This window comes from Aulonocara sp. 'chitande type north' Nkhata Bay, linkage group LG9 (genome assembly GCF_057382095.1).
Source record: "Aulonocara sp. 'chitande type north' Nkhata Bay isolate Kocher_YH1m ecotype deep benthic linkage group LG9, A_spYH_male_GT1.1, whole genome shotgun sequence".
Classification (NCBI taxonomy): domain Eukaryota; kingdom Metazoa; phylum Chordata; class Actinopteri; order Cichliformes; family Cichlidae; genus Aulonocara; species Aulonocara sp. 'chitande type north' Nkhata Bay.
In genome coordinates, this window is record NC_141352.1 from 15461039 (window position 1) to 16614471 (window position 1153433).

The following is a 1153433-nucleotide window of genomic DNA, read 5'->3' on the forward strand; positions in this document are numbered from 1 at the left end:
CTACTGGAATCAGAATAATCAGGCTTGGCTAAAAAAATAAATAAATAAATAAATAAATGCTGCAAATTTGTCCAGCGAAATTACGCGGTCGGTGTGAACGGCTGCAATAAAAATAGGGGAGTCCAAAAAAATATTTGCACAGATTTTACACATCGGGTGTGTAAATCCCTTAATACAGGGTTTATGAAAAAGTAAAATCCAATTTCAAAATGCTTTGATTCCACAGACGTTCAACGGTAACAACTGAAACAGGTACTGTTAGAAAGAGCAGATCCCTGAGTTTCACGTGTTTCCCGATAGGCAGCACAACAACAGCGGCTGCAGTGACTCCAGACATGCTCACAAAAGTATGGGAGTCTGACTATCATATGGACATATGCCATGCATCCAGAGGGGAACACATTCAGCACTTGCAAACATTTTGCATGTAAAACTTTATATTCAGCTCAGTATTTTAAAATTTACCACAAGCTTCCATCTCCATTACTTCAAAAACCGCAGCCTTTTGAAATCAGATGATTCTTTTTGGTACACCCGGTTCACCACACACAGCAAATATTATCCGTCTAACAAGCCACACTGAAACAGTTTCAAGGCTTAAGGAGGTTCAAGCTTTAAAAAAATATTTAGTTAAATGTGATAGTAACTGGAACAGTATGCAGATTGACAGGCATGACGCATAGGACAGTAGGAACATGCCAAAGAGAAACCTGCTGGTGGAGGCAGTTACACCACATAAAGTAGGAGTAGCAGCCAAGTCTGTGAGGACCTGTAATTTATTCTTCCTAGTTAATATGCCCCCGTATACTGCAGCTTCCACCAATCTGTACAGAGATTTAATATGGAATGGTACACATGGCCATTTCATCTTAAATGAAAGTTTGCTTAATTCAAGCAAGCTTTCAAGTCTCACTAGGGAGCGGTACAATGATGGGTGCTGCTCAGTAATAAAACATGTCATTCAGTAATATAAAATTCATTACAATCCTCTGTTTAATAAGTCAGAGTAAGCTGCTGTCAGGTCAGTTCTGTATAATCTAACTGTTGCAGTGTGATGACCCTCACACTGTATACCAAAAATGCATTATAGAAGAGATGGGTAGTAAGGCACTACATATTAATATGTATTATGTTAGCATTTTCTCGTGTGTATTTGACAAAAATTGTCATCTTTAAATATTAAATCACTAACCTATGTTTGTATAATAAGCTGCCATCACTCCAACCATATAGAGCCGTAGCTGCTTCTCACACAGACGAGCATTTCAAACATATCAGAGATGCTAATCTGACCCGTGTGTTCGCCTGTGTACTCATGAATCCTGGTGTCACATGTCAGTTATATGTGGAAATGCTGACACCCGACAATGATTTAAAAATAATATTGATTGAATGCAGTAATAGGCTGAACGACCTGAATATTGTCTCGACTAGCAAGCTATTAGTGATCACTCTTGACCATCATCCAGGGTTTCCGCCAGTAAAGGTCTTAAACCTGGTGGCTGCTGCCACCAGGGATGGGGCTAGGAATTTGGTATAATTTAATGTTCATGTAGTGCTATCCAACCACTATAACACTCATCTCTAATTGTGAGTGGCACAGACAGAACTGAGTGGCTACTTATGTGCAGCTCTCACAGCTCGCACACAGGAGGGAAACAGAGACTCCCTTACTGCTTTCAGGAGGAGGAGGAGGAAGTCAGCCATGTGCTGTTAATCAAATGGCCTTGATTAATTGATCATCAACAAGTGTGAGTGCATCTGTAGGGGGGAAAAAAGACGTTTGGGCAGCTTCTTACCAGAGGTATATATCCAGGCAAATTCACCTTAAGCTCAGGCTGTGCAATGCTTAGAAAAATGCAAAAAACCTGAAAGCTACATCTCAGACTGTTCAGGCCTCGGTTATCACATTAAATATTAAAGTCACGACAGAACAATTACAGAATGACTGAATAAATAAAGCTTGTTGGAAAGGTTTGTCAGGAGAAGGCCAGAAGAACATGGCAACATCCTTAGCTTGCAAGTTAGCTCTGAACAAACCACAAGACCTCTGGAACAATGTCCTTTGGACAGACAAGACCAACAACTGCCAAGCACAGTGGTAGAGGGGTGATGATTTGGGCTTGTTTTGCAGCCATAGGCGCTGGGCACCTTGCATTCATTGGGTGGACCATGAACTCCTCTGTATACTAAAGTACTCTAGAGTCAAATTTGAGGCCATCTGTCTGACAACTTAAGCTTGGCTGAAATTGGGTCATGCAACGGGACAATGATCCTACACACAGATCTGCTTCCCATAAAATAAAAACAAGTAGATATAAATAATGTTGTAGGTCTACAACAGAATGGCTGAAAAAGCAAAGAATCAAGGTGCTGTAATGATCCAGTCAAATTCCAGATTTCAACTGGAGGCCTGGAGGTTTGAATGCTGTGTATAAGAAATAAAGAAGTGAGGCAACAAAAAGTGGGCCAAAATTCCTCAGCGATGTGAGAGACTGATAAAGAGACAGAAAACCATTATTTGAAGTTATCATTGCTAAAGATGGTTCTAAAAGCTACTGAAGTGGGCTTAGTTTTTCAAACAACTGCACACAATCCTGTGGAAACTCTTTCATATGACTGTATATCATAGGGACATCCCCCAATCCCAGCTGACTTTATTTCCATACAGAGATGAATGATTTAACCTGCTACAATTACTCTACATAAGTGGCCTTAAAAAGAGAACAGGATGAATAGATAAACACAATATCAAGTCATAACATCTAATAGCAAAGCCCGAGCGACTGTCAGCATCAACAATAGCCAAGTGTAACCAGTGCTGAATGGTTTTTCTACAACATTGGCATGAAGAGCAGGGTCGCTCTGTGTGAGCGTACAGGAATCACAAAAATGTGTCATAGTCCCTTCAGTGCTGCACATACAATACTAATAATTTAGTTGAATATTAAAGAAAGTAATGCCCCAAATCCTCTTGCTGTGTATCACCATATAATGCAATCAACTGCAGTTGACCTTCAAAATCAAATGATATGTTGAATATTCAGGAAGAAGTGTTAAATATAGAGCAAACGTATCTTTCCTTCTAGCTTCGAATTGTGACTTGGGTTTCAAAAATACAACTGAGCTTGATGTGAATTTTAATTACTTACAAGCAGATCGATGAGTCAAACCTTTCTGCTAATGTGCACAAATTTGAAGTAATTCCTGCACTGCTTTGTTCACAAAATGTCCCGCATTGCTACAAATCTCTTTAAGAATTCCATTTAAGATTTTTTTTAAACATATTTAAACAGTTTAAAGTATAAAATCAACACATTTTCACACACTGACATTAAATACAGAGGTGCAGTACTATGGTGTCTCTATTTTCACCAAATCCTGGTGACTAACAGCACATTAGTGTGATGTCTAACAATTTTAACATCTATGTTTAAAGTCTTTGACTTCAAAGAAATAAATGCACATTAGCATTATTACTACATTATTGTTGCAGGCAGCAAATCCATCACAGGTCATGAACAATAACAAACAGGCAAAACAGAACCAAAAAACAAACAAATAAACAATAAAGAAAGAGCCACCCTACTTGGAAATATTCTAGGATCACTCTGTGCTTTTAATGGAATTAACCCACACGGCACAGACACGACACAAATACTACAGACCTCAGCTTCAACTGATCGGCGTAAACTCTCTGCGTCCACATGCTGGCGGGAGCATGCGTTACCATGGTTGCCGTATTGTTTACATTTACACTGCTTATGCAGTTAGATGCTGCAGTTGGTTTTAGGACAGCTTCCAAGCAGCAGATTGATTTATTAGGAGTGTGACTGTTGAAATAAGCTTAAACCACATGTCTGCAATTACAAATTATGTTTGCTCCATTTGATTTCTGACCATAAACAAAACTGCACCGAGAGGCCACTTGGAAATGTACTCGGGACTAGAGCAGGGCGATATGGCCAAAAATATTTATCACGATATATATTTGAAAATTTGCGATAACGATATAACCGACGATATAATTGATGCGAGACAAAATACAACTCCACAACATTACTAGCGCAAAAAGACAACCTTCCATTTATTTTCACTTAAACAAGAAGCTGGTTTTTATGTACATTAAAGCTTTATAAAAATGTAACAGTGCAAATGCAAATTCCTTGCTGAAAGTTTAACCAAAAGGCATTTCCAGTAGAAATGGGCTGACATATCCTGAGCATAACCGTGTATAATATCCACTGAAGTTAAAAATAGGTGCTTTGCAACATTAAACTGAAGTGTGCAGTACGGATTTTTCGGACCATAAGGTGCACGGGATTATAAGGCACATTAAGTGAAACAAAGCAGTCAGATAAATCAAACTTTATTAAACTCATTCTTCTTGCTTCCTCCACTTCTGTACCATTGATTCATTAATGTTGAATTCTCTGGCAGCTGTTCTATTCCCATGTTGTTGCAGTATATTAATGACTAACCTCGTATTGTGGATGGATTATCTCAGTTGTTCTCCTGACTGAAGTTTGGTCCGTTTACAGCATCCTGCCATGCGATTGCATTTGTCTCTAACCATGAAGAACCTTCACGTTAACTTTTATAAGTGGAAAAGTGTTAGTGTTCGTCCTCCAGCTTCACTGTTTATGTTATGCTAACATAGCTGTGTCGCTAGCGATCACGTAGCACATCATTATATACCAGCTAGCCCAACTTCAGTAACCCTACAAACGTCACTGCTGTTTAGTTTCCTGTCTTCATTTATGTTGGAAGTGATAGCAGAACTGTACGTTTGATTTTTTTCAGAAATCTCTCAGTCAGAACATGCAATATCATGCTTAGGTAACTAGCGAAACTAGCAAGCTAACTTCCGCTAGCTTCCTGCTAACTTCTAACTCCGTTAAATGTAATAACTTTTGTTTTCATGGATGCCTGGAAGTTAAACTTTATAGTTACACCTGGTAAAGCAGCAATGCTGATCGTTTTATTAAAGATGAAAGAATTTAGACAGTTTTTAACTCTAAGTGATGCTGCAGTGTTGTTTGACCTGAAGAATACGGAGTTTAGGACCCAGATTACTCCCAGATTTAAGAGCATCTTAGTCCGACAAATACGACAATAACGACGGCCGCTTGCATGTTCTGCAAAAAAATGTGCTTTGTTGTGTATCTGACGGACAAACGCCAAACCAGTTCCACATCACGGAAGTTGCACCATTTTTACAAACCAATTCTGGTTCATCTGTTTCACTCAACAATCGGCCATGTGCATATGAAAACAAAGGCACTGCGCATGCGCGTTTTACTCCCATTCTATCGCGATATTTCATTTTCCTATCGTTGCCTAACATTATACCGGTATTACCGTGAACGGTATAATATGGCCCAGCCCTACTCGGGACATATTCTGAAACCATTTTTTAAACTTAAAATGATGTTTTTTGTCTACACCACAGTTCTTACCAGCCAATATTAACCATACTAGCTGGGCAAACAGACCACAGTTTATTTGCGTGGATGATTTCAATTTGGCATAAATCTACTTTTTGGAGGAATTTCACAGATTGTATCAAAACAGCAAAGTCCAAGCTTTCTTACTCCACATAAACTAAGCAAAAGAGTGACTGGTTATAACACGATTCCAACCGATGCACATCAGAGCCAAACTTGGGATTGGAATTTACATCCTCAATAAAACATCCTCAGAGAAAAGCCGAAGTGGTGGAGACTTCCACTCTTGCAGACTTTTACGAGTTATCAGTAGCTTCTTTTTTTCTGCCTTTTTTCCCCACTAACACCTACTCGAGCTGGTTTTTAAGGTTCTCCGTTGGCTACCAGGTATATTTTTTGAAGTGAGTTGATCCAAAAAATGTGAACAGCATCACTGCCACCGATTGCTCAGTCAATGGCGTCACTCAATGAGTCATGAAGAGACTTCTTCACAACACTCAAATCCGCCATTACCGCATCCCAACAGCAAGGGAAATGTCCACACACAAACTAGCACTGTGATCCAACAACGAGCTGCAGACATCATTTGTGACAGACTGAGCAGCAGGTATGCCGTCGCCTCCATGTATTCCATCGTTGTGTTGTGTCAAGCACAAATGGCATCCTGGGACTTTAGGCCCATCTTTCTATAACACGCACATTAAGGTGGTACGACTGAAACAGACTCTGCTCTACAGAGAAGGTGCTAGCGGAAATGTGGCATAACTGGAGAGGACTCTTATGAACATTAGGGATGGGTATCGTTTAGGTTTTATCCGATACCGGTGCCAAATCGGTACTTTTGAAACGGTGCCGGTGCTTAAACGGTGCTCGAACCGGTGCTTAAAGAATGGAGAACACAAACTTTGTCCAAAAACCTCTCATGTTCAGCTGGGTTTTTTTGTAAAAAGATAACAATGTTAGCCTTTTCTGCAGCTATGTGGCATATATGGCATCACTCTTGGCTGGAAGCAGTGCTTAAACAATGGAAAAAACACAAACTTTGTCCAAAAACCTCTCATGTTTAACCGTTTCCCACTTTTTCTTTGGTCATTTTAGCCTTTTTGGCCAGGGTGAAGGGAGTATCTGCCATCAAACAAGAGGACAGCCGCATGTAGCTATGATGATGTTTGCTAGTTCACCTTACATGCATTAATGTAATAACGTGTTTAGCCTACTCAACGTAAATTACACACGAACAACATGAAGCTACTCATGCAGAGAAGAACGGCTGCTGCTGCCATCATCACCCGTCATCATTTCTGCTATACTGGCAGGGCTAGGGGCCAGGACTCTATTCTTCGGGTTTTTGGGGGATGTTGCTCCGGGTCCGATAACTGGCACCACACCCGACGTGCACGGTGTGAGGTCTCGCAGCAAGCTATCAAATACGGCGCATTTCTCGGCTTTTAAAAAAAACGCTATGCGTCGCCAGCTGTTTAATCGGATTCTTGGTGTTACCTCCTTTGACAGTATCACAGTATCAGCTTAAAGCACTTGTTGCTGCTGAGTTTGCATATTTTGCTGTGAAGTACAGCCAGACTTTTGACCGCTTCGCCTTGGACATTTTTAATCTGTAGCTCTGCTCTAACAGAACGGACGTACCTGGCCCCGCCTACTATCCTCGGAAACGTAAAATGATTGGCTAGAAGTGTATCACAGCTCAGGAAAAAAAAGCACCGAAATAAAGCACCGAAATGTGCGCTGCTTTTCGGTCTGGTTACTACCGTTTATGTCAGAACCGGTACCCATCCCTAATGAACATGATTATATCGTTTAACCAAATTTGTGACAAGGATCATTACTTGAATCACGATTCTACCCTCAGAACACTGACTTACGATCTCTTAACATGATCTCACAACACTCTCGCAAATGAACTTGAGCTATTTGTTGTTTTGCAGTGCTAAAGAGTTGCAAGTCTTGTTGTACAAGCTGCAGACTACGTAATAGAGAAGCAATTACAAGCTCCCTCAAGTTTGTCTTTCCTGACATTAAGGAATATTGCAGAAGAAACATGCTGTGGGACTTGTTTTTACAACCGCTTTTATCCAGGATCTATAAACGGACACAAAAATGACGCACCACCCAACCTGGTGCCATTTTCTTGGCTCGCTTATTAACAATAGGACGGCTCAGGATAAGTCCTGTGATTGTAGGCATTAAATCATCAGTGATGAAAGGGTAGAGGGCTTTGTGACTCACCACGCGGGCTGCTCGCTCCTGAGATTCACACTTTCTGCAAAACCAAGGACCAGTGGGCACCTGCACAATGCCATAGCAGGCTGGGGTAAAGAAACAAACAGTGTCAGTCACAGTAACCACAACACAGTCAGTCTTAAAAAACATTTTCATAACCTGATGTTTCACATCTTCATAAACATCACATCATCTCCACTCCTCACATGTGCCAGAAACTGACATGTGCAACTAAGCTGGTTTGGATGGAGGAGAACAGCTTTTTGATCTAACAGACTGCTGAGCACGCTGCTTTCACAGATGCTATTTTTATGCCACTGCACTGACATCATTTCCTTGTCCTACAAAATATTTGGGACAATGGTGAAATCACTAGCAGACCATTGTCATTAGGAATCTATATTGGCATCAGTTATTAACTCATACACAAAGATGTTTCACTGAAACAAGCCACAGCATTTATTTGGCTTCCAACACAACTACAAAAATTTTGAGGAAATGTCAAAATCATAACTGGCTACATTTAAAGCTAGACTAACTATATTAGATGTTTTTCATTAAACTTTCTACATGGATGATGCATTAACAAGGTCACAGATTTATAATTTACACTTTATACTTCCACACAACAAGGGAAAAAAACCTGATTTACATTATTTAAATAGACTTGTTTTCAATTTAAATTAACACATTTTCTGTTTTCAAGTTCGATTTAAGAGAATCAGACTTGTTGTAAAGGTACAAGCACAAGGCAGTGCTACCCTAAATGCGGCCAGACTACCCTAAATAGCCTACCTCTACACATTTCGAGATTATCTCGGATCTGACCAGAGCCCATAATCCGCTGGAATAAACAGCTATAATCCAGATTTTGGAGAACAAAACATCCAAGGGTTACAGAGTTCAAATGAAGACACGAGTGACCAAACAAAGATGAAATATCAAGATCTTCTGCACATACTACGCAATTCAGTTTGAAATATTATAAGAAAGAGCCAATTAATTACGTGCAGTTTTGTTTGCTACTCTAACAGCAGTTAGTGTTCGTCACTTCCAAAAATGCTCAGTTATAACAATCAATCAAAACATTTCTAGTGGTTTTGACAAAGACGGGTGGCTGGACCGAATAAGAGCGGTCTGTGCACGATGCAGCACAGTCAATTTGTCGCAAGCAGGATACCTTGTTATCATGGAAGTGAATGAAGACACAGTTAAATAAACCGCAAATACATTCATAACCTAGTGAGATACCTAAAGAGAGAGCAAAGGGAAAGTGGCTAAAGCTAAGCCTCGGTATGAGCAACGAATCAAAGTAGTTATGAAGAAAATCATTTAGACAAGTAAAACAAAAAAGACAAAAAAAAAAAGATTTTCTGTTATCTGGGGAATTTATAAACATACTGTAAAATGATGCAAGTACCTGACATTTGTTTTGCTATACAAATCTGTTTCGCCTGCTTTTTATTTGGTAAGCTAGACAGCATCAAGTGAAAGTGGTTCAGTAGTTAATTATTTGTACCTCTTTCAGTAACAGAGTACCCTATTTTCAGTTAAGTGAGAGAAGATCCTGTAACTTGCTGTAGTTTGGGGAATATTCTCAAATGTAATAATCTCATCAGCATGAACATAATATTTTTCTTTAAAGAAAAGTTTATTTTCATTTGTGTATGCTGTGAGTTATAACTGTAAACTATTTTCAATAGTTCTGGAAAATTAGGATTGGTCAAGAAATTTCCAATCATTGCATCTCCATTATAGACTACTGAATGTTCCTAGTTAACTTAATCTGATACTAGCCTAACTTAAAAAGAAGCCGTTTCAGCTGCGGTTCAAGGGCAGATCATGACACGAGTGCTGTCTGAATCAGAGCACCAACTAATCTTAATTAGTTCATTTCTGGAGAATAAGTAGCTTTCAAAGCTTCAAATGTCAGTTTTCCTTGAAAAATTAAAAGTATTGTGCTTAGGGAAACCATATTTTCTACAGAGTACTGATACCTGACATCTTATGGAAGAAATTCAAATATTCAACAAGGTTTATTCGCAGATTTCTTCAACCTTACAAAATGTAGCTCGAATTTGAACAGAGGGAGATAAATACAAAGAAAGTGTTAACATCTGACCTGATGAGTGCAGTGAAGTATGTAACACTTTAGCCGTTTCCTATGTTTACTTACAATCACGCTGCTGCCAGACAGGCCTACTAAGCAGTCTAAACACTGCCACAAATTGTTACAAACAAAACAGTGCTACAAGTCCAAATACACTGCCGTGCACTGACTTCAGAGCTGCTGACATTTCAAATAGCATCCCACTGTTTGCCAAATGGACACATGACCAGCTATGTAAACAGTGGACGTCATCACGTGAGTGAGTGAGAGTTAGCGTGCAGAAATCACTGTTTTGCTTCTTGAACTGGACCCCCTAAAACACAAAACAAAAAATGTTTTCCACACTAAACTGCTTCCTCTCTTTATTTAGAGCCAGATTTATTGTATTTGTTTACTCCGTTGACTGCATGCATGGTTTAAACTGCTGGTTTCGAGCTCACCTCTTAAGTTTATACCGTTTGTCAAGAGGAGAGTAACCCTCCTTCTCTGAGCACGTGACAGGTCTTAGTAGAGGGGAAAACAGCACGCCTCGCAGCTAGAAATGTGTGCATAAAGCTGCTGTCAGCCATCATCAGCAGAAGGGTACACAGGCCCTGTTAGCTGCCAAGCCAAATCATCGGAGGGGCCAGCGACATGCGTTGAGCCTGGCCTTGGTGAGAGCAGGAGGAGGAGGAGGCTCCATAACCTTGCAACAAGACAACGATAACTAGCCTGCGAGCTAACTGCTAGCTCCTAGCACAAGCTCCGTGGCTTACCTTGATGCACGGCGACGTTGCAGCCGTGTCCGTCGCAGTACACCAGCGGGTTTTCCGCCCAGCCTCGCTCGTCTGAACACACACAGCACCCTCCAATCATTTCCTTCATGTTACTCGTCAAGAACTCGTCGTCCGCCGCCAGACAACGCTCGCCGGACACCATCTACGAAGAAAGCGGACATGCGGAGGAATACATAAAGGCGGACCCAAAGCTTCGCCGAAGACGCCTTCTCGCTCCCCTACGACGCCACTTTAGGTCCCGCTGGGCCTTAATGTCATGTTTTAAACGTGTTTACGTCCCCTTTTGACGCTGTATTTTCTTTCACCAAAACATCCCCGTCACGGCGCGACGGTGAGAAGAGGGGGAACTTCATAGAGGAGGGGAAGTGCGTAATGACGCAAGGCGCGCGTGTGTGCGTACCTACCGACAGGAAGTGAAAAGAGAATCGCCGGCAGCAAACTTACCATTTTGGTTCCACATGGTTTCAAAGTTTGGAGCAGAGAGAAAAGCGAGACGGTCCAAAGCAGTTCACTTTATGAGGGGGGCAAATTTAAAAAAAATAAAACAAAACCCCAGCGCTCCCAGTGTGTAAAATAAGTTAATTTTGTTTGAACTCTAAGATGACTTAAATCTGTCCTGTGGAAAGCTGCTCTTTAATTGTAGTTTGGTGAGAAATCTTTATTTACATAATAAACACATTTAGAAAACACTAAATAAATTAGCGATTTCAGATAAATCTATGATAACCCATTAAATAACTCACTGAAGTAGATCGTATTATTGTACACTATATTACACACTATAATACTCAGTTATGTCATCTAAAAGCAAAACAAAAACAATCATCTGGGTTAAGATTCTTAAATGAGCCAGTTTACTGTTTTTCTCTGCTTTATATCATCACATTCCCATAAAATATATCATCCTTTTTCCTCTCTCTTGCTCTTGAGTCCAGAAAAAAAGTTACGAGTATTTTCACTCGTCTTTACATTGGTGAGCATTGTGAGCCTTCAGGTCATCAAAACTGATTTATTAATCAATGAGCAAACTGACAGAGTAATCAGTAACAAAAACCTTTATTTTCTTGCAAGCCTTAATAAAAGTCCCTTAGACTGTCAGAGAGGAGCTTTCGCTGAGATAGAAAATTGCAGTGTCTGCTCTAAATGACTATTGGTGACCTCAAAGTATAGCACTCAGGGCTTTTATATCATTTAAGGTATTCTGTAATTATGACCGGGCTGTCCACACACACTGTACATCTGTCAAGTGGATGCAGCCCTGGATAAATGCTGGATGTTTACACCTACAGAAACCCTTTTTGATTCAGAGGGTTTTAGCAGACTACACACACACATGCACACAAACACATACACACAGACAAGATCTGTTTTAGGCAGTCCTCTAGTAAACCATTGCCTGCATCATCATTTCTCTTTTCTACTATTGTATGAGAAGATTGTGTTTATTTATTTATTTATTTTTGGATGTGCTGATGATGACATGTATGTGTGTGTTTGTACACATCCACACATGGATCTTTGTTGTCTGGATCATAAGCGTTTTATTACATTTTGCTATGCCTATTTTTTTACAACTTGAATACCGAAGGACTGCTTTTTCCTGTATTTATCTCTTTGCTTTGAATAATGGATAATATGAATACTCACACTCCTGCACTATTGTCACTCTGGGTTGTAACTGTTTTCAAGTAACTGAATTATGCTACACCTCCTGCATTTGACTACAGTTACACATAGAAGACCCTAAATGTGTAGCTTTTTTACTGTAGAATGGATAAACTAAAGGAAGGAATCAGGGTTCCCTTCGGGAATACATTTTTATCCTTGGAAGGATATGGGCTCTGGGACGCCTATATCAAGCTGCACATATCGCCTTGTCAATATACAGTTTTGTTTTGACAGCTCCTCATGCTGTTGCCAAGGATGCTCCAGAACACACATGCTATTCCAAGCACTCAGCTGCTGCTTGCATCACCGATTCCTCTGAGCGAGCTCCCGCTCTCGGTTTCCAGAGAAACGTAATGACTTGCCAATAATGCGCAAGAGCACACGAGCGTTCTCCGTGTAATATAGTGAGCGAGAGGGCCCTGGGAGTGCTTGCCCATTGTTTGCTTTAATTTCAAATTGCTCAAATGCTCCAGTCGACACTGGGCAATGCACTGAAAGGGGGTGAGGGGCTGGGGAAAAGGAGGAAACAAAATGTGAATTGTGTGTGGCAGGGGAAAACCTATTAGAGCTGGAGAGAACAAAGGGAGGCGAAGGAGGGGGCAGCAGTTGTGGAGGGGCCCATATAGCTACTGAAATAGTGAAAATGGAAAATTATTATTATTTATTTTTTTCACAACTTGCATTTGATTAAATCAAAGCTCGATTTATGCCCAGTGTTCCTCAAGTTGCAGGAGAAGACCCCTCCCTGAGATAGAAAATTAAAGCGACACTGTCTACTCCCAGGTGACCTCAGAGATTACATATAATTAAAAGTACTGTGTGATTATAACCAAGCTGCCTTATAGAATAACAACATGTGAAAGCTTTATAGTTCATGTGGTGATTTATGTTGAGAAACTAAAAAAATGGTCCAACGTCTTTTTGCCAACCAATAAAAGTTGTGTATTGTCAGAGACACTCTGAAGAAATCCATGTTTTGTTTTTCTTCACAGTTCAAATGTATCCCATGCTGCAAAGTTTATGTGATGGGCTCCTGACTGATTTAGTGTATTCTGCACGCTGGGTGGCCTAATTCAGTTACTGATGTAGTAAATGATGTAGGCTACAGAAGCACATAATGTTTTGAGCAAGAGAGCTGAAATAAACAAAAGTTTTAAACAAAATTTAAAGCCAAGATAAAACACAGAACCAGGCACAGAAGTAGAAAATAGTGTAATTGCTTTGTCCTTTGATTGTGAGGTGTCCTCGCTTACACTGTTCTTGTTAACTGTGAGATAGCTGACACTGATTTAAAAGTCAGAGGACTTCCGTGTTTGAGTTCTGGTTATGTTTGTATGGTGGCTGCGTTATGTTTTGGCGTCTCTTTGTTCAGAATGAGGAGCATGTAAAACATGCGGGGAGCAAGAATGACAACACGGGCGAAAAAAGCATAGGAAAAAAGCACCCCCCGCCACACACGCACACACGTGCACCCAGGGACCTATCGGCCATGTCTGCAATATCTTTGTGTAAATGCATTGTATAGCTGCACAAATGTTAGATGTACTTCCCTGCTTGCCTGGCAGTTATTAGTTACTGTTGTCCTGGTGATTGCATGCCTAACTCCATCTTTTCAAACTCCAAAGTTAATTATCAGAAAAAGAAAAGAAAAAAGACCCATGAGCAAAGAAACATTACGATGTAAATGAATTCTGAATTTGTTCCTAAATATTGAAGTGTGTGTGTGTGTGTGTGTGTGTGTGTGTGTGTGTGTGTGTGTGTGTGTGTGTGTGTGTGTGTGTGTGTGTGTGTGTGTGTGGCACTCTGGCAGGAATGTTTTCACAGACTGAGCTCATAAGCTTCAACAAATGACTACCAATAGGACTTTTATTTTGAAACAATAGCGTTCGCAAACATGCTAGATGCCTTTTTTCGAGTCAATTAACTGCGAGCGCTAACGGTGTTTACGTCAAATTGGAGATATAGGTTTGGCCCCATTATTTATGTATTTTTTATATTAAAGACAAGTTAACCTGTATCAACTGTTTTAAAGACAAAGCGGTGACTTAGCTGCACATGCGCCGCGTGCTCTCTGTCCCCTCAAACGTGCGCTGGATTCGAGCATCCTTGAATTCATAAATTGCGCGCAATCAGCTATCAGTCAAACTATCATTACAAAGAGCTTTAGTTAATGTTATTCACCCGTAGTGGCCTAATAAATGCATCATTAAATTTAAGTGAGCCTCGTAGTCATTTAGGAAGTAATTATGGGCTATATGGCAATTTTATAGATATTTGGAATGATATTGTGTATGACAATGTGCATGTGGGGTTAAGGCAGGGCTGTCACATGTACCATCTGTATCTTTTTCCAGAGGACTCCAGAGGCTAACTGGCTGTTTGTGTGAATAGTCATTAGGTATTGGGGCTGCTACTGAGTTAATATACACGACTGGGGGGGGAGAAAAGCGTGAATACACACCAAAAGTGACATGAACACATGCAGCACGCTTTCAGAACCATCGGTGTGTACCCCAGGTCTCCTCTATCTTGTGCGAGTAGCACAGGGGCCCAGGAAAAAAATACAAACAGTTCCAACACGGCGGGGTGAAAGGTGAAGAGAACCCTCCCCCCATCACTGTCCGCACATACTTCAGGCTCGGATTGCATGTAAAATCACATTCTCCCTCAGTGGTGGTAGTGGTGGTGGTGTTGGGGGTGGTGGAGAGGAATTCATTGTTTTGGCATGGGGCAGTGGGTTTGTGTCATTAAAAAAAAGGTCTACGCGCTTACAAGTGCCTAAGCGTCCTTGACCAAATGTCTCCGTAAAACTCAATGCAGAGAAAGTGAGATGGAGCTGCAGGAGGCGGCGCGGTTGCTTTGATGAGTGTTATTTTTTTAAAGCAGAAGAAGAAGAAAGAAAACGGATTACATAAAGTGTAAATTTTTATTTTCATTAATTATATGTTGAATTGAAATCACACACACAATTAATAATAAACCAGTCACGTGAAAAGTAGAGCAAAACACCGGGATGCAGACGTCATCACATGTGTTTATTGATTATATCTGATAAGTGAGTAAAGTCCTTACCCATAATCGGTCCCGTTAAGCCTTGGACGTCCACGATGAAGTGACAAATGCAAAATATTATTGCTTAAAGCTTATTTAGTATTAACAACTGAAAAGGTTTAAAACGTCGTCTTAAAAATTATCTATATTTCACTTTGGAAAAGAAATAAAAGCTACGCCATCATTGGAATCTAGATCACAAGGTCGCTCACTCCCAATATGTCTTAAATATGTCCTACAGTTTACAGACCTATTATAACTCACCACATACAGCTCAGTTACAATGGCAATGCTAACCATGAGCCTTAACTGTGAGATTTAATCACGATCATTTCCCCACGCCTCCTCAGCACACAGAGGGGCTGCTGCATAGAAACCTTCACCGTACTTGAGAACTCTCTCCAGGCCACTCGGTCTTGCTTCCTCCCGCTGGTCCCCGGCCGACATCCAGGCGCAGTGGAGGGGGGAATAAGTGCCCTGTGGCATCTGTGCATGACAAAAGAGCCCCTGCTCTTAATTGGAAATACTCAGATTGGGGCAGATCTATACACACGCGGTAATACATTTAAATTTGTTTCATTAATTATTTGAATGTTGACTTGTTGTTAGATGTCTCCAAACTGACACTTTGGGGCGGTTAAGACATGAGGAGATGAAAATCCACCGACAGAGGTGCTGCAAATTTATCCCGAGGCTTTACAGATGGTGTGAAAGTGCTTTTATATATTTATTTAAAAATTATTATTTCTGATCATATTTAATACTCGCAGTTTAATAAATAATAACAAAATATATAATTATAATAATAATACACCGATATAGGTGTGTGTGTGTGTGTGTGTGTGTGTGTGTGTGTGTGTGTGTGTGTGTGTGTGTGTGTGTGTGTGTGTGTGTGTGTGTGTCATTTTTACATTACTACATAGATGACGTGCCTGTGACAAAACCACAACTCTTTACAAATAAAGTGAGTAAAATCCGCGTGGTTGTTATCTCAAAAACTAACACACCAGTCTCTGTGCGTAACTGCAGGATGGATTTCCGCTGCAGACCAGTCACATTCAGGGAAAAGCAACAAAACAAAGAGGATCGCTATGGAGCTTACGCAAGTTTGAATTGCTTGCGTTTTACGTGAGAACCTTTGGCTATAAGGGATTAGAGGAAGTAGAAAAAATAACAACAAGGGTCTAGTGTGCCAAATAAAAGTAAACCCGGGTTGTCCAAAGGACAAGGCGTGCAGATGTCAGAATGTCTGATGAATCAAGCCTCGACTATCCATTCTTTCCTGCGTCTCCCTAGGCCGGCCACGGTGCACAGTGTCTCGGGGATGTGAGCTATTCCCCGGGGACCCGGACTTCAGCGAGCCCTCTCCTATCCCCCTACCACCCACCCCCACCCCTCCCTTCACATCCGTGAAGCTCCTCATGTTGCATGTATTAATGCTGTCATAGATAATCAGCAAGTAAGAACACGTCAACGTGCGTATGTTGCATCTAAAGCAACCGCAAGGGTGCAGGTCAAATGACCCCCGTGCAGTGGAGCTGGACTTAAGGGAGCTAAAGAGATCGCGGGGGCTTCCAGTAAGACCCATTTTCAGTTATAGTTGCACAAAGGTATACACACAAAGACGGTTGCGTTGAGTTGCTCATCAGCGCACCAGCTAATATCCACATGCAATTGGTGCATTTAATGACAGCCTTCTGTGACTTATTAAACTAAAATATAGCCGACTTTATATGTAACCCCCCCCCCGCGTGCGCGCACACGCACACACACACAGAGGGTATTATATTTTTGATTATCTCCGTGGCTGTATTTCGCACAGTCGGTGTAATGCAAGCTATGAAATTAAAAAGGAGCAAACATCTTTTAACACGCACGATCTTGTTCCTGAGTCCAGCAGCACTACGTTGGTGGTTACGCACCACAGTCCCGGTCCTGCAGGGATATTGTGGATATGATGTTCTTAATCATTCGGATATTTAAAGATCTATAATAACAACGCCTACACATGTGACACGCCGTTTGATGTAACACACTGGTAACATCGATGCTATTCAGCGCGCAGTGACAAGCCAGCAAATAAGCAAATAGGCTTAATATTTATGGAAACGAGTATGCCCAGTGCTGAGTTTGACCCCACCGCACTGCAGCACCGGCAGCAGGAGCAGGAGGAACTGGTCACAAGGGACTCACGTGTTTTATAGATCACAAAGATGGAATATAACCCGGGGACTATTGGAGAAAAAAATATGGCTCAGGGGCGAACATAATAGTCAGTCCATTCAGGCTAACTGTGGCCCGTTGCTATTTCAAACAATTAGTCCGTACTACACGGTCACATTATTTGGTAAACCCGCGTGTGTGTGTGTGTGTGTGTGTGTGTGTGTGTGTGTGTGTGTGTGTGTGTGTGTGTGTGTGTGTGTGTGTGTGTGTTTGGGCGGGGGTCCCATATCTGTGGCCGTGTGCGTGGAAAAAAGGTGTGCCGTTCTCAGATCCGCGGTGTTTTATGTAGTTCTGCGCGTGCATGCGCGTTCATTCTAATGAATTCTAACGTTCGAGTTTGTGCGCGTATTTGCGTTTTTGACGTGCGTAAAGACAAACTGTGTATACTGTGCATTTTACAAGAAATACAAAGAAATCTCTTGAAACAAAAGGTGTTCGTTTTTTAATGAATAATCTCACAAAAGTCAGGGTGCACGCCCTCCCGCTCAGATAAGCTACTTGTTGATGGAAACATAACCAAAGCACATATTCGTGACGCAACAGCCTATTGCGTATTTTATGCAATTTATAGAATGATATATTTAATTAGTGCTTCTATGTGCCTTGTTGAAAAACTAATTAAAATGGATCCGGTTTTTGAAGAGTTATTATCAGTGTTAATATTACAAGGATTCTTATTTATGCAGAAAATCATGTTGGAAAAGCAGCCCCGACCTGGCACTGTGATCACACTCAAAAATCACGGTTCACATTTAAACACGGTACAATTTCACAGGAATTGCGTGACTCCGCAAAATTCACACACACGCAGCTTAGACGGTTTAAATGGCTTCTGAAACGCTGGGAGCGCCGGTTCGTTTATTACGGTATCACCAGGCGGATGGACGCGAGCCTATGTGGTCTCAGCTGATAAGTAGGTCAGTCTATAGAAGGCCTACAACCTTGGGGAAGAAAAATCAGGAGAAAAGGCTCGAGCACGCTAAAGCAGTTAAGTTTGATGTTTACTGGTCAGGGGGGGAAGCAGTGAGGGGGGAAAAAAGAGGCAAATTTCTTTGTTTAAGCAGCACGTCCGTAACGCACATCAGCCCGACTAAAATAGCACGTGCTGACTGGAGTCATTTTTACCAACATGCAATCGATTGCATGCTACGGTTACATACATTCTGATGACGACCGCGGGGGGAATTAGCACGACACATCCCGTCCTGTCATGACTATTTTCCGGTTCGGACTACTTACACCGGCTCTACACAAACTCTGCACTGGGCTGGATTTTCTGCAGCTCTTTATTTAGCTATCGAGGAAAAAATGTCACAACAGCATTATTTACTCAGACGGCGGAGACTGTGGGCACAGTTGTAAACTATTGTAATAGCAGGGTGCTGGAGGGGTAGGTGGGCGGGTGGGTGGGGATGGAATATCCATTTTTATTGCATCACCTGTCAGCGGCGTCCAATGGGCGTCGACTCCAGGGGCATTAATTGATGAAGGTGTCTCCAGACAGCCCTCCCCCCCCCCTCTCTCTCTCTCTCCCTGTCATTTTATTTGTGGCTCAACCAGCATCCAGAATAGCAGCTGCATTTTAGCTCTTTCTGTTTCTCTCTGGATCTGATTCTCTCTCTCTCTCTCTCTCATTCTGCTTTCCCCCACCCTCACAACACCCTCTCTCCCTCCCTTTCTGTCGCTCTCCCTCCCTCTCTCTCTCTTCTAGCTATTTTATCCCTCTGACTGAGGCAGTGGTGTACACCTACCCCTCGTCCTGCTGCCGACCAGAGGGGAGTGGAGTCGGCAGAGGCAGGTAGCAGCCCCGGCTTGGTGGACGCATCCGTCGCATTCCTCCACCACCATGCCGGACCCGGGGCAAGAAGCAAGGAGTGGATGCTGTCGGCTCATTCAATCTATTAGACAGGGGCAGCTCCATTTAACTCCGCATGTCAAAGTTTGCATTTTCATTACGCAGCAGTGTGGCTGGATTATAGGTGTGAGCAGGATGCCTTAAGCTCGCTAACCTATGCCACTCACTGGTGAATCCACAGTATATTGAGGCTGACTACATGGAGTAATAGATTCTAGTGGATACACACAAATCATGGGAGACCTGGAGTGTGGCTTTGAGGAAATGCAAGGAGTGAGGCTGGGATACCTGCTCATCCAAGGCAAGCAAATGTTTGCTTTGTCCCAGGTCTTCACCGACCTGCTGAAGAACATCCCTCGGACCACGGTGCACAAGCGCATGGACTACCTGAAAGTGAAGAAGCACCAGTGCGACCTGGAAGAGCTACGGAAGCTCAAAGCAATAAACTCTATAGCTTTCCACGCCGCCAAATGCACTCTCATATCGCGGGAGGACGTGGAGGCTCTGTATTTCTCCTGCAAGACGGAGCGGGTGTTGAAGTCCAACAAAAGGAAAGCGAAAGCGGCGTGCTCCCCCGGGGATGAGGACGAGTCCTCGGGGTTCCTCCGTGCTGACGGCGAGCTGTGGAGGGAAAAAGTTTGGTTTAGTTTGCAGCACGGCGTCCCGGAGACTCTCACACTCCACGGCAAAGTGGGCAGGAAGAAGGAGCTGACTCCTTGCCTTACCGACTCCAAACTACCTCAGTTTTATCACAAAACGCACGGACGGGATTGCCGTTCGGCGACCAAGTCCAGTTACAAACACTTTAAAAACTATGAAACAGCGAAAATAACAGGGAACCGCGTCACTTTGAGCCAAAGGCACTCGTTTTTCCGGAGCGCGGTGAGCCGGCAGCCGGTGGTGCTTCAGTCCGCCATAGCTGCTCAGTCCAGGCTCTCTCGCTCAGCCGGCGACCTACTTCACAAAAGGAAGAGGAGGCGCGAGGGGGGCGGCGGGAGGGACAGCGCGAGGCACTCGTGGAGCAGAAGCAGGCACGCGCACCACCACGCACCGCCGGTGCTGCTCGTGCAACCCAAATCGTCTGGAAGTCACGGGACTTCTTTCGGTGCTTTTCACCTCGGTCCAGATTTTTATCTCGACCCCCGACCCCACCACCATCACCACCACCAACATCATCATCATCACCACCACCACCACCACGAGCCAACTTTCCCGGAGAGTTACAGCAGCGACACCGAGTCCAGCACCTACTCGGAACGGGCTTACCCCGACTGGGACCTCGGCTCTGGCTTTTCCACCAGCAGCAACTCCGCCAGTTCGGAAGAAGAAGAGGACGGCGAGGAAGAAGATGACACTCAGTCGGAGAGTTCAGAGGTCAGCTCAGAGGAGGAGGAGGAGGAAGAGAGCTCCTCTCAGTCCGACTCCAGCTCAGTTTCGAGCCGTGTTTCGGTTCAGAGCATCCGATTCAGACGGGCGCGGGTCGGATCGCTTGCCAAAAGTCTCAACACCAGCAAAGCACCTTTGGTCCTGCAGCCTACGTTTCACTACAACAACCCAGTGCAGCACGAAAAAGAGCACAAGACCCTCGGACATGTTGCTGCTTCGCAATCACGGGACAGGAGACAGGACAAACTTCAGAAATGTGAATTCACATGCAGAGAGACAGAGCAGGACTCGGGACCCTCGCAGCCCCAAAACTTTAACTCAGCTTCTGTGGGGGAGAGCTTTTTCAGCGAGTCTAAAAGGGAAAATCTGAACCAGGCCGACACTGTGGATGAGCTCATCACATATTCACTGGGACCCAATCGGAATAAGGCCTCTCACCCTTCACGCAGGACACAGGGGCATCCCATCAAATGCCCCCCGGGACTGAGGGCTCAGTATGACCACAGTAAAGAGGCCAAGCAGACCCAGAAATTTGTGGACAGGAGGGATGCGAAAGCGATCGCCAGCCCAAGTCTGCCCACTGCACTGAAAAAAATAAAGACCGAGTCAGAGGAGCCCTCTGTGACCGCCACCTCCTCTTCGGACAGGACAGCCAGGACGCCGCCGTTCAGTCTCCACAATGTGAAAGTTAAAGTGGAGGATAGCTGTGATGAGTATGAATACCAGAGCCAGGCCACTGTAGCTAAATGCAAAGGAGATAAAACAGAGAGCAACAATGGCCACTATCCCAGCGGAGCCATAAAACAAGGAGATTTTTCCAACAGTGGGATTAAAGCCACAGAGAAGAGTCCCGATGTGGCCCTCAGGTCCCCCTGTGGTCCTCAGGAATGCAGAAGTAGTCAAGACGCCCCGTGTATCGAGGAGGGGGAGCACAGGCACAAAAACTGCAGGGCTCCGGTGCAGGGGAGTAAGAAACCCAGAGTTTCCAGGACGCAAACAAAACAAAACCTATCCAGGGTCCACAAGGCTGCCTCTTCTTCTTCGTCGTCGTCCTCCTCCTCTTCTTCTTATTCTTCTTGTTCTCGTCCCGTGGGGCGCGAGGAGGCATCCACGGAGGATTTACCGAGCAGACGCAAACGCAGCAACGTGAACACTGTAGCATCGCCGGCAAAAATGCCTTTCAGCCTAATGGCAAATTTCCCATCCCCGCCGTCGCTGATTGTTGGCAGCGACGGGGATTTGTGCCCCGCTTACTCCCTGAACTCGCTGAGGGGCCCCGGGCCTCCCCCTCCGTCCCACCCCGTGTGGAGGTGGCAGCCAGGCGGCCAGATTCTCCCTCCCCCACACGTTCACAGAACTAGGAAATAGACGGCGGAGCTGTTTTTTTAAAGCAAAAAAAAAGCCCTGAAAAAGCCCTCACCATTTCCAACCCAAACGTAGCCCGAGTCTTAACCTGTGCGCACCGAAATGCTCGCAACTTTATCGGTGTTGTTTCTTTTCTGTCCCCCCTTTTCTCTCCTGAGAATGGATTTACATTCCGCTTTGTTTTCAAGCTCGATCGAGGAAAACCCACAAGATTCCCCCCTTTTCGGAGCCTCTGAAAACGCCCACAGGACTGTGAGACACCGCTCGTGGATATAAGATTTAAAAAAAAACTTGTGTTAAAATAAGCTATCCTAAGCAATATCTATTCTCAATGGTGTGTTCACGCGACTGTTTGTGTGTGTGTGTGTGTGTGTGTGTGTGTGTGTGTGTGTGTGTGTGTGTGTGTGTGTGTGTGTGTGTGTGTGTGTGTGTGTGAACTCGAATGTTTCTTGTTCGCTTTTCTAATTTGCTCGACCTGTTGGATTGTATAGTGCCGGGTTTCAGTGGTTTGTGCTTTGTCTGAAAGAAGGAAGGGGGGGTAAAAAAAATCACAGCATTCCTTGGGACGAGGCTACTTTAAAAAAGAAAAAAAAACTTGCTAGGATTGAGGAGTAAACTTGACTGAGCAAATCATAAAATAATAATAATTATAATAATATAAAAATCAGGGTTTCCCATTCTGTGCCACTTGGCATATTTTATATATATCAGCGCTGTCTTTCCTCTGGCGTGCTAACCAGCTTGGCCACAAACATCCATGTGCCCAAATATTCAGTTTCAGACATGTATACAAGAAAAGCTCAGTTAATGTCTGGTCATATGCTCACGGTTAAGCCTTTATTAGATTTGACATAAATTTATTCTCGGTGGTTGTGGGATTTCTTTTATTATTATTGTTGTTGGTGTTATTATTTAAAATGATTATTTTTCTAAGGGTGGTTGTATTCTGGTTTTCAGTCATGTTTTTATTTCTGCGGACTATTTCCTGGTTTGCAAGCGTGTGACTGCACATACGCAGGCCCAAACACAACGCGGGCCTTGTATACAGACAATCAAAAAAAAAAACAAAAAACATAAAGAATTTTTTTTTGAATGAATAAGCCTCCTTTATGAGGTCTCACGACAGACTCGACAGATTTGTGTCCCTCTAGGTCCATGTGGCCTCGGCTTCCTCTGGACGCAATAAGAAGTTGTGCCGGGGAGAGTGTGCGCGTGGTGAACATGTAAATAATTCAAGAAAATATAAAATGCAGACAAAATGGGATGTGATTTAGTGATAACGGGAGGGAGGGGGAGTGTAGGGGGAGGCACCAAGAAAGAAAAGAAAAACGAAAAAAAAAATCTGCGTGAAAACACCTTCTAGCCACTAATAAGAAACAATGCGACCAAGCACATGAGAGGGGCTTAAATGCATTGCATTTTGAATGTGTTTAGGTTGTTTTTCAGCTTTAGGGATTTCTAACAAACGTGAAATTACGCGCGAGAGCTGTTGATGCAAAAAGGGAAAGCCCCCACTGCCGGAAGATTGACTGTTTGATTTGAGGTTAAATATTTTATTATTTACAATTCAGCCATGTGCGGCCGAACCATCCAAATGCTGATTTTCTCATCCCTCATTCTCAGTCTCGTTGTTCTTAAAGATGAAAGAAAAACACAGTTCTTTACTATCATTGGCTGCCTTCCTTATAGGGAAGGCAGAAATGCAATCAGGTTCTCTGAAATCTCGCTTCCTTTTTATTTCCTAAACGCATCATCATCATCATCATCATCATCTCACCGTTCTGAATGTAGCCTCTTTTTTTTTAATATGGCCGCTCTCGGCGTAGTAGCAGGCTATCCCAGACCTGTTTAATGTAGCCCCCACCCATAGCAGTACCAACTCAGACTCAAGCCTACACGCCTTTAAATCAAGTGGTCGAGAAGCACCTACACGTATAGGCATTTTAAGTGAATGTGTGGATGTTTTTAATGGCAGTTGCAGGACGCGCTCTGCTAATTGGTGTGCTTTTCTGTCCACGACAAAGAGAGGCCCCAGCTTATAGGGTGAGCCAGATCACAACAAACCCAAAGCCCCGTGAATGATGTCAGCCTCCTCCACAAGCACAGCAAAGGGCGCATTCATTCAGAGGATTGAAGAAACTATGTAATACGTGATTGTATAGAGAGAGAGAGAGAGTGGGGGGGGGGGGGGGGGGGGGGGAGGAGAGAGAGAAGAAAAAATGTACAAAAAGTGCGTTTCACTCTGCCTGCACCATTGTGGATACATGTGGTAGATGTTTAGCCATGTGATTAAAGCGCCACTCTGGCTGAACTCACCGTGAGCCTTATGTCTGAGGCTGGGAGAGACAATTCGGACCTGAACTCATATCCCCTACAAGCTTGTAAAAAAACTGAAAAGAAAAAATGGCTAGTTTAGAAGCTACACAACACGAGCTCGTGTTTGTGCAAGCTAGCAGTAAAAGGGGGGGGTTGCGATGGGTTTGGAGTGTAGTGGTGATGTTGGTGTCGATGGTGGAGGAGGGGGGGTGGTGTAGCTGTGTTGCAAGAGTGAAGCTTTCAACCTTTAATCCGCATGTCAAAAGCATAGGTTGCACGGCATAGGAGGAAGAGGAATCGCCTGCGCCGTGGAGTTGCGCTGGCTTTAGGCCCCCCTCTCCTGACGCACCAGCCTATTCTCACAGTGCACGGCTGAGGGGGGGCGGAGGTGGTTAGAATGGCCTGTTGGGAGGGCCTTTCCACCGTTAAGACAAACAGCTCTCTGACAGTGACGCTATCAATGTAAACAATTGCATCGCACAGCAACTACAAGCTTCATGCTCTCTCCCTCCATACTCCTCCTGTTACCCACTTCACTGCCCTCCATTCATTTACTTTTTGATTTTTACTTTTAAATTTTTTTTCTTTGGATACAATACTTGAGGTCAGGTTTTTTGACACGGAATTTGAAGTCACTGGTTGTTTATATGAAACTGAATATTTATTTTTGTGAATTTTATGGGGTTTCCTGTATATTGATTGATTTTTTTCATTCTTCTTGTGAATATACATGAGAAAACTGCACTCGAAATAGAAACTTGAACGGTGGATTTCTGAAGCACTTTCCCTTTCTTCTTTTTTAAATGATAAAGCATTCATTAAACGGGACTGAGTGTAATTGTCGGACTCCTTCTCCTTCTTTTGAGATGGGTAATCGTTTTTTGTTTTGGTGTGTGTGTGTGTGTGTGTGTGTGTGTGTGTGTGTGTGTGTGTGTGTGTGTGTGTGTGTGATGAGAGAGTTCTAAATGCCATTAAAGAATGGTATTTAAAATACATAAAGATTGCCACTTATTTTATATATGGAAAGCAGCTCCGTTTCACCTTTAATATTTCTTTACGTGACCTTGTTATAAAATATCCACAGCCTCTTAGTGTATTCTAAATTGCTCATCCAAGTCTCCCATTAGTTAAAAATCAATAAATAAATAGATAAAAAAGACAGATAGGTGGGTATTCCTTGGGCAAGACTTTAAGGTTAGAAGGGAATTGACCCCAAATAGATCTACAGTGTCGTTATCTCCATAATGTGGGCATCGTAATAGTACTGGCGATGGCTAAGGGCAAATTTCCTTCAAAGAAGGCCACATGTTGTGCCTTTAGTTTGGTTAAGCTCTTACAGTAGTAAGGGATTCCCTTTCCGGTGGATTTTAGAGGGATGTGGGACGGGAGAAGTGGTAGGCCTCCGGTGTCTGCAATAACAACAAGAGGCAAACCGCAGACATTTACGCATGCAGCATTTCCAACCGCTGCGCGTGAGATGGTTCAATATATATATATATATATATATATATATATATATATATATATATATGGGGGAAAAACCAATAAAACAACTAACAATTTAACACCATGCTGTTACCAAAGGGAATGAAAATAGAAACCCTGCTAAAACTCCGAGTCTCCAACTTTTAAGTGCAGTGTGACGTATTTGACGCGATGTTTCCCTGAGTAATGGCACTCTGCGATATAATGTCCAGGCCAAAGTCGCAAGGAAGTTAGGGGGAACCGGGGCTAGCAGGCTTTCTGGCCCGGCCAGTTGGGCTTCTGCCGCCAAAGCCCGGAGGGGCGATACTGGGAGTAGAGACAGGCCATTATGCTGTTGCTGCTGCTGGCATTTCAGGGTTAAATTCCTGCGCGGATTGGGAATCACTAGACTGTAACTTCTATAGAATAACAATAGAAACCATACATGAAAAGAACAAAACCAGCCTCAATACAATAAGTGTTTCCTTTAGAGGGAAAAAAAAGGAAGAAGGAAAAGAAAACAATTGTTTCCCCAAAGCTGGACTAATACACTCCAAATTATATTTGTCTTTGGCTGCTTGTTCGGGAAACGAAGTTATGGGTAGTGTTGAAAGAAACATGGCGCGTTGTAGGGTCAGCACTTTGCATTGATCTTTGAGACAATTAAATACATTAAAAGCTGTCAGGAGGTTTTTATGTGGAATCTCTCAACTGTAAAACATTTGCCTGCCACTCCTCTCGTTCAAGGTCGCTCAAGAATGGCAAAATGTGTAGATGTGAAATATTAATAAGGACAAACAGTCGATTTGAAGTTTAGAAGTTTGGTGGAAACTTGGAGAAAATGTGAAAATAAGTGTTTGTTGTAGGATTGCAGTTCACAGATGATTTGTGAGCAGCTCTCTCTCTCTCTCTCTCTCTCTCTCTCTCTCTCTCTCTCAGTTTCTCTCTCTCACCCTTTCTCGCTCTCTGTGAGTGAATGAATCTGTGACATGTGTTTTGTGTGAAAGCGGGAGAGTCTCAGGGAGCAAAGGAGCCCTCGGAAAAGGCTCTGCAGGATAGAACCGCTTCAAACTTCGGTGAAAGCAAGAGACTGCAAGCGCATTCTTTGCTCTTCTGGAAATGCACCATGCACCGGAGAACTGCTGGTGCTGCCGGTGCACGCGCACGGCGATGACCTGCTGCCACGGATAACGGTGAAACGGTTAATGCAAAAAAGTAAACACTGTTAACTCCAGCAGTGGAAAAACCTGAAGATTAAACAATAACAAAAAAACTTTTAATAAAATGACAAAAGTTGTGCTTCTTTTTTGGGGGGGGGGGGGAGGAAATGGATGATAAACACTTTTCATTTGATGCTCAGTGATGCAGTAGATCCGTATATCACACGGAGTCTAAACACACGCTGCAAGACACTGAACAGCGTCATCGTTTAGATTATCATAGCAGTACAGTCTGCGCTATGCTTTGGGCTTCTGATAACACTGAAGGCTTTACAGTCTCTCTCTCTCTCTCTGTGTGTGTGTGTGTGTGTGTGTGTGTGTGTGTGTATTCTCTTAAACCACACTGTTACGCAGTATAGAGGGAGTGAATGCAATAATCAGAGCCAATAGGAAGAAATGATTATTCTTATTAATATTCAGGTCTGTGATATCACAATAAATGCTTCATTTGTTAACTGTTGTGAAGCACCACGTGTTACTACCACGGACTCCCCGCGTAAGTTTCTACTTTATGGGTAAAAACCAAGTTTCTCCGTCTAAAAAGTCGTGGTTTGAGATGGCTTCCCATGACCACCACAGCTTTTTTCTTTTGATTTGTAAAAGTCAGATACAAGCAACTGCTTGTATCTGTAGCAACTTGAAATAGGATGATGACCAAAGAAAGCCTTATGTTCCAGGATTTCTTGAAATCCCTACTTGCATATATGCTTAGATATTCCTATTTAGATATATAACTATATACAACTGTATCACCTCAGCACAACTCCCACAATCTTTCTGTTTACCACTCTTGGTAATCCCCCTCCCTTTTTTAGCGACAGCTTAATTATTAGTATGGCTAGAAATTAAAACTCCCACAAACTAAAATCAATTAGTACAAAGGTCAGAAGTTCTTACATTATTAATACTAAAAAAATAAGTTTAAAAAACAAAAAAACACTTCATCAGCTTTTCTCGGCGTTCAGACAGCTGAACTGTGTGTGTGTGTGTGTGTGTGTGTGTGTGTGTGTGTGTGTGTGTGTGTGTCTTCTGCATGATATTCCCCTTCATTAACATCTCCCCCATTCCTTTCAATTGAACCGCGAACGTGTCTTAACGCGAAGGAGGAAACAGCGCTGCCTCTCTCGGGGGTTTGCCTGGGATCCCACTGCACAGACCCGGGATCAGAGAAGAAGACAGCGGCCTGTGTGGGGAAGAGATGGGAAGTAAATTGCTGCAACTTTATTATTATTATTATTATTATTATTATTATTATTATTATTATTATTATTATTATTATTATTATAAGCCGTATAAATTAAATTTAAATGCTCCTGACTTAATGACCGAGCCTGAAGCGCTGGAAGCAAGTTTCGAAAAGACACAAGGACAGTCGAAAGAGCTGGAGTCTGGTGGATTTCCCTGGCCAGGGGGACTGGTGGGTGGGTGGGTGATGGAGAGGAGGTCGGGGAAAAGCAGCGCCAGAGGGCTTCTGCTCCGTCATGGAGCTCAACTCCATTTGTAAGGGCTTTTCTGGGGACAGGAGAGACAGAGTCAGCCCAGTGCTGAACTTTTAACGCACAATCCAATCAGTTATCAACGAAGCAATGACGTGCGCTGACCTCGAGTCACAGCTATGAACCAAGATGGGACCGAGAGTGTTAGGAAGTCTGATCAGAAACAGTCCTGTTGTACTTCATCAATTATAAAGTTTTCCCTCCCCTAGTTGGCCTATAGCTCTGCTTACACCATATTCTTAATGTTAGTTTTTTTAAATGAATAGTTCATTAAGGTTTAACTGATCATTCACGAAACTACGCGAAGAATTTAAAGTGTCTTTTCTTCTTCTGATTTCTGTGGAGACAATTTTGGTCGTGAAAAATATGCAAATATTTGGTTTATGGTCACACATTAAAAGGAAAAAGAAAAAAAACAAAGAAAAAGAAAAAACTCCAGCCAGTGTGACAGAAATTCTTGCTTTTCGTTGAAAATAACAATGAAGGTGCCCCTCAGCTAAAAAGGATATCAGGTATACGAACAAATCACCATTCAAGGTCTGAAAGTTGAATTCCAGTTGCTCATTGTCAAAACTTGCCTAATTCCATTACATGAATGATTGAACACGTGTCATGTTGGAGCATGTTAAGGGTATTATTCTTCTTCTTTTTTATTAATATCATTATTAGTAGTAGTATTTTGCCATGAAACCATGCTCCTGAACAAAATGGATTTAAAGCCCCAGATCAGCTGATTAAAATGTTCCACGCTCTGAAAGCTAATATCTGGACACTGCCCCCTCTATAACACGACGGGTCAGCTGAGAACATTGCACACTATAGAAGGATTTGAACACGGCCACATGCAGCAGTGACCTTTGACCTCTCCCTCCCTCTCCCCTTCATACCAGCGAGTTGGGAACCCAACATTCTGGATAAAAGCCACCAACACAAACAAACACACGCACTTTAATATGCTCACAACACTGATGGGAAAATAAAAGAAAAAAGTCTACCAGTGGCCTGCATGCATTCAGGCCACTGCTTGTTGACTATCGATTATTAGTACGTCAGTGTCATTTCTCTCTGCCTGAGTCGACAGATATCATCGCCAATAGGAGCCTATTTGTCAAACATGAGACAGATGAAGAGCCCGGGCTTTTTCTTCGGTGCTGCAGGGCGCGGAGGAGGCAGAGGACATAACGTGACAAAAGCAGATTTGACTGGATGAGCTTCCTTTCTTCTCCCAGTCAAGTGATTTTTTTCTTTATTGGGCGGTTGAGAAATATAATAGGATGTTTTTTGGAGAGGTGTGGGAGGCAGTGTGGGCCTTTGTCAGGTAAGGTTTCAAGATCCCCCCCCTCCCCCCCCCCTCTCCAGTTCTTTATATCCAATGAGTATGTGAGGCAACACGGGAAGAAAGAGGGATTCAGTTAGGAATAATTTCTGTGGTTAGTAAGAAGCTTTTCCAAATGTACAAACCAAACTAAGCGGACATATATGTAGTCAATGTATTTTATATTGCTTATTAACACATGCTGTTTGATTATGTTCATTATGACAAGCAGAGACTTTAACTGAACTGCCTTTTCTTCTTTTAGCTTTCCTGACTCTGCCAAGATTTTAATAATTTCTACTGCGTTTTCTTTAATTCCCCCACAGTATATAATAAACAAAATATCAACTTGTTTCTGTTTTCTTTTTGTTGCTTTTTTTATTTTATTTTTTATTTTTTATTTTTTGGTAAATCCTATCAAAGCTAATTTCCTGAACGTTGCTTCTGTTTTCTCAAACACACGAGGATCGCTCCTGGTAATCCAGCTTTGATAAGATCTGTGCCTTACACTGGATCCTCGCTTATGATTTGGCCCGACTGAGGCTTGTTTGCACAACGTAATGTGAGCCTGGGGAGATCTTTCCTCACTAGACCCACAGCGCGCGTCAAATAGCTTTTTAATACGCTTGTTTAACTTCTAACTTTAAACATATGTGCTTCAAAAAGAGGAAACAAGTATTAAATATGAATACATCACTGAGATCTAAAATAAAGCAGGGCTCTGGTTTCCTGCTGCTTAATTGCCTAAATCATTTCTATTTGTGTCACCATTTATTTTTTTGTAATGTATTTGCTTGTTGGTTACTTTCCTGCAGGCACCTGTTCACTCTCACATGTTTGTTCCCAGCACTGCCAGAACTTTATATGCCACGTTTGAACTGTGGACGTGTTTAAAGTGCTGTGCCCGCAAAGACAAGAATCAAATAGTGTTCTGCTTTTCGAATCGCCAGATAAACAGATGTGGGCAGAGAGAAAAAAAATGCAGAAAAAATAAAGACAAAACATCAGCTGATCGGGAAGAGACGGAGGTCCAGTATCTCGTTCATTCATTAATCATCACCAAAACAATCACATGTATTGATATGATGACGTTGGATTTCATTAAATCTTATGAATAAAGTCAGTGTGTACAAAACGCTTAATCATGAATGATCCATCCAATTTACGCCACTGTGTTCGCCTGTATTTAATAGAAAAGAGGTCAACAAGCAGAGTTATAAAAAAAATTCTGTGAAGTAAAAATACACCCCAGTGCTACAGGGGTCATGAATTTTCTCACTTTTTGTGTTTTTCTTGATATTTGTCTATTTATTATTTTTGGTTGATGAGCGAGTCTCTTTACCTCTTGCGCAAAATCATTGCCTTCATCGCTTGATCTGCTCACCTTAGCATGTTTTCACCGACAACATGTCACAGGCCTGACATCATAAATAAATAAGGATCAAATTATCGTCTTTTCCTCCTCTTTTTTTCCTTTGAATCTCTGTCATTTTCTGTGTATATGTGAGCCACTGTGGCTAACATTTAGAAATATTTCACTCAAGCAAACATGGCGAATTGGGGAGCACTGTGGCCACACCTGAGCCCCCTTCAACCTACAACAGGCTGGCTCACAAATTGCTTAATTTAATGAATGATCTGTGGTCTGGTTTCCATTTCAGGAAAATATACTGGCGGGGGGAAATCCTTGACTCAGTCAGGGCAGCGTTCTCAAACTTAAATTGATTAAAAAAGAAAAGGAAAAGAAAAAAGCACAGTTATTGTATCTGCTATAACAAAAGTCTCTGGAGTCTGTTGAGTGCAGGCCTTTTTGAATCTTAAAGATTTATAAACTAGAATATTTAATGCAATTTGATGAAAGTCTAGCCAAAATATGGGCTGTCCAGGGTTAATATTCCTCTCTAAAACGAGAAATAAAATGGCTACAAAAAAGGAAGCGCAAAGAACCAGGCAACCACTGTCAGGTCTATATTTGGGAGAACTAAGCAGGAAACATCTTTTAGAGCTAGAAGCAGTGCTTCGACTGTCTCCTCTCACCACACGATAACGTAATACTATTTTTATGAGCTTTGAACACCCGGAAAGAAAGTCTGACATTATCATGGGGTGATCTGCTCTGTTATGCAGTTTTGCGCACTGCCTTCAAATGAATGCGCTCAGTTGTGCGCAAATTTAAAAGAAAAGTGACTGAGTTGTCATCCCTCCTCCTCACCCCTAACCCAACATCACTGAGACACAATCTATTTTCATCATCGCTCCACCTCGAGAGGCTCCAGTCTCCCGGAGTCAGCCGTGCTGTTTTCTCCGCTCCGTGTCCTCCTCGGTGGGGGCGCAAAGCTGCAGCCGCTTAAATAACGCTTCGCCCGTTCAGGAGGACTCTCCTCGAGAATATTTCGTTTTCTGATCAAGTGTTAAATGTTTCGCAGAGAAAGGAAGGCACGTGAATAACGAATGAAAAAAAGGGGGGCGGGAGGGTTCCCGATTCACGCGGGTCTACAGCGGGGTATTACGCAGCGTCGCCGCCACTGATTTTTAGGGTTTGGTTCGAAAAATGTGTCTCAGTGTGTGATCAGTGGGGACTCTTGGGTCTTCAGAGGTGCACGAGGAGGAGGAGGGGAGGTGGCCAAAGCATAAAGCATGTAACACGTTTTCGTTGCAGCTTAATTAATTCACGTGAATCAACCCCACTTCGATTTGAAGATCCCAAATTAAGCTTCACCCACGCAGCTGCTTCACTATCACACACAACTCACTCATTAATATAAAGTACCACAGGTTGGGTTTTGTTTTGTTTTGTTGTTTTTTGGGGGGTGGAATAAGATAAGCCAAAAATTAGTTCCGGTTTCTAGGGTTCCACGTGCATGCCTCCGTGATGTGTTAACGGTGCAAAAACTTCTGGGGACCCCTGAGTGACGAGATGAAACGAAATCGCAGAACAAAGTGCGCGTTTTCAGTATGAAAATACTCTGAGAGAAATGTGTTTGATTCCTCCACTCATGGAGAGATGGCACGGTCTGACAGTGCCCCCTGCCGCTAACTTCAAGCTCTGGGAATTTCTCTTAAAGGGGATGTCGAGCAAACCGGAAGAGCTTTTTAAGGTGGACCGGCGGAGTTAGCTACACGGCGCAGACTTGGTTTCCAGCAAAAGGGCTCACGGGCAAAGCTGAACTCCGAAGAGTCACACCGGTTCCGTCGCGGTTTTGCCCTTTTCGGCGTGACAGCTCAGATAAAATAAACCCACTGAGAGGACGCTTTGTCTCGTGTCCGAGCTGACAACCTTGGATTTCTCAAACTTAGCACAAAATTATCACTGCTGGTGAGATTTCATTTAAATTTACCAGTTTAACGCGAAGCATTTGGAATTTATTTCAGTTAACCAAATAATTGGCGAACCTAACCTGAGCAGAGGGGACAGCCTGAGACACCACACAGTTCTCTGTAGTAGGCCTACCTGTCCCCGTGTTTCCATTTTACTTGTGTAATTTAAAATAAAGTTACACGTGTAGCCCACATTAGACTTCGAATCTAATGCTTAATAAGGTTAATATTTGTGTTTTTAAATGTAATCTGGCGTCGAGCGTCGTCTGTCTAACGACCAGTTTCAAGCCGTCTGGCAGGTGATTCAGGGCTGCTCCTTCAGAATATAAACTAGCGTCTCATTCTCACAATAAAACAATGACATGTGATTACTTTGGAATTCTTTCCTTTGTTTGGAATTCTGGTGACAGAGGAGAAACGAGTCTGGAGACATCCTCTGGATCAGTTCGCTTGAAAAAAAGGGGCTGCTGGGCATCAAATCACTGAAAGGCACTGAGTGTCTAATGGCTCAGTAAATGTTATAACCTGTACGTGAAGCATGTGACCAGGTCGCTTTAGGCCACCTGAGCTTAGTGCAGTTTAATTCAGTGTCAAGCAGAATTCTTATGATCATGGAGCCGGATCGATCCTTGGGAGTAAAACAAAGCAAACACCTGCCGTTCCTCTCTCTCACTGCGGCTTTCCATTTAACGTATCTCAGTTTTCTGCCTTAAAGGCCGCATGATGCTGCTTTGTTGGCCACAAACGAAGCAGCAGTTCAGATCGCTGCAGAGGCTTTATTTGATGCAAGTCTCATAGTCCAGTAAAACACCCAGCCATTGGGTGTCACTGACATGTGACCTTACAGCGCAGCAGACATGCGTTGCTGCATTAAAATCTAACAGTGTTATTATTATTATTTTTGCAACGGGCATTTTGATGCTTCCGAAGCAGCTGCTCTCGTATTTAAATTCAAAAACGTCCTTAAGCTTTGCACAAATTATTAGCAAAGGCAAGTGGGGGATCACTCCATCTTCACACACGCAGGTGCAGGGCACCTGAGCCTTCACCTTTAAATAACTAGAATGGTAACACGCGCCTTAAACTTAGTAATAACAACAATAGCGTTTCCTGCACAGCAACAAAAGGCCGTGATTTTTTTTTCTGTTAGATTCCCGATCATTAACGCGATCTCCCTCCTCCCTCACGTGGTCTTTGACCCATTATTTGCATACAGTTACCCTCTCTGTTCACGCCTCCCAAACACCTTGTATGCACAGTTGCAGGTCTCGGTGCACCTGCTCCTCTCTCCTGTTCTCTCGTTCTCTCCCACTTGAAGCGTCCTCCTCAATCGCAGTTCATCCCGAGTTTCGCTCTATAGTCGAGGCCCGTGTCCGAGCAGTCATGCTCCGCGCTTTTGTCTTCTTTGCACTGCACTCCTTGTCCGCGTTGGCCTCCTCATCAGGTCAGCAGAGTTCACCCTGGTTCATCGGATGCGTCAGCGCGAGCTCTTCCCTCGGATTTCACGGACCCACGGGTGTCGGTGCCCGTGACCTTGACCCGGTAGCCTGCTCTGCACACTGCTTGGATGAGGGGTGAGCTGGTGGAGAAATGCTAAAAGAGCTTTCCGGGTCAGGGGGCATTACAGATGAAGATGAAATGTGGATGCTTGTCTGAAATTGTTTGACAGTGATGACAGTAACAGGTTAAAGAAATATTCAAATTTTTATAGCAGCCTTTTATTATTGCATATTTGAGGCATCATCTGTTGTGTGTAAAAGCACTTAAAAACAAACTCTCAGAAATCTTAATATATTCTCATCCTGAAATAATTTAAGAAATTACAAAAATATTTTTAAATTTATGAATAAAATTTGTGAATAAAAAAAATCCCAATAGCAAATCTCTAATACAAAAAACAAACAAACAAAGAATATATATGTATATATATCAAAAGTGCTGTTTTCAAGAAGATGTAACAGAAATTTAAAGCATCATATATTAGAATACCAACAAAGGCTTATTTGACATGTGACATGTGCTCTCAGTATGTAAAACACTAACCTTCACTGTGTTTATTGTGGAAGGTATGGAGTGGCTGCATTGTCTTCACAGACCTGTTACTGTGGGAACCAGCTCAGTGGTTTGGTGTTTAGAGAGTGTTTCAAGACATCTCCCAGTGAAGGAACAAAGGACGTGAAAGGAGGAAGTGAAAGACAAAGGTGAGGTAGCAGATTGCTTTCTTTTGCTTTTGATGTCTAACTATAGCTGCCGCTTCTCTTCTCATTTAAACTTGTGTTGTCGTGTCATCACTAAAGTACATTTTAAAAGCTTAAAGCAAGAAGCTTTTTGTCCTGGATAACTTCTTTTCTCTTCCAGTACCTTGAACTTACCTCTTGGAAAAGCACAAGATGGAAGCATGGCGCTCTACAGAACTGAAGGGCCATTTTTGCACAACATTAGTGTATTTACTTCTCCAGCAAGACTGGAGGCTGGGAAGACTTTTGTCATTGAAGTGAAAGGAAACCTCGCTGGACGTTCCAATCAGCCACCAGGTCAGCTGCTGCAGTGTTTTATAACAATGAGTTTCTTTGAAATGCAACTCTTCACCCCCGTGCTTTAATTAAGTTATTCCCTGATTTGAAAAGGTTTGCTTCAATGAACGCATTAATTATTAGTTTACACTGTCAGGTATTATTTGCGTATCTGTATCTGAAATTGTTTTAATTTAATTTACTTTTATCCTACTGTGTATTTTCTGTGGTCTCACATAATGTAGAACCTGTAGTTTTGGCTTCTATAAATTGGACTTTTATTATTATATCATATTATTTCTTGATATAAATTATTGCAAGTAATATTATTCATGTTTTCACACAGGCAGACGGGATCTGTAAACTGAGTATTTAAAATGTTGTTTTCAGTCTTTTTTCCATTCTTTATTTTTTAATTTAGATTTAAATGTTTCCTTAAAAATAATTATACTTATCAAAATGTATTTCAACAGAAACTGAACAAGCAGTATCAAACATAAGGCACATTTTTGCTGTTACAGTTGTATTGTGTGAAGTCATTACAAGTATCTAGTATGTGTTAAATTTTTGATATATATTGTACATTTAAACTTAATATAATTTGAAGAATTTTAATGAAAATTACTTACAATGTATTGCAAATAAATAGGTTTTTAAATTATTTTGATTGTTTTTCTTTTGTTGAGAAACCGAAATTTTCTATATAGTTGCTAGACAATGCTTTATTCAGAAAGTTAATGGACTGCACTGATGCTTGTTAATGAGTTTAAGTATGTTGGAATATATGCTAATAACCTCTGAATATTTGTGTATTATTTCCACGATTTGTAGAATTTTAAGCACTTTATATCAAAGCTCTTTTTTTTATCCTTTACATGATTATTTGTGTGATTTCCAGGCATCCTGGGTCTTAGCAGCCAGGCCCTGACCTATGTCACTGTGGAGTCTCTGGGGATGACCCTAAAGGTCAACGTGACGGATGATGGCTCCTTTACTGTGTCATCCGATTGGATTTTGAATGTTGCAGGCAAATACGAAATAAGTAAGTTCACCAGAGAAAATTTAATGTGTTTGCTGGTGATTTTTTCATCAGTTAATTAATCAAGAAAGGGATCACGTATGAGTAATCCTGTCTGCTCTGTGTGTATTTTTTGTCTTCTGTTTTCTTTTTAGACATCACCGTTTCCAACCTTCTCTCCACACTCTCCTCCACCCTCCACTTGTACATTTTGCCACCCTTTCCAGGGAACCTAACGGTGTCTTTGCTCCACGGCCCCCTGAATGTTCCCTCCTGCATCCCCACGGTTCACTTGGACTCTGACGGTGTGACTGAGGGTGTGGCTGCATATTGGGCCGATCCCGTCACTCTGCAGGCGTTTGTAAGTGACAGATTAGCAGCTGAGTTCTGCTGGTGCTTTACTCACAGGGAAGAAGAAACAGCTTCCCTTTCACAGCCACACTGTCTGAACAGCACAGTGGTAAATCACACAACAATAACTTATAAATGAGTCTAAATTAATTAACTTGTCAGGTTTGGCTTTAAAAGGAAATAGCTATTTGGGGATTTATAATGGGAAATTGATTTATGTGTTTATTATGTTAAGCTCATATATGCAGTTTGGCCTGTTTGTGATTTTCCAGCAGGAAAATATTAATATAAAAATATTATATATCTAAAATATATATAAGAAAGATGTTTTGCTCACTTGAATTGTCAGCTTTTCAAAGAATTTTATCAGCTGTGAATGTTAGCTTTAAAAAAAAAAGAAAAACGAAACAACCAAAAAATATAAAATAACTGAACATTCAACATATATGATAAATAATTTTTGATGTTTTTGCCCTGTTTTTCATGTATTTTATGTATTTTTTTAATGTATTTTTAAAAAACCTTTTCTTTAGATTAATACTCATCTGGTAAATCCAGTAACTCTTTTTTTTAAAACCAATTGCATCTAGAGTTTTTCCAAAAGAATCATAACGTATAAATAATAAACTAAAAATCTTGGAAAAATTGCAACAAAGAGAAAAGCTCTTGAGGGAGTTTTATTCAGGTTGAATGTGCAAAATGTGCATAATCCTCAAAATTACTGATTAGCATAACTACGTATTTGTGAGTCATTACACAACTCTTCTACGGTGACAGGGAAAAGAGCATAAGCAAACCTTGATGTGCTCATTAAAGCTCATCAAAGCTCCTCAGAGCTTAGTTTGTTCATTCAGAGCCACTGGTGTGTTCAAACTGAGATAAAGTAGAAGGTTAAGTGTTCAAACATTATTTAAGCAGTAGCCAACACCATAAATCTGCTGGGTCTGCAGAAGGACTGAAAAAAATGCTGTAACGCTAGTGAGCCAGAATGGCATACATACTTCTGATGCCGGACTGTCAGCTTTGCAAATAAGAATTCATGGAATTCCTCTTCTTGTTGAAGGAACGCAGTTTTCTGTAGGTGACCTGATTTTTTAATCTCCATCATCTGAAATATCCCTCATCCTTCAATGTACTGTCATGTTTTTTAATCTGAAAACTTAACGCTTCTCATCATTTTCAGAAGTGGACCTTCGAATCAGAGGGAGTTCACGCAGTGTCAGTGAATGCATCATGCCTCTATGGGTGGAAGCAGAAGACAATACATGTTGTGAGTTCTCAGCTTTCAGTCATTAAAAAATGCAACGGTTTTGTATGAATTATGCTAGTATTAATAAATTAAAGGTGCAAACAACTAAAACATTTTATAGTTCTCTTTTTTTTAGAAAGGCTCAGTATGTTTAAAACAATAGCTGGGATATTATATAACCGCGGGAAATAAGAGATACAAGATTTTAAAAGCATTTATGCTCATTGTGTTCTTTCTTCGATGAGAAGAAAAATCAAATATGAATGGAGATATCCTTTAATCTCACATTGGTGTGTGTCTTTGTGTGTGTGCTTTCTGCATGTGGTCGTGTGGTCTTGCAGGTGGTCTTATCTCCCGGCTGCTCTCACCTTAAAGGGATCTTGTGTGGGAATCATTTAACTTCAGGTGAGATTGTTTCTGTGAGAGCTGCTCACCACCATGAAACACCTGCTTGTCCTCAGCCTCACACTAAATGTAGCCCCCACCTATGAGAGCGACCATGGCAACATCACATATGCTTACAATCTTGTTTGTTGACACGGCGGTACCCTCACACGTCAAACCTTGATAACCTTCACACCTCCGCCCACTCCAGCTGCAATTTGCACTCAATCGCCACTGCTGTAGGACAGCATCACCTCACAGCATCGATCCTCTCCACTGCCATCATTCATCAGTGGTGTCTCGAGGCCTACTAGGAGTTCATGCATCCGTACATTCAGAAGTCATCCATGGGAGGTCATGCCAGGCCAGGATTAGGTTTAGAAAAGCATTAGGTTTTATTTTAGAGGTGCACCGGGGTCAAACGTGGCTGCTTCGCTGCTGGTGAGCTCATCACCGCTGTACAGGAAATGCAGCTACATGACAGGAGCACAGGAAGTGGTCACGGTTTAGCTTTTCAACCACACTAGGACGGTTGCATTTGAGCGTCAGGCTGAGAATCAAGTGTTTTACTTGAGGTGTGAGAGCGTGTACAAAGAACAGGAAGCTGTCACCACAAGTGAGACTAAATCTAAAACGGTAACCACCGAGGAGTCACAGCATTGATGCCTTAATGTTTCTGTCTTTTTTTGTTGTTGTTGTTATCTTTAATTAGTGTCATTATCTTTGGTGTGATTTATCTGTAATGACCATGTGTGTCTCTTATCCTTAGCTGTGAGGATTTTTGCAGCAAGGCAAGCATATCCAACAAATACAGATATAATCTTCCAAGCTGTGACTGACGTACCAGATCCAGTGTTCGTCTGGCACTTTGGAGACTACACATCAGCCACAACTACCTCTAGGATCATCACTAGAAAATACCTAAAGCCTGGCAGGTAATAGCGAGGCATGTGCAACATTTTTAAAATAAAATAATTGGAGATTTTTTAAATAAGCCAGAGCCTTAAAAGTGTTCATCCACGGACAAGGTTACATACGTTTTGTTTTTCAAATCCCGACAGTTAAAAAAAAAGTCAACAAAACTGTCACAAGGGTAAAACATGTGAAGTTGGTTTACATGCATAAATTTTAACTTGTAATCTAACAGTCATAACAGAAACTGGCAAACAACTAGAATCACCCAGCCTCTGTTGGTTGGTCCTTCTCAAGTCTTCTAACGCTAAAAAAACGTTCTTCATCCCCACATTATTACGTGCACCAAGGAGGTTATGTTTTTGGTAGCATTTGTGTGTCATTATGTCTTTAAACACAATAGCTCAACAGCTTCTAAATAAAATATGATTAAATAAATCAAACACCATGTGAATTAAACTAACCCCTCTTAAATCCCACCTTTCCTCACCATAGGTATAATGTGTCTGTAATCATGTCACATGGTAAGATGGCCGTTACCTCTGACATGTTCCCGGTGGTAGTCCAGAGAACAGTGAAGCTCAACAGGCTGGTCCACCGGGCCTCGGTTTTGCAGAATCATACAGTGGTGTTCAGTTGCCGGGTAAATATGGGGACCGACATCAACTTCCTGTGGAGCTTTGGGGATGGAACAAGCCGGTCTGGACAGAGCACAGAACGGCACATCTTCCACAGGTGAGTCAGAGAGTTTAACAAGACTTTGGGCTTTCATTCTCCTTGTAAACTCAAATCGGACTTTAAGTTTAGATTAAGTTAGGATTAAGATTCTCTAATTTTGTATTTACCTTTTACAAACTTGTTAGTATGTTTCACTATCTGTCTTTCAGATAAATATGAAAATCACATGTAGCCTAACACAAGTGTGCTTAATAAACATGTTTTTCCTCCTCAGAACGGGAGAGTTCAGAGTGGAAGTGACGGCGTCTAACCTGGTCAGCTCTGCTTCCCTGAGCAGCCACATCTTTGTTGTGGACCAGCCTTGTCAGCCTCCACCTGTCAAAAACATGGGGCCTCTTAAACTACAGGTAGCTCTTTGTCCAGACCTCACAAGTACGTATGGCGGAGCATAGTTAATAAAAGACAATACAACCTTCTCTTTGCACCTAGGTACGAAGATATGAGGTTGTCCATCTGGGTGTGACGTACGAAACGGAAGTGGATTGTGATGTATCAAGAGGCCTGCGCTACTCCTGGACTTTATTCGACTCTGCAGGCCAGGCAGTGCCGCTGCCTCTCACAGACACACACAGGCAGATCCTCATAGTGCAAAGCCATCTCCTGGAGTATGACACTTATACGGCTACAGCCAGGGTGTGTAATAATAATACAATAATACAGAAGAACTATTTAACGGCCGGTCTCTCCATTTCAAGTCGTTATTTCTGTTGCTATACGATTATTCCGAATGATCGAGGCTTGTGTTTCTCCTGCAGGTTCAGGTCGTCGGCAGTGTGGTGTACAGTAACTACAGCGTAAAGGTTCAGGTGATGCCGAGCCCTCCTGTGGCTTTCATCCAGGGTGGCACCAACATCTTCCTTAACAACAGGAACACCATAGTAACCCTGGATGGGCAGGCATCTTACGACCCTGACTTCCCCACGAACCCACTCAGGTAGAAATTGAGCCCTGACACCTTTAATAGGCAACAAGCCAGAAGCTGTCGCCTCAATGAGGAAAAACGGATAAGAATGTTCACTTTCCTCTGGTTTTAAATGTTTATGGAAGTGGTCACGTTCCCATTCTCACCGCTACCTCTGCTGTAAGTTTAGTGTTCAGCTCAAGGTTTGCTGAGATTTTGCTTTTTAGGTCCTCCTCCTGACTGAGGGTATCTTACTCACTATTTAACTCCTGGATCAAAATTCAGTTTGTCCTATAGCGTGAGGCTTTTCCTCTGCCTTGAGCAGTTCATGATGGGTGTGTTCCTGTTGCTGCAGCTGCTCGCTTAGCTGCGCTCTCCAGATCCGCTCCTTCTGAAGCTGGTTAGTGAGCTGTGTCCACAGAAAGCTATTCTCTCTCGTCTCTGTGTTGCAGTTTGGGTGCCTAGAGTCTCATTTGTTTTTCGGCTGCACGTCTGGCCCACATAACATTTGCCAGTAGCATTTCTGAGCTGTAATTGCCAAAAGTCGCCAACATTGGGCTCAGCTATAACTAAATAAATGGCAAAAAATGCCAATAAATATGTAAATATTATATTTTGGTGGATTTTCCTACATCTTAGTCATTTTTAGTTGTATTTGTTTCACCTTGAGAAATTTAATGTGTGTTTGGAAGTTAACAGAATTTCTGATTTTCTCTGTATAGCTACAGTTGGGCATGTAAACCAGTGAGCACCATCACCAGCTCCTGCTTCAACCAGCACATTCCCACTTCGTCGCTGGTGCTCAAATTTCCCGCCAGCTTCTTAAAAACCAACTTTGACCAGTTCCAGTTCACGCTCACTGTCCAAAGCGGAGAGCGTTCAGCTTCATCAGAGACCTTCCTCACTGTAACATCAAACCTCATCGGGTGTGACCTCTTCATAAAGTCTCAATTGAATCACATAACCGAACAGAATCAAATAGAAGTGTTTGATTAAAAGCAGCACTTTAATTCTTAAGTGACGTTTAACATGCGCCTAAATGCATCCGATCCAGGAAGCTGTCCATTTACTGCCCTGAGTGTCGGGGAGACCGTGTGAACTGGGATCAGTCGTTCTCTGTCGGCACCGTGTGTGAAGACTGCCACATTCCTGCACGGCACATCCAGTACACCTGGAGTCTGTACCTGGTCAATGCTTCATCCAAGCCTTTCACAGAAGGTAAATTCAGTGCCACTGTGCAAGAAAATTCCCCCAAAAATTCCCCTAAAAATGGAAATTAAATTAAAAAAGTAAAATCTTGTGTTCTATTCTAGTCCCGTTTTGCCACACAGTAGATCTCAGCACCATGTCTGCCATCATGGAAAGTCCTGCCACCTCTACTCTACACCCTCCTGTTACAAATGTGTCACAGAACACCCAGACGACCCCTTATTCATCTTCTTCAGCCGTTACCGTGGCTACCTTTGAAACCAGAAACGGTGATGTGGACCTGGCTGATAGTGGGGCATCAACAACCAGGAGTGGAGACACATCAGACAAAGCTGGTGTGTTATTAGCTGTATAAACAAATATATATACATGACTTGGAGCGTACCACTCTGTCACTAAATGTGACTTCTTTCCTCACCCCGCAGGTTTGCCAGAGTCTAGTCCACGTGTTCTCAACAATGATGGTGTCCTATATTCCGACTACTTGATCCAAGGGGACATTAGCAGTGAAACTTCAGTGGAGTCTGACTCCTCTGCCGACTGGGACTTTTCTTTTCGTGTTCTGGAGAGTAGCAATGCGGGTGGTCGACTAGGTGAGAAAATCTAAAATCGCCATATAAGCTCAGTCTATTTAAGTTATATATAATTTGATGCTGTTAGCACAATTTAAACGGATTAAATTACAATAAAAATACAGTTTGTGAAAGAGTTTTACCAACCTGGAACCAACATGAAGAAAGTTCCCATCATAAATAAATAACTTTTTCCAAATATAAAGAATATTTTTCAGTTATATGGGGCAATATTATGTTGCTTGACTGTTATTATTATTGCACTAAAGCTGGTTCTGTTACAGATCCAGATTATGGTGCTCCCTTTCCAAACGCAGAGGAAGGCGACCCAGGGATGTCAGCAGGGAGACCCAGAGGTACAGTTCATATCTACAATCACTGTTTATTTCTTATCTGAGATGGTTTTTACTGGTACTCACTCACGATCGTTCCCAGGTGAAGATGGTGAGCGCTTCAGTGCAGGAGACGTCTCGATGTTTGATATGGGATTACACAAAGATGAAGGGAGTAATCTAGTGGATTCTAAGCCTTTTGTGGCAATTCAGGCACCGACTTTGCTCAACTTACCTCGAAATCCTCTGAACAGAGGCCTCTTTGAGTCCTTTACTTACACAGGTACATTATGCAGAAAAATTCCTGCTTCTGTGCCACTGTGTCAGCATTTAGCCATCTTTTTTTCCCTTTTAAAAATCTCTACAGGAATCTCCTGTTCTTTTCTCAAGATCAAGCCCTTCAGTCTGAGGCCCAGGAGCAGATACATGTTGGAGGTCACTGCCAGTAAGTTTGGGATGGCTACATATAGACCAGCCCAGGCGAGAGTTATTAGAGATTTATAAAACAGGATAATGGGACAAAAGGACAAAATCACAGACATATATTATTTTTTACATTTACTGCAGTACTTTAACTTGAACATTAAAATGCCCACATTGCCTTTAAAGTCAGTCTCCGTCTGTTAATGATCCTCTCGATTGTTGTCTGATGAATTGAGAATCTCAGAGCAGGCGTCTGGGCCGGACTCAGCTGTTCTTACAGACCAATCCTGTTCCAGAGGGCTTGGCGTGCCAGGTGCAGCCTGTCAGAGGACTCGAGTTACACACACACTTCAGCATCTTCTGCACCTCAGGGAAGGAGGTATTTTCTGTCGCATGCTTTTAACACTCTTCCTGCTTTGATTAAAGATTTTCAAAGTGCATTTTTATTACAAGACATTGCCACTCAGTGCTTGAAGTTCGGAGCTGTCTGCCGATGATTGAAGTAAACCTCTTCAGGGCTCTCCTTGACCCCATAATTTTACTAATTGATCACCCCAAATTTTTTGACCTTGGTCCTGGCATGCCAGTCTTCACAGAAATGTGTGTGTGTGTGTGTGTGTGTGTGTGTGTGTGTGTGTGTGTGTGTGTGTGTGTGTGTGTGTGTGTGTGCCAAAGGACTTAGTGTATGAGTACAGCTTCAGTGTAGGAGACCGACTCCCCAGGACACTGTACCAGGGGAGAGACTTCCAATACTACTTCAGCCTTCCTTCAGGTGACCCCAGGGATGACTATAAAGGTAAACACACAAAGACACACTGTTGCTTAAGGAGCATTAACAGAATTATTATTTTTCTAATATTTTCTTATTTTTTTATTGCTCTTATTACTGTTGTCACCGCAGTAACTATTTACACAGAAATAAGAAGCAGCACATATGGGTCAGCCACCAAACCCTGTCCTGTGACAGTACAAGTCCAACCAAGCTTCCTCAGAGACACCTCATCTTCCTCTTCCCATCATGATCCTGATCTTGAGCTGTAAGAACCCCCATGTGATCATATTATGATGATATGATATGCAGATGTCTCGTGCTGTCTACTTAAGAGGGCCTGCTGGTGATTTAAATAGCACTGAGCTTGAGCACGCTCAGGGATTTTATGCTGTCAGCCAAAAAGCTGCTGTTAAGAACGACTGTGTGTGTTAAACTACAAAGCATCAATCTGAGCAAGTCAACAATAATATAGATTCTATAGAACATGCAAATCCTTACTTTCACCATCTCCAGGTCGGAGTCCGGTCTGAGGAACCTGTCGGCTTTGGTGCAGCTTGGGAACAGTATGGAGATTCGTAACTACATCAGCCTCCTCACCAGCATCCTGAACAGACTCAGCCTGGAAACAGAGGCCAACACACATGCACAGAGGCACATGCGCACTGTGCTCATTCGCACCTTGTGTGAGCTTGAGAGCAGCGATCAGGTAAACACACTGACATCACAAGTGATAAAACACAACAATGTTCTTTTTCTGTTCTACAGCCCCGGCTCTCTGGGAGGAAGAGCGGTAGCATTAAAATCGAGTTTTGATCAAAGAAAAGAAAAATCAAGCATCTCACGTGGCTCTGAGGGGAAAGAGAAGGAAAGAGAAGAGAGCAAAAGACAACTAATCAATGCTCGTTTAAGCCTCTGAATGCAATACTGGTGTATAAACAGGTGGAGGTGAATGAAGAAGACACACCCAGTGCATAATGGGATGCCCCCCGGAAGTCCTAGTGTACTGCAGCATAACTAAGAGAGGGTTCAGGGTCACCTGATCCAGTCCTAACTATAAGCTTTATCAAAAAGGAAAGTGTTTTTATGAATGAGGCCTGTTGTATAAAGTGCTTGGAGTGGAAGTAGAAAAGTGCTGTATAAGAACCAGTCCATTTACTGTTAATCATTCAGTTATGTTTCCATTCTAGGAGTCAATGACAGACAATATTTGCATTCTGAACGACCTGCTACGAGTTACAAGTCAGGTGAGTGGATGGACTCACAAAACCAAACTGGGAGCAGGGTTGTAGATGCTAGATTGTTTCTAATACTTCCTTTATTCCTTTTAGGTGACACTAGCAAGTGCCAAACGAGTAACAGCTCACATTCAGATGATGTCCGAGCAGTTTTCTGCATCTAGTGCTTATCGCCACTACATTATAAACCAGAAGGTGCTCAATACAGCACTCACCCTGCTTTCACACAGCCTTCAGGTGGTGACTACTTGCACCTTCACACCTGACATTACACAAGAAGACTCAACTGCTGATGGAAACCTAAGAAATGATGAAAACACTCCAAACAGCACTGCAGTGAATTCATCCACCAGTGGCCACATCAAACAAGGACGTTCACCTCCAGCAAAGCAAGCGGTGATGCTCGTAGCTGATATTCTGCAGGCTGCATCAGAGCTCATGCTGGTGAGACAAAACACATTTAAAACTATTTCTCCACAGTTTTAGTTTTTTAATGAAATTCATCCTCCTTTTCTTGTTTTCCAGAAGTACATTTTGTTTCATGAGACCAAGGAGCACAGAGTTAGCAGCAGCCTCATTAATTTGTATGCTGCATCCCAAAACAACACCTCCACAGTCATAAACAGTGGCTCAGTCAGGGTCTACATGCCTGCTTCTTTCATCCAGATTCTGTTTCTCCAGCATGGACCGTGTGTCCTCACTGTGCTCACCGAGCTTGCTCACAGTCCTTACACCTGGGCCAATCCTACACAGGTGAGACCTGCTCAGTAGTTGCACATACAGTGATTTAACATCTATACCATCAGTGAGACTTTTAACTCTAACCCCTTTATCGGTTTTGTTTGTTTAACATAAACTGTGAATGATGCATTTTCTACCAGTTATTTCATGGTTCAGCTTAACAGGGTTAAAGGTGAGACATCTCTCTTACTTATTCTTTGGATTTCCAGGTGAGTGGACCAGTGGTTGACCTAAGTCTTTACAAGTGCAACACGAGGAGAAGGATCCACGTTTCCTCCCTCATTCAACCATTCAACACCGAGCTTCGTCACACACAAAGAAACGTGAGCTGCTGATTGTCCTTTTCTTTTGTTTGTGGAAAATGAGAGGTTCTTCATAATAAGATTTTGTTAAAAGAAATTCTTAAAACGTGCAGTGTTGTATCTTTACTCCAACAACACGAGACTAAATTTCTGCTGCAGAAAAGCTCCTCGTGGGAGTTCGCCCTCCTGCGCAGCCGGGTCAACTACCACAGCTTCAACATTACCCAGGAACACTTGCTGCAGTCCATCCAGTTCACTCTACTCTTCAGACCCACGACCAAAAAGGCGTTTCCCCTCATGGTGCTCTTCAGGTATTATTACAGCACCGTGTTATACTCATACTCAGATAATAACAGAATAATTTGAATGAGTTTTGACTGAAAGGTGAGACTATGGCACATATCTAACCGTGAGTGTCCGCTGTATCAGGATGTTTGAAAAGCCGACTCCTAGAATGCACCATCTGCGCAAGATTTACAGGTGGGAGAGCAACACCTCACGCATCACTCTGCCCTCATCCTACCTCAGCGGTAAGACCATTTTCTGTTTCTGACTCTTCTGCCCTCCTGGTCTTTCCTTCTGTTAAATTCTCTGTCCTTTTACAAAGTATTTTTAAGACTGATCATCTATTTGTGGAGTGAAAAATCTACCCAGAATCTCAGTTAAACTTAATAGAAATCAATTGATCCATGTATGTTTTAGCTGAGTAGTATGAGTCAGTCAAGTCATCTTTCTAACATGTACATGCTTTGAGTAAGTTCGCTGGGAAATATTGTAACAAATTCCCAAAACTTCCAGCTGCAGGTGTTGGTCACTTGGCACTGCTTAATGCTGATTTTGGTAAAGCACCCAGAGCCAATCACCTGACTGAAGAGATAAGCTACAGTCTGACAGTGGACAGCAGTCTGTGTTTGTCCTGGGACGGCCAGCAGGGGGCTTGGACACATCAGGGCTGCAGAACACAGCTAGCAGACACAGATTCAGCTGTCAGCTGCAGGTAAAGCATGTGAGTGTGTCTGTGTGTGAGAATATAAGAAAACAAACAAACACTAGAGGACAAATCTGGATGCAGAGGTGATTAACATGCTTCTTTATATTTGCTGAATCCTAGCTGCCACCGTTTGAGACCGCTGACCGTGAAGCAGCAGCAGATCCAGAGCATCCACAGCACAGCAGATGTGAACCTGTTCCTAAGGTGACCAACCGAGACCTGGAAAATAACAAAAAACACTGATCTGCACAAATATTTTTACATGCATTTTACCAAAAAAAAAGGGGGGGGGGGGGGGGGGGAAGAAAGAAACAGTAGGATTTTTTTGCTCATCAGGTTTGAAACGTAATAAAATGAAACCGGATTGCTAGATTTTTTTTCTTTTATTTGTATTTTGAAATATATCAACCTCTTGACCTGTTGAAGCTACCGGTAAGTTTCTTTTGCAAACAAAATGTACCGTAGATGAAAAATAGAAATATAACATTAGTGTTGATATTTAACGCATCCTCTAAGGCATCTCTCTCCTTTTCTTTGCTTCTCTGAAACCTCAGCGCATCCACTGATCTGACAGTGCTGGGCATGCTGTTGCTGTTCGTGTGCCTGTACGTCGCGGGGTTGGCGGCGTGTAAAAGAGCTGATGTTGTTGCAACGCAAAGTCAAAGGGTTCACTACCTGTCTGACAACTCTGCATCTGATCCGTATCTCTACGCAGTTACAACCCACACGGGTCTCAGCTCTGCAGCCCGTATGAGTGCAAAGGCAGGGCTGTTTTTGGTTTCTTTCAAACTTATCAGCTCCTTTGGTATTTAGCTGTTCTCAAAATATGCTCCTCCTGGATCCTTATGGCCACTGTATTTGTGTATTTCATTTTTTGTTGTCTTTCTTCCCATTTTCCCATTGTTTTCCACATACTATTCCCTGCATACAGAGCAGGTAAAGCAGATAAACTGTAACACTCCTCATTCTGTAGCACCTGATGCCGTTTGACATGCTTTATTAAATTATCTGAATATTTTTCGTACACTAATTCAGAACATGTTATAGATTAGTGTAAGAGAATTAATCACATAAAAAAGTTTTTAAAAGTTTTTCTTCCCAGACTAATGTTTTTTTTAATCTTTATATATTGACCAGGTGTACATATCACTGTATGGTGAAGATGGGTTCTCACAGACAAAAGAACTACATGTCCCAGGATGCACTCTGTTCAGGAGGAACTCTAAAGACATCTTCATACTTAGGTAAAATCCTCAGTGATTTAGAAACAAGTTTTTTTTCTTTGTGTTTGTGTTCAATATGTAAGAAAAAGGGAGATAAATCAGTGTAATTTTTCATTATCTCATTACCACGTGCTATAATCTCTGTGTCTTTGCTCCCCCACAGTGCAGCAGAAAGCCTGGGCCCAGTGTGGGGGGTTCACATCTGGCATGACAACTCTGGACCTTCCCCTGATTGGTACCTTACACAGGTGGAGGTATCTGAGGTAATAAAAAAATCCTATAACAAAAACTGTTTGTGAACACACCTTTTCATTGATGAGTGGACTTTTAAGGTGGTTTGACTTGTTATTCAGGTGCTCAGAGGGCATGTGGTGGGATGCTCTTGGCTGTTTGCTGCCCAGTGCTGGCTGGCTGCGAACAAAGGCGATGGCCGAGTGGAGAGGATGCTGCGTGTTTGCACTCAGGGGATAAACTTTGCTCAGGTACAACACTCATGTTCACATAAAAACTATTTTCGGCATCGTCACAGTGAGTTAATCTACACTAGACATAAAACTTAATGTAATATTTGCTGCTGTGTCACCCCAGGTCTCCCTCTGTGTAATTGCAGATGCTGCGTCTCAAGCTTAATGACTACTTGGCTGATTTCCATACGTGGGTATCCGTGTACAGCTGCCCCTCTCCCAGCTCCTTCACACATACTCAAAGACTAAGTGTGTGTCTGCTGCTGCTGTTGGGGTACGCATGTGTTGGTGCAGTAATCGTTGCACAAACGGATGATCAGGTAGGCCCTCAAAGTTGAAGATTTGGTGAGCAAGAGCTCTGAAATGCCTTACCTACAGCTCAATGATGCATCTACTTATTCTGTATTTGCAGCCGCTGTTTGCGTTGGGCTTTGTCGATGTGTCCGCTGGTGCTGTAACAAATGGGCTTGTAAGCGTGGTAGCTGTGCTGCCCGTAGCAACAGCGGTGTCTTTCCTGTTTCGACTGCGTGCGGTACAGCCGACGGGGTCACGAGTCCATCGTGTAAAATGCAGAAAGACTGAAAAGGAATATTCTGAAGGTAAATTGGTTTTCTGTGGACCTCTTTTTGAATTTTGTTGTGTCTTTTCTTGAATTGTTCATTATCCTTTTATTTTATTATCTCCTCACAGACCCCCTCTCACTAAGCGACAGCACGTTTGACCGCCGTCTCTCCTGGAGCAGCCTCCAGCAGTGGGATGAATCCTGGATGCAGAAATACCAGGTTACACCTCAGAATAGTTTCTGTATTCCCTTCCTTTCCATTTCTCCTCATTGTCATTCTCACAGCTTCTAACATCACTGCCTGACCTTTCTTTTTCTGCTGTAGGACGCAGACCTGTCGGTTTCATACAGTAATGTGGATGAAGCACCCCACAAAAAACAGTCTGAATTCCTTCCTGGCAGCAGCAGGTTTCATGAAACCCAAAGAGCTTGTTTGTCCAGGGCAAAAGATGAAGGTCAAAAAGAGAAAGGTCTCCAAGGACGATGTTCACCAGACTCTTCCTCTGAGAGAGGAAGCTATTATGATGCCACCGACAAACTGAGAGAGAGACCAACATGTCAGCGGCGTGTCTGTTTGGCCTGGACTCTGTGTCTGCTGTTGTCCCTCTCCTGCCTGGTGCTCTCTGCAGTGCTGGGAATGAGGTAGTGAAAGTAATGTTCATTGTGATGTCTGCTGTTTTATCTGTTATAATATTGTATCACGGGTGTCAGTGTCACGCTTTTGAAGCCTCTCTGTGCGTTTTGATGTGTTAGGTTTAACAGTGGCAAGGTTCTGCTTTGGGTCCATTCTCTTTTCATCTCCCTGATGTCTTGCATCTTCATCATTCAGCCAGCTTTGGTAACATAATATGTGCTTTTTATAATCAGCTACACAACTAAATAATGGCACAAACCTTAAATAAAAATATCATCTTGATGTTTTTCTTTTACAGATACTTGCAGTGGCCTTGGCTGTTTCCTGTTGGCACAGAAAAACATCAGACTTTCATACTTTTTTCAGATTGAGGGAATTCAATATTGAGGCTATGAAACTTTGGAGCCATAGAGGCATTAATGGAGCTGAAGAGCAGCTTACTGAGTCTGCTTTTCCCTACAGACGACGCTCACACCTTAAAAAGGTAATAATCAGACGCTCGTAGAGTTTAATGTTGTTCTGGTTTTTTCCTTCTGCAATGTGAACTCGGTTATTTATCGTTTACAGCTGCTCCGAGCTCGACGGCGAGCTCGGTACCTGGGTCTTGTACGGCCACCGACTCTGGCAGAGCTGAGGAAAACTCATAGGAGGAAAAGAAGAGAGGCTGTTATTCATAAAACCCTGAGGTGTGCTTTTGCGAATGCATGCGCACCCCTCTATATTTGATGTAAGACTTTTAAGTGCTTTTCCTTCTCATGCAGGGATTTGTCTCTCAGTGTCGCCATGCTTTCCCTGATGATGTGTATAACCTATGACAGCTCATTCAGGGAACATTACCAGCTCAACAGAGCTGTCAGAAGACACTTTGTGAGGTAGCACCCGAACACTCTTGCTGTATATCTCACTGACATTCACACTTACTTCTAAAGCAGAGAAAAATCAGATGTTATCTTTTATTAGGAACCGTGATCATTCATTTATGTTGATACAAAAGCATACGGAGTGGTGGAACTGGTCACAGACAGGTCTGATAGAGTCACTGTACGAGCATACATCAGCCCAAACAGAGGTAAGCTATGACTTTAAGCTCCAAAGGGACTTAAAACTCCAGGTTGGTGAAGAAAACTCTGACCACATGTTCACCTCTCTTTGATCCTTCAAAATTAAGATTAGTCATAAAGTCAAACCAAAGCACCACATCGTGACATTCTGATGTCATTCAGCAGCCACATATTGTGATTGGAGAGCCAATCCTGCAGAAGATTGAAATATCTGACACCTCTCCAACTGAGGTTTGTGACCAAAGATGAACTGATAGAAGGATAGATTCATATTTTCTTACATTAAGGAATGCGTGACTTCCTGCACTTATAAGTACTCACAATTAGTTAAGAAAAATGCTGTACTGTACATTTGTTAAACTTGTAATGGCACTGTAAAATCTGGATTTCTAGATTCTGTCTCTGTACTTTAGTTGTGTTTCTTGCCTCACAATTTCCAGGTACCTGTTATGACTTCAACAACGCTATGCGGTCGCCTTAGTTGTTACTCAGGACCAAGCGCCACAGTTGGCTTAGGGCACACAAAGTGAGAGATCCACGATGGAAACTGTTGATTAACTCACCTTTTTTTTGCTTCCAAATAATGATCAGTTCTCCTCCTCTCCTGCAGGTCTGATTCTGCATCAAAACTGAAACTTCTGCGTTCAGCTGGCTGGTTGGACGGACGGACGGTGGCCCTGAAGGTTCAATTCACCTTGTACAGCCCCGCACCGAACTTGTTCACCAGTGTGACGCTGCTTGCTGAGCGCAGCCCCACCGGTGTCGTGCTGCCCTCTGTGGAAGTCCATTCAGTCAGAGTACATCACACTCCTACTGCCTGGGACTATGCTGTTATGGTCTGCAAGGTAAAACACTACACTAACTTTTAGACTGAGTCTTAAAAGATGCTACAGATTAAGGTTTACAACACATTTGAATACATTTTTTTTCTCCTTCCTCCCCTCTGACCAGCTTCTCTTCCTCTTCTTGTCTCTCATACAAATCTCATGCCAAGTGTCCAGTATGGGACAGCAAGGGCTGATTGGATACTGGACAACACCTTGCAGCTGGGTGGAAGTAAGTCTGCCCGAGACAAAATAATCATTCCAGCATAAATGTTTGTAAGACTTTAGAAAGCAGGCGCACACACCAGCTCTCAGTCAGGCGCACACTAATCCAAACAAGATCACGACAACCTCACTGGAAGAATAAAGTAACCTGTGGCTGTTTGTCTAACAACCCTGACAAGCAAAACACACAGAAATATTATCTGAAGGTCAAATTATCCATGAAGCACAGTGAACGCAGCTTTCTCCCTCTTTCTGTCTTTTGCAGGTCGGTGTGCCCACAGCGACACTTGTGCACTATGTGTGTCACATTTATCACTCCGCTGTTATCATGAGCGTTGCAGAGCTGCTGGAGAGAAACAACCACAGAGGCCGTGTGGACGTTCGCCTCCTGGCTTCCTGGGAACAAGTGAGAGAAATTTACAGCACCTTCTCTTGGAAAATAAAGAATAAACCCTGTGAGGCGATCATTATGAGCAGCTTGTTTGCACTGTAGTTAGAGTACATTTTAAGAATGCAGAGATATGTTTTCCTCTACAGTTTCTCCGTACTCTGCGTGGCATCATGCTCTTCCTTCTCACCATCAAGTGTGTGGCTGTGCTGAGGGTGAACAGGACCTTTGCCACCCCTGCTAAACTCCTTTCCCGCTTATTCTCAAGTCTTTTATGGCCAATGGTAAACACTTTATAACTCTTCTTAGGAAAGGTCTTCACTCCAAGCACTGTAATAGTACTTGCTGCAAAATAAAGCAGTTGACATTTATTGCACCTACATTGGTGATATTTGATATATTTTGCAAAGTGTTCTTGCCAAAATGACTAGAAATTGTTGCATCTTCTCTTGTGCTAGATTTCAGGTGTGATCCTGCTGATGGCATCGTCCTGCTTGGGTCATCTGCTGCACATTCAAAGCTCCTGGGCAGTCAGCCCTATTCACGTCCTCCTTGGGACCCTGCCCTGCGTCCTCTACCGGGGACTCAGAGCCACCAGCAATAACAGAGGCCTCCTCCACTCTGACTGCGATGTATTCACCTGTGGAGTTCTGTATCTGTCTGCTGTGGTGTGGACAGCAGTGGTACATGTTTCCCATAATATTACTTTTTGTTTATGTGGTTGGTTGCTTTGTTTTGTTTTGTGTGTGTGTGTGTGTGGGGGGGGGGGGGGGGCTTGTAAAACTTGTTGTCAAAAGGTTGATTTCTGTGATAGACAGCAACCCTATCTGAGATCACCTCATTGTTCTGTAAGAATTGTGTCTTTCTTGTAGGTGATTGGTGTGATGTCCTCACTGGTTAGAAGTGCCAGAAGATCTCACAGCAGGAGGAATTTGATCACCATTGCAGAACTGGCAAACTACATCAGACTCAGGGTCTCTGAGCTGACTACTGGGCAACATGAAGAAGCACGAATTGATAACCATACAGAGGGGAGGGTAAGTAACAGCTTCAAAAAAGAAGAAAAAATGCAGAACAGTTAGCTTGCTTTATGTAGGTAGATATAGCTTGAATTTAAAAACACTCCGATTGTGGTCAGTAGCTCTTGTTTTGTTCCTAGAAATGTGCCAGTTGACTAAATTATTTTGATTCCTTCCAATATAGAAATAGACTTTTCCCTTTTTTCAGGCCTACTATCTCGAGGAGTGTGAAAGTTTAGTGGACGAACTGTTGTTCAGACTCAATGCCCTCTCTGACAGCCTGCACCTCAAAGCCCATCGCTACAGGAAGGAGAGTCCTGTCATCTCCCCCACACCAGAGCCCTCCAACATGGACTCACAGGTGAATCCGTCTATATATGTGCCATACAAATAAACTTTGATTGTTTAAAGATACACAAAAAAATAAATTTAAGGAGTAAAATCAACATATTTGAATCTCTGTGTGATTCTATTAGGGCTCAGCAAGGTCACAGATAATCATGAATGGCACACATTCAGATGACCAATGTTTGTTAAATCTGGGAGGAACCCCAACTATGTCTCACCTGTTCAGGTAACAGAAATAGAAAAGGCTTCACCCAGTTTGTAGGTATTATTTTTAAGCAGGTACTAAAGGTGAATAACGTAATCATGTGACTAACTATAACACTTATAGGTCCCAGGCTAACAAGGACATCCTGCAGCAGAGGGGTCAGACTGGATGTAACCCCTCCTCCAACTTTGTTGTGGCATCTGATGATAGTTTAAAGGGCAAAAAATGCCCAGAGTCAGCCGGCAAAAGTCAGACCGCCTACACAACTTCACCACCAGAGGTTGTGGTGAAAGTTCTGGTCCATGAAGACCCTGCGAGAGCAGTCCCAGATAAACACTAGAGTCCTCATGGAGATAGCAAATCATGAATTCATTGTTCACTCTTATATTTGTTAATTGTTGTAAAGGCATGTGGAATAGGACAGCACGATATATTAATAACAAACCTTCTACTTCTTTTCTTCTTGGTATCGAGGTTGTGGGTAAAAGTCATGATTAAAATGTTTGAAGCAACAAATCTGCTGTTATTAATATCCATCCATCTTCATCCGCTTTATCCGGGGCCGGGTCGCGGGGGCAGCAGCCTAAGCAGAGAAGCCCAGACCTCCCTCTCCCCAGCCACCTCCTCCAGCTTATCCGGGGGAATACCAAGGCGTTCCCAGGCCAGCCGAGAGATATAATCTCATATCTATAATCTATAATCTCTGTTATTAATATTTTTGTTGAATTTATCTACAAAAAGGTACATTTAACTTGTTATTTTTACCCAGTAGTAGCATAACTTTTTAAAAACTTGTTAGCACAAAAGTTTGTAACCCATCCATCCATCAATCTATTTGGAGACAGTGGCAGTGACAAAGCTTTTTACTGCACAGACTCTGGAAGTTTTTCACTCTGAGCCTGAGATCTGCAAACTCAGTGGTCTCTTTCTACAAACAGTTAAAAACTCATCTTTTTAGATTTGTGTTTGGTTAACTTTTCTTTTTTCTCTTTTTGATGTTTGTGATGTCTGTCTTGAAATGTGCTATACGAATAAAAGTTTTGCTTTCTTACAAAAATACAGGAGGTTAAGCTGGAAGTGACAGAGCTTAACATGGTCAGATTTTCATTGGGAGTGACCAGAATTAACATGACTAGAAATGAGGGCATCAGAGGGACAGATCAGGTTGAGCAGTTTGGACAGCTTGGACATGCACGGAGAAGGAACAGAGGCCAAAGGATTCTGAAGATAGAGGTGACAGGCAGGAGGAAAAGGGGAAGACCAAAGAGTAGTGCTGTTCAATACTCCAGATTTTGGTATCGATCCAATACCAAGTAAACACAGGGCCAGTATTGCCTATGTCGATACTGGCTTGTCGATACAAGCAACACAAAAGTGTTCAGACATTTTTCATAGTGCATCTTTAAGGTATACTTGTTCATTTCTAAAACAAAAACAAACCAACAATAACAATTCATTGGGTTACATACTGAACTCAGAGGACAGAAACAAAGTATCAATGCTGTTGACTTAATATCAGTCCAGTATAAATACCAGATTTCAGCAGTGTTGATATTTGGTATGGACATTTGGAACATTTATGGAAGTAGGGAAGGAGGCCATGCAGAGGGCTGGTGTGACAGGGGAGGGTGAGATGCATGGAGGTAGATTAACTGCTGTGGCATCCCATAAAGGGAACTGTCGAAAGAAAAAGAAGTGGAGTTGGAACAGTAAGATATGAAAATGACCCTTATGGGTTTCTGTTGTCTTCAACACAGGAAGCTGTAAACATGTAAAGACAGATCACCAGGCCATCTCTTCCTGTTTAATGAATAATTTCCTCCCTAAATCCTCTAAACATCAGGCTAAAAATAGTCCTGTGCAGTGACTATTTATTATTTGTGTACCATATATATTTAAGGTACTGTTAACACTCATTTAAAACATAAAAAATACTTTTAAAATTATGAAACTAAACAAACAAACGCTTTGAAAAACTTTGCCGTGAGCCAGAAAAGAGTAAACAAAAGCATCCAATAGTATCTGTCAACGTTTCAGCCTCAGGAATTGAGTGGCGACGTGTGATTGGAGGACAGTCGATGATGGCGTCCAATCACGACGTGGCAAGTCAGACAAGTTCCAGTACAGGGGAGGAGGAGGGGGTGGTGAACTGTGTGCTTTCTGAAGGGCTAGTTTGTATGAAAGGTATGCTAAAGGTTGGTGGGGCCACACATCAGTATTGATCCGGGCGGCTGGTCTGTGCAGCCCGCAGTGTTTTTGATGACATTCATCAGCCTTTTTTATTAGCTAAGTTAATTAGCCGGCTACTCGTGATCGAGCAGCAACAACGATTGACGCGGGGCCGTATCATCTGTGGACACAATGAAGAAGCTTGCTCTGCTGCTAATTGTGCTGCTTGGCGTTGCACATTTCGCGACTGTCAGCAGATGTGAAGAGGGTGAGTGTGGGCATTTGTACAACCCTGCAGCTGAACTACTTATTGAAGTAGGAAGGTCGGTTTATTGTGTTAAAATTAACGAGCTAATTAGTGTAGTTGTGTTAGCTTGCCAGCTAACAGGACCGCTAATGTCAACACACTTGAATAAATGCACTTTAGGGTCTTCACTGAATGCACGCAAGAAATGAATCCAGGCTGTAGTGGATCTGACACGGACTGAAATCAGTGTGTGCTCTGTTTGCTTGCTTATTTGGTGTTTAGATGTTGAAGAAAGCAAAGAGGAGACTGATGAAGAGGACAGTGACGATGAAGAGGATGATGAAGACGACGATACAGAGGTGAAAGAAGAGAACGGGGTGCTGGTGCTCACCGACAACAACTTCGACACCTTCATAGAGGGCAAAGACACGGTCTTGGTGGAGTTTTACGCTCCATGGTAAGTTGGATGTGCCAAACTACTGAAATCCTTATGAGTCTGAGTGAGTTGGAGAAACAGAAGAAGCTCTGATTGTTTTCAAACTGTAACCAATGAGCCATGCAAACTTTACAGCGTGCCTCTTCCTGTCTACATCCTGTTGCATTATCTCTGTCCCTTTGTTTTTGGTATACTTTAGGTGCGGTCACTGCAAGCAGTTTGCCCCAGAATATGAAAAAATTGCCCAGACGCTCAAGGAGAATGACCCTCCTATACCTGTAGCCAAAGTGGATGCGACAGTGGCCAGTGGTCTGGGGAGCAGGTTCGATGTGTCTGGGTATCCCACCATAAAGATCCTTAAAAACGGGGAGCCTGTGGACTATGACGGAGAGCGGACAGAGAAGGGTAAGAGTGGTTCGTCCAGTCTGAGCATCATTTTGTTAAACAAATGAAGCACCGGCATGGCTAATTTTATCAGTTTCCTGCAGCCATTGTGGAGCGTGTTAAAGAGGTGGCTCAACCAGATTGGAAGCCCCCTCCTGAAGCCACACTGGTGCTGACCAAAGACAACTTTGATGACACTGTAAATAACGCAGACATCATCCTGGTGGAGTTCTACGCCCCATGGTGAGTCAGTTATGAAGTACTGGTTAGATGCCATAAACTGTAGATGGTCTCTGAGGGGGGGAAGTAATAAACTAATTATCACCTCCAGGTGTGGACACTGTAAGCGTCTGGCTCCAGAGTATGAGAAGGCGGCCAAGGAACTGAGCCAGCGCACTCCTCCCATCCCTCTGGCCAAGGTGGACGCCACAGTGGAAAGCGAGCTCGCCTCACGCTTCGGGGTCACCGGCTATCCTACTCTGAAGATCTTCAGGAAGGGCAAGGTGTTTGAATACAACGGACCCAGAGAAAAAAATGGTAGGTCACAAAATGTGTAGTATGTATACTGCGGTTTGACACAGCATGTACATTTGGCTTCTTTTCATCCTCTAACAAAGCTGATCCATGTCTTCCACCTTCTCCATAGGGATTGTTGACTATATGAGTGAGCAGGCTGGGCCGCCCTCCAAGCAGGTACAGGCAGCGAAACAGATCCAGGAGCTCATCAAAGATGGCGATGATGCTGTCATAGTCGGAGTGTTTTCCAGCGAGCAGGATGCAGCCTATGACATCTACGTTGAAGCTTGTAAGTAATTCCATAAAAATAGCGTACAGTTTTTTTGTTTTTTTTCCCCTCTCCTCTGGGTTTTGATATCACTCATCTTCAGTTCTCTGGAGTTCTTTGGGATTTGCATATGTATTAACTGTATTCACTGCTGTTTGGCTTGCAGGTAACTCGCTAAGGGAGGACTTCACTTTCCGTCACTCCTTCAGTGCCGAAGTGGCCAAACTGCTCAAAGTTTCTCCCGGTCACGTCGTTATTGTCCAGCCTGAAAAATTCCGCTCCAAGCACGAGCCATCGTCTCGCACGTTTTCAGTCAAGGTGGAGTCTTTTACTTCCAACAGATTGTTGTGACTGATTTGAATTTTGTTTCAGTGTGTATGAAACTCATCAGCATTGCAAATGGCTGTGCTTTCGTTCAGTCACCGTTGGTGCATAAATGCACTGCATCGCCTAGCAGCAGCTATCGTTTTGATTGTTGCACTACTCTGATCTGCAAATGTCAGCAGTGTTGCGTTGGGGGGGGAAAAACATTTGACATCAACACGTTCTTCTTCATAACACAGGACTCGCCGGTGGTGTCTGACGTGCAAGAGTTCTTCAAAAAACATGTAATTCCTCTTGTGGGACACAGAAAACCAAGCAACGATGCTAAACGCTACACGAAAAGACCCCTGGTGGTTGTGTATTATGGCGTTGACTTCAGCTTTGACTACAGAAAAGGCGAGTAGGGTGGAAGAGTCATCTGCTTACACTTGCAACTACTGTGAATAGCAGCAACATTCATGCGGGAGGAGTTCTGTGCTGTAACACATACGCCTTGTCTCCTTTCACTTTCAGCTACGCAGTTCTGGAGGGGCAAGGTGCTCGATGTAGCCAAAGACTTCCCAGAGTATACATTTGCTATCGCTGATGAGGAGGATTATGCGGAAGAGCTGAAGGGCCTGGGCCTGAGTGAGAGCGGAGAGGAAGTGAATGTGGGAATTCTGGCAGATGGAGGCAAAAAATATGCGATGGAGCCCGAGGAGTTTGACTCGGAAGTGCTGAGAGATTTTGTCGTGGCTTTTAAGAAAGGCAAGTGCTAAAAATCTGTGTGGGGTTTTTGCATGAAGGACTTAACTTGTTCATTTAGAGTTTGTATTGACAGATGTGTAAATTTCACTAAAACTCTAAATTTTGTCCACAGGAAAGCTCAAACCCATCATCAAGTCCCAGCCGGTGCCAAAGAACAACAAAGGACCTGTTAAGGTGGTTGTAGGAAAAACTTTTGACGATATCGTCATGGATACCCAGAAGGACGTCCTGATCGAGTTTTACGCCCCCTGGTGCGGCCACTGCAAGAAATTAGAGCCTGATTATTTGGCTCTGGGCAAAAAGTACAAGGGTGAGAAAAACCTAGTGATTGCCAAGATGGACGCCACAGCCAACGACGTACCCAACGACAGCTACAAAGTGGAAGGCTTCCCCACGATATATTTCGCCCCGAGCAACAAGAAGCAGAGCCCCATCAAATTCGAAGGTGGTGACAGAACAGTAGAAGGGTTCAGTAAGTTCTTGGAGGAGCATGCCACAAAGCTATCACAGAAGAGAGACGAACTTTGAACTTCCTCTGAGAAGTAGCAAAGAACTCTTACCGTGCTTGTGCAGAGTTTCAGAGGATACTGACAAAACCTCTGGGAAGGTGAAGGGAATGCAGTAATTAAACAAAAATGGTGTTACTGATTTGCTGCGATGGTTTCTTTTCAATCATCCTTTTAGTTTGTGTTCATTCCAAGATTCAGGTTTCTTGTTTCTGAAAGCATGTAAGCACTGTTCAAGATTAATCCTTTTTAAATAAAACTGAAAATGCTGGCACATTTGCAGGCCAGCGCTGAGAAGTGGCTCTTTGTGTTTGTTTAATGGATACAAGTCATGCCAGAGAATGTGTTGCAAATATAGGAACAGGCACTGCACGCAGTTTCAGAAAACAAGTGTTTGGTTTTAATTACATTTAAGAACAATTAAAACAATTACTAATACAATTGGCTACATTCTGAGACATGTGAACAGCCCAGAGAGTACGCCTCAACGTGGCAGGGGCATAAAACAACGGTTAGTTAATCAAGTAATCCCTTAAAATGAATTGGCAGGAGAGGGATGCACCAGCAGAGTAAGAAACTGCAGAGACAATCAGTACTATCATCAGTTTGAACATTAAAAACCTGCAGGGCAATACTTTAAGAAAGTGCATCATGTAGTAAAACTTATTGACATCATCTTCATGTGCTGTACCAACATGAACGGGGCTTCTGCCTCAGTCACGTAAAGGTACTTAATGATACTGGCACTGAACAGTTGGGTCTTGAGATGTGGGACCATTAAGAAAACTCTTGTGTGAAGCGCAACTGGAACTCCCGGATCTTCTGCAGTACCACCTTCAGCTTCTCAGTTGGCGGCAGGATGGTCATTCTGGACGGAGAAAAGGTGGGTTCAGATTAATGATAAAGGTATCGGTAGAGGTGCTGTAGAACTGGAAATCAGATTTACGTAATAGAAGGACGGTGCAAACAATCAGGCTTTATCCAATACAGCTTTTTGTTTTTGGATCAAGGAGTATTTGTTAAATACTGTTGGCCACCAGTGCTACCCCTCAGCCTCCTAGTAGAGGTGCAGGTGTAGTATGCATTTGAAAATCCTAGTTCACGTTCATCTTCAGTTATCATGTTCAGAAACCTTGTGTCCACACTGCCTGCCCTGCCTGTGTGGCAGGGTGAGGATAACACCTCATCAGCTTCATACAGCTGAGAGGTAAAAACTGCAATGAATTACGCTTTTTTTTCAACATGTTTTACAAACTACATTATTTTATTTTGACTAGTTTGTTTTCATATAAATGCACACTTTGCTTAGACTTAAACCTGTGTGACTGTAAACTGACACAAGGTGTCACCGCTGAGCCATAAATTAGTAAGGTAAAACTTTCTCCATAGTTAAATCAAAATGTTTACATTATGAACTGACTGAGCAGGTACTGACTAGTTAGCTGCAGATTCGGATTGAGTTTCAGAGTGCCAGCTGCCTCTGTGCAGCACAACTGAAATTCACAGTTAGATGAGTGATAAGCTTATGAGGCACGTGTCACCGCACGCACAAGTGAGCCACAAAGTGAACAGGATCACAAACTCTCCTGAAGTCATGAAGTGTGTGTGTTTGATATTGTAAGATAGAGAAGTTTAACTTCTCAAACTTCAGGATGGAAGGGAGACAAATAGAAGAGCAGCAGGGCAAAGGAGTAATAAAACCCAAACTTAGGTGTATTTAGATTCAGACAATTCAGCATAATGTTAGTGCAGGGCAGTAGGAGAGTTAAAAGTTCATATTTAAAGAAAACTGTTCATGTCACAAGAGAACTTGTGATCGAGTGGAATTGGATTTGGGGATAAGCAGAGGGTGTTAGTGGGAGCACATATGCAAACAAGATGGAAATACTGGCACAGAAAGAAACGTAATGCAACATCAGAATAAACAGATATAAGTGGTCTCATGTCTCATTCTCTCTTGTTGGTGAATATATATCAATATGACTTAAAAATGAATGCAAAGTGAAATGTCCTTTTGTTTTAGTTTACACCTGAAAAGTTTCAACTCTGAATGTGGACAGCAGGGGGCGGTAGTTACGTTTGACTAGTACAAAAATTACCTCCTAATCACTTTACCTTGACCTTGATGAAAAAATGTCATGATGTCAAGGAAAGGTGTAAAATTGATAAGAAATTTGATAAGTGCGTAGAGAATGAAACCGCATTAAAACACAACCGAATCAAACTAGACTAACGTCACACTGGGTGCTGTGGGGTTTAAACCAATCCACACGTTTTTACCCCACCGATTTAGTTAGGTCATATAAATGAGAACTGATGAAAATTACTACTTCATTACAAAGGTTGGAATTTTTTAGAAAAACAAAGACATAGGGTCAGTATTCTGAGAGTACTTTAAGTTATCTAATAAAATATCAGTATCTGGTGTCCCTGTATTGATACAATATTGCCACACAAAATATCACCGCTGCATCAATTTCCCCCCCTCACCCCTAGTTTATACAGTGGAAAGGTTTGTAATAACGCAGAGCTTCTCTGCATAAACCCTGAACACCACCTCAGTCTCAGCCAACGGGACCTCACACAGAGCCCGGGAATTTGTATCAGAGACTTTGTCCTTTCATGAAAACCACTGATTCCTTTTCAGCCTCTGCTTGAACTACATTGCTGTTTTCACAAAGAAACACATACTTAAGATGATCTCGCTTTATCTTTAAATAACTTTCGTGAGTGCATGAGTGAGGTCAAGAAATGGCTGTTGGCAAATACTCTTATTCTCAATGAAAAAAAGACTGAAATCATGATTTTTGGCAGTAATGCCCTTCGCGCCAAACTTCAAGATGCCTTTGGCTTTCTTACTAGTTCTTTCTCTGATACTGTCAGGAATCTGGGTGTCTTGTTTGACAGCTCCTTTAAACTTGATAAACAGGTATCTGCTGTTGTCAGATCTAGTTTTTATCAGCTTCGTCTCATCTCCAGGGCCAGACACTATATCCCGTATAATGACTTAGAAAAGCTCATTCATGCTTTTGTAACGTCAAGACTACTGTAACTCACTCTATTCTGGTCTCCATGCTACCCTTCTACATAGATTACAGACAGTTCAGAATGCTGCGGCACGTATTCTAACTAAAACCAAGAAGTTTGACCATATTACTCCGGTTCTTGCTGAGCTGCATTGGCTGCCTATCAAACACCGTATTCAATTTAAAATTTTGCTGCTTACTTTTAAAATTATCAATAATACTGCACCAACCTATCTTAAGGAACTTTTAAACCCTTATGTCCCTGCCAGGGCTTTAAGGTCATCCTCGCAGTTATTGTTAGTTCAGCCCAGATCTCGGTTGAAATCTAGAGGCGATCAATCGTTTGCCTTTGCTGCACCTGAGTTATGGAACAGCCTCCCGATTGGCATTCGGGAGTCTGATTCTATTCTTTCTTTTAAAGCACGCCTTAAAACTTATCTTTTTGAACTTGCCTTTTCTACCCGTTAAATGCTGACTGTTAACTGCGACCTATTGCATTAACTTTTTACTATTCCTTTATTCTTGGTGTTCTCTATCATGCGGCACTGGGTCTGCTATAATCTATGTGCTGCAGTCCATTTTATTAGTGGCTTTCTACTGTGAACATTGTCTGCTGTTCTTATTATATTTGATATTAATCCTCTTAACTGTATTATTTAATTGTTTTTCTGTAAAGCACTTTGGTATGCCTAGGCTTTTAATGTGCTCTATAAATAAAGGTTGTTGTTGTTGTTGTTAAGGCCTGCGTTTACACTGTGTTATTTTGGTCCGACTCCCTCCTTCACTGGGTCTGCTGGCTTTTGAGCCACAAATCTGCTCTGCTCTGGGCACAATGCTGGTTATTATTGAAATGAACTGGCTGTGTATGTAAATTAGTACACCGTTAGTAGATGATCCTGTGATTGCGGCATCAAGCTAATTTGCCTCGCTTAGTAAATGTCCCTCATAGCCAAACAATGAAATAAATCTAAATAAATAAATAAAGTGTATTATTATTTTTTTAAGTTTTACTGCTGCAGAGTGTAAATAACTCCTCATCAACTCCTTTTCTAGGATTTCTATGACTGAAAATTCCCTCCCTCTAGCTCTTATCCCATATTTTTTTTATTAATTCATGATCATTCAAAAGACCCCCCCACCCCCCACCCCAGAAATGAACGTAAATCATACAGACACACTTTAATTATTATTGCTCACAAGTTAGATTTAAAGAGCTTACACAAATCTACATTTTTTATGCAGGGCAACAAACTGACAAGAAGGAGATTTAGTAGTTCAACTGTGGGTTTAACAGGCTTGTGTTTTTCATAATATATCAGTATTTTGTGCTACAGAAGATAATAAAGGAAACACTGGAGCTCTTTTGCTCAGATAATTCCAACAGCTCTTCCATCCATATACTTCCAGGTCACTTCTCTCACTTTGAAATCTTTCTAAGCAAAAACTATTTGAACATACTCAGCGTGTGAATTTAGCCATACTGACCTGAAGTGGTAGGTTCCCTCTCTCTGACCAAAGCCACTTCCTGGTACCAGGCAGATTCCCTCCTCATCTAACAGCCTCATACAATAGAACATGTCTGGAACCAGGCCCAACTCCTGCACACACACACACCTTATTTATAAGCAAAATTGCCTGCACACAAGGGATGCAGTGGGTGTATCGAGCAGACCTTGGCTTTGTCAATGGCCTTCTGAGGTAGAGTGATGCGAGGGAAGGTGTACATGGCTCCCTGGACTGGGTTACAGGTGATACCAGGCACTGTGTTGAAGATCTGCTCTGTTAGCCGGGCCTTCTCGGCCAGAGCTGATAGCACTGCCGTCCGCTCCTGGAGGGAAAACAAAAGGTAAAACTGTCAGCATTATATGAGTGAAAGCCGTTTAAAATAAAATACAATGCTACTATGTCAGTCCATGTTCACATGATACTATGTACTGTTTTAACTTTGGCGTTCATTTGCCAGGTTTTGGTGAAGTACCAACTATGATTATTTTGTATTCTGCATAAAATAGTAAGGAAAGATACTGGGTAGACAAAAACATGTATATCTGGTTTCAATGTGTAATTCAGGACGTAGGCTTTGAATCTAACACAAACAATCGTTTGTTTACCAGCCCCATTGTGGCCAATGGTGGCATACCTGTATGTAGCCATCCATTCACTACACAATAATTGAAGATCAGACTTTCCCACAGCTAAAACTCGCAGCTACACACTGCAACAACAAAGACAACTGAAGGTTTGCACTAGCTATGAGCACATTAATGATGATCAAGCTGTCTTTCAAGTCCTCACTGAACACATCGAGTTAATTACTCACAAAGCAGGCTGGAAAAACCAACCTAAGAGAACCTCTGTGACATTGACTTCTCTAAAAGCTACTCGGAGTCAGGTGTACCAAGGAGATTAGATTGGAAGTGTGAGTTGCAGTAGAGGCCTTCCCAGCAAATAAAGCAACTCAAAGTGTGGTTGTGAAAGTCTGTGCCTAAGAAAGACCAGTGTGAACTGAACCTTGATTACAACAAGGTTTAAAGCATTACAGATCTCCGAAAGTTAGAAAACGGTTACAAAAGCCTTCGCAAACACCTGGGTGTAATGTTCACTTTATATTTTTACGAACTGCATACAAGGAAGGTAATTCAAGACTGCTGCTAATCTCCCAGAAAAGGGTACTGAAAGATCACGCCAAGAGCACAGAGCGCAGTCTTGAAATGGGCGAAAACATAACTAAGTGTAATTCAAAAAAAGGTATGAAGCAATTTCTGCACCTTGCTAGAAGACAACAGACTAAATAAAATGTCAATGGACAACATGAAAGAAACTACTGCTTTTCAAAAATAATGAGTTTTCAAAATATAATATTAATGTTCTATAAAACTTTTAGACAGCAAACACATCACACTAACACCAAAAGTTCATCTTAACTCTGGATCATGAAGCATGGAGCAGAATGGTTACAGGACATTTTGCTATCTCAGAACATGAATCCCTTGGACTCACTGATGAAACAATAAAAATTTTTTACAGGCGCCTCTCGGGGCAGTAGTCCATGACACATCCAAGGGTTATGTAATGCATAAAGACAGTAACCAAAAGTCCAACATAAGTAAATCAACAACAGTGGAAAATAATTGAAAAAGATGGAGCAGCTGAGACGAAGTAACCAGAACAGGGCAGCTCAATCCGGACACCACAAATACTGATGTAATAGCAGGAGTGTTTTTTAAGGAATGATTCAAAAACCTTTCTCATCATTGTTTAAGTCTCACAAACAGCTAAAGAGAACATCTGTGGGAGTTACCAGTTTGCATACTTGTTTAGTCAGATTGTGGTCATCTATAATTGAGACTTAATGAAGACCAGACCACAATGAGTAGAAATCCAGAAGATGTGAAACAAAACAGCTCTGATTGTATGTTCAAATTTCAAAACCTGATCTGACCGAGTGCCACCTGAGAACTTTATCAAACCTAACACAGCTTTTGTGTGTAGATTAGGTGAGGCGATGTTTGCACTAGTTAATTCTGTTTGCATACACTCAGACCTTCATAAAAGTGGCATAAGAGGGCTCATCAGGCTGTGGGGGGTTCACCACGAGATCCAGTAGGGCCTGTCCGGGGACTGGTGGACACAGACGCACAGACACTAGTTTTACGAGTTGGGCTTTCACTTCAGGGTCCAAGTTGATGACCTCCATGTATCCTCCACGGAATCCACACCTAGAAAACAAACAGAGACAAGGAAGGTAAAGTTTGCTCTAACTGAAGGAGATGTACACGTCAACAAGGATTAACAACTCCAAGGACCATTTTCAGCTGCCCTGTGGGGTTTTCGTGCTTGTTTATTGGTTTTAGTTGAGGTGCATTACTAATAAGCATCTGTAAAACTCAACCATAAACCCCCAATGAAAACGTGAAGTAATTATGTTGAGTAAAATGCAGCTGAAATATATAAAATCAAAGGTTTATTTATTCAAACAATGAATCATTAAGAGAATATGCTTTGTATAACCAGAAAAGCAATCAAGTCAATTTCACTTAATTAGATACTAATAAATGTAAAATTTTACATTGTGTATATGTAACAAAATTCTTTTTTTTAGTGTATTTTAATCTTGTTTACTGCTTCCACTCATATTTACTGGCTTTCACTTTATTTTCTTTATATTTATGGCGTGTGCATGTGTGTGGCTGTATCTGTGTGAGATACTCACTCTCCCATGTAACATTTGGAGGTGGAGTGGAACGAAGCCATTTCCACTGTGTTTGAGTACTCCGGTCCCATCTCAAACAGAACTTTCTTAAAAGAGTGAAACTGGCAGCCCTCTGCGTATACATTATCCTGGTAGACCTAAAAAAATAAAATAAACATGGCTTTATTAACATTAATAACACTTCATTATATTATAAACATCAAAGACATTTTTCTCACACCCTTTTGGTGTATATGATAAAATATTAGCAAAGTAAAAGAAACAACTGCTGCAGTGCAGTAAGTTTGAAAGAAACCTTTAAAGCGTAAAAGTTTGCACTCGGACACAAAACAGAATGTGAAATACGTACTTCATCGGCCATGAGGAAGAGATGTTCCTCTTTAGCAAATCGGATCACATCTTCGATGCACTGCCTGCTCTGGACCTGACCTGTCACACAGGGCAGAGAGTTTGATAATTAGGAGAAGTGTGTGAAGACAGAGAGAATAAACTAAATGTCTTTGAAGTCTTAACTGTCCAAGATCAAATATTATTGTTAACTAGGTTTGGTTTTGGTCCACACATACACAACAAGACTCTAAAACATCAGCAGCTTCTTAACGTCACATGGAGAAACTGCAAAGAAGTGTACCAGTGGGGTTTCCGGGGTTGATGATGCAGAGGACACGAGGATTGCAGTGCTCCCTCGCGGCACTGAGCGCTCTCCTGAGCTCTGTGATGTTCAGACTCCAACAGTTGTCTTCGTCCAGGTAGTAATTTATCTGGACAGCGCCCAGGTCTGCCAGGGCAGCTGAGTACAGAGGGTACTGGGGGATGGAGATCATCACTCCTGTTCGGTCACGACCCTCCCCACACACCAGCAACTTCAATATGGTCTTGGATTGGAAGGTGTAAAGAGAAAAAGGAGGAGAGTGGAGTGTTGTTATTATGGAGACTATGTATGGACTGTTGGGTTGATTGTGTACATTAAAAAGAAGAGTACAAACAATCAATTTTGTTGGGAGACAAACTTTAACACCTACATAGAAACATATTGGGGAAAAACAAGTTTCATACTGCAGGATCTTTAGTGCAGGAGTTAGGGTATTTTAAGGTCATTCAGCAGCCTGATTGGGTTGCAAAAAAGTGAGACAGACAAAGGTCTGTGGGTGGAGTAGTATTAGAGATGTACAAAGTACAGATAAGTATATATTTAACAAAAGCTGACTAAAGCACCTGTCCTCAGTTGCCATTTGTACAGCAGCAAAGTGAGTCAGCACATACCACAATGGCATCGCTGGCCCCAGTGGAGAGGTAGATGTTGTCGGGGTTGGAGGGGATGCCACCGTCTCTTTTCTCGATGTAGCGCGCCACATCCTGACGGATGCACTCGATCCCCTGGCTAGCACTGTAGGCCCCTAATGATATGACAATGAACTTTGTTTAACAAGTAACATATTTAGTTGACCAGTTAACACAGAGATCAGACTGTCCAAATTAATGATTGATAAGCAGACAAATAGACGTAGATGCTAGTGCTGAAGGACTGGGACAGAGAATGTGGTTGGTGTAGTGAGGGGGAGTTGTCTAACCTATACTGTGGCCTCCGCAGGCCTCAAGAATGCGCCGTGCTCTTTGCTTGGCATCCTCAGGAAACTTGCTATCTTCCAACAGTGCTGGATAAGAGCAGAGAGCCAAGACCTGAGAGGAAAAGAACAAAAATCACTACATGTCCCACAACTGTGACCACTGTGACTTATTCAATCTGTAATTATTTGCAAAGTTAAGCATTTATTGTTCATGTTTTTTAATTTTAAATCCAATATCAAAAGTTACACTAAAATGCCACCATTAAGCTTCTATTTGAGTACTTTTATCTTAGTGCTGAAAGTACTGTGTATATGACATAGACATCTATGGCTTTTGGGCATCTGGGGGAAACCCAGAGGCCCAAGAAGAACATGGAAGCTTCATATGGTTTAAACTGAGAACCTTCTTGCTGTGAGGTGACAGTGCTAGCCACTGCACCACCATGCTACACCAGTTTCATAATATATGACCTAAATTGCAAGACTAACAAGGAGCTGGCCACTAAATATTTCTTCGGCGGGAATGTGTTGCTTCAACATTATTTCATATGTGGCTTTAGGGTTGTTTTGGGTTTTCTGTCATACAGTTTTGTTTCCTTCTGTAATTATGAGTCCGTCCTACTTAGCAAAAACACAAGCATTAACAGATTGTAAGCTTTAACCAAGAGAGTGGTCTAACCTGTCTGAAAAATGTAATTGGTTTCTGACCCATAGCGTGGGCGTCACCTATGTTGGCCTTGATGACTTCTGTGAAAGGTTTCTTCGCTCCCTGGAACAAAACAGAGAAAGGTACCTGATATCAGTGACTGAACAAAGTGTGAAAAAAAAAACGTTTGCATTGTTAATTCTAGGAACATATGCTCACTAAACAAGTTTGGACGTGTAAAAAAGGAGTAAGTGAGGAGGAAACAAGTGAGCAAAGGTAAAGCAGAAACGTTACTGTTTTCCCTGTCTTTTTCTCCGTTCCTTCTTTTGACATCCAACATCAATCATGGTTAAAATGATTATGGTTATTACATCATAACTGACATCTGGAGAAGAGCAGATGAGAAGCATACCCGGCATAAGAGACTCTTTGTAGGGAGAGATTAAAACAAAGACTCATAGGAAGCAGGATTGAGAATTGCAAAGTAACTCCAAGAGGTACATCACAAATCACCTTTGCTGTGCTCCTAATCTGAGCAACCTCAGGTTATAGCTTACAAGCATATAACTGATTACTACACATAAAATCTCAAACTACTAAATAATAAAGTCTGTATGAGAACGGGATCACCATTTCAACACGATCACAAGAGAAGGTTTTCTTTCTGACAAGCATATACATGACAGACATTTAGGCTACCTTCACACTGCAGGTCTTAATGCTCAATTCCAATTTTTTGATCAAATCCGATTTTTTTGTCTGCTTGTTCGCACTACAAATAAAATGCCTCCCTAGTGTGAACGCTCAAAGCGGCCGACATGCCCAAAAGAAGATGTCACACACAACGCGCTCTGTTTAGACCCAGAGCAAACAATATTGTTTGACTGATGGCCCTTAATATAAAGACTTCGGACTTTACGTTTCCCAATTTTTGCTTTAAGTAATGTAAATAACCTAATAATTATCCTTATTGCTGTTTTAGAGAGGAGCGGTGCTTCAAAGGATAGTTGCAGGTTTCTGTCAGAATCTGCAGATTATACAGTACAAATAAAATGTTCACGTTGTCTTCCCAACAGTTTCACTAACATCTACACTGGATGGCCAGGAAGCATTCGCGATGTCTTCTCCGGCGCTGATAATTGGCGTCTGTCTTGTGTCAGTGACGTAAAAGACGGATTTAATGCGACGTGACCGTTCAAACAGCAGTCGCTTTCTAAAACATCAGATATGTATCGGATTCAGTACCACATACGAAAGTGACCCAGATCGGATTTGAAAATATCGGATTTGTGCCATTCACACTGTCATACCATGATCGGATATGGGTCAAAAAAATCGGATTTGATGCGCTTTCGCCTGCAGTGTGAACGTAGCCTTAGTCACCAGTCCTGAGCGCTAGCATTTCTTTGCCCTTTAAGCACTGGTATTGTCATGTAATCCTTTAAAGCAATAAAAGCTTGTACTTGCTGACACCATAAGAGTAGAAAGCAAGCCAAGCATGAATTATGTTTTTTTTATGTTTACTTCCACCCAAGCATGTTTAACAGAGCCACGGGTTCAAATGTACAGGCTACACTTGTCTCAGGAGCTGTAAGAATACATGTAATCATTAATGAACACACTAATGTCATGGAATTTACAACTGCAGTTAAAGTCAGTCACCTTGTTCTTCGATATTATTAGGCTTATCTTCTTTTTTCATGTGCAATGTTTGCTTTTGGTTACGGTTTTAGCTGCAGTGCCTTTAACTTTTAAGCAGTGTTGTATTTTTCATTTTCCCTATTTGGTTTGCACTTCTTTTGAAAATTTTGAGGTTATCGGGAGTCAGATCATGGTGGCAGCAGACCAAGAAGGATATTCTAGAGGCCCTTACCCCTAGCAACACTTTCCATTTGCTCCTGGGGGATTCTGAGGCATTCCCAGGCCTGATGAGATAATCTCTCAAATCAGAAGTCCTTGTATTCATCTCACATAGAGCTTTTTGTCCCCTCATAAACCTCACATGGATCTTCTCACCATTAGAAGTTTTTGTTTTACAAAGGCTCTGGTACAGACTGTAGTTTGGGCTGCAGCGCAAAAGTGCTGGCCTGGAAGGGCACAGTCCTGCTGCCAGGGCTACCAGACACACAAAAACGTCATTTGCTATTGTTGATGTTGGGGTTTCACTCACAAATTGCAGGCTGAATCCAATTATAAGACACTCTTGAGTCCTCTTCATTTCATTCCTCTATTTATCCAAACCATTTTCTGCTTCTGTCCACCTCATTGTCCACCTTCATTTTATTTGAACCCTTCCTCGTCAACTATTTCACCTAACCAAATTATGCACACGCTGGTCTGGAGCCCATTTGTCTATTTACTGATCACAACATGCACCACCCTTTGCTGTTAATTAGAGGAGGACATGTGATAACAGATGTCCTCTGTTACTTTGGACAGCCTGGGCCAGTCATAAAACTAAAGTGAAAACTGTACTAAGCCTTCACTGAAGGTTTGTCTGAAATACAATTAGAAAACTGCAAATCCCCAGTTTGTATTGCATTGTGATATAAACACAACTACATAGTACATCCACACTTCACTCAAAGGGGGAAGTGGTATATCCTTTTTCATAACTGTGGGTAAGAGGCAGGGTACATCCAGTCACCAAACCATCAAGAGAGACAACCACACATTCTCATTTGACGCCTATAGCCAATTTAGAAATCCATTTAACCTGAGAAGCATTTGTTTGGACTATGGGAGGAAGTCATGCAAGCACAGAGTGAACATGCAGTACACAAAAAGGCCCCAGCGTACCAGGAGGCTCAGCCCAGGAATGTTCTTGTCGTGAGGCGACAGTATCCGTGCACTGCTGTGTGGCCATTTAACTTTACCAAACACTTCCACAAGTGGCCTTTAATTAGCATTTCAGGCAAGGATACAACATTTTATTATCTAGTAATACAATAAAAAAAACAACAACACAAAGAACATAAAAAGAAAAAAATCCACAGAGCAGTTCCAGAAGTACATCGGAGCTTACTGCACCCTGTTTATGTAAACTGTCTTTGTGGTTCTGAAATTCAGGACATGCTGTTCTCATTCTACTGGCTCGCACCAATTCTTGCACCTCCCAAAAAATCTTGGGAACTTGTTTTGTTTTCTGCAGAACTGCAGCCACTGTCTATTCTGAAACCTGCCTCAGATGGGTTCTACACGGCTTTTCCTATATGTAATTCCTTACCTCAAGAGATTTTGGACTTTCACCAGTGAAAGGCTTCAGGTTTGAACATATTAACCATTTATAAGATAATTAAGACAAAACAGAAGATTTCTGTTAACCAAAATTACCAAAAGGATAATTTTAATCTATGAAAATGATTGGGCATTGTTTTTATCATGATGAAATAATGTTACGTTTCACTACATTTCTAAATAGCTACAGAAAGAAAACAAAAATTGCTGGTAAACTCAACCCAACATTCATTTTGGGTCTTATTTACTTCTTAACATTCACCAAAATAAGTGGACTATATTGTGGTAATATACACCTTACCTTACTGTAGTTTAAGTTGTCCTTTGGGTTAAACAACTACATACACACAACAAACAAACTGCTGTTTACATTATTCTTGCCATGATTCACTGTGCTCTACATGACAAAACAGCAAGCAACCTGCCTCTAAGTTCAACTGAAAGTATTTTCCTTGAAACCAAGTCACTATTAGTCATTTTTGTGTTCTTGAATAATATCAAGAGCAAGCTTTCAAATGTCCTTTGAGTTAGGATTTTGTCAGATAAGAGCTTGATTGGAATCTAAGTAACGGGATGCAGCACTTTTCCTTTTTAGCCCCCATTCTCGAGCAACAAAGAGACTGCTGTTCTCCGGGTAGAATAGGAGCCAGTTGGTTCCCCGGCTCGCTGCTCCGTTTCTCCTGCTCAGTCAGCACCAGGTGAATATTACGCAGACCAGACCTGCAGACCAGGCCAAGAAAGCCTGTGGGACAACAGGCCTGACAGTCATCGTGAATGTTATTTCACTTACAACAGCTGTAGTTTGGACTCTTTGTTCTCTATGCTTAACTGTGCTAGAGTAACTGGAACATGGTTCATTCAAGCTATAACTAAGGCAAAGTGGAAAATAACCTTGTTGCTTTAATCATGTGGTTTATCAAAGTAAATTTTACTGAAATGCACTCAATGTTCATTTCAGTAAAAGAAAATTAAAGAACTGTTTACAGTAATAGATGGGCTCTTTTCCCCCGTTCTACTGGTGTATTGTCACCCTTTTATTATGACAGGAAGTGAAGAACTGCCAGAAGCTTAGGTTCATGCTTGAATTAGCACTGTGGGCACTGTTCTGCCAGATGTCTGGGTCATTATCACACAGACGCACACACGCATAATATCTGCTGAGTTGTCAGTAAGTGTTCCAGTTAAAAGATTTGACAGGAAGCTCACCAATAGATGACCAGTCAACTTTGTCATGACTTCTGGGAAAAGTTTTTTTTTGCAGGATTTGCTTTGGCTTCAATAAGCAAAGAAGAACAATTTGACAACCAGAGAAGTGAGGCCACATTTCACCAGAACTGGGGGGGGGGGGCTGCTTGTTATAAGGCTCCTTGCACAGAAAGGCCTCTGAGGCTGCTGGGCCTCACAGCTGCAGCTCAGTTCAATGAAACCTCTCCCCCGCGTGCAGAAGGGAGGTGGGTAAACCCAGAAAGAAACAAAGGAGGACAGAGAGTGCACCCTCTCCTCTTATGTAATAACCCTTTGTATTATACACATCCTTTTGGATCCTTTGGCCGCCTCTGGCAAGATGAGAGCAAAGTGTACTCAAAGAAGGCCAGAGCCGTCCCCGCAGGCTCATCACGTGTCTCGTGAAGAGGACATAACTGCAGAGCCGAGGGTTGCGTTACAGCTTTCAAAAGACAGCTTGTTCAGCCTAGCTGTACTTCCTAAGGGGAGCACAGTAAATCAATATTGCCCTGTTGAATGTAAGACGAGCAGAGGGCGACAAGCTCATTGTGGCGCATGCAAACATTTTGAATGCTGACCTGCCCTGAATGTCCTGCTTCCACTCCCTGAGCCAGTCAGCAAAAGTCAAGCATCTCATGCACAAAGCCTGCCCTGAATTATTATTTTGTAACTGTATCAGGAGGAAACAGAGTCGAAAAATTACACTTTTTACTTACTGAGTGCCAAAATCTAATATGAGGCAATCTTAATAATTTCTGGGCTTATATATAATGGGGGTATTTCCAACAGGTGTGACCTATGACTGTGTAGAGTTAGATTCCAGCTGTTTAATAGTTTCAACAGCTGGGTATGTACATAACTGCATAACCGTGTCTTCCCCTTGGCTAAAACAAACAAAAACAACAACAAACAATTAAAAAAAACACGGGAAATATGATTTAACACTTAAAAAAAACCACGTTAGAACCCGCACTTTAAAGCACATAGCTTTAAATTAACAAGCCATTCTTTTGAAACCCAATTCCCTCCTGAGTGCCACCTCAGCGATACTCTTAACTCAGTTCGCGCTTTTCTCCTGCTTTGTCCAACTTTGGCTCCACTTTACCTCCTTCAGCTCCTTCTCTATCTGCACCGCCCGCTGGACGATGGGTCCGCGGACCGCGTACTCCACCCGCTTAACGTTGGGGTTCATGCTGTCCAAAGTCAGCACCCTGCCCCGGTGCGAGACCCCGTTCACTGCCTGCTGGGACATGTTTGTTATGTCACGAGCGCACCGTTGAAGCTGAAGCGTTATCTAAAAGATGAAAAAGAAAGAAAAGAAGTTCAGCAATTAGACGCTCCTAGCTGCACGGGGAGCAGATAAAGTATATCAGCAGTTACCAGTTGTTCAGCGGTGATATTGTCAGAAAAGTTTCCGTGTTTGCTTTCCCTTCAAGCCCCTTTCCTTTAAGCTTCAACTGACACACGCACCCTGGGTGTTTGTATTCCCCCCCCCCCCGTGCCGCCCCGTGCTGCCCCGCCTTCGCGCGCTGTCGTTTGCGATTGGCTGGATTTTCCTAACCGTGACTGACGTCAGCGTCTAACGCTGCTGACTGGCGCCGTGTCATACTGCAAATTTTGTTATCGATCCGATACCAAGTGAATATGGTGCAGGTCCTGCCGATACCAATACGAATACTTTTAACCTATAAAGGCAGCTTATGTAGGGGAGTGACAGTGTGTTGTGTGACAGTGACATTTTAATGATTACAAAGTTTTTGTGATTTCCACTTTCCACAAAAATTGGTTATTTAAAAAAATATTTTTTGAGACTGAGCTTGCAAAGAAAAGCGTCTGGACTTCTTTAAGTTGCTTGAAGACGTTTCGCCTCTCATCCGAGAAGCTTCTTCAGTTCTAAGGTCAAATGGTGGGGAGTCCCAGATTTAAACCTAGTGGGAGTAACCCCCCACAGAGGGACGAAAGGACCCCCTGATGAGCCAAGGTGTGAAAATGGGTGTGGGTCCCAATCAGCCAGGTTTTCAGTTGAGCTCATTGTGAAACCTGGCCCCCCACCTTATCATTATGATATCATGCGAAAGCAACTTAAAGAAGTCCAGACCCTTTTCTTTGCAAGCTCATTTGACTACGATGACCTGGATGACTGAGAACCTTCACAGACATTTTTTGAGACTCTAAATCGCTTTGGGTTAGTGTTTGCTATGTATATAGGTTAAAGACTATACAGTCAGCACAAAAAGGCTAATAAATGTTTCACAATGCATGTTTGAGCTCTATTTTTCCATTTAAACAAATAATTTATTTAAGAAAATTTAATGGGCAACATACTGTATTGGAGAATAGAAGCAAAGTATCGATCCTATTCTCCAAAAGTTGATTCTGTTCATCTGGACATAGTGTTTTGTGGGAGAAACGTTTCATCACTCATCCAGGTGACTTCTTCAGTCTCAGCTGACTGCAGGTTTCCCCAATCTTATAAATGGTACATTGCATAATGACTGAAACTAGCCCACTGAAGGAACAATGGGCTGGGAGGTCCAGTTTTGTGGGAGAAATGTTTCTCCCACAAAACGCTACCTCCAGATGAACAGAATCAACTTTTGGAGATTTACTTACCTGGATGACTGAGCATGCATCAAGATATCGATCCTATTGCGTCAGTATCAATCCAATACCGATGCCAGCGTTGGCATCAGCTTCAGCTGCCTTTTGCTTCCATGTTTTTACAGTTATTCTTAATTGTTATGCATCGGGGAGTATTTCTTTAAAATTAAAGCATGAAATCATAAATAAGTAAGTAGCATTTAACGTTGTTAGCAAGCAGCGGCTAATTTACGTTAAGAGACAATGTTAGCCTATGCAAGTCCGAACCAATGTTGGCCACCTAAATAACAGTGACGAAAAAATGGATGGTAAAAGAGTGCACAAAGTACAGCCCAAGTTCTTTAATAAGGAGATTTTTCTTCCTTTCTTTGTCCTGCTTGAGAGTGTGGCTTGTCCAGTAGAAGAAGGCGTTTGGAAGATGTTAGTTTGCTAGTTTTATTGGCTTTTCATGAAGACAAGCAGCACAGCTCAAAAGAAAGAAAAAGCACTAAAGGTTAAGTCAAGGTCAAAGTTCCCACATTAAAGCGGTTTTCTTTTCTTTTTAAAAAAAAAACAAAACAAAACAAAACTGAACTGTATAATTAGAAAAGAGCTAAGCAATAAGCACAATTCCCAACTGTTTTAAAGTCATATTTATGCTAGGTTCTCAAAACTGGCTGACTAACTCGCCTGAAATAGGCCTCTGGCGTGTTGCATCTGCTGTACAAATACTTTATTTACCTTGGACATGGACTTCATCGCGACGATGGCTCTGTTATCATGCGAATACCGTAATCTGTACTTCGTAAAATCTTACAAGACTAGTCCAGTTTATTAAATGTCCTTCTTGAGTATCCGCTGCTGTGATCAATGTGGAGCAAAACAGTAGAGCAACATGAAGAAGCCACTATCTGATTTTTAGTACAGTTAATCAATAACCAGACAGTATTTAATAAACAACTTTTTGAATTATCTGTTCATAATGTAGGTCAGTGGTTACAACTGCAGTTACAATAGTTGTTAACAACATATAATAACTAGTTTCAGTTTTAAGTTATTGTACTTAGGTTTGTGTTTAAAAAATAATAATATTAATACAAATACTTTTTAGTTTTAGAGATCCTTGTCAATCACACATCATACAATCAAACATCTAACTTCTATTTTTATTTCTCTCATTCAGAAAATTCTTGCTGAAAACAAAAACGTGGGTTTTAATTGGGTGATTTGCTGTGGGTTCACCACTGGACAACAGTGTAATATCAGCCATACAGTGGCCCTGCTCTGAAGCAGAGATTTTGACTTGATATAGCAGGTGAAGCAGGCCTGGCTTTTCTTACAGTGAGGTGTCCCAGACAGCCATTACAGGTTGACAGTCAGCATACACAATACCAGGACCCCAATTGTCAAGCAGATAAATGAAATGCAGGTTTCATTAATTTTATTACTTAGCGTTTCTAGCTCTTAAAAAAAATCCATAAAACAGGTATACTGCTACAGTGAATGTAACGACAGAGTAACTATTAAAGTATTATGTTGTCAGCTCAGAATGGAAACTTCTTTGCCGGAGGGAGAGAGTCAGATTAATGCTGTCTGTGTCATTTTAACAGTATCATTTCTATTGGATTGTTGATGAATAATGCCCTGTATTATGACGGACATTAAGTGCAATAGCAACAGCTAACATATAGAAAAATAGACTTCTAAAGAGGGTTTGGGGCAAGAGTTTTGAAAGTTTTCCTCTTTTTTTTTTTTAACACTGGAAACTGGCTGCTTTTTCAGTCATCTTGAGTCCAGTCCTTGTACCTTCACATTTTCAGAAGAATGTGTTTGTTTGTTGACCAACTTAACACTGACCTACAAATCATTCAACTCTGAAAACGGCACCTAAGTCAAGGCATGAAACAATGTTGTGTCTACACATCACACAACTTAACAAAGAACCCATTTTAAATTGTATCTTTAGGCTCTTTGTGACTAACAGCTGTCACAAAACTCATCATTTGTTACATCAAAATATGAAATGCCAAAGATAACAGTTTGAAAGGCATAAAACTGTACCAAGAAGGTCATTTTCAAAGAGCTCTTAGTTGAAAACTTGGCATCTTTCAGTATGGTGTGTGGCATGCCCTTAAAAAAATCTGATGGAGTAACACAAAAGAAGGTGCAGGTCTAAAGACTACAGCAGAAGAGCGTCTGATAGTCAGGTCTTTAAGAAACAGGGGAAACAAATCCAGCAAAGACCTGACGGAGGACCTGAGAGATGCATTGCCCCTTCAATTGATACATCTGCTGTTCACTCAAGCCTCATCAGAAATGGTGTCAGTGGAAGAGCTGCTGTTAGGAAGCCATTATTGAGTAAGGAAAACATAGAGAAAAGGCTGAGGTATGCCAAATTACACAAGACACAGACTGAAATCAGTAGCAACAGGTTTTATGGAGTGATGAATCCAAATTTGAAACACAGGGACAATAGTGAGTGTCTACAGTCGACTCTAAAACATGGTGGAGCCGTGTTGAAGTAGTGTGGGCTCATCTTGACAGGAAACCAAAGGCAGCCAACATCCAAAGAAGAGCTTTAAATGTCCTTCAAGAAGCCTGGAGAAGTACTCCTGAAGACTACTTAAAGAAACTACAAGACAGCTTCCATTAGAGAGCGCAGACTGTGTTGAATAAATTGTGGTCATTATCAAATATTGATTTTCAAAGTTCTTAGAACTATATTCATTCTTTTGCTTTGTATACTGTATTTTGGTTTATGTTATTGGACTGTGGCACGAAGGTATGGGTTAATAATTTGCATCCACGACACATCACTGTGTTGTCTTTTCATGCGAAAGGAACTACAGTACCAGAGAAAAACCACCTAGAATGCAAAGAATGCAGAGGAAATTAATGCAATGTCAAATAAAATTCATTTCTCACATGGAAATTTCCTTCCTTTGCATGTCATTTGTTTTAATCAGAGACAGAGAGGTGTGTGAATGCGTATCTGTAGGACAGTGTGAGACCCCCCCGATGGCTTGGAAAGAGTTTGGGAAAGACATTTGATATCCCAAACTAAAACAGTTCACACACAAGCATGTGATGCCCTGGTGACTTTCATGTGCATTTTGTCAGACTGTAAGTGCATCATCTGTTCCAACTTTACCTCAACGTTAAATGACAGATCAACATCACATACCTTATGTTGTGCAACAGCTATATAATTACTATAAGAGAGACTTACAGGCTTGGTCCTTGTAACTCAGTGGTGCTGGCTCACAGTCAAAACAAGTCTGAACATAAGCAGCTTCCAATTTTAACACACTCCCTCCCCATAAGGGTAACTGTTACTGAGGCCTTATACAACATAAAGATCTGTGCGCATATGTTTATGTGTGTGGATGAAGGTAATTCTGGTGCACCACAATGTTAAACCACCTAAATAAGCTGTCATTGTGTATTAACTGCTGCTCTGGAAGATGGCTCGGAACAGACTGTGTCATTCGAGATGTGCGGAAAGTCAGAGAGTGACTGATCTGAGCTAAGAGGACGACAAAAGGGGGAATGAGGGCAAGTAAAAAACATTCAGCTGATCATTTTTACCACAAGAGGGAGCTGTCATCAACATGAAACAAACAAGACAGACTGGGGATATGTTCAGCTTTTTTTGAACCAACTATAAGGCAATAACCTGATCAAATCTGTGCCTCAAATCACACACTTAAAAATGTAAATTGGAATAAAATAAAATATTTTAAACCCATTATCTGATCTGATCCCCTCCCTGTAAGCATCCCAGTCATAACATCCAGATACATTCATTAAGAGTTCTTGCATATTAAAAAATATATACAAAAATCATTTGTGAAAACATGTTTTTATGTTTTGTTTTTCTAAACAGGGATCAGTAAAAATCACTAACAAAACTGAAATGCAATACAGAAAAAGAGTGCATTGAGAGTACATCAAGTCCATGTCAGACCGATTATGTAATAATCCCACTGCTCACAAAATTTAAACGTGGGACTTCGTGCAAGCATTGCAACCTTTTTTTAAATAAGACATTTAATGAAGGCACCAACCTCTGTTAAACAATCGTGACACGTTTGCTCAGTTTGACAAGAAAACTAAACAGACTCTTTGACAGTTCGGTTAACACAAACATATCATAATTTTCTTTTTATAAATTGTCTCCGGATCAGGAAGAATAAATAATATGATTACATTCTGAGGGTAGAAAAATAGAAATACTGACAGAAAAATAGGAATCTGATAGATGATGATGATGATGATGATGATGACAGGCTGAGCTAAATTTCCCCACAGTAGAGACAAATGGTTCATTAGCAAATTGCACCATTTCAAATTTTGTGCACTTGAAAGCAACAAGAGAAAAAATTTTCAGTCCAAAGTAGAGAAAAAAATAAATCAAGCAAGGAAACGGTCCATCTTCATTAAATATAAATTCAGAATATTGATTAAACCAATCATGATCAATCCCCCATAAAGAAACAAACCTCTTTCACTCTCGTTTACAATATAAATGTACGCTAATGTAGATCATGTACCTGTCATAGCACTCATTAAGAAGAAAAGAAAAAAAAAAAAAGAACCTCATTGATTTAAAACAAATCAACTGCAATTCAGTCTTCTGCCTTATCTAGAAAACTTCACATGATTCTATGGCTTTCAGCCAGTCTAATTGTGTATTTAAGAGATGAGTAATGTAATGCCCCAAGAAATGGAGTGGGGGAGCTGTCTGCTTCTAACTGCAAGACTACAATCTGGAGTTCTCCTGTAGGTGAAGCAGGAGGGAAAGCTAGGACCTGCTAAAGGTGTGAAATGTGCAACAGAAATGAGAAAGCTAATCAAAGGAGGAATAATCACAGATTGCACTTTAGTTCACTTGGAAATGCAAAGCAGATTGATCCATCATTGGCATGTAGCCTTAACCTAAAGAGTCTCCAGTGATTCACTTAAAGCATGTCTGTTTTAACAGGGTTTTTTGCCACTTTTTGCCACCAGCTTTTGAACTTTATAGGCAGCATATTTGTCTGATTGCATGATTCTTTCTACATGAGTCCACAGCAAGGCTCCTTATTGTCGGACTGCTCTTCCTCAGGGGCTCGGAGTTTCAGAAGTGGAGGATCTCCACTGGCTGGGGTGAAGTACACCTGACTGGGGGAGACTGCCTCGGCGGCAGGCGTCATTTCAGGATCTGGCTGAGCCTGAATGGCTGTCACCTCAGCTGCTGCAACGGAGGGCTCCTCCTCAACGGGCGAGGGCAGCGGTGGTGCAGGTGCTTGGTATTTATTGAGCTTAGCAGCTGCCCGCTGGCGTTTCAGGTCAGCCAAGGTGTGGTGTGATTTCTCCCGAGTCATATTGTCTGCCCCCTCGCCCTCTGCAGACCCCACTCCAGACGCAGAGCCGAGCTGGTAGGAGGCGCTACGCTCCATGATTCCTCCCCCACTCCACTGCTCTCCAGGTACAGAAGATGCCAGAGAAACAGAGGTCTCTCCATTCCCTAGGCTGGGCATAATTTTCCTGTCTGCAGCCTCCAGTTCTTCCAAATGTGATGTTGCTGCACCTCGAGTAGCAACCTAAAACACGAGGGGGGGGGAGAGACAAACAAACAAACAAAAAAACCATTTACACTGTTTGTAATGGTCACAAAAACAGTAATGAGAAACATTTTCCATGCAAAACCTCCATCACCATGGTGGCATGCTGGTGCAACTCATTGTCGGTCTGTCTGTCCTCATCGTCGTCCTGCGGCTCAGGCTGTCGACCGCGCTCCTGCCACACCATGGCCTCTTTGTGGTGCTCCCGGCGGTAGAGACTGGAGCGCTCGTTCACGCTGACGCGACGCACCACTTTACTGCACATAGAAATGAGAGACAGGAGGGGAAGCAGTAAAACAATGATCCATTTCAACTTCGGTGTATGCTTTTCCCCCTCTGGTTCCACTGAGCTCCACGCTCACCCTCTGCTTCCTGTGCTAGATGCTCGTCTTTGCAGTGTGCCTTTCTGCCTGTCCTGGCTCTTCATGATGGCATCATGTTTGTGCTTCAAGTCCATCAGTTTGGCTCTGACTTCCTCATCAACACATAAATCTGAAAGGCAAAAGTGTCTCTCATGAATAAGCTTGATAAAAAAGGCAGAAACAGCAGCAACAACAATACTCTAGTTTCACCTAGTGGTGTCTCCTCTAAGACGGACTTTGCATTTAGATTGGCTCCGTGTGCCACCAGCAGTTCCACCATCTGCATCTATGGAACAAAAAAAAACAACAACAAAAAACAAAAAACAAAACACTATGAATGAGTCATTTCAGAAAACTAGTTGCTTTAGGCATGACAGCAGTATGAACCTGTCCCCAGCAGGAGGCAGCATGCAGTGGAGTCCACCCATCAGAGTCCTTCACATCCACCTGAGCCTTGTTCTCTAGTAACAGCTCAGCCACAGACATATAGCCGTTAGCAGATACGATATGGAGCTAAAGGAATAAAGAAAATGAACTGCACGTCAGTAAAGAACAATATTTCACAAGAAAATAAAATTAACAAAATATTTTCCCAATTCTCTGAACCTTTATATTATTATTACATTGGCTGAATGTTACAGAAATGGTTGGTAAAACATTACAAAGAATGCAGGAAACCTGTGCAACCTGTTAACAGTCAGGGAATTATTGCATTTATATTCAGATGTTTTTAAAATATCTAGCTTTACAGCATTGGATATAGATTTGAACTCTGAGCTGACAAATCTTAAGTGCACAACACAGTTCATGTGCATGCGTCCTTGTGTCTCACCAGAGTTGCTCCATTATCATCTTGTGCGTTTAAATCTGCTCCGCTCTGAGCCAGAGCCCGAATGTCAGCCAGCATAGCCGCCTCTTTAGCCCCTCTGCATTCATCTATACGGTCCTGAGTTATCCCTTCACAAAACAACACACACAGGGACAGGATTGAAAAGATCACTTGGACTTATTTTCTTCCTACTTTGGAACTGCACATAAATGTTGGCTGTCTGATTTCAAATGTGATACATGACAGGTAAGTTAAGCTTGATCATGCCTCTTTTTCCCCAACCTGTCAAAGGCAGGAAGGTGAATCTGTGCACAAACTTCTCACTGACCCTGTTCAGCCATAACCATCTCCAGCAGCTCAAGGGTAGCCTCGTCCTCACAGATGTCATAAGGCATGTTGCCATCCGCATTGACAGCCAGCAGATCGGCCCCACTGAAAGCACACATATCCATATTCAAAAAGACCTGAGTTAGCAGCTTTGCATATTAGGGTGTGTCACTCTAAGTGTTTTCATTTGCATTGGGTTCAGAAATTGCTTTCTCTTCCCAAGAAGGCTCTAAGTCTCAATTGTGGCTTAGCAAATAACATCCACTGAGGTTGAAACGAAAAAAAGCACATTATAAACAAAACATATTAGCTTAGAAATTTAAACATTTTGTGAGAGAAACAGAAAAGTTATGATGTGAGGCAGCACTCACCCCTGAATCAGGAGCTGCACCAGACCAGTGTGTCCACAGGTGGCAGCAGCGTGCAGAGGGGTCCACAACTCACTGTCACAAGCATTCACATTGGCACCAGCGTCTAGCAGACACTGCACTATCTCCACAAAATCATCAATGCAGCACTGAGAACAGACAACAGATACAATTGGGCCCATAAGTTTTTGGACAATGACAGATTCTTTTTTAATACTGTGCTTTTGCCTGTGTGCTATGGGCTCAAAATGTGGTCATAAATATTTTGTACTTGTAAATCAGTTTTGTACTTGTAAAAAAAGATTTGTGCGTGCGTAAAAAAAAGATTTGTGCGTGCGTAAAAAAAGATTTGTGCGTGCGTAAAAAAAGATTTGTGCGTGCGTAAAAAAAAGATTTGTGCGTGGACTTAGCCAAAAAAACCCTGCAAGTTACAACTACGAATTTTGACCCTATTTTTCTTCCTTTCATCTGATTGGTGAATGTCATGTCAATCACAAATGTAACAATCCAATCAGAGAACAGATGGGTTTGGATGTCGGAGGGGCGCTTTTTTTGAACTGCAGGTCTTTGAAGGGAATAAATGCCCTTTTACGTGCCAACCCAGCGTTTTCCTTCATCACCACGAAGGAAAACAGTCTGTGGTCGTCAGAGTTTGGTGATTTTTGTGTCACAGGACTACGTGTTTAATACAGGGACTTCCACAGCCTTTTCAACAGCACTGCGGACGTGGGGGGCAGTGTTTTGGAAATGACAGTCTTCATCACAAAGCTTTCTTCGTTATGAATTAGCATACATGTTTTTATTGAACATTTGAAGAACTAGCAAAAAAACCAGAAACTCTTGTAGTTCACATAAAGTCAGCGATAAAAACAACAAGGAGCAGGTGCATCTAGTACAGGTAGAGCTGCTGCAAAAACCCACAGAGCCCAGCAGCCAGCAACAAATTCTGGATCCTTTGCTTTTAGTTAGCAATTAGCATTAGCAGCACATCCTGCGTCCGATGTGAAGGGACTTTTATGCTGCGCGCTGTGACTCACAGCAATGGTCCCGGGTCAGCCCTGATGTTGTGTTAAACTAATCCTAAAGTAATAATGGTATTTCTAACCACTGATATACCACAACTTTATCCTTTCAACAGCTGCTGAAAGTAAGGGGACCTAACTGCTATTGGATATTTATATAGAGAATACCCTTCAAGGACCTGCAGTTCAAAAAAGTGCCCCTCCAACAGCCAAACCCATCTGTTCTCTGATTGGATTGTTTAATTTGTGATTGACATGACATTGACCAATCAGCTTAAAGGAAGAAAAATAGGGTCAAAATTCGTATTTGTAACTTGCAGGGTTTTCTTTGGGCTAAGTCCACACACAACCTTTTTTTTTTTTTTTTTTTTTAAAAACAAACACACACACACACACACACACACACACACACACACACACACAAATCTTTTTTACAAGTACAAAACCGATTTACAAGTACAAAATATTTATGACCACATTTTGAGCCCATAGTGTGCAACTTTAAACATGATGTAATTGAAGTGCAAAATTTCCATTTGAATCCACTGGATGTAATCAAAGTACTGTAATAACCATTTAGGAAATACAGCTATTTTATATATTCCATGTTTGTAAATCTCAAAAGGTAATTGGACAAACCAACGTAAATGTTTTAAATGTAAGGATTGTTTTCAACACTTTGGTATAAACCGTTTGCAGTCACTGACTCCCTAAAGTCTAGACCCCAAGGACATCACCAAATTCTGTTCTTCCGCTGAGATGCTTCAGTCGCTGCTTGTTTGTGAGACTCTGTGCCTTCAGTTTAGTATTTAATAACTGAAAACATGCTCGGTTTGAGATTAGCTGACTGACATGGCGATTGAAGAATGTCTCATGTCTTTGCCTTGAGAAACTCTTTGGATGCTTTTGCAGTTTCCTTTGACCCATTATCCATTAACACTGTGTTTCTGATCAGTTTGCAGCATTTCACTGAATGTGAGCAGAAAGTATAGCCCTGTACACTTCACAGTTCATCCTGCCATCCTATCACCAATCGCATCATCAATAAACACTAGTGGCCTGTGGCACCCATACATGCCCATACCATGACACTGCTCCTACCAAGTTTGATAGATAGTGTGGTATGCTTTGGTTCATCTTGTTGTTTCTCTCATTTACCACACTTTTCTGTTCCCATCACTCTGGCATAAATTCATAATGGTTTCATCTGTACAAAGCTTTTGTTTCCAGAACTGTGCAGGCTCTTTTAGAGGTTTTCTGTCAAAGTCTAATCTGATCATCTTGTTCTTGAGTGTAACCAGTGGTTTGTTCCTTTTGGTAAAGCCTCTGTATTTACATTTATAAAGGCGTCTCTTACTTGCAGACCTTGAGAGCGATTGAGTGTGTTCTTGACTTAGTCAGATGTTGTGAAATTGTTTTTCTCAATCACAGAAATAATTATGTCATAATGCACCTTAGCTGTTTTCTGGGGTCTTTAAGGACTTTTGATTTTGCTGACATGACCAGAGCATTCCTTCTTTTTAAGAATTAACAAGATTCCTGATTTGGACCCTCCTCAAGTTTTTCCTCTACTTATGGTAGGTTTGTGCGGATTTTCAGCCTAATGATGGTCTCCCTCACTTACAACAACATCTCTTTGAACATCATTTTAGGAGTTCCAGTGAGAAAATCCCAAATGGAACTATTCTTCTGCTTAATATGTCATGGAAACTGCCTGTCAGTCAATTTTCTAATTAACTTGAAGCCTCTGAAAATTGTCGACCGTTTATTAAAAACGGATGGAATAAACTTGAGGGAAAAATATGATGTTAGAAAACGAGTACAAACAGAGATAGAAAAATCTAAACATTAGTATTAATGTCAACTAAAGCACTGGATAAAGAAAAGAATTTACATGTACTCAGCCCTCTGTGTAAACACTACATTTTCCAAGGGAAACGGCAAAGCAAACCGCTCTTGTAAAGAGTTCTCTGTGCTAACAAACAGTCCTCTCAGGAGTGTGTAGTAGTGCGTGTATGTGTAAACATAAGGAGAAATTAAAAAGGGGTGAGAATATCGCAAGGATTTAAGGTGTCTTAAGGTGTCAACTAACAAAACACAGCAATATTGTGGTGGTTAAGTGTGACTGAGGTTGCCCAGAAATAGGAATGCAAGAAAAAAAAAAAAAACCTTTTTCACCTTTTCCATCTATAATCAGGGTAATAACTACTTTCTTTATGTAAAGTAACCAAGAAAACGTTAAGACATAATAAACAACTAGCACTTGGTGAGCTCAAAACTGTGACCACACACAAACAAACATAAACACAGAACAGAACTGGCCTAAATGTTGACAGTGGTATATGTGCAACATGTGGTTTTAACGGCCGTAACAAAATCATGCCGCGTAAGCAGAACTGCTTTGTGTTTAACTCAGTAATGTTGATGACAATTTAGCATTTGATTAGTGCAAAGGCAGAACTAGGTAAGTGAGAGGAGGCATCTGAGTTTGTACAACTGGCAGTGTTAACAGTGAACAGTGGTTGACTGGTGGCGGCTCCTGGAGCTAAATGCATGTGTACCTGATGCAGAGCAGTCAGTCCATCCTCATTGACCAGATCGGGGTTGATTCCGCTGTTAAGCATCTCCCTCACTAGCACAAAAGAAAAAAAAAAGAAATTTACAATCATGTATATACAGATTATGCATGACCATCAGGGCAGAGTCTTTTCCATAAAAAATACAAACAAACAAAAACAACCTTGCCATTTACCTGCCCTGAACATATACCATCTTGTAAAGATTGTTCTATGTAAAATGTAAAAGGATTTACCACCTTACCAACTAGCTCAGATCCAACAACTTATAATAAAGCTCTTAATACTATTTTTAATCTCTAATATATTCAGTACAATTTTTTCAGTTCCTGTAAGTCATTGGTTTTTACAGTGCAAGAGCTTCTTTCAGCAAATGCCAACAGCTACAGGACAAAGAAGCCTCGGCATTACAGTCAATTCATGGCACACCAATACTTCTGGGGTCTTCCTTCACACGTTTCTGAGATCTGGATCAGTCTTCTACAGGTGTCAATACCCTGGATTAGTATATATTTGCACTTTGATGCTCTAAAATCACTGAGTTTAAGCTGAAGCATTTGAAAAAAAATTGTTGTTTTCTGATTATGAACTTTTTGTGCAGTGTGTATACCCACCTTCATCCAGGTCGTTGCGGGAAGCAGCATCAAGCAGGGTGACAGCACTGGGGAATGTCACTTTGGTGGTGCGTGGCTTCTTCTTATCTGCTTTGGCCCTCGACCCTCGTACTGCATCCTTTTCCATCTGTGCCCAAGCCTTCAGCTGCTGAGCGCGGCGCTTCTTGGCATGCTTGAGCCGTTCTGTGGCACTCAGGCGCCCCATGGTTGCCATTTCAGCAAGCAGCTCGCCGTGATCTGCTGCCATGATACCGCACCGCCACAGCGGCTCAGCTACTATAGTACTGTTTCTTTCACTTATGTGAGGATATCCTTTAGGGGGTTTCAGCCTTCTTAATTTATCATATGCCTCCTGTCCTTTTTATAGGGAAGCCAAAGAGGCTACATCAGGGTGGGAGAACACAAAAAGATACTGCAGTTCATCTTTAAAAGTAACTTGAACCACAAAAAACAGCAAAAATTTCAAAAATATGATGGGAAAGAAACTAAGTTGTGCAATCAGGTGACAGATATTTCTGTCTCTTTCCCATCTTTAAAAAACTCTTATCGTGCTAAAGTAAAATAGCAGCAGGAAGGTGTCCAAAACATAATAATCCAAAGGGTAGGTTTCAACCAGCTGTCAGTCCTCCAATCCATTTCTACTTTGGGTAACTTGGCGAATCATCCACTTGGCAAACAGAGAAAACAAAACACAACTATAAAAGGTCAGTCTATCTTAGCTTCTAATCCAAACAGATAGCAATCATGCTTCAGTATATGGTCCAAAGGAGGTGTGGATTTGTGAGAATCCATAGGCAGCAGTGAAAAACAAATCCACAAGGTGGAAAGAACCAAACATCCAATGAGAATAAAAAAAGGAGTCCTACTTCAGTTACTGACAATAAACAATATTTGACAGAATTAAAATATTTCTGGGTGGTCAAATAACAACATTTCACAACTTCCTGTTGATAGTGTTGGTGCACTTTTTGGTAAATCTTCAAAAGATGTGATCTAGGTATAACGTGTTCACCAACTTGAATGACATTGTCTTCAGCCTGTGGGTCAGGGAGAGAGAAGGAAAAACTGCAGTGAGACAAAATGTCAGGGCTATGTTACAGTATAATGACAACATACTGCTCTCTTAATCCTGTTATCTTTAACCCCTGAGCTCCTCTCCCCTACTCCCTCCTCTCCCACTCCTCTCCTGAAGGAAACTTGAGAGGGTGGGATGCTTTTCATTAATGACTGACACACCCTGCAGCCCAGCACACACATTACATGTGTTACAGGGTATTCACACGGTGAGAGTGAGTGATGGATGTTGTGGCAATGCAGTTAAGTAACAAGTATGTGACCTGTTATGGTGCAAGTTCCCACCCCTGACAACCCTGGTCAGTGAGATCCCTCTCATTGGCTTTCGTTCACTTCCAAGTAGAGATACGCGGCTCACACACTCGGCTCTTTCCAGGCTGTTCATTTATTATTTAGGCCTGGGCCAGTGAGCGCTGAGAGGAAGGTCAACTAGAGGCACTCAGTGAGATAGAGAGAGTGACTGATAAGACTGTAGTCCCAGGACACAGCTACTGCAACATTGTACCAATGACAAAAAAAAAAAAAAAAAAGCTGGGAGAACATACCGGTCCATAAATCAGCAAGATTAGAGGGCAATCAAGTGTAGAATCATTAGACATAACAATTACAGTGGTCCTCTTGGACTTTCACCTCATTATTAAAAACACTGTTGGATTCTTAGTTGTATTAAACACAAATAGTCCTTTGTTACAAACTAAGTGCAGATACCTATATCTTAAAGCCTTGTGTGCAATATGATATAACATACAAAGAACTATAATTGTGCTTTTTAAATAGGGTTTTGCCCTGCCATTTGAAAGACTAATAGTTCTTGCCTTGGGGACAGGCAAGAACTATTAATATTCTGTGTATACCTACTATTTTCAGGATACCTAACCCTTCACCCTTTGTCACAAGCTACAATGTAAGGATTTCCTTAGTTGAAGGTCACACTCTGACTCTCTCCATGGATTGAAGGCTACTACGCAGATCTGTCTTTTAAATACACAGATTAATACGGACTTGGAATGCACAGGACAGAGATATGTGTAATGAAGGTTAGTTTCAATTAGAATGTACCGACAATTGTACAATATAGCTTTTTAAACTTTCTCCCTCAGAGAAGAAAGCCACAGTATCCAAAAATCAGCACTGTAAAAGTCAAGAGTAAACAGTAAGTATACGGACTATTAAAGAATAGTCCAATTAGAGTTAGTGGCCTTGGTTATACTGCACTTAACTAATGAAAAGGGGAATAAGTTTTGTGGCATTTTAAGGGGCTTTAAAGGGGAAAAGGATTAGAGAAATCTGGAAAAATCCCTTCAAGAACTTTACTGATGTATTAGTGGGATAATTCCAGACACAATCGGAGAGATCAGTGGGAAAAAAATCTTAAATATGTTGTTTGTTTTTTTTGTCAGACTCCCAAACCTAGTGTTTTTGACATTTTATCCTGTGCTGTGAATTTTAAAGATATCTTTTCATACTCAAAGCCTATGTTAAATGTTGACACTCAGACATAAACAACAAAGCCATAATATATCACCTGTATATTAAAATACATCCTTTAGTCCACATCTTTCACAAAAATCAGCCACTACTTGATTTGTGCACATCAGAAGTTCATTTCTTCTGAAAAAAAGATGCTTTGATTCTTACTTCACTAACATTTCATGTTTGCTGAGTTTACACAAACAAAGAGTGATAAACTTTTTTTTTTTTTTATATATGCGATTCACAACAGCGCACATTAAAGAGATGGAATTTGATGATTTGCATTTCTAAAGTGATCAATGTGAGAATCAAGGCTGCCCTCACCGCTCTTTCTGAATAACGTTATCCTACTGACTAAGCAGACAATAAAAGTGTGCCCCATTTGTCCCTGTGACTATAAAACCGGTTTACTGTGTTTCAACCCTCACCATGAAAATATGGGCTCACCTGACCTGCTGGAACTGTGCTGGCCTGCCACTGTTGTGGTGTGTATCTTACATGGTGTATCACTCTGGGATGACAGCATTATTGCGGTTTCTTATATTATTGTGGTTTCTTATACTCATGACCACATTGCTAACAAGTTTTCCACCATATAGTTATCGCTGCAAAGAAGGTGCTGCATCAAAAACCTCCTAGTGTTTGATTTGGTTACAGTTGCCTGCAATTTTTCATGTTTTGTGTGCAAATACTTGGCAACCCAGTGGAAGCAAAACTTGAAAAATGAAAAAAAAAAAAAAAAAAGAAAGAAAAGAAAATGCTGATGCTTCATCTTCAAAGTAAAGGTTGAGCCAACTGTGTCCATTTACAGTTTGAATCAGACTTTTCTCTGTTTGTTCTAGAGCTCGGAGAATATCTGAAAAATGTTTCTAGACAAGTGCATCACTTAGATTTATTCTACGACCACAGCAATATAATAACAGCCAAATCACAAACAGGTTTTTGCCAACTGGTTGAGGAATACATACTTTTCCCTCGCAACAGGAGGTTGCCAGATTGCTGCAGACAGGTCTCCATGTCTGTGTGTAATTTACGTACTTATTCACTTAAACCTACATGGTCACCATGAATGTCAAACATCCAGAATGGCAGACAAATTGACATCATGCTAATAGTGGTCACATGTCGGCAAAACCTCAATGGGTCATTAGAACAATAGTCTATTCAATATGTCCTCTGTAGTGGGCATTGAATAGTTCTCAGGATGATATCACCACCTCTTGCCTTAGCGTGCTCTTGACAACACCTGAGAATGCTTTATGCAATTTCAAAACAAACTCAGAAAAATCAATTTTAAGAAATATCCATGAACCTATGGATGCAGCCATAGCGTGGTTAATCCATATATATCTTACGCATAAAATCCAGTCATCAAAAACACATGTCACTTAAAACAACCCATCCCTCCAAAAACTGTCATATATGTGGTGTGTTGACTGATTCACAATGGCAGATAATGCACTGAGGAAAATGCAAGAACACTGTTAAAGTTACCCAACTATACTATTAATACCAAACTTAATACTTCCTGAATCCTTTTCAAATTACAGTCTAAAGAAAATGTTGGAGATTAGCAATAGGTCACTAAAAGCTACTTTTAGCTTCCCTCTTTTTTCATTACAGCAGATAGCTCCACATGTTTGACTTGGCAGATTGTTGTTTTTCTTCAGATTTCCTCTCTGATGTAACACTGAAGGGATTTATTTCTCCTCCCAGGATCAAACTAGGGATCTTTCACCTGTTAGGAAAATCAGTAAACCATGCCAATATGGAGCCACAGTTTAGTAACTCATGCTATTAACCGGAACTGAAAATAACAGAGAGACAAAAGGAGTCAAAGAGAGAAAGAAGAGATATACATGTTGGCAAGTCAGACAGGCAGACTTGGAGAGGTAGGTAGAACATAGGTAAAGTGATTAGACTACCTTGGGAAGAAGTAACAAACTGTGTCCATGTGAACGCTCGTGCATGCATCTTTTGTACACTATGGGACTTGAACACACAGCAAAATTACACACGAGTAGCGATGGGAGGCATGATACATTGCACACAGGCTAACTTTCTCGCCTGTGAAACTTAACATAGATAATGTCAGAAATTTATTTCTAATTAAAATGTACGATCACACACATAAACACAAACTCTGGCATCAGAGCAATATATTCTGATGTTATGCCGTGGAGTGTTAATTTTAGCAAACATGTAAGACATCCTCTCATACTAAGGTCTAATGAAGCGCATTTATTTGTTTGTTTAACCAACAGCGCCAGAGTTCCAGGTTTACATTAATGTCCCAAGCCTAATGGGTTTTTTGACCTCCATCACATCTTTTTCCCTAAGAAACTAATCCTGAAACCATTAATAATAAATGTATCCATTTCAAAACCAAGTAGTGTAGCAATGATAACACTTCCTAAATCCTTTCAGCAGGAAACACAGTGACAATTTCTCTTGCCAAGGACCAATTCTGGAAGACACAACATCCTTGTAAATGTTTTTCACTACGCAAGCTGATCTTGGAGAGTGTAAATAATGTTATGTGACAACTGCACTCTGCTCAGGACACTGTGGATTCTCACAGCTACCAGTGCTACCCCTCATTCACCAGATTTTCAGAAAACCTGAACTCTGGGGCCTTGACATTGAGGTCAATGAGATTTGAACTGATCAAGATTTTTTATAAACGCACTTTTGGTATATTTAAAAAAAAATCAAAAAAAAAAATCCCACATTGCCTTCTTCTCGAGTTAGCACATGCAAAAACACGGGCAGCCACACTGCCTGCCAAGGTGACTACAATACCCCATTAGTCTTTTACAGTTAAGGGGTAAAAATTGGGCTGAAGGAGAAATTAAGTTCAACGTCGCAAGTAATTCTGTGTTAGCCCATCATCAACGAAACAATACGAGCACCTGATTCAATCACAATGTACACAAAAGTATTTGCTGTGAGTGTGAACACCGCTAACTTGTGGCTACACACTGACGCAAAAAACAGTATGTGTCAAAATCAGCCACTTCCACGCTGGATCTTGTCTCTTTAAATCATATACTGTCCAGTTTTGTTTTGACTCCACTTTAACCATGACCTTTCAGTCCAGTCTTTGCTTTAAAAGTCCCAGTCCCTAAAAGTAGGGAAGTTTATCCCTTTAGAGTATTACTCCGATAGTTCAGTTTTAGCCAAACAAACTACAAGTCATGTTGCTGTGAAAAAGAGAAAACACGTCTTCAGTATCCTCACAACATGAAAATGCTATCTTACTCAGACAGACCAGCAGCTCAGAAGTGAACTAGAGAAAAAAAACTACAAGATAAACAGTCAGTGGCCCAATACTGTGTTGCCTCTCTGGACATATTAATAGTTTGGTTGTAGTCAATTGTAGACAAGGCATCACCATGTGAGGATATTTCTAAGATAAATATTGAAGCTACAGTATTGTGCAAAAGTCTTGAGCCATGTCTGATTTCTTTAGATTTTGCTTCCAAGGAGTCAGACTTTCTTGTAATTTTTCTTTTCTTTACAATTTCTTGCAAGTGGGCGTGGTCAGCAGTTCTCCAAGCTTTCTGGAGGTATTTCAAAGTTTTTCTTTCACATTTCATTTCACAGGAATGTTTTGTTTGTTAAGCCACTTAACACTGGCCTATGAATCATTCAAGCCTGAAAAAGGACCCTAACTCAAGGAACCAGTGTTGTGTCTACACATAACAGACATTTTCATTTTAAACTGTATCTTAAGGCACATTGTTACTAGCAGTCTTTTACAAAGGCAAATAAATTGTTCCAATTTTTTAAGCTGAATCCAGGAAAAGTAGTTTGGACCAAACAGGCAATTCCCAAAGAGATATTAGCTGAAAACGGTGCATATCTCAGCAATGTGTGCTCTTTTTTTGTAGAGGATAAAAGAAGAAATGGCAGGCTTAAAGACTCTCTACAACACATGAACACTATTGGAAAGTCACATATTTAAGAAATAAGAAAAAAAAGGCAATCAAAGACCTGACACAGGGCCTTTAAGATGCATCTGATCCTTCAGTTGACCAATCTTCTGTTCACCGAGGACTTAACAAATTATAGGACAGTTTGTCTAAGAGAGATCAGACTGTGCTGAAGAATAAAGGTGTTAGAATTGCACAAAATTTGTTTGTTTTTTTATACTGTATCTCTTGTAGTTTTGCACATTTCAATAAAGAGCTCCAACGACTTCCCATTTTCGTAGAGGGAAAAAAGGAAAGAAATGTAAGCTTTTGCACAGCACTGTATATTTTCAACAGTATACACTAGGATCAAGTGTTCAACAAAGAGCAACCCCTCCCCCGTCCTTTTGTTTTCTTAAGGAAGGATTTTGCTAACTATTCAAAAAGAAATAAGGAGAAAGCTATAAATGAAACTCTGAACACTAAATGAACAATCAATAATAATCTTTAAAAATTTGCTTCAATTTCTCTGCGATGCTGTGATCTTACCTTACCGATGTACTCACTACAAACACTTGATGCACAACAGACCTCAGCCTCATGAGTCTGTTAGTTTTGCTTCTGCTATATAAAGAATGGGGAATTTGTTAGTGGGAAGACTGTGGAAGAACCTTGTGATTCCCAGTGTTGGGCAAAGACGAGACAGGAAACTACACAGGAAAAGACAAATTTTAGCACGGCAGACACCACAGCACACACTCACACACGCGCTGAAAAATATGACTAACATTTATTATGTTTGGGAAAACGTCCCTTCGTCAATGTGACATTTGTAGTCTTCTGACTAATTTTCCACCTAGTGACCTAACAGGAAGGTCTGTCTACAGCTGCTGACAAATACAACCTTTCACTCAACAGCTAGAATGAATAGAGTACTATGAATACATATACTGGGGCTCAAACTTCACCAGGTGGGTGGGACTGATCAAAACAGAAAATACAGCCTAAACACCCAACCTTAAATCTGGCCACACTTGGTCCTCTGTGCTTCAATCATGGGTTTGTCATCATAAAACAGCACCGGACGGCTCCTGTGTACAGCCTCCAGCCTGGTGAGCTATTTGATTAGAAACAGAGGACCTTACCGACCCACTCATTGAAACAAACATTGCTGAGTCAGTGTAGCTTGATGATTCGGGAATGATCCCGCCTGCAGTCTGAAACAATGCCAAAGTAGCCTAAAATGTGTGCCACATACTCACAAATACTCACTGTTAGAAGGGATAGAGCTGGGAATGGCTTGTCAAATCATGAATCATTATTTCTAATCAAAAAGCCAAGCGTTACCCAAGTGTAGCATCTACACTGCTTCTCTGCGTTTAAAAAAAAAAAAAAAAAAAGAAAAAGAAAAAAGAAAAACTTGTTTTAAATTTAACGTATTTTTGGGCTGATGCTTGGACAAAGCAAGACAAACGAAGATGTCACATACCTTGAAATAATTTCCACTTTGGGTACTGATACAGGAAATGTTTGTAGCTGCAGCCCTTGAAGGACGGACAAAATTATAATCACTACAAATGAGAGCGAGGGAGGAGGATCTACAATAAGCCCTTTCATGTGTTAAGGTTTGAGTTGCTCCATGTAATCACTCAGAAATCTCAGTAATTCTATCAAGCAGCCAAGGGTTAGGAGAGACCATGAGAAACAAAAAACACAATGATGAAGGCGAAGATACGTCACACAAAAGAGCCGCTGCTTTTTTTGGAAGACAGGATGTGGACAGAGAGAGAAAGAGAGGGTTAAAGGATGTGGAGGAAAGAATGTGAAGGAGATAGAGAAGAATATGAGGAGGAGACAGGAGGGGGAGGAGACAGCCAGACTAGCTTTGACTTTAACTCCTCCGACTGCTTGTAAGTAGGAAGTAGGGTCATGTCATGCTGGAGCGGAGGAGGAGAGGCGAAGAAACAAAAAAGAAAACAGGAATCTTTAAACGGAGCCAGGTGACAGAATGAGATGTATCTTTATTATCCCATAATGGGATAATAAAGAAATGCCTCAGTAAGACGAGAGAGAGCCCCAAACCCGACAGAATTACTTTACAGAATTAATCTATTAGTTTAGTGGCGATTGCTACTCTTGCTGTAAAATCACAGTCCGGCCTTTTTATCCATTCTTCCTAAGTCTCTGAAAGCACGTAGCACTGTGTGGGCTGTCACATCGTGTATCAAGGAGCCCTCACACTAATTTTAGTCTATATTGTGAAACCTGCAAATATTTAACTTTACATACCAAGTCAATGTTGTTGAAGAGGCACTTTAAACATAGGCCTGACAAGAACAAATGCCTGAGTTTATTTAGGTTAATAAGTTATTGATGGAGGGTTAAAGTCAAATAGCTGAAGGGCCGTGCTTGATTGTGAATAATAATCCTTTTCTTCCTTAATCCCTTCAGACTTGTGGGTCTGCCCCTGTGCAGTGTGCCTATTTTCACAATAAGCAAATCAATTCTCTTTACAATTCGCTTTTAGCTGAGAAAAGAGATGTTATCATAAGATATCGGAATTTTTCATTATTATTCATTCAGTCATCAACCTGTAATATCATTTGCCAGACTGAGCTTGCTATTTTTATTATTATATTATTATTATTATTATTAACAAAATAGTTGATTAATTCAACTAATGTTAAAGTAATCCAACAAAACCCATTTCAGTAAATGATTGGATCTACTTGACCCTGAACTCTGAGCTGCCGCATGTAAGATAAATGAGTTGTATTTTTTTACGTCATGGTAATTAACTGTATAAGTTGGCACGTCGCCCTTTCACGCTGCTGTGATATATTTAGCTTTTAAAAAAATAAGTTAAACTTAGTCCCAAATCACCTTCACTTTTTCATCACAGTTTGATGAGATCGCTATAGCGCTAAACAACATTAATACAATAATGGAAAGTTTTAACAGCAACAGCAGCGGAAGCTTTAGCTCCTGTCACGGGATTAGCTAACCGACCTAGCGGTTCATAGACAAGCCCAACAGGTGTATTGTCTGCTGACAGGTAATGCAAGCGGCTCTTTCCCCACTTGCTTCATTCGTAGCTCTCATAACGTAGTTGTATCCCACACGCTTGACTTTATAAGTTGAAAAATTGGCAAGCGTACCTGTTGTGCGGCTACCTGTGGTGAAGTCATATTATGCTAACGTTACCTTAGCTTCGCATTAGCTCGCTGCTCACCGACGCTGAACTCGGAGCCGCTGCCCTCAGATAATTAACGTTAACGTCTCGGCGACAACTAAGTTCAGCTTATACACAATCGTTTGAACCGAGCAGGACGTTCAGATTCATTGTAAAACAATAGAAAAACAAAGTGGCGACATCTTACCTGTTGCGCTGCCTGTCAGCGGTAGGTCCTGGGCGAGCGGTGAAACTGAATCAGCTGCTGTCCGCCGCAGCTCCAGCTTCAGCCAGCCCTCTGGGGAAATGCTTCACCATAACAACCGAACCTGCGCCCTCTCCTCCCGCCGGACAGCCTCCACCAGGGGGCGGCAGGAGACAGGTGATCATCTGCCAAAAAACATGCCCGTATTTAAACTGTTACAAATGACTTGCTGACTCAAACCCCCCCCCCCCCCAAAAAGAAAAAAACATCCCAATGTGTAAGCAGCAATCAAGTTTTTGACAAAGTGAATTTTATACATCATTTATTTATCCAGGTACAAAAAAAGGTGTGAGATAAAAAATTGTATTTTTTAAAATGAGATCTGGCCAAGAGGGCAGCAGAAATGGCAACAAACATAATGGCTCTATAAATATATTTTAAGTGGATAGATTAATAGATACTTTATTCATCCCCAGGGGGGCATTAACGAATTCCACATACATGCTAGACAGGCCAGGACTGATACAAAAGCAATCACGACACTATGTACTGACTAATAATGAGTTATACTGTAGTGCATCATGTTATATTTAAAAGCTGTACTTTAGCTATTAGCGGTGGCTTGTGGTCAAAGTAGCCATTCATTTTACTTGAATCTCTGCCCTTCCTAACTTTTCCCCTCCATCTATTTTCTTACCACTCTCTTTTTGGGATTTCTGTCCCTCCTCCTGCACTTCTCCAAGACTAGTGCTAAGAACAGCAGTTGTTTGTGACGCGAGGGTTTGTTTGTTTTTTGTTTTTTTTACTAGTTGTTGCTGTTGACAGTGTAGCTGCTAACATGCCGGTTAATTTGACTCATTTTGTTGCATTTTTGTTTGTCTTTCTTTTTGCCTCTCAGCTTTTCAGCTCCACCTTTCGTTTCGCTGTCTTTATCAACCACGTCTTCCACAATAAAATCTCTTATACAAGGTGCGCGGGCGCACAGGGAACGCTGGCAGGGGAGGGAACAGTTTGAAATTAAGATATTTGATTGGGCAATCCAGTGTCAATAATGAAAATGCACCAATGGGCTGCTGTAAGTGTTTGAAGGCCCGGTGCACAGCTGCCCTACGACCTGTTGCCTGTATAAACATATCGACCAAAGACAAACAAACAAAGAACAGTTATATTGACCCACCAGGCAAATGCGCGGTATGCCAAATTACCAGTCCAGCCTTGATGATAGACATTCAATAAATACTAACAAACACTAATAGATACTTGTAAATACACAGTATTGCCAAAAAACTACTAAAAAGCAATTTAAAAAAACATTAAAAAATAAACAGGTTGAACTTGCCTTAGTGTAAAAACAACAACCCATCCTTCATTTTTAAGTCAAATATTGAGGGTGTGTTTGCATGTATAAGGATGTGTTTGCCTATGCACCTGCGTTCTTAGAAATGTGAATTCACTGCAGTCTTTTCACAGTAAACTGTTAAGATGTGTTTGGTAACTAAATGATAATTGCTGCAACACACAAGCCTAAACAAGTGTGTCTTTAACACTCCCATAATTAAAAATCAACTTTGAGGCACTCAACCAAAAACACTGCTGGACAATGAAATACACAAGGTGTCCCTGTGAGCACCCGAATCAGTTACTAAATCCTAAAAAAGAGATAGACACTGAAGACGCTGTGACCTGCTGACCCCCGTAGTGACCCAGCTATGCATCACAGCGGTGATACCCTGCAGAGTCACAACAAGGAACCTGCGTTGGAGCTTTTGTTACCATCTCTGGTCCTCGGGAGAAGATTCAGTGCAGTGCTTCTTCAAGTGTTTTGAATATGCATAGAATGAGTTTCATAAAAATGATGGCAAACAAAGAGAAGAGTGACTCAGTAATTGGACTGGACTCAATCAGCCCATGTGAAGAGCCTTGTGAAACCAGTGATGCCCATGTTTAAAATCAATTAGATTTGGCTTACACAAATATTTATTATCCATTTCTGTGTCAGGAAAGAAAAGAAATCTTCGCCGTAAATGAAAATATTATTTTCAGGCCTTTTAGTTTTTCATTATTCTGGTTTTGAATGCTTCGGAAAAGTCAGATTTCATGTGGCATGACAGATAAACTGCCTGATACCAGCCTACAGACAAAAGGTCAGAAACACCTGATGAAGGTTCTTCTAAATGCTAGTACTAACCAATGGTATGCTTTTTTATTGCTTAAGTTATACAAAAGTCACTCTTGTCTTAACTGACACATCTCAAATCAAACTTTTCCTTACTTTCTCTGTGACAAAGAGCATGCCTTTCTTCCTCCTCTATCCCAGTATCGGGATCGGTGACAGCTTAGGAAGGATTTGTCTGGACTCAATCAGCCCATGTAAAGAGCCCCGTCCCCGATGCTGACCTATTCACGTAGGACCCCATTCTCTTTATGTGTGGCTTTCTAATCCAGACCAAACCTATTAACTGGCATTCCAGCAAACAGGAAGGGATGAATTGACAGTTTGTATTCAAATCAGTGCGTCTGGCACTGGGCCCTTCACTGGAGAATGCTATGCAAATGCAGGTGGAAATTCCCCATATACACCAGTGATTCCCACCCTTTTTTGTGTCAGGTTTCAGCATGTGTTCGGTACTGTTTTTCCAGTACCTCTTAAAAGTAATACTGTATTTAGTTAACTCTTTTACTTTCGTTATTATTATTATCTGTTACTTTGTAGCATTACAATTAATCTGCCATTCCCTGATTGAAAATGTATCCATTACTTTCAGCTGTTTCTTAACTTTCAGACATATACCATGTATTCATTTTCTTTATGTATAACCTACAGAGGTTTTCCATTTTTAATCTGATTTTTTGTTTCAGACTCTTAGGCTGTGAATCATTCTTATACCTGTTTAATTGCCTCCGAATGTCTCAAATAGAAAGAGATATGAGGAATTTAACCCCGTTAAATTCTACATATTTATGAATCTTATGTAATTATGCTTAATTTTAATTCTTCTAATACTTCTGTGGTTTTTGAGTGAAACCGCTAGGTGGGGATAAACCTCCAGGGAAGGTCACCGACAGTGTAAGAAAAATACTGACCCAAATTGAAGCAGGTGTGCGACGAAGATTTGATGTTCACCGTGTTTAGGAGTGCCATCTGACCTAGAAAAACAAACAAAGAAACTCATTCAAATATTTTTGACTGCAGAAATTACACATTTGTGCGGTAAGTTTGTCACACGGGCGAATTATTTATTTGAAACAAAGCAAAAACGAGCAGAGCGTCCTTTTTTATTCTAATTTTTACAGCAACCTGATTAAAAGAGCGTCATCAGCTTTGTTGCCTGGACATTTAAGGTTAACTTGTGGAGTGGTGTGATGTGAGTGGGGGTCAATGTGAAAACGCCCAGTAGCGCCCATTAAAAGTGAATGGATTTTAATTGCAGGAAAACTGAGTTGTTTCCAGCTCTGCTGCTTCTGTAACTTTCAGGTGACACAACTGTTGGATCAAATCATCTTTAATCTGCGCATTAGTGCGAAACTCCTTACAACCCCGTGTCAAAGTTCACGCTTTGTCACATGATGGATCCTAAAGTTGATTCTTTGGTTGACTTGTTGATATTTTTCTTCTGCTTGAGGGAGATATTGAGGCATTTTCCAGCAGCTGGGGGTGTACGTGATTGCCCCTGTTTAAGGTGTGAATGTTCGACCCAACTACAACACTTAGCAGCTTGTAAGCGCCAGAAACCCCACAAATGGTGTTGAAACCCCCGCACCCCCCCGTATTTCCTCACATGCTAAGCAGCTTCTCTTTTTCTTGGGATGGAAAAGTCTCCAGCTTCCCGATGGGGGTTCTTCTAATCCAACTTGTTTTCACTGTCTTGCTGGGAAGCAAGAGTTTCAATATTAGCACTACGTTAAGTTGAACAAAAGAGGCGCATACCCGAAAATAGTCTTTTCAGCGCTGAATGGCATGCTCAACACTCCAGAGGGAGACCCCACTGTGGAAAAACACCCCCGTCGACTGCAGCGCGTTATCAAACAACACAAAACAATGATGACTTCAAATATTCTGCACCTACTAATCAGCTAATCAGCATAGTTTATGCTTTTTTCTTCATTTTTTTCTTTTTCTTTTTAGGAATAGCTTTCATGGGAATAGTTTCTCCTCTGGAATTAAAAGCCAAATCAAATACACAATTTGGCTAATTTGATTTTAGTTTCTCACAATTAAAAACCATTCTAAAAGAATTCAGTAGGCAGTGAAGGCTGAATTGCTTATTTAATAATTAATAAAGAAATGAAGTACTGAAAGGGGCATCGTCAGTGTTTGTATATTAGCCCTCTATTGTGTATATTGCTCATCTATAATTGTTGATTGCATCCGAGGTTAAATCGAAAATATTTGTACCCACCCTACCCCCACAAGTTTCACCTTTTACATCTAAGCCCAAGTAAAAGCTTTAGTGATATTAAAATTAAATAGACAAATAATTAAAAAAGTGTACGATAAGACTAAAATGTGTAATTGTGTAAAGCCAGACTTGTATTAATGTAGATGTGTTCCCCAAACATTTAAAGATTTTAAAGTAGTTGTGGAATCACTATGTTGCATGTCGGCGTGTTGATAAGGTATCGTATGGGTGGTTTACAGTTTTGCCCTGTCTTTCTCTCCCCTCTTCGCACACAGACCCAGCCCAGCCCCCAGGGCCGATCAGTCATTCTGCTTTCAGATAACGCATCCCCCCGATTACGCAGCGGGATTTACATGAAACTGTTAATTGTTTGCTCTTCAAATAGTCAGCCTGGAGCCAGCAGTCTGCCAGAAGTTAAGGACCGACTCTTTGACCTCCTCCCCCTCTACGTGCAGAGCGATATTCCTCCCCTGACTGATCAGCATGACAAAGCATTGGCCGGGGCAGAGTCTCTTGGCACCGATCGCTTCATCCCACCTAGGAGAACTTCTCGACCATCAACTTGACTTCCACAGAAATGAGCAGCAGAGTTTTTCTCCCAGCGGCGTAGCGCCGTGGAGCTCACCGGCCCAATACTGGCCTTACCTCACGGATCCGATGCCTCCCCAGCAGCTGCCGCGCTCGGAGGAACCAACGGAGCGCCCCGGACACCTCACCGGCGCCACGGGATTCATGGATAAAGAGGAAGCGCCTGGATCTTTAAACCCGAATGATCAAGATGGACAGTTTAAGCAGGATGAAACGCAGGACATGTGGAAAAGTGAACGGGAGAAAAGAAATGCCGGCAATGGGAAGAAAAAGAACTACCAGAGGTATCCAAAACCTCCGTATTCCTATCTTGCAATGATCGCTATGGTCATCCAGAGGTCTCCAGAGAAGAAGCTGACGTTAGCGGAGGTAATGATAAAACTAATGCTTTTATGTGTTAACTGTGTAAATGCTGCCGGAGTTTGGCATTTGTGAGTAGACGACGCGCGCGGTGTTTTACGCACGGTGCCGCTTATGATCGTCACTTATTTCATCAGCAGAAGCAAATCCATCACTGCGTCGTGTATTTAGAGTAGACTCCATTAGAGTTTTATGCGAAATTTCTACAATCTGTCTGAGAAGATCGTTTACAGTTCCTAAAGTGACACTAAACAGCCACATCGTCGTGACACTTGAGTGACTTCTACCCGTTCCCTTCTTGGTTTGCTGAGATAAGGCTGGACTGCAGTGGAACCAGACGCAGATCTGTATCAGAAACAGTGATAAGATATACAGTACATTCCAATATTAGGCTTCAAATGGGGGCTCCATTCACTTTTTGTACCAGATGGAAAACGTATTTTCAATTTGTTTCAATTTTAAGTTCAATGAGTATAAAAATCCAAATCCTTCGTTGAAATTTGTAGTTTCACCGAGCTGTTTTTACGCAAGCATGGATTGCAGTTAATATAGTGACCATATAACGAAAATCTGTGATGCTGGTGTGTGTGTGTTGGTTCAGACTTTAATGCTGATATTTGTTTACATTTTAGATCCTCAAGGAGATCAGTACCCTCTTTCCATTTTTCAAAGGAAACTACAAAGGCTGGCGAGATTCTGTGCGACACAACCTTTCCTCATATGACTGCTTTGTTAAGGTTTGTATGGTAAAATGTTATGTAATGATCATTAAACAGAGAAAAAAACTAAAAAACAACCTACTCCTGTAGAAATACACCACTGGAGTCTTTCTATTAAAACCTAGAACCCACTTTAAATCACTTGTGTTGTGATAATTATTAGGTTGCCAGTCCTGTCAGACTAGGTTGTCCAGGCAAGCACTAATATTTCTGTCCATCCTTCCTCCACCTTGTAGGTATTGAAAGACCCAGGTAAGCCACAGGGCAAAGGCAATTTCTGGGCAGTGGAGCTGAGCCGCATTCCTCTGGAGCTTCTCAAGAGGCAGAACACGGCCGTGTCCCGCCAGGATGAAACCATCTTTGCTCAGGATCTGGCTCCTTACATCATGCAGGGACACAAGCCTGAGTCTGAGGCGCCCCCTGAACCTGTGACCTCGCTCCCTCCCACATCTTCTGGAAACTCTTTCCCACCGCAGGATGACTTGTACAGACCTAAGCTGGATTCGTCCTTCGCGATCGACTCCCTGCTACACAGCCTGAGGCCAATCAGTGCCTCTGGGGATTTAGATATGGCTTCAGGGGACTGCTGGGGTGAGGTGACTCGGGCTCGGCCTTCACCGGCTCCGCAACATCGTTACACCTCCTCTGCTCGGAGTGCCTCTGCCAGCTCTGCAAGCCCAGCCTCCACGTCCTCCTCTTCCTCGTCTTCATCTGATGAAGAGTGGAAAGGAGTAACTGGGAAGCGTGTTCCTCCTGATGTGGAAGCAGGGGGAGATATTTGTAGGCCACCACTGCAAAAATCAGCCAGACGGGAAACTGTACCACCTCCATGGGAGCTCCCCACCTCCTACGCTAAATATGCACCCCCTAATGTCGTTGCCCCACCTAGCATGCGTTTCAACGGGGGTCCTCTCATGCCCCTGCACAGCGGGCTACCCATCTACGGCTATGGTAGCTCTCCCATGACACAAAGTCACTTCTTGGGCCATACATACTGGCCCATCCTCCCCACTAGACAAGTTTCAGTGAGAGCCCCTCCTTTACTCATGGACCTGGACAACATGTTGCAATCTGTACCTCCAAATAAGAGCGTGTTTGATGTGCTGGTACCAGCCAGTCAAAACTCTCACCCACACTATCAGCAGCCCGGTCAGTACTCTTTGCAGAACGGGGCTCCTCTCAACCGGTACCATCAATACTGAGTATTACTGTCACTCAAACAGGATACAAAACCACAATGACAAACAACTGGATGCACATCAAGATCCATAAAGGAACTATATTTTGTTTGCCACTTCCACAAACTCAAGAAATACTACAATAAATGTAAAAAACAAAACTCGCTGAGCTGTAGACAATGTTATCAATTGACTCAGAGTTTTATCAGGAGATGAAAGTGTTTTTATGTTGCAATTAAAAAAAAAAAAAAGAAAGTGTATGGAGTATTACATGGCTTCACTGAAAGAAAACCTTTTATAACTGTACAACAAAACGAGTATCTACCTCAGTCTTTCAGTGAAACTGTGTAAAGTCATTGCACTGCACCTATAGTTTGCACTGTTTCTTTATTTGCATATACAAGCTTCTTTTTTTAACCTTTATTATCATTTTTTGAATGTTTTCTACCTATTGTGACTACTGAATGTATTACACATACAAAGCCACAAAGAACTGGACTACAAGGCCTATGCAGTAAATATGAGCTAAAGACTGACACTGTAGAGTTAGTAAATGAAGACATTGCATCTTTGTCTTTATGGTGCGACAGTGCACAGATCAGTGCCTACATCTAAATTATGATAGATACCAAGAGATACCATTTGTTCATGTACGTCTGTGATGCTTCTATTGATGGTGGCATTGGCCTTGTTTACTCTTTTTTTCTGTCATTGTGTGTAAGGGGAAAGGAAATCTGTACTGGGAAGAAAACAAAAGATTTCTGGAGACAGTGTAATTTTTGTAATATCTTTGTTTTAGTCTGAACTCAGTTCAAGTGATATAATCTGAGAATCTGACAGCTTGTCATGACACTGGAGACTATTTTTCACATCCTGACAGCCAAAACGTACCTCAAACTGAATCATTTCCTGCAGAATTTGCACTGCTGGTTATTTTGCACTATTTTAAATGCCATTACAATCATCTTTTATAGGAAGCTGCTTTTAAAAGTCTCCTTACCTTGACAAGTGAATGTTTTGTTAGTTTTCTGACATTTTACTGTGATTTCTTTTTTTACAGTACTGAGTAGGTCAGCTCAAAAGTTTTGGGTATCCAAAGAATGTTCTGGAGTTTAACAGGGTATGTAAATAAAATGTTTATATTAACAGTGCTGTTCAGTGTTTTGTGAGGCTGTATAACAATTACGCTGTTAAGTGCAAAATCCTGCTAACTTTACATGAATATGCCGTATTGTGGTTGCACTATTTATGTTTATTTACACTCTGCAGCCACTTTATTAGGTACACCTTATTAGCAGTGGGTGGGACCCCACGTTGTGTTTTGAGTTTCCTTCAATTCAATAAGGAACTGGAAACATTTCTCCAGAGATTTTTATCCATATTGACATGAAGCTAATCACACAGTTGTAGATTTGTCAGCTGCACATCCATGATGCAAATCTCCTATTCCACTACATCCCAAATATGCTCTGTTTGACTGAGATCTAGTTACTGTCCAGGTCATCTGAGGACATTGGGTAGGCTGTGGCATTTAAACAATTCTCCGTTCATATCTGGGTGACAAAAGAAATATCATCCACATTATTAGATGACCAGCACCAGCCTGAACTGTTGATACAAGACAGGATGGATCCATGCTTTTAAGTTTTGTTTTATTTTAATCCAAGATTCCAACTCTGACATCCAAATGTTGCAGCAGAAATCAAGCCTCATCAAATCAAACATTCTTACAATCTTCTATTGTACAATTTTGGTGATCCTTTGCAAATTGTATCCTCAATTTCCCGTTCTTACCTGACAGGAGTGGCACCTGGTGTGGTACTCCTCTGCCGTTTCTCATCTGCTTTAAGGATCAGCAGTTTTTGTACCCAGAGATGCTCTTCTGCATACCCTGGATGTAATGAGTAGTTATTCAGTAACTGTTTTTTTCCCCCTTTCCTGCCACTGACTTGATATTTCCCCTGTTTTTGGACTACTGTGCAAACCCTAGAGATGGTTGTGTGGGAAAATCCCAGTGGATCGGCAGTTTCTAAAATACTCAGACAAGCCAGTCTGGGACCAACCGTGGAGTGATCAAAGTCAATTAAATTAGTCAATTAAGTCTAATCTTTCTAACTTCTGCAGGTCATTTTGACCATGTCTATATAAATAAATAAACTGAGTTGCTGCTGTCTGATTAGCAGATTTGTATTAATGAAAAGTTCAATAGGTGTACCTAATGAAGTGGCTGGTAAGCATGTTTTCTTTATATGCAGGATCACTGGTTTTAGATGATGGTTTCTGTTACTTTAAAAAAAAAATTCAGAACTTTTGTATTTTGAGAATCAAAATTTTTAAATATAAAGCTTAGGCTAGTCACGTGAAAATAACAAGCTATTTTTTTTTCATGATTATTTTGTGAATAAATCTTCTGATGCCCTTTATATATAAAGCAGCGGTGTAGCTGGTCTGCTACAAGCCAACCTATTTAACCTCAGGTATTTTGTGTCACCTCAAAATAAAAAGAACAGCAGAATGTCTTCTGAGTGTTACATCATCACAAATTACACTGAATTTACATATGCGAATACCATATGACTGATGGATGAGGCTTGTTTGAATGTATTGTTATGTAAGTGAAGGTTGTAAAAATGACATTATTGAAATATTAAAATAAATTAACTTGAAATTCCTACTTGAAATTGCATGGGAGTAAAAGAAAAAGAAAAAACACTTAAGTACCTCACGCTCAGCCTCGTGATTTAAAATCTTTTTATATTGTTTTTGTTATTTTTGTGCTATAAGCTGTCCTTGACTGTTTTGAAACTGCCAAGAAATTAATTTTACTTTATTATTACTTTATTTACTATATGAGAAACAAATGTATCAATTGAAAAACTAAATGGCAATGCACTTAAATATTTGCAATCAATCAGCTTTTGGGGATTTGCAATGAAATATTTTTTTCTAGCGTGTGTCTTTGAGCTTCTCCAATCTTTTTTATGCAAACAGTTTTTTTGTGGGTATTTTTGGTGACAGACTTTTTTTTAAGCTGTTCTAGTGATGCCAACACATCTGACTGCTTTGACTGGTGTGACGGAGTGTGAGTGTAACATTTATGTGTCTTTAAATACTCCCCCCCCTTTTCTTTGTATTTTGTGAATCTAGCTTCTCTCATTTCTTTTTATCTTTAGTACTTTCCTAAAGTTAATACTGATAATAAGCCAGTGGATAAGGTGAAAAGACAGAGTGGGCCAAGCAGCAGCAGCAGAGAGATTGTTTTATCACAGGAATTGTAATCCAGAAACAAGGAAGCTTTCTTTGATCCACAGTCCACGGCCTCCATAATGGGAGTTTCTAGCACAGCTATATCTCCACACACACACACACACACACACACACACACACACACACACACACACACACACCTGATTTGCATCAATCGTCCAGCAGCCGTCAGCCTCCTGCTGCCTCCCCTGCAGTGACCACTATCTCTTTATCTGCTGCATACGCATGCCTGCACTCCCTCACTATCCTTCCTGCTCTGCTCCACGATCATTCCTGACCCAGAGATGGGAGGAGGGGACAACACTTTAAACAGGGACAAGCCCCCACCCCGCACCAACACATTCAACAATCCTGGGATTTTTTTTGTGGCATGTCAGAAGTTATCCTAATCGAACTATTTTCATTAACTATCCACGATCCAGGTCAAATAATTTGAGCCTGCACGTGCCTGGATCACAATTCAGTTTAGTTTCAATGCATTCGAAGCTTAAACTGTCCTCATGAGTGAAGTTTGTGAGACACAATGTCGTGTCATTTGAAATTTTGAGTAAATCTGTGTGTGTGTGTGTGACTGCTATGGTGCAAAAAAAATCTTTTTAGTAGAAATAGAGTTTATTTGTCTGATTTGTTAGGACAAGAAAAACATCTTGAAATCGATATTAGACAAAAAAAAGACTCTTTGAGGTCTAAATTAATGCTTTTTGAAAAAGCATCAAATGGAACTAAACATTAAAACTACTGAGTAGATTCAGTATAAGAACAGAGCGATGGATATGCGACATATAACAACTGTATGTCCGTTACAAAGGTCCTTTGATGGCATATTTAGTCTGGTGAGGACAGACCCAGCCTGAGTTATTAGTATTTAGCCAACTTCCCTGCAAATGTAAGCACAGTCTGTCTGTGTAACACGCCACATGTGCTGCATCTTTTAAACACGGACACTGCAAGAAAAAAAAAACTTTTAATGGTGTTCAAGTAAAAATCTGAAATTCTGACAGCCTGCATGTAGGCTTGAAATCCTTTTTACTCAGTATGTGTCTCGCAAATATTTTGCAGTACAATGACAAAACTGTCTTAACTCTTCCTCCTTTTCTCACGTCTTTTCACACTCCCTCTTGTGCCATTCTGTATTCAAAGATGCTACCCCTCTCGGAGAATGTCTCATTCAAGCGCCTTCGCTTGGTCTGAGGCCTATTGTTTGCTTCCTCTTCTTTTCCATATCCACCTCCTCCAGGGGTGTAGAGGCAGAACATGTCCTGTTTGGGGACACACACAAACACAAAAGCTATGATGAAGCAACAGAAGTACCACAAAACGAAGCTCCTCTAGGTGTTACTTAAGGCTTGGTTTCCATGTTTATACCCAACCCAAGCAATGATTTTGGTCTTCATGGCCAGTGTGCCATTTCATGTTAAAGTAAAGTAATGCATTATTAGGGGTGTAACAGGTGGGCGCAATTATTTTGTTCTTCAGCCTACAGTTGGAAACAAAGGCTTTCTAAGATAGGGGTGTCAGAATATGCCTTACAAAGACTCCAATCCAGCCCACTGGACTGCTTTGGAAAAAATGCGGAGGGCATAAATTCTGGAGTTTAAACTGTATTTTTAAGTCAGGAGTCTCCATAGTGTAGAAAAACGACATACTGTTGTAACTGCAGTTGTTTTTCTTATGTTAAGATATCTCCAGGATTCAATGTGCAGTTGCTTCTGTGCAGTGACAAATAGGGAATGTTCACTGGTCTGGACCACTTAACACTAAAGTGGGCTGTACGTGACCCATGATGTAATATAGGTTTGACATCTCTGCTCTGACTGGACAGATGTTCAGTTTCTCTGGTGCATACAATTTGTTTATCAGCACATTTTTGATTCACCAACGTTAGCTTGTTATTTAATATCAAAGTGAATTATAATTTAAGATAGCTGCGCAGTTCTGGCTTTAAATGCATCACTAATCTGCCCGCACTGCTTTCTCATGTTGTCATTTCTTTCCAGCCTTTTGTGAACCGAGTAGCTTCTTCTGTCATTCTGCCTTTCAGGCTCCCATTCATATGACCCACTTCCTCCCGATCTCCATCCGAGCCCTCCACCTGCTTCATTTCCACTTCCAAGAGGAAACTGGACTCTGGGTGTTCCTGTCCTACTTCCTTTAACTTGGAAGTGGCCAACCCTGCTAAACACAAGGCTTAAAAACCACCAAAACAATTGATGTTGCCTCCATGATAATAATTGATGGTTTTTCAACCACAATAAAGCCATGTCCTTAAGTTTAACCCGTTTCAGTTCTGCCACTTTTATCTAAATTGCTCAGTGACTTCCCCCTTCTTTCTTGTCTGTCTATCTTCCTTGCTTCAGTATCTAATGAAGGCAAAATGACCCCAAAATAATCTAAAAACTAATAAAAATAAAAATTGTAACAAGAGACAAATGTATTTTTCATGAGTTTACAGTAAACAAGAAGTAAGCTCATTTTCCTATAGAAATCAATAATTCAAGACACCTCAGATATAGATTTAGATTGCTTTTTGCAACCAGAGCCCACTGATGGCCGCTGGCTTCAACTTTCTGTTGTTTTCAGACTTGGATGCTACGGCCATCTTGTATATAGTTATTCTGGGCTGGCATTTTTTCTGTGTAGTGTCATTATAAGTACACTAAAGCACGACGGTGCTTCACACGTGCACAGCCTTACCCCGGGGTCAAGGCTGACACTGGTCTTGGCTCCCAGGTTGAGGACTCTGCCTTCAGCTCTGTGGAGGAGGTTCAGCCCTGCTACACCATCATCTCCCCCTGACCGCCAACAAAAGATTACATTTTTTAAGATTAAGTAAGGAAAATGTGAGCATTTAGACTTTTTTTTTTAAATTGTTGAGGACATTGGGACTGTCATCAGGCTTTGATATTGAAAATTTACCCCGGAGGCCATAGGGGCGAGTGGATCGCCTCTCTGTCAGTACGGACAGAACAACCTTGTTCCTGAACAGAAGTTTACGAATCACACCGTCTCCACCGCAGTATTTCCCTGCACCCCCTGAGCCGGGCCGTAGAGAGAACTGCTCTAAAACCACTGGATACCTGAACATCAGAAGGACACAGACGGCATTCAGATGAATAACAGAAATGATATCATCACACGACACAAATCGTCAACTTATATCCCACCTCTTCTCCAGAATCTCTGGGTCAGTGATGCGGGTGTTTGTCATGTGAGTATGAACTCCACTCCGCCCGTTCCAGCCCGGCCCTGCCCCAGCTCCTCCAGCAACTGTCTCATAATAACCAATTTTCTCACTTCCAAATGAAATGTTGTTCATACAGCCCTAATGGAAGGAGCGAAATAAACAAAACGCCATTAACTAGTCAGTTGAATGCCAACGCATTGTGTTTCACACCATGTCAACAAGTTGTTTACTCTACAGGTGGAAAACATACAACAGTCGAAAAGCGGTACATAGCTATCAAATGTATGCTTCATCAGTCAAGCTTCACAGTAGAAACATGCATTTTTGCAAACATATTTTGGAATATCATTTACCTGTGAGGCCGCGCACACCTCAAACGCCTTAAAAATCACATCAACCACTCTCTGGGATGTGAGCACGTTTCCTCCAACCACAGCTGCATTCTGGGAAGGCTGGAGGATGGACCCAGGAGGGATGATGACATTGATGGGTGCGAGGCAACCCTAAACATGGGAAAAGAAAGGTGGTCAAAAAAGCAGCCCAGATGAATCACGATAGCCCCCCGCCCCAAAAATTACAACCAACATTCAAACCACGAGTTATTCAAAGTGAGCCAAGAGCTCCTAGAACTGGATTTTTACCTGATTGAGGGGGATGTCCTGTCCAACCATGCAGCGCAGGCAGTAGATAAGTGCAGACAGGGTGATGGCCCGTGGAGCGTTGCAGTTCCCCCACACCTCTGTTCCTGTCCCTGTGAAGTCAAACACCGCACTGCCCTGTAAAGAAGGAGGTTCACACATTTAACCAATCACAGTCCTTCTTGAAGAGCGGTTTCTATCCCAGCTTTGCAAACTAATAAATATGCTGTGTTACGATTCCTCCTCACCTCTTCTTCATTAATCTGAACCCGCAGTCTGATTGGTGTTCCGTCGTCCATGAAATCCTCTGACTCCACCTCCAAGGAGCCCGTCTCCTGCCGCCGCCGCCGTGCAAAGTCTCTCAGCATGTCCCTCACCGCCAGTTCTGCGTTGCTCTAAAATGCACAGAGGCTTTACAACACCCTCATAGCCCATACTTTTCAGAAATAAGAATACTTGCGGCCACCAGTGCTACCCCTCATCGCCTTGTTCTCAAGTTATTGCATTCACAAGATTTTCAGAAATCTTGACCTCTGTGCTTCAGGTCAAGGTCACTGAGATTTGAAATCATCAACCTTTTGAGGGGCAAAAAATCAAATTTTTCTTCTTTAAATTTTTGCTTGTAGCAACAGTTTACCTGGATGTATCCCATGTAGGCCTGAACCACAGCAAGTCCATAACTGTCAATCAGCTCTCCCACCAGCTGGCTCCCTCTCTGATTGGCCGCCACCTGAGCCCGCAGGTCTGACAGGTTGTCATGGAGATTTCGAGTCCCAGAGCAGCCTGGGTATTGGGCTGGAGCTATCAGAGCTTCAGTTACAGCTGATACAGAGAGATGGGAGAGGAAGTAAGGGGTCTAGAAAACAAAATGAATGCTAAAAAAATAAAATAAAATTGTCAACAGAGCAATAAAAAAAACAACAACTATTATTTACTAGTAATTTTAAAAACAAAGAGTCCTTTAAGTGCCAAAGAATGACTCTTTATCTTAAGTTAAGTGTCATCTCTTGATTTTCTATGCTCTCTCCTTTCAGAAGTGTGTCACATTCAGGTCCTGACTCGTCTCCTCCTCACTTACCTTCTTCCTGGAAGACCCCACCAGTGACAAGCTTAAAGGAAGTGAAGACAGCGCCCTCCTGCTGAAGGGAAGTGGAATGGGGTGGCATGGAGCCTGGAGTGATGCCACCTATGTCGGCGTGGTGCCCCCTGCTGGCCACAAAGAACACAGGGCCGCTCACTCCTTTTCTAAACACCTGAACAAGAAAGAAAAAAGGCAATGAGGAAAGAATAGAAGAAGAATTTGAGGGAAGAAATAGTGTTGAAAAGCGTGGTGGACTGACCGGTGTGATCACTGTGAGGTCTGGGAGATGGCTGCCCCCAGCAGATGGGTGGTTACTCAAAATCACATCCCCTTCTTTGAGCTTATTCCCAAGTGATCTGAGCTGCTCACAGAAGAAAAAAAACAACATCCTTTTGTCATTCAACGTGTATGGCCACACTAAGAAAAACTCACTCACACATGGCTGGACTGTTCGTGCCTCACCTGGTACTGGACAGTCTCCTGCATGGCTCCCAGGTGGACGGGGATGTGAGGTGCGTTGGACACCAGACCTCCATCCTGTCCAAACACAGCACAGGAGAAGTCAAGTCGCTCCTTGATGTTCGTGGAGATGGAGGTTCTTTGCAGAACTCTGCCCATCTGCTCTGTAGGGGAAGACAGAAGAGGTAAACAGGAAGTTCATACTCTTCAACAACCTTCTTCCTCATCTGATTTTGCATGCTGGCATACCCGCGATGCTCATGAAGCGATGGGAGAAGATGGAGAGCTGCACTGTGTTGAGCTCAGTGCCGAGGGCGCAGTGAGGGTCTGAGCCTACCGTCATGCAAACGTCACCACCTTCTGTCAGACGAGCCTCACAACAGGGCTCCACCAGGATGGTGCTGATGGAGGAAACCGGAGCAAATCATGTACAAAGTACAATACATTTCAAAATCAGCACAGGAAATTAAAAATCACATCCACAGAAGTAAAAACTGCTGAAACAAGGACCTCAACTGATAACGCAGAGGTTTAATTTGCTTAATTTAAATAGATTTTAATGTCCTGAGTTCAAAAAATGCAAAAAGGAGAGCATAAAGAATATAAAACATTATTTAGATATGTTTAATTTGGTAGTTGTCAGCAAAAAGCAAATGCCTGCCTGTTTTTGTCAATGATGATGGCTGGTCCCTGGATGCTGTGACCACACGGCAGCTCCTCCCATAGATACACACTGGTGTCGACGTAACCGCCCTCGAAGTAACACTTGGTTATCTACACAGAAGAGCAGAAACAGAGTGACATGAAATAAATGTGCCCACAAGTTTAGGTAAAACATCAATATTACAATGATGGAACAGAACATTTGTCTGTGAACATCTCCCACTTCTCCCATGCTGCTTTTTTATGTTCACCTGCTGGTAACCACCTTTGTTTTATTAAAGGCTCTTTTTTTTCAGCTTCTAAAAACTCAGACGTGGTCACAGCTTGAGCCGGTGACCATGCAGCGGCCCAGGTTTGATCGTTTTTCCTTCAGGCCTTGGTGAGACTGCCTGCGTCTGATAAGTGATATATGTGGTACCCGGTAAGTGACTCCATTTACCGTGGCTGGTTTGGCCTGTCTGTGTCCCATTTCTGCTTTGTAAACTGATGTAATACCAGATTGCCCACAACCCCTCACTCTGATGTCATCCACCATGATGGGTCTGTCTGGGATGGTGAACCCGAACTCCTTCAGATAACTGTAATAAGAAGAAGGAAAAAAAAAGAGTTAAGAGGAGGAGTAAGAAATCAAGGGTCCTGTGTACAAATGTCATGTAATATTTTCTCCTAAAGATAAAAGAAGATGAACAACAACAGCCAAAAATATAAACAAAGTGTACGCAGCAGTGATTTAGCCCTCTGAAAGCGAAAACATGTAGCAGCCAGAAGCTCAGGACATGAATGGGTAAAGAGAAGAGGAGCAAACCGTTTGGTGAAGGCACTACGAAAGTCTCCGGCTCTACAGGACCGGGCGTTGCTGGGGTATCCGGCAGCGGTAACCATGAGAGCGCAGTCCGTGCCCTCGTAACGCATGTGGAGGAAAACCTCGGTGGTTATCTGACCGCTGAAGCGGACGACAAACAAGACTACTTTAGTCTAGCGGCTACGATTGTTCAACAAACATCATGACTTCTTAACATTCACGTCTTTGCTTTTTTCACTTTAACAAAATGTAAGCAAGGCCACAAAGTCCCTTTTTCATTTTATTATTTGCTTTTAAATCTTTAAATGAGTTGGTGCCTCCTTAACATTCATCCTTTAAATTATGCATATCCGAATTGAATGGACAGAAACTTTTATAGTCACCTCTACTTGTTTCACACATATTCATACTTCACTTTATTCTGTGGATTTAAGAATTTTATATACAACCCCCGATTCCAAAAACGTTGGGACCCTGTGCAGAATAAAGCTAAAAACAGAATGCAAAGATTTGCAAATCTCATAAGCTCATATTTTATTCAAAATAGAACATATCACATATCAAATTTTTAAAGCGAGAAATTGAGAAAATGAACCATTTTTACAAAAATATCAGCAAATTCTGATTTTTATAACAGCTACACGTCTCAAAAGAGGTGGGACACAGCCATGTTCACTACTGAGTAGCACCTCCTCTTCTTTTAACAATAGTGTGTAAACATCTGGGACCGGAAGAAAGCAGATACTGGACTGCAGGCACACCAGTTTAACATCCAGACTCTTCTGCTATAAAGCCATGCTGCTGTAAAAGCTGCAGTATGCGGTTTAGCTTTGAAAGTTGACTAGCATGCCTGGAGTCTTACAGATGTGCTTGACCCCAGCCCATGTATTGTTTTGTGGTTTCTAACCTGGTGAAGCCTCGTGCACGGAGTGTATCGTGGCAGCGTTTGGATAGCTGCTCAACCCTTTGATCAAGCTCACTGAAGGACGCCGGCTTGTACTGCAGAGAGCACGGCTCCTGCACCTCCTCCACCACATCTGCTAGAGCCAGACCGTACGCTGACAGCACGCCGCTGTACCTGCAAATCATAAACACGGGCAACTGCTCACTCCGTGGCTCTCAGCTGTCTTTCACCTCTAGTGAAACAGAATCTAGAAGCCTTACTTATGTATAAAGACAGTCTTCATCCCAAGAGAGCGGGCAATCGCACAAGCATGTTGACCGCCTGCCCCCCCGAAACACGCCAACACATGCTGAGATGTATCGTGGCCTTTGGCCTGCAAGAGTGGAGCAGGTGGGAAATGAGTGGGAGAGAGAACAACAAGATGATTTTTTATGCTGAAATGTAGAAAACACAGTTTAATACCAAACATACCTGTGTGAGAGCTCTGATTGGCCGGCACATTGCCTCATTGGCGACACGAATGAATCCCATGGCAACCGCTTCCATGCTCATCTCTGATTGTCTGCTGTGTGAGTGGTTGGCCCCATTAGCATCAGCCTTCAAATGAAAGCACGAAGAGTATTTAAACCTAATATCATCATAAATATTTGAACTTACTCCACAAAGTAGTCCAGTACATATCAGTGCCTGTGATTGGTTTGAAGACAGGAAGACGTTGATCTCTTCAGTGAGTTGACGGAAATGCTTCGTGGTCTCTTCCAGGGACAAAGGCTCATTCTCTTTGGGCCCGAAGATCTTTGGGAAGAAGGAAGGGATGAGACGACCCAGGGCTAAGTTAGCATCTGTCACAGTCAGAGGTCCACCTGGGAAAATACCACAGCACCCGACAGGGAATCAGGTCTCGGTCTGTTTTTCAATAACCCCATTGTTCTGAGTTTTGAGTCAGCGTTAGCGTTCAGTGCTTTACTTGGCACCGAGGATGGTGGTATCTGAAATGAAGCTTAAGGCTAACCAATGAATCTACAGGGAACGTCAACAAAGAAGACTCCGATTTCTTTTTGTTAACACACTTGTTATAATGAAGTGCTTTGAGAAACTGGTCCGACGTCACATCATGTCCTGCCTGCCACCCACACTCGACCCGCTCCAGTTTGCATACAGAGCTAACAGATCAACTGAAGATGCCATTGCTACAACGCTCCACACCACCATCTCTCACCTGGAAGTGCAGGGCCGTTACGCCAGGCTGCTCTTTGTTGACTTTAGCTCTGCTTTCAATACGATACTCCCGGACAGACTAATAGATAAACTGCTGGAAATTGGACTTCCTTCCACCACCTGCCGCTGGATCAGAGACTTCCTCTCAGACCGTGTACAGAGAGTTAGAGTGGGGCCTCATCTTTCCTCAGCCCTCAGCCTCAACACCGGCTGTCCACAAGGCTGTGTACTGAGTCCCCTACTGTACACTCTGTACACACATGACTGTGTTAGTTCCCACCCAGACAACACAGTCATCAAGTTTGCAGATGATACCACTGTGGTGGGGCTCATCTCAGGGGGAGATGAGACTGCATACAGAGCTGAAGTTCAGAGGCTGTCAGATTGGTGTGCAGACAACAACCTGGACCTCAATACCACCAAAACAAAAGAACTGGTAGTTGACTTCAGAAGGAGGAAGTCCGAGCTGCAGCCTGTCAGCATCAACGGGGAGTGCGTGGAAAGGGTCTCCAGTTTCAAGTTTCTGGGTGTGCACATAGACACAGACCTCCAATGGAGCTCTAACACCTCTGCGGTCTTAACAGCGTCTCCACTTTCTGAGAATCCTCAGAAAAATGGACCTGAAGAAGGAGCTGCTGACCGTCTTCTACCGCTGCTCCATTGAAAGTGTGCTGACATATTGCATCGGTGTGTGGTTCTCCAGCTGCACCACAGCACACAGAAAGGCACCCCAGAGGGTCATCAACATGGCCCAAAAAATCATTGGACATCCTCTTCCCTCCCTGAAGGACCTGTACAGCACTCGCTGTCTCAAGAGGGCACGCAGCATCCTACGGGACTGCACACACCCAGGACACCGGGTGTTTAAGCTGCTGCCGTCTGGCAGGAGGTTCAGGCTGCTGAGGTCCCGAACAAATAGACTCAAGGACAGCTTTTACAACAGGGCAATAGCCCTGATCAATGTAAATAGCTGACCTGACTGGATACCTCCCTGGACTTTTTAGGGGGAGGTAACAATGTTTAAAACAATAACAATAATATTTATATTTATAACAAGGTGCAATAATAATTAATGTGCAATAATAACAGTGTGCAATACACATACACTTATTCTTCTTTTTTATACTAAGTTAATATACTGTGTTGTGTTGTTTGTTACGTTGTGATGTGTCATATCGTGTCGTGTTGTGTTATATGTAGTGCCGACGTAGGACAGTTTTTCCAATTTCATTGTACTACTGTACTATGTATGACTGTGCAATGACAATAAAGAGTTATCTTATCTTATCTTACTTTACAGTTCTGACTGAGAACTATGAGGCAAGTTTGTGTTATATCATCTCAACTTTGGACGTGCCAATTTCCAGCCTTCTGACGCATAAATCGGATGATTAACCTCGGGAACAGGACAGGAGAACAAGCTCCGTGCCAGTGGGTGCTGGACTCAGTATAATGATTTTAAAAAGAGAAAAAGGGGAAAAAAAGAGCTGAAACTGCACAATTAATGGTTCACTAGATAGAGAAAGAGAGAGAGAGAGAGAGAGAAAGAGAGAAAGAGAGAAAGAAAGAAAGAAAGAAAGAAAGAGAGAAAGAAAGAGAGAAAGAAAGAAAGAAAGAAAGAACAACAACTGCTGGCAACAGTAGAACATGAATAACGGAAAAGCTGTTACCTTTTCTGTAGCAGGCTGGTCCTGGATGTGCTCCTGCAGACTCTGGTCCAACTACAAACATCCCTGATCTGGTAGGGTTAGAAAGAAGATAAATACAGAGAGTAGTCATTAAATAAGAAAATAAATAAAATATAAAACAATCAAAGTCAAAATGGGTAATATCACAATTACTACATCATCACATTATACTGGTATTATAGAAGATTGCTCGCAAATATGGAGCTAGTCCCACCGTCCGTTACACAATTTGTGCAAACTTGCCTGAAAAACAGTCGCGATCCTCCGCCTGCAGCCACAGTGTTGATGTCCAGCTGAGGTGCTTGCAGGGTGACTCCAGCTGTGGTAGCCTCAAACACATGCTCATACTGGCCTGCATACCGACTCACATCTGTGGACGTTCCTGCAGACAACAACAAACGAGAGCATGTAGGCACGAAAAGCTAAAGATAAAAACCAAAGTTAAAAACATCGCCCAAAAGAGAAGCGTAACTTTACTCCATAGGATCAGAAATATCAAATCCTGGATGTGGCACATGGAAGACAACAAACTGTATGAAGATCACACAAAAAGACTTCAAGACAATATCCAGAAGATTCTCAGTTGTCTCCTTTGCTCCCACATACACTCACCGCCCATGTCAAAGCCAATCACAGGCCTTTTCTCCATCTGGCTGTAAGAGGTGATGGCGTATCCCACCACACCTCCCGCCGGGCCGGATAGAATAGCCCGTGAACCGCAGAACTGCTCCATGGGAGTCAAGCCTCCATCTGACTGCATGAACAACACATCTACATCCTGAAGACACACAGACATGAGAGGTTTATGTTTTCAGACTAGTTTAAAGGTGTGGTTAAGTACATATTTATATGTGGGCTGTATGGTTGAGAGCTGCTGTTTGTCTCTGGTGGTACTTAAAGGGGTGGTGGGAGAGTGTCTAACTGAGAGGAAAAGTACTTATGCATACAATAGAGTTCTGAAAATTGTCAACCCCTGAAACATATCGACTGATGCGCGAGAAAAACAAACCTTCAGGCCATCCTTGAAGCCCGAGGTGAAACCTTTTAGATACTGGTGAATTTTGGGTGTGAGGTAGGCATCGGCGCAGACTGTATATCCTCGAGGCACCGCCCGCACCATCGGCATGACCTCACTGGAAAGAGACACCTGGCTGAAGCCCAAGCGACGAGCCAGAGAGCCCACTGCTTTCTCATGCTCGGACCATCTGAAGCACAGAGAGAAAGAGACGTAATCCTAGAAAGCAAGTGAAACATTAAACTCTTACGTAATTTGTTCTGCAGTATAATGTGTTTGTCTTATCACTTCAGTGTCCATTGATCACCTTTTTCTTAAAGCAAAGAACACCAAGTCTGGGCTTTCAGTGTGACATGTGACAAAAAGCATAAAATGAGAACTATTGGGTACCGAGATAAGAGATAAGGCTGCTGAGGTATGACGTCGGTAGACCGAGGTCTTATTTATAGAATGGAAGCAAGTTACTGGGAGAGGACAAGAGAACAGACTAGGATCGTGAGTAAATATTAAAGAAGCTGTAATACTGACGTGTACGAGTGCAGAAGAAGGACAGCCAGACTGGTGATACCACGGGCCAAAACTCCTCTCAGGTCCTTTTCTACTTGCTCCAAGTCTAACTCCTTCCACACCTCAAGGGAATCCCCAGTACTGCCTGGGAAAGACACACAAAGGGATTAGTGGGATTAAGTGAAATTATGTCAGTTAAGGCTTCCATGTTTGAACCAATAGCCAACAGAACTTATTTTCATTACTTTCCTCACTCTGAAAAAATAAATTCAAAACATAACTCTCACCTGAAATATTTTGTTATATATTTAAAATATTTACACACAATGCCAAAGAAAATCATTGTGCTTCATCCAGGTGTTTCCACAGATTAGATGTGTTGCCATGCTTTGCATTTTGCATTAAAAATGCAAAGCTGCATTTTGCACTTGAACCATTGTTTTGCTTGTTGGGCAAATGCATTATTATTGTATAAATAATGGGCTATTTAGTGCTTGTTAGCTTGTTATAGCTGTCAGTTTTTCAAGGAAGTCGAGGTAGCTGAATTACTGGTTTAATTAACCTCATGATTTTTCAGTCTGTTTAGATTGACAAGATTCCACAGTTTGTACAGGCACCACACGACGCTTTGTGGAGTGGCACAGTCAGTGTGAAAGATGGGCGTACCCACTGTTCCACGTTCCCACTGGCAGTGCAGTTTATGAAGCGTACTGAAATGGGACATGAGCATATACCTGAAGGATTCTCCTTTCTGACTCCAGTAATTTACAATATAGCATGAAACCAGTGACTGAGCCCATGAAGTCATCAGTTCACTTTTCAGATGTGGAAATTAGATCTTTGGGAGTAACAACAATGCTTTAGCTAAAGGCTCACACTGATACTGATAACCTGCTAATGTTTAAAAGGTATAATATTAGGCAATTCTGGATGGACTAAAAACCTGAAGCCACATACTGCTAACACGGCAGAAGAAATTAGCAGTAAAGGGAGCGCACAACTGCCCCTCGCACCTGTGACAATCCGTTCGGGATCTTTTCTGGGCAGCTGACAACCATCTTGCCTGAGGACGACTCGCTCGTCCACCTCGGTCACCTCCTCGTACAGGACGTCAGGCACCGCGACCTCCTGTTACGCATGTGCAAACACAAGGTATACCAGCTCAAAGCGCATGTACTGGGAAGAGCCAGAAAGTGATAAACAATAACAGTAACTGCTTTTACCAGCTAAGGCTTCAGACTGTTATGGTGCAAAAGCTTATCAGGTTTAGTTGGTGTGTTCTGCTGACCTTAAAGGTTAAAGAAAAAAAAAAAATCTATGTACAGCACAGTAAGCCACAGTTTACTGATCCGTAACCTGAGCTTTACAGATAAGCGACCACTTAATGTGTTAACTCTACAGCTAGCTCAGGGCAAACTCCAGTACTTGCCACAAGCCTGAGCACAACGAGATAATAACTAAACCTTGCAGAGACACAAGCCGTGCCTCACACTACTAATGAGCACCACATGCAGTACAATCACTGGTACAGGCTGAAAAAACAGACCAAGTCAAACAGCTTTGGCCTGGCCTGAGTGCCAATGTGCAGCAGGTCCTTGAATCCCTTTGTGACCAGGAGCGCCGTCCTTTCTCCCTCCCTCTCCAGCAGCGCGTTGGTTGCTACCGTAGTGCCCATTCTGATCCAGCCAATCAGAGAAGTGTCTACAGGCTGATCGCGGGGATACGCCTTCCCTGTTTCCTGTCAAGAAATGCAAACATCAGCATCATATACAGCTATCCCTAGAGATAATGTATGGATATGAATGTAGTGTTGCTCAATATTACATATCGTTTCCACATTGAGCCGCCTATTCTGCTTTTTTTGATACATGCTTATTAATAATCTATAAAAACAGTGAAATGACAGCCAGTATGACAGCAATTAACCTGATATTTCCTTGGCTGAAGGTGGACAGCACAACATTACCTCCTCCAAGATTCTGCGGATCCCCTCAGTGGGAGCATCTTTGTAGTTCTGGGGGTCTCGGGACAGCAGCTTAAGGACTCTCTCACAACCATCGGGCAGCCGGGCGAACACATCGGTGAAGGTGCCACCCCGGTCGATGGCAAAGTCAAATTTCCCCTTAGTCTCAGCCATAGTGAAGAAAGTAAAGTGCCACTCCCAAGTCTATAATAAGAAAAGAACAGGAGAACGTGGAAGTTAAAATTATTCATTCAACACTGTGATGATACAGGAGCAACTAAGGAACCTTTAATTTGAAGGAGAAGGAACATTTCTCGTTTAAAAAACACCACCTTCTTATTTTTAAGCCAGCAGCCTGCCACCATGCTCACTCCTTCACTCATTTTCCTCTCTCTGCTAGACCTCCAGGTTTTTCTTTGTTTATATGACTCCAGACTGCAGAGACAACACATGCATTCCTCTCTCATAGTGCACCGCTAATGCATCTGCAAAGTTCATGCATGGCTACCAAAGTTACTATAGTTTCGCATTTTCTAATTAGTATTTATCTCATTTTTGACTTTTTGCTTTTAAAACAGTTTAGTTTCCAGAGTGGATTTCCTTGTTTCGGTTTAGTTTTTATTAGTTTTACTCTTTTTAATTATTATTGTATGTCTGAGTAAAGACTTATGAAAATCAGTACAGGTATTACAACAAACACAAACGTCTTATTTTTTTAAGGCAGCTGTCTTATAGACACCCAGTCTCTAGAAATATGTCCATCAATGTCCACATCAGCAAAGGTGTAACAAAACTTTGACCAAACTAACTAAAACTATGCATATTATCTCTCTATTTTTCTAAATTATAGTTTTCTTAGTTGTAAAAATTCACAAAATAATTTCAGTTAACTAACTTTTTTAAAGTCTACGATTAATAACTACGCTAACCTTGATATCCACTTGAACTTTGTCCACACTACTGTGCAAGGTGACGCTTTACGCGCGGTAAAGTCCCAGAAATGTAAGTTTAAACAAATGTGGTGATCATTTATACAAATCTAGACTCCACTAGGTCTTTACAGAAAAAAGGAAGAGGTGATCTGATGCTATTACTTCAAAATGAAGCGAACAGACGTGATCAAACTGCACTAAGTAGGACAGTAGCATGCATATTCCAGAGGAAGCATGCAGGAATATCACAGACAGGTCAGCCAGCATTAAGAGACAGAAATCCTTACAAACTCTGCCCGAATCCTTCAAGAGTGAAGTTTTTCTGCACCTGAGATATATGCACATCTTAAACCGATGCGAACTGAGCTCCATTGCATGCAGCTCACAGCGTGAAGCATGCCGGACACGAAGCAAAGCAGCTAGTAACAGCACCGACATACTCACCTGTGCGCCGGGCACTGCTGCTGCACTGCTAGTCTGCTAATCTCTGATAATCCGACGTCGGTCAAATCCTCCTCCCATAACCCCGCTCTGCCTCCTTTTCCAAGAGAAACAACGACGAAGTAGCTCCTCGGTGCCGCTGTCCGGTCTTAACTCCGCCTCCCCCAACTAGTGATGGGATTTCCGGCTCTTTTTAGAGAACCGGCTCTTTCGGTTCGGCTCACTAAAAAGAGCCGGCTCTTTCGGCTCCGAACCGGCTCTTCAGGTTGTTTTGTTGCTTTAATTAATTTATTATTAACAATAATATAAAATTATGCACAAAAGGAATTACTAACATAAAAACAAGTGGTTTTATTTATATATGTTTATATATAAATATATGCGGTGGCCCCTAGAGACAAAACACGTACAAACTCCAAAACACATTTCTAGCATGAACTGAACTTCCAAAGCAGAGCTACTAGATCACTTAAATTACACAATTGAAAGCATGTGTGTATTGTTTGTGTATTTATACACAGGCACTCATATATATATTCAAATAATTTAAAAAAAAGTTCATTTACCTGTTATTACCACACACCAAATCCGGTCGTTGGTACTTGCTGGCTTGTGTAGCCACAAGATAACAAAGGCTCAACACTGCGCCCAGCATCCTGGAGCACTTCTGTTGTCTTTTGTACGTGTTTTGAGTTTTTATGTGCTTCTGAGTTTTTACGTGCTTCGGAGTTTGTACGTGTTTTTACATGTCTTGGAGTTTGTACGTGTTTTGGAGTTTGTACGTGTTTTTACATGTTTTGGAGTTTGTACATGCTTCAGAGTTCGTACGTGATTTGAAGTTTGTATGTGCTTTGTCTCTAGGGGCCACCGTAAATATACTTTTATTTATTCACTCCACATAAAATGTAATAAATAAATCATATAATACAAAAATCAACTATTCACATTTCAACTTTTAACTATTTAAATTTTCAGCTTTTTCCTTTCACAAATTTAAAGTGAAAAGAACACAAAACACTGCAAACCACAACACAATTAAATATAAATTATAATATGAAAACTAAAAGAACATGCATATTCTCTGTCATATGGACCTGCATGAATAAACTTTCTCAATCCTTTATCATCTGCAACCGAAAATAGTTGTGGATGATTACTATACCTTTCTAATGTTGTTGTCCCTGCCTCTCTTTCTCTCTCTCTGGCTCTGTTCCTGTGCTACTGAGTGTAACTACCGCCCCTCCCCCTCTGCCCAGCGTAAAGCACAAGGCTCGCGTGCAGAGTGAAACAGAAAAAAAGTGCGAGAGAGAGGCTGAGAGAAAGAAAAAAAAAAACAACCACGTGACGGCTCGCGATAAGGAGCCGGCTCGCGTCGTTCACGTCAAAGAGTCGGCTCTAAGAGCCATTTCGTTCGCGAACGACCCATCACTACCCCCAACTCTTGAAGGGAGCTCGAGGTCTATAATTTGAGCATATCGAGTTCCTGGGTGAAAGTGCTCGCAAAGAAGAAGGGGGTGTGGAAAGTGGGACTGACTTTGCGCTTAAACGAACATCATGTGCACTCGAAAATAAGTGCTTGTTTTGTTTTTTAATGCTAAACAGCAACAACAATAAAACACTATAAAATGTGACAACGGCGATAAAAGGCGCGCAGGAAGTCCACTGCAGGAATGGCGAACTGGAGGAATAACCTTGAAACCGAAAGGTGATTAAAGGGTTTTTGCTGAAAGAGTTTGTTGTTCTGAAGTGTGGTCCCATCTGATTAAATACGCAAATTGTAACATTAATAAAATGTGATGTAGATGTAATAAAATACTAGATGTAGATGTTGTGAAGGCGTATGAGGTTAAATACCCGGGATCAAGCATCCGAGGCAACACAGTGCAGAAGACAGGTGAAGTAGAGAGTGCAGAGTGGGTGGAGCAGGTGGAAACGACTGCTATGACGTATGGTTTGGAGATGGTGGCACTGACAGAAAGACAGGAGGCGAACCAGCTTCACCTGAAGTGTCAGAGTTAAAGATTTGAAGATTGTCATTGGGAGTGAAGCGCAGTTTGGAAGGGTCATGGATGTAGTGAAGGAGGAGATGCAGAAGGTTGATGGAGGAGCAGCATGCTAGAGTTAGGTGGAGAGATGGGGAAATAATCCCCTAAAGGGAGCAGTTGAAAGAAAGGGATAATGTTTTTGTGCATTTAAGAAGACATGCAGAAGTCACCAAGTCTTCTCTTTGGACGCTACAAATAGCCTTTGAATATTTACAAGCTGTGAAAAATTTACCCTACTAAAGGATTAGAAAGCACGATGACAGCTTTAAAGCTGCTCATTCACTCAGTTCTACGTTAAATCACTCACAAACACACGTGTGAGTTTGAATGGTGTTTATTTATTGTTAAGGCACAACAGAAAGTCAGCAGCACAGTGCTGACTTTTACACACAGAAAGGAGTGAGGATCTTTTCTTGGCCTGTCAGTTCTGGGCAGTAGTGTAGTCGAGGGAAAACTCAGGAATTTGAAGTTAGGCATCCCCCCCTTTTCCAGTGAAGAGAGAGGGCATTGATGCGTACATGGATAAAAACATGTTCCAAGTATTTACACTGTTATGAATTACTTTATTGTATCCGAGGTCTTCTACAGGAATAAAAGCTTATTGACAAAAGGTGTTTACATGTGCCTCCCCATACAGGAAATATAAACTTAACAACCAATACCTGCCTTTTAATTAACACGTTGACATTTATTGGTGATGTCATCACACAATACTCAAATGTGAGCAGTTTCTGGGGGAACACAGAGTCGTGGGTAATAAAACACGACTCTGTGAAAACAGTCTGGTTTCTCTCAGCCATCAGACCAACGGATCCCAATCGAAGGAATAATCAGACACACACTTGTTTCGGTTCAAACCTCTTTGGTAACAAGGCACCCATGCAGTCATTACACGGCATCACGCAGACGTACAAACACACACATACACACATTCAGAAATGCTTCTATATGTAACTCTGGACTCTTGCTTCATCTATTTATCACATTCATCTATCACAATGAGAAAAAATTGTCACATTTTGTTTCATTCAGAAACACCCTGCTACTGATTTTTGTGCACGAGAAACAAGGCCACTTCAGTTTTCTGTAATGCATCCAGGCTCGTAACTGCTTAAACAGAAAGTAACGCACCCGTACTGCTACATCAGCTGTGCAAACATTCTGAAAAGGCACCACATGCATTCAAAGTAAATACTCCTGTTTTTTATACCGCATAATTCTGACCACGCTCATCTTCGTTACATAACTAACCACATTCTTATTAGTGAGATGCAGCGACATGTAAAAATATTATTTCTTTCATTCGGATTCCAGTGGAAAAACCAGTGAAAATAAGTGACTGTTAGAGATTTGTTGATTAAAGATCTCAGTATGTATTTAATGTATAAATTCTGCACAGTTTTGTATTAAATATAGCTTAAATAGAAATCTCAGTCTTTCTTTCCATGCTATTGAGAGAGCAGCTTTTTTCCCCAAGTTCAGTCATTCATTCATTCGGGGCAATCTGACCCATATTGACCCTCTCAGTGGCAGTTTTGGCATTTAGGGTGACACTTTCGGTTGTTCACGTTGCAACGACATCCTCCACTGGTGTCTCCTGGACCCTTTAAAAGCAACAGAATGAGGAACATGCTTTGATGGAAAACAAGGCTTTGCAGTCTTTTTAGGTGGACATAAACAGTTTTTGAGTCTATCTGACCAAGGTTACTAAATAAAGCAAAAATAGATAAATCGTTAAAGTTAAGGTAGAAAGGACAGATTTCATACCCTTGGCCCCCAGCGTGGCCCTCTGGTTACCCAGCAGATCTCAGTGTGACAGACTGTACAGCGCAGCCAGTCACATCCATCTCTCTTCTGTACAATGATGCCACACTGTGGACAGCGCATGGCCTCCCCTGACTGCACAAGAGTCTGTTTGTGAGAGATAAAATGAGAACAAGAAAAAGAAGAAAGAATATGAGACCCGAGGATATGGAAAGCATTACCAGTATATATCAGTTTGTCTGTAAGCATTAGACCACAAAGCCATTCACTGCTTACGAGTAGAGGTAAAAATGGATCTGCAACACTGTCCCTTCTATCTCTGTGCATTACAAATAGCCTTAAAACAGTGTACAACTCAAAAGAACTCTCTGTCATGTCGCACATCCCACATACAGTACAGATGTTGTGGTTAGAAGTTCACATACACTCATCATTGGCTGTCATGGTAATTTGGGGATTTTAATGATTTCTTTGGACGGTTCTTTTTCCAGGGTGGCACTGTTCAGCATACATCTTTTGTTACTTTGTTACTTTAAAACCAAGAATTTCTTGCACAGGTTTGAATTTATTTGAGATATTCGCTAATCTACACAGATTTAAAGGTATACACACAGGCACAAATATATACATACACTCACTTAAATGTTTTAATAATTAGTGATGAAGGTTCTACAATGTCTTTTAACTTGACAAAGCCAAGGCACGCTTACGTCTTGTTAGTAATTGTGATTGACTACAACTTTTTGTTTTTATTTGCTGCATAAAAGGGATTTGTGTGCTGATCATGAAAGATGCCCCTGCTCCAAAATCAACACCATCTAGTTCAACTGAAATTTGCAGCTGCCCCCATGGACAAGCCAAATGTGTTTTATGGTCAGATTGAGCTATTTGGCCACAATTGCAAGACACATGTTTGGAGGAGTAAGGGTGTGGCTTTCAAACTTAAAAACAAAGTAAAACTGTGAAGCATGGTGGTGGTAGCATCGTGTTCTAGGGTTGTTTTGCTGCCAGTGGTACTGGTACAATACACAGAATGGATAGAATAATGAAGAAGGACTACCTCCAAATTCTTCAGCTTCACCGTAAATCAACAGCTGGATGGTTGAAACTTTGATTCAGTTGGTGTTGAGACAGGACAATGATTCCAAATACACACATGAACTGGTTTTGGATTGGATAAAGCAGGCTAACATTAAGCTTCTGCAATGGTCTTCCCAATGTACAAACTTCAAACCTACTGAAGACTGTGGATTAAAAGCGGGTCTGTGCCAAGAGACCAACTAATTTAAAGAACTCTACCAATTCTGCCAAGAAGAGTGGTTAAATATCACAGACAGAATTATAGCAGAAGCTTGTTGATGGCTACCAAAACATCTGCTCATAGTACAACTTGCTATGAGATATTTAACCAAATGTTAGTGGGGTTGTATGTATAGATCTGAGCCTGTATGGATTAGAAACTCGTGCACCCAATTCTTGTTTTTCAAAGTAATAAAAATGTATCCTGCCGTTCAAAGAAATAACTAAAAACCCCAAATTACCGTGATATTCATGCCACAAGGAATGTATGAAAACTTCTGACCACAACTCCATGTCTGTTGTAGCTCACATTTAGTAGATGTGTTGTCCTTCGAGCAGCAGAGTCATTGATAGCACGCGCTGCAAGATCGTCCTGGTACTGCTTACAATTCATACCCTCATGGATAGACTGAGGAGAAAATAGAAAGAGGAACAAATAAGGATCTTTTAAAAACTGTAATTTATGTAAATCACTCTAGGACAATTGGATAAATTCAATAAAAATGTAGCTAGGAATGAGCAAAACAGGCATTCTTTGCAGAAATAAACATTTCTTATTCAATTTGCAGTTAGCATGAGGCAACCAAACCAGTTAAAACCATGTCAATACTTGGACATTTTTTCATTTATGTACGGTATTCATTTTTACAAAGTATTTTTCATTTTTAACAGCATAATGTGCAATTAAAATGAACTGTTCCTGGCAGAAGCCACTCAAATAAACTTATTCTAAATGAGCTTGGACTAATTAATTAGTTCAAAGTTCAGTCTGCATCTCTACATAGTATATGTGCAAATCTAATGCATCACATGAGTTCAAGCAACCAATATAGGAACAAAAGACAGGAATAAATTATTAAATTTCATTTTATACCAGTATATACTGTGTATGATTTCTACCTTGCAGATTAGGCAGTTGTGTTTCTTGCAGACAGGGCAGTGGAAGACATTGACAGTATCCTCATACACACACCAGCCCAGACAGTCAGGAGTAGCACAGTGATAGCTGCCCTCACACCGAGACTCTGCAACTGAAAGGCCCCTCTGCAGCCAGCGTTCATACTCCTCTGCAGGAACCAACTGTCACCAGGAAACAGGAGGAAGATGGTGAATGTGTGCTAACACTAAAAGATAAAACTGTAGCTTTAAAAAAAAAAAAAAAAAAAAAAAAAAAATGTGTCAGAAGCTGTTAGTTGGTCTCACTCACAGCTCTGATCTCCCTCTCCTGCAGGAAGCAGGAACAGGAGTATGTGTCATCTCTGTAGGGACAGGACACCTCGGGCTCCTCGCTCAGCATAATGACAGAGCGCAAGCACTCTCTAAGCAGGCGTGCACACAAACACAGAAAAGTCACCCAAGGTGTACAAGAAAAACAAAACAAATCAAAAAACCGCCACCCCTTAAATTTTACCTGCAAAAACAGTGCAGACACTCCCTCAGGAGGATGCCATCTCCCGGCTGTAAGCCTGCATAGCAGATCCTACACTCCACAGATTCAGGGTTAGGCACCAGGTCCTGACCATCCATCATCACCAGCCGGGCAAAGTTCTGCCTTCGCTCCTCCTCCCTCGCCTGGAAGAAGGAGCGGTGTTGTTGGAGGAGGGAAGTGAGGGTTAAAGGCAAGTTCTGTAAACTGCGCTCTTCCAGCTTTTTCTTATAATGTGCATTTTAAACTCGAAAATGCTCAAAATCCTCATTTACACAAACACAGACAAGCACACAGAGTCAAAACCTTTTATTTTTATCCATTCAGAGTATATACAGTATCGCAGTGCAAAATAAATGACTCATACATTCAACTCGGTGGCAACTATTGCTCCTAAAGAGTTCATTAAAAAGCCACTTCATTTGATTTGCTGAAAGGCTGCAGTGATTACGACTGTCACTGGATGTTCAATATGAGTAACGTCTTTTGGAGCCAGGGTCAAAATGTAAAAAGAAATCTCACAGGTTTTTTTTTTAAAAACCTGCCCGTCCTTGTCAGCATTACTGCTCATTCAGAGCACGTTTTCCACATTTTTCAGAAAATGTGCAAAAAAAAAAAAAAAAAAAAAAAAGTAACATGTTCTCACACAGCCTGTAAACTGCACGATCTTATGAATCTGCAAATATGGGATGCAACCGATGCATGAAGGCAGCTTAAAATGACTTCAGGGGTAAAATTCGACAGTTTTATTGCATAAATGTGGATATACATGAATATAGTCATGGGCAGTGGAGATGGTGCTTCAAGGATAGAAATGAACATAAGGTGTATGTCTGCCTGTGTCTGTGTGTTCAGTAGTTCTGGTCCAGGTTAAACAGGAGTGAGGTGTTTTGAAGCCCAGCACTCTTCAGCCCCTCTCTTCTCCCTTTCTCCTTCAAAAAACAGAGACAGAAGAGAAGAGAGTCAACCTGAGAGAGCCTGAAAGTTTCAATTCAAATACCACGGTTATTAATTTTTTTCTAAATAAATACATATCACCCTCTCCCTTTCATCGGTTTCACTTTGAGCATTTTGTCAAATTTGGCCAAACTGTGTGTCACTAAGTGGTGCTCCCCTCCCTGAATTTTTAACTGAGCTTTGTGTGCCCACCATCATGTTATATTCCAGAAATCATATTAAGTATGTGCACGTAAAACCACGTTCATACTACCCGGAATGTATTCTTTTTTTAAATACCTGCTGGTATTGTCGGATAGCTTCTTTCTCCTTCTGAATTCTTCTGAGCTCCAGTGTATCAGGTCGATATCCCCCCGGGACAACGTAGTTCTCAGGTCGGTCCGTACTGCAGATCTCACAGCCCGGCCGTGTTGGTTTGTTAATGTAGGTGCACGAAGGACATGACCAACCCTGAAAATTTGTTTAGCGCCGTTATTCTCTACATTCTTTTTACCTTACTGAACTTAACTGTGTGTCCTTTAAGTATATGTTTTCGATAGGTTGACAAAAATTACATTACCTGGGTAGGCGATGTTTTCGGGCTCAGGGCTTTATCAAGCTGGGGCATCTCTAGGTTGATGAGATCTCTGATCTCTCTGATGTTTTGCCTCTCTAAACCGCCTGAGGCATTTAAGGAGAAAAAAAAGAGACTGAGCAGCCAACATCAAATCTGCGTGCAAACATGTTTGCTCAATATGCCAGTGTGTGAAAGACTTTATGGCACCTTTATGGTGTATGCATATAGATTTAAATTGAGTAATTATTTCTTTTCCTTGGTATTCTGCTGAGTTACATTTTCACTATGTGGGCACAGACCATACAAAGTCACAGACAAACTATGTTTAGTAGGGGATTGCTCACTTTACATTATTTATTTATTTATTTTTATCTAACAATAGAAATAAGGTGTTAAACAGTCATACAAGGTGAGATCAATAAAGTCTTTGAATCTGTCACTGAAAAAAAGAAAGCCATACTTAATTTAAATGTAGTCACTATTTTTGGTCTTCTTGGGCAGTGTGCAACAACTTCAAACACTTCTGCTTCTAGATCATGTCTCAGAAACTGTGCTGTGACCTACTTTGTGTGACAAAATATTAAGTTCTTTGTCAGACAGGTCAGGAGCATGCTTGTCACTCTTTTCCCTTCGACATTCATCCCACCGTGTGAAACGTTCATTCCCCCAGCATTAGGCTGTCAATGCAGGCCACTACTGTAACGTCTCAAGGTGCCTGAGAGTTCAACACGCGCTGAACTGAGCAGGCAGAAGCTTTTTCATCACACCATCACACTCATGAGCCCTACTCTCTGTCTTCATACTCAAAAAAATATATCGATACTGCACTGTATTGCAATATTTTACATGGCTATTTTGTATCGATACAGGGGCACCAAATATCGATATTTTATGAAATAAATAAAGATACGTAAATAAATGGGAACGCTGCTCTGCTAACATGAGACGAGCCCTCTAATAGCAACAGTGTTCATCTCCTGCACGGCGATCCTGAGATAATTTTAGCTGAGCAATCTTACAATAAATCAGCTCACCCGAAAAAACAGCCAACACTGGACACACTCAGCTTGACAGAGTGTATAATTACCAATTTGTCCTCATTCAGTCACAGACTGATTCCATTGTGATAAATTGTAGTATATGTTATTGTGAGCTTATTGCAAAATGCTAAAAATTGCAATAATACTGTATCGTGGGTAGCGGTGCAACAGATCAAAAATCTCACGGTTCGGATCAGATCGGTTTTAAGTCACGGATTGGATCAATTTTCGGATCAGCAAAAATAGAAAAAAAAGACAAAAATTCGACTCGCCATTTACTTATTTAAGTATTTTTTGCCTATTAAAAAACATTCAAGTGAAGACTCATTCCACACACTTATATAAAAACAAATTAAGGTGCAATATGGACATTATGGACCATGCTGGGCATCCTCTGCATCCTCTGCACACGGCCATAAACAACCAGAGGAGTCTGTTCAGTGACAGGTTGCTTCTCCCAAAGTCAAGGACCAGCAGACTTAAAAAGTCCTTTGTCCCACATGCCAACAAACTGTTTAACTCCTCGCTGGAGGGGAGAGGGAGGGGAAACGGGGACAAAGGAGGGGCGAACAAGTAAGCTGTAGTGCCTTTTCACTGTGCAATAGTTTTTGTTAATAACCAACGGTGTAATAGACTCACAATACTTGAAATGTGCCGTTCCCTTGTATTCTTATTCCTATTTATTCTTTTTATCCCTTTTGTATTCTCTGTGTTTATATATATGGTATATTTCTGCTCACATTCTGCAACTTCTGTGGGTGCTGTGCTACTGGAAACTGAATTTCCCAGAGGAACCCACCCGAGGGATAAAGTTTCATCTAATCTAATGTGATCTATAGGGCAGTACAGGGCCACTCCGCTGTGATATAACGAGCGGTCATGGTCACGTGGCTTTCCTTTGCCCTGGAGGTCCACCCATTTGTAGTTTGAGCAACAGAAGATGCCTGGGACAGTTCAGCCATAACTTTAAACTTCTCCTGCTCATACATGCTTGGAACGATCTTGTCACACTGAAGTGGACGCGCAACGAGATATCATAGCGTGGCTCAAGCACGTTCATCACAGTTTAAACCCCTTGTTTTGCACAACGGAATACGGCCTCCTGTCTGCAACTAAACACCCCAGTAGCTTTTGTAATAACTTTAGCCCGGTCGGATTGGTCGGCAAAGGGCTGCTTAAATGCCGCAAACTCCTCTGCTCTGCCACTTGGACCGCTAGCGCTGGCCATAACTACCGGCTGACAGACTGACCTCGCGCACCATACACATACTTTTTTCTCTTTTTCGAATCTTTGGATCACTTGCGTACCGAACCGTGGAGTGGGATCGGTTCGGATTTCAGATCAACTGTGATCCGTTGCACCACTAATCACGGGTGGTCTTATGATTCACAGAATCATAGACAGATGAACACTTGCAAACTGGCAGAACAGGACTTTTAGGAACTGATCTAGAATAGCAGGAGCCCTGGAAGCAATGTGGAGGTGCACAAGAACACAACCTTAAAGAGGAGACCTTTCAATTTTAAATCACGCCAAGTTTTTGCTTTTTTGTGGGAAGACTCATCTCGTATTAGAATAACATATAGAAGATAAGAAAGTGACATACCATGGTGTATTTTTCAAAGCAATGATCACAAGGGTTTTAGTGATAAGGTGTTCAAAGGCCCTTTGTTAGTAAAGCAACAAATACACATGTGTAATTGTGATTTAAATAGCTCAGATTTCACATAAACCACTGTGAAGAGACCACATCTTACCAGTGTTAGTATTGGTAAGGAGTCTAGAAGGAAGTGTGGTGTAAGGCCTCCAGTCCTGAGATGAGGGGCCATTTGCAGAGGTAGCAGGGAGTGGCGGGTTTGGAGAAGACTGAGATGAAGGGCTGAAGAGGAGGATGCTCTCCTGATCCTGCTGGAGGGCCTGCGGGGTCAAGCGAGCGTGGCGGGCTGACAAGAGGTACAAGAAGGCCGTGTCACCGTGCTGACGAACACCGTACGACGCGAGGGATCGGTTGTCGAAGCACAAGCACTGGCCGATCACCCAGCGCTGCACTCGTGGGTGGAAGCCGTATTCGAGAAACATCTAGAAAAAAAACAAAGAGAATGACGATGAATGAGAGAGAAACATTAACAGTGGGGCAGAATCGAAACCATGCTGTGAAAGGAATATGATAAACATATATATGTGTAGCTCAAATTAACCTGCTGTTTCAGCGACGCAGTAGTCATGTGTGGGAAAACTTTCACAGTGACACAACAGGATGAGGACGAATCCTCCACTACGACAGCCAAACTGCGAGACAAGATGAAACCCGTGCAAACAACTAAGATTACATCAAATTATCAAAACATAAAACTACTGATTATAGATCGTGCCGCGAAGTATCGAAATCATAACGAGTAATCGTGTTCCTACTTGACTTCATTGTATTCGTGGTCTCTGGTGGAGGGCTGGATCCTAAGTGCAGCACGCTGATGGGCGAGCGTAGCAGCAAAGGCAGAAGCAGACTGCATGTCACCTGCCTCTATCGCCTTGGTCAGCTCTATACAAGTGTCCTCTGCAGATGAAACAAATGCACGCATGATGAAACACAGAGAGACATGCAGAGATCAGAAGGGCGCTAACAACAAATAAATGAATGAAAACAGAAACAGAGGTGTCACACTCACCTGTTTGCTGCAAAGCTAAGGTGTTCTGATGATGGGGACCGTCAGGGGGCTGCTGTGGCTCATTATGGTGAGAGAAGGCTGCCAATATATAAATTTGAAACCCAGAGGGGGAAAAAAGATTTTAACTAAACAGATTTCAAAGACAAGAAAGAGATAAAGAAAACACATTAAGCTCCAGAAGAAACTCAATCATTCTGTGATTTTATCATTTCGCAAGTTTGTGTGAATTGAGCCCTGAGGGGGAAGCAAGGCAACGTATGGAAATATGAAGAGTAACAGCTAACGTCTGCCACTCGGTTTCCACTATGAAAGTGGAATCAGTTGACAGTGCTGTGCTTGGTTCCACAGGGCTAATTTGAATATCAGACCATCACTTCCACAGTTTGTATCCCAGTCACGCACACAACGCTGCACTTTTTCAAAAAAGAGAGGTCCCCATTGTTTGAGTGCAACGCTGTCGAGCAGCCGTGCAGACCAGGAAAGACGCGCAGTGCTTCATGCAGGTCCAAGTAATCGCTCTCGATTTTATTTTAATAAATCAATGTGTATGTCACGTTTATCTTATACGGTTTAACATGTACGAACTTACGTTTTGCATATATTACTCATGTTGCCTGTCCGATAATTTGTACAGCACTGTTGTTGCGTTTGCTTAGCTAAAAACATGCTTAAATAAATTTTAATTGATTGGATTTTGTGAAACTTCAAACATACAGCCAGCGGCACGAACAACTATTTTTAGCCATGATGAGAACAAAGAGCTCTCAGCTCACACAGGCCTCAGCATCCTTCAGTCAGCATGGGCAGTAACACATATACCGGAGAAGTTAAGGGAAGGGTAGGTCACAACAAACACCGAAGTGACGCAGGTTTGTTCTCTGTATTGTATGTTAAAAAATAAGGAAAAATGCTCAGGGCATGATTTAAACGATGCTCACTTTACTTAAAACGACACTTTATAGCTTTACGAACATCACAATGATGTCATTATTAGCCTACTGAGACAATCTGAGGTTTATCGTTCATCAGAGTATAAACCCTATACTCTGATGAAGCTTGGAATGGTGAGGTTCATGGTGGTGTTGCTACCAACCACTGAACACAGTCAATTTTATACCTTAATTTGCACAAACACAAGTTCCCTACAGGGTGGATCAGCATAACAAAAGCATCCTACAATATTTTGCAAATTTGAATGCATTTGCACCATGGTGGTGTGGGGTTATAATATTATCTTATGCCATGTTATACCCCTGATTAATGATTGTGAAAGTATTATGTAGTTTTAGTTTGTAGTATTCTCCTGAATTAGAAGAAGGTGATAACTATTACAGTTATTAAACTGATTTGTATTACATTAGACTGCTGATTCAGTGTGAATGAATGATATTGTTCATGATGCATTATACTGCTGAGTTATAAGAAATACTGTTTTCGGAGAGTCAGGACTTTGCTTTTTCTGATAGTAGAGGAGACAGAGAGCACATTCCACGGGAGCTTCACCCCCACCGTTGCCGCCGTTGTTAAAGGCAGACAAAATAGGGAGCCAAGGCCATAAGTCAGGCTCGCTAGGAGTTAGAAAGAATGAATGTTTAGGTTTTTACGACTAGGTGGGGGCCACTAAATGCTATAAGAGTTTGAGTAACCCTCCACCAGTTGGAGATTTGCTGTGACCCTCTGCATGCATGTCTCCCCATCCGGATGGTTGATGCTCAAAAGTGTTGAATTGTATGTAATAAAGTAATTGTTGATTGAGCATTTATACACCGAGTATTGTCCTTCCTTCAGCCCAAAGATCGAAAGAATTGGGAGGATTTAACAATTTAAAGCAAATTAAAGCTATTGCCTCACATCAAGAAGTTCCTGGGTTTGACTCTACCATCCGGCACTAGCCTTTATGTGTGGAGTTTGCATGTTCTCAGCGTGTCTGAGTGGGCTCTCTCTGGTTACTCTGGCTTCTCCCACAGTGCAAAGACATGCAGTTAGCGGGGTTAAATTATTTGGTTATTTTAAATTTGTCATGTGTTAATGGTTGTTTTTCTGGGTCAACTGGATAAGCAGAATAAAAAGGCTAGATGGACTTTGCTCCAAGGCCAAATATCTGTTTGTCATCTACAAGTATTTGCTCTCCTGGGTGACTGACCTCTGTGTGCTTCTCTTAGTGACGACATCACCACAGTAGCCCACTCCTGGGCTTCCTGCTCGCAGCGAAAGTTGAAGCTGATGCGATCATTGGGAGGAACGGCCAAACTCAGCTCGTGGCACTTTGGCGACTTCACCTCGTAGTTCACGCTCCTCAAATCAAACTCGGCGATGGTCTGAAATAATAAAGAGCGAGCGACAGTCAGAGGAAATCAAAGGCTGTCGTTTTTGTCACTGTGTGATGGATTTGTCTAAACTTTAATTTCCCACTATATTGTAAAAAAAAATGTAGTTAGATAAAATAGACATGTGTATAAAACATAACATTTGCTTCCAAGCAAAGTGGCCTGAATCTGTCCCCCTTGGTCATGGGTGCCCTTTAAAAACACCCAAACAACCTGTGCAAAGAGGATATGGACAGACATTAATTTCCTTCACAAAAGAGTGGTAAAAATGGTAATATCTATTTAAAAAAAAAGAACCTGCCTTGCCAAAAAACATTTTAATATTTAATGATTTAGAATCACTACCTCAAGTTGTCAAGGGTATGGCCTTTGCATAAGGCAATTTACATAAGAAACTTAAGACCCTGGAGGGTCTGCGGGGATTTCCTAGACCAGGATGGCTTTGGTGTAAAGCCAGAAAACTGTAAATCACTGCACTGCTTGAGGTAGTGCTCATTAAAAATAAACCTGGACAACATAAAGCCTTGCATTGATGTGGAGGTACATCTAGAATACATCTCTTTCCTATTATCTTTTCACAGCCTGTTAACAACGTTTAAACACACATACCACAACAAGCCAACCCCCGCACTGCTGTGAACTCACCACACTCCGGCCAGTCCCGCCGTTCTCCAGGAGCGACAGCCGGAATTCCCCGGATTTCCCCGGGTCCATGCTGAGCTGCAGTCTCAGTGACTCATCACCTGCTCCCGGAAGACACAGCGGCCGAATCCCAGAATGGCACACTGACACCCGAACCGACATGAGGACGGTGTGGCAGCCAAGTTGAGACTGCGAGGCCCCATAGTGGCTGGGGAACGCGGCGGAGTGGTCCGGTGTGTGATCGGGGGAGGAGTGAGCCCAACCGCCTGAACTCAGCGACATCCTGCCCGAAGACTCATGTAGAAAATAGTTCCAGCGGAGTCCCGTCTGCCTGTCTGTTTACCTCCTGTCCCGCGTTCTTACCTGGTCTCGGCTTTCCTTTCTTTTACATTTCTGTCAGTGAGTCGTTTGACTGGTTATTTGACAGAGTCAGTGTCAACAGGAAGCAAGTGCGCAGAGTCGGAGAACTATTTTAGAGCCACTTCCAAAAAGTCAAACGCGAGCGATGTTTCACTTCTCTCTTCTTTTTTTAGAGAAAGCTCCGTTTCAGGCAGATTCGGTGTGTCTTATTTTGGCTTCTAAGTAAAGTTCCTTTGCCTGTAGTCCCATAAATACCGTCCTGACTCCAAGGTTATGGTAGTAGTTTGAGACTGGTATCGATATGTTGCTGTTTGCTTTCATTTCACATTGCGCATGCGTTCCTCGTTGGGTGACGTATGCCGCTGTAATATTTATGAATCATGTGAACGCTGTTTCTTTTTTTAGCTGCACCGAAGATTCACTTCTTTCTTGTCTCTTAACACACTGTATATTTATATATTGCACACATATATTTGTTTGCGATGTAGTCCAGTAAAAAAGTCTATGTGCGCATTTGACCACAGAGAGGCAGCAAAGCATTCAGTTTACAAAAACGGTGGATGCATGTTCCCGGTATCTTCTAAATAATTCATGTCTGTGGAAATATATATAGTATTTATATAAGATTTTCAAGATCAACAGTGACTCCGTGTAAGCAAAGGAGTTTTTTTTCAGTCTGCATTCGTTTTAGTTCTCACTTTTTGAGACTTTGTTAAGTGTCCTTTTTAGTAGTCTCGACCCAGGTGAGACTTAAACCCACAACCACCAGCTCCAGAGGATGGTGCCTTGTCCATTAGGCCTCTGGGCCTCTCTGGTCCATTGCTCTCATCTGATGGCCTGAAAATGGCTTTTGTGACATTCAACAGAAAACATTTACCAGCCATCTATTCAACAGTGACCTTTCGTAAAAGGTTTACTTTTAAAATATTCATGTCCTCACAAAAATAAAAATTTTGTGTCCTTTTTTTAATGTCCTTTTCGCCCCCTGAGCTGTCTGTGTGTAAGGTTTGTGGATGTAGAATGTTTGTCTATATAAATGGCCTTTGTTCTGAATTCAAGGTGCAAGGGAAATACCTCCTGTTGTCTCATCCTCACACGCTTTAGATCATGGATAGTGTGTCAGCAATGTAGGAAAGAAGAGAAATGCTTTTGATCAGGGAGATCGAACCCAACATGGTATGCCACATTCAACCCTCTTTGATCTCAAGTGGGACAAACTCCCGTTTTTGCCAGTGTAAAGATGTTTAACTACATTAAAGAAAACTTATTTAAGTGTAGCATGAATCACAACAGGGAGGACTTTATCAGTAGGGTTAGGAGCCTGTGCCAACCTGCTTTAAATTACTAACCCTATTGATCCCCATGTATTCTTGACCCAGGTGGGACTTGAACCCACAATCCCCAGCTCCGGAGTCTGGTGCCTTGTCCATTAGGCCACTAGGCCACTGGCTCCACTTGGCTGCCATTTATAAATAATTAACATATCTTGATCTTTCAGCTATATTATTCATAGCATGTCATGGAGAAGGAAGCCCTGCTGGTTACCTGGTGCTGTGACTTGATCAATACTTCTATAACACAAAGAAAGCTAATCAGCGATTATTCGGGGACCTATGACCCCACAGTCACGAGAGAAAAGTTTAAAATGAAAGATACTGCAATGTCGTGTGTTTTTGCTTTCAGGCAGGAAAATGTGCAGCTGGAATTATCTGGGCAGGAGAAAACAATGCTAACACCCATCACAGCAGTGAGATAAAACATTGCACACAAGGAACTGAGAACATTTTTCTGTGCCCTTTTTAAATGTATTCGTCTGCAAAATGCATCCAAGGGTGACACCAGCAAATAAGGGTTCCCTGTCATAAATCTAATTTGCTTCATTATTTATGGATTTTTCCACGTTGTGTTGCAATTGCATATCCTCAGGTTGTTATCTTCTCATTACTGCAGCCACACTCTGCAACATACAATCTGATCTCAGCCATGACGCAATTATGGCTGCTCTAATCGGTAGGAGGGGCACAAAAGTGCTGCCGCAGGGTGGAGTTGTGTACATGAACATAAACACGTGCTATCAGTGATAGTCTGTGTAGTTTTAGATGGAGTTGAATAATTATTTGATGTGCATTTGAATGGATGCATACTGTAACATAACTGACAAAAATTACAGATGTATTTTTTTGGTTTGAATAAAGTACACCTGCTTGTTAGGCACACCTTCAAAGCAGTTTGTGTTACAGTTTCTTGACTTGTACAGATGCTGGTTTGGGCCCCAAGGCAGCTTTACACCTCAATACATTTGAAAATCTCTCCTCACCATGCATAGCATCTCACTTGTGATTCACTGTCACCTTTCAGTACCTACCAGTGGCAAATATAGCATATTTCCACTTACTTCTTCCTCATGTGTAGCACTGTGAGTGTATGTGACTTTTCAGCGCCCGTCATGAATCACTGAAGTTCCAAAAGCTTGTGAGAAGACATCTTAACCAAGAAGCATTTTGCAGAAGCCGATGGTGTGCTACCCAGTCCCTATCAAGCTGATTGATGAAAGGCTAATCATAAAACGCCCACCAAAGCTCCGGTTCATTGTCTCACAGACCTACTTGGGCTGGTGGGTCTCCCCATGTTCATGAATTTAAAGGTGTCTGCATGTCATTGACTTGCTGATGGACTGCTCTGCTGCGTGACAGACGTCAGGGAAACTCTGAAAGCAAACCTCCATTCTCAAAAGGATGAGTGGGGGTTTAAAGAGTGGGAGGAGCAGAGGAAGGGTGATGCATCCAGTAGTCTGGGATCACTGTGGCTGACTGACGTTCTTGATTCATCATCCAACAGCCTCATGGGCAGCATGGAGATATATATAAGCTGGGGCACACCTGCCAACAATAAAGACTCAAGACGTCCACCAACTGACCTCAGCCTGTTACCAAAGTTCAGGGTAAGTATTTACCATTTGGGGTTTGCATTTTGCATGTCTAACGCAAAATGCAAATATTTTTACTTTGCTTTTAATAACTACAGTTGTGCTAATTGCGGCTAATTATACTATTTCAACCTGCACATAATCCCAAAGGATCTCTGATTTATAACCATCACAAAGTTTCTATCATCATTAAGAATTATGAAATTCAAGTTTTCAGATTACAGTTTCAGTGATTAGTCCCGAGGTTTAAAAGACTTAATCCTACTTGAAACGGTCTTTCGTTAAGTTTTACTATTGGGCGCAAAAAAGGCACAACAGTTTTATCAAGCTCTGTCTTTTCTTGGTTTTGCGAATAGCTCCTGTTTTCAGTGTCTTCTCAAAAGTGATAAGTTACTTATAACTGCGTCCTGTCTTTAGTGCCTTGAGCGACACCGCAGCATGCTGCCCGTGAGAGCGGCTGATGTCCGGCACTGCGTCCTGACGAGCCGCTGGCTGCCCGCAGCTCTGGCGCTTCTCCTCCTTCTCTCCTCCAGCTTCAGCCGCGCTCACAGCACCACAGTGGAGCACGACTTCCACATTGTTCATAATGTAGACAACAGAAGTAAGACCCGTTTTCTTTAAATCATTCCGATTTGACTTTCCCGATAAGGATCAGATGGGATTTACGCGCTCAAAAAGAAAAAAAGAAGAAAAAAAAGAAAGAAAGCTAAATAGGCTATTACACTTTATTAAATCAACCACAATTTAATAAAGTGTGTGTCTGAGTGTATGGAATTCAATAGATCTAATGTAGGCTAATTATTTCTTAATAATCCTATTATATCCATTGAAATCTTTATTTCCAGTTATTAAGTTTAAAGATATGCTGTCTGTCAGTGTAACCAGGAGACTTTCTGTTATTAGACTTTAAACTGATTTGGTTAATTACACACTGTTTAATTCAGAGTGAGGAAATGCTAACCGGGTTTCACCTTCCACCAGCCATCAAATGTAAATTCAGTATGTGGTTGTGTCATTATTGGAGTACTAATACTGGCTCCCCACGCTGGATATTTTGTTACTGAATTAAATGTTTTGATAGAAACGCATTTGTTAATTTATTAATACTGTTGATCGGCCTTCTGTGTTGTTGCACACTAAACGTTCTGAACAGATGTGAGCATTCATGCGTTTCAGGAGTTGTTTAAAGACTGAAAACATATTTGGCAGTTAATTTGAAAGGCTTTCAGACTTTACATGGTAATATATCAGAATACCATTGTTTTAGGTCTGAAGGATAGCCACTAAAAGACAATTTTTTTTTAAAAAGGGAGGGGGGGAAAGGCAAAATCATGCCGTTTTGTGGCTGTAATAGTAGTATTTGTCCTCACAGTCCGTCCACTAACAGAATATTTAACCACCACTTTCCTAAATATTAATTCTGTTTTCAAACATAGCTGTTAACATCTTGTATGGATCCCTTGCTTTATGTGGCACTGATAAACTTGTCTCTGCTTGGTTTCCAGGTCCAGAGATAGATCCATTCTGGTATGTGGGGCGTGGGGTGAGACCCATTGGGCGCTTTGGGAAGAGGCACAGCAGTCTGGAGGCTCTGGGCAGCGATGGGATGCCCGTCGTCAGGACGTTGGAGCTGCTGCTCAGCAGCCTGAGAAACAAGGAGAACCTTGGAAAAGTGCTCGACGGGGAGGACGGTGATTGGCTACCGTGATGTGCTCTCCTCCCCACATCCAAAAACTCCGTTTTATTTTTCGTTTGTCATTTTTTAAAAATCGACACTATATACACGTCTTCATAATTATATTTCTCTTGTGTCTGTTATGAGCCTCACCCATGTCTGTACATAAAAATGCACTCTACATTGATTAATAAATCAGGATGTCATGATTATATCTGTTGACAACCTTGCTTGTAACTTTCGTGAGTGTGAAGGCAAACATTTTCTTTGAAAAAACAAGCAAACAAAACACAATTTTAAGTTTGCGAATTTTATTTATTTCATAATACATTTTTTTCTCAGAGTACTGTGGCACATAGAGAATCTGCATTTTTTTTTCTTTTTTTGCTTGTTAATAATTTCCCCAACATATCGTATGGATTGCAACAAACAATTGCACATAAAAGTGAATGGCCCGCCTGTGGAGCTGTGCACAGTGAACCTCTTCATAGTCGTTCACACTGGATTTAAACAGGAACAAAAGCAACATTTGTTTTTAGCTCTGGGAGAATCTCATCACTTCTCAGTATCCGCGACACTGTTCCAACAACCAACGAGACGTCCTGTGCAAATCCAGCCTCACAAGTCATGACAATTATACACAGTCTCTTGCACAACACTGAACGATTTGTCAACTATGATTGGGCAATAAACACATTATCATATCATATCCATGTTTTTCACACATATAGTATATTAACAAATTCTGCAATGAGATATTGTTACTTTTTTAATTATTTTTTTCACATTAGAAAAATACAGGACACTGATGATTGGACCCTTGTGGCTGTGCTTCTTAGAGAGACATTTTTCATCAGTTTGATAAAGCCAGAAACATGCTCTTTTTTACATCAACACCTCTGGAGAACAAGATTGACAAAAAATACAAGATCAATGTGCAAACCCAAGATGCGAAAGGCTGGGGATGAAGAGGTCACTAATAGAAGGGGCAGAGCATTCATACAGAAGATCATCACACCTTTCAAATACTATCAGAGAATCCAAACATGCTCTTATTAAGCTGGAGCCAAAGCAAGAACTCTGATAACTGTATGCATGGCTAACTTAAAATCTTCCAAAACTGAAAGGCAGTATTCTCGTGTTTAAGGAGTACAAGTGTGCCTCTCATCACCTGTGTTTTCAAAGCATTTACCATCGTCATTACTGGCAGAACATCGAATGGTAAATGCAAGCTTACACTGAAAGCAATTTGAGTCATCACACATAAGAGAGTCTGGTAGGACTGACTGAGGTGGGTTCCTTTGAGGAGAGAATAAAGCCTTTAATTTGCAATAGTACTTATTTCAGTGGTATTGCATAAAAACGTTCAGTACAAAAATAAATTGCTCGTAACAAAATCATGGTTTCATGGCATTTGTTATATAGCCCGTCAGACTTTCTTATGTAAAAATCTTTACAAGAATCTTTGAATGCAACACAAAAGATCAGACGTGACCCCGGTAAAGGGAAAACATGAAAATACTCTTTTCTTTCTCCTTAAATAAAAGGCCACAACGTTTAAAAGTAAACAAAGAAAGTGACAGGGAGGAGGAAGAATGGCTTTGCGTTGGAGAAACTACATATGTCACGGAGGAGGATTTTCAGACCCAACTTGAATGTCAGATGGATGCCATCTTCATCTGCTTTATCCAAGGCCGGGTCGCGGGGGCAGCAGCCTAAGCAGAGAGGCCCAGACCTCCCTCGCCCCAGCCACCTCCACCAGCTTATTCAGGTGTTCCCCCGGATAAGCTGGATGGATGCTCCATGCAAACTATTTTTTTAATTTTGATCTATTTAAATGTTGTAACCCACAATTTCCAATATGTGAATGTATCTACAAATCAGCTTTTTCTTTCCTAAATAAACTTACACACTCCTCACCAGTGAAATGTCAGCATGGCAAATGGATGCTTAGCTTAGCTGAGAGACTAAAAAAGGAGGAAGCGGTGAGCTTGGTTCTGTCCAGCTCCCTTCGGTTTCGGATTATCATTAGCTGCCCATTTCTCAATTTGACCTCTCCTTTTTTCTTGATACAAGTTTGACAGTTTGCCTTGACAGTGGCTGGACTAAGTTACTTAGGTCACAGCAAGAAATTAAATGATTATATTTCCAACATGTTGACCGGGTCTTTTAACTAGCTTAATTTCTTCTCAGCTACAGTTTCTCAATGTGCTATTCCTTTATAGTCATCAAGCACATGGTGCAACGGACAAAACCTCCCCCAAACAAAACCAAAACACTGGTGACGTGATACTTTGAACATCTAAACAGCTCTTTTTTCCAACTCTTTTCTGGTCTGCTTGTGATTTGTATAAATCAGTAAAATATTGAAGGTTACAATCATCCCCATTTGGTGATTACCATCTGATAGCTATATGCGGGTGGATATTGACAATCATCAAAAAAACAAAACAGTTTGAATAAATCCCCCGTAACATTTCTTGGTTCATGGTGACAAAGACGATGCAGTATAAAACATGGCTCAGCCTCTTTTCAGGACACTGAATCACACAAATTTTCTTATGATTTTCCACAGCTTCATTGCACATTAATTCACAACACTCTTGCAAACAGATAGAAAACTGAGTTTTTCTTTATCTGTACATATATATTCTTTTAAGTCGGTTTATGAGGAGTGTTTGCAGATCTTAAGGCAGAGAAACCGACTGTTAAATAACATATTTCTGTGTGTGTGTGTGTGAGTCTATGTGTGTGCAGTAAGGAGGAAAAACAGCATGAAATAGATCTTGTTAAAAGAGAAAGATCCAGCGATGTCTTCTTTGATCTCTTTAACTGATGGGTACTGAGCTTGTGTGAGGAATGAGTGCTGAGTTGGGTTACACAGGGCAGGTGGTGGCCCCTGCTTGGCCTGGAGCTAGAGGCAGATGCTGGGTCAAGGCACTGGATGTGAAGAGCCCCTGTCCCTGGGGCTTGAAAATAGCCCTGAGGGACTCATTGTGCTGTTGACTGTCACTATGGCCGAAATACTTTAACCTGCTGCTCTGGCTCCAACTTCTCTGAAATGAGAATAAATGCCACATTTTTATTTTAAGAAAAGCACGTGTGTCTTGATTCATGCTCAATCATCCAGGTAAGGAAATCCCCAAAAAGTTGATTCTGTTCATCTGGATATATCGTTTTCCCGATGGTGCTACATCCAGATGAACAGAATCAACTTTTTGGGAAAAATCACATATATGTGTATTTATGTCCTTTGTCCTGTCTCCATCCTTCACCCCCAACCTATCATGACAGACGGCCATGATAGGTTGAGGTAGCCTGAGCCTAGATCTGAAAAAGTGAGATAGTGAGTACAAGCAGAGGAAATGGGCATCCTCCTTAGGGTGTCTTGGTTCTCCTTTAGGTAAGATTAGGTGCGGAGCGCAGTCATTGAGGCGGTACTCACTGTACAGCTGCTACACCTCCACATCAAAAGGAACCAACTGAGGTGGTTCAGGAATCTGACTAGGATGTCTCCTCGGCACTTTCTACATGAGGTGTTTTGGGCATGTCTTGGAGGCCCTGGGCAGGACATGCTGGAGAAATTACATCTAGCATCTGGTTTCGGAATGTCACAGTGTTTTCCCATGAAACTCTCAACTACTGTTGTTTTAAGCAATAAATCATGTTTCTGGAAACTACCAGATAAAATGAAGGTTTCATAAAACAACGTGTATACTCCTTTCACAGAGCTCTGCAAACTGGCTCTAACCTGAATAGGAGTGGGGTCTCCAGTACACATTAGAGTAATTAGACAATTCAGTGTCCTAAACTGGCAGATTTATGACATGGTAGTGGTAAAAGACAGATTTTGATAGTTCGTGATGGGGGTAGTACACACAGTTGCAAAGGCTTCATCACAACCTTGGTTTAAACAAGTCATTTATATTTATTCCATAATGTTGTATTGGATCAAAAAGTGCTTTTCCTCACGATCATTTCAAAGCAACAAGAAGGTTTGGTGGTGTATAGCTAAATGTCAGTATATTTTCACTACAAATGTGGAGCACGTTGTATGGACTGATAGAAGGAACACACTAAGGTGGAATTACTGAATCAATGTCTTGGTCACTGAGTTTGACCCATTGTCCTTTCTGCTGTCTCTCTTTGGAGCTTTGCTAAAAAGCCACCCTGAATCAAAGTCATTGTGTAGATGACGGTGAAGAAAAAAAGAGAGACAAAAAAGAAAATAAAGAAAGCTGCAGCAGAAAGAGGCTTTTCACGAATATGAAAAGGAACAGACTTACAGTTGGTTGATAAAACAGCCTTATCCCCCTGGACTGTGTGTGTGTTTCCATTTGGCTGCTTTACATCTAATGGAGCTTTTCAGTTACTTAGTCTCTTTTTAGCAAATGTATTCACTTTTACATCCATTCAATGGCCTCTCTCTTCTTTTAGGACAAAGCATAAAATGTGAGATGTTAACTAAGGCCGAATAAAAATGTCCCTCCCCTCTGTCTCAGTTCCCATCTCTAGGTGTCTCGGTTTCACACGCGTACATAAGCATACACGTTCACACTTTGTATATACAAGGCTGTACCCTGCATATGTCCGCAGTTTAGTTCAGTTTTTAAAAAAAAAAAAAATGCATAAACACATTTTTCTTTGTCTCAACATAATAGATTTCTCCTAAGTGAGCAAAATTGGCACGTTTGGTACCTTTTAGTGGAGGCGCTGGAAGCTTCCTCCTCTGATGGCGTGATGAGTCCAGGGTTTGAGGCTGTAATGAGAATATTACCATCGCTCATCTATTATAGTTCATTAAAATCAACAAACCAACCATATCTGACCATTTCTTTATTCCAATAACCATTCATTACTATATAAGCACAGACAAGTTCATCAGTTACACCAATACTCTTTAAAGACATTACATATGGCCTGAAAGTACAAAACAAATTGCAAAAGATTAAGCGTGCAGGAAGGCCAGTGAGTACCTTAGACTTTGGCTTGAGCTTGGAGAAGCGATTGCAGACAGTCACGTTCAGCCCAGCCGTTTTCAGAGCTGATATTCTTGCCTCAATGTTTGATATCTTAAAGCAAAAAGATGATTTTTTTCAAGAGAATTTAAGGAGGATGTCTCAGGTAATAGTTCTTCTTATCTTTGTTCAGGGTTTAGTAAGACTATAACATATGATTAGCAGTATAAAGATGTGTGCAAACAGTCATCGATCCTCTGAAGTACCTGCAGTTCAGACTGCTGGACTTGAGCAGCCGCGGTAGCCACTTGATCTTCCAGGAAGGCCAGCTCTTGGTCTGTTGTCCCACTGCTAATACTGCGGGCGCAGTGCTCTAGGTCTCCCAGTGCTCCCTCGAGGCCATACACTGCACCAGCAGCAAGATAAACCTGCACAGAAAAGAGCAAAACATTTAGTTCCCATAAGCACCACTGATTCAGGAGGCAAAACTACTGGGTGGAGGTGCTCTCTAGCTTACATTCTCCTCCATTTTGGTAAGTCTCTGGTCCAACCTGCGGGTCTCAGAGCTGCTGGATATGGGAGAAGCACTCATAGACTCAGAAGGGGTGTAGCTCTCGCCTCCCGCCTCACCAATCAGGTCCTCAGTAGCATTCAAAACCTTTAGCACCTCCGTGGTGATGCTGCAGAGCGAAGCCGCTGAGCACTTCTGCTCCAGTCAAAGAACAAATAGAATAAACAGACTGTTTGAATTCAAGTGAGATTAAAATGAATTCAAGTGAAATGTCCAGAAACACTGGAGTCAGAGAGAAAACCTTATTACTCACACTGTTAAAGAGACTTAATGTGTGAGAAAAGCAGAAAATGTCAAGCAAGTACATCTAATCTGTAAACATCACCTTAAGGGCAAGGGCTTAATGTAGTGTAATACACGTGAAATGATAATGAAAAATATATTTCATTTCGAGAGCAAGGGGATGTGACAAAAGGCAATTATGCAACTATTCAATTTTGGAACATTATGCAATCATTAGCGCTGTAAAAACATCCCCATTTCAAAAATGAATGTGAGCCAATAAAGATAATGCGGCATCATGTTTTAATCAGCTGCATTAGCCCCCTTTGGTTTTCACACTGTAAAGCCTTAAAAATAATAATACGTGAATAAAAAAGAACATTTTGCAGGTGACAAGTGCACATATATTTGTCACTCTGGTCGCCTAATTAATGTTTTGTGAGGACCCACATCTACACATGCTTGACCTGGATAAGCAGTCAGAGGGTGCAGAACAGGGATGTGAGAAATGGGGTAATGAGGTCTCAAGACAAAGCCAGAGAAGTGAGTCATCTTCAGTTGTTGTTGTTTTTTTTCTTAGGCTTTGAATTGGAAAATGATGGCACTGTGGACACATCATCTCTGGTCACTGAGCTTCAGGAAAGCAATTGCAGTTTGGATGTGAAGCTGAGGATTGGATCATTACTCAAAATAATCTAACATCTGCCAGTAGAGGAGATAAGATTGTCGATTGATGCCTCGGCTAATCAGGAAATGGAAATGACTTAAGTCAGCTGTGGAGATCTCTCATTTCAGCCAAACCCAAGCAGCCTGCCTCCAAATTCATGTCAAATAATGTGACAAATAATGATTCAAAAGTAAAGACGGTGAGTGAAGAAAGTTGCCGTTTCATCCTCTTGAGCTCATGTAAACACTGAGCAAGAATAAGAAATAGCAGTAAAGAGAGAAAGATGTTATTCCATAATGAATGAATAATTTGCTGAAGCTTTGATCAGTGGGATCGGAAGCACATCGATCCCTCTCGGGCACAGTGTGACAGTCCGAAAAGCCGGATTTTAGCCGGAGAAGGTAAGTGATGAAAAAGAGACGAGATGCTGGTTATCTTTTTTTCCTTTTTAAATCACTATCGATCGATCTTAAAAAAGAATGAGACGCAGAGATGGACACAGTGAGGTATCGATTTGGGTTGGTCAAAGGAGGAGTGGAGATGTGCTGATCCACTTCAAAGAAGTAGGCCATCACCCGTCTGATCAAACAGTCATCACAGACACTGATATCTCACTCCTATCAATGAGGAAAGTTGATCCTAGTACATAAAAAACAAAGAAACTAGTTTGATGCCTTTTGAATATAGGAATATGTCACACACAGGGAAGATAAATAAATAAGGAAGTCAGATTGGCGTACAGGAATAAAAAGTTGTTGTTCAACTTTTTTTCCTGTATCGTTCCCTCTGTGCATACACCGGGCCCAATTACCTTCTCCACCCTGAGGGCTAATCTCTAAAGCCTCAAATGACACCACCTGTGTCCACAGCAGTGGTTCTAGTGGGGATGAGCTCATAAGGGCATGAAAAGTAATGAACACAGGTGGTTGATATTTTGTGAATCTGGGATTATTTATTCAATATTCTTTGCTTTATGTCTATTTCTGTACACCATCCAGACCCTTACCTGCTGAAGATCACGTACGCTGAAAATGCTGTGAATTAGTACGACGGCAGTGAGCTACTCGGTTTTCATTCGGATTCATTTAATAAAGGCAAAACACTAGATATCGCTTCAAAAAGGCGCAAATATCACGGCTATGGTCACACGTTTTCCTCTATTCACATCGCACTGAGGCGTCCTGGCGGATTTGTAAAGGGAGCTGTGAAAGCCATCAGAAATAGATCACACCAGTACATGTGTCATACAAGCTGGAAGAGGCAAGCATTACTCATAGAAGCCCTTAGAATGAGTCTGCTTAATGATCAGCATCGACCCTCATGCCTCAGATGTATTGTCCAAGTGTGTACGTGTGTCCCATCTATCTGACTTTGTGTAGTTATTGATTTCTCAGTGCTGAGTTGATTATAAATGCAAAAAAAAAAAAAAAAGCAACTTTAAATATGAGCTGGAACAATACTTTTGACATAACAGATTGTAGTTTTGACATCTAGTTATTTAAAGTTTATTTTACCTGCCCAATATATGTCAAAAGTCATACATTAAACAATAAAGATTTCTGATAATACGCATACTTTTGTAGTGCACAAGAAATCAAAGTAATTTACAGTCTTAAACAGAAAAGTGAAGAAACGAATAACCTTCAGAAAGCCTGGAAACCTACTGCTCAACACACAGTCTCGCCCCTTGGAAGCAAAATGAAGGGATATGAGGGGTTTGCACAGCACTGTATGGACTGATAAAGAGTCCAAAAATTTGACCATTTTAATCATATGTATGCAATCATAATGCAATTTACTACAGTGCATGTAAATAAGATATTAAGGTCATAAATGAAATGGGATGGCTGCAGGTTTGTGTATCCTTGTGCATGACTTCCAACTACATCCTCTTTCTAGCCCTTATATCTCACCTGCTGTAAGACAGAGGAGAGCAACTGAAGCCTCTGAAGTTGCTCCAAGTCATTCTGTCCCACCTGACACATATGCACATACAGAAAGCACACACACGTTTACCAGGAACACACAGACCAGACAAAAAACTCAAAAACAACACAGCAAACCAGAGAAAACATGGGATGAGGGACAGATAATGACAGCACTGATTGTCAGGTAAATAACACAGGAGGTTGTGATAGGAAATAGATTTTGAAGGCACAAAAAAAAGAATTTAAAAGCTTACAAACAGGCAACAAACAGACTGCAATGCAAGTACATGCAGAAGACGCTCTGCAGATGAAAATCAAATCTTGTGTACATCTCCCCACCTGGTTGTTTGACAGCGCCCCCTCGTGGGAAGAAGGGGTAACAGCAGGCGAACTTGCACTGGATCCGCTCCTCGCTCCCCCTTTCGGTCCCGCTTCCTTCTCCGCATCTCGTTTATGTTGTCTCTTACTCTGCCTGTTGGGTTCTCTTTTGTCTCCTCTCTTTTGTTCCTGGTCTTCCACTTTCATATCTAAACTCTCGCATGCCTTCTCAAACCTCCTCTCCCGACTTCTGCCGTCTTCTCTCACCGAGGGACTCTTTATTAGCTTCTCGCTTCTTTTAATCTCTTGTCCGTTCACTTGTTCTACTGCTTCGCCTGCTCTCTCTCTTGATTTGTCACTCACTCGCTGCCTCTCTCGCTCTCTTTCCTTTGGCTTCAATTTCTCTCTCTGTCTGTCACTTTCTTTATCCGTCTGCCTGTCTGCAGGCCAGTTTGTGCACTCTTCCTCAGATGAGCTGCTGACTTTGCTGTTGGCACTGATGACCAGCTGACCAAGTCTAGACTGCAGCTCCCCTTCTAGAGGATCTCTGGTTGTGGATCCAGGCCCTGAGCTACTGGATGAGAGCTCTCGCCCCAGGGTCAAGGAGGGGGGCTGAGAAGGGCTGGGGACCGGTGAATTTGGCGCCAGTGTGTCCAGGTCCTCTGGCTCAGTTGTCATAGCATCTAATTTGAAGGCGTCTGGTGCAGCTGTGGCCACTGGTATAGTGTCAGATTTTGGCTGTTCCTCACTTAATCCCCTCTTCAGCAGGGCGTGGAGTAGAATACCACTGTTTTCCTTAAAGGTCGACATGTAAAATCAAAAGATAATTGTAAAAAATCGAGCAGGTAACCTATATTTGCAGATTTTAAAGACTAAAGCCTAACCCTAAAGAGAAAAGCAGCCTGAACTAGAGACCTTCATTTGGTTCCTTCTAATGGTGAAACAATGCTTTACAACCAAGCCGAACAGCCCCAATAAATAGATGCACAGATGGATTTTAAAGTGAGTTCCTCTTAACAACCAATAAGGAATCACTAAATTTTACCTGCGCTAAGGGGTAGACGGACTGTGGATGGCTCTGGCCTCCAGTCCTGTTTTGCTCTGATGATGACTCCCTCTTACTCTTCCTGCGTCGCCGTGATCTTCTGACGGGATCACTTTGCCTCTCCTCTGCCTCGCTACTGTCTCCCATCACCTGGGAACAGTGACAGGAAGTAAACAGGTACATGTGCCACCGTTACATATCAGATTAAAGCTTTCACATGATAACATGCTTTTCTTTCTAGGACTGTCTTTTGTTATCAGGTTTTAATTGAACGCAACTATTATTTCTGTATCTTTGTCGGCTCATTTGAGGCCTCTGCACCAAGGACTGCAAGTAAAAACTCACGTATCTTTTGTTCTCTATTGTTGTCTCTACTAAGAAAAAGAGCTAACTGGGGGGTGGGTACTTTTCACTTAAGGAACACGGAGTCTCTTTTCAGAGTACAAAAAAGTGTAACAGGGAGCATCCCCAGTTCTACAAAAGCAGTCATGACCTTTTAATCAGCAAATAAAGAGCTGTTGAGTAATTAATTGATATAGGACTTTAAGACTGATAGCAATACTGATATTTGGTAAAGCCAATACTCTGATATATCAGTCAATATTCTTTCTTTCTTCCTTTTAGAATCTCCCTAAAATTTCTCATGTGTGATTCTTCAGTTATGCTCTCTCCTGCTCTGCTGTTGATCAGCAGGTTGTTGTGCTTGTGATGATCTATACATGCATTTCCAACAGGCAAGTTGCAGAGTGCCCTCTGGTGGACAACATCAACACTGATAATATGGTTGAAAGGTGTTTGCAGATATTATAATTATAATATTTGCAGATATTAGTCCACCAACTACTTGGTATGGCTCTAAAATTCTCACTACAAAGGACAATATTTACATCTGACTTTGTAGAACAGGATAATTCAAAGACATCACCTTAGGGTTAAAGTTCACATCCAATGACTCTGATTGGACTGGGTATGGAGAAAAGTTCTGCTGAAGGTGTTGGTGATGCAGCGGCTGGTGATGAGGGTGAAGGTGTGTATCCGGTGGTCCTTTCTTCCTCATCAGATTGTGGGGTGGTTTACGGGGACACGCAGAAAGCACTGACGAGGCCTCGGAGTCTGAGTTGAGAGTCTCTGTGTTGGTGTACTGCCCCGAGGATGGTGAGGTGACCGGGAGATGCTGAGTGTAAATCCACTCGGGGTCGTGCTGGGAGTCCGTGTAGTAAGTCTCATCTGACAGTTTGCGGCGAAACTGCCTCAGCGCTGCACCCCAGCCACCTTCATCATCCTCCTCTGAGTCAGATCCCATCTCGTCGTAAGCGGAGACAACGCCAGACTCCTTTTCCAGCACGCTGAACAACAGGCTCTTCCTCTTGGTGAGCAGGCTGGGCCGAGACAGCTGGGAACTGTGCAGGGCAATCCAGTTGCCGTCTGGACTCTGGAGCACTGAAGAGGCACCTGGATGAAAATCACAAGCAGCAGCAGGAAGTATAGAAGAACGGAGTCAACTGCAGGGATTCAGAGAGTACTAAATAAATTCAATATCCATACTCTCAATAAAATTATATGAGGCTAATATAGAGCAATGCATGGGGTAAATTTCTACAAATAATTTGTATGTCTTTGTATGTATGTGCATCTTTACGACATGTAAAAGTAAATCTATGGCCTTTGTCTAAAAATCTTTAAATCTATTCAGTTATGCATCTACACAAAGTTATATTTAAACTGATAAAAGCGAAATGGAAAGCTGCTCAACCAAAAAGAGTCTGTGAGTGTGACTTTTACTCGAGTTATCCAGGCGATCCATGCTCTTCCAGGTGGGTAAAGATGTGGCCGCCTTTGGCTCCCTTTTCAGAGAAGCGTATTCCTGCAAGCCGTCGTTGCCGCCACCGGCCTCAGCTACATCCTCCTCTGGACCCTTCTCTGGGGAGTCGTCACTGGTGAGAGAGAACGCTGACCGCAACCGCTGCAAGAACAAACATTGACACACACACACAGGTAAATACAGAGAAATATGACACAGATCCAAAGAATGGTACACAACTCTGTTGACAGGTTCTTTCTTTTTTTTTTAGTTTTTTGTTGACAGGAAGTTCAGACAGATTTTTAGCTGAGAAACAGAGATAACTGGCACTTGGCCAGAAAATATAATATCCATATATAGTAATTAAGTAATACACATAAGAGCATTTGGTCCATCTGGACAATTCACTTCCTGTCCAGCAATAAAAAAAACCCTAAAACGTCACTACTATGCCGGCTGTAATTTACCATTCTCACCAGCAGGTGGAGCTATAACACTGAGCAAATATCTACTAAGCAGTTCCTGTGATTCTTTCTGTGCGAAACAAATAAAAGTTATACATTTACATTAGCTCAAGATTTTAATATACTAAATCACTAGTCATTTATTACTTAATTTTTGTGTATTGTGTATTTTTGTGTAATATTTGTGTATCTGTGGAACAACATAATTTACATTCATGAGAGCTTTTTGGTGCATTTTACATTTGACAGCTTTTAGGAATAGTGTCTGATCTGTACTCTGGCGTCAATTCGAAAAATAAGCTAAGCTAAGCTATACTTTATTCTTCTCCCAAATTTGAGAAATTAATTGCAGAATTAAACACACAAAAATTCCTCTTTAAAAAGGGTGGGGTACAACATTAAGGTTTAGTGTTACACCGCGTAAGTACGCATGTGAGTGTAAATCTGCATGCTTTGTCTGTCAGTGAGTGGTTTTGTAGAGAGCTGATAAACACAGCTTATCCCATGGCAGGCAGAGCAGTCGAGGAGGATCCCTGCGTATTTCACAAGACTTTGATCTTCACTGAGTGAAACAGCAGGAAACTGAAGGCAGAGCAGCCTTGATGCTCTGCACACACACAGGACGATGACAAATCTCCAGGAGTCCTTGGTGACTTGTAGTATGCCAGGTTTGTGTACTATTGATTTGCCTATGTGTTCCTGTGTGAGGACTTGCTGTAGTTGGCATATTGTATTATCTTTTTTCAAAAAAAAGGACCTTTCCCTCAAACCCTCAACAGTAAGTAAACTCTTCCAGAATTCTCCAACACATCATTAAGAAAAATTAGTATTAAAAAAAAAGAGTCTGAGGAAAAAAATACAGCTTATATTAGGAAATCTAATCGTACTACCTAATTTCAAGTGACTGCATTCACAATTAGTCAAAAAAAGAGAACCTGTCATCGGTGGGTCACGTACAGAGCAGTATGTGATCCATGCTACTAAGAAATCACACACTGTAGTGCCTCTTAGAAGTGTCTCATTGGCTATGTCCTTCTTTAATATACCGGTTATGCTTTATCTGTATTTATTCTGCATGTTTGTTTTTGACTTAAATAGAGATGGCTGAATACGGCAGCATGACATGCTCCATATGTCCCAACAGTTTAGACTGACACAGGGACTCACATAGAGAGAGTAGGAGGTTTTGAGCGGGTCTTGTGGTCCTTGTGATGAAGTGTGAGGCTGAGAAGGAGAGGGCAGTTCACTGGGCTGGATCAGAGACTGAGACTGAGGCCAGACAAAGTCAAACTCTGTCTGCATCTCTGAACGCTTCCTTCTCTGGATGATCTGAGGGAAAAGAAAAAGAAAAAAAGGAAGTGAAGAAGGCGATGAGGAGAGAGAACATGACAGAGACTGTGCATACAAGCTATGAGGCGTACACAACAAGCTTTTTAAAAGGATGAACTAGAATAATAAATGCACAATGGAAAGCAGAAATGCGCTCGTACAACAGAATTTTATGTTTAGCCATTAATAATTTTTAAAGCGATGATTTAATTTTCATTTAAATTTTATTGTAACATTATGTGCTGAAATCTTCAAAGTATTTCATTTCCAGTGAACTGATTTCCAACACGTTTGACTTTAAACTCAAAGGCAATCAAACAACTGCAGATCCTGGCTCCACTCACTATCTGCATGCAAATTAAATGCCATGTGTAAAATTAAAGCAGTTGTCACTTGAATTTTAAAGTAATTTATGCAGATTTTGACACTCTAAATTATCATTTTCGAAGACCTTCTGCTCTTTTCTTGCTTGAAAATTATTTCCTGTGCCATATTTCACTAAAACGTTATATAAGTGCAATGACTTCTGTTTGAAATTATAGAGTAAAAGCGTAATTATTTGTCAATCCATTTGTAAAGGGTGGAGAGGAAAGGCATAGCCTGAAGTGCTACATTTTTTTTTATTTTGAAAGATTTTAGCTGCAATTAATGCTTCCACATAAAAGAGACGAATAAACCTGCAGTAAAGTAATACCTACTTTTTGTACAATGGTTGTGGCGAGTTCTTCTATGAGCTCCTCTTTGTGGTCCCGCAGATACCGAGCCTCATTCTGTTTCTCCTACACACACACACACACACACACACACACACACACACACACACACACACACGCAGCATATTCAGTTCAAAGTGAATGTGAATTACCAAGAGAGAGTCTGTGCAAAGGTCTTTGCCAAAAACCATGACTGTATCCCGCTGATACTGAGACCAAGAGGGAGGCAAGAGTAGAGGAGAAGTAAGAAGCCATGACAGTGATATAGGGGATTGAAAATATGGGGATGGAGAGCAGGAAGGCAATACGAAAGCTCTGAAAAGTGGGGGGAAGAAAAGGAGAGACAGAGGACAAGAGAAGGAGAGGAAGAAGGGGAAGAGAGGGATGTCTTACCAAGCTGTCACTGAACTCCTCTGCCTTAGCAATGGCCTCCTCTATAGCCTCCTCAGCAACACGCAGGGCGACTGTGAGTGTCTCTGCCATACTGTGCCCTGATAACACAACACAGCGCACACAAAAATAAATGCATGCATACAGAGTTCCCTTAACCTTCCCTCCCCTGTGGATGGTGATAGTGATCCACTGCTTCGCTCCAGAATGAACTAGATTACATAGAGAAAAGTAATGGGCCACATACACCTACAGTATCGACTTGAAACCCATGCCACAAAGCTCCCGGTGCACAGCTTTTGTGCTGATGTTAATGCCAATGGAGATTCGGTTCTATGCTGTTATTGAGTAAGCAAAGCGTCAGAGACTTTTATTAAGTCCATCAGCACTCTGCACAGAGAGACACAGACACCGCTTAATTAACTTTACACAAACCACTCTCAAATTCAGTCTTTAAACGGCCAAATTTTTCAAACGTTTGTAAAGGCGCACTGCATGGCTAGTGCTTGATTTTATAAATCAGCGGCAATGGGACTGAAAAGACCTGAATGCAAAGATTTAGAGGAGTGGCCTAATATTTTGGTCCATTTGGCGCATTTAAATGACTATTTCCTGAAATTTCCTACAGACATTCATAGTTTCCTAGAGCCCTAAATTACCTTATTTGAGCTTTTTGCACAAATTTTAGTTTCTAACTATTGCAGCAGTCATGCCATTGAAATTAGACAGGTGCTTTCTATTGTAAGGTAAAGACCCTGCATTAATACAGAGAAAACCCCAGCAATCGGACAACCCTCTACGACTAATTGGTTGGCAACAGTGGGAAGGAAAAACTCCTTTTAACAAGAAGAAACTGGCGCCATCTGCTGTGACCTGTTGGGCACAAGGGAAGGGACTGTGGAAGGGTGCCTTCTGTCCTGAATGTAATTATAATAGCTAATGGTTAAACACAGTGGTGTAGAAACACAGTGAAAAAGAGTGAGTGAAGAAGAAATGCTAAGTGTTTAATGGGAGCAGCCTGAGACCATTGGTGCATAATTAAGGTAGGTTTTCAGGGTCACCTGATCTAGTTCCATCTCCTTTATCAAAAAGGAAGTTTTAAGCTTAATCTTAAACAGTCTGTCTCCCAAATCCAAACTGGGAGCTGGTTCCACAGAAGAGAGTCCTGAAAGCTGTCGACTCTGCCTCCCATTCTACATTTAAATACCCCAGGAGCCACAAGTAAACTAGCAGTCTGAGAATCAAGTGCTCTATTGTGGTGATATGATACTATGAGGTCTAAAAGATAAGATGGGGACTGATTATTCAAAATATTATTCAAAATGCTAGATTTAACAGGGATCCATTGAAGGCAAGATAATATGGGAGAAATACGCTCTTTCTCCTTCTAGTTCCTATTTAGTGCCTGCTTAGTGCTGATGTTGCTAGGATGCTGAAATTCAAACGATTTTATTTAATGTGTACAACGACCCTCAGTTTGACTCATACTACGATTATTTTACCCTTGCTGTAAATCATCATAAAAGAGCGCAGTTTTGTTGGCATTTCTGACACACCTATAAACACAAATACACACATACACACATTAAGCATATGGTATTTTTTTCTGCATGGGCCTTTTAGAAGTTGACATTATCTAAATGGCAGATCTTGATCACTGCACACAGCAGATAATTACCAGTAAACAAACAAAATTGGGTTTGTTTATTGTCAGCCGCATATCTTGTTAGCATATTTATCCATTTATGAAAGCGTACGTGTAAATATAATAAGCATCCACAAGAAAATCTGCTGTCTGTGGTGAGCACAGGGCGGGAATTTTATTTATGTGCACTTTTGCATGAAAGGAGGTTTATTTGCATTTGCATCCAGGAGATATAGAAAAGCACAAGCATGCTGATTCTACCTGTGGCTGGAATTACTCATCTGCAGTGCCACAAAACGCCGCCCTCCCATCACCGCATCCCTCACCTTCGCTCTGCTTGTAGAAGGCGGAGTCACTGCCGCAGACGCTGCCATCGTTGTCGTTGCTTCCCTCGTGAACGCTGCTTTCTGAAACACAGAGGTCGTGAAACGAAGCCTTCAGATAAAAGCTTTCAAACACAGCCTGTCATAGAACTTCAAATATCCTGCGTGTATCATTCCAGAAAATAGAATCGCCGCATGCTTTTTTTTTTTGTTCTGTCACCACGTTAAAAGTAGGTTACACTGCCAATGTCACCAAGACCTCTTTTTCTACTCTCGTCAACTGGATTTCCAACTGCACTTTTGTCATCTTGTCAAGTTGTATTGTTTCGCTTCTTCGACTCGGCGCCATTTCCCAATTGTGATGTTTAAAAGAAAAAGAAAAAGAAATAAACAAAAATAAGATGACAGTTGAAAGAAAATGACAATTCATCTGATAATTCCCTTTGCCTTTCAAACAAATGACATGTTTTTGCTCACCAAGAACATTTTCTCTTAAGCATCACAGTGCAGTGGTGTGTTGTTTTTCCGGTGTGTGTTTTATGTCTAATTCAGGCCAAATCTCTTGTGAGTCTGTGCTATATTTGTGCAGTTATCTTTTTTTGAGCAAATTTCTAAAATCTAGAGTTACAACAAAAGGGACGTTCCTTTAACTCAAGATGGAAATTTGACAGGTCTACTTAAAGAGCTGTGAAACCCCAGAGAAGGAGTAGTAGTTACTATGTGCCCGCCTTCAAAACCAAATATTCCCTTAGTGGCCCATTAACTCCTGTTAGATATCTCCCCTGTGGTTCCCATTTATTGTGGCCTTTCACATCAATCTAGCTGTTAAAAAAATGAAAAGGGAGCACGTGGACATGCAGATTTTAAGAAGACAAACTGTCAGATGACACCAGAGAGCTCTCTGGGTGAATTTCCAACTTAGCCTCTGATATAAGTCCTTCTCAAACATGAATCCTTGCTCTTTTTCCGTCTTTGGTTTTCACTTCAGCTTGTTTCCACTTAGCACTCGGAGCCAAAACAAAAACCAAACTTCTACTCAAAGCCTAGGCTTTGTCCCAACATTTCAGCCCCTGCTGCTAACAAAACCCACAAGCAAGACTAAATTCCATGATTCCCACTCTTGGCCCGTCTCCTATAGCTTCTGCCGTTAATCTAGCCCCGATGCTGCTCCTGTTGGACGGGCTGCTGTCACTGACTAAATACACAGAAGCAGCAGAATGTGCCCGATGGTTTGGTGCAAGTCTGCCACTGATCTCTGCCACAGCTAACTGCAACACTGCCAAGAAAACAGGCAAAACCATTACAGAGCCATCACTCTTTCACACTCCAGTGTTTCTATTGGATGAAAGGTGGATTTCTCCCCTGAATATGTACATTTTGCAAGGAGCAGCAATAAGTCTTACAAAAGGCTTTCAGCCTGGGTTTAATGGGTCCTACGGATGAAAAAAGGAAGCCAAGTAAACAAAAAAAACAAATCCATCAAAATTACAGAAACAGCATTTTCTCCATTCCCCCATGAGAGCAGCAGTAACAGAGCCAGCTGTCAGCCGTGCTGTACTAGTCCAACTCTACAGCAAGATGAACTACTGTTTGTCAAAGCTCTGCAACATTATAGTGCAGAGCCCGAAAGCCTCTAAACTGCTATATTACTCCTTTCTGACCCCCAGAAAAAACAATGTTGAACGTGCCTCTACGCACGGCTTTAAAGTCGCATTGGCCTCACTCTACTTTGAGGAGTTGTCATAGATTTTGCGCTGCCTCGTGCATGTCCACTTGTAAGCCCAGTTGTCCCAGTTGCAGTAAGGTATAACAAGTCCCCAAACTATTACACGCTCCACACCTCCTTTCCTCCTCCAAAGTTGTCTCACCTTGACTCACACGGAGTCCAACAGAGTGGTACTGTTCTCGCTTGGTTAGAGCTGAATTATAGTTTCTGACAGTGTGGAAGGGGACAATAGGTGGGGGAAATTACCTGCAGCTGCTCAGGACAATGTAGACACAGAAAAGACCGCTGTCACAGAAAGTGACACGCCTCACAAGAATCACACAGACACACACCGACTGGTAGGAAAGTGGGTGGAACTGCACGTCGACACAGAGGAGGAAAATCTTTCTTAACCTTAATGGAAGCAGCCTGGAGCACGCTGTCGTTTATTCAGCGTATATTCATCACCGACGAGCACTTTACAAATTTAACAAAAAGTGCCTCCGCTCGCGACGAGCTGCAAACGCAAAATTGACTTATCGCATAATAAAGTGAATACGGCAAATGTGTTGGCAAACAGTTGCTTATTTAACATTCCCCTCACCGACCGTTGAACAATATATCTGTCTTACTCCATTTGTAATGCTCTACTCTGCTCACCAGCAAAGTTGGGAATGTTTTCAGCAAACAGTGATTGGCTGGGTAGTGAATGCTTGATTTTTAACCTACATTAATTTTTCAAAGCTCATTTCACGGACAGAGTCGCCTGCTGCGGCTTGGAATTAGGTCGAAAACAGCCGTGAAAACAAAACAAAAATTTTTAAATGAAAGGCACAATTAGCTGGACAATTTCTAAATAAAATATATACCTGGATGTCCGTTTTTAATAAAGAACAAAACGAAAAACAACGATGCACATTTGTCACTTAAAATCCTTTTTAAATCCTTGGAGGTGTTTTATTCTCATTTTGTGCTATGAGACACTAAAATATGGGCTACGTCTGAAATCACTGTTTTGTTCACTCATTCACAAATCTCTACATACCTGCATAATAAGTATGAATAAGCAGGTGTGGGCACTGCTGAAAAATGAGTCATGTGGTGTAAGGTATTTCCCCAAGTAACCTTTCCATATGGAAGAAGTGTAAAATTTTTCACCCAATTTAGCTGAACTGGAGAGCACAATACCAAAAAAAAAAAAAAAGGGATGCAGATTAGGAGTCAGATGCACTATTATCATCATCATCATCATCATACTATAATGATCATACAGTATGTCTGTATATTTGTTTTGTATCTTATATCTGTCTTTATGCTTCTGTATTGGTTATTATGTTATCTGACTTTTAGACCGGAAGGTTTTTTCTTTGAATTTGGTTCCTTACTGTCGTAGTAGAATTCCTTGGTCATGTATTACATCCTCTGTTTGTAGCCTGTCTACATTCTAGTTCATTTTCCTTTTGTGAACCTTTCCTGTCTCCCCATTCGTGTTCCCATGTCTCTCTGGCTGTCAATATCCCTGTTTTGCCAAGTGCGCGTGTCATAGTCTGGTTCTCAGTATGTGTGTTACTTCCTGTTTTATTTTGATAGTCCCTTGTCTTGTGTTTGTGATGTTCAGTCTGTCAGTCAGTTCAGCTTGTTGTCAGTCTGTCAATAAGTTCCTACATCGCCCTATTATAGTTATAAATGAAAATGATAGTTTCTTGTTTTCATGGTCTTTTGCCAGCAACAAAGTTAAGTTCACCTCTTTCTGCTGAGTCCTGCATCCAGGCTGCTACTTTCTGCTAATTCTTTTATACATGTTTGTGAAGGCACACTAAACAGCTAGGGACTGAAATGCAAAGATTAAGAGGTGTGTTCCAATGCTTTTGTCCATATAGTGTATAATGGATAAATACAATACACTACATAGGCTAGTATGTAGTAGTATAACTCCACAGTATGTGTAACCAGTTAACTACACAGGCGCTTCAAATTACAGCTGCACAGACAGAACTAGCAACGTTATTGACTTTTCTAACTGACCAGTTGAGAGCAGTTTACTGTATAATTAATAGCTTTGGTGTGTTTGTGGAAACAGATGTTGACACATGAAGGAGGATACAGAGTCCACACAGAAACACTGTCTGAGAGGCTGCAGTGTGCATCATACATCTTCAGGACACTGGGGCGTGCAGCCCGGATCTCAGCTGACCCTTCTCACCCTGGACACAGTCTGTTTGACCTGCTCCCCTCAGGCAGGAGGCTCCGGTCCATTCGCACCAGAACCTCTCGCCACAAGAACAGTTTCTTCCCCTCTGCTGTTGGACACATGAACAATAACCACATGACTGTCCCCGCCACTAACACATGACCCTACGCTGTGTCACTGCATCATTTCATGTCTGGCACTGATCACCACCTGCACTCATGTATATATCTTTCTACGTAGCACTCATAATTCTTATTCTCATGTATATATCTCATGTATATCTCATGCACATATCTTTCTTTCTACATAGCACTTTAATTCTTATTGTCTGCACTGAAGCACCGCAGCAATTTCCTAATGTTGTAAACCTCAACATCTGGCAATAAACCCATTCTGATTCTGATTCTGATTCTGATTCAGCTCCAAAGGCTGAATTAATACAACCAAATGAGGCAACATTTGCTGAGTGTTGTCAATGGCAGTGTGAGAATAAGCCAGAGGCTCAGCGCAAGAGTCCCATGTGAACAGTGTGAGTTGGCAACCATGCTGATGACGTTTAAATATGCAAAGTATGTTGCCCCCGGAGACTGCTGACTGAAAATGTTACCGTGCTACAACGCTGATAGCGATTTATGACTGATTTATGAGCAAACGCACTAAAGTAAGATTGCAAAAATAGTAAATAATATATTTGCTAAGGCATACACCACTGTGAACACACTGATTTCTGGATTTCGCCCAAAGAACGTCTATGCCTACAACCTTAACAAGCTGATGGATGTAGCTAGCATATTGCTCAAGAACCTCCTTGTCCTTCTAGAGTGCTTCAATCTTCAACCTCTTTAATGCTCCATATATACGACAGAAGCAGTGTAGAGTCAGATTTTATTAAATTTTAAGGCATTACAATTAGATGAAGAACTTAATCTAGTTCATGCGTTGTCTTACAAGAATAAAACCGTGTATGGATATTGAATAATATGGTTTAATAGGCCACTGCGTGCAGCAGAAATCCAAATTCTTTGCTGTGTTGGAATAAAAATATTGAATACAAAAGCAAGAAGAACTGCATGCTCGCATAAACAATTTGGGTTATGTTGATTGAAATAAATAGAGTGTCATAAAACAGACTATGCGGAAAGACAGAGGAAACAAAAGAGAGTCAGGGTGCATGAATAAATGAGCCAATAAAGCTCCACTTAGAGCATTCCTGAAGTGCCAGCAGCAGCGGCAGCAGGAGGAGGAGAGTCTGGGCCGTTTCCTTTCAATTACTATGCAGCATCTGGCAGCACATACAGTCTCATAAACAAAGTCCTCAGAACAATGGCTTAACTGACAGAGTGTCTGTTCACATCATGAAAGCCTAGGTAGTGAAGAAAAGTAACGTTTATTTATCTGTGAGAATTTGGCATTTTACTTATTTCCTTATTTGAGATTATGTCAAAGTCATTTAGATCTATCATGAAATGTAAGACACACGATGTAGGGTGTTTGATGAAATAACTTCATCCAGGTGGGGCTTCTAGCACCGGGAAGCGTGTGGGTTCATGCGTGATGAGAAATTAATTAGTATTGGGGCAAACACAGCCTTTAAAGTTCAAATGATGGCGGCGAGCAGTAAAATGAAGGAGAAAAATGTTTCCACTAATTAACTGCAGCTTTCAATTTTTTTTCCCCACTTCTGAAAAGCAACCAAAGCCACCTGCAGACCGCAATTACTTAAAAGGACTGACTTGATGACTTGAAGCAAGCAGCCGATTGGACTAATCTTTCTAATGCAGGAAACAGGTCACGAACAATGCTGTTTAATGACTCAAGAATGCAGCCCCGAGTCAGCGAAAATGCTCATTTGGGAGAAGAAGAAAACATTAATCCCACACAAAGCAGTGCATGAAAGAAAAAGATAAAAACAGACATTATGGCAGAAAATCTTAAGAGGTTAGACATTAGTGTAGGAGTAGTTGAAAAGAGGAGTGGGATGTAGAAAAACTACTAGAAATAATACAAGGTGGTATTAAATCCAGGGGCTAAAGATCAGACCTTTCAGTGCATCAACACACACACATACTGTATCTAAATGAATGCCAGCAGATACAGTTGACTTGTTGACACCACTAAAAGTCCAAGCCTTGTAGTTGTTTGCTTTAAACGTCAGTAGCTCTAGGCTCCCGGTTAACATTTTGCCCTCATCTTAGCACACATACAGAGCACTGTACTAAGAGTCACCAAGCTTTCAGCTCAAAGAGCCCAGCCAATCAAAAGAAAAGATCCCACAAATGCCAATAAATGATTTCCATGACTGTCTGGTGGAATAGCTTTATCGTAAAAGGTGCAAAAGAAGGTCTCAAATGAGGACAAATCTCCTAAAAATAAAAAAATATACATAAAAATGATCCAGGAGACCCTTGGGTTTTGTTACTACATTTCTCTTCTTCTGCACTATTTTAGCAGAACAGCACGAAGACAGACTCAAGGTCACTGTTCACATTGTCCTGTCAGTGACTCACTAGATAAGCTACATGTAACCTACTGCATAGCAGTTCAGTGCTGAAGGTTGAGACTTTAAATCAGTCAGTGGACAGAAAAGGATCAGACCAGACCTCGTTCAGCAGCATTTAAAAGAAGTTGCCTCATGAGCACATAAAATAAAAGCTGAGCCAATGTAAAGCATTGTATTTGAAAGCAATCTGCTGTTTGCATGGAAACACATTCTGTATTATTGTAGCTGTGCTGAAGCTTTTTATCACCACATGTGAATTGTGTGAATCCAGTTTTGCAATATGCATCACATTCAAAAGAATGAGAAAAAGAAAAGAGACTCAGAAGAGAAAGATTTGCACAAATGTTTGCAGCTACACATCAAACATTTGGAGTTACATCAGGTTTACTCACACGCCTGCTCCTCTCTCCCTCAACTTTCTCACTACTGAGAACTGAAGGTGATACGATGCCGGAGGATTTCTCAAGTCACTGTCACCTTCCTCGATAGGTAAGCCTCCCGAGCAATTGAAGGGATGTGACAGCAAACACAAAAGGCAGGAGAAAAGTAGGACATCAGTAATCCTCCATTTGAAATGAATGAGATTTAAGTGTCAGAAAAAAAATTCACCATTCCTGCTCTTGATCTTTTATAACCAACTCACCGTGCTGCGTTTCATGGCGAATTTTATGATGTTATACCATAAAATGAGACTGGAGAGGCAGGGAGATATCTATAAACATTACATTGTGATGGAGATATTTAATCCAAAGCTAATCTGTCATAAAAAAAATTGCCAATGGCCAATATCCAACATTGGCTACTGCACTTAAACCAGTTTACCACAGTGGAACAGAAATAGATTTTAGAAAGAAGCACAGCTTTTGCAAAAGACATGAACATGGAACAATATTTATTTAAAGTAGGCAGCCACTTTTTTAAGCACACCTGTTCGACTGCTCAACAGCAACTCGACAGCAAGAACCTACTGACACCATCAGATACAAGCGTTTTAATTTCCTAAGCTGCAAAGCAGACAAGTGGCTTACACTAAACTAATTTCGAAGTTTGAATAACTATGTTTGACAAGGTACTAGCAAGATGCCACAATTTAGATGACAGACACCTTTATTATGTATAACCAAACACCTAGCCGTGCTCCAGCTACAAAAAAGTTGATTACCAGCACGTAAAGCTCAATAACATCACATCAGGGTTGTGCCGCTGGACAATGATGTCAGGGACTGATGATGGTCATTTGCTCTTCACACACTACTCTCCATTTAATCTTTACTTATTATTCATCTTTGACTGTCTTCTGCAGTGTGTCTTTTGTCCTGACGTCCTCACATCACCACCAGCCAGTTACAGCAGACCCTGATAGGCCCCTCCCTGAGCCTATCGGAGATTTCCTTCCTTCCTTTTCCTTCCCACTGTCACCAAGTGATTGCTCAAAGGGCATTGTTTAAATGTTGGCGTTTTCTCTGTATTACTGTAGGGTCTTTACCTTACAATATCAAGCACCTTGAAGTGGCTATTCCTGCTGGTACTACATAAATAAAACCGAATTGAACTTAACTGAATTGATGAAGGTGCCTGTGCAGACAGAAAGGCCCCAGCCAGATAGATCCAGAACACAGGAATCCTCTTATCCCATCATGGAAGTGGCCAGTGTTGTTTCGACAGGTTTGAGAATCAATGATTACGTAGCACTGCAGTTCAGGTCATTTCAGTGGGAAGAAAATGACCGAAGACAGAATCTGTGGGCCCCCTCCCACACTGTTGTTAGTGTTTCCAACCTTGGCGTCAGCAGTTTTGTACTCCTGCGTTGATGCCAGCTTGGAACTGATTCTTGATATTTCATATCAGTATTAAAATTTAAATGGATTCATACTCTGTCATGTGCTCTGTGTGCATAAGAGAAAGAAGTGCTTTCCCCTCTAGCCTCTTGCCATGACACTATACCATATCTCTGCTGTTTTCTGTCACATCTAATAGCCTCAGTTTGTTGACATGTAGGCTCTTATTCGCTGCAAGAGTTTAATACTAAAATGTTTAAGAGAGACTAATGCACAATTAAAAACAACCGCTGCACACATTTCTTTTAATTTGATGCTATATTCCCCATCAAAGGCATTAATTACTAATTTAACACACATCCAGATTAGTGCTTTGCATCTGCCGATCCACTTAATCAGACACTTGGATCAGTTCTGAGAAAAGCAAAGAGAATAGATGGATGGATGATTCCCTTTAAGTCTTCTATCTGTTGTCACTGATATGCGATTTGCTCGTCTTCAGAGAACGTGGTCACCAACACTTCATCCATTCTTAATGCGAAAAAGTCCCCAGGCGCCAGATTGATCACGCAGAGCAGCACTCGTATCCTTCCGTGCACACACAGACTATTGCCACAAAGGAGCATCGCTGCCTTCAACAGGAAAACATGGACGTGAAAGCACAAAGAGCATGTTCTGTTCCTTGCGTGACCTTCTCTTTGTCCTCAAAGAGAAGGTCGCACTCTCTCTTTGGAAACACGATAGATGTAGAACAGTCACATCACTCCCACCGGCCGTCATGGCAGCTGACATTTCACACTCGTGTGGAACTGATTTCACCTTCAGTGGCCCCTCGGTGATGAAATATTTAACATTCTTTTCTATGAAAGCAGACTATATTTCACATATAGCCGGGGATGGTTTATGAAGCCGCTTTTCTGTATGCATGAAGAAAAGAGATTATTAACATTCTGGTGGAGTTTCTGGGCTACATAACAAAAACTTATTTTTCTCGAAGCAAAACAGACCAAATGAGATGGTGCAACATCGGCTTGTTAATGAGCAACATCTTTATAATTGATCCCCCCACCACCACCCACCGCAATCTATTGCTGATTTACTTGCTGATCTTATTATTCTGTTGAAGCTCAGCAGTTCTGATGTAAATCGTGTTAATCTGTTTCCCTTATAAACTTGTCAAAACACTTGACATTAGCAGCCAAAAAGGAGGTTTTAGGAGCAATTTTCTTAAAGTCAAAGCCCTTACTTTTCTCAGCTTTAGCTCTGTCTTTTGATCATTTTTTAAAATATCTTTTGAGTTAGTTTGACAGAACACAAGATAATGTATTTAATACAAACACAAAAATGAAATATAACCTCTGACAGTGAGGACATCCACAGCTCTCCTGTACAAGCCACTAATATCCAGACACACACACAGAACCTGAATGGCCTGCACACGTCACAGCATATCCATATCATATGGGCAGTCCGTTAGCCAGTTACTGGGAGTGGGTGTGAGTGGGTATTTGAGAATTGGAAGCGGTGTAATCTACTGGTTGGTTCAGGCAAGCTGGAAGACCATGAGCAGAGTCACATAATCCCTCCTCCTCCTCCCCAGATGGAGGAGAGGAGAGGACCCAGTGCAAGCAGAATGGGGAGGAGGATCGATGATTACAGGGGAGAGAAGTGGAGAGGAAATCAAACAACTAGAGCTTTACAAGGATGATCATTTTGTCCACTCACATACCAAAATAAAAGCTACAGTCACAACAACCAAAAAAATAAAAACCATGAAAGCTTTGTACTTCTCCCAGAAGGACACCCTACTGTGAAAATGATAGAAATGAACTGCAAAATGTCAAACATGCATGGAAGCCACTGAGTAACTGCATACTTAGTTTTGTTTTTTTTAAGAATAAGATTGATGCACAGAGTGCGGATGTAAAAACAAAACAGTCCCATCAAAGCTGTGCGATCAAGCTTTAAAAACCAGCATTTTATTGCTTTTAATAACACCATATAGTTGCTAAACTGAATTGTCACCATGTTATTAGACATATAGACATTAGACATGCAATCATTGCTCTGGACTTCATACTTTTAGATCTTTGTCATGCAGAATTTGGCCAATCCCATTAAAAGGAAACAACAATAACGCCACAGTAATAATTAATGTAAGTTGCATTGCAGGCTGTAGTACCATAGCTAAAGTCCTCTACTCTGTGCGTTACATAGTTGCAGTTATAATTCCTTCTGGCTGTGATATTCATTGTGCCTCGCAAATCACTTTAGAAATTCCAGACAAAATAAACTTGATGTATTCCCTAAACATCTCAGCTCATCTAATCGTGCCTCAACTCTGACCTGATTTATCCCCTCTGTGTTCTTTTCCTCCATTTAATCCCATGTACCAGGATATGAAATAATGCCTTGTTGTCAGCCACAGGGTGCAGCCCGATCATGGTGCAGCCTGGTCAAAACAATGTTACGTGAAGCAGAGGAAGGCTGGGAGAAAAAAAATAAAAATGTTTTGGTATATACAAGAAGCAAAGTGACCTGAGCCTGAGATTAAGTGGCAGGACTTTTCCGGAGGGTATCTTAACCATGACCATTACCAACTCCAACACTCGTGAGCACCAGCAGCAGCAGCAGCAGTGACTCACCCACTTGCACGAAAGGCCAGTTCATAGGTGCAGAAGTATTTTCAACAAAACCAAGAGAGTCATTTGAGAGACTAGATTTCTCAAAACAACAAAAGAAGAGTCAAAGGATGCGCAGCGGCGAGTTTCGCTTGAGCTGAAGACGTGCATGTGTGTGACAAAACCTTTGTTACCGATGACAAAACAATTAGGCAACTCATTACACGAGACGGCAAAAACGCGTGAAACAAAGCGAGTGACCATTTAACAACGCGGACTAATGAGCAATCAAGTGAGCTTGGCTGCGTTTACTCTTAATGTCTGGCCAAAACCAAGAATCTCAATTTTTTTGATCATCTTTCCAGCAAACTGCTTTAATCACAGCGAGATGCAGACGCTGCCAAAGAAAGATTGTATCTGAAATCAAAATGATGCCAAAGGGAATAATCACAGGGTTAAAAAAGATATATGGCAATAAAAAAAAATCATCATAATATGCAGGAATGTACTTACCTGGGAGATCAGAGAACGTTCCTCTCACGATGATGTGCTTTCTGTACAGAGTCTTCAAAACCTTGGCGCTGCCGAACCTCTTGAAGCGACTCTTCACATTATTGTAATACCATTCGAGCGACTGCGTCTTCAAAATCCTGTAGGAGCGAAAGGAAACACGACATTGAGTCAAAATGAACAGATGGCAATAAAAGTGGTAGGGTTAAATTTCACTATAATCACAGCAGGATTATAACTTTGAGCTTAAGCCAAAACGATTAAATCTGCATAAGATGAGTATCTTCTAATAATTACAGAGATAGGCAGGCAACCAGACCTTATAGATCAATTAAGAAATGAATGGATGTATTACCCACTAAAGAGTGACGCACACAGGACTGTGGATCTCTGTTTTTGTGGACTTTTCATGTGTTTTAATTTAAAGCAAATTGGCTTTTCAAGGGCTTCTTCCTCTCGTTATGTGTGGGCTGTATAGAAGCTACAAAACCGTTTGAGCAGCACTGTCATGCAGCATCTTAGCAGCGTCTTGTGTGTTTGACAGCAGTGGATGCTTGCGGTTTTCAGATCTGTCGTCACATCATTTTTCAGCTCTTTTCTTATTTCTTGATGCACGGACCAGTGTGGATGCTTGAAGGGCAGCCAGGCAGACCTTAGCAGAGAGCAGATGATTACATAAGCAGTAATTCATAACGGCGAGGGTTATGAAAATCCCTCAGAAAACGCGCTCCCTTTGCGCCAGCGTTGCATTGGATTGCATGAAACTCTGCCAACTTTGTGGTTTATCTTGCAGTCCCTCCTGCTCTCCTCGTGCTTTTCCATGCCACTGTCACTCACATGGGAGGACAAACAAAGACATATTCACTGTTCAAGCAAAGAAAGCCACATAAACGCACTGTATACATCATAGTACACAGTTAGGGCTTGTATGTTTCTGCCTTTGGAACAGTCTTCACAAAACAAATCATAATAAATGACGAACATTTCCTTTGTAATTTGTCTCAACTCAATTTCATTTGTGTGTGTGTGTGTTACAACATTTTGTGCACAAAAAACAGATACATTAAAAGCCTGTGGTACATAATAATTGATTAATTATGCTTTGACAACACCAAATCAGCAGTGGAAAATATCCCCCAACAAAAGTTCAATAGTCTGCTTTTTTATCTTTAATATGAATGAACAGGCTTCAGGTCTGCGGGCACACAGTTCTCTGTGCAAATATGACACCATGCTGCACATATCGTTGGCTCTATTTCCCATATTATGAAAGAGCAAAGTGAGAGAGCTCAAACAGACATGACAGAGTTCTTTAATGCGCGCGCATGTTGGTGCTTCTGCTCAATGAGTGGACTGGTTGGGAAAAGGGAGGGCGAAAATAGCTATTCTAATAAAGGGATGTGGTGTGTCCCTGAGGCTACATGGTCTGCCACATCCATCCCCTCCTCCCTCCTTTTTAACCTCCCTCCGCTGGATTTATTATCCTCTGCCTCTATCAGCTGGGCTGCTCAATGGGCCTCAGCTCCTTAATTTCATGCCACGGGGTCAACCCAGTCAATTTAACGGTGGCTACCGAGCTCAAGTAAAAAGGCCTGGCTCTTTTTCATCTCCATATGGGCTCGGGGAAGGCGGTACAAACATGAATCTGCGAGTGCAACGCAGTTATGAGCTGGCGTCATATGAGGGAGCACTACAAATAGGGTCCATTTCTGAAATGAGCTGGTGCATCGGGGGCAATCTTTAAAGTGAAGGAAATACTGAAGGAAATGAAAGTGCTGCAAAGCAATGGTGAAATGAAGTTGTATGCCTGAGTAGCATCTATGTATAGAGCAAAATGAAAATAAGTATCACTGCCTGTCTGCTAAACCCCATGGCCATTTGGAATTTGTCACTACTGCTATGCCCTACTTTCTTAAAAGCCACAGTACTACCTGGAAATGTGGATTTTCTTTCTGAAATTATGACTGTTTAACACACTAATAGTTTCCACCATAGTCAGTTAAACTTGTGGTTAATTAGACTATGCTGCCTCTGGCTTTCTTTAAAAAAAATCTGTCCCCTTTCAAAACATCTTCAAAAAGGCATACCGAAAGTGCACCAAGGATATTGACACCAGACCAATAAGACTAACACTGATCATCTCAGAGTGAAATTATTCTCTGGGAGAACGTTGATGCTGTCAATTGTAGATATTACTTGGACACATAAAATCCACATAAACTTTGTTGCAGACCAACAACAATAGAACTCCTTGGCAACACTTTGTTGCATTGTTGATCCATTCAAAGAGTCCAAATCTTTGACCCAGACTTTAATCCAACCAAGCACTGCAATAAGTCTATGAAAATCCCATCCATGGACTGAGACCCAAAGGATCCAGTGCCGATGTCATATTAAATGTTTAAACTCATAAATGTTACTATTTCATTAAAAAATATATGCTAATTTAACATTTTATATGAGCAACACATCTCAAAAATGTTTGGAAGTAAGTTAAGTAAGTGGTACTAAAAAGAAAACAGCTGGAGGAACATTTTGCAACTAATTCAATTAATTCAGCAACAGGTCAGCAACATAACTGGAGGTCTTGATGCATTCTCAATCATCCAGGTAAGCAAATCTCCAAAGGTTGATTCTGTTCATCTGGACATAGCGAGAAACGTTTCTCCCACTGAAAACGCTACGTCCAGATGAGCAGAATCAGCCTTTTGAGAACATGATTGGATATAAAAAAGTGCATCTTAGAGAGGCAAAGACTGTCTGAAATAAAAATGGGTTCACTACTCTGGAAAAAACAGCATTTGTCTCACAATGTGAAATAGCAAAGAATATCTCATCATTTATAGCAAATCTCTGTGTGCAAGATTCTGAATGCTATGCAGTGCTAAACTTGCCCGGTTTGACGTGTAGCTGCCATCAAATTCAAAATTAGATTTTTCTTGAAATTTCAAATGTTCTCAATTTAAACATTTTATATGTTTTCTATGGTCTGTTGTGAGAGTTGGGGTTAAATGTGGCTTTATGAGATTTATAAGTTATTGGTTTACATTGTAGACAGCATCCTAACTTATTTAGAATTGGGGTTGTATGTTATATATACATATATATTGCCTCACAGTGGCCCAGAGCTTTCACTCCTTGGTTTGCCAGTCTCACTGGCACAAAAAACAGATGACCAGTAAATGCAATCCCCAGCTTAGACATCTGCTTCGTTCCATACCAGTGACACAAACTTTTTATAGTCAAGCGCTCCCTTTAAAAAAAGACAGATGGATTAAGGACAGAGGGAGAGGCGTCTTGATGAATGAAGCATGACATTGCTTCCCTGGAGTGATCTGATCTAAAAAGAAGATGAAGAAGGGAGCAGAGTAGAGTGGATAAGCAGAGGCTTTCAAGCAAGAGCTCCACTGTTGTGTGAGCTTCTGCAAATACTCATACGCACTTTAATAATGAGGCTAAGAGATTCCCTGAAGCTCAGCTGCTGCATGAATAAGAGGGATTCCTGTGGTCTCCTGACGCTAGGTTTACCCTTCCGTCATCATCACTTTGCTCAACTCCCTGCCGAAGCTTTGGAACCAGCGCTTCATTTCTTAAAAGGGCTTCTTCTCTACCCCGTTTGCCCTCTGTATTTCAGAAACCAATTTGCACATCTAAGTGAATCCTAAATAAAATATATATAACAGTACGTCAAAGAAGTGCAATAAGAGTAGCTGGATTTGCTGACTTCCCACCTCCCCCAGAAAAGGGAAACTATTATCATAATTGACTTTCTGTGCCTTCTAATTAGTTGGTTCAGCTTCTGTTGAAGTCACTGTAGAGGCAACGGAAGGAGAAGGGAAGGTGGGGGTTGACTATTGCAGCACATCAAACAAACCACATTCCCTTCTGAAGGCACGCGGCGTGATTGATCTTGTTAATGTAAGACGAAAAGATGAAAAATGAGATTGTATTCAGCTCCAGGTTTAGATCAAAGTGTCTGATGTAGGGGAGGTTAAAGCTCCCAGGTTGTGAGGTCTGAGACAAAAGCTCAATGACTTATTCCATACAGTACAATCCTGTTTTCGTTCCACAAACTCAATAACTCTTTTTTTTGCCTCATAAAATTTTGAAGTAGTCTACACTAAGTTTTCCATTCTCTAGTTGCATAGGCAGCAGCCTAAGCATAGAAGCCCAGACCTCGATTGACATTTGTCAGTGTATTACTTGTGCCCTCTCCAAAGGAATGTTAGGTCACCCAAGGGCCCCAACAGCAACCCTAGAGGCTGTCAAGATACAACATTTAGCTCAGTGACATTTTTGGATATTGCAAGCTATGGTGAAGAATCAAAGCTTGATTAGGGAGAGAATTTAACTGTAATTTATGATATGAGCACCAGGAGAAAACGGTCCCAACAAGAATGAATGTGTTTCATCTGCATCTTTTGCTGCTTCTACAGTGGTGTGCTTGTGCAGATTACATTTGTCCAGGAGGAAGAAGTGGGAATGAGAGATTGATTTAACATGCACACTGTAAACTGTGGAAATAAAACCAGGACAAGAGGGAAATATATACCATATGATTTAATATATGATTTAATTTCTTTGTGTGTTTATTAATAATAAACACACAAAATATACTGGCAAGAATAGTCATTCATTTAGCAGTTTACTTCATGCTCTTTACATAATGTCAGTAATATGGGATGTCTTGAATATCATCTCAGACACTCAGGCCCACCTCCTTTTCAAAACCTTCTCTTTGTTAGGGGCAGCCAATTAGAAGAAAGGTGGCTTAGAGGGAGGGTGGCTTTAAAGTAAATGAAATGAGGGGCAGCAGTGCCAGTATTTATTACCGCTCACTAAAGTGAAAGATTAAGAACATTAATAATTAATAATATATGGAACTGGAAAGAATCATAATAGTTGAAACCTAAATCTATTTTAGTATTCAGGTCCCTGTACTTTTTATCTGTGTTTTAAGGAATATAGCCGGTCATGCGCACAGGTTTTATGACACAAAGCTGAGAAAAATGCTGATTATTTTACATTATACTTTGTATATATGCAATGCATTGTAAAATAATTGGCACCGTTTTCAGCTTGGTGTTAATAGCAATGCTGTCTGTTTCACTATATCACAGCACTAAAGACATGCTACTAAAATATAGGCATTGGCAGAATAGGACAAGGTCATGGGTCAACTGCAATGCCCATGAGATTTTCTGCAAACCTGGGCAGAACCGTACTAACCTGTCGGTATGATTTAAAACAGCATGTGGCTTGCAGGAGGCAGGAAAACAGCGCTCACACAGCAGTAGTCCTGTACATAACCTTTCCAGGAAGCAGCATGAATATTGATCAACTGCCTGTTCCTCTGTGATTGACATTTAGATAGGCAGGAAGAGGAAAATAAAAAGAATACATTATTTAATAAGGCGGTAAGAGGCGTATTTGTATTTCATGCACCATTTCTCCTTTTCTAATTTAGTGAGTGCGTGTGTGCTTTTTATTATTATTTCTGCATCCTTTCTCTTGCATGCTTTCTGTTCCTGCTGGAATAAATAATGTGCTCATTTAAAAGCACACCTCAGCTGGAAATATATTATATAAAATGCCAGATATGATGTTCAAATACGGGTAGAATAACAACCCAAACAACACATTGCATGCTACTCATTTAGAAGTCCGAGAGCGCTGACCATATGATCAGGGTCTGTAGAGAACACCGAGCATCTGTTTCTAGGATACAGTCTATATATCACAGGAAGAGCAGGAGGTCACTTAATGAACAGGGCACTATGACCGGAGCATTTTCATGCTGCATGTATTTAAATATACACAGGATTTAACTTGGATAGTTGCTTCAGGTTCAAAGTAAGGTGCTTTGGCACATTCATTTCACTTATCTGTATCTTTAAAAAGTATACAAACGTAAGCACAGACAGCTTTAAGCAATGGGCAGAAAATTTACTCTTCCATTGCTTCTTTCTGCTAGCTTTCTTTCATGGCCTAAAGCTATCATCCTTCTCTCTCCCTATCTCTCTGCCTCATGTGTGTCCATCCTACTTTTTATCATTCAGCTCTCTCTTTAGACCTTCACCTTTCAGTGCTGGCAGCTGAAAGAGACCAGGGCACAGTATGGAAATTACTATGCTACTTATGCACTGCCAAAATGGCTTTCTTAAAAATCAGTTAATCGATGGAGGATTAGACACTGAGCTTAATTAATTTCTTTCTGAATGAAGTGACGCCTAGATCAATCAGTGTTTACTCATGAGAGACATTTAATATTCTCCTTGAGGTTGATGCAGAATGTTTACAAGTTTAGTTTGTGAAATGTTAAAACTGTAAGATATCTTATTTAGAACCATATATTATCTAATAACTAGCAGAATACAGGGTATTGCAAACAGCATTTGCTCTACTGTACAGATAAATGTAATACAGCATTTGAAGTCTTTGGACAGACTGAAAGTTTATCAGTCATGAGGGTTTGAGTTTCAATTGGAGCTCGAAATTCACCCCTCATGGTGCAATTTTGGCATGGATTACCTACCTTGTCATTCACACATTGTCACAGCACAGGCACGTCTTGAAGAATACTTTATTTGAACAAAAAGAGGCTCAAATATGCTGCTCAAGAACATACGAAACTCAGGCGAAGTTGAGCCCCCAAATATCTACACAGTGTAGATATTTGTGTTTTTTAATTGCAAAAGTTTAGGAATAAATTAAGAAAGAGTTTGTGTTGATTGTAGATGTGTGGTTGTTTTCTTGACCTGTAAGATATTTTACATTGTTTGACCCTGTGGGTCACCCCCTTTGGTTTAAAGTGACAAGTCTTGACCAGAAGCATTTGTTTTTCCATTGAGGTTTTTTCTACAGTGCAATTTTCTACTGGATGGACGGTAGTTTTGGCATGTCTGTACGTCACAATTCTTTTTTTGAAGTTACAGCTTGATCCAAATACACAAAAATGGCATGTGGATAAAATTTAGGAAAACCAGAAACTATCCCATGCTTCATGACCTGGAGTAAACTTACCTGGAGCTATAAGCTCAAGCAATTTGGGCTCTTCATTAATCTCTCTCTTCCTGTGTTTACAGTTTGAAATAATGGGGAAAAAACAGCCTGTAATTGTTAGGATGCCTGGGTCGTTGACCCAGAGTTTTGAGTTTATTATATTATTTATCATTTCTAGTCTTTGGTTTCTTTGTTAGAGTTCTGTCTTATGGTTTATGTCTCTGTGTAATCCTTGCAGTCGCCCCTGTCTGCTATATCCCCGTGTCCAGTCAGTGTCTGTGTCTGCCCTGGTCCCACGTCTCTGTTCCCTCTGTTGTAGTGCCTGCCTGCGAGTCTGTGTCTGTGTTATGTTTCCTGTTTTATTTTGAAAGTCCGTGCCTCATGTCTGGTTTTGCGTCCTTTGTCTCGTTAGGCCTGATTTGCCCCAGCTGTGTTTCCCTCCTGTTGCCCATTCCCTGATTGCTCCCTCTGTGTATTTAAGCCCTGTGTTTCAGTTTGTCGGTGTCATGATCTACCTACATCTTGCTGTGTGTTCTGTCTGCGGAAGCCTATTTTGTATTCCTAGTTTTGTTACCCTTTTGAGTTCAGCATTAAAGCTGGTGGACCCAAAGGTCTGCATTTTGGGTCCACCATTCCTGCCTGCACACAGCCTTCACATGACAGTAATGCTTTTACTGCTTGTCATACAGTATGAAATAGAATATGATTAACATTTGGAGAAATTAGCAAAAGTGAACCAAAATTAAGGCGCGTACACAGTGGAGTAATTGAGCATTTGAGAATTAAGTAAGGGCACTGACCACAATTTGGCTCCTGTAACAGCTGGCCAGATGTGTCGTCGTGTGTTGCTGTTCAGTTGCACATGTAGGTCTGTTAAAAGTGATGTCAGACATATTTACTTTAAGCCACTCCATACACAAGCTACATGGCCATCTGGAGAAATGAGAAAGCTACAAAGAAGGTTTTTTTAACACCAGCTGTGGTGCATTTACATACTATTTGATGTGACTGTATAGAGCATATAGGAAAAGGAGATAATCTGCTCTCAGAGTCCTCCTCCTGCACAGCTAGAGCACCACATGGGATTTTAAGCGGAGCATGCGGAGAGGCAGAACGCTGCAGCAGCCCAGCAATGTGGGGAATTTTGTCACAGAATAGACCGCAGTTACGCTTTCCACCACACAAGTCCTCCTCCATCTGGCTATTCTGTGTTGATAATGAAAACTGCAGCTCCCTGCAGCCTTTATCTGAGCAGCTATCTGAAGCCAAAAATCATGGACAGTCAATATGATTAGAGGCTGAATGAGGTGAAAGCATGTAAACAAAATGAATTAACTAAATGTCGTGTGAGAGAACTACAAAGCTTGTGGTTGTAATTAAACGTCAATAAGATGGCATCGCTGGTGTTTTGATTTTTTTTTCCTAGGTCACTGTGGGAGCCCTGATTTTATCCTCTTAATGTCATCAAACACCTCAGCAAGGAAATGAAAATGCAGTCAAATAAAAAGGATTTTAGAGATTACACAATAACTGAATAGAAAAAAACAACAAAAAAAAACAGGAAATATGTTTTTTTTATATCCCCAATATTACAGCATCAAAGGTGGAAGAAATACTTTAATGTAGCGAAGTTATTATTGAGATTATCCTGTAATGAGAAGATCAGTCCTAATTGCAAACGTTTCTGTCAACAATTATCTTGCAGACATGCCCTTTCCCTATTGACCCCCGTATATGCTCAGTAATTGCAAACTTAGCTGAATAATAATGTCAGCTATGCACGTACGCTGTATAAAAGAAAAAAATCAGTCAGTGGGAAATGAGGGAAGGGTGAGCTGAATAGAGGTCATTAACCTGATTCAAACCTCAGACATTCTCTGCGAGTTACTTTGACACAAGGACAAACAGGAGAAAAAGTGGTAATCCTGAATGCTGAAGCTGCCAGAGCTCAATGTACCGAAGTGTCATTTTTAACAGCCTGTTAGAGAGCAGGAGGACCGAGCCTGACAACACCGGACAGATATCAGGATACACTGCCACCAGTCAGAGGCAGGAGAGAGGAGCAACGGAGGGGAATGAGAGGGCAGAGCAGGATAGGAAACGAAGGCAACGATGGTCATGTTAAGAAGAAAGGTCATTGCGTCGATGGGCGTCATGGATGCCAGGCACACGGGGCATTTGCTCTGCGTGGTCTATTTTTAGAAGTCTTCTTGAAAGCACACCACCATCCTATAATCCATGTGAATCGATCTTCAGTGGAAAATTGGGGGAAGCGAAGATGTCTTTAGTTGCAGTTGGCCTTTTAAGATGACTTTGAATTTATGTGTGTGTGTGTGTGCTTGATAAGCCAGGAAACAAAGAGGTTTTTTTCCCCACATAAGAGGAACATATTGTATGGAAAGTGTTTCAGAGAAGGTTACAGAACAGCTCCAGACATTAAAGTTTGACATTTTGAATCAGGTCGCCTAAAGCAACGGTCTGTATGGAAAAGTTCACCTCGCTTTCCGCTTGCATGAAAGAAAGATGAAAAAGGTTTCGGGTTTCGTTTCTGGTGCGGATGAAGTGCTTGTCCTTGGCTTGAAAGACACATCCCATTAATGCACTAGTGTCATTTATAGCATAAGCACAGCTTTATTGTTCTACACACCACAGAGGTCACATGCAGCTGAAGAGAAATCAGATTAACGGTGATTATTTGTAGAAGTTTTTAGAGCAGACTGATGCCCATTAAAGACTAAATACCCTGCAGTGCTTCCAGTCTGAAATCTATATGCAAATGGACACTAAAGGCGGCACATGGCTTTAAAAGCCAAACCCACAAATCTGGTCAGTAGACCCGGATGCCTGTCTCTATCTCACAAGGGCATTTCTGAATATTTTGAATTGCACTGCCACAGGAGACCATTTCTTTTCTCCGGTGAAGACGTTATAAACCACCTCCTATTACACTCAAGTGAGTTTTTTTCCCTCCCCGTGTGTGTGGGTCTGAATATACATGCTTTTTTCTATTGAAATGATTCCTGTGTAGCTGTGACCTTAGGGCCACATTCTTCACTTTTTAAATGTATTTCAAAAAATTCAGCCAACCAGACGATAAAGCTGGCCATTTCACTGCATTCCCACCAATTAGGAAACCAACAAAGGGCCTGCTTCCCAAATGAGCCTCTGGCTGCCCTCATACTGGAAACAGTTCCCATTAAGTTAGTCACACGCCACCACCCAAAACACAAAAATCACTGGGACAGCAGAAGCCTCCTGGGTTTTTTTTGTATTTTTTTGGTTCGGCCTGTTTTGTTTTCAGTATCACTGCATATCTGACTCTCTTTGTTTCTCTTGAAATGCTTCCCTTAACTTAACTCATTCATGAAAAATTACACATGTATGTTTAATCTGAAAAGAAAGGAAATGAGGCAGAGGATGGTCCCACTGCTGAGGTGTTGTTAGCAGAACAGGGACAGCACTGGATTGTTTAGTGGTTTATTGCCCCAAAACATAATGATATCAACTAGCAACATTTATCTGAATATTAGCATTTTTTAAAGAATATTGGACATGCTTAGCCAGACCGTGAAAGTAATGTACACGTGCTAGTGACAAAGGTTACAAAGAGAGGTTAAAGACAACTGCTATGTAGCAATCTAATTGCAAGGAGGTATTTCTGTAGTCTATTGATACTAGATAGTGGAAAAGGGGTGGGATTAAATAAGCTTATGCTTCTTCCTGCTCCTTTTTGAACATGAATGTTATTTGGAGTTGTGGTTGCTCGTTTTCCTTTTGTTTTGCTTTGTTCATTTGTCTCTTTTAATTCTATTTTGTTGTACTTTTTCAACATGTTCAAAATAAAGATAAAAAAAAAATCTATTTTTTTGCAACTAAAAAGTCAGATTTATGTTTCAGAGCTACAGCTAGAAGGTCAAAGCTCCTCATTTGCATCAGGACCAAAAAAAGGAATTTAGGACGTAAAAACGAAGGCTAATTATTCTTGTGATGAAGACGACATTAAAGTAATTACTATAACAAGCCCACTACAATAGGAACTGTTTACAGTTTATAATCGTCGTGCTTAATATTTCTTAATTACCTCAGTTTACCCTGTTTGTGCTAAGTCGAACACTTTCAGGTAACTATAAAGATAAATATAACATTATCTTGAGCACTCACACAGACATGGTACAAAGCTAATAACTCTACCCGGCTCAGTCTGGTAGACAGGGCGTGGGAGACGGATGACAATGAATCATTAATGTTAGGCACAGAAATGCATGCAGTGTGCATACACGCTCAATCACACACACATAGACATCCTTGTACACTTCTCTTTATGGTGACCCTTCATTGCATTTCCTAGCCCAATGCTCTAAAACCAAACCTTGGCTGTCTACCTGAAATTTGAAACATGTGGGGTCCCCAAAAGCTGTTGTATCCTACAAATATAGTGGGCTCCTGGTTATCAGACCCCACAAATGTAGTAAAACAAGTACACACACACACACACACTAATTTATCTCTTCTCTCTTACTCATCCATCCTTCCCCATTTACAGCATGGTGTTTTCTCTGCGCCATCGCTGATTTTGTGGTGACTGAGACAGATGGGAGGGTTGAGAGGGGAATGGCTCACCAACTGAAGAGGAGAAATCCCTCATTGTCTTTTACTATGAGCTGAAAAGGAGTTATCATCATCATCATCATATTCTTTATGCCTTTTGCACCATTCCCCCTTCATTCCCCCTTTTGCTTTTTTTGTCAACATATTATTGTTTTCAAGTTGGTCTCTTCATTCATTTCTCTGTATATTTTTCATAAAGAAATCTGGGTAAATTAAAACAGGGTAACAATATTAAAAGAGTTTCTTAACCTCCTAGGACCTGGCGTCCACATATGTGGACATCACATTTTGGGTTGTCTAGTCCAAAATACTAAATTTTGCTCTACAAGGGCCTGTTATCCACTTACAGGGACATTATACTGCCACTGCTCTATCAAAATTTAAAACGAATGTCCTCATATGTGGATCTCATTTTTCTCAGAAAAACATTCATCACATCCCAATCAGCCCAAATAACAAAGAGAAATTAAAAATGCATGCCATGAAAGAGTTTGAGTTCAACAGATACATATATAGATCAACTTGGAGTGTCTTACAATTGTGGAAACAATATTCAAAAGGTACATGTCAGACTGTGACATATCATCATGCACCAATAGCTTCAGTGTGATCAGGCTTGTGAGGGACTGTATATTGGAGATATGATGTTAGTGTGAAGTGGATGAGAGGATAGCAGGCTGCAAAGATGGATGCAGTGTAGATGAAACAGAGTGCCATCCATCAACCAGTGGCCTCTGTGACAGTCTACCCTATATGACTAACCAAACACATACTAAGCTAAGAGGGCTCTACCGCAGCGTGAGAGGATATAACCTCACCTTCAAACTATTTCACCATTAGGTCAGATCATAATCTTTTCAGCCTATATTTTTTCTCGTCTTTTAATTACCAATGTAAGCTTCATGAGGATAAAACCTTCCAAAACTACATCAGAAAAGCAAAATCATATATGGCAACATATGAAGGAAAATGTACCAGTTCAAAGATTAAGCTCATTTGGATGACTGGTGCATTAACACACTGCTGTTTAAGCATCTTTTTGCGAGTTTTTGGCTTTGATCACTCAGAAGAACCTTTGCCCTTCCTCTTTCATGTCAGTGTGCACATGCAGACGTGCACCATACTCCAGGCCAGGGCAGGGAAGCGCTGCATTATTCACACTAATGCTGTCACACTGAGTAATTGAAGCCAGGAAGAGGTGGAGGGTGCAAAGTGCGAGTGCATAGATACCTTCTCTCACTGCCTCCAAGTAGGAATTGTTTTGATCATTATCAGTGACCTCTAGGTGCGATCAGTGCAGACATCAAGGTGATATTCTGCATCTGATGGCAAAGTCAATATTGAAAGGGGTTGTGGCGGTCAGTGTATGGACAGACATACAGCTGCAGTGTATGCTGCTGCAAATACAGGAAAAACCCTTCATAAATATGGGATACTCAGTTCTCCCAAATTTATTTTAAAATAATCATTTTTGACATTTGGAATAAAGTATCCAAGTCCTGTTCAATTGTATTTTATTTAGATAGCGCCACACACACAGTGTCAGAATAACAGTTGCCCTGAAGTACGTTATATTGTAAAGGCCCACAGTAATGGAAGAAAACTCCTACAATAGGATGAACCTCTATGAGGAAGCACTTGGTTATGGTGGGAAGGGAAAACTCCCTTTTAACAGGAAGAGACCTCCAGCAGAATCAAGCCCATAGAGGGGCAGCCATCCACAATGACTGGCTGGGGGTGAGGGAACGAAGACAATATTTATCACTATGAAAGAGATACTCAGATGTTTTCGGGAAAGTGTTAATAAAACATCTGAGGTCTGAATGAATGAATATTGTAAAATTTAAGTGTGTCTAATTCATGTTGTACTATACACATCATGCAAAGTTTGTTACAGAAAATTCCACATTTTGTTAAGAAACCTATTTAAACCTTTTAAAAATATGTTGCACATCCTATTTTTATCTTTGTTCTTATTTAATAGATACCTGCAGTTGCACTCTCAACATTTGTTGTTGAGATTTTTCATGGAATCTAATTCAGCTTCATACTGCTGTGTTGGAAGTGTTGTAAAGAGCTAATGTGGCCGATCACTCAGACTTCAGCTGTGACTCATAACGTTGCCTTCACAAGATAAAGGATTCTCTTGCCATTCTTTTTCATGCACCTGCTTTAAATGTTATCAGCCCATTAGGCTAAATATTAGGCTAAATGACTGTTATCACTCACACAGATTTAGCTTGTATGGGCTCTCCCCCTCCTTGTAGCTGGTTCAATAGGCTTACAACATTAAGTGGTGGTGGTGGTATATATAACACATATGGGTGTTTGCTGAAACAATCGTGGCAAGTCTTTATTCAACAGAGGTGAAGTAGGTGATGGCGTGAGTCATTTGCTGAACTTTAACCCCAGAGATTGAGGTAGGTAGTACATATGTTTTAGTGATTTTGCCTTTTTACTTTGAGTTTCTGTTTGGTTTGGTTAAAGCACAAAAATCCCTTGTTTAGGGCAGGGAATAACTATGGCTTGTGTTTACCATTACACACACACTACATGCACCCTTCTCCTCTACTGTGTGCAGTTGGGCCCAATCTGAATCTGACGCCTCTGGGTAGTAAAAAAAATTCCGTTGGTTATTTATTTTTTTATATATGAGGAACTATGAGTCACAAAACTGAATAAAGAACAAGCTGAAAAAGTAATGTGTTCTGCTTGAGGTATTTTTATTTAAAGCTACATATCTAGACTAGATGAAAATGTCAACTGGACGTGTAGAATTAAAATCTGATGCTGGAAAGTTGATTGTAGGGTATGCTGTGTTCAAGTGACAGGCACAGTGGAGGAGTGAGCATTCTCTGTATAAACCAGAGCCACTAAGAGGCTGCAAACATGGTAAGTGGTGAGATAAACTAATGAATTACACTTGACCTATGCACCCAAACAATCTTCTCCAATGCAATGTCAGAATGTAGGGAAGTGTTTTGGTGTGTGTGTGTGTGTGTGTGTGTGTGTGTGGAGGTGGTAAGGAAAGGGATTAGCAAGCAAGATCTAACCCAAAGATGTGTTTAATCTCTTCTTCACCTCATTTCTTCTATCCATATTTCTTCCTTGTCCTTTTATCTTTGTCCATCTTTGAGTTTTTCGCAGTCTATGTTTGTACCAAGATTTCTGAGTGTGTTCGTGGTAAAATATATATATTTCTTCCAGATGATACTTTGTCCTGTATCCCCGAAGTGTGCATTAGTCTGTCTGCTTGTAAACACTAGAGATGGCACGATACCACTTTTTTATGTCTGATACCGATACCGATATGAATCCGATATAGTGTTTTTTAATCAAAACTGGTTTTTTTTAAAATATCTTGCTGCATTTTGTATAAGTTCATACTCAAGTTTAAAACAACAACAACACTAAAGCTATTCTGTTATACCTATATGCAAAAAAAAAAAAATTTCATAGTTCAGCAATACTGATCAATCTAATAAACTTAAACCTACACCATCCTCCCTATTCTGGTATTTTAAAGAGTACTTAGCGTAAATATTAAGCAACCTAACTAATAGGGTTCCAACTCCCAGCAACAACAAAAATAAATAAATAAAAAATAGGGAACCACCCCTCACGCTCCACCTCATGATGCTTAATCGACGTAATCAACCTTAATTTGATGCAGTGTGAAAAAAAATGCACAGAAATCAATTATTTTTCAAGAAATATTAAATAGATTCAACATCTTTCTTCAACAAAATTGCAGACTGCACAGATGGTACCTTCCCAAAGGAAAAAGTACTATAGCTTACTAGGGTATATATATTAGACTTAATAGTTACTATATACAGTAATTGACTTCTATTCATTTTACATCAAATTAAAACTTTGGGTGTAAGATTCGGATAATTATTTATTAAAAGCTAGACATTTTAAATGAGAATAAGAAAGAAAAGTATGTCTTTGTGCCCCCTTTTCCCTGTTAATGCCCTATCGGCCCCCCTGGCTAAACTTTGCTAGATCCGCCCCTGCACAGTTACCAGTGTCAGCTACGTAGAAAAAGATCCTCGAGTAGAAAGTAATAATAAATAAATTCTAACAACAGCTGATCAAGCTTAAACGTGCTGCTGTTGTTCAGCCGCTGGTTTCCTCTTTCTGGTGCAAAGTGGGCCAAAAGCAAACTAGAGACACGGACTCGACAGAAAAGCCGATCAGCTGATCATTAAGCAGTTTCATGATTGAAGTAGCAGCCAGAAGAGGCAGTTGCTCCATATATCGTTTGGTAAGCTTAACGCAGGAATGCTTTACAAACATTCAGAGATGGACTTACACACTTGCTTTACTTCTCTCGGGGATAACTTTGTCGGAGATGAAATGCCGGGTTGCTAGCGAAGCTCCACATGCTATCCAGAGCACCGACAGGTCCCGCATGCCACAGCTGCTCTATCACGTGATGCATACTGCTCCGACGTGCTAACGTTCTGAGGTGAGTTACGGCGTGTTGCAAGTTTTGTGAGGTGCTTTCGTGATATTTAATGGATCGGATTACATTTTTTATTTTTCTCCGATATCCGATCCAGTAATTTAGGTCAGTATCGGACCGATACCGATACGTAATATCGGATCGGTCCATCTCTAGTAAACACTAGAGATTCATGTTTATCTGTTAGGTCCGTGTGTGTCCTCTGCAGGTAGAGAGGCGATCTTTTTTCATACCGTCAACAGGAGATGGGTCCAGGTTTAGGGGATTTCAAACTCACTTACGTATTCTTCACATACCTCCCCCCTCAAGATGTGTATGCTGAAGTAAACAGAAACAGCGTGGATGTGTGAATCCTGCGGCCGTTTGCTGGGGTGAAAAATGATCCTAGCCGAGGGCGAGTGAGGATGGTTTCATGCCACAGATAGAGAGAGAGGCTGGGATACAGAACAAGAGAGTGACAGAAAGCAAGAGAGTGGTGACGCAGAAAGTGGGGGAGAGCGAGAGAGAGAGGCTCCACAACTGTGGAGAAAGCCTTCATTCAAAATGCATGAATCTACAAGTCAGGTAATCACGAAAGAACCTGCAAGGCTTCCACAAAGAAACCTCTGCAGGTAAAAGCACTCGATACTCAGGGCACTTAATGCACATAACACATAAATTAATAGTCACGTTGACTCACACAATAAAGACACATTGCAAATAAGACAACGAAAACCGACACATATGCGACATATCTCTGCAACATGGCCCCCTATTTGTTATAAAAAGCTGCCACAAGTCTCAATAGAAGCGCAGAGTACATTTGTGCATTGCACTCTTATTTGCGAGCTCTTATGCCAAGAAATGTGCACAAAGTACCTCACTTTGCGTTTGCATACGTGCGTGTGTGTGTTTGTGAACTAGATCGCTGCACAAGTGTGTCTGCTTGCTGCTTTGATATCTTTCACATTGGCAGCTCCGATATGAACAGCTGCTTTGATCCCATTCGAATCAGACAACATCACCCGGGTTCCTTTGCTGCTGCTCTAAACACACAGCCTGAAAGGCACACAGAGACAGAAAAGGAGGGGGATTCCTATTGTTTTCCAATTGCATTAGTTGCTATGGATCAGCGGTCATTCCATGTTCAGAGGAGCTATCTCCTGAAAGATGTTCTGTGGCTTTTTTGCCAACAGATTAATAAAAAAAAATAGATCTGTCCATATTTAGATTTGATACGGCATTGCTTGTGTTTTGGGAACATACTAAAAGAAAGTGAAAGTATAAATCTATAACTCTTCCAGTAGAACATCCAGAGCAAAGAATCCCTGAAACCAGTTTGTTTTTTAGAAAACTGACAGAGAACTTGTACTTGATTTTAATATATGACAATACAACAAGGAGGTGAAACGCATGCCCTCTGGTACAGAACATAAGAATCGCACTTCTTAATACAGAGACTCTGAAATTATGGTAAATGCTTAAATGGGAATCCTATCCCTCCATTTTCTTGGTGACATTAGTAGATAAAATGATTAACAATAAAGAAGGTGGAAAACTTCACATGGCTGTTTCAAAACTGACAATGCAGGCAGGGAGGTATCCAGCACCAATCCACCAGCCCCAGAAACAGCAGGAGGTACAGACTTGATAACATCATGTGATTTTTCAACAAATGAGATCAAACAGCACTCCTCTCTCAGGTGGGAAATCATGACTAAACAAGGTGAACGGAGTGCTCTAAGCGCCGCAGTGATGCACAGACAAAGCCTCATTTAAAGCGCTGAAAAATGGAAGAGGAGGTGCAATGAGACAGGAGGCCTGGAGCACTGTACAGCTATTGATATGCAGCAGAGAGCGCAATAAGGATGTGTACATACACACCACTTGAAGTCCTTCGGAACGGCAACAGCACAGGGAAAGTGGGGTAGTGAAATTAGCATATTCGTCTAATTGTTATTCATTTACACTGGCTCCATTTCCCAGTGCATTAAGTCCACATGTCAGATGTGTGCATTATATTTCTCAGCATGCCCGAGCATATGCTGCAAGGACAACTGACGGATATCAGGCAGCCCTCTGAAGTCTTGTCAAAGAAAACGCGAGCAGCAATAAAGTCACATAATCAGAAACACTGTTTTAAAATGAACCTGGTTAATTAAATAAAACCTTCTACATGTTTATGGTAATTTATGCTGTGTTGCACAGACGCTTCCTCTCTTTGGAGGAAGCACAGGGTGAATTAATAATGACTCACTTACACACAAGTTTTTCAGTACACCATCACAATGAGCCAACACACGCAAAAGCGTGACATCATCAAAGTGGAATGCAGCCATCATTACTACACCTGTGCTTTCCCTTAAGTGGAAAATATAGCAATAGCTTTGATCAGCTATTAAAAACTTAACTGATACTTTTATGTGTTTTGGTGAACTGCTACTCCATCAGTTATGTATTTATACTTTATGTTGATACATAAAATATTTACTGCATTTATGTGTAACTGAAAACCTTTAAGAGTCTATGTTCCTAATTTTATTTGAACACACTCCTCTTTACTTCAAAACTCGTCCATCCATCCTCTTGTGCTTAACTAATTCAGGCTAATTGGGAGCTGAAGCCAATCTCAGGGGTCACAGTGAGAGAGGAAGGGTACACCCTGGACATGTTGCCAGTCTATTAAAGTCATTCAAAGACTTGTTTCTAATTTTCATGACATATTATACTTTGATTAAACACCTCATGACTCACTCAGCTGAACCACATCTGGCAAACTCGGGTGTTTGGAACAAGGTCAGCTCATGTCAAATATAATTTGAATCACAGATCTGGTAGACTGTAAATAGATATTTAGCAGAGTCAGCTTGTCTTTTATTATCAGCCAAAAATATTTGGCTTTATTTACAAAAAAAAAAAAAAAAAAGGTCGCAGTAAATGTAACTGCAGCATGTAGTGCAGGGGAGTAGTGACCTACATACACTCAAAGTATTAGCCTGTTTTTTATAGCTTAGTGCCATTTCAAGCACATTTTGTTTTTCAGAATGATTCAATTAGTTCGATCACTTTTCTGCCGATCTTCTACGTTATATTACTGAAAAAACAAACAATGCCCCACTTAATATTAGAGTGGGCTGTATATGGCGCATGATGTACTCTGAGTTTGACATCCCTGCTTATCTATCAGTGACGTACCCTCTAGAAACTAGAGTCCTGTTCAGTGTGTTTCACCAACCTGTCTGACACCAATAACCATGCTCATGTCCATGTTCACACTCAATTAAACTCTCTTTTAGTCAACAGGTGCACCAAAACTGTATTTCAGAGATTTTGTGCTGTTCAGTCATTTCTAGAGGGAAACTGAAGCTTTACTTTTAAAGTAATTGTTAGTTCAATTAAGCCATGATTAATGGATCAGTGTATTTATTTAATCAGTCAAAGGATTTATGTTACAGTTCTTGCTCCTTGCAGATCCTTCTCAGTAGTCATTTTGCAGGATATATGCTTCTTAAATCCTTGTGAAATCTAACCCAACATTGACAGAATGTATAAAAATACTGGAAAATTGGGTTAAAAAAACCTAACTTTCATTAAAGGGACTCTTGGGTTCAAACCAAGGAATGTGCAATGAGTATGAAAATCCCGCAGCAATAATAACTTCTGTTACACTGCAGAGGGTTCACTGTGACAGGAGATCAGACAGGATGATCTGCCTGAGGGAAGGATGAGGGTGCAGAAGAGGAAGAGAAAAAGTGAGAGGTGAAGTTAGGATGAGAAAAAAAACTATTACTATTCATGCAATATTTTTCATTTCATGCCAAATTCTTGAAGATTTACAGGAAAAGGAATAAATTGTGATCTCAGTGTGTTGTGAAAGCCACTAAACCTAATTCATAACCAAAAACCAGAGATTGATTCCACTGATCTGCCAATCATTGAGTTCACATCTTCCCCTGCCAGTCCATCAGGATATCAGACATGAATGGCTGTACTGTGGGGTATCTCCCCTGCTGAAGATGTTATTGATAGATCACATCTGCAAAAGCAGTCATTGTGAAACAGAGTGAGTCAGTGAGGGAGGAGAGGGCTCAAAGGGAGAATGTGCATATTAAAATTTCTATTTGAGTAAGACAATGTGCAGTAGTTACTGAGCTACAAGGTCTTTACTTTGTAAATGTTAGTAGATGGATTAAAAGTGCTGACCTCAAATGACACGAGTAAAACACACAGATTCTCCAGCAGCACTGCACTAATAGCCACAAATATGTGAAGTCTGTTTAAACCATACTGGAGGATACAGTTTGCTTGATTTACCAAATCAATAATAAACTAAAAATGACTCATTTTCTTTTTTTTAGTGGAAGGGAATATTAGCTATAATAATTTTGCAGCTAATGTAAGAGGAGGGTCTAGATGCTAAGCTGCTATGGAGTTGGGGGTCCATGATGGAACAAAAGGGAGCCAACATCTAAAGAACAGCTTTGAGTGTTAAAGAAATGAGACATAAGAGAGTTCAAGTTACACTGAAGACTAAAGGTGATCATAGCAATTATTTCATTAGAATTGTAGAAACTCTGCTTCTGCCGTATACACGGTATTTCCACGCATTTTTGCACACGTTTTAATTAATGGACCCATTTGCCATTTTCCTAACAAAATGTAAAGAAATCAAGACTTTTGTGCAGTATCGTACCGCACCCTAACCAGACACTGTCAGGACTAAAGATTTACTCAAATGTAGAGGTTGAGTGGAAAAAATTTCCAATAAAGGTTTCCAATCGAACACACAAAAGATAGACTCGACTATAAAGCAGCATTAGTAGGTACTTTTCTGTCTCCATTTCCACTAACCCACAATGAAAAGATGAGTTTTATAGCTTGTGTTATAAACCACTAGCCAACTTACTGCACAAACTGCTTTATTTATTTATTTCCAATCACCTCGGTTCTGCAGGCTTGCTGTGTGAGCACTGAAAGCTGTAAATCACTGGCTTCACATGGAGCGTTACAACATGGCAGCCAGTTTCCCCGGTCGAGAAATTACAGGATTTTACCTGCTGGTACACATCAGATCACAGGCACTGCGGATTGTGCTGCTTCAGTGTAGCTCGCTCCACAACTGGACCTGGAGAGGTGCTCAGTTCAGAGGTGTAACTGATTCAGTCTCACCCACCTACACACACACACACACACACACACACACATACGGAGGAGGCCTGGGATGTGGAGCCTGACTAGTGACATCAGAGAGACATTAATAACTCAGAGCCATAGCTGCAAAATAACACACTGGTAATAGCACAACTGACAGGAATTAGCACACCCGCAAGAGGGAACGTCCAAGGTTCTTTTTGTGCATGTGTGCGCTCGCATGTTTACCTGAATAATAGTGATTTATTGCTTTCAACAAGACCTCATCCCCTACAGAGAAAAGGCTTTTATGCTACACAAGGAGCCACACGATAAGAAGCACTGCAATACAAGCATTCACACTCACATGAACACACACACACACACACATAAATCCTTACTGGACAGACACACAGAGAGTGCTTCAAGGCTTACCAAACTCTATAGTAATTAGTTTGAGAGTAACACACACAAATTGCATTAGTAAAATTCAAGCAAGTACACTTCAATTAACGTGAGAAATATACCTGAATAAAACTTAAGTGGAACTGAAATGAAAAGGCAAGGAGTTTCTTTGAACCTAAGGCTACATCTAAGCTAAACCATTTTCCTTGCAAAACTCTGCTTTAATGAAAACTATATCAGTTTACAGCACATTTATAATTCCCATTGATATTAACTGTAAATACAGCTATATCATTTAGGTAGAGTGGGTATGATCCTAGACTCAGGAGATGGACCTGTAGCTTGCATAAAATTGACTTACTGGGGCAATTCGGCTACTTTTGGGCAAGATGGCCTGCTGAATGGTTGTTCTTCACGGAGTCTGTGATAAAACTCGACATTCAATTTTCCTGCGAGAACACTCGGATCGCTTGAAAAAAAGAAAAAGAGAGGCAATCAAACCGTCTAGACTGAAAGTTAGGGAAGATAAAAAGAAAACTCAGACAACGAGAAGGAGAAATTATTCGGTTTTAATAAACGTTTAAACTTTATTAGTCGATATCTAGAGAAGCGAGACCCAAAGGTTTTAGCTTAATCTGTAAGGATTAAGTAAACAGTTACTGAATTGTTGCTGCAAAGCAAACACACTCACATTGGAGCATTTCCCATTGGCAGACAAAGTCACAACAAATGAGAAACAAGTATCCACAAAAGGATGAAGAAATAGGAAAAGGCATGAGAGTCTGCTACTACTGTTCCAGTTTCATATGGGCGACTGACATCACCCATCTAAAAGTTTCGGCACATCCACGCTCAAGCACAATCCCGGTGTTTTCAAACCACAACTGGGTCAGCAGAGATTCTTAAAAGTCCCAGTTTTAGATTAGTGTGCATGCTAAAACTAAAACATATTAATGTGGATGTACACTGGGTGCCGTAAGTGCGTTTGTGTGTGCATCTTGTGAGAGGCCGTGCGCGTGCCTACTGTCCCGGGTGACTCTATGAAATGCAAATTACAGGCAGGAGTTATGATCGACTGGTGGCTACTGTGTCAGCTGCGCTGGACACGAGACAAGGCTGTGAAGGAGGGAGAGAGGAGGAGGAGGAGAAGGAAGCAGAGAGGGTGATTAGTGGCTCTCTCTCCTGTGCCTGCAGCTCAGAGAGATGCAGGGTTTGTGAGTTGGTTCAGCTGCACTCTTGTTTCTGATAAAAAAGCTTCCCGGAAGTATGGGAATGTTCAGAGTCCCAGTTTAGTGTCAATTTTGGATGCTGATTTTAATAAACCTGAGCAAGTTTACATGGAATTATATTTCCCAGCAGTGCAAAATATGATTACACCCACATTAATTTGCATTACGGTTAACTGTGTTGTGTGATAAACATTCCAACCTAGAAACTGATAGTGCTGCACTGTGATGAATGAAAGAGGGGGTCGGGACTTTCATTGTTCACCCACTGAGGCTTGCAACTTTCTATTTAGGCTCTTTATTGGAAAACAGCAAGGAACCTGTCCTGCAATGCACGGTGCACCCAGCTGCTAGAAACCTGGCAGAAACATGGAGTAAACAAGCAGCAAGAAACAAAGCAAGACAGACATGCAAATGTCTTATTAAAAATGAGACACATTTCATCTGCAGCCTGGCGCTGTAGGGCACACCCTCCCCGTCTAAGACTATAGTCTTGCTCACCCACACTGATAAAAATACCCCCGCAAGGAGGACAGAAAAAGATCACACTGTGACTTGCTTCCTCTGCTAGCCGTAGGTGCTTGTCTGGCAGCAGCGTGAGAGTTCACTGAATTTTTGCACCGGTGTCTTAGTAAACACACACGCTATTGTTTTGGGATGATTTGGAGACGCTAACATAAATATTCATGAGCAAAAAATGTGAATGCAGTAAAAAAAAAGAAAGAAAATTAAATCTCATGCTTACATTTTGTATTTGTGTGGAGGTGTTGATAAGGGGGAAGATTAATGGGTTTGGAGACAGGCAGGTGAAAAGAGAAACTGCACAGTCAACATAAAAGCTGCATATTTGAATTCATGCACTCTAATAAAACTGTAAAAGAAAAAAATATACAGCTGTACAAAACAACCTGTTTGTCTGGCTCTGTCAGACTAGAGTAAAAACAAGACAACAATCTTCTTGTAACCCTGAAAAACCGGTGGCTGCCTGGTAACTTGACTGAATTTTTTCCATTGCAAGTGGTTGTGGTGGCCAACTAGTTGCCCAGAAGCTACCTTTGAGCAACCACTTGTGATCACAAAGTGCTTGCACCTATCTTGAAACAACTGTTTCAGCTCAGACCGACTGCAGTCACTCTCAGATTGGCGAAGGTTTCTAAATAATTGCTGTCTAATTTATAAATGCAAACAGATGTGTGGTGGATTTTTGTTTGATATGTATAACTATGTAACTATATACACTATATATCTATGTGCACTGAACATATATATTTTAACTTTCATGTAGAGTCTTAAGCACAAGACATTTTGCTTCACCGAGGTTTATTAAGGTGGTGCAGTAACAGGGCAGTTAATGCTGCTGAGAGTTCTGCTGCATAACTCACTCTCCAGCTAACTAACCTTCCCTAATACACACTCAACGTCTTTCATGCAGCACAACCAAAACAGTAAACACATCACGATAAAATATCATACGATATAATCACACACACACACACACACACACACACACACACACACACACACACTTTGAACTACACTGAAGTGTTTTAAGAACCTATGTAGTTATAAGATTATATATTAATAATTAGGATTAATGTGTGACCTTTGACCATGTTGTGACCTATTGTCAGAGGGCAAAGCAAAGGGTTAACCTAAGGGTGTCCCTTTGGCCAGGGCACTCAGCTAGAGCCCTGCCCGTACCCTGGCCTGTACCTGACCTCTGCAGCTGTGTTTGGGCGCGTGGGAAAGTTACTCAGCAGCAGGGGGCGGGGATACTGGTCCCAGTATATTAGAGGACCAGAGGACACCCCCAGCACTTTTTCCCCTCTGCTGTTACTCTCTGTCCGTCTCTGTGTTGCTCTGCTGTCTGTGCTTAAGGCTGTACACCCGGGGTTTCGCTTTGCTTGCTTTCTGCTATGTAATTTTCTTGCTAAATGTCTGTATGTATTTTTCCTGCTGTTCGTATGATTCAGTGTATTAAACTCTGTTCCAAGAATTCTACTCTTTTCCAGAGCATCTTTTTGAGTGTCTTGATTTTAATTGGATCTAAAGAGGTTGGATCTCCACATCGTGGGTGGGAGAAGGTTATCAAGATGGCTTCAAAATTTGCGACCACAGATGCCCAACACGTTGCAATCAATCTGAACCAGTCTACGTGAGTGAGAAAATTTTTTTTGTGATGTCTCTTTCCTGCAAGGGACTCGAAACAGCTGGTTGCCAATTGGTTGTTTTCTGATTACTTTCCTATAAGGTTGAGCATCAGTTTGCAATTAAATTGCCATCCTGCAGCAGCTGTATCACTATTTGTGGAGGAATTTCAATTTCAAATCTATGCAGTTATGAGTTAATCTATGTGAATTTCTGTGTATGCTGAAGGTGACAGATTCGCGATTTTCACCAGTCTGGAACAGTTAATTACACTATTATTACAAACCGATTGCATGTCATTGCCAACTTGACCAGATTGCAACACAAACTGAAAGGAGACCGTTCCATCTTACTGCAGTTTTATCGAGACCAAAAGTCTTTTTGAAGACTGACTGCAAGTGGTTGGAGACCCCCGTCTTTGAAACAACCATGTCAAAGGCAACAAGATTACAGCTTCTGTAATTTTGGTCATGCTGCCTCTCCAACTACTGCTTCCCCTAGTGTGTCTGTAGCATTAATGAGCTACGGTGTAGAGGGGCTGTTTAAGAAAATCAATTAAACAGTTACAAGATTGATTTGCCTTAAAAGCTGAAATGATTTCAATATGGGGCTTTGTGGTGAGAACAGCACGGCAGCGTGTCAGCACAAGGAGATTTAGGCAATCAATAAATAGTCTACAATACACAATGGAAGAATGGGCAGGTGGAATCAAATGGCAGAAACAGACTAGAGAATTTGTCAAATGTCACGATTTTAAAAGGATCTAAACATGCTACTGATGCAGTTAGATTTCTATGCAAATGCATTTTTATGCCATGAACAAAGTATTCACACGACGAGACCAGAGGCAGTAGCATCACATTCCTTTGGGTGAATCATCTGATCAGCACCCTTTCATCTCCTTTTAAATGAACCTATTGCTATGAGACTGACAACCTCTGTCAATCACAAATCTGAATCATTCAGATGTGGTGTGAACCATCAATATGGTTCTCGTTAGACATGAAAACAAACAGAAGGACCTCCCGGATTCACAAACAGCTTCTAGGACTGAACAGGGAGTGCTATTTGTAGCAGTGAGTGGATGTAACATATATGTGGATGTGTGAGGTTGCATGTTACCAGTAGCGACTACATGCTCTTTACGATGTACGATGCACAGCTAACGTCACATCGTAACTGCAGCAGCGCACATGGAAATGTCTGTTCAAGAGGACTCTGAGGTATATGTGCAGGGATCTGTTTGCGCTTGTTCTTGCTAATCTATAAGTTGCACAGTAAAATGATGTGCATCCATGCGTGATCTGATTAAAACATTAAAATTAATGGCAAAAAAACCAATTAATGTAAGTTTCAGCATGGCTTTCTGCTTCTCTGTGAATTCCTCATGCATGTGCTTGTGTGTAAGCCTCGCCTGTTTGCATGAGTGTTTGCGTACATGTACTGTACAGCGTAGCAGATGCCATAATCTCCTCAAAGTCATGCTTTAGGATGAGATTACGAAAACAGTACAAACATTTTGTCTGTTCGGTTTTTTTGTTTTGTTTTTTTGCAATTTCTGTGCAGACCAGCCCTCTGTGCATACACTGCCTGACAACTCTATATAGAGATGCACAGAGGAGCCCCTATAGTTTAAATGCAGGGAGTTGCAGTAGCTCTAATGTAAATGTGGAAAAGATGGATGAAAAGAGAATACTAAACTAAAAGCAAGAGAAGGCTGGGGGTAGCAGAGTAGCAAGTATTTTTTCCAAAGGCAGAGACAAAGAGAAAGCAACAAAGCGATTTGTGAGACACAGCAAAAGGAGAATTTACTTGCATTTCCACTCTTGAATAACTGGGACAGGTCATTTCCTCTTCTGTCATTCCTTTTTCATCCTTCTGCCCTCCCTTCTTCTTCCTCTCTCTTGACCTTACTTACTCCCTCTCTGCCCCTTTAACATTCTCACCAGTGCTTGGGTGAGAAACTTGAGCCGAAAGGAGAAAAAAAAAATTACTTTTCAGTTCCCGCTAAAATGTTTTGACTTCTCCGATAAAAACCACTGGTGTGTGGCAAGTGTGATTATACTATGTGTGAGCGGTTGTGTGTGTTTGAAGACCATGGGCCGAGGATGCCGTTAATTTAACCAGGCTGCAAAATGGTCATGCCTGTCCCATCCGTTCAGGAGGGGACAGATGCGTTTGGTGCGTGTGTGTATACATATATATATATATATATATATATGTGTATGTGTGTGAGTATATGCGTGTTTCACAAGGCTAGAAAGGTGTTATTACAAAGCTGCCGAATCACTGAGTCTTCTCTACAGATACCATCTGCCATCGACACGCAACCATTTCTGTGGTTGCCCTGAAACATTTATGCAACCCATTACAACATCTATGTCAACCAGTCCTGCTCACACTTGATTAACAAACATAACCGATGCACGTCCTCATGTCTGCTTGCATGCGAGCATAAGTCTGCCTGGATATACATGCATACATTCTAATAGGCATCCATGTGTGAGTGGGTGACTTTAGCCTCTGAGTGCGTCCATGTGTGCAATGATTACAAATCTGCTTTCCGTAGTTGGATCACACTTGTGGGCAGCGTGGCCACGCCACTGTGAATGTTGATGGACAGCCGGTGAATGCGAGTGAGAGCATTTGGCGGTTTGTTTCCTTTGCGAACAGATTTTGCATTTAACCAGAAATGGTTCAAAAAGAGACAAAACCCATGAAGTTTTTTCAACTCGTGAGTTTGACTAACACTGTATTTCATTCGATGTTTTCTCTAATGAAAATAGTGTTGATGAGGAGGTAAGTTGCATCGAACCGGTGCATTTCTTGCAATCGTAACTAATAGCTATTTCTGAAAATCAAATTCCAGCCTTCTCTTCCCAGTGAAAGCTGTTCCAAACGACATGACTCCACCCAGAGAGAGTAATTCATGCTAAAACCAGATTTAGGCTTGTTTAATGCGCTAATGAAAAGTGCTGTATTTATATGTAGCTGATAGACGGCAATGCTGTGACATCAGGTCCATCTGTGACTCAGTCTAAAGCTGTAATGAGAACATTACAGAGCCCCCAGCAGAGGTACACACACACACACACACACACACACACACACACACACACGCATTCAAAAGGAAGACAGACAGAAAGAAGAAGAAGATGAGGGGGAGAGGTGATCGATGCAAATCTTGTCACCTCCTTTGACTACCATCACCTCTTTCCCTCCTTCTCCTCCTCTTCTTCGCTGCCTCTCCTGCTCCCACTCCTCCTTCTCCCTCCTGTCTCACACACCAGGACTGAGGGCAGCGGATCTAACTCAATACACCATGCAGCAAAAATCAATGACAGACAGAAAGAGACAGAGCTAGGCGACTGAGGGGATGAAATAAGGCGAGGGGCGGCGTAATTTTTTTTTTCGGCGGCTTTGTTGCGCTTTTAAATCCTGTCCACTCCTACTACCCTAACCCTAAACACACACACACACACACACACACACACACACACACACACACACACACACACACTCAGAAAATGCTAAATGCAGCACATATACACATGCCTGCTGTTTTTTCTGGAGTGTTGCTAATATTACAACAAAAAAATTACACCTTTGAAGACATCACCTCATACAAAAGAAGCTTTTACAAGCTGATACTTAGAGCCTAAACACACACATATATATCATATCCCAAACCCCACTGAATCCACCACAAATGGACTCACACTTTGGCGTTGTATTTTCAACAACCTGCTCAGACACAGAGAGTTTAATATTCATCTAATGGCAAGTCGGGACACACGAATAACTCCCAAGGCTTTGGACAAAACTGCATGCATAAACAGCCCAAAACAGACACAGACACATACATATGCACACACAGCAGTCATTTGCAAATGCAATTGGCTCCGGCACGTTCCCCTGCATCACACGCTCCTGATTGTTTTGGTTTTTTTGTCCTTCAAATCACAAACATGCATTGATTCCTTTAAAACCCTGACTTTTTTGTTTGGGAGAAAAGCAGAAAGAAATCATTTATTTTACTGTAGAAATTGGGTCTTTTTATGTAAATGTGAAATCTGCTGGAGAAAAATGGACACGTGCCAATTTTCATCACCACTGCCTTGTTGTATCTCTATTACCAACAGTTCATATCAACAATCGTAACATTTATTTTATAACTTTTCTCCACCTTTTCATTAACTGCCCTGCACTTTTCCCCTTCATCACCATATTAAACATGCAGAAAAATGCAAATGGAAACAGGGATGTTTCAGTAAGAAAGGATTGGACAGTATGATGTTTAAAAAAGCAGCAAAACAAAAATCAGAAAAAGACTCAAAACACACCCATCCTTAAGGCACTGTCACCATCAAAGTCCACCTTTCCCTCTCGTTCATTCACTTTTCCCCATCTGTCTCCTTCAGAGTCAGTATTCCTACAGCCCTCTTCCTCACTTAATTTTCTTTTCTTCTTTCATAAATTCCCTCCCGTTTACCCCCCCATCAATTTTCCTCTTCCTTCAGTCTCCTCCAGCCAGCCAATTCATAGCTTCTCTCATATCTCTCACCCTCATTCATTCCACTGACCTAATCTCCCCTGCCTCTGCCTCTGCCCAGGGTGTGTATGTGAACGTGTCTGCGTGGAAACACTAACCTGCCCTTCTGGCACGCTGAGCAGAGCCACGCTTTGTCCCTCTTGCTGTAGGTGCAGCAGGTCTTGCAGACGTTGTACTGGCAGTCCGGGCACTGGCGCTTGGGGTTGAGCAGGAAGGTGAAGGGCGCGCAGCAGCGGATGCAGCAGTGCTCGTTGAAGCGGTGCTGCTTGGAGAGGATGGAGCATCTGCTGCCTTCCTCCGCCAGCTCCTGCTTCATCTCGCTGAAACCGGGAGAGCGAGAGGGAGAGAAAGCGAAAGAGAGAGAAAGAGAGAGAGAGAGATAGGATGAGGGGAGGGAGGGAGAGAGAGAGAGAGAGGGGGGATGTGAGCGCCTGGTTGAGAGGTAGGACGTGAAAACGGCGGAGGACGCCGCGATGCAGAGTGAATGAAAAAACTGTGGCAAATGAAAAATTGGGCGGTGGGGGGTGAACAAGGGAAGGGCAGAAGGGGTCAAGGGTTTGGTGAAAACACTCTGCTGCTCCATGTTTCTGCCTCAAACGCCTTCTCTTTCCCTTACGCCGATTTTGTGGAATTAACGTGATGGCTGACATTTCAATTTGCGAGGACCTGTCATGCCTTTTTTTTTTGCACTTCAGTCGGAACTCCGCTGAGGACAGCATGTCATGCACATCCAAAGCATCAGATGAAACTGAATTGTAGTTTGTTAATCAAGATATTATGAGGTTTGGAATAATTACAATAAACTGGCTTAAATCGCAGTTAAGTTGAAGGTCAATACATACAAATTAGCCTGACTGGGAAAAAAGGAGCATAAATAGAAAGCCTCTGATGAGTTACTCAAACTAAGGTTTAAAATCACATAAGTGATGAACAAAGACTCGCTGATCACATCAGAGAACTGTTTCCACTGATCAGCAATTAGGAATTAGGCTAAAAAGTTGAACAAAACCAACTGAAAAAAACAAACAATAATCCACAGTCTCAGCTGACTCTGACAATCCTACAGCTTCCAAAAATTAAGTGAGACTAAATTTATATCCTTCACCTGTAGCTGGGTATTAAGCTTATGAGAGAGACAGTATAATACGGACTGTTAATCAGTGTTTTAACCAGCAAAGCATCTTTCCTATCCGAAGCCTCAAGTGTTCACATTAACTATGCACATGGGTTTACCTCTGCAGGATTTGTGCTTACTGGGCAAAATGCAAAATCAGCAGAGGCTACAATAAATTATGTAATGGTTCGCATTTGTATCATAAACACATCCTCATCATCATCATCATCATCATTCGATGTTGCACTTGTGTCAGCTATATTTAAAATGACCCTCAGTGAGAAGGAGAGCTCGAGTAAGAACACATTTATCCATGTTTACATCATCAGCCATCACTTGTCATTAGGCACGAGCGGCAGCTGAGATGCAGAGATCGAGATGTTGCTGCTGGCGAGGTGTGAAAGTGAGTTCAGCTTGAATGGGCAGCGGGTAAATTATTTAAAGCCTCTACCCTACCCTCAACCAGGTCACGGCCTACTGAGCTTACGCTGATCTCACAGATGCACACATGTGCATGGCAGATGGGGCTTATATGTGCATACCACAGGCGTTAGAAGTATTCTTTACACCACAGAGTCAATCCTAACCAAACCACTAAGTCATACATGAAAAATTAAGTAGGGAGCAAAAAGTGTGGTGAATGCAGCATATTGCAAATTTCCTGTGTGTATTTTGTTGTGTCGAACCAGCGGGGACCCTGCACTCTCCTGCTTCCCTAAGTTATTAACGCTGCTCCTCGAGCAGATCTCCTCTGCCGCCTCGCTGATTGCTTTTCCTATGCATCATTAGACGTAGCATAATAACAAGATGAACCAACCATTTCATAGACAGCACCATGTGAGAAAGAGGTAGGTTTGGGGTGACGAGCGTGGGCGTTGCATATGGACACGGACGTAAACAATTATATACAAAAAACGTATTCAAAAGAAGGCTTTCATAGTTTTGCAGCTGGCAAATATTGGTTGCACTCAAATTAAATGATAAATGAAAATATTCAAAACACATTTATGTGCGCAAAGAAAAGCAAGGGAAATATATGCAGAGAACATTAATATCTCAATAAGCTAAAGAGGCAATTGCCTGGAAATCATTTCCCTCAATCCTGATTATGATCAGGATCCATTTTGCCTTTCTGCTTTCGTGTTATGGGTTTAATGAGCAGCCCAGTTAGACTGCAGCTAGCTATAGCCATTTAATTAAATGATCGGGCAAATGTACACATATCCAAAGACAAAGAGTGCTCATCATGCCTGCTATCGCTTCACATTACCTCATTTCCCTGTTAATGAGACATGAAAACCTGTGCTCAGTGCAGAGTAATTGGTGTAGATACATGTGGGTCATCCAGGTATTAGCAAGGCACAATTGGCCTCAGTGAGAAATAACACAAGGCGCTCTCTATTCACAAAGCAGTGTTTTGAGTTACTGATTTTTAACAGGTGTTTGGCATACAGCTTATAATATAATAATAATGTGCTGGAAATATTATAGCATTACATTTTAAAGAATGCTCCAAAATTCCTGCTAACGGTTGATAGCTCAGGCATGCTAGAGTAAAAAAATAGAACTGCAAGCTCCTTGTGAAAGAAAAGAGGAACATCTGCCATTGCCTTGTGCTTGCATTTAATTACCAGCTCATTTTTGATCACAGGGTGGTTGGCAACCCGTCTCCAAACAGTCATGGTCCACCTCAGAGGATCACTCTCAGACAGACTGGCGAAAGTTTGCAAATAACCGCCATCTACTATATAAACACATGACACAACATGTTGCAGTCAGTCTTAGTCAGTCTGCAGCACTGAGAGCAACTTGTCTGAAACGAGTCTCTTTCAAATAGGACACTCTGGCTGCAGACTGGTTTATTAGTATTTGTTATTCGGTATATATGCCTATATAAAAGATTATCCTATATAAAGGATTTCTGTTTCAGATCTTTGGGTTTCTGACTGAACTCTGAATGTATGGAGTTAATGTGAAGGACGATGATAACAAATTTGCAATTTTCACAGGTTTATCATAATTAATTGCCATATTATCACAAACAGATTGCATATAATGGTCAACTGGACCCCATTCAGTCAAACTCATAGCAAACTGACCTCATCTTAACAGTGTTTCAATGCACCAACGTCGCGTGGAAGCTGACTACTGACTACGACTGAACGGAGACCTGATCCCAGTCTTCAAAGGAACCATTTCAAAGGCAACAAGGTCGCAGGTTCATTGCACAGTAATTTTGCTTGTTTTGAATCACTGTTTTTCCTACTGTACTAAGTTTACTAAGCTACAACACAAATATTTTGTTTAAATTTCTGCTTCATCTTTTTGGTCCAATGTCGTTGTCTTCTTCCAGTTGCTCCCTTTAAAAAAAACAACACACAAATGTGCGAAATAGTTAATAACTGGACTTTGTGGTAACACTGACATTTTCTTTTAACCCAACTCAGAGTACATTGCTTTTATACATCTTCTCTTGCGCTATGCAAAGAGATTTATCTCCTATATCGCAGTGTGAGACATTCTTGTTGATCTTTAATTGATTCACACAGAGATCTTTGGTTTAATAAGAGTGTTGTGCTTACAAAAAGCTCCATAAATAATTCAATAATGAGGGTGAACTGTTTAAAATTCACTCTTTTATCTTTAAAGGAGGATAAAATACTACATTTTTATTTATTAAATAAGGTCAGTCACTCATTAAAATTAATCGTATTTTGTCAATCAATATGTGTATTGCACTACTATAACAGAATGGGCTGAGAATGTTTGGGAAATGACAGTAACCATTAAATGAATTTAAAAACAATATTTATATAGTTACAGAGTCAAACTGTTGATTAACCGTCACATTTATCAATTTTACTTCATCTCGGCTCAGTTTATTTTAGAATAGAATAGAATAGAATAGAATAGAATTCAACTTTATTGTCATTGCACATGCACAGGTACAGGGCAACGAAATGCAGTTTGCATCCATCCAGAAGTGCTTAGTGATATAGATATATTACAATATATATTAGCAATAATATAGATATGTAAGTATATTACAGAAATGGGTCTATTATGGTATGTTATAATGTACACGGTATGAAGTATGTTGTGAATATTCTATAACTATAAGTATGTACAGGCTGTAGTGAGTACAAGCTATGTACAGGATATGAACAGGATATAAATATGAAAAACTATACAGAATATGAAATAAATAACTTTACAGAAATCTGAGATATACAGCTATACAGAAATGGGAACTATGCAAGTTGTAAACAGTTGTAGGGTTAAAAATTATCGTATGTACAGAATGATTGTTTACACAGAGCTATACAGTAGTGCAGTTAAGGTAAGTGAGGGTGTGGATAATTTCTACAGAGGCTATATAAAGTGCTAGTGGTTGTGAGTGGTGGTTCACTCCATGTTATTATTGTGTGTTTGAGGGTACAGTTGTCCATTGTGTGTGTGTGTGTGTATGTTCAGTCCATGAGTTAACGTGGGTCAGATGTCAGGAGGCAGAGTTCAGGAGTCTGACAGCTGTGGGGAAGAAGCTGTTCCGGTACCTGGTGGTCTTAGTCCGGAGGCTCCTGTAGCGCCTCCCAGAGGGCAGGAGGGTGAAGAGTCCATGTGATGGGTGACTGGGGTCTCTGATGATTTTCCCAGCCCTTTTCAGACACCGCTTCCTGTAGATGTCTTTTATGGCAGGAAGTGGTGCTCCGGCGATGCGCTGGGAAGATTTCACGACCCTCTGCAACGCCTTCCGGTCCGAGGCAGAGCAGTTCCTGTACCAGACTGTTATACAGTTGGTCAGGATGCTCTCGATGGTGCAGCGATAGAAGTTCACCAGGATGTCTGAGGACAGGTGGTTCTTCCTCAGAGTCCTCAAGAAGAAGAGGCGCTGGTGAGCCTTCTTGACCAGCTTGGAGCAGTTGGTCGTCCAGGTGAGATCCTCGGAGATGTGGACTCCCAGGAACTTGAAGCTGCTCACACGCTCCACAGCCGTCCCCTTAATGTGGATGGGTGGATGTGGGTCAGCATTCCTCCTGTAGTCCACGATGAGCTCCTTGGTCTTCTCGGTGTTAAGACTGCCAGGTAGAGCAGGTTAACCACTAGCACTGTATTCACACCATCTCTGGGTTTCCTCGCTGCATTTGAAATGCGTATAATATAATTAATTACTGAAGCCTTCCTTAATGTCAACATGATTAACTGTAGCAGCTCTGCAAAGTTCTACAGGTGCTGAAAGTTTAAGGATGCCAAACTGTTAAATTAAAAACGATTGATTATGCAAATAAGTCGCTGCAGTGCACATGTTGACGGTGCCATGGGTTTAAGAGGGGGGAGAGAGCACACCCGCTGAATACTAATTTGTTTTGTAATCCAATACAGAAGAGTTGGGATGATATGTGGACCTAATGATGTTCAGGCTATTTCTGAAAATCTGTCACTCCCAGCAAATATTGTTTGTGCTGAAGATCTATTAACTCGAGTCTTTTTCATCTCTTTCTCCTTTTCCATCAAGTCTGCCCTGCATCCCCTTCTCACTCACACTCCTAGTGTCTGTCAGCCATCCATTAACATAGTAATTTTCCCTCCGTTTCCACCTCTCCGTAATGTCCATTCCTCTCTCTCTCTTTCTGTCAGATGACACAGTCTCCCAGATGACAAACAGGCTGGCTTAGGCTTAAGTTTCTGGGTGATGTTGAATCATGTTATGATCAGATTTGTAATCTAGATAATGGCATTTTGCAGTCTGGCTGGAAAACAAAAACAATTGCGGTTTCTTTCTAAATGATGTATCGCCCTCTCAGCAGCTGTTCTCTTGCTCAGTACAGAGCTCAAGAGTTATAGCTCTCAAAACAGTTGCACTGATGACCTAAGCCTGGCATCACAAATGCCCAAATGTGAATTACTCTGAAACCAGCTTTGATTTCCAAGGGGCATCGTCAGCAGGTAGCAGCCAAAATAGCTCTGGATGCAATTAAAGAGACCAAGAACCAGCACAAGGCTGAGTGGACATCCAGGAAGGTTTTGTCCAGGGCAGATAAAATACCAGTTTTCAAACTGGCCAGGAATCCAAGGGCTAATGACTAGCACACAAGTGAAAGTCACTGTGATTAATAAGGTGGATTAGCTGTGAAGAATCACTGTAAAGAATCACTACTGTCCATCCATCCTCTTCCGCTTACCTTTTTAGGGTCGCAGAGTGGGGGGGGAGCTGGAGCTTATCCCAGCTGTAGGGTGAGAGGCAGACAACAATTCGCACTCACATTCAGACATATGGGCAATTTAGTGTTACCAATTAACCTATCCCCACTAACTGCATGTCTTTGGACGCACAATCTGATATCCTCGTGTTCATCTGATGATGTGGGAACAACACCAACACGAGGATATCAGATCGGCTGTGGGAGGAAGCCAGAATACCCGGAGTGAACCTACGCAAATATCTATCTATCCATCGATATATATCATATATCTATATCTCATCAATCTATTCGAGTCGAATCACTTTCATTAGATACAGATATGGAAACACGTCTGTCAGCGTCAGCAACTGTGTTATAACTATAGTCATGTGAAAAAGTCAGGTTTGGTAGGACTCTATGCAGCCCTCTGAAAAACTGAGTCCACCTTTATTGCTTCTATAGGAATTAAGAGGGTAAGTAGCAGCAAAGTCCTGCTAATCAAATGACCTGGATTATGATCAAGTGTGACCACCTCTTTAAAAGCTTAGCCAAAACTGGGTCATGCAGCAAGACAAGGATCTCAAGCACAGCAGCAAATCTACAACAGAATGGCTGAAAAAAAAAAAAAGAAAAAGAATCAATGCATTGCAATGGTCCAGTCCAAAGTCCTGACCTCAACACCGAAGCAACAAAATTCCTCTCCAACGATGTGAGAGATTAATGAATTCATAGAGAAAAGTATAAATTCAAGTTATTGCTGCTGAACGATGGGTCAGTGTAGTTAGATTTTCTATAGATAGCATGGAGTCCTGTGTAAAGCTTCTGTTTCACATGACTGCATGCTGAACAGGCACACAATTAGCTAAATCCAAAGGTAATGAGTAAGTAGCATCAGAATAACTATCATGACAGTAAAACATATTACTAAGAACTTAAAAATCCCTCTTCATTCTAAACTTCAGGTTGCTGCATTTCTATACGAAGGCCAGAGAGACTCACCATCTCTGAATAAGGAATGGGATTTCATTTCTGAGCAAATATGGAGGGACTAGTGAAATCTGAAATGGCATAAATCGAAGCCTGCTTAAAGACCATGCAGGGTGTTTTTAAAGTTAATTCATCACTATAGAGATGCGCACTCAGCTAAAAACAAAATACAAGCACATAAGAGTACATAAATATTTGATATAACACACGGTAAAAAAAAAAAAAACTGGCATGCGCAGTGTGATTTTGGATAAATGGCACAACTTTAATACAATAGGGAAAAATGTGGCGGTAGCATGTCATAGGAAGGTGGGGGTCACATGTAGTGATACTGTTAAGTTCATGTTGGTATTGCTGAGCAAAGCGCCGCAGAGAAAATGAGCGTAAAATATACCACAGAGACTTTTATCAAATGTTTGATCTGCCTGCTGCAGCAGAAACCTGCAAAACCAGTATCTGCACTTCACCAGAATCCCAGTGACTCACACAGCCTGGGAGCAGAGGGATGTGAGCAAAGACTGGGGTGACAGGATAGTATTAGTGTAGCGAAACTGTGTGTGTGCGTGTGTGTCTGTATTTATTGATCAGAGTATTTTCAAGTGTACAGCAGCTAAACGCTTTGATAACTGAACTCGAGACTTTTCTGAGCACTTAAGCTGCCTTCACTTCAAAGTGGAAAATACAAAATGTGAAGAAGTACTTTGACTTGTGTTTGGATGTTTACAAAACTCACACAGTGGGACCTGTGTCCCTTCTGTGGTCAAAAAGAAACGCTTCTCACTGCAAATCATAGAGTGTTCGACTGAACAATTGATTAAATTTAGCGGAAGGTGAAAATGAGGGCAAGGTTTAAGAATTGATGGTTTAGGTCAGTCTTCAGGAAATGAATGTAATCAATGTGATGTCCTTTCAACTAATGAAAGTGCGACTGGCTGCCTGTATGGACTCAGGCTTGAGTCAGGATCTCAGCTTGACATCCCCTCCTGATGTTATTCAGCCTGAAGTGACTTATCTACACACTAAATTCTTGCGCATGCACACACATTTCTGACTTTGAGCATGAACACCTGAAGCAAATTTTGGCTCGAATGAAGAGAAAAAAAAAAACTTTCCTTTGGACCCCGGCAGGATAAAGCTGATTTACACAGTTCATCTAACTTCAATGCCGGTTCCAAGAAACAGCAGCGAGTACCATAATCTCAACTCTTATTCTCCTCTGCAATGCAGTAGCAGACTGGCACATGGGTAATACAAATCAAGGTAGAGGAGTTGTGACATTCAGCTGTTGGGTTGCTGGCAAGCTGCTGATTGATGTGCAGGTGTGAAGAGGCTGGTGAGCTGAGATGAAATCATATAGCTTGCAGGCAGATGGCAGGGATCCCTATCATGTGCAAGTTAAAATATTAAAGTGTCAAATGAATAATCCACTGAAAAAAAAAAATAACACATGCAGCCCTAGAACTTCAGGCTACAGAAGATGGAGTAAGCTCCAAAGTCTAACTGTTATTGAATAAAAATCAGAGTTACAAACCCTTTCACAATGTACCAAAACTCAGTACATTAGTCCATATCAGAGTACAAATGTTAACCTCATAGTGGCACTACACGAACCATCCAGTAACTAACAGTGTTGGGAAGGTTACTTTTAAAATGTATTCTGTATAAGGAGGACACTGGACTCAGCACATTCGGGTGAAGTTTCCCAACTTTACTTCGTTACCGGAAGATCCCCCCTACACAGCCTTATGGGTACAGTAGTCTTCCGCTACACCTCCTCCTTTTAGCTAAAGACATACTTCGTAACGACTCAAACAGTTCACAAGAACAGAAATGCGGAGCATCATCAAACGTGAAGATTATACACATCCCTCATTTGTTCACTTACATTTGAACGGAACACAGTATTGTAAGCATCTCTAACAGCCTAACCCAGCTTTGAATAGGGCATGCATGGATAACTACAGATAATTACACATCCAATCTTTCAGGAGGTCTCACCTCTCGACCAGATCTGGTAACAGTCCCTGTTGGTCTAAGGTGGCTCCTATTTCTCCTCAGAAAACCCCTGTCTGTCTCTACCACATAAGATCTGGGGGTATTGGCAGGTCTAACTACTGCTCCAGTGGTTCCTTCAGTAGTAATCCACACTTTCTGTACTGACGATAGATCCAGAAGCGGTCTGACTCTATGTCTGCGGTTGTAGTGTTTTGCCTGCTCACGCCTCCCCTCCTCATCTTTAATGCAAAAAGCCTGTAAGTCGGGCCACTTTGGCACCCGCTTTGCCGCTGCTTGTGGCAATGGTCTCTCCATGAGCAACTGTACCGGTGAGAACCCATGTTCCAGTGGGGTGGCCCTGTACGCTAGCAGTGCTCTGTTGTAGTCACAATACTTTTTCCACAGGTACCACATTGATGGTACGAACAGTGCGCTCTGCCTCCCCGTTGGCTTGGGGACCTGGGGCTGCTCATTTCATGTGTGAACTGCTACTCTTTAGCAAAGTGTTTGAACTGTTCTGATGAAAATTGCGGCCTGTTGTCCGATATCACAGTTTTGGCAACTCCATGTCTTGCAAAGGCCTCTTTTATAGCATTAATAGTGACCTCTGCTGATGTGTGTCTCAGTTCAGCTATCTCAATGTACCTTGAGAAAAAAATCAATCAGCAGGAAATGTTTCTTTGACCACTCGAACAGATCCATGCCTACTTTTTTCCATGGGCGGTCGGGAACAGGCGTTGCCAGCATTGGTTCACGGCACTGTAACCTGTGTTTTTGACATGTTTCGCACCTGTCTACCATCTGACCTATTTGGGTAGAGATGCCCGGCCACCACACGGACTCTTTTGCTCTGGCCCTGCATTTTGAAACGCCCTGGTGGCCTTCATGCAAACGTGACAAAACCTCTGCTCTCATTTGAGGTGGTATGACAAATCTCTCCCCTTTCATAAGAAGACCATGAACCACATTGAAGTCCATTCTGTATTGCCAGTACCCCCTTAACTCTGGATCTAGTTTACCTTTTTCTGGCCAGCCTGTCACACATTGATTCACCACCCTTCTACACAGGTCATCCATTTCCTGCGCCAACTTAATCTCCTCCAGCCTTTTATCTGTGGCTGGGAGATGGGAGATTACACAGTCCACGAAAACCTCCACCTCTTTTTCCAGCTGAAGATCCCCAGCAGAGGGAGGCCCGCCAGCGGTGCTCGTGAGAGGGCATCAGCGGTGACGAGGTTCTTCCCTGGAACATGGACCATGGTGAAAGAAAAGCGCAGCAGCCTGAGGCGGAATCTCAAAATGCGTGGAGGTAGGTCGTCCAGACCTCTTGTGCTCAGGAGAGGGACCAGGGGTTTGTGATCCGTGATTAGAGTGAACTGTAATCCCATGAGGTAAGATGACAGTCTTTCACACGCCCACGTTACAGCGAGCGCCTCCTTTTCTATTTGCACATAGCATCTCTCCATGTCTGTGAGACCTCTTGAGATTTATGTGACTGGTCGCCAGGAGTTGTCAGACTGTTTCTGAGTGAGAACAGCTCCAATACCGTATGGCGATGCATCTGCAGCGACTCGTGTATCTGCTGGGTTGGACTACTGAGCGAGCACTTCTGGAAAGCTTAGTATCCATTTTAGTCTTTGAAACACTGTTTCCTGTGGCTCCGCCCATATCCACTCGTTTCTGTCTTTTAGCAGTTCCTTTAACGGTATGGTGAGTGTGGCTAGTTGTGGCATGAACTTGGCAAGATAGTTGGCCATGCCCATGAGACGGCGCACATCTTCCACACTCTGAGGCTGTGGCAGCTGCTGGATTGCTGTTACCTTGTTGGGATCAGCCGCAATGCCGTTTGCTGACACTTTGTGTCCCACAAAGATTATTTGACTTTTAGCAAACTCATACTTCTCATTCAGAGTGAGACCTTCCTTCTGAAACTTTTGGAGCACACAGTGCAACCTCTGGTGGTGCTCCTGCCTGTCTCTGCCATATACAAGCACATCATCGGCGTGACAAATCACCCCTTCAAAATCTTCCAGCATCTGTGACATTCTCCTTTGGAAATGTTCCGGTGCCGATGCTATGCCAAAAGGAAGGCGGTTGAACTGAAACCTCCCAAAAGGCGTGATGAAGGTGGTGAGTGGCCTCGACTCTGGCGTGAGCGGAATTTGCCAGAATCCAGACCTGGCGTCGAGCTTCGTGAACACTTTAGCATCTTTCATCATTGCAGTGTTTGATCTACTGCTGGGAGGATGTGTTCAGGGGTGTGAGGTCCACACATATTCTGGGGGGCTTTTCTGCTGGTCTGGGGATCACTACCATGCCTGAACATCACTCTGTAGGCTCAGTGACTTTGGAGATAACTCCCATTTCTTCCATTCTGTGCAGCTCGTTTCTCACGGCATCTCTGAGGGGAAGAGGAACACGTCTTGAGGCGGATAGGGCTATTGGTACAGCTCCTTGCTCTATCTCAATGTGGTAAGGCTCCTTTGGCACGCCTAAACCTTTAAAATCATCTAGGTATGCTGCCCTGAAATCTGTCACCGATTCCATTACTGTGCTACTGCGACAGACCACAGCAAAGTGTCCTTTCTTCTGACATTTTCAACCCTGTACCTCTTTGGCTGGACATTCTTTCCATGAGCGTTTGTTCTTGCGACCACAGCAGCCACATTCCTTTTCACTTTGCTTGATTGGCTTTTGTTCTTTCTTCTGCCACGTCTGCGTTTTCCCACGTTTTGTATTTGTCCGTATTGTGTCCATGTTCAGTGTTTTCTCCGCTGCCGCGCTACTGTGAAGTATTGATTGTTGTTGTTCTTTACTGTTTCGCTCTGCCTAACTCTCTCAATGGCTTTAGCAAGAGTCAACTCTGAGTCCATTTGCAGCTGCTCGGACAGTCTTTTGTCTTTTATGCCAACTACAATTCTGTCCCTTATGAGTTCGTCATTGAGTGCTCCAAATGCACAATTTTCTGCAAGTTTGTGCACGCAGTGATGAACGACTCTGTACTTTCACCATCCTGTTGCCGTCTGGAGTTAAACTGTGCTCTTTCAAAAATTATGTTATGTTTTCCTACATAATGTTTGTCAAATGCCTCTTTGACAGTTGCATATTTCTTTTTATCTACATCGCTCAGTGCTAAAACTGCCAAAACGTCATCAGCAGCATCTCCCACAGCGTACAGGAGTGCGTTAACCTGATACTCATCTGATTTATTGTCGATAGCGGTTGCAATGTGAAATCTTTCGAACCTTCTGATCCACTTTGGCCAATCGGCAGGATGAGAAAAGTCAAATGTTTCTGGGGGAGTTATTTGTACTGTGGTCGCCATCGTGATGTGTGGATCCCTCGCGTTCAGAATCCAAGCTTTCCGGTGCGCCGACCCCGTCTCCTTCCTCCAACATGTAAGGGCTCGTACTCGACTGAGCGCGCGCATCTTGTTGCTAGCACTGTTAACCGCCTCGGCCACACTTCACCTGCATGCCGGTCTATTTCAGGTCACCAATGCGAAGACTTCTCTCGCAAATTAACTGCACTGTACTGTACTCGAAAATACCGTGGAGACCCACCGTTTGCACTTCTGACACCATGTACAAGGAGGACACTGGACTCAGCACGTTCGGGTGAAGTTTCCCAACTTTACTTTGTTACCAGAAGATCCCCCCCCACACACACACAGCCTTATGGGTACAGTAGTCTCCCGCTACATATTCCACTACAGAATCAAACGTTTTTACAACTACATGAATGTACTATTGCTGTGTGATTTATTACTATTACTGAAGGCTACTCGCCATACCAATACCAACTAGATGTTTAAATCTTAATATAATGAGTAACAGTAGGGTGGACATTAGGTAAGGCTGCACTTTTTGCAGCAATCTTGTATAGAAAACTATTCCGCGCCTATATAAAACAGGTCCGCGGCTCCTAACCGTAGTAAAGGGCCCTGACTAATACGTCGGGTTCCGTGTCGGGCTACTCATATTCTGTATTTTAAATACGTAACACCCATCCATCCATTCACTTCCGCTTATCCTTTTCAGGGTCGCGGGGGGCCCTGGAGCCTATCCCAGCTGTCATAGGGCGAGAGGCGGGGTACACCCTGGACAGGTCGCCAGTCTGTCGCAAGGCCCAACAAAGGAGTGCACAAACGACCACACTTTGCAGGAGTGGACATTTCACAAGAAAAAAAAAGAAAAAAGAAAAAAAAAAAGACGTTCATGAAAGAAAACTTTTTAAATTTAATTGCAAATAAAACCTTTTTGCACATTTTTTTGAGTGGCACTAGTTCAGGAGTGGTAGATGGACATGACTAAAAGTGATTATTACCACTTTCTACTTTGCAGTCTTGAAACATTATGCATATATTTCACTGGAACAGAAACTTTTAAACACACATTCTCAAACTTCTTTGCATTCTGTGGTTGAATTTGGATAATTCACACAACATGCATTAGTAATCATGTTCATTTTTCTGTGGTTGCCTTGGTGTGGTTTACTCATCCACTTCCAAGAAATAAAGAAGAGCCACATACTTGCTGTCTTTTCTCTCCGTGTCTCTCATCTTCACTTTGTGCTGAATAGGTGCCATACTGGTAGCTTTTAATGCACAATAAGCCCCCTTTTCCTTTCATGCCTGCCTGTCACTCTGCAGGGTAGCATATTAGAAGCTCAAGGTGACCACAGCCGGGATGAAGTGAAGCTGCTGCTGTTGCTCTCCCCAACTGTTTTTTTTTCCACTTGAAATGAACTATGATAGTCTGGAAAGACACCCACAAATGCACGCATGTACACACAAACCCATACAGAAAGCTTCCATACTGTCACACCATAGATAAAAATCCAGTATCCTATAATCCCAAACATCAAACCAGGAGAGACAGTTGTCTCATTCAAGATTGTGTGGGTGACATGATTAAAGACAACATTCCTTACTTTGCTCTGTATTTTGGTATCTTAAAAATTTGTAGGGAAATTCATTTGTTCCTATACCATCTAGACAAAGATTTCTAAGCAGCAATGTGGTGAGCAGATAACAAGGAATGTGCATAACAAGAATTTATAATCAAATGGGAAATACACTCCCATTGCCACAGGTGTATAAAATAAAGCACCTACCCATGCAGTCTGCTTTTAGAAAACCTTTGAGAAAGCACAGGTCGTGCTAAAGAGCTCACTGAATTCAAGCTTGTTACTGTAATAGGATGCCACCATTTCAACAAGTTCATGAAATTTCTTTCTTCTTGGTTGTTCTTCAGTCAGCAGTTAGTGATATTGTTGCAAAGTGAAAGTGCATGGAAACTACGACAACTCAGGCATTAACATCAGCACATTACTGTAGGGTTAATGTCTACATATGTCTATATAATGTATTTTTACCCATACAAATACACTGTTTTTTAAGCATTACCAAATTCAAAGAAAAGCAAAAAAACAAACCCTAAATAGAGTCACCAATCAAATTTAATTTAAAAAAAATACATAAAAACGAATTAACTTGATGTTTCATAAAAACTTTTTTCCTCCTAAATGCTCCTCAGAATGGAAAAACCCACCCCCCTCCTTTACTATGCTCTTGGTTAGTTTTCCACAGGGACTTATTCTTGAAGCATCAGCAAGCACACATAAAGACAAGCTTCATTTCTTCAAATACATCATTTCATAGTGTTTTCTTTCCAGCTCACTGAGGTAAGAGGCATGTTGCAAAACACTATGAGGAAAAAAAAAAAAAAAAAACATGTACGCAGACATATGTGGCAAAATGGATGGAACGGGGTATGAATCCATATAAAAGTCATGGGAACATACAGAGACACTGAGACACAGTTCATTTAAACACTGCATGTCAGGAGAAACCAAAGCTGTAAAGCACACAACGTTCATGAGATGGTTTAATGTGCCAATCAAATCTGTTCAGCAGGTATACCATAGCTGCAATCATCTATGTCATTCCCATTCCTTTATTAAAGCAATTACCTGTGTGAGGGAACATTATCTTTGCAGACTCCTTAACACAGGGTAAACTCGTGATCTGTGGAGATTATTGCAGTGCTTACAGCCATAATTACCTGCATTAGTATGATCTGATTTTTGATTTGAAAAGGTGGCACCCATTCTCACTTTTGACTCTCAGAGCTAATGCATTCATACAACAATAGGGTTATTAAAGCATATACGTATGCCGAGGGAGTTTGTATTGACATGACAAATGCATTTTAATGTGGAGTTTACCCATTACAACAAAGTAAGAGCAATTATTAAAGACTGTATGCAGGGGGAGAATCAATTACACACAGCTTCCAGGCAGATTATAAAGCTGCCAGTGGTTTAAGATAATGTCACACTCACAATTAACTCTTTCCTTTCAGTTCCATACTTCTTTTCTTTGCCCGTCTATGATTTCCAGTGTTGATTAAACTTACCACATCTCTCTTCAGTCTTCCTTCCCCGAGAACCTTACAGTAGTATACCTTATATAGTTTGACACCATCATCCCAAGCCTTTAAGTGTCTGCTTTACACTCTCCAACAGTGGCTTAGTTTCCACAAACTTCCACACATCAGCAGTCTTCAGCCTCTGTATCCCTCATTTTCTCTCCCTCTCTGTGAACCCATGGCTAAAATGAAGCCTCTGGGCTATGGGGAGACTTCTCTTTGAAACAACTTTGGCTGTCGACAATTATACAACAGGGCAATAATGAGCCCTCACTTTGGGAAACAATCCAAGTCAAATGTGTGCTACTCTGATAAGGTTTCCAATCAGTGGTTTGCCTGCATGGCAGCTCTGCGAGAAAATGAGACCGAGATAAAGAGCAAGCGACTGCGCAGTGTTTTCTACTCCTACTTCCACGGTGACGCAGGCACAGCGAGGTGCAGAGATAATTTGGAAGCGAGGGATTTCAGTTTTGCCTTCTGTTATTGTTGTTTAGACTCTTTAGTAGCTCAATACTGAGAGATTAAACTGAAGAAAAGCTATTGCTGTTTAACTTGACTGTCCCTTCTCCTTTATCGGAGAGAACTGAAGAACTGAAGCCGAACCAATGCAGATTTGGTCTGTTGTTAATATTCAGTTCAATTTCATTCTATTCTATTTATATAGTGTCAAAATCACAACATCAGTTGAAGGAAAAACTCCCTTTTAACAGGAAGACCTTCAGCAGAATCAGGCTCTGGGAGGGCAGCAATATTATTATTCTTATTAACTAATAATTGAAGAATAAAAAAAACGAATCAAGAGTGAAAAAGGTGACTGAAGAAGAAACACTCAATGCATCATGGGTATCCCCCAGCAGCTGATCCAACCATAACTATTTGCTTTATCAAAAAGGAAAGTTTTAAGCCTAATCTTAAAAGTAGAGATGGTGTCTATATCCCAAATCCAAACTGGAAGCTGGTTCCACAGAAGAGGGGCCTGAAAGCTGAGGGCTCTGCCTCCCATTCTACTTTTAAATACTCTGGGAACAACAAGTAAGCCTGCAGTCTGAGAGCGAAATCCTCGTTACTATGAGGTCATTAAGGTAAGATGGAGCCTGATTATTCAAGATCTTGTATGTGGGGAGCAGGATTTTAAATTTGGTTCTTGATTTAACAGAGAGCCAATGAAGGGGAGAAGCCAACATAAGAAAAATATGTTATTTTTTTCTAGTCCCCATCAGTACTCTATCTGCAGGATTTTGGATCAACTGAAGGTTTTCAGTGGGTTTTTAGGACATCCTGATAATAATGAATTACAGTAGTCCAGCGTAGAAGTAATAATAATAGTGTATATACACTAGACGTTTCATATATTTTGCATCCGAAATCCCTGTGTTGGTGTTCCTCCATCATTATACTAGTGTTGGTCCAGGATCAACACTGCAACTTACTCATCACATTGTGTGATGTCATATCTTTGAAATGTTGGGGGAAAAAGAAAAAATGCATTTGTTCATATAAAACTCTCTTGTGGAACAAATAGTCAGCATTTCAAGTGTTTTCTCTATTCATTTATACAATAGAAATAAAAGTATTATCAAGTTAAGTTTGCTGTTATCCAAGTTTAGGTTACTCATGTCGGTTTGATGGTATAAACATAAGGTAACTTCTTGGCCAATGCTAACTGACTCCTCAGGCGTTGTCAATAGTCAGCTGCACTTCTGATCCTGGCCCAACAATATCATGATGATCCAAAACAACAACAGGACAGGAAAATCAGATCACTTTTAATCACGTTTATCTGTTTATCCCCTTTATTTTGCCTTTCTTCAAGAAAAATAATCAGATAATTTATCTCCTAAAACGCTAAAAAATTTCATTCTATATCACCAGTTTATGATGCTTTAAAAATCTGCCATAGTCAGGGGATCACTTTAGCTACAGTCGCACTTTATGCTGTGCGGTGATGCTTTAGCCGTGGTCTACGAATGCTGGGTGTGCGAGGATGTTCTGCTGTATATTACGAGGAGGTCTGGGTTAGCCGCCAGGGAATGAGTGGCTATTTCTGTGGCAACATAGATGCAGAGCTACAGAGGAGCATCGTTCACTCAATTCCCCTGTGATCAGAGAAGAGCCGCATGCAGGAACTGAAAAAAAAAAAAAAGGAGGAACGAACAAGAAAAAGACAGACAGAGAGGAATAATTAGCGCTGAGCCAGGCAGAAGACAGGAGGGAGTTATTTTTGGGAGATGCCAGTTCAATTACAGGCAAGAGGGATTTGGCTGTGCCTGTGACATAATAACCGCTCCCCCCAATTCTTGAAATGACCAAGGAACTCCAGATCTCTATTTATTTCTGCAATAGGCTGACTGGCAGCCGCAGCCAGCCTGCTGCACCTTAGAGGCTTAGCATTCATGCATGTACCCTTATTGCTCATGTTGTGGGGACATACACAATCACATTGTGGGGGATGTGCAATACTTGAGGGGGAACAAATCAAGCTTGTGTCTGTGTTGTTAAGACAATGTGTAGTCTAGGTGACAAATTTGATACCCTGTCATATTACACCACAACATACAATGATGCAGACACACACACGCACAGACTCACACACATACATCAAATCAATCTGTTACGCACGGCCTCAGCAATCTGGCAACAGCAGGGGGACTCATGATGACTCCACATACACATACAGTATAGACACAAAGTCATACACACAGGGTTGTGCACCACCCGCCACCATTTCCAAGTCCAGAGAGAGCAGCTTTTGTTGGTGGTAATTTGAGGAAAGAAAAGGCAGAATACAGTATTGAATGCAGAAGACAAGCTATTGATTGCAGCCTGAGAAAGGAGGGCATTTGTGGCTGCACAGCGCACTTGATTTGACTAATGACAAAGTGCGGGGAAGAAGCGCATTTTATCAGTGTTGAGTGCATTTTGCACGTATTCCTCAATTCAACCCCAAATCCAAAAATAATATACTCGCAACTGAGTGATTTATAAAGACGATCTAATGAAAGAGACGTTGTGACGCAGCGGACAGATTTAAGAGAGAAATAAAGAAAAAGGGGGGGAAAGGAGCAAACAAAATGCTAATGGCTGTTTGTGCAGCCTTGCTTGCGAGCGGATTAGCACTGATAACAAACAGTCTTAATGCACTTCCCGTGGCAAACAGACATGCATACTGAATTTATGATAATGCAGCATGGCAAATCAATAGAGCCAACCACACGTACTGTGCCTCGTGTGACATATGTCAAGCAACAGACCACTTACACCTGGAATAAGCACAGAAGCAAAAATCAATCTGAAAACAAAATCTGTAGTCGCTTATTCCTGTCTGTTAAATCTGTTAAATCTTTTAACGCGCTCATCTTGCCAGCTATAATGCTAGAGAACAATAACATGAAGGAGGCTGACAGGGGATGGTCTTCGTTGACGGGCAGATTTTATTTGGAATCCCACTAAATCAGATTATAACAACACTGAGTGTTATGGGTGTCTGAACTTGTGCACACTATTGCATTTTCTCATCATACAGTCAGTTTGCATTCTACTGAGATGGCTTTAACCTTGTAGTAAAGTTTTCCTATAAAGGCTGCTGTGAGGTAACTGCAGGTAACTCTCCAAAGTTCTGAAGCGTCCTCAGATAGCCCGAAAGAAATACATTTACCTCAGCCGCAACACAAAAGCGCACACACAGACACACATATACTGTATTTATGATATCTGGACAGCTTACACCACAGGGAGCTCAGACCATACTGTGGCGCTTTCAAGCCGCACACATTCATTTCCAGAGTGGTTATTATTTCCTGAGGCTCTATCGGCGATAAAAGGGAATTTTTCATCTTTGATGGAAGCGTGCGGATAGAAGGTACTGTGTAATCTTGCAGTTACACATAAGAGTACATGAAGGCACTTGTGTTCAAATAAACCAAAGTATATCCTCGTGCGCATGCAAAATACCTCCAAGAAAATAATCAGACAATAATAATGTCTAATTCCACCTTCTGGGATTTAGATTGAGAGGGAGAAAGTGAAGGACGGACATTTTTACAGGCAGATGACGTCCTTGCATTGGTCACCTTGGGGTTGTTTTTAGCAGCTGACTTAGGGGGGAAGAGAGAGAGAGGGGGAAAGGGTTTATCACAGCTGGACAGGTGTAGCTGAGGCAGAGGGTGAATGACTGGGCCTAAGAGATTACTACTATATTAAAGGAAACCTGAATGCGTTTTGCTCCAACGTCTGCTACCCTTCACTCACTAATTTGCCAACACAGGTCAGCAACATCAGAAGGACATAGAGCACTTAAATTAATATGCCGAGGCACACCTCAGTGCACTCTTGAATCTGAGCATGGACTTTATATAGTTTGCACACTGGAGGTGCAGGCAACATCGAATAACAATTATTTAGCTTGAGGCTAAACTGGCTTATCCATTAAGGGATGGTAAAACCAGGCAGGAAGCAGTTTCTCAAAGCAACCCTAAAGCAAACTGCCCCACTGAAAAGCATGTCAGCTTACTGCGCATGTCATCAATGATGTGCCGGAAGAAAAGGCAATACTAATGATATAACACAAATGGAATTTGTAGTTTGGTATGCTATTATCCATTTTAAATGTATATTAATCTCTTTTTTTTTTTTTTTTTTTTTTTTAAATAGTAGTAGTGGTAATATCCATTCACCCATCCCAGAACAGAAAACCCACACAGGAACATGGAGAACATACAAACTCCACACACTTTGAGATGCAATTATGAGATTTCTTTATTCACTAACAGTGTAGTCATTCGTCTTATACAAGTGACAGGACACGGGAGATTGCTAGTACTATGAGCTGTGTATACATGTGTCAAAAATGCTAGGTTTCACAAGTTTGTTCTTGGAATTGACTGTACTTTCCTACTAAAGCCCTGGACCAAGGCTATCCCTAAGCTTGTCTTTTTTTATTATTATTGTTAATTTTCAGCTCATCCCTCTGCCTCCACTTCACCCTATTCCTACCATCCTCGTGTGTGAAACCAACCCTCTGCATGTCCATCTTCACTACATCCATGAATCTTCTCTGTGGTCTTCCTCTTTTTTTTCTTTTCTCTGACAGCTTCTACCTTTCCTTCCCTGCATTTAAAGCCCCTCTTCTCACCTCCGCACTCCTACCTTTCCCCATTTCTCGCTGCTTCTGAATGCACCTTCCCCATCTCCTCATCTACGTTCGACCAACACTAGCACAGTTTCCACAGTCACCGGAGTCTGTCATTGTTAACCCAGGCCCTGACCAATCCAGTACGGAAATCTCCTTCTTGATGATTTGGAAAAGATGTTTCCCCTTCCTGACACAACTATTCCTCATCTATGCCAAGTTAGGAATGGCACAAGCAGTAGACCGGCTTGTGTATGAGAAATGTTTCAGTGGACAAAAACAAACCACTTTTACAAATTAATCTTCATATTTCACTCTAAATATCTGAAAGGAGTTATAACCCGGCACAAAGCAAAATGCCTCCAGGCGCAACTGCAGGGATCTACAACTAATGACAATGATGGAAAAATGCAAACAGACTACAGCATGTAGCCACTTTATTAAACCTGTCCCAGATTAGATAACTGGTTATGACTGGTTTGTAATGGACAAGGCTGAAAATCTGTCTAAACGGGCACATTTTGCCGGAGCGAATGAAATATGAGCTCTCAGATTCATCTGGTTCCCCGGCTATTCTTCAATAACTCCGTTTAATGAAGTAACAGACCCCAGTGACCGCAATGACAAGAGCTGACACTCCATCCATTCCCCTTCACTGGGAACCTGACTCTGACATGCAGGTCACACTGTAGCTTATTGCCTCACAGAGCAGAAAGACAGCTCCTTGTGCACAGGTAGGTGGGCCGTGTGTGAGTGTGCAGAATGGTAGATGAGAGAGTTAGCAGTCCGCGATGCTTGCACCTGCATCATAACATGAAAGAAACAGCCATATACCAATGCAACATATTATTGAGGGAGCTGACACCATACATAGCAGGTGTATTTTATAAATAAAAACGTATAATGTTAATGTAATAATGCTTTATTAGGTTGTATTTTTTAAACCATTCTCTTCTAAGAATAATTAATGTAATTTTTCTCTCACACAAACTCCAGTTACAGCCATTTGGTGCATTCCTTAAACACTCAAGAGATCCAATATTGGCAGATCAGAGACTTGGCAGGCAGTCTACTCTAGCCTGCATGTAAGGGCACACTGTGTGTTTACTTCACCATGAGCGAGTGTCAACCTTCACAACCCCAACTATCAACTGAACAGACAGCCTTGATGGCAGCCATTTATCTCCCCATCTGATTGCAGTCAGCTCTCTCCCACTGCCAAGGAATGGGATGGCCTCCGAAAAGGGCAAAATACCACTGACTGATTGCAAACTGCACCATATACAGCTTTTAAATCCTTCTATAGGTGATAAAAAAAATAAAAAAAAACAGCAGCATGTTTATAAAAGGCAAATTTTCTTATAGTAAAGACCTAAACCATCAATCTCTGTAAGTCACATACAGATGCATATGTACGGTCAGAAAAATGCATTTTATAATATTACAAATGCTGATTTTATGCAATGCTGTGGTTAACGTCATGTAACTAGAAAAAGAATTTAAAAAATACATATAAATATTATATTTTCTCCCCAATCAATGCTTTCCAACAAAGAAGCTCAAACAAGCCAGTTATAATTGGCTTCCTATCTGAGTTTAACATGAGCATTTCACCTTCAGCATGGTCATTATCACAAAGTCTCACTTTATACATAATAAATCGCATAACAAGCCGACACTTAGATTCGACAAGAATCTGCTGGTGCAAAAAAGATAGCAAACAAAGCTAAATATCAGACAACATCTTTTATTAGAGAGGGGGGAGAAAGCCCATATACGCTTGAAAAGCCGTTGTTGACTTCAAACAATGAGTATTGATCCTAGCTTGTAATAATTCAGCTGTGTCTGAAAATGACCTTCCAAAGTGCCAACAGAGCCTTTCACCATTCATTAAGATCCTGCCTCCAGAGGAGACGAGCTGCAGAAGACAACACAGCTTGTAAACAGACAGTCGGTCTATTCATCTTCTAGCTGCATTTACAGACATCATTAAAAACAACGAGTTCATTAAAAACTATTGTGTGTTACAGCTTAATTATTCTCCAGAGGAACAATAAGTCAGTTCCATATTCACAGAAAGTTCGGGCACTTCTGAGCTAGAAGGAGTGCGAAGTGAACATATTTTTTCAAACAGCAATTTAAAAACCAAATTACTTAAAGTATAATCAAATTGGTGGATAATTGCATTGAGCATGCTGTGGTGTTGTCACCACAGACAAGGGTCTGGCCAACGTGACGTCACCCATTTGTTTCAGACTTTTAATTTGGAAGCTTAAACATTAGCATATCGCCCAATCCCATGTCGGTGTTCTTTTAAAGCCAGAAGTTAGCCTGGTTAACATATATGTAATATGTATGGTCTGCACTATACAGTACACTAAAACACTTCTCAAGGCTCCAACAGCTCACATACACACACAGAAGAGGTCCACTTTAATGATTAGTAGACAATGTTCAGCTCCTGCTGCCTGTCAGGACACCAATGCGACCACGCCCACACTTCGAAGAGGTATTATAAAAAATTCATCCCATTCAGAGTTCTTATGGTGGGGCAGTGGACTATCCATAAACTAATGAGTCTTTTCTGAAAGTAGGAACAAATGACTGCTTATGTTCACCAGCTTTGCATCCCCTACTGTTCTTTTTCAAAAAACAGTCAAAGACTAAATCTCTCTGCTGTTTTATCTCAGAGCTTCTCACTGTGAAGCAGCTCCCAATTTGCACTGATAAATACTTAAATGCACTGCAGTAGACTAAAAGTGTGTATATTTTCCCCCTGACAGTCACCACACATACATGACAAATGGTTCCCCTAAGTCTCTTATATGAGTAGTAACCTGGCTGGTATATCCATAGGCTGAGAGAATTATGGGCCTTCACCACAGGCAAGTCCAAAATGAGCTCAGATGCAGTTTATAGATCACAAGCTGATTTAGCATGTCTCCTGAAAAGGCCTTAAAAATTGACTTGCCTCTTGAAGCATAACTACAAATAATTCAAGCTCGTACCAGCCGTTCAGAATATAGATAACTACTTACCAAGGACGATCAACGAGTTATTTTTTGCTGTAACACACTTCTTCATAAAATCTGAAATTTTGCTAACTACTTGCTTTAACAGGAACTGCTTGGCATTTTGGGAGATACAATTATTTGTGGATTCTCCAGACTTGCATGTAAATATCAGCGCATATCTACTGCTAAATAAGAAACCAGAGTATAAGGTGCTTAGCTTAGCATAAATACTGGTAGAGAGTAGCAGCTAAGCTAGCTCTGTTCAAATTCAAAGCAATAGATATGACTAGAACATGTTTTAATCCGTGCGCTATGCTGAAGGATGTATTTTTGAACTTTGGACTTCCTTCTAATCTTAACATTTGCTTGGCTTAGGAAATAGAAATCTGTGAAATGAATATTGACATTTTCTAAAATACACACACAAGGCACCTTATTAAGTAAACCTTGGATACCCTTTTGACTTCAGAAATGCTTTAATTATTTGTTGCACAGACTAAACAAAGTGATGGAAACATTTCCCAGAGATTTTAGTCCATATTGACACGATAGCCTCACATGGTTATGGCAGATTTGTTGGATGCACATTTATGACACAACTCTCTTGTTCCACCACATCACAAAGGTGCTCTATTGGAGACCTGGTGACTGTAGACGCCAAAAGAGTACAGTGTCCAAATTGTGATGTTCAGTTTGATTTAAGGTTTGTGACTTGGCATCAGAGAATGGGTATACTGTGGTTAAAATTGAACTGACAGACAGCAATAGTATTCAGATAGGTTGTGGTGCTTAAATGGTGCTCAGACGGTACTAAGGTTCCCAAAGCATCCAAATTGTAAACATCATGCTGTTTACACCAAATTCTGACTCTACCAAATGCAAATCACAGTAGAAATCAAGACTCATCAGGCCAGACAACCTTTTTCCAACCTTCTTTAGTCCAGTTTTGGTGAGCTTATGAAAACCGTAGCTTCAGTTTTCTATTCTTTTCGGATAGGAGTGGTACAGAGTGTGGTCTTCTGCTTCAAGGTTCAAATCTGTACACTCAGAGATGCTCTTCTGTATCTTTGCTGTAAAAAGTGGTTATTGTAGTTACTTTTACACTACTCTAAGGTATAAAGCTAGAACCCAAAGGCAATTAGCCTAGCATACCATTAAGATTGGAGGCAGGAGAAATGAGTAAGGAAAGTTCTGTCCAAAGCAAAAATAAGACTTAAATACTTATATATTTTCTCAGTTAATTACTTCCTGGCTGTAGCCTTGTTTTTAACCAGACAAAAGTGTTCCTGTCTGAACAAAATATTTATCTTCCCAGCTGTCAAACTGCTCCTTTATTTATGACCTATAACCTACTTCGCTGCACTGATGTGAACATACTGTACGAGGTAAAACAGGGTGCTTGTGTCCTTAGAGCACCCGCTTGATGACGGGTGATCTGAGGAGAACATTGTTGCTCCAAGCCAGAGACCCACTGACAGACACTGATGGCATGGGACAATATACGAGAGACAATGAGTGTTAGGGAAAGTGAAAGACAGCACACAGAGAGTACAGAGGAGGAGAAACAGTGAATTATATAAAGGGAAAACAGAGGAGGAGGAACAGTGGATTGCAGCAAACAAACAGGGATTTTCAGAGAGCAGTGAAGGAAAACGGATTATCATTTGGAAAGACTGTGTGTCAGTGTGTGTACAACACACACATGGATGAGTCATAGCTGGAATCTCGCTGATTTCTAGTCAGACATACAAACTGGGTTTGTGCAGCATTTTTGGCTCTTCGGATTCTCAACTGCATCTTTAAACAGGAAGTAATATTTTTGCTATAACTGATGTACTGTACATGTACAACTCCTGACTCCAGTGAGCTGCATTTGAAATGAGCCAAAGTGCAGATTTTCATCCATGTACATCTGTTTAGCTGGTATAACAGGCAGAGAAGAGCATTCATGCACTATGGCTTAACACCAGACAAATCCCTATCTAGGCATTAATCCCCATGTTAAGACAGACTTAGCTGATATGCAATGATACCTTGCTGGGTATGAGCATGTCGGGTACACTTTTTAGTCTGACAAGAAATTTTTATTTTTATTTTATTGCTGTACGAGACATCTGCAAAATGTCTACATCCTATAACTGAAGGATAGCACGTGGTAATCAAATCTGTAAATGCGGTGAATGGAACAGACGACAGAGAATATTTATTTGGACAGATAATGCTGTAATGGGCAAAAGCAGTTCATCATGTCGGCATGGTGATGCATTCATACGTGTCAGACATGCTGATGATCTTAATCCTTAATCTCCTGACAAATGAAAAAGAAGCCAATCTCATTAGGAGGTGCAACTGTCGTTATGGCAACGGGAAATGACTGACAACTTGGCATAAGTAAGAGCTGGAGATCTTTAAAGCCTACATATACAAGCTCATTTCTTGACCCAGTGTATTTGGGTTTTTCCCACATTGCCCGTTTCCCATTTGCCTCCCGAAATATCACGTTCATTCCGTCTCACGTCTTTTCCCCACACACACAGTCCTACATACAAGCGTTCTGTACACTTCAAACTCCACAGTGGTGGGCTGTATTACTCTGTGAATCACTGCTGCATCCTGCTGCTTCTGTAGCTGCACTTGTGTCCCACACAGTTTGATTCACACACAGCTACAGGCCTAATAGCCCCCGTAACCCTCACTGCTGTCACCTCTGAGCCCTAACAGCCCTCACACCTCTACACCAAGCTGTGAGATCCAAATTTACAGAAGCCACAAGCATCACTGCTAAAGGGCAAATAGTGGGTTAACATGGATAGATTGGCATTTTGGGATACACATGCGTTCACTGTCTAGTTGAGCTGGAGACGATAGGATCAACCCATTTATCTGTGTACAGTGCTGTGCAAAAGTCTTGAGCTATCCCTCATTTCTCTATACTTTGCTTCCAAGGAGCCAGCCTTTTTTATATTGTTTAACAGTTACTGTATTTCAAACTATAGTTCTTCTGGCTGAAGTTTTCTCTTTTGATATTAGCTGTTTAATTGTTTTTTCATTCATTATTAGTCCAGTCCTTGTACCTGACCATTTTCAGAGAACTGTTTTCTTAGTTTTGGTTTGTTGTTACTCGTTTGTTAAGCCAATTAAAAATGACCGATGATTCATTCAAGCATTAAAAGGGCACCTAACACAACTCAACTAGTTTTTAAAATGCGTACAGTTTGTTCTTAAGAAAATTTGAGCAAAGTGGCAGGACATTGCAGTCCCCCCCCCAAAAAAACACTACCTACAACAGATGAACGGTATCTTAAAGTAACTTCCTTCAGAAATAGTGGTGTCCAACAAAAACCTGTCACAGGACCTGACTTTTGCATCTGTACTTTCAACTGATCAATTAACTGTTTGCCAAAAACAAAGCAAACATGGTCTCAGTGGAAGGCTGGCTGACATTCCTAAGCAAAGGAAGCTTCCCAAACCACTCAGAGCATCCATGGGATGTACTGGAACAAGCCCAATCCACAATCACTAAGGTTCCACCAGTTAACCCACACCTGAATGTTCACATGTGGCCCTGTGTCCATACCTGACAAATCTAAAGTGTTTTGTCAGCACAAGGATGGCATAAGTTGAATTAGGCATGTGGCCGTGGTCTGCAATTCCTCTAGTGAGTAGCAAATTATTGTGGAGTGTAAAATTGTGAGTGCCACTCTAAACAAACCACATGTTAATTAGTGAATTATAAAGGTCCTGTTAAGAGGTGTTGTTGCCCTAGGACAGAGCCAGGTGTGTTCCCCTTATTTGCAGTCTCTCTGTTAAGCTGAGACTGTCAGCTGCTGGCTGAACAGTTGCTTCTTCTTTAATGTGCAAAAACAAGAGCGGCAGTAATTCTCTTCTCTAACCTTTGGCAAAAGACAGAATAAACACGTTTCCAAAAATCCAAACTGTTACTTTAACACTGACAAGAAAAACTAAACAAACAGACATCAAGTATATATATGCATATTTCATGGATCACATCACACCTGCACCTATTGTTCATCAATATAGCTGTAGCATTACACTGCACTGGCTCCATTCTATATCCCCAGTCTGTAATAAATGTTATAACATCTATAAAGATGTAAATATAAATTGTGCCAGTACTGCTACCAGCGAGCACAAATCTATAAAGTATCAGCAAATAGCCTAAACTGCATTCATAAAATATGACAGTAGGACAGGAAGGTGGTTTAGGAGGGCAGCACAAACACCAACAGGTTCCAGGAAAGAGAAGGAGAGAGGTGAAGAGAAAGGGGACTCATGCAAGAAAGAATTTGGGTGATATAAAGAAGACAGTTTTTAATCTTTACTTAATATCTGAACACCAAGGAGTTACATAAATAACCCGTTGTGTCCTTGACTGTGCTGTAAACACCTTTGGCATTCTGAAAATCACTTACCTTATTAAAATCACATCATAAATATATCCAGCTTGAACTGTGAGAGAAGTGAGAATAATTATTGCTGACACAACACCATGCAGAGTGTGCAGTGGATGATAAAGTGTGGCTAATACAAAATGGGGCTATAAATTACAGTGCAGGCCAACAAGCCTCACAGCAAGAGCTCCTTCAGGTGGAGACACTTTGCTCAGTGTTGCCTTGGGAACTGGCTTGATCAAATTTCAACTTCAGTCCTGATTCAATGATGATTCACAATTTAATAAATAATGCCAGTGGTTATCTGCTGTACAGACTTATGGTGAAAAAACACTTCTAACAGATTTTGCATAATTTCATGCTTACACATTTGAGTCTATTTGGTATTTAAACCTGCATTGTCAGATGATGTTGTTTAGTTTAATGGCAAAAGAAGAAGTTCTACAGATAAGGTGAAGCATCATTATTTCTCCATCCGTTTTTTAGAGGCGTAAAAGCAAAGTAATGGTGAAAGGTCTTGTGCAAGCAGTGGAGAATAAGTGTCAGTAATGCAGCCACAATCTGATGGCTTACTGCACAAAGCAGTCTGCAAGACACAATCGTTGTCTGAGAAACACAGAGTCGCTACAACCTTTCTATCTGACTGGGTCTTTCTATACCAGAATTTCAAGGGAAAACTGTCTGTGTATCGAAAGCTGTTTGTACAAAACATTACCAATTACTCTTCCATGAAGCTGCTGCGTCCCCACACTGAAACTCTTATGCCTTGTTGATTCAAATCTTTGAAGACACACTTTAATCCATCTCTATGGCATCTTCAGGACAGTAGTGTTAAAAAGGAAGCCAATTTCTACCTCGCAGAGGCAATAACAGTTTTTACAGCTCCGGTGGAAATGAGAACAACTCAGTAATAACATATTGAAATATTAGGAAATTATTGTGGTGAATGCAATTTGGTGTTCCGGAAATTACCTATTAAATGCAACCAATTTGTTGACCTCTTCAGAGGCAAAATCACATTTATGATCTGATTTGAAGTAGAGAAGATCTTGGTAGATGCATACAACAAAAAAAGCTCTGTTTGAAACTACTAAGCTGTCTTTGGTTGGGTTTGAAATGTGTTTGGGGTTTGTTTAAATGTAATGAAACATGTATCTCCATCAAGCTGCAAAATCCAGGGCCAAAACAATTGTGCCAAATATTCCTTGAATGGCTACTTGGCACCAAAATCCAGTCAATCCCCACATACTTACATGTCAAAAAGCCCAACTTCCATATAACTTCCATGGTCTGCCCTGTCATCAAAATATGGTCTTCTTTGGTTTCAAAAACATCCAAGGTGATGATGGCCAAAATGCCAAACTTGAGATTATAAAACAGTCACCTGAAGTAGTGGACAATGTCTTGGTGGCTACGTCCATCTTTTACATAAACTCATCAGGTCTTACTACATTATGACTAGGGATGGGTATCGAAACCCGGTTCTTGTTGAGAACTGGTTCCCACTGTTTCAATTCCTTGGAATTGTTTGCCATTTTTGCAAACGATTCCCTTATCGATTCCAGTTGCCCCGAATGAAGTCACCACGTTGCGGAGCGTCATTTACCTGGCAGGAAACACGGCGCCTAAGCGGCTCAAACGCTTTGGTTATACTTTACGAGAACAGATGACAACAGGGCAACTTGCAATACTTGCAAAGTAGATATTTCATTTAAGGGAGGAAACACTACGACTATGCAAAAGCATTTGCTCACAAAACACGTGATAACCTTAAATGAATGTCGTGTTTTTAATTCCGCTCCGGACTCGTGAATCTCAACCCAGCAGCAGCGGTAACGTTTGCACGTCCTCTCCCGTTAATGCGGCAGGTAAATAATCAACTAACAGTGCATATTATGTTAGCGCGATCTGCCTTATTACAAAACCTGCCATTACTGTGCATTTAGGTGACCATGATGAGAGAGACAGACAGAGTCTGGCTCAGATGCTGGCAGTTCTCGCTGCAGTCTACCGGTAGCGTCTCCTTTCAGGCCAGGATAGACGAATGTCACCGAGCAGTGACTAAGTTTGTGGTAAAAGGCTTGCACCCATTTGCCACAGCAGATGCCCCCGATTTTCGGTAAGTGAATGTGTTTAATTGTAGGCAGGGACATTACTGGATATTCTTGTGTAATTGCTACAGAATAATTTATGTTATACTTTGTTATTGCTACAGAAGAATATTTATTTTATTATTTTACATTTACAATTTTTTTTCCTGGGGACCCTGTGACACCCCATTGAAGAGCCGTAGGCTGTGGATCTCTTAAGATCTCACTGTTGGGTTTGTAAGGCCATGTTACTCCTAAATTTCTATCTTGTTCAAAGAGAAGATATAAAACAAAGTTCTAAGCTAATCGACCTTAGTGTTCTCCTTTAAAAAAAAAAAGAAAAAAAGAATTGAATCGTTAAACAGAATCGAAAATGGAATCGGAATCGTGAAAATCTTATCAATTCCCATCCCTAATTATGACCACTGAAAGGTGACATGAGTAACACTTATTGTCTCTTTATCACGGCACCTGTTAGTAGGTGGGATATGTTAGGGAGAAAGTGAACATTTTGTCCTCGAAGCTGATGGGTTAGAAGCAGGGAAAATGAGCAGGCGTAGGGATTTAAGCAAGTTTGACAAAAAGCTAGATGACTGGATCAGAGCATCTAAAAACTGCTGCTCCTGTAGGTTGTTCCTGGTCTGTAATGTTCATTATCTATCAAAAATGGTCCAAGGAACGAACAGTTGCTGGTGAACCAGAGACAGGGTTAAGGCTGGCTGATGCACGAAGGCTGGCCTGTGCGGTCCAATCCAACCGACGAGCTACTTATACCGCTGAAAAGGTTACTGCTATTAAGCCATATGATGAAGTCAATATTAATAGACGTTGCATTGGAATATTAGACGTGAAAGCATAGAAAAGATGGTGTTATTGAACACACTGTGGTAATTTGAATTTAAGATGAAACCAGAGAAACATAGCCTGGTTAAGAAATGGATGTACATAATTTGACACCACCCGCTGATTTCTTGAGTCCCGTTTCGAAGCCTACAGACAAACATTGTCGCTGGTGCCATCTTGGTTGTAAAGACATAACTGTACGTTCATTAGTTACCGACTTATGATTGACAGGTCCTTAACCAATGAGCCTGCACTATCTTTTTTTTCATTTAATATGACCCAAACTGAGAAACTGAGCCCAAAAAGGAAAATGTTTACAGAGAATCAGAGATCTCTTTTCCCATAGACTTCAATAGGAGCTGTAATCTGTTAGCAACCACAGCTATCGCCATCTGGTGGCGTTCAGATAGAACGCAGGTTTAAGGCTCTCCTGCATTTGCTTTATTTTTCCAACCTGGAAGCTATGTCCATTTACTGTGTGTCTATGATAACAAAACACATCTGATTAGAGCAATAACAGTGAGCTGGTTTGTCATGATTAAACCCCCTACAGTCCTTTTAAATACGAACTACTGACTCATGACGTTTAAAACAAGAGCAATTACCCAAAACCCCATCTTCTCCTTTCAAAATCCATGCTTATGGACTTTCTAACAATTTATTTTTGAATGTGTAAATCAACTAACGAGGTAACCAAACTCACTCGATTTCTCATACAACATTTAAATACCCCATTGATTATACCAACATGTGCAAGAACAAGCATCTGTGTGTAAGCAGAGTCATATAACTATTTTATTTGCACTCTCGCTATAAGCCTGAGTCTTCTGTTTAGCAAACAGTTTATGCTCCCTGCATGCAGCAGGGTGACAGGGCGATGTGTGCTTGGAACGTGAATCTAAACTAGAAACCAGTGCTGCGTTTTGCCCAAGGAAGAATATGTCTAGTAACAATGTAGAAAATAAAGGTAGAATATTCTCAGTATTCACGGGGAATTAAAGAGCCCCGCAAGAGGAAAACAGGGGAGAAAAGTTGATTTATTGCCTCGTGTAATATTTATCAAGCAGCTGTGCCTGGCAGAATGAAGGTTCTTGTTTAGTCAAGAAGGGAGTATAGAGAGAAAAGAAAAAGAGGAGTGCCTGAAGTATTTGATGCGAACATTATGAGTGAGGGGTACCAGCATTTTTATTATGAGACAAGGCAGAAAAGGCTTATATTAATAACCACCAATACACATTACTTACTGGAGCTTTTAACCTGCGAACTAACATGCACTTATTAGAGGGGTACAGCAAATTCGTCTTTATTTTTGAAGATAGCAGCAAGCTCTTTCAGCAGCAATAATGATGCCTATTTATCAAGTATGTGCTTTGTGAGAACAATGCAGGAAGTAACAGGTACCAAAAGGGATCACTGTTCAGGAGCAAAGTCAGCCAGTATGTTCGCATTACTTCTGGCCCATAAGCAAACACTGTTCAGACCTACAAGCAGGGAGGTGAACTGCACTTATGTGCTGCTGCATTGCAGTGCAGTGACCCAGTCCTCGTGTGTCACGTCTGCACTAACAGCAGAACAGCCAATTTAACTCCATGTACCCACTGAGCACTCTTCTAAATCAGTGTTTAATCACTAGAATGACAAGCTCAGCTAATTATTGCCCTCCCCCTAACTCTTTAACCACTCCACCTCACCCCACATCCTCTGCGCTCCCTTCCCCTGTCAACTCTTTCCACGGTGTGCTGCCTGCTCAAGTAGCCTAGTCAGGCAATGGTCGGCTATTTAAAGCTATATACTGTCAGCTAGAGCTGCGTTATACGAGTGTCCTCTTTTGGCCTGTTAATTATTACGATCATTCCGTACAGCCCGAAGACACAATTTGTTGCCTATTTGCGTTAGTGCGAATCACACAGCCTGTCTTTGCTGGGAGTGCGTGCTGCCAGTGAAAACGTGGTGAGGTCTGAGTGGACGCCTGCTGGAATTTGTCTTTGCACAGAAAATGGACTGAAACGATTTGAAACGTTCGCCTTGGAAGATCATCTTTTCAACAATAAAAAAAAAATAGATAAATAAAAATCAGAGATTCTTCACTGATTTACAAATCTTTTTGATGCCTCCTTTCACAAAGCATGAGGATGCTGCAGATAAGCAACCACGCAAAACCCAGAGTCTATTTGATTTTAGAAATTAACCCCAGAAAACGTCTTGCTTCCATGTTTATACATCTGTTTGCTCGCAGGAAATGAAAGCAGGGATTGGGGGAGACGATATTGACCAAGAGGTGCAGTTTTCACACTCCAAACAGTCATTACAGAGAGATTTATTTTATATTTCAAAGTGACATCTCAGACATACAAGAGAGCGCTTGTTAGGATTAAAATCTGCAATTAAATCTGGAACCAGAGGAGGGCACTAAAAGCAATGAATACAGCTGTTAAATACTCTGTATATGTGATTTACTGCAGTATAAAGAAGGAACAAAAACTAGAGGAAAAAATGCAGAATAAAAAGATTTGATTTAAAACTCGTATCAGCTGTTTTTCCTTCCAACATAAATAAAGCTTTGGCAGAAAATCTAGGTAGTATTCTCTCCCCCCGCCCACCCTTACCCACACTAAAGCTCGACAGACTGACACTGAATTAGACCTGAATATAATTTTGACAGGAGCCCTGTGGGTCACTCAGTCTGGTCTGGAGCCTGTGGTCAGCCACCGGGATGAGGAAAGCGCAGCCATGTGTGTACAGTCTAGCTTGGTCCTGACAAGACGGACAACAGTGCTCCCTATGGGCCCAATGGAGAAGGTCATTTTCCAAGGCTGCTCCCAGACAGGAGCGTTTGGAAACCAGGACTGCATTTTAATGGCTTAGAGGCATGTTACTTTCCTGGTCAGCATAGTTTAACCATAGAAACTTTTTTTTAAATGAGGGGGAAAGGTTGTTGTGGTGGAGAGAAATAGGGCCATTTTTTATTTTTTGCTTTAGAAGCACACTGCCAGCAGTGCAATCTGCAGTCTGAAAGTATTAGCAGAGTGAAATGTTTTTCATTGTTTTGGCTGCACTCCAGCATGCTGGATTTCAAAACAATGGGTTTAAAGTGCTGACATTATGTTTTAAGGGTGTCTGGTGGTGTTCACATCTATATATCGAGGCCAAAATAAGGCGCGCTTTCAGTTTGTACAGCATATACAAAAAGGGCTATCATTTTTTTGCAGTTAATTGGTCAGGGTATGTAAAATGAAGTTGAAAATAATGCTGAAAGTTGGAATCGCACCTACTTGACGAAACAAATACCAGCACACTGTGCTCTGTGTTATTAAAGTTGATTTTTTTGTCTGGAAGATCACAAACCCGTTTTATTTTATTTCCACAATCCAGCTCGTGGTTGCGACTGGCAGCTCAATGAGCTGTGGCACTACTCCATCAGCATATTTGGGTTAACATCTGACAGCCTGGCAGCCAGGCAGTGCAGCTGTGCAAAACCATCAATACAGACGACACAGTCATAAAACACAGCCTCCTATAAAACACGGGGAATTGACAGAATTAGTCTGACTCCTGTGCACCAGGGGGAGAAAAAAAATCTCAAAATGAGAAGAGCAGGTGGTGCTGCAACATCGCCGAACCATTATATTTTTACATTTTAGCGGATTAGAAATTTCTCCTCCCCAGTTTGGTTGCTAAACATAGCGGGCAGGATGTAACCCAGGCTTACTATATACTTAATTGCAATTAAAGATGAATGTTGGGTTTCCCGAAATGACAAAGAGAAGTCTGGATATGTGTTCCGCATGTCTCCAGATGTCCTCGAGTCTACCGCTGCTTTCCTTCACCTGACCACAAATCTAATTGCAGATGTACAGCTGGCCAAAATCCAGAGCCTGAACTAATATGTACTGGCAGAGGAGCAGTGCCCCCGCCTTCGCCTCCGCCAGGCTTAATCCACCTACACCATGATGTACTGTACTGACCAAAAAATTAAGTGTTTATGATGGCCGAACATTAAAAGAGGTGAACACAGGAATACTGGACTGGCTTCAGCAGAGAGCGCTCAGCTTGTGGAAACAGAATATATGTCAGAGGAAGGTATTAACAGTCCTGACAAAACCACAAGCATCAAAGGGAGCAAAGGAAAGTGGAAGAAAAGAATATTTAGAGAGAGATGCTCACAGAGAAAGAGTGGAGAAAAAGTTGAACCAGGTGATGAAACCAAAAGCAAGCAGCACGCTTTAGATTTCCTTTGTGTGGAATCATTAGTAAAGCAGGCTGAATGGGCTTCGGTTTTCTAATCAGCTTTCTTTGACTTAGCGAGTGACTGGAGGAAAGCTCCAACGCAACAAGGAGCTTTCCACCTGGACAAGTGGCTCAAATTACGGGACTTTGTTTCTGCATTGCATGCCTTCTCATTGTGGGTTTTTACCTCATGGGATATGTCTCATTGCTCAGAAGGACATAGCAGATGTATAGTCACAGCCCATCAGCAGCAGTATGCTGACACAAAATATGTTTTACAAAATATCAGAAGACATGTGATGCAGTGCTCTTTAAGCACAGGCCTTCAGTGCATTTAATCATCCAACTATAGATTAAGTCTTCCTTTTGACACTAAAGTGAGCATAAATTCGTGACTCTCCTCCCGAGCCCCGGTACATGCAAATACACACATGCTTATACACACACAAACAAACACACAAACAACTTTGATCAAGAACTCACAACACACATAAATGCAAGGCAGCTGCTATAACAGCCAGCAGCAGCCTCAGCTAATAGGACAGAGCTTGACGCATCTGCATCTCCTGTGTTTCATCAAGGACACATTAAAAAAAACTCCAACTGTTTATCTTCCCTCCTCTTTCTGCCTTACTCTCCATTTCTCACACAGTTGAATCTTATCCAACTGCTCCTCCTCCTGCCCACCTTCACCTAAAAAATAAAACACATATGAGACTCACGTTTCAACTGCAGCTTATGTCCTTTCCAATAGGGACTCAAACAACTCAAATACATGAGGAAGTGAAAAAGGGCAGCTGATTGCGATAGGCTTCAAGAAGGAACCGTATTAAAGTGTGAGGAGTTTTGGCTAGATGAAGCACTGTCAGTTGTAATTGAGTGTTATCATGAATTATAAAGAAATATATATTCTAATCTCTACACGAAACTAAAGAAAATGTAAAAAAACATGGATGGATGACCAACTGTACACAGTCCACTGTATAATATAGCATGCAAGCAGCTAATAAAAAATGCATACTTGTGCTCCGGTCAGGGCACAAGTATGCATTGTGCCCTATGCCTATAGTATGATATTACAATTTGATAAGGACTCGTGAGACAATGGGTTTGCTAAAAGAAATGTAGTCAGTACCAATATCACTAAAATTAAAGAATCAGGGCAGCACTATTGCAGCTGCTGCTTCACTAGTCGCTACCTTCAATGTGCAGTTTTGCTGTGCTCACAACCACCCTTCTTCTTCTCAACCATGTAAGGATAGATTAGAACACTTGTTGCCGTATGCTGCCTCCATCAGCTCCTGATTAATTACAGCTTATGCACATTTTCTGACTACGGCACTGAAAAAAGTTCCAACACATTTTGAGATTTTTGGTTTCAAAAGCTTCTGTTCATGACAATAAAAACTGCTTCAAATTGCACTTTATCGTGAATTGAAAATAGGATAGTAACTCAGCGGTTCAGTTTCTTTGGTAAGAGGATTATGTTTTTAATTTGCCAAAACTCACATATAATAACAGATGCACCTCACTAACCAAGCTAGCTACATAAGCTAGCTGCCAAGCACTAGTATTAGATGATAACACCCCAGCTCTCCCTATAAAACAAACATGGTGAGACAAAAAGAAAAGAAATGACACCCTGAACCCCTGAAATCCCACAGTTGAGGCTTCAAAACGCTAGTCAACAAACCACTGTTTGTTGTCATTGAGACTTATAGCCATCTCTGATATGCAGTCTATGTTTAAATCAACAAAGCAAACTGTCCTGGAACCAGTTTGTATTATACTGTAAAACCCTCCAAGGTTCCCCATAAACTGATTCAACTTTCTAACTATGAAAGTTTAACTCTGAAACAGCTATTATTCTGCACATAGATCACAGAAGGTAACATGGGTTGAGGGTGAAATGTGGTACAATAAGCACTTAAATGCATCTAAGCAATCCACCAGTGGTAAACATTTTAAAAAATGAGGACCTGCGTTGGAGTGTTTCACTTACTAATAATGAAAGCAGGCGCTTTATCAGACCATGCAACTCCTGCAGTGATTAAACAGAGAAGGGAGAGCCAACTGCTGCGCCAGCTGTGACTCATAATCTCCCGAAACCAGTCACTCAACCAATGACGGCTTCAAGAGAAACACAAGCCACTTGGAAGAAATAGCCACGGGTGGTGGAGTGGCACCCCCAAATGAAAACAAAAGGGTGAGGGAGTCTTATTTAATTTATTTCAATTTGGTGAGCATGTGCAGAAAAAGCACAGGTATATGGAAAACAGTGGCATGCAGGTACAGGTACAAGTGAAGATTGAAGTAGACTGGAAAAAAACATCAACCTTGCATTTTAAATTTGTCCTCATTAGCAAGACAAATTGACTGACAGGTGTCTTTTAAGCCAGAGAGGTCGGCGTCTGCTCCTCTCACCTCAGACCACAGTAAAGTTTAAGTGCGGTGATGCAGATTCTTTGGAGGAGCTTATACTGTCATTACTGGGTTGTTTTGATTACAAGTCAGAGAGATGTCTTCATGTATGTCTAGCCAATCAAAGTGAAAATATATGTTGTTTACTGGATGTCAACAATGGATTTCTGATTTACAGAATGTCACCGAATGCACCATATGCCTTTATGTAGAAAGAAATTTACTTTAAATCTACATTTCTGCATATTTGAGATGACATTTTGAGAACTCTAAGGAATTTTATTTTGATTAGAGGGCGAGATGGTGGTTGGTGAAGTTTCTAACAATAACACTGAAGACATCTTTAATTTGGATAAACTGGAGGTAGCAATGATTTGGTAAAGACCGTCTCTGTATTTACTCTGATTGTGGCTGAAGGTCATGAGGAGTGTAGGAAGACTTGTTTAGTTTTCACAGTCTGGTTCCACAGGACTCATTTACACCGCGCATACACAAACACACAAATACCAAGAGACTAATTACATTTTCTGAGTTCTGTCAAATTATCAAACATCACAGTTTGTGAAACCAGAGTTTGACGAGTGCAAGAATTTCATAAAAGAGGAGGCAGACATCTCGTAAGAGGAGAGGTGGAGGAGTCTACTTTTATGTCAACACCAGCTGGTACACCGACACAAGAGTCATCGACATGCGCTGTTCACCAGATATAAAGTATCTAATGTTGAACTGCAGACCTTTTAACTTTAAGGAGTTTACCCTAAACAATATAACTTCCCCACCAGGCAAAAAGAACATACTACACCAGATCTACACAAACTTTTCAGGTGCCTACAAAGCTGCCCCAATGCACATTTCAACTTTCTTACCAATCTGAAAGTCTCATGCCTTTTACCCCAGTATCTGCAGACACAAGCCATCTATGAAAACAGTTCAGGTATTCGCTAAGGGAATCATCTCAGCACTGCAGGACTGCTTCAATGTCGCAGAATAGAGTAAATGTGCTGAGGGTGCAGATCTGGAGGAAAATACTTCAGCAGACCTCTCTTATACAAACCTTTGTGCTGTGAATGTCACTACAACAAAGACATTAGAATTGTTTCATAATCAGAAAAAAATGGCTCAATAGTGAAGTTGAAGCTCAACTTAAAGCACAGGGCTCTGCTTTTAAGGTAACCTGTGAAGAAAATCGATGGAGATTTTCTATCACTCAGTTCTGGCAAGTGCAGAGCACTTTGCTGTGGTCTGCTGGGAAAGCAGCATCGGTGCTGGTGACACCAACAGACTGAATAAACTGATTAGTAAGGCTGGCTCTGTGATGGCTGTAAGCTGGACACTTTCAAAGCTGTGGTGGAGAACAAACTGTTACCCATCATGGATAATCCTGACCACGCTCTGCACCACTTACTGGAAAGGCAGCAAAGCACAGTCTCTAACAGAGAATAATGCAATATATCTAACTGGCAACAGGTCATGTGACAGGATTTTACTGTAATTTAACAGTGTCAGAGTGGACCACTTCTACTATTTCTGTCAGGTGATTAAATCGAATTCTTCTAATTCAAAACAGTACAAGTAATCGAAAATGAGCAATAATAAAAACATAAATAACCATTCTCAGACAAATAAAAGAAGAAATTAAAGTGGCAAAGATCAGAATCAGTATCTTTACAGAAAAGCAGCTCCAAGTTTATAGTGTTTTAAGAGCCGATTTAAGTTTAGTTCATAATCTTTACGAGGGTGAGAAAAGAGCACAGAATCAAGTAGCCCGGCTTTAATTAAGCATGTTTTATGTGACTTCTTTAAAACTGGGTTTTATGGAAAGGTAATTATATATCAGCTACAAAGGGAATCACCTCAGCTTGTGGGTGCAGAGGGACGGGGTGGTGGATTTTAAATACAGTGTAAATACTGTATACACACACACACACACACACACACACACATGCTGCCATGACGATACTGAGTGAAACAAAGAAATGATACACTTTTCCACTTTGCGAGCAATAAGTGTCAGAGAAAAACAGATGGAAACAGAAAAGGAAATTTTAAAAAAGACAAATAAGAGAAGATTCAAAGAGTGTCTCATATGAAATACAGAAACAGTCCCGAGGGAGATATCGATTCGGTTCTGTCCATTTCCTCAAACTGAGAGCTAAGCTCCAACTGAAAAACAAAAACAAACATACACTGGAACCAGTGGAGGAGAAAATGAGAATCAATGGCCATCTCAAATAAACCCAAGAAATCTTTAACACAAGACTCGAGCCTGCAAATTGAAGCTGCAGCACACTTACATGCAATACATTTCAAATATAGGAGGAAGATCATATTCTTTATTGTTCCTCTTCTTCATTACTTCCTGTTTTCCTTTAAGCTGTGCAGCATGTGTCTCTTATGTTTGGATGTGGGATTCTCTAGTGCGGGGATGTCAAACTTATCTTACGTCACGGGCCAAGTATAGCCCACCCACATTCAAGTGAAACTCCCCTTTCTATCACAGTAAAGTTTCACTTCACATTTAATCCTACAAATATCTTTATATAAGAAAAAGAAGTGCAATTATAAGATTTTGTTGTTTTTCTACACGATAGAAAAAATGCTGGTGCAGTAAATGAAAGAAATCTGCCATACCACACATTTACATATCGAGGTAATACCTAAAGAAATCCATTGCTGGAACCTACCATCTTGCACTGCTGGTGCAAAGTCGGGATCATATGCTGGCCAGAGCATTTTTACCATATCCTGTAATTTTTCACAGTCTCTCCACATTTTAAGGGGGAGATCTACCCACTGACCAGGTGCCTTTGTTTCCTTATCAATACAGCCACATACACCATTTGTAATGGTTTAACTGCTGTAGAAAGTTCAATGTTGTTCCGCCTGGTTTCATAAAGTCGATCGCACCAACATACAAGTGGCTGTAATTGTGCAGATGAGTAATAATCAATTAAATAAAGGAAGGGCCCTACCCCCGTCCCCCTCAGGCAGCTGAAAGGTAGAGAATTTCACCTTTGGTTTCTTATTATTCCAAATGAATCATGAGATGTTTTTATCCCAGTCTCAACATTGTTCTTTGGGTATTTCTGTAGGTGATGTTGAGAAAAGATATAATAATTTGGGGAGAATGTTCATTTAAACTGATCTGATTCAGCTGCCAAAGTCCAGAGGGAGCAAGCTCCACCTTGCCATAGGTTTCCAAAAATCCCATCACAACAGGTTAACTTGAGTCTGGGTCAGGTAGTGTGACCAAAACATCATCTGCATATAAACTGACCTTTTAATCATTTACTACAATATAAATACAGTTTAGTGTACCTTCCTGGCGTACTGGTTGGGCTAGTTGTTTAATAAATAACTTAAAAAGATTTGGGCTGAGTGGACAGCCTTGCCAACAGCACATCCCTGGTATAAGGTGAAGGAACTGAACTTTGTTCAATAATATGTAGTGTTCTTTTTTATCGTAGTGGGCTTGTCCATTTTTATATAAAGCCATGATCCAGGAAGTTATTATACTGTCCATTCTTTTTGCTACAATGGAGGTGTATAATTTATAATCTACGTTCAGGACACTGATGGGTCTATATGATTTACATTCAAGTCTATTCTTCCCTTCTTTTGGTATAACTGATACAAAAGCTTCCTTCCAGGACTGGGATGGTGGGTGGGGGCAGTTCCTCCTAACAAAATATAATTAAAACAATTTTCTAAAATAAACAGTAATGTTTCCCCTTAGATTTGTACCATTCCGGTGGCAGCCCGTCTACGTCATGAGACTTATTGGCGTTCAGTCTAGAAATGGCCTTACCTATCCTTATGAAATACCCTACTGAGTGAGGGCAAGTCTAAAGAGTTTAAAAAGTCAACAATTGTGTGTTTGGTGGCCTGTGCTTTGGGGGAGTAAAGGGATCTATAAGACTTTTAAAAAGCTATTTGGATACCATCCAGGTTATTAACATATTATATACATATTATAACAAAAAAAATTTTAAACAAATCAGAGACGTTTAAGCAGAAGGTCCACGTTACTTTGAGAAGGATTCTCCTTAGGTTTTTTTCCTCAGTGGGTTCTCTGTGTGTTAGAAGTATTATTTGTCAGTATGTCTGCATAGACCTCCTCGTGTCCCTGCTCTGTCTTGTGTGTTTTCTTCCCTATAATACTTTTTAGATGAAAAGGGTGAAGAGGATGTCATACTGGATGGGAGTTGTCAGATTTTGTCAGAGTTGTACCCAAGGTGGCCCTGCGGCCTTCAATTTTTCCCATCAGCTTTTGTTGTTTTTGTTTTTTTTTTTAAAACACCTCCTGAAAGCCTCATTAAAGCACACAGCATTTGTTAAGTCTACAGCTACAATGGCATGCTATTTTGATTATCAATCTGCTCATTAATTTGAGAATTTTGAGTTATGAAACACATTAAGTTCCTCAGAGGCTAAGATGACCACATCAAAGATTCAGTGTTAAATGACATTTAAATGCTTACTCTGAATGATGGCACAAAAAAGAAAAGAAAAAAACACCTCAAAAGAAAAATAAGACAACCAGAACAGAGACAGAAGATCACCTGCATACAGAGGAGTTTCAAGTACGCAAGACTGCTTCAAAAGGAAAAGAGGATTCAGTTTCTGTTGTTTTGCACCTTGTATAAAACACACTGTCTGTCTCCCTCTTCACCTCATGGACCGGGTGCTTTTCATTATGCTAACTTATGCTTCCTTGTGTCATTTTGCATTCCGAGACCATGAAATCCTTCCCAACATGAAGGATCTTTAAATGCACCATGAAGAAAAAAAAAGAGAGAGAGTGAGAGTGCGGTGATGCAGAAATGTTACACCTCCACAAGTGGCACACAGTTTGACATGTGTGGTGAACACAAATGTGCTACCACATTTTGGTAAATTTTATTATTTTTAAGAAAAACATATGTCAGCAATTAAGACAATTATTATTTTACATTCATTACGTGTAGTCCATAACAATTGAGGAGAGTAAAAGTGAGAAATAATAAGCGGAACTGTTGACACTATAGTCGTTCGCCCGCGGTTGCCTAGAGCGGACCAACTTCCTGTCCTCTCAGATGCAATTTGGGAAAAGACACGAGTGCTCCTGTGATTCTTTCTCTGAGACTCTACCTTTATTTTTACAGTCGTCGAGGGCAGATCCAGTGATACCAGAACCACGACACAATCGTGACAAGGCCGTTACTCCAGCCAAGCCAGCGAGTAGGTGTCCAGGTAGTGAGGTGAAAAGGGGACCTTTGCCTCGACGTGGAACCGTACTGCAGTGAGGGGAGTGTGACGCATCCTAGTCACTATCGAGCTGAAGGATAATCAGAAATACATACAACATGTCGACCGAGAGAAAGGAACTCGCCTGGAATATCAGGAGACGCTTGTTTTCACTCCAAGGTCAAGACCTCTTCGAACTCGCTAAGAGCCTCGCATCAGAAAACAAAGACACTACACAGCTCAGTCAGGAGGATAAAGAAGGTTGTATGGACTATATCACCTCCTACATGCAGTCAAATACACTATTGCAACTTGAAGATGAGGGCATGAGTCATTTGTTGACGCTGAATGATTTGATTAATCTAGTCATCCAAGGAAGTAATTCTGCCGTGCAAACAGCTGGTGAGAATGAAGTACATGCCATGCCCAGTCCACAACCATCCAATACCGTGCTAGACCCACAACCGCCGGAAGATCCACCAGATATATCACCAAACCCCTATGCAAACGCAGAAATACAACAGTTAGAGGAGTTGAGGAAAGCGTATGAGACACTGGGTGAGAGGCTAAGACTATGTGGAACTGTAAGGGCCCAGTCACCTGCTTTAGCACGCCAGCAGAGCAATTTGCAACCACAACCAATCATACAGATTAGCCCTAAGCAGCCAGTCACTGTAAGAGACTTTTCGTACTTGCCACGCAGAGAATTCAAAGTGTTTGGAGGACAGATTGGAGACAACAGTTCCGAAATCAGCTACAACAGTCTCACCAAGCAGATTAATGAAGGAGTTAAAGAAGGATTTGTGGAGGCTGAAATTGTTCGAGGTGTGTTGAGAATTGTGAAGCCTGGCACTTTCCGGGACATGTTAATGCTCAAAGATGACCTGTCTCTCCATGAACTTCAGGGCTTTCTGAGGTCTCATCTCGGAGAAAAAGCGACAACTGAAATGCTCCAGGAGTTAATGTGTGCTAGACAAAGTGAACAAGAGACGCCCCAGCAGTTTCTGTATCGCATGATTGGACTTAAACAGAAGCTTATTTTTCAGTCGAAGCAGGCCAACACTGAGATCTCCTATGACCCAAGAACCGTCCAGGAAGTTTTCCTCCACACAATCTATCAAGGCCTGGGGGCTAAGTACGCAGACTTGCGACAAAGACTAAGACCTCTCACCTCAAACAACAATGTCACTGACGAAGAGATTCTTAGTGAGGTCACAAAGATTATCAGTGATGAAAATGAACACCAGCGAAGGTTAGGCCAAGTCGCCCGCCAAAAGAGTGCACAAGCCCAAAGTGCTGGGGTCGAAGCAAACGACAAGATAGCCAAAGAGCAATCCTCACCAACAATCAAACAACTTGCCGCCCAAGTAGAGACTCTAACTAACATGGTCGCCAGCCTAATTAAACAACACGAGGCAAAGCCTTTCCAGCTGTCCCCACAACCACCTCCCAACCCGCTTTTCCAAACCCCAGCCAACCCCAACAGACCTCCTCAAAAGAAAGCGTTCCTTTGTCCAAAGTGTACTGAACAGAACTTGCAGGACTGTAGTCATTGCTTTGTATGCTGCGAGTCAGGACACCGAGCGGTGGGATGTTTAAAGCGGACCAAAACTCAGGGAAACTGGAATCGGTCTCTGTCGAGGGACAGCCAGAGGCCGGCGCAGAGTCACAGTCCCAACCAGTAAGGTCTTCCTCTGCACAGCTTACTACTGAGTGTGCAAGACGTCGCAGTAAGCTAAAAAGAAGGCAGCCAAAGCGAGACCAGAGAAAGCAACAGGTAACCTCTTGCCAAAGTTTAACACCAAACAGCTGTAAAGTCCCCCTAGTTGGAAAGAAAAGCCTCCTCAAGTGTTTGATTGGTGGCTATCCAGTGACAGTGTTATTTGATTCTGGCTCACAAGTGAGTTTAGTGGATAGACAGTGGGTTCAGCGGTTTATTCCTAACTATCAGGTGAGACCCCTCCAAGAGCTGTTAAATGATGGACTTGAAGTTTATGCGGTTAACGGACAAGCAGTTCCTTATGATGGGTGGGTTGAACTTACAGTCACTCTTGCTGGTCACGAAGATCCCAATCTTACTGTGCAAGCCCCTTTCCTTGTCAGTAAGCTGTCACTCCCTCAGCCCCTCCTGGGAGCGAACGTGCTTGGCGCCATTATCCAAACACAAGAGTCAGACCGAGAGGCCAGTGCTTTATTATATAGTCTCCTACGCAAAGCTTTTGGTACAGACGAAGAGCAAGTGATGGCTATGGTAAACTTCATACAAGTACCACAAAGACCAGAATGTGACCCAGCCACAGTGAGAATTGGGAAGAGCAATGTGACCATTCCTGCTGGAAAAGCAGTCCAAGTGTGGTGCAGAGTACCCCAAAGTTTTGACATTTGTGACCCCCTGGTGCTGTACGAACCCGACGAGAACACTGCCTTGAGACACCTGAGTGTTGGGGAAGGGCTCCTTGAGATCAACAACCCTCAAAGGCCATTTGTTAAGGTCCCCATCTCTAACCACTCCAAACACGAAATAATTCTACCGAAGAGAACAGCCCTGGATACTATTCAACATGTCGCTAAAGTTATTGAGGCAGACCGACCCACAAACACATCAGAGCTGACTCAACCCACACAGAGCCCCATCACCATAGCTGAGGTGAGCGCAGCCACTCCTGTTTCTGAACTGTCCACTGAGTCATGGCTACCCCCAGTTGATCTTAGCCACCTGAGTCCGGACCAACAGAAGTCAGTTGAAAAGGTGTCCCAGGCTTCTACCTTTCTACCTTTAAAACCCACCACCAGCCAAATGGCTGGTAGGCTTTTAGCTAGGCTTTAGCTTCAGCCAAGTGGAAGCTAAATTGGCTAGTCATTCATATGTAAATTAGGTTGTTAGCTGGGAATTCTGGAGGGAGGGGAGTGGGAAGTTCACAGCTTTTAGCAGCTCCCCCACCCCCTCATCCACACACCCCCACTCCCCTCCCTCCAGAATTCCCAGCTAACAACCTAATATACATATGAATGACTAGCCAATTTAGCTTCCACTTGGCTGAAGCTAAAGCTTAGCTAAAAGCCATTTGGCTGCTCTCCGGGTTTTAAAGGTAGAAAAAGCCAAATGGCAGTCCGTGGTGATGTAAGTGTAAGGGAAGAGTGTGAGGCGTTCTCTCGTAGCAGCACAGACATAGGCTGTATCCCTTCACTACAGATGGAAATCAGGCTCAAAGATGATACACCAGTCCAGAGGGCCTATGCTTCTATCCCTAAACCCCTTTACAGGGAAGTGAAGGAGTATATTCAAGAGCTGATTGTCAAGGGATGGGTAGTGAAGTCACAGTCGCCGTATGCTGCTCCAGTCATTTGCGTAAGGAAGAAGGATGGGTCTTTACGTTTGTGCATCGATTATCGTCTCTTAAACAACAAGACTGTGCCAGACAGACACCCACTCCCCCGGATCCAGGATCTCACAGACTCGCTAGGTGGTTACAGCTGGTTCTCGATCCTGGATCAGGGTAAAGCTTATCATCAAGGTTTCATCGCAGAAGGCTCAAGGTACCTGACGGCATTCACTACCCCGTGGGGCCTCTATGAATGGGTGAGGATACCCTTTGGACTGTCTAATGCCCCAGCAGCCTTCCAACGGAGCATGGAAGAAATGCTTGACACCCTCAGAGACGAGTGCTGTATCCCTTACCTTGACGACGTGCTTTGTTTTTCCAAGTCGTTTGACGAACATGTCCAAGTGCTACAGAAAGTCCTCCAAGCCCTACAACGGCATGGTGTAAAGCTAAAACCCGAGAAGTGTGAGCTGTTCCGTAAAGAGGTTCGCTATGTCGGCCGATTGGTATCTGCAGATGGAGTAAAGGTGGACCCCAAAGATACCGAGGCAGTACAGGCACTCAAACACAAAAGGCCACAGACCGTCGGAGAAGTCAGGCAGCTTTTGGGATTCCTAAGCTACTATCGGACGTATGTGCAGGACTTCTCCCGCATAGCCAAACCGTTGTATGACTTGCTCCAAGTCCCGTCCAACACACTGCCACCAAAGCCAACTAGAGGCAGAGCAAAACACACTCAGCAGCCTTCTCGAGCCCTGATACAGTGGAACAAAGAACACCAAGAGATCCTTGAGCGCTTGATCGACATGCTCACTCAGCCACCAGTGTTAGCGTACCCTGATTTCACCCGCCCTTTTATATTGCACACGGACGCATCCCAGAGGGGCCTTGGTGCCGTCCTATATCAGAACCAACAAGGCAAGATGAGAGTGATTGGGTATGGGTCTCGCACGCTCACACCTGCTGAACAAAACTACCACTTGCACAGCGGAAAACTAGAGTTTCTCGCCCTCAAGTGGGCAGTTTGTGACAAGTTTAAGGATTACCTCTACTATGCTCCACATTTCACCATTTTTACAGATAACAATCCCTTGACATATGTCCTCAGCACAGCAAAACTCAACGCAGTTGGACACCGTTGGGTCGGACAATTGGCAGATTTCCACTTCGACATCAAATACCGGCCGGGAAAAGTAAACATTGATGCAGATGTGCTGTCACGTTGCCCACTTGACATTGAGAGGTTCATGGGAGAGTGCTCAGAGGAACTGTCGGAGGAAGCCGTATGTGCGGTTTGGGAAGGGAGCAGAAGAGCGAAGCAAGGAGATGTAGCATGGATTGCAGCCCTTAACCTCACTGCACCAAACCTACCCATCAAAGAACCCCTACAGTCAATCAGTCATGACCAACTTGTACAATCGCAGAGAGCAGATCCAGCAATCAGAAAAGTCATTGACATGGTAGAGAAGGACATAAGACCAACAGAAGATGACAAGGCTGACACTAACACAAAGAGACTGTTGAGAGAGTGGAGTCGGCTGCACATGGAGAATGACCTTCTCTATAGAAAGACTACAGGACGCAAGCAGCTGGTCCTACCTACTCTCTACAGACAGGTAGCTCTCACACACCACAACAACATGGGCCATGTCGGCGTGGAGAAAGCCTTGAACCTGGCTCGAGAGCGGTTCTATTGGCCTTTCATGAAGAGAGAAATTGAAGAGTACGTCACAAGGAAGTGTCAGTGCATCAAGCAGAAGAAGCCTACGACACACGAGAGAGCACCCATGGGTAGCATAACATCCAGCTCCCCTCTTGAGCTTGTTTGCATTGACTTCCTGCACTTAGAGTCTTGTAAAGGTGGGTTTGAATATATACTGGTTGTTGTAGACCATTTTACCAGGTTCGCACAAGCGTATCCCACCAAGAATAAGGCCGCAAAGACCGCGGCAGACCGCCTCTTCAATGACTACATTCCCAAATTTGGCTACCCCTCCAAGCTCCACCACGACCAGGGTCGCGAGTTCGAGAATAAGTTATTCAAGTCCCTAAGAGAACTCGCAGGCGTTGGTCACTCAAGGACATCCCCCTACCATCCCCAATGCAACCCTACTGAAAGACTGAATCGCACCCTGTTACAGATGCTGCGTACACTGGGAGAAAAGGAGAAACAAAATTGGAAGGAACATCTACCCCATGTTATCCATGCTTACAATTGTACCAAGCATGAATCGACTGGCTTCTCTCCGTACTACCTCTTGTATGGTCGACACCCTCGTCTTCCAGTAGACCTTCTCTTTGGTCTCATGGCAGAAAACAACACTGAGACACCACATGGGTATGCAGAAAGATGGAAAGGGAAGATGACAGAAGCATACCGCATTGCAAATGCAAACAGTCAACAGTCAAGTTCCAAAGGCAAAGCAAACTATGACAAAAGATGCAAAGGAGTAATGCTACAGGCAGGAGACAGAGTACTGGTACGAAACCTGAGTGAAAGGGGGGGCCCTGGCAAACTGAGACCCTACTGGGAGCAAACGGTCTACATTGTGAGGGAGCAAGTGGGCGACAACCCCGTCTACAAAGTGAGTCCAGAGGCGGGAGGCCGTCCTGTTCGCACCTTGCACAGGAACTTGTTGTTACAAGTAAATGACTTGCCAGTGGACATTATCCAAAGTCAGGCTACAAGACCACACAAGAGAAACAAGAAGTCCACCGGAAGACCAATGACACCAGAGCCGAACCCTGACACAACTGACTCGGAAGAGGGTGAGCCATTGTACTGGCTTGGTGTACCCAGATACCCTCGAGGGGGCCATTCTCCAGTCACACCAGTTCCAAGTGGAGCGCAACGGAGCTCCGGTCCAAGTGAACTAGGACAAGTCTTAAGGGCTCGTGTCCAACCTAGAAAAAAAAGTGCCATGGTTCCGGAAGAGGATCTAATTGTGTTAAGAGACCCAGACCTACCTCAACTAAGTGACAATCAGGAGATGCCTCAGGTTCAAGAAGAAGTTGACGTCACTGAGTCCAGTCCTGATCCAGTAGAGGTTCCTGACCCAGAGCCGGAACCCAGGGTGGAGCCAGGGGATGACATCCATCCAGAGCCACCATCTCATCCTAGGCAGTCCAGCAGGCAGAGACGTCCCACCACATTCTTCACCTACCCATCCTTGGGTCAACCAGCCTATCAGGCTCATCCTGCGGTGAACACCATCAACGTCCAGCCTTCGCCATATCCTTCCCTCTACTACCCTCTTCTCTACTCCCAACCCCCCTACCCCTCTCCCCTCACCCTTAGCCCTTACTTACCTGTTTCATATGTTGTTCCTTGCTATTGAATCGAACAGAAATCTCAGGAAGAAGAATGCCTGAAGTCTAAGGACACCTGGGCAAGAGGAATATTCCAGGGACTTCTGTAAATAATAACAATAATGGATTGGATTTATATAGCGCTTTTCAAGGCACCCAAAGCGCTTTACAATGCCACTATTCATTCACTCTCACATTCACACACTGGTGGAGGCAAGCTACGGTTGTAGCCACAGCTGCCCTGGGGCAGACTGACAGAAGCGAGGCTGCCATATCGCGCCATCGGCCCCTCTGGCCAACACCAGTAGGCAAGTAGGGTAAAGTGTCTTGCCCAAGGACACAACGACCAGGACAGAGAGCCCAGGGATCGAACCGGCGACCTTCCAGTTACAGATGCGATTCCCAACCCCTTGAGCCACGGTCGCCCCGTAAAGAGACTTTGTTAGTTTAAAGGTTTTTTTTATAATTCAAGTTAAGTGTCAGGAGCCACTTTTGCTGTTGGGGAGCGTGTGGTGAACACAAATGTGCTACCACATTTTGGTAAATTTTATTATTTTTAAGAAAAACATATGTCAGCAATTAAGACAATTATTATTTTACATTCATTACGTGTAGTCCATAACAATTGAGGAGAGTAAAAGTGAGAAATAATAAGCGGAACTGTTGACACTGTAGTCGTTTGCCCGCGGTTGCCTAGAGCGGACCAACTTCCTGTCCTCTCAGATGCAATTCGGGAAAAGACACGAGTGCTCCTGTGATTCTTTCTCTGAGACTCTACCTTTATTTTTACAGGTCAGTATCGTCTTAAAAATACAGTGTATGAGGGTTTTGTGCCTTGTTCTACTTCGGTGTTTACTGAGAGTTATGTTGACACCGCCGATGTAACCTTAAGTGGGGTTTAGTTGAAAAGTACTGAAGCGCGGCACCGCAGCGGTGGTAAAGCCGAGCCGCGCAGCCCCAGGTCTCGCAAGAGTTACCGCGAGAGTTCGCCAGCCCGCGGGATGTATTTAAACTTGGTAAACTCCATTTAACAAGCAAATATGTGTGTGTGGTGCTCCAATTTAACTGTAAAGGCCCTGACATCAGATTATTCGAGATTAAAATATCTTATATATACTTTATGGTTCAAGTGATGTGGAAATGTTAAGAATAAGCTAAGAATGAATGTACATTTATGTTGTTACATTGCAAAGTAATACATTCAGGTGTGTTTTGTCTAATCTAGTAAGATTTATGCACTTATATCAGATTTGTGGATAAGCTATTTTGAGTTTGCCCTATATGTGAGAAAGAGCAATAAGACGTTTAAGGCATTATATGCTATCTGCACTGCTGATTTAAATGAGTGAAGGAATAGTGTGGTTAACAGTGTAGACTGGAGAAATGTAATGACCATAGATGCATATATTTGCCAAATGCCTTTTATTTACCTTTTACAGTTATTGAGCATATCTGACAAGTGAAAGCACTGGATGTAAATTATATTTGTTGATCTGAAATAAGAGATGCAATTCGGGAAAAGACACGAGTGCTCCTGTGATTCTTTCTCTGAGACTCTACCTTTATTTTTACAGATTTGTATTCTTTTTGTTATTGTGGTCTTCACATCTGGGACCCGTAACACATGCATAAGGCTGATGCTGTTTAAGCATGCATTTTTTCCATTTGGCAGTTTCAGCTGCTCTGTCCTTGCACCATCTTCACGAGAAAAAGATGTAATCCCACAAAGGACTTCTCGCTTTCTTAAATCCTTACCTCCCAAAAAAAGATCCATTTTCTCTGAAGATGTGGTAACTAACTGGGTATTTGCTGCTTAGTAACCCTGCAAACAGCACAAACCACTGAGTAGACCTGTGATAGAAGATAAATGAGTCTGGTGTCTCTTAGCCTTGGTGTAAAGAAGAGTTGGACTGGGGTGATAACAGATTGTGAATTATTCAGCCCATCTAAAACACATAAAGGACCTTGCTAAGTATCTACTGAGGTAGCAAAACATCCACAGATAGCTGCATAGAGGATATACTACTGAATGGAAAATGGGACTGAATCAGACACTGACACTGAATAGATGAGCCAATCTCAAAAAGGGAGAGATAGGAACCAAGAAGCGAGATAAGACCATCATTCTGTTGGAACCAACTATTTTGCTCTGACTCAAAACAGCACTTGACATTTTGCCAGCAGCAGAAGCAATCATAGCAGACCGCAGGAGAAATATTCAAGTTATTGCTCTGAATCAGTCTTAGTCTTCTTGCAGATAACCCGCGAGTTTATCTTGGTGGGAAAATGAGCAGGTTTATCCAGAGAAAGACAAAGATAAGCAGTGGTCCGTTCACCTCCATTTGAACCTTGGCTAGCTGAAGCTCAGACACCACATGCTGGCGCTCTCTCTCTCAGACACACACACACGCCAGGTTACTTGCAGGCAAGGTGACACCTATCTACTCAGTCAGCCGGAAACGCTAAAGGGGCGTAAGAGCTATGAAAGGAAATGTGCCACAAGTAGCTAGGATGGATTTGTTTTTCACCATCTCATCAGCCAATCCTGTTGGCTCAGCAGCTCCAAGGGGATGAACAGCGGCTGATTTGTCACACTCGGGGGAAATCAGAACCTACCTCCAAAAAGACGCCGTAAACTGGCATCTGTTAGAGATGCTTGTTCTCCAGGGACTCGGCTGATGCACAGCAAATTTCATTAGACATTTCAGTTTTCTAATTTTCTGATTTCTAGTGTGTTTTATTTTTAAGTTAACAGATCATAGACATGATTGGCTACCATGGTGCAACTAAATGATGCCGATTAAACAAACACAGTATTGTGCAGCCCCATTTCTAACACTTAAAAAAGACCTGCAATCCATCCAAAAATTACAACCAGTAAAGGAAAAAATTAAACAAGCACCAACTGATTAAATGTTGTAAATAAAAACATTGGTGAAGTTGCAGGTAAGATGCTATTTTCTATAAGAGCATAAGATGAGCCATATATCAGAAAAATGTGTCTGTACACAGAGAGCAAGACAGTGTATGCATAAGCACGCCCATGTATAATTGCTGTGGTCAGGGGGCTTATATTTCCTTCTGCTAATTAAGTTCAATTATATTAATGTCGTGTACTTAGAGCCATATTAAAATCTAATTAGAAATTAGAGTCTGTGGCACCTGTACAGCCCCTGAACACAGGTAAGCAAATTAAGTAGGTACTGATCTGAAGTCAGCACGCAGACTGTGCCATTCAAACAATGGGAAGCTTGCTTTGCTATTTGAGATATGAGTCAATGGCATTTTATTTATTTATTTATTTTTATATGATTAAAAGACAGAACACTCTGACCTGTCACACAGAAGTGGGTGGCATTATTAAAACAGTTACCGCACAACAGTGAGGTCACAGCAATTAGCAGCTCTGATCAACTAAAGAAACATTAAATGCTATAGTGCTCCTGATGTAGCCAGGGTGAAAAATCTATGCAGAAAACATATTCAGGTGCTTTTCTTTTCTGAAGTCTAAAACAAAGTTAAAAGAATTAAATTACAATAACCAGAGCAGTGTAATGTCACCCTGGCAGATCGTGAAATGTGAAATAATCACAAAATGATGCTGATGTAACACCGGCCAATGTGGCTTCAGAAAAAAAACATGGGGTCAGAAGGATTTGTCCTTCCTGCTTGCTGCACACAAACACATAAAGTACAACACGCTGCTGACGAGACCAGCACACACACACACACACACACACACACACAAAGCACTTTCACATCAAAAACAATCCACATCAATGTGAGTCAGACAAATAACCCACACCAGTAACACAACACAGCTAATACCCACCAAAGAGGAACCGCAGCCAAGAAAACACAACTGCCACAACAACAGCTAGGCTGAAATTAAACTACGCAAAGACCTACTTTACTGGCTGCTGCACAGGTTATATACTGTAAGTGTTAAAAATAATTTTAAAGCGGGGCCTAAAAGTGGATTATGGCACAGAAAAAACACCTTAGACACTGAGAAGAAAAGAATAAGGCATGTCTGTTAAACACAATGGAACCATTCAGCCGCCCAAAAACCTCAAAGCTGCGTTCGACCAGTTACGCAATTTCTGGATTTTTCCTCAGCAGACACAAGTCGGGGTCATTAGTTCAGTCTGGGGAAACCTGCTTCATTAGAGAAACATTAATAAAACAACACTCTGCTGCATTTAGAGGACGACAGTGTAATAGATGTGGGTGTAAACTTAAATCCGAGTCGAAGCTGTGAAAGGAAAAGACCTCAGGCCTTAAAGTCGATGTCAGAAGGCTCATCTGCCCCCCCAGTTCTAGTGCAGCTTTAATAGAGGAGATGGCAGTGCAGCCCAGAGGGACTGTCCTGCAACAGAGGGCAATATCCTCTCTTACTGCATGCGCTCTGAAATCCAATTACACCAATTTATTGATCCTCGTGAATAAGGAGCCACTTGGACCAAACAAACCTGGCTGTCTTTCATCTTGGCTCAAAAATAATACATTTTGAAGCTGTCCTTTTATATATCTACAAAGCTCATCTTTATCCTCTTGCCTCTCTCCACACAGGCAGCCAGGAGGATGAAATAGAGGTCATTCTGTCCCCGACAGAGCGACAGCCTCCCAGTGTGACTCCTGTGAACCTGTCCCTACCTGTCAACCACATCAACCGGAGCTAAAAAGAAACCACTGACTAAGAAATGAGAAAAAAGATGCCAAAGCCTTTGCTTGTATGACACATAGCATTTGACCTAATGGTTGGAAATGCCAAAAAAATAAGAAACAAAATAAAAATTCCCTCTTACACAGAAGCTCAATGTGTTTAATGCGCAATAATAACAGCTGCACAATAAAACAGGAGCACATGGTTTGAATAAAGCTTCAAACAATCACAAGATCTCTAATAAAAAGACATCAGTAGTTACTGCTCACTTCTCTGAACACAACTTCATTACTTAACCATTCACAATTTTACTGACTAATTAAAGCTGGTGATGCAAAGTATCACTCTCTGCTATTCAGCCAGCAATTACACCAAGACTAAAAAGGACAACAACTTCACATATAATTAAGACTTACCCAAAGAGCACCATTTGCTTTGGTCAACGCACACAAAGGAGCTGGGATAAAGGAGAGCCTTTCAACTGGTGGGACAGACTTGCCACAGCTGCATTTGAAATGAGTCTTGGAGGTACAGTAATTGCCCTATCCATGCAAGGACTTGCCAGACACTTTAATGAAGTGGATCCTTCCCAACACCGAGAGAAAATTACCTGTAAGAGTCACCAGCGGCTGAAACTCCAGCCATTGCCTCGCTGTTGACAAAGCAACAGTGGTGGATTGCTATCTATAATAATTTCCCAGTCTGTCTCCCTTGGGTGTGCTTGTGCTGTTTGTTAAGTAGATCCAAGCCCATGCTCCCCTGAGCTGCCTGCTGCTACATAATGAGCCTCTCCAGCTGGATGACCACTGAGTCGGTGGAGGCCAGGGGTTGAGCAGCTCACCCCCTCTAATTGAATCACACAGAAGCACACCCTCACCCCTCAGATGCAGTCCAGTGAGGTTGCAAACAGGAGCTATTACAGATTTATTTTCATATCATTTCAGCTCTGTAGTGTGGAACTCAGTTAAAGCTGGTAGCTGACAAAGTATTTGCCCCATTCCCAATTTCTTATTTTTTACTTACATGTAACTTATATTACATTTTTATATTTCACAAAGATAACACATTTACAGTTTTTAGATGATTTCATAATCATAGATTGTTTGTTAAATCATAAATTAACTGTTATAAACTACATTTTGTGGAAAGTTGACTTCAATTTCACCAGCTACAGTGGGGCAAAAAAGTATTTAGTCAGCCACCGATTGTGCAAGTTCCCCCACTTAAAATGATGACAGAGGTCAGTAATTTGCACCAGAGGTACACTTCAACTGTGAGAGACAGAATGTGAAAAAAAAAATCCATGAATTCACATGGTAGGATTTGTAAAGAATTTATTCGTAAATTAGCTCTTTGGTCTTGGCCATGGCGGAGTTTGGAGTCTGACTGTTTGAGGCTGTGGACAGGTGTCTTTTATACAGATGATGAGTTCAAACAGGTGCCATTCATACAGGTAACGAGTGGGGGACAGAAAAGCTTCTTACAGAAGACGTTACAGGTCTGTGAGAGCCAGAGATCTTCCTTGTTTGAGGTGACCAAATACTTATTTTCCACCCTAATTTACGAATAAATTCTTTACAAATCCTACCATGTGGATTCATGGATTTTTTTTTTTTCACATTCTGTCTCTCACAGTTGAAGTGTACCTCTGGTGCAAATTACTGACCTCTGTCATCATTTTAGGTGGGGGAACTTGCACAATCGGTGGCTGACTAAATACTTTTTTGCCCCACTGTACAACCAGACCTGATTATAGATCCTATCTGCTGATGGTGGAATTGAACTCACGATCTTCTTGCTGTGCAAACCACTGCACCACCCTGCTGCCCTGCAGCTTTATCTAATATTAAAAATTGTGACAATATTAAACTGTGACAGCACTGCAGGATAAGCACAAGTATTAGTAATGACATTTTCAATAGCTTTGTTCTATTTAAGTTTCCCAGTAAGCCATTTAAATTTAAGTTAGCCATCCCAATTTTCATGAAGTTCAGCTTTTCTTTTCCTACTGTAATTCAAAAAAGTGCTTTGCACTATAAAAACCAGCAAAGTTTAACAAGAGCAGTTGGGAGGAAGTGTCAGTCAAGCACCAGCAGTGCTAGCTCACACACAAGACAGAATCAAATATGACATTTAAGTTCTTGTTTGATTTTTCAGATTAAAGATCACAGCTGCATGGCTGGTTTATGGGTTACTAATGAAGGCCTCAGATGTCTTTAAACTTCATTTGAAACTAGGATTAGCACCCCACTGTTATAACCCAGCCAGTCAACTTACAGTTAAAGTCCATGTCTGCACATATTCATAACAAACGTGTGCACTGAATTCTTTCAGCAAATTCAATAAAAGATATTAAGTGTGTCTAACTTTAGTAAGTGTATCTAAAGCTGTATTAGAGTAATGACAAAATATAAAATGCAGATACATCATGAGCATATGTATATTGTAAGAACCTGAAGTTAAATCACTTTTTCTCTTTGAGACATTAATGCGAAATCTTGTCATCATTAGCGTAAGAATTCTTGAGTTCTGGTCAAATGACTTTCATGAGTTCACAGTGCCCTTTGACCACCAGATTTTGAATTGTTGATTGCCGAGCCCAAATGAACAGCTGTTACAGATGTAATGAAATTCCATCCAGGTGTTGAATATGACAAATACATGTCATCACACTACTGAAATTGAGCATATGTAGGTATACCTTAAACAGACCTCAGCAGCAACAGAATAGTAACTATCTAAACAAATTGAATTGTGTTATACATTAATAATAAACATAGTTTTAAACACTCATTTAAAAATATTAAAGCAGTAAAGCCGGGAGACATCATAGACTACCTGCAGTTTCCAACATTAAAACTTTAAATAATTTAAAGAACAGCACCACTTGTCTCTAACTAAACTTATAGCTATCTGTGCCATTTCTTTAATGAATTTATTTTATCTGAGTGTGTATAAGACAGCAGGTAAAGTCTGTCAGGTGTTTCAAATATTTCTTATTATTCACCATTAGGGCTGTTCGATATAACGATATATATCGGATGACGATATAAAAACATCTATCCTTTCATTTTACGCTATCGTTTGTCTCGTGATGTCGCAAAATAAACGTTTACAGCATTTTTTCATCGTTTTGTTGGTCACTGTAGTGGCTATATTAATTTCTTAAAGTTCTCTCTTTCTCTTATATTTAATATAACCACACTACGGACGGACAAGCGCCTGCTTTTATGCGTTGTAGTTAGCAACAAAGACGGTAAAACCACCGCGACCGCTTCTTTATTTTCTACATAAAATAGAAAATCGGGGGGGGGGGGGGCGATCGTGGCTCAAGAGTTGGGAGTTCGTCTTGTAATCGGAAGGTTGCCGGTTCGAGCCCCGGCTTGGACAATCTTCGGTCGTTGTGTCCTTGGGCAAGACAATTCACCCGTTGCCTACTGGTGGTGGTCAGAGGGCCCGGTGGCGCCAGTGTCCGGCAGCCTCGCCTCTGTCAGTGCGCCCCAGGGTGGCTGTGGCTACAATAGCTTGCCATCACCAGTGTGTGAATGTGTGTGTGAATGGGTGGATGACTGGATATGTAAAGCGCTTTGGGGTCCTTAGGGACTAGTAAAGCGCTATATAAATACAGGCCATTTACCATAAAGCTCAAAATCCTATTGAGACTTTTCAAAATAAACTGAATCACGTGAAAGAGTATGCAGAGTATCTACGGATGAGAAGCAAAAAAGTTTACAGTTAATTTACAACTTATGTCTAAAAATATATCGTTTCATGCATCGGTTAAAACACTCGACTCCAGCTACACGACGCCCAGCTGGAAACACTTCACGCAAGTCGAGCTACCCGAGATTCACAGAATTTACAGAAAATGTTACATTTTTGTGATTTATATCGTTATCAGACGATATAATTCTTATATCGGGATATGAGATTTTGGTCATATTGCACAGCCCTATTCACCATGAGGGAAAATTAAATTCAGCATTAAATGAGCCAGCTGAGCCTTAAACTGTCCTACGAAAGTTTACCAGCCTAATTTGAAGCTCTGCAGGGCTGCCTTCCTTCACAAATAAATAAATAATTACCATAAATCAATCGTAAAAGAGTTAGCCATGCAAACCGCAGAGGGAGCCTGCTGTGAATGATATATAAATGGAGAGAGATTTATATTCCTATTCGTAAACTGCGGAAAATTTTCCAGTGCAAATGAGAGGATTTGGGGTTTCTTTCTTTTTCTTCCTTCCGTAACTTGACTGGCCGTGGTAGTGGTCAGGATGCAGATTGTTTTCTTTTGTTTGGATTTCTCTTTTTTCGGAACTGTATAAAGTCAAACTATGCAAGGACCACCACACAAATATTTTTTATTTATTAGATGAAGGCAGAAAGAAAAAGCAAAACACAGTTCCCAAGAGAGAGATGGACCAAGAACACGTCCTTGTTCAGTATTTAGCCATGGGCAGTATTAAGAGAGTCTAAAGCATTTGACTGTGCAGGCTGATGAAGCTTGATGATGTTAGGGGTAATGTAAGCAGTGGTATTCAGCCTAAAAAATTAAAGGACAGTTGTAGCATTTTTGCATTATAATGAGATGGTCGACTTTGCCCCGTGAGGCCACGAGGCTCATCTTGGTTTGGACTCGGATACTAAAAATTCATAAGAGATGAGACGCTGTGAACAGGCTTGGAACAGACAAGTTTTTAAGATGTGGGAAGGTCTATTGAAAGAAAACATTTGTTTTGGAGCTTTGCTGTTTACTACTCCAGTAAGATTTTGCCTAAAATGCAGTTATAAATATAAGCTCAATGGGGTAGGGGGGTACCTCTGTATTTAATTACATGGATGACCATTTTGACAGCTGAAAACATGCAAATTTTTCTTTTTTGCAGATCTGTGTCACTGGATTAAATGTCGACTTTACTAAAACACTCCTTTAGATTTAAGAACTACAGCTCTCAATTTTTATACACAAACTACTGGCAGGTGAAGTGAATCACATTCATCATCGCATTAGAAACCAATGATTTGCTGTGTCACACATCACCAACTTAAGCAAAAAAAGAACACTCCCCGACGGCAGCAGTCTCTCCACAACTCAAAAAAATGACAAATCAAAACAACCTTAATGTACAAATAGCACTACAGGCTACAATTCATTTGAATTGGGCTGAAATACCCCTTAAATCTAGGTTTATCATGGGGGACAAATTTAGATCAACTGTGACTTTGCGTCCTCTGGGGAAAAAAAATTGTTGTTGTTTTTTTTTTTTTTATATCTGCTTTGCTTTTTTTAAAGAATTGTTGCCTAATAAATATTCCCCTGTCATTACATCATCAATATTCTGCTCATCTCCTTGCTGTAAACAGCAGTAATAACAGCCTGAGAGTCATAATTTATTTCAGCTCATTCATGACAGACTGATGGGGGAATATTTTACAGCCTAGTAATTTGGGAATGCAGCATCATTGCTCTAAAACTAATTCTGGGAAACTAAGTAGAGTTTCGAGCAGCGCAAACCGACGGCTGCATTCTGGTTTGTGAAGCAACTTTGTTTTGCTCCTCTGAGTACAGCTAAGATGTTTAGCGCTCCGAGTAAAGGAGCCTAATCACTTGTGGCATTCACTCAAGAACAATAAACCACTGAGGCTCACTGTTCAAGTCTGAAGAAAGACATCAAATTTCCACAACAAAATAGCTGAGGCAGTCAAAGGAGAATATTTGCGTTTCAAAAATTATAGGGTTCACCTAAATTCCAGCTGAAAAACAGCTAAAAACAACTTTCTGGATTTTGTGGTGGCATTAGATACACTGGCAAACCTCCTCCTGTAGTCACGATGAAACAACAACACTGAACCGAGCATATGTTTGATGGCCGGCCTCCTATTAATGTCTGTCACAGCCAAACTGAATCCGCTCTTACTCCTCCCTGAGGGAGTGAAGGAAAGGAGCTGAAGGGATGGAAGCAGTCTAGCATTTGTTAATTAAGAAGATGTGACATGAGAGAAAGACCAGAGGGCCAAAATAATGACCCTATCAGACCTGACAGCCTGTAAGCAGAAAACACGAAAGGAGGAGCAGGACTGAAAACTCAGTTACAAAAACTACTTTGCTACTTTACTTCATTTATAAACTCACAGAAACTGCTGTTGCTGTTACAACATTGGCAAAAAAAGCCACACTGTATGATATGGATCTAATGGTGGAGGATAAGCATGATGGAAAACACCTGATAGAAACAAGGCTTCAGATGCCACAACTAAGCTAGATTTAATGTGGTAAAACATGACATTCGTCATTGTTTTACTGGGAAAAAACCAAGTGTAGTTGCAGTTTTGCTCCATGCTTTGCACGGCCTAAAGTCACATGTGACAGGTGTACTAGGAAGCAAGATGATTGGCATTTGAGAACTATGTTGAATTTACAGTTGGAATTTTCTGTGTCATGAAAACAGTACTTTTTAAAATCACTGTTGTAACTTATACTGAACACATAACCTGGTCCATCATCTGATGAAATCTCTGATTGGGTTGGGTGACGCTCACAGGGATCGTTTTGTGTGGAAGAAGAGCTATTTTACTGCTGCTTTATTTGACTGCTTTACTTTACAAAAGCCATGCCGAAGAGGCTTTCCATTGTAGCATAGCACCCAGTTCAATTCACAGTCACTACAGTGGCCCGTTCAGTAATTGGTACATGCATTCATTTTTGAAACATTAGGTCTTTACCCAGAAAAGGACAGCAGGTCATTCATTTCAATGCAAAAATCTTAATTTCACCCAGATCAGCAGTTTTTAATCACTGGTCTCATTATTTAGGCTGTACATCGTCACAGTCCGCAACATGTAGGCATAACTTTCTATGTACCTCATTTTAGCTTGCAGAGTATTGTAAACTTTATGTGGTAAAAGGTTTTCTGTCTAAATCAGATAAGCATCTCGATTTGATAAAGTGTCTAAAGTCGCACATTAATCCAAGGCCTAAAGAGCCTCTTTCCTTTCCTTTCTGGTGAAATGGATAACATATATATAAACCCTTCCTAGAGTAAATGAGCTGTACAGACGCTGACAAACTGTAGACGTGAAGAATGTGTACAAAGACACCCTTTTAAGGAGTAGACATTAGAACTATGTAATACATATTCAACATATGTGGGCGTCTTTGTTGTCGAGTCTCCTGAATGTCCTTGAGAGTCAGGCGTATGTACCTGCTGTGCCTAGTCACTGTTGCCAAGCTGTTATTGCACCATTCAGAGATTTTGTTTTGCAGACAGTAAATGTAATTTTTATATACTTTGTAAAAATTTTATTGCACAAGAAATATACTAGTAAAGAAGCAGGTTGCAGAAAGGAGATTTGGTAAGAGCCAGCTGTAGACGCGAATGACATTGCCTTGCATCAGTTCCTGTCACATCACCCTGTACTTGTCAAATGTGCTAAAAATACTCAAAATAAAAAATAGGCACTGAATATACAATTCCAATCTCACCTCAGCCTGTCCTCCTCCTTTTTTCGCAGTTTCATGTCCCGCTGGACCACCTTCAAGACGTGCTCAGCCTCGCCGTCCGTCAGGCCTGACAGGTCCAGCTTTCGGCCCATTGTTCCTGCCCTCGCCACACCGAGCTGCTGCTGCTGCTAGTCAAAGAGGTGGAGAGGCACAGGAACCGCTGCTCTGGGGGCCGAGGCTGGGACAACCCTGGAACAAGACAAACGGATAGAAAAATAAAAATGGATTGTGCGTTTTTTAATTAAATTCACTTTTATATGCTGTGTGAGTATGTCCGAGTGGATTTTAGTAATTTAACACCGAATGATGCTCATCTCACAGTGAAAATGACTGTGTAACTTTCCTTGTATGACTTGTGGATAACTTTTGAGTCACAGGTTGCTTTGCCTGCAGGATGAACCTCGGCTGAAAAGTGAATATCGAGTGCCTTGAAAGCATCCTCTTCACACATTCTGGGACCATTCAGAATACTGTTACATAAACTAGCACTGGAAGCAAAAAATATATATTTTTGAACTTATGGGAACATTTAATGTCAAGCAAATGTATTCAAAATCTTCTAAAAACATTTGTATAGTTCCTGGATATTTCTAGACTATGAAACAATGTGATGTGCTATACTGCCATCCAAGAATCCTGTCTAATACAGTAGCTGTGGAATTGATTATACCCTTTTGGTTAAACATAAATAGAAATATAGAAGTCTATGTTGGCTAAGACTATTGATAAGCCAAGCATCTTCCTTGGAAGCTGCAAAACTGCAGTTCCTCTTCTCTCCACTTGAGGCTTTCACAGATTCCCATGTTAAACTGCCCATTTTCAGAGCTGAAGTAACCATGCTTAAAAGAAATCTGCTCACTCTAGCTAATTTTTCCTTTCATACCATAATATTTTATATTATGATAATATATAATATTTTATATTTACAAATAAAATGTAGAATTCACACATTTAAACAGCATTAAGGATTAAAGTTATCATTTTTAGAAGCGGGTGCCCCTTTGACTGACAGGCGGATGCCAGAACAGGCGGCTGTAGTCGACAGCCATCTGTTAAGTTTCGCCTCGGTTGATTGTAGTCACTGAACTGGCCCTCTTGACCATCTGAAGTATTTTTTTATGTCATTATCTGAAAAATAAAATGTCTTGCAACGATTTTATTTCTACGAATGGTGCATGAACTAGCATATTAGTACATATGGTGAAGTAAAAATAGAACCTCGGAGACATAGAGGGGTTGCCTTTAAAAAAACAACAACAAAAAAACAAGACCAAAACAGTAATGACAGCACAGAAAGAGAAGCGAAGACAGATGAGGAGATGGACAGGAGGAGAACATTAACAACAGAGCCTAAACAAGATGGGTGAGCACTGCCAGTGAAGAGAGCTATGACTCAGAAGACCAGACAATTATGTCCATTCTATTATTGGACCAATAGCTTTATTGACAGCGCATCTCCCTTTCAGTCCTGCTTCTTACTCATTCCTCCAGTCACTTCAGGACCTGGCTCACCCCAACACACTGTTAAACTTTCTGAAAATAAAACTGAGCCAGTCATACTTGGTTTATGTAATAGTCTCAGTTTAAGTTTGTTAATAGGTTTGTAATGTTTAATTGTAATCTACCTGATCCCAAAAGACAAATGTGAACATACACAATTGACAAATTGAAGTTTCACATTATCAGCACGGTGGCCCAAAAAATAAATAAACCCCAGTAAAATCTCTGTCTCAAAATTCTATTATCACACAGAGTAAGCACACTGTCACATTACCACTGCTTTTCATTCAGCCACTGTGAAGAAAGACCTCTGTAAAGGCTTTCCAGTCTATCAGAATCACACTTCTTTTTCCACTCAAGATATTAAAATAGTCACACTTAGAGTTACACATGCCAGCAGGTGCCTAAAAGTATGAATGGTACTCATCATATGGCTGGCATTCACTTTTGTTTTTCTGGGAGGTGAAACAAAACAAGAAAGGATGTTTTGGGTTGTTGTTTTTTTTACCTGCATTGTCTTCTTTCTCTGATTTTAAAACTTTAACCACAGACTGTATATGAAAGATGGAAAAGTAAAACCCAGTCTGAACCACCTTAAACCTGCAATCTTTCTAATCACCAGCAGGGGGTGACTGCTTGGCTGCTAAAAAGAAAAAAAACAGACTGCACTGAAGTCTATCAGAAAAATGACACTGCTTTTCTATTGACTTAATTCCCGCTTCTGCATTTTTCTCCACATGAATTTGTGGTCTCAATAACTTTGAAATAGTCTTCAGTACAAGATAATGATTGTTACAGAAGAGAAAAATCACCACTGAGTGATGTCACAATAAAATGATATATACACACACACAGTTCTTACCCTGCTTGACTTTACTACTTGATCGGAGCAGTAACAAATACTGAAACACTGTTTCAACAAAAAACATAGCATATTTCCCAATAATGAGGTTACTGCTGTGCCAAGTGTCTTACTAACTTTGCATTTCTTCACATCTAGTTGATAAATTCGGGAAAAACACACTTTCTCACCTGAAAACTAATCATGCTGATCTCAATTCTGCATTAAACCATGTTTACTGCTTAAATTAGCAGCTGGAATATCAATCTATAATCTATGGAACAAATTACAGCAGCAGTGGCTTATTAGGACAAGTTATTTTTCTTGCATCCATGTTACTTTTGATGTATAGAGAAGATGAATACACTATGATTATATGGCCATTAGTGTATAGCCACAAAGGAAGGCAATTATTAGGCCTTCTTTTTATAGTGAGTGGTGTCAAGGACAGGGATGAAGCAGCATTTATGCATGAGAGTGTCTGCATTTGAAGCTTAGTGACGCATATACTTGATGGCTGCAAACACACATTCAGTTCATTATTACTTTCACTGATAATTTCCAACAACATGCAATTCATGCATGCACACAAACACGTGCATATTATGTCTCAAATTTAAGCTTCCCACACGGAGTAGAGTCACTAATCTGCAGCATCACTAACAAACCAAAGTCAATACCACAGGTGTGGTGCACACAGATGAAAAGACAAAACGAAAAACCTGCATTCACCAACACAAAACTGTCTTAGTGGTTCAAAGGTCCACAATCCGTTCAGTGTTCTCAGTGAAGATGGGATACTGAACTGAATAAACATGATCTGCATGTTTTTACTTCTTAAGATAGGATACCTTTATTAGTTACACCAGCAAATACCATATTGTATCAAATAATACTAAAAACTTGCAAAAAAATTGCAATTACTAGGATAAAAGTAAGGCAATTTTCTTTTATTCCTTTCCTCCAGTTTAATTTGTTTTTGCAACCAAAGCCGCCAAGCCCTGCTGACTTCACATGAAACACAGGTTTAAGGTAGCTCAACACAGGCTTCAGCCAATCCTTTAAGCTATAGTCACACGGGCCTACTGGCAGTCCCGAGCGACTGGTGGTTATTCCATGCTAACTGCCAGTTGCTTGGAAAAAATGTATATTCCCCAGCTGATTAGTGAGTAGTTGCATGTGGTTGGTTGATGTTGATGGCGGAAATTAGTCAGAAATAGGTGACTAACGCTGCAGCACTGAAAACATCCTTGCTTTACACAGAGAAATAATATTTTGTTACACTGCTATGCCGATGAGGCACAGCTCTACCTCCCAGTTAAATTCACTAACCTCTTCTCAACCTCACAGTCTGTCTGCCTGATAGTATGACACTGATGTGTGGATTTATCAAATTAAAGTCAGATAAAACAGAAACTCTTATCATGAATTCAGACAAGCTGCATCCAAACATTAAGTTTCCCCTTGGTCCCTTATCCGTCCAGGTAAAATCCGCTGTTAGAAACCTGGGTGTGTTATTTGATTGAGAAACATATACATTTTATCTGTAAAATACATAATTAGAGCCAAAATAATACAATTACCTAATACACAACAGACAGTCAGGTGACTAGAAAAAATACATCGTTTAGTAAAGGTAATTTATGAATGATAGCATCTTTCTGTGTTTGAAACCATTAGAGACATTGTAAAACTTTATTATAAAAATATTGAATATTGATGTTATACCATAACTGCATCCACTCTGAGGCTTCTCTTTCTGTTCAAAGTCACAAAAATACAGGATTTGTTACTAGTGTCACATTTTGACTGACACAACAATGGGGTGCACCAGTGTAATATTGTCAGATTACTAGAGCAAACATGTTCAGGCTGACACTCTGAGAGCACAGAGAATCACTTCAGACAGAAAATAGGTCACACTGATGCATCTCTCAGGAGAACAGAATACAACCCCTCCATTTTCCTGCATTTTCGCCAAGACACACCATCTGCATCAATCATTTCTTTAAGAAAACTGCAGACATGCAGATGCTAGATCATCCTAAATAAACAGGAGCATGCAGAAAAACGACTCATCCTGCACCGTGCTGCAAAGCACTTGGCTCTGCTGCTGCTGTCTGTCACCTCGGAGAGTCAGCAGAGGAGGGGCGAGCTGAGGACAAGGCCCTGCTGGAGCGCTAAAAGGGCAGGTGCAGCCAAGCGCTAAATGAACTGCTTGTTTTAGACACTCTCCATTGCATCAGCTTTTTGTGACAGCTTGAGGTAAGTGCATTGAGGATGACTTCATTGAAATTACTTTTTGGACAGAAGATAAATACAGCGGACTGACTTTGCAGATCAGTCAGTTTGTGTGTGTGATGCAGCTTTGAATGGGAATATGAGCTGGAAATTGTCTTACACTGTGCTTGAAACTTTAGAGTGACAGCTCACTGTTTTCTCAGTGTATAACTTTGGTCATTTGTCTTCTTACAGCCACGTGCGAGCAGAAACAGACGTGTTCAAGGTGTTTTTGCTACCTGGGATATGACCACTATCCGTCAAGATGACATCAAGAGTTGCCAAGAGAGAGAAAAGAGAAGCAATAAAAACTGTGGCACCAGATTTAGTTTAGGACAGATACAGTGAATCCTGCATGTCAAAACAACATTTTAAACAGCTCTACATGACCAGATCTGTCATTAGAGATGAATTTGTGAGAATATCGATTCAACCTAAAATCTACAATGGAAAGAGAAGCGTATAAGGCAACGGCAGAATTGGTATTAGAAACGCTTGGAGAAACAAAATGCATATAACTCAGTACATATGAGCCATTATGGTGCTAAATTCAAACAATTAAGTTGTTACTTGTGTTGCATGAGTTCTTCAACTATCTGAATGATGGGGGAAAAGAAAGAAATCATCAAATGTGCACTTTTCCTGAGCCCTTGTGCTACAATCAGCTGATTTCAGTTAATTTGCAGGGAAGATAAAAATAGTAGGGCAGTCTACAACTTTTGAGGAGTGGAAAGATAAAAACTGCTTCCATTTTTACTGCACTAAAAGGGAACATTGACTCTTTGCAATCATCTGCAAGGGAACTTTAACACAAAGCTACTAGTGAAGAACTTGCAATGCAATGCCAAACCCAGAGAGGCAACCATGATAAACAGTCAGGCTTGTAGTACTGTAGCCTCAGTTTCTACAATAGCATCACCAACGCTGTAGTCAGAACCCGTACATTTAAAAGAGTGTACGTGTCCTCATTTGGATAGGGATTTGTGTCTGTGTGTGGGCATATAGCCTCAGCCTTTTATTGTTAACTGGTAATTGTGAGACAATGTTGCAGAGTAACACAAAAGTAATGGGACAGGAACTGCTTTCTTCGTGAAGTAAATCATTAACGTAATGTTGTAAAAACTAACAAAGTTGCATTACACAACTGGGTATAGTATCAATCTTCAATGCCAATAAAATGCCATCACTTTTTATATTAAAACATGACTCTTCACAAACAACACAAACCTCCTTTGGGGAGAGATTATCTGTGATATAATGATAGGATGGCATAAATGCAATAATTTGACACAAAAGACATGCAATATAAACCACAGACAAGAGGGTAATTAAGATTAAGGACGTTAGCTGGTTCAGCAACGACTCACCCCACATTAACACTAAATGCCACTTTGGGAGCAGCGAATGCAGCAACACTGACAAAAAGCAATATTAACTACATCATATTTGACCATTCTATCATTTTTCTACTATTTCCATTGTTGCCATTTATAAACTCTATCTATGTCAAAGAAGATAAACTAGGAAAATTAAAGCTGTGTAAATTCAATTAACCTGCTTCAGGCCCCCGGTCCTGGTACAACACATGCTGGCTCACTGTCACGGGAATATTTGAATTTTATTTTACTGGTAACTTCTGTGATTTTACTGCTGCTTAAAAAAACATCTTGTTTCTACTTTCTATGAACATAATCAACCAAAATAAAAAGAAAGAGAAGGCTTAAAAAGCATGGCCTGTTTTCCCACGGCTCAGCTGGTCCAAAGCAGCCATCCATGGTCAATATGGCACCAAATGTTAACTCTGCCAAAGAATATTCTAACATCAAGACCGTGGGAGCATTAAAATCCCCACTGAGCTCACGATCACTCGTCCCTGTTTGACATCTACCTGCTGTGTCACATCTATCACTAACAGGCCAATTACCACTTTATGCAGAGCAAGACAAGAGGCTGCGGAGACCAGACCGTGAAGACACACAACACAAGGCATTAACCGTGAAGTGTTAAAATAAAAACAGGTGCTGATTAAATCTGCCTGGGTAATTGTGGATGTGACTAAGTGTTGAGCACTACTGTAACATGAGCACTAAGTGTGATTTTTTGCTGGGTGATCTTCATTTTTCTTTGAATGAACGCCTCAGAATAGCACACTCATTCATTAAATATTTGGGGGAGTGTCGCCCAAGTGACCCAGGTGTCCCCAAGTGTTACTTTCAACAGGTGACGATCGGCACCACAACAACAACAAAGCAACACAAACAGCTGCACTGAGAAACAGCTCCCTGTACCTGCACACCAAACTCAGAGTAGCAGCCAAGTAAGGATTTTTCCAGCTTACATTCCTGGGGATTAAAGTTTTTTTCCTTCTTGCAGTGGCTCAGACTCAAAAATGTGACTTTAGTTGTTTTTTGATGGCTTACTCTGATTAATCCGAAGAGTCTTAGTTTCTCAATTTAAAGAGATGAGTCACGCCGTGCGTTGCCTGGACGTGCTTTTAGTTTCCAGCACTTGTGATGATGCAAATTCACCTGCACCTCGCAGGCTAAAAATACCGCATTTTTTCCCCTCATTTAAAACCAGCACCTATACTCATCTCACTCGGGCTGCCACGTTAGCTGCGATCGCATGATGACATCTGTGCAACAAAGATCTCCTGTAGCTCTTGCACGAGCAGCTGGGCTGGCAGCATTTTCATACTGAGGTATGCAAGAATCGCCGAGCCGTTAAATCGTGCATCTCAAAATCAGCCACCTGACCGAGGCTCCTGCCTCTTACGCCTGTTCATTATAACGGGCTAACGTTCACCTCTTCGCCTATTCGGTGAGCCGGTGTGGAGAATCACTTACACAGGATCAGTGGGAGCCGAATGACCGCCAGTCACAGTCTCTTTCACGTTATTCCAGATAATGAGAGAAAGACGCGGAGGGGATGCGCCTCTGCAAGTGTAAACTTCCGCGACACCTGTCCGTCTCCCAGATACTTTTCCTCTCCTGCCCCTCGGTTAGTCAGCTTATTGTGTTTCCACCCCCCATCACCACCACCACCCCCAAAGCAGCGGACGTAGGAACCGCTGAATGGGCGATCACGAGGTTTGTATTACACGGAGGAAGAAGGAGGAGGGAGGGGAGGACGCACTGCGAGGGAGGTCAGGGATTGGCACCCAAACCTTGATTCTTCCCTGGTGGCGCACAGCGTGAACTCATATTTAGGGATGAAATTTTCGAGGTTGGAGAGAAACTAGTTGGGGCTGTTTCCGCGCTTTGCTGACGCAATATCACATTTCATTTTTCTGCAGGCACCTGGGCATCCCGAGCTCCAGTGTTGGCACTGATGCTCATGCATGGGGAGAGTTGGGGGAGGAGGCGCTGTGTTGGCTGACTGCTTCATTCACAAAGCCATTCACTGTGCAATTAACCAAAGAGAGGGTGAGGCAGCTCGTCCCAAGTCTCTGTCAGATGGATCAAATCGTTAGATGACTTCACTCTTGCAATGGTCTGGCTTAATTAACTTTCACATAAGTTACGTAATGCACTAATTAATTACTTTTAAAACCCATTTCAAGAAAAGATTTGAATATAAATTGTTTTTCATAAACAGATGGACTTTAGAAAATCATTCCAATTCCTGCATATCCATTATTAGTCCTGCCTTGTGTTCTGCCAAAGCACCACAGCACTAAAACCTGGCTGCTTGTTCTCTGTATTAGTGCTCTGTCTTAGGAAATGCTGACACTAGTGCCTCACAAAAACAATTTCTGGGCTGTTGCCCTACATGCTTTTTTGCAAAATAAAGAGCTCACCTAACTTTGCAATTACGGGCTACTTCGCCTGTATTATAAATCAAGCCGTGCTGATGCTTACTTTATTCTAAGTGTAATTAAAGATGCTGGATTTGCAGCAGATGTTGCCAGGGCAATTTTTCAAAGTCATATTTTATCGCACATACTAAACCCTGTTTTCACTTATTAGATAGATTATGTACTGGAAAAATGGAGGCCCCACCGTTGATCTGCAGGCATAGAGTACTGTTCAAAAGTTTTGAGCCACCCTTCTTCATATTTTGCAGGAAAAGGGGAAATAGAGGTAGTCATTTATTAAAACATGTGCAATTATTGATGGAAATACACAATATAAGTTGTTGTTTGTTTGTTTTTTAGGAATTGTGCAATTCTGACAAGCTAAGTTTTTGTCAAGGTTTTTGGGCATGGCCTTGTTGGCACGAAAAATTATCCCTGTCAGATTGTGTTAACATCGGAATTTGATGTAACCAAAGAATTGGGAGAAAATTATGTGTTTTTAGTAGCAACCGGCTACTAGTTACATGTAGAGACAACACTGGTTCAGTCTTTGTGTTAGGTGCATTGTTGATGCTTGAATGATTCATAGGTCAGTGTTAAGTGGCTTAACAAGCAAAAACAAAAACTGGTGAGAATGGTGAGGTACAAGAGCTCGACTGAGCATGAGTGAAAAAGCAGCCAATGTCCAAAAAAGGACTGGAAAGACCTTGAGAAATCCTGGAGAACTATTCCTCAAGACTTGCTGCAGTGGCAAGTCTCTCTTTAATTATACTTATTCAGACTTTAAAATGGGTTGTGAATGTCAAAGTGTTATGTTTTTTGCATATTCAAATGCAACTAAAGACGTAAACTGGACCCAAAGACGCAAACTGGAAATGTGTGTAATTAATTATTCTAATTAGAACCTCAATGATTTTTAAAAGATAATTTCCAGGCTAAAAATAAGCCAGACGTCCCAGCTCTAAGGCTGCGATAGTATGGCGATGCATTAGTCCACATGGCATCTGCAAAAGCTTAATTAACGCTAAACACTATATACAGATGTTGTACAGATAATGTCTTTTGCAGAGAAAGTCTTTTGGCACGTTGAGACCAGAACTGTTGAGGAGCTGAGACCCAATTTAAAGCAAGAATGTGAAAACGTATTATTTTTATAACAGCAGCTACTGTTCTCCTCACCTCAGCTCACAAATGCTCACAGATGATGCTTAAAAAAGAGTAAAATAGAGACATGCCGCAGCTTTTTTGAAATGGGTTGTTGGCATTAAATTACTTCTGACCATAAACTGGAAATATCATTAATGTCAGTTATTCTTTTGTTACCTTCAAACTTATTACTTACCTTCTGTTTTGAAATAGATAATACCGCAGATAAAATTATAGTAAACAATACATCATTAAACCATATAAAGTGCATCACTGCAAGACCCCGGCGTATAAATAAATGGACTTAGCAATTATTTCTAGATGGTCACGGTTGGGGATTATTCATTTTGCTTCTTTAACTAGAGTGAATATGACTGCATGCCTGATATTCAGCGGTTCACTTTAAACCAAGCGTGCTTGTTATGGTTCAGTGCTTATTGCTTGGAGATTGCTTTAAATAACTTGTCTGGCTTGTTAAACTGTGGTTTTACTTGCTTTGTCTGCAAGCTTTAATTAGACCATGGGAAGCAAACATGTCTAACAAATATATTGAAACGTTCTACCTGTGGACTATTATAACAAAGGCGAGGTAGGGGGTGCTAAATTGACCGTGTGTAGAAGTTCAGCAGGATGGCCAATTCTCTGCATAACATAAACTGCAATTATCTTGTAATGGGGATGCAAGAGTCAGTTAGTATGCATATCACAGGGATTAAACTAAACTGAAAGCAGTCAAGGAGGATGAAGCATCAAGACTCCCAGTACTATTCCAGTCTGGTATTGTGGGTCACTTAGTATGGAGCTCCAGTGTGAAGCTGAGGGTCATTCTAAGGTTTCACGTGCAAAATCCTCTGGTCGTAAGCGCATGTAAAAAGCTTATTAAAAGCTTTACACTTAATTCTAACGTGCATGCTTCATGTTTTGCTGCTGAATCACTCTCTATATGACCCCGCATTTACCTCAAATCTGAGGTGAGCAAAGTCGGTGAGCCTGGGGTGTTTTAGGTTGTTAAAATGTCCTATTGAGAGCTGCCATAAGCTCATCATGTTCACAAGTGGGAACTGTGGGAATGTTCGTGCAGTCATCTTCTACAGGAGTTGTGTGAACGTGCAGTCAAACAGGTAAAGCCTGCTGAGGAGTTATGGCTGAAGTGGAGCAACGGGGACGGCAAAGCACACCCCCCTTCTATCCATGTCACATGCTGAAGTTACAGCGTTCATGTGTGCACAAACGCAGCTGTGTGGGGGTATTATTTGCTGTGACAGTCATTGTCTTTATGTGTTTGGAAGCAGATTATAGCTCCACATTCTCAGCGATGGCATTTCAGGTTATTGTCCTCTGAGGGCTTCGCTGCACTGTATATGATCTCGTCCGTTGGCAAATGTCACCCTTCAAAACCATATAAATGGTCTGTGAATCACAATCCCATTTTTAGCAGACAGAATGAGTTGATCCATGACTGTTTTGTCAGGGAAACTCGTAACTGTTTTGGGGGTGGAAAACACAACAATTTGTACTATAAGTGGAAGTTTACAGGCACAAAACACTTACCATTGTGAATCCTACCCACTAGGGAAAAAATGACAGGGTGTTAACCAACGTCAGCCACCAGGGGGCCTTCAAAATGTAACCTCACTCAAGTTATTACGATAATAATATAATAGCATAGTTTATGAAGACACAAACCACTATGTTTTTTTAAACAGGTCATTTAAAAAAAACATGTTTTTCACATACAAAAGCTTCACAGTTTCAGAGGTGGTGATGTTTTCGAAACAACAACCCCATGAGTGATTTAGTGGCACTACACAAATCCCTAAGATTAGCATCTTCTGTGATTCTCATCCAAACATTATTATTTTTACTGCTTATCCATTTAGATAAGTGTAAGTAATAACAGCAGTAAAAAGAATATGATTTATAAATTCATGTCTTTATTTGATTTATCTGTCTGCTGTTGGGCTTTTATACCCAGTGATGCACAAACAAGAGTTACATCATTCAACTGCAGAAAACCACAATACAATATAAATACAAAACTACAATAAACACACAGGCATTAGCTCAATAAAGATATGCACACAATTACCTCCAAAATGATGAATAACTGAAATATTTAATAAAATTTATCAAAATGACTCCAGCTTTACTTTACATTTAAACCAACCTTTGACCTCTATTTAAAAAGATTTAATAGACGTAAAAGAAGGAATCAATTTCATTTCTGTTGGAAGTTTATTTCATAGATGAAAAGCCTTTATGGAGAATGTCCGAATTTAGATCTGCAATGTAGTATTTTACAGTCTGCACAATTTCACATGTACTCGGTAAAAAACGCCGTGACTGTGCATCCAGGAAGGCAGCAGGTGCGTGAGATGTACTTACATAAGAGGAAACTGCTTTTAGACCTGCGACAATCACCAGTCAGGATATCCTCAGTGATCCATATATTGACCCAAGCCTGTCTCTGTGTCCTCCGGGTAACAGAGGAAATATCCTGCTCCTGTTGACTTTACTCTATGAATTAGTTTTACCTGGGGAAGCTTTTCCATTTGGGACCACTCGTACAGTAAATTACTCTCGATGCTTGCCACCAAACATGGTGGTTTCTTCTTCCACGAGACATTTCAGAGGTCATTTAGAAGCTGAACAGAAAGGCAGCCTCATAATTACTTTGATGGGAGATTGCTTAAATAATCCACTTTCCTCCAATGTAACTGTTCTGGAAGATCAGAATATCAGTAAGTGTGCTTTAATCTGGCTGCTCACTCAAGAGCAGGACCTTTGCAAAGCAATGTTGAATGAATGTGCACTTTATGTTTGCATAAAAATAGAGAGCATGACTTTGCAGGAGAATATCTCTTGAGTAGGAGATCAGCAAGATGTTGCAAACCAGCAAGTAAGATGCTTCTCGATCTCAGGAATATAATTATTCAAAGCATTTAGGAGCTGTAATTGCCTCATGTATCTACATAACTGTTAAAGGCCTAAAATGCTACAAACCTCAGAGTATTGGATCAAAGCTCCTGTTTAATCCCCATTATATTTGTGTGTTAAACCCTCTGCAGTCTAGCTCCTAAAAGGAACAAAATATTTGCCTCCTCTCGATGCTTTCGCTCACTTTACTTCCTTTCCAACATATAGTGTCTTGCGTTAGTCAGTGACGAGGTGGAGGTGAAGCCTCTGCCTACTCAGCATGACTAATTGCCCATAAGTGGCCATTTCAGTGCTGGAAACAAAGCATCGCAAACAGCAAACAAACACTGTGAGTCACTCTGTGCATTGTGGTTATGCACTGTGTGGATTAAATGGAAGAAAATGTATTTAATCTTGTAAAGTACAGACAAAATGTGAGCTTTTTTAACGTTTGATATCTTTACAGCTGATAAACAGATAAATGGATTTGGCATTTTTGTGGTTGATGAATACTTTTTCTTTTTTGTTAGAATTCCCCGGAGTGACGGAAGGGAGTCATTTCCCCTGTTACAGCTAATAAAGCACTAATTGCCCTCTGGGTTGGGACGTGAGTTATGAGCAGGAGCTGAGGTAAGTCACTTTTATAATGGAAAACAACAGCCTTCCCTTCTGGTTACACTATGTACAACTCAACCAGTTAGCAAGTTAGCAGTAAAATACCTTCAGAAGAGATACTCAATGAGGCTGATTTTGAAGACAGGTTAGCAGAAATGCAACGGAACTGAGCTCAGAAGGTTGTGGAAAGTAACATTTTTTTGGAGGTTTTATGATTCACATGGCAAAATGATTTAGATTCAAACTCATACTTTAAGACGCCCCCTTTAGCCTCCACTAACCCCAGACTAATTCTTTTTCCTTCTACTGTTTAGAAACGACAACATATTGACAGTCTGGTCAGTCTGCTCACAGACTCTATTAGTCACACAGCACAGAAGCCTGCTAACTCCCCTCCTTTCCTGTGTTTATTTCACAAATGTGCATGAGTGAGAGTAAATTTGCCAGCCACTCCACTTCCCAGTTTGCTTGCCAGCAGTTTTCTCCAGCCAAGTTGAGCCACAGCTGTTTACAAAGAAGGTGTTTCTGTTGCTACAGCCAGTCGGCCTTGGATCATAGGTTAGTAGCACTTATTAATGCACACAGTACATGTAACACAGACATGGCTCATGATTATTTTCAGCAGTCGTGCACCCGTAGCAACGATGAAATGTAAATGAATCAATTATGCAACTTCATCTCATTTTGTGTTTTAGCCCAGACATACAAAGTTTTCCACAAATCCAAGCTTTGTTATGCAAAAACAAACTGAAAAGACACTGATATCTTTTATTTGTATTTTTTCTGGCTTTTATTTCGGCATTTTTTAGCCCACTTTAGTGGTTTTGGATTCCACAGCTTTAACGTCTCAGTTTGCTCTCACCACTCAGATCAATGAATCTTTTACAGACCAGCTATATCATGAAGTGCTCTCTGAGTAACACTACTGACTTTGTGCATGTGTCACATTTTTTATTTTCAGTTTCAGGGGTATTCTCCTCTATTCTCAGGAGAATAGCGGAGGAATAGGTGGTATGAGTGAACCGTGGCACATTATAAAATGTAGAAATCGCAGGAGTTTGAGGGGACGTGGCAGGATTCTTCTTGATGGCAGTACTGAGATCCTCTGTGTAACAAAATGAAAGATTATACTATTGCGGTCCAATTACAAGCAACAGGTGGCTAAACTTGACTTTGTTTTACCTTCTGTGACAGGCTTGGTTGAAGCATTGACCAGGTACAGACTCCAGCTTTACTGAATGTGTTGTGCAACGATATTATGGGAATATTACACAGCACTGGCCTGAACCTGCCGAGGAATAACAGTTAAGGATACCACATTAACCAAAAACAAAGGGCATTGCTAATCCAGTGTCATAATAACAACAACAGAAATCATACACGCGTGTGACTTGTGACCGAAAACACAATGGGAGGGGCCCCTTTCCAATGCCATCACTGTGTTTACTACCTAAAAAGCTAGTTTCCAGGTAGGTTAAAGGTCTGCTGGAACCTGTGGGGAGCCAGTCCGGTTGTCACTCTTTATCTGGTTGTCACCATATCAGGTCTTATATGTCTAAAGACTGTTAAGCTTCTAACATCACATCCAGAAAAAAACCTGTTCTTTATGGATCCATATTTATGTAATAAAGATGCACTGTGACACTAATTGCTCTCCGATTATAATAGGTAGCCTAGTGTCTGTAGTGCTCTGTGTATGAGTGTGCAGCTGGAGAGGCTAGTGGAGTGGTGTGCATGTGAAACCGAAGCCCATCCACACCTTGCCTTGTCTGCTCTCTCCTCTCCTCAAAGGCTTCAGCCCTCAGCGGCATTTGTGTGAATCCAACTTCTTGCCGCCATGGTAACCAGAGCAGAGAGAGGATTGGATATAAATGAGAGAAAGTGAGAGGCCATGACCCGAACATCACACAGTCTCCCATGATGCTGTGTTTAGTATTCCGGCTGAATGAGCAGTGCTCACTCTGCTACAGTAATAACTGGACAATTTGGACTTAATTATCACCTTCCTACTTACTTCATTGTTTTAATAAGATACAACACTGATTATAGTATGACCGTGTTTTCATGAATCTTATGATCCGTCCTCGGTCTCTTTTACACGATGCTAATTGTGCAGAATTATGTTGCAGCAAATTGTTTGAATTTTACTTTCATAAATCATATCTGAGCTGATTCCACGGATTTTCTTGCATGCTTTTGCATGATGGGCAGGATTAGTTCATTTCTGTGTCTCTGCATTATTACATTATCAAACAATCAAAACGAATGAAGAGCAAAGTGCAAGTAACAGCAAAAGTAAGATAGATATAATTGTAGATGTTTGTCTTTTGCCACATTTGTTTGGAGCAAGCGTTGCTGAGTCTTTGAGTGCAAGCAAAGAATGATGTAGGAATGCAAGATGAGCACAAAGAATTCTCATTTCTGTGTGAAGCGACTGAATCAGAGTCTTTTGACTGAGTTAAACTCGCACTGGGTTTGTGGGGATTTTTTTGTTGTAGTTTGCAGAAATTTGGAACCAAAAGCAGACTCTATAGGCAGGTGGGTTTAACATAAAGTTCACCTTTAATGGTGAAAAAAACAACAGACCAAAATCCAGAGAAACAGAATATGTAACAGAATTCAAATACAGGGATGGAGGGGAACACATAGGAGACAAACACATTGTGACAAAGATAAAAGGAAACTGAAGTTAATAAAGAAGCAAAGGCCTAACTACGGGGGAGGTAACAGCTTGGTGCACAGGTGGAAGAATCTGAGATAAGGTGCTACAAAATACAAGGAACAAAAGACTAATATAACATAACTAGAACAAGAAACACTTCGCACAGGGACGAAGACTGGACAAAGAATTACGGGGCACACCAGGAAAACAAGAATTTAACTCTTATCCTCATCCCATCCTGAAATTAGCGCTTTTTATCCTGTCTTCCTCCCATCATCCCTAACCAGTGACAGCATATGGCTGCCCCTCCCTGAGCCTGGTTCTGCTGAAGGTTTAGTCCTGTTAAAATGGAGTTTTTCCTTCCTGCTGTTGCCGAGTGCTTGCTCAAAGAGGGGTCATTTGATTGTTGAGGTATTCTCTATTATTGCAGGGTCTTTACTTCATAATGTGAAGCTCCTTGAGCTGACTGCTCCTGTGATTTTGGTGCTATGTTAATAAAATTGAACTGAATAAACTCTACAACATATCTATGTTCAGAAAAAAAAAACTAAGAAAACCTAATGACAAACCTAAAGCTACAACCATAAGGAAGGTAACCAGGGAATAATTGTTAAACAGAATGTAAACCCAGAGACTCGGATCACTGTAAATACAAGAAATCAAAAAGTAAATCTCAGGAAAACTGTGACAGTTAATTTGCCCTTCATGAAAATTATTTTTCAGGCATTGCTGTCTTAAATATTTCACTAAAAGCCATGTAGGCTGAAAACAAGCCTATTATTTTATTCAATGTGGAGTTTTTTGTTTTGTTTTTTTGTTTTTAATTTATTTGAATCATCTGTGTCAGTTGTTTTTATTAGTCCAGAAAGTTTGAATGAAAAAGTCAGATCCTAAGGTGGATCTTATTTTTTCAGTTATTGAAAACAAGCAAAAGAGGCCCTCTCGTGTGTGTCACACACTTAGAGGTTGGCATGAGCTGTGTCATGAATCAAAAATATGACTTCTGTGGATTTAAAAAGCATCTCCCTCCTGTTTCACAAAGGTTATGAAATCCTTCCTCTTAAAACTCTTAAAAAATCATGTCTTATATTTTCTGACTTTTTGAAAATGACAACTAATTATAATGTGGCATCCATAGCTAAAAGAGTAAATTTCTCCTTCAGCCTGCCTGTCAGGGAAGAAAAAGAAAGTGGGAGGGTGCTTATCCTGAAAATGTCAGTGCACACATTTACTTGCTTATACTAAAACTTAAAAGAATCCCCTTTAAAATAATCAGAAAGTGCTTTTCAGCATCCTTTTATTTGTATTCTGTTTCAAAATGCAAATGGGATATTTTCCTGATTTTATGGGCTAATATCAAATACTTTTCTACAATTTTAAAGCCACACAATACATGTATGTATATGTGTTAAAACATTTGGGACGTCATGTTTCCACAGCCCCGATGACATACCATTTAACAGACTATCTACACAATTAATATTTTCTGTTCCTGTGAACAGAACCACACAGAGATGGTACAGGTGTGAGACTAAGGGCAAAAACTCTTGCTAACTAATGATAGTGCATTTAAGATTAACTCAAAGAGTTGGGATAAAAGGAAAATCCAGACTGTAATCAGTCTTTGTTCAATGACAAACACACAAATTGCAGCACAGCTGTGTTGTTTTTCCTGAGCCTCATCTTTGGCTTCCTCTGCACTTTCCACATGATAGCACTGAAAGCCTCACTGCTATTCTCTCCCTCACACCTTTCACATAGCTGTTACCAAAGCAGCAGCACACAGAGAGTGGGGGAAAAAAAAAAAGACGACAATGTGCTGTAGAGGAGTATTGATTCGCAAACAGACCTTAAGGTTGTTTGCTTGTACAGAGAGGTGATGGATGGAATATGAGTTGCAGTCTCTCATTTCTCAGCAGAGGTTATAGTTACACGGCCCTGCACTAATTATACACACACGGAGTCCATTCATTAGCGTGCTACACGTGGGAGATCTCTTCATGAGCGACGTATCTGCACAAAGCAGCAGAGACACGCTGCTTTCTGGTGCATGCCTAAATGGAGGCTAAATGGCAGCATGAAACAAACAAGCTTCATCCTGGTGAAGAAAGAGGCTAATTTATTATTGTGTTAGAGCTTCATATCATCTGAAAGCATTTGCTAGTTCAGAATGGGCGTTTGGAAGTTGACAAGACAACACACCAAGTCAAGTCAGTGGTACCTTATGTGACAGAAATCTCTGTTATTTTACTCATATTTGGTTTTAAAAAGCTGTTACCTGCTGATTTTCCTTTAGCTCTGGCAGAAACATGAAGACCTTGTATGCACTTCATGGCGGTGCAGAAAGCATGAGGAGGTCTGGGTTGTTTCTGTGTGGCGTGTGTGTGGGTTTTCACCAGGTGCTCCAGTCTCCTGAGCCCCTGCATGGTGGGCTAACTGTTGATTCTAAATTGACTGTAAGTGTGGATGTGAGCGGGTGTTTGTTTTTGTGTTAGCCCTGTGACGGCCTGGCGACCTGCCCAGGGTGTAATCCCACCCACTGTCAGCTGGGATATGCTCCAGTCTCCCCATATGGAGAGTTAGCTTTGGTTTTCCTGTTTCAGTGAGACCTGAAACACTGGGGGAAAACGCTTACACATTCATTTTCTTGCACGGATGCAAAATATTTAGCTGAAGCCCACAAAGGGTTAGCTTAGCTTAGAATAAATACTGAAAACAGGAGGAAATACCTCCTTCAAAGGCAACAAACTCAGGCAGTCCTTGCCAATGGCTAAGAAAGTTTGCCACATAACCCCGTGACCCCTAAAACCACGTCTTGCTTTTAAATACTGTTTTTATACAGATTATACAGACCACATTTATCATGTTAAATGCTGAGCTTTATAAGCAAAGTGGGCACTCTTTATGCTCTGCTCAGCTAACTGCCTCCTGAAATAGGTGCAAATTCATGTAAATCTTAGAAACATCTTCTTCCTCCAGACTTTCCCTTTAGGGGTCACCACAGCGAATGACCTTCCTCCATCTGACCCTGTCTCCAGCATCCTCCTGTGTCACACCAATCCTCACTACATCCATGAATCTTTTCTGTCCTCTTCCTCTATCCACTATCCCTCCTCTGCCTTTCCTTTACAAAGTTAACTTTGTTTTGGGGAACAAAGCAAGGAAATATACATCCCAGAAATACTATATAAAGAAATCTTATAGCTGTCATAGTACAAAATCCCTCATTACAGTAAAATAACTTTAACTTGGTTTACCGTTAGCCCCATTATGTCAATAATCTTTGCATTTCAGCAGAAGGAACACTCATTCTAATAACAGTTCACAGCCAAGTCCTGCTGCTGTTGACATCATTACAATGCAGTGCTGAACACCATAACAAAACTATAAAGGCCAATTTTCTGAATATCAAAACCTGGACAATAAAGTCACTTGGATGGATTTAAAGGAAAATGTTTTATAGCACTTTTCACAAATAAAGCTGTAAGAGTCGACCTTGCAAAGCATCCATTACCTTATGAGTCACTTCTCTTAATCCAGATGTTGTTACCTAAGTCACATTTTCTGTTTTCACTCATCTGTCATGCTGCTGCCAGTCAGTTTGGTTTCCTACCGTCACTCGCACGAAAACACATTTCTGCAAGTATTTATATCACAAATTACCTGTCGTCAAATCCATGGTTAAAGACACGGGGACACTTTGTGTACAAAATGAGTGTTTTTTTTTTCCTACAAGGTCAAAGGCTGCTCCCCATAGAGCATCATCACCAGACACAGTGACAGCAGCTGAAAGCAGAGATACCGATGAATGACACTCCCTGTAGGGGAGCAGGGAGGGGGGAGAAATAGAAGTGGTTCTGCATAGCAGTTTTACATACTTAACTTTCTGAGATGCTTTAAAAATAGTTACTTTAAAGCTGAAAGCGCAGAATGAGTAAAAGATCGTGTAGACTTGTAATTTTCTCAACATGTTTTCATACACAAAATCACCTGCTGTTTTAAATTAAAGCACAAAGTCTGATTCCCATTAGGAATGACAGCAGAATTAATTACCCAGCTTGTCGAGCAACATGACTGGCATGTTTGTCCGCCAGCAGACTTGTGAGGATTGACTGTCGAAGCAGCGCCGGTTACTTTTCTACCCATCTCTTCCCCTTTTCTTCCTGACTAAACATCGCCTTCATCGATTCACATCATTAGCTCGCAGCTGTCTAGCCAGTGGTCTCGCTGAACCTCCTGGGAAAAGGTTCGCAACAACATGTCTTAGGCAGCGTATCTCAGGAAATATAGGAAAGGGAGCTGGAATTCAGAGCTGGGGGATGAAAATAAATAACCATGTTTCATTCTCGCCACTTAAACCGTGGCTCACTCAGAAATGCTCTCACAATCTTTTTCAAGTTGTCTGAGTGAAAAGCTAAATCTTTCCCTGATACGCAAAGTAGTATGAGTGGCATGTGGGCTTGACTCGGACTGGGAATAAAATTTATTTGATTTCCATAATTTTCCCAGCAGTGCATGTCCTACTGGGAGGCATTTCCTCTGTGAGCGAGCGCCCAAGGCTTGACGAATTTAAAGTAGATTCATTCTCTCGCCCCCTCTCGTTTCTTTTTCCCATCCTGTTACACACCTTGACAGACTGTATCCACTCGTGTACAGCTTGTTCCCATCATGAGATGCAGTCTTTATGTCTTCCAGCGTTTTACCGGCAAATAAATTCCTGCAGAGAACTGCCAAACCCTTAAAAATGATTGCCAGTTCATTTAAAACATACTTTTAAATTAAAAACAAGTTCCTGTCTCTGTCTCACACACTCAAAAAAATAAGAACTCCTCCCAAAACCAGGAAAAAAAAAGGTATCATGTTTTTTTTTTATCCACATCAGACAGTTGTGATTAAATCTGGTTTGCCAGTGTTTAGTCAACACTAGTCTGGAGGCTGAAAGATGAATTAACGGTGTCTGTGGCTCCTGCATATTTCACTGAAAAGTCTGCTGAAGAGTAATTACTGTAATTCCTTAACGGCTCACTGAAGTGTTTGGATCCGTTAAGGAACTTTATAAACAGTCACAGGACATATATGTCCCGAAAGCGCAACGAGAGAGAGATGTCTACAGAGCCGGGAGACAAATTTGCTTCATGATGCAGGATTTCTTCAAACTACCACTTTTTTATGAGTTATGTACAGAAGTCTGACAACACAAGTTTCCTCTCTGCGTTGGTGTTTTTTAACACACACACTTTGGAAGCTTTTACACTGCAGCTTTAAGTGGAAAATGGCCTTCATACTCCCACTTGGGTCGGGGTAGCTGGGCAGGGTGGGGGTTTTCTTTCTTTCTTTTTTTCTTTTTCTTTCTTTTTTCAAACCAAGGCCCCTCAAGATGTCTGACATGTTTCTGCAGGACCACAGGCCACTGGTTGGCGCACAGCAAAGGCTTGTGGTGGGCTGTTTGTCTGTGTGAAGCTGGCATAGCCTCCTGTTCCCCTGCATCTGTTCCCCATTAGCAGAGCCGAGAGTATAAAGCAGGGAGCTGACAGGAGCTGAGGACAGTCTAGTTCCTGCCTGGATCATGGGGTTTACTGTCTGGCTGTGCGTGCTGTGCCTGCAGGCGAGCCTGCTGTCACACGCCTTCGACTGCTCAGGAGCAAGCCGGGGAGAGCTGTGTGTCAGCGGACAGACCGCAGACGGACAGGTAAGAGACGCACTTCTAATGGATGTGATAGTTAGCAGAAGACAAGGGCATTCATTATGTATCAGTCATCATCTCTGCTGCCGTGACACGACCGGGGTAAGTACAGCCTGTTTGAGCCCATTAAATGCTGTTTGCTTGCTGTTAAGCGACATAATAACCAACTTTTAACGCAAATGAAACTGAAAAGAACTAAAATTATTAGGCTCGTGTAAAGTAAGCGTGCTTTAAAAGTTGGTGATACGTCTCTAATGTTGCGTTGAGGTAGATTTGATTCCAATTTTTACTATAAATTTGAACTAAAGTACAAACTAATAATACAAAGTAGCTGTTTGTAGTCTCTTTTGTAGAAATAACCCATATCTCCACTCACTGAAAGCTTTTAAAATATGTGTAGCACATTTGTTACTGTTCACCAGCATTTTCTCTTATTAAATATGAAGAAGCTTTGGATGATCTCATAAATGGAATAAATGTTTTTAAAAGTTTGCACTTTAAGTACAAGTTCCATACTTGTTTCATTTGTTTCTGCTCAGACACAGCATGATTAGTGTTTATATAATAGTTTGGCCAAAGGAAACCAGTAAGTTTGCTGGAATGTAAGTATGTCCAGTCTGGCTCCTTTAGAAAAAAAAAGGCTGCTGTGGCGATTATAGTGGCCAAATGTGTTTCGAATGGATGGAGACGTGTACAGTCTGACCCTGACCTGTGGAGACATATAATTTTTTTTTCTTCTTACAGAAACAAACTCTCATTGTAATGGTTTTTACAGCCATAATGACACTCCACCAAAAATATACCCTTCTGTGGAACAAAATTCTTCAGCTCCCCTTTTTTTGGCTTTTCATGTGGCTGCTGCCTGTTAAACTTTAACTTCGTGGTTAGCGTTTTGCTGGGGACAGTCCTCATGTTCTGTCCAAAGTAATCACCCTCATCTGGACAATGCATTTGACATCAGGAGGAGAGAGAGGGATTCTCACCCACACATGAAAGAGTCTGAGTGGGGAATTCTGTTCCGTGTGATTTAGTTTGCGCCACATATGTGCTCTTCTGCAGCAATTATTTGTAATGTAATTACAGCACACGCAATTACAGGCTTCATATGTGGTGGGAGCTAACTAATACCAGCAACAGCATCCTTTTCAGGATATATTTGCTGCATTTGGTTTAGTTTACTTGCGTTTCCCTTTTCTCACCAAAAGGCACTTGTGTTTGTAATGGAGTGGTATACACTAAATGTGTAATTTATGGGACTCGTCAGCTCATAATGTGCGCAGCAGCAGAAAACTGGATGGATTGTGGCAGGGTCTGATGAATATCCTAAACATACACACTTAAAAAACATAGCACTTTACTTTATGAGGTCATCAAGAGCCAACAGATAACAGCTGCAGCTTTATTCTGCTCAGACGTGCTGTCTTGTTTGGTGATTGGAGTGCTGAAAAATGACTTGTTTTGATGAGTTATAACATAAATTATGATGTATTGTTAGATGGGGCAGTGTGGCCTGGTTCTTCTGGGATAGGAGAGTATTTACACACTGTGAAAGTGACTGAAAATCTAATCTCATTCACAAATAATCACGCAGTCATTGTCATCAGTGGAGAGAACAACTTTTCCCAGAAGCCACAGTAACTGAACTGTACTGGAAAATGAAAAATAAAGCATGAGTGTTGACTTTCTTTTTTGTCCCCAGTCAGATGATCAGACGCAGCAGAGGGGGCTGCCCTTACCTGAAGGACTGGTATGTGCCACTTCCTCTTTACTTTCACATCTTATATCGAATTCTTTAGTTTGCTTTTGAAGGAAACCTTCTCGGAGGAGGTCTAAACACAGGGAAACTGCTTTATGGTCACAGGAAGTCCACTGCTGAAACAAGATAATGAAAAACACATAGTGGTATAAGAAACTGAGAAAGAGAAGACCAAGACTTATAGAGGGGAATTAAATGGTGTGGAAAGGGGTGGCTGTGACAGGCTCATTTTTCATGTCTCTACGCCAGAATTAGTCACTATGTTTTTGTGTGACTGACCCATTCTAGGGAAAAGTGGTATTTTTGAACATGCTGAGGGAATGTATCTAAGTTTGGCACATACAGGCAAGAATAAAACACCTTACAAAGGACATTTTTGGCCATAAGAAATCATAAGACAAAATCTTGCACAAAATCTAATAGAATAATGTATAAAGTGATAGGATTTTATAACTAAAAAGATTGAGAACTTTATTTTAACAGTAATCTTTCATGTCCATCTATTAAACTACGTCAAAAGCCTTACTACATTTATCTTCCTGTTAAAAGGGAGTTTTTCCTTCCCACTGTCACCAACTGCTTGCTCATGATAGTAGGGTTTTCTTTCTAATATTGTAGGGTTTTTACCTTACAATATAAACCACCTTGAGGCAACTGCAGTTATGAATTGGCACCGTATAAATAAAATAGAACTGAATTGAAACACGAGTTTGGACAGATATGGATATTACTGTCAGTCCACAAGTTGCAGATCTTATTTTAGAAGGCAACACATAACTGTGTTAATCAATGCAAACTGCACGACTAGATGATTGGGTTACTGATAGAAATGGTAATATGATGTAACTGTCACAGAGACATCAGGCAGTGAACCTGCGAGCTCACAAGAGCATTGCAGCATGTGCATCCCTGCAGCTTCAGATATAGAAACAAACAATAATGTATGCATATTGCAATTAACCTTCAGCTCTGAAGTGTACAGCTGTTGTGCCACAGCCAATTGTAAAATATTCCATCCCACAATGCTGAAAACAGAGGCAATCAACAAAATGTAGGTCAACAGCAATCACTGTAAGTACTTTAAATGGTATCGCGAATGATTGCGAGACAAATATTTTGCAGCTAACATAGTCATCTTTGTGTTCAGTGAAATGGAAAAAGAGGAGGAAGTATTATGCTGGAAATGATCTAGTTATTTCCACACTTGTGTAACTTTGTGGTAAATTTGTAACTGTGCTGCAGACTGTGCTGCAGGGCGATGACTCCACGAGCCTGTGCCGTTTATTCCCCAAAGTCCCAAATGGCAAACAGAAACCTGTTGTTTCTCAAAGTGCCAATCCATTTATTTGGAATTTGAGAAGCTTAATGGCAGACTTTATTTTCAGCAGATTGATGCAGGAAGTGGTTGGACCAGTAACAATAATAATGTTGCAGTTTCCTCCTTTCAATGTTGCCGCTTGACTTTAAGCCTTCTCAAAGAACAGAGGCTGGATGTGACCAGGAGCAGGATAAGGAGAAAGGGCCAGGCTCACAAACTATCCACTGCACACAAGACTTGACGCACGTTATCACACAGAGTAACAGGAGTTGTTTCCCTCTGTGGTTGTGGTTGTGACTGTCTCATCGTTGTAGGTTTTCTTCAGACGTAAGAGACAGTTGGAGCGGAGAGATCACACCCACCTGAGTCACTCCAACCTGCCCGGGGCCGTCTCTGTCAAAGGCTTCCCTAAAACTCTCATCCAGGTAAATCATTCTTGTTACTCACAAGGGAGTCAGAGGGAGAAAAAGCCTAATGCGGGGAAGGTGGTGACTGGTTCTTAGTGGCGGTGGCAGCTGCCGCATGGTCCAGAGAAGCTTTAGTCATAGTGGATCATATGTATATGCTGGGGGAAAAAGAAGAAAAGAAACCACATTTCTTACCAACTCAGTAAAAGTAAAAATGAAAGCATTTGTGTTAGACCAGTGCTTCACTGAAGAGGTGACAGCTGTGAGATGGTCACAGCAGAAGAAATGGATGTGTGCATGTATGTACTAATCCCTGTGTCCGGGGTTTCTTAGGCTGATAGGTCCCGGCGACACTTGGTTACAGCTGCAAGCAAGAAAAAGACTAAGCGTAACAAACTCCGCCCTGGCTCCTTCTCTCTCATCATCAACGAGAAAACCACCCCCGTACAGGTGAGTCTCCATGGCAACCTCTGTGCAGAGAAACAGCTGAGGCCGGATGTGCAAGCAGTCATAAGGCCACTTTATATGGTTTTATTGACTCAGATTGGTGTGCTCACCTGTATAATCTGTCCGAAATTGCTTTTTTTTTTTCATATCGGGCAATCATTCAGACGGCGGCGTTTCAGTTTTTTGAGTGTGAAGTTATAATATATGCATGAAGATGCAGAAATGACAAATTGTAAAACGCACTGTAACACCGATTTGTCTGGGATCGCTTTTTCAGTTGACCAGAGTGAGGAGACAAGTGAAGCTCGATCCAGCCAAGAGGGGGAAATCGGGTCGCTCTGGAGCTTTCTCTGTCCTCGTGAGTCATTTACAGTGTTTATTATCCTGCACGCTGCTTTAAAAATAAAACTCTGGCGTGCTGTGTTTAAACGACGTGTCCCTGTGCTCTCCAGGGGGATCCTCAGACCGATGGACAGAGCGACAGAGCCGAATGGAGCACATAAAGGACAAGAACTGGAGAACACACAAAGAAAAAAGTTTCTTGTCATTCTTGCAAAACCTAACAAGGGCCTGCGCTCAGTAGAAATGTGTCCAGATGTAACCCCAAAACGTGTGGAGAAACCGATCGCTGACATGGACAACATTCCCAGTAGAAAAACCTCTGTTCTGTTCTTCTTGTTCTAACTGTAAGCTAGCTTACATTTATCAGCTGGTCTACATTTACATGGATACTTTTATATATAGTTTTTAATTTCTAATATATTCCTGCATGTTGTTTTTTTTTTTCATCACAAAAAGATCCTATATTAATATTCTTCTTTGCCATTTTGTTGTAACCTATTTAATCACAGAATCCTTATGAAGATTGGGGTTATATTTTTGCAGAAATCTCCTCTCCTGTGTTGTTGTATCAGGTTTCAATAAAAGTTAAGAACAGACGTATGGAGTGGAGGTTTTTTAATGTTTAAGCACTTCATGCTCCACTGGAGGATTGCACACATTGCCCTTTTGTCCCCCCAGAATGACTTGTTATGTTTCTATTCAAATATGAAGGATTATTAAAAGGGGAGTATCAGGTAAGCTGAAATGCCACTAAACCTTCAATTACAGATGGCAAGTGTTACAGGTATAGTACATTGCTGGCCATGAAAAGCAGCAGGATAGACCAACAGGAACCTGAGAGACTCCATTAGCATTACAGCAACCAAGGGCAAATGTGAGAGAGAGAGAGAGAGAGAGAGAGTAAGAAAAAAAATCCAAATGTAGTCCACGCCATCTGTTTCAGGAGTCAGACTTTTTTTTCTATTTTAATATCTTGTGTCATTTTTAATTCATTTGGCCATGAATGGAAACACATTATGGTCTAAACCATAAATTCAGTTTGAGTGTTTCTGCAGGACGCTGACGTAAAAATATGCACAAATTCACATCTTTTGTGGGCTGCTCCGTATTTTGGTAGATCAGATTTAACAAACACCTGCGTCACTACAGTGAGGAAAGCTATACGGGAATGACTTAATCGATGAATGAGGGGCTGAAAATCAAAGAAATAAAAATGAAATATGTACAGAGAAAATCCCAACTAGGAGGAAATCTGATGGAGAAAACAAGCCATGCAATCTAAGTGAATAGAGTGACTCATCCTCCTCTCGTTTACTGATCAAAGCCCACAGCTCATGACGTAGATACACGGTGCTTACACTCTTTTTTTATGGTTTTATAGACCCATACAGAGGCAAACAACAAAAAAAAATGCTATTTATTCACTTGGAATTTTCCCCAAAGCACATAAATGGCACTAGAAATGCTTCAGCAGCTCGCTCTGGCAAAATATAGACACGCATAAGGCCTGGAGCCGGTCGTTCAGTCACTGGATAACCTGAATTAGCTGGTTGTGAGGGGCCTCTGTGTCGTTTTCGTCACAACCCACAGCAGCATGGCATCCTGATTTCTCCGAAACACTGATGCAAATTAAGACCAATATCTGATTAATCCCATTTCAGAGCAACAAGACAGACACAGCCCGAGCCGACTCCTCTGTAAACACACAAGCACATAGATTTCTGTGACAGCTGCCAGCAGGATATCATTTGACAGACTGTACCCTTGAGCTAATGCATCCTGGGAACTCCTTATTGATGACCTGATAGAACAAGGGGGAAAAAAGTGTTCTCACTATCACCAGACACGGATGCTTTGAAAATAGATTTCAGCTTTATAAAGTCATTTTGTCTTAATGATATAAATGTTAGTTTGAGGGTGAGTCCACACACTATGCGTCATCGTGTGTGGCCAACACAAAGAGATCCTCGTAGATGTGTTTTAGTCATTCGTTGCGGTGGTGACACTGATGTGTGCGGTGTTGTTTCCACTCTGCTTTGGCTGCAGTCATCCCTTTGAGAACAAAGCTAATGTTAATCACGGCTAAAAAAGTTACACAGAAGCACTGAATCTATAGAACTGTGGTGAGAAAGCAGAGCCACATGCGAGATTTTCCCATAAAAGCTCAGTCATGTTCATGCATGTAGTTTGTGGCTTGCAGTCAACATCTTCAATTTCTGGAAACCACTACGTAAGTATTAGTTTCTTGTTGATGAGTGCATCTCTTCCCAAACAACATGCAATGGGGCAAACACAGTCAAAAGCAAGTTCTGTGAGAGTCTGTCCTTAAGAAAGTTAGGCTGATTTTCATAACAGTATCAACTTCTGTTTTGTTTTATTTAAAGAATTAGGATAGTTTTCATTTTCAATCATACACTATATTGACGAAAGTATTTGCTCATCTGCCTTCACACAAATATAAATGTGAGTAACATCCCATTCTTAATCCTTACGGTTCAACTCCTCTTGGAAAGCTTTCCACAGATTTAGAAGTGAGTTCATGGGAATTTTTGACAGTTCTTCCAGAAGTGCATCTGTGAGGTCAGACACTGATGATGAATGAGAAGGCCTTGCTCACAGTCTCCACTCTAATTCATCCCAAGGTGTTCTATAAGGTTGAGGTTGGGACCCTGTGAAGGCCAGTCAAGGTGTTCCCCACCAAATTTGTGTATCCATGTCTCTATCAACCTCGCTTTGTGCACTGGAGCACAATCATGTTGGAACAGGAAGAGGCCATCCCCGAATTGTTCCCACAAAGTTGGGAGCAGGAAATGATCCAAAATGTCCTGGTATGATGAAGCATTAAGACAAGATGTGGATTATATATATATATATCAAGACCCAGACCCAGCGTTTTGAGTATGTAAAAAAAAAAAACACCCAGCACGCCCCTGCGGGCGGTTTATCCTTCAAGCTCGGGTCCTCTACCAGAGGCCTGGGAGCTTGAGGGTCCTGCGCAGTATCTTAGCTGTTCCCAGGACTGCGCTCTTCTGGACAGAGATCTCCGATGTTGTTCCCGGGATCTGCTGGAGCCACTCGCCTATCTTGGGAGTCACCGCACCTAGTGCTCCGATTACCACAGGGACCACCGTTACCTTCACCCTCCACATCCTCTCGAGCTCTTCTCTGAGCCCTTGGTATTTCTCCAGCTTCTCGTGTTCCTTCTTCCTGATATTGCTGTCATTCGGAACCGCTACATCGATCACTACGGCCGTCTTCTTCTGTTTGTCTACCACCACTATGTCCGGTTGGTTCGCCACCACCATTTTGTCCGTCTGTATCTGGAAGTCCCACAGGATCTTAGCTCGGTCATTCTCCACCACCCTTGGGGGCATCTCCCATTTTGACCTCGGGACTTCCAGGTTATACTCCGCACAGATGTTCCTGTACACTATGCCGGCCACTTGGTTATGGCGTTCCATGTATGCCTTGCCTGCTAGCATCTTGCACCCTGCTGTTATGTGCTGGATTGTCTATATATATATATATATATATATATATATATATATATATATATATATATATATAGGTGGCTGACAACGGAGCAGTTGTCAGCCACCTCCTGTACATGGATGACATCAAGCTGTATGCCAAGAGTGAACGAGACATCGATTCACTGATCCACACTACCAGGCTATACAGCAATGACATTGGAATGTCGTTTGGACTGGAGAAGTGTAGTCGGATGGTAACAAAGAGAGGGAAGGTAGTCAGAACTGAGGGGATTGAACTACCAGAAGGCAACATTGCAGACATAGAGGACAGTTACAAGTACCTGGGGATCCCGCAGGCGAATGGGAACCATGAAGAGGCCGCTAGAAAAGCTGCAACCACCAAGTACCTGCAGAGGGTCAGGCAAGTCCTGAGGAGTCAGCTGAATGGTAAGAACAAGATCCGGGCCATCAACACGTACGCCCTGCCCGTGATCAGGTACCCTGCTGGGGTAATAGGCTGGCCAAAGGAGGAGATAGAAGCCACTGACATAAAGACAAGAAAGCTCCTTACCATGCATGGAGGGTTTCACCCCAAGTCCAGCACCCTGAGGCTGTACGCTAAGCGGAAGGAAGGGGGCCGGGGACTGGTGAGTGTCTGCACCACAGTCCAGGATGAGACAACGAACATCCAAGAATACATTGGGAAGATGGCCCCAACTGACCGAGTGCTCAGTGAATACCTCAGGCAGCAGAAACCCAAGAAAGAGGAGGGAGACGAGGAACCATCATGGAAGGACAGGCCCCTGCACGGTATGTACCACCGGCAGATAGAGGAGGTGGCTGATATCCAGAAATCCTACCAGTGGCTGGACAAAGCTGGACTGAAAGACAGCACAGAGGCACTAATCATGGCAGCACAAGAACAAGCTCTGAGCACAAGATCCATAGAGGCTGGGGTCTATCACACCAGGCAAGACCCCAGGTGCAGGCTGTGTAAAGATGCCCCAGAGACAATCCAGCACATAACAGCAGGGTGCAAGATGCTAGCAGGCAAGGCATACATGGAACGCCATAACCAAGTGGCCGGCATAGTGTACAGGAACATCTGTGCGGAGTATAACCTGGAAGTCCCGAGGTCAAAATGGGAGATGCCCCCAAGGGTGGTGGAGAATGACCGAGCTAAGATCCTGTGGGACTTCCAGATACAGACGGACAAAATGGTGGTGGCGAACCAACCGGACATAGTGGTGGTAGACAAACAGAAGAAGACGGCCGTAGTGATCGATGTAGCGGTTCCGAATGACAGCAATATCAGGAAGAAGGAACACGAGAAGCTGGAGAAATACCAAGGGCTCAGAGAAGAGCTCGAGAGGATGTGGAGGGTGAAGGTAACGGTGGTCCCCGTGGTAATCGGAGCACTAGGTGCGGTGACTCCCAAGCTAGGCGAGTGGCTCCAGCAGATCCCGGGAACAACATCGGAGATCTCTGTCCAGAAGAGCGCAGTCCTGGGAACAGCTAAGATACTGCGCAGGACCCTCAAGCTCCCAGGCCTCTGGTAGAGGACCCGAGCTTGAAGGATAAACCGCCCGCAGGGGCGTGCTGGGTGTTTTTTTTAATTTATATATATATATATATATATATATATATATATATATATATATATATATATATATATATATACATACATACATACATACATGCATACATACATACATACATAAATACTGAAAACGCTGGGTCAAAAGACCCAGGATCGTGACAATCTGAGGGCCACATAAAATTTGAAGGTCTGTAGCGATTGGCTCTGGAGAAAGTTGGCTAACGTTTGCTGACCCCGATTTTACGTGGGCTATCACTTCTTGGCTTACTTACAGTTGCTTCCACTTTGTTATAATACCATTAACAGCTGACAGTGGAACATGCAATAGAGTGGAAATTTCATGACTGGGCTTGTTGCACAGGTGGCATCCTATCACGGTACCAAGCTGGACTTCACTGAGCTCCTAAGAGCAATCCATTTCTTTACAAATGTTTGTAGAAGCTGTCTGCATGCATTGGTACTTGATTTTATACACCTGTGGCCATGGGGATGATTGGAACAGCTGAATTCAATGACTGGTATGGGTGAGTGAATACTTCTGACAGTATAGTGTATACATTTTGGTAATAACAAACTTATAATCCCAAATCTGGGAGTGAAAGAACAACAAATTTAGATAATAAGACACCAGAAGCAATTCAGATATGCCTGCTGTTGTTGCGCTCATATTTCCACCAATTAGAGAAAAAAAATCTATTACATCTAAGCAGGAGCATCCCAGAATGATGAATAGACATATCAGTAGCACTCCTCAGAGAGCTCTTTTTTGGCATGATGACAGCACAGACTTCAACTGCAAAGACAATATCTGTTTAATGTAATTAGGTTCCACAGACATCAGATGGGCTTTTTTGCCACTTTTTTTTTCGCACTCTTTTATGTTTGTCTGTGTTTGTCTGTTGTTTTCTTCCCGCTCTTGCTTTGGCACATCTACCCTTTCTTGCTCACCCACTCAAAGCCAGGTCATTCCTTGAGTTTTCTTTTTTTCCCCTTTTTTTCCAGTGCTCTCTTTAGCCTGGAATGAGAAAGCATGCAAACTCTACCCTCTATTTGTGAGGCAACACTGCTAACCACACAGTCACCATAGTGTCCATGTGGAAAATGACTCAAGTGAACTTAGCTTGATTAGCCAGGGCTTTTGGTGCTTACCTGATTGTTTTCTCTGTACTCCAGATCTTCCTAGACACATGTGACTCATGCCAACCAGAAGAAAAAGACACGCACACACTAAACTGTCAACACCACTCACAACCACTACCCTCCCTATACAACCTTTGTCCTACTTCACCCCCTGCCAGCTTTGCGCTGACCTACGAAGCCTGCCTGGCAGTTATTACAACTTTGTCTTTTACAATAAACACCTTCAAACCATATGTTCAGTTATAAAATCCTCATCATCTCTGGAAGGTTCCTAAGTGTTGAAAAATGTTTTGCATTACTGCAGGCAGCACGTGGCAGTAACATACACCCATAAGATGGTGCAAGTTACCCAAATAATCACTCTAAAAAGAAAGGTTACTTAGTTACTTTCTGAACTTGCTAAAGTCATTCAAACAGTTTCCATCTGCAGTGAAAATTCAATGATACATGATACAAACATTGAAATTAGGTCTCATCTTCTCACAAAGTGACTAAATTAGTGTATGACAGCTTGTGTTTATCACATAGGCCAGCTGTTTGAACTCTACTGATTTTCAGACTTTGGAAATTCAGCTAATACAAATTATGGCAATGTTGATTAAACATTTCTTAAAAGTGGCAAAAAAATGCTGCAGACCCTCTGTAATGTGCAATTTCAGTGTAGGCTGACGGTCAAGACAAGGTACTCCCCACTCAGTATTCCTGGGGTGATTCTCATCTCTCCTCTGGTCCCGCTGACCTTAGACTGCCGCCACACTCGGGCTGAATTTGACTCCTTCTCTTCATCTCCTGTCACTTCCCATCAGATCAGATCAGATTCAGGGCGTTGGCTGTCTTCCCGCACCTCTTCTGTCTCTCTTCTGTGGACTGACATCACCTCCCTTGAGCAGCTTCTCTAACTCTATCTGTCAAAACTTCCTCTAACTGCTGTCACATTGGCCCAGCCCTGTCACATCACTCTGACCCTAATGAAGAAAAGGCAGAGAGAGACGGAGAAAAACAGATGTATGTTTGAGATTTGCTAAACCTCAGTATCATTGTTGTAATGTTAGTTCAATATATCTCCCTTCTGCCCTTTAAACATATTTTGCAGCACAAGAGCTAGGCTATTTATGGTCCAACACAGAATTCATTGAATTTTTAAGGCCCTGTCAGCTGATAACAAACAAAGCCTTCATATGCACATCCAGAGGGAGTACCCTGTCTGCAATCCCTGCGTGTAGTCCTGGAAAGGTAATGTACAGTCTCTAACACCGCCTGAAATATGACTTTTAATTCAAATTTCTCATACAAATTACAATAATACAAAATGTTATGATAGAATATTGAAGAGAGCCTTGAAGCAACAAGGCTATATTACTAGTGGAGTATAATCCTAACACTTAAACCGCTGATGCTGCTAATCATTTGCAACTAATAACTGTAACTAATCATTTGATCAGTGCATTAGTGATAAGCCTACAATGACAAAAATTGACTAAAACTGCATTTTAACATTTTATTACAAGTTTGTATGCTAAACATAAAGGTCAAACTTGATGATTAGCATAGATTAGCTTAGCTTAACAGCGAAAAATGTTGTTTAAGACATCATATTATGGGGGCGCTAGCGAGCCAGCAATGGAGTAGGACGTGTTTCTGAAGGCTCCCGCTAACAGAGTTTCAGAAATAGTTTTTTTTTCAACCTACAAAGTCTCATTTTATGTCACAGGGGAAGCTAACAGTTTTATATACTATATTAAAGCTTCATTCGAGACAAAATGGCATCTAACCTAAGGAAATACAAGTACACCGGAGGAACTGCGGCTAGGCCCGGCGCATCCTCGGGCGAGAATACCAATGGTGGCCCAAGGGCGGCGCCCGGCTCAGCGACCACTGAGGAACGGGCTCAGCAGAGCGATGGGCGCTTTGTGGACACTGATGCCCTGAAATTGGAGCTTCTTCAATCCATTAAAGATGATATCAGCGTGGTGTTAAAAGAAGAACTCAGGAATGCACTGAAAGAAGATTTTGATAACATTAGGGCTGACGTGCAAGAAGTGAGAAATGAGATTGCTAACAATACGGCGGCAGCGCGCGCTGAAATGGATGGAGTTAAGGTAGGGTTGCCAACCGTCCCTTAAAATACGGAATCGTCCCGTATTTCGAAACAAAAGCACACGTCCCGTATTGAGCTAATAAGGGACGCACTTTGTCCCGTAATACAGTGAGAATCAAAAGTAGTCTATAACTTTTAATGGAATTAACGCTTTGTTTGAAAACATAATTCCCAGCCCCTCTCCTGCTTTGTGACCAATGAGCTGACAGCACACTTATGACAATTCGAGTATGACAATTCAGATTACCGCTCATCTCATTGGTCGAGGAAAGGTCGCTTGCGGAGAAAATACCGGAAGACAACAGATGACCACAACAAGAAGCATGGCCAACAGGGGAACAAACGCCGACACTGCGGTGCAAGTCTCGGATGACAGTACACCTAAAGCTGGGCAAACACTGTGCGATTTCTATTCAGCTCCTGCTCAAACTGCACGATTGACTCGCAGGGGTTAGAAGTTGGTAGGTCACGATGCAGGTCTCACACTATACCGCCCGATGCTCTGATGCGACCTGAGAGCTCACACTGTGCCTCCATAACATGAAGGTTATAACAGAAAATCTGTCGCTCGCTCTCTCTCTCTGTCTTTCACTCACACAGACACACCACCACCATCAACTTTGCTAAATTGCTAATGAAAAACATTGATCAGGCAGCTGTGATTGAGCAGCGATGTAGATCCAACTATTTTCACGGTTGTTGTGGTCGTGATAATTTTGTGATGCCACATCGAAAAGGCTCGGATGAGCTTTCCAAAGTTCTACAAGTTGTGCCTCCATCGCTTGTGTCCAGATCACACGCTGCACAGCCGTGCTGCTCCGTCTTTTTCACCAACGTTTACGTTTGCGCGTGAGCAGTGTGAGCCCCTGTGGTGAGACCCTCACGAGCGATTGATGATCGGGAGCTGGTCATGAGGTGTTAATCACTTCTCTTTACCCCACGTATACTACACGACGCACGATGAAGGCCAAAATCGGTCCGATCACTCAAAAATCGGCTCAAAATGGGCCAAAAATCGCACAGTGTGAGCCCAGCATTAGAGCAGCAATGTTTGTTCCCCTCAGAGAAAGGGAAGAATGGGAAAAGGAAAACACCTGGCTGGAAAACGTTAATATGGGCATGTGCAGTGAATATCAGCGCTATGTGGCCAGAAGTGTGATAATATAATTTATTTTGTGTAATAAACAACTGCAAGGATAGATGATTACAACAAATAGATGACTAATACATAAAAGTAATACATAGATGAATAATGATGATGAGTTATGATGCGTAATCATGGGAACAAGCGGGTTTACAAACAGGAGCAGCTGATTAGCATTAGAAAAGCTGAAATAATACCTCAACTGAAGCCAATTGTACTAAATGCACTAAATGTGCACTGTTACAAGAATATTTTTCTTTCTATTGTTTTCTATTATTTTAAGTTAAGCAGGACAGAGTGCTTTTAAAGAAAGATTTACTTATATTCTCAAAAGTTAAGCATGACAGGCTTCTGTTTAAGAAAGAGACCTGTTTTACTGTGTTAATGTTGTCATTTTGAGCTAAAAATAAATGGCTAAATAATCATTTGTTTCACATGTGTTCATATCACAAAGAATAGAATATGCATGTACTTAAATCAACTTCAAGTCAAATGGTTAAAAAAATAATTTCACACACAAAAAAAGAGCTAGAAAATTCACCACACTGGGAAGGGTGAAGACAACTGGGTCGCCCGGCCCTGGCCACGAGGTGTCCCTTATTTATTTTTCAGGGAGTTGGCAACCCTAAGTTAAGGCCACGGTGAAAGAAGTAGAGGACGGGCTGTCAATGTGGAGCGATGAGGTGGTCACCTTGCAATCTACGGTGAAGACTTTGAGGAAGGAGCTATCTGACCTGAAAGATAAATGTGGTGACATGGAAGGCAGGATGCGGAGATCCAATATCCGTATCATAGGGGTCCCGGAGGGCCCGGACTCGAGCTCCACCACGGCCGTATCCGCGCTACTACGTGAAGCGCTGGGTATGGATAAAGATGTTATTGTCGACCGCTCACACAGGAGTCTGGCCCCGAGAAAGCCGGGTGACAACCCGCGGGCCATCATAGCCAAGCTTCATTACTACCAGGATTGTGTGGAAATTCTACGCCGTGCCAGGACCCAAGCTCCGCTGAGGTTCAATGGACAACCGATTGCAATATTCCCGGATTTTACGACCTCGGTGGCCCGAGTTCGGGCTGCTTTTACAGAAGTCCGGAAACTTCTCCGTGAGCAGGAAGGTATCCGTTTTGGGATCAGGTTCCCAGCGCGACTTTGTATCACGCACAACGGGGAGGAGAAAGAATTTCTGGATGCGGCGAAGGCAATGGAATATGTTAAAGAACATATTATCAACGTCTGAGGAGGCTGCGCCTGTTGCTCTATGTGGGAGCGCCAGTGCTACGGTTGGTTGTCTCAGTTACGGCTGAGTGTACATGACTGTTTGTTGTAGCGCTCCCACGGTGATGAAAAGCTTGAAGAGACACTTCTTGTTCAGACATTTAAACTTATTTCATAAACACATTTTGGTTCATTTTATTTCATGGCAATACCATTGGGTTTAGAAAAGTTCTATACTTTGTTTGGATGTCGATATATGTGTGTATGCATGTATGTATGTTTGTGTATATGTATATATATATATATATATATATATATATATATATATATATATATATATATATATATATGTATGTATGTATTTTTCTTTTTTCTTTTTTTTTGTAGGATATGTTATGTCAAGCGGCCAGCGGGAGTCTGGCTTATAGTAACCCATACAAGCACTAGGCTATATGTGTGGATCTGTTTGCAGGGGGTTTGGCAGTCACCATGTTCGATCTGGTGTAACTGCTCATTGTGTTCTTGGTTTGAGCTTCAGCCAGATATGTTTATTTTACTTATCACTGTGTTTTTTGTTTTTCCCTTTCTTTTTTTTTTTCTCTTCTTCCCCTCTCTTTTCTCTTCTCCTATGCCTGTTGTGCATCTGGAGCTTTCATATTTTACTATTTGAGCAGGGATGAGTACAGCGCGATCATTTAGTGATCGGGTGGTAAATTTTGTAAGCTGGAATGTAAAATCACTCAACCATCCAGTCAAGCGGAAAAAGGTTATTACTCATTTACAACGACTTAGAACGGATATAGCATTTCTCCAGGAAACGCATCTGCGTACCTCTGATCATCTTCGAATCAAGTCTGGATGGGTAGGCCAGATATATCACTCTAAATTTAATTCTAAAGCTCGGGGGACAGCAATATTGATAAGCAAAACTTTACCATTTATAGCCACAACTGTAGATGAAGACCCTGCAGGCCGTTTTGTTGTAGTTGTAGGACATTTATATGGTTTCCCCTTGATTTTAGCGAATGTCTATGCCCCTAACTGGGACGATCATAGTTTTTTCACTAACGTCTTTGCACGGCTTCCCAACATGGCAACACATAATATTATTCTTGGTGGGGACCTAAATTGCTCATTATCTGCTATGGACCGCAGCTCGCACAGATGCACGCCTGTTTCAAAATCAGCACGTGTTATACAGCGTTTTCTTCATAACTACGGGTTAGCTGATGTATGGAGATTTCGTAACCCAACTTCAAGTCAATATTCTTTTTTTTCTAATGTCCATAGAACATATACTCGTATAGATTATTTCTTTCTGGACAAAAAACTCCTCCCTTTGGTAACAGACTGTGATTACAAGGCCATGGTGATTTCAGATCATTCACCTGTTGTTCTTTCACTGCGTATCCCCAATGCCTACTCCAATTATCGGCCATGGAGGTTCAACCCAGTATTGTTAGCAGACGAAGAGTTTGTTAATTATATTAGGTCTCAAATAGATTTCTTTCTTGCTATCAATCAAACTCCAGAGATGTCACCATCAACTGTTTGGGAATCCCTAAAAGCATATCTGAGAGGCCAGATAATCTCATTCTGTGCGAACAAAAGGAAGAGGGATACTGAGCAACTCTCTCTATTGGCTGACGAAATTACTAAACTAGACGCTGTATATAGCCATTCCCCTGATCCGGTATTATATAAACGTAGGCTGAAATTACAAACTGAATATAATCTTCTATCTACAAAACAGGCTGAGTATCTAATTTCGAAGTTGCGTAGCTACTCGTATGAACATGGAGAAAAAACAGGCAAGCTGCTAGCTCATCAGCTACGACAAAGAACAGCTAATCAAGCTATCCCTGAGATCCGGAATGACCAGGGAATAAGATGCACGGATAACCAAGGTATAAATAATAGTTTTTTTAGATACTATCAGACTTTATAGCAGCTCCCCCCCCAGCTAAGGATGACCTGGCTCTAGAAAATTTCTTTGAGAAACTTGATATCCCTTCCTTAGGAGAAGATGCGGCCACCAGTTTGGAGGAGCCCATTTCTGATGCTGAAATTGAAATGGCCATACGGAGTATGCAGTCTGGAAAATCACCTGGCCCCGACGGGTATCCTTCCGATTTTTTTAAGAAGTTTTCTAACCAATTGAATCCATTGTTAAAATCGACTTTTGAAGAATCTTTCCTCTCACAATCCTTGCCTCCAACAATGCGTTAAGCAGTGATCTCCCTAATTCTAAAAAAGGATAAGGATCATTTAGATTGTGGCTCATACCGTCCAATATCTTTGCTGAACACGGACACCAAAATCCTTGCTAAAGTGTTGGCCCGCCGTTTAGAGAAACATCTGCCCTCCATTATCTCACCTGATCAGACAGGCTTTATCAAAAACAGGTACTCGTTTTTTAATATTAGACGTTTATTAAATATAATCTATAGCCATGTCAAAGGTACTGTATTGGAAACTGTTATTTCACTTGATGCTGAGAAAGCGTTTGATCGGGTGAGATGGGACTTTCTTTTCCATACGCTTGAAAAATTTGGCCTCGGGAGTAATTTTGTATCCTGGATAAAAGTATTGTACTGTGACCCTGTAGCGGCCATTCGGACCAACAATAGTCTGTCCCCCTTTTTTCAGCTTCAGCGTGGCACACGACAGGGGTGCCCTTTGTCACCTCTCCTTTTTGCCATCGCAATTGAACCGCTAGCTATTGCTCTAAGACACTGTGTTGAGGTTGAGGGAATACGTCGTGGGGATATCGAGCATAAAGTCTCTCTTTATGCTGACGACATGTTCTTGTTTATTTCCAACCCTTCAAATAGCCTCCCTAAACTTTTAGATGTACTTAAGGAATTCGGGACAATTTCCGGATATAAGGTGAATTTCGGGAAAAGTGAGGCAATGCCTTTAGGTACAATAACCGGGGAACTTTCGTCTATTTTAGCACCTTTCAAGCTCAGCTATAACAAGTTCAAATACTTGGGCATTTGGATTACGCAGAACCATAAAAACTTGTATAAAACTAATTATCTTCCTTTATTGTCTAAACTAAAGGAGGATTTTGGAAAGTGGGAGTCCTTGCCTCTTTCGCTGGGTGGTAGATTAAATATCATTAAGATGACTATATTTCCTAAATTTCTATATCTTTTTCAGTGTCTTCCAATTTTTTTAACCAAGTCTTTTTTTAATAATCTAAATAGTCAAATCTCCTCCTTCATTTGGAACAAAAAACCACCTAGGCTGAAACAGAGTGTATTACAAAGACCGCGGAGCGCAGGAGGCTTAGCACTCCCAAATTTTCTGTTTTATTACTGGGCAGCTAATATAAGAGCGTTATTGTACTGGATAAAAGACCATGATAATTTATCATCATCATGGGTAACACTGGAGCGGCTGTCGGTGAGTCAATCCTCCCTGGTGTCTTTGCTGTGTGCCAGATTACCTCTGGCGGGACCGATCTCCAGCTTCACCACGAATCCTCTTGTTGTCCACTCACTGAAGTTATGGTATCAGCTCAGACGGCACTTTAAACAGACTGAACTCTCTCTTAATGCACCACCACATAGACATTGCATGTTCTCCCCATCCTTGTCGGACGAGGCATTTAACATATGGACAAAGCTTGGAATAACGTCAATGACTGCTCTTTTCACGGACAATATCTTTTCCTCATTTGAACAGCTGGTGAACAAGTTCAAGATCCCTCAGTCACACTTTTTCAGGTATCTACAACTCAGGAATTTTGTTGCTTCTAATACTGACTGCTTTCCGTCCTGTCCACCTCCATCCCTTTTGGATGATATTTTTGATTTTAAACCAAATGCTAAGCGGGTTATAAGTGATGTTTATGAGCTGTTAAGTAATTTTAGGCTGTCCACATTGCAATCACTTAGGGAACGATGGGGAAGTGATCTTGGCCAACGGATTGCAGATGAGACTTGGGATAAGATAGTCAATAGAATTTCTTCGTCATCTATTTGCCTTAAACATGTGGTGATTCAGTTCAAAGTTGTTCACTGTCTCCATTGGTCTAAAACTAGACTGAGCAAAATCAAGGATGGGTTTGACCCCACATGTGATCGGTGCAAACGAGAGCCTGCTTCCCTATTTCACATGTTCTGGGCGTGTCCAAAACTGGGTAGCTTTTGGAAAAGCATATTTGAAACCATATCCAACATATTTGGTGTTCCAATTGCACCCTGCCCGTTTATAGCTATTTTTGGAGTGACGCCTTGTGATGCCAGTCTTTCCAAATCACACTCTGATCTTCTGGCCTTCTGCACTCTTTTGGCCCGTAGAATGATATTATTGAAATGGAAAGAGCCACTTCCACCTGTATATGGGCAATGGGTTAAGGATGTCATGTACTATACTCAGCTGGAAAAGATCCGCTACACTGTAAAAGGTTCAGTTCGGAGGTTCTATGACACATGGCAACCTTTTCTTACTTACTTTGAAAGATTAAGTCCGGATACTATTGCTTAATGTGTGTGAGTGTTTTTGTTTGTTTTTTTTGTTTTTTCTTCTCTTGCTGTTGTTCATTTATTTTATTATTTACTTTGTATCTGTAATTTTATTTTATGTTATTTTATCTCTCCTTTCCTCTCTGGCTGGGTTTTAGTTACACTGTTCTGGGTGGGTGGGGGGGTGGGGGCACAACTGTTTGTTAATTTTGCCATAATTGTTGTTGGAAGCAATTCTTTGTTCAATAAAAAGACCATGATCAAAAAAAAGACATCATATTATGCTCTTTTTTCCAGCTGTTTATTCATATTCTTGTACTCCTCTAGAGTATCTTTGCATGACGCATGTTTTAAAATAACCCTTATTTATCTTATACTAAGACTTGGAGCAGACTCTCAGTTCATCCAATCTCTAAAACGAGCTCTTCTCTCATTTAGCTAGCCCTCTTCTGATTGGCTGCTCCTTGGAAACAGAAAGTTTGAACAACAGGTGAGTGGGGCTCCTGCTCTCAGAACCAGATCCATTCCCCTTAGTACCAGCTGATCAGTGTTTAAACAGCACAGCCTTCATGAGTATTGTTGCTGACCATTTCCATCTGTTCACGATAACATGGTCTTACAAAGAGCTAGAATTGAGGAAGTCACTACCTTAGAAAGCTGTTTGGTTTTTTGTTTGTTTGTTTTTTAGGGATATTAAACAATGAAACATGACTTTGTTTTAGAGGTGCTGAAAGATTTTGGATTTATGTCATGAAACAGCTGTGTGACAGGCAGGATTTGGACCCAAATGAAGGACTCAGTAGACAAGAAATTAACTCAAAATGCACCTTTAATGCTTATGTATCTTCCAAAATACAAAAACAAGGTAGGATTGGGGCCAAAAATGCTAAACTCATCAAAGGGAAACCACAGAACAAGGGGAGAGCACAGTGTTGAGGGAAAAACAGGTGGGAGCACAGCTGACACTAATCACAAAGGACCAGACAAGGGAAAAAGAACTAAATATAAAACATGAGGGGAAATGACTGTCAAAATAAAAGAGGAACTATCACTAACACTTAGACAGAGACCCAAACAAACCAGCTTAACACAGAAACAAGACTGGATGAACAAAGGGAGCACAAAAGGAAACTAACAAACCAATAAACAAAACCAAAGCAAGGAAGTAGAGGCACAAATGACCTCTTAAGCACACAGGAAGCTGGAAAAGCTATAAAGCTGGAATCTAAACTCTTTCTCAAAACAAAAACAAATCATGAACCCACAAAAACTAAAAAAAATCCTGGATCCAAGACCTAGGCGCCGTGATCATTTAATAGATACAGGCAGAGTCCTCTATTTTTTCAGCCAAGTTAACCTTTTTTTTTTTAGCTTGAAAAAGTATTGAGAGATCACCTAACTCCCAGCAAGAGTTACACACACCTTAGTGAAATTTGGTTTGTAGAGCACATAATAACTGGAAAAACACAGGGAGAAAAACAGAGTTGATCTCTGAGAGCATCACATCACCAAAACAGGTTTTACAGCCTGTTTTCATGTCAGTGACGATTTTCTAAACGCTGTGGTGGATGGTGATGGAGGGCTAAAAGAAAAAAATGCAGGATTTTGTCTATTCCATCCCAAGGCTATTCATCTGTGTGGCTCTCCTTGAAGGTGATGGATGCCTGCTGAGTCACTGTCATGGCCCAAATCTCTGCCCTGCACAGCACATTAAAGCAGAAAATATTGGTAAGTTTTACCCAATGCCCACCATATAGATCCGTGGAAAGCTGATTTATTAAGAAGGGAATATTCGCAGACAGCGTGGACCAATTTCATAGATACAGATTAAATTGGACAGCAGAGAGAAGTGATGATAAATTGGGAGAGGAGAATTTTTTTGTAATACATTTTAGAGGATATGGAGCAAAACTTCGCTTAAATCCAAGCTTGGTTATGATTCAGCTCCAGAAACAGGGCGTAAAATGGGAGAAATGGGCACAGAGACAGCGAGATGAAAGCATGTCGGGTGGGTTCAGCTCAGCCTGAGCAAAGCACAGTGGAAGTTAAGTTCCTCTCATTCTCTTTCCTCTTCGTGACATTAAAGGTCATCGCAGGCTGTGAGGTGGACAGGGCTGTCAGCGGAGACGGGAGCTGAGGGGACAGGCAGGGGAGGAATTCCAATCAGCCCGAGCCATCTTTGGAGTTACGTGCTGATAAGTTCTTAGGAAAAACTATGAAAGGCAATTGTGTCTACGCAAACTCAAAGCATCAGTGCGGAGGGATGGACGGTCAAAGCGAGTGATAATAAGGGCTGGGGAGGCAGGAAATAACATACCACTTGACTCTTGCTTCCAGCCAGCACTTCATTAGCTTTGAAGCCATTCGTGGAAATTACAGAGGTCTTAAAGTGGCAGAATGATGTTCCTGTAAGTGAAAACAAGGGTGGAAAAGAACATTACATTCCTCACTTACATTCCTCATGAGCAACAGAGTAATGGAGTCTCTGGGCTGGGAAATATTATGAATAAGCGCCGTGAGAGAGCAGCATAACACATTAGGTCACTGTCTCTACGTCTACAAACCGCTTCAGGGGCCTTCGGTGATGAATAAGAAGAAAAGTAATTTTGGCTTGTGGTCGGAAAAAGAAACCTGCTTCCAATTTTCAAGCCAAGTCTCGTGCGTAGACGTCTTTTTTAAAAGACCAAACCAGCGCAAAATGACTTCTGATTACTGGGAATGATTACAGCTTTGCAAGGTATAGCGCAGGCTGCTGATAGAAATCATCCACGCCTTTTCATTCCACTATCTCTCAGTCTGTAGCTGCTTCTGTATCACATTATTATCTTTGGTCAGCGTTTGCAGAATAAGTGCATCAAAAAGTAAACATCCCGTACCATCGCTGATAAGGAATAAAATGCCAAATGCTCTCTGGGAGCTGACAAGACGAGAAAAATACTTTCAAAAACTTCTCAAAGTTCAGCACAGGGGGACTGGTGGCAGCCAGGCCAGAAACATATTTAATATTTTATTCCAGCCTAAATGTCTCTTTGAACCGTGTGGTCTCACTCTGAATTTTGAAGTCGTAAATAGATGTTTCAAAGCTGCAGAGCGGCTTGCACTTTAAAGGTCCTGAGAGGACAATAAATCATTTGGTCACACGTTCCGTAGCTACACCGGCCCTCTCTGGATCAAACAGCTCTCTCAGCATCTCTGTACCACTCTGCTACTCAAGTATGAAGTTCAAGATGAGAGAGAGAGCTCTGTGAGGACTTACATTCCTATAAGTGTTGCATAATCCAATTGTCATACCACAGACATATCAATGACAAGGTGTATAACAGCTCAGCCTTACTTGAATTTAATCATCTTTGTGGATTTAAAAAAAATCACACGGAACTATCAGATTGTCCCTGATGGTTGAAAATCTACACGCTCAAACATTTCTGCAATCAAGTCAATACCGGGGATTCTTGTTTGACCCACCTGGAGGAAAAAATTATGGCTGTGAATGTCATCCACAGTATAACGTAGCTTCCCATAGTCGGTTTAGTGGCTCATTTCCTTACAAAAGGAACTCTTACCTGAGTGGAAAAATAAAGACTCGGGTATGCAGGGTTTTTACTGATACTTTAATATTTTATCTCTCAATGCTGTTCAGCAGATTCTCTTTGTTTTGTTTTTACATGTTACTAGAGACTGTTCTCTGAGACTGCGGTTAATGTGTGCTACAGTCACAGTAGAGTAACCACAGCTTGCTAAAGAGTGCCCTCTTGTGGTTAATTTCTATAATGTCTGAACCATTGAGTGACTCCAGCAATTGCCATGGACATTATGAATGAATTAATAAATGAATGAATCATCTTTATTGGCTTTATACATGTGTGTGGGTGTGAAGTAGTCAGGGTGGAGACAAGGGCAAAACTCCTACTCTGAAACACAACAGACACACAACACACACACACTTACAGAAAGGACAGGGGCAGACTTCTAAGCACATTGCAGCGGCTTTCATCTAACTGTTGTGTATATTGTTGCCACACTACTTTTAAGAGAACTCTCATGAAGAGAGCTGCCCAACGTTTTAAGATTTGTTTCTGATCTGTTTCTAACCTCTCCTCCAGACTCCACCTGGCCTCCATCCGCCAACACCCAGGAACTGTCAAACCAGTCTGGGTCTTTTTGGCCTCCTTTTATAGGCAAGGAGGGAATGTGCCAAGTGTACTGGAGACTTAAATAATCTATTTTAAACATTCACAGAATTGGGACATTTTCTATACTTGTGCTAATGTCCCCACTGTTAACTTATCATTATATTTGAATGAAAGATTAAGCATTGCTTTAACTTATTTAATCCTTACTTGATATTGAATTGTTATTTCAGAGGCTGGGGGGAGCCACTGGCTATTTAGTCAGCAGTTGCTAGTGCTCTCAAGGACTAGTGTGTGCTAGGTGAAGATGGAGACTAGCCATAGTGAGGGTGAAAAGAGGGTGAAAGAAGAGGGTGGAAAAACAAAGGGATAGAAAGGTGGAAAGAGGCAGAGGAGAGAAAACCCCAACAATTCCTTCTGAGCAAGCACTAGGCAACAGTGGGGAGGAAAAACTCCTTTTAAACAGGAAAAAAAACTCCAAAAGAACCAGGCTGAGGAAGGGACAGTCAACTGCCTGGACTAGTTGGGGGGTGAGGGTGAAAAAGAAAGAAATGGGATGAAGAGGAAGGGGTGGACAAAGAGAGGTGATAGGAGAGAAAGGGGGAGAGGAGAGGTGGAGGAGGAAGCAGGAGGGTTCCTCTTCCTGAAAAAGTGGAAGCGTTTTTTCTTCTTTCTCAGGCACTGTTCCTGGAGCTCTTTTATCTGAAGGATGAGATTTTTTATGTCATCGATTGTTTCTGCATTTTGCTTCTCAAGTTTCTTGAGTCTTTTCTCCAGTTCTTAAATGTTCCTTCTTCTTTTTTTCTTCAAGCTTTTCTTTCAGTTTTTTAGATTTCACCTCCTGTATTAGCTTTGTACTTCGTTGTACAACGCTTTGTTGTACATGTCTTCTAACTCCTGCATTCTCTTCTGCATTTCATTGAAGCTCCACTGCATCTTTTGTCCTTCATTTTGTTATAACATTCTTGCAGTTCTAGATTTTTTTCTCTTAGTCTTGGAGAACAGGTTGCCTTTCTTTCTGTATTTCTTCCTGTTGCACTTTTTTTTTGCATTTTTATGCAGTGCTTCATCAAGCATTATTTGAAGCACTTGGTGGTTTTTGTCCATGTATTGGAGTTTGCACTCCAGTTGCTTCTTCTCTTGAAGAAACTCTTAATTTTTTTCCTGTTTTAGTTAAAGTTTTAGTTAAAGCTTGTAATTCTTTATCTCAGTTTCTCTGAGACTATGATGTATGTCCATACCAGTAGCTTTAAACTCGTCCCCTTTCATCGGACACTTGTTTTAATTGAGCACACTTTTTCTTGTTTTCTCTCGTCAGGTCTCTAATCTGCTGGCGTGCTTGACCAAACATTAATCCCCAGCCCTCATTTATAAACTAAATGTTGGGCTTGTATTGTGTGTTTTTAATTTGTTGGTCATGTCAGCACCTTCAGACAACAATGATTTATTTTTTTTTAATAAAAAAGAACAAAAAAATTTTTTTTAAAACTGTTTGAATGAACATGAAAAGAACAATGGAAAGGATTTCCACGCTATTAAATGTTATTTTAACATTATGAGATTCTGTTATTCCTACTTAATGTACGCATTTAGTGCAACTGAGTCCAACTTAATTTAAATAACTTAAATTAGGGGCCAGTCAGTGGCAGGGTCATCCCTGGATAGGTGGTCACCAGTCCATCACAGGGCTAACACAGAGAGACAGACAAGCATTCATACATATGGGTAGAATCACCAATTAATCTAACCCCACTAGCTGCGTGTCTTTGGATTTAAACTCAGGACATTCTTGTTGTGAGGTAACAGTGCATATAGCATAGTGTGTGTATGCTTTTCTGCCTCTTATAACCCCAGTGATTTTCCTGTGGTTTGGAATCTCGTGTGATCTCGTGCAATTCGCGAGTCCAGGCAACTAGCCACTCTTACTAGATTGTATCATTGTGTCATCTCACCAAGAATAAATTAATTTGTTGAATTCCATGCAGATCATACATTATTTAATTACGTTCACCATAGAAACATTAAATTATTTTGTTCAAATTAATATTTAGACTCTTGTAAATGTAACAACAACCCAATTTATTTTTTTGAGTGCGCAGGGGCCGGAGGTCTCGGCTGTGTCACTGAAGGGTATTTCTCTACGCCCGCCTCTCCTCCCCGTTCCTCCCCTCCACAGAGGGTGTCGTGTTGAATTGACGAAGAGTTCACCTCCCTGAAGGCTTTGTCCCTCTCCAAAGCCGCCAGCATGACCTGCTTTAAAACGACCTCATATTTCTCGTTCATCCGCTTCACCGCAGGTTCGTAGCTGTTGCACTGCATCTTGACTTTCCTCATCTCCTCGATGAGTAGGTTTTTCTCCTGGACAACACGCTTATGTTGCATCCGGTGAAAGTCTCTGTTTTTTTGCACCCTCACCAGAGTCCCGGCTGCTGCAGAGACTGTACGCCTGTACTCCTCCATCTCCTTCAGAGCGGTTTTCAGCTCATTTTCCAGACGCTGGTTTTCAATGTGAACGAATGGGGTCACCATGAGACCCTCTTCCTCCAGCAGTCCTTTCTGCACCACCTCGTTCCACTCGGTTTGAAAACAATCGAGGGTTTCTGTCATGCCCATTTGGAAGAGAAAGTTCCGTAAAAAGTCAACTACGGCTGGTGGTTTGGATGTTCTGTTGGTTGAACTGGGCCTTGCACTGGCTTTTGCCCGGTCTTGGATGGCTTTCACCGTCGCTTCCAAGTCTTCTTCACCTTCTTTTAAACTCAATTCGTCTTCTGCAGAAATGTCTTCACATTTAAAGTCATCATTACTGTCAGGCGATGTGTCGTCAGCCACTTTCTCTTCACTTTCCTGCGCTGCATCCATTGCTTCGTTCAGCCAGAGTTTGACGTTGCTATGGTAATACGGCGCTCACTCAACGCGAGATTTCACAAGCTCGCGTTTCCACCGTTCCAGCAGTCATTAAACAATCATGGCGGACTACCGAGAGGCGCCCTTGGCCACTCGGCCAAAAACATTGGATCCAAACGAATATTTCAACCTTTCGCCGGAGCAGAGGCGTGCCGAAGAAGCCAGGGGTGCACTGCGAGCAAATCTGAAGCGCCAATATCAGCTGCAACTCAATAACCCGCACAGAAAAGAGCTCATTGTGAGTGGCTACTTGCTAGTTAGCAATGTCACCCTTGAAAAGGGCTCAAGTTATTGGCCAGAATGCTAACGGGTAGCATTAGCGGGGCACAGCGGTGACTATGTATTTATCTAGTCTAAATTTTAGATAAGATTATAAACGAGACCTTCCACTCCATGCTAGTCACTACTGCATTACGAAGATCGTTTACGTCTTGGGAACCGTGCGCTGCAGTACAGATTGCTTTCTTCCTGGTGTGCTCTGAAAACTGACTGGTGACAGAAAAAACCCGACCCCTGCAGTGTTTTAAATTAGGGGGTCTCGTGATTCTGTTATGCTCCTAGGGAGCATTTCGCTGACATGGTTTGGGTCCACTTCAGTCTTTAGTGTGAGGGGTCATTGTATCCTGTAATGAAACATGTCTTTACAGCTTGGAGTAGCCCCCATCCGTTAGGCACCCGGTTCATTGAATGATTTCATCGTTATATAAAATAGTTTGAATCATATGCCATGGCCTTTGCTGTCACCGGACCCCAACCCAGCTCGACACTTATGAGAGATGGTGGGCCAGCATGTTATACAGCATGCTGGCCTGTTATACAGGTCAACCACAATCATCAAAACACAGTATAACCGAATATCATGTATAATATCTAATGACTTGAATCGCTACAGTGCAGGTTCTGCACTGAAACTTAAAGTCATAGCAGATGTCCAACCAAAGTAGCTGTAGCAGCTCTTCATGCTGACTTAGTTTGTCATCTGGCTGGATATACTTCAGTTCTTCCATAACGTCTTTATGGTACTCAGTGGTGTAGTTGGATTACCTCATTTTTCCATCTATACTGTGTGCTGTGATTGTTTTAAAGGCAGACATTTTGCTATGTTACTTTTACTGTTACATTTTATAATGGCTTTGTTCTCTTAAGTTCATGAAATTGACCAGCAAGCACAATACCAGTAAATTAAATGTACCAGTAAAGTAAATGTAAACTGTGTAATTTTTCTGGAAAAATGTCCTGTCCTTGAAAAATGCCCCCCCCCCCCCCCCCCCCCCCTCTTTTCTGCTGTTTCCTGAGTTTTCCCCAACTAATATAAAAGGTTTAAGTATAACAGATATTAATAATTTTAACGTCACTATGAGACTTTTAAATTTTGGTTGATTTGTTGTAAATATTGGAGTCTATTTTTCCGCTGTGAATTCTACATTTACATATGGTGATAAATGTCATTGCTTACTTCTGTCTGTACAGGAAGACCCTGCCTTGACACGCTGGGTGTACGCACGAGGCAATCCCTACGCACACTTCAGGCCTACAAACAAGACCTCTCTGCTGGGTGCAATGTTTGGAGTTGTACCTCTCTTTGCCCTCTACTACATCTTCAAGACAGACAGGGTATGAGACAAGAAACACTGTAGCCTTCTCACTCGCTGTCTGCTTGATCTTAATGGGTAGTTTAATCGGCTCAGCTGTGTTTTCTCATCACAAAAGTTTGTTGCGAGCTCTTGAACCACAATTTAAGCCCCACTGGCCCTCTTTAGGCTGTCTAAAGGCACGTGTGAGACTAGAAACTAGGAGTAAATTGCCAAGTATTGTTGGAGGTTAAAAAAATATCAATGCATTTATTGCAGGAAACAAAACAATTCAGTATTGATTACCTGGTTACTTTACACTGTTACAATAGTGGTCATTTTTCAGCCACTGTAATAATTTGACCATTTAGAGTATTTGATCTGGGTATTCATAAAATGTGATTTGGTGACAAATGCTGTCATAGAAACCTGAAAAGCTATTTAGTTGAAGATTGGGACTCATTATTCCCATGTAGGTGCACCGTTGATCTGGTTTTCTTTCTTTTGACACAGACCCGCTCATGTTAGAAATGAATGCTTCATCCAAAATGCTGCCTGCTTTCATTTTCTACCCCATTGTCATGGAGATTCACCGTCAAAGTCCTCGCCAATTGAGATTCCAGGGAGAATTTGGTCCAATTGTCACACTGCTGGGCTATCATATTTGTCCCAACCCCCCTTTTTTGGTGCTGGGAAGGGGGGGGAAAAGCTGCTTGAAAATCATAAAAAGCTCACTCATAAAACATGGAGTTTGAGAAAACGTCTGGAAGGTGATGAGGGTGAGGGCGATATGACTTTGTTTCTATGGAAACCGCACTAACCTATCATCTGTTTGTCATCTGTTTTACAGGATAGGAAGGAGGAGCAAATTAAGGCCGGTACCCTCGAGCGCAAGTTCAGTTTGTCATCTTGAGCCCGGGTGTAGAAAGACCCTCGTCCTGTGTGTTCTAGAGATGATGTCCATGTGTGTAATTATTATTAACCGAATAAAATTATATTGTCAAACCAGAGTTACGTGGCTTTCATGTGTGAAAGTACCATTTGCATGTCTGCAGTTATACACAGAGGCAAGGAGGATCTACTTGCAGACTGAAGGACTCGATTCCCCCCTCTCACATAAGTTCAGATTGGCACAGGAAAAGAAAATGCAAGACATGCTGATATCAATGATCCCCGTTTCACATAAAGCAAGACTATATATATAGTCAAATAAAGAAGCACTGCAGTGTCATTTAGATATTAAAGGATAATGGCAATATTGGTACAACAGTGGCATGAGGGGTAAAGACAGGGTCATTAGTGGTCCTACCAAACACCTCTCAGTAAAACAGAATGCTGGTCTAAGGTTGCCTCTTATTGTTCCTTAAATTTTGCAGTTATGTTTCTTAAAAATAAAAATACACATGTGACGACAATTTGGTTTTATACTTCTGTGAGAAGGAAATTACTTTATTCTTCCTGTTTATTCTGTCAACAGATCTACTCGGGGAACACAAATAAATCATTGGATTGCGAGAAGTGAAATTTTTATTTTGATATATTTATTTTTGATTTGTTTGCTCTTAATGCATTCTGAATCACTGGGTTTCTACTGTTTGCCGGGCTTCCAGTTGGGGTTAAAGTGGCTGCGTAGAGGTTCCCAACATTGGTAGTAGTTCTTGTCAAGCTTCTGGCATGTATGAAGACCCCACTTTGTCACCGCCATGCTGAAGGACGACTCAAACATAAAAGCCTGGTGATAGGAAAAAGCATGCTGTGATAAACGATACCGACTTGGTCATATGTTAACCATATATATATTTTGTTTGTTTACCATGGTTCCCTCAGCCACCCTCTCAGGTTTGAGTTCAGCAGTGCTGTTCTTCTCAAAGCAGTCCACGTCCGGGCCATGCGGGGTCATTATGCTGTGGAGACTGGCCCCTCCTGGCTGGAAACCCTCCTCTTTGGCCTCATAATGGCCTTTGATCAGACCCATGAATTCACTCATGCAGTTACCTACAGTGACAAGCAGGAGGAGCTGTAACACAGCAGCGTCATGTGTCTAGTTTGCTGTTGAATGTGCCAGGTGTAACACTGATTTCCGCTAGATGGCCTTATAGGTCTGCAATGAAATCGGACAAAAGGAGACTATTGTGGGGTCTCCATTGAAGTGAGTCATACAGCAGGTGGTTTGTTCTCACCTACTGCCTTGACACAGGCTGGGTAAATGGATGTGTGTGTGCGTGTGTCTTACGGTGATAGTATGGTGGACGGAAGGTGTGGTCAGCCACACCCCACCGTGGGGGGAAGATGACAAAGTCAGCAATGGCAACCCCTGGTCTAGTGGATTTGGCAGTAAGCACAGTAAAGATAGATGGATCCTATATAGAGAGATCATAAACATGCGGGTGAGGAGCACGGCTTTTTGCATTCAAAAGTGCTATTGGCGTGTCCCTAAACTCAACTCTCACCGCATGGTCGAAGGCCACACAGTTGATAACCATGAAGTTCTTCAGGTTGTATTTGTAAGGCGTGTAGTTACCGTGCCAGGCGACCACATTGAATGGCGAGAAATCCTACGTGCAGAGCACCGAACAAAACAAATAAGAGGAGTCTACCCAAGCAACAAACACAAAAGGCTTTAAATTGAGCTTTTCACAGGGAAAACGGAACAATGAATAATGTCTTTGTAATCTTAAATTCCCAGAGAGAGTACTTCTTCACATAAAGAGAAAAAAACTGGTCATAATGAAAAGGGTTGATTGTGAAAGAGGGTGTGCTTCTTTCATCCTTTCTTCTCTTTCATTCCCCCCTTTTCTTTGTGATACGAGGCTCCAGGTATTATGGGGTAATTGGCTTCACAATCAAACTTTCCCAAACTTTGAGCATTTTGACGCTCGCAGCAGCGCAGTTATGGGGAGAGGGGAGCAGTGGGTGCAGAGATATTTCTTTATCTTGATTGTTAAAACCACAGCAATTTTATATAGTTTCTCTGTTCTGATAATGTCACTGCGAAAAAAGACATTCAACAGCAACTCTAAAATCAATATAGTTCATTACAACTCAAGCTGCCTCCATACTGACCTCCCTGCTCCTTTACACACAAGCTTTTCCACACACGAACAGCTAATACACACCAACGACGAATACTGGCAAATACATATACATACACAGATGCATTCACACACGCAAACATTCGTGACTAATGAACGCCGAAAACAACTTAACACACACTCAACTGACAGTAGTCGATGTACAAAGAGGCCTTCGGGAAATCCAGTGCAGGTAATTTCTTGGACATTCATCTGTGATAACTCCACTACATTCGATTAAAATGAAGGGAGGAAAATGGAGGCGAGCGAGCACTTGCGCGCACACGCACACAAAACACAAACATATTGGTCCAGTCAAGCAAATAATAAGTTAATTTGAGCAATTTCGGCACTCTGCGGGGGAACAAAACAGCAGGACCAGGCAGGAGCGGCAGCATCTTCCCTTATACGAGGCCTCCACCGCCCCATCTTATTTTCTTACCCCTGCAACCTCTCTGGTCCACTCTCTGGGAAGAGCATATAACTGGTGGCAGATACTCAAGCAGAAGCAGAGAGGAAGATGGGAAGAGGTCTGTTTTGCTTCAAAAAAAGAAAAGACAGTATCTTGCCCTAGTGTACTTCCTATGATGAATAATAACAGTGTGGTTTGACATGGTTTCCACGGTTACAACCCCCCCAACCCCCACCCCTGACAAACCTCTCCTCCCACCTCCTCCCTGCCTCAGTAAAAAACCTCCTGTCAGACATTATGTGTCGATCCAATTATGCGCCCAACAGGACATTTCGGGAGGGGGAGGATCATTCCCCGGCTGAAATATGTTGAAATTAATGCTTAACTTGAAAAAGGTTTTTTCCTACAAAGCAAAAGCTTCACAGGTACACTGTCTGCAGCTCCAGAATGCCTTAACTAATTATGAGTGATTAAGACTCATAAGGGAGTCGAGGCGGAAACCTGCTGAATGGATAACAGCTAATGCTTCGATATTAAATCATCAGGGATGGCAATTCAGTCGGCAGGAGCAGCTAATGGATCATATGCTTCACTTGGACAGTTTCCTGTTAGTCACTGCGGCAGTTCGATGGCGTTCACTGAAGCAGACACAAAACTAAATAGGGTAATAGGGCAAGTAAGCCATGTGTGTATGTGTGTGTGTGTGTGTCCCTGTCAGACCACAGGTACACGTGGAAGTACAGTGATACAGATAAAGTTGTGTGCAACAATAGCCACCTGTTGGCATGCAAACAGCTTCCCCTGGTATTTATTGATGACGGTGTAACCAGTGGGCACTTTGCGATCTTCATACCATGCAACCGGACACAGGAAGTCTCTCGGGTTAGCCAGACCATTGGCTCCTGCAAAACACACGCAAAGTGTCAAAGTAAAGGCAGTGTAGGCATAACCATGATGACAATGATAACAATAAAAAAAAATAGGAAACAATTGGGGGTGACAGATCATGTAATCACAGGTGGTTTCATGTAGTTAAGGTGTTAGCTTATTTAGCAATTTAGCTGTGCATTTTTTTGATATTTTAACTATTTGGAGATTATGTATTGGAATTTCAGGAGCAGGACCACGCCTCCAAACACGCTGTCGTCTATATAGGTTCACCCAGTTCTGCAAGCTGTTCATTCTCGTTTACCTCCCCCACCCTCCCTGCCTCCTTGTTTTCAATTCTTTAACTTGTTCATTTCTATTTGGTGCATGGGGGTCTGCCAGGGCAGGGAGCCATCACCACTCCCCTTCGAGGCCTTCCCTCAAGCCATGTCAAAGCATTCAGCTTTACCTACTAAAACGCTGTCCAACCTAAAGTGAGGACGTGGGCCCAGCTAGTGAATAAAGGTAAAATAAAGATTAAAACAATTGTAGGTGCGAATACATTTAATGATAAAACATTATTTTTAGAGCCATGATGCTTTGTTGGAAAGCCAAAACATCTTTGGTGGGTGCAAGAAATATTTTTGTTATATGTAGGAAGACACAGAAATCACAAGCTAGTCACTAGTTTCCTAAATATCTAACAGCAATATGCTGCTCAAAGAAGGATTTTGTGTTGTTGTTGCTTTTTATATGTACTCTATAAACAAAACAGCAGATGTTAATCTCCTTAATAAAATTTCTAAGCAAGATTTATCCTCTGAGCACAGAGTGAGTTACGCAGAGAAAAGTGTGAACAGTTTTAGACATGGACATTCTGTTCCAAGACATAGATGTAAAGGAGCTTGGTGAGCACGTTTCAAGGAAAAGTGAAGACAAAGACGTATGCTGCACTTATATAGACTCACAAATATCATACAAACCTATTGGGCCAAGGTCAGGCAGTTCAAAATGGGCACCATACACCTCGAGTATGTAGCCTCTGGTTTCCCCAAACACATCCACACTGAAGCGCATCCCTTGCTAAAAAAAAAAAAAATGTGAAAAGTGGCAGTGAGAGGAAATTTTGTCCTATTAAGTATCAACTGTGTGCTGTTTCAGTTCTGAACGGACTTTGAAAAGCACACGTGCTGCTGTCCAGGTGGTCAGGCTTTCGGTAGCTTAAAACCTCTTTTCCACCGTCGCTTATTTTTGAGGTCACTTTCAAAAAGCACCAAACAATGCCTTTCTAAATATGGTAAGTGGGATGTTGGGGCAGACACAACGGCAGATTTCTTTGAAAACAGGGGAAATGGAAAACATACAGCCCACCTGGATGACACAGATCTCGTTCGGCTCGACCATCATCTTCCCAAACTCTGTGGTGATCAAGATCTCTCCCTGCTGAGGGACTGCGCACACAAACAGACAAAGAGAGACACAGAGAAAAGAAAATTTGAACAAGAAGGCAGGCTAATGTTTGAGCTATCATTGTTCTTATGATAGATGACAGCGAAAACAACAACAGCGCTCCTTTCCTCACCAATCAGAAAGTCTCCGTCTGAGTTGTTGAAGCACCTGGAACAAGAATAAAATAAGATCAAAGGAAGGCTGGAAATGTTTTTCATCAATAAAAATATATCCTTTCGTCACATAATTTATACATTCTCACCTGTCGACCATGGAGGTGTTACAGGTGTACACGTGGACGCCAATGCCATTACGAGATTTGGCATCTCCAGCACCGCAGACAGTATGCAAACCCTGAAATGTGGAGAAGGACGCAAATAAAATCAGATGGAAATTTTCATAAAAATTCAAAATAAGAGAAATAATTAGCTTGACTTACAGCCACAAAGTCCACTTTCTTCTCTGTAGCTTTGGGGATGGTGAATGGCAGCCATCGAAGCTGTGAAAGAAACCTCAGAGTCAGAATCTGCACTGTAACAAATTTTTACTGTAAAATTATAAGAACCACCATTATTTCACCGTGGGCCTGCTTTACAGCTTCTTTAAATATGTTTGTTTTTGTTACTTACTAGCTTGCTGTTTATATTTATTTCCCAGCTATTAGTATTTACAGTATTTACCTCTATTTATGAGTAGCAGTAGATTGCTTTGCAAAATACTAACTTTTACTTGAAGCGGTTCGTTGTAGTGTACCTATTGTGCACCTTCAGTGTATTTAAAGAAATCAATCTATGGAAAATATTTTCTAAATAAGTTACTATATGTAAATATATCTACTGTTTATTATTAATAATAATAATAATAATGGATTGCATTTATATAGCGCTTTTCGAGAACCTCAAAGCGCTTTACAATTCCACTATTCATTCACTCTCACATTCACACACTGCTTCATCATTGCTTTTCGTAAACTTGTCTGAAACAGACAAACTTGATGATGATGGTGTCACGTACAGCATGTCGCCACCAATCACAGATTTGAAATTTGTGGCTTTATGTGCTCTTATGTCGCCAGCATTTTTAATGGATTGAAACAACACTGTTACTTTTAACAGTGTGAAGAGCTTGAAATTGTTTCCTTGTCGAAAACATCGGTATAGCTTTGGAGGCTGTGTGGTAAATGTGAAGCTAAAGGCACAATACTGAAAATGAAGGGAATCTGCTGGCCCCCAAACAGTGTCATTTACCACAATTAAACCGCATTAATGTGAGGTTTAGAGAAGACAGTGCATAGATTTGGTTATGCTATGCTAAACTTTGTTATGGCTTCGGCTGAACATTAACCACACAGATGTAAAAGCGATGAAAGATTTGTAACTAAGCCCAAAATGAGCAGGGACTCCTTGTGTTGATATACCTGGTTAGGATCAGGCTCCACTTCGTTCCAGTTCTCTGTTAGATCTCCACAGGGAACCGAGGTGAATGGCTTGTGTTTAACAGATGGAAGGATGCGGTACAACCAGCTAGAGAAAGAAGAGGAAGGGAAATGTTTAGTTATCCATATTGTCTGGGATCCATTTGGAGTCACTATAAAGTCTGATTTAGGTTTCAAACAGAAAAGGACACCTCCTCTTATTGGCTGGACGCGGGCAGGTGAAGGCAGAGCCGGAGAGCTGCTCGGCATAAAGGCCATATGGGCTGACCTGGGGATTATTCTGCAAGCACATGGAACATAAAAAAATGCTGTAATGTGTGTATATGTACACTATATATGGTGTTCAATTACCCTCATTTTCAACAATTAGAAAATAATGATGAATAAATAACAAAAGGAGCCCAGTGTGGGTTTTTACCTGTCCCTCGGGTAAGGATCCAGGACAGCAAGGGTCTTCAGATGAGAACTCGTTCCCGAAACCGCTCATGTACTGAAAGAGACAAACACACATCCAACACACAAATGGAGACAAGTTGAAGTGAAAAATAAAAAAATACATCATGCAGCTTCATTGTAATGCAGGATAAATGTGTTCATGCTGGTTATAATTAAACTTGAAGGCTTGTCATTAAGGCTTGTCTTTTTGTTAATTGTTGTCATATTGATTCACATTAGATCTATGATAAAACAAACTGCAGTTATGCCAAATTTCCCCCCTTGCAGTCATCCATTATTTTGTGTTATTGTGCCACAGAAACAGCCTAATTACACTTACATCCTCTGCAGCATGTTTTGATCAATGTTCCATCTAGGATAAGAGTGTTGTTCTGCATCTCGCCTGCACCTCTACTGATCGCGTCTCTTCTGCCACAGGAGGATCAAACTTGTCACAGTGTACACGCATCTTGCTGAGTCATTGTGAGTTTGCAAGAAAGCACACTCACAGACACAGATGGTTTCCATGTGTGCGTGATCATGTGCCAAAGTGCTTGTTGGAAGCTCCAGAGTGTCCCAAGTTGAAGGAATGCTTTACAAAGTCAGTTTTCTGTCCTCTTAAAAGTTTATTAGAGCTAGAGCAGCAAAGCTAGACTTGGCAATGATCCCAGCAGTCCTTGGATAGTTTGTTAACTATTCCACTATAGACAAAGCTTTGCATTTGAGTAGGTGTCATGACTTTGAAACCTTCAGTCAAATATTAAAGGTTCTATATAAAAAAAAAAGTAATCTAAGCAAATGCCTACTTAATGCAGCCCATCACCATAATTCTGCAGCAATGGCAATAAATTGGAAAACTGGGGTTTAAAATCATGTTTTTGCAATTAAATTGAAGCGTTCCCAATGAAATTAAAAAAGATTTAGGCACTTCAAACCACATCTGGGCAGCTGCAAAATGCAGCGCTCTGATTGGTTGGAGGAAACGCCTCCCTTCAGTCTGCGGCCACAGGAGCTGTGGTGGCTTTAAGGCGCATGAATTTCACACATTCTGGTGCAAAACAAATAAATAAAAAATACAAACTTTTCTTCTGTATTACAATGATGATATAGTTCTGCACCCTAACTCCACATGCATGCACAGTCTGATAGTCGACACAGACGCAGCTCATAAGCGATAATAATTGAATATTTACACATTTAGCAACAGTTTTGCTTCGAGGAATTGTCTTACCTTGAGTCCAGCCATTTTGCTATGTGTCAGAACTTTTTCTGTAGCAGCTGTTGAGCGTTTCACAGTGGTTACGGATCGACTTGCAGTTTTCTTCTTAATGTATTCCCTTCGACTAAAATCCACTTCGGGGTGTCTGCATGTTGCTGTTTGGACAGACTGGGGAAAAGGGGCTGGGATTTATACGCTTTCCCAATCTGGGTTTAATTAGGCCTTGACTGGCTCTGTGACGTAACAGCTGGGGGACACGTAAAAGGGAAAGGACGGGTCGGATGGTCAAAGTGTGCACAAACAAGGGCCGGTGTCCCTGCCAGGACAAACAAGGACCGACTAAAAAGAAATTTGTGATGCAGGTAAGGAACACTGAGGGATTAAAGTACAAGTCATGGTTTTAAATGGCACAGCGATCCTATCACTGACAGCGCATACAGAGAAAAATGTATTGACAACACTTCGTTTTTAAGTGGGGCGTAACAACGGGTAGGCGGTCAGAAGCTTGCATCATACGCAGAACATATAATGCCAGAGTTCTCATTCTGCTGAAGTGGTGACCTCATGCGCACTACTTGTGCAAACACGGGCGCCATGCACATCCCCACGTCCTGCAAAGCGAACATCTGGGCAACAAGAGTTTGTTCAATGGCTTAAGGCCCCATATTTGCAGTGTAGCCCAATATTTAGCGGCATTGCTCAATCTGCGTGAATTGTTTAATATGCCATTGACCCCCGGGGCCCGCCAGTCCTGCAGATTTCAGTGTTTTCAGCACATTCGCCATGCTCAACACAATCTCACTTCTTGTTTCATGTAAAGTGGGTTATCATTCTTGTACAGCTACAATTAATTTCGTTTTCCTAAAACCAGGATTCGCGTCTGTTCAGATGACCTCTGCGCGCTGCAGCGAGCCCGTCGTTCCTCATAAAGCGAAAACAACAGCGCGAGGCCTCTAAAAGGCCTATACATTACTTCACGCAAAATTTATTCAGTTCATTTCTTGAAATAGGTGGTCAAACGAGGTGTGCCTAATGTCCCCCAGGCAGCATGTATCAAAAAGAATCAATTTCGCCTTTCTCATTCTTGCCTCGCTTCTCCCTGCTTGTCTATTTCTTTTCTCTTTCTGGAGGGGGGCGCTGGGGAAGGGTAAATGATGGCAATTCTCATAGCGAGGCGCAAATAAACTTGCCGCGGCAGAAGTAACTGTTCTCCGGCGAGGCGTGCAGTCAGGCCCGGGCCTCCCGCTGGCAGCCAGTCAGGGTGCTGTGCCAAAGACGAGAAAGCCCAATGGCAGGAAAATATCACGTCCCAGTCTCCGGAAATTGATCTGCTCCTTGTATGGAGAAAGAAAATGAGCGATTTTAATTTCATCCCCGAGTCTGATGATAGAATTCTAGAGTATCTGGGTCCAATCCGGATGGTGCCTGTGTGTTTTAAGAGAAGAAGAAATAGCTGGAGACGGAGAAAAGGGACTGTTGTTTCCTACTGACAGTTATATCTATGCATGCGTAAGTGGGCCATAAATGCTTTGTTATTAGATGCCTGCTGAATTCAATGGTTTGATGGTAAACGGTACACTCACCTGGCACAGTCTATCCCAGTGTGCATAAACAAGCAATCTCTCTCTTTCTCTATCGCACACACACACACACACACACACACACACACACACACACACACACACACACACACACATAGAGTAAGTATTCTGTTTTGTGATGGCATCTGTAGCCTTTCATATCACATGCAAGTAGCCTACACTCATTTTTGCCCCCTTAGCCTTAGTCTTACCATTAAAGGTTCAGTTCACTCAAAATACACACAGAAAGAAAACATAGTGTCAAATCCTCCGTGATATACCACCCGATCCAGGACACAGCGTATCTTTCAATCTGTGCCCAGACCTTTCTGTGTACAGTCTTTTATTGTGACAGGCATTAAGGACAAAACCTTTTTTCTGCTTTGAGAAACAAAAACATTATTCAGGTAAAGTATTGTTAAAAATATCAAAGAGAGATTAACCTTTTAAAAAACGATTTTCTGGTATGTTATTCGGTTGAATTAGTTCTTTAAGTGTCCTGTATGGCTCACAGTTGTTATTTATTTGTTGTTTGTTTGTTTTTCACAAACTGATCAGATGTATGCTAGGGACAATGCGTGGTAATACACATAAAAATTATATGTTGCCCTGTTCCACTGGGTATTTTCAAGCAAGCAGAGTCAGGAAGCTGTCGATCAGTGATCATCTACCCACACATACATAAAACCATAGCTGAACAGCACAATGGTATTTTCTCTTATCGAGTCAGTGTCAGGGCCTGAAGCATTCACCTGAAGCTTTGTCATAATACTTTTAAAATATACTATTTATACCCTTAAACTACACTTAAACTTCTACCAGAGTCTGAGCAGGGAATTGTAATCCAGTGTGTTTATAGCCACAACATTAAAACCTTGTTACAAATATTGTGCAAGTCCTCTTCATGTCATCAAAACAGCTCAAATCTATCTCGGTTTGGACACAGGAACTAGGAGGCTGCAGTGGTGAAGGTTTGATTCCGATACAGCTTCCAGATGCTCGACCGGTTTGGGATCTGTGGAGGTTTGAGAACAGTTCAGCACTTTGGGCTCTTTGTGAGCAGTTCCTAAGTAGCTCTTATGGAGTATTAAGTAAAGTATCAACATAGTAAAGCTTAAGGTGAATTGCCTAAAATCTTAATTCCTAATGAAGAACAGGGATCTGGCTACAAAAAAAATTATAGATGTATAGAAATTAATAGGAAAACAGCCCTCTGCTTCTTGAAGTATGACTGCAGAAAGTACTTTCCTGGTCAGTTCACGCTCTCGGTCTCTAGTTTCATTTCTTATCTTCCCTGTTTGTGTCCAAAAGGACGATAAAGCAGGGTGGGCTTAGCCTTACCTTCTGTAAACTGAAGTATCCGTCACTTATCACATATAGTTTCAAAATGCCAAGATAGCGACAAAGAAATGCTCAGCTTCAGGCTCAATACAGGATTTTAATAACCAGAGCCACTGGTGGGGGCGAGGCACATTGTCCAGCTGGAGGCTGGTGCCATCGGGGAGTGTTACTAATCCACATGATTGCGAAGAACAGAGACTTGTAATGAGATGGTTGATGCTATTCACTCCACCTGTGAGTGGCTTAGACGTGGCAGAGTGGCATACACTATATCCATACTAATCGCAATATACTGTACAGATCAACAGGACTCTTGACTGTGCTAATCGGGTAGTGGCAAGTAGCAACAACTAATTAGCGTGTGCTTGCACATTTTCCTGCTCTTTCTGTTGGAATAAGTCTTTTCTTCTTTGAGCAGGGAAGAGCAGCTGCAGATCCGACAGTCCTCAGAACAGAGCAAACCACTTTAAACAGCATAGCTCGGTGTGCCTATAAAAAACACGAATTTCAGCCTTTTGTTAGTCTGCTGATGCTGCACAAAATGCTGCCGTCAATGCAAATAATGTCTGCAATTTTGAAAATGCTAGTAATGTAATTTGTTCTAATTAACTACTTCTTTGTATTCTGTAGAGCTGCTGCCACAAATACAATTTGTGCGACACGTTAAGAAAAAGAAAACATTAAAACTCAACTTTGTGAAGGACATATAAGTACACACGCCATTTGGTGTTATTTTGTGTATCACCGATAAATGACTGCTGTATTTAGATGTCACATCTGGATTCTTGCATTTTGTAATTACAGCCCTGTTATATACTGTTGCGCTTTAATGTTAAATGACTCCTGACATGAGCCTTCCAGTAGCAAATGCACACTCACACAACACACACACACATTTGACAGCTCCATTTAACGCTGATTAGATTTGCAAGGACATGTAGTATACCCTCTCTGTGTCTCCTGTGTCTACTCTCTCTCTGTCGCTCCCTGAGTAGGTTGAGTATCTCCTGAATCTTATCTATCGTGGTAATGTTATGCAAATGGTTTAATATGAAGATAAAAGACTGTTGCAGCGTGTGGCGCTCTCGTGGTTCACAGCCCCGCGTTTCCAGGACGATAGCTCTAACGAGGAGGGCACTATTTGGGAGTCATTAAATGATGGCCTTCCTGACATGCACCCGCTCACCACCACCGCCACCCGCCCCGCGTTGGCCATTAAAGTGGCTCACACCCACACCAAGACACACACTACAGACACCTTTTAGCGCCAGCTCCCAGTTTCTTACACATCACAGTGTCACAGAATAGAAAATTACACTCTCCTCCCACAGAGAAAATTGCTTTGGAATTGCTTGGTTATAAAGATGTGCTTTACAGAGAGGGGGTGCATGCAATAAAAAAGGACACACACAAACACAATTACTTAAGCACTCTAAGGACAATTCTTACAAGTTAATCAGAGGATTTACCAATTATTGATGTCAAAAGGATTTTGTCGTGTATGTGTTTCTGGCCTATGTTTGTGTACTGCACGTACTTATCTTTGCATTCAGGATATTTAGTATGCATCCTCTGTGTCTGCGCCGCACACAAACACACACGCATAAACTCAAAATGTGCTTTCCCCAAGGGCATAGATGAGTTATTAAATTTTAAAAAGAAATAAATAAAAGGCGATACGTGAAAATTGCAAGCAAAAAAACAGCCGGGTGTAGCCAGGGACAACTGAATGAATTGCTCCATAGCAAAGACACAAGTGGACTATTGAAGACAACAGGGTAAAAGATGTGTCAGTATCAAGAGACAAGAGAGGCGTGAGCGAGCTGAAAGGGAGAAAATACAAAGTGGAAAATAGTAGAGAAGACAAAACGAAGGAGAGAAAAGATACAAGATGGTAGTGCAAACACAAAAAAGCAGGATATCAGTGGCTCTATAGCAGTGTTATTACAGGATGGGAAAGCTCTGTCCTGCCTTACAAAGCAAACGGTATAGCATATCTATAAACTCTTACACTTTGCAGTAACCACGAAACAGTTTAAAAACACTGAATCCTCTTTTTAACCACACTCATTTTGTAATAAGTGAGTTCCCTGCAACAAAGAAGACAGCCAGCAAGACTGTGACGTGCGAGCTGGTGAGATCGCGCTACGATCTGCATTATAGAATAATCTGTTTAGAAAGATGACGTAAATCTTCCCATGAAAAGAAAAGTGATTTAAAATGGTTTATAAAATGCAGAAATGTAACTGTATCTGCAAAAGGCACACGGTCTTTCATGACATCTTCCAGCTCTACACTCTAGAGATGAGCTATGTAGTTCATTTAATGCCCTGCGAGCGGGTACCGAGACTCACTGAGCCACAAATGTCCATCTATAGGATATTTTGTCACACTGTTTCTGGACCCTTCCCAGCGGCACATCATCACAAATAGAATTAGCTCCCTGGACAGAACCAAAATGACAGTGCTGGGACGTTTGGCAGGAAGCGTAATGGCATTGGGGAGCTGGTGGTGTTTTCCTTGCAGGGGAACCAAATGGTAGCAGTGCATATCAGTCCAGACACTTGGTGTGGTGCCAGTTATGCTATTCACTCCTCCCTCTCTGGAGTGTGCGAACAGGTAGTGAGGATGCCTCCTCTAAATCTGTAGTTTAGCTGAGGTAGGTTTGAGGGGTGGCCTAAGATGTGAAGAGGAAGGCTTGAGGTGAATGGTCTTTGGACAAGGAATGAGTGTGTTCAACATCAGAGAACGAGGAGGGTGTGTTTATATCTGTGTGGTTTTCTTCTCAAAGTGTGTGTTTGACTGGTGCAAGAGTGTGACTGATGTTATATCAATCTGGGCATGATTGCGTGTGAGTTTCGGGTGTGTACGTATAAAACGCGTGCATCTCCGTCTGTGTGTACGCATGAGTATATCTGCGTCTGTCCCCAGCACCATCATTAGGTCGTAGGCAGTCCCAGTGCTGGGGGTGTAGCTCGGCTGCTCCTGCGGCCTCTCGGGCCAATTTAGGTGGAGAAAAGCACTTCGATCCTGGCCTGCAAGTCTGAGGGTCCCCAGCGGGAGGCAGCGCAGCCCTGCAATCTATATTGGATTTATTCCTTTCCCATCTACAGGCCCCGCACACCCCACAGAGAGGAAGTCTGAACTGCACTCTCTCTGTCTCCTTAGACAATATGTTATGGTACACACATGAGTACACATAATTGTGTAAACACACACAGGCACACACAAGGAGACCCACACCCAGAGGCGCCCACACCTAGTCCATCTTCCAGGCACACTCCCCCACAGCAAGGAAGTTATCACGGTACACTTTCTGTCACTGTGGGTGTTGCACCAGGGTCAAGGTATACTGAGATTTGTGACAGACAGCAAGACAGACACAAAAGAGCCAGTCAGGGGATCATCCAAGCTACTGACACACTGAGTTATGTTTTGAGGTTGGCCATTGTTTTTCTCGTGGAAAATATTGTTCGGATCTACAAAGGCCGAGGTTTTAAAAATGCACTTTTATCACATTAAAGCAAAAAAAAAAAAAAAAAAAAGGGAAAAAAAGAATTTACATAAAACTCAGACAAGGTCAGGGAGAAACGAGGTTCTTAATTTAGTCTAATCAACTGTCATTTGCATCGCGCCATTTGCGCAAGGTATTGCCACTAACTGAATAAATGGACTTCTTCAGACTCAAGGGGGGGCACTCCGGTTTTGATAAGCTGGCAACATAACTGATTTGCATACATTACTTTGATTATCTCATTACTAGGATGATTCTTGCGGAATTTTTGACACTCGCGCAATCGAATTAAAATTAAGGCACGCAATCAATAAAAGGGCAACGCGCCTGTGAAAACACACAGCGCCCCAGGTTGGTATGGTCAACTAGCGGTGATGATGAGGATGGTGATGATGAGGATGATGATGTCGATGGTTATGGTGATGATGAAGCATGATGACCTCTTCAGTTCGCGAGCTCCCTGGACCACGCTGGAGGTTTACGAGAGTCTCGGGCTCTTGATTCCTGTGATCAAAGCAGTAATCAGTGGAGACAATGAGGGCCGTGAAATTGCCGCTCTCGTGTGGGTGACCTATCCACCTGCCATGAATCCAAGAGTGGCCCGCAGGCGTCTCATGCTCCCTCAATCGATAATGGCGCTCACATCTTTCCTCCGACTCAACCCATCTGTGGAATGATGAAATCATGCGTAAAGACGCGCATGCAGGCGCTTGGATGATTTGCGAGGCGGTAGCCACAGTGACCTGCACATGGGGGGGGGGGGGGGGGGGGGGGGGGGGGATACAGCCGTGAATGAGGCTGGACTCCAGAGTATAACCAGGAATCATCTGCCACCAAACCCTTCAGATCTGCACTGATGAACTGCATTAAATATTGCATTTATTATTACATTTAACGGTTTGCCAAACTACATCCGGTCCATATCCTTCGCGGTTTGCTGTTTGTTCTAATATCTAAATCTATTATCCTACATTATAACAAGTGGCCCATTTGTTGCCACACACAATTTGCTTGAGAGAAGGAGACTGCGAAACTCCTTCTCTCCTCTCCTAATAGACTCTCCCTCGTCTGCGCACTAACTGGGAGCAGAGGCACACGTCCACGTTTTAAATTCATGATGTAAATAATTATGGGTCTGGAAATTGATTTCCTTACCACCTTCTCCAGCAAACTAGGCCTCCAAAAAAACCCTCTCACAAGGAAAGCTACTTCTGTTGAAGCATTAAGTCATTAATTATTTTTCCTTACATAAGGACAAATTATCGAGTCAGTTGAACGAAATTAGAACCCTTTGTTTCTGATCAGACCGCATTACCGCTGGAAATTACGCATGATGGCTGCGTGCGCGCTCGTCTTTGTTGTTTCGATCATCGCCTGTCGCTCTGAACTCGCGCTAACAAAGTCATTAAATTGACTCCCTCTCGCTCTCATTATGCGGGCTGTTAATAACCGCTAATTAACTTTGCTTACGCGCGCCTTAAAAGCCTCCCTCCCCTCCCAACACACACTCGCTTTCTCTCTCCTTCTTTTTCCTGCTTGGCCTCTCAAGCAGAGCAAGTGTCCAATTATGTCAGAGCGCGGGGATGGATGGAGGATGTGCCGTCGTCACCAAGGACAGTTGGTGCAACATGGCGATGCAAAGCGGAGGCAAACTTGAGGGGGCAGCGGAAAACGCAACGGCAAATTAGTAGTTTAAAAAAATTATTACAATAATAATATAATAATATGAAATGCCTCACATGCAGACCTGTCTCCTAAAGGTGGGTGGAGGTTTCCGCTTTGATTACATTTAATCCACCCATATGAACTGGCAATACAGGCAGTGGTGAGGATGGAGCAGGAAAGCGCGGTTACACATGAATGGTGCAATATGCTCACCTGTGCGAGCAATTTGCTATTCCGTCCAGAAGATGGCGCCAGCTGAATGACCTGCTATAGGTCCACCGCAACCTGCTGGCCCTAGATGGACTTCATGAGTATCACTTCCATGGCCTTCAGAGAGGACGAGGCATGCGTTACAGATTAAAAAAAAAAAAAGGCCGAGGCACGCCATTAAAATGCACGCATGCACTACTAAATGCGTCATTAGTTTCCTACTGGCGTGAATGTGTTGAGAGGCCTCTGGACTTCTAGGGTCTAGTTCACAGCTGCACAGCCACAGTATGCGAGCGTTAAGCGAACAGAAAAGCGCACAAGCCGGTGTTTCCCCTTGGATATTATCAAGTTAGGATGTTATGAAAATACAGGGTGGGGAGGGGGTGGGGAGGTGGCGCTGCAACTGAAGGCGGCCTCTTTCCGCCATCTCTTCACCTGCACGTCAAACAGACGGGAAACTGAAAAATGTGAAAATTACGCTCAGGCTATTCCGTCCCCCTCTAATGTATGCGCGTAATTAGTGCATTTAAACAAAGCGCGGATGTCCTGCTGGCTGAAATGGCGGCTGACATCTCTTTTTCCACAGGGTTAATAACAGTGTGCGGATAAATGAATCAAATTGTGGCCCCCAAATTACAGAGCGACTCTAAATACCCGTCTGTATTACGCACGTCTGTTTGTGACCGCGCAGGGAAAAGGCATAACATTTTATATTGTTATTACACTCATTACATTGATTTGCGTGCAAAATAAACAAGCTCGGAAGTTTGTGACACCACAAAATAAAAGAAAAATTATAATAATGATAATAAAAAGTTGCAGATAGATTAAATGTGACACCATCAGTGAGGTGACAGCATGCAGGACTGCGTGTTTTATCGTGAACGCGGATGACGAGACGATATTGGCTGTTGTCTTTGTGCCGTCTCGTGTCGCAGATTTCACAGGCCTCTGAGGAAATGTGCGCCACGAAAGGTTAATGCTATCAAAAAAGCATTACTTTTCCTCTCATATTACACTCCCGCCGATACTTCTATAAAAGCAGCTATGTTAACTTTTTGTAAGGCTCTTAAATGAAAAGAAAAAAAGGAGATGAAACCGAGTTAGGTGGGTTTACCTTCTTCTAATACTAAGCGACCTGCACCTTAACTTAACTTTGCTGAGATCAATTGCGCTCTTATTCCAATTCCAATCACAAAAGGGGCCGTAAAGCTCTGACTTAAAAATAGATAAAAGAGAAGAGAAGGGGGGGGGCAGCTTGTGCAATCTTGGACATATATTTTATTGTTATTTTTCGTCTGCTGTGAAGCTCTAGCTGGGCAGATATATACTGAGGGGAAGAGGAGAGAGAGTGGGAGAGAGTAAATTGCAGCTTGCTGAAGTTTTTGGATTGAATTCTGAAAATGATCCTTTTAACAGTGATGGGCTCTGAGGCGAGGATAGGGGTCATGCCATTCACAGCGGGTTAAATAGACTTTCATTTAAAATTACATTCTCGATCCATCTCTCCATCTCTCCCCCTCTCCACAGCGGAGTCCCTGCGACTCCCCGTGCGGCGTCTCATCACCGCGCGCCACCCTCACTTTTTAAGTCAATCCCCAACTCCAGCAGAGAGCAGGCAATTGAAGAGAGACAGAAAGTAAGACATAGATAGATAGATAGATAGATAGATAGATAGATAGATAGATAGATAGATAGATAGATAGATAGATAGATAGATAGACAGATTAGATGCATGCATTAATGCTTATACTCCTGTCAAAATAAACTTTTGTTTTTAAAAGCTACAAAATTCTGATCTCTGTGTTGATCTTTTATATTTCTATGTGACTCAGTCTGTGACGTGGCTCACGCAGGTGCAGTGGTTAAACACAAACTCCGCGCCAGATTTTTGTTTTCTTTTTTTTGCATGTTGGCACAAGGATTAGCCATGAGTTTAAAACTAAACTCATAGCCTAAAATGTTATAGTTATCATTATAGTAGAAAAGTAATAATAAAGACCATGGAAATGATCAAAGAAGACAAAAGCCTATTCCTTATTATTATTATTATTATTATTATTATTATTATTATTATTATTATTATTATTATTATATTAGTATAGTATTTTTTAATGTTATCGTTATGTTATAAAATTACTAATAAAAAAATCTAAATATCCTCGTCATTATGGGCATTACTAGTCCCGAGTAGTATTATAAATTATACTGCTAATACCATATTTTATATATACAATGTACTTGGCAGGTAGGCTAGCTGTTAGTGGGCCTTTACCCCAAAAAAGCTGATAGGCCCCAACTCTCTTTTATGCACATACCCGGTTAGCTAGCACCAGTAAGCCAGCAACATCAACTTAAAAGTCAGCTATTATTATTTTTATCGTTTACGCGTGTGCTTTTATTTTGAAATGAAATGGCGTGTTACCTGGGGAAGGAAAAAAAGCTGTGAAATTGTGCTTTGTAGCCTTATGTGTGGTACTTTCCTCCAAAGTCATTGTGCTAATGACATTGTTAGCCTGTCAGCACCCCATTGCTTTATGAGGCTATATCGCTAATCAATTAGAGTAAGTAAAGGTGTTAGAGACATTTTACACCAACGAGCTGGAGAAGTCGTTATTTTTTTGTTGTTTTTTTTTAGTTTCTTTGGATTTTGCTGCTCCATCCGCTTGAGTCCGTTCCGCGGAGGAATGCGAAGTCCATGTCGGGTTTTGTCGCCTCTCCCTCAAATTAACTTTAATGTAAAATATATAAAGCAGCTGCGCGCTGTCTCTCTCCCCACATACACACACCAGCCAATCAAGAGCGCAGCAACAGCCCACACGTAGCCTATGCTGAGCGAGCGCGCGGAGCGGAGAAACGCCTGGCAGACCCGGAGCACAACGCGAGGCAGCCAAACCGCTGTCTGTCATTAGCTGAGAGTGTGACACAGGAGTGACAGAGGGGAGAGAGGAGAAGGAGAAGGAGGGAGGAGTGAGCGGTCCCGGTAAACAGACGAGCCGGCCTGAGAGGAGCCGAAGAAAAAAAGAAGAAGAAGAAGACCCCGAGAGAGAGAAAGGGCAGAGAGGTAGAGAGAGGGAGACTGACAGGCGTTACCGAAAGACAAACCGAAGCGTCGACATGAGCGGTCAGTTTGAGGAAGATATCCACGACCGGGGCGAGAGGAAGAGCAGTAAATCCCCGACACTGCTCTCCTCTTACTGCATAGACAGCATTCTGGGCCGCAGGAGTCCCTGTAAGGTCAGACTGATAGGGGCTCAAAGTTTGACGGGTCTGCCCGGCAGAGTGGAGCTCGACAGGACCGCCGACGGTGAGTTTATTTTAAAGGGAAAATTGGAATGATAGTTTACATCGGTTGGCAGTTTTGTAAGGAGGGGTGAATTGGTAACAAAGCAAACTAATTTAGCCCTAAAGTATGTGAGTAACGCTTCTGCAGGAGTTGCTCTAATGAAGCTTGTAGGTGAGCCCATTATAGCCCCAAGAATCTCTTTGATTAATTAAAGTGTTTCCACGACTAAGCAGGTCATTTTAAAGGCCGGTGAAAATATTACATTTTATTTTAGCTTTGAAGAAAATTGAAGTGCCTGTTCATTATTTTTGACATCCTTCTCACGCTTCTCTCTCAGGGCCAACTAAAGAGCCAATCTCTCTCAGCGCTGACATGCACCTGCCTCCAAAGCTCCGCCGGCTGTACGGACCTGGGGGGAAGTATCTCCATGAGCACGCAGAGAAGCTGGAGAGGGAAAGGCTCCTGCTGGAGCAAGCTAGCGAAAGCCTCAAAATCAGCCAGGCGCCACAGGTGAGCATCAGCCGTAGCAAGTCCTACCGAGAGAACGCGTCGCTGAGCCGGGGAGAGGGTGACCAGAGCCCCGGAGAGGCCTCGGAGGACGGCAGCATGGGACTGGTGGAGCTCGGTCCGCTGAAGTTCGAGGAGGACGCAGGGAAGGAAGAAGAGGGCTGCGGGGACGCGGTGGCGCTATCCCCGAAGGACGAGGAGAGGGAGAGTTTGAACGCCGGGGATGGGGACGTGAGGGACGGGGAAGACAGCGTGTGTCTGTCGGCGGGCAGTGACTCGGAGGAAGGGATGCTGAAACGGAAGCAGAGAAGATACAGGACTACCTTCACCAGTTACCAGCTGGAGGAGCTGGAGAGAGCTTTCCAGAAGACTCACTACCCCGATGTCTTCACCAGGTGAGAGAAAAGAGAAAAGAAAAGAAAAAACAAAACACAACAGGAAGTGTTTGGAAAAAATGTTGTTTTTTTATTGTAAAATTTTAACTTGATTAAATACAGTTTATTTTCAGTTATTCTGCATCACTCCTTAACGAATTTAAAAGGGACGATTGTAGGCCTATTAAATTGAATTTTAATTTCCATGTAAAACATATATATAACTGCGTTGCCCTACATTATTATTATTATTATTATTATTATTATTATTATTATTATTATTATTATAGCTAAGAGTTAAATGAACTCGCTTAAACCTTAAACGAGCCATATGTTCCTTCATACTTCCATAACTGAAGGCGATAATTAATTGCATTTATTTTTAAATAAACACTTCCCCTAGCCCATAAAAATTTTTCAGAAACAGTCCCAGTAATTCCACGCGTGTGTAACAGGACACTGCGCCGATCACAGCTCATAAAATGCCCCACACTAAATCCGTGCTTTAAATAACTGAGCACAATGGGCCTGTAAGTGCTAACGGGGAGACCCCCCTTATTAAAAAAAGAAGGAAAGAAACCCAGTGCCTGCTTCTACATATGGCAGCGGTGTTCCTGCGTGGAGGAATAATTAAGTGGAGCAGCTCAGGTTACCTGCTGGACATGATACTGCGAGCTCAAAGTCAGGGCCTAACCTCAAGCCCAAGGGCAGGTGTACAAACGCGTTGTTCCTACACATACACACACTGAAAGAAATCCAGAGCTTTACAAGCTGATATTTTATACATTTTGTTAAAATTATGTTATCCAGGATTTTTATTTTTATTTTTTTTTTAGTAGTTTGAACCAAAACCAAATAAAATAACCAAATAATAATAATCAATCTCATTCATTTTCTGTTAAATTGACACTTCTGACTTTTCTTCTGAAACATCACGCAAAATTAATTTTTCCAATTTTCCTATTGGGGATTATTCATATATATTTTTTATTTTATTTTTCAGTCGATCTACTTTAAGGCGACTCGTGGGTCTAATTTGAACCGCGAGCTCATCTTGTGTATAGCTGAAGGGAGCGTCAATTGCTTTGTGGCAGGCTAGTTTAGATGTCATTATTTCAACCATTATGTTGTTACGGTGACAGGCCTTGGCTAAGGAAAATCTAACAATCACTAGGCCTATTTCTTTCCATCCGTGACAGGGAAAATAGAATATGGCTATGGCGTCTTTCTGCAGTTCATGTCGGGGAAGAGAGGGGGAAAAATCCAGCCTATTTTTGGTCGTCTATTGTTGACAGTGAACAACAGGAGGGGACAAAACAGCAATTCTGCGTTGCTTCCAAATGGTGGCCTGTAACCTTGAATCTTTTCTTACTGTCTCTCTGCTTTTTCTCCCTTCCTCTTTCTGTCTTTGTTATTCTTTTTATTTCATTTTTTTTAGAGAAGAGCTCGCAATGCGCCTGGATCTCACCGAAGCCCGCGTTCAAGTAAGTGGCTCCGTGTTTCTTTTATCTGAAAAAAAGAGAAGCTTGACTTGACTAAATCAAATATAAGGGAGGGGGTGGAGGGGAGAAAAGGAAAAGCAGCATCCTCTAATGTTTTATCTGTCCTCTATAAAATGTCTCCGATATGCAGCGCTGGATAATAACCGGTGATATGCGTCACTGATTGAGGATCAACGATTACGGGCCAATTTGAGGCAATAATTTATTACAGTAAAATGTGTTAAATGGCCCCAGTCGCTGCGCGGGGAAGGTCCTTCCTGTTATTGAATGTTATTACACGCAAACGGGGGACGTTTTAGTGGCTATTAAGCCGAGGCCGGCGATTCATAAAAAGCATACTTAGTGCAGGAGCAAACACTGTCTGTATTCCCGGGATGAGATGGTGTTTGAATTCCCATCAGAGGGCACAGATAGGGGGCGAGGCCGAGGTGTGTGTGTGTGTGTGTGTGTGTGTGCGTGTGCAAAAAAAAAGAATGAAAGAGAGAGGAGGTGGAGGGAGGGGAGGGAGAGAAAGAGGGGAGGGATAATGCTATTTGATTTCCCATTATGTGATTGCAATAGACCTGCATTGATCCGATGCTCTGCACTTGGGAGCGAATGAGAGACCATTAAAGGTGTTTGCTCCCCCTCACCCCTCCACCACCAACAACCCCCCAATCCCACTCTCTCTCCATCCATCCATCCGTCCATGCCCCCCTCCTCTCTCCCTCCCTCTCTCCTTCGCTTTGCACTGAAAGCGTGGCTTGCATGTCGAAAGCCCGGGCTCATAACCAGAGAGACAGTTCAAACACGGTGGAAGCTCCGAGATGTTATGGCCGAAGGTAAAACAACAGATGTCTCTTTAGGGGCCGTAGGTGAACAAATCACTTAACGGGCGCCATCAGGAGGTGATAAAAACTCATAAATTCCCGAGGGGCTGTGTAATGCTAAACAGCCCTCTGGGAATTGTGTGTGTGTGTGTGTGTGTGTGTGTGTGTGTGCACGCGCACAGTGCCTGTCGCTCAAGCCCCTGCTCTGTTCAGTCACTTTCCACATGTTGACATTTTGCTCATTGTGAGAGTCCCGTGCTTCTGCAGTGCAAACTGGGCAACAGTGGATGCGTGGGAAAGTTAAATAGTCTCTTGGATGGAAGTCACTCGTTCGACGTCTCTTAAGAATTTAATTTAAAGCGCATTAATTGTTATTGGAGCCAGTTCAGCGGTAATTTTCTGGATCTTTTGTTAACACCGCTCTTAATTATCTCTCCCCACCCGAAGCCCGTCTACAGGGAGGAGGGTTTAATTAGACAGAAAGTAGATTTAAGGGACCGTGAGCGGCGGGGTTTACCTTGCATGTAATTACCGGTGACTTTCCGCCTGTTGGCCACCACCTGAACTAGACAACTATTAGACTACACTGACACAACATTCAATAGAGATTATGTTAATTAGAGTGCGACATTGCTGTGAAGTAAGCAGGATAGAGAGTTATAGATCTAATTTTAACCTGGGTTACAACTAGCTTTGAGCAGACGCCTCTTTTGCCTCTATGTAGGAAATTTGCTCTTTCTTTTCTCCTTTATCACTTATTAGTGTAAAAGTAATATCTTTTTGTGTTGTATCTGCCATCTTGCTCCTAATACTAATGTGTTTCTCATCTTTTTCTGCCCTCAGGTGTGGTTTCAAAACCGAAGGGCCAAGTGGAGGAAACGCGAGAAGGCCGGGGTGCAGGGCCACCCGTCAGGCCTGCCATTTCCAGGCCCTCTTGCAGCGGGCCATCCTCTCAGCCACTACCTAGAGGGAGGACCCTTCCCTCCTCACCCACATCCAGCTCTGGAGTCTGCATGGACGGCTGCAGCAGCTGCAGCTGCAGCCTTCCCAGGCTTGGCTCCACCACCTCACAACGGCTCTGGCCCACCCTTGGCTGCCCCACTCGGCCTGGGCACCTTCCTGGGCACGGCTGCCATGTTTCGCCACCCTGCCTTTATTGGACCCACTTTTGGCAGGTAAGCTGCACCGATCGACAGACTTCCCTTGGATCTAATGAATGATAATTCTTTGGACAACGCATCTCCCGTTGGACTTTGTTCCTCCAATAAAAAATTGACCTTCATGTTTATTCCTGTGTTTTACAGTAAATGACAACAATTTTAGAGGCAGACACAGACAGAAAATGCAGAGCAGCATTAGAGCTTAAAATAAACTGCCAGCAACTCTAATGAGTGATGTTTACACTAATCCTCAGTCACACTCCCTCACTGTTTATCTCAGTGTCTGATTACAAATATGTTATACTGTTAACCATTCACAGTGGCATGTAATCACTCTGTCAAACACCTTAATAAATTAACAGAACGTGTGATTGTGCAAGACAAGCTGTGAGGAGGGGTGACACGATACTCTCCATATGCCACAGTTACCTTCTCCATTATACACCATTATGCTTTCTATTTAGCTTTAATATAAAAGAAGTCAGCATGGAATACATGACATAAATCTTTCCAAGGAGGAGGTTTGAGAATTCTAATGAGCAGGCAATACTGTTCCTCTTCGTACGCCATCACACTGACAGGATTTTGGGTCATCCTGCACTCTGATGTAGGAAGCAAAGAGAGTGAAATGCATAAATTAAACTTGAATATGGTTTTAATTTCAAATAATATATATAGATTTCTGCATTTTGTTCTTCTTTCAGGCTCTTCTCCAGTATGGGTCCTCTGACCAGTGCTTCCACCGCTGCAGCTCTCCTCCGTCAGCCCGCACCTCCTGTAGAGAACCCCTCCCACACGGGGCCCGTCCTCCCTGACCCTTCCTCATCTTCCTCCACTACTACTTCAGCCGCAGCGGACCGCAGAGCCTCGAGTATCGCCGCGCTGCGCCTCAAGGCCAAGGAACACTCAGCTCAGCTCACCCAGCTAAACATCCTGCCCACCGGAGCCACAGGGAAGGAGGTGTGCTGAACACTCAACACCAGCTCTAGACCTCCCCGTCCTGGGCTTATGTCCCATCCCACGACACCCCACCCACCCAAAACTTCTCCAAATACCCCATTTGTACCTCTGGAAGCTGAAGTCCTGTTTGCCCCCCCCCCCCCCCCCCCCCTCCATGTTTAGCCATCCCTGTTACCTCATGTTTCCCCACCCCGAAAAATAGCACGACCAAATTTAAAGGAGCACTGGTTTTATAAAGGTGTGTGTGTGTGTGTGTGTGTGTGTGTGCGTGGTAATTGCAGTTATTATTACATTGCTTTACACTCCATACACACACTTCCCTGACAGACAGTCCACTAAATTACATATTTAACTTTTTAAAATGTTTCCACATTTGGTTATTTTAAGACACAGTCTAACAGAAGACTTTTAAATATTTCTTGATTCTTTTATAGTATACATGAACGTGACTTACACAGTCTAACTACCAAATAGATAAAAAAAATACAATTAAATTAATAAATAAAATAAATAAATCACCATTGGAGGAAGGTGGAAGTATATTTACTAAAATAATGTACTTAAGTACAAATATTTTGAGTATTTCTACTTCACTTTTGCGACATTCCAAAGGCCTTTACGTTATTTAAATATTAAATACAATTTAACTAGATTAAAACTGTGTCCACTTATTGTAATCCATTTTAACCTAATTGTTTTTAATAAATGTGGGTGACACCAAAAGGCCGTTTTTAATCCAGTTTCTGTGCATTTTTCTAATTCTTTCTCTGCATTCAATTATTTTAAAAACACCTTTTTCTTTTTTTTAACCGACCATCTTCAGGCTGTTTTTACTTAAGTCTGTCATCTTACACACGCACACGCACACACACACACGCACGCACGCGCGCGCTGTGAGAGCTGAAGAACCGCAGGGGAACCCAGACTTCTAGAAAGAAATCTTGTGCTACTTCAAATGTGGACAACGGCGAGTGCTCGACATTAACACTGCTTAATCTGTATGCACTGATGTGGGCTGAGCAGGTCTGCATCTATGACAAAGGCGTGTTGGAGGAGGTCCACCCTGAACCAAAGGAAAACTGTCCATAGACCTTCCATAGCCTTCTCTTCTACAAGCCTGACTCCTCTCCACTGCTCGCCTACCCGACCGTCACACTCAGCCGTCATATATACGTATATATATAAATATATATAGGCCTATATTTTTAAATCCCTGTATCAGTTCAGTGTGGTTTAAGGTGGTTTGAGTCCACGTCAGCACGAGATTTCTGTAAATTTACTGCAATTTTTCTCCTCCCTGTCTGATTATCGCAGCGGTGGCATTTCCGCTGAGTGTGACTGCAGGGCACGCGAGCAGCGTAGAGATCTGGTGTTTCTTTAATGACCTGACTGTGTGAGAGAAAACTGTACATACTGCGTTTAAAAAATAAAAAAAGGGGGGGGGGGGAAGTAAAAATAAAAAAAAATCAAAACAAGGTCGTGTATATTTCAAGAGACCGTGTTTTGATCCTTTGCACTCGGTGTAGTGTGTAATGAATGTCGCCCTGTGTAGAATTCCACCCGTGTTTATCAATTATTAGGTTTTTAGATAATTATTTATGTCACCCTCCCTACCCCCCTTAAGGAAATGAGTGAAGGACGCTTTTTGTTTTTGTTTTTCTTATAATTATTAAGTGATTGTACGTTTCCTGGTTTAATATAACTAATTTGAATAAATTACATTGGTAAAATTTGTTATCGTTTATTATTTCAGATTCCTTTAGGACTCACATAGGCCTAAAACCAGGAAAATTAAATAATGCGAAATAGAATATTATAGAACTATTAATAAAAAGTGTTATGGAAAAAAAATACGCTTTCTGTCTTAAATTGAATATTTATTTATTTATTTATTTTAAATGTATGCCACCGGTGCCATTAGAGAGCAATGCTGGAATGTAAAATAAATATCCAGCCAGCTTCACTCACAGGTTGCCTGGTGTTCACTCATGCCTGCAGGCCAGCTGAAACAAAGAAGAGGAATCTATCGAGATGCAGCTCCACCTGCAGAAAGCCAAAATCCACGAGGTGTTTAATCCGGTGCGCTGCGTGCGTCTATCCTCTTCAGTGGAGTTGACAAAATACTGACCATATATTCATGAGCTTAATCCCCAACATGTGAAACGCGCGACAAAGGAGAGGGGTTTTCAATTAGATCGCCCACTTTATCTTGGGGGGCCCGTCACAAAACTTCCTTTAAAACCCTTTAAAGGCGCTAAATTGGTCTTAACATCTGTAATGCCGTCTCGATGGAAGCGAGTCCCCTTTGTCATTAATGAAGTAACAAACCACTTCATCAAACTGCTTTCACACACACAACCTCGTAGAGTTAATTCCCCTCAATCCCCCCCTCTTCCCCTCCTCTCTCTCTCTCTCCATTGGATCTCGCTATACTGATGCAGGACTATTACAGCAATCAATGGTTACTCTCCTCGGTGCCCGACTGCGGATTAATGTAGCCCATGTTTTTATTGTGTGCATCTATGGAAGAAGAAGAAAACCTGTTCTTGTCCCTTCAGTGCTCTTTGCTTTATGATCTTATACCTGTTAATCAGCCATTTTACTCCAAACATGCAGGAATTAGATCCGGCAGTAGACTGATGGAAAGATGTATCTGAATTTATCCCAATGCAGCTTCTGACAAAGTCATCCAGCCGCCCCTTGGAGCATAATGCCGAAAAAAAAAGAGATAAAAACCAATTTTCTCCTATGTGCCCAAACCACCATCCACGATGTGTGAGAGCTCCATGTTTTTTAAAATTTCCCCCATTCTTTTGCTCAAGCTCGGTGGAGCGTGTGTGTTTTTTTCCTGTATAGGGTTTTGATGAGATTGTCCGGGAAGTTTTAATCTTATTGTGAATATAACTAATGAATGGCAAACCAATTTGTCCCTAATATCTGGGGAATGCCAGGAGGCGGGTGACCCGCTGGGAGCGAGGCTTAAACTTTCTTTGCAGCGCAAAAAGGCGAGAAAATTGAAATGCTGTCGAAGGCCAATGGCTCTGGATTTATAAAGTCACACTTGTTGGATGTGTGCCCTTCCATTCAAGACAGCGCCTGCACTTGGGATTAGGCCAGGAGGCTCCTTATTGCATGAATGACCATGATAATGAATGTTGATATAAAAATGGGGCCGGCTGTCCAATCGCGAGCTGTTTTCTTGCAAACTGGCTGCAAGAAAAAAAAAGAAAGGGAAAAAAAAGACGCCAAATCTGCATTATTTGCTGGATTGCGTCAGTGCAGCGGGTCTTAATGCTACTGCCCGCCTCTCGCAGGTAAATCCAAACGTCCAGAAAATCTCCCCCCACTGACTTGTCTGCCCATTTTCATCATTCTCCTTCTCCTTCCCCGAGCTGCTGGACTTGATTTGGTCCGTGATTTTGGATTCTCCCGGGCCTCGTCTCCCCCACCACGTCCCTGCCAGAGAGAATAGGTCCAATCACTCCACAGCCTCAGCCGGATCAGTCCTCACTCAGTCCCCGGGAGAGGAGCTCTAAAAGGCGCTTTGATGAACGGCTCCCCCTCCTTTCCCCCCAGGCGGAGAACCAGGCCCGATGAAAGACCTGAATAGCAGGGCCATGGCTCTCCGCTCCCCTCTCGGATCGCCCCTTAATTCCCCCGTCTCTCTTGCTCTCATCCAATTAGCTCAGTGTATTAAGCGGTTTATCGTCTCATAACCGCCCTTTCAGCTCCAACAAGGGAGACACTTTGCAATAGGACCAGCTCTCCTTTTGACACCCTCTCTGGTGCTTGTATGTTCCACCGCGCTATGAATAACAGCGACAGAATAGGGGACTAATTCCCTCATCAAAGCCTACCTTGTCCATCGCTGGTCAAAACGACAAGCAATAAAGCTTAACACGACAATACAAAGAGACTTGTTCGACCTTATTAGCTTAGCAGGGTCAAATTAATGCAGGGGACTTCATTTGACTGGTTTACTGCAAAGCGGGAGGACAAAACGAGGGCCCATACTCAAAAAACCCCGCAGTCTGATAGAGGGAACAGGAGGCCTGAGCACAGCTACTGTGAGCTGAGGGTGATTAAATGGTGGGGAAAGTAAAGAAGGAAAAAAATAAGTTAGTGAGGGAGAAGTAGTGGAACTAATATGCTTTAATAAATATGTAAAGTTATGTCTGTAAATGCATGCAGACGCTTTCTCTCACACACACTCAGCATGTTCTATCCATTGCATAGTGAATCACGGTTTAAGTGTTCGGCCCACTTAAGGTTGCCTTCACAAGTCACAGTGGTTTGAAGTGATTTGTGAGGCGTACAGTGTTTATGGAAATGCACACGGCAGGATGGAGTAAAAAAAATCCCTCGACTGTATTAACACAAAGGAGAATTCTTGGGAGGAAAAACGCGAGAAACACTCAAGCAGCGGGTTACATGTTGAACTTTAAGTAGAGCTGAGTAAATACAGCCAGCATTTAGTATGCACAGGCTGGCATTACTATAGATTAACATGCATTTGGGCAAACGTTATAGTTTAATCCCTTTAACGGTGTGCTTGCACTGGGAGCAATCAGTGAGCAGGAATGCTTCGTGCACTGGGATTTAACTGGGTAAAATACTCTACCCTCAAATGATTACCTAGAACAAACTAACATGTCAATATACAGGCTTATAAAATGTCCTAATAGAAGGCTTTAAGTCTTCTCTCAGCTCCTGACATGACTTTTCTGTGTTGGTCTTTATGTGAAAATAAGATTAAAAAATTAATGTATATAATATTAGGACATTTATTTCATTTAGTACTCATTATAGACTTTATTAGCAACAGTTTGATGCAGGAGCTATATTATTAACACTACATATAACCTTCTGCAGCAGATTCTAATCTATATGATCCTGAAGATGCGGAGGAAAATGACGAGCTACATCAGGCTCTGGACACAGATTACTGGGTAGTATGATTGATTCATTGTTGCTTTCAGTGGTCCTGTGAGCAAATTATGCTGAATGACGCTCTATTTAGCTACCCAGATGTCCCAATGTTGTGAACATTTTTTCCCCCAATTTAATAAATCTGACTTTTATCACAGTGCCATCACAGTGGCAAACCAGGATCTCCACCCACCCAGTTTGTCGTCTCCCCCACCCACTCCCCAAACAACACAGGACTAACTTCTTATCCATTTAGCCTTTTATTGAGGTTTCAGTATGAAAAACATTAAATTGTTCAATATCAAAATATTCTGATCATTACAAAGAAACAGGACAAAAATCCTACCGAGAGATACAACTCTGTTACACAGAACATTAAATGCTTTAAAAACAATTTGCACAGAGGAGGAAGGAGGAGAGAGAGAGAGAGAGGGGGGGGGGGGGGGGGGGGGAGGTGAAAGAGATGAAATGACATCAGTTAAAACAGACGCAGTGGAGGAGAAGATCAGCTGTTCGATACTGGGACAAAAGAGCGAGGGAGCAGCGCGTGTGGCCTGCCTCACCCCGTCTCTCCCTGCATCCTCCTTTACTCTTTTCTTTCATCCACTGATCTGACTCACACACGCACACAGACACACACACAGGATGAATGGTAGTAATCAGAACAAGTGTCCGATCGCTGCAGGCATCCAGTGGTCTTAGAGGCTGGGGTCACTATCATTGGGTAATTAGCTGCTTTTGGACTATACTGGCTGCTCTGAGGATAAGTCATTTTTACACTCTCACACTTACACACACACACATCTGGGCACAGCTAGCCTCTGCACGCACAATAGGCTGTCATTTAGGTATGATTGCTGCTCCCCTTTACCATACAGAGCCAGGGTGACGGGGTCAAATAATGAGAGAGTGTGTGTGCGGATGGGGAAGCTGTGATTGGGTTTTAAGCTATATTACAAGACCATTAGCTACAGGGTAGATGACATAAGGGTTAGGAGGCTGAGGTCTATATGTGGAAACTGCAAACAAAGAAAACAGATGTGGTTGTGTGAGCATATGTCCAGCTTTTTGAGTCAGAAACTGGAGCCTCTTGGTGGTGACGTCTTCATGGAGGTTTATGTTGTTTTACTTGAGGGAGGAGAAAGCCTGGAAGAGTTTGGCCAGGTTAATCTCCGAGTACCCGCTGGATGCCAAGGCTTTGTCTGGTACATCCTTTAGCTTCCGATAGACGTCTTTTTCTTCATTCATCTTGTTAAAAGGTTCTGAAGGAGGACAGAAAGAAGATTTGATATTGTTAGAGCTCTGTAGAAGGATCATGCATGCATTTCAACCTAACTATTCACTCTTGGATGACTTCAGCTGCCCTCCATCCGTGGGATTAAGCTGTGCAGAGTCCTACTGTAGAGTAACAGAGAGCACAATGACTTTGTTTCTACTCATAAAAACTTAAAGAGTGTTTTAACCTTAAGTGGAGAGAGCTAACAGATCCAATGCTATCTGCAAGTAATGCTATCAAGTTTGAGGGCTAGGAGGGAGACCACACAGAATTGGACTGATGGGTCGATGGCGCGCGCACACACACACACACACACACACACACACACACACACACACACACACACACACACACACACACACAAGATCGATAGAAAACCCCAATGAGAGCATCAAGTGAATATTTTGCCCCCGTTATCTCTCCAGGTGGGCCGCAATAAGGCCAGAGAGAAGACTGAGCGGGCAGGGCGGCCACTACAACCAAATCTTTACAGTATTATACCAAGCGTCAAGTGTAGATGAAGTATCATCTACCAAGTAATAACACAGCGTCAAACCAATGAGTGCAGCATGCGACATCAGGTATAACAGCGAGCTGATACAGGTGAAGAAGCAGGAAAATGGGCACTGTGTTTTTAATCTTTTCATTTTCAATTATAGGGGAGAAAGAAAAAAAACCCCTCACAAGCCGCAGTCATCACTTTTATTCACTTTACTTGCAACTTGGTCCTCGGAGCTTCGAATAAAAATCATTTAGGCACCAGCACCACTTATTTGTAAACAACAACAATCAGAGGGTGTCAGCAGCAAATTAAAGTCAATGAGCAGTGAGGCTGTGGAAAATTGCATGGGGCATTTTTTTTAAACTATTATTTCCTGACACTTTATAAAACAAATGATAAATTGAGTAAATAATTTGCATATTAACTGATTAAAAAGAAAAAAAAACAAGCTGGCAGCAGCTGGGACTGTGGCCGTCTTCAGATGTTTAACTTTGGACGATTTCAGAAGATCGGGCACGGATATTTTCCCCCAATTATAGCACCCAGCAGGGGTCCGGGTGCTACATGTGCAGCCAAACTCATTCTCAGGACTGGAAATACAAACATGAGATTCACTTGCTAGCAGTGAATGCACCAGACAACAACAAAGACTTGGTGCCAAAGCAGGGTGGGAGCCGGCTAACGTCCAAGTGGACTACATCGGACATTTACGCTCTTGCAATCACGTCTGGTGGGTGATGTCTTTAAGAATGAAGGGCTGCAGTGCATGTGTGAAAACTGCTTATGTCACTGCTACCCTCAGCCCAAAGTGATGAGTTCACATTGCTGGTTTAGGTGGTATAATTCCATTAAATACTAAAGGCTTCATCTTTTTAAATGACTAAATGATTAAACGGACATCGATGTGATTAATTAAACAAAGTGTGTCTGTGTTTATCTAAATCACACACAAAGTCCTCCATATGGCCGACTGTCATGTCCTCGCCATCTCCACAGCCCTATCTCCTGTCTCGTCCTTCCTGCCTGCTGCATTAGTGGCTGCTGGATAAATACCAGCCCACCGACTGCCCAAGGGAACAAAGGTTAAATACACAGAGATCAACAGTGAGGCGCGCGCACACACAAAATACATGACAACGAAGGTAGTTAAACACTTAAAAAGCACAATAACTCAGTCACTAAAGACATCTATGTGACAGAAACAGCAATCACACATGCATGTGCACACACACCACGCACACATATAGAAGATGGTGTGGTTGACTTTAACACCAGCAGCCACTATTACCAGATAATCCTCACGTTAGCTAAGGATGGACAGGGATGGAGGGAGAAGAGAGGCAGGCAGAGGCAGACTAGTCTATTTATCTGGGGAATAGAAGGGGGGGTGATGATGCATGATCAAGCGAAAGCAATCATGTCATCATTTCTGAAAGGTAGGAGAAAATAATTCCCCCCCCCTCCTCACTCCTTTCCACCTCAATCACTGCGTGGCGAACGGATAAAAGAATGATTTAAAAGTCACGGAGAGGAAAAGAAAGAAGGAGACACCTTGCTGCAAGTCGGGGCACAGTGGGGAGTGCGGTTCAAATAAATAGATTCCCCCTAAAGAGTGAGCGTGAGGTGGAGGTGTGAGGAGAAGCGAGGGGAGGGGAGATGGTGATATTGGAAGGCCTAGATGTGAAGGGAAAAAAGGGGCAAAAATAGCAAAAGAAAGAATGAAAAGAGGAACAAAGATATGAGAACAGAACGCACACGCATCCTGAAAAGTTTGTCAAATTGATGAACCTGAATGGAAATTTGTCAACCAGGACACCATCTTTGTCTCCATGACACCCACACACACACGCGTGCACATGGTCTCTCATGCGCGCACGAGCACATCGAGTGTATCAGGGGTTATCTCTGCTCTAACTAGGTGTTGTCACACACTCGCGCACACGCTGGCGGTGCTGGGCACGAGTAGATCAGGGCTCTGCACGCTCTAACTAGGTGTAAATACAATAACAAGCCTGTAATTAAGTGAGCATGATGAAGTTAATGGAGATCGGCCATTCCGTCGGCCGCCTCCATGAATATTCTATTAGGCTGGTGGCGACGGGCAGCTGGAATAGCAGTTAATTTAATCACCACTCGGAGCACAGGGAAACTTCTTTGTGTGAGTGTAATTGCACAGAATGAATAATTGATTTGACAATCGCACCCGCGGATTTTGCCACCCCGCTTTGTATCGCCGGAGAAAGGGAGGGGAGGCGGGGAAGATGAGGAGAGTGAGGGAAGAAAATGGAGAGGAAAGAGAGGGAAAGGAGGAGAAAGAAGACAAGAGTGAGGGAAAAGAGAGAAAAAAAGACGACGAGTGGGAGGGTAGAAGAGGACCAAATGCAGAGCACTGAGAGGTGGCAGGGAAGCTGCCGGTAAATGGATCATTAGAAAAGCGCAGCTCAAGGACAATTTATATTTTATCAATGCGGCAAAATTACATTATTGCTCACACACGCAATCATACTGCCCACACTCAAGATTGAGACCTACGGAGGGTGGGGTGGGGGGCGGATGGAAGGAAGAGAAAAGCAACAGACAGAGGAAACAAGGGGGGAGGGAGATAAAAAGGGAGAGCGGGGGGGAGACAGAGAAGAAAAGTGACATGAAATGATTTGAAAGTCATTGATACGGGATGTTCCCAGCTAAGGAATGGACAGCATGGTTTTTTTTTTATCATAGCGGTGTGTGACTCGGCGCGTGAGTGTGTGTGAGTGTGAGCGGGCGCGTGTGTGTGCCCAATCTATTAGAGATCTCCTGCAGCGGATGAAATTACCTCCATGTTTTACTCAGTCGCAGCAATCAGGCACAAAAATGCAATGTACATGTAGATAAGACAGGAGCACGCTTGCAAATGTGCGCACACTCACAAACATACTGAAGCACCGCAGAGGACAAACACATAACACACAACACACACAAAAGCACACGCACACACGCGAGCTGATCAAATTACATTCTGCTTTGAATCAGAGCTCTTATATAAAGCTATTTTCTTTTAATGGGCTTTATTATATATGTTCAGCATAATGGTAAACATTCAGCGTTTACAATGGTTGGACAATGCATAAATACCCAGATACAATCAAAAGTATGTGACACAACGGGCAGCATATCACGATGCATGTGTACTTTTAGTAAACAACGGGAAATGCAAACACAAAAGGATGAAGCCGCTGGCGTCTTATCGCGCTTTTTCAATAAGTTCCCTTCAAAAGACCAAAACCAACATCTTGTTAGTCAATCTCTCTAACATATAAACACAGCTATCAGGAGTGCTGACAGTACGGAGCATGAAAGACTGAGAGCAGCCTGCTGAGAGTAGCAGTAGTAGAAATACTACCTCTAGTACTGCAGCTACTGGTTTCCAGTGTTAATCAGTATCACGGGCTTCTTGGTGTATTTTCCTGTATCCTCTGTTCAGTCACTATTCGCCCGTGCTAAAGTTCAACTAGCAGTGCAATTAAACGAAACCTGGAATTCTGTGAAGTTGAGAACCAAACATAAAACCCCCCAAAGCAACCTTGTTCTAAACAACAGAGTATACAGAGTTTCATCAGCTACAGACGAATAGGGCTGCTCGATTATGGCAAAAATGATAATCACGATTATTTTCACTGAAATTGAGATCTCGATTATTTGACGATATTTATTTAACCTTTTAAGACCTACCATAGAACCAAGTCCACCAGAGCTTATATTATGTTTTTACATGTTGTAGTGCCATTTGTGGGAGCATTTCAAGTTGCTATACAACTGCTATAGCCCATATTTTAATAATATGTATGCATTAAGTCCATAGTAACTACATTAATTGCAAAAAAGTGCAATAAACTACAAAAAAATTGAAAATCGTTTTTTTTTTTTTTTTTACATATACTTCTACTTGGAGAAATTTAAGAGGTTTATCCCTCAAAACTTTAAATACAAAAAAGTTGCAAAAAATAGTTTACAACAACAGGAAATTTATTTTGAGTGTCTTCATAGTTTTATTTTGGAGATACACCAATTTTTATATACTGCAGGAAAAACGAAAAAACAATCCTATGATGCAAATTTGCAAAGAAAACAGCAGGTGCATCAAAATAAACTATTCAGAAAAGTCAAACATGACCAGTAGAGGTTTTTAAGGCCTACAAGTAAAAAACTACATTTTCCGCGAAGATGACGTCACTTCCGGTTTCGGGCAGGAAATGGCGGACATGCGATAGTTCGGCTGACGTCTGTTTCACTGTGGGAAGTGTTACGAACAGCTGATCGGATCGGCAAAGCGTGTTTCTGGAATATTATGTTTTTGTTCCTGCAAGAGCTTTTTATGCAGTTTTTGCAAAGCTATATGTGGAAGGAAACCGTGACCGAGGACAAGCTGATGGCATAAGATGTAAGTACAACTCCTCCGGTTTATTGCGCTAGCTTACACGGTTCAGGTTCTACAGGGATTTAAAAATAGTTACACAAAACGGAGCGTGCTGCTCTGACCGGCTTTAAAGGGTTAACAATAACAATGTATTGAATAATGACTTTAAAATATAATATAAAATAGTGTGCAACACCACTGAAGCTTTTTTTTTTTTTTACCTCTCTTTTCAACCAACAGCAGTCACTCTCCTCTCCAAATAACTTCTGCTCTTAAATCAGCGGTCTCCAACCTTTTTTGCGCCACGGACCGGTTTATGGCCGACAATATTTTCACAGACGGCCTTTAAGGTGTCGCGGATAAATGAGGGAGGGGCTAATAATAGGCTCAGTCATTTTTAATGATCGTTGAAAGCCCAGATCGTAATTGTGATTAAAATTCGATTAATTGAGCAGCCCTACAGACGAATGCACATTTCGTAGGCTGGTAAGTATTTTTATCAGCAGGTGTGCAGAATAGCAAAATGACATGAATATATGTTTATAGCAATAAAGAAACATTTCATGCTTTGCAAGCTGAGTGCAGGCAGGGTGGAGTGGATGGAGAAGCATGTCGGGAGTGATTTACCACCGAAAGTGTGAAAGGAATATTTTACACGATGGTAGAGAGATGATGTACGTTATATCGGTTGGAGACGGGAGGCGGAGCTGGAGGCAGGTGAGTTAAAGATGCTGAGTTTTGTGTTGGCTGTGACGGAGATGGACACGATTAGAAATGTGTGTATCAGATGGACAGCTCAGGGACAAAGTGAGACATGCCAGACTGAATTGGTTTGGATGTGCAGAGCGTGTGTACTGGGAGAAGAACATGCGAGATGGAGCTGCCAGGCAAGAGGAAAAGAGAGAGGCCAAAGAGATGTGGCGAGAGAGGAGATGCAGGTGGCTGGCAAGACAGAGGTAGAAGCAGAGGACGGGAGGAGAAGCTGAAAGAAGAAGTCAGGCAGTGCTACAGTAAGGCTGGTAGAGTTACAGTGCTGGATGATAGACATTGATAAGGCGATAATACCTAAATAGTATAAAAATAGATGGTTTTTGATTTCTCAGACATAACAAGAGGAATCCTGAACTTAAACCTGCGACTTCTGCAACTTCAAAAACATTGGAAGAAAAAAACAGCATAAAAAAATATTTAAAAAACAAACAAAACAGATTCGACTGGTGATTCTATGCATTTAATTAGATGACGCTTCACAACAAGCTCCCACAGGTGTTTTAAGGTGACTGCCTAGCAAATCGGCAGCACTTTGATCCTTAATGGGCCCAGCTGCCAAAAGATGACTCGGTTTGAGTAACGTTTCATTCTAAAATCTTGATTTCCTTCAAGAGTCGAAAACAAAAACTTGAGCCCAAACAGAGCCAGACCAGCTCTTTTTAGTAGCAGCACTCTGTCTCCGCTCACCACCCAGAAAAAATTATATTAATAAAGCCTAGATGGTGTTTGTGGAAAAACAATGCTCATAAATCAGTGCTGGTATACAGTGACACAGTATAGAGTATAGGATCATATGTCTGCTCCCTGTAATCTGAGCAGTGCTGGCCCCTGGGTGTGTAATGCAGTAATATGGGTTATTACTGCCCCAGGACTGAGGGATAACACCGTAAACCTATATTTTATAGCAGCGTGAGCGTGCGCATGTCTATATTTTGCTGACTTTGAGGAAATGAGTTGCGTGTGTTGTATATTAGTAATTTGCAGTGCTGTGCAAAAGTCTTGAGTAGGTACTAAAAAAAAAAAAAAAAAAAAAAAAAAAGTACCTAGTACCAGGTACTACCACCTAAATGAAAACCCTAAAAACAGAGTCAGCCGATTAATTCCAAGCAGATTTTAGTGGAAAAGGGCTAGTGGTGTTTTATTTTTCTATCCAGGTATCCTTTACTGCTTTGGCAGTGTGTTTGGGATCACAGTCATGCTGAAAAATGAAGATTTTGCTAATCTGACAATACTTTTTTTTGTATTAATATTTCCATCATTTTTGACAAGGTCGCCAAAAGCATTAGCTGAAATGAAAGCCCAAACCTTCGCACAGATGGCTGTGGACACCTTATGTTGCATCCCTCTCCTGATTGCCTCCATACACCCTGATTTTAACTAAAAAAATTCTAACTTGGACTCATCACTCCATAAAGCCTGCTACCACTGATTTTCAGTCCAGTTGTTCAGTTGAGTTGTTGTGTAATTAGAGATGCCTCAGCCTTTAAAAATGGCATCTTGACAGCCACCCTTCCACTGAGACCATTTCTGATAAGGCTTCAGGAAACTGCAGGAGGATCAACTGGGTCAACCTGATCTCTCAGGTCTTTACTGGATCTCTCCACCCCCCATTTTTCTTAAGGAAGCTTATTGACTATATAGTTGTATACTTGTCCACTTATATATTTATATTTGCATGTTTGTGACAGGCTGATAATAAAGTGCCTTAAGATACAAACTGGTTGTTTGCTAAGTCATCTGTCATGTATACACAACACTTAATATAGGTAGGGCTGGGCCATATCGTACCGTTCACGGTAATACCAGTATAATGTTGGGCAACGATAAGAAAATGAAATATGGCGATAGAATATGGGTAAAACGCGCATGTGCAGTGCCTTTGTTTTCATACGCACATGGCGCCAACTGAGAATGAGAAGAGCGAAAGCGGATCGTTGAATGAAGCGGATGAACCAGAACTGGTGCAACTTCAGTGGTGTGGAACTGGTTTAGCTTTGGTCCGTCAGATACACAACAAAGCACTACTTTTGGTAGAGCATGCTAGCGGGCCGTCGTTATTACCGTGTATTTTTGTAAAATACGGCACACTTAAAATCAGTCCTTTGATTTTTCTGAAAATCGACAGTGCCCCTTATAATCCCGTGTGCCTTATGTATGAATTCTGGTTGTGTTTACTGACCTTGAAACGATTTTATGTGGTACATGGTGCTCAGCAAATGTTTTAACACGACTTTGCTAAGCTACGAAGCCGCACCGCTTGATGGATTGTCGGAGAATTACGGGTATTGTAGGCAGGAGCCTCACGGAGTGATACGTACTGTGCTTCAACATAATATTGTTTGTGTATAACCTCTTTTTAAGTTTTGTGGATATTATACATGGTTATGCTGAGGATATGTCGGCCAGTTTCCACTGGAAATGCCTTTTGGTTAAACTGTCAGCAAGGAATTTGCATTTGAACTGTTAAATTTTTATATAACTTTAATGCACATAAAAAACAGCTGCTTGTTTAAGTGAAAATACATTTATGTTTTTTTTTGCACTATTAAAGTTGTGGAGTTGTAAAGTATTTTTTCTAGTGTCAATTATATCGTCAGTTATATCGTTACTGCAAATTTTCAAATGTATATCATGAAAAATATTTTTGGTCATATGGCCCCGCTCTAAATATAGGTGCCTTTTTTATGCTTGAATGACTCATAGGCCAGCATCCAGTGTCACTGAAAATGGTCGGGTGCATGGACTGGACTGAAAATAAGTGAAAAAGCAACCAGTGTACAAAGAAAAACTTTGAAAGATCTTCAGAAAACCTGGAGAACTTTTTCTCAAGACCACTTTAAAAGGTTAAAAGAAAGTCTGGATCCTTGAATGTAAATGAAAAGAAATGAAGGGTGGCTCAAGACTTTTGCACAGAACTGCAGTGGACACATTTGGTTTGTTAGTATTTCTAGACAGGATTAATGGATACAGACACACAAAGCAAAACACTGTTAACACAGTGATGTATGTGTGATGACTGAAACATGACATGTTGAATTATTGACAGAGCTTTGATAAATGTGGCCTCAATGTCATCGTTATTTTCACTTTTTAATTTAGATCAGTATTCCTAACATAGCTGTTTGAGAGCTGTCACCTTGATGGTTTCTAGCATCAGGGCATTAGAGCAGCAAGAGAAGTTTGACCATGCAGGAGCTGCCCAACAATTAATAGGCGAATCCCCAGAATCGCAGCTATCACTGCATCTGTCATGTCAGTGTTAACTTTGCAGAGTGCTGGGCAGTGCAGAACAACACTGGGTGTGACAGACAGCGTACAGTCACACATTCTGTCTCTCAAACAGGTTTTAGGGGAAGAAGCATGAAAAGAGAAAATGGAACAGTGGAGATGTGATTTATGAAAGTAAACCATCCAAGTGTGGTGAAGAACAGCGGATTGTGCTGCGGTCTGGTGAGTGAGTAGAGTAACAAGTTAACATGACTTCCACTTGCAGTTAAGACCACCGTCTGGTGGCTCATCACATCCCTCCAGGACCCTTCTGATCTGTGTATCCACTGATCTGTGACCCTTCACTGAGGCACGTTTTCTACCATGTCAAGAGGAAACTGGACCACTTCTCTCCACACTTGTAGCTACTCTTTGTACTCTACATCTGCAACATGCTCATGTTTAACCTGAAGAAACACGGCAATTATTAGTGTGATGTGTAATGTCTGCTACATTTCTTTTTTTATACTGACAATGAGCTCTTGTCATATTGGCAGGAATAAAATTTCTGGCCATGAGATGAGAACAGTGTGTGCACTACACCTTACTCAGTGTTGCTCTAAAAGGGAGCTAACAGTAGTTTCCCAGCTGAGAATTGACAACAAGCTGATATCGACACAAATAATCAGGATGAATTAATAAGCAGAGTTTTAGTTTTTGCTCTAAGTGGATCTCTGCACTTAATTGGAACATCGCATCACTGAGCCTGAGATACAACCTGCTGGTGTTGGATGGGCTGAAACATAACGTCCCAGTTTTTGTTTTTTTAAATTGGATTTTAGTCAGGTGAGATTGGGGACCAGTCAGTGGTATCAATCCCTTTGTCATCCAGGAAATGCCTGCATAGATCACCACATGAGGCCAGACATTGTGCACCAGGAGGAACCCAGGATCCAGTGCACCTGGGTCTTGACAGCAGGTCCAACGATTTGATCCTGGTAGCTAATGGTAGTCAGGGTGCCTGTAGAAGTCTGTGTCCCTACCAGGATATACATCCACAGACCATCACTGATCCACCACCAAACTGGTCATGCTTACCGATGTTATAGGCTTCACGACTTCTCCAGACCCTTTCACATCTGTCATATGTGCTCAGTGTGAACCTGCTCTCATTTGTGAAAAGCACAGGGTGCCAGAGGGTGACCTGCCAGTGCTGGTATTCAAAGGCAAATGCCAATCAGGTTGTACAGTGCAGTGAGCCCAGGGCCCACTAAGCCACCCTAATGAAGTCTGTTTCTGATTATTTGGTCAGAGACATTCACACCTGTGGCCTGCTGGAGTTAATTTTGTAGCTCTGGCAGTGCTCTTCCTGTTCCTCCTTGGGCAAAGGAGCAGATACCAGGTTTGCTGTTGGATTAAGGATCTTCTACTGCCCTGTCTAACTCTGCTAGACTAAGTGTCTGGAATCTAAATGCTGCTGAGACTATGCTGTGAGACACAGGAAACCTTTTGGCAATGCCACATATTGATGTGCCATCCTGGAGGAGGTGGACTACCTTTGGAACCTCTGCCAGGTCCATGTATCTCCTCATATTATCATTAGTAATATTCACCCAGAAAATATGGAGGAAAATGTGTCAGTGGTCTGTAAATACATTGCCGTGTTAGGAGTTGTCTCATAGTCATAAACTCCAAAGCAGCTGAAGCAGATTAACAGCCCCTCTGATACTTAACTGAACAGATAAATATCTCAAATCAAAAAGCTTTCAAGAATCATAAGTTCAGATGTTAAACAAACCCACAACCATCCAACCATTTGCTGTTTACTGAACACTGTATAGTAAACTCTGTACCCTTATAGTGGATATACTCTACAGTATTGCGCCGTGAAACACAAAAATGAGAAACTGTGGACGAGAAAGTTCAAAGAGATCAAAAACAGTGCAAAGCACAGGAGCATAAAGAAAGAGTCGAGGATTGATTGGCGACGATTTCTTGCATCTGGGCGAAGACGGAAATAAAAGCAAAAAAATGTAGACTATAATCATGTTAGTCTCCCCCCACTCCTCCACAATGGTCCAATCCCTCCATTTTAGCTCCCTCCATCTTCTGAGTGGTCATCTGTTGATTACACGTTATATTTAACTCTGCTGTCTCACTCTTTCCCTGCCTTACTCAGGTCCCAGTGTGCACACCCGCAGCATTCAAGCATACATACATAAATAACATACATACATACAAAATTTAATCAAATAAATAAATCACTCGGCCCAGCGGCCCTTTCGAATCAAGTGACATCAATCAGGGAGAACTATGGGTAAAGAGGCCTTGCGGCTGACGCCTACTGAGTGCGCCCAGATCACTGGAGTAGCGTCTATTTGAGTCCAAGGGGGGAAATATACGCTCCATGTCCCATTATATGAGAAGGGCTATCCTTTCGTCAGCGCGCCCATTACTCCCCCTATCATTTCCCCAAATCTAAAACCTGTTTTCAATCAACACAGCCAAACGAGTGCCTGTCCAAGAGAGGGGGAGAGAGAGAGAGCAAAAAGACAGAGAGAGCAAGGGAGAGAAAGCAGTAGAGATGGACAGTGAGGGTAGGGGTAGAGGCAGAGCGATGGAGGGCTCTCTCCTTCTTTCTTCTAGTGATTGGAGCGTTTTGCATTCTGTATGTGTGTGTGATTGAATCCGACTCCTAAATTAGGGCTGTCGAGTCGAGGAGCTGAATGTCCTTAACCCCCCTTCCCATATCCAATGCCCAGGCTCCGCTACTTTTGTGTGTGTGTGTGTGTGTGTGTGAGCGTACATGTGTGTGTCACATCACTGGTGAATATTTTAAGTGCAGCCTGGGTAAAAGGTTTATGTTAAGACATTGATTGCTCATGCTATGTTGTACATGTATTTGTGAGGAAGCTTTGTTAGGACATTAAAATTCAAAGTTCAGCAGTGGCTCTACTAACTTGATTTCACTTTCAGTGGCTGTATAGCAGAGAAGGAAGAAAAATGAATAAAATATGACTAAATTTACAAAAGCAGAGCCAGTTTCAAAACAAACACAAAGTAAAACTTTGGAGGACAACTCGCCCCAAACCTTATTCTTTATCACAAAGAAATCAATCATCAATCAATATTGGTTGATGTATTAATTTGGCCTTAATTTTTCATTTGTCCCGTAGTGGGGTTCAATCATCAACTGTAGATTGTTTTGGTGTAAAAGCTGGCCCGTTTGGGACAGATCAGCCTTCTTTTGAATATAATGGAAGTGGATGGCACTTACCTTACTCACAAAAAACCAAAGTCCAAGCATCATATCGTGAGCATTTTCTTTCTACTGTCTACATTCAACATCTGTGTCACTGAAGATTAAAACATCTGTACACCCATTATAAAAGGTTTAGCACTTTTAACACTGTGACAGGACGTAAACATTAATGCCACTCCCCCTCAGCTGGTGGATGTAAACAGTATAAAGACAATAGTTCCTGCATGAAATTGTTCACAACAAGGTTTCTGCATCATGTAACTAGTTATATTCTAGTAAAGGCAGACATTTCTACACAAGAGCTCTCTAACTGTGCAGCTCAAACCAAAACCACCTACAGGCCACGTGAAAAACAATGAATTCGATTTATTGCAACAAGTATGCTGGGTGTGTGTTATCTTACTTTTTTCGTCAGTATTTAGTACTTTTGTGATTGCGTATTCCCAGTCAAAGATGAACCTGTAGAAGCACAGCTGGTTGTATAGGGCCTTCTCCGAGTACTGCAGAGAGAACACAGACACACACAAAAAGATTTACTTCATCAAGAAAACCCCACCCGATATGGATTAAGGCAAAAGTGTTGTTTGGAAGCGGATGAGGAGCCTCGTGTATATTTTTCTTGCATGTGTGGAATATCCCTGTCACTACTAGTCTTATCCAGCCACCTCACCAACAACACTACTGCTCCATTTCTGCATTAATAAGTGATTAATCACCATTATTCACTCCGCCGAGAGCGGAGTCAAGATCATGACAGGAGGGGAAAAAACCCATCAACAACAGAATAATAAAAGTGGTTTACCAGTTTGAAAAACAGGCACATTAAACATAATTCTAAGAGGGTGCACCTAGCTCAAATGACTATACTTCCCTGAAAACATCTCCCTTCCTCTGTGTGACACAGTAAAGCGAGAAAACAAATTTGCTTGCTTTGTTAATCTCCACTGCAATTAAATGGAGCCACACGACAGCCTGCCAGAGGGAGAGAGGGGAAAGAGACGGAGAGGATGAGCAAGACAGCGGTGGGAGGGAGGGAGGGGAGAGAAAAAAAAGAAGGAAAACAGAGCAAAAGAAAGCAAGACTCGGAAAGAAGTGAGAGATGGTGAGAGAGAACGAAAAGAGGGGATCAGGCCTGAAATACCCTCCCTCATAATAGTTTGTTGTGATAAGCCATTGTGAGAGAGGCATGTGAACAGCCGAGGCTGTCAATTTGATTAGCCATTATACTGCATGTTTAATTGCAGTTATTGGCTCGTCATTTCCCTGCTACGCTGCAGAGGGCACGCTAAGCCCCGACCCCACACTGCCATCAGGTGTGCGCCGAGTGCTTTATTATTACCACCAGGAAGAATCCCCCGACAATCCCTGTGTGTCAGTATCCGTGTGTCTCTGTGTGTGTGTGTGTGTGTGTGAGTGAAGCGAGTATGTGTGCGCCCATTATACCTGCCAATCGGGAATGTGCGTAATTGTAATTTCAGTTTTTACTGCTGTGGCATAATCAAGTGGCAAGAGTATCTAATGCAGCTATACGCAAACTGTGTGATGTGTGAAAGCGAGTGTGTGTTTAATGGCTTTCTATGGCTTGCCCACATGGCACGCACAGCTGTTGACCGCTGATGCACTTGCCTAGTCAACAACCAAACCATGCGCATCCCATAATGGAGCCTCGGTTACGGTTGCCAAGGTTGAACAAGCTCGGTCGGCACAAACAGCGCGTCGCTTCTTCCTCTTAGGGAAAGAAAAAAAAAAATGCACACACACACATTTGAACAATATAATGCTGATTGTGGGCGGGCCAGTCGTGCCGCACTGACTGACTGACAGGTGTCAGAAAGGCGTGGCTAAAATGTTACAGGATTGTTATTGAATTTAGAGCCCCTCAACCCCACCTCACTCTCCCACACTCACACACACACACCTACCTCGTCATTCAGCTCGGCGCTTTGTTCCTGCACTGACACCATTTCAATTTGCTCCACAAATCTGCAGCATTTTCAGCCTGACTGCCTAAGGAGCAAACCAGCTGTGAAATTGCCTCTCTCCCGGGAGTGTTGGACCCCCCAGCCCCCACCTCGTACCCCTTGCTCCTTTGCCTCCCTCATCCCTGACTGACTACCCCCCCACCCCCTTCCCTTGCCTCCCCACAGATGCACACAACCCCGACCCAGCTACAAAACACAGTTACGCCATAAGGAAGATGTGTCAGGAGGACGATAAAGTGAGGGAGAGGATGTATACAATAAAAGGTAAAAGTAAGAAATAAGAAAAGAGGCTAAATCATACAAATTGATCCAAATCACAGAGCAACAGTCTAAAATGGCTTCACGCAATAAAACAAGCACTCAAGACTTCCTCAGTCTTAAAAACACCTGCCTCTATCTTTTACGTGACACAGGTGCGCGCACATATCCAACCTCCAGAGAACTTTTGCGCACTACACTGTCGCTCAGGTACACCAGTGAAGCAGTTAATGAAAGGTAGTCAGACAGACAATATTCTGCGAGCATGCGAGGGAGAGAGCAGGCCAAACAAAAACAAAAACACAGCCAGTTTTCCCCCCGCTTTTTTGGGTTACAGAGGCTGTAACATGTGTGAACTGCTGTGAAACTACAAGCATCCAGTGGCTTTGACATGGCAGAAAACATCCCAGCACCGGTGACACGGACAAGGGCCTCGGCTTTGCATGCTTCTTTCTGGCTTTGCTGCAAACATGCATTGTAAATACTGAGTCTACAAGCACTCGTGCTACTGCAGCTGCAGAAAGAGAGAGGGAGTGAGAAAGGGAGGGAGATGGAGAGAAACAAACATACATTTTTCCCTCAGCTGTGAGGCCACAAGGCTTTAAAACTCTTGAGCTTTTTAGATGCGATGAGCGTTATTGCCAGTTGTGGTAGTCACGCCGATCAGCTTCACAAGACACCATAATGAGTCAATATATGTAAATCTTTACTAGGCAAACACGGCGGGAAACAAAGGCATTTAACTGGTGCTCTCGCCCGCAAGCCTCCAACGATTCAGCACCGGTAATTTCTCCCCATTGAAAGGCATAATTGCCTGCTATTTGAAGATATTCATGCTCAATTTTTGAAATTAATTTCAATTGGGGGGAAATGTAGAAATGTCAGCTCCAGTGAAAGGGATTTGATTTCAATTATCCTCGCTCAAAGGACTGTGATTTCCAAATACACTTAAGCAAAATTATGACAAGAATTTTTGTTCGGCAAAATTCAGTGTTTAAAGAGCGATTAGGCGATAATGGGGCAGCTTTGAGCCGGCAGTGAATGCAGCCGTCTCCCTCTGAAAGGCACTCAATTATCTCTGATTGCTCCCGCTATAATGTATCAAATAGAGATACCTGCTATTGCCGTAATTTGTGTGAAAATTAACATGCTGCAATTTCCACTAGAGGGAAAAAGGGAGCTCTAATGGGCGCCTGAGCGTACATCAATAAAACGAGGGGAGAAAAAGAGAGAGAGAGGGAGAGAGAGACAGAAAGGGAGGGCGAGAGGAGGAGAGAAAGAGAGCGAGCCAAGAGAAGAGAGAATAAGTGTAGGAGCTAAGGAGGGAGGGAGGGGAGGGAAAGAAAATGAAAAGAAAGGAACGGGGAAAGAAAGCAGTGAATAAAGAGGTGGGGGGAGGAGGGGGAAGGAAAAGTCAGGACAGATTTGAGACAGGGTGAGAAAAAAAATAGCCTATTTGAGTTAAGCACTGCAGAGGGAGCGAGAGGAGAGAGGAAGAGAAAGAAATTTAATTTACTGAAAATATTACAAATTGCACCTGTGCATAACTCCCCCAAATTACCAACCAATCAAGGCAGAGTGCCTATTACTCTCCCATTACATGGAGATCAGATCACGCTCTGAATCTGTGTCCAGAGAGAGGGGGAGAGGGAGTGAGAGAAGGAGGGAGAAGAAGGAAGAGGCAGAGTGAGAGAGAGATGGAGGAAGGAGAAGAGGCAGCCCCACAGTGACAGTAAACGTACCATGATGCAGAGAGAGAGAGACGCGGGAACAAGGAGTCACAAACAAGATACTCCGTTTACAGAAGCTCTGACACACACAAAAACTACCTTTGGTGCAGCGTACACAAAAGCAGAACCACTAATCGTCTATGTGGCTGTTGCATATTTGAGACCGATAAACTATGATGATGCTGGCAGACGAAAAGCAAGAAGGGAATGTGTCCAGAGTGATAAAGCAGGCAGGACGCACATGAATCTGATGGACGTTTCAAAAAGAATCAGAACTTTAATGCATTTAAAAAAGAAAAAAGGAGACCACCTCTCAGTGGAAATTGGCTAATTTCTCGTCTTCTTCATTGCTAGCGTGAGCGGTCCACACCAGCTCAGACTGCCATGAATGGTCTCTTGAATACTTTGCATAATTAGCAGCAATTAAAAACGTAAGCTGCTGGACTGTTAATCTCTGTGCACTGGCTCGATTCAGACAACAGTGCTGAAAAGTCAAAATTAGCCTACTACGAATCATGACTTATACTATTGCAGGAAAAAACAAAGGAAATCAGCAGCAATAATTCAAAATTAAATGTATTGCTCAAATACAGCCTTTGCTATATTGCTAAGTGGCAGCCCTTTGTGCTCACAAGGTATTTAAAGAGCTGTAATGTTGAAGCTAGCACACTAAAGGCCAATAAAGACTCAGTGATGTACTTGCGAAGGGATTCCGAGATGAATTCATAACATAATAAAAAGTATTTTTAATATTAGTCTAATGAATCTGTTTACTTACACTCACGGAGAAAAACAGACTTTAAACTTTGCAGCAAAGCCATCTTTAAAAAGTGCTTCAACATCATGAAAACAGTCAAGTTTATTCCCATGTGTTATATTTCGACCAGACGTGGCATATTTCTGTCACACCTCCACTTGTCTAAAATGTTTGTGAGTGGGAAAACCAGGACACCACAGAAAAGGTGCCAAAATCTGAACATCACAGAAACAACTACACTGTAAAACAATTACTGCTCTAATACTTGCTACATCATGTCTACCCCCTGTGTCACGTCTGTTTATTCCAGCCTCACACTGTAGCGGCAGTCGGTAGTGACACAGACGTGAGCCACAGAAAGAGTAAAAGCCAGCATTTTGCACACAGCGCCTCCATCTAGGTTCAAATCCCTCAACAGACAACTAAAACAATAGATCAGTTTCATGTCAGTGTCCAAAATTATTTGTTTGTTATTCACCTGCAATGTGTGGAAACGTCTACTGTCTTTTATTTCATTAACACAACAATGTAATCTGCCCATATCCTGCTTCTGATTTGCGGTTTGTTGCTTAGTTAGCCTTCAAATTACATGGCTGGTTAGAAAGGCCAATCAGAGTCAAAGCAGGGATGGGTCTTTGCACGTTACAGTCAGAGGAAAGAAATGCAGTACTGTTGGAAAGTCTTGAGTGATTTTTCTATCCAGCTATGCTTTTTATGGCATTGGTAGAGCGTTTGGGGTCACTTAGATGCTGGAAAACGAAGCTGTTGCCAATCAGATGTTTTCCACATGGTGGATCCAAGTCTGATGGTACTTTTCTATATTCATAATTCCCCCAAACCACAAAGCCTCCACCTTATACAGATGGTTGTAGACACTGTTGTATTCCTCTCCTGACCTTCTTCATATGGATTGATTACAAATTTCAAATGTGGGTTCATCACTCCATAAGACCTGTTGCCACTGATTTTCAGTTCAGCAATAGTGCAAAATAGAATATCTCAGCCTTTCCCTTCCTTAAGAATACAACAGATGGATCAACTAAAGGGCCAAATACATCTGTCAGGTCTTTCCATGATTAATTCCTATTTCCAGCACAAAACTTTAAAATACTGTTTATTTTCTGCATCAGATTTGCCACATTTTCAGCTAATGGCACTTTGAGAATCACATTATTGGTGTAAATATCTTTGTTCATGGGTTTAAGTAAAGAAATGGGAACAAGTTAGGTGTTTGTGCAACACGTTGCTTGTAATTAAGGGCTTAAAAACAACTACTAATGATTCATAATGTTTCCTTAGGCTTTATAAAGAAAAAAAAAAGTTTCTTGGGCAGCACAGACATGTAGTGATTAGCACTGTTGCCTTGCAGCAAGAAGCTCCTGGGTTAAAATCCACCATCTACCATCGTTGGGACCGTTCATGATCTCTCTGGGATACCCCAGCTTCCTCCCACAGTCCAAACTAACTGGTTAAGTGGTGATTCTAAATTGTCCATAGGTGTGACTGCAACAGTGCACCCACCCATGACCCTGAATAAGGGGAAATAAGGGGAAGAGAAAGGATGGCTGGATGGATGTACTGCACAAGGACAGGACTCAAAATATGTGCAAAAACCAGCCAATTTACAGAGGAAAAATAATCAGGAAATCTGGAGAACTATTCCTAAAGACCACTTTTACTCCTTGTTCTTAAAATAAAATGCCAAGCCTGATCTCCACAGATGTTGTCTTACCCAATGTTTGAATTTGAAACAAAAATAAAATTTCGTTCAACGTTTTTAAATGTATGCAAAGCACCTTGCAAGCAGGGATGGGGAATTAAGAACAAGCTCCAGATGAAAACCTGTTCCAAATTGTCCGGTTCATTGGAAGCGTATGGCTCCAGGCTTATAAGTTCCTTTTAGCAATGCTGGCATCTTTTCCTGACAGTTGCACACTGCCAAACAAAGATTTTTGAACATCTGAGTCACATGCAAATATTACTGCGCGATGAAACACTTGCACTGATGCTGAAAACCTGATGTTCTTCCCCACACAGAAAATCCTCACAGACCCGGTGGTCTTGCACTGGTATCAATAATATCCTCTGAGTATTCATCCTGACTTTTACACAAAACTGCTTACATCTGTCTTCATCATCAGCAACCCATGGATTTAGATAAAAAGGCCAAGTCTGTGGAGTCAAACCGTGAAGTAAAATGAAGACAGGCTGCAGTTTTTAAAGTAGAGAAAGGGTGCATGAACGAGCACAGAGAGTTAAATGTTTTATTCAGCCCACAGTTTAAAGTGCCACGGCCCTCAGGCACAGCAATGGCTGCCTAAGTGGCTACAGTGACAGCAGAAATTGGCCTTCTGGTTTACAACCTGTCGCCACAGAGCCAGACACAGCAAAGCAGCCGGTGGGGGGGGGGGGTGGAGTGGGGGGGTGGGGGTGGGGGGTGGAGTGGGGGGACAGAAGGGGCAGAACACGCATGGTTAAAAAAAAGAAAGAAAGAAAAAGAATTGACAGGAGAGAGTTAAAGCAAAGGCTTGAGACAGGAATGGTAAGAATGGGACAGAGGCAGAAAAGACAAAAAGCAGATTGAACTGTCACGCTCAAATTGAAAGGGAGAGTGTTTCTTTTAAATCCAGTGGTCAAACTAACAAAGTGTTCATAAGGCGGCTACCAGAGCTGGACAGACAGATGCTTTTAATGGCTAAACTACCATCCAAGCTCTTAGTGCCTTCCAAACACAGACAGAGTGGCACACATGTGCGCTGACACACAGTCGCTCACACACACACACGACAAAGATTGGTTTTATCAGAGTGTTTATTTGAGGAAATGTGACGCTAATGAGCAGAAATGCACAGCACATATGAGAGCGGATATTGCAGCTCCATAGCACCATCAACTGGAAAAGACCCACAGAATGCAACAACCCATGCTGCTGTGGAGATTTAACTCAGCCTGGGGTATATTTCTTTTAAGCCAATGGGAATGCAAAGCCACGTGTGTGCCAGTGTGAACTCTGATGTTTGCGGGTGCGTTACCTCGGGTCTAAGTGTCGCCCTGCTGCAGGCGGGGCAGATGGGTCCATGCCGGGAGAAGGCGATGGGCAAACGTCTGGTCCTGTTCTGACAGGCCTGGTCCTCGCACACCAACCAGCCCTATGACACATGAAACTGGCTTAGTTCGGCCAGCTGTGAAACAGCTGCAAACACACAAAGTTTTCCAAATGTTGCGATTTGTTGCTTGTTAGTTAAATTTTTTGTGAGGTTTTTGGATGAAAATCTCAACTTGCTGCTTTGACAGAGAAAAACACAAAGGAAAAACAAAACAAAACCAACATTTTTTTAAAGTTTTAAATAAGTTTTAAAATACTTCATTCAATTTTTAAGGCATTTATTATACTCTGAAGTTCTGCTACTGCAACAGTGATTAGAAATCATGTTTAAAGGATTCTTGATGAAAACACATGAATTAATGTACATTTCCATCAAACAGATGAACACAGAAAACACATTCAAAGCATCCAATGTCATTACTCGTTTATAAAACGTGTTGATTTACCACTTTGTTGCTAAAGGTGTTCTTAAAAAATTGGGGAGAAGAAAAAAACTTGTTGTCTTGTGGTGCTTTTAAAAACTGTTTCTGGTAATGAGGAAATTTTGCTGAAAATTGTTGTTTCCATTTTGCTGCTCTAATTTTGCACAACAATCTGACAAGAAACGCACTGCAAATAGGATTTGTAAAATGCAACAAAAAAACTGCATGAAATAAAAAGAAGTTTACTGACTTCGCATACTGCCTTTTCATGTTTCCTTTTCTTTACATTTTGATGTATCTTCAGCTGCTGTGTGTCAGGGTCCTGCTCTGTCATACAGGCAGAGCAGCAGACAGCCAAAACGGCAGTAGTTAGGACCTCCTGGAGTGAGGTAGTTACCCTGGGCAGGTGCTGTGGGCTAACCCTCTCAATCTCCCCATATTCTTCCAGATCACTCCTCCCCTTTCTGCTTCTTATGCCCTGTCATTACTAAAAGACGGTTTAAAGGGGAGGGGGTTAATGCCCAACTAATGACAGAGCATAAGACCCACCGCCATCAACGCCTTTGCTCCTTTCCTACATCCAGCTAGCCTTCGTTCTCCCCATTCAGTCAAAATAAACCCCTTCAAAACTGCTGCACCTGTCTGCCTATCAATACCACCCCCCTTCACCCACCACACACACACGGTAGCTCTGATTGATTTTTAGGTCCGCCTTTGTCTTCTAATCAGTTTTGAAAAGCAGCAACCAAAAGAAATGGTGAGGATTATTTTCTTTACAGCTGATTTAACCCTATATGAACAACTTTTTCCCCTGTATTGGTCCTTTTAATAATCTGTCAGATTTTTTTAAGGTTATTGTAAAAAGCATGTTTGATTTTAAGGATGCATTTCTCCTGCAAAATCTTTACGATGTTTCTATAGTAAACCATCAGTGAACAATACTGTAATGGTAAATGGACTGGTACTTACATAAAGCTTTTCTACTCTAACTGAGCAGTTAATCCAGTTATTACTTCACATTTACCCATTTACACCCACACATACACTTCCTATTAGGGCTGCCACAAACGATTATTTTGATAGTCGACTAGTCACCAATTAATTTTGCGATTAGTCGACTAATCAGATCATGCATCCATTGGACGTAAAACGTACAACTTATTGAACCAGCATGCATCTGCTCTTATATAACTATCATTAGCTTACAGCTTTAAGTGTTTAAGGTATGTGCTAACTAAAAATAAAGACAAGATGATCGTTTATTAAATTTTAATGAAATTTGCAGATTGTTTCGGTGGAGTTTAATAAACTCCTTGCTATCTAAAATATAACAGGACACCGGAGTATTTTCTCCAGCATCTCCCACTTCAGTTGTCTGCTTGACATTTATTCAAAAACTATGTAACTATGTGTAAAAACTATAACTTTAATCTCAGCCAAACCGATTTACTCTGGAACAAATAAAATACTAAAAAAAGCCAAACAATAACATTTTTAAGTTATCTAAATGACTTACATATGTTTAACCTGAGTAGCGAAAGATGGCGGTGGGTTTGAAAACGATTTGCCAGGAGTCCGGTGTTCTTACAGGCTCTAGTGAGCCTTGCCCCCGGCTAGCTATCGAGCTAGTGGGTAACAGATGTCTCCGAAAATGTCGGAGCGCTTTTAAAAATATGTGGTGTCTTGATAAACTGAGCAGATATTTGAGGTTTACACAGCTACATTCTCGCCTGAACATATGTTAAACGTTTATTTTGTGACCCAGAAAGAATAATAAGAGTAATATTAAAACTAACTAGCTGCCGCCATCGTTGGAAACTTAGCTGGGCTGCGCTATGAATTCTGGGACAGAGCTACTTCTTCTTCTTCGGGGTTTAACGGCAGCTGGCATCCTTGTACATGCAGTGCTGCCATCTTCTGTTTCAGTCCGTTATTACACTCTTAAATCCTACTACTTATTCCTGCATCTTTTGTGATCTTACAAAGCTTCAAACGACACGTCGACTATTAAATCAGTCGTCGACGATTTTGATAGTCGACGTAATCGTGACTAGTCGACTACTCATGGCAGCCCTACTTCCAATCACACACTCTTCCACCAGTGGAGCACTTTGGGGTTTAGTATGTTACCCAGGCATGCAGGCTGGAGGAGCTGTGGATCACACTGCCAACCATGTGCCTGGCAGACCACCCACTCCACCCCACTGAGCCACCCAGTACAAATGAACAGCACTTCAGTTCAGCCACTGTTTCTTTATGCAATTTGGGCTTCACCGGGTTCCAATGACGTTGTGATGCTATGAGATTTATATGAGACTAGTATTTCATGTCAGCAATTTCTGACCAAAAAGCATCACATTGTGGATCACTAATTGCAAAATTTGTCCCATTTTAATTTTCATAATGTACTAAATATTTTTAGTGGCAGGTCAGTTTAGCAGTTGGACTGCTATAGAGCCATCCTCAGTGGCCACTTTATTAGTTACACCTTGTTAGTACCTAAAACCAGGTTTCTGCCTTCAGAACAATCCGAATTCTTCATGGCATTGATTCAACAAGATGCTGGAAACATCTCTCAGAGATTTTGTTCCATATTGACATGATAGCATCAGAGTTGCTGCAGATTTAGTGGCTGCACATCCATGATTTCTCTCTTGTACCACCACATCCCAAAGGTGCTCTGCAGAATTGAGATCTGCTGACTGTGGAACCATGGAGATGGGTCCACTGATCATAAAAAGATGGTCAGCACAATACTCGGGTAGCTTGTGGCATTTGAAAGATAGTCAGCTGTTAATAAGATAACTATGGCGTGCCAAGAAAATATCCCCCATAGGCTGAACCATTGATACAAAGAAGGATTGATCCAACTTTTATGTTCACGGCAAATTCTGTCCCGACCGTCTGAATGTCACAGGAAAACTTAAGACCCACCAGATTAGTCAACTTTTTCCAATATTCACCAATTACACTGAGCTGTAGCCTCGGTTTCCTGTTCTTAGCTGACAAGAGATGCTCCTCTGCATATCTTAGCTGTAACAAGTGGTTATTGGAGTTGCTGTTGCCTTTCTGTCAATTTAAAGCTCCATTCTCCTCTGACCTTTTCAATTCATTTTCACTCACAGAACTGCGGTCACTGGATAATTTCTCTTTTTGAGGCCATCCTCTTTAAACTCTAGAGATGATTATGCGGGAAAATCCCAGTAGATTAGCAGTTTCGGAAATACTCAGACCATATCATGTTCAAAGTCACTTAAAAATCACCTTTATTCTCTATTCTGATGCCTGCTTTGAACTTCAGCGGGTCACTTTGACCATGTCTTCAAACCTAAATGCACTGTCCTGACTAGATATCTGTACCGATGGGCTGTTGAACAAGTGCACCTAACAAAGTGGCTGATGAGCGTAGGTTCATCCATTCTCATACATTTAATTTAACAAACCAATTAGATCAAACCAGAGACAAATACATCTAACCCAAGTATTCCTTCTGCAACTGCACACATTTCCAGTAACCTCATGTACACCTCACCACATCAATCAAAAATCTGCAAATTTATTTATTGCGTTCAACATGAATACTAGAAAAATATGCAAAAAAAAAAATTGCAGTTTTTTTCTCCCCCAAACAGGAGATGAAGGCGTAGACATGTCGTCTACACAAACAGGCTACACACACACAAACACACAAACAGAGAGAAATTCGGCCAATCTCTTTTAAATGAAAACCAAACACACACATATGTCCCAAATCAATTAGAAAGTCACAGAGTTCACAGCTTTACCCACAATACCCAGCGCCAGGACTAATTATCCAAACACCTCTGCTGTTCTTGTGCAAAGAGCTAGGCATCATGGGAAATGAGACTGCTTCACCGTGTCTGATAAAGACACATGCAGGACAATAGTTCATGGAGGTGGGAGATAAGGAGTATGAGAGTGGGAGGCTGTAGCGCAGTCTTTTTTGTGTACTTCTTATGACACAAGCCTTGGCACACACTGCTGTTCCCATGGGCCTGATTCACTGGCACACAAACATTCAGTGTGCGTACAAACATATTCATTGGCGCCCATTCACATGAATTAAAATGAATTAACAAGGCACACATCAAAGACTGAGGAGGTTCAAAGGAGGAACCCACAATGCCCTTCTGCTCTGCCGCTGTGACCCCAAAAACCCGTCCACACACAAGCCACATACCGAAAGAAATAAAAAATTAAGTTAGGATCAAGTGCGGCAGACCTGCGAGCCACATAGAAAAGACTGAAAACAAGAAGCACATCAGGACCAAAGAAGGATAAAAAAAAAAAAAAGTCTAATTGAGGCATATTGCAAGAGCGGGGGTGGGGGTGGGTGGGGGTGTACAGTCGGACGCGAGAATAAAGACTCATAATTGCATAATTACAGCAGTGGATACCTGACACACTGAATGCAGATGTCAAATGAGTTCCACATAATTTAACCAAATAGAGGCAAGACCAGGCCACGACAGGGCCCACCACGAAGTGTACCCTTCCTCTACAGCTTCTTCTTTGTTTGTTTTTTTATTTTTAAAACACATTTATCTCATCCGAAACCCTCCGCTTTGTTACAATCTCATAATTTAGGCTCTGAGAATTCAACATCACTCTTGACGCTGTAGTTCATAAACCTTCCCTCGTCATCTCCATGTTTATTTATTTCAGTAAGCAATCCTATAAACAATGTTCAGCCTGAATAATCCACTGATAATGTTCCATAAATGACTGATCGAGTGCCCTGCAAGTCTCAGATAACCCTTTAAAGTGCTGCTACTGAGCCAATTTAAATGGTAATTAAAGTAGAGGTTTGACGATTTTGATTCAATTAATTCAGTCGTGGCTAAAACTGACAATAAAATTAGATTTGTTTCTTACATTACTTCTATACTGTAGACTCCTGCTGATAAGCCACGCCCCTTTTTTAGTCTCGATCCTCTGCTCTGATGGCTCACCATGGCAATGTGTTAGTGAGGAATCCACCACACTGCAGACCACATGTAAGGCTGTGTGCTGCTCAGGGCTTACACAGCACCATCATTATGGATAAACCTGCACTGGTTATATGTTCAGAGAAGTTGATAGATTATCAGTCAATCTGATGTTACGGCACTCTTCCAGGAACAACAAGGTCCAATAAACTCAATTAGGTGCCATTTCTATACTTCTCTCTAAACCATTACACTTTCGAATCCTGTATACATTTCCCGTTTGATCATTTCTCTTAAAACTGCAGTTTACCTTACAGTGATGTAAAGAGTAAAAAAAAAACGACAGTTTAAAGTTGTTTTTCCAGCGCTGTTCCTATTTTACTCTCAGAGAGCAAACATTCACATCTAAAAACCAAAAACCAAAAAAACAAAACAAAACTATTGATAATTGATGTTTTGTAAATCAAATAATTGATTAATGAGACAATTTGAGCTCCATTGTTGTACTGTATAAGTGGAGAAGCCTCTCTGATGTGACTTCTGCAGCAGAGGAATCCACCTGCCACACACACATACGCACGCAGAAAGACCTCTAACTGTTTTTTGTGCTTTGGCAGTCAACACTTCCAGCTCTAAAGTGAATAGACCTAAAAATCGGTCTACTTCACAGACACGCACTCTCTCACACAGACACAGACACACACACACAGTGAAAAGAGCTCAAACGGTTCCACTTTGTACCTCCTCCGCTTAATCAAAGCTTCTCTATTCAACAATTTGACCTTTTGTTCAAAACAGGATTATCACCTTCTCCGGTCTTCATTCACCCTTTCTCTCTCTCCCTCCCCCTTTCTTCTCTTGCCCCTCAGCCTGTTTCCAGGGGCGACCCGCATGACGAGGGTAATTGCAATAATTTGTTAAATGCCATGGTAACGGTTGTTAGATGGGAGGGGCTTAAAAAAAAAAAGAAAAAAAAAAAAGAAGAAGAATTGGGTGGTTCAGGAAACAAGCGAATCTCTCATTTTGCCAAAGACAGCGGGGATGAGAAGAGGGAATGATGGCTGCGTGTGTGTGTGTGTGAGAGAGGTAGTGAGCAAGTGTTTGCCCATTCTCAGGGTGCTGGTTTATTGATAATGGTGGGGGTGAGGTGGGGAGCAGAAGGTAATTTCACTAATGATTAATGTCTCTGTGGTTGGAGCTAAAGACGCCAACACATATATACGTATATCCGCGCGCACACACACACACACACACACACACACACACACACACACACGTACAGAGCTTTCACTCTATCTGCCCAGACAAACAGCTCTATTTGAACTCTCCCTCGGCCTGAAAGGAATCCTTAATTACACAATATTACCCCTCTTCATTGCCCTGCTGTGTGTGCTGTGTCCACTGCTGTTCAGCCCTCGGTGTGTGTGTGTGTGCGTGTGTGTGTGTATGTGCGCATGTGTATAAATGTGTGTTACTGTGTGACGTGTAAGTATTCAGTGGTAGCAGCTGTTTCACACATCGTGACAAAGGGGCTGAGGGGGACTCACTACCCACACATTCACCACGCTAATTGATTTCTGTTCAGCACTGTGGGAGAGTTACCCTGCCCCCTGCCCCCCCCCCCCCCCCCCCCCCCCCCCCCACACACACACACACACACACCATTCCACTCACTCAAGAACAAGGTGTTGGAAGCCATGAGGAGATAGAGTCCCCTACGAAGACAACGCAGGCATCCTGTTTAATTCACTCCCAGGCTGCAAACTGACTACACCGTCCTTTACACCGACATGTGTCACAGCCTCTCGATCTACTCTGTCCAAGAGGAATCTGCATATCAGTGTTCACATACTTTACTGCCATAAATCAGAGTGCCACGCCATGACAGACTTTTGAAAACGACAGAAATAAATCAAAGTCTTTTGCAAAGGCACTACAAATCATCTTCTCGGGGTCTATATTGATGTAGCAAACGTCTTCAATGTCCCACACTGCCACAACGGTCATGCAGAACATGCATGAAACTAAGTTGCACTGTAATGACTGCTTTAACCTTTTTTGGGTCATAAGATGTCAAAGTAGTTCTGGTTTGAAACATTGTTGCATAGGACTGTTGTGGGTAAATCGTTTAACACTTAGGCAGTGCTGACAGCATCACCATCTTCAGGACTATGGCATTAATCCAGGATCTACCCGACCACTCTGAGCCACTTTAACTTGTGATTGGTCATTAGGAGCATGCTGATCCTCAGCTTAAGGCATCTGTCGATACCGAGAACTGTAATTAATAAACTGCACTTCTCACCGTAAGGAATAGAGAAACATTTCTATGTAAAAGGAAACATTGCTTTCCCAACTTGACAAAATATTTAGTTAGTCAAGGCCATCTGTTCATTTCCAAACCATAGAGACACGGTGGATAAACATTTTGTAGGAAGACTAATCTTCTTCTTGTTGTCATAATAGTGTCCAACCAACACACTGCCCGTCTTCTTCTGCGCCTTGTTCCTTCTTTTCTTTGTTCATTTTCTAATGGCTGTCGTTTTCTGATGACATAGCACTGATAAAACTGTCAACTGGTGTTTTTTTCTTAGACGACAAAGGCTGGGGCGGTCCCCGGACCGCTCCAGCCTTCATCCGTCTTCGCTGGAGGGTCCAAGGGACCGCTCCAGCCTTCGTCGTCTGCTGGAGGGTCGGTGGGGCCGCTCCAGCCTTCATCAGCTTCGTCTGCCTTCGCTTCAGCCATCCGCCTTCGCTGGAGCGTCCGAGGGACTGCTCCAGCCTTCATCCGCCTTCGCTGGGGGGTCCGAGGGACCGCCCCAGCCTTCGTCGTCTGCTGGAGGGTCCGTGGGACCGCTCCAGCCTTTGCAGCTAGTGAGCTGTGCGTGGTGTTTGCAGCTAGTGAGCTGTGCGTGGTGTTTGCAGCTAGTGAGCTGTGCGTGGTGTTTGCAGCTAGTGAGCTGTGCGTCGTCTTCGCTGGAGGGTCCGAGGGACCGCTCCAGCATTCATCCGCCTTTGCTGGAGGGTCCGAGGGACCGCTCCAGCATTCATCCGCCTTTGCTGGGGGGTCCGAGGGACCGCTCCAGCCTTCGTCGTCTGCTGGAGGGTCCGAGGGACCGCTCCAGCCTTCGTCGTCTGCTGGAGGGCCCGAGTTGCCCGTCCAGCCTCATGTGTCGTCTGCCGGCCATTTTCCAGGCCTCTGAGTTGGCGAATCAAACATTTCACTTGGGTGTTAAATGTTTGATTTTTGGGTGGGGGGAACTGTTACGTTTCGGTGTTGTCAGTGTGTTGTTTTTGGCGTGACTGTTATGCGTTTCCTGTTTTACTTTGAAAGTCTGTGTTATCTTAGTGTTTTCAGTTTACGTTTCCCTGTCTCGTCAGTTCTGAGTTGCCCCAGCTGTGTTTCCCTCTTGTTGTCCATTTCCTGATTGCTCCCTCTAGGTATTTAAACCCTGTGTTTCAGTGTGTCATGGTCGCGATCTTCCCCCTGGTTGTAAATAGTTTGGTGTTTTGGTGTAAATAAATGTTCTATTTTGCTTTGATGTAAATAGTTGTTGATACTTTCGTTTTGGGATTTTGGTGGCGAACCGTAGTAGTTTATTTGTTTTTGTTTTGTTTTCCTTATTTTTTATTTTTCCTGTGTTGCACGCCGGTTGCCTAGGCCGGGGTGTAACACATGTCATCATCTTTCAATGCACAGCTGAAAATATGAATAGGTACCAGCGAGAGATGATGATTCACACTTTCACGCCTTCCATAAATGCTTAAATACAACCTGCAAAAATGATTTACGCTAGAAAAACATACAGCAAATAAAAATTGTAAATAGTCTTTCAAGTACGTGGGTGTCTTGTATTGAGACAAATCTGCTTGATCTTTAAAGTCCATTATGTTTGATTTAAAGTAATTTAAGTTTTTGCTCATACCTTAAAGACCCTGTTTCCCACATCTATCATTTAAATTTCACCTTATCATCTAAAACTGTGTGTGCATTTTAAACTTGGTATTCAGAGTACAAATGGCCATTTAACTATTTCCATGATCATGCGCCGACATATCCTTCTGGAGCTCTTTTCCATTTTACATGCTCAGTGTGCTCTTTGGTTGAAAATGTCAGCACAGTGCCCTGCTGAGGTTTTCTTCATCTTTTGCCCAACATCCTTTTGATAGCTTCTCTTAACATGACTGCATCTGTTGCATCCCCCATTGTGTTAAATACAGTCCAACCCTTTCACAGACACTTTGTGGAAGGCCAATTTTAGCGAGTTTTGACGATTTCATTACACACAGCTCATGTTCTGTGACCGCTTGAGCTTGTATTTTGTCAGCCAAATCCTTTATTTAATACTTTAGTAACGTGCTGCTGTCGTAGGTAACAAGCATAAATGCAGCGTTGTGGACGCAAGACACACTTGTTTATTTTTTTGTTTTGTTATTTAACATTCAGAAAGGAACATTTTGGATTGAATGAACAAATTTGTATTACTACAGAGAAAATTTTTAAATAAATAAATAAGGAAAGCAGTCAAACTAATTAACCCTAGAACCTTGATGCGCAGTTTTGTAATACTATATTTAATATTGGGCATATTTTAGCCAATGAAATATATTAATGCACAAAAACACATGTCAAATTGAAATACTAAATAAGAGATCAACCTATTAAGGCTTCAAAGCAAAACAATGAATAACCACCTGGCATTAGTGTACAAGGGTTAAAGAAAACTAAAATAAAAAACAGCAGAAAAACAGTTATCTGGAATCAGCTGCACATCAAAATGTGACTATCAGAGGCAGACGGGAATACAAAGAAATACTCACCGCGTAGTATCTTTTGATGTGGCGACGGATGTCAAGCACAAGTTTGTTGCGGATGTTGACGACGTAGTCAGCTGGAGAACCTCCACAAGGGATGTGACAGCAGCGCATCAAACTAGGCTCAACCTTTGAACCCTGACAAAGAGAGTGTGTATTACATTCCTGAAAAGAAACCGCATGTAACCACGTACACTAAGCTCGCATGATCCTGTAATGAAGCAAAGTAGCTTTATTTTATTGATGGTAACAAAAAGAAAAGGGAACCACAAATCAGGAGACATTTAAAATTCCTCCTACAGTTTGCATGCACATACACTAAAATGCTTCAGCAGATACAATAGCCTCTAAGGGCAAACATCAACTATAGTCTAACTGCCTTATATGCATACTATATGAATTCATCACAGCTCCATATTTAACCCTGTAATTAGTTTTGCAACACACAAACACAACCATTACCTTTAAACCTTAACAAAGACCATGTCAAACACAGAGGAGCTTAAAGAAACCCTGGGTCCAGTAGATTTTAACGTTATTGTAGGCAGAAGAAAACAGGTCAACATGACCCCGGTTCCCCTGAATTGTCCACTTGACAGCGAGCTTTATAGTTAATGCAATGAAAAAAGTAGACGCACTACATACCAATTACACTAAATATAACGCCTTTAAACACTTGCTCCTTTAAACCTCAACTCCATTTACCTGTCGCACTGACAGCCGCAAAAAAAGGTTTCTGCAGGGAAGTCTGTGACATAAAAGAATGCATGTGACACCCCCCACCCAGCCACACACTGGCTTTTTGTTTGCCTACATCACTTCTTTAGGAGTGAAAAAAAGAAACACACAGTTTTCTACCAGTTGGAGTCAATCAACTCATTTGATTTCTCTAATAGCCAGCCACACCAAGAACACACACACGTACGCACATCTTAGCCTTACTCTCATTTTAGTCTGTCTAATCTCCTCCCCTCGTCTTCTTTACAGGGAGTGCAGAATTATTAGGCAAGTTGTATTTCTGAGGGATAATTTTATTATTGAACAACAACCATGTTCTCAATGAACCCAAAAAACTCATTAATATCGAAGCTGAATGTTTTTGGAAGTAGTTTTCAGTTTGTTTTTAGTTTTAGCTATTTTAGGGGGATATCTGTGTGTGCAGGTGACTATTACTGTGCATAATTATTAGGCAACTTAACAAAAAACAAATATATACCCATTTCAATTATTTATTTTTACCAGTGAAACCAATATAACATCTCCACATTCACAAATATACATTTCTGACATTCAAAAACAAAACAAAAACAAATCAGAGACCAATATAGCCACCTTTCTTTGCAAGGACACTCAAAAGCCTGCCATCCATGGATCCTGTCAGTGTTTTGATCTGTTCACCATCAACATTGCGTGCAGCAGCAACCACAGCCTCCCAGACACTGTTCAGAGAGGTGTACTGTTTTCCCTCCTTGTAAATCTCACATTTGATGATGGACCACAGGTTCTCAATGGGGTTCAGATCAGGTGAACAAGGAGGCCATGTCATTAGTTTTTCTTCTTTTATACCCTTTCTTGCCAGCCACGCTGTGGAGTACTTGGACGCGTGTGATGGAGCATTGTCCTGCATGAAAATCATGTTTTTCTTGAAGGATGCAGACTTCTTCCTGTACCACTGCTTGAAGAAGGTGTCTTCCAGAAACTGGCAGTAGGACTGGGAGTTGAGCTTGACTCCATCCTCAACCCGAAAAGGCCCCACAAGCTCATCTTTGATGATACCAGCCCAAACCAGTACTCCACCTCCACCTTGCTGGCGTCTGAGTCGGACTGGAGCTCTCTGCCCTTTACCAATCCAGCCACGGGCCCATCCATCTGGCCCATCAAGACTCACTCTCATTTCATCAGTCCATAAAACCTTAGAAAAACCAGTCTTGAGATATTTCTTGGCCCAGTCTTGACGTTTCAGCTTGTGTGTCTTGTTCAGTGGTGGTCGTCTTTCAGCCTTTCTTACCTTGGCCATGTCTCTGAGTATTGCACACCTTGTGCTTTTGGGCACTCCAGTGATGTTGCAGCTCTGAAATATGGCCAAACTGGTGGCAAGTGGCATCTTGGCAGCTGCACGCTTGACTTTTCTCAGTTCATGGGCAGTTATTTTGCGCCTTGGTTTTTCCACACGCTTCTTGCGACCCTGTTGACTATTTTGAATGAAAGGCTTGATTGTTCGATGATCACGCTTCAGAAGCTTTGCAATTTTGAGACTGCTGCATCCCTCTGCAAGATATCTCACTATTTTTGACTTTTCTGAGCCTGTCAAGTCCTTCTTTTGACCCATTTTGCCAAAGGAAAGGACGTTGCCTAATAATTATGCACACCTGATATAGGGTGTTGATGTCATTAGACCACACCCCTTCTCATTACAGAGATGCACATCACTAATATGCTTAATTGAGGCTTTCGAGCCTATACAGCTTGGAGTAAGACAACATGCATGAAGAGGATTATGTGGAAAAAATACTCATTTGCCTAATAATTCTGCACTCCCTGTATCTCTCACGTGTTTCTTTCAAAAGTTCACTTTCAAGAGCACACTCTCCTTTCAAAACAAGTTGTATCTACTACAACACTTTCTTGTTAGTCATTTTATCGCCGGGCAATTAAATGAAAATATGAAACACTCAAAGTACCGTCTTGTGACTGTGCGAGACTTATGAGAAAGGGATGATATCTTCTAACACTCCCAGTTCTCCTCAATGTCTGGCTACAAACCCCGGCCGTTATCTGGACCGCCTCATGTCCGCACATTAAATAGGCTTTTGAAAAACAATTTTAAAAAGGTTTGCCATGCCAACTGCCTAAGCGGGCCATTTTGTCAACGTCTTGGTTTGTGCAGCTTTCACAGCGTGCTGATTTAACTGCCTGCGTGGGATACCTAACGCTCTATTAAAACTGAACTGAGGGTATTCCCCTGCAGCCTTATCCACATTTTTTTCCCTTCTCTGCACTTAATCTTTTCATCCTCCTCTCCCGCTACCTCCATCAAACAACTTTCCTCCTCTGTCTGTCCTCCATCATACATCACCGCCTCCTCCTACCATCTCTGGCTCTGTGTCAGCGGAGGAGTCAAGGCCCATCTGTCCTCCCCTCTCTCTCTGAGCTGTTAGACCATGCTCACCACCTTAATTAACTTACCGTCTTATCCGTATCACTGTGTGTGCGTGCATACCGGCCTCCGGCAACAGAGAGGAGAATTAACATCAGTAATCAGATGATTCCTGGTTCGTTTAGACTAATGCTATATTTTATTCTGACATTTCAAGTTCATGCATTGTACTCTTAATAGCAGGACGCAGGCCGTTTAGTACAAGCACGATCACTCGGGCGAGATTATTCTGCTTTTTCTTGTGCAACAACACACCAGCATATCTGTTCAAGTGTGTAATGATATTATCCTTTTATGGAGAGTGTGTTTAATACTCCTGTTTTAATTATTACAAGTTCTCTCCACCACTCGAGGCCAAAGGCTTGTCAGTTTTATTAGTGTCTTCTAGACAAGAAAAAGCTGTGTGTCCTGCTCCTCATTAGAAGCTGATAACACACACGCACACACAAAACCTTGGCCTGACAAATGGTAGGAGATCAGTGTGTGTGTGTGTGTGTGAGTGTGTGTGTCTCCATAGAGCCACAGGGGTTAAGGAAAGGCTTTTCAAGTTGTGGAGTCCAAACTATGCCAATGAAAACAGAGTCCGTACTGGAGCCAGGCAGCTGTCTTAAAATACAGACAGAGACACAATATGGAGGATGACTAACGCATGAATCCTTCACAGGAAGTTTTACTGAAATGCCTTCTGAAACATTATTCTCCCGCTCTTTATTTGTGTCTCTACTGATTAATCCATTAGACCAGTGAAACACACCATTACTGATAAAAGCCATCTCCTTTTTTCCCTTTCAATCTTGGGCCATATCTGTGTGGCGCTTTGTGTGTGTGCGCCGAGAACAGACAGCACATTTCTTCAGCTGAAGTCTAAACTGCCAAGGGTTTAATACAACTTCAAATACAACTCTAAGAAAGATTATCTGGTCCTGCACAAACAGAGAAAGCAATACAGAGGAGTTTTATGATGGACAGCGGTGTGTTCATCTACTCACAGCTCCTTCAAAGACGCTGTCGTAGACGTTGTCAGTGCCACACTGAGGACAGGTGAAAGTAAACCTCTCACAGTCTTTATAGCGCTCCTCATCAGTCAGCTGGACGGGAACACCCAGCAAGCCGTCGGCTTCCTCCTCCCTCTGGAACTGCTGCTGAGCTCTGAACTGACTCGGGTCCAGACCTGACATGGAAATCAAAGACTTGTTTTTTAAGGTTTACAGCAGAGCAAATGTTTATTCAGAAACACGGCTGAAGGCAAAATATTTCATGCCTGATAAACACCAATGAAAGGTGGTCATGCTGCAATTAAGCATTCTGTATTTAGCTGTTCGGCTGTCGACAGATGTTATTATTATTCTAAAAAAATTTAACTGTGACCCACAGACACTTCATTTGAGTGTTTACGGGAAATGTATTGTAGTGAAACTGGAAATAATTTGCAGCACTTGACAAGATTATTAAGTAGGTATTATGTCTTCTGCGACAAGAGAGGAAACGTGCATAAAATGTGAACCCAAGTAATGATTTAATCCATAGAACATGGTAAATGGCCTGTATTTATATAGTGCTTTACTAGTCCCTAAGGACCCCAAAGCGCTTTACATATCCAGTCATCCACCCATTCACACACACATTCACACACTGGTGATGGCAAGCTACATCGTAGCCACAGCCACCCTGGGGCGCACTGACAGAGGCGAGGCTGCCGGACACTGGCGCCACCAGGCCCTCTGACCACCACCGGTAGGCAACGGGTGAAGTGTCTTGCCCAAGGACACAACGACCGAGACTCCGAACAGTTTTTCAAAAGCAGTATTTGCATCTGTAGGAACTTCCTCGAGCAATTTGGTCATTTTATTTCTAAGTAACACGGCTCCTTTAAACTTTTTTGTAATTATTTTCCATAAGGCATAACATTACTCACTTCTGGGGACGGCAATAACTTGTAATTCACTTACCCAACCACGAGGCTATGAGTACACCATCAATACCCTCAATAGGGTCGCAGATGCGAGACACCACAGGGTGGACCTGCTGGGCCAGGTAGTACTGTGTGTCCAGAGTGAGATTCTCCTGTTTCTGGAGCTGCTCTAGAGCATAGGCTCTCTGACTGGCTGGCAGGTTGGAGCCATCCTAGTGGACAAAGAAGATGAATTTCCAATGTATTTGTACTGAAATATCACTGAAACACACAAAGAAATGAGATATTCCCGTTTCTCTAATAGATACACACTTTACAGATGAGGTAGGAGATGGTATCTCCAGCTTTGACCCGACGACCACCCTGAGAGTTAATCCACAGAGCAACATGGACATGAGGGAGACTTTTCTTATCAGGGTAGTCCTGAGGATCCTTTGTCAGTGCCTGGTGAAGTCAAGACAAGACAGCAGTAATAGATGAGAATGGGAATGGCAAAACACAAAAGAAAAACCCAGCATGTCCAGAGTCTTAAGCCTCATTTTAATCAAATGAAAAGTAAACACAAACAGTGATTCCCTCACCTTGTGGATCTCATACTGGTTCAGTGGTATGTCTCCACTAGCCACCTTCTCTCCCAACTCCACCAGGTGTTTCTGGATGTTCTCCACAATGACATCACGACTCTGATCAGACAGGATCTGCCCAATCACGTAGCTAGAAAAATAAATAAACACAATGAATTTTTCCTTACAAATGAAAATCTTTTGTAAGGTGCTTCCAGCGCTCCATATACTGACGCGCTAACTGTTTCCCATGTCCCATGACGTACTTGCCGCATTCCTTAGCCAGGTCACACCAATCCCTACGGACGATGTCCAACCCTTTGAGCTCTTGCTTGACGCTAAAACGTCCTTCTCCGTGTTGTTCCACCACAAGGGCGGCATACTTCTTCTTCTTCAGCAGCAAAAGAGACTTGAACACACCATCAATGTCGATCTCCAATAGTTTGTACAGCTTGTTTACTTCTGCCTTCACCTGGGATCAAAGTGCAAACACACGGATTCAGTGTCAACATCTGGTTATAATCTCCACTGCATGGTGCGCATGTAAAAAGTGATAAAACACCCAAAGCACACACCTTATTGCCAAGCTTAAAAACTTCATCCAGACACTTGCTGTTTGTGTTGATCATGATAGAGTCAGTATCTCCATAGATGACTTCCAGATTCATCTGAGTCACACAAAAGGGGGGGGAGAGAGAAAGAAAGAATCCATACAGTTAAAACTGGGATAATAAAGTGAATATTACACACATCAAACTGCACAATTTCTAAAACAATCTAATGTTAGATTTGACTCATTAAATGATATTTAACCCAAAGTTTATCATTTAGCTGCTTAATACAGATGCAAGAATCCAGGCGTCCTGATCCAGTGAAGAAGTCATTATTAAAAGGATTATTTGTCGTGTACATTTTATGTTATTCTGCACATAATTACATATCATATTAGAGATATTAAACAGGAACAACTTGGTAATGACTGACCTTCTGAACCATGTCTTTCGTGTGCATCAAAATCTGGAGAAAAGAGGAGACAACACTCTGAACGATGCCAACAACAAAAACAACACAACACAAGCACAGTAAACAAACACGTCACTCAGGAAGATGAAATGATTAAATATTAAGTTTCCGCGTTATTAATTGTGTGTGTGTGTGTGTGTGTGTGTGTGTGTGTGTGTGTGTGTGTGTGTGTGTGTGTGTGTGTGTGTGTGTGTGTGTGTGTGTGTGTGTGTACACATTTGTGTGGACATGGGAGCAGAGCAGGTGATTTGCTTTAAATGGGGGATAATTGGCTAAGAGGGCAATTATGAGAGCATGCTGTGACAGGCGTCTTTTCAACCCACACAAATTCACAGTCAGGCAACACACACACACACACCATAATGACTTGTAATGGCCTTTATAACCTTCTGGTTGACTGACGGAGAAATAAGAGAATTCTGTAAATGCAGATTGACCACTGTGTGTGTGCGTGAGGAAAGCTCTGAGCAGCAGAGGGATCCTAACAGGTGGGGGCCCAGAGGAAGGGAGGGCAGTGTGGGGACCTCAGGTCACTAATCTGGGGGGGTCTGAGGGACGGAACGCAGTGTGACCTGTCACCAGCAATCTGCTCCTCAATCAACCACAGCCGCATATATACACCCCGACTCGCACTGTGCTCCGTGTGGGGACAAGGACGCGGCTATTTCAGAGTGTGAGGAAGGGGCGGGGTCGGGCTTCCACTCCCTGAAACCAGAGTGGGCCATAAGCATGCTTTATGGGCTGCTACATACCACTGTACGGCGGGGGGAGTTTGAGTCATTCAGGGGAACAGCCTCTCCATTAGGGACTGCAGTCAAGGTCAAGGTCTTACCACAAACACACACACAGTTTTTCACCTCTGCACTTATGCAGTGGATTTCGCTGTAGACAAAATGACCCCTGCCTGTTTAGCAGAAGAAGAAAGGTTGGAAAAGAGGAAGATGAAAGAACTCTTTATAAATCTTCAGACTGAGTGCACAGGTGCTCCACTCCAATAATTCATGAATACAAATCTAATTTGAGACATTTTTAACACTGCAAAAGCAAAAGTAAATTCGTGGTTTAAAATGTGAATGACAGCTGCCTGCAGCGAGCGTAGTTTATTTACGACAGAAAACGAGCCCGAGGAAATGATCTTTCAGAGGTATAAAATAAAATGTAAAGATGACACCAAATGTGCTCAGTCTGTCAGACTAAAGGTCACATTTATTTATTCCTTTTTTTAAATTCCATGCATTTGAAAATAATTTTGACATTTAACTATACGAAACACTATAACTGAAGGTTGATGTTTCAAATACAGCCAGCTACTAAACACAAACACCACAACAAGCAGCTGTGATGGTTCAGGCTCATCTGCTAAGGAGTCCTTGGTTAGACACTAGGCCAGCACCTTGCACTGGTGTGTGCACATGTGCATGTGACTAAGCTGTTTTGTACACTTGCAATGTTACAATGTTATCTAAGTGCAACCAAAGTTCGCACAAATAACAAAGTATCTGTCTTGGAAGGAAAATCAGACCCTGTATACGAGACACATTTTCCTCTGTTAACAGCTGCCACTGAGCAGCAGCTCTTGAGTAAGAAAAACTCAGCTGTGCCTGAGCTGAACAGTCCATTTGTTTAATTAAAAAAAAAAAAAGCACCAAAACAGGCGTGTGAAATTGCAGCAAAGATTCCTCCCATATTTGAATCATTAAAAGTAAAACTTGAAGCAACACATTTTTTTTCCTTGGGTAATATGATTTTACGAAGCAGAGGATTATCAGAAATAAAGATAACAATGCGAGTGTCACATAATCAGACAAAGGAGCCGTTTCAAGCCAAATTATTTGCATCAGACGCTAAAATTCATCCATCCATCCATCCATCCATTCGCTTCCGCTTATCCTTTTCAGGGTCGCGGGGGGTGCTGGAGCCTATCCCAGCTGTCATGGGGCGAAAGGCAGGGTACACCCTGGACAGGTCGCCAGTCTGTCGCAGGGCTAACACATAGGGACAGACAACCATTCGCACTCACATTCACTCGCACATTCACATCTAGTGGCAATTTGGATTATCCAATTAACCTATCCCCACAAGCTGCATGTCTTTGGACAGTGGGAGGAAGCCGGAGTACCCGGAGAGAACCCACGCAAACACGGGGAGAACATGCAAACTCCACACAGAAAGACCCCGGCCAAGTTGGAAAATGACAAAAAAGTAAAAAATACACTATAAAATCAGCAGGATATAAATCATGACATAGTAAAACTCATGGAAATTCAAATGCAACTAAAGATAAACTACCCCAATGGGAATGCTAATTTGATAATTAGATCCCTCGTTTGTTGACTTGAACATTTCTAAACAAAACCCAACGTATCCTGATGGTGTTCAGACACCACTGCAGGACAAAATGCAGGCACAGGCATCACAATAAAGAGCATTTATAAGAATGAAATGTCCACATCACCACATCAGCCAAAAATCACAATTAGTTGTGTAACTGTTCTTTTTGTATGTTTTTGATTCTCTACACACTTACAGTCTGAGTTGACCTCATTTGCCAAAAAGGACAAATTAACTTACAGATGAATGTGACAGAAAGCATTAATATTATTTATTTATTTGTATTTTCTACAGACATAACAAAAATATAACCTTTGTTGATTAATCTAACCCTCAACCACAATCATTCACCTTAGCTGTCTATAAAGCCAGCATATAAAGCCTTAAACGTCACCTTCCCACTCCTTAAATGCAAAAATTAAATAAGTCATCATAATGTCCCATTCGAAAGAAAGCAAGTGCAAACATCACAAGATGAAGTTCAAGTTCTCCAGCTAACAGCCAAAACATGTAGGAGAATAAAGATAAGGGGAAAATAATTTGAAAAAACCCACAGAGTCCGGGTATGATAGATCTTAAAATTCACAAATGCAGTCATCAAATAGACACCATGGATTGTATTTCATTGCTTATTGCTACTTGGCACAACACACGCCCACCAACAGAGCCCAGGACAATGTTTTAATGCAGGCCTGCTGATGCAGACAGTAAACGAGAACCATCTTAGAGAAACTTAGCCATGCTCATTATCCTCACAGTGTCAATCATCACATCAACAAAACTCGGCTAAAACTCTGCTTTTGTACTCCATCTTGAAATCTCCAGTAATACTTTTTTTTTTTTATAATAACAAAACAGCAAAATAAAAGCATTGAAAGGAGAAAGAGCCAGGAGACGAAGCTGAAATGATGGAACGGACTGAATAAAAAGTGCAGACGTGATGAATGGGGAGATGTGGGAAAGACAGACAAGCGAGGAGGTGAGAATGCGTTGATGTAATTGATGTGTGGACTCATTTAGACAGGTTTTCCATATGCTGTCAGTTCCAGCAGGACAGACTGCTTTTAAGGAATGAACTGTGTGAAAGACAAGTCGTTTGACCATGACGCTGGAATGTGTGCAACTGACAGTGTGTGTGCACGTGCGCTCATCTTTAAACGCATACCGGCATACACATACTATACGAACCAATGCAAACACACATCCCCAGGGGGTAAAAAGAGTGCATGTATGTCTTCACCGTGATGACTGCACTCGTCAGCACCGTGAATGACGCTCATTCTGGGCCAAACATCTGAAAAAACTCAGCAGAGGGGCTCACAGTGCTTAATGTTAACCTGCTAACATCAATCAAATTGATCGGATCAGTCTGTACCCTCGCTCGGCTTTTTGCGCCGATCGCATTTTCGCTCCAGCTACGAAATAAGAGTTGTTCTTTCAATTTTTACAATCATTACTTCTGACTGAGTTTTGCCATCTTAATACCTGCAACCAGTGAAGCTGCTTCCCTTAGTTTAACCATTTTCTACAAAGTGAATTTAGATAATCTATTCAAAATCTTCCAATTACAGAGTCGCTCTTTTTCCCTCACACTATAAAACCAATTTTCTAACATTCCTGCCTCTCATCCTTTCCGGCTCCTTGGTGTTAATACAGTGTAAATAGACCGGACAGTAATTGAGCAGCTCGCTGACAAGTGCTCCTGCAAAGTGAAGGATCAGGACAGAACACATGAGACTGAATTTCTCACGTTTGTAATCACAGTTTCACCTCATCCTTCCTTTTGATGCCACATTGCATGTGAGGGCTCACATGTCAGGTTGCATTCCTTGGACTGAAACACCAAATAAAAGGACATACCTTGCAATAAGTAGAATATATTCTATTCTGTGCGTATGCAGCAACATCAGCCGCTGCTCTGAGTGGTCAAAGTCCTAGCCCCGCCTTCAAACCAGCCATTTCAAAAGCACTGAGATTATGTGCCACAGTCTTCGACCCTAGAGTGCCTAGCTTTGGTTCATTTGATTTGAAAGAAATAATCACATAGCTACTGCAGACGTTTAGTTCCCATTAATATGGTCATACTGAATATCACATAGTCACATATGGTATCGCGAGATCTGCACTGACCTACATCAATGGTTCTCAAATGTTTTCTACCATGTCCTACTTTAGTATCTGAAAGAGGTGAACGCTCCACAACCCACAGTTTAATTAATCATGTAAACAAATAGCTTTTGTGATCACTGCAAAAGATTTATTTAACAAACTCAACATTTTTCACCTGGCCATCAAGAACACATCTGCAACGCTTTGCTATCCAACCAGTGTGCCCTACTTGAATGTAAATCCTGCAATAAACATAAACCTGTGACTTGCAGCAGAGTCAAGACACTGCAGTTGGCAGCAGCAGCAGCATTTTCAGACGCTCCAAGTTTAGATTCAGCAGTTAAAGCATTAGTGCGGTATTCCTGCACGAGTTTTACACTGACATGCAGCTTCCATGTGGCATTTTTCCTTTGCACTACTCATTTTTAAAACCTAATGTACCCAACAAATCTGCCTTGTGCCTCGAACACACAGACTTCAGGGCTCCAGAAGATGTACTTTGGTTAAGTGGTACTACCACTAGTTTGCAACATTCAAAGATGCCAAAAAAAAAAAAAAAAAAAAAAAAAAACAGAAAAGAAAAAAGTGACCAGGAGTAACAACTACAGGAGGCAAAGTCTAAGGGAAATAACACCTCCTGTCCAGCTGAATACAACTCAGACTTTAAATCAAAGTTTAAAAGGGAGCAATGGATTTCAGACTGAATATTGTTACAAAGCCGCTTAACACAAACCCATCGACACTTTTCAATACCCGTCCTAATATCTCACTTTAAAAGCTGCATTTTCCCGCCGTCTTTGACTTGACTTTTCACAGCTTTTCATTTAGTGCTTTTAACAGCGCCTCATGTCTTTGCATGTGCACCTGTGTGCCTGCACACGAGCTGTACCCATTAGCTGTGCGTTATTGCACCCTGTCATGCTAATTGATGAGTGGTTCAGCCTTGTTGTGATATCCTCCTTTTCCCAGCTGTTGCTCAGCTTTTTGTTGGCCTCATCTATTAAGGCCTTACATGTCTTGTTGTCACGTCAATCTTGTGTATTCTTTATTTGAATCCACTACCCCCCCAACCCTCATATACTTCTCATCAAAATATCTTTTGTCTTTTGCCAGGCTGTCATTTTAATAAGAATATTACTCTTAACTGACCTGCTTGGTTGAGTGATGAGTGGTTTGCAGACTGAAAGGCAGCAGTAAAGACAAAAGATAAATGCGCGAGCCCCCCCACCCCCCCCATTATCATTACATCTTGAACTCTGGCACACACACATACACACCACATACATCCTTCTACTGATCAGCAGATCAGAAGCGGCATGTTAAACCTCTGTGTAGCAGAGGGCCCTTGTAAAAAGAGTCTGGGGCACCAGTGACGATTGTTTTGAAAAGCACTCAACTGAAAAGCATTTTGGGATGACAGTCGGTCGACTGAAATAGCACCTGTGGAGGAACACACCACTGTCAGAGCTGGGGGGTGGCGGGGTGACATACACACAACATGTCCACAAGGCACTTGAGCACACACACACAAGTTTGCAAAACTCTTTCACGAACACAGCCTCGCACACGCAAAGATGCATAAAAGATTTACAGGCTCTCTTCTGCTACCGTGAAGTTATATCTGCACACACCTCCGTACACACCCACAGAGACCGAAAGTCCTTCTTTCACTAAAATGATTTCACTTGCACGCAAGAATTCACGAGCACAGAGCACAGAGCACAACACACACACACACACACACACACACACACACACACACACACACACACACACACCTGTCCTGGCAGATGCCATAGCTGTGTTCTCATGTCTGCCATCGGGAAGGTCAATCTGTTGTAAAGCTGTGACTGATTTAATACAACCGGCCAAGATCACAAACGCCGACACTGATTGAAAATAACTCAACAATGACAACAATCCTCCTGCTGTCCGCTCAATTATAATACTGTACTTTAATAGCAGGAAAAGGCGCATCCTGGTATGTCACTGCATTTTCTCAGCCAAGTTTTTAATACATTGTCAAGTAAATAAGCAATATAATGGCAGATACACAAGAGCAGCAGTGAAGCCAGACTTTTTATTACTTTTATTTATTTTATTTATTTTTTTTAAATGGGGGTGCAATACAGCTGTCATGAAGACAAAAAAAAAAAAAAAAAAAAAAAAAAGTAGTGAAAATTATTGTGGCCAATAATTAAATCATGATTATCATGAATTTAAATGATTATTCATGCTTTTGAAATCTACACCAAATCAAATCTATGGCTCTATCGAATAGAGTGAGCGCCTGGGGAATAAAGCAACAGTCAGAGGGACTTACTAACTTTTGAAAGATGCTAGACCGTCGAAGTACTCAACTAAATATGCCACTGGTTGGTGGGGAGTGAATTTGAGAAAGAAATGGTTCCCAAAAAGCAAAGCAAAGGAAAAAAAAGCACTGGCATGCAACAAAATGTGGAATAATGATGATTTAATCTCAAATATCTGGTTTTACTAATCACTAAAAGTAGGGGTGCAACGATACACAAAATTCACGGTTCGGTTCGGTTCGGTTTGATACTTTGGTGTCACGGTTCGATATTTTTTCGATACAAAAAAATGTTCATGCATTTTTAATTTGTCATTTATTAAAATTATAAATATATATTTTAACTCAAAAGTACAGTTTTTAAATTTAACCCTAACCCTTGTGGGTGTTTTTTATTTTGACAGCGAATGCGCACCTGCGGACCACTTATGTGCAGCCCTGGTTATTTAGCTCATCATATCGCAGCCACAGAAATTCTTTTGTCCATGAAACCATAAAGCTGCACTTTCTTTTTGCCTTATAGTCTGATTTGTCATAACTTCTCCGTTTTGTGGTAAGCTTTTCTTTGGCTGTCACTTCTTCACCCTGACCTGTCTTATTTGGCTCAGCAGAACTGAAATGCTTTTACACACTCACTCACATAAGCTCAGCGATTCTCTGCGCGATCAACCTCTCACATGTTTAAAGCTTGCTGCGTCATGTTTGCATAGTAAGCTAACGATTAATAAGACGATGTCAGAGGAATTGGTGCGCAAATTATCATCACTCACAGATCAGTGCTGTCGCTCTCTATACACAGTTCGCACGATTGCAAAGTGAAAGCAAAAAAACAAGCGCAAATTCAAACGCGATTTCAATATGTCACATATTGACAGTGGCTCACCGATGCCAATGACATAATTACCCAGCTACATTTCTGAAAGAATGCAAAAGCATTGACATATATTTTTCCTACAATAGCCCGACGGGCAGGGAAGAGATAGATTTTGGTAGCCCGACTGAAAAAAATCGCTAGCTTCGGGACGTCGGGCTAGCGATATTGCAAGCCCTGTATCTGATTGAGGAATCACTCATCTTTGGAAAAGAGAGTATTTTACAGAGAAATGTCTCTTTCCAAAATAAAAGCTATACTATCCGCTTCTTCTGGGCTATATTCTCAGCAGCATAAGGAGAATCATGTGCTAACAGCGGTCTAAATGACTCGGCTAAAGTTAGTAGCATGCTTGCTTTTTTTTGTCTGCTTCCACTTGTCTTTGCACTAGGATGATGTCGGCGTAAATGTGCAGTCATATTCGTTGTGTTCCCACTAGTGCTTTCAGGTTAATCTCGTTGAAACGACCTTAACGCCACAACACGGCAAATCTCCGTTAACGAGCTACCGCCGATCGCTCCGTGCATGGGGCTAGACGGCCAACACGTTAACGAGCTAACTGCGCTAACACACTAGTTCCCACCAATGTAATTGAGCATTGCATGGCACATCCAACATACTGTTTTACTTTAGTCCATGACTGGCTTACCTTCAGGGTCATACGTCACATGAAAACCAAAATAATTCCAAACGCCAGATCTGAATGAGGTTCAATTTGCTTGTTGCAAGGAGAGCTTAACTTCTGTCTCGCTAGCTTGCCCTGCGCTCTTCCTTCTGACTATGCTGTCTGTGTTGAGCGCTCAGTGGATCTGCGCTGGACAGTGCAGCCTAGGCGGAGTAGTCGAACGCAGATTCACTGAGCACTCAACACAGACAGCATCGTCAGAAGGAAAATTGATAAAATAAATTACAAATGTTGTATTGTTCGATACATATGCGTACCGAACCGAAAGCACTGTATCGAACGGTTCAATATCGATACGAATATCGTTGCACCCCTAACTAAAAGCTAACACTATAAATAAATTCAACTCACTCCACAGGGTAAATAGTAATGCTCTTTTTGGGGGTCAGTCACTATAATTATTGATGATTTAGTATTGTTATTATGAATTATTTACTACTATTATTAATACTAATTATTACTCAGTATGGCTGCCATTGATTTAGAACAAAGTCACTAAAATGAATTTTAAAAACTTGTGCTACTGAAGTTAATCTTTTTTAAAATGTTAAAAGCTGCGTTTGAAAAGACTCAAAATGTGGTTCTTCTTTATGTAAAATTTAAATAGCTGCTCACTCATAAAACATGTTTATGTGGGAACAAAATCCATAGAATAAATAATTCTGAGGGAAAACAAACCCTTATTTAGTTTATTAGTATTTATATAGAACTTTTCAAAATAAAGTTATAAAGTAAACAAATAAATTCAAATGCACGCCAGATGAATCCATTATCAATTATAATCTCTGCCATAAGCTCATTCTCACATGGCCTCATTAGCAGGTGTTACGAAGTCGCCGTTTAAACTCTGAGCCCCTGCGCGGTCCACCGTCCGCCCTCACAGACACGCTATTGATGCCAGAATAGCAGCGCTGCTCCCATGTGACTATTTGTTAAGTCCACTCCTATCAAGAGAAAAGCCCACTCTTTAAAAGGACTACAGGATCATGGAAACATCGCAGCCCTCATTTCCCCAAACGCACCGGCGGAGTAGGCAGGCTTATGTATTCTTATGTCTAATTCAGGGAAATGTAAAAATGACCACTGTGATTCTGAAACCCTCAATGAAAGAAATGAGGGCAACAGTATTTACTCACATGACATCAGAGCATGCAGTCTGACAGATGCGACCACAAATGAGACGTGATAGGTTGGTTCAGGTATTTCTGTGTCTAATTCTGGGAACTGATTTGTGATTCTTGAGACAAGAGAGATGATACAGAAGCAGAACAAGGGACACCAGGGGCAACAATATTTACTTAGACTTCATTACGAGCACATGCACCCTTGCACACACGTACGTACGGGAGAGGGTTTAACCTAAACCAAACTCTGACCTCTCTGCACCCTCAGCTCCGTTACAGAAGCCAGCTTCTATCTTCACTCTGCATGCCAGCCAATAATGTCAACTACGAGCTCCTGTCAGGCTGTTTTTAAACACAAGGACAGAGACTCAATTACAGCAGAATGGCTTTTAGGAGTCACCCTCCATCCGGAGAGACACACACCTGCTAATGGTTGTCAGATTTGCAGGCAAAAGGGTCAAAGGTCAAACCAATCTGCGATCCGCAACAATAAGCAGCTTCCCTCGGCCTGCGCTGTGAACATCACTCGATTAGGACGACGTAAACACACCATCATGCAAGAGAAGCAGGCCAAACTAAACAATTGAGAATTTTAAAAAGCGAGCTTCTGATTTCATAAACACAAATTAAATTCAAGTACAGACTCTTTGCCATTTCAAGTGACTAGAAACATTAACAATAACACAGGTCAACAAAGGAAAAATCATGTAGTTGTTCTAAACCTGCAGCTGATTCGTCATCCCTAAGCAGGTTTGCGGAAACCTTTCCCCCCCAAATTAAAATCTCCTCATTTAGTGGATGAATTCGGAGATCCAGCAGCCTGTGGCCAAAAAAAATCTTTCTGGTGTGACAGATGCATTTATCAACCCATTAACAAAAAATAAATAAATAAAATTAAAAACGAAATAATCACATGTGTGCAAGCTGTCTGTCTGTGTCATACAACCATTTCTCTGCACCCAAATGCTCTCTGGCGAACATACAAAAGAACCCAAAATAACGCTGAGGGAGTGAGGGGGACATCAATCTGTGGAGGACCCTTGACTGTGTAATCCTAAACCTTCACCTTCCTCTTAATACCCATCATCCCCCCCTTTAATACCCACACATACCAGGACAGAACAGGGCCACAACAAATGGTCCCGACAAAGGGCAGAGTTCGGCCAGTAGCACTTGTGCACGCACACACAGATGGGTAGTAGTAACACACACACACACACACACACACACACACACACACACACACACACACACACACACGATAGATGACATACCCAAGGAAGACGCACAAGAATCAGGAGGAGATGTAAGTGGGGGGCTTTCCCCTCCTAAGTTGGCAAATTTGATCAGAAGGTCCACAGCCAAGGGTCTGTCAACCCCCATCTAAGCCCAGGGCTGAGACACTGCCGTGGCCTGCAGCCTGAGCCATCCGGCCACACTGGGGGGTTAGGCCTCATTTTAAAACGAGAGCGAGAGAAAGATGAGAGCCGGGCCAATCAATAAATACAGAGAACACATGAACATTCACTCTGGACACTCATCCAAACAGATGAAGGGAACGCAGGGGCGCGAGAGGAGGGTGGATTTACACTGTGGACAGAGTGGTGATCAGTGTACATGTTACAATTACAAAAATAAAAAGCCTCCTAAATCATGAGATGAAAGTGGAGTGCAAATGTGACGATTAAAATGGGGGTGGGAGTGCAAATGGCAATGCCCACAAATACACTAGAAATCCAGTTATAAATGCCAGCTGGCTTTTCTGGCTCGCTGCAGTCGGAAACTACCGAGAACTACTCGGCTTGCCTCCTGTTAACTTTAGGACTCTGTACAATTCAGTAAAACAGACACATTTGGTTCGTACTACTGCTGATCTGCTGCTTTTCCTTGACGAGCATACGATGCTCAAGTGCTGGAAAAACTGTCCTACAAAAATCCTATTTTAGATGCTATAAGATTTATACACACACACACACACACTTATATACAAGTAAAACTGACAAAAAGTAAATTTCAAAGAATATCTTCCACAGCATGTTGCCTTATTATCAGCAGGCTGGTGCTGAAGCCACACGCTCTCCAAACACACAAGCTGCTATATAAATAGAGTTGTGGTAGGATCATAGATACAAAGTAAACAAAACACTAAGATTGTGTGAAGTGGGATCTCCTGCTTCATCAGCAAGCCGAGGTACGTGTGTGTACACCGCACACTGACTGATGACCTTTTTGACGCACGTCTCTCTGTAGTGTACTGAAGTCCTACATCCAATTTGCTTACAGCCTCCTCGCCACACAGGACAACTTGAGAAGTTTTAGAAAACTTTGGAGGAAATTTTAGTTTCCAACAAACCTGCAAAGCATCTGAATCACTATTAGTATAAACACTCAGCTGACACATTATTAAGTACACCTTGATAAACCCAATGCAGTCTAATGAGACATACCACCAGTATAACCTTCTGTATAAAGGCTTATAATGTTCAGCAACTGTGTAAGGATAACTGTAGAGTAGTAAGGTATTTGATCCTGGCAAATGTATTTGTGTCACATTGTGATGCTTGGAGGTTGACTTCATACTTGGGTGGCTGTAGCTCAGGATGTAGGGACTTTACTAACTGAAAGGTGGGCCGTTCAATGCCTGGCTGCTCCCATCTGCATGTCTAAGTAAGATACAGAACCTCAAGTTGCTCCTCTGATGCGTTCATGAAAATGTGAATGTTAGAAAGCACCACTTAGGAAGAAAAAAGTGCTGGGGTGACTGAGGCGTGTTGTATAAAACGCTTTGAGTAGAGTAGAAAAGCGCTACATAAGAACAAGCCCATTTACCGCTGAACATACTAATTAGAGTAATAATTATTAATAATACTAATTAAGGAATAATCATTTCATTGAGGAGTAACTGCAACAGATAATCAGGTAAAAATCAGGTAACCAAGCGACTCTTCAATAACAGTAATTTATGTTTTTATGCTTTATTTTGATAGGACGGGTGGAAGAAGCCTGGGGCAGACGCGCATGACTCGCACCAGGCCTCGAGGACGGTTCGATATTCCGTGGCAAACGGGTCAGTCGACCAAACCTAATCTACACCCTGCCCTCTTCTCAACACTGAGGATACAGCCATCTACACAAAGTACCACAAACAGTATTAAATATGGGCATAGCTTCAGGATAAAAAACAAAAATAAAAATAAACCTGCATTTGAAATGAAAACACTCTTCAAGGCTTCAGAAACCAATCGCTGTAGCTACCTCCATCTTTTATACTGACCGTAACAAGGACTCGCCACCGTCAGTGTGAGCTCCATATGGGGGCAAAGGAGTCCCAGATTCAGATATAGATTGGGATGATGTCTGCTCAGCTCTTAATGGTAATCCTGTTAACATGCTATGGATAATGGGCAACAAAAATGCTCCATTTCTGTGCGGACATGATGAAAATGTTTTGTTCATGAAGCACAAAAAACAAAAACAAAACATCTTTTATATACACATCAGTTGTTGTTAGACTTTTTCAAAAGCAAGGACAATTTCACATCCTTCCAGTCCCACCATTACAAAAGAGCTCCAGCTGCATCATTTTACTGTTACACCACTTATGCTTCACAGGTTTTTAATACAGCCTTGGTTAGATATGTATAATCCCATTATGTATGATGCGAACTCCCTTTTGCTTCAGGGACATTGGACATCAGTATCTGTATTCTCAATGTACCCAATCGAATCTGTTCTAGTGAAACCTTCTTACTTCCAGGCACCAGCAGAGTGATCAGCTTGAAGGTGTAGCATATAACTATCTTAATGTGACTCACTAATGGTGACATCTGTGTCAGCATTTTCTCCAACTAAATTTGGATTTCTGGCCCTCCTGTGATAAATAACTTTGAGGTTTCAGTTTTTATACAACAAATAAATCAACAAGAAAGGTTGTGAAAATAGCTGCTAGCTGTAAGTCTATTCCACATGATTAAATTAGGGCTTCTAAATCTAGCAACACGGGCAAGAGCAAAGCCTTCGAATAATGGAAATCTAGTCTACTCCTTACACGAGAATGGTGATGCTTCCCGGATTATGTAAAGCAAGCAGGAGGTACAAATGTAAATGAACCCATCTACCTCAGGCTGTTGATAAATACGAACTACAAGATATAAGCGGTGAAGTGTTGAGGGACAGAAACTCCCACCTGCAGCAGCAAATCCAATACACAACTTTAACAATGTAGCTCTGTCAGCTGAACAACAAGCATGACTGGAGGCCCAAACGGACTGACAAAATAACAAACACGCACAGTGAGTTACTGCCCTGCCCTCTATTAGGGAGCACAATGAGTGTGTAAGGGGATCTTAATGAAGGACTCCCCTGAGGCAAAGCCTGATGCCTCTGCTGAGGACTTGTACTGTTAGAGCTCATTAAATGAACATGAGTACTACCACTGACATAGTGGGAGAGTGTGAGTGTGTGTGTGCTCGTGTGTGTGTGTGTGGGGTGTTCAGTTACAATACCAGCTTTAGCTGTTTATGTCATGCAGTACACATGCATCTTTGCACCAATTTATTGAGCGTGCATGCCACTGTCATTCCATTTGTGTGTTGAAAGAAGTGCTTACACAATGAGACTTTAAATGGAGAGTGTTAGATTCAAGAGTGCCCGTGGCATTCTGTTATTGGAAAATACTTGCATAGTGTCACTGATATCACCGAAAATAAGGAAAGTCTCTTATTCTGACTAAATGAAATTGAAGATGTAATCATATTTGGGAGACAGAAAAGGGCACAGGGTGTGGGAGAAACAAAGACATTTGTAGAAACAAATGTGAGTCAGGATAAAGCAGAAAACAAATGACAAGTCAAAGAAAATAGGCCAGAGTAAGGAGTGTTGCACAGTGCTGAATATAATGTAGCAGTGCCCTCTTGTGGATGAACGTTGGACTGTTCTTTACACTTTTCAAAAGAAAGTAGGATAAACTTGTATTTAATCAGTCTCAGTGTATTTGGTGCCTTTTATAGATCCAGATACTGCTCTAAAAACAAAGCTTTACAGCTAAAACGCTCGAGGTCCACATAGCCTTTAAAGTCAGCAGTGTGTTTGTGTACTCACCTCCCTACCCTTGTGTGTAACCAGGGCAGCAAGTGGCTTGGCGTAAAAGCGGCTGTAGCTGAATCCCAGGCAACCGTACATACTGTTAGCAGTCAGCTTCAGAGCCTTCTGACGGATGTCGTACTGAGGGACAAAAATATTCCAATGGGAAAACCGGCTAAAATGAGTGCAGCGCAGCAAAATATTCAACAACAGATTTAATTAATCCGATATGATATGGTGTGGCGCTTTCCATCAGTCTCATCTAAGTTTCTGCCATTTCTTAGGTACACTGTTTTATACACTGCACTGATTTTTATATATTATTACATATTGTTTTTCATTTATTGAGTATGTGTGCAACTTTAGCCGTCTTTCCATTAGTACCTACTCGGATCGACTTGCCAGGGCTTGACTCGGATAGTCTGGTTTTGCATAACAATTGAATACCACCCAATGTGCTTGGTTGTTGTTATAGCAACACGTCTGAGCATCCCGTGACGTAATTAGTATGCGACACGAACGCTATAACAAAGGTGGACATCGAGGCGACGATAAACCTGCTGCTCCGTCTGTGACTTTTCGTCCGACTTGGGGACCACGGCGTTGTTTCTTGTAGCCATTTCCCTCGTTGCTGGGGTGGTTTTGAATTTCGTAAACAAGACGCCACTGATTGGCTGATCAGTGGCGTCTTGTTTACAAGTCTGATGACGTCACATTTCAGTACCTGCTTGTAGGGCTGCTCGATTATGGCAAAAATGATAATCACGATTATTTTCACTGAAATTGAGATCACGATTATTTGACGATATTTATTTAACCCTTTAAGACCTACTATGGAACCAAGTCCACCAGAGCTTATATTATTTTTATTTTTTTTTTACATGTTGTAGTGCCATTTGTGGGAGCATTTCAAGTTGCTATACATCAATACAACTGTTATAGCCCATATTTTAATAATATGTATGCATTAAGTCCATAGTAATTACATAAATTGCAAAAAAGTGCAATAAACTACAAAAAAAATTGAAAATCGCTTTTGTTTTGTTTACATATATTTCTACTTGGAGAAATTTAAGAGGTTTATCCCTCAAAACTTTAAATACAATAAAGTTGCAAAAAATAGTTTCCCACCACAGGAAATTTATTTTGAGTGTCTTCATAGTTTTATTTTGGAGATACACCAATTTTTATATACTGCAGGAAAAACAAAAAACAATCCTATGATGCAAATTTGCAAAGAAAACAGCATGTGCATCATTTCACTGTGGGAAGTGTTACGAACAGCTGATAGGAACGGCAAAGCGTGTTTCTGGAATATTATGTTTTTGTTCCTGCAAGCGCTTTTTATGCAATTTTTGCAAAGCTTTATGTGGAAGGAAACCGTGACCGAGGACAAGCTGATGGCATAAGATGTAAGTACAACTCCTCCGGTTTCATATGCAAAACAAATTATTGCGCTAGCTTACACGGTTCAGGTTCTACAGGGATTTAAAAATAGTTACGCAAAACGGAGCGTGCTGCTCTGACCGGCTTTAAAGGGTTAACAATGACTTTAAAAAAATAATATAAAATAGTGTGCAACACCACTGAAGTTTTTTTTTTTTTTAAACTCTCTTTTCAACCAACGGCAGTCACTCTCCAAATAACTTCTGCTTAGCTTTCCGAGCTTCCCTCGGGTCTTCTTAATCAGCGGTCTCCAACCTTTTTTGCGCCACGGACCGGTTTATGCCCGACAATCCGGTTGTTCAGTCTGACGTCACTAGCCGTGTCTGGGTCTAAACTCCGCTGCAGGTCCATATATCAAACGATCACTATGGCATTACTGAGAGTTGAAAAACTGTCTAAAGTCTTTCATCTTTAATAAAATGATCAGTGTTCTGCTCTACCAGGTGTAACAATTGAGTTTAACATCCAGGCATCCATGAAAACGGAATTTATGACATTTAACGGAGTTAGAAGTTAGCAGGGAGTTAGCTCGCTAGCTTCTATCTAAATACAATATAGCATGTCCTGACTGCGGGGTTTTGGAAACAAATTAAAACGTACAGCTCTGTTATCACTTCCAGCATAAATGAAGACAGAAAACTAAACAGCAGTGACGTTTGTAGTGTTACTGAAGTTGGGCTAGCTGGTATATAATGATGTGCTACGTGACCACTAGCGACACAGCTATGTTAGCATAATATAAACAAGCTAACTTTTTTTCCACTCGATAAAAGTTAACGTGAGTGTTCTCGGTGGTCAGGAACAAATGTAATCGCATGGCAGGATGCTGTAAAAGGACCAAACTTCAGCCAGGAGAACAACTGAGATAATCCATCCACAATACGAGGTTAGTCATTCATATACTGCTGCATGGGCTGGGCTGTAGTTACATCCTAAGGTTTTAAAAACTGAGCTTAAATAAATGATTAGCGGTAATAAAAGCCGAGGGAGGTCAACAGTGATCACTGACTGTTTTAGAAGCTTTGAGATTAAATAGAAGAAAATACATAACATTAAACATGTTAACAACACAAAAGCCATATTAAACGCAGACTACTTTAGACCCGGAAGTAGGATTCGTCGCGTCATCACTGAACAACCGGATATTTTCACGGACCGGCCTTTAAGGTGTCGCGGATAAATGAGGGAGGGGCTAATAATCGGCTCAGTCATTTTTAATGATCGTTGAAAGCCCAGATCGTAATCGTGATTAAAATTCGATTAATTGAGCAGCCCTACCTGCTCGGATCGCTTTGGAGCCCTTGTCAGAGCAGGGGGTACCAGGTACTATGACCTAATGGAAAACCGTGGTGAGTCGATCCGAGTAGGTACCAATGGAAAAAAGACTTTTCATTCACGAAAGACGTCACATGCAATAACAATAAAGCTTCTCTGTTCTATTCTGACACCAGCTCACAAATACCACCCCTACCGCTAGTGTGTGTTCACGTGTGTACCTGCAGGTAGAGATCTGGGTTGATGTCTTGCTGTTTCATGAGCCCTTTGACCTGCTTACGCCGTTCAACCAGCTTCCTGATTTCCTTGGGCAGGATTCCCATTTCTAGGTTAGGATCTGGAATCTCGGGAATTTCCTCTGGGTCATCCACCTGTTGCCATGAAAACACAAGTCAAAAGTGTGTAAATGAATTGAATCTCGAATCCGAAGCATTTAGCATTAACGTAGCTGGACAACAGGCTCAACCTATAAACACAACTTGTGACCAGTTTTTGAACACTACCTCTTTCTTCTTCTGGGAGTTCTGAGCCTCCCTCTGCACGGTGGTGAAGCAGATGTTGAACTCTTGGATGATTGAAGGATACAGACTGTTGAAGTCAAGCAGCAGCACAAACTTATCATAGAAACCTAAAAATGAGAAGAAGAGAGTTAAAATAATTGCGTAAACATGAAAAAACAAGGTGAGTAAATACATTTTTTTAGACATGCCCAGTGCTTACCAACTTTAGGATCCAGCACCAAACCTCCAGCATAGGCTGCCTTCTTCTTCCTCTTGCCTTTGCCTGCATCCACATCATCTTCGCCTTCAGCCTGGAAAAAAAGAAAAAAATAGAAGGAGCTTTATTTCAATTAACTAATTTGGAAAAAACAAAAATTCAGCTGCGTGTGTTATTTGGCTGCATCTTCACCGTCTCGAGCTGTGCTTTTTTGAAAGAAGGTTTGTCAGGGACGATGTAGTCTTTCTCGTGGAAGGCATGAAGCAGCAGGAACTCGTTCCTCTCAGAGCGGCCTCCCATCAGAGTACGAGACTGCGGAGACAAAGCAGGGAGAAAAACTCATTTTCCAGGACATTTTCTGTCACATACGGCGATTAGAGCTTCCAGAACAAGATGTCAAAAAAGGATTTTTTTTTTTTTGCCTCAAAGAAAATGGGAAAACATGTTGGTTTGGACTTGAAACAAGTCGGTTAAAAACACGAATGAATGAAGGCAGAAGTTTGAAAGAATAATAGTTTTGTGAAGTAAAACTGATGTCTTTGTCAGACAAGTGTGAGTGGATTGTGACAGCATTTTTAGTTGTTTTTACTGATATCAGCATTATAAAAATTTTAAAAAGTAGATAAAAGATTGGAGAAAAACCCGTCAACCCATGTTACGAGTGCTGACATTGTATAATCTGCCCACCAGAGGGCACACTGCAACTTCCCTGTTGGAAACACACACATTTGGACCGAAGAGCTGATCCAAGCAGAGCTGAGTAAAACGGAAATGAGTAAATAAACAAGTAAAAATAACAAACGTTGGGAGTGGGAAGTCTGTTTACTGTATTGTGTGTCCAAAAGACAAAAGGAAAAAAAAATTATATATTAGCCGATAAATTCGAATGTCATATTTTTAATCGCTCTTAAAAAAAAGCTAAAATATTGGATATCAGTTGGTCTATAGTCACTGTAAATCTGCCTCAACTCAATAATCAGAAAGGCAGAAAGACTACGGTGTGATCGCCCTGAAATACATGTTTGCTATTTTAGCTGAATCAAGCTGGATACCAAAGGTCATGTAATTCTGTTATTGGTACTAAATGCTAAATTTATGATATCAAGAAACTCGTAAAAAATGAATTAATTGAAAACTCAGTGAAACAGTTATCATTTCCAACACAAATATGTAAAACTGTAGCTCCTGAAACCAACTGCTTTAAAATACGACCCTACAATTAAATTTTATGCTTTTTGAAATGAGCACTCTGTTTGAATAAAGCTGCTTTCAACATCTCACCTGTTGCCTTTGCAGAAAATACCAAGATACAGAAAGCACATGACAATCCAGCATAAAAATATCAACATCTTACCCAGACCCACAGCACACAGCCCTGACATTAACGCCATGCAGACTCATAACGATACAGCTTAAATGACTGTGGCTGTTCCCATACAGTGCTACTGACATGACCCACTTCAGTAGCTTATCTAATTTTGGTGTTTTTTGTCCATAAAGCCAGCGTCACCTTCAGCCTGCTTACTAAATAATTATCTGCATTTGTCTTGATGCACGCTCAATCATATACTGTAGGTAAGGAAATCTCAAAAAAGTTGATTGTTTATCTTGACTGTGTTTTCAGTGGGAGAAACGCTTCGACACTCATCCAAGTGACTTCTACAGATCAGTCTTGAGGTCTTCTATCAGTGGTGCTGGGTTCATTCATTATGCAAATGCATTGTTTATAAGGTTGGAGAAACCTGCAGTCAGCTGAAACTGAAGATGAACAGAATCATCTTTTTGGAAATTGGCTGAATTGCATCACTTTTAAAAATATGGAGTCCAAGGAATAAACAATAAGTGTGGAAACTTGTGTGAGAAACCTAAAACCAAAATGTCAGATGATGATATTGCTATTGTGGCTTAGACTTGTTATGCTTTTCTTGATCAGCTGAGAGAGACTGCATTACTAGAACCCTTACTTCAGTGTCTCGGTGAAGTTAAATCCCGGTTGGCCTCAAACTTCCTTAACTTCAATGAGAACAAAACCGAAGTGATAATTTTTGGACCAAGTGGCAATCCCAGCACCTCCCATTTTAACCTGCACAGTCTTTAGCCTTTTATTAAATTGCATGCCAAAAATATTGGGGTTATATTTGACAGCAATTTCACCTTTGAAAAACAGATTAGCTCAGTTGTACAGTGGTCTTTCTTCAAACTGAGGCTGTTATCTAAGGTGAGATCATTTTTTGGCGATTCATGCTTTTATTACATCCCAGCTGCACTAATGCAACTCCGCTGGAGTTAGCCAGACCTGCCTGACAAGACTGCAGTTGGTCCAGAATGCTGCAGCTCATCTTCTGACACGTACTAAAAGATGTGAACATATTTCCCCGGTGCTTGCCTCTCTTCATTGGCTCCCTCACCACTTCAGAATTACTTTAAAAAATTTTTATTGTTGACTTACAAAGCCCTGAATGGACAGGCTCCCAGGTATTTGTCTGACCTCTTGCAGCCTTATGCACCCTTTAGGTCTCTTAGATCAAGGGGTCTTTTGCTTTTAGCCATACCGAGGTCGAGGCTGGTTCACAGAGGCGATCGAGCATTTGCAATCGTAGCGCCTAAGCTGTGGATTAATTTACCCCTACACATCAGACAGGCTCCTGCTGTCAATCTTTTTCAATCTTATCTTAAAAAACATTTTTATTTACTGGCTTTTAATACAGCATGAGAGTTATTTGTTAATTCATATTTGATGTTTGATATCAATATTATAGGTTATTTTAATAGGTATTTTGTATTCTTGTACAGCACTTTGGTCAATGTTCCTGTTATAATTAACCCTTTAAGACCTACCATAGAACCAAGTTCGCCAGAGCTTATATTATATTTTTACATGCTGTGTAGCCATTTTTGGGAGCATTTCAAGTTGCTATACATCAATACAACCATTATAGCCCAAACTTTAATAATATGTCTGCATTAGGTGCATAGTAATTACATAAATTGCAAAAAAGTGCAATAAACTACAAAAAAATTGAAAATCGTTTTTGTTTTTTTAACATATATTTCTAGTTAGAGAAATTTAAGAGGCTTATCCCTCAAAACTGTAAATACAAAAAAGTTGCACAAACTAGTTTCCCACCACAGGAAATTTATTTTGAGTGTCTTCATAGTTTTATTTTTGAAATACACCAATTTTTATATACTGCAGGAAAAACGAAAATAAATATTATAGTGCAAATTTGCAAAATAACAGCATATGCATCAAAATAAACTATTTCCAGCAGTGCAATATGAGTCCTAAGCATCCCAGAAACGACACAGAAAGTCATAAACTCAAACATAACTTTTTAAAACACAAGTATAGGCTCATAAGGCCCCGATCGTAAAAAAAACTACATTTCCGCAAAATGACGTCACTTCCGGTTTCGGGCAGGTCATGCGGTCATGTGATAGTTCGCGCTGATGGACGTAGGAAGTGTTACAAACAGCTGATCGGATCGGCGAAGCGTGTTTCTGGAATATCATGTTTTTGTTGCTGCAAGTGATTTTTATGCAGTTTTTGCAAAGCTATATGTGGAAGGAAACTGTGACCGAGGACAAGCTGATGGCATAAGATGTAAGTACAACTCCTCCGGTTTCATATGCAAAAAAAATTATTGCGCTAGCTTATGTGGTTGCAGAGCTACCGGGATTTAAAAATAGTTACGCAAAATGGAGTGTGCCCGCTCCGATCGGCTGTAAAGGGTTAAATGTGCTATATGAATAAATAAAATAATAAATAAATAATTATAAGTATGTGACTAATTGACTGTTAATACTCTGGTATGCTGCATACTGTCAATTTGAGTTTTGTGGCTCAGCCAAACTATAAGATCATTGTGCATGTTAAATTATGTTAAAGAAAGAGCAGCATTGTCGGCATTACCATGACGTTTCCAGCAATACTGGTGATCTGCAGGGCGAGTGGCAGCACGTTGAGCTCACACATGATCAGGAGGATCAACTTGGCGTCTGTCCATGTCAACTCCAACAGGTACAGGAGGTGAGGAGAGTCACTGACACACATATTCATATATATATATATATTAATGTACACATATTATTTCCCACATTGATTTGTGAGCGAAGAAATAACATGTAGAAACTTTATAGATGAATAATACAAAAGAAATGACTTGTACTTCTTATCCTGTGTTTTTGGTGAAATTACCCTTTACATGTATTTACCTGTAGAGGTTTTTAATGTCTTCCTGTGGGACTGTGATTCTTTCCGTCTTCAGCACCTGAGCAGTGAGTTCAGTCAGATGATAACTTTTACAGCGAATCAGCTCTTTGGCTGAGATCTCCACGTCACAAACCAGACGGCCACAGGTGGCGTTCTTCTCTGCAAAGGCACTACGACCCTGCGGATTCAAAAGCACCAGCACGACAGAACATAAAGCTTCTTTTTTTCTTTTTTCTTTCTTTCTAGTACATTTGAAGAAAAACATTCTCAGCAAATTTGTTTCCTTACCCCTAATTTGGGCATATTGGACCTCCTGAGGCGTCCAATTTTTGACCAATGGGGAACCTTACACACATTGATGCGCTGGAGAAGAACTTCCAAGTCAAATCCAAAGATGTCATGACCCTACAGAAAACAAACATGTACAGTGTTTTTAGCCAGAGACAAAACAATAACTTTAAACCCAATTAAAAATCATTATCACAATCTCAACGTCTCCTACTCACCACCAGCACATCAGGGTCAATCTTGTGCATCTTGGCCAGGAAGAAGCCGAGCAGAGTCCTCTCTGTAGAAGCGATCTCCACCTTCCCATTCTAACAGAGAGAGTCACACCGTCAGTGTCTTCACTAAAATACAGCACCCTGCTTCTTCTATTCAAGTTCCATGTAAAGCAGCAAAATTAACTGAATTTTAATCACATTCACTATTTTGGCTTCCCAGACTTCAATGAGTGATACTGGAAATGCGTGCTACACAAATAAAACAAAAAGCAAATCAAGCGCTCCCTAAATAACCACGGATACGCTTGTGTTTGCCAGTCACAGCTGTTCCCTGCATTGTGCAGAATGAAATTTCCTAAACGCGCTACTGATAACAGACCATCGATAGAAAAATAAAAAATTAAAACAAATAACTGGCACAGCAGAAGGTGAAGCTTGTTCTAGTAAAGTCCAGTATGATGAATGGAGCAAAAACAAGAGGAACTCCAATGCTTGCTAATATGAATTGTCAAAATCAACTAAGACATCCGTAAGTGTCCAATGAACATGGTGATTAACAAAAGGAAAACTGTTAACATGCTGGACAAAAAAGAAGCATGTTGCACCCCGTTGTGCAAATATTCGTCCGAAGTGACCTGTACTGTATATTAACAGAGGAAAAATAGACAGGAATGTCCCACAGGCAGAGTACGGACAACATCCAGAAGATGATGAATCCCAGATTTGTGCACTAAACGTTAGTATGCATGTTTAAAGCTGCAGTTTATGAATGAGTGCCAACACGCTGAGGTTTACATCTGGATACGCGCTCACCTTCTTTCTCACAGCCTCGTTGAAATCATAAGGAAAGATGCAGTCAGCTGGTCTACTGATAACTGAGAAGACAAATAATAAAATGACAAGCCCACTCATTTAGTCTTTGGTTTTACTTCTTAAATGACATTTTGTTTTACACGTTAAGGCTGGGGATTGTTAAAATAAACAGCAATAAATAACTATGCATACAAAGACTACATTCTCATGTGCGACGCCATGAAAAAACTCACCGCAGAAATGAGTCTGGTACGGAGGCTGAGGAGGAGATTTATCCATGTGGAAGCGATAGTGTATAAGCGCAGCTAGAGACACAATCTGCAGGGGAAAATGACTGCATTGAGTCCTCACTTCTTTAGTATTTCAGTCTGTTTGCAAAAAGCATAAAATCGCAGTATCCGGCAGGATATTTGATCGTGTGTGTTCTGACCTCATTTTGGTGAGTTTTAGGGTTCTGGACAGTCTTGAGACTGATGGACATGACAGTGAGTGGTGGAGGTGGGAGATCTTTGACGACTGTGATTAAATCACTCCTCAGAGAGAGCGCCTCCACCTTACACCAGCTGACCGGCTGGTTCATTAGCTCTAACATTGACACAGTGAAGTTTAGAGACTAAGTTTAACATGTCATCTGAATTTTTTTGCAAAATTCCAACAGATAAAGTTAAACTTAGTAAAAGTCTACATCTCCTACTCACGTGGTGACTTGATATCCAACCAGCAAGGGCCTTTAATCTTCCTGCTGAGGAGAAAGTGCTCCAGACTGGATGTGTTGGTTCCAAAAATGTGGGAAAAGGTCGCCCCCTTGAGGTCAGAAGGCAGCGAGGGGAACTCAGCCTGCGAAACAATATTTCCCAAAGGATTAAAGCTTATCTAAACATAAAGAGCTGGATAAAGCGAGGACAATGAGGGAATAGCATATATACAAGTCTGCTCACAGAATATCTGACTTCCAGGTACTCGCACTGAGTGGGCACGTCAGGAATTTCAAACGCATAGTTCTTCTCCACTTTCTGTAGGACAAGAAAAAGAAATCAAACACAAGCTAAAAACATGACTACATTCACACTTTACAGTCTAATCAGACCTTGGACTTGAACTTCATGATCTTAAACTTCTCAGAGAGCTCGTTGAACTCTTGGTACACATCCATCATCCCTACTGGAGTGTTGGACACCTCCCCGGTCCTGGGGTTTGTCTTCTGTTAAATGCAATACAAACACTAATTAGACTTTTAATCAGTAGATATTTCTGTATAAAACTTACATCTCACTTTTTAGATTCCAACAAATATAGTTCCATATATTCAATTGCTAATATTGTGTAGTGGAAAACAAATATAAATACTACTTAACTCAATCATAGTTAAACAACACAATCACATAGCTTTCTACTTTCACAGGTAATTCATTTTTCGACAGATGAAACTTACATATTCGCGAGGTAGGAGGTACATGGTCCGCTCAATGTTCTTGATGCTAACACAGCAGCTGACATGAGACTTTGCAGACTCAATCCACACTTTTCCAAACAGGTACACCACACCTTTCATTTAAATTCACATATCAGGGTGAGCTCTACAAACCTGCCCATGATTTTTTTAAAAACAGTAAACGTAACCGCATTGTATTTTATCCTCACAGTGGGTGAAAATGGGACCCACCTGGTTGGTTGTATGGGTCTTCGAAAGCATCCAACCAATAAAAGCGGAAAACCTGCTCCCCGTCCGGGCCCTCCACCAGAGGAAGTTGGCTGGAATCGACCTGCACCTCGGCCGGAGCGTCGTTACCTCCGCCCTCCTCCTCTTGTCCCCAAGAGCTTCCAATTCTGCTGGACCTTGACAAGGAACACAGCAAAGAAACTGCTAAAAACCCATCTGCTCATATGTGAACTATTCCAGTTTAAGAACATAATTAGTTCTGTGGGTCATGCTAACTGCACCTGCAATCATCAAAGTGACTGCACAACGCAGTCAATATATAATCAGGCAACACAAGACTCCCACGTTTTTAAAAGCAAGTGTGAACAACTTTAAATGCTGCTCACTTGCTGGGGAATTCATTTTTGACTTCCTGCAAGTTAACAACACAACAAGACGGCTTAGATCTTTATTTTTAATCTGGAGTTACTCAAAGCTACAATCATTTCAGACCTTAATGAGTCCAGCAATGTTTTGTGGGGGATTGACTACAGGTGTGACACAGAAGAGTGACATGTTTTGTCTTCTTCTTTAATGTATGGAGCCCTGCTGTTTGACCCAGATACATTTGTGAACCACTGAAGTGAACTGAATTGCAGTCATTTTCATAATAGCCCAATGCAATAATCAGCCATCGCATTTAGCTTTTCGAATTCCTTTAGAAACACCGGCATGTGCAGGTAAAACACGGGAGGAACAGATGCCACAGGAGTAAACACCTGTTTAAATGGCATTTAAATTGACTCACATAAGCACCGGGTTAATTTTGCTATATGCATTTTATATTTTCCTTGTCCTTGCTTCGTTTCCTCGGGACTGAAAGACAGCAATTTTAGCACAACCCATAGGACTACAACTATGGGAAATAAAATGAGGCTGAACTAAAGGCATGAAAAACTCACATGAGGACTGGATCCTGAGGTTCACCTTTGGCCTCAACTTTGACTGCAGTCACTGCTGCTACTTCATGTTTAGACTCCGCATCGTCTTTCACTACAGGGGCCTCCTCCTCAAGGCCAACCTCCATCGGTTCATCAAAGTCCATCTCATCAAATGCCATGGCATCATTCACTGAGGAACATGTTAAAATGTAAAGTTATTGCATAAACTTTTCACAAAGCAAAAAAAAAAAAAAAAAAAAAAAAGCAAGAGATTAGAAACTATCTTCATTACCTTCTTCTTCGTTCTTGTCTTCTTCATTCAGCTCTTCCACTTTTACCTTCTGCTTTGCCACAAGAGAAGCAGATGTGGACGAAGGAGGACGGACTGATGACCTGGGGGCAGAGTGTGATGGTGGCGTTCGAATCACTTTTGCCTTTACCCCAGCAGTTGAGGGTGAGTCCTGCTATCAAAGGGATGATGATTCGTTATAATTTCAGGTAAGCCACTTTATAAACATGTCTAAAGAGCTAATCAATATGCTTTGATTAGGAGGGTGGAGTGAGTTACCTTTGGCAACTGAGGTTTGATAGAGAAGGGATTCATGGGTGATCCCACAGATTTCTTTTTCTTTAGCGTCACCACAGGTGGCGGGGTCAGAAGAGCTGGTTTCTGGAAAGACGGAGCATATTTTAAAGCCATATTAACAAAGGCTAAGACACCAAAAGAAAGAAATTACAGCCTTTAAAAGAAAAAAAAAGTAGAAGGGAATATGTCATCATGCCCAAACAGGAGAAAAGTAAAAAAATGGTGAGAAAAGAAACATAATAAAACATTGCAGATTTTAGAGTAGTATGTGTAATCACAAGTGTGGTTAATAGATGAAAACGCCTTGCTACAGACTACTGTCACATGTTTAAATGAAGAATTACCAACCTCAGAGTGCAGGTCCTGTAAGATATCCCCTAACAGGTCATCTTTGGACAGATCCACATCTTTCTGTAAGAGACAAAAGTACAAAAACATCTGACAAATGCATAACGACAAAAAATAAAAATAAAAAATAAAAATAAAAAAGCTGGATGTTGTTAAGCTTTACATTGACTGGAATATCCAAAGCACCATGCAGGCACAGAAATCATTACATGTAGACTGCACGGGGCATTTTTCACAGAAGCAAATCAAAGATGCTAACAAACACATACCTCAGCAGGCCTCTTGACGTTGCTGTTCATGAATAGGCTCTTAATGCTGTTGGGTTTGGCTACGACAGATTTCTTCACATTCTTCCTTGAGTCAGCTCCTTTGGCGCCTCCTTTTCCTGATAAAACAAACAAAACCTATTCATGCACCTGATCTGGACAACTTACTCCAGAAAATGTAATCAACTCCTTGTGTTTACCCCTTTTGTCTTCCACTACATCATCATCCAAATCATCGTCAAAGATTTCTCGTCCATCCTCCACGTATCCTGTTCCATCTGGCAAAAAAAGAAAAAGAAAAAAAAAAGGAGAGGTAATAAAACAATTGTGACGTTGGCACAGTATAAATATTCCTACAGCAGGCTGAGGTAACTGACACTAACCATCATCAATAATCCAGTCATCCTCTTGCCTCTCTCGTACCATCTTTGAGTACTCATCCTCGTCCACCTCCTCATACACACTGCTGAACTCCTTCACCTGAAAAACACAACACTGGTTAAAACACAGGTGTACTACTGTGAAATGACACCTGCATACAGCATCCTAGGATAGAGAAAAGCATGAATCATTTTAATGAGTGAAAAACAGATGCTGTAAAAGGAAGTATGGAGAGACTTAACCAGCTTTGTTTATTAAGCCACAGTGACGCAGTTAAAACAGGTGTTTGATGCAATTTAACACATTCTTCACACACCTTAAACCAGGAACCAGTGATATGGCTGCCTTTCATACCTCATACTTGATCTTCTCTCCCATCTTAGCCTTTTTGAGCTGTTCCAGTGCGGACTTCCTCCCCACCTTCTCCCGTTTCTCCCGTCTGGAGCGAGTCTTCGCCAAACCACAGGCTTCACTTCCATCGTCTGAGGAGAGGGTCAAGACAACGCAGTATGAGGAAGGGCCATTTGACTCGTTTCTTCAAACATATAATACACACATGCCAGATCGACCTGTTTCTTTTACCATTCAATTTAAACGTCTGCAGACTTACTGGTGGTCATTATATAGATTTTTGTCGTTCTCGAAGCGCCACAGAAGTTAACAGACCTTTGCATCAACGCTCTTCTGGTAGCTACCTTCATGTCCTCCTGCTTGAACCTTAATAATACTCCTTTTACAGTGGAAAACGCTGGCAAGCAGACAACGGTGGGCACTTTGGGTGTTAATGAGCGAAGCCTGATAGCAGGCGTATTAACATAATCTGAACTAGCTAACGTGTCAGCTAGCTTCTTCGCTTTGCCACCGCAATGTCGCCAAAAGTCAACAAAAACAGAAGTGCGAGGTCCAAAACTCACCGCCGTCCGGAGCGTCCATGTCTTTCTCAGGGTTTGACACTGGAGCCATGGGGAGAAGTGGGGGTTTTGTCTTATTTATTCGTACGGTTATGGCAGGTCAACACAACAACAGAACAGCTCGCGCCAAATCGTCTTCCCGGGGAAAGTCATATGTCGGAAGTGACGACAGAGCGCCCAACCAATAAACTGGCACGCTATCTCACCTCTGTCCGCAAGGTGGCAGTGTTGTACAATCCCTACGGGCTGCGCCCTATCTTCTCCCCTTTTTACCTGATTACATTTATCTGGCAGGTAAGTGTGTGTGATTACTGAGGTCTGGCGCGATGTGGCAAACAGAGCATGCGCTGAAAATATATTCACAATTTCGACCGTTTTCAGAATTTACACAGAAACCACGTTTATGTAACTTAAAGAAGTTTAAAATGCAAATCAGAGAAAGTTTCTGAGCAAAAAATTTGTCAAAAGTGGTCTCAAAAAGTCAATTTATATGATATTAGCCTAAATATTGTATGAGGTTCAAACGAGTTTATAGTGACTTTTTATTTCTTTTTATTTAATAAAATTGCATCGCAATTTGACTAAAAGAAACAAAACAAGAACAATATAAATTTATAAAACAAAAAACTTTTAAACCATTCTATAAATCCGGGGATTTTTAGAACTGGGGCCATTATTTTGCCCTGTTTTTCAAAGCCTGGCTACCCCAGTGAAGCTGGTTTCCACAGCAACCAAACCGGTCCATGGAGAGGACAATAGATTCCTGTCCCAGATTGGGGCCACAGAGACACAGTGCGTCCAATAATGAGAACACAAAGCGTGTTTTGTCCTTCATTCACACAGCTTATTTTGGCTTTCTATACATTAAAAGACAGTGATTACTCCGCCAGGTTCCGGAGGACTGCACAGTACACTCCAGGTTAGAAACGCTCTTTGTAGTATTCATCTTATTTTTGTCTTTACAACATTACGCTTTTTCCACTTGTTCTCATTAGGGTAAGAAGTTGCAGATTGCATGAATTAGGCCGTTTGCTGAGGTACAAATCTGAGGAAGTCTACCGTAAGCTCTGCTATATCGACTATGGCCCACAGTTGTCGCTGCTCATCAGCGCTGAGCAGCTGATACGTCCTTTGGTCAGAGTAGACAAACAGCTTGCTGTTGCTCTGCTGCACTTTTGCCGCTGCGCAGCTCACTCACTTTATAAAGAGCAAAGCAGAGAAAAAGTGAGTCTGATTGTGATATTTTGTTTGTTCCGCCATGGTGAAACAACGACGCGTCAGAGCGCATTCCTCTTGCGCACCTGTCGCGCCTTTTTGTCGCAGAAGAGGATCTCTAAAGGTAAGACATCCCTATATAGACATTAAAATAATTGTTCCTTTATGCGCAATTTATATGCCTATTCCATTTGTTGACTTTTTTTCTTCTTCTTTTTGGTGAGGATTTGCGGGGGTAAGTTTTGCCCGTTAGCTTGGAGGGTAAACTTTTGTGAGTGGTCGGAATCTAACCCTAAAGAAAATGCTCCAAATATTAAAATACGACGGTCATATTACAGTCAAATGCACTGCTGTACTTTATAGGTGCTTGGTCTACCTTAAGTTATGCAATGAGGGATACAAAACTAGTCAGCACAGTTTTTTTTAGCTTCTTCTTTCCCACAATCGTGTTTGTTTACAAATCTCACACAAAGATAAGCACATACACTAGACACGTGAAAACCCACATACATCTATTTAAATCAGTGTTTGGCGGATAACGGTGCCACTCAGTGCCATTTTTCACTGATGGTGCTATGGCCTGCTCAACCAATCCTCACCGGGTATACTGGCGGTCCTCTCTCATTGGCTACCTCATGGAGCTCTCTCTCCTCTTTTCCGTCGCCATGGAGAAAGCTCCTCAGCGCGCAGAGATCGTTTACGCAGACACAGATTCACTCGCGGCTCGTGAAAAGATGCCAGTGTGATCTCTTAATTCATCTCCTCACTGTTTTGGGTTGAATCTGTGCTCATTTGTTAGTACACAGTAATAAACAGACAGGTCGTGCCAAATATGTTTTCCCATGTGAGGATTTCAACATAGAGTCAAGCAATCAAAAGAAGAGTGCTCTGGTGTTTCCCCGTATACCCTAAAGGGGCACCCCTGAGCAGACAGGGTTAAAAGCCTTTTAACTCGGAGAAGTGTTTTATGTTAAAGCTTTAATATGGCGCAAGACTAACGGGAATATAACTGTGTTTTAACAGACGGCGCTTGGCGCTTTTTAAATTGCTATTAAAACGCGGAAGGCAGATTTTTTTATTCCAAAAAATAGTCAGAGTGAGGCCTCTGCCATGAGTCTGCGTCTCTGCAGCAGAGAGGATCAGATGAGGAGGAGAGGACAGACAGAGAGGCAGAGCGGAGAGTGGGCGGGGGAACAGAGGAAGGAGACAGAGTGGTGAGGAGAGGCATCGTTTCACTGATGCTGAGTCACATATCAGAGGGACCACAGCTGCATCCCATGAGTCTTTGGGAATAATGGAGGAGCTTGAACACACCTGCCCTCATCCCCGAACGGTAGGGCATTCGCGCCTGTGTGCGTTTTCTCGTCTTCCATTGCGCACAGAGTGTGTGTGACAGAGAGGGAGACAAAGGGTCCTGTTATGAAACAGATCCCCTCAGCATGTGGCCGTGGGATATGCTTAGAGTGCTGAGTGGACAGTGTGTGTGTGGGTGTTTCTGAGTGTGTTGCCAAAGGAGGGAAGGGGTCCGTACGGTAGCCAACATAGCATGAACGTCCTGCTGAGGGCGAAAATGCTGCAGCGAGGATTACAGAGCCTCCTATTTTAGGATACTCTTTCTTATCTCTTCTATCTTTTTGATGATTGCTCACCCTGGTGTGATTTCTGGCTTTAATGCTCCTAAAAACTCTCCATTTTGCCTTTTCCTCACCTCTGTCTCCACTCCATCAAGCCATTTTTTCTTCTTGAGAGCCAATCTCATTGTTAGTCTCATGTCCCATGTCCCTGTGGCTCTCTCTTTCCCCCCAGCCTTAATCCTTCTTATGCCAGATGTTCTTTGCTTGTGCCAGAGTGGGCATTACTGAGCGCCTGCTCTGATAGGTCAGGTGCCTGTACCTCTGGTCACTTGGTTTTCAGTCTTTACCATCTGCTGTGTTCAGATGGTGGAGCTCTGTTCTTCCTGGGCCATAGGTGAATCACAGGTGATGAGGTTGCTCCTCCAGTTCTGTTGCAGCCCTGATTTAACTCTAATGTCCTTGAATTGGAAATTGGTGGGTCAGTTTATGACAGGTAGGATTGTTTAACATGACGAACAGCAAAATGTTCATTAGGGTAAGATTGTGCATGCAGGTTGGTCCTCTTTTGCTTTATCTTAAAAAAAAATTGCAATCTAGTACAGAAAGAGCACATTGTGATAAACCTTTTAAACTTAACGCTTTCTGGATCATAGTGCATATTAGGAGTTATGCATGTATTCACTTTTAAGCTCTAATAAACACTTTTAACCAACACCTCCTGGCTGTAGTGTTGTCTGTAAGTGCAGTGGAATGAGGAAGTATAGGAAAGCATTTAAAGGAAGAGGTTAGCAAAGCAAAAGTTAGATTGTCAGATTGATGAAGACAGTAGGCAGGACTACTGGGAGGCTATGTGTAGATAATAGAAGAGGCAAAGGAAAAGGCTTGTAGTGAGTTCTATGTGAGGCTGGACACTAAGAAAGGAAAAGGACTTGTATTGATTGGCTAAGCAGAGAGATCAAGCTGGAAAGGATGTACAGCAGGTTAGGAAGCTCAAGGATAGAGATGGAAAGGTACTTATGAGTGAAGGGATGATAAAGGATGGAAAAAGTACTTTGAGGGGCTAGTCCACACTGTGATTTAATGTATTACCTGCGTAAATTCATTCATATTGTGCCAAAATGTCCAAGGAAAACTTTAGTTTTTGTTGACACAGTATGTATTGGAAACCTTTCCTTCTTTCCTTAAACTCAATGTAATCATTTGATGAAGCTCACATAATACAGAAATTCAATTCAGCTCAGTTTTATTTGTATAGCACCAAATCACAACAACAGTCGCCTCAAGATGCTTTATATTGTAATGTAAAGAGCCTAATAATACAGAGAAAACCCAACAATCAGATGACCCTCTATGAGGAAGCACTTGGTGGCAGTGGGAAGGAAAAATGTATATTTAACAGGAAGAAACCTCTGGCAGAACCACGCACAGGGAGGGGCCGGTTGGTGGTGAGGGGAGGAAGACAGGACAAAAGAAATGACCACAAAGCACAGCTGTTGCACATAGGCAGGCTATACTGTGCAGCTTATACATGTGCAATTTGAACTCCTTTTTGGGAAAACAAATATTCATCTATGATCCAGCCATGTGCATTTCCAAAGTTAGAGAAGTACAAGCATGCATTCATGTGGCACAAAGGTGGCAAAATTACTTACTTATCTCTAATACTGAGACAGGACCAGTCAGGATCTAACTGTCTACTGTTTGCCTTCGATACTTGTTTTGAGTTCTTTACTTAATGTGTTTAAGTTCGAGGTTCTGTTTGTTTCTTTTATAATTCTAGGATATTACAAGTCTTAGTTGTGGTGGTGTTAAGTGTGTAGCTGTTTTATTTTATTTTATTATCTTAGAGCAGGGGTAGGCAACTCACCTGAATCAAATGCTTAGTTCATTACCAGGCCTTTGGAGAACTTCAAGACATGTTGAGGAGGTAATTTAGCCATTAAATCAGTTGTGTTGAATCAAGGATACATCTAAAACCTGCAGGACACCGGCACTCGAGGCCTGGAGTTGCTTACCCCTGTCTTAGAGTTTTTAATAGAAGTTGTTTTGGTTCTATTATTGGTTTATTAGCACATTTCTGGTGTTTCTTTTTGTGCTTCTCTCTGTTGCATTTCTGTGTTTATGCCTTGGTCCCTCTCCGCTCCCTTCTCTCTGTCATCTTGCTAAGTGTTACTGTTGGTATCTCTCAGCCTCTTTAAATCATTACCGGCTTTTACTTTGAAAATTGTTTTCTTTTGTTTTGCTTCCTGTCTGCCTTCCCTAATGATTTTTACCTGTTGCTGACTGTGTTCCCCTGTGTGCCTCTCCCCCTGTTTCTCATTATTTGTCAGTTTTCTGTCTTTCTTTCATCTTTTATCACATCATCTGTTTGCTTATTTTAGTTTCTTGTGTTTTGAACTTGGATAGCTGCCACTAAAGCTTGCTTTTGCAGTTCATGAACTCTCTCCTGCATTCTGTCTTTGGTTCCACCTTTCTGGTCACTATCAGTCAGCAGGGATAAATGTTGACATTTTGAGTCAGGTGTCTCAAAATGTCAACTTACTGACTTCTAAGCAATCAAAGTTTTGAGATACCTAACTGGAAATTTTGACCAATGCATTAAGTGGCACAAGAGTTTATAAGCTGTCTGTTAAAGGGTATAGTGAGAAAGGTTCATAAGGATACCGAGGTGGGTCTTGATTTGTTACTCAAATTCGAGGTTGGTAATAAAAATTCAGTAAACAATAGCGGCATGTTTCTTTTTTGATTTATGGCAGTGAGGCACTGTTTTAAGGTCAATATAAAATATTTGGCATCATTTTTCCCTTCATTATAATGGACTACTGATGCATACATATATGCAAATAGAATCTGCCCTCTAGCTCTGTGTTTTCTTTTTTTAAAAAATCTATTTACCTTTTTAAAACCCCCTCCGACTCACCTTCTCTGTGTCACGTTTACTGGTTTGTCTCCATGCCAGGCCGGTTGCTGCTCCTGGAGGATACATGTTGACGTCAGGTGCCTGTTTATTCCAAAGAGGCTGAATCTGTCTCCATCCTTTCTTCCTCCTCTCACACTCCCACGGCTTTCTGTTCTGTGCTGACTCCAGGTCCCTTTTATCTGTGTGAATGAGATTCAGCGTTTCTCCTGCAGTTAACAGATGGCACGAAAAGACACATTTTCAGGCGTGCTGCAACACTTTAACCTTGATGTAGCTTTGACACACGCTAACAGGCACCCATATCTCACCTGTGCTTCCTTTCCTAGTGATAACTCTCCTCACCTTGTTGAGTTTGCTGCACAAGTGCTCTTCTTGTTTTGCATTTTTCCTGGGAGGTTTTTGAATCAGTAGCTCTACTCTTTATCTATCTGTGCCGTCATGTCAATGCACACACAGGTTTGCGAAAAGGTAAATGTCTGCCCGCACACACTGACTGATCGATAACACTGAGTGCAGCGCTGTCTGTTTCATGCGCTGCTGTCCCAATAGAGCGCAGAAATCAGCTATGATCAATAACTTAATGGAGGTTACAGTAAGTGGGGAAGGGCGTGAAAAAGGAGGCATGCTGTGCATAGCTGAAGTGATAGATGAGTGTGTTTCTCTGCAATGCTTTTGGATGCTGAAGTAACTATCATCAGTCTCCCTCGTTCATTCTCTGTTTAACCTGGTCACTCTCTGTCCCAGACTCTCACGGAGCCTGCCATCTTTGCCAATGAGACCAGCTGTGACTGTCGCGCGCCTCATGAGAAGCTCACCATTGCTCAGGCCTGCAAAGGCACCCCAGGTAGACCTCCTGCTGTTTGGTATCCTCCTGTCTTGCGCACAGTCTTCTCCCAGCTTTGATGTTTTCCATTTACAGCATTCATCTGCAACATCTCCTACTGCACTACTCTATCACAATCACTTCTTTTTCTACTACTACTACCACCACTGCTACAGCTCCTATTGCTCTTGCAACTAATGGTTCTGTTCCAAGTGTTTGTACTATGAACTCTCAGAGCAGCTACTACACTCTTACCCCTGATGTCATTACCACCACTAGTTCTGTGCTAACTCCTTCCACTAAATGTGTTGTTGTCTGCTGTTGCCATTTTTACAGCTGCCACTTCCCATGTATTCTTGTACTTGCACTGCTACATTAATTATAGTATGTGAGATAATAGCATGTGTTTTTACAAGATAATTGGACTGAAATGGGCAAGTCATTACTGGTCCTTTTCATGTCACCACCACTGCTGGGGACGACTGAACTTGTAATTAATGTAGGGGTTTAACTACATATTGCAGTAACTTGCTGGCAGTTCAACTACACTCATTACTTCCACAAAAGAGTCTCTTTCTTTCTTTTGTCTTTGTCTTTCTGTCTGTTAGCATGTTATTTAAAAAGGTATGGCTATAAACTGCTCAAACAAATTATTGTAACGCTTTGAAAACACATTAGAAAAAATCATGCTGGATATCTACATTGATGTGGACTGTGTAATGGTTTAGGAATGAAAGCAGGAGGCTAGTCAATTTTGCTGAAGTTTAATTGCACCAACTCACTATGGTACTCAGTAGCTTGTACTCACACCAGTGGCCTGCTGGAGGTCATTTCTTTGGGTCAGTGCTCATCCTGTTCCTTCTGCACTAAGGAGCAGATACCAAGCCCTGTCCAGCTCTTCTAGAATAACTGTCTGTCTCCTGGTATCTCCTGCGTGCTATTGAGGCCGTGCTGGGAGACACCAAACCTTCTGACAATGGCACCCACTGATGTGCAATCCTGGAGGAGTTGGACAACCTGTGCAACCGCTGTTGGGTCCAGGTGTTGGCTCATGCTACCAGCAGTGATGCTGACCCTAGTCGAATCCAAAGCTGGTGAAAAACAGTCAGAAAACGATAAAGAGGAAAAAAATCCTTTGACTCCAAAAGCACTGCCAATTTGATCATGCTCGGAAACATTTAAAAATGTTTAAATGAGTCTCTGTGGCTCCAGATGAAGCTGTGCAAAAGTACTGTAAGTATTCTCTGTTTCTGTGTTTGACTCGAGGCTATATCCACTGTTACTCTAACAGCACACCACTTCACTTATGCTTACCTGTTCCCGTGATGTTGTACTGTTTTTGTGTTTCTGTATTTTCAGTGGACCGGCCAGTCAGAGTCTACGCAGATGGCATCTTTGACCTATTCCACTCTGGACACGCTCGTGCTCTCATGCAGGCCAAGAATCTCTTTCCAAACACCTACCTCATAGTAGGAGGTAAGACAGACCACACTGGTACGGTTTCACCTGTCCAGATTTGTTATTTAATCACCACACCTCACACGAGTTTTATGTATGTTGCTGCTGTGCTCTTAAAACAGTGTGCAGTGATGAACTAACCCACAAGTACAAGGGCTTCACGGTCATGACGGAGCACGAACGTTACGAGGCGCTGAGACACTGCCGCTATGTCGATGAGGTCTTGAGAGATGCACCCTGGACTCTCACGCCTGAGTTCCTTGAGAAACACAAGGTGTGTGTGTGTGTGTGTGTGTGTGTGTGTGTGTGTGTGTGTGTGTGTGTGTGGGAGGCGGGGGTTTGAACTATATAAGCTTTAAACTGGATGAAATATTTTGTTCACTAATCGGCTAAGTTTTGAGACACTTGTTGCTCAAAATTAGGATCTTGACAGTTCCTTGGGCTTTAAAGTTTGTGGTTTCAGGGTGAAGTTACCTGAAAGAAACTTACCTGCTCACATTCAGTCAATGGTGCAGGCAGTGTTAGCAATTAAGTTTATTTTAGTTTAGTTTTGCTATTAAATTCAATTATATTTCACTCAGATCTAGTCTAATCTAGTTTAGCTCCTTTAATGCTGCTGTGCTTTGATATCAGAATCAGAATCAGAATCAGAATACTTTATTGATCCCTGGGGGAAATTATTTTTTGTTACAGTGCTCCATTTTAAACCAACATTAAGACAAGACAGACAATACGCTAACTAAGAATAGTACAATATATACATATATATACATACATATATATACATACATACATACATAAGTCACTTATAAATAAATAGTTGGAAAAGAAACATGTGTAGTTGTAGCAGCAAACAGTGTGTTAAGTGGATGCGTTGTACAGGGAGATGGCCACAGGCAGGAATGATTTCCTGTGTCGTTCAGTGGTGCTTTTCGGTAATCTCAGTCTCTCACTGAACGAGCTCCTGTGACTGACCAACATGTCATGGAGTGGGTGGGAGGTGTTATCCAACATTGTCTTTATCTTGGACAGCATCCGCCTCTCCGACACCACCTTGAGGGAGTCCAGCTCCATCCCCACAACATTACTGGCCTTACGGATCAGTTTATTAAGTCTGTTGGCATCTGCGACCCTCAGCCTGCTCCCCCAGCATGCAACAGCATAGAGGATCGCACTGGCCACCACAGACTCATAGAAAATCCTCAGCATTTTCTGGCAGATGTTGAAGGACCTCAGTCGCCTCAAAAAATAGAGACGACTCTGGCCCTTCCTGTAAAGTGCTGTGGTGTTTTTAGCCCAGTCCAGTTTATTGTCAATGTGTACTCCAAGGTATTTATAGTCCTCCACAATGTCAACACTGACCCCCTGGATTGAAACAGGGGTCAAGTGTTTCCTGGTCTTCCTGAAGTCCACGATCAGTTCCTTGGTCTTTGCCACGTTGAGCTGCAGATGATTCTGCTCACACCACGTGACAAAGGAGTCGACCACAGCCCGGTACTCTGTCTCATCATCCCTGCTGATGCATCCAACCACCGCAGAGTCATCAGAAAACTTCTGAAGATGGCAGGTCTCTGTGCAGTGGCTGAAGTCTGTGGTGTAGAGGGTGAAGAGGAAGGGGGAGAGGACAGTCCCCTGTGGTGCCCCTGTGTTGCTAATCACCTTGTCAGACACACACTGTGGGAGACGTACATATTGTGGTCTTCCTGTCAGGTAATCAACAATCCAGGACACCAGAGAAGCATCCACCTGCATCGCTGCTAACTTATCACCCAGGAGGGTCGGCCTGATGGTGTTGAAAGCACTGGAAAAGTCAAAAAACATGACCCTCACAGTGCTCGCCGGCTGGTCCAGATGGGTGTAGACACGATTGAGCAGGTAGATGATGGCGTCCTCTGTTCCGAGACGAGGCTGATAAGCGAACTGAAGGGGATCCAGATGTGGTCTTACTATGGGTCGCAGCTGGTCCAGGATGAGCCTTTCCAGGGTCTTCATGATGTGGGATGTAGTTTGATCCCCAGGGAGCAAATACTGAACCCCAACTCCCCATCAGTGCATCTGTCAGAGTGTACGAATGAAATGCTTAGAGGAAGAGAACAAACGCGCTATGTGAATGTGTGTAAACGGGTGAATGAAGCTCGAGTGCTTCGAGTAGAAGTATTAGTAAATTTACTATATGTATTGCACACATCCACTTATACAAACCTGTCACCTGTGACCTAATACCTGTAGCTAGTGAGTAAAGTATTTGAGGAGGATGCTATGCTGTGAGTAAGGAAATTTTCTTTACTATTTAGGAGACCTCTAATGATGAGACGCTTGTGACTATCACCCTGAAATTCTGTGTGCAATGATGTGTTCATAACCATGCCATGTCTAACTTTAAGCATGCATATTTTGCCCTTGAAAGACCTCTGCTGCACGTTCACTTTTGTGTGTGCCAACAGTGCGTGTCCTTTGATTGTTCCTCAGATCGATTTTGTGGCTCATGATGATATTCCATACTCCTCAGCAGGAAGTGAGGACGTTTACAAACACATCAAGGAGGCAGGTCAGTGTCTGATGATTAAAAGGACATAAAATAACTGTGTTTTCCACCATAAAACATACCTGCTGTGTGTGTGTGTATATTAGGGATGTTTGTACCCACGCAACGCACAGAAGGAATCTCCACCTCTGACCTGATTACGAGAATTGTCAGAGACTATGACGTCTACGCCCGACGCAACCTTCAACGTGGCTACACGGCCAAGGAGCTTAATGTCAGCTACATCAATGTGAGAACATTTTACTGCACTGTGTTGTATTTCTAAACATCAGCTTAGCACAGATTAATGTGAAAAAAAGCTGATTTTCTTCTTTTGAGAAAGTAACAGGTCTTTGGATATTGTGCATCACAGTTGTATGGAGCTTAATTTGCGATGTGACTACAAAGCTGCGGTGTTGAAAACTGACCTCAGACATATGCTTCCTATTTACAACATTCACAATTTTTGATTTAGGTTCTGGTTCTCCAAAAACGTGGCAATTATCCGCAATATTTTGTGCCTTCAGGAGAAGAAGTACCGGCTACAGAACCAAGTGGATCGGATGAAGGAGAAAGTTCGCACAGTTGAGGAAAAGAGCAAGCATTTTGTTTACCGCGTGGAGGAGAAGAGTCACGACCTGATTCAGAAATGGGAAGAAAAATCCAGAGAATTCATCGGAAACTTCCTAGAATTATTTGGACCTGATGGGACATGGGTAAGTAACTATGCAATGCAATGTCAACGCTTACTAAATATAGAAAAAACTTTAAAATACTTAATATCGTTTGGTCACTGGAATGTCTTTGACACATTTTCAAGTTTTATTCCCTGTCGCTTGTACTTTGATGTGATAACAAGTCCAGTGTGGTTGGGCCCAGTCTGTGGCGCCGCTGCAGGGGAGGCGTGATGAGCCGATGCAGCTCTGGTGTGTCAGCCTCCCCGCAGCGGCGCCACAGAGCGCGCCCCGTCACATTCAGTTTTCTCAGGTGATCTGATTTCCTAACATTTCAATCTTCTTTCCCCTCTCTGTGCAGAAACAAGTGTTTCAGGAGCGCAGTGGTCGAATGCTCTCCTACGCTCTGTCTCCCAGAGAGTCGCCCAGCAATAGCCCTCCCCGCGAACTTTCCCCCCTGCGCTCACCCTCTCCCCCGTCTCCCCCCGCCCGCTGGCACAACGCGCGGCCCTCGCCCCCCACCTCCCCAAAAGGAGCGTCTGCCTCTATAAGCAGCATGAGCGAAGGGGATGAAGACGAGAAGTAGACGGTCACACCAACCCGCGCACGCGCACACTCACACGCAAGCACACCTCACTCACAAACACATGCACACACTCCTCCAAACACTGGCTGACAAACTGAAAAACAGTTACCCTCAAGGATGTTGCAAATATGCAATGCAGACGGTGATCATGGGGAATCTGAGCTGCAGAGCTAAGAAGCCATCACTGTCTCTGTTGTTTCTGGGCAACCAAGCAGACAGGAGGAAGAGGAAGGAAGAAGATGAGGACACAGTGTCAGATTTTGTAAGGACAGAAATCCCGTGCAGCATCTTTGACTGTCCAGCACTGATAGAGACTGTCAAACAGCTTGCTTATAATATCATCAGTTTTGTTTTTTTGTCTTATTATGTGAGATTATCATTTTCTCTTCACGATGCCTAGTTTTCTTGTAACCGGTGTGATAGCTATGCGTGAGTAGGCACAGACTTACAGAAACACCTCGTCTTACATTCAGTTCTACATATCGTCTACACTGAAACTGGTTTCATTCATTTTGTGTAATTTTGTGCTAGTTAAACAGAATTTAAACGACAGACCCCTGCGAACCCTAAGAGTAGCTGAGGCGATGCTTGGATAACGCACGGCCTTTGCTGTTTTAGACCGTGTTCACAAAAACGATCACATTGAAATTCACTAATCACAAGTTACTTCTAAGATATTCATATGAAATTCTCTGCAGGAGCCCAGAAGAAGAACGTATATTGTCAAGTTTCTGAAATGCAGATGATATGTGCAAAAAATCCTAAGCAAAACCCATCAAGATACAGAAAAAAAGACATAAACACAACTTTTAAAGATCACATTTTTGGGGTTTTTTTTGCTGATTGTAAAAGAGACACAAAATCCAATCCTTGAGGCTTCATGCAACAAATAGTTTGATGAAATAGAAAAAATAGAGCCTTTGTTTATTAACCTCTTGAATGTAAATTGCATTTTTTAGACTCCACAAAGAGGTAATGTTATCACTCTCACATCTAGCCATATAAAAGGTTGCGTCTCACCTGTTAAAGGAAGCACTTGTGGATTTTCACCATTAAAAAAAAAAGCCATGTCATTTTTTAAGTCTTTTTTCATGTTTAGCAGAGATTTCTTTGGCTCTTTGGGATCTGATGTCAGCCGTCCACAAAAACCTGACAAACTCTGACGATACTTGAAATATCTCAAAAATATTAAAGCTCAGCGGGTGAATCGTCAGGCTTGAACATAGCGCTGTTCTCGCTGCGATGATTAGAAATGTACGTTGCTCACATCTGAGCAGACCTCTCTTCCACCCCAACAACACAGTAAGTACCCTATAATGCAACGTAGAGATCTTAATGTCCTGTACGCACTACATGTTAATCTGCACTATATGAACAAAATTTGGGAATGTGTGTCTTTTTTTTATTATTTATTTTAATGTTCAAATGAATCAAAATGTGAATAAAAGAAAAAAAATGTATAACAGAATATGAAGCAGACTTTTAGACTTTTTAATTGACGCTAAAAAGTTAAAGGTCAATAGAGACTGGGGGGGGAATGACTTTAGTTCAATAGCTGACTCAACTTTGTGCAAATAAAGAGTTGAATTAGTGGGAAATGTGCAAAGAACACTGTTAAACTCCAGTGACGGTCTGTATGGTATTTCCTACACTGTTACACTTTAGTTTGATATTAAAAACAATATAAAACCCCAATAGCACACATATATGGAAACTGGTGTAGGTAGTGGTCATGTGAAAAAGAAGGTATGGAGTCTTTCACTTCTACTTTTTCAAATATCAGGACATAAAAATAATCCAATCCTTAGCTGTTTTAAAAAATTACGTATGTGAAACAAGACACAACCTATTAGACTGTATCATTATTTCCACCTTCCACAACAATTAGAAGGATAAGTAAGTGTGAAAGCAGAGGTTTCAGCAGTTTTTTTGGTCTGGAGGGGTTTTCTCTATATAAAGAACACCGCACAGCTCAGGCTTGCAAAGCTGCATTTGAACAAACCACAAGACCTCTGGATTTTTCCCATAATAAGCAGAGAAACCCAAACACAGCTGTCAGCACGGTGGTGGTGCGGTAATGATTAGGGCTTATTTTACAGCCACAGGACCAGGACACCTTCCAGTCACTAAGCAGACCATGAATTCATCTGTAAACCAAACTATTATAGAGTCAAATGTGAGGTCACCTTTCAGTCAGTTAAAGCTGGACTCTAACTGGGTCATGCTACAGGATAACAATCTCAAGCACAGCAGCAATTCTACAACAGAATGGCTGAAAACGAAAAGAATAAGTCAAAGTCCAGATCACAAACTGATTGAAATACTGTTGCAGGATATGAACTGTTTAATGTAATCATGCATAATTGCGCCGTATGTGGTGTGGACCAGAATGTTTCAACACTGTGGAAAAAAACCCCCGATCTGGTCACAGCGTGGATAAAAACTGAACACAGCGATTACACACAACAGCAAATCTCTTTTATTGTAATGTTTGACAGTTGGTATTGGAAGTTCATCTCATGCTGAATCACATTATAAGACCATTGTAAAACTTTTTTTTTGGTGTACTCAAGTTGATGTTGCACGGCCACCTCTTATCCAGGAGACTCCAAATGCAGTATTTAAGCTGGATGTACAGTAGGCTGGAAAATACACTCATCACTCCACACTGGCTGCATGTACAGTATATACATGCATGCATACATACATGCTTATGATTTTCTAAAATACTCTTACCACATAGAAGGTCTTTAAACAGTAAACTACTACAAGTAGAAGATCTTCATTTCAATAAATGATGGAAACTGGAAGTATAACTTTGATCAAGATGTGGTTTTTAGGTGACTGGTCAACAACAGGACCACACTGGCCTACACATCAACCACTAACCTATAATGCAGCTCATCCTCTAAGGTAGGTTATTCACAGGGTATCAGCCACACTTGCAGGTCACAAAGGAATTGGCAGTGATGAAATCTGATGGTTAATATGTCGGTTTCCACACCGAGTTTCTCTCTTTACACGTCAGGTGAAGCTAAATGACATGAGAAAAATAAGTCTCTTCGTATTTGCGAAAATCTCCCAACATTTGCTTTAAATAAATCCAGGTTTGAGCCATGACTCATTTAAGTTTTGGTCTTTTTCAGCAGCCTCAAAAAAAAAAAAAAAAAAAAAAAAAAAATTGCATCACTATTAGTAAATCCTGACCTGGGATCCAATCCGATTTAATTAGCTCCTTCATAGAGGTCTGGAGTGATTGCATGAAAACTACATGAGGTTAAAAAAAATAGACTTAGGATTAGTAAAGTGCACAAAAACAGGTTCCTGAATATGATCCATGTGCCAAAAAAAGAGAAAAAAAAAGTGGATGGATTGATGCACAACTTTCAGTGCCCTGGAGACTCTGCTTCTTTGACCACATTTTCCTCTGCCGACTTATCCAAACCCTCAACTGTGTGTGCCACATGACTTCCTATTGTATAAATAAGGAAAGAAAATCAAGTTAAAAACTTACAAATCACTAAAAGATGAATTAAAAGCAATCACGTGTCAGTGCCAAAAGACAAAAAAAGCCAAGGGAAATTGTGCACAATTGTACAAATAAACTAAAAGCCTGTCAAGTATCTTCTCTTACATTTAGCTTCTAATTCAGTTATTTTCACTAAAGTTAAAAAAAGCAAAAGCACATAAAAAAAGCAAAACTTTGTTCAAACTCAGAAGACTATGAGGATTAGTAGTACCACAAAATAGATACACGCTGACCCGATGAAGCATTGTTAGGAATAAAAAAGGGCAAAGATGCGAGCAAGTTGCTTATCCACCATGGCGTGCTGGCAGGACGAAATAGGAAGTGTCGAAATAAAAGCTGTAATCCCACTTTTTTTTTTTTTTTTTTTTTTTTTAAATAGTCCAAGTGTGATCCCAGCAGATCCATCGCATTTAGCAAGGGTTTTTTTTTCCTAAGCAATACATGGTGCTGGTGTGGCTGAAAAATGACACGACTGCAGTACTCCTACTGCAACCCTGTGTTTTCCTCCATCCGGTGTTTTGCTGAGAGGACAAACTGACTAAAAAAAACCCCCAAAAAACTTAATTACGATTTATTGATGAGCAATTCAGATTATGCGAGTGCATCGTGGCTACTCAAGCAAAGTCTCTTATGATCATTGGAAAAGATAAAAAAGTAATAATGATGATGCTACTATCATTTGAATCACAGTGAATACACAACTCATTTCCTAAGCATCCGAGAGATGCTCCATTTGTCTGTTAGTAGTTGTTAAATCAGGACAAAGAGCAAATATATTTGATGAGGGTTAGTACCATTTGTTAATGGTCTGCAGGTGGCTGGTTATCCTCTAAGCGTAAAGCTAAACAAAGTTGAGTAAAAAAACACTCAACTTTTCACTTCTAACATCGTCCCTTTTAAATGCTCTTCAAGTTCCAGCCTTCAAAGGCGGGCTTTTTAAAAACAATAAATATGCCATACGTTACCAGAAGTAAGGCTCGCTGTCTTTTTCATTAAATAAAAACATGACTTTTAGAAGCTTTAAGAATAAAGTGTATGCTTCATCCATTGGTTCCTATTTCCCAAGCTAAAAACGCAGGGCAGCCAAAACAAGTCTCTATGCCAAGGGCACACCGACCTAATTGTGCGTTCAGTGAAGAGTGTATCCGAAAGGAAGGAAGTAAAACCTCCTCCTATTCTAACTTGCACTCAAACTAACCCCTTTCTCCTGACTCTGCCTGTGTGTGGCGAGAAAGAAACAGAACACGAGCGTTTACTGAGAAAGACACTCAATCAGCAGGGGGAGGGGAGCTTATTCAGCTGCACAGAGCAGTAGCCTAGTCAGCAGCAGGCCAATGTGAGTGAGACAGAGGAAGAGATGGCAGTACTGCTAGAAAGTAAACTTGAAGAAATGAAGTTCATCTTTGTAAAGGTTCACGAGAGTAACCAGATATTTTTAAAGGGGTCGGACACTGGGGGTCTTTTAAACCTCGTCTTACAGCCAGTGGTGAAGCCACGACAGTGAAAGCTACGCTGATGAAGGCCATTGCCATTGGGTACCGATATGAGTGGAGGACATCCATCCTTTCAGAACCTTTAGCGACTGGAATGTGAAAGCAGGTCTAATCCTAACCCAGGCGTTTTACCCAAGGGCAACATTTCATCGTGCATGCTCTATGCAGAGTGCCGGCATTTTGGCTCCCTGGGGAAGGCTTTGCTAGCGAGCTGGGCAGAGTTATCTGTTGGCTTTGTATTTGGACTTGCTGGCATCACGTGGCTCTTTGCTGGGGTTGCTCCAATCGTCCGCCTCGGGGCTCGTCTTATAATGCCTCCACGCCGACTTGTTGAAGACAGGCAGACGCTCAAAGGACTCACTGGACAGAGCCTTTAAATAAAGAAACAAGACATCCAAGTCAAGGAAAAGCAACTTTGACTTATCTTTATTAGAGGAGTTATTATCATTGTTTTTATTACTTGCCAAGAGTTGGATGAGTCTAAATAACCGTGAAGCTGGAGATGATTAGCTTAGCTCAGCATGAAGACTTTGAACACTGTTTCTGGTGGCTTCCAGCTTCTATACAGTTTTGTAGGTAATAAAGTGATGAGTCTAAGAAATCTTAATATTTGAAAAGTGATATGCAAGGTGTTTACACTGCTTAAAGTTTTATGCTTAACTAAGCTACTCATCTTCTGGCTTAATCATCACACTTTTTATTTGGGGGGGGGGGGGGTGCCTAGGTTACAGATACACATATTTTGCAGAACATCAGCCTACATACATACATACATACAGCATGTAGTTAAAATCGGTCAAGTCAGCCTCAATCTGTCCACAGTTAACACACCGCTCGCAATTAACACCACATTTACTCCATCACAGTCAAATACCAGCTTGCAGTACCAGCATAGGCCAGCGAATATACTGAAACGTGAACTACTAGGTTGATTTTTTCATTAGCACCTTGATGTTCATAGTAGGGGTGCAACAATGCTCGTATCGATATTGAACCGTTCGATACAGTGCTTTCGGTTCGGTACGCATATGTATCGACCAATACAACATTTTTTATTTATTTTATCAACTTTTCTTCTGACGATGCTGTCTGTGTTGAGCGCTCAGTGAATCTGCGTTCGACTACTCCGCCTAGGCTGCACTTTCGAGTGCAAATCCACTGAGCGCAGCGCAAGCTAGCAAGACAGAAGCTAAGCTCGTTGCAACATGGCAAATTGAGCCTCCCCCACCCTCATTCAGATCTGGCCTTTGGAACTATTTTGATCTTCATGTGAAGCATGACCCTGATGGTAAGCTCGTCATGGACAAAAGTAAAACAGTATGTCGGATGTGCCACGCAACGCTCAATTGGTGGGAACTAGTGCATTAGCGCAGTTAGCTTGTTAACGTGTTGAGGCCGTCCAACACTCATTAACGGCGATTTGCTGCGTTATGGCGTTAACGTCATTTTAACGAAATTAACGCTGACAGCACTAGTGGGAACACAACGAATATCACTGCACATTTACACCGACATCATCCTAGTGCAAAGACAAGTGGAAGCAGACAAAAACAACAAGCATTTATTTTGGAAAGAACCATTTCTCTGTAATAAACTCTCTTTTCCAAAGATGAGTGATTTCTCGATCAGATAGATTTTTTATTTTGTTGTTTCAGCAACATTACATTTAAAAACCGTACTTTTGAGTTAAAATATACATTTATAATTTTAATAAATGACAAATTAAAAAGGCATGAACATTTTTTGCATCGAAAAAATATCGAACCGTGACACCAAAGTATCGAACCGAACCGTGAATGAATCGTTGCACCCCTAGTTCATAGGTATCAAGCTATACACCAGATATTTTTACAGTATTTGACTGATTGAAATGAAGACTTTCAGCTTTAGTTCAATGGATTTAACCAAAGTATTGCATTTACTGATGAGGAACCACAGCACCAAATTTTCAGTCTTAAAAATAACTGGACATTTGACAGGCAGGTAGTTTTCAGGTGAAGCCTGTTCTCTTGTTACTCCATGACAAACATCCACAATCAGTTGTACAACAATCTGATACATTCTTAAACAGAAGAAATTCATTGGTCATCATCAAAAGGCCTGAAAGACCACAGAAGACAGCTGACATGGATGACAACAGAATTATTTCCATGACTAAGAAAAACAACTTTGCAACATCTAACCAAGTCAAGAGCACTCGAGGAGGTAGACGTATCATTATCACAGTCTACAATCAACAGGCGCCTTGAATACAGAGGTTGTTGCAACTAAATGTAAACCTCTGCACTCAAGAACAGGAGGGCTGGGTTAAACAACCTGCACAGATCTGGAAACAACAAATCTTTGGACAGATGAAATCAAGAAAAGCTTGTACCAGAATGATGGGAAGAGAAAAGGAAGAAGAAAAGAAAAAGTTCATGAGGCTCACCGTAGTTCAGGGCCAGCCACTGGTGTTTATTGACAATGTGACTGCTGGTACGAGTGTTGGGATGACCTGTGAAGTGTACGGGGCTATACTCTGCTCAGATTCAGCTCAATGCTGACGGAGCTTCGTTTCATGGAGTAAATGAATCAAAGCAAACTGCAAAAGCATCCCAAGAGTTTCTCAAGGCAAAAAAAGTGAGCTATTCTTTAATAGCCAAGTCAGACACCTGACCTCAACCCAGCACAGCATAACGGTCAGTTATTAAAGACTAAACTGAAGCCAGAGACTGCAGTTGGCTGCAGTAAACTCATTCAAGACTTTTTCTATGGTATCGATTTAAAAGTCATCAAAGAAATCATCTCACACAAAAACCCCACAGTACAGTTCGGCCATCTGCCCAGAACATCACCTTTTGTGGCAGAATCCACAATCGAAATTACAATTCTCCTGACAGATTTAGTAGAACTCGTGATGACCTGATTGGCTGTGTATATGGCTGCCTGGATGCAAAGCCCGTGACTTGAACTTCAAGCTAAAATCCCAGCCTATAAGTCTCTGCATACTCTTTTGACAGCTTCATGCCTGATTAATGAACCCAGTCCCAAAAAAATAAGAGAAAGAACTCTTACTGGCACTGACTGACATCAACTCTAATTTCACTTTCCCAATCCCAAACTGTGCCAACTCAATCCCAACCAGCACAACTGAGGCATTGTAGAGGTCAAGGGTTCATTTTTTTCCTTTAATTCATCCCCAATCTGTGTCATGCCTTACAGATCTTTGCAACACTCAAATTTGAATAGCTCACCTTCAGATAGATGACTGCATCCGTGCCAACTCCTTCCATAGAGTACAGCTTCAAATCCCCTTGGAAATATCGGGCATACAGCCTGGAAATTGGTAAACCGTAGCCAAAACCAGCCTGTAAAGTAAAAAGAAAATTAATGTAAAGTCATACCATATAAAAAAAAAACAAAAAAAAAAACGCAGGAGCCAAAAGATGCTTTTGATCACAAGGGTCGATATTGATGCGATTATATGGTTGCAGGTACCAGTGGGACAGCTCCTGGCTCCAGGCTCGGTGTCGGGGCAGTGGAGTACATATAGTTGAAAAGACGGTCTATCTTCCTGAGAGGGACTCCTCCTCCTCTGTCGCTGATCTAGACACCAAAAGGATAAGGACAATGGACAAATGGAACAGCTTAAAGACAATAAAAGCTAAAACACCTCTAAATAATACTTTAATGATGCAAATGTGTGTCAAATTTACCTTTATCGAGAGATCCTCTTTACCCAGAGTGACTTTTGTCTTTACTGGTGGTAATCCCTCTTTACTGTTCTCATGAAGCTCCACTGTGGCTCTCATGGAGTTCTGCAAACACCCCAAGAGTTTATTAACTCAGCTCAGCAGCAGCCCTTACAGAATTATAGTCCTGTTACGGATTAATTGCATTTAATTAGACCCGGGCCAGTTAGGTTAGGAGCACTGACACTGGCCTGCCTACCTTAAAGAGCTCAAATAACATGTGGAATAGATGAGAGGGCACATACACCACTTGGATGGGCCTTTTGGGAGCCTTCACTGCAAAGAAAAGGAGCATGAAAACTAAACACACACTAAAAAGCAGCTTCTTTTGAAGTAAATGAGGTGGTGGATCATTACAGGACTAAATCTGGCCCCAATCTGTGCCCACAAGCTCTAAAAAGACCGGGTAACATGGTTGTAGTTTTTGCAGTGCTGTGACTAATTGCAGAGGAGATTGCTTAAACTGCATAAATGCACAAAAGCACAAAGCATTCTTACTGTTAAACTCCTCAATCTTGAGCTCGGGAGCGGCCGAGTAGTACTTCTCGCACAGCATCTTGGCGGTGTCGTAAGCATCTGATGGAAGAGGCAAAACAACATAAGTCAGACCACAGAACGGCACACATTTCTGCTCACAGGTCACTAATGCATCTTCTGTCCCTTCCTGAGTCACTGAAAGTGCAGCGCCAGACCCACGCTGCTGAATTCCTTTAAAACTATCATTATGTAAACACCCCGCTCAGCAAAGATTGATACTCTTTTGTTTGATTTGTGTCACTGCAGAGAGCGGCCGATGTGATATAAAACAGCTAATCCCCGCTTCCTGTGAGAAGAATGAATACATTTGCTCAGTATAACAAAATAAGTCAAACATAGATAGAAAAATATTCCCTCTGACTTGAGTGAGCATGATCATGAGGAATTACAGCATTAGGAGGATGAAGACACAAAACAAATTGTATGCCCAAAATGCTGCCTCTAATTTGATTACATGTAAAGCTTCCGTGTCATTTTGTTACATAATTACAGTGCAAAATATAACATTTTATGAAATCTGGCCTAACAAACTTTACTGGACTGGTATACAATCAGTTCATACCAAGTTTTCCTTAATAACGACTCAGGATCTCACCAAATAAACCTTGAATTTTATATATTTCAGCTGCATTTTACTCAAAATTATTGCTTCATGTTTATTGAGGGTGAAGAATATTTGTCTTTTTAGTAAACCAGGTTAAATCGGTCATGTTAAATAACTCCCAAACTTACCATTGACGACTTCTGCTACGTTGCAGTTCGGATCAATGCTGCCTATGTGTTTGGGATGTGCTGGGTTGGTATCGTTACCAAAAAGGAGTGCTGAAACACAGACGTGTGGATATATAAACTTCAGCTGCACAGATGGATCCCAACGGCTAAACGACATAAATGTTTTGGGGGATTTTCGGCGACTCACTGTGCTGGTTGATGAGCATGCGGAACGAGATGCGGTTGGTGTAAAAGCGGTCCAGGAAATACTGGACGTTGCTGCTGATGAACGGGTCAAAGCCGAACTTCTCCTTGTACTCGATGACCCCCTGAGCCATGGTGGGAACTACATCGTTGTGGCGGTTGCGGATCTCAATCAAAAGCTCCAGGAAACTAAAAAACAAAAAACAAACCAAAATAAAAATCACATGAAAGAAGAAACATATTTTATATGTGCACAAAGAACAAGCCAGAACTTTAAATGTGACCATGATTTCTCTGCACAACGCAGCACAAGAATGAGGATCTGCATTGTTATTTCATTCTCCCTGAACAATTGTTGGAAACATGTTCTCTAAACAGAAAGACCCAAGCACATTCCTGTCTGCGTTTATCAGTGACACATGGCTGTTTAACAGACGGGCATTGTTTTTGTATAAATACAGTGTTACCTGAGCAGTCAGCAGAGATCTATGTGCACTAAGAGGATTAGCAGTGTTAGAGGGACTCTAATCTTAATGACATAAGTATAGAACAGCTGGGTGTTGTAAAGCTTTATTTACTGTACATACAGCGTGCTTATTAATTTTTCATACAGCTAACATCCACTCACTCGTTCAGAGTATGAGGGTCCTCTGGCTTTCTGTTCTCGTAATCGAGCAGCTCCACAAAGCTCTGCATGTACCTGATCAAACAGACAGAGGTCAAAAGTCAACTTTTACACATGCTTACTAACAATATGGCAATAAACCTTAAAACAAGTCCTGCTGCCATAAAGGCTGCCCTTTGGCAGGCGCACAAAGAACATTTCTGGAGGGAGTGTCTTACCATTTTTGCACGAGTTTGACAGAGGGCTGGCTAAGCAGTTTATCGGGGAGAAGGTTGACCTCTCTCATGGTGTTGGCCAGCCGTACGGGCAGCTCCTTACGCAGGAACATGAAGGACGTTTTCTCACATGCATTGTCCCGGCCTGAGGGAAGCAGAAGTGAGAGGCACAGATAAAGCCAGGAATATTTGAACGCTGACAGCAGATTTTTTTAAATCGAACAATCCATATGAGACTGAAATACAGAGTTTCAGCTTTAATTTAGTCAAAGTTTTGCATTAGCCATTTATGAATAACAGGTTTTGCGGGTTTTCTTATGAATAAACCACCAAACCAAAATAAACCTTTTAGATAGGAATAACTTTAGCAATCAATCAATGACCAAATTAATAATTTGGGCCACCTTAAAAAGAACAAATGCACTGCAAGCATTCAGCAACACTGAAAAACCTGAAAGACCACAGAAGTCAACTAAAGTGGACGATCGCAAAATTATTTCCACGGTTATGGAAAACTACTTTACCACATCTAAGCAAGTCAATATCAAAATGAAATATAAGGACTGTTTTAAATACTAAGATTAAAATCCTTTGCAGTCAGTGACTGCCTGAAGTCTAGAACCCCTGGAGATCACCTAAGGCTGCGTTTCCTCCCTCAAGATGCTTCAGTTGCTGCTTCTTCTTGAGTAACTAGATTATACTCCAGTAAAGTTTAATCTGACCCTTCTGTTCTTAACCTGTGGTTTGCACCTCGTGGTTAATGCAGAACTTCAGTTAGAACCCTTTGAATTGTAGCTGACAGCCTAGACTTGAACCATATTAACTGCTTGATCCATTGTGGTGGTGTAAAAAAGGCAAAGATAATAAAAAATTGTGTCTTTGTCCAAATACTTATAAACTTAACCGCATATGTGCATCTTCCAGTTTAGTTTTCTCTTGCTAATAAATATCAGCTTTCTTACACTTTCACAATCCTGTTTATTGCCATCAATAAAATACCGTGATTAGAGTTCTTTGCTTGCTTTGGCAATCAGAGAGGCTCCCGGCTCACTGGGATCAAGGTCAAATGAAAGACAAAGCTTCATATAAGAAGCTGCTTAAAAAGCAAGTGTGCTGAACTCATCTAAGAAGAGCACTCGGTTTCAATATCCAACCTTTAACCTGATATCTTAAACTTTGCCATCTGACTGCAGCTGTATCCACGTGCGTGCCAACATTAGCTCGAAAAGTTCACGCAGGAAAATTGGCCTGGAAAGAGGGACGGGTGGTCAGGGAGACATTAGAGGGACTGGCGTTTTAGATCTGTTGTGGGGGAACTTAACATAAAGTAGAGCCTTCTAGAGTGTGGACAGTGCTGCCCTGGGGACGACCTCAAAACTCTCAACACAGAAGAGACGATCATGACGTCCAGTGTTAGAACTTGGGATGATCACGCAAGAGGAAACGAGGGAAAAGCTGGGCCTGACTCAGCAGTTTAAAGGGGGAAATCTTGTGAAATGCAGAATGAGGAAGCTTGTGCGTGAGAACACGGAAGCCCGTGGCGACTATCCCTGGATGACGTCTAACGTGCTCCAGAGTGAAACACAGACACCGATATGTTTTGGCTCTCTTGGTGCCAAGCAGGGGTTCTCCTTAAAGCAAACAAGTGCGGCACACTTGCCGTCACGCATTCTACATCCACAGCTGCGAGAACAAATTACGCAACAGACATGCCAGCGTTTAATCAAGAGGCGGATTAAGGAAAGCCTTGAGTGCTTCTGCACCATTAATAACCGTCGTCTTGTGGCACACATTGCGACTGGTGTGATTTCTACATGTCTTGGTGTAATAGAGGGGAACTGAAATCGGGGGGTATTAACCAGAAATACGTTTAAAAAAACATCAATCTGCAATGACTCATGCTCTAGAGCGACCTCACTAAGACACAAGTGAAAATAAATAAAATGACTAAAGGCTTCCTGAGCATCTTGGCAACAGGAGCAGGGCTGCTGGCCCCTCCACTGCATACGTGCTGCTGTGCCAGTCTGACTGAGAATACCTGCATGCGTTAGGGTGCCTGTCAATACTTGTTTACAACGTAAACAAATCCGCACAGGACAGAGGACCGTCCTCTGTTTATATGTGGCTGCTTCACTGCAGGCGATCTCTACGTTTAACACACCTGACCGTAAGAAAGTCTAATGTTCCCTTCTATTAATAACGAGCCGGGGCTTGCGTGTGACTCTTCAGGTCCACAGCTGCGACTGATGAGATGACAAAAACACACAAAAGGGCCTTCCACCAAATCCTCCACCCTCTACAAGTCATTAAAGTCCTCTAAAGGTGCCAGGCGATGCCTTTACTCACCGAAATCCAAAAACTGCTTGATGGAGAGCGGGGACGGTGAAAATCTGGAGTAATACTCGATTTTGGGGTTGCTGTTTTTCAGCAAAGACCAGAAGATCCTCATATTGAAAGTTTTAGCGATGATGTGCGAGAGAAGAAATTAGGAGAAGGCGGACAGATGCTCGGACGGTGCGTTTCTCCCAGGGGCGGCCACATTTCCACCGGCCACGGCGGAGGAGACGATGCGACGCGACAGAGCCAGCTCCATAAGGTTACAGGATAGGATACAAGCGACAGGAACGGCTTCCTGGATCTACATTGCTGCACGCTCAGCTCTGCAAATCCCCTCGCAGTGACGTGACGACTTCATGCCATACTTTTCAAAGTAAAGAAAGAATGCGCAGTATATTTCGTAATATTTTATACCATCTATAGGGCAACACTGCAAGCTGCAAGGAGGTGTAAATTGGAAAACCTGGCAACAACATTTATTAGTTTTATATAATCAAATAAAATGATTAATATTTATTAAATCAATTAGCATATTGCATATTTCATTTTCTGCACATACTGTATATATTTAATTCTGTATATATGGTACTTATTTATCTATTGTGTTTTGCATGTATTTCTTTAGCACTGATGTGGGTCAATACAACAATTTTGGTGTACTGTTGTGCAAAGTATGACCGTGCAAGGACAATAAAGAGTTAAACTTAAATGGTTTATTCATTTTAACGGATAAAACATTATGTTCTTATACTTGGGATTATTATTTAAAGTCTCCCTCCCGACCCATGACTTGCATTTATACACAAATTCTGTCGGTTAACAGAAACACCATGCTTTTTAAAAAAGGAATTTACTTAATTACTGGTGTATACGTGGTCTATAAGGGTCACTTATCACTCGTTTAAAATTACAATGACATTATCAATGTAAACCCAAAGCAAATGTCTTTGGACATATCCTTGTTGAAGGTTGTATGAAGTTCGTATTAAAAAAATTTTTTTTTTTTTTTAGGTAAAATTATTATTATTTTTGTCTTGCAACAGGTTTCCTTTTTGTGTTTTCGCATTAAAAATAAATAATAACACCGTAAACCAATTCATAAATGAAATACTTTTAGGTGTAGTTAAATGTATCCCTGCGTAGAGGCAAAAGCTTTTAATTTGAAGAGCTGATCTATAAACATCCGGTGCAATTGATTTCCATTGACGTTTGTGGACAGCACGTACCTTCGAAAACGTCGACTCAACCGCACTTGGTGCAGGCTTGTGGATTCACAGCCGCGATTGGCTCCAAGAGAGGAGCGACAAATTCGACAATGTTATTGGTCAGAGGCTTGTCAGTCAACGTCATTAACGTCTACATACCTGTTTATCTGTTCATGCGCAGTCAGCGGGCAGTGGATGTTAGAATTGGGGGGTACAGAACGTTAGATTGTGGGTGAAGAACAGGCTTGGGCACCATTTTTAACACGATGTAAACAGATTGTGGTTCTTTTGAAACGAAAAACAAGGCCCTTACTGTTTTTGTTGTTTTTACTGCCCCCTAGCGAGGCAATATTTTAAAAATCTACAGTGGCCAGAGCAATGACTGTATTGGACCAGAGAGCAAACACCACAGCGGAGAACTGTTAGAACATTACCTTTTTAAAATAACCACATGTGAATAGTTAAAGTAGGCCAACATATCATACATTCATGCATACATATGTGCATTATATGCATTTAATAATACTCTATTTGGGCACCTATAGTTTTCCAAAAAAACCCAAAACAAAACAAAAAACAATCACCTTTTTTAAATTTAATGCTAATTCAACTTTTTAGAAAGACTTTAAAATTGGCCTGCTAGTTATTTCCAATTCTCTTTGTAACCCAGGGAGTCGGAGGATTGCAGGTACGCTGATGTTAAACTGTAAAATGTCAGCATGTAATGGACAAATTTTTTTTAATAATAAATGAATATTAAAATACAGTACTGCACAAACGTCTAAAGCCACTCCTCATTTCTTTGTATTTTGTTACTAAAGTGATTAATAGGTTCAACGTGTACACTGAAATATAAGCAAATGTACTGGAAGTACAGCTGTAACAAGCTTTACTGTTAGTGCTTGGTATGACCACCTATATTCTTCAATACAGCTTAAATTCCGTTAGCCAAGCTTTCTTGTCATTACTTTTAAAGCAGTCTTCAGTTCTCTCAAATAGCATTTAAAGCTCATTGTAAACTTGGTGCCAGTGGCAGAGTGTTTGGGATCATTGTCATGCTGAAAAAGAAAGTTATTGCCAATCATGGTACTCGCGGTTGTGGTATAATGAATCAAAATATGACCTTTTATGCACGTGTAATCCGTCCGTTTTGAGAAGATCCGCAACACCGCATCTCCAAATCATGACAGAGATAGCTGAAGACATTCAATGTTGACCATCTCGCCAGACTTCTTCCACATTTATTGACGACGATTCAAGAAAAAAATATTACATTTATTTACTGTCATAAAACCTGCCATCACTAATTTTAAGTCCATTTTTGATAATCTGAAATATTTAAGTACAGCTTTTTCAGAGCCAAACATCCACTGAGACCATTTCTGTCAACAGCAGATGGCTCAGAAGATGCACGTGTCAGGTCTTTGATTTTTTTTCTTCCTGTTTCTTAAGAACACGACTTTTAAATACTGTTCATTTGCTGTACATAGTCGAAGACTTGGCGTATCTATGGGCAGTGTGTCCTAAAAATAGAGAAAACTAGACAAGTGGAGGAAGAAAATACCGTTTTATGCCTGTCACACTTTAAGTTTAACATTTTTTATCGAATCACCTAAAGAAATGCAAACAAATGATATGTTTTGGGAACTGTCTGCTAGTAACAAAAGCCTCTTTTTAAGTTTGTTATGTGTAGATCGAATATTGCTTCATGTCTTGAGTTAGTGAGGCTAACTCAAGACTTTTGCACAGTACTTGATACTTCACTCATCTGAACTTTGGTGATTTTTTAAAACATTTGCTTTGCTTTATTTTTCTGTAGTGTTGTCTTCTTGTAACTGAGCACCATTGCAATGACCTCAAGTAGATGAGAACCAGCATCCATCAGTGAGGATTTATGATGCTGTTCCAGCTTTTTTCCTTTATCTGTTTCGCAAGCGTAAGGAAATCATGCATTGAAATCTCCACAGACAAAGGCTTTCTTTCACTTGTGTACTTTACAAGCCATTACTCAAATGGTATCAAATTAGCCTACATATTTCTTTCAGCAACATCTCTGGTAAATTATGGGGAAATAAAACATCTCCTAAAACAACCCCCCCGATACCACTTAATTAAGAACATGTTTTCTGGCAGTCAGATGTGGTTCTGTGTCTCAATGCAGATTATGTTTTGGAGGAAAACTAAAGGGTTCTTCTGGGGGGGGGAAAGGGTGTATACAAGTGTTATTACACAAAAAATGACCTCGAAAATGTGAGAATGTGGTGTCAAATGTAGCACTAAGAGCTCTAGGACAAAACAAGTCCAATGTCGGAGTCTTTAGTAAAGCTGTATTTGAACTCTTCAAGCTATTGCCTGTACCTGTTTTTGTGTACAGTACAGTGAACTGTATTCACAGACAGTGATTTCTGGAAGTGTTCCTGAGCCTGTGCAGATATTTCCATGATAGAATGACACCTGTTTTTAATGCAGTGTCGTTTTACAACCTGAATATCGCATGCATCCATATCGATTTTTGGTCTTGTCACTTGTGCACGGAGATTTCTCCAGGTTCTCTGAATCGTTGGATGACATCAGGCACCGTAGATGCTGAGATAGTCAAAGTCTTTGCAATTTTACATTGAGGAACATCATTCTGATTTTTGATTTTTTTGCAGATTGGTGAACCTCTGCCAATTTTTTACTTCTGAGAAACTCTGCCTCTCTAAGATGCTCTTTTTATTTGCAGTAATTTTGCTGATCTGTTGCCAGATAACCAGATACTCTGCAAAATGTTCTTTCAACTGTTTTGTTTTTTTGCTTACTGTGTATGAAAAAAAAATGCAGGTTTTCAAAGAGAGTCAGTCCATTTCCACGGGATGTTCTTATTAATTTCACATGCCTGTACATGACCTGAGTATCCTGTCAATCAACACTTTGTAGCGGACTCGCAGCCCGGTAACCTTAGTGAGTAGCTACACGACCCATTTACATATAATTCATATTTGTTATTTTGAATATATGCAATGTCTTAATCAAATACTAGAAAGAAAATATGAATCAAACATACAAACACACACACACACACACACACACACACACACACACACACACACACACACACACACACACACACATTAACACAATTTAGTTCTCATGGAGACTGTGTTAAGTCAGTCATCCTGGTGTTTTCATTGGCATCCTGCTCTTCAGGTAAAGGATCGTACTGTCGTCTATAGAGCAGCCGTGTCACCATCGTCATGATGAACATCTCCATGATCAGCAGCTGCTGGCTCATCACTGCGAAAGCAGAATAAGGGCACAACGAAGCTCAGCTGTCACAGGGTTACTGGTAAAAAATAAGGATACTGATGCATGCTAAATATGATACAGTTGGATTGGGACTGCTTTTTTTCTCTTATTTTGGTTCTGTAAATTACCCACAGTGACTTTAGATGAAACAACTCAGATGCAGTTGAGGTGCAGAATTTCAGCTTTAATTCAGTGGGGGAACAAAAAGATTGCCTAAAAATGTGAGGAACTAGAGTATTTTTTAACACAATACCTTCATACCAGGGGCTCTAAAGTAATTGTACAAATTAAATAAGTGAAAATAAAATGTTTATTTTTAATGGTTTTGCTGACAATGACAGCCTGAAGTCTTGAGCTCATGGACATCACCAGATGCTGGGTTTCCTCCTTTTTATGCTCTACTAGGCCTTTACTGCAGTGGCTTTCAGTTGCTGTGTGTTTGTGAGCCTTTCTGTCCAAAGTTTAGTCTTCGACAAGTGAAATGGATGCTCAACCGAGTTAAGATCAGCTGACTGACTTGGCCATTCAAGAATACTCTACTTATTTGCTTTAATAAAACTCCTGAGTTCCTTTGGCGAGTTTTGGGTTATTCTCCATCTGTATTTTGAAATGCCGCCCAATCAATTTTACTGCATTGAGCTGGATTTGAGCAGACAGTATGCCTCTGAACACTTCAGAACTTATGCTGCTTCTGTCCTGTGTCACGTCATCAATAAACACTAGTGTCTCAGTGCCACTGGCAGCCATGCACGACCAAGCCATCACACTTGCCTCCGCCGTGTGTTATAGATATTGTTTGCTTTGGATTCAGAGACATGAGGCGTTTTACGCTTCTCCTTGCTTTTTTCTTGCCATCATTCTGGTAGAGGTTGATTGTGGTTTCATCTGTCTAAAGAATGTTTTTCCAGAACTGTGCTGGCTTTTTGAGATGTTTTTTTTATTTTATTTTATTTTTTAGCAAAACCCAAATCTAGCCTTTCTATTCTTGAGGCTTATGAGTGGCTTGCAGCTCGCAGTGAACCCTCTGTATTTACTTTCATGCAGTCTTCTCTTTATAGTACACTTGGATATCGATGCGCCTACATCCTGGAGAGTGTTGTTCACTTGGTTGGCTGTTGTGAAGAGATTTCTCTTCACCATGGAAATGACTCTGATCATCCACCACTGTTGTCTTCTTTGGACATCCAGGTCCATTTTGCATTGTTGAGTTCACCAGTGCGTTCTTTCTTTCTCAGGATGCACCAAACTGTATGTACATTTTGCAACTCCAAATATTGCAGCAATTTCTCAGATGTTTTTTTTCTTCTGTTTTTGCAGCTTAAGGATGGCTTATTTCACCTGCATGGAGAGCTCCTTTGACCACATTTTGTCTGTTCACAGCAAAATCTTTCAAATGCAAGAACCACACCTTAAATCAACTCAAGTTCTTTTATCTGCTTAACTGATAATGACATATTCAAGAATTGCCCACACCTGCCCCAATAAATAGCCTTTGAATTAATAGTCCAATTACATTTGGTCGCTTTAAAAAGAAGATGGCATATGCTAAGGAGCTGGAATACCTAAACCCTACCTCCAGTTTGAATGTGGATACCCGCAAATGAAAGGAGTTTACACATTATGTCCAAGTATATTATTTAACTATGATCGAAATGTGTTTCAGTAAACACATACAAAAATAAAACTTGTGTCAGTGTCCAAATATATATGGAACTGTAAATATGTGGATGATTGGTCTGACTGGATAGATGGATGTAAACTCACTGTATCCTCTGATAGATGAGGGGAAAGGTGGAGAGCAGGCGATGATGCCATTTATGCCCAAGATGTTGATAATAGCTGTCTGCAGCTGGGTAAGAATCAGGAGCAGCTAACGACACAAATGAAAACATATAAGGACTAATTGTAGTTGCAGCTTGTGTTATCCTGGTAAAACAGTCTTTCAAATCTGTTATTAGTCTTTATCCAAAAAGTGTGCACATGTGCTTGATCAGTGTCTTACCTGATACATGGCGTATTTCGGGACGATCTTTATTGTTCGCAGGGTGTTCTTCAGGTGTATAAACGTGATGCCAACAGGCCACAAACCTGTGATTGTCAAGACGCCTACAAAACAGTTGATCCATATTGCATCTCCTGTAGCACTTACCTGCAACAACAACACACACACACACACACACACACACACACACACACACACACACACACACACACACACACACACACACACACACACACACACACACACACACACACACATTTTATATAAAAATGGTCAAAACAGAGCTTGGCCATTGTCTTTAACATATGAATATGGTGATTTATCTTTTTCATACAAAATTGGAGTTATAATATTGGTTTAACAGTACTATAAGCAGAGCTTTGTCAGCTGACATGAGAAATGTCATGTAATTAATATATCCTTAGTATCCTTATTTTCTTATTATATTGTTTTATGTACTTTAATAATGAAAGTTTGTAGAGCAAGACCACTTTTGACTCATAAACTAAGTGCTCAGCCAGACTGAAAACAGGAAGTGTAGAGCTGTACAGTATATTAATAAATACAGGAAACCAGACAGAAAAGAGGAACTTTGCCATATAAGCAATGGTTGTATTGAAACTGTGAAGTGTAAAGTACCATAATAATACCTATATGAGACACAGTTTATGATTCTAATGTGAGAGATCCTGCAACTGGCGTTTGGGCTGCACAGGGGTCTCTCTCTTCTGGAAGATGATTGAATAAAAAGAAATATAAATGTTTTAACACACTATGAATCGGTTTTCTCTGTTCTATCATGGGGACAAAAGAATTAGGGTTTAATAGAAACTAACAACAAAAATACAGAAATGAAAACGGCTTTATCAGGATTTCAGGGTAGTTTCAATTACATTTTACTGTCACTGGGCACTTTATTAGGAATACCAGTTCAACTGGTTACGTTGGGAGAGTTTAAATCCATCTTAACGGAACGAGAGAATAATTCTTTTAGTTAGTGTGATTGTTTTTAATGTCGCTCTTACTTCATTTGTTATTGTATATTTTTCACATGTCTGTACAGGATATTATGGTAAATGGTCTGCATTTGTATAGCACTTTACTCAGTCCCTAAGGACCCCAAAGCGCTTTACACTACATTCAGTCATTCACCCATTCACACAAACATTCACACACTGGTGATGGCAAGCTACGTTGTAGCCACAGCTGCCCTGGGGCGCACTGACAGAGGCGAGGCCACCGGGCCCTCTGACCACCACCAGTAGGCAAACATGGGGTTAGTATCTTGCCCAAGGATATTTGGCATGCAGCGAGGAGGCAGCCTGGGATCGAACCACCGATCTTCTGATTAGTGGCTGACCTGCTCTGCCACCTGAGCTACAGCCATAATGAGCTATAAAATACATATTATATTGTAAATCAAATCAAATCAAATCACTTTTTATTGTCACATCACATGTGCAGGCACACTGGCACAGCACATGCGAGTGAAATTCTTGTGTGCGAGCCCCACAAGCAACAGAGATGTGCAAACACAACAACACAAACGAGCAAAATACAAGAATGGCCAACCTGAAACTAATAAATATATGTACAATATATAATAGTGTATGCATTTCTGGATGTGTATACTAAATATTTTCCTACGTGTGTGTGTGTGTGTGTGTGTGTATACACATTTTTACAAATTAAATAGTAAAAAAATAAAATAAAATAATAATAATAATAATAATAATAAAATATATAAAATATACAGAGTTGAATATGTGCAAAACAAGTGGCATTTATATACAGTGTGGAGTGCATAATGTTGAAGTTCCAGTAGTGAAGCTGAGGTGTCTATGACGTGTTCAGCAGTCTGATGGCCTGGTGGAAGAAGCTGTCTCTCAGTCTGCTGGTACGGGACCGGATGCTGCAGAACCTCCTTCCTGATGGAAGCAGTCTGAACAGTTTATGGCTGGGGTGACTGGAGTCCTTGATGATCCTCCCCGCTTTCCTCAGGCACCGCTTCCTGTAGATGTCTTGGAGGGAGGGAAGCTCACCTCCAATTATCCGTTCAGAGCACCGCACTACTCGCTGGAGAGCTTTGCAGTTGTAGGCGGTGCTGTTGCCATACCAGGTGGTGATGCATCCAGTGAGGATGCTCTCAATGGCACAGTGATAGAAGGTCCTGAGGATGCGGGGGCTCATGCCGAATCTTTTCAGTCTCCTGAGAAAGAAGAGGCGCTGCTGCGCCTTCTTCACTGTTTTGTTTGTGTGTACTGACCACGTAAGATCCTCAGCCAGGTGTACGCCAAGGAACCGGAAGCTGCTCACTCTCTCCACAGCAGCGCCGTTGATGGTGATGGGGGTGTGTACTTCTCTGCACCTCCGGAAGTCCACTATCAACTCCTTTGTCCTTGCGACGTTGAGGGTGAGATGGTTGTCTTGACACCAGTGGGTCAGGGCGCTGACCTCCTCCCTGTAAGCTGTCTCATCACTGTTGGTGATAAGACCCACCACTGTAGTGTCGTCCGCAAACTTCACAATGATGTTGGAGCTGTTAGTGGCTGTGCAGTCGTAGGTGTAGAGTGAGTACAGGAGAGGGCTCAGTACACACCCCTGTGGAGCACCAGTGTTCAGTGTGATGGGGGATGAGGTGTATAAGGACTAATAATAATTATGGGGATGTTCCTAAACACAAATGTTTAATTGGCCAATTACATCGCAGCAACTCAACTGCTATTGCACCTAGGCATGTAGACATGGACCAGATGACCTACTGAAGTTCGAGCATCAGAGTGAGGAAAAAAGACGATTTGCATAACTTTGAATGTGGCATGGTTGTTGGTGCCAGACGCCCTGATCTGAAACTGCTGATCTTCTGGGATTTTCTCACACTAGGGTTTATAAAGAATAATATCTTGTCTGTTCCCTGGGTTAAAATGCCTGGTTGATGCCTAGGTTTGGTAGTGAATTGCTTTGAATGGAAAGAAAGGCATCAGTAATTCAAAAGTGATACTTTTGTAATTCACACAGGCTCACCAAAATTGGACAATAGAAGATTGGAAATATGCTCTTTGGTCTGATAAGTCTCAATTCTGCTCTGAGATTTGGACAGTAGGGTCAGAATTTGGTATGAAAGACTGGATTCACCCAGTTCAGGCTGCTGGTGTAATGGTGTGGGAGATGTTTAAACACCACAGCCTATCTGAGTATTGTTGCTGACTGTGTCCATCCCTTTATGACCAGTGTACCCATCCTGTAACGGCTGCTTTCAGCAAGATAACACACCATGCCACAAAGCTCAAATCATCTGAAACTGCTTTTTTGGACACAACAATGAGTTTGCTGTCCTCAAACACCCTCCACAATCACCAGATCTTAATGCAACAGAGCATCTTTGAGATGCAGTGGAACGGTAGATTGATATCATGGACGTGCAGCCAACAAATCTGCAGATGCTAACTGTGATAGAATCATGTGGATATGGGCAAAAATCTCACAGGAATGTTTCCAGGAGCGTGTTGAGGGCTGTGCATGAGTATAAATGGACATGAGTAACTTGAGTTTACACACGGCTTAAAAGAATTAAATGAACTATTTTTAATCAGAGGATAGCATTAAGTCAGTTAAAATACTGGGACACTGATCTGATCGTTTATGTAGCAGTTTTGGCTGCTTTGGTGTTCATGAAATGACAGTAACAGCAGGTGCACAAGAGATGAAACAATGAGACAACCACCAAGACAGGACTGCTTTTACAGATGGCGACCACTGAAAGATTTTCACTAGATTTTGCATTTGGCTAGGGTCAGTATGAGGGTATACCTGGACACTGCATAGGTTGCACAGGTAGTCCAAGTCCTCCAGGAGAGCACATCAGCATGTAGCAGAAGGTTTGCTATGTTTCAACAGCGTGCTCCTGGAATTTACATGTACATCTCTCCTAAAGTAATTTTGCAGGGTCAAAGAAAGTCCTTAACCCATCAGCAGGACTGGTATGTGCTCCTTTCTGCAAAGAGGAGCAAGATGAGCACTGCCAGAGCCCTACAAGATGACCTCCGTCAGGCCATTGTCGTAATTGTCTATGACCAAAAAATCAGTAGCAGACTTCATGAGGGTGGCCCGTGGACAGGATGTCCTTTGGGCCCTGTGCTCACTGCCCAGCGCCATTGAGCCTGATTGAGTTTGCAATAGAATAAGAGAATTGGCAGGTCCATCTCTGTTGCCCTGTGCTTTTCACAGATGAGAGCAGGGTTACCCTGAGCACATGTGACAGATGTGAAAGAGTTTGGAGAAGTTATGGAGAACGTTATGGTGCCTGTAACATCGTTCAGCATGATCGGTTTGGCAGTGGGTCAGTGATGGTCTGCAAAAGCATATCCATGGAGGGACGCACAGATCTCTACAGGTTAGACAACGGCCCCCTAACGTCCATTATCGGAGTGAAATCCTTGGACCCACTGTCAGACCCTAAGCTGGTGCAGTGGGTCCTGGATTCCTCCTGGTGTACGACAATGCCTGGCCTTATGTAGCAATAGTACATTATGTTTCGGTCTAAACGACGCCTCCAGGTCCCAGCTGAAGCTGTGCAGGAGCTCAGTGATACTCTGGTCCAGATTTAGGAAGTAGATTCTCCAGAGCACCATCTTTCATCTCATTAGGAGCATGCCCCAATTAAAACAAAAATCCAAAAATCTAAACTAGATGTTCAGGCATGTATACAAACTCGTGGGGGCCATTCAGACAACTGAGTACCATATTAAGTTGTTGCTTTAAAATTTGTGGGAAATCTGATGCATAATTTTTTTAATGGTGTCTTTGAATTATGTCCCTGATGGGGTAATAATTTGATTGCTTCTATTTCTGTTTCAGAAGCCAAATTTTAATGAACCGTTAACGCAGCCCTGCTCTACACCATATAGGATTCTAGTTGCCCAACAGTCCTTCTTTCCTGTATTTTCTATTTCATGATGTGCCAGATGTTTTCCGTTAGTGAAAGGTTTGGGCCTGCAGACAGGCCAGTTCAACACCTGGACTTTTTTATTATAAAGCCATCTGTTGTAATAGCTGCAGTATGCAGTATCTTGCTGAAATATTCAAAGCCTTCCCTGAAAAATACATCTGGATGAGAGTATATGTGTCTTTAAAACCTTTATATGTTTTTCAGCACTGCTGGCGCCTTACCAGATGTGCAAGTTGCCAATTCTACAGGAACTAATGTAACCCCATCCTATCAGGGATAAAGGAATTTGAACTGAACACTGATAACAAGCTGGATGGTTCCTCTCCTCTTTAGTCCAGAGAATGTGGCGTCTATATTCCCCCCCCCCCCCCCCCCCCCCCCCCCAAAAAAAAAAACACTTGAATTTTCCAGCCTTTTGTTGCCTCTGTCCCAAATTGTTGGAGACGTGTTGCTGCCACCACATTCAAAATGAGATGATTTTTTTTTTCTAAAATGGTACGGTTAAGAAATTTGATGTCTTTTAAAAATATTCTATTGTGAATATTAAATTTGTTTGTGAGATTTTAAAATCTTTACACAGCACCCCAACTGTTTCAGAATTGGGTTTGTATTTGGAGAGATAGTTGTTTACATTTCTGTGCTTTCAACTCACATCCTTCACATGGTAGTTGTCGTTGGTGTAGAGAACAATGGAAAAGATGGTGAAGGCAGTCTTCAGGACGGCAAACTGGATGGAGCCAAGTTTGAGCAGGAAGAGAGAGCGTCTGGAGACGAAACAGAGGAAACCATTTCATTATCTGCTGATGACCCGGAATAATCTAACCTCTGATTTACAGTAAAAAACACAAAAAGTTCATTGTGCAGTTCCACTGTACCTGCCCTCGAACATTACTTCAGGATGTCTGGAGCAATAAAGAGTGGATCTGGACACATCTCTGTGTGCTGCTGGCATGTCAAGATTTGACTGCGGTTACGCAACCAAAACAACATTGTGCTTCTGAGGTGCATTAGTGGTGGTTTTTTAAACATAAAAACGGGGCACAGTATAAGTAGCTGAGCATGCCCTGGCTTGATTGTCATCATCTTGCAATGCAGAATGAAGGCTTTAAAAGGATTTTTTGTTAACTTTGCACATTTGCCTGTCACTGCCTGGCAACAGTGTGGCCTCATTCCAAGAAACTACGTGGGAAGAAGATAATGCTTGTGTGGCCAAATATGTGGCATGTTCACCCTTTTTCTTATTTGTTTAGACCCCTTGGTCTTTTTGATCTTTGGCCTGGAATCTATCCTTTCTATACACTGAAACTACAATCAAGTTCATATTAGCAGAACTGGGAGCGAACATTTCTATCGCCATTAACTGTGAACTTTAATTGCAGCGGCTGTTCTGTCTGGTCATCATCTTTAGGCTTCAATAGTAATGCGTTCATAGATCGGCACTTCTCTAAGGGATGAAACTGAACTGGGACGCCAGGTCAGCTCTGTTCAGATAATGCATTCTGCAGACAGACAGACAAACCAGTGTGCGACTCCTGTATCTGATTAAAATGGCCAAATCAGAAAGTCCATTGCAACACATGGTGCCACTTGGCTTTTTTCTGCAAAACAGGGGGGTGATATGTCTGTTCTGTAAATGCTGCCCCACCCCGAACAAGTTGAATGACCAGTAGTGTAACCTGGATTCTGAGAACCAGACTGAAGCTCTAGTGTGAATTCAATTCAATGCAAAGAGGCTCTGTGTTTGTGTAATGTTTGAACGGGGGTGCAAACTACTTCAAAGCCACCCGCCATGGTCTGTGCTTCATTAGCATTCCAGGTTGTTGCCATCTGCCTGTTCTCGAGCAATTGCCCAATATCAAAGCATCGGTGGAAACATATTTGGAAACTGACCACCCTTCGCTGGAACTATTAAATGTGGACAGTAAATAAATAGAAACTACGGCGCAGGTGAACGCGCCATTTCAAGGCTATTCTTCCTTATACGTAAAACTTCAATAAAATAAGCCTGGACTACAAGCAAACACGAGAGCTCATGCTTGATTGCACTGGCAAAATTGCTTTCAGATCTCTCTGACTGCTTTCAGAGAACTTTTGCGGATGTTGACATGCTCCTTTAAAAGCCAAACTTAGCCATGAGGTTTAATCTAGTTTATTTAATCTGGTGTTTATAGCCTTAAAGCCCCCTCCGCCCCTACCTACCAAGGAGGAAAAAAATCTACCAAAGAAAAAGGCTCTTTTGCCAAGAATAACAAAAAACCAAGATCGGAAGACGTCCATCATCATCATCATCAGCAGCTTTAGTGACTATTCTGAAGATATGCATCTGCTGAGTGCTCTCCAGAAGTTAGTCATTTGCGTTTTAAAAAACAAGTAGATTTGCTTTCAGCTTACACGACAGAAAACTAAAGCAGAAAAGTGACGGTGTCACTTGTGGATTTACCGTGTGATGGCCACCTCTGGCAGGCAACAGCAGCAACAGCAACAAGGCCCCGTGCTGATCTTCAGTTTATATTTTCCTGCACGCTTCAGAAACGCCTCGTCGCCACCCAACTCTTCCACCATCAGGATCAGGAACTTGAACACCACGATGGCAAAGTAACTACGGTGAAAGAGAGGCAGGTAAATGGAAACAAGGAACATGGGAATGAAATCTAGGAATGTAGGAAGAATAAGAGAAAGAGGTTTTTGGAGGAGGGCTCAGGAAGAGTAGTAGAAAAGTAAATGACACGTCACACAGTACTTAACAGCACTCCTGTTTTCAGTTTTTCTGTAGGTTCTGAGGTTCAGGTTTCACTATTATCTTTCACAGCAGGACTCTGCTGGTCAGAGAGACACACAGCACAGTGGGAAACGGAGGGTGAGTAAAAGAGAAGGGACGAGCGGGGAAAAGAAATAAAAACCCACCAGCCAGAGAACATATCAGTAAACAGGGTAGCTCTGGGGAACCACATCCCCAGACATGACATGGTGCCAATCGCCTGAAAAAATGAGACAAGCGTCAATTAAAGATCCAGGTATACGTTTGTGTCATCTGTTTCTTTTCTGCAAACTGTTCTCACCGGTGCTGCTCCATTCACCCAGATGATGAGACTCTTCTTATTGGCAGGTACTTTCCTATAGATGTAGATACATTCCTCTAAGAAGACCAGCAAAGAAACTGTTGCCATGAAGGTCAAGATGCCATACAGGATGTAGTCAAAGACACCAAACCCTGAAATTAACAAAGGAAAAGGAAAATAAATTTGCTTTCATTAAATCTGAGATGGTCGATGTGATCTTCGTCAGCTGAACTATGGACACGCACACACTGATAAGCACTCACTTATATCCCCGTGTGATGTCTGTGTTGTGTGCGTAAGGTCGGGGGACGGGTTCGTTCCACTGCAGGGCAACCTGTCACTGCATGTGGCGAATAAAATGTAAACTTGATTCTCCTCATGGGTATTGTTGCTGATATATTTTTACCATTTGCTCAAAATACTACCTGCAGCTGAAAATGTTATGTCAAAGTGAAGAGCCAGCAAAGTGTTACCCTGATATGGCAACATGAGAAGCTAAGTGCTCGCATGCTGTTTAGAGGAAAAAGTCCAATTAGGTTTGATCCTGTAAACCACAAGAGCCCTCTGATGTCAAAGAGATCAGTCAAGTGTGACTGCTGCCCAAAGTCTCCTCCAGGATGTCCCAAAGGTTCTCAGTGGGCCGAAGAGAAACGTGATATTTCATGTTCCCTGAATCACTCTTGCACAATTTGAGCCCAGTGAACTCTGGCTTTGTCTGAATCTAAATATGCCTGTGCCTGTTTGATTCAGTATATTCATATTGTCAACTGAGCTCAGTTTTTTGGCCTTATTACACCGATGAACCAAGACCCGACCAGCTGACGCAGCCCCAGATCACAGCATCACCCACTGCACTGCTCAGGCTTGTTCGGTAGACACCAGGCATGACAGCTGAGTATTGCTTCATCAGCTCTCCTCTGACACTGATGCTCCCATCACTTTAATCTTTATCAGACTACATGATCTTCTCACATCACTCCAGATGCCAACCTTTATGCTCAGTAAGGCTTTTTTTTTTCAAGCCTCACTGATAAGTACTTTTCTTAAGGCTCACAGCTGTTTAATCCCAGTTTGTTGAGTTTTCTTCATATTGTATATTGAAATGCTCTCATTTTCATAAATGTGAGCTCAAATGTGAGCTCTACAGTTGATTTCTAGATGTTTGGTCACCGCTATCTTTCCTAGTTTTAATAGTGTGTCAGAGAGTTAACCCAGTTTTAGTAGTTTCAGCAATCTTGGGCGTTTTCTTTGCTTGACACAGGCCAACATTTTGACTCTTCTGAAAATGATAAACATCTTTTACCGCGACCACAGGATATGCCTACTGACACAGATGTTGAAGAAATGAGAACTCAGTGCTGAATTCAGCTGTTGTGAGGTGAATCATTGCTGCAGTAACTGTCCAGTGGAAGGCTCTTATCTGTTTGCTTAGTTAAATCCTGGCAATGGGGGGTTTAATGGGGGAGTGTATTACTAGGTTAATATATTTGTGGGCTTCTGTTAAAATGATTCAACAACCATTCAAATAAACTAAAGCCAAATACTGCCAGACCAAACCAAGCTCCTGTGGCTTTGCCCACTGTTAGGCTGTTGATATTCATCTTTGTGCTAGCAGAACTTACTTTGTAGTCAATAAACATAAGTGCCATCACAGACGTAAAATGAAACAGCAGTAGGTAAGCTTCTTGTAAGTTGGTTAATGATTCTGAAACAAGGTGCCATGCATGTGGGCAGGATTATGCACAGTGGAAAGTAGCAATGCGGGGCAAAGTGTAAGTTGCAGAAACATCCACAGCAGCTGGAAACCAGCAGCTAGAAAGTGTAATTACGGCTGAATTGTTCAAACTGTTTTTTCACAGAAAGAACAGTGTGTGATAAGAAATCTGCAATCCGGTTTGTGTCTGAACAAGAATGGGAGGAAGGGCTGAGTAAAAGTTCCGGCATGCTGATATAATTAAGACGATTCTCGTAATATGTGTCATTTCTTCTCTGTTCATGGTTTTGAGCGCACAGGATAGACAAGAGACATTCGTTCGTTTATTTGTTTGCGATGAGGCAGACAGTGACTGAAATCTGGAGCCTATAAATCACAAATTCTAGCGGTATTTTAAGTGTTCTCTTTGACCACTCAAGCTACCATACAATGAGCCAGATATGCATGTGGCACCGTCTGGGTAATTCAGCAAAGTGGTGACGAGGCCACACGGTTTTACGCTCTCCTGCAGTGGATAATCAATCCTTGATTTTTGGGGCTGATTTTTGAGAATTAATTTAAACAACAACAACAACAACAACAACAACAACATTACCCGCTGGCCAATCATCTGGTTTCATTTTCTAACGTAATATTACACATCTTTGTAGCACATTTGCTGACTGAGACATGCAGTCTGAAGGACATTTATCTCAGCGCTACAAAAAATAAAAATTTGAAGTTTCAACAAAAAGGATGCAGCAATAATTTAGCGTAGAATCGAAGGTTAATTCATAAAAATAATTAAGGAAAATGCGCTTAGTATAAACTGAATATATATCAGGTAAATTTAAATGTAACTAGATCCCATTAAATGTAATAGTTAACACTGTTCTTATGTAAGCAAACCACAAAGAAGATTTACACGTAAATATTTAGTTAAAGTCAGAAATTTGGGCAAAATATTGTTTATTTTAGTGTGTCTCGTTGCTGATCATGTGTAGCAGTGCGCATGATCCAAAACAGACATTAAACACATTAAAATAATAAACACGTTTTTCAAAAAAGAATTATTTTTTTTTAAAAATCAAGAAAAAGAAAAGAAAAGAAAAAAAACGCCCTCGGGCCAAATGGAAGCCATCCACAGAATAAAACTGAAAGTGTAAACATGGCTCACACTTTCACGCTCTTATTATTGGGATATTGTTATTACAATAACAATATTAACTCCACATCTGTAGAAAGTTTTAGGGGGAATACAGTTTACCTTTGCTGTGCGGTTTGTCTAATTGTTCGCAGATGGGTTACAGTAATGTAAAGCGAATGAGGGGGAGTCTGTAACTGTACTAAAAGATCACTTGCTGTACACTTCAGTGGTAGGGAAAAAACCGAGCAGATGTTGGCACACGCCTGGCTCTGAGACAGCGTCAAACTGAGCTTAAATAGTTTGCTGGGAGGGGGGCACGAGCAAGATACCATAAAACACGTATATGTTATCGTCTGTGTATTCCAACACAGTATTAATATGTAATTCTCGCCAAATCTATATATTATATTATATTATATTATATTATATTATATTATATTATATTATATTATATTATATTATATTATATTATATTTTGTTTTATTTCATATGTCTGAAAAATCCTCACTTCAAAGTAGTGACCATCGTGCTGCAAAGGGGCAGCAACATAGCACAACTTCAGTCTTTCGTTCCCCAGTGTGGTTCAAAGACTTCCAGGAATCCCATTAAGTCCTAATGAAGTACAACCAGCAGTTTAGTTTCTCTGCTCCGCCACCGTTGCCAGGGCACTGCGACCCAGTGGTGCACAAAAACCCTCCCACCAATTAAAATTCCCGTGGATCTACTCTTGCTGCTCGTAGGGAGCTCTTGGGGGGGAACCGTGAAAACGGGCAAATCTGCCGTGCGGAACCCGCTTTACTCACTGCGGATGACATCCATGGCGAAAGGAGCGTCCTCCGTTTGACATATCGGGTCAGAGATAGGGAAGGATCTATTGCTCATGTTGGCTCCTGTCGGTGCCTTCTCGGTCCCCTTTCCATCCATGGACGCTCGATGCGTAAAAGTCCGAAGTGGCTTCTCCTGAGAGTCTCCTCAAACTTTTTAAAAGGGCATATCTGCTTCTCAGATACCCTGCAACACTCAGTCAGTGCAACTGGACCCCGCCTCCTTTGAATTACCGACAAGGGTGAGCTGTCTGCATCTGACGGGGAACTTACGCACAAAGGATGACTTTAAAGTAGTCCCTCATTAAGAGACTCTTGCTTCCTTTGAATTGGTGCAATATTGATTTGCTCACCGTTTAGATAACACTGAGCTGATATGTGATTCCTGTTTGTGCCACTCGTTAGAATCAGGTGGCAATCTGGTTAACATATTCTGATTTGGATAGTGGTAGTTTGTGACCCCTTTTGTAAATGCTGCTCACTTTAAACTTGTCCTGCGTCGTTGAACGCAAAAGCAGCCGTTCTCCTCTCCTGTTCATTATGACACACTCACATATATAAGGTGGAATCTGATAGAGGGTTAGCTATACTCACTTCACTGTTACTGTCAACTCTTCACAGATGAGGATTTGAGCTAAGTGGGAACATCTTTTATAATTTACTACAAAACAGTACCAAGGCAGTGGAGTTTAGGACGGAGGAGGAGGGGCAGTTTGACAACATCAGGGCTGCGCTCTGGGGCTGCATGTGTATGTGGTGTCGGTGGTGGATTTCTTTGGGATTTCTTTGGACTGAGGCGCCTACAAAGCACACACATCTTTCTGCTTTCACTTTTTTTGCAATACTTTTGAGCAGCACTCAAAAGGCCGTTAAATATTTGAGACCACCCAGGTGGGTTTACAGCATCTGAACAGCACCAAATACAACTACAATGATAGGACGCCTCACTGGATATCTGGTTTGTTTGTTTTTTGGTTCAGGTAAACCTTGTCTTTTCGCGAGGTTAGATCCTTTCTTTTTGTTTACACCAAGACCAAACCCCTTTATCCTTGAGTTTCATGTACAGACCCGTCACAGGAATGATTAACAGAGATGGCTGAGGGGCACAAAAACAGGGACACATCTCACATCAGATGATTTACACAAGTACACATCTTTCACTGTACAAAAAAAGGATGATATAACACATCATTTTCTGACCTCATATTAACTCATTCACTGCCATTGACGTCTATAGCCGTCAATGGCAGTGAATGAGTTAATGGGTTTAACTCATTCACTGCCAATGGCTGGCAGTGAATGAGTTAACACTGAGTCATTTTAACCAAGCCTGTGCAACTCTCTTGGCTCTCAAGGCTCACCTTGTTTGCTACAGACTGACTCTTTAGAACTGATTTGCCCTGACTAGCCTGCATTTGGGTAATTGATCGAAAACGTCAACACTCTACAGCCTTCAACCCTGACACAGTTTTACAGGTTTGAACAGATTTCTCTTCACACCTGCAATCTTGTTACAGCCAGTGATTCACAAAATAGGCGAAAAATCACTGATTTGAGCAATTACGCATCTAGAAGCCAGAAAACCTTAGGTTAAAGTTCATTTGGGTTCAACCTTAAATTTAGCTGATAAATTTCAAATAAAACTGTCAATTGGTTGCATCTAATTTCCTGCTGGCTGGCTTTGTTTGTAGAGCCTGATGTCACCATCCAGTCAACACCATCACTATTTAATGCCTTTCCCTTGAATGGATAAGCCACACAGTGGTCTTTAGTGAAACTGTGGCTGCCTTTGCTTTTCATACTTTCCCCCCCCTCTTTTACAAGCAAATACTGTTTTCTTTCCCTGGAAAAGTGACTCAGACTTTATTATCTTAGGTGGCTCAACATTAGCTCAAACACTCACATTACAGATGAGAGTAGAAAACGGGCGAAAACCAAAAGTTCTTCTGTTTTTATTGTGTTGAAATTCTTTCTTTTCCTCTTTTTTGAACTGTTTGGATTTTGTTTACGTTTTTTTCTTTTTTACTACATTTTGCTCCAGTAGCTGCTTAAACTGACCCGTGAAATAGACACACGCTCTTCTGTCTTCGTGTGCCAACGCTTTGATTTGCGGACAAGCGCTGCAAGCAATTTTACAGAGAAAGTGTCCGTGAAAGACACAAGAATGAGCAAACAACAACCTCATCACCAGAGGTGAAGGGCCTGGGTGTCACAGAGATAGCAAAGGTCAATGCTCAACAGGGTTCCTGAATCTAAGTCCACAACGAGTGTTTACTCTTTCTAATCACTTCTGACAGCACATGGCTAAACACAGATACCCATTCAATGTGCACACTGTAGCTTTGATAGAAAAACTTAGAACTTTTTTTGTCATTGTACAGTTGCTTGCACAGCGATATTAGCAAGACCACAAAAGTGCAAAAGTACAGAAATCAATATACACAGAGGAAAAGCAACATAAGTACAACACTATATACATGCATAGTGCATGTTTAATATATAAGCAGTATATTAAATGCCCGACCAGAGAGGAGAGGACATTAGACCACTGTTACAGCACGATCAGCGGGGCCTATCGTGCGGTGCCCCGCGCTTCACTCGGACTTTCTGACCACGTCATGATCCACCTAATCCCTGCGTACAGACAGAGGCTGAAGCTCTCCAAACCTGTCGTGAGGACTAAAAAACTGTGGAGCAACGAGGCTGTGGAGGAGCTTCGCACGTGTTTGGAGACCACAGACTGGGACACATTGAAGGCTGCTTCTAACAGCTTGGACGAGTTTACGGACACTGTCACCTCCTATATCCACTTCTGTGAGGACAGCATTGTGCCATCACGCACCAGGGTGAGTTATAACAATGACAAACCCTGGTTTACTCCTAAACTCAAAAAGCTGTGGCTGGAAAAGAGAAAGGCGTTCAGAAGCGGAGACAGGGACTGCTACAGAGAGGCCAAGTACAGGTTCACTAAAGAAGTGGACATTGCTAAACATCAGCACTCTGAGAAGATGCAGCAGCAGATCTCAGAGAATGACTCGGCCTCTGTGTGGAAAGGTTTTAGGAATATCACAAACTACAAGCCTAAAACCCCCCACTCCACTGATGACTTGCTCTTAGCCAACACCCTTAACGACTTCTACTGCCGTTTTGACGAGCCATCAGGCAGCCTTCACACCTCCAACGGCCCCAACAATAGAGACACTTTGGACACTAATTCCCCCACCTCTCCCCCCTCCATAGAGCCATCACCACCTTCAAACCGTTCACCTACAACACCCCCCTCCTCACCCCACACAAAAGAGGATTTCACACCACCTCCTCCCACCACAACTCTTCATATTCATGAAGCAGATGTGAGGAAGCAGTTTAAGAACCTGAATGCTCGGAAAGCTCCCGGCCCAGACGGCGTGTCTCCTGCCACCCTCAGACACTGTGCAAACGAGCTGGCCCCAGTGTTTTCTGGCATTTTCAGCTCCTCACTGCAGGCATGTCATGTGCCTGCCTGCTTCAAGTCCTCCACCATAATCCCTGTCCCCAAGAGGATCACTGGACTAAATGACTACAGACCCGTGGCTCTGACATCTGTGGTCATGAAGTCTTTTGAGCGCCTGGTTCTCTCCCATCTCAGGACCCTCACGGCCCCCCTCCTGGACCCCCTGCAGTTTGCATATAGAGCCAACAGGTCTGTAGACGACGCCATCAACATGGCCCTACACTTCATCCTGCAGCATCTGGACTCCCCAGGAACCTACGCCAGGATCCTGTTTGTGGACTTCAGCTCTGCCTTCAACACCATCCTTCCAGACCATCTCCGAGGCAAGCTTTCCCAGATGAATGTGCCTGATCCCATCTGCCGGTGGATCACTGACTTCCTGACGGACAGGAAGCAGCATGTGAGGCTGGGAAAGAATGTCTCGGACTCCCGGACCATCAGCACCGGCTCCCCTCAGGGCTGTGTTCTTTCTCCTCTGCTCTTCTCCCTGTACACCAACTGCTGCACCTCCACCCACCAGTCTGCCAAGCTAATCAAGTTTGCAGATGACACCACCATTATTGGGCTCATCTCTGACGGGGATGAGTCTGCCTACAGGAGGGAGGTTGAACGTCTGGTGTCCTGGTGCAGCCACAACAACCTGGTGCTGAATGCCCAGAAGACAGTGGAGATTATTGTGGACTTCAGGAAGCACACAGCCCCACTCCCCCCCCATCATCCTGACTGACACCCCCATCACCTCTGTGGACTCATTCCGCTTCCTGGGTACCACCATCACCCAGGACCTGAAGTGGGAGCCCACCATCACCTCCGTCATTAAGAAAGCCCAGCAGAGGATGTACTTCCTGAGGCAGCTGAAGAAATTCAACCTGCCAACACGGACGATGATGCAGTTCTACACTGCAATCATCGAGTCCATCCTCACCTCCTCCATCACCGTGTGGTACGCTGGAGCCACTATCAGGGACAAACAGAGACTGCAGCGTGTTGTGCGCTCTGCTGAGAAGGTGATTGGCTGCAGACTCCCATCTCTGCAGGACCTGTACACCTCCAGGACATTGCGGCGTGCAGCTCGGATCTCAGCTGACCCTTCTCACCCTGGACACAGTCTGTTTGACCTGCTCCCCTCAGGCAGGAGGCTCCGGTCCATTCGCACCAGAACCTCTCGCCATAAGAACAGTTTCTTCCCCTCTGCTGTTGGACACATGAACAATAACCATATGACTGTACCCGCCACTAACACATGACCCTACGCTGTGTCACTGCATCATTCCATGTTTGGCACTGATCACCACCTGCACTCATGTATATATCTTTCAACGTAGCACTCTTAATTCTTATTCTCATGTATATATCTCATGTATATCTCATGCACATATCTTTCCACGTAGCACTTTTAATTCTTATCCCTACTTTTATTTTTTTCCATGTCTATTTAAGTGCTATTTATGACACTATGTTTGCACTGAAGCACCGCAGCAATTTCCTAATGTTGTAAACCTGCTCAACATTTGGCAATAAACCCCATTCTGATTCTGATTCTGATTCTTTGCAGATGCTGGAGTGTGTTTCCAGAAAAGATGTTTTGCAAGCACTGCTTACCTGATGATCACAGCTGGTGCGACAAGACATTCGATTTCACAACTAATTTTCACCATCAAAGTGTCAAAACTACTATGAGGAGATGATACTGAGTATAGAAACTGTAACATCTATGTTTGCTTTATCGTCTATGTGCTTTACGCCAGTCTGCCTGTGTTTGTATGTTGTACCTGAATACCTGTTTTGCTTTAGCTTCACTGGAGATCAGTTCCAGTGGTTCTAATGCAGCATTCTTTTGTAATCTAAAGCTAAAGCTGCTGTTTGGAATCCGGCCCATTTTGAGTAACACTGCAAATAAAAATGTCACGTTTAATAATCTCCTCATTTGAATTTGTTAAAGGGCAACTCTGCTGGGTTTTACACACTAGTGCATACACTTGCGGTCAGATGTTTACTAGGGGTACAACGATCGATATTGAACCGTTCGATACAGTGCTTTCGGTTCGGTACGCATATGTATGAACAATACAAAATTTTTAATTTATTTTATCAACTTTTCTTCTGACGATGCTGTCTGTGTTGAGCGCTCAGTGGATCTGCGTTCGACTACTCCGCCTAGGCTGCACTGTCGAGCGCAGATCCACTGAGCGCAGTTCAAGCTAGCAAGACAGAAGCTAAGCTCCTTGCAACATGGCAAATTGAACCTCCCCCACCCTCATTCAGATCTGGCATTTGGAACTACTTTGGTCTTCATGTGAAGTAGGACCCTGAAGGTAAGCGCGTCATGGACAAAAGTAAAACAGTATGTCGGATGTGCCACGCAATGCTCAATTACATGGGTGGGAACTAGTGCGTTAGCACAGTTTGCTCGTTAACGTGTTGGCTGTCCAGCCCCACGCACGGGCGATCCGCGGTAGCTCGTTAACGGAGATTTGCCGTGTTGTGGCGTTAACGTCATTTCAGATTAACGCTGACAGCACTAGTGGGAACAAAATGAATATGACTGCACATTTACGCCGACATCATCCTAGTGCAGAGACAAGTGGAAGCAGACAAAAACAACAAGCATGCATGCTACAAACTTTAGCCGAGTCATTTAGACAGCCGTTAGCACATGATTCTCCTTATGGGGACCTGATATGTTTAATATGCTGCTGAGAATATAGCCCAGAAGAAGCGTATAGTATAGCCTGTGAAGGTTCTCAGTCATCCAGGTCATCGTAGTCAAAGGAGCTTGCAAAGAAAAGCGTCTGGACTTCTTTAAGTTACTTGAAGACGTTTCACCTCTCATCCGAGAAGCTTCTTCAGATAAGGTCAAATGGTGGAGAGTCCCAGATATAAACCTAGTGGGAGTAACCCCCCACAGAGGGACAGGCGATTAGAGGATCATCAGGGGGTCCGACGATCCTCTAATCGCCTGAGCCAAGGTGTGAAACTGGGTGTGGGTCCCAATCAGCCAGAGTTTCGGTGTGTTCATTGTGAAACCTGGCCCCACCTTATCATGCGAATTCCTGAGATCAGATGGCCCAGGATGTGAGTGGGCATTAAGGCGTCTGGGAAGGGATCTCAAAACTGGATTATAGATGGCAGAGAGTTGGTGTCGTAAACCCCCGCCTCTGTTCAAAGATGGTCGCTCACAGTGGACATAGATGGCTTCTTTCACTCCTCTTTCAAACCATCTGTACTCTCTGTCCAAAATGTGAAGGTTGGCATCCTCGAAAGAGTGTCCTTTATCCTTAAGATGCAGATGGACTGCTGAGTCTTGTCCTGTGGAGGTGGCTCTTCTGTGTTGTGCCATGCGCTTGTGAAGTGGCTGTTTGGTCTCTCCAATGTAGAGGTCTGGGCATTCCTCGCTGCACTGTACAGCATACACCACATTGTTAAGTCTGTGTTTTGGCGTTTTGTCTTTGGGGTGAACCAGTTTTTGTCTGAGCGTGTTGCTGGGTCTGAAATACACCGGGATGTCATGCTTGGAGAAAACTCTCCTGAATTTTTCTGATACACGTTTTGAGTGCTTCCTTTACATGTGTGTGTTCCTTCTTTTTTCCTTCAGGCTTAGAGGGAACATGTTCTGCCCGGTGGTGTAGGGTCCTAATTACTCCAAGTTTGTGTTCCAGAGGGTGATGGGAGTCGAACAGGAGGTACTGGTCCGTGTGTGTGGGCTTCCGGTAAACTTCGATGTTGAGGTTGCCGTTCTCTTCAATGTGCACAGCGCAGTCCAGGAAAGGCAAACAGTTGTCCTTTGTGTCTTCCCTGGTGAACTTGATGTTTTTATCCACAGAGTTAATGTGTGCAGTGAAGGATTCCACTTCTTGTGTCTTGATTTTGACAGTATAGCTTTTATTTTGGAAAGAGCCATTTCTCTGTAATAAACTCTCTTTTCCAAAGATGAGTGATTTCTCAATCAGATAGATTTATTTTTTTATTACTTTGTTGTTTCAGCAACATTCAATTTAAAAACTGTACTTTTGAGTTAAAATATATATTTATAATTTTAATAAATGACAAATTAAAAAAGCATGAACATTTTTTTGTATTGAAAAAATATCGAACCGTGACACCAAAGTATCGAACCGAACCGAACCGTGAATTTTGTGTATCGTTGCACCCCTAATGCATACATGCACTTGTTATGGGCATTGATGTCATGCTAATTTTGTGCTCTTAATGCTTTCTTTGAACTGACCTTTTTCCAGGGTGGGATGGTTTTACAGCACACATCTCTATAGACTGTGTGCAAGAGTTTGAATTTATTTTGGATTTTCTCCAACGGGGGTCAGTTGTATGCATACAGACTCATATCTTAACTTTTTCAACAGGGTTGAGGTCAGGGCATTGGGGAGACCATTCTAGGAGCTTAATGTTAGCCAGCATTACCCATTCCAGTTTTGATGAGTGTTTGGGATCATTGTCCTGCCCAACTCAAAGTTTCATCCGCGTAGCTGTTGATTTGAGTCAAAGCTAAGGAATTTAGAAGAATTTAGAAACTTTTGTCAAGAAGACATTCGGCTTGTCCATGTGGGCAGCTGCAAATTTCAGTCGAGCTTGAAGGAGTTGATTTTGGAGCAGGGGCATCTTTTTTGGTTAGCACCCTCTCACCCTCTCCAAGGTGATGTAAAAGTCTCGTCGCTATGAACTGTGACGCTGGCATTCCAGGAGTTTCCAGTTCATGGCAGGCTTGAGCCTTTGTGGTTTCTGAACATCCTTACCAATTTCCTCTCATCTGAGGGTAACAGTTTGGGTCTTCTTCCTGACCATGGCAAAGTGGTGACACATCAGAATAACTTGTAATTACATGGAATTGTTTGATAATATTGGAATCTGCAGTTTTTTGGAAAAGGCTCTAAGAGATCTTCCCAGCGTGTTTCTTCACTAAGATCTATTATTTTTGGACTATCGCATTGTTCAGAGTTTCTGTCAACCCAACAAATGCGAGGGAACAACAGTTAGTTGTGATCACTAATTTGGAAGTGCAGGTATGTCAATGACAACACAGTGAAATTTAAAACCTAAGAAGCACAGGGTTTCATCAAACACATCATCTCAGTGCACAGAAACATCTTGCTCTCCATGGAGTATACCTTTCCTGGCCTACACAGACACGCCTCTTCTTTGACTCCCCTACTTACTGAAACACAAATAACGTTATCAGGGCCTTACACCACTAGGCATAGAAGGTTCCCTCCTAAACACGCGCGCGCACACACACACACACACACACACACACACACACACACACACACACACACACACACACACACACACAATGAAAGCCTTTAAAATGTGGCTATCTACTATCCAAACTTCGTTAAGTCAGTGAATAAAATAGAATAGAAAGGAACCTATGACATTGAAGAGACTTTTCTCCAACCATAATATCCTGATGCACTTTAGACCCAGCAACAACATCAGAAAAATTGGATAATCTCAGGGACAAAAGACCCAAACATGAGCTAAGCAATGCTGCACAGTCCAGTGAGGAGTATCCAGTGGCCAGCTGAGGAGACGAGTGAAACACTTGAACAGCAACACCAAAGCAAGGCTGCAGGACCCGATCGCATTAGTCTTAGAGTCCTGCAGCATTGGTTGTCACTATTTCCAATGTCTCCTGGATTGCTGACTATCTGTCAGAGTGGCCTCAGTTTGTACAGCAGGGGGAGTGAGGAAGTTATTCAGGAAATGAATCATACCTGTCTCTATCAAACTGTACAATAACTCGCATGAGCACCCCTGTGAGGCATTAGATTCCACACGCACGGTCTGTTATTAAACCATCTTGCAGCTGGTTCCTAGATTGAATGCGCATTTAAAATGTATTAATCCGATTTGCACCCGTCTCTTGCACAATCTGTTTTGTTTTTACTCTTCTTTAACTTAATTTTTTTTTTATCACTGTTGATTATATATTTATATCTTGCACAGTATAATGCCATCACTAAGAGCCTGTGGCATTTTTATTTCAACTATGATGATAGTGTAGTGTAACACAAATAATTTCCCTCGTAGGATCAATAAATTACCTACTTACCTCACAAATAAGCCAAGCTTGGGACCATGTGACCCTTGCAAGTCATGTGCTGATAGGGTGGGTCAACAACTCAGGACCCCCCAACAAGGTGACAACCCCACTAGATGTTTCACACCTGGGATTCCATTTTAGATCAGAGGCTGAACATCTTTAAGAATCAAATATAGAAGTCTATCTGCCTTCAACTCAAGCTCATAAGACGACCATGACCTGGATGACTGAGAACCTACATAAACATGCTCCATATGAAAAATGAAAAACAGATGCACAAAGTAATAAATTCTTTTCAAGTGATATCACTTGAGACCTTATGTTGGAAAACGAAACACAGGCTTAGTATGATGCGAATTCCCTGGAACTCTGCAGCTTTCCTTTTAACACCCAAGCAGACGTGAGGAGGTGACTTCCAGCATTCCTGATTATGCTGAACAGATTTCCAGGATTTTCAATCCTACATTGATGGGAAACTTCAACGTAGAACTTGTCATCTACCAATCGGAAGGTCTGTGGGCAAGCTACTGAGTCCAGAGTTGCTCCCAATGCATCCATCAGAGTGTGAGTGTGTGAACGAGTGTTAGATTGCAGTGATGTGGGCATGACTGGGTGAATGAACCACGTAGTAAAAAGTGCTTTAAGTTCTCAGAAAAAAAAAAGTATAATGCTTTGAGCTTTTTAGAAAAACATTTATTGTTATTTTCACGTTAATTGTGTAGAGGCATGTACTTCATTCACAAAATAGGAACAGTAAAATTAATCAGACAAGAAAAATATATGCTGTCTTCTGTTTTCTTACATTATCAATATATATATATATATACATACATTGTAAAATAGGACATTGTAACAAAAAAGAATCCAGAATGTAGCAAAAAGCAAGTTATGATGGCTACATCTGCACTGCACCATGAACACAGATGTAACGTGTTGTCAGTCTAAAAACAAAAAAGAAAAGAAAAGCTGATATTAGACTGAGGTTTTCAGATCCTTCTTTCATTGTCAAAGGAGTTTTTATGGCTTTATTTATAGAGTTGAAATGACACAGCTAGCTATAGTTAAAAAACAAACAAAAACAGTGACTTTTATAACACCATAAACCCCGTTATCATGGTAAAACATCTTTACAGAAGTTAGGCGCCATGCTTTTGAGCATTAATCAGGTATCATCTCATCGCTGCACAGAAGCTTCTGTCCGAGACCACAATATTACAAAAGAACACTCACTTAAGCATTACAAAACACACACACAGGCGCACTTTAGTCTCAAGGACAAACAGCCCAGAGAGAATACAGGCATTTTTAAAACAATAGGACAAGTCCACACTTTTAGAATCAGTGGCTGTAAATGATAAGTGGAATTAGCAGAGCTCCTTATACACGATACAAAAATGTCTTCTTATTTCTAAAGTTTAATTTCTTGAAATTTTTGAGTGCAATTTTTAGAAAAGATCTACATATAATCAGAACATAACCTTGGCTTGGATCATGATCTTAGAAATTAATTTAACCTGCTACCTTTTTTTGTTTGTTTTGATTCAACCACAGTGTCATTATACAATAGTGAATATTCTCCAATAACTGCTCTGCAAAAAGTTATTATAAATATACTTGGGCTCAAAAGGTCAAAGATGATTGGAGGATTCAAGAAGTAAACAAGAAGTTTAAAGATCAGGCTGTTTTGTTGTTTTTTTTAAAACACTCATACCTTTACTGTCCCGTCTGTGATACATTCAGCACATGTTACGATAACACTAACACGCTGTACATGATAGAAACAGCTGTAAACTTGTACACCACCAGTGTCTGGTTGGATATATTCAGCAGGAGGCTTTTCCAGCAACACTCCGGGATGTGATCAGAGGTGTGAGGAATGGCAGACATCAGGAATTTGCTGCATCGCCTTACAATGCTGCACTTAAACAATAACATTTCTTGGAAAAGGAACTCACTCCTGAACAATTGTTATTTGGTCATGCTGACAAATGTGAGCAACACTGTCTTCTGGGTATTAAATACACTTTCCTTACAGATTTCCGCAGACCCCGTGAGTAAATTCCCAGATGTTACACACTGACACGGCACAGGAATTAAACAAGCTCACGCTCAAGATCACAACAATGAGCCAATTCCAAAATACAGACATCCACACGTCTACAGCAACAAGGTGAGCAGAGGCTGTAGCTCTATCAGAGGGGTTCAATTCACTTTCAAATTAAATCCAGATGAGTTATTACAGGAATTTAATGCATATTAAAGGATATTAAGAAAGCGATTTAACCTGAAAGTGAAGTGAGCCCCGAGGAAGTGATGTAGTGATATCAAAAAGACAAAGACACACGCACACACAAAAGAAAAGACATTTAGCTGAATGAGTGGACAAACAGGACTCTTGTCTCCACCTGCTGGCCAGCACTGGTATTGCACGGACATCATGACCCTCAGCAGGTCGGAGCGACAAATGTACAAAATATTGCGCCACGACTACTGTTGAATTCAATTTGGTTATGATGAGATTGACCAGTGAGGTTAGGATAAAGCTAATATGCTGTAAACACTTCAGGTTCGGAGGTCAGAGCTCCTGACAGGCCAGCCCTTATTTGGCAGAGTGTTGGTGTTCTTTGTAAAGGTTGAAGCACTGAGTTGTAGAAAAACAGGCTGTGCACATTGCGGGCTAAAAATCATGGATCAGCCTCTTAAAGAACAAATAGTGAGCAAGCTTCATCTCCAAAGTTAAACCGTCCAGTCGAAGCAGCAGGTTTTGTTTTTTTTCCTTTGACACAAGTGGGCCATAAAAAAACACATATAAAGCTGATTCTTTTAGTCTGTTAGTAGGAAAGAAGAAAACTTACTGCCACTTCAACTGTTACACACAATCTCTCTCTTTCTCACACGGACACACACACACAATACATTATATAAAAAAAAAAGGAGAAAAAAAATCAAATGATCGAGCAACATCCATAACCTTTTTTTTTTACTTTTTTTTGTTTAAATTAAAAAAAAAAAAAAAAAAAAAAAAAGCAGCACTTTTTTCTTTGATGGATAATCTACAAAGTGCAAATGCGCCATCTTGTGCTCTGATGGATTAAAAAAAAAAAAAAAACAACCCAAAAAGTCTACCCAAAACCTGGTTAGAGTTTCCTTGTGCACGGATTCACCGTGTGGTGGAGTCTTCTGTAAGATAGTCCAGGTTTGTTGGGAAGCATCCATCTCAAGAGGTGTCGATCATTGTTACGCGTATACTCGTTAAAAAAATGAGACAACATGAGACTCAAGGGTAAATCGATGCATCTCCACATCGTGTACTGCCTCTCTAAAAAACCAAAAACAAACCAAAAAAAGCTGTTCCAGGCTCTCCTCACTGCAGCTTTGTATCTCCAAGTCTTGGTGGACCTGGGAGGCTTTCAGCAGTAGCACTGATTCACTTTAATGCGGTCCTCGTCAATAAATACTTCAATTGTGAGAGGTTAAAAAAAAAAAAAAAAGCAACAGAAATATGAATACAGTATACTGTTAGTATGTGTGTGTATGTTTATGCGCATAACTGCAAACAACCTTGTCTCATGTCTTACGAAGAGAGGTGTGAGATGCGTTCATGACACTGCATGTGGAAATGCTAATGCCACGGAATACATGACTGTGATGATGACTGCATTTCCATAGTTACTGTGAATGGATTTAAATGGGCATCTGCTGGCAGACTGCTGAGAAACTGAACTCTAGCTTTGCTTAAGGCATCGAAGTAGATGACTGAGGTGCTTCTCCTGTGGCAGGAAAGAACAAAAAGAAAAAGAATTATATATACATACATATATTTATTACTTACACAAAGCAGTTCTATCTGGAAAAGTCAGACTGACCATTAAGCCAGAGCTACAGACTCGCTGAGAGGTGGCTGACTGCAATTACCTGGTTAGGACTCGCTCTCCATTGAGATTGTAATGGTTTCGCTTTCAGCTGTGAAGACAAGCAGAACAGAATACGTGATAGAATTTACATCAACAGCTCAGCCTTTCTATGTAATAATAACACCCCTGCTGGGACTCACCTGATTTGAGGGTGTCATTTGCCAGATGGTCTCCGATGTTATTAGCATGCTGCTCGTTGCTCAGGAGGCGATTCTGAGAGTCGCTGAGTGGACTCACGGTGATGTCAGCAGCGCTGGAAAAATTAGCTGCCATTAGCACCATTTTTCTCAAAATAAAAGCCCTATCAGAAGCTTCTACTATTGCACCGGGATTTAGCACCTTTTACTGGGCTCTGACTGCAGTGTCACTGTGGCCTGCTCCACGTCGGTGTTGACCAGTCGGGTGGGGAACGTCAGACCATCTCCCTGGCTGCAGTAAGCAAGCAGAGAATCTAAAGATTAAGAGCTGTCAACTGATTAGAAAAACCCCCAAAAACCGTGAAGCTGAACTTCCTCAGGAGCTGCTGCAGCCACAGACTGTATATAAAAGATGGACACACCATAATGTTACAAACTGTTCTGCAGACTGCTGTTTTAAAGGCTCGACTTTAGCATCTGGCACTTGTACTTTATAAACCCGATGCAACAAGTGATAGGTGGAGCCTGCTTTATTTTATTTTCGTACTCTAATGTGAAAGTATTTAATACAAAAAAGCATTCTTTTATATTAAATATGGCTTGAAATTAGCACGTGTAGCCATAATTTAATCTGGAAAACACTTAGACATTTTGTTACAGACTTCTATTAAAAAACAAAAAAAACAACAACAAGCAACTTGAGTTGCTGCCCCTTGCTGCCCATTACAAAGAATGCAGGTTTAAGACACTCTAGATTCACTTTTCGAACCCATATAGTCTATGCTGCAACAAAGTTAGGCTTATATTTAAAAGAATAACATCACAGCTTTAGCTTTTACTTCAGTATTTAAACAATTATACCAGATTCTTCAGGTTTTGTTTATTTAACACAGAAATCCTGGTCTTCCTGGTTCTGTTGTGCATCTTTTCCGTTAGTACCTACTCAGATCGACTCACCACGACTCAGACTGGTTTTTCCATTACAATCAAGTACCACTAAATGTGTGTGGTTGTTGTCATAGCAACGTGGCCAAGGGTCCTGTGACTTAATTAGTATGCAACAACTTTGCCAGGTTTCAAAAATGTCGGTTTCAGTTTTTGGTAACAATACACTCATGACTCATCTTTTGACGCCATTGACCAGCCAATCGGTGGCATCCAGTCTGACAACGTCACATTTTAGTACCTGCTCTTTTTGTTTAGAACCTCGGCTGAGCAGGTACTATTTTAGTACCTGGTACTATGACCTAATGGAAAACTCTGAAAATCGGGGCACACTGTGGTGAGTCGATCTGATTAAGTACTAATGGAAAAGGGGCTTTAGATCTCCTCTGTCTGAAAGGTACTCCTGGATATTTCCCTTATTTCTCAAGCGGTCGGCACGGCAGATGGAAGTACACATGATTTGGCACACACTTTACACTGGATACCCTTTCTGATGCAACTCATTTATCTGGGCTTGGGATCTGCGCTAGGAATCCACTAGCTTGTTACCTTCAGAGGCTTGGGTTTTGTCTCCTCCCGGGAATCTTTTCTGTGTACGGCAAACCACAACACTCCCTTTAATGTCTGTCTCTCTCTCTGTGAAAGTTTTTCTCTCTCTCTTTTTTTTTTTTTTTTACCTTGTGAAGACGGGCAGCAGCCAGTACTTCTTCTGGTCACCAAAGACCTGAGCAATATTCTTTCGGAAACCCAGAGAGAAACCATTTTTATCAGAGCCTGTCCTAAAGACTGGTGCTCTGAATGCCTCTGCAGGGTAAGAGGAAAATGAAAAGAGAAGAGGCAGACAGAAGGGAAAGAGAACTGTTAGACAAACACTAAAGGAGGGGAACAAAACTCCGTCCCTAGCAACAAAGTTATTCCAGTGATAATGATGACAAAAAAATGACATTCAACTTGACAAACTGTTAGAATATTTGAAATCACTGCTAGATATTAAATACAAGGAAAACGATACCTATTGTCGACCTGTTCTTCCCTACAAGCCAAAGGTGGTAGCTGAAGAGGGACAAAATACTGATGCAGAACATGGCGGCCACAAAAAAAAGAAACAAGACGTGGAATTTGGCAGGCGTGTCTGTCAGCTCATTCTAGGGGGAGAGACGGGAGAAGAGGAGAGTCAGGCAGCCATCAATAACAAATTCACATCGGAGATATTTCTGGAAATGCAAGAGCAATGACAGAGAGCTGATATAAACAAAAAGAAAAAAAAAGGCAGAGAAATGACTTTTAAAAAAGTCTCATGTGAGCCACTTCACTTGCATGCACATCACGAAAACAACAACGGTGAGGACGGTGGGGGAGGGGGGAGGCATCGGAGGATGGCTGTGTTACCTTTGGGCAGTTTTCTGCCGATTTCCTGCGGCAAAGCTTTAGTACAAACAGAAACAAGGGTGGTTAGCAACACCAGGAGAGAACAGACGGGAGGGGGGAGCACTTAGAAATCAGGAGGCAAATAGAAGTCAAGGCCAAGTTGGGTGGAAAAGTGGGGAGCTGCGGGGGAGGTGAATGAAAGAGAGTGGGTTGAAATAAAACTGTGCCCGGACTGGCAAGAAACAAAGGGATAAAAGAGGAAGAGATGAGAGAAAATTGAAGTGAAACAGCTACGAGAGAGAGAGAAAGGAGGTGTTTGCGGGCACATGAGTGGTGTGACTGATGGCTCCGATAGTGGAAAGGGAGGCAGAAAAAGAGAAAAGATCCGAGAACAATGAGCCAGTGTGCGAGAACTGGGGATAAAAGAAAGGGGAAACAGAGGGGTAGGGCGGGGGCCGGTCAGAGGGTGAAGGGTGAGAGAGGACAGAGAAAACAGAGGAGCGGCACAGCGGAGCACAGGAGAGGTCAGCGCCATGCACAGCCAACTCAAGAGATGCTCATCCTGGCTACGACGTGCCACCCGATTCTGCATCTGTGTCACACATTCACTCCATGCTGTGGGGCGAGTGGGCATAGCGTGTCGGTGCGTCGTTACTCACTGTCCAGAATTTAATGAAATACTGCAGGACGGTGGCTGCAATGAACAAACAGTACACCAGCGAGTAGGCCAGGAAGAGGATGAAAAACTTGTAGTTGGAGAATCCCACACAGTTGTTCACCCTGCAGACACACAAACACCACATTTGGATGCAGTTTCTTTTCCAGTGCAGAAACCTTATCAAAGTTTGCAAAAGGTGGAGGCTACTGGTGAGGTAGCACCAAACAAATGGCATTATCAAGCAGTTTCTGAAAAGGTGTAGCAACGTGTCGTAATTTAAGGTATGTTAGTTATAAAGCGTGAGAACAAAGTAAAATGAACTTCTGTCTAGAAAGCACTTTATTCTTGGTTAACTAACTCAATGCACCAACAGGATGTGGCTCTTACATACCAGGGACAGTGATGATCCATCTTTAGCACACACCTGCCAAAAAATAATAATAAAAACAAAAGATTAACTTTAAAAAACTGAAGAGTAAGAGAAAAATTTTAAGGAAAGAAGAAAATTCCCTTACATGTCACATGCTGAGCAGTGATGACATCTGTCTGGCTTGATAACTTGACAGCGGTCACAGTAGCGGATCGCTGCAATAAATTAGCACAACAATCATCATGATAACTCAATTCCAAACAGAACAGATTCATTCTCATTTACATTCAGTGACACAGACGTACCGCCAGCGCCTGTGCGGGTGTACAGAGGGAGGCTGCTGGCAGCTCTCCACAGGATCTCTTGCTGGGACTCTGGCCTCTCCTCCTTCTCATAGCGTTCCTTTTCAGCCTTGGGGAGGCAAAACTGGAGGGAAGGGAGCAAAATACCTTTTTTAAGCTGCCATTTACTGCAGCAGGGGATTACACACAGGCAGACAGAGCAGGCTTGTTTTGTTTTGGAGGATTGGATTAGTGTTATACCTCTTTGGAAGGGTTAGCAGGCTTGGTGAAGATGGTCTTCCAGTAAGACCACACAAACATGACGAATGAGAGGTGGAAGAAGATCAGGTAGACAACTGGAGGGGGGAAACTGAGCATCAGGATCAAGGACATACGCACTGATATGTGGGTTATATAAGGAAATGCCACTGTAACGCAAAACATGGCCTAAGAGCAAAAAAAAAAAACCTACGCTGTTAATTAATTAGAGAGGAAAGCTAATAGTTTATGCTGGATGAGGAGGAGCTGCTGGGCTATAAGCAGGCCAACCTCAGCACTTTGAGAGGAAACACAATTTCTGTGCCAGCCTTTTCTTTAAAAAGCCAAGTCTACAGAGTACTTTTCCAGAAACTTAAGTAAGATTATGCCAATAAAAAACTCTTAGCTCAGTAAAATTCCATTTACGATTTATTAAACAAACATTGTTTGATGTCCTGGGACACTTACTCTGCTCTCCTATGCTGGGGATGGTGACTGCAAAGAGAAAACATAGACAATATATGTCAGATATTATATATACTGATAAACTTTTATACATTATGGTGGAAACAACCATATCATTTATCCACACTGTATTCACTTCTACAAAAATTTTCAAAATACTGATACTGTACATGAGTAACGAATTAATTAAAGGGTTGGCATGTTTTACAGTTATCCATATCAGAAATTAATTAACTACAGCCCCCTGCCCCCTTAATTAAGAAAAAAAGTTTTCCCCTATGCATGTAACCAGTTCCCATATTTACGCCAACATATCTGATAAAAACCAAAAGAAAACCAGTAGAAACTTTCACCTAGTGGTTTATCTAATAATAAATAAATAAAGCCTAAAAATGGGGCGGGAAGAAAAATAAATAAATACATAGTCACACCTCAGGAGCACAGCAGCCATGCAATCTTTTCTATTGCCCCATTAATCTCCTACACAATGTCAAGACAATTTAATTAGTCCACCTTGCTGTTGTTAAGTGTACCTTTTTTCCACTTGCAAATAGTTAACAAAGATTAAGTATTAGGAGCTGACTAATAAAAATACACATGTTGAATTTTTCACAGCTGAATTACAGCACTTAGACATAACCTTACATGAATTTATGTATTTTTTTGGGGGGGGGGGGAGACAATCCGCAACTATTGCCTTAAGCCAGTTTAACTAAAAGAGACATGTTGTGTGGTATTTATATGTCAGCCAGTCAAATACCGTTTATTTCTCCATCCACACTCATTTAATTTCACATAAAACCACAGAGACGAGACGGGTAGCTTTAACATAAAAAAGACAGCACAGTGCTAGTTTTTCTTTGACTAAAACCGTCCTCTTTTGAATATATGGCAACCCAGGCGATGGCAACCAACAGAAAATTAGCTGGATCTAGATTTGGACGGGTTTGCCAACACCTTTGTTGGGCTGCAGTTCATTTACTTCCTGCTGGCCAGCAGCCGCCGCTGTGTTTGTGTGTGTTGTCAGGAAATATGGTTAGCACCGGCTTTTAAAGGCCTTGAAAGAAGCGACAGACGACGGCGAGGTCTCTACTTACATATACAAAGCTCCACCACGTAAGCGTAGTACGACCAGCAGACGACGAGCGCGATAAAAATCACAGGTATCCATGCTAAGCCCCGTTGACAGCATCTCAGTACGTGTGTGGGCGCCATCTTTCCCCCTCTACTGTGGAGAAGGGAGTGTCGACGGGTGACGTCACGATAATAAAAAATGTGAAACAGGGAGGTGAGCCGAGCGATGATATACGACCAGGAAACCAAGTATAGTGCTTCAGTATAAAACATAAAATACAACAAAGGCACCAAGCCCAGCTAGGTTATCACAGTTGTATAACATGTAGCACGGCAAACCCTAGTAATGTAGACTAAATTGATATATTTCCTGCTGTCTACGTGTCCAAATGTATCTCTGTATAAAGAATTATGGATTTTAAATAATATAGAAAAATAAACCTTAAGATGAATATGTTGGCAATAATAAATCGGTTTAATTGTAATTATACTATTTATTTACCCGTAATTCTTAAAAAAAAAATACTAAATACTCGACATACTTTTTAAAAAACATTAAATCTTTTAATCGTTTAATGGCACTTTGCTTCATAACACTAACACATTTCTGATCCATTGGTGTGGGGTTTTTTTTCAAATGCATTTTGAAATAAAAAGCAGTGAGTTTTATTTAGGTTGGATTTTACTAAGTTTTTCGTAAGTTTTTTTTTTTTAAAGTAGGCATTGTACTTTGAACTTCCTTGAATACGCCATATTGCTCACAGCCGGACAGAAACACAAAGTGAAACACGGGAATAAACCTGCTTTAAGTATATAGAAACGCCATAACCAGAAGCGAAAATGACTTCCGTGGAAATGGACTTGGGGAAATATTTAGCTCGCATCGGGTTTACGGGCCCCGCGGAGCCCAGCCTGGAGGTGATGCGGACGTTGCACACCTGCCACCTCCTGTCGGTGCCGTTTGAGGACCTCACGGTGCACAGCGGGGGTCGAGTCCAGCTCGACCTCCCCCTTCTGTACGACAAGATCGTGAACCATCGCCGAGGAGGCTTCTGCTATGAGAACAACAGCCTCTTTCGCTGGCTGCTGACTGAACTGGGCTTCCAGGTGACTATACTCTCAGGCCAGGTGAAGAACAGGTTCACGGGTTGCTACGGGCCACCTTTCGACCATTTCATCCTACTGGTTGAACTTGAGGGCCGGCGATGGCTGTGTGACGTCGGGTTCGGGGTTCCCGGTTTCAGTGTCCCGCTGTCACTGGACACTGAAGACCCCCAGGAGCAGAGCCACCGAGTGTACCGGATCAGGAAGGACCTGGAGATGCACTTTGTGGAGTGGCAAGAGGAAGAAAACAGAGGAGTAGATGGAGACTGGAAGGAGATCTACAAGTTCACCCTTAAACGTCGGAGTAAGGAGGACTTCACTGAGATGTGCCAATACCACCAGACCTCCCCCAGCTCCATCTTCTTCTGCAAGTCCCTCTGCACTGTTCTGAGACCTGGCGGGAGGCTCACCTATATAGGCCACAGATTGATCACCACCACATTCCCAACAGAAGAGAACAGGCATGTGGTGGAAACCATCACAGAACTTAAAGATGAAGAGATTCCTGGTGTTCTAAAGGAAAAATTTGGAATTGCACTTAATTCCACGCTCATAGCAAAGGATGAGAAAATCACACCACCTCTAATCACATATTAAACATACGCACAGTTATATGGGATAAATTCATACCTCTTATGGCTCCATAACAACAAAATGTATGAATACTCTAAGATTAGGGCCAATGGCTTTTGTTTTTAAATCCATCTAATCACTGAGGTCTGAGCAAAGCAATTTATACATTATTTTAACCTTTAAGTTAGAAAAGTCTCTACCTCTGTTAAAACCCAGATGTACTTGTTAATCAATCGCAGACACTGATCTGCCGTGAGAAAAGATGCAACAGAAAATAAACTGTCATTCTGATTTAATAAATTATACATACACTTTTAAGATGTACAATGGTCATTGCATTAATCCACATCGGTCCTTTAAGACAAAGTCCCCTTCCAAAGTATTTACACATGTACATTTAAATCGGGCAGCACTTTATAAAGCAAGGCATGAATTTCAATACAGATGTTGGGCTTCAAATGAAAACTTTAATGCTCCTGCCTATTCTGTTTGTTTGAGGGGATTACTCAGCTGTCCAGTTATTACACTAAATTTTCCCATCCTGACTTTGATGAAATGAATTTGAATAACACCCATAAAGTCCAGCAATAATCACAGGTGATTTCAAGGATTACAGTCTGAGGGTTGAGCTGAACCCCCCACCCCCCCCAAAAAAACAAAAAAAAAAAAATAGACAGGCCATGGGCTGGACGAGATGTGCGCAGGGTCATGGGTTCAAAAAAACCAAACATGGCATCATGTGACACAAATATTTATTCTACGACAGGGTTGGAGGGTGGGATTGAGCTTCCTCTGCCAGCTTTGCGTTCGTAGTTGACAAGCCTCTGGCCGACCAGGTACCTGCAAAGACAGATTATTACAGCATTATTACTATTCATTTTTATGCACTTAACTGAAGGCTACACACACAGTATGAAACAATAATCCAAAAATATCCAACTAGAGCAAAAAGTCTGAACAATGTGTTTAACCTTCTATATTAAAGCTGCAGTTTGTTTTTATAATGATGCACCGAATGATACATTTGAAAAAGAAAAAAGGGGGGGGGGGAGGTTGTCAATATAAGACAAACTTAATAAAAAACAAACAAACAAACAAAACAAAAAAAACATGCTGCTTTCTCCAGACTGATGAGTGCTGAAAGTTTCGTACTTGTCGTTCTTGATGTGTTCATAAAGACGTTTAAACTGTCGGATCTGAAAGGAGAGGATGCCGATAAGTGAGACGACCATCAAGAGGAAGGGGTAGATTCTCCTCTGCATTAGAATCTCCATCTCTGGGGTAACGCCTGCAAAAACAAAGCATAATTGTACTCAGTTATATGATTTTTCAAGAGTTCCCATTATTCCTATCATTAACTCCATCAAGATGAGAAGAAATGTGATATTTTGGGGACACCAGTTATGTTAAATTAGGTGATAACTATATTAGAATTATTACCTAGTGACGGTACATCTCCAATAACAAGTCCAAGTGGCAGATTTATCACCAGTTCAGTGCCCAAACAAATCAGAAGGTAGGTCACAATCTGCCACTTTTTTGGGGGAGGCTTTTATTACAAAAGCAGTGTATTTATTAGTTTCATTATCTAATTAATAGCATCCATGTGTAAAAATGTGTAAAGTGTTCCCTGATTGGATGATTGAATTCTACTTGATGAATGGGAGAGAACATATTATTGTGTGTGAGTGATTGTGTACAGTCGTGGCCATACGTTTTGAGAATGACACAAGTAATGGGTTTCACAAAGTTTGCTCCTTCCGTTTTTATGACAGCAGTTTCCATATACTCTGAATGTTATGAAAAGTTCTTCTTTGCCATGAAAACAAACTTAACCCCCAAAAACATTTCCACTGCATTTCATTGCTACCATAAAAGGCCCTGCAGAGATCATTTCAATCTTCTAGTTAACTCAGGTGAGAATGTTGATGAGCACAGAACTTGAGATCTTTATGTCTTGACTATTAAGTTAGAATAGCAGACTGGATGTGTTAAGAGGAGGGTGATGCTTGAAATCATTGTTCTTCCTGTTAACCATGGTTACCTGCAAAAAAGAAAACAGAAACAAAACAAAAAAACCCATGCAGCCATCATTGTGTTGCATATAAAGGGCTTCACAGGCAAGGATGTTGTTGCTATTAAGGCTTCAGTCTGTCCCTAATGGGGGACAGACTGATATTCTGCAAAAAAGCCTGGAGAAGAAAAAAGTGAGGCTACCATGTCCCGAGACCATTCATCTGTGGGGCTGCTTCTCATTCAAGAGAGTGGGGTCACTCACAATTTCGCCAAACCAAAACATCCTCCGACAGCAATTTCTTCCAACTATCCAAGGACAGTTTGGTGAAGAACAAAGTGAGGCCAAAGTGATAACTAAATGGTGCTGGGAACAAAACACTGAAATTTTGGGTCCATTGCCAGGAAACTCCCCAGACCTTAATCCAATTGAGAATTTGTGGTCAATCCTCAAGAGGCGGGTGGACAAACGAACTCCAAGCATTGATTATGAAAGAATGGGTTTCCATCGTCGGCCTTGGCCCAGAAGTTGATTGACAACACGCCAGGACAAATTGCAGAGGTCTTGAAAAAGAAGGGCCAATACTACAAATATTGACTCTTTGCATAAACGTGATGTAATTGTCAATAAAAGCCTTTGAAACTTATGAAGTGCTTGCAATTATACTTCAATACGTCACAAAAACACTGAAGCAGCAAACTTTGCAAAAACTAATATTTGTGTCATTGACAAAACCTTTTGGCCACGACTGTACACATCGTTTTTTGTAACTGATGATGGTCGGTTGGACCGAAATATTGTGATTTTAGAAAATAATGGGAAGTGAGACAGAGTGCGGAGGTTATAATTTCATCCTTTAAAACATTTTTCCCCCTCTGGTTTATTGCTGAACTCACAAAAAGCTTAAATCTAGAGGAAACCGTTAGTAATTTCCATTTCTTTTGCCACTAAGACTGCAATGTGCTGTATATTGTCAATGAGAAAGTCCTACTTTGGTTAGGAAACTCTTCAAGTGACGCCTTAAGATCCATATGCAGAGAGATACTCACCTACAGCCGGTACCACCCCGGCAGCAATCACATATGGCACACATAAAGACAACAGCAGGACTGAAATGACAGGAGCTGCCAGTTTACGGATGATGAACTGGAGATCAATGTTGCGAATTCCATTTGCATAAACCTAGAGAAAGAGTTTACACTTTATAATGTACTAAACAGTTAATTTAATTCATCTCCAAGAAACAGACATGACAGAGATAGGGAAGACAGACTAGCAAACTACACACTGTGAGTCAACAGAATAAAACCCTTTCAAAGTTATGTAGTCAAGAGTCTGATAGTTTGTAAAAATGTTTACAGTGTATCAGTTGGATATTTGGTGTGTCCAGTACCAACCTGCTCAATAACAGTCTTCAGCCACCACTGAGGGCCCATGAGAGTGATGGCAGCAATAATTTTGGCATGAAGAACCCCGAGAGCCCAATCCTGCAGACAAGTTCAATGGATGAACATAAGTGTGAGAACTCCTTAAGCTCTATTTAGTAACCTCCAAGATCCCATTAGGGAAAAGAAACACAAATGCATACAATCCTCACCTGCCAGGGATAGAAAAGGGGTGTTTGGTCTAAGGGTACCCTGAGCGGAGCCACGATGACTAATTCAAACAGCAGGCCCAGTAGCAAAGGAATGACTCCAGCGACCAGCAGAGCCACAACAAGGGTCTTCAGGATCTACAGAAGCAAATTAGGGTATTGAAAAAAAAAAAAATCATTAGGAGATGCCACTTGCAGATAAGGAAACATATACGGCACTATAAAGGTTAATCTGCTGGGAATGCTACTTCAATGAACAAGTTGGCAATTTAGGATAACAGCTAATGAGAGCTCATTCTCAGTTACATCCATTTAACAAAAACACAGTGTCAAAGCTGGAAAGGGAGCAACCAATTAGCACAACCCTCTGCTGCCCAACTTCGAAGTTTGCCAACAACCCAGTCAGCTCACTGATGCTCACCATGAGTGTCCACTCCTGGACTTTGTGTACAATAACAGTGCGTCCCTGTGGCATCCACGCCAGCAGAATAGTGACCCCGCGGATAGAAAGCCAGCAGACATACAGACCACATGCTGCTGTGTACAGCTCGTGGATTTTGGAATTTCCTGTCCAGAAAGACATCAGCCAGCGGCCAGTGAATACTGTAAAAAAACAAACAAACAAAACAAAACAGTGAGGAAACAAAGTTGACCACAGCAACTCTATGTTTGCCCGTAAAAAGAACTGTACTTTTTAAATGATGTGTTTGTGTATATGAAAAGTACCACATCTCACCTGGTAGGGTTAAGCACACCAAACTAGCCACCAGCAGAGTGATGCACATGAAAGCTATAAGCAGCACAATCTGGGGGAAAAGGGGACACATTTCAGTTTAAAAGCTACAAGATGGGACATGCTGCAAAGTCAAAGCTCTATTTTACAGACTCCGGTTGCATAAGCTAAGGCTAGTATAAACAGGATCTCAGAGATTAGGGTGTTTAACATGAAAGATGAAGATCATAATGACAGAGTTGTGCAGGCTCAGATGGGCAGTAAATGGTTGCTAGGGCGTTGGCTGATTTCAAAATTTGACTCAGAAACCACAAATTACAGGAGACATCTTTATTTTAAGACTGGTTTTATCTGTAAAAACAGCCTCTATCTTTGTTCTAAAGCGTGGAGGACTATGACCCTTAATTAAATAATATAAATCATATGTAAAACTACATCTTGCATGTTTAGGGGTTTGCTTTGTCAAATCTTACTTGTAATTTGAATAAAAACTAACAACCTCTCAGGGTTCCAGTGTTAAAGACAACCTTTTTTCTTTATTTCAAATGAACATGTCTGTGTGTGCGATACAAATAAGAGCAAGGGAAAAAAACACAGATGCTTTGGCAGCTGGCAATAGTTCTGCATTATTGTGGTCACTAAAACGGCGCAAACATCAGAAATCTGGGGGGGGGGGGGGAACCCACTGGAAAGTCACAAAGAGCCCTTCAATTATTATATCACATTCATGCATGAGAAGAAACCTGGACGTCAGTCAACTTTGTCAGTGAAACTAAAAGACATGCTAGAGCACTACAGACTACACTCAAAGACATGGTCAAAGATGGCTGTCCATTCATATCTCTAAAAGCTGTTTAGTTTCAGAACCACAGTATCCTGGTCTTCCCTACACATCTATCTGTAAAGTGCACTCCTTAAAGACATATATGAAAAAAGCCTTTCTCACCCTTAAAGGGAAGCGAAGAGGTCGGTGGTAGGGCTGGAAACCCACTGGTCCCCCTTGCTGCAGGATGGCCTGATGGGCTGCATGTAACCCTTCACCAACAGCTGGTGCCGGGTTGTTATTGTTGTTGTGATGAACATGTGGAGGGTTGTTATTGTTGTTGTTGTTCACGGGCTGGTTGGCTTCATTGTCCTCTTGTTCGCCAAGGAGGTAGGAGTGGAGGTCTCTGGAGACAACACAAAGTGGTGACACAGTTACAGACGGTCAGGAAATATCATTGCCTCGGGTGTGTATTCAAACTTGGCTTACAGTAAATATCCTGCGCTGACTGTCCAGGCTCTGACCAGGCCTTTGAGCCACTGGCGAGTGTGTCCCTGCTCCAGTAGAGCTGGAAGCACAACCTGAAGCAGTAACAGCTCCAAAGACAGCTCACTGACAGGAGCGTCACTGAGAGGAAAGAAGTGACAAAGACACAGACATTTATCTAACAAACACCAGACTAAACATTTTCTATTACTTTAAGTGTCAAACAGCATAAACTCAAGTGGATTTGTAACTGCAAATCTTGCTTTTTCACATGTGGTGATACTTCCACTTTGGTATGAACAGGAAGTGGTTTCTCAGATCATTTCAGGCCAGCAGGTTTCACACAGTTTATTAATAAGTAAACTATATCTTTGTTATGTACGCTGCTTACCTATAGAGCATGACATTGTAGGGAAGGAAGGTGGGCAGCAATAGTTTAATGAGCTTGATGGGAAGCCACAGCATGAGCAAGACAATTGAGCCGAACACAACCACAGACAGGATGAACCGCCGCAGGTGTCTGTAGATGGGCAAGTGAATCATCTCCTGCACTGGGTTAAAATCTGGATCATTGAGGTTCCTCAGAAACCAGAGCACTCCAGGTCTCAGCACCTAATGGAGGCAGAAGGTGGAATGATTTAGAGCGCCGAAGACTTTTTTCCTCTTTACTATCATCTGAAAAATTAACCTGAAGCACTCACAGTCCTTGTTTCCCTAACTGAATGCATTTGAGAGTCTGTTTTTCTTACCTCTCTCAGCAGGAGGATGAAAGATGCAAAGTAGAAGACATAGACCATTCCCACCAGCCAGTGCAGGAACATGGTAGTACCAGGTGCTGATTTGAAGCTCATTTCTCTGTCTTTCAGCGAGGCATCAAACATCTCCTGCAGGATGAATCAAATAAAAGCAGGGTCTAAGATGATGCTTTGATCACCTGTTTTTGCTCAAAAGCTGCTCTAAACTTCATGTTTTTCTAAATGTAAATACTTTAAAGGATTCACCCTCTGCTATATAAAGCTAAGAAAGATTTTTTTGCATGTTTGCACTGAACCATAATGTTTACGTTTTAGGCTAACATAGGACAAATAGTTTAGATGTAGATATATACACTGCAGATAAACTGCATTGAAACGGAAACCAAATTCGCTTGTAAATACAAAATGTGAAACTTTCTGCTTTTGACTGCAAAGCGATAAGAGCTGCTTACACCACACTGGCCATTTTCAGGGTCAATTAATTTGTTTCACAGGCGAACAGCTGCAGAGCAGATGAGACACGGTTCCCTTCTGCTGTGTAAGCTGCACCACCTGTTGTGAGGAAGGTTGTTTGGCTTTGGAAAACAGGATCAGGGAAAAAAAATATATATATATATTAACTGCCGTGTTATGATTTGGATAAGTACTATGCAAGCCAATGTTGTGGTAGAGAGAGACTTTGTTCTAGTAAGTGTTAGCACAAACAAACTCTCTGACAAACAAAGAGAGTGACAGCCACAGCATAGAGGCGTTTGGTACTCTCTCACTCCCCAGTCCTCCAAACCAGTCTGTTCTCTGTTTTTGTGTGCACTGATGAATGTATGAACTGGGTGAGCTAAAGCATCTGGCTTTGTCTGTGTGCTGAGCAGGCCTGCTGAAAGCCACTTTAAAGGTGTTGTGACAGAGCCTCTGCGGGGTATTAGCCATCCCTCTCATTTGGCAAAATGTATGAAAATGGAATAAAATAGGAGTATTCACTGAAATTTCACAGGGAACAAGAGATATTCAGTCACTGGTGCTCGGAAAATGCTTTTAGATAGAAGAAAACTTACGCATTTATCCCTATAAAACATCAGACTTAACGATCACATCTGCCAAGTACGTTAATTAGAGTATGGACCCCCAGGCTAAAATACTCAATCAGTTTAATTAAAACAAAAAGTCCAAGAGCAACAGAGATGTAGTGAAAACGTGATGAAAAGAATTTGTCTCTTACTAAAGAGCAGATGTCAAGCCACCATCCGCAGATCAATGGAAAAACACCTATCTCCACAACAACCAGCAGAGAGACCTGTGAGGATAGAAAAGGCTGCTGTCAGTATCAGTTAACATTAAATGTAAACACAAAAAAGACTAAAAACCTCTGTGACAAGTAGTGATACATGAAATACTTAACACAGAAGTTCTGTACTTGTATATTATAACAATCCAGGGACCTATTCAATGGCTAGAGCTATCTTTATTGTATGATTGCAAACAAAATCTTAGATACTAAGAGAGTGAAAACGCCAGTATCAACATGACTAACACAAAGAAAAAAAAAAATGCAGTCAATGTTACCTTGACAACAATGTAGCAGACTCCAAGGAGACGCCGGGAGCGCTGGAAACTGACCAGAGCAGCCAGTCCCTAAAACGGCCATTAAGGATCAATACTGCACATATATTCTTATTTGCACAGACCTGAATTACCTCATGTTCCCTTTCTCATACTTTTATTTTTTTTATTTTACAGCCTGCATGCACCAGACTGATAGATTAGGTTTGGATTAGGCATCATCAGGGCTTTTAATGAACTTCGATGGAAGGATACATGACACAGGATGAGAGTCATTGCTAGCAGTATGTAGCCAACGATTGTTGTGATTAAGCCCTCAAAATGAGAAGCCTGGACCTAAAAAAAAACCCCAAAACAAAGTTGTAATCAGAAAATTAAAGATATTATCAAGGGACATGCAATTGTATTATAAAGTGACTGAAGCATTTTCTCACATATTCTTCGAAGCCAAGACCAACAACAGAGAAGTGGCCGATGTGATACGGACAAAATGCTAAATGAAAGGGAAAAAAGAAGACATCTTTATTACTGTATTAGTTATACGGTGGATTCATTTTGATGTCAGAAAAAGGACTATTATGATCATGGTTATGCTGCATCATTGTTTCAGTTTACTCACCAAAGACCAGGATGAACAGTGTGTTGAGAGACACCACCCAAAACACGTGCTCCTACAAGACAAAGACACCGATCTTTACTTGAGTTTCAGAAGGTAAGATTTATTTAGAGAAATCTATTTAGATTAGGACTTACCAAAAATACCAGTGAACCATCCAGGCCAAGCATCTGTTTGGAAAATTGAAATAGTTTGTGTATAAATATGAAAAGAGAGAAGACAACAGCTACATACTAATAAATAGGTGCCTGGAGATTGTGAATGTTATGCAGCAGTTACCCTTTCCCAGGTGAGCTCCTCTGCTGCTCTGTCCCACTCCAAAGCATTCCAATTCATGTCATCTACACAGACAGATAAAGACAAAAAACGCCTTGTAGACTAATAAAAAACAGTCACCAACTTGAAACATAATCGATATAAAAACAATCAGTTTATCTCCCTACATAGTCACAGAATAACAAAATCATGTGTTAACTCAGGCAAATCATTCTGCGGTGGTACATTTTTTCTTGTTGTCCTGCTTTTGTTGCAAATAGTAAACGAAAAGCAATGTTTTCCCCGCTCTGCTGAAACAGTTATTGTTACATTATTGATGTTGCTCTGGGAAAATCTGTTAGTTTGACATGAACATTGTGCAACTGTCAGGCTTTTTCTGTGCAATTTATTTAGCTGTAGTGACAGCCAACAGCTAGAGTAATGTATAATACAATAGCAATTTATTTTCAGCATTTCTTCTTAGCTTGATGCAAAAAGCAGTCCATTAACAAAGCTGAACAAATGAGTGTGATTTCAAGGCTATGGGGCAAAAATTTGACATAGTGTTATATTGTTCCCAAATCAACTGTGATGCTTTGGCAAACCGGCAAACAAATGAGGCCACTTTGGGACCCATTTGTATGCTGTAATGGCAGTGCTCCTGCTCTTGGGTTTGTTTCGTGGCATTTCCATAAACCTGCTGTTTGAAAAATGCAAAAACCTCTTACTCCATTACTAAACATGCTTTTGGTTGTCGGGCTGTCGGAGAGGATTTCTATTTTCATTTTTGAAATTATTTGTATTTTGCATTCATGAAACTTTACAACTTAAGAACTGATGTATCTGACAGTGAAATCTACCTTAACAAAGAATCACTTTTTGCAATATATAATTTTAATTAGCTGAAAAAAATGCATACATCTTAAGTTAAGTAAAGAAATAATAAAGTCCCACCTTGTGCACCATTGTTGGGGTCTGCATCTTCAGCAGCTGCTGCCTCCTCTTCCAGCTCTGGATCATCGCCTTGTTCTTGGGGGACGTCAGGAGGCTCGGGCTCTGCCTCATTCTGGGCTAGAGGATCAGCAGGTGCTGGCTGGGCCGCAGGGGGATCACCAGCTGCTGCCTGACCTGCAGCTTGTGCCTGGGGGAGAGGGAACAAGGGGCATAACTTCAAAAAACAGAGTAACTTATCATGTAATGAAATCACGATATGTTGTCTAGTATATTAATTATCTATAACACAATCAACCACAATGTGTGTAACTGAAGGAAAATAAAAATACTAGCAGCTGCCAGTGCCACCCCTCCACCTACTAGTAAATGTACCCATCATATAAATTTGACAATTCTAGGTGATTCTCAACCTCTGACCTTGAGTTCAAGGTCACCGGACTTGAACTTTTTTTGAGATGTTGATATTTGCACCTATGGTTTGAATTTCAAAATCCTACGTCTCCTTGTTCTCAACCTGCTGCATTACCAGGATATTCAGATAACTTGACCTTGACACCTGGGCCCTATTTCAGGAAGCCGGTTTAGAAAACTCAGAGTAAAAAACGATACTCAGGGTTGAGTAACCCCGAACTTTCCAACTCGGAATATTCGGTTTCAGAAAGGCTGATAACAATTAGTTCAGTCAACGCGGAGTTGCTTTAACCCCAAGTTAAGCGTGCGCACGAGGATACATAAAGCCCTGATTAGTGGAGCACAGATTAAGCGAGTCACCATGGAGACGGAGGGAAAGAAGGCGCGGTCAATGTATTTTACAGCGCTTGAGGCCGAAATTCTGATGGCAGCATATGCCGATAACATGCAGATTCCGCGGGAAAAAAGTAACACAGCCTCAGCTGCAAAAGAAAGGGAGCATGCATGGCAAAACAAAGCCGACAGAGTCAATGCGTGAGTGTTAATTTAAACATTGATCTAGGGATTTCCACCCATTTAACACGTTATTTTATTATATTTTATTTTATTTTGTATTTTATACATTTTATTTTGTGATGTGATTTGAGCGCAGGTGCAACCCAACAGGCCCCAAACATTCCTGGCAGCAAGTAAAAATGAAATATAAAAATATAGTCCAAACAGGTGAGGTGTAATTGTATTATGAGCCATAGTGCTTGGTCTGTTTGTCCGATGTAAATCAATTGCAGTTAGAGGCTACATTAATTTTCTTTCTGTAAGCACTTATTGAAATTATCTGAGCACATTACAAGTACATATTTGCTTACTCTGTATGCTCAAATGTGACCCGTTATAGCCAACAGAAAAAAAAGCGGAGGCCTGAAAAACAGGTGGGGGTCCTCCACCACCACCACTCACAGAGCCTGGCCACTTGGCTTCCACATTTGTGATAATGTTGGCAGCATCACATATGATCTTCACAGTGCAGAGAACACAAATTAGCATCCATTACTATAATGAAATAATTTGTTAGTTTGAAATGCTACAGGGAACTATGTACCTGTACATTAATGCTGTGGAAAGACTTCCTGTTCACATAGTCTCCTTCATTTACTGAAGGAGCAATGATTGGAATGTGAGTGCCATCTCTACAGCCAATCACGCCTGGGAACCGTGAAAATAAATGTAACATTTAAGTAGTAGTTCAAATATCACCACATCATGAATTAAGTTTTGTTCATCCTGATACCTGCAATTTTGTGGAATCCCTCTTTGATAAATCTTGTGGGTCTATGACCGGGGAACACCACAGACGAGTACAGGAGACGTTTCAGTGCAACTGTAACATTCCTGACTGCCCGACAGACGGTAGCCTTGGAAACGTGCTCAGCGTCACCAATATTATACAGAAAGCTCCCGTTTGCAAAAAACCGAAGTGCAATACAAATAATATGTACAGAACTGAGAGGATGTCCGCGATGTGTCACATGAGCAATATTAGGCCTGAGGATGTTATTCAAATAAATTATAGATTGTGCTGAAAAACGGTAACGTTCACACAGAAAATCATCAGGAAATGATAAAATGTCCGAACGCGCTCTAATCACTCTCTCCCAGCGGAGAGCTCTGCGGAGAATTTGGGCTTCAACATCTACTGGCTCTTCAAGGAAGGAGCACGCCATGTCTGACACTTCCTACAGTCAGGTTTCCGACAAAGAGGCGGAGAAGGTCAGGGTTAGTTGAAGTAAACCTGCTAGGGGGCAGGTTAGCTTCACGGAGTGTGTCGTCATAGTAACTCACTCAGAATTAATCTAAACTCGCTTTGTGAAACCGAAAACCCAGAGTTTTCGTTAACTCAGGGTATACTTACTCAGAGTTTGCACTAAACCGGCTTCCTGAAATAGGGCCCAGGAGTCAAATTCATCCTGAGGTTTTTAGTGGATGCATCTAAGATAGGGTATTTGAAAATGCTAGTTCACTTTCTTGTCCAGTTATTGGATTCACAAATGTTTTTTAAAACTTGACCCCTGATGTTGAGGTTGAGATTTTTAGTAGCTGCACTTATGATATGAATTTCCAAATCCTATGTCATCTAGTACTCAACTTATTGTAATCACAAACTTGGGTTTCCAAAACACTCACCCACATGTGACAACAGGGTGACGACAATATCCCATCAACCTTTTACAGCTGGGGGTTTAAAAAAACCCATCCAAACACAGTAAAAACATTTACTCATTTGCTTCTATTTACTTTCAATGAACTGTCCCACCACTATAATTTAAGTTGATTATGAGTTGGATAATTAGCAGAAGATTCAGTTGCTACAGCAGGATGTGGTATGGTAATTACACACATTGTCATAAATGTGTAAGGTGCATGCAGCATGTTATTCTGGTTAGCATTTAAATAGCTCATGTTTTTAATTTGCAGTTAAGTGAATTACATAAATCAGATTTTTTTACTGTGTCATTTTAAACCTCAATGAAACACAATTATACCATCCAGTTAAGAATCTAATTTAGTAATCAGTCCAGCAAAGTACCTCATTGGCTTGTCCGGCAGCATTGGGCTGTGGTGGCTGGTGCTGTTCTAACCACTGGGGGGCTCCACCGTGGACTATCTGTTCTCTGAGCCATACCAGACTAATAAATGCACATAGGGTGCAGGTAACCACAAAGCAACCCTGTAGACAATCTGCAAGCAGGTTCTCCCTGTAGGAATAAAAACAATAGCACATATTCAATAAAAATGATCCTCTGTTACTCATCTGCTGTCCAGTAAAGAAAATAAACAAGCTAACAATCTTGATCTCTATCAGGTTTTGCATATTTTGTGCTACAGTTGATGATAAAAAAAGCATTATCACTCACGTAGAGAGCATGTCCAGCGGCAGTGTCAAAAGAGAGCTCACAGAGCCGGTAAAAAGACACTTATAGATGCGACCTGGGGGAAAAAAACATATTTAAAATCTACCCGTTTCTATTGTATGAAAATTTGTATAGTTCAGGCTTACATTTTTACATTAAGTACTGAGAGGGATTTACATGTTTTGGAACAAAGAACACACTTTCTTGTTATGTATGTAGTGACACTAAACCTATAATGCTCTTTAACATTAGCTAACATGAACACCTTATATGTTACTTTGACTGTATTTAACACCCCAGAAAGGGGAAATTTGTAAATGCGTGTAAGTGCACAGACATTTCCACATACAGCAGATGAGGAAAAACATTTAGAGGGTCACCCTATAAAGAATATTTGCTCCCAAATCTATTAAATAAGTTGGTCATCAACACTAAAATAACAGTACTTCTAAAAGCTAAAACAAAAATATGATTTCATAAATAACTTATACATGTTAGACAATTTTTTTCTTTTTAAAGGGGTTTTAAAGATAATTTCTCCTTGTATTCATGTCTGTGGATACTTACATGCAGTGAGAGGAACAACACCAAGCCATGCAAAGGCCACCAGTGTGTAATGGAACCAGTAGCGAATGGCAGTGCCCACACTGGTAAGAAGGCCGGCACAAATGTCCTGGATGGGCAGACGTGAGGGCATGTCTGGGGAGTAGACTGAAGAGGACAGATGGGAAAGAGTGAAACAGAGTCAAATTATCTTTTGTGCTTGGTCATTTTCTTTTTTTCGCTGATAGCAGCTATTTAGATTATTCTGTAACACTAAATGAAAACAGCACCAACTAATGAATAATCACATGCAGAAAAACAAACAAACAATTTATATGGCCCCCTCCGTAAGGCTAAATTGGAGGCTTGCGGCTACAAAATGCATTTTAATGGATTATCTGTTAATGTCACAAGGACTTACTTGGTGTGAAAGCAAATCTGTGCTTGCATAATTCACAGTACTCCTTCCTGCTGTGCTTCAGCCACTGGACCAAACTGTAAAATGACATTTAAAGAATGAAGAAAACTGATGAAAACTATGTAATATTTGTGCTCTATTTTCACATTTTGAGCACATGAATAATGACTGGATTGAAAAACAGCTTCATACACATATTCATGTGTTACATCCAATGTATTATGTGTGTCCCAATATAAGACATTTTTCCCACTGTGAGAATGTGTATTATTTAACCTTCAGGGCCTGAAATGCCTAGTGTAAATCATGCCAATTTTTGGTTCCAAAAAGTGGCATGATTTTTTAGGAAGTCCTTTCAAATCCCATTTAAGACATTTTAAGCCTGAAATAATCCATTTAAAAAAATCATTTTTTTAATTGGTGTCTTCAGATTTGGTCAGTTTGAGATATTTGGATTAAGTTAGATAAATTCAATTGCCAATAGAAAGGATTGCAACGGTGCAGATTTAAAGAACAGTCCAAGTCCAGACACTTCCAAAGGTCTGAAGTGTTGACCCAACATAACCTTTTCATGATACCACTGCCATGGCTACAATAGTAGTAACACTGCCACCAATATGATGCAATGAAAATGTAAGCGCAGCTGGGACTACTGAATCCGTCACTGTGAGACTTGCTACCTCTCAGACTCCTTATAGACACACCTGGTATAAATTTCAAAACCCTACATTGCTTTGGTCTCAAGTTATGACATGCACAAGATTTTCAGAAAACTTACTCTCAGCTTGAGATCATGGTCAACTAGATTTAAACTCAACCAGGATTTTTAGTAGATGCAAATATAAAATCACTTTGAATGTCACTTTGTTCTTGAGTTATTGCATTCACAAGATTTTCAGAAAAATTTGACCTTAGACTTTAGGGCTGTTCGACATAATGATATATATCGGATGACGATATAAAACCATCTATCGTTTCATTTTACGCTATCGTTTGTTTCGTGGTGTCGTAAAATAAACTGTTTACGGCAATATTTTTTCATCGTTTTGATGGTCACTGTAGTGGCTATATTAATGTCTTAAAGCTCTCTCTTTCTCTTATATTTAATATAACCACACGATGGACGGACAAGCGACTGTTTTTATGCGTTGTCGTTAGCAACAACGACAGTAAAACATCAATGTGTCCGCTTGTTTATTTTCCATATAAACGTTTTACAATAAAGCTCAAGATCCCGTTGAGACTTTTCAAAATAAACTGAATCACGTGAAAGAGTATGCAGAGTATTTACGGATGAAAAGCAACAAAGAGCCGCCAGGTGCTAAAAAATAAACCTTAAGACTCAAACGTTAGAACAGGCTTTTCCCCGCAGCACGTCGTGTAATAAATACTCACAAAGAAAACGGCGACCGTTACAACTTATGTCTACAAATGTATAGTTTCATGCATCGGTTAAAACACTCGACTCCAGATACACGACGCCCAGCTGGAAACACTTCGAGCTGTGGAGCTCCCCGAAATTCACAGAATTTAGAGAAAATGGTAAATTTTTGTGATTTATATCGTTATCGGGGCGATAGATGTCTTATATCGGGATATGAGATTTTGGTCATTTCGCACAGCCCTATTAGACCTTGTGGCTGAAATCTTCCATTTTTTTTAGTAAATAAATCCAAGGTATCAATTTCAAGCGCTTTTACAGTAACAATACCCAGTATTAATATACTTCAGTATCAGACTGACAATATCAGTCTTTTACAGCTGTGGGGTAATAAAAATATTTCATTGTAAAATCCACACTAATTAACAACAATCTGTGTTTGTATAGTATAGTATGTTGTCTATAATAACACCATTCCAGCTTACTGGGACACTGAAATGTAGCATTATTATTAATATGCATATGGGTCATGAAAGGGAGTTACCATCAGTCGATTCCTACAGTACAACAACATTAAGAATAACATTATCTAAGCAAACCTTTCAAAAAACGCAAAACAATCCAGGTCTGGTCTTTGCTTTGCTCTTCTACACACTCACAAACTTCAAAATACCTTCATCTTTAATTTTCACAATGCAAATTTCTCACCTAAGACCTGTAATATGGTATACTGCCATACAATATTGTTACCACTACAGAGAGGGCCTAACCTGTGCTTCAGGAAGTTCTCAAGAAACACAACCTAAACTAAGGAAGGAAATTTCATTTTCTAGATTACTTTGATTTTCAAATCAAGGGCAAATGTGCGCACCATATTGGAATGATCTGATTACAAAACTGCCTTTTGAAAACTATTTAATATTGACACAAGAACAAAATGATGAAAGAACAATGCTATATCATGTGCAATACATTGATTTAGCAACACTGGGTTGAATGAAGCTTTCACAACCGCTTGTTTACGTTGTGAGTCAGCAGACTTCCTAGCTTAAAACCAAGATGTCAAAATCATTTTACACCATGGGCCACATACAGTGCACTTTAATCTTAAGTGGGCCAGACCAGCGAAACTCCCCTTTCTATTAATGTGAAATATTTAGGTACACGTTCAAACCCTGAGAAGTCTTTATATGAAGAAAAGAAGGGCAATCCAACAGTAATTCCTAGTTATGCACTCAATCACAGTTTCCAAAGCCTTTTAGGCCTTATGTTTGACATCCTTGGCTAGGGAAGTTATGGGAAAAGTAAGAATAAATGACTGTCTTGCAGTAACTAAGGCAGCATCTGTGAACATTCTGAATCTAATTAGTTACACCATGGTTACCGTGCTGTTTGTATGATTTTTTTTTTCTTTTAAATGTTTAACATAAAAAAGAGAAAGTTTTCCTTGGGAGGATCTGAGAACTACTTCTTCACAAGGTCACAATGAAAGCTGACAGAAAGAGGAAGAGACAGCCTAACACACTTACCATTCCTGGTGGATGAACTTGATACTGCCAGTGCAGACACAAGGGTGGTACAGGGGTTTGTCTGGGGTCCCCTCAGAGCGGCACACGCGACAAATATCCGCTACACACAAACAAAAACACAACAATTTCAATGAATGTCTGATCCTCTTCGCAAAGGGTTAGCAAAACAGACGCGAGAGCAAGTGTCACAGGGTGTGTATGTGGTGTCATATATACAAATATATGCACAGTAATAGAGGATATTTAGTTAAAAGCAACATTTAGAAAAATATTTGCACCAGCAGCGTGGCTTATGTAAACAGAGCACACAGCAGGAAACTGATGACATCACTGGTAAATTCTGGTCCTTTCTACGCTCCCCGCTACTTATTGCACTATCCCCACATGCTAACATCGTGTGCTTTAAAACACCGTTTTCTCCCGTCTTAGCTGGCTACATCCAGCCAGCTAAGTTTAACCATTAGCAGGCCAGCTCAGCGGTCGGCGAGGCGATGCACTTGTGAAGCTAATGCTAGCTATTGATGAGAAAGAAGCTACTAGAGGCTTTTATTTTAAATTTACCTTCTTCAGCAGTATCCATGTTGCTCGCTAAGCACCGGTCACCGTCTGTTATTCGACTAATTTGTACCGTGAACCCATCCACGACACGGACAGTATCGTTTAGCTAGCTCAGTTAAGCTAGCGAGACGACAATATCCTTATGGGTCAATTGCATTGACAATCATAAAATGGTTTCCCCACAGATTAAAACGTAAATCTTCGCTCCGCTGTGTTTTCTCGCGTCCAGTATATGTTCGCCAGTACACAAAGGTTTCTAATTCACTGTGTATGTCTAATGTAACACAAGAAACCAGGGGGAAACGCTACATCTCAGGGTGTTGATCATACGACAGTTTAAACCTGGGAGACAAATGGCTAGCTTAACCTGCTAACGCATGCGCCAACGACACTTCTGGCTCCTGTCATAACAGTTTTACTTCCCTACAGAGGTTCGAGTTTTACGGCAGGGAAACGACCATAACAACCGTCACGTGATTGTATTTCGTGTAATATTTTACTCAAATAAAACTAAATAATAAAAATGCAATGAAATAAAAAAAAGATAGACGCAAAATTAAAAGTTACATACAATGAGAGAGAAAGAGCACCTGCAATATTTCGAAAATAAGAACTAAAAGTGTCAAGTAGACGTCACTATTAAACATTAAATTCTGCAGGAACAACAGGAACAAACATTTTTATTGGGAGGTTTTTCCGAACAGATAAGAGCTGTACTTAAGTATAAATATGTGGTCAAATTTGTCATCACAATACTTGTACACTGATACTTGTACACTCAAAAATGAGCTTCAGCGTTTATCCTGGAACTTTATTTCGCTCTCTTTATATGTTTCTGTACTTATAAACCAATATTCTGTATTAGAAAAGTACACGTATCAAATAAAGAGCAAGAATAACAATAACAAAATTAAAATGTGAAGTCTCGACACCAGTCAATGAGCCACTACAGCAATACGCGGTCTGCCACGCACCGGCGCCGTGGCTTAGTTGGTTAAAGCGCCTGTCTAGTAAACAGGAGATCCTGGGTTCGAATCCCAGCGGTGCCTTTTTGCAAAGCGTCGTCAATTTAATTTGACTTCTTGGTCCACTTTAATCTTAAACGGCCGAACTACTACACGTTTAATCTTATTAACATAAGATAAAGATCAATATGTCTATGTTTTTCAATGTGATGAGCACATCCTGCTGCTAAAAATAATGAAATGAAAGAAATTTTCCAGAATTAATAAATAAATCTGTAAAAATACAGACGTTAGAGTAGATCATTAACTCATATTACAAAAGTGAACATTTTCATCATTTTACATCAAAAAAATTCATTCGTTCATTTATTTTTGTGTTAATGTGGGTCTCTTGTTAAAAAACAACAAAAAAACCCCAAACAAAAATACAAGGAAAAAAGTCCCAAATCTATGCAAAACCAGCCCGATTGGAGTCGTTTCCGGGGTTATTCTGGGCTCATGTTTCTATCCTATGCCATTCTATGCTATTCTTATGTTTGACACTCCCTGCATACATACGTTATCAATTAATAACACTAAACAACAAAACCCTATCCCATTTAAGCAAGCCAGAGATAGGAAAGAAAAAATATCAGTCAGCATGACTTGCAGTTACAGACACACATACTATGAAAACAATACCAGGTTTGTCCCCAGATAGTCACTTCTCACCTGTTTAAAGATTAAATACAGTTTAAATTCAACTGATTTCATTCAAAAATAGGACGCGTACAGTTTGCAGCATAAAAATATTCCCTGTAACCATGCATGAAAGAAAGAAAGAAAGAAAGAAAGAAAGAAAGAAAGGAAGGAAGAAAGAAAGAAAGAAAGAAAGAAAGAAAGGATGGAGAAAGTCATAAAAGTGTTATCACTTTAATTTTGAAAGTGGGAGTGGAAAGGAATTTCAACTTTGTCCAACTGCTAGCTCTCTCCCCTCTTTATAAGCAGATCAAGATTTTGACTTTCAGCCAGGCAGCTACGCAGAAACTCGCAAACCAGCAAGGTATGTTTCTCACGTCGTCTTTGCAAACGGATTTTTCTGTCCAGTGTTGGATTTCATTAGTTTACATGGAAAACATATAGAAGGAGTGGAATCGTTTAACTGAAAAGAGTTGTGCAGCAAAGCATGTCGAAGTATTTTGCTTTGTCATGCTTTGTTGCGCAAATGTCACAAGTGAGTCCAGGTGTGCACACGGGACATTATTCTTTTTTAAAATTTTAATACATCCCAGTTTTGCTCTCCTTTTTTTACCAATACTTTCTGTGCTTCTGTTTTCATCTCTGCCAGCAGATGGCAAACGAAGCCAAGCCGTGTCCCTGCGATATTGGTGATCGCATGGAGTATGGAGCGCTCGGCCAGGAGGTCCAGATGGAGCACTTTAAAGCTTATGTAGTAAAACCATCCACTGCATCCGACAAGGCTATTGTTGTCATTCAAGACATATTCGGTTGGCAGCTTCCCAACACCAGATACATGGCTGACATGCTTGCTGCTAATGGATACATGTGCGTTTATGTGACTGACTCATTGATAGACTGGATTGAGATTCCTGAGGCGAATGTAGGATTTCTAGAATCAGTGATTTTGTGAGATTTTGATTCCTCCTTTTTCTGTTGTTTTATTGTGAGCAGAGCCATTTGTCCAGACTTCTTTGTTGGAAAGGAACCTTGGAGTCCAACAAAAGACTGGTCCAACTTTCAAGAGTGGCTTCAGGACAAGAAGCCGACAGCTATTAACAAGTAAACAAACGCGTGAACTACGTAATGCAGCAGCTACTCATAGCTTTGATAGCTTTCTGACCTTGTGTGATAGCGCACACTCATTGAACTTTTCCTTCTCAGAGAGGTGGATGCAGTGCTGACGTTCCTGAAGAATCAATGCGGAGCCAAACATATCGGAGTAGTAGGCTTTTGCTGGGGAGGGGTTGCCACACATTACCTGGCCTTACTGTATCCAGAGATTAAAGCTGGAGTGTCTGTTTATGGTATGCCATTGTTACAGCAGAACACGAGGCATGGCATACGGAAAATGTTTTTGTTATGGTTTTATGTGATCCTGTGCAGGAATAGTTAGAGAGAGAGAGGACAGGTATGAGCTGAAGAGTCCAACACTGTTCGTCTTTGCAGAGAATGACAGCGTTATCCCTTTGGACCAGGTTAGTGTGAGTTGTGGACCGATTAGTTTTAGCAGCAACTTTTGTATGCAGACAATGTTAACTTAAAAATCTCAGAATTTCTGCCATGACATGTGCGCTGACATCATTTTTGCCCATCAGGTGAGTGCTCTTGAAGCCAACTTGAAGGAGAAATGCAAAGTGGACTACCAGGTGAAGATATTTCCTGGTCAGACTCACGGATTTGTCCACCGCAAGCGAGAGGACATCAACCCCGCTGACAAACCCTACATCCAGGAGGCCAGAAAAGACCTGCTCAACTGGCTCAACACGTACATGTAAATATGAATGCCAGGAAACACCTTAAAACTCTGCTTTATATAATCATATCCACAATAATTAATCAGAACATTATAAGACGATCTGTAAGAGGTGCTCGTAATGAGTCTTTCTGTTGGTTTTGTCTGAATATTGATGCCTGTGTCTTATGGAAGCTTGTATCAGCAACTGTTTTTTGCCATCCGTAAATCAAAATTTCAGGTTATTGTATATCTGACTGCAAATTTGGTTTGAAACTTACTAACTCCATATTGACAATAAAGACCTTCAAAGGTATTAACTAAAAATTTTGATATATTGAAGCAAAATTTTGACTTATATAGGCAAAAAGCCCCCCTCCCCCAAGCCATAGCAGAAAAAAGCTTCCATGTTATCTTAGGGGTTTAGGAAATTATGATATTATTGTTAGTGAAATAAGAATTTATATCAAAACTATATGTATACTGTTTTGTTAATCTCAGATCATAAACAATAAATATGAACTATTTCAAGAGTGCATGGATTCATTACATAATTATATCTTCTTGAATAAAAAAATAAAGAAAGAACTTGAAAGCAAAAGTGTGGAAATTTCAACAGACCAACATTTTAATGGTGACTCTGGTACTACAACAGCTTGAACATGTTGTATCCAACTATAAATAGCGATTCGTGGTGCAGCTTGGACACGATGCTCGGGGAAGTGCTGAAAACCTCTAGAACGGCATTTGTTTAAGAGGGCGCCCGAGCCTTTCTCGTGTTCAGGAGGGCTTCAGTCCTCGGTCTCCCCGGGGCTTCGGATGTCGTCTATCTTCAGGATCATCTTGACTACCTGAGTAGCGAGCAGGATCTGCTGCTTCTTGCCAATCAGGGTCTCGATCACATGCTGTTGCTTCATGTCTACAGGGGGAAAGAAGGGAGGGAAAAAAAAAAGAATTCAATAAATCATTGTGCTTTAACATTGAAGTGCAGTGATGTCATCTCCAAAGGTGGTAATCCAGACTGAAGCCATGTTTAGTTCAGTATCTACTGCAGTGTATTATGTGCAGAGCAGGTGGTTGCTTACCATTGGTGTTTTTGTGTAAACAGTCAATGCCCAGGAATGGGTTGTTCTCTCTGACTTGTTTGGCTCTGACCTCTGTCATGGTCTGGATGGGGTTCAGCCCGCTGTTCTCAGCCAGGGCCATTGGGATTACCTCTAAAGCATCAGCAAAAGCCCTCATGGCATACTGTTCCAATGACGGGCACTGAAAAGGAAATTGACAGATGTCAATGAGAGTCGAGCAGGAACACAATCATGTTTATCGTAAATGCTAAGGTCAGAAAGTCTCTGATGCAATTTCTCTTACTTTGTCTGCAGCCTGGTTGACAGCTAGGGCACATGCGATCTCTGAAGCACCACCTCCGTACACGACTCTGTTGTCCTTGACCAAATTGCGGATTACGCACAGAGCATCATGGAGAGCACGCTTAGCCTCCTCGATGATCTATCAAGAAAGATGACACTTAATCAAAACTGGAATAATAATTGGAAAAAAACAAAACAAAAAACATGTAATTATGAATTTGCTTTTGGGCTCACCATCTTGTTGCCTCCACGGATGAAAATGGTCACAGCTCTGGTGTTTTTGCACTCCATGATAACCAACATGTGATCCTTGGTAGTGCCGAAGGAGATCTCCTTCACCAAACCAGCTGTGCCGAGCTTCTCCGGTGTCAGCTCACAGAACCTCGGGACAATGCGGCCTCCTGTAGCTATTGCTATCAACTGCAGACAAACAATTGATATCGACACTTCAACATAAACTCCACTTTATATTTTGTACTTGATGTAACATATGGCAAAAAGTTGCAAATACCTGACTGATCAAAGTGACAAAGGACAAAAAAAGTGTTTGATTAAAGAGTAATTTTGCATCTCGTCTTACCTCAATCTCAGGCCCTCCAACCCAACGCACAGCAGGCAGGTCATTTTGCAGCAGAAGATGGTTGGCTTCATCATCAAAGCCCCACTGGCAGATGGCCAAGTTAGCCCCATTACTTTTGACCTAAAATAAACGTGTCCATAAGCATGTGTGCCGATATGTGTATACTTATTTGCGGCTGCGATTTCTATGTTAATCAGTCAATAAATGAAATGGTTAAACATCAGTTGTTAACAGACTGAGGGTACCAACCTGTTGGATCATCTCCTCAAATTTCTCTTTTTCATATTTCTGGAGAGCTTTGTAGTCTTCCACAGAAGTCACATCCAGCTTATGCTTGGTCTTGGGCTTAGGAGGCTCAAACGGGCAGGTAAGAATGGCAATTTTAACATCTTTCAGAACCTGTGAAATAACAAAGGACAAGCTGTTAATCAAATTTTACAGATGGAGGTCAGAACAGAAACATTTATTTTGCCCCAGAAACTTTCAACTGATTTGATTCTTTTTGATCAAACACCAGACAGCCAATGACATCGTGTTACAAATTCCCATCGATCATACCTTGGGCATCTGGGGGTGGCTGAACTCTTTGTCGACTATGACTCCCTTGATGAGCTGTGTGTCCTCCAGCTTTCCTCCGACCTTGCCTTCCATCTTGATGAGCTCGAAGTCGACATCCTTCCTCTCCATATCAGCCACAGTGAGGATGGCATTCACTGCAATCTCTGCCATCTGTCTGTGGCACCGGTTGATGCTGAAAGACAAACAGAACTTTAGATAAAGCGTGGTAACAATGCTATTGCAAAATCACTGAAAAAAGGTTTTGCATTTGTTGCATGATGATAAGTCTGTGTCAGTTCTGACAGAAACACAAGTGCAGGTTCATTTAAAATGAACAAAAATATTTCTGCATCCATGCTGGAAGAACTTTAGAGATTTTGTTAAACAAAATGTATTGAAACATCTTTTCCCTTCCTTAACTCAAAAACAGAATAATAATCAGGAAATTTCTCTACTGACAGTTGTTATTATCTGCTCTATGACAATGTAGAAAAAGACGTGCCAGCTAGGTCAAAAGAGCATTTGGAAATGTAGACAAGCAGAGGAAACTAGTCCAAAAATAATTACTGTTAATTGTATTACTTATAACATAATAGTAAAAATAACACTAATAAACAAAAAGAAATAACCCAACAATATTTTGTATGGGGGACTTACACTTTGGATCCCAGTGTTGTCATGGCTGTTTGAACGAGAGGTTCTGTATTGTTGGGATCGTAGGGGAAGGTTTCAGCAATTTTGTCCAACTGCTCGGTGGCGATACGTGCGGCCTGGTCGTAACCGTCAGAGATCCTGATGGGATGGATTCCACGGTCCAGCAGCTGCTCAGCCTGTTCCAGCAGAGCTCCGGCCAGAACTGAGGGCAACAGAGAAGATGCAAATGCAAAAGCTAATTAATCTACAACCATAGTTTAGATAAAAGTTCCCTCATACGATGGAACAGTCTATATTGAGAGCATCAGAACTTCTCCCAAGTAGTCCCAAGTCTGTATTTCTTTTTTTATTAAAAAAACAACAAAAAAAAAAAACAACATCCTCATCTTCCTTTTCCATACCTACAACTCCAGTGGTTCCATCACCAATCTCATCATCTTGGGACTTTGACAGCTCCACCATAAGCTTGGCAATCTGGTGGTCCACATCCATCATGCTGAGAATGGTGGCGCCATCGTTGGTGACAGTTACCTCTCCATCTCTGTCAACCATCATTTTATCAAGACCTGCACAGGAGAAATAAGTGTTAAAAATCGGTATTCTAACGGCCAACTCTAATTCACGAAAAGCAATAATGACATATAGTTTCAAACACAAATGCTTCACTTTCAAAATAACAAACCGTTTGGACAGTTTGGTATGACAACACTACACTGGTTCAGACTTACCATTTGGTCCCAAAGACGTTTTAAGCGTTGACGCGACTGCCTTGGCTGCCATAATATGAGACTGCAAAATAGAAACATTTCCGAGTCACGCACACGTTTTTATTTTATTCCAAAGATAGGTATAACTTCCCTTTGCCTGAAAACCCCCAAACCTAAAATTCTGTGCATCACCGATGAGAGAAGTGGGCACAGCCCTGTCAGCAGCTCCTACCGGCTAAACGCATTACAGAAAGCACATGGGCCCCACCATTACCATGACTGGCTAGTTATTTGGCTAATGCTATAGAGATGCTCTTGCACAAACAACTTAAGATTACATGATGAACCTGTGCTTAGTAATCGCAATCCACCTGTCATACGAGATCTGTGTACCCAACTCATTAAATTAACTGTAAAACAGCAGCTTTCTAACGAAAAGCTGTGTAGCGCTTGCTAGCCCATTGTACCTTCAATGCGTCAATTCCCGTTAACCGTGTCTTCTTATCCTGGTCTTTAATGATGATAAAAGGCCTTCCATACTCATCGAAAGCCAGTGTCCCCAAAGTGGACATGTTGACGGAGGGATTGGGTCACGTATTAAGTATATAAAGAATGAAATAATGAGTTTTAATAATAGAAATCTGGAGTGTGACTAAGCTGTGAGCCGCACGGGTCCGCCGGCGACTTCTGGAAGGCTCCGCGGGCGGAGAGGGCGGAACCAAGTACTGCTCAGTGTATCCTATAACATAGTTGTAATCTCTTTCTTTATAAGATAGCATTAAGAAATTTAAAAAGTTTATACATATTCTAAAAAAAAAATTATCGCCTCATCGCACTTAGAATATTGTAAGAATTAAAGTAAAAAGACACTTTTTTACAATATGGTTTCGCCCGATCTCGTTCAATCTCAGTCTGTGACCTGGTCTCGCGTGAATTGCAGTGACAATATTATAAAATTCCATGGGAAGGGCAGGACATATTACTGTATGATTTTCACCGCACTTTTGTAAAGGTAAACACCCACAGAGAACTGAATACACTAGATATATCTGATTTTAATTCCATATAAGCATATTTCACAAAGATTCGTGTTTTAAAGACGGGACTTATACTTTGACAACGTGACCTAAATGCGATGTGTCAGAATTAAGTTGTTAGCTGTCGCCTCTAACTAACTTTTAGCGAAACTTGTAACTTTGCTATCAATGTAAATCCGCTGCTTTTCACGGAAATGCATGAAACGTATGAAACAGCACGCTAATACCCACGTGCACTATTATGGTAACTTCTCTAAACGTCAAGAAATGACGTAACGTCCGGTTACTTGATGGTGGTGTCCAGGGCTGCGAAAGCTACGAAGGTTGTTCTGTGGCAGTCTGTCTGTCACCTGTCAAATGTTCACGGATGTTGGTAAGCCAAAACACCTGTAAAGACTACCTGTTTTTCTTTCCTTACCTTTAGAAAAAATAAAATATTACGGTCACTGTCATGTCCACTAAGTCCATCTATGTGTTGATGTATCTTTGAAATTACTGTATGCGCCTCTGTATGTTTACCACAGATTACAAGCACAAATGTTTGTGATCAGAACTACATTAATACGCTAGATATGCAGTTAGAGCCGGTCTACAAACACTTCCTTTGATTTCCTTTGTACGCTGTGGTAACATAGGTAAGCATAGGTAGCAAATCGACTTCTTAGTACTAGGTATGAGTAATGATATATTTGCATCTGTTGCTTGATCTTTGTTTTACATAATTTTGGCATCATGCTTGCGCTGACAACCCTTCACACCCGAGTGGACATAGCAAGTTTGTAAACATAAAAATGAATCAGCATTAGCCTCCTGGTTGTGTGCACTAAGTCCTTGCTGAGACACACGATCAGAGCAGCCATGGTCTACTGTGAAAATTGTTAATTATAAAATGTCATGTAGTTATAAACACACTGCACAAATGACTTCGTTTCTGTATGGATTTTCTAGCATGCCCTGTGAAGTGAAGCCTCGGTTTGTGGTCCTGTATGGGTCTCAGAAGGGCCAAGCCCAGTCCATAGCAGAAGGGATAGCCGAGGAGGCGGAGGAGCACGGGCTGGTTGCTGATCTCAGTTGCTTGAATGAGAACGAGAAGGTACATTCTAGTTTTCATTTATGTAGCGATCTTAGTCGTGTGTTGTGATGTACTTTTCCCAAATAATGAAGATATTGTCCCTTTCTTCTTTGCTTTATTAGCATCTGTATAAAGGGAATTTTTACCATAAAGGCACCAGTTTGGGAATGGTAGAAAAAGATTAACACATGAAGGCTCTAACACCATAAAAGCATAAATATCAACAACAATTAACAACATAAATATGTCAATAAAACAAATACAATCACTTTAGGTGAAGTACATATCTGTATAAAGTAAAATATTTACCAAGTCGCCCTCAGTTCAGCGATAGTTTAAAAAAGTTTAATATAAGAAAAATGATACCAAACAACACATCAACAACATTTTAATAAATATGATGCTGACTGATGGTTGTGTTTCTCTCGTCATTCACATAACTGGTTCCAGTACAATTTGGAGAAGGAGAGTGCCCCAGTGGTCTTTGTTGTTTCTACTACTGGAGATGGGGAACCGCCGGATAATGCCTTAAAATTTGTAAAGCGCATCAAGAGGAAGACCCTCTCCACTGACCACTATAAGCACCTTTCTTATGCACTTTTAGGTAAATTCTTTTATAAGGGTCTGTGGTAGCGCTCCTTGTAGCTCATCTGTCCGTATGGGAGTTTAATTTGAAAAACATGTTTGTATATATCATCACGATGCAGAGCATTGCGCTGTTTACTTTCTGAACAGTTGCTGGAGAGTCTCAATCTGTTTCCCTCTGTCTGCTCCAGCTTTAGGAGACACAAATTATGCAAATTTCTGCAACTGTGGCAAGACCATTGAGCGCCGTCTACAAGAACTCGGAGCCAAGCAATTCTATGCTACGGGTTATGCAGATGATGGTATAGGGTAAGTTTTGCAGAGAAAGAAAATGTAAACATCCATCTTTAAGAGCACATGCAGACACATTAAACCCATATTTGTTTTCTTTTGTTTATGCTGCTGTCATTTGTGAACTTTGTTCTCTCTAGGCTGGAGTTGGTTGTGGATCCCTGGCTTGGGGGACTGTGGAAAGCTATCAAAGAATCCTTATCAAAAATGGCTTCTGTTGGGACAGCTCACTTGAAAGAGAGCCCAGAGGATTCAACCAAAGAAACTCCAGATTCATCAGTTCCAGATGTCCAACTGAACCTCTTAAGCATCGCTGACCAGCAGAACTGCGAGTCAGTCAGAGCATCTGTACCCGCGGACTCCAAATTTGCATCTGTTGCTTCATCTTCAGTTTCTGCCGCTTCTGATCTCAAGCCAGCTTCTCCTGCGGGGAGCCCTGGGTTGGCATCCCAGTCTGGTGACGCTGCCAGTGTTTCCACATCAGCATCAAAAACACACACAGAGGAAACTGGAGTTCCCCACGTTGCACTGGCACATTCACTGTCATGCTCCATGCCACCCCTGTCTGAGTCCTCGCTCAATGTTCCTGCTCTGCCTCCTACCTATCTAGATGTTTCTCTTCAGGAGGTGGACACTATGGAAGAGGTGATGGATGTTCTTGCTGCTAGAACTTGGATTTAGCCCATGTTTCCTCCTTCACTGGCCACTAATTTTTTATTTATATATATTTTTAGATTGTGGGGCCATTAAACAAAGAGGCTCTTCATCAGGTGCCTATATCCAAGGCAGTTCAACTGACCAGTGGAGATGCAGTCAAGACAGCACTTCTCCTGGAACTGGAGATCTCTGTAAGCATGAGAAAAGATTCTCATTTAAATGAAGCTTTAATTAATCCCCAGTAAAGATTTAGATTGCAAGTTCAGTGTTGTAAGTTTCTTTTTTCCCATTCTCAGGCTTACCCAGTGTTGGCTTATCAACCAGGGGATTCCTTTGATGTGTTCTGCCCAAACAGGGCCGCAGACGTGGACCACATGCTCCACAGGCTGGGCCTTCACAGCCAAAGGAACCACCATGTCAATATTTCTCTGCAAAAAGACACTAAGAAAAAAGGTAATACTACAACTGGTACATTCTTGAAAATAACACACAATATGGACCCCATTAAGCTCATCCTTTTAATTTTCCTTCTTCCCCTCTTAAAGGTGCCCAGGTGCCACCCTACATCCCACAGAATGTTTCTCTCCTGTTTTTGCTCACATGGTGTCTGGAGATCAGAAGTGTTCCTAAGAAGGTACCATTTTCCCTATATTGCTTTGCAGCTACTTGCTGCATAAACAAAGTCACTTTTTCATGTGACAATCTGCTTGTTATTTTACTGTCTTAGCATAATAAAGGGAATGTGTCTTTCTGACACCGCTACCTGCACGTTGTTTTTATTTGTTGTGTCAAAGCTGGGAGAAAAATGTGTCGAGTAGTGTGAGTCAGCAGCGGGTCTGGACCCAGAAGATTTGCAGGTGTTTGTATAGTTTGGTTTAATACGCTCAGGCAAGGCTGGATTTACTAAGTCCTGGTCCAACGCTGAAATAATCATTTAACCTCCGTGATCCCTCTGTTGAAACGTTAAAATTAAGTTCACATTTGGTGCGTGAAAATGTCAAATTGCCCAAGTGTTGAGCTTTCGTCAGTTTGTGAGCTTTGGCTGGCGATGTGGCCTGCGGTAGTTTCCTCTGATTCCTTAGATGTGATTCATTAGAAACTGTTAATGGTGAAGTTATTATTTTCACATCATCTTGTTATTTTGATTGTTTTTTTGTTTTTTTTTTAATTAGAGAGCTTAAGTGATTATTTAATGAAAAACAAAGAGAAAAAGTGAAAAGAAAATTCCATCTGGCATGAGCTGTATCAGTTATTTACTCTTCACTACACACTTGCAGAAAACATGACAGTATATGGTAATAACCCTAAAGCTCTGATAAGCACGTCATTGTAAATACTGGTCTGAATCCAGTGCTCGATTCCCTTTGAAACCCTTAAATCGCACAACATTTAAAACACAATTTATATTTAATGATACACGCACACTACAGGTTTGCATTTATTTAAAAAGGTTACATTTTCTGGGAGTAGCAGTGGTTGGTATTGTCACCTCACAGCAAGAAGGTCTTGGGTCTGAGTTTGCATGCTCGCTCTCCAGGTACTCCAGCTTCCTCCCACAGTCTAAAGGCATCTAAAGAGATTTTAGGTTATCTGATGATTCTAAACTGACTGTAGGTGTTATGTGTTAGCCCTGCAACAGACTGGCAACTAGCAGCCCCGCCTCTTCCTTTTGATATCTGGCATAGGCTCCACTGCTCCATCTTGCAACCCAGAATAGGATAAGTGGAAGAAAAAAGACGGATGGGTTCCTTTTTCTCGTTAAGCATTTCAAAATATCTGACACGCTTATAAAACCCTGTGCAATAAAAAGTTGCTTTGTCATAATCATGAATTAAGTTAGCGAGCCATTATATATTGAATTCTGCTTGGATTTTATTTAAAGACTCTTTTTGAACTGCACCCAAAAAATTGATAAAGTGTCAGAAAGATGTAGAACATTTAAACGTTAACGGCTTCACTCAGTTCAGTTCCCTCAGAAGTCTTTATAGACGTTTTGTTCACAGCTTCCTCTATTAAATTCCTGCACATAAATAGATTTTTTTTCCCTGCCACTGTGTTGTTTAAAGACTTACAAGACAGTAAATGTTTTATTTTACAACACCTGCCTGTGTAATGTACTTCAGCTGTTTCACTAAAGCCAGCAATTTTTAAGCTTCACTTTTTTTTTTTTAGGATCGGGAAAGATAATAACCTCTGGTTCTTTGGCAATGAGACTTCCCAGTCTTATGTGTAGCAGCATCAAACACAGGGAGATATAGCTGTACATCCCGATTCTCCAATTCTGCTGAGAAAAATGTTACACTCGATCCAGTGCAGTGAAGAACGTGCCACAAATCTTTGCATACATGCAGTCAAAGCTGTAATGAATCACTGAGATTATACAGAGCACTTCTTGACAAATACTTAAAGTTCAGATTACAGCATCTGATTGATTCATGGTTGCAGACTAAATTTTAAGCAGAAGCGTTTTAATGTTTCTTTGTGATCCCTTTAATCTTTTTATTTTAATTGCTGCCTACAATAAAAATAACAAGCAGTTGCTAATGAAACGAATGAAATGCCGATTAAACCGCAGCATGTCCTCTGCAAATGTAACTGGGTAATTGATTGCATTAATCGATTTTTAGGACTTTGTTTGAGAATTAAAAGATTGCTTCTTCGCCTCTGCTAGTTTCTCAGTCGTCTTAAAGGCCTTTTTTTCTCTTTTTTATATAAAAAAGAAAATTATAATTTTGTAGTGGAAGAAATGGCTTTGTGCATATTAAAATAGCTGTACTACATAATGGGGTTGGAGTCAGGGTCTACCTGTTTAGATTTCAGACTTTGTGTACAGTGTGGCTGGCTCTCCTTTTTGTAAAAGTCACGACAATTGTGGCTGACGGAGGTGCAGAACAGCTTCGGGTGACAGCGCATCTGATTTCTGTGTCTCTGTCAGGCGTTTCTGCGAGCTCTGGTGGAGCATACAGGGGACAGCGTGCAGAGGAGGAGACTGCAGGAGCTCTGCAGTAAACAAGGTGCTGCAGACTACAACCTGTATGTGAGAGACCCGAGCCTCAGCGTTTTGGAGCTTCTTACAGCCTTCCCATCCTGCTCACCTCCTCTCAGCCTCCTTATAGGTCAGACTCCCACCTCTTAGCTCATTCAGACAGAACATTTCTGTTTTTTTCCACCGACTAACAGAGCGTATAATCATCATTGATAAAGTGATCTTTTCCAGGTTTTAATGGGGATTCTGAAAGTCTCTCTAAAATACACAGTGTGATAAAAATCAGTTTTAGTCATAATTTTGACCTATTATCATAGATAAGTGTATTTTATGTTTTGGATTTTTCCAGTGTCTTCAAAAAAATCATTGCATTTTTTTTCAAACTTGCATGTTTAATTAAAACAAGTTTTCAATTTGCTTTAAAGAGAAGGAGAATTACAGTGATTGACGTGAGAGTGGGATTTTGACTGCACCCGCACTAAGTGTCAGTGGAATTATTTGTTTGAGAACTATTTATTTCACTTTTAATAACACCTCGTGTTATTGTCGCGCCTGCCTTCTGTCTTTTGTGATTCAGTTTGTCTGACTGGATCATTTTCATCCAGTAGGGGTCACTGTAGCCTTAGTAAAGCCCTGTTCTGTGAGCACAGGCTCATGGTTGATTTGGTCAGAGCATTTAATTATACCTAACAGTCAGAGAGAGGGCATCAAGAGGCTCCCCAAAGGGTCAACGCTCACTTCCTCGTCTCATTTTAAAATCTGCAGCTCCAATATTGTTTTGTTTCCAGTTTTTTGTAAATATAACGATATATATCAAGTCAAGATATATATTTTGAAGTTTATCCATGATCTCGCATTGTGCTAATAATATTGATGATTTTTTTTCCCCTGCTGTCTGCCACCTATCGTCTCCTGTTTTTTTGACCCTTGGTGTGAACTGTTGGTAAGAAACTAACATTTTCCTTTCAGCTCATTAAGATAGTTGGCTGGTCATTCATTCAGTATAGATCTAATAAGCTTTGACTGAAACTTAGCAGACAGTGAAATTAGTTGGCTACAGCTTCATATACAAGTTGAGCTGTCCTCTAAAACAGCTGTGTCACAGCTCCTGGCCTACCCCAATGTCAGCTATTTTAGGCCTACTTGCCAACCACAGCACCTTTTACTCTGGTGAACTGATGCAGAAATTGGCAACGGGGACAACCGTGCCCTCGTGAAGAATGCGGCGTTGCAGACCCCTCAGGGCAGCAGCTGTTATTTGGTATACTGGTAAACCACTGAGCTTTGCAAGGACACGAATGCACAGGGTCAGTTTGGATCATAGGTTAATGGTAAACTCTGACTCAGGGTGTCGCTGTTAAAGTACACTGCTGTATTTTTGCAGTGTTCTTGGTTCATTACCTCAACTGAAGGGCAGGCATTTGCTGATTAGGGTTTAGGCTGATTTACACTAAGTGTAAATAATGAGGAGAGATGTCTCTGGACCCACATGTCTTTGGCCAAGTGCAGGCTGGTTACAAAAGTAGATGCTGGGTCTAAATTGAGAAAGATGCCCACTTTTCAGAGCCAGATGTCGTGTTGATAGTTCATTGATTCGTACAGAGTGTTAGATAAAAACTTTGGGGTCAAAGCCCCTGGGAACTGAATGCTGTCCATGAGCATCTTTTTCAATTACTTTACAGCAGACCTCAAATGAAATCGTACCAAGGTGCAGTTTTCTTTTCTATTCTTTTACTTTTTTGCTGGACTTAAACTTGCAGAACAAAATAATCCTCACTAAAGTAAAGTAAAGGGAATATGTCTGTATCCCAAGAGGTTATTGGCCCTTCTGTTTTGAGGAAAAGCATTAAATTTAAAATGAAATTTCTTGGCCACAGAGAACTGATTGCTTATCACTTCTATTCCCACTTTATTCACTTAAGTCGCAATAAAAACGCCACAGAAAATGTTTAAATGGTTTCGGAAAACCATGAGCTAGCAGGTCCTTCGTTCAGAAATAACTTGAAATTAGCATTTGCAGGCTATTAAAAGCTGCAAAAACCTTCCTGAGGAGAATTTCACTTAACGCCTTAATGCTAACAACTTCTCTAAGTCCATGCACAGCCAAAGAAACTCTCCATAAATCTCGAGAAGTATATACTTTTATGTGCAACCACATTTCTATCTCATTTATTCTACTAAAATGGTACCTCTGCATATAAATTGCAGCACAGAGACTTTTGAGATGAAATAGATTATATTGTTGTGCACTATGATCGATGATACCGCTGAAAACATAGTGGGGATCTTGGGACTGTGCTTTTTTCTTTTTTTCTTTTCTTAAGCCTTTTTTGGATTACATATTTAAAAATGTATCTTCAAGCCACTGACTGCGACAAAAAAGCTTTGCATTCAGAGGGTTTTAAAAGTGATCCATCCTCTGTATCTACCACCAGTATCATTGCAGCGCAGTGATGCGAGATGATGGATTGATTGTCCTCTGATTCAGACATGTGCTGTCACTCTGTGATAGAAAGGCAGCAACTCAAGCTCTGCACAGCTGTGGAGGATAGCGCTAACATACACGATACACCCTCTGATGGAGAGGTGTACACTTGCACCGACTGAAAGGATCCTCAGATATTTTGTATGTGAGGATTTGTCCCATTAAGCAGCAACTCACTGTTGGTTTTTGAGAAACTTTAAAAACAGGAACGATTTATTTATCCATTCTGGTGCAGCGCTACGCTGAATAAATAAATAAATAATTAGAGCTACTCTAATTATCTCTAAAGATTTATTTACAGATGATTCACTGTGGGTTGTATCTCCAGTACATGCACATTGATTACAACTAAACAAGGCCGTCCTGTAATCTTGGCTCACCTTGTGATACGTTAATACATTTTAAGCCTCTAAGTCTGAAACATTTGGACTTCTTTCAGAATATAAGTCCTCTTTGCTCCGGCTAGTTTTAATATTATGAGTCGTGCTGGATATTGGAGGCATCTCAAAGAGAAATACAAGACACTGCTATTTCTCCGACTTCAAATATATAACAAGGAATCTCTTTATTGAGTATATTTATGCAGCTTTTCAAATACTGACATGCAAAACTGCCCTTTCAGTTAAATTTACATCAAAGAAAAGAATATGTTTTCCCCATAAAATACTCTTTTTAACCTAATCTTCCAGGTTTTCTTTACACATCTGATTTTCTGTGATAGTGGAAATAATTCAATGCTTCACTAAGATGGCAGGTCATGAAACAATTACAATACAGATGGGCTATAGCGGCAGAAGACCACACTGGCTGCCACTTCTGGGAGCTAAGAACAAGAAACTGAGGGTGCGGTTTTCAGGCTCCCCAAAATTGGGCAATGAAAATTGAAAAAACATTGCCTGGTTTGATGAATCTTAATTTCTGCTGCAGCATTCGGATTTAATTTAGTGTAAACGACATGAAAGTATAGATCCATCTTGCCTTTGGGGTGCTGGTTACCCTACTGGAGGTGTTGTAGTGGTGTGGGGGATATTTTCTTGGCACACTTTGGACCCCTAAGCACCAACTGAGCATTGTTTGAACAGCACAGCCTACCTGAGTATTGTTGCTGAACATGTCTGTCCCTTTATGAACACAGTGTACCCATCTTCTTATTGTTGCTCCAGCAGGATAACACAATGTTACAAACTCAAATCATCCCAAACTGGGCTCCCAAACATGACAACGACTTCACTGTACTCACTGTACTTAAAGTGGTTAAAAACCCAATCGCAACCAAGTATTAAATATCTTTATTTTCTTAGGAAATGTATTAAAAAACATGTGCATTGCTTTTATTTAGTTTATTTTATTAGCCGACTGTTCTTTACTGTCTAAAACTGATGTTAGCCCCTGGCCCTGTTTTTATTTTTCAGTTTTGTTGGTCTTTTCAGTGTCTGAGGGTATGTGGATAAATTATTAGTAGCTAACTGCTGTTTCAGCAAAGCCTTTGCGTTTGTTTAAAATATCTCAGCGCAAAGAGATGAAATGGACGTCAAAGTGCGGAGCTGTCTCTCTGAAACCTCTGAGCTGTTTAGATGTCAGAGAAATCCAGAAAGAGAGGAGAGAGCAGATTTAGACCAGCTGTTTGTTTCTCTGGCAATTTAGCAGAAAAATGTGTTATTGTACAGCCTCAGCTGGTACATATGGTGGTGCTTTACTTGTCCGGCTTCATCTATCACCGAGATACAAATAAAATGTAGCGAGTGCACAGCAAGCACGTCGCACAACTCTCAATCTCTCTCTTTGCCAGCGTCTAATCAGTGGTGCTGGGCACTGGATAGAGAATGGCATATCTTGTTGCTGTCAGGTAAAAAAGTTATCTCAAACTCTTAAAAAAAAGTTTTCTCGATGTAACTGACACCTCCTCGCATATACAATGTGTGCGACATATTACCCAAAAGAGGGCACCTTCATGGCTGGCATTGAAATAAGGTCTGCATAAGCAATCTGTTTCCTACTGGCGCCACATCTGGACACTTGGGATTCTATAACCCTGAGTTTGTAATTTCATAAATATAGAAGTGTGTCCTAGAAACAAGACTGTAACCTGGGTGGGGGTTACTGAGGATAGATTGGTAGGTAGGACGTTTCAATGGACCGAAATGACTTTCACATAATTCGTCTCCTCTCTGTGGTGATTGACTGCGTAACCAAATCTTAGCAAGACAGCGCGGTGATTGACATTTGTGCTTGCCTTTCAGAGCATTTGCCAAAACTGCAACCCCGGCCTTATTCAGCAGCCAGGTAAGGTGACAGAAAATTGCACTGAAGAATACGCTTTGTACTGTAGAGCTGCACAAGTGTGCTTTATCACCCAAGTATGTCTGTTTTATTCTCAGTGGTCTTGGAAGACTAAATCTTTAAACGCTAGCTGGTGTTTTCTTTCTGCACAACAGAACTATCCTGTTTGGTTTGGGGCTGGATTAATGCTGAACAGTTTCGTTGGGGGGTGGGGTGTGTGTGGTGGTGGTGGTGCGTCAAGTAAATATGGTATCCTGATTTCATATACATTTTACATGGCTGTGCATGAATACTGCGTTACACAAGTATAATAGAAATCCATTTGTGTGTGTGTGTTGTTTGGTCTCATAGCTGCCTAACTTTGTTTTGAAAGTCTTGTTGCTGTTTTATTCCTACGCATGCATCATGATATATCACTGAATGCCCAGGTTTGTTTATTAGGCACCGCTGGACAAGAGAGTTTGGGTTTGCATGATAAAATATTGATTTTGCTCTGTTGGCAGCTGGGAAATGCAACAGCATCCACTGGAAATCTGCTATTTTGCCAATCCCTTCACGGGGTGGATTGAGCTTTCAAATTATCAGACATTAAGAGCGTTAAGGAGAGGGAGTGGGAGTTAATAACATGAGAGAGAAGCTCTGTTAACTTAATAAAATCTGGCATTAATATAAAATCAGATTTGTTGAGGTACTTAGAAAGAACTTTAAAAAGTAATAGTCATTTGAATTGTGTAGGGTGACAAATTAAAGGAAAAACCTGAACATTTATACCTACAGCAAGGGCGTCCAGGGGCGTGCTATGTTGTGTGCAGGGCATTGTGTTGGCTATGAGTGACCACCTCTAGTGAAGAAATATTTCTTACCTGGTATGGGTTGTTTCTTGCAGCATGACAGTCTCTCCTCCTTGGGGCACAAGGGGACATAGAGCATGAAAATTATATGAATCATATGGTGTGGCCTTTGTAGCTGCAATATTTCAAGCCAGATATACACCTTTTGGAAGATTTTGGGTTCAGCGTGTTAGATGCAGTCTCCATCACCAAATGTGGGAGTATCTTTGGAAGAAGTGTGTTTCATCTCTCCAGTAGAGTTTCAGAGAATTCGTGCCATGGCACAGCGAAGCTCTTCTGGTGGCAATTGGCAGCGTGACACTTTAGTAAGACACTTTATGTAAGTTTTTCGTATCTGTGTGAAGCTTGTTTTGGACTCCTTTTGCCAGACGTGCACATTATGTGGTATACATTCGTTTGAATGGCTGTTTGTAGATTTCATTGATAGGAAGAAACTGCATAAATGAACGGACTTTAAATATTGCATAGACTTTAGCTAGCTGTGCTTAGTTTAAATAGGCCAAGTGTTCCTTCTTTTTTCCTCACTTAGCTAGTCATTGATTTGCGCTCCATTTTAAGCTAGTGCCCATTAGGTTTGCTTTGAGACTCATGTTGAACAGCAACATCTAACGCAATGTCAAAACATCTCCGCTCCTCTCATTAGTCTCTCCCTTAGCTGCTTGTGTGTGTGTGTGTGTGTGCACGCGCGAAGAGAGATGGGAAATGGACAGGAGAGAGTGGCTGTAGTTTATCAGATGGTGCAGAGACATTAGAGACCTGCATTATTGATGCTGTGGTCAATAGAGGTCTCCAGTGGCCCACAGGAACCGGAGAGCGAAGGATAAGAGTGTGCGAGAGTGCTCTAGCCGACAGTGAATAGAGAGGCATCTTTATCGAGGCAAATAAGACAGAAGCTTTTATTCTTCGAGAAGCAGAAATCACATTCTGGTTTGATTTTAAGAAAATATGTACACATACGTGTTTATTAGGAGGCTAATACACAGTATGATGTCAATCTCAAGCGTAGGATCCAAAAAAACACTACTAGATACAGTGGGTGAAAGCTCTGTGAGGCTTCCTCCAAACTGAGTCATTTTACCACTTGTTGTGCCTGAGATATCACTAAACAGCTGACATTGTTCGAAATGGGTAGCTGTAAGTAACGGCCATGCTGAAGTAATTGGCCTAAAATAATCTTTCCCAATTTTCTGCTCTCCCTGTGCCTCTCTGTGTTTCACTCTGTTTTCACTTCCTCCCTGCTTGTCACTGTCTGTATGCCTTGCACACACACTCTCACATGCTGATGTTTCCCCCCTGTCTCTGCCTTTTTCCATCTCAAACCATCTGTGGTGCCATCTCTGTAGCTCTCGTCTTAGACACCCAGGAAAGCTTCATTTTGTCTTCAACGTGGTAGAGATCCCAGCATGCTCCGGCCGGCCCGCGGGGAGGCGAGGCTTGTGTACTGGCTGGCTGTTTGACCTCATCAATCCTGGCCTGGTTTTCCCTGGGAAGGCTGATTCGTCCAGCAGCCCAGCACTGCCAAAGGTAATGAGTAGACTGGGGTAAAAAAAAAGCTGAAAGTAGATTGTGCACATTTGTGGTCTTGGCTGATAAATTTCTAAGTGCTCATATTTGCTGGTACAAGCGCTGTAGGAGTTGCAAGAAAACGCTCATAGGGTGAGAAAAAATAGATGTACCCTTCTGGCTAGGTTGAAATCTTGCTACACTTTACTGGGCCTTACTTTGTCTTTGTTTCGATTTTTCCAGTAAAATAGCAAAAGAGGTTGACTGCCCCATTCTCCTTCTAGTATTACAGTTCAAGAGGTACTAGAAGGGGTGGGAAGCAAGAGTTGAAACGGCTTGAAATTGTGCTGTGCTGGGCGTTAGGGATTCAGACAGCTTCCACTACGTGTTTTATGTCCCTCTGAAAACTCGGCTTTACTAGCTCAGACATGTAAAGAGAGTGAGCTTTGAGCCAGTTGTGTGTGGTTAATTAAAGTAAAGTAGTTTAACTTAGAGGAAGCAGTCTTCCCTACCACATACCCTATGGATTTCAATTGCAGCGCATGAGTTTTCTCATTAGTATATCTTAGAGTAAGAAGTACATCAATGAATCGATTGGCAAGCCCACAGCGGCTCCTTGGCATTGTTGTAATTACTCTAATTATTGTAAATGCGCTCTAATGTCCTTTGATGCTAGATCCATGTGAGTTTGAAACCCAACGCGTCTTTTCGGCTTCCCCCTGATCCATCAGTGCCCTTCATCATGGTTGGCCCAGGCACCGGAGTCGCTCCATTCATCGGCTTCCTCCAGCAAAGGTACGCTTATGTGTTTTTTTTAAGCGCACAATAGAATATCAGCTTGCAACACAAGTGACTTTTTTCCCCAAATAAGAGGCTCATTGCATATTTTGAGATCTCCCATTTTGGAAATGTTTCCGTCAAGAGGATTCAAGTACATGTAATAATGCACTTGAATCGGCGCCAAAAATCGCAGCTGAAGCGGGTCAGCGAAATGTCCGTGTCAAGCATCGGGTTATGTGCTGATTTGTGCGAAGTGTCGCACACACATTTCCAGCTGAAATTACGCAGCCTTTAATGAATATTCACAATGTTGAAGTGATGTTAAGTGCTCATCATCTGTGCATATTTTCTGCAGAGACAATTAAATGAGACCCTTCTCAAAGCCGGTAAAAAGACCACGTCATGTACATCACATAAGCCATAATAAATCTCGCAGCGAGGGCTGCGATCACGTCAGGGATTATGTCAGGTGCTTTACTTATCTCTCCAGGAATAAATTACACTTTCTCTGATGCACAAATTTATGACTTCTGTAAGAAAGGTCCAAGAGTTAAAGTAGCACGTGGAGTGATATTGATTTCAAAGTAAATTCTCCAGTAGGTGGTGGTCATGTTGGAGCAAATCATTGCTTGTAATTGCCAAAGAGGTGATTGGAGGATATTGACTGTTAGCTTAGTAGGCAGTAGTTCTCTCCAGCTAGTTAAACCATCGCTGCGTTGTACGTCTGTGATTGAAGAGTTCTCTCAATTAGAGGAAGACGTGACATTTTGTTTAATTGTCTGAATTGATGGCTAAATCGAGATTGCGAGATTGCGAGAAGATGACCTGTCAGAAGGATTTAATGTGATCCGGGCTGATGGCTGTGTGTTGAACCAGGCTTATAGCCACCATGAATTGTCAGAAAGCGCAGTAAGCCTTTTTAGTCAGACTGACATGTCTAACTCTTGGGTGGCTTTGTGTAAATGAGGTTGTGCCCCAGTCAACTCCAATTGTCTCTAAATCCCCCGGATGTCTGCTCTGTAGTGGCGGGTGGTGTCCGCGCGTGATTGCTCTGAGAGGTGACCGGCTGAAGTGATGGCAGCGGTGGATTGTCTGCCGCAAAGATTCGGGGAAAGATGAGTGGTCATCTCGGGTGATGCTTTGCTAGTGCCTGTGGGATGGAGCGATGAAGATAGCACATTTTCTGACTGACCTGGTCGCAGCACTCACAGGCAGGCTCTTCTTCTTAATGATAAAGGCTCAGCCAGAGGGACAGTGCTCTGATGTAAGGCACTGATATGAACATATTAGTCTTACTTTCATCCTTACAGCAGAGGCCAAATATTGCTCTCCAAAATGTAAATCTCTAAAAAAAGCACATTCGAGTGTTTTATTACAGCAGCGGACGAGGATTTTGATTGATTTTTACAAGGCTGCGTGTTCATAACGCTCAGCCTCCTAATCAAATATGTCCTTAAAGTTCAGTTTAAAGACTTGTTTTTTTGTTTTTTTTTGTTATTTTTCTTTTCTTTTTTTATATCACGCAGCTCTTGACTGTTCCAGCATAAGCCCACGTGAATCAATTCATCCCAGCTGTCTCGACAGTCGCTTCTCCTCGTCTGCGTCTCTCATCTTCTCCCCTGCCAGCTGCGTATTCTGCTCGAGGATTGTAAAAACCTGTCGCGGTGCGCGGCATTGTGCACAATCTATCTTGAGATTCCAAACAAAGCCTCGGCGGCTGACGCTGCATTCTGATGGGAGATAACAATCACCAGTTTGTCAACGGGACGCCGTATCTGCCTCGAGCCCCGAGAAGGGCCCTGTTAGCAACAAAACAACACGGGGACACTTCGATCTTCCTACCTCTCCCCTCGTTCGCCCCCACTGTTAATCGATGGCTGTTTTCAAAAGTACTTTGTACGGGTTTGTAGCACTGGTAACAAGTAAGAAGAAGAGTCTCTAAAGGTCAGAGGCTCACTTGGTGGTACCAGGAGATTATAATAAGGGCCTCCAGGAGTCTGGTATTGATTGCTGTTGTGTTCGTGGAAGGATTTTATGGAGAATGTGATTTTCAGCGTCTTTCAGTTTAGCTGGGAGCAGTGACAGTTAAACAAATATTGTATTTTAAGTGAGTGGTTTGCTTTAATCCTCTTAGAAGCCATAACATAACAAGTTTTTCTTTTGGAGTGGAAAAAAAAGAATCTTTTTTCCTCAGTTTTAGGTGCACCAGTAGGCATATTTGGTACATTCAATACAACAATTTGTATTAAAGTTTGTGTTTTTGTGTGAGCAAATATTTAGCTTCCATTTATCAGTTCAAACAGAAAGCTGACTACAATTAGGCAGCTTAAGCATCTTGCTTCCATATTATGAAAACATTTCGAATTCATCACTTTGGATGTATATTGTAATTCTGCAATGCAATGTCAGTGATTAAGTCTCAAGCTGTTGTTGTTTTTTGGCTCTTTTGTATTTTTAGAATGTAAAAATGCACTCAATGCCACTCGCATTGAGCTGCAAAGATGAAAATGAAAGATATGAGATAATTGTGATGTTTACCAGGCCTTAACCTCAGCTTCCCTTGCAGTTTCCCCTCCTGCTGATCAACTGAATGGCGCTGAAAGGCAACCGCCTCTGATTTCGACCCCAAATGGAGTGCTCTGTAGATGCTGCATTCCCCTGGGATTTTATTGCAGGCTGTTATAGTGTGGGTATGTGGTGTGATGTGATTTGTATTCAAGGAAAGGCGCCGGTGTGGTCTACTCAGAATGGAATCCAGGTTTTTCATATTGGTATTGATCCCTTTAGGGCAGGCGGCGAGAGGAGAGACGAGCCCACTAAAATGAGTTTACTTGAGGCTGTTTGCAGATCAGAAGAATCTCGTCCAGGATGCTAATGGACGGGATCTGAGCGTTCAGATGAAGTCAGCCAGACAGCTCTGTTACCCAGTCTCAGTCGCAAAGTTCAAACAAATGTATTCCCTGAATCTTTCTTACTTACTGGTCAACTTTACATTTAATTAATGAGAGCTAAGCTTTGTTTTTAGTATTCGCAGTCACACTTGCGCATTGATTTGTTTTTGCCTATTGCTAATTACTGTAGCGCTACAACAAAACAGTTGATTACTCTCTTCATTATTTAAAAAAAAAAAAATGTAATGAATCTGGTAATCCAGTCAGAAAATGTCAGAAAATACAACCTCATTTCCAGAATAACCTGGGATGCTGTGTTAAATGTAAATAAAAACAGAAAGCAATGATTTGCAAGTCATTTAAACCTTTATTTGGTTCAGTGTACTGCAGAGACTGCACAGATGCCAGCAACATGCTTCAAAACATGAGATGGAGGAAATGAAATTCAGAGATGTGTTATCCTAAATAGACACTTCATAAACATTTCATTCCTCAATGAGAAACTGGCAACACTTTAGTTAAATGAGTGGCAATGAATAGAAACTCCTATGGAGATGTTTATTTATTGATTTTGCTTTTCCCAAAGTAAAGAGAAGGAGGGTATGACTGCTCTTTGGAAGACTTTGTGGGCAAATAATTCAGCAATTTCAGGATAAAAAAATGTATTGTTATGTAGAATCTGGGAACTCCATCATCTGTGGTACATCATATCAGTAAAATCACAGTATACAGGGAGCAATCAGTCATGATTTTTCTGTTCTTCAGGAACAGCTTTGAAGACACGTCTCTGTTGTGAAAATCACCACGTGGGCCCAACAAGACTTTTTTCAGTGTCAGTTTATCACGGAATCCAGGATTGCAAGTTAGATCTGTGCCTTCCAAGGGAAATCCATACATAAACAAGATTTCGAAATTGACCCAAGTCAATTTAAGACAGACTGAGGGGAAGTGGAAAAGTGTCCTGTGGTCTCGCCAGTCAATATCTTAAATTGTTTTTGGTAATCGTGGACGCCACGTCCTTCAGGCTAAAGAGCAGACGAACCATCTGGCTTGTTATTGGCACTCAGTTCAATGCGAGCATCTTTGATTGTATGGGGGGAGGGCATTATTGCACATGGCTTTATAAACTTGCACATCTGTGAGCGCGCCATTAATGCTAAGTTAAGTTTTGGAGCAGCATATGCTGTCATCCAGACACTTTACTTTTTCGGGAATACTTTAATTATTTTAACAAAGCAAGTGCTGAACCATGGTTTTCATGTTTTTTCAGCAGCGTGCCTTCTTAGTAAAAAAAACAGTTGGAGAGTGTTAAATTTAGTTACTTTTCTGCAATGTGGTAAACATAACTAAATAGAGTTTTTAATGAGATTTATTACTGGCATCACATTCAAAATGAGCATGTTTTCTAAAAGGAAAAACAAAACGTCAGAGTTTCAGTGTTCACTATGTTGTCTTTATGCAATCTGTAATTAAATATGAGGGCTAATAGACCTGCAACTCATAGATTCTGACCTTTATGTACAGTTTACATAGTGTTGTTTGGAAACACTGTAATTAAGAGTTCTTTGTGGTCTACAGGCCAAAGTGACTTCTTTGTGTTGCCGAGTTCAAATTTATATTAAAACAGTACAAATCTTTTAAAAAACAGATACAAGTGTCCTCTACCTTTTTAAACCAATTCAGCGACCTGTCATCCAATAGCATAGTGACAATAAAATCCAGTCAGTCTTCTGCTAAATTTAGATTCTTCCTGGCTTTGACTTAAACCTTTGTTTTTGTGCAGTGGATATCGAATATTTCATCTCGCCTTTCCAATCAAAGATGTTTCCACCTTGTTTATGTCATCTGCATCGTGCTGTTTGAATCATGCTGTTTGAACCGTCTTGGTTACCTGAGTCTTATTAGCTGTTGTTGTGCAAAAGCAATCTAGATTATTTATTGTTCCCTCATGAAACATATCCAGTCCAGTCCAGTTCTAACCTGTGCCTTCAATGGAGGTCTTGCCCACAAAACTGCCTCCAACTCCATGCAAAAATATCTTTTGCCTGGAGATTTTCTTATCCACATCCTGAGTCTTCGTCTCTGCTCATCTTGCAGTTTTAGATGTAGATGTGAGATGACTCAGACTGTCTCCAGTAGGTGAAAATTTGCAAAACATTCAGATCATTTAAAAATATTTCAATAAATGTAGTTCATTTTGTCTTAATTTTGAGGTTAGTCATTTATTTTTTGTGCTGAAATACTTATTAGATTACTTATTAGCACAGATTTAAAAGTATTATCACCTCTTTAAGCACAATATCCCTCCATTAGTCTCAGGAGCTGGCTGCTATTTTCATTTTGTAATAGCTGGAAAACACAGCAGGATTCAGTCTGTCTGTGAACAGCAAAGGATGGGATTTAGGGAAACAGGCACCGTATCCTCGGAGCGCAGCGGTGCAGCACAAAGAGCCCAGTCTCAGTGTCTCTCTGTGGTATTTCTCAGCCCCTTGTCATGGTTGGTCACTTCAGCTAGCCCCTCCCCAAATCACCCACCCACAGCTAGGGTAACAGATAATGCCGGTCTCTTTAGACAGTCAACTGACTGATGGCATCATGAAAGGTTGGAGGTCAACTGTTATCTGGGAGAGAGCTGTCACCTTTGCGGCAGGTGTGTGGCACAGATAACGGCATCCTCAGAGCCGCTTTGTGTTTCTGCATTGCTGTTGCCTAGAAAGTACTCTGGGAGATTTGCCAAACTCCAAAGCCACAAGAGAAATCACTTTTTCAGGAGCAGGTTTTTTTTTTATGTTGTTGCACCGAATAACAGACACACATAAATGTAGGAGTAAAACTTGTACACACTCACACACTGAGCCCTAGTTTCATTTTCAGCAGCTGCTTATTGTGATGGAACCTGTGCTCGGGTGGAATTTAATAATGCATATAATGTCCTTCCTTAAACACACAGGTCGTCTCTGTGCACGTGCCACTCCTGTCATTACAGACAGTGCTCAACAGCGTCACATCTCTTCTTTAGCCTTTTGCTGTGACTAAGGACTCTCCTCCATCGGGCCTGTGTCTGTTTGTATTGATTGACCACTAACATCTGTTGTTTGACTTTCAGAGAGGAGGAGAGACAGACGAACCCCGAGGCCATATTTGGAGAGACCTGGCTGTTCTTTGGATGCCGCCACAGAGACCAAGACTACCTGTTTCGGTAAAGTGTATTTTTCCTTTCAGTTCAGTCGTCATTCAGACCCACATACCTTTTGTGATTCAGATTTAGTCCTCTCCATAACCCTCTTTACCTTGCTGCTGCACTTCTCCATGTATTAAAATCTGTGACCTGCATAATGAAGACTGCAGTCTGAATGTACAATGTGTGAGTTTTATTATTCACTTCTATATATCTATATCTGTATATTAAATGCTCAGGGTATGTTCTAGGGTGTTTGGGAAGAAAACTAACATGCATAAGCAGCTACTTTACTTAATGTTGCAAGATCCTCTGACCTTTTAACATGGTTTGGTTTATATAGCTGTTATCTGGAAATTCCTAGAATATCCAAATAATATTTTAAAAATTAAAGCATTAAAATATGTAATATTAAAGCTCCACTAAAGGTATATTTTATAAAAACATGGGATCTATAGTGTGGTTAATGTTGGTTTTAGGGATAATTACCATTTAATTTATGAACGCAAATGGATTGTGAACACAGTCAGTCCCAGCAAGTCTACTCAGAACTCACTCAACTGGTTGTATTCTGGTTATAAATACAACCAATGTCATGTTACACTGAAATCCAACCTTTAGTGGAAGACTCCAGGTTATTGCCAATTTGCCCCCCCCTCCCCCTCCAATGCCATTTCAAAGGCAACATCCACTGTTTTCCCTCAGGGGGTCTGTAGCATTAGGATCACTTTTAGCTTCTCTTAATTCATTGTTTTAGCCTATAAATCTAATTCTGACTGTTTTGGTTCACTTTTATATTCAACAGCCTTAAAAGCTGTAAAAAGCTTTAAAAAGCATGTAGTTAGCAAGTTAGCATGTGGTGGTGGTAAAGCATTTAATAGCTTAATACTAAATATTTTCCACAACAAATACGGTGCAGGATTCACAGCTAAAAATAGATAAATAAAGTAAATGTATTAGACTTTAATTTGTCTGCTGCCCAGACCTCCAAATGCAACAGTTATGTTAGCCATAGCGGCTTTAAATGTCGACAGCCAAACCTAAACAGATTCAATATTTGCTAATGGATTTAGACTCAATGAATGGTTCTACTCAATCACAGCCCGGCTCTGTTTTTGTTTTTGTTTTTTTAACTGAAGAAGGGGTTGTTTTTTGTGTCCCCCCCCCTCCCCCCCTTCTCTCTCGCCCTTTATTTTCTTTAAAAAAAATTAAGATCTGAAGGACCGCCCCCCCCGCTCCCTGTAATGAGCTTTGTTCATCTCAAGTAACATTATCTTGGTTGTGTGAGGAGAGTTGGACTGGAGCAAACAATGAAATGGACACACACACGGTAACAGGGAGCAGAGGAGGCGAGTGTTACTAGCTCAACTGTAAATGACAGAACAGACTCTGACACAGTGCTGAAATCAAACAGTTTCACATAAAAAGCCTTCAGTTTCTTTTTACCTTCTTTTTCTTTTGGGTGGGAAGAGAGCAGTCCCTTGGAGGAGGGGAGGTCCCAGAAGGCACTGGTAGTAGAAACACTGAGAACATCTCAACACAGGCACTAGGTTGTATTTTAACGCCAATCTTAAGTTACCTTAAGTTTGATCCATTTAAACTGTACTAAATATTAAACCACCGCTCTTGATTTCCGAGCTGACATCAGCCTCAGAGGAGATCTTTGCTCTGATTAGTTTGTTTTGGCTTTTCTCTCTCCTGACTCCATACTAATTGATCAGCTCTTGGTAGTACCAGCAGTGAGCGTGTGCTCAACACCGGTGCGCTGATCGAGTTCTTTTGCAGGATTAAAAAGCATGAAAGAATTAGCATCCTTAATCAAACAAGGATAGATCACAGAGGATGTTGTTTGTTCGCTTTTGTTTCCTCTATCTCATAGTTAAATATGAACTCGCAGCCAGGTAGAAGGCAGTGTTTGCTCACAGTGTGGGCTTCTCTGATGAATACCCCCACAGTGTTGACCAATATGATTAGTCTGTGTTTTATGAGCCACCCATGAAGCGTTGTACTTAATTTAAATAGGTTAGCAGAATGAGAACAACATGCCTGCAGTTGAATTGACTGCCTGCATTCATCCCTGCTGGATTTCTCTTAAATTAAGTGCAATTTGATGTCTGGCATTGCCCTGGAATGCAAAAACCTTCTTAGCATAGTCTGTAATGTTTTTCCTTTTTTTGTATAATGTCCCAGATTTTAAAAGAAAAGTTAAGCTGCCTCTGTCAGAATCACAGGTCTAAATTTAAACTGAAGCATATACTGCTTTTAATGCTTATAAATATTAAGAAGAATGTAAAGGTAGGATGTGACCAACCCCTCCGGTCGTGCTCTGAATGCAGAAGACAAACGAGGCTCGTGACACGCCTCAATCAGCCGCAGCACTTAACATCCCTGCGAGAGATTCATGCTCATCTGCCTGCATGCCACATCAAACCTGTCCTCCCCTTTCGCCTCTGCCGCACTTATCCTCTCCCCCCGCCCTCCCTGCGACGCCTCAGCCTCTTTATGGCGTGTGATTTCACGCTGTAGGGAAAACACGACTGGAAGGCCCGCTGGGTTCACGTCAGGGTCCGGGAAATTGCCACAGGCTGTTACGTGTCGAAGCACACAGAGGAATCTGGCAGGTTTTGGCTCTCATAAAACCCCGGGTTGTTGTGTGTTTCTAAGAAGTCAACTGTCATTTATCATCTGCCGGTTTCTGCTCGCACGGTTATCAATCTGTGATGATTTATATTCAGACGTCAAACAAACAAACTCGGCAATCCTTCTCCTTGTTATTCATCTGGTCGCTCCTGTGTTCAAACAGACTTTGTAATCACATATCTTGGTCAAAAGATTTTTTCCTCGAAGGAATTTTTTTTTCTTTTTAATTTAATGATATCTCTAAATGAAGGTTAGATGGTAAACACGCTGCAGAAGAACTAACAATTCTGGACATTTCAAATAGAACAAAGGGCAACAGCGCTCGCCTCTCCCTTTAGTATTCACACCACAGCGTCTCTGTGTTATCAAAAAATGCCTTATTTTAGTCTAGGGGTTACTGCAAAACACAGACCCCCCCCCGAGGCAAAGACCTTCACCCCTGATCTCGGAGCTGGGGCTGTTATGACTGTGTGCGTGTGTCTGCGTGTGTGTTTCTGCTCATTCCGACTGCTTAACTTTAAACAAGATGCTCTGAGCCACAATAAACCTTACTCCCTCACCACCTTCCTCCTGCCTTCCCTTCCAATAGCACCCCAGGCCCTGTAAAAACACTGAGGCAGAAGAAGAAGTAGTTGGCAAGCAAAACACAGATAGAGAGCAAGGTTACACCCCACTGCCAGACTGGGAGGATTGATTGTAAAAAGATGCTTATAACAGTGACTCGACCTTGCTTATGAAATCCTTTTTTTTTTTTCAAACTTCTCTTGTTAAAGAAGACAAAGTGGTTGTCTGGCACATTTTTGCTCAGACCTTTTGTCCATCAGTGTTCGGTGTTGAGCTTGACAGTATTTATTTTTTTATTTTTTTTGGTTCATAGGAAATGTTTGTAGTTCCGATCTTGTGAGATGGTGCGAACCATTGCTAAATATCCCACGGGAGTGTTGGATGTGAAAGAATAAACAGCCAATGAAAAAATGTTAAATTAAATTGGGGGTTTTTTTTCTTGTAAAAAGCACATAAAAGTGCTGTCTCTCACAGTTGCTCCCATTCACGTATCGCCTGATCTTCGCTCTGCACCAGCAGCTAAAACTGAGGCCTCCCGACTGCTTTTGACAAGTCTAATCATCACAAAATGAGGAACAGACTGTCCAAGATTACAGGAATAACTTTAATAACCTCTGCTTGCAATTTGTCTTGTCCCAGAGAGGAACTCGAGGGCTTTGTGTCCAGAGGTATCCTGAACCACCTCATGGTGTGTTTCTCCAGGGACCACGGGGAGCACGAGGACGCCGCCACCTCAGCCGCACGTCCCAGATATGTCCAACACAATCTGCTGCTTAACAGCCAGCACATCACTGACGTCCTGCTCAAACAAAACGGTTACCTCTATGTCTGCGGGTAAGAGTGGCACACTGGATCTTATTTCACCCTTAATTCGTGTTGAGTGATGGTTGTTCTTTTCTTTTCTTTGTTTTTTGTTTTGTTTGACGTCCACCTTGTTCGGCTTTATCATGTTACGGCTGCGCTTCTATTAAGTTTATCACAGCCTGCATCTCACTCACAGCTCCTCTTTCTAACACTTAGGCCTGGTTTTGTCACATTGCTTTGCCTTGCAGTATAGATTCCTTTCAATGCTCACGTTTGATGTTCATAAATTTCACATTTCCAGTTTTGTATTTTTATTTTAGAGTAGCTTATTTCCAGTTCAAAATGTTTCTTAAATATTGTATTTTAGGCCTTTGTGCAGCCAGTGTCTGAAACAAGACATTTCTGCTCCTTTCCCATTAAGCTGGCTTTCTCCTGATAAGCTGACCCACACAAACAGAAGGTTGGTAAGAAGGTCACTGAGGCTGCTGTGCTCACAGCCGGAGGTGTGAATCCTGTGAAGCCAAACTTTTGGCTCACTGGATAATTGCACATATGAAACTTCAACTTTTTAATGTAAGAGAAAGCTCGATGAGAGCTAGACTGTTTGGGTGGTTCAGGAGAGAGCGAGGGTTCACAGTCTGCCAGTTCGGGGGTGTCCCGTCTACCTGCAGAGAACTGTTGTCAGATGGAGGCAGTGTTCAAGCATTGTACAAAATACAAGGCTTTTGCTGTTGTCAGTCCTTCAGCCAGTTATAACATACAGAGAGCTGAAGTGAAAAAGTGTAACAAAGAATGTGACGCCACACTCTGCGCTTTTCGTGCAGTGTTTTTGATCTTTGATGGTTTTTTTGTGGTTTGTGGTGCTGTCGATCCCTCACTTATTCCGGCCCACTTGTTGTCCAATCAGCAATCAGCAGATGTATATGTCATCCGCTTCCAGCGATGTGCAGCTGGGATATTTGGTGAGAAGCCCTCTCTGTCCAAAAGGAAATGTGTGCGCAGACCGACACATTTGTGAAACTATAAGTTACATTTTAGTTGTAGTCGTGGTGAAATATATTCTGAATGTGGTTTATTGTGTATAAAGCCAGTGCTTCCAAATAAAGTTCTTGTAGTTACTGTGGCGTATAACACCATAATCAAGTTCATCATTTCTCGCAGAATGAATTTTTGGGTAACTTTGAAATATGGGCAACATTTGGGATCTAGGCTGTAACTCTGTTAGGCTGACTATGTGCCAGCGCACACAGAACACAAGGCAGAAGATTTGAGTCAGGCTTTCTGAGTTAGCGTGCAGGCTTCTCGTCAGTTTTGCCAAGGACTCCTGAGTCACTGAAGACAATCCAGCTCGATCTGGTGCTTTCAGAGTGGTCGATAGCAAGTGTGCAGCGAATGAGCATAAAATCCATAAAGCACATATGAATCATCCTTTTTGTTTATCCACTCAGCATGCAGTGATCCAGAAAAATGTACACACTAAAAAGTAATGAAGCTTTGTATTTTATATGACCACCTTTTGGCTTGTAAACGGCAAACACTCGCAGGTGTTTGGCAGGTACGTTGTTTCACTCCTGCTGGAGAATTTGCCATGATTCTAATGTGGGTTTACAATCAGGAGCTCTTTTTAAACCAATTCTGCCTTAATGCGTTTAAGAAGACCCCTGTTTATGACACGTTGGCTTGTTTAGACTAAACCACGCCACCCCGACGTGTGATTTCTACAAGGTATGGCAACGTTGTGGAATCAGAGAGGCGTTGCATCTAACACGGCGGCGGCGGCTTCCCGCTACGGCGGCTCTGACTTTTACACAGGCTACGATTCGGCTCCGTCACTTGCCTCTGCTGCTGGCTTGAAGGAGCAACAAGAAAGCCTTCCCATTCTGCCTTTGTACCTTTTATGTAGAAAGCTACGGGCAAAATAAAGGTGCAATATTCCCACTTTGAACATGCTCTGCGAAGAGGTTTCAGTTGTTTCATGTTGTCTCTTCGTGTAATCCCAAACTCGGTTGATGACGCTGAGATCAGGGCGCTGAGGGAGCAATACCATCTGTCGCAGGACTTCTTACTCCTCTTAACTTTGAAGATATTTCTTTTGAGTGCGACTGTAATGTTTGGGTGCTTCATCATGAGCTCACCGATGGATCAAATAAAGCACCCTACAAGAAAATCTAATAATTTAGTTTTGAATTGCTTTGACATGAAAGTACAACGAGGTTTTTTTCTGAGTGATAGAGGTGGCTTGTTAATAAGAAAGATAACTGTCTGTCTCGGGTAAGAAGACTGGCGGGGGGCTGTGCATCTATATTAACAACCTTTGGTGCACGAACGTCATGGTAACGGAAAAACTGTGCAGTACAGAGGTAGAACTGTTGGTGTTAAAGTGCCGTCCATTCTGTCTCCCTCGGGAATTTTCTGCCGTTTACATCTGCGCTGTTTACATTCCACCAGATGCTAATGCTAAGCTAGCGTTAGCACAATTGAGCAGCAGCATCAATAACAGCCTGGTAGCACACCCGGACAGTGTCTTTATTGCGGCTGGGGATTTTAACCACGCGGACCTGAAATCTGTACTTCACAATTTCCACCGTAATGTGAAGTGTGCTACCAGAGGAGATAGAACGTTGGACCAGGTGTACACCAACATGGCGAATGCGTACAGAGCCCAGGCTTATCCCCACCTGGGTCTGTCAGACCATCTCTCCCTTCTGCTACACCCAATATACACACAAAAGATCAAGAGCACTGGGATTACAACCAAAACCGTGAGAACATGGCCGCAGGATGCTATTCCGATGCTTCAGGACTGTTTCCACTGCACAGACTGGGATGTATTCAAGGTGCAGGACACTGACAATCGTGTCGCATTGGATAGTTACACCTCCACTGTCTTGGACTACATCTGTTTCTGTGTGGACAATGTAACAACTTGGAAACGATTCCGTGTGTTCCCTAATAATCCACCCTGGATGACACACGGAGTTCAACAACTTATTCGAACAAGGAACAACGCTTTCAAATCCGGGGACCAGGAGGCATACAGTGCTGCCAGGGCCAACCTGAGAAGAGGCATCAAGACTGCCAAGCAGCAGCACAGGAGGCGTATCGAGGCCAGGTTTGAGAACAACACAAACCCAAGGCAGGTCTGGGAGGGCATCAGGGCTATCACGGACTACAAAAGAAGAACACCATCACCCTCAGCCGACAGTTCTACTCTGGCTGAGGATCTAAATCTCTTTTATGCCCGTTTTGACAGGGAGAACACCGACCCTGTCCTGTCCCCTCTCCCCTCAACCGACCCTGCTCCGGTCCTGAGCACTCATGAGCTGAGGCGTGTGTTCCGGAGCATTAACACCAGGAAGGCGGCCGGGCCGGATGGAGTGCTGGGCCGGGTGCTAAAAGACTGTGCTGCGGACCTGGCGGACGTCTTCACCTCTCTATATAACACCTCGTTGTCCTGTTCACTGGTACCATCCTGTTTCAAAGCAGCAACCATCGTTCAACAGTCAAATGTCACATGTCTGAACGATTTCAGACCTGTGGCACTCACCCCCATTCCCGCCAAATGCCTGGAGAGACTGGTCATTAAACACATCAGAGCTGCTTTTCCACCATCCCTGGACTCGCACCAGTTTGCATACAGGGAGAACCGGTCAACCGAGGATGCGATCGCCACAGTGCTGCACACATTACTGAAGCACTTGGAACACAGGAACACCTATGCACGGCTCCTCTTTGTAGACTACAGCTCGGCTTTTAATACCATCCGGCCATACAAACTCCGTCCCAAACTCCACCAACTGGGACTTAACTCCTCTCTGTGCAACTGGATTGTGGACTTCCTCACTAACCGTAGACAGAGTGTCAGAGTGGGTAAGAACACCTCTTCCACCCTTGTGGTCAACACCGGTGCCCCTCAGGGGTGTGTTCTGAGCCCTCTGCTATACACTCTCTTCACCCATGACTGTATTTCCTCCTGCGCGTCCAATCTCATTGTTAAGTTTGCAGATGACACTACAGTGCTCGGACTTATATCCAACAATGATGAGACAAACTATAGGACAGAGGTGCAACAACTAGAGTCATGGTGCCACGACAATAACTTGGTCTTAAACACCAAAAAGACCAAAGAGATCATTGTAGATTTCCGGAAGAGGGGCCATAACAACCATCTGCCTCTCTTCATTGGCAGTGAGGCGGTGGAGAGGGTGAGCAGTTTTAAATTCTTGGGGGTAACTGTGACCGAGGACCTGTCCTGGGGCAACCATATCACCTCAGTTGTACGGAAGGCCCAACAGCGCCTCTACTACCTGAGGAGACTGCGGAGCGCACACATTCCCAGATCTCTGATGTTGAACTTCTACAACTGTGCCATCAGCAGCGTTCTGACGTATGGATTTCTAGTGTGGTTCCCCAGCTGCACCAAGGCCGATCAGCAAGCACTCCAGCGGGTGGTGAAAGAAGCTGGCAGAATTATTGGAACAAGTCTGCCAGAGATCAGTAATATCTTCCCCACTCGCTGTCTGAGGAGGGTGCACAGTATCCTGCGGGACCAACATCACCCTGCGCGCCACCTTTTCCATCTGCTGCCCTCAGGGAGAAGGTACAGGTCTATACAGGCCAGAACATCCAGACTGGCCAACAGCCTGTATCCACAGGCTGTGAGGCTCCTGAACTCTCTGCCCCCCTCTCACGGACAATAACCATATCCAACTTCTTAATAGCAATGAACTGGTCTGCATTGGTGCATCATATCTTTATTCTCTTCCCCCTCCTGCCCCCCCCCCCTCTTTCTTAAATAGATAACTATCATATCTGATATCATATCTCACAGTACAATAATATTGAATGGGTTGCATTGTTGTATTTTGTCATGTTTCTCAGGTCTTTGTCTGAATTTCTACGAACATTATTGCTAAGGATTGTCTTATTGCATTGGAGTCACACTGGGTTAAATATGTACACTTGGGTTTTAAGGGGTATTTATTATTTTCTTCTTTTTTTTGGGGTTGTATGGAAGCCCCAAACGCAATTTCATTGTTCTTGACAATGACAATAAATAAATAAATACTAAATGCATGATGTAGCTACATACCACATTCCTTTTCTCATGTTTCACCCTTCCCCACCTTGGAGTAGATGACTTTTGAAACGTCAGGCGTATGGGAATTTTTTAGAGTCAGAAAATATCTCAGTTGGATGATGAATCTCCCCCAATACGACTGCTACAGCAAGATGGATATTTCAGTTATTTCCTTCCAGGATAGACTCCAGCATCGGCTGTGCTCAGTGGTTTTCTAAAAGATTGCTTGCCGCAGCGTATAGACGTATAAAAATCCTGTCGCTTGATTATATTGCTCTTTTGCCTAAAATGACTGTTGTTTTTTTTCTCCTTTCTGCAGGGATGCTAAAAACATGGCTAAAGACGTGAATGAGACCTTGGTGGAAATAATTAAAACGGAGCTGCAGGTGGACCAACTGGACGCCATGAAAAGACTGGCAGGGCTTAGAGAAGAGAAGCGCTACTTACAGGACATCTGGGGCTGACAGTTGATGATTAGATAAGGGCACTTTGCAGGATTCACGGGGCTTTCTTAAACCTTCTTTAAAAAAAAAAAACCAGCATCTTCAGCTGTGACCCAGAGAACCATAAAATTGTCGTGCTGAAGCCTGGAGATAGTTTACACAACTCAGTGCTGCCAAGAAGGAATGCACCACACTGACCCGGGGATATCGGTTCACTACACCATCTTTGGCTTTGCTTTTTGAACAGAAATGACCTTGGTCAGGGCAGTGGTGCTGCAGATTAGTCCTGCAGTGTGGAAATGCTTTTAGTGTAGACAAGCCTCCTCCGTTTGTCCTTGCCTGGGAAAAAAAAAGAGGCATTTACTTCCGTTGGCTGTGATGGAGTGATTTCGATGGGGTCGAGAGCGGGATATCGCTCCTGCGTAGATGGAAACAACTCAGCAATCTGTAGCTGTTAAACAAAACACACACGGGAAATGGTTTATGATCATTCAGGTATAAAAGTTCGGCTGCTCTTTGCAAAACTACTACGCCTTCTTCATTTTACCTTAAGTCTCAAATTTCAAATGCAGGTTTTAATGTATGCGATCCTAAAAAAGGGCTGATTGACAGCTGTATAATTTAACTCCATGGAGATGAGGGAGGATTTTCAGTCATTTATCATTACCGCGTGTCAAGACTCAAGCACAGAGGGCGTGATTCTCAATGATAATGCAAAGGCCCGACTAGAGCAATTTATCTAACTGACTTTGTTTGTGCCTGTCTGCCCCCACACACCCAGCAGAGTGCCAGCTTTGGAGGCAGCGAACTGCAAACTTTTCTAAGTCCCGAAAAACCGACTAAAACCTCTCAAACTGTGGGTAAAACAAACACATCTGTGCTTTGTGTGATCGGGAAATAAAAGACATTTCACAGTAAACCTTTGTTGTCTCGCGTTTCTCTCTGCTGCGCACCCACAGGTGTGTTTGTAGATGACCTTACACGCGTACGTTTGAAGTGCATGAAAAGGAGGGGCGTTTGAGAGGCAATGGGAATTATATGGCGCTAATGAACTCCGATTGATTGGGAGCGATTGTTTTATTTAAATTTAAAGATAATTTGATTGTTCAAGGTGACTTTGGTCAGAAGATGAAGGCTTGCTCTGCTAATTGAAGACTTTTCACAATAGGCTTCTTAGTGCAGCGCAGAATCCCAGAGAGAGGCTTCTCAGAATTAAATCTTCTAACAGCGGTCTTCTTTATTTATCCTCTTGTAGGAGGGGGGGGGAAGAAAAACATGTTTACAATCTTCACCACTGCCTGAGCTTTAGATGACAACTCATTCGCTACTTTTTTTTTTTTTTAATTTTCTTTTTTTTTTTTTCCAACCACAAAACACAACATTTACTTTGGCAGGAAACAATCCCTGATAGTGAATAATTGGTTTAATACAGTGTCATCAAAGGTGGAGCTGTCCTTGTGTTTGTCCAGGCGCAGCTGGCTGCACCTCCTCACTCTCATCTCTCACCGTCCCGCTGCTTCACCAAGTCACCGAAGCAGAGGAGGACGAAATCAAAATAATGATCCTGTGTTAAATCTAACGGCGTCACCAATCTCATCTCGCACTCATATGCATACACACACACGCGCGTGGTGCGTGGCCTCTGTCGAGTTCAAAGCTGCAATCTGATGCTGCAGAGATTAAATGCCGGTACACAAATTGCAACAAGAAACAAAGTTTAATCAAAGTGACGTGACTGTAATCGCTCTGCCCTTATTTACCTGCTCTATTAACATGCCCTCGTCTCCATTTATAAAAAATGATCCCAGCGTAGAGCCTGACGGCTGCTTATGTCACCCTGTCCAGCGACCACCTACGACTGATGAAGTATTAAATTATGTGTTGATAATTAAAAAGGCTCACAGTGGCAGTTTTGTCCTGCAGCGCGAGTGAAAGACGGAGCCGAGGAGACGGTCAGGAATAAATCAGAGTGCTGGAGGTCAGCGCGACCGCAGAACAGTAGCACCTCCGTGATCGATGCTCCTTGTTAAGAATGGCTTAAATGAAGCAGAAAGATGTGTGCTGAAGATAATGACTCTTATTATGGAAGTGTTGAGTGAGCCAAGTGGGGAGATGCACTTTATGTCAATGAGCTCTGAGAATTTTTGAGAAGACCTGCTTAACATTCGACTCCTCGGTGCAGAAAGTACAAGTAGCGATGATGATGATGAGGGGGAGAGTCACTGGACCTCCCACACGCTCCCTCCCTGAGGTCTGCTAGGATGGCTCCTTAATTAGGCAAGTGACAGTATGTCCAATTCATTTGGCAAAGGTCCTCAGACAATATGACTAACGCTCAAACAACGGTGGGAGTTTTGAAAGTAAACCGCAAGTTTTGACCCTATGGAAGATTTCGTTTTCAGATGCAGTGTGTGTGTGTGTGTGCGTGTGCATGCAGGAAATGGGTAGTGTGTGTTTGCTTTAGCTAAAACTGATAGTTGCCCTGAATGGCTCAATTTTTTTAAAGTGCGTTTGGTCAATCCAAAATGTAAATTTAAGTCAAAGCTGACTATTTAATAACAGTAAAATTGAGGTTTAGGCTTTTGTAGGAGAACGTCTGTGTGTGCAAAATTAAGAGTGCAGAATTATGATGCGACTACATGACAAACAATTTCACTACCTGGATTATTTTCATTTGTTGAACTCTTTGCCCCATAAAGATGATCTCCTGCACCCGAAATGATGAGTTCTGATAACTCAGTAGGTATCAATAAAGACCTGGTTTTGCAACCTTTAGAATAGTTTTTGAGTTTTTCTGAGGGCAGGAATCTGTAAGCAGGCCTGAAATATGACACAAACTCAGTTCAGAAAAGAGCTTCAAGGGTTACTCCCAGTAGACTTTCAAGGGGTAAAAAATTAAGGTCTTTGCTGGCTAGTGGATGCGATGGAGCATTGTTATAACCTTCTTGCATCACTGCGTGAATAAAGTGTTTTCTAAAAGCAGGCGGTAGATTTCTGAGTTCATTTTGAGTTCATTTTCAACCTGAAAAGGTCCAACTAGCTCATCGTTAATAACACCAGGACCCCAACTCCACCTTGCTGGCATCATTAGAAGTGGAGCTCTATTTCCGTTACTGATCCAGATATTTCTTGGCGTAGTGTTGACATTTTGACTTATGTGTCTTGTTCAGTAGTGGTCATGTTCTTAAATATGACAGCATTGGAGCTGCAAGCTTTACACTTGATTCTTCTCAAACCTTCTGCAGTTAATTTGCATCCCCCCCCCCCCCTTTTTAGAGTTTTTTTGGTGGGTCTGTGATTACAGCCCAACATCTTAGCAATTTCAAGAATATTGCATTCCATTTTCACTTTTCCCCAGTCAGTTAAACATCTTTTTTGGCCCATTTTACCTGGACAACAACAGCAGCAATTGCCTAATAATTATGCACTTATTCTTAAATCCAATAAGCTTTCAACTTTATAGAGTGGAGTTGGAAAATGTGCATAAAAATGAAAATATGGTCAAAAACACTCATGTGCATAATACTTGTGCACATGGTGTATTTTCTGTGAAGGTTGAGGCCTTGATTTAGGCTGAAAGCTAGTGAGAATCCTTCCACTGACACAAGCAGAGAAAATATGTCTCCTTAAAGTTCCAATAACTTGTCCTTAATTGTGTTTAGCCATCAGCTCTGTCTGCCATCAGTGACTCAGGAATGTAAAGTCATTCCTGTCACGTGGCATCGATGGCAGCCCTGTGAACACACACGCATGTATGAGTCAGCCTGCGCTTCAGCATCCCAGCTGCATCCCAGCTTGCGCACACACACTTTAACGTCAGCATCTGTCATTGCTGGAGAAAAATCTATGTTTTCCTGAAGAGGCTGCAGCGCTTCTATTGAGTTTCCTGTTTTCACTGTGAGATACCAGTGTTGTTCTGGTCTCTGTTTATTGATGCACCGCGAGAGATACCCCTGCTTCTGATTTGGCAGAACAAACATTTGCTGTAATTGATACTGGCAGGAGGAGGAAGTGCTCAATAAGAAAGTATTGTTCTCCCACTGGAATGGATTCAAATAGCTACAGCGAGCGCTCTGTGAGAAGCGTCAGAATAAATTTAAAACATATACTCGCGGACATTTACATGTGACCTGTGTGGGAAGCATTTTTCCATACCACTCAGGTACTGTGTGTCCAAATGAATTAAGCAGAAAGTGCTTGGCTCATCAAATGTATTAATGATGTTTCAGCGATGGATGTGCTTTCTGTCTCCATTAGTCAAAGAAATGTAAAAATTGGTTGGGCATTTTTAAACTTACAACGACAGATGAACACTTAGCAGAATTTATGGTCTCCTCTGTCCTGACAGCCATAATGACTTATGCAAATTGGAGGTTAAGTGCTGAGATGAGGCAGTTCAGCAAAAACATGCACGTACCACCCAGGATGGATGGAAAGGTGGAGGAAAATGCAGATGGAAGGGTAAACTGTGACCGCATGACATTTGCCCAACAGACGTCTTTATCAAGCGGGATACGGCGAGCTTGTGTTGCTATGTAGCGCAATTAACGTCTGGAGATATCTAAAAATGCACTTGATTAAATGAATTGAAAAATCTAACAGATACCGTGGGTGAAAAGTGCCACCTCATGTTTAGCTTGATCTCACAGTGATATATTTGCTCTGTGACTAAAAGACGATAATAAAGTTTTAAGAGTTTAGACAGCCAGATGGTTGGGATCTGACCCCCACAACCCTGTCAGATAGACTCAAAACCCCTTCAGCAACACCGCCTCTTATTTAAACTCATTTCAAACTAGATATGGACCACTTTAGCAATTACATGGAGCCTGAAAGGAGTTGAGGTTCGATGTTCTGGGTATGTTATGCTGGGAGGAGGCCCCGGGCCAAACCCAGGAAAAGCTGGAGAGGTTACATCTTTTGACTGGCTTAGCCCAGAAGAGCTGAAGGGGGTGGCAGGGAGATGGAGGAGGTGAGGGACTGCTTAGACCTCTGCGACCCAGATGGATGAATGGCATTTTTCAGTTGTAGTGGAGACAGTTTAAAAGGGACTCACTGCACCCAAAAGAAGTCTGGTCATAAATCTATAGGAGAAATTCTGTCCCAAAGAGCCAATCAAAAGCTGAGCTGGGAATTACAGGAACCAGTTGTGCTGCTGTACACAGTAGAGCTTCACTACACTTTCAGCTGGAGCCTGGAGCCTATGTATTGTTAGCCTTGGCTTACTGTACCTGTAGCATAAATTTACATGACATTTTGTTCACTGCTCTTAGTTAATAAAGCTCAGTGTTAACTTTGCACACATCTAGCAGAAGGATAACTTTCTGTAAATGTAAATGTCCGAAGTGAAGGCAAACTTTTTAAGCACTTCTTCTGGGACCACTGACTAGCTCTCTCCCCATTAATTTAGGTAAGTGTTTTTTAAATATTACAACAGAAAGCATGATAGCTGGACATCCTGGTCTGTAAAGTAAAGCAGACAGGGAAGATTCTTAAACCTGCATGGCTTCAAAAAACCTGGAAATGTAGCTGAAGCCCTGAAGTCATGTCCCTGGTCAAAACTGATCATGGCACAACTGCAAAAAAAAAAAAAGAATCATAAGATGCTGTCAGTGTTTCCATGTAGAATACAATTCTAACAAAGTGAGAAGTAAAGATGAGATTATTGCAGTGAGGCAATTAGATTCACGTGTCTCACATGTCAGCAGCTAATCTGATTAGCATGTGGCTATTAACACATTTTTACATTTCTTTTCTATAAATTACATTTTGACTAATTGGTTGCATGGTAAACTGAACATGTCTGACTATAACAACCACCAGCTCTCTGTCCTTGAGATAAACTTTTTGTGTTGAAGTCAGTTAGCCCAGTAGGAACTAAAGAGACAGCTGTGGCTCTGTCTCTGTAAACGCTGATTAGTTTATAATCTCAGTCACTGATTTCGGGTCATTCAAAATAAAATAATAAGACAATTTTCTAAATTTGGGGGATTCTATGTGTCACAAAGAGAGAGGCTTATCTGGTGAATGCTCATTAGATATTGCTCAACGAGCAAGAGGGACTAGAGGGACTTCACAAAAGAAAAGATGATGTCAAGGTAGCTACATCCATCTTTTATTGAGATTTGCAGACTAACTAACTATGATCACGTTAACTTCCAGGCCATTTTGGACGCGTCATGATGGCGATGCCGGATCAAGTGAATACGGCCCCAGTTAGACATGGTTTAAGAGCAGCAGCCACTGGTCAGAAGGGGAAAATGATCTATTCCCTGACTGGGTGCAAGTGTTTGCTGGAGGTTGATTGCAGTCACTGGGTAAATGATTGCTGAAGTCCCAGTCACACACATACTACAGACCAGTCAGCGACCCCCATTTTTCTCTAGCAACCCACCTGTTTCTTGTATATTTCCCAGCTGGTTGACAAAACCTGGCAGATTGCTGTGGTTGTCATTTGAATAGAAGTGACAGAAGTGGCTATGAACATTATCTTGCTACTCTCAGAGTTTTAGGGAAACTGTCAAAAGTGCAACAGGTGTGAGTTTTACTTCAAAGTAAAAGTTACACCTGTTGAAACATGTTGGCTGCAGCACAGAGGCACAACTTTTACTTTGAAGGTGAACCTTCTGCACTTTTGCTGCTGCTCGGCTAGTAGTTAGCAAGTACTTGCAGATAAAAAGAACAGGTAACACTGGCAATCTGCTTGCAACCAAAGCAGTCACTAGGAGCTTTTTGGTGCAACATCTTTGTAGACAGTTTTCCCTGACGAAAGCCAACAACCTCCACTGCCAACTAATTGGAGAATATACATTTCCCCAAAGCAAGCAGTGATTGTATTACATCCAACATGGCAGGTAAATCTTGAACAACATGCATACCTATACTCTCTAAGTTGTGAGACTTGTATCTAGCTTCAGGGATAATTGTTAGCTTACTATTTGTACCAATCGATCGCTACTTTTGCCATTAAAACCTCTGATAGCTATCCACTGTTTAGTTAGCGCGCTCAGTAGTTTATCCATAACTGTTAATCCATACTGTTAGCTAATAATTTCAGCGGCTGCCCTAGTTTTAGCTAACAATAACTACTTACCGGTATTTGGAATTTTAGCTAGCTACATTAACTGTCTTATAGGATAAAAAGGTAAATAATTAATTTACTTATGCATACTTTTCACTTTTTTGGCTCTTGCATGTTTTGCTTTCACCATTTTTGTCATTATTTCCTATCCATTTTTATTCTTTAACCACTTTTGATGCTCTTCCCCCTCAAACCTGTTCATGTCCTCTCAGCTCTCAAACAGGAAATTGTAATGTACTGCTGTTTTCAGACTAGTTTAGCTAACGTGTCCACTCTGAATTCAAAACGCTGTCATATCAGTTTTTGTGTGCAGTTTTAAAAAGCTTCTCTGCTGTGACAATGTTTTTATCCAAAGCCTTCGCCTTGTACTTTTGCTATTCTACTGTGGCACTGGCAACTGTCCTAATATCACCCAACGCCTGATAAGCAGGCATGAGCTGTCTGGTGAGTGGGGCTCATCAGTGGCAGATTAATGCCCAGCTGTACTCCCCGCACCGTGCTGTGAAAGGGATGAACAAAGTGAGGCTGAAAGTAGAATGACACAGTTAAGAGGGAAAGACTAACCATAAAAGCCTGGAAATTGGGCTAAACTATAGAAAGAGAGCGGAGACCGAGAGAGGCATTCAAAATCAATTTTCCTCTGAGAGGATAAGGATGGGCAGATAAAGATGGTGAAGATAAAATGGACAACAGGTAGAAGTGCGACGGGAAAATGTTAGAGGTGCCTGATCCTGAATCTATTAGTGTGCTTTCTGTGCAGTGGGAGGGGAAGCAGGTTGAGTTACAACAACACCTGAACCTTTTTTTTGGGTTTGACTCCTGTAGAGATGGGCACAGAGTCATCCCACAGCACAAACACACACGCACACTTTAGCACATTAATAAATAATACACCACAAACTGGCTGTCCTCGTATCCAGGGTCCAAGAGCCACGTAAAAAGTTTATACCTTCATCAAAACTCATAACGTGGAAAAGAAGTGAAATATAGCCCCCGAGGCAAAAGAAAGCATTAAGGATGCATTTAAAAACGGGCAACTACTTGTGTGATTAATCATCGTCCCACAAAGTGACAGCCTGTGTGCATGTAATGGGACGTCTGGGATTTTGCTGCGTAATTACGGTTTTATTGAAAAATCTGTACATACGGAAGAGCAATTACGAAGGTTACAACATAAACTGTTTGTAGTGCAGTTTATCAGTGTTCAAGGCAAATCATGCATCAGTGCAGGAATTATGTTTTCTGCCCATTTGAGAGATTGGGCATTAAATGGATTTGATATGCGAAGATATGCACACGTATTAAGAATGGAGATTAAAAACAGGGTAAACAAACTACTGGAAGGAAAAAGTAATTTTCAAAAACAGACTTTAAGTGCATTTAAAGGATAAAAGTTTTTAACCATATGGCTAGTATGGGCAACTCCATTATTTTACCTTTCTTTTTTAATAAAACAGCATGTAGTATTTTAGCAAAGAAACTTCTGGTGATACAAGCTTTCATTCTTCCAGCTTTAGGCTAATATAGAGGTATAAAAGTATGTTTGTTTGTTTGTTTTTTAAATGGTTCTGCGGGAGGTTTCTTCCTATTAAAAGGGAGTTTTTTCTTCCCAAAGTCTCCAAATGCATTCTCGTAGGGCATTGTTTGATTGTTGAGATGACTGTTGTTGTGATTTGGCACTATGTAGATTAAATGGAATGGAAGTAAACACACTTGAATAACCACTTGTGGCCTTTGAACATAGTATTGGACACTTTTACCTCTGTTTGGGTCTCCACCAACCCTGGGGATAAATTACCAAATTCTTAGCTGCTAAATGTTCCACTGTGCTCAACACTAAGCTGCTGAATTTGTCTGATATTTGGAGCTTTTCACTGTGGGGAGAGCTTAACAGGGGCAGTGAGAGTAATTCAAAACAATAAATCCAGGGTTGTAAAACACAAGGATAGAATGAATATACTTAACATAAATGCACTGCTCTAAAAGAAGAAGGGAACACTTGACCATTATTGTATAACACAAAGTCAGTTAAACCTCAGGGATATCGGTCCAGCTAGGAAACAGAAACCTTTGTTTTTTTTTCACCTGCTTTGGTGCAAATGAAAGTATCAACAGGTGCACTGGAGAGGCAACAAGACAGCCCAGGAAAAGGAAATGGTTATGCAGGTGGTAACCACAGGCCATCGCTATTTCTCTTTATATCTCCCGGCTGATTTTTCTGCTACTTTTGTTCCCGTCACCGCTGATACCGTGAGACAGCACCTGCACATTCAGGTTGCACAGGTAGTCCAGCTCCTTCAGGATGGCACATCCATAGGTGCCGTCACGAGAAGGTTTGCTGTGTCTCCCGGCACAGTTTCAACAGTGAGGAGGAGATACCGGGAGACAGGCTGTTATGTGAGGAGAGCTGGACAGGGCCACGGGAGGGCATCAACCCAGCAGCAGGACCAGTATCTGCTCCTTTGTACGAGGAAGAACAGGATGAGCACTGCCAGACCACGACAGAGTGACCTCCAGCGAATGAAAGTGCATGTGTTTGCTGCAAATTAAAGTGACAACAGGTGCACCGGTGACAAGACAACCCAGAAAAATATGTGCATGTTTTTTTTACCAGACTGTCAGAAACAGACTACGTGAGGATGGCAACAAGGACGTTTAATGAGACTTCTTCTCACAGACCAGTGCTGTGCAGCTTGATTGGCTTTTTCCAGAGAACACCAGCACTGGCAGGTCCTCCGACAGGGCAACCTTTCACTGTGCTATACTGTGACAATCAGGTGATCCTCCACTGTGCTGCTCCTTTTCGTTGTGATAATAAAGGGCTGTTCTATTCTATTACACAAGACTGTTGTTAGTATGTGTTTTAAAGTGTGTGAGTTTTTACCCTGTGCTGACCTCAAGGTCAAAGTTAGAGTTCAAGTTTTCTGAAAATCTTGAGAATGTGATAACTTGCTTAATGTAATATCATAGGTGTGTCTACTTGGAGGCTCAGGGGGTAGCTGACAGTTGTTGTTAATATTTTATTCTTAAAATACAACAAGCTCTTGTGTTTCTATTGATTTCAATGCTTGTATTTGTAATTTCTCTACATGTTGGCAACTCTTTACTTCTCCTGTGTTGTTTGTGAGTCCATCTTTTTGCTTTCTTGTATGCATTACTAATGTTTTTCCCCATGTTCCTTGACTTTCTTCAGCTTTCTGATTAAGCACTACCTTTGCTGAAACTGCGTCCTTGGATTTTGTGTTTACTTAGACTCATGTAAGTTTTATTCAGCTTCTTGTTAAAGTGTATTTAATTTTTTTTCTTAACTGCCTCTGTCTTCTTTAGTTTGAAAGTTTCGAAATAACTCATTCCTTACTGAAATACTGATAAAAAACCATTATGTCAGTGCAGCTTTAATATAATCTTAACCCACCAAAATAGATAAGCTTCTTTAAACAATTAAGGCACAATGAAAGCTTCTTTGTTTGTTTTCTTTTGGGTTATTTTTTATTAACTTTTCCTTTCTCCGCCCTGTCTGTCGCCTCCCCATCTGCCTCCTTCATTGTGAATTTGTTATTTTAGTCATTTTTTAATGCAAGAAACTGTTTTTGGTGCAGTTTAAATGTAATCTTAATCCAATCTACTGGTTATCAGAAGGAGTTTAAGAACACAAAATATATAAAAGCGCACTAAATGTGCAGATGATGAAACTTAAACTGTTCATGCGAGCTTCTTATTGAAGCACTACTGGAGAAACTTTCATGCAGACATATTACAGAATGCATTATATCAAAGGGCTACAAACAATTGAGCTGAGACACACATTCAGCGAAGGGTCGAAGTTCTTCCAAAAACCATTAAACTGGAGTTTGATCCAGAACCAGTGATTAAAAACAGCTTAAACGCGACACTTTTCTTTGGGAGCTGTGATGGTACTACAATGCACTGCCGCGGCTGTTGCTAAGTAACTGCTACAGCAACTGATCTTTTCATTTTTGCACTAATAGAGAAGGCTTTATTTCTGGCAGTCAACACATCTTCCTTTTAAAGTAGTGGCAACGACACAACTCTCACGTTGTTTCGATGACAGTAACGATGAAGGAGGACAGGAAGGGCCTTCCCCGCAAGCACTCCACATTAAGTTACGCTTGTAGCTCCGGAGTAAAGTTTTCATTACAGCAGATAAATAAAACAGATGAACTACAGGACAATACAGAAGACACGCTCATCCGGTTGCGGTGATGATCTAACGATTTGATCGCGTCCTTTTGCCAGCTTGCGAAAAGCTTTGATTCCTTTTTATGTGATGCGGTGAAAAACATTTGAACATAATTCATTTTCACTACATATTCAGCAATGTTTAATTGTTAAAAACAGCTGCTCCAAAATGTAACAGTCTGAAGTATAGAAAACGCACCACAAAATCAGAGCTAATAAATCTATTAACACCGCTCTGTTCGTGCCATTCAAACACTGGTATTAATGATGAAGTTGTTGATCAGAAAAAAAGCAAACAAACTAGTACAAATGCAGTTTTAACCGATGTAGCTACAAACTTTAGACCAATCAGAGATAAAACATACCTCTTTGCCATCTTTGGCCATCATTTTTCTGGTACTTTATTGACCATGTTCTTCTTTTTAGCTCCCCCCCACACACACTTTCTTTTCTTGTTTTTGATGGTGCCCCAGTAAGCCGTGAGCTGCAATCCGCAATACCAGGAATCCAAAATAAAGGCAGCTAAAAGGAGTCCGAGCATAATTTGTATTTCTGTGAAATGGAAAACGTCTTCCAAAGCTCCCCCTCTAAAAAAGGGGGGAGAAATCTTTATAACTAGAAAAAGACTTCATATTTAGCTCCGTGGATTCTGTTTTTTATATTTCATTTGTGTCTTCTTCGGGGAAATGAGGTTATCAGTAACTGTCGACAGGCGACAGATTAATGTGTTTGATCTGCAGCCACATGTAATCACTCTTTGTCTGCACTAGAATGGGTCTGGATTAAGCCTATTGCGTTTCACAGAGGTGATCAATAATGATACTGCCGAGATAGTTTTCACAAAAAGAATTTAACAGTTTGTTGCGCTCTTTTCAAATGAAGCAGTCTTTCCCCTTAATGATTTGAATGTTGAGTTTTAGTGAGAAACAAAGGATTTTTTTATGTGGAGGTGGTGGTTTGGTAAAAACATCCAATTAACGCAAGAACGTCGTGATGATAATAAAGTTGCTTACATTGTCCAGATAATTAGACGAGTGTTGCACAGCAGATGTTTTGGCATTTCATAGCTACAAAATGTCTATTAGTTAGAATGGCTCCATTTAGATGAGCCAGCTCCTGGTATGGGGCATGCTGGCTTGCTGTTAGTACTGGAACACTTAATAGAACTGAACTGAGTTTGTTTCACCTGCACTTTTCCTCTCATGTCAAGACAAAATGTGTGCCCTGAAAAAGGTTTGGTGCATGCTCACAGAGATTTTGGCTCATTTGCCCTCTGCTGAGGTTAAAGCTCCAAGGCAACTTTTGTCTTTCTTTTTTGTTGTTGTTTTTTTGTATGAGCTTTTCCACAGTGCACACACACACACAAAAGCAACAGAGTCCTTACTGTTGTTATTCTTGTTTAATTCAACGCCTTCTTGTTGAAATGAAGTTTCTAACCGGCTAAATAGCTTTCCCAGTTATGTTTAAGTGCAATTAAATTGTTGGCTTGATTATACCTTAATGTAATTTTTTTCTCATAGTGTCATAATAACAACAAATGTCCACAATCTTTCTTTAACCTTAACCGAGTGCTGTGAATAACGCTAGAAACTGTACTCCATTATCACCCAACATCTCAGAGACGCATTCAACATTAATGACTGAAATCCATCGTTATGTTTAAAGAAATTGTAATTTTTGTAGTTAGATTTGCTGTGGTGTAAAAACAGATCCAAATTGCAGTGGCTGTTTTTGGACACAGAGAGAACATTATTGTCAGATCAACTATTTGGACTTGTACCCTGCGTCACATGACCAACCCGTGGCTTCAAGCCAGTTGTTGCCCCAGAAAAGTCAAGTGCAGTGTCCAACACAGGATATGAGTCAGTGTTTGGTCCATAAACTGGAAATGTGAAATTAAGGGCAAGTTAAGATTGTACAAAAGTGGATTTTCCCTAAAATGTGTCTATTTTACTTGTCGTAGGTCATTAATGTGGTAATGTAGTATGTTTTTGTGCAAACTTATAATGATGACGTAAATACTGATATGCAAAATGTGGTTTCTTTAATATCAATGAAGGACAAAGTCTTGAATGTGTGTGTGTTTGTCTGTGTGTGTGTTTTGTCTGCTAGTCTTTGAATTCAAGAATCAGTGGATCTACCATGTGGTCGTTGTTTAGGTCAAGTGCAAATAAAAGCTTGTAAAGAAAACTCAAGTGCAGAAATAGAGAAAGAAAATTATTTTATTCCTTTGGAGAACAATCAGCCTTTCAAATAATATCCACCAGTCCTTATTATGTTCCTTAGTTGTAGATATTTTGTAGATATTTTATACAAGTTGTTGATTAATTTCCTTGCCAAAAAGAAAGAATAATGTTGCAGTGACAGTCTCAAGTCCAAATACTGCTTTCTTTTCAGTTTTAGGTCATCTGGCTGAAGGGCCAGTGAGCTCATGCCATGGTGAGGTGTCAGCTGTCTCCCCTTCCTGTAGTAATGGTCAGATTTTAGTGATACTTGATACACACACCAATCACCTATGGGTCTTGTTCTAAGGCCACATTTGTTGTTTTACTGGCAATAAACTTAGATGAGTTATGTCAATAGCAAAGTGTGTTTTTAAGATTATTGAGCCTGTGTTACAAGATCAACACGTCTACAAGATGATTCTTTTGAATTCTTGGATGAGTAAAAAGGCTGGGGTTGATTTTTCATATTAAAAATAGGCTATTATTGTGTTCAAGATTAATCATTTATCAGCAAATTAGTACAGACAACTGTATTTACTTGTATACCTGAAATAACTAAGTAATTTTCCTCCTTAGCCATGGGATTTGGTCCATGGACTCTAGAGTTGATCTCTTTATCTCTTTGCCCAATTATGTGCATTTATCACTGAGCAAATGCTGGTCTGGGACACGAAAGGTGGATAGGAAGGTGGAAGTCCTGGGTGTAGGTTTCACTGCTTAAAACTATTTTCCTTTTTCTTGAAAAGTATGAAGTTGACCAAGTTGTACCAAAAACCTGTACTTTTAACTTATTTGTATAAAAGCGTAATGTTACGTTTCATTACATGGCTACTTTACATTTCTAAGAAACACTTCTTCGCTTCTCCTCCTACAAGAAGTCAAAAAGTCTGCTGTAAAAAGAATCATAGAGGTATAGGTTGTTCTGGCATAGCACAACAAGCAGCATAGTGATGATACATTTGGGTCAAACTTGAATGCATCCATGTGAGAGTTGCAATATCCACCCTATCAAAATGACTGATTTCACAAGTCGGTATGGCCGGAAGCGACTACTTCTTAGCAGCAACAATGTCTCCGCACAAACAGATCACTTGCTGTGGCTTTGCTCTCAGCCCACTTGTTTCTGTTGGGTTCTTGCACTTGCAACATGGTATCATCACACATTGCTGCTTCGGTTTATTGCAGTTATTACTTGTTCTGTCCAATCCACTGGTTTTAATTCATGGTCGCTCACCCAGAGCGCTGCTGATTTTCCCGTTCTGCCAGCTAGTTAATTGCAGTTAATTACAATCACCTGGGTTTGCAGGTGTAACTCGGTCCATAATCAGATAATGTGGGCTGTGAGGACTGCGAAGCCAAGGTCAATGCTCCAGTTTGTCTTCGCTGTGGAGTGTTTCATCAAAACTAATAAATTGAAAAGGCTGGTCTTCCTACCGTCCTTAAAAAATGTAATCGCAATAATGAAAAGTCATCTGCTCTATGAGTCTGCAATATATTTCCCTCGAGAGCTAAGCCACATGCTTATGTATGCATGTTTGCATGCTATGAGCTCTCTCTCTTTCTCACACACACACACACACACACACACACACACACACACACACACACACACACACACACACACACACACACACACACACACACACACAAAACCTTCAGACAACTGCTGAAGCCTAAATTTTGCTGTTTATCTGCAGACCGGTGTTGGTTCTGTGATAAATCACCCTCTTTGACAGATATCTCTCGCTTGCATGCAAGCACATGAACCTTCTTCTAAGAAAGGGGCGAGTGAATTAGATGTTTGAGGGCTGGCAATATTTCCTGCAAACCTCAGAGGAAGCTGGATAGGAAAGCTGGAGTCAAAAAGCTGAATATGACACCAGTTGTGCAGTGAATTGTCGTGAAAAGGATGCAGTTAGATAGTAAAAGCATAATATCTTGCCACAATGAAATCTCAAAAGGTCAAAAAAAAGAAAAGAAAAGCTGCCAAAATTGTATGTTTTATTATTCAGACTGAATACCAGAGTTCTAGAGATGGCACAGCATCACTATGCATACTTTGCAAAGCAGTTTGGGAGATCTGCGAAACCTACCACCTTCAAGTCATCGTATAAAAATGCAAAGCGCTTCTTTTAAAACAATACGTTGTGAAGACAGTGACTGTCCTTATCAAGGCCTTTACTCTCTCTTTGTTTCTGATTTAATTGGAGTGAACATCGAGCCTGTCCTCCTCAGTGCTGACAGAGCGTCCCTCAGGTTGTCGTTTTGTCCCAGTGGGATCATATAATGCAATTGTTGTTGCGTCTAACAGTGCAAACTCTGAGGAGAGAGAGGAGGCTTGTGCTTTGTTGCATGCAGTGCAAGAGAAAAGCCCGTTTTCTTTTTCTTGGTTTTGCTGATATTTCGAGCACTCCGAACTGCGACAGTTTAGGGGCCCTCTGTGCACAGCTAAATAATCTATGATCCTCATATGGAGCCCAGATTTTGGCATCGTCTTTCCCTGCTTCACCTGCTTCTTTAAGCAGCAGAATCGTGTAAAAAGTTGCAGGCGCTCATCAATCACTTTAAGATCTATCTGTCAAAGCAAACTTTTGAAGATACTTGTTATAAAGGTATGTTAGTGGCAAGGCGGCAAGGAAAATTGCTCCACCTGACTCTGCGTGCCATGAACCAGCAGTATGTCTCATTTCTTCATGTGACTTGCTGCGCACCTGGAGGTTTGATCTGCTTTCCTGCTGCTGACAAACACCCCCCACGTCTCTGCCATGTTTATCATGAGAGATTTTCTTAGTTTCTACTAGCAGGGATGGAACACAGTTAAATAGCAACATGGAAATATAAAAAAAAGTGAAGCATACATTAAAGAGAGTGGGTATATGGGATATTTTTGCACTGACTTACCAGTTAAGTTACAGCCTAACAGGATAAGTGAAGAAGTGAAGCATCAGGAGGAGAAGTTGGGTAAAATACTACGCAGATTTTCCGGCTTGCCGTGTAGCACCGAGGGGCAGTTCTGTGGTATTAGTAGTTACCTTGGGGTCCGACCTGGCCTGAACTGATAGACCAAATCTCATCCTGTGTGAGTTGCTCTCGTATCATATAGCATGCAGATCAGAGGCAGCAAATTATGTACTCCTTTGAGCAATGAAGAAGATGAGATGGGAGGGCAGATACGCAGTGATAGCCAAATAAAATACCTTTCACTCAAACACCTGAACCTTGGAACACCCCGGTGGCCTATTTAGTGATCTAATTTAAATTTCAGCCGGGCTTTGGTCATGGAGGGGGCAACGCAGCTGAACTTATAAATATCTATCTCCTGCCTCCGAACAAACAAAACGGGTGAAAGCTGACCTGTGGGTTTTAATGAAGAATCAATGATTTAAGACCCGCTATAAAGGCAATGAAATAATTCAGAGATTTTTATGCTTGCAATTAGTGCATAATGATCCTCTGTGCCCTGTTGCATAATGCAGAATAATACTTTGGCAATATTCCAGTACACGCACAAATATTATATCTGTGCCAGAAGAAGACTTTAAGGGTCGATCGCATATATGATGCTGGCTGTTCCCATAAACATGGCAAAAGTATCAAACACACAAAAGCACAGAAAAAACAGGAGAAAAAATGGCTTGCTTCTGTTCCGTTATTTGAGGTTATGGATGTTATTTGACTGGAGGCATAACTCACAGATACACGAGACGCGCCATTACTCCAATGAGTGTCCTTTATTATTTTTCATCCCCCCCCCACAACAACCCAGCAGAAACGTTCCTACCGCTTAACATTTACCTGATACTACTTCCCCCCTACTAAATAGGATGTGATGCTGGGATATAACCAAGAAAACAGATTAGACCCGCACGCTTTAAAGTATACTATTTCCTTGTGCTTCATCTGGTAACATCTTGTTTACTGAACTCGTTTGGTTTCAAACCCAGACTACTCATAATGTCCAAAAATAAACTCTCAAAGTATACAACTGAACACTAAGCATAAGTGCACATTTCTGAACTATCTGATGCAGCTACAAACATGTTTAAACAGTGCAACCATTTACTTTATTTCTCATTGTCTCTATGAGGGATGGGGTAGACTACCCAACCCTCTACCTGAGTGTGGGGATTATTCTGCCCCATTGCTCACTCAGTTCCTAGTTCTATGAGCAAACATAGTCTTTCAGATATACTGGAGGCCTCCTAGGCTTGAGTGGGATTTGGCTCCCAGCTTCAGGAGTCTGCTGGCTGGCCTCCTGTGAGATGTGTCTGGAACCGACACACTCTGTGCAGCTGGAACAGAGTTCTCAGGTGAAGCCTCTGGTGGATCGCCAGAAATCTCCGGTGCCCCAGGTGTCCATGTAAGATGGTAACGGTTTCTTCTCTCTCAGCGTGCCCTTTGCTGTCTCGATGATGTAGGACCTCGGTGAGCCTGCCATGGACACGACCAGAGATGGGCAGTAACGCGTTACTGTAATCTGATTACTTTTTTCAAGTAACGAGTAAAGTAAGGGATTACTATTGCAAAAACGGTAATTAGATTACCGTTACTTTCCCGTAGTAACGCTGCGTTACTGCGTTACTAAAACCGTGATTTTTTTGCGAGACTGTCTCACGACAGTGACGTAAGCGAGTGCGCCGTTAGTGACAACAGCTGTGTGCAGATCAACAATGAATCACATATCAATTGTGGGAGAGAGTATGAGCGTGCAGCGTTTAAAGCGTGGAAGTACTGACCTTACTTTGAGTTTGATTCCATAAAAAGTGCCAAAAACATTAGTGTCCGTTGTGCGTGGGAAGAAAACTTCTTTTTAAATTTTCTGCTGTGTTTTTTTTTTTTTTTTTTAACTTTTTATTTTATTTATTTGAACAACTCACCCGTCCATTACGCATACAGTTTCTTCAGAATAACAGAATACAAAGAGAGTCACAAACTCAAGACAGTGAAATTAGAAAGAAAAAGAAACAAACAAATATATATATATGCATAAAAATATAGATACATATAGAATAATAATTAGAAAAATAAGATAAAGTAAAACAAAAGAAAAAAAAGGAAACATGCCTGTGGTGTCAAACTTGGAAGGTACTGTAGATGTACCATCGTTCATTTCACTTTTTTTTTTTTTTTTTGTACGCTCATCTTCATTCAGTTCAGTCTTTTTTTCCCCTTCCGTTGTACATCAACCATTTTCCCCAGTCCTTCAAAAAGCGTTCTTCCTTTAATTTCAGTTTATATGTAAGGTTCTCCATCTCCATAATGTCCTCCACAATTGCTACCCACTGCTGCTTTCCTGGTGTTTCTGTCTTAAGCCAGTTTTTGGTGATGGCCTTCTTTGCTGCCAAAAGGAGAATCTTAGCCAGGTAACGATCCTTTACATCTACAGTACCTTCCAAGTACCCTAGATACAAAACAAGGCAGGTTCTAGGAATAATATAACCTAATATATCACAGAGAGCCGAGTGAATTTTAACCCAGAAAGTGTGAATTTTTCTGCATTTCCAGAAAATGTGTGTATGGTCTGGTTCATCCCATCCACACAGCCTCCAACATTGTTGTTGTGTATTGGTTTGTTTATTTATTTATTTTTTTTTTTAAACGTATGTTTATTTGTTTTTTCAACAGTATCAACACCAACATAAAATGAACGTATGGCAGTCATTAAAATAATAATAATAATAATAACAACACTAATAATAATAATAATAATAATAATAATAATAATAGTAATAACGATAATTGAAGTGTTAATCCTAAAGGGTTCCAAATAAATGCATAGTTAAAAAAATTAAATTAAACCATACAAATAAATACAATTAAAAAAAAATAAATAAATAAAAATAAAAATAAAAAAATAAATCATAATATAGGTTACATAGTATATTCCCAACAGCAAGTCAGACATTATTCATTATCTAGTTGTCTTATTCACTCACCGCCCCCCCCCCCACATCCCCACTCCTCAGTAGATCCAAAAATATCTTCCAGATGTTGTAAAATTCAGAAGCCTTCTTTCTAACAATATAGGTCAGTTTCTCAAGAGCTAAACTCGATGTTAAATTATTTAACCAGTGGTTAAAAGAGGGGCAACCAACATTCTTCCAGCATAAGGCGATACAGCGTTTGGCCTGTAGCAAACAAAGATCGACCATTATTCTTTCCTCACAAGACAGAGTACAGTCATCTGGATACAAGCCTAAAATGCATAACTTAGGGCAAAGCGGTACAGGAGAAGTTGTGATCTGAGAGATATATTGTAACACAGAGCTCCAAAATTTTTGGATCTCTTCACATTTCCATAGGCAGTGATAAAGTGTACCCTGATGCCTATTACACTTATAGCATAGATCAATTATATTAGGATCAAATTTATTTAATTGTACAGGGGATATGTATGTTCGCATTATCCAATTAAATTGTATCATTCTCAAACGAGTGTTAATGGTCTGAGTGTGTGTTTTTGAACATATTTTACCCCATTCAGTATATGAAATATCTTCTTGTAAGTCACTAATCCACTCCCGTCTTTTACTATCAGAGTTATCCTTATGGTGTTCAACTAACAGGTTATAAAACTGGGACACCAGTCTTTTACCAAAACAGTTTTTTGTAACATGAGTTTCTAGGATGGAGAGTGGGGGTTGGTGCACTGAATTGTTTAAGTGTGCCAGAATAAAACTTCTAAGTTGCAGATACTTAAAAAAGTGTTTCTGCGGTAAATCAAACTTTGCCCTTAATTCACTGAAAGACATTAGAGAATATTCCTCATATACGTCCTGTAGTTTCGCAATGCCCTTGTTCAGCCAAGCTTTAAAGCCCATGTCATTCTTAGCCGGGGCAAAGAGTTCATTACCCCAAATTGGGGAGAAACAGGACAACCCAGAAGAGTCATTCAACATTTTTTGTACTTCATGCCAAACAACAACAGTGTTTTTTACAAAGGGATTAGTAGTAATTTTCTTTAAAGTTTTAAAGGGTGCTGAGTATAAATAGCTATTTAACGACAGACCCTTTGAGGACATTCTTTCAGTTGCTAACCAGGGAAGGGAAATATCGTTCGAAAACCAAAACATAGTGGTCCTCAGCTGAGCAGCCCAATAGTACCATTTTAAATTTGGAAACTGTAGTCCTCCCCTATCATATGGTAAATACAAGAGGGAGAGTCTGAGTCTTGGCTTCCTATTGTTCCAGATGAAATTAGAAAGAAGCTTTCTGGTCTTGGAAAAAAAAGAAGGAGGAGGGGCCAGCGGAATTGACTGAAAGATATATAGGAATTTAGGTAATATAGTCATCTTTACTATGTTTATTCTTCCCAGTAGAGAAAGAGGCAACGATATTAATCTAGTGATCTCATCCGACAACCCTACCACCAGGGGCTCATAATTGGCTGAACTAAGATTGCTTATCGTTGGGGTTACTCTGATGCCTAAATATTTAAATCCCTCTGCGGCATTCACAAATGGGTGGGATACAACTGGTTTCAACCTCTCGTTCATATTTAAAAACATAATGGATGATTTTTCTTCGTTCACTTTGAACCCAGAGAAACTGCTAAATTGATCGAATAGCTTCAGGAGAGATGGTATTGATTCTGCAAGGTGTGATAGAAACACAACAGTATCGTCAGCGTACATTGCAATTTTGTGTAGCACCTCCCCGATTTTAATACCATGGATCGAGGGATGTGATCTAATTGCTATCGCTAAAGGTTCCATGGCTAGTACAAAAAGCAGAGGTGAAATCGGAGACCCTTGCCTGGTGCCTCGAGATAGCTCAAAAGGACTAGAGATGAGATTATTGGTAGATACCATTGCAACCGAATCAGCAAGTAAAATTTCAATCCATCGGCGGAAGTGATCACCAAATCCAAAACGCTTAAGCACCTCAATTAGATAGGGCCATTCAACTCGATCGAACGCCTTCTCCGCGTCGAGTGATAGTATTGCAGTATCAGGTAACTCTTCACATTCGTGGATTATATTGAGAACTCTCCTCACATTGTGGAACCCCTGGCGATTTTGAACGAAACCATTTTGATCTCCGTGTATAATGGCTGGAAGAGCCCTCTCCAGCCTCATAGCCAAAGCCTTAGCTATGATTTTGGAGTCAGAATTTAACAGCGATATGGGTCTGTAAGAACCCCTTTCGGCTGGCGCTTTGCTCGGTTTTAGAATGAGAGTGATCAGGGCACTACGAAATGTAGCAGGGAGGCGACCTGTTTCATAGGATTCCAAATAAACATCTAATAATGGGGGAATTAATTTTGCTTTAAATAGCTTGTAAATATCTATCGGAAGCCCATCAGGACCCGAAGCCTTACCACCTCTCATGTTCGTAATTGCATCAGAAACGTCATTGAAATTTATTTCTCTCTCCAATTCATTTTTCACATCCTCAGAAATACAGGGAAAGATCAATCTATCCAAGAAAGCATTTTGGCTTACCAGGTCCAGTGGGCTGTCAGATTTATATAGGGTTTTATAATACGAGACAAAGGTGTTATTAATTTCTGTGGGATCTGTAGATAATTCCCCTTGATCGTTCCTAATTATATTAATGGCTCTGTCAGATTCAAGTTTCTTTATCTGCCAAGCTAGTAGTCTACCCGGCTTTTCACCCTGATCATAAAACGTCTGTTTCAATCTTATTAAACCATCTTCAGCTTTAAGCATAGACAGCTCCTCGTATTTAGCTTTAAGAGTCAATAACTCCTGTTTTTTCTGTGTTGAATCATCTATGTTAACTTCTCTCTCTAATTCTCTAATTTTGTTGTCTAATTCGTTCATTGTCTGTTTGAATTTGTTAAATTTAGAACTGGTGAAACTTATCATTTGTCCTCTAATATATGCCTTAAAAGCTTCCCACCTAACGGCTGCAGTTGTTTGAATTGTATTAATTGAGAAGTAGAGATCAATGTGTTCTCCTACAAATTTCATAAAGTCAGAATCATGTATCCATTTAGGGTGCAAGCGCCACTTGTTTGAGCGGCTATTCACTTGTTCTACCTCATAAAATAGTGAGGTTGGGGCATGATCTGACAACACAATGCTGTCATATATACACTTAGTTATATTGGGTAGCAAAGATGAGGAAATTAAAAAATAATCTATTCGGGAGTGGGATTTAAATACTGCTGAATAGCATGAGAATTCCCTTTTATTGGGGTTTTGAATTCTCCATGGATCACAGAGGTTCAGATCTTTCAAATATTGTTGTATTTTTTTTCTTGTTTGAGAGTGTGAAGTGTCTATCCCTGATGAGCGGTCAAGCTTCGGGTCCAGAGTACAATTTAAGTCACCTGCCAATATTATCCTACCAGGAAGGGTAGCTATCAATAGAAATAAATTCTCAAAAAATGAAGGGTTATCATCATTAGGGCCATAAACATTAACTAAATTGAAATTCTCTTTCAAGAGAGTTCCTTGAACCACCAAAAATCTGCCAGCTTTATCATAAACAGTATTATTTACTTGGAAAGGCACTGAATTATGAATTAACACCATAACCCCCCTCGCGTGCGAAGGGCAACAGGATGCTAGCACTTTGCCTGGCCATCTCCTACGTACTTTCACCAGATCCTCTCTGAGTAAGTGGGTCTCTTGGATAAACGCTATTGATGACTCAAGTTGTTTAAGCCTGGTAATAACCTGTTTTAGTTTAACCACTTTTACCATTCCTCTCACATTCCAAGAAGTAAATTTAAAAGTCTTATATGAAGTCATCTATTCTTATTAATACAACAGATTGTGCAACATAGTATCTTCATTTGGTTGTTGGTAAACCTTTCAGTATCTCTAACTGTTGTGGTGGGAGTAAACCAGTAAAAAGCAACACGCTGTGAAAGATACAAAAACACAAAGAAATAACACAAAATCTGCCATAAATGAACCCCCTTAGCTGTCAACCTGAACCGGACAGCCCCTCGCCCTACCCCGCCCTCCCCCTGACCTTGGGGTGCAGTTAAGTGCACACGCTGATCCAATGTAAACAAGGGAGCAGCTAGACCAAACCGAGCTGACATGGTCAAACAAAACCAAACCACCTGGACAATTGCGTCTCCTGACGAAAATGTATATCCTACATGAACAAGTATGTATACAATGATCATTACAAACTTTCTTGTAGCATAACTCTCATCCCGGAGAGCCGACTGTATGTCGAACAACCAGTACTCCAAGACACAAATGAAAGCCCAATCAACAAGTGGGCGTGGCTAGTTATCTATAAGGGATAAATAAAATGCCCAATACAACTGAGGAGAACGAAGGAACGGTAAACCAAAGTAAATACAAAAAAGAAAAATACTCTCTCCAAAAAATTCAACAGTAAGGCTGAGCGATATTGACCATTAAATCCAACAATTTCAAACTACAGTTGTTATGGGCAGATAGTGAAGGATTCGGCAGTCCCCATCAGATATTCTGCTAGTCCTCTGTATTCTGCAAACCTCGGATGAACTTTTCCGCATCTGCTGGGGTCTCAAAGACATGCGTATGTCCACCAGATGACACTCGTAGCTTCGCCGGGTAAATTAATCCGTAACGTACGTTCATCGCCCTGAGCTGCTGTTTCACCCGGTCGAAGCTCCTCCTCCGTCGGTGGAGATCTGTAGAAAGATCCGGGAAGAACATGACCTCTTGGCCCCCGCAGATAACTTTCCCTTTGGCCATAGCTGCCCGCATCACCCGAACCTTGTCTTGGAAGTTTAAAAACTTCACGATGAGGACTCTCGGTGAGGGTGGTCGGTTGGGTTGCGTCCGGCCGGGCAACCGGTGAGCTCTTTCGATGAGAGGTTGTCTCGGGAATGTTGCTGGTCCCAGCGCTTCGGGGAGCCACTTCTCTAGGAAAGCCACCGCGTCATGTCCTTCTATTTTCTCCGGCACATTAACTAGTCGTAGGTTGGAGCGACGAGAGCGATTTTCGAGGTCCTCGAGTTTGTTCGTGAGGAGAGCCACTTGTTTAACTAGCGCATCTATCTTGCCTTTCTCTGAGTTAATGGCGTCCTCCACGCTGCTAATGCGCATCTCTGCCCCATCCATGCGCACCGAAAAGTCCTGCACGTCTCTTTTAACATCTTGGATCGCTGACAGGACCACATCAAGTTTTGTGGAAAAGTCATTTCTGATTCCGTCGAGTATTTGAATAACATCCATGTTATGGGCCATTCCAGTACTCACGTCCAGGAGACTCCCAGGGCTAGCATCACCTGCAGAGTTAGCTTGACTGCTAGCATCAGAGACGACGTCTTCCTCACTCAGAGAAAAGTGTGCCTTAGATTTATTTTGTGCTTTCTTAGCCGGCATAATGTCGCGGATAACGATAATAACTCGTTACAAGCAATAGTTCTCACTGTTCACGCAGTTAAAGGACAGTTTTCAGGAACTTACTAAAATATCGCCAGGAGCTCACAAAAATACGTGTGCCTAGTTCAGCGCCATAACCACGCCCCTGGTTTGTTTATTTTTAATCTTAGGTGTAATAAAATAGCGAATTTGATTTTTCCAGATGAATTCTCTCCACCTCAATGAGTGAGTTGTATTCTTATGTTCTTTCCATGTTTCATACCACACCCTCTCAGTGATTTCTTCACTCAGCTCTCTTTCCCATTTTACTTTAACATATACAGTTGATTCCTGTCTTGATTCCATCAAACATTTGTATAGGGTAGACACTGTTTTTGGAATAACACTTTTATATGCCAGTATAATTATTTTTATAATAGGATCGATTTTGTCTTCCTCTATTTTTATATTTTTATTAAAGTAATCTCTCACCTGTAAGTATCTGAAAAAATCCTTGTTTTTTTAATTTGTATTCCTGTTTTAATTCTTCAAAACTTTTAATTTCTCCTTTTTTGATTAATAAAATTTTCTGCTGTGTTTTACTTGCATCTATTTGAAAGAGTGAGTGTAAACACACAAAAAAAATATTTTATGTGCTGGAATGTGCAGAAAATAGGTTTAAATGTTAAACAAATTTCTTCCAGTCAGAGAATGGTGCATATAATTAAATTTTTGCTTGATGCATAAAATTAAAAGATTAAAACTGATAAAACAAGTTAAAAAAAAGAGACTTTTCCATTTGATTACATTTTGTATGATGGATTATGCAGAAAAAGTAGAATTGGGCTGAAAGATCTATCGCTTTATCACCTCTTCAGGTTGTAAATCGTGTTTTTAAAAAGTAACTAAGTAACTAAGTAATTAATTACTTTTGAAAATAAGTAATCAGTAAAGTAATGGGATTACTTTTTTGGGGAAGTAATCAGTAATTAGTTACTGATTACTTTTTTTTAAAGTAACTTGACCAACACTGGACACGACTGTCTCTCTAGTATCCATGTCTGAGACCCACACTTTGTCTCCAGGATTGAGCTGTAGCATATCATGTGCTCTGTGTCTGCGGTTGTAGTTTTGTCTTTGTTTTCGTTTGTACGATTGTTCTATAGCTTTGAGCTTGTCTGTGTCCGTACCTCTTGGATTTAGCTGTGAAGGGATGACAGGAATAGTTGTCCTTATCCTCCTACCCATGAGAAGCTCAGTTGGGCTGTAGCCATTTTCCAATGGAGTGGCCCAGTATGCCATAAGGGCGAGATAGGGATCGCCAGACTTTTTAAGAAGACTTTTGATGGTCCTGACTGCCCTCTCGGCCTCCCCGTTGCTCTGAGGGAAGTGGGGACTGGATGTCTCATGGCTAAAACCCCATTCTTGTGCAAATCTTTTGAAGGAATCAGACGAAAACTGAGGTCCATTATCAGAGCGAACCTGCTCTGGTATGCCATGACGTGCAAAGATTGATTTACAGTGCTCAATCACTGCCTCTGATGTTGTAGATGTCAGTTTGGCAACTTCGAAGAATCTGGAAAAGTAATCCACAATGACCAGGTACTGTTTATTCTCCATCTGGAACAGATCAGTTCCAACCACGGCCCACGGTCTTTGTGGAACTTCGTAGGTAGCATGGTTTCTTTGTGGTTAGTCCGCTCACGGCAGCAAGTGTCACAGGTCTCAATCACTTTTATCAGCTCACTGCTCAGGCCTGGCCACCAAACAGATTGTTTAGCTCTCTCTCTACATTTTGTTATTCCTAGGTGTCCCTCATGTAGTTTAGACAGAATGTCTGCTCTGAGTGATGTGGGAATCACTATTCTGCTCCCATAAAGAAGCAAACCATTGTGGCTTATCTGGCCATCCGTCCACACAGAACTTCTTCAGTTGGCTTAGAATGCTGTCATTGTCCTGATGTGTCTGGATTTCTCTGGCTCTGTGGCTGGCAAACTTGCTACGACGGACTCCAATTAAAAGTTGATTTCTTCCTCCGGCAAACCCTCAGTTGTGTCACATACAGGAGCTCTGGACAGTACATCTGCTGTTGCAATGTCTCTACCAGGAACATGAGATATGGTATAAGAGAACCTCATCAATCGCATGCGTAGACGTTGTATACGAGGTGGAAGCTCATCCAGGCCCTTGGAGCCAAGCAACAAGACCAGAGGTTTGTGGTCTGTTTCAATGTGGAATGTTTTCCCAATTAGGAAACTGCAAACCTCTCACAGGCCCATGTTGAAGCAAGGGCCTCTTTCTCAATTTGAGCATATCGCTGCTCTGTAGCGCTGAGAGCTCTTGAAGCGTATGCAACTGGTTTCCACCCTAAATCGGCGTGCCGCTGGAGAAGCACTGCTCCCAAGCCATATGAAGATGAATCAGCTGATACGCATTTGGATCATACAGAGCAAGCCCTGGGGGTGTTGTCAGTTCTTTTTTGACTCTGTCGAAAGCCTGCTGTTGCAGTGGCCCCCATGACCATAGGTTGGACTTCTTCAGCAGATCTCTTAGGGGGCGCGTTTTTTCCGCCAGGTGAGGAGCAAACTTTCCTAGGTGATTCACCATGCCCAGGAAGCGTCTCACCTCACTTATGTTGAACTCACGGCATGCACCTTGTCAGGATCTGCGCTAACCCCCGATGCCTCAATGACCTGCCCCAGGAACTTTATCCTGTTCTTGGAGAACTCACACTTGTTGTTCAATGTTACTCCAGCCTCCTGCCGTCGAACCAGTGCTTGTCGCAGTCTCTCATCATGCTCTGCTTGTGACGTCCCCCACATGAGCACATCATCCATCTGGCAGAGGACTCCTTCTAAGCCCTCAAGAATGCGTGCCATCCGTTTCTGGAAGTGTTCTGGGGCTGATGAGATTCCAAAGCACAGACGATTATAACAATACCGACCAAAAGGTGTAATAAAGGTTGTGAGCAAAGAAGAGTCCCTGGATAAGGGAATCTGCCAAAATCCTGCATTGGCATCCAGCTTTGAAAACACTTTTGCTCCTGCAAGCTGTCCTAGTGTGTGTTCTACTGAAGGGAGTGGATGTTTCTCTCTCATGACATATTTGTTTAGTTCAGTGAGATTGCTGCATATTCTCACCTTGCCTGTGCGCTTAGGAACCACCATCATAGGCACGCACCAATCAGTGGGCTCCTCCACCTTGGAAATGACACCCTGCTGCTCCATCCTGTTCAGCTCTTCTTTAACCTTTGGTAAGAGTGGAAGAGAGATTCGCCTAGGGGTCGAGAGGGAAAACTGCTGTGCCTCGGGTTTCAGAACAAAATTGTACTCCCCTTCCATTTTGCCTAAGCCGCTGAAAAGCTTGGGGAATTCTTGTTTGACAGCGTCCATAGAGTCTAAGCTAATATGATTCACTCTAGCACTCTAGTGTTCCTCCTGGGCTCTGCAGAACCCTTTTGGGCTTATCCAATCTCCCCAACTGATGCTGTGTGTAGAAAGTCTCTGGGACTGCTGTGACATCCGCTCCGGTGTCGATTTTAAAGAGTGTGTTGCATTTGTCCACATGTATCTCTGTTACCCATGGACTCTCTTTGGTGTCCGCAGAGAGGGAACCCAAGAAAGCGACCTCATCCTCTGTATCGCTCTTCTCTGAAACTGTTGCAGCATTGACTTCACACAGTTTTTTGTTTCGTTTAGCATGGATGCGGTTCAGTTGTGAGTTGGTAATATCCATTTTAAAGTTAGTGCTTAGCATCTCTTGTTGCTTCTTTACAAGCTCACTTTGTCGGGCTCTGTTTAAGCGCTTTCTCTAGCGTTAATTCTGGATCCATTTGTAGCTGTTCTGACAATTGTTTGTCTTTCAGACCCACGACAAATCTGTCTCGCACCATTTCATCATGCAAAGTCCCGTATCCACAATGTTCTGCCAGACAATGCAGTGCAGTATGAAAGTTATCGACTGACTCACGCGTCTCTTGTTGGCGCTGGTTAAACTTCGCTCGCTCAAATATGATGTTTCTTCGGGCTACGAAGTGAGCATCCAACCTCCTTTTAACGGCCTCATAATCGCTCGCCTCTTCGGGAGTCAGGTGCAGGGATACCAATATGTAGATAAGGGCGTTCACTTGATTTTCGTCCACTTGCGTCTGCAATCCAGACGCGATGCGAAATCTGTCAAAACGTTTTATCCATTTGGTCCAGTCGTCGGACCTAAAAGTGAACTTCTCCGGCGGTGTGACTTGAAACTGACTCATGACGTCACGTCTCTTTTCGCGCAGCTCCTCTGTGGCTGACCTTTAACCTGGCACCGACGCCGAAACCTTTCACTTATGCCCAACTAACGTTTCCAGTTGTCTTCTGACACCATGTTCCGTTATTTGAGGTTATGGATGTTATTTGACTGGAGGCATAACCCACAGACACACGAGACGCGCCATTACTCCTTTTTTTTTTCTTTTTGCCTGTCCCGTTTGGCTCTTTTGCCATCAGAATTATTGTCTAAAGGCGAAGAAAGATGCCCAACGGATTTACTTTACCAAATTGACCATCCCAGCCTTGCCGTGATGGCCTATTTGATTCACCTTTTATTGTTTATTTTATTTATTTTTTTATTTTCACTTGCTAGATACGGGACAGACTTGAATGAGGGAAAAAAAAGGGAGAAAGGAAGAGGGGGAAAAAACAGCGGAGAAGAGGGACGGGGATAAAGGGCAAAAAAACCAAAAACCAACTAAATAAGCAGACAAAAAAATTACATATATCAATCACCTGGATCACCTGTTGAAAAAGAAAAAAGAAAACAAGCAGAAGAAAACGAGAGCAATACAATAAACAACATCACGATGATGTATGGGAATATAACAGTAAATACTAAATATTAAACATTATTGTGCAGCACGTAATATCGACAGCGCACAGTGTGCTTTGAGGTAGGAGCCAAAAAGGGTGTAGTTTGTGTGTGTGAGCACCCGTGTGTACACCTGTGAGCATGGACACCCCAGGCCGAGAGGCCGAGGGCACCCCACCCCCGAAGTGGCCCGAGCGAGCCCCAGGCTCCAGGCCCCAATAAGCAGCCACCAAGGAGTGAGCCGGTGTGTACCTGGACGCCCATCCCCGGACACAAAGAACCACCAATGCACCGATGTCTGAGGGCGTCTGCCACTGGCAGGGGAAGTGGTGGGGGGAGATAGGCCTCCATACCTTGGAGGACCTGAGATGTCCCCAGAGAGGTGGCGTCTGATACCCAACCTGACATATGGACACAGACAAACAGGCACACACAGATACAAACATCCATTCCCACCCTCATATGTAATTACTCAACACTCAACCAACGTGGAGACAGATATAGAGAGACACTGTACACACGATCACACTCCCCAAGCGTACTCTACGAACCGGGTCTAGGTACCCTTGCCCCTGGAGGGGGAAACTGCACCCAGACCCAGGTGGTGTTACCCTTTTCCCTGCGGTGGGGAGAAGCAGACCGCCCCGACTCCGCGCCATTACTCCAATGAGTGTCCTTTATTATTTTTCATCTCCCCCCCCACAACAACCCAGCAGAAACGTTCCTACCGCTTAACATTTACCTGATACTACAGCTTCATACAAAAGATAAATTGTGGACCTACATTAAGAGCCAGTATACGAGTGAATCATACAAAGGTCCTCTAACGGTGTGTTCACACCGAACGCCATAGACGTGAACAAAAACGCGCCAGACGCCCCTAATTTGACGCGTGCACATTCGCACCTCGACGCGTGTCCAACACAAATCAATTGACGTGCGTGAACCGGAAATGTCGGAGGAATGTGGGAGGAAGTTGTGCCAGACGGTATCTTTGCAAGATGGCAGCTGTCGAGCTAGCGTTTGAAGAGAGTCTTCCTTCTCTATTTACTGTGGAGAGCAGAGCAGCGGCGTTAAGGACGTCCTCGCCGTACCTGGGTCCATAAGGTCCTCCAGAGGTGTGAGCAGTTTGGTGAGTTTCAGCATTTGCTCCAGGAGCTGCACCTGGATGACCGCAGCTTTCAGCGGTACCACCGTCTTTCCCTCGCCCAGTTTCAGGACCTGCTGACCCGCGTTGGTCCAAGCATCGCCCGCCTAGACACCAACTACAGGCGCTCAATCCCACCTGCAGAGCGCCTGTCCATCTGCATGCGGTTAGTAAAAGTGTTTAATACGGTAGTCCTTTATTGATACCTGTGCTAATATATGCTAAACTATCATTTATAGACTGCTAACATGGATGTGGTATGCTAACAGTGAATGCTGTCGGTGTTTACTGATAGCAAACTGTGGTATGGAGACGACTGTTTATAATATTTCTAGTGATACTCAGTGTATGCTCTCAGTGTTTGCTGATATCAAACTGTGGTATGAGGCCCACTGTGGGTTAATCTTTGTAGTGATACTCACTCCTTTTTTTTTTAATTTACACCTGGTTTAATTCTGGGATAGTTGAATATTTGTATATAATTCTTGCAGCTGTCAGACTCTATAACAGGGGTCACCAGCCTTTCTTAAAACTGAGAGTTAGATAAAATTGTGAACAGTCTGGTTCATCTTTAGTTATATGGTTCTATCTAGCATATTCTATCTTGATAAGCTGTCTTATCACAGGTTAATTTTTCAAAAATATTAACAATGATTTAAGCAAGGAAAGGGCTACATGTCAACACACAACTCTTTATTTCTATTAATGTCTTACTTCATTCCTACCTGATTGACATGTTTAGGAATTATGAGTGATTGGCTCACTGTAGTGGCAAAAGTTGCTACCAATCAAATTATGATATGTTAAAGTTAAAACAAAACACAACTGACTGTTTTACATTATATCTAATATATTATGTAATTATCCTTATAATTACAAAATGTTTTATGTAAGAGTTTTGTGATTTAAATCTGACATCACAAAAGTATTTTGGAATTTGAATAATGTATTTTGTAACTGCAGTACACATAATACTGATTTTGAACAATTTTGTCCAGGCTCCTTGCCACCAGGGACTCCTTCAGGACCAAGCGTTCAGTTACAGAGTCGGTGTGTCAGATCACCCCCTAGGTAGCGACGGCCATCTGGGACTGTCTAGTGGACGACTTCATGGCTGTGCCTTCACCTGGAGACTGGCGGTTCATCACAGAGGGATTCCAGGAGCGCTGGAACTTTCCTCTGTGCTGTGCAGCTCTGGATGGGAAGCACGTCCAGAAAAAGGCACCCCATATATCATATAGGAGACACACACATTGATATACACTAAATATCTATTCCATTTCTTTTTTTGTGGTGCCCAAATTTATGCACCTGCTTGATTTTGTTTAAAAAATTATTGCACACTTTCTGTAAATCCAGTAAACTTCTTTTCACTTCTCAAATATCACTGTGTGTGTCTCCTGTATGATATTTAACTGACATTTTTTATTGTAACAACCAACGATTTATACAGGAAAATGATGGCTATTAACAAGGTTGCCCAAACTTTTGCATCCCACTGTATCAGTATATTTTGTCATTAGTATAATATGAAATAAATTCTACATGTGTCAAGTTGTGTGCCAACATTTGCTGTGTAGTAGAACTGAGACATTAGTCATTATAAAAATTTATTTGAAATAATATTAAAAGTCTCAAACAGAAAAACATTAAACATAAATATATAAAATATAAGTATTTACAGAGAGACAGGAATAAAAAGGACCCAGCTGCTCTCCAGAGCAGGAACAAGGCTGAGGAGGAAATGCTCCATTGGAGACTGGCGTGGCCTCTTCAGGGACTCCAGGATGGCCAGCTCCACCACCGATGGACCGTCCTGGGACCCATCCCTCATCTGCCTCGGAGCTGTCCTCCCCTGTGGGCCTGTAAAACAGCACAAAACACAAAGAAATGAGAAGGCTGCTACTAGATTTTAATTTCAACATTGAGAAAAAAACAAAAACAGGATATAATCAGATTGGTTGTAGATATTTAGTAAAGGTGATCACAAGGGAATCTCACCGAGTACAAAGCTATCAGCGCTTGCTGTACATACCTGTGGGTGCAGCAGCAGGAGCTCAGGGACTGGGCAGCCAGGAGAAGCAACAGGGGATGCTCTGCTGCAGAATCAGTTGGCTCTATCAAGATAATATTAAATGTTAACAGGTTGAAAACAATAGTCATAGAGAAAGTATATACAGTGGTCCCTCTTTTAATGCAGCAGGGGATCTCTGAATAACTAGCCCCTGGCCACGCACTTTATACACTTTTTTCCCCACACATGAACATTAGTCACAGTTCTCACAAGTTGATTCTCAAAGTGCAAACCTTTGTAGATTGCAAAACGTAAAAGTATTATTATGCTGCGTTTTGTCTTCATCTGCCTGCCACTTTCGTGCGCCTTTTTCCCTCGCAGTGCAGGTGTCTATTTCCGAATGAGGCTCATAGTTATGGGTGTTTTTGTGCTGTTTTTTTCTATTGGACGTGATGGTTATCAAAACCAAACATGATAAATTTGGCAAGCGCAGGAGACACGACACGAAGGAGATTTGTCAATCAGGCTGCAGAATGCAATGCTGTACTGTAATAAAAAAATCAGCGAAAAAGCGAAGCAGTGACGGATGAGCGGGACCACTGTGTGCTGTTTATTAATAAACAAAATATATTCATATACGACAACATGAATAAAAGTAGAACGGTATTTGTACATCAGTGGGTAAATAGCGGTGGCTTGCTAGTTTTTGTGCGGCTTCCCCGGGTCAGTGAAAACTTTCAAAAGAGAAATGGATGAACTTACCAGATTGCCCGATCTCTTCACATATCTTCCTCCAAGTTCGGTCCTTTATATTCTTGTCTCAGTACAGAAAGCAGCTGGTGTCGTACAGCTCTGGGTTGTTGTTGATTAGCCTTTCCTCCATATTGAATGAAGTATGAAGGGCTTTGGCTGGATCTGCCCCTTTGACCTAGGTCAGAGCCACGTCACCAGGCTCCTGATTGGTTGTTGCAGTGCGAATTGACGCTGGAGTTCAGATTTTTCCAACTCGAGCGGTAGATGCGATACGCGCGTATGCACAAAATGCAACACAAACACTGACGCCTGGTTTTATTCGCGAGTCAAACGCACCAGACGCGCTACACTGACGCGCGTTTCATGCGTTTTCGCGATGCTAATCTACTTCCGAATTTTCGTGGGACCCGGAATCATGTGTCATCGCGCTTTTCATTGACTTTACATGTAAACCTGATGCTCTGTTCGCGTCTATCGCGTTGGGTGTGAACACACCGTCCCCCCTCCAAAAAAAACCCATGTTGCTGTAAAACAACATAATAGTTCCTGTTTCAAAGAAAAATACTTGAGCAGTTTATTCTATTGCTAAACTGAGTCATCTCAGCTTGCTTCCTTCTGCCCAATCAGACAGCAAAGAAATTGGTGCAATCCCGCCCTAAATTACTTTAATTTAAACATTTTTCAATCATTGTTTGAAAATACTTCCTAAATAAATAGCTGCAAATTTGCACTTATAGGAGCGGCATATACTTGCCAAAAGGCTTGAAGCTAGCTGTAGCAACAAAGCCAGTTTGTGTAATTGGAGCAATTAGTGAGGGCCACTCTTGGGTTAATTGAGTTAGATGCTTTCATCCCACAGGATCCAGACCTAAGATTCAAAATGTTATTAAGGTGTTTCAGTGTAGCTTTCGACTGTGTACAGTCACCCAACTCCACTTCCTCAGAGCCGCTGGGAGGGTCAGATAGCCAAAAGTAAAGAGACTGAAGTTATTGTAAGCCACACAACTACAGGGCAAAACAAAGCTCTTCTGTGATTCTAATACACTTTAAAATACACGAAAACAAGAATCACAGAAGCCAACTCAAGTTTAGGTGGCCAGACTTCTGCAAAATTGTCTTCAATTTGCAAATAAATTGAGAAATCAAAAGAAAATCAGAAGAATATTAGAACACTGACATTCAACCTCCCTTCATACATTGCATTATTAAGTGGAGTGAGAAATGTAGAAGAGAAACATGGACAGAGAGACTCAACCTTGGTGTGGTCCTGTGAGGAGTAATAAGTGGGGCCAGAGACGGAGAGTAGACGACTATTGAGGCAAGTCACTAATTAGCCACTAGTGGCACTGGCCTTTTGTACTTTCACATGCTATGTATTTATGGATGTGTGTGAGTGTGAGACTCTCCCACTTTCACAGGTATATTATTCATGTCATTATTTCAAAAAAGTAATGCACAGAAATCCATAAAAACCTTATTACCTTAGGGAATTTTGCATTTATAAATAACATCTAATAATGCTGCTTGGAGTTTTCTAATAAAGCCTAGCATCTCCTCAGGCTACCAACATGTCTATAAAAAGTCAATGACTGCTTTTAGATTTCCTGCTGTAAATTTAAAATTAAATTATGTAATTTAAAAACTTTTAAGAACAAGCTCGATGCTTGTGTATCGACAACATGTGCAAGAGTTTTCAATAAGCGAACGCATCAAGAAAATAACATCGTCTCTTATATTTCACAATGAAGAAATGCTTTTTCTCTATTGTTGCTTCTATGATGATTCAACAAGAGTGCTCCTGGTGCTTGCTCCTATGTCATTTACATGTATGTATGTATGGTAACTTACCTTAGCACAACCAGTTTACAAAGCACTCAAAAAACCCCAAAGAGCTCCAAGCATTACAAATCTCCTCTTGTCTATAGGAAGTCTTCCTCTTCTGAAACTCACCTCAGGTTCACGTGGTTCGGATCAGTGACACATGCAGCCCCCACTCAGTATGAACCAACATGTGGACCTTGAGGAACTCTCTGGGGAGCCTTTAAGACCCATCCACTTCATCCCCCTTAAGCTGTTCTCCATTGAGACAGTGCTTTAGTGCAAACCACAGCATCAGCTGAGAAGCTGAGTGACTTTTATGCTCTATGTGCAGTACTGCACTTAAAGGGTGGACTGCTATCTTTTAGCCAACATACTGGAGAGAACTTCAGTAACAGTTCTCTTTGTTCTTTTTATAAATAAAAAGGTGGAGGCTTGTGTTCTGTCATAACCGCATAGCTACTAAACAATAGGATGTCTTTGATTCTAACTTGAGCCCACCTAAAGCATTACAGAATCAAACCAGCGTGACTTTGAGTCATCACTGGAGGTTTTGCTATTTTCTCCCCACCGTAGCTCTCGTTTAAAGGGTGGAGGGGGCTTCACTGAAATTGCGACGGAACAGCAAATTGCAGAGCTGCCAATCTAATTGCTTCCTGTGTCTGCATGCCCATCAGTCAATGCTTTGGAAAGGCTCAGTATGAATGACCACGATTCACCTTTGTTTGACTGCAGGTGTCGTCTATTACATTATTCATAATTACAAGAATTCCTGTTATACCCTGAGCTAAAGGGACAGATTTCTGTGCTACTTCTCACTATGATATAATGTCCAGCTGCATGTGTATGTAGCGGGTTTATTTTAGAAACTTCTTCAAAGAATTTCTTATGAATCTGAAGGGAAAAAAGAATCCTTGCATAGATGTGTTATTTTCACTTTCCTGGTACTACAACCTCTAATAAGCTACGCCTTGATGGAATTCACACCATTATGATCGTCTTATGGATTAAGCCACATAAAGACATGTGAAATAATGAGCTTGGCATTTTCTCTCTCGCCTCTCGCACCGAGGTGCTCTGAAATTTTTGTTGAGAGTGCTCTTGATCAAAATTACCTGCCGCTGTCCTTTCCACTTCAGCCGTGCAGAAACGGTCCTCGCTGTTACTTTTCACAGGGGCAGCACAGCTCCAGCTCATGCCACCACGACTTGTTGCATAAGCTTTAGCTTAACACGTGAAAACTTTCAAGACTGCCCCCTGGACTCCTCGGGCACTGATTGATTGCAAGAGATTTGCAGCAGTTTTTTTCTTTTTTTAACCAATGCTTCCTCTCACGCCGCTCAGTGTGGCTGTGAAATGAGTCTTTAGTGAGTGACACAGAATACTAAACACACTGAAAAGGTCAGTCAATATCTAATTGCTTTGTCAACTCAGTCTTTATTCATATCTTAAATATTTAATATTGCTATTAATAATTTAGAGGCAGGAGAGTCTGATTTCAGATCGCACGGTGGTATCAGGAAAGATCTCATTAGGCGTTTTTCATAATGAATGACATCTTTCCTGTCAGCAACAGGCTACTTAACATGGATACTCACACCTCCAGGAGGGAGATCACCTTTCCTCCAATGTGTGAAATGTAAAACAAAGGAAATGAGAAAATGTTTCATCTTATCACGAAGATAAAAGATAAGAAACCTTGCAGGTGCTGTAGGCATCGCAATTCCACCACATTCTGCTTCCAACAGGGAAATAGGATAATGTATTTATTTGATGAGATTTGGGCATGTTTTTTTTTTTGCTTTTTTAAAAAAAGGTTCACTATACTCCTTATCTCACACACTAGAAGGAGAATCTGTCTCAACATCAGAAGGCTTTTTTGGGGTGTAGATGATAAAGTCCCTTCATTTTTTTATTTTATCTGTTTTTTAAAGAATGAATTGCTCTCTGTATTCCAATGAGCCTTAAAACAAAACGCAAAAGCGGCGTAGAAACCAAGGGCGCAGATAAAACGCCATGCTCCGAATCCCGCAATGAAAAACAAACTTTGTCAAGCTGGATTAACACTCACACAAGCTCCCGAGCAGGAAGGCAATTACTTGTGTTAACACTGTTATCCACTGTAACGTCCCTCGACAGCTGATTCTTCTTTGTGGGCGTCCGTGTGTGTTTATGTGTGTGAAGAGGAGAGAGCAAAAGATATAAAGAGCTTTCGTGCCTTCTTGTCTAACATGGTGTATATGTAAACTCCACAGAGGCTTGAATGCAGTAAAGACAGGCAGTAATGAGGTGCCGCAGTTGAAGTGTGTGAAAGAGACGCTAATTTGCACCTCTTGAGCACCCTATGACTTCATTTTAAACTCCAATGCATCTGAGCCATATACCATGAAAAGCTATGAACTGCCTTTCAAAACACAGTATGGGCAAAAACAATGGGCGCTGTTGCAAAGCAACCGCTAATTGAGGTTCGGAGGTTCTCTTCTATTTTATGCTCTTGCTTATGCTCAGGAAATCTTCAAACGCTGACTTTTTAGAGATATTTACTTCGATCATTGAGCAGAAGTGCTTTCAGAAGAATGGTGGAACTGCAGTGGAGGTTTTTGCGTGATGACAGGAATATGTTCATTTGTGGTAATTTTTGCACTGGGCGAGTGTATTTACGGTAGTTCCCAGATGTAAAACTTTCCCCAAACTTTCCTGAAACAGCTGGGAGACTGTTTTTCTGATCTCTTTCTTTCTTTCTTTCTTTCTTTCTTTCTTTCTTTCTTTCTTTCTTTCTTTCTTTCTTCTTTCAAGCTAGACCCGTCCCAGACTTCTGTGCTCACTTTCTTTCCTCTCACGAGCTCTTTCACTTCAGAGCCACTCAGATGTTGCTGCTGGTGTGTAACAAGGTCACCCCTACTAGCATTTCGCACCTTTATTCATCTTTTTAGGCCTCGCACCGGTAGACCTCACCCGCACACACACCCATGTAACCCCCTCCCCGTTCAGGCACAGACTTATGCACACACACCTCATCACCCTCTCTAATCACTGCATGTATGCCGGGATGATTGGCAGCTGATCACTGTGACTGACCTTGGCTGGTTATATTCCTGACAAAGTATGACAGACACTAAGCTGCAGAGAAAAATAGAAAGAAAGAAAAAACTGTGTGTATGTGTATGGAAAGGCAGATTCATAAAACTAAAAGAAATAAAAGAAACAAGAGAATGACTGAGTAGACGAGTGAAACGAGCACAGAGTAAAAGTATGAGAGACAGAAAGTGAAACACGAAAGAAGAAGAGCAGATTTAAAACAACAAATGTCAGACAGAAAGGACTGTATGTGCATAGTAAAGACTAGGGATGGGTATTGAAAACCGGTTCTTGTTGAGAACCGGTTCCCACTGTTTCAATTCCTTGGAATTGTTTGCCATTTTTGCAAACGATTCCCTTATCGATTCCAGTCGCCCCGAATGAAGTCACCACGCTGCAGAGCGTCATTTACCTGGCAGGAAACACGGCGCCTAAGCGGCCCAAACGCTCAAAAGTTTGGTTATACTTTACGAGAACGGATGACAACAGGGCAACTTGCAATACTTGCAAAGTAGATATTTCATTTAAGGGAGGAAACACTACGAATATGCAAAAGCATTTGCTCACAAAACACGCGATGACCTTAAATGAATGTCGTGTTTTTAATTCCGCTCCGGACTCGTGAATCTCAACCCAGCAGCAGCGGTAACGTTTGCACGTCCTCTCCCGTTAATGCGGCAGGTAAATAATCAACTAACAGTGCATATTATGTTAGCGCGATCTGCCTTATTACAAAACCTGCCATTACTGTGCATTTAGGTGACCATGATGAGAGAGACAGACAGAGTCTGGCTCAGATGCTGGCAGTTCTCGCTGCAGTCTACCGGTAGCGTCTCCTTTCAGGCCAGGATAGACGAATGTCACCGAGCAGTGACTAAGTTTGTGGTCAAAGGCTTGCACCCATTTGCCACAGCAGATGCCCCCGATTTTCAGTAAGTGAATGTGTTTAATTGTAGGCAGGGACATTACTGGATATTCTTGTGTAATTGCTACAGAATAATTTATGTTATACTTTGTTATTGCTACAGAAGAATATTTATTTTATTATTTTACATTTACAATTTTTTTTCCTGGGGACCCTGTGACACCCCATTGAAGAGCCGTAGGCTGTGGATCTCTTAAGATCTCACTGTTGGGTTTGTAAGGCCATGTTACTCCTAAATTTCTATTTTTGTTCAAAGAGAAGATATAAAATAAAGTTCTAAGCTAATCGAACTTAGTGTTCTCCTTTAAAAAAAATAAGAATCGATAAGAGAATCGATAAAGAATCGAATCGTTAAACAGAATCGAAAATGGAATCGGAATCGTGAAAATCTTATCAATTCCCATCCCTAGTAAAGACTGCATCGGCTTGTATTTGTGATTTAAAGCTCTATGCTATAGCTGGTACAGACTCTTCACTGGTACTCCTGAGGATGTTCACGAGTGGGTCTCCTCTGAGAAGGCTGGGGGTGATCGGGGTCACGAGTTGAATAGACATTAAACACTACAAAGCCTCTTTATCAGTCTGTGTATCCTGAGAGGCAAAACATGCAACCTTGACCCTGAGGACTTTCAAAGGACCGTCGAAGATACACACTCGCGCGCGCGCGCACACACACACACACACACACACACACACACACACACACACACACACACACACACACACACACACACACACACACGCACGCACGCACACACATGCAATAACTGAAAAGGCTCAGTCTGAAGTGAACCTAAAGCAAAGCCAACCGGTTCAATCATTTTTTCAGGGCTGTGGGACCAGGTGGTTGACATTTGCAAGATTCCACTTGAATGAATTAGTAAGACTTTTTTGAATAAATATGGTGAGCAGATTCATAGCATGGGAGTCGGTTAGGTTAAAGTTTTTGTCCCTTTCATCAGATCAAATGCTGCTGACTCCTAATTTAACACAGATCGCATCATCCTCTGACTATCAGGTGTGAGTCCTATAAAGACACACAACCTCACTGACTTCCTGCCAAGCTGGACATAACTGGAGAATTATATTAAACGGAAAAAAAACCGTACTGTAAGTCAGTTTTCACAGTATCAATAAGCATCTAAAATTCAATAGAAAGTATAAATTCATTTATAAATTCAAGTTCTGAAAAAGAGTTCACAAACTATTCTTACAGGCAGCTGTGTCAAAATGTACATTGAATACATACAGTAACTGAAAGACTCACTATAATCTCCTAGACCCTATACTATATATCCTAGACAAGAAAAAAAATCCCTGCCTGCTCCTGAACACCAGATCCCATCTCTGTTCTCTTCAGCTATTTTCTGTGCTGTATTGATTGCTCACTGCAGGGAATATTCCTGCTTCTCCTCCTGTCTGTATTCATGTCTGAGCTTCAAGATCTTTCTTCATTATTGACATGTGCAGTTGAAGACAAGTAGCAATGGGGGACACGCCTCAGTTCCTGCTGCACGTAGAGATCAAGCAGATGCTCTGACTGATTTCTGAACACTGTTCTGGTAATTGAGATGTTTTCAGAAGCAATGCCTGCACATACAGCTACAAAACTTAATTTGTAAAACTTTCTGAGCAAAATAAAAAAATTTATCATAACACAGATTTAGATTTTTCTTTTTGCTAGAAGAGTTTAAGAGACACACCAGCACCTTCTGTAACTGGAAATAGCCTTCATGTCTCACAGTTCTTGAGGAGATGAGGATGTGTTTCCTGTTCTGGTCCCATTATTTCCTAATGATGAATCTCTGCTAATGGTTAGTCTCTCCTGTGCTGCTCTGTGGTGCTCACAATGGGCTTCTTGTTAATTGGCCTTTTGACAGTGATGCCCACCCACCGGTGGCCAACTGGGGTTTGATAAATGAGGTGCTCACGTTACTTGCACTCCCTCCATGCTCCATGTTTTGAGAGTGGAGTGAAGTGGGCGTTTTTGTTTTCCATTGCACTTTCTGAGAGGTGAGTACACTTTGCTGCACACAACCACTCACAAGATCCACAAGTTGAACAATGCTTGTTTGTGTGCTCACGTCGGACTCTGTACTTAAAGGTAAATTCACCATAAAATGTTCAACACTTGATGCTCCTTGAACTTTTCTCTGAACCTTGTGTTTATTTGCTGTTTGCTGGTGTACTAATGAAAATAAAATTAAAAAAACATGGTCAGGTATAACGAGTGTATGATGATCAAATTAGGACGGTATTTTTTTCTTATACACCTGAACAGGCTAATTTCTAATAATATCAGTAAATATCTAAAAGTGTGCATTCAAAGTTCAAAATTTTAACTCAAAAAGGGAAAATCCACCACAAAAAGGAGAACATTAATGCTCTTCTGGAACAAGCCGTGTTTACCAACCTCAAAATGTTATAGGTGTCAGCCTACATATGGTATATCCTTTGAGCATGAAAAATCTACACAATAAACACACTTCAATGACATAAGATTTTGTAAAAGATTGACTAGCCACCCTGATGTCACCTATGTGGACTAAAAGCTCAAGTTTGACAATTTTTAATACCAGATTTTAGAGCTAGCACTAGCGCTGGCTAGCTTGAGCTGCTAGCAAGCTGCTTCCTTAATTCATTGTGACACTAAATAAGATTATTTACTTTGGCTGGTGCACTGGCTAGAGTTGTTCCCTAAGAACAAAAAATATCCTAGGTTTGAATCTAACAGCCAGCTGGAGTGTGGCTTCCTCTTATTAATACAAAATTCAGTTAAGTGATTACTCTCTGATGACCTCTCAAAGCAGAACAGGATCTCACAGTCTCAGCAGTCATAATAATTAGGACAGTACCACCCACCTGGAGTCTAGATGCTGCTGGGGGTGGGGGTCCTGTCCTAAATCCTGTAAAGAGCACACTAGCGATGGGTGAATGCGGTGGCTATGTCTCAGTCTCCAGTCTGCGCACCAAAGTATCTTTGAGTAAGATACTAAGCCCTGAGTTGCTCCCAATGTGTTCAATAGAAATGTTTAATAGATACTTAGATGTAGCAATAAATGCTTACACGGTTGTGTGTGTGAATGGGTGAAAAACAGTTGTTGTATAAAGTGCTTTGAGTGCTCAACTAGAGTAGAAAAGCACTGTATGAGAAACCCATGAGCTTTATCTTCAGTTGTCTGTCCCTTCGTGTCAGACCTGTGAAAACCTTTTTCCAGGTCCAGGGTCTGCCTCTTGCTCCATAACAGCTGAAATCCTGAACTAGACAGAAGAAGTCGATAAAGAAAACAGATAGACAGATGTAACATTAGCTAAGAGCAAGATGGCATGTACCTGTCAGTCAAAATAGCTATTTTCTTAGTTGTGCAAATTTCAGGTGAAATTTCAGGTAATTAGCTGTGGAGCTCAAAACCAGTTTTTTGCATCTGTAAGCATGTTTTTATTTTTGTTGTAATCTCTGGGGCTCGATTCTGGAGCTAGCTTCAAACAGCTAATCAACAAGTCGAAAAACATAGATTTTTTTATATTTTGGCATTTGGCTACATTGTTTCGCTTCAGGGCTTTCTGCTTATTCTGTGCCTTTTAAATACTGTTTGCATTCAAGTTAAGGTTGTAGGAAGTAACCGGCAGTCTTTTACCTTAAGCAGCTGCTTAATGTGAGATGCAAGTTCTTCTATGTACACACCAGGTTTTAGCAGCTTTGATTATTTTCATACGTGTTCATCAGTTGCGTGGCACTAAGAAAACCTAATGTGTCATCTACTTCCACTGAAGATTTCAATCAAAATGCAGAGACAGCTGCTGCACCACCAGAACCAGCCCTTATCAAGTCAACTCCATGCTTTACTGATGAGTAGTTTTATGGTGACATTTTCAGGTGGAAACTAGGGTCTGACAGTGTCTTCTTTCCAAACTTTATAGTTTCTGTTGCACATTTAGTCATAAATATTCAATGGTCCGGATAAATATTTAACACTTGCACAAGGCTTCAGTGTACCTGGATATGTTGAGCAATACTGCAAAGTAAATATCTGACATTGTTGTGACATTTATATGTCAAAGTCTTCTAACAAAATGAGAAAAGTTATTCATACTGTAGAACCACGGTTGCAGAGCATGGATTATTAAACTGCTGAAATATGGTAGTAACCTCTAGGGGGCACTGAACTACCAAATTAACCTCAGGTCAATGTAATTTGTGAGACAGTGTCCACAGACACCAACAGATACTCTCTTGTCATTTTAGTGTGCCGCTCGCAACCGTCGCATTATTTCATATTTTCTCGTATAATTCCTGTCACAATAGAAGTGCCTCCTGTGTCCTCACTCCATGTCCTTGAGGAAATATTACTTCAAAAATGTGGTTGCTTAGGAAAATATTATAAGGAGTAGGTTAATTAACATGCCGGCATATTTATGCCGAATCTTGTGGTAGCCCTATTAAGCCCTGCTTCTTTTCTGTTTCGCCTTGTATTCTTCATTGCTTCCTCCTCCCCTCCTGTGTGTCTGTTTCAGTTTACTTTTAATTCCTTCTTGTACTCCACTTTCCTCTGTACACTGTGTTTATTTCCTCACCCGTGCTGCGTCTCAGGCTCTTAATGGATTGATCTAAGTGCTCTCCCGGTGCTTTGCAGCTGCTTGTTGTTCTTTATTGCAGCAGGATCTCAGCCTTAAGGCTGCATAGTTTCGTCTCTTGTCCCACAGTGGGGCAACAACTGATGCCCTTGATGAGGTGGCCCTGTTGCAGTCGGACTCATTAGCTAGCAGATGTGAGGTGTCACTACATATCACAACACCAGGCACCCGTAGATTCGGGTTTTTTTTTTTTTTGCCAAGGTGTGAATAATATATCAGATTTTGTTTACAGGTCCCTCTCTCCTCAGACATTGTGCAGTCAGTATTAGTCCTCCTTTGCCTGCTGCTGTACGAACTCAAGAGCCACCAACTTGCTTCGGGACAAATAACGCAGCCAGTGTTCTCTGTCACCTTGGATTTAAGTTTACGTTGCTTAACTATACATGGTGACACCGCCCTCTGCAAGGCGCAGTGGGCGTGGCTGAGTAGGAGACATTACAGTACGTTCAAATAATCTCAAAGGACAGTCTGAACAAAAGAGGAGATACGTGTCCTCTGGCCTGTTTCCAAATCCTGTTTGATGGGGGGAAAACTGATTAGAGCATCCCTATGCGAAGAGACCAAATCAGATCATGTTTGCTGCTCTCACTTTGATTAGAGATTAATTGAAATAGGAACTGAGCCTCCTGGGAGGAGAGAGGAAATAACAAGGGTTACAGAGCTACACACACACACACACACACGTACACTTCACCTTCCTTTATATCTCAGTGTAGTGCTATCTTTGGATTGGCTAGCAAACCTGATACACTCTCATCAAAGGTGGAAGAACAAAACAGCTTGCATCCATAGTCATTCATCCTAATTGCTTAGACTACTAAAGGATGCTGCACACTGCTTGAAGTATTGTCTCAAAGCAAAATTTATTTGTTTATTTGAAATTTGTCCCTTTTAAAGTTGCTGAAAAAATTAAGGGAAATCAAACATATCTATTAAACTGTCTTGTAGCACTTACAGCGTAGGGTGTTGACGAAGCCACAATATGTATAACTCCCAGACCTTGGGTGTATATGTCTGTTTCCTCCTCTTGTTTCCTTTGTATTATTCATCCCCTCTTGTTTCCTGCTCCTTTTCCCCGTCTGTCATATCCAGTGTATCCTGATTTTTCTCTCTTGTTCATTTTGTACCTCTTCGCCTCCTCACTTCCCTGCCTTTCTGCTGCCTGCGACCTGGATCTTTATCTCAGTGGGCCATCTTCAACGATGACTCAATTCCTAGGATGCACCTGGAGGAGAGCAAAACGGGGAGAGAGGTAAGTTTAATTGCAGAGGTATGAGCAAGAATGAACAAGTGTGTCCATGCATCTGAGGTGCAAGGGACAAAGATGCCAGTAGACGAAAAGAACTGATTACGTACAAACTGAAAACTAAAAAGAAAGGTAAGCGTTTGTGCAATAATTTCTTCCTCTTTTTCTCTGTTCTCCCAACTCCAATCAAGAGCTGTCCATCTCCACTAAACGCACCTGTGGCTCATTAACTGCAGTATATCTACTCCAGCTCTGCAGATTATTAGACTATGCTGCTGAGTTTGATCTGGTTAGTTCTTCGTGTTTTGTTCTGTAACTAATCCAGCCCTATTGTGCATAGAGTCATCTTCTCATCATCCACCAGCTCAGTCAAAGTTTGAATCTTTTGCTTAGTGTCAGACTCCATTCTCTTGTGTGTTCCCACATCTACTACAACACCACACTTAGGGTGCACTCAAACTTGATGAGCTGTAATGTTCCTGAGCGTGTTTGACCCTCAAACTTGAGCTTGTTTTACTTGTTTGCGGTATACTGTTCAAGGTTCAAGGTTCTTTATTTGTCACATGCATAGTTATACAAGTATAACACACAGTGAAATGTAGCCTGACACGCTCCTCGACACATGTTCCTGGGCACAAATGAACTGTGCCCTTGCTTGAAGAAGCGAGCTCAGATGTTTTAGTTGGACTTGGGAATGACACACCCAGACTAAAGCATGATCAGTGATCATGCTCAAGCACAAAACTCCAAAGAGGATTGGTTTAAAAAATGTTACTAAATTTGCTAGTGCGCTTTGAAAAAATATTTATGTGCAGAGAAGAGGGTGAGGGGAACTGAGATGCTCAGTCAAACTGAAGCGTACTCCGGCTTAGACCACAGGGTGGACAGCGTGGAGACGGCAGTCGTGCCCAGGCATGTTACACAGCAACAATACCCAGCGTAAGTACACCACACAGCATAAAACACAGGCATAGCTTCCAGGTTGGAAAAATGAAGCCAGTGCAGAAGTGCCTTAAAGACATCCCGTCCTCGTGAAAGTATAAGGGAAAACAACCCAGTAAACAATTTGCTGCTAAGTTTATGAGCTCAGTGTTACGGTCGCTGACCTCTAGTGGTTCTCCCTCTGTCGAAGAGTTGTTTTTCTCCTTTTCTTGTGTTGCAGGTCTGCCTCATGAGCCGCAGCTGAGGTGTGTTCCAGCTCGTCAGCCACGGCATATAGTCTGCCATCCTCAACTGCCACACCCCCTGCCATTTTTCCCCATGTTTGCCAGAGCTGTGAGCTGTAGAGTTTTGGGCAGCGGGCCTTTGTGTGTATGTGTGTGAGAACTTACCCTCTGTGAACTTTGGTTTTTCTTTCTTTTATTGTGAGCGAAGGTGTGCCCTTATTGTGATAATTAGTTTGTCATTGTGGGAGCAGGTAGGGGTTCTCTGCCATTTTTGTTTCAACTGTTTTCTCCTGGTTTGGTTAGACAGGGAGCTCAGCCATTGTATTTTGTTTTCGGTTAGTGAGTACTTGGTTTTGATTTCTAGCTAAAGGGGGGTGTTTTGTTTATTGTTTTGGCCTTGGAGACCCTGAAGAAAAGAGCTTCCCTGTGTTTTTGTACTGTAGTAGTTTTAGGCAATAAATCTTGTATCTAGTTCATGTGTTCCCTTTCACTTTGTGTTACCCCTCACTCCAGTCGACACTTCGTTCTTAAGTGGGGCGTAACACTCAGTCACACTCAGTCACTCATTTTAGCTCATACTATGTTTGACTATATATGCCTTTTAAATCAGAAGTCGTTGGCTAATGACTGCGTGATCTCACAGTCAGACCCAGCTCTTCACATCACATCCAGGTTTCTGTTAACAATATGCAAAAACAGGACTCCAGAAACCAATGCTCAATGTTTCGACCATCTTTTATAAGCTATGGAGAACATCCTGACTGTGCTCCACATTCAGCTCAAATTACCATGCTCCCTCCTCCCATTTCCAAGGAGGGAGTCCAATCCATCTCCAATACAACACCATTTTCAAACTGGAACCAATAAGTTTTTCTAATTCTTTGTTCATGTGCTCCTCAATACAATACTGTATGTATAAAAGCTACTTTTATGTAGACGATATATGTCAGCGGTCCCCAACCCCCGGGCCTCGGACCGGTACCGGTCCGTGAGTCGTTTGGTACCGGGCCGCGAGAGTTGAGGCTCAGGTGTGAAATATGTGGTTTTCAGGGTTTTTATCGGTTTTCAGCGTTATTTTGTTATCGTTTTTATCGTTAACTCTGTTTTCCTGGGTCTTTTCACGTGTGTTATGAATAAATCTTTTTTTCGGTACCGGTACTAGTTTTATTTTGTTGTATTTATCCGCGACAGCTTAAAGGCCGGTCCGTGAAAATATTGTCGGGCATAAACCGGTCCGTGGCGCAAAAAAGGTTGGGGGACGCTGATATATGTGACATCAAGGCATCAAAGGACAAGTCTGCTTATACTCTTAGTGCAGCTTCATACACACTACTTCAACATGTGGTCAGTAATAGGCAGCTTGTCCTGTTGCTTTTTACAAATATGTGAAAATGGAAGCATAAAGTGCCAGAGTGCTGGTTTTGTGTTCAGAAAATATATCTTCCATCCAGCCTTTAGTTTGTTTACAGCTGAGTGCACCATGTGCATCAAACCTTCTTTACAGAAAGGTAAAATTCGGCGCATTTATACAAATGTAAAATGTGACGTCTTTTCACATGAAATTCTGTGCTCAGTGTTAGATGTGAAAAATTACAGTACATACTTTATGCTTTTGAGTTTAATGGTTCAAGTGTCCTCGTTGGTCTAAGCCGTTACCTGTGGTTCTGAGAGGTTTAGGTGAGAAGTTATTTAGGGGGCGGGAGGAAAGCAACTAGAGAGTTTGTGTTTAATTTTTATGGTGGAAGATGCATTATGAAATTATAAGTTAATGTGCAGTTGTTCAAGTGTAGCTTTGTAGTTACCACCTCACTGATTTGAACTGATGTAAGGCTTTGTGTGCGTCCATTAAAACTTGATATAAACAGCAGTTGGTATAAGTGCTTTAGAATAGTCAGTGAATAAGCTGAAACCTTGCTGACCTCTTTTCCCCTCAGCAGGGGTGATATGGGTATTGTATTACCCTGTGAGAACCGCCTGATGTTCAGCCATTGTAAAAGGCTTGATTGCTGTCGTGCCGTTTGATATGAGCCCACTACTGCCAGGGTTGCTCCATAAATCTCGCTCGTTCAGCTGCTTCTGCTCCTCTATTCTCCTTTTGATGGAAACCATTGACCAGAAACATTAATAATAAAAAGAGTTTTAGTCACGGCCCATAAAGTTACACTTTGCAGTCGTTAGGGAAGCCTGGTTGGAAATCATTTGTTGTGTTTTTGATGTGAATTGCTTGAAAGGCGACACGGAGTCAAGCAAACAATCTGCATGCTCGCGTGTGACGAGATGCCAAATGACTATTTAAAATTTCAAGATAAAAATTTATCACATTATCTTTTGCCATTCATCATGATTAGGTACAGTAATGGATGCAGATGAGTTGCAATCTGGAAATGAACAAAGCCCACTGATATTAGTAGTAAGACGTTTGCTGGGTTATGTGAATATCTCGTTCAAGCTTTTATTTTCTGCCTGATGACTTTAGATATACATCGTCAATCGAGAGTTTTATTCTGTTTGTGTACTCTCCAAGGACTGTAGTAATTTATCTCCTATCCATCTCCATTTCTTCCCATCTCTGTTCCACTGTATGCGGTGTATATTTGTGTGTTTGTGTAGATGACAGTGTCCTTGAAACCAATGTACACACGAGGGTGTGTATTAATGTGTTTCTTTTCTCTCTCTCACAAAGAGCACTCCCATCCGTCTTCTGCACTCAGTAATGGGGGCTCAGAGAGGCTTACGCTCGGCCCCCTGATCCGTCCTCATTTGCTTGGCATTTTGTTACAGGCCAGACACTCTTCCTGTGACATGGAAAGAAACCCAGACTACCTCCCTCCACCTGCCACCTTCGCCACTGCTTCACTTTTTCTTTTCCTTTCTCCTCGGAGCTCTTTCTCCCTCCGCCTGACACAAACAAACACACACAGAGATACACACACATCTTCTTTCCATGTCTGCATCTCAGCTTTCACACCGCTACCACAGGACGAGGCAAAATGAGGACAAATTGATATGAATCCCAAGGAAACAAGCCAAGGGGTAAGGGAAAAAATAGAAAGGAAGAAGGTAGTGGCGCTTTGCCTGCGAGGCAACTGTAAGCATAAATCCACTGACATACTGCTGTGTTATTCGCTCTGTAAGTGCATCCATTCCTCACCATGACGCCCATAACGGTCATACAAGAAGAACCCTCAGGATAACCCACTGCCACATCAGCATCAGACGCTGTTGATCGTGTGCTTTGATTTTGAATTTGCCACCAGTATAGATTATAGATTATTTTAATTTTGTCTCAGTTTCGTCCACTGATTGATCTCGCCACAGCGGTCATGCGGTACAAATAAAGGCAAAAAATGGTAAACCGGAGAGAACTGATCTACCTCAACTGGCCAGAGGCCAGAGATAACGCATAGAGGCGATGTGCTGCAATGCACTCTGAATACCCTGTGGTTTAAACCGAGGGCTGACAAGCTGAGACAAACCTCATCTTGTTTAAAGGCAATTCCCCTTCATAGTGGTTCTTTAGCCCCGAGCTGCAGGGCCCAAAACAAAGCCAGTCAATCTAATCATGAGAAAAGGTGAGCAGGGAGGACAGGAGAAAGAAGGAGAGGGACGCTGGGAAGGAGGCTGAGAAACAGCCTGATGGTGTATATGAGATAGAGTGTGGGGAGGGGGTGGAGAGGGCTTCACAACATCAAATCTATGAACTCCGAGGCCCCTGGCTGACTCTCAGAGGTGTTTATGTGTCTAAAATCCAGATTTAGCCTGCCCACTGCTTTCACTGTCTGGGAGAAAAGCTGTGAGATACCGGTGTCGGATTTTTCAGGCACTAAATGTCTCCGCGGTTAGCAGCTGAATAATGGCTTCCCTCATTTTTTGCATCCATAAAAGTGTATTTATGCAGAGCCACACTTACATCAGGTGTTTTTTTTTTATTTTTTTAAATGTACCCTGTAAACTCAAAAGCATATCAATACAGACACAAGACTTACACACATGCACAAGTCTTTGCACAAAAACATGGAAGTGAAGCTCCATTGTGTAGGCGCACGCACTGAGGTGAGCGCTCAAGTCAAGTCAGCACAACATGGCTTCTCTGAGCTGCTGGATAGCCCTGCTGCTGAGCGCTGCAAGTACAGTACATCTCAATTTGTTCTGGGAGGGATCAAATTCTACTCCCTTGCAAATCTTCCTGAGCAGCAGGGAAAGCACACAATGAATAAATGGAGAACTGTAGGAAATATAATAGAGCTGTGTTTGAACCACTAGAATCAAATTGGAGCCAGGATATCTGTATCAATAACCTGTGGGAAGTCTGGCCAAGCTGGATATAAAGTAAATCGATGAAATTCGGAATAATTACAGGCTGCGTATAACACAAAACTGCTTATTTTATTCTCGTCTGTTGATAGATGAAAGGCTGTAAACAGCCTCGCATGGAATAATCAAAAAATATCAGTCTTCTCCTCCAGGATGACAGTTCATACAAGTCTGAAGTCTTATTAATAATTACCTTTTGATGGATGTTATTAATCTTTCATTCAGAAGTGGCCCAAGAGAGAAAAAAGTCCTCACAGGTCCTGAAGAAGGTTGAAGAGCAGAGGTTGAGAAAGGACAACCAAATCCTAATTACCATCATCACTCACTCTGCCCCGTAATTCATCTGATCCTCTCCCGGAAATGAAAAACCTCATCACTAATAGCCAATATCACAAAGCCGAGGAGGAGTTTCACAGAGTAAGGCACTTTCTTGATGGTATTTGATTCAAATTTTTTCCTTTTAATGGCGAAAAATGGCGATTAATTTAAAGGTTAAATTAATCGCCATTTATTTGGAGAAAAGGGGAAAGGACATGTTGACAAACAAGCATTCGTGGAAGGGTTAATGATCGATTAACATTAACCTTTACACACGTCGTGACCTTTACCTTCACATGGCCAGTTTTGTTTTGTTCAGGTTGTTTGGAGTAGGGTTGTCAGATTTGACAAAAAAAGTCTTGTTCAATTAGTTTTTAACAAAAAATCCACACACATAAGAGAGCAGCATGTCTGGAACCTGAAGCAGTAGGAGCTGCTCCTACGCCACACAGCTGTTCGTACTTTGACACACACACACAGTGTGGTGATTGTAGGTGGATGGTGCTTCGTTAAACCCCAGCAGCGCTGCGTCTAACAACTTTTCTGGTTGAAATCCAGCTTTGCTCAGAGGACAGACAGCGGCCACCAGCACTGTTTTATTTTTTTAATGATCTTTTTTTTTTTTTTACCTGTAATCATTTAAAAAAATTTATCAAATCACCGGTTGCAGTCCAACCACAGCCCTCCTCCTTCACTGCCAGCATGCATTGTGGTAAGCTTGGGGCAGGGATAGCTCAGTAGGTAAGTCGGTCACTGAACAGCTACCCTGAGGTACCCCTGAGCAAGGTACTGTCCCTACACACTGCTCCCCGGGCGCTGCACTGGTGGCTTAAATGCAGAGGAGTAATTTTCCTACGGGGACTAACACATACACATTATTATTACTTCTTTAAGTAGTCTTCAGGAATAGTTCTCCAGGCTTCTTGAAGGACATTCAAAGCTCTTCTTTGGATGTTGGCTGCCTTTTTTTTTGTTCTCTCTAAAGATGAGCCCACACTGTTTCAATAATATTGAGGTCTGCGCTCACTGAGACTTTCTGATGAGGCTCCAGCAAAAGGTCCAGACGTATCACTCAGGTTCAGGTTCTCACTTGTTCGTTTTTTTAAGGACACACTGCGCATCATTTTTGCAGCTAAAGCCTCATAGCAGGGGCGTAATTTCCAGGGGGTTAGGGGGCTATGACCCCCCCCCCCCCCAATAAACAGACCCAACCAGTATAACCCCCCCCCCCCCCCCCAATAAAATTATGAATTACCTTGCATAAATTGGCTGTTGATTTTCTTTACACGTTTCAGTTATTACCAGCAAAATACTTGCATTTTTAATCATCTGGGAATTTACGAAGATGTATTTATTTATTTAGACTGAGATCTTGACCCCCCCAATGTTCAGCACAAAGTTACGCCGATGCCTCATAGTGACTCATCTTGTTGTTGCAAAAACATTATTTTTATGCCTGTCAAAGAGAATTATCTTTGTCATTTTCATAGATTAAACTGAAGAAATGGGAACAAATTATATGTTTTTATGAAAGGCTAGTAATAAAGAGCCTAAAGATGCAATTTAATTACTTGCTAAGTTATCTGTTGTGTTTAGACACAACACTGGTCCATTCCTTGTTAGGTGCCTTTTTAATGCTTGAATGATTCATCAGTCATTGTTAAGTAGCTTGAAAAATGATAAAAAGTAAAAAAACATTCATCTGAAAATGGTCAGGTCCAAGGATTAGACTGAAAATGACAGTAAAAGTAGCCAATGTCCAAAGAAAAGCTCAGAGACCTTCAGAAAGCCTGGAGAACTATTGATCAAAATCACTTAAAACAAATATAAAGAAAAGGGGTTGGCTCAAGACTTTTGCACAGTACTGTGCACTCTAAAAATGGAAACTTTGCCAAAATCTGAATATATCCTCTTTAAAACAAATCAGATTAAGAAAAAGGGATTAAGGTCAGCTGGATATGGAGGTGCTTTTTAGAAATGTCCTGACTTACATGACAGTTAGCTAATGCTGATAAAGTCTAGAGACTGGCATAATTTGAGCGAATAAAGTCAGTGGTGATGAACGCGATGAAGAGCTTGCTTTGCTTCTGTTTCCTTTGTGTGGATTCAAAGGTCCCGGTTTTCAAAAAATTAGCTCAGATTTTAAGTGGTGTAACCTGGGCAAACCTTTTATTAATAACCTTATTAAAATGCCTCCTACATTACTTTGGAGAATATTTTATTTTTTCTTCTTCTTTTTTAGTGTTTTGCTTTTAGCCCTCACACTTAGCTCCTCAGACACCTTGCTGTAGATCAATAGCTCATCACAAGGTCCATTAGCAGAGCCGATGGGTCTAATGAGGTGGGGAAAAGAAGGGCTGGTTTAATCCAGGACAGCCTGATTCTAATTGTACGACCCGGTAAGGTAAAGAGCTAGAGAAAGATGAGTTACTGGTTGCTTCTGAAACCGCTCTGCAAATTAACACTGATTAATCCCCTAAACAGCTTATGTGATTGAAAGTTTAAGATCCAAGTGCCTTATTTTTCCAACGTGACTGCAAACTTTGGAAGTTTGAAAGCCGTACAGGGCTAGACTCTCATCTCCGTGGTATTAGTGTTTTATTTTGTTGTATGATGCAAGTAATTACTCTGCCGAAAGAAGAAAGTATTTTTAGTGATGTTTTACATGCACTTATAAGAACCATTAATATCAGAGCTTTACAAAACATTGTGATTACTTTACCTGGACTGATTTCCTGTAATGATCTTGAAGCTAAAAACAGGGGCCCAGTCATTACGCTTCCCTATTCGCCATTGTTTTCTAGTTAAAGGTAATCAATTTTCTTCTGAGCACGAATCCCTTAAGTGTTCAGCTGCCTATGTCGAGTGCTTTCATTAATCAAACAGACAAACCATACCTTAGGGGAAGCTCGTGCTTCTATTGTACATTTGTGAAAATGGTGCTAAAACAGAACAAAACTTAATATGTAAAAATGAAAGATGTTACAGCACCAGGAGAGACAAATAACAAGAGTCAGTCTTGAGTTTCTCTTGCTTGTATCTTTCGCTGTCATCTCCCATCTGTCGATTTCTCATGCTCTGACTTTCCCTTCTCTCTCTTTCTCCCATCTCCTCCCGTCCTGTGGCTCATGAAGGGCTTCATTTGTCATCCCGCAGGTGACGAGTGCAGTGTTTTTCACCCTGACCTCTAGTCCATCCCTAATGAGATATCAGCTATGCTGCTTCATGCTCCCATAGCCGAGACTGAGACCCGGGTCAAATAATATTTGAAAACCCTCGTTCAGTTCATTTAAGCCTTGGAGGCACCAGGTGATGGATTTACCAAGCAGGGGACTGTAATGAACAGTAAACATTTAAAGATGCCCCTCAGAGAATATAGCATCGAAAAGATAATAACTGTCTGGGATGGACAACTTACCTGACACTGTGAATGATCTCCAGCCATCTGGTGAGCCCAACAGGTAAAAACGAGCAATGACACTTGAAGCTAATTACGCAAACAGTCATACCAGTGGCGTTAAAGAAGATTCTGGCTTCATCCTGGTTTAACACGTGCATTTCACAGATAATGCCGCAGTCCCTCTCCTTTTTTACCAGTGTCTGGAAATATGTGTCACAAAATAAGTAAATAAATAAATAAATAAAAAACCCTTTAATATCACACCCCAAGAGCTTTCACAGCAATACGTCTTCAGCCAGCACTCCCACACGCTTCATGACTTTTGTTAAAATCGTAGGCTAACCTGCAGCTGTCAGACTTCATGATTTCAGTCACACACTCACCGTGCATAATCATCCACAGCCAAAAAGCAAACCAGCAGGGCAGCAGATGCTGTAATGGAATGAAAAAATATCGAAAAAAATTAATCATTTTTTTCCCCCTCTTGTATGATAGTGGACATTTGTTAGCAGAACCTGAAGTTTTGTATTTTTCATACCACAAAATAGAAGTTTGGAGGATTTTTCGGGAAAAATGGTAAAAAAGCAATCGGTCTTATCTGAAAAAGAAACTAGGTCACTGATAGATGATGTGAGAAAAAGTCAGATTAAATCCAACATATTTAATGGGAGAGAATTTACATTCCCAGGGCTGAAATCTGGCATGATGTCATGACAAGACATTTGTCTTAAAGTTACTAAACACAAGTACATGTACGGAGATACTGTGCATTTTACTGTATTTGACGAATTTATACTATCAGCAACTAAAACATCTAAGGAAATGTAATTTACTGCACATTTGTTTTGGCAGCTACAATCCCCACAAACACACAAAGCAATATGAGATATGAGACTTTTCATAGAAGAAACTGTGTGAGCGTGAGAGTACATGCTCTGAGCCTTGTTCTGCTCTAAAGAAAGATAATAGATATGAGATGGCTCCAGTTTTCTAGAGTTTTAATCTGAGTTGGATCATTTTGATTAAGCAAGAATAACTCAGTGCAGTCGACACATTCAAAACTTTATTGAAAAACATCTTTATATAGATATTTTTTTTCTTGTAAAAACATATCTTATGTGTCAGAATCAAGCAATATGATATCATAGCTTCATCCATCAGCGTCCTCTTTAGCGAACCCTCAGAGAGAGATTAATTTTTAAATCGCCAGTTATGTTGATTTTATTCTGTGAAAGTGTAATTGACTGAGCACACACTTTTAAACTTTCCCTCTGCAGCTGTTCAGCTACAGATAGCAGATTGGATGGACATGAGTTACTCATTACTCTGATAACACTGATTTACAGCCAAAATGCTTCTGAAACAAATTGTTACAAATTTTTGGTTACTGAAACTGAAAAGGATGCGTTGGCCGGCTCCTGTTTTGATGATACTGCTGTTGTGTCAGTTCTAAGACCAAATGTTCTTTATTAAAACCAGAAGTGGCCGAAATTAATTTTGTCCTTGAATTTCGGTAAATATCTCCTAAATGAGAGTAGGTGTTCATTTTCAGCAGACGGACACTCTTCCTGAACTATCCATCCAGTTTTGGCCTAACATGAACTGCAACTGTATCATGTAAGAAATGCAGTTTTGATATTATGTTTGCTGACCTTTTGACTTCCATTCTGACCTTGGATTTGAGCTTCCTAGTAGCAGAACATCTGTAACATTGCAAAGTAAAGTTACAAGTTACTTAACCTCCTAGGACCTGGTGTCCACATATGTGAACATCACATTTTGGGTTGTCTAGATCAAAATACAAAATGTTGCTCTACAAGGGCCTGATATCCACATACGAGGACATTATACTGCCACTGTTCTATCGAAATTTAAAACGAATGTCCTCATACGCTTTGGGGTCCTTAGGGACTAGTAAAGCGCTATACATACTAAATACTAAATACGTGGATCTCATTTTTCTCAGAAACAAAAATCAGGTAAAAAAAAAAATCTGGTAATTCTTTATTTTTAAGTTCATCAGGTCCCAATCAGCCCAAAAAGCAAAGAGAAATAAAAAACGAATGCCATGAAAGAGTTCGGGTCTTAGGAGATTAAAGAATCACTCTGTTGAAACGACTATGACTTTTAGAACCTGCACCTGTGAAATGAATGTGACCTTTGCAGTTCCAGTATTAGTGCCACATTGTTAAACACTTAAAAACCTCCACAACCTCTAATTTCCTGCTTCCAAATTCAGATAAAACTGAGGTTATTGTAGTCGCCCTGAAAATCTTACAAACATGGTGTCTAACCAGATACCTACTCTTGATCACCGTGACCTCCGGTAACACTGTGAGGGATCTTGGACTTATTTTTGACCAAGATATGTTCCTCAATGTGCATATTAAACAAATGTGTAGGACTGCTTTCTTGTATTTTCATAATATCTCTAAATTTAGAAACATCCTGTCTCAGAGTGATGCTGAAAAACTAGTTCATGGATTTATTACTGCTAGGATGGACTATCGTAATTCGTTATCATCAGCATGTCCTAAAAACTCCCTGAAAAGCCTTCAGTTGATCCAAAATGCTGCAGCGAGAGTACTGACATGGACAAGAAGGGAAGAGCATATTTTTTCCATACTGGCTTCTCTTCACTGACTTCACTGAATCCTGCTCCTCACATACAGGGTCCTGAATAATCTTATCTTTAAGACCTCACAGTACCATATCACCTCAGTAGAACACTTCACTCTCAGACTGCTGGTTTACTTGTGGTTCTCTGAATATTTGAAAGTACAATGGGAGGCAGACGTTTCATCTTTCTGTCTTTGTTCTGTGGAACCAGCTCCACAGCTGGATTCAGGAGACAGACACCCTCTCTACTTTTAAGATTAGGCTTAAAAATCATAGTTCGGGCTGGATCAGATGACCCTGAAACTTCCCTTAGTTATGGTGCAATAGACATAGGCTTCTGGCAGTTCCTCCCCACTGTTGCCAAGTGCTTGCTCATAGGGGGTCGTCTAATTTTTCGGGTTTTCTCTGTATTTTTTTAGGGTCTTCATCTTACAAAAAAATAAATAAAGCACCTTGGGGCAACTGAAATTATGATTTTGGTGGTATATAAATAAAATAAAATCAAACTTAGTTCAATAAACAAACAGGTTTTGTTGTGGAGACATCGACAGATAGACATGCAGCCATGTGAATATCCCACCAGGACACAATTGAGATAGAACTGTGCCTACTAATATAACATTTCATTTTAAGCTTCACTTTAAATTTTTTTAGATTTTTAACCTTGTTATATACACTAATGACAAAAAGTGAAATATTACATGAAGCTGCCATAAACAGATAGGCTCGGTATTTCTGATTAAAACTCAACTATCTAATAAATAAGTGGTGAACGGAGTGGTTGTTACTGTATATTGGGCTTTTCTGCTCTATCTGAGCACTCAAAGTGCTTAAATAAACAGAAGCCAGACCGCTGTTTTAATTGTCTGATTTTTAATTCAGCACATTGAAGGCCATAGGAAATACCGCATTTTATCTCTGAGCAGACAGTTTTTGAAAAAACAGTCGACCAGTTGTTTAGTTCGTTTAGTTTTAGTAGCTCAGGTGTTGCTGTTCTTCTGCATGACTACAGCAATGGTGCAGATTTGTCCACTGAAGCGATCTGGGTTGAGATACAAATGCTGAGAGACATGATGTATGATCTGGGGACTGTGAATGTGCAGCTGAGGGTAGAGCTGAGGAGCCTGAAACCAGAATGACAAACTAAGAGGTTCAGGCAAAGATAAAGAGAAGCAAAGTGCTTCTTCTCACAGCTGAGCTAGGTGATTTGTTGAAGAAGGTAGATGAGCAGAGAAAAGGAGCTGCTGGTTGCTGGGAAGAAGATGACTGAGCAGGAGAAAACGAATGAGGGTCTGTATGCAGTAATTTTTCAGCTTTGTAATGAGTGCAATAGCTAAATGCTAAGATTTTTCCATTTAAGAAATTTTATGTCCTAATACCAATTTAAAAAAACGAGAGAGCCCATTTGTCTTATTAAATGAAAAATATATATGATTAAAAATTAGGGTGCCACATGTTGTACAATGGTTTAGTCCATACACCAATCAGCTACAACCTTAGATGATCGTCTGGTAAACCTTGGATGCTGACGCTGAACACCCCCAATAGCAACAGCACACCCCGATGGCAGCAGCTTCCATCTAGAGGACAATGCACTCCACTAAACAGCAAAAAAATAAATGAAAAAATGCTGAACTATGGCTACAGGAACAGAACAAAAACTCATGGCACTGATCCAGTCTCCAAACCCCAGATCACAATCTAATTGAGCATCTGTGGAGTTTCTGCCCCCACAGCAATCATCCCAGACCACAGGACACCTCCAAAATGTGCCATATCTGCGCTTCATTGTCTCTGGGCTGTTTTGGCAGAATGAGGGGAAACCATATGATATGAGGCAGGTGGTTTTAGTGCTGTAGCTCATGGTAAATGCAGTAAAGATGTGGTACAATTGATTTTAGTGTCAGAGCTACTGAGTATATTCTGGACTCATCTTGGCTGAGAAACATCCAGATGAGTGATCGGCTGTGACGAACCCACTTGTGGCTGAGGAATGATATGTAACCAGACCATCATCTTTCTGTGTTGTTTTTCTGAAGCTGGGATGCAGTTTGCTGAAATTCCTCATCTCCAGTTTGTGTTTAGTACAAATTAGCAAGTTAGTTATCTAGCTGATGTCCAGGTAGTTGCTGTTTTAGACAGCCGGGCTACCACATTGAAATGTGTAAAAAAAAAAAAAAACAACCCAAAAAACCCATAGTGTAGCCATGGAGCATTTCCGTTTATTTTGTGAATGGCACCAGTGAAACATGGCCACATTACTTGAAATTATTGAAGAGTATTAACCGTATCCAAAACCAAATGAAAGGGCTATTCCTAGCACTATTATTAAAAATATTCAAAACATGACAAAGTACACACAAAGGTTGAGGGTATGGTACATCTCACAAGCTCTGCCAGGAATATTATGAACAGATGAATCATAACAACACTGGAGAATTGCTTATTCTTCTGAGGATGACAATAAATGAGATCCTGACTTTGTGAATGCAGAAATAATATCCACAGTGGTTCACGGGCGTATGGGTACATTTCTCGCTTCATAACCGTCAGCTTTGCAGTGGAATACAAGACATTTGGATGTAAAAGCTCAAATGGTTTCCACAAAGTCAGTCTGAGTTTGTTTGAAGTTTTGGTTTAAAGGCATCCTTTTTTATGGCTTCCAATGCTGTGTGTGTGTGTGTGTATTTTGAAATATTGATTCAAATATTTCATTTCAGGCATGCCACAGATGAATTTTGCTTGAGGCTATGCTTTGAATATTTTCATTAGATTTGTTATGGTTGTATTTACAATAGATTGGATTTTGTTGAGTAGCTGTTGAATGCATAACAGCGACTCGTGCTTTTTTCCCTCTTTACAATTTTAGTGCTATCAGCAGAAGCACTGGCTGCCACACTCTGTTGAACAGAGAGTGGCAGCCAGTGAGGGAGACCTAAGCAATCAGAGCAAAGAATTGGCCATTTTTATAGCAGTATTGAGTACCACTGAGACTCAAGTGCAGCTCCAAAGATAATAATATAGAGGATGTGGAGAAAGGAGTAAGAGATACAAAGACTCATCTCATGTTTTCACTCAACTACAACAAACCAGTATGAATGACGAGCACAAAGCTTTGGGTTAATTTGTGATGAAGGGACATTATTTCATCATTTCTTTATGTTTTTCTAGGAAAACTGGAAATAAGTGTAGTGATTTATTTAAACGTGTGAAAGGATGCATGGAAATACAGTAAATAAGGCAAAAATCAGTTTGTTCAATTCTAACAAGCTTGAAAGTTAATGTTTGGTATGACCATCTTTATTCTTCAACACATTCAAAAACTGGCTGAGATGCAGCCCTACACATGACAGACCCTCTGCCGTGTTTTACACATGGCTGCAGATACTCAGTGTTGTACGTCTCTCCAAATGTAGATTCTTCACTCCAGTTTTTGGACTATTTCTTGTGTAATCTGGCATAGATTACAGAAGAATTGTTCACATTGCACACCATGCAAAGATATGCCAACTAATAGCTTTTTGGGAATTGCCTTGTAGTAACAAAGTGCCTAAAGATACATTTTCAAATTGGTTCTTTGCTAAGTTCTCTGTCATGTGTAGACACAACACTTGTTCACTTAAGTTAGTGCCTTTTCTATTATTGCAAGTTTCATAAGTGAGTCTCAAGTGTTTCAAAGAAAAGGACTGGACTGAAAATTGGTGAAAAAGCAGCCAATGATCTGTTGCAAGACCACTTTAACACATTACAAGAAAGTCTGGATCCTTCAAAACACAATCCGGTCGTTAAGTGATGACGTGACGAATCCTACTTCTGGGCCTAAAGTAGTCTGCGTTTAATATGGCTTTTGTGTTGTTAACATGTTTAATGTTTTGTATTTTCTTCTATTTAATCTCAAAGCTTCTAAAACAGTCAGTGATCACTGTTGACCTCCCTCGGCTTTTATTACCGCTAATCATTTATTTAAGCTCAGTTTTTAAAACCTTAGGATGTAACTACAGCCCAGCCCATGCAGCAGTATATGAATGACTAACCTCGTATTGTGGATGGATTATCTCAGTTGTTCTCCTGGCTGAAGTTTGGTCCTTTTACAGCATCCTGCCATGCGATTACATTTGTTCCTGACCACTGAGAACACTCACGTTAACTTTTATCGAGTGGAAAAAAATTTAGCTTGTTTATATTATGCTAACATAGCTGTGCCGCTAGCGGTCACGTAGCACATCATTATATACCAGCTAGCCAAACTTCAGTAAGCCTACAAACGTCACTGCTGTTCAATTTTCTGTCTTCATTTATGTTGGAAGTGATAACAGAGCTGTACGTTTTAATTTGTTTCCAAAACCCCGCAGTCAGGACATGCTATATTGCATTTAGATAGAAGCTAGCGAGCTAACTTCCTGCTAACATCTAACTCCATTAAATGTCATAAATTCAGTTTTCATGGATGCCTGGATGTTAAACTCAATTGTTACACCTGGTAGAGCAGAACGCTGATCATTTTATTAAAGATGGAAGACTTTAGAGAGTTTTTCAACTCTCAGTAATGCCATAGTGATCGTTTGATATATGGACCTGCAGCGGAGTTTAGGCCCAGACACGGCTAGTGACGTCAGACTTAACGACCGGATAGAAAGGAATCAGCGGTGGGACAAAAATTTTGCACGGCACCATATATTGCATAATTTTATATTTACTAAAGTAAACTTTGAGATGTCTTTACTCTTCATCATTTTTATCACAGATAAATTGTAATTGCATTAAAGCCCAACACTTTCTGATCAATTCAAAGTCTTTTGCATAAATTACATTAGAATTTACAAAGCATGCTAGCATCATCCTTTAATGATTAGCATGTTTTTTTAATAAGCTTTCAGACTTCCATAACCTCTACTGTTTACCATGATTAAATTTAAATGTGATACGAACTGTCCTTGCTTTTCTGTCGACAGCCTCAGAGCAACAAACCAGATTAGATGCTGTGGACTTGCGAATTACACGGAGTGAAAGGCACCGAGGAGCGCAAGTTGGAGGTGATGACTCTGAGAGTGGAGCTGAATAACATTTGGGCTAAACTGCAGCTCCACAATGAAAAAGAACAGCCGGAGAAGGATGAATGAGTTTGGAGTTTTTTAGGTTATTCCTTCTACCTGATAAAATATCCACAAATGTCTGTGCCATATTCAGCATCTCAAACATTTTGGGGTTTTTTACTTATCAATAATTTTCTCTATTATTTTTTTTCACAGGCAAGCTTGCTTTCTCTGTTGGTTTGATCGATCAGGTAGGACAATTCAAGCTGGAGACCCCACTAAAATTCAACATTTGCAGTACTTACAACATAACTTCAGGTGCATTTAATCTAACAAATGAATCCAAATGGATCTGAGCACACTTAACCTTCGCAATGCTTAATAAAATACAAAACCCTCTTTTCTTATCTTCTTATTCAGGCAGGTTCATTGCACCAGCCAGAGGTCTACTACTTCAGATTCACTGCCTTTGATCACTGAATTGGGAAACTCTGGTTTTCACCTTTACTGCAATAACCAGAAAATCATTTCTAACTGGGAAAACAAGAATAATGAAGGCCATTTGTACCTGTCAGATGCATTAACTCTTCAAATAAATGAGGGGGAGTTAGTGTACATGCACCTTCCCTCTGGGCACAGCCTTTATGATGATCAAAATATTCCCAACACATTAAGTGGTCTCTTATATTTCAGTCTTAAATGCCTCCCACGTGGCGGTCACGTTGTGCTGCCCATTTATGGTGACCCACGACATAACTAAATATTTAATGATCAGCAATTGGTGCTCCTGTCATCCAATGTTGTGCATTTACAACATAGACAATTTTCTCTGCTAAATTACCTGCGATTAGCCTTCAGTGCGAGTTTTATGAACTACAGGTTAAGGACATATGTTTACTCCGGCAACATAGGCGATTGCTTTGTTTGATGAGTTCAGCCTTAATTGCTTGTGTAGAGTCATCTCAAGATGAAAAACTCCACTGAAGCTGCACTTGATCAAAGCTGCTCTAAAGTGAGGTCTGCAGTGAGTGAGTAAGAGAACAAATAGCGATTCCAAATTCTGTATGAAGTTTATCCGCTATGATGCTCACTGGTAAAAAATTCTAGAAATAAGAAATCTTTTGTGGCAGAGATGTATGGGAGTAAAGGGTAACACACGCATTGGATCATCCACACATAGAAATAAAGTGTAGTTTAACAACGTATCTGCATTTGAAACAAAGAGAGCCCAGGTCTGAGGCTGTGCTTTGAACTAAATGCTGATGTCAGCATGCCAGCATAGGGTACCTATTACAGTGAGAGTGCTAAAATGCTGATGTAAGGTTTAAATAGTGAACTATCTGTGCCTTTTTACCTTAGCCGTTCTATGGCACTTAAAAATATGTTTTGTTTTGTTCCCCCACCACCACCATTCACACAGACACCAGTGGAGCTCACCTGCTATTAGGAGCAGCTTGGAGCTCAGCATGAGCTACGTGATTTACCATGTTCGCTATCATTAGCAATGTTTATTAATAATAATAATAATAATAATAATAATAATAATAATAATACATTTTATTTAAATAGCGCCTTTCAAAGCACCCAAGGACACTGTACAACAGATAAAAACTGGAAATAAGAAGATAAAAGTTAAAACATACAGAAATTTAAGAATAGGCAATTTTAAACAGATGAGTTTTGAGGGTGGACTTAAAAAGAGAGAATGAACTAATATTTCTGAGGTCCGGGGGTAGGGAATTCCAAAGTCGAGGGGCAGAGCAGCTAAAGGCCCTCCCTCCCATTGTGATCAGACGAGCAGAGGGAACAGAGAGAGAAAGAGAAGATGAAGATCTGAGGCAGCGGGATGGGAGCTTCATCTGTAATAAGTCAGAGAGGTACGGTGGAGAGAGAGAATGAATAGCCTTGAATGTATACAGAATTATTTTAAAATGGATGCGAAATTTGACCGGGAGCCAGTGAAGTTGCTTCAGGATTGGGGAGATGTGGTGGGTAGAAGAAGTCCTAGTAATAATACGGGCAGCAGAGTTCTGGACACGTTGGAGCTTGTTGATAGATTTTTGTGTAAGGCCAAATAATAATGAGTTGCAGTAGTCAATTCTAGAGATAACAAGATTATGGATGAGAATGGCAGTGGCGTGAGGTGTGAGGAAGGGGCGGAGGCGATTAATGTTACGGAGTTGGAAATATGCTGCACGTGTAATATTATTGATATGTGAGTTAAAGGATAATGTGCTATCGAGAATGACACCCAAGCTTTTCACAGAGGGAGAGCTAGGGACCAGCGAGTTATTGATGGTGAGAGAGAAATTGTTAATTCTGGATAGCAGTCGTTTAGTGCCAACCAGAAGAAGTTCCGATTTATTGCTGTTGAGTTTAAGAAAGTTGGAGGAGAACCAAGAATTAAGTTCAGCTAGACAGAGGATGAGGGAGGGTGGAGGAAGAGTAGAGTCAGGTTTGGTAGAGAGATAGAGCTGGGTGTCATCGGCGTAGCAGTGGAACTGAATATTATATTTACGAAAAATATGTCCGAGTGGAAGAAGGTAGATGATGAAAAGAAGGGGCCCGAGGACAGATCTCTGGGGCACCCCAGTGGATAAAGGAGAAAGCTGAGAAGTGAAGGATTTTAATTGAATGAACTGAGTGCGGTCAGATAGGTATGATTTAAACCAGGCTAGTGGAGTGTGAGAGGGACCAATAGAAGCTATTAGCATTAGCATGTTCTTTGTTTACGGTCTTTACATCAAACATGAAAAACAAAGTGAAGCTAGCTAAGAGGAGCCAAAAAACAAGTAAGACGTAAATGGTGGAGCAGAACAATGGTGCAGTTTTTGAGGAGTGGACATCACTTTTATTTTTATTGCGCAGAAGAGAAACTGCTAATACAACTTTGGCTCTTTGCAGCATGATAGCACAGTCCAGCAACCAGGGCCCTATTTCAGGAAGCCGGTTTAGTGCAAACTCTGAGTAAGTAAACCCTGAGTTAACGAAAACTCTGGGTTTTCGGTTTCACAAAGCGAGTTTAGATTAATTCTGAGTGAGTTACTATGACGACACACTCCGTGAAGCTAACCTGCCCCCTAGCAGGTTTACTTCAACTAACCCTGACCTTCTCCGCCTCTTTGTCAGAAACCTGACTGTAGGAAGTGTCAGACATGGCGTGCCCCTTCCTTGAAGAGCCAGTAGATGTTGAAGCCCAAATTCTCTCCGCCGGGAGAGAGTGATTAGAGCGCGTTCGGACATTTTATCATTTCCTGATGATTTCCTGTGTGAACGTTACCGTTTTTCAGCACAATCTATAATTTATTTGAATAACATCCTCAGGCCTAATATTGCTCATGTGACACATCGCGGACATTCTCTCAGTTCTGTACATATTATTTGTATTGCACTTCGGTTTTTTGCAAACGGGAGCTTTCTGTATAATATTGGTGACGCTGAGCACGTTTCCAAGGCTACCGTCTGTTGGGCAGTCAGGAATGTTACAGTTGCACTGAAACGTCTCCTGTACTCTATGTGGTGTTCCCCGGTCATAGACCCACAAGATTTATCAAAGAGGGATTCCACAAAATTGCAGGTATCAGGATGAACAAAACTTAATTCATGATGTGGTGATATTTGAACTACTACTTAAATGTTACATTTATTTTCACGGTTCCCAGGCATGATTGGCTGTATAGATGCACTCACATTCCAATCATTGCTCCTTCAGTAAATGAAGGAGACCATGTGAACAGGAAGTCTTTCCACAGCATTAATGTACAGGTACATAGTTCCCTGTAGCATTTCAAACTAACAAATTATTTCATTATAGTAATGGATGCTAATTTGTGTTCTCTGCACTGTGAAGATCATATGTGATGCTGCCAACATTATCACAAATGTGGAAGCCAAGTGGCCAGGCTCTGTGAGTGGTGGTGGTGGAGGACCTCCACCTGTTTTTCAGGCCTCCGCTTTTTTTTCTGTTGGCTATAACGGGTCACATTTGAGCATACAGAGTAAGCAAATATGTACTTGTAATGTGCTCAGATAATTTCAATAAGTGCTTACAGAAAGAAAATTAATGTAGCCTCTAACTGCAATTGATTTACATCGGACAAACAGACCGAGCACTATGGCTCATAATACAATTACACCTTACCTGTTTGGACTATATTTTTATATTTCATTTTTACTTGCTGCCAGGAACGTTTGGGGCCTGTTGGGTTGCACCTGCGCTCAAATCACATCACAAAATAAAATGTATAAAATACAAAATAAAATAAAATATAATAAAATAACTTGTTAAATGGGTGGAAATCCCTAGATCAATGTTTAAATTAACACTCACGCATTGACTCTGTCGGCTATGTTTTGCCATGCATGCTCCCTTTCTTTTGCAGCTGAGGCTGTGTTACTTTTTTTCCGTGGAATCTGCATGTTATCAGCATATGCTGCCATCAGAATTTCGGCCTCAAGCGCTGTAAAATACATTGACCGCGCCTTCTTTCCCTCCGTCTCCATGGTGACTCGCTTAATCTATGCTCCACTAATCAGGGCTTTATGTATCCTCGTGCGCACGCTTAACTTGGGGTTAAAGCAACTCCGCGTTGACTGAACTAATTGTTATCAGCCTTTCTGAAACCGAATATTCCGAGTTGGACAGTTCGGGGTTACTCAACCCTGAGTATCGTTTTTAACTCTGAGTTTTCTAAACCGGCTTCCTGAAATAGGGCCCTGATATTGAACTTCAACAAGTCAGAAAAATATTGATGAGCAGTCTGTAGCCTCTGTATCTGTAGAATCACTGCAGGCGATCGCTATGAAGTTTTTCTTTGTCTGTTTTTTTGTCTTTGCCTTGTGTTGCTGGCTTTGTGTTCATACGGGGTAATGTTTTACAGCGCAACAAGAAAGTGATGTAATGAGTAGTGTAACAAATTACTTTCTCTGGCTAAACATATTAAATTACCTTTAAGAAAAGTAATGTGTAATCTGTAACACGTTACTTTTACTGAGTAATGACACCAACACTGGTAATATCACGGATTACCTGCAGGCTTAAAGACGTTGCACTTTGACAGACACTTCTGCACTATTGATAAAACCCGCTAAACACCGTGGCAGTCATCTCTTGCGAGTGAATCTAGCGCCGACAGAGCCCTTCTGTTCTGAAAGGTCTCGCGCCGCACATATACTGAAGAAGGGGAGCAGCGCCAGAGCAGCTGGGAAAGATGAGTAGAATCGGGTCTTGTGGGGGAGTTGGCAAGGAAACATGGAGAAGACATAGTGGGTAATTGGAGCGCAGCGATATCCGCCATCTTGGCTCGTTACCTAAATAACAGCTTTGATTGAGGTGAATAGGCCCATAAAGGGTTCTGGTGGAGGCGATAAGGCTCAGTGTAGCTTGGCTGGTGTTGCGAAGCTTTTGGCATCCACGAGGACTCCTGGCTTCCTGCAGCTGAGACCTGGATCGGTTGGAAAGGGCACCTGGGATTCCAGATGTCTCAGGGTGGAATCTATGGTACCATCTCTCAATTGGCATTAGTGCCTACGGTGACATTCATCCTTCAGTCTGGCATAACGGAACTGGAAGCGTCGTGCCAGCTTCCTATCTACCCACACAGATCTGCACGTGAGCCCTGCTGGAAGTTGTGCTTCCTTCTGCCTGGAATAAAGGAAAAGACAAAACAGAGTGCAGGAAATAAAGAGAGAAGAGGCTGCTTTTCTGTCTGGAAACTTGTAAAGTAACACCCAACAGCAGATGCTAATGTAGCCTAATGAGTGTAGGATTCTTAGACTCGGTGGCAAAAACACAATTTTCCTCAAAGATGTCGCTGTTCGAAAACATATTTTTCTTTAAGCGTGGCAGCAAGGATGTTATGGAGATTAGAGCTGCTTTGAAAAATCTTTCTCATCTGTTTGCTTTGAATACATGGTAATGTTAATCTGGACTGAAGCTGCATTAGGGAATGTTTGCTTCAAAACATACAAGTGTGCGGAGAAAAAACTTACATTTAAGGGGATGCTCCAATGCACTGCGGGATAGTTAAAGCATCTTCTGTCTGACTCAGTCTATTTACAAGTAACAACAAATAAAGCGATAAATCCACACGGCTTCACCTTGGCCTCAGGTGGGGAGAGATGGAGTGGGAGTGTGAGGTAATGCGGCGCTCTTGCTTTTAAAACTAATTTGAACTGCGCTTACTGTCCGCCACGTCTTCCTCGCTCAAGGATTCCACTGTGTAACAATCTTCGGTAATCGGTGTTATTTTCCTACTGCAAAAAACACAAAATTTCATGACAGCTCATAAATTGTTCAGCATTTTCCGTTTTCCCTGGGGTAGTTGAGTCAACATCTACTGCCGTCACTTCTCCATACTCGTGCAAAAGCAACGCTTCAGCACCCATTCATCACTCGGTTTTCTCTCCTGACTGTATGTGGGTCCTGTCCCAGACTTTGCTTTAACTTCTTTTGATTTCCTCCACACAAACAAATGACTAAAGAGCGTGGGCTTGATTAACCACAGGCACTGAATAACAACAGCAGCTGCAGCAGCAGCCACTTGTTGTCAGGGGGACATCATTTTGGGGAATTTGTCAACTCGGTCCGGCTGATGTTTCGGTGCTAACGGGGGTGGCGAGTCTACTCGGGGAGCTGCAGAAAGACCGATCTCGAGCACAGCAATCCATGCAAAAGGGAGAAAATCTGATCTTGAGAGGAAAAAGAGGTGTTTAATGGGATGTTCACGCTCTGTTACCTGCCTGACAGGAACAATCTCACTCACTGGCCTTATTTGCCACTCAGAGGCCTCTGTATACAGGCTGCTAATTACCAGGGCTCCTGAATGCTTTATGAGCAAATCTGCTACCTGCACAGAGAAGCCTGGCTCATATTTGGGAAATTAAATTCCTAGCAAACGTGTGCCATCTTTCAGTCACATACACTAACACCCACAAACTATAAAAAATGGCTATATAAAGTACTATGTTGGGCAAAGGGTAAATAAAAAAAATAAAACACTATGATCTGCCAATTATTCAGACATGTATTTAATTTAAAACTGTACAAAGATACTTGATACTGATAACGATACAGATACAAGCTTAAAGGAAGCAGTTGAAAGAAGAAGAAAAAGAAGAAGCTTTTTTTAGGGTTTGATTCACATAAAAACAGTGAAAAAGAAAGCTGTGTATTCGGCTAATTGGAAACAGGTCATGTTTTCCCCGTCAGGCTGATTCCAAAAGTAAAGAAATAAAATTAATTTTGTGTTTTGTCATAATATGGACAAGAGCCAAAGGTCTTGAAGTGTCTCAGACGACTTAATTATCTTAGCATAAAAACTGAATGTATGGAATATGCAATTCTATTTGATTAATATGCAATACTAACTTTGTCCCCAAATAAGGATTTTCTATCATCATCTTTACATATATCTGTTCAGGAGTCTCTGAGTGTGATATTTGACTTGTACAAAAACAATACTAAAAAGACCAAAATCTTTGTTTTGCACAAATTCAAAACTCTATTAAACAAAGGACAAAGATGATGCTTGACCCAAACTCATTTAAACAGACCAATCAATATCAGATTTTTGGGAAAAATACTGATTCGTTTGCTTTAGACTTGAAGTCACAAGCAAGTTAAGTAATTGCTTATTTCAGTAACCACAGCCTGCCTGTATTCCCATTGCAACAGGAATGAGAAGACAAAGTCAAAGTACAAATGTTTTAAAAAAACAAAGAAAAAAATCATTAAAATCTCAACATTTACAATGCCTATCTTTGTATTAAGAATGGCAATAGACTGCCAACTTGTCCACACATGCTGAGTTTAAGCGTGACAGAAGGGATATTTTATTTTTGATGTTTCGCTTTCTATTTTAGCCAGTTTAGCTTTTATTTATTTATTTGCGAAACCACTGGAACAAGCATGTGTAAATGCTTACAGACGCTAAAACATTTCCACTTTGGGAAAATGCGTTAGCATGCTAACATTTCCTAATTAGTGCAAAACAACAGCTCAATCCTAAGAATAATAGGAGCCTGATGAGCTTTTCTGGTATCTGATGACACCATAGTGAACTTATGGAATAACATTTCAGTTCAATTTTATTTATATAGCGCCAAATCCAAACAACTGTTACCTGAAGGTTGCTTTTTATTATAAGGTAAAGCTCCTCCAGTAATACAGAGAAAAACTGAGAAAACCTCAACAACCAGCTCAAAACTCAGGGGCTGACAATCTAGGTGTTGAGACTTTTTTAATTACAAAGCTCATTAGGTCCTAAATAGTTTTCTGTCACGTTCAACGCCCGATTTGTTCGGCTCAAATATTCATTCCCTTAAAGCCTCTTTAATATACAAAACGCAGAATCTGCTCCATCTCATCCTGTGAGTCATCTCATCACACCTAGACTTTTTTATACACATGCAGGCACTCACACAGTCAGTTTCTCTGACATGCACCAGACCTGCTCTTGTGACCTTTAGCTGTGACCTTTAGCAGTCCCCAAATGCCACTTTGAGAAAGTCATTTATCGTGCTGGCCCCTGCTGTCAAAGTGGAATGTCACATGTGTCTGACTGACTACGAGCCACATAGCTCGTGTTGCTGCCAAATTCATGGGAGGATAAAAGTGCCCAAGAAAACTTGAGTGCTTCTCTTTAGTCTGTATATGTGTGTGTATGTCTGTGTGTGCGCATGCAATGAATATATATATATATGCCCCCTAGCCCCTTCTGTACACAACCATCTGTGTGTCTACTGCTGCATCTCTTCTTCTTACTCAGGTAGCGAGAATGAAGTCAAGGTAAAGAGAGATTAATTCTCTGAAGTCAGACCCTCAACCAACCAAACAGCAGGGTGATTAATAACAGCCCCTCCCATTACCCTCTGCACACAGATGGGACGTCAGGTTGAAGGTTGATGGAGAACAGCACGGTGTGTGGTATTACACCCAATCATACAGATTAGAGTTCGGACTTGAGACCCAACAACCTTTACCCCGCTGTCTCACGCGATTTGTATCCTTCACGTATCCTTCCACCGATGCTGATGCCATTTGTCACCGCAGGGCCCTGCTGAAGACTCCTTTTAAAACAGGTGGAGGGAGTCTCTTCCTCTGGTTTTGGGTGATTTATGAAGTGCTGGTACATGCCTGAGCTGCTGTGGTTTTACAGTGTTTAGCCTGAGGAATATCATAGTCTCCAAAGTTGTGAGATGAGCCACATTGGACAGAGGCGTCTCACACTTGTGAGTGATTTAAATACATGTGAGGGGTTCACAATTTTCCTATAAGGTGGACTCAAGGACCCACTTCATAAAACACAGTCAGGTTCAAATGTGTTCATATGAATTCATTTGAAACTGGATCAGACATAGCTATGAATTTACTAATTTATCTCAGTCAATGCTCCATTTGTGTTTATTAACCAGTTATAACAATTTAGCCATGACACTTAGATGAAGATTTTCATCCATTCATTTTCTGCCACTGATTTGGGTTGTAGTTGCAGGGGGAGCAGTCCTCACTCCCCGGCCACACTGAGGCGCTCCCAAACCAGCCGAAAGAGCTGCAATCTCCCCAATGTATCCTGTTTCTGTTCTGGGACCTCCTCCAGGCGTGAGTGAGCACTCCATCTTTTTCCTTTAACAGTTTATAAGCAGATTTTAATGCACAGCTTCAGTTTGCTATTTCAGCTACCTTTCCAGCATGTTAGCCACAATTTATTCATCAATACTTTCAGATAATCAATCTAAGTGGTGGTGGTTATCAATTAAACCAAAAAGGAGAGTCTTATTTTTATATATATGTCTGGCTATTTATTTGCTATTATTTGCTTATTAAAGGATTTATTTGGTGTGTTTAGCATACAATTTCATATATTTATTTATATTAGCTCACTGTATCAGTACCTCTGCCAGCTAAACAGTCCCAGAGCATGATTCCACCACCACCATGCTTGCCACTTCTGCAGTGTTCATAGGGTTGAAAGGCTCACCTTTACTCCTCCAAACATACCCCCTGTCATTGTTGCCAAATCACTCAATCTGTCTAGTCTAACCATAAAACCTTTTTCCAGAAGGTTTCATCTTCCTGGGTTGTTCCTTATCAATTTCTAACCAATCCGGGTGACAGTTTGGGTCTTTTTCCAGACCTTGGCAAATTGTCCTTACATTGAGAAAACTCATACGTATGTACAATTGTTTGAACTGACCATGGCAGTTTACAGCCTTTCAAGTTAAAAGACATTGTGTAAACACGAATTATTATGTAGATGTATACTGTGCAATCATTCTACCCTGGAAAAAAACAGTTCAAAGACATCATCAGATGCCCATAATTAGCATGACATTCATGGTCACGATGAGTGTAACTGTATTTGTAACAGAATTTGAACACCGGGCCAACGTTGTTATTTTTTTATGTTCACTAAAATTTTAAAACTTGTAGATTAACATGGAAAAATAACTTTTCATGTATGTTTCTTTGTTTATTTTTTGTGAATCTTTTACTCAAAAATGTCAACCTGTGTCTGTTCTTTGAATTATTTTTGGTTCAGTGATGGTGCGTATAGACACAAATGGCCTCTTGAAGAAGTAAAAACAAAAAAATCTTCTGCATGTTGGATGAAGAAATGAGGCAAGACAATGTGTCATTTGCAGTTTATGCATTAAAGTTGTCTCAAACATATGCTTGAGACATACTTGTAGGCAGTCAAATTAAGATTAACATTTGAAATACCAGAAATTTCCATTGTTCTTGACTAAGTCGCTGCTTGGCTATTTCTAGTGAGGAAGATTGTTGGTCTGCATCTTTGGCCCGTATAGCAACAATCTGTTGGCACTGCTTCTCTATCGCTATCAGGAAACTAACATTTCTGCTTCACCCTGTGCAGATCCACAAAATTCTCAAACTAGCTTTTTTCAGATTTGAGCTCAAATGTGCACCAATCCCTTGGCTACTGCAGAATTACCTCCTGAGTGGTTTAACCTGTGCCCAGGGCCCTATTTCAGGAAGCCGGTTTAGTGCAAACTCTGAGTAAGTATACCCCGAGTTAACGAAAACTCTGGGTTTTCGGTTTCACAAAGGGAGTTTAGATTAATCCTGAGTGAGTTACTATGACGACACACTCCGTGAAGCTAACCTGCCCCCTAGCAGGTTTACTTCAACTAACCCTGACCTTCTCCGCCTCTTTGTCGGAAACCTGACTGTAGGAAGTGTCAGACATGGCGTGTCCCTTCCTTGAAGAGCCAGTAGATGTTGAAGCCCAAATTCTCCGCAGAGCTCTCCGCCGGGAGAGAGTGATTAGAGCGCGTTCGGACATTTTATCATTTCCTGATGATTTCCTGTGTGAACGTTACCGTTTTTCAGCACAATCTATAATTTATTTGAATAACATCCTCAGGCCTAATATTGCTCATGTGACACATCGCGGACATTCTCTCAGTTCTGTACATATTATTTGTATCGCACTTCGGTTTTTTGCAAACGGGAGCTTTCTGTATAATATTGGTGACGCTGAGCACGTTTCCAAGGCTACCGTCTGTCGGGCAGTCAGGAATGTTACAGTTGCACTGAAACGTCTCCTGCACTCGTCTGTGGTGTTCCCCGGTCATAGACCCACAAGATTTATCAAAGAGGGATTCCACAAAATTGCAGGTATCAGGATGACCAAAACTTAATTTATGATGTGGTGATACTTGAACTACTACTTAAATGTTACATTTATTTTCACGGTTCCCAGGCGTGATTGGCTGTATAGATGGCACTCACATTCCAATCATTGCTCCTTCAGTAAATGAAGGAGACTATGTGAACAGGAAGTCTTTCCACAGCATTAATGTACAGGTACATAGTTCCCTGTAGCATTTCAAACTAACAAATTATTTCATTATAGTAATGGATGCTAATTTGTGTTCTCTGCACTGTGAAGATCATATGTGATGCTGCCAACATTATCACAAATGTGGAAGCCAAGTGGCCAGGCTCTGTGAGTGGTGGTGGTGGAGGACCCCCACCTGTTTTTCGGGCCTCCGCTTTTTTTTCTGTTGGCTATAACGGGTCACATTTGAGCATACAGAGTAAGCAAATATGTACTTGTAATGTGCTCAGATAATTTCAATAAGTGCTTACAGAAAGAAAATTAATGTAGCCTCTAACTGCAATTGATTTACATGGGACAAACAGACCGAGCACTATGGCTCATAATACAATTACACCTTACCTGTTTGGACTATATTTTTATATTTCATTTTTACTTGCTGCCAGGAACGTTTGGGGCCTGTTGGGTTGCACCTGTGCTCACATCACATCACAAAATAAAATGTATAAAATAAAAAATAAAATAAAATATAATAAAATAACGTGTTAAATGGGTGGAAATCCCTAGATCAATGTTTAAATTAACACTCACGCATTGACTCTGTCGGCTATGTTTTGCCATGCATGCTCCCTTTCTTTTGCAGCTGAGGCTGTGTTACTTTTTTTCCGCAAAATTAGCATGTTATCGGCATATGCTGCCATCAGAATTTCGGCCTCAAGCGCTGTAAAATACATTGACCGCGCCTTCTTTCCCTCCGTCTCCATGGTGACTCGCTTAATCTGTGCTCCACTAATCAGGGCTTTATGTATCCTCGTGCGCGCGCTTAACTTGGGGTTAAAGCAACTCCGCGTTGACTGAACTAATTGTTATCAGCCTTTCTGAAACCGAATATTCCGAGTTGGACAGTTCGGGGTTACTCAACCCTGAGTATCGTTTTTCACTCTGAGTTTTCTAAACCGGCTTCCTGAAATAGGGCCCTGGTTGGGAATAGCAGCTTTAAATAATCTGTTTTCTCCTCCTTATGTCATTCATTAGAGCCACACAGGTAATAAGCAGTCATGTGATGTATCGCTTTCACACTTTACAGATGAAACTGCAAGAAACTAAACGTGTATAATTCACACCTTGACAAGTTTGTGTACGAAGCAATTTTAATTTATGCACAGTAACACAAGCAAACATGTAAAAAGAGTTAGTCGCAACTAAACCATTGAATAACCTAATATTTGGTTATACACTCTGAACAGAAAGATCTCAACTTAATGATTGAATGTCATCTTACAGTATATGAGTAGCACTCCAGTTGGGTTTTCAGGAGAACAGTAGTTGCTACTTTGCACCATCTGTACAGCAAATGCCTGCTCTCACAAACACTTAGCTCAGAAGCCAAAGAATAATAATGAGCACTATCAAAATTCAAAAACATTTTTTTTACAAAAAATATATAAAAAGTACAATGACGAGGACGAAACTTGATGCAGGCTGAAATGAATACTCCCAATTACTTGCCAGAACGTACATAAACCTTTTTTTTTTTTTTTTAAAGGAAAATGTTCTTTTAACACTTGAGACACCGAATAAATGTATTTAGAAAACCCGCAGACAGGGGATTCAAATTGAACTTCCTGTACAAAACAAACAAAGAAAAACATGTAATCTTTAAAAGCAAAATGAAAAAGAGAAAATAATTTTACATTGAAAGTTTAAACACTTCTAGCTGCTAGAGGAACGAAAAGCAAACTAAAGAAAAACATGGACAAACTTGACCACAGACTTCAAATAACTACATCCTGATTCTGGGGCTGGGGGTAGATATTGATCTGCCTGGAGACTGCTGCTGCAGTAAAGCCACCAGGCATCACCGCAGCCTTTGTTTTTTTATGACATCCAAAACCAGCCCTGAATCTAAGCCCAGCAAAAAACCCCAAAAATCAAAATGCCCCCTACACCATGGAATGCGATCGATCATGCAAAATCAAACCGAAAGGCAGAGAAAACACATCAGATGAAGTCATGCAAAGCAATTTGTGGTTATTTCCAATCATTACAAATACAGGTCTGTTTTAGAGGCGTCACAGGAAAGTTAAAAGGGATACGGTTCCCAAAGTCTCGTTGACGTGAGTTCTTCTTTTTCCCTTCTTAGTTTTTTGTTGTTTTTTTGTTTCTTTTGTTTTTGTTTAATCCACATCAGGAAATCCAGTTGTCTATTTCTCAGTAAGAGTCAAGGCAAGATATACCCCCAAAACATTGAGCTTTCCAAGTGTACCTCAAGGCACCTGAGAGAAAGTGGGGATTTCCCTCTGTTGGCAACACTGTGTGTCTGTGTTTAATTACATACCAGCTGCCATAGAGTCTCAGAGTGGGCTTGTCCCACGCGTGGTGTGACGAATCTCAATACAAAGCACAAAGAAAAGAAAAAAGTCAGATTTGATGATAAGGTAGGTGTCGAGGGTTAATAGTCATCGTAGGTGTTGAGGTCGGTGAAGTATGCATTGGTATAGGTCTTCCCGGCAAGCTGTGGGTTGAAATACTTATTTCTTTCCTCCAGAATCAGATTGTTTTTGTTGAAGGCCTGTGAACATAAGAAGAAAAAAGAGAAGAAGGAGAGAAGGAAGGAAGCTGAGTCAGTATGGACTTGTTTCCGACGCATGGATCGAGTGATTATTCAGCCCAGATGGCAAGGTAAAAGCAAATCCATCTAGCAACCCTCCCCGAAATAAAAAAAGGGAGCAACACAAATCAATGAGGGGCTGCTCAGTGAATGAAACATACTTTCCACAGTGCAAGGTCAAAGCATTTGCAAACAGGCTGGAAAAATGATAAGCCACCACAGGGCTAAATTATTTTGATGCGCATCCGTATGTCCACCTCTGTCATCTCTAATACACAGCATCAGCAGTTTTTATGGCCCTTGGATTGTTGGTCCTCAGGACAATCTAAGCCATAAAAATTGATCATGTGAGAGTCACTTTTCTGTTAAACAATAAGGATGAGCCATGGGGGCATCTTCTCTGTCCCCGCGTGACATGGTAAACATGGAGTGATGCCTCTGATGTGGTGCTCAATACAACATCAGCAATTTGGCAAATAGATGTGTTCATTTCCAGTCTGCTGTAGTGGAGTGTGTGCTGGGAGTCCCTTGGGGGCAACCGTAATTGAACACTTGATGATGCTGCGTTTGCAGCTGATGGATGCTTCCGACTGACACTGATAGGGAACAAGTGTGCCGGACAAAAAACTCATATATTTTGCTTCATTCCCATTATGTGATTTGCATACAAAGGGAATGCAATCAACTCTCTTGCCGCCCCGGAGACGGTTATGTGTCTCTGCAGGTGGCCCCATGGCTGCTTTCAAACAGATGTGCTACGATGCTTGTTAGCATCACCTACTTCATCTTGCCTTAAATGCTTTTAATTGGCTCAGGAGTGATTATATTTGTATGTATTTGTAAACAAACGTATCTTTAACTATAAAGTAGAATCAGTGAAAGAGAGGTAACAGAGGAGTTTAATAAAAGAACCCAACAAATCAAAACCATCAAGTAAGAAACAAAACAAGGAATACGGACACGGAAAGAAAAAAACATGCACATGGAGGCGCTTTTAAGAGAAACATAAAGATGGGATACACTGCCTTCTCACAAGCTGCGAAGGAGAAGGGAGGGTTTCGTGATGGAGGGATGAAAAGGGTCTGAGCAGAGAAAGAGAAACTAGAGTACTGTACTCCAACCTGCCACACACAGGAAGAGCCACAGGAAGTGGAGGGGCGGGGCACGGTGGGGAACAGGATGTAGCAGTAGTAGTAGCAGTAGCAGAAGTAGTAGTGGTTTGGGTCAAATTGCTGTTGGGGGGGAAGAGTCAAAAGGCGAGATGTTGTAGAGGTCAGTGGTTAGTAGAAAATCTCCAGTCCACGCATAGACACCCCCATATTAGAAGAGAGAGGCTGGTGCATGGCGGGGTCGTCCAAGGGCAAGAGTACCGACACATCTGGCTGCAAGGAGGAGAGGAACGGGCAAGAGTCATCTCAGAGAAACCCTAAGGCCATATTCTGTTTTACAGGAAGCCTGGAAATATGATACACTGTACATAAAAGTGCAGCTTAACGGTGAGCGTTGCGATCATAAACTATACAGCTGCAAATACTCCAGGACACCGGTATGAAGTGTGTCTGTGATACACTGTGCATAATAACAACAACGACAAATGCATCATCAACATCAGGATCTGAGCCAAATCTGCTAAAATACGACGTCAGGTGTTCACGAGTCCTTCCTGTACACACCTAAAAGAAGCATGTTATGGTTTTGCACACTTAATGGTTGAAAATTCACTGCAACATCTGAACTGTTTAGGCCCACAGAGAGAGGGCTGGAGGCAGAATGTGCTTCTGGAAAATCACACATTATTCAATTGTCAGGCACCTCCTTTTGTATTTTCGCATGGAGTGTCTATATTCATATCCTCCTCTATCTGCAACTGCTCTAACTGAATTATGCTCTGTGCTCCTGACTCTAATTGCATGAGAGATGAAGCTCCTCACACCTTCATTTTGCAACGAAATAACATTCAGAGAAGTTTGCTTCGAGCCAGCGGATCTGTTCACATTCTGACAGTTATACAAAACATTTTCATAACTGTGAAGTGGTTTTGCAAACAGAGATCCAGGTATTCACTTAGTTCATAATATAGACAGTTTCTGATAGTGAATGTGCCCCCTGATGGTGTACAGCATCAAAAAACCTTTGCAAAGGAACGCAAAGCTGTTAAAAAAGTGCTTATTTATCTGGATTCCTGTAGTATCATACTGACTGTTCAACTCCTGAAGATAAAGATGTTCAAATAACTGTTCACTAAGTCCTCCCTCACAATAGTCACAACCTGATCACAGCTAACCAGCTAATCACAGGAGGTATGCCAATCATAGACTGTAATCAAAACACGGATGAAATATCAATTCCCTCTAATGGCCAGCAGGGGGTGACTTTTCTAGTTACATAAAAAAGTCAATAAAACACTATCACTTTATTTGTGACCTATGCAAACACTTGAATCTGTGAGTCTATGGCTTCAAATACTAATTTCAAGTCTTATTTAATACAGTATGGTGCTTATTTTTTAGAACAGGGATATTTTGTGATTAATAAATTGCTAGCTTATGAATGTTGTTTTTCTCAGTCAAACCCATCCCCTAGGCTTCAAAATATTTCACAAACCTGTGAGTGACCATGTTGATCTTATATCCAGTCTATAGTGGAATAACCTTTGGATATTTCAGCATTGGAAACCAGTGTGTAGAACTGATACTTTTCATTTATAATGTCTACACGGTGAGATCTTTATTATTTTATTAGAGGCATCTGGAGGTTTTCGTAATTTAGATTTAACATTTAGATTTAATGTTTAACATTTAGACTTAACGTTTAAAATTGTGTTTTAAATATGAAAAGTTGCAAATATTTTACTAAATGTTGTAAAAAATGACTTGAAAAAACATGTTTTTGGAAGGTTTAGAGCTAAATATGGAAAAATGTTGCCGTTAATTTCAGCATGTTTCACTTTACAAGCGACGCTCCATAGGTTTTTGAATAAAAAAAGCCATTGTTTAATATGAAATACCCTCTCTGATGTGTTTACGTATGTCTGAAATCAAGCTCTGAATGGTACACACAGGCGCTGTGTGCGTCAGTTTACAAACTCATAACCTCAGCCAGCAATACCTGAGACGTTATCACATGACCCAAACACAATGGTTCTATAATCATCCTCTATTGTGAAGTTAAAAGTGAATCCTGCAGTTTGAAAGAAAGTTTGAAAGAAGTTTTTAATGAGATGTCTATATGGGCATACAGAAGTCACCAATTTCCTATCCGGTCGTTAAGTGATGACGTGACGTATCCTACTTCTGGGCCTAAAGTAGACTGCGTTTAATATGGCTTTTGTGTTGTTAACATGTTTAATGTTTTGTATTTTCTTCTATTTAATCTCAAAAAGCTCCTAAAACAGTCAGTGATCACTGTTGACCTCCCTCGGCTTTTATTACCGCTAATCATTTATTTAAGCTCAGTTTTTAAAACCTTAGGATGTAACTACAGCCCAGCCCATGCAGCAGCATATGAATGACTAACCTCGTATTGTGGATGGATTATCTCAGTTGTTCTCCTGGCTGAAGTTTGGTCCTTTTACAGCATCCTGCCATACGATTACATTTGTTCCTGACCACTGAGAACACTCACGTTAACTTTTATTGAGTGGAAAAAAAGTTAGCTTGTTTATATTATGCTAACATAGCTGTGTCGCTAGCAGTCACGTAGCACATCATTATATACCAGCTAGCCAAACTTCAGTAAGCCTACAAACGTCACTGCTGTTTAGTTTTCTGTCTTCATTTATGTTGGAAGTGATAACAGAGCTGTACGTTTTAATTTGTTTCCAAAACCCCGCAGTCAGGACATGCTATATTGTATTTAGATAGAAGCTAGCGAGCTAACTTCCTGCTAACTTCTAACTCCATTAAATGTCATAAATTCCGTTTTCATGGATGCCTGGATGTTAAACTCAATTGTTACACCTGGTAGAGCAGAACGCTGATCATTTTATTACAGATGAAAGACTTTAGACAGTTTTTCAACTCTCAGTAATGCCATAGTGATCGTTTGATATATGGACCTGCAGCGGAGTTTAGGTCCAGACACGGCTAGTGACGTCAGACTTAACGACCGGATAATCATCCTCTATTGTGAAGTTAAAAGTGAATCCTGCAGTTTGAAATGAATGCAAGCTACGCTGAAAAACAGATTAATGCTAGAACTAAATTACACTTTATTATACTTCAGACGCCTGGAAATGTGAAGCTGCTTTCGCGTGCGGGCCTGACATCGAGGACCTTTTTGTTTCAAAAAACAGCTACTATTTTTTGTACAGGCTGAACTGCAGTACATTTGCTAGGAAATGCTAGGAATGCTAATGCTAAAACTGTGTGCATCACTGGTTGACATGTTTACTTGAAACATAAAGTAGTACTAAAAACATTCCTTGTTTGTGCCAAAACAACAACTTTTACATCTAGAATAGCTGCCTATCTCTAGTGAGCTCCACTAGACTATCTTTTAAACCTTTAATAAAGAGCACCGGGAACCTGGAAAAGCCCAGCTGGAGTATGGGGTATCTGTGGACAAATAGTAATCAGCTGCCCAGTCTGGCAGTAAAGGCCTGATCTAGATGTGGATAAGAGGCTGCTTGTGCGTTGAGACTAGCTGGATCTCCTTCACTGGCTCTCACACATCTGACTTTCTGCCTGCACTTTAGGATGTAATAATGACACAAAGAAGCAGGCAAATGTGCAGATGCAAAGCCTCTTCACCGACTTCCTACTCGCTCTAATAAGTAATTGCACTTTTGTATGTTATGAGAAAGCAGTGTATGACCACTGACACAGAACAGTCGCACACTGAGACACACAGCAGAGGCACAGGGAGTGAGGATGAACGCACAGCTGCCTATCTGTTACACAACTAGAGAGTGTCTGAGCACGACAGGAGGTGGCGTGACAGTGAGAGTCATGCAGTAAGAAGTGCATTTAATCACAGCTGACACCCGGGGAAGAGGCAAACCGTTGCTCACTGACTCAGAGTGGGGACGTCAGCTGATTAAGTCAAACAGTAAGGAAATGTTGCCTGTAAATAGCTCGACGTTTGTCAAGCGTGACCCGCGGCGAACCCGGGGCAAATAAAGTCTACAGACCTTGATGGCTTCCACGGTGTCGTACTTGTCCAGTTTGTTGATGTGGTTGGTGATGCTGGTGTTGAGCGGCGCGGCTGAAATGGGATGGATGACGGTGGCATCGTGCGACTGCTGCTGGTAGCGCTGGCAGTACGAGTAGACCAGCAGGGTGACCAGACAGCCAAGAATGGAGCTGCTGAGCCCCACGGCAATCATGTGGAAGAGGTTGAAGTCTGGAAGGAGAGCGAGAGGCTGCGGGTAATTCTCTGCTGATTCAGACGGCAGAAGCGCAATTGAAGCAGCAATTCATACGGTAACCACGGAGTGTCTTACAGTAAAAAAGACCCTTCTGTATCGCTGAAGAAAATAGATAATCTTTTGTTGCTGCTATTTTTTCCCCCCTTCTTTGTTTTGTGCAAGAAGAAAACAATCTGTCACGGAGATGACATGCTCTGTTTACACACTGTGTGCACGAGAAAAGAAGATTAAAGAAAAAATATAAACGCTTAATAGATGCTATTTGCTGTACCCTTTGCAACACTGTAACAGCTATTAGCAGCTGATAATAGCAAATGAGTCATCATTTAAGTACTCACTTAACCTTAGTCTTAACATAATAATACATTTAGAATTTGATGAGTGCTCAGAATATGATAGTTTGAAATTAGAGCTTTATTTATGGCAGAAAATAAGCATTAAAAAAAAAAAAAAGCTAACATAAGATCAGCTCTGCCCACCTTCTTCTTTCCTGCTTCTTGGATGTATTTACTTGAGAGTTTCAGTGCGGCTAAGCAGGATTGCAAAGCTATCTTGTTGCCCATGATACTGTACGTGTTTTCTGCCAGGTGCTCTATCCCCCCTCTCTGTATCTCACCCCCTCTGTCACACACACATATAAATTACCTCCACAGCGCCTCTCCTCCTGACTGGAGCGTGCGATCGAGACTTCTGGCAAAGGAAAAAGAAACAACAAGAAAAGGCAGAGGTATCAGGGATACAGCCAAACACATATACTCTCCCCTGTTAGCATGACAAAGTGAACCCTTGAAGGTGAATGTGGGGATGAAAGCTGCGCTCAATACGGCACAGATTATCGTGAAAAACTCCACAAGCTAATCACAGCTGTGGCACCTGGAGTGGTTTATGAAAAGTATCAGCTCCCATTAAAGGAAATGAAGTACAAGACATTGCTAATGAACCCTAATGGACTACCTTTCCCATAAAATGGGATGGATGATAAGGTATAAAGGCAAATGGGCAATTCTACAAAGATCTGTGAAGGTACTCGTGAGTATTATACGCCTGCTAATTAATACAGAAAAGGTTACAAATCCATGTTTCAATCAAATGTTTATTCTGTCTGATAACTAATGATCCCTGAAGTTTCTAGACCCGGGGACTTTACTCGTGAATGGGTAGCTTTTGCAGACGCAGCCGTCCCAGTGTTCCCTGTAACACAATGTGAATAACATCAGCACAAGAATCCTCAGATAAAGGGAGAAGTTTCACTGATCTCCGTGTAGCAGAGATCGATACTTTTCTGTGTCTCACATTACTGGCTGTCGATAGGGCGATGCCTGTCTAAGCAGATGTCAATACTGATGGTGTGTGCGTGAGATAATGTGCATGTGGTTTTACAGTAAGTATGCTGAGGTTTTAAAAGGAAAGGATTTTCCTAACTTCTTAAAGCTCTGTAAAAACCTCCCTCTCATAATCATTTAACCCCTCGGTTCAGGAAACATCTTAAGATGTTTCCAACCACCATGAGTTGTTCTTAGGCGCATTAGCCATTTTTCTCTTCTGTCTTACTTCCATCCCATATCATGTTTGCTTTCTGCACCCATTGATCTTGTAAATTCTCTTTTGTGTCTTGCTTTTTTGCACATATTTGTGACATGACTTGCAATGCAACGTGTATGGCACTTTAATCAACTTCAGTTGTTTTCAAATGTGTTGCATATGCAAACTTGATTTGATTACTCTCAGCTTAATCCTATCTCTAAATCAAAGTAGGATTTTATCAACAATAAATAGACATTATTTTCATTTCATTTCATTTATTTATTTCACACTTGGAAATACAAGCTAAAATGGTTTTTAACCGGGATGAATGATCATCAACTAACCAGTTTGAGTTAGTGGGGTTACATTAAGCCCTGATTCAGAATACCCTCTGCTAATGTCGCAGCTTTGTCCTGTTCTTTGTTTTTTTATCAGTCGACAGGTAGCATTGAACTTGCCAACACAGAGCAGCCTGAAATCACACCTCTCTCTAGGACTGCCCAGCTTTAGGCTGCAATAAAAGAACAATGTGTTCCTTCATTTAGTGTCATCTAAATGGATCATCAGCTTGTGAGATTGCTGAATTTCCATTGAACATGCAGTTTTAATGACAATACACAATAAGTAGAAATCAAAGGCTATGTTAAGAACTCTTGAAAACATAAAAAGCTGATTGAAGAATAACCAGTTATTTTCCTGATTAGGACAATAATTTTTGGAAGATGAATCTCATTATTTTCAATATTTTAAACCTATAAAACGACCATCTAAATGAAAAGGTGCCACTGCTTTGGGTAGCTGTAGCTGTAAATTGATGGGACGGACTTCTAAGATTGCCCTTAGACAAAGAGGGCGGGATGTATTTGAGTGTATCCTTGAGACAAGTCCCAAAGCACAACAATACACCAAACAATTAATATGCTGCTGACAAGAATCTAATCAAGGTTTACTGAATGACAGCAACTTATAGTACAGTAAAATTAGTCTTTATTCTAACTACTGAGTCCTGTCCTATTTATGGGGGTCTATCTATGCATGATAAACATGAGTATTTTTGAATTGGGAGAGCAGAAACAGCTAAAAATCAAGACTGAACCTGAGAAAGGTAGTCAAATAAAATATAACTGCAGCTTATAAGCATGCCTACACACAAGCCTACCTAATATTAGATCTCGACTGATAATAATAAAGTGATACTGAAACTTCTGTCGTGCACGTATAGATTCTGTCGGTGAAGTTACGTATATTAAATAAACCTCAAAGGTGAAGACTCCTACAAACAGCTGTGAGCAAAACACAAAATGTCTTCTCCTATTTTTTTAACCTGTAGTACATTCAATGGCAAGAGAAGACATCTACTGTTATTTGATATGAGATTTGTTTAGGCAGCCTGAGACTGTGAGACGGAGCCTGACGGTGGGCGTCTCTGCAAGTTGGCAGCCCCGGTGAGCAGTTAGCTCCCTGTGTGCAATCAATAACGTCTATCTTATTTTCTTGTACCTAACATTCTGCTCAACTATTTTGAATTGACATTTAAGAAGTTGTTAATAAGTTGTTCACAAGTGGCAAAAACACTCCCACACGCTCTTGCCTTAACAGTATAACTATTCTCATTAGGAAAGAGCTTTCAACATTAAAGGTAATATCATTATTATGGAAACACCACATACAGAGAGGCAAGCAAAAATACCTCATTGACCGGATACAAACAGCATGCAGGAGCAATTTCTTCCATTTGAGAAATGCAAAACTGCTTGTGTAAGTGCTTTCTGCATGGCCTGACAAGACTCATAGGCTCATAATGAAACTAATACGGCAGCAGGATTGTTGGAATGGGTGGAGGGACTGCCCTTAAGTGTAGCACCCGAGTTCACGCCCCCACCTAATCACCTGCCGTACTCAAGAGTCCTTGAGCAAAATACTTATAACCCCAACCATCCACGAAAGCGCTGCCCTGTCGCTGAACCTGACCTCTGACACGAGACGGGTCCCTTAGAGGGATCAATAACGCATTTCATTATCATGGGATTCTTGCAAATGAACTCAATTGCTGCTGTGGGCATATGGTGGTGGGTAGTGAAGAGCGTGTGCGTGTGTGTGTGTTTAAACTTGTGTGTTAGGTCATGCATGATTGCCCAAGATTTTTCTACACAGGAAGGAAGGAAGGAAGGAAGGAAGGAAGGAAGGAAGTGTGTGTGTGATCACCTGGTATAAAATTGGAGTCAGGAGAGCACGGCCTGGTCTCGCTGCTGTTTCCTAAGCACTGGTTTCCAGTGGGGAAAAGGACATCACAGTGACGCACACGCAGCTGGGCGCCGCTGGAGTCACAGTGGGACCACTCTGACCAGCTGGACCAGCTCTCTGGAAACGGCAATGACAGCAAACCTCACACACAGCCTGCCCGATGGGTGTATGTGAGTGTGTGTGCTGCACTGGATGAGTATTTTAGTGGTGCATTGGGTGCCCTCTGAGGGGCTCAAAGAAACTAAAGAAAATAAACAATGAGCCTGTGTAGCTGCTTATCTTTAAGGTGTGTGTGTGAGTACCTGGACAAGGCTGCGTGTTGCACAGTGCCTCCTCAGTGTGAAGACCCAGGCAGATGTCCCCACCGTAGGCTGGCAGGGGGTTGCTGCAGGTTCGTGTTCTCATGTAGTGACCCCCTCCACACGTCACTGAGCACTTGGACCACGAAGACCAGCATGACCAGCTGCCGTCCACTAAACCGGGGATATCAGTGGCACATTTTTAATATAAATGTGAGGTGATATTATAAAGGCAGCAGGAAAGAGTCACTAAATTCTGCTGTTTCTGGTTTTCTAATAAAACGGTTGCTAAAAATGAGGGTTTTCATATCTCCGAGTCCTTTACAACAGACAGTTTCAATTGAAGTCACTCTAATCCATTTTGAAACACCAATGATTGATACACACGTACGAGGCACGGAGAACATGTGCTTGTGTCTTGAACTGAAAGAAGCTGGGCTTCACCCAGCTGTTACAGCAAAGGCCTGACCTCCCTAAACCGTTGGAATAACACTCTCTCCTGTGATTAATAAAGATAAATGAAGCATCACAGTCCGCTGCATGGCTTCTCTCTTCGTGTGATGCCAAGCCAAACAACAGACATTTAAAAGACATGAATATTCAGGCTATCAGAGAAGACGTGCTGCATAAATAGGTGGATGAATGGAGAGAACGAAGAGAGGGAGAAATAAAAGGAGAGGAATAAAGAGAGCAATAAAAATGGTGTAATCTTTACACATGAATCACAGCAGACGCAAATATCCTTTGCCAGTCATCTGGATAAAACCTCACTTCATTGTAGCAGAGAGAAATCCCCTTTTCGATTGCTTTTAAAGACTTGGAGATGGCTGGCAGCGCTGTGCAGGTAATTGAAGTTGCCGATGCTTTTTGTCATCTCGGTGTAATTTCTCTATCACAGAGTGACACATAAGTCGATCCCTGGCCCTCGATGACGGATCGTCTCATCTCGGGTGCAGACTCAAGAAAAACCTGGATTCATTTGTTTCCAAAGCAGATGGATTGTAGGCATTGCGCTTTACCCCCCGTCTCCTCTGCTCCTTCACAGCAAACTAACCAAAGGAGGATTAAAGTTGGTCTTCCAGCCTGGCTTGGATACCTCGAAATAATGTCTCACTTTGAGAGGGGTGCTAATTGAGTGTGCATTAGTATTCATTGCTGCTCAAGTCGTTTCCTTTGGGGGACAGGAGCGCAGAGCTGTTCATCAACATGTTGTAGCTGTGGTATTATTCCAGTCAACGTCCCAGAAAAAAGTGTACTACATGTATTAACGCAGTGCAGGAAAATCAAAGCACATTCACCCAACGTTTCACTCAAGGGCCGAGCACCTGTGGCAACCTTCCTCCAGGAGAAACCAAATCAGATTCTCTGAGATCCATCCAAAGTCCTCATCTGAGCTCGCAGCTGATAACAGCTTACCCTATTAGCGAGAATGGTCAAGCTGTTGAGGAGCTGAATGGTGTCTGCTTTCACTGAATGAATTAACAGGCTGTAAAAATAGTATAGATGGCCATTCACTCTCTTGTCTCTTTCGCTTGCTTGCAGCCTGGCAGCAGTTATGAAGACAGATCGCGGGTGTAGAAGACGATGCGCCGATCCGGGCTTTTAGCAAGATAGCAAAGCCGTTCTCCAGGGGGGCTTGATTAATAATCATCCAAGACAACGTCCTGCTTGTCTGCTTACCGCCTTTGCAGGATACCAGGTGTGCTTTATGCCAAACTAAGCAGTGGATTTCCATTTAAACAGCTTACTTTCCTTGTCAGACAGAGTATTCTTTTAATTAGAAAGCTTCCTCTTGCCGTCTTCCACTAGAGGAGTGTTGAAAATGCATTGTCTCAGGGCTTTTCACAACAAAATAAGGCCTCCCATAGCTGGCAGCATAATTACCCAGGAATGTAATTACACAGTGGAGCGCCACAGGGATTGTCTCTTTGATTCTTGGCGTAAATTGAGGTCTTCGTCACACCTCTTATCTGCAACTGATTTCTTTTGTGGTTCCTGATAATTTGGTCAGTGATTTTGTCTTTGCACTTCTTATACATTAATCACACGAAAAACCCGACCACAACAAAAAAGCCGAAGCCCGAGTATCGTGTGGAGGAGTGTGTGTTTAAATGTGTGACTGAAAGTCTTTTTTCTTTTTTTAAATCGATGCATGCCTTTGTTACTATAAAATTAACTGAAATCCTCTCATGTATTTAACTGTACAGAATATGTTTGTGGATTTCTTACCTGGACAAGGGGTAATGTTACACTCTTGGTACTCCTGTGCCGGCCCCAAGCAGGTCTGACCTCCATAACGGGGCTCTGGGTTACTGCAGGTCCTCTTTCTGCTTCGGATTCCCCGGCTGCAGTCTCTGCTGCACTGAGACCAGGAACTCCAGGATGACCAGGCACCGTTTACCGTGTGGCTTGAGATCCTCCCCAGACGAAGCACTTCTCCTAAACAACACATGCAAGTGTGACAAAACTCTCATCAGTATCTAAAATTGTGGTATTGTTAGTGTTTCTCATTAATGAGCACTGCTGTTTGCAGGAAGAAAGCAGATGGCTGTTCTCACTTACTAGCATCAATGTGCGCATCTATTTTCAACAGCAATAAGCGGGCAGAGAGTCAATAACCACTCTTGACAACAGTGTATGTGCCTTTACTATTAGAGTTGGGAGCTACAAGCTTTAGCTCAATTTGTGCTGAAAGAGTCTGGACCACTTCCTGGCTTGTGGTGTTTTTCAATGACTTTCTGCTGTAAAGCAATTTGAGGGATTTCATCAAATGATAGGAGCTTCTAAAGGCTGTCAGTCTTAGTGTGCTGTCTCAAACAATGAGTCAGGAGCACAGATGCCAGTTTATCCATTCCCACTAATGTGTTTGAGTAATGCAGGTAGCATGGATCCAGGAATGCTGGTATCTTTTTTTTTTTGGGTAGGTTAGTCCCCCAAATCTGAGCAAACAGATTTGCCGATACCTGAAGGTAGAGCTGGGCGATAGAACGATAACGATATGTATCGCGATATAACTTTTACTGATAGAGAAATTAAGCTATCGCGATAGACCTCGCTGCTCTTGTCCTCAAAAAAAAAAAAAAAAGGTCAGCCAATCCAAATTAAGTAGCGCAGAGCCGAACCAATCACAGCTGCAGCGTCACGTCGCGTGACTTGTTACTTACAGCACAAGTGCCAAGCCGCACGTGTGTTTGTTTGGGAAGCAGCCAGCGGGTAATGGAGGAAATGAGTGTGCCGACTAGAAAAATCAACCGAGCGTGACCGAAGAGAAAACAGATGATGGTTCCAATGCCGGAGAGATTGTCAAACGGAAGAGCCATAGAAGTTCCGTAGTGTGAAGGTATTTCGGCTATTTCAAGTCTGACAAAAACAGAGTAGCGTGCACTGTAAATTGTGCCGAAAGCAAGTCTGGAAATACAATAAACTGGTGCATGCGTCACACTGTGCGCCACGTTATTGTTTCGGTGAAATGAATTTCTACAATACTGTTACTGTTAATCCTACTCTCTGCAGTGTTTAAATGCTTACATACACACACAGTTACTGTCCCTCCACACACACGACTCTGTTCTGCTTCTATGCCCCAGCTTTGTTTACTTTTTCCCACCGAGGCTTCTAGACTTCTGATTGGCCAACATTTCTGCACGGTTAGGAATCTAGCGCCACCTGCTGCTTTGGCATGTTCCTAGCAGCGTTTTCCTTCATTTCTGCCTTTATGTGTGGACGGGATTATTTATTCCTTTTAGTTCTCAGTTTATTTGATATTGAAAAAAGTTAGTCAGTTTTGTCTGTTCTTCTGTAAAACAAACTAAGATTTATTTTTAGAATTAATATTTTGTTTCTAAGTGGAATTGACAATTTAGTCTGTTTCGTTTGTTCTATTTTGAAACTTAAACGCTTTAGTGGCTGCCTTTTGTGTAGTTTGCAATATTTGCCTTTATTTATCTGAAAAAGTCTCATGTTCCTTAAGTACATCTACCCTGTTGAACTTATTATGGGAAATAAATATTTAAATAAAAACAAGCTGCTGATTATTTCACATTTTACTTGTGAGCAACGGCACATTTAAATCTTACAAATATAGTTATTTGGCTTATATCGTGATAGATATCGTTATCGACTGAAATGAAAAAAAAAACATATCGTGATATGAAAAAATCTCATATCGCCCAGCTCTACCTGAAGGATGATTATTAATTATAGTTCTTATGATGCCAACTCTATATGATGTCATCAATTAGCCTGTGATGTCCTGTTTGGAAGACTCAAATCTGTGATTTTGGTGATTTTAAACCAGACCAGAAGGCTGTATCTGAAAGTAAAGCAGCAGTAAAACAGTTAGTTGTTAGTCCTACTCTGATTTATTGTCTGTTTTACTCTACATGACACCATCATTTACAAATAGACATCATGCTCTAACAGATAGGGAAACTAGCAATTAAAATCACGAACTAAAAAGTTTTACTGAGGTCATAAATGAAGTGAGAAGTAGTGATTCTCCATAGATTTGGATCCAATTTGTCTTGTTTGTGCAGCCAAAGGAGACGGTCATAAGAAAGATTGCAGATTTAAGGCACTTTGATATTAGCATCACTTTTCATCTTTAACATACAGTCTCCAGTATTTCTCTACACATACAATGCAATTAGGTACAACGTATTAGGTGTTGTAGTCGCTTTAAATCAACAGTATTGGTAATTACCAAAATGTTTTTGTTTTTTTTATCATGGTTAATCCACCGTTATGTGCAAGCTCTTAAACTGAAGTAATATTTGTAATGCTAAAATCCAAAATTTGTTCTTATCCATGACTTTTCAAATGCACTAATTTATAAAAGAAACAGAAACACATTAAAGCACATTATGATTTTTTATTTTATTAAGATGCCAAATCACAGTTATTTCCTTGCATCCCTGAAGAGAAAAATTAGTTTTAGTGTTTGAATGCTATGCTTGATTAATTTCTGAGTTCTTAGGGAAGTCCAGCGTGGCGGCTCACGTCTAGGCATAAAAAAATGTGAATTCAATTAGTTGTTTGTCTAATAAATGACACGTATTTATTAGTTTGAAACTTTTGACTTATTTTAAAGTATTTCTTATTTGTTTACTTTTATGACAGGTGCACAGAAAGTGCTGGAAGTTGTGTGTAGTTGCCTTCTTATTGGGACTTTGGTTGAAAAAGGTAAGTCATAAATCAGAAAGTAAGACTCAGGTGCCAAAAGGTTGTCACCAACTGCATCAGTATGTAACCCTCTGGTTTATGATCCAATATCTGTAAAACCAACGGCTGTCAGGGTCCTCACTCATTGCTAAAGCTAATTGGAAAATGGTAACTTGCAATACTAACACGATGACCACCGTAAACACTCCACCTGCTATAATCGGGATGTGCAAAGTCAGTGTGTGCCACACAAAACTCCTAGCATGACCCTGAGCAATGAAACTTTTAAACCTCTACAAACGCACATGCCACCAGAAATCAGCTACACAACATAACCCATGATTTTAATCTTCTCTTTAAAGATGGATTCAGCGAGAGCAGCATGCGCCCCGTCAACACGCGAACACGCTCGCTCATCAAACAACATCACTTGACTACTCTGTGTACTCTCATCTGGAATGAGTCGAATAGATGATTCCTAATGAAATATGAAACCCTAATTTCTACTAAACTGTAATTACCGCGCGCATTAATCAGCTCCTTGCTCTGAGAGAATGAGCAGAATGAGTGGAGAGAGAAAGCTTTTGGCATTTTTGAATGAAAAGAGCAAATTCGTCTGTTCGACTGAACGATAATCACTCAAACATCCGATGGAACTACAGTCACTGACCGAGCGCTCTTTTGATGATTCACTCCTTCAGAAAACTGTGCTGTGATTTTTATATTACTTTTTTTTCAGATAATAATGCAAATCTTCATTCAGTGCCTGCACCGTCATCATTCTGTGCTCCGTCTCGTTTTGCTCTTGCATTTAAATGAGCGCGAGGAGAGCGTATTAGTGCTTTTCACACAGACCGCAGATGCACATCTGGATCACGAATCTTAGCAATTCAAGCGTGAAACCTTCCTTTTGTGTCTGATTCTCCTCTTAATCTTTAGATTTTTCTTAATTATTATTATCTCATCTATTTTGCAGACGGCCTTTCTGTAACCTTCTCTTTCTCTCTTACTTCCTTTGCTATTAACCTCCTCCTACCTTTTGTCTTGCTGCTATCTCTCCGTCCTCCAGCCTGGCCTTGCTGTTTTGTCAGCATTGCTCTTTTCACTGACAGTTATCATGGCGCGACTGCTTTGTATTCTCAGGGAGAAGAGAGTGTGTTTACTTAGTGCAAATCCTCAACCTCTTCATAACTACGGCTGACCTTGGCGGTGCACAGGCTGACTCACCCTGGCGTCAAGATGGTGTGAGTGCTGACAGGCCCGTCGAGGGCTCAAGGCCCCCAGCTCTTTATCGATTCTGAGCAGGAAGTGGCATGGACAGTCTCACCTGGCAGTATGACCCATACTCTTTATCAGCCTTCAGTAGCCCGGTAGACTGGACCACTGCACCAAGGGAGATGGACTGCTTCACATTAATGCTTCTCATATGTGCAAATATGTAGGCACACATTACAAGAGCGCTGCAGTCAAGACACACATACAATACAAGTATGTGCAAACACAGCCTTGGATTGTGTGTAACCCACAATACAGTATATATACACACACTGCACTTTGCTCCCTTTGCTTGTTTAAGCTTCTTGCCGGGGGCTGCTCTGATGTACTGTGCATATTGTTAACGCTACTTCACAGGAGTTGCCCTCCTGTCGCCAAAACAAACAGCTTGGTGCCCTCCTTATCAAATAGGTAGCGACTGGATCTATCGATCATCACAAGAACCACACACAGCCGTAGAGAATTAATCCTCACTCTCCTGACAGGCTAGGCTGAGCCAAAGCTAGGAAGGACACAGTGCAACATCCAATAGTCCCCACCGCAAAGAAACTAGGACATAAAAAAAGAGTTCCCTCCTCCCCTCGCTGAACCTCACACCCAGCTCAAAGGCAAATTGCACTGTAAACAAACTGGCGAAGTTATGTGTGTGTGGGATTATGGATGCTGCGAAAAAGAGCAATGGTGGATTTGTAAAAAAAGAAAAAAAATTGCGAGGCCGCGCAAACACGCAACGCCGTGCAATCGAATGCACCGTACAGTCAACTGTTAAGACAGAGATGGAGCTGAGATGACATCTGCAAACTAAAAAGACAACTCGGCTTCAAGATAGACAGATGTGAGAGGCAAACAGGTGGAAAACATTTGAAAAAAAGAAACTTTCAGTAGAGAAGAGAGATGAACTGTCAAGTTTTATCAGCACCAGAGTAAACCAAGACCACACTGGGAGAAAAGAGGAGAGGAGAAGTGCTTGTTCCAGCTTGTCCTAGATTCTGAACTGCACATTTACTCCCTATTACTCTTCCTCCCCCTCCGCCTTTACTTTCCATATCAGATCAGCAATGTGTCCCTGAGGAGGGACCCATTTCTTTCAATGTGTGTGTGCCTGCAAGTGTTTAGAAATGTATGGCCATTCGTACATATGGTACGAGTTGTAAAACCATAAAATTAGGGGCTCGGGCTGTTTGCAGCGGCACAACGTGGCCGTTTTACCTGTGCTGTCCTGACGTCTGCCGGGCGATGACTGACCCAGAAACCCCCTAGAGGAACACTCTCAAGGAAGAGGCAATTAAAGGTTTGTAAAAGTGCAATTAAAAAACCCACTCTTGAAGAGCGCGAGGAACGAGTGCACAAGTTCAGAAACACACACACACAGAAGAACATGGATTTAAATGCTAACTTGAAATAAGTAGACGGATTACTGAATGTACTAGAACGGGATGTTTCTGGAATTCACCTAAGTTGAATCCGGGGAGTTTGCCATGTTTTTATGAGGAGGATTAAAGACCCAACTTGCACCTTCAGAGAGCGGTGTCCTCTGCTGAAATACTGTCATCCCTACTTCCAGGTTTGATTACAGACTGATTTATCGGACTGAGGAGGTTTTATTCACGCTCTGTAATATTTAGGCTTACAAGGATACAAGGACTAAAAGCACATTATTCGACCTCCAGCATGTATAAACCACATTTATTTACTTTGTAGTGTTTGCAGGGTTTAACGTTTAAAGGGATTTCCAGGAGGTTAAACTTTATGGCTGAATTTCAGCGCCATTAACTTCATATCGTATTTAGTTTTCATCCCTGCCAACGTTTGAAATCCAAAATTTGAACCACACTAACAACCAACCTTGTGCATTTCACAGTGCCCATGCGTGTTTTTGTCTTTTTTTCTGAGGCTTTGATTTTCTGACAAGAAAGCTCTGCATTGAATCATAAGATTTGCAGCTTCTGACTGACAATTTGTCTTTGAATGTACCATCAAGGAGAGTGCTGGCAATTGTCTGTCTCAAAGTGCAACAATAAAACAACTATGACAAGAAGATTAGGGTAACTACAACTTTTCTTCAGTATGCAGGTTTCAGGTTTCACTTTTATACTATGAAAACAATTAACTGAAATAAACACCTTGTTGGAAGGTGAAAAACCTGAAGTCTGTAACTCTATGGCAGACTTTGGAAAACAACCATCCATCCATCCATGCATGCATCCATCCATGCATCCATCCATCCATCCATCCATCCATCCCTTTTAGCTTCTTCAGGATACCAAGGCATTCCCAAGTGAGCTGAGTGTGTCCTGGATCTGTCCTGCAGTGTCCTTCTGGCAGCACATGCCCGAACATCCCACGTAGGAGGTACCCAGAAGATATCCTAGTTCCTCCTGAGTAATTGAGCTCCTCAAATTATCTCTAAGATCGAACCCAGACAACTTATTTCCATCATGTGTATCAGCAAGCTCATTCTTTTGGCCACCAAAACAAAAAGGTACAGCATCAAAATCACAGAAGACGCCACACCAATCCATTTCCCTAGACCTCAAGATACTAAAACTCCTCCACATGGGTCAGCAACTTACTCCTGATCCATTCCTTTTCCAACTAAGAGCCATGGTTTCAGACTTGGAGGTGCAAATGTACGTCCCAACCCTTTCAAATTCAGCTGCAAAACACAAGCAAGCTGGAGGTCGTGGCTTGTTGAAGCCAAAAGACCCACGGGACTTGCAAAAAGTAGAGAAGAAATCCTGAGATAAACTGTCCTCCATGCTCCAAGTATAAGTGACAGCAGGCAGCCCTGTGTCCAACACACACCGGGACATATATGAAATATACATCTTATACATAATTTACCTTTTTATGTTCTATATAAATCGTCTACTGACGAACATAGTCTCACAGTTGGTGTTCTAGCTCTCTTGACCAGATTTCTGTTTTGAATAGAGCAGAAGGAGCACATATGAGGAAAAGAAACTCAAGGCCAGCTCTTTCCATTTATCACTCCTGCCAATACAATCACGAGAAACACAAATGTTCAGCTGGTTCTGCTGGCTGTTCTGGTGGACATCAAGCACATGGTTGTTGTATTTTAAAAAACTAAAAACACAGCCAATGCAACTCTCTATGATGGCCAACAAACAGTGTAAGAGGAAACTTATTTCTTTACCTGCACTGAGGAAACTTGCTACCATCAAAGAAAGATCCTTCTCCCTGATAATTTGCCTGGCTTTCTGAGGTAGCAGTCAGACCAGATAAAAAAAAAGGGAAATAAAGCTGAAAGTGAATCAATGTCAGAGAACACCGGCAAAGAAAAGCCCATCACTGAGCCTGAATGTGAGCACCCAAAAACTTTTCTTTTGTTGTTAAGCTTTATTGTTGAAAACTGTTTAGATGGCATTGTCAAAACCTTCGGGTACGATGTTTTTAAGAGCTTAGAGCCATGATTTCATGCAGACATGTTGTAGTGGCTTTCTGCCAAAAAGTAAAAAAAAAGTGATTTTTAAAAAAAGAAATTCTGACAGGTGGTGTTTTTTTTAACCGCTTACTCTGGCTTCCTAATTTTGTTGACTCTAAATCACAAAAATTTGTGCCGCTCTGTAAAGCGCTGGGGCCGAAGGTGAAACAGGCAGCGTGTCACTGGCATCCCAATCTTACCCTGCAAATTTGGTGTCAAGTTAATTCCAATTAGGTTATGAACTTCATCTGACAGCAATCTGGAGGAGGGCACGGGTTACGTGCTTAGGTGAGGCATGACTGACAGGCGTACAGGGCGGGATCTTGCAACTAAGGCGACATCACTTAAAAAGTACACGGGAGCGTCACAATTTAAGCCATTCGCTGCCGTAGAGACACACGATGCAAATGAAGAGCCTCTTCCTTAAATGGATCAACTTATTACAGAAAATGAACACAGTACTCCACAATGACAAGCAACACAGGCCTTTGGAGGGGTTTTCGTATTTACATACCTCATTTACATAAGCATTCAAACCCTTCACTTAGTGAATGGTTAAAACATCTTTGGCAGCAATAACATCCTCAAGTTTTCTTGGGAGTGATACTACACACTTGGAACAGAAAGTTTCTCTCATTCTTCTTGGCAGAATCATTCAAGCCTGTCCCTGCTGAATGGGGAGTGTTGGTGCACAGCCAATTTCAGGTCTCTCTAGAAGTGCACCATTGAGTTCTGGTCCAGATTCTGACTGGCCGAATCAACAATATTTTCCGATGATGCTCCCGAGTTTCCGCATGGTTTTAGGCTGTTGGGTATTTAGAATGTAAACTTTTGCTTGGTTTTTATCTTTTTTTGCATCCATTTTTCCATCTGACTAGTCTCCCAGTCACTGTTACAGATTCCCACAGCATGATGCTGCCACTATTGAGCTGGTACTAATGAAGTGATGACAAGAGCATAGTTTTCGCTACACATGGAATCGCGGCGGAACAGTTAAATCCTTCTTTAATCAGAGCAGAGGATCTTGCTTCGCATGGTTTGAGAGCTGCCTTTTGGTAAACCCCAGCAGGTTTTCACATGCCTTTTAGTGTGGAATGGCTTCTGTCTGCCGACTCTACATGAAGGCCTGATTGTGCTATAAGGTTCTTGCACGCCAACAAAGGAACTCCGCCCATTAAGTCGGACGTCAATAGCCATTGCTGGGACTAAACTCTTCTTCAATTCCCAAACTCATACAAACACTGTGGTATCAAAAATGACCCAAATTCTTCTATCTTTAATAAAATAAAATGATCAGTGTGGCTGCTCTCTCAGTCAACAGAACACCTATGATGATTCATCCACAACACGAGGTTAGACATTAATGTGCTGCGTGGTTTTGATTACTCGCTATTAAAAATTCCTGATGCTCAGCTTTGTGTACCGATTCAAATCTCAGTTAGCCTCAGAGGGATTCTTTTCAGAAGCATTCAAATATTTGCTGTTTGGCAAACCACGAGTCCATAACCTATAGATACACCGTAAGATTTTGAAAAACTGAGTTTAAAGATGCGATGCACGTAAACGGTGCTAATAAGAAAGCAAGAGACGCTGACAGTAATCACAGATTATTTTTAGGCGCTTGTTTATAACAAATAAAACGAGATACAAGTGTTCTTGAGCAATTTGTGTGCTACAGAAATGTGCCTTGAAACAATATTGCCTCATAGGTCTATTTTTTTAACCTCCTGGCTTGAGTTTCAGTTTCTATGCACTAACAACTGTGCACCAGTGCACTCTAATCAAGTCAAGAAAGACCAAAATGGATCTATAACATTTCATTGCTATATTCACAGAGCTCCTCTGAGTCTGAACCCTGAACCTTCTTGCAACAGGTAACAGGTCTAATCGCTGCTCGATGCTGCTCGTGTAAAGTCTGTGTTTTCTGCATGCTTGCGTGGGTTTTCACCAGGTACTCCATCTTCCTCCCACAGTCCACAGAAATGACAGGTATATTGGCAAATCTAAATTTGTCATAGACATGAATGTGACTGTGAATGGTTGCCTGTATTTCTGTGCTACCCCTGCAACAGACTGGCGACCTATCCAGGGTGTACTCCACCTATGACAACTGGGACACACTCCTACGCCCCTCCAGGATCCTAAACTGGATAAATGGAAGATGGATGGATGGAATTAGATATGAAGCTTATGTGCAAGTTAAGTAAAGAAGATCTGTAGTCACTCATCTGCCTGCATCCTGGATTCTTTGCTGCTAGTCTCTTCATTACATTACTACCACTTTCCCACGCTGCCAATCTCAGTACTGACATCTTTACTCTAGTCCAATCATCTTCTTGCCTGCCTTCTTTGAGCCAATCAGCTTCCACTCTGCGTGGTTTAAATCTGCGCTCTCTGTCATTTTCCTTCCACCTCATCCAGAAACTCAGAGCTCAATCCAAACCTCCACCTTCATCTTCACCACCACCAGTGTCCAGGGTCCTGTCCTAAATCCTATTTAGGGATTCCACTCTGACATGATAGGTCATTAGAGACTAATCACCAAATACATTTATTTCTCTATCTCAATGAATAATATTCAATTCTTCCAAATGATCTCGCCTCGCTGAAACAACAGCTGTTTTGTAGATTATTGTTGGTTCTCAGGATGTCGCACTCTTTCTCCATCTCTCATCCTTTGTGAAGACCTTCACGTCCTTACTTTATTCAGCAAAATAAGGAATGCATTCAATCTTTTTTACTATTTTGTAGCAGTTTCCCATAGAAACAGGCCTCTCAGGTACCAGATGTATGTGTTGTATAACTTTGTCTCTAACTAAACTGTGCGCTCTGTTGTTGGCTCAACTACTTTTACTCTTTTTGCTTGACAGAGTAACAGCCACATGAAAAGGGAGCATTGAGTGTAGGAAGAGAGCAAGAGAAATACCAAAAAGACAATAAGGACACTGGGTTGGTTGTCATCCGTCAGAGTCGTCCCTCAGCGCTGTCTTGTGTCTACTCAGTGCCTGCTCACGACATCCGTGCACAAGAACTAATCTCTCGTCCATGAGAGGGCCCTGGCCTTGATACCAGATCAGCTGAAGTGAAACACATCAGGCTGCTGACAAGCCACCGTTTCTCCCTGGGATAAAATGAAGCCATCACTCACCAGCACAAGCTAGCAAAATTACAAACTCACAACCTTCTTTCATCTTTACAGCACTTTCTTTTGCCTCTGCCTCTGGCTTTGTGTGATGCAAATGATAAAACATTTAAAGCAGCAGTGGTATAATCAAGCTTAAAAGCTTTTTTTTTTTAGCTTGATTATACCACTGCGTCACATAAAACCAGCCTGACTAACTTTTAACCAATTCACCACATGTACAGATTGAATTGCACAAGAATATCTGTTTTATCGACATATGGCTTTGCAGAAACCGTCATTTAAAATTAAAAGTGCAGTGGGCTGGCCTGTGGCAGCACAGACAGCGAGTAATAGCTACGAAGTCTTTTACATTAAGCTGACTAATGATAGAAAGCGAGCTGGTTTCAATCCTTGCCACAGTGGGAGGGTTATTTCCAGTTTTATGTCAAATACAGGTGGCTGCTTGATTGGTGAATAATTGACGGAACAAAAAACACCGCCCCCGAACACAGAGAGTGCAGTCACAGTCCTGAATGGCAAGCAGCCTGATATCTGGCAAGACTTAAAGGGTTGTGTTGTGGTTTCAGTCTGTTCAAAAATCTGAGAAAAAAGCAACACAGTAAGGAATTACAGAAGAAAGAATGCAAGCAAGCTTTATTAATTCCACATAGGTTGTGTCGTGCTGGGTTTTGTCTACCCCTATTTGTGGAGCATACATGAAACCAAAGAGGGCATGCCTTCTCATATATTTGAGCAATGTTAGCAGCTCTGTCTGGATTTTTATTGGTTGTAGGAAAGAAACCCCAACCAAACTTAAACATGCTCCGCCACTCTGTGTTCCTCCGCCACTGCCTTGTTTGAGTTTTGGACGAAATGGATTCTGGGATATTGCATTTAGTCATTTCGAGCTGATTGGAGACCAAAACAGCCAATCAGATTTTTTGCATCCGAGTCTGTGATAGGCTGGTTTTAGTGCACAAATATAACGGTGTACTGAAAGAGTTGAGCACGCTTGGGCAGAAATGTTGAGAGCGCGAGCAACACATTGCGAGCAAGTGCAAATGCAAAAACTGAGTGAGGGGCTGCTTTTGTGTGTGTGTGTGTGTATGTATGGATAATAGCAAACACTGAAATACATTTTTTGCACGCAGCAATGAATTTTGTTCACTCAAATTTAGCTTTTCTTCGCTCAAAATAAATTTCTCCTCAAAATGCAACACTTGCAGCTGCAAATTTTTTTTTTTTTCGTGCGCTCAGAATAGTGGCACAAAAATAACGCCATAAAAATTCTCTAGTTTCAAGATTCACTGTGTTGTTCTTACTGAAAGTTCCTATATCTTACTGAAATGTTGCTCTGTAGCTTATTGTGTCTTATTTTAAGTGCAATGAGATCATTTTGACTAGAAATAAGACAAATATACTTGGTAGCCTTTGAGTTTTTGCAGTGTATACTGGAATGCAATAGCATTGCTTTACTCCTTTGTCCAAAAATGGATCAGCTACTTGCGGATACTGAATTTTAATTATAGAAGTGGCACTGTGGTTGGCACTTTTGCCTCGCAGCGGGAAGGTCCTGGGCTCAAAACCTGGCTGGGGCCTTTTTGTGTGGAATTTGCATTATTTCCATATGTCTGTGTGGGTCTTCTCCAGATACTACAGCCTCCTCTCGCAGTCTGAAGACATGCATGTTGGGCTAAATTGACTGTAGGTTTGTGAATGCGAGGCCGTCTGTTGTCTGTCACTCTGTGTTTTAGCCCTGCGACAGTTTGGGGACCTGAGCAGAGAAGAAAACTACTAGACATAGTTTCCACGCATTAAAAAATTTGAAGTTACATTAAAAAGAGAGCTGAGGAGGCTTACATTATTAAACAGCTGGTGTTTTTTTGAACACACCTCTAACTGGGGCTCCTTTAGATGCCACTGCAAATCCTCTGCTAGCTCATGGGCGAGTGGGGTAAAGTGTGTGAGCCCTCGCTGACCCTCTAACAGCCTGTGGCCCCAAGCAGTTGCCTGATGTGGTTGTTGTTCACAAGCTGCTGTTATGAAAAAAACAATCCTGGAAGCCATCCTTGATTTGAATTTGCATTGAATTTTCTTCCTTTGCCAATTTCCCACCTCTCCCCCAAGCAGTTTTGGCACAGTGCTTAACGAACAGACACACAAGCAGACAAAACAGCATTTCAGGAAGCAAAATTCATGTCTGCAAAAAAGGACCAAATGATTCGGAAAATTAAGAATTCCTGCGTTGTCATTTGTGAGGTATGAAGTTATTATTTTTTAAGTGCATACATGCCATTTGGGAATGGAATACGAGACATGCACTGTAGCAGTATCTAAAGGTTTTGGGGGCATATCTGTGACACCATCAACTGTGCAAGGCTTCTACAGTGTGCTTCCATCCATAGAGAAGCAGATGAAAAGCAGGGGTGTAGGTATGTGTATGCACTAAACATTAGGATATACTGTATGAACAGGAGAGGAAATCTATAGATTTTATGTTTTGCTTTTGAAAAATTAAAAAGAACTTCATGTTTAACACTTATATGTATCCAACTGATCAAATGTTTGGCTTTTCATTCAGCCATGTAAGATGTGAAAAAGAAGGAAAATGACTACAAGAGCTACGAGACTAATAAATGGGTGTACATGACAAGAGAGGTCTTTAAATCACCACAGATCTTAAGTAATTAACTCATCGCTATCATTAAGCTACGATCACTGATATGAAACAAGTCAGTATGTTACATAAAAGCTCATTGTAAATGCTTGGTTAAATCATATAGTCATAATTTGTCTCTCGTAATAAAGACAGATAGCGATCACGAGGCAACAGTGAAACAAAGACAGAAGGAAGCTGCTAGGTTGGCTCCAGCAGCAGTTTTATTCCCCCTGTATTGACAGGGGATTAATTTCTTCTTATCTGTATGTCCGTGATAACACTTCCAGGTGTGTGCCAATAACATCTGCCATGTGTCTGAATATAATCCAAATCAGGTATATCTGATGGCTGTGATGCACGAGTGTACAAACACAGTGCCCAGGAGGAGGGCGGCGGAGAAGATCTTAAACAACATGGAAAAGTGGGCTTTTTATTAAATTGCAGGGAAGTGACATTAGTGTGACAGCAAGGCGGCAAGTGAGAGAAAATGTTCATGCACTGACTTCAAAAGAGAATATCCAAACAAGAACATACCTAGCAGTACGAAAAGGTTAGTTCACTTAAAAATATGTGTAAAGAGAATGTTTATATATAGTGTGTGAAAAAGTGGATACATACATTTTTTAAAAAGGATTTATATTCAGTTTTAAGCTGTTAAGTCGGTAACAGCAACATGTTAATTCTTTAACAGTTTGGAAATCTAATTTGTTGACTTAAGTCCTTTTCACATCGAAATGGCATGAATGCACTGACATCTGTGGTCATCAGTTAACACGAGCAGGCGTTAACGGTTGATCCTGTTAAAGACTGCAAAATGGTCCTGACCGAACGCTGCCACGCACGTTATCCGTCTCATCATCCTTGGAGATTTCACACTTCTGACAGATTTCAGCTTGCTCTTTCTATGAATGGGTCTCAGCACTGTTTGGTGGCATGAGCCCTTTTAATGCAAGTATGTAATCAGCCAATCAAACTGGTTTCTTCAACATGACAGTGAGTTCAGCCTCCGTAGTCACCAGATCTCAATCCCCTAGAGCACCTTTGGGACGTGATGGGAGATTGGCATCTTTTTTTATTTTTCCCACAGAGAGTTAAGGCAGAATTCTGAAAGCAAAAGGATGAGCAGCTCCATAGTATAATGGTTAACACATTCACCTAATATATGAAAGATCACTGCTTTGAGACTGGGAGGACACACAAATCCCTGGGAGAGTTGTGTCAGGGAGGGTATCTGGCATAAAAACCCACAAAATCAACCTTTGGATCCATCTGCTGTGGTGACCCCGTTTGAATCAGGGAGCAGCTGAAAGAGGCTTGAAGGCAAAAAGGGGTCCAAAAGTGGCTCCAATATATTTGTGAATTCTTAATTTACAAATAAAACTGCGTTTTCAGACGACACTTGGCTGCAGGAGGTAGTTTCTGATTAAAAGCTGCAAACTAGAAGCTTCTAGCTAACCGCTGTTAGCTTTGACTACATTCAGCTGAGCTACGAGAGGGTTTTCTTTTTTTACCACTTCATAATTCTGATACTATTGACAGCCACAGGGGAAAAAAACAACAAATTTTGTTTTTATAAAAAAATAAGGCCCCAGGAAAAAAAAACATTCTCTAAACCAGGTACTGAATGATACACGAAGAAACCCTTCTGTAAAAATAAACACCCTCCAAAATAGGGCTGCACGATTTTGCATAAAATGAGAATCACGATTTTTTGGCTTAGAATTGAGATCACGATTCTCTCACAATTTTCTTTTCCAGTATAAATATTTATTGCACTTATTAACTGCACATCAACTTCGTATCAGTTGAGACTGAACATAAAAACAATAAATAAACATAAAAACAACAAATGTCTCACATTTTGTCCTTGCCGCAAAATGTTGTACTGCTTGAAATTTCGTCTCCACCGTTGCTCGACGCTGCGTGTATAGAGCAGGTAGTGCAACAATAGAAAAATCATTGCAGGATGGCACTGTGTAGCGTTTGTCTAGGGTGTTGATCATTTTCCTAAATCCCTCGTTTTGCACAGTGTTGATGGGAGCCATATCTTTGGTCAGGTGATAAGTAATAGCCTCCGTAATTTCTTTGTGCCTGCGGGAGTTCGACGGGTATAGGGAAGCGCTGTATAAGGTTCCCGTTATTGATGTTTGGGTGGTTGACCGGGACGGATTTTCTCCTGTCACTTTCTCCTCATCCCTGACGTGCTCTCCGTTGTTTTTTCCCTGCCAATTTTAGCAGCCAGCTTCTGTACCACGTGGTATAAGGCTCCGCCCTTGTCATTTGTTGAGCAGGAAGAGTGAGCGCTTGTTTTCATGCAGATTACGTCCCGGATCAAAATGTGGTACAATCGTCATCGTCTTTTTTCTTTTTTTTTTTTAAATCGTTGGATTTTAAATCATTTGGAAATGAGATCACACATAAGTATGAATTGAGATCGCGATTTTCTAACGATTAATCGTGCAGCCCTACTCCAAAATGCAGATAAATATAAACAAGAATAAAAATGGAAAGTAAACTTACTCCTCTGGAGTGGAGATATCTGACTCAGAGTATGAGAAAAACTTATTTAAAAAAACAAAAACAAACTTCTTTTGCAATTGCAGACATTTATCACATGGTCGATTCAATATGATAACAATAATACATTTTTTTATTTTACAAATATTGTTACAAATATTGTGTTCAATTATTCAAAGGAAGTATTATGTCACCCATGGACTAAATTGCATTAATTTCTAGGAGACAAAGCGCAGTTTAAAAGAAGAAAAAACAGTACTTGGATGAACTATCTCACCTTAAGTGTCTCAACATGTCCTCTGCTAAGGATTAACAGCAACATTGTGGCCTATGCACTAATTGATTACCGTCTCAAATAACTTTCCCGCCACTCTTCATAGAGCAATCTGTTTACACTGGCTCTCACAGGTAAAGCGCGTGATGTGAGCTGAACTCTAATCGATTGCAAGCTGCCTGATGCAAATAGTAAATCTTTATTGAGTGACACACCATTTCTTTTCGGGGTCCTGCTGTCTCAGAGGGATCTCGTTGTCCTTTGCCCCAGTTTTGAGTATCAATAAACACCAGCGCTGTGGTAGTAATTACTTTATGATAGCCTCTTGCTGTCAGAAAAGTTAACTGCTGTCCCCGGGGATCTGGCACCACATGAGAGATGGACAGTAGGAGGAGGAGGGCTTATTGAAAGTGTCTCATACGCACACACAGACACACACACACTCACAATGTGCACATATCCACCCACCAAGAAAAAGAAAAAGAAAAAGGCAAACGCACATATTACCCGCCTCCACGCAAACCCACAAATACACACACCAGTGCTCTCCAGATGGATGGCAACTTTGATAATGGCTGAAATGAAGAAGTGGATCGCTGGAGTCTGTCCTCTTTTTCGACAGTTATGACTTAAAACTCCTCCGAGAAGTGAATCATACCGAAGACCGGAGATGGACAATCAACGCGGGACAGAGCGGACGAGAACACAGGGGCCACGCACACCTCAATAGATCTCCACTTCACTCAGTGCAGCTAATTGAAACAGAAGTTTCAAAGTGCACACTGAAGTATTTTTTTAAACCTTTTTTCCCTTTTGCTCAAACACGCGTAACTCAGTTCTTTCAAAAAGGAGGGAAAAAAGACAGATCTGAGTTAAACCGTTCTGATGTTGAAAGGAAATTTGCTTCACAGAACATTTGCAGAAAGTAAATGAAAAAGAAAGAAAAAATAATTTCACATATTTCACCAATTCCATATTAAATCACCCTGTTATTCACAAGACTATGCTTTGAGGAGACTAGAAACATTGCCTGCAGTGATGTTAATTACTTATCTAGTTAAAGCGAAGTGTAAAGTGCAACAGCCTCACAACTAATCATGGCTGTTGATAATCTTTGCCACAGTACGTATAATGAAGTCTGTCTCTATTAGCACAGATATCCTAACCTCCCCTGCAAAATAATGGTTTAAACGCAACCTGCTTGCTACAAAGTTTCCACTTTAACAAGCTGAGCTAATGGCAGCTTTCCGCAGATATACCATCATTTTCATGATGGTATATCTGCGAAAAAAACCACCCAAAACAAAAAAACAGCTACATTTTTACAGCTAGTACTACTCAGCTCATATGGTGTATTACCATCTGCCTGCTTGGATCCTATAGTCGGCTTGCATCCTGCACAGACTAACACTTTGCCAAAAGTGACTGCTGAAATCACTGCCTTGCTTTTTTTTTTCTCCAATTGTTGTAATTAACACTGAAGCTAATCTGATGTCGGGCTGCCGGTGACAACCCCTAATGAAACACGTTGTGTCGGTTACTTCCTCCCACTAATCAGAAACAAGACAGACCTATTAAAGCTCGAGCCTTTGTTCTCTAACGTCTCAGATGTGTGGCTGTCACTCCTCTTAAAGTTTTGAGTCTGCAGTCAGGTTTTTCCTCTGTGCTTGTCGGCGCTCATTTAAAACCCTTCAGGAACATTTAAGCGCTGGCTTCAAAGTGTGAGGAGAACAACTTGTACCACTGTTAGCGCCTGGAAGAAAGACGGATATTAATAATCAGAAATAAGGAAGAGGTGGTGAGATCAAAAAGGCTAACCTCAGTGATTATCGCAGCGTGTGGCGTGTGATTGGTGGTAGCAACAGACCACCCAGAGACGCAGATGAACCCAGCGTGATGGGAGGCCGCCGCAGCTTAGCCGGGCGCTAACTCTGAAGCCCTTTAAAAACAGCTTTTTCCCCTCTGAGGCAGAGAGCGGCACCATAAACAAACTTTAACTGCTGCATCTGTATCTGAATCGCTTTGCTGTGGTGCGATGCCATCCTGCATGTCTCCTCTCTAACACGCATACTTCTCTTGGACAACATAAACAACTCGTCAATTAGCAGGCTGCTTGTACAAACATTTACAGCGTTTAATTCGCCAGGGGTGTGGCTGACTGAGACCGTGTGGTGCAGCGACTTAAGCAAATGGGAATAGCTGGAATTACGGATAAAGAGCCGCAGTTTGCTGCTTCTTTGTGAGGCTGTAAATGAACTTGTGTGCATGTGTGTCTGTTTGCGTTTCTGTGCATGTGAGCGTGGTGGATGAAATTAGTCGTAAACTGCTGATCGCTTTGGATTGGAAGTTCATTAGTACATCTGACGCCTTGATGTCTGATAAAGGCGAGGAGGACGGGATGGTAAACACGAGAGTTGACCGAGATAGGGCTCCTATAACTTTTCCAGGACATCGAGAAAGGAAGAGAAAGAGCAACAGCCAAACAGAAAGAAGGACTGACTTGAAGCGAGGAGGACAATAACCCGCAGCTGCAGAAGGACAGTTGGAGCAGGAAAACAGGAACATCCAGAGGCTGAGAGAGCTGGAAAGAGACCATAAGTCTCTTCCCTCTTATGCACTCACCATCAGTGGAGCAGCCAGTGGATCCGTCGCTGGAACAGTAGCGCATCTCGATCCTCTGTCTGCCCACTTCTAGCAGGCTCGGGTCTGGGATGCGAGCTTTGCAAGTGTAGCGGAAACGCTGCTCATAGTGGCCGCCGTTGTCGGAGATGTTGACAGGCGTCCACGGGGTCCAGGGTGTGGTCTTTTTAAGGTCGGGACATGGCAGAGTGTTGCAAGACTGGTACTCCTGCAGGCACAGAAACACTGCATTTTAACCCACAGTTTTATTTCACGAGAGAGAATCACAAATAGGGCTGAACGATATATCGCATTTGCGATAATATCGCGACATGATCAAGTGCAATTTTCTAACCGCAAAGGCTGCGATTATACTGCGATTATAAGGCTGTCCAAATTACTACCATATCCCAGAATTCATAGCGCGGCCCAGCCAAACTCCAGTTTCCAGCAATGGCGGCCGCTACTAAGTTTTAAAATTACTCATACTAATCTTTATGGGTCACAAAATAAACTTTTAACATATTTTCAGGCGAGAAAGTAGTTGTGTAAACATCAAATATCTGCTCGGTTTATCAAGATATCCCATATTTGCAAAAGTGCTTCGACGTTTTCAGAGGCGTCTGCTACCCACCAGCTCGACAGCTAGCCGGGAGCTCGAGGGTTACTGATGCGGCCGAGAACGGCACAACTCCCGGCACATCATTTTCAGATCACCGCGGAGTTTCGCTGCTCGGGTTAAACGTAATATATAAGTCACTTAGACAACCTAAAAATGTTATTGTTGGGCTTTTTTCAGTGTTTTGTTTGTTCGTGAGTAAATCGGTTTGGCTGAGATTAAAGTTATTAGATTAGATAAAATAAAACTTTATTAATCCCCCGGGTGGGTTCCTCCTTGGTTTTCACACAGCTGACTAAACGTCAAACAGAAAACTTATTAAACAGAAGTATGAGACAGTCGAGAATTTACACCAGTGTCTGGTTATATTTTAGATAGCAAGAAGCAGACGGCCGAGTTTATTAAACTCCACCGAGACAGCGGTGACGCTAATCAGAACTAGACCGTCCAATTTCACGCCTTTAAACTTTAAAGGCGTGTTTGTGTGTGTGTTTATACAATTGCTATTATGTTTGCACTTTATGTGTAATGTTACTGACTGCAGAGATCAGTAAGATGTGTGTATTTTTTATTTATTAGTTTTATTTATTTAATATTATTTTTTAATTGAATGACTGTCTAGTAGTTCACAGATGTCGAAAAACTGAGTGTGGTAAAGCCACTGATTTTTTTTTAATGTATATTTCTGCAATCTGCACATTGTACTGACTTTCATTTTAATGTTTACACCAGGGTTCCTTGTCAGCACTTTATGCTCAGATGTTTGTAAGCTAAAAATAAACTATTGTGTATGTTCAAATATACTGTTGTGATTGAAGAAGTTAAATAAAAATGTCAGTCATCAATTCATGCATCACCTCATGTCATCATAACAGAGGTCTGTCTTCCAGGAAAGAACAGTTTAAAATTAATGTAATATAGTATTGGCCATACTATATGATGTATTGCTTGTCTTTGTTTAATAATACAGAAGACAAAGACCTTAAAAAATAATCGCATATCGCATCGCAATCGCAATATTGGGGCAAAAAAATCGCAATTAGATTATTTTCCATAATCGTTCAGCCCTAATCACAAATGACCGAGGCGATAATTAGCACAACAGGCTCCGACAAAAACCTTCTGTTGTGTTTTCCAAACATAATAATGACCCGGACAATGCCTTCTGAAACCCTCAGCAGTCGCTCATGTGAAATTAAACAAACTATAAAGGGGTGAGAAAAAAAACCAACGCCTTTCATCATCGCTCATCCTTGAAAGCCTCTTGATTCTGGTTCTGGCAGGTTTACAGTACGGCATGTTACCAGAACGAGTGCCACTCATTCCCAAAAATACCCTTTACAAACCAACCAGGCCTGGTTTGCCTGGCTCTAATATAGCGTGCCATTATGCCTGCACGCACTGGCTATGGATATGCTCCCATTAGACCACTTGCCGAACATGGAAAGAAGCAAACAATCCAAGCAGAAAAGGTCATTGTTGATCAAATTTAATCTATAACCACAGGGAAAAGATGGAGAGAAGGAGCGCTGAAGCCAAGGACAGCAAGAGGCTGACACAGAAAGAGGCGAAGAATACAGTAATAATGGCAACTCTTCCTCCAATCTGCATTTGACTTTGAAAGCCAGGCGGTAAAAATGAATAACACGCCATTAAAGCCATAACAATATGATATGTGGGACCTACTCAGGAGTGCCATATGTGTGTGTATATACACTCAACAAAAATATAAACGCAACACTTTTGTTTTTGCTCCCATTCCCCATGGGATGGACGTAGAGACCTAAAATTCATTCCAGATACACAATATAACCATCCCTCCCAAACAGTGGTCACAAATCAGTCCAAATGTGTGGTAGTGGGCACATCTGCTATATTGAGATAATCCATCCCACCTCACAGGTGTGCCACATCAGGATGCTGATCTGACATCATGAGTAGTGCACAGGTGTACCTCAGACTGCCCACAACAAAAGGCCACCCTGGAATGTGCAGTTTTTTGCGCTATTGGGGGTCTGGGGACCCAGAACCGGTCAGTATCTGGTGTGACCACCATTTGCCTCATGCAGTGCAACACATCGTCGCATGGAGTCTATCAGATTGTCAATTGTGGCCTGTGGAATGTTGGTCCACTCCACTTCAATGGCTGTGCGAGGTTGTTGGATATTCGTGGGAACTGGTACACGCTGTCGTATACGCCGGTCAAGCACATCCCGAACATGCTCAATGGGTGACATGTCTGGTGAGTATGCTGGCCATGCAAGAACTGGGACATTCTCAGCTGCCATCTGCCCTGAACAATGTGAACCATGATTCATCCGTGAAGCGCACACCTCTCCAACGTGCCAGACGCCATCGAATGTGAGCATTTGCCCACACAAGTCTGTTACGGCGACGAGCTGGAGTCAGGTCAAGACCCCGATGAGGACGACGGGCATGCAGTTGAGCTTCCCTGAGACGGTTTCTGACAGTTTGTGCAGAAATTGTTTGGTTGTGCAAACCAATTGTTCCAGCAGCTGTCTGGGTGGCTGGTCTCAGACGATCTTGGAGGTGAACCTGCTGGATGTGGAGGTCCTGGGCTGGTGTGGTTACACGAGGTCTGCGGTTGTGAGGCCGGTTGGATGTGCTGCCATATTCTCTGAAACGCCTGTGGAGACGGCTTATGGTTGAGAAATGAACATTCAATGCACGGGCGACAGATCTGGTTGACATTCCTGCTGTCAGCATGCCAATTGCACGCTCCCTCATTGCTTGTGGCATCTGTGGCATTTTGCTGTAAGACAAAACTGCACATTCCAGGGTGGCCTTTTGTTGTGGGCAGTCTGAGGTACACCTGTGCACTACTCATGATGTCAGATCAGCATCCTGATGTGGCACACCTGTGAGGTGGGATGGATTATCTCAATATAGCAGATGTGCCCACTACCACACATTTGGACTGATTTGTGACCACTGTTTGGGAGGGATGGTTATATTGTGTATCTGGAATGAATTTTAGGTCTCTACGTCCATCCCATGGGGAATGGGAGCAGTAACAAAGGTGTTGCGTTTATATTTTTGTTGAGTGTATATATATATATATATATATATATATATATATATATATACACACACACACACACATATATATCCAGCACTCTCCTCAGCCAACTTGGACAGCTGGATGGAAAAGAAATACTCTTATTCTGTGGTGCTATATTTGGTGATAAGATTCAATATGATAATAGATGGGTAATAGGAAGTCCGGCCCCGTTTTGTTCCCAGCTAAAGAGTAAGAAGGCGGAGGGAGAGATACGTCTGAGGAAAATGACACTGTAGAAGAGAAGGTGAGATGGCTGCCATTTTCCTCGCTGCTTGTTTATTTATGCTGAATAGGACTTGACTGACTGCCAGACCTTGACAAAATAAGATAAGAGTTCCTTTCTGCACATCCGTCAGCCTGTCACATAGGATACGCTGACAGGTCAGCTGAGGAGAAGAGCTCTATACATTATACAGTATGCAGGCATATTTTTCACCATCTCACTTCCTTTTTTATCCGCTGTCATGGTCTTACTTTGCATCCATCCATCTATCTTTATATTCCCCCAACTCCACCCCCCTGCGTTCTTCTCACACAGCTTATAACTCGCTTTGTGACACATCTGTCCCCCTCTCTCTCTCTCTCGCTCTCTGTTTCTTATTTTTTTCCTTCTGTATCTGTTTCATCTCCTTCTCCTCTCCCTATGCACCACTGTTTCTATCTCCTGCTTCCTCTCGCTCCCTCTGTCTCACTTCCCCAGGGTACCAAGGTTAAAAACACAGCGAGGATTTAGATTCTGTTAGGGCCCGGTGATGAATGAGGGTGTCACCTCCACCGCACTTCCCGCCTCTCTCCATCCAGTGCAGTAATCATCTTCAGACATTAATATTTAACATTGTCACGCATCACAGACCAGCCCACAATCTGTGATTATCAGCCAATAACAAAAGGGAAGGAAGAAAAAAAGTCCACGTCAGCTTCTCGCCATCGCCTACGGCGACACAAATGCAACACATGGCATGAATGGGGGGTTGGGGGGGACGGAGGAAAGGCAAACAGTCTGTGGGTGTTTGTTGTGAGAGTGGTTGATGGTGGCCAAACACAGTAAATATTTAATGAGGCTTGTCTGGTAAGCGTTTCTCCCTATACTCTGGGGATTAGTATCAGTGCAGTGGGCTAAGGAGATAATTACTGGGTTTAAAGCTAAACCTCATTCAAGGTCTCTAAAGGAATCTACAACAACTACAGCTGAAGTTTACATATCTTACAGCTAGTGGTTTTATTTATATATATATATATATATTAGGGGTGCAACGATATTCGTATCGATATTGAACCGTTCGATACAGTGCTTTCGGTTCGGTACGCATATGTATCGAACAATACAAAATTTGTAATTTATTTTTATCAATTTTCCTTCTGACGATGCTGTCTGTGTTGAGCGCTCAGTGAATCTGTGTTCGACTACTCCGCCTAGGCTGCACTGTCGAGCGCAGATCCACTGAGCGCTCAACACAGACAGCATAGTCAGAAGGAAGAGCGCAGGGCAAGCTAGCGAGACAGAAGTTAAGCTCTCCTTGCAAGATGGACCTCCCCCACTCTCATTCAGATCTGGCGTTTGGAATTATTTTGGTTTTCATGTGACGTATGACCCTGAAGGTAAGCAAGTCATGGACTAAAGTAAAACAGTATGTTGGATGTGCCATGCAATGCTCAATTACATTGGTGTGAACTAGTGTGTTAGCGCAGTTAGCTCGTTAACGTGTTGGCCGTCTAGCCCCATGCACGGAGCGATCGGCGGTAGCTCGTTAACGGAGATTTGCCATGTTGTGGCGTTAAGGTCATTTCAACGAGATTAACCTGAAAGCACTAGTGGGAACACAACGAATATGACTGCACATTTACGCCGACATCATCCTAGTGCAAAGACCAAAACAACAAGCATGCTACAAACTTTAGCCGAGTCATTTAGACAGCTGTTAGCACATGATTCTCCTTATGCTGCTGAGAATATAGCCCAGAAGAAGCGGATAGTATAGCTTTTATTTTGGAAAGAGCCATTTCTCTGTAATAAACTCTCTTTTCCAAAGATGAGTGATTCCTCAATCAGATACAGGGCTTGCAATATCGCTAGCCCGACGTCCCGGAGCTAGCGATTTTTTTCAGTCGGGCTACCAAAATCTATCTCTTCCCTGCCCGTCGGGCTATTGTAGGAAGGAAAAATATATGTCAATGCTTTTGCATTCTTTCAGAAATGTAGCTGGGTAATTATGTCATTGGCATCGGTGAGCCACTGTCAATATGTGACATATTGAAGTCGCGTTTGAATTTGCGCTTGTTTTTTTGCTTTCACTTTGCAATTGTGCGAACTGTGTATAGAGAGCGACAGTACTGATCTGTGAGTGATGATAATTTGTGCACCAATTCCTCTGACATCGTCTTATTAATCGTTAGCTTACTATGCAAACATGACAAGTGAAATCTCCCGCAGCTTAAACATGTGAGAGGTTGATCGCGCAGAGAATCGCTGAGCTTATGTGAGTGAGTGTGTAAAAGCATTTCAGTTCTGCTGAGCCAAATAAGACAGGTCAGGGTGAAGAAGTGACAGCCAAAGAAAAGCTTACCACAAAACGGAGAAGTTATGACAAATCAGACTATAAGTCAAAAAGAAAGTGCAGCTTTATGGTTTCATGGACAAAAGAATTTCTGTGGCTGCAATATGATGAGCTAAATAACCAGGGCTGCACATAAGTGGTCCGCAGGTGCGCATTCGCTGTCAAAATAAAAAACACGCACAAGGGTTAGGGTTAAATTTAAAAACTGTACTTTTGAGTTAAAATATATATTTATAATTTTAATAAATGACAAATTAAAAATGCATGAACATTTTTTTGTATCGAAAAAATATCGAACCGTGACACCAAAGTACCGAACCGAACCGAACCGTGAATTTTGTGTATCGTTGCACCCCTAATATATATATATATATATATATATATATATATATATATATATATATATATATATATATCTGTATATCTGTATATGCATAGCAATTTTTAAAGTGGTCTTGAGAAATGGTTGTCCAGCCTTTCTGAAGGGCTTTCAAAGGATTTCAGAGGATTTCTGTTTGTTGAGCTACTTAAAAGTGACCTAACTCTAGGGATGGAGACACGACAGCCAACTTAACCAAGAACCAATTTTAAATTGCATCTTTGTTACTAGTAGCCTGCTGCAAAAATACATAATTTGTTGCAAATTGTTGTTGTTTTTTTTAGCAGAATCTCCAAAAAATGCCAAAGACAGCACAGTTTAACAAGCATAACATTGTATTTATGCAACAAAAATGTGTTTCTCAGCTTTTCAGCACAGAGTGCCCTTAAAAATTGATGAAAACTGGAGAAGTGGAGGAGAAAAGAAGAAGTGACGGACTTAAAAAAAAGTATCTGGAGCAGATGAACTGTACCTGAAAGTCAAGAAACAAAAGTTATCCACATCAAGAAGCCATTCTGATTAGCCATGGATTGGCCTCCACATGTGGGATCTTCAGTGTGGCAGCCAACATCCAAAGAATTTGAATGTCCATCAGGAAATGTGGAGAGCTATTCCTGAAGACTACTACAAGAAATTACAGAAAAGCTCATCTAGAGTTCAAGTGTTGAAGAATAAAGGTGGCCATGCCAAATATTTACTGTCAAGCTCACTGGAGCAAAAACGCTGGTTTATAATGTATTTCTATGTACTTTTGCACACGGTTCAATAAATCACTGCATCTTTCCATTTCTGCAATCTAAATATCTGGGTGCTGAAATGAGGGGTGTCGCGAGACTTTTAATAGTGCTCTCTCTCTCTCTCTCTCTCTCTACATATATATATATGTCTATAAGTATACACTGAATGAATTGGCATGACATTATGTCCTAGTATTTATCAATAAGGTGAATCTTTTTGTGGAGTCAGACTAATTAAATGACAGGTTCTTAATAAAACCCCACGAATGTATCTGTATTAGCTCCAGAGATAAAGATGAGAGGTCACAAATTGTTTGTCTCTTTAGGCTTCTAAAAACATGCTAATTAAAACACTCTGAAAAAGGGATTGTGAAGTTAGACTTTATGAATTATATACACCATGTCTTTGATATGTGGTGACAGTTAGACATGACTTTATTTTAAGGGTCACAAGAAAAAAAATTACCCATAAGTTGTATGGGATTTGCAGTGGAATAGAGATAATAAAATTTTTAAATCAGTGCATGAATCAATTTATTATTAATTTAGATATAGTGGCTTATTTATTTAGGAGTACATCTAATGGCTCTACTACAGAGGAAAAACAAAACAAAAGGGTTTAGTTTGACTTTTTAGGCTCAAGAGATTTCAAGCTAGCTCAGTGTGTCATTTATTTACATGTGGCATTGCCGGCATGTGTTAGAGACTATTGGTCTGAAGAAAATCTGCACGCTAAGTCAGTTTTATTTATACAGGTGATAATGACAAATCACACATTTGTCTAAAGGGGATTTTACAATCTGTTCAGCTCACTGTCTATCCTAGGCTAAACTTGAACAATCAATAAATGGCCTGTATTTATATAGCACTTTTACTAGTCCCTAAGGACCCAAAGCGCTTTACATATCCAGTCATCCACCCATTCACACACTGGTGATGGCAAGCTACATTGTAGCCACAGCCATCCTGGGGCGCACTGACAGAGGCGAGGCTGCCGGACACTGGCGCCACCGGGCCCTCTGACCACCACCAGTAGGCAACGGGTGAAGTGTCTTGCCCAAGGACACAACGACCGAGACTGTCCGAGCCGGGGCTCGAACCGGCAACCTTCCGATTACAAGGCGAATGCCCAACTCTTGAGCCACGATCGCCCCAATCAATACACAGCAACAAGCATTTTTTCAATCATAGACTGTACATACATGTCTGTGGACTTCTTCTCGAGGTAGCCACACACTAATGCACAATTATTTTCAGCTTTACCCTGAACGGGACCATAACTTACAAAGTTACCATCATGTTGTATTAAATGTGACATGAAGTCAAAATATTCCCAGGGTTAAAAAATAAAGACAATATATTTTATAGGCTTGTAAATAAAGTAGAGTCTCCCTCTGCTGGCTGTTGGACAGAATGCAGGTTTTAAGGTGCTTCCACTGACTTCACGTTTATGTCCATCTTTTATATACAGCCTCTGCTACCCACACGGATACATTCACGTAGACATGCTGTATGGAAACATTTGTGGGAAGGGTCATTTTGTTTTACTTGTACCGAAGTATATTATGGGATTGCAATGCAATGCCATGAAGATAATCTTGCTGCTCCCCAGTATTAGCCCTGTGTTACCTGGGGGTCTATAATGTGAAATAAGTCAAAACACCCTTGCTGTTGACGGTGTCTATGGTAAATGGTAAATGGCCTGCATTTGTATAGCGCTTTTCTAGTCCATAGGACCCCAAAGCGCTTTACACTACATTCAGTCAGTCACCCATTCACACACACATTCACACACTGGCAATGGCAAGCTACATTGTAGCCACAGCTGCCCTGGGGCGCACTGACAGAGGCGAGGCTGCCGGACACAGGCACCACCAGGCCCTCTGACCACCACCAGTAGGCAAACATGGGGTTAGTATCTTGCCCAAGGATATTTGACATGCAGCCAGCATGCAGCCTGGGATCGAACCACCGACCTTCTGATTAGTGGCTGACCTGCTCTGCCACCTGAGCTACAGCCACCCCTACTCTTAAAGTGGAGGGATAATGGACAGTTTATTGCATTTTACTGCAATAAAAAGGAGCCTTGTTACAGTGGCTATGCATGGGACACAATGGCATGATAATAAACACAAAAACAATCTCTCCTGCTTTTAGAGTAGAAATTTTTACAACATGTTTTGAATAATGCATTAAAAATGGACCTAAGGAGGTGGAAATAAACATCAATCCAAACCTATAACCATAACACACATACACCCACAAACCGATAAAATGACTCATTTTAATGACTTTGACTGTCTCCGAGCAGTGAATAGGCAATTTTGGGCATAAAATACATCTTGACCATTGTAAACATGTCTGTCTGAATTTAAAAAAAAGAGCCCTATTTCTTTTATAATTTTTTTTTTATTAAACTTTCATTTTAACTATGCTATTTAAATGTTTTATCTCATTCTTTCCAGCTGATTTGGTAAAGTAGTAAAACAAAGTAATACAACTACAGTAAAACAAGTAAAAGAACAACAAAAACCAGAAAAAAGGATTTTCTGCACTCTTCACTCAGCCACACTCACGTCTCAATTTCACAGAAATTACCCTAAAAGGGAAAAACACAGACCAAAGCAGTCGGATGTGACGAGTGGCATGTGGAACACAAGATTGAATTCAATTAGTCCGCTGATTTTGACTCATAGCCGTGCCCACTGCCCCCCTGGCGAGAGCAGCAATGTGCATTATGGGCAAATGGAGAGCTGCGATTTTATGCTGCTTGGAGACGGGCACCTCTGTAATGGGTTTCTGGCTGGAGCTCAGGAGGGCTGGGTGGAAGGATGCTTGATAGCATCATAACGGTCTGGTTGGTCAGCAATGGAAGCAGTGGTCGGGCTGTTTGTGTGTATGTGTCTATGCAAGGCTGTCAGCTTGACTATTGAGTCAAAGTTCTTCTTCTTTGGCACCTTTCACTGACTTGTCTGTTACTGTGCCTGAAGCGCGTGCATGTTTATACATTTATCCATGGCTGACTTATGGATTCAGGCTTCAGCTCCTATCTCATTCTGTCTCCATCCACAGACCTTTCCGCCTATTTTTTAGGTGTTACAGACTAACGGGATACAAGTTGAGGATGGAGGAAGGGAGAAAGGAAGAAAGAGAGCCAGTGTGAGTGTCAGCATACTGTTTGAGTCCTGTGGAAACATAATCCCTCAGCCTCTTTCCTTACTGGAAAATGTATGAATGTAAAGTGTAAGGCCGAAATACCCTGTATATCTTAACTTATGTGTGTGTGGAAGAAACAAAATGTGTGTGTAGGTACAAAAGGGCCTCTGTCACGGTCAGCTGTGGGAGGTGAATAATAAAGAGTCGTGCTTCTCCAGCCTCTTACCATCATTACACTCATTAAACTTCTTATTGGACTGGGAGAGCAGTGAGTGTGTGAGCCAGAGAGGAAAACTTCTGTGAATATAAGGATGGCTGCACTTACATACTGCTGCAGAACCCAGACGTTTAAGTGTACGCTCCAGATGTGAGAGTGACTAATCCTCTCCGGTGCCTACGTCTTTATCTATTGTGGTCGAGTCTGCAGAGACGGAGGCCTAATGTTCCTCAAGTCTCGGTGACACATCAGTTCAATTAGCGGCACCGACCAAAACACACTTTGTCAAACACAGACTCCTCTCTCTTACTCTCTCTCTGCCTACCAGTCTGACTCCATAATGAAGCTCGCTCTCGGCCAGGAGCAGGCTACACAGCAGTGCGCACACAATAACTAAAACGGAGCAGTACAAAAACACACACGCGCGCACATGCACACACACAAACACAAGTGCGTTCACCTGCCAGACTGCCTACACAAACACTGTGTGCTTAACTTTCATTTCACAGGCTGGCTGCACAACTGAACTCCTCACAGGTAAATAGAACAGCTCTCAGTTTCATTAAGCAGCTCTGTGCATCGTCAGTTCTGCCTGGCCCACGTTTGACTTATTTAACTCCGCCAGGCATATTCAGCAGAGAAGAATGGTTCCTTTTGATCCTTGGATGTGACAGACATTTGATATACTTTAGTGTACAAAGTAGGAAACACCATAGTGAAGGATGTATTCTTGAAGACGGCGCAACTCTGAAGTCTTCTTTCATCTACCCGTAGGAACTAAAAGGAATAAAACCGTGGCATTCACAATGAAGTTGTAGCTCTCGGCAAGATCTAGTTTAAAATTCTCTCTTATATGCTGTCTTTTTTCACGACTTTTATTTTAATCGTAGATCATTTCTAACATAGTAACTTCATAGCTTTAATGCGCTAAAACTGAGTGCAAGTATGCAAAACGTGACACTAAATTTCAAATCGTTCAACGCAGAAATGCAGTGTATGGAAAATGCAAAGAGAATACTAACTTGCATTTTAAATGAAACTCAAATTAAATTCAGCTTGAATTTCGGCAGTAATGCTTCATTTAATAAAAACGACTGTAGATCTCGCCGTACACGGGTCGGTCTTTTTGTCGGTAAGCTGCTGAGGATGTGATTTGAAAAATGAGAAATTAATGGAGGTTTAGGGGAGTGAAAATTATTTAATCACGCAGGGACCAACTCTCCATTTCCCCCCCCCAGAAGTTGAAGAAAGATCTATTTGTCAATGCCGCTGAAAAGTTTTACAGATTCTAATCACCTACAACCATTTTTCTTCCTTCTATCTCATTGCTTACTTCATGCTTATAAATAACAGTCCTACTTATTCTGCCCTCTGACTTGAGTCAGCAGTTGTATGTGGTAACTGATTGTAACTTGTGTTGAATGTATCCAAACATACTCTCTTGATATGCTTTTACTTTGAAATGTCTCAGGAAGTGTGGGCAGTGTGATCCAAACGTGTGACAAACATGCCTTTTTCCACTTGAACTACAATCAGCTTATTTAGGTTGGTGTACATGGGAGGAGGAAAAAAGGGTGGAGCAGTCTACAACTTGTGACAAGCAAACATGTGGACATTACTTTGATTTTTAGGAAGAACAAGAGTGCGAAGGTAAACTGCAATCTGCATCCAGGACAGAAACACCTACGTTATACTGCTGACACAACGCTGGCTCTGTGTAAGCTACTATACAATCAATTCCCAGAGTGACTTAAAGCTGAGTGTGTGCTGACCCCAGCCCAGCAGCCAGAGCCTGAGTTTTGGCAGGTAACAATGGCAGCAATGAGCAGTCAGGCTTATAGCATTGTAGCATCCATTGCCACCTACGCATGCTTCCGCAGTAGAATTGCTGTGATGATTGCCATGAAGTCTCTTTCAGCTGCTTTTCAGCACTAAAAGAAAAACTGTAAGCGTGTCCTATCCTATTAGGACAGGGATTTGTATCAGTGTAGGACTGAGCCTCAGGATTATACTGCTAACCGGTAAATATGTGGCAATGCATTTAAGTACATATCATGAGCAGTGAAACAAGTAGTGTAACAAACTACTCTCTCCAGAGAGTAATTAAGTAAAGTAATGCGTAATACACAATAATGTGTAAAACACTTTTTTATGGGTAACGACGCCAAGACTAGTTGCAAGATATGAAGGAAAGAGAGAAAACTAAATGATTCAGGCCTGTCTGTGTGCAATAATTCACTTTAATTATTTATATAGCGCCATAGATTCGCCAAAGCACTTTATAATGTAAAGTAAATAGATAATCACTAAGTTCTAGGTTTTTGTTGTTTTACACCCTTATTAATTGATCTAACTTCCCTTTCAATGCACAGTGTTTGTCTTTTGATGCTTATTGTCGGGGCTGCAGTGACGCTCATGTATCATGATGTAACAACATCATTCTTTCTGCGCTCCTGTTGTTACAATTACAACTGCAGCACTCTTGCTATGCTAGCTGATGTAAAAGTTAAGTCCTTTCTGTTGTTTTGCTCGCTACAGTTTTACTTGTAAATTTTCACCTGTGTGCACAAACTTTGTCAATACGAAGCACAAGGTATATTTCCTGGCCTGTGAAAAGTTTGTCTGGCCATGGAGCATATAGCAGGAATAAATTCAGCATGAAATTTCCCCAGCCCACGTTAATGATCCCACTCTAAACACAGTGAGCGAGCTGCTTCTAAATTTATTTAATTATTTTAGCCTTGTTTCCAGAATTCATAACCTCCGGCAAATAATAGCTTTTCGTCTCAATACTGGGGGAAAGAAATACCTTGCTTCCAATTCATCCAAGGTTGACTGAGCACACTTCCAATTCTGTGGTAAAGTTTTAAGTCACAGGAAAAGTACTGTATTGCAGCTATAGTGCATCACTACTGTTTTATTTCCTATCTAGCTTAGCTAGCTTCCCTGGGGACTCAACACTGAAGAGTGAATACACTGAATGTGATGGAGCAGCACTGTGTGGACTTCAGACTGATGAAGTTGCAGTTATGTGGCCTTTTTCATCAGCAAAAATGAGGCACTGAACTGTAGTAAGCCTGCAGCTGAAGCTTATGGCTATGACACACGGGGCAACGTAAGGGCAGGTTTGATGGAAATAAAGCACCGAGAGAGGTTGTTCCTTTAATCAAGCATCTGGCAGCATTTTGTTTTCAGGGTAGCGGGGTTGCATAGTGAGCGAGGACTCTTTGATTTAAACTGAAATGTCCTTGACCTGAATCCCTACTAGTTTTAGTTGAGCTATTCTGTTTCTGACTGTGTTGCGAGCACCCTGTGGAGGGGTATAAGCAAAGAAATGTTTGCTTCAGGGTACAAAAGTTCAGTTCTTACTTACAAAAAAGTAAGAACTGAACTTTTTTTTTCTGCTCAGGGATTCATTTTACCACATGTTGGGAGCGTTTTGACAACAGAATATTTATCACCAACTTAGTTCAACTTTGCACACTCGTCAAAAAGTTCCAAAAAAAGATTTAAAATCTTTCTCTTTTTTCAAAACAAGAAGCAGATGTTAACCCATTGCTGTCAATACCTATCTGACAAACACCTGGAGCTGACCACAGGTGACTGTGACAATATAAATCCTTACAGGTAAACGCAAAGGCGCAAATGAACATACGCGCACCTTTGTTGATCTAACACCCTTTCCAGGTCTCAGTAGGATTCCCAGACTAAATAAAGTAGCTGTGATGACAGAAGCTGCAACATGTGTGTGTTTGTGCGTGTGGTCTCCTTCTGTTTAATTAAACATGTGTCCGGGGAAAGAAACGCACGCAGATGGCACATAAAAATGAACTCCATCACATTTTGGGGGTTCTTGAAATTACCGTTGCTGTTATTATCCCCATCATATGTGGAAATCTTTAAGGTCTGAATAGAAATGTGTGTGGATATGGGTGTTTTAAATGCATTGGAGCACTTGTTATACATTAACAGCTGTGCCTTTTAGCACCTTATACGGGTTGTAAATAAAAGGCAGCAAATGGTTCTCTGATCTGAGTAAATGTGTGGCTCTAATATAACTTAGAAAAACCGTCCAAATAAGTCTTCCCCGGCAAAGAATTGCCTCTGAAGTCAGTATGTAATTACCTCTCCGGTGCCTGAAACGTCCCTAATTAAGTCCATATCACAATGTTAGAAGACAAGGAGTCAATGAGAAAACAAAACAAAGGAGAAAGGGACAACAAGTGAAAATGCAAGAGCAAGAAGGAAGAGGGAGGAGGAAGACAACTTGTCTAAACAAACAGAAAATTTATAAGAGTCAATGCAAAGTGCCTGTTTGACCTTTCCTGCTTTCCTTTGTGTAGTATGACTGTAACTGCGACGACACTGTCACCTCCACGGACACACGCAAACCATCTTTAACATCTCCTGTCCTGTTCCCTCATTCCTAATGACAAGTTGCTCTATTCCTAGCGTGTTAATGGCCACCATGCAATGACAGGAATATGACCACAGGAACCGCGTGGCTCTGTAGGTGCACGAAGCAGGAGATGATAAGGTACGACTGCTAAAGTGCTACTTAATGGGAGGTCAGTCTTTTTATTTGGGTGTTCTGCATCGACTAATGTGTCACGAGCAATTATCACATACTATATATGCTCGCGAGGTATCAAGGTCTTGCGTGGGATGTTTCATCGTTTACACTGTATTATTTCGCTTTACAACAGACCATTACACAACCTCTGTAATGTGACTTTTTTTCCTGCTAAATGTGATTTGGGTCAATGAAAGTATTTTACAGCATTTTACTAAAATTTTCTAAAAGCAAAAAGCACCCAATTATTTAATTTAACCAAGTGAATGTCTGTGTCTAATCTTTTACATGAAAATTCTATGAAAATACACATAATTCTTATTTCATTTCTAAGTCAAAAGAAGTTAAAAAACATTCAGCTTTGGGCCTAAAACATTAAAAAAATCCAAACGTCTACTTAAAATGATAAAGAAAACACGCAAACAAACAGAAATACACTTCAAGAATCCCATGCATCCACAAGGCCCTGACCCATATTCTTTAATCCGTTTTCAACAGGGGGACAAGATGCTACAGCTATCATGTTCGTTCTCTCTTATTTTTACCATGACTGAGGATGAGGGAGTCTGTGCGTGTATGAAAATAGCAGCAGAAATAACACAAGCATCACATCATTCTGTCATCAAGAAGAACACTCGTATTTCAACACTTCCTTGCATCATCTTTGCTTTAGAGACATCTTTGTGGCAGAAAATAAGCCTATTCATATGTGGAATGATTACAGTATGTGTGTGTGTGTGTGCGTGCATGGTATTAAATAGGTCTTGGTAATAAATCTGATGGCTGCTGCCACTGTATAAATATAGCCGGGGGATTTGGTCGTGTTAGATGTTCCCATTTCATCACCACTGACGCTTCGTCGCATCAAATGGCTTAAGCTGAGCTCCCAAACAATGAACAGCCACAGAGAAAAGACGGGTGTTAGAACGGTGCATATGAGAGGCATTGTTCTGCATGACATACCTGACCACACCCGGGACAGTCGTTGCCGTTCTCACAGGTTCTCCGGCGTGACTGGATGCCGCCGCCACAAGGCACAGTGCAGCGTTCCCACGCCGACCAGGCGGACCAGTAGACGTGTGGCGGGCAGGGCAAGTGTTCGTTGCAGTACCTGAGAAGTCACATAAGCACAGATTTAAACTCATAGTAGTCAAGCGCAGCCACATTCAGCTGATGGCTTATCTAATGGCAAGTTTATTTGTATAGCACAATTCAACAACAAGGTGATTCAAAGTGGTCTCCAATACATCCAACTGGCAAATTTCACACACAGCAGGACGCTCTACTTAAGCTGATTTAGCCTGACCATGGTTGCCATGCATCTGCAAGCCACTCAGCAATCATCCTCAAACTCAGCTTATCATATCATTCTGCTTCTGTATTAAACAATGTCTATCTATAGCTCCTGCTCTGCCCCACTAGTCTGCAAATAGATGCAGATGGAAATACCTTTCTTCCTTTAACTGCAGCAGTCCTGACTCAAAGATAAATTCAAGACCCCCAGCAGGAGAGAGAGAGAGAGTTATCGAGTACTTTTGTGAGTTTATTCTGCTTAAAAGGTGAATGTATCTCTAACCAGTCTCATCCTCTGTATTCCAGGTTGCGTCACTGACCACTCTGCACTTCATGTCAGTTCAACAAGCTGTAAACAACACTGTCATGTCATGTTTAATATCAAACTCATAAGCAGCTGTCTTTAAGATGGTTATTACCCTCCAAGAAGTAACTAAAGTGTCCAATAACACTTCATCTGTAGCTGTTTCAGTCTTCAAAAAAACTCCTGAGGCTCTGACAGGAGTTAGGTTAAAAGCTTTCACAGAGGATACCTTATTGAATCATGTATAGGAGTCTCTGGGATTGTCTGTGGAAAATGGAATAGCTTCTTTATCTGACAGACCACTGAAATTATATACGAAGGACACCGAAGACGTCACCGCACTCTTGAAACCTTGCCACTGCGCTACAACTACAAATAGCTCAGACCACAAGACAGGGATGTTTGAAAAGGCGTGTAAACTTCACTTCCAACAAACTTTTGTAAAAACCAACATCCCTCTTTGATGTGGCCTTGGAGTGCAGAGAACACAGCTCGGTGCGAGTCTGAAGGTCTGTAGCGTATGTCTGTGCATAATGTTGTATTAGCCACTGTGGCTTCAAAGTACAGTTAAGAAAATTGAATCTCAAAACACAACTTCCACATGTAGTTTGCATAATTCATTGACACAGCCTATTAAAAAAGCCTCACATGTGCATGCATCATCTGTAATTACATCGTTTTACAAGACAGGATTATGGCGATGTCTAAAATACTTTAATAGCTCAATCCTCATTAGGCATTAACTACAGACGATTGCCAGTCTAATTAGAGCCCTATAATTTATTTTATAACTCTTACACATGCTATAAAATTGCTTTTATTGCTATTTTGTTGTCTTTTTGCAGATGACCGCTTTTTGAAGAAAACCGAGTCTTCTTTAAACCCTTCCTCCAGAGGCTCAGGCGGGATATTTCCATTGTACCATTCTCAAACACTCGGCTATTGTTCACGGCAAATCAAACGCCACATTCTGTACACTCCATGTTGTTAAAAATCCTTAGAGCAGCGTCTTTCTTTCCACTTCTACTAATCTGCGCGGTTGTACAATACAGTAGGGAGGCGGAGTGTGGAAAAGTGAGGACAAGTGTGGATTACAATCTTGCGAAAGCCCAGAGAAGGGGGAAGATGCACAAACACACATGCTCACACGGACGACCGTGCAAACAAGTCGCGCGCATTAACTGCAGCAACCCAACACAATATGAAAAAAAACAAAACATGTCCGCAATCAATATGTAGAGCTTTAGAATCATCATCATCATACACACTAATCATTTCAGACGAGCAAGTGGCTTTGCTCCATCTCATCTTATCCTTTTCCCTTCTCAGTAAAACACACAGAGCTGATCAAACCAAAAGCGAGGCTAATTACCCGCTATAGGCTGAGTAAGCAGTGCGGACGCTGTCAGTGTGCTGAGGGAAATACCAACAGAAGGTTCATAAATGCAGGCATTAACTGGCCAGACTTAAGCCTGTAGCGCTGCTGTTTCATAGCATTTGCTTTATCTTTAAAAGCTTTGCCTGCTGCAAACAATCAGGGCCAGACTTATTGGAGGCCTGTTGGCTAATGCAAAAAAAAAGACGTAGAAAAAGAAGTTTATTTTGCCCTCAGAATCGTTGTATTTTGCGAATATGCGTGTCTGTGTAAATATAAGCTCGTGTCATATCCATGGATCTGTGAACATAAGGCCTGCGAGTTAATCCCAACAGAGTGCTTGAAGCAAGAACAGCGTATAGTGTGTCTTTGCTGCAGATGTCTAGCACCTATGAAAGAAACCCAGTGCCTCATAAAATAAAAGCCTCCACTGGCATTAAAAGAATCGCTCAGTGAGCAGAATTTGAAAAAACGCCAGTCCGCCTCACGCTTTTAACGACAGAGGTGGTTGAATTTTTTTTGGACACTGTGTTGATCACCTAATTTTTTTTTTTACATCTCTTCCCAATTTGTTTTGTGGCACAAGCAATAAACATTCCTGCTTCACCAGGACACACACATACACCTTTTCTAGCATCCCTTTCTTTTTCCTCCCTCGGGCAGTCTCAAACTGACACAGCATAATTCATCTGTTAACACATTTTCTTTCAGTGTCTCTGCTTTCCTGTTCATTTCTCTCTTCAAGCACTTAACACACACACACACACACACACACACACACACACACGCAAGACTCCTCCCCTTTCACTCCTGTCTTACAAGGATCCTTTTCCAGCTCTCACAGCTGGCCTCTAAGGTGGCCTAAGGTGTTTTAAATAGCTGAACAGAGCAAGCAGTGATGGAAGGGGAGATGAAACAAATGAGATTAAAGCTCGGAGAGTGAAATCGAAGGGTGGTTGGTGTAAAATGCGCTTCTGGCCTCCTGTGGTCTTTAGTGCCAGCCAGCATTTTTTGGGTTTGGTTCCTGAGTAAGTGGGCTGTGCCGGTCACTCTGTACATGTTTTGCTTAGGGCTCGTGGCGGAGCAGTCACTTTCTCAAGGACTGCTCCAGGAGCAGCAATGAGTGCCAGAGGGTGGGGGGAGGCAGGAGGTTAGACGAGGGAGTGAGAGGAAATGAAAAAGTGCTGGGAGGGGAAAAAAAAGAAAAACAAGTAATATAAGGTTCATCCTTGAAGGCCGTATCCTATTACTCACCCATCACGCTGCTTCTGTTGCCATGGTGACAACTGGTAACAATTTCTGTCTCCTTTCTCCTTCCCTGTATCCTCTGAACTGTGTTTATTTGTACTTTTACAGCCTTCACCTCGGGTTAACAGCAGGGGATGGATGAAAAACATCAGACACTATGGACACCAAGAAGGAATGCCGCTCTGTACTTGGATGGAATTAACTTTCTCTAAGACAGCTTGTTTCGTATATTTTTCGAACACACCTAAAGATCTTAAAGTTTTCCTCAGTGCTTTTCAGGTTCACCTTATTTAATTGACCTCATTTAACTCAAGAAAACTCATCTCTTGACCTTTTCTACCTTGCTTCTTCGCATACTTTCTCCTTGAAAGTTTTTTTCAGGCCTTCAAGGTTGCTTAGAAACCATACAAACATCTTTAAAAAGGCGATTATTCTACAGCAAAGCCTCCAAAGCTTCAAAACGTGGACTCAGTCTGTGTGTGAAAGCCAGATAATTACCCAAGCGCAGGCCTATCCCACTTATTCCTTAATTGGCTGTCACATATTTGGACAGAAGTGAGGGGGGAAGGCGGGGAGGAAAACAAAAAGTCACAGCCAAAGTCGTACTTTCTAACAGCAGGTTGCAAATTATGGGGGAAAAAAGTTGTTTTCTTTTTCCCTTAACTTAAACATGCATGGATCCACTTGTAAAGCTTGTTTTTACTTGAATCGGCTCATGTTGACCGATGTATACGTGTGGGTGTTGTGTTTGCATTATTCACCTCTCCTCGCGGTTCTGGCCCACGCATACTCGTCCGCCGTGGCGAGGGGTCGGGTTGCTGCACGAACGCTGACGCACCTGAAAGCCAATACCGCAGGTGGTGCTGCAGGGAGACCAGGAAGTCCAGGGCGTCCACGCTCCATTTCTATGGTGACAGACGAAGTAATGTCAGTCTGTGACTTTAGCCACTGATTGAGAAGCTGTGCAATTGGTCTTGCTTGTACCAGATTGTCCTGTCTTTATTGTTTAAGAAGAAGGTCTTGGCTGAGAAGCCATTCCTCATCGCATGTTGCTCAGAGGAACAGCACGACCTTTCTCAGGGCTAACACAGAGAAACACGCCGCCATTCACCATCACATTCACACCTATGGTCAATTTAGCCACACGGGAAGAGTAAGGACCAGCCTGCAATCTGAACCTTCTCCCTTTTTGGCGATGGTGCTAACCACTTCACCACTGTGCTGCTTGCTGGCGATCAGACCAATCTTTGTAGCACATATTAAGGGAAAATGAGCCAGTGAAACAAATCAGATAAAGGGATGTGTTTTCACGTGTCTGTTTCATTTTAAATGTAATAATAGGCTCCGAGTTTGAGATAAGCATTTATGATTACGCTCAGACATTTATTACTGCAAAAGATTAATTGACTGTTTCTAACTTCCCTTCATCAAAATGCCTCATCCTTCATGAATGAATATGCTCACATCCTTGTATAGCCGCCTGAAGAATCATGCAGCTCCAACTTTAACTGTGAGAGTTAAAAACAGTCACGTCAGCTGATGCGGTGCAAAAAAAGGCAACGCCCAATCAACACTTGTTATCCCTAAATAGGTGACAGTGAGGATGTAACACATAATGACTGGCTGTGTGTAGATACCAAAGGAGTAGATGCAATTCTCCAGGAAATTAACTAACATCTCAACCTCACTCTTAAAGGTACAGTCAGTCGTTTTCAAGGTTACTTTATAGAAAAAAATCAATGTTACTTATAAGTACATATTGATTAATCTGTAATTACATCTTCCAAGAAACTGATGCCTTAATTTAAAATTTGTAGAAGTCTCTATATTACCCCGCCATCTTGAATACAGCGACCAAAAAGGACATCAACTTGTGTTTTATGTCTGTGACTAGAGACCACATATCTAGTACACCTTACTATTGGGAACTGTCAACCTTTGAGTCACCGAGCAGCTGAATAGGGGAATAATGTTGACGTGCCCGCTGTTCAAACGTTACTCAAAGTTCCAGTTCTATCATTCCCTACATAGATGTATGCAAAAATATTCATAGACAATTTAGAAACATTTGCACATATGTGCTGCTGCATCAACAAAGTAGTTTACCTGGAGCAGTTGGCGACCTCAACACTGATCCCATGACACTGCTGCCCACCACACTGCGGGGCTGGGTTATCGCAGGCTCGCGTCCGACACAGACAAGACCCTGCACTGCCTCCGTCGTTGTGGCTACAAGTGGACCAGCCGGACCAGGCACCAAAGCCTCCATCGACTGTAACATTACGAACCTAGCAGCAACAGAGAAGGTCAAAAATAAAACACCTGAAAGTAATGGCTTTCTCAGAAAATGGTCATTGAGTGATGCTCTCAGGAAGGTATTGCTCTGTGAAATTCAGCCCATCGGTGGATGAAAACAGAAATCAATTTTCCTCTAATAGATGCAAAGAAAAAAAAAACATTACATCTACAGCACACCCCAAATTGCGCATTTATGTGCTGTAAACATAAGGAAGATACACAAAAATTGCATCAGGAAATGATGAGCGACGAAAACGGGAAAATAGAGATTCATAAATGCAGATCAAGGCTGTGAATGGACACATTCAAAGGACAGAAATATGAGGAAATAAAAGTGGCCTCATAACTGAATATGTGAAGCAAAACAGAATCGAACAGGAAGGCTCTGATATTGCAGCCGCTATGAATTACGACTGATGTCCTAGGCGTATGAGCTAAATACAAAAAAGCGCCGTTGTGAGATTCAGAGCTGCAGATGATATGAGCCATGTCGCCGCAACATTTCAGGATGATTTAAAAATGCAAAGAACACTTTCACACAAGGGGAAGAGGGAGCGTGATCATCAGCAGTTTTGGCAGAAGCAGAATACCGTCTGGCCTCCGCTCTTTTTGGTAATTGAACTCTGCTGTGTGCCTAAATGGGGTACCCTTGGCTGAGGCAGACAACATCAATGGGCTGCCTAGAAAGCAAACAACTATACAGCGACAGCCAATGCAGAAATATTGCAATATCATTTACAACTGAGGCTATAAATGATTTGGTAGATGAATATTTCATGCTGTATATATCTCTCATTAAAAAATAAAGATCCAAAGAGAAATAAAATTACTTTTTTACTGTCAGGAAATGTAGTTTTTTTTCATTAAAATGCCAAAATAGAAGGGAAAAGGCACCAGAAAGAGGACAATAGAAAAAATCTGAAAGATGATGAAAAGCACTCATATTTCTTTATGGAATATAAAAATAATACTTCCTTTCCCTGACTGAAAAAGCAAGAGAGGGGTCTCTTTTTATTCAAAAATATATATATAAAAAACATGGTTTAGATTTGGGCTTGGTGGAGGACAGGCAAAGCGGATACCTTACCAAAAATATTGAGTAAAGATTTCCATTTTACCTGAGTTAAAATTGGGACAAAAATGTCTGTTACTAAGACTTTCACCTCCCCTAAAACCACAGCAAAACACATTTTTTTGCTTGTTTCCAGACATGAGACTGTGAAGCCAGATGGCGATTATGAATAGGTTGGTAAAGCGTATCTCCTGTCTCTGCCTACACAACACTACTCAGTGTGCAAACCCTTGACTGGCCTCCAACTCCAGGCTTCCACTTCGCAGGAGAACAGACATTCAGCCAGTTTAGCCTTTGCAAACTGTTAATGGACTCACAGGGAGTGAAACTGTAGCTGTGATAAAAGAACGCTTCTTTATTTTCAGGTTTTACAAACTGCGAATGAATTGTTGTAGACTCCTACTGTCTGGCCATTCCTCAGTGTCAGCATATAAAGTTCATTTAGATTAACTCATGATCACTCTAAATGGACTAGACCGGACCAGACAAAGGTTAACCAAGAAAATATATACGCCATCAGTGGTGTGGGCAGTGATATGTGGCCACCTGAAAATGCATAAAAACTAAAGTATTAGTGGCTATGCAGCAAGAAACACAGGTAATATCTTCAATCAGCATTTAAAGTAATAACTTGGATTTTGGGGGGCGGGGGAGATGTGAACCCCCCAAATGACAGTTAGATTAAAAGATAAGCCATGCTGTCTCACGTCCATGATTAGACAGATGACAATTACTTTAAGCTGTGATACTGTTAGGAAAATGGGAGCGACAACTTAATTTTTACACTTTTATTTTGTAAAATTTTACATCATATAACAACAACTTATAGAGAGAAGATATAAAAAATGGACAAAGCCACTGTGACTGTGTGAAACCAGACGTGAACATACAGGTAGTGCAGAATTATTAGGCAAGTTGTATTTCTGAGGAATAATTTTATTATTGAACAACAACCATGTTCTCAATGAACCCAAAAAACTCATTAATATCAAAGCTGAATGTTTGTGGAAGTAGTTTTTAGTTTTACCTATTTTAGGGGGATATCTGTGTGTGCAGGTGACTATTACTGTGCATAATTATTAGGCAACTTAACAAAAAACAAATATATACCCATTTCAATTATTTATTTTTACCAGTGAAACCAATATAACATCTCCACATTCACAAATATACATTTCTGACATTCAAAAACAAAACAACAACAAATCAGCGACCAATATAGCCACCTTTCTTTGCAAGGACACTCAAAAGCCTGCCATCCATGGATTCTGTCAGTGTTTTGATCTGTTCACCATCAACATTGCGTGCAGCAGCAACCACAGCCTCCCAGACACTGTTCAGAGAGGTGTACTGTTTTCCCTCCTTGGAAATCTCACATTTGATGATGGACCACAGGTTCTCAATGGGGTTCAGATCAGGTGAACAAGGTGGCCATGTCATTAGTTTTTCTTCTTTTATACCCTTTCTTGCCAGCCACGCTGTGGAGTACTTGGACGCGTGTGATGGAGCATTGTCCTGCATGAAAATCATGTTTTTCTTGAAGGATGCAGACTTCTTCCTGTACCACTGCTTGAAGAAGGTGTCTTCCAGAAACTGGCAGTAGGACTGGGAGTTGAGCTTGACTCCATCCTCAACCCGAAAAGGCCCCACAAGCTCATCTTTGATGATACCAGCCCAAACCAGTACTCCACCTCCACCTTGCTGGCGTCTGAGTCGGACTGGAGCTCTCTGCCCTTTACCAATCCAGCCACGGGCCCATCCATCTGGCCCATCAAGACTCACTCTCATTTCATCAGTCCATAAAACCTCAGAAAAATCAGTCTTGAGATATTTCTTGGCCCAGTCTTGACGTTTCAGCTTGTGTGTCTTGTTCAGTGGTGGTCGTCTTTCAGGCTTTCTTACCTTGGCCATGTCTCTGAGTATTGCACACCTTGTGCTTTTGGGCACTCCAGTGATGTTGCAGCTCTGAAATATGGCCAAACTGTACTCTTGATGTAAATTTCCCGCACATTAAAATGATTCACCAAAATGCTCAACTGATCATAAGTAGCAGAGCTAAATGTTTTGAAGCTGAAATTGCTTCAGTGAAAATGTGATCTTGATAAAATATTGACTAGAAATGTTGTGGTGAGCTCATGAAGCTTTTGCCTCTGGCACAAAGAAAAAACTCACTGTTGCAGTTGGTAATGGTAATGCTTATTCATGCACATATATGCATGTGTAATTGTGTTCATGTATGCTCTTAATGGATATGCGGATGTGGTGTTGGCTAGCTTTCTGCCAGAGCTCTGCTGACAGATGCCATGGCTTGAGTGCCAAATATTTCCCTGAATATAAAGCCACATAAAAGAGCTACACAGCACTCTTGACTGGCTTGAAACTGATGTCTGTGAAACACTGCTCAAATTGATAGGCTTACCGCCCCCTAATACGGCTCCCAATGCTGGTGCACGTTAAAAATAAATGGAAGAACTGTTGTGCTAATGAACCAGCAGCCGGAGGTGAATGATTGAGGCAGCGTCCTCGATCATTCTGAGGGTACATGCAGTTCCCATAAAGTCAAGTTGTTCAGTCCTGAGATGTCTTTTGTTGTTGGGAAGGATATGTTTCACAGTGCTGGTTTTAGGGACTGCTCGTGAGCCGTGAAGATCTGGAGAGCAGGATGTAGCTTTCAATGGGGAAGAGTACAAATTAATGTAAGAAACGAATACATGCAAAAAAGAGAGTGAGCTTGCAGGTGGAGCAAGGATTATTGTGTTTTCTGCCAACTTTTGTTAAGTTTGAAAGCTGAAAAAAGAAAACTAAAGCAATCAAACACCAAGCAAGTAAGCTACAATGAAGTCTGTGCACATCACACAATAGCTTCATGATACTCACCGGGCATTTTGAGATGCTTTGCTCCCACTGGCTCATTCTGATGCTTTCCTCCAGAGTGGTGCATTTCTTTAGCAGCAGGTCCCAACCGCAGTACGGGTCCCTCGCTCCTACACAGGCTCTGAAAGGAGAGAATCAAGTTCGGCATTTAATGGGCTTTTATTAACCTGTCATGTATGCATACAGACACCTCTGCATCGTTGCTTGACATGAAATCAAATATCAGGAAGAAGAGGGAGATTACTGGGAGAGCTAAACGATAAGGTGCTGGAATAGGTGATGTATGGAAATATAGAACTGCGAGAGATAAAATGCTGGGGAAAGTGTCAAAAGAGTGACGGCACAGGAAATAAGAAAAAAAACAAGAGAGGGGTACAGAGAGCGTTTGGGAGAGGACAAAGAAGAAAATTTACAGTGGGAATGTAAATCACCATCATGCATTGCAATGCATCAGCATCCTAGAATTATCTCCTAACACAGTTTAGTGACTGATTTTTCAGGTAATCTTCAGTCAAACACCAGGATTACATTCATGCCATCACATACGGGCACACATACATTCCTGACTCAAATAGCTTATCAGCTCCCACATGAGAATGCTGTAGTAAAGATAACTGGGTCTGTTTTTGCCGTATCCGCTTCAGATGTTTTGCTGAGTGCAATAAAAAGCCCGATGTTACTATTTTCATATAAATAAAAGTCTGCACTGACAGCACAATGACATATCTTTGAGCCGCAGGCTTCAATGTTGCCTGACATGCCCCTAGTGAAATGTAACAAAGTTGTCCGTGGGTTTCATAACAATGAACCGCATGCACACACAAACAAGTGAGCTTATGCAAGCAACACATGATCCTACCCTATCTGGCTGTATAAAATTGCAGAAAGGGAAGACTCATGCTTTCCTGCACACACAAAGTGGCTGACATAATGTCTGGGTGACTGTAGGTGTCCAGACAAAATATCAGGGCCAAAGACAGGAGAACAAAATGAAAGGGAGAAGTAACACGTCAGTACCTGTCTTTCATGGGGCCTTAAGGGCTGTACAGATCGTACACCTCCCATCGGTGAGCCACACAGCAAAACACGGAGACAGCCGTCTAATATTTCAAATAGGCAAACCTCAAAGAAATGTCAGTGATGATCCCAGAAACACTCCCTGTAGCTGCCAGTCCGTGTCCAAGATTTTATTACTTTTATCTGTTTTTTTCTGTTCTGAATTCTCTCTTTAAGAAAAAAAAAAAAAAGCATCAGCGATGTGATGAAGTGCCATTATGGCTGCAGCATATATCACAGAGCCACAGCTGTAATATGAAGCCTTAAGTCTTTTGTGTATTCCAATAACAGCTCATTGTGCGAGAGACAAGGTATGCAGGTGTGATTCCTTTCCTGTGTGCCATGATGGATGGGATCCCAATCTTAGTGAGTCTTCACACCCCGGCCTCTGTCTCAGGTTTTCTTTGCCAATATTTATACCTTGATGGAGCTTCTTCCAGACAGACAGAAACTCAATATATCTGATAAACACACGCACACGGTCGCTGCAGCACTGTGCACGAGGCAGAAAACATGTGGTTTTGTGGGCGGGTCAATGACAATGAGCGACATCGAGACAGGGCAGCCGTGGGCACCTCCAGTTGCTCAGACAAAGCTGATTTAGAGGATTTTTAATCTCACCAAAGGCCCCTGATCAACACAAAGGCCTGGCTCCCTCAGATAAAGAGCATCTCGTGAAAGAGGGAGCTTTAAAATTTCGTTGTAAGCACATTTGCTTTTTTGACCATTTCAACTGAGATTAACGGTGTTGGTTTGTTGGTTTCTTTGCGCATGTACTCACTCTCTGCTCTTGTGGTAGCTGCATCTCTTGAGCGGGATCTTGATGACCTGGTCTCTCACACCCACGTATAGCTCGCTGCGGCTGTGCAGGATCAGCAGGCTCCGGATGTGCTGCCTCTTCCTGGGAGGGAACAGCTCGATCTCTTCTAAAAGGCAGCTCCCTGTAGACTGGTTGAGCGGGGAAAGCACTTTTTTGATAGTACCGTAATCTAGAAGAGAGAGAAAGAGCTGAGGTGAAGATTTGGTCACAAAGAGGAAGGAGGGTCATTTTCTGAACAAGAAAAGGTGGAGGAAAGAGCAAAAAGAGAGCCATGGTAACAATAGAGGAGTTTGAGGAGGGTAAACAACAACAACACATATTTGCTGGATGTGAACTCAGGGTGCGAGCGCACACAAATAACAATTGCTTCCTAACACAGCGGCTGTGAAATAATACTGTCAAAAAGAATGGCGATGGCTGGTGTGCCGAGCTCTGTTATGCCGTCAACATGCAGCACTGTCGATGCAACCAGGGAATTGATATGGCACCTGAATCCATGATTTCTGGCCTACTTTGCTTTGAGGGATATTCCAGGGGATAAAACCTCTTTGTAGCTTTGAGAGAGAGGAGTGTGTAAATCCATGTCACCGTGAATGTGTCCCGAACCTTATTTTCTGTAAAGGTGGGCCCCATGGGATAAGGTTAGGGACACATTTTCTTTGGAGAGAGTTAAAACAAATATCATCTATTATACATGCAATCCCCTGGGTGAAGAAAAAATAATTAGGTGCACAGTGATGCCTACGGAAGACGTGACATGCTAATAGATATTTTTAAGGCAGGGGATGCAGAAGTTAGGTTTTGCCCCCAGTACTATGGGCAAGCGAGCAATTAGTTCTGGAAGTAGCAAGAAGTGTAGAATCCCAGTAAGGCTACATTACTTTGGTATTTGGGAGTTGGCTGGCTTGCTTGTTTTGGATGCCAGATATTAGACCACTCTGCCTGTAGTCCATAAATATATGGGTCTTAGAGTTACTACCTTTGCAGAGACATTAAAGGGATGGAGTTCTGGGTTGGAACCAGAAACATGAGCTGAATTTAGTTGATTAGATAGAGGATAGGGAGTAGCTCCATAGTGCAGTGGTTTATGCATTAGCAAGCAAACAATCCACTGTTTTTTTCCCTGGGAGGAGACACAAACTCCTTTTGGGTTACATCAGGAAGGGTTTAAATCTACCAAATCAAACATACTGGGCCACTACTTGCTGTGGAGACCCCGTGTGAATAAGGGAGCAGCAAAAAGTAGCTTACTTTAATTGTGCTAATTGTGGCTAACATTAAGGTAGCTATTGATAGCTAGCTGATCTAGCTAGCTAGCTAATAGATAGCTACTCACTCATATTGTACTGTATAAATCAATCAATCAATCAAAACTTTATTTTCAAAGTACTTCTCATACAATAAAGATGCAACTCAGATTTCTGTACACATTAAAAGGAGAAAATAAACAAAAATACACAGCCGGGCACAAACACCTTTTTCACTCATCCCTCTCATCACCCCTCTGTCCCTACAACCCCACCTAGATATCGACACCCACCTGACAGATAAAAAAAGATGTAAGGGAAACTAAAGTGAACAAATAGATACACAAATATAATAAAAGAGGATTAACCATGTAAAGGAATGATTCAATGAACATGCCATTAAATATATGAAAAGTAAAATAAAGTAAAATATATGAAAAGTAAAATAAGTTTTAAAAAGTCTCAGCAGGCCAGCAGTCATTAGGTAGACTGATCCACAAGCGTGGCAAATAATAACACGTATGGCATAAGACAAAATAGTATTAATTAGTAGTATCACCATTTATCATCCTTCATATTATACTATATATTAGGGGTGCAACGATACACAAAATTCACGGTTCGGTTCGGTTCGATACTTTGGTGTCACGGTTCGATATTTTTTCGATACAAAAAAATGTTCATGCATTTTTAATTTGTCATTTATTAAAATTATAAATATATATTTTAACTCAAAAGTACAGTTTTTAAATTTAACCCTAACCCTTGTGCGTGTTTTTTATTTTGACAGCGAATGCGCACCTGCGGACCACTTATGTGCAGCTCTGGTTATTTAGCTCGTCATATCACAGCCACAGAAATTCTTTTGTCCATGAAACCATAAAGCTGCACTTTCTTTTTGCCTTATAGTCTGATTTGTCATAACTTCTCCGTTTTGTGGTAAGCTTTTCTTTGGCTGTCACTTCTTCACCCTGACCTGTCTTATTTGGCTCAGCAGAACTGAAATGCTTTTACACACGGACTCACATAAGCTCAGCGATTCTCTGCGGGATCAACCTCTCACATGTTTAAGCTGCGGGAGATTTCACTTGTCATGTTTGCATAGTAAGCTAACGATTAATAAGATGATGTCAGAGGAATTGGTGCACAAATTATCATCACTCACAGATCAGTGCTGTCGCTCTCTATACACAGTTCGCACGATTGCAAAGTGAAAGCAAAAAAACAAGCGCAAATTCAAACGCGACTTCAATATGTCACATATTGACAGTGGCTCACCGATGCCAATGACATAATTACCCAGCTACATTTCTGAAAGAATGCAAAAGCATTGACATATATTTTTCCTACAATAGCCTGACGGGCAGGGAAGAGAAAGATTTTGGTAGCCCGACTGAAAAAAATCGCTAGCTCCGGGACGTCGGGCTAGCGATTTTGCAAGCCCTGTATCTGATTGAGGAATCACTCATCTTTGGAAAAGAGAGTTTATTACAGAGAAATGGCTCTTTCCAAAATAAAAGCTATACTATCCGCTTCTTCTGGGCTATATTCTCAGCAGCATAAGGAGAATCATGTGCTAACAGCTGTCTAAATGACTCGGCTAAAGTTAGTAGCATGCTTGCTTTTTTGTGTCTGCTTCCACTTGTCTTTGCACTAGGATGATGTCGGCGTAAATGTGCAGTCATATTTGTTGTGTTCCCACTAGTGCTTTCAGGTTAATCTCGTTGAAATGACCTTAACGCCACAACACGGCAAATCTCCGTTAACGAGCTACCGCCGATCGCTCCGTGCATGGGGCTAGACGGCCAACACGTTAACGAGCTAACTGCGCTAACACACTAGTTCACACCAATGTAATTGAGCATTGCATGGCACATCCAACATACTGTTTTACTTTAGTCCATGACTCGCTTACCTTCAGGGTCATACGTCACATGAAAACCAAAATAATTCCAAACGCCAGATCTGAATGAGGTTCAATTTGCCTGTTGCAAGTAGAGCTTAACTTCTGTCTTGCTAGCTTGCCCTGCGCTCTTCCTTCTGACTATGCTGTCTGTGTTGAGCGCTCAGTGGATCTGCGCTCGACAGTGCAGCCTAGGCGGAGTAGTCGAACACAGACAGCATCATCAGAAGGAAAATTGATAAAATAAATTACAAATGTTGTATTGTTCGATACATATGCGTACTGAACTGCACTGTATCGAACGGTTCAATATCGATACGAATATCGTTGCACCCCTACTATTTATGTGTAGGCAGCTACTATATGTGCATAGGTGTTATTCTTACCCCGTACTTTCAAATTAGTTTAAAAAAAAGGTTTTCTATTTTTAAATCCAAGATTATTTTATTGTGCACACGTGTTTCAGAAAAACGTTGTGACTGTATGTTGAAGTTTAATTAAAAATACAGTGCAATGATTTCAGATCATTCGATTCATATTTAATCAAAATCATTAACTTCTTATTTGCTCAAAGTTAAATCATAGCAGATAAATTATAATAGATAATTATAGCATTATCTGTTTAATCAAAGATTAATGTAATCCTACTTCTATTTTTGTGCTGTTGCAAATGTAGCTTATATTAATATATGTATATGTCTTACTTCTGATATGCTTTATATGCATCCGTGTGAGGACGTCTAAGGTCACAGTTACTGTATCTAATTACTTTTGCAAATGACTAATTAGCTAAAGTTTTAATCATTAATGCCTTATGAGTAAGAAAAGCATTGTTTTTTTTCTTAAAGGATTTACCTGGTTAAAAGTTTAGCACTGCGGTGAACAATGAATTTAAAAGTCTTTTGCTTTTAACTGAATTCTGTTCACGTTAATGGAAAGAAAATAAATACTGCTTCAGGGCAGAAACTCCTAACGAGGGCTGAAAAACAAGGTGACTGCTTGCCACATGTTCAAATTGAAAACCCCCACACCTTCACATCTTTGGACCCCTAGTTGTAGCTAGCAGCTTTTCCACAATGGCCCCAATCAGTGGGGTGTGTTTAGGCGTTAATAATGGCATGTGATTAGGTACAGTATGTGTGCTAGCCAGTGGCCTTGGCGGCATTTCAGATGTTTTCATTAGCGTCTGGTTAGTGTCTAGGGAACTTGCAGTGTGGGCAACTCTGGTCCAATGCTACATTGATCACAGCCCCATGCAAACAATGAGAGGGGAGTTTTTGAGGGAGATGCCAAGCACGGAGGCAGCGAACTGGAACAGGTTGTGTGTGTGTTTGTGTGTGTGTGTTTTCGTGTGTGTGTAAGTAAGAGGGAGAAAAAGAGCTTGTGTGCTTGTATATGAGATATCCAAAAATAACACTGACGCTACAACAGGAAGATCATGTTGACATTTCCCAGTGGGCTTATGGTACATTAGCACAGTGAAGTGGGTCACTACATTCAAATTCTGCTCAGTACACCTGTTCATAATCCACGTATGTGTGTTATATCATAATAAAGACACCCTGGTGCCTATCTGGTGTCTTGCTGATACCGTTTCCCCCACCTTGCCAAGTCTAACATCACATATTGTCACGCCATTATGATCAAACAGTGGACTGATAAGCAGACGGCACCACGCACGTCAGACTGGGTAACCGTGCAAGGGCTGAATGTGTGTGTGTTATTAATTATCCATCTGTCTGCTTTTGATGCATCGCTGTCTGTTGTTTCATGGTATTTATGATCTCTTCATGAGGGATTGCATGGGAGTGACATGTGGTGAGCCTGCCTGCATAATAGTTTATGTTGCGTCAGTGCATATGGAGAACATATGGAGGTAAAAAAGTGATTTAAACCCATGTCAAAGACAGAGCTTTGGCGTCTACATGATAATCATACTGATAGATTGGTTTCATTTGTCTTCACACAGCCCCCTATTTTTCACGTACAGAGTGCACTTCAATTATGAGAGTATAATTTTAAGTATTTTACTGTGACAACCAATATTCATGGCTGTCGAAGTAACAATTAAAGCTAACATTTGAAAAATAATGACCCTTTTTTATGAATTAAGACAAATTTAGCTCTAATTTTGCCCACTTTAAATAAATAACATGTTTATGTAGGATACTGTTCCTCATAACAAGAAGCTAATAGAGAAAATTTATTTTTAGACCCTTTAATATGTCACACATTGACATCAGAAGGTCCAAAACTCAATGTGCATGAAAAAGAAATATGTAGATGCAATCTTAAAGACCTACCTGTGGCCAAATATATGATGTGGAACAGCGTGTCTTTCCCCTGCACAACATCCACTGCCACATGAGTGAAGCGGACGTTGTCCTCCATGAAGTAGGGCACAGGAACCACAGGTTGGATCACCTCATGCATCAGTAAAAACTTCTGCGCATCCTGCAAGTTTCTTTGAGTCAGGTTCACGTAAGCGCCGGAGTCGATGGTGCCACACTGTGGGGAAGGTAGGGGAGTCGGAAAGGAAGAAAAAAAAGAAAAGGTTTGACTGATTTCATTAATAAAAGCCTCTGGGATGGCAAGTTAATAAGCTTAAGCTTTTTGTTCAGAAGTACCACCAGAGATGGAAAAGGGAGGGATTGAATGATTAAATGAACAAGGCTTGAAAGTCAATTGCTGAGTCGTTGCACTGGTTTTCTATCCTCACAACCTCAAGACTTTGTAGTCAATACACCGAGGCTGATGGAAGGAGTCTGAATGTGATGTTTGACTGAGCAAGTAGTTATCTCTTTCATTAGATTCTTCTCCTCATATGCATATATATTGCTGGTGAGCTTTATTGGTACCCCCATAACAGTGTGTCTTGATTTTGTCATTCTTTACCTCAAAAGTATCTTCTTAAATCACTTTTCAGGTCTTCGTTATTGCTACTCTGAAAATAAAGCATGCAACAATATCATTCAACCAAAGAACTCCCACCCTGCACTCAAAATGGCTTGCACCCACGATTTTTGGACTGTAAAAATCTGCAGTCAAAACAACAGAAGTGTCTCACAGAAATGAGTGAATTCCATTGTTACAGATAAATTAGATTTTATCAGGCATTGTTTACTTGGAGTTCTCAAGTCCCGGTAGAGACCTGCGACTGAAGCAGAGTCAGTGCTGCGGCGCTGGCTTATAATAAGAAATATCCGCTATGTAACATATTTCCCAGAGTCTATTACTAAAAAAAAAAAAACAGTTCAATAAAGTGAACACTCTCCAAATGGGATTTTAAAGACGGAAATATTAAGGAGTCAAGAGGAGTATGGTTTCCTTTTTCACGTTAGAGGACATTGTAAAACCCAAGTGTGTTCATTTTTAAAACTGTATTGTTAACTGAATCTTTTTATTGGATGTTACTAAAACGATTTTTACGATTTTGAAACGTCGTTTTTCAAATTCAGTATAGTTCCAGCCATCACTATCACACATCACAGTGCACTACTATTGTAAAAAAAAAAAAAAAAACACTTTGCAACTTTCTGTGTAACGTGATCACTGAGATTTTAAACAAACTGTAAAGTGTATCTACAGTTAGGTCCATAAATATTTGGGAAGAGACTTTTTCTTTCTACTTTTAGTTCTGTACATTACCACAATGGATTTTAAATGAAACAACTCAGATGCAGTGGAAGTGCAGACTTAAAGCTGTCTTTTTTTTTTAAATAAAAAGATTGCATAAAAATGTGAGGAACTAAAGCATTTTTAACACAATACCTTCATTTCAGTGGCTCGAAAGTTACTAAACCCTTCGTCCAGTTTAAATGTAAGTAAGTAAGTAAGTGAGTAAACTTTATTTATTAAGCGCTTTTCGCAGACAGGCAATCACAAAGCGCTGTACACAAATATTAAAATATTAAAATAAACAATAAAATCAATAGACATTATATACAATGTAAAAGATCAAATGTAAATAATGTAAAAAATAAAATAAAATAAAATAAAATAAAATATGTAGATCAACAAAAGGCTTGTTTGAGTGACAACCCTCAAATAAAAGCTGAGAGTCTACACATTATCTCCATGTCCATTATATACCTATAATCGGAATGTTTCAGTAAACAGGTAAAAAAAACAAAACTTGTGGCAGTGTCCAAATATATATGGACCTAACTGTACTTCTTAAAGGTACATAAACTATTTGAAAACACATTGGATTACCTGAAAGCTATATACTGAAAACCTGGCTGTGCTTCTCAGCTCTCTAAAAGTCAATGTTTGCGAGGCACTTGGTATTCACAGGATGATCCTCATGCTTTTTAAAGTGGAAATGTAGATCCTTTTCTCCACCAAGCTGAAAGGGACAAGGTGAGGCATAAAGCCATTTCTGCTGAGGGAGAGCTGGATGAGTAAAGCTAACCATGCATGTCCTCTTCAGTAAAAGAGGTCCCAGGCTGGGTTCAGGATCATGGATTGAGGCCCAGTTCACAAAGAATAGTCCTATACTAACTGATAAAGCAGAGAAAAGCAAAATAAGCTTTGTTCTGCACTTGCATCAGCCCAAATGACTGTTTTGTACATAGGATCATGTTTGCTCCAGGATAACTATACACACTCATTTCTTACTTGGTTGAAACTGGACCTTGGGTGGTAATTAGTTCCTGCTGACTAGCTACAGTATGAACATGACAGAGACTTTATAGAGATCAATCCTCGGCCTTCCCAGGGCTGACAGATGAGAATCGTAGAGGGCTTCCCCACACTGGTGAATGGATCAGTGCCCTCGCCACATCAGGAAATGGGAAATTAAAGCCCTGAAGGACAAGCAGGAGCAACAATGAGTGTGCCCATGTGCCAGACTGCCTAAAATGAACTTCCTGCTTGTGCCAAAAATGTGCTGCGTGTCTACGCGATGCAGCCTGAATAGCAACGCACGTGTAAGGCTTCCTTTTGCGGTTTGTCCTTGCATTGTGTGCGTGTCTCTGAATCCCAGAGTGTCGTTGTGACTATATTTCTGCCACAGTGAGACAAAGTCAGACACTGACCAGTGAGGGTCTATGACATCTGTGAATGAACCGTGAGATGGATGTTGTGATTTCCTCAGTACAGTCAAGGTGAGGGACACAGCCATTATTTGGCTGAGGACCCATCCAACATCAGCTGTCTCGTGCATCACCAGTGGACTGCGCTCTGGCAGGATGATAAGTGCCACTCAGAAATCCATCCAGGTGGGTCGGTCTGATAGCATGCTATTCCACTCTCTTCCCCCTAACCTTCCAGGTTATTCAGTATTTTAAAAACAATGTGGGTTAGAACTAAATCTGGTTATTTTATTGGTCAATTTTATGATTATATATAACAGCCAAAGGAAGGCAAAGAAAACTGACACTTTTATTTTCCTGACATCTAAATATAAACCATAATAAGGACATTCATATTTGGGTTTGAGTTGAACTTTAAAGTTTATTTTCAGACATAAGCAATGAATGTGTTTTTACTGTTAGCAATTACAGAGTGACAGAAAACCTATACAACTCATAGAAGGCATTAGCTCCTAATGTACAGCAAACATGACTCATCGCCTGAATAAACTCTCCAGAATCAATCCGCGTGGTTCAAATAAATGGGGGGCTTTTCTTTGCAGACAGACAGGGAATTAAGCTCTCAATCAATGACCAGTATGTGTGTGTTGAGTGATGAGCTCGCAGTCATAATTATCTCTATTTGGCAGCAATCTATAACCCTTTATTTTTGAGGGCGTATTTGTGTACGGTAGACATGTACGTGGCCAGTGGCTTTCATGGCTGCAAGTTTCCTGTAGGTGTTTGTTTGTGCATTCACTCGTGTGTGTGTGTGTGTGTGTGTAGGTTTGTAGGTGTGCTTGTAGAAAGGCCTGAAAAAAAAGGACAGGCTATAAATCCTGTGCTCGTAAATCTAATCCTTCAACATTGACAAATGCTTGATGAAGATGTCACTGAAACCTAGATAAAGTGCGCATCGGTCCAGTGGTGAGGATCAGCCATTGTGCCTGAGCTTAAGTGGAAAGATGAGATGGAAGAGGAAGAAGCCGTATAAAAGTCTATAGTGCATAGAACCCCCCCACCGATGATGTACCTACATGTACAAGGTGCTGAAGAGGATACATCTGTGACCAGATAAGGAGCACTGGTTTTCTTGATGGTGCTGATGTGCAGAAATGTGAATACGTGGTGACAGTGACAGCTTACAAATTCATATGTATGTACTATCACACCCAGCATTTTTCTCTATGTGCATTTCAGCCACTTTTTCCGCAGATAACGTGTCTGCGTTAGTTCTCGATAGTAGGCATCGTGAATACTCATGCATCTGTTGGTGGGAAAACGGTCGAGGGCCATGATGTGTGGAAACAAGGGGTTTGCTCACCACTGGTAGCCATGCCTCAGAGGGATTTGAATCCCTCACGGAGAGCTGCGAGGATTAGCTCATTCGCTATCTGCTAAGCCTGCAACAACTGAGAGCCACTTCTTCTGCTAATAAAGCATTCCCGCTATGCCATCAGTATGGAGGAGTGCTTCAAATCAGAATAAGGTGCTTGGTTTGCCCCTGCGGGTTTTAGGATGGAGCATAAACATAAAGTGCCACTTGTGCAAAACAAGGACAGTTTATTAGGAGGCCCACAGTTCACAGAACGAGGCTATGAGACATCTTCAAGGAATGATTGTGCCATTGTAAAAATCACTGGATTTTATAACGAGCGGTCGTAATGTGTGTGCTCATGAGCAGAGGAGAGAGGTGACTGAAAGAGAGAGAAAATTAATGAGAGTGAAGAGCTTCCTCGGACTCTGACCAAGGCCGATCAAAGCAAGCACACATTTATTTATCAGCATACACATGCAGCATGCACACTAAATGCATATATTTCCTTGGGCGTGCTCCCAGCTGTACTGTATGACTGATTTGATTGTGTGTTGAGTCTAAATGACCCCTAGCTTAAAAAGAAAGAGATCAGTCACAATCACAGAAGGGCAGCTAGATCTCAACTTTACCTCACATACATCCTTTAAAAAGCTGCTCCATCACATATGGTTTTAACTATGCTAGCAGCATGGAGGAATGCATCACTGGTCCAAAACTTTGGCCTTGACAAGCATTAATTTTTGTGCAGACATCAAACCCCAGAGCATAAATCTGATCGACTCTATCTGTAACATTTAGGTGGAGTTCGAAAGCTCTGGATTGGGATAACTGAAGTAATTAGCATTCTCATTAGCAAAATAGCGTTAGCAATAGTGTTAGCATGCTAGTGAGTTTGGTTACCAGGCTTAACCCGGGTTCTCTGTATAGTGAGTGAGGTCTCCATTGCACAGTCAATAACTGTAACGCTTTTTGGCTTTTAGTCCAACAGAGCTGAGAGCATTATTGGGACTAAATTAAACACATTTTTTAAGCATTTGTGGTTTGTTTGCGAAATAAACAGACTTAAATAGTTTCATTACCTGAAAGTCTGGGTTGGGGTTTGGGTAGGGCAGCCAGGCCGACCTTGAGTTCTCCTGATACTTGAAGGGCCCGTTGAAAGCCTGTGATATGGCACTGAGATTGAAGGCACACACTGCAGAGGCAGCAATGCTGTTTCTGAATGTCAGGAAGATAAAAAAAGGCAGGAAGAATCCAACAGAGGGTGATGAGAGAATGGAAAGGATGAATGTCGAGACAGAGAGAAACAGAAGTAAGTGTTAGAATAACCAAAATCAAAAAAGGGGGACTATACTGCAAGTAGAAATCTGTTCAGCATTTCTTGGTATTTGTACAGCTGACCTCTTTATGTCTGCACTGCTCACAAACAACACAAATCAAACACTGACAGACAGACGCAGACGCCGGGGTAAGTGATGGTCATTATTGGAATATAAATCCAGCAATGGGACACAATTAAGCTGTTCGCCTTGTCTGATTAACTGTACAGATCTCATGCTTGAAATACAGCTTTGACTTTTTAAGCTGTCAGTTTCAACAAGTACCGGTCTCCTCCCTCGGACGAGAAAGTAAAGAATGAGAGTATTAACTCTCAACTCAAACAGTGAGAGTTGGGCGGTGTGAATTATAATCCAGTGCAGCTGTTCATTAAACTCTGTGCCTGCAGGGGGAAATGTTTCCAATACCCTTCAAAAGACTTCTTTTCAGCAATGTGAAGGCACTGACCATACAGAATTGATTACTCAGCTTTTAATAATGGCCTGTGTGTGCACGTGGGGGCGCACAGGTGTGTTTGTGTGTATGAGCGAGGTAGGAGGAGGAAAGAAAGATGGCGAGACAAAAAGAGGGAAAGGGTTTTGATGTTTACGACAACAAAAAAACAATACTTTTCATTATACTCCCATATACCTAATATAGTGTGGAGCAAGATGATAAGCTTCTTTTGTGGGGAATAAATGGGATTTGCAGCCCTCTTTGTACATAACTTGGGCTATGAGGATGAACATTTCTAGACAATAATACGGTTACACAACACTCAATTATATACACTCGCTGCATAAAATATAACAAAGATATGTCCTGTTTTGTCCTCTATTATATTGTACGATCTTTACCTTAAAATTTAAAATACCTTGACTTGTAACTTTTGCTGTGAACCAGCTATATGTATAACCCAATTTAATAGCATGTTCATACAGAATTTCCCATTTAAAATGAACTAAAATTTATGTGAAAAACATGAAAACAAAAAATATAATTTTTAAAAGAATAACCAAATAAATGCTGAATAAACAACTGAATTATTCTGATTAGTCATGATATCAAAGACCAAGGAAAATAATTTAAAATGAATAATTGGTGAATGATTTGAAACAAACAAACACACACATTTGAAGAAACATTTTTAAGATAACTTTTCTAGGTTTCTGATTTTTCTTTTTTGCTGGAAAATTCAGTCTGACACTAGAAGTGGTTCTCAAATCAAGTCGTTCCAGACTTTCACTTGCTTTTTTGAGGGTATACTTAAAATGTGTTTTGTTGGCAACACACAGCAAAAAGTTTAGTAATTCAGTACCCGATCAGCACACAGAAACCCGAACTTTTTAAAAAACTTGTACAACAATATATGAACTTTTTTTTTTTAACACAGCTACAGATTTTTAAAAATCATTTTCTTGCTGCTGACTGATGAAAATCACTGAACTATTGTTACCTGGCATCAGTCTCAGTGTGTAAAGTAACGCACGTGTTACATTTTTCTTGTTTCTACAAAGAGCTCTTCTTTCATCTGACTTCGATGGCAGTGATCGCCTCCACTACGTGCGTGCCAGCATTTTTGTTTCTTATATGCAAAATGTTATGAATTAAAGTCAAACTTTAAGGTTTAAAAACATATGTTGAATTTTACTTTACTGTATTCACTAAACTAAGACTATCCCTTCATCCATACATCCATTCTCTTCTGCCTTATTCTTATTAGAGCAGCAGAGAGTTGGAGCCTATCCCAGCGGGCATAGGGTAAGAGTACACCATGGGCAGGTCGCGAGTCTGTCACAGGTCGAATACTGAGACCGGCAATCACTTATGCACATACCTATGGACAGTTTAGAATCACCAAACTTTATGCATGTCTTTGGACTCTGCAAGGAAGCCAAGTTGCCCTGAGGGAAGCCACAGAGGTATAGGTACTACCATGTCACCATTTTAAGCTACTGCAATCTCAATATAGACGTAACAGACTTTTATTGTGAAAGGAAAGGACAGGAAGGCCTTTTGGCGTGTTTCTGGTATGGATTAGGCAGTAACAATGGGAAACCCAGGTTCTTAGCAGGAGGAGAATGTCTAGTCAAGTAGCTAGCATTAGCCACATGATACTTGCCACGTGAGATCAGAAAGCTTGAGGTGTAGCAACAGTAGCTAAATTATCTGGGTTTTGCTAATTTTCTGTGGATGGAACAATAAATATTACGGTTCATGTCACTCACACATTAGTAGTAAAAATGCCATAGAGCAGCTCCAGCTCAGGCAAGTAGAAAGTTCCCTGCAGCTCGTTGTAGTTGAAGGGGATTTCTCCTGGTCTGGAGCAGTTCAGCCTGGCCTTCATGAAGGTTGTCCACGTGTCCTCCAGGAGGAAGCGGCCACCGATGTCGTTCTTACACACCCGCCCGGCGCGGGAAAACACCGTCCGACCACAGTCGTGCTCCACTGCATTTTCCCGGAAGAAGAAGTATGTGAAGTTGCCAATATCGTAGGATGACACAAAATTCGGCTCTGTTGAGGCAAAGGTTACAAGAGAGGAGGGGAATGAATGGGAGGTGGCATGTCCGAAAGAGAAAGAAGACATAGAAAGAAAAATTGAAGGATGCCAAAAGAAAGATAAAGTGCAGAGAAAAGGAGAAAAAATACAGAAAGAAAACTATTTAAGGTTGTGGGAGTAAGACGGAGTGGGAGAGCGAACGAGGTATGTGCTATGACTGATTGACTCGCAGTGTGTGCGAGCACTCAGCCCACACAACAGCAGGTGATCAGGATTAATAACTACAGGCTATGTTATTAATGGCGTTGTGTTGTAATAAGAAAACTCATTTTTCACTCCCCAAACCTAAAGGTTAGGATGAGAAATGACCAAAACAGGTGTAGCGTAATAGCTTCACCCTATCTGAAACACACGACCTCCACGACACTGTCACGACTACAGCGTTCATCTTTATGTATGACATTATTGGATTTAAACCGCACACTTTATTCTCACTGACAGTGATTTAATTCAGGTTTAAATGAAAGCTACCCCCTCCCCAGCACCTCCTCGTTTCAACTCTTTTCTCCTCTGCACCTTTGGAGGGCAGTGTGGAAAAAAAATCAATTCGCCATAAAATTAGTTATTAAACCGTCTCCCAGAAGGTTGCTGCCAAGCTGCTGTATGTGGTAGTTTTTAATTTATTTTTTCAATTTAACTTAAATGTGAATCAGATAAAAGTCACTTGCTGACAAGATAGTGATTGACCTGCTCCTCTGTAGGCTGGACACCTTAAGCGCTCTGAAGTCGCCCAATCTGCACTGAGGAGGTCTCTGCTTGAAGTCAGCCTGAACGTTCAGGGGAAAAGACATTGATTTTTTTTTTTTTGTTGTTGGATGAATTCACAATTTTATGCCCCTCCTAGACGGTAAATATAAAGATTTTCTAGTTGCTTAGTAACTTAAGAATTAATTGTTTTTTAAGGTGAAACGCAGCAGAACAATTATGAGAGGAGGATCTTCTTTTCTTAGCATTCGCCAAAACAGCATTGCGCAGCAGATTTAAGGTGGAAGATAATCTTTCAGCAGAGACAGATTCCAACTCCCATGCTACATAAGCATCTGCCAAGCTCAAGCATCGTCGAAGTCACAAACTGAAGCCCCGGCAGCTGCAGTGCTAATGTTCGATAGCTGCGCGGGGATAAAGCAAAAAAGAAAGCAAATCCTCCTATGGTGTTTCTCTCTATTCGAAATGGCCATTTATCTTTATGTAACAACTTTTTACATAGATTTGCATAAAATGTAGCATTCATTTGAACTTTGGCAGCTCCCCACCGTTGAGCCACTTGGAGTTGTACTGGGCAGTGCGCAGCGGTGGCAAGCCGCCCAGGCTGCGGTAAATGGCGGGGTCTCGCCCAGAGAAGTCCATGGCAGTGGCGGCGTACAGCTCCCCGCTGGAGGTGATGAGGGCGGTGGAATTGTGGAGGGGATTGTAGGGACACCGAGCCATTCCGCTAATCTGATCGTGGATCTCTGTCAGATTAGTCAACTGCAACACAGAGAGAGAAGACAATGAAGGCGAGGAGACTAAAGAGGAAACAAACAGTGAGTGGTTGGAAGCAGACGCTCCATACGCACTACTAAAAGAAGCTTATTTTGATTGTTAGCATGAGTATCCCATGAGTTAAGCCAAAGCAATGAAAAGAAACACTCGTGGGAATAAGAGTTGTTTTCTTCACACAAATGATTATTTTTGAAAACCTGCATAAAAATATAGGACATAGTATCAAAGGGCAGCATTAAAATTCAAACTGGAGGAGTCTGGTAATGTTTTGTTTGTTCCTGCCAATATGCAAATGCTGCAGACTGAAAAAAATGGAAACAAATACTTCCTCTCATTATGTTTTGTTTGGTTTACATCTACTGAGAAACACACACATAGATCTATCTGAGCAAAACCTTCAGGAGCAGCAAGAACACATTTAGAATCATTAGCAACGTAAAACACAGCAACACAGCAGCTGTTTCAAATCCAACGTTAAGAAACCACCTGTTATAAAACCAATAAAATTCCTAAACCGGCTTCTTAAATTAAGTTACTCTTGGCTGCATTGTTTAGTTGGTTTGGTTTCTGATGTCTCTACAGGACAAGCAGCTGTTTTTCTGGCTGTAGCGCTATTATACCACAACTTTAAGAAGCCCTTCTGAGCTCAAAAAGAGGCTTGATGTGAGATGCAGTCTTCTGTTGCATATTGCCTTTGAATATGAAGCCAAATCCAACTCCCCGCTTTTTAAAAATACTTTACAGCATGACCCCGGCTTAGCACTGACACACTGCTCTGGTTGCTCCTCCAAAAAAAGGAGAAGAAGCACAGGCCATAGCTTAGAGACGCAGCCTTGAATACCAAAAAAGTAGTAATGCAATTTTTAAATCCAAGATGTAATTATATTTTATGGTGCAAAAGTAAACACAGTATACGGGGATTAGCTCATGGTTCGTGCTCCCATCCGAGTTCATCTGAGTTCTGATGGGGGACAAAAAATGCATGACGCAAAATGACTGCACTAATCTCAGGTTTAGACATGCACAAAGAATAATTAAAATTATTCTATTTGCAATTACTTTTCTATCAATCAGCCTCGTTCCACATTTATGACTCTATCCACTCCAAGTGACAGTGCAAAGTCTCAAACGCTTCAAATGCTCCCCTTGCTTTTCACACGTTTTCATCAATCTGTGCATTCCTTCCCTTATTCCATAACGAGCCAGCCGACTTCTGCCGCCAATTTCCCGGAGCTGGTCAATTTGGATCAAGAGTTCTGTTCATTCCTGCCACCCCTGTTCCGCCCAAACCACACCAGACAGAGCGGCCCTGTCTAATCTCTGCCAGGCCGAGATGAAAGCCTGCTATTGACTGGACTCTTTCTGTGGGCCGGAATAGTCATTCTAAGGTCAATCGGGCCATTTAGAAAACCAAGAGCAGCAGCGATAAATAGAACGCAGTGCATCCGTCGCATTTTGAGGAAGTGAAGTGACAGTTGTCTCTATGGCAGACCCGGCAGCTGCGAGAACAGGGCGCTGAAGTGACTCTGAATGCTCCTGATAGAGACGATGCAGAAAGAGACAGCTCACAGTGGAAGACAGATCACTGCGAGTGCCAGCGGGATGCTGTGTATGGTGCTACTGAGAAGCCGTTGAGAGAATTTTAAACTACCCACTATAGCAAGAAGTCTAGCCGCAAGCCCTATGTCTGATCCGAGATGCGCTAGTGGACAGAGTTGTCAACAGTAATCCTCGAAGAGACACGGGGGATATCACTTTATATGACACATCCAGTGCCTATCTGTCAAGTAACCATGAACCGAAGGCGAAGCTCCTTCTCATCCTGTGCTGCAGCATGAGTTATAGTGTATAATCGAATCTATTCCCAACTAGGACCACTATAACAACTTAAAATAGAGACATAAATCAAGAGAGAAAGTCAGTCAAAAAACTCAAATGGTTAACAGCATTTAATCATCCATCTCCCAGCGCTTATTAAACCATTAATATTCTCCTCATTGTCTGTTTATCACCACAGCTGATAGTAAATCTGTCCGAGCGTGATTCCGTCGCCGTTGCTGTTCCCAACTCGTGTTTCACATTAACGGACGTTCAGTGGGTAAATATGACAGCGCCTGATGAAATACTGCTATAATAATGCCATGGCATTTCAACTATATGTATTTTCACAGCGGTAAACAGTCATTACGAGCCAGTGACCTTTGGATTCAGTGCTTTTGGACAAAAACAAATGTCATCATAATAGTAAGCTCCTGCTTCCTCCTCCTCTAAACGCACAACAGAACGAGAGCTAGATATCTATGCTATGGCCTTATTGCTGTTCTAAGGTAAGAACAATACTCTAACATTTTAAGCGCTGCTCTATACTTAACATCAGTGAGCATTTGTCACCACCACCAACAAAAAAAAGGTTCTCAGCTGACACGTCAGTTACCAAGAAACATGGTTATTAGTGCTGCTTTTATAATAAAAGTGAAAGGGCTGCAGCCACTCGCAAACCGGTGGTTACTTCACGAGAAAAATATTGGGTTGCTCAACTGTGTCAAGAGCCTGCTGAAACACAATAGCAATTCAAAATGAAAAGTCCAGCTAAACATCCTTTAAAACATGGGATTAAGAGCTGCAGGGAATTTGAGTTAGGAGGAGAGAGAGAGGAGCGAAAACCTTGCGTCACGGTAGAAAGAAATATAGGAGACGAAAAGACAATGTGATGTGCTAGAAAGGTGCAAAGTAATTGCCGTGACTCATGAAGAAGGACAAAGCAGAACAGATGAGACAGGGAGTCTGTTTACTTGCAGGCCAGCACCATGATTTTCAGGAGTAATGAGCTTAAGGCAATGTTTTGATTACGATGCTTAACAAGTCTGAGGTAACACGACATCCAAAATAAGAGAGCTTAATAAGATTTATTTTGTAATTAGTCTACATCCCAGAGTGCAAAACAGGAGGCAAGAAAAGCCACAAGAGCTTGTACAGAGAATCCTGTGATATTAAGATCTCAATCATACCTTGATTAAGTGTGTTTATCAACCTTGACCTTTCTTTCTGACGACATCCACCGATCAATCAGTCTTAATATTTGGAATATTTGCAGGCTTATTAAAAAATAACGACTTTCAGGGATGCTCGAGAGAACAACTAAACTGGCAACTCGAAACTCAACATGAAAGTGAGACATACATACTCACAAATATAATTGTACAGATAATGTTGCTTCGTCAAGACCCCTTGGTATCACATTTTAACAAACCCAATATCCCTTTTTAGTATGATTTTTCAAAGTGCAGGCTAGCCAAGTACCTGAAGACGGGGTATATAAAAAGATTTCCATAAGCAGGCTGGAGGAGTAATAAAAACTCAAGACATTCATCTAGAAGAGTCTTTGGCTTGCTTACCAAAGCCAAGATCTAACCAAGGCATCTTATTGGACCACTAAGACCTCCTTCTTTTAGCCACCATCCAATCCACAGGCAGGAACTACATTGGATCTAGATTGTCACTTTTACCTATGAACCCATGAGCTGTGGGGAGTAACTGAAAGAACAAAGTCGTGAACACAAGCGGTGGCTTCCTCCAAAGGCTGGCTAGACTCAGTCTTAAACTTAAGGAAAGGAGAAAAGTGACATTCAAAATGAAAAATGAAAATCCTTCAGATTACATCTCTCAGCTAATTTGGCAACACATTGGTATTGCTTTGTAAGAGCTGGAGGAGATGACTGGGGAGAAGGAAGCCTAGTCATCTCTGGTTAGACTGCTGCTCCCCTTGAACCCAGCAGAAAATAGATGGATGGATGGATGGGTGAATGGATGGATGGATGGATGGATGGATGGATGGATGGGTGAATGGATGGATGGATGGATGGATGGGTGAATGGATGGATGGATGGATGGATGGATGGATGGATGGATAGATGGATGGATGGATGGATGGGTGAATGGATGGATGGATGGGTGAATGGATGGATGGATGGATGGATGGATGGATGGATGGATGGATGGATGGATGGATGGATGGATGGATGGATGGGTGAATGGATGGATGGATGAATGGATGAATGGGTGGGTGGATGGATGAACTGCTAGCTTATTGAACAACAGGCCTCTGATATTATTGCATGAAGACGTAGCAACACTGCAAAGACTACATTTTATTGCACATGAATTAATCTTTTCTTTCGCAGGTGCATGTATGTGTTATGTCGTAATACTCACTACCAGTGTAATATAACACTGAAAACATAGGTAACGAGCCAAAATACTAGCAGACTATCACTCTTGAAGGATTTACGTAATATATTAATAATATACCAACTTCCCTTGAATTAACACTATCAGGGATATAGTAGATATAAATGATATAAGTGATATAAATGATAAGACTCTGTGTGAAAGTTAAGGTCAAAATAATGCAGCGTTGCAGAAGCCAAGACAAATTCTGGCATTGTTCATACCGTTCGGTTGGTGCAGATGGGGGTGAAGGCATTGGTTCCACATGTAAACAGCCTGTTCCCATTTACCAGTAGCACCCTGATGTAGTTCTGGCACTCCTCCTGTGGAAACACACCAGCAAACACACATATCGGAGTTAGCAGTTAGCAGCAGTGCCATTATCTATCCACTGACAAGCAACAGCATCAGGTAGAGACAAAATTACACTTTATGCCAATAAATGAGAAAAACACCTGCAACCACAGGAGGCCTACTCTGGAACGTGGGCAAGCTAGACAGAGTCAAATCGAGGCTAATGCCCACCTGGCTTAGCCAAGTCACATCTTAATTCAACAGGGGCTGGATTTGGAGAGGGATCTGAATAAAGTGAAGAACAGATAAATGTAACGGCTGCGGGAGAGTACCACTCGGGATTGGTTTAGAAAATAACTTTGTCTCTGTTGATTGGTCAAAAAGTGAAATATAAAGTGTAGACTCTCATACACTCTATTTAATCATCACTCTTTTAGCCAGCTCTCTACATTAATCAATTCAAACTATTTTCCCCTAAATTATGCTGAAGTACATGTTCACAGCTCCTTTCTTGGCTCAGTCCTCCTCTGAGGTTTTGGCCCGGGTTTCTAGCAAAACCACTCAGCACTTGGTTAAAAGCGCACAAATAAAGTGGGACTGACGGAGTGAGTGATTGATTGAAAGAATGATTGTCGCTGAAAGTCATGAACTCTGAATATAACGGTCCGGCTTCCACAAAGCCTTTCTGGCAATTTCCATCAGCAGGAGTCATTTTGTAGTAAATGTTACAGCAGGAGTCAGTATTCATGTCAGAGAGCGGCATTTGTTTTTGTCCTAGGACAAGGTAATAAACTCATAGGGTCTCCTCCATCTGAAAGGGGCCATGGCTGGGTTGGTGAGGCCCCTCATAGAAATTTAAAACCTTATAAATCTGCTATTGTCTGAGCCACTTGAAGTGCCCAGGGCAACCCTAACTCCCCCTTCTCGAGGGTCTGATTTAGGAGTGGAGGGCATCACAGCGAGGATGGAAGGAAGGAGGGTAAGGACTTTTATTTCCCCCTATCAAGATGAAGGCTGACTCGTAAAACAACTCGTTTCCTGGTGCTAAGAACGGCCAAAGTATGTGTGTATGTGTTTATTCGCGTGTACGAGCAGTCGCGCCTAATGTCATGCGTGCCTATATATCTGTGCTGTTTGTGCAGCTTGTTACGCGCTGTATACCCGCATGCGCGCGTGTGGGTGGAGGAACAGGCGTGGGTTGTGAAGGGGCCCGTATAATTCAATCCTTCACTGCAGTTTGTTTCTAGAGTAAATACCAGCATATTTAATATTTGCCCAGCCTCACAGTCTTGACTTGTTTATGAAAACTTCCTGACAAATGTTCTGCGTCCATACTGTAATACAGAGACTGCTGCGCTTGGCTCTCACATTATAAAACAAAACAGAAGCAGCAATCAAGTCCTGTCAAGTCAATTTAAGTCTCCTTTCTTTTCCCAGCTGGAATAAATCAAATACACAAAAGAAGAGCGGATGCGTGCATTAAGAAAAAACCCCCCAAACAATCACTTGTAAATTCACTCAAAGCACAGGGACGGTGTCTGTGTAATAGCTTAAGCGATGGTATATTGCTCCGCATTGAGCTAGGTAATAAACCATCGAAAGCCCTGTCAGCTGCCGGAGAATAAAGTCTTTTAATGCTATTCTTAGTGTACATCACAGGAGCTGATCCTCAGAAGGGAACAGTGAGCAAAACAATTCAGCCTTGCCAAACAGCAGTGACTCTCAAGGACTGAGGTAGCTTTGGTCTGTAATTCACAACAGCTATCTTATGCTGGCCAGCCAGTGCATGCCTATTATGGGTCCCTAACCACCTTTCACAGGAGGATAAATACACAGTAGTGCGCGCGCACAGACACACACAGATCAGGGCTGGGCAGTTCACCTACAAGTCAAGTTTAGCCGCTAAACCATCTGTTTTGTAGGGGAATATGCACGCTAACCACGTACAAACACATACACTGCACAGAACGAAACAATAGGAACTCCCTTTGAACAAGATCCATAAATAGAGGCTAAGGTGTGGTGGGAAGGTCTTTACTTCACATTAAGTTGATTTGAATTGTCTTTGAGGTATATCTCATATAGAAAGCAGGGATTCCCCATGTGTCCATATGTTAAAGCCACATTAGAAGCCCCACGTTGCTTTCAAACCTCATTATGTTTCATCATAATTTTTCCTTTGTGTTCTTTGAACCCGATCAACTGTTTCTGTAAAGACAAAAAGGCTGGTAGATCCATGATTAGTGTCTTTAGAAGATTTCTTTCCTTTTTTCTTTTTTTTTAGCTTTCAAGTCAAAGCTATTATACAGCACTGATGTGCTGGTGGGAACATCTGGGCACTTCATTTCCTCCAGTGAACAGCATTCATTCAGGTGTTATTTTTGTAGATTACCAAACCCGCAGGAAAAAGGTTGAGGAAACATGAAAGCTGCGGGGTTGTAATTTAGAAAGTCTTTCAGCAAATGCTGAAGGATTGCATTTTCGTTCGTAATCGACTATCTATTTTGTTACTCTAACAAAACATTTTGGGAAATTCCATGAATTTTCACATTAATATCAGTTCTGGTGCACAAACGTGTGCAAGAAAACAACTGTAAGTAGCAAGCGAGACGAGTTCACTGAAAAATACACTGAAACTTGTATTTTTTTTTTCTTTTCAATTTAGTGACAAGTGTCCGATAAAGCACAATTACAGTTCAGCCATCGCCTCAACTCACCTCAGACTTTCCACGGCTGAAGCAGGCTCCCTTGGTGAATTCATCGCAGTGCCACTCAGCCTCCTGCAGAGAAAAAGAAAAGCTGTGTAAGGCTACCAATAAACCATCAAGAAGTAGCAAACACTGGGCGCCATGTCATCATCATGAAGCACTTTGAAAAGCACTCACTGAGCCCAAACAAAACAATGCCCAGCTCTAAGCCATGGGCATGATTCCCACCTTTTTGAAGTCAGTTTGATGTTTGTTGACTAGCTCGGCAATACAAATGCCACAGAAGACAGGAAAACACATTTAGAAAATCAAATAGAAAAGCATACAGCATACAGCGATCGACTTGGGTGAGGAGGGAAGGATTCAAACAGAGGCGAAAATTAATTTGACATCACATCTTCACTGTACTCTCAGAGGCACACACACGTTCTCGCACGCTCTTACGGCACACACACACGCGTTTATAAGCCCTGTTAAATACAGACATGGAATCCAATTAAGGTGGATAGCAAGCAGAGACCCCCAAAAAATGAGACGCAAGAGCGTGCAAGCCGAATGTCAATTTGATTTATGTGTGAGGGAAAAGGAGGGCTCTTAAGACATAACAGGCCAGTCCCTAGAGTAGGGTGTCAACGTGATTTACATGAAGGAGAAACAGAGGGACGCCTCTGACATTTTAAGGCAGCAGGAGGAAGAATAAGAAGATAAAGCCGACTTTTTCTCCTCCAAGGGTGAAAGCACCAACGTGCTCCACTTTCTACCTTTTAATTTCCTCGTAACCCCTGGAGAAGGGGGCTTCCTCATTGATAAAAATTCTCTATTCATGAAATGCCTGCTGGCCTTGGGAGGGCAGTAGGCCACTAAGACGCTCGCACTTGTGACAGGCAGAATTAGCCACCACTGCCACGAGCTCTGCATGACTGGCAGAGACACGAATACCTAAAAGAAAAATTGGCTGGTGAAATAATACGCTTAATGCCGAGTCACAAAAAGTTTCCAAAAGTGAGACTATTTAACTTCCGTTTTTTTTGTTGCCCACAGCAGTACAACTTTCCTGCAGTAATAACCTGGAAAGTAGCCAGAGGTGCAGTACTTCTCTCTGTGGGAATATAGTAAATATCGCTAACTGACAGAGAATATTAGATTTCACCTTGGTATCAGGACTGTTTTATGCCAGGACAAGAGGGGGAACGAAAGCTGAACACCCCTTAGCATTTAGTAGAACTTTTATTTCTTCTTCAGAAGGCGGCAGAAGTTTATGCTGCGTTTTACGACAAGAGCTTTTGTTTTCTGCTTCAGTGACCTTTGGGAGGCATGGAAACACCTAAATGTGTACACAGTTCAGTAACAGGGAGGAGGGGCTTAAAGGAAGGAAAGTGCTCAGTGTGTGTGCTGCAATTTGGGGAGGATAAGATATGGGACATTAATGGACGCTGGCTTCTCTCTGTCTCTTGTGTGTCACTTCCATTCCAGGCCAAAGCTGGCTATTCTGGGGCTGTGCATCCATCCACTACACAAACCACACACATCAGCACAAACAGCACAGCCTGCACACACAGCACCACTGCTGGTCCCAGCTGAATTCAATGTGGGTGCTGAAAGCGCTGAGAGCGCTTTAGCTAATCGCATGGGGGGGTAAAGAAAAACTGTTAATGGCCTGAAACCTTACTCACAAGCTTTCAGTGTAAAAAATCAGTCATGGTACAGGCTAAATTACAACTTGAAATCACATTAGTGGGAGCAAAGTGTTTCTTTTTGTCATCACGGGACAATCATGTGATTTATCGTCATCCTGAGTGGTGCAGAACGTATTTTCGGAATAATACATATTCTCATTTCATATTTAAGACATCAACTTTACAGCTACTGAAGTAGGTGATGTCCACGCGCAAGTTAAGTGGCGATATGCTGACATCACAGACTGCTAGTGCCACCTAATCTGACTGCCCAGGCTCAAATGGTCCAGAGTGGAGAACAGAATCACAGCCGAGCTAAGCAAGCGCCAGTGTCATTAGGAAACATTAAAAGCTCATTAGAATGCTATTGTTCAGCCCCTGTGCCTCCAAGATGAATCTGTCTTAAACTGAAATATGTCTGGAATGTGCTGTCATTAAGTAATAATAATTCTTGGCTTTATCAGAGGAAGCTGCTTCACACAAGTCTTTTCTGTGCCTTTGTCACCTAGAGGGAACTAGAATAAAGACATAGAGGGGAAGCAAAGAAGATAAGACAGAAAGAGAGTGTCATGATCCTGGGCCATGTTGGCCAGGATCATGACAGAGTTGCAAACGCCACTTCTGAAGTAAAAAACAAAGAAGTGAAAGCGAGAAAGAAAAGCAGCCACCTGAGGTAGGCTCCTAATGCATAAACTGGAGTGCAGAGTAGGGGTGCGCATTTCATTTTCCCTAAAGGGCCACTTGAGAAATAGGGACCCTGGAGGAGGGCTGTACCAATAAGTTGAACTCAATTCTGCACAATATTTCTTTTATCTCTTTTAGAAACCTATCGATTTAATACAGATAAGAGTAGATGTTACAATTCGGCAATGGAAATTTGCAATAGGCGCGAAATATTTCATTAGCATTCCCATGTTGTCCCATTTCAGCTCCAGGCTATGCAAGCATAAAGCTACCCCAATAAACAAGTAGTCCCTTTCACTGAGTGCATTGCTGCCAGCCCCTCTGGAATCTCAAACTCTTACGTTTCACGTAAAAAGATAAGCAACTCTCATAAAGCGCTATGGACTAACAATCAAAACCACACACTCACACACACACAAACACACACACACCAGTAATAAATAAAAAAAGAAATAAACAAGCAGTTTCCTTTAAAATGTGTATCTTTTATTTTTTGCCTGTCCTGTTTGGCTCTTTTGCCATCAGAATTATTGTCTAAAGGCGAAGAAAGATGCCCAACGGATTTACTTTACCAAATGGACCATCCCAGCCTTGCCGTAATGGTCTATTTGATTCACCTTTTATTGTTTTTTTTTAATTTTTTTTATTTTCACTTGCTAGATACAGGACAGACTTGAATGAGGAAAAGAAAAGGGAGAAAGAAAGAGGGGGAAAAAACAGCGGAGAAGAGGGACGGGGATAAAGGGCAAAAAACAAAAACCTGACCGAGCCCCAGGCCGAGAGGCCGAGGGCACCCCACCCTCGAAGTGGCCCGAGCGAGCCCCAGGATCCAGGCCCCGATAAGCAGCCACCAAGGAGTGAGCCGGTGTGTACCTGGATGCCCATCCCCAGACACAAAGACCCACCAACGCACCGATGTCTGAGGGCGTCTGCCACTGGCAGGGGAAGTGGTGGTAGGGAGAGATAGGCCTCCATACCTTCACAGCAAAATCTCCAGTGTTAAATTAACTCTAGAGAGTGTCTATATGGGTCCACACCTCTGAGTGTTAAATACAACACTGTTGAGTGTTAAATTAACACTTTTGACAGTGTTATATGTTTAAAAGTAACCTAGTCAGTTTTGAAGATTAACAAAGGCTAACACTGAGCAGTGCTGATTTTCTAACACTGGAAAATAACTCAAAATGTTAGAAATATTCCAGTGTTAGAAAATCAGCACAGTATATATATTGATGGGTATTATAGGCGCCCTCCCTATACAGCAAAAATAAACAGCCAGAAAAGAGTTCACAGTGTTTATGACATCCAGGCAGAATGCAGCAAGATCCTGGAGAGATGCTGTCAGCACAGAAAAGACAGGCCACATTAATCATGAAATGTTTATTATGTTTTCATCTGGTCCAATTTGTCTCGTTGGTGGGTGAGAAACAGCGGAACTGCTCAACTGATCATTTGGTGGTCGGGGGATCATTTGCTCTGCTTTCCTTTCTGTAAAAGTCATCGCACACCACTGACTCAGACCAATAATTATTTTAGAATATCAGTGAAAAAGTTAATTATATAGTACTTTCTATTTGTAGAGACACAACAGGAGGCCAAACAAGAGGTCTTGAACGCACACGCTGCCAAATAGCTCAGCTGTAAAGAGAAGCTTGTGCTTATTGTCAACAGGTCTAAACACAGCTGTTTGGTCACTGCAGTACTAGCTCAGGTTAGCTTGACAGATCTATAGCTGCTTGAAATGTTAGCGGTCAATATTTTTACTCTTTTCTTTTCTAAATATTTTCTAATTTCTGAATTTTCTAAATGGAGAAATTTTCAGGATAATTTGTACGAATACGCCTGTTTGTTGTCACATTTTATTTATTTTAAGCATCACTGCTACCATCTAGTGCTCAGCGAGAGCTTGATGGACAGTTTTATTTTTAACCAAAGCGGCTAAAAAATAGGAAAATTAAAATAGACTGGAATAGTATGTTAAGTAACATAAAATGTGATTACGATGCAGAAATTCAGTTAGGCAGAGAGAATTTACCACAGTCATTTGTTGCTTCAGGGAAGAAATGAAAGCAGTGGAGAAGAATTTTTTTTTTTTTCTCACGTCCACCCTCTATCCTGCCCCCTGTAATGGGTGCAGTCCTTAGAGATGAACCATTGTGCCCAAGTCTCTCGTCAGCCCTCACACTGAGGGGCTATTGTTAGGTGTGGTGGGTGCAGGAGAGATACAAAGGGGGAGTGTAGGCAGGGAGGGAGATGGACAACGACAGAGGAAAGAACAGAAAAGGGAAAATAAGGGACAAATAGACAGGGGGGAAACAACAAAGCGAAAACAGAGTCCAACTTAGGAGTCAGCCAGAACAAGGCAGACTGTGTGGGCTGAGTGAGGTAGTCAGTGAGATGGAGGAGGGAGTGAGGAGCTGAATTCCAAAACAGCAGTTTCCAGACATGATATTGAATATATTTTGCATAAAGAGGGTCCAGAGAACACACTCGCTGCTGACAGCTGTCTAGCTTTGTGAAATGACTAGCTGTGCGCCTCATTACAAGGGGACGGCGGGTTGAGAGTAAGAGCTGGACAAATCCTGTGGGGGGAAATCTAATCTGGCTTATGAATATCTGATATTACCTTCTGATGTGCTGGCACAGTATTTACTATTCACATTGATGTCTGCTGATGTAAGCTGCTGGAAGATTTACACGCGAAATTGGTCTTGATGTCATGCCTTTGCCAACGTGTAGGTCCGTGTCTCTACTCATATCATCGTGACACTTTGAACGGATGAGTCCGTGTAGAAGAGACCCCCTGCTACTGTCTGCCTTTTACAGTATACTCACAACTATTATGGTTGAACATGCCGTCGCGTCCATGATATCACTGTACGTGTCTGCATCTCCAGTTCCAATCGTGCATTTTGGTCTATGCATTTAAACGGCCAAGTTAGCGGCCAAGAGACAAGGCCGTGATATATTAGACATGCAAAAGTGGAAAAAGTCCTTCTTTTAAAAAAAATGTAAAAAGAGGGGGACGGGGTGAAGGACACAATACAAGAGGAAGCAAAGAAAAATAAAAGCACAAAATACATCTCAACAGCATACAGTGTCTGTTGCCAAGGGAAACTGTTATGGATAGTGTTTTCCTGTGCCAGTGCAGGAGGACAAGAGAGAGGCTGGAGTGAATTTCCACTATTTTCTCCTCCTCGCCTGTATTGAATCATGAACAATACCACTGATCCTTCCTCATCCCGGTGCTTATTGACTAACGCTGTGCCTCGGTTCTTCTGTTGAAACTCAGGCTCATCTTCTGCATCTTATTCCGATTTAGCATGGAAGCAGGATCCTGATATTGGCTTGTACAGGCTGAGTGTGTGTGTGCGTTTAGCTTTTTTCCCCCTCCCCTGGTAATTTCTTCTTACATTAGCACCTTTGTTTATGTGAATTCAATAGACTCTTATCACTGAATGCAAATTAGAAACTTTGGGTCCTTTCAGTTCATGCTTTTAAGGACGAGCATGGAAGTTAGCAGTGGTTTATTAGCCCAAGTAAAGAAGTAAAGATGCTGCTAAAAAATGGGCATGCTGATATTATTTGGTGAGCTCACGTGCAGACAGAAAAACAAGCAATTAATCTGAGCTGGCATAGTTAGCAATGGCAGTGCCAGCATTGATTTGCTTCCCCTAAGGCTGGCAGTAGCTGATCTCAGGATATGAATGATAAACAGGGCAGAAGGACAATACTGAATGGAGATGACATGTAATGTGCAATTTACTGTAAATGGAGGAAGGGAAATTGTGCTTCGTTGGGTCGTTTCAAGCTAATTGTTTGTCTGTGGAAGCTCTAAATGTCTCAGTAGTTGCACATGCTGCACAGTTACGTTCCTGTCTTCTTCTTCTATTTTTTTTTCGACTCTGCTGCACAAGTTTTGAAAGTGGAGCAAGGAGAAAAGTATCCACCTTTTGTTCTTGACAGTGTTTTCCAGATCAGTGACGATGAGGGTAGAGGTTGACAGGGAGAGGAAAGCCTCTTCAGGCTACTGAGACACAGCAGGAAAAAAAACCTTTAAGTATGAGATATTAACTCCAATCAAGGTCATCGCGAGGGCTGACGCATGTGTTGATGACTGACTCTTCCCACTTCAACCCCAAACTGCCACTCGGTTTGAACACAGGTTAGAAAGTTAACGTGATGTGAAATATTTTCTTCTCTTTATGATTCTTTAAGTGCGCCTCTGTCTTGTAAACACCCTTTATAGCTTTCCTCAGGGAGTGACACAGTTTACACTCCTAAGACCAAATCTTTAAGGTCTTCTTAGAAAACACACACTTCACAGATGAATTTGCATCCACTATTTTTTTTTTAAAACAAAAGTCCGCTTTCTCTCCAGCTGTTGCACTTTTTTCTGGTTTTTATTACCTCCAAACAAGGAGCCAATTTACTGAGGAGATTATGTTTGCTGGGGCTCAGGGTCGATCAAGCTCTTTGTCTCATCTCGATATGTGCAACAGACGGGCAGTGTTTAGCTACCAGTCCAAGTGTCAGTGCTTTCAAACCCCCCACACCCTTCGTAATACAACAGTAAGACTACCAGATATTCCCAGTTCATTTTCTGCCTCTTGAAAAGCTTGAAAGCAACTTATCACACTGCATCCAAGGGCAGGAGAGGTAGGTTGGATTAATCTTTGCCTCAAAGAAAACCTTGGTGGCTGTTTTTTATTTTGTCCTCCCCAGAAAAGTTTCATGCATGATGAGATCAGTCATCAATCATAAGGTAATCATACCCAACTCTTTAGCATATTACCGGCTGTTTGTATTACAGTAGCTTTAAACCTTGTGCTCTGTCAAATCATACACAGCCTCCTTCTTAATGCTGCCATCCATGCAAGAACAAATCACTGCCATCGGGCATTATCTGACAGGGCTGATACATGAGGATGGGGTGAAATCACAAAGACAGGCGTAGGTGTAGCTTTTAGCTTAATTTCCTCCTGCAGAAGAGAGAGAGAGAGAAGCTCATGCAACTCTCTTGAACCTTGGTGCAACCGTAATAAAATGCACAGGACTACTAACAAGTGCTTCTGCTCAAACTTTCTTTGTTGGCTCTGCCACCTTCAGCGCCATGTTCCCTAGTAAATCTATTTGATCAATCAGCAATGCGTGTAATGTGAGTGGAGCAACAGCGCCAAAGGGGAAATTCATTCAAGGCTTTCATATCCAACAACAATAAGAATGAGAAATATATGTAAACCCAGGCGCAGAGGCAACCAAATCTTTGCGCATTTAATCTCCTGTTTCATGCTTGGATGAAAAAAAAGGAAGGAAAGAAAGACGCTTCAAGGAGGTGAAAGGAATAATTCCCCCTTTCCTCCTTAAATTCCACCACTTGGATATATATTTATGCTTGACTTTATGGCCTTGGCATGGTTAAATGCGAAGCTGGGACTAGTGTGCAGGTCAGCTTAAACCAGCCCCAGGCCTTGGCACGGATTACCAGATCCTATTCTCTCATAAGAAGACATCTTGGAGATGCAGGGTAGATTGGCTCAGTGGAATCTCCTTGCTGATTCTGCAAACCCAGTCGAGCACAGGATGAAAAAAAGAAGGGGAGGATAGTTGGGTGCGCGGATGCCACAGAGCAACTTTAAAAAGCATCGGAGTCCCAGCGAGCGGCCACAAAAGACCGGCTCTGCGTGAATCCTCGTCTCTCTCTGCGGGTTTTTTTTTCCTGCTTTCTTCCCTCGTTGTCTGTGTGCTGTCTCACTGCTCCCTGATTCCTTTGTGCGTTTTACCCTCCACTCCCTCCTGCCTAACAAATTCAGCCTCGCTTCTTATTTCTTCTGTCCATTTTCCCCATTTTCCCCTTCTAGTCAGATCTATGTCAACAACACTCCTGTTCCACCCAGCCGTTCTTGCTCCCCTGATTCTCTTTCTCCTCTCCCCTGGTTTTCTAGAGTGTAAATGGCAAACATAAAGAGTTGTCTAAGCATCAAAGAAGGCTTGCTGTTACCACCTGCAAATAAAGCCCTCAAAGTGTCAGTGTTTGTATGGTAACTCAGTGGGTCACAAAATTGGCTTGCTCCACAGGTGGGGATATGTGGGCTCATAGAAGAGAGGAAAAAAAGAAAGTGAAATGAGAGGATGTTGGAAAAAGAAATTAGCGACAACATGTGGGAAAGACAGGGTGAAAAAATTAAATTGCCAGCTTGCGCGCACAGCTATTTATACATATTTCGTGCAACGCGCGCGCAAGATGTTAGGACACTTTGATTTCTGTTTGCCATTTCAAATCATTTGTAGCATCACATTAAAGAAATTGCAGAAGATCTTTTAAAAGTTTAGACATGTGGCAAAGTACAGCTTCAAATTTCACAAACACCTTCAAATTGGATTTCAGCAAGGAGGACATTAACACAGACAACGCTTCCTATCAACACTCTTTCATTCACTGCGAGTATCAACCCACGGCGCCGTCAACCGAGCCCACTGGAGCTCCACCGGGTTGTGAAGTTGTTGTGACACGTGAAACGCTAAACCATTTTGCTGTAACCGCTTTAAGTTGCGAGCACAGACACGCAGCGTGCTAAAATTAGCGCAGTGTTTGTTGAAGGGGGAGTCATACGAGCAGACAGAGTTAATACGCATTCGCCTAGAAAACTGGGTGAGTGAGACGGCAGCGGGAGACAGAATTAGCACTCACCTGGATCAGTGTCAGGTCTTCAAGATTGAGTCTGAAGAGGTGATTTCTGTGAAAAGAAGGGAAGGTGTGAGTTAATGGAGCCCTTTAATGCACTGAAAGCAAGAAACAAAGGTGTGAGGATCGGACAACAGGTCAAAACTGCACTGTTATTAAAAGGCGTTTCCATTTCAATTCTAAGATTTTACTTTAACTGGACCATCGCTGCACCTTAATTGTTTTCTCTTTCAGGAATTCTGTAGATTTGCTTGAGATCATTGTCCTGTTGCATGACCTAATCTTGGCCAAGCTTTATCTGTTGGACTGTAGAATACTTTGGTGTACAGAGGAGTTCACGGTTGACTTAATGACCTAAAGGTGCCCAGGTCCTGTGGCTGCAAAACAAGCTCAAATCCTCATACTTCCCTCAGTTGGTATGAAGTATTTGTGCTGGTTTGCTGTGTTTGCTTTTGGCCAAACATCTCCACTTTGGTCTCATCTGTTCATTGTTCCAGGAGTCTTGTGGTTTGTTCAAATGCAACTTTGCAAACCTTAGCTTCCATGCCATTTTTAGAGGTAAGAGGGTTTTTCCTGGCAAACCGTCCAAACAAGCCCTTCTTGTTCAGCCTTTTCCTAATTGTAGTGTCATGAACATTAACATTTTACATGCTAACTGAGGCCTGTAGAGTCTAAAATATACCTCTTGGGATTTTTGCAGTTTCTCTGAACCGTGTTGAACATTTTTAACTTGTGAATAATCTTTCTCACTGTAGAGTGGTGGACCTCAAATTGGAAATGGCTTTATAACCCTTCTCAGATTGATGGGCAGAAACGGTTTCTTCTATAAGATTATTGCTGTTATCGTTCTTCCTTTGTTAACACAAGCCTGACTCAAGCAAATTGTAAAAACTGCTAGAGATTGGTGATTAATTAATCAAGTCCATCTGATTAGCAGCACCTACGGCTTACCCTTCCTACAGTCTTCAGTTTTATTAAAGTAGTAAAAGATTACTTGATATTTTGGCTTCGTTTATGTTGAGAAAAGAAAATACAGTGTGTTATATATGCCATGTGTTGTTGTTCATCTGATTTTAGAATTCGGTAAGAACCATACAATTTATTTTTATTATTTTATTGTTATTCCTGATATATAAAACCTCTAATTTAAAAGAGGATGTGCTTTCTTTTTTATATGCCTGTTTTACTGCAACTAGTTATGTAGCTTCAATCCACGAGGCTCAAGCGAGGATGAGAAGCAGGCTACAGACTTCAGACAGCCTCAGTCCTCTCCAGCGCCACTCCCTCATTTTTACTCTTATTTTTTGGGAAACTTGCTCTCATCACACTGACCTTTGTCGAGTTCAGTTCCACATATGCTGCAGTATAATACGGGAATTGTAAATAGACTTTGTTGTGTAAAATTGGTGAAGTTCCCCTTTAAAAATGCCACATCTGAAGCTTCTGAAGTTCCCGCAGTTGGAGTTAAAATGAATCTTTTCATAGGTGGCACAAGGAATTGTAAGAGCGTAGTCAGGGTATTGAAATGAACTGTATTCAACGGATGGCTGAATTCAACGACTGCAGCAAATGATGGACCTCTAGGTTTCTCCAACCCATAATTAGGACACCAAAAAAAGAGTAGATAAAGCATAGCTAAAAGGTTTTATGCTCCTATTCCCAGGGTTTCACATGTATGAAAAGAGTAAGAGAGAGGGGGGGGGAGGCAACTGAAGGACAATCAAAGCCTGACTGTGAAATCGCACTCTAATAAGTATGTCCTGCCTTGCCTGGAGCTTTTCAAATCTGCAAGGCACAAACAACACTGATTCACTGGCATTTCTAACTTTTCAAGAAACATCATAGTTGTAATGAATGCTGTCTCAAGAGGAATATTCTATAATTTGACTAAAAATGTCTCAGGCTGTCTACTACAGCCATTATCCACCATTACCAGAATGAGATCACATGAAACTTGACAATTAGGACTAAAAGCATTATTTACTGTGATTTTTTCCCCCCTTTGCGATTTCTGTAATATCCATGTTTTTGCAGGTCTGTGCCACCAAAAGGCAAATTTTTAAAGAGGAATGTTATATGTGCATATGAAATGTGCCCACGGTTTCGAATAATCTGCCGAAGATTATAATCTGCCAGTCTCGTTTTTTTTTTTTTTAGACTTTCTTTCCCAACTTAAACAATGGCGGTAGCTAGTTAGTTTTAATATTACTCTTATTATTCTTTCTGGGTCACAAAATAAACGTTTAACATATTTTCAGGCGAGAATGTAGCTGTGTAAAACTCAAATATCTGCTCAGTTATTCAAGACACCACATATTTTCAAAAGCGCTCCGACGTTTTCGGAGACGTCTGTTACCCACTAGCTCGATAGCTAGCCGGGGGCAAGGCTCACTAGAGGACACCGGACTCCCGGCAAATCGTTTTCAAAACCCACCCCCGTCTTTCGCTACTCAGGTTAAACATATATAAGTCACTTAGATAACTTAAAAATGTTATTGTTTGGCTTTTTTCAGTATTTTATTTGTTTCTGAGTAAATCGGTTTGGCTGAGATTAAAGTTATAGTTTTTACACAGCTGAATAAACGTCAAGCAGACAGCTGATTATCAGAAGTGTGAGATGCTCGAAAATATACTCCGGTGTCCCGTTATATTTTAGATAGCAAGGAGCAGACGAGACTGAGTTTATTAAACTCCACCGAAACAATCTGCAGATTTCATTAAACTTTAATAAACTATCATCTTGTCTTTATTTTTACTTAGCACATACCTTAAACACTTAAAGCTGTAAGCTAATGATAGTTATATAAGAGCAGATGCATGCTGGTGCAATAAGCTGTACGTTTTATGTCCAATGGATGCATGATCTGATTAGTCGACTAATTGCAAAAATAATCAGTGACTAGTCGACTATCAAAATAATCGTTTGTGGCAGCCCTAGTGTGGATGTATACCTCGGGCCCTAAAATGACTTTTTTCGGACAAGCTGAAATCTACTTGAAAGGTCTTGTGTGACTGGCTACAAAAGTAGGTCAGTGCCTATAGGCTATCAAGTTAAAATGCCCAGCTTTACAAATAGATATAAATATGTAATAACTTTGGACTCTATAGCTATTTTCTCCTCATGACAGTCGTAGAATTATAAAGCTTATTGTGCAAGACTTAAAAGTTTACCATCTTTGATCAGAAGGTGCAGACTCACTGAAATGGACCTCAGCCATGTTTGTGGTGTTGGTGCTTTTTGGACAATTTTTAATGCAGCTACATGACAAAGAAATGCTATTTGCTGCACAGATATTTGTCCTAATTTATTCATTCATTAGCATTAATAAGCAGGTATCTGCACATGTCAAATACTCCCATATTTATGTAGCTTGCTCACTTAGCTAGCTAGCATGATCTAAATACTCATCAACAAAGCCTGGCAATGGAAAGTAAATTCAACAAACAGAAAACAAAACAAAAAACAAGATGACGTTGTCCAAACTGAGGTTCTGAAATGTAAGCCCACAAAACATAAAGTGATATCATGGTGCATGTATCCATTTTTTATATACAGTCTATGGTTTTAGAAAGCAGGTATGCTGAGTTGCTGCATTACATAGATATGGATATTTGTTAAGTTTATTTCTGAGAAAAAATATTTTATTCAAAGATGATCTGGACTGCATTTGTTTTTTTAATTACTTGATTTGCTTAAAAGCTCTTGAACAGACACAGATTTTGCAAACGTGTAGGAAGATAACCTATCAGGTGCTTTTTTTTTCATGCTAGCAAACAGTTTTACAGAGCAATCTTTAATTTTTTTCTCTAAATAAAGCAGATATCTCATTACAGAGTAAAAATCCTAAAGTCTGTTTCCACAAGCACCTGAATACACATGCACATACAAATAAGTGCTTTGGCAAAGATCAGTCTCCTGAAGAGTGGCTATCAGCCAGGTCTCAGCGTGGCCACGGCCTCCTATTTTACTGTATTGATATTTTCATCGATCCCTCCTTCCTTCCATTATCACTCATACTTCTAACCCAACCTGCAGTCATCTATCTAGCTACACTGCCTTTCATACTTAGACACTCAACAGCCATCGAGTTGGCACAGAGAAGTGAAGAAAATCTCTTATTTGATTTTTTTGAGTGTTGTATGCATGTGTTGATATAACTGACTGAATCTTGAATGGTAGCTAAAAATAAAAGATGGCTTTTATTTGCTATATTATATTATATTATATTATATTATATTATATTATATTATATTATATTATATTATATTATATTATATTATATTATATTATATTCCTTACCATGTTTTCCAGGGGGGATTTACTCACCTGTAAGACCTTTATCCACCCACATACATTTTCCAGATTAAGCCTTTCCATCTTAAGGTTCTAGGTGCATTAGTAAATTCCCTGGGCTCACTTTGTTTCTGTTTGCTTTGCTGCACTCCTTCCTGATAGCTTTCCTGTTATCTCCTGTTGATGCTGCCATGATTATTTCTTTCTACAACTACTAAAGCTATTAAGTGAAGTGCATAGCATACTTCTTCAGCAATGAAGCAAACACTTACACATCTAAGTCTTCAAGCACATATAAAATTTCTTTAAAAAACAACAGTGTTCATTCATAACTTTATACATTCATTCATTCATTTGGGATCTTAGCCTAACAACAACTACTACTAACTAATCCTTATCTCTGACCTTACCCTGACCTTCAACCAAGCCTTCACCCTTAAAATGTAAGGATTTATGTTTTGGGCACTTAGTGTTTGTCTCTAACAGTGAGGCTAATCCCAACGAAGTCACTGTGTAAACAGATTTATGTCCTCACTACATAAGCAATACAAGTACACATATATGCAAACACACACACACTTGGCTGTGCTCGACAAAGACAATGGACTTGGAAACAATCTCCAAAGCCATTTTTCTTTTGAAGACATCTATGGAGAAACTGATCATTACTCATGCAACGCACCAACAAACGCTGCAAAAAAAAAAAACAAGAATGAAAGACAACAAAAGCACAGACAACAAAGACAAAGGACAAAGGAAAGAGAATGAGAAAAGTAACAATGTTGGATATGGGTTACCTGGCGCCGACGATAAGTTCGTTCTGGCTAGGGTCAAAGGTCAGCTGTGAATAATCCACCGTGCCCTCTGCTTTGAACCTGAAGATCCAGGGCTCCATTTCTGTCAACAACACAGAGGACAAAATATCAATGAGCCAATCAGAGTGGAGCTGGCAGTAAATGACAGCTGTGCTGATGAATAATGTTAGTTCAAAGGGGTGCTGCAACTTTTCTCAAGGCACTCGAATACACTGCTCAGAAAAATTAGAAAAACACTTTGAAAGCAGATCAGATCTCAATGGAGGGGGAAGCATATCTACACTGATATAAACTGGGTAATGTGTTCGAAATGAAAGGATTCGACATTGTTTGATGGAAAAGAAAATTATAAACCGAGGGCTGATTTCAAAGACACACCAAAAATCAAAGTGAAAAAATGATGTGGGAGGATAGTCCATTTTGCAGATATTACATTGCAGCAATTCAAAATGGTAGTCAGTATTTTGTATGGGCCCTACGTGCTTCTATGCATGCCTGACAAGGTTGGGGCATGCTACTAATGAGACAAAGGATGGTGTCCCAGGGGATCTCCTCCCACATCTGGACCAGGGCATCACTGAGATCCTGGACAGTTTAGCGTACAGGTAAGATGGACTGAAACATAATGTCCCAGAGGTTTTTTTTAAATTGGATTTCAGTCAGGCGAGTGTGGGGACCAGTCAGTGGTATCAATCCTTTCATTCCCCTATGAAATGCCTGGATAGATCACTGGGCATTGTTAGGCACCAGGACCACTGCACCAGGGTAGGATCTGACAATGAGTCAAAGACTTCATCCTGATATAGACATCTGTGCATCCCTCCATGGATGTACCTCCCCAGACTATCACTGACCCACCACCAAACCGGGCATGCTAAACAGTGTTACAGGCAGCATAACGTTCTCCACGGCTTCTCCAAACCCTTTTACATCTGTTACATATACTTAGGGTGAACCTGCTCTCAACTGTGGAAAGCATAGGGCCCACTAGAGGATGTCAGGTCCTCAAGCCACCCTCACGAAGTCTGTTTCTGGTTGTTTGGGCAGAGACATTCACACCAGCAGTCTGCTGGAGGTCATTTTGTAGCTCTAGCAGTGCTCATCCTGTCCCCCCTTGCAGAAACGAGCAGACCTGTCCCGTCTCTCATGGAGTTTTCATATTCTGTAGAGTATACATAAGGTATTACCTCATTCTACTAATAGTGACACTAGCCAAATGCAAAACTAGTGAAAAAACAGTCAGAAATATGAGGAGGGAAGATTTCAGTGGTGTCCACCTGTAAAACCATTTGCCGTTTTGGTGTTTGTCTCATTGTTGCCCGTATGTATAGAAGAATCTATTGTGGCCATACATTAGTGTATACGTGCCAAAGGCCCTCCATTGAAACCATGTTTGGTTTATCTATTCTGGGCTGATGTAGGGACAAGGCAGCTAGAAATGGCAGGCTCCCTGAAAAAGGCCTCCTGCATATGTAGATATGAAGGGCACATTCTAAATGAACCAAAACACAATTATTTATAAGTGATTATCCTCTAATGAAAACACAGTTATGACTAATATGCTAAATTTTAAGGTGTCCCTGAATCCCAGACAAGCTTTAAATGAGACATTAATATGTACGAAAATTACTTAAAAGTGAGCAACTGGTACTTGGTGCTGGTACAACAATATTTGTTTATCACCATCCCCCAACTGAATCTGTCAGTCCACTTCTTCACTGCCATGATTTAAACTGGGTTTGAAGAAATGAAGATGAGACTGAGTAAAGAACACAAAGGCTCTGCAGCGTCCTTGCTTGATATTCAAACGTTCTTCAGCATGGATAAAAGTACTTAGATGTTAGTGTTTCACAAGCTCCTTTTCTTAAAATCTTCCAAAGTGAAACCTGAAATTTGGATGTCTTATGACTCACTGGGAAACCATTTAAATTCAGCACAAGTACATCACTGAACAACTAGTGCTGATTGACACAAGGAAATTCATGCTCTGCAAAAACTACGAGGCAGATGAGAATTGGACTTTTGTTTTTATGGACGATCTGACCGCTTCTCCATGTTACATAGAAATAGAGACAGAAAGATAGAGCGAGCGAGATCCCAGACAGACGCTGACATCTTATCCACAACATGCCTGTTGGCGCCCAACCCATTAACCCTTGACCAATTGAATCAAGCTGCGAGGATGGTCTGTCTACTGTCTGGTTACCTGATAGGTTTAGCTGAGAGTAGTCGGTCAGTCATTATAGTGACAAATCACTTGCTTGATCTGGAGTCATTATTGAAGTATTGCTGTACACAAAAGTCTGGTTACATTTAAAATAACTTAAATGGGACATTTCCTTCAGATATCTAGGAATTACTGCGGGCGTGAATATCTCCGAGCAGGGTGCCAAGGCAAATTTCTTTTAGTGGTTGCTACAGTGATTTAAAATCATTCATCACTACATTTGCGAGCTATTTCCAGACTAAAAATTTCAAAGGGACGTTTTTAATTTACCGGGGAGCTTTCCATCAGGGCTGGAACAGAGGGAGAGGACAGCTTGAATATCCCCCCTCGAAACACATTATCTGCTTCTTCAGGCACACCTGTCAGACAGCGTTTCAAATGAAAGCACGCTCTCCCTTGACTGCATCAAAAGCAAGTACTTCGAGTTTCTGTGACAAACGTGGGATTTGTGAGTGGTTCAAAATGAAGACAAACAGAGCAAAGAAACAGGAGCTTCCAAAGAACATCTGCTGCCACCAACTCACGTAGTGGGACCAAACCCTGGCTCTCCTAACAAAACAATATCATCCGTGGAGACAGCGCCGCTGTATGCAAAGACATTTTTCCCCTTGTTCTCTTTCAAGTCCCCGGTGATAAGTACAAGAGAACTGCGAGACAGAAAAACACCCCGCGTCTTACTCCACACAGTATTAATGCATTTTCATTAGCCCTGCTGAAATAAATATCTGGAAGATCGCAACCAACTTCACCCCAAAGATTTCCTTTTGCTTAATGGCTGCTGCTCCGCTTATTCTAGAGGGAGAGAGCAAGTTTTGGATCTGCGAATCCTCTGACTCCAATGGGCTTTTGTTGGGGTTTTTTTTATAGTACGCCATCGAGAGGATCCCTGGCATACAAATGCAGTTGTGACACCCCCCGGGGGGAAGACGGCGCTTGACGAACCCAGCTTCTTCTCATAAATCTCCCTGACTCACCAGGGGAGGCTCTGTAACGGGGTGATGGAGAGTGTGTCTGTGTGTGTGTGTCTGCATGTATGAGACGGAAAGAGGGAGAAGAGGGGATATTTGTTAGGAGTGTGCAAAAGGGGCAAAAGGTTCTAATTGAACACAAAAGCACTCAAAGGATTTATGGCCTTTTGTGAAGAGGCCAAGGAACCATTCATAAACATTCATAGCCAGCGTGGATGGGCCCTCCCAAGGCTGTGCGGCTAAATATATGCGGAGCTTCCCAACATCCCATTCATGGGGGGGGGGGGGGGGGGGGGGGGGGGGGGGGTTTGGCACATTGGCCTTTGGCTTTCCCGCTACAAAAGTGTGGCACACTTGGAAAGAGTTTTACAAAACAACATTCCTGGATGCTGGTTTACCATCACCAAAAAAATATTTCCATTTCTCATCTAACTTGATATATATGTGTTTTTTTCTTTTTTGGATAGATTGTAGAAGGTAATTTTAGAGGCAGAATTACATGATCCAACACACAGCCAACAAATTAACCTTATCGTTAACCTAGCAGATGAGGGACCAGTAGGATGACCCCCCCAACTAATAAGACAAATCCAATTTCCTATCTCCTTTACTAAATTTCAGCGCTGATTTGCATGTTGCATGGGTTCACATGAGCTGCTCTTTAAATGCATGTGATAATGTAATCACATCAAGGCTTGTACAGCAGCTGACTGAATCAGGGGATTGGCTGCTCATAAGACGACGGCGTGCAGACACACACGCGGGACGGCTCACACACAAACGGATCAGGGGTGTAAATTCAGAGCGCAGCCAGGGCTCTGGGCCAACATGAAACCAGCGAACACACACATATAAACCCCCTTCCCCCCTTTTCTCAGTCCCAACTTATCCTCTTAACCCCTGTCTCCCACCTCCTCAAAATAGAACCCATCACTCACATACCATTTGTTATTCCCTTCTATGACACACGGCAGTTGACACAAAGACAAAATGACAGGATATATAAATATTTACACTGAGCATCAGAGGCCACGCCACTCTCCAGTCTGCCAGTGCTTAAAGTTGCCGCTCAACAGCACTGCCAGGCTGACAACAATGGCAACATGTGGAACCAATTCTGAAACATGAATGGTTTCTCTGTGAGTGGTGTAAAAAGAGTGTGGCGGCGGGCGCTCGCATAAACGAAGAGCCAATTCACTCTAAAATGCCGCCCTGCGGTAATAGCTCTGCGGCGAGAATAGCAACTATTTGTTCAAGCTGTTAAGAGGAAACGACTGGTCCGCGCACTCGAAGAACCGACACCTGTGCGGTTGGAGAAAATCCAAAGCAAAAAAAGGCGAGGGTGCTTAAGAGCTTCATGCACGCCTCAGCGCCCCGAGGTTCCTGCATGTTGTTTTTTGTGTTTTTTTTTAGAGCCAAAAAACAAACAAACCCAAGCACGATTTCCAGCTAGAAGTCCTACAACTTGAACCCCCATTGCTGTGTTATGGCCCCAGGGCAGTGAGTGAATCATGGAAAACAAACCACGGTAAAAAGCCACAAATAAGTGTGCACTAAAATATTTAAATCCAATGTGTATTTAGGACAGATGCGCTTTTACCAGGATGACCAGATCTCTTCAGTCCACTCAGAGGAATATAAAATGAAAACAAATATGCATGGTGATGACATCTTAGAGATGTTGGGGAACGTAAAAATGCACTAATCCCAAAAATATGGATGGCGCCTCATTCGTTCCCCAGGCAGATTGCCACCCATTTAAGTAAAACATGGCTCATGAATACCTGACCTTGGACATTAATACAGACGTTAAGCTCCAAAGACCTCAGTGGGCTTTAAATTTAAAAGACACATCCCCAAAAGGCCAATTAAAGCATCTCTGACACTTCTTGCGGCCTGTTGCATTTATGAATTCTATAAGACCATTTGTTTATTTTCTTGCTTTCACTGCCCTCCTTCTAACGATGTGTTTGCTGTTCGGGGATGATAAAAGCTGAGCTCAGTTTGTGGCTGTAAAACAAGTCGGGCTGTTGCTCTCCACAGAGACATGGCCCTCGGCTTGGCCTGTGAAGACATTGTTTACACCACAGTTTATAACCTTTAAAAGCCTTTCAAGCCTACACCTAGGAACTCTTGTTAAATACAACGCTTTATTAATACAGTATATCTCAGGGGCTATAGTAACACTACAAATCCTTTGTCAGGAGTCTTCTGCAAAAACATGCCTGCCAGAAACAGAGAAATACTTCAAAGCCCCTCTTAAAGTAATCCAATAAATGGCACACATTTACGTTGGACCTCTTCTGGAGCTATATGCGGACCTGTTTTTGTTCAAGTACAGCAAGCGTACCTTTTCGGGGTAAACATTTGGAGCATTGCTGCTGAACTCTATGTTTCTTTCTGAAACCGCCACACAAAGCAGAAAGCAGTAGTTAGACTACAGCACCCTTGCGCCACAGTAGCAGTTCTGTCAGCCAAGTGTTGTGCCAAGTCAGAAAACCACCATCCCCAGTGGGGTCAAACCCATGTGAGGCACACCCTTCCACTGTCAGGCCACAATCACACAGAAAGAAAGAAATGCTGTCACTGGAACCCACTCAGACAAACCTTGACCGTGGCTTCTCGTGATGGGTCATAACCGCTCTTTGAGCTCTACTTTAACTCCTTTTTTGCCAGCTGAGCATGGGATTTTTCTTTCTTTCTGTGAGCTGAGGAGCCACAGATGGAGGTCTAGTAGACCTGCATATAAAACCTGTTCCCAAAAAGCAATGTGAATCGTCCTTACACCTAGATTCTCTCCAATTACTCGGAGTGGGCAACTCCATGTTTGAAAATGCATGTTTTTTTAATCAAGTCTTCGTCAAGACAGCTTGTTCATGCTGATGCGCTTTAGCCCTGTGGCTAACTTCTTTTTTGACTGACAAGTTCCTGCCATACGGTGAAAACTTTGACACCTAATTTTGATTTGATTTTAGCCACAGTCTTTACTTAAGTCTCATTTTGTTTTAGTAATACTTCAAGAGCCTAAATTCTTTTTGTGTCAGTGTAGTTTTAGTCCTTGTTTCATAAGATTATTGTAGACTGAATCTAAAGTTGATTCATTTTAAATGTTTGTCGTGTTTTTACCAGAGAGAGTTGCTCCACACGATTCACAAAGCGTCTTATTTTCCTTGACGTCAAATGCGAAATGTGTCCATATGTCTACTTTTCTCCTCCTCCCAAGCGTTGACATTTTGTCACGTTTTCATCACAAATGAGGAGCATGGGAGCTTTCTCACTTTCTGTTGCCTCAGATCTCTTCATTAATGAGAATCGCTTCCAGTGTGGATATTCCACAAATGCTAACTTGCCATACATGCAAGCACCAGCTATGAAGGTCACACGATTTGATGTCCCTGTGTTGTTCCTACATCATCCTAACAACAGATAACAATGGATAAACCATGAAACTCTCACTAAAACTCATAAACAAGGACATACACAGACAAATGCTATACATTTGTTTGTGTATGTCCTTAAGGGAAATGTTCATCTGAGTAGAGTGGGACTGTTAGGCTGTTGTGGTCCACAGGGGTGTGTTTAATGTGTCTGTAGTCCTCCCAGCTTGGCTAAAGAGGAGTCATGGCAGCCTGCACACTGTTTACTCGCAACAACCGGGGATTACATTATATTACGTGGAGCACCATGACTCACAAAAGACAATGATAATAGGTTTAACGAGAGGCTTCAGTTCCCTCACACAGTCTCAGCATATGCGTATGCGTGTCTATGTCCATATGCATACGCCTTGTAATATTCTGTAATGACTCATAGCTTCTTTCTTTTTGCTTTTATTGCAAAAAAAAAAACCTCACATGGGCTATAATTTCGCAGTCACTAAAAAGCATTGAGCAGCCTGTTTTTAAAAAAAAAAAAACAGTCCTGAACAACGAGATGTGTTTGAACTGCACAATCAGGGCACAAAAGGAAAGCTATTAAAAAACAAAATGGAAATACCTATAAATGTGAAGGGAAAGATAAATGGACATCTTCATGGGACCACGGGAATTAGCAGCCCTGCAAATGTGCTGATTCTCACACAAGGTGAAAATAAATAGGACTGAAACGCAAGTAATGCAATCAAAGTTGGGCGATAAAACTTCAAGTGAAAACTTGTACTTGAAGCAAATTTTCTTTCCCACACATGACTGCTGTGAAAAAGTCTGCAGAACTTTAGAGCTTTATAACAAAGCTGATATGTAAACAGGAGTACAGCAGGCTTTACAAGCCATTTAAATGGAACTGCATCAATTTTATGAAAACTAGGGCTGCCTGCATGTGTGTGTGCCACTGAGTGTTTACGTACCCCAACACTTCCATAAAGCCTTACCCACTCATACCCCAGGATTAAAACACTGCAGGTGAGACAAAATTTGATTTACACTTTTAATGCTTCACCCTGTGACCACCCACTCCAAGATTCAGAGCTTGGTGATACTGAGAAATGATAAACTTGGTTTGATCCTCATGGTAAATAAAAACATGGTGCTTTCTTCTCCACTAAGAAAATTAAGGATAAGATGGTCATGTTCAGTAGCTTCCCGCTTTTTCCCGAGTTTCCAAGACTTGAATAACAGAAATATAACACGGACACATAGTAGCTGTACACAGAGCTTTTTAAAGTTCTCAGCTGAAGCTTAGCCCCTTAAACAGTCTTAAACGTTCAGGCACATGTTGGTTCCCACAGTCACAACTAACCAACTCTCTTGGAAGCCTGAGAAGAAAAAAAAGCTGTTTTCTGATTCACTAACACCACGTGTGTTTGAAGTGTTGCATTTGTCCGATTTCTGTTGCTTTTACATCGATGCCTGGTTCAGTTAATCTGTATGTATCAGTACCAATGATGCAAACCAGCACTTAGCTCCAAATCCTGTCCAATTCTAATGAATTTAAATGTTATAATTATATGCCATGCACTATACTTTTCCACAGAGATGTTTTCCTAAACATCGATTTTTTGCTACAAAGTCGCTGCGGCAAAACACACTCACAAATGCCACATCTCCATGGCTAAAAAAACATAAACCACCCGAAGCGCCAAAAACTGTCGTTCCCTGAATGACCGCTTGAAAAAGACTCCAGGAGAGAGTCAGTCCCCTTAGATACTCGTGTGGAAATGTCCAGATTTATAGCATAAACAAACATTTCAAAGCCTACCAAGCCAAAGCATTACTTTTAAATAGATTAGCCTTTAAAGCTAATGCATCCCTTCATGAGAAGGGGTGGAAGAGCTGTTATTTTTTTAATTCACTCATATACTCAAATGTAATAAGGCTTAAAGTTAGGGATTTGGCTGTTTTAATTAACAGGTTGACACCGACACAGGCAGCTGTGGCCAGCAGCTGTCTGCTAGGCCTCACCTCTGATGATTAGTCACTGAACTAAACGTCTCAACCTTGTTGTGAAAGTTTTTTTGTGTGCAATTATCAAAGAGATAATATGACTTTCTGTGTGGTTAATTGTAGTAATAGACTGTCCAAGGCTGCTTTGGTGCACACTATTATAGTATTTAGCGTTAAGAAGCACTAATTAGCAGGTTTCTGTGTCTGTGTGGTACTCCCATACAGTCTTTAGCTTTGGTGAGCTTGCTGCCATGAGCTGATATCTTCGCACTTAATATCTTATCTTAGCCTCATAATACAACGGTTAACATACTTTATGTATAGTTAATGTCAACTGTATTGGCATAAAACCTTAAATGCTTTTGTAATTTGGTGAGTCAACCTTTTAGCTTTTAACCATACATCATCTACTTTTATTTAATAACTCCCCAAAGAAGCTCTAAAGACTCTTTGCATTAAGAAGCAACTGTATCACCACAGCTAATCACTCACTAAAGACTTCTGTACTTGCCTTTCTCTTCCTCTGTTCAGTCGGCTCTGTGTTGCTGAACCGTGTCTGAATGCTAACTAAAATGTCGACCCTCTTTATTAATGCTCCTATATTTCAACCAAAGCATTAACCCACTGAAGCTTAATGGGCCAATCTGGTACATTAGAGAACACAAACGCAATGACCACAGCTGACCCACCAGCTGATGTCTGATCCTCCCCACGCAGAAAGCACAAGGTATGAAGGTATTGCATTAGCTGGGCAGTTAGTCATCATCATTGCACTCAATCGGTGCAGAGGGAAGAGCATCGGCTCAGCTAACAATGAAGTGACAAAGATTAGGAAGGGAGACAGCGTGAGGGAGAATTAGGGTTATAGGTGGGTGGTTATTCGGAATATGAGTCTATGCATGCGTGTGGATCACATGCAGTGACCTTGCTCTTCCAGTCAATTTTACCCAGACAGAATGCTATGAGATTATGTGACTGGGGCTCTGTTGTAATGAAAACAGCTCAATGAAATTTCTGCTGCCTCGCAGCGGCTAGACAGAACTGCATTGATCGCTATTGATACCTTCAGTCGACTTGGATTCACAGCGTTTCATTACAGTTTAGCTGTTCAATAGAAAAGTATGACAGAGAGTGAGGACAATGAAATCGGATGCAGAACATACTGTATCTAAAAACTGCAGAGCCATGTAGCAAAAGGCCCATAACAAAGGCACCGTCTGCCTTGTGGAACAAAGAGGAAGTTAATAAAGGAGGTGAACTTTTCCTAGACAGCAAGAAATGTTGTAATTACAGATTAGAGCTGGATCGTTCCAAGAGGACATAACCAGAAAAATCCATAAGTGTCCTTTTTCTAACTGCTAGTTTCATTAATTGCTGCTAGTCTTTCTCTTTTCACATGCTACGTTTGCACATTTCAATTGTTGTAAATTTTTAGTATTAGGCAATACTTTTTTTTTCTTTTTTTAAACAATGAGTCCTTGATTTCAGTCTGACAAAGACAAAAAAAAAACAAAAAAACAGGCCCCACCCATAGTAGCTAGTCAGCGATCATTAATTTTGCTTGATGAAATCTGTAAAATTTATGAGCTGGATAATTAAGGTCTCGACGTTTGAATGTTTCTGGATGTACTTGCTTAAAGTAAAAGTCTTATAAAATAGTCTCTTAAACAGAAGCTGCATTGGGCTTTTTCGTTGTTCACCCTCTTATCTGTCAAGATTGTAAGAATTCAAACATAATCTAGTCACTACTGAGGGAATACTCATTTTTCCCTACCAATAAGGGTGCCTTATTCACTTGACCCTGCATTGCAACAATGATTTTAAACAAGGGGAACAAGTTAACCAGATGTGGTTAGTAGTCGTGTGACTAGTTGCCGCATAACTGCAGACTTCAACAGAAGTCTATGAGAAAATATCTTTCTGACTTGAGCTCTGTGAACTCTTACTGTCTTCTGAGTTTATGGTCCCAGTCACTCATTTTGGGTCATATTGAATAGAAGATTTGGTGAATTTTGTAAATCTTGCCCATACTTTTGTTCATTTCTGTTTCTTATTGGCTAACAACTTGTGACTGATACGTTTGATCAACCACATGCCTCTCGTTATATTAACTAATACGCCAAGGTGGCAACAGTGAAAATGCTCAACTAGACAGGATGAAACAGGATTTCAGAAACCAACATGTGACATCAATGTAGTTACCTATGGTAATAATTTTTTATGTAAATGGTAAAATCAATCTTCATCTAAAACAGACAATCTGACATTTGATCTAAATCCTGCTTACCAGAGACTGAAATTACCAGAGCTTCTTCATTGATAATCAGAGAACATTTCTCCCCTGGAAGTGGAGCTGGGAGGATTGTCTCAGCATTTCATTTCTTAGTTCTGTAAGCTCTTTAGTGAGAGGAAATCCCAGAGCCTCCTAAGAACCATAGTGGTCAAGGTTTCAGAAAATAAAAAAATTGATGTAATGTTAAAAATAGAGAAAAACCTCCAGATGCTGCAGACGATGTTCTCGAGATAATTTTTTGTTATGATAGATCATCCTCAGTCTCAAAACCTGTTCAAGCTTTTCATCATTGTGTGTAAAGTTATTTAACATGACTGTTTGATGACTGTGATTCAAATTACTTTATAGAGTAAATGCTTAAGCTGTACACTTCAGATAATAATAATAATAATAATAATAATAATAATAATAATAATAATAGTGTTGTACTGTGTGCAGAAAGTTGGTGAGCTGGAAACATTAGAGAAGAGACTTATTTCCATACTTGGATTTTTGCTCTTTTAAATACAAAAAAAGAAAGAAAGAAAACCCACACCACAGGCAGTATCACTCTGCATTTAAATAACATTAAAACTGGTGGAAAAATCCACAGTTTGACAGGCCTGAAGTGCCTAATTACAGCTGCTAAGATATAATTGGATGTTTGGCAGAGGTTTGGTGAACAGTTAATTCACATTAAATGTAGTAAATGTGAGTTAGGCTTTAGAAGTACGCTTACCTCATGTCTGTAATGCAATCAAAGGTTTAGGCTCATTGCTCTCCAGGGCTGCGGATCTGAACATTTTTCAAAGTGCTGAGTGCATTTAAAATGACTTTTACACAGATTAAAACTTGCCAGGCAGCAAATGCGACGACGGTGTTTTCTAGAGTGATAATTACAACAGCATTTCATAAGAGTGTGAGAAAAACTGCTCTAACAAGACAAACTCTTTACAAGCTTTGTGTACTTTCTTTAACTTTGTTCATCGCAATCAACGTGACGTGTGTGCAAGGTTGTTTATGTCTATTAGCAACAGAACTGAAATAATGAAACCATTCAGAAACATCTATGGTTTACAAGTTTAACCTTGCTAAGAGTGGAAAAGGAAATGAGTATAACTGATGAGAAAACTTCAGATATTTATGAATGGAGGGGGAAAAATGGAAAGAGTCGCTCTGATGACGTCAAGAGAGCGCATTTCTTAAACCACCTACCTGAGTGTGGGACGAGTGGGTGCTCCGTCCTGTAACAGGGTGATTCAGGCAGCAGCACTGGCCCTCTCCTGCCGGCCACACCTCCAGGCCGTAGGACCAGCATGCACTGCAGAAGCAGCAGTGCATGCTGGATAACAGGGCGTCCCATGGGGGCCTGGGCTTGGCTCACTTCTCCTCAGGCCTCAAGGGCCAAGCGCATTGGGGAGACACACCTGGAGAGACAGAAGGAGAAAGAGACAGATGTAGGTTTTAACAAAGGTTTATTTCACATTTGATTTAATCCGCGTGCTGAAAATCTTATACAGCCCCTCTGTATCGCTACACTCAGCGCGCAGCATTCCCCTCAGGAGATGAAAAGCTGCAAATATAAATCCTTACCAAAAGGGAGCAGGGGAGTGAGGTGTGAAGAATAGAGAGTGTGACAGATTTTCAGGGAAAAGTGTGCAGAGTTTGTGCTGGGAAACAGCAGGGTGCTCGTCTGCACTGTGAGACCTCACTTCTCACACCTCTGACACCACCGCGGTCAGTCAGACGTGGTATGCATTATCACCCAAAGGGCAGTGTTTGTCTACCCTCTAATATCTGACATTAAATGCCCTTTTGTGCAGGTCCTTGCGCCCACTGCAGAGAAGCTTTGCTGTCTCTAACGACGAAGGAAGAATAGGGTATTCATGTGTTTTTCATCATTCTTTTGTGCCTTTGTGACTGATATACACACTGAGCAGCACAGCACTCCTGTGGCTCAATTACATCCTATAGCGGCTGCACATCTGACACATTTTTATTCACAGCCAAACCCTCCAATGCGCAGACGTAATTATTACATAATGCACACAGCAGACTCGCGCGTCCTGTAGTCATTCGCTGTGAGACAAACAAAGCAGTTTGCACAACTCAATTGTTCCTGATTTCTTTCTTTGTGGGGGTGAATTGATGAGCAGTCTAGACCACTGACATCATTACTTTTTAATCACTTATGTGATGCTAATACCAAGAAAGATGCATGCTGTGCGCAGCGGAGGAGCAAGTCTTTCTGACTGTATACAACATTAGGAGCAGCGTGTGCGGTGGAGTGAGCAAAGATACTCGTGGTCTTAGCTGTAAAGTGCAAGTGATGGAAGGCATTGCTTTAGGTTTTCATAATAGAGCAGCTGAACCTGTGGAAAACTCTTATTATTTTTATTGCATGTGAAATAGGCTTTTCATCTGTTGTCCAGCCAGTGGAAGAAATTGTATTTTCTGGAGCATGCACAGTTCATTTATTACGAACGGTAGGTTGCAAATAAGGAAAAGTAAAAGTTCATCTTTGTGTTGCTTGTGGGAAAACAGTCAAATATAGAAAAAGAAAAGCTAGCTGTTCGCAAGCTAAGAAAAAAAGAATTGGTGTGAACATTTGCGCTCCACAGAGCTCCACTTCTCTCTGAAGTATGAATCCCCCTTAGTGCTGGAAAGCTTGGAGTGGCTGTGGGGTAGAATATAAGACACCTACTCCTGCTTTCAAGTGAAAACCATAATGCCGATAGTGTGGCGGTATTATTTCATTTTCTCCTTGAATGAAAAGTTTACTCTGGCCTTAGTGTGCATGAATAAGCTCCACGGTCGAGGGGGCGATATGGAATTCGCTCTGAGTCCGGTGTGTAAAGGTGCAGGCGGTGCAGATATATGTGTTGCTCTCACCCGCAGAGTAATGTAAAACACCTGTCATCTACAGAAGGGAAAGCAAGTGACAGCCAGCGCCAGTTGCCTCTCTCTGTTCCATTTCCCTTTCGTCTTGACGGTTCATGCGTCAGCTTCTGTACTCTTTCTAAATTTTGCTTTAGTCAACCTGCCGCTTTACATGGCACCTTTCTTTGTCTGCTAGTTTCTTTGACACTCTTTAGCAATGTTTTGCCCACTAAAAAGCTATTTTACCTGTTGCTAGTCTGCTGGCTTGGACATTATTCTTGTCATTTCTCATGCAGCCTTACAACCTTTTCTGCCTGCATTCACTTAGGGAAAATATTTCATAATCTTCTGAGCGCAGAGGTGAACCCGATTTAGGAAATGAGATTATGGATGTTTTTACAGTCTTGTGTGTGTATGTGGTCAGAGATTTAAAAGGGCTCGGTTATTCACATGGATTTCTGTGAGCGTATTTGCTGGTCCCCCAACACAAACACGCACACACACATTCACACCCATACAGAGGGTTAGCTGACAGGAGCTTAAGCCAGGGCCAGCAGGTTGAGCGCCCTTTGTTGGCCTCGCTCCCTCAGTAACAATCCTGCATGTAACCTCCCGTCATCTCAAACATCCCTGCATGCACGCACACGGAAAACAAAACACTGCCATCTCATTTGAGCACAGTTTGTTGCGCTATTTAAAAATACATGCTATTGTGTAACCAGTCCCTTTTATCTGTTTCTTCATCATTTCGTGTGCTCTCTGTGTTCCACTGAGTTACAGGATGTTAAAATTTTTAATATGCCTTCATTTCAAGGTAAATGTAGTGTTCAGGATGCGCTAAAGTTTATGGTCGTATGCACTCATTTGGTGTAATTCATCTGCTGGTCACCACAATAGTGGGAATGTTTATTAAGTTGATTAATACATGTAGATCTGCTCATCAAGACATTTCTCTAGATTTTATAAGAAATAGGTGCAGAAACTTCATACATGGAAACACAGCATGTGAAGTGAAAATTGAGTCAGTAGAATTCTGACCTTGAAAGTCAATATTTGGTATGACCGCCTTTATTCTTCAACATAGCCCGAACTCTTTTAGGCAAACTTTTTTTGTAATATCTATTAACAGTCTTCAGGTATAATTGTCCAGGTTGCTTCAAGGATATCCAAAGCTTTCTTTGTTCTTGTTAATGTCAATATTCTTCAATAATGTTGATGTCTGGGATCTGGGGAGGCCGATCTATGATGGATAGTGCTCTACTGCATGTTTTTTTCTATTCAGGTATGCTTTTACTGCATTGGCAGTGTGTTTGGCATCACTGTCATCCTGACAAATGAGGCATATCAGATGCTTTCCAGATGATATTAGATAGTGGATCAAAGTCTGACCGTACATTTCTGGGTTCATAATTGCATCCATTGAAAAGATCTCCAACACCACTGGCCGAAATGCAGCTCCAAACCATGAGAGAGTCTCTGTTTTATACATAGCTGTAGACACTCACTGTTTTCTTTTTTGAGCTCTGCCACATATTGATGACATTGTGAACCCAAAAATTCAAATTTGGATTTTTCACTCATGTTGCTCAAGTCCACTTTAAAAGACTCCTTGTAAGCGTAATAAAGAGAAACAAGGGGTAGCTCAAGACTTTTGCACAGTACTGCCTATTCTGCCTATTCACATGAAAGCCAACTCCAATGAAAACCTCTCATTACATGGCAAAACAATTAAGATCTAGAGGCTAAAAACATTTGAGCCATAAATTTTAAAAATGCATATGTCACTTCAAAGACCCACAGAAACCTGATTTATGACCACATGAGCTGTTGCATTATTTAAAGAGAAACCATTTAAGCTGTTGTTTCACTTGAAGTGATTTCTGACTGGATCCTATTTTCTCTGTAACTCACCACAAGCCACTGACTTGTCCTATGGGAGAAAACTGGAAGAGAGCTCTGCTGTTCGGTGGTTTAACTCTAAATCATCTCCAGGGCATTAATACACGCCTCCACCACCACCCACTACTATTCTCAATGCTAGACAAGAACACATGTACACGGCCAGTGCATTTTACAGCACCCGGGGACCTGGTGATGGATAACACCCGGTGTATTCAGGGCACAGAGCAGAGGGAGTAGAAGTCACATAAAAACTTAACATGGTATAAATGATGTCATATGAAATGTATGTAGAGAGCCGTATGCAACCCGGGGAAGTGTTGAGCTTTGTGAGCTAAATGTTTTGACAGCATTTCTTCTTCACTCACTTCTTTGCAGTCTCTGAGTGTTTGTACACCACTTTGACTCTAATCATTGCAAATGACTAAACTCTGGCTCTCGTCCACAATGTGTCTTTTGCCTCGTCTCCCTCTCATCACCCACAGCTGGTTGTGGCAAATGCTTTCTTCCTGTTAATAGGGAGTTTTTCCTTCCCACTGTCACCAAGTGCTTGCTCATAGGGGGTTGTCTAGTTGTTGTGATTTAGTGCTATATAAATAAAACTGACCTGAACTGAATTGAATTCATTAGTGCTATTGTCTTGTTGATTCATGAGCCTATATTCAGCATGAATGGATGACAGCAGACCCCAATTAAGGTCAGAGGGTAAAGTGGGCTGGAACAATCTAGAAAGGTGTTAAAGCACCTTAATTATAATTGGATAAATCTGACTGGCAGTTTAATAATGTCACGCAAGATAATAATGTGTGTGTGTGTGTGTGTGTGTGTGTGTGTGTGTGTGTGTATACAGCAGGCTTTTGTTGCTTCCAGTAGAGAGACACTATTGTCACTGGCCACACATCCTTTTCCCCCTTATCATGTCTCTCAGTAGAGCAGGTTCATGAATGTTCGTGTCAATAAACTTGCAATCATGGTGCTTATCTTCAAGACAAGCTAGCTACAGAAGGAGACCAAGTGTAAGTGCAGCTGCTTTTTAGTTAATGTCAAATGCAACATTTAAAAGGCTCAAAAATATCAGCAATAACTCAAACAGAACAATTTTTCTCTGTCTTTCTCCCCACCCCTGCAGTAGCTCTATATTCTGATTAGTATAGGTATAAGTATATAACTATAATTAACATTGAAGCGCTGTCATGGACTGCTCAGTAAATGACATTTGATAAATGGAAGGAATTTAAAGCTTGCATAAGTAATTTTCTGTATAATTATTGTAATTAGACGGTACATGTGTACATAATGTCCTATTGAAGTCAGGTTAATTCATATTCAAAAAAGTAAATTGAATGATAAATGATAATTACTTTGTTTTATTCAAGGGCTGTGTAAGAATACCACCTTCAACTTCTACTTAACAACTTCTACAGCTTTTACTTTAAAAAGTGAAAGATGTAGAAGTTGTTAAGATTACAGGATCGAATATAAAACATGGATTAGTCATTGGTACATGAGTTAGTGAAGTGGGTGGGTTACCAGCTATTGTGAAGCCAGAAGCTGGGCATATTCGCCATCCCCACCTTAACTTATCAAAACCAGGTTTTATGTGCATGAGAAAGATCTGACTGTGAAATAGAGGGAAACAGCACGCTACCCAACTCACAACTGGTCAATCACACATTTATATATGATCCTTTTTGACAATAATAAGCACCATAACTGTCATACTTTTCACAGTTCCACTGCTGCTTGGAGAGCAGTTCCATGCAAACTGTGGATGACTTTGGCAAGCTACTAATGACCAAAGCAATTGCAGGGGCGTTTTTACCAACCAGTCAGGGAATACACAATGTTCCTTAGTGAATAGTGGTCATGAAGGGGTTGCTGACCAGTCTCTAGGTCTGAGTCACAGCACCTTTAGCAATTGATTTCTTAGTGGCGGCTATCAACCTCCAGCTACCACTTTAATGAACACTTTACCCCTTGAAAGCCTATTTGGTGTAAACCTTGATGCTCTTTTCTGAACAGAGGAGCTTCAGTCATATTTCAGGCCTCCTTGTAGAATAAAATGGCTGGCTTTGTATCAGAAGTAAGTGAGAGTGACCTATGCCTATGCAGGAAACTATCCGGTCGTTCAGTCTGACGTCACTAGCCGTGTCTGGGCCTAAACTCCGCTGCAGGTCCATATATCAAACGATCACTATGGCATTACTGAGAGTTGAAAAACTCTCTAAAGTCTTTCATCTTTAATAAAATGATCAGCGTTCTGGTCTATCAGGTGTAACAATTGAGTTTAACATCCAGGCATCCATGAAAACTGAATTTATGACATTTAATGGAGTTAGATGTTAGCAGGAAGTTAGCTCGCTAGCTTCTATCTAAATACAATATAGCATGTCCTGACTGCGGGGTTTTGGAAACAAATTAAAACGTACAGCTCTGTTATCACTTCCAACATAAATGAAGACAGAAAACTGAACAGCAGTGACGTTTGTAGGGTTACTGAAGTTTGGCTAGCTGGTATATAATGATGTGCTACGTGACCGCTAGTGACACAGCTATGTTAGCATAATATAAACATGGCATGGCAGGATGCTGTAAAAGGACCAAACTTCAGCCAGGAGAACAACTGAGATAATCCATCCACAATACGAGGTTAGTCATTCATATACTGCTGCATGGGCTGGGCTGTAGTTATATCCTAAGGTTTTAAAAACTGAGCTTAAATAAATGATTAGCGGTAATAAAAGCCGAGGGAGGTCAACAGTGATCACTGACTGTTTTAGGAGCTTTTTGAGATTAAATAGAAGAAAATACATAACATTAAACATGTTAACAACACAAAAGCCATATTAAACGCAGACTACTTTAGGCCTGGAAGTAGGATTCGTCACGTCATCACTTAACGACCGGATTCTAATGGTCATCAAACCACATCTTTGTTAACATATACTTTGATGTCAGAACTTAGTGGAATAATTAGGGGGGTCATGTTCATATTTCTAAATTAAATATAAAGCTGAAGGCAGCAGGTGGTTAGCTCAGTTTAGCAGAAGACTTGAAGCAGTGGAAAACAGGTACCAGCGCCCCTGAGCTCACTAATTAATATCATGTCACATCTTGCTTAGATTAAACTGCAAATGTAATCCACTGAAATCTTATGTAGGGTGTTAAACTGTGATGGTCTTGGACTGAAACCTCTATGCCTTTACTAAGCCAACTGTTTGAGACACCACACTATGAATAATTTCGCTAAAATCACTTGAAGCGAAATGTAAACGCAGAAAATAATGCATTCAGTCGCATTTGCACCGTCTGCACTCACGCACATTTGCATATGCATTTTAGGAGCTGAGGTGTTAACTAACTAATCAATTGAGGTCTTCCTGCAGTAACAAGTGCAGAGAGGATCATATTAACAACACTATTGATTTTGTCTGAAGGGGACTTCATGATGGTTAAACTGCACTATACATAATGAATAGACTCCTGAATAAACGGTGGCATTGTATTCATCATACTGACACATTCATGGGGGCACACACACACACACACATACAAACACACACATGTAAGCACGTTTGTCAAATGTGAGCAGTGCAGTGATGATCCATCTGTCCAAACACAGTCAGGGGAGTGTGAGATCGGGGTCACACCACGGTGCTGATAGATGCTTCTCTCACTCCCACTGGTCTCCCTCTCTCACTCTCACTATGGCCCCACAGCACACCACCAGTAAAATCAACCCAGACTGTGCTTTAGAGCAGAGCACACAAAGACACTAGCTGCTTTATAAAGCTCTACGCTTGTAAAGCTGCAGACTTATATGTGTGTATTTGGAATGTGACTGGCTGGGTGTTTGCCTGTTTATCACTCTGTCTATCAGGTGGGTTACTGCCAGTGTTGGTTTGTTGTTCTGTGTCTCTGTCTGCCAATTGGTTTCTGCGATTTTGTGTTTAGACCAAAGCGCGCACAGAAATGGAGATGCGTCGCTCTGAAAGGGACAGCCGACTGTCTTATTTTCTAAAATGTCAGACTGACAGATTAGATTATGATGGAACAAAATTATTTGTAGAGAAAGTGACCTGATGAAATAATAAACGGCTAAACAAATGACTCAAGCGTTCAAGCATTGACCAACTAGCTGAGTAGCCAAAACGATTAGCTGTTTTACTGAGTAACCAACAAACAACCAAGCGCCTGCCAGGTTGACAGGATGACTGACAAATGACGTGGCCCAGTAACAAACAAGGTGACTGACTGACAGAGAGACTGATGAGGTGCCTGACTGAGTGAATGACTGCTGTGTGAAACACAACATGACTGACAGAAAGACTGGCCTGTGTTCTGACTTTTGTTATTTTCTGGCTCTAATGGGATTTTCCTTACTGCCACTGGTCTGATTTTTTCCCCTGTCTTATATTGTTATCCCTCCGCGTGCCCCTCTGTCTCCACCTTTCGCTGACCTCTTCCCTCAGTGTTTATGCTCTTAGTCCACCTCGGTCCGCTGGGTGTCTCACAGGCTCAGCGGATGACAGAGAGAATGATGGAGTGATGATTTTGCCATCAAAGGCTCATCGCAGCACAGCAGGGCCCTTTCCGCTCGGTGACCCTCCACATCAGAGGGCAGATTAATTCCTTGCAAAGAATTTTGTTTGTGTCTCTCCAAGAGTGGGATTGAAAAGCACGCTTGGATCAGATGGCTTGTTTCAAAACCTTATCTTTGCTGCACAGTGTGGCTTTTGAAGCACAAATCAAATGTGCAAATGTACAGTTTGGTTCCTCTTTCTCTCTCTCTCTCTCTCTCTCTCTCTCTCTCTCTCTCTCTCACACACACACACACACACACACACACACACACACACACACACACACACACACACACTGCTGAGTAAACATCTCTCCCAGTTTTCTCCAACTCCAAAAGCATTTCACACTCCAGCTTCTTACTCTGTATCGAAATTTCTCCACAGTTGGATCAAATAAGTCAGTGTGTGTGTAAACAGTTACACACTCAGGCCTCTGCATGTGTGCTCTATATCCTATACATTATATATTTTACTTTGCCACTCTCACTGATGTCTCGATTACAGTTTTTTCTGAATGCTTAAACCCTAACTGTGATTCCTGTAGCACAATCTCTAAAACTATTCAGACTTATAGCAAAACCACTCACTGAGTTTGCAAAACTAAAAGCACAAAAACTGCTTTGCACTCAGTTTGCAATTTTGTAACACACACTTTGCAAAACTGTAGGCACAATTCACTGCACAACACTCAATTACCAAATTTCCAACACACTCCTAGCAAAAGTATACACATGTATGGCTATCATTAACACTAATTTGCCAACTGTCTGGCACACTTTCACATGTCAAAACTTTCTTAGATAATTCGTTCACTTTGCAATCAGCCTAAGCACTATAATACAGGTAAGCTGTGTGCGGAGTACAATGGAGGGAGCAGAAAGAGTGAGAAGTAGAGGAGGCCGAGGAAGAGGACGTGGAGGTGAAGAAGTAGGATGAAGAGGACGACAAGGACAAGGAGGAGCAAGAGGAAGATGAGGAGGGGGCAGAGGAAGCATGTTCACTGCAGACCACGTAACCCATATAGTCATTATGGCGATTGCAAATAATCCTATACTTGGAAATAAACACTTGTGTTTGTTTTGATGTGTTTCAAGTACACCAGTACTTGAAGTTTGGATCCCTCTATGCTTATGGATCTATGACAGAAGTATGAGCTCAAACTGACATGGCCTACCTTGTGCACAGAGAAAGCAAAAGCCAGATGTGTTTTGTATTCATACCATCAGTGTGCAGTTGGCGCATTGTGTGCTTAGTAGATGATGGCTTGTGTGTACTGTTTGATACGGAAACACCATTTTTACGAAGGTGTGAAGAGTTAATCTAGCTGTGTTCGCTTTTGCAAGAGAACTACAATGTTTTGATGATTGGGTGACAGGTTTTCTTATTTGTGTGAAGAGTTTTGCAAAATTAGCCAATGGTTACAAAAAATGTGCTTAAGCAATCAGAAAAAACTGTAAACAGCATAGCTTTTACCGCAGATTCCTGCACTCGTATTTATAATTTTATGAACTGGTGTAAAAGCTACGTGACTACAAAGGCTGCCAGACATTTGAGTTTTGGACAAAAACAAATTATATTTCTCCTTAAGGGGTGTACTTTGAAGATTAGTTAGTTAGCAAGGGATTAGACAGCTTAAAGGCAAAGTTTTTAGAGTCACAATGGTGGCTCTCTTTTATCCTGGTTAGACCACTATAGAAACCTGCTAAGCACATGGCTCGGTCTGGAGCACGTTATGTTCTGATTTTCAGCCTAAAATCACTGTGAGTGTGATACTGATTGTCAGCGAAGGGAACTGGCTCTGTATGGGTCAGTCTTATGGTAGAAGTACCATCACACAAAGCTATGAAGTAAAGTTAAAGCTGTGCAAACTGGATGTTTTCACTTCCAAAGAATTTAAAATGAATGGATTCAGTAGGTGATGGAGAAAACACATAAATGTACTTTTTGTGCTATTCATTACATTCTTATGTAGCCAAAGTATAATAGATTTCTATGTACACTTCATCATGGAAATGTCAGACCTGAATGTGATTCACGTTTAACTCTTCACCCCACTTAGATGACTCCTTAATGCCGAGTTTTGACACCTCAGTAGATATAAATAAAGATGTGGTTTTACAACCATTAGAATAGACTCCATTAGAGACTAACAAAGTAGATTAGATTAGAGACTACCGTGTTATTTTTGTTCTATAAGCAGGCCTGAAATACAACAGAAACCGGTCAGTTCAGAAAAGCACTTGAAGTCATACTTCTACTAGACTTTCAGGTGGTAAAGAGTTAAAAGTATGAAGATTAAACTTTGCGATTTCTTATGTGTGGCTGCTATGCTAGAATGAGTAAAACAATCAAATAAAATGTATGCATTATCTTTATGAAATTTACAGGCTCAATCATAATCAGTCTGCATTCTCTTCTTGCCTTATTTGTAGCAAACTTATATTTTTGATCTCTCTACGACTTGGACAGGGTTTTAATGACCTTATCATAGAGTCTAATGAAGAAAGCCTCAGTTAACAAAGAATGGTGCTAACCATCATTGTGATACCCAGTTACCTTACAGTGAGTTTTAGGATCTGCCAAGACACCTCATGCAAAGAAAGCTATGTTGAACATGGGTCTACATGAACACTGAGGACCCAATGCAGGACACTGGAGGCAGGAATGCTGAACAAAGTGCAAACTACAAAACTACATGCTACAAAAACTCCAGGAAGAGCTCAGTACATCAGCTCAGACAAAAAAGAGAGAACAAAAGGAGCGTCCTCCTGACTCCTGTTGTCAATCTTGCTGTCAGACTGACAACAGAGTAGAGGTCTGCGCGGGAATGTTTTTTTAGTCCCGCTCCCGCCCGCTCCCGCAAGGTTTTGTACCGCACCCGACCGCTCCCGCTGTATATTCAGTCTTTGTTCACCCGCTGCCCGCTTAGAATAATTTTCTACCCGACCCGACCGTTCCCGCTAAATTTAGATCTGGTTTCCAAAATCTCACATTTAAATGGGGTACCACCAAAAAATAGAGATAACAGATAAAACTGCAGGTTGTGCAATGATTGTATTTATTTTTCTTAAACAAGATGCATTTATCTGTCAACATGCAACATTTATCTTTTAACATGGAAAACGTGTTGCAAAAATAAAATAAATAAAAACGAATACAGCATTGTGGCCTACTTGTTATTTTTATGTAAAATACAAACGTAACATTTTTCTGTCAACACAGTAGGGAAAGTGTCGCGAAAAAAAAAAAAAGTCACTTAAAATTGTAAACAAAAGAACAAAATAGTTGGCCACTGCGAAATTAAATGGTTGTTTAAACTATCAGTTTAACGAAAAAATGTCCCAATGTCGAATTCAAGGTCTCTCCTACAAAAGAAAATATGCATATATAAATACAACAATAAACGACATCTCAAAATTATAAACTATTAATCAAATGAACGAAACTTACTTAAAAAATCCAAATTATTTTAAATTTCCATGCAGGAAAAGAATGTCACTGACTGATGAGGGTTTCAGTACTGAACGTCTCTCCTCCAAAATCCGACCACAAAGGCTGAATGCTCTCTCGGAAGGTGCACTCGTTGCCGGGATGCAGAGGACAAATCTTGCAAGGTTGCTCAGGGCAGGGAACTGGGAACTGTTGGAATTCCACCACTGCAAAATGTTTTGTTGACTTGATAATTCAAGTTTCATGGTCCTGTACTCCTGAATCTGAACATCTAGTGATTTTGATCCACATGATTCTTCCTCTTCCTCCCAATCTGAAAATTTATGAAGAACAGTAGGCCTTTTGGCAGGTGTTGGTTCAACATCCTCATCATGTGCATGATCAAACTTTAAATCTTCGATCATCTCCTTGACTCCCTGTATCACATTCTGTCGCCCTCTTTCATCTAACATTCTCAGACCTCGCAGATTTGGTGTCAGAAAGGTTGCTATTTTATAAAGCATGTGAACAGAATGGGATGAAGTGCTGTCTGCTGACAGTAATTCTTTCAGCCGTGTTACACAGACGGTTGCAATTTCAGAGAGCAGAGGGTCTTTTGTGGCTGATGTACAGTGCTCAATTAATCGCACAGACCACGGAAGAACAAGTGAGGCACTGGGAGCTGTGTTATCAGTTTCCAAGTCGTCAGTTGCCTCTTTGAAGGGTTTTAGGAATGATACTAGTAACTTAAGAGTACTGATGCTAATGCGTCCGATCTTGTCATATTATTGCTCTCAGTCAGCACAGATGCAATGTCTTCGTACTGTTCCAAGACAGAATTTAACATGTCAAAGTTAGAGTTCCATCGTGTCTCTATGGATTGTTTCAGTGACTTTTTAAGCTTGCCCTGCTGTCCTGAGTGTTTGAAATATGTAACCAACTTTTTAACATCAGTCAGAAGGCTAGCGATCTCTGGAGACTTTTCGATTATGGCAGGACCAAACGCACTGGAGAGAGTCACGTTTAGTATGTGCGCTGTGCAGTTTAGCCTCGTGTATTCTCGTAAGGCACTGATCATGTTGGCTCCACGATCTGTGACAAAAATAATCTTTTTGCCCATGTCTGTCGCATCAATGCCAAACACTCTGAGATTCTGCAGCAGGTGCCTTCGAATGTTTTCACCTGTCTTTGAGGTGCTTGGGTCAAAAGGGGCAGCAAAAAGCACTCTTGAATGTAGCTCAGATTGCTCATTAACGTAATGGATGGTTGCAGACAAAAAGGACGTTTTTCGATATGTTTCTGTCCATATGTCTGCTGTAACAGCGCATCCAAACTTCGATATTGTTGCAGTGATTTCCTCCACAACATGTTTACGTAGACTCTGAGCCCTCATTTCAACATTTCTTGACACCGTTGTGGGGTGTGGTAGTATCTCACAGACATCGAATTTTCCTGTTCTTGCTGCTGTGTCGACCAAATGTTGGGCCAGCTGTGTGAAGCCTTTTCCAGAGATGGTATCATACGGTCGAATGTCTTGGCAAACAAACTGAACACATTTGTCTCTGGTTTCTTTTTTAAACTTCTCTGGCACCAGCAAAGATTTAGTAAATGCCAGTTTTGTTTGCCCCTTTGTGATGGGACATGAGTGCCGCCTTAAACCTGAGGTTCCAGTCTTGTGACTGCAAAAGGGTAAAACTTTGAGGCATTTATCGCATTGTACAAAGGGTAATTTTTTTCCATTTGCGTCTGACGCATGAAAAAGACTCCCATACATCAGACTTGCCTGATGTGGGTTTCCTTAAAGTAAATTGACCGTTGTCTAATCCCAGCTGAACGTCCTTCAAGGAAATTGCATCTTCAGTTTGCTCTGCCATGTTGGTAAAGCGCGCTCTGATGCAGGTGATGCGCGCACAGAGTCACAGACTGTGCAAGTAAAATGCACGTGCAAAAAGCACTGATCCATGTGCTCAGTGCGTGTAACAGGCGTGAGCACTGGCTGTACCAGTGCTCAATTAGAATGAGGAAATCACAGATATGCTGTTCCGAAAAAATGTCGGGCACGCTATATTTTCAGACCGCGCGCTCCTGTTCAAATTACACCAGAGTTACCGACCGCTACCGCATTTTATTTGGAAATTTATTCCCGCGCCGCAAGAAATCTGGTCGGGTCCCGCGGGACAGCCGCGGGAATGCAGACCTCTACAACAGAGTGAGTGAGGACGTGGACTATAAAAACACAGGGAACTAACTGACTGCTAGAACACTGGGAAAACTCATTGGAAAGCGCTCATAAAGGCTATAAAAGGGATAAAGACAAAGAAGAGGATGGCAATTACTAAAATAAAACAGGACTTACCATAACTGAGACACAGAAAACGCAGAAGACGACACAGGTGGATACGTAAGATTCAAGCTTCTTCATTTAGATTAAAACTTTCCCTTAGAAGTTCAATCTTTTCTAATTAGTTTTCCTTCACATTGTTTTGGACATTTAAAAAATACAGCTTTGTCTCCAAGTGAAAACCAAGAAGACTTTTCTTAACTTTGGACCGACAGCAGCAGGGTGCGTCCTGTCTTTCTTTGTCAGTGCATATTCCTCGCTCCGGTCTTTTATCTTCACCTGCACATAATCTGACTGCGAGGATAAAATTCCATTCTGTTCGACAAACAGGTCGAAATTGGAACAAACAGTAAATCGAGCAAATAATGAATTTATTTTTCCTTCGCTGGAATGATGATTCCAATCTGTTGTTGGGTTTGGGACTGCCGAGTAAGATTCGGAAAACACAAGTGCATGACTTTCTGTGTGTTTTCCGCTCTCAGCATATGGAGGGAGGCGAGATGGTTGATGAAACACAGGCGCTGGGGACGAGAAACAGACGCGAGCTTCTCTGGTGGTACAGTGAGACATTGCAGGCAGCCTCCTCGGTTTGAGAGCTTAAAGTTCATTTCACGAACCTTTCGCTGAAACTTGTTTTTTTGTTGCTTTTTTGCTATTTTAGGGTCAATCTAAGGTAATCTAAGATCTAAGATAATTGCTCCTGAGTAGCTCAACCTGTACTGCATGCTTACTTCTTTTCCCACAGGCTGGAAAACACAATGAATTTCAAACATACAGAGGGCTGTGTACTGCACGGAGTAGAAAGGCTTTTTTTTGGACCAGCCTTGATGACTCGCCCGGCCACAACCATAGCTTTGGTCCACTAAAATCGTACATTGCACATATTTGCACACACTCACTGAGCCACAGAGAAACACACACACACTAACTCCTTCCACACTCTTGCTCAAAAACACACCCAGCAATTTCACGACAGTCCCACCCTAACTCCCCAGAGCTTCCCAAATTCTGCTGTTATTTTTACTCGGCCTGCTTTCTCTCTAGCACTTGCGCTGATGCTTTACCACGTGTCTGAGTGCGGTCTGCATGTGTGCATCAACGCAACTACAGGAGAGGCACGACTTAAACAGCCTGCAAAATGTGGCAGGAAAGTGACATCACGTCTGAAGAGAGAGAAATATCCTCTCGCATGCCAACAGAAAGCAATTCCCAGCAGGAGCTTGTGTTGCTGTTTTCTCCTTTTATGATTACTGGAGGTACTGTAATATAACCTGTGACTCAAAACCATTACACGAGGTCAGAGTACAGACCTGAACTGTTTCCTTTCAAGTTTAGGTCAAAGCGAGGCAGAGCCAGAGCTCGTGACCTACACTCCGACTTCATAATTACAGAGTTTATCATCTCAGTGGGTTTTTTTTTCTTCTCAGCTGAGAAGTAACACACTGAGAAGTTGTTTGGTTTTTATTTAGGCTAAATAAGAAACTGCCAAATCTGGAAGCCTATTATAGTTTGCTGACTGGAGTGAATGACAACATATCAAACATTTCAGCTGGTGGTGTTTCCCAGCCTCTAGTCATTGTGATGTTTGGTTGAGTTACATCTTCAACGTTGCCTAGACATCATTGATAGACTTCTTTTAAAGAGAACATTTGTGCTTAAGAAGTATTTACCACTATCTATATATTAGAATAAAATCAAATATTGTTTCTCGTCAATCAACAACCTCATCCTTTTAAGTCCTCCACTGAGTCTGATGCAGTTCACCATGCTGCAAATGAATTTAGATGAACACAACTGTAAATTGCTTGAAAGTATTGGTTATTTATTTAATTAGTTAAAAAGTCTGGAGAAGATGTTCTGTTGATGTTTATAAACAACCATGTGCTAAAAAAAAGTCATACTGTGATTGTTGGGAAGGCTGTGCGTTGGTGCTTCACATCGCAGGTCAGATTTGTGTTAAAAATACAGATGAACAGATGTTATGTTTGATTTTTGGCAAATACAGTCCTCCATTGCTCTTCAAATCAGTGGTTTACCAGTAGGCCACAAAAAAATGCCCAATCAAAAGACCCTGAACTACAAGCAAACTATAAGCAGAAATCAGAAAGCCACACCAAAAATCTTGTCACTTACCCTAAATATTCTAAATATTCATATACAGAGTCTGTTAAAAGAGATAAGAAGCTGGCAGACTCAGCTTAACATGAAAGTCAAGTTGTGTCCAAAGATAACAACACCAATCTACCAGCACCAATAATAATTTAAAGAATTTATGCATTGAAACCACACGTTGTCACCTGTGCGCACGAGTTTTTGTGCAGAAGAACAAATGAGAGACAATTTTATTTGGTGAACTTTAAATCTCCTGGTAGGTTAAGTTAAAGAAAGAGGACAGGTGGAAAGACCTGACAGAGGACGCTCAGCTGATCCATCTACTGTTCACTGAAGCCTCTTCAGAAATGGTCCCAGTGAAAGGGCGGCTGTCAAGAAGCCATTCTTATGGAAGGGAAACTGAAGAAAAGGCAGAGGTATGCCAAATTACACAAGAACTGTGCTGAAAATCAGCGACAACAGGTCCTATGGAGTGTCCACAGCTGGGCTGCATTTCAGCCACTTGCGCTCAGAATCTTGTCAAAATTAATGGAATTATATACAAAGAAAAGATAACAGCATCTGGAATGTGTTTGATTGGCAACAGCTTCATTTTTCAGCATAAAAATGATCCCAAACACACTGCAGTTACAGGATCAGTCATGGATTGGCCTCCCCAGAGCCTGGACTACTGAAGCAGTGTGTCTTGACAGAGAAAGGCAGCCAGCATCCAAAGAAGAGCTTTGAGAACCGTTCCTGAAGACCTTTTACATAAAGCTTGCCTAACACAGTGCTGAAGAACCAAGGTGGTCACACCAAAGAACAAATACTGACTTCATACCAAATACTGACTTTTAAGTTCATTAGAATTGTACAAACTCTCTTTTTTGCCTTATATCTGTGTATCTAATTCTGCAGCAACAAAACATTACTGCTCTACAGAAAAAAAATATTGACTCAGATCTGAAGAGATTCCAATAAAGTCCATAAAATAGCAGTTTGTCACTTTGATTTATGCCTGTCTTGAAGGAAGTGAATCAGCATATTTGCCTTCAAGTGTTGAACTGCTTCTTTAATGTTTTCTTAGTGAAAAAGGCCCTGAGAGATTTACATGCAGCACAGACACAGGGAAAAAGGATTATCAGCTATCAGGATCTATAAACCACACACTCAGCCCTTCTGTGCCAATTTCCATCATCACACAAACAGCACACCTATCCTAACCTTTATAGCCAGGCTGTTGCTGAGGGATGTAACAGTGTCACCTTCTAAAAACAAACGAAACAAAGAGAGGAAAAAAAGAAATGTGGCCGGCCGAGGCACTGATTGACTCTGACATGCAGCCCAGACCCCGAGGCTAGTGTCTGAGCTGCTCTCAGTGTCAAGAAGGCGCTGTTCACAGGGACCAAGTTGTCAAAACAACCTTACAGCGCTGGAGTGGCTTAAATCTCAGAGACGAAACCCACAGTTTGTCACTGCTGTCCAAAAACAACATCACACTGAGAGCTGATATTTCCATATGCGCCTCAGCAGCGTAATGCAGTCACTTCTCTGATAAGGAGAAGGGAGTGTTTTTTTCTGCTGCCACCCATGTTATTAAAAATTTTTGGGCCCTTCTGTAATCCTAAATTCATCAATGTCTCCGACCACAGCTTATCAACATCAATCCCCAAAACGCTTGATTGATTTCTGTTTTTCTTTCCCGCATAACTTGAATATGATCAAAATAATCCTTTTTGTGGATGTTTGAAGATTTTTCTGTCATTTCCCCAAAATTTAACCGCTTAGGTAATGAACTGGCATCAAAAGATTCCTTACACTTCAAAAGCCTTTGTTCTCCGTGAGGTGTATTAAAAAGAGCCACTGCGCGCTACCAGAGCCGTGCCATCTGATGAGTGATCCAAGGCCGTGGCGCGGGAATAGCCACAACACTCAAAGACTTGCAGACAAATAACTTGGCAGCAGTGCAGGAAATACAAACACTAAACTCATACCGACACATGCACGTTCACCTGGGACCGCAGCGATAAGGGGCATAAAGCCCACCACTGAGGAATGGTGACATTTTTAAAGCTTTAATTACATGGTTGGCTAACGGGCAGCCGGCTGTCTCACTCGGTGCAAAATTACACTATCACTGTCTAAGGCTGTGCACGAACACAAAGTCGAAAACTGACTTGCCATTCATACAAACACACCTGCCTGCTGAACCTCTGAGGCGAAGACACAGAGCGAGGACGCCCACTGCTCTGCCAGTATCACAGGGAAACCACTAACTACAAGACCAGCTGGCTCATCGACCTATACGTCCAAAAGAGCATTGAAATGCTAGCTTGATGTTAACCACGCTACAAATGAAAAGAAAATTACAGCCATCCAAGGGTAAACTCCTCTCATTCAGCTGAGAAATGAAATCAGTGAGTGGAGATTTTTTTTCTTTTCTGTCTGTTCTTCTGCAGTTTCGAATCATCCAATTACTAATCTTGCAATCAATCATCAGCTTTAGCGTTGACAGAGTACGACTGGGGAATGATGGATGAAATCCCTTACAGATAGATTCCACCACAGGGGAGGTCGAGTCTCTTCGGCTGAGCTTGCTGTGATTGTGCAGAGCTCTCAGCTGTTTGTGCCGTTTGAGCTTCTGCAGCAGAGGTGGAAAGCAAGAAAGGGTATTTAATCATAAAGTTAATACTTAATCGTGGTGCTATTTTGTTTCTATTTAAAGTCCTGTTGGTATATAGCAGCTAATTATATGCAGAGGATTGTCCTTAATTCTTACTGCTGACCCATGCTAAACAGACTTTTACAGCTTCTTTTAACTCTTCATTTTGGATTTTATCCTGGTGGCCACAAACATGAGACCAAATGAATGCTAACATTCGTGCATTTGCTGCTGGATGTGTAAACACTTGCCTGCCAAATCAAAGGGTGTTTACAGGCTGTTTCCACTTTTCCTCACGTGCCAGAAAATCTGTTAGTGCGGCTTTACATGTGAAGCATAAAACAAGATAAAGTATCATTTACTTTTATAGTCTAAACTTGGCAACATGACAGATGAGATTTTTAGAAGACAGTTTTTGGATCCCAATCTTTATTTACCTACATAACGCCATACATAGCTTAAAGTGACTCCTCAAAAATCATCAACTTAATTCCTTGCATGCTCGTGCCAAGCTGTTCCCATTAAGTGGATTTTGAGTAAAGTAAGCCTCAACATCTGTTTGTTGTCTCGTCCTGATGCATATTATGCCAACAGAATATGCATTAATGGTTAATCCGATCAGCTTGTGTGTAAATGAGCTTGTTATACATGGGTTTAATTAAAAATACATCTGTGCTAGAAAACACTTCGTCTGCAACATATACTGTCATACGTAATTTTTTTTTGTATTTAAATAGCTATATCAATAAAGTCATTTTTTCACTTGCAATTTTTTCCTTTCTATTCTATCACAAAAACATGTGACGTGACCAAAAACCTTTTAACACCACATGATGTATTCAAATTAAATCGTAAAATGGTAACAGATCCATTAGAATAATCAATCAGGAGTTTTGTTGAGGTGGACACACAAACATCAGTTATTGAGGGGTCATGTCAACTGCTATTTGACTACTACTACACTCATCAACCAGACACTGTCCTCAGTGACAATTGGTATGGCAGATTTTGTAACATCATTTAGTCAAAGAGGATTTCATAATTTCTGCTATGGTCGTACATCATGTGCCATTTTGTTTGCCTACACATGTCAATAACTTGAACCTGACAAGATTATAATAACAAGCTGGGAAAACAGTGTTTTTTTTAAGCTGGACTAATTCACGTGGCTTGAAATCTTATTGTTTTAAGTACACTGTATAAATACATATATTGTTAGGCATATAAAATAAGACAAAATGCTGACAATATACACTGATAATACATTGCATGACCATATGTCCAGCCCATCCTTGCTGATGCACTACAAGTGCTGCTGGAGCTTCAGACTTTTCACTACTACACTCGACAGCCAGACACTGCCAAATAAAGGTGGGGGGGAAAAATCGATACAGCACAGTATCGCGATATGTTGTGTGGCGATTTTGTATCAATACAGCCACATCCAATATCGATAACTTATTAAATAAATGAAAATACTATGAATAAGGGGGCTCATCTCAACCTTTCTGCAAACAGTCTACATCTACTGTCCAACCCTGCTAAGTGTGCAGTGATATGAGTGGTAAGCAAGATTTTGTTCAGTTAAATATAACCCATATAGTCAAAGAGGATCTCTTGATTTTCATTATAGTTATATATTTACATCCCTTACAGCTTACCTATACATGGACTATATCCCATTGCCTACATGCACACACATACAGTCTATTTATTAACCTAGACATTCTGATGAAATTAAACTGATATGGTTCTTTCATAAGGTGTAACTATGTAGCCTTTGGTAGGTGGTTGCTAGGTAACATGAAGACATAATATCTGATATAGACAAGAACATTCAGAGGCCTAAAATGTACCTGTGTTCCCATTTTGGTTGTTCAACTCGTGATTATGTAGGAGTAGTTTGCAGGCGAACAAACAGAGCTTTTGTGTATTAGAGTAAGATTACTTTTTTTTAACTTTTGGTTTGCGTTTGGTTGAACGTTTGCTAAATTAGTCAGATTTAATAAAAGACTGGTAACCCAATTTCACCAGAAAACATAAATCGGTGATGATTTATTAATAAGACTGATGTTTATTTTAGCTACTGGAAAGAAACCAGACTGCAAGTGGGGTAGCTCTAACCAAGCTGATGTTCGATACTTTTTCAGCCCATCTCAATATAGCTTTTTATTTAATTTTTAAAAAAAAATTATTTTAAGTTGGCTGGTTCCTAACAAAAATCCCAAATGGTCAAAAGAGGGCAAAAAAGCAGGCAGAAGTGTGCGGTAATCAATCTTTCCACATGTTTCTCACAATCAACACATCGAAGAAAACAAGCCTAACAAGCAGCCAAATCCTACAGCTCAGTAATTATATGCCTGAAAAACAACAACATAGGTATGAAAAAGAAAAACATGAACAGATATACTTCAGCACACATAAGGGACCTACAGATGGGGAGGGAGTAATAAGAAAGCTGCTTTGAGATGAGTAGTCTCTCTGTATCTGAAGAAATGTGGCAGGAGGGATAGTAAATTAGTTCCCGGCTCCACTGGAACCAATTAATTACCCGTATGTGTGCATTCGTGTAAGCCTGTGCGTGTCTGTTCAGTGTCAGGCCTTTGTAATTTGTCGCGTTAACATCAGAGATAGGCACAATGGCAGAAAGTTAGAGCGTTAATGAAAAGCAGAGATGGGTTTGGTTAACAGCAGCTGTTTCAACACAGAAGGGACGCAGCAGAAGTGGTCTTTGTGCGTACGCGCCTGCCCGAGCCTGCATCTCCCCGAACTTATCTCCCAAGGGTAAACTGGAACAAGAGATGAGCAGAGTTGGAGACGGAGCCTGCAGACATCTGATGTGATTGTGTCTCCGCTAGACAGAGCAAACAGATGTAGGCCTAACTCTCTTGTCTCGCTCTTTATTTCCTCGCCGTGGTACTGAGGAATTTTGAAGGATTGCGTTTCACTGCGAGCTGAACGGACCAGTCCACTTTGACAGTTAGCCTCCTCAAAATAGAGACGCCCAAGACTTCCTGCCACTTTCAGAGGCAAGCTGCACACCTTAGCCCCAGGCATCTTGTATTTCTGGATCTATTGAGGCCATGTAAAGGCAAAAACTTATATAAGGATGGAATGTGCTACTTCAGTAATTCTTCTCCTTCTCTTTTCTGTTCACTTCTACAGGAGCAGGGCCTACGGGTAAAGACTTTAATTGGGCATTTGATTCCCACTTGGCGTCCAGAAGAAGACTTATTTTAGTCCGCGGTACAATTAGGAGGTGTAGCAAATGTTTTGATTCTGCAGTTATTTATATCACAGGCACTAATATCACAACTGCACTTTTAAAAACAAATGTGTTAAAAATTTATTTAAGTTTGCTAGCTTGGAGCTCGGTTTATATTCAGTTAAAGCTGAACCTGAAAACACAGACAACCAGCTGCTACACCGACACAAAAAAATAGAATTTTGAAAAAATTTGAAATATATTAATTTCACTAGTAAGTTTTTCGAGCCTCCGTTGCATTAATGTCGGTAATGCTTCTTGAGGTCATTGGATGAAGATATGAAAATGGTTGGTTAATAAGCTTATTTACATCTTGTGAGGACGCGAGTGAGTAAATCAAATGATTTGTGCTACGTCTTTGAAATGCACCACATTAAAGAGGCTAACTTTTAACATCAGGGCTCAGTGATTAGGATTCTGCAGGGAGGCGGTAATTGCATTTCCGTCTGTGTGATCCAGCGTATTTTCCCCACGAGAGAGGCCAGGCTGTTTTGAAACAAGCACAACATCTCGCAACACCCTCTCAGAGGGGAAAAAAACTGCGAAAGCAAAGGGCAAGTGACATTAATATATGCTGAGCTGTCCATCATTGTGTGAATGATCCAAGTGCATTGTGTTTTAATAGTAGCATGCTTCTGATATCCAGCAAAATGATTTTTCTTTAAAAAGTCAATCAAACAACAAAATTTTGTACAATATAACGTACAATATCGAGACACAAAAATACAACCTCAGTTCTTAATAAGTTTGATGCTTTGTAAATGCAAATAAGAATAGAATGTGATGATTTGTAAATCTCATGAATCCAGATTTTATACTCAATAGAACATAGAAAACATATAATTTTGAACACTGAACTTGATAACAGCAACATGTCTCAGAAAAGCTGTGAGAGAGCCACGTTTCCCACTCTGTAGCATCTCCTCTTGTTTTAACAACAGTCCAAATTATAGGAACTGAGGAATGTTGTCCCATTCTTGTCTGATATAGGATCCTAGCTGCTCAGCAGACCTGGGTCTTCTTGGTCTTTGCACCCATTAAAAAAAAGAAGTCAAATTTTAATTAATCTGACCACAGAACTGTTTTCCACTTCTCTTCACTTCTCTCTTCTTTTTAAATAAGCTTGTCCCAGAAAAGATGGTGGTGTTTCTGGATCGTGTTCACTTATGGCTCCTTCTTTGGTTAACAAAGTTTAAACCTACAATTGTGGATGGTTGATAGTTATTTGTGGAGGTGTTCCTGAGCCTGTGCAGTGATTTCCATCACAGATTCATTCATCTGAGAGCCTGAAAATCTCAGCCATCTAATAGTGATTTTCAGACTTATTTCTTGCGCACTGAGACATTTTTGCAGATTCTCTGAATCTGTTGATAATATTATAGACTGTAGATGATGGGATATTCAAAGTCTTCACAATTTAATGTTGAGGGATATTATTTTAAAATGGTTCTACAACTTGAGTTTTTTGCAGATTACTTCCTAGAAGCTGCCTCTATAAGATGTTCTTTTTATACTCATGTTACTCACCTGCTGCTAATTAACCTAATTAGTTATAAATCTGTTTCTTTTTATTTTACAGCCCTTTGTTGACCCCATCTAAATATTTTGCTGCATTGCTGCCATCAAAATCAATAATCAATAGGCTAATATTGATTACTGAAATAATAAAATGTCTGTTTCAGATCATTTTTGTTCCATTTTGAAAAAAATCTTCAGCCACTGGATTTGCCATCATTATGATCTGATTTTATATGATTTTTTAATGCACTGACTTCTGAGACTAGTAGAAATAAATGATCAAAAATACATTACATAATGTTTAATATTATTTGACCTCATTTGCATGTTTAATCTTCCTGGTGACATCTATAAGTTTATCGTTTTTATGAAATCTGCCTTCATCGTGTGCAGCATCTCCACAAACTCACACACATATTGCAAGGCTAGTTATGGATCAGGAGGGAGACCAGGTTGTCTGCCAATCAGAATCAGGTGTTTGATCTTCAGCTCCTCCCATCCATATGTTTAAATATCCTCAGACAAAATAATAAGCTCCTGATGCATTGCGTTCGCAAATGTTACACAAGGTTTATAGGTATAAGAAAAAACAACCAGTATGAATGAGTGTGTGTTTGGATGAATGCCCAGTTAGAGTAGGAAAGCGCTATATGAGTGCCAGTCCATTTACCATTTACACAATCATATAACATGCAAGCTACTGAGATTAGCTTACTAATGGACACTTTTATTTGTGTACCCCAGAAGGAAGCAAACAGGAGGCTCATCAATCTGGCAACATTAGCTTTTAAGTAAAAACATTAATTTATCTAAATATCACAGCACCATCAGTAACATTAAATTCATATAGTGGATGTTGGGTTGATTGAGGCATTAAGCAAATTAACTTAAACATTGTATTTATTAAATATTCCAGTAGTGATAGTGTGCAAGAGTTTAATTTAATTACTTTTATTATGCATTTTCTGAGCTTTCCTTTAGAAAAGTCTGCAGAGATTTAATACATGTATTTGATTAAAAATGTATCCATAAATACACGTTTCCAATAAAAAAAAGAGATTTTTTCACAACATTGGGAGCAAGGAATATTTTATTCCTAAACAGAGTGGATTTTTTTGACAGCATTTTCTCATTTATGCAATGCTAAAAAAAGAAAGAAAAACTTCCATCATTTCCTCTGTAAGCGAAAAATATTCATATTGATTATTATTGTAAAAGAAAATTCATGCACACTAAGACAGATGAGCCCTATTTGCATATTAAAATCTCAGTTCATCAACTAGTTTTTTAAAAATATCTTATTAACCTTAACACCATCCTCCATGTGCGGCATGAATATTCAGCGCTCCAGCGCTATTTATAAAGTACTCATTGCTGACGGCTTTAACAACCCACATTTCCCCTCTAACAGAGACACTCACTGGATTACTGTAAGGTAAAAGAGCTTAAACCACGCCACATCATTATTTCACCTCACATCAATAGACGTCATTATCTACATGCTTAGGTCCAAAGGCTTAATGACCAGGTTGTCCTTCACCATGTGCTCATTAACCACTGTGACAAAGCCTTTTGTGCAGGTAGATTTCCTCTGTAAATGCCAATTGGAAGGTCATGAGAAGTACTGAATTGGAGCACAAGTTGACAAAGTGCCAGTGAAGAAATGCAGGTTAAATGAGAGTTTTACCCTGCCAAGTAAGCCCTGCCTCATGTTAACCAAACCAAACAGGAACTACTAACATCGTTAAAACTCCCAAAGTGAAATTTGCCTTTGCAGGCTGTTTCATAGACTTTCATATAATAGCACTGAGGTGGGGAGGTGGTGCATTTGAGAAGCTGCCACGCTTTGGAGACAAGGACAGGAGGGGAAACTTCAAACTTCAGAGGGAAACTGGGAAACTGAGGCTCAAGCAGATTTTCTTCGGGTGTCATTACTGATGCTGATCCCTCGGCACGTCATGCTCCGCTCTTACTAATCAGGTCTCACCATAATGTTTCCTCACTGTCTCTCTCTCTCTGATCAATGACACTCTGCCCTCCTTTAAAAGCATGAAACCTCAGACAGAAAGCGTGAACTGCACAGCTAATCCACTCCACCAGTGTACTGCTAAATTACGCTACAAAGAATGGACAGGTGGGTGCAATGAAAGTAGAGCAGGTAAAGATTATATCTGGCCACACAGGGACAATCAAAGAACTGCAAACAAAGACGTGACTCTGAAAACAGGGAGGAACCTGAACCTGCCTGGTCAGTTCCACCTTTGATTCTGACCATTTTGGAATGAGCATCACAGAGCCACATTCAATCATCGCTTCACTAATGTGCTTTACAGTATTTCAAGGTGAAAGAACTGCTGACATTGCCATTTGCAGTCAGACTTTGAGATGGTTTAGAAAAAATATGAAAAACACTTCAGGGAAGCTGTGCAGCATTCAGCTGGGAGGTCAGTTCTGGTTTTAATAAAAAAAAGAAAGAAGAAAAATTCAAGGCTATTTTGAGTTAGACAAAGAGCTGCAGTAGCTTGTAATTAGGCTGAAATGTGCACTTTGCCTGAGACAGTGTGCAGAAGGCTGTTTTTATGACTATAGTTGGTTTCCTCTGGTCTGAATTCAGTGGATAAAGAGAGCATGTCAGCTCCTAAAAGTGATGCAGTGGAAGGGGTTTGATATTCTTTCACAGAAAATGTATTACTAAAAGCCAAGCTGGAGCATTCACATACTCACATGTATCTGCACAGGAAGGTCCTGCAGAAACTCCCCAAATATAAAAAAGGTAAGAAGACCTCACTTCATACCCAGAGTAGCCTCTTGTAGCTATTGATTTTGATCCCATTCAGATATGCAAAGCACACCTGACCATGAGCTCTGTCCAGCTCAGGCATGCAGAGCGCTCCTTGAAGTTGGGTCAGTCTGGGGTTGGATCATCTTCCCTCAATCTCCTCTAAAGGTTTTCACAACACTCGTGCATCTGTTTTTTTCATCACACAGACAAGTTGAAGGTGGCGTCTGTGCCCTCGGGTCAAATAAAAATTCAGACAAAGGTCATCATAACTGCATATCTTATTCAATCTTTCATGGTCCAAGGGAGTTTCACATAGGTGCATTATGCAAATGTAACATTTGTAAAGCAGTCATACTGAGTGGGTACTCCAAAACCAGCAGACATGCAGAGTTTAGTTCTCGTTATTTAAAGTTATTTTCATTCACAGAGAGAGGCACAACATAAAACACATTACTATTAATTTGAACATAAATTTTGACACAGGAGGTGTCCTTCCTCCTTGTTTGCTTTAATTAAACTGCAAATTCTTCTTTGAAAGCAAATATTAAATCTGTGCTACTGTTTAACTACTGCAAAGATCCGGGTGTTACATAATTAAAAAAATTGTAGTGTTGTTTTTTTAAAATAAAACATTCAAAGAAATATCACTGTGTTATCATAGTGTTGGGTTTAGAAAGCAAGCATTCACTCTTCAGCTATTCTATGTTCAGCTCGTGGCACGGCTGCCTTGAACTACCTTGTAGCAACAACACTTTGACGACTATGACGAACACTAGTGACTATTTGAGGAATTCATAGTCAGACTAATTGCAAGTCCTTGGGGTACGGTGTCACTGTGCCCCCAAAACACTGACAACACATAATAAGTTTCTTCTAATTGACCCAAATGAGCAACGTAACAAATAGCAATCACTTTGATAGTGTGTCATCACTTTCCTGTAAAAGAAATCTCAGATAGCATCAGGGATTCGAGGCTACAAAGAGTGAGGATACACATCCTGTCTGTCTGCTCGTGTTCTAACCCAAAAAAGTGAGAATGCTACAGCTGTCAGAACAAATAGCACATAAAACACACTTGTAAAGCTGGAAATTGCCACATATCATAAAAGCGGTATATCTTTAAGCTTTTTTTTAAACCTGCAAAGACATAATTATCAAAAAACCCACCCTCTGTTTTGCTAGGAAGTGGATGGATGGGCTATAATCATTATAAGAATGCATGTGTCAGCAGGTGTGCACGAGTGTGTGTAAGTGTAAACTTAAGGCTTGTGGTCGGCGTTTAATGAGTTTTGTGGGGGGGAAACTCCAAAGGGTTTCAGGATACGAGTAAGAAGCTGTAGTCTGTATTTGGGCCAGCCAGTATTAACTCTGAGCCGTTATTGCTGCAGGCTCCTCTACAACTTGATTAGGCAGGTATGAGGAAGGGACTCAGTGCGCTCTCGCTCGGCTGAATTGAAGGCGCGCACAAGGACGAGCCAACACACACACACAAACACACGCTCAAATTAATACACAAAGGGACACACACATGCAATCTTTGTCCGTCTTTTTACCCTCTTTCCCAACCACCCCTCGCGTTTAATACAAACACAGTCCTCCAAAAACTGCCACCTGGGAGCAAAAACAATATCATCTAATCAGCTGCAACAGCTACATCAACTTCCCTGACAGATGAAGAGACGCATGAGCCCGCATGGCATGTGTCTATAGCGGTGACACGTCTAATTTAAGCTCACAGCTAAATATACAGTACAGCGCAACACTGCCCCTCTGAACTGTGCAGTTTCATGACGCCTTTGATGGCTCAACATCAAAGCTGAATATCATTGCTTTTAACTCTAATATATTAATTCACTTTCTATGTTTAGGTTTTGCCTCATATTGCTGCTGCAAAAGTTAGCTTGCCCTCGCAATGCATATTCATGCAGCATGAGCACACACACACACAAACACGCATTACAGCACCTAAGAACCACATAAGACATTAAGCTCCTGAGATTTTGGTCAGCTGGCCTAAATTTCCCTGAAATTATGGCATGTATTAATTTGGAAAAGACCTTCCTGTGTTATTGTAAGAACAATTACAGGTTGTACTCTTGGTTGATACCCCCTGACTGCTCTAAATCCCCAGCAGTCAGTCATACAACTAGTGGGAGTATCTAATGTGTGGTCTCGCCTGCTGTTGTCACATTGGCCCTGGGGTCCATATGAGCTTGATTATAGGCCAAAAACAGATGTTTCTCTCTGTAAATGTGTGTGTGTGTGTGTGTGTGTGTGTGTGTGTGTGTGTGTGTGTGTGTGTATGGTCTCTTCACCAGCTTAAAGCCTGTTTGTAAAAAAGCAAAATGTGTACGTGTGTGTCTGCACAGCTGTTTACCTGGGCTAAAAGTATTTATTACTGCCGAAGCGCTTCTTTGTCAGTGTGCACATGACCCACTTATCAGTTTATGCTTACTTGTGTGCTTTTTGAGGGTGTGAGTATGAGTTCACTTTACCAGTTTAAGTTTAAGGAGTCATTAGAGAGAGAGACCAGAAAACCCTACAACAGACAGCGCTAGCATCGGCTCGTGGTCTAATTTTAGCTCGTTAGCATCAAACAGCAACCACCTTGACTGAAAAATGAAGCAAAAACAGCAGTTTCCCAAATGGCCACTTAAGGCTGGCTCCAAAAACAAGTTAATCCCAAAAGACCCCTGTGATAACACGACCAGCTTTACAGTCAACACACACTTGTTTACAGTATACTAAAAAAAAAAAAGCTGCTGCTAGCTTTTTGTTTGTTTTTCACAACTCAGATCTTTAATTTTTACTAAGTTAGCATTATTAGGGGTTTAGCATCATTAAGTGAAAGCTGCTTGGGGACCCTGGTGGTATAAGATGAATGGAGCTACTGTGAAGCCACCGACTCAAGGTGAGGACTTTCACCATCGCCATTTAGATGTTTTGAATCCTGATATGATTAGAGGAATAGAGGTGACTGTTAAATGTTCATTTGTTAATAGCTTACCAATCATGAATCATTAGCCATCAGCGTACCCCAGATAATCATCATTACTCAATCACAGTATGACCAAGATGTACAAAATGGACTAAATTAAGGACGAAATGAGCGACTGAGCCCATCAGCTCAAGAGGAAAGCATTTACAGAGGCAGCAGACCATAAGAAGTGGACAGGCAACCAGCTTTGATGGGGGCCATTGAGCTCACTTTGCTATTCCAAAAAGCCAAGAGAGAAATGTAGCTACAGGTAGGAAATCTAAATCTTAAGTTACAGAGACAAACAGGACACAAACATTTTCTCTAAGTGCAGAAGTGGATCAATGAACTCACACACTGCAGCTGATTGTGAGTGCACAATACACTCAACACATTTCCATTGGTTTTGCAATCTTTTAGTCGAATCATGCTTTAAAACTAGCTGCACAAGCTGATGAATTAGTTTCAAAGAGACATCAAGGGTACTTCCCACTGTCTGACCTGCATCCTCAGTGTCCTCCTCAGTCATGCTGTTTACCACAATTGCTGCAAAAGCACTAAACTACTATGAACCGGATAATTAAACTGAGCTCACACTGCAATTGCGTATCAGTGATATGGGTATTTTAGGTAAAGTGCCTTTACCAGGTGGGCCTGGGCCCCTTTGGCGCGTCCATAATGGAGGTAAACAGACGTCAAGACAGAGAGCTGTTTTTCCACAGATTTCTACGGCATCTGAAGCTATCACCATCTGTATTGTACCTCATCAATAGACAAATTATACTAATGCAAATGCGGATGGCAATTTAATGCAATTAGACCAATTATTTCTAAACCACATAGACAGTAAAAAAAAAAAATCCCATATGTCCATTACATTCACACATAAATATCAAGTATATCTAAAGAATCATTTAAAACTCTATCTTAAAGAACCGAAAGAATTACAAACTGTTAGATGGTTAATGTTGATAGATCTGATCAGACTTCTGCACTGGCTTCATTTTATGGCATCAAAGCTCTGGACTGTCCATCTTTTATAATGTCCATAACACGTGACACAGGCTGCTTTAGCTGCTAGCTGTATGATACTAACTACCTCAGCTAATTTAAAACACTGAACTGGACCTCTGAACTATGTTTATGGCTTGTTGCGCAGTTAATTGTGCTAAAAGGCCTTCTGTGTTGGTTAATAATATTCTGGTATTACTCTATTTATACATCAACATTTCATTTCTAATGCATCTGTGGATGCACTTTAAACACTGAGGTAGTTAGCATTAGCTAAAACTAAGATTGTGACGGCCAAAACGCCAAACAAAGCTTCAAAGCTCAACACTTCTTTAACCGCTTATCAAATGCAGGAGAAATGGTCTGGAAAATATGCTACATTCACACCTATGGCCAATTAGAATCAAATATTAACCTAATATACATGACTTTGGACTGTAGGAAGAAGACAGAGTACTGGGAGATGCAGCTACCTACTGCAGCACCGTGCTGCCTGTCACAGTGGTCATATTTTTTAATTTATTGGCCATATTTTTTAGGCCTTAGTTAGTATTTACATGGATGTTCCTCTGTGCAAAAAATCCTATTGACTCAAACCCTCAAGTATGAGAGTGTGTATGTGTTACAGATAAAAGAATTTGATTGTGATTTAATTTGTTTTGTAGATTAGCTGTTGAAGTGTGAGGATTTTCTGTTTTTGTTCTATTTTATATCAGTGGAATCAGAATATGTTTGGGCTTGGGACTGATGGTTAGACTAAGAAATATGCTGGATCTCTTCAATCAAGAAATAACCAGCAGAAGACTCGACAGCAACAATAATCTCTTTTTGCTGCCCCAGTCTTTTGTAAGTCATACAATAAAACAGCTTTATGTGCTGATAATTATGAAGCTGTGAAGAAATCTGCCTCTCTTGGCAATATGGAAGAAAATCCACACTCTCGCCTCTCAGGTGTGCGTGTGTTTCTTTTATACTTATGTGATTTGGGGCGAAGCGTCTCCACCGGTAATCAGCAACACGCTAAGCAAATCATAACTTAAAGAAATCAGGAAAGGGAGCTCAATATCAACCTCGTGACAGTTTAAACAAACGTCTGTGTGTGAAATTGGATTTATCAGTTTAAACGGATTGGACTAATGACAAGGGGGACAATGATATTAAGCGCCTTAAAGAGGAATTTATTTTTTCTATGATCTGCGAGACGATCACTTGGGACAGTAATTTGCTGAAATAAGCACCCAAACTGGCTATTAGAGCCACCAATCGGCTCACTTGAGACCAAGAGGCATGTTTCACAAAAGCAATTTGTGAGCACGATACACTCTGGCAGCCTCCTGTTTCACAAATAACTGTCACACACAGACAGCAGCTAAATTAGCAGGTTCAACGGCGCTTCAGTATGGTCTTTCGTCTGGTTCCCCAGCAAACCTCTGCAATCTGCAGTCACCCACGGCGCTCTTCTCAGTGTAGGCTGGTAAAGATGCGATCACGTGATCACCTGACCACATTATTTCTGTTTTGCTAAACAAAGGAGACTTCAAAATGTAATTTGTGATATTTCAAGAGCATTTGTTTACAAAGAGACTGCTTCAGAGAGATGAGTTGTTGAATCCTGTAAAATGAATTTGCTCCTGGGTGTCAAGGCGGGTGGCATGTTATCAAAAACGGCAGCGGTATTTCAAACAGATCTGCTTACTTTTTGTTGCTGTAATGTCTGCGATTTTATCGACTCAAAGTATAAATCTTTTCTCGTGGTGAAATGTGAACTGGCAGCTCTTCTGATTTTCCGTCTTGTGTCAGTAAACTGAATTGTCCTACAGAATACCGTCACAGAAACCCAAAAGGGAATTATCACATGGTTACACTCAAACGCGTGGAGTCGATAGATGAAGTCAGAACGAATTTAGGTCCTAACTTTACTGCAAATCACTCTCCAGCAAGTGGATGCCTGCATCAGTGATATCTGCTGTGCGTGTTATTTTTGTTCAAGTGTGCAAATGTGCGTGAGTGCAAGTGTGTCTTCATCGGAGGCACTGAGCTACTCAACTGACTGAAAGGCTGAAACTCCAAGAAGAAAATGAGCCTCACACTGACCCACTCTTCTACAGCGACAGGCGAAGGAGTTGAGAGGGAGATGGGGCGAGAAAGTCGTTGAGGGTCACTTGAGGTAGATTACTGGAGAGAGGCCGGTAATAATGAGATGCATACAAGAACAGAGGATGAAGGAGATGCAGGAGAGGATGAAGGGTAGTGGTTGGGTGAGATAAAATTGAGGGAGAGGGCAGGGATGGAGGAGGTTGGAGTAAAGAGAAGAGGGATGTTAGAGGTTAGGTGTGAACAAAAGGAGCAGTGAGCGAGGAGGAGAATGGACGGGATTAAGAGAACATCGAGGTTCAGGTGGAAACAAAGAGGAGTTTAGGAGCACTTCAGAGCAAGGAAAGAAGGGCTGGAGGTGAAGTGTGGCTTTGCTGTGAGGAGTTCCTGGGATCTCCATAAATCAAACATACCACATGCCATAAAATAAGAGTTTTTCGCATCTCTGCAGTCCAGCACTTGTCAGGAAAAGCGGCCCCGCGGAGGTAATTGAATCAGGACACAAAAACAACAGAACAGACTCACGTTGAGGCGGTCGGGCGCAGCTGGGAAAGCAAAAGAGACCCTTCTTTTAAAGAAAATGGAAAGGAACGACCAGGGGAAATAGTGGTATTTGGAGACCGAGGTGTCCAGAGAGCTGATTCTAGGCGGCCTTTCATACAAGCCAGGGCTCCAGGTGCAGCACAAAGCAGGTCTGTTTCACAGCCTGTTCCCCACCACCTCCTCTACACCTCGAGTCTCACCCATCCTTTTTTTTTTATCGTTTTGTTTAATGCAAACTGCAAACATATGACTGCAATCAACCATCACGCTGTGAAATGACAACAGAGAGGGTGAGAATGGATTCAGATTTGTCCCCTGACAAAAAGGACGTGCAGCTTAAAATAAACCAGTCTGCACAAAAATACCTGCGACAGCCTGTCTGCTTTTACAGGCTGCGAGCATGTTGCGGGGACGGGAAGAAGCTGCTGACTTTAAAGCGCTCTGTTTTGCAGCGTGCTTTTAATTGGGCTCGTCCAGTAAACTACCACTATTGTAAAGGGGAAATTGCCTGTAAAAACTCGGTGAAGACTCACTCTGGGAGCAGCATGTGAATAAACACAAACAACACTAGGTGTAAATGAGCCTAATGGGGGTGGGGGGGGCCTGAATCGTATCTACAGCTGGCCCAGACTGTTAATGTCTGCACTTTTTCTATTAGACGGGACCCCCTGGCTGCCTCGTACAATTATGTTATTCTCCTGGGACTGTGAGTGTGGGTGTCTGCACTGTGAGACGGTGTCTGGAGGTGATAAAACAGCAGAAAGCACATAAATAATGACTTAATGATCCCCTCCACCCTAAGCTGTAATGATGACGATGGAGTTTTGCAACCCGGGGACGCTGGTGGAGGCGGGTGGGGTAATCCACATGTGGCCTCCAGGTGTGCTTAACTTCTACAATGTTACTTCTTAACCTCTAAACTCACCAAGGCTACACTCACTTTTACTTTGTTCCTTCTGCACCGTCCACACCGCCGCGTATACGGCTAGAAATGTTAAGCTTTTCTCGCGTGGGCACGAAAGCTGTTTTCAGGAGAATAAAACCGCTGAACATTTGTCTTCTTTTTAAGGAGAGGACGCGTGTACACGATGGAAAGAAAAAAAGAAATGGGTAGTTTTGAGTGACAGACTGGGAGGAATCAGACGCCGAATCAGACGTGCGGCTAAATTATAGTGTAGTCACTGAGGCAGAGATAAGAGTTTGCGTAATTGTCCAGGTACGTTCTGCTGCCAATGCTTTACAACAAAAGCAGTAAATCATGTGGCTGTAAACTGTAATTAACATCCTTTTGCCTCCGTCCCGTTAATCATGCTCCGCGGCTAAATATTGATGTGTTTGAGACATTTTTGAATGTCGTGCTGAAGGTGTTTTTAATTATTTTGCCAACAACTAATTGGCTTTAGCGGCGTCTGGGAAGCTCAGGAGTTCAGCGAGAACTCTGAATGTCATCGATTTACACTGACAGTGGGGGGGTGGGGGGAGATGTAGCACTAAAGAGTGAGAATCAAAGAAGAAATAACGTAAGCGTAATCTGCCAATTAGTATAATTGCTTCAGCTAAAAATTATGAACCCTGGATTCCAGAGAGGCTGAGAAATCGCACGTAGTCCACATATGTTTTAAAAACCAGGCTAAGAAGAAGCATATATTTGGAAGGAGAAAGTGTTAATCAAAATATATAAGGAGTCAGCGCAGGTGTGCAACTGCGTTGACGACAGTGACAGATTACATTAGGTGATCTGCCACAGCCACCATAGTGAATCATGGCAAACTCTAATTATATTTTGACTTTACTGTGATCACCATTAATTAACACAATTATCATCAAAAATTTAGTAAACTTTTTTAAAAAGTTCTTTTTAACAGAGGATTTCCTTGAACTTTAGTTCAGCCAGAGATACTTTCATTCAAAGGAGATTAGTGTCCTATCTACAGTTAATTATATTTAGAGGTATGGCTCTATTCTGGGACCTCTCTGCCCGTCCACGTGCATACATATAAAGCCTGAAGCTGAGAGGAGCAAAAACAAGAATACAGAACAGAGTAGCCACCACGGACACAACACATGGCTTTGATGGAGTCAACATAAAAAGGAAGGGCTGGGGTAAAGGTGGGTAGCAAAGTGGCCTGCAGAGGCAGCAACAACTGCAGACAGGCTAAGAAGCACACTGGGTTTAAAAGACCAGACAAATCAGGGTCAGCGTCCCTGTAAAATGGAATGACAGTTTTATATAGATTATCTTATTTTCCTAGTTGCTGGAAGCCAACTATAATTCAGCAATAAATGAAAACAAAACGGCTCCAAATTCTGCTGTTATGTAATTAACACACAAACACTCCGAGTTAAAGTGGGAAGAAGGATTGTTGGCACCCCTCACTGAGTTACTGAATCATGACTGTGCTCCCTGACCTTCCCCCGTATCAGACGAAGGTAAGCGAAAAAGATTTCTTCCCTCTGGGGATGAGTATAGCAGTAACATCATGGTTTTCAGTGCAGGGTGAGAAGGAGGGTGGATATTGTAATGGGGCTGAGGAAAGAAGAGATGTCTAATTTTCTCTAAAACACCCAGAATGGTTTGTGGATCTCCAGATGCATATCTCAGGCTTTTGTAACACAATCGGAGACATTAAAAAGAAAGAAATGGGCTTTATTCGCACAATTACCTCCTGAGTATCAGCTGCTTGATGGTGTCTAGCAACAGCTTCCTCTTCACATTGTGCAATACAACTCCTTTTTTTTGTGTGCTCTTCTAAAGTCAATAAAACGACATTGGCCCTGCGAGAAAGGGTGCCCTTTTGCCCTCTGCTGTTGCAGTGATGGGAGTACTTTTCTACCCAGAAAGCCCTTGGGGAATAGCGTGAAGCACAAAATAGATCAGGATGCTACGGGGCCCCTGGCTTCATAAGGGCAGAAGTCTATTTTTAATGACAAGCGGAGCACCGCAACACAGTGTGGCGGCAGGGCAAGTCCAGAGGAAATTTATCCGCTGCGTAGGAGTTCCCTCGCTCACTGCGCCTGTCTGAAGAGTTCTGAGGCTTAAATCAAAAACAACTGCAGAGGGTTTTACCTGCAACAGAAAATCTATTTTGTTGAGCTCATCTCAGCTGGTGCTCATTAAGGAAAACTTGGGCTTTTCGTTTTGTGCAAAATTTTATGCAAAATTTGCAAGATTTTTTTTGCATCTGTGCACATTTCCTCCATTTTTGCATGTATCTGTATTTGAAAGGGCAGCTGGGGAGGAGGGGTCAGATTTAGGGTCAGGCCGGGGTTGCGACCAAACCCATTCCTGAGAAAGTGAAATTGGAGCCTTTCCTCTTGAGCCACTGCATCCTGCTTGACCTCCAGAGTCCTGCATATATGCGCCTGAGCTGCATGTGAAACAAAGAGCAGAAGTATTCCTATTTCTCATATTTGTACAGAGATATTTTTGCTACTGCCTCTACTCTCTCTGCCTATTCTCAGGGAATTATTTTTTGATTTCACTTTTCCATCTGACAGCCTCTGTTTCTTTTCCTTAGTCGAATCTCAGCCTACACTGCGCGATGCTGCAGGGTTTAAAGCTCATCTCCTCCGTACCACAGAAATACACACAATACACACCTTAAACTATGTGTACAATGCAATGTGTGTTTTAGGCGCTTTGGAGTTTCCTTGTATTTGAGTTTTCTTTTTTCTATGCAGGAACAAGGAGGGAGGGGAGGAAAAAAAACACATCTCATCTCATCCTAAAGCATCTTTTAACAATCCTCTTCAGTCCCAATAGGGCAGCACGGCGGAAGCAGCACAGGCAGAGAGTCAGCACAACTCTTGAACGTAACTCACTTCTCTGGGGAACTGAGCAACACAATAGAGCCGGAGCAGGATAGAAACATTCTTTGGTTTCAGCATAATCAGATGACTGTATTACACTGTCTACTGAAAAAAGGATACTGATGGCAATACCTCTACAATTACTCATTGTCTTTTGGAGCAACTGATATCCTTATCGCTGAAGCCCAGTACCTGGCTCGACTTAATGTTCCACAACAAACTAGCCCGTGAAATCAAACTCTCACCTGCGTGCAACAGCAGTCAGCTCCACATGACCACATCCTCTTATACGCAGATAATAATAACAACAATAGTAATATTAAAAATCCAGCCAGCTCAACATGCTGAAAAGCTACAAAATAAGGTACCTGCTCCTGGCAGGCATCCACCCAGTTTCCAGCTGAGGGCTCATTCTTCCTAATAGTTTATTTAAGTAAGAATGAAATGTTATTCAGAAGGAATAATAAGTGGTTTGTTACTCACTGCTGGTGGTTTAGATCGGACCACACATCCTCTGTGTGGTTTCACCTTCAGAACTGAGAAGGCATTGTGCCTATGACCGGGTAGACTACACATTCGCACTGAAGCTCCACACAGACCGGTAAAGAGGGTGACTCATGAGAGTCTCATGTCTGAAGACTGTTTGCGGGCAAAGGTTTGAAAACAAGGAGCTCTTAGCCACACGACTGTGTTTTCTTGCTTTTATGTTATGGTATTTTATTAAACATAATACATTTGTAAGTGCTTCGATGTTATATACATTGTGGAATTGATAGACAACTTATTCTTGATGGACAAATGGATGTTGTTAACCTTTGTTGTTCACTTTTGCATGTTTAAGGGAGATATTAGCTTTTAATTCCATGATTCCTTCAGTCAGGCTAAAAACAGCTGCATGAACCTCGTGCAGTATTGAGATCATTCACATAAGAGTGTTTTAACCTATAGTTTGTTTACTATTTGCTAAACTTTAAGCTTTTCCTCCTGATTTTTCTACACAGAGAAAAATCCAAGTCAGTCCACTCATTGGCCAGATGTGTCTGGACCGAGAGCAACACAAGTAAATACAGGAAGAAGGTGCCATGTTCTTCTTTATTGGAGAACACAGAGAATTCACCTTGATTTCACGGCTAGTTGCTGTCCCCTACAGACCATTGCACATTTCTAGTACCTTTCCACATCCCAGAATACAACGAATCCATGGCTACAAGAAGTTTTTCAACTCAAACGTACACCTGGTAGCTGGTTCGGATTGAGGTTGGCTCACGTTCACACCATAAACGAACGTCTCTTGAGTTAATTTGGAATCGCACCAAAACCACCTCCTCCAATAGGTCTTGGTGCGGTTGCTTTGGTCCACGATTACTTTATTCACACCTGCATAAATGAACCACACCCAGGGGAAAACGAACCAGAGCTCGATCTAAATGGATGAAACACTGCAAGTGTGAAAAAAGTTTAAAAAGCTAAAATATCAATACAACAATTAAATTATAGTTCATCACATAAAAACTCTTTTGTAAGTTATTACTACTTATGATCCTATTATTATTGACCTTTATGTTATTGACTGTAGACGTGAATGTAAATCTAACTGGCTGTTTGTCACCCTGTGTTGGCCCTGTGATAGGCTGCCGACCTTTACCCCACCTTTTACTATATGTCAGGTGGGACAGGCTCAAAACCCCCTTGCTATCCCGAATTAAATAAGCAGTAGAAAATGGATGGATCCAATTAAATGATTACCTTGGATAAGCAGTAATAATGGATCAGTGTGGAAAAAGTGTTCCACCGTTGTGGTTGGTTTTTATGATGTTAAATATTTAGTCCAGGTATTCAAAGTAAGAGCCAAAGGGTCATAAGAGTGATCTAAGTATAATCCTGAGATAATAAGCAGTGTGGGAAAGACAATCTCTGTTCTGGATTTGTTCTGGTTTGTGGCGTTTTCATCTTTTGGTGTAAAATTTTAGACGATAAATGCCAATGGTTCTTTGGGGGAACTGCCAACAATAAGAAGCCCAAATGCAGTGTAGTTTTTAAGCCAAGAAATCTTGGGGGCTATTTGTTTAATCTCTTATATTGAAGCATATTTTTAAAGCTGATTATGGGTATTTGTATAAGATCTAAAATAAAAAAAAAGTAGCTACAAAACAGCCGTTGACGCATATTTCCAAAAGTAGAGTGGATTAGAAACTTGTAAAAGCATAAAAAAGGAGACGCTGTGTCAACCTATTCAGAATTAAAAACTTCTTAACTATTTTCCACAACCCGGGATGCAGATATTTGGCAAAAACTGCCAAATTTCTGCTTTTAAACTGAGGCAGCTGGGACAAGGAAATGAGCTTCTCTGATCTTTGTGGCAAATAAAATTGTTTTTTTTTCTGAAGAGACAGTAAAGGAATGCAGTCAGGACACATCTGAAAGTGTAAAAGTAGAGATTTTGAGGATTTTGAAAAGTGACATAGACATATAACCTTTATACCAATTTTCCCTTTCATTGCCTTACTCTTTTCTATCACCTGTCCTCTTCCTCTGCCTCCTGTCTTTCATCATCTTTCCTTCTCTTGATGTCTTAGCTCTCTTTTCTCTGTCTTGTTTGGTCCTGTCCTGCCCCCTTTTCCCTCTCTGAGGACGTCTTGCACTGACAGCTGAATCCAGCAGACAGATGCATCCGGGAACAGACTGGACTGCTGCCTCTTGAGGGAACCTCCTCCTTGTACACTTAACAATTTCCCTCAGACCCGTTCACGCTGCCTGTCTGCTCATCTGCCTATCACCCTTTCCATCTCCATTTCTTCAGTTTTCTTTCCCCTGCCCTTTATTTTTCCATTCAAAAAGCAGGCACCTCCCCTCTTTGTTGGGCAAACTTAAGCTCTTATCTTTTCACCTATATCTGCGTTGTCGCCTCTCCTTTTCTCTCTTTATGTCTCTCCTCTAATCTCCCTCTGCATCTCTCTTCCATTCCCATTTTTTTCCCCGCGTGGCCAAACTAGAAGAAGTGGGCCGCTTTATCTTTTTAGATGTTATCGCAAACTTTCATATGAGGTCGGATAAAAAAGAATATAGCACCCTCTGTAATTCCGTTTCCTCCTTCATCTGCTGAGGGACGCATCCTCTTGCAACTTGAATATTTTTTCTTCACTTCCTTTTCTTGTCTTTTTTTTCGAGGATATTGCACTGATTAGCCCATCGTAATGATTTCAAAGTACAGATAAATGTTTTCATTTGCTGAAGATTAAAGTATTTTCTGTATTTATATCCTCTCACTGATCAAATTAGAGCCTCTCCGGCTGTTTGCGGCGCTGCGATAGATGAAGCTCTGATAGTGCTAAACGCATCACATCAAAAAAGCTTCTTATCGTATAATGATATGCTCCATAAAGATAAGGAGCAAGCATTTTCGTCCCACGAGGAGTTAAAAAAAAAAAAAAACTCAAACCCGCGACCGATTGCGAGCTACATAGTCTCCTGTTTATTCGAAGGCATACGGTAAACACAAATAAAAGCACAGAAATCACACACATGGGCCTGCTTTAGTAGTGGGTGGGCGCCTAATTTAGTTGTGACTATACATAGCAAAGAGTCTCAAAGTCTCGCAGGAGGCAGTCCAGTTTTGCTCTCATCTCAGAGGTACAAGCTGCAGCCTGAAAGAAGAAGCTCCTACAAAAGGGGAAATATACGAGCTGAGCGCCGCTATCAAATGATCCTCTCATTCATGCTTCAAAGTCATTCATCTTCCAGAGAAATACAGCAGGGTGACGGCCCGGAGAGGGAGAAAAGTGTGTATTTCCCCCTGTGTATGTCTGCATGTGTGTTCGGTGACAACTCATGACTCATTTCACCCTTCAAACAGCCCCGTGGCACTCAATCAGTCAATAAACAAAGACCAGCAAAGCTTCTCCTCCACTCTTTTTTTGCCCCCGCCTCTCTTTTAAAGAAAAAAAAGCCTCTTTTCACCTCTTTTCCCCTGACTCATTACACCTCATCACACACTCTCTCCACACTCCCGCCTTCTCATCCTACCCCCCACCTCTCAGCGACTCTCCTGGCTAGCTTCATCCCGACGCAAGTGTAAATGGAAGACTACAATACACTCCGAAACTTAAAGTTTACAATAATCGCCTCTCCTGATGTCACAAAAAAAGAGTGAAAGTTGGGAGCCTTCTCTGTTCAACCTTTCAAACACCCTCTCAGCTTGATCCTTAGTAGGGAGAAAGAGGCTTTGGGGATTATTCAATCATGACCCAAATAGTCCGCTCTGTGTTTCGCCTGCGCTGGCATCGTGGTTAAAAGACAGATTCCTCCACTATCTGAGTGGGGTTGGAGGTTGTCGTGAAAGAGGGGGACAGAGCTAATGCAGTGTAGCTGTGCTGGCGAGTGACGGCTGGTTTAGTGGTGCTAATTCCTTCTGACGTGTGGACATGCGAAGGGATGTTTAACTCAAACCGCAGGCGTTCACTCTTGGATCCAAGCAGCAGAAGCAATAGCACATCCAGGATCACATATCGCTCGCTCACACCTCCCTGCCTCACTCTGAACTCAAATTATTTCCTACACCTGCCTTTGCGCTGCTTCTGCTGTTTAGCATGCAGTGTGAAATTACCACAGCTTCCTCTGTCTGTTTTACAAGGATAGGTCCCATCAGAGAACTGGTGTGTTTGTGCATGTCTGTGTGTGTGTGTCTCTTTTTACACGTGCACTTTTTTATCGTTTCATTTCCACCTCTTTTGCATGTCAGTCTTAATTTTGCACCTGTACGTGCCTTGTTTTTACTTTAGCTCACTTTACCCCGACTGAGCAGCACTGTAATATAATAGTCCTCGCAGGAAAACAGACTCACAACGTGAGTTTTGGAAAAGATGGCGCCATGTTTGTTTTTTAAAAAGCGTCAAACCTTTCACGGGTGACCTTGACGGAAAGGGACTCGGATCTCCGTGCGGCACACAGAGACGTAGACTTTTGTGAGGATAAACAACAGATGCTTTGGGGTTGCATTATGCATCCCACTTCATAACTTCCGCTCTCTGTGGCAACTGTTAGGACACTTTGGCCTTTAAAGAACAGAAGTGGCGTGGCTTATAAACTTTCATTTTGCCAACATTTTCATTTCCTCTCAACAGCCTTTCAAATCCCCGGTAGGAAACCTTGAGAGTAGCCATAGCAACATTGCACCATCTCGCTATATCACTGACAATGACAGAAGTGAAAAAGAAAGAAAAGGAGAAAAAAATGCTTAGTTTCACCCTGGCAACTTTCTCTTTTGTGTCAGGACAGGTCAGAAATGGCACAAACGGGCACTGAACTCTCCTCAAAATGAATTATAAAGTTAAACAGTCATCCAACATGTGGGATGATTCTCTGGAGCTGCCACAGTCTTGAACTCAAAAGTGGCAGGAGGACCAAGGAGGAGGGATGAGATAATGGCAAAGTGGTTGTGATGTATAAATAGCCTGTGGTAGCTTGAGGACAAAGCACAGCGGGAATGAGCAGAAAACCACTTCAGCTATTGTTTGCGACTCCAAGTTTCCTTGCTTAGGAGCAATAAATCATCCATTTGGGGAGAATTAGTCAAATCTGCCCTTCCATGCAGTTCTCACCCAATAAACTCACATCTTTTGTGAGGCTGCGTGTACAGAGACAAACTATAACAAAACCCCATCTTGCTGGTGTCACACAAATAAGTAACCAATGGGGCCTTAGAGAGGCCAGAGGCTAATGGCTGTTTAGTTTGCACGTGCAAGACAATGCCTTTCGCTTTCCCTCCCAACGGAGCTCGACCCCCGAGGGGATGTTGAATCACAAAGGTCGACAACAATGGGGCTTGTCATTCAATCAGTTTCCACGGTGACCACACAGTCTCACCGTGCTCCGACACCACCAGAGTCATCGCAGAACATCTTCAGGCTGGGACTAATTGCTGTGTTTCTGCTGGGGTTCTGTGTCAGCGCTCAGGCAAACTCCCCACGCAACACAAATATCAATCACGGCTAATCATATGCTGCTCCTCACAGCACGCTGGAATGTGGAGCAAGTTTACATACAATGGGCTCATGTGAGCCTGCTGCTCGTCTCTCTGTCAGTGCAGGAGTTGGTGGTGGGGGTTTTTTTTTGCACGCCACAAATACTGCTTATTACAGCTTCCCCTGTAAACGATCATTAGCAAATGCAGTTTTTCCTGTTTTGTCCAAGCAACCGTCCAAAACTCAAAGATAACAAATGCACTTTTATCAGAGACCAAGAAAACGCAGCAAATGTTCACATCTGAGAAGCTAGAACCACTAATCTGGATTAAAAGTTACTTAAAAGATTTATTAAGCTTCAAAGCAAATGGCAGTTTCCTCAATTAATTGTTTACTTTTTCTCTCTTTAAACTGATGACTACAGCTCTGAGCCTTTTTTCCTCTCTCCCCATTCAATATTTCTCAAGCATTTCAGCAATTTTGTCCCAAAAACTTCCTAGCACTTATTTCCTCTTTTATTTCCCCTTTTTCTTTTCCAAAGGGACTTTAGCTTCCAGCGTCTAATAAAAGGCCTGAATAATTCTTCCATCTGGATGATGGTCACTTATTTCCACTGGTGTGATGGCACATTCGAGTCCCAGCATCCTTAAGGTCAATACTTAAGAGACATCCAAAAAAACCCTTGCAAAACCGATAAAAACAGCGAGTCTGAATGGAGAAAAGAGTTTGGCATGGGTTGGACATTCTGGACACGACATGTGAGAAAAATGTGCACGATTTTGTAAAAGGTGTTTGCCTCAAGCCAGGAAAAACATTGGGGAAAAGCAACTTAGTTAACAATTATAATGTACACTCATCAGCATAGTCACAGTTGGAGATTAGCAACCCTCTAAACGTGCTGCAAGGACAGGCTCATGAGGGGCATTGAGGTAGCAGCAGAACCACATACATAAACTCCTGACAGCAGAAATCTTTCCATCTCTTCTTTTCCCCCTTCACAGCAGATCCCTCAGTATATTTAACTTCTCCTTTCTCATTTTTTTAACCAACTCACTGACAAATATGATGAATGCCATGTCAGTTTGGCTTTTGTGGAAGAGTTCTGCTTGCTTGATTTTTTTTCAACATAAGAAAAGTTAAAATGAAGCTTTTATTCCAATAGCAAAATAACTTCTCTTTATTTTCTTTTTTTGATAGTTTAACAAAAACCCTGGGTAAAAAAAAAAAGCCTCCAAGGACAGCTCTGGCTGTGCAATGTGTGAGTGAGCAGAATTTAATTTGAGGTGCATGGCTGAAAAGTTTGAATACCTCAACAAAGAGATCAGCAGAATGAAATAAACTCGGCACATCTTGTTATTGTGATTAAATGAAAATTACTAGCATTAAACTGCGGAAAATCTGTGTCTCTCAAAGGGCACTCATTCATTCTTGTGGAATCAAAACGGTGAGAAAGAAAAATTCAACAAAAGCTGCAGAGATTGAAATCTTTACTCTATTAAAGCAGAAGCAAAACATTACATATAAAAGCAAGGACGTTTATTATAAGGAAAAATAATAATAAGTGGAATAAATCCTTGAATAACATCAAATTTTGTTTTAATGGTTAACTAAAGAAGATGTGGATGTGAAAATTCAACAACTTGTCTCCTGTGAAGCCACTGATGTTTTCAGGATTGGTGCACTGCCATTTGCTATACTGTTGGGCCCTTTTCCCCCCTTATTTCTTTTCTTTTTTAAAAATTGTGACACACATATTTTCCAAGCATCTCCCAAAATAAGTCGGAAGGAGTGAATGAAGCAGAGGCTTAGCTATTAGATCGTGATATGAAACCCTAATCAGCTGTAACGAGATATTAGAAAGAGGAAAGCGAAAAGCCAGACACTGCTGCGAATGTGTGAGATGTAAAGATCTGATGAAAGCTGTGAGGTACCTGCTGATGGCCGCACTCTGCCAGCACCACCAAGCGGCGAGACGTCGCAGAGCACAATGCAAAACTTCTAAAACTGATTATTTACCCCATTGTGGAGAAGTGCAGGCATGTGCCCCAAGGCATGCAACCCTATCCCCATCCTGCCGGATACTGTTTGGATTTTTTACGCATGTTAACGTGTGATTTAAGTACAAAATGTCATTTAAAGATGAGTTAAAGTCGTCCGTTGTGATCAGGAGAAAAACATGTTAAGAAATGCAGAAATCAGACGCATATCTGAATAACATCAATACTGGCGCAGAGCTCAAAATAAAACAAAAAACAAAAAAACGCTTTTTATTTTCCATGTCTTACCAAGTGAGGTGTCCAACTCCCGGTCATCTAGTAGGGAGCGAAGCTGCGTGTCTTGTCCCGGTGAGAACAGCGCGGAGGAAAAAGACAGAAAGCAAATATGAGCTAAGGAGAAAATATCCTCACTTCAGCTGTGCCTCTGGTCAGAAATGGACCTCAGTAAAACTCGGTTAAACGGAGATGGTGCCGTCTCCGTGCCGGCGGAGGAGCCCCGTGTGCTATCTCTGCTCCCACGGAGGAGCGCTCTGGTGCCGGTGGCTCCTCGGCGCACGATCTGTAATCGGACAACGCACTGTCGCGCTGCGCCACAGACGATATGCCTCCGCTGTGTGGCGAAAAAACGACGGCGCGTTAAAAGCAAAACTTTCCTTGCGCTAAAACGCTCAGCGCCTGTGCGAGAGGAGCGGGAGGAGCGGAGGCGGCTGATGCGCCCGGTGCTGCTGGCGGTTACAGCTGCGCAGGGTTGCGAGCAGGGTTTTGATGGCTGAGGACTGCGCCCCCACTTTGCGCGTCCACTCCAGCAGCAGCAGCAGCAGCGAGGAGAGACGTGGCAGCGGCGCACAGCTGTCCTGCAGGTGGAGGAGAGGACTAGAGCTCACTGAGCGCTGGAGCTACAAGTGGGATGACAGATTTGGAAGATCTTCAGTTTTTCTTTTGTTTTCTTTCTTTTTAAACATATTTACTTAGTCATGCACTTGTTTTCAGGTGTGAAAATCTCCTCTAGATCTTCTCTTTCATGAAGGTCAGAGGTCAGTGTCATAATCTGAAAAGCACTCCCTCCCTTTTTTTAATTGAACTCATTTGCATTAAATCCTCAGGGTGCGTTCAGCTACATTTGGAAATATAATCCTTCTTCAAAGGGCTTAAATTAAATTTTTCATATATTATAGATTTTTTGAGTCAGCTACCAATCATGTGCACAACTGGTGAGCTAGTGAAGGACACTTTAGCAGAGAGGGTGCTTGCTGCAAGTGGGTTTGAACCCTGTCATGCATATATCCATCAGACCCAGCTGCTCAGTATTGTGCGAATCCTTCAGATAGACAAAAGCCACTCGCCGCTCTCTCAAGTTCATTGAACAGCAAATTCATCTTATCAGAAAGTAAAGATTTAACATGTAGGTTATGATATGTGTGTGTCTGTTTCTGTGTGTGTGTGTGTGTGTGTGTGTGTGTGTGTGTGTGTGTGTGTGTGTGTGTGTGTGAGAGAGAGAGAGAGAAAGAAGAGAGAAGCAAGACAGAAAGTGACAGTGGCGTGTGTCTGCGCCTTTGTATATTTTAATAGCGACATCCTCCGGTTCAATTACCTATTTATCCCCTGGTGAATGAGCGCAGCCCTCTATCAAGCTCCAAAAGCCCAAACAGCCGTACACAGCTTTAAGGCTGTGACTGAAAGTGTGTCTGTCTTTTTGACAGACACGCTGGAGAGTCGACAACAGCCTGTTAATATGCCTCTTCGTTAAACCAGAACATGCCTCTGTGAATGCTTCTGCTCCCCTGTATCCACATCTAAATTCAAATCAGGTAATTTTCATAAAAATGTCGCTACCCACAACGGGATATGGGGGGGGGGTAAAGCTGAGATTTACATTTCAAGTGGCCTCTGTGCAACTCTGGGAAATGCGTGGGTAACCTTTTCTGTTCTCTTGCTGCACAGCGAGATGCAAAGGGAGCAGATCTGCGTTCTTAAAATATCAGAACAGATTGGATAGAGATATGCAATGCCAAAGGCAATGGTAGTGACTGACACATACAATGAAACAATAAACTGAGCTCTGATACAATGAAGTGACTTTGAGGCAGTAGCTTGCACTTTCATCAGCTGAAAACGCTGTGACCTCCAGAACTTTTTCACTTTGCTTCAGGAATTTCAGGCTCTCTTTTAGTTCGCTTGGTTTGCTCTCCCGCAAAATAGATGTTTTACTCCCTCACGGCCAACGGCGAAAACCCGCTGAGCTGCAGCTCAACTTCAGAGCGAAGGAAAAACAATGGCGTGTCTTTGAATGGGCCATCAGAGTCGGCGATGGATGATTGTGAGTATATTAGCCTGTGATGGGGAGGCGTAAGAATGAATCAAAATTACACAGGAGCTTGTGTCTCTGTGTGTGTGTTTGTGGAGGTGTGTGCGGCTACCTTTGTTGCTATGCTGTTTTGATGTCAGGCAAATGCACTCAAGTTTCTAGGCAACCACAGAAGAAGTCTCCTATAATTCACCCCGTCATGTAAGATCTTCGTGGGATGTATTTGTGTGTGTGTGCTTGCTGTTTGTGTATTGTTTCATCTGGCAGCTTCTTTGTGGAATTGGAGATTTCAGCCTTCTATGTGACTGAATAATGGTTCAAAAATATTGTCACGATGAAAGAAACTGAAGGCCAGCTTTTATGTATATAAAAAAAAATAATACCAGAAGGGAAAAGCAATGTCTGTTCATTTTTTGTCATATTTCCTTCATGCAAGCATGTCCATTTGTAGTGTGTGTCTCTATACACTGATGGAAGGAGATACTAACAGCAGGCCAAGCCCCTGCATTAGTGCCAAACCTCAACCGACCACAGTCGAGCCCCTAAAATCACTTTGTCACACAGGCCATCTGTCACGCAGTTTCTCTGCCGTTTCAAGCCCCATGTCATCTCTCACCTCGCAAACACAACCCGTCAGCCAACCTGGCAGCTGCCTGGACACTCACAAAACACACGCACAAGTGCAACAGCGCTCACATGTTGTGGAGCACTCGCATGCTAATACGAGAGTGACTACAAGCAGCTGAGTCAAGCTAGAACTCAGGAGGTTGAGCGTACGTGTGAGTAAGAGGCAAGAAAGATGTTTTGGTCATTTCCCAGGAGAGGAAGAGTTGTGGAATAAAAGGGGGCACATGAAAAGATAGCAAGGGTGAGAGAAAGAGAGAGAGAAGAGCCGGCCAGCTGTGAAAGACTGCAGTCATTCCTCACTCTGAGCTCCATACCTGCAGACTCAATGAGCCATCCCACGCTGCAGCAGGGCCAAAGCCGTGTGATTTCTCAGGCTTACTCAGCCTTACTGTGCCCCTGCAGCAGCAGCATCTAGGGCCTTGTAGTGCCAAGACTCCACAAAGTCTACTTCCCCCGCCACGCTTCATGGGAGGAAGGATTGGACGATGATGCCGTTACTGTCAGAGTGTCAGAGGAAGTATGTATGCGACGGGGCAAAGGGCTCTCCGTGAGGTGTCAGACTCAGTAAAATTATTAAGGGCTTTAAGTTTCTGTAGGCTGCTATTTTATTCAGCTCCTTACACATTATTAGTCATGCTAACATCATGCTGTAGGGATGACGATATTGATCTGTCAGCCCACCGCTTGGTTCAGACTTGAAATAGCTCATAAGAATACTGGATGGATTGCTATGAATAGAAGCGCATACACCCAGAGTACCCAGAGGGTGAATCTCAATGCCTTTAGTGATCCACTGACCTTTTCTAGCGCCACCAGGAGGTTAGTTTTTACTGATTCTGTGAATTCTCTTAGCAGAGGAGAAATATTAGCCTAGAGTTGGTGAAGACGTTCCAAGACGATCAGTTCAGCGGGTGACCCCTCGAGAACATGTATTAAATGAAATTTGCTGACATTTACGTTCTCATCAGATGAATTAAAGCATCCCTGGTGATCATTTTCACTTCCCACATAGTACCACCATCAGACGAAAAGGTTTTACTGGTGCAGTAGTTTGGTTTCAGACTGAATGCTTGCAAAAATAATGACTTTACTTTTTAGTACCGGCAAATATTATCATGTTAACGAGCTAAATTTAGACGTTAGCATTGTCACTTGGAGTGTTTTTGAAATTATGACCAAGGAGGGAGTTTTTGCCACTGGCTTTATGAAGTACTTTCTATTCATCTCTTGCAGTGCACCTTCATTTTTATTCAGCTGTTTAAGCCATCTTAAACAGAGTACCACCCCTAAGCTGTTTTAGCTTGGGTAACCATCCTCTTTTAAAACATGCCTCTTTATACTGGCTCTTTATTGTCTAAATACCCATCGTTCCTCTTATGGACGGCCTTTAGCCTTATTGTCTGATGGTGCTACGCATGAAAAACTACAAGGTATAAGCATGCTGATGTTAGCAATTAGCTCCAAACGCTACCACAGTCGCATTAACATTAGCATGGTTCAAACAAGTTGAGACTGAGGTAAATATAGCGCTCCCCTGATTGAGCTTTATACTCTGTTTTCTCACTTATAACATCATTATGAACGTTTACTCCATCTTTATCTGACCCTCGTAGTTCTGCCCTGGTCTCATCAGCCTGCTACAATGCAGTGCAGCGGTATGATGGAGTGTTTATAAGAGCCAAATCCGTCCAAAGGTAGTGAATGAATGAACTTGGTGAGATAATGAAATGCAGCACCAGAGTCCAAGAGGGTCATCCTTCTCGCTCTCTGCTGAGGTTCTGGCTGGCTGTATTTGTCTTTGTCCTCCCCTCTATGGCCCATGATGGATAGCAAAAAGAGTAAGGCTGATAGTGAAAGTTTTTTTTCTTCCCTATTCTTCTTTTTTTTAGTATCCTTTCTTTTTTTTCTCTTCCTCCATCACCATTAGTGAGGTGGCAAAGTTAAGGGCTGGAGAGATGAACTCTGTGAAATTCAATCATGGGAATTGAAGGTTTGGAGGCACGAGGTCTTGGCCCCATGGGCAGTTTGGAGATTGCTTCAGATTAATTAATGTCAAAATGGAGAGACCGAGGCCGTAGAGAACAATTATATATGTGACTGGTGGACACGATGTTTGCCATTCCCACTAGAGAGAGCAATGTGCTGATTTTTGTCTGTCTTAAGAAGGTATTTTATTCCCAGTCAGTAATTTTGAAGACCCAAAGGCAATTTAAGTGGAGATAGACTAGGGAAAGCTACCCATGGCTAAATGGATAGAAAAATAAAGCCACTTATGTAAGTACTAAAGGCACGTATAATCCGGAGAAGCCACAGTGGGGAAAACTACCGCCATCTCCCGTGCATTGTAATCTTCTGAAGGCAGACGTGGAGTTAAAAGGGGAATAACGCGCAGTTAAAAATTCAGATTTCATTTGTAATGACTTGTTAATGTGTCTGTGCAGTGGGATCACCCTATAGTCTCTACCATGTGTGCGCAAAACTTTCTATGGTCATCTTTAAACGTACATCGTCGTCTGCAGTCAGAGCCACTCCTCCAGCTTTTTCCACCACATTTTTAGGTGATGTTTACATGGGCAGTGCTACCTCAGATTAAGCAGACAAATGCACTGTACGCTGCTGCTTCAGGGCCTCGTGGGACCAGAGTGATTCTTCACCAATACTGACCGAACCGTCTCCGGAAACTGGAATAAATCCTCCAATTTCTAACTCGGCAGAAGCAATTTGTTTCTTTCAACGCTATCTTGTATTTCAGGGTGACTTCACTGGCCTCTCACTGCATGGTGCTGTCTGTTCTCTCAATGCACACATCCATCCAAGCATGGCTACGCACCAACTCAGGGTGCAGGCATCGCACAGTTATATTACATACATAAACACGACACGTTTACAATCGTGCACATATTTTCAGGTGTCCCCGATATGCTTTCTGCCTTTGTGCAGGTTTGTGTGACCGTGATGCACTCCAAGCAGGTATGCACAGGAAACCGAGATTGGTCTTCTCGCTACAGTGCACTTTTTTCCTTTTTTTAATCTCCAGAGTTTAGGAAACATGATTTATGTGTCTGCAGAGGAAACATAAAAATCCAAAAAGTATGTCAGGCTTTTCAACGTTAAACACAGACTGAGGAAATTGAAAAGATTTGCAAGATTTGTTTAAGTTGCCCTAAAATATGCACGCTTACGGTGAATGAAACACATCACTGTCTTTGCCTATTACAGAGCTGATATCTACATCTTCAGCCAACTCTGACTTTCATAAACTGGCCCATTAAAGAAGAGAAAATAACCAGCAAGGCTGACAACAGCGATCAAAACTGGCTTTAACCGATAATCATCAAAGTCATTACTGGGATATTATCGTTTCTTATTATTCTCAGCAATAAAGATCCTGTATTTTTTATAATGAGCCTGCAATATGGCAGGGGAACTCATTAGAAAGGAGGCATTACTGGAAATTCAGACATCCATCATCTCTTGTAGGAGCTTGCTCATAACAATGAACTTTTTTTGACAGGCAAAGGGGTTTTTAGGTAATTGTTTTTACCCCACATTGGACAAACAAAATCATTTTAATTACTGTCAGCTTTCCATTTAGAGGCTAGAAGTCAGAGCTGCACCAGGATGTGTGTAGGAGGTAGAGTGAAATATCTATTTTTCCATTTATTAGCTGAGATGCAAGTGTAATGCTGAGATGGTGATTTAACCGTGAGCTTGTTCAGAAAGTCTTCTCTCTGAAGTTGTCTTAGGAGCTGCTTTGCCTACTGATGGGAAAAATGAGCTCGGGAGAGTCTAGCTGTCCTCGCGCAGTAGAGCCGGAGCCGTCAAAACGGCATTATAAGATGGAAGCACTTGCTTGTTTTTAAGAAATTTAGGCCAAAAAGGAAGAAACTCTTTTGCTTTGGCTTTGAACATGCCCTCCCCCCAGAGTCACTTTCACCTTTTCCCATCTTTGAGGTATGCCTTTGGACAAGATGAAAGTAAATGTCTGAGCACTTCAGTCAGGCAATGCTAGATAAACTATATGGAGGAAGTTAATATGAAGTAAATGTCCCCGAAAGGAAGAATTCTAAGAACAAGAGACTACCAACGCTCTGGTGCTGGTCAGACTGCTGCACAGTTTTGTGCTAAATAGGAAAAGAAAAAAAGAAAGAATTTATATTATGTGCAAGATTATTTTTAAGACCAGTACACCCAGTGGATACTTTATTAGGTAGACCTTGCTAGTACCAGGTTGGACTCGCTTTTGTCGTCAGAACTGCTTTAATTCTTCATGGCATGGATTCAACAAAATCCTGGAAATATTCCTCAGAGATTTTGGTCCATATTGACGAGAAAGCATCACACAGTTGCTGCAGATTTGTCATTCACAGCCACGATGTGACTCTGTTCCACCGCATCCTAAAGCTGCTCTCATATCAAAGCCATTTGTGTACAGTGAATGAACTCATTGCCATGTACAAGAAAGCAGCTTGAGGTGATTTAAGCTTGCTGACATGGTGTGTTATCCTGCTGGAAGAAACCATCAGAAGATCCACTGTGGTGACACTTTGGTCATAATGGACATGGACAGCAACAATACTCAGGTAGCCTGTGACATTTAAATGATTGATGCTAAGGAGCCTGAAGTGTGCCAAGAAAATATCCCAGACACTATTACACCAGCAGCAGCTTAAGCCGCTGATGTAAGGCAGGATGGACTCGTGCTTTTGTGTTACGTCAAATTCTGATTCTGCCATCTGAATGTTGCAGCAGAAATTGAGATTCTGTCCAGGAAACTTCTTTTCAGTTTCCTGTTGCCCATATTGTGGCCAATTTTAGCTTCTGTTTCCTGTTTTTAGCTGACAGGTATGATGAAGCCTATCTGCTTTAAGGCTTGGTGACTTGGGTATCCAGAGATACTCTTCTGCATACCTTGGTTGTAACAAGTAGTTATATGAGTTATTATTCAGGGTTCATACACCTTTTTCAGGGTTAAATTCAAGCACTTTTTAAGCACTTTCAAGGTCCATTAATGCATGAAAATGCAAAAAGAATTCAATTTGCATTACAAATCATTCGTAGGTTGACTTAAACACCTTTGTTCCCCTTTTGTTAAAACATTGAAAAACGCACCACACAAAATGCTGTAAAAGGAAAAGGTTGCCTTATATGCATAAAATGTATACACTCAAAACACACATTTCACTTAAAAATTATGATGTGCAAATGTGAACAAACCAACTAAAGAAAGATTTTCATCTCCTGTTGAAAAAAAACCAACAACCCCACAAAACAAGAAAACTGCACCAAACACCACAAAAAAATACAGCAAGGCAAATTAATAAGTCTTCCAATCAGATATTGATGCCTATTTCCTAAATGACGCAAAACATAGGAGACTTTTTTTTTAAAGTTAATTCCTAATAAAACTAACTGTAAGATGTTTAACTACATTGCTGTCTGGGCCTTTAAAGTGTTTATGCTAATAATATCATGTACACTAAGACAGACATGGACAATAACACTGACCGGGAGAGGCTTTGAACAGATGACATACTCTAAAGCTTCCATCTAAAATCAGTTTATTTATTTAAACTATCATCTGTGATATTATTATATTGATATTATATTGATATTATATATTGTTCATCTCCTTTAAATAAACGGACAGCCCTAAAATATGAAATATTCATAGATGAAAACACATAAATTTGTCTATTGTCTCAGTGGCTGATAGTGCCTCACAGGCCTCAATTGAAACGGACTGACATGCAGATGTGCAAGGCAGCCCAAGCGTTGAAATTTTGCTGTTAGAGAAATAAAAAACTTGCAAAGTCTATCTCAGGGGTAGTGGGGCTCAAGGGCCAGTGTCCTGCAAGTTTTAGATATCACCTCGGTTCAACACACCTGAATCAAACTATTAGTTCATTATCAGGCCTCTGGAGCACTTCAAGAAATGTTGAGGAGGTAATTTTAGCTATTTGAATTAGCTGTGATAGATCAAGGACACATCTAAAACCTGCAGGACACTGGCTTTTGAGGTTTGGTGTTGCCTACCCCTGCTCTATCTGATAAGAAAACTATTCAATCAGATAGTTATTTGTGGTGAATGAAATACAGTCACAGTTTCAAGCAGTTTTAAGCACCACATCCAAAATTCAAGCAGTTTTCAAACCTTGAAAAAGCAATATTAATATCCAAACATTTCCAAGGATTTCAAGCACCCGTACAAACCCTGTACTATTACCTTCCTATCAGGTTGAAGCAGGTGTCCTCTGAAGATCAACAAGACATTTTAGCTCAAAGAACTGCTGCTCACTGGATATTTTCTTTTCACATCATCCTCTGTAAACCCTAGAGACCGCTGTGCAGGAAAATCCCAGGTGATCAGCAGTTTCCAAAATACTCAGACCAGCCTGTGTGGCACCAACAGCCATGTTCAAACTCACTTAAAAATCAGCTTTCTTTCCCATTCTGATGCTTGCTCTGAACTTCAGCAGGTCATCTACGTGCCATGTGAAAAAACTCACATGGCAATGAGTTGCTGTTGTGCTGTTGCTACGTGATGGGCTGATTATGTAATTACTAGCAGTTAAACAGCCCAATAGCTTCATACAGCCTATGTCTAACAAAGTGGCTGATTAAAGTGTATATTCTGTTGAGATTAGGGGAGTAACTGTAAGTGGACACTATGCTCTGTTCAATAATGAAATCATCTATGTGATCAAGCCTGGTATTCAGGAACACTTCAAGGAAGTGAAAAACTCCCCCCGTTTCTTTTTAGTTCCTTTCTGCTTATAGAGCTTCTCTGTCTGTGTCTTCACATTGTCTGTTTCTTTATCTACCTTTCTTGCTTTGTCCTTTTATATTTTTTATTATGGCAGTTATTTTTCTTTTTCTTTTGCTCTGTGTCTTCCTGCTCTCGCAATTTTTCTGACCTGATTGTGTTCACACATTTTATGTTACCATAACAGGGATTTTTTTTTTAAAGTTCCTTTTTTTTAAACATCGGATGGCGAGCAGCCAATATAGGATGGCAATCAAAGAGTCCAAGAGAGCATTTGGATTAATAAAAATAAATCAACAACAATATAAATGCTAAAAATGAGTCCAGATGAGTCTTTAAAATAGTCTTGTGGCCTACAGTGGAGGAATAAAAGTACAGCTGACCTGTCCTTTGGTGGGGTGCTCACACTGGGAGCAGCTCATTAAAACAGGGGTCACCAACCACCACATCGGTCCACGTTCTCTTTGCCATAACCCGATCCCTCTGCTGATTTCTTTGTATTCCACTTGACCAAATGCTGGGACTGATGCCCTGCTGGGGCTCACTGCTTCTGGATGTTTGGCGAAACACACTCTTCTCCATGTTTTCCCTCATTACCCTTCCATGTTCTTTGCAGCACTTCCACTCTATTCTTAGTCCCGCTGTTCTGTCATTTTCTATCTGTTTTCCTCAGCAGGGGTAATTTATTACTTTAATTAAGGGAGGTGGAAATTAAAATATGTACAGGCATTTAAAACTGATTTTCAAAATAAATGCACCCAGAAATCCAGAAATAGCACACAAAAGCATAAACCCCCCAAATAAAAACACATGTAGTGATTGTCATTACAGTGGTTTCCCACATGTGTATTTATTCATGATGCTTTCACTACATCTTTGTCAGCCCATCAAGGTATGCTCTGTCTGGATGTCTCACTTGTTTCTCTGTTGCTGTTTTCAATCAGTGTTATTTTCCCTGTTTAGATTTCCTTGGTGGGACTTTTGGCTGGATTATTCTTCCCTGCAGCACCTTTTGTTGTTCACGCATAGGTTTAATTAAAAGTTGCTTTTGTTTTCTGTCTTTTTCTTTTATTGAATTGAACTTTAAAAGAACACCGCAGACAACAAAAACACTGTATTTGCATTACTCACGCAAATGCATCAACAAATATTTGCCTGTAATGACCAACTAGTGGGAAAACAAGCTTCTTTATAATATCAGCTATAGCTGGAATTAGATACTTTGAGAATTTACCAGGAAGTCCTGCAGTTTTCCTTTGTTTTCTCCAGGCACAATCCATCTCTGTGTAACAGCTGAATCAGTTTCATCCTTTATTTCTGACTGTCAGCGTCATTAGGAAAATCCACAGTCTGTCAGAGGGTCGCAGCTGATATGATATATCATGATATTTTAAAATTCTTTATCAACTGTTCGCCTTCATGTTTGAAACTGAGTTGATTTGCATCTTTGCATAGATGCAAATCAACAAAAATCTTACCTTGCCAACTCGCCATATGAGGTACGATCAAAAAGGTAAAAATGAGATCAAATTTAAAAACCTTAACTGGAACTGGCTTGAGACCCATCAACATCATTTTCCCATGCACCTCCACACATCTCATCCTGACTGCTATTTCTAGACAGACCATGCTTTCACCATGGACTCAAAGCAAAGCAAACATAGTCAGATAAAGAGTCCAGACTTTCTGAACCTGATGTGCATGCCTAGAAGTGTGTCAATTTCTTTATGACCAGAGATGGGAGGGAACTCATTTCACATCAAGGGCCACATACAACCCAGTTTAATCTTAAGCGAACCGGACCAGTGAAACTTTCCTGTTGGTGAAAGAAGAAGTTTAAGTACACACTTATTCCTTAAGATATCTGATAATAAGCAACAAGTGTCATTTCAAAAATATCTCGCGGTTTTGTCTGCATATCCCTGTGTAATGTGTAAAATTACAGAAGCTTCATGCCCACCTTCATTACTTTGATGTAGAGGCCATGGGAGAGGTCATTATCAATGGGAAAAGCAGTAAAAGTAACCAAAATACATTTAAAAGTCTAAAAATTTATGCCAACATCACATTTTTCAAAGTTGTCTAGTTGGTCGGATTGGAGTCTTTGCTGGGCCAATTTTGGCCCTCAGGCCTTATGTTTCGCACCTCTGTCTTTGACATTCACGAGATTCGCTTCTATAAGAGCCAGTTCAGCAAAATGTCTGTTTTTATTTATTGACTTTAAATTAGATAATACTTACAGTTTGCAGGGATTAAACCAGATTTCGTCTTGCAATATTCAAAATGACATCTTTTAAAGCGATACATTGTAGCGAGAACAGCTTCAACAGCAATTAGTCATGCATCAGCTTCCTCAGCACCCAACAGTGTTCAACACCTAACGGTGACAGTTCCATATGTGAAACATTTAGCTAACTGGTGCCAGGGGATGAACAAGCAAGCGCAAACATATAGGTTCCACTACATATAAAAACCTTTTTAAAGGCATTATATCTTCATTTGAATCATGCAAGCGATCGATCAGTGAATATTAAAGGCTGTTTGGAAGAGATTTAAAGAACTAAATATCACATTTCTCCCCATTCATTAATAATTTGGCATTCATCAGATGTCTGGGAGAGTCAGCTGCAGCAATGCGGAGCTTTTAGAGACATTCTCAGTCCAGTCATTTTCAGAAATTTTCATTTGCTCTTATAAGATCAGAGTGTGTTACATTGCCCTCAGTGGTGATAACATATCAGAATTTATGTGCACAAGTCTACATTTCAAGTGGCAAAAGCTAATTATTTCTTAATTGTGTACTTGAAATCTTTCCCTCAGGAAGGCCACTGATTTCCCAAGTGTGACCTCTCGGCTGGAAAAGGCAACAAAGGAATAAACAGCCAGACTTTGGCACTTTGTCGAGCGAGGCGTGCGCTTCTCACTTCAGCAACATGTGCATTAGCATAATGGCTACATGGAGCCCCATCAAACCCTTAATTGATTGGTTAATTGCTGAGAATCCCTCAAAGGTATCCCAATGACCGACTGGTGTTGCCTTAGGGATTGTGGGGATTGGTGTCAACATTTCCCCATGTCATCTCATCCATTCGCTCTTCCTGCTACTCTTCTACAGAGCGTGAAGCATGAGATTGGATTTACAGTGTAATGGAATAAAGCACATTGTTTCTCATCTGTGGGAGCTGAGGATATGGCTGATAAAAGCCCTAACTTGCCCAGCTGGAAAGTTGATCAAAGACATTGCATACATCGAGGAAGATTTGTAGGGTTTTTTTCGCCTTCTTGTTAAGCGGACTTTTCCCCAAGCATTTTCTTTTTTTAAATTTCATGGTGATGCTGTTATTGATTTGCTTTGTTGTATTATGCTGCGTGCCAGAAAGCAGAGATCCAGAAGAAAAAAAGAGGTCATCATCGTGCGATCAAAGGCTCTGATATGACAGGTGTAGTGTTTTCTCCATGAAACTCGTAATGCAATTTGTATAGAAATAGACCTGATTAAATTCATACTCCTCGGTTTAGGTCATTGTTGTGGCAGCTGTGAAAAAGATTACTCAGCATTCATGCCATCCCAATGTGAAACTTAATCAGGAGGAATAAAATTAGCTGCGTTTTCTTTGAGATTTACAGAACGTCCATTTTTCTCTTCGACTCCCACCCTTTCATTTCAATGCACTGGCTTTTATCTCTGTGAATAGAGAGCCATTATCAGTTAATTAACTCTTATCTGCTTTCTGTTAAAATGATAACATTTTCTAGTGTCACGCCAAAGCATAATCTCCTTAAGTTACAATGTCGCAGCTCCCATCTATTGCCACAAATTTTTCCCCTTGCCCCCGAAAGCACGAGGTAAGGGCAATAGATGAGAAAGTCTATTTGTTCCAGCTGAAGTAATGGGACTGGAAGGTCAGACTAGGTGTAATTAGTCAGAATCTTAATGACTTCTTTTGCAAAACTGTCTCTCTATTTATGCTCTTGACTTTTCAGTTTGTCTTTATCAGCAGGATAATGCATAAGTTAATCACTATCTGGTTACAATGCATAGCACTTGGAAGAAGCCTGCAGGTGCCTCATTCGGGCATTCATATAATAATAACAAATGAAATCAGCATTTTAATTGCTTTTTAATGGGCTGCGCTTCCGTCCATATGAGAGTATGTATAGTCCTTTATTGGGTTCTTTGTGTAATGAAACACTTTAGTAATATACTAAACTAATCTAAAGACTGGTGTTGGGAAGAAAGAGTGTTTTCAAACAGAAGCCATCTTCTTGATTCAGAAAGGTTTACTCCAACCATTTACTTCAAGACTGAAACTGGTCAGTAGGAGGGGCGGCTTTAGCTCAGGCAGCAGATTGACGCTTCTTTGGGATGTCTTGATCATCATCATCACTGAGCCTCTGGGTCATTGATGATGACCCAGGGGCTCGTCATCAATGACCCAAGCTTAATTCCTAAGCCCTTCCATATGCTGAAGTGTCCATGGGCAAGGCACTCAACACCAGGTTGAGTTGCACTGTACTGCCATCAGTATGTGGATAGGTAAAGGGGGAAAAAAACAATGTAAAGTGCTTTGTAGTTCCTATAAATGCAGACCATTTACAAAAAATTACACCATGGATAAAAGACAAAAAGATAAAAAGAACAAATAACTTCCATACTGCAGCTCGTCGTTTGGTTTTAGTACTGGTTTTGGTTTTAGCTCATTGGCGAGAGTGAATCGTAAGCTGCTGTTCTGCTCAGCTCTGCTGAGAATCATTAAAGTGATGGCTGGGACTTCCAGTCAATCAATCAATCAATCAATCAATCAATCAATCAATCAATCAATCAATCAATCAATCAATTCAAACATATAATTATCAATTTCAAAATCTTATTTGGTTTTCATATGTACCTATTTTCAGTGATATCAACTTTAATAACAGGAAATTTTCTTTCTCTCGTTGTTGCATATTTTTTAAGTAAAGTAATATTTGACATCTGCATAACAAAACTGAACATTATGTTTTTTGTGTGCAACCCCAATATTTTTAGTGGCCCCCACATGGCCACCCCTATGAAAAAACTCCAGAAGCGCCCCTGCTAGGAGCTGCTCATCCATGCAAACGCATGTGGTGAAGCTCCCTGTACACAGTTTTCATGCTGATGTTAATGACAGAGGAGGCATCCTGTTACAGCACTGTGCTCGAGTTATTATAGTTTTAGATTTCCATTCTAGATTTTTTTAAATTTCATTTTAATTTAGTTTTTTAGTTCAGTTTGATTTCTGTTAGTTCCCAGAGTGGGTTTGCTCATTTCAGTTTAGTTTTTTTGTTTGTGGATTTTATTCAAACTGTGAAGCGCTTTGTAACTCTGTATGTTGACAAGTGCTATACAAAGGTATTAAGCTATTATTATCATTATACCAAAGGTAATAATAGCTTGATAAGTACAATATCATAGTCTCACCAGTCTCTGCTCAGTCTTGGTTTGGTCAAGCGTGAATACTGCGCTGCTGCTGGTTTCAGCTTCTACATTATTTCTGTTTTCTTTGTCATGTCCCACATTATGAGACCTATGGGTTTTGTTCTGTCAGCTACAGGCGCACAGCTCACACCCCCACCACTGTCTAATATAATATTCTAAATGGATGCAAAAGGTCGAGCAAACACAGACAGGTGCTGATGAATCATATCTTTTTATCTCGTGTCTTATTAGACTGAGTATCGCACATCAGCACAGTTGGGCAACACAACCAGATCAAAGACAGAGTAGGAGTGGACGCGTCCATCCTAATTAGTATGTTAGAGCGCTGATCTGTGAGTGATCTGAGAACACAGACAACACCCTCACACACACACACACACGCATGCACATACTTACACAGTCCTAAGCCCACCTCTAATTCCCCTCTGTTTTTACACACGTTCCATGTACACCCCTAGCAAGCATGAAAATCCTGGCACATTCAAACTCATTAAAACACATACAAGCTGATGGGTAAATATGCACACGCACAAAGTCCAGCTGGAGTTTTGTGATTTTTCCCACACACACTAAAGCCAAAGATATTCCTGGTGACGGCAGAATGAGCTATCTTGGCACATGAAGTTAAATTCTGCATAGTTGATGTGAGCGGCTCTGACTGCCCGTCATCTTCGCTGCACTTGCACTTCAAGCCTGTAAGTCGTTTCTCTGAAGGGGCTCCAGTAACTCAGTAAGTATAGTTTGGCTCAAACATCAGGATTCAATTAAAATGTAAATTTTCACTAAGCTGATAAACGGGGAACAACAGTTCCTTTGGCACCAGACAGAAGGCGTCATTTTCTACAGAGGAAAATGGAGTTTGTTGTTTGGGACAGCAGGTAATCACTGAGGCCCAGCAGGCTGTAGGTGAAATTAACATAAGGTCAAAGGTTGGAAGAACTCAGAGCACTGAGTAGGATTTGCAGACTTCTAGACTTCTCAGTGTCTCTGCTCTTTCCCTCATTGCTTCTGTGTATTGCAGATCTATGTCTGCTCCTCTGACAGCTAAAAAAAAAAAAAGAAGCATTCAATCTGGTCTGCACCTGCTCCTTTTTAAGTTTTTCCATAAACTGCACAAGTGGAGAAGCATTGTTTGCAAGGAGCTGACACACGTCTTCAATTCATCGTAGTTTCAAAGCAAGTCAGCAATGCACGTCACGTCAAATCCAATATGCTCAAGGGCAAACCCAACACTTTGGAACAGCGAATCCCGATAAGAATTACTGCATTACTGCAAGTCAGGGAGATGTTTCCAAACAGTTTCTGCGCCCGCTCTCAGCTGAAATTTGACAGTGCTGAAGGAACGGCAGTGGGCTAGATGAATGGTTTCCTTCACAAGCCAGTGCCGGGGAGAGCTGCAGGTCCTCCAAGAAGAGAGAATCTCTCATTTTCACCTTTCGTGGTTCTGATGAAACCGGCGGTGGGTAGCCTATATGTCACAAACTCACTTGCCTGGATGACAACTTTCCTTTCGGATAATATTTCTGGGATTAAAAATGCAAAATATACCGGCTCCGGTTACTAACAAATTACCTCTGGGGAAGGCTGCACTGCTTGCACATTTTGTAAGTACTGTTAAGCACTGTGCAGCCATCAAGAAGAGGTCCTGAAGAAAGAATGATGATTATATCCAGGAGGTACAATAAATCCTTAACATAAAAAACCCTACCTTGTTGACTGCTATATCATTACACCGAGACACATGCATGTCTGCACCGAGTTCTCATCCTTCCTGCCTGACATTCAGACATCCTCACTTATCCTGTCATCACAGACAGGAGCAGGCATGTCTCTGCCCTCTAGATCATATCTATATTTGTGGGGCCAAGGAGACACAATCAACCTGCTTATCATGCTTTTGCCACCTGATGGAGATGAAAGCTGTTACGGGCAGCAATGCTTTGAAACATAAACTTATTCAGGGTGTCTTGTTTTCGTCCGCTAAATCATGACAATATAATGATAAACTGCTGGATAATCACAGGGTCTAAATATCCTTCTGGGGTATTTTCTATCTGAACAAGTAACATCAGTTCTCATAATCTCTGTGTCCAAAAGGGCAGAAGCAAATCCCAGGTTTAATGAAAAGATCAGGGTTTTTCCTGGAGATAAGCTCCCTACTCCTGTGTTCCTCTCACCCCAAATGAAGATTGAGCAAGAGCCGTGTGATTTAATAGGGGTTTCATTAACTCTTGCATGACAGACATTATTGTTTATTAAATGATCCCATATAAGAGAAAAATGGATAGAACTCTGTTAAATGCAATAACACACGTTTGAACTATACCTTAGTGGATCCCTGTGGGCCAGTAACTAGATCTGTCAAACAAATGTAGTAGGAAGCAGCACTGATTTGTACTGCAGTAGGAGTATAAAGTAGAACGGAACAGAAAGCACCGCAGTTTTTCACCCGCTTATTTCTCACATGGGAAGCAAACAGACATTAATGGTAAATTTGGTTCTGCGAGCCACTAAAGTACCAGAGGAACAATTTAGGTCCACACTAAGTTAAACTGCTGCTGCACAAGACTGAAAGTTGAACACATGTTTCAAGCAATGTCAAAACACACGTGCGCCGTGCTTTGGGACAGGAAATCACTTTCATTTCCAACAAGTTACAGAGGATATGCATGTCCTGCAAGGGATGGTCACTTGGCAGTTGCTGAAGGACTTAAGTTACGCAGGCAGTTATCCCGTAAATAAGTGCAACTCCTTATTTTCTAATGCATAATACAAACTGTAATGAACAAGTAAAAAAAAAGGATAACAAAAAGTGATGAAGGTATTCAGCACAAGACAGGAACCTGTTAGCTGTTAAATGACCTGCGAAACTCATTAACGCTCCCTCAGAGTTGCGACGATACACTGTCATTGCACAGGAATGTAATGTGAATTTGAAGCAACTGAAGAATTCAAACAGTGAAAAAAAGCAGTCCTGATCTGAAACAACTCTGTGGTGGAAAATCAAAAACAGAAGTATTTTTGACATCTTATCCGTCCTCACCCATGCCCGGAATGTGCTCTCCCGGAGACTTCGAAAGGCACCGCTTTCTCCGTGTTCAGTGCGTACACCTTACTCTCAAAATCCTCGTCACTTCACAGGTGCCGCATCCACTTGCACGTCTTGGGAGCGCAATATATCTTTGACAGACAACAGTGGGTAATTGAGCCATCTATTGTGTTCCTCGAATGGCCTTCAAGACATTGGTAATCTCCAAAGGCAGTTCGGTGAATATCCTTGAGAGCAGTCTCCATTATGCAGCTGTTTATACCAGGATGTGATAACCAGTAAAGCGATATACATGATGGATTATTGCCTGTTTCCCCAAATGCAAATATTTCCCCCCAAAACCATAAATTACGCACAGCAAAATCAGTGCCACACACCTTATCTGGATAACTTATTCACAGCTGACACAACACGGTCTGTCACGCATGAACACAGGAATCGGTGAACGAAGGTTATAGTCTAATGTCGCGGGAGCTGTTTCCTTAAATACATTTTTCTCATCTTTTTTGATTGACCACATTTAATGTGCTTTAAGTACGATTCATAAACTTTTCTTTGAAGAAAATGCAACATTAGGCTGAGCTTATTTGTATGCAGCTCCAAAAATGAATGTCCTACCCCCACAAGAGGGCTCTACAATTGATCCTGACTGAGCCCAATTATTTTTTCCATCAGAAATCTAAAACTTTGGAACAAAAGTCAGTGGAGCTTTCTGCCGTTTAAACGTGTGATAAAAGACATCATCCTGCACTGGGGGGGATACCAGCAAGAGCCTGTAAGCACTCAAAGACCGCCGGGCTCAGCAACAGGTGCAGGCTGCTCGAAAGCATGTGGCTGACATTATCACTGGTGCGAGACTGCCCTCTAGTGGCGATTTACGGGGTCACAGCTTGTTCTGCTCCTACATGTACTCACATGTGGTTAACCTTTTTTTATTCTATTTAATAATCCCTCCACTGTTCATACTTCATTGAGGGATCGGTTGATAACAAGGTTCAAGTATTTACCAGCTCAACTGAGGTTAATGAGGGTACGGTCACACTTAAAGGACCACTGAATCAAAGACATGACTAACTCAGAGCACCGAAGCCCCATATTAGCCAGAATGAGTACAGACTGCTTTCCTGGTGATATTTTTTCCTTTTGTGCTGGAATTACTTTGACATAATGAGCACAAGAAACATGTCTGTGACAGAAGAAAAAAACTCTTTAAATAGTGCCTTTTTACACTTGGCTGCACGGATTTCTCAGTACCTAGTTCGTTTTTCAGAACTTCCAATGCGGTGAGGAAAACAGTCTGCGAGGAAGAACCCACGGCTAACCTTTCACTGCCTTACAAATGAGAGGAGTTCATACTGGGTGAAGCACTATAGTGCCATGCCGATGTGTATTTAGCTGTCATTCTCTACTGTATGTTCGCATGAGGTCTATCAGAGTCGGTTTAAAAGTAAGGTGCGTTATGTATGAGGTGAGGGGTTGGAGTGATGTATGGGCTCGAGGTGGGATTGCATCAGAGATCGGCTGTGAATACTTGTGTACATGTTATACGTTTTTCACTTTGAATACATTTGCAAGAATTTCAAGAAAACTTTCAATTTACCATTACAGGGTACTGTGTGTGGAATTCTGAGATAAAAAATGATAAAATAATCCATCTTGGAATAAGTTTGTAACATGAGGAAATGTGAATTCTGTATGAAGATGTTAAGATTTTCACTGGGAGTGAGAAGAATGGACAAGAAACATCAGAGGGGCTGCTCAGGTTGAGCGTTTGTAGGTGCAGATGAGGGATTGTGGATATTTTAGACAAGTGTTGTTAATGATGGAGCTGCCAGGCAGGAGTAAAAGAGGAAAACCACAGAGGTCATTCATGCATGTCATAAGGGAGGATATACAGAGGGGTTGGTGTGACAGAGAAAGATGCTAGGGTGAGGTGGAGGCAGATGATCCTCTGTGGTGACCCTAAAGGGAGCAAAAGAATGATTTCATTGTCGTAGCGAATACAAGAAGCTACTAGCAGCTACATTTAATTCTCTAGCTACAGATAGAGCTTTTCAATGTTTGGAAGAAAGAAAAGAAAAGGGCAATAACGTGATAGCTCCCTGGTTTGGAAAAATCTGCATTACAAAGTGCAGGTGCAGATTTTAAAGACAGTGGAGACTTCAGAGACCAAAGTGTATATTAGAAAGTGATTGTGTTGTATTTTCGAACCAGTGAGTGTTGCTCTTCTGCTGTGCAGCCCAGGGGTGACCTCAAACATGAGAAAATGAAACTGACAATATTTTGTATAACAACAATTTAATACAGAAGATGCATTTCTCCCAAAGCAGAAAAAATAATTAATTCCCCTCGACTTGCAAAGCTACTAAGTGGGGACATCTGATATGTTGCCCACAATGGGAATGAACGTGAAGTGAACAAACAGGACACAGTACGGACAGAAGCCTCGTAACACTCAGGTCGTCAATCGTCATCATGCTGCCGCCATACAAAAGATGCCATTTCAAGCCCACATTCAGATTTGCACCTCGGAGCTTCTCCGTTACATCCTCCAGATTGTAAAACCAACACAGGTAAATTTGGTAAAAACGCATCAGCGTCGGACGATTTGTCATCACAATACAAAGAATTACCATTAAAGTACATCACATGTGATTCTCCGAACAGACCCCGTTTACCCAAAAGTCCAGAAAACATTTAAAATTCATTCAGTTTTTCTAGATTTCTCACGCCCCGCCCCCTTAATGGTCAGAAACTACACACAGACTGATTAAACAAACACGTAAAATGGATTATTTGGGAGTACAGTGTTATTTCTGGATTAACTGAAATGCAGTGACAGGAAAAAAAAAGAGAAAAGAACAAAAACAAAATTTACAAAGAAATAGTATTTGAAAAATTGCAACAGAAGAAAACATATATGTAAAACAGCTGAACTCTACCACCCTGTGGCAGAGGTAAAAATGATCAGAAACAGAACTGTTTAAAAAAAAAAAAAAATAAAAATAAAAAAAAATTTTTTGGTTCGTTTTCTTTTCACAAAGAAAAAAAGAGAAGAAAAAAGTGACAGCTCAGTTTTGGTGACTTCTAAAAACCACAAAAAGCAGCCTTCACATCCAAGAATGTTTTGAGCCTTTGCTCGTAGCCCTGTGAGTGTTTTTCTAGGGTTGTTACACGTTTTCATTTGAAGACATATTTAAATGAGAATTACAATTCACTACAATGATTTTGATCATCCTCCAGCTGGATTTACATCTACATAAGACACATTTGCATTTCTCTCAACCCATTGAACAAAAGCAATTGTCCAATTTTCCAACTTTTAACAGAAGAAGAATTCATGTTTACACTATTTGCAATCTGGTGTATAGGAGATAATAATGATGAGCAGCAGAAAGAACCCAGCAGCTACACCGATTACGACCACTCGCTCCGTATCTTTTCTACTGCCAGCGTACATTTATTTCATCCACTTGTTCCCCTTTTCTGTTCGCCCTCGCTCAATCCCATTCTCAGGGTAATAGTCACTTGAACTGTCTAACGTCCCGGTATAATCACCACAATAAAAAAAACACACGGGATAATGGGGTAATTATCTAAGACAATTGGTGCATTTGTTATCAAATAGCACTCAAGTGCACTCATAATGAAGCACTGAGTAAACACAGTTTGGAGTTGAAAGTATTTATTATGCACATGTGCTATACATAGCAAAGTTCCTCTGAAATATAATTAGATTGTCTACACTGTGAATTTGTATGGAAGGCTGTTACTCGCTTACTGTGTTTCAGAACAGCGTCTACAGACGGACACAAATATGAAGCCGTGCCCCACATATTATGCTTCATAGCATCTGGAACAAAAACTAAAGCATCTGTTTGATTTTGAGACTGATCAACTATTTTAGTTCTGTGAAAGAAGGTGGCCTCAGAGAAACCCTTTATAAAACAGAGCACACTTTAAAAGTCTCTCTCGCTCATCTGTGGCTCCACTGATACCCTTGAAACTCAGAGGTCAAGGGGATTATTTTCATCCTAGCTGGAAGGCAGTCCTGACTGAGGCACACAGGCTCACTGAAGTCATCTGTTATTGCCAAACTCATCAGATGACCACTTTTTTTTTTTTTTTAAACAACACAAAGTAAAAAAAACCCAAAACAACAAACATATGCACACACACACACACACACACACTCATATACACACACAAACATCCAAATAAACATTTGCTCTCCTGTGAGAGTTAGGCTGGCAACAATCACTGAGGTTGAACGTAGGAAGGCAGTGCATGGAAAAGGCAAACTGGCATCAGGGATTGATTAAGTGGACCCGCTGTGACTTACAGCGCCGTCCTGTTGGCTGACTTGTGTAGGGGGAGATGCTGTGTAGGGGGGCGGGGCTTCATTTACGCTAGTGGAGTCTCCTCCCTCAGAAATACGAAGAGTGTTATGGCAGGGCTGCGGGGCGTCGGGCACGTCGCCTTGGGCACACTCGCTGTAGGGAGGGGGCTTCAGGTCGTCCTCTGGAAGGAACAGAGAAGACAGCTTAAGGAAACAGGAAATCATACACACTTGTCCCGAACTGAGCTGCTCAGTTTAGGGATATCCACCGGATAAATGTTTCCCTCACCTTAAATATAATAGAACTATGCACCAAAATAAACTACAAACAAACTGTTCAACCATAACATCCGACAGGAGAAAACATAAATCACCTCTAAACATGGGGCTCACGCTGATCATAGAATGAGCTGTAATGTTAGGAAGCAGCAAGGTGTTTTTTTTTTTTTGTGGGCAGGACTTTGACTTTAGTCAGCTGTTTAAAAAAATCATAAAAAAAAGATTATAATCTTAACCTTCCTGACACTCCCTTTATGGAAGAGGAAAAAAAAAAAAGGTTTCGGTACTTCTCACAGCTTCTCGGTTGAGCTTTTTGAGATGATGAATTTTTACTCATGCTTCATACGGTCACAAAACTTTCAAATATTCAATAACAGCGAATGTTAAATTGTGCCGCAGCAGACGCAGAAAACAGGAGTTACACAGTGCTGTGTGGCTGTAACGCCGAATTCAGTGCTTATTATACCTTCATGCAGTGGCACTATTAAAACTGCTGTATTACAGCAACCCAAACGTCCCCTCCCCGGTGTCTCCGATAGGAAAAAAAGATCTGATATGAGGGCGAAATGGAACCAGTCACATTGTGTAATTACACTGCTGCTGAAATGTCACCATTTCCAGCCTTTGTAACCACATCCTGCTTGTCAGACTCAACTACCACTTCAGATCAAATGAGATGCCATTTGCGAAAGAAGACGCTCTGAGACTTGATACAAAGATTTAAAAGCTGGAGTGGCTAGCTTGTGCCCTCCTACGAAAACACATATTTGCAGCTAATTATGCAAAACAGGAAAAACTGAAAGCACTGACATGACTGTTTAAAGTACATTTAACCCCAACTAGAAAAGGGAGAAAATCCCTTTTCTAGTTGAGAGAAGAGTGATTACGAGTAGCAATATTATTTAAAATTGAAAAACAAAAGTGGGGTAATGGAATTAAAAAACAAAATAATTGGGAAAGAGTCATCAGCTCTCAAAGTGCCAGTCACATGTCCAGTACTTGAGCCTCTGTTAGGAAAAGGAACTAGGGTCTTTCTTCTTTAGTGTTGCTTTTTCTGGCGCAGTTTAAAACAGTCATCAAAAACGAGTTAACTCACACACAGAAGCAATGCACTTGGATACAACTGAAACAGATGGTTTCATTTTGATGGAGTTACTCTGATAAACAAACCTCTGACTGCAAACCAGCATGTGAACTCATTTTAATTAGGACAGCTCTTTTTAGAGATATAAGTACTAGGGCTGGGCGATATGACCCAAAATTCATATCTCGATATTTTTTAGCTGGATGGCGATATAAGATATATATCTCGATATTTTTTTTAAGCCATAAAGTAAGAACAAAAAGAGTTCTTAGTCAAAGCTGTGTCCCAGATGTCACACAGGCACTTTTATTAACATACAGCACAGATGTACATGAAAAATTACTCAAAATTAAATTATGAGCATTCATTAAATAATAATGCTCCATAAATAAAAGAAAACAAGGTTGTTTTTGTGCTAAACAAAGAGCTCACAATTGTGCAGTCAAAATGTAAACTAAAAGACGCTGAGCGTAATAACAAAGACAGACAGATTTTACAGCTGCTCTGTTCCCAAGTTTTACTGTGTGACTGATAGCCTGGAGTTTGAAATCCGCTTCATAACCACGTCTCTTACAGGTGCCATTTATGGTCCTTATACACACACAATACGGTAATATTACGTTGATGCACAGTACGTATCACTCCGCGAAGCTCCTCGGTAGCCGTAATGCGCCGACAATCTATCAAGCGGTGCAGCTCCGTAGCTTACCAAAGTCGTACTCAAACATTTTTGACAGATTGCTGAGCGCCGCGTACCACATAAAATCGGTTCGCGGCCACCAAGCACAACCAGAATTCATACATAAGGCGCGCTATCAACTTTTGAGAGAATGAAAGGATTTTAGGGTTAGCGCTGTTAGCTCGTTAGCGCGGTTAGCTCGTTAGCATGTTTAGCTCGTTAGCACGTTGACGCCGTCCAGCCCCACGCATGGGGCGATGCGCAGTAACTCGTTAACGGAGATTTGCCGTGTCCGTCTTGTCGCTGCCTGCACGTGAAGCGATGGGGTAGGAGGGGGAGTTGTCTTCAGTGAAGGCGAGGCGGAGTAACGTTGCGTAGAGACAAAAGTGGACGAAAGAGAGGCAAACTTGCGGCTCCACAACTATAATTATAACGTAACATAGACTATATCGATATAAAGGATATTGTCACATCTTATATCTCGTATAAAAATATATCGATATGTTTTAAAAACTCGATATATCGCCCAGCTCTAATAAGTACTATGGGAGCACTAAAGGGAACTGGATGAAACTACAGCCGTTATGTGCACAGGCTCTGAAGCAATGCCAAAGCTGATGTGTGCCCCGAGACTTTCTAAAGCTGGCAAACGCTGCTCAGAGCGAAAAACATCATCCGGCAGTTGTCTTCTCTTTTTCAGTTACTTATATCTGAAAAAAGCCACTTCCACTATAAAACTGTCAGCAACAAGCGCTCTGCATCGCAGTAAATGAAACTATGTAATCACAGCGACCACACAGAGTATTCAGTCAGGAAACGTGGTGGACTTTCCCACCGTTTCTGTGAATGAAATCGATGTAAATGCAGTTACTAAGGGGGGGGGGGGGGGGGGGGGGTGTCAGGGAATGTAATTAACGCACAATTCATCTCAAGTACATATGACACAACCACCCTTATGTTGTAGTGAAACCATCAAGCTGTGTAATCTGACACTAAACTGCTCAAAGCAGCACCGCAGGTGGAATAGGGGACTCCAGTTAAGCCCTCGTGCCAATCAAATATCTTGTTTTTCTTTACTGGGTGCTGTGAACCAACTTGTTAGTGGATAACGGTCGAGCGCTCTACCCCACAGGATGTTGAAGTACGAGAAGGGGGAAACATTTTGAATGGGGCTCGCTTGCAGGCTAACAACAGAACAAGGAGGCAAAAGATGTGTGTGACTTATTCAGCTTTGTTACCTCCAGATACTGCCTCGTATGGTGGTGGCATGTCGAGCTGGGAGAAGGATGCTGCTGGTGGCAGGGCTGTGGAGGGCTCCTCTAGTGAAAGGTCATCCTGGACACCATACCAACTAGGCCAGACTGATGTTTGCTACAGGAGGAAGGAAACACAGAGTTAATTACACAAATGCACACACAAAAAGCAGAAGCACAATGAAATACACACATACACACTTAGCCGTTACAGACAGAAATCTATTAGCTAAAGCCAACATCATAACACCGCTAACACTATTAGGAAACGAGCCGCATTAACTTTACTGTACACATCTCCGGAGATGACGCTGCTGCTGGTTATCATAATATTACACTCATGCATCAGCTCTTTTAAACTTTTTTTCTTTCTTTTTGCCACAGTCCACAGCTCACAAGTCAAAAAACCACCAGTGAACAAAGGGCAGAACATAAACAGCCGGGCAGCATTTTCAAAGAATCAAATCATTAATGTTTGACTTCAAACACAGATCACCACCATGGAACGTTTTCCCCCCAAACCCGATAAACCGTTTTTTAAGCCTGTATTTACACAAAAGAAGAAGCGAGGACATCTGCCAGTTCATTGTATAAACATAACAGCAGTTGTTGCTTACATTACACTAGGCTGGAACGTTTTTAATACACATACAATCATTTCCTTGAAAGAGAGGAGAAATGAGAGAAGACGGGAAAATAGTTGAGATGTTAAAAAATGTCTGTTTTAAAATGCTTTTTGCAGATTTGTGATACAGCCCACATATGACAAAGAAGTCCGTTTTATTAAGTGACAGATCAGCACCTTTGAATGATGCTTTCAAGCTCTCTTGAACCTGTTGCCCATGTTGGTGATCCAGGTGTACACGCTGTAAGTCGGTGATGACAGACTAATGAGCTTATTAGTTTAATCATCCTGTTGTTGTGGGCGTGATAGGAAATGATGATGAAAGTGAAGCACCGACAGAATAGTTCAAGATAATTACCACACTAATAAGCTACATTAAACTAAACTTGCACAATTATTGTGATCTGTATTTTCCAAATCTAATTAAATGCTTTCATCCAGTACCAGTCCATGGCCCAGGTATTGGGTACCACTTACATAATAGCAACTGTTTATGTAGGCCTAAAAAAAGAGGACTGAAACCAGCTCATAGCTTATCAAATCATTTGGATTTCTCTCCATGGCCCTTATCTATCAAAAGGTTGGGTTTTTTTTTGCCATATTAGTCTCTGAGTGAGTAGAGCTGTCCAAGAGGTTTAACAAGTAGTGCTGCATCATGAAGCTGAGTCGTCTTGGCATTTCTTCAGAAAACTTTCAGAGTACCGGGTTATGGATGACCACAGGGGTCTCCCTGCTGCACATTCCATTAAAATCTAAACAGGGAACATTATATATCCGAGACAGCAGAGGGAACAAAGAAGAGAGAAAGGAAGAAAGAGAGGAACAGGGGGAAAAAGGAAGGGGAGAAAAAGGGAAAGTGTGGGAGGGGGAACGGGGGAATGCAGAAACTGTGAAACAAATGGAAGATTAGAGAGGAGTGAATAAGCAAAATGAGTTCAAGGAGGTATAGCCAGCCGGCAATCTTGTGTTGGACTGCATGTTCCTTCAGTTCAGATAGCACACATAATATCATAATTGGTCTTGGGAAACCCAAGGTCAAAGGCCTCGGCATTGCTCAGTCGCCCCTGCATCATTTGCTACATTATTTATTTTATAAATGGGTCACTTCCTGTTGCACAAATCCTTCAAACAATACTAAAAATATCCCTCTGTGTGCTTGCTACATGGACAGACAACACCGAAAAATAATTCAAAATCTGGTGAAGATGAATTTCTGTATGTACATTTCCATTTAAATTAATAATCTATTACAAAAACCTGTTTCTAACTTTCCCGTTCATGCAGCATTTACAACACCTAACAAGGAGTGAATGTAGCGGTCTGGAGTTAGAAACCGTTGTTAATAATTCTCATTTTGGGGAAGCTCTGAATCATGGAGATTGCTTCCAGGTGTTTTAGAGAGGCAGTAAAGCTGAACGGCCCTGGGGAAGGTACAAACACGATGCCTAAACCTGTGGCGTAACCCACAGAAAACAGTTGCTACACGCTGAAGTTGAGGAAAGGCATTATTATTCTAGACGTATCCCTGAGAACATCAACAGAAACACAGGCAAATCCAACACGCATTTCAAGGGGCTCATAAAACAGAAGGCTGCCTTTAATAGCTAATTTTAAAATGAGCATGAAAAGCATGTGTTTCGGCAAGACATGAGAGGTTTCAAAGCAAACTATGAAAGCCATTCTGCTGGCTGGATAAACAGCCTGAATAAACCATGTAAACTAATCACAATCTCAAGCAAATTAAACATTCGAGACTACCTCCTCCCAATATATCTCATGAATAGTTTGTAAATGGTAGGATCTTAAAAAAAGTTTTTCAAGACAATCATTTAAATTACTCCCTGTGTTTGCGTTTCGCTTTAATGGGTTTTGCACAACAGTTCACACAGAGACGGTGGGGGGGGGGAAAGCTCCAGATCAACGAAAACCCCCACATGCATTCAAACCAGAATGTGTTCCTATTAATGGACGACCACAAACTTGCTCAGTATGACACTAAAAGTGAAATGCTGCCTATCGAAGTAAAAATGACTCGACTGGAAACCGCATGCCTTCTCGAGAAAGCAAATAACTCCCCTGCAAAAAGAAAAAAGAAAGTAACACAACCACGACCTTATTTGACTGTCTCTTTCTCACTCAGCTCCAGTCTCTCAGCCAGCATGAGGAGGTCCTCTTCACTGTGAACACCCTTGAACTTTTGTGTATAAAGTCACTTCCTCCAAGGTGTGAAACCACTTCAGAAGTTCACAGCTGGATTTTTGCGCTGTGAGGTGCATGTTCATATGTGTTGGGGGTTCTGCACTTACGCTCTGTCTCTCACACATCTGATGGAGGTAGGCCCTTCCTCCAACAATGACTATCTGAGCATTGCGTGGGTTGCTCAGGTATGCTGCCAGTTGCCTCTGTCTCGACCGGTACCAGCACACATAGAAAAATATCTTTATGACGATGAATATAATGACAACTCTGTAAAGGACACAAAAGAATGAGAAGGAAGGTTGATCAGATTCAAGGATCAGTTTTAAGCTCCGTATTTAATTAACGAAAAATACATACAATATACTCACATGTACCAGTATAGCTCCATTATTGTGAGATGTTAATTATTAAGCAGAGAGTCTCATAGCTGAGGAAGAAGACTGCAGATTCCTGCCCAAAGAAAAAGGAAAAACTTCCACTTAAAGCAATTTTTAACTCATTTTTCACCAAGGCTATTCAACCAAAAAGAAAAAAAAATCCATCGCACTGTCTTAACTAATCATTGAAGATTTCACATGGAATGTGTAACCCTCAAGCCGCTATCCACACAGAGCTCGGGTTAAGCACTTTTATGCAACTTAAAAAAAAGATGGTGAGTTCAACACGGCGGTTTGTCAGTTAGTATAGCTTCCTGGTCTAGTAAAAGCAGACACAAGAACGAAACTTACTCTGTAGCGACAAGTCGGTCTTCTTGATTAGCTGACGAGGTGTGCCATTCCCCCAAACGTCTTCGGGGATGTGATGAGAGTGGAGCTCCGTGAGTCAGATGAGGCTACGGCTAGTTTAGAGCTAGCAGGCCACAACAACAACAACAACAACAGGAACAGCAGCAGCCGTACACTATTTACCCACACCGCAAGAAAAACAACGACGGAGACTGGGCTGCTTGGTGAGCATACCTTCCTGCTCTTATATACAAGTTCATAAGCTAGTTACTACAACAGCTACACGCTGGCTTAACCCTGGAGAAACAACTAAACTAGTCCTACAGAGTTTTAGCTAGCTCTGACTGACTGAGCACGCCCCTGTGTTCAGCGATGCCTTCGCTTTCACAGTGGGCGGTGTTCAAATGTTCACAGGGTTCCTGTCTTCATGCTTCCCGTAAACTGCCCCCTCTTGGGAACAAATTATTGGACGCAGTTATTATAATTAATCGCGTAAATTTCCCCGTTCAAGTGTTGTCTGTTTGAAACAGAACTTATTTAGAGTCGAGTAGCATCAAGCTAATTCGTGTTCGGTATGCGAACCAGAAACGTTATCTTGGGTACGTTCATGGTTTATAATTTTTTAATTATTAAAAACCCAACAACTTTTAACCCCTTTATAAAAAAGAAACACCTAAATCTGTCTGTTTTTAGATGATTTACAGACGTGTAATATAAAGCTACGAGACTCATATCTCAGCAGCAGCACTGACGCAGAAACAGTAATAAAAAGCGACATTTCCAAGATAACTGCTACAACGATTTACTGGGAGTCCATCACAAATTCCACTATTTCCGAGGGTCATGGAACGTAGCACGAGTTCTAGGGACGATTGGGTACACATGGGATACAGTATTACACAAGAATGAGATCAGTGCAAATATTTGGAAGCATAAACCCATTAAACGCGAGATTTATAGAGGTTTTTATTCGTGCTGACCTCCAGCAACAGTATCTCGGACGTAAGAAGATCGAAGCTGTTAATCAAACTTTGTTCCCTTGATAGAAAAATGCATATATACTTTGGATAAACTGGATTTACGAAACGCCTCTTGCTGTAACTCTGTGAAATATCAATATTTTCTGTTTTTGCTCAATAGATGGGCTCAGTTCCAAATTATAGGGTGATAAAAAGCTTTATGGATATATGACCGCCTCTGAAAGCCTAAGGGAACATTTAATGGTCTGGTTTGTCTCTAATTATTCCCTGCTTTTGCTTTTTTATCCTGTTTAATCCAGGCCTGTGACATTAGCACTGTTTTGAAGTTAAAAATAATAGAGGGAAAACAGACTAAATTCAAAGCAATCTTGCTAGCCATTGCTTAAAATGAGACATTAAGTTGAGACAAGTTTTAATATTGGTTTATTATTACGGTTTCCACATTCTATATGGAAAATACTTGCAAAAATGTAAAAAAGGGCACGTCATGCAGTACATAGCTCAATGCGTTACCTCCATCTAGTGGTGACTGTTTCATACTTCATTTCTAAAAATGTAATTCTGTACACAACAAATAAACTAAACTTGACAGGAAAGCATCCATAATATTTTCTAGACCTGTATTTTATGTATATAAAAAAAAGAGCTTAACATGTAAAAGATGTGTTAAATTGTCATTGGACCTTACACCCCAAAAACAACTTACAAATGAAGGAAGAATTGTAGCTCCAATGAAAATTATCTCTACAATAAACAAGAGCACTCGAGAGAGTGCAACTCCCCTAGAAGGACAAAGGCTATGCTAAAACATGGTTGTTTTATGATGTTTTATTACAACAAGCTCACATCAGCCTGGTTTTATTAAACTTGCTAACTTTAGCCGGCTTTTAATACACACTGACGTCAGCCTGGTTTTATTACAGCACCCTGATGTGTGACCTTTAACCTTGAAGCATTACATACTAAAATGATGTATTTTTATTATCTTTGGCTGTACAAGCTATAGAAACCTGAGATTTTAAGATATAGTTATGCAGTGTGTGAGTTTGTAAAAATTTATGGGGTCATTGTAACGCTGTAGGGCATTGTACTGAAAAAGTTAATGTGTTGTAGAGCTCTGTCCATGCGCTTTCATATGAAGTATTACTCAATATAGTTCCTTGAATTACACCCCCGCCCAAAGAGTAACTTTGACCTTGGAGGGCTTACAATGAAGGTCCCCCAATGAAGGTCTAATCTATTGTTGAGAAGTTTGAAGCCAAAATATAGTGGGTAATATAAAGTTTTTACTGAAGTTCACATTTGATGTGAACTAAAATGAAAACAGCTTAAGCTGCTATTGGTATCTGCCATCGAACAAGATTTGAAAATGATATCTTGAAAACTGACTGCTAACAACAAACAGAACTTATTACATACTTCCTTCCCTGGGAGGGTCCAAAACACACACACACACACACACACACACACACACACACACACACAGAGCTTCAGTTGTATGTTTGTTCCCAAGTGTTTTATTTTATTCAAAATCAAGATCACAATCTAGTAAAAAAAACAAACATTTATAAATTAGTAGCACGGGGCCATGTGATCCTTTGATCTCTGCTTTGCAAGGCTCTACACCAAATGCTACACCAAAGCTGTAATTGTTTAACAGCCTCTGACACTATGTGAAGGTGAATTCTCCAGCTTTTTTGTCCAGCAACACATCTAACACACACTCCTCATGCTTCCATAACGCTGAATCACACATCTAAGGTCCTTATCTGTTATCTTCCACAATTATAGTCCGTCTTGGGTAGACATCCATGTCCACAAATATATAACGAAACTCATATTTTCCAGTTTCAGGATTCTGTAAAATCAACAACAAAAAAAACTGGTTGATTAAACACATATAAAAACATCAGCGATGTGACGGCCATCACATATGAAACTAGGTAAAGCTTTAGGAAGACACACAGTGCCACTTACTGGGGATTTACACTTCAGTGTGAAATCTACCCATTGAAGCCGTTTTGTAACTGCAAAATCCTCTGAAACTCTATGACGTAACCTGACATGCACCTGAATCTAACTACACGTCACAGCCCGCAACCACTGTGATTGGTCTGTCCAGTACAGCCGATTTCTTCTGTGCATTTTTGGGAATACTTTTTTGCCACGTTTTTTCAATTTAACTGTGAGAGAACAACAATCACTGCCTCAATATAGGGAATAATAATTACAACATCAACATAAACTTACCCGTAATACACCCGCACAAGCATAAATGCTGGCAACAACGAGCCTACGATAGGTAGGCTACATTGTAGGCCCCACAAAAGCATCTTTTCCACTAGCACCTACTCGGCTTATCTCAATTTGAAAATTACTCAATTTTCTATTAGATGGTAGTACTTGTTACTAGGTACTTTTTGAGTACCTATTAGTCTGGATTTCCAAGCGAGCTGAGTCAAGCTGAAAATATGACATCAATAGACCACAAGCCACTGATTGAGCAGAGGGTGACATCACTGGGTGAGTCATGAGAGCAACTCCTTCATAAGAACACAAACCAACAGCTTGGTCCAATGATGAGATGCAGAGTTTTAGCATCAGTTTGGTAGCAGGTAAACAATTGGCTTGATGCCCTCCTGTGTCAGAGGTGTGTAGAGGGGCGGTTCAGCGGGCTCGGGGGCAATGGCAGGGTGGCTGGCTAATTATGCTCTCCCTAGTTAGTGACGACAGAGGAGTGCAGTGCTGCTTCACACCTCCATTTTTGCATTGTGTTTGTGTCACATACAAATAACGCCAGGGGACTTCCAGGTCGCCTTGCTACAACGATCCCACCTACATCGAGGTGGTACTCAAATATGATTAAAAATGACCGAAACTGAATAGAGCAGAGTCGAGTTGAGTAGGTGCTAGTGAAAAGACACAAAACATTCACCGCAGAAATGTCAATCAGTGCTTGTGCATGTATGTATTTCATAAGCTGGCTTTTGAGTGGCAGAATACCAACCTCTTTAGACTCTGTATGCACTGTCCCCTTCACTCCCGGCTCTGAGCCCTCAATGTAAAACTTAAGTCTCATATGCTTCATTCCATCCTTCAGGTACTCGATATGACTGAGGAGAAGAGACAAAGACTGCCATTATACATGTTAAGGCTACCTTAACTAAAAGCGGGCTTTGTTGCTGAACTTGTTTGACTAATTAACAAAACACCAACCTGACTTGCTGCCTCCTTCCTCGACGGGTGGTCTCCCCGTAACATTTGATTGGCTCACCAAATGCACCAATTACCTACATTTTCAATAAACAAGAAACTTTTTATATGACCTCATAAGATCATCAAGAGGACCTTAAATACTGAACTGTAACATTGTTAGCCTGGCCTCATGTTTGACAGTCACTAATATCGTTCATACCTCTGGGTGTGACTTGACTTTATCGAAGGCTCTCCCATACACTTTATTTGGACTCGCGGATGCAAACAGCTCTTGGAACACCACATACAGCAGCCCACCTGACAACACACACAGACGTCATTTCAAACAGGATGATGAATTGCTTGGGTTACGACTGCAGCTTTTTAATTCCGCTGTATTCACCTGTCACTCCAAGCCCGATGAGTACCACGATCAGGTAGGTGAAGTCCCTGCCAGCTTCTTTCACTGGAAGGCATTCAGTGTGGAGGGTTATTATGCAACAGCTGTGCATAGTTTTCATTTATATTAGGCAAAGTTAGAATCTCACTAATAAAGGCAAGTGTTTGTTCAGTTATTCAGTAAATAAACTCCTGGGTCATTTTAAGATATTTCCTCTGCTGCTGGTGATAATCAGAGCGATTGATTGCGATTATAAATACAATAATTGTGTATATTTTTGTCCCAAAACTGCTGCTGCAATGGAATAAATCATTGCTTGGTTAAATATAGTACATTTTCTTCACAGTGCCTACGGACAAACCCTAATGGTTTGCTTTGAAAATAGCAGGCTATCATGAAACTACGCTCCTAATATCTGAGTACATGTATGAGCACGACTTAAATCCTTTTTATTTCCTCGCCTTGCATACCTTTTTGTGCAGCTGAAGGCTTTGGACTCCCACTCTGGAACTTGGAGACTGACCTGTCTCGGTCCTCGGGGCTGCTTTTATTTCTGGCTGTAAAGTCGAGACAAATACCCCGCCGTCTGTGTGTTTGTATTAAGCAGCTTAGCACAGGCGAATTAGCCTCTAGTCCACTGTGGAAGGCCAGTCTTGATAATGTTGACACTCTCCTGTGCGTATGGATAAGCACGCTGACCTGTGTTGCTCTGTGCTGCAGATTTCGGTGCAGGACCTTCAAAACCTGAATATAAGCCATGATTTGATTTGAGCGAGCCCCTTCCCAATATCGCAGAACTACACTAACCAGCCTACTGTGTGGTTTAAGTAAACAAAACGGACTTAGTATACATGAATTCACAGCACTAAACTAACCCAAAACACTGGGCAACAGGACTGGTTAAAGTCAGTCACCGGATTTGTGCTTCACCGGCGCACAATATTGCCGTCACTCACCGTTAAAGCGACAGCGCAGCAATGAAACGTCACTCGCTCTTCATCATCGTCTACAGCGAAAACGTCTTCAACAAAATAAAATAAAAAGTTCCAAAAAAAATCTTTAAGAAAAAAAAAATACCGTTACAACTAGAGAATGCATTTCCTGGAGAAAATGCAGTGTGAATGCTGATACATGAATATTTGTTTGTTTTTTAAAGTGCTGAAATATTTGGGAAGCTTGTTAAATTTAACTGACATACACCAAATCTTTCACCTATAAGCCAAAGTGCAGAAATGTTGAAAGCTGAAGTTCACACAGAAGACGAAGTTTCAAAGTTGCAAAGTAACTGAATATCTTCAAAATGTACATTAGAAAGAAAAAAAACTGAGTAATGACCAAAGAAAATTTAGAGTCAGAAAAAATCTAAATGAATATTAAAATCTCATATTCTTTAAATCACTTTAAGAGTGGAATTATGTTTTTTAAAGGTCTAAACACAAGAATCTCAAATAAAAAAAAAAATTGCAAAACATCTGCTGTGTGTGTGTGTGTGTGTGTGTGTGAGTTTCAGCAAGTGAGTGAATTACCATGTAAGAGGGACATCAAATGAGCAGGTAAATTAGTTTTTAATAGTTGTTTTTTTTGTTGTTGTTGTTTTGTTTTGTTTTTAGATCTGCAGATGTCTTGCTGCAGTCTTCACACAATGGGAAGTGTGTTAATTATGAATGTATTTGTCAGTTTTGGAGGTAAGTTGAATTTATTTGCCACAGACACTGACAAAATCTACTGCAATTTACTCCTGACTCCATGCACTCTGACGTGAACCTTGGAATGCATAATTTCATACTTCAGTTAATGGTTGTCATGTCCAAATGGTCCAAATAGACTCTGGAGCATTAGAAGAAGCTTTAGAGTAATTTTTCAGAAATTAGAAGTACAATAAAAAAGGTCAAAACTTAAAAAAAGGGAAATTTGATTGGAACAGGTTTTGATTTTATTCACATATTACACAGCTGTGTTGCTGGCTGAACAGGCTCAGGCAAAAGCAATGCCGTGCCTGGCCTATTGTTTAAGTATCATTAAAGTTAGAGCTTGTAAAATCTCACCATTAGAAGTCAGTAGATTGCAGATTCCAGTCAAGTGAATTCACTTTTTCATCCCTCCTAATTCAAATCTATAAACCAAGCTACAGTAGCTCTGCTAACTCTGGTAATGCTGACTGTCGTTCAGTATATCTTTTGTTTGATCTTTTTATTTGCTTTTTGGACAAGTGAATTTACAAAAATCTCTTTACTTTGGTGGACAGAAAAAAAACCTTTGTAGACTGTTTGGGGAACTTTAGTACAGTGGAACCCCAACTTACAAATACCCCATTTAATGAAAAAATCAAGTTACGAAGGCACTTAACGGCAATATTTCTGCCTGTGGTACGGCAAAATGCCCGTGTAACAAAATCCACTGGCTCTTATTGGCTGAGCCCACAATGCCCACAATTCCCACAATGCCTTCCAAATCATGTGACAACCCCCTTGGCTTTCGTACTTGCGCATTGCTGTTCCACTTGAACAACGTATCCGGTCGTTAAGTGATGACGTGACGAATCCTACTTCCAGGCCTAAAGTAGTCTGCGTTTAATATGGCTTTTGTGTTGTTAACATGTTTAATGTTTTGTATTTTCTTCTATTTAATCTCAAAAAGCTCTTAAAACAGTCAGTGATCACTGTTGACCTCCCTCGGCTTTTATTACCGCTAATCATTTATTTAAGCTCAGTTTTTAAAACCTTAGGATGTAACTACCGCCCAGCCCATGCAGCAGTATATGAATGACTAACCTCGTATTGTGGATGGATTATCTCAGTTGTTCTCCTGGCTGAAGTTTGGTCCTTTTACAGCATCCTGCCATGCGATTACATTTGTTCCTGACCACCGAGAACACTCACGTTAACTTTTATCGAGTGGGAAAAAAAGTTAGCTTGTTTATATTATGCTAACATAGCTGTGTCGCTAGCGGTCACGTAGCACATCATTATATACCAGCTAGCCAAACTTCAGTAAGCCTACAAACGTCACTGCTGTTTAGTTTTCTGTCTTCATTTATGTTGGAAGTGATAACAGAGCTGTACGTTTTAATTTGTTTCCAAAACCCCGCAGTCAGGACATGCTATATTGTATTTAGATAGAAGCTAGCGAGCTAACTTCCTGCTAACTTCTAACTCCGTTAAATGTCATAAATTCCGTTTTCATGGATGCCTGGATGTTAAACTCAATTGTTACACCTGGTAGAGCAGAATGCTGATCATTTTATTAAAGATGAAATACTTTAGACAGTTTTTCAACTCTCAGTAATGCCATAGTCATCGTTTGATATATCGTTAGCTTCATAGCATAAGTGCCTAAGTCATTGACTTAGTCAAATGACTTAGGCAATTATGCTATGAAGCTAACGATATGGACCTGCAGCGGAGTTTAGGCCCAGACATGGCTAGTGACGTCAGACTTAACGACCAGATTGTTGTTGCAGTTAGCAATTAGCCTATAGCTTATCGTTCACTCAAAAGGCGCGATGGGTGCTTAGACTTACGAAAATTTTCGACTTACGAAAGACCTTCGGGAACGAATTTATTTCGTAAGTCGGGTTGTGTTGATTTTTCAACAATGAATTTTCTGCTTTTAGCTGTATTTAGCAACCGAAAATATTATAGCAACACTGAAAAGACAAATCATTAACATTGTGTGGTCAGGTAGAGGTGTAGGTGTTGCTGTTTTAGTTCTCTTTCTGTAACAGAACTTGAAAAAACTGAGTCAGTTGTCCTGACCAGTTCCTGTCTGAGGTTCAGACCATCAAGAACGTAACTATAATATTGAACCTGAAGTATGATGTTCCTACCCACCAGGGAACCACTGTGGGTTCAACTCCTCCTGCTGAGCTCATAGAGCAGCAACCCACTAGTCCAGAGGCAGAGTGGTGGTGTAGCATCACTTTCATCACTCACTCCTGAACTCCCGTGAAACATAACAAGGCCTCTCTAAACATCAGTAATGTGAGACACATTACTAAGAAAACATGAGAGATATATTACTAAAAAAAAACATGGCAGTAGGTGTTGGGTCTGCGTTTCCACAGGCCCCGCTAGTTTAGAAACTTATTCTCGTTAACGACAGAAACAAGACGAACATCTTTTGGTTGCTAGCAAGGGAAGACTGGTCGGAACCCAAGCTCTTGGAGCTGAACGCTCCTCACCTGTCTTCTAACCAACTTCATCTAAGCAGCCTTCCTCGCAGCCTTTTATTTCCAAGACACAGCAGTTACAGTACACACAAGCACCTCCCATTGTAAAACCCCCCTATGGTTACAAAAGACAAGGCACTGTGTGTGTACGTGTAAGCACGTGTGTGAATGTGTATGCATGTGCGAGAGTGTGTGTGTGTATGCATGTATGTGTGAGAATGTGTTTGTGTGTGTGTATAGGTATGTGAGTGTGAGAATGTGTTTCGGGGTGCGTTTGTGTGACCTCCTGCTCACCAAAAGGGTAATAAAAGCAGGAAGCTTACCACACAAGAAACAGAACTTCCAGATAGGATGCGCCTATAATAAAACACCTCAGCCTCCCCCACCAACAGAGTGGCTGGAGAGGTGGTATGAGACAAAGGAATGTCTTTGATCCTATAGTTTGAACTAAGACTTACAAATTTAAGTAACACAATGACAACATTTAACAATTTGACTCCAACAGTAGGTATCCTAGTAATTAATGACCTCATTATTTAGGGTGCTATTATTATTGTGCTTTAGACTCTACAGATTACACAGAGATTTCTCCCTCTGGACTGTTTAAAGGGCCAGTTTACATGCTGTCAGCCTTCAAATGTATGCATTAGTCCCCTCCACCATTGTTTTACTGCTCATGTTCACATCTACAGTAAGAAAATGGAGATAAGCAGGCAAATAATATAAAAGGACACGATGCTGCAGAGTAACTTTCTGTCTTTTCTGATTCACCATGTTGCATCTTTTCACAGGAGTGACTTAAGGACGCCTGTAGCCTTCACTTATCTACTTATATGATAATAAAGTTTAGTGTAATGTAGATAAAGTGTTTTCTTTTAATTTTATAACATGAAACTTGCATCAAGTATTTCCATGGTGACCGTTCTAGAATTCTGCATTAAATAAATATTAAATAAATGAAATAAAATAAAAATAAATCTGACTTTAATTTAATTTAATTTAATCAGACTTTAAAAACAGCTCATCTGTACAACAGAAACCATCGAGCTCAGAGTTTTTTCATTTCTGCATTTCGCATTACACAATTTACACAATTTGGACGGTATTTGACAGTTTGTGTTCCCGACTGTGACACAAGAACTACATTTCAACTGAAGCAAGTAGAGGAATCTACAAACCCATCAGGGTATATGACAGGTTTTTTCCTTCTTCTGCATTTTAGCAGTTTAAAGAATTTGACGTAGTTTTAAAAGCTGACAGACTGAGAATCAACTTAAGTAACAATCGGTAACTTCTTATTTCTTTGACAGGTGCTGTTCATGTCGAACAACACTGCTGGCATCTTCCAGGCTACAGGGCTCAGTTAAGACTGAGATCCATCCAAACCAAAGCTCATGTAAAATATCAGGTGATTTCTCAGGACCTGAGAGTGGTGATGTTTAAATGTCTCCTTTTATTTTTAGATTGCAATGATGGAGTTCCTCAGTCTTCAGCAGGAAAGCAAAATCCCACACATCACTGCTGAAGACCTGAGAGATTTTTCTGGTGGAGAAGAGCAAACAGACACTCAGAGAGCAGTGAGTTATTGTGATACTGACCATCCACCTCAAACCTGACAGTCTGTTTGTGATGAAGTGTAAATGCTGAGAGAAAGCCTCTGTTTATTTTCCTTTGAAGGCTTTGGGAGTTTGAATTGGGGGATTTTGGAGACAAAGAAGCCAAACCTCTTCTGAAACTGGTGAGACTAGAAAACTCACAAGACTTGTAACTTGGAGGTTTATTTATTTTGTTCACATAACATCTAAACAAAACTACACTGTAAATGTGTTTTGTGTTTCAGGTGTGGGCAGTAAATGTCGTTAATAAAATGAGGGACAAGGAATTTCTTGCCTGGATGCTCCTTAAATTTCCAGAGTTCATTCCTCCTAAATTTCAGTGAGTTACATCTGACAATTATTAACAGTCCAGCTACAGTTTCTGTGATGCTTTAAATATGTTTAAAATATCATTATCGTAACATTTTTCTACAGAACAACTAAACTCCTCAGCATGGTGAGAAATTACATTGAGATTCTTAAAGAGAAGCAGCAGGAAGAGCATAGCTCCAATCTGCTCACTGCAAGTGGTTATAGAGGTAGTTCCCCACACCTTGCAGGGCTTCTGGGAGCTTCCTACTTGCCCCCTCTTGAACATGGCCTCCTAGAGTTTGAGCATACTCTCCACCAGTGTCACAAAGGCCACTTTGGATTGTGTCACCAAAACTCTTACAGTGATGGATAGCAGGCCACCTGTCCCGCTCTGTCAGAGATAACATAGTCCAGAGCATTCTGAGGGAGATCAGACAGAAACATCCTCCAGAAATTCTACTTACCAACCTTGCAAACTTTGCATCAGAGCTGCTCACTACAATTGCTGATGTAGCAAAGAACCACATATGCAAGAACTTCAAGCCCCCTTCTGAGCTTCCACCAATGTCTGATGTTCCTCCCAGTGAAGAACCTCCTTCTGAAAGCCTGTCAATGCCTGATGTTCCACCAGTTGAAGAGCTTCCTTTTCAAAGTCTGTCTTTCAAATCCATAAAAACATTTTACTTGTAAACTTGTCACTATTGAAAGGGAAATAAACAGGCTTCCCAATGGTGTAAGATTTATTGCCACAAATCATTCTTACAACAAAGAAATTATCAACCAACAACTAATTTCCTACTTGTTTACATAACACTGTTCTCTTCAGGACTTTCAGATATAAAAGTATATTTACGTGGATTCACCTGTGTTTGCACCGTTTTGTTATGAGCTGTTGCATCTGTGGATGCCAAAGAGAAAACGTTCATAATAATGGCTGGATACTCAGCTGACTATACCTGTCTTCTGCATGTAGCAAAAGTGTTTACTAGTATAAGACTGTAGAATTTCTATTTACAAAGAAGTTACCAAAACTGTTAATACTTCCATGAACCACTGAGCAAGGCATATTACTTGATAGATGCTATTAGAAATGCTTTCAAAAGGCATCAACAGCATAGATACAGTGGATATCATTCAAAGAACAATGCTTTCAAGCAGAATGTAAACATTTTTATTTCTGCTGTTAATATGTTGTTATTATTATGATTGTTGTAATTTGACATTTTAATATGTTTTAAATGAGACAAAATTAAATGTTCACACTTCAGATGTTTTGGTAAATCAAATTTTTTATTTAACTGGTCAATCGTAATTTTTTATGGGTAAGATGTTATAATAACCTGGTTCACTCAGTGACTCTGTCTCCTAAAAATCTTTAATTCAGTTCAATTCAATTCAACGGTATTTACATATAAATGGATTAAACTGAACTGAATTAAAGAAAGAAACCCAACAATCCCCTATGAGCAAGCACGTGGCGGCAGTAGGGAGGAAAAACGACCTTTTAAAAGGTTCAGGGAGGGGCGGCCATCTGCCGTGGCTGGTTTGGGGGGGGGGGGTGGAGCCGATGAAAACTTTGTACACAACAAAATATTTAAGCAAATATGCTTAAAATGCATGTTTAGGCACTTTAAGTAACTGTTAATATTTTGTTGTATATTACTGTGAAGTCAATTAAGTGAATGGTCTCAAAAACCAGTTGCACTTCTTTTTCTTTTTTAGTTTTTCTTCTGGCATGTTGTCATCTCGGGCCTCTGGATTTTCTCGTTTGGTAGAACTGGCCTCCTCTTTTTCTTGCTGATTCTCCTGGAGTGTCTCGGCTTGGGCTGGAGAATTTTCTGGATTGTTAACGCTGGCCTCTTTTTCTGAACTTGACTGATGTGTTGTCTCTATTTGGCTTTGAGTTTGGCTTTGAGTTTGGCGTACTCACAGTGGGTTCTTTGTTCCTGTTATTTGCGCTTTGCAACTTCCTCTTCTAGAGTTTTCTGAGTTTTGAGGATTTTCTCACGGAGTTGTTCGATCTCTTCCTGCTGTTTTTTACTTGGGTCTCCAAATCAGCTACTCGAACGGTTTTCATGTCTGTAGAGTCTGTGTGTGGAACTTCTGTAATTTGTGTTGAAGCGTCCACACTCAGCTCTGCAGCTGTCACAGCTGTGTTGTCGTCTTTAACAGGAGCTGCATTCACCACAGGGGTGAAGTTCTCCTCGGGTCTGTTTCTGCAAGCCTGTTCCAGTTGTTGTTGGAGCTCAAGAATGTTTTTTTCAGCATTTTCTCTGCAGCACTTTAGCTGCAGGCGAAGCCAATCATTCTGTGTTTTAGGTTTGCAGCTGTCATTTTGTAAAGATTGGTTTTACACATGTGCTGAGCCTCCTGCAGGAGGAATCTCAGCGCACCCACTTCATCAGTCTCATTATATGGATGTCTGCCATCATTTGGTATTAAGTGAGGATTAGGCTGTGGTTGAGATGGCCCATCATTGGTTCTAAGGTCATGATTAGGCTGATGTTGCAGAGGCCCTTGATTCGGTAAAAACTGTGGATTGCGTCAATGTTGCCCAGGCCCATTATTGGGTTTAAAGTGGGCATTGGACTGATGTGGCCAAGGCCCTTGATTGGGTCTAGGGCTTCTGGCTCTGGGGTTTGGTTTTGCATTTTTCTGCATTTTCTTCTTATTTTCACCCTTTGGCTTGGCAGCGTCAGATGGAATCACCTCATTTGGTGCCCGGTTTTTCCCTCTTAGGTTTGGGTTTGCTGCATCGTTCTTGAGTTAGGGCGGACAGCGGCCAATGAGGTCCCTTCCTGGGGATCAAGGTTTTGCTGCATACATTGCATTCTTCTTGTCTTTGGTCTTACAATGTCCAATAAAGTGTCTTCTATTCGATCAGGGTTTGGGTTTCGTTGCATACACTGAACATTTCAAATCTTTTTCCTAAAAGTTGGCTCGTGTGTGTAGCCTGTCTTGTTAATGATTTTACTGAGTGGGTTGAGGCCAATGAAAAACAGCAGTTGGAACAGAACATCTCCTCGGTAGATCCTGCAGTTGATGGCGACTGTTCTCCTGGCGTTAAATTAGCCTCTAGTGTTGTTCCCTGCACCCCCCACTGATTTTGTGATGAAGGTTCTTTCGGTCCTGTTGATCTTGTACAGTTCTAGCCATTCCAGGATCCATGTCAGGGACATTGACTCATCTCGTTCAGTTGTTGGCATTTGCTCTTGCTCAGATCTCTGCTCTGTGTGCTGACAGACATCTGCTCTCAGTGTGTCATTCGCGCTCACAACATCTCTGCTCCGTGCATACCGTTATAAGTGTGCCACAGAACCAATCACAGACTTGGATGCAAAAATTCTGATTGGCTGTTACAGTCTCCAATCAGCTCGCTAGCTACTGCATTCCGGAAACACGGTCCAGAATGTAGCTAAGTCCATTTTCGGTTAGTATTTTTTATTATTTTATTTTAATATATATATTTTAAGACCATTGTTGGTTTTAATCTAGTTTAAACCAAACCACTCCACTGGATTTAGCTACATTCTGGACCGTGTTTCCGGAAGGAGCAAGAGCAAATGCCAACAACTGAGCAAGAGGGGCTGTTATTGTGTGTGTATATGGATAATAGCAAACACTGAAATACATTTCTTGCACGCAGAAATGAATTTTGTTAGCTCAAATTAAACTTTTCTTCTCTTAAAAAAACGTTCTCCTCAAAATCCAACATTTGCGCTTACAATTTTTTTTTAACGTGCGCTCAGAATCGAGGCACAAAAATAATGTCATAGGTTTCTGCCACTGTGGCAGTTGGTCTACTCACTGAAACAAAGACACCCATTAAAAAATATGAAACTGGTGAAGAAAGCATGGATCTTAAACTGGAAGTGAAGAAAAACTATAAAAGATATTGAAAAGATAATTAAAAGCTGAATAGTTCAATGTCTTGGCTTCGTTTTAAAGTTTGAATGGTGTCTTTAGGTGCACATATGTAGAAGCAGTTGAAAGAGGAGTACATTGAATGAGAATTTGAAGAGTCTGCCAATTGAAATACATTATACATTTTTGTTGAATAAAGTTGAATCTTTAAAAAAATCTAAAAGTTAGAAATGACAGAAATAGAACCACACATGTCTAAAAGAAGAAAAATCTAATGGTGTTTTTCTAAGTTGAGCGCTGTTGAAGGAGATAATAAGCGAAAAATGTACAGAATAAAAATAGCATCTCAATACTGTCAATGCTTAATCAGCACTAATTGTGTCGTTACTTATGTTAAAAAAGGTTCTTCAGTTCACATCGGGCAGATAGAAAGAAAAAATTAACATCAATCAAACATGCTTTTATCTTTCGCCACACTCTGGCTACAATCAGGCGATTTCAGTTCATGTGAGAGGACAAAGTTGTGGAGCAATATAGCAATACAGCTTTTAAGGAGTGGAGATGTGGACATTACTTTCATTTTCAAAAGGACAAGTGTGTGATGGTAAAGTGCAAACTGCATCCAAGATAGAAACAAGAGCAATATACTGCTAATACAACTTTGGCTCTTTAGAAGCATCTGAACAGACAACATGGTAACGCAAAGACCAGAACCCAAGAACCCAGAAAGATTTTGAAACTGAGTGTTTGCTAAACCCGGCCCAGCACCCAGACCCTAAACTTCTACAGGTAACAAAGTAGTGATGTGCATTCTGCCTAGTAGCCTCAGTTTCTTCCTGTTCATATTTTACAGTACAATTACAGGGAAGATCCTTTTGAAGTCTCTCTGTGCTGGTTTTCATCTTTTCTTTGTATTTTTGGCTTTGTTTACACCTAAAAACTAAAAGAAAGATAGTGCGTGTGTTAACCGGTAATTATGTGACCATGCTTTTCAGGTCATTTGAGAGAGTACTGAGAAAGTTATGTAATAAGTAGTGTAACAAATTACGTTCTCTGGCAAGTATTTAATTAATGTACTCCATTACTTTTATGAAAAGTGACAAATAAAGTGTAATACATTACTTCTTTTTGAGTAATGACCCAAACACTGCTTCACCAAACACTGTTTCACTATATGTATATATATATATATATATATATATATATATATATATATGTATATATATATATATGTATATATGAGAGGGTGTGCTGGGAATGTCTAGCAGAGGCCCCAGTCCGCGAGATCTTCAACGCACACCTCCGGCAGAGCTTCAACAGCATGGGGACTGGGGACATTGAGTCCGAATGGACCATGTTCAGCGTCTCCATTGCTGAAGCTGCTGCATTGAGCTGCGGCCGCAAGGTGGTTGGTGCCTGCCGTGGTGGTAATCCCTGAACCAAATGGTGGACACCAGAGGTGAAGGGAGCCACTAGGCTGAAGAAGGAGTCCTATCGGGCTTGGTTAGCCTGTGGGACTCCGGAGGCAGCCGACAGGTATCGACAGGCCAAGCGGAATGCGGCTCGGGCAGTGGCTGAAGCAAAAACTCGGGTGTGGGAGGAGTTTGGAGAGGCCATGGAAAAAGACTTTCGGACTGCCTCGAAGAGATTCTGGCAAACCGTCAGACGTCTCAGGAGGGGAAAGCGGTGCTCTACCTGCACTGTGTATAGTGCTGGCGGAGCGCTGCTGACGTCGACTGAGAAAATTGTCAGGCGGTGGAAGGAATACTTCTAGGACCTCCTTAATCCCACTGACACGTCTTCCGAGGAGGAAGCAGAGTCTGGGGATGAGGGGAATGACCCGCCAATTTCCGGGGGCGAGGTCACTGAGGCAGTTAAACAACTCCTTGGTGGCAGAGCCCCTGGTGTTGATGAGGTCCGCCCCGAGTTCCTGAAGGCTCTGGACGTTGTAGGGCTGTCCTGGTTGACACGCCTCTGCAATGTTGCGTGGAGATCAGGGGCAGTACCTGTGGACTGGCAGACCGGGGTGGTGGTCCCCATCTTTAAGAAAGGGGACCGGAGGGTGTGTTCCAACTACAGGGGGATCACACTCCTCAGCCTCCCTGGGAAAGTCTATGCCAGGGTGCTGGAAAGGAGAGTTCGTCCGTTAGTCGAACCTCGGATACAGGAGGAACAATGCGGTTTTCGTCCTGGTCGCGGAACACTGGACCAGCTCTTTATCCTCTCCAGGATACTTGAGGGTGCATGGGAGTTTGCCCAACCAGTCTACATGTGTTTTGTGGACTTGGAGAAGGCATTCGACCGTGTCCCTCGGGGTGTCCTGTGGGAGGTGTTGCGGGAATATGGGGTGTCTGGCCCATTGCTACGGGCCATTCGATTACTGGGAAAAGCAGAGGCGGTGGTGTGTGTTTCATGATCAACAACAGCTGGTGTGATTATGCGAACGTGCACCCGGTCAAATCCTTCTGCTCACCGGACCTGGAGTACCTGATGATTAAGTGCCGGCCATTCTGGCTACCGAGGGAATTTACAGCAGTGATTATTACGGCTGTTTACATTCCCCCACAAGCCGACACTGACCGTGCACTCAGGGAACTGTACAGCGCGATCAGCAGCGAGGAAACCGCACACCCAGAGGCAGCGTTTATCACAGCCGGAGACTTTAATAAGGGAAACCTGAAGAAAGTCTCACCAAAACTCCATCAACACATCCTTTTCAACACACGTGGAAACCGGCAACTCGACCACTGTTACACCTCTTTCCGGGATGCGTACAAAGCCCTCCCCCGCGCCCCATTCGGCCAATCAGATCACTGCTCCATCCTGCTCCTGCCCGCCTACAGGCAGAAGCTGAAACAGGAAGCTCCAACCCGGAGGGCGGTGCACTGTTGGACGGACCAATCGGAGTCTGCGCTGCGGGACTGTTTTGATCACGCGGACTGGGAAATGTTTCACGTGGCCGCCAGAGACATTGATGAATACACAGACTCAGTCTGTGGATTTATCAGGAAATGCGTGGAAGATGTCGTCCCATCCAGAACAGTCAAATCCTTCCCAAATCAAAAACCCTGGATTAACGGAGATGTTCGCGCGGCACTGGCGGCACGGAACACCGCCTTTGCCTCCGCGAACACATCGGACTACAAACACGCACATTACCAACTCCGGAAGACGATCAAAGCAGCCAAACGTGAGTACAGGGACAGGGTGGAACAACAGTTTGACAACCCTCGGAGTATGTGGCAGGGACTAAACACGATCACAGACTTTAGAGGGAAAACCAGCACACCGCAGACCACGGCCTCTCTGTGTGAGGATCTAAACGTATTCTACGCTAGATTCGACACAGCGAACACCATGAGACCGGACAGTGTGCGCACCGCGGATGACGTCAGTGCGCACACTGTGTCTGAGGAGGATGTGCGGAGGTGCTTCAGGAAGGTGAACGCACGCAAAGCTACTGGTCCGGACGGGATTCCCGGCCGCGTCCTCAGGTCATGCGCGGCTCAGCTGGCTGGAGTGTTCACGCACATCTTCAACCTTTCCCTCTCTCTGTCTGTAGTCCCAGCCTGCTTCAAAATGGCCACCATCGTCCCTGTACCCAAATCCTCCACCATCTCCTCATTGAACGACTGGCGACCTGTGGCCCTGACCCCCATCGTAAGCAAATGCTTCGAGAAGCTGGTCAGGGACTTCATCTGCTCTGCACTACCCGACTCACTGGACCCTCTACAGTTTGCATACTGCCACAACAGGTCCACTGATGATGCCATAGCCCTGACACTACACACTGCCCTGTCACACCTGGAGAAGAGAGACACGTATGTGAGGATGCTGTTTGTAGATTACAGCTCAGCATTCAATACCATCGTTCCCTCGAAGCTGGACAGGAAACTGCAGGATCTAGGACTGAGCAGCTTCCTCTGCAGCTGGATCCTTAGCTTCCTGTCTGACAGATGCCAGGTGGTCAGACTGGGCAGCATCACCTCACCCCCATCACACTGAACACTGGTGCTCCACAGGGGTGTGTACTGAGCCCTCTCCTGTACTCACTCTACACCTACGACTGCACAGCCACTAACAGCTCCAACATCATTGTGAAGTTTGCGGACGACACTACAGTGGTGGGTCTTATCACCAACGGTGATGAGACGGCTTACAGGGAGGAGGTCAGCGCCCTGACCCACTGGTGTCAAGACAACCATCTCCCCCTCAACGTCGCAAAGACAAAGGAGTTGATAGTGGACTTCCGGAGGTGCAGAGAAGTACACACCCCCATCACCATCAACGGCGCTGCTGTGGAGAGAGTGAGCAGCTTCCGGTTCCTTGGCGTACACCTGGCTGAGGATCTTACGTGGTCAGTACACACAAACAAAACAGTGAAGAAGGCGCAGCAGCGCCTCTTCTTTCTCAGGAGACTGAAAAGATTCGGCATGAGCCCCCGCATCCTCAGGACCTTCTATCGCTGTGCCATTGAGAGCATCCTCACTGGATGCATCACCACCTGGTATGGCAACAGCACCGCCTACAACTGCAAAGCTCTCCAGCGAGTAGTGCGGTGCTCTGAACGGATAATTGGAGGTGAGCTTCCCTCCCTCCAAGACATCTACAGGAAGCGGTGCCTGAGGAAAGCGGGGAGGATCATCAAGGACTCCAGTCACCCCAGCCATAAACTGTTCAGACTGCTTCCATCAGGAAGGAGGTTCTGCAGCATCCGGTCCCGTACCAGCAGACTGAGAGACAGCTTTTTCCATCAGGCCATCAGACTGCTGAACACGTCATAGACACCTCAGCTTCACTACTGGAACTTCAACATTATGCACTCCACACTGTATATAAATGCCACTTGTTTTGCACATATTCAACTCTGTATATTTTATATATTTTATTATTATTATTATTATTTTATTTTATTTTTTTACTATTTAATTTGTAAAAATGTGTATACACACACACACACACACACACACACACACACACACACACACACACACACACACACACACACACGTAGGAAAATATTTAGTATACACATCCAGAAATGCATACACTATTATATATTGTACATATATTTATTAGTTTCAGGTTGGCCATTCTTGTATTTTGCTCGTTTGTGTTGTTGTGTTTGCACATCTCTGTTGCTTGTGGGGCTCGCACACAAGAATTTCACTCGCATGTGCTGTGCCAGTGTGCCTGCACATGTGATGTGACAATAAAAAGTGATTTGATTTGATTTGATTTGATTTGATCCCTATACAACCGTTGCAAGAGCTTGGTTCGCATTGCCGGCAATAAGTCGGACTCGTTCCTGGTGGGTGATGGGCTCCGCCAGGGCTGCCCTTTGTCTCCGGTTCTGTTCATAATTTTTATGGACAGGATTTCTAGGCGCAGCCAAGTGGCGGAGGGCTTTCGCTTTGGTGGCCTCAGAATCTCATCTCTGATTTTTGCAGATGATGTGGTTCTGTTGGCTTCATCGGGTGAGGGCCTCCAGCTCGCACTGGAACGGTTCGCAGCCAAGTGTGAAGCAGCGGGAATGAGGATCAGCACCTCCAAATCTGAGGCCATGGTTCTCAGCCGGAAAAGGGTGGAGTGCCCACTCCGGGTTGGGGATGAGTTCCTGCCCCAAGTGGAGGAGTTCAAGTATCTCGGGGTCTTGTTCGCGAGTGATGGGAGAAGGGAGCCGGAGATCGACAGACGGATTGGGGCTGCAGCTGCAGTAATGCGGACGCTGCACCGGTCCGTCGTGGTGAAGAGGGAGCTGAGTGTAAAAGCGAAGCTCTCAATTTACCGGTCGATCTACGTCCCTACCCTCACCTATGGCCACCAGCTGTGGGTAGTGACCGAAAGAACGAGATCGCGGATACAAGCGGCAGAAATGAGCTTCCTCCGAAGGGTGGCTGGCCTCTCCCTTAGAGATAGGGTGAGAAGTTCGGCCATCCGGGAGGGGCTCAGAGTAGAGCAGCTGCTGCTCCACATCGAAAGGAGCCAGCTGAGGTGGTTCGGGCATCTGACAAGGATGCCCCCTGGGCACCTCCTGGGTGAGGTGTTCCAGGCATGTCCCACCGGGAGGAGGCCCCGGGGCGGACCCAGGACACGCTGGAGAGATTATATCTCTCGGCTGGCCTGGGAACGCCTTGGTATTCCCCCGGATAATAATAATAATAATAATCATAATGGATACTTTATTGATCCCCATGGGGAAATTACTTGTTTTTCTCTGCATTTGACCCATTCACTCAGTGAAGCAGTGGGCAGCCCACTAAGCAGGCGCCCGGGGAGCAGTGTGTAGGGACGGTACCTTGCTCAGGGGTACCTCAGGGTAGCCGTTAAGTGGATTCGAACCGCCGACCTTCCGATCATGGGGCGACCACTTTACCTACTGAGCTATCCCTGCCCCATAAGCTGGATAAGCTGGAGGAGGTGGCTGGGGAGAGGGAGGTCTGGGCCTCTTTGCTTAGGCTGCTGCCCCCGCGACCCGGCCCCGGACAAAGCGGATGAAGATGGTATATTGTTGATCGCCCGGATCAACAAGGTCCGCGTCAGGTTTTGAGGAACCAGGGCACCCTGACGAAAAGTGGGATACTGGAACAAGAAGGCATCGGTGGGCAAGAGACGAAAACAGGGCGTTTTTGGAATGCTACTACGCAAGTAACCCCGGCGGAAGGGGCTACATGAATAGGATGAGGGACCTATGGATTCTTCGATACCCAACATCCACAATGACGGCGAAACAACTAGTAGCTCAGTGTTCCAACATTCGAAAGAAGGGACTGCTCTCACAGCTAGAGATTGACGAGGTACAACACAAATGCTACGGCAAGGAGGAGTCAGGACGCCAGGTCAGGGGGGCGATATCATCACCCCCACCCGAGATTGGGTACATAGCCCCAAGTGCGATAGGAGAAGGATCGTTGAGTGCGAGAGGAACTGACCTGAAAAATAGGATCATGGCCAAGCTTGAAACCTGGATCCCCCGTAGCCGGTTACCAAGATTACGTGAAGTACCCTCAGAAGGTCTGCTAGATGATGTTAATGCAGCACTACGGGCAATACCTACAACCACGATTACCGACACTAACAAGCTGATCTACAATACGGCAGCAGTGATCAGTGAGATGCTTGGCTACAAGTTGAACAGCCACAAGGGGCAGTACCCTCCATGGAGAAGGAGGCTAGAGGGCAAGATCAAAGTAGCACGGAGGGAGGTTAGCCAACTAACGGAGTTGCAGAAAGGTGCGACAAATAAGGTGCCTAAGAAATACAGCAAGCTGTCCATACCTGAGGCCTTGGAAACTGCCAAGCAAAGACTCACAGCCTTGGCCAGCCGCTTGAGGAGGTACACCAGAGAGATAGAAGGCAGGAGAATAAACCAGCTGTTCTCCACAGAACCAGCAAAGGTGTACTCTCAGTGGCAAGGGAACAATAAGAGGACAGCACCACCAAGGCTGGAGACGGAGCAATACTGGAAGAGCATATGGGAGAAGGATGCAACCCATAACGGCAATGCTCAGTGGCTAGTGGATCTGAGGGCAGACCACAGCGACCTCCCTGAACAGGGTCCAGTAACCATCACAGTGGCAGATATCCAAGAAAGGGTCTCCAGTATGAAGAGTTGGACAGCACCAGGGCCCGACATGGTTCACGCCTACTGGCTGAAGAAGCTGACTGCACTCCACGAGCGTCTGGCAGCACAAATGAACCAGCTGCTAGTTAACGAGAGACACCCGGAATGGCTAACTGAAGGCCGGACGGTCCTGATCCCCAAGGACCCCAAGAAGGGACCGGTCCCCTCCAACTACCGACCAATAACCTGCCTCAGTACTACATGGAAGCTCCTGTCAGGCATCATATCGGCTAAGATGAACAGGCACATGGGTCAATACATGAGCGGGACACAGAAAGGAATTGGCAAGAATACCAGAGGCGCAAAACACCAGCTACTGGTAGACAGAACAATCAGCCGAGACTGCAAGACCAGACTGACCAACCTGTGCACTGCCTGGATTGATTACAAGAAGGCCTATGACTCAATGCCCCACAGCTGGATACTGGAATGCCTAGAATTGTACAAGATCAATGGGACCCTAAGAGCCTTCATCAGGAACTCAATGGGGATGTGGCGTACAACACTAGAGGCCAACTCCAAGCCCATAGCACAAGTCACCATCAAGTGCGGGATCTACCAAGGAGATGCTCTGTCCCCACTGCTGTTCTGCATAGGCCTGAACCCCCTCAGTGAGATCATTAACAAGACTGGCTACGGATACCGACTACGGAACGGAGCAGTTGTCAGCCACCTCCTGTACATGGATGACATCAAGCTGTATGCCAAGAGTGAACGAGACATCGATTCACTGATCCACACTACCAGGCTATACAGCAATGACATTGGAATGTCGTTCGGACTGGAGAAGTGTAGTCGGATGGTAACAAAGAGAGGGAAGGTAGTCAGAACTGAGGGGATTGAACTACCAGAAGGCAACATTGCAGACATAGAGGACAGTTACAAGTACTTGGGGATCCCGCAGGCGAATGGGAACCATGAAGAGGCCGCTAGAAAAGCTGCAACCACCAAGCACCTGCAGAGGGTCAGGCAAGTCCTGAGGAGTCAGCTGAATGGTAAGAACAAGATCCGGGCCATCAACACGTACGCCCTGCCCGTGATCAGGTACCCTGCTGGGGTAATAGGCTGGCCAAAGGAGGAGATAGAAGCCACTGACATAAAGACAAGAAAGCTCCTTACCATGCATGGAGGGTTTCACCCCAAGTCCAGCACCCTGAGGCTGTACGCTAAGCGGAAGGAAGGGGGCCGGGGACTGGTGAGTGTCAGCACCACAGTCCAGGATGAGACAACGAACATCCAAGAATACATTGGGAAGATGGCCCCAACTGACCGAGTGCTCAGTGAATACCTCAGGCAGCAGAAACCCAAGAAAGAGGAGGGAGACGAGGAACCATCATGGAAGGACAGGCCCCTGCACGGTATGTACCACCGGCAGATAGAGGAGGTGGCTGATATCCAGAAATCCTACCAGTGGCTGGACAAAGCTGGACTGAAAGACAGCACAGAGGCACTAATCATGGCAGCACAAGAACAAGCTCTGAGCACAAGATCCATAGAGGCTGGGGTCTATCACACCAGGCAAGACCCCAGGTGCAGGCTGTGTAAAGATGCCCCAGAGACAATCCAGCACATAACAGCAGGGTGCAAGATGCTAGCAGGCAAGGCATACATGGAACGCCATAACCAAGTGGCCGGCATAGTGTACAGGAACATCTGTGCCGAGTATAACATGGAAGTCCCGAGGTCAAAATGGGAGATGCCCCCAAGGGTGGTGGAGAATGACCGAGCTAAGATCCTGTGGGACTTCCAGATACAGACGGACAAAATGGTGGTGGCTAACCAACTGGACATAGTGGTGGTAGACAAACAGAAGAAGACGGCCGTAGTGATCGATGTAGCGGTTCCGAATGAGAGCAATATCAGGAAGAAGGAACACGAGAAGCTGGAGAAATACCAAGGGCTCAGAGAAGAGCTCGAGAGGATGTGGAGGGTGAAGGTAACGGTGGTCCCCGTGTTAATCGGAGCACTAGGTGCGGTGATTCCCAAGCTAGGCGAGTGGCTCCAGCAGATCCCGGGAACAACATCGGAGATCTCTGTCCAGAAGAGCGCAGTCCTGGGAACAGCTAAGATACTGCGCAGGACCCTCAAGCTCCCAGGCCTCTGGTAGAGGACCCGAGCTTGAAGGATAAACCGCCCGCAGGGGCGTGCTGGGTGTTTATATATATATATATATATATATATATATTTCCTATGCAGCTTATATATAAAGGTTAGTGCCTACCATAAGTGCCATAGGATAAGAGGGAGACGTACACACTGAGCCCTGGGTGTGTATCGCAGACAGCGCCCTCTACTTCCTGAACTACAGCCTCCCATTTAAACACCACATGCTAACTACTAACAATTTTTACTTATACTACGAACAGATCACTGATTGTAGCTTTGTAGTCATAGATTTTCCCCTACTTTTATTGTCCGAAGTGAGAAAACTTGTGGTGCAGCAGCTTGTTTGATTAAAAACAAAACACAAAAAGCATTAAACAAACAATATATACAAAAAACAACTAAATATAACTTAAATTTCATCCATACAAATTAAAAAGGTTGATAGGCGATGGTACAAATGACACTGTTAATCTTTGATGGTTTAAACTTTTGTCCCAAAGTTTAGTACTGAAATTCGTAATGGCTCTTACTGGCCTTGGTGCATCTGCTGCTCCCAGACAGTTACACCATTACACTATTCATTGAGTATCGTATGTGCTTATTTCATCTTCTAACCGATACCTGTTCTTAAAATGTCCAACAAATGTGTCAACAAATAAAATTGTAGGGTGTGTCCTTCAAAATGTTTGAAGATGTAGTTGAACTTCCTTGCAGTTTCTGCATGTTGTCTAATTGTTGTCTAAACTTTAAAGGCTCAGGTTGCCACACTGTGCAATATCATCATATAGGTGTGTGATCACTCAAACAATATGCCTGACAACAACCCCAAGCATAAATCCAGTGCAATAAACAACCATCTGGAGACACAAAAACAACATCCCTACATCTGATGGGATACCATTATCAATATCATAAGAATGTATCAAAAAATATATAATGACATCATGCTAAACATAATACTTAATTCAGTTTGTACTCATTTATTAAATAAGTCATCACAAAAAAAAATCAGTAAACATGAGTTTATTGAAAACATTCAGTCCAGCATTTTCTTAATGTGTCTTCAGTTAAAAATGCACATGAATAAAAAAACAAAAAACAAAAACAAAATACCACAATGCTATGAATTTTGACCAGGAGACTGAAAACGAATCGGTAAAAGTATCAGTAAAAATGAGACGAAATGGATGTTAGATGAAAGGCAGGGACAACCATGTATGCACCCATATATGCAGTTTAACATTAGTCACTTCTTCACTTCACCACATCCCCCCACCAAACAACCTGATTATCTACTGTAAAGACACGGCACCAAAATAGGAAAATATGTGAAATCAGCAGCTGAAATATGCAATTTTATATTTTCATGGTTACATTAAAATGATGTAAAAACCTGATTCTGCATTTTTTCTTTGCCTCCATGAATCACTTTACATTAAAGGTACTCTAAATTTAAAAAAACAAACAAACAAAAAAAAACTTTCAGTCTCATATCTGAAGTTATCAGCGCTCCGTGGCGGCTCAATCCAAGACCGGCGGGGAGCAAATGCACCTCTAGTCCAAAGCAAAGAAGAAAAAAAAACTTGATTCATACATCACAAACCTTTTTCTTTTTTTCTTTTTTCTTGATTTAAGGAATTTTCTCATAACATCACTCTACATTGGTAAAGTTGCTCTTTAACAACAGTTCACTCAAGATGCACATGGGAGAGAAACCTTAGCTCCAAATGCTGTCAAACTTGGCAAGATGCAGAGGAATGATGCATCTGTCTGATGTATCTGCAGAGAAATGAAAACACTATTACTTTAAGTCCGCTCTGGGCCCTTCACTTTTCTCATCTGCTTCCTGCTGCTGCTTGATCGAATTGATTCAGACTTACTTAATTAGCGGCGTGTCCGCCTCCATCTATAAACCGGCGGATGAGTTTGAGACTGTGTGTGTTTGTGTGTGTGTCCATTTTCAGAGAAAGAAAGAGTAAAGAAGACACAAAACAGAGAGAGCATGGATATGGTACCTGTGCTGAACATGTCTGTTGACAGACGTGTGAAGCAGAGAGACAACACACAGACCAGGCAGTGCAAATGTGTGTACAGAAAAGAAAAGCATTTTATTCGCTATTTGCAGGAATATTTATGTGCATGGCTGTGTGTATGCGGAAGGAAAAAAAATAGTGGAGAGTATGAATGTAAGTAATGACACTAAACACAGAAAAATAATGAACACATAGATGGTAAATTCAAATTCCCACAAATACAGGTAAGGACACAATGACAGTGAGTAAGAAATGTGTTGCATGTGTCACTGTGCTCAGATCCACTTATTTTACTCTCCACATAGTGCACGTCGTCTTATATTAACCAGCCTGCCAGTAGCAAGTGTTATCCGAGTGCAAGGCTAATCCTTCACTTCTGATCGAGTTGGATAAACGCATCACAAAAAGTCAATTAACTTGCCTGTCAGATACCTTGATTACCCGGAATTATTTAAACTCTCAGAGATTGAAAAGAAGTGTACTGCTTGGTGAAATAAATCCTTCCGGTTTGAGTCTGCGCTTCCTCAGAAGCAAGTCAGGCAGAAAAAAAAGGAGCAACATTTAATTGGTTGTGAGAGGAGAACGAGGTGTGCTGACAGATTGAGGACACGCTTAATGGACAGAGGAACTACTGACCAAAGGCCAATAAAACAAAGGGAAAGGAAAGGTGAAGCTTCAGTGTTATTTATTTTATAAAGCATCAGTAAAATCAGCCCTGAAAGATAACTCGAGTAACTGTAAAAACATTCACTTTTTCAATTTGCCTTAGTATAAAATCCTGTTTTAATACAAAGATATGAAGCTTCTACAGTAAGTAAGAGAATTAGGAGTTAAACAGATTTGAAGGAATCAAAGTTGCCAAAAATAAATAAAAATTAATTAAAGAAAAATGCTTATTGGAAAGTTAGCACATTTAAGAAGTTGAACTTATTATGTTGGAAATTGGAGCTCTGCTTTGTAATGATTCAGCCACACAATAACATGCAGTGTAATTAATCTATTTTGAAAACACCTTTTAACCCACATCTTATTCCTGTATGACTTAAGTATTGTTAGTAGATGCGTTATTTTCATACTCAGTTGTTAGTATGTTAATGCTTTAATGGGTATAGAAGAAGCATGCAGGAGTCATAAAACTGGACTTTGAGCTGTTAACCAAATAAACAGTTGTCCAATAGAATTAAATTCAATTAGGTTAGTAATTAGTTTAATTCCAATTTTGACTAATGTAAATCTTTCTAGATTTGACAAACCGCAAGCACCTATAATTGGCTATCAAACTCATGTATGCTACAAAAAAATACATGCTTAAAATAAACTTGAAATTTCCTGATCACTTGAGAATCTACGATGACACATATGTTTCTAAATGTCCCAAATCTAAAGTTCAGGAATGATGTTTGTTGTAAAGGTCCAAAGCTTCTGCAGTGAGACATCTGCACTGGCTACCGAACGTAGAGCAAAGAGACGATTTTCAAAACTTTGCATCTGCAGCAGTTTCATCTAGTCTTCATGTTCATCTTTGCACATTTAGTTTGTTTCATCAAATTGTCCCTTCATCATCATCATCATCAGCAGCAGCAGCAGCATCATGCTGGTGTAAATCTCCGCTCCGTTTTTTCATATGTCAGTGACGCCCGTTCGTACTGATCCAGGATTGCACTATTCTCAAGAAGTCTACATGATGGAGACAATGCAACATAATGCAGAACATAAGCAGACACACACACACACACAAACACACATATGTATATCAGGACAGCACATTTTTTCACAGTAGAAGACAAAACAGTGGGTAGCATTTTATGTGGCTACTCCATCTTACGCAGGCATGAAGCTGCAAGCATGATCTTATATATCGCTGAGTCACATTTAAACCAAATGAAACTTTAATTGTCAATTAAATTCAAATATGAATCAGAAAAGTTACATACATTTCAAATGTATGCATTGCTATCGTTGTTTCATATGGTGCTTTTTGCAACTTCATGAAAGCACATTTAAGGAGCATACGCACATCAAATGTTACACACAGCTATAAACACTACGCTTCGCAATTAACCAAACACAAAATCAAATACTACCACTGATCATGCAAATCTACAGAGGACTTCTTTATGAGTGTGTGATAAGTAAAGACTAACAGGATATTTACATCATCTCAATGTGCCTCCTTTAAAGCATGTAATGTGATGTTGTAATAAAAACATTTGAGTGTGTGCTTTTCCCTTTTGGGCCTTTATGTGAACTTAAGTGAAGTATGATTTTCCGTAGGCTAACTAAGGAGAGCTGGGAAGGGGTTAGACATATTAACTGATACCAGCACCAACTAAAGATGAAATTGGAGAAGTCCATGCTAATGAATATCCACTGAGTGACTTAATGTATGCCTTCAAGGGGAAGAGGACATACAGTAAACTTGAGCATCACAAAGACTTCAAACAAACTCAACACGGCCAAGATGGCTGCAAGCAAGAAAACCATCTTGGTGAAAATGAACAATTCAAACATAAACATAAAAAAATAAAATAAAATATAAACCTGCGCAAAACAAAAAAAAAATCACAGAAAAATAAAATACATAAAAGTATATATTAACTGGGCAAACGATGGATACACAACAACATATAAAGATGTTGATTGTTGGATAAGGGTGCTTACCTTGAGATTGTCTCTTAGACCCTAGTGGTGTTGTACTCTGATTCATGTTTGCTCAAAGAGCCAATGAGGCAGAACCTGAAATATCATGGCTCTTTCATTTAATATCAAACTCCTTTTGCATAGAGAGATCAAAATGCATAATGTGCTACAAAACAGCAATAAACGTCATTAGTGCTTTGATGGCGTCTGAGAGCCAGGCATGCAGACTTGGTAGAAAATTAATTCAGTTGGAAACACTCTGCACAGAGCACATAGAAAGTGCATGCAGGAAAACCTTGCATTTTTAAAGTTTTTCCTCCAAAAAACCCAAAAACAAATGTACTCTGATTCACATAGTGATTTTGTAAACATATACAGTTGCTTTTCAAGCAGTCACGGTACAAGTACAGAGTAAAATCTTTTTTCTATAGAAAATCTTGCTCATGCCAAAATAATGTGCTACTGGATAGAGATTACAAGTTATCTTTTTTTTTTCAGTTATCACAGTTAGAAATACAAATGCGTATTTTATAGCAAACTGCATTCATTTGAATAGATGTCAGTGAATTAAATATCTCTGTGAGGCACCGATTCAAGCCCTTGTGGAAAACTGTCAAACCAGACGATTACAGAGTTATCATCTGCTAAATTGAGGTCTGTGTCTTCTTAAAGATCTCTGACAAACCTCAAAGCACAGTAGAGTTTAGAGTAGGAAAGCTGTGAATCAACATTCATAAAAAGCTAGCTGGAAGAGGGTTGTTTTTTTTTTTTTTTTTTACATTTTCAAGGATTAACATGCAAGACGGGACAAAGACATATTTGTCCTTTGTATTGCAGCCCTTTGAGAAAATGTTTTTAATGTAGGAAAAAGGGGAAATAACAAGGATCAATGCAAAAATAAAGGTTATTGTAATATCAAAATAATAAACGAAAATAGGAAGCTAAAATGAAAGGAATGCAAAAAATAAATGTAAATATCCCACATATATCTCAAAACATCCCCATAGTTAACTCTGGGGTTGTTGCTCTTCCCTGATCAGAAATCTATGGATACTGACCGCTGTACTGCCTTTTCGTGGCGTGAAAGCCGGTGGCTGGTGGTGGGAACTTCTTCCAGGTCGTCGTCCAGGTCACATCCATTGTCTGCTGCCTCTTGTGAGTAGCTGTGCTTCATGACCAAGATGCTCCTGCGATTTCCCGTGGCCGGCAACAACGGCCGCACTGCCATGGAAGGCTGCGGAAGGTCTGTGAGCAGAGTGGCAGCCGCAGCATCACGGGCGCTCAAGTTGCCCCGGCTCTCTCGTGCACTGAGTGACAGCTGGGATATGTGCGCGGAGCCGGGGTTGGAGGAGGAGCCACAGTGGTGATCGTGAACGCAGCGGGAAGAGGCACGGCGAAGGGCGTGGTAGTTCTCAAAGTCTTCAGCCAGGTCGACTAAGTCTGCTGAGGCCGCTGTGGGTGTGGTGGCGCTCCGTAACGTACACAGCTCATAGTGAGGTGGCTCAAAGACCTCCTGGAACATGGTGGGGTCAAAGTCCTCACGTCGCAAGATATACTTTTTGCGTGGCTGCTTGATCTGGACAATAACAGAGATGATGAGGAGAATGAAGACAATGCAACAGGTGACGCCAATTATGGTCCCATTAGTGTTGTTCAGGTTGTCCAGGATGTTGGCTTTCCTCTTTTCTGTAGTGTGGGAGAAAAACAGCAAAACAAAAAAGGTAAAGTTTTTTTTTATGTGAATGCAATATAATCCTGAGGGATTTACTAAGATAAACCCCTCCAGGAAACAGTGTACAGTGTTAACACTAAGAGCCTGATTTAACTTACTTTTAAAATGTATCTCGGGCAATTAGACCAGAAGTGGTCAGCAATGATTATAAGTTAAAACAACCGCCAAGACCTGCTGTGATTCAAACATTTAACCACTTCACACATTTGGCCACATGTCTTTTGTAGGCCACATATTTACATACATACAGTGCTGTAAAAAGGTGTCTTTTCCCCCTTCCTGATTTCCTGTTTTTTCTATGTTTGTCACACTTAAATGTTTCAGATCATCAACAAAATTTAGAAAAAGACAACAAAAGTAAATACAAATGCAGTTTCTAAATGAAGGTGTTTAATATAATGGGGGAAAAAGTACAAACCTACATAGCCCTGTGTGAAAAAGAGAAAAACTGTCATGGTTCTCAAGATCTGGAGAGGTCGTGGTGTGTGTGGTTTTTGTCTTCGCCTCTCCCACCAGGGTGGAACTGGACCTTGATTCCCCGCCTCTGAACCCCCCCTGAACACACACCTGTGGCTCATTCACACTGATCCTGGCAGACTACTTAAGTTGGCAAGAGAGGCTGCTTCCTCGCTGGATCGTCACATTACCTCGCGCCTCGCCTTCTAGATTCCCTGCCGTCTGGATTTCTGTGGATGTGTGTGAGTGAGCGTGAGCATTTTGGAGTGGACATTCAGAGTGAGTTGTGGATTAAGTTGAAGAGGAGTGTATGTACCCCGCCTTGGACCTTCCCCTCGGGCCCCCCTCCACCCCCTGGAGCCCCGTGTTATCTGTCTCACTGTATTTAAGTAGATATTCTCACTTGGTGCCACACTGTAAATAAACCCTCACCTTCTCTCTAAACTAAGCCACCCATAGCAGTAACAACTGGAGGGTTTTCGAGAATGAACCGCTGTTCTAAGGTCATGCCACAGCATCTCAATCCTCAATCGGACAGGACTGGACAGGTCAGGACTTTGACTAGGCCACTCCAAAGTCTTCATTTTGTTTTTCTTAAGCCATTTAGAGGTGGACTTGCTGGTGTGTTTTGGATAATTGCTCTGCTGCAAACTCAAGTACGCTTCAGCTTGAGTTCACAAACAGATGGCCGGACATTCTCCTTCAGGATGTTTTAGGAGACAGCAGAAGTCCTCCATGCAGCAAAACAGCCCCAGGCCATCACACTACCACCACCATATTTTACTGTTGGTATGATGTTGCTTTCCTGAAATGCTGTCTTACTTTTACACCAGATGTAATGGGACACACACCTTCCAGAAAGTTTAACTTTTGCTTCGTCAGTCCACAAAGTATTTTCCCATAAGTCTTGGGGATCGTCAAGATATTTTCTGGCAAAACTGAGGCGAGCCTTTAAGTTTCTTTTGCTCAGCGGTGGTTTTCGTCTTGGAACTCTGCCATGCAGGCCATTTTTGCCGAGTCTCTTTGTTATAGTAGAGTCATGAACACTGACCTTAACTGAGGCAAGTAAGGCCCTCGGTTCTTTGGATGTTGTTTTGAGGTCTTTTGTGACCTCCTGGATGAGTCATTTCTGTGCTGGTCAGCCAGCCACTCCTGGGAAGGTTCATTACTGGTCCATGTTTTTGGCATTTGTGGATAATGGCTCTCTGTCTTCACTGGAGTCCCACAGCTTTAGAAATGGCTTTATAACCTTCTCCAGACTGAGAGATCGCAATTACTTTGTTTCTCACTTGTTCCTGAACTTCTTGGACCGTGGCATGATGTGTGGCCTACTTTTTGGTCTATCTTTTGGGGATTTTAAAAATAAACACCTTAATTTAGAAACGGCATTTTGTGTTTACTTGTGCGATCTTTGTCTAATATTTGATAATCTGAAACAATTAAGTGCGACTAACATACAAAAATAGGAAATCAGGAAGGGGGCAAACACGTTTTCACATCACTGTATCTGTTTGGTCTTTAAGGAAAAAAAAATGAAAATAAAACTTTGTTTGTTGTTTCCTTTTTATTTCATCACATTTCCTGCCAGCTCAACCACTAGAACAGCCCGTACAGCCATATTGATTCTTGAAACACTTCATTTCTTTGCAAGCCAATCCTAACAAATGCTGCACTTGACTGTTGACAGGTGGATGAAAAAAAATAATGGTTAAACGACTTAGTAGAAGTCACGCAGACAGAGCAGAAATCTTCAAAAGTCACCTTGACACTTTGGGGACATGTGATTGACACTGGATACAAAGGTTGTGGTAACATTTTAAAACCAAGTGCAAATAAGACAAACACAACTGAATGCTTTTTAAGCCTTTCTAAGAGAAAGGGAATGAAGCATAATACAAGTTAGTTAGCATGCCTTGTTTACTGTAGTACAGCACAAGCCTTGATAACCAGCACATTTTGCATCACTCTGAGGATTTCATACTGGTTATTTTGTGGGGGAACAGTGTGAACTAACACAGCTCAGTCCTGCTCTATAGGATTTTCTGCTTACAGTATCCACTTCTAACTATCCGAGTCCAACCAAACTGAACCATTAACCAGGTCAGCACAAATTTGTAGACGCTAGAAGAAAAAAAAATCTCTAAACCACAAAACAAAAATGTCTGATGAAGAGATTTTGCCATGCTTTACTTTAGACTTGAGTTTTTATTTTAACTTAAGCTGTCTTACAACATTATAACATCAGTTAGAGATGTGCATCGTCAACCAATTAATGAAACTTTTTAGTGGTTATTGCCTTAATTGCCTAGCTAGATAGCAACATGAAAGCTGCCGCTTACACTGAAATTGGAAGCATGCTTTTGTCTGAATTTAAGGACCAATTATACATAACATTAGAAGAATTTCTAAATGGGAATTAGTGATGGGATGAGCAAATGGTCTGGTATGTCCTTTAAAAGAGCTTAAGCTTAAGATTAAGTGACTTCCATGAATTATCAAACAGATGGACATATATTTTATTACAGGATCACAGCTTTAGTCTATTTATAACACGGGCTACTATAAAGACACGCACACGCACACACACAGTACAGAGAGCCAATCAGGGTGACATTTAAATGCTTTATGAACTTGTAGTGCAGTGGACTGAGCTTCAATGACAGCAAATGGTTACATTCAGACATGTAAAGGAGAAAGAAATGAAACTTGACATTTTACTGCTAATGAGGACAAATGTGGGGCCAACACTCTACCAGAGCAGAGTAGGAGTCTGAGAGACAAGCCCTCTTCTTGCTGATTTCTGCACAATTTCAAACTCAGACTGTAGGCTGGAAAGGTATCTGGTAGTCTGAGTGAGTAATAGGTCACGCAGGATTTACCTAATTGATAAAATTTGTCAGCGGTTCTGCTTAAAGCTTCAGAGGGTTAGAGTGCACATTCAGAATACGCAAGCATCTTTTCTGTGCAACTTTTCGATCTGAGGGAGAAAATATATACAAAAAATAATATAGCAAGAACACATCTTACTTGCAAACCAGGCAAAACACTTTAATAGTCTAAAAAATACATGTATTGAATAAGAAGGATGCTGCATTATAAAAAGAAAAAAAACCCTGAACTAGTCAATTCTTACTCCACTTTCTTAAATTACTGAATAAGATCAAGGACACTGCAATCAGCAAACCTCCTCATTATAAATTATGAACAGCCAGTAATAAGATGTTTGGGATCAATGTATGGATTTGGTGGCATTACAATTCTGAGAGGAGTGAAGGACTGAGCGACAGAGGAAATGAAAAAAATGGGCATTAGCTCAAAATACGGGACTACAAAGGACAGTGGAGGGGCATCAGCTTGGATCAGTTTGACGATGGGTTCAAATTTGGGTGAGGGAGGAGAGGGAGAAGGAAGAAAGGGGGTGGCATATAGCAAGAAGTGGCAGGTTTCTCTGTGTGTCACTCTCCATTAAACATCCACTCCTATCTTTGTGTGTTGCTGTGACTAGCTGTTGGAGATCTGCTAAAGCTGTGACATGAGAGGTCAGATAACTACACGTAACATCTCACCTTTACACTGGTTCTCATCCCAGGGGTAGACACAGTTCTGTATGCCATTACACACGAGTGTGTTATTTATGCACATGTTACTGTGACAGAAGAAGGCATCTGCATCACATGGAGCTGGAAGGGGAGAGAGCACAATGAGCAATTAAGACATTAAAGAAGTTTATTTATATTTGCACATTCAGTTCACAGGACAAGTTCAATGCAATTTTTAGTATATTTACCATCTCTAAAAATAGCAAACACAAAGGACAATTACATGCGCTACTGTACTGATCATTATAAGAAGTAGAGCAGAAGTCCAGCGTGGCAGATTTTCAGACTCAGTTCAAACCTGCTTCCCCTGAACCCATCTGTTCTTCATGAATTTTCATTCTCACCCTCCTCTTCAAACAACTTGTGGATATGAATGAATTTCTTGTTATGTGTGCGTATGTGTGCGTATGTGTGCGTATGTGTGCGAGCTGTATGCGGGTGAGTGTGCGGGGTGTCTGGAGAAAAAGTCATGACATTTTACAATCATTTGCACACACACACCCAAAACAAATCCTTTCTATTTATACTGCATGTTGTTTATTTGTTCACCGTGACACCCGCCCCCATGGTGTGACCTGTCGGAGACACAACATTCACGTGTTTTGTCTCAGTGTGAGGAAGAAGAGCCATTCTTCAGAAATTCATCAAATCAATGTGCTGATGTTGCAAGCTATTATACACTGTATTTTCACGTTCACGTGAAAAAGATTACTGTATGTAGTTAGGTGAAAAGCTGAGTACACCCTTCTTGCTTCCCTATGATTTAAGAGGGTAAGTAGCAGCCAGGTGCTGCTAATCAGACACGTTTGATTAAATGATCACGAGCAAATTTGAGCACCTCTATAAAAGCAGATGTGCAACATTCAGTTGAGTGTCAGGACAATGCTGCAGTCTTCCCAATTGATGTCTTGGCAAAATCATCCCAAGATGAGACCTTGGGATGTTCAGAAAAACAACATCTACATCTCAGGCTTGCCAGGGCAAAGTATGGCAAGTTTGGGTTGCTAGGAGAAAGTCTCTTTTCTCTAAAAAGAACCTGGAAATCTAAACGGATCATTTTCTGGGTGTTAAGTAAGAGGTTTCTGTTTAACACTGTATAAACTATTTGATGCCATTCTACCAGTCTAAAGCATTTACACACATGGTTGTAATTTTGTAACTGTGTTACTTGGAAATTAAAAAATAAACAAGTTAATTAAAAGATAAGATATTGACCTTTTTACTATTTATTCATTGTAACTGATAGATGTCTTCTGATAGATCACCTATATATGTATCACCTGACCCTCCTGTTATTTTGCAAAAGTATCCCTAAAGCATACGAAGCTGAATATGTCTGCTCCATGCAGCTTTATGTGAAAAGGATGCAGAAAGCAGAAGTAATGCAGGATCGCTTTCAGTTTCTCTGTGTTTTAAAAGTGAGTGACATGTGAACAGAATGGCTCTGTTTAGCTGCTGGCTGTTTTGTTGCAGAGGAGCTGTCCTTCCCTGGTCTCTTGCATGTCTCTTACTTTCTGTCTTTAGCTCTCACCTTCTCCCCACTCACACACAACACTGGCACTGGTGCTAAAGCAGCTTGCCAGTGGTATGGCAGAACTGGGGACTATTTGACAGCGTTACCGCTGTGATGTATGGCTGTTTTCATCCCAGCTCTCATCCCAAGTGAATAATAACACACCAAATTAGAGTGACTTATCTGTATCTCTCTCTGTAACCCATCCTGTCTGGGCCTTTGCCAGCATTTCCTGAGTCATATTGGCTCTCTGTGTGTGTTCTAATACTCCTCTTCTCATTTTCTGCCCCCAGCCTCAGTCTGTTTTTCTAATCCTTTATGTCATGTAGTACACTCCACACCAAAGCTGTGACAGTTTGTTTTTGCTAACAGCCACCAGAGGGAGCCCACGCCTTCTCGTTTTCCACTCAAGGCAGGGTGAGACCAGATGTTATAAAGAGCGTGATCCACACTAATCTCCTGCTAAATTAATTTCAAGACATTCTGTAATAAAAGTGCTCTTTTGCCCACACAGAAATGTCCACAGTCGCTGCTGGAAGCATAAATTAAGTCGTAAATGAGTGGCTGATGAAAATAGTCTGGGTGTCTCTGCAGAGCGGGGCCTAAGAGCAAAGAGGTGTCTGCAGTGAAGTGCTATAAGCAACACCTGGTTATCATGAATCTTTAAATTCAATCTACTGTAGATGTCTGCTTCGTGGGGTTTTGATTTAAAGTGCAGTTATAATATTTCTATGAGATGAGTTTGATGAGTCTCTGTTTTTTGTCATAAGTGATTTTTTAATAAAGATCTGCAATAATGCAAGCTCTCACGTGTTATGATTTGGGATAGTCAGCTCCTACCTGAGTCTTGTTTTTTTTTACCCATAGAGTTATTTTCTGTTACTCTACGGCCTTTTTGATGCTTCTTTTTTATTTTCTGCTATGATTATCTAGATTTCAATACTGCTGATAATAAATACAGTAACACTACCCAGCAGAGTGCATCTGGTACTGATTTTTTACAATGTCCAGCACTACAGTCTCTCCACAATCCTCCCAAAGCATTCTAACTGCAAAGCAACAGAGTGCCTACAGTTGATATAATCTAATCTAAGACCAAGCACGCTGACAGGCATTAGCATATTGTGTTGGTCTCAAACTCTTTCATGCACACAGTAAAGAAGCTTTCCTATAGGTAAAAAGTGACATGTGTAGTGAAGCCAGAGCAAATTTCCATCTGCAACCCGGGAGACGTGTTGCAGATGAGCCGTAACAATGCTGACAGCTGAGATGTCGCAAGCGTACATTTATCACCTAAGACATAATTGGTTCTTGGGTAGAGGTAGGTATCACTTATGCTTCACATTTGTAACTATATACTACCTTCATAGCAGGGCTGTTTATGCGTTTGTGTGTGTGCGTGCATGTGTGTGTATGTGAGAGAGAGGATGGAAGCAGTAAAGTTCAGTGCTAGTGTCAGCAGGTGTAAACTCTTCACAGATGGTAAAGCTGCATGTTTGTGTTTGAGAACATTGCGTTTCCCACATGAGCAGTTTGCCGGGTGTCAGCAGGTCTGAACGGTACTCTAAGAGCCGCTGGTTCCACTAGGAACCAACGGCTGGGAACAAACATCCAATGGTTTAGGATCTCCATGGCTGGGGAGCACTTATGGTAACAATTGGGCTATAAGCAGCTGCATGCGCGCACAGCAGAGTCACTCATCTGCAGTGATCACATAGGGCATGAAAGCCATTATTTTTGTTTTCATATCAGCTGGTTTTTGCCGTTCTGAGCTTTCATTTTTCTTTTTGTTACATTTCTGTGCAATAAAAAGTAATTTTATTCGTTAAAACTAAATCTAAACTATATTTTGACATTGCTTTTTCTAAGCTTGCATTTGGCTGTTTAACGGGGGATCTTTTATCTCACATAAATGTTCAATGACTGATTTAAATAGTCGGAATATATGATGAGTTCATTAAAAACAAACAGCAGAAAAATCAATGTTTTGTTCATGTAACTGAAACAATAGACCCGAGGGCACCTGTTCAGTAAATGTGTCTAACAATATCAAATACAGTGCTTTTCAAATTTATCAGACCACCTGTCATAAAAAAACCCACAAACTTTTTAGAAATCTGCTAAAACCAAAAATGTTATTGTCAAGGGGAACAATTAACTGCTAAAACAAACTCTTCTCTTCAGGAATACATGTTATTAACTGTGCTTTGGCATCTTAATAAAAAACAATATAGTACGTTTCCCAACACAGAACACCACTTTATACACATCAAATAGAAGCAAATACATCTGTCCTGAGAGTGTAAAACAAGCAAAGTCTGAATTGTTTAATTGTTTGCGTTTTTCGCAGCTCTGGTACATTAGTGCATTCACTGTTGACAGGGTTGCTGCAGTGCTGCTGAGCTGTGGTGGATGCTGCTCTAAAGGCTGAGGTCTGGCCGGGGATCGCCTGAGTGACTTAGGCAGAGGCGTTGCCCCGGCAACAGCACATCCTGGCTCTGCTTGGTGAAAGGGCCTCACAAAGGGGACACTGACTTCACAACGTAAACAACTGTCGCTATTGCAGTTGCTTACTGATTAAGCTAAGCACAAGCACACAATAAACAGCCAATGAAGACAAGGTGCAGGTGTGTAAAGTGATAAACAGATTGCAGTTCAGTCTTTTATTAAACCTCTCTTTTTATGAGTTAATGGTTCTTCTCACAAATGATAATGTCAGTGGTTCCAGTCCTTTTGAAATGGCAGCAAAAAGCATTAAAATAACTTTAAAATGCAGTAAGTCTTTCATTTAAACAGTTTGAAAATAATATTCTAAGATTTTTTTCTTATCCTATCTACATTCAGAAAGAAGCCCCATTCAGTTTCTGAAATCGCTCAATAGTGTGCAGCTGCGTGCACCTATTTCCTCGTGTCCTTGTCATTAAAAGGCACCGACTGATGCTGACACGGTGTAGACTAATGGGCCCCAGACCCTCTTCCTTCATGTCGCTAGTACAAAGAATGGCCTCTCCACACGACTATCTCTATCAATGAAAATCCGCTGAATGAGAAATAGACAGACTTTGAGTGTGCTTGTGTGAATTTCAAACTGATTTTTTTCTGAAACAAGACAGGTAGATGTGAACATATTGTAGGTTTGGTGCAGTCACAGTCTCTACATATTTTAAACAAAGGAATTAGCTGGTGCAGATGCTCCACCTGTGTTAATGCAGCAGAGCTGAACTCAAATCCACCTGTGCTGTCATCTTCACATTTACCCACAGGCAAGATTCCCTGTGATGGAAATGGTGTTCGGTGGTTTCCTGCTTGCTGCTGTTTACATTGTTATGAATCTTAATGGAAACTCATTATAGACCATTTCCTATGACGAAAGATTCCAGATGAAATATGACCAATGTGCAAGAATCACAGTGATATCTCTGATTGTGTTTTAAAACTCGTTATAGGAATAATTCTGCAACTGAACAGTGTGGGAAAATGTAAATGTGGGAAAATGTAAATGCCTCTATAACCTGCGATTACTAGGCAACCAACGGGAATGCAGCATGAAATTACACACTGATCGACACTCAATTAAGAAGAAAATCTAGTTGAGGCAAAAGCCTTGTTTGCACGATGTGTCGACCAGCTGTTATTATGACTGCACCGCGGGGGGTTTAGCATGAAAAACAAATATCAGAGGACGTAATAATGTATCATGTGTGTGTGTGTTTCAGCAGGTATTTGCATTGCACTGTCTGCACAGACCAAACGTGATCTTGTACTCAAGTTTCTTAGGTTTACATAAACTTATAAGAGTGCAGAAATCTCACAGTTTGGACGTGCTTTTATTTTGGCGACTGCAATTAAGCAAAGACCAGACGAAGAAAGCTGCCTAAGTAGGAAGATCACACTGCAGTAAAGATCAGCTTACGTTCTTGGTAGGTTGTGAAAAGGATGCGGAAGCGACTTTTGCGGCTGGCCTCGTCTGCCCACATCCTGATGACTCCCAGCGTGGAAACCAGCATGATGTCGTTGGCCACCGTGGAGCAGAACTTGCTCTTCAGGTCTTCCACTGAACTGAGACATGACGGGACGAGATAAGCATGCATACTTTATTATCCAGTAACATAGGCAGTCACTGTGCATCTTAATAATCCACAGAGTTGGAAAGAGCAGTCGTGGTACTTTAATGTTTGGTTTTGTTTTTTCTGGGCTGTTATCGTCTGATCACTGCTAAATATTCTGAATCTCTCAAGATAATAAACTGCCGCTGAGCTCAAGTGTGTAGTAGATAGTGATTCAATTATATCCTTATCTCAGTGTATCAAATATTGTTTTCTTTAATCTGGATTTCAAAATCTCATTATTTGGAGATTAAAAACAGGTTACTTTATATTAATAGACTTGTTTGTGAGAAGTGCGCGAGAAGCAAGTGTGCAGCTTGCATGCTGTGAGTTAGATAAGAAGATCAATACCGCTCTCATATCTGTCCTTAAACTGCAAATCTACAGTCAGCAGTTGGTTAGTGTAGCTTATCATGAGGACTGGAATGGATAGCCTGACCTGGTTCTACCCACAGCTAATAAAATCCAGCATCCAGATCCTCTAAAGCAGGGGTGTCGAACATAAAGCCAAGGGGCCAGAATCGCCCAGTCGGGCCTAATGGATAGCTTTAGAAAATGTGAAAGAGGTCTTACATTTTTGGACAATTAAGTGTATTTTAATAAGTTTTAGACATTTTGACATTGTCTGTAAGCTCAGTGTTATAATTACAGGACAGTTTTTGAACTGTACACATTTATTTCTTACAGCTAAAGCCCAAACAGTCATGCTGACACATTTCTTTCATTTGCTACAGCAGCATTTATATATCATGTAGAAAGACTGAGACGTACTGTTGGAACTGACCTTCTTTCTCTTATAATGAAATATCTCTATTAAACCTGTAGTAAAAGTCCGGCCCACTCGTGATCAGAGTGGGCTGTATGTGGCCCTCGACATAAAACAAGTTTGACACCCCTGCTTTAAAGCTTGCTGCCTAAACTTGAAAAGAAATCCTGCCCAAATTCCTGAATTTAAATAATTTAATTGCATGTAAATTTTCCATGTAATTTTTTTTACAATTTAAAAATTTTACATTTAATCAAATTTGATTAACTCGATTGGTATACATTCAGTTTAGAGCACAATTCCCTTAGTAAAGAATTATTTGAATAAATTAACCTTTTAAAATATTTCCATTGCATGTTACTCAAAATTATTGCTTCATGTTTATTGAGGGAGAAGACTCCCACTTTTGACTGCATAAATGGAAATTATGAAGTTGTGATGTTACATATGCTGTAACTTGACCCTTTCCAGTCATTCAGCTCAGTTCATCTGTATTTCCCATATAGACATGAGTAGCATCATTCTTTTTATCTAGCTTTCATCAACAAAGCCAATATGTGATTACCCTTTAACTCAGCTAAAATACTTAAACAGTTTCCTTAAATTAAAATAGTTTTTTTTTAGGCGACTTCAATTTCATGTTTTCAGATCAGAAGCTCATGAACAGCACAAAGTTGTTATATGAGGATAAAGTAAAGTGAGTGAAGTGATTTATACAATTGAAGATTTAAAACAAAGCCCTCTTGTGCAACAAGAGCATGTCACATTAAAGATGTACAAAAAAAAAAAATCACACCTGCCGCCATCATACACTGCCACAAAGTTGCGCTTGCATTCATTGGAATTTGCCATCTCATAGTCGAGAAAACGCAGGTAGATCTGTCCGAGGAGGCAGAGAGGAGGGAAAAACAACAAAGAGAAGAGAAAGAAAAAGAAGCGATCAGGCGAGGAAAATCAAAGGACACAGTAAGATTTGGAGGTGACAGAAGAAAGATGTGAAGCAAACAGCGGAGAGGAGAGACAAGTGAGAGAAAAGATTTCAGCTCTTTCCTATTACTGCCCGGGCATCTCAGTCATTATCCAAGTGCCTGATATAGCAGCCCTGTAATGAAATAAGACTGACAGACAGCAGCTAGCACAAAGTCATTACATACGCATTTCAAATGAAGACTCAAAGACAGACGGAGTCTATTAGCTTTGCACTCATTATCCATATCTGTTGAGATAAAGAATTACATAAAACCTACAACCTTGTTAAACTTTAAGGACATGTTGGACGTTTTGCCACCAGTTTTGGATATTTAAGCGAAAAAAAGATGTCATCATTTAAAATTAAAATGCAAAGAACTTATACACCAAAGGACATATTTGGTATATAAACAGACTTACCTTATGTCTAACTATTCATGAAGCAACTAAGACAGATACAACACATGCTCTGTTTTAATATCCTAACAATCGCTCGTTGAGTAAAATATCCACCTTGCTATCCACCTTGACTCTTCATAGTAGCTATTCTGCACTTCCTAACTGTCTCCGCACCATTTTCTGTCACTCATTCATCAGGCTGAGCTCCCCCAATCACAGCTATGGTTCTGGTCGGCCGCTCACAGCACTTGCCATCATTACGGTTAATGAGCGGACGGCTCCTGGACTGTGACAGGAAAATTTGACGCTTTAAATACCCAAAGACAAAAGCTGCAGATGGAGCAGGATAATGGACCCTGCAATGTCAACTTGGCTTCAACAACATGACAAGCGAAATGGACTAGAGGGGGGAAAACAAGCTAGCTCTCTCGAGGTATCACACTGATGTCAATAATCAGTCTAATAAAAAACAATCATATTCAGCTATACTGTCACAGGGATGGGGGAAGCGTTTTCTCTCCTATACTGCGATTGTGGAATTAAATACTGTCAAATTCATTGCAGGCTTTCTGATGCAAAGATGTATCCAGTTATAAACTCAATCACATAGGAAGCATGTGACTAAAAGTGATTTGTCCCAGGGAGTGTATAGATTACATTCATATTAATGGCTCTACACTGGGAGAGGGGGGGATACTCTGAAAATACACTTAAGCTGACGCCACTGAGTGTTGTTGTGTTCTTGTCAATATTACAATGATTTCCAGTACAGAGCATAAAATATGACTGAAAGCTTTAGACTGGAGATACATGCAGTAAGTGCCTAAAATTTGGTTTCTCAGCAGTTGGGATAATGCTGTGATTAAGTTAGTGATCTGAGACGAATGTCACTTGACATTGTAGTACAATATAAAAAGGTTTCTAAGTTTAGAAGTTCTAAGTTTTTAAGAACAAGGAAAACTTTGGATTAAGGGAAAACTGCCAGAAATGACTTTGACTAAGAACAAAGAATTTATAATACGTGGATGATGGCTCCTTTCCATATGGCAGATTACCAAAGACGACAGATTTAATGCAAAAATTTTAAGGTTATAGTGAAGGTTAAGGTTACAGTTAGGGACTCTCTGCCAATTTTTTCTTTGTCTGTTCTAGAGTTGAAGAGGCAAATAATTGGTAAAAGCACCAATGAGCATGTTAATTAGGACACTTGGCCCCGTCGTTTCATCGTCAGCGAATGGTGGGAGAATTAGACATGAAGTTTTCCACCTACAGCACAAAGAATGCACTAAATTCAGCCATCTGTAACCGATAAAAGTACTTTTTCAGCAAGCGGAGACTAATTGCTAATGCAAAACAATGTTGATATAATGAACAAATTAGGATTTTGGCATAGACTTCAATTGGTGCTAATGGCTAATTAAAGCAATAAAACTACAGCCATTAAATAGCATAATTCCCAGTCTTGACCATCATGACTGTTTCTGGATGGAAGCATGACAGTGATGGTGTTGAAGAAGGGGGCTTCTCCACATTGATCACGTTAGAATATCTGAACGGATGCACTGTCACAAAATTGTGTACAGAGTCTTGGAGCTGTGGCAAGGTTCAAAACCTTTGATACTGGAGGCATTCTGGTTTTCCGTTTCACCTGTTTTTGGTTCAATTTCTTTTAATCAATCAGTTCCTTTGCTGATATCTCAAAATTGTCAGTTATCGTGTGAAAATGTAGCTTTTAATTTTAAATATATAACCCTTATGAAAGACTAACCAGTGACCTGCACACTAACCAGTTAAGCTGAAAAATTGGCCCTCAGACTGGCCGATGGCTTTCTAGGGTGAGAGTTTCTAATATTGTAGCATTCTAACATGCTTAACTCGAGTACTTTTGTATGGCAGGCCATAAGGATGTGCATGTCTGTGAAAAAAAAATCCTTTCAGTATTGTCTTTGATCAGGCGTTGCATACACAAACTCATTATCTGACCGATGTAGTTACTGTGAGCACTGACTGGAAGGTGAACAGGAAGGCCTCATTATGTGACAAATATATAACATTTACTAACAAATTCACAAATAAAAGCTTCTGATGTTGTTTTTCTGTGGCTCCTAAGCCCTAACAGGCCGATGATGAAGAAAAATTCTGAGTGCAGATGGCATCACAACACAGAATGACAGCAACGGATAAGATAGATACAATCACCAATTTGTACGGTGAGAGATTGGCTCCAGCAGGGAAATAGGCTGCTTCTTCATTGATTGCAGCGCCCAATAATGACGCCGAATCCATCATTGACCGGGGAAGAATATGCTCTCTCTGTTGCTAAAGGGTGTCTGTAACAGCGCGTGCTGTTCATTACAGTCAGAATGAATGTCCATATTTTGACCATTATCATGAAAGGATGTAGAAGGTGTCAGACAGCGCGGGCAAGAAAAATCCAGACTGTGTAAAACAGACGGGACAGAGATGCTCTGTGGAAAACAGAGAAACTGATGAGGTAACTGAATGTATCCCTCAGTACAGCTAATAAGTTTGCGCTGAATTTGGATGGCTGTCCAAAATAGCCCAAAGAACCTAAAAAAACAGAGCAGTGGTGATAGGAAGAGTTTATAAATTTAAATATAATGCAGTTTCAGTTCAAAGTTTTTGTAAATCACTCTTATTAGACATGTATATCACTGTGAATCCTAGTGAAGGGTAATCTATTCTGAAGTGGAGGATGAATGGTGGTAAGTAACGTGATGGTATTAAATTTGGTGCATTGCTGTGACTTCTGGCAACAACACATGGTCATTACTGCTTACTTGCAGGTATGTTTTTCAGTCAGTCTCCACCTTTCTTTCCTTTTTACTCCATCCCTCTCTCTGCCATCTGCCATGTGCCATCTCACCCCCAAAACTCCATCCCTATATATTTAAGATCTTCAGTAAAACGCATTATTAAGCATTGCTTTCCCTTATTCCCTCCTTTCTCATGCTTCCACCTCCTCTCCTACCTCCTTCTCCCGGCTTCTCTCTGGAGTGCTCCGGTGCAGTCTAATTAGAGCCTCCGGTATAGGATGTCATTATCTCTGCTGTTTCTGGCACACTGGGTGTAGTGCAGTAGTGTATAAGCATAGGGAGATGAACACCTTGCCTTACACACTGTGCGACCTCCATGCATGCGTACACACAGTAATGTAGTCCCCCTCTCTGCAGCAGCATGTGACCATGCATGCGTCTACTTGACAGAGGTAGTGAGGAACCAAAGAGAGAAACTGTAGGTTTTTTATATTTTATGTGTAACTGAGTGCGAATAGTTGCAGTGCAGGTGGGAGCTTCAGGACTGTGATTTACAGAAGATAGAGTTGTACTAAAAATGTGATTTGCTGCCTTGTCCATCAGTGCCAATGACTGTCAGCCTCTGGCCCATGACTTGGCCTCGGAGGCATTTCTGCAGTACGAAATGTGACACTTATTCAAACTAATACATCATACTGCCAGGCTTGCTTGCTTTGTTACTCTTTCATGCACATAACTAACGTATTCACACACAAACGGAGGATGCATGTGATGCGCACAAACTTGACTTGTCTGTTTTGATGGCTCACTGGCAATGCATCAATTGATTTTTTTTAAAAAAAGAAAAAAAAATCAAGCATAACCTTTAACCCTGGCAAGACTCCCTGCTAATAGCTGTTTCAATTTAACACTTATTGTAAGCTTCCATGTGACGACTAAGAGTAAGTCTCCTGATTGATGCAGTTGTATAACTCCCGTGGCCTTGAGTTTTCAAAACAGCTGAATCCGAAGGTCATTTCTGAAGGGAAACCAGAGCATTAGCAGGAAATATGCGACCCGAGGAATATGCCAGATAAGAACAAATACTGTGCCCATGAATAACAGTCGAACCATTATCAGCCAGTCATATCATAAGCCAGTGTGTGTGTGTGTGTGTGTGTGTGTGTGTACAGTACAGAGAGCCTGCAGTTCAGTATGAAAAGCCTGTGTAGAAAAAAATACTGTGAACCTAATCACAGCTTCCATCTGATATAAACTATGCCTTAATAGCTTCTCTAATGTGTACTCTATAAATCTTAAAAGATCTCTACAGTAACCATAATAGCATGGCATCACTAATAAGCACTGAATTAGTGAAACTAATAGTGACACAGTAAAGCTGACAATACAGCTACCTTGCCTCACCCCCTGGAATAACTGAACAATGCACGTACTCGGAAAAATTGATTCCTATTAACATTAAGTCAGAGCAAGTCACTATTTCATATCCTGCTGTAGTATCTTATTATAATGATCATAGCATATCATCTCTTGCCAACTGAGAGACGATGGCAGCAGAAACCTAAGAAAGAGGAGGAAGAGGAGGAAGCGTCATGGAAGAACAGGCCCCTGCACGGTATGTACCATCGGCAGATAGAGGAAGTGGCTAACATCAAGAAATCCTACCAGTGGCTGGACAAAGCTGGACTGAAAGGCAGCACAGAGGCACTAATCATGGCAGCACAGGAGTAAGCTCTAGGCACAAGATCCATAGAGGCTGGGGTCTACCACACCAGGCAAGACCCCAGGTGCAAGCTGTTTAAAGATGGTCCTGATGCTAGCAGGCAGGGCATACGTGGAACGCCATAACCAAGTGGCCAGCATAGTATACAGAAACATCTGTGCTGAGTATGGCCTGGAAGTCCCGAAGGCACCCCTTAGTGTGGTGGAGAATGACCGAGCTAAGATCCTGTGGGACTTCGAGACACAGATGAACAAAATGGTGCTGGCTAACCAACCAGATATAGCGGTGGTAGACAAGCGAAAGAAGACGGCTGTAGTGATCGATCTAGCGATACCGAATGACAGCAACATCAGGAAGAAGGAACACGAGAGGCTGGAGAAGTACCAAGGGCTCAGAGAAGAGCTCGAGAAGATGTGGAGGGTGAAGGTAACAGCAGTGCAGTGGTAATCAGAGCACTTGGTGCCGTGACTCCCAAGCTAGGAGAGTGGCTCCATCTAACTAATGAGCCTCCGGGTAAATTTAGATCGAAAGCCAAGATGTGAATCCAGTAGGTTACAAATGTGCATTACAACTGGGATCTTAAATTATTGACCAAAGAAATCAAACATGTACTATGTCCCTTAAATGCCTTAAATGTCTCTATTTAAATAACAATTTAAATGTGTATGGTTTTTGGTGAGCATCACGAGCCACACCTAACATTACTGTCAAAGGAGCTTGCAAAGAAAAGCGTCTGGACTTCTTTAAGTTGCTTGAAGACGTTTCACCTCTCATCCGAGAAGCTTCTTCAGTTCTAAGGTCAAATGGTGGAGAGTCCCAGATATAAACCTAATGGGAGAAACCCCCCACGGAGGGACAAAAGGACCCCCTGATGATCCTCTAATCGCCTGAGCCAAGGTGTGAAACTGGGCGTGGGTCCCAATCAGCCAGAGTTTCGGGTATGTTCATTGTGAAACCTGGCCCCACCTTATCATGTGAATTCCTGAGGTCAGATGGCCCAGGATGTGAGTGGGCATTAAGGCGTCTGGGAAGGGATCTCAAAACTGGATTATAGATGGCAGAGAGTTGGTGTCGTAAACCCCCGCCTCTGTTCAAAGATGGTCGCTCACAGTGGACATAGATGGCTTCTTTCACTCCTCTTTCAAACCATCTGTCCTCTCTGTCCAAAATGTGAACGTTGGCATCCTGGAAAGAGTGTCCTTTATCCTTAAGATGCAGATGGACTGCTGAGTCTTGTCCTGTGGAGGTGGCTCTTCTGTGTTGTGCCATGCGCTTGTGAAGTGGCTGTTTGGTCTCTCCAATGTAGAGGTCTGGGCATTCCTCGCTGCACTGTACAGCATACACCACATTGTTAAGTCTATGTTTTGGCGTTTTGTCTTTCGGGTGAACCAGTTTTTGTCTGAGCGTGTTGCTGGGTCTGAAATACACCGGGATGTCATGCTTGGAGAAAACTCTCCTGAGTTTCTCTGATACACCGGCTACATAGGGGATGACAATGTTGTTGCGTCTGTCCTTCTTATCCTCCCTCGCTGGTGTCTGGTCTTCTTTTCTGTGCCTCTTTGCTGACTTTAAGAACGCCCATTTAGGATAGCCGCACGTTTTGAGTGCTTCCTTTACATGTGTGTGTTCTTTCTTTTTTCCTTCAGGCTTAGAGGGAACATGTTCTGCCCGGTGGTGTAGGGTCCTAATTACTCCAAGTTTGTGTTCCAGAGGGTGATGGGAGTCAAAGAGGAGGTACTGGTCCGTGTGTGTGGGCTTCCGCTAAACTTCGATGTTGAGTTTGCCGTTCTCTTCAATGTGCACAGCGCAGTCCAGGAAAGGCAGACAGTTGTCCTTTGTGTCTTCCCTGGTGAATTTGATGTTCTTATCCACAGCGTTAATGTGCGCAGTGAAGGATTCCACTTCTTGGGTCTTGATTTTGACCCAGGTGTCGTCCACATATCTGTACCAGTGGCTGGGTACTCTTCCTTTGAAAGAGCCAAGAGCCTTCCTTTCCACTTCCTCCATGTAAAGGTTGGCTACAATAGGTGACACGGGGGAGCCCATGGCACAGCCATGTTTTTGTCTGTAAAAGCCTTCGTTGTACTTGAAATATGTAGTGGTGAGGCAGAGGTCTAACAGTGTGCGGATCTGATCGGGTGTGAAGTTGGTCCTGTCCTCCAAGGAGCTGTCTTCTTGTAGTCGTTTTATGACAGTCTCCACGGCCTCCGTGGTGGGTATGCAAGTGAAGAGAGAGACTACATCAAAGAGAGAGAGACTACATCTCTACATTGGAGAGACCAATCAGCCACTTCACAAGCGCATGGCACAACACAGAAGAGCCACCTCCACAGGACAAGACTCAGCAGTCCATCTGCATCTAAAGGACAAAGGACACTCTTTCGAGGATGCCAACATTCACATTTTGGACAGAGAGGACAGATGGTTTGAAAGAGGAGTGAAAGAAGCCATCTATGTCCACTGTGAGCGACCATCTTTGAACAGAGGCGGGGGTTTACGACACCAACTCTCTGCCATCTATAATCCAGTTTTGAGATCCCTTCCCAGACGCCTTAACGCCCACTCACATCCTGGGCCATCTGACCTCAGGAATTCGCATGATAAGGTGGGGCCAGGTTTCACAATGAACATACCCGAAACTCTGGCTGATGGGGACCCACACCCAGTTTCACACCTTGGCTCAGGCGATTAGAGGATCATCAGGGGGTCCTTTTGTCCCTCTGTGGGGGGATACTCCCACTAGGTTTATATCTGGGACTCTCCACCATTTGACCTTAGAACTGAAGAAGCTTCTCGGATGAGAGGTGAAACGTCTTCAAGCAACTTAAAGAAGTCCAGACGCTTTTCTTTGCAAGCTCCTTTGACTACGATGACCTGGATGACTGAGAACCTTCACAGACATATTGCCGTACATTTTGGGAGGAACACCCTTCAACTGGTGCGGGAGTATGAAAGGGAATCAAGGAAACTAGCAGATTATAGGAACCATCTCCGTTTCAACCTAAGATGTAGACAAAGCAGAGTTGTTCCTAAGAGCCTGCGCCTTGGATCCACTGTCAGGGGATACAGAGCAGACTTGATTCTACAGAGAGCACAAAATCAACTTTTAAGTGAAAGGATAAGACAGGTCCATTTCACCATAGATGCCCTCCAGATCAAGATCAGCCAGACCCTGTAGGAACTGGAAATCCTTCTACCCTCTCCAATCTTAGAAGAGGTTTACAAGTTTGTGGACAAGGCTCAGCGGGCCCAACACTCTAAAGGAAAAGAAAGACAACGCAGGAAATTTCACACCTTGCTTTCAAAAACACACACTCCTCATCCTGAACCTACACAACCCAGAGAAGAAAACACACCTGATGTCAGTCAGGAGAAATGGGTTAAGAACTTTTCAGACAGGATTCTCACTGAACCTGAAAAGAGAGTATTAGCCAAAGGACTCAATTTTGCCATTGCTCCACAACAGTTGCCCATAGTGGACCTCATCACAGCCACAGAATCTGCCATACGGATTAATAAATTATCACAGACAGAAGCAGAGCAAATCAGGATGAAAGTCTCAGCCACGCTCTCCAGTGCCAAAGTCCCTCCATCCAACCTCACAATACAGGAAAAGAAGGCCGTCGCTTCCCTGAGCAAAGACCACAACATCACTGTTTTACCAGCTGATAAGGGAAGATGCACCGTGGTCCTAAACACTACAGATTACCATACAAAGATCACTACTCTCCTCAGTGACAACAATACCTACGAAGCCTTAAAGCGAGACCCCACAAGCAGCTACAAAAAGAAAGTTATAGCTTGCCTTCAAGACTTTGAAAAGGACAAAATTGTTGACCGCCTTACATATCACCGCCTTTACCCAGGTGATGCCATACCCTGCATCTATGGACTTCCTAAAATCCACAAGGAAGCTGTCCCACTCAGACCCATAGTCAGTAGCATAAACTCAGTCACTTATAACATTGCTAAACACCTTGCTACCATCCTTGCTCCTCTCGTGGGGAACACCCCACACCACATCAAGAACTCCACTGACTTTACAGACAAGGTCCAGAAACTTACCCTGGATCCAGATGAAACCATGGTGTCCTTTGATGTAGTCTCTCTCTTCACTTGCATACCCACCACGGAGGCTGTGGAGACTGTCAGAAAACGACTACAAGAAGACAGCTCCTTGGAGGACAGGACCAACTTCACACCCGATCAGATCTGCACACTGTTAGACCTCTGCCTCACCACTACATATTTCAAGTACAACGAAGGCTTCTACAGACAAAAACATGGCTGTGCCATGGGCTCCCCCGTGTCACCTATTGTAGCCAACCTTTACATGGAGGAAGTGGAAAGGAAGGCTCTTGGCTCTTTCAAAGGAAGAGTACCCAGCCACTGGTACAGATATGTGGACGACACCTGGGTCAAAATCAAGACCCAAGAAGTGGAATCCTTCACTGCGCACATCAACGCTGTGGATAAAAACATCAAGTTCACCAGGGAAGACACAAAGGACAACTGTTTGCCTTTCCTGGACTGCGCTGTGCACATTGAAGAGAACGGCAAACTCAACATCGAAGTTTAGCGGAAGCCCACACACACGGACCAGTACCTCCTCTTTGACTCCCATCACCCTCTGGAACACAAACTTGGAGTAATTAGGACCCTACACCACCGGGCAGAACATGTTCCCTCTAAGCCTGAAGGAAAAAAGAAAGAACACACACATGTAAAGGAAGCACTCAAAACGTGCGGCTATCCTAAATGGGCGTTCTTAAAGTCAGCAAAGAGGCACAGAAAAGAAGACCAGACACCAGCGAGGGAGGATAAGAAGGACAGACGCAACAACATTGTCATCCTCTATGTAGCCGGTGTATCAGAGAAACTCAGGAGAGTTTTCTCCAAGCATGACATCCCGGTGTATTTCAGACCCAGCAACACGCTCAGACAGAAACTGGTTCACCCGAAAGACAAAACGCCAAAACACAGACTTAACAATGTGGTGTATGCTGTACAGTGCAGCGAGGAATGCCCAGACCTCTACATTGGAGAGACCAAACAGCCACTTCACAAGCGCATGGCACAACACAGAAGAGCCACCTCCACAGGACAAGACTCAGCAGTTCATCTGCATCTTAAGGATAAAGGACACTCTTTCGAGGATGCCAACGTTCACATTTTGGACAGAGAGGACAGATGGTTTGAAAGAGGAGTGAAAGAAGCCATCTATGTCCACTGTGAGCGACCATCTTTGAACAGAGGTGGTGGTTTACGACACCAACTCTCTGCCATCTATAATCCAGTTTTGAGATCCCTTCCCAGACGCCTTAACGCCCACTCACATCCTGGGCCATCTGATCTCAGGAATTCGCATGATAAGGTGGGGCCAGGTTTCACAATGAACACACCCGAAACTCTGGCTGATGGGGACCCACACCCAGTTTCACACCTTGGCTCAGGCGATTAGAGGATCATCAGGGGGTCCTTTTGTCCCTCCGTGGGGGGAAACTCCCACTAGGTTTATATCTGGGACTCTCCACCATTTGACCTTAGAACTGAAGAAGCTTCTCGGATGAGAGGTGAAACGTCTTCAAGCAACTTAAAGAAGTCCAGACGCTTTTCTTTGCAAGCTCCTTTGACTACGATGACCTGGATGACTGAGAACCTTCACAGACTACTGTATTCCAGGTAAACATCAAACCCAAAGTTTACAGGTTAGGTTTTGTTTGTCTTTAAAACTGAACAGATTTCTATGTAGCTTGCAAAGAAGACATATACATTTTGTGTTTACATACAACCAGTTCTTTTGGTCATCTGACTTTCTACAGTGGCATAATGAAGATAATAAGAACGATAAAAATAAATGAACCACATGTCTGTGCCATAAGTGAGTCATAGTTAAAGAAGCCTGTCATGACCAAAGTTATAAATACATTCTCACATATGTACAAACCAGACACGCGCAGATCCAAAAGACACTGTAATATAAAACATGGGTTTATTTAATGTCACGATTTATAGTTTTAGTATTACGAGGGAGATCAAATATTTTAACATTTTAACTATGCAGACACCATAATTCCTTCCTGCCCTTCAAAGAATTGTTCTAACCATGAAAGTCAAAGTAAAATTGTGGCCTTATGCTATCAAATCAAACCCCCCAAATGCACTCAGAAGAGGGCCAACACTATTTGAGCAGCAGATTTACTGCAGTCATGGATGTACAGGATCAAACCATATAGAATCATATGAGAGGTGGTAGCATTTGTAAAATATAGCCTTTTCCTGCACTGCTGCTCTGCCCTTAGGAAACACTTAATCCCATGCATTAATGCAGCACAGGTACCTCTAGTAGATAAGGAAGCATGTCTAGTGTGTATTAGGGGTTGGAGCAAAGGTGTGCATGTATATGCATGTCCTGTATTTGTATATGCAAAACACAGGCGAGGAAAACAAATGCAGGCTGTTGCAGGCCTCAGGGTCAAACTGCAACCCAACACTATTTTATCAATGGTAACGCTTCCTGCCTCTCTTTGTTTGTTCAGTCCTCTCTCCTTCTGCAGCGCTCTCTTTTTTTCTTCCCTCCCTCTATTCCTCTTGGCAACAGCTCACTGATTAAAAAAATGGGCCTGACCCCAAATAAACCCTTCTGCCTATCTGTCTGACCCTAGCGGGGAAACAAGTCCTCCCCCCAGCCACAAACACTCTCGTCGGGATACTGCTGACAGCTGCAGACAAACTGACATGTAATATCAAAGCTTCCTGATGCAACCCCTGATCTTACTGCCTGTGTGGCGAAATATAGAAAGGAAACAGATAATTATTAAGAAAAAATATCCTCAATATCTCAACAGAAGCCGGAAATTTCACAAGGAATACATCCAGGATTTGTCAGCTGAACATTAGTCTTTCTGATGTAACTATGTTGTGCTGTCATCAGCTCAGCTAATGGGGACACAATTTCATTTCCATTTTATTTCATGTGACATTTCAAAATTTGGCTTCAAATCAAATTCACAGTTTGATGGGAGCGTAGTTTACGTCACTGACCTTGGAGCGCGGCGGGGCACGGATGTACCATTTACAGTCGACGGCCTCTGTGGCACCGGCCTTTCCGTCTCTGGTGATCTGATGAGACTCGACGATACCTTCTGGGCCAACCATGTCATACTGACAGGCTGAAACACACGCATATGTATAAACACACCCAAAACAAATGCATGCACACATGTGTGGTTCATGCAGACAAACACCGATGATTAAGAGGTATAACACATGCACCAACACACAGTATGTATATAAGTGATAGTAAAACAGCATAAATACACTTTAGAGAGACAAGAGAAGAAGAATGGCTATAGAGAGAGAAAGAAAGCAGAAAGCGGGAGAGAGAGGGAGTGTACCTACAGGGCAGAGGTGGGGGTATTCCCATGTCTCCAAAGTCTGGATCTGAGGAGAGAGCAGAATAGAGGAAGGGGGAAATTATTTTTTAATATATGATTACAAAATCAAAATCATTACAGAGGAAAACACAACAAGGTTTATCTATGTACTGAGGAACTTCCTGCAAAGACAACAAACTGCTGTCCTCACGTATAAATTATTTCAGCGTCTCTGAATGCTTTGCTGCTTTTTCCTCTTTGAAGTCACCAACAGGAAGTTCTCCAGATATTCTCCATATAACATCTGGTTATGTGTGACTTTTGCACTTTGCACTGGTGGATTAAGCATTAAAGCAACATAAAAAATATTTTTTTAACTACAGGTACCAACACTGTTAAGGCAGCTGTGCCATTAATGTTTTAAACTGGGAAGTGCTCCAGTATCTATTTGTCTATCTGAACCCGCACTAAGCTATATGCTAACATCACCATGCTAGCATTTTAATTACTATACAGTTGTTTAGTTTGTCATTTTAGCACGTTCACATCTACAACATTGGAAAGTGTGAGCTCACAAACCGTTGCAGGGCATGCATGATAACGAGTCTAGCTGAAATCATTGAACCAAAGGACCAACGTTTTAGAAACTGATAAAGCAGGATGAATAAACCAAACTGAGCGGCAATTCTTTTTTTTCTTTTTTTTAAATCTATGGAGTATTTGAAAAACGCTTTTTTGTTTCCTTAGAGTAGTTTGATAAAATTACAAAAAGAAATCTACTCCACCCACATGCAAAGTCCTGCAGTACAATAAAACAACCTCTTAATATGTTTGTCAGATATTGCTCTGAATAAAATCAAACGATTTGGAGGATTGAGGCAAATGCACGCTTGTGCTTCAATTCAATATTGTTATCAGGACATTGCAGCTGTATTTTACAGTAATTGGCTTTAAACCAAGACAGGTGATGATTTTGTGAAGTGTAGCAGCCAACTTATTGATGCCAACATGAGGTCACCGTCAAGTCAGTATTTACTCACAATCAGGGTTGGGTAGCGACAGATCACATGCAACCAGCATCATGTAATATTATTCTTTAAAGAAACACAAATCAAAATTAACTGTGATAAAAAAAAAATCTGTTCGATTATAGATCATCAACGATTATTAATCACATCGTAATTACACCCTTAAAAGGCAAAAATTGTTTTTAAATTGGTGACCAATTGTGTTTAGTAACTTATGATGAAGATGTTTGCGTTTCTTAAAAAATGTCCTGCTTGGGGGTGCATTTCAAGGTCCATGTTGGTAATCCTGACTTTTGAGAGTCCTGACTTTACAATCCACGATGGCAGCATTGCATGCAAATGTTAGCAAAACTGCGAAACCTGTAATCTGTTATGATCTGTGACCTGCTAAATAAGCCATATAAAGAGCCCTGACCAGTCTCTACCCACGACGGGTTGCAGAAGTGTTTTTAAAAGCATAAAGCATTTGTTTTTAAATAATTTCCCCTAGGGATCAATACAGTATTCTGATTCTGATTCTGAAAACTGGTACTGCGCTGTATTGCTAGTGGTAGATGAATGACTCCACCTTGCTAGGAAGCATAACAAATCCTCACTTTTCTAATTTTACTACTGGAACACAAATAGCTAAATGCATAAACATGTCAGAGCTGAAGAATCTTTCTCAGTTAGATAGCCAGTGTTTAAAAAACCACATAAGTCTAATTTTTGTTCCATTTAGCAGTGCCAGAACAAAGCATAACTGAGGCTTAACAGACCTAAACGGAAGAGAAGAAACATTAAATGTGTCCTAAAGAAAGGTTTTAAAATTTTAGCAGACTGCGAGGCTGTGACGGTAATCCTCCACCAAACTTTTACATATTCAGAACAAAAATCAAACTCAACTTCCCAGCTGTACGTGATAAGAAACGTGTCACGCAAAGTTTAAAAAGTCAGCTTCAAGTGAGAGCTTTTTAGCAGTTTTTCCTGAATAATGTTGCAATAAATTACATCAACAAGGCCAGCCTTTCTGAGCTGTGTTCCCTCCTCCTGCTAGCGCAACATCACAGTCTCATCTCTTATCCCCAAAGACTCAATATCACTCTTCAGATGACTTCACAGAAGACAGAAATTGACTCTTGAACACTCTCACTAGTCTTTCACATCATCATTTCAGTGTGTGTATCTTGTCAAGGAGGTTTGTGTGTGTTTTTTCAGTCTATCAGAATTTCATAAGCACAAACCGGTGAAGCTTAAACGCGTCTAAAATTCATGCGATGTGTGATTATTTATGATTGTTTCTCAATAAAAGGAAAGAGCAATGAAGTTATTAGGCTACTTTTTTGATGCAGCATTCCACTATTACACCACTGCATGTCACCTGCCCTGAAATACAGCATTCTCTTTGATGTAAAACCTCCACAGAATTACAATACATTCCCAGAGACCCCATTTTATTCCAGCCTAGTAACAGAGCGGTTGGGCTTTCAAAGATATGCCGTTAGCTGTGATCTTCGGGCTGCATTCTTTTGAGGATAGAGCCTGCAGAAACAAGAAACACAAAAAAAGGCTTCACATTAAATCTGATTGTTCCTTGCCAAATCGAGACATGGCTACCATTGACTGAGCTCTGTGTGGAAAATGAGGTCTGATTGCACAGCGTGAACACCTTGTCTAAATGTCAAAGTTTTTTTTTGTCTGTATGTATGCCCTAATTTTTCTGTCTAGACATGAGTCGGTACTTGAGTGTGAGCACTTCGGACTCGGAAAAACATTGCACCGACGCCTGTGCTGCGGTGATATAAAAAAAGGGAGTCAAATGATGGAACAGATAGGATTCAGATAGGCACTCTTGGCTCAATTTCTGCTTTGTTCTCACAGATTCAGAAGATGGGAACCTCCCCAAATGGTGAGAAGACGAGCCTGTTGAATACCTGTGACAAATGTAGCAAGGCTGCCGAAACCCCTTCTCTCTTTGGCACTTTAACACCGTCTGGGACAGTAAAACATTCATGTGAGCACAAAAGCAGTCAGGAGACGTGCTTAGAGTGTACTCAAGAGTTTCTCCTGAGGCTTTTACTACACTTCCCTCCTGATTAATTGTTGCTTTCAACTTAGGCTCAATGATTCAATCTCTAAAAAGCTGAATGGGGAATACCACGCAATTTTAAAAGTGGCTCCTCTGGCCTTGGACAGCTAAGTGGTAGTAAACATGTTTTTTGTCTTTTGGAGAAAGCAATGCTTTGCTTGTACATTTCAAACAAATCCACCCACTTGTCGTCTTTCCATCTGGAGAAGTGGTGAAAGATGCCATATGCTTCAATATTATGAGTGATTTTTTTTCCTTTTACAAGAAAAACATGTGAATTTGCTGTAATGTAATATAACATTTGTTAAATTTGCAAATGAAAGCGGTGTGGCCTAGTTTTTGTATACGGTTAAAAACCACACATTTAGAGCCCATTTAGCATCTTTATTCCATTGATCGTTTAAGCTCATTTTATCTTTACATATACTATAAATAATGAAAAACAAGAATGTAAAAGGAGGATCTCGCTCTCTATCCACACACACACAAGCAGGTATTGTTTATTCATACACGGGAGTTTGAAATAAACAAAATATGATGCATTGATTCTTCTTCTTGTGGACTGACTTTGAGGCAGCCTTGGTGTGGATATCAGCCAACTTGCAAAGGTCTGATGTTAATTAGTACGGCAAGTATATTTAACTCGTGATCACCTTAAAGACGGAGTAATTATAGACTCTGAAATATAAAACTATGTTATGATAGATATCAACATTTATCAAGTAATAAGAGGCATTAACAGAGTTAAACTGTTATCTCATCTGGGCGCTGCATCTGCAAACACGCAGACGTGTACTAGGCAAGGATCAATAACAAACTAGGCTGATCAGAAAGGTAATCAGTATATTTCCTTAAATGTCAATGCATTCCTCAAAGCCTGCTGACTGCACCACTTATGAAAGCCCCCCCCCCCCCCCCCCCCCTTCTCATTATCCGTGTCTACATTGCCTCTCAGAGCATCTTTACTAGGTGTAGTGGGGAGTTAGGCAGGCAGGAGAGCAGAAGGGCATGAGGGATGAGAAAATCAAAGTGGAAGACACTTAATGAAACTGTAACCTTCAGGTCATCGATGATAGTTGCGGCACAGATTTATTATTGGGCTTTGGCATCACTTACCCAAACACGATCACAGGGGCAAGAAACCTAAGTGGAATGTATCTATGGCGATGCACGCACACATTCGGGCAAACACACACACATTCATGAACCTTTGATAAAGGTTATTCCTAACATCAAGAACGAAGAGGGTGCTATGCCTATAAATGTCACTTGTGTGACCTTTGACCTTTTTAAACTTCAGCTCTTGAATTTCATTCTGATGGGTCCCATCCCTCTCGCCATCCATCACCTTCTCTGCCCTCGCTGATTAATCAATTTAATCAATTACATGGATTGATGGAATGATTCATGAAGCATATACAGAAGAAGTGTACTCCTTCCACAGCAGCTGATTTAACCCTGTTAAATTGGATGCATCAGCTCACCAGCACTATTAATACTGATTACACTGTGAATGGGACATTTCAGAAGGCTCTTTCTGTGTGTTGCTACACTGAAGGTAAATATCATAAAATAGAGATTTCAGCTCAGACAGCTGACATGTGGGATCTGTGCGTTCTCTGCAGACGTATTCGCTGCAGTGTCTTTAAAAGCCCTGCTTTATCGTATAAATGCTTTCGAAGCAAGCTGGATTCAGAGCACATCCACACTTGGCCACACCCTCTCCTCCCTTCATAAAGCTCGTCTAAGTGTAATCTGGGACTTACTGCGTTTACCCTTTGCAGCACAGAACTGCTCACTTTAAAGCCTGGGATGCAGACTTTAAGTCCTATATGTGCTCTTCATTCACAGGCAACTTAAAGAGAAAAACACCTCCAGCGTACAGTTTAATCTTAACCACACAAACAGCTTTTTTGCATATTATTATATGTACAACAGGTATGGTTAAAAAAAGAGAAGGTAGCACAACCACTGCAATTCCCAGAGACAGAGCAGAATTCACAGAAGCTATAATCTGCATGCTAAGTTGGCTACTTAAAAAAGTACTACAACAAAGTGCCAGGTCTCAACTTCAGTTTGAGTCTTTGAATATTTGAGGAACTCTGCACAATTATGGTATTCTGTGATTTGACTCTGATGGCCCATCACGGCAGAATGAAATCCTAGTGGTGATGGGAATTAGGGCAGACCCCCTGGAGATGGGGAGGGGGTGGTTTGGACGAAGGAGTCTGCAAGGGAGAATGAAAGAGGAGCAGCGCAAGTTAAAGTATACAGAGTGGAGGCTGACTGGCTTAAAGAAGGCGGGCAGATAGATCATTGGACTGCAGCAATGATGTCGGCTTTACAGAGTGGAAAAGAGGAAGTGAGGCAACGAATAGACTAGCAGCCAAGCATAAGCTTCTTCATTAAAGGCAGGAAGGCTGAAGGTGGCACAAGCATACCAGACATTCACTTGGGAGACTCCAGTCTGGGAGTATTTTTAATTTCTGCTTACACTTTCTATTTGCTTTCATTTTTATTCCTGGTTTAGTTACGTTTAGGCATACAACAATTAGGATGTTAACGATAGGGTGAGATAAAGGTAGATGTGGCGACCCCTAAAAGGAGCAGCCACAAGAAGAAAGTCAGGCGCTAGAACTATTTGTTCACACAGCCACAGAAACTACTTGATTAGGGTTAGATCTTCGTTTGGGTTAAAGTACACTGTTAACCATCAGATTTTTAAAAAAGCACATCTAAAGGTCACACAAAGCCACACATTTTACTTGCAAATATTCACGTGGTGTTTAGTTGTCATTTATTTTTTAAAAAGTAACTAAAGGATGTGATAACAGCTTCCACAGAAAACTTATTCTGACTGTGAGGAGTAACAATGTGACCGTGTAAAGGAATACGACTTTAAAATCCACAAATAGATGAGTTCATTGTATAAAAAAAGCATGCATGGAAAAAAATTCCCCACAATAAGCAATAGCTGAAGGTCTGTGTGAGCAACACCAGGGAAGATAAAAGGGCCTGGTTTGTGTGTCAAAGACTTCAGGCTGTCATTGAAGTTTTTGCTCTTTTTTTTCTCTCCACAGAATATTAAATTTTTTTCTGACTTCATGTCACTTAGATCCCTAAAAATCTGGCCCTTATGTGTGAAAATACCTCCCACACAGTTCTCTCAATATTGGCATAATCCTGCTCAAATTTTAGCAAAGACCAGGGACTTCAGTGTAATATCCAATATTTCATTTCAAACTGAATGCGCTGAAGCACAGCCCCGAATGAGCGGGAAAAAAAACGTAGCTGTGAAAATACACACGGTCTGGACTGTATGTGAAAGCAAACATGAGCAGCTTGCAAATGCCAGCTCAAATTTGCTCATTACATTTCTTCAAAACATGTTTGTACTAGCAGTTTGGCAGTGGCAACTCTGGACACGAAAAAAATCATTACGAATTTGCTGTGGTAAAACTTTCTGAAACAAATGATACGTAGGTCCTGATTATCCCTATTTGGCAGCATGTTTAGTGATAAATGTTATAAATCTTCTATATACAGCACATATAGCCTATACTTTAGGCCCACACATAGAAATGAAGCAGAGCCCTGCAAAGCTGTCAGGAGGTGTGAATTTCTAATAACTGAACAATCCCATAAGTATTGTAATGCTCTTCATAATGCAGGCACAACAAAATGTTTTATTAATGAGACACAATGCGTCTCATTTGGAATTGAACATTAGGCTCCATTGCTACATATCCCTTTAGTATTAGCTGCTCCCACAAATGCATGTATAACAGCATATGAATGAGTTCAAGGTTAGCAGTGTGAGGAAATATTCCAGCAAGTAAACATGCACAGTGCGCAAACGCACACACACACACACACACACACACACACACACACACACACACACACACACACACACAGACAACAGACAAGCAGCCCACACACAAAAACTCAATTTCCCAGTGGCCTCATTTCCTCTCAGCTGCTCGGTGGTGACATTTAAATAAGCATCTGATTAATAATCTCTGCTAAAGTGGTTGATCAAGTTAATGAATGGCTGCCATTAATCACAACAGCCGTAGCTGAGGATTGAGTTCAAAAGACAAGCAGAGGAAGAGGCAGAGTGAGAAAGTCAGGGCCTGAAAACAAAAGATTTTCCACAGTCTGGCCCGTTCAATCAGTTCAATCTGAAGAACAATTCTGGCAGAGACGATTGCCGGTGTCGTTATTTCACGGCTTCCTGTTTTGAGTGCACTTTTCGTTCTTGCAGTTTGACCAGCTTTCAACTATAAAGGCAAAATACATGCTGGACTGTTTCCCTGAGCAAACAAAAGCCTATTGTGAAAGCCTCTTTCAATGAAACGGAGCTGTAAAGATTAGCCATATAGCTAATACACACTCAACAGTGCTTTGTTGACCCTGTGGATGACAACCCAACTATACAGAGGAGTAGCTGAGAAAAAGTGGGGGGCAATATCTGCTGGGGACTGATAGGATTCACCACACCCTGGTGACACGGCCAGTGAGCTGGGTCTTTGCCCCAAACAGTGATTAGCACTGATGTGTATCCCAGTGCCACACATCAATGTGCCTGCTAAGAACTGTATTGAGCTAGTCTGCAAAGGGGAAAAAAGACAGATGGAAAGAGTTCAACTTGTGCTTATGGTGCACAAAATGATAGGCTAGGATGTCACTGACCTGCAAATGTAAAATTATACTCTTTAAAGGAGTAGGATGAGCTTGTAGCTGAGAAAATAAAATCCATACAGGTCAAAGCAGCTAGTGACTACCACCTCTACTTCAAGTGCCCTTGAGCAAAGCACTTAACCCTCAGTATTTCCTAGTGGAGGTGATCAGTATCCAGAAATGTGTCTTTTTTTAAAAAGAAAAATCCTGTGTCAGCAGAACTGACTGTTACATCGTTTTCAGAGACATATAAATTACAAGAGGTGGGGAATCTCTGTCCTTGTGGTTGAATTTATGATTCATGCGATACATTATTGATCTCCATAAGGAAAACCACTATAGAAAAGCTCTTTAAGCAGACAGAGATACAGTGTCTTGGTCAAGGACACTTCAGCAGGGAAAACATGACACTCAGGGTCATCTCGTTTGTTTCTAACCTCTAAAGGCTTCTTTTTGTCCCATAGTCCTCTCCCTTGATTGAGACCATTCACCATGTTGCATTTGGATCATAAGCTGTTATCTTTTCAGTATTCAAAAGTTAGTGTTCAGTTAAGACGACTCACACATGTGGACTTAATTGTAACAACTTATTCCTCATATCAAGACAGTCCACTAGAAGAGCGGTCTCCAACCCTCGGGCCACGGACTGGTAGCGGTCCGTGAGTTGTTTGGTACCAGGCTGCGATAGTTGAGGCTCGGGTGTGAAATTTATGGTTTTCAGGGTTTTTATTGGTTTTTAGCATTATTTTTTTAATCGTTTTTATCATTAACTCAGTTTCCCTGGATCTTTTCCCATGTGTTATGAATAAATCTTCTTTTTTTTGGTGCCGGTACTGATTTTATTTTGTTGTATTTATCCGTGACACCTTAAAGGCCGGTCCGTGGCACAAAAAAGGTTGGGGACCGCTCCACTAGAACCAAAAACTGCTGTTCCAAGAGTGGCCACTTGAGTTTAGCTCCAAAAATGAGGCAGTTCCTACAAAATGTTGAACTTCAGTACAAAAAAACAATGTTTGCATACTACTTCAACCCCCTGTATGATAAATTACCACTTTAAACTGTATTAAGGCTTAAAGTTTGCATGAAAAGGGCCGTGGCTACTTTGAGTAACAGCTCTGTTGGTACAGACGGTACCAACACAAGGTGTTATAGTCCATTGGGGTACATTAGCTAGTTCAAATTACTCAAGTAGAATGTGTTTTAGTGCTTTAACTGTAATTATCTCACAAATTCATGACTTGCTGTGCACTTATTTTTAAAATAACAGACAGCCTAAGAAGTGTGCAGTTAGATTATTTCAGCTAATAACATTCCAGTATAATTTTCTTCACATTTTAGCTCTTATTAGCAGGTACCTGTGCACTGTAGTAACCAAGCTAGATTGGTTCAGCTGATAACTTTGGTCACTACCCTTCCATCCAGGCATGGTGAGACATAGCTCCTAAGAAAATCACACAGCCAAAAATACCATAAGGGGTGTCTTTTATAATCTACTCTGCAACCTTTCCATGTATGAGCAAATGTAGACATATCGCAGAAGCACCTCTGGCAGATTACAGCTCGAAATCTCTTCAATCAGAATCGCATTATGAAAATATACTGAAGTGTTGCAATGTCTTTAATTATGTGTTTTGTTCATTTACTGTCTTAATTAGTTTTGGTTTCACAGGCTGAAATGTCTTTGTTCGCTACAGACCATTAAGCACATCGGCATTGAAGAGAAAAAAATCATATTTATTAATAAATATGCTCAATGGTCCATTCATCCATCTTTCTGCCCCCATATCCTCTGGAGTGTAGTATGCTCCTTTAACATTGCTAGTGTGAGGAGTTTGTTACAGAAACTCACAGTGTATATGCCGCTCCAACATCATTGTGAAGTTTGCGGACGACACTACAGTGGTGGGTCTTATCACCAACGGTGATGAGACGGCTTACAGGGAGGAGGTCAGCGCCCTGACCCACTGGTGTCAAGACAACCATCTCACCCTCAACGTCGCAAAGACAAAGGAGTTGATAGTGGACTTCCGGAGGTGCAGAGAAGTACACACCCCCATCACCATCAACGGCGCTGCTGTGGAGAGAGTGAGCAGCTTCCGGTTCCTTGGCGTACACCTGGCTGAGGATCTTACGTGGTCAGTACACACAAACAAAACAGTGAAGAAGGCGCAGCAGCGCCTCTTCTTTCTCAGGAGACTGAAAAGATTCGGCATGAGCCCCCGCATCCTCAGGACCTTCTATCGCTGTGCCATTGAGAGCATCCTCACTGGATGCATCACCACCTGGTATGGCAACAGCACCGCCTACAACTGCAAAGCTCTCCAGCGAGTAGTGCGGTGCTCTGAACGGATAATTGGAGGTGAGCTTCCCTCCCTCCAAGACATCTACAGGAAGCGGTGCCTGAGGAAAGCGGGGAGGATCATCAAGGACTCCAGTCACCCCAGCCATAAACTGTTCAGACTGCTTCCATCAGGAAGGAGGTTCTGCAGCATCCGGTCCCGTACCAGCAGACTGAGAGACAGCTTCTTCCATCAGGCCATCAGACTGCTGAACACGTCATAGACACCTCAGCTTCACTACTGGAACTTCAACATTATGCACTCCACACTGTATATAAATGCCACTTGTTTTGCACATATTCAACTCTGTATATTTTATATATTTTATTATTATTATTATTATTTTATTTTTTTACTATTTAATTTGTAAAAATGTGTATACACACACACACACACACACACACACACACACACACACACACACACACACACACACACACACGTAGGAAAATATTTAGTATACACATCCAGAAATGCATACACTATTATATATTGTACATATATTTATTAGTTTCAGGTTGGCCATTCTTGTATTTTGCTCGTTTGTGTTGTTGTGTTTGCACATCTCTGTTGCTTGTGGGGCTCGCACACAAGAATTTCACTCGCATGTGCTGTGCCAGTGTGCCTGCACATGTGATGTGACAATAAAAAGTGATTTGATTTGATTTGATTTGATTTGCATTGAATAAATGTGTCCATCCAGATTTCTGGGGGAATTCAGTCACTGGGATGGATTTTTACTTTATTTTCCTTTCTTGTTTACACTGATGGATTTGAGAAATCTGTTTATGGTTGTGTGTGCCCATAGCTCTATGTGCGTGTGTGTGCATGTGCTTCCATCTCTCCCATTGATCAAACTGTTAACTGCTCTCCTCCTTCTCTCCTCCTCTTTCTTTCCAGAATACCCCGGGGAACAATGACAAGGACACAAAGCTGATACAACGCTACTCCTGCATCTTGCCAACAATGTCCCCCATCCTGTTTAGGTATGTGTGCATGTGTTGTTAAGAAACGGCATGCTGCAGTGTTGGAGTGGTATATTGGTAGGAAGAGCTTGAACTATTTTACTCTGGGGTAGCTTAACTTATAAAATCATCTTTTATAACTGGATCTATGCAAAATATTCTATTAAAGTAACAAAACTGATCTTTTCATGGAGTGAAAAGGAGATTTCCATACAACTAAATTGCTTTAGCAGTTTTTCTTTATCAGTGGCTCACTATATGTTATACAATTGTAATCATAATCTAAATAGAAAAGTGCTTAGAAATATAGATTAAGTAAGCAGATTTCTGTATAATCAGTTTTTTCAAGCAGACGAGTCATTCCCTCCTTTGGTCTTTAGAAAGAATTGCAGAGCTGGCTTCACGTTTCAGACCTGGAGGCCATATTTATTTCTTATATACAGCCTGTTGTTGTTAGATTAGGGCAGCTAAAGCACTTTGGTTCATGTTGTGAACCCAATTCTGAAAAAGCTGGGCTGCTTCGTAACATAAAAATAAAAATAGAATGGTAATAAATCAATATTTTATTCACAGTAAAGACTGTGTAGCTTTGTCAGTACAGAGTGCATTTTGTTTTCAGTCCTAGCGCACGCGATTGTGTACCTGTGTAAATTTGTGTGCATGCATCTAGGATAGGCTGATAGCTCAGTCGGGAACCCATTCCTGATGGAGCGGTTAGTTGTCCCTAGGCATCACAGGTGTTTCCATCTAAGTGACACCCCAATGACAGACAAATTCCATCCAGGTTCCACTTGGGCAACCATGCAATAAATCAACACAACATCGCCACTCTGCCACTCATTACTGCACGCAGAGTGTCTGAGAGGCAGGGAGAGAGACTGAGCGAGCGATACAGTGACATAAAGGGACAGAGCAAGGATAGTTCTGCTGATCTGCAAACAATGCCCCCCTCAAGAAAGGTAATTTAAGAGTCTGATTGCTTTCTTGAGATGTGTTTCATTTCACTGTCATGGAATTATGAGTGGTAGCAGACTCCTGTTTCAATTTTCACTGCCGCTGTGCATCTGTTCCAGAGGGCCCGGGGAGGCGATCGATGGCTCACAGACATTTCTATACCAACAACAGGCTGCAATTTGACCCAGCGGGGCGATAAACTACAGGCTAACATACTTCAACTAGTAGCCAATGCAAAAACATGAAAGGGGGATTGCTAAGCATTTATTTTTTCCACGTTAGCTCGGTAACAGGTTTAAGATTAGTCAGAATTACAGGGTTAAACTGTGTGCAGCATTAGCTCTTAAACAAACCGTCAGTTGGTTAGAAGGGTGAAACCTAAGAAGAATGAGGGTGGAAACAGTAAAACTGCAATCTGACAGCTGAATCTTTAATTACGGAGAGAGTGAGAGGACTAACAGTGGATGAGGGATTATGAGCGAGAGATTAAGAAACTGAGAGAAAGACGCAGATTGAGACTTTGTCTCCCAGACTGCTGCTTACACTTTTCCATCACAAAAGTGACGGACCATAATAGGATTGACAGCTGCATTAAGAATATTACACCACCAGTGCAGCCGAGTAGCACAACAAGAGCTCTTAAGGGATCTGGTCATTAGAACAAAGGCAGAACAAGCTATAAAATCTACAGCTCTGGTAACAGTCACAACTGTCAGCCATGCTGATACATTTCTGACATTCATGTTCCCTTTGAGAACATAATCCCAACAACATATGGGCTACTTACCCAAGCTACTTCTAAAATCTGTTTCTGGAAACATGGCTGGCAGGGTGGAGTACAGTTTACAGTCAGAATACAGAGAGAATGACATGTTTTTGAGGCTATAAACTTTGAGCTTGATGAAATTGATTGATTTTTTTAACAATAAAGAATGAGGTAATTTAATTAGGAAGTGACTTTGGTGAACAGCAGCTAAAATCCACTTTTATGGCCCTAAGTGCTGGATTACTGTTAGGATTTTACACCAGTGGTGAATAAATTGATGAATATTTTGAATCAATTATGGAGACCAACAGAGGAATCTGTCTAAAAACACACATCATTTATGAAGTTTTAAGGGATTCTCCGCTGACTGTACACATCAAAGGGCTTCATGGAGGCAAACTGTTATGTAATATATTCTGCGGCTCAGAAGGAGCTTTGTCGAGCTTGAGAAGCTGGAATGGAAATGTGTTTTTCTTCTTTCCTGGAAAATAGCTATAAAGTAGCTTTTTGGAAAATGTAGCATCCGGTGTTTACCAAAGGAATAAAAAACAAAAAAGTGTATTTCTACTTTTAACAGTGTATGTGGCAAATTTACCAGCAAACCTTTTTTTACACATCCAGAAGATGGTGCTCTGCATTTATTCTCGTTTTGACCTGTAATTCTATGCAGCTGAGTAATATCCAGAGTCCATTATTCACTCTTTTTGTCACAAATGCTCTGATATCTTAGCACGCTGCTATCTGTGTGGTTAGTTTATATGGTGGGCTGCTTGCATGAGACCTGTATGAGTCTATCCCAACCGAGCCTGCAGGATAACAGTGCTGAGCTTTCTTCACCCAGTGCTTGGGTCACATACAGACATTTTACCCTCTAATTAAATCACTGGCCATTTGATTAAAAAAAGGTTAATTTCCTATGGTTCTACATAATTATCATTTCATAAAAAAACAGGCAGGTTTGATTGGTTTTAATTGCATTCATTTGGTCTCACTGGGTTTGTAATAGAAATAATGTAACACACTCGCTGTTTCTGGGCTAAACTACTTGGCCTTATCTTGCTCACCCTCCTTGACTTTCTCCACACAGTCTATTTCCAACACACCCCAGCCTGTTAAAATATAGCACCCATCCAACCATGACTGCGCATTAAGGCCACAACAGTCAAAAAATATTTATGCCAGTCAGCAATTTATTCTTGTAGAGCGTATTCAGTGACTGGCAGCGAACTGCCAAATCCGACTCCACGTCCATCGTGACCGTCATTTCACAGGATGCTGTTTAGTGAAAATTCACTTTTATACATCATAGACTGTCACTTCTTCCCCAATATGTCGCATGAAGTATGGAATCAGATGAAATTGGCAGGTAGGTAATCACCCAGAGTGGTTAAGCATAATGATGGCATATTTCCAGGCAGAGAGCTATTCCATGCAGCATGGCATATTTTCAAGCCAGTTCCATTACACCCAAATAAGTAAATGCAATCAACAGTGATAGAGAGGGGGATGCCGTTGGAGGGTGGAATGGTACCATAGTTACATACTAATAGAATTTAAATTTCTATGTGCGCACTGAAAGCGTTTCAAACAGCTCTCAGCAGTGTGGACGAGAGAGTAATGGGTGACCCACGTGTTTGACTTCATATTGCCAGTAATTTGGGAACAATGAAGAAACTGCAGTGCCTGAAATGTGAACTGAAATGTGACTTGCTTTAGATGTTCATTCTATTACATAGTTCAGCACTCTGAACCCATACCTTATTTGCCTTTTATCCCTTTTTAATGGTAGTAATAGTAATAAAGGTCGAACAATGAACTGATAATCAGGGTTTGTGTGAAAGATGAAGCCAAGGATGTCTGACCTGTGCCCATAATGGCAGGTTTCGACATGCATCTGTCACATTATAAATTCACCCAGGTTGTTTGGGATAAATTCTGGATGTGCTGAATGTCAACTGAGAGCTAATTTTTCTAACCCAGAAACCTCTGCCAAAGTCTCGCATTTTATCCTAATGATGACCTGTTGGGAAAATCTTGTTAGTGTGCTGCAAGTAAAAAATCCATACAGAGGTGGATGTCTTTCACAGCAGCTACCACACTGTATAAAAAAGCTGACAGAAGCATTCCTGCTGGACTCAGTGAAGCAGACCAGGTTAGGATGTTTGATTATTCGTCAATTCTTCTCATACTGTTCAGGGTCTAAAAGCTCAGCACTTCCGCAGGTTCGCACTGTTCACCTTAATTGCAATCTCAGTGGAAGACAACAATCGATAACAAACAGCATAGCTTTAAGCTATGAGCGGGTGGAGGGAGGTTTGGAGTCTTCTCTCACCCCCATTCTCTGCGACCTGCTGGAGCGGGGGGGCTGGGAGGAGGAGTTGGCCGTCCGACTGCGGTCTGGAGTGTGGGGCCTCCCTGCTGCTGCGGAGTCGGGGCGGTCTGCCTCCCCCCACCGCAGGGAAAAGGGTAACACCACCTGGGTCTGGGTGCAGTTCCCCCCTCCAGGGGCAAGGGTACCTAGACCCGGTTCGTAGAGTACGCTTGGGGAGTGTGATCGTGTGTACAGCGTCTCTTTATGTCTGTCTCCACGTTGGTTGAGTGTGGAGTAAGTGCATATGAGAGCATGAGGGTGGGAACGGATGTTTGTATCTGTGTGTGCCTGTGTCTATATGTCAGGTTGGGTATCAGACGGCACCTCTCTGGGGACATCCCAGGTCCTCCAAGGTTTGGAGGCCTATCTCCCCCCACCACCACTTCCCCTGCCAGTGGCGGACTCCCTCAGACATCGGTGCGTTGGTGGTTCTTTGTGTCCGGGGATGGGCGTCCAGGTACACACCGGCTCACTCCTTGGCAGCCGCTTATCGGGGCCTGGAGCCTGGGGCTCGCTCGGGCCACTTCGGAGGTGGGGTGCCCCCGGCCTCTCAGCCTGGGGCTCGGTCACTCAGGCACGGCTGGCTGCCGGCGGAGCTCACGGGCGCTTCACTGCAACTCCCCCTGGCTTCTGCTCCGCGGCTGCTGAGTGACCCCTCATCTGGGACTCTCCTCAGCTCTTTCTGGGACAGTGGCGCGGCTGCCCCTCTGTTGGTCTTCCTTGGTCTCTTGTGTTCTGGGGGCCTCTGGATGTCTGGAGTTTTGATCTCCTTCATACCTGCTTCATGCCCTGGAGGACGGGGCTGTGGCCCCCCCACACCCTCTAGCAGATCATTACATGAAGGAACCTTTTAAAAAAAACCCCAAAAAAACAAGCGCGTCCATGCTCACAGGTGTACACATGGGTGATCACACCCACAAACTACATCCTTTTTGGCTCCTACCTCAAAGCACACTGTGTTCTGTTGATCTTATGTGCTGCACAATAATGTTTAACATTTAGTATTTACTGTCATATTCCCATATATCATTGTGATGTTGTTTATTCTATTACTCTTGTTCTCTTCTGCTTGCTTTCTTTTTTCTTTCTCAGCAGGTGATCCAGGTGATTGATAAATGCATTTTTTTCCCCCTTTTTTTTTTGCCCATTCTGTTGGTTTTTGTTTTTTGCCCTTCTCCCCCGTCCCTCTTCTCAGCTGTTTCTCTTTCCCTCTTTCTTTCTCCCCTTCTTTCCCCCAGTCAAGTCTGTCCCATGTTCAGTAAGTGAAAATAAAACAAACAATAAAAGGTGAATCAAATGGACCATTACGGCAAGGCTGGGATGGTCAATTTGGTAAAGTAAATCCGTTGGGCATCTTTCTTTGCCTTTAGACAATAATTCTGATGGCAAAAGAGCCAAACGGGACAGGCAAAAAAAAAAAAAAAAGACTGATTGCCAAGAAGTTTAAAGGTATAGCTTAAAAAATATCCTCAGTGCACAATACCAGGGTATCACGCAGAGTTTAGGAAAAGATTAAGGTTTGGAAATATTCATGCACAATGTCAATTACTCATGTTAAAAATATAACGTTAATGGTGTTACCTCATGGCTTACCTCTCGGATGACCTTAAGACTCACTCCTTAGAGGTCACCCTCTAAGGAGTGAGTCTTGAGCAATGGTTCTCTGGCTTTCTGAAGGTCTTTCAAAGTTTTTCTTTGGACATTGGCTATTTTGCCCCTCATTTTTAGTCCATTCATTGTATTCGACCACTTAACACTGACTTATGAATAATTCAAACATAAAGGCCCCTAACTCAAGTGATGAACTAGCTGTTGGTCTACACATAACAGAGAACTTAGCAAAGAACCGGTTTAAAACTGTATCTTTAAACACTGTATTACCAGCAGCCTGTCACAAAGACACATGCATTCTTTCCATTTCTTTAGCTGAGGTTTTACACACTCACCTAATGAGTGTTTAAAAAGTCTGCACAAAGTCTGCCTATGCGTACCAAAGAGCTATTAGCTGAAAAATTGCCATCTATCTGCATGGTATGCAATGTGTGCTTAACAAAAGTGGAGGACAAAAGAAAAACTGTCAGTCCTAAAAACCATTGACAGCAGGAAACACAACTGAATAGAAAAACACACAAGGGAACACAGTCATGGATTGGGCCCTGCAGAGCCCAGACCTCAACATTACTCGAGCAGTGTGGGATCACCGTGACAGAGAACAGAACAAAAGGCAGAAACATCCAAAGAAGAGCTTTGAATATGTTTTGAGAAGCCTGGAGAACTACTCCTGAAGAATACTTGCCTTTGGCTCAGACTTTTGCACTGTACCGTGTGTCTATCTACATGAAGCTACCACTAATAGTCTGTTAGTGTTAGAAAATCCTACACAGCGTAAGTGCAGGGGGTGAAAGCTGTCCTGCTCTGTCCAACGCTAACAAAGATCTACCCGTAAGATGACTGGCTGCTCGCTGAAGCTTCATATTTACTGTGCTGACAAGAAACTGAACAAGTTTATTTCCCAAAATGTCGAACTGTTCCATTAAATCAACACCTGCACAGTGGAAAAGACTTGAGATTTACACACTACAACGGAACAAGGTGTTTAATCCCTCCACTTTATCAAACAGGCACAAATAGGTTCGCACACATAAATATATAAATATACCTCCGGCTCCACTTACTGTAGTGACACTTGATTAAGTCCCTGTTGGCACAGCAACAAATATCTACATGCACACAGAGCTACTGATGAACTGTCATCTAAAAGCCACCCACATAGCACTCTGTCCATATCTTCTCCTCACACACCATTCTCACCATCATTGTGCTACAGGGCAGAGATGGCTGAGCGTCACATACCCTCATCACAGTGGGCATGAGTGATCACTGTCAGCGCTGATGGATCTCACTGAGATCGTTATAATGTTGTGGTTGATCAAACCGTACTCGGGAGCTCCTGCAGGGAGCGTTCAAGCAGTTTTTTTCCCCCATCTCTCAATGTGAGGATGTAGGAATGTGTTTTATATATAGGGATCCTTTATCCAATTACATGGCTGCACATGTGCTCTCAAGATTGGTGCGTGTCTCCAGCTTTGAGCATCCAGATGTTCCACTTTGTTGTATTGTGTTCTGTCATTGCTTTCATGACTGCTCATCCCATGCTCCCATATGGACACATCATTAGTGACGGGCTCATCATTCAGTCGGCAAAGGCCACTGACATGCATTTTACTAAGACTGGACTGCTGCCAGATTTCACACTGGAAGCTCCGATGCACAAGCACATCCATCTCTTTTCAGTGTTCCTTACAAACTGATCAGCACCCGCAACACAAACATTCACAGCGTTCTTGAACACTTGGTTTTCTCAGCCTGTTAGCATGTTCTGATGTCTCCGAGATCGCTCGTCTTCTAGAGCCACAAAGCGGCTCATACTTGAGTTTGGAGTAGAACCCCTCAATTTTTATACTCCCGTGAAAATCATGTCCCTGTGAAGACAAAGTGAAAAAAATGGAGGCTGACAGTGTTACAAATCTGAGAGATGAGCATGAATTGCTGAAACTTATTGAACTCGAACTGCAGCTGCACATTTTAAACTCCTGGCTCCAAACGAGGAGAAAAAAAAAAGTTTAGAACTGCATATGAACGTAAAATAGAGTTGTCGAATGGGGTAAATAAGGTCTGCGAGACACCTGTGATGGCATTTGGTGAGTATTTACAATAATCTTCGCTGTGACTGTAGAAAGAAATGAATCCAGTGGAGTTAACCCCTGGTGCTGATATCTTTTGTAGAAGCGGGAGCGGAACATTCGAGCTGAATCTGTAATCAGTCAGGAGCAATAGCCTCAGTGTGAGACTACCCTTGAGGGCTAATCTATATGTGTCCCTGGTGCTTACAGTGTCCGTGAAATGTAGTGATGCCAAGCCTGGAAACCCAGGGGACTTGGAGGCTTGGGAGTAGGGGTGAAAGGTCTAATTACTGAATGTGGATCTGCTTCTTTTTTGGACCGTGTTCATATCCTGTTTCAGTTTTTTTCCACCCATGAACCTTTCTTTAGTACCTGTCTATTTCCAATCTCTATTGTGAGTAACTGGACTGAACCCCATGGATACTGAAATATCTCTCTGTCTCGGGGAGATAAAAGGAGAGAAATGGTTTCAGTGGATATTGATACAATAATTTTCATTTCTCGCAGACAAAGTGAAATTGCAGAATTTTGATCATAGCACTCTCAGCGGAGGCAGTGCATAATAGAACAATGCATCCTCCCCCTTTCAGCTGTACTTTGCTTTATATGCAAGCTTGGGCCAAGTTTCTCCTTCATCATCCAAAACGTTACAGTAAAGGTTTAGTTTGTTTCAATCTATAAAACTTCCAGAGTTTTATCGTTTTTTTGTAATCTTTGCTGGGTCCTTTCTATGGGCTCTGCACTTTTTGTTTTGATAGCTTTTCTTTCTCTCGTCTCCCACAGTACACTTTTAATAATATCCTGCTGAAATATTTTAGCAGCGCTCTTTGGGGAGCTGCTGGCGCACTCTGCATTCTAAAAGCTCGCTTCATAGTTCACTCGTCAAGGTGATAGTGTTGACAGGGCACCTACTTTTCTTTACAACAAATTATGTTGGGAAGAGCCATATGCCAGACCTCTGACAGAAGTCAGCAGTGAGGCCTAATATATACAGTAAACACCTCTTGTGTATTAAAATCAGCTCTACTTAGTTTATGTAATCAAATGCATACCTGTGAGAATGTGTGTGAGTGTGTGTGTGTGTGAAAGAGAGAATTCAGCTGTCAACATGCCAGCCTTTCTCCTTCCTGTCCCGTCAACCTCTCTCTGCTTGTGCTCTCTATCCCATGGTGCAGAACAGAGAGGGGTTAGGAAAGCCTCTCTTCCCCTCCCCTCCCCTCCTTCATCTTCCTGCCTTTGCCCGTCATTTTTGAGTTGCAAATGTCAAACCGACAGTCTTTGCACCATTATACGTCACACTGTCAACATTTCCCCCCCCCCATCAAATTGAGTGTCCCGTGCAGGCATCGTATTCTGTTACTATTTGACATCCGAGCTCCATATCCTGGAGTTCATGTGTCTGACATCTCCAGTTTTAGTATGGGCTTCTAGGTCTGTTGTTTCAAAGTCCTGCTGTCACTGTGAAGGTCTAAGGTCAGCAGCCTTGGACTCATGAGAATGATGACAGCCCAGAAACAAAGACACCAGACTGAGGCCCAGAGGTTTGCATCATTTCAACGTGTCACACACACATGCCTCGCATCGCTTTGCAGCAGGGATGCCGGCCTGTTAGCAGTGTGACATCTCTGTCGAGACACCCAACTTGATGGGCAGCCATGTGAATCCGACTTTCACTATGATATTATGAGCACTTCAGCTTCTATTTCCCTTATTTACACTCAAATGTGCAGCTCCTGCAAAAGTTTCAAGAGAAAAGGATGCAAGCGTCAATTACAAACATAAATTAACATAAAACGCTCTCATCATCTATCAGTGATTGTTAGTTTTCATTTATAGATCAATTGCACAGCACGCACTAAAATATGTAACTTGAAGATCTCCTGTAGGATTTTCTCATTAATTAACCAAAACAAAGGTGGTCATTATATTATTTTCTGTTTGCAGGCTCTAGCCCCGGTGCAACCCTGAATTGGATACATGGAAGAAAATGGATGTGCCGATTTCCTATTTGCACTGCCCGTGCGGGTGTAATTGATAAGAAAAGCCGCATGTTTGCCCTCGTGCACGTGCACAGCTGAAATCAAATAAGGACTCACTCATAAAAAAAACTACTGTGTGCTAATAGTGGTCAAAAACTCCAGAGGGCAGCTTTAATTTAATATTGCAAGACAGTCAGCATCGTTTCATGATGACAAGTGGCAGTTGCTGGCAATGATAATTAAGCTGTTTGCAATTTGCTGAAAATGAAGAAATTTTAATTACTCACACGATAAAAAAAGTGGGGAAAAATGATCAACATCTCATCTATTTTATTCTTTCTTTCTTTCCGTGATGGCATTTCGCATGTAATAATTATGCACCTCAGATTGTTCACAGGTTTTTTGCCCGTGTGAGCAAATTGCATCTTAACTGTCTTACACCGTTCAGTCTGCCAATCTCAGCCAGCAGAGTGAGTTTCATTTGCAAGATATTTGCAGCCAGCCATTTTAATTCAAGTCACATACTTCTCACTGTCAGATATATGAGTATGGTGATGACCAGTAAAGCTGAATCAAAGCTGCAGAGCACATAATGTTGATAACAAGGTTCCTAAATGAACTCTAAAACCACTCAAGCTCTTCTCCATTGTCCTCTGCATATCTCCATGTCACACTTTCCATACTGACAGCATGTGCTGAAGTACCGTCTTACGTTACCTGAAATGTCAAACATCAACATGCTCAGCAGTTCAGATCGTGTAGTTTACGGCGCCAGTAGGTGCATAACTGTTCCACAAACTTCTCACACACCAATAAAGCGCAACAGAATACAGAGATATGACAAAGATATGAGTGTTCTTCCACTTCGTAAAACTTTTATCACAGATTGGCACTTTGTTTTTTTTAAATCAGCAGCTTCATAAGTCATATAAGTGCCACTTTATGAGTTTGCATCACAAGCTTTATGAGGGCAAATTTGAAAGTGGAAGTGGATTAACTTATGTGGGTTGTGTGTGTGGGTGGGTTTGTCTAAGGATTGTGAGTGTAGTGCATATGCATATGTATGCACAGTAGCTGTGCACACAAAGGTACAGTAAATACTTGCACTGTGCTACATAATTTATAGTATCCATTACCAGTATCCTCAGCGCCCTTTGCAGCCGCACGGGAGATTAAAAAATAGATTTCAGTTTAAGGTTTCCTGATTTTGCTGAAGACACACAGAGGAACCGCTTGTGCATATCGGGACTGACATTAATACTTAAAATAGTTTAACAATACTGGAATGAAAACATGTCAGCTGTCTGTCAGTGCTGATTCTGACAGTTTCCGTGACAGGTAGTGTGCGCTTGTTTATAGGTGTAGGATGTGCAAAATAAGAAAGTGCAGCTCTCTGCCTGTTGAAACATGGCAGATCAACTGAATTCATTTGATTTCTCAGGCTTTTCCTGAACTTTTCACCAATTCAAAAATTAGGCTTACCTTCCTCCAGCTAGCGTAGACATTTCAGATCAATCACAACATTAGAGGTGCTGATTTCCTACGAAATTAGATTTTATCACAGAATAGAGGAATACACAGACATAAAAATTTCATTTTTGCTGGATTTTTAACATGCAAAACTACTTTGGAAGTTCATATGTATATCCAGTTTGATTTAGAAGCAGTTAAAAAGCCTCATGCAGCAGCAGTGATACTTTTTTCTCCGAAAAATAATAAATGCAGCTTTAAGGAAGGATAAGGCCTACTTGGCAGTGGGACTCTCGCCTGCCACCGGCACAATAAGAAGGCAACAGGAAGCTAGCCAAGCACTAGCTCTCAGCACTAGCTGTAAGGTTCTAAGCAGCAGGGAAGCTGTTCTGCAACATAGCTTTTGCTACATGTCTGCCAGATTTGAGCATGAATAAATAAATACAGCAAGATCAGTCCAATTTTCCCTTAGCCCCAAGGCTTTATACCAGAATACTTCTGACACCTGCTATGATCATTCATTATCCTTTCCTCACATGCATTATTTCGCGTATGCCAAGTTAAAAATAGTTCTATCCATTTTTGATGGATGCCAACGAGTAAGTGAAATGAAGCCCCACTTGTGTTTGACAGACCACATAGTGCCAGATGAGGAGATTACTGCTGGTTAAGCTGTTCCCACTGTGGTTCCCACAACCAAATTACTCAACAGGTCACAGTTCACTTGTTAGAAAACAAGGGAGCCTTCTGTGGATAAGAAGGCAGCCCAAAGCATCATTTAGGGGCTGAGCAGTGGTGAAATTTAACAAAGATTTTTAGTATTTGGATGTTTTCAACATTTTGTTGGAGCATGTGCAAACTGAAAGGACAACTTTGCCTGCATTAGGAAGATTTTTGTACTTCACTGCAATTTGCAAAGGACAGAAATCAGTTTTAGAAATTCAGAATTAATGAGATCAATTGGACTCGAGCTCAATTCCCTTTTCTGCAAAATGCTCCACATTCCTTAGATCTGTCATGAATCGTGCGGCTGGTTAAGCTGAACATAGCACACAAAAAGAAGTCAGAGACACAGCGGTGCTCAGTAGCACCTTGCTGAACCGAGCGAAAGCCACAGTCGAGTCTGTCTGTACTTGTCAAAAGCATGCCAAGCAATCAGCGATTCACATCCTAGTGGGATATCTTTCACAAGAACTACTCAGACATACAGCACAGAATGTGTAGAGCAGCGCAGCGCCACTACTTTCCATATCGTACATGTGGCACTACTCATCCACTATGATGCAAACTGCTAATTGTGTGACAAAGCTGCAGAGCCGTGCAGGTGCACATCTGCACATGGGAGGCACGATGAGACAGCAACATGTACGTGTAGGGGAGAAATTAAACCAAACATATTTGATCTCTTTAATTAATAGCATTAAGTGATTTAGCTCTGAATGGGAACGTAATATTAGGCAGTCAGTCAGGCAGTCAGTCAGTCAGTCTCCAGACAGTAATTTTCTAGCTACCTTGTTTAGTGTAAGCCACAAGTGGCTAAGCCCTCAATAGATTTTGCAGTATTAAATTAAAAAACATTGAAGAAAAAAAAACACAATCAGGCTCTACCTGCTGTTTCATTTCCTATCTTTCTGATTACCTGCTTTGATTCTCATTTTCCCCTGATGTTTTCACATCTAACTCAGTAGAGTAAGCTACTGAAGGTTTTATTTTGAACAAACCAGAATTTGAGGCTATTAGATCAGTGGAATCAGAAACAAAGATGGTTTTGATGAGTTTGATTTTATTTCTGAGTCTAAACCTGTATACCGGGTTTGAGGCGAGCGATAAGTGTTTGTGATTCAACATAAATCATCTTACTCTTACTACTCTTAGTATTACAAACTGTTCGTCAAATTGTCCACTCAAAACAAGCCAAATAGATTTGAGCCTTGCTCAGGTCACCCTTAATGCCAGTTTACAAAATAACTAATCTGAGGTGAGAGAGACTGACCACTGGGATTGATTGTGTCAGGGTTTCGATTTCCACAACTGATTCATATTTGCTTGAAGCACTGACAGAAATCCAGTTTCTGCAGCGAGCCAATAATAATGGCAAAAAATGATTATGAACATAATAAAAATACAAATGGAGCATAAATTACTTTTATCACAGTTGCTAATGATCTACTTTGGACTGTATCAAGTCAGTGTCCCCCTTTATAAGCAGATTTATTGACTGATATTACAGGGAGTGCAGAATTATTAGGCAAGTTGTATTTTTGAGGAATAATTTTATTATTGAACAACAACCATGTTCTCAATGAACCCAAAAAACTCATTAATATCGAAGCTGAATGTTTTTGGAAGTCGTTTTTAGTTTGTTTTTAGTTTTAGCTATTTTAGGGGGATATCTGTGTGTGCAGGTGACTATTACTGTGCATAATTATTAGGCAACTTAACAAAAAACAAATATATACCCATTTCAATTATTTATTTTTACCAGTGAAACCAATATAACATCTCCACATTCACAAATATACATTTCTGACATTCAAAAACAAAACAAAAACAAATCAGCGACCAATATAGCCACCTTTCTTTGCAAGGACACTCAAAAGCCTGCCATCCATGGATTCTGTCAGTGTTTTGATCTGTTCACCATCAACATTGCGTGCAGCAGCAACCACAGCCTCCCAGACACTGTTCAGAGAGGTGTACTGTTTTCCCTCCTTGTAAATCTCACATTTGATGATGGACCACAGGTTCTCAATGGGGTTCAGATCAGGTGAACAAGGAGGCCATGTCATTAGTTTTTCTTCTTTTATACCCTTTCTTGCCAGCCACGCTGTGGAGTACTTGGACGCGTGTGATGGAGCATTGTCCTGCATGAAAATCATGTTTTTCTTGAAGGATGCAGACTTCTTCCTGTACCACTGCTTGAAGAAGGTGTCTTCCAGAAACTGGCAGTAGGACTGGGAGTTGAGCTTGACTCCATCCTCAACCCAAAAAGGCCCCACAAGCTCATCTTTGATGATACCAGCCCAAACCAGTACTCCACCTCCACCTTGCTGGCGTCTGAGTCGGACTGGAGCTCTCTGCCCTTTACCAATCCAGCCACGGGCCCATCCATCTGGCCCATCAAGACTCACTCTCATTTCATCAGTCCATAAAACCTTAGAAAAATCAGTCTTGAGATATTTCTTGGCCCAGTCTTGACGTTTCAGCTTGTGTGTCTTGTTCAGTGGTGGTCGTCTTTCAGCCTTTCTTACCTTGGCCATGTCTCTGAGTATTGCACACCTTGTGCTTTTGGGCACTCCAGTGATGTTGCAGCTCTGAAATATGGCCAAACTGGTGGCAAGTGGCATCTTGGCAGCTGCACGCTTGACTTTTCTCAGTTCATGGGCAGTTATTTTGCACCTTGGTTTTTCCACACGCTTCTTGCGACCCTGTTGACTATTTTGAATGAAAGGCTTGATTGTTCGATGATCACGCTTCAGAAGCTTTGCAATTTTGAGACTGCTGCATCCCTCTGCAAGATATCTCACTATTTTTGACTTTTCTGAGCCTGTCAAGTCCTTCTTTTGACCCATTTTGCCAAAGGAAAGGACGTTGCCTAAGAATTATGCACACCTGATATAGGGTGTTGATGTCATTAGACCACACCCCTTCTCATTATAGAGATGCACATCACCTAATATGCTTAATTGGTAGTAGGCTTTCGAGCCTATACAGCTTGGAGTAAGACAACATGCATAAAGAGGATGATGTGGACAAAATACTCATTTGCCTAATAATTCTGCACTCCCTGTATATTGCTGAAGGTTTTCTGGTCAGGATTAAACCCTGAGAATGATCAAACATGTTTTTTAAGCCAAGGTGTTAGCAAGGAGACTAAGAGGGCAGTGCAGAGGAATGTTAACGTCATCAGTCTGCATGGGGAGTCTGTTGGGTCTGTTGTCAGGCACCTATATAAGTTCTATATACAGGTGATAACTATCTAGCTAGCTAGCTAGCTGGCTCTTTACATTAACCCTGTAATGCCTGAACCAGGAAATAATTGTTATAAATCCTAATTTTGGAGTGTTTATTAAACATTCTGACAAATGTAAATTAATAAATAAAATTCATTAAATATTTTTTAAAAAATTCCATTTATGTGCAATTAATTGCTCACAGTAGCACTGCATGTGTCTGACTGTATACATCAGATTTTTCAGAGAGAAAAAAAATCACGCTGATGATTGAAATTATCTCTCTTGGGTCTTGGAACTACTTTTCTACATTTTCTGTAATTTTTATACTAAAATAATGAATGAGTTGCTAATGAAACATATTAATCAATAGTGAAATATAATTGTGATGCTACATGATGATATATAGAAATTAGTTGTGCTCTAAACTGAAATGATGCGTTTCTAGTGCTGTAGATAAAGGGAGACAAGCATCGCTGACGCTTACTAAATCATCTACTGTGACATAGTGAGCTGCCCAATGTGATACTAAGAGACACAGCCAGGGTAGCACCTGTCCACCTGTAAAATAAAAAACAGACTGACACACAAAAACTGACGAGGGCAGAAAAAAATGGCCTTGGCTGTCGAGAAACATAAAGTGAGAAACAGAGACACAGAGGGGTTTGGAGTAGAAAGAGGAGATGGAAACAGCAGAATGTTGGGAAACAGTGGGAGCTAGAGAGTAGGGAAGAGATAAAAAAAGAGAAATCCAGGCTATTAAAGAGTATCGAGAAATGGGAAAAGCTAGTGATGGGGAGTGGGTAAAACAGCGCCTGACAGAAGCAAAGAGAGACCGAAAAAAAGGGAAAAAAGGTTTGCGAGCTGTCTACATTCAGATGAGAGAGGCAGGTCATTAGTAGTGATGTGATGACTCGAGGTATGGGTGTGTGTGTGCGTGAGTCTGCATATGGCTGTTGATGAAGGATAGCTTTCTAGCAGGAAACCAGCCACCAGCCAAGTGGTCTAGCACCATCCTGGGAGAAACAGCATCTGTCTCAGCAAAATAGAGAGGAGCAATCAATAACTATACGGTTAAGGTGTGGGTGCACTGCGTGTGTGAGCTACGCCTGCACTGGCCGTTGTAGTTGTGCTTACACTGCATCTATGTAGCTGCACTATGACAGAAATGTATGATATGTGGATGACATGTAAAATGACTGTTTATGATTTTTAACATCTGCTCGCAGCCGCACTCTGGGGACGGCAGTGTTGGTCTGCCTGCCACTTGATAAATCTTCGTGATGGAGATAACCTGACTGACACTCGAGTTTTGGAATTGATACTGATGGCAGTATTAATACTAGTTTAAGAAAATTTAGTCGCAGTGTTTGGGCTAAAAGTCCATCCATTTTCTTAACTGCATATACACTTCAGGGTTTCATGGTTTAGAGCTTATTCCGTCTGTCATACGACACAAGTCATCAGTCTATAACAGGGTTAGTCATTTTTTGCTTCCTTCTAAAAACAAACAATCCCTTAGATTCCTCAGATTTTGACTTTCACTGTTACCTGGCGGACTTCCTGTGTATTCGCGTTGACCCAGTTTGACTTTGATTTTTTGGTGCTTGTGGTCCACACATGCAGCATTGGCCACATATTTACTTGGCTCTAACAAACTGAAACATCTCCACTATTACACTATGAACTGCCACTGGATTTTGTGCAGGCGTTGGTGGATCTGTGATGATTTATTCTGACTCTGGTGATCCTGCAAGGATCAGTGTGGTGGTTTCAATTGTAAACTTTCATCAACTTTTGATTAATGAAATCCGCTACATGACTGTCGATCGTACATTATGTAGGACAATTTTTTACCTGTTCAATACTTATGACAAAAAATCCAATCAAATCCAATCAACCTCCAGTGTACTTTGTAGTTTTTGTTAATTTGCTAATCCTGCTAGTTAACATATTGCAGTTCAGTAACCTGTTTCACAGGGAATAAAATGTAGCAGTAGTATAAAAAATATTGTACACTTTGTGTCTTTTTCTGAAGAGCAAATACGCTCTTCTGGGTGTGTTTATGGGTTTAGAGCACATGTAAAACACAAGCTAGCATCACACAGACAATGGCTTCAGCGCAGACAGACTGTAAATTGTGTTCATTTGAAACAACTTAATGGAAACAACTTAAAACAATTAAGACAGATCCCATTGTGCCAGCACTACGTCACCACAAACTGTAACACACAGTCAATGTGGTCACCTTATCTCATCAATAACCTCGACTTTCCAGACATTAGACATTACATCCACTTATAATTAGAAGTCAATCCTGACCAGAAAGCCGCAGTTACGAGTGGCAAAATATAAAACGATACTACAGATTCAAATTGAAGCAGGATCAGCCATATGTAAATATCTGTTTCTGTGACCTGTGGAGAGTACAAAGTACAGTTCACATAATGGATTTTCATCCCTTAGATGGGTTTACTATGCAAAGCCTCTGTGTTTGTTTTCAGAATCTTGTTTAATTTTTATTGCCAGGAAAGTATGCAAACATTGCTCTGCATGACTCACACGAATATGCAGATTCATGATGGATTATGGTGTATCCACAGCTACCAGAGGATGAATATATGTATATATATATTCATACTGTATATGAGCTGCATTTATTTCTGCATGTAACCTTTGAAGTCTCATAAAAATGGGAAGAAACACTCTGATCTCCTAGAGAAAATAACCCTGTTGGTCAGATTCACTGCAATCAAAAGGACCGTGTGTTTCTCAGTGTGTGTCAGGGGGAATTAAGACCAATGAATGAGAAATCAAATCACACAGCATTTCCTTTCATCTCCTCTTGAATCGATACCATGTCGTAAAGTATGTTGGGGCTGACCTTGCGGCATTCTGGCATTTTCTACTGATGAGCACGGCTGCTTCCTGACTCTTTCACACAGTTTCAAATAGGACAGAGCTTCTTGCGACACCTGCGAGTTAATTCTTCAAAATGTCAGGTTTATTCACAGTCACACTGACAGGCTGGGATTACACCTTCATCAGAGTATCTGTCTGTGGTATCGCAAGAAATAAGTGGTTATATAAATATATGAGTATACATAATAGTTATTATTCATAGATACCTACATCCTAAGTTCCTGTTATTCTTCTGAAAGAAACAGAATGAATGTGTTGTTACAATGGTAATGCCAGGAGAGGCAGTATTAGTTCTGTGTTACATTAATGTGTAAGGAAGTGGAAGAAGTGTGTGTCCTGTAGGAGGCAGTAGAAAATGGATGCTCATGTTCTGTACATGCCCTGAAAGTAAGGTTCAGTAAACCAGTGCAACGATACTCCGGTGTAAGGCTCAGTTATTGTATTTTTATTTTTTGAAGATGCAACACTGTCCCTACAATACAAACATTTCCGTCGTCCAGTTAAGTCAATTTAGGCTTTCCCCTGCTTGGCTATTTGACGGATGCCCAGAGTAGTTGGCAGTGGAGTGGAGAGTAGGCTTTGATGTCCAGGCCCAGACTGTTAGAGTATTCAGGTTGACTTTGATAAACCCTATTAGACTGTCGTTATCTCCCCCTCTCTCTTTCTCGCAAGTGCTTACATGCTATAAGCCTCAGAGGAACCAGTTTGAGGGCAAAAATACAAGGTTGCTCAGATGCTGTATAAAACGTGGATAAAGGAGAAGATGCTTTCAGAAAGGGGAAGGCAAATTGCCCGAGATGACTCAGAATGAGTGGGGGAAAAAATAAATGACACACTGTTGCGAAGGATTTGCACATGCAATATCACAATCCGCAATTAAGAGCTGCGTTGTATATCTGTGCGTCGCCACAGACAGCTGGTCGTCCGGGCTCGCAGACAGAGCAGAGAGCAACATCGGCTTAATGCAATAAAAAGAATGAAGGATTCGTCAAGAATTGTCGTGGAGGTCGACGCGCTACATGCATGCTAACGTAACGCCCCATTCACCACTCACCGCTATCTAAATTGAAAAGAATATTTATACCAACTTAGGGTTCAGAAGTTAATGGAAACAGTCATGCATCAATTGAGTTACATAAAGATGTCCGCTGGAAAAAAAAAGCGAGATAACTACATCCTTTTAAAAGATTTTTAATTTTCTTAAATTGGCTTTTTGTGTCTGATAGAGGGTGTGTGTGTGTGTTTGCATGTCTCTGTGTGTGTAGGGGGGGTGTTGTATGCACATTACTGTGAGTTTTAATCAGGCATCAGAAGGGGTATTAACAGGGAAATGTTCTAAAAGAGAAAGATCAAATAAAGATCTCACTCCAGCGTAATGAAACACTGCTCTTTGGTGCGCTGGCTAATTATGCCGGCCGCGGTGCAGCAGCGATTGCTCGCAGCGATTTTTTTTTTGTTAAAGTCCAGTGACAGAGGTGGGAATCGGATATGCCTAAATAAGGACTCACCACCCACCCTACAGAGGAAGCGCTTACTCGTTTACATATCCTGCCCTCATGTAAACTCTTTTGTCACTCATAATGCCGATCTTATAATCCCATCTGCTAGTTTAGGAAATTACTAAAGTTGTGGCTGCTTCACACATCTAAACCTCAGGCAAGCTGTTGCCTCCAGGTGATGAAATCCCTGTCGCGTTTAATGAAAAGAAAAGTCCTGATCAGGATTGCACTGAGAAAACCCAAAAGAGATTTCCAAGTGCACTGACAAAACACAAGCTGTGCTAAAAGAAATTGTAAAAACACTACAACAGTTTCCAATCTTTGAGAAATGCCAAACCTTAAGGGCTAACCTCTGCGAGGCTGTTTAATTAACATTATCAATATAGTTGTATGGTTGGCATCAAAAGGGCAAATTTAAGTTGGTAAAAATGAAATCAATGCTTCAAAATTCATCACGTGAGCGTAGCATCTTCACTCGTTTTTAACAGGCATATTCTTTAGAGGAGACTAATTTATATTCACAACTGTCTAACCAACAACACCCGCCTTTGTCGCTGTAAGTCATGCCATTGGCGTAAATGGCATGACACAAATGGCTTCTTCCATTAGGAGGAAGCCATTTAGGAAGGAGCCATTTATGGGTTGAAAATTGCGGATTTAATCTTCAAATAAAGCTTCATGAGGTGGTGCGCTGGCAGCAGAGGGAAGGAATTATCTCTTCTCTACCAACAGACGCTCAGAGTACCGTTCAAAGCAGTGATACCTGAAGCTTGGTGTTTTAACAAACGCAATGTGATGTGCACGTGTTTCCTTTATTGAATGGAACCAAAGAACATCTAAGACTCAACATTTGCCAACACCAAGAAAGGTGGAACTTCAAAACACTGTTTCCAGCACGCCGCAGCAAACTGTAGCACTCGTGTTAGCCAGTGTTCTCCAATAAATGGGCAGGTTTGTGTCAAGAAGGCATATCTGTAGCCAAGTAACATATTAACATAGCTGCCTAATCAAAGACAGTACGTGGATCTGAATAATTCTGTAATGCAATTTTTTACGGGATGCTGAAGTACGAATGGAGGCAGATAATCCCCTTCAGGTAGTAGATGAAAGAAGAAGAAAGAAAAGCTGTTATGCGCAGCAGTATAGTGGCAATGGTAACAGAAACATCTGTCCAATCAGAACTGAGAGCAGCACAATTGTAAACAAGAGTTACGCAGAAAACATGCTTGAAGTCCCAACATCCTCATGAGCAAAAACTGAAGCTTAAAAGGACGAATGCCAACGGTGGTCCTACGCAGAACTGAGGTAAATTCAAACAGGCTGTTACAAAGTGAAAAATAGGGATCTAATTATTGTGTGGCGCCCTGAGTATTTTGAGCATTAAGAACAAGTCTCAGATGTGTTCCTTATGTGTTCGTGCCCACCCCCCATCATCTTTTTTTGCTATTTGTTGTGACAATAGTTTGCATCATAACACAGAGCGAAAAGCTCATTTGCTCCCACCTGATGTGATGTTAGGGCGATATTTAGTTTCGCCAGTAGGTGGCAGTGGCGGCTCAGCCAAACGGGTAACTGGCAAAATAATCCTTCACAAAAGTAACGCAGGCCAGTTATTACAATGGAAGCCGCCAGTAACACTGAATTGTTTTGCTGTGTTTCAGGTGAGAGCAATATACGAGAACTACATACATTTATGTAAAGTTGATACTTATTTAACATGTTTGGAGTGTAATTCTTGTTTATATGGTGTTTAATGTGAGCTAATAAGGGAGTTGTTTCACGTTATCTGTGGGTAATGCTAGTAAGATTTGTGCGCTAGCTAAGTCATGTTAGCCTCCTGCATTAATCTCTGTAACCGTGTTGTTCCATCAGTAATGTGAAAGGAAACTGTTAGCTGGTTTCAGTTAAAGTTATAGGAAATAGACCAGCCAGTACATGTTATGTTGTCTATTGTTTACTGGTCATTTTCTCTGTGTGTTAAGGGCTGATTAATACGTGGCCATTACACATAATGCTACAAAGTAACGCAGGCCAGTTATTACAATGGAAGCCGCCAGTAACACTGAATTGTTTTGCTGTGTTTCAGCGCAATAAATCTTCATGTGCACCTGAATGAACCCTGTCGTCCTTCAGTGTGTAACAATTGCAAAAAAGCAACATATTTTTTTAAAGAAAAATTCATATGGAGTCCACACAATATTTTACCTGACCATGTTTGTTCCCACTTTTTCTTTTGATAAATAAAAACTTTTAAGCTGTTTATGTTTTTTTTTTACACCTAAATTGAATTTCATTGGTGAAATGAACATCTTTCTACAGATGTCTACACTTATGACATCAGCAATCCTATGATGCATATGTGAAGTGAGTTAACTCAGTCAGATGACATTGTGAGTTGGTGTGCTTTTTCCTTTCTCTTCTTTTCTATCGAGAAACTTAAATGTTTACGTCACTTTATTGTAGTTGATAAAAAACAAAGCGTCTCTTGCTAAAAAGTCTAAAAAGGGAAGTCTAGGCGATGCTTAAGAAGTACTTCAAACTGATGTCATGGTAATGTTCCTGAACTTTCCTTTTGGAAGTATTTTCCAACAATGATTTGACATCAGGAAAAGTTGACGGACAGCCAGCAGCTACTTAATGTCCAAATGCTTACTTGGTGTCTTGCCAAACTGGGGAAAAAAACCAGATAAACCAGTATTTGACAGCTCAGAATGCATTCTGAGTCGATGCCTTCATATAATATTTCTCTCTGGATATTTTCATGTGGCGCACTGAATACATTATCTAATTACTCACATGTGTTACGGCAACAAAGCTGGGTGTTGTGTAGACTGCAGTCGTGAATATGAATTAGTCTCCCCTAAATAACATGCCTGCCAACAAAGACTGAAAATATTTTGTTCATGTGATACATTTGGATCTTTACATTTATTTTAAAGAGCATCTTCAATCTCTGCTTTTAAATCGAAGCTCAAAATCCACTTTTACACTTTGCCCGTTCCAACTCATGAATCCCTCATTTGTTGTTCTGTCTGTTGTCATTATGTATCTACTTATTGTTGTAGGCCTCTTAATTCTGTAATGTAGTGTTTGTGTTAGGTCTGCAGCCTTCCACTGCAGAGTTATTGCATGTTGGATTTTTCTTTAATTAGTTTTTATTTTATTTCATTTTTACTTTTTATTTTAAATTCAGCTTAGTTTCGGTTAGTTTCCAGAGTGGTTTTCAGTTTACTTTTTATTAGTTTTAATGTTAATTTTTAGTGTTTTTTAAATTATTAGCACATTTATATGATAGATATTCCAACGTAAACAGAAGACATACAAAGCCTCAATAAACATGTCCATAAAAACAATATCAGGTAGTTTGTGACAATCTTTTTTTTAAATTTTTTTTTTATCAGATTAACAAATACAAAACTAAGGCTATTTCTGCCATAATAATCTAGTTTTAGGTTTTAGTTTAGTTAACTATAACAACCTTGTTCTATTGTTAGCTTCCTGGTTTGCAATGACAACATCAGTATTGGCTAAATAGAGTCCTCCTGCTGCATGTTTGGTGGTCCCTCCCTTTACTCTGCATTGCCAAGACACGACATCCATTGAGGGCTAACGTCTCATGTCCCGAGACGTCCCATGGGAACACAAAAGGTGACCTTCCGCGTTCCAATGTTACACGCCAGATTGTCGATGAAATCGAATAGAATGATGCTACCTCGGTAATACACGTTCCAGCCGTGTATTCCAGCCCTAACCACAACCTTATCCCTAACGTTAACCACCACCTTAATCATGTTAGATAGTTTTTCCAAAGCGATTTAAGTAAAATAAACACACATGTGAAGATTCATTCCAAATGCTTCCCATGTTTCCTCATTAGGGACGTGTTGGGTGGCCGACAGCGTAATATACCGACGATTTGTCACCTAGTGTAAAATGTTACGCTTTGGGAGTGGAAGTACACAATTTGAGACACAACAATAAACTTTATCCAAAAAACAAACAAACAATCAAACAGAACAATTGCACAGACGATGCAGTGCTATAGGATGACGGATTTTCAGAAATAGCATACCCAGCCATTAACAAACCACTTATCATTTCTAAACTGCTAAAGCAAACCTCTTTATTAAGACACAAAAGCACCTTTCTCCACAGGAGGACAATAAATGCTCGTGTAACTCAACATTCAAACCCCATGCTTTTGAAATCAGCTTTGCATCAGCCCATCGGGCAAAAATCACTGATGTTTGACAAATAGTGTGTCAAGAGATCCACTGCTTGGAGCTAAAACCTTACTCCAGAGCTACTGCCACTAGCAAATGAATATTTAAGCCACACCAAAGCCCTCCTCTCCAAGCACTCAATTTAGGCATTTTCACTGAGCTTTTTCTACTACAATATAAGTTTCCACAAAGCCCTGCTCTTCAGAGGCAGAGCACGATAAAATCAATGACTCAGACTTTCTTCTTGATCACAGTCAATCTCTCCTATAAGCTACAAACACACAAGGAGTTTTTGTAAGGGAGGTTTTAAATCTAATCTCATCTTCTACCTCCCACTCTTCTTTATTTCTCCTTCTGACGCGTGACCCTATAATGCTGTTTCCAGCCCTCTTACCTCGCTGTGCTCTGGTGTTTTCATTAGATGTGGCGTGGTTCAGTTCATGTCAAGCAACAAAAACATTAGTCAAATGTCTCTGAAGTGGTAGGTGAAGTAATTTCCCACAGGTACAGCAACCTACACACATAATCTCCCTTTCTACAACAGAGACAGAGTGTGAAATATCTACTAAGTCAGAAGGTAAAAGCTGGCAGACTTTTGAAATACCAGGAAATACAGTGTTGCCCAGAGGGAGACAAAATTTTCAGCCGAGCTCTGCAGATTCAACCTCATCTTTTCTAATTTAAGAAAAAGGAAATTATGTCCTTGTGGCACCCAGTTATCTAGGGAAAGGACTATGATTCAAATCGCACTTGAATTCTACATTTTACCAGCAGAGCCCCAAAACGGATTACGTCTGAATATTTAAGATTGTCCGGTGTATAAAACGGACAAAATGTGTGCAGCATTGTGCTGTGTGTGTATTCCACTTGAAGATAGAGCCCTGCTGCTCAGCTACTTCCCATCATTTTATTCTTCACGGCTTTCCTCCTTACGAACATGGAGATTTTTTTTTTTGCTGCCAGCACACAAACCCAGGACCAACACTACCCCTACAAATAAACTGGAGGACAAAATGAAAAGGATTTTTAGATCTGAGGGTTCAGATGTAGCTGCTCAGCGGAGGTCCAGAGTGTATGTCTGTGTTTGTGCACAGGGATTAGGAGCAGCATACAGATTTGAGCAGTTTCGCCCAACCAAAATCCAGATTGACTCAACTCTTGGATGAGAAATATCCTCTGCACACAAACACACACACACGCTACAAGAACAAGATTGTATGTCTACGGCCATATACGTGGACAGTGACAGCCAGCCTTAAAAATTACGTTTACACAGGAAAGATCTTGTACCTGCAGAATACAGATTCTCCAGCGAACTCATTTATTCTCACAAAGATATCTGCAACCCCGAGCAAAGTGATGCAATGTGATTACAAAAAATCACTGCAAACCTGACTATCCTGGATCATATCTGAATAAAAATTATATAAATGTGCTGAATGGATGAATAATCTGCTTTTTGACAAACTGAAGGATTTCCTGAAACAATCCCCCCCCAACCCCTGCAGCAGATCAGATATTTCATTATTAAGAAAGAATAAGCAATCACACTGCATGCAGGAAAGCAGATAAAGTCAGCAAGTCTCAATTTCAATCCCGGAGATATTCAGCCAAACAAGTGGCATTTAAAAAAAATGTAATATATTTAATGCACAGCAATTGAAACTTACTGAGAGTAAACCGTCATGGTACTTTAAGTTGTTTTGAGGCTGCTCGTGAGAAGGTTACAGGAACGAGCATGTGCATTTGTGTATTACAAAGAGTCATTTGTATGCATGTTAGGCACACGGGCTTATTAGAAGCCACAAGGTAAAAGCCAATTGGCATCCTTTTATAGATGGTGGCGAGAAAAGCCACTGTCAGCTCAATGAATATTCAGATAGAAGCAGAAGCCTTGAGGGGACATGGAGCAGCCCCAGTCTTTTATCAGTCTTCCTCACAGCGCAGCCACAACCTATTCACAGCAATCCAAATCTTTCTCTGTATCACTGAATCCTCCTTTAATTTCTTCCATCTTTGTCTCTTGTTCTCTTCTCCCTGTTACTTTTATCACTCATATATACCCTTCCTGTATAGTCTTGCTCTTTCTCTGCCTCCATTTTCTGTGCTGTACATTTTCCCGTGTTGGGGAATAATGAGAGCCAGCAACAGTGGGTGGCCATGTGCGTCGCATTGTATAGGAGTGCTGTGATTAATCGAGCTTGCCAATTGGAAAATGCCAGCAAGGCCATGCCGTCAACACACTGTTAGTGTTAGTTTGAGAAAGAAACGCAGACGAACACACACGATTGACTTCCTGACTTTTCCACGTCCTTCCATTCTGCCAGAAAGACTTCAGTCGCTCACTGAAAGAAGATGGCTTTAAATGAGCTGCTGGAGCACGCCGGTGTACAGTCAATGGTCTGAGAAGGAAATAAAATTCTCTTGCGTGAACCTCAAAAATCGTAGACGAATGAGCAATTCGAGCTTTGACGAGGGTAAAAGGAGATTCGTGTTTGTCATTTTGACAGTTTTGTCAAGGTGTGCGACTCGAGGATGCAGAGTGAGAAAAATGCTTGGCAGCTCAAGCAAAAAGTGAACTGAGACAAAATAACACGGAACATCGTGCAATCTGGTTTACACCTCTATGAAACCAAATGTCACATGCACCTTTAGGACGACAAGCGGTCCAATTTAAACTGGCCTTTCTTATAGGAACAGTTTAGGACCCTGCAAGCTCACTTAATGGATCCTCTGGGCGCCATAGTAACCCTCTGCACACATAAGAAAAGGCAGGATGAGGCAGCTGAACTAAGCGGGCAAACTCAAGTTTTGTTGAACATAATACAGTCTATCTTTTGCGCTCTGCTTTGTGTAAACATTTTGTTCCATTATAATCATGTTGAGTATTTGTTCCTTGGTTGAACCTTGAAAAGAAGAATACATGAAATAAGCTGAAATAGGAGGAAACTCATTCAGTTGTAAACCATAAACCACTTGTCACGGTTTGCCCGTAAGCCTAACAGATGGTAATGATATACATTAAACCTCCATCACGGTCTCAGCAGTGTATGAAGTAGAGTAGCTGGTATATGGCCCAAGCTGCACTATTAGTTCATGAAATGTACCATTAACTCGTTTTATTGTCATTTTCTATAAGGGAATATTATATACTGGTGTGGCCATCTGCTTGAATCCGCAACTATTTTATTATTCTGCAATATTACGAGGATTACTGACATTCCACATTTCATAATCCCATCATGGATGCCCTCCTTCATTGTTGACATCATTCTTCCAGTAGCCAAACAAAAGCCTGCCATTACCTATTAGATTACCCAGAAGCCAAATGTGATTTAGGTCCCTTTGGAATCGGACATTTGCTCTTAGATGATAAGCTGGGAATTTAAAGTCCAAGCCGCTGCCAAACTGGATGTAAGAAAATGGGGGAGCAAAAGTGTAGATAATGAAAACAGAACATTCATCATTCATCCCTGAGGAAGCGTCCTACTGATGAGAAGATGAAAATAAAAGTAAAATCCATCAAGCACGCAAAGCAGTCTGCTCTGTGATGCCATATGGAATCAGAGGTGCAAATCAGGAGTGATAAACAAACAAAATTCCTTCACCTTCCAACAATCAAAAGACCTTTTCAATCTGCTCTTAAGGGAATATCTCTCTTAGACGTTTTCGATGGGTTGAGGCCTTAATGTGTACAGAGATAAAACACAGAGCTCAATCTCATTCCTGCCTAATACAGCATAATGGAGAGAGTCGGGCTCTCAGCATGACAGCCATGGATCCACCACAGCGATAGGCTAATGAAACAAAGAGCCCTAGGCAAGCTGTTATACCTACAGAGGTAGGAAGAATGCAAAAAAAAAAAAAAAAGCCTTACAACACTCGAGCTAATTTCCAATGCAGTGGAGACCATATGCATCATGTGCACAATGTAGCAAACACAGCGTGCATACACAATAGAGCACTCTGTTGTGGATGTCGCACAGGAAGGACACAGGGGTTTGAACAGGAAGGCAGCCAAGATTTTGGTACAGATTGGAGAGTTGCATGGTGTAGACAAACACATGTACACACACACACACACACACACACACACACACACACACAAACACACACACCCCACTCCAATCCCCACACCACACCACAAATAAACCCCCACACCAAGCATGGTTTACATTACTGCAGACTTCCAGCTACAACAGAGAGATGCCCTGACCCCAGAAGCATCTGTAGCTGAACAGCAGGCCTGGCTAACAAACCGCCACAGAGGATAGAAGCAGGAGGCAGGCTGAGCTGCTGATTGATCTGCAACGTAATTGGCTAGGAGTGGCTGAAACAGCCAGAGGACGTAAATATCAGCCATCCCGCTGGACAGTGAGTTAAGTTCCACAAGAGCGATAAACTCTGATTGGTTGTCCCCTGAGTGAAGGCTTGTTGTCTGATAAGCTGGGGAACACTCTGTGCTGAGATTCCACTGCTGAGCAGGAAGGAGCAAGGTGTAATATCAGAGCAAAGGATGTGAGAGGAGTTGAGTGGGGCAGATGAACAGTCACACAAGAAAGCGGCACAGCTAAGTTCAATCACTTTTTTCCAACATATGTAGTTTTACAAGATAGCTTATATATCTAGCTGGTGAGAAAACCACTAACAAACCAGCTAGTTACCAACCGTAATTCTACAAAGGGAGTAATTAAAGGGAAAAATCCAAGTTAGTATCTTATTTAAGCAATATGGTGTAAATATCATAAATCGGAATGATAGAAACGGGGTTTTAATATTTGAGACTTACCTTTTAATTGCATGTAAATTTGCAATTTTCACATCACAGAAAGCGCAAGAATTGTGTGCTGTTCCCTTTCATAAACTTGGTGTGAACCATGCATAGCATGAGAGAAAATAGGAGAGAAGAAAAGAGGTAGTGTGCTAGCTGAAAACAGAGAGAGATGAGATGAGGGGAGCGAGGGCACGGCTGACCTCATCCACAGCTGCAAGAGGTGTGCCTGTAATGCTAACTCGCTCAATCCGTCTCATTTTGCTCAGCGCAGAGAGAAGGGAGTCTTTAGCTGAGCTCGGACGTACCACCTGTCGTTTGACGTATTTCACCTGATGCGAGCGCATGAGATTCCTCTTGAAATTAGATTTTTGTTTGGCAGCCACCACTCAAAAACAAAAAGTTAGAAAAGAAAATACGCAGGAGAGCCTATTCTCTTAACACAGGTTATTTTCTATTTGCTAAAGCCTTTAGCCTGATAGCGTTCCTTTGGTGAAACAATATAACACATGGGGAGTGTGTTAAAAAAAAGTACACCTACATGTGTTTCCAGTAAAGAAAAGAAAGACCCATAATAATCAGAGAAACAGCAGGCAGCCCTGAACAATCAGAAAAGAAACTCCCAGAGAATGTGTCCTGCACTGTAGGCAGCGCTAATGGCAATAAGCACTGGAGCAAAACATAAGGAGGGAGATAATTTTGTTGTTGGTGGTGGCTTTGTGATTTATTAGTAATGACTACATGCAAGAATCTTATTCAGGCAAACACACTGAGGTCTTAAGGGAACACCCAAAAGTGTACCATGGGAGATTTCTCTCTCCATTTCTACCTGTTCTCTGTGCTCCACTGAATTTGAAACCCTACCACTGCTGGGCCGAGGAAAATGAAATTTAACTCCCACTACCTTAGGTGCTATACCACTTTGACAATGTTTTTATTAGATTTATGATGGCAAGTGGACCGCATCTCACATGCACACACTACAAGACTGAAATGTGTTTGACCTAAGTGTTATCAGCCAACAACTGGATACATGTTTAGTACTTGAAAAAGATTTTGTAGCGTGAAAAGCATCATCTTTTTGTCTTTCGGGAGAAAAGAGCTACGAGGAACAATTGCAGTAGCTAACAATAGTTTGCAGTCGGGGAAGAAAATGCTTATCAGGAGAGAGCAGTCCAGACAACAATTACATTCAATACCTCGATACAGCAAAACATTGTACTACTTCATCGTGCTAATTATTGGCACAAACTATGGAGCTACTCAAATGGATTCAGACTTACTAGAGTCACTGCATTATGACTTCCTGTGGTGGGGCTTATCAAATAAATGTGAAGAAAGTGAACAGTGGAGAAGGAGAAATAAGAAGGTTACCCAGTGGGACCCAATAGGGGGTGTTGGTTAACTAAACTGACACATAACTGAATGGTTGAAACAGTAGATCAGTTGCTATGGTGCAGTGGATAAATACACACTTCAGGTCACTTGAGGGTTATTTTTCCCTCTCCAGTTACACAGATATTGTGATGGATGGCAAATAACTGTGTTGCAAACTACTGAATATCACAGAAGTGCTACATAATAATACGATCCTGATAGATACTCCATGACTCCCACTTTTGTCTTTCTTTTACACTTTCATGACATATTGTGAGTTTTTGCAGACAAATGTAGAATATGCTCCAGACCTGTACTTCTCTCTACAGGCAAACTTTGAACAAACTCCCCTAAAACTGTCCTTATTACAGCCTAAAACACCTATGTGACTTCGCTTTCCACACACAATACCATAAATTACAACTATTATGAATGATTATTTACCTCTCTTTGCCTGTCTGTTGAATGTCAGTGTCTTTAGAAAGTTCACTCTGAGAGTTTGGTGGATGCAATTAAATAAAATGTGACTCAAACATTTAAATGTCAGTTGCTGGCAAATGGCTTTGGAAAGAGATGTGTTACTGGGAAGTTACTGAACTTTCTACCCAGCCCCAGCGATGGTGTCGCTGTACTCAGCCGCTTCCAAGAGAGACAAGTCGATCTCTGTGGTTCAATTTCCAATTTTCCTGTTTGAGCCCATCTAGGTTCAATCTCATGACCCTGCCTCCTTTGTGATGGGCCCATACATCCTATTCCAGATATAATACTAAATGCCATTTGACTCATTTCAAAATAATTCTCAGCCCAGTTAGAGCGCGGTTGGCTCTGAAGCACTGTGATCGCTCAGTGTCATCTTGATTACCAGGCACGGTTAAAATTTTAAATAGAAGAAAACATTAAGAAGATGTTCGATTAACATCTGAGGTTTCCTGTGGAATTTAAACGATGAGGAATATTAGATTGTGTGCGACACATTTCAAAAAGATCGAACGAAAACCATTAAAACAGTCAACATTATAAATGTATGGTCGCTTTTCATGGAGCACCACAGTCTCCATATTTTATCACAAACCACACAGCATCTGTCTCAGTTGCAGGTCTTGGCTCTGCAAACAGCCGAGTGCAGGGAGCAAGAGGTGGGAGAACTTGCAGCTTTTATTTGCTCTGGCTTTCGCTTAAGGTGCTGAAACACCACTTAATCTACCAGTCCACAAGGGTCCAAGGTCACGGCGCCCTAGGACAACCTGAATAGCAGAATGCTGCTGAAATCCCCCAGCAGTCTTGAATGCACACATACACACAGAAACACACATACCACAGCTCCTCCACTGAGTAATTTCCCCTGCTGCACACGTTGTACTTTTATATTACACAATATTACTAGAAGGCTGCCCGTCAACCTAATGCATTAGCTCTCTCGCTGACCTCCACGGATGATGCAAATCTGTTGGCCACAACTTCACGTGTGCTTTTAAAATATAACATGCTTATTACTGTGCTGGCTTTTATGACAGACAACTAAATTGCGCTCATTATAGTTTCTTTCATAGCACCACACAACGGGCTTTTGCACACAATGGCTCAGTATCACACTTTTACATTTCGTCACTAGTTCACAATTACATTATGGTTCTGCCATGAATACATGTATAATCAGGCACTGTAATGAAAAAGGCAGATTAACACAAAAATAAAACCATAAGTTATAACGCAGGAAGCCTCAGGCCTTATTCTTCTTTCTTAAAATAGTTTTGTTTTGGAATATTTGCTGATCACTATTTAGTCTCAATCCCCTCTGGCTAAACAGGCTTTTTTATATATTCACTTGATTACTGAGCAGTATGTGATCAATTCTGAGATACACTGAGGTTTGCGTGCTGTTTCAAAGTGGTATTAAGACTACATGTCAAGACTAAGTGTACAGCATTTTGGTGTTTTTTGAGAAACTAGTGTGACATTTTAACAAATACGCTGGTGAAATTGCTCTCTTGCAAAGAGTTCGCTGCCAAGATTGAAGCCACTCACATGTCTTTAAGCTACTGCCAGTATGACCAATAACCTTTTAGCTTAGTGTGAAGGCTGCAAAATGGTTACTTCTTGCACTGTGGGTGCCAGTAGATAATAGCATGACTAGCAAGTCTGAACTTCATTCTTTTGCATAAACAGCAAGACATATGCATCATCAACTCTGCCTCTAATTCAAAGTGAGATTAAGAAATTTGTCTGTAACTCATTGTCACTGTTCCCTCTTCAGAAGCAGTTTCTTTTTACAGAGCCTGCGTGGAAGTCAAGGTTTCTGCATGCAGTACACACAAACACACATAGATCCTTTTCTTAATGTTACTTTAAGTGACTTATGTGTTATACAGGCCATGTCTCAAATGGCTGCAATTGGGGAGCTGGGGAACCTAATGAGGTTTTGCATTTACGTGACAGCTAAGTAGGTGAAGTTAACTTATCAGCCATGTTGGATGTATGAGAATGTAAGGCCAAGTAAATTAGGTCCAAGTCAGACAGGCCTCGAGACTGGACTGGGCCAATCTACCAACCACCCGTTGCAAGAAAAATACGCATGCTCCCAAACTGGTTGGCAAGTGGTTGCTGGAGGTTGATGGCAGTCAACGTGAAAGAAAAATGTGTTGCCATTAATCTCCTTGTGGTTTCTTTTTTCACATACCTACTTGACTTTACAAATGCTTTCCATTTCCTCTTTGCATCACACTTTTTCAATTTTTAGTACTTTGTTTTTGCTAATTGACCCAGTCTCACCTATCCCAAAAAGGTTTTTGGTGCAGCCCTCTCTTTTCAACTGATTGTGCTTAGTGATAGCCAGGAGCATCCAGTAACAGCTCATGTGGAATACACAGTTCTTCCTCATAACTGGTAGTTGTATCACATCCAATATGGCGGACAACTCTCGTGCAAGGTATGAGTGATGTCATGTGAGGAACCTCTATATGTGTCAGGTGTTCTAATTCAGTCAGGTGGCTCGCTTGTGAGTCACACAGGCAGCTTGCCATGGCCTGGTAAGCTTCCATTATAAATCCTGCAAAAGTGCCAGGCAATCTTGTAATTAAAAATGTGTCTGAGTGACTGTAAGTAATTGAGTCGGAAGCTACTGTACATATACCTCCAAAATATCTGTCAAATCCCAACGTAACTTTGATTTCTTTGCAAAAAACAAGTTACAGCACAGTTTGAAGAGGGGAAAAAAGAATGCTGTACAAGTTCTGTGACACAATACACTGAGTATGAAGAATCTTGGTGTAACGTGTTTGACAACTAAATTGTGAGTCACATCAACAGGAACATTAAGTGCATCAAAGACTATTATATTTGGATCTCTACTGTCTGCTAAATCTCTTATATAAATATAAAAATTTAATACATAGCACCTTCAGACTTCAAGTACCTCAAGATCTATGCTAGGACATTAGATACTGGAGATTCCAGTCATTGGTTATTCATTCACTGGCTGCTGTATTAACCGAATTAGTCATCAAGAGCTCTGAAAGGACAGTAGCAGAATGTGAAGGAGAGGCACAATTTTTTCTTTATCTGGCAGCTGCTAAAATGACTGAGGAAAGAGAGTGAGAGGAGATGATTCATGTCAGCTTTGTTGCCACATCTTTTTTTCTTTTGCTTCCATTCATGAGAGGAGGGCTGTGTAAATTAGCATGGTTAGCAGAGCAGCTGCAGATGTGAGACACTATTCACACTGCCATATTTCAGAGTATCGAGTCGAGTGAATTCAAGACTTTTATCTTCATTAATTATGGAAATCATATGCCTCAGATATGTCCTATCAAGTCAAGAGGCAAAGCTTTTCACTGTTCTCTAAGCAAATTTTCAATAGGACTCCCAAGAGAAGCAGGAAGGAGAAACAATACTTGAATTACACACCGCTGGGAAAAAAGAGGGGTCTTTAACTATCAGGGATGAAAAAAACATCCTTTATGTGCAACTCTTTTTCAGAGCAATTTTGAAAAATTACAGTACAGATGTTAATTGCAATTACCGCATGTGAATTCTTATTCACACCCATTAGGAAACAAAGCTATGCAGACTTAGTCAGGGTAAAAACTCAGAAAATGCTACTATTTTGACATTTTATGATCACCTTTAACATTTTGGAAACAGTGCTTATCTCATATATAATTATTAATTTTGGTCAAGAGTTGACATCTGCCTTTGAAGAATATTGGTAAAGCTAATCGAACATAAATACAAAAGAATCTTTGTGTTAATGAGCGAGCTTAATGGTGTGCTCCTACTCAGATAAACCAAAGCCAACAGAACAGAATGACACGATGGGCAAGGCTATGGTACTGCAGTGTGCGCTGAGGTGAAGAGGAGTCAGTATGAACAGCATGAAATTGAAACCCTTCCCTGAGGTAAAAGTTGGGTTTATCCCCAGGCTGCTTTGTCAATATACAGTAGAAACCCGCAATTTCCTATGAACAGCTTCACCATTCGGATTTCCACAAAGCAATCGGAGATAAATCTGCAGCTCTCTCCCTTTTCACCCCAATAGCTTTCTTTTCAACTGCCTGCAGCTAATAGCGTGTTTTTCAGATGAAAGGTTCATGTACTGCATGTGTTCATTATTTAAACAGTGACACGCTCAAATATCCGATGGTAAAATGCCCCAGAAGGTTTGGAGACAAATTGGCATACTCTATGCATTTCCTGGCACTATGTCTTTCAAGCCTTTGACTCACTAAAAAAAAAAAGTTGACAGTGTTATTAAACCCAGTCAAGTGTGGGTGAGTGAATATTAAATCATTCTTATGCCCTGATTCTTTGTCACCAATCCTCATGCTGCTTCAGTAATGCTATCACGACCAAAGATGAGGTAAATTAAAAAACGCCAAGGTTTGTGTTCGACACTACAGATAGGTTAGCTTCTCCCTGTGAATCAGTGTTGATGAAACCGTTCCATGTCTCTACACATATAGAGAGAAAAACAAGAGCGAGCCAACCAGTCACAAGAGTGTCCCAGCCAATGACAGCATAATGCCAATGGTAACAGTGAGCGTGTGCAGACAGACAATCAATAACACTCTAAGAGGCTTCCACAAATATCAAGGCCGAGCTCCCCAGATGATGTTCGTTATTCACTTGGGAACCTGCTGTTAGAGCTATAAACTCTGAATATGCTTATAAAGGAAGTCTAAAAAAAAGCCTAAAAAGCTACAAAAACAATCATACCTGCAGTAAAGTTGTAACTTGCCGAAAATCCCACTGCTTCCAGTTCACCATCCGTAACAAATTTTATCCACAGATATCTGCCGCTACTCCTGATGTCAGGCGGGCTGTGCTGACCGCAGTACCGTCCGAGAATCGGGGAGAAGCCAAACGGTCCATCTCGTACCTCAATGTTGTCAAATTTACATTCCCAAGAGGACTCGATTGAATAATTCTCGTCAAAGTGTAGGTCGATACAATGCCTTGGGGGAGCTGCAAAACACAATGGAAATAATTACTACCTAGCACAAAGAATGGCGTAAACTATTAGTCATGCTTTCATCGATGAACATTCAGCTTCTTTCATTATCAGCGCTCAACTCAAATTCTGGCTGTTAGTCAAGTCATCTCTAAATAACGAGAGATGTTATTTCCACATTCACTTTGGTACTACATTAATGAGGCTATGTGCACTGACACACAAAAAAACATGTTTTTATATTTAAAAAAGGCTTTCTAGGCTTGCCAATCAGTCCAATGTGTATCATCACTCACTGAGGATAGCCTCAGTAGTGCTTTAGTTGAGAATAAACAGCTAGATCGCGTTGGCTTTTTTTCTTCACTACTGCTGTGTTTAAAGAGATGATTTACCTTCAAGGATGTAAACACACTCTGTGTCTGGGGGGTATTTGTTTGGGTAATTGGGAGAAGTGAAGAGCCCTCCTTCTGCTTCCTTTACCCACGTTCCACACTGACCTGCAGGCTTCACTCCAGAATTGTTTTTCACTGAAATATACACACACATACATTATGTATTTGATAGTGTTAAGCATATACATATAAATTTGAACAGAGGACATTTGGACACCAAAAAGACAAGCTGGTGATGGCTATTACCTGCTGTATCCTTCTTTGTTGCCCCACACAACCCAAGTATGAGTAGACTTGCAACAACTGTAAGGAAAGAAAGATGAATTCATATTGGGGTTTTTTTGGGGGGTGTTTTTGTTTTTTTTAATTACACTAGTTTTTGTCTTTGTTTTGTTTGTTTTTTTCATTTAGGTTGGAACAAAGGTATTAATACTGTATTTATGTACGTAATGTAACAACCTGGTCCCGACCTAAAGGAATTAAAAAAACACACAATACCTCCAATAATAATAATAATAATAATAATAATAATAATAATAATAATAATAGTATAGATCACGCAACCTATAGGTCACGTAAGAACATAACCTACAGGCTGCTACTAAAAGTCTCTTCCAACAAAGACTACACCTATATAAAGCCCCTTTTAGCCAAAGGCTTCAAAATTATATTTTTTTTTAAACGATAGGCCCACATCACAAACTGCAACAATCTCAATATGACTATTTCCTGCCATAAATAAAACTGGAGGTTAAAAAAAAACTTAAGACTGTGACCTTCACTGTGAGTTTACAGGTTGCAGGATGCGGTGCATCCGTTTTTCATCTCATATTTGTTTATCCCTACTGAATCACCATTTTGTTCCTATGTTGATTTCGATCTGTTGCTCTGATATTTACAGTCCGTCTAAACTGATTAAAAGATTATCATGCCGCTTTTGCGCTTGGGTAGGACAAACATTAAGAGCTTTTCAGCAAGTGTGCTTCAGTTGGTGAATACGGATGTCTTACCGTGATGGAAGCTGTGCCCATGTAGCATGTCTGTTCCTTTCACAAACGGCTTTAGGCTCAACTAATTCCATTTAGATTAGGAATACTTGAAGAGAGAAAAAAGATAGAGATGTAAGTTTCTGAGTATTCACGCAGAGATATCGCTCATGTTATCAAACCTTTCGGTGGTGGGTTAAAAAAAAGCGAAATTTTACTCCTTATTAAAATCTCAGAGAGAGAAAAAAATCCTTCCAGATGTGTCACAACAACTACTAATCACCAGTTTCATATAAAACCAAAAACAGTTCCAAACACTCGCCCGATTTCCATCCAAACGTTTCTAGTACCCCTTGGCACGTTTGATGCACTGAAAGGATTAATAGTCCCTTCATCAGCCCTTCTCTAATCGCTCCACCTTTGCAATCTTCTTTTAGAAAATATCACGGGCAACCTTGTTTTGTCCGCTTTGGTCCCTTTATCAAGAGAGATGATCCTTCAAGAGCACGTAAAACCACGCAACACTCATCTCTGCGGCGTTTTCTGTACTCTTTTGCGCTGCGTAAAAATCTTCTGGAAAACAAGAGGTTGCCAAACAGATACAAAAAATAATAATAATTAATAGATTTTTTGTTTGGCTTTCATTTGTCGCCCCGTGTTTCCCCAAAAAAGCTGTCAGTGTTGTTCTCACTGAGTCCCTCTGCCTGGGTTTCTGTCAACTGCCTGAGTCCCCGCAGCCGGCAGGAGCTAATGTAAGATCTTCTTCCTCCTCCCGTTCATTCACCACCGACTACGGCCGTCCAATGCGCCACAGTCCTCACGTACTTTTGACGCACGCATCGAAAAGTTCTCCAGGACACGACTTCATCACACACACGACACGCGCACGTGTTTGAACAATAAAGCACGCGCTGCAGAATTCATTTTCACTAGATCCACCGCGCAACATAAAAAGGGAAAGGTAAGCAGAAAAGGCAAAGGGGATTGGAAATGAAATAAACAGTCGAGGAACGCGAAGGAGCGAGGTTAAACAAACGGAAAATGCACTGTTAAGCATAAAGGAATCTCAAGTCATATTTCAATGGTCGAAAAAAATGCACATCGCCTTCTTTTATCAGATTAAGAATCCACCCATTTGTTTCTGCTGTGTTTGGGAGCTATCCTAAAATGCACAAGTAGGCTAACGTAGTTTATATAGAACAACAACACACCTGTCATCCACAAACAAGTGACCAAGGATGGCATCTTTAGAAATTCTGCACTTCATGTTTCCAGTTTCTACAGAAATTGGAGCGATAAGAGGACACAGAGAAAACTCCACTTTTCTTTCTTTATTTCTAAAACCGTGCCAGCGACTTTCCTGTAGTGTGAGTGTCAGGATGCATCTGCACTCTTCTACTGACTGTGTAGTCACTCTCACACCTGATGACAAAGCTGATCAGAGGGTGCCCAGGGACAACTCAGGGGCTCAGGCTCCCAAAATAGTTTTTGGCTCCCATCAGACAATATCCATCTTCAGATACTCCTACTGCAGTGGCAAACTTGGACTCGGTTTCTCTGTGCATTTGTTATTGTTACTGGTTTGCATTTGCCCCGCAACTGCGATCAGCTTCAACAGAACTGTTCGCGATAGTGGACATTTATGTCTCATCTTTTGCAGCATGACATACTCCTGTACAACTTTGTTTCCTTTCCTGTCTCCCTCTTCCTCTCTGTGTCTTTCTAGGTCACAAACCCACCTGAGATTTGTAAGATAAAGATTCACTATCGCCTCCAACGTCCTTCTCTTAATTACATCCTGTTCCAGAGATTGGCTTGTTACTCTTCACTCTAAAACTGTTTGGTTTTATAGCAGGTAATGTAGACTCTGAAGGTGCCACGCTGACTTCAAGAATACATGTGGGAGTGGAAAATCTCACAACTCTTTTCAACTAATAGGCTCCCGCTAATCTGTTATAGAGTGATTTAATGGACTTGGGATTTGGACCCCCACACACGAACCAAAGCTTAGCCACTCACTTTCTTGCTACTGTACAAAAAACTCCCATGAAACTTGTAACCCGCTACACAGTGTAGCTCGCTCTGCTCCCTCCAAAATCTCACAAACACACAAAAATGCTGAAAATTTTTTTAAAATGTCAATTTCTCAGCAAAGGCAAAGCTTATTATAGATCTTCGAGTCTGAAGGGATGTCAATAATATCATACAATGCAGTGCCCAAAGCTTGTTATTGATCAGCAGTGATGCTGTGCCATCTGACAACTTCATAAACACAACGGCACACATTTCTGATGGGTAAACTCGGAGATAAAGCAGCAGAGCTACATGGGTATTATTCAAATGAGGCTTATCTAGCCTACTGTATGCAAGAGTAGCCTTAGCGAATTTAACAGCAGCCTCCAGTTTAGCTACATAAACCGCCTCTTTGACTCAGTAGCACAGAGGCAGTGGGAGAATATCAGAGAAATAATTCATTCAACAGCAGTCTCAAAGTCTGCCATTTTTAATTAAGGAAGTCTATCATTTGGCTGAAGATAAGTATTGCGCTGTGTCGGCTTTACCTACATTTGTAATTGTAATCAGTTTGGGGAATTGGGAACATTCAGGTCTGGAACTATACATTTTACTAACAGCACGCACATAACTAAACAGCCAGTTCAATGAAGTCGTTCATTACACATGTTCTGCTCTGTTTGCTGTTTCATCTTCAGTTAAATTTCACGATTGCTCATTGTCTAGAGGCAATTTAACTCCTACAGTCTGTGCCCTCAACCCCCCAAAAACAAAACAAAAAAACCCCATCAAGGCGCATGAGTTTCATTTAAAACATGCAAAAATGCACTCACAACAAGTATATTACTCTGCTGCATACGCAAAACAGAGAGTAATTCACGATTGCTTCCTGTTCATTTGGCTCAGACCTCATGTGCAAATTAGGCATTCACCTTCTACTTACTGTCATTATAATGACACTGCCAGCACACTTTCTTTTTGTCATTCTAACAGGGGACAGTGCTAAAGCGGATAAACACTTAGGCTAATGCCTCTTGCCCACTGGGACTCAAATTAACCTTATTAGTGATGCACTGAGCAGCGTGTTGGCTTAAAAAAAACACAATTTATTTGTCATTTGAGGCGCCTTGTAGTTCATTAAGCAAGACCCAGTTACAAGAAAGGGTTGCTCCGTCCACGGGCAAATTTTGAGCTGCTCTTTATGCTACATTAGCTGTCTGGGTCTCTGGCGATAGGCTGCCTTTATCCTGGCCCTGCACCTGGAGCTAGTAAGAAAATAATTCCATGAGATGATAACCCATAAACTACTCGTGGTTTTATGTTTGTTGGCAATACAGCATGTCATTTTAGGTCCTGGGCTCTTCGTCAAAAAAAAAGAAAAAGAGCATCTTGAGTTATGCAAACAGGGTGCGGTGTGAAAAATCAGATTGAAGGCAAATTATATTTGACATACAACACAAACAAAACGGGAGAAACGAATAACACTCACCACTTTCGCAGAAGATAAATTCTAATATAGAGGAGATTTAAAGTTATCCTGTAAATAAGTTTCATTAAATGTTAATCTGATGCCGATTTTCTGGATTAACCAATGAATCATTTTCTCTTTAACAGTCAGTAAGTAAGGTTTCAAGGAATCTTTGTTTTCATGTTGCTGAATTTGTAAAGAAATAAGACTTTTTTTTTTGTTTTTCTGCACTTTTTATCTGTTTATCAGCAAACTGACTTCATATCCTTTTACCCAAATTTGAGTCGTCAAACAGGTCGGAGAAGTCAGACATTAATTAATCATAACATTCAATGACTAAGACAAATTTTTCTGTTCAGGAATGGGAGTAAATAACTGTAATTTGGCATCGTAATCAAAAAATAATGACGTGCTTTGCAATTTTTTCCTGCTCTTTTGTAAAACAGTAAATTTGAAAATTCATGGATAACAACAATAACTACACTTTAGCATTAAAAATATCATTTTGGTCAAAGAGCTTGTTCATACTGGTGCACTAACTATTACAGAAAAGTTTGGAAATTACCAAAAGTGTTTTATGAAGGTAACATAAATTTTACCAAATAAAAATACCTGACAGTCTTAGAGGTGACGAGTCGATGCCAAGGCTGTAATCCATTCAACAAAGCTGTAAAATTGAGTGCAATTGATGCCTGACTTTGTTCTTATTTTGCTTCACAGCGCATACATGATGCTGTTTATAGAACATTCGGGGTCAAACATGATTTGTTACCTTGGCACACTATTAGATTTAAAGATGGATGCAACGTGAGCTACCTGCCCTTGGGGTGAATATTTTAAAATATAAGGACACCGGACACAATATTGTGCAGCGCACACTCCTAGCATCACTCTCAGGATACGTATTTGGGGGTTAACAGCGTCAGTAGGACAGGAAATAAAAACCCCACCTACAATGACTACAACTCATCCACTGATTGTGTTAATTGATAACTTCTAATGACCTTCAATCATATTTTGCATGATGAACTCCAAACATTTGGTTCCAGCGAACCATAATCTGAGAAACTTTAAACACTCAGCACTAATTTCCCTCCGAACTGCTCCACATTCATCTCTCTCAGTCCCTTCAGTGTTTCTCCTCATCTGTCAATCACTGTAGCTTTATCCATCCAGCAATTAATCTCAGCCCAAGAGGGGCAGCTGTACTGTCTATGAACCTAAATGTCTGCTGAATTGCTACGCCTGGTCTGCAGATTTCTGCTCTAGTTACAGGATTGAGAGGAATTACATCTGCGTGTAGTCCTTTATTTTAACCACTTTTCAGCAAATTCTTTTTCAGTGTTTCCTCCACATGCCTTTCATTCCTTCATTCTTCCCATACACTCAAGCATGAAGCAAGCAATGGCTTGCTGTTTCACAGCATTTGCACTAACATACCCTCTGCAATCTGTTCTGTGGATGAAGTCCCGAGCCCCTTTGTTTAACCGACTGTGTAATTCGTCATTTGACCTCATTAGCCACGTTGAAGGGGGGGGGGGTGCGCCACGGACACTGTGGACTGGCACTCTGCGGGTAATAACACCAGCGCAGGAGTAAGAGTCACCAATGTCATACCACCGCCTAAAAAGGGGGTTATTTTAGATTGATATACTGTATGGGGAATGATGCAAGAATCACAGCTTACATGTATTTTGAAAGGTAAGGGAGATGTCATTAGCTAATAATATTATTTTTGAGGAAATATGCTATATTTAAAAGATAAAAAATTTAATATCCACATGACATCAAAATATTTCGTCATGCAAAAAAGAGTAAGATATTAAACAAAACACTTAATACTTATAATTGGACGAAAATTTGTTTCTGTATTTACTGAAGAGACGCAACAATCGACCAGCTAGGGACCATTTTCCCGCCCTCACCGGTGACTGACTGGGTCAGTCTGACATATGTCAGATCACGAGCCAATTTGATTTCTGCAGGTTCCACATGCGAACAGTTGTGCAGAAAATAGTCACACGCATATTTATAGCCATATGCTAACATCTCGTTAGCACTGAAAGCTGTTCACTGTGAGTGAAGACACAAAATAAACTATGGGGTGACCACCGTAGTAAAATGTGTGTGTAACAACAAACAAAATCACAACCTTAAATCTGTCATCCTTTTGAACATGGAGATTTTAAAGACACTATCAAAGATAGAGTGGCTAATGCTAAAGCTGTGTGGTGCTCAGAGCCAGCCTCAAGCTAGCAGCCTTGAAGCAGAAAGCTGTTCTGAGAAAAAGGGTGGATTTCTTGTTGTGTGGTGAAGTTATTATTAGAAAACTAATGTAAGTACCTGACATTTGTTTTGTCATATAAATCTGTTGTGGCTACTTTTCTTTGCTAAGGTAAAATATGTTAAGTAAAAGTGGGTGTACAGCAATTCATTTTCAGCTAATCATTTATACATCTATTTAACAGCAGAACACTTTGTTTTCAGTTGTTCAGTGAGATGATCGGGTAATAGACTATGGCTATGTTCACACTGCAGGTCTTAATGCTCAATTCCGATTTTTTGATCAGATCCGATTTTTTTGTCTGCTCGTTCACACTACAAATAAAATGCGACAGCAAACGCGCTCCAGTGTGAACGCTCAAAGCGGCACGCATGCGCAAAAGAAGACGTCACACACAACGCGCTCTGTTTAGACCCAGAGCAAACAATATTGTTTGACTGATGGCCCTTAATATAAAGACTTCGGACTTTACGTTTCCCAATTTTTGCTTTAAGTTATTTTGTTATTTACATAATAATGTAAATAATGAATTCTGAGATTAAAGTCAGAATTCTGAGAAAAAAGTCAGAATTCTGAGATTAAAGTCAGAATTCTGAGAAAAAAGTCAGAATTCTGAGAAAAAAGTCAGAATTCTGAGATTAAAGTCAGAATTCTGAGATTAAAGTCAGAATTCTTTTTTTTTTTTTTCCAGTGGCCCTAATCCTCTTCCGTAATGATCGGATATGGGTCGCATAGGGTCAAAAAAATCGGATTTGATGCGCTTTCGCCTGCAGTGTGAACGTAGCCGCATCAAATCGTCTACGTTCACACTGCAGGCGATTGATGCAGCGATTCTGTACTGTACAGGAGAGACGTCACAGAGGAGATCGTCTGCAGCGATCAGGACGCAGGACACAATGTGAAAGGTGAAAGGTGAACCACGTTATAGCGAGGGACCACTGTAATTGTGAAGGTAAGTCACAACATACCCTTCGTAAATACTAATGTATAGAAACCCTTACCAGCAATCATTCATTTTTTTGTGTGGCTTTTTTTCAGGGTTTGTTAACATGCTGTGTAGGTGTGTACTTGACTAGCTGATATCACATAACGGGGAAACATCTGGTTTGACTATTCTTCACCTGTAGTTTGAATGCTGAACATTTGCCTGTTTAAATCATAAGACCAGTCACTATACAGAGATGTGCTTCTGAATGTGGTCGATGTGTCTTCTGCTGCAATAATGCAGTTCTGCTTGTGTTGAGTGATGTAAACAACTGATCGCTCTAAACTCTTTAAACGTCAAAATTGATCATTAGATTTTTTATGACACAACAGTGGTGAGTGTTCCCACCTTCTGCTCTTTGTAACTTAACACGATCTTTCTGTTTTCGAGTTTTGGACATGATTTTGGAGTATATCTTCGCAGTAGCGATTGACTGCAAAGTAAAGTTACCGGAAATGTACAACCCTACATCCCGTCTCAAACCAGGAAGTTAGCATTTTCTTGTGCACAGGGTCTATTTAGTGACGTTAATCTTTAAATTATGAAGTTGTAAATCATAAGGTCCACATGATACAGAATCAGTGATCACTTGCTGTAAAATAAAAGATGCATTTTGTCCTTAAAAAATAACAAATTGTAAGTAGTTAATCTGCAAATTTTATGAAAAGAAACTGAAAAACTGAAGTGTCGTGTCAGCTGAAATAACATGTTGAGGTCATTCAGGTTATAACTGTTATAAATATGTATTTTGGTTTTTAATTTTCACTTCCTCACCAACTGTGGAAGTGTAAAAATGTTATCCGCCCTCATCCTGTGCTCAGTGATGCCCCACTGTAAGCTGGCATGGACAGAGATCATTTCCGCTGAAACGCCAGGTGAGCTCCGTGGAGTGGAGAGAGATGACCTTTTATATTTGACCCAGTGTTTAAAGATAAAGCATAACTGCTAAGATCATCTCACCCTTAAACATGCCTGCACAGTTTTCACATTGTGACTAACCACCGTGTTTGCTCATGGTACATTTCACTCAGTTAGCAGTTACACTGCACTCAGTGACAGTGCAGTGGAAAATGTCACAGAGAAGCATGTATTTTCTTTAAAAAAGTTAATCAGGGTAAAATCCAATAAAAATCCAGTTATATAAAATAATCTAAATTAAATATAATTACACCAGCTATCATCAAATTCTGTATTTAAGAATGATACATTTTGACATCTTAATTTCATCTGTGAAAGGAGAAAAAAATTGTTACATAACATTACACGACTCTCCAATATTAGCTTTCTCATCTCCCTTGCAGGCAGTGTTGGTCTAGAAGCTGTGTGATGTGAAAAAGTCTTGACCTACTCATTGATTTGTGTAGTTGTACCACTGGTGTGTGACAAATTCAGTTTTCTGGGGCAGAGTGCACCAGTTGATGCCTATAATAATAATTTTGTCTAAATGAAAGAGGAGAGAAAGCTTTATGCCAACTTTGAGGTTGTATATCTGAAGTCAAACAGTGGAAGGTGCTGAGATTTTTAATATCACGGTAAAATGTTAATTTTCAATTTTGTCTTACCAATTAACTGATTGATTAACTTACTGCAAAAGTATAATTAGAGGCAAATGCAATCTCTTCTGGAACTTGCAGTCCTACATGGTTTTTGCAACAGGCAGGCAAAATGTTAACAAACATGTCCTATCTCGTGCTTTATTTCACATATTATGACACAATTTCTCCTTAGCCTTAACTTGTACTTAATCGTGTTAGGGATGAACCCACCGTTAGGCAAAAAAGTCACAGAAGCAAATTTTCAAAACTACTATGATGTTCCACAATTTCAATTACTTTTCCCAAGTGTTGTCTGTCTAGAGTTAAGTAGAATCACATGTAGACCAATGGGTTTAAATTCATACATTTAATATGGGCTCGAACAGCAGATTTTCAGCTTTTTTTCAAAGGGTTGTTTACTGAAGTTTTGCATTGTTTGTAACTGTTTAGGAATTACAGCCATTTTTATACAAAGTTTCCCATTTTCAAACACTTTTATGTGAGGTCTGTTACCTTTCTATTTATGAAATATTACGCAGATAAATGATGTGGAGTTAGTGCTGAACCAGAATTTGTTAGTTTTTGACTGGAATTCTCATTACTGTATGTGGTCCAAAGAAATATTGGCACAAATGAAGAATTTCATCACTACAAATAGTTTATGCTTGTCATTATCGTGCTAAGTGGAGCTGGCATGAGCCAAAAATGCCATCACAAAATGTGAAAAGATGAGACTTTCTGAAGAAAACTCAAAAATAAATAAGTAAAAAGGTTACAGTTTCTTTGCTTTCTGTTTTGACTTATTCTGCTCCTATACCCGCACCGATGCAGACCTATTTTTCTGAGTGGCAATACCTATCATTTATCCAAAGGCTGCACCGAGTCTGGCGTGCCCTCAGGCACCAAAACCAGCGAAGAAGCGATGATGACGTCACACTGATCATAAACTAGGCTAGAGATGCTAGTAAAGCCTTCAGGGGTGGCCAAATCAATAATTTGATAAATTCTTTAAAAAGGACTGCACTGACAAGCTCACAGGCCTCAAAGACCACAGAAGATAACTAAAGTGGATAATTGCATCATGCTTTTCTTGGTTCACGATATCTAGCCAAGACAAGAACGCTCTTGAGAAGGTACATCGTTGTCAAATGAAGAGACACATTCACCGGTTACACATCCACTGTGGTGGTGTAAAGAGGCAACATTACAAAAAAGCATTACAGCAGCAAACTTACAGTACAGACCTATCATCTCAAGTTCCTACATCTTTAGCTGCCCTGAAACAGCATCAGTTAGCATGCGATCCATTTCTGAGTGTTTGTGCCGCTGGATTGTTGGGACGACCTCATCTCATTTGGCTTAATTGTATAGACTTTGTATCTAATTGTGCCTTTTGCAAACTTCACTTCACATTTGACATGAAAGCACAAAAACACATTCTTTCGGCTACTGAACGCTAAATTCTATGTTTGCCTTTTACCAAAGATGTAAAAATTTCAGGGGGCATACAGGCTCAGACTCACAGGGTGGTGCAGCAGCCGGCTGTGGCTTTCCCTTTCTGTGGACTTTCTCTTTTTGTGCGTTTTTGTTATTGGTAAAGTACTTTGGCTTCCTTGACTACCCAAATATTTGCTTAATTGTCATTGGCTGTGGGTCTCAGTGGTGTCAGTAGGGTAGCAGTAAGCTGATCAAAGAAAGAAAAACAGATCAATAAATTACATTCTATAAATCAAACAGCTCAATAAAAGCTAGTTTCCCCCCAAAGCTGTTTACAATGGGTTTAAAGTCAGTATTGTCAGTATCTGGGCACAGGTCAGATAAAATGATGGATAAAACTGCAATGAAACTTTCTTGCTAGTATTATCCTTATTATATTAGTGCGATTTCTAAGCCCCAGCAGTCAGGTGGCAAGAAAAAATGCAATATAACAGTGAACCCCAGGACGAGTCAACAACAGATATTTCCACAGAGGTACTTTCAACGGGATTTCTTAAAAAAAACAAAAAACAAAGACATTGCAACATATGGATCTATGTGTGAATCATAGTCTTGCCCAAATGTTGCAATATGGCAGCTTAATAATTAATCTCAGAGGGAGGCTCTTGCCATTGCTGAAATCTTGAACTGACAAAGAGTCATTTTTCTTTTCTTTCATATCAATAATTCTTCTTTAGTTTCTATACTCGAGCCCATCTTTTTGTTAGCTAATTGAGTGCAACTCGTTTGTCATTCACTTTCATTGCCACTAAAAGGAATATTGGAAAAGCAAATGGGCGGCACGGCGATGCTGTGTTTAGCAGTGTCACCTCACAGAGTTCGAATTCAGTCTGGGGTCTTTCTCTGCAGAGTTTGGATGTTCTCCCCATGTCTGCATAGGTTCTCTCCAGGTCTAAAACCATGCACTGGCTAACTGGTGATGCTCAGGTGTGAACATGAGTGTTTATGACTGTCTGCCTCTCTGTGTATCCGCCCTGTGGCAGATTGGTGTCCTATCCAGGGTGTCCCCCACCTATAACCCAATGGCAGCTGGGATAGACTCCAGCTCTCCCACCATGACACTAAATTGAGTAACTGGATAACTGGAAGAAACTGGGTGGTTGAATATTAAATGTGATGTTATTGTGTTTTGTATTTAATCAGTTAGAAGGGGCTGGAGGCTTAGATTGGTGAGTTGGTATGAGTCTATTTTTTTGTTGTTTTTTGTAGTTTATAGCACATTCTTGTTGACTGTGGCCCATAACAGTGCAGTGCAGGATTATCTGTTGGTATCCGCTAGATTATTTGTCAGCTTTATTGAATTCTTGCCATTAGTTATTGTTGATATCTTCGTACATCAGCTCTTAACAAACACTGGAGCACCAGGTAGCCGAAGAGTGGCGATAAAGCAAGGTAGAAAAATACAATGGGAGGATGTGGGGGAAGGGTGGAGGAGACAAGAGGAAAGGAAAAGAGGAGCGAAAGATGATAAATGATGATGGTGTGGCCAAGGTGGCTCGTGAAATGAACAAAGGCTTAGCCAGCAGCAGACCACAGGGAGCAGAAGGTGCTTCACAGACCCACACCAGCTCAGACCCAACTCAGCTAGATTTACTAGGTGTTATTCATATTTCTGATATCTTAAACTGGCAATGCTTGCTTGAAGGCCCGGGTTTGTTGAGTAATAATAAATTCTGATAAAGCATCCAGAACTGGTACCAGAGGGTGACACGATACAATGAAGTCCCAGCGCACATAATAATGTTATTACCTAACAACATCCTCCTTGTCTTCAAAAGAAATCACCTCAGTTAGGAAGTGCTGATGTATCATAGATAGTTTAAATATTTCTTACACTAAAACCTACTTAACCTCACATGTTTTTGGTTTTGCAAACAACAACAAAAAAAAGAGTTATTATTCTCTACAGGTTCAGACCAGTTGAAATAATCAATCATTGTTGGTTAAACAATCATCGAGGACAAAAATCCCCTTTAAACCCCCCCCCCAGAAAATCAATTATTTCAACCGTGCTGCGGGAGACATAATTCTAGTGTTTTTAATCAGTCCTTTCTGTATTCAATGAATGCTAATCACGAAAGCAGCTGACTCCCTGTGGACTGGTAAGGATAGTGTTGTGTCAGTAAGAGATAAGATTTTTGCTTGCTAACAGGAGACAATAATTACTCAGAGGACACTGTGATGTTGGAACAAAAACATTTGTTGTTGAACATCCGTGCAGTTACACGGAAACTATTTTTAGTCAAGCTTTTAATGAAAAAATAAATAAAATGAAATCCTATTATGCATGACTCTTCTCTGGTAAGCAATGCCTTTTTCAAAAATGTCTAAATATAAACTCTGTGGAAAAAACTGAGATATATTTCAAAGTAAGTGTGGCCCGGTCATGGGGAATGAGACAGGACACAGGAAATACTCTTTTGTGGGCTTTTTTATTCTCCGACTGTACTCGGAGGAGCACAGTTTTAATTCTGTAGTTTTGAGTGAAACGGCAAAATTTAACTATTCCACTGGCTCAGCCTAAACTGCCTTTCAGGGTCTGAGACAACAGTAACTATCATATGTACATGTTAAATCCAAACAGTATAGACAACAGTAGTGACCTGTCAAGAAACAAATACAACAAAAAAAGAGAAAACAAAACAAATAAACACATTGTTTACATCCCACAACTTCGCAGGTCAACTGGCAATAAAGTGCACTGTAAACTCTCTTTTAAACATACATTTCTATGGGAGAACATCATGAACTCACTTCGGTTTCTCCACACAGCTACTGTGCTAGGACAAGTACACACGCAGGAATCACACAGCAAGTGATCTCCCCTCTGAATCAAACAGAAACATACAGAGTTATGCAAAGTGAGTAAAAGTATAAACTTAACAACTTTGAAATCTGTTAGGACACTGTAACTACTCACGCCAACCCGCTCTTCAGTCCCTTTCACAGCACGTGACCATTAAACATGCACCCGTCGCGCGTTAAGAACTGTACAGAAATGGTCACAAACATGGAGTCATTGCTAAAGAAACTTAGCTAATTACAGTCTACTACAACACTGGTGACAATATTTTGCAGTATGCTACACTTTTTAGCACATTTACCTCGTGTGTAGCTAGCCACAGAATCTTTTGCAGTCTCTAACTCTCCAGTGCTCCCGCTCACAGCGCTCAGTGTGACACAAACTTGAGTGCATGCGTGCTCTGGCTTACGGCGGCTCTTAAAGGGACAGTATACCCCCAAAACGCGAGGTCTAGTCATCACCATGACAACCCTACAACAGACCTCCGGTAGACAGGCAACCAGTCAAAAACACAATTCCCTCTTTTTAAACCCTTTCCATGCGTAGTATTAGTTCACTTGGCTACATAAGCGCTACAGCTGAACAACATGCAGAAGCAGTATTTCTTGACAGAGCGCTTGCTCACATGTTAAGGCTATAGCATGGGTGATGTGATTAAAGGTAGGGTAAGCCCTGGACAGGTCTTTAGTACTGTACAAGGGCAAGACAAAGAGACATAGAAACAAAACACACACACAGACACACATACATTTGGACCTGCTGTCAATTTAGAATCATTAAGATAACCTAATAAACATGCGTTTGGACTGCGATAGGAACCACAGGTATCCCAGTCAAGAGATGGCCTTAAATTAATGCATAAGGTTGTTTGTTGGTAGCTGATTTGTGTTGTTTCTGTTTCTCTGTGCTTTATGTTTCCAACTCAGAACCCAGAAGACAACAGCAGTACACCTGGTGGTCCCTAGCGCTGTCTGTCTATATAATGAATTTGAGTCATTTAAGAGTGAGTGCTTCCAGGAGTTGAATGCTGATAGACAGGTCATGCCACAGGCCCGCACAGGCCACCTGGGACTGTGTGTTTATTTCAAGACATGCAGTCAAAAGTTTCTAATTAAATGTTCACTTGTAGACAAACAGCCTGTTTACTGCTTAATTCGCAGCCTTCAGCGGTGCAGGCACAAAGTGGGAACAAGCACATAACATTGTCAGCTGTTACTCTTGGCCTGAGCTGTTCACAGTCACTAAAGACTCCAACACTGGCAGCAGGTACATGAGGACACAGGAGAACATGTGGAAATAAAGAGACAAGCGCACACAGCAATAAACCAGCCTTGACCTTTCTGAGTTTCGTTGCTCAGTTAAAACTGAACTAATATTTTTTTTAAACTTTGAAATTCACCATTCTGTGGTTTAATGTGTGTAGGAAATGAATTTGCTTCCAGTTACAATTACCTTCTTAGTCAGTGATGAATGATTTTGGGAAGTGTTTTGGTGACTATGAAATAACTTACAACTGGTTTTTTTAGGTGCTAAACTAAATTAAATTAAGTGCTTTATAAATTTTAAGCCTGTTCCCAATAAGTGTCATAAATGAAAATTAAAATTTGGAAGCATTTGTAGATAAACATCTGCCTGAGAAGCCTGCTTTAAGTGACAAAAGAGAATAAAAAGGCTTTTAAGTTAGCTCTCAGTCACACAAGCCTAGAGACCAGCTATCAACTCCCTGGCAACTATTGGTCACTAGGGAAAGATGTGTATTCACTGACCAGTTAGTGAGTGGTTGCTGACAGTCCCTAGGTGACACTGGTCACAAAGAGGTACATGGTGCTGAACCATAACCCTTCTTGCAATTGTTTTGGATCATAGCAGATTGCCACAGTAGCTCCTAGTTTACATAGAAGACTGACTTGTTTGCAGACACTTGCTAAAGAGTGTTCAAAATAAAAGCTCTTCCTTTTAACCTTTATGTTAAAGGCAAACAAAGGAGACAGGAAAGGAAAGGAGACAGTTTCACTACCACCCAGGAAGTAGTTGGCGAGCATTTGCAGATAAGTTGATGTCTTCCATGCAAACTGTATGCAATCACAGCAAACTTCCAAAGCAATCGCAAGAACATTTCTGGTGCAGCACTGTATTCATATTTCCGACCAATTTGACTTAGCAACATACAGCAACCTCCAGCCACAACTCATCAATCGGTCAGGCAATAGATATTTTTCTCTAGTGACCAGTGGTTGCCATGGTGTCGCCAGTCGATCACCGGGCCTATGTGATTGAGGCCTTACCAGTTTCTAAGTAAGCACAGTCACAGTTAAATTTACTTGATAATGATAATTTTCATACAGTAACTGAATGTGTTTCGTTTTTCTCATAGGAATATGACCCCCTTTCATACAATGTGTTCAGGGCGGTATGTCGTTACAATTCTTCTTTATTGGTGGTCAGAATATTCAAACATGGAAAGAGGATGGCATTTTTAGTCTGCGGTTAAGTCAGCAGCAGAAACAGTTTGATCTAGGTCTGTGTGAAGACATTTTAATATGTATATAAAGTGCTACTGGGCTTTTTGAAAATTAGTAGCTAACCTTCAGGAACCAAAATGTTACGGTTGAAAATTTCTGCAAACTGGTGAGAGAGTGATTCAAGTGTTGAAAGCAACCCCTTTGGTTGGGGTATTGATATTTCCAGTGCCTGTTTTATGCATCATATTAAACTTCAAATCCATTGTGCTACATTTCATGCCATAACTCTTCATTGCTGCCTAAAATCCCAAACACTTGTGCCGGGTTTGTTTAGTTCAGTGTAAGCAAAACCAAGCAAAGCTGAATAATTAGGAGTCTTCTTAACAACAGTGACGCAGAATATGAAGACAGGCGATTGTAATTGCAGAGCAAAAACATATGCTTTTGTAAATAATGCATAAAAGATGGTAGCAGAGATGGCAAGAAAGCAAATTTCTGCAATGTGCTGCAATGTCAAAGTGAAGAGAAAAGAAGAGAAAGGAAGAGAAAAGCAAGTCTTAATATGAAGCCACTTTTCCTGCACTTACTGCCTGTGTGTTAGAGATGACTTTACGAACACAATATTTACTTTTCAAGGTCAGTTCACTCAGTTTTTGAGCACAACTTTTTATATTTTCAAGTCCTGTGTGTCACACCTTTCCCAGTGTCTCAGTACATGTGGGTTAAGCTGTATAGACCAAAGGAGACCAGACCTTATTTAGCTACAGAAGGAGCCTGGGTCCATTTCCGGCCTGAATATGTTTATTCAGTTCTAGGGACTCTTTGGCTGTAATCAGCTTGCATAAATCTCTTTGATGATAGCCACTAGAACATCTGCTGGAGCAATAAAAAAAATCGAGGGAGGCAATAAAATGTCTGGCTGAACATATGTTAATGGAAATGTGAGTTGTTCTGAAAAGTTTGTCTCAAAGTAATTGCCGCAATGTAACTATGTCATTTATAAATTCTTGTAAGGATCACTGAATGTAGCCCAGCTGATATTGTTATTCCATGTTTGCAGTTTGATGATCATCTCAGAGCATGATGAGCTTACCTGGCTGTTGGAGTGACAGAGTGCTAAGGCAGTTCTGTCCTTCACCCAGGATTCCACCTACCTCCACCCACCCCCCATCTTGCTCTCTCCTGCAGTACTTCTTGTTCTTTTCATTACCTTCACACAGCCACAAACACACAAGTTCACGCACAGTGTCCACCTTTGCCTATAAAATCAGGGCTGAAAGGTCCAGTGGTTTGTCACAGCTTTGTATTTGTTCATTGAGTTTGTGTGTATAGTTATCTGTGCTTGGAGAGACGAAATAACCATAATCACTAATCAACAGTGAGGACATGTTATGTTACCTTTCTAAAGTAATCGGGACCATTTAAAGGTGTCTTCATACCCACTAAATCCTTTACAAATATCATGCTACATTTCTGTATTAAAAGAAAATTATTGCTATGTTTTAATAGGCAGCCAAACTATATTTTGTAGGCATTTTTCAACAAAAAATTAATTTTAGCCATATTTAAGCTGTGGGGTTCTCCAGCTCTTGTTTCTAAAAAGAGAGCCAGAGTTTCTTGAAGTAAAGATGGACAGAGGTTGAAGGATCTGCCAAAAACTGCAATTACAAAGTGTGGAATAATTTCAGAATAATGTTCATCAACATACTGTTTTGAAGACATTAAATATCTTTTCAGTTACAATACATAACGTCGTCAACAGATTCAGACAATCCCTGTGCGTGAGGGACGCAGGCGAAAATCATTATTGGATGCCCAAAATCGCTGCATGGGCCGTGCATTGAGAAAAGCATCTGGAAAAGCGCTGTTAATGCTTAAAGGTATATACAGGTGTTAGAGCAACAGATGGTGCAGTTTAGATGACATCTTTATCAGGGTCAGCCTTACATATTTCAGCAAGACAGTACTAAACTGCATATTGCATCTATTACAACAGCATGATTGTGTAGTAGAAAAGTCCAGGAGATAAACCGACTGCCTGCAGTGCAGAGCTTTCACCAATGGAAATCATTTAGAGCATCATGAAACAAAAAATATAGCAGAGAATATCCAGGACTGTTGAGCAGCTGCATTATTAGGATGTAGGGTATTATATTACCCTATATTAAACAAGAATGGGACTACATTCCTCTCCCAACGGTTCAGCAGCTGCTCTCCTTAGTTCCCCCATGTTTACAAACTGCTGTTCCAACTTTTTTAAGATATGTTGAGCCAATATTTTTCTTAAAATGTTCTCATTTTAACATTTGGCTTTTCTATATAAAGTTGTGAATAAAATAGGGGTTTATGAGATTTGCAAATAATTGCACTCTGTTTTTATTTACATTTTAGTTAATGTCCCAGCTTTGAAGAAATAGCTTTGAAACGAGTCATGCTTTATTAAAGATTACCGTCATGCAGGTTTATGCACATGTAGCGGTTTAAATCAAGCATAAAGACGATGTCATCACTCGGAGCTCTGACACAGGTTTATATGTTAACTCTGAACAGAGCAAAAAGCAGGTGTCAAGTGTGTGCCAAGTTTTTCCGCTGTGAATCAAGCACACGTCATACACAACCTGACCAGTTGCATGTCAGCTTATACAAGCAAAGCACAAAGCTTGCAAGCAATCAGGTATTCACTACTGCCACTGTCGCTGTGGAACAACACATGTGGTGTATTTCTGTCAGGCTTGAGGATTGTAAATACTTTTTAAGAATATATGTTGGCTGCTTGTTAAAGCACACTTTGAATATCAAATGTGTGGCTTCTGTTGGTGTAGAGCAGGGATGTCAAACTCAATTTACATGGAGGTACATATACAGGGACACATAATTGATCTTAACAAACATTTTTTTAACCAAATTTTCGGTAGCACTTTCTTTCGGTAATAAAGTGGTAATAGTAGGGTAACAAGGCAGAACCAAGAATGCAATAACATGGTTATTACCACTCAATTACCTGTGGTAGTTTTTTTGTAATGAGCACGAAACAGAGCTGCAAAATGCAAAACCGCCTGTTTCTATTTAATAACATATTTTTAACATATTAAAGGAAACTTAAAAATTGTGTCACTTTTACCTGGAAACAAATGTGGTAGTGAAAAACACGAACTCTTTTGCTTTGTTGTGGTATAAATGGCTGTGGGGGAGGTCTTTATTAGAAAAAAATAAAGTTAGGTTTAGGTTAAACTTACAAGTAATTTGTTAATATGACTGACTTCTCTTTTGAGAAAACAAAACAATAAATAAATAAATAATAGATAGTTGTCTGCTTCAGTGTATCACTGTAAAAATAGCTATTTAAAAATTGCATAATATGTTGCTCTGAACACACTTGTCATACATACAGATGCAAAACAGCTCTTAGAATCTGAGGTTACAATATGGAGCCAACATTTTTTAGTTTCCAAAGCTGCCCTTCCCCACTTTAGTGCGGTGTCATTTTTCATGCAATACAACCTGTATTATTAAAGCAGAAGCCACTGCACATAAACCTAAAGGGTGTGTCCTACTCCATTTAAAAACAAAGTCCAAGGATTGTCCCTGCATGTGTTAGGCTAAGCTGGAAATTAACCAAAAGTAATGACATTATCTATGCAGCATAATCATTAATTATCTATTCATTTTATTATAATTATCTCCCCTCCTTCATGTCCCTTACATCTCAGCACAAAAAGCAATTAAAGCAACACCATGTTTTATGACAGCCACATGAGAAGAACAGTAGGGGGCTTTCACATTTACAGTGTATCGCTTTGTCACAGATATGACTTTGCCGAGTGGCTCATTGCTGTGATTGTAAAAACAACTGCAGTCTGGGAGCTTTAGTGGTGTCTTAGGCCAAACTGTTTGGACTTGGTATATTTGCCAGATTTTAGGGATCACTGCGTGTGCTGAGGGGAACAAAGATGGGATCTGAAGGAGCGCTAGAGTAAAAGTGCTATTTTTAGAAAAGGTTTAGAGGGTATGCATTTTCGATCGATTTTTATGAGCGAGGAAGCCTTTCCCAAATCATCTAGTCCTCTTGACGTGTGTCTGGCTGAGTTAATTGTGTGAGAGTGGTGTGGATGGGTGCCTGTAGATTGGATAATTGATCCATTTTGTGGGTGTGAAAACCACCCGCAGAGCAGGGTGAAGATATGGCTTCAGAAAGCATTCACAATGCTGTATCCTCCCCCGCTGCTAACCACGGTGCAGCACGGAGCTGCGGAATTCCAGGAGCTGAATCCCTGCTGAGGGCTGGGGAACAATTTGGATGCATTGCTTTCAATTTCAGTCAGAACTGTCTCAATGGAATTGCCAGTACATCTTCATATAAGATGTACGCGGCTCAGCTGGCTGGAGTGTTCACGCACATCTTCAACCTTTCCCTCTCTCTGTCTGTAGTCCCTGCCTGCTTCAAAATGGCCACCATCGTCCCTGTACCCAAATCCTCCACCATCTCCTCATTGAACGACTGGCGACCTGTAGCCCTGACCCCCATCGTAAGCAAATGCTTCGAGAAGCTGGTCAGGGACTTCATCTGCTCTGCACTACCCGACTCACTGGACCCTCTACAGTTCGCATACCGCCACAACAGGTCCACTGATGATGCCATAGCCCTGACACTACATACTGCCCTGTCACACCTGGAGAAGAGAGACACGTATGTGAGAATGCTGTTTGTAGATTACAGCTCAGCATTCAATACCATCGTTCCCTCGAAGCTGGACAGGAAACTGCAGGATCTAGGACTGAGCAGCTCCCTCTGCAGCTGGATCCTTAGCTTCCTGTCTGACAGACGCCAAGTGGTCAGACTGGGCAGCATCACCTCATCCCCCGTCACACTGAACACTGGTGCTCCACAGGGGTGTGTACTGAGCCCTCTCCTATACTCACTCTACACCTACGACTGCACGGCCACTAACAACTCCAACATCATTGTGAAGTTTGCGGACGACACTACAGTGGTGGGTCTTATCACCAATGGTGATGAGACGGCTTACAGGGAGGAGGTCAGCGCCCTGACCCACTGGTGTCAAGACAATCAGAATCAGAATCAGAATACTTTATTGATCCCTGGGGGAAATTATTTTTTGTTACAGTGCTCCATTTTAAACCAACATTAAGACAAGACAGACAATACACTAACTAAGAATAGTACAATATATACATATATATACATACATACATACATACATAAGTCACTCATAAATAAATAGTTGGAAAAGAAACATGTGTAGTTGTAGCAGCAAACAGTGTGTTAAGTGGATGCGTTGTACAGGGAGATGGCCACAGGCAGGAATGATTTCCTGTGTCGTTCAGTGGTGCTTTTCGGTAATCTCAGTCTCTCACTGAACGAGCTCCTGTGACTGACCAGCATGTCATGGAGTGGGTGGGAGGTGTTATCCAACATTGTCTTTATCTTGGACAGCATCCGCCTCTCCGACACCACCTTGAGGGAGTCCAGCTCCATCCCCACAACATTGCTGGCCTTACGGATTAGTTTATTAAGTCTGTTGGCATCTGCGACCCTCAGCCTGCTCCCCCAGCATGCAACAGCATAGAGGATCGCACTGGCCACAACAGACTCATAGAAAATCCTCAGCATTTTCTGGCAGATGTTGAAGGACCTCAGTCGCCTCAAAAAATAGAGACGACTCTGGCCCTTCCTGTAAAGTGCTGTGGTGTTTTTAGCCCAGTCCAGTTTATTGTCAATGTGTACTTCAAGGTATTTATAGTCCTCCACAATGTCAACACTGACCCCCTGAATTGAAACAGGGGTCAAGTGTTTCCTGGTCTTCCTGAAGTCCATGATCAGTTCCTTGGTCTTTGCCACGTTGAGCTGCAGATGATTCTGCTCACACCACGTGACAAAGGAGTCGACCACAGCCCGGTACTCTGTCTCATCATCCCTGCTGATGCATCCAACCACCGCAGAGTCATCAGAAAACTTCTGAAGATGGCAGGTCTCTGTGCAGTGGCTGAAGTCTGTGGTGTAGAGGGTGAAGAGGAAGGGGGAGAGGACAGTCCCCTGTGGTGCCCCTGTGTTGCTGATTACCTTGTCAGACACACACTGTGGGAGACGTACATATTGTGGTCTTCCTGTCAGGTAATCAACAATCCAGGACACCAGAGAAGCATCCACCTGCATCGCTGCTAACTTATCACCCAGGAGGGTCGGCCTGATGGTGTTGAAAGCACTAGAAAAGTCAAAAAACATGACCCTCACAGTGCTCGCCGGCTGGTCCAGATGGGTGTAGACACGATTGAGCAGGTAGATGATGGCGTCCTCAGTTCCGAGACGAGGCTGATAAGCGAACTGAAGGGGATCCAGGTGTGGTCTTACTATGGGTCGCAGCTGGTCCAGGATGAGCCTTTCCAGGGTCTTCATGATGTGGGAGGTCAATGCCACGGGCCTGTAATCCTGGGGGCCACTGGGACATGGCGTCTTTGGTACAGGGACGAGGCATGATGTCTTCCACATCACCGGGACCCTCTGCAGACTCAGACTCAGCATAAACAGTTTATGAAAGACTCCACACAGCTGGGGGGCACAGGCCTTGAGGACAAGGGGACTCACTCCGTCTGGTCCAGCAGACTTGCCTGAGTGAAGTCTCCTCATTTGCATCTCAACCTGGTATTGAGTGAAGGTGATGGGTGGGGGAGGGGTGTCAGGAATCTCACAGGAGGCAACATGTGAAGAGAGAGGCTGGCACAGTGGTGTGGCTCTGGATTCCAGGCTGACTGCAGGTGAGGTTGTGGGGGTGGGAGCAGACACTGTGGTGTCGAATCTATTGAAAAACAGATTCAACTCATTGGCTCTATTCTCACCTCCCTCAGTTCCCCTGCTGTTGGTTGGCCTGAATCCAGTGATGGTCTTCATGCCCCTCCACACCTCTCTCATGCTGTTCTGCTGGAGTTTCCAGCAGAACAGCACAAGCATCTCACCCTCAACGTCGCAAAGACAAAGGAGTTGATAGTGGACTTCCGGAGGTGCAGAGAAGTACACACCCCCATCACCATCAACGGCGCTGCTGTGGAGAGAGTGAGCAGCTTCCGGTTCCTTGGCGTACACCTGGCTGAGGATCTTACGTGGTCAGTACACACAAACAAAACAGTGAAGAAGGCGCAGCAGCGCCTCTTCTTTCTCAGGAGACTGAAAAGATTCGGCATGAGCCCCCGCATCCTCAGGACCTTCTATCGCTGTGCCATTGAGAGCATCCTCACTGGATGCATCACCACCTGGTATGGCAACAGCACCGCCTACAACTGCAAAGCTCTCCAGCGAGTAGTGCGGTGCTCTGAACGGATAATTGGAGGTGAGCTTCCCTCCCTCCAAGACATCTACAGGAAGCGGTGCCTGAGGAAAGCGGGGAGGATCATCAAGGACTCCAGTCACCCCAGCCATAAACTGTTCAGACTACTTCCATCAGGAAGGAGGTTCTGCAGCATCCGGTCCCGTACCAGCAGACTGAGAGACAGCTTCTTCCATCAGGCCATCAGACTGCTGAACACTTCATAGACACCTCAGCTTCACTACTGGAACTTTAACATTATGCACTCCATACTGTACAGTAACGCCACTGTTTTGCACATGTCTCACTCTGTATATTTTATTTTATATATTTTATTTATTGTTTACTCTATTTAATTTGTAAAATATGTGTATACACACACACACACACACACACACACAAAAATATTTAGTATACACATCCAGAAATGCATATACTATTATATATTGTACATATATTTATTAGTTTCAGATGTAGCCATTCTTGTATTTTGCTTGTTTACATTATTGTATTTTGCACAACTCTGTTGCTTGTGAAGCTCGCACACAAGAATTTCACTCACATGTGCTGTACCAATGTACCTGCACATGTGATGTGACAATAAAAAGTGATTTGATATAAGACTTCTAATACAAAAAAATAAAAAATAAAATAAAAAACTAAATATGTAAAAACTCACCCCTTCATAAATTAATCCAACACAATCTGTGGCTATACAAACACACCGTGGGAACTGCAATACTTGTGTGAATTATGAATTTGCATTTCACAAACACAATGCAGTCACCTCCCACGACACCGGGCAGCTTCTGAATGTGCAGCGTTTTCCGCTGAAATGTATTTTCGAAATTTTGGCTGGGTATTTATCAAAGAGTGTCACCGCATTGTTGTGTCAGTCTGCCCCGGCTCATAAAGGATATTTTGCTTCCACATGTTTAAAGTTTCTGCCGCAACAAGGTCCCAAAATGCCTTTGGAAAGTGCCGGCGGGTGTACGCATATGAGAGCGAAAGAGCAACAGAAGCAAATGTTTCATGTGAATGGAAACATATTGGGGAGAGGTGATAATTGTGTGTGTACAGAGAGGGAGCACTTGGGAGCTGTGGCAGTGTTCTCTTGGGAGCTGAAGAAAGCAGAGAGATGGATGGGAGAAGAGAGGACTTCAGATTTCTCGCTGACACTGGGTGACAGTGTGCTAGGCAGCATCCCAGGTTTATGTCCTGCTGTCAGCTTTGGATCAGAAACGGCATGAGCACCTCGTGTACCCCAATTACCCAACTGATCTGCCAGTTGACATTATAATTTTCTCTGGGCATGTTCATGTATTGTGGTTTTTAGTCATCTCTGGTCTTCTGCTCCTATCCCCACATGTAGCCAGACAGTCTCTTTATTACATTTTGGTCTTTTAATTCTAGTTTATAGGCTTTATTATAATGTATCTATTGTGGCATATGTGTTGTGCCAATCTACACAACCGGCACCTTCTCAAATTTCCATTTTCATGCTGATTTGCTCCAGGGCTTTCTCACATCGATTCAAACTGGTGTTCTGTTGTGTGTTTTAGTGGCTCGTGTGTGTCAAAGGAATGCAGATTTGAGCCCATTCCTCAGCATGGTGGTCTCAAGGCCATATCATTAGAGTAAGAGGGCTGTAATTAGTGAGTCCATGCATATTAAACAGAACCCTGCATCTCCAGCTCTGACAGCCTTGAATAACAGTGCTCAGTTGTCACTTGCCACCATTAAGTTACTGTCTGGAAGGTTACAGATAGCGCCCCAGAGCATTGTGCTACCAAAAATCTGTTGGGATCTCCACCACTCCCCACACTTAATCTGTGATGCAGAAGATTCAATTATAGCAACATTCAAAGGAGAAGAAAAATTTATTCCACCAAGTACCAGCGAGGATTTTAAAGAGAAGACGACTGGACTACTGAAACAGCAATCATATATGGTACAGTGCTTTACAGTCCCTTATTAAGAGAAAAAAATCTGAAAACCTGCCTGCTCTGTGTGAAAAAGTAACAACCCTCTTTGTTAAATCATCAATTTATACTGATTAACCAGTTAAAGTTCACTAGCAACACCCAGATGTGGTTACTGCCAGACCTGTTACATCTGGTGTAAAACTAACACAGCATTTCATAATAAGAACATCAAACCAACAGTTACACATGGTCGTGCTAGTGTGACGGTTTCTGCTTCAGGACCTGGACGACATGCGGTAATTGATGGAGCCACGAATTCTGCTCTCTACCAGAAAATCCCGAAGGAGAACGTCAAGCCATCAGTTTGTGCCCACCTTTGAATGGATTGAAAAATAAATAAAACATTTTTTTTAATATAAGGTTTTGGAGTGGTCTAGTCAAAGTAACGATTTATATTTGATATTTATGGTCCCCAGGTCTTGAGCCCAGAGTTTTGAGTTTGTGGGTTTAGGATTTCTTTGGGGTTTTGAGAAGGGATTATGTTCTAGTTCTATTTAATCTTCTGTTTATTGTGTAATTCTAGTACATTTGAGTCTCTTTATTATTTGTGCCTGCAGATATTTGTTTAGGATGGTTATACGTTTGTTAGCTTCCTATTTGTGATCTCATTCTGTTCCTCCAGGCAGGTCTTCATGGTTGTTTTCTGTGTCTAGTCCTTATGTTTGAGTTTTTGTCTTAGCACATGTTGTTTCCTGTCTTATTTTGGGAGTCTCTTGTCTGGTGTACCTCGTATTGAGTTTAACTTCCTTTGTCTTGTTATCCTTGATTTGTTCCCACCGTCTTTCCCACTTGCTCCTCTCGACTCTATTTATTTATTGTCAGAGTCTCCCCTCGTCCTTAGTCACATCCTCCTTCTAGGTAGTGTGTTTCCTTGTCCCATGTTTTCCAGAGATTGTGTTTACGAAAGAGTTCAGCATTAAAGCTAAATTTGGATCCACGGCCTGCCTGCTACACTGCCAACCTGTGACACTGATTGAGAGGCTTTGGCGAAAACCCTCCAGTGTGGCTGAATTAAACCAATTCCGCAAAGAAAAGTGGACCAAATTTCCTCTTCAATGATGTGAAAGACTCGTTGCCAGTTATAACAAAGGCTTGTTTGTAGTTCTTGCTGCCAAGGGTTGCACAACCAGTTATTATGTTTAGGAGGTAATTACATTTTCACACAGGGCCAGGTAGCTTTGGAAAACTTTTTTCCTCTTAATAAATGAAATCATCATTTAAAAACTGCATTTTTATTTATGCAAAAAAGAAGCCAGGCACACAGATTCATGGGTCTGTGTGTTAGTTTGTTATACAGATACGCTGGCCCGTAATATGCAGAAAATGAAGACGCTTCGTTTGACTTGATGCTTTTCAAATTAAGTTGCTTGTTACTAATAAAATTGCTTGACTGTATAGGAGACCATTGATGTAGCATTTTAGTCAGAGCCACATGTGGGAAATAAATTAAAACTGGAAGTGAGCTGGGGTCAAAGGACCTGGTGTAGAGGCACTTATAATTTACATACAGATACATACACACTGCCAAGTATCAGCAACGCAGGTAGCTCTTTAAATAAGACAGAATGCTACATGTTGCTGTGTTCAGTTTTGCAGGACATCCACTGCAAAGTGTGGATAAAAGAGTTGAATATGAAAATATATTTCCAGATGAAGTAGCTGACAAGTTCTGTTAGCTCAGACCTTCCCAAAGTGTGGGGCCCGCCCCCTAGGTGGGGGCGCAGAGCCATTGCGGGGGGGGGGGGGGGGGGGGGGGGGATTAAAAGGAAAAAACAAAACAAAAAAAACAACGCTTCGACACTGCTAGCACGGGGCGCCTCCACTAGCGCAAATCAGGAGATGAAGCATAGCTGAATATGTTTCCAAACCAACTTCATTCTGAGGCAAAGACTAGAAAATATGGTGAAGCATATCTGCCCTTTGATTTCACCGGCACAAGTGCCGAGGTAGGTCTCCCCTGCATAATTGGTTTTCCCTTCCTCGGGAGCAGCGCTGGGCTCTTCAAATCACGGACAAACAGTATCCCACATTCTTGATTTTTAGTTCACAAACACTTCTCATAATGACTAACTACTCCTGACATTTTGGAGATGTTAGCTCTTTATACAGTAAAGTTACAGTGGGATACAAATAACATCAGGCGGATCCTGCCACGATTTGTTCCCCCTGTTCAAATCACAGACAAACAGTATCCAACGGTTGTTTATGTTTTTGAACCCATTTTGCACAGAGAGGCATTTTTTGACAAATGTATTGACAGCAATGTTGAATATTATTACACAGGAAAAAAACAACTACACTTAAAATAATCACACCGTGACGCCTCTGCCTTTGTAAATGGAGGGACAGTAACTGTGTGTGTATGTAAGCGTGTAAAAACTGAAGATAGTCAGATTAACAGTATTTCGTCTCTATCTGCCATTCTGCAATTCATCTCATGTAAACAATAACGTGGCGCACAGCGTGACGTGAAAAAAGGCACATACCTTTGACGTTGCATGACGAACTCTGTATTCCTCGTCCACACCTAAACGCAAAAAAGGAGTTTTAAAAAAAATCTCAGTTTTCGGTGATTCGAAACGCCGTTTACGTGTGGACGAAACAGCTGCGTTTTCAAAAATACCCGTGTAGGTGCGGACGTAGCGTAACAGAGTTAGTAGTTTATTTTATTACTACCTGTAATTTATTGCAGTTTACTTGTATTTGCTTAATTGTTTACTAACATCTGAGGATCTAACATCTGATATGCTACCAGTGTCACAAACAAGCATCAGCAAGCTGTAGTCATTATGATGGCTCACTCACAACTGAGACGCCTGTGGTAACTTTTGTTGCAGCCTCCTTTCACTAAATATTTTACACACACACACACACACACACACACACACACACACACACACACACACACACACACACACACACACACACACACACAAATCATACATCCTCTCTTGCTTTCGCTCTCGCTTTCATAAAGAAAGGCAGTCTGTTACGTGACTAAATCAAAGCGGAAATGTAAAACTTTTCTTGGTGAGCCACTATTTTACCTCTCTTTAACATTTTACTGAACTTCCATCAGACAGAGGAAGAAATGCAGGATCCTGGTAATATTTTTGTATAATGAAAAATCAATAGGAGAAATATTTGCAGAAACTGGGGAGCCAAAGAAATGGGCAGAAGAGAAGGATTAAACTGATAATAAAGAAAAAGCCTTCTTCCATATTGTATGGCATCCCATTATAGCAATACTCTGTGCCAGCTCACTCTGTCATTGACTACAGTCCTTGTTAACACCACTGTTAAATCAGAGGTGACAATGGGCTAAAAAAAAGCAACACAAGTTACCCTTTTCAGTAAGTTTGAAGATGAATGAGTATTTCTATGATTACCTACAGAGTTGTTGTAGGTCTAGTGATGAATAGCTTTCTTCATCATGCTTCTCACTCAGATGTTGCTCTAATTGGCTCCCTAATAGAATTCATCACTCAGCACACGCAACAGCATACAGCTCCACCATACTATAAACTCTGCAGCCCCCTCTTTCCCATTTAGCTCATGTCCCAAGGCACATGTGTTGTTTTTGAGTTGCTAAAACTAATAAAGTGGAGGCACATAAATTCTTATTATTCACTGGAAAAAATGACAACAGTTTTACAACATTTCACTATCAAAAGTGAATAAAGAGGCTTATAAGTATTTTGTTATTGATTTACTCCTAAGTGCTAATTAAACACTTTCATGCCTTGTTATTGTTCAGTCTCATATGATTTCTAGTTAAATGTACCTTTACCGAATGTAACAGGGTGGGCTTTTGAGGCTGGATTTACAGTGAGGCAGACCAAGACAAGTATAGTGGAATGAGGCATTTATTCACAATATAGCTGTCCTCACAAAACCATTCACTCATCTAACGACAACTACATACTTTCAGCTGTCACAGGCTAAACCATAATTCAATTAACAGGTGAGAAACACCCTGGAGAGGACACAGGAAAGAAAGGTAACTGATCACATCTTACAGTCATTTTGCACCACCTTTATTTCTAGATTTTCACACACACTTGCATTAATTCTCCTTACTGATAGACCTTATTTGCTCTCAACCACAACCTCTCCCTTTCACAGACAACCACCACATTTCTTGATGAGGAGCAACTGTGCAAAAGCAGAAAAGTAATAGACCAAATGCTGAAAATTCAAATCAAGATACATTTTGGGCTGGAGAAATATCATAAGTAACTGTAAGATTTGACTTTTGATTAATTAATTTAATAAATTTCTCTGTGTATCCTTGTGGATCCAAAACACGTTTGACCAGCAGCATCTTGCCTCCTCTCCAGCTGCTGGGATCTTGTTCACCTCTGTTGCAGTTTGTCAGAGAGCTTCATCCGGAAGCTCAGAGAACATCATCTTCTTTCTGAAGGAACTCCCTCTGCCCATCTTTCCTTCAGTATCACCATGCTATTTGTTTTCTGTTGTTCTCTGGCCCTACTGATCAGCTTGTCCTTTTTGCTGAGGAGATTTTCAAGTTGGCTGCCTTTTTTGTTTCTGCCACCCACCTTCCACACGCTGGGATCTTTGTATTCAAGAGCAGAGGCTCTTGCCCGCTCAGTTGAAGAGAGGTGACCTGCTCAACTGTCAACTTTCTCCAGAGAAGAGAGATGGTGGATAAGAAAGCTAATATTCTCATTTGCCTTGTGGAGGCCACACTTTAGCTTTCTGCTCTCATGTTCACTGACAGACAGACAGCTTCTCCTGCAAGGTTTTATTTTCCTAAGAATTGTTGTTTGGCACTTTTCTAAGCTGCTCCTTTCTATTGGACCATTTCTTTCCTCAACAGTTTATCTTCTGCTTTTATCTTATTTACGTGCATCTCCTCATGTCTTCCACTGTCTAAATTATTGCAGAGGAATACATTCCTGCATCTATATATTACAGAATAAGAATTGTATTATCAAACTGATAATGGAAACAATGATAATTGATTGTAGGAGGTAGTTATTATGCTAGCCACGTGCAGGTATGTATCCACCTAATTAAGGAACCCATCGGCTACAGTTTGATGACACTACAGGCAAAGGCAATATCTAAGGGTTTCCAAAATGAATGCAAAATTACCATCAGATGATAGTATGACAAGACTTTTTTTAAAAACTAAAAATGTGTGTAAACGTACTGCTGAATTGTATCTGCTGTGCCTCCTGGTTTTAGCAGCTTTTCCTGCTGACTCTGCTCTTATGGCTGACAAATTGGAAATAATCCAATGAGGAGAAAACATGAAGAGAAAAGATCTAGCTCATAGGCCGATTGAAAGTGGTCTTGAAATCTGTGAAAGCTGCTAAAGTTTTTATTATCATTATTATTATTATTATGCAACTTCTAGCCACTGTATAATTAGGTCCATGTAAAACTGCACTGGTATCCATCTCATTTGATTTTGTGGTAAACTTCATGCTGCGAGCTAATGAAAACAAATTTTCTACCATCTGTTTAACATCTGTTGAGCAGCTCTTGTAGGTATAATGTGTAGGTGGCTCAGTACGTTTGTCCTTATAGTGTGTATTTCCAAGCAAAAACCCCCTTTATGAGTTTGGAGGCCAGCATATTATTATCTTTGTTAGATACTTTAAAGCTGTTTTGGACTTAATGTAAATATATCCAGTTGTAATCTAAAGTTAAGAAGTAGCAAGGATCTTACTTCAGAGGCCACCTGGGTCGCAGGTAAAAAGTTTTGCATCTTCTGTTTGTATCTTTTTTGCAGGGTAGGATTAGACCGACACAGGTGGAACAGCATGTGCAGCAAACTGTGCTTTCCTAAAATGATGGTGCACTTTGTAGTGATTGCACGGCAACATATGGCTGTAAAAACTATGTGTTTAAAGTTTTCATATTAAGTAATCTTTATAAGTATATCTTTATAACTATGTAATCATTTTACTTTTATGATTAATAATTGTGAATAACTGTGAGTTCATTCTTAGTCTTACTGTAAGTGTAACTCTGCCCAAACGTGGTGCTCTGCCTTAACTTTTTACTTCAGTCCACCTTGGTGTTTTTTAAGCATCCAAACTGTCATACTAGTCTGAGGGAATAATAGTTTCATGTGCTGAAACTTATTGATTCCGAATACCTAAAAATTAACTACAAAAGACCAGCTGATTAGTATTGAAAGTTGTAAAATAAATTAAAAATAGTATAAGCAGTGAGTACAACTTTACAATTTCCACACTGACCAGTTAAAACATGATGATTTCAAGTAACATCTCATACCAGATTATCACATTTGTTGATATTTGTTCTACACAGAGGGAGCAGACCAAACTATCAGGCATAATGAAAAGCCAAGCTAGCTTGCTTGATCCTACTTAATTGCAGAACATTAATTATGCATTTGGAACAACGCTCCATGGTGGGCTACAACGGGTGACAATTGTCCTTTGGATAAAGTATGCAAGACATCATTTACTGCCTACAGTGGGAGTGATAAATAGGCCAACTCCAGCAGCAAGAAATCTGCTGTCATAGGAATAACATGAATCATTAAAACTGACAGTGTGGCATGTATGTTCTGACGCAGTTGTTCAATACAGAAACTGAATCGTGCAACCGTGATATCCTCACCACAGTCCAGCTTTTTTAGGCCACATTTAACAATCGACCTTGCTGTGAACTCGGTGCAATGACAAAACAAGCTAGCTGGCATCCTTTGGTTTAGGGCTTCTCTCTTATTTATGGGTCTAATTGCTTGCTCCTCTTCCTCACTGGGAGATAAAATGTTTGAAATTGTGGGCCAAAGCACTGATGTTGTGCTGGCAAACTCAGTTCAGCTTGAAAAGGCCATAAGAAAAAGAAGAAAGAGCAGTAACTTGTGGCATAATCATTACTCTCTGGCTTTTCTTTCTCAGAAACCTCACTCTGTGTCTATTTAATGCTATCAAGACAACAAACCAATGATCAATAATCCAATTGGAAATAAAAGGTAAGTGAGCACCAGAGCTGGGGGGGTGTTTTCTTTTTTGGCTATACAAAGGCCGTGTATGAGCTTAAGGTTAAAACTAGATGATCACCAAGTGACCCTGATGTGTCAGCATCGTACCCCTCCCTCCATTACTTGATAGCTGCATCATCCGACAACCTGCAATGATTATGTTTTTCCCCTGAATTTCCAATTAAACAAAAAGATGCAAGCCTGAAAAAGGCAATAGAAAGTTTTACATGGTTTTAGATGCAGCCTGTATAATAAAGAGCTTCTGTCTTGATGCCATAGAAAAACACTTGAGGACATTTCTAACCCAGCCAATAAAGCCAATGTTGTAACTGCAGACTGTGTTTTGCAACGGTGAATTAGAATGACAATATTAGTCTGCAAAACTAATTACTTTTCATAGATTGTGAAATTTATTCAGTGTTCACAGCGAGAATAATGAATAATTAATTGAGTGATTAGTTAATCAATGTTTTGCTAATTGTGTTTATTAGCTGCTTTATTGATTGTGCCATGTGGAAATGCACTTAATCACACTGCGAATTGTTTTATATACCTTTTAATCTGTTGTAATTATCCAGTGTTCAAAGAATTAATAATGTGACTGGCAAACTTTGCCCTGCCTGCCGGATAAAAGCATCATCTGCAGAGTGAAAGCAACCGAACGTTAAAAATAAGCAAACACCGCCATCGAGCTAGAGACGTCAACATTCTCAAGAGTATGGAGATGAAGACTGACTGGCAGGCTCATCGCTGACTGGCAATCAATGTCTCCTTGCGCTGAACACAGTATTGTCGATCTTTCAAGGCCCAGCAGAAGATTTTCCTCCTCATCTCTCTTCTCCCGCCGCAAAAGAAAAGCTGCAACATGTCATTTGACTGACGGTGATGGTTGTTAGTTGATGGCTCTGTTCAGTGTGAAGGCAAGCCAAAAGCCAAAAGAGGGCTCCTTTTGACCCCTTAAAGCACAAAAAACTGCTTCTCAGCCACTGAAGCCATTTTCCAGTGCTTTAGTGTCAGCAGCACCACCTGCAATTGCAGCAGTGTTGTTCCCACAGTACTCTGATCACCCAGCCTTCCACAGACACACACTAACCTGCTCATCCCACCATCAAAACTGTCACATGTGCATGTAGCTACACTTTCAGTTGTCCTTTTGTATCCTGTAGAACATGTATTGCGTTATTTGAAGCTCTTTTAAGCCTTTTTCATCAAACCTAATTGTAGGTAGTGCTAACCTACAAATACTTAGGTTACAGCTAGCACCATAATTTCATGGACAAAGACCTGCCTTAAATTTTGTACGTAACTCCTGAAAAGCATGTGCTCTATTGGGTTAACATCACTGAATATCTCAAATGGGTTGCTTTTGCAGTTATGTTTTGCGTCATTAACCATCTGACCAGTCAGTGCTGCAGCATTTTGTCTGAAACTGAGCAAAGAGTATAGCCCTGTACACTTCATAATACATCTTGCTACTTCTATCACCAGTCACATCATCAATAAACACCAGTGGTTCAGCTGGCAGCCAAACATGCCCATGCCATAACATTGGCTCCATCATGTTTGACACAAAGCGTGGTGCGCTTCAGATCACGAGCCGCGTCTTTTTTTTTTACATATTTTCTGGCAAAGTCAGTTGATTTTGTGTATAACCGGTTGTTTGCACCTTGATGTAAACTCTCTGTATTAGCATTCATGATGGTGTCTCTGATACACCTACTTCCCTGAGAGCGTTCTTGATTTAGTTAGATGCTGTAAAGTTGTTTTTCTTAACCGCAGAACAAACTCTGTTCTCTGCTGTCATTTGCTTTAGTTGCCGTCTGTGTTCTTTCAGACCTTTTGGGGTTGCTGTTGCAGTGCATTCATTGTACCAGACTGTTGATCGGGCCACCCCTAGAGTTTTTGCTATTTCTCTGGATGGATTTATTTCATATCTTATTTAGAATTGGGCTGCGCAGTTCATTGAATTCTAATCTTAATCACATTTAAATGATCATGATCAACTGATCTTGGAACTGAATGTTTCACCAATAGAATGCAAAGGAAATGCAGCTGATAATGTCCCTGCATGCGCCAATCACAGCTTCAAACTCCTGCTCTACTGAGCTTGAAGTTTCCTGGATGTAGTCTGAATGAGTAACACTATTACCAACTACTATTTGTCAAATTAATTTTGAGCCAATTCCTAAAAATTTGTGTAAATATTTTGTTAAACCCTTTGGATTAAAGTCCAAAGGCAGCATTTTAATCACATATTCATTGTTTCATTTAAAATGCACTTTGGTGGTGTACAGAAACAGAAGTACAAAAATCGTGTGCCTAACTGTATTTTTGCTTTGTATCATAGTATAGTTGGAATCACATTGTACAAAACGCTATTCAGGGTAAAGAGTCTTAACAACTTTTGCAAATCCCCACACAACTTTCACATAAGACACACGCACACACCTTCTAGGCAGAAAACAAACTGCTTGTGCCTCCAAAGGAGCTGCAGGAAGGTTTTAGCTGGCAAAGAGGAGGCGTCCACCATTGTGCAGCACCGATACACAAAAGGGTCTACACAGAGGAGTCATCAGCAGAAAATTTCACCTAGAAACTCATCACAAAAATCAAAGTTTGAAGTAGTAAAAAAGTAAAATCTTTGAACTATTCTGGAAACAAGTGCAGACAGATGAGGTTAAAATTGAGCTATTTTCCCACAGTCAGTTTGGAGAAATGGTAACGCATGTTTAAAATCCCTGTGCAAAATCATTTTTCTTTTTTCTGTCTTCCAGGCTTTCACAGAATCTTCCCGAACTGATACTGCTGTGAATATGGTGCAAATTCAATATATTGTATTGAATACACAACTACTATAAAGTCTCTGATTGTGCTTCCTGCAAACTATTCAGTGGATGGTTCGAGTCGACAGCCTTCTGTAGTTTTTATTCTACATTTCAATGCAAATTCATTCAAGTTTATCAAAGACTTGCATCAGAAGGTTTTATGTAATCCACGTATCATCGGTGAACGGGAGAATTGTTTTTGATGGAGCCTTCTTTTTCTGTTTAAAGGTTTCTGCATACGCCTGCCTAAGGCATAGTTTATGTACTCAGAAATGGAGTCTAAAGCACTATATTGCATTACAAGCAGTAATCACCACAATGAAAGATCTTTTTGCAGTTGTTATTTTTTTTAAACCAGAATTTTTGTTCCCTATGAGTTGTTTCCATAACTCCTTAAATAACAGGGAGTAATGGAGTTATAAAGAGGGTTAATGATACATGAACACCCACTTGAATCCGCTGCAGTGCTGTATTATACTAAGATCCCAAATTAAATATGGTGCACACCAAGCTGCTGATGTGAGAAAAGTTGTAACATTTCTTCACTAAAGTCTTAAGTGACAAAATCACCCAGATTTCAAATTAAAGGAGTGATTTTCTGGAGCTTTAGAGGAAAATCCACCTCTATCCTCCTGTTGAGTGAGGAAAGCCTGCTGCAAATGAAAGAGTTCTCTCTTGAAACCAGGCACCGAGCCAAGCACAATGTCTGTTGGCATTGCCAACCCTTAGGATTCTAGCTATTTATTTTTCTTCTTTTCATGTTTGGCACACAGGAGACAAAGAAAGGATCCATTCAAGACCGGCAAAGGAGGTCGACTTTTCAAATGCAGCAATTAACCTGCGGCAAAAAATGTTTTGGTGCAGTTATGGATTTGTCAAAAGGAGAAGCTCCTTAGTTGCTTTTTTTTTTTTTTTTTTTGCTTGGTTCACTTTGACGGAGAAATACAGAAAACCTAATTATAGAGCTGCTGCAAAGGGCTTTAACAATGCACAAGACTTGTGTAGAGTTAAGCAACATGGTAGCACAAGAGGGAATGTTATTCAGGGTGTAAAAGTAAATCAAGCAGGGAAAGCAATTAATTTGAGATGCTGAAGAGTGGCTCTGAGGTCAGGAGTCCTGTAAGTACCATTTTGCCAGCAGCAAAGTATCCTCACACACAAATATTACTCCAAACATAACAAAATAATGAGAAGTACAATCCTGGGACCTACTATACAGTGTGAAACTGTGCAGCAAATTACACTCTAGCCAGGTGTTCAGTTTGAAGCCACCTTAGGCACACTCAAGTCAGCCTCTGAATCTTGCTTGCCTTTGCTTTGACTGCCAGCTAATTTATTGTATGACAGCCACCCTGGCTGCTCAGTGAACATTACTGTAATAAACAATTCAAGTGAAAAGTAAACTAACAACACCTTTCCCTGCCCTGATTAATGATGTTGTTTCTGTTTAGCATGGAGCATCTGGCGCCACCTGTTCTAACAGACCGCGTGCCCATAAGAGTCAGGCTTCCAGAGCGTGACACAAGTGAGAGCCGGTCAAAGGGCACGTGTTCATAACAGGGCATCATGCTAGGTGATGTCCTCCCTGAATTCTAATTTCCCAATTGCACAACAACGTCATTAACCTTCAGTCATGGCTATCTGATAGCAAAGCTCACTGGAGCAGCAGTTAATTTGTTTAATACCAGTCGCTACCTGAGGATGATGGATTGAAAGAGGAAGTCAGTCAGCAAATAACAGAGAGGGTTGCTTTAATCCTTGCCTTATTTACAGAGGTGCAGTGTGTAGAACGCAGTTGTTAGGACCTGCTTATATATTGCTAAAAGGGCTAAAAATGCTAATAGCACACAAAGAAGCTGAAACTTTGAGACTATAGTTTGAACTACATTTAATTTTGAAGTTTTAGAAGGGTTAGGCACTTCAAACTAATTCTAACCCTTTTGTGTTATTATTTGAAGCAAGGTTCGAGAGCCTCAACTAATAAGGCAGATTTGCGAGGTGAGTGGTGTCTAGTTGCAGCAGCGCGCAAACAGCCATGGTTTGTCACAGACAGACGCAGACATCAGTCATCAGGCCAATCTGCCTCTGATGCCTGATGAATTGGCAGGCTACAGTGGAGATGGCAGGCAGGCGGCCACACTACAGCAATTATCAATCACACATGCTGTTGGACTGCACCCATATTTCATGCCACCATTGTCAAATGTAATGAAAGTCACACAGGTGGATTGATATGCAATAAAAAACTGCAGTTATTGTCTTATTCATCCTTATGTAAATCATAGCAGTTTGCAGCTTTGCATTAAAAAAAAATCATTTTTATGGACAGATGTCATTTGACACACGTCTTGTGATCCATTAAGTACAACACAATCAGTTATACTGACCACATCTCACCAAAAACATTTTCAGACAGCCGCTGTTCCAGGCTCGCACTTAAAAGTCTCCCCCAAGGCTCTCAGCCTGACTCCAGAGAAGTACTCAGTGTCACTTGTCTTCCACAACCAACTGTTAAGTCAGTGAATAACTATATTATAGTTCACTACAAACACTGAGAGGGGAAAATACTTTGGGGTAAATTACCACTCCAAGATAGTGTAATTTGAGCCTTATTTCAATTAGCATTTACATTTCGGTGTGTATGAGAAGTTAATGGTGTCTGTGAATCTATTTCTTCAATAAACATGCATAATGAAGTCAGAGTGAACAATCAGAGGCATCAAACAAGAGGCACAGAAAGAGAAAAAGAGACCTACTACCAGAGTTAGAGGGAAATTTAATTAAATTCAGTAGCATTATATTATTTATTTTAAGTCCAGTATACAGTGCAGTGCAACACGTCTTAAGTCGCCCCTCAATTTTTTATATTTTGCCAGGAAAATGAGAAATAGGTGCAGTGATTTACTTAAACATATACAAACATACATGGAAATATAGTATATAAGGCAAAAAAAAAAGAGCTTGTACCATTTTAATGAACTTGAAACTCAAGATTTGCTATGGCCACCTTTATTCTTCAGCACAGCCTGAACTCTTTTAGGCAAGCTTTCTTTCTGTGAGGAGTCTGCAGGAATAGTTCCCAGGCTTTCTGAAGGACAGTCAGAGCTCTTCTTTGGATGTTGGCTGCTTTTTGTTCTGTTCTCTGTCAAGATAAACCCGCACTGTTTCTATAATGTGATGTCTGGGCTCTGGGGAGGCCAATCCATGACTGACAGTGTTGCACTGTCAGTCATGGATTTTTCTATCCTGGTATGCTTTTACTACACTGGCGGTCTGCTTGGGATCATGATTATCCACTATACAACGCTGTGTTTATAGATGGTAATCTTCCTGCATTTTGGCAAGATCCACAGCACACAGCTGGTGGAAATGCATCCCTAAACCATGACAGAGCCTCCACCGTGTTTTACAGATGGCACTTACTGCTGTTCTATACATGAGACCTCTGATTTTCTGTCCCATTGTGTAATTTTGCATAACTCAACTTTTTTCTCCCTATTTCCAAAACCTTTCAGAAAGCCTGGAGAACTATAGCTCAAGACAAATTTCAAGGAAGGCTCCTTTGAGGCTAAGAAATACAGAAATGAGGGCGGTTCAAGACTTTTGCACAGTACTGTATATGTTGTATATTATGAACCTATACACAATTTTAACACCATGTTTGAGTTTCTCTTATTAATATATGGGACAAAAGCTTCAACAACCACTTTCACTTTATAAATACACTACAAATATCTTGTCCCGTCCTTAGACGACATTGAATGAACTACATAAAGACGGCACAAGCAACCTGATTATTGCTGGAGAGCATAAGAAAACTTTAAGTGATAGATGTGGGCACGAGGAAGTGTGTCAGAAGCCATCATAAAAAAGGTAATAGGATGGCTGTGAACTGGGAATAACTGACAAACAGTTCTTATCATTTGTCTGTTACGTTCTCCTTGTTACACAGGCCTGGGGATAAAAAAAAAAAAGAAAGAGGGAGAGTTTGAAAGGTTATATAAAGAATATGCACAGGTAAAAAATAAATTCATGCACTCTGTGGTTTAGAGAAAGCTAGACCTCGGGCAGGGTAGAAATTAAGCTGAGGAAGCAGCAACAAAACAATTCAGTGCTATTTAATGATAATGATCAGCGTTATTCAGTTATACTTCAGAATGGATTCAGTCGCGCCTGAGGGTGAATTATTGAATGATAGCAAAGATTATTAAACGGCACAGGAACTCAATGCATAAACATTTAGAATTAAAACATATGTGCAGCTACATTAAGCTCATCTTTGCCTCACCATGACCATTTCTTCACCACATCGCTGGAGTCCCTTCATAATAATTACATTTTGTAGTTCATGCCAAAGGGCTCACGGTTTCCCGTCAGTCTGTCAAAAACAGTTATTTGGGGATTTTTGTCCTGTTGTGGATTTGATGTCTTTTTTTCTAACTCAGTCAGCCTGATTTTATCGAGTTAGATTTGAGTTCATAAAAGGCGATGCTAGAATCAAACTTTTAGATATGCATTGTAAAGTCATGCGTACAGTGCCAATGAAACATGCTGATTTCACATTACATTACAATGGCAGTTTCAAAAGCAACTTAATTAATTAGATCACTTATTGTACTATCTAAGAATAATTCAGAATGAATAATCACAGACTTCTCAGGATGTAGCAACCTGATTTTGCCACTCCTAACACTGTAGCGTTTTCTCAGACGGGTTTTTTCTGTTTTTGCAGACGGCTTGTCTCACCTGCACGGAGAGCTCCTTTAGCCACACACCTCAAATCAACTCCAGGCCTTTTATCTGCTTAATTGATAATGAAATAATGAAGGAATTACCCAAACCTGCCTGTGAAATAGCCTTTGAGTCAATTACGTTTGATCCCTTTAAAAACAGGGTGGCACATGTTAAGGAGCCAAAACTCCTAAACCTTTCATCCAATTTGAATACAGATACCCTTAAATTTAAACTGAGAGTCTACACTTTATGTCTATGTCCATTATATAACTATAATCTGAATATGTTTCAGTAAAAACTGTACTTATAATGATATAGCTGGTGTAAGCTAACGTTTCTGACACTATCTAAAGACCAAAGACACTCTTTAAGTCACATTAATGATCCTGTGTTATCAGATGAATTTGAACTTGCTAATGCAAACGGTAACGGTAAGGTTAGACTTGAGCACCCCAAAAATGGGTCTACTCTCACCAGTGGAGCTGATATGGCAGAAGTCCACAGTTATTGGAGGATAAAAATCTAAAAAGCACAGAAGCCCCCATGCGTTTCCAAAGATGTTGCTTTATTTTTTATTTCTTGTGTCCTTTAAAGAACAAGAAGATTATAATACCATATTCAAAACTGGTAAGGATTTGACTTTGGATATTCTCACCCATTCAGTGGAAATCTTAAACTTTTTTCTTCACTTTAATATTTTAATCTCTCATTTGAGCCGCTGCCTGAGCCGGATCATTCCTTACGCTCTCCATGACATTTCAGATCTGCTCCATGGGATGAAGAAAACTGGTGCTCTGATGCTTCAAAGAAGGAAAGTCAAACTGCTAAAGCAAACATGCACTCAAAAAAAAACCCCCAAATTGTATTATTTTCTCCTAATAATTAAATGTCTAAAGGCAACAATGTATCAAGAAGACTTAAACCATCGATGTTATAACTCGCCGTTTGTTTGATCCACAGATCATGATTTCATAATGTATGTGATGTTAACTAGGTCATTAAAGTTATATTTCTTTGTATTTTTATGAAATAAACCTGATTCTAACACTATCTTTTAATCCCCTCCATTTGCAGTTTGACATTTGTGATAAATCTGTGATGAATCATTCATATTCCAGTCTCCAGTATAAGTGTGTTTACTGGTTCTGATCACCACTAAAAAACAATGACAACAGCTTTAGTACTGCCAACGGATGATGAATCCGTTTTGGACCATTTGAGAAACCAGCATTTCAATTCACAAAGTCACACTCTTGGACCGGATGAATTCAAAGATCTGGACCAATGCAAAGTTCTTCTAATTAACTAACTTTTGTTTTATAGAGTTTCTCAGGTTGGACTGCAAGCAGATACATGTTTAAATTCATTCTCCTGTTTATGTCACTTATTTTTCTTATTCTTGGTCAAAAGCAATCTACTTCCAGAATATTTGCAGTTGCGCAATCACTAAACATTTGACTTGAACTTTTTTACCAATTTGGAAGTGTGATGCAGTAGGGTCAATAGAACAAAGCCGCTTTTACACAGGACTAGAGACAGTTTAGCAACCATAAGGCAACCACTGATTGCTAGGGTTTCTTGTTGAGTGATTGCAAAGTGAAAAAGGCCACAAAGTAGGATGCTGCAGGAAAAACCTTGTTGTGATTGCTTTGGTCTTTGGTAGATTGCCACAGTTGCCTGTAGTTTGCATGGAAGTTGCTGATTTGTCTGTAAACACACACTAACTACTAGCCAAGCAGTGGTAAAAAAGTGTAACAAAAACCAGAAAACTCATGCTTCAGCACCGCAACCAACACGCTCCAGATGGTGCAAATTTAATTTTCTATTTCCAGATTGTGTTGCACTTCTCAAAGCTTTCACTGCAGTTTCACCACTCTTTGCATCTTCCATGCAAACTATGGACAACTGCGACAACCTGCTACCAACCAAAGCATTTGCAAGAATGTTTTTTCTGCAGCATCCTCTTTGTGACCAGTTTCATTTCCAGATACCAGGGAATACATACTGTGGCTGTATCACAACAATATGATAGATTGCTATAATGAATTGGGACAAAATGAATAACAGACAATTTTTTGGTAATCACAGTAATTCAGCATAAACATTTTCCCAATTAAGTGGCTATAATTTATGTGTTTTTAAAATAAATAAACACAGTGTGAACACTGTGGTGAAAATTCCAGTGATGGTAGCAAGTAGTCAGCTGAATCGGCACCTTTTTTTTCTTATTTTATGAAATGTAGGAGGCTGCACCGACATGAAACCTTTGGTTTGTTTGCAGAAATGTAGTGCACAGAGAACTCAAGTGGCTCACTCGGGTAAACAGAGTTTGACCTACAGCTGAACCGGAAATTAGCATATTTCTGTTGTCACAAAAGACAGGCTCCGTTATATTAAGGAAATATTGTTATACAGTCTGTGTCTAATCATGACTGAAAAAAGCTGATGTTCTCTATCTCTCTTCACAATAAAGCAATTCAGAAAGAAAAATATTGCCTGCTTGAAGAACGTCTTTCAAATTACAGATAGTGGTGAGAGAAAACATCGACGAGGTCAAGACCATCAAACCCAAAGAGTGATTGTGACCAGATGAAATGGAGTGGAGATAATCACTGGGATTAATTAGGATTAATTTGGCATTAATTTATGCTTTTACTTACCTTAGTTACCAGTCTTGTACTTTAGGATACGTTTTATTTTCCTTGCCTGACGTGCATGCTTTCCGTCCTACCCTCTATCTCCTATCAGTGACACTGCCTCAACACTAACATAATTTGCGATGGCACTGGACCATCTTTCACATTAAGGTTGAATCATCCATTTGATGACAGTTGACATAATTGGAAATTATTCCGATAATGTTTTTCCAAAATAACAATTAAGAGCCATGGGGAGCCAGAGAAACCCCCAAAACTGGGAAAGAAGGCAAAGAAAATGAGGCGAAAGGAGGAGAGAAAAAGAATCGAGAAAAAGCTTTTTTCCAGGGCCAGCCAAGCAGCAACTGCTCTGCACAGTTGAGCAGTGGAGATAAGCCACAAAGCAGATGCCTGCATATCAAGTGCTTGCCTTACTCGCCACATTTCCAATAGCTGACTCACAGCTGTGATTTGCCAGAAGACAGGGGTGTATGTTTGTGAATGTGCTGTATTTCTTCTCTATGCCCGTTTGGGTCTGAATGTTTGTGGCATTAGAACGGTGTCCAAGACAAAGGGAAATGTCTTTGAGAAGGTTACGGTCTGGTTATTACCTTTGCTCAGCCTCTGTGACTGAAAGTGAGGAAGGTGCATCAATCATGTGAGGCTCTGTGAGCCCGGGAAGCATTCGAGATTCTCCAGGAGATAGATCAGCGTTCCAGTTCCTAATGTTAATGAGCGAGAGTTAATTGAAAACTAAAGTCTTGTGGAAAGAGATGAGAAGGCAAGATGTGTGGAAGCAAAAACTTCAATCCCACTTTTAAGTTATTATGCAGATGTTGGAGTCTCAGTGTCAGACCAAATAATCTTCCTGTGTGTCATGCAGACTTTGACGGGAACTACTCAGTAATAATGTGGCACAGCATCCTCAAATAATGTATTTTTTTCCCCATCTGCACCTTTGACGCTTCCAATCATGTTTTTCCACCTTGTTCAATTTCATTTGTTGTCACCGAGTTCAGTTGGGTCCGACTTCTCTGACACTTTAAAATGCAAGAACATCTGCGTTTTTACTCTACATTTTATATGCGCTAAGCAAAACTTGCCCTTAACATATGTCTGAAGTGTAATAGCAGCAAGGAGGATGTAAGAAATATACACATGGATTGTTTTTCCGTGAAGTAATTACCAAATACATAACTCGTTAATCTCAGCATGGACAATTAGAAAGATAATAACGTCCAGCACATGAATATACGTGAAGCTAAGGTGATGGCACGAAGACATGCGGTTATTCCCCGGTATTCCCAGTGTCCATGCCTTAAAGAAATACAGAGATGATTCCATAAAAGGCTCATAACAGTGCTATGTGAATATCCTAATTACAGAGTGTGTTAGAGGGTCTGTGCGAATGAAGCAGAGACAGAAGACCAAAGCTCTAGCTTTAATAAGCAAACATCAGGGCAGCGCAGCCAATTATCAGGCACTCCACAGCAGAAAATGCCAGAGCACACAAGATAACAGATTAGCATTAGCACACAGCATTATTACTGAGTGGGGCCTGTGAGAGTTGAGCAGAGTGTCAGTGATTTTTCTATTGCTGATCAGGCAAACATAAACACCAAGATGAATGTTGTGTGAAAACCAGTTATTGATTTTGCCCATCATGAGGCCCGCTCTCTAAGGGACAATTGAACCGCTTCTAGGCGTCGAAGACACGGAGGGATTCGTCTTTAAAGGTCAATGAAGATGATGCATGTTTAGTCTTGTCTTCGTTTAGACATTTCAAAGAGTTACTCCAAACTTCGCAGGCCCTGAGAGGAAGTTAGGCTCTTACAGATAAGTGTGGAGAAATAATTAGATAGAAGTTAGCCTGGAAAGCGACCGTATGTTATCGCACTTTTTAATTTGCATGAATGCTGACTGAGTACACTTGTTTGTCTTGAAGCAGCATGCACACACCATCACCTTCTTTTTCATTACTGGCCACTGCTAATCAAGTTTACAGTCTGTAATTTTGATTAAACCTTTTAGAAGGTGGCTCTACAACTAGTGAATCGGTGCGCTCAGTTTTCACCGGACTGCAGAGAGTCCTTTGAAAACTCTCTTTTTTGCATGTAGGAGCAATGCACTGTACAAACATATATAGGTAAACATTTTTTAGCAAATATAAGAGTAAAAACAAATAAAGTTATCTAAAGTGAGGAGTAGGGATGGGTATCGTTTAGGTTTTATCCGATACCGGTGCCAAACCGGTACTTTTGAAACGGTGCCGGTGCTTAAATGGTGCTCAAACCGGTGCTTAAAGAATGGAGAACACAAAATTGGTCCAAAAACCTCTCATGTTCAGCTGTTTTTTTGTAAAAAGGTAACAATGTTAGCCTTTTCTGCAGCTATGGGGCATATATGGTATCACTCTTGGCTGGAAGCAGTGCTTAAACAATGGAAAAAACACAAACTTTGTCCAAAAACCTCTCATGTTTAACTGTTTTCCACTTTTTCTTTGGTCATTTTAGCCTTTTTGGCCAGGGTGAAGGGAGTATCTGCCATCAAACAAGAAGACAGCAGCATGTAACTACGACGCTGTTTGCTAGTTCACCTTACATGCATTAATGTGATAACGTGGTTAGCCTACTCAACGTAAATTACACACGAACAACATTAAGCTACTCACGCAGAGAAGAACGGCTGCTGGTGCCATCATCATCCATCATCATTTCTGCTACACTGGCAGGGCTAGGGGCCAGGACTCTCCTCTTCGGGTTTTTGGTGGGATATTGCTAACTCCGGGTCCGATAACAGGCACCACACCCGCAGTAGATGTGCTCGGTGTGAGGTCTCGCAGCAAGCTATCAAATACGGCGCATTTCTCAGCTTTTAAAAAAAACGCTATGCGTCACCAGGTGTTTCATCGGATTTGAGGTGTTACCTCCTTTGACAGTATCACAGTATCAGCTTAAAGCACTTGTTGCAGGCTGCTGAGTTTGCATATTTTGCTGTGAAGTACAGCCAGACTTTTGACCGCTTCGCCTTGGGCATTTTTAATCTGTAGCTCTGCTCTAAAAGAACGTACATACCTGGACCCGCCTACTATCCTCGGAAATGTAAAATGATTGGCTAGAATCTAAAGTGTATGACATCTCAGGAAAAAAAAGCACCGAAATGTGCGCTGCTTTTCGGTCTGGTTACTACCGTTTATGTCAGAACCGGTGCCATAATGGCACCGGATACCGGTACCCATCCCTAGTGAGGAGCACGGTGCTGTGCTTGTTAGCGCCCTCGCCTCACAGCAAGAGGATCCTGAAGCCTTTTTGTGTGGAGTTTGCATGATCTCCCTGGGCAGCAATGAGTTCCAGTACTCCAGCTTTCTCCCACAGACCAAACTCGTGCATGCTAGGTTAGTTGGTCGTGGGAGTGGAGGTGAATGTGATTGGTTGTTCTTTTCCATGGCTTTGCCCTACAATATGCCGGTAACCTGTCCTGGGGGTACTCTACTCCTCTGGATGGATAGATGATAGTCAACATCACAATTCATAATCAGAAGAGTTGCGGACCATATAACCTTTGCTGCCCAACCAATAAATCCCATTAAAGTCTTCAATATATGTTGGTGAGGGAATGCATTTTTAAGGCAGCAGTTCTGCTTATATGGATAAATGAGACAGAAGGTTTGTTTAGAGGACTTTCACATTTCTGTCACTGCCTTTTCTCCTGGTTTCAAAACTAGTCCCACGGATACATGGCAGAGCAACACCTGACTTCTTTTTTATTCGTCTTTTCTTCTTTTTTTTAAATTAAATTTCAGGCCAGGCAAGAGTGCAGATTGTAATATTTACTTCCAGGCTTTTAGTTTCTTATTGCAAATGTTTATTTCAGTACAGTTCAGCACAGTTAGACGAGCTAGTTGATATTTTGTGCAGACATAAATAATGGGTCAGTGCAGGAAGTGGAATACAAAATGTTTTTATCAGCACAATTTCCCAGTCTTTTTTATTCTGTTTTTTAAAGACCCATCCACTGATGACATGATTGTGTTTCATAGTTCAAGTCGTGTTAGTAAGCAGATTCAAATGAGAGATCATTTTTTACCCCACAAAACTTCTTCTTTTCTTCTCATTTTTTAAAAAAATTAAAAATTTGCAAATCCCATTGGAGTTGTGTTACTTGTTGTGTGTTTGGTGTAAATTCCCCTTATGTGATACACTTCAGGGACAGAAAGGAAAGATTTTGTCTGTGTGTTACTGAGGCAGAGGAGAAAGTGGAGTCCTTTGAATAATACATGTCGTTTGTCCACAGTGCTATACATGTCTTTGTCTAATAGAGACTGGCCTTTCACTAAATAGGTTGGGCAGTTAAGTGAGGTCATTGAATTATAGATCTGACCTTACCCAAACAAATGCCAGATACAGTCAGTAAGTCTTCCTTTAAATGCTTCTGGTTTTGGATGTAACTGTGTGTTAGCTAACCATCTGTAGCAGACCTTTAAGGAAAATATCATTTTGCGGTTTACTTTCACTCTGAGATTTCTGACATGGAAAGCAATGATTTTATTTTACTTTTATACAAGGAAACAAAGATCAGGGTACATTTCATTATTTAAACAATTATTGGAGATTTATATATAGTTATTAGAGTATATAGAAAATGTTTTTTCACCAGGTTTCCCAAGTCTTAAAAAACTACGTGGACCAGATGCATGGTCCTGTGAAATTGACTCAGCAGCTGGTGGAGCCACCTTTAGAAGCCACAACTTGAAATACTTGTTTTCTATTTCGCTCTATCAGTCTCTCACATTGTTGTGGAGAAATTTTGGCCTAATCTTTTTTTGCAACATTGCTTCAGTTCATTGAAGGTTTTGGGAATTTGTTTCTTCAAAGCTGTCTTCAGTGTGCTCCACAGGACTGTTGCATGCGCCAACTTTGGCCATGTCATGGTCCCCGTGCCTCGCCGGCCGACTCCGTCTTAGGCAACATGTTTTGTTTTTGTTTTCGTTCTCTCTCTCTCCTCTGCCGCGGCGGTGCTCATTGGGAGCTCCCGCCCCTGGCCCACGCACCTGTGCTCATCATCGCACCTGCCGCTCATTCCAGTAAATCAGGAGGGATTCTTGAGATGGCAGACCTACGCTACTCTTCGCTGGATCGTTGAGCCATCAGCGTCAGTCATTCTGCAGTCTGCTAATCAGAATCTGTGAGTCTTTGTGTGATTTATTACTAACTGGACTTTCTGTGTGTGTGTGTAGCTCTTCCCTGGACCCGTCCTCGTGATATTGAACGAGCATGTGAGCGAGAGAAACGGGTGAGGAGTTGGACTTGGAGTGGGAGTGAGTGGGAGTGTGTTTAGGGGCCCTTTTCCTTTCCCCTCAGACCCTGGAGCCCAGGACCCTTTTCCCTAACAAATTATGCATATATCACCTGGTGTTACCACTGTAAATAAACGCACTTTTGCAAAGGATTCTTGGTCTGCGCCTGAGTTGGTTTACAAAATCTGGCATCATGGTGCCAGGACAACCACCTCCAGCTGAACGTCAGCAAGACCAAGGAGCTGGTGGTGGACTTCAGAAGGAGTCAGCACAGAGACTACAAGCCCATTATCATCAATGGAGCTCCAGTGGAGAGGGTGCAGTCCTTCAAGTATCTTGGTGTCCACATCTCCTCAGACCTGACATGGGCTGCCCACATTCAGGTCCAGACCAAAAAGGCTAGGCAGCGCCTGTATCACCGACGACAACTGAGGAAGTTCAGGGTCTCTCCAAAGATCCTCAGGATTATCTATACAGGCGCTGTGGAGAGCATCCTCACACAGAACATGACATCGTGGTTTGGGAACAGCTGTGTGAAGGACCAAAAAGCTCTCCAGAGAGTGATCCGTACAGCAGAACACTGCTGCAGGATTGCTCTCCCCCCGCTTCAGGACACCTACACCAGGAGATGCCGGACTAGAGCAGCGCAGATACTGAAGGACCCGTCCCATCCTGGCAACAAACTGTTCCAACTTCTGCATTGTGGTAGAAGGTTCCACATCTTCCGGGCAAGGACAGAGAGACTCAAGAGGAGCTTCTATCCCCAAGCCATCCGTGCCCTAAACACACACACCCGCCCTCTCACATCATCTATAATTGACTGAGACAGGACTCTTCCAGACACTAAACCAAGGCACAATGTACATTTCAATTCCTTTAATTTTAAATATGTTTATATTGTCTATCCTGTAAAATAGTCAGATGTCTATTCATATTAATGTACAGAATTCACCTGCTTGCTGCTACTACTGCACATTCACCCAATGTATATACTATATATATATATATATATATATATATATATATATATATATATATACATATATATAATGTTCTTCCTCTCCCCCCCCCCCATTTTTGCACATGTCGAGGAGCGTGTCAGGCTACATTTCACTGTGTGTTATACTTGTATAACTATGCATGTGACAAATAAAGAACCTTGAACCTTGTAAACCTTGTCAGGCCAAGCTTTAGCTGTCTGTCTGTGAAGCCATCTGGGCTTCACATTTGACTCTAGAATATTTAGGTATACAGATGAGCTCATGGTCAAATCATTGAATGCAAGGTGCCCAGGTCCTGTGTCTGGAAGACTAGCTCAAATCATCACCACTCCACCGTCAAGTGTTTGTGCTGACATGTTTGTCTTTGTCAAACTTACCTCTGTGGCCAAACATCTCAAATTTGGATCTCATGTGTTCAAAAAACACTGTTCCAGAAGTCTTGTGGTTTGCAAACCTGAGCTGTGCTGCCTTTTATAGAAAAAGAGGTTTTCTCCTGCTCCCAGTCTCCTTCTAATCGTACTTTTGTTAACTTTTAACATGCTAACTGAGGCATGTGCAGTCTGAGATGTAGCTCCTGGGAGTTTTGCAGTTTCTCTGAGCATGGCATGGTCTGACCTCGAGTTAATTTGCTGGTACGTCCACTCCTGGAAAGGCTGCGGTATTGTGTTAACACATACTCAAATGCAGCAGACCAGCAAACTGCTGAAACATCTGCTTTTATAGAGGCGCTCGCACTTGCTGATGTTCAGTTAACAAAGTGGGCTTGACTGACAGCACAAGGCTGATATTTATCCTCTTAATTCCTACAGCAACAGTAAGGATGCTAAGTCTGCATAGAGTCCTGTTTTCTTTTCCATAAGACTGTAAAATACTGACAGGTTTGAAAATGCTTTTTTTTTTTTTTTTTTTAAAAACAACTTTTTTTTATTAGTAACCCAGTGTTTTTTATTTTCTCATGTATTTATGCTCAGTACCCTGGGTTATTTGATAAAGAACAAATTGAGCACTATTTTAGGACGCACCCTAAATAAACAATGCACAATGAGTTCATCTGGTCTCAGTCTCACGTAAGGCTGCTAGCTAAAAGGCCAGCAGGGGGATAATGTGGTGCTTGCAGCAAAAAGACATCAGATTCTGCAGAAGTCTAGCAGAAAACAACAGACTGGATCGCTTGATCTGAGATCTCATTCAACACTTTCCTGATGAATGACTGTCTCAGTCTCTACTTTCAAGGCTCATTAAATACAACACAATGTTCATTTTATAAATAGTGGCTTATTGTCCTGAGCTGTTTTTCCTTCTGGTTTTTCAATCAGATCTAGATCTGCCAAAATTCTGAAGAAGCTTCAAGACAGGAATTGAAAACACTGGTAACTCTACCAATCTGTTATATAGTGAGTGCTTTGGTACAGTGCCTTTCCTGCAATCCTCTCTACTTTCAATACTATCTAATGTTAGCTTAGAAATAGAGGTTTTAATTTAAATGTCACTAAAAATATGAAAGCCCATCTCCACGCTTCTTTTTAGCACTGAGTCAAATATATATTATTAGCAAATCATAATACCAGCGTAGCTTCAGTTTTGATGCCAGTCAGTCATGTTTAGTCGTGAACTCCTGCGTATCCTGTTTGGCTGATGCACGAGACACTGCTAATATCTACCAGAGTCATTATTAAAAAGGCTTTTCTGAACAGTTCACAGAGGATCTTTAAACCAGACAAATGTTACTATAAAGAACAGTAAAAAGAAAGTGATTGCAGTCCCATTACTCTAATTGCACACAGGATGCCATTAGCATTTCCACTATGAAAGGAACTTTTGTGATTCTTTAATGCTTGCTTACTCAGTTCAGCATTGTTTAAAGGAACACAAACAATAAACGTCATTTTTAAATGTAAAAATAAATTGAATATATTGCATGTCATAAACATTTTGGCTGGAATGCAGAAATGTTTATTCACCTTGAGATATATTTAAATGTCATTCTGATGTACGGATCTATGTCCTTTTCTAATCTTCTGTGAAATAATCAAGTTTAAAAGATATATCGAGCAGCGTGTGCTGTTCATCATTTTGACATTATCTCTCACTTTGATTTATTTGCACATCAACAAGGAGACAATCTGTAAACAAGTGAAAGCTGCGTGGATTTAGCCTATTGATGTGGCATTAAATGCATGACTTTGAGGAGAATTTGAGCACAGCAGTCAGGTTATGAAATATCATGCAAAGAGAAAAACAGAACAAAACAAAAGGACTACTACAAAAATAGCAACAGGCATCAGGTTTCTGCAGAGATTTCTGCAAATTCTGACTCAGTGTTTAGATTTCAGCTTCAACATTAGTTTAAATCACTTAAGTCAGAAATCACAGACATGCACACCACACACACACATACCCATCTGATAGCAAAAAAAGATGCATAGAAGTGTTTCATGACATTTAAATTGGGATGTTACTGCCATACAGGGCATCAAATTTGGCTAATTTAGATCCATTATGCCATCCAGGTCTTAAGTGCACTTATTATTGTCTTATGATTAGAGCGGTGGGCCACGAAACACACAAACGCTTTATTTCACCGCTTTCCTACTGGTGCCAAAATCACATTTGGGTATTTGCATGTCCACAGGCGTGTTATCTTTTTATTGGACAAGTTTATTTGGCAAGGAGTGGAACACAGTATGCTAATGAGCGGCTACAGAGCTGCTGCAGGCAAATTAATTTGGAAGTGGCTCCCGACTGATTTTAAACGATTAATCATCAAATTAATGACCAAAACAATAATCGCGTGGGACTTTGAAATGCACCTTGGAAAGCACCTTGATCATAAACATCCAGAGCTGAGCAAGGAGTGGCATCATGTCAACTTTCTGCTTTCTTCTTTCTGTTCCTCCTTCCTCTCCCTCCTTTTCCCCCTTATCTTTGAACCCCAAAATGTCTCTTTAAAGTTTTGGGCAGCTCAACCTGTAATGGAATCATCTTTCATGTGCGGCAGCCAAAGCATCCCCGTTCATGCACTCTTTTTTTTCCTCCCTTGTAATCTGCCAAGTGATTACCACAAAAACAATTGAAATCCTTTCAAAGGATGCAGTATTACTGCATTTTAGTCTTAAATTACACGCGGATCAAAGGTATGATGCTGTGTTATTTGATTCTGGAACATTTTGTGGCTTTTACTGAGACTGTGTGAGTGACAGCAGCAGGGAATCAGAGAGGATTAACTCGGTCTTTAATGTTTCCACCCTGCATGCAAAACAGCTGAGCTTGTCAGTTAAGATTGTATCCAAAAAATGTGCAAGGGAGGTCGAGAGAGAGAGCGGGATCAGTGGATTTTAAGTATAAGGAAGCATGCATGTAAAGCTTCTTTGCATGCACTGTAATAGAAATGTTGTAGTCAATATCGTGAGTGGATAAAAAGTCATGATACAAACAGAAAAAATCCTTCCATCACAAAACGGGACCAAGTATGAAAATAAAATGCATTCAGTAGTTGTTTTCAGTCACTCCTGTTTAGATTGCAGAACAAGGAAGGAAACGGCAGCAACTCACCAAGTTCAGACACCGACAGATAAACAAAGTCTGACATAGAAGAAAGATAATGCCTCTGACAAAGGTTGAATTCCTATTAATGTATGCACACATTAATTTTAGAAAGCATCTCCACAGATGGAGATTCAACTCCGTCGAGCCGAGAAAGGGCTTACAGTAGCTTTTCGGGGCCGCTTAGCCTCTTTAGTTGCGAGGGAAACGGGTGCAATGTGAGTGACGTATTTTTGGAATCGTTTGATGATTTGTCGTAGAATATCTGATCCAATATTTCTCTGACATGGTGTGATAACGTTACATAATGTGTGTCAGAGCAACGCAAGTTTATAATGTCTAAATATGGAATACAATACGGCGTCGTCCTGTGAAGTATATCCAGAGTAACGTTCATGTTAATGATTGAGAATTTTGAGTATTAAACCCCAAGAAAGCAGTAATCATAGATTCCAATTAATGCATAACAAATGCAGACATTATTGTATTATTTACATTTATAACAAAATTAAAAGTATTTTTTTACAGATTAATAAATATATTTTTAAATAGAATATAAGCATACAATACTTTTAGGAATTTACTTACTAGTGAATTTCTTCTGCCTAACTTTATAGATTAAATTTATAGTAAAACTGGTTACCTTTTCTTTCTACTTGCTTAACTGAAAAGCATGTAAAACTGCACACTCACCACGTCATGGCTGTAAGGTAACATCATTAAATAATCAGACGATCAATATCAATGACATTTTATCACCGCAGAGCCAGCAGAGGAGAATGGACACGGAGTCTTTTTGAAGAACAAAAATCATCTAATCCCATTTATGTTTCAAACGGTTCAATTTCTCTGTCAGCCATCTGAAATCCAAAGATCGCCGCAAAGGTGCCGGGAAAAATGTCGAGGCCTGCAGCAGGCAGGCGCGCAGCTTACTCAGGTGTTAAAGGTAATCAGTAAAGCAGCAGCGCGCCTCTTATGAGACAAATAAACTTGGGCAGATTTCATGCAGCCACACTCAGCACTCTGCACTCTGCATGTGTCGCTTTAAATTTATAAAAGCAGTCTCTGCCTTTTTTAAAAATATATTTAAAACTGCACACTGTATTGTCCAGAGGTGTTTGGCTGGCTAATTCGCACACTTTTGCCAAGCTGCTATTCTCACAGTGGTGTCAGTATTTTTCTCACAAAAGATGCCAATACTAGAAGTGAAAAACAGTGCTGTCATCACAGTGATGCAGCAGCAGAAAGTGACAATCCTCTACTGGAAACATTTGCTTTTTGTGCAAGCAGGTGATCCAACGCGTCGTGTCAGAGCCCCCCTGTAGCTGTACTAAGTGTGACAAGAGCAAAGGAGGAAGTGAGATGATGTAGTTATGCAGCCACAGTGTCTGTGAACAGTCGATGGATGGGTCAATAAAACCTTTTTACAGGGGAGACAGTTGTTGGATACTAATTTTAAGTTTCTGCTAACCAGAACTTAAATGAGCCCAATGCAGCCTGGACATTTTGCCTCATTTAGAGGAAAACTAAACTAATCTAAGCTTTTTTAAATGTATTTTACGTTATTGCCCAAATATAAGAAGCTATGCTGAAGTCATATAATTTATGGCCTTCGCACAAAATGAGTTTTTCTTTATGTTTATTGCTGTGGATGCATGCAGTATATGACACTAAAACAGTCAAGGTCCATCTGTCCATCCATCCATCTTTAGCCCAATTCAGGGTCATTGGTGAAGGGGGCCGGGGGAGGGTGTGTCTATCCAAGCTGAAATAGAGTGAGAGGCAGTTTATACCCAGAGGAGCTGCTTACCAGCAAGGCTGTCAACTGTTTGGGGCTCCAGGCCAGTGGGAGGCCGTCCCTGAGAGCTGGCAAACTTCAAACTAATGCAGTTGCAAGGGGCAAAATTTGCAATGACCTCCCTAAGGAGACCCCACCTGACTCCACTCGCTGTCTCTGCAAGTGCTGTGCATGATTCTGTTTCAACAAATCTAATGACAATAATGAAAGCCGCTCAAGGAAAATGAAGAGGAGTTATCCTTCTGGGAGTTAAAAAGAAAAAAGAAAAGAGACAAAAAAGCTCATAAGCAGAGCAGATATTAACAATTAAATACAACGCTAAATAACTAAACTGTAGGGGATGAATTTCCACTAGCATCACATTACTTCTTTTGTTCAGGTCAACATTAATAAACGTAGCTGACAGAGGAGCCTAATATGTCGGGTTTTGCTGTGAGTTAGCTGTGACACCGGCAATGGACTTGTTAGCCTAACATGAAGAGGCTCCCAAACAGACTCCACAATCACTAGTGGTTACATCCTAAACAGACCTTGCAGGGCTAACACACACAGACAGCAAGTTTAGCATCCCCAGTTAAGCTAAAGTACATGTCTTTGGACTGTGGGAGGAAGCCGCAAACTCAACATAATGCTGTTGTCATGCCTTATCTAAAAGCCTCTAAAGAGATTTTCTTGTTTAGATGTGCTCTTTCCATTTTACAAAGTCTCAAAGGTCATACTTTTCGTTTTGTTTTTTTTTGTTACTGCATCAGATATCTGAGTGTTCAGACAGTTCTTCCTGTATGAGCAAACCTGATCCTCCATGACTTCCTCAACAGTTAAACATATGTTTGCTCTTCTAGTCATGGTGGAAAACCATCTCAGGAAAATTCCTTCTTTCAGCCACACAGAGCGAAATAACAGTGGTATAAAAAGACAATAAGGCATTAATACCCAGTGGGTCATGTTAGAATGTTTAGATAGTAAATCTATATGATTATTTACTTGTTGATCATAAACCAGGCATTATTATAAACTAGTTGAAGTCATTGGGTTTAATTAGCCGATTCATGTTTAGAAATACCACATAAAAGTGCCTATTTGTTACTTATGTTGGCAGACACTTTGTCATTATAAGTTGATGGAGTATTTTTGCTTGATGGAATAACTGCCTTTGATTATATAATTGCCACTTACTTTCCACCAACACTTGTTAGCCGTCCCACAATCAGTGTAACACGGTCTTGTTTTGTTCGAGTGACTCAGGAGCTGAAGAACTGGACTTCTTTTGACTATATTTGTATTTCCAATGTGCCATATTTGAGGGAATTAAAATCAAAGTGCCGTTTGAACTAATTCTTTTAATTCCTCTATGCGGGCTTATGATTCATTCTCATCATACAACATCTGTGTGAGACTGATCGCCTCTATTTATATTGAAACCTTATCAGCAGGCTTTTCCTCTGTGGGAACTGTGGACAGTTATGAGCTTGGACCCCTCCTGTTGCCCACCCCAGATCCTGTGCCAGCATAATGCATTCTATTCACTAAAAAAATAATGAACATATTTAGTTGGACCCTAAAAAATGTGAAAATAAAGAATGTAATGTTCTCTTACAAGCTTGGTGAATAAAGAAAAAGAAACCATCCAATCTTTTGTACATTTTCCCCTTTAGTTTGTCTACAGAGGGAGAATTTCAGTCCCATTTCTTAGGGGAGATTAAGGACAGGTTCAACTCTTGGATGCACACTAAGCAGGGGGAACGCTTAACACCCAACACTCAGCCGTAAAGCAAATATAGGGAGCCTTATCTTTACTATATAGAGTATAACTAAAGTAGTATTTGGAGCTTTAGCCCTGGCAGTAGGCTAAATAGTCAACCACAATAATGATTCAGATTTTCTGTTGCAAAGCTGTTTTATATATGATTTGACAGGTGGCTGTCTTTTATGTCTACTTTATCTATCTTCTATAGCAGGGGTGTCAAACTTTAGGTCCGGGGGCCAGAAGGAGCCTGAAAAAGACTTTAACCGGCCCACTGGACAAAAAATGTGTATAGATTTTGAACAAGAAGTCTCCCACGGTCATTCATACTATACTAAAGTAAGTAATAGATAAACATTTAAATGACAGAAAATAAATCCTGTTTTTATACTATCTGCTATAGAAATAAAAATAATTATAATGTAAACTTCCTATTTTATGATTATAGGACAATCTGGGCAATAATTTACCAGAACTTTACATATTTGTCATGTAGGTCCGGCCCACTTAGATTCATAGTGGGCTGTATGTGGCCCATGATATAAAGAGTTTGACATCCCTGTTCTATAGTTTTTCATTTCTTGGAAATATAAAGTAAATTTGGGCCGTCATCTTTCCAGTGTGACAAAGTTTGAACTTTCCACACAATACCTCTGAGGCATGTTGCCACAGTTATTCAGCGTTATCATGTCCTGCATGCGGTCGAAATGCATTTCACAAATTTTTCCCATTGTCTTTGTGTCAGTTTGTTTTGTCCCTGTCAGAATTATAGTTGAAATGCAAAACAAATGGACTTGACTGATGCCTTTTATGACTAAAAGATAAAGAAATGTATCATATAATTCAGCTCTGTTGGCCCCCTTGCAGGATGTAGGGAGAATAATAGCATCCCCCTCAGCACAGCTCACTTTTAATACTCCCCAAAAGGGAAAAAATAGACTTACACTAAATCATGTTAATAATTTAGCTCAAGGGGCAAAGCCGAGGAACAAGGTGTTCTACATTTCAAAGTGAAGTACTTTTATAAATTAAATTAACAGCAGGTTAAAATAATGTGCCTCAGCCGTTGCTGGAGATAACACAGAGAGCGTTTGTAAGGTGTCGTGGAAAATGGCGAAGCGTGGTTTTGCAATATCAGAGGCTGTTTGTCACGTCCGTGTCATCGTTCACCTTGTGGATTCACTGTAGAACTGAGAAGCCGACGGAAGAGAACAAATGATGATGAGCCAGAGAGAAAAGCGACGTGCTAGGAGATGATTTAAGCCCTAAATGTTTTTTGTTTAAATAAGATCTCTCTATTAAAGGAAACATTTAGTGTTATAAATGTAATATTGTAAAACCCGAGAGGTCAACAAAATATACTATGTATGAGTTATGACCGGCAGCAAAACACAAGAATACAACTTGTGATCTCCTGAGCCTCAGTGATAGGTCATAATTTAGGGACAAGCAAAAAAAAGGCTGAAAAACGTTCCTCTAATGTTCTGTGCTTTACTATGTCCAGCTCAGAAAAAAGCCTTAATAATATTAAGTAGAGCTAAATATACAAGGACAGGTGGACAGGTGAGGTAAAGTAGGAGTCTCTAATTTTTCAGATGATATTGTGATCTGTAGTGAGAGTAAGCAGTGGGTGGAGGAGAGCCTGGAGAGTTGGAGGTATGCTCTGGAGAGAAGAGGAGTGAAAGTCATGTGTGTGAATATGGTTCACAAGAGACAGGAAGAAAAGAGTGTGGGCAAGGATGATGTGTGTCAGGGATGATCTGTGAGAGAAGGATAGAAGCAAGAGTGAATAGGAAGGTTTACAAAACAATAGTGAGACCTGCTATGAAGCAGAGTTTGGAGTTGGTGAAACGGACAAAAAGGATGTGGCAGAGCTGAAGATGACAATACCTTTAAACGGTAAAGTAATGAGTAAGAGAAAATACTTTCACAGGAATCCTCAACTGTCCAGCTATCAAATTTATGCAACCAACCCAGGACTGTGCTGTATTCTCTATTTCTGCATTGCCTTCCTTTATATTCACGTCCTCCTTCGCCACGTCTCAGGTTTTGAGTCCAAAGTTAATGCATTGCACCAAGCCTGTCAACTTTCTAAACTCCAATCGTGGTTTCGACCTCTGCTCTAAGCATGTTGCGAGGAGTCCTTGACAGGCCCAATGCAATCAACCCTGGAGTCATTATCGTATATCAGACACATTACACCATTAGTGAAAGTGTCAGCGCTTAAGGCAAAAACCTTCATTTTTATGAATGGCCGCTCTTGCAAGTGTGACATTGTTGGGAATACAAAGTTAGTCATATTAACCAAATGAATAGATGTAATGGACTAATGCAAACGCAGGAGGGAAGATGTAACGATGTTAAGCTATCTTAAGTTTTGATCTTGCATGCAAATGATACACACGTACATGAATGAATTGTCCAATTTCACTGTGATGTTCACTAAAAAGCACTGGTATGAATGCCTTTTGGTTATCTGTAAATAATGTTTATCTGTATATATTATCACCAGTAGACTGCATGGAAAAGGACAAGGAAAGCACCAGTGCAGAGGGCTCATATATAACTTCTTTATTTACTTCTTTGCAGTGGGCTTTCTTTAAAAAACTAGTGTTTTACTGCACAGGTTGTAAATATAAGATGCAGAAAAACCTGTAGCATCTTTACAGATCTGAATTTTATATTGTAATCACACAGGTTTGCAGTGAGTTTAAAATCATTGTGGTATTATTCTAATAGTATATTTATATCATTATGTTGGCCAGACCACCTGTATTATCATCTGGTGTATTGAAGTTGACATGGTCCTTGGTTATGCATGCCTGCACACTACAGATTCTGATCAACTGGAGGATAATTTTTGAATTTCCCCCTTTTTAACATCCTGATGCATCGTGCATTTTCAAGGACAACACAGGCTGGAGATTTTAAAAACAAAGCACAGCACTGACTTGGTGGCAGTCTCTCTCAAAAAGTTGCATTCAGAACCTGACAGGAAGCACTTGCACACTCATCTACGTGTTTTGTTTCTCAGAATGGGTCTGAGAAGAATAGTTGTCACTTACCTTCTTGTTATTAAAGTTATTTCTTTAATCAATATGCCTTATATGAGCAATAACTGCCTTAAGCTGGCATGATCTCTGATGTGATGTCTGTCTTGCTTGGTGGAACAATTTGTTTTGTTATCAATGATTACCTTCCACCTTTTAACTCTTGCACTGTGTGGCACGTATGAGTCATCAGCACAGCTTTGCACTGCGGTGTTGTGTGTGTGTGTGTGATCCCACATGGCAGAATTAGCGCAGGCAATTTGCACAGTCCAGACATGGGTTGACCTATAGGCACTGCACTTTTCCCATAGTTCGCCTTTATTTTATAGTCAGCAGCATGAAAATTTAAAGAACCTTCACATGTATTTGGTTCTGCTGCCGCACTGTGTGTCCTTCAGAGCATTCTCCAGGACTAACACGAGTGTTGTTTTTGCCAGCTGGGCCTCAGGAAAGATGATTTAGTCTGCTCTCAGACATTATCTCCAATACTAAAACTCATAAAAAATGCTGTTGGTTTCATGGAGGGATGCATCATGTCATTCGTCTCCAGGGCTTCATAAACTGCTGCAAACACTCCCCGTCTTACACTTCCAATAACGTTATGGAGGCACAAAAAGTGCTCAGGGCAACAGGTTGTGTTATTTGTGCCTCGTTTGCTAAGTGCATTGTTGAGTGTTTGCAAACTCTTATGCAAGTGAGCGGGACAGGTATGTATATTGTGCTCTTTAAAACTGCCCACGGCAGTGACAGTACTTCATTGATTTCCGTAATCACTTTGAGGTAATTATGCAGGAATATGCTGAATGAGCTCCTCGGGGGTGGGGACACAACGCAGAATGCTTTCTCTACTGCGACTGTGTGATCACAGCTCCCTGGTGATGGCCGCCATGCTCTGCAGCAGCTCTCTGCCACAGAAAAGCTCCAACTTGACACATTAAATATGGGCATTGAGGGATAGATCTTAATGCAACAGAGCAGCATCAAATACAGAAGGGCTCGCATACATTATCGCACACTTTAAAGTTTACTTTGTGTTTATCTCACAGGCCCTCTTCTTTTAAGTCAGTACAGTGCAGTTAGTACACACACAGCCTGGAGGATTGCAGGGAGCTGTCAGACTCCACTTAAATTGACAAGTTTTATTTCAATGATCCCAGAACGCAGAAATTAAATTAGGTGGGAAAGCAGCATGCAAAACGCTGTCAAGGACTGGAGGAGGAGGTGAAACTAATAAACAGAGTTTTATCTATCTGCAGTTGCACTGCAGTAAATAAATAAATAAAAAATTGCTTATCCAAAGTTCAGAGTCAGACTTTCGAGTCAGATATACCACTCAGAAAGTCGGGGAAACCCCAACAATCCTGACTTTACAACTTGTGACTGCCTAAAAACTAAGAACCAACCAGTCTCTATCCATAACCAATGGTGCTGCAGCGGTATTTCCAAATGCAAAAAACAAGAATTTTTGCATGGCTCTGCTAGGGACCAAAACCAAGCCTGTTTTTCCATCTTCTACTATTCATATGCAGTTAACTCGGGAGTGGCTCACCTTCCGCTATGACATCCAGTTATCAATAACCTTGCTAATAACCTTAAAGGACAATGATGTCCAATATGCAACAGTTACATCTACAACTGTTAATATTTTAAATTAATTGATTTACTAACTGCTGGATTTTGTGGACCATTTTGTAAATCACATGCAGATATAACCACATCCTTTGCGGCTTTACAGGTCAATTCTAAAATTGCTCCATTTATGCCTGTGAGAGAATGGAGAGTAGAGGTTTGGACTCAAAAGCAAGACAAAATCATGTTTTATTGAGGAAGGAGAAAGTCCACAAAAATACACGCAATCACACAGGGAAGCACAATAAACACTGAGAGAAGGGAACAGGGACGACAGGACTGTCCATACCAAGAAGGCCGATTGGACAACATGAGAAAATAAGACAGTTAACAGAAGGTAATCAGGGGAAACAGCAACACAGGCGATTAGAGGTCGAGTGTAAGGGGAACTAGCCTTCAAAGTAAAACATGGAAACACAGTTGAGTGAAGACAGAATGACAAAAGGTTTAAACAGAGAGATGGAGAAAACGGCACTGAAACAATGAGGGAACTAAAACAACTGCAAAGAATAATAATCAAGCATATTACAATCATCACTAGAACAGTTGCATGCTAGAAACAGAAACCAAAGACTCAACAACTAAGACTCATATTGGACTAATAAAGATATCAAAACAGAACTCACAAACTCAATCCAACGAGAAACAAAGAGCACTAGAATAAAACAAATAAAACAACAACAAAAAACTCTCTGAGGTTACACAAAACTCTAGGACCAAAACCAGAGTCCAGGACAATGATAAATGTGGACTTCATCAATGTTAGCAGAGGGTGTTCAGTCTTGGGGCCTCTGTGCTGCTCCTTAGTTTGGAGAGGTTTACATTCATAGTCTGAGACGCTGTACATTTTCACCTTGCTTATTTGTCACAATGAAAGAATAAAATGAAAACATGATAATCTAGCTCTAACATCCTATACAGGAACAACGCTATTTCTTTATTTCTATTTCTTCTGCATGGAGGAATAGATAGTGGGGGTGATGGCTTTTTGCCTGCAACATGCACCCTAAGCATAATAATATATACAAAAGAGAAAGTTTTCTCAGGACTCTCTGTGAAAATTAATCTGTGATACCACATCTGATACCACAGACTGTAGAGAAACCTTTAACACCAATAGCTTTAAGTAGTATTTTTTATGACTAGCAGTCTCTCACAACACTGTGAAATCATTTTGGCCCACCCTTCTTGAAAGTGCTCTTCGGCACATTTAAATTTGATGAGTGGTTGCACACAGGCTTTATATTTTCTTCAACATATGAAATTATATTTTATGTGGATCTAATATCAGTTCTATCCAATGACATAATTTACTTACTAGTATACAGGAGTTCAAGCGTTGACTCAATGACTGCAAGGTGCCCGGGTCATGTGGCTGGAAACAAGCCCAAATCATCACCCCTCCACCATCGTGCTTGACAGTTGGTATGAGCAGTTTGTTGTCTTTGGTTTTCACCAAACATGGTGCTCAGGTTGGGCGATATGTAAATATTTTCTAACCAACAATCATCAGTCCAGTAATCGACAGTGGGCGATATATACATGTATGCACAGACTTTTTGATGGGCGGATTTGTGCTTTTACAACACAGAAGAAGTCCAAACATGGACGAACTAATTTCCCCCAAAAAATTAGGGCTGGCAGCGTTAATGCGGCGTTAAAGCAGTCATCACGATTAAGGCGGTTAAAATTTTTAATGTCCTTAACCCATCTGGAGCGCAGAATGAACAAACTAACCCTAACCCTAACTGCTCAAAATGCGTAGACAGAGACATTTCAGGGATTTTGACTCAGTCTGTGCTCCAGATGGGTTAATTGTTAATCGTGATGACAGCGCGTTAACACTGACAGCACTAAAAAAAAACATAAAGGCTTTAAACCAGATGTAACCAAGGCGGTGTGCAGACGTATATCATGAGCAAAGTATTTAAACACGACTAACTTGCATGAGTTGTGGGTGTCCACCACCCGGCAGAGTATGTGGCTATCACCAGCTTCTGCAGCTCCATCAACAAGCATTTGGGCACACTCTGAGGAGGGTGCATTTGCTCACAGTTGAAAGAAGGTGCTGTTAAAACAGTGCTATTTTTTTTTCTGTTGATTGTTTCGATTAGCTCCATCATTATTAGCAAAGTTTCAGAAGTCTTGTAGTTTGTTCAGATTCAGCTTTGCAAATCTTTGCTGTACTGCCATGTTCGTTTTTAGAGAGAAGAGGCTGGAAAATCTTATAAATAGGCCATAGTGTTCAGTCTTTGTCTTTCATGAACTGTACCACTTTAGCAGCACTTGGGTTTTTTGCAATTTGTCTGAGCGTCTCACGGTCTGAGTCCTGGGAACATTGTGTTAACAAACACCTGAATGCTTCAGACCAGCAAACTGCCAAAAGTAATGCTTTTATTAAGGTGCTCTCACTTGCTGATGAACAGTTAATTAAGTGCATTTGATAATCAGCCCCTGTGTGTGTTAATTACTCTCTTAAATCTTCATGGGAGCAGTAACGGAGTACGTACTTAGTTCGTCGTAGGACTGTACTGTGAACATGTGGTTGGTTGCAACCGTGTCTATATTTAAGATTTCTTTTATCTACGTCTAAAAAAACATGTTGGAAAAACACAAGAAAAGGCATCATTTTTGACAGAGCTAATTACATGATTAGCTATGTACAGTTATATAATCCTGCAGTGACAGCACTGTCATTTACTGTCAAAACAGCATTAGAAGGCCGCTTTTGTCTGCTAAAATTACTTGAACAAATATGTAGTGTGGGAAAGTAAAAACTGAACCATGATGGCTATGCACCACACTACTGTACTATGCATATTTCATGATGCGAAAAGATTAAGATTAAACATATTTGAGTCAGCTTCCTCACTGACAGATTTCTGTGTAGAGAAAACAAAGAAATAGCATGCTGAAAGAAACAGATCATAGTGTATCAAATATTTACTAGGAGGGCAGGGGTTAGTGGAAGATATAGCACAGCAGACCTTGTGTGTGATTTTGTATTATTGTAGTGATAATGCTTATCGTAATCATGATGTAATAAATAAAATGGATGTACGCTGACAGGATTTGACAGCGCATTTCAGGCGTATGTGACAAACGGTTTCTGCTCCATAAGCAGAGGTGATTTTAAGATGAGGACTGAGGCTGTTCCACTCAAGCTGTCACAGGATGCTGGCAGCATCAGTTCCACTGACACATCTGAAATTGGCTTTGGTCTACCTGTGTGTATACATCAGGATCCAGGTTGACCTTTAGCTGCCTGAAGAACGAGAAGAAAGGGCAAAGTAGAAAAAAGGGAGAAAGCGAGAGGAGTTGTGGCAGGAAAAACAACATGCGCTGTCTCGGTGGTTCACAACAAAGAAGTCAAAATCATATGTCATGTTAATCAAGTACAGCACATATGGTGACAAGACCAAGTAATTATACACCACATGCAACAGCTGCGTTAATTCTTGTTATTCTCCAATGGAAATGCATGTATAATACATTGCAATCTCCCATCTCTCATGCACTTTCAAAAGAATCCCCATGTCGAAAAATCTCCAGGCTTACATGAATATCTTAGTCATACTTAAGCCCCCGCCTGCTTATTATGCTTCAAACACTTTCCTTGCCTTTTTATTCAGAACACTTAGATTCAAGATTTACACCTACAGTGTTCAAAATGCCAAGGACGGCGCTCACTAGTTAAATTTTAAACAATAAATCTGTTGCCACGATTTGAGCACGCATGCCAGCCTCCTCGACAGGGCGTATGTGTTTGAGCTTCTTAAATCAAAAGGCTTTCTAGTAGCTAATGTGATTTTCTCTGCATTTGCGCACTGACTCTTTCAGATAGTGGGATCATTGTAAATTCCCGAGGGTGTTTTTGGACCACTGTTGTTCTTAAGAGACTCTGAATAACATACAGCCCCCAGAGCTGTACTTATGCCATGCCTGCATAAGAAGTGATGCAATGCCTGCCAACTAAGTAGACTCTTAACAAAGTCGGCTTACCATTTGATCTTGTTGTGTTGGTGAATGTGAAAACTGACATGTGACCTGTTTTCATGCATTTGGTGTTGTTTTATGTGTAACCTGTAATGTCCTGGCTATCTACAGTGTGTAGATTGTACATGTTTGCTGCAGTTTTTCCATCCAGAAGATGATGATAACGTCACTTTTTATGAACATGACCTCAGATTGTTTGAAATAATCCATGGTAAGGGTTTCTTTTGAGGATGCTTTCACAGATTTTAAGCTTTGGTCAGCTCACATTACAGAAGCTGGGTGGTAGGTGGGGCATTAAGACACATGTTAAGTAGGTGTTACTTGGAAGGTCCAGCAGTGTTACAACCTCACAGGTAAACCAGGTAAATTACACTCAGGCTACGTCCACACTAGCCTGGATAGATTTGAAAACGGCGTTTTCGTCTGAAAACGCTCCGCGTCCACACGAGCGTTTTCAGTCGTTTTCACAGAGTTGCGCGTCCACATTGCCCTCCGTTATCTTTGTTTAATTGGTCACATGACTGCATCATATGACTAACATGCATCATCATTTTCTAAAGTCTCCGTTTTCGCTGTCCACACTGCGACGCATAAGCACCATCTTCAAATGTGAGCGTTTTGAAAACGCTGCACTTTCCTTCGGGGAAAACGCTGTCTCAGTGTGGACGGGAGGCCAAAGAACGCATTAGTGTGGACGTAGCCTCAATCTAATGAAAGACCTTGAAGCTAAGGTAAGTGTGTTGCATCCACGTGCCCTCTAGCAGGATCTCATTGCAGAACTGTTTCCAGAACATTTGTAACACTGTGTAAAAAGTAAATTAGAAGAAAATGGTAATACAATCTGCATAATATCTTAAAGCCTATACTGTAATTAAAAGGCAGAGCAAAGACTTAATATCAAACGCTAAAACTAAGGCAATTTAATGTTGTTTTTTAAATGTATTTTGTCATTTTGAAGTTGATGCGAGAAACTGATAAAAAAAATTGATATGTGCAAAAAAAAAGTTTTTTAAAAAGGTTTTAAGGTTTAATTATAGTATGAAAGAAAACCCTCACCTGGTGGAACACCTCACTGCTAATCAGCAAAACTAACAATACGACAGACCTGGCTGACTCTCTCTGAAGTAAATTCAAACTAAAAGGCGTTTTATTGCTTAAAACTTACAAAGTATAACTAAATGTACTCAGAGCAAGCCCAAAGCAAAACAGAGAAAAGAGATGCACACAGCACTGACAAGACTAGCGGGAGAAGGAGACGATATACACACGGCAGGTTATGAGGGAGAATAGGTGGCATAAATCAGGTATAACAAGACAGAGGAAGTCAAACTGAACACGACACATATGAGAAGAGACTTATCAAAATAAAACAGGAGATACGGCCCTTGGACAGAAACTGAAATATGTGAAATTGCAAAAAATTAAACAAAAATGTATATTGAATCAACTTGATTTTGATTCATGGGGTCAAGAACAACATAGCTTGTTGCTGAATCTGTGAATACAAGTTAAATTCCTACTATGCAAAAAAGACGAAGAAAAATAGGTAGAAGGAAAAAGGGTAGAGAGGAGAGGGAGCATCATTTTCAGCTAATGGCATGAGTAATCTGGACATGCTGCCAGATGATGTCGTTTTTTTTGCAGCAAGAATAATTGCTGCAAAAAGAGGAAGACATGATGATGAAAATGTTACTGTGCCAATTTTTTGGAGATGTTTTTATTCAAAAACAACAAAAATCTATTTTGACATTTTAAAGGTTCTGTTTGTTCTTTTTCATTAAAACATTTTTTAGTGATTTGTAGTTAGTTTCATTGCACATTTTATTTTCATTTTGGACACATCAGCTTTATAAAAGTTGGCTTAATGACTCCAGATCAAAGAACGATTCTCACTTTTCTCAAAGCATTCAAATGCTTGCGTTAGTCATTTTGGCAGTGCTGTTTCTGGATCTTTTCTCCCATGTTTACCTTCCTTAAGAATGATTCTTGACAGCCACCCTTCCACTGAGACCATTTCTCCCTACCTTCAGCAAAAGGTAGATGAATCACCTGAAGGGCCAGATACATATCTCAGGTCTTATATCAGGTCTTTTTTTTTAACATACAGGACCATCAGAAAGTGCTCACCTGCTGTAAATAGTTTTGGGCTGACATTTGTTTTTGTGTTCTCCACTTGTCAAGTTTCTTCAAATTTTTAAGGACACACCATGCCAGGATATGCCAAGTTTCTGGTCAGTAGCTCTTTGAGAATCACCTTGTTAGTGCAAAAATACTATTTTATGCCTGTCAGACTGTTTTCTTTGGTACTTTTTATAGAATCACCCAGAGAAATGGAAACAAATGATGTGTTTTTGTTACAGGATGGCTAAAGATAGAATGTAAAAATGGTTCTTTGCTAAGTTGTCTGTTACGTGTAGACACAAGACTGGTTCATCCCTCGAGTTTAGTACTGTGGTGGAATTAAGGCACAGCGGGACCACAGATCTGTGTTTTAAGCCATCTTTATTCAACATTTGTCACACCACCACAACAGCCCCCGTGTCCCCGTGTTTTAACACAGCGGGCGTGATTGCGGATGCCGTGCAGGTGCGGCACCGCAGACCACACAGACCACGCCCCACCACAAGTACCTTTTCTATGCTTGCATGATTCATAGGTCAGTGTCAAGTGGTTTTATTATTGTAAGGTACAAGGACTGGACTGAAAATGAGTAAAAAAGCAGCCAAAGAAAAAATTTGAACTTTCTTCACAATAAAGCTTGAAGAACTGTTGCACAAGGGCACTTTAAAAAGTACAAGAAAGTCAGGCTCCTTACACAAATAAATAGAAATGAAGGGTGGCTCAAGATTTTTGCACAGCACTTTATATTTTACAGTCTGTGTTAATTTGCTGCCAAAATGAGATCATTGTTTTCTAATGTAAAGCAGTTCTGGGTGGGTGAGGCCTTGATTTATGGCCAGTGGGTTTTTAACCTATGAAGGGATGAGCTTGGTTTGCACAACTATCGAGCAACAAAGGGAAAAGTTGCTAACCTGACATAACAGTACTTCTGATTGCATTTTTTTGAAATTACACTGTGACCTAACAATAGATATTAGCTCTGTAAACCTGATCTCAGGACACAACAATGTGACATATATTTGTTCAGATCAGCAGAAACTAAAGACTGAAGAACCTTGAAAGAGATACGGTGGATGTGCTGTTGAAGTATCACAGGTCGCACAAGGTACCCTGCAGCGCTGCTGGGACAACTGAAATGGACTCAGGGCATCCACAGAAAGAAATGCACTGCTGGCAAAAGCGCAGTGACGTTGATGAATGTTGTCCTCTGAGTGTTAGGTAATATTCCCTGATGAGATGCAGTGTGTGCTCCGGCCCACAAGGTTGCGAGCGCGGCAAAAAAGTGATGACGAGAGGGTGCACGAAGCAGTACAGCAAGGCCACAGGAGGAGGAGTGACAGAAACAGTTTATGCCCTCACACCTGGACACAAAATAACTAAGTGGTTTTTGTGCTCAGATAATTTCTGAGTGTTACACCCCGTGGGAATGTAATGGTCAACAAATTTGAACATGTTTGGATGGCTAACCAAACTTCCTGAGGATAATTAGCAATACACACTACTTAACAATGCAATTGATCTCAATATATCCCTGGACAACAAAGGGTAAAGTCCTTGTAGTCAACAGTCCGATTTCTTAGTTGTAATTAACAAAGAAATCTTTTAGCCTTGCTTTCTGAATCAGCTTCTTGTTCTGCTGTCTTCAGGTCTGTGCAAGCTGAAACTGACAAAGCTATTGTGAACCAATAAAAACAATCAGTGACAAAAGATTAGCCAGTGTTACTTCCCAAATCCGCATTTGGCAATTGCCCATGCAATATCGGATCAACAGCCTAATGTTTCCCTTGATGTCTGCTGCATGGAATAAAAAGATGCTGGAATGATAACAGCTTTATTTGCAAATAATAAAACTCTGGTAAATATGTCGTGAATGTTTATTGTCTCGCTCTGGCCTAATGCTGAATTGGCAATCAAGGCCATTTTTACCCAAAAACAGGATTGCTGTTAAATCATTTTTCTCTAGCTTTGGGTCAATATCAGGGCAGGTTTATTGAGAATGACAAGCAAATCACTCAAAACGGGCTTTGAGGGTTAAAAAACGAGACACAATATATAAAAACCAAAAAATGGGAGATTATTCTTGATATTTTGTGAAAAGAGTTGGGTTATTATTTGTACAGTACTAATAAATATGTCAGGCTTCAACGTGCAAACACTATAAAGATTGCAAAAAAATCAAATAACAAAATCTGCATCGCCTTCTTGGCATTCCTGTGTATCCAAGAGAGGAAAGACCGAGAGTGACGAGGTGCTTCAGTGCCTTCTTGTGGCCACGTCTTCTTTCTCATCTATGTCTACTAGTGTGACTGTCAGCAGTCACAAGACAATTTTATAACTGAAAAAGATTAAGAGATACTTTATAACATAGTGTTAAAGGTTATTTTTGCAAATTTGTATAAATCCAGTTTTCTCTAATGCCTATGATTTACCCAGTGATTAGAGATAAGCCTCTTATCTCAATGCAAAGTCTTAACGGCTATAAGGATGTCTACCGCACGAGAAGTTATGCAAACATGAAAAATGATGCCTACCTTTTCCAGTAATCACCACCAAACTGTTTTCTGTCTCTTATGGTTTAACTTTCTCCCTGCAAGGTGCTTGCACGTGAGAGTAAGAGAAAATCACCCCTCCGTTTCTAGACAAGGGAGGGCCATTCATCTTACTAACACCAGAGGTGAGTGATCATGAAGTGTGGAGGCTCCTCTTAAAAAGTTGGGACCTACTGATATCAATCATCGTCGCGCCTGCAAATGAAGATCTCTCGTCACATGGCGCACGAGGCAGGAGAGACAAACGAAAGCTCTCACCTCAACAGCTACTAACCGTGCTCATTAGTCAGGTGCGCTGGTCATTATTTAACGTGGAGCCTCTGGGATTGTTACTGTGGCCAAACAGCATTCATCAGTCCGATGAGGATGTGACATGTTTAATCATGGAGTGGGTACGAGAGTAAAAGAAAGGCTTTTGATTGAGGTGACAGCATAATGAAGTGAGGTGCACCATACTTGACCTTTCACATTCATTACACATTGGTAGAGGATTGATTTAATCAGGCTTGCATGAAAGTAACTAACTATACAGCACTATACTGCTGACTAAGCTGCCTCCATGTTCTACAGCTGGTTCTGTATTAAAGGTTCCCGCCTCATACCATCTCTTCCTTTCCTTGCCTGTCTCACTTTTTCCCCCTTCTTTCCTTTTTGTCTGGCTCTTGATTTCTTAATTTGAAACCCCTAATTTTCCTGATTAAGTTCAGAAGATTACTCCTTATTTAGAGACTTCAACTTCCCTTTGCTTAAGTTTCAGAAAGTACAGAGTCGGTGCCTTCATTTATTTTACTACATTACAATTTGACCTGGTCAACCTTTGCTTCTGAACCTCCTGATTAATGAGTTTTCTACTCAGAGGTAGTCAAACTTACCCTTCACTTGATAATTTTAGTTAAGCATCTTAGTAGCTTACATAAGAAAACCCCCAAAATGTGATCTTATGTTTGCAGAACATTAGAAACACTGAAATGCTGCTGCCAGTACGTGTCTTTATTCATATAGTGCCATATCACAACAACAGTCACTTCAAGGGGCTTTTTACTGTAAGGTAAAGACCTTGGAGAGGAAATGATCAAATGATCCTTTATGAGCAAGTGCTTGGAAGAAAAAGCTGCTTCTAAACTGGAAGAAACCTCCAGAACTGCACTCAGGGAGGGGCAGCCATCTGCTGCAACTAGTTGGCGTGATGGAAGCGAAAGGAAAAAGGCAAGCATAGGAAGACATGAACACAGACTATGAGTGGTGAGTGTCTGCATCCCATTCTACCTTTGGAAACTTTAGCAGTAAACCTGCAGTCTGATAGTGCTGTAGCTATAATAGCTAATTCTTTGGGTACCATCAATATTTTCAAGTAATTTGTGACCTTATAGGGATGTCAGAGCAAAGTCAGTTTGCTGGTGACGCCCAAGGTGATCAAGAAAGTATGATGGATGTAGTCACTGTAATGTCACGCACTGGTTTTATACGCTATAGTCTCAGTTTTACTGTTTTCACCACTGCCGTGTCGGTTTCCTGGAGTCAGAAGTTACCGTATTTGGGATAGAAAGTGGATGGCACGGTGGTACCACAAGAAGTTCTTCACAACAGTCTGGGGCCTTTCTGTGTGGAGTTAGCATGATCTTCCCATGTTTGCATGGGTTCTCGATCCAAAAACATACATGGGGTTTGGTTAACTCGTTATTCAAAATTGACCCCAGCTGACTGACAACCTCTCCAGCGTGTACCCTGCCACTCACCCTGTAACAGCTGTGATGGATTCCCCTCCCCGTGAACATGAACTGAATAAGTGGAAGAGGATGGATGGATGGATGGATGGAGCGGAAAGTCATCAACTAACCCCAGATAAGTATTCTCTGTATGCTCTGTACTTAATCATTAGTTATTATTAATCTCTGGCATTCTTCCACAGCTTGTCTTTTGTCCTGTCTTTCTCCCCACATCCCCCACCGGCCGCAGCAGATGGCCGCCCCTCCCTGAGCCTGGTTGTACCAGAGGTTTCTTCCCATCAAATGGAGTTTTTCCATCTGTTTAAAATTTTGCTAAAACCAACATATCCTTCAATCTTAAAATATAACTAAATGCAGCTCTAACTGACCCCATTCCTGTTTTCAGACTTTTTTCATTTGTCACATCCTTGAAAGGATTAGCCAACACTAATGCATACACTTCTTCATGAAAATGGTTAAAATGAGACTTTACTGATGTCCAGTTGTCCAGTTAAGGTGAATTATTCTTCAACTCTTTCCTGTTATCCAACTCAAACCTGTTGACTCATCTTACAGAGTCACTTGAAATAAAGCTCAGTTTAAGTTATTCAGATTTTCTTAAGTACCACCAGTAATGTTTCTGCACAAAATTAACATTGAATAAGAGCATGAACAGTGAATTTATTTTCATAATTTATTGTGTCATTTGCCCCTGTTGGAAGACAATAGGACTACTTTTGTGCAGGCTGACCTGAAGAAGAAGCAGAGTCCTTCTTCTGGAAAAACTTGATTTGCTTTTTCTTCTTTTTCAGGCACACTTCTTGCAGATCTTTGTTCTGTGCCATAAGTTTTGTCATCTCAGTGAAAAGTTTTTCATGCTGCACCTCAAGCTTTTGACACCTTTTCTCTAGTTCCTCTCATTTTCTTGCTTTTCTTCATGCTTTTCTTGCAGTTCTTAATTTTCCTCTTGCAGTTCTTTATATTTTTCTTCTTGTACTTTCTTTTCCTCGTGCATGATGTTGTTTCTTTGTTTGTTGAACTTTGTCGTGGATGGCCAGCAACTCTTGATGTCTCCTCTGCAGTTCTTGAAGAGCACACTGGATGTCTTCATGTATTTTCTCCTATTGTCGCTCCTCCTCTTGCATTTCAGTGTTTGTGTACTGGAATTTCTTATACAATCCATGCATATAGGGTTTTTTTGCTCACCATTGCTTGGATTTCATTCTGCATTTCTGTACATATTTTCTCCAGTTCTTGTTTCTCGTCCTCAGTTTAAATTTTTTTTGTCCTTTACATCAGTAAAGTACTCGTAATTCTGTATTTTTCTTCTGGAAGTCTTGGAGAACATGTTTCATTTCTCTCTGCATCACTTCCAGTTGTTCGTTGTCTTTTTGCAGTTGTGCATTTCTTTGGAGAACTTCATCAAACATCACTTGAAGCCCTTCGGTTTTCCTCTCCATAAGCTGGAGCTTGCACTGCATCTCATGGTCTTTTTCTTGAAGCTTGCTCTGCAACTACGTGTATGTTGCCTCTTGTAGTTCCATTTCTTTCTGCAGTTGTGCATATCTTTGGAGAACTTTATTAAACATCACTCGCAGGCCTGAATCACTTGTTCTTTTTCTAGAAGCTTGTACTGAATTTATTTGTATTTACTTTCATGATCTTCTTTCTCTGTTTTCAGTTGTATATTTGTTTGGAGCGCTTCATCAAACGTACCTTGAAGACCTTTTCTTTTCTTATCTCAATGTTCTGGAGTTTCCACTGTGTCTCTTGGTCTTTTTCTTGAAGCTTGCTCTGCAATTCTGTGTATTTAGCTTCCTGCTCTTTTTTGTGCTTTTGCAGTTTTGTATTTCCATGGAGCACTTCATTAAACATCACTCTCAGGCCTTTATTGTTTTTCTCCATCTCGTGGAGCTTGCACTGTATCTCTTGATGTAGTTCCTCCATATTTTTGGTAGTTGCTTTGCCTTTCTTGATGCTTCTCCGCCACTTGAGTTTTCTTTTCTTCCGTTTGTTTTAATTGTTTCTCCTTGATGCAACGCTCAAACACTCTTCTGAGGGCTTCAAAATCATCGCACTGAGGAGTGCTGGGGTAAACTCTTTGTCTTAGTTAGTGTTTTTTCTCTGATATTTTAGCACCTTGAAACAATGTCTCTGTAAAAGATCCAAATATTTTCAAATTTCCAAAAGGTTTGATAGCTGCGAACAATCTGGTGTGTGGATTGAAAATGGATGACAGAAATGTCTCTTGCCTACTTAGGAGTCACGCAAATTAGCTTGTCACATGACATTTTTGCGAGGGAATTGTTTTGTTTTGTTTTGTTTTTTCGATTTTATTTTGTTTTAATTTCTAAAAAAGAATTATTATGAATATTATTACAATAAAATAAATACAACAAAAACTATTTTAAAACTATTTTAAAAATTCTTTGGTATTTTTTTTCTGTATTATTGTAGGCTCTTTACAGTGTAAAGCAGCTTGAGGCAACTGTTGTTTGACTTGTTTTTAGTTGCCAAAACTAAAAAAAGAACTTTTTGGACGTTTTGTACCACAAAACAAGCCATACATTTTTTAAAATCATATAATTCTATTGAAAAAGCTCTAAAAGGTGGTAATAGTACAAACTGTCTGAACTGGAGTCTCTGCAGACCATGATCACCTTCAGTTTCCTGTGCCAGGCCATCTCCCTAACTCCAGAATCCAAATGAGGCTGTGTTATAAAACACAAAATCACCCTGTAGAGTGAATGAAGGGAGGAAACTATACAGAAAGGCCTTATTTTTTCTTGTAGCAGGTTGTGTGAAGATGCTTTCCAATGCTGCAAAGCTGGAAGTGAGTGAGTGAGTGAGTGCTTTTGGAGCCAGCCTCATGTAGCCACTGGTGTTTTGTCACTTTTGCATTGGCTTCACTGGTAAAAACAATATTGCCACCCTACCCCCAAAAACAACTTAGCATCTAATTCCCCTGAACTGTTCACCACTTTGTTCAGCTGTAAACCTCTAATGCGCTTTATGTTTTCTGTCAGTGGTCATGATTCTTATGTAATATGGCCAGTCAGGTCAGGCATAATCTGTGAGCAAGGGTCATTGTCATAGCAGCAGCAGAATCTCATCCCTTTAATATGGTCTATAAAACCAGACCCTGGCAGCAAAATAAGACATGAAGACTGATGCAAAAGCAGGGTACCAAAAGCAAATAAACAGTTTATAGAGCCGTTTGATGTGCTGGAAATGTCACGCTGCGCTATGCGCTCTCTGATGAAAGCTCACAGCGTGTACAGTTGTTAAGGTGAATTAAAATGTTTTGACTCAGTGGCATTGTGATGATTTGTCAGGTTTCTGAGGAAAAAAGAAACAAGGTATCAATGTGGCTGTTTGCCCGACGTATCCATCTTTATTTCCTTTTGCGACAGCTGCAAGTATGTGGAAATGTTATCCCAGTCACAGTGACTGCCATCATCCTTAATGAGTGTCACACACAGGTGGCCCCTCAGCAGAGCTGTGATTAAAAGGTAATCATCTCATACCAGACTAGCTTGTTTCAACCCATGGATACGTATGTATGATAGAAGATTGTTGGAAATATTACTGGATTTTTCCAGTGCCTGTTGCAGGATTCCTGGTTTTAACTAACTTGATCATCAAGCAGAGCTACAGCAGCAGTGACCCTCTGTAACCGTAAGCCATATCTGTTTAATTTTTCAGTGGAGCCAGAGCGGGCAATGAAGAACTCAATGTGGCAGCTCACAGTCACAAGTCAGACACAACAAGCAATGAGTGGAGGTCCCAGGAGAATCCCCCAGATTCAAAAGTCTAAGCAAAATGCTACTATGACACAGATACAACGAACCACTAGGTTTTCAATAATTCATGGTGTTGTAGGGAGAGAACACTGAGGAGAAAAGCAGCACACGGTTGGATGTAATTGACCAAAAACACGTAGACTATAAGCCACAACACTAGTTGTCTATTGTTTCAGCTGCAGATATTCACCACGAAAACCTCTGTTGCCTAGCTCACAAATAATGTAGGAGTCTCTCTTTGTGTGTCTTGAAATGCTGCCTCGCTGCGTTTTTATCTCACTCTCTCTTGCTTTTCCTCTTAACAGTGGATCAGATCAATACAGTTTGCCTCTGGCCCAGACCTTTGCACTAAAACCAATTGTTCCTGGAACTCTGTACGAGCAGAGCCCGCATGACTTTTCCGCGAAGCGTGTCTGGCTTTTGCATCTGGCGAAATGTGCTGCATTTAACATTTGCTTCAGTTTAAAAGAAAACATGTTTATTTTGCTTAACGTCTTGTCATGGATGTGGACAACTTCTCAACTAACAGATAAGCTAGTTATATGTAGCCGGACGACAAATACAGCCTGGCTATTTGAAAAACCCTTAATATCAAATACCTCTTATTCAGTAAAGGACTAGATGTTACAATCCCTGACAATGCATTGCTTTAATGCATCGTCTCATAAAGAACTTGATGAGAAGCGTGTTAGCATACACAGCACAGTAAGACTGTAGCCAGAAGCTGGTTAGCTTGGTTACTCCACCAAAAACAGACTCACACACATAACTTCACTTAAAGCCTATTTGCCTAGATTAAAGAAAATAAATTAATAGTGTTGAATGAGTTTAAGTTTCTTCCTGTTTTTCCAATCTTTATGCTAAGCTAAGCTAGCCAGATTCTCCGTTTAGCTTGTTATTTACCTCCAGTCACGTAGCTCTCAGCAGTGATCTCTACTACCCAGATTGTTTGCAAGGATTTGATCCTGAAAAACGAGTGACCCTTTTTAACCCACATTCAGCAGTGAGATCACAAAGCAGCTTGAACTCACTGCCTGCCAAACATCTGCTCTGAGACCAGACAGACACCGGATGTTACTGTGAGGGTAATGCAAACTAGTGAACCGTGTGAAATTGCAGAAAGTGCCTCTACAGTATACTGGATAATGTGCTGACTCATGCCATCTCTTTTTTTCCTCTTTGGCACAAACACTGAGTAACCTGAGAGAGAGATAGTGATGAGTAATTTACTTTTGACACAAAGTACCATCAACAGAAATTCAGAAACGAGGTTCCCCAGAAGAACATTGCCTCAAACCTCCTCTCTCTCCTTCTGTTGCTCCATTGTCCAGTTCTGAGACTCGTGTGGCCGCTGTAGGCACTTTCAGTGATGGATGCTACAGTATCTGTTGTCAGTTTGCCCCTCAGCAAACTGTGATGCACTGTGTGTTCTGGCACCTGCACTATAAGGACAAAAGTATCTTAATTTTTGAATTCAAGGGCTTTTAGTCCCCACTTCTCACAAGTGGATAAAATCAAGCACCTAGTCACGCAGCTTGCCTTTGCAAATATTTATGAAAGAATGCATCATTCTAAAGAACTTGTGAATTTAACTCTGGTGTTGTAATAAGATGTTTGAAAAACGTCTCATCTTCTTCATAATCCAAGTGGTATTATTGCAGAGTGGAAGTTAGTGAGCTCCCAGTTTGGATTTGGGAGACAGACACCCTCTCTCATTTTATGATTAGGCTTAAAACTTTCCTTTTTGATAAAGTGAATAGATAGGGCTGAATCAGGTGAGCCTGGATTGACCCTGGCTATAGGCTGCTCCTTACTCACTATGTGTTTATACACCGCTCTGCAATTAATCATTAGCTATTATTAACCATTTTTTGCATGAATTATGACAACCTCAATCATTCTTTTCTTAAGTATTTTTCATCTTTAGACATAAAAAAAGATTTTTGAACATCATTTTTTTAAACTTACTTTTCAAAGAGTTTTTTACATGTCCACTTAGGTGGACAACACTGGCTGACCAGTGGATGGCATGGTATTTAGTGACACATGAGTGTCCAATGTAGTGGTTTATGTTCAAGTACCATCAACACTGACAAAAATACAAGAAAACAGCCTTTGAATAGCTGTCCACTGTAGTGACCACTATGCATGAAGGCTTACTTCCACAGTATGTCTTTGGTCTGGAGAGTTCTTCCTGTTAAAAGGGAGTTTTTCATATCCACTTTTGCCAAGTGCTTGCTCAAAAGGGGTCATCTGATTGTTGGGATTTTCTCTCTATTATGTAGGATCTTTACCTTACAATATAAAGCACCTAGAGGCGAATGTTATTCTGATATAAATAATATTGAATCTGCTCTTTCTAACAGTCCATGTTTTGACCGTCACCTACGAACAGCTGCAGAATTAAGGCACTTTGAAATCGGGTGATTTGCCTTCTCAGCTTGGGCACCTCACTCACTCACTGGAGTCAACATTACACTTCAGTTAACATCACTGATGCAAACTGTGCTGCGTTTAACTAGTAGCATAAAATGACATATGTGTCACCATTTAAATCTTTTCATGATATCCAGATCTTTGTCCTAACAAGGATAAAAACGACGGCAGATGTAATGACGGTAAACGAGTAGTAAAGGAGTGATTACACTGATCCATCAGCAATATAAATGCAGGGCCATCTGTTATTTTGCGGCCACGATAAAATACCATTTGCTGCTTCTAATGTGAAATCTTTGGCACAGACATTTTGGACTGTTGTTGCTGATGTTGGGCTGATGATTATAAGCATTATTAACTGTCTTGGCTTCACATGCTCATGCAGCAAGGTACTAATTTTGTGAAGCTAGGCTCTCGTGGAAGACTATGATTACCGCCCAGACCTTAAGAAGGCATAATACGAGTGCTAATAATCGAAGAGAGCAGTGTCAGTAGAGCAGAGTGTCATTATAAATGAAAAAAAAAAAACATACAAAAGAAATCTCCCTCCTAGTCCTTTTCATTAGTTGACAGTTTATTCTCCAGTGAGAGGACTAAATAAGGACTGTGTCATTGGCTGCTGAGGCTAAATAGTTTGTGGGCCCAGCTGGTCAGTCACAAGGGAGAGAATTAAAGGCTAAAAATGGAAGCAATTTTCTTGCAAGATTAGCCTGCGAGGAAACTGAGAAAGATGAGTTTAATGAAGCTTTATGTCACAAAATTTACCCATTCAGTTATTTGGTGGTGGATTTCATCTTAATTTTAATTTGGTATTAAAGTCTTACGTTGTGATTAACATACAGCATTGTAATTACTTTGCAACACAGCAGAAAAAGAAATCAGGAGGAAGAGTTGGAAGCATAATAAACTTCCTGCACTCTGCATAAACGATTCAGAGCGAAGAGATTTTTATTGTGCTGATAAAAAGATTTCTATAAGTCAGTTATGTAAAAGTTTCTCTGGAACTGTATTTGTAAAATGAAAACCGTGCCCTCAATAGAGGCTTTCATTGTTTACTAAAGAGAGCCATCTACTGGAGAATAGCCTATAATGAACTGTATTCAAACAGATGTAAATTGCATAGTTTTGGGCTTTAATTTGGTGTTTTTTGTCAGATTCCACATAGAAAAATAAGAACAAACACACACGGTTATACTTGCTCCAAAATAAAAGACAAAACATATTATCCTTTCATCTGTGGTTCTTGTCCCAAACATCTGTGGCCCTTGTTTAGTCATTACTGTGACACAAACCAGTGATTAACTTGCTTTATAGTCATGCCAGTTCCTTTCCCAACCCATAACATCCTTGGCTCCTGTTTTTTCCACTAAAATGGAAATTAAGGATTGGCACTTTGCAGTAGATGATGTGACAGCGGCAACAGTTGTATGAAGGTCAGTGTGATAGAAATGCGTTTTACGACGCTTGCAACCTGAAAACCATGCATGGAACACACCATCCAGTAAAACGTAATGGGCTATATCATGTGATATTTCAGGTTCTCAGGCTGTTCAAGTCAGCAGCATCCAGCGTGTGTCTATGTGGCTCTACATGTATTTGATCCCTGTGTTCTGTCTTTATACATAAAGTCCAGTACTGGATGCAAGTAAGCATCTAAATGAATGTGTAATAATAAAAAATATGACAACAAAAAAATAGCTATTCAGACGGTGCACTAGCTCCCCGAGCTTTTCTCTCAATTCAATTGTGAAGCTTGTGACAAAAACCAATTCATCACACATACCATTGCCCCTCTTTTCCCCTCTGGCTCATTTCCCCAAATAATTTAGGATCTACTGCCAAAGATGTTGGTGACGTGTTTGGAAAAATAAGCATCTTTTCAAGGTGATGATGACCCTCTCTGAGAAAAGGAAGGGAAGCCTCTGAAAATCCAATTATCCAAAGGCCTGCCTTTTTTTTATTGCCATCAGCAATGCTGGCCCATCAGCAGCATAGCAACTGTTTCCAACAATTGCCCCCACACTAATTCTATCGCTGTAGCCAGACTTGCCCAGGGTGTGGACATTAAGCTCAATTTTCATCTAAAAGTGATTGCATAATGTCTGACAATGCAGTTGAGAAAATTGGGTGTTAAGGTATAAATGGGATGATAAAAGGAGGCAAAACTTGATTTGAGAAACAAAAAATGGGAAAACTTTTATTTTATTCATGCATGTAAAGCAAATGTTTTCACTTCCATTTAGTAAAATCTCAGACTGTTAACTAAGGAGTGGGTGCATTCGAATGTTGACATCACTACAGTAATTAATGAACAATTACCAGCAAACTGATGAAGGCAAAGAATAGACAAATACAGGACTACAGGCTATGAAACCATCACTGGTGGATGTACATTTGACAGAACTTACTCCTTATAGGACATATATCATAGATTATATACTATAACTTAATCACTATTCCTCCAACGCGAACATAGAGCAATTTATTTAAACATATCCAAGTATACATGGAAATACAGTATATAAGGCAAAAACAGAACTTTTGAAGGGCAATATTTGCATGACTATCTTTATTCTTTAACACAGCCTGAACTCCCTTTGGCAGTTTCTTTAAGTAGTCTTCAACAATAGTTCTGCAGGGTTCTGGAGGACAGTGGCTTTGGGGTCATGTTGAAAATTGAAGCCATTGCCAATCAGATGGTGCTTCATGGTGAATCCAAACCTGACAGCGTTATCCTGTGGTCATAATACCATAAATTTTAACAAGATCTCCAACACCACTGGCGGAAATGCAACCCCAAACCATGACAGAGCCTCCGCCGTGTTTTATAGATGACTGTCGACACTGTCATACCTCTCTCCTGACCTCCTCTGTACATACTGATGATAATTTGAATCAGAAATTTTGATTCACCACTCCATAAACTCTTGCTACTGATTTTCAGTGATGTTTTTGTGCAATTTGGCATCGATCACTATTTTCTCCCTGTTTGAATAGCTTATTGAAAGCCACCCTTCCACTGAGACCACTTCTGATAAGGTTTCAGTGAATAATAAATGGATCAACTGAGGAGCCAGATGCATGTTTTGGGTCCTGTGTCAGGTCTTTGCTGGATTTTTGCCTGGTTTCCTTAGGTTTTTAAAGGATATGCTGTATGTAGATTCAAATGCAACTTGTTGGTGCAAAAATACTATTTTACATGCATCAAACTGTGTTACTGTTGGTATTTTTCATAGATTCAAGTAAAGAAATGAAAACAAATGATGTGTTTTTGTGACAGGCTGCCTGAAGATACAATTTAAAATATATTTTGTTCTTTTGTTGTATTTTATGTGTAGACACAACACTGATTCACACCTCGAGTTGTCTTTTTATGCTCGAATGATTCACAGGTCAGTGTTAAGTGCTTAACAACAAAAGAGAAGAAGCATTCCTCTGAAAATGGTACATTTCAAGGACTTTACTATTTTGTCAAAGGCAAAGTGACAAGAACAGGGGAAGGATTAAGCTTAACGAATCCAAAGAAAAGAAATAACTCAGAAATTAAGTAGAGAGTAAAGAAGTTTTTTTTAAGAAATCAGATCCATTCAAACTGAATTCATTCATTAAACACTTGAAGGCAAAATAATAGTAAAACGAGCAGTCATTGCACTACAACATTTACTGAATGAATGAACAACCTGTTATCTTGGTCTTATGGAGCGAGCAAATATCAAATATGAAACCAGTTTTCTGTGGGAAATCCAGAACAATCAGTAATCTCTACTGAAATACTTGTTTACATAGCAAACACTCACATAGACAACTAAACTGATGAGAATAAACTGCTTCTGTTCATTCATCTTCACAAGCCTCATCTTCACCTGGATGTCAGAATCCTGATAGTGGATCAGGTAGTGCTCACCGTCATAGTCGTAGCACACAGGCGTCCTTTCCAGCTCCGCTGAAACGGGCGAGGTGACACACTTGAAGGGCTTCCTAAATTCATCTAGCAGAGTCAGACTCATAATGCAGCAATTCTACAAGAAGTTGAAAAGTAAATAAGTGCCAGTGTGTATATTTCCTGCCTGCCACACCACTGCTGGGAATTTTATGCTCGTGTAATACCTCCACTGTGCCTTGCAGGGCCTCACAACACCAGGGCAGGGTGATGTCACCAGACAGAGATGTGTGCTGGGACAGGTTTGTGCTGCTAATGACTGTTAGCTGGATCAGCCCATCAGAGATCTGAGCTAGACAGAGAAAACACCGCGTGTAGACATTTATACCCAATTTAAGACAGCTAAGCAGTTTAAGTCTACAAGCGCTGTAACCATCAAACACAAATAAACACACATTTTTTATTGAATTTAGCTAAATTTTAACAAATTCAGAGGCTGTATCATATCAGTAGATTATTATATATAGCAGTTCTTACACCTAAAGAATGAAAGTTAGACTATGTGGATTAACGCTTTAAAATACTGAATGAAGACTTGAGTAAAGAAAGTGTTTTTGTGTCCCTTTTTTCTACAATGATCAACATTTTCTCTGCATTTTTGTTTCGTTGAATGAATTACTCTTAATGTATAACAATAATGGAAATCCTTAGAGTGAAGTAGCCTCTAAACTGATTGTATTGTCTGGTGTATGACTAGCTGTTAATAAAAAGTAAGTACTAAGCTGAAATATTCCAAACAGCAATTCAGAAGTCTCTTTTTTTTATGACAAGAGTATAGATCGCAGGCTCACAAAAGTATTCAGTATTCTGAAATACCTTTCTGTATAACCTCCCTTTTATTCCACATATCCAAGTTTCCTGCCATATAGCTGAGGTTTAATTAGTTTGAAAAAGCAAGCCTGTAAGTGTTTGTCACACATGTGAAACAAACTATGGAGGCACATAAAAATAGTGCTGTACATGCCTAAATACAAATCGATTGGTCTTAGGAAATAAATACAGTCATAAATTTGCAGAAAAAAATGGGAGGAAAAAATCACAGCAAATGAATTCTTGATATTTAGGACTCTGTTTTGTATCCCTCTTAAAGTTACTATACATGTAAAACATAGGTATACTGTGGTTTTTTTTTTATATTACCCACACAGTACAGAAGATTATTCATATTTCCTTGGCATAACTCACAGTGCTACTTAATGAATGTGGGTACAAAATGTGGGTATGAATGGATTACTTCTGCGGCAGAAGAGCTGGGAAAAGCTTCCGGACATGAGCTCGCATACAGTGTTGTGGAGAACAATGTGTAGCTGGTAACCATGGAGACCGTATTCAGGGTCTATATCACAGAAAGGGGGTTGGACCACCGGCTCCACATAAGAACTGAAAGGGGAAAAAGGGAAAGAGTTGATAAAACCAGAAAGTGTAAACTCTGTCTAGTGGGGGGGGGGGGGGGGGTATCATGACAAAAGCATTTTCCTAAAAAAAGGCAAAGATCTATTAATTTTGTGGAGCATAATAAATAAAAGTGCTGTACTCCCACAGGAAACCAGGAGAGGGTGCTATATCCTTACTATGCTGAAGTACGGTATCATTAACACTGTGTGGTCCTGAAAATGTTTTTGTTTTCACGTGGATGGAAAGTAAATTACTGTTGGGTAATAACTCATAAGCCTCTGGAGCACCTGCGAGTCTGAGTGTAGACAAGAGCTGTGAGCAATTCCACCAGACAGCAGAGTTTGTACAATTCTAATCCTGAAAACTAATTAAATTGTTAGTTCTCCAGGCTTCTTAACCCTTCGATGCACAACCTACCAATACGTACACTCTTCCACGAGTGGGGTCAAAAATGACCCCAAATAGAAACAATGCATTTTGCTATAAACTCGGTTGTTATTCTTCAAAATCTTTAAAACAAAGAGTTGTAACATTCTCATATTTGAGGTATTCCTCATAAAACATGTTTGTGACATGAGGCCTTTTGCATTTTTATTTATTTTTTCATTAATTTTAAGAAAGTGCAGTTTTTGTATCACTTGTACCACTTCTGTATGCTTGCTCTGCATATACTGCAGAAGCTGGGCCTTCCCTCTGAAAGGCACAAGTTGTTCATCCACTGTAACACAATCACTGAGGATGAATTTCTGCCTGCAGTTGACCAGGAACAGGCCCCATATGTAGCAGAAAACTGCCATGTGGTTTGTTTTCAGTCGGTAGGCTCTGGTCCTCTTGTCATCAAAGTGCAAGAAATGGCGAATATCTTTAAATCTTTGAATTGACATAGTGGCCTTGTACAATGGGTTATGCAGAGGACTCCCAAAAACACACCAATTGGTACAGCCCAGTTCTTCTCACTTCCTACAAGAATGGTCAATCAAATGAAGGCCAGGAGCTTTTGTTTGATTACATTTGATTACAGTACTAGACCCAGGTGCAAGCCCTGGCCGACTAATTCAGAATATTGTGGCTAGAGCAGTAAGAGGGGCTCATACTGTTGGACTCAATATCCATTTCCTCTTCAGAGGACTCATCAGAGGACTCCTCTGTATCTGACTGGCCTTGTTCAGTGTGGGGGACAGTAGTCTGGATACTCTATATGTTAGATGTCAGATTCTGAGTCAGTGCCTCTGATGGGCTCTTCATCCCATCCGTCCTGGATCATTTGTAGGGCCACAGGGATCCTAGCTGGCCTCATAGCAGCCATGTTAAATATTTTTAAAAAATCAGAAAGGACAATGTTTGAAATGCACAGGAAACTATAAACAGGGGTGTACATAAGTGGTCCTCAGGTGCGCATTTGCTGTCAAAATAAAAGACGCATACCAGATAAGAAGTTGGAGCGCTCGTTTGCGTACATTAGATGTTCTGGAGGAGGATAGACATTTGTTCAGAACTCTTAAAGATGTTGAAGAAGCAAGCTCCGTAAGCAATTACTTTGGTATTCCTCCACCGCAAAAGAAGCGCGTATTCTCAGAATTTCTGGGAATACTTTTATTTTGACAGCGAATGCACACCTGCGGACCACTTATGTGTAGCCCTGACTATAAATCGTGTATGTTACTGTGTAAAAATTAATTCTTGATCCATCAGAAGTTTAAGTGGGACAGTCAGAGTTGCTAAGAATGAAAGTTTCATAGAAGATTCCACAGGAACTGCTTGGGGTCATTCTTGACCCCACTTGTGGAAGAGTGGGGTAGTGATACAAAAACTGCATTTTTTATAAATGAATGAAAAAATAAATAAAAATGCAAATGGCCTCATGTTACAAACATATTTTATGAGAAATACCTGGAATATGAATATATTACAACTTTGCATTTTAAAGATTTTGAAGAAAAACAAAACACGTGTGCATCTAAGGGTTAAAGGACATTCAAAGCTCTTCTTTGGAAGCCAGCTGACCTCTTACTGACGTACTGACAATGACTTGAACTACAAATTTCTAATCTGAATTCATCACCCCATAAAACCTGTTTCCAATGAGTTTCACTCCAGTTCTTGTGTAATTCTCATACTTCAGCATTTTCTCCCTCTTTCCCTTTGTTAAGAATTGCTTCTTGACAGCCAGCCTCCCACTGAGACCATTCTTTCTACCATGTCTTTGCTGAATGTTTTGTTATTTCTTAAGCGCATGACTTTGAGGTACTGTTCGTCTGCTGTCATGATTTTAGGTCTAACACTTCTTCTTCTTTTGTCCTTGTTGAGAATTTTCATCTAATAGCTCAATTAGCCCAATTTAAAATTGGTTCTTTGCTAAGCTGTCTGTTATGTGGAGAAATCACACTGAATCGTCCCCTGAGTTGTGGGCCCTTTCTGTGCTCGATTGATTCGGTCAGTGTTAAATGGCTTAACAAACAAATAAAGAAAAACAGTTTTCTGAAATTGGACTGCAAATAATTCCAAAGAAAAACTATTTCAGAAACTCAAATCCCACTGTACAGTGCATCACTGCAGGAGCAATACTGTCAGTCTATACATCCCTTAAATTTGAGACGCAGCACACCTTGTATGGATGTTCATAAGAGGGGGTGGTTATAGTCCAACCTACCAAACAGAAGATCCCTGAGTGCTTCTTTCCACCAGCTTGTGGAAGTGGAGGGTGAACATGATAAAGGCAACTGAGCACTGGTCCTAGAAAAAAAAGATGCTTAAAGATGTCACTTCTCCCTGTGATAAATACTGTGTATCTTGTTCTGCTACTCTAAGCCAGTGAATAATAATCAAAACATGGGATGAATGCCTGAAGTAATTACCCTCCAGACACCGATGATGATGCCAGGCTGTAGCAACTTAAGCTGCACCAATCTGTCCTGGCCAATGACTTGCATGTTCTTAGTTAGAGTCTGCATGTCTAACTTCTCCATGAGGGACCTACAAACAGGGCTGACAGAGGAAGCAAAGACAGCAGTTGGTTTTACTGAGACAAGAGGCGAAACAAAGGGTGTAGATGGATGTCAGCTGCCTTTACCTCTTTGGGCTGACGCAGGCTAGCCTCCTGACACCGTACAGCTGAAGGGTGGAAATCTGCCGGTAGTCGGGCAAGCGGTCTCCTCCGCTCCAGCACAGTGTCACTGAAGTCTCAGTGAACTGGGACCGGCTCTGCTCCAAAGTGCTCTTACGCCCTGACTTATCCATGACTGTCAGTTCCCAGGTGACATTCAAGTTTCTAGAGTTAGAAAACAGAATGTAGAATTGTAGGAACAGGACTTTTTGCAGTTTTGCAATAAAAGCAAGAGAGAGAGAAGAAGAGAGCAGGTGAGAGTGAAGCTAAGCATGGCAGAAGTGAACAGGTTCTTTAATACCAAATACCACATAAATAGTCCAAATGAATCATTGAACAAAAATGTAATCCATCCATTTGTCTTCTAATTTATTACAGTGAAAATAACCGGGCAGTGTTTGGCAGCGTTGCTCTTTAAATCAGAAAAATTACAAGTTTATTTGCTGTTACATCTCATTTGTCAGCAGAGGGAAGTAGTAGGACTCCAGTTAAAGCTGTTCTTGCTAATGAAATGATATGCAACGAATGAAATTAAAACTGCAGCTGTTGTGACGAATCTCTTGATCCAGTGCTGTCTAAACTGTGATTCAGGGCTGCCCCTACTGTGATGCAGCCGGCGCCTCGCTGAGACACCATCCAATATCAATTAGGTGGGGGAACAAAGTTAAAAACTGGAGCAGCCCAGGGGGCTCCAGCAGCTGACCCCAGGGATTTCACTCTGCACTGCCTGTATGCTTGACGTCTTGTGAAATGATTATTACCAAGGTAAATCGCATGCTCCTCATGGTCTCTAACAGACAAAAAAAGCCCTATAGGGAGTTGTCTGAGTCGGTGGGAGGAAGGCTGAGGTGTGCGTGCATGCATATGTCTTCTTTGGATGAGGGGTTGGGGGGCTAAGTAATTTATTTCAACAATTCAGACAGCCCCTGCAAGGAACACAATTATTTCTATTTCCCCTCTGTACTACAGCGACTGCCACAGAACTCAATATTGAGTGCAGCACAGCCTCTAATCAGAGGTTATAAAAACACAGCAGAATCTGCGGTGGAGGTGGCGAGGGAGCTCTCCCCTGCGTGCTGGCATCCCCCTGAGCAGACATCACGTTCAGAAAGAGACCTCCTTCCTCACCTTTAATAAGAAAGTGTCATTAAGTGTGACATCAAAAACAAACCATACTTTTTGTTTTTGATTACCAGCAGCTTGAACTATCCTCTTGTTGTGTTCTCCCCCCACCTCTCCAACCTTGAACTTTCTCAACAGCGAGGGTAGATCTCCAAAGTTTTGCTATTTGCTAACAGCAAACAATGAACAAAGGCTTCATACAGCTGCTTCCAAACAAATACCAAATCCCCGTTAGAGCACAGACACAGCACGGATCAACACACCTCCTTTCAACTAAAAGGATATAAAATTCACTATAAAAGTAGTTAACATGAGCATTTAGAGAAAGAATAATGACATATTTTTCTTTCTAAATGTGTTTGAGTAGGTGATACATAAAGTAAATGGAAAACCTAATTCCTTTGAACTAAACTTGGGTTTTCTCTCTTTATCTGTCTCACACTTCACCTGAGGACCCACTCTGTTTGGCTGGGTAGCCCTGTGTGAATACTGATGAGTCCAAGCCGCCTCGTCCACTTGATCATGTCACATTCGGCTACAGTCTTGAAGTACAGCCTCTTATAGTAACCTTCGGGTCGATCCTGCACCTCCATCGTGGCCATCCTCAACAGAGATTTGTCCATACACTTTTTATTCTTGCTGAAATCCGCAATGTAAAGCTTTCTCCACAGAGCACTGCAATGACAGCATCAGGAGAGTGACCGACTCGGTCAGAAAGGTTACAAACCAGTACAGTATGTCTAGTGTGATCATTTCTTACAGGGTGGCCAAGAAAAAAGAAGTTTAAGTTTTATTCATCAGAATGACAATATCAAAACATCAGCAGTGAAATTTCACGTTTGAATAAGTTCAATAGTGAATTCTTCCATTATAGGAATAATCTTTTCTACTAAGAGGAAACTATTTAACCCTGTGATGCCTGAAGCATGAAATCATTCCAGAAAGTTCTGATATTTTGGAAAACACGACTGTTTATTGAACCTTTTGAAAAAAAATTAAAGAAAGAAATTCATGTCAATTTGCATATAGTATAAGCTTCAGTTTGTATCATTTTTGCCACACTGCAAAAAAGAATCACACTGATGACCTGGAGCTCTCAAATACTCATGTATTAAATATGACACACTTGGCATTGCAGACAACACTGATCACCGAGTTCTTGGTATTCTTTGGTAGTTACTGGAGGACATTTGGGTTCTGATTGTGGTTCTGACCAACAACAAAAAAATCAATGTGTCAAGACTGTTGAATTGACCATAGGCTGCAATCTGGCTGGCTTTTTTACATTTCAGAATATGTCCTAAATGATATATAAATATATATTTTGATTTGTAGGACATGTTTTTCACTAACGTGAAATGTGTTAATGAACTAGACCTTTAATAAAACAAGTTTGTGCATCCACAGAGTGTCATGATCCTTGCCAAATCATGCAATCACAAAATCACAATTTTGAAATGTAAACTTTGTGCATTTGGATTGCCTCCAAAAGGTGGAGAGCTAGATGCTTCAGTACATAAGCTCAGTGAGGATCTCTAGATATGTGGCTTGAATTTCAGGCCAGATATCCAGAGATATGTGGCAGGATTAAAATTGGAGTAAAAGACCAGTGGAGCATAGCAGGTAATTTTTTCTAAATATCTAAAAAGAAACATGAACCTGAATATCAATGCACCACATATGGGTGCCGAAGCTTTTATGTTTAAGTAGTTGAGGAACTTGGGACCATGCTGTAAAGTTTCCTCTTTCAAGGTCTAATGCTTTTTCTCAGAAAAACAGTAGAAGAATTGGGGCAAAAACCACAGAGCTCCCGTGCCTTGGACTTAAAGGTTCTGCTGTAAGATTTGGAGGCATACTGTCCCTTTGCTATTGGATTAATTAACATAATCGTGTATTTAATAAACTGTGGAAGATGCACTGACAAGATGGTACTTACTTGCTGTTGGCAAGCTGATAGAAGATCTTATTGATGTGGTTTATGCAGCAAAGTGTAGAAGCATCCAGGTATGACAAAATCTTAATCAGGATCTCAGATGGCAGTCTATGGAAAAGGTAATTAGACGTGACTACAAGGATGTGACAGTGTGCCTTCATGCCTCCTACTGTTCAGATTTCAGTCTATGAGATAAATGTGTTCTGAAAACACTGCTTGGAAATCGTGTCATACACTTCTGGCAATAAAGTGAAACTACTTATCTCTATGTTCTGTTTTAGTAGATATGGTGAAAAAACATAAATATGTAAAGAACTCAGCTGAGATTTTTAGATCTAAAGGTCTAATGAAAGCCATCCAACCATCCATCCATGCCTGCTAATTACAAATACTGCTAGGTTTGTTGGCTCACAGCTGTCCTGGTTAATGATGCCATTGCTGTCCAATTAAATCACTTGAGTGAGCAATAAATTCATCTTCCTATCACCTGCCCGCTCAGTCACTGTCATTTCACTACATATCAACAACCAGATTAAATTACTTCAAGAATAAATTAATTAAGAAACCAGATTGGGCGTTGTTTTAACAAGGCGAATGATTTCATACGACAGCTTTAAAGTTCAGATTATCCAAACAGCCATCCTCTCACTGACTAAATTCTTGCAGCTGTAATAATAGTTAGCAAAAATAGATGTAACATGTGATATTAGAGCTCAAAAGTTCAGCTTAAGTCTACAACCATGGCAGTACAGAGCAGTGCTTTGAGCTGCATACGACTGTTACCTACATGCTTACTTTACAATGGGCTTGCATCATCTCACAGTGCTAACATGCTCAGATTTTGTCATATGTTAGTATTTCTGTATTGACTGATTCATGCTAAATACAAATACACTGAGGCTAAAGGGAATGAAAATTTATTTTTCAGTTATTTAGTTAGAAATTAGAAGGAGCAGAAAAGGAGACATGAGCATTTCTGCACCTCCCTTTTCTTCTTTGCATGGTAGAGTTTTAACTTGAAAGTGTGATGATGATTTTCAGTGATGTGGTGCTTTCAAGGCCAGTCTCCAATATCCGATACAAATAGTTTAACACAAATGATTGAAATAATTCAATTGTTTGATATTTTTTTCTTAAAATGTTACAATCAGATTTAAGATGTGCATATAGTTAAAATAAATAAATAAACAAAGGGATCTGAAAAATATAATGTCTTTAGACCAACTGAATTTGGTCACAACCGTGATTGGTATTTTTATTTTATTTTATTTTTCTGTATATTTGAATCAGTGAAAAGATTATGAAAATAAATCCGGGCTGCACTCCAAACCTCTAAGACTCTAACCATTGTTGAGTGAAACAATTATTTCTGCTCGTTGAGGCGTTCAGACTAAAACAAATATTAAAAACAACGCTGTTGCTAAATATGAACGATTAGCTGTTTTAACAGAATCATTTTGGTAGTAGAGGCAGCAACCGTCTACTAACTGACCTGTTTTTCTGTGTTGTAACTGCCTACATTTAATGGGAAAGAATCCAACTGCTTAATTCATGTAGTAAAGTGTTTTCCACTTGAATTGATTTACGCTGTGCTGTTATTGTATTTGTTGCTACAAATCCTTTTACTTTGAAGTCTATAAACAGCAGATCCACTGTTTGAGCGCTGAATGCCACAAAGATTAAGAAGAAGAAATGGCATGTACCGTGTATAGTCTCTGCATGCACTGACAGATTACCTTTCCATAAAGCTCTGAGTGGACGCTGGGGATGATTTGTCAGTTCTTTTGGACGTCCTTAATGCTCGCCCGGGAACGACTGCTTTCGAAGCTGCCATTTGTTCCGCTGGTCTTGACAACTTTGTGACAGTTACAAGATAATTTATATTTGCAAGGTTTTAAGGTCGTGAAACTTTAAAAGAGCGTTTATTTGACAGCTTTTTTACTTAAAGACCGTGAAGATAACATCCGGGATCCAAAATGAACAGCTGGTACTGTGTTAAATCCATGAGTAGGCTACATTAAATGACTTAATTCTCCTTGTGTGCTAACGAAATTCCGTGAAAGCATCCGGTCACCTTGGTGACATCGGGTCCAACGTCTTCCGGTGGGAAGAAGCACAAATGCCTTCAAAATAAAAGCAGAATTTAGATAGATAGATAGATAGATAGATAGATAGATAGATAGATAGATAGATAGATAGATAGATAGATAGATAGATAGATAGATAGATAGATAGATAGATAGATAGATAGATAGATAGATAGATAGATAGTCAATTAAACTTGATCTGGTCATTTAAGTAGCAGAGGGGTTTTATAATCAGTTTTAACTGCTTCGCATTGATTACATTAACAGCAGATCCACTAGAGAGGCAACAATGAGACAACAAAACAAAACAGGATTCGTTTAACAGATGGAGGCCAATGACATTTTCACCATCTTCATCCTTTTAGCTGATACTATCAGCTTATTAATTTAAGGTAAATACAACCATGTTGACATATTCAAATAGGCACACATCTTAACATACTATAGTACAACATCAAATAATATTATGTAACTCTCACTGTTAATGTGTTAGCTAGATTAACAGTTAGCACCCACAATGTGTTAGAGAGTTGTTAGCGAGTTTACAGTTTTACACAAGTTTGGCTCTCATTTTCAACATGTTTGAATCGATAATTAGTCACCCTTTAGTTTTTGTTAGCCTCACAGACCAAGAAATGCTATCAGCTGTACACACTCCACAGAGGCCCAGAGTTATTGTAGATGAACATTTAAACAGTTTTACAACCATTACACATGTACAAAGAACTCTGCAGACTGTAAACATTGAAATATAATAGAAAACTTTAAGATGTTATACGTAAAACATTGGGAGAAGGTTTCATGTAAATGTAATTTGTTCTTCTCATTTAAAGCATGACGCAAAATCTACATTATTATCAATGACTACATTTACAGTGGGCAAAAATGTGTGAGGAGGAGACCATCGGGGCCAAGCTGGATCTGGATTTCTGGATCCAGTGGTTTTTAGAAATCTCCTCCTCTTCTTTCATCACAGCTGTCCAGTCCCAGATGTGCTGTTGATCCACTGAGGTAGATGTCTTTTTAGAAACATCAGGAGGACTGAAGCTTAACTCAGTAATAAAGGAGGACATTTAATCTTCACCAGCAATCTTCAGCCGACTGTGCAAAATATATGGATTTATTGTTAACAGTGTTTTGATCAGCTGCCCTGGGCGTCTTCTATTAATGCTTCATTTTATGTTTCTCAAAGGATGTAGGCTACAGAGCATACAGTCATTTAGTCTTTCATATAACTCTAATAATAATTCAGAATGCTTTTTAACCTGAATATTTGAAATAAAAACTCTCACTTCCAAATCTAGACCTATAAAGAGCTGGTGAAAGTCAGAAATGTAGACATAAATTTTAGTTTCAGCTCATATGTATTAAGCTTTGCCATTTTCTTTTGACATATTTCGCTGAGTAAAAGCAGCTGTAGTCACTTCATAAATGCAATAAGAGCTCACTGGAAAGTATCTAAAATACAACTAATGATATTTTAATATCTGAATACTGACTGAAGGTGAAGTTGTATTTACATGCAAAGAAAGGATGGACCCTCCCTCTCAGACTGAGTTTATGAAACTTAAATTAGTTTTAATGTTTGCTACAAATGGGGGAAAACACCTCAGCCAGACAGCTGTGGTTAAACCCTGTTCACTTTAATTGTGTGTTAAAAATCTGTGTTTTCAGTATTTAGAACACATTTCTGTGAATCACCATCAACAAACTGAGATATCAGGTAGAAACTAGAATTACAGGCAATTTGTGAATGTGAAAATTTCCAATCTTCTTAGTAATCCATCTTTGCTTAATGCTGTCTTAATGTTATCGAAGTGCTCTTTTTTTAAAGGCAGCAGTGTTATTGATTACTTAATTTATTGTACTGTTACTGTCCATTCAGATGTGGAAAGAAACAGAAACATGCTGCTGTTTGCAGATAGTTAATAATCAGCTCTAAACAGGAGCTGAAGAAGAGTCCAGCCTGTTACTCTTACAGTATATAATGAATGACTTTTCTCTGTTTCTCATATAAACCGTTTCAGTGCCTCATCTTTGGCAGCCTGCTGCATGAATTAACATCCTTCTGTTCGGTAAGTCAGAGCAGCAGAACTAATGTCTGAACTACAGCGCTGACTTTTAATTAACATTCAAGCTCAACAGAGTGATTTCTTTAGTCGGGGTGAATTCATTCATGTGCACAGATTAGCCACCGAACACCGGCTTAGCTTACTCCTCGTCGTAGCTAGTTATAGCTAAGGATGCTAATTTACTAGTTAGCTTAAAATCACACATTTTACTCATAGAAAAGGTACAACAGTGCCTCTGATCACTTATGTTGGTTAGTTCAGTTTACTGCAGAATACAGCATGCTGTTAGCTTTAAACAGAGAGTCGTGGTTATGGGAAGTAAAGGTTGGATCTTCTCTCAGTCTTCATCTGCAATTCACAACAGAGATATGAGAGTTTCTCCTGACAGGAGCTGTCAATCAAAGACATCACCGTGATATCACACCCTAATTTTACAGCTTTGGGTGAGTAATTTGAAGCATAATCATGAGAAAAGTGACCACCCTTGAACCCAAATCAGCATGATGAGAACTACTCATCTTTGGGAAAACCTTTTTTTTTTGTTTAGTTTGACAGCTCTGTGTTTGACAGCGAGTGTCTGTGGTCATCTGTTAAACACAGTGGAGGCTCTGTCATGGTTTAGGGCTGCATTTCAACCATTGATGTTGGTGTTTTTTGCAATTATGAATGCAGAAAAGTACTTTCAAATATTAATCCATCATCCAATGCCATCTGGAAAGAGCCTGATTGTCAGCAGCTTCAACTTTCATCCTAAACACACTGGTAATGCAGTAAAAGCATACCTGGGTAGAAAAACACACAGGGGAACCTTATGAGTCATGGATTGGCCTCCCCAGATTCGGGACCTCAACATTATTGAAGCGGTGTGGAATCACCTTGACACAGAACACAACAAAAGGCAGCCAACGTCCAAAGAAGAGCTTTGAGTGTCCTTCAAGAAGCCTGGAGAACTATTCCTGAAGACTACTTAAAGAAATGACAAGAAAGCTGCCTGGGTTCAGGCTGTGTTATAGAATAAAGATGGTCATAACAAATATTGAATAGCAAGCTGATTAGAATTGTACGAACTCTGTTTTTGATTTATTTGCTATATTCCAATGTATATTTTCATTTTTCAATAAATAGCTGGAAGGAACCCTTCCACACCGCAGGTATGAGACATAGTTCAGTGTTTGTGTGGTCAAGAATAGTGTTAAGGTCTAACAATGTGCCACTGTGATCTGAGTCTTCTGTAACAGTTAATGGCTTCTAGCCAGAGTCCATGTTCAGGTTGTTTGAAAGCAGTTTAGGATTTATGCGATGTTTGGAAAACAAGAATTACAATAAATGTGCATTTTTGTCTTATAACACAGCTCACCCAACTAATCTACCCCAAAACACATTTTCCAACTTTCCAGTAACTGTTTCTCTCATTTATGAGGTAATTTAAATTAAGGTATATTGCATATTACAGAAATTAAGTTGACTTCTCCTTTATGATAGTGATGCTGCATCTAAATTTTCTGAAGCAATGAGTTTGCACACTTAAGTAAAGCCAACTTGTAAGATTTTACCTTGTAGTTCCCACAGGGCCGTAAAGTAAACTGTTGACGCATGTAGATGTACAGAGTACATATTTACACATACTGCACAGATTTACTTTCATTTCCTGGGGGGCTGAACACATTTGACCTTTACCCCTAAACCACGATTCAAACTGCACTCCTAAAATTTCTTAGTTTACCTGAGAGAAAGCTACCTTTATCCTGCTATTGAGATTCCAGTCTCTACAGTGTGATTAATACAACTGTGGACACACACACACCACACACACAAATTAATAGCTGTCACTGTAAGCTTTAGCAGGCACAGTACCGCCTGCTGTAACCTTTCCCTGGATTACCAATATAACTCCTCATCAGGGTGTTAGCTCAGCACTAGCAGGGGAGGAAAAGGCAAGATTGATGCTATTTGTCTCTTCACACATGCTAAGATAGAGGTCACATCTTACTGAACTAAGACAAGAGAGACAAAACACAGTCTCTTTCTCCACATTCATTCATTCTCCAGCAGTGAGAGAGAGGACTCAAAAATGAAGCAGTTTGAGAGCCTGACCTCATTTCAAAGATGAAGATACAGAGTCATTTATAGCTGCACATAGACAGATGGACTGGCAGAAGGATGGACTGGCAGATATAGTGGGTATTTTAGATCTGATGAAGCATATAGTGGCATGAGCACATGGAGTGGATCTTGTTTAATTTAATTCGTTATATGCCTAATATTTATAATATTTGTGACAGAGGTATTGATATGTAGTTGTGCACAAAAAGGGACACTAAAAGTATACATGCATGTGTGTTATGTACAGAGAAAACATGCAGAAAGATGATAAGTCATTTTCTTTGCAAAAACAGATGGCTCACTTTAAGACCCATCCCATAATTGACCTCCCCCTTTTCCTAGAAGCCAGTAGGCTCTGCTAGCTGTCAGGGAAAATCACCATAACCCTGTTGTCACTCTAGCTGATCAGCTTGCCTGATGAAAGTGAAGTCCCTTTCAGGGCAACAGCAGCCCCTGGTATAGTAATGGCATGTAGGCCACATCCTTTTTGCTTGCTTGTCCCCCGTACTTGACATTTGATGATTTCTGTAGCTATGTGTCCTTCTAAAGGCCCGAGGACAGCTGTGGCTCTTGGATACCTGATGTCACTCTTCCGCATGGTTTGTCAGTCGGCTGTGACAGTGCAGTGTTTGTCAAATGGGAATGAAGGGAGCAAAGGATTAACCATGATTAAGCCTAAAATAATGTATTTTTAGTAGAGGACTTAGCATGTACAAAGGCATGTGAAACACACTGCACAAGTCACATATTCTTCAGCTGTGTCTGAGCTTTCAACACTTATTAACAGTGATATATTCTCTACCTGCTCATCTTATCCAATCGCTTACTTGCGTGAAACCCTAAAACAAATTCCAGCTCTGATAAATCAAAAGTAACACAGTCTGTTCCTTTACTTGAGTGGATAAAACAGCTGGCCTACAGTATCTGCTGTGTACATGTATAATGCAGCCACTTAGCACTTGGTAGGAAGTGTGAAAACGACAGCTCATTAAAGGTCCAGCGTGAGGTTCGATACTTGTGAAGCCCATCCTCAAACCATTCAGAAGTGTGGAGCACTGATAGGAACCCTCTACAGCTCTTCAAAGGATGATGGCATGTCAGAAGTTGAAAAGAAGAAGGCTAAGGGTGGAACAGAGAAGTGCGGGTCATACTCGGTGAAGTGAGCTTTGTTGAAGCTTTACCTGCTTTGAACCTGGTTGTGAGATCTTTGTTTTATTTGTGATGTGATGGAAGACTGTTGACAACCATGTGTCAGTGGAGCATGCAGGTGAGATGCCACACAAGTTTATTGTCTTAATCTCTTAGATTCTTTGATTTTTTTTTTTTACCCCCCTTGTGTATCTCTAATAACCTGACAGCCCTTATGCACAATTTAGATCCGCCACTGGATGGCGCACGAGTATCTGTATTTGATTCATAAAAAAATTGCTTTAAGTCCCAAATTAGTAACATATACATGCATGCTGAATGTACCATGTAACTGCAAGGTTACCCGCTGCATTCCCCCTTCATTTCGGATTAATCAGACAGAGATATGACAAAACCAGAGCATATAAATGATAGTCCCTAAGAGCGAGTGATCTTTGCCAACCTCAGGGGCCCCCAAGCTCCCAGCATAGCACGTATGACTGTGCAAACAAACCTATTAGTCCACGCAATGTGTCTTAATTGTGGGGCACTTCTGAGAAGTCTCGTTGCAGTGGCCACACACAAAGAATGGGCGTGAGTACTCCCTCGAAAGGCAGCCCAGAGACTCATGCTTTTTTCTGCAGCAGTAGCAGCAGCAGCAGCGATCTGAGCGCTCAATTTACAGTCTTGGAGGGTGGGACAGAAAGCACACCAGCGGGATGGATAACGCAGGTAGGTCGTGGTTTATCGTTCCTTTATAGAAATGCCAGAAAAGTGCTTGTTTCATCACAATTATCAGCCAGAACGAGGATAGAGGAAGGGAACATCTTTTTTTGGACATTTTAATTTGGTACAAAGTGCTGCAGCGCGCATTCCCATCAGCAAACACGCAGCTGAAGCACAAATAATTGCTTTGATAGGATAATTATAAAGGATGATCAATTTCTACACCATGCTTATTAGGATTGTGGTATTTAACGATCAGTCTCTTTTCCCTTTACGCACAAGTCCTTTTACGCACGCTGGTTACAAGTTTATTAAATAAACTATATACGATCTCATTGATGTTATTGTCTTACAAGAGAACTATTTTTCTCTTATATCAGGAATTGCAACCGCAGATGTCTGAATACTCTCCCAAAATCAACTAAGACGTGCAGGAGGGAGGGGAGTCTCAGTCGGAGAGAGTCTGAGTGCGTCTGTGTGTCAGAAGGTGTTTGAGAGAGTGAGGGAGCATCACATATTGAGGAAGAGAGAGGGGAAGATAGAAGGGACCGACTCTGGACCAGGTGATCGAGAGCTAACAAACCTCCAAGGGGCTACCGGGCTGTATCAGTGTGCACGGGATCAGCGATCCAACCATGGTGCCAGCGCGCTGCCCGGGACGCTGTGCCATACTGGCACTGACCCTCCTCTTGGGATGCGGCGTGGCTTTCTGCCTTGGCCAGAACGACACGGAACCCATAGTTCTCGAGGGGAAGTGTCTAGTGGTGTGCGACTCGAACCCTTCTTCGGACGGCGCAGTCACCTCCTCACTTGGCATTTCAGTCCGCTCCGCTGGGGCAAAGGTGGCTTTTTCAGCCGTGCGTGGAACCAACCATGAGCCGTCAGAGATGAGCAACACGTCCATGACCATCTATTTTGACCAGGTCAGATGTCCACTGAATTTAGCGTCAACACACCCATATCCAATACAAGTCCGATTTTATTCTAAAATATAATTTTCTCTTCGTACAATCTGTTGGGTGGGTAAAACTTATGATCTTGCTCGATATTGATTTTCTATTACTTCTAACGCTCTGTGCGATCCGAGCCAGGAGGTTTTCTAAAGACTTCGGCGTTATTTTATGTTTCAGAAGGATTCGTGTGCGTAATTGGCGTGATCTGGAGATGCGCCGCCAGACGATCACCCATGCACGATCATTTACCGCATGCGTCTTAGGCCTCGGCCGCATTTAGATATGCAATGTGTTGCTTTTGATTAGATATTCCAATAAGTTTTCACGGCTGAGGTCTTTGGACAGCGGCCTGTTATACGCCTCAAATTGGGATCCTTCCCAAAGTGCGACTGAAGTGCTGCCTGAAACATTTGGCAAAGCAGCACCAGGCTTACTGGCTTATACGCCTCTTTTTTAGTCACTGCGCACAGCAGACACAAGCAATACGTTTCCACAAAACCAGCTGTTGTGTTGAATTAAGCATGCACATAAAAAAATAATCATACTAATAAAGCACTGTCTTATTGTGCTCCCTTTCTTATCACAGGTTTTAGTGAACATCGGCAACCATTTCGATCTCAAAACGAGTGTTTTCCAGGCTCCAAGAAGGGGAATCTATAGTTTCAGCTTTCACGTGGTGAAGGTCTACAACAGACAAACTATACAGGTGAGAAATTACGAAAAACGTGGGGCGCATTTTTGCATTTCCTGGGTACAAGACTCAGCTCCAAGTTTCTCGTTGCTCTTAATTGCAGGTGAACCTGATGCAGAATGATTATCCGGTTATATCAGCATTCGCCGGTGACCAGGACGTTACGAGAGAGGCGGCCAGCAACGGAGTACTGCTGATGGTTGAACGGGAGGACCGTGTCTATCTGAAGCTGGAACGGGGCACCCTAATGGGCGGATGGAAATACTCCACCTTCTCAGGCTTTCTAGTCTTTCCTCTATAATCTAATCTGCGATGACTCACGTCGCATGGGACTCTGCTTAGGTTGAGGAACCAAAAAAGAAAAAAACGAAAAAAACGAAAAAAACATGCCATTTATTTTTAACTAAAATAACTGTCAGCCAAGGAAGCCGACGAATATCTGTATACCTACACTCGTCCACTATCTAGTCAAATCTGAACGTTTCCTTGGAGTTTCATATATTCAAATCCATCAGCCAACTCTAACGCAATCTGGATGATTCAACGTGGCCCGTACTTGTCGGGTACGTGGATTTTTTTTCCCCCCTTGCTTGGAAAACAAACTTTGCCGACAGACAAACGGGTGTACCTGAGAGGAAATGGACAAAGGAGAAGATGGGGGGAGTGGAGGAACTGACACCTTGGACAGGCCGAGTGTGTTATGCTCTATTTTATGTTTGTATAGCCTTAAACAATTTATGGTTTCCGTCCAAGTGAAGTATATGGAATTATATGGACAAACAACAGAAGAAGTGCTTTCACGCCCAAGGCATTTTTTTTGCACGAATGGAAGTTTTATCTTTATGTTTTGTGCTGTCAATGGTGTTGCGTTTGGATGCTGAACATATTGAAAATACGCCAAATGTAGGCCGCCGACGAGTTTATTTAAAAGAGAAAAAAAAGGCGACATATTTCAGCCACCGAAGACGACTTAGAGCCCTTTTATTTAAAAAAAAAAAAAGTAACAATGATATAATTTATAAAGTACATATTCACATTATTGTGTGTTCTACATTTCGGAATCTGCGTAGCTTTGACTGATTTAATGTTCAGTGACGTTGCTCACCAAATGTACATTGTGGAAATTATAGAAGAATCCCTATGTCCCGCTTAATAAAAGGTATTGTATTGTATAGGCTAAGTGCATTTATCAGTTTTTGTTTGCATATAGCTTTTCAACGAAAGGGGATCTATCTGTGTATACAGACTGTAGGAAAAATACATGTTTGCAAATGAAGCTCAAAGGCCTCAAGAGGGAGCAGAGGTTGAACTGTGAGCAGCTCACTCTGGTCGCTGTCCGAGGTGCTGAACCTATGGGCTTTTTAAAAAAAAAGGAAAAAAAAGTCAGGCAACAGCTTCTTAAGTCAAACACTTCAGTGAAAACACTTGTTGTTGCCGGCTGGAAACTGCGATTCAATAACTGGGAAATAAGAAATATCTGAAATGCGCATTTATGAATGCACTGCTGAGGAGAGCCAGGGCAGCTCCTGAGCGTGAAGTTTCAGCACAGCACGACCGCACACCGCGGAAACGTCCTTCTTTGTGGCAGAGCCGAAGCTCACGTAAAGTAGACATATATTTGGAAGCGTTAGCGAGGTGGTTTGCAAATGTGGGTTAAAAAGAGAGCGAGAGAGGTCGTAGTATAGACTGTGTGCAAAGTTTGTTTCTTTTCCTTTCTTTCTTTCTTTTTTTAAATCACGTGACTGGATGCCATCTTGTTTGAAAAAGGACGTTTTGGGGATATTTCAGCCCACACACTAAAATATCCCCCCCCCCCCCCCCCCCCCCACTTACACGCAGTCAAAGTTATACCACATACCCCCAAACCCACCACCCCCACAACCCCTCTCTTCCCAGTCTAGGAAGGCCACACCTGAGTCAAGATGAACTGCATGACTCATACAAATTAAAGAAGAAGAAAAAGAGCAGTGCCAAGAGCAAATATTTGCTCATTTTTTAAATTAATATTTTTTTGTTTTGTTTAAAGCTATCCCCTTATCAGATACTACACTTAAGAAAAAAAAATATCACGCTTTTCCCCGGGCCAGTGATAATGTATTCAACAAACACAGAAATATTTTACCATGCATATAGTCTGAAAAAGACTAAAAAAACATCCTGTGGGAAAACATATGGCAAATGCACAAAAACACGAGAGGAAACTTGCTGTTTCTGTGGTTTACAGTAAATGAGGTGGACCAAGGTGAAAGCCTGATGTTTCCTTGTTAAGTCTGTGCCACTTAGAGATAACACTTTGGGGACAATACAGATGTGAATTGAGCAAAAGCAAAAGCGCTACAGAGAAACTCATCCCTGTTTTAACAATGTGGGAATCTGCAAGTTTTCTTGAGTCTTTAATATTCAAAGTCCAGCAACGTTTTTCCTCTAAAGTCTTTAACATAAAAGTCTCTAAACCTAATGGCTAATTTGGCAAATGTGGCCCTCTTTTTAAGTTCTGAGGGCCTTTTTTGCATTATAGACTTTGGAGTGTTAACTCTGTGGATGCAGCCCAGCACAGAGTAAATACACACCTTTGATTATGGAAGCTGTGACTTGGTGTGCTTGGATACAGTATGTCTGTAGAGAAGGAGTGTTGGAGGAGATTTGTAAAGAAAAACACAAAGGACAATCACAGCATAGTTACTTAACCTAACTAAATGTCACACCTGTTGACATCTAAAGAAGTCTTTTATTTCTTGTCCTAGGTAAAGGTCGGTAAAGTTGGTTATGCCAGAAACTACTCTAGCAAAAATTCCAATATTTGTAGGACAAATCTGCATTGCTTTTTTCCAGTCAAGCATAAAGTGCTCTCAATTTAGGTTGCAAAGCTTAATAAATCTCTCATTCGCCGCTATTTTTTCTAGACTTTAGAATAAACAAAGTTCTTACGAGCCTCGGTGAAGACTGTCTGATTGGTTGAGCATCATAAATCTGATCCTCACCCTTACGGTGAAAGTCATTGTGCTGAGGAAATGTCAATTTAGCACAAAGCCAGCATGACATTGGCAGAAAAAACAGTTACGAGTACTGTACAAAACCTGCCAGAAGAGTTGTGAGCCAATTTGTAGCAGTTTAAGACCATCCTGGGCTCGTAGAAACATATTAACACAACACCATTGTTCTCTGTCAAACACACAGAGAAGAAAACATAAAACTAACTGTTTGTGCAGCTGAGGGTTAAAAATGAACACCAACAGCTGCTGGAAAACATTTGCATGTATAATTGACAATATCGTACACGTGAGCAGCTGGGAACCTTTTTTTGTTCACTTGGTTGCTTCTACCACACGGATATCTGCTTTGGTCTTATTTTTTTAATATACCTTCATTGTGTTTATAACAGAACACAACAGCTGAGAACAAAGATAAAGACCTGCTGATGAGCAGCTGATGCCAGCAATAGGACTGCACAAACGGCAGAAAGTGCCAGCAAATCATTGTGATTTTGGAGAGTGTATTAAACTGGCCTATAAAGTACTAATTGTGCCCATACTGGAATGAGAAATCTGCATCCAAATGATCCCCTTAGATAATTAAGATAGCCATTGAGCACGTAGCAAACAAGACATGAAAAATAAAACCTTTTCAAGATTATTGCACGCAATCAAATAAGTTAGACTAAATCACTTCTTTCATGTAAATAACACAACTTCCATAGATGGGATTATTAAAGCGTGGATATATTTGTTGAACTCCTTGGCGAGTAAAGCTGTTTGCAACTTATTAGGCACAACAGAGTGTAAATGATACCATAATGCTGCCGTTATTGCTAAATATTAGTCATCCTAACAGGATTTTTTTTGTGTTTGTTTGTTTGTAGCAGTAAATACAGAGTCACCCACACTGTCAAAGCTCACAATTCGTCCACTCTAATTGTAAAACAGACTTGAGAATGTTTTTATTGAGGCACAGATGGCATTTTACTGTGCTTAGCAGCTATACACGGATAAATAAATAAAAATTATAGATAAATGCAAAAGCCAAGAACTCATAGGAACTTTTTTTTTTAACTTTTTCATCTATAGTCTCCTAAAAAAATCCTCCTCATGAGGGCTGGTCCTCTCATTTGTATGACTCTGAGATACATGCATCTGCAGTAAGATCATAGGCGGGCTGCACCGCGGGCCCATCGACGTGAGGGAGGTGCAGCCGTACATGCATTTGAATTTAAATTATGTAATAGACTCATGTCAGTTATTCCTTAATGAGGTTGTTTTAGAGAACTCCCACTTACAAAACACACATTTACACTTATAACCATTCTGAACATGCATCCACACCGACACACGCACACACATGCACGTGTGTCACTGCTCATTCAGCCTTGAACAAAGTGGCTTCCTATTTGGAAACATCTAAACAAATCTTCAATCCACTGTAGGGAAAACAACATTAAAATCGTTTTAGAAATAAGAATTAAAGTTGTTTGGGGGCTGATTTGAAAGCTGTCCTCTGAAGATCAAGACGGCTTTCATTTCAGCTCCTCTTGTAGTCTCTAAACATTTAATTACACTGCCTTTGCATATCTTCAGTGGGTGATTTGTTCAGTCTTAACAAGGATGATAGTTGGCAGGTAAAATGTCATCTTCTCTCTATTTTGTATTTATTTATTTATTTTTACCGAGGTAACAAGAAAATAATTACGCGTCATTTGAGCAAACAAAACGAAGGCCAACCTCTTCCTTTTCTCGTTGCACGAAAGCTCCACCGATTAAAACTCTTGAAGTGTTTCACTGAAAATTTTGTAAATATTAGACCTTGCTCTTGCTTGATGGAAAAAAAAATCCTGCCCCAACCTTGCGTGTAGCACAAGCTGATGTCGGCTCTTTATTTATTGATATCATGATACTGATATGTTTCCTTGTGCATCAACAACAGCATATAATACAGCAGTTTTCATACTAAATTAACTAAACTGTTACACATACATGTATGCTTTTACCTCCATAAGTATTTTCACTTGTGCATTCACAATCTGATAAAAGCACATATTGGAAACTAAGTTTAACCTCAACTGAAGCGTCTTCTTTTCCACTGCTGAGCAAAGCTTTCTTTTTCAGATCCAACATCTCCTTTTCCTTTTCTGAGAACCGAAGTCAAGAAAACATTTTGATGCTGTTGGCCCACAGTGAGACCTTTAAGAAATGTCTTCCTGACCCATCTTGAATTCCAACCTATGGTTAAGCAGCACTGGAGTTCACCACTTTGATTCACTTCTGTTATGAGAAAGCCAAAGAGAGCAGCACAACAAAACAGATATCAGCCAAGAAGTCAGTATTTTTTACCAATGAAGCCAAGTGTTTGTGTTTTGGGCGTTTCCTGAATTTCTATATCTCATTCTTCTATTCTCCTCCAATGGCCGCCTGTGCGTGGACGTGCTTTGTACCTTCCTCTAGACTCCCAATGCCAAAGGAGAGAGACCCTAACAAGATTTTTAACCTTTCCTTTTGATTGCAGATGAGTTAAATACATTGGTATGCATGAGAGGGGAAAAAAACCTTCAGAAAAGGTGTCTTTTGCCTTAGACTCATTTTCTCCCAGTCCTAGTCCCTGTTATGGGTGAAATTGCCTTAAGTGTGATTGTGAGTGCGAATAAGCCTTTCACAGCATTATTTTTATTCAAGCTGTTCCCAGGCAAACCTACAGGCAGTTCCTTTTGGGTCTGAAATGACGCTTAGGGGCCCACTCAATCTAATATCTAATGTGACTGCGAGTTAAAAGGAAATGCATACTGAATGTCAGGATTTATCACCAGTTTTAATGGTCCATACCTCTTTAGATCATATTAAAATGCTCTTTTCATAGGTTCCCCCCTTCAAATGAGCCCTTCTAATTTCATGGGCCACAGTAACGGACACATTTTGTCATTCCAAGCATGGAGACATAAACCACCATGAAACATAAGACCACCTGTGTGCTCTGCAACAGAGGAGCACTTTCACCTATTGCATTATGTCCCCCCCCCCCCCCTCAAATATTTAACTTTAAACCGCAAAACGACATCAAATCTATGTATGTATATAAGTCGCACATCCTGTTGAGTCAGACGTTTCACTTAGGCTTTGGTATTACAATCGTGCAGTGACCTAGCTAATTTGCACTTGAATAGAGCGACACTGATGCAAACGGAGAATACACTGAGAGGATAACATGTGGCAGTGGCTTGTTAATAATGCATTTGTTTGCCAAACAAATAAATAGACGCATAACACAGGCAAACATCAGTCACAGAACCGCTTCTGTGAACAGGCCCATCCCTGAAGAAAATGGGGGTTGAGGGGGTGGGGGGTGGGGGGTGGAAGAGAAAGTCTGTTTATTCCTTCTGCCACTGCCTGCAATATCCATACTGCTGAAACACACAATTCCCCAAAGAAAATACAGCCTCGTCCAAGCCCACCCCTTCAGCACTCCCCCCTGCCAACCCCCACCATCACAAGAGACAGTAGGCAACGCCGAGCTCGGCATCCCCAGCTCATATGAGCGACTCCTTGATGTGATGGTTCCAATACATCATCTGTCTATGCACTGCATTCAGGCACAGCAAGCCCAAGAAAGCATCCTGGACCCAGCACCTAACCAGCTAAACTACATTCATTAGAATAGGAAAAACTGCCTCAGCACAACCAGCTGCAGTGGAGGACAAAACACACACACACATACACACTGTGAGTTGTTGATCCTGTGGATGATCAGGGGCACACACACACACACACACACACACACACACACACACACACACACACACACACACACACACACACACACAAATGCATACAGATGTGCAATGTGCGTGTGCAAAGTGACAAACGTAACAGCACAGCAGAGGAAGTAAGACTATTTTTACAGGTGTAGGTGTGGATTCTGGTTATGGTAATTTTATAGATCATGTGGAAATATAGCCGTGGGCTTAATAGGGTTCCATTTGTACCCTCAGTAAATTCAAATCACAAACCACAGTAAAGACACCTGAGCACTGTATGTTATACTGCTGAGTTTGACATGCCTGAGTTTTTGGCATGTCAGTTTGATTTCTAAGCAGATAGGACTAGAAAGACCACCAATGAGATGTCAAACACATTTCTGTCCACTTTATTTTTATGCATACAGCTTTATAAAAATAGTAAATGCGCTTTATAAAATGCAGTAAGGAAGGAGAAAATATGGGACAAATAAAAGCACAATCATAAACACATCTGAAGAGTCAGACTCTTAGAAACGTGTCAGACAATCCCGTAAAGCCTGTCAGGTGAGTCACGTCAACGTCCAAATGATAATAGCACCCTTCCCTGTAAATTATTGCAGTTACCCAGCTCTGTGGAGTGCCGACAACTACCCAAGACTTGTTGTTCTACACTGACAGAGATCTGAGCATAGTGCTGTAGTGCTTTATAGACAGACCAGGCAGATATCATCTAAGTCATCCCTCTAAATAAAACACAAACGATGTGATAACAGTATAAAAAGATTTCTTCCCTTTGACCAGACCTGGCTGCTTCTCTTTTTCTCTTTGATATTATTAAGGCGACTCATTTCTACATTTTTAATTAGGTTAAGTGAGAACTTTTCAATGCATAATTAAAGAATCAAAAGTAACCTTTTACTGTCACGACAGAGGAAGGAGGAGCCCAGTTTAGATCAGTCTATCAGGAGCTTTCTCACCTTAAAGCGACTGATGCTCATTATACCGTAATGAGTTTAATTACAACTCCAGCTAACGCCACTTAGTTAAACTCTACATGCACATTACGTTCTCATCTTTCCTTTCCATACTCGGCATTAAAGCAGATATTTTAAAACGGAGGGTTTCAAATTCACTCGTACAGACTTTCAAATATTTTCTGAAAATGTTGCCTTGTTTGTTTATTAAAGGAAAGCAATGTCGTTTAATATCTTACAGTAAACTAAAATTTTGACGACCATTTAGGATGAATCAAAGGCTTACGAGCAAAGACCGCATAAATATTTAAATATCTTCATTCATTTTTAAAAATCTAAATTTTCAGGGAGGTTAATAAATACGAGACCTCCGAGAGCGGCAAATACTTACAGCAAACCAAACAGACTTCTTTTGTGAAAAGATGGGCCAGCTAGGTGAACTGTGCTAACCAAACTATCTTTAAATACTGTAAAGGTGACGATACTAAACAGGCTGCCAAGAAAATAACGGTAACAGTGAACTGGAGGTTCATGGTAACACGTCTGCACTGTTACCAGGAATGGAGCTAAAAGTAGTTGCCCTCATATATGTGAACAGCCTCAGGCATCATTATTTCTTTCCCTGATAAGCTGTTGTCCTGGAGTCCTGGATGCTGCTACCTTTTAATAACGACAGCAGCTCACAATTTTAACTATACACTGCCTCTACCTGCTGTTGGAGAATTGGCTTGGACACAATCAAAGTCACGTCTACATGCAGTATTTCAGACAGTCATTCAGACAGTTTATGAAATGTAACAGATTTACAAAAGAACAAAGAACTTCACAGATGTGCTAGAAATCGAACCAAGTTGTGGAATTAGTGTTTTTTTTTTCCATCCTTTTGCAGAAACCCATTTATTGGCAGATGTTAGGTCCTGACCCATAGTTCAGGCTTCACAGTACACTACACTATACTCAGAGGAATTGTAAGAGACAGGAGAAATAGGATGGATTTAAAGAGTTCCTCTATTTCTCATTAAACAGCTTTATAGGAAAAATAATATGTATTTCAAGGGGGTAAGTGTCATATTTTTTTCAATTAACTTGAACCTTTTAAAAATTCCAGTATTGACAAATTGCATGTTGCTGCAGGTGAGATCAATGTCTCCATGGAAAAGGAAATAAAAGCCTGATCATGTCAAGCTCATCTTATCATAAACATATGGCTGGAGAGGCTTGGTGGAGGGATTGGAGGGAGCCTGTGTTCACTGGAGTTTCTCTACAGCCTCGGGCATCACAGGGGACCTTGAGGAATGCTACAGGCGTGTTGAAGGGTGAAAAGAGAGCGAGAGAGAGGGAGAAATCAGTAGACTAAAAAAATTTGGAGGTTGGAATAAGATCAGTCCGGTGTAGAGGAAATGGAAAATTCATCTCACGGTCAATAATCACCTTCATTTTCCCCACCTGACATGATAAATTCAAGACAGGAGTGTGCAGGGAAGGGAAGGCTATTTTCATAATAGAACACCTGTTTAAAAGTGTGTTGTTCGTGGGAAACATTCAAACCGAATGTCTCCAAATCCATGTGCCATACCCACTTACTGTAAATGAAGCACTGAATTTAAAGGAATAGCTTGGCATTTTGGCGCATGTGCTAGCCTTTTTGCTAAGTGAGCTGAGCAGATTACTACTGCTACCAGGCCAGTATTACAAACGTAAAGCTAAACATAGAAGAAGAAAAGAAAGGGTGTAGCTACTGACATGTTTGGCTGCCACAAAGGTAGGTTTTTTGGAGAGAGAGGACACCCCAAGTTATAAGCTTACACTAGCAAGCTGCTAATTAGCAAGCCACATCTATAAACTGTAGAACTACTGAGCAACTGCAGCAACTAATAATTAAAGATGACGTGGTTGTAAATTAGATAAGTTAGAGGGTCAGCTATGTAACCGGAGCCTGGAATGTATGCTAGTGACCAAGTTATACCATCGCTCCCCGTTCAAGGCACGAACACATACTCGCTAATCAGTGCTAAGCAAATGAGTAAAGTGACGTATTGAAATACTTTAAACCTAAATTGTTATGAAGAAGTTATGAGGAAATTTCACCTGCTGTGTGAGGAGGAAAACTATCCACGGAGACCAAAGATTTTTTTCTGTAGCAGGCTGTAAAAATGTGTTTTATTACTGTTAAGTTGGGGGTTTTAATATGAAAATCTATGTGGACTGACTCACGTTTTGGAACCAGTTTTAAGTGGCCACTCCAAGAAGCGCTGTTTTTTGGCACTGCTGCGTTGGCTTCGTTCTCTTAGCCCCGAAGGTTGCCGCTTTGCCAGCAGCCAACTAGCATAGCTTAACATAAAGACTGTAATGGTGAAGGTAGAGCTAGCCTGGCTGTTTCCAAAGCACACAAAATCTGGCCATCAGCAACTCAGAAGCTTAGTATTCAACAATACTGAATTATGTGGCACATTTACATTAAAAATGGGTGTAAAAACTATTATCCCCTCTACTGCAGCCTATTCACTGAACTATTTTTCTCAGGGAGTCAGGCAACCTGGCAGAGACTTCAGGTAGTTATTTCTGCCAGCTAATAATAGTCTGGTACATAGCACACCTCAAAATGGTGACTAGATTAAGCAAATGAAAGTGGCCCTTAATCTTTTTTATATATATATTTTACAGTGGTGTATTTTATGGGCCAAAGTTCACCTATTTACTGTTTGCTCTGTGTCAGAGTTAGTTCTACTCCTGGGGTTGGCTGACATCAAATGATAGAGATTTCCCTATATGGTCTTTGCATCTTAAAAGTTATACTTAGGGGTGGCCCACTCTTTTTGTTTGAAAGTGTGTTTACTTTTTCTAAAGAAGAAAGCACAGTTTTCTAGCCACTCTGTATCGAGAAGCTAACAAGGCTGCATTAGCTGACTAAACAGTCCTTCTGGCTATTCATTCAGGTGTAAATGTTTCTGGAGCTTTTGACAGGCAAACGGGGGAAGTGCTTACAAGCATGGGGACATGTTTGCAGAAGGCAAGTGAGGGGCAGCCAATCAGAAGAAAGTGGACTTTCTGGGACAGGAGCTAAAATTGCTTGTGCCAAAGAGGGGAAGAACTAAGGTGCCACAGAAAGAGATGTTTTAAGACTTTTAAAAAAAGAGTTCTTTGAATTGAAAGTCACGTAAAGCTGCACCAGTAAAGTCACAGAGATGCACTCAGAGTGCTCTGTAAGAGAAGAAAAGTGCTACATAAATACCAGTCCATTTTAGGATTACCATTTACCGTACTAAAAATATTTAAAGGGAAATGAGCATAATGGCTCCCCCTTAATGTTTGTTATTTGCTATAAATACTTGAGAAGGGCATCAAACCTATTACCCGAGTCTCTAAAAGAAAGTAACATTTCCATTGATTGCTTAACTAACAGGGCTTATAGTTCAGGTGTAGAATTTCCTTGTTTTCTGATGCTCGCCTGGTTCCAGTTCTGCATTTCTTCATGCAGCTGATTAAATATCACATTCAGGTTATCTTATCCCACAACTTGTAATACATTCATCCTTCTGTCTGATAATGAGCTTGTGTGTTAACTGCGTGTGGTGTATGGCTCGCAGAAAGAGCCTCTTGTTGGAGGCCCAAGCGTGCGTTGGCTGAGATAACATGTTTAAAGGATGTGTTTGAGCCAATCCACTTTGGGGAAAACCTTGTGTGGGATTAACACTGGCATGCTGATGAGCTTTGCTCAGGTGTTGCCAGAGGCACCGTGATAATGGTCAGAGCATGCAAAATCATTCTGAGCGCTGATAATTCAGGAGGAGTTAATGAAACACACACCAAACTGCACAAATTGTCATGATGCTCAGGCTCATCATGTGTGACGCAGAGACATCATACTCAAAGGTGAGAGGTCAGAGACACTTTCTTTGTGCAGGAAATTAAAGGCAGCCATCACAGCTGACCCCGAGATTGCTTCTCCAGAGAGCTAAATCCCCCCTACAAAGCACAAAAACAAGGATGTACTCAACAAAGCGTACAGTTCCATGAAAGATTTCGTCGTTTTGAACTCTTTGATATTCGTGTATATTGAATATTAACTTAATTCAGAATTATTTAAAGCCATTTAGAATTACATGACAGCCTAGCAGCAGAGTGCTTAGAAGATCCATTTTGTTCTGATGCGACTGCCTGGTTTGTGTTGAGATTTGCCCAATCACAATCCCTCCCCATCCACTCTGCCCCAGTTCTCGAACAGTCCCCATCTGGTTTGACAATCTGTTTTGATGGAAATCAGTTGTTTTTTCTCTTCTCTCATCTCCACTCTCTGCTCTTGCGATTTTTACTTGAAGCTTCCCTGCGATCGTGGCTCAGACGCTTGGGCATGATCACAGCCTCTCCAGAACCGCCACCAGTGCCTCACACTGCTCGCTGGCCCCGGGGGACTTGGGTCTTGTACAACAGGATCTCTTATATTTCAGTAAAATAGGACTTGGAGAATATGGAGATGGAAATTGAAGTTTTGGGTTTTTGTGCCATTTTAAAACGAAAAAAGCTTTTTTTTTAACCATCAGATTTTTAAAAATCTTTTTCTTTTTAGGCTGTTTCATGTTATTCCTCTTTGTTAGTCAGGCTAATGGCCTTGAAGATCTTTACAGGAGCTGAATCATGTGCTCAGTTTTATTCCATTTTATCCAGATATATCATACTGTCCTCTTTGATTGCAGTTTCCTTCAAAGGGGAACAGTTAGTTAAAATTTTTGCATTTGGTAAACTGAACCTTGAATTTAAATCAGCAAATAAAATTAACGAACCGTCCACGCCAGTGTTCGTTTTACCCGTTTCCTTTTGTCTGAATTCACTGCTGAATGCGGGGTGAGTTAATGCACTAAAAACTGTGTTAAATTTTATCTGGCTGGAAAGTTTTATCAGCTCTGCATACCTTTGGATGTCAGCGTTGAAAGAGTAAACACAGTTAAGAGAGTCAGCAAGAAAACAAGAGAGGGGAGTCGACTCCCCCTCATCGCCCCTCCCTTGACTGTCTCTGTGGAATAACTGTGACTACCATCACAAACTCTGTCTCTGTCAACAACTGCCAATGCATCTTCAGACGGTAAACCGTGATCAACGTAGAGAGACTCTTCCCAGGCAGAGAGGCGAGGAAGCAGAAGAAACAGCGCCTTTTTTTTTCTCCCTCTCTGCAGAAGCATTGTGAATATTCTTTTGTGTCCTGCCTCCCTACTCCTCCCTTTTATATTGCAAAGTTTTTGGAGGTACTGTGCTTTTTCTACTCCCCAAGTGCATTCCCATCCCAAAACACTTTCTGTATCGGTGCCCCCTCCCCCCACTCCTCTTCCTCCTCCTCTTTCACCCTACACTTCTTGATTTTCCTATCTCCCACAGGTTCACCAGATGATACCACTGCTGCAACGCTCCTTTTGTCTTTCTGCTTCCCATCTTGGCACATGAATTTTTTGGTTCTGACTTTACTTCAAAGAGGTTTTAAGGCAGCCCATTCTGCTTTTCCTGTCTTTAATGTGTACGTGCAGGAAAAAGACACTCAGAGAGCTTAAGTACACTGAAAAAGCCTTGCAATGTACAGCTGTCAAACATGACTCAGACCTACAAGACATATATGCATGGATGCAAAGACAATCAAACACCTCTCTATGGGTATATTTCTGGCATATTCTGGCGCTGGCAGGCTTCCCTTTGTCTCGTGCTAGGGAGGAGAGTCACGGGGGTTGATGATACACCATATAGCACCTTAAAACATATTCTACATCAAAAGGTTTGCCTGTTCTTTCCTGCGTGGAACCGTTTGGATTCTTAGAGCACAGTAAAACAGTTCAGTTAGCATGGGCAGAAAAGGAATAAAAAGAGTGTTTGATCCACGTTCGACAGTGTGGGCTGCATTTAATCCTTCCTACAGACTAAACAAGAATCCTGTTAGATTCACATCTTATTTAAAATAGCATGGCTTTTAAAGTGGCGCCCCAGCCACTCCCACCTCTCCTCTGTATCTTCCTTCATCAGCTGTCTCAGGTGTTCCTGCATTCATGTGATTCAATAATTCAAAAAAAAGGGGGGGCCAGAGTAAGAAAGCGAGTCCTTGTGGCCACTCCCTGCACCCTCAGGCTGCTCTTCTTTTATCACAGATTGTTCTTCCTTTGCTCCAGCGTGTGTGATGCTATTCTTTACTTCTCTGCTGTATGGGCTGCTTGTGTTCAGCTAACAACAGTCCCCCACTGAATCAAATCAGCAGATTATAAGAACGTTCAAACGGACCAAACTGGCTTCCAGGAGAGCTTAAATCAATCTAAAGTTAAAACTGCAGAGAGAGAAGCCTCGGGATATTTGCAGAAAGAACGCAGATCTAGACACTGGGGGAGGGTGGGAAGGTGGGTGGGGGACGAGAGTTAACCAAGGCTGTTTTGGGTAATAACAGTGTGAAATGCCACTGTATCAATTACTGAATGATTGAGGGCAATCCGACTGTGTGTGCTGCCATTCAGCAGGATAGAGGGGGATATAATGGATAAACAGTGATTATGCCGAGCCCTCCAGATTGAGAATGTTCATATTTACAGTCTGACACTAGGACAACAACAGCTGTATTACTGCCTGTCATTTATGCAATATGTATTTCTCTGCAGCGCGTCTCCAATTACCTTATTCTTATAAGGAGCAGAATACAGTAAACTGTCGCTGCTGAAGCTGATAGATTGTGAGCTTTTCCAGGAAAACTGTTGTCATCTATAGTATTCGGTTTGGTTTGACTTATTTTCTCTGAATGACAAACTAATTGACCTGTATGCCACATTGCTACAGCAAGTCATGGCTTAATACAGTATTTGTCACTGAAATCCAGCTTTAAACCTGCCTCATTTCTGCTTGAAATTCCAAAAGGGGCAGCTTTCATCTGCCAGAAGCCAAACCTACACCTTCCCACCTCTGTCTCCCTCTGTTTTTGTCTTTGTCTCTCTCGCTCTGCCTAACCCACCACCCCCTGCTTAGTTAAGCTCGCTAAGTGATAGGCCGTGGCATGGGCTTCTTCGTTCAAAAGACAGGCACATCATTAGGGAGCTGGTGAGTGCGGTTCCTGCCCCCAGGGGAGGGATGACAGTCCGTCACTGTCGTGGGGCTTACCTTAATTTGGACAACAGAAATCAAAGATGGTGCTGTGAAATTTGAATAGAATAGGATGAAATACTCCCCCTACTTAATTCTACTGTTGGAGGAGAGGTGGAAAAAGCCCTGACCATTTTGAAGTGGTAATGATTAATCATTGAGTGATGGCCGGGCCACTTCTTAAAGTGTGCGTTTGATGTGAGTGTGAATTTTGGGAAATTAGCGTAAATGGGGAAATAGTGTCGTCAGCAGTAATTCAGGCGTAAATGAAGAAGTAAATCTATTGATAATGCACATGCAGGACCTTTAACGCCACGCATAAACCCTCTTAAAATGCTTTTATGATGTCACAGCGGGACACGTCTTTTCTGGAGATGAACAAATCTTTTGAATTTGCCTTTTGTTTGAGTCTGCCATTGAGGATCTTTCAGCATCTTTGGTCTGATTGTGTCATAGTTTTGATCAAGCTTCTGTGCAATACAGTAGTGATCTGCTAGTATTCATGCCAAACAAAGACACTTATTCTGACTGAACAGCAGTAACACAGAAGGCAAGTACAGATCACAGACCTTGAATCACTTTACTATTGTATTGCTCCTTTCACTCCAATGAGTCAAAGCACTTACTAGAGAGACTAATACATATGCAAATACATGAGATAAGGATCTGGGGTATTAAAAATCATTGGGAAGGTTTTTCTACTGACTCTGGTCTGTGTCATACGTGGCCTAATGGTGGATTTACAGTTACAGCTCACAGGGTACTTTGCAGTTTTATAATATAATATGATATGATGGTCATAATACGAGCTATAATGTATTACTTAAGTTTAATAAACTTAGTTATGTGATGCTGGAAGACGAGGCAGGTTATGTTCTACTGAAACAACAAAATCTAAAATCAGTTGATCCTGCTAACTTCTAGCAGTATTTGCAGGACTACACTGTATTTAGTTGTGACTCGATGCAAATTTTGGTGACCGTTAAGAAAAACGGAGAATGTAACATCGCGTTTGCAGGCTGACGACAAGATGGGATTCTTTATAAATATATTTTTTAAACTTATAGCATATTTGAGGTCATCGTTTTGTAGCAGCGAAGGTCCAGCCGTCATCGTCCGACAACATTTCTCTGCGATCTTCTGAATTCTCCATGCTTCTTTAATTCGCCTTTGCACTGATACATTTACAACAAGGAGGTCATGTTTTTGGTAGCCTGTGCATGTGTGTTATACTGTCAGTACTGTGAATGAATTCTGGTAAATTTTTTGGAAGTGTAGAGTGGGGTCATGATAACAGTCTATTAAAATCTCGCGTAAAGGTCATTTTTTACAAAAAGCCTTATAATCTAGAAACTTTGATTCTAACTGCAGTGTGCATTGTCAACATATAGAAAGTACAATATAAAGATTTAAAATATGATGTCACATTTGACCTCTCACCTCTCCTTCAAGGTCAGTAGATTGATTTGAGGGTCAGATTGATAATAATGCTATATTGAGCTGTTTATTAAAACTACCTTTCTTACTGCCATTGTTTGCATTGACAACATACAGACATTTAGGGTATGACGTATGGGGATTCAAAATATCGCTCTGTTTTATTGTGACTTTGTTCTGTACACTATTGTAACAGGCTATAACTGTTTAAATAAATAACATTTTGAATACATGTCAAATTTTTCTGAATAGATGTGTAATCAAAAATCTCTCACTCAATATGTATTACTGAGCGATTAAACATTTAAATGAATGCTACGCATGCTGTATGATCGACATAGATGAAAATCATTGTACTCAAAAGTATGTCAAATATATTAAAATGGGTTTCAATGGGGCAAATAACAAATGCCTTAAAGTATGTTTAAAAAGAAAAAACTAAATGAACATATTCAAAATGTCAAGTAAAGTAAATCTCCATATTAAACTTTTTTTGTGTTGTTGTCTCTTCTTTCAAATTCCAAACTAGTCCTGATTCTTGGTGCTTTTCCGTTGTATCCTTTAAATTCTTTAACTTTAGTGATGTGTGGTGATATTTTGACCGTTATATTTTGATGTTGCACAGGATTTGTCATCATGGAGTTTTGCAGATTTATTTTTTGTTCACTATTGGGTTCTTTTTTATTTTACAATGATGTATTGACAAATTCATTTCCTGTCCCATGGTTCTCAATAGCGCTTTTTTGATTTCTCTTCTTTGTGTTGCTGTTTGCTCTTTTGCTGTCTCAAATGGTAAGACAGACTGAAACACAGGCTTGATGTCCACCGCTACTTTACTAGGTGTGATCAAAAAGTTTCACCAGCCAAAAGACACAAAGCAAACCAGTTTTAAAGCGATGTCCTCGTGAAGCACTTCAAGCATTCCAGGTTTTTTACCACATATGGATCGCTCTCTGGAAGTCTCTTTCTGATATCTGCAGTCTTACCATGGACCTCAAACTTGCGCTGAGAGCAAACATCAACTTCTTCAACAAACTGACCCAACATTCATGTCAAAGATCATTACTAGTGGTGAAAGCTGTGTCACTGGCTTTGACCCAGAGACCCAAGTCTGCAGTGTCCAAGCCTGAAGAAGGAATCATCCTCAGGTCAGGAATATCAAGAGTGTGTCTGCTGTTTTGTTTTTGTTTTTTTAACAATCACAATGAATTCATTCCCTGTGGTCAGGCTGTCTGTGCGAAGCTCCACTATAAGGTCCTGCAGTGCCTGAGCGAGAGCATTTGGCTCAAACTCCCAGCTTGCCATCTTGCTCCAGGTTACAGTACAATTTAAAAGAGAGAAGTTTCTTGGCTCCGATGCTTCATAAAGGAGCCCTGAAGCCACTGCAGTCAAATTTAAATGTGATTTTAAATTATGGAAACAATTCATTAAGAAGATACTCAATCAACCTGACGCTTAATCTGATCACTCTTTCTATTTTTAGGTCCAAAACATCCATCTAGACAAACAATGTTGGTTAAAGGCAAAAACATTACATTACTTTACAACCTTATGTGACCCAAACTGCAGTTTCATGTGTCACATGTGCCTTTAATCATCTGCTCTATTCTTTCCCTTATCTAATTCAAATAATCAAACAATGCTACCTAAAATATTTTCAGTGGAATTTCAGCTTTAAGAAAATCTTCAGTTTCCAGATTCACGGATGAAAAATGCCGAAGCTTTATTATCTACTTTAAAACCTCTCATATATTACTCATTATCATCATCAACACTCTTCTTCAACATACTTCTTAATTAGTAGTTTGTTCCTAATATGGCCATTATTTTTCTTGGTAGCATATGTTTGTTTATCCATGCATAGTCTCAGAAAATCCCAAATCACACCTAACAACTGCACACTGAAGCCTCTACACAGATAGTAGCTAACCAGTGAGGAGCTACACTACGAGGGTGACTGACTACACCACTGAATCTTGATTTAAAACATTATTCAGTGGAACAGTGGGGATTAAAGGACCACCAGCAGTGTGATCTATTTTGGCTTCTGAACGCAAACGTGTTCTCTGGGTGGTTCTCTGCTTGCTTATACACATGGGAGTCTTTGTCAATGTTAATTGGCCGGCATACCGACCAGCGAAGTGGAACACAGCTTCCCGAACACATTGCGCCTTGTTTGCTACTGAATAAATCCAAATGTTACTGTTCCTCAGACACTGGAAAAGCCACTGGCAGCCCTGACAGACCCGACAGGGCAGTTTAACCTGTGATTTTGCACCTACTTGCGGCACACTGGTCAGGGGGTAGTCGTCAGAATGCTGATTGCAGGTTGTAGAGAGAAATCATCAACCAGAACATCCTCTCCTGCACTAATAGCCAGATCTCAATTCCTTGACACTCAATTCATCTCAATTTATTGTGCTGTTTCCATGGAGAAACTATTAGCTGTGTGCCGGTTCTAACCATCACGAATCACAGAAAGAAATCAGTCCCGTTCTCAACTATTTCACGGCACCCTGCGTATTTGTCGGAAGCTGCTGGGTGGTTTTGGCAAGAAATGCCCCCGTTTAATGTGTAGTGATTCTTTCGGTGGCATTTTGCCTCCTCCTGTTGTCTCGCCTCTCTTATTAACATGCACTTAAATTCCCTTTGTTCTCTCAAGTGCTCATTAAAGAATTCAGTGCCTTCTGATGTCTATAGTTTTACATAATTAGAACCCAAGAGGGTTCCACATGTGCACTAAAGTTCTCCATTTGTTTTACTCTGCATTAGAGGAGCAATTTGTTTAATTTCTCTGGAGTTTAACCTTGCTGACTGTGATGGAAAAGCACCTGCAAATCTTGCATTCAGTCAGATCACTGGTGAGAAAACGCTGCTTGTGTGTGCTGTCTTCCTTCTGTGATATTATCCATACCCTCAGCACTCATTCACATATTCATCAGCATATGATATATATTTTATTATACATGTGTAATGCCATATCCTTAAAGGCGTTAAAGAACAAGTTGCTGATCTTTGTATATACATAGCTATTTTAGAATTGTGATACATGCACATTTATTTTTGTTAAATCAAAAATACATTTATTTTATAACATGCTGTCATTGTATCTGTGTGGTATAATATGGTGAATTCAAATTTGACCATAACAAACAGGCAAACCTTGTTCTGACCAAATGGACAGATATGTATTCATTTTTTCAAGTATGAAATCTTTTGGTGTTGATGTTAATTAAAACTGGAAGCTGTTAACATTTTTGTTTCTCATGGTCACACTTGGTAACTTTTGAAAAACCAAAGGTTACGACCGTGGTGTAGTGTTGTTGGAACGGTTGTCCGGAAAAAAATAAAATATGCAGCACACTGAAAACACTAAAAATTTGTATTGAGCTAACATCATTATTTAGTATTCTCATACATGTTCAGTGTGAGGATCCTCATCTATGGCTGGATTTGACATGGATGATCTTTCTGTTCTTACTTTTTTCATCTTTTGCTGTTATTCTGTAATTTAAATAAATAAATAAATAAATAGAAACATACCCAGGTAGCTACAATTGAAGACAATAGAACAACCACAGTACAGTGCAGTGGTCATTAGTGAGTAACTACCAACTAATTTAATGTATATTTTTCTAATAGCAGTAGAATCTGTGAGACAAATTAGTGTCGGGAGGTTGGGGTCACGGTGGCGCTGGGATCACGAAACTTTATTCACTCTACAGAGAAAGTTTGAGGCTTCAAAAGTTAAATTGACATGGTTTATAAAAAATCAGTGTCTTGTTATAAGCACAATACTTAACCTAACTGGTGCTGTTCAAGAAACATTTACCAGACAGAGGCGAGGGATTCCCTTCCATTGTTTTAATTTCAGATCACTGAGACTCAGCAGGCAGACGGGGTAATTCAGTACTTGGAAGATCAGTGGTTTCGATTCCTGGCTCCTTCAGTCTGCATGTCAAGGTGCCCTCAGTCAAGATACATGTTGCCTGTGTGTGACAGGTGTGTTAGACACTTAGACACATAATAAAAAGTCCTATATGAATGTGTGTATGATTAGGTGAATGAAACTTGTAGTAAAAAGTGCTTTGAGTGTTTAGTTAGAACAGAAAAGCACTATGCAAGTACCAGTCAGTTTATCGAAGCTAAACTGTGGCAGTCACTGACTCCAGGTAGATAGTTCACATGAAGACAGATGAGCTATAGAAGCCTTTGTTTATTCATTAGTAAAAAAAACAAAATATACAATTGCTTCTTAAACTTAAAATCATTTCTGTGGCTCGATTTTTCATCACTACAAGAAAAAAGGTCCACTTCTCATGTAAGCAAAGTCACTTGTATTCACATAGCACATTTAAATCAACTGGAGTTGACCCACAGCACTTTCCAGGCAGACACATTTACATTTCAGGTCTCCAAAAACTCAATTACAAAACATAAAACTCACTTGAGCAAATAATGTGATGAAAAAAAATGAAAGGCAGAGCAAAAATAACAAGGATGTGATGTGATGATGCGATATATACAAATTAATACCTAAAATAAAGCTAACAATAGAAACACCAGTTTTAAAAAAGCGCAGTGAGCAAACATTCACACCGGACTTGACAGGCTTGAATAAAGCAAGTGAAAATACGCAGATCTTTAGTTAAAACTGTCAATTGGGCTGGCAGTCTATTCCAAAGCCTGGAGGCAGTAACAGCAAAGGCACAGTCACCTTTAGATTTTAGACAAGCGTGACAAGGGCACGGAGTGAAAGTGTTGGCAGGATGACCTTAGTGATCTAAAGGTAAAATATAAGAAGAAATACATTTAAAAATTAATTCTACGTTTCACAGATAGCCAGTCCAACTGAGCTAAAAACAGGGATGACTTAATGTCTTATTGAACCAAATGTTGTTTTATTTGTATTTTTCTTCAGAAGTCAAGCAGCTGAGCTTTGTCCTCATCGCAGTGGAGAAAGAGTGGAAAGGGACAATCTCACATACAGAGAGTTACAGTAGTACAGCTGTCTTGGTTTTAGTGAGGGTTCTCAGTTGGTAAAAGCTGCCCTTCACAACGTTAAAGTGTTAAAAGTGAAACAACTGCTCATAAAAACACCAAGATTTTTAAGTACAGTTAGAACATATGTGAATACAAGAATGAGTGCCTTTGTTAGGACAGTCATACAGCTCTGGAGGCAAATAAAAAAAAAAACTTCAGTTTTGCTCTTGTTTAGATCTGATCTATGATCTGAATTCATCCAAACTGCCAGAGTATCTACACAGAATAGTCACTGCCAGGTGTAGCAGAGGTTAACAGTAATAGTTAATATTTTGTTTCTGAAAGATAGAGCCAACCCATATGGAAAAGAAATAGTAAAAACTTATATGTGATTACTCATGAAAGTGGCCACTTTCTTATTACTTTCATACATTGTTTTAGTAAGTATTCAAAAGATACAAGTTTCATTATATAATTTTTCAAGGGATCTTATATCTGTTTTCACTCTTATATGCTTTTAGTACAAGTGTCAGACAAGACAGATACAAACTTTATAAGATTTATATATATCTTTTCCATATGGGAAGGGGCAGCATGTACGGTGAAAACAGTAGGCCCTAGAAAGGATTCTTGAGGGACGCCACATTTAGCAGAAGCTGGGGATGAAGAACAGATTCCTGTTTGTGAGGAAAACCAATGTAAAACTTAATCCTGGGAACAAATTTCATGCACGTGATGTTTTGAAAGAAGGTCCTGGCTGATGGTGTCAAACACTGCGCTTAGCTTGGGAGTGATATAGTGGCACCGGAACCAGAATCAGCAAATAAAAGGATGTCATTATAAACCTTTAAAAGTGCTGGGCCTGCTTCTAGAATTAGACAGACATTTGTTGAATATGTTAAAAATATTTAAATAAGAGGAGACGTGACGAGAGGAGAAAACCTTTTCTTAAATCTTGGCAAGGAAATGTAACTTGGAATGGGCCTGTAGTTACTGAGGACATCAGGTTTTCATTTCTTTTGGAGTGGCTGTACAAAAGTATAGTTAAAAAGGAAGGAATGACTCGATTGTCTAAACACTCGTGAATTATACTCAGGATAATGGGGGATACTGTGGCAAAGACTTGTCCTAAATGACTGTGGGTGAGCCTCATGTGCGAAATCAAATAAGACAGCTGGGTGGATGAAGCTGGGTGAAAGCGATGGAGCTCGCTGACTGAACTGTGTGTGTCTCTGAAAGTTCTTAAACTGGCAGTGAAATGTTGGATCTAATGGCGTTCCTTTTGTCATTGAAGAAATCCAAAAACTCCAACCTGCATCGTCTTCGTGTCTGCTGAGCTCCCAGCTTCTCCTCATGGCACGTCTGCGGCGAGTTTGAACACAGTGCGTACCTCGTGAAGGAGCCATTCATTGCTTCAGCCAATATTGAAGACTCTCCCCTCGGTAAACTCTAAGCCAGGAGGAGAAAAGTGTGGTTTGCCTCCTTCTTTCCTCTCCTCTCTTCTCCATCCTGCAGGATGAATGAAAGGAAAACATTTGGCTTTGTTTGCCATCCTACCTCCGGAGCCAACATGACGAGCAGGGACACGGAATTTATTCAAAGCCATGCCCCCCTCAGCATCTTTTTAGCATATTTTTGATTTGTCATAATTTTTCTATTGAAGATTCAAAAACCAATAGACCTTTCACGACCCTTCCTTGTCTTACAGCTGTGCAGCGGTAAGGGTGAGCAGTACACTACATATATGTCTGTGTGTTTATGTCCTGTCACGCATGTGTACAGACAGTTTGACTGTAGTTCGTGTGGGGAGGTCTGGACCACTGAGATTGTGAGGTAGGGAGGGCATTGATGCCACGTTCCAAAGTGAGTGGCCCGCCGAGGAAAACAATAAAGCACGAATGACAGGAACAGATGGCCTTCTTTATTGTCCCCTGAAATGCAAACACTGAATATCTTTGCTTGGTGGGTGGCATCATTATATATTTATTTTCTCCCTCCTGTCCCTCTCGCCGCTAATAGCACTAGTGGCTGGCACCCACCCACAATTAAGACTAAAAGGCCTGATAGAGGGTTGGAGCCAGATGCTTATTATTGGTTGCTTGAGATTTAATGGGCAGTGACATAGAACAAAGATGACAAGGGGTGGCACAAATGTCCAAGCAGTTGGATACGTGCGCACAACAGACAGGGCATTCGTATGCAAAACACGCAACAGTACAGCATCACAGAACACTACGTCTCTGTCTAAAATATCTCACTACTTACTACCTAGTGCAATGTACCGTTTACTCTATGAGAAATAGTGGGGACTGCATCATGTCAAAATTCTTAATGTACTCGTCACCATAGAGTAAGTTAATTATGGTGGTTGAGATGTAGGGATTATGAATGAGGGAGGGACAGCAAAAATATCGGTGTCTTCAAAATAACGCTGGACTTTTGAAAAATATGAGTTTAAATCACCACCTAATGTTTGTTAGAAGCCTCTACAGTGCTTAAAGAACTTATATGTTATGGACCTAAGTTTCTACAGGATCCAATCCGGTCGTTAAGTCTGACGTCACTAGCCGTGTCTGGGCCTAAACTCCGCTGCAGGTCCATATATCAAACGATCACTATGGCATTACTGAGAGTTGAAAAACTGTCTAAAGTCTTCCATCTTTAATAAAATGATCAGCGTTCTGCTCTACCAGGTGTAACAACTGAGTTTAGTATTTAGTATTTAGTATTTATTTATTTATTGTCATTGTCAAGAACAATGAAATTGCGTTTGGGGCTTCCATACAACCCAAAAAAAAAAAAAAAGAAGAAAATAATAAATACCCCTTAAAACCCAAGTGTACATATTTAACCCAGTGTGACTCCAATGCAATAAGACAATCCTTAGCAATAATGTTCGTAGAAATTCAGACAAAGACCTGAGAAACATGACAAAATACAACAATGCAACCCATTCAATATTATTGTACTGTGAGATATGATATCAGATATGATAGTTATCTATTTAAGAAAGAGGGGGGGGGGGGGGGGGGGGGCAGGAGGGGGAAGAGAATAAAGATATGATGCACCAATGCAGACCAGTTCATTGCTATTAAGAAGTTGGATATGGTTATTGTCCGTGAGAGGGGGGCAGAGAGTTCAGGAGCCTCACAGCCTGTGGATACAGGCTGTTGGCCAGTCTGGATGTTCTGGCCTGTATAGACCTGTACCTTCTCCCTGAGGGCAGCAGATGGAAAAGGTGGCGCGCAGGGTGATGTTGGTCCCGCAGGATACTGTGCACCCTCCTCAGACAGCGAGTGGGGAAGATATTACTGATCTCTGGCAGACTTGTTCCAATAATTCTGCCAGCTTCTTTCACCACCCGCTGGAGTGCTTGCTGATCGGCCTTGGTGCAGCTGGGGAACCACACTAGAAATCCATACGTCAGAACGCTGCTGATGGCACAGTTGTAGAAGTTCAACATCAGAGATCTGGGAATGTGTGCGCTCCGCAGTCTCCTCAGGTAGTAGAGGCGCTGTTGGGCCTTCCGTACAACTGAGGTGATATGGTTGCCCCAGGACAGGTCCTCGGTCACAGTTACCCCCAAGAATTTAAAACTGCTCACCCTCTCCACCGCCTCACTGCCAATGAAGAGAGGCAGATGGTTGTTATGACCCCTCTTCCGGAAATCTACAATCTACATCCAGGCATCCATGAAAACGGAATTTATGACATTTAACGGAGTTAGAAGTTAGCAGGAAGTTAGCTCGCTAGCTTCTATCTAAATACAATATAGCATGTCCTGTCTGCGGCGTTTTGGAAACAAATTAAAACGTCGCAGCTCTGCTATCACTTCCAACATAAATGAAGACAGAAAACTAAACAGCAGTGACGTTTGTAGGGTTACTGAAGTTTGGCTAGCTGGTATATAATGATGTGCTACGCGACCGCTAGCGATACAGCTATGTTAGCATAATATAAACAAGCTAACTTTTTTTCCACTCGATAAAAGTTAACGTGAGTGTTCTCGGTGGTCAGGAACAAATGTAATCGCATGGCAGGATGCTGTAAAAGGACCAAACTTCAGCCAGGAGAACAACTGAGATAATCCATCCACAATACGAGGTTAGTCATTCATATACTGCTGCATGGGCTGGGCTGTAGTTACATCCTAAGGTTTTAAAAAAACTGAGCTTAAATAAATGATTAGCGGTAATAAAAGCCGAGGGAGGTCAACGGTGATCACTGACTGTTTTAGGAGCTTTTTGAGATTAAATAGAAGAAAATACAAAACATTAAACATGTTAACAACACAAAAGCCATATTAAACGCAGACTACTTTAGGCCCGGAAGTAGGATTCGTCACGTCATCACTAAACGACTGGATAGTAATCTGCAACACACGAATCTGCTGAATGACATATCTAACAAAGTTAAGACTACACTAGTTGTGGTTTTAGTCTGTTGTCTTTTTTTAGCACCCGGTTTAAAAAAAATCAGTCATTGCAGTTAGCGAAAAACATTATCTTTCATGGTGAAAATGAGGGACACTTTCTTGTCCTTGCTAAACATATTGCTAATAAAAAAAAGCAAACTAGCTTACTAAGCCCAGAGGATGGGCAGGATAATACTCCCATGCAGACACACACACACACACAACTGTGGACACCATAAAGGAACAGTTGTTCTTATAGTATTTTCAAGTCCCTGTTGAGTCTGCTTGGAGGACACTGGAGCCCTTGTAGTGTAGTTTCAGGTTGGATGGTGTGAGCCAGCCTTTTTCCTTTTTATTATTCTTCCAGGACAGTTAAAAGTCTCAGTGAAAATTCATTTTTTACACTGTTAAATGGAGTGCCCGTCCCTCAGGTTTTCTGTTGGACATTTAGAATAACTATTCCTTACTGACACCCTATAGACATCATAAAACACGATGACAAATGTTTGGAAATAGCTTGATAAAGGTTAAAAATAGGTTATAATAGTCAAATATTTTCAAAAAGTCAGAGACTTAACACAAAGACGTATTTTGTTTTTCAGTCATGGGCAGGTCTCAGAGTAAACAGTGTCGTAATCCTGCGTTTAAGTAAAGTCAGCTCAGTCTAAATGATACTGTAATATGGAAACAATTAAAGACAGCTTTGATTTGGATTATGGGGATTACAAGTTTAAGCTCTTCATTACAGAGTCCTTAGCAAAGATAACTTCATTTTACTGCAGTAATCCAAAAGGGGAATCCAGAGTGTGAGGATCTTTTCAATCGTGTTATGTTAAAAATACAACATACACCCACGTTTCCAGTGATTTGTAAATTATTTAAAGCCAATGTTTAATTCATTTCAATCTCAATGCAATATAGTTGCATATAGTTTTCACATTTGTTGAAAACTATATGCTCGTCTTTGATTTTATGTTGGGAAAAGTTTACCACGGTGTTGTATCATCTCTTCTTCTTTTAAACTCTGTAACTGAGGAAAATAGTTGCTGTAGTATTGGAAGTAGAATGTTTTATACAGTGGAGGAAAATCTGAGCCCCTGCTGAAATTGTTTGCTCACTTCTAAAGAAATGAACACTCCCTAATTTTTAGTTTATTAGAGAGACAGAAGAGGAAAAAAAATACAATAAATAAATAAAAATCATTTAAAAAAAACACACAAATTACATATTGATTTGCACGAAATAATGAAGTAACTATTTGATCATCTATACCCATGCAGTACAAAGATTACAATCAATGAATCAATCAATTACAGATGCTCCGCATCTCAACTTATGTCCATAGAGCGCACCCATCCACAAAATCAATTTCTTCCATTCCAACCTCTCCACAAAACCTCCACCAAACCTGGCGGCCGACTACAAGAAATGTCTTACAGCGGTGCAACAAGGATTCCTCCACCAAGTACAGTTTCAAACTTTTATGTAATGTGGGGTTTATTTTATGGATTTTTGGTTCATAAGCTCTCTCTCTCTTCATAAAAGTGAAACTACCATAAAATTAGAGACAGTTCGGGGTTTTTTTGGAGGTGAGCAAATTTACAAACTCAGCAAGGGATCAAATAATTATTACTGGCTTTTGAGCTGTGCAGTGATAATAAGGTGATCTTTATTCTCCTCAGCCAGATATGGGTTGTGTGATTTGCCAAATGTATTTCAAATTCTCAAATTTTAATTTAAAATAACTTTTCATTTCATTTTTAAAGGAGCTATTTCCCACAGAAGATGACACCAAATCTAGATTTTTTTGTTTACCAAAACCGATTTTCTTTTTTTTTTTAATTTCCACTACAGAAATTTCGACTACTACTTTTTTTTTCCAGCCTTTTTTTTCACTGCTTTGCCATCTCAAGGACTGGAGATCACAGTGAATCTATACTTTTTTTGGTCTTTTTCTCCGTATTCTCTGTTTTTTTAAAGATATTATGTACGATCAGTTGCATAATCCCCACAATATTGCAAAGTTACACTGATATTTCCAATCTGTATATTCTTGCATTCAGTATTTCACAATGTGAACTTTTCTCCAATGAGAGAAAAAGATCGGTGCTTCCTCCAGTCCTTACATCAGTGTGCCCTTGGTCATGATGTTGGAGACAACCCCAGTGCATCCATTGCATTGTGAGTGTGCGTGTGATAGCCAGAAAACTCTTAAAAGTACACAATAAAGCACTGCGCTGTATCAATGTGTGTGCTCAGTTAGTGTAGAGGACTAGGGGGCTTTTTATCCATTACCAGTCATTACTTCTGAAAGACTCAGCCTTTTGGACAACATTAACATAAACATTTTAGCAATTATTCTAATTAGTTCTGAGATGTTCCCCCCCCCCACCCACCCCCCCACCCCAAGAAAAAAATTTAAAAAAAGTTTCAAAATTTGATAATGTTGATCACATTTTATTGATTTTATACACATTTTAAACTGCTTCCCAGCTTTGGGGCTGCAAAACACACCGTCTTCACAACCATTTGTGATAACAGTTGTTAATTATGGGCTGAGAAAAGTAACACAATAAACAATAAAGTGATTAAATCCAAGAGGAACCTTTACAAATACCCACGATTTACACACAAAAATGTTTACAACAACTACTCATGCTTATTTGTGTATGGTTGAACACCATCCATTATATTACTTTTGTATTTTGTTTTTATTAATGATCAAGCAAAATATGAAAATTCAATAGAAAATCTATACAACTTCACTTTAGACACACTCCTGTCCTTATTTAAACCTTTACCATCGATCGCTGCTTTCTTGTCATGGTTCTCAAGATCTGGAGAGGTCGTGGTGTGTGTATTGTTTGTCTTAACCTCTCCCACCAGGGCGGAACTGGACCTTGGTTCCCCGCCTCTGAACCCACCCTGAACACACACCTGTGGCTCATTCACACTGATCCTGGCAGACTACTTAAGATGGCAAGAGAGGCTACTTCCTCGCTGGATCGTCACATTACCAAGTGTCAGTGTAGTGTAACCTATGAAAATGTTCCTTTGATCCCCTAGAGTTTCCTCCTGACTTTGTTTTTTCCTCTGTGTACAGGCCTTCTAGACTCCCTGCCCGTCTTCCCTGCCGTCTGGATTTCTGTGGATGTGTGTGAGTGAGCGTGAGCTTCTTAGTGTGGACATTTTTGAGTTACGGATCGAGTGGAAGAAGAGCGTGTGTGTACCCCCGTCTTGGACCTTCCCTTCGGACCCCGCCCTACTCCCTGGAGCCCCGTGTTATCTGTTCCACTGTATATATGTATATATTCTCACTTGGTGTCACATTTCAAATAAACCCTCACCCTCTCTCTAAACTTCAGAGTCCTGCGAGTGAGTCCTCTACCTACTAATCTGTGACAGAACGATCCAGCCACTATGGACTCAGCGGATTCTGACCCTGTTCAACGGGCTCTCCTCACTCAGGAAGCCCTGCTGGAGCGGCACGAGAAGATGCTCCACCATATCAATAAAGAGCTCTCCGCTCTTACACAGGCTCTCGCCCAGCGCACACCCCTGGTAAGCTCGCCCTCTCCGAGCGTAAACCCATCTCCGCGTGTAAGTCCCTCTCCATCTCCGAATCCCCAGGCCGCTGCTGCACCCCCCGACCCTCCCGCTGCCTGGCTAGAGGCCCCGGGGAGGACGATGCCTAGCCCCGAGCCATTTACAGGAGAGCTGGAAAAATGTTCGGGTTTTCTTGCCCAAGTCTCCCTGTTTTTCCGTCAGCAGAACAGGACGTATGCCAGCGACGGTGCCCGGATTGCTTTCTTTGTTCAGCTGTTACGAGATCGCGCGCTCCAGTGGGCTCAGGCGCTATTGAAAACCCTGCCGAATATCTCCTACCTCGACTTCCTGACTGAATTCAAAAGCGTGTTTGAAAGGGATGGCGGGCCCTCTGCTGCTGCACAGCGTCTACTAAATCTGAAACAAGGTAAACGCACTATGGCTGACTTCTCGGTTGACTTCTGCATTCTCGCTGTAGAAACCGGGTGGAAAGAAGAGGCAGTAAAGGAGGTTCTGCTCAACAATATTGCGGAGGATTTGAAGGATGAGCTCATGACGAGGGAATTACCATCATCTCTCAGCTCATTAATGTCCCTGTGCATTCACGTTGACGAGCGCCTGCGAATGCGCCGTGGGACGCGCCACTCAGTTTCCCAGAGTGCTCCGCTCAGTGTTGGGATTTTTGCCGGTAGTGCTGCTTCACCACAACAACCGGCCTCGGTGGATGTGAGCCCCGGCGAGGCAGAGCCGATGCAGATTGGACGTGCCCGGCTTACACCAACGGAGAGGCAGCGCCGTTTCATGGCTGGTGAGTGTTTATACTGCGGCCGTCACGGACATTTCATCGCCGTCTGCCCCGCACGAGCAAAAGGGCGTGCCCGCCAGTAGAAACGGGGGTACTGGTGGGCGAAATAAACATCTCTCATTCCCCTCCTCATCTTTTGTTACCAGCTAAGCTCACTGCTCACGCCACCACTCACTCACTCAAGGCTTTGATAGACTCGGGGGCCGAACAGAGTTTTATTGATGCATCACTCGCTAAGAAACTGGGCCTAACTATTGAACCTCTGCCCCATGCTCTTCGAGCCTCATCTCTGAACGGACAGCGTTTGCCTGATGTCACCCATGTTTCTGAACCAGTCACCCTGTGTTTGTCTGGAAATCACACTGAATTAATCAGTCTGTTTGTTTTCAAAGCTCCGCTGACGCCTCTGGTTCTGGGCTATCCATGGCTGTTGCAGCATAACCCACTGATTGATTGGCAGGTGGGCTGTGTGTCTAGATGGGGGGAGGGTTGCCATATGACTTGCTTAAAATCAGCCATTCCATCCATTGGCTCCTCCGCATCACCCCCGCAGACTCCTCCGGACCTAACAGCAGTTCCTTCAGTGTACCATGAACTAGCGGAGGTGTTTAGTAAGGATCGCGCCTGTTCCCTTCCCCCACACCGGCCTTATGATTGTGCCATTGACTTGTTACCAGGAGCTCCGTTGCCTACTAGCCGACTCTATAGCCTGTCACGGCCAGAAAGAGAAGCCATGGAGGAGTACATTACTGATGCTCTGGCTGCGGGACTCATTCGGCCATCTACCTCTCCCTTGGCATCAGGATTTTTCTTCGTGGACAAGAAGGACAAGTCCCTCCGGCCATGCGTTGACTATCGGGGCTTGAATGCAATCACTGTCAAGAATAAATACCCGCTGCCCCTGCTGACCTCAGCGTTTGAGCTTCTCCACGGGATGAAAATGTTCAGTAAACTCGACCTCCGCAGTGCTTACCATTTGGTTCGCATTAGGGCAGGGGATGAGTGGAAGACTGCCTTCAACACCCATCTGGGACATTTTGAATATCTTGTAATGCCTTTTGGATTAACAAATGCCCCGGCAGTCTTCCAAGCCCTCGTAAATGACGTCCTCAGAGACTTCCTCAACCACTTTGTTTTCGTCTACCTGGACGATATACTCATCTTCTCCAGGTCAGTGTCAGAGCACGAAAGACATGTCAAACTGGTGTTACAAAGATTGTTGCAAAACCGCCTTTTTGTCAAAGCAGAGAAGTGTGAGTTTCATGTAACCACTGTTTCTTTCCTTGGATTCATAATTGAGCAGGGAAACTTGAGACCGGATCCTGGAAAGGTCAAAGCGGTTTTGGAGTGGCCCACACCCCCAAACCGCAAACAGCTTCAACGTTTTTTGGGGTTTGCGAATTTCTATCGCCGTTTCATCCGTGACTTCAGCAAAATTGTCTCACCTCTTACTCACCTCACTTCCCCTAAGGTTCCGTTCCAGTGGGGACAGGCAGCCGCGGAGGCGTTCATTCATCTGAAACAACGGTTTGCCTCCGCTCCCATCCTCTCCCAGCCGGATCTCAACCAACCCTTCATCGTGGAGGTGGATGCTTCGGATGTGGGCGTGGGGGCCGTCCTCTCTCAGAATACTGAAGGTAAACTCCATCCATGCGCTTACTTCTCTCGTCGGCTTTCACCCGCAGAGCAAAACTACGATGTTGGCGACAGGGAGCTACTCGCCATCAAACTGGCACTTGAGGAGTGGCGGCATTGGCTAGAGGGGACGGCACAGCCTTTCATTGTGTGGACCGACCACAAGAACCTCGCCTACCTTCAGGCAGCAAAACGCCTCAACGCACGTCAAGCCAGGTGGGCGCTTTTCTTCACCCATTTCAATTTCTCCATTACTTACAGGCCCGGGTCCCAAAATGTCAAACCAGATGCTTTATCACGTCAGTTTTCATCCTCTGAGGGGGATCGGGAGGTGGCGTCGATCTTTCCTCCGGGCTGTGTCATAGGAGGCCTCACTTGGGAGATTGAGTCAATGGTGCGGCAGGCCCAGCGTACCGAACCTGATCCGGGGACAGGACCCCCGGGGCGGCTCTACATCCCTTCGTCCGTACGATCCCAGGTGCTCCAATGGGCCCACACAGCAAGATTCTCATGTCACCCTGGAATCCAACGCACCATTGCCTTTCTGGAACGCGCCTTCTGGTGGCCATCTTTAGCCCAAGATGCCCGAGAATATGTTAAAGCCTGTACTACCTGCGCCCAAAATAAGTCACAAAACACTCCTCCCGCAGGCTTACTTCATCCACTCCCTACCCCGGGTCGACCGTGGTCACACATTGCCCTCGACTTTGTTACTGGACTTCCACCTTCGGCAGGTAACACAGTAATTCTGTCTATTGTCGATTGCTTCTCTAAAGCAGCACATTTTGTAGCATTACCCAAGCTTCCCACAGCCCTAGAGACCGCCCAGCTGCTTACCAACCACGTGTTTCGCCTTCATGGAATTCCCTCTGACATCGTCTCTGATCGTGGGCCGCAGTTCACATCCAAGGTATGGAAAGAATTCTGCTCATCCATTGGTGCCCAGGTCAGTCTCTCTTCAGGGTACCATCCCCAAACCAATGGGCAGACGGAGAGGCTGAACCAGGAACTGGAAACAGCCCTGCGATGCGTGGCCTCGACAAACCAAAACACCTGGTGCTCGCATCTAGCCTGGATTGAGTACGCTCACAACAGCCACACCTCCTCCGCCACTGGAATGTCGCCTTTCGAGACCTCGCTTGGATATCAGCCGGCCCTTCTCCCATCTGTGGAAGGTGAGCATCTCGTTCCCTCTGTGCAGCACCACCTCCGCAAATGTCGGCGACTCTGGCGAGCTACCCGTGCTGACCGTCGGAGGTTGCCCGCACCCACCTACACACCGGGGCAAAAGGTATGGCTCTCCACGAGGTTCGTCCCTGTCCGCACAGAGTCTAAGAAACTCACACCCACCTTCATTGGACCCTTTACCGTCGAGGCTGTTGTTAACCCAGTCTCGGTCCGTTTGCAGCTCCCGCGTAGCATGCGTGTCCACAACGTGTTCCATGTGTCTCAGTTGAAACCACACCTGTCCAGTCCTCTGTGCCCTCCTTCCAGGCCCCCGCCACCCGCCCGGCTCATTGATGGCCTGCCCGCGTATGCCATTACGCGAATCATGGACTCGCGGCGCCGTGGACGGGGAGTTCAGTATCTGGTGGATTGGGAGGGCTATGGCCCGGAGGAACGCTCTTGGGTCCCTAGGTCGGCCATCCTTCACCCGGGTATGGTCCGGGATTTCCATCGCGCCCATCCGGACAAGCCTGGTGGGTCGCCTGGAGGCTCCCGTTGAGGGGGGGGTACTGTCATGGTTCTCAAGATCTGGAGAGGTCGTGGTGTGTGTATTGTTTGTCTTAACCTCTCCCACCAGGGTGGAACTGGACCTTGGTTCCCCGCCTCTGAACCCACCCTGAACACACACCTGTGGCTCATTCACACTGATCCTGGCAGACTACTTAAGATGGCAAGAGAGGCTACTTCCTCGCTGGATCGTCACATTACCAAGTGTCAGTGTAGTGTAACCTATGAAAATGTTCCTTTGATCCCCTAGAGTTTCCTCCTGACTTTGTTTTTTCCTCTGTGTACAGGCCTTCTAGACTCCCTGCCCGTCTTCCCTGCCGTCTGGATTTCTGTGGATGTGTGTGAGTGAGCGTGAGCTTCTTAGTGTGGACATTTTTGAGTTACGGATCGAGTGGAAGAAGAGCGTGTGTGTACCCCCGTCTTGGACCTTCCCTTCGGACCCCGCCCTACTCCCTGGAGCCCCGTGTTATCTGTTCCACTGTATATATGTATATATTCTCACTTGGTGTCACATTTCAAATAAACCCTCACCCTCTCTCTAAACTTCAGAGTCCTGCGAGTGAGTCCTCTACCTACTAATCTGTGACATTTCTTGCTTTGCTGATAGATGCAGAAAACATGGGATTACTGTAAACTGGATCACCTACCACAGTTTTTCAGTAGGTGAAAAATGCCGTCCACTTTTGCATTATGGAACAGATGAATGTTCAGCTACAACTGAAATGTACACGTTTTCACATTCATTACTGTCTACCTCAGTTATGAACTTAGATGTACAAGCACTGAAGGTCGACGTGATGTGCTCTGTACCTCATATACCACTATTTCTCTCATGCATGATTCAACGTTAAAGGCAGACCTCAAGGTGACTATGTTCTTGTAATGTGTTAATAAAGTTTAAAAGAAAAAAGACAAATACTCTACTGAAGCTTTATGTTTACACCGCATTTTGTTTGATTACTTCTTCTTTAGCCTTTACTCATCCCTCTGCCTCCTAACGTTGCTCATCTGTTTAACACAACTGCCTTGCTTCCTTCTGCGCATTTTTCTTTCCTCCTCTGTCTTTTATCTTTTGCCTGCCCTCCCTCTCTTATCTAGCTCGCTGTCCCGTTACCTCTGTTTCCTATCTCTCATTTTTGTCCCTCCCACTCTTTTTACACCTTCCTCTCGAGCAGTAACATAGAGGTGGCCGCCCTGGTTTCTGCTGGGTTCATTGCTCCTCTCCCTGATAATTCCCCTGTATTAACTGGCTGGAGTTATTACCCGTTATATGAGATGTCTACGTTGAGAGCGCTTTATGAGATCCTGGTCCCCGTGGATAAGATGATGGAGTTGGTGAGTGCTGTCATCCCCCAGCCGTATAATGGCATCAGTTGGGAAATACACAATGCCATGGATTATTGATAGAGCCATATCTGCACTTCTGCTGACAAATTATTGGCCTGGGTTGAAGGGGCACATAATCCTGAAGAATATCTCTGCTAATATGGCCGCCTCCATACAGTCACACCTCTGCTCTCTTTGGAGTACTTTGGTTTCTCTCCTCCCATGTGACGAATGATCAAGCATTCCCAGCGAGTCAAATGAGAGGCTGAAGATTTATTCCAACAATAGGCTCTCCTACACCGTCTTACATAGAAATAAGTATTATCTCACTGCTGCTGCCGCTACTCCACCACCACCACCCCATAAATGATAGAATTTTATAACGAAAAGAAGAATGAAAGTATGTGAATGAGGACGGCGTGCAGACCTTAAAGATGAGTCATTTGGTTCTCACAGGTAAATCTCAACATATGGCGAAAACATGAAGGTGACACAACAACGTGGCGAGGCAGGGATGCATCCTCTCATTAGCAGTTCACCACACATCCAGACAAGTAGCTAAGAAAGAAGGTAAACAATCCCACGATCCCTATAAATAGAGTGTAGTAATTCTCCCGGCTCTCATTACATGCCTCCTCCCTCACTATTCCTCAATCTGTCTGATGTGCTGTGGTGGGATTCCAGCTCAACTGCGTTTAGTCGGCGTGAAGACCACAGGCTGGATTCTCAGTTATGGCCTTGATTTTTTATTTTTTATTGTATCCCAGATGCAAGCATTGCTCTCAGAAGTGTGTGTGGGGAGGGTGAGGGAGGGAGCAAGAAACAATACCTGATCAAACGCAACAGTTAACAAAGCTACCCCAGGGATGCTATGAATCTAATAAAAGAAGCCCACTTCTAGGGTTTTCGGATGCATCAGAGGCCGTGCCGTTCACACAGGTGCACAGGTCTTCCAATGCCTCCTCACCAAACCGGTCGCAACATATTTGCGTATTTGTTTCCGAAATGATATGCAAATGACCAGACAAGCATCTTCTTGTGAATTGCTCTTCATGGCTCATCTCGAGACTCGAGCCTCAGTAGCCATGCTGCTTTTCAGAGGAATATGAAATTACTATCACATTGAGGGAAATCAAAGTCTTGTTCTGCTGCAGTCCTCTGGGCAGCATTGTGCAGTATTGCTTTGGAAACGGGCCTAATTGGTATGTGTGGGCCAAACTCACCCCACTGCCTGAAACTAGCTGGCTTCATGTTCACAACAATTGAATTTGGAATCGGTGCCCTAGATTGTTTGTGTTTTGCAGTTAGGGTGTGTGCATGTTCCATAAAGAGCGCAAAGCTAATCCCAGTCTCTCCTGCGTCTATCATATTAGAATGTATGACTCTTGTAATTGCTTGATGTCTATTATAGCCAATAGCGTTACCCTTATATTTTTAAAAGTGGTGGGTGGATGTGGTCTCCTAAAGAAAATGGAGGGATTTGAGCTGAACAATTAGTGGCAGCTCCCATCTGACAGACCATATTTCTGCCTTTTAGCTCAGTGTAGGGCCTGGCAGCACACCAGAATACAGAGAAAAAAGGAACATTAAGTCACCTATAATTTGCTTTCAGACAGTCAGAATGTGAAACAGACACATGACAGCTTAGTGATTCATCTAGTCCACGCACCATGTCTGCCGCCTGAACGATGATTGGCTCTGGCACAGGGCTTGACTCCACTATACAACCCAGGCGTGCAGGTTTGTGAGTCAAAACCTGCAATGTTGTCTCCTTTAATATGTTTTTTTTCATTAACTACTGTTAATGAAATATCTCATTTTGAATTATGGAGAAAGGGAGGTTTCTTCTTTGCTTGTGTTTGCATTCTGTGGTCTCAACACAACCTTGCTGCGAGTGGTGCTGAATGAAAGCTCCCCTGTCTGCCTCTCACATCTCATCTGAGGCTGTAAATGCACAATGTGTAAATAATTTGGGAAACATATTAACTCTCATTCTGTTGTTCAGCAAAACCTTAAGCGCTGCTGGTAGTGTGCACTGTGCTCACCTCCAACATGGAGGTTTGCCGAATTAGCTTGCGCCAGTAAATTTCTTCCTCCCTAACGCACCATGGTGCAATATAGGGAGAGGGAGAATGTGATTACAAACAGTAAGTTATTGCCTCGGGCACAATTAAAACTTTGCAGACGAGCATTCCTGATTGCAAACTGAATCAGGTATGGTGTTGGTGGGACACGTTGCTTGTTAATTGGTTAATTACGGAGCAGGAAGGCTTGCTGTACCAGTATTAACTGGAAAACCTGCTCTACATTTTCTGTCAGTCCCACATGTAAGCCAGACACTGGGGCAGCCCCTTGACTAAAAATATGCTCATCAGCAATTTGGAGCTGTGTGGGCTGTCTCTCATCATGATGGAGGAGCTTTCACAAATGGGCCGCTTGCTGCTCGCGCGCCACAATGCTGTTCTTCAAAACATACAAAGATGTATTTGTTGCTGAAGAATCACTGATCCGTTTTTTTTTTTTAATTCAGAAAAAATAAATGCATTCATCTGTGTAATTAACCAGAAGAATAGTTGAGTCGTGTTGAGTTGTTTTTCTAGTAATTTTGAATCGAATGAAATTTCTGCAAAGCTCCTTAGAATTTACTGGAGGTTTTTTTCTCATTTTTTTGTTATGAAGCTGTTCTCTGCAAGATAAGGAATAAATCTGGTTAACCATGGACTGGCCTGAGGATTGTGAAGTGCACAGCACCAATGACTTCACACCATGACTTGCAGGTGTATTGCTTCATGCAACATGTTTCCGACAAAGTCTGGAAAAAACAGCCCAAGGCACGGATTCGCCACAAGGACAGTCCGTGCACCCGCACACATTCGCGGACACGCATGCAGAAGTGCACACCTCATACCTCTGAGGAAATGTTAGGATTTCTTAGTCAATGCCCTCACTGCCACAAATCCTACAGGTCTTACTCAGAGCCAGTGTTCACTGTTGCTTGAGTAAATCAGAAGTGTTTTCTGACTGCAACTGCATTTGGCTTTGATTAAAGCAATGCCATAGGCTAAAAGCTGTCCACATCCCTTTACGAGCATGCTATTCTGACCTTTCTGTTCAGCAACTCTTCTTAGGACTGAGGACTTGACACAACATGACATGTTGCCAGGTCAGTAAACATGGTGTTGCTGGCAACAGCAGCGAGTAGAAAACACACTGGCGATTTGATGTACACTTTGATTTCTTTTGGTGTTTTGGTGGAAAGATTGCATGAGGTCTGGTTGCCGATTGGCATGCTGATTATTACATATATACAGTATGTATGGAAAACTCATGGTGACAAATGCTTTTATTTTATAATTTTAGTAAATGTTTTGTTGCTAATAGCTTGGATTCCTGGCTCATGGCTTTTTATTCATGCACCTGCTCTCAAATTAAAATACCAGTATAATTAATCAGTTTTTAACCCTGTGAAAGCATGCCAGACATGTCAACACACTCTCCACTTCAGATTTGTAGAATATTTTTACATAATGAAGCAAAATTATGTTGTTTTTTGTATTAAAAAACAGAGTTAGGAATTGACATAATAATTAAGCATTTTATATTTTTATTTATTTAATATATTCTCTATTTATTTAAGCAAAGATGTAAGCAGTGCATTAACTTCAGCTACCTGAACTAATGTGCTATCCTTATATGTAAATGATGAGTCTTTAGGCAAGCATTTGAATTCAACACCAGCATTATTTAAAGTTTTTAATGACAAGCTCTGAGGCCAAGCTCAATATATAGCTGATATATTTTCTTTATCTGACAGCAATCAGGAAAAGGGGTCAACTCGATAAGCCAATCCAAGGTTTCCCAGTTATCTATGAACGTGTTCACATGAAGAAGGTGGCACTGGCAGTATATGACCAGTCAGAAAGATGGATTATGTGCTGAAAGCAGGACTGCTGGCTTACAATGGAAGATAAACTGTAATGTTTGAAAAATATGAAGAGGCTAAATACATAATATAGGCTGAAAGCAGCACGGTGGCACCAGACAAAGAAGCAGAGTGTGTATGAGAGGAAACGTATAGTATTTAAAGTGTCGTCTGCTTTAAGCACTCCAGTCAGTAGACTGGAAAGGCAAAAGTATATTAATAAAGTCTAACATGTTTGAAACCAGAAAGGAAAGACGTAGAAGTATTAGAGCTCTTTCATTAAACATGGGAGAACTGAATTATAATGGCGTAAAAGAATTACAAAGAAAGAAAATTTTAAATTAAAATTAAAAAGATAGAAAGATGTGTGTGAGAGAATTTCAGCCAAATTTTTAAAGCTGTATCCTGGTGGTCTGAGGGCATGTAAAGAATAAATGATTTGGACATAGGCTCAACTTGCTTGCAAATTTAAAATAGCCAAATGTCAGAGTTTAGAAGTGCTGAAAAAACTGTAGACCCTCTTATTATCTGCAAACCAAGATCTGAGGGATATTCTACGATATGAAAAATAATTTTCTGGATATCTGATTTGTGAGTTAATGATGATTTCATACATGTCTTAAACATGAATGCTCGTGCAACTATTTGCAAAACTTTGCAAATCTGTCAGAGAGTGATTCCAGTCAGTCTGAGTTGTGCCGCAATACTATAAGTTGCCTTCCACCAGGCAACTTATAGTATTGCCTCTGAGCAACCATTTGGTCACTGCAACTACTTGCAATTGCAAAAAACAAACAAACAAACAAACCAAACCCCAAAACACTGCGGTTATTGGGAAAGCACTGAGCTTTCCATCCTATGTTTTATTGTAGTGTGACTGAGCAATAACCCCGAACACATTGTTCAAACCTCTGGTATTAGCTACTAACACCTAGCTAAACCACTACAGAAATCTGTTGAGCTAAGATTAGCTACATATATAGCATTTATTTTCTTCTGACAACACATTTGTTCATTTAGTCAAATAATTTGTTTCAGCACAGTTGAGATTGGCTTATAAACAGAAGAAAAGAGAATTATGAATTTTAATTAAGAGTTTTATAGCAAACTATAGCTCATTTTTAGCTTCTAAGCTCTCAGCTATTACAGACAGAAGCAGTTAGCGACCGGCTGGTGCACACGATGGCTAATTTGGCAGTTAAATAGCGAGTTATAGTTAAATAGAATGAGAATTCATTTAGAAATGAATGATATTTATATGTTTTATAACCTAATAGTGGGATGAAAACAAACTGTTCTCGAACAAGTTTCATCAGCTCAAAAGGTGATAATTTTTCAATCAGTGCTGGCTAAAAAAAACCCCAAAAAAACAAACAAACAAACAAAAGAAATAAAGAAAATTGTTTTCTACTGCTATTTTTCCTGGCTTTGATACAAGTCAGGGCTGAGCAGTAGATTCAGGGCTTGTTAGTCTATTCGCTCATTAGCATGTTTGTATTACTGCTGATGCCTGATGATGATGGTTCTTATTAGACTGAACCATTCTTTAATTTAGGGTTGTTATCATTTTTTGGTTTTGTGTAACTTTCCTGATACAGCAGCATGTCAGAGAGGTCTAGTTAGAGAATTATTTTTTCCATAAGCATCTGCAGCCTCTGTGCGTGTAAATAAGTAATTACTGACCTTTTAATAAGGCCTGTTATTTTAATAAGATGATGCCAAATAATAAATTCTGTCTTTTTTCAGCAGGGATTCAGAATCATGCTTTATCCCCTCTTTAGCACAAGCATATACTCCTCACTGTCTCATTTCTGCTACATGAGAAGTAAGCAAATTAGTAATTACTAGAAAACCATCAAGTTATTTAGCATAGCATATGTGTGCATACTTGTAGTTTACTTTCGGTCTGTAATGTTAGATTAGTGATACATTTAAGGTTAATAGGGGATGATGACAGAGATTTAGCAGCCAATGAATGGATAGTCTAGAAGCAGTTATGCTTAAATGTGGATGGAGGATTGCACTGCAGATTTATGTTAGAGGTCAAAGACTGTTTTTCTGTCTGGTATTCACAAGTCTTTGGGAAATGCTTGTTTCTGGATGTTGACAGTCAGGCAATAAGTGATACTGCAACTAGATGCTGTAACCCCGGAACCCTTCAGTCTCTCTGTCTCACTCGCTCCTCTGTTCAGTTGGAATTATTATTTCCACATTTCTTTTCTCTGTCTTTTTTTGTTTTCTGAAGAGTCATGCATTAGCTTACAAACCTGAGTGTGATAATGTCTTTGCCAGTCGGTCTGCAATCTGGCACCATCACCCACTGGCCCAACTAGTTCAGGGTTGCACAGGTACGCCAAGGTACCCACCACCCACACATTTCTCTTATCCATCGCCAACTCAGCTTGGATGAAATGTAGCTGCTGTTATTTCACTAATACAGGCCTGGAGGTATTGGTGGGAAGGTAAAAAAAAAAAAAAAGGTACAAAGCTGCTTTCTGTAATGAGGCAAGAACAAGCTTGAAATGGAAATGGAAATCATGCTTAGAAGTTGCAAAATACAGTGTTGTTTGATGCATGCACAGGATTTTGGGAACCACAGTTACAGTCTTTAAATGGCAGAACCATTCTCTGCTTGTTGAGAGCACAACTGACCCCTTAGAAATGTGCAACATGGTTTACCCAAGTACAAAATGGGTTTAGCACAGACATTCGGGTTTAAAAAGGATGTCAGATGAATACGTGTATCATTTAACAATAGGATGTGACTGGGGTTGGGGGAGTGCTGGCTGGGGTCTCCAGGTTTTAAGTGTTCAAATACCCTCCTTTGCAGGAATTATAAACCCTGTACAATTACAGCCTTGTACACAGTTTTGTTTTCTGATTCACTCTCCCCCTCACGCACTCTTAATCACCATGCTACCACTGCCACAACAACAAAATCTTAAGCTTGAAATCATACAACCCACACAGAGCGCTATCATCATCAGATAAAAGCATTGGATGATGTGAAGTAATTTATTGTGGCACTTGCTCATACTGGCACAGAGGGTTACATCATTGGCAGTACGAACTGGTGCCTCGCAGCTAATATCCTGTAGATTGATAGGATATTTTCTCCATGTCTGTCTCTGCCTTTTCTGGCTTCCCTTAACAATGCCAAGAGGGTATATAGACTGTTGAGATTTGTGCACAGAACAAATCATGCTGTTGTTCTAGTATTGTTTGACAAACATCCAAGAACTCGGGGTAAATTGACTCAGACTTGCATATCATTCAGAGGTTTTGGAGACTAAATTGAAAGTGCCAGGGGTGAAGTTGAGGCAGAGGGCGCCACGAATGGGCAAACTGATTTAGAAAATGCTGGACAGACAGATGGTGTGGCGAAGTAAAAACGCAGGGGGAAAAAGACAACAAAAAGGTAATGGGCTTGAGAAGGGCCACAAAGAGAAAGAGGGGATGGCAGAGAATCCCCCTGGTGAAAAGTTGTTGTGCACCAGTGTTTTTAGATCTCTCATCCAGAAAACATCTTCAATTATAGCAGGAATAGGAATAAACGGTAGTCTCCTAATGTTGCAAACCGTCATTATGCAGAGCTGCCACTTTATCATTTGGCTCAAGTCAGAGTCCAAGCCCCTGGTTGAGGTTAAAAAGTTATGCATAACAGGATAAAGGAAAAATAGTCCTAATGATTAGAAAGCAAAGTTTATTAATGCATTTAATAGCATGTTGTAGCAACCCTGGGACTTTACAAGCTACAAAAGTTAAGGGGAAGGATGAATTTAAGTTACGTCTACAGAGGTGCCACAATGTATGCTATATACCGTATTTTTCGGACTATAAGGCGCACATAAAATCCTTTAATTTTCTCAAAAATTGACAGTGCACCTTATAATCCAGTGCGCCTTATATATGAATTCTGGTTGTGCTTACTGACCTCCAACCAATTTTATGTGGTACACGGCGCTGAAAAATATCCCCAAAATGTTTTAGTACGACTTTGGTAAGCTATGCAGCCGCACCGCTTGATGGATTGTCAGAGCATTATGGCTACCGTAGTCAGGAGCCTCGCGGAGTAATCTGGGTCCAAAACTCAGTTCTCTTCAGCTCCCAAAGTCAAACGAACACTGTGGCACTGAGAGTTAAAAACTGTCTAAATTTTAAATTCTTAATTAATAAAATGATCACCGTTGGTCGTTTACCAGGTGTAACAATTAAGTTTAACATCCAGGCATCCATGAAAACAGAATTTATTAAATTTAACGGAATTAGAAGTTAGCAGGAAGTTAGCTCGCTAGTTTCCACCTAAATACATATAGCATGTTCTGACTGAGAGATTTCTGAAAAAATTAAAACGTACAGCTCTGCTATCACTTCCAACATAAATGAAGACAGAAATCTAAACAGCAGTGACATTTATAGGGTTACTGAAGTTGGACTAGCTGGTATATAATAATGTGCTGCTCCGTGATCGCTAGCGACACAGCTATGTTAGCATAACATAAACACAGTGAAGCTGGAGGGTAAATGCTAACTTTTTCCACTCTATGAAAGTTAACGTGAGGGTTCCCGATGGTTAGGGACAAATGCAATCGCATGGCAGGATCCTGTACATGGATCAAACTTCAGTCAGGAGAACAACTGAGATAATCCATCTACAATAGTTGGTTAATAGTTAGTCATTAATATACTGCAACAACATGGGAATAGAGCAGCTGCGAGAGAATTCAGCATTAATAAATCAATGGTAAGGAAGTGGAGGAAGAAAGAAGAATGAGTTGAGTAAAGTTTGACTTATCTGACTGTTTTGTTTCGCTTAATGTGCCTTATAATCCAGTGCGCCTTATAGGGATGGGTATCGTTTAGGTTTTATCCGATACCGGTGCCAAACCGGTACTTTTGAAACGGTGCCGGTGCTTAAACAGTGCTCAAACCGGTGCTTAAAGAATGGAGAACAAAAACCTCTCATGTTCAGCTGTTTTTTTGTAAAAAGATAACAATGTTAGCCTTTTCTGCAGCTATGGGGCATATATGGTATCACTCTTGGCTGGAAGCAGTGCTTAAACAATGGAAAAAACACAAACTTTGTCCAAAAACCTCTCATGTTTAACTGTTTTCCACTTTTTCTTTGGTCATTTTAGCCTTTTTGGCCAGGGTGAAGGGAGTATCTGCCATCAAACAAGAAGACAGCAGCATGTAACTACGACGCTGTTTGCTAGTTCACCTTATATGCATTAATTTAATAACGTGGTTAGCCTACTCAACATAAATTACACACGAACAACATTAAGCTACTCACGCAGAGAAGAACAGCTGCTGCTGCCATCATCATCCATCATCATTTCTGCTACACTGGCAGGGCTAGGGGCCAGGACTCTCCTCTTCGGGTTTTTGGGGGATGTTGCTAACTCCGGGTCCGATAACAGGCACCACACCCGCAGTAGATGTGCTCGGTGTGAGGGCTCGCAGCAAGCTATCAAATACGGCGTATTTTTCGGCTTTTAAAAAAAACGCTATGCCTCGCCAGGTGTTTCATCGGATTTGAGGTGTTACCTCCTTTGACAGTATCACAGTATCAGCTTAAAGCACTTGTTGCAGGCTGCTGAGTTTGCATATTTTGCTGTGAAGTACAGCCAGACCTTTGACCGCTTCGCCTTGGGCATTTTTAATCTGTAGCTCTGCTCTAAAAGAACGTACGTACCTGGACCTGCCTACTATCCTCGGAAACGTACAATGATTGGTTAGAATTCAAAGTGTATGACATCCCAGGAAAAAAAAGCACTGAAATAAAGCACCGAAATGTGCGCCGCTTTTCGGTCTGGTTACTACCGTTTATGTCAGAACCGGTGCCATCATGGCACTGGATACCGGTACCCATCCCTAGCGCCTTATGTATGAAAACAGACCCGTTCACCGACAGCGCGCCTTATAATCTGTACAGTATACAGTATACAAATACAATATATACTTCAACACCAATTAATCATTATTTACTATTAATGTCTGGCTTTCTTCCACAGTGTGTCTTTGGCCTGTCTTCCTCCCATTCCCGCCCCAACCAGTTACAGCAGATGGCTGCTCCTCCGTGAGCCTGGTTCTGCTGGAGGTTTCTTCCTGGTAAAAAGGAATTTTTCCTTCCCAGTGGTTGCTCCTAGGGGGTCACTTGATTGTTAGGGTTTTCTCTGTATTATTGTAGGGTCTTTACCTTCCATTATAGACTGCCTTGAGGCTGCTGTTGTGATTTGCTGCTATATAAATAAAATTGAATTGAATCTTCTTGAGTAGTAGTGATAAAAGAACAGCGAGCCACTATATACAGAGCCATTGCTGTAAAAGTGTGGAGTTCATCAGAAGCTTGCATGGAGCAAAACTGATATGAAGCTTGAAATGTGTAAGTGTAACAAATTAGACGTTAAACCATAGGTGTCAAACTCTGGCCCACGGGCCAAATTTGGCCCGCAGCCTAATTACATTTGGCCCGCGAAGCCATACCAAATTACTATTAGAGCTGGCCTACTGGTATTATACAGCTAATATATATATTGTTTAGTATTAAGCTTTGCTTGTTCCATATTCAGTTTTCCAGCAAAACTTATTTGAGTCTGTAAAAAAAGGTTCCTTGTTATATCTGGAGGAAGATTTTTTTTTTCAATAAATATTAATGTTAGCCCGCGACTTTGTTCCAGTTTTGAATTTTGGCCCACTGTGTATTTGAGTTTGACACCCCTGCGTTAAACAATTAAATTTTGTGTTCTTGCCGTTGTCAATCCTTTTTAAATGCCTCCGATACTTTTAACACAGATTTTCACCTTTTACCAGAGGTATCACTAGAACTCAGTGTCTAACACAGGGACCATACTCCTATTTAATTTCAAGGACAATTATTTTAAAAGAGTTAGGACAGTTCCTGAAAGTTGACAAACTTCAGGGTTTTGTGCCTTTTGTAAACTTAGAGATATAAAATTGAAGCTGTGAAAGCAAAGTGTCTACTTTCATTTCTCTTGCACTCACCCATAACAACATGGCCTCCTAGCTTGACTAGCCAGTAAGAATTTTATCTGCTGTACATCGAAACTGGATAAGTAACATGTGCTTAAATTAAAAACATGCACCTTACTGCTTTAGTTATGTAATTTATTTTTTTAAGTAGCTTTCTCATGAGGCTCACTCTACATTACCTCAGCACCTGTTCTGCTGTTAGCTGCACTTGTACAGGAGGAAGTTTTAGCGTTTTTCTGTTATGAAGGAATTATTTATGGTCACTATATTACCTGCAGTACTGTAAATGGCAATTGGCATACCCCAGTTTGGAGCAGCAGACAGATGGACCTACACTGAAGCTCAGCATGTGCTACAGAGGATGTTGTTAGCAATAAACCATACATTTTCAAGTTTCAGATATAAAATGTCTATACTGTTTCCATATGGACTAGTTTGGTCCACCGAGTGTGAATGATACCAGATGTGTTATTGTTCTGCTTGTAGAATAGAAGATAACCTAAATAATAACAGCATGTAGCAAAGGAGAGTCGACACCAGCACATGTCCAAGGTCATCGCAACAGACTGGCCTGTTCAACCTTCTAATGGTTATGTTTGTATTCAGCTCCAGTACATGCCCTCTCATTTACCCCAGCAGAGGCATGTGTGTTTGGAGTTGGGTCTACTGAGAACCATCAGACTAATCTCACTCCTTGAGCGTACGTGTGTTCGAGCAGGAATGTGTTGGAATGCACATGCAAGCTAATTTAGATTTTAAATAGTGAGTTAGCATGGCACAGGCAAGGGTTATCGTGCGACAGCCTACATATTTTCTGTACATGGACTGTTTGTGGCTGCCCAGCGTTGATATTTACATACTTGAAATATGAAATTGCTCTCAACATAATTGTACCCGTGGAGAAGTGGCATCTATGAAAGCGAGTGAAGAGGAAAGTAAATGGCATCAGACCAACTCAATAAGATTTTCTATGTTTCATACATTCATTATAATATTTTGACGCATGAAATTGATTATTTTTACATACTCATCATCTGCACACGTGACCCGCTGTGGCAGAGGTCTCAGAACTCTGCGGAGTAACCAATGACCTTAGGCGTGTTCCTGTGAAAGTAGAAAGTGAGCTATGAGATAACTTGTCACAAACACACACAAGAACACACACACCTCAATGCTGACTGTGGAGATAAATAAATGAACATCCGTGGTCCCGCTCCACCCATAAAATATAACCCACAACCCTTCCCCAGGTTGTTGTGATTTGGAAACAGCTGTTGTTGTGGTGGATTCGCCCCTCTCTTCCAGATCACGTTTCCCCTCTGCTTCTCCCTGGGGAAGCTCTGGTAATATTTTTGCGGCTGGGAGGGGTGTTGCAGGGAGGGGGAGTGTGAAGAAAGAAGCCTTGTCTGGTTCCCTGTCAGAGCTTTAAAGCCCAAGGAGATACTTTGAATACTGCAGCACCTGTACCCACTATCTGTGCATGTGCAAGCACACTTCCCATCATACATGGGCATGTGTACAGTAAGTGCACTTGTGTGTTTGGTTAAGTAATATGACCTCGGGAAAAGACCAAAAGCACAAATAATTTTATAAAATGAGATGTTTATTGAAGGTTTCTGACTGTGTTTGAGCTGCATATTATATGTAGATCCAAAAGACTCATTACTTTGCTATTAAATTCTCATCTACTACAATTTGCAGATGTATGTACTCTGTCATCTCTGGAGATATCACCATGAACAGTGCATTTATGAATTATCCATTTCTAACAGTGTTGATTTCTCTCTGTCTCTTTCCTTCCCCACCCAGCAGCGGCCTCATTTTGGATAGCTTCTACATTATTGCTAATCACCTGCTCTGCTATGTCGACCCAAAGATATTTCTTTTTCAGTAAGAGGCTATTAAATCTTCCTCTGTTCAACACTGAATCGAAGCCTGCAGTCTGAATGGCAGCGAGATTTTGGATGACTGTAATTTTGTGTTTTTTAAATGTAGCCATTTTTTTAAATATACAGCAAGGACTGCAAAGTGATTTTTTTTCTTTACTAATGTGAAAAAGCTATATTCCCTTTCTTCTGTGTCTGAACGTAGCCTAGATATAAAGTTCACAAGTTATAGCTAGCTGGGAAGATTAGCTTAGCGTAGCACAGACATCAACAAAAACTAACATCACCAACAGCCAAAAAACATTTGCTTTTAAGTGATGTTATTGTGCTATCATTCATCATTCCTTCAATATATTTGATTTTATTAATTATTTAGTTAATTAATTTTAATAGTCCTACGGAGTCAGCTAACATTAGCGCTAGCTATTGAGCATGGTTAGCAAATTACATTATTAATATAATATAAAATATGATTCTAACATTGGCCAATGAAAAACAGGTTTGAAAAAATATACCTATTGGTGAAAGTAAAGAGCCGATAACGTATCTTTCAGTAACACCAGAGTTGATCTCTGATTCTTTTCAGTTTCTACTATTCTCATTGTGCCAAAAATAGCTGCAATTCATCTAGAAGGTATTTGCAAGATTGTCCTGAACAATATCAGTAAATGAAACTTTTTTCTTCCAGAAAAAAAAGCCTATATCCTACTTTTTTGGGAGGGTGGGGTAAATGTCTAAAAAAGAAATGAACAATCATTATGAGCAGAGTTACATGCATATGAAAAGGTGCACCCCATGTTTCAAAACCTTTTTGAACCGCTATTAGCAGCTAGAATATTAAGTTGTCATTTTCTCTATGACTTTATCAATCTGTCATATTGTCGGTTGATCTGATATCCTCGTGTTGGTGTTGTTCCCAGATCATCATACTAAATGTTGTTCCAGGATCAACATTGCAAGTGACCAATCAGAATGTTGTGACGTCATACTTTTGCGACTTCGGGAAAAACCGGCGTAAAACAAAAAACTGTACTAAAGCTGCGTGAAACCGCCTCTGTCTGCCGATCAACAGACCCTGACCCTAACCCTAACCGTAACCCTTTAATAAACAGTAAGCAGAATTGATATTGTCCTTGCAACATTGGAATTTCATAAATGCACGAATGGCTTGGCGCGCAAAAGAATAACGTCACAACAATGTGATTGGTCACTTGCAATGTTGAACCTGGAACAACATTTTCATGATGGTCTGGGAACAACACCAACACGAGGATATCAGATCATCCCATATTGTCATGGAGGAATTTTGGCCTACTCTTCTATACAGTGTTGCTTCAGTTCATTGAGGTTTGTGGGCCTTCATTTATGCACAGCTCTTTTAAAGTTCCACCACACCATTTCAATCAGGTTGAGGTCTAGACGTTGTCTGGGTCACTGCAACTCTTTGGTTTTCAGCATTCGGTTGTACAGTAAATACTGTATCTGCGGTGCTTGAGATCATTGTCCTGTTGCATGGCCCAATATTGGCCAAACTTTACCTGTTAAACAGATGACCTCACATTTGAGTCTTGAATACTTTGGTATACAGAGTTCGTGATGGACTCAGTGGCTCTCAGATCATCACTTGCTGATATGCTGTGCTTAGTTTTCACCAATCACAGCATTAAAGCCTAACATTTCCACTTTGGTCTCATCTGTCCAAAGTACTTTGTTCCAGAAGCCTTTTAGTTAGTTCACATGCAGCTTTTCAAACCTGAGCTGTGCCATGTCCTTTTCAGAGACATGGCTCTCTCCTGGGAACCTTTCAAAACAAGTCACACTTATTCAGCCTTTTTTAATTTTGTTGTCATGAACTTTAACATTTGACGGGCTAACTCGACAGGCACGCAGAGGGATGGAGTCTTTTTGCAATTTCTCTGATCATTGCACAATCTGACCTTGGTGTTAATTTGCTGAGACGAGGATTGTGATATTGTGTTAAGACACACCTGAACTCTCCAGCCCAGGAAGCTGCCAAAACATCTTCTTTTATAGAGAAGATGACTAGTTAATCAACTGAATTTAATCGTCGGCACATGGCATACCGTCTTAATACCTATGGAAGCAGTAAGCCTGTAGCTTTTTCACAGGGCTACATTGAGTATTGTGAACACAAATGCCTATATTTTATAGCTGTAGCTGAAAAAAAACTGTTCTCTACTCATTAGATGAGTTAAATCAATATGATTCACATGGTTGTAGCCTACCGAAATACCTCACAGTCACAAGAAACCAATGTAATCCACTAGAAACCCCATCAAAATGTAACGATTAATTCAAAACATCATGAAAATTCACTGGATTAATTCTGATGAGTTATTTTTGCAGCACTTCAGCTACATAAGACCCATTCACTGTGGACTCTGTGGAAGTGCAGAGTGGGAATTCATGTCAGCCTTAGAGATACAACTGTTAGCTAAACAGGAAAACAGTGCCTACTGGTATTATAATGTATAATTTCAACCCTGAATATACTTTAAATGGAGTTAAAATCAATAATGAAAATAAAAAAGGCCTAAGCTTGTTATTATCTCTAAAGCTGGATATTTTAGTTCATTTTTTTAGCCAGCTTTAAGTGGCCCTTCATGCAAATCCAGTTTTTGGCACTTCTGCTTTGAACAAATTTTTCAGACCAGAAGGTTGCCACTTCTTAATGCTAAGCTAAGTGAGGGCAACTGTATGGCCTTCAAATTCTCTATTTTTTGTTCCTTTTTTATTTATTTTTTTGTCTTGAAAAGGAATATAATTACCAAGGACTCAAACCTTTAACAGTGTTCCTCAGTAAAATGTGCCTAATGCAAAAAATTATTATTATTTTGTGGTCTTGCTGATTTTAATAGCAATAATAATCTCTCATAGAGTAAATACAAAGGCATTCACCTCTGTGTGTTTGTGTGTCTATGTGGTTGTGCATTTAAATGCACACATGGCGTTCCCATTAATCCAAGGTTTATGGTTATGGTTGGTGCAAAAATTGCATTTTCTTTCCCTAAATAAGTCATTTTGAATTCAGCACCCTGAATATGTTTATTGCCATTGTCTATGGAATACGCTGCAGCTTTTTTTAATAGCCTACCCCGGTGTGCGCTCATCAATCACAGAGCAGGAGCAGCCCTCTCGCTCTCTCCACAGTCACACGCTAACTGAGTTACAGGGCTCCGAAACTAACTCCAAGTTTTGAAATGTGATAAAAGTAATCACATTTCTCCCAGTCAGTATCCTTACAGATGTGAATCGATGACATTAATTACTGCCTCTTATTATACACCGCAAATGTGTTTTTGTTCATTCGTATTTATGAAAGAGGAGCTGATAATTTACCAGGAGAGCTGCAAAGTTTGGGAATTTGTGGCGGTATTGCACACTCGGCATCAAAAATCGGGTTTGGCCCTCGTACCAATAAGTGACATTAAACGAGGAGGCGAAGAAAAGTAGTACCTAAGCTTGAGAAATACTGCTCTTTGTTTGCTTTTGTTGTGCAGGTATTAACATGTGACATCAGCTTTTTCTTTGTGGTTTCAGTACTACCTGTCTGCTCTTTAGACAGATGTGTGCTTGCACTGTTTTCTCATGATTGTTTTATCTCATGGGATCTGGAGACAAACCCACAAAGTGTTGAAAGGAGGAGAAAAAAACAAAACAAGAAACCTCAAGGGCAACATAGCAACAATTTAGTGAGATATCCTCAGGCCGGAGGTGACAAAGCTTCTAACTAAGACAGAGCACTTCTACGCACTGACAAGTGACATTACCAGACCAGCTGTGCGTGACTAAAGCCACATCACTGTTTGGCTTTTTTTTAATTGTCCACTCTTTGTAACTATTAAGCACAGGCAAAGATTTGGGGAATTATTAAATGTAAAAGTGCACTCAGTTTGCAGCCCAGTTCATTTACGAAGACATCACTGTAGCCCCATTGTTGCAGAACAGGAAGATTCCCAGTAGGGTGACCCGGAGTCTATGCCATTTATCCTTGTTAAAACTTCAATAACACAGGGCCTCTTGCACACTGATCTTTTCTGTGGACTCATCAATAACTGTTTTCCAATTAGGGAAAATCATTCTATTATTCAGTTTTTCCAGTTTTTTCCATTTGTGTGTTTAAACCTTGTTTAGCAGTTTGTCAAACTATATCTTTTTCCACTCTAAGTCATTTATTCTTCCACGCTGCTGTATGCTAAAGACAGCACAGGGTTACTCTGATGGCGGTGTCATTAAAGGTTAATTGGATACACAGTTTCCTGAAACTACAACCTAAATTTGTGTTTTTTTCCAGCACTTATCTTGATATTTCAAAGAGACTCATTACTACAATGACACTATCTCTTGTCATCTGCACGGTGCTGTATATTCATAAACATGCTCAAACGCATTTAGTTAACCCTTAAAAACATGACAAAATCACCATACCAAGCGCCGATTGGCATGTCTCGTGTATTCTAAAAATAGCCCCAATCTTCCTGTTAATTAGAATTCTTTGGCCCAAAAAAAATGGATTTTAAGCTGGCGTTATTTGGCAGCTGCCGACTGAAAAGGGTGGCACGGGCTTTGAATTCATATTCAGACGAGCCAAGAGCGTGAGCCGGCTGGTGAGGTGAAGAGTGGACAGGTTAAGAGGTTCCAAGCCACTGAAGGAGAGATGCAGGCTGTGATGGCTCGGAATGAGAGCGGCGGCTGCATGCTGTGTGAGTGTCAGGCTGGCACTTGCCACAACTGGTGGTATTAATAAGACTGGGCTAAGATGAGCTCTGGGACGTGGGTGACTCAACATGTGCTGGTGCTGCTGATGGGCAAGTGCAAATGAAATTAATGGGTGAGGGAAATCAAGTGAGTGAGGCCAGAATCAAATTACCAATCCACCTCTCAAACAAATTAGTTGGGTGCCAAAGTTGTAATTGATAGCAACACAGGAGCATACTATTGGATCAGACAATATGATCTAACATGCGTTGCCTCTGATGTGATTTGCTGCTGTGTTATCGTGATTAAATATTAAGATTGTGTGGATGACAGTGTCCCCCTTGGAATGCATGGCCTCGTAGGACTTTTTGAGGGAGTGGCATGTTGAAGTCTGATTGGTTTTACAGCAGGATATCAACCAAAATAAAAAAATGTTCAGAAGTCATTTTCCTTCTGAAAACAAATCTATGTCTTGTCTTTCTCCATAACTTAAAAAGAAGCCAAGAACTGAAGAGCAGGACTAGGATACAGTTAATATCTGAACGGAAGGAGTAAAAACTCTGACTGGGTAATATCACAGCAATAATACATTTAGTCTGACAGCTACAGCAGCTCTTCTGGTAGCATTTATTTGTTTGGTTCATAAATGTGTAAACTCTGATTCCTATTAAAGGCTTACATTCTCCAATTTTGTGTGTGGCTTTTCATTCAAGGCTGTTTTTTTTATTTATTTATTCCATTTCCTAGGAATGGAAAGGGCTTTTATATAATGAACCGAGATGCTTTTAATAAAATATAATGATCAGCTAAAAATTGGTTTGAAATCAAACACTCCACAGTGGCTCAGCAAAATCGCATATCTCAAGGCGCATTCACTCTGGCTGCATAAGAGATGAGAGATGTGGGTTTTTTCTCCTTATCCTTCCTTTTTTCTCTTTTCTTTCTTTCTTGTTTTTTGGGGTTGTTTTTTTTTTGGGCGGGGATTTGATTTGGAAACCTTCAAATCCACTAAAAAAAAGCCTGTATAGCTTACAGGATTCTTCAGATTTATATGACTTATGACTTGGAAAAATATTTCACCAGTAGCTATTGGCCCCTTAATTGATAAAACATTATCAAATGGCCTATAGTGTACAAAGAGAACAGAGAATTGGAAGTGATTTTAGGTCATTAATAATTGAAAAATGTTCTGATGCCACGCCATGCTGTCTCATTTACTCTTCTTACCCATTTAGAAAAGCAGCTTCTCAGTATAAACAATGATAAAATAGAATCTAAATTTAAAGATAGAAACGAGATAAATTACGAGGCAGCAGGAACATATCAGCTCTGTTTTTCTTTCCTTTTTATGATCCACTCTTAATAATAATGGATTATTTGAAAAGTTCACCCTAATTAAATAGTGCATGCAGCATAGAAGACAATCCCTACGACCCATTTGGGTAAACCACAAAAACAAAGCCTGTATTCTGTGCACACACACGGCACATATTTGCCTTGCGCACACATCATACACAGAACACACAAAAGCACACATGTACCCTTAGAGGAGCACAGAGGCACACATCAAAATCATCCACACTGTCATTCCAATGCTATATTTCCGCACAACATCACATTTCAAAGGACTTTTCCCCCTCAGAGTTGTGCATTTCCTTTGTGATTTTTGCTATATTCGAGCTAGCTCAATGCCTCGTGTTGACACTGGCCTTATGATTGGATAGAGCAGAGCGCATGCATGCGCATCTGCGAGAGAACGTGCACCTAGCTGCATGCATGTTAAGGTGAGAGCTTGTGTGTACGTGTGGTGGTGTGCTCGTGCATGCGTGCATATGTGTCTCTGCTTCAGCACAGAGCCGTCTCCTTTGAAGTCTGTTTACCAAGCCGAAGCCTTGCTGAGAACACTGGGATGGCAATCTGTGACACCATTGACACCTGGCATGTAAACATTGACAATAACTCAGTCATAAAACCTCCTGCAGCTTTGCCCTTTCTTACCTTCATAGGCTTTGGCTGCAGACATAATGCCCCCTCTGTTCCCAGGTACTTCCTTTTTTCACAACTCTTCCTGCCTTTATTCTACTTTAACGCTGCGCCCTACTTTATTAAGTTCTGTCACGCTTTTGTAAAGCAGTGGCTCACATTGCAACGTGATTAAAAAGTACGTGCAAAGTTGACGTGTGCAGATCCTTGCAACAAAAACTGTGCACAAATGAATGTAAAGATAGAGGATACAAGTGATTTTCATTCCAGTGTGCTCATAAGAATTAAAAGTAAAAGACTGCTTAACATGGACAGAATTCCGTGACACATGTAAGTGACTCCCTTTAAGAACCCAATCAAACTATTTCATTATTTAATAATACACTGAAATGTTTGATTTTTGTGTGATTTAAATAAATCTGATTGCATAAAAATTAGAGTATGAGTTTAAATGTCCTTACCAGCTTCAGTGTTAATGAGCACAACTGCCTGAACCTATAGATTTTAAGCTAAATGCCTGTAGGCAGTCCTGGAGGTGAAGCACATTGTTGTACTACAGTAAGGAAATAATTATTTGATCCCCTGTTGAATTTGTAACATTGCTCAGTGAACCGCCTCTATTTTTTACGGTAGTTTCACTTTAATGGAGAGAGACATAATATCAACCAGCAATCCAGAAAAACAAATTACATAAAAGTTATAAATTGATTTGCATGTCATTGAGTGAAATAAGTACCCAGCCAGAATTCTGGCTCCCACAGATTGGCTGTGTGCCACTACGCATCTCAACTTGTTATGTGTATAAAGCACACCTGTCCACAGAATCAATTTCCTCTGCTCCAGGCTCTCCACAACAAAACCAAAGAGCTGTCAAAGGACGTCAGCGACAAGACTGTGGACCTACACGAGGCTGGAATGGGCACAAGGCCATCAACAAGAAGTTTGATGAGAAGGTGACAGCTGTTGGTGTAATTATTCAGAAGTGGAAGAATTATAAAATTTTATAAAATTACCATCAATTGCCCTCAGTCTGAAGCTCCAGGCAAAGTCTTACCTCATGGGGTGAGAATATTGATGACAAATGTGGTGGATCAGCCCAAAATTACACAGCAGGAATTTCTTAATTATCTAAAGTCGGTTGGGACCACAGTCACCAAGAACATCTTTGGTGACACACTACGTTGTAATGGATTGCCTTGTTGGAGGAGAAACGCTGAGTATGACCCAAAGCACATCATCCCCATAGTCAATCCATGTAAGTGGAAGCATTATGGTTTGGGTCTGTTTTTCTACTAAGGGTACAAAACAAGTTCACTGCATCAAGGGGCAAATAGATGAGGCCATGTACCATAAAACCTTGGACAACAACCGCCTTCCCTCCACCAGAACATTCAAATTGGGTCAACGGTCTTTCGGCATGACAATGACCCAAAAAAGACCACCAAGCCAACAAGAAAGTGGCTAAAAAGAAGCAGATTAAGATCATGGCGCGGTCTAGCTAGTCTCCAGACCACAGTCCTGTCCGGTTGTTAAGTCTGACGTCACTAGCCGTGTCTGGGCCTAAACTCCGCTGCAGGTCCATATATCAAACGATCACTATGGCATTACTGAGAGTTGAAAAACTGTCTAAAGTCTTCCATCTTTAATAAAATGATCAGCGTTCTGCTCTACCAGGTGTAACAATTGAGTTTAACATCCAGGCATCCATGAAAACGGAATTTATGACATTTAACGGAGTTAGAAGTTAGCAGGAAGTTAGCTCGCTAGCTTCTATCTAACTACAATATAGCATGTCCTGACTGCGGGGTTTTGGAAACAAATTAAAACGTACAGCTCTGTTATCACTTCCAGCATAAATGAAGACAGAAAACTAAACAGCAGTGACGTTTGTAGGGTTACTGAAGTTTGGCTAGCTGGTATATAATGATGTGCTACGTGACCGCTAGCGACACAGCTATGTTAGCATAATATAAACAAGCTAACTTTTTTTCCACTCGATAAAAGTTAACGTGAGTGTTCTCGGTGGTCAGGAACAAATGTAATCGCATGGCAGGATGCTGTAAAAAGACCAAACTTCAGCCAGGAGAACAACTGAGATAATCCATCCACAATATGAGGTTAGTCATTCATATACTTCTGCATGGGCTGGGCTGTAGTTATATCCTAAGGTTTTAAAAACTGAGCTTAAATAAATGATTAGCGGTAATAAAAGCCGAGGGAGGTCAACAGTGATCACTGACTGTTTTAGGAGCTTTTTGAGATTAAATAGAAGAAAATACAAAACATTAAACATGTTAACAACACAAAAGCCATATTAAACGCAGCCTACTTTAGGCCCAGAAGTAGGATTCGTCACGTCATCACTTAACAATCAGATAGAAAATCTGTGGGAGGAGCTAAAGCTTCCAATTGCAAAGCAGCAGCCAATAAACCTAAAGGATTTAGAGAATTTCTGTAAAGAGGAGTAGGCCAAAATCTCCAAGAAACATCTTACTGCTGTGCTTGTCAATAAGTGCTTCTCCACCGAGTACCAAGACTCTTTTGGTTCTTTTTGTTTAAGACAACATCACTTTGACAGTCTAAGAAGTGGCCTTAGCCTTACAAAGCAATCTTACACGGCAATTAGCTTACATGGGTGGGTTGTCACTAAATGCAGCTCACCTGGGCTTTCCTCCTGATATAAACTAGCCCTTGTGCTCACTGTCTCTCTCTTTTTCATCAACCTGGGACCTCCTCTTAGTGTCTGTTAATTTTCTCTTATTTGATTTTTGATCTTTTCACTAGCCAGTTTGTAAGAGTACTAGGAAAGTTTGCTCCCCATCCTAAAAAGCAAGAACTTTTTCCTGTCTGTTCCTCCGTGAACTTCACTAACTTCCCTTGTCTCGTGTCACTTCCCGCACTGATAATCTCGCACTCGCTGCTGTCCACGCTCATACAGAGGGCTCTTATGAGAAACAATTTACTTTTTGAGCATAATTTGTCACCGGAGCAATGCCGCTTCATTAGCATATCATCCTGCTAACTCTTGCCTTTGTTTTGACAGATAGCTTTCATAAGTCACTGGTAAAAACCTTCAGCGGACGTTTGGGGTTTTACTGTCACATAGGCTCCATCTGCTCGCTTTGGTGGGGTTTTTATGCCGCGCCATCATTCACCTCCCACAAGCAATAAACACTATCTCTCTACACCCTCTTCCTTTCTCCCTTGCACTCACTTTCTCTTTTGCTCTTGCCGTTGCGGAGGTCTTCTTTATAATTCTCTTTCATGGGAAGAAAAGACAACAGAGCAAGAAAACAGGCAGTGTATTGTAACGCTGAGAGTTTTGATCTATAGTCAGTGTTAAAGCTCATGCCCTTATTCGCTGCTGTTTTGCATAAAACATATACACTGAGTGACATGGCGTGCGCCTCTTTAGAAGGAAAAAAAATAACTTCAAAGATCTTCTGAGGAATTTCTTCTGATTAGAAAGCATTACCCCATAAAGGAGAGCTCAACTTTTGACTCCCGCTGTAATGAAAGTATCAAAAAGGGAGTGGCTCCTGAGCCGCAGCCTCTGTCGCTGCTTCATTCTAAACAGATCACTGATGAATACGTGACATAATCTATGTTAATTTCTCTCCTTTGATACTGCTGAATTTATGGCATCTATCATGCATTTGTACATAGCCTGGCAGGGTGATTTATGAAGCCTGCCCACGACAGACATTAGGGATGAGATACAATTGTTTTCCCAAATCAAAATAAATGGGTCACACAAGGTTCTCATATCGTCAAATATTTTGCAGCAGAAAGCCAGCCCTGCAATACTGACTTCATAATTGAATCGTACCAAAGCACAGTCGATTTAAAACAGTAGATTTGAGGGATGAGGAAACTGTCAAGTCATGCATCATAGTCAGCGTTTCACCTTAGGTCGTAGACAAGATTACTTGAGTCCATTTCAATCTTGCTGTTGCGAAACAGATTCGCAATGACACATTTTTCACACACACGAAAAAAAAACCCCATTAAAAATAAGAAATTTAAACAAAACAAGCTCTGGTGGATATTTTGGAGTTTAAATATTTTCAATAAAAGCTGAAGCTCTGAATATAATATGAGAAGTTGCTCTTTGATATATATATAGGGCAGACCACAGCGACCTCCCTGAACAGGGTCCAGTAACCATCACAGTGGCAGATATCCAAGAAAGGGTCTCCAGTATGAAGAGTTGGACAGCACCAGGGCCCGACATGGTTCACGCCTACTGGCTGAAGAAGCTGACTGCACTCCACGAGCGTCTGGCAGCACAAATGAACCAGCTGCTAGTTAACGAGAGACACCCGGAATGGCTAACTGAAGGCCGGACGGTCCTGATCCCCAAGGACCCCAAGAAGGGACCGGTCCCCTCCAACTACCGACCAATAACCTGCCTCAGTACTACATGGAAGCTCCTGTCAGGCATCATATCGGCTAAGATGAACAGGCACATGGGTCAATACATGAGCGGGACACAGAAAGGAATTGGCAAGAATACCAGAGGCGCAAAACACCAGCTACTGGTAGACAGAACAATCAGCCGAGACTGCAAGACCAGACTGACCAACCTGTGCACTGCCTGGATCGATTACAAGAAGGCCTATGACTCAATGCCCCACAGCTGGATACTGGAATGCCTAGAATTGTACAAGATCAATGGGACCCTAAGAGCCTTCATCAGGAGCTCAATGGGGATGTGGCGTACAACACTAGAGGCCAACTCCAAGCCCATAGCACAAGTCACCATCAAGTGCGGGATCTACCAAGGAGATGCTCTGTCCCCACTGCTGTTCTGCATAGGCCTGAACCCCCTCAGTGAGATCATTAACAAGACTGGCTACGGATACCGACTACGGAACGGAGCAGTTGTCAGCCACCTCCTGTACATGGATGACATCAAGCTGTATGCCAAGAGTGAACGAGACATCGATTCACTGATCCACACTACCAGGCTATACAGCAATGACATTGGAATGTCGTTCGGACTGGAGAAGTGTAGTCGGATGGTAACAAAGAGAGGGAAGGTAGTCAGAACTGAGGGGATTGAACTACCAGAAGGCAACATTGCAGACATAGAGGACAGTTACAAGTACTTGGGGATCCCGCAGGCAAATGGGAACCATGAAGAGGCCGCTAGAAAAGCTGCAACCACCAAGTACCTGCAGAGGGTCAGGCAAGTCCTGAGGAGTCAGCTGAATGGTAAGAACAAGATCCGGGCCATCAACACGTACGCCCTGCCCGTGATCAGGTACCCTGCTGGGGTAATAGGCTGGCCAAAGGAGGAGATAGAAGCCACTGACATAAAGACAAGAAAGCTCCTTACCATGCATGGAGGGTTTCACCCCAAGTCCAGCACCCTGAGGCTGTACGCTAAACGGAAGGAAGGGGGCCGGGGACTGGTGAGTGTCAGCACCACAGTCCAGGATGAGACAACGAACATCCAAGAATACATTGGGAAGATGGCCCCAACTGACCGAGTGCTCAGTGAATACCTCAGGCAGCAGAAACCCAAGAAAGAGGAGGGAGACGAGGAACCATCATGGAAGGACAGGCCCCTGCACGGTATGTACCACCGGCAGATAGAGGAGGTGGCTGATATCCAGAAATCCTACCAGTGGCTGGACAAAGCTGGACTGAAAGACAGCACAGAGGCACTAATCATGGCAGCACAAGAACAAGCTCTGAGCACAAGATCCATAGAGGCTGGGGTCTATCACACCAGGCAAGACCCCAGGTGCAGGCTGTGTAAAGATGCCCCAGAGACAATCCAGCACATAACAGCAGGGTGCAAGATGCTAGCAGGCAAGGCATACATGGAACGCCATAACCAAGTGGCCGGCATAGTGTACAGGAACATCTGTGCCGAGTATAACCTGGAAGTCCCGAGGTCAAAATGGGAGATGCCCCCAAGGGTGGTGGAGAATGACCGAGCTAAGATCCTGTGGGACTTCCAGATACAGACGGACAAAATGGTGGTGGCTAACCAACCGGACATAGTGGTGGTAGACAAACAGAAGAAGACGGCCGTAGTGATCGATGTAGCGGTTCCGAATGACAGCAATATCAGGAAGAAGGAACACGAGAAGCTGGAGAAATACCAAGGGCTCAGAGAAGAGCTCGAGAGGATGTGGAGGGTGAAGGTAACGGTGGTCCCCGTGTTAATCGGAGCACTAGGTGCGGTGACTCCCAAGCTAGGCGAGTGGCTCCAGCAGATCCCGGGAACAACATCGGAGATCTCTGTCCAGAAGAGCGCAGTCCTGGGAACAGCTAAGATACTGCGCAGGACCCTCAAGCTCCCAGGCCTCTGGTAGAGGACCCGAGCTTGAAGGATAAACTGCCCGCAGGGGCGTGCTGGGTGTTTGTATATATATATATATATATATAGATATATATATATATATAGATATATATATAAACAAGCCTCACCTACTAAAGGACCTCTTTCATTTCTTCTCATGCCATCAATCTCCCTGTTTTTCCTCATTTTCGTTTTTTCATGTCCACTTTGTTCGATTAGAATCCACACAGAGTGTGACTTTATCAATTTCCTCCGAATGAACCAATGAAATCACTTCCTTTAACAATTTGGTCTTTTTTTTATTGGAGAACTATTCCTGCCATGAAAACAAAAAATGGAGGGAAGGACTCAACTGTACAGCCAATTCACCAGTGATCAATCACCAAACTTCAAATAACAAGTGTGCTCGGGTGTTTTCACAAGACTTTTCATTTGAAATAACTGCAACCCCGCTATATACAGTATTAAGGGCTGGTGTTTGGAGCACAAGGTAAAGTGCTTTCGATTCATAGCTGACCCCTCAAACTCCAGGCTGCTTTAGGCTACATGTAGGTGAGCATGTTGAGGACATTAACTTCCATCCCCATTTGTCACAGGTTAGGTTTGAACTTGTTGGGGTGCCTGTACAAACTACATGAAAACAAACAACTTCTTCACATATGGCTGGCAATATAAAAAGGAACAGAGATTGGAAGCTGTTTGCCAGAGTCCAGCGAGTCCTCAAAGTTTACATTTGGTAGTTAGTCCCTAAATTTATGCTTCCTTGTGGATATTAATAAAAAAGCAGTCATAAAAATTATACGGCTTGGCTGTTATTCCTAAAATACTGTCAAACAATCTGCAGTTTCTCTTCCCTTCCACCCTTCCCTTTTACTCAAATACACAAGAAGAATATTTATTCTCCGAACAGAACATAAATTTTATTTTGTGGTATAAAAATTTTAACATGTCTAGACAAAACAGTGTATTCCTCTAGCAAAGCGAGGGCATTCTGTCTTTCAAGGGCTCGTTATGTGCTAAAAATGCAGTAATAACTGTGGTCTGGGTGAAGTCTTTTCATTAAACTCAAGGCTCACGTGTTTCCCCGGCGTTCGCCTGTGGCATCATTGGCTCTGAACCGTAAAGGCTCAACTCCTGGATAATTTCTTGGCTTCCTTCCACAGGATTATTGATCCCTCTTTGATGAAAGGGAGTTCTGTACTATTATATTTACACCTGCACAAAATGCAATCATTTGTTTTTGATCATCGTGTCAAGTACATAAGCAGTTTACCATCCATCAGCAGGCGCCAGACCTCCTTGATAACAATGTGAGACGTTAGTTGCAAGAGGAGCACTTTATTGTGTGAAATCAAACTCAAAGTGAGGCGACTAAGACAGCTACATGGCAAGTACAGTTAAAAAAAAAAGAGTTGCTTCAAAGCTTTGCCAATAATATTACAGTAAGTGTGTGTCTATCACACCCTATCCTTTTTGTCCATAAACCCTTTTTGTGGTCTTCCTCTATTCATTCTGCCTACAACCTCCATAATATGGGAGTTTATATGACTTTGCTGTCATATGCAAACGAAAAAGTGATGATCAATTAGAACAGTGTTTGTGTTCATTACCTGAATTTACAGATGGTAACAACTGCAAATTTGCCGATTTAAGTAGATTCATTTGGTAGTAATTTGATGATGTTCCAGTCCTAATGAGACAGATGGACGGAGGCCTTTTGATGTATCAGTGCGAGACCTAGCAAAGACACACGATAAGTATATTATATTCTGCCTGCTAACTCCCTGACACTGACAACAACCACACTTGACATGGAGCAACATTAGATGTGTTGATTTAGTGCATGACTGCATTGATTTGCCTCACCACTAAGTGTGCAACGTTCGTGGCTCATACAGCACATACTGAGTGAGGCGTGACGGTAAAAAAAGAGAGGAAAAAAGATGAGGTGAGAAGTGAGCCGTGGCTTTAAAAGAGCTGTGATAGTTTATCAGGCTTTTCATTCTCAATAGCAGCTTTTATGAAAGATTTGCAAATCATATAATGGTGTGAAGCCTATAAAACATGTGGTCTCTATGACAACTGTGACGGCTGTTAAGAGCTTGAAAGATGAAACTATATGAGAAAATAAAGTGGATACGTGCACAAACACGAGTTTTTCTTGTGAATTTTGAACCAACCAGCGGCACCAAATGAAAAATGCCTCTCTTTCTGTGTGTGTGTGTGTGTGTGTGTGGCAGAGTCGACAAAAGATACTCGCTGGCAGTGGCGGGGAGCGAAATCTACCTTGCTGTCAGTCTACCACCTGCATTGTTGTGTTATGACACTCCAAACATCTGGAGTGCTCTTTATGTTTTGAAGCATCCAGTTTTCTACAGAAAGAAATTACCAATCAAAAAGGAAGGCAGCTGTGCCTGAGGGTTTGTAAGGGAGGGTTTGTGACTGCAAGGTTGCCAGTTTGACTCCCCAGACCATCTGGGAATTTCTGAGATGTGGGAGGTGAATGAAAAACGCTTTTTCCTCCCTTCATCTTCAAATGATCCAGTGGCAATTCCCTGGTAATTCTGGGCCGCTCCCACGGAATGGGGCTGTTGCTGTGCGAGGAAACCCTCGGGCAGATCAGATAATAGGAAACATGCTTTTTTTCCCCCAGCAGGCTCGGGCTTTAAAAATGTCAGTAGTTAAACAAATACAATTACAAATAGAATGTGATTAAATATGCACAAGTGAAATAAAACTATTGATATACAGTATATTTACACATTATAAAATTTGAAATGAAGTGTGAAATAATTAGTATCTCATTAACAGTGTTAACAGCGTGAAAAAAATATATTCCATTAGTGTTTACAGACTGCCCAAAGTGTCTGTGTATTATTGTTTACTCAAAAATAAGCCCTTTGTTACTTTAAATTTTGCTACTAAGCTGTCTTCAACATCCACCCCCTTTACTACTAAAAATTACAAAACGCATGGACGCATTTTGCTTAAAGTCTCACTGTGTTATAGCGTGCTGCACATAGCGATTCAACAAGCATGTGCACCTTCTGGTCTGCACCATAAGGGTCTTTAATCTTATTGGCTTTACAATGTGATTCTTATTCACTCATCTACACACCAATGGAGCTGCTGTGCAACATCATTAGATGATCTTATTTTTAGAGTTATGTTATTTTAGAGTTACTTGCAAAGCCAACCATTGGTTGTCTAGTCGCTAAGGAAACAGAGTATGGAAATGGAGCACTTTTTGAGTTGTCTGCTATTATCTTTCTTTTATTGGTAGAAGCACCTTCCCGAGAAAACCAATAGTGGTGCACCAACAGAGAAAAAACTGTTGGTGCAACACTATTAAACTGATTTTTGTACACCAATGCAGCCATCTTTAAACTGTCATGGTAGTATATAGAATTTACAATAAATAAGATGGGGTTTAAAAAGAGAAAAAACTAACATGTTGTCACTCTGACATGTCAAATGCCTCAATTCAATCCAGTTTTATTTGGATTACCCTTTATATGGCACGATAAAGACCCTTGAATTGGAGAAAGGAACCCCAAAGCACTTGGCAACAGTGAAACTGAAAAACTCCCTTTTAACTGGGAGAAACCTCCTGCAGAAGGGACAGACATCTGCTGCTACCAGTTGGGGGTGATGGGAGGAAGACTGTGGAAGAGAGCCAGAGGTTAATAATAACTAATGATAACTAATGCAGAGTGGTGTATAAGTGCATAGTGGACGCTGAAAGATAACAGCCCTGTTTGAAAGAGTGACAAAGTTCGTGTAAGACGGCAGGGAGCGTGACGATGGTGTAACTGGTAGCAGCTCATTTCCCATGTGGAAAATCCACATTTTGTGCTTTTCATGTAGTTTCGCTTTAACTTGCTGTTTGATAAACTTTGGCCAACAAAACTATCTAGTTAGGGTTGGAGTTTGAGTTAAAATACATTCTCCCTGCACTGAACAAGCAGCTATATAAAGTAAAACCGGTCTCATTCTTGTTACAGCCGGAGTGTCATGACACAGGCACCAGCAGCTTCTGACAAAACAGCAGCATTTTGGTGTGAGAACAGCCTGACCAAAACATAACAGAGTGTGTGTGATAACCTGCTTGGCATATGTACAATCACACGTTGCTTTCTGTTAACACAGTTGTGAGGGTTTTTTTTTTTTTTGGTTAAGCAGCTGTAGTGTGAAAGCTTTGTTTTCCATCCTGTAAAGTGTCAGTGCAAATTCAGTGTACACCATTTTACGCTCTTTCGCAGCATCTATTCATCATATATATGAGATGTGGTGGCAAAATAAAACGATGTAGCTGTAATCATTATCATTCATGTGCTGCAAAAAAGCATTGTTCAGTTTAGTGTAATCAATTGGTGAACCTGCTTTCAGCCAACAAGTGTGACATGAAATTATGGAGTATGAAAAGTGACTAAAAATACACCCACATGTTATTGGTTTGTTACTTATGACATACTGCATGAACACATTGTTTTTATCCTCCTCTGATACTGAGCCCTCGAGATGTCAAATTAGATCCATGTGCGCAGTATCTCTGTGAAGTAATGCCTCAGATTTGCTTTAAAGTTTAACATGTATTTGAAGTACCTGTGAGACTCTGTATCCAAAGATCCAGTATCAGAAAGCAGAGGAGGAAAAGTGGTAGGTTACGGGAGTTGAAGAGCTAAGATGCTCACCTTATACAGTACTCTCTTATCTGGAACAGGGGTATCACTATAAATGTTTTGACCTCGGACCTTGAGGCGAAGAAACAATTCAAATAAACCTTTGATCACATCTGATTCAGTTCTCCAAGTCTGCAAGTTCACAGAGAGAGAGTTGAACCAAGAGAGGGAGATAGAGAGAGTTGGGGTGGTGGCCCTCAGCATTTATCAAAGAGCTTTTCAGAGCCTTTGACAACACTTCCTCACTTGCAACAGCAGCATACTGATCTACAGGAGCCCACGCACAGGCACACAGAGATCTCTTCAAGGTCTGGATAATGTGTGTGAAGCCAAACAGAGCCCTTTCATACTGCAAAATCAGTTTATCTGCTATATCGGGGAGTAAGGCTGCAAATAAAGGCGATGGTTATAATTTATTAAAGCGCATGGCATTGACCGTCCCTATCACTAATTCACACAATTAGAAAAGGTTTGGGTTTTTTGTCTCTCCAGCCGACAACACTGGATTTTTGAGAATCACAAACACGGCGGGGAGTCTTCATCTAAAAAGGTTCGTTTCTTGTGGTGTTAAAAGCTCAGCAGCAATGCTGTGACAAAGTATTGCATGGGATGTGTCGTTTTTGTACCGGCTTCTTTCACATGAAAGCAAACAGGTAGGTATATCGCGCATGTTTAAGACCTCTGCAGGATTCTTCTTTTCAAACAGTCACTGGGAAATTAAAATTAAAAATGTCAGCGACCAATTATACTCACCTGACTAGTCAAGCTAACGTTAGCTATTGGCTATAGCTGATGAAAAACAACAACAACAACAAAAGAAACCCCAAGCCTGCATCTTGACATTTTAGCTGACAGCTGATAGTTTTGCACAAATAGAATTTTTAACATGGGCATGGATTTTTGTTTGTGTGTTGCAGTAATGATAGTTAATTTAAACGAGGTCAGTAATTTGCACCAGAGGTACACTTCAACTGTGAGAGACAGAATGTGAAAAAAAAAATCCATGAATCCACATGGTAGGATTTGTAAAGAATTTATTCGTAAATCAGGGTGGAAAATAAGTATTTGGTCAATAACAAAAATACAACTCAATACTTTGTAACATAACCTTTGTTGGCAATAACAGAGGTCAAACGTTTACTATAGGTCTTTACCAGGTTTGCACACACAGTAGCTGGTATTTTGGCCCATTCCTCCATGCAGATCTTCTCGAGAGCAGTGATGTTTTGGGGCTGTCGCCGAGCAACACGGACTTTCAACTCCCGCCACAGATTTTCTATGGGGTTGAGGTCTGGAGACTGGCTAGGCCACTCCAGGACTTTCAAATGCTTCTTACGGAGCCACTCCTTTGTTGCCCGGGCGGTGTGTTTTGGATCATTGTCATGTTGGAAGACCCAGCCTCGTTTCATCTTCAAAGTTCTCACTGATGGAAGGAGGTTTTAGCTCAAAATCTCACGATACATGGCCCCATTCATTCTGTCCTTAACACGGATCAGTCGTCCTGTCCCCTTGGCAGAAAAACAGCCCCATAGCATGATGTTTCCACCCCCATGCTTCACAGTAGGTATGGTGTTCTTGGGATGCAACTCAGTATTCTTCTTCCTCCAAACACGACGAGTTGAGTTTATACCAAAAAGTTCTACTTTGGTTTCATCTGACCACATGACATTCTCCCAATCCTCTGCTGTATCATCCATGTGCTCTCTGGCAAACTTCAGACGGGCCTGGACATGCACTGGCTTCAGCAGCGGAACACGTCTGGCACTGCGGGATTTGATTCCCTGCCGTTGTAGTGTGTTACTGATGGTGACCTTTGTTACTTTGGTCCCAGCTCTCTGCAGGTCATTCACCAGGTCCCCCCGTGTGGTTCTGGGATCTTTGCTCACCGTTCTCATGATCATTTTGACCCCACGGGATGAGATCTTGCGTGGAGCCCCAGATCGAGGGAGATTATCAGTGGTCTTGTATGTCTTCCATTTTCTGATGATTGCTCCCACAGTTGATTTTTTCACACCAAGCTGCTTGCCTATTGTAGATTCACTCTTCCCAGTCTGGTGCAGGTCTACAATACTTTTCCTGGTGTCCTTCGAAAGCTCTTTGGTCTTGGCCATGGCGGAGTTTGGAGTCTGACTGTTTGAGGCTGTGGACAGGTGTCTTTTATACAGATGATGAGTTCAAACAGGTGCCATTCATACAAGTAACGAGTGGGGGACAGAAAAGCTTCTTACGGAAGACGTTACAGGTCTGTGAGAGCCAGAGATTTTCCTTGTTTGAGGTGACCAAATACTTATTTTCCACCCTAATTTACGAATAAATTCTTTACAAATCCTACCATGTGGATTCATGGATTTTTTTTTCACATTCTGTCTCTCACAGTTGAAGTGTACCTCTGGTGCAAATTACTGACCTCTGTCATCATTTTAAGTGGGGGAACTTGCACAATCGGTGGCTGACTAAATACTTTTTTGCCCCACTGTAGTAAACAAATCACAATAACTGTCACGGCTGTCAAGTTTATATTGTAAGGTAAAAATCCTACAATAATACAGCGAAAACCCCAACAACCAAATGATCTCCTATGTGGAAGCACTTGGCAACAGTGGGAAGGAAAAACTTCCTTTTAACAGGAAGAAACCTCTGGCAGAACCAGGCAGGGAAGGGGCAGCATTATCAACAGTCATCCTGGTGTAGGACATAATTTGTGTTGTGTGTTTTGTTTTGTTATAACATTATGTTTGTTGTGTATGTGTCTATGTTTATAGTGCACTGTCAAGTCTGTCTTCGTCGCCCTGTACATGGGATATTAAAGAGGAGGGTTAAGGTAAAGTCTTTAACCAACACTGCATAAAACAAAACTGTGTTGACATACTAGATAACTTAAGGAAATGGGATGTGTTGTCAGCACTGCCCTGTCTTTCTTGGACTTCAGGAAGGGCAGAGCAGACCCGGCCCCACTTTACATTCACGGGAGCTGTGTGGAGAGGGTACACTCCATGAGGTTTCTGGGCGTGCAGATATCTGATGACCTCTCCTGGACTGCAAATACTACAGCGGTGGTTAAAAAGGCCCAGCAGCGTCTCCACTTTCTGAGAGTGCTCAGGAGGAACAACCTGGAGGAGAGGCTGCTGGTGACATTTTACAGAGCCACCATAGAGAGCATCCTAACGTACGGCATAACAACATGGTATGCAGGGTGCTCAGCTGCAGACAGGAAAGTACTGCAGAGGGTCATCAACACAGCCCAGAAGATCACTGGCTGCTCTCTGCCCAGCCTGGAGGTCACTGCAAACTCTCGGTACCTCAGCAGAGCTGGCAATATCATCAAGGACCACTCTCACCCCAGCAACCAACTGTTTGAACTATTACTGTCAGGCCGACGGTACAGGTCACATAAAACCAGGACAAACAGATTCAGGGATAGCTTCTTTCCCAGAGCTATCACCGTAGTAAATAAGCACAAAAACAATTGAACCTATTCCATACCGTCACTGTCATTATATTATGCTGCTATTCATACTGTCATTATATTAATGCTGCTATCCTGTATATATTGTACATACTATTGTTTGAGTACTTACGATTGTTTTTTTTGTACTTTTTATATTTTACATTTATATTTATTATTGAAACTTGCACCAAGGGAGTGGCACTCCAATTTCGTTGTACTCTGTACAATGACAATAAAGGCTATTCTATTCTATTCTATTCTATTCATTCAGTATCCACACAGATATGGCTATATTTACAGTACTGGCCTTGTTTCCCCTTCAGCAGCTTGTGGCCTAACGGGACACTCCCTCTAACAGTGATGCAAATAGCCACCCCAGCTGTCACCTATCAGGGAGGATCCTCGGTGAGTACATAACCGGCCGTGTCCCACCACTGCAGCCTATGTCTCCCTTCATTTCCCATTACAGCGGGTGGGAAAACATTGGTGGAGGCAAAATAATGGGCCTGCTTAGATATGAGGAGGAGTAATCTAGGACAGGAATTAAACTTTCATCTCCTCCAAACAGCATTTCAACGACTCGACTGATTCGTCTCTGCGCAACAGTGCCATTTGTAAACTCAGACATGAATTATTAACGGTGGAGCTTTGCATATCGTTGAGACTCATCGGACAGCATTTACATCTTGGCACTTAGTGAGCTGCAGCTTCTGAGGTTACAGTTGAGGTGCGGTAATAATGGAGCTTCGCACACTTTAGCTGACAAACAAAATAAGAATTACTTTATTTTGAACACGGAGGCTGCGCCGCATGTTATACACAGATCGTACATACAAGAGCCACTTACGTAGCTTCGCCAAACACACATATACACACACACACAGGAGCAAAACTCCTGAAGTCGAAACTTAATTTTGTCATTACAGGAAGGTAGCATAAGGCTCCAGTTACGGTTTCTGCTGCCTCTGCAGTTCCACCTATATATATTGCCTTGTGTATAGAAATTGCCAACAAAGGGACGATTGGAACCATATGCCACTCATTTATTGCAGTGCTGTTGTTTTTTTCACTATCAGCCACTTAGACCCAGACTTGTCATTTACATATTTGCATGCAAGACAAATAGTCGTATACGTTGTACATCAGCACACCTTAGGGAGGGGTGCTGATAGGGAAACCGGTTCTGAAGTGGAAAAAGATTTTTTGACACAGATGCTTTTTGAGATAAGGGTCTGATAGTGTGATGTGTATTACAACTGGAAATTTGTAGATTTATAGAATTATCAGGACCATTTGGGGATTTTTGCTCTATTAAGCATTCAAACGGGATTTTATGAGCTGGCAAGTAAAAAAATTTAAAAAAAGGCGACATTGCTATTATTACAACAGGGACAAAGTGCAGGTCGTAAAAAGTCCCCCAATCCATTAAACACAAGTTTACAAAAAAACCTCTAAAATAGGCCTTTTAATCTCACTTTACTGCTGCAGCCTATATATATATATATATATATATATATAAATGCTGAAATTAATATTTAAATATTTCACATAAGGTGGTCGTTAAATGTGTTCTGGGTTGTTTGCAGCCCAGTCTTAATTTATGCTGAAACCCAGCAGATCAGATTTCTGGGGTATGCAGATAATCATTAACCATTTCAATTACAGTCAAAGCATTAGATCTTTTTTTTTCCATTTGTCCATCTGTTTTTTTTCTTTCTTATTTAAAGAAATAAGTTGCTACTATTGATTCAAGTGTGATTAAAAATTGATTGGCACTTACGTTGGGTGCCAGGACTAGAAACTCCCTGTACATCACTGCTGTTTTGTACCTAGGAGCATTAACTGCAATAAAAGTAGATGACTCTGGAGTCACAGAAGGCCCAACTGGGGCAAAAGGTCCAGTTCGTGGAGGAAGGAGGAGGAAAAATAAGCAATTTATGTGAGAAAAAAGAAGCTCACCTCTAAGACCTCCCTTGGCAGCAACTCAGAAAAGCTTGGATACTGCAGCAATAAAGATACGCCACTGTCAAATGGACCGCATTCAGTAGTGTATTTGACAGTATTAAAGCAATAGTTCACACCAAATACAGCATGTAATGATCTGATGGTACTGTCATGTCCTATTTTGGAATGTGTTAAATATTTATCATACTGTACTACAGGTTTAATTTCAATTTCATTTTGTGTACCAAGAAGAAGGAAAGGTTAATGCGTGCGTGCATGACTTGTTTTTCCAAGAGACGTGTGCGTATATGCATTTGGAGCTGAATATACAAGCGTGTCAGTACTTAAAGTACTGCGTTGGTATGCGTCAGCGTGTGTTTGCTTCCATCTGTCTCTACAGTATGGCATCGCTTGGGGCAAAGGGTCAAACTGTGTGACACGGGAAGGTGTCAGGTTATGACGAAGCTTTGTCGCTCAGGGAGGTCAGATGTGCTCCGTGAGAGGGAAGAGGTCATGGTGGTTGTTGTGTCCCCAGAGATCAAATTGGGAAATGGATGCCCAGGTATACATAACTTTACTTTTTCAACAATTATTGACAAAGTTGCTCCATCGTATCATTAGTGGAGCATGCTTTTTAAAGTTTAAATTTGAATCACTTCAGTTTCTGTGAAAAATCTATTGCTTCATGGATCTGAACATGTCTCCATAAACCACTCTGTGCACGTGGGTGCCTGCATGGGGCCCGAGGCCTGGATGAGCATGTACGAGTCATGTGCTCGTCCACGCAGCAGCCCCAGACAGAAACATTGCTCTAATTAGCTGACCTGTCACCATCGACACCCACAGCTGTGCAGCGCTCAGGGAGCAGGCTGAGCACAGGCGGGGGCTGCAAGGTGCAGGGAAAGCCAGCAGTGAGAACACAGACGCTGATGAACACATCCAAGACCTCTGTCATCACATCAGGACAAAGGATGGCACCTCATGGTTTTGCCCGAGAGGCTACCCCACAGATTTATATACTTCAGTGAGACTACACTGCGACTTCCCTTTGCTGTTCTTTGAACTCCAGCAGCATCTGCAGTGTTTGGACAAGTCTTGTGGTTTGCTGACATTGCCTCTTCTTCTCCACTTGTTCTGGTGCAATACTAAAAACAATGATTTAAATATTATTAACATTTAATATCACAAAGTAGCAGATCCATCCATCCATTCGCTTCCGCTTATCCTTTTCAGGGTCGCGGGGGGTGCTGGAGCCTATCCCAGCTGTCATAGGGCGAGAGGCAGGGTACAGCCTTGACAGGTCACCAGTCTGTCGCAGGGCTAACACACAGAGACTAACAACCATTCGCGCTCACATTCACTCGCGCATTCACACCTATTGGCAATTTGGATTAATCAATTAACCTTTCCCCACAAGCTGCATGTCTTTGGACGGTGGGAGGAAGCCGGAGTACCCGGAGGGAACCCACGCAAAAACGGGGAGAACATGCAAACTCCACACAAAAAGATCCACTCAGGATCTTCTTGCTGTGTGGCAACAGTGCTAACCACCATGCTGCAAAAAATCAGATGAAAAGAGTTGACTAAAAAAGTCAAAAAGGTCATCTTTAATAACCATACAAAAAATCCAACAAATCCACACAGGTACACATGCAAACTCAGCCCATTCTCACTCCCGAGGTGTAACATCCTGACAATTTGTCATGTCCCGCATTACTGAGGAACGCGAAACTTATGCTACGCACTGGATTATGGGTGAAATCCAGTAGAATGACGGTAATACACGTTCCAGTCATGTATTCCAGCCCTAACCATAACCTTATCCTTAACCAGCACTTTAATGACGTGTTTTTCAAAGCTATTTAAAGGAAGACCTGAGGGTTAAGTCAAGCGAGCAAATATGTGTAGATTGATTCCAAACAGTTCTCATTTTTCTGATCTTGTCATTTAGGGACTTGTTGGGTGCCCGGAAGCGTAACATCTTGAGAATTTGTCACCTAGCGTAAAATATTACGCGTTGGGAGTGAGAACGTGTTGACAAACTCCATACCAAAAAAAGGCCCTAGATAGCTACTGGAGCCATCCTTACCCTAACCACTGTATCAATAAAATAATCATAAAGTCAACATCATAAAAATGAATCAAACTCACTGATAGAATAATACAGAGATCTACAAAAAAAAAATCTAAATTACACACTGGATTTAGAATAAAAATATATATTTTCTAACAGAGTGAGCTGTATTTTATATTGCATAGTGATGTTATTAACATTTAGGGTTAGACTTCACAAGCATTAACCAAAATCCAAAGCTTTTATTAGTCTACCGAACAGCACTGGTTCATAGTCATAAAATGTGAAAGCTGGACAATCATTGTGTCGAGTCACGGGCAGTTCGTCATTCACACTTCAGGTGTGAACCACTATCTGGATTTTACCACCATATTTTAAAGCTGATATCATTCCTGAGGCGTCAAACACAGCAGCTTTATCAGAAGTCGCTGGCGTATGAGAAACACGCACGCAGAGTCCATTGGCATCGGTACTTTGACGCACAGGCTGCTGAAAGACAATGCTTATACAAGGAGGTAAGAGGAGGTGGTGTAAAACACAAGGACTGTCAAACAGGAGAAAGTGATTCATGTCATGAGTGGTGGTGTTGAAGGTGGTGTGATCATGTGTGTTGCAGCACCAATGGCAAAAAAAACCCCACCTTGTGAGTGCTCCCTCACCCTGGGAATAAGGGCTCATATTTTATAGCTGTAGTTTTGTCCCAAGCAAGAGTAATGTATTGTAAGAGCTGTGTGATGCTGCAGATTTTAGTATTGATTCAATACCACGTAAAATGAGGGCCAATGTTGCTGATATCAATACAAATCAGATACTTTAACCAATAATGGCAGCTTATGTAGGGGAGAGCAGTGTGTCAGGACTTATGAGATGACTCATCATCATTTTTATTCCACAATAATTAGTTAATATAACAAAACACAACTTTCAGCTTTTCATGTATTCTGAAACCATGTTTTTTGGAGACCTTGAATGTAAATGTGTCTCAAAATCGCTTCGGGTCAACTTCTGCTGTTTAAATGTGCTACAGGCTGTAAATAAAATAGGCATGACAATCCAAACAAAACTTTTTTTGACATAGTGCATCTCTAAGGTATATTTTTAATTAAAAAAAAGAAGAATACAGTAAATTAAATACTGAACTTATTGAACTGAAGTATCAATCCTATCGCAGCAGTATGGATCCAATATCAGCGTTGGTATCACTGCTATCGATATTTCGATCAATCTGCCCACCTCTAATGATCTGTTTTATTTTAAAAGAAATAATTCATTTTAAATCATGTTCATGAAAACTTCTCATAATTAAAAACAAAAGGAACTGAGTGGATGTTTGGTGAATTTTCTGCCAGCAGCAACAGTAATCTTTTGCTAATAATGGGGGAAAAAAGTGGCTAAGACATACAAATATAAGATAAAACGAAGAGCAGCTGAGGAATAACATTGCTGTCAATGAAGCATAAAGCGCATGTTTCCATCCACGCAGCGCTGTAACCTTCCAGCTGCTTGTCAGCGCTTTGTGTCTGGATAGGCTGTTGTTTGGGCCGCGGTGCGTCTGGGAACATAAGGGGAGATGACACTGGGGTAGAGATGTAAGACACGGTGCACTGGCTATCGGAGGTCTCCTGGTAGGCCTCAGACACGGTGCTTTGTGCTTTCCGTCCTCCAGCCCAGACTCATCCTCAGTCTGGCTGCCACGCACACACACAGGCAGGGCAAAGAAATCCCTCATCTTGTATCTGGTTCAAGGTCCGCTGCAGTTGATGGCAGTCGATGACAATCCATTCAGGAACAAGGGAATATCACCTGAGACTTGAAATGGAAAGCAGTGAGAGAAACTTTAAAAAAGGGGAGAAATGCACTGCTACACAGCAAAATCTCCAGTGTTAAATTAACACTAGAGAGTGTCTATATGGGTCCACACCTCTGAGTGTTAAATACAACACTGTTGAGTGTTAAATTAACACTTTTGACAGTGTTATATGTTTAAAAGTAACCTAGTCAGTTTTGAAGATTAACAATGGCTAACACTGAGCAGTGCTGATTTTCTAACACTGGAATATTTCTAACATTTTGAGTTATTTTCCAGTGTTAGAAAATCAGCACTGCTCAGTGTTAGCCATTGTTAATCTTCAAAACTGACTAGGTTACTTTTAAACATATAACACTGTCAAAAGTGTTAATTTAACACTCAACAGTGTTGTATTTAACACTCAGAGGTGTGGACCCATATAGACACTCTCTAGTGTTAATTTAACACTGGAGATTTTGCTGTGTAGAGTACAGAATAAGATAAGATAAGATAAGATAACCTTTATTAGTCCCACACGTGGGAAATTTGTTTTGTCACAGCAGGAAGTGGACAGTGCAAAAGTTATGACGCAAAAATTAGAATACAATAAGAATAAATACAGTACACAGCTGTACAGAATAGAATAAAATAATATACTATATACAGTAGAATAAAATAGAATAAAAATATACAATAAGATAAAAATAGAATACGAATGCTATATACAACTGAGTAAAAATACAACGATGCCAGAAAAGATTATTGCACTTAGTGTTATTGCACATGTGTGGATGTGTGTGTTTGTTCAGTTAAAGTCTTTGTTGTGGAGTCTGACAGCAGTGGGGAGGAAAGACCTGCGAAATCTCTCCGTCCCACACCGTGGGTGCCGCAGTCTCCCACTGAAGGAGCTGCTCAGTGCTGTCACAGTCTGCTGCATGGGGTGGGAGACGTTGTCCAACAGGGATGAATAAAACCAAGGACTTAGCACTTTAATTTGAAATATTGAATCACAAACCTGACATTTGCTTTGTATTACAATTCTCATTAGTATTTTACTTCTTAACAAATGCTACAGAATAATATGCTTTTTCTCAATTTTCCCACCCCACTGTACAGGGAGTGCAGAATTATTAGGCAAGTTGTATTTTTGAGGGATAATTTTATTATTGAACAACAACCATGTTCTCAATGAACCCAAAAAACTCATTAATATCAAAGCTGAATGTTTTTGGAAGTAGTTTTTAGTTTGTTTTTAGTTTTAGCTATTTTAGGGGGATATCTGTGTGTGCAGGTGACTATTACTGTGCATAATTATTAGGCAACTTAACAAAAAACAAATATATACCCATTTCAATTATTTATTTTTACCAGTGAAACCAATATAACATCTCCACATTCACAAATATACATTTCTGACATTCAAAAACAAAACAAAACCAAATCAGCGACCAATATAGCCACCTTTCTTTGCAAGGACACTCAAAAGCCTGCCATCCATGGATTCTGTCAGTGTTTTGATCTGTTCACCATCAACATTGCGTGCAGCAGCAACCACAGCCTCCCAGACACTGTTCAGAGAGGTGTACTGTTTTCCCTCCTTGTAAATCTCACATTTGATGATGGACCACAGGTTCTCAATGGGGTTCAGATCAGGTGAACAAGGTGGCCATGTCATTAGTTTTTCTTCTTTTATACCCTTTCTTGCCAGCCACGCTGTGGAGTACTTGGACGCGTGTGATGGAGCATTGTCCTGCATGAAAATCATGTTTTTCTTGAAGGATGCAGACTTCTTCCTGTACCACTGCTTGAAGAAGGTGTCTTCCAGAAACTGGCAGTAGGACTGGGAGTTGAGCTTGACTCCATCCTCAACCCGAAAAGGCCCCACAAGCTCATCTTTGATGATACCAGCCCAAACCAGTACTCCACCTCCACCTTGCTGGCGTCTGAGTCGGACTGGAGCTCTCTGCCCTTTACCAATCCAGCCACGGGCCCATCCATCTGGCCCATCAAGACTCACTCTCATTTCATCAGTCCATAAAACCTTAGAAAAACCAGTCTTGAGATATTTCTTGGCCCAGTCTTGACGTTTCAGCTTGTGTGTCTTGTTCAGTGGTGGTCGTCTTTCAGCCTTTCTTACCTTGGCCATGTCTCTGAGTATTGCACACCTTGTGCTTTTGGGCACTCCAGTGATGTTGCAGCTCTGAAATATGGCCAAACTGGTGGCAAGTGGCATCTTGGCAGCTGCACGCTTGACTTTTCCCAGTTCATGGGCAGTTATTTTGTGCCTTGGTTTTTCCACACGCTTCTTGCGACCCTGTTGACTATTTTGAATGAAACGCTTGATTGTTCGATGATCACGCTTCAGAAGCTTTGCAATTTTGAGACTGCTGCATCCCTCTGCAAGATATCTCACTATTTTTGACTTTTCTGAGCCTGTCAAGTCCTTCTTTTGACCCATTTTGCCAAAGGAAAGGACGTTGCCTAATAATTATGCACACCTGATATAGGGTGTTGATGTCATTAGACCACACCCCTTCTCATTACAGAGATGCACATCACCTAATATGCTTAATTGGTAGTAGGCTTTCGAGCCTATACAGCTTGGAGTAAGACAACATGCATAAAGAGGATGATGTGGACAAAATACTCATTTGCCTAATAATTCTGCACTCCCTGTAGATCGATCATCAGGTGATTAGAAGTGGAGCACATTTATTTAAAGGTGTCATTATTAATTTTGCGACTTTTAACCATCGAGGGTCCGTCAAAAGCAGTCCACAAATAAAACTATTGATCACAAACCCGCACCTCTTCGTCTCCCGCGCGCACATGCTCTTCTAAAATATGCATTGTGAATCCACATCTGCTATGAGCTAGATGCCCCTGCATCATGCTTGGGTGATACAATTTATATCATTTCAGGGGAATGGGTGAAAATCAATAAGATTTAGTTTGCAGCCTAATTCATTCTCAAGGTTTGGATAAAATGTGTGACTAATGAGGGAAAAATGTAAATGTTATGAAGTTTCACTTCATCACCACCACCACCTCCTCCTCCTCAATCCCGCTGCAGCCATAATCGAAGTTCAGAAAGTCAATAAACTATGTGCAGAAATTATTTTAGCTCCATCGTCTCTATTTTCTGACTTTTGTGACTTTTGCCAAAAAATATATAAAAACAGAGATGTGCATTCTTTTCTAACAGGCAACTTTTCTTGCAAGTAAGCTAAGCAGAAGTCTCTAGATACAGTATATTTTCCCTAATGTTAAATTAAAAAGCACTAAAGCGGGACTGTTCCACCCTTAACTGGCTTGCTCAGAAGAATCCCTATTAGTGAACGCTGTTTAAAATGAAACCACATCTTTTGGCCCCTTTTGCAAAGTAAACAGTTACAATGAAAGGAGAAAAACAACTACTGATGTTTTCAGAAATATTTTTCTTGGATAAATATTAAAAGTCATTCGTAACTTTGATCTTAGTGCTTCTGAGCATTTCCTACATCAAGGAAACTTCCCACTTTTCATTCCACCTGTCAACTGCCACAATCTGTTTTTATTTCTAGCTACCATCTCTGTCTGGGATGGAAATAAGCTTCCCAGACCGAGTTAACTGCTACTGAGCTATTGTCAAGTATGTTTGGGATATGAAAAAACACTGTGAAGTAACTTTTTGGTTGTGATTTTTGTGGTGTTGCATTATTCACTGAACGCAAATAAAAATAACATCAGAGGTGGGGAAGTGTTTCTGTAAGAATAAAGTCACCACGGAGGGCGTGATATAAACAGAGTGCAAACCTTCAGCCTCCATTATGATGTCTTGTACTGTTTAGAATAATTAGCGGGCATTATTGTGGATTGCATGCATATTTATGGTGTGTGCCAGGTGAAATGTGGAACTGTAAGCTCAGTATTGATCATGTAATGTCCTTCATCAATGTCAGCCTCACAGCATCGTAGTCAGCCAAGCAAGGAGTAATTAGTACTGAGGTGTGATTGACACATGGAAAGTAACCAGACAACTGCTCACTTTGTGGTTCATTTTTGTGTCTGCAGAATGTATATTTGGCAGATAGTTGTTTTTACTGCATGCCAGACTTTCTTGGAATTTTTTAAAGTGGTCTTAAGCAATAGGTCTCCAGCCTTTCCAAAGTTCAAGCATGAAAGCACCTAGCTCAAAGGATGAACCGGTATTGTACCTCTACATAACAGATAACTCAGTGAAAAGCCAATTTTGAATCGCATCTTTCTAAAAAAAAAAATACCTACAGCAGATAAACAATATCTGAAAGTCATATCCTTTAGCAATAGGAAAAAATCCAGCAAAGACCTGACACAGGACCTAAAAGATGCATTTGACCCTTCAGTTGATCCATCTACTGTTCACTGAAGCCTCAACAGAAATGGTGTCAGTGGAAGTGTTGCTGTCAAGAAGCCATTCTTATGGAAGGGAAACAGGAAGAAAAGGGGGAGTGTGCCAGATTACAGAGGAACTGGCCTAAAAATCTGTGGCGACAAGTCTTATGGAGTCATGAATCCAAATTTGAAAAATGTTGGTTCAAATCATTTCCACTATTTACAGAGGAGGTCAAGAGAGAGATACAACAGTAAGTCCAGAGCTCTCATGGTTTGAAGTGCATTTCAGCCAGTGGTGTTGAAGATCTTGGAATCGAATAATATTAATGGAAGTATGAAATACAGTTGGATCTTGATTCATAATGAAATACCATGACAGTCATGGATTGGCCTCCCCAGAGCCCAGACCTCAGCATTACTGAAGCAATGTGAGATCATTTTGACTGAGAACAGAACGAAAGGCAGCCAACATCCAAAGAAGAGCTTTAAATGTCCTCAAGAAGAACTCTTCCTGGAGACTACTGAAAGAAATTACAGGAAAACCTCTCTAAGGAAGTTTAAGCTGTGTTAAAGAATAAAGGATAAAGTTTTGTCTTTCAACCTCTGTTGTTAGCCTATATACTGTATTTCCTGTTTGCACATGCTTCAATACCCTGCACCCATTTTCCTAGCTAATTATAAAGCAAATACCTTTGCAGAGTAAGTTTAAAGCAATGGGTGTGTTGGACTGGTCTGTAAAAAAAGCCCCCACTGGTTTGTGCTCATCCTCCACTTCAGCATTATGGCTGTAGCTATGTTGCTTTTGTGGAAACAGAAGCCTAAATAATTACATCAAAATGCTAATAGCATCAAGCTTGGTTAGCAAGGTGCAACAGTAGGCTGTATAGAAACATATAACAATGGAGCACAGTTTCTTGCTTATTAGTCCACTTACTGCACAGGAAGTCAAACCCATTTGTCATATAATTGCATTAAAATGACTCCAAACAGTACACATGGCCCAGTTCAGTGAACAAGCTTAGGTAAACTCAAGAACATAGCTATAAGCTAACAGTGTAAATATCCAGCTGTCAGTCAAAGTGGCCTATTGATAGTAAGCTATAAGCTATTATCAGCCTTTAACAATGTGAGTTAAAAAAAATGCACCACTGGTATTAGTAAGGGGTCAAATAAAGGAAACCATTTTCTTGTACAAAGCTAGAAGCGGGCGTATTTCTGCTCTAAAATTGGGAATTTCAATGTTGTTGCACTTTATAGGGATTGGCTTGCTTTAGGAACCAGCCTCAAGTGGCCTATACAAGAACTGCAGCTTTCAGCACTTTTGCACTGTCTTTTCATTTTCATTTTTCAGCTGCAAAGGTTGCCGCTTCATGTGTGTGTGAGGATGTGGTGAGTTGATGAGGACGCGTCTAGAGGCAGGAGAGTAAGGGGTGGGGGGGAACATCTTTAATCTGACAGAAATGCATCCAGGCAGAGGAGCTGAGGAACCATGCAGGAAGACAACAGTGATCTATGAGTGCTGAAAACAGCCCAGATGCAGGTAAATGGATGAGAGGCACACTGTTTCTGCTACTGACATTAAAGGAGAATTCCACCCTCAGATTCGCTCTCGCTATATATCATCAGCTTGTGATACTCAGTGAATCTTTATGATAAAGTGCTGTAAATTAGTTTTTGTAAACACTTGCATGAAGTAGCCTATAACTTTCCGAGCCTGCCTTGCATTATCGCACAAGAAACTTGCCTCGACTTGTTGCAGTCAGCTGAGATTTATGGTTAAAGTAGGATTTTTTTTTATGTTAGTTATAACTGTCTGAGAAAGAGGAGGGTTTTCTACAACATGTTTATGGCTGCATTGCATTTTGGACCCCTGAGGTTACAGGTCAGTAAAGAGTGGCCGTTTGCTTCCCAGTGGAGTTTTATGATTGACAAATTTCTCTCTGCTCAGATGCTCAAAACCATACCAAATAAAACATAGCTATACTTAATATATTTGAAATACCTTTGGCCGGTTATAAACAGCAGGCTGACAAATACGAGGTACAGTGTATGTAGCCGTTTAACAATGCCTCTCGCTGTGAGGCTGAGCATCTTTCAGGTTTAAACAGGAGGCTCTTAAACTTCTCAAGCAACTGTCATCTTAGCTTCATTTAAACAATGTTTCGATTGCAGCATTTCCTTGCAGTTATTTTATACTCTGACCAACTCCCTCTTCATCACCACAGAGGCTGATAAAACCCCAAAGAGAGGAAAATCATGAATTTTAAAAAGAAATAAAACTGTTTCTCCTGATTTGGTAAGAAAGCAGAGAGTCGCTGAGGAGCAGTGATTTAATAAGTTCCCAGTGCATGAGTAGTTATATTATGCAGATTTAGTTTGTCATTATAAATATATCTGGTTAAAATTCACATTTTATTATGACTAAATTCCTGATATTTGCTTAAAATCAGTGCAACACTTTAACTGATTCATAACAAGGCGCAGTGGTATTCATCAATGGAAAGGTTAACAGCATGCAGAAAGATTTTGGCTTAAAAATGGTGTATCGTGGGCTTTTCATTAAAGCTGTAATAATCGCTAAGTGTTAACAGTGGATATGTACAAATTGGTGCTCTTCAGGACTCTGCATGAAGAGTTTTGGTATTCCTATTTGTACATTGTTTTAAAATTAGTACAATAAGTTAGAAACCAGCTAATGAACACAGTGGTGCTTTTTTTGCTAAACATGTTTAGCAATTCAGAGATTTACTTCTAAATAATTGATAAATGTTAAATAATAAGTGCTGAAAGCTTGTAAGGAGGCTGTTTAGTACTGACATTTGTAGTTTAATCATTAAATACTAACCTCAATGAGACACTGCTGTAGCATGACTCCTCCCATGACACCGTAATGTTATAAAAGTTAGCGTGCATTAGCATCAGTGTTTTTAGCAAAAGCTGCAGTTTGCTAGCTGTACCTTGATCTCGCAAGTGCATCTTCTTTTGATGCTTGTTTTTGATGGGCTGCCACAGAGACTTGCCTCTGCATTGACCACAGCTTTCATTTAAGACAGCTGGGATTCATGGATAATCAGGGCTCCAGAGACTATCTCTCTCCGGTACTTACATCCTGCTAACAATGGCTCCAGATGTAATAGTGTAAGTTGCCGTGTGTGCTTGTGTCATAATTACTGCCAATATTCATAGTAATTCCATAAACACACACACACATCTTTTCTCACTTTGTTACATTAGCATGCATCACCCAGCATCTGGATGATTTTTGACTTCAACATGTAAAATTACAGTGACTGAGCCATCCAGCCACATCGGTGGCACTGTAGACTGTGCCTATAGAGAGATTTTGTTTTACTGGTTTGGTTCACTTAAAACCACACTCTGTTCGCTCAGTGTGGCTCATGTGGGCTGGTGTGCGAGCTGTCAATCAGGCCTTCAGCAGACACACTGCCAGCTTTTCAGAGCAAAGAATACTGATTATTTTCAATATTTTTTTTAAAGTAAATTTTATTGAAATGTTTTTGTTTGACTATAAAAGACCCCTATGATGAACTCTATAAAGCTGAACCATGTTACCTCACACAGATCGGGATTAACTGGGCTTCGCCCTGGAGTCAGGCCTTGGGGAAGGGCTCACTGGGGAGCAGCTAGAGAGCTCATGGGGCTGGGCTCAGTCTGAAGGAACCACATGGTCTGTAAGAGCCACCAGCAGCTGGAGGGGCAGTAGGGGTGCAATGTGGATTGAGTGGCAATCAAAGGTGGAGGCCTTGGCAGACCATCTCCAGTTTCTGAAACTGGTTCTTGGGACATGAAATTTTACCTCTCTGGTAGAGAAGGAGTCTGAGCTTTTGTGTGCCAGAGAGACACTGGCTATTCTCCTGAAGAGGGTCTCAACTCTGTTTTGGAGTTACACATGGTGAGAGGTGGTAAGCAGGGGTAGGTATACTTGTATCCCCCCACCTCACTGGATCCCCAGTAGATGAGTGCTTCCCTTCACACTCGAATCTGCAGATGAGTCCACACTGTTGCCTGTACCTATATGCTGAACAACGGTTTAGAGCACCCAGGCTTCTTTGACTCCCTTTGTGTTTTGCTGGGAGGTCTCTGTCTGGAGATTCCAATGTCCCACTGGCAGACTTCACATGGGACATGACAGTATGATCTAGGAGAGCATGACTAGGAGGAACAGCTGCAGGTCGATGATTGATTTTGTAATCATGCCATCAGATCTGGGGTTTTATGTCTTGGGCCCTCAGGTTAAGAGAAGACCAGGGCTGTCAACCTATCACCTCTTAAGTTAGATTAGCATGTCTGACAGGTGTGGCGTAGCCAATCATGTCATGAGGGTATGCTGGGAGTGTCTACCACAGGACCTAGTCCATAAGATCTCAGTGCCGAGGCAGCTCCATGGGGCAGTAAGGTGATAGTAACCCTAAAACCTGATGGTAGACACCAGAGATAAAGGAAACCAGCAAACTGAAGGAGTCCTGTTGAGCTTGGTTACCTTGTAGAGCTCCACAGGCAGATCACAGGTCAGTGAGAGAAAGGAGGAAGCCTTTTGGTTTGGCCCAAAGTGATTCTGGCAAACCATCACATGACACAGAAGGGGAAAATCATTTTCCAGCTCACACTGTCTATAGTAGCAGTGAATTGCTGCTGACTTCAACTGAAAATATAGTCAAGTGCTGGTAAAAATACTTTGAAGTCCTCCTCATTCCAAGTGACTTGCCTTCAGTGGTGGAAGTAGCATCTGGAGATGAAAGTAATGACTTGGACATCAATTGAGGTAATGTCATCGAGGTAGTTAACTGTTGATGGCAGGATCCATGAGGTGGATGAGATTAACCCCAAGTTCCTAAAGGCTCTGGATATGGGGTTTTTGGCATTTCTTACAGGGAGGAAGCCCCGGGGCAAATCCAAGACATGCTGGGGAGATTAGTAGGAAATATTTGCACTATATTATTTTAAAAAAATGCTAAGTACACATTTTTATTATTATTATTTGTTGTTTTTGCTTGTTTTGGTTTTTTTTTTTTTTCAAAATGTTATCAAAATAATTTTTGTTACATACACTTCAAAAACAAATGTCCAAATGCAGACACACAACAGACATGCAGGTGAAATAAACGAAACATTATTAAAGAAGATACTAAAGAAGATGAGCCAAGAGTGCCGCAGGGAATAAACAGGTTCAGTCCAAACAAAACAGAAACCCTCAAAAGAGAAGAAGAAAAAATACCTGAACCCAAAACGTAAAACCACAAACACAAGAAACAACATAAGGTTAAGAATCAGGGAGGGAGCATGCAGGTTCAAAATAAAACAAACCTTAGAGGAGAAGAAAAAATACCTAATAAAAGCTGCCGTTCAAGACAGTATTTATGTATTCATTTATCAAACTGAACACCAGTGTTGGGTAAGTTACTTAAGTTTAACTTAGTTACATTACTAGTTACTTCTATCAAAAGTAACTCAGTTACTTCAAGTTACTCGTTACTTTCAAAGTAACTAGTTACTAGGGAAAGTAACTTTGGTTTTACTCAGAATTCTCTTCTTAATGTGTTGCGTCCGTAACTGGATACCCAGCAAGATTGCCAGTCTTCTAGCTTGCTTACTTGCCACAAGTGCACTGTGCCACCTACCAATAGAAAGTAAAAAATAATCTGCATATTTCCATGAGAAAAATCCCACGCCTGCACCGTCGTTGACCGCCGCCATGATTCTAGCCTACGTCACAACGTCATGTGCGCCTTTTACATCCAACACAAAAACTGCAGTCGTGGTGCTTTGATTGTTCTCAGAACTTGGAAATTCTGCCTTCTGAATAGGAAGATGTAGGTAACATCAGACTGCAGATGAGCTGGATACAGAGCTGGACTGGGACAGAAAATTGGCCCGGGCATTTTGACTAGAGACCGGCCCACCATTATAGGAAAAATCATAAGGCCTTTGAATGAAAATAAACACTGTTGTGACAGTGATGTACACTGTTTTGATGGTATATATGTATCAATCTATCAATCGTTTGTAGTAAGATTCAGATTTTTATTTGTTAAAAGCTAGACATTTTAAATGAGAATAAGAAAGTATTTCCTTGTGCCCCCCTTTCCCTGTTAATGCCCTACCTGCCCCCCTGGCAAAACTTTGCTAAACGTGCCCCTGCACAGTTACCAGCTGTCAGCTACATAAAAAAGGAACCTGGTGTTATTTGTCTCACAGAAACAGTTCATAACTTCCCTTCAACTCATTCATGTCACCTAAAAGGTAAACCTGTTTCTCCATCACCTGTTCAGCTCTGATGATTCAGTAAAGACGTCTCCTGGTTTCATCTTCATGTTTCCCTCTCACCAGATAACCAAACCGATATCACAACCAGCAGTTTTACAGCTGTGGCTCCAGCAAACATCAGCTGACAAAGAAAGTAATATCAAAAAAATTCTAACAACAGCTGATTAAGCTTAAACATGCTGCTGTTGTTTAACGACATCCACTGGTTTCTTCTTTCTGGCGCAAAGTGGGCAATAAACAAACAAGAGAGAAAAGCCGATCAGCTGATCACTGATCAGTTTCATGATTGAAGTAGAAACAGGAGAGGGAGGGGGGAGAATGAAAGAGGAATAGGCAGCTGTGCAGCGTAAAGACACAGAATAAATCCAGCTTTGTGCTTTTTTCATTGTAGCTGAAGTACAGGACAAACTGTTCCTTTTCACCTCAATAAGAAACGCGTAATATTTTTTCTGAATACGAGATGATTCCGTTTTTTACTGGACGGTTGGCAATTCTAATAATTAACCTTATGAACAAAATAAAGTTCAACATCAGTAACATAGCACCCACCCAGCTGTATAGAAACTCCGTCATGCTAGCTAGCATGCAGTACGAAAAAGTTAGCATAACGAAAATAAACTCCACCTAAACTTGGTTCATATCTGACCCAGATAGACTGCAACTTCTTACCTGAAGTTCTGTTCACCTGACACTCGGACCGGTGGCCGCTTCGGGTCTCTCCTCGTCCTGCGTCCCTTTTCCCTCATCCACCTGCTGGCCTCCACCACTTGCTAATGTTACTGAATCTGTTGAAGCTCCGCGATAGCCACCACAAGAAGTAACGAATAACAAGTCTATCTAAATCCCAGTAACGAGTAACACGTTCCTGATTTTGGCATAATAACTAGTTACCGTGTTTGTTACCACAATAACGTAGTTACTGTAACACGTTACTTAATAACGCGTTAGTCCCAACACTGCTGAACACACATTTATGCCTTAATTTAATGAGAAACTTCGTTTGATTCGCTTGTGTGGTTCATCCCAGTAGATGTACATTGATGCAATAGTGCAATAATACAATAATAGCTTGTTCTATCTATATAACCTGTCAAAAGAAACTCCAAGGGCCATGCTGGCATGCTTGCAGCACACAGTTCTTATGTGAGCTGTTGCATAGACAGGATGTGGCGTGTTTTCATCTCCTTGATGTTCCACAGACTCAAGCAACACACGGGAAAGGCAGGCAGGGAGGGAAGGAGAAGTTGCTTTGGGCCTTACAAATGACCTAGATACTTGAGTTTGAATTTCATTTACCTCTATCACAGCATCTGAGTGTACCTCGTTTTCCTTACACATCCATATGGCAACCATGGAGCTGGAGCGGATACAAAAACAGCCCACAGGTACGCTTTTTTAAAAAAAAATCAGCATTCACTCACTCCTTCACTCACTCACTTGTTCACTCACTCAAAATGAACAAGAGAACGGAAAGATAGAGCGAGAGGGACCTCCATGTTTCTTATCTCGGAGAACTTATCTGCTCAGTAGGTAAAATGTTTTGCAATAAGCAGGATTTGGCTGTAGCCAGGATAAGTTAGATGTTTGCTATTCTGCTCCAGGACTGAACATTTCCCTCCATGTAATGCAGAGGTTACAGGTGTTAACCACAGCCATTGGAAGTATTGATTAATCGGAAAGGCAGTTTGGCGAGGCTTCTTAGACCATAAAGTGGCTGATCAGAATTCTGGAGCTGCTAGTTCCAACGGTTTCTCGCTGAGCACGGAAGGAGAGGTGAAGAAATAGTGGAGACACATGGGAGAGAGAGAGAGAGAGAGAGAGAGAGAGAGAGAGAGAGAGAGAGAGAGAGAGAGAGGAGAATAGCAAGCAATGAGGGAGGTGGAGATAGGCGGGGTGGTGGGGAGAGAGAGCGATATGACACATGGGGTAAAGAACAGATGGGGATGATGGAGTGAGGATGAAAGTGTGAGGGAGAACAAGTGAAGAGAGGGAGAGGAATGAATCGCAAGGCAAAAAGAGATGTGAACTGAAGGCCAAGTAGTGTGGGTTATCATATCTGAACTGCGAGACATGAATCTCAATCCATCAATAAGCGCTGCATTTTGATAAAAATACCCCTGCTGCTCCTGGCCTTAATGGATAGTGTGCCGTTGAATGTGTCACTTTTACTCTTCCCCTGAAATACCAGAGAGAATAGGCCCCACTCCACAAAGAGATCTGGATCAAGGTCAGTGATCACATAAAAGGTAATAGTGGCCCTCACTCTCCATATACGTATGCTCTGAGTGCTAGGTGAATCTGAAAAGCTTGCTATTTCTAAATAATTTTCTCAGATATCCCACAGGTGTAGCTTGCTTTTCATAATTCAGAACTCCTGAGGCTGAACTGCAAGTTTTTTTTTCACTTGCATATTAAACAGATTTTTGCCTTTGCAAAGGTAGTCTCCTTGCTTAGGTATTCAGTATATCCCTTTTACTCTTTAAACACAGCAATATACAGCAGATTTATTCAGCGCAAACTTTGTATTTAATTAATGGCACTAGTTTTGTAGTCATTATTTCACAAAAATGGTGGTAGACTTACTTGCTATTTGAAAGCATTGTGAGGTGATTCACAGCAATATTACAATACATTTCTATCTTAATCAGGAAGCTATAGACCTACGCAATTTAAAGACTAAACTGCTGAAATTTTTCCCACTGCTATGATAAATACAACATGTCTTTGTATCTCTGCTGCAAACCAACCTTTCTGCTGCTTAACTGCTGTCTGCATGCACTCAGCTTCAGCATCAGATAGATCTGGGCGTCTTCTTTGTTAGCTTTGTGTTGGCAAGTGGCTTTTCCTGGAGAGTTTGGATGTCACGTTCACAGCTGTTTCTGGACTGGGGACTGCTAGTACTTTGCCGTCCTTTTGAGGGAATACATTTTTTAAAATTCCACATATATTTTTACAACTCAAAGGTTATAAACAACACTTCTGTGTAGCTACTTTTGACATTTTTTTCTCTGCCCAGATTAAAGGAAAACTGGGCTAACAACATGATTTGCCTGATTTGTAACTGTAACGCGAATACTGAATTAACAGCAATAGTTAAAACTGCTCATCACGTGCTAGCTTTATTGCATTACTAACATAGTTAGCTTCACCTTTAGCGCGTGTAGCTTTCTCGTGCATTATAGCGGACTAATTCTGGGTTAAGTCGTTGTCACCTCACCGGCCAATCGAAAACTCACAAACTGCAGAATGCTTTAGTTGACTCATTGCTGACGGGTTGAACCAGGTATGTTTTTCTTCCCATTGTTTGTTGTAGCTACACAGTCTTTTCTTTTTGGCAGGTTTATCCATATCCGTTTGTTTTCAGATTATACTACACAAAGCAAACTGAACCTTATTTTTACGAATCACGTATCACCCCTCACATCTGGTGTCCGTGACGGGTGTCACTGACGGCTGGGACTGGAAACACTTGCCTCGTACACCTCTAGTCAAATCAAATTTGGTATTTCTAAGAGTGCCATCTGTTGGTCAGAAAATGGTATTGCAGGTAACGGTCACTATACGGGACATTTAAGGTAGAATAAGGGAATGGCCAACCAATTTTGCTCATTATACAGGACGTCCCAGCAAAAACAGGACAGGACCCTACCTGTGGCTGATGTTTAAAGTTGCAAGCTGCAAGGACGTCGCTCTGGTGGCTGAAGCTTATGATCCTAGGGATGCAACCATCACTACCTGGTGATCCATGTTAACCTATTGTGAAGCTAGTATTGTGATTAAGAAAAAGACAAGAGCATGGCCAGGCTGCTTTTTCACTCCTTCATAGCCGTGTTTAGTTGAGCCTAATATTATTGTGGGTTAGATTTATGTTTTGTTGGTATTTGTATCATTTGTGTAAACCGGCTTTTATCCTGTTGCCACCTTCTTTCATCATGCATCATTGCTGCTAAACTGCAACACAAGCCACTCCCGCTTTGCCCTAGTCTTTTCAATAACTAGAGCTATTAAAGGTTTATGCTATACAATGCGCCAGTGCTCATCATGTTTCCAGTCAGCTCTAAGCCTTCCTCTTCTGGGCCCTTGTCTGCAACAGATAATCAGGACACACTCAGTTAACTCAGTCACACACGTGTGCACAGACTCACACACACAGACGCACACAGAAATCTGTTGCTCCAAACCTCACGGTACATAAAACTAACATGAAAACACAAATTATATTGCGGCATCTGAAACGTTGTGTCACATTACTGAAAGATGTTGGGGGGGTAGGCAAACCAGCCACCCAAGAGCAGCAGGGGGATTTCATGCTGGCTTAAATTTGGGCACGCTGTTTGGGGTCTTTATTGTTCCTCAGAGACCAAACTTTAAGTGAATTTCTCTACCAGGGGGGTTGTTCCGTGAGCAGCACATGCACGCATACTGGAGCGAACAGAGGCAGACATCTGCAATCTGCCAACGCCCCAGGTAAAACTCGGTCCTTCTCTGCGCTGTTCTCAAATGAGCGTTTTCATCCTGTGCTGTAACACCTTCCCGTCAGTGAGAATAATTCAAAACTGTCCTGTCATCTCGTGTGTCTGGAGACATCTGTATAATGCTTTGTTTAAGAGCTCTATTAGACTGGCTGACAGAATGAAGAAGATGTTTGTCCTCGTAACTTCTCATTTCGGATACCGATTCGAAGGCGAGATTAATTTAACGTCTTTATCCGCACTGTTTCTGTTTCAAGCCTTAAAAAAATATATGAAAAAAATATGCAAGTTATTATTAAGTTTGCATAGTTTCGGAAACAAGGCTTAAACCTTGAAAAACATACAAATACACGAGATTTCATCATGTTCAAAGCTCTGTGATGTGCTGTGACCCAAGCGGTGCATGTTTTCTTATGACTTCTGCCATGTTTCAAGGTGTAGTGAGCATGTTCGCTTTAGCAAAGCATGCACCGAAGCAAAAGTAATCAGCACTGCGGGAGTCTTTGGAGACCCCTCTCTAACAGGTTTGCAGGCAGACGTTTTAGGAGAACATGATATCCGGAAAGGAGGTATAGGTGATGGCAAAAGGTCCCCGTAGGAATGGCAGGTAGCTGACCTGGTGGCTTACAAGCTCGAGCTCGCGCTCCCATTTCACGCTTTGTGTTGCAGAAAGATTCAAGAGACAGTGGATACTATTCCCTGTGCTCTAGACTCCGCTGAGGTCCGATCAAAGATCTGAGCCTTTGATGTTTTAACCCCTGGCTGTTTGGAGAAAAAAAAAAAACACCCCTCCTCTGAACCAGATGGTGCCTGTTGCATGCTGGGAGCAGCCAGGCAGTGTTACGGGTCCCACCTGTGGTTTTAATTACAGTGCATGACGAGGGGATGCATTGGAGCGGAAGGAGATAGAAAAGTAGGGGTGACCCTCGCTGTTTGGTGAGGGCAAAAGCAGGAGGAGGCGATACTGTATCTTCACCTGTATGGATCACAAAGCTCAGACCTTTTTATCTCCCTCTGTCTCCCATTCGACATACATTAAATGTGTTATTTGGTTAAGCGACTGGGATATACCTCACATTTACCTGCACGCGAGTCCAGCGATCGTGTTTTCAAAGGACCCTCTTTTCTTCGTCTCCCTTGCCTGTCACAAATCATCTAAATTCCACACACACGTCATATTCTCCCCCTGTCTGTCTTCTCCTCTCACTGGTGTATAATTTGTGCAGATCACTGTTGCTTCTCTGCATGGCTCTCCAGCTCCTCTACATGAATGAACTCATATCAGATTAAACTCGCACTCACTGATTTTGACCTACCCGCCCCTCCCCAGCATATACCACTCCTCACCGGGATCCCTAGGGTCCACACACCCGCCCCTCTCTCTCTCTTCTTTTTTGCCAACACCTCTCCTGCTATCCGTCTTTTGACATTTCGGCTCTTTCTGTCATGTTAGAGGTCCTACTGAGCGCTGAGGTGCTTCAGTGATATGATGGAGGGAGCTCAAAATTCCTTGCAGGCCCTTGTGTGAACAGTCACAGAGGTCCTGAATGCTTTCTGATGTTGCAGAGATTTTCTTGTGTTGCCACCGAGAAGGGGTGTTTCATTTTTACACAAATTTTCACAAAATGCTAGATTGTGGGGTTTTCTTTTTTCGGTAAGATTTTGCACCTGACAAGTCGTGAAAAGAATCTGAAATGCACGCGGTGTAAATTTAAGATCTCAAAAACCTTGAACCCTCTTTGGCATGCTCTCGAGCACATTACGCGTGTAATCTTTACTTATTTTGACCGCAGCTCTGCAAAAAAAAAAAAACGAGTGAGAGAAAAAAATCGTAAAGTTAGTTTTTATATCTCTGTAATATATTCAGCCAAGATTCTTGGGGAACTGTATATTTTTTTTTTTCCTTTTTTCCCTTTCTCTCGGTGTCTCTGTGAGTGTGCGGAGCTGCGTGTCAGATCTGTGGGATGCCTGTAGGCTGCTCCCAAGAGAGGCACGGTGCACTCATCCAACACAAACAGGGTCACAAAACAACGACTCAGCCGCTTGTGTAGAGTTTACTTCAAATTAGCCCAACTCTTGTATAAGTGTGCTGCAGCCAATCAAGCTGATGTCATGTCAGACAATCAGTTGACAATGTGAGACAGAAGCAGAGATGATGCCAAAGGTAGAAGCTGAAACAGATTGCATCAGTAAAGTGAGCAGTCGCTTTTTTTTTAACAGCTATGTTTAGATAATTCAGCATTTACAGGAGCCAACTGTGAAACAATGTGCTAAATACTCCCCCGAATCACCAAGCTGATCTTTACGTGGCTTTTTTTTTTGTCAGATACACCAAATATTTCTCATTTCACAGATAAAAGCTTTAATTTTTTTTTCAGGCAGTCTAACTTGCTTGGGCGAGACAGATCATCATCGCTAAAAGGCATGTGAACGGGGCTCGCTGGACCTTCTTAGCATCACGAAGAGCTGCGATAAGCAGAATTAGCAGTGCAATTAATATTCCAGCCATATTTTCCAGGGAGGAAGCAGAGGGCACAGCAGCTGCTCCCATATGCAGACCTTGCTGTTATGACCGTGGGGGCGATGTCAGACACCCTACCCCTCACCACACCCTCACTTCCACCGCCCCACCTCACCCCCTCCCTGCACATCTCCCACCAAGCAGACTAAACCACCACCTCTCCCTCCACCTCCCATCTCTTCCCCTTTCTGATTTCTGTCCACCCTCATTTGCATCTTGACATCCCCCGTTGTTGTTTTTTTAACTTGTTAATCTCCTATCCTTTCTCAAAAATTATGGGTGAGCAGTCCGGGACCACCCTTCACTTCTGCGTGAGCAAGCATCCCACTCTGCTGACGTGCCCTTCAGCAAATCAGCGTCTGCCTCCCTGCTCCCGCTTTAAGGGAAATTCCCAGGATAAGGAAAGAAGCTGAGCATCATTATCGTGTTTCTAGTTCTTTTTGTTCTACCAAATATAATGGAATGAAAAAAGGCTGGAGAGCTAATTCTCCCGGTAATACTCCTTTAATTGAAGAGTGATTTTTACTCCTCCAGCAGCTTAACAAATCCCAGCGATTGCAGGTGGTCTGTGTTTCAGGCATAGCACCAATCGACCAAAAAAAAAGGGAAATGTATTATTCCTTGAATTCATGTACATGCCAAGCCAACATTTTCAGCTCTGATAAAGCAGAGTCTCAATTTAAAACAAACCCTTGTTTGTGCTCCCTGCACACTGTACATCTCGTACAGTTTTAGCCTATTGAATTGCCTTGGCCTGCAGTGCCCGGCAGGCCTGTGACACCTGCAGTATGAGAGCGACAGCAGCTCTGACCCAACAGCACTGTGACCTGTGTGTGAAGAGGGTGGGGATTGCACAAGTGCTGCAGGTCAGTGCAGTTCAATATTGACTGGTGAAAACTGTGCCTCAGATCCAAAATGTATTTTAATTCTAAATCGCCAGTGACCATAAATTCTTATTGGAAAAGTGACGAAATGAGGCAGCCGTTATCCGACAACACACTTGCAGTTTTATTATAAAACGATGACACCAAGAACAACGCTGTAAAGTAACTTACTGTCTAAATATGATGATTTAGGTAAATTAACTTGAAGAATAAGCATTAATTAGTTATAAACGCCTTTCATTCATTAGTGTTTGCCCCTCACAAAGACTAATTACATAAAAATACAATAAATGTACAATTTTAAAATGAAGAATTTTTGCACATTATTTTTTTTCAACTGTATTCAAGTAATTTTTAACCTCACATTGACTTTTTACATTTACCAGTTTAATGCTCATGTTCTTCTGTAAAAACAAAATAACACACTGGTAGATCATTATAAGGACATTACCGTTTTTTTACAGATTTCGTTTTTAACAGTGTATTTTTTGACTGTCATTCATTTTTTGTACAAAAAAAGTCTAGATAAAGTCATAATTTCATCTCATCTGTGTTTTATTGTTAGTCTGTTGTGACTGAGATGAGTGCTTTCATGTCAGCGCGCACATTATATTACACTCTGTCAATCACCTGACGCCTACTGGTGAGAACAGCAGTCTCAACCAGGAAATCATCTCTTAAAAAAACATTTTGCCTCAAAAAATGTATCATCAGATCTTCCTACTTTGGCTGACTTTGTCAGCAGGCGATTTGAGGATGGATTTGATGTTTTTTCTGTATTAAAAATAACAAAAGAACAAGAAAACGATTGAAAAATAAAATCGCATTGTGCAGCTGTGGGCTGAAAATGGATCGTACTCTTAAATTATATCAATATTCTAATTTAAACCCATAATTCTCTGTCCACTAAACCTGTACTCACCGATATACACACACATCCTAATCTTTCTGTGTGTTGCTATGGTAAAACTGACTTTCGTCCTTGTACTTTGTAGGAACACGAATGCTTCGTGCATAGAAGCATACATAGAAGCAAACGCATACATATATACGGCTACATCTGTGAGTCGTGAATTAATAAGAGAGGCTGGCATTGCAAAGTCAGGAGGAGAGTGTAATTGTGGCTGTAGTGAGACTGTTCCTTGACATGCAGTCACACCTGGGTGGTTGGCAGCACAGTGAGAAAGAGAGGATCCCCCACAGTCCGTGTTATTGGTATGCTGAAATACTGCAGTGTTACAGTGAGAGGAGAGAACAAGGAGGCTGTGGAGCGCATAGAAAGGGAGCATGTTCCGTTCCCGGGCTGTGAAACACAGTGAGAAGGGGAGACAAAGGGGGAACTTTACCGGCCCAACAAGACATGTGTCACAGCCTGAGGAGCAGTGACATGCATCTCCTCAATCTCCAGCACAGGTGACACGTCTTCAGTCTCTGTTCGGGATGTGACTGTCAGTGTTAAGCTGCTTGTTCTTTTTATTTTACAACACAAAAGTGCGCGTGCTGAAAAAAAAAACCCAATTGTGTTCTGCATTTTCGACTCCGTCAGACACAGAAAACAGAGATCCTGTAACAGTATAACAAAGCTGTTGGAAAGTTTAGTGCTTTTTTCCCCTCTTTTAGGAAAACTTTTTAGTGTACATTGCAGCATGATTGCAGGAAGTGAAAATCCTTATGCAGTGCTTTTCTATGCTGATGCAGATAGAAAGGAAGGGAGCGAAAATCAGTTCCTGCGCCAGCATCGAGTTGCACTGTAAATCAAATTCAGGAAGTTCAAAGAACGAAAGAAAAACATAGGATTTGTCCTAAGGAGAAGGGAAAACACTCGCCACCGTGTACTGGAGGATGAGTGGGTATCAGCGCTGTCCAAGCTTGCTCAGAGGCCTCGGCGTGACAGTCACTCTTACAGACGTGGAGGGTTTGGTTTAATTGTTTGTTTTACAGAGAGGCCGTTTTCTATGCTGTTAGCATTCACATGTCAGATTTGCTGTCTGTGGGTTTTTCTTCTTTGAAAAAAAGCACGCCGATTATCCGCGTTTCATAAGTTTATTTATATTTTAACAGCTGATTTTAAATAACCCGGAAACATGGAGTGAAACGAAGATGCACGAATGTGATTTATGTAGGGAAACAAACCGAGGGTTGCCGGTGCTATTCCGTTTAATTTTTAATCCTTTGTTTTAAAAATGTGCCTGGAAACTTTTTTTGGCTTCTTTTTAATGCTTTTAAAAAAAAACACTATTTCAGATACACGGGAAGGGGCTGGAACACATATTAGACTCTGCATGCAAACAGTCTCAACTTAGTTTTATTTGACATATATGGGGTCAAACTACTCTCTAAAATGACTGATGTACTGTGAACTCAGCACACAAATACTTACATTTTGTATTGTTTCTAATTATCTCACCACAAATATATATCTGATCAATATGCTGATTTTAACATATATAAATGTGACAGTTTTATGACTCTGTGTTTCTTTTTTGTCAAATTGACAGCTTTATTTCCCCTGATTCTGTAACCTTTTGCAGTCTAATTAAGTTAACAAACTGCATGCATTGTGATGCACTCGGCCGCTCGGGAAGGTGTTCTGGTTTGAACGAATTACAAATGGCTCTTCTCTCTTCTAAAGGCTTAAACAGGGAGCTGCCTCAAACACACTGTCAGAAGCTCGCATTGAGTGACTTCAGGCCCAAATCTGGAGTGAGAAGTGAAGGTTTGCAAAGCTGAGCAACAGCAGAGAGCAAGCTCTTTTGACAGTGGATCAAAGATGAGTGGGAGGTCAAAGTGTACAGCTGGTGGGGATGAGGAGCAGCGGTGAGATGGAATCACATGCCAGTCGCAAGCATATTGCGGACATAAGTCGCACACACACAACTCTTGGTGACCCGTTTCCTGCATATATCATGTAAAGAAATTAAATTTTATTCGATTAAATCTACTCCAAAGATGTCACTGTGGAGTGACTCATACAGATCAACTTTAACTGCTATGTAAAGGTTTTAATTTCACTCAGTAAGGGAGAAGAGCATTGAGTGCTTTCATCACTGTAGCGTCAGTCTGCTCAGTCCGGCTCCCATTGCAAGCCAACAAATTAGACCTCCAAGATGAGATGAGGGATCTTTCATATTACAGCTAATGGTGACAAATGAGACTGGGTGATAGCTGCAGCACATCTAGAAATGTGTGGCAGTTTCTTTTTGTCAAATGCCATTAAAATCCGCTTGTTTGCCATGCTAATCAAAACTACGGACATTTTTGTTTTTTTCACCCTCATAGCGAGTGAAAAGACATTAGGCTTGTGATTTTGAAACTAAAAGACCAAGAAAAAGAATTGAGCCTTTCCCCCCCACTCTCTCTTTTCTTCATGGTCATTAATTGCACTTGGTTCTAAACCACTGCCTCGTTCCTCGTGTCAGGGATGTTAGCAGGATATTTGGAGTGAAATGTTGACACAGTCAACATAGGGGGAGCTAAATATAAAACGGATGCTGTTATGCTAATGGCTGCCACTGAATAATTCAAGCATGGATGATAATAAAAATGGAAAAAGGGGGGACCTGTCGAGCCACACCGCTGCATGTGTCACGGCAGGGCACTAATTTGCTGTCAAGCCTTATACTATACTTCTTCCCTCAACCCCCCCTCTCTTTACCATTCAAGTGTGAAGATTAGTAAATATTTGGTCTGTCTCTTTGCTGATCGTAAATAGTCTGGTGGAGACAGTGAAAAAAGGGGTAGCAAGGAGCTGGTTTGGCGGGGCCCTGGCAGCCTGGGGAATTTGACTCAGGAAAGCTGGAGCTGCTTTGCTCGATGCTCTCTGTCATGTGTTCTCAGGAGAGGCTGAGAGTGTGTGGAGGAGAACAAGCTCGCCTCCTCCCTGCACGTTTCAGGCCATCAGGGCCGACACACAAGGGTGAAGGCCATGTCAAAAGGCATGGAGAAAAAGAAGAAAAAGAAAGACGGAGACAAGAGCAGGTCTCCAAATTGGGAGAGGGTTCTTTCTTTTTTGGGCTCGTCTCACCGTCGCCTTCCCCTGCTTTTGCCTTCGCTGTGGAGAACCTCTCCTGTCACACAGCCCCCATCTCACTTGGCTCTCTCTTTTTTTTAACCCCTCTCTGTTAAATCGGTGGACACACTGCATCATCCGATTCCAGAAATAGTCACATGAGATAAATGCACACACAGCTCCTATCCACGTGTACACAAAATGCAGATGTACACATGAGCACACATGTATACTCTTTTCTCTCTGTTGCACAGCTCCCCCGGCGAGCCACGGTGTGTGTAGCGCGTCGATAATGAGACGCATGCGTGACTGCTTTGGAATTAACTGTAATTAATATTTCCTGTGAGGTAAAAGATGTAGTCGTACCCACATGTTGGCAGCTGACATATAAAAAACACGGCTCAGAGGTGTATGGTGACCCGATGAAAGACCACCGCGGCCATTAGCTTTTCATTTATTTTAATCAGGTGTTTTGCCATATTTGCATAAAGTCCCCATATGTTGGATCCAGTGCTGCTCTCATTAGCCGCATCCAGCTCTTCCCCTGGTTTTCCTGCAGTATCCCTGTCCTGGGAATGGTCCCACACTATTTAGCACTTTCCCTAGGTATTGCTTCTATATTTCCTTCTGCCTATTCCGGATGCTCCCATAAATAAAGACCTCTCTTCCTGGCATAATGCATCTTAATTCCCAGCTTTCCACGAGGCACGCTGTGGCCCTTTTCCCCGGCTCCGCGCTCAGCTGGAGTAAGCTTCCTGAGCCGGATGCAGAAAATGCAAACGTTTTCACCCTCTCACTCGCTTTCAGTTTAACATTAATGATGTTATTTTACATGGAGGCATGAAGATGAAAGATGGTGCACAAAGAAGTCTTTAATGAGGAGTCGTAAAAAAGACTTTGGGCGTTTACTAAAAATATTTGAAATAAGGAAATAGCTTGTCGCTTGCTTTTTATCGATTAATCCCGTTTTATGACAGGCAATAAACATGGGAATGACTCTAAACGCGACCACTATTGCCATTAAGTATGGAAAAGTAGAGCCAAAATGCACTGTGGTCATTTGTATTCAAGACTGGAGAAAATAAAGAAATAAACTTCAAAGTCCTTGTACCCAGCTGGACCTGGCTTTTTAAAAAATCTCATTTAAGAGCAAGAGATGAGCTTCCATTACCTTTATCTTTTGAATAAGATTTACTTCATTACTGCTTTAGAAACATAATGGCAAATCAATTTTTTGATACATTAGTTAAGTGCTAACTCACAAGCCCACTCCCCACCCAAAAAGAAAAAATCTAACTTTGGTTGAAAAGTTGCCCCTGACGTCCATAAATTAAGGAAGATACATGTTTAATAACTAAGTGATGACTCCAAGTCATTCTTTGTGGCCCTTTGCATCCTCCTCTGGCATGCTTTTGTCATTATTTTACATTATGCTACATCCCCAGGCCATTTCACAGAGATAAAACAGGAATATGCGGTGCAAGTTGAACATTAGTTCATTATTTAGCAACACTGACTCCTGAATTAAAATACATGTTGCTATGCACTGAAAATGATAATAAGGGAAAGGGGGGGAAAAAACATGACTTCAGGTTTAAGCATAGCTGGTAATTCATTATCGTTGAACACGCAGTCATTCACTCCTCTTGATTTCACCTTTTTATAATCTGAAAATAATTAAAGGCGTCGAATCACAGAGTGAATAACCAGTTTATTCCGTCTGCATTAAACATTGCTGACGCTGTCCTTCCAGCGTTTAAGCGAAATGGGTAAGGCTTTAAAGTGTCAGCTGAGTAGAATATGAATTTCTAAACAATTTCCTCGAAGGAAAAGCACAGCCTCATATAAAAAAATGCCAGTGCCAGTTACATCTGTACGTGGGCGTAAAAATATTATGAGGTGTAAAATTTAAGGGTGGGAAAATGCATTGTGAGGCTGAAGGAAAGAGACGCGCAGACAAACTACCGCAGATGATGTGGATGCCTGTGAAACTGTTGGCAAACGTTACCAGTGATATGTAAGAGAGATTACCCTTGAAAAGTAGCTTTGTCTGGTGCAACAGTGAGCTCATAGTCTGTGTCAAGAGTCATTTTTGAATTTGCAGCTTTGCAAATACGTTTAATAATCTCAGTCCTCGACTGTCCTCTGTTTTTGAAGTTTGACTTTTGTTAGATTTGCAAGAAAACTCCACCAAGCCTTTGTTGTGTTTTTTTTTCCTTTTTTGTAATTTTTTTGTCATTTAACTTCTTTTAAAATGGTGCCGGTCTCAGCTTTTGTGTCAGGGGTTTTGTTCCTCCAAAACAGATTTTTCTGGTACTACCCTAATGAGACCCTCTCACCGTTTCCATGGAGACAGTCACAAAACTGTCAAGTTTCCACTCGTTCAAAAATCTTGTGGGGGGTGTTCTGCAACTGTCAGAGACACATTTTCAAACAGCACATCGTTTCTTTCAAAGCTGAACCTTTCATTTCTTGGTGAATTCAGCCAGTTTGCAAATCTTTTTATCAAAACACACAAGCCTCGCTGTGTCGAAGAATGCTAACGATGCCGATTGTTGAATAAATAAGGCGCATAAGCAGCTGAGCCGTTGTTAAGTTGTCGGTTGGCTTTCTGGAAAGCTTTCGATGGCTTGCGTTGCAGATTGTGATCGTTAAAGGCTCCATCAGAGGGGCGAAAACAAAGCACCGCAATGAACATGTCAGTAATTGTAATTCTGCTAATGAATCATAGCATCAAGAAAGAAAGGAAGTGTCTGAACTGGCGGGTTACATAGCAAGAAATACAATTTTCTTCTCATTCATGATGCAACAGAGGATTTCCCAACCGTGGCAGCTTGCGCAAAAATTAGAAATTGCCAAGCTGACCTTCACTGCCGTCACTGACATCAGTAGGACACACAGGACTTTGATTTGTGCTCTGGTTTAAGAGTCAGTGCCCTGCAACAAGGAAAAAGTGACCACAAAGGACACTGAGGGATTGAAGAACATCAAAGCCTCCTCCCACATGCTAGCTCTTTTTTTTTTTTTTTTTGGAGAGAAGACTTGTGTGTGCGTATGTGTGTGTAGGTGCTCCTCAACCGGACCCCAGAGTGTTAATGCACCCCTTGGTTTCGTACAGCGTGTAAGACCTGCAGATGAGCCCTGTCAAACCACACCTGTGTACCTGTCATTTTTCTGCTGGGATGCTTGTCCTGGCTGGGAAACATTAGATGAGACACTAGAAGAAGAAGAAAAAAAACCCTCACCGTCTGGCCTTCATCTTTGCATGCAGAAATACACTCAGGAATACAAGCACAACGCACACATAAGCAGCCACTGATGCTCTGTCAAACAAACACACACACGCAGGGGAGCAGAATTCGACTCATATAGCTTTATTTTTATTTCCCCCCCTCCTCGTCTTCACAGTTTCTTATTCTACCTAAATGTCCTGATTTCTGTTCACACATATTTTGGCGCACTGAACCGTGTGAGAGACGGCCCCTTCTCAGTGAGCGGATCCAGACGTCAATCAAACAGCACATGGCATGCCTCCCTGAGAGTGACAGGTGATGCAGATGCACATTTCAGGAGACGAGCCGGAGCGACACAGCACTGCTGGCAAAACAATGAGGACAGGAGGGAAGCAGGGCCGCACGTTGCATTTATTAAATAAGACAGGGACATGGACGTGGACCGCAAGGAGTGGAGATCAGCTGCGTGTTGTAACATGGCATTGATAACACTGAAACACAGCATGCTGGGTGTAATGCTATTTAGACCTCGTGAGTAGTGGGAAATCGAAACTGCTGACAGTTCTGTCTTTGCAGGCTTTAAGATCTTTTAATACCATCAAGTGGCAGTTAGTCACAGGCTTTCTTTAAGGTGAACGATGCAGTCAAAGTGTGAGCTTGGTAGTCAGACCCTGCTGTCCTCTGTGAGAGGCTGCTGAGGAGAGAGTGAAGGAGAATGGGGGTGTGGGGGGGAGGAAGATTAGCCAGTGCCTGTCTTCAGGCTGCGGGCCACAGGGCAGGTGAGAGGTGAGAGGCAGCCAAGCAAGAGGCGATTGAGGGGGGTGGAGGTCTGAGTCAGAGAGCCCACAGCGACCTCCCCACGTCCCTCCAGCAAAAACACACATACTGTATTCATGTAGGAAGACCATACTTTTCGGAGGATGACCCAGAGCTCATTAAGCCACGCAATGAAAACTAATCCTAAAGTCATACTGGAGCTTCTCACAGCTACGGTAACAAAAACTTGTCTGTAAATACAGCTAAAAATATTTTTTGGAATATCAGTGGAAATTCAAATTGTCTGTTTCCCCCTCAGAATAATTCTATTTTGGTTTTTTGGTTGTTTTTTTCCCCTTCTCTGTCTCTCCCTCTGTTTCCTCTCCTGCCTGTCTCTCATTCTTCACTTGACTGAATAATCTACTGGCATTTCGGCGAAAAGAAATGTCAAGGTCATTTGACTTTGTCTTTCTCGAGTTACTGATCTTTTCTCGACACACGTGAGAAAATATGGCACTTTTTTTTCCTTTGTCTTTTCTTTAATTAGAAAAGTCAGATATTAAGCTCATCCATATGAACGTGTATGTTTCGTTTTGCCGCTAGAAACAGCAGAGTCACGTCTGGGAGCAGACTGAGTGTGAAGCTTCATTTGGGATTGATGGGATGAGATGTCTGTAATGGAACAAGGAAGAACATGCCAAGTCATACAACCCACCCACCCCACCCCCAATACCCCTCTCCGGCTGCCCTCTGGGACATTAAAGGCATATTTACCTCAGCTGCAGCCCTTTAAGTGCCCCGATCACTCCCTGTGTCACAAGCAATCCACCAAGGCCACCGTGTGTTTAATTAAAAAGACAAGGTTTACCCGAGAATATATCCCTCCAGCATTCCACATACATTTCAATGAGATGCATCTTATTTCTGCTGCAAAAGGAGAGTGATGGAATTTCAAATGGCAGCATAATTATGGTGTGCTTTTCCTTCTGACAGAAAATCAGTAGCCGGTCCTCCAGGTGGAGTTAGCTAGGCTGAGCAGAGCTGATTAGAGGCCATCAGGGGAGAGAATACACCTTTAACAACATTGACGCCAAAGCTCAGAATGGGGCTGTATTAGCATACATCTCAGCCATGGGCCATGCAGATCATTTAGGAGTCAATTATACAGCTACTGTTAGAAAAATATTGTTGCTCTTCTGGTCCTTTGATGAATGGTGCCTCACCTTGACAGTATCAATTACATATTAGAAGCTGAAAAGCGAAGAAGACAACTGTGACATCCAGGGGAGACTCTGTACGGTCACAGAACATGACGTTGTTTTAACACTCAAGTGTTGGTATTTGAGTTAATTATACTGAGAAATTTACTATGTACATATTTACTGTTAAATGTGGGGGGGGAATAACAGCAGAGGTAATTGAAGACATCACTTTTTAATGAAGTCTGACTAACTGACATTTCCTCTTGCCAATTAATTTTCTATTTATTTATTTATTACTATATCAACTTTGTATTTATAATAATATATTTGTATATATAGGATTTGTACTTTTTTTCTGCTACACTATGGAACACAGGTTAACTTTGCTCCTATTGGAAATTAAGTTAAAGGCAAAAAATGCTGGACCGCAAATCATGTGTTTGGAGTTTTTGTGCTAGTTTTGTAGTGACTGAGTCTTGTGAGTCTGACCCCACACTAGGGATGGGTATCGTTTAGGTTTTATCCGATACCAGTACCAAACCGGTACTTTTGAAATGGTGCCGGTGCTTAAATGGTGCTCGAACCGGTGCTTAAAGAATGGAGAACACACACTTTGTCCAAAAACCTCTCACGTTTAGCTGTTTTTTTGTAAAAAGATAACAATGTTAGCCTTTTCTGCAGCTATAGGGGATTTATGGTATCACTCTTGGCTGGAAGCAGTGCTTAAACAATGGAAAAAACACAGGACTCTCCTCTTCGGGTTCTTGGGGGATGTTGCTAACTCCGGGTCCGATAACAGGCAAACCACCGGCAGTAGATGTGCTCGGTGTGAGGTCTCGCAGCAAGCTATCAAATACGGTGCATTTCTTTTGACAAAATGCTACACGTCGCCAGGTGTTTCATCAGATTCAAGGAGTTACCTCCTTTGCACAGTATCACAGTATCAGCTTGAAGCACTTGTTGCAGGCTGCTGAGTTTGCATATTTTGCTGTGAAGTACAGCCAGACTTTTGACCGCTTCGCCTTGGGCATTTTTAATCTGTAGCTCTGCTCTAAAAGAACGTACATACCTGGGCCCGCCTACTACGCTTGCAAAGGTAAAATGATTGGCTAGAATCCAAAGTGTGGGGGGGCTGGGAGGAGGAGGTGGCCATCCGACTGGGGTCTGGAGTGTGGGGCCTCCCTGCTGCTGCGGAGTCGGGGCGGTCTGCTTCTCCCCACCGCAGGGAAAAGGGTAACACCACCTGGGTCTGGATGCAGTTTCCCCCTCCAGGGGCAAGGGTACCTAGACCCGGTTTGTAGAGTACGCTTGGGGAGTGTGATTGTGTGTACAGTGTCTCTCTATATCTGTCTCCACGTTGGTTGAGTGTTGAGTAATTACATATGAGGGTGGGAATGGATGTTTGAGTCTGTGTGTGCCTGTATGTCTGTGTCTATATGTCAGGTTGGGTATCAGACGCCACCTCTCTGGGGACATCTCAGGCCCCCTAAGGTTTGGAGGCCTATCTCCCCCCACCACTTCCCCTGCCAGTGGTAGACGCCCTCAGACATCAGTGCGTTGGTGGTTCTTTGTGTCCGGGGATGGGCGCCCAGGTACACACCGGCTCACTCCTTGGTGGCTGCTTATCGGGGCCTGGAGCCTGGGGCTCGCTCGGGCCACTTCGGAGGTGGGGTGCCCCCGGCCTCTCGGCCTGAGGCTCGGTCACTCTGGCGCGGCTGGCTGCCGGCGGAGCTCACGGGCGCGTCACTGCAACTCCCCCTGGCTTCTGCTCCGCGGCTGCTGAGTGACCCCTCATCTGGGACTCTCCTCAGCTCTTTCTGGGACAGTGGCGCGGCTGCCCCTCTGTTGGTCTTTCTTGGTCTCTTGTGTTCTGGGGGCCTCTGGATGTCTGGAGTTTTGATCTTCTCCATACCTGCTTCATTCCCTGGAGGACAGGGCAGTGGCTCCCCCACACCCTCTAGCAGGTCATTACATGAAGGAACCTTTTAAAAATAAGCACGTCCATGCTCACAGGTGTACACACGGGTGCTCGCACACACAGACTACACCCTTTTTGGCTCCTACCTCAAAGCACACTGTGCGCTGTCGATATTACGTGCTGCACAATAATGTTTAATATTTAGTATTTACTGTTATATTCCCATACATCATCGTGATGTTGTTTATTGTATTGCTCTCGTTTTCTTCTGCTTGTTTTGTTTTTTCTTTCTCAACAGGTGATCCAGGTGATTGATATATGTAATTTTTTTGTCTGCTTATTTAGTTGGTTTTTGGTTTTTTTGCCCTTTATCCCCGTCCCTGATCCATCACAGCTGATTTAAATGGATAAATTACCTTCTCAACATGTTTTGCAGTTCTCCAGAGGCCTGGTAATGAGCTAATCGTTTGATTCAGGTGTGTTGACCAAGAGTGAGATCTAAAACCTGCAGGCACACCGGCCCTCGTGGACTAGGATTGGGAACCTCTGACATAGACTCACCAAAAATGGACAAGAGAAGATTGGAAAAATGTTCTCTGGTCACATTTGTTGCGACATTAGATGGTCAAAATCTGATGTAAACAACTACAAAACCACGGCTCCATTATGCCTTATATCAGAAGATCAGGCTGCTGGTGGTGTAGTCGTGTGGGAGTTTTTTAATTTGCACACTTTGGGCCCATTAGTACCAACTGAGCATTGTCTAAACATCACAGCCTGCCTCAGTATTATTGCTGATCATGTCCATCCCTCGATGACCACAGTACCCATCTTCCGATGGCTGCCACATCATAAAGTTTAAACAATCTCACTGATAAGAAGGTGCAACTTGGTACTACCAAGGTGTAAATAATGAAGTGGCCAATGAGTGTATAACCAACTACTAAGAAAGTTAGTAATCACTATACTAGTAGTAATATGCTCAATCCTTCCCCTCACCCCCAACCAGTCACAGCAGATAGCTGGGCCTGGTTCTGCAGGAGGTTTCTTCCTGTTCAAAGTGAGCTTTTCCTTCCCACTCTCACTAAAGTGCTTGCTCATAGGGCCTTGTCTGATTGTAAGATTGTAGAGTCATTATATTTCAATATTAAGTGCTATATACATTATATAAAACTGAATTGAACTGAAATTTTAAACCCATTTCTCCTTCTTCTTCTTTTAAAAAAAATCTGACTTATTGTCTTGTAGTCCTTGAATAAGACACTGAAGCTCACTTTGCTCCCAGTGGCAAATGAGAATCTAGCATTGGTAGTTCTGCCACAATCTAATCTCTGAATGTTTGAATGAAGGGAAAAAAGGACACTTTTTAGGGCCTGTTTTGAAATTTAGAAAGTTTGAAAGTGTAGATTATTCAAAGAAAGAGATGTCAGCTTCCTAGAGGGACAACAAACAAGCTTACTCTCAAATGCCAAATTAACTGTAAAAAGTAATCATGCTACTATATCCTCCTTAAGAGGCCTGTTGCTAACCATCACTATGGCTCTTAACCATGGCAATAAGTGACCACTTCTCCAAAATAATAACAATTATCTTTGTTGTGTGTAGTGAAAAGCGTCTACTAGGACAAAGCCCACATACACTTTCCTGCAGCTTTGACAACCATCTTAGTAATGCTGTGTATTTTGTGGCAACTGCATTCCTGCGCGGGTTCTTCAGGGCAAAGAAATGGCCTTGAGTTTTCCCAAACACCCACGATACACACAGCTCCGGTGTGTTTTTTATTGTCTCGGTTCTGTTTTTTCATACACACTGTGCAAGGACAAACAGTATCTTCGATCTCCATCACTGACACAATGCAGGCAATCACTCCATGCCACTTGACTCTGATGGGCTGGCTGTGACTAGACAGCGCCCCACACATCAAACCAAAGTGGAATGATTACTAGTTACTCAGCCAGCCAAGTGTAGGCTGTGGAGCTATGATTTGCCCAAAAAAGCACAATTTAAGGAGACATTAAAACATGACTGCTGTTGATGTAATAATCAGAAGTTGTCTACTGATGACATGAGACGGCAGACATGGGCGTACACAAACCCCGTGCACACAGACACTCTCACACTCATGCTCACACATTGAAATATTCAGATGTATAATCAGTGTTACAAAAACACAGTACAGCGTGCTGGCAGACTTTTTAAAAAAGGGTTTTGCACTACCATATGTTCACAAATGACCTTGCACTACTTTCAGAATAATTTACATCCTAAAATACATCTCTGTTATGAAAGTGAAAATGAAAGTGTTGTCACATGTGTACAAACTGGAAAGTGGTTCTGAAAATATTTCTCTCCTTGTCTTTTTTTTTTGTCGTTGTTAGCTCTTTGCAGGCGAGGTGAAAGTCGACCACTTGTAATGCTGTTGCTAGGAGCTATCAACGGAAATGTCAGTCGACTCAGCAAGTGATGAGATTTGACATATGGCATCAAAGCATCATTAGACCCGCACCTGCTGCAGATGGAGTCTGCTCTTTCGCAAGGGGTTCAGCACCAAGGGGAGGCCTATTGAGGGATAGAGAAGGATAAGATGACCGGTAACACATTCTCATTGTGTTTGAATTACAATCTGTTTCAGTGTATTTAAAAAATATCACAAAGGCCATTTTATTATGTGAGGAATGTCATTGTATTTCATTATTTTTCAGTCCATGGAAAGCCAAGCCACTTAGTGGGATTTAACCTTAAAAAGACCAGAAAATAATGACTGTAACCATGAGCCTGAGCCTGTTAACTTTTTTTTGTACAAATTCTTGCACAATATTAATTCTTTCAGGGTCACAAATTTGAGTTTGAATACAATAAATTCACTCTAGAAATATATGCTTAATAAAGACTTTTGCCCTGATTTCTGCCTGTTGTCGGCATGGTAGCTCAGTGGTTAGCATGCTAACCTCACAGCAAGAAAGTCACAGGCTTTCTGTGGGGAGTTTGTAAGTTATCCCCCTGCAAGCTGCATTTTTAGTCCCTTTGACCGAGGCACTGGGGTTGGCCTCTAGGAGCCAGTGGATTCCCACAGCTCGTAATGCTTAGGGTTTGTTAAATCCTAGCATCTAAGTGTCTTTAGTCTGAGTCAGTAGTGTCAAATAAGTGCCGGTTACAATGAAAAAGTAATCCTGTGAGATTATAGCAATTGCACTTTCACAAATGCAAGATAATAGACATTCTTTTCCTAATAGAATCATCGTAGAGCTTTTCTGTGCTGCCATAAAAAAAACTACTTTGTGCTAAATACAAAGTGCAACTAAAACTAAAGATTAGTTGCACAGATAAGGATTTAACAAGACAACAAATGAACAATCTATGAAAAACAAAAAAAGGCATAAAACCCAATTAGCATCTCTGTCATCCAGTCTACATTGTTGCTGTACTTAATAGCAGATGTAGAACGTTGCTTGCTGCAAAGCCAAAGAGCCAAATCACGAACTCTTATGTATCAGCTTACATTTAGCAGTTTCATGCAGCCAATCTCTATTGCAAAGTGTTCAGTAGCGAGGAATCTGCTTTGGAAATTCACCTTGTTGGACTCGTTGGCAGAGATGGGCAGTAACGTGTTACTTGTAACACATTACTGTAATCCGATTACTTTTTTCAAGTAACGAGTAAAGTAAGGGATTACTATTGCAAAAACGGTAATTCGATTACCGTTACTTTCCCGTAGAAACGCTGTGTTACTGCGTTACTAAAACCGTGATTTTCTTGCGAGAGTGTCTCATGACAGTGACGTAAGCGAGTGCGACGTGCGTGACAACAGCTGTGTGCAGATCAACAATGGATCAGTAATTAGTTACCGATTACCCTTTTCAAGTAACTTGACCAACACTGCTCGTTGGTTGGATGTAGCATGGAAGAAAATTTGTGCAAATTTCAGAAGTCTGTCAGCTAGAAACAACATTTCTATACGATAACATTGCAATAGTTTGCTTCCTTGTTATGTTACTTTGTTAACTGGATCATATGAAGGCATAATTTTTAGTTGTAATACAAGAAGTACATTTATGGCCGGACTCTCAGTTTGCAGGAGGTGGTTGGAAAGGACTCTCATTAGCCAGATTTAACTTCCATGATCATATCTATAGGTCTGTGGTTTTTTTCAAATCTATTAAAAAAGAATTACGTTGTCCTGCAACAACTAAAATCACTGTGAATGTTTTCTGTGTCAAATCAGACAGCATGCATTCGCTAAGCGAATTGTAATTATACATTATTCCAGATGCAGATCACAGATATATATAGGTGCTTACATACATATTTTAAAGGGCAGTAACTGGTAAATGTAATATTAGTGGTCTAATGCGTTAATGCAACGTGGTCATCAGCGGTATTAAAATCAAGCCGCGCTCGTACGCGCGCGCGGTGGCCGGGAACGTCGGGGAGCCCAGCGACGAGGAGACCCGCTCGGTAGAGCAACAGGTGGCGTCCTTCCTCCAAAGCAAGGGGATAGAGATGGACCTGGAGCACATAGAAGCATGTCACTCACTGCCCAGGAGGAGTGACAGACTGCCGGCCATCATTATGAGATTTGTCAATCGGAAGAACAAGGTCGCACTGCTGAAACAAGGACGCAAACTGAAAGGCACGGACGTTTTCATTAATGAGCATCTGACAAGAAAAAACGCAGACATCGCGAGGAAGGCAAGGCAACTGAAGAAGAACGGTAAAATACAACATACATGGGTAACAAACTGTAAGATTTTCATTAAGCTAAACGGGACACCAGAAGAGGCAAAAGTACTGATAGTGAGGAACATGGAGGATCTGGACAAGTATAACTGACACCAATGTATCAATTACACCAGGAAATGACATGGACACGTTGAAATTAGTTCTTCAACAGAAAGTAATTGATCTAGATTGTGAATATAAGGAGCATAATATAATAGATCCAGAAATAGATTCTGAAAGTAACTTTCTCTCTTCTTTTGTTAAAAATTGTAATTATTTCACTCAGGAACAATATGAAAAAGAAATTAACCTAGACGGGAAGCTCTCATTAATTCACTTTAACAGCAGAAGTATGTACTCTAATTTTGATTTCATTAAGGACTATTTGCAACAATTTTCTCGCCCCTTTAGCCATCACTGAAACTTGGTTCAATGTCGATAAAGGAATAGATTTTTGTTTGAATGGATATGATTTAAAATACATGAATAGATTAAATAAGGCGGGCGGCGGGGTTGCTATATATGTTCATAACTCTATAAAATATAATGTTGTAACAACTATGTCTATGGCTATTGATGGAATTTTGGAATGTTTGACTATTGAGATTATGAATGAAAAAAATGTGGTGATTTTAACATTGATTTGCTAAATCCAACAAGGTTAAAAGCCATTGATGACTTTACTGACACAATGTACAGCTTATCACTATATCCAACAATAACAAAGCCAAGCAGAATAACTTCACATAGCGCCACTATTATTGACAACATTTTTACTAATGTCATGGATTTCCAAATTAATAGTGGTCTGCTTGTCTGTGATATAACTGACCACTTACCAGTTTTTACTTTGTGTGACTGTGATTTAAAAAAAAATAGATACCAAGATCATGATAGCAAAGCGAACAATAAATGAAGAAGCAATTCATGCCTTCAATTTCGATTTAGCACAACAAGATTGGAGTTCGGTGTATGAAGAGTCAGATGTGGACAAGGCTTATGATAATTTTCTAGATATTTTTACTATGTGGTACAATAAACATTGTCCTGTAAACGAACACATGACAAAGAAAAAAAAGATAAAAAGTCCTTGGCTCACAAAAGGAATTATTAATGCTTGCAAAAAGAAAAACAATCTGTATAAACAGTTTATCAAAGTAAAAACAAAAGAAGTGGAACAAAGATATAAAGCATATAGAAATAAATTGACTGATATTATAAGAACGAGCAAACAACTTTATTATAGAAGAAGATTATATGAAAATAAAAACAATATAAAAGGAACTTGGGATGTGTTAAACAACTTAATTAAACAAGGATCTTCTGGAACATCATATCCTGAATATTTTACTGATGCAAATGGTGAAAATCACAACATGAGTAATATTGTCGATGGGTTCAATAAATTCTTCATAAATGTTGGCCCTGAACTAGCAGCGGACATCCCGTGTCATAAAAATGAAAATATCAGTAATATAAAATCAAATCCCTTTTCACTGTTCCTCTCAGCTACAAATGAGCAAGAAGTAATAAATATCACATTAAAATGTAAAAGTAAGTCTTCAATGGATTATCATGACATAAATATGTCTGTAGTTAAACAGGTTATTCTGAATATTGCTAGTCCCTTAACATATATCTGTAATTTATCATTTCAGTCCGGTTGTTTTCCAAAAAAAAATGAAAATTGCGAAAGTAATACCACTATATAAAAGTAATGACAAACACAGTTTTACCAATTATAGGCCTATTTCTCTACTGCCTCAATTCTCAAAAATTCTAGAAAAACTTTTTAATTCAAGATTAGAAAAATTCCTTGAAAAACATCAAATAATAAATGTTGGTCAGTATGGTTTCAGAACGCAAAGAACTACTTCAATGGCGATAATTGAGGCAGTAGAAGAAATTACTGATACACTGGATAAAAATAAATATGCAGTTGGTATTTTTGTTGACCTCAAAAAGGCCTTCGACACAATCAATCACTCAATTTTACTGGATAAATTGGAAAGATATGGTATTCGAGGGAAAGCTGGTAACTGGATAAAAAGTTACCTAACAGGTCGGGAACAATATGTTAGCATAGGGCATTACCATTCAGAGAAACTTGGTATTACATGTGGTGTTCCCCAAGGGTCAGTGTTGGGACCAAAACTTTTCAATGTATACATAAATGATATTTTTGATGTTTCTCAAGTACTTAAACTCATACTGTTCGCAGATGACACCAACATATTTTTCAGTAGCGATGATTATACTGATCTTGTAATGACTGTAAACAGGGAGCTACAATTAATAAAAAAATGGATGGACATAAATAAATTATCATTAAATATAAATAAAACTAAAGCAATGTTTTTTGGTAATTTAAAATATAATATAGAATTACCAATTATCATTGAAGGTGTACCAATTGATAATGTGAGTGAAAACAAATTTTTGGGAGTCGTAATTGATAACAAAATTTCATGGAAACCCCACGTCAGACACATAAAAACCAAAATTTCCAGAAGCCTCGCAGTTTTGAACAAAGTGAAACAATTCCTTGATAAAGATGCACTTCGTACTCTGTACTGTACCCTGGTTCTTCCATATCTTACATATTGTGTGGAAGTGTGGGGAAATACATATAAAAATACAACTAATCCATTAGTCACAGTACAGAAACGAGCACTGCGTATTATTCACAAGGCTGGTTATCTAGATCATACTCACAAATTCTTTCTTCAGGCAAAGTTACTTAAATTCCAGGATCTGGTTAATTACAATACATCCATAATTTTGTATAAAGCTTTTACTAAACTTTTACCGGCAAATTTACAAACTAGATTTGAAATTCGAGAAAAGGTTTATAATGTGAGAGGCTTTGGAGAATTCAAATTACCCAGAACTCGAACAACCCGTAAAGGCTTTTGTGTGTCTGTATGTGGTGTGAAAATCTGGAACAGTCTGAGTTTACAATTGAAACAATGCAAAAATATTCATAGATTTAAATTTCTCTACAAACAGTTGGTCTGGTCACAGTATACTCAATGATGGGTTTTAGTGTGCTCTGTAATGTCTGTCCTCTTACCATTGCTGGTATGGATTCCAAAATAAAAAATAAAAAATAAAGTGTGCGTATGTATGTACATATATGTACTTGTGTGTGTAGATATATATGTATGTATATGTATGTGTGTCTGTTACTTGTAGTTATTACTGCCTGTTACCTGTGGTAATGCAATTTATAATTTATATATTCTGTATTCAGTTATGAAGGCTCTAATTGTTGGTTGCGAGCTGCCGCTTAGATGCTTGTATCTGCCCGGGGCTGTTGATGGGTCTGTATGCAATGATGGGCGTAGCTGCGGGAAGTTTATTGTTTTTTTTTGTTGATGAGTGAGTATAGGGGTGGGATTTAATAAGTTTTCTTCGTCCCACTCCTTTTTCAGGCAAGTTTTGTTTTTTGTTTTGTGTATTTTATGTTCAATATAGGTATTTGTTGTGCCTGAAAATGAATAAAAATAAATAAATAAAAAAAAAAAGTAATCTTATCACAAATTTGTCCCTTAAAAGACTGCCCACTCCCGTGTAGATGTGCAGAAATATCATTTACAGAGTCGCTTTTGCATATTTGGACGCTTTGCGATACCAAATAATAAATAAAAGGATGGTGTAATTAGTCTTTCTCTGAGAGTAAACTTTCTTCTTAGAAAGTAAACTTCTTAGTAAACTTTCTTCTTAGAAGGTTCAGTGCAGAAGAAACCCCCAATTGCCTGCTACTGTACTGCAAAAATCATCTATGTCCATAATGTGTCAGAAAAAAAACAATTTAACGTGCTGCATCCCAGAAAAGTCACTTCTCCACTCCAGATAGCTCCATTTTCTTGACAAATGTTTGGTGTGCGCAGCGAGATGCCACATGGAGCCTGCGTTTGAAATACATCAAGACAATTGTTGAGTTTCTGAGGTAGAAGAGTTACCGAAAGAGAAAGCTAAAACTTGGAATAAACTTCCTTTGTGAGACCTTGTAAGATCTTTCCTCAGATCTCGTGGCTTCGACTAAGCTGTATTGATTTAGACTGGAGAATCTCTATCTCATTCTGTGCTTAGTTTCCTTACGTGCCAGATGGTGCCAGGACTTTCTAAATTAACATAAAAATAAAGGTTTAAACACAAGATGTTTTGATTAACAAATTTCCAACAAATACTTGAATTCCAACCAGCAAAAGGTAAGAAAATCAAAGTGACAGCTCTCTATTGTGGATGGAGTCTCTTTGTACGCATGCTTCAAACAAAGCGCCGGCATCGGATCGTCAGTTGTTCGTTTCCGCGTGAAGAGCCCGACGATAAAAGCTCACAGAGCCGAGTCAATCTGGGTATGGACAGAATGATTTACTCAAACCACGATCATTTTATCACCAGGTCAATTATGGAGTAATGAGGACCTACATCATAGATAACCGCATACTAGTGACTCGGATGCTTCAGAAGCACGTGAATATGACTATCTGCACTACACACAGACACACACACAGTAGCTGATTGGTGGATACTGAAGCATGGACATTAGCATGGCATGATGAATGACTATTTTCCTCTTTCTCAGCATTGCAATACGTTTTAATACAGTGTTGCACTGTACCTTTTCCTGCATCTCTTCCCTTACAAGGAATCTCTTTTTATTTATTAAAAACCATTAATTATACTTGACACATCTAATGTGTATGAATGACTTGTAAGGGAAGTAGTACAATAACAGGCTTCAGTAGCTTACGTTACACAGCCAAACACAGGCTTTGTGTCTGAATTAGAGTTACATTCACAGTAATAAAAAGGACGCTGAAAAGCCCACGTCGCATGCTATTACTCCATTTCCTTCTGAACTCTGAATGCTCACAGAAAGTAATTTAAAGATGCCTAAAGGTACATGCAAGGGCTGCGAAGCAGTGGAATTGAAATGAGTGGCAGCAAAACACCTCGAGCGCAAATATTTGTAGGAACATAAATAGTTTCAGTAAAATTTTAGTCAAGAGTAAAGGGATAATCAAAAGATTAGTACCTTAAGTGTAAGTGTTACTTTCCCGTTGTCTTGTGGATAGCTGTGTGAAAAAGAGTGAAAAGTACTCAGTGATGTATCACCAGACCAAAGCAATGAAACGAGAGATGAATAATGGCCCCTGTCAATATAAAAGTAAAATGTCATTCAGATACAAACAATGTGGAGTGATTAATTGTGTTTTCATTTCATGAGATTTGGTGTTTCTCTGATTACAGTAGACTTAATCTGATTGTCATCATTTTGAATTATGAGCAAGAGCTGCATACTGTAAAGTGCACTCCCAAGTTCTGTGGCATTGAAAAAAATATTTTTGTGCGTTTATTCTTTGTGATAATAATAGAGCGCCTGTGTGAGAAGAGAAAGAAGAAAGAGCCAAATGTATTTCTGAAATACTGGATTCTGAAATTATCCTGTGGGATGACACCGCATGGTCTTAATCAAATCAATGCAGATGGCAAAGGCAATTAAGTTTTTGTGTGGGTTTCTGCTAATTTTGTGACTGGCCAACGGCGAGTGTATTTTATTTTATCACCCAGCACTGCAACTTCAGCATGTTAAAGGCTGCGCAGAGGAAGAAACACGAGTCCTTCATGCCAGTAGCTGTTTGTGATTGCACATATGAAAAAAAAGGAAGTGCGCTCTCTTCCAAGTCAAAGGTTTTACATATCGGAGCATCGTGAAAATGATCTGGCCCTTACCAGGTCTGAAAACGAAGTAAACACAACCTCAGATGAACAACACATGAAGTTTTACACTGTGTCTTTAATTATTTAACAAAAAACTGAGACACAATGCAGAAGCAAAGTGTGTAAAGCAAAGTATACGCAGTATCGCTTCCATTTTAACATTTGCATTAAAAACAAAGACAAAAATTGTGGAAGTCTCTTGCAAAGATTACAGTTGTCTATATTCATTTATAATTTCTGGAAGTTAACTTAAGGTTTTCTCCTCTTTTTAGGTGATTAATCGTCTGCATACCGAGAATGAGGGTGCCTCTTGCCATTTTCAGCCATTAGATGGTTGTTGAGATATTTCACACACACACAAAAAATCAACAATGCCAACATCATAATAGCTTTAGAAATAAATTAAGGCTATAACAGGTCCTGTAAAGACAAACCCTCAGAAAGTACACACACACACAGAACTAGCTCCTTATCAATGCACTCCAGAGGATTTGATGGCTTTCAGAGCCCGCCCCTCTTATTATGGTCATCTTCCGAGCACATTCACAGTGGGAGGATTGAGGGGACTGAATCTGTTTCCAGCATCATTCAGAAAATTCAAAGAGGCCCTCAACAGGGAAATGAGATGGATGATTTTTTCCCCCCATTTTTATGTATCCATGGAACACTTCACAGTAATATGCTTTCACTCTATTTTACCTTCCCCTGGTATTTGGCTTCAACTCGCAGGCTAAGGCCCCTTTTTCCATTTGGAAGGCTGGCATCTCGAGATAAAGACACTGAAAACAAAAAGGAGAGGAGATGATAGGATGCTGGGAATGATTCTGACTGACTGGAGTGGCTCCGGATCTACTGTGTGACCTTTTCTCTGAATTGGTGAGACCCATTTCAGTGGGATTATAAGATCTTGTAAACACAATGCAGTTAAGAATGAAAAAAAAGAAAAAGAAACAAAAATATGACATTACAGAACAAGTCAAACTACACCCATGCCACACAGCAATCTCACTCTTTATTCTGCCATTTCCTACATTTTGATCCTACATCATACATACACCCTTTGGCCCATTTGCTTCAAGAGCAGGGAAAAGATGTTATTACGGGAATTTTTGCACTCTTGCCCCAACAGAATAGAATCTCCGTTAGCAGGACTACGCTGCGAAGAGTTGTTTACACACACCGAGAGACGAGGAGGTTGATGCCATCTGGCCTAACCGAGAAGCAAGCCCAGAGAACTGCTATCACATCTAGATGCTCCTTCTGCCCTCGATCCCATTGTGCATGATGTAGAGGCAATTCAGGAAAAAGCAGGTTTTTTTTCTTTTGATTATATTCTTGCAAAGCCAGGCTATGTTTTTTCATTGTGGCCCTTTCAGTCATTGTTTGAGGAAGTCATTATTTTCCCTAGCAATTACATTCACTCCATTCCCTGTGGCAAGGACATCGAAAGATGAAATGTTCAGATTGCCTGGGGTTTAGCATTCAACAGCATCAAAATTTAGATTACCAGGCTTGTAAAAAATTTATAATTCGCCTAACCAATAAAAGTATTTTTATAGGCTAAAAAAAAATCAACAAAAATTTGTAGTGCCAATAATTCTTGAGGACTGGGTCATCTTCTATCAAATGCTATGTTGATTTCAGTTTCCACGACGATGGAAAAACATGCTTTTATTGTGGCCAAGGCCACAGTTTGATACTGACCTTTGGTACAAACATGAATGCTTATGTCATCCCACAGCATCAAACACTGCAGTTTTGACTTCTGCTCTAGCTGTGGAGACCGTGACTCATTTTTCACTTTTTTGTGTGCATTTGTTTCGTTGACTTTGATACAAATGAAGTATTGGGCCATGTCTCTTAATATGGCAAATCATGTACAATTTCTGCGCAGGCTCACCAAGTGCTGAGGGATGTAGTGTTTAAAAGTTGCTACCTCTCAGTTGACTAAATACCCGGAAGGCTCCAAACCTACTTTGCCATTAACTTCAGCAGGACATCAGTGCACCTGAAGCTTAATGGCATTGGTTTCCATGTCCAACCATCCTGTAGTTGTGATGTTTAGGAGTTTCCGTTTTGTGATATTGCTGGGTTTCGGTCTCTATCTTGATTTTCTAGTTTTAGTTTTCATTGTCTGTGCCTGTTTCTGTGTCATCTCATCCCAAATTGTTTGGCTCCTGTTCCTACTCCAAAGCCATCAGATGCTTCACCAGAGGTCTGTGAAGGTTCTCAGTCATCCAGGTCATCGTAGTCAAAGGAGCTTGCAAAGAAAAGCGTCTGGACTTCTTTAAGTTACTTGAAGACGTTTCACCTCTCATCCGAGAAGCTTCTTCAGTTCTAAGGTCAAATGGTGGAGAGTCCCAGATATAAACCTAGTGGGAGTAACCCCCCACAGAGGGACAAAAGGACCCCCTGATGATCCTCTAATCACTTGATCCAAGGTGTGAAACTGGGTGTGGGTCCCAATCAGCCAGAGTTTCAGGTGTGCTCATTGTGAAACCTGGCCCCACCTTATCATGCGAATTCCTGAGATCAGATGGCCCAGGATGTGAGTGGGCGTTAAGGCGTCTGGGAAGGGATCTCAAAACTGGATTATAGATGGCAGAGAGTTGGTGTCGTAAACCACCGCCTCTGTTCAAAGATGGTCGCTCACAGTGGACATAGATGGCTTCTTTCACTCCTCTTTCAAACCATCTGTCCTCTCTGTCCAAAATGCGAACGTTGGCATCCTCGAAAGAGTGTCCTTTATCCTTAAGATACAGATGGACTGCTGAGTCTTGTCCTGTGGAGGTGGCTCTTCTGTGTTGTGCCATGCGCTTGTGAAGTGGCTGTTTGGTCTCTCCAATGTAGAGGTCTGGGCATTCCTCGCTGCACTGTACAGCATACACCACATTGTTAAGTCTGTGTTTTGGAGTTTTGTCTTTCGGGTGAACCAGTTTCTGTCTGAGCGTGTTGCTGGGTCTGAAATGCACCGCAATGTTGTGCTTGGAGAAAACTCTCCTGAGTTTTTCTGATACAACGGCTACATAGGGGATGACAATGTTGTTGCGTCTGTCCTTCTTATCCTCCCTCCATTCCTATCCTCCTATCCTCCCACCATTTGACCTTAGAACTGAAGAAGCTTCTCGGATGAGAGGTGAAACGTCTTCAAGTAACTTAAAGAAGTCCAGACGCTTTTCTTTGCAAGCTCCTTTGACTTCACCAGAGCTTGTTCCGCTGTCCCCTCTTTTAATTGTGATGGTTGGGCCTGTCTGTGGTTTCGCCTCATCTGCCTGCCTCTTGTTTGCCCTCCTGATCAGCCTCCAGCAAGGACCCATCTTTGCCACTGGACTCCTCCACAGACATCACAGATCAACCCTTCTGAGCATTCCCTTCTGCACCATGCGCCCTTGCACCCTTCCCTGCCTCTAGGCCATCTTCTAGTCTGACGTTATGAGCAGTAGCTAAGTTCCGAGCTGCCTCTGGGCTGTACTTCAGAACAGCTACCTGTTCTTCTATAATCCTGCTACAGGACCATTCGACCGAGCCCCTTGTAATCACCGGCTCCAATTTTATGGGGGTGGGGTCAAATGTGATGCCCTAAGGGTCCTGAAGCACACATATGTGACAGGTGTGTCAGTACCAACATAGGACACCTTGTGTGTCTCTCTCTGACTGCAGAATTTGTCAATTTGACAACCTGGCGTGAGAACAGGCTTTAAAAATAAATGCACATAACTGAAAAGATACAACTGATATTAGCACCACTGGAATTGCACATAAGAAAGCTTCATATGATTGCACACAAAGCACTGACCACACACACATTTACAAAAACACTTTAGACTGTGATGAAGATGAAAGAGAGGAAAAGAACTGGAAGCCAAATCTGCCCTTGGGGCACAATATTTCACCAGTAAGCTGCCATAGCAAGTCACAAGATTAGGTCTGAATCATATTTTTTCTCCACGACCATCGTTTTTCTTCTGCCATGATTAGCATGAGGTTTGAGCCCTGATGCCAGCTGCAGCCTTGTACTTAGGCCCTTTGTCTGTGCAGGTCTGAAAGCAGCGCAAAAGAAAGAGAAAAGTAGTGAGTAAGCATGGAAAAAATAAAGGTAAAGAGTGGAGAAAAAAAGTCTGCAGCAAATGAATGAAGCAGTGACTTCCTAATGACAGGACCATTTTATGTGATTGGAGGGAGGAAAGAAAACTGGCGGCAGCATTTCTAAGGAATCAGCCAATGAAAGATATGAGAGTGAACAATTTATTTGCACTTTGCTTCTTACCAACTATCAGTCAAAGTCTTGCCATTGTGTTTTATGTGGACAGCTGCGCTTATTTAAGACTTAACATTAGACAGAAAAGTAGAGTCAAATATATCTACAATTTTAGTCTGCATAGCCAGCTCCAAGCCAAGACTATTTAGTGAGAGTCTAAATTTATTCTCTTTCTTTTTTTTTTTTTTCTTTTTTTTTTCACCCCTTTATGAACTGCCACCTGTCATGGTGGAGTCTGCATGTTTTTTTGATCCCAGAAACTATGCTCTCCTGGGCAGTTTTCCCCTTGTACGGCATCCCAAAGCAAATTGGTCCATAACAAGGAGCAAGACTAAGTACAGTTTAAAAGAATACTATGAAGAGACAATTAAGGTACCACATCACTGCAGACACAGTGCCACGGATGCAGACTCTGAATTAATCTCTTGTGGTGAAGAGAGAGTTTAGGATGAAGGTGGACGCATTAGCAGTAAGTAAAATTTATTTATATAGCACAAGCTGAAGGTAGTGACAGAAATAATACTATCACAAATTAATTCATTAGAAATTAACTTCCTCCAAATGGTGTCCATGAGTAGAAAAAAACCCTGCTCCTCCCCACTGAAAGGGGCCAGTTGAGGTGGTTGGACTTGGATGCCTCCTGCCTGCAAAGTTATGTGTTTCAGGCATGACCAACTGGAGACTCCAGCGCAAACCCAATAATTGGAAAGAAAAAGCTTCTCAAAGGGCTTCGGCATAGAAATGCTCCCAAAGCAGATTTAGTATAAGAAATAGAAGATAGATGGATAATGAAACTGCATTTAAGTTTTCTCAAGTATTTTGATTCCCATGGCCTCTCGGTAAGTTTTGTATATTTACTTTTCAAGGTCTGTCAGGTTTATTTGAGGTAACAGATTGTAAACAGTGCTTTTAACAGAAAAATGTGCCTTATTCTGTCATTCATATGAGGCAAAATCGTTTCTTGAGCGCGATAAAGAGTTATTTTCAAGCACCTGTTAAGGGAACCTGGAGCCCTTTGAGCAATACACATAATTGAACCTCCTCAACATAAAGCTGTACTTAACCCTTTAAGACCTACCATAGAACCAAGTCCGCCAGAGCTTATATTATATTTTTACATGCTGTGGAGCCATTTTTGGGAGCATTTCAAGTTGCTATACATCAATACAACCATTATAGCCCAAATTTTAATAATATGTATGCATTAAGTGCATAGAAATTACATAAATTGCAAAAAAGTGCAATAAACTACAAAAAAATTTAAAATCGTTTTGGTTTTTTTTAACATATTTCTAGTTAGAGAAATTTAAGAGGCTTATCTCTCAAAACTGTAAATACAAAAAAGTTGCACAAAATAGTTTCCCACCACAGGAAATTTATTTTGAGTGTCGTCATAGTTTTATTTTTGAAATTCACCAATTTTTATATACTGCAGGAAAAACGAAAATAAATATTACAGTGCAAATTTGCAAAAAAGCAGCATGTGCATCAAAATAAACTATTTCCAGCAGTGCAATATGAGTCCTAAGCATCCCAGAAACGACACAGAAAGTCATAAAGTCAAAGATAACTTTTAAAAACACCAGTATAGGCTCATGAGGCCCTGACAGTAAAAAAAACTACATTTCCGCGAAAATGACGTCACTTCCGGTTTCGGGCAGGTAATGGCGAACATGCAAAAGTTCGCTCTGACATCTATTCCACTGTGGGAAGTGTTATGAACAGCTGATGGATCGGCAAAGCATGTTTCTGGAATATTATGTTTTTGTTGCTGCAAGCGCTTTTTATGCAGTTTTTGCAAAGCTTTATGTGGAAGGAAACTGTGACCTAGGACAAGCTGATGGCATAAGATGTAAGTACAACTCCCCCGGTTTCATATGCAAAAAAAATTTTTGCGCTAGCTTATGTGGTTGCAGTGCTACCGCGATTTAAAAATAGTTACGCAAAACAGAGCGTGCCCGCTCCGACCGGCTTTAAAGGGTTAAAAGCAAAATAGGGAAAAAAGACTGAAGTATAATGTATTTTCTTAGTGGTTTGTTCATCAAATGTACTTAAATAATACCTTTCAACTTTAGCCATTCTAATGTTTATCTCATTCACACACTAATACAAGCCAAAGGATCCATCAGGGGAAATGTGGGGGAGTTAGTGCCTACACTCTGACAGTGTAGGTAGCAGGTAGGCTACTGAACCACCAAGTCTTTGGTTAGTGTTCAAGCTGTCCTACCTCTACAGTCACCTCTAACAAACCAACGTGTTTTATCTTTTGATTCAATTTTTAGTTGTAGTGTTTTAATGAAAATGTCCCTTAGTTGTATTCATAACTTAGGCATCTATATTTGGAAATTTTTGTTGACTAAATAGCACAAGACTATAATAGACTAAGGGTGTTTTCACATGAGGTGTTTGGTCCATTTAAATCGAACTTGGGTTTATTTGCCTCTTGGTGCAGTTTCTTTTTGTGCGGTTGTGAAAACATTAATCGCATTCGCAAACAAGCCAAACCACAAGTTTAAAAACTCATCAACTGATTCGCACAAGACTAAATGAACTTTAGGTGTGAAAATGCCTTAAATCTATAGTTGTTTCACCTAAATGAAATATAAGGGGGGAAACTTCATGTTCTTACCAGTGAGAGTTAGTCACAAAGTTTTATTTTCCTTGACATCAAAATGTGTCCATATGTCCATCTCTTCCTCCCTAGCATTGACATTTCGTCACATTTTCACAAGAAACATGGAGCATGGAAGCTACAGCAGCTGAAACCTCCCTCACAAACTGTTTCTTGGGAGCAAATCAAATGTACGCCTCGAACCTATCAGCACAAGAAGATTACTTCCGATTCAATCATGTCCAAACTTGTCCTGACTTTCTACACGACTTCATTAGTTCTGATTGGATCTCATCTCTCCAGAACATTTTTATCTAGTTTTTATTTGTTGACGAAAGTGTCTTTGCTGCCTGTTCATAAAATTTGGGACTCAAAAGCAGAACTTGGAGTAGAAGCTGAACAGGATTTATAGCTGGAATAATGGAGTTCGAAATAGAGAGGTATGGTGAAAGGCCTAGGACTAAAGATGGCTCAAGATTGCAAGTCTGAGGAAAAGGCAGGGAGTGGAGAAAGTGTCTGGATGAATGAATGAGAAGCAGAGTGGAGTGGCAGACAGAGAGAGATGGTGTGGCAGGTAAAGCAAGGCTGGCTGAAGCAGGCAGGTTGGGAAGTGGACCTCAAGTGCAGGAAATACAAGATTACGCAAACGCAAGTTCTCAAGGAAATGAAGAACTAAGCAAAATACTTGGCAGGTCTAGCATTAGTAGGTAAATGGAAAGATCTGGCAATGATTGACTGGATAGTGGTGCAAGTGAGACCGCCGATGGACTCAGTAAGAGGTGCAGAGAGGCACACACAAGCAGAAACAAACAGAGAGAAGCACACGTGCAGGAAAAAAGGGTGGGGTGGGGTGTAGGGGCAAAGTTTTAGCTTTTTACATGTCTGCTGATGGTCTAAACTGTTTAATCACAAATATCTGTCATTTACAGTATGCAGTGGTTTCAAATTAAATAAGAGATGTGCTCAAACCACTCAGCAGTGTCCAAACTGTTAGCTGGAACAGAAAGAGTGAATTTCATTGCTGGTGAATTATTTTTATGTGCTCCTCTCAACCCTAATGAATGCACTCTAAACACTACAAATGAGTACAGTCAAAACGGTGGGAGGCTGGCAACCCAAGTGCCAGTGTCTTATGAGAGCAGATGGACTACAATGACCCAGTAACGCATCAGACCAAATGTGACTCGCGACTTTTAACTTGTGGCATCTGCTGAGAGTCAGAATTATTCAAAGTTTGGCGGACAATGAACAGAAAAGTCTCTGCACAGTGCCTGACCCCGGAAGTGAAACATTTGTTATTCAAGATGGAACTTTTGTTTAAAAGAAAGAAAAAAGTTGGAGCTGAGTGATTTGTGTATCACACCAAATGGCCACTAAGCAAGATTTGATTTGATTTTAATTCATGCGGATGAGGTGACATAGAAATAAATCAATATCTTTAAAAGTTTACTTTCACCACCATTATCAACATTTATGTAGCTTCAGGGAATAATTGTATGCATTACGTGCATGTTCATCTTGTGTGATAACTGTCTTCTTGAAAATTTTAGCTACAAGTAGCTGATCTCAAAACAAGCCATGACATTACATCTATGTTACGTGTCCACTGTTGTTTGTGAATGTGTCACACAGTGGAAATTTGTATTTATCTTGTATATTGTTTTTATTCTGATTTATGAGAATTTATGAGTTTATTTATGAGTGTCGTTTTATTTGCATGGTTTTATTCTGTTTCTATTGCATGGTTTTTAGTGTTTTATGTGACATAGTTTTTAATCCACTGTGGACTGGCTACACATGAGACAAATTAGCTGATAGGGACCACCTGCTGAGGCATGGGTGTGTCCAGAGGTGGCCTATCAGCTGTGTAAAGACCTTTTAAAAGCAGGCTAGCTGAGCACTGAAGGAGAAAGGCCCCGGACTGGAAAGTTAATGCTAGATGGCCAGCGTGACACGGCGACCCAGTCCTGACCTCATGGAACGGCAACAGTAGGAGACAACGCGTGTGACACAGCAGGGCAGAGGTTTACCCACCCTGTTGTTTACTGGGTGCAGCTGGGTTGGGAGAGGGTCGCCATGGCCATGAGCCAGGGCCGCTTCTGGGACTCTAAAGAAGGATTTCCTGGCCTGCTGATGAACCCATAATGAACATGTGGCATAATTATAGCAGGGGGTTTTTAGTGAATGTAGAAAATGGTAGTTTTACGGGTTTTAGAATTGTTTTATTTAGTTTTAGTAGATTGACAACATTTTATTACGTACATTTTAAGGGTGTTTTTATTTGTGCTCCCTGGCCTAGTAATAAACTGTTTCTGATCAGACCTGCTTCATCTCTCTGCCCTGGGTATCTGACTCGCTTGCTCCCCCTTGTATTTTAAAGAGTCTTTCTTTTTAGCAGGACGCGACTGCTTTAGTGTCCCCCGTGTGTTACAAATGCATTTTGTTAAACAATTTTTAGTACAGTGGCACTTTGGTGTTGTCATGCATATCTCTAACTTCAGTGAGTTATTATCAAACAGTGATGCTAGTAGTGCTTATAATTGATTGCTTTGTTGCTGAAGAAGAAAAAGAAGGACAAATGTTTTTATTATTCATCTGTGTGATGTTTCTGAACAGCTGTTGTTGCCATTTTGTTATATCCAGTGATTTCTACTCACCAAACTCATAAAATCTGTGCAGATTGAAAACAAAATTTGACTCACCTATTCTTGACGCCGATCACCTAAATTTGCAGGACAAATTTGAACCAAGCTGGATTCTTCTGATCCATCCATCCATCCTCTTTCGCTTATCCGGGGCCGGGTCGCGGGGGCAGCAACCTAAGCAGAGAAGGTCCCTCTCCCCAGCCACCTCCTCCAGCTTGTCCGGGGGAACACCAAGGCATTTCCAGGCCGGCCGAGACATATCATCTCTCCAGCGTGTCCTGGGGCTGCCCCGGCGCCTTCTCCCAGTGAGACATGCCCGAAACACCTCACCCAGGTGTTCAGGAGGCATCCTTGTCAGATACCCGAACCATCTCAACTGGCTCCTTTCTATATCAAGGAGCTCTACTCTGAGCCCCTCCCGGATGGCTGAACTTCTCACCCTATCTCTAAGGGAGAGGCCAGCCACCCTTTGGAGGAAGCTCATTTCTGCCGCTTGTATCCGCGATCTCGTTCTTTCGGTCACTACCCACAGCTCGTCACCAAGGTGAGGGTAGGGGCGTAGATCGACCGGTAAATTGAGAGCTTTGCTTTTACACTCAGCTCTCTCTTCACCACAACAGACTGGTACAGCATCCGCATCACTGAAACTGCAGCGCCAATCCGTCTGTCATTTTCCCACTCCCTTCTCCCATCGCTCGTGAACAAGACCCTGAGATACTTAAACTCCTCCACTTGGGGCAAGAACTTGTCCTTCACCCGGAGTGGGCACTCGACCCTTTTCCGGATGAGCACCATGGCCTCAGATTTGGAAGTGCTGATTCTGACCGCTTTACACTCAGCTGCGAAGCGTTCCACTGCGAGCTGGAGGCCATCACCTGAAGAAGCCAACAGAAGCACATCATCTGCAAAAAGCAGAGATGAGATCCTGAGATCACCCAGGTGAAAGCCCTCCTCCACTTAGCTGCACCTAGAAATTCTGTCCATAAAAATTATGAACAGAATCGGTGACAAAGGGCAGCCTTGGCGGAGCCCATCACCCACCAGGAACGAGTATGACTTATTGCCGGCTCTACAGACCTCTTGCAATGGTTGTATAAGGATCGAATGGCCCGTTCTTCTGATCCAAATAAACAGATCTGAGCAATCAGACCACAGCATTTGGCAAAAAGCATGCTCGTAGCTCAAAATGTGCACCAGTGCTGAATATACAAATAGTAAAATAATATTATTTTACCTGAGATACACAGCTAGATGGTGCTGAGGGCCGATCGGCTCTCCAAATTGGAGATAAATTATCCCCCCCCCCCCCCCCCCCCCCCCCAGTTCTACAAGCTGTTCATTCTCATTTTCTTTGTCCCCTGAACAACAAGGCTTTAGAAAAAAAATTATAAAAGCTAAAATTGCATATATTAGATTTACAGTTAGTGCTGGTGTTGAGGTTTGGTCCGTCACCGATGACAACTTATACGTCGAAGGATAAAGCCTCGAAATACTTTTTTAGGGATAAAATACAATCTCATAACCATCTGATATCTCATGGCCATTTTGCCTTTGAATTAATAAACAGTAATCAGCGTATGAAAAGGAAAGTTTTGGTCTAGATATCCATTGGCTACACCTGAAGCTCAGAAATAATCATGGTCCACAGAGGCTACATCATAAAACAACAGCCACTGGGTTCCTAGATTGTAAACTGACCAGTGGTGGGTCACCAAAAACAGTGGCATTGATTCTCTAATCTACCTCTCAGCGACAGATTCATTTAAATGTTGATCTGTTCTTTAAAACTGAAAAGACACAGCGATATCTAAAGCGAACTCAAGGCAGGCTCTTTTTTGTAGCTATTAATAATTATACATGAGCTGTGTCATGACAGATCGACGACCACAGGCAGTCTGGATTTTTAAAAACCCTGCTCTAGTCAGTTTGAGGAATTCAAAACCGCCACCTTATTCCTATTACAGAAATGGTTATTGCTGGCGCTTTGTGACTCGGGGCACTTGGTTAATATTCTTTTACTTAGTCCCGCTTTTTAAAATCTCATATTCTAGTCTATAGACAAGACAACACGGGCACGCAGAGCTCTGGCAAGCATAAATGCTCTCCAGAGTGCAGTGTAATGGTTGTACCTTGTCTACCTTCATCAAGGGGAATGTTACATAGCTTCTCCAGCTGAACTACTTTAATTAATGCAGTGGGAACTTTTGGGGATGGGTAAGACTTTAAAATGCTTAATAATTCAAGGAGCACAAGCTGTAGCATGTTCTGGTTTTCCTCAGATAGTCTGTCTGGTCTTGAATTAAATATTCACTCCGATATCATGCAGGCTGTGAACGAGATTTTTTTTTGTTGTTGCCTCAGCTGAGTGTACTATTTGACCAATGCCCGTGTGTGTGTGTGTATTTGTATGTCAGTCATGGCTGAGGCCCCCATGTTCTCTTAGGTTCTTTCCAGAGTAAAAGAAGTGTGTACCGTAATGAGATCATTATCTTCTGTTATCCAGCCTGAGTTGCTTGCTGGTTCTCTGCCAAGAGAAATTAGAAGGGAAAAAGGCCTGGTGAATATCTAGCACATTTAATCTAATTGGTGTCACTTTTCTCCCTCCATTATGGTACTTTAATAGCCCTATCTGTCTCCATGTGGCTTAGTGGTGTTTAGGGTCAGCGGTCAGGGCCTAATCTTTCTGCTCAGATCACATTAACTCACCGCAGATCCTCAACACTGAGATAAACAAACAGTCCGTAAACAGAAAGAGCAGCAACACTGTGCCCTTATAATTTTCATCATTAAAAGTAACAGTAGGACTCTTAGCTGAGATTTTACTTTCAGTTTTAGATACAAGCGCAGAGCAGATGGGTGTCTTTTAAAGCTGAAGAGAAACACTTGACGTGCGTCGTCGAGAGGGAACTCTTGGAGATCTAAACAATGACACGCTGGCAAGGCAACAATGGTCGAGGAAAACCCTTTGAACCGAAACAAAGTTGGGCCGTCTGACGCTAGTCTGGGATTTTCCTAAGAGGCTATTAGTGACTCTTCACTAGCAGAAAAAAAAAGGAATGAGGTATTATTATTTCTCCTGCAATCTGGGAAGCTTATAGGCCCCAGGCAGTGTTTGAATTGGGGCTGCACCAGTGCTCCCTTGCTCTAAAATCTATTATGCACTCTAATCCCTCCAACCTCCAGCCCCAACACATGTCTTTGAGTCATGAGTAGACTAGGCATCTGTCCCAAGCCGGCATTTAGACGCTTCCCTCCTTCTCTCTCCCCTATTCCCTTACTCGCTTTCTCTCTCACTCTCTCTCTGGATGGAGGATTTCCATCAAGTGCCTATTCTCTGTGTCAGTTCAACGTGTAATACAGGATCATCAGTCAGCTGTGAGACGGGCGGAAGGCTTCACTGTAAAAGGATTTAGATACTCCGAGGTGCCAAGGGAAGTGTCCCTGAGGGCTTGGTAGGGGGACGGAGACGATATTGATTGGCTGACAGACAGCGGCGGAAAGGAGATTAGCAGTGATGTCACACAGGAAGTCATCTGTGGGTCATATTCGTCAACACTGTCAAAGCTTAAGAGCATCAGGCGCTTGGTTATAAGTAAGAAAGAGCCTGCTTTAATTTTCCTTTTAAATCATTGGGAGGAGAAAAAGAAATATCAGTGTACTCCAATAGAATAAACAAAGGCAGAGATATGCATATTTAATGGCATGCATAATTGATCGTTTTCGCTTGCAGGGAGTCCTTTGCAGTATACGCTGAGCACTGGAGAAATAAAAATAAAACATGAAGTGGGAAAGTCATTAAAACAGTTTTAGAGAACAAGTGAGTTGAGTGGTAGTGACTCTCACTTGAGTTGCACTCCCAGCCTTCTCCAGCGTTGGCACAGGTGCCAGTGGCTAATTGGCCAGTGATTAATCACATCCGCTGTGAACTGCATGACCAATTAAGGGAGCCAGGACCACTCTGCTCTGTGAGCGCGAGAGCGGTTCACTTCCCGGGTCCATGACAGAAATGTCTCGGACCGCAACAGCAGCGGAGTAGTTAGTAACTTATGTTGGGCCGTGTCTTGTAGAAAACTGAGCAGAACAAGACTGTCGGGATCAAACATTTCCTGTAAAGAACGAAAAGAAAAACCAGTGCTGGGCTCAGAAACTCATCATACACTGACAATGTATACACTTTCAAATATGCACAGTAGTTAAACATAAAATTTTTGACAACAGCAAATCAGTGGGCTGCAACTTATGGCTTTATTGGTTAATAGGGCCAGTGCACTTTCCATGGAAGTGGGTATGAATTATAGAAGATATTTCCTTTAGGTCATTAAAACTTAATTTCAGTTTATCTCAGCTTGTATGTATTTTTTGTTATATGGCCATCGGTCGTGTCCATAGTGATAAAAATGTACAGAGTTAATGGCGAAGTGCTGGGAGCATTTAGTGAAAATGGGCCAAGAAACATGAGTAAACTGCCAAAGTGGTCTTTAACAAAACCCTTAAGTTTGTAAGGCTTATTTGCAAGGGAAAACGAAAATGATGGCCAAGCTCTTAAAAATTGTTTGTGATCACCGTCATTTCTTTTTTTTTCTTTTTTTTTTAAAAGCAAAACAAGAAAAAAATGGGAGGTTATATCCCCCTAAACAAGATATTCCTGTTAAGGAAGTGAAAAGGACAAAGTGAAAAGTGTGTGTGTTTTGCTTTTTTTTCTACTACCCGTGCAGTAGATTGGGTGCCAGACGGCTGCAGATTGAGCGGCCGTGGGGCAGCTGCCTCTGCGGCCAGTTAAAGCAAGGTGGAGGTGATTCATCAAGGGCTCTGTGGGGCCATCTGTGGAACAGACTGACAAATGTCTCCCTCCTTTGTCATAAGGACACACGTCTCACAAAGCTTGCGATTAATGCCCCTTTTACAACACATTTATTTGTCACCAAGGTATTTATCTCTTCAACGTCTTACACTGTATTAGCATGGCTGACAAGACCAAAAGCCATTTTAAAGGCTGTCCTCAAAAGAGGGCAACCCTTTAGGGACCGAACTGGATGATTCTCAGAATTTTGATGGTTGCTGCCGCTGCTGTTGCAGCTGTTATGGCTGTTACTCCTGCGCGGGCGGGGAAAGCATCAGAGATGGAGATGAGAATATCGCCTAAAGACTTAATTCACATTCCAGCATTCGTGCATTTAACAAAAAAGCAGTGACGGGGAGGGGACGAGAGCGAGGCAGGAAAGAGAAGAGAGGAAGAAAAAAAGGTGGGGATGGTGTAACCTGTTGTTTAAACATTCATGCTCTGATTTGATCATGTGTGATGAAGTCAGAGTGGAGAACAAAGAGCTGACGGTGCCCTTGCCCTGACAGGCGAGAGAGGGAGCCTGGTGCGCCGGTGATGAGAGCCTTCTGGTTCACCCTGCGTCACGAACAGGTTGTAGTTGGGATAATCTGCCGCATGAGCACAGACCTGTGTGGGTGTGATTGCTTTGTTGTCAATCTAGTCACCTCGTCTGATTGCTTCAAATACCATTTGGTAAATATGACGGAAGTGCCATTAGGCAAGGTCAGGGCCACTAAGCTTGTTATCTCATCACATGGGTGTAGTGTTTCCAGTGTCAAGAGAACCAGTCCCTGGCCCCTCCGCTTACCAAAGGAACTATAATTTATTTTCAAGATGGAGTACTCCTGAGGAGATGTTTCGTCTCAATCAAACCCTCAAAGAGAGAAAATTACACATGGAAACACTATGTATTGTACAGCTCCGTTTTTTTTCCTGGCTGCTGTTTATTTGTTGTGTCTTCTTTTCTTCTCTTTTTTTTAAAAGAGTGAAAATACTTTGCCTCTGTAAATGTCACCCAGGCGGTTTTGATATCATTACCGTTTTGCCTCCATCTGCAAAACAGACCATCCTGCAGCTTCTGTTTTGTGTGAGATGCAGAAAAAAAAAAAGAAAAAGATGAGCTCCAAAAGAGCAGAGTCGAAGACAGGTGCCTGCGTGTGCGTGCGTTAGTGTGTATCACCGCGTGTGTGTACGTGTGCAACAAAGGAAATGAGACGAAAAGAAAGTAAGATTCACACTCCAAAGGATGTCAAACCTTCCTCTCTTTCAAAAACTCTCTTTCCTTGTGAGACGCACAAACCGAGACGAGGGGTGAACTTGACGCTTAAACTCACACTCCAAAGGACTTGCCCTCTGGAACTGAATGTGCACACACCAATACAGAGTCACTTGTTGGTAATGAGGGTCTCAAATCAGAATCAATTATGAATGTTCCATCAGGAGGTTTCAGGGCCATATCGAGGGGAGTGAGGTATTAGACGCTAATGAGAAATGGAACACAGAGAAGTATAGCCCTGCAGACTCTGATGTCTCCAGGCAGCAAGCGATTCAGTGGTTAAAACACATTTGCATTCATTCAGTTCGTAAAAAAGCCATATTTTATTCACGTGAAGCAGTTTCCTTCATGTGCCTCTAACAATCATGAGGGTAGACAAAGTCTTTGATAGCTGGTTTAAATGGAAACCAGCTCTATTATGACTGATATGGACTGGTGCAATTCTACCACACGTCAGCTCCGTCGTGTCCCTGTGTGTGTGTGTGTGTGTGTGTGTGTGTGTGTGTGTGTGTGTGTGTGTGTGTGTGTGTCAAAGAAGAAAGAGGAAAGAAGGGAAAGGAGAGAGAATGGGAAATAGAATGACTGAGTTAGTCCTGGCTGTTCTGATCCCAGCCAGTCAACTTGTTTCTCGGCTGGCCAGGGGCTCATTTGCTCCAGCCTGATGATTGATTCTTGTTTGAGGCCATACCTATGGGCCTTATTAAATCAAAATGTAAACTCACTCTCATAACAAATTGCAGGAAAAATGCCAGTAGCCAGCTCGCCCTTAGGGGAGGACCTGGATTGCTCTGACAAGTTAAGAACCCAATGAGCTTTCCAGATTTCTCCTCACCTGCTCGCACAGCCTTGGTATTTCCCCAGAATCTCACAGAAACAGAAGATTTCTCCTTGTTTCTTCTGTCTTGTGATTTCACTGCTAAAATAGTTTGTCCCATTACATCGAAATTAATAAATAACATATGGCAGAGGAGATTTTGTGTTTTGCCTTATTGTTCTCCAACATGGACAATGAATTCATTCTTCTGTGAAGTAATGCCTGTGTAGCAAAAGCCTAACATCGACAATTCCAGTGACATTCTTCCACTGGTGTGCAGTAAGTATTAAAAACGCATCAGTAAGTCACACTGTTGTACTTGGTGACACTCTCATTCATTACTCCGTATATATGCCCCGTGTAGTTTATTAATTCTGCATACAGTATACTGTTCTGCTGCTGTAAACACTCACAAGCAAACCAAGCGTGCATTATTAGTATTCAGTATAAAATCAACCCAGAAATAGGAAAAAAAACAAAACAAAACAAGATCATAAGGTTTTACGACATTGGACGGTTATCTCACAATGACAAAAATTCTGCCTTTAGTTTTACTGTTTTGCAAAGAAATATCTGCTGTGATGTGTCAGATGGCATTGCAGCAAATGCTGAGCCTGTTGTATTATACTGCTTTACTTAGCAACCCTGCAACCCATGCATTTTTTTTATCAGTTCTGCCGTTAGTCTGCACAGAATCTTACTCTACAGTAAAAATCAAATAAATAAAGAGTCCCTGGTAAATATGTAATATTTAATCCTTACATACAGTTCAGGGGAAATTGAACCTGTTTTGACATTTGATAGCAGTAAAAACATATATATGTAATTCTTTTACCCAGAAATGTGGTTAATTTTATTAAAGTCACCTAAAATACACAAGAATTTAAATATTTTCAACTTTTATCTTGTTCTAGAGGTGCTACAGATTTTGTACATTAAGTCATATTTGATCTATATCTAGATGAATTTTAGATACACCAGTGTGGGTCAAATGAAGGAAAACGGTGGCTTAAGGGGATTTAGAAATTATGGAAGTCTTCATGCCACGTCTGTGTGTATTTTTTATGGGTTAGTGTCACGAGAACTGTCTGCGTCCCCATCACATTTGGCAAGGTTGCCGCAGAGACAGATGCCTGCTGGTCTTTGAACCAGTGACATAAAACAGCATAGGAGTGATCGTATACGATGGCACAGAAGGAACAGAGGTCATCTAGAGGTCAGAGGGTGCGCCGACACAGAAACAAGCTCTGCACCTGCAAGAAAAAGCATCTGCAATGTAACGAAATAATGTAAAAAATAAAGAAATTAGAGATTAAACTGAGATGAAAGGAGAGATCGTAAGAGGGGTCGGGAGGGGTCATAAGATTGTAAAGGTAAATGAGCTGCCATGTCAGTGAGTGTGGGAAACACATGTGCATGAAGGGTTTCCTACCACTGCTTTGAACACATAGGCTAGTTTGCAAAAAGCAGTTTTTTGGTTTTAAGTATTAATTAATCTTCCATTAATATTGATAATGTTTGTGTTTAACAGTTGTATAATAAATTATATACAAATTATATGGTCGCAGCAGATGGCCCCGCCCCTCCCTGAGCCTGGTTCTGCTGGAGGTTTCTTCCTGTTAAAAGGGAGTTTTTTCTTCCCACTGTCGCCAAAGTGCTTGCTCATAGGGGGTCATATGATTGTTGGGTTTTTCTCTGTATCTACTGTAAAAATATAAAGCGCCTTGAGGCGACTTTTGTTGTGATTTGGCGCTATATAAATAAAATGAATTGAATTGAATATAATAAATCCCAACTGTTACAGTGTGCTCTTGCAACTTTCACTTTCAAAAAATGTATTTAAATTATTACGCCAATTATGTTTTCATGTTTAAAGGATAATGCGTCATAGTAGATGTTTTTTCTCTACAAAAGAGTGTACTGAAGTCTTAAAGAAATACGTTCTCCCTGCTCTTTGAAACATTTATTAGGGATTAATTATATATTCATTAATGCCAGATAGGCTATTTATACATCCTCATCAGAGCTGTAGTTCAGAATTTTGGTATAGAGATTTATAATAAAGGAATTCATAGCCTGGGTCAAAACTGATTCACACAACACTGTGAGCGTGAAATATTAACAGTATGAAAGGCTCAAAAATGCTGACAGATTGCCAGCACATTGAAATCTCTGAGTCAATCTGCACTCATAAGTCTGCTCCAAAGAGTTCAACTCATCTCTTTGTGACTCGACTCACCTGGTTGCAGGAACTGCATCACTGCTTGTGGAGGAATTTCTGATTCAGATCTATGAGGTTGTAGCTAGACTCTGAATCTAAGTAGTTAAAGTGAATTTCTGTGTATGCAGACTGCAGCAAATTCATCACAGTTAATCATAGTATTACTACAAACAGATTGCATGTCATTTAATCACAAATTTATTGCAGACTAATTCTAACTTAAAACTAGTTCATTATCTTCATGCATCAGAAACACTTTAAGGACTGACTGCAAGGGGTTGCAGACCTGGTCCCATATGTCAAGCCACCATTTCACGCAAGCAATTTCCTTCAACATGGTCACAATAACTGGGATCGTGCTATAGTCTCCGACCACTGTTTTCCCTACAGTGATTGTAGCATGCTGAAGAAATGCTAAATAAATAAAATTAAGAGGACACAGCTGAAAGTTAGCTAAAACACTATGTGCTTCCACAGTGTAGGAGTTAGCACATTTGCCTAACAAGCAAAAGGTACTTGGCCCTGCTGGTTCCATGCCTAGATAAATGGGAGGGTTGCATCAGGAAGGGCATCTGGTGTAAAAATCTGTGCCAAACCAATTATGTAGATCGATCTGCAATCACAAATAAGGAAGAAAACAAAACCTGTCAAGGGACATTTAACTTTAACTTACCATGCATTTTTAAAGTTTTTTTTTATTTTAAATATTGTAACATGAAAACTCAAGTTCACAAAATAGTCAAAAGTTGAGAAATCTATAGAAAATATTCTTAACTTCTTTTTTTCTCCACATGTGTACATCTTCTATTTCCAGTCTATAGTCTTGATATTGACAACAACATCAAGTACAAACACACACACAAAAAAAGAAACAGCACTTTTCCTCTGGTAGGCTTTCATATTGCATTATTCTGCTTTACTTGCTATGAATTGCACGTGTTACAACAATAGGCACACATATGCAGTCGCACACACACACACACACACACACACAGGCTGTCACTATCTCTCACCGAGCATAGCAGGGTTCTGAAAGGGCAACTTGGCTGGCCATCTGGCCTGCATATCAGCAGAGGTTATTGTGTCGACATCATCATTACCGAACACATTGCTGTTTAGCAAAGGTTAGCCGGAACCTGCTCAATTATCTGTTGTTACACATGTTGGAAACACAAATGTACACATCACTGTGGAAAAAGAGCCAGGTATGGTAAAACGGGATTTAATGGTGCCTGATTATGCATAACACATTTTTAATCTGATGCCCATATGTCCTGAATTTAATTTGATTTCAACAGGGAAGCACAAGATTAGATTTTTTTAAATGTTTTAATCTAGTAATATTTATGTAGCTCATAATATTTACTTTGTCAACATAAAATTATATCAGCATAATCACTGTACAATACATTGAAACTTGTTTTGTTAGTCTTATTCCCAAATTGTCTGCAGCTTGAAATCACTAATCTGGACACTGATATAAAATAATATAAATGTGTATTTTTAGGTAGACTGTGCTGAGAGCCATGATTGATTAAAATTTTTGCAAGAAGCTGGATAAACTGCACTTTCCGTGAAAAAAGACCCTATTTTTAACGCCAATCTAATTTTGTTTCTTCAACACAAGGCCAGAACAATCGTCTGGATGCTTCTCATATTTTAAAATACTCAAAACAGCCGCAAACATGCTCTGAACCCATTTGCCGAAGCCATTGTATACACACACACGCAGCAGTACACAGCAGCCATCCACCAGGCTTCAGTCTGTCTCCCAGTCTGTCTTTTCACGGTGCCATCATCAAAAATGAAAACCTTCAGGCCTAAAGCAGGACGGGGTGATGAGGGGAGAAAAAAACAGAGTGAGAGAGATACTTTGAGATGTGTTTGATATTCACACTCGGAGGCAGAGCTAAATGTGATTCCTCATTAAACAGCAGCCAAAGCTCTTTGCAGGTACAGCCATCCACGGTTGAGCTGAAGCCACTTAGCACCTGATTAAAACATGGAAACACTCCCTGTGGTGTTATGGGATCTGTGATAAAGCTACTCCCCCATAATGGCATTAACTACGTTGAAGAGCAAAGTAAAACGTTTCTTGCTTTTGCTATGTTGCTTAATTATTTTATATGAACCAACTGGGCCTCCTTTGCCATTTCAGATTGGGATAATTACAAGTCGTCCATGGAGGAACTTTTTGTCTATCTGAATAGTAGGACGGTATGTAGACTTTGTAAATGCATAATGAATATTAAAACATCCATTGTCAAAGGTATTATTTCCCCAAAGTTTGCTAAGTAAGGTAAGTAAGATCAAATTAAAGGTCCATCAGTTTTAGGCAGCTCAGTGTTATAAACCAATTGTTATAGTTCCCATATTCAAAGGTTCTGGATAGCTGAGCAGCTTCCCATTTGTTGTTACATCACAATGTCCCTTTCAGCCTTTAAACTTTTGTCAAACCACCTTTTGAATATGCTAAATCACACCACCACCAGAGAAAACTGACTCATTTCCAAATGGCAATCTGTCAGTCTCTTTTTCAAATGCACTTTTAGATATAAGATATCACAGCATTGTTTTAGCATTGGCATGTGCTGGTAACATTGTTACTGTCAAGTCATTTTGACCATTTGACTCTTACCTTTGACTAGTGCTTTTTATTTAACTTTGCCTTTCTTAATGCAATTAATGAGTGTTGGGTATCACTTGCAAAATTGAGTTTTAGAGGTTTAATCACAAAACACACAAACAAAACAGGTTAAGTGTTAACTAAAGTGAAATTAACGGTCATTGTTTGAAGTTCGACATCTGGAGTTTTTAATCAAGGAATCCTCCTAAAATCAAGTACCTGAAGGTGCAAACTCAGCAAAGTAAACTTCCCATCGGTTGCTCAGAAAAATGCTGAAAGTCGTGTGTTTGCACTGCGATTAATTCCTTATTGTTTCACAAGATGTCGTCCAATAGAAAACAAATATTAGTAACCAATCAGTTTGCATGAAACTATTAATGTCTGTACAAAAAAAAGCTAAAGTAAAGTAACACAAAGCAAAAAAAAAGGATAAATTTGCTACAGGGGGGATGTTTGTAAAAGGATGACTATAGGTTATAAAAGAAGATGCTGTGTGAAAATCAGCATTGACGTAGCCAAACTGTCTTGGGCAGCATTTCTTCATGACAGCATGTTTTGCCAAATTTCATGCTATTTCAAGTCAGTGAGGCACTGTAGTAAAATGATACCTTAAATATCTCAAAAGCGATATTTCAACTGAACATACATCGAGTTAGCCTGTCAAGTCAGTTTGCGCCACCCTTTTCAGCAAGCCAACAAAAAGCAGCCAAGTAAGTCTATATTTGCAATCCAATCCAGTCCAAAACTGTGGCTGTCAATCACTTTAACTAAGTTTTTATCAGTGATCAAATGACCCCTCAGAGCATTGAAGTCCTTATTGCTCCTTGCTACATAACAAATGGTTTCACTTTAGTTTATCCCAGTATTCCTGGTGGATAAAGGTATTCTGTGATCAATCTGGTTTTATTAGACGTTCCTTAAGTGATCACTGTCCTGCTTCTTCCACATTGAAATACCCAAACAGTGATAGATATCACTCTGCTCTTTATTTTGTTGATTCCTACTTAAAGCAAAATTTGACTATCACCTCATTAAAACTGTGATATTGTGCATAGGCCTGAACCTCGGGGTTCTTTGTCCCCCTACAAGGAACAACAAAAGAGTTGAGAACTTTTTCTCAAATGAGTGGGTTAAAAAAATCCAAATATTATTAAATGTGACCTAATTAGGACCCTGTTAATTTTTAGTGGACCAATACAGTACAATAAGCAGCTGAATTTGTCTCAATTAAAAGTTTCTGGTTGCAAAAAACAAACACTTACTTAGCTTGAGTCGAATTTAAGAAAGTTGGTAATGATGTGTTTCCCTCTTGTGACTTCCTACGTCTGGCCATAAAAAGGTACCAGGTACAGCACGTTTGGACCTGTCGCATCCAGCTGTTGATTACATGTGTTGTAGAAAGAGCCGCCAGCATGAGAGTTGTTAAAGCTGGGAAAAACAAGAGCTTTCTCAAAACACTGAATATCAGGAAACATAAAGCTGTGGTACATGAAAGCAAAAGTATTTCTACATTAAAAAAAACACAAAGTGATACAGCTGAATAGGTGTTTTACTTCACTGAACAGTTATGTAAATGGGAAAGTATTACAAAGCTCGTGTCTGTTTAAAACACCACACCAAAGTCTGAATCAGCTTTAAATGCATATTTGGATATTTTATTATTAATGCTGAAGATGTAGATTCTATCCAAACATCTTAATTTGACAAACCCTAACCCAGACTTTAACCCTGACCCTGACCGTGATCCATTTATTTTGTTTTCTTTATCTCATCAATGACTAGTGCTGTTGTTTTGCTGCCTAGAGAGGAAAATAACCACTGAATTTAATATGATTGCAGATTTTTACAGAATATTAAACACCTGCTCAGGAGGGAGCTGAACATACACTCCCTGGACATATTATTAAGTACACTATCCTACTATCAGATTTGACTCTTTTGTGCCTTTAGAAGTGCCTTAATCCACGAATTAGTTGAAAATAATTAAATAAATATATATACATCTGTATGTATACATCCATTGTCTGATGAAATGTAGCCTGGCTCTCAAAAACCACCAAGGTGAAACTGCCTCTGTATCTGTATCCAAGTCAGTTAAGCATAGGACTTGTAAACAGGGGCTAAAGTGGAATTTGGTAGGTGACAGAACCCTAAGATCAGGTGCAGTGCATCATGGGGATAACAATTACTTACAAATAAGAAATGAGTAACATAATTTGATTTAGGCTGTGGTCAGCTGATCTGTGCTGCTCTTTGTGGATTTAGCCAACTGAATTCAAATTATACACAGATTTTGTGGCCTGGGTGGCTGACTTTGCAAGCCAAAAATACTGAAAAGCTAGTATAGAAGGTAGAATTCAATCCAATCAACATCAGTTTAAATGCAATAATTTATCTCTGCTGACCTTGATTTAACCTAACATTGATAATAAGCACCATGTCTGCTGTGTACTGGTGTACCATTGAAACTGTAAACCAGTTTAGCCTTCACTAAAGCCTACCAAACTGCTCAGTGGGGCTAAAGTTTGACTAACAAAGAATTTGTTTACTTCAACTTGTTTTGCGAGATGTTTCATAAGCATATGTTCAGCAATACATCAAGTATAGATCTAGTTTCTGATGTGAAAAACAGGACGTGTCACACAATAATGTTTTTTTTCTCTCTGTCACTAAATTGTCTAAAAATGTTCTTTTTAATCTTAATATATATATTTGTTTGTCCTAAAACACTGCAATAAAAAGTTTAAAGATTAGGAATGTTAGTTACTAAATAACTATTAAATATTTTAACCTCCTAGAAAGGGCGTCCACATATGTGGACATCACATTTTGGGTTGTTTAGACCAAAATATTTAATTTTGCTCTACAAGGGCCTGATGTCCACTTACGAGGACATTATGCTGCTACTGTTCTATCAAAATTTTAAATGAATATTCTTATATGTGGCTCTTATTTTACCTAAAAACAAAAATAAGGTAAAAAAAAAAAATCTGGTAATTCTTTGTTTTTACATTCATCGGGTCCCAATATGCCCAAATATCAAAGAGAAATTAAAAATGCATGCCGTGGAAGACTTCAGGTCTTAGGAGGTTAAATGCATTTTTATTGTGTGCAATATTGTAAACTCCAAATGCACGTATTTTTCTAACAGCTTATATTCGTGTGCTCTGAGGGAGCACACGAATATAAGAAAAGAAAATATCTCAATATTAGTTCACGTTGGTTTTTACAAGACACATCTGTTGCACAGTTTGTGTACAGTAGTCAGTTTACAGTCAGGTGTTCTGGTCTGTTCTGCCATAATTTGTCAGTCAGTGAAGTTGAGAGAAAGTTCTCTTCTTTTCTCTTCTCGTCACTATCCTTTAATTAGCGATCGGTGTGGTGATAGAAATTTGATTTAAACTCAACTTCCTGTCTTTTATTAGGAACACAAAGAAACTTGGAACATGAGGCAGATGGAAGTGGCTTACGTCTCCTTGGTAGCACACTGAGATGAAACCAGGACAGCAGCCAAAAAAACAAACACACACACACACACACACGTGCGCACGCACACACACTGACACGCAGCAACATTTGCACGCACGCACAAACACAGTCAATATTTCACCCCTTGCATCTGCCAATTACGAACTAGATTCGTTTGTGAAGAAAACATACACAAGTCTAAACTTAGCAGTGTTCCGTACACACACTGTGAGTCAGTAGTGCAAAACACAACGGCAGAAGACCCCCCCAGGTGAAATCCCAGAATATCGACTGGATGTATCAACTCTTTAGAGTCGTTAGGCTTTCTCCTTTTTTCTAAATCTTTTGTAAAAATCCGGTAAAAAAACCTTCACTCAGCTACTCTCCCTCTTTCAGCTGAAATAATCCCTCTGTATGACAGCATATTCATTGTGCACGGGTGATAACAGTGCAGAGCCCATTGAGAAAACCTCCGTATCTGATTCCCTATCTGGCAAACAGCTTGAGGGTGGCATGGCCTCGAGGCTTCTCTCTGTCCCTCTGTCTGAGTTAGGACACAATCTTTTGATCTGTGGAGGAAGGCTACCACATGCTAAGAAAAACTCACGCTACGCTAGGTGTACATTCCTTTCATGCTGGACCAGAGGGAAATTCGATAAGCACTGAATTGTGAGTCTCCATGCTACACCGACCCTGATGTGCTCACTATCCATGTCAGGCACTTCTCTCAGTCTTGTTTGCTACACCTTTAAGAATGCACTAGATTAGATGAAAAACTCCAGGCAGGAAATACATTGTTTGAGCTGTCATGCCCTCTCCACTGCCTAAAAGCTGTTTGCTACCTTTGTTCTTTACCCATCTGCAGTTTTTCCACCCAGCAGTTCAAACTTTGCTGAATTCTTGTTTATATTAGAGGCTGCAATATCTTACCCCACTGTGAGAATACATTTGCAGGAAATAATCCAATCATGTTCCGTTTCTGGGGTAGGTTTTATTGTTATCTTTTTTTTTCTCCCTGGTATACAAAAGCGGTTTGATTTTTTGTCCCTTCGAAGATGATGTCTAACTTTATTAAAATGATTTTATGAAACTCAGCTGGGAATGAGACACTGCTGAAACAGCTTATAGATAGCGCAATGTGCTGGATGTGATTGTAAAAGTTGCACAGTTAGGCGATCTGGTGAGGTGAGACACTGAAAGTGAATGCGGTGTGTGTGACGAGGACAGGGAAGAAGAGAGAATAATGAGGGACTGAAGGCGTGCAACATAGAGAAGGGGTCCAGACAAACTGCTTTCATTAATTCCATTTGTTTCTGTAAGAGGGTGTGGTCGGGTGACCTTTGCAGGATCCAACCCAGCTCCATCATTTTTTCTCATTATGCAAGAGCCGATAAGATCCGGGCTGACACCTGTCTCCTCGGGGAGGGATTAAACAATAAATGAATTCGCTGGAACTTTGTAAACTTACTATCTGTGTCTTGGCCAGTGAGGAGTAAAACTAAACCACAGGATGGAAAATTCGCCGGGAAGCTAATAAGACTTCAAGGCATCTCACAAACCCATAAAAGCTGAGCAATAGCCCTGTTTGGCATTAAAAAAGGTTCCACATTTACTCTGGTCTTGATTTTATCTATGGAGAGAGAGTCAGTGTACATATTCCTAAGAGTTTACTGAAACGCAGTCGAGCTGAACAGCCTGCTCTTATGGTTTAACAAAACATCTTTTTCCGTGATTGGTAGATCTTAAGAACAATGGAACTTGATAAATACGAGAAAAAATATGTCTGAGAAAAAATAAGCGCACGTTATTCTTTTCAAGTCTGAAGGCCGCTCTACCCCTTTAAAGAATATTTTTCAACCCACTTCATTAATTCAAGTAAGACAGTTAATTAGGCAATAGATTTTTATATTGGAGACTTTCATGCTGCTGCAGTGTGATGCTCAAAATTTCTGCTATCACTGGTGAATTTCAATCAGCTATACAACACAGCCATTGCTTTATATACAGCTCATACAGAATCTTTACGGCCAACGTCGAGCCAGCTCCATATACTCTGTTTCTTAGATATTGATACAAAGACAAGAAATATCAGCGTGCATGATCCTTATGTCCGAAGAAAGTGTCACTGTGTTGCCACTACTGGCACCTTAATGCTGCTTAATATGCAAATACAGTGGAACCCCGACTTAGGAATACCCCATTTAACGAAAAATTCAAGTTACGAAGGCACTTAACGGCAATATTTCTGCCCGTGTTACGACAAAATGCCCGCGTAATGAAATCTGCTGGCTCTGATTGGCTGAGCCCACAATGCCTTCCGAATCATGTGACAACCCCCTTGGCTTTCCTACTTGCGCTTTGCTGTTCCACTTGAACGACGTATTGTTGCAGTTAGCAATTAGCCTATAGCTCACTCAAAAGGCGCGATGGGTGCTTCGACTTACGAAATACCCTCGGGAACGAAGTAATTTCGTAAGTCAGGGTTCCACTGTAATGATGTGAACAATTAGGGTAACTTGAATATCAGCCAGTCAGATTATAGAAGTCTGTTTTAACAGTTTTGTAATGTTTATTACAAATAGTTTTAGATGTCTGGATTTTTTTTAAGTCGACACAATTATTTTCATGTCTCTTTTCACTCACCTCTACTGTAAGGTTAAGATTGCAGAACTCTTTAGGCAAAAATGAACAGCGAAATTTGACTTCCCAAAGTTTGCATATTTCAGAAGTTGGGATATGTGTCTGAGTATTTCCAGAACCCTCTCCTATCTATACCTATAAGACACTATTGGCTTTGAGAAACCAACAAAGTGGCAGTATTTAACACCACGGGGATGAGAATGGGCTGGCCATTCAATGTGCAGCTTCATACTAACTTCAAACTGTCAGACAGAAACTAAAAAAGTGTCTTTGACTACATTTTGTTTACTAGTTTTTTCCCCCAGCTGTGTGTTGTAGAACCAATTTCCTCTAAATTAAGTCTTTGTCTCTTTCAGCTGTGGCTTCGAATTAAAACTGTTGAGAGGAAGCTTCCTAACAGCTCTGTGGATCTCCCACCTTGTGAGGGGCAAGGAGACCGTGGCACAGCCCTCCAGCACCTGGGCACCAGGTTGAAATACATTAATTTTCACATAAAAGCCTAATAAGGGAGAGCAGCAGCAACGTCTGCACCCTGCCAGTATCTTTCATGTGACCAATTACTGACAGATCCCCAAAATCATATTCACCTTTTACCATCTTTAATTAGTTCTTTATCACTATTGCTTTTCCAGGATGTCGTCTCCAGGCTCAATTCATTCCTGTCAGCACGCTGTGAGATGACTGCATTATCAGGGGTTGATATCCCCCAACGATGCGTGAGCATTTATGATCCGTCTCACACACCAGATTCCAGGGGTTTCTGTCACCGCATGTTATCTCCACTCAGCGCTATCAATGTGGGCAGAAGTGCTGGTGATACTGTAGAGCTGAATGGGAGAGAAAAAACACACACAACTAAACGGGGACAAAGAAAAGTAAAGAAAAGCATTCACGTCTGTAAAAGTTATGCAAACGATCACAATCGGGGACAGAAGGTTCGGTGAAATAAACTGAACTCAGTGGCATTTGTAAACCAAGATTTCCCAGTATTGTAACTTTTACGATTTACATTTAACAAAGTACTTGAAAGTGAGAAGATTCATAGCACTGATTTTGTAAATTGTTTACGGCACATCATTTAACACTCAGTGCAACATGTTTATTAGTGAGAATTCTTACAGCTGATGTGAATTTAAAGTGGGAACAAGAACATGCGATAGGTCTGACATGTGTTTAATTCTGCATTAATGTCTTCCTGGTGGAAGCGAAGAGGCTTGCCATTAGACATTCATTATATTGATTTTGCAGCAGAGTTGAGTCTCGTAGGAAAATGAGGTTTCTCTCCCTTTTGTCTGTCAGCTAATTATTGAAAACAAGATTTGCTTCTGATTAAGGGAGCTGGTCGTTGTTGCTGCAGACACATTGACATTCACAAAACACCTGAGGTTAGTGGAGGACAGTGGGTGGATATGGTTGGGGCAAGGTCTTTCCTCCTTAAGCCTATTAAAGAAACAGATGCCAGATCTTACAAGGTTTGCTTATAACAAGGTGGATTAAATTGCACCATATGTCTGCATTACTTTCCAGCCATTTTAAGCAAATATTGTAGCTGTGTCTGCAATTCCAATTCAAAGCCACTGACAATGAAGATGTCTTTTTTTCTGGGTTTGTTATGCTAAGAGTGGGAACAGTGTAAGAATATGAACACTCGCTTTTTACCAAATGATCTTCAAATTCTGTTGGCGTTCAGAAAACAACACCAATTCAAAATTAATCACTGAAGACATGTTTTTATGTATTATGTGGATATCTTACTTTTTTTAAAATCAGCCAACTTCCTTTAACCTGCCCAAACATAAATGTCATTCCTCTCCATCCACCTCACTCACGAGGGATGAACAAATGACCTTTTCAAGCTCCTTCCTGGAATCAGCTGTGCTGAGTGTACTGTAAAAGTACTGACATAATGGCATCTTTAGCATTTTTTCCCACACATTAAACTGCAAATAATATTGATTACTTTGAAGTTAACTGTATCAAAAGACCAGCTGTACTAAAGTCTGTGCTACAGTTTTGGTGAGAGATAATGCAGTATTTTTACATGTAAACGCTGTGATGTGTCCATACAGTCTACAGCAGCGGTCCCCAACCACCGGGCCTCGGACCGGTACCGGTCCGTGAGTCGTTTGGTACCAGGCCACGAGAGTTGAGGCTCAGGTGTGAAATGTATAGTTTTCAGGGTTTTATCGGTTTTCAGCGTTATTTTGTTATCGTTTTTATCGTTTACTCGGTTTTCCTGGGTCTTTTCACGTGTGTAATGAATAAAAAATTTTTTCGGTACCGGTACTAGTTTTATTTTGTTGTATTTATCCGCGGCACCTTAAAGGCCGGTCCGTGAAAATATTGTCGGGAATAAACCGGTCCGTGGCGCAAAAAAGGTTGGGGACCGCTGGTCTACAGTACAACCAAGCTGGTTACTGTTAGCTTAAACTTAGCTAACACTTCTAGCTAACACTTAGCTAACACTAAAATGCTTCCTTTTGTGCAAATATGGTCATTTGGCTTAAATTCTCAGATTTGGGCTTAAAAAAGTCCTGATGAGCTAATGGGCAACGTCACAGTGAACACATCCATCTTTCATATATAATCTATAGCTGGAACGTTAAACCCATTTTACATTGTGCCCACTTTTATCTTAAGTGGGCCGATCCAGTGAATTTCCTGTTTCCTGTAAAGATATTTAACTACACATTTAATCCCATTTAATATAGAAATAAGTCTTAATTCAAGAGTAAATCCCAGTTTTTAGCACACTATGAAAATGCTGCTGTATTATGCAGAACCCCCCCCCCTCCCCAAAAAAAAAAAAAAAAAAAAAAAAAAACAGGCCTGATTTGGTCTTTGGCAGCCTGATTCTGGCACTCGGGCCTTGCGTTTCACACCCTCGAAATATAGTGTAGATTTTGCCTATGCAGGTTGTTCATGTCTACTCTGTGTAACAGCAGACTATCCATACAGAGGCTTCCCCATTTTGTTTCAGCCTGAGCCGTAAATGATAGATCAGTAATTGAGGGATTTGATTCTACTTTGCCCTGTGGAGGTTGTCTTCCCCTTTGACCCAAAACCATAAACGGCCTCCCGTCCCAGGAGGGGAAAAAGTAATTGCTCATTCTGTAGCTACAGCACAGCCTGACCAAGTCACTACTTAATAATTTACATGTCTTCGTGGTGGCTCTTTCCTATGAATCACACAGCGATATTGAAATGTAACAGAGGGGTTGAGAAATTCTGAACTCCCCTCTCTTCTCATCTGAGGCGTCGCTAAGAAATGTGCACGATTGATTTTCTGTTTGTTTGTTTTTCGGGGCAGTAAAAGCTGCTAAAGTGTGTCAGACAAGAATCCACATTCGAGCTGCACATTGCAGAGAGCGGTGGGATGATTATCCTGTGATGTAGTGAGGCTATAGGCTGGAGCCGCAGGTAGAACGGCAGAATGCACAATGTGGAGCTGCGGAGTAATTGATCTGCGTTGCTGTCTGTTGTGGGTTCGGGTGCAATATTTCTGGATCACACTGTTGTACAAACTCTTGATCAACATGCTGAATCATTACATGTAATTCTCCAGCTGAGCCATAAATCATACCGTGACGGCAGAAGGTTGTGTTTTGTTTTGGGTTTTTCTCTCTTTTGTTTCTCTACTCCAGCTTTTAAATTTCACTCCTCGCCATCATCCTTTCTTCCTCATTGTTATTCAAGCGCATCCTTTTAAAAGAAAAGGTGGAAAAACATTGGCTGACTAAGTCAGACTTTTGACTTGTTACACATAACTTATTTTGAAAGCGTAAAAAACAGATTCTGGGTACAATATAGACAATATAGTTGCCAGACATCCCCACCCCCAACCTAGGGAAAATCAATAAAACTGATAATAAATTGTGTGGGCGGGCTTTGTCTTTCTTTGCCTTTCTGGGCATGGGTGAGGCATCCTGGCATGGCAGCCACCCTCTGTGGCTCTGTGGGAATATGAATAATGTATTTTTCATTTAGATTCACCCTCATCCTACAGTATGTTAGGGGCATTAAGAGATGGTGGGATGTACAAACACAGAGGTTAGAAATTAGATGATTCCACAGGGACTGTATAAAAATGCAGTGCATCTGTTGTTTTTATCGGGCTATTTTCTTCCTCTGGCATTAATTCAATCTGTGTGAAGGTGGGGAGGATTTCAAATACAAGCAAATGTTCAGACACAGCGCCATTCAGGCAGTTAACGAGCAAGGCAACGCGAGGTAGAGAGAGGAGGTGAGCGTGAGAGACAATCCTCTCAGTGTTTATCAAAGTGGTCTAATCAGGTCAGTTACTCATCTCTGACGTCACGTAATCTCACACTTGTGCATCCCTACCCCAGACTGATGCCACTTTATGAGCCATTCCTCACTGATAATATTTACCCGGGTGCATTGTTAAATGCATTATATCATCCGGTGATATTAAATCACATGCAGCTCATCATAAACTAAGTTTGTACCCTAACATCGGGGGAGATAGAATCCAAAAACAAAGTCTAAATTGTGGGGCGAGCGTCTGTGTGGATGAATACGATGGGACAGATAAGGAAACTGAGACTAAGCCAGATGTTGTATTCCTGGGTGTGTCTTTGGAGTCTTGGCTTGGTTTTTCCCGGTTGCTGAGTTAAGCTGTTCGAGCAAAGCATCGTGGGAACTGTCATCTCTGCTGAGCAGCAGATGAAATCAGGTGGTCAACACAGGGGGGAAAAATGTGCTTTTAAACACTAAAAACTTTTCTTCTCAATAACAAAAATACCTCGAATAAGGTGCAATAAACACTCCATTGTCTTGGAACATTTAGACATTTTCTTCCCCTTTACCTTTTTTTTGGTTTTTTGCAGTCTTGGCAGATTTTTTTTCTAAACTGAATTATGTAGCAATTTGCTGTGTCTTTGATGTGATAAATTTGAAGCCCTGCTGAAATGTACACAGACTTGAGGGTCTGCGAGAAACCATCAACACCGTCGTGCTGTTCGGCTGTAGCTCACCCCCTTCCCTGCTGAAAACAGAAAGATGAGACGACTGTAGCTGTTGGGCTTTTCTGCATAAACAGTGCTTCATTCAGAGTCCGGGGGCTTCCTGATCGGGGCCGATTATACCGCTGTGGCTAGAAAAATGATGACTATTCAGGAGTGGAGAAGGATGCTGACTGGTAGTAACCTCAGGAAAAGGACAGTGAAATGAAGGCTGGGATTCTGTGTGTGTGTGCGTGCAGTTTGATTAATTATAATGAGAGACTAAAATTAAGAACATTTATCTAGGATGATGTTTCCTCTGTGAAATGTGAAATACACATTACACATGTGCTCATTTTTTCCTTAGGTGCAACAGTGGACTTATTACAATCCCTTCTTTTTTGAGCTCTGAGGAGCTATCGCAAGGATGGGGGTCTGTTTTTTCTCCCTCTCTCGCTCTTTCATTCGATGTAGAAAAATGCATAAGGTTCTGTGGTGTTTGTGGATCAATAGCGTTGCTGTGTTGGTGAGTTCCTTGGTATGGGTGACACAGCTTTGCAGTTATTTGGAATTGAATTAGGGGGGCTGAGGAGGGAGGCAGAGATGATGAAGAGTATCAATCATTCTGTCTCTTGAGTGAAGTTATTTGTGGGTCGACAGAATCTGCAATAATGAAAGTTCACTTGTTCACCACTGAGGGTTTGTGGATAAATTTACTTTCCCCATGACATCAGACCTAGAACGAAGGGCGCGCACCCTCAGCAGACGAAGCACTGTCAATAGAGTCCGAACGATTCTTTACAAGTGTTTGTCCTCATAGCAGAGTTTGTCATGACATAAGCCTCAGGGGTTTGTACTTGCCACGTTTTCCCTGGCCCAAACACAGATGGCTGTGTCGGTTCAATTTTATCGCCCCTTTTAACAGAACTCTAGCTTCTATTATGACTTTCTCCTCATACCTAACTGATGTCTGACACTGTGTTTACCCTTTTTTTCTCACCCTGTTCACGATTGCTTTCACAACCTAAAACGCAGAAATAAAAGGCACAATTACTCCTCTGTTTTTCCTCCTCCCCCCCTTCACACACAAATCCCTTTTACCCTCCTCTTCCCCTTTAATCTGCAGGAGAGTGATCGCCCCAGCGCTTCAGAAGCGATTTGATAACATTACAGTGGAACTGCCCTCTCTGCTGTCTCAGTATTAGGCAGCGTGGCTGCGATGGAGAATAGTTTAAGTGAGATTGATTGAACCCAGCTGGTTTGGATTCCTGGTGTTTCAGAGTCATTTGTGCCGGGATTGGCTCATAACCTGTCAATCAGATGGATGGATGGACAAGGAGGTGCAGCAGAGGGTGGGCCTGCGAATGTGGGAGAAGTTAACTCAAATGAGTGAGAGTGCCGAGTAAAGAATCAGCCCGAGTGTGTGGCTGATGCAGGTTGATTCTGTTTAACCAGTGTGCCAGCCATTATGTATGATTAAATATACTGTGGCTGATTTTGGGTTAGCTTCACTATGAGCTTGGCTTCACCTTATGTAAACATCTATTTAACACAGCCACATTAACATTAGCGCCTAATGGAATCGAGCATAAAATGTGTGACTGCATTTTAACACCCAGGCATTTTGCAACCCAAAACGATCAAACCACCAAAATAAAAGGCTGAACATGAAGAAGTGATGCAAGTTATGTAAAAAGCAGGGTATTTAATGCTATCAGGTGGAGAAAACATACAGCAGCATCACTGCTTTTGTGTTAAAGGTCAAGAACTTTAAAAGCCACATCATGATGTGTATAAAATTAAGAAATTAAGAACTCCAGAACGAAAGGGTGTACTACTGTTTTCCAGTTCAATTTTAAGTTCAGTAGTACTATTCATTTAGGCAGAGTCAACTCATATACATTAATTGGCCACTTTATTAGGCACACCTTGCTAGTACTGGGTTGGACCTCCTTAATTGTTCCTGGAAGCTGAAACCCTTCTCTGAGTTTTTGGTCCACATTGACTTGTCAGCATCACACATGTGCTGCATAACCCATGATGCCAAACTCCCATACCACCGCATCCTGAAGCTGCTGTACAGGATTAACATCTGATGACTATGAGGCATTTGAGTATAGTTTTCATGTTCAAGAAAATACTTGGAGACGATTTGAGCTCCATGACATAGTTTATTGTCCTGCTGTAAACTGTGGTCATAAAGGGAAGGTCGGTTGGTACTGCTGGGCCCAAAGTGTGACACGAAAACATCCCCCACACCACCAGCACACTGAACTGTTGATACAAGGCTGGATGGATCCATACTTTCTGAGGTTTTCCTGACCCTACCAGTGTCACACCAGAAATCAATATTGATTGAACCAGACAACGTCCTTCAATCTTCATACCAATTGAAATTCTTCATAGAAGATGTGAATTGTAGCCTTAGTTTCACGTTCTTCACTGACAGAAGGGGCACTCGATGTGGTCTTCTGCTGCTAGATAAGGTCTCAATGTGCTGTGTATTCAGATTTTAGCCCAGAGACCTGTCGCTCACTGCATATCAGTTTATGAAATACTATCGGTAACTATGCCACAGTCGAAGTCACTTTAATCACCTTTCGTCTTCATTGTGATGTTCGGTGTGAATTTCACCAGGTTATTATTACTATGTCTAAATGCTTAAATACACCAGGTTGCTATCGTGTGATTGGTTGATTAATAATTATTTGCATCAATAACTACTATGAACAAATGTACCTAACAAAGTGGCCAGTGTAGGTCTTAGTTTAGTGTGTTCTAAAATAAAAACCAATGAGTTTGCAGCTCTGGGTGCTTGTTGTTTTAGCTCATTAGCTGATAGCATTAATCCACTGATGAGCTTTCAGACTTTTACTTAACCAGAAAAATGAAGTGATCGCTCTCAATAAACCGGACTAGTTAATTGGTCCGCTGTGAAACTGCTCTCTGTCCTGTCACATGATCTGTCTCTATGCGCTGTTTATGATCTGCATAGAGTCTGAAACCAACAAACATTCATGTCCATCCATCCATTTTCTCGACCGCTTGTCCGGGCACAGGCACAATCAAAAGAGGTGTGTCTGAGATCAAATGGGAGACCTTAATGAGGGTCGTGATAGATTTATGAAGTCTGACAATTTAAGTAAACCTTTAATAAAGCTCATGAAATAGAAAAACAAAAGGCACTTTAAAGGTAGCAAGTAGCTGCAGCAAGCAAGGGAACGACATCATGTGGATTTGTATCTGTGCCAATTCAGCCACAAATTGCAGAGGTGGATTTGTGCACTGCACAATATTTTCACACATATTATTGCCAGTAATTGCTCAGCCACCCAACTTCATTATTCCATAGAAAGAGGACCATCCAACACAACTGGCTGCTCTTCACGCAGGTAACACTCTTTACATAAGAGGTTACAGTAATGACACCATGGGTCCTCAGAACCGAAAGATTTGCATACTGATAGAGAACGCCATGCAGACATCCTGCCAATCTCCCTAATAACTAATAACTGGCTTAATTTGAATATCAAGAAAATATTGTGAGGGAGGGAATAGAAATTGCATTACACGATTTTCATCCTTATAGTTTCCACCATCCATGTGGCATTTAAATGAGAAATCAAAAGCGGAGTGATGCATTGGTATTTCTTTATTATAACTGTGAGGACGTGATGCACTGGTGAATCACTTTACCATGTGGAGGAATTAAAACTCGAGTAAATCGCTCTTTTCTATAAACTTGCACCATTTTGTATGTTTGTGTGGAAGCCAATACATTTTTGTTGTTTTTTTTGTAATGAGCTCTCCAAAACATATTCCTTTCCCTAATTAGCGTAAGCTGATCAAGTAGCCTGTTGCAGGATTGCTGTGGCTTTACAGCGAACAAGCAGAGTATGAGCTGATAAATGAGGTGTCTGGCTGTCCGGGCTCCGGTGTTATCTTGGAGCTGCTATGTACAGCCGACTGGTGTGTAGGTGGTGAAGGCAGGTGACAAGAAGAGAGGGAGGAAAAGGAAGTAAGAAGGGGGTTCGGAGGGGAGAAAGGAAGTGACAGAGTGACAGACAGTAAGACACACAGAGGGTGGAGAAGACGAGAAAAAGCAAGGGTAGGGGTGGAAGCCTATGGGTGCCTGGTCTGTCAGGCATGTGATGTGCGATTGGGGCTTTTTTTTTCTCTTTCCACTACAGAATATGGTGATATTGTATCTGTGGTGGCACCACACCCCTGTCAGAGGGGAGCTCAGCTGGGTTTGAAGCTAATTAGGCGAACTTTGCTCCTTACCTCCGAGGTGAGGCGAGACCATGCGAACTCGCAGTGATAGGTAACGACAAGCAGCATCAGATAGACTTCACAGCGGATGCTTAGCTGAAGGTGGAGAGATGAAGAAGAAGAAAAAAAAACGAAAATGGTGAAAATCATTTCAATAAACATACCTCAGTGCGCTGATGAATAATAGATAAAGAACCATTTTACTCCGAGTTGAAGTATAGTTTCACTTCTTTCATCACAGGATGCATGGCTCTTTTTTTTTAACCTCCATTTTGCAGGATTTTAATAAAGCATGGGCTACAAACTGCCATCTAATGCTTCAGCAATACAGTTTCACTTGGTATAAAAATATTCCGAGGATCTGGCACATTCACAGCATCGTCTGTGTCACTGTGCGGCTGTCAAATAGATTATAATTCATGAGCAAGGAGATGTTCTACATTTTGCCTACCCTTTACTTATCGCAAAATAGCATATTAAGAAGAATGAAATTTGCAGGAATCGTGTGAATGAGTTCTGGGTTCCAATTTAAATCATATTTATGTATGACTAGGGTTGCCAATCATTTATTTTGTCTGTGATATGAGTTAAATGTGTGGTTTTAAATGTGTTGTCTTTCCATAGAATGTGTAGTTTTCCCAAAAAACATGAAGGGCGACATTAAAAGTTCAGTAACCTTAATGTGCAACTGCAACATATCCGTTATGTATACATTTTTGCACTATATTCAGATATATTTTTCTATTTGCATGAAATTTTAGAAGCGCTGACACTCTTACAGCATTCACACCCCTGAATAGCTGCATGTTCAGTCTTTAGAGAAGATGACATTGTGAAAGCATTAAAAAACAAGAAACTATGTTTAATCAGGGCTCAGCAGTCTCAGAGAACAAAGGGGTGAATTTAAGAGAATTTAAGCTTGGGAAATTGTCTAAAAGGAAGAGGCAAAGGAAAACTTTACACAATATAAGATGTCAAAACAGACGACATAATACTCCAGTAAGACATAAAAATTCTATGGAAAGCAAAGACGGATCACATGTATTTATTACATGCAATCATGTGGAAAAGAGGGTTTTCTCAGAACTCTGCAGCTCTGCTAAAAAGAGTTTTTTGTAGAACCACCTTTAGTAGCAAAAAGCTGGAGCAGCTGACATCTTTTTTCAACTTTATCAGTTCTCTCACATCTTTGTGGAGGACGTTTAGCCCACTTTTCATTCATTGAGGTTTGCAAATATTTATTTATGCACAGCTCTCTTAACTCATTCACTGCCAGCCATTGGCAGTGAATGAGTTAAACCCATTGACTCATTCACTGCAATTGATGGCTATAGACGTCAATGGCAGTGAATGAGTTAACATTCTGTCACAGCATTTCCATAAAGTTGAGGTCTGGACTTTGGGCCATTACAACACCTGAATTATTTTCGTATCCAGTGATTCTGTTGGAGATTTGCTGCTGTGCTTGTGATCATGACCCAATTGAGTGTTTCTAGAGTACTTTAGTACTCAGAGGCATTCATGGTGGACTCAATGGCTGCATGATTCCCAGGTCCTGGGAATGCAAAACAAGCCTAAATCCTCACTCCTTCACCACCACGCTCGACAGTTGGTATGAGGTGTTTGTGGCTTGGCTTGTGCAGATGCATCTTTAAAAAGCTAATCCATCTTCCAGTTATTTCTAGAGAGAAGAGGCTTTCTCCTACCATCCTTGCATGCAACCCACACTTGTTCAGTCGTCTTCTAATTATATGTTAACATTTAACATGCTAACTAAGGTCTGTAGAGACTAAGATCTAGCATGAGCTCTTGGAAGATTGTGGCCTTTACCATATATCTAAATGCTCAAGGACAACAACCTGGCAAAACTTCTGTCACACTTGCTGATGATTCATCACTGAAGTGCATTTGATTATCAGCAAATGACTACTACTATCCTTTTGATGCATGCTCAATCATCCAGGTAAGGAAATCCCAAAAAGTTGATTCGGTTCATCTGTAAGATGAACTTTTTGGGGTACTACTATCCTCCACAAAATCCATTCGAAGAGTACTTTTCCACAGTCACACAAATACTGACATGACATGTTACAAGTGAAGGAACACAACAACATTTCAGGAACAATAAAAGTTTAAACTATTTTCCTGATTCTTTCAAACTGACTTAATTTCTTTCTTACATTCTGTCATTTCCAAGATGAAACAGACATAATGTTTAAAAACCTTTATGATCTGACATTGGGAACAAATATGTACTGAGGAAATGGAACTAGCCCGAGCAGAGACTCCAACCAACGGTGAAGTTTGAAGATGTAGAGAGAAGAGTTGTTTGCATGATTTCCACAGCCAACCATAAAATGTAAAGGTATGAATTATCCAACTAAAGTTGATACCGATCAGGTACCACAAGGAGCAGATCACCGTAACTAAATACTAATAAAAGAAATCTGGCTACAGAAACAAGATCTTTAAAATGACAAATGTTGAACTATAATCCCTAGAATATTGTCTAAATAATAATGAGACTACTCTAGGTCACAGTGATTGCAATTCTGCTTTCTTGGCTTGGCTCATTAGACCGTGTACTGTGTTTATAAGGGAAGAACCTCAAAATCGTAATACACAAAAATTACTTTTTTCTGTTTTCATAGCGGGTATGATTAAGACTCCAGAAAAACGGCACAGGAAGAAAGCTAAAACAAGGTTTGGGTGAAAGATTAGGTTGCAGCTTGTGCAGTCGTATCCAAGAGACCTGCAATAAATCATACCTTCCCAAAGGTTATAATGTTCAGTGTTTGTAAAACTGTTCTTTAGAGGTGTTGCTTGGTCATTTTTGAGTCTCTATTTTCGAGCCTTGTTGGTTTATAAAAAAAGGGGGGAGGTTTTAGTCAGTTACCCTTTTAATCTCTGATAAAATGATGGCTGGGGAAAAATAGGACTAGAAACGTGTTGCAATTCAATAGAAACATAAATTATATTCTTTGAAAATAACTATAAAATGATATTAACAGTTTCAGCAAAACGTGGATGGAACCCTCATTAGAGGAGAGCACATTTTACTGGACTGTTTTTATGACTCGGGGCTATTTTAGCTCAGTACTTTTCCATACTGTCAGCTGCCACATGTGCATAGTATGAATCTTTAAGAAATACTTCCTTTGTTCTTCTATCAAACCAGTTGTTTAGCACACAGACAATATAATATCTTATGATTTTCTCACTTGAGCATATGGTTTTCATAAAACTTGCTTATTACTTCCGACGTCGCGTGTTGTGATACATGTAATGCTCATGTGATAAGATGACAAGTACATCTTTTTCTTAAAAACAACGATTCAGTGGTCATTTGAACAGTTCTGATCAGTCCCTCACATGTTGCCAGTACACAGGAGGCTCAGCAGAGGTCATTGGGTCTACATCCACATGTACATCAGTGTTTTATAAACAGGGATTTTCTCATTTCCTGTCAACACAACCATTGATTTGAAAATCATCTCCAACTGCATAAAAGAAGAGTCAGCATGCCAGCTTTACGCTACATACGTGTGGACAGGGTCTATAGGCATCCTAGATTAAGGTGCTTCACAGTAAAGGACCTGCTGGCCGAGTGATGGTAACTTAATAAAATGAATGAACTCAGTAAAAATGAAAAAGAAGGTGTTTGTGCAAATCTAAAGTAATTTATTTCACAAATTATCACCAGCACTGACAGTATACTAAGTACTGGCAGATGGTAAAGCATACACAGCTCTTTTTTTTTTAAAGCTATAGCGCCTATTCCCTTTTTTAAACCAGGTTTTATCCACCTTTTCACTATATACTCTTAAGCCAAAATCTGTAAACCTTGGAAATCCTCAGTAAACTCTAGAGAAAGGCATATTTGCAATAGACTAAACATGGCTTAGCCGGCTCATTATGTTGTGTGGCTCTGTGAGGCAAACCCTGATACTTAAAGGTTCTTGAGTGCATTCAACCATTTGAATCAGCGTGGTTTAAGAAGCACTTACTTTGTAAGCAACACTGTGACATAATAATAACTACAGTGTGCAATTTTATTGTCTACGAAGAAGGAAAATATGTACGCAAGGAATATTTTAGAGACTGTTTACGTCACGTCTATGATGTGTTTTCTTTTTGTATTTCTACACTGAGCGAACTCCTCGAGTGTCTGCCAGATTATGTTTCAGTTGTTAGAGATGGCACGCGAGGGAAATAAATGAAAAGAAGCTGTACGAATCACATGAAAGTGGTCGAAGAGAGAGAAACATGGGTGGCTGTTGCTAGGTAATAATGATATGTTGAAAGGTGAAAATGAGGAAAAGGTGAGAAAAATTCAGATTAATGTTAAAAAAAAGGAGTGGAGGAATGAAAAGAAGAGGTAGGAGAGCTGAAAGCAAGGGGATCTGAGGCAACAGTGTCTTCTACCAACAGCACTTGTACAAGCTAAACATCAGAGAAGTCAATAATCAAATACAGGTAATTGAGTGCAGTGTAAACTAGTCAGTGCTCCTCGAGAGGTTCTTTGTGTTTGAGGAGACCCACTGACCTCTTTTCCTCTCTCCTGTCTCTCCGGTGTGTGTGTGTGTGTGTGTGTGTGTGTGTGTGTGTGTGTGTATGTGTGTGTGTGATGCAGAGGGCTGGCAAAAGTCTGAGATGCACTTAAGGAAAGAGTGAGCGAGGCGATTCACGGGCACGCCTGACACAAGTAGAGGGGCTTGGGGGAGGTGGGGATGAACTTGCAGATGGGCTCGGCGGGGAGCGTGTGCGAGCAGTGGGAGAGCTGAAGCACGACTCCAGTGATCCTCAAAGGTAGGGGAGCCACTCGCTAGCTGAAATATCAGCATCCAATGTGCAAACTTAAGTGAGCAGGCGATATGATATATCAGACTGCCATTGTGTGAAAGTGTAGGTGCATGTGGTCACGCAGTAGTTGAAGGACTAAAATACTGTCTGAAACAGGTTGAGTATATAAATGCCTAAAACCCCTCAATCATATTGATTTGTGCTGGTTAATTAAATACATTTTAATGTGTTAGCTAGTGGGCTCAGATCTGCTATAACTAGGTTGTTTTTTGACCTTTAAACAGAACAAACTAGCAAATCAGCTTGTTGTGTTGATATTCATTTGATAATACTGTGTTTACTAAGGGTAAACCATGTTTAGGACTATATTTTGTACAGGGTAGATAACAGAGGGAGATCCAAGTACTTTTCATCCTGTATCAAGTTACAATTACTGGTCAGTACATTATACTCATTGGCATCCACTATCACTGCAACACATTAATGTGCAGCTTACTGATTGATAGACAAAGTGGACAATTCCTATGCTAAATCTTACTTAGCTTCAAGTAGAAGTGGGTGAATCGATCTAAATGCTGGTATTGGTATTGGATCGATACTAGCAAGACAGGATCAATGCTTTGTTTCCTCTAAATTCAGTACACAGCTCAGTGGATTGTGTTAATTATTTTTTTGGAAATGAAAAAATATACCGAAGTTTATGAAAAATGTCTGGAAAGAATTACTACAAACTACAAATGAGAGCAAAGCGTAACATTTATTGACCTAGGAGGGAGTGGTAAATTAGAGGGTTACCTAGGCAACAGGAGCCTGGACCTCAGCTAGCAGGTTGCTTTAAATGCGGTTGGAGCTTTAAAAAACATACAATTATTTAAATTTACAAGGCAACTGTTGTGCCCATGCACTTGCATTAGCATTAGCATTTGCTTTAACTTTAGACTTTTACATATTTGGTACTGTCCAGTGGGGGTGAGCAATATATCCTCCAAATTATCCCACGGTTTACAGTATAGACAATATTTTGATGATATAGAAAACAAAATACTGTTTTATCTATGATTACTGTTTGCAGACAAAATGCTAATAAAATGACAGACATTTGCCATCTTTCATGACAGACTGCTTAATTTGAAGTGTGAATATTTTGCCAAAAGGTAACAGCAGCAGCAACAGCTTTAAAGGGCAACAGTAGTGACAGAGTCTTATATCCAGTGACACAGCATAAACGCAAGCACGAAAGTAGCATAGGTAGTGTCTTCCCAGGAAATGTATAAAGCTATAACTGTCTAATAATTTAGTTTAACATGAACTAAGCTAACTTGACCTTAGCCTGCATTAAAAGAAACATTTTACATGAGATAGCTAAGTTAGGGCAACTTAGGGCAAGTTAGAGAAACTAAATGTAGCTGTATTGTGTATTGTGACAATAAACAAGTTGTCCTATCTTAGCTGTCTTAAGTAAACCGTGCTGAGTTTTATGGTCATTTGTTTGCTAAACTTTTTTAAGTACTGTTAACTTATTAGAGTTCAGAGTAACTGGGATGTTGTAACAAGGTTTAAGCAAGGGTTGCTTGTTTCTCCTCCTTGCATGCCTCCATACCCTGACTGTTCTCCAACGGTGTGTTTTTGTCTCAAGTGGTGATACAAGTTTGCAAATTCCACCTTTAGCGGGATTGTTTTGGATATTTTGCAAAGCATTGTGTTTTGTTGGAGGATGTTGAAGTAGCTCCTTTTATACAAAATCTTCATTGACTCGAGACTCTGGCTGTCAGAGCTGTCTGAGCTTGTCTGATTGGTGTGTGCGTGAACCCATGGGAATTCTGTAGTAGTGATATCATGAAATCACACATTTTTATGACAACATTAAAATTATACTATGGCATGGGCACCAGTTTGGCTCGGTGCGTTGACCAACGACCACTTGCTGTGCGGCTGGGGCTAGCCGGCCCGGGTTCGAGTCCAGGCCGCGGCCCTTTACCTCATATCTTCCCCTTTCTCTCTGCCTCCACTTTCCTGTCCTTTCTTCACCATGTCTATCAAATAAAGCTGAAAAAGGCCAAAACAAATTATAATATGGCACCACCCTACTGTCCAACAACACTGATATTTTGATACTTTAAAAAGACTGTATAGATAAGTAGAGATGGACTGATCCGATATTACGTATCGGTCCGATACTGACTGGATCGGATATCGGAGAGAAATAAAAAATTTAATCCGATCCAGTAAATATCAAAAAAGCACCTCACAAAACTTGCGACATGGCGTAACTCGGCTCATAACCGTAGCGCATCGGAGCAGTATGCATCACGTGATAGAGCGGCTTTGGCATGCAGGACCTGTCTGCGGGCTGGTTGAGCATTTAGAGCCCCGCTACCAAACCGGAATTTCATCTCTGAGAAAGTTATCCCAGAGAGAAGTAAAGCAAGTGTGTAAGTTCATCTCTGAATGTTTGTAAAGCATTCCAGCGTTAAGCTTAACAACCGATATATGGAGCAACTGCCTCTTATTTTCTCTCTCTCCCTCTCCTGCTGCTACTTCAATCATGAAACTGATCAATGATCAGCTGATCGGCTTTTCTGTTGCGAGTCCGTCTCTCTTGTTTCTTTATCTCCCACTTCGTGCCAGAAAGAGGAAACCAGCGGCTGAACAACAGCAGCACGTTTAACCTTAATAAGCTGTTGTTAGAATTTATTTAATATTACTTTCTAGACCAGGATCCTTTTCTACACAGCTGACGGCTGGTAACTGTGCAGGGGCGGATCTAGCAAAGTTTAGCCAGGGGGGCCGATAGGGCATGAACAGGGAAAAGGGGGCACAAAGACATACTTTTCATTCTTATTCTCATTTAAAATATCTACCTTTTAATAAATAATTATCTGAATCTTACACCCAAAGTTTTAATCTGATGTAAAATGTATAGAAGTCCATTACTGTATATAGTAAATGTTAAGTCTAATATACCCTAGTAAGCTATAGTACTTTTTCCTTTGGGAAGGTACGATCTGTGCAGTCTGCAGTTATGTTGAAGAAAGATGTTGAATCTATTTAAATATTGTAGAAAAATAATTGATTTTTGTGCATTTTCACACTGCATCAAATTAAAGTTGATTATGTCAATTAAGCATCATGAGGTGGGGGGTGGTTCCCTTTTCTTTTTTTTCTGGGAGTTTACAACCCTATTAGTTAGGTTGCTTACTCTTTAAAATACCAGAATAGGGAGGATAGAGTAGGTTTAAGTTTATTAGATTGATCAGTATTGCTGAACTATTTTGGGTGCAGTGTATTTTTTGCATACAGGTATAACAATAGCTTTAGTGGGGGTTTTTAAACTTGAGTTTGAACATATACAAAATGCAGCAAGATATTAAAAAAAAAAGTTTTATTGAAAAACACTATATTGGATTCATATCGGTATCGGCCGATATCCAAATTTATGATATCAGTATCGGTATCGGACATAAAAAAGTGGTATCGTGCCATCTCTATATATAAGATGGTAATAGCCTTCAGTTATTGCCACGAGTTTTAGCTTGGATCTCAGTGTGTGTATTACTTCCTGTTTTATTTTGATAGTCCCTCATCTTGTGTACATTATTTTCTATTTTGCTTCCCCTGTCTCATTTAGCTTTTCTTTAACTGTGTGCCCCGGGTGTCTACACTTTGCACCTGTATTTAAACCCTTTGTTTGTGTGTATTCTTTGTCACGTCGTCCCTCGTGACTCCTGCTATGTACCCCTCTACTCTTTGGTCTCCCCGTGTTCTGCTCTAATCTTGCTCTGTGTTTATTTTATCTTTTGCAAGTTACCTGCAATAAAGTGAAAGTGATTTCACATCCTGCTTCCTGAGTTGTGCATATTGGGTCCAAAACCCGCCTGCAGCACAGCATTACACAACATATTCTTTCTATTAGTCAGCAGTGACGACTTGTGGTGTGCAGTAAGTGCAAATAGATGTCTATTGGGGGAAAAAAGTCTACTACTCAAATTATATATGACATCACTGAACACCTTCTTAGACAGTTTACAGTATTAACAGCTGTTTTCACATCTCATTTTGTCAAACACTTTGTTCATTTTGTACATGATGGTCCATTTAGAATAGACAATAAAGCAGGGTAATGCTTTAGATTTAGTTTATCAATCAACTAAACTGATTAATAAGCCCCAGTTTGTGAGTCAGATCCACCACTTGCACCATGGAAACCAGTGGATGATGTCATCTTTTAATACATATTATGGATCATAGTATTGCTTGGAGTAATTCTATAATATTTGAAACTACTGTTTTGCTGTCAGTTTGCACCTTCATGATGGTTTATTTGCATCAAAATGACTGCAAACTCCTTTCTTCACAGTACACATCAGTGTAGACAAGTGGAAATTTTATGCTCTGACATGGGTAGCCTTCCTCCGTGCCATCCAAAATCACGTAAACATCCCTGCCATATTTTTTGTAATGTAAATGACAGCTGTCCTACTTCTTGCTCTGAAGAATTCAAGTGCTAGGGGCATGGCCCCATCTTCTCTACTAGTAATAAAATAAGACAGCGAGGGCACGCTTGGCACAATGGCTCCTTTGTGTTCAAGCAAACAAAAAGCACAAAAAAGGATAGGAATGTTAAGTGAAGTCATGTAAGGTTAAATCTGTTTGCAAAAAGCATAAAGTCACAAAATCTTTACACTGCATGCTAAAATGAGAAGAAAAATAATATCCCTGACCTCTTGTCTCGATATACTACTCCTCTTCTTTCTCTTTCATCCCACTCAAACAGATCTGATAGACACAACAGGTTTGCGCGCAGATCAAATGTGTCACCAGTTTGCCTTCCTTCACAGATGATCACAGCAGAGGTAACCGAGGCCGCTTTGCCACAATCGCCAGTCGTCAAACAGAGCCAAATGGTGGAGCCAGAGAAGGGAGGGGAAAGCTAATTGAAAGCCAAACACTCCACGGCCCTCTGGGTTCACCTTCTTTGTACATGGAACGTGCCGAGTGCTCTGTATTTATGGGGGAAAATCAGATTCTACAAATGACATGGAGCCCCCTCCAATGGTGCTGGAGCCTCCTCGTGCAGCACGGTGCGTGGTGCTGAATGCAGCAGGAACAGCTTGGCTGTTCCCCGAGGAACAGACCTGCCGACTATCTGCAGCTGTGCTGAGAATTGTCATTTTTAAATATTCACATATTTAATCAGCTGAAAGGGCTCTCACAACACACGCACACACACACATCGGTGTAGGTGGAGGATGTGCTGTAAGGTTTGCTGGCAAGAAAAATTATTTATACTGGGATTAGTTTTTATGACTGTGATTTAGGAGAATTTGTTAACAATTAAGAGTTTTGTTGATCTTTATCTGAGAGCAGCATTTTTATGCATTACACATCACACAAGTACATACGGAAGGATGGTTGACGGTCATATTTATTTTATTTATAACAGAGTGATTATGGCAATCATCAGTCTGCTTTTCTTTATCAGTGTTACTGCAGCAGTTAGTATTGAATGGCCCTGCTGTGTTCACGAGCCATTAGCGGGGCCACTTTAATCTCAAATATCAAAACCTAATCTCTCAAATTCTTAATCTGCCTCTGCAACGTTTAGAAGCGATGTGGCTCCTGAGTTGACTCAAAATCCAGACAAAAAATGTCAGAATCTTCTGAAATTAAAAACCAAGTTTTGCAAATATGGGTTGACATAATTCTAAAAAGAGGTCTGATTTAGTGAGCGCACGTTGCCTTGAGCAAAACAAAATATTTGCTGAACTGAAAGGGATGAATCATGACAATATCAAGTGGAAATTAACACGTAATACCTGACCTCCTTTTCATTGTTTTAAGGCAGGTACTAAATGAAAGCGATTGTTTGACGAAAACCATTATAACTGAATGCAGCTTTCACCCAGGAGGATAAACATGCGCACTAACAATGTGACGCTGCCGAATGTTTCTGATACTCCGGTGAGATTCCGAGGCAGCATCAATTAGCTGTGCGCGTTGCTTTGACCTGTCACTGGGATGTCTGAGCACCTTTTATCATCTTGCACAGTGTGGAGTGTGAGAAGCATCAACTTTAATCATGTATTGTTGTTTTTCTTGGTTTTGTTTTGCTATTTTTGTGTTTTTTTGCTGCTGCTTTTTTATGCCGGGGTAAAAATATGTCCCTGTACCACGCAGAGGCCCCAGAAAGCAGGAACACGGAAAGAATTCCAAAGCGGCAGGTCTGAAATAAAGAAAGAGAGGCACAGCGGAGGAGAGAAAGACGGCAAAATATGGAAAAATTGAGGGGCGGGAAAAGAGGAAAACAGTGACATACCCCCCCCCATCGATTGTCACTGACAAATCCCGCTTAACACAACATAGTGAAAGTGCTTGGGAGCGTTGCTGGTGAACTCTAAACAATTATAAGACTGAGTAAGACCAGAACTGAAGGTGTTTTGCAGACATGTTTTAATGAATTCTTATGTAACAACTATTACAATGCTTTACACCAGAACTGGGACACATTTGGATCAGTTACAAAGATGCAACTGCTGGGTCGGATTTCAAGTTTACAATGTGGTGATCAAGTGTACTTTGTCTGTACAAGTAGTAGATAATGTAAAAGTAATCCTGAAGTAATGAGGAACTACATATTATGGTTCTTTGCTTTAATTGGGGGAAATTGCTCAGGGAGTGGAAATATGATTGATTTTCACATAGTTAGTTAGTCATATTTAGTACTACCTAATGAGTCATTGACGTTGCATCTCCCAGCTGGTTCTTTAGAAAAAATGAAACCATCAACGAAAAAGTTCAGAAGTTGAAGCTGAAGTTAATGACTGACTAATTAACAGGTTTTTCTTATTTTGTTCCTAGTAACTATGCAGTTTTATCAGTGGATTTCTTTTTGATAATTCACATGGCATTACGGCCATTGTCACCCATGAACTCTGCAAAATGCAAATGAAATAAAATTGAGACCCTCACACGAGTATGCCGGACTGGAAATCCTCCATTTCACATAAGGAGGTTGCAGAGTGTGCAAAACGCACAACGTACCACAACTTCTCGATTAGTGTGAATCTATCAGAATATCACCTGATAGATAGTAGAATATCTATCAGAGCCTATCACCTGCATTTGGATTCTCACATGCTCCTCCATCAGGCGCTCTCTGCTGTGCACGTGTAAAAAAGTGCTACTATCCTTAAAAAAGAAAACCTACATCCCGGCAGGTTTTTAGCATCTAACGTGACACACACCTTCATGTGAGACTGTGAAGAAGGTGCCAGCCAGTGAGGATCCTTTTTCTTACTCGTTAGTGATGCTTTTAATAGCAACAACGAACAAGAAACCATTAATGGACAGACTTCATTCTCAGACCAGCAAATGCTTCTTACAATCAGCTGCTGATTGTAAGAAGAGAAAACTAGTGTTCCTACTTAGATGTATTAAAAAATATCCACATGTCCCTTTGTAGGGCTTATTTTAGTGCTTTTTGTTATTTTAAATCAAACAACAGTTTACCTGCTAATAAAGCTTACACATTCATGTTCTTGGTAAGCTACTGTCATAACACTTCGTGGCTCGAAGTCAAAGTGAAAAAAATTGTTTTTAATGGCTTCTGTGCTCATTTACGGCTAGTCTGCCTCTGTCTGTTTGACGATCGCACGTTTAGTCAGACACAGCTAACAACATAATAACTGATCACAGCAGAGGATCCTTCGAGCTGATCCAATCTAGCACTGAAGGAATGAACCTAACACTAATTAGCAGGTATTTGTGTCTGTTCGTTGCACTCGTACATTTTATGGATGCAGATTACTAACTAAGCTTGCTAGTGTTAATTGACAGCTTAGCACTCCATAATTTCTAAAGCAATTTCGGCTAACAAAAAAAAAATGGCCTCAAGTTGAAGTTGAATATGTCATTATCTGAAGCCTCAATCAAAAGTTGGATATTTTGATCTGCTTCTTTGCTTTCTTGCTGAGTTAAATGGAAAGGGCTGGTAGTCTGTTTGAAGCTAAACAAGCAGCTGGTTGGATTAGCTTTGCATGAAGACTCGAACCAGGGGACAGCTACACAAGCTGTGTATCCAAACAAGAATTAAACTGTTAAGCAGCGAGCTTTGGAGGTGGAAACTGGCAGATTTGGGTAGTTTGGGGCAGAGCCAGATAGCTGTTTCTAGTTTTTACCCAAAGCTAACTAATTGCTGGCTTTACCTTTAATATAAATGGACAGATGTGGGGGTGGTATCAGTCTACCTAAATGCAAAAAGTTGTTTATGTATCAACATGACCTACACATTTATGGTGAACCCAGGAAAACCGCGCACAGCTTGACCAGGAAAATCCTTTTCTTTACTCTCTTTTTTTGTTTCTGCAAACATTTTGGAAGAAACTAATGAGAAGTGACACGACAACTAGCACAAGCAAGATGACACATCTTCCCAACATTACTGTGGGCAACATCACTTCTACATTTTTCTAATATCCTAAAAATACACTTTAAACAGGATGGGAGTCTGCCAAGGGATCAAACAGGCACAAGTGGTGCACCAGCTGGTACCATGGAGAATACCTTGCATTCCTGTGGCACACTCTGCACAGGTCAAAGGATTAGCGGGGTTGTTAGTGACAAAGATGAGTAACAGGAAGGAAGAGGTAGGTAGAAAAAAGTGGTTGCTGTTGTTTGAAGTGATTTAAGCTCCTTTCATACTGTATGCCACAGCGTTTTGGAAACACCTGAAATATCTAAGGTGTTTTCTCTTCTGTAGATGAAAAGCATCATTACACGCTTTTCATCTCCATCGTTGATTATTATACTACAAGAGCTAAAGTAAGCAGGCAGCAGATATCCTCCATAAAAATGTCAAAAACATATTTTTGTAGGTGCTTAAGCTTTCTGCAAATTTTATTCTTTTCCATCGCCAAATAAAAAAGAACAACCGTATGTCTGAATCATGATACAGTGAGCTTACGTATAACAACAGCATGACATTCTACATCTTCTACTATAATTAGGTTACTTTTTCCTGTCCCCAAGGAACCCAGTGCCAGTTGGATGAATATGGCCTATTATTTTCCTCTTCTGCTTTGCTCTCACTGGATGTCTATCACCACACCTGAACAAATAAGAACCCAGCTCAGTGCATATCACTCCTGCTGGGAAACTGGCACCGAGTTGCAGTCAGTTGGTGGGGATTCTTCTTTAAGTCCTGGCTGAAAATCAAATCAGCTATGAAAAATGCAATCGCACCATGTCACCAGAACAAACCTGAATTCTGGAAGCTCCGAAAATTTTACCATATAAATGTCAGATGTTTCCCTTAACTTTCTTTATTGTGGAATAACGAGCTTCTTTTTGCAGTATGAGTGGTGGAGCAAAATTAAAGCTTCATCTAACGACCGATCCAAATAACAGACAACATCATCTAAATAGGCTTAAATACTGTGGAATTTCCCAATTCAAAATGAATTATTAAATAGTCTAATAATTACGATTAGTGCTCATTTTCAGCTCCATGTATTTGTTTTTTGGACTCTTTAGAGCTTTGCATGATTCACAGTTCAACAAAATACAAGGTGCAAGCTCTCAGTTCATCCCACTGCCTGAAACAAGCCAATAAGGCTTCTGTCTCACTCCCTTTAAGCCAGCTTTCTTCTGATTGGCTCCCATATGCAAATTAAAGATTAGTGCAGCTAGTGAGTGGGGCTTCTGTGCTCACAGCCAGAGCTGTAAGCCTGATAGGAACATATCAAGGTTATGGACTACCACTGACATACAGACCGTAGAAAGAGTTCAAAAACTGTGTGAAAGTGAAAATCTAGAGCTATTTGAAGCTTGTATGCATAACCCATTAGAAATGTTCGAATCTGAACAATATACAAGTGAAACTACAGAAAACTTGAAGTTTAAGTCATTTGTGTGAAATATGAACCTTAGAAATATAACAGTATCTCATACATGTAAGTTTTCTTGTTGTTGCAGTGAGTAAATCAGTCTGCAATACAGGCGGTATAGCAAAAAGAAGAGACTGTCCTGAGACTGAAGGACCATGATTCCAGGACTGATGTGGCTGAAGTGTTGCTGAAGTGTCCCTGAGCGGACTTTGAATTTCTTTGAGCCCCATAGGCAATGCAGCGTTGCTCTTCCTGCATTCTGCTCTGTTGCACGGAGGGAAGCAACAAAAACAACAACAACAACAACAACAACAACAAAAGAGACGCTTCCATATGGGAGATATAGGGGATTGATGTAACGCTGTCAGTTTGACCACTCTGGAATCAACAATGGTGTCGCGATCAATATTTTACATGCTTACTTTCTCCTGGAGCTTAAGGGCGAAGTTCATGTTCATGGGCCACACTGACGAAACAGCCTGAAAAACAAACAACGAAATTTCTAAATTATGAAATTAGGGGGTACTAACACAACACTTTTTAAGGTAAGGCGAATTTGTTGGCAAATAACTTCTTGTTTAAAGAACATTGCTTTTGTCTTTATTTGTTGTTGTGTCACTGATAAATGCCTTCTTTAACTTTAAAGTGAAAGCTTAGCTAATCGCTAACGTGTGTGGCAGGATTTCAAAGAGCTAAAAGCTAACAATGTAGCCAGGGAGGGGAATTCACAGAATGTGTTCTAAATGGCACCTTTTACATGTGATCCATTGCTATTTTAGATGCATTCTGGCTGCTTTAAAAAAGAACAAATTACAGAGGGAATCTAGAAGTAGGTTGACTTTTAATTTAATGCTGTAGCCCCTGTGTTTTCTCTGCATACCGCTTGTGAGGCCACACCTTTTCCAGTAAGGTAACAGTTTTCACAGAAACTTATTGAAAGATATGGGTGAAATTAAAAGGCACGGTTTGCAGAGGGTTGTAGTAGAAGAAAGGGCATTAGGAGTGCTATACTGGATTTGCAGGCTTACCAACCTAATTTAATCATGTCATCTATATTAGGAGGGGTTTACCTGTGCAGTTGCAAACCAGCTTCACTGGTTGGAAAGGGAAAGATGGCTGAAGAGATATGAATTATCCTTTTTGTTGCTTTGTGGCACTAATTTGACACTTGACGGTATTCTTTCACCAGTTTTCGCCTCTCTGTGAAGCACATTCTCTTGAACTGTACAGGTGAACACCAGCTCCTGTTATCCACTTCTGTTGAAAAATAACAAAAAAGAAATCTGTAATTCCTGAAAAATGAACAATGACAAAGCTCTTTCCTGTTCTTGCAGAAATGGCAGGCAATGGCGGCTTTAAAACGCCATCGTTTTGGGGTGCTTTTGTGTTTCTGAAAGCTCAATTTGAATAATAAGCTGAAAAGTGCTCTTTAATGGTTGGCATTCATAGTATCCATTCTCCGACGTGATTAAGGAAAGAAAAAAAAACCCTCAAACGTCTATCAAGGTGATACCGGTTAAATCCTCTCTTCTTCTTCGCACGACGCGTTACACACTATATGAGTCGCAGGTGTAATCAAACTTAATGATAATTCTACCAGGTTAAAATAAGTAAACATGGGCGGAATAGAAATATTGCAGCAATATAAAGATTCAAGGCTAACTCGAGAAAATTAAGCAGCTTGTCCTCCATTTGCTCTATTTGGATTCATCTCGCAAGAGATAGCTATCAGCTCAGTGATGTAGGTAGGATTTATTTATTTATTTTCACCTTTTATTTATTTATATGTAGTTTTAAATACCACCCACGTCTGCTCCACATTCCTCTTGTCTCCTCACTCGTTAAGATCTAGGCACTGCAGCACCGCAGCTGACAGTCTTTTACCTTTGTGATTCATAGATCCAAAAGCCTTACATACTGCTTATTTACTCCT

General features: G+C 41.3%; 31 protein-coding genes, 2 long non-coding RNA genes, 2 other non-coding genes and 2 pseudogenes across 73 annotated transcripts in view; 15 read left to right on the forward strand and 22 right to left on the reverse strand.

Annotated features, from left to right (window-relative positions):
• The window catches only part of mllt10 (MLLT10 histone lysine methyltransferase DOT1L cofactor), a 51496-nt gene extending 40358 nt beyond the window's left edge, over positions 1 to 11138 (reverse strand). For 2 of the 5 annotated variants that reach the window (XM_086306047.1, XM_086306046.1), the window contains exons 1-2: positions 10551 to 11138; positions 7692 to 7771 (exon numbers count right to left, since the gene is read on the reverse strand). In XM_086306047.1, coding sequence (XP_086162173.1) covers positions 7692 to 7771; positions 10551 to 10713 — 243 coding nt within the window. In that variant the 5' untranslated portion in view covers positions 10714 to 11138. Of the gene's footprint in view, positions 1 to 3668; positions 4194 to 7691; positions 7772 to 10550 lie in introns of those variants that run through there. The other 3 variants (XM_086306048.1, XM_086306049.1, XM_086306050.1) reach the window with 3 other exon arrangements.
• A 7934-nt stretch (positions 11139 to 19072) lies between these two features.
• skida1 (SKI/DACH domain containing 1) lies at positions 19073 to 23409 on the forward strand. Its single transcript, XM_086306052.1, has one exon. It carries the CDS (start codon positions 19603 to 19605, stop codon positions 22120 to 22122), a length of 2520 nt encoding a protein of 839 aa, XP_086162178.1. The 5' UTR covers positions 19073 to 19602; the 3' UTR covers positions 22123 to 23409.
• A 10642-nt stretch (positions 23410 to 34051) lies between these two features.
• On the forward strand, positions 34052 to 55862 carry pkd1l1 (polycystin 1 like 1, transient receptor potential channel interacting). Its single transcript, XM_086306056.1, has 55 exons — positions 34052 to 34822; positions 35315 to 35449; positions 35607 to 35782; positions 36660 to 36803; positions 36935 to 37140; positions 38314 to 38400; positions 38721 to 38784; positions 39533 to 39698; positions 40171 to 40410; positions 40628 to 40760; positions 40843 to 41046; positions 41169 to 41347; positions 42037 to 42240; positions 42369 to 42532; positions 42628 to 42858; positions 42949 to 43116; positions 43380 to 43451; positions 43531 to 43710; positions 43795 to 43872; positions 44087 to 44229; positions 44526 to 44646; positions 44752 to 44887; positions 45136 to 45328; positions 45810 to 45866; positions 45951 to 46301; positions 46383 to 46610; positions 46808 to 46921; positions 47060 to 47211; positions 47330 to 47430; positions 47699 to 47897; positions 48012 to 48095; positions 48446 to 48653; positions 49029 to 49135; positions 49278 to 49377; positions 49468 to 49596; positions 49725 to 49898; positions 49991 to 50177; positions 50269 to 50360; positions 50466 to 50782; positions 50894 to 50978; positions 51073 to 51258; positions 51342 to 51460; positions 51536 to 51646; positions 51735 to 51843; positions 51998 to 52066; positions 52276 to 52361; positions 52446 to 52680; positions 52787 to 52891; positions 53150 to 53290; positions 53422 to 53556; positions 53731 to 53955; positions 54145 to 54309; positions 54500 to 54652; positions 54768 to 54865; positions 54968 to 55862. Exons 1-55 carry the CDS (start codon positions 34500 to 34502, stop codon positions 55182 to 55184), a joined length of 8586 nt encoding a protein of 2861 aa, XP_086162182.1. The 5' UTR covers positions 34052 to 34499; the 3' UTR covers positions 55185 to 55862.
• Positions 55863 to 56974: 1112 nt separating this feature from the next.
• On the forward strand, positions 56975 to 60738 carry pdia4 (protein disulfide isomerase family A, member 4). The gene is made up of 10 exons (XM_086306053.1): positions 56975 to 57281; positions 57543 to 57717; positions 57896 to 58101; positions 58185 to 58323; positions 58412 to 58617; positions 58727 to 58885; positions 59031 to 59182; positions 59428 to 59584; positions 59702 to 59935; positions 60048 to 60738. The coding sequence occupies exons 1-10, from the start codon at positions 57206 to 57208 to the stop codon at positions 60461 to 60463; spliced, it is 1920 nt and encodes a 639-aa protein (XP_086162179.1). The 5' UTR covers positions 56975 to 57205; the 3' UTR covers positions 60464 to 60738.
• An 80-nt stretch (positions 60739 to 60818) lies between these two features.
• Positions 60819 to 77867, reverse strand: LOC147321875 (alanine aminotransferase 2-like). 2 transcript variants are annotated; one of them, XM_086306054.1, is made up of 12 exons: positions 77677 to 77867; positions 75461 to 75649; positions 69928 to 70017; positions 69252 to 69360; positions 68944 to 69077; positions 68312 to 68555; positions 68030 to 68109; positions 67681 to 67817; positions 67012 to 67186; positions 65140 to 65295; positions 64953 to 65065; positions 60819 to 61309 (listed from the first exon to the last, which is right to left on the reverse strand). In XM_086306054.1, exons 1-12 carry the CDS (start codon positions 77692 to 77694, stop codon positions 61219 to 61221), a joined length of 1536 nt encoding a protein of 511 aa, XP_086162180.1. In that variant the 5' UTR covers positions 77695 to 77867; the 3' UTR covers positions 60819 to 61218. The 2 variants fall into 2 exon arrangements, with proteins under 2 accessions (XP_086162180.1, XP_086162181.1); XM_086306055.1 differs by lacking the exon at positions 77677 to 77867 and adding an exon at positions 75736 to 75852.
• A 1469-nt stretch (positions 77868 to 79336) lies between these two features.
• ppp1r16a (protein phosphatase 1, regulatory subunit 16A) lies at positions 79337 to 98653 on the reverse strand. Of its 4 annotated transcripts, XM_086306059.1 has the most exons (13): positions 98481 to 98648; positions 96590 to 96644; positions 96373 to 96473; positions 88640 to 89676; positions 88011 to 88081; positions 84431 to 84576; positions 84061 to 84164; positions 83736 to 83860; positions 83291 to 83416; positions 83114 to 83189; positions 82904 to 83033; positions 82636 to 82798; positions 79337 to 82520 (listed from the first exon to the last, which is right to left on the reverse strand). In XM_086306059.1, exons 4-13 carry the CDS (start codon positions 88884 to 88886, stop codon positions 81993 to 81995), a joined length of 1716 nt encoding a protein of 571 aa, XP_086162185.1. In that variant the 5' UTR covers positions 88887 to 89676; positions 96373 to 96473; positions 96590 to 96644; positions 98481 to 98648; the 3' UTR covers positions 79337 to 81992. The 4 variants fall into 4 exon arrangements, with proteins under 4 accessions (XP_086162185.1, XP_086162188.1, XP_086162184.1 ...); XM_086306062.1 differs by lacking the exons at positions 96373 to 96473; positions 96590 to 96644 and having other exon boundaries at positions 88640 to 89306; positions 89656 to 89676; XM_086306058.1 differs by lacking the exon at positions 96373 to 96473.
• Positions 98654 to 101555: 2902 nt separating this feature from the next.
• foxh1 (forkhead box H1) lies at positions 101556 to 107130 on the forward strand. 4 transcript variants are annotated; one of them, XM_086306068.1, is made up of 4 exons: positions 101556 to 101688; positions 103153 to 103834; positions 104458 to 104562; positions 104781 to 107129. In XM_086306068.1, exons 2-4 carry the CDS (start codon positions 103361 to 103363, stop codon positions 105744 to 105746), a joined length of 1545 nt encoding a protein of 514 aa, XP_086162194.1. In that variant the 5' UTR covers positions 101556 to 101688; positions 103153 to 103360; the 3' UTR covers positions 105747 to 107129. The 4 variants fall into 4 exon arrangements, with proteins under 4 accessions (XP_086162194.1, XP_086162195.1, XP_086162196.1 ...); XM_086306069.1 differs by having other exon boundaries at positions 101566 to 101688; positions 103263 to 103834; XM_086306070.1 differs by having other exon boundaries at positions 101568 to 101688; positions 103267 to 103834.
• A 2804-nt stretch (positions 107131 to 109934) lies between these two features.
• On the reverse strand, positions 109935 to 124643 carry oplah (5-oxoprolinase, ATP-hydrolysing). Of its 5 annotated transcripts, XM_086306064.1 has the most exons (29): positions 124488 to 124630; positions 123444 to 123546; positions 123115 to 123315; positions 122695 to 122886; positions 122162 to 122276; positions 121170 to 121293; positions 120636 to 120831; positions 120239 to 120404; positions 119870 to 120008; positions 119609 to 119676; positions 117408 to 117583; positions 117192 to 117317; positions 116981 to 117093; positions 116724 to 116894; positions 115820 to 115957; positions 115454 to 115592; positions 115013 to 115125; positions 114601 to 114752; positions 114355 to 114515; positions 114152 to 114253; positions 113890 to 114064; positions 113449 to 113633; positions 113060 to 113206; positions 112815 to 112949; positions 112527 to 112676; positions 112154 to 112311; positions 111906 to 112066; positions 111684 to 111781; positions 109935 to 110248 (listed from the first exon to the last, which is right to left on the reverse strand). In XM_086306064.1, the coding sequence occupies exons 2-29, from the start codon at positions 123492 to 123494 to the stop codon at positions 110096 to 110098; spliced, it is 4005 nt and encodes a 1334-aa protein (XP_086162190.1). In that variant the 5' UTR covers positions 123495 to 123546; positions 124488 to 124630; the 3' UTR covers positions 109935 to 110095. The 5 variants fall into 5 exon arrangements, with proteins under 5 accessions (XP_086162190.1, XP_086162191.1, XP_086162192.1 ...); XM_086306065.1 differs by lacking the exon at positions 123444 to 123546 and having other exon boundaries at positions 124488 to 124643; XM_086306066.1 differs by lacking the exons at positions 123444 to 123546; positions 124488 to 124630 and adding an exon at positions 124372 to 124487.
• Positions 124644 to 126862: 2219 nt separating this feature from the next.
• shrprbck1r (sharpin and rbck1 related) lies at positions 126863 to 139907 on the reverse strand. Of its 2 annotated transcripts, XM_086306072.1 has the most exons (14): positions 139211 to 139907; positions 138382 to 138556; positions 136239 to 136316; positions 135985 to 136126; positions 135771 to 135861; positions 135330 to 135651; positions 132535 to 132635; positions 132255 to 132425; positions 131004 to 131164; positions 130800 to 130911; positions 130493 to 130672; positions 129903 to 130001; positions 128297 to 128440; positions 126863 to 128133 (listed from the first exon to the last, which is right to left on the reverse strand). In XM_086306072.1, exons 1-14 carry the CDS (start codon positions 139487 to 139489, stop codon positions 128053 to 128055), a joined length of 2136 nt encoding a protein of 711 aa, XP_086162198.1. In that variant the 5' UTR covers positions 139490 to 139907; the 3' UTR covers positions 126863 to 128052. The 2 variants fall into 2 exon arrangements, with proteins under 2 accessions (XP_086162198.1, XP_086162199.1); XM_086306073.1 differs by lacking the exon at positions 126863 to 128133 and having other exon boundaries at positions 128308 to 128440; positions 129835 to 130001.
• A 1031-nt stretch (positions 139908 to 140938) lies between these two features.
• On the reverse strand, positions 140939 to 141011 carry trnar-ccg (transfer RNA arginine (anticodon CCG)). Its single transcript has one exon. It is a non-coding gene; the product is annotated as a tRNA-Arg (tRNA).
• Positions 141012 to 142379: 1368 nt separating this feature from the next.
• Positions 142380 to 144341, forward strand: prlh2 (prolactin releasing hormone 2). The gene is made up of 3 exons (XM_086305132.1): positions 142380 to 142508; positions 142911 to 143094; positions 143999 to 144341. The coding sequence occupies exons 1-3, from the start codon at positions 142410 to 142412 to the stop codon at positions 144199 to 144201; spliced, it is 486 nt and encodes a 161-aa protein (XP_086161258.1). The 5' UTR covers positions 142380 to 142409; the 3' UTR covers positions 144202 to 144341.
• Positions 144342 to 144474: 133 nt separating this feature from the next.
• On the reverse strand, positions 144475 to 270869 carry myripb (myosin VIIA and Rab interacting protein b). 4 transcript variants are annotated; one of them, XM_086306077.1, is made up of 18 exons: positions 270703 to 270869; positions 263218 to 263424; positions 201467 to 201688; positions 171851 to 171987; positions 160546 to 160626; positions 158578 to 158675; positions 158170 to 158250; positions 157310 to 157471; positions 155660 to 155840; positions 154803 to 155329; positions 153878 to 154027; positions 152854 to 153627; positions 152500 to 152562; positions 149644 to 149832; positions 149393 to 149554; positions 149145 to 149240; positions 148867 to 148927; positions 144475 to 147224 (listed from the first exon to the last, which is right to left on the reverse strand). In XM_086306077.1, the coding sequence occupies exons 2-18, from the start codon at positions 263325 to 263327 to the stop codon at positions 147181 to 147183; spliced, it is 3138 nt and encodes a 1045-aa protein (XP_086162203.1). In that variant the 5' UTR covers positions 263328 to 263424; positions 270703 to 270869; the 3' UTR covers positions 144475 to 147180. The 4 variants fall into 4 exon arrangements, with proteins under 4 accessions (XP_086162203.1, XP_086162204.1, XP_086162200.1 ...); XM_086306078.1 differs by lacking the exon at positions 152500 to 152562; XM_086306074.1 differs by lacking the exon at positions 144475 to 147224 and having other exon boundaries at positions 147238 to 148927.
• A 13480-nt stretch (positions 270870 to 284349) lies between these two features.
• On the forward strand, positions 284350 to 289540 carry LOC147321883 (uncharacterized). Its single transcript, XM_086306079.1, has 6 exons — positions 284350 to 284680; positions 286374 to 286421; positions 288063 to 288173; positions 288489 to 288605; positions 288880 to 288960; positions 289055 to 289540. Exons 1-6 carry the CDS (start codon positions 284558 to 284560, stop codon positions 289103 to 289105), a joined length of 531 nt encoding a protein of 176 aa, XP_086162205.1. The 5' UTR covers positions 284350 to 284557; the 3' UTR covers positions 289106 to 289540.
• Positions 289541 to 310275: 20735 nt separating this feature from the next.
• Positions 310276 to 311132, reverse strand: LOC147321884 (sperm-associated antigen 16 protein-like). Its single transcript, XM_086306081.1, has one exon. The coding sequence runs from the start codon at positions 311077 to 311079 to the stop codon at positions 310300 to 310302; it is 780 nt and encodes a 259-aa protein (XP_086162207.1). The 5' UTR covers positions 311080 to 311132; the 3' UTR covers positions 310276 to 310299.
• Positions 311133 to 311154: 22 nt separating this feature from the next.
• On the forward strand, positions 311155 to 313705 carry ndufb4 (NADH:ubiquinone oxidoreductase subunit B4). The gene is made up of 3 exons (XM_086306082.1): positions 311155 to 311362; positions 312595 to 312738; positions 313546 to 313705. Exons 1-3 carry the CDS (start codon positions 311186 to 311188, stop codon positions 313606 to 313608), a joined length of 384 nt encoding a protein of 127 aa, XP_086162208.1. The 5' UTR covers positions 311155 to 311185; the 3' UTR covers positions 313609 to 313705.
• A 514-nt stretch (positions 313706 to 314219) lies between these two features.
• On the reverse strand, positions 314220 to 321766 carry hgd (homogentisate 1,2-dioxygenase). The gene is made up of 14 exons (XM_086306080.1): positions 321596 to 321766; positions 320348 to 320419; positions 320121 to 320209; positions 319912 to 320017; positions 318934 to 318993; positions 318757 to 318848; positions 318628 to 318662; positions 318417 to 318496; positions 318029 to 318128; positions 316956 to 317080; positions 315146 to 315250; positions 314929 to 315055; positions 314509 to 314690; positions 314220 to 314427 (listed from the first exon to the last, which is right to left on the reverse strand). Exons 1-14 carry the CDS (start codon positions 321608 to 321610, stop codon positions 314284 to 314286), a joined length of 1332 nt encoding a protein of 443 aa, XP_086162206.1. The 5' UTR covers positions 321611 to 321766; the 3' UTR covers positions 314220 to 314283.
• A 10839-nt stretch (positions 321767 to 332605) lies between these two features.
• arxa (aristaless related homeobox a) lies at positions 332606 to 338628 on the forward strand. Its single transcript, XM_086306084.1, has 5 exons — positions 332606 to 333200; positions 333517 to 334081; positions 335499 to 335544; positions 337215 to 337546; positions 338236 to 338628. The coding sequence occupies exons 1-5, from the start codon at positions 333011 to 333013 to the stop codon at positions 338498 to 338500; spliced, it is 1398 nt and encodes a 465-aa protein (XP_086162210.1). The 5' UTR covers positions 332606 to 333010; the 3' UTR covers positions 338501 to 338628.
• A 5042-nt stretch (positions 338629 to 343670) lies between these two features.
• pola1 (polymerase (DNA directed), alpha 1) lies at positions 343671 to 410238 on the reverse strand. 2 transcript variants are annotated; one of them, XM_086306086.1, is made up of 37 exons: positions 410064 to 410238; positions 409504 to 409631; positions 409152 to 409248; positions 408969 to 409046; positions 408772 to 408887; positions 408503 to 408565; positions 408137 to 408238; positions 407861 to 408029; positions 407590 to 407758; positions 406652 to 406824; positions 406421 to 406533; positions 406076 to 406189; positions 405927 to 406001; positions 405687 to 405825; positions 405419 to 405573; positions 405222 to 405306; positions 404989 to 405050; positions 404179 to 404268; positions 403961 to 404077; positions 403675 to 403850; positions 403373 to 403502; positions 399652 to 399771; positions 399463 to 399553; positions 399246 to 399370; positions 398964 to 399113; positions 396040 to 396162; positions 381470 to 381502; positions 381061 to 381153; positions 380752 to 380957; positions 380504 to 380636; positions 380235 to 380366; positions 379960 to 380134; positions 379000 to 379181; positions 374860 to 374991; positions 364594 to 364710; positions 357238 to 357334; positions 343671 to 344682 (listed from the first exon to the last, which is right to left on the reverse strand). In XM_086306086.1, the coding sequence occupies exons 1-37, from the start codon at positions 410110 to 410112 to the stop codon at positions 344546 to 344548; spliced, it is 4446 nt and encodes a 1481-aa protein (XP_086162212.1). In that variant the 5' UTR covers positions 410113 to 410238; the 3' UTR covers positions 343671 to 344545. The 2 variants fall into 2 exon arrangements, with proteins under 2 accessions (XP_086162212.1, XP_086162211.1); XM_086306085.1 differs by having other exon boundaries at positions 407861 to 408032; positions 410064 to 410237.
• Positions 410199 to 423302, forward strand: pcyt1ba (phosphate cytidylyltransferase 1B, choline a). 4 transcript variants are annotated; one of them, XM_086306090.1, is made up of 9 exons: positions 410789 to 410979; positions 411056 to 411399; positions 416514 to 416613; positions 417952 to 418068; positions 418173 to 418324; positions 420520 to 420598; positions 420682 to 420824; positions 421102 to 421290; positions 421610 to 423302. In XM_086306090.1, the coding sequence occupies exons 2-9, from the start codon at positions 411319 to 411321 to the stop codon at positions 421832 to 421834; spliced, it is 1086 nt and encodes a 361-aa protein (XP_086162216.1). In that variant the 5' UTR covers positions 410789 to 410979; positions 411056 to 411318; the 3' UTR covers positions 421835 to 423302. The 4 variants fall into 4 exon arrangements, with proteins under 4 accessions (XP_086162215.1, XP_086162216.1, XP_086162217.1 ...); XM_086306091.1 differs by lacking the exon at positions 411056 to 411399 and having other exon boundaries at positions 410792 to 410852; positions 410951 to 410979; XM_086306089.1 differs by lacking the exons at positions 410789 to 410979; positions 411056 to 411399 and adding an exon at positions 410199 to 410354.
• Positions 423303 to 424213: 911 nt separating this feature from the next.
• pdk3a (pyruvate dehydrogenase kinase, isozyme 3a) lies at positions 424214 to 435559 on the reverse strand. 2 transcript variants are annotated; one of them, XM_086306088.1, is made up of 12 exons: positions 435226 to 435559; positions 432883 to 433024; positions 432668 to 432739; positions 432044 to 432228; positions 431857 to 431946; positions 431086 to 431163; positions 430787 to 430863; positions 430552 to 430653; positions 430334 to 430441; positions 430090 to 430203; positions 427107 to 427227; positions 424214 to 425306 (listed from the first exon to the last, which is right to left on the reverse strand). In XM_086306088.1, exons 1-12 carry the CDS (start codon positions 435326 to 435328, stop codon positions 425221 to 425223), a joined length of 1278 nt encoding a protein of 425 aa, XP_086162214.1. In that variant the 5' UTR covers positions 435329 to 435559; the 3' UTR covers positions 424214 to 425220. The 2 variants fall into 2 exon arrangements, with proteins under 2 accessions (XP_086162214.1, XP_086162213.1); XM_086306087.1 differs by having other exon boundaries at positions 424215 to 425302; positions 427103 to 427227.
• Positions 435560 to 437645: 2086 nt separating this feature from the next.
• On the reverse strand, positions 437646 to 453667 carry slc51a (solute carrier family 51 member A). The gene is made up of 8 exons (XM_086306093.1): positions 453362 to 453667; positions 449719 to 449870; positions 449564 to 449637; positions 449100 to 449258; positions 447312 to 447423; positions 441712 to 441858; positions 441474 to 441579; positions 437646 to 439697 (listed from the first exon to the last, which is right to left on the reverse strand). Exons 1-8 carry the CDS (start codon positions 453480 to 453482, stop codon positions 439552 to 439554), a joined length of 1017 nt encoding a protein of 338 aa, XP_086162219.1. The 5' UTR covers positions 453483 to 453667; the 3' UTR covers positions 437646 to 439551.
• A 10263-nt stretch (positions 453668 to 463930) lies between these two features.
• LOC147321892 (palmitoyltransferase ZDHHC20-B-like) lies at positions 463931 to 472524 on the reverse strand (annotated as a pseudogene). The gene is made up of 13 exons (XR_015131031.1): positions 472430 to 472524; positions 471336 to 471362; positions 470871 to 470965; positions 470634 to 470754; positions 470474 to 470543; positions 470350 to 470382; positions 469960 to 470080; positions 468945 to 469077; positions 468610 to 468736; positions 467190 to 467279; positions 466991 to 467103; positions 466852 to 466899; positions 463931 to 466706 (listed from the first exon to the last, which is right to left on the reverse strand). The product of XR_015131031.1 is annotated as a palmitoyltransferase ZDHHC20-B-like (transcript).
• Positions 472525 to 472924: 400 nt separating this feature from the next.
• Positions 472925 to 474978, forward strand: LOC147321893 (arylamine N-acetyltransferase, pineal gland isozyme NAT-10-like). The gene has a single exon (XM_086306095.1). The coding sequence runs from the start codon at positions 473247 to 473249 to the stop codon at positions 474105 to 474107; it is 861 nt and encodes a 286-aa protein (XP_086162221.1). The 5' UTR covers positions 472925 to 473246; the 3' UTR covers positions 474108 to 474978.
• On the reverse strand, positions 474359 to 491970 carry LOC147321894 (E3 ubiquitin-protein ligase MARCHF6-like). Its single transcript, XM_086306094.1, has 25 exons — positions 491563 to 491970; positions 491002 to 491101; positions 488095 to 488168; positions 487698 to 487841; positions 487134 to 487206; positions 486806 to 486974; positions 483811 to 483997; positions 482881 to 482942; positions 482739 to 482771; positions 482605 to 482656; positions 482420 to 482478; positions 482241 to 482321; positions 481989 to 482057; positions 481645 to 481719; positions 480423 to 480557; positions 480065 to 480285; positions 479677 to 479814; positions 479371 to 479593; positions 478428 to 478497; positions 478113 to 478294; positions 477695 to 477829; positions 477495 to 477584; positions 477147 to 477279; positions 475236 to 475371; positions 474359 to 474923 (listed from the first exon to the last, which is right to left on the reverse strand). The coding sequence occupies exons 1-25, from the start codon at positions 491579 to 491581 to the stop codon at positions 474836 to 474838; spliced, it is 2748 nt and encodes a 915-aa protein (XP_086162220.1). The 5' UTR covers positions 491582 to 491970; the 3' UTR covers positions 474359 to 474835.
• A 564-nt stretch (positions 491971 to 492534) lies between these two features.
• trnat-agu (transfer RNA threonine (anticodon AGU)) lies at positions 492535 to 492608 on the forward strand. Its single transcript has one exon. It is a non-coding gene; the product is annotated as a tRNA-Thr (tRNA).
• Positions 492609 to 493442: 834 nt separating this feature from the next.
• cmbl (carboxymethylenebutenolidase homolog (Pseudomonas)) lies at positions 493443 to 495547 on the forward strand. 3 transcript variants are annotated; one of them, XM_086306097.1, is made up of 6 exons: positions 493443 to 493566; positions 493855 to 494069; positions 494196 to 494303; positions 494406 to 494548; positions 494628 to 494719; positions 494840 to 495546. In XM_086306097.1, the coding sequence occupies exons 2-6, from the start codon at positions 493855 to 493857 to the stop codon at positions 495017 to 495019; spliced, it is 738 nt and encodes a 245-aa protein (XP_086162223.1). In that variant the 5' UTR covers positions 493443 to 493566; the 3' UTR covers positions 495020 to 495546. The 3 variants fall into 3 exon arrangements, with proteins under 3 accessions (XP_086162223.1, XP_086162224.1, XP_086162225.1); XM_086306098.1 differs by having other exon boundaries at positions 493517 to 493566; positions 493852 to 494069; positions 494840 to 495547; XM_086306099.1 differs by lacking the exon at positions 493443 to 493566 and adding an exon at positions 493607 to 493747 and having other exon boundaries at positions 494840 to 495547.
• A 31-nt stretch (positions 495548 to 495578) lies between these two features.
• cct5 (chaperonin containing TCP1, subunit 5 (epsilon)) lies at positions 495579 to 499544 on the reverse strand. The gene is made up of 11 exons (XM_086306096.1): positions 499310 to 499544; positions 498864 to 498924; positions 498537 to 498701; positions 498139 to 498337; positions 497482 to 497674; positions 497173 to 497322; positions 496924 to 497043; positions 496578 to 496763; positions 496345 to 496482; positions 496062 to 496242; positions 495579 to 495895 (listed from the first exon to the last, which is right to left on the reverse strand). The coding sequence occupies exons 1-11, from the start codon at positions 499412 to 499414 to the stop codon at positions 495768 to 495770; spliced, it is 1626 nt and encodes a 541-aa protein (XP_086162222.1). The 5' UTR covers positions 499415 to 499544; the 3' UTR covers positions 495579 to 495767.
• A 216-nt stretch (positions 499545 to 499760) lies between these two features.
• On the forward strand, positions 499761 to 530204 carry mtrr (5-methyltetrahydrofolate-homocysteine methyltransferase reductase). 3 transcript variants are annotated; one of them, XM_086306102.1, is made up of 15 exons: positions 499761 to 499854; positions 500828 to 500972; positions 501402 to 501555; positions 501728 to 501845; positions 501968 to 502472; positions 502562 to 502675; positions 502781 to 502937; positions 503030 to 503118; positions 505420 to 505600; positions 510196 to 510238; positions 512430 to 512610; positions 513266 to 513384; positions 519367 to 519459; positions 523282 to 523476; positions 528846 to 530202. In XM_086306102.1, the coding sequence occupies exons 2-15, from the start codon at positions 500829 to 500831 to the stop codon at positions 528988 to 528990; spliced, it is 2238 nt and encodes a 745-aa protein (XP_086162228.1). In that variant the 5' UTR covers positions 499761 to 499854; position 500828; the 3' UTR covers positions 528991 to 530202. The 3 variants fall into 3 exon arrangements, with proteins under 3 accessions (XP_086162228.1, XP_086162227.1, XP_086162226.1); XM_086306101.1 differs by lacking the exon at positions 499761 to 499854 and adding an exon at positions 500078 to 500252 and having other exon boundaries at positions 523345 to 523476; positions 528846 to 530204; XM_086306100.1 differs by lacking the exon at positions 499761 to 499854 and adding an exon at positions 500083 to 500252 and having other exon boundaries at positions 528846 to 530203.
• Positions 530205 to 604014: 73810 nt separating this feature from the next.
• Positions 604015 to 757424, reverse strand: sema5a (sema domain, seven thrombospondin repeats (type 1 and type 1-like), transmembrane domain (TM) and short cytoplasmic domain, (semaphorin) 5A). 4 transcript variants are annotated; one of them, XR_015131032.1, is made up of 23 exons: positions 756913 to 757424; positions 711998 to 712209; positions 699917 to 700016; positions 694832 to 694877; positions 685790 to 685852; positions 683003 to 683101; positions 678323 to 678536; positions 676738 to 677023; positions 674275 to 674410; positions 669106 to 669310; positions 663614 to 663821; positions 661780 to 661897; positions 657639 to 657820; positions 656294 to 656437; positions 652276 to 652423; positions 635998 to 636223; positions 617151 to 617360; positions 614925 to 615095; positions 614584 to 614739; positions 611500 to 611544; positions 610618 to 610829; positions 606608 to 606868; positions 605314 to 605447 (listed from the first exon to the last, which is right to left on the reverse strand). XR_015131032.1 is itself a non-coding variant. In XM_086306103.1 (22 exons), exons 2-22 carry the CDS (start codon positions 712143 to 712145, stop codon positions 605328 to 605330), a joined length of 3237 nt encoding a protein of 1078 aa, XP_086162229.1. In that variant the 5' UTR covers positions 712146 to 712209; positions 756913 to 757423; the 3' UTR covers positions 604015 to 605327. The 4 variants fall into 4 exon arrangements, 3 of the variants coding, with proteins under 3 accessions (XP_086162229.1, XP_086162230.1, XP_086162231.1); XM_086306103.1 differs by lacking the exon at positions 606608 to 606868 and having other exon boundaries at positions 604015 to 605447; positions 756913 to 757423; XM_086306104.1 differs by lacking the exons at positions 606608 to 606868; positions 756913 to 757424 and adding an exon at positions 725930 to 726236 and having other exon boundaries at positions 604015 to 605447.
• A 19689-nt stretch (positions 757425 to 777113) lies between these two features.
• On the reverse strand, positions 777114 to 788333 carry LOC147321900 (uncharacterized). Its single transcript, XM_086306109.1, has 5 exons — positions 786019 to 788333; positions 785659 to 785740; positions 785398 to 785557; positions 782452 to 782584; positions 777114 to 779353 (listed from the first exon to the last, which is right to left on the reverse strand). The coding sequence occupies exons 2-5, from the start codon at positions 785676 to 785678 to the stop codon at positions 779151 to 779153; spliced, it is 516 nt and encodes a 171-aa protein (XP_086162235.1). The 5' UTR covers positions 785679 to 785740; positions 786019 to 788333; the 3' UTR covers positions 777114 to 779150.
• LOC147321901 (uncharacterized) lies at positions 785563 to 797803 on the forward strand. The gene is made up of 5 exons (XR_015131033.1): positions 785563 to 786239; positions 796222 to 796335; positions 796436 to 796496; positions 796599 to 796693; positions 796789 to 797803. It is a non-coding gene; the product is annotated as an uncharacterized LOC147321901 (long non-coding RNA).
• Positions 788490 to 791540, reverse strand: timm21 (translocase of inner mitochondrial membrane 21). The gene is made up of 6 exons (XM_086306108.1): positions 791061 to 791540; positions 790594 to 790656; positions 790411 to 790508; positions 790212 to 790285; positions 790003 to 790108; positions 788490 to 788853 (listed from the first exon to the last, which is right to left on the reverse strand). The coding sequence occupies exons 1-6, from the start codon at positions 791347 to 791349 to the stop codon at positions 788761 to 788763; spliced, it is 723 nt and encodes a 240-aa protein (XP_086162234.1). The 5' UTR covers positions 791350 to 791540; the 3' UTR covers positions 788490 to 788760.
• A 751-nt stretch (positions 797804 to 798554) lies between the features above and the next one.
• LOC147321903 (uncharacterized) lies at positions 798555 to 799496 on the reverse strand (annotated as a pseudogene).
• A 13464-nt stretch (positions 799497 to 812960) lies between these two features.
• Positions 812961 to 901393, reverse strand: neto1l (neuropilin (NRP) and tolloid (TLL)-like 1, like). Its single transcript, XM_086306106.1, has 14 exons — positions 901110 to 901393; positions 900926 to 900993; positions 900760 to 900832; positions 888248 to 888332; positions 887484 to 887540; positions 887238 to 887372; positions 886611 to 886859; positions 840374 to 840415; positions 840017 to 840144; positions 827901 to 827983; positions 826146 to 826291; positions 820687 to 820800; positions 815991 to 816618; positions 812961 to 813969 (listed from the first exon to the last, which is right to left on the reverse strand). Exons 4-14 carry the CDS (start codon positions 888273 to 888275, stop codon positions 813882 to 813884), a joined length of 1698 nt encoding a protein of 565 aa, XP_086162232.1. The 5' UTR covers positions 888276 to 888332; positions 900760 to 900832; positions 900926 to 900993; positions 901110 to 901393; the 3' UTR covers positions 812961 to 813881.
• Positions 901394 to 967874: 66481 nt separating this feature from the next.
• On the reverse strand, positions 967875 to 978012 carry fbxo15 (F-box protein 15). Of its 5 annotated transcripts, XM_086306111.1 has the most exons (10): positions 977865 to 978012; positions 977659 to 977777; positions 975926 to 976030; positions 974437 to 974664; positions 972835 to 973032; positions 972620 to 972749; positions 972415 to 972497; positions 969604 to 969749; positions 968537 to 968661; positions 967875 to 968448 (listed from the first exon to the last, which is right to left on the reverse strand). In XM_086306111.1, exons 2-10 carry the CDS (start codon positions 977754 to 977756, stop codon positions 968182 to 968184), a joined length of 1380 nt encoding a protein of 459 aa, XP_086162237.1. In that variant the 5' UTR covers positions 977757 to 977777; positions 977865 to 978012; the 3' UTR covers positions 967875 to 968181. The 5 variants fall into 5 exon arrangements, with proteins under 5 accessions (XP_086162237.1, XP_086162238.1, XP_086162236.1 ...); XM_086306112.1 differs by having other exon boundaries at positions 974449 to 974664; positions 977659 to 978012; XM_086306110.1 differs by having other exon boundaries at positions 977659 to 978012.
• A 2046-nt stretch (positions 978013 to 980058) lies between these two features.
• cbln2b (cerebellin 2b precursor) lies at positions 980059 to 986854 on the forward strand. Of its 2 annotated transcripts, XM_086306116.1 has the most exons (5): positions 980059 to 980084; positions 983957 to 984044; positions 984419 to 984961; positions 985578 to 985697; positions 985786 to 986854. In XM_086306116.1, exons 3-5 carry the CDS (start codon positions 984674 to 984676, stop codon positions 985981 to 985983), a joined length of 606 nt encoding a protein of 201 aa, XP_086162242.1. In that variant the 5' UTR covers positions 980059 to 980084; positions 983957 to 984044; positions 984419 to 984673; the 3' UTR covers positions 985984 to 986854. The 2 variants fall into 2 exon arrangements, with proteins under 2 accessions (XP_086162242.1, XP_086162241.1); XM_086306115.1 differs by lacking the exon at positions 980059 to 980084 and having other exon boundaries at positions 983238 to 984044.
• Positions 986855 to 1058012: 71158 nt separating this feature from the next.
• LOC147321907 (uncharacterized) lies at positions 1058013 to 1074310 on the reverse strand. 2 transcript variants are annotated; one of them, XR_015130886.1, is made up of 3 exons: positions 1073970 to 1074310; positions 1073500 to 1073662; positions 1058013 to 1060134 (listed from the first exon to the last, which is right to left on the reverse strand). It is a non-coding gene; the product is annotated as an uncharacterized LOC147321907 (long non-coding RNA). The 2 variants fall into 2 exon arrangements; XR_015130887.1 differs by having other exon boundaries at positions 1073902 to 1074310.
• Between the last annotated feature and the right edge of the window lie 79123 nt (positions 1074311 to 1153433).

Excerpts from the sequence above, each read along its gene's own strand:
- skida1 (XM_086306052.1), top strand. The coding sequence starts at position 19,603 with ATGGGAGACCTGGAGTGTGGCTTTGAGGAAATGCAAGGAGTGAGGCTG.
- pkd1l1 (XM_086306056.1), top strand. The coding sequence starts at position 34,500 with ATGCACAGTTGCAGGTCTCGGTGCACCTGCTCCTCTCTCCTGTTCTCT. Across the intron at positions 42,241-42,368 it reads GTAACATCAAACCTCATCGG|GAAGCTGTCCATTTACTGCC; the intron begins GTGTGACCTCTT and ends CATCCGATCCAG. Across the intron at positions 51,844-51,997 it reads ATACATCAGCCCAAACAGAG|CAGCCACATATTGTGATTGG; the intron begins GTAAGCTATGAC and ends GATGTCATTCAG.
- pdia4 (XM_086306053.1), top strand. The coding sequence starts at position 57,206 with ATGAAGAAGCTTGCTCTGCTGCTAATTGTGCTGCTTGGCGTTGCACAT. Across the intron at positions 57,282-57,542 it reads TGTCAGCAGATGTGAAGAGG|ATGTTGAAGAAAGCAAAGAG; the intron begins GTGAGTGTGGGC and ends TTTGGTGTTTAG. Across the intron at positions 58,102-58,184 it reads CGGAGAGCGGACAGAGAAGG|CCATTGTGGAGCGTGTTAAA; the intron begins GTAAGAGTGGTT and ends AGTTTCCTGCAG.
- LOC147321875 (XM_086306054.1), bottom strand. Across the intron at positions 70,018-75,460 it reads TAGAGAAGGAGCTGAAGGAG|GGAGCGAAGAAACCTTTCAC; the intron begins GTAAAGTGGAGC and ends GTTTTGTTCCAG. Across the intron at positions 68,556-68,943 it reads GGGCCAGCGATGCCATTGTG|ACCATATTGAAGTTGCTGGT; the intron begins GTATGTGCTGAC and ends TTCCAATCCAAG.
- ppp1r16a (XM_086306057.1), bottom strand. The coding sequence starts at position 88,886 with ATGGCAGCAGATCACGGCGAGCTGCTTGCTGAAATGGCAACCATGGGG. Across the intron at positions 88,082-88,639 it reads CCGCAACGACCTGGATGAAG|TGAGGGAGATGCTTAACAGC; the intron begins GTGGGTATACAC and ends CTTTTGTGCTAG. Across the intron at positions 83,861-84,060 it reads GATGGTTATGGCTGAACAGG|GGATAACTCAGGACCGTATA; the intron begins GTCAGTGAGAAG and ends TGTTTTGTGAAG.
- foxh1 (XM_086306068.1), top strand. The coding sequence starts at position 103,361 with ATGACAAAGCATTGGCCGGGGCAGAGTCTCTTGGCACCGATCGCTTCA. Across the intron at positions 103,835-104,457 it reads AGAAGCTGACGTTAGCGGAG|ATCCTCAAGGAGATCAGTAC; the intron begins GTAATGATAAAA and ends TTTACATTTTAG. Across the intron at positions 104,563-104,780 it reads CATATGACTGCTTTGTTAAG|GTATTGAAAGACCCAGGTAA; the intron begins GTTTGTATGGTA and ends TCCACCTTGTAG.
- oplah (XM_086306063.1), bottom strand. The coding sequence starts at position 123,578 with ATGAGAGAGGAATGCATGTGTTGTCTCTGCAGTCTGGAGTCATATAAA. Across the intron at positions 117,318-117,407 it reads TGTCTTCAAACCAATCACAG|GCTGATGCTAATGGGGCCAA; the intron begins GCACTGATATGT and ends TTTCATTTGAAG. Across the intron at positions 114,516-114,600 it reads TCGCTTCATGAGCATCGCGG|AGCAGATGGGCAGAGTTCTG; the intron begins GTATGCCAGCAT and ends CTTCCCCTACAG.
- shrprbck1r (XM_086306072.1), bottom strand. The coding sequence starts at position 139,489 with ATGTCGCTGAGTTCAGGCGGTTGGGCTCACTCCTCCCCCGATCACACA. Across the intron at positions 138,557-139,210 it reads GCGGGACTGGCCGGAGTGTG|ACCATCGCCGAGTTTGATTT; the intron begins GTGAGTTCACAG and ends TTATTATTTCAG. Across the intron at positions 132,636-135,329 it reads CCTTACCAATACTAACACTG|GCGGTTTAGAGAGGCAAAAC; the intron begins GTAAGATGTGGT and ends TAAATGCCTCAG.
- prlh2 (XM_086305132.1), top strand. The coding sequence starts at position 142,410 with ATGGGCAGCATGGAGATATATATAAGCTGGGGCACACCTGCCAACAAT. Across the intron at positions 142,509-142,910 it reads GCCTGTTACCAAAGTTCAGG|TGCCTTGAGCGACACCGCAG; the intron begins GTAAGTATTTAC and ends TCCTGTCTTTAG. Across the intron at positions 143,095-143,998 it reads TCATAATGTAGACAACAGAA|GTCCAGAGATAGATCCATTC; the intron begins GTAAGACCCGTT and ends CTTGGTTTCCAG.
- myripb (XM_086306074.1), bottom strand. The coding sequence starts at position 263,327 with ATGGGCCGAAAGCTGGACCTGTCAGGCCTGACGGACGGCGAGGCTGAG. Across the intron at positions 158,251-158,577 it reads AGGAGTTCAGTGACAGCTTG|GAGAAACAGAATGAGGCTCG; the intron begins GTAAGACATCCC and ends GTGTGTGTGTAG. Across the intron at positions 155,841-157,309 it reads AAACCTCCTACTCTCTCTAT|CGGTTGCGGTCAGCGTTCTC; the intron begins GTGAGTCCCTGT and ends TTGTTCTTGCAG.
- LOC147321883 (XM_086306079.1), top strand. The coding sequence starts at position 284,558 with ATGGGGTTTACTGTCTGGCTGTGCGTGCTGTGCCTGCAGGCGAGCCTG. Across the intron at positions 284,681-286,373 it reads GACAGACCGCAGACGGACAG|TCAGATGATCAGACGCAGCA; the intron begins GTAAGAGACGCA and ends TTTTGTCCCCAG. Across the intron at positions 288,606-288,879 it reads AGAAAACCACCCCCGTACAG|TTGACCAGAGTGAGGAGACA; the intron begins GTGAGTCTCCAT and ends TCGCTTTTTCAG.
- LOC147321884 (XM_086306081.1), bottom strand. The coding sequence starts at position 311,079 with ATGGATGCAGCGCAGGAAAGTGAAGAGAAAGTGGCTGACGACACATCG.
- ndufb4 (XM_086306082.1), top strand. The coding sequence starts at position 311,186 with ATGGCGGACTACCGAGAGGCGCCCTTGGCCACTCGGCCAAAAACATTG. Across the intron at positions 311,363-312,594 it reads CGCACAGAAAAGAGCTCATT|GAAGACCCTGCCTTGACACG; the intron begins GTGAGTGGCTAC and ends CTGTCTGTACAG. Across the intron at positions 312,739-313,545 it reads ACATCTTCAAGACAGACAGG|GATAGGAAGGAGGAGCAAAT; the intron begins GTATGAGACAAG and ends TCTGTTTTACAG.
- hgd (XM_086306080.1), bottom strand. Across the intron at positions 314,691-314,928 it reads CCGTCCACCATACTATCACC|GTAACTGCATGAGTGAATTC; the intron begins GTAAGACACACG and ends TTGTCACTGTAG. Across the intron at positions 314,428-314,508 it reads GGGTGGCTGAGGGAACCATG|GCTTTTATGTTTGAGTCGTC; the intron begins GTAAACAAACAA and ends TCCTATCACCAG.
- arxa (XM_086306084.1), top strand. The coding sequence starts at position 333,011 with ATGAGCGGTCAGTTTGAGGAAGATATCCACGACCGGGGCGAGAGGAAG. Across the intron at positions 334,082-335,498 it reads TACCCCGATGTCTTCACCAG|AGAAGAGCTCGCAATGCGCC; the intron begins GTGAGAGAAAAG and ends CATTTTTTTTAG. Across the intron at positions 337,547-338,235 it reads ATTGGACCCACTTTTGGCAG|GCTCTTCTCCAGTATGGGTC; the intron begins GTAAGCTGCACC and ends TTCTTCTTTCAG.
- pola1 (XM_086306085.1), bottom strand. The coding sequence starts at position 410,112 with ATGGCTCCAGTGTCAAACCCTGAGAAAGACATGGACGCTCCGGACGGC. Across the intron at positions 408,888-408,968 it reads TGTAGTGGAAGACAAAAGGG|GAAAAGGAGGCGCCAAAGGA; the intron begins GTAAACACAAGG and ends TTGTTTTATCAG. Across the intron at positions 364,711-374,859 it reads ACATCAAAAGATACTACGCG|GGCTGGTTGGTGTGCGAGGA; the intron begins GTGAGTATTTCT and ends CATGTGTCATAG.
- pcyt1ba (XM_086306089.1), top strand. The coding sequence starts at position 410,214 with ATGTCGGAAGTGACGACAGAGCGCCCAACCAATAAACTGGCACGCTAT. Across the intron at positions 420,599-420,681 it reads CAAACACATCAAGGAGGCAG|GGATGTTTGTACCCACGCAA; the intron begins GTCAGTGTCTGA and ends TGTGTATATTAG. Across the intron at positions 421,291-421,609 it reads TTGGACCTGATGGGACATGG|AAACAAGTGTTTCAGGAGCG; the intron begins GTAAGTAACTAT and ends CTCTCTGTGCAG.
- pdk3a (XM_086306088.1), bottom strand. The coding sequence starts at position 435,328 with ATGAGGATCTTCTGGTCTTTGCTGAAAAACAGCAACCCCAAAATCGAG. Across the intron at positions 431,947-432,043 it reads CATGCTCATCAACCAGCACA|CACTCCTTTTTGGTAACGAT; the intron begins GTGAGTCGCCGA and ends TCTGTGTTTCAG. Across the intron at positions 430,204-430,333 it reads AGCCAGGAGCTGTCCCACTG|GCTGGTTTTGGCTACGGTTT; the intron begins GTACCTGCAACC and ends TTTACTTTACAG.
- slc51a (XM_086306093.1), bottom strand. The coding sequence starts at position 453,482 with ATGGATGGAAAGGGGACCGAGAAGGCACCGACAGGAGCCAACATGAGC. Across the intron at positions 449,871-453,361 it reads CGCCATGGATGTCATCCGCA|GGTTTGGTGTCTTTGACTAC; the intron begins GTGAGTAAAGCG and ends TGTTAATTTCAG. Across the intron at positions 449,638-449,718 it reads GGGTGAATGGAGCAGCACCG|GCGATTGGCACCATGTCATG; the intron begins GTGAGAACAGTT and ends TCATTTTTTCAG.
- LOC147321893 (XM_086306095.1), top strand. The coding sequence starts at position 473,247 with ATGACTTCCGTGGAAATGGACTTGGGGAAATATTTAGCTCGCATCGGG.
- LOC147321894 (XM_086306094.1), bottom strand. Across the intron at positions 482,943-483,810 it reads CCCCAACAATGGTGCACAAG|ATGACATGAATTGGAATGCT; the intron begins GTGGGACTTTAT and ends CTGTCTGTGTAG. Across the intron at positions 481,720-481,988 it reads TCTGCTACATTGTTGTCAAG|GTCTCTCTGCTGGTTGTTGT; the intron begins GTAACATTGACT and ends CTATCCTCACAG.
- cmbl (XM_086306097.1), top strand. The coding sequence starts at position 493,855 with ATGGCAAACGAAGCCAAGCCGTGTCCCTGCGATATTGGTGATCGCATG. Across the intron at positions 494,070-494,195 it reads CTTGCTGCTAATGGATACAT|AGCCATTTGTCCAGACTTCT; the intron begins GTGCGTTTATGT and ends TATTGTGAGCAG. Across the intron at positions 494,720-494,839 it reads GCGTTATCCCTTTGGACCAG|GTGAGTGCTCTTGAAGCCAA; the intron begins GTTAGTGTGAGT and ends TTTGCCCATCAG.
- cct5 (XM_086306096.1), bottom strand. The coding sequence starts at position 499,414 with ATGTCCACTTTGGGGACACTGGCTTTCGATGAGTATGGAAGGCCTTTT. Across the intron at positions 498,338-498,536 it reads TGGAACCACTGGAGTTGTAG|TTCTGGCCGGAGCTCTGCTG; the intron begins GTATGGAAAAGG and ends TGTTGCCCTCAG. Across the intron at positions 497,044-497,172 it reads TTGAGGAGATGATCCAACAG|GTCAAAAGTAATGGGGCTAA; the intron begins GTTGGTACCCTC and ends CGTTTATTTTAG.
- mtrr (XM_086306100.1), top strand. The coding sequence starts at position 500,170 with ATGGTGGTGTCCAGGGCTGCGAAAGCTACGAAGGTTGTTCTGTGGCAG. Across the intron at positions 505,601-510,195 it reads TCCTCTCAGCCTCCTTATAG|AGCATTTGCCAAAACTGCAA; the intron begins GTCAGACTCCCA and ends CTTGCCTTTCAG. Across the intron at positions 513,385-519,366 it reads ATCGGCTTCCTCCAGCAAAG|AGAGGAGGAGAGACAGACGA; the intron begins GTACGCTTATGT and ends TTTGACTTTCAG.
- sema5a (XM_086306103.1), bottom strand. The coding sequence starts at position 712,145 with ATGGGACGCCCTGTTATCCAGCATGCACTGCTGCTTCTGCAGTGCATG. Across the intron at positions 614,740-614,924 it reads CAACACGCAGCCTTGTCCAG|AGAGCTGGTCCAGCTGGTCA; the intron begins GTACTCACACAC and ends TGCCGTTTCCAG. Across the intron at positions 611,545-614,583 it reads TGACTCCAATTTTATACCAG|AAGTCTCGATCGCACGCTCC; the intron begins GTGATCACACAC and ends TTCCTTTGCCAG.
- LOC147321900 (XM_086306109.1), bottom strand. The coding sequence starts at position 785,678 with ATGGAGCTATACTGGTACAT. Across the intron at positions 785,558-785,658 it reads ATGGAGCTATACTGGTACAT|AGTTGTCATTATATTCATCG; the intron begins GTGAGTATATTG and ends TGTCCTTTACAG. Across the intron at positions 779,354-782,451 it reads ATACGAGGCAGTATCTGGAG|AGGACGACCTGAAGCCCCCT; the intron begins GTAACAAAGCTG and ends TGTTCCTTCCAG.
- timm21 (XM_086306108.1), bottom strand. The coding sequence starts at position 791,349 with ATGGCTTATATTCAGGTTTTGAAGGTCCTGCACCGAAATCTGCAGCAC. Across the intron at positions 790,509-790,593 it reads CATCGGGCTTGGAGTGACAG|GTGGGCTGCTGTATGTGGTG; the intron begins GTGAATACAGCG and ends GTGTGTTGTCAG. Across the intron at positions 790,286-790,410 it reads AAGTCAAGTCACACCCAGAG|GTAATTGGTGCATTTGGTGA; the intron begins GTATGAACGATA and ends TTGAAAATGTAG.
- neto1l (XM_086306106.1), bottom strand. The coding sequence starts at position 888,275 with ATGCTACATGGGCACAGCTTCCATCACG. Across the intron at positions 840,416-886,610 it reads AAGTTACAACTTTACTGCAG|ATCCAGACTTTGGAGACATG; the intron begins GTATGATTGTTT and ends CTCTCTCCTCAG. Across the intron at positions 820,801-826,145 it reads TTTCACAACCTACCAAGAAC|CTCCATGTGATGCAGATGCC; the intron begins GTAAGCTGATCT and ends CTCCCCTTCCAG.
- fbxo15 (XM_086306111.1), bottom strand. The coding sequence starts at position 977,756 with ATGGCAGCTTCGAAAGCAGTCGTTCCCGGGCGAGCATTAAGGACGTCC. Across the intron at positions 972,750-972,834 it reads GCCTGCGTCAGCCCAAAGAG|CCCTGTTTGTAGGTCCCTCA; the intron begins GTAAAGGCAGCT and ends TTCCTCTGTCAG. Across the intron at positions 968,662-969,603 it reads CCAGCTCTTCTGCCGCAGAA|CTCAGATCTCTGATGGGCTG; the intron begins GTAATCCATTCA and ends TTCTCTGTCTAG.
- cbln2b (XM_086306116.1), top strand. The coding sequence starts at position 984,674 with ATGGTGCCAGCGCGCTGCCCGGGACGCTGTGCCATACTGGCACTGACC. Across the intron at positions 984,962-985,577 it reads TGACCATCTATTTTGACCAG|GTTTTAGTGAACATCGGCAA; the intron begins GTCAGATGTCCA and ends TTCTTATCACAG. Across the intron at positions 985,698-985,785 it reads ACAACAGACAAACTATACAG|GTGAACCTGATGCAGAATGA; the intron begins GTGAGAAATTAC and ends TCTTAATTGCAG.